The sequence below is a fragment of the Triturus cristatus genome, chromosome 3_2 (assembly GCF_964204655.1).
Source record: "Triturus cristatus chromosome 3_2, aTriCri1.1, whole genome shotgun sequence".
In the NCBI taxonomy this organism is placed as follows: domain Eukaryota; kingdom Metazoa; phylum Chordata; class Amphibia; order Caudata; family Salamandridae; genus Triturus; species Triturus cristatus.
Genome location: NC_140584.1, coordinates 1,206,106,183 through 1,207,236,900, shown reverse-complemented (window position 1 = coordinate 1,207,236,900; position 1,130,718 = coordinate 1,206,106,183). Strand labels below are relative to the sequence as shown.

The 1,130,718-nt window shown below is 49.0% G+C and overlaps 2 protein-coding genes and 2 long non-coding RNA genes across 15 annotated transcripts; 1 reads left to right on the top strand and 3 right to left on the bottom strand.

Moving 5' to 3' along the window:
- Window positions 1-105,258: 105,258 nt before the first annotated feature.
- Window positions 105,259-151,137, bottom strand: INHA (inhibin subunit alpha). The gene is made up of 2 exons (XM_085650184.1): window positions 150,785-151,137; window positions 105,259-107,539 (listed from the first exon to the last, which is right to left on the bottom strand). The coding sequence occupies exons 1-2, from the start codon at window positions 151,065-151,067 to the stop codon at window positions 106,785-106,787; spliced, it is 1,038 nt and encodes a 345-aa protein (XP_085506310.1). The 5' UTR covers window positions 151,068-151,137; the 3' UTR covers window positions 105,259-106,784.
- Window positions 151,138-234,740: 83,603 nt separating this feature from the next.
- OBSL1 (obscurin like cytoskeletal adaptor 1) lies at window positions 234,741-920,215 on the top strand. 9 transcript variants are annotated; one of them, XM_085650177.1, is made up of 29 exons: window positions 234,741-235,324; window positions 269,419-269,564; window positions 378,549-379,645; window positions 496,695-496,964; window positions 540,315-540,575; window positions 551,625-551,927; window positions 561,387-561,668; window positions 569,506-569,781; window positions 575,712-575,987; window positions 576,168-576,440; window positions 585,955-586,227; window positions 588,145-588,417; window positions 598,407-598,679; window positions 624,194-624,469; window positions 634,263-634,538; window positions 665,097-665,372; window positions 675,207-675,482; window positions 714,045-714,320; window positions 764,347-764,622; window positions 796,817-797,083; window positions 855,481-855,750; window positions 859,744-860,010; window positions 862,721-862,987; window positions 872,347-872,459; window positions 878,059-878,212; window positions 893,329-893,490; window positions 903,559-903,663; window positions 910,669-910,935; window positions 917,131-920,215. In XM_085650177.1, exons 3-29 carry the CDS (start codon window positions 378,553-378,555, stop codon window positions 917,136-917,138), a joined length of 7,389 nt encoding a protein of 2,462 aa, XP_085506303.1. In that variant the 5' UTR covers window positions 234,741-235,324; window positions 269,419-269,564; window positions 378,549-378,552; the 3' UTR covers window positions 917,139-920,215. The 9 variants fall into 9 exon arrangements, with proteins under 9 accessions (XP_085506303.1, XP_085506301.1, XP_085506309.1 ...); XM_085650175.1 differs by lacking the exon at window positions 269,419-269,564; XM_085650176.1 differs by lacking the exons at window positions 234,741-235,324; window positions 269,419-269,564 and adding an exon at window positions 352,723-352,879.
- Window positions 469,408-472,704, bottom strand: LOC146859460 (uncharacterized). 2 transcript variants are annotated; one of them, XR_014979774.1, is made up of 5 exons: window positions 472,624-472,704; window positions 472,491-472,536; window positions 472,327-472,405; window positions 472,190-472,241; window positions 471,749-471,886 (listed from the first exon to the last, which is right to left on the bottom strand). It is a non-coding gene; the product is annotated as an uncharacterized LOC146859460 (long non-coding RNA). The 2 variants fall into 2 exon arrangements; XR_014979773.1 differs by having other exon boundaries at window positions 469,408-471,886; window positions 472,491-472,630.
- Window positions 681,549-807,633, bottom strand: LOC146859459 (uncharacterized). 3 transcript variants are annotated; one of them, XR_014980119.1, is made up of 5 exons: window positions 807,497-807,633; window positions 806,704-806,811; window positions 712,297-712,373; window positions 701,775-701,921; window positions 681,549-681,733 (listed from the first exon to the last, which is right to left on the bottom strand). It is a non-coding gene; the product is annotated as an uncharacterized LOC146859459 (long non-coding RNA). The 3 variants fall into 3 exon arrangements; XR_014980117.1 differs by having other exon boundaries at window positions 701,797-701,921; XR_014980118.1 differs by lacking the exon at window positions 701,775-701,921.
- Window positions 920,216-1,130,718: the final 210,503 nt, after the last annotated feature.

The window sequence follows — 1,130,718 nt, the reverse complement described above, 5'->3', positions numbered from 1 at the left end:
GGAAGCCTCCCCGGGCCCTCCGGACCCCGTCCCAGGCACCCTGCCGCGCGGCAGGACCCAGGACGGAGCCCGCGGCAGGGAGGCCGCCCTCCCCGGGCCCCCCCAGGGGCCCCCAGGGGCCAATGAACCCAGACGAGCCTGGGAAAGGCTCCCCGGACACAACAGAACCCCGTCCCGGGCCTTTGGCAGTGCCGCAGGCCGGGGGACGGGGCCCGGGGCCGGGCCCCTGGACCCAGCCGGGGTTCCCGGGACCGCAGGCAAAGGGGAAGCCTCCCCGGGCCCTCCGGACCCCGTCCCGGGCACCCTGCCACATGGCAGGACCCAGGACAGAGCCCGCGGCGGGGAGGCCGCCCTCCCCGGGGCCCCCAGGGGCCATTGAACCCAGACGAGCCTGGGGAGGCTCCCCAGACACAACAGAACCCCGTCCCGGGCCTTTGGCAGTGCCGGGGGACGGGGGACGGGGCCCGGGGCCGGGCCCCTGGACCCAGCCGGGGTTCCCGGGACCGCAGGCAAAGGGGAAGCCTCCCCGGGCCCTCCGGACCCCGTCCCGGGCACCCTGCCACATGGCAGGACCCAGGACAGAGCCCGCGGCGGGGAGGCCGCCCTCCCCGGGGCCCCCAGGGGCCAATGAACCCAGACGAGCCTGGGAAAGGCTCCCCGGACACAACGGAACCCCGTCCCGGGCCTTTGGCAGTGCCGGGGGACGGGGCCCGGGGCCGGAGACCCCGACCTGGGGCCCAGCCGGGCCCCTGTACCCAGCCGGGGCTCCTGGGACTGCAGGCGCAGGGGAAGCCTCCCCGGACCATCCGGACCCCTTGTCCCGGGCACCCTGCCACGCGGCAGTCCCCGGGGCAGGACCGGGGCAGCATCCAGACCCGTCCAGCTGCCGGCTGAGGACCGAGAGGGGTCCCAGAGTACCCTGTCCCTAGTAATCCGGAGGAAGGCTACATAGCGGTAGGGCTCCCGCCTGAACCAAGGGCTCGGTGGGCTCTCTGCTTCCCGGGGGGGGGTTCTGGGGGACAGCGGCTGGGACTGAGGCACGGGGAGGACCGACGGAGCTCTCGGGCCCGGGCACCCCGGGGGTAGGACTGCCCGGGACCCGTGGAGCCCGACCCTGGGCACTTTGCCACGCCGCAGGCCGGAGGAGGGAAGCCTGGGAGGATGTTGCCCGGGCGTAGCCCATCTGGTCCCCGGCAAAGAACCGCCAGCCCCGGAGGGGTCTTCCGGCATACCCTGCCCCTACTAATCCAGAGGAAGGCTACCCCCCTTTCTTGTAACCCGCGCGCTCCGAGTGACAGAGGGGACCCTAGGCCCGGACGCGCCCGGCCTCCTGGAGCCCTGGCTGGGATCCGGGAGGCGAATGGACCCTCATCGGGACTTCCAGGCCGGCCCGGCCATCTGGTCGCCCCATTGGAAAGCATTGCGCGCGACCAGATGGCCGAGGGGAGAGGTGCAACCAGATGGACGGGACTGAAAGGACTCCCATCTGTCCAACCCCGAGCCTTCGCGCTAGGGTTCCTACCTGCCCACGCAGGGCTCAGGGGCTGCAGGGCTCCAGGGCTGCGGGGCTCCGGGCCTGCAGGGCTCCGGGCCTGCAGGGCTCCAGGGCTCCGGGCTCAAGGGCTCCAGGGCTGCAGGGCTTTGGGGCTGCAGGCCTCGGGGGACGCCCGGGGGACCCATTGAGCCCGTCCTGGGCACTTTGCCTTGCCGCGGGCTGGAGGAAGAAGCACCCGACGCCCCAGTGTTGCAGATGCCACTAACCTTAATTCCAGCGAGGCTCAATCCACAGGAGCGACGATTAGCTCTCCACTTCCCCTAAATCAAAGCACGCATGTGAACAAATACACGGCACCACATGCATACCACGATCTCGGGGGACGAGGGGATTAGGTTCTTGGAGACTTCTCTTCTATGCTCCCATCTGAGTGTAATAGTGTGGTATGGGGTTCGGGGTACCAGGGAGGAGGAGTATCTAAAGAGAGAAGAACAGGACAGTTAACGCTGTGCTCTCTTCCTAAATAACAACTAAAGCTTACTACTGGTCTGACTCTATCTAAAATGTTTGCTCTATGGAAATAAACAAGACTCACCAGCACCTTCGTGACTGAAGAGGCAAAACACCCCCTCCACGAGAGAATCCGGAGAAAGCACAGTCTTTATGCTAGCGGCAGTCTTTTAGTTCGACTTTAAACATGAAAACAAAAATGAAGAATTCCTCCAGTAAAGGAAATCAAAAGGCGTCTATAGTCAATCAGAGAAGTCTTTCTGTTCCAATATTGTAGCAGGAAATATTTCCAAGGACCAATAGAAGAAAATGCTCAGGAAGCGTCTTTGTGCACCAGGCCAACAATCGCGTTCTGTTTTGTCAATTGTTCTTGCTCAAATAAACAAAGTTTCAAAATATGTCACAATCGCGTTTTGAGGCTTAAAAACGCGCTAGGTCACAGAAACAAAGTATCCAATCCTTCCGTAGAGAAACCGCACACAGCCTGCGGTCCCGCTACAATGTATCTTGTAACAGAAACAATCGCGTCTTGCAAATTCAAATGCGTGAGTTCAAAATAATTGCTTTCCAAAACCCTTTCATTTAAAAGACACTTCCTTTGCACAACGGGAGTTGCGAGTCCTTAGAGACCCGTAAATCAGGAGCGGGGATATGAGGTGGAGAGGATCTTTACCATAGACGAGTGAAGAGCCGGACACAGCAAATATTCTCGAAATCCGGGGGGAAAATAATATAAACTCTGGCAGATTCCTTGCACTCGAGCCGATTCAATAATCGAGGCAGTTTCCAAAACTCAGGGCAGGATCTTCCTTGCAACGCCGACAGTTACAAGGCACAGGATATCCACGCAATCCAGGAACAAGGTTAACACGACAAGACTCGTAAGCCAAGCAACGGCTTACCCAGCTGGTGAGCTTTTTTAAAGTGGGGAGTATCCACAAACTCCGCCTCGTACAGAGAGTTCAGGGACCGTCCCAAAAGTCAGTTGCATTTCACAGAGAGCAAACATCTAACCGGCACTTATACTTCACTGGAGGATGCCATATCTTTTAAGTAAGGCAGTATGAAACACAGGATGGATCTGTATTTCCGCTGGCAAGTCTAATTTCATAGTAACAGGGGAAATAACTTTAGTGATGGTATAAGGCCCTATGTAACGGGGTTGTAACTTGCGGGGTCCCTCTAACCTTAGATTCTTGGTGGCTAACCATACCTTGTCTCCTATGTGGTAGTCAGGAGCAGGAGTACGGTGTTTATCAGCTTGTTGCTTCATTGATTCTTTAGCTTTGTGCAATTCAAATTTAGCAGATTCCCATACTTTCAAAAGGTTTTCATGATGTGATTGAACCGCTGGAAGACTCACTAACGACAGAGGCAAAGGAAAGGGTAGGATTCTGGGATGATGAGCATTGGCAAAAAAAAAAGGTGATATACCTGTGGCAGAGTGAGTAGTGTTGTTATATGCAAATTCTGCTAGAGGTAAAGCCTGCACCCAATCAGAAGTGAGTGTGGATAATAAACAGCGTAAATATTGTTCTAAAGTTTGATTAGTTCTTTCTGTTTGGCCATCTGTCTGTGGATGATATGCCGTGGACAATCTGTGATTAATACCTAGGTGTTTACATAGTCCTTGCCAAAACCGTGAAGTGAACTGAGTCCCCCTGTCTGTTATTATCACAGAGGGCAGCCCATGCAGCCGTACTATGTTCTGGATAAAAACTTGTGCCAATTCTAGAGAAGAAGGGACTTTTTTCAAGGGCACAAAGTGTGCCATCTTGGTGAACATATCAACCACCACTAGTATGACTGAGTAACCTTGTGTTCTAGGGAGATCCGTGATAAAATCCATACTGACTGAATGCCAAGGAACTGAAGGTATAGGTGTGGGAGTTAATAGCCCAGCAGGAGCCACATGTAATGACTTTTGTCTTGCACAAATGGGACAGGCTGATACATAGGCCATGATGTCTCTATTAAGACCTTTCCACCAGAACCATCGTTTACAAATCTGTACCGTTTTTTCACCACCAGTGTGAGCGGCCAAAGAGGAGTTGTGACACCATCGAATAATTTGTTGTTGTAACTCCACTACCAACACATATATTCTCTCTTTATGATAATATAACCCATTCTTGATTGTGTGATGGGGTTCTAACAACCATTCACAGGGAGGAATCTCCGAACAAGCAGTGGTTAACTGACTGATAAAGGAAGGTGAAGTCAAACCCCCTTCGTCTGCTCCTATTATTTTGTGACAAGGAATGACTGGTGTATTCTCGGTCAGTGGAATCTTTTGATCTGATCCTAATCTGGATAATGCATCTGCTTTGCCTTGTTGAGATCCAGGTCGGTAAGTAATAACGAAATCATATTCACTGAAGAATAATACCCACCGCATCTGTCTAGGAGTCAATGCTTTTGCTGATCGAAAAAATTGTAGATTTCGACGGTCGGTGTAAATGGTAGTAGTGTGGGGAGAACCAAGGAGGTACTGACGCCACTCCTGAAACGCTAGTTTAATGACTAACAGTTCTCTTTCCCCAATTGTGTAATTTTGTTCAGCGGGCAACAAGGTCTTGGAAAAATAAGCAACAGGATGTAAACACCCTGTAGCAGGATTACGTTGTGATAACACTCCACCTACCGCATATTGCGAAGCATCTGCCTCTACAAAATAGGGTTGTGTATTATCTGGGTGACGAATAATGGGGGCTGAAGTGAATTTGTCTTTGAGTTGCACAAAGGCCTGTTCTGCTTCAGAGGACACACGAAGACAGTACCCTTTCGCAATAATTTGGTGATGGGAGTGACTAAGTCCGAAAAGTGATCTATAAAGCGCCTATAAAAATTGGCGAATCCTAGGAATGACTGTATTTCCTTCACATTACTAGGACTAGGCCAATTGACTAAGGCGGTAATCTTTTTGGGGTCCATGTGGATACCTTCAGAGGAAATGACGAACCCTAAGAAGTCCACTTTAGTGGTGTGGAACATACTTTTGTCCAATTTAGCAAACAATTGGTTGTCTTTCAATCTTTGCAATACCTTTTTAACATGTTCAATATGTTCTTGTTCATTTTGAGAGAAGATTAAGATGTCATCAATGTAAACAATTACGAATACATCAAGATAATCCCGCAGGACTTCATTGATAAAAAACTGAAAAGCCGCAGGAGCATTGCATAACCCAAATGGCATGACACAAAATTCAAACAATCCGAACTTAGTCCGGAAAGCTGTTTTCCATTCATCACCCTCTTTTATGCGTATAAGATGATAGGCCCCGCGGAGGTCCAATTTGGTGAAGATTTTGGCACCTCGTACTTGGTCCAGAAGGACAGGTATGAGTGGAAGCGGATACTTGTTTTTTATGGTGACCTTATTCAAGGCATGGTAGTCCAGACAGGCTCTTAACCCTCCTTCACGCTTAGGAATAAAAAAAAGGGGAGAAGAAACAGGAGAGGTAGAGTGTCTGATGAAACCCTTCTTTAACATGTCGGTGATATACTTTTGTAAATAGTCTGTTTCTGGTTCAGTTAATGCATAAATGCGACTGACCGGTAATTCAGCTCCTGGGATTAAGTCTATGCGGCAATCATAGCTTCTGTGTGGAGGTAAGACAGTGGCCTGAATCTCATCAAAGACTTCTTTATATTCCTCATAAAGATGAGGAAGATTATCTTGCTGCTGATCCATGGCACAACATAAGGTAGTTCCCCATTCTCTGGCTTCTCCATAACAATGTGACAAACAATGAGAGGATTTTAAAGTGATCTGTCGAGAATTCCAATCTATGTGAGGGTTGTGTACCTGTAACCAAGGAATTCCTAGAAAAGCGCCAAAATTAGGTGTATCAATTAAATCAAAAACTATGGTTTCGGAATGTCCATTACTACACACCATAGTCAACTCAGGCGTATGATGGGTTATTAATCCTGAAGAGAGTTCAGTTCCATCTACTGCTCTGATGGGTTCAGGTTTTTGTTTATTCACAAAGGGAATCCCTAATTCTTGAGCAAGTTGGATATCTAAAAAATTTCCCGTAGCCCCTGAATCAAGAAGAATGGATAGCGCTTTTCTACGCTGCGGAGATATAATTAGTGTGACCGCTAACATAAAATGACGAGCTATGGGAGCCAGGATACTTGCCACCTTTTTGGAGACCATTGGATTCATATAACTTGAAGAAGAGGTCTCCACATTCTTCAAGTTCTCTAGTTTTCCGAGAGGGAAGTGCATTCCATATTGGCAGCCACAATCTTAGGAACTGTAGTGATCTTAACTGGACACGCTCTAGCGTAATGCCCACTCTTCCCACAATATAGACACAGATTGTTCTTTCTCCGTCTTTCCTTTTCGTCACTAGTTAAGGGGGCTCTCATACCTCCTATTTGCATAGGTTCCCCACTCTCCTTGGTATCTTTATTTTCTTTCTTTTCACCTCTGACCAGAATGAAACGAGCTAGATTACCTCGCGTCTTTTCTCCCTTCCTCTCACACAATCTATGGTTTAGCTTAACAACAAGATCGATAAATGCTGAGCAATCCTCAGGAGGATCCACTATTTGTGATAAGAGATCTTTGAGGTCATCGTTTAACCCTCTATAAAACAATGATGTTCTCTTGTCTTCTGGCCACTGTGTTTCTACAATTAATCGATTGAATTCTGTGAGATACGTGAGAAGGTCTTTAGAACCTTGTTTCAAATTCAATAGCTCGTTATCACTAGCTTGAACATATGTGTGTCTAGCGAATAAACTTTTCAATTTGTCCTTAAACATGTTGTAGTCATACAGCAAGGGGTCATTATTCTCTACCAAAGGAACTGCCCACCTAGCTGCGTTCCCTCCCAAATACGAAATTACAAAAGCCACCTTGGCAGCATCATCCGGAAATGAAGATGTCTTACACAAGAAATGTAATTGACATTGATTGATGAAGACGCTGTACTTTGCGCTATCCCCATGGAACCTTTCTGGCACCGCCAATGGAACAGGAGTATGTGTATGCACGGAAACCTGAACTGCTTGAGGATTTTCAGTGTTGGGGGGTAATTGCGAGGAGGGTACCGTGAAATGAGCGGGTTGTATGTAAGAGCGTTTGCTCTTTGTAGTGGGATCTATTCCAGTAACAATAGGGAGATTCTGCTGTCTTGTTTGTACTAATTCAGTCTGTAATCGCTGATTTTCCCCTCTAAGTCTCCCTACTTCTCTCTGAAGCTCTATTAGCGCGGTGGCCATTTCTTCCACTGAAGGATTCTGGGTAGGATTTTCCGGAAAGGCGCAAGCCCCTTCGGAATTCATCGTCACCCGGGTGGAATGAATTCGTGGGCTTGGCTTTCTGTTGCCGATGCCACTAACCTTAATTCCAGCGAGGCTCAATCCACAGGAGCGACGATTAGCTCTCCACTTCCCCTAAATCAAAGCACGCATGTGAACAAATACACGGCACCACATGCATACCACATGCATACCACGATCTCGGGGGACGAGGGGATTAGGTTCTTGGAGACTTCTCTTCTATGCTCCCATCTGAGTGTAATAGTGTAATAGTGTGGTATCACCAAGGCAGAGACCACTGTTTTCTGACTTCCTACCGGCAGGAAAGGCAGAATTTTTTTCACAGTCCATAAAACAAACGTCGTAGAGGAAGAGACTGAGTTAATTTGGGCCCCCAAATTCAACTTGTCATCCACAATTACTCCCAAATTTTTAACTTTTTGAACTGGGACTGGGAGGTTCCCCATACTAGCAGGCCACCATTTTGCATTCCAAAAGTTTGGGGCATTTCCAAACATTATGACCTCAGTTTTGTCAGAGTTCAGCTTTAGGCAGTTTTCCGCCATCCAGTGACTCACTGTCATCATGCAGTCATGAAATCTGTTTTCCATGCCGCCCTCCTGTCCTGGCTGCAAGGATACCACAATTTGGGTATCATCTGCGTAGGATGTTAAATCAAAACCCAAGGTCTTAATAATGGGTGCCAGTGAAGACACGTAAATATTAAACAGGGTCAGGCTCAGGGAAGAACCCTGAGGGACTACGCAAGGCAAGATAAACGGTCTTGAACGGAAATCACCCATGGAAACCACCTGGGATCTATCAGCAAGGAAGGATTTTATAAGAATCCAGGCCTTGCCCTGGAGTCCACATGCCCTTAGCCGATCCAACAAACGCTGATGGTGGACCGTGTCAAAAGCAGCGGATAGATCTAATAATATCAAGGCTGCCCTTCCTCCCGAATCTACAGCTCTTCTGAGCTCATCCGTGGTTTTCAGAAGTGCCGATTCTGTGCTGTGGCCACTTCGGAAACCATACTGCGTTTCATCCAACGTCTGAGATCTGATAAGAAAGGCCCCTAGTTGTGTATTAAGGGCCTTTTCAACCATTTTGGCTGGTAACGGGAGCCTAGATATTGGGCGAAAGTTAGAGGGTTCCATTGGGTCTAAGTTGGGTTTTTTAAGGAGGGGTAAGATTGATGCCTTTTTCCAAAGACTGGGAAAACATCCGGTCTCAATCATAGTATTAAACACTGGGGTAAGGGCTTTACTCAGAGGTTCAACTACTGACTTAGCGATGGACACCGGACAGGGGTCATAAGGTGATCCAGATGTGGCCGTTTCCAAGAGAGTGCGTACTTGGTCGAGAGGTAGAGCCTCAAATTTCTCGAGGACTGCATTAGGGGCATGCTTCCTCCCCTGATCACCCTCGGCCTGGACACTCCCCCCTGTCGAAGAACCATTCAAGGCCGAAAAGATCACTTCAACTTTATTCAAGAAAAAGGAGGCGATCCTATCACAGAGTTCCACGCTTGGCTGCAGTCGGACAGGACGTAGAGAGGACAGGTCTAGAACAGTTTTAAAAAGAGCTTTGGCTGAATGTTTAGCAAGCTCAATTTTATTAACAAAAAAATGTTGTTTAGTAACAAACAGTAGTTGTTTGTAATTTGCTAAACCTTTTCTATACGCCAACTTATCAGATTCCTTGTAATCTTTCCTCCATAAACGTTCCAGCCGTTTACAAGTATGTTTATCCTGTTTCAGTTCTTCTGAAAACCATGGGGCCGACGGAGTAAGTCTCTTGGGTCTAATGCTCCTAGATGGAGCTAGCTTATTACAGGCATTATCAACCCAACTCGTATAGGAGATCGCCCCCTCCTCTGCTTCTAGACTTGAATGAGTAAGGGAGGCAGTGAGGAGATCTTGGAGTTCCCCAGTATCCATTCTATTCCAGGGTCGGAACTCCATTTGTTTCTTGCTCTTTGTCCCCTCTGGGACGTGTACCTGACTAGCAAGGTCAAACAGGATGGCCGAGTGATCAGTCCATATCAAAGGCCTGACTCCTGTGACCTGCAGGCCGGGATGGTTGGTAAAAATGCCGTCAAGCGTGTGTCCAGCCAAATGAGTAGGATCAGTAACCTGTTGCGTAAGTTCAACGCTATTCATAATGTCTAAAAGGGTGGCTGAATCAGGATTCAGGAGCAGCTCCAAATGATAATTAAAGTCTCCCAAATCCTCTGACCGATACTGTCTTTCAGCAAATGACCAATGGCTGAAACGAAAGTCTGTTTATTGTTCGGGGGTCTATATATTAAGATGCCTTTAAAAGTGTGATGACTAGATATATTGAAATTAAAGGTCAGCGCTTCACATCCTGCATTGGATATAGGGTGTAAAATTGCCTTAAAATTGCTGGGGTATATTATAGCCGATCCTTCCCCTTTTTTTTCCCACCCCTGTTCAGTGCGTGGCACACACAACCTGGCGGTGTTGCTTTAAGCAGATCCGGCCCCGAGGCATCATCGGTCCAGGACTCGGTTATAAACGTCAACTGGATGTTGTTATCCTCGATGAAATGTGCACATTCAGTGCTGTGTTTGATCAGGGATCTAGCATTTACCAGTACACATTTACAAACCTGGGCCTGGGCCTTTTGGTGCCAAAACCCAAGCTCGCTTTCCTTGTAAGATGCCAAGTATAACAGGTCTGGTAGCCTGGATTTGCGAGAGACACATACCCCCGATTGGGGCAGCTTCTCTTTATTAAATGCCCACACATCGCAGTTAGGTTCTCTGCCTCCCCCCCTTAAACTCAGAAGTGCCAATTTCAAGTAGACAATCCGGACGGGAATACCTGTGCCAGGAGATCCAGGGGCTGTGGCACTCGGCACGGGCCAGGCTCGGACGGGCGCAGACGGGCTTGCCTTTAGTGCGCCTTCGGCGCGCCACCGGCGCGCCCGCTGCGCGCTCGCGCCATTGCCCTAATTATAGCGTGTGAGAGTCAGACGCTAGACTGCTCCCCACGCTACACCCAAGATGGCAGGCGCAGCGACAAAAGGCTCCTCAGCAGGTAACCTCGCCGATTCTAAAAGATTTCTATATTTAATTGGCAGAATTACAAGCGTCCTGGTTTTAAAAGCACAATTAGTATAACAACTCTGAAAAAAGCCACAAGCATAAATGAAGTTAAAAAACACTGTAAGTATGTTGACAGTTTAAAAGTGAGAAGTACCGTTTTTGAGATTAAAACGAATTTGTTGTCACACACGCTCCGCAACAAATCGCCCTCCGTCTCCCGGCTCAAGCCTCAGGAGAGGTAACATGTCGTGATGTCACGCGCCGTGATGTCACGTGCTGTGATGTCACTTGCATACTGCATAACAAGGTTAGTCCTCCCACTTCTGTTTTTTTATGACTTGTGCCCTGCTGACACTGCAGTATTGTAGGAACGGGACGAGAGACTCGAGGGGGTGGGGGACAGAGGGAGGGGAAGAGGGGCAGGGGTAAAGTACCTGAATGCAGATGGATACAGGGGAGAGAGGGGGAGGCTGAAGGGTAGAGAGAGGGGTGAAGTAGAGGGGGAGGGGGTAAAGTACCTGAATGCAGATGGATACAGGGGAGAGAGGGGGAGGCTGAAGGGTAGAGAGAGGGGTGAAGTAGAGGGGGAGGGGGTAAAGTACCTGAATGCAGATGGATACAGGGGAGAGAGGGGGAGGCTGAAGGGTAGAGAGAGGGAGAGGGGTGAAGGGGAGGGGAGGGTGTAAAGTACCCGAATGTAGATGGATACAGGGGAGAGAGGGGGAGAGGCTGAAGGGCAAAGAGAGGGGGAGGGGGGAGGGGAGGGAGTAAAGTACCCGAATGCAGATGGATACAGGGGAGAGAGGGGGAGGCTGAAGGGTAGAGAGAGGGGGAGGGGTGAGGGGGAGGGGAGGGTGTAAAGTACCCGAATGCAGATGGATACAGGGGAGAGAGGGGGAGGCTGAAGGGTAGAGAGAGGGAGAGGGGTGAAGGGGAGGGGAGGGTGTAAAGTACCTGAATGCAGATGGATACAGGGGAGAGAGGGGGGGAGGCTGAAGGGTAGAGAGAGGGGGAGGGGTGGGGGGGACGGGAGGGTGTAAAGTACCCGAATGCAGATGGATACAGGGGAGAGAGGGGGGGGCTGAAGGGTAAAGAGAGGGGGAGGGGTGGAGGGGAGGGTGTAAAGTACCCGAATGCAGATGGATACAGGGGAGAGAGGGGGAGGCTGAAGGGTAGAGAGAGGGAGAGGGGTGAAGGGGAGGGGAGGGTGTAAAGTACCTGAATGCAGATGGATACAGGGGAGAGAGGGGGTGGCTGAAGGGTAGAGAGAGGGGGAGGGGTGGGGGGGACGGGAGGGTGTAAAGTACCCGAATGCAGATGGATACAGGGGAGAGAGGGGGGGGCTGAAGGGTAAAGAGAGGGGGAGGGGTGGAAGGGAGGGTGTAAAGTACCCAAATGCAGATGGATACAGGGGAGAGAGGGGGAGGCTGAAGGGTAGAGAGAGGGGGAGGGGTGAAAGGGAGGGAAGGGTGTAAAGTACCCGAATGCAGATGGATACAGGGGAGAGAGGGGGGGGCTGAAGGGTAGAGAGAGGGGAGGGGTCAAAGGGAGGGGAGGGTGTAAAGTACCTGAATGCAGATGGATACAGGGGAGAGATGGGGGAGGCTGAAGGGTAGAGAGAGGGGGAGGGGTGAAGGGGAGGGGAGGGTGTAAAGTACCCGAATGCAGATGGATACAGGGGAGAGAGGGGGAGTCGAAAGGTAGAGAGAGGGGGAGGGGTGAAGGGGGGGAGGGTGTAAAGTACCCGAATGCAGATGGATACAGGGGAGAGAGGGGGAGGCTGAAGGGTAGAGAGAGGGGGAGGGGTGAAGGGGAGGGGAGGGGAGGGTGTAAAGTACCCGAATGCAGATGGATACAGGGGAGAGAAGGGGGAGGCTGAAGGGTAGAGAGAGGGGGAGGGGTGGAGGGGAGGATGTAAGGTACCCGAATGCAGATGGATACAGGGGAGAGAGGGGGGAGGCTGAAGGGTAGAGAGAGGGGGAGGGGTGAAAGGGAGGGAAGGGTGTAAAGTACCCGAATTCAGATGGATACATTGGAGAGATGGGAAGGCTGAAGGGTAGAGAGAGGGGTGAAGGGGAGGGGATGGTGTAAAGTACCCGAATGCAGATGGATACAGGGGAGAGAGGGGGGGAGGCTGAAGGTTAGAGAGAGGGGGAGGGGTGATGGGGAGGGAGTAAAGTACCCGAATGCAGATGGATACAGGGGAGAGAGGGGGAGGCTGAAGGGTAGAGAGAGAAGGTGAGAGGGAGGGGAGAGTGTAAAGTACCCAAATGCAGATGGATACAGGGGAGAGAGGGGGAGGCTGAAGGGTAGAGAGGGGGAGGGGTGAAGAGGAGGGGAGGGTGTAAAGTACCTGAATGCAGATGGATACAGGGGAGAGAGGGGGAGGCTGAAGGGTAGAGAGAGGGGGAGGGGTGAGGGGGAGGGGAGGGTGTAAAGTACTCGAATGCAGATGGATACAGGGGAGAGAGGGGGAGGCTGAAGGGTAGAGAGAGGGAGAGGGGTGAAGGGGAGGGGAGGGTGTAAAGTACCTGAATGCAGATGGATACATGGGAGAGAGGGGGGGAGGCTGAAGGGTAGAGAGAGGGGGAGGGGTGAGGGGGAGGGAGTAAAGTACCCAAATGCAGATGGATACAGGGTAGAGAGGGGGTGGCTGAAGGGTAGAGAGAGGGGGAGGGGTGGGGGGGACGGGAGGGTGTAAAGTACCCGAATGCAGATGGATACAGGGGAGAGAGGGGGGGGCTGAAGGGTAAAGAGAGGGGGAGGGGTGGAGGGGAGGGTGTAAAGTACCCAAATGCAGATGGATACAGGGGAGAGAGGGGGAGGCTGAAGGGTAGAGAGAGGGGGAGGGGTCAAAGGGAGGGGAGGGTGTAAAGTACCTGAATGCAGATGGATACAGGGGAGAGATCGGGGAGGCTGAAGGGTAGAGAGAGGGGGAGGGGTGAAGGGGAGGGGAGGGTGTAAAGTACCCGAATGCAGATGGATACAGGGGAGAGAGGGGGAGGCGAAGGGTAGAGAGAGGGGGAGGGATGAAGGGGGGGAGGGTGTAAAGTACCCGAATGCAGATGGATACAGGGGAGAGAGGGGGAGGCTGAAGGGTAGAGAGAGGGGGAAGGGGAGGTGGAGGGGAGGGTGTAAAGTACCCGAATGCAGATGGCTACAGGAGAGAGAGGGGGGAGGCTGAAGGGTAGACAGAGGGGGAGGGGTGGAGGGGAGGGAGTAAAGTACCCAAATGCAGATTGATACAGGGGAGAGAGGGGGGAGGCTGAAGGGTAGAGAGAGGGGGAGGGGTGAAAGGGAGGGGAGGGTGTAAAGTACCCGAATGCAGATAGATACAGGGGAGAGATGGGGAGGCTGAAGGGTAGAGAGAGGGGGAGGGGTGAAGGGGAGGGGAGGGTGTAAAGTACCCGAATGCAGATAGATACAGGGAAGAGATGGGGGAGGCTGAAGGGTAGAGAGAGGGGGAGGGGTGAAGGGGAGGGGAGGGTGTAAAGTACCAGAATGCAGATGGATACAGGGGAGAGAGGGGGAGGCTGAAGGGTAGAGAGAGAAGGTGAGGGAGAGGGGAGGGTGTAAAGTACCCAAATGCAGATGGATACAGGGGAGAGAGGGGGAGGCTGAAGGGTAGAGAGAGGGGGAGGGGTGAGGGGGGAAGGGTGTAAAGTACCTGAATGCAGATTGATACAGGGGAGAGAGGGGGAGTCTGAAGGGAAGAGACACTGTCTGCGGCATTGTAGGAATGGGACTAGAGCCTCGAGGGGGTGGGGGCAGAGGGAGAGGGGAGGGCAAAGTACCTGAACGCAGATGGAGGCAGAGATGTGGGGGAGGGGTGTGGAGAAAGTAGCAAAGAGTGAAGCGAAGGCTGAGAAGGACGGGGGACAACAAGGGTCCAAGAGATGCAGGGAAAGAAAGAACGCCGAAGGGAAGGAGGGCCGAGGCTGTCTGTGCAGGGTGGAAACAGGGAAGAGGGGGGAGTGGGGAGATACCAAGGTGGGGCGGGGTAGAATGAACGGAGGGTGGTACTGCGGGACAGCAGGAGTGAGAGAGTGTAGGGTGGAGATACACAAGGAAGGATGCAGCGAGGTGGGGTGAAGAGGGAAGACTGGAGGGACGCTAAGAGGTAAGGACACGAGAGAAGCAGGGAAAGGCAGAGAGGGGAGATTGGGGAACACGACCATCGGTGGAGAGAGAGATGAGGGGAAGGGTAGTGGAGAGCTGCGGGGAGTGGGAGAGAATGAAAGGTGAAGGGTGGCGTCTATTGTTGGTTTTTTTAATTTAAATACAACATTTTTTGTTGCCCTCTACACAGATAATGCTGTTGTTGTGATGGAGTGTAATCAAGGAGTGCCACCTGCTGGCTGGTTGCAAGAAATACATTGAAATGAACGCATGTTTCTCATCTCTGCAGTAAGTATTATGTTATTCCAGCTTGAGGCCGAGGGCAGTATGTCCCTTGTGCCTACCGCCTGCAGGGTCAGTGTTTCACCTGGTTACTCGGTGTGCTTCACCTGGGTTCTTTCTGCCTCACCATGTTCAAGCATTACCAGCCGCCGCCGGATGGTGCTCTGGCGGGTCGGGGCCACAGCCTTCACCCGATGCCCGCTGGGGGGACAGAGACTGGACAAGTATCTAGAAGTAGTAAACCTGGTGGATATTACAGGACTGAGAGTGGATCAACAGGGTTGGATTGGTAAGGCGGGCACTCGCAATGGCCGAGGGGCCGGTATCCGCGTTCCAGCTGTAGGCTGCTTTTTTGGGCAGCCTGGGGGGCCCAATTTGGCCGGTGTCTGTGTTGTTCGGATGCCACCAGCGTCCCAGTAGGTGCCTGAGTGACTTTTCTGGAGGCAGGTGGGCGTCCATTACCTCCCTTTTATCATCGGCCAGAGGTGTCACTCCATTTCTCTCTCTGGGCCGGCCCAATAATGTATGGAGACTGAGCAGGGACGGGGCCTGAGCTGAAGTGGCCTCACTTGTTTTCAGGTGTGTTTCACCAGTGCAAACTAATTTGTGTATTTGTTTTTCTTTAGGTTAAGTTAAAAAAAACATGCTTCTGTCAGAGCCCCACACCCCACTTCTTTTTATAAAACTTCGCAGAACCAGTTTTTTGAGGAAAGGCAATATGCAAATGTGGGCCACTTTTTGTTAGCGTACCCGGGCCGATTTTTAAACCCAATTAAACCAATCAGCTGAAAGAGATGAGTGGAGCCTTCCCTGGGGTCTGAAGTCAGTGCCTATAAAGGTGCCTTGGATACAAACAGTGAAACTAAAGGGGGAGAGGACAGTGCAACTGTATGTAAGACACGCTGCGGCGACAGGATCAGCAGTTCAACCCTCAACCGTGGCACAGAATGGTGAGAGAATCCGATGCTAAATGTACAGGCTAATAAAGTGACAAAGTATGCGTCGACCACAGAGGAAAAAACACTGGGACACAAGGAAAAGACAACAGAAATTCTGGCACAAGGAAAAGACAGAAGAAAGTCTGGCACGAAAGGTCGGTGGAAGTGACAATTAAACGTACAGATATATAGAAAGTCATAGAAAGAACAAGGCACATGGAATGGCGGTGGAGAGCCTCGGAGCTAATATGAGTGAAAGGAAAGACGGGATACTCAAACTGCAAGAAACAGGCACAGTCTGCAGGAGCGAAAGATACAGAAGGGAGATCAGAGCGTAATAATCTATGGTTCCTAGGCTTCCCAGAACATAAAGAGGGGACCTCTACAGACTATCCATTCAACAATGGAGCATTGAAGGCAGAGGCACTCTCCAAATTGTTTTCAATAGAAGGAGCTCACCGGTACCTACACCCACAGGCAAAACTTGTTAGGCCACAGAGAGCAATTATATTTCATTTCCTCACACAATACTTCAATTGACCCGGGGCACAATTTGAAGACATGTATGTACAAATCTGTGACAAAACACAAGGGGCAGATTTACACAAGCCCGTTGCTATATTTTTCGACCAACGTTGCGTCACTTTTCGTGATGCAGCGGCGGCATAAACAATGCGCCACTTGCGGCCCATATACAACGTGACGCATCTAGGGAGATGCATCATGTTGCAAAGCCCTGCGCCACATTATACCTTCGCCAGGTAATGTATGCAGGGTGAGCGTTCCCACACAAAAAGCCATGTAGAATTAATGCAGTAAAATTTACATCATTTCACTGTGTCACTCTATGCCTTCACTGCGTCAAAATCCCTACGCCTGCTCAGACCAGGCTTAAGAAATGACGCAGGGCTTTTAAAATGGAACTCACCTATCTGTTGTGGCGCATTGCTGGAGTTGCGTCACTTTTATGAACAACTCCAGCAATACGTCACTTTTGTGCGAACAAATTTCTGACACATCCATTAATCCTTATACCATGGAGCACTGTATTGGAAATATAGCACATCCATGGTGGTGCAAGGACATTTGGCGCTGGCACAAGGAAACAGACGCATATATGCAGATGTGTCGGTTCCTTGTAAATGAGGCCCAAGGTGTGCAAAAACACCGCTGCTTTTTTGAAGCAGTGAAGAGGAAAGTAGGTGAACTTGGTGTGGAGTATATGTGCTTCTTTCCTGCAAAGGTAAAGCCTATTTCTTAGTGACACCAAAGTGTGCATGGGACTAGATTGCAGGCTACCAGAAACCAAGAAACCCAACTAACTATGCCCCCTACGAAGGTCAATGACACAGGAGAGGAAGAGATGGCTGCCACTCAGAGACTCAGAGAGTGAAGGTGAGGAAAGATTTATGATATTGACATCGGAAGCTTAACTATCGCCCCATGTTGATGGCTATGAAATACTAAAGTAAAAAAACGAATATATATATGTATTTGCATGTACTAGTCGTCAGCAGCAGTTTTTTCCTTTAAATATAGACACAAAAGCACTACCTTGGTACTATACCTTACGCCTTTTAGTATAGACACGAATTACTACTATTTTTCGTCTATCCGTGACTGACTTTATACAATAAATATTTCCCATCTGCAGGTTATACAATACATCAATGAGTATCATAACGAACATGAATTGAAAATGCAATGTTGATATTGTAGAGTTATGGTCACAAACACGATGTACAATGTTACAAGAATGATGACATTGAGAATCTTTAATAATTATTACAACCATGTTTCCATTGTTCGGGAGACATATGTCCAGTCATGTATTTCCTTTGACTAATTTAGTCTTTATAAAACGAACACTTTCATGTAATTTGAAGAACTATCCCCCTGTTTTGACCAAGTCTGTTCTCACATTCTGTTTGTGCACGCTGCGACGTGCCCGGAACTAACTTTGATATATACTTCCTGGTTCACAGGCGAGGTCATGTGACCAAGGCTGCTTGTCAGCCAAAACGCGTCTTCTGGTGTGAATAAACTTTACACTTTTTTTCTTGCAACAACGGAGTGGCTCGTCTTCTTTCCTTGGATGTATGGAGAGAACCTCGATGTAAATTATAAACGGCGGCGTCCGTTGACGAGCCCCGACCTGACTGGCTGGGCTTTCACTTTAGCGCCACATCTCCATTTGGATTTTCTCGTATGTGACGCCCGCCGATGCTGACTTTTCGAAACCCTGTAATCAACTACAGGCAACAGAGGGAAAGAAACGGACGTTTCTTGATTCCTGTCTTGAATCAAGGTGGACACCATTGAAGAAACGGCATCAGGGTACGCCCCATGCGACACTTGCAGCAAGGGCGCAGTTTGCAGGGATAAGTTTGCTCCGCAGAGCAAGCTGAGAAATTGCACACCTAAATGGCATCGGAATATTTAAAGGGCCGGGAGGCCTCTGCGAACAGCATTTTTAAGATAAAACCGAACGAAGACTTAAGCCAGCCAATCGGAGAAACTGGACGCCCGACAACAAGTTTGAATGTCAGACAAAAAGGTAACGCGCTCGAAAAACTTAGAAAACGAGAAATAAGCAGATGGTGGGAGGCGACCTCGTTACAGAACTATATTGAGGTGTTGGACTTGGCCCTTCTGGCAGGTTCACCCCTGGACTTTTTGGCTTTTTATTGGTGACTTGGTATGGTGATTGTTTGGTCTCTGCGCACTTTCCCTGTGTCCCAGGGTAAAGTGCGTGCGTGCTCTGAGTGCATGTGGTGAGATAGGCCTGCCCTCCCATAGGAATGCATGGGGAATGTATGTGTCCCTAGTAGTTCCTGATGCGTGGGGTGTGCAGGCCCGAGTTTGGTATGTGCGGACTCGTGGGAGTGAATGCTGCGCGATGATGTGTGCGGCGTGCATGTACCTAGTGTGGAAGTGCCACTTCTAGAAGTGGGCACTTCTGTGTGCAGTGTGTCTGTCGCGTGATTGGCTGGTCGTGTCATGTGACGGGCTAGGGATTCCCCAGAGTCAGGATGAGTCACCCAGTGGTGAATGGGGGGATCAGCAGCTAGATGGGTGGGAGGAGTACACCTGGGTCCTGAATAGGACAGGGTTTTCCACACACAATGCTGGCCCCGCCCCCTGTGGTGCGACTGACGACCCTAGCCCTGTCAGTGAATAGAGTGAGGGGCTGAGCACATCAAGGGTGCTCCCCAACCAGCTGCGACTGGTTTTCCCCCTCACCCTGAACCCAGAACAAAGGGTTTGCCTGTATAAAAATGGGGCTGTGTCCCCACAGAAACTGTTCTCTGCCAGGATCTTACCTGAGGGGGGCTGCTGCTGCTGCTGGACCAGAGGACCGCCACTTGGACTACCTCCCTGCCTGGAGGCCCAGTGAGCTGGCTCTGGGCCTAGCCTTGCCCCCCACCCCTGCCCTGCTGCATGCAGGGAAGGACTTTGCTGGACTTTTGTGGCTACTGGCACCCCTAAGCGCCTGGGAGCGCTTTTATCTTGCAAATAGCGCTAGGAGCGCTTTTTATGGTACCCCCAGCGCTTCCAGAGCGCTTTTCCGTTGGCCGTAGCGCTAGGAGCGCTTTATTTGGGGAAGCCGGTGCCCACCCGGCGTTTGACCCGTCTTTGCGGATTTTAAAGCCTCCTGGCAGGTGCCCACCCTGCCAGGGACATTGCCACTCGTTGGCGGGTGCCCACCCCGCTTATTTGATCATTTACGTTGCGGGTGCCCACCCCGTTTATTTCCCCTACGTCGTGGGTGCCCACCCCGCGACGTGAAACTGTTGCCGCGATCTAAAAATCACCGCTGCAGCCTGGTCCGGGCGATCCCGAGAGTCAGGCAGGCCGGGGGCGGGACTCCGGGACAACCGGAACTGGAAGTAGGAGGGCGGGAGCCTACCCCGCCTCCTACCGAAGCAGCGCGGCTGGTTTTGGGGGCTCCGGAGCAGGCAGGAGCCTACCCTGCGCCCGGTGCCCTTGACCGGAGGAGAAGCGTCCTACCCAGGCGGGAGCCCACCCCGCACTGGGACGAGCTGCCGTCGTGTCCGGGGCCCGTAGGCTCCGCATTTGCTGCAGATCTCCGGCCCCGGGAAGAGAAGGGACGACGCCGCGGAGAGCCGGTGAGTGGGGGCGTTCCCGCCGGTCTCTCCTCGGTCCCCCACGGGCGGTGATTGAGCCAGAGCCCGGTTGAGGCTCTGACATCGGGGGCAGTGTCCGTGAGCCCCCGAGAGGCTCCAACGCGGGCAGAGCGTTGTTGGGAGCGCGAGGTCGCTCCAAAGCGGGGCCCATTGTTGTTTAGAGCCTGCGAGGCTCAGGGGGCATTTCTCCAACGTTGGGGGCATTTCTTTTGGGATTGAGTGGCCCCAGGTGGCAGCGGGCCACTCCCACCTTGCCCCTCAAAGTTGTTTAGAGCCTGCGAGGCTCAGGGGGCCACAAGGGTGACATATTAGAGCCCAGGAGAGGCTCCAACCCCCCCGCCATATTTGTTTAACAAGGCACAGTGGTGCCACAGCATCTCTCCAGTTGCCCAGCACTTAGTGGGCAACTGCAACGTTTAGGTTGTGGCCTCGGTGTTCTGGCTTGCGCAGCCTGCGCCGGCGCGCCCTGACTCTTCTGGACGCAGGGCGTCCTTGCCCCTTCAAGGCCAGTTGGCCTAGGGACTGCCACAGGTAGTGGCTAATGTGAGTTTTTGCGCAATTGTGTTCCGTTCCTGCACCTCTGAATGTGTTTATGCGTCATGTGCTTTGCTTTACACCCCTGAATGTTATGCATCATGTGTTTATGTGCTTAGACCCCTACAGGTATTGTGATACTTAGGTGGTTGTTTTTCTCCCTAGTACAGGTGGTGCTAGTGAGGTCCTGATTCCCTGCGCAATACTGTCCTAAGGTGGTTAGGGTTGCGTAGGTGGTACTTACCTGATACCAGTAGTGACTGGTTGTGTGCTAGGTGTAATTTTGTGCAACAGTAATTTTATTTCCTATGTTCCAAGTGCTATGTTCTAAGAGTGCTAATTCCGGACAGCGGTCCATGTGGCCCTGTCCCCTGTACATATAATCCCTTGTAAATTCTGCCCGTGCCTGGTGGCACATTGTAGAGTGTGTGTTTTTATCTAATGTGTTGTGTATAATACAAAGGCTATTTTTATAGAATACCTTGTGTGGAGTTTCCTTTGTGGTGGGCCTTGGGTGTTGTTGCTGGGTGCGCGCGCAAACGCTTTACACATCGCCTCAGGGATAAGCCTGTCTGCTCGTGCCAAGCTACCAAGGGGGTGAGCAGGGGTTATCTTTGGCGTGTAACTTCCTTGCCCTGACTAGAGTGGTGGTTTCTGCCTGGCTTTGGCGCAAGCCTCAGCCAACCAGAAATCGCCATTTCTAACATGAGGTGAATAGGATTCCGAGAGGGTTACGAATTTTTACAATACCCACCCTAAATAATCCTAAACCACAACTGCTGAAAGATTGGATGATCAACTCACATGAATGCTCTAAAAACATGCTAAACATGCTTATAAAAAATGCATGGGAAGATCATGAGGAATTGATGACACAAATACAGACCATACTAGACGACCTCAATAAAGAAACCGATCAGGAGGAGGTATGCAAAACCTTGACAGCCATTGAAGAGAGAATGAAAAAATTTGAGTCTGATATTGTGAAGCGCAAACAGAACAAATTGGAACGTGACGAACGTGATTATATGATGGGCAGAATTCTCACTTTCGCAAGAAAGTTTGACAAAGCGAGAAATGAACTATTGCTGGAGCAGAGTTTTCAGTTTGAAAATTCTGGGGCTTTTGAAGCTCTGGCATGTCTATTCGTTGTACTAATTATTAATAATTAATAATTAATTATTTGTCTTGTGCAAGTGCGTTTATATTAATCAATCCGTTTGTCCTAACAAGAGAGAGTTACACGTGGGTGTGCATAAATATGCTGTTTAAAAAATAACGTGCGTGTTTTCATGTTTAAACGTTGCTATGTGCTGTTTATTTTGAGCACAAAACGCTGTCTGAATTAATGCTTTTCTATGTTGCAAGTGCTAGATAAATGCATACACATAAGGGTATTAGTGGGGTTAACACTGTTTAATCACTATGCTGTGGTAACGTTGTTTTGTCTCTTTTAATTAAGATGGTCTATTGAGGCCTATGTTGGCCTAAGAAAAGATGGCCGACTTGTGAGCCTGGCTGTGATTTATAATATGAAAACTGTGACGAGGGAGACCCCTGCTGGAAATGGTCCTGAAGCTAACTGACCATGGTCCTTGTTGAAAAACTTTCCATGAGGACAGCAGCAGTTTTTGGGAAGTCTCCAAGAGAAGTGAAAGTGTCCTTGGCAGCCTTGGGAAACAAAGGAGCCTTAGAGAGAAGCTCTGAACTGTGGCTCGATGGCCGAGGAGAAGCAGGATTAATATGATACATGTTTTATTTTCTTGGTTCCTGTTCCGTAGTTTTCATTATGTGTACTTTTCCTGAGCGGAGATTCTCAAATGTAGCGATGTTACATCCTTTCCTTCTCGCTCTGCTCAGCAAGTCCGGCGGACATTATGGTTTTTTTCTATGTTCCCAATGTATCTTTCTATTGTTTAGAAACTATAAGAGATGTTAGCCTAGAGAGGGTCTTTGCCACTTGCCATTTTGCCTTTGCCGCGTACCGAATCTGCGTTGCTGAGGATTGATGCTGAAGGGACTTCGTCTTGAGAGACATTTACCGAGAGACTTGTCCTGACCCGTTCTGACATTTAGCTAGAATAGGTAACTATGAGAAATGATTTACTCTGATTGATTTTCATTGACTAATTTTAGATAAAGCAATATAATTTTAAACATGGTGTTGGATATTCTTTCTTGTCAATTATTGGGTTTGCATTATTGATCATTGTTGTATATATTGTATAGATTATGCTTAAGGACAGTCACAAAAACCAGGTCTTATCGACCTCGGTATAGATGCAGGGTGTTTAGGAGTGTTTTCCTTCCACAGGTTTATTGCTGGTAGAGTATTTGAGCGTATGTTAGTGAAATGGGCCCTAGCGTATGATGTATGCATGTGCGTGTAACTGTGAGATTACTTTATTCGTGGTAGTGGGAATATTGTACACACCCTGATCTCTATCACTATCAAAAGAGAAAACCATGGGGAGAGCAGAAAAAACTCTGTATGCTTCCACCACGGACCTGAGTTCGGATTTAGAATCTGTGGACAGCAACGCATCAAACACACAGGAAGTGACTTCTTTTTCCGAGGAGATGCGCCTCATACAGATGAGTATGGAACACTCAGAAAGAGGACGACCAAGAGGAAGAGGTCGAGGAGGCACAACCAGAGCACAAAGAGGAGACAACGTCGAAGGAAAGAACAAACTAGTCGGCATGGGAACACGTGGGCAACTGACAAAGAAGCAAACATGAATAACACGTCATCATCATTAACGGTAATGAACCTTTCTAAAAGAGTTTTAACCGAAATTGATAAAAATGTACTTAGTCTAGGCTTGTCCTTTTGTCCAGATTGTCCTCTTGACTACACACAAGTACGTATTGATTTGTATAAATTTGTTAGAAAACTGAAATTATGCAAAATCCATACTAGCCGTAAAAAAGTGCAACAGTCTAATACTATCCCTGTGTTACCAAGTATGACCACGACTGAAGACACTTCTCTTAACAGTGATGATCTTGTATTCTTGAATACTGTGTATGACTTAGCAAATGAAGACCCTGATATGACACATTCTCTCCCTATCACCAACAGTCTGTCAGAACTAGAGAACACAGTAACACAAAATGAGGCAGGTATAGCACACAACCACGACCACAGAGGGGCAGGAGGCAGGACCATAATGGACAGACAGGAGAGAAAGCTGCAGCATAACAGACCATAAAGGGCAGGAGGGACAGATCAGGGGCATTACAATGGAACAGACAAGCCAGGAGGGAGAGAGTAGGGGTCTGCACATGTAAACAGAGGGCTGGGGGCAAGGGGGCAGGGCAGGAGCAGCAAGATAGCCATGGAGGTCAGGCAGGATGGGCACTAGAAGCAAGACAAACCATGAAGAGCAACAGTGAGACTGTGATGGCATACACACAGACCATGGAGGGAAGGTGGGAGGGGGTCAGGGGCAGCTAACTGACCACACAGGGAAGGTGGGAGGGGCCATGGCAGCACAGAAGACCATGCATGGCAAGTGGGAGGGTTAGTGGCAGCACAATGGCTATGATGGGCAAGAAGGAGGGTGCAGGGGCATGCACAAAGGACGATGGAGGATAGAAGGGAGGGTCAGGTCCTGTGCACAGACAAGAAAGTTCAGGGGAAGGGGCCTCACAACAGACCGCATGGGGCAGGCAGGAGGAGCAGTTGCAGCACAACAGACCAGGGAGGGCAGAAGGGTGTGGCAGTACAATGGACCATGTAGGACAGGAGGAAGAGGATAGGGGCATGGCATGTGGACAGGCAGGGTGGAGGTGGCAGGGACAGGTTACAGTCATCTGACAATGCTAGGCAGGTGGGAGGGGAGTGGCAGCTCAACAGAACACTCAGAGTAGATAGGAGTGGCAGGTCCATGGAACATGGTGGGCAAAAAGGATGGAGCAGGGGCATGCACAAAGACATCGGAGGGCAGGGGGAAGGAGAATAGGGGCAGCAAGCTAAGCACAGAGTTTAAGCAGGAGGTCAATGATGGGGCATAGAATTGGGCAATGGAGGGCAGGAGGAGGGGACTGGTACATCATACTAAATTGAGGGCAGTGGCAGCACATCAGACCATGCATGGCAGGAGGGAGGAGGCTAGTCCATGGATTCACACAACAGAGGATAGGGAGGAGGGGGATGGGGCAGCAAGCTAACTGTTCAGAGAAGGCGGGTATTAGGAACTTTATTGTTTTTAAAATGTGTGTCTATGCGAACTACTTAAAATATGAACAAGTGTGCAGCATAATCTCACTTTTATTCAGGAAGAAGAGGACATTTGTGACTGTGACTCCGGGCTCACTTGGCAGAAACACCCCCTGACCCTCCACCCCCTATCGCAAAATGTAATGCCCGTGAAAAGGGTAGGTGATCACAGTGTTATATAGAACATAGTCCTCCATAGAGCACGATTGAAATTGAAAACTAGATATAGTGTATGGTATAAACTATGCACCAAAAAGTGTGATATAAGATGAACCGGGCGTGAAATATAATATGCAATACATTGTGCGCAATGACAGATTCATTGGAGAGCGCGAGATAGCACAGGCACTAACGCGTGCTATGCGATGTGCGACTTGGAGTGTAATATGCACAGGGCAGTGTTGTGTAACCTAACTAGTCTCTAAAGTTGTAATATAAAATATGTGCTGGGGAGTGTAACGTTGCATATGCACTGTGACAAAGATATGGATCCCAGATTGTAATATGTATGGCAAAGCACTGTGCGTTATAACATAGGCATCGAGGAAGGCACGTTAGATGGGGCAATATAACCCGTGCAAAGACAAGTGTGGCATGACATATTCACGGGGTGGTGTTACAGTGCACATGGGCTATAGAGTGTCATAGCATATGCACTAGCTGGTGGAATACAACACAGAGGTGTGTGGCACTCGGCAGGCAATGATGGGTGTAACACAGCATTGGGCTCTGCCAGGAGAGCGCTGTGACTCTCAAGTGATGTTCGTCCCCTTTCCAGAGAGTAAAATAAAAAGTATTACACATCCGGCAATGGATGTGTGTTTTATTAACCGTGAGGGGGGTTTCTTACATAGTTTTGGTCGAATTTTTGTCGAATCCCCTTTGAATGGCTTGGTGTGCATGTGTATTAAATGTGCCCGTCAATAGCTACCCATGTTTGTATAAATAAACGACAAGGGTGTCTACCGGGATTAGGCACGGTAGGGCATCAGACATGTCAGAGCTTCACTAGTGGTGTAAATACATTCCACGTGGATTCATTGTATACATAGTCGCCTTTTAACGAATATCACTCAAATCGTCATGGTGATAGGTACGTACGGTTTGTCCAGCATGTCCTAGGTGTGTCTATAAATATATATTTTTTTGAAATAATAAAAAACAGTGGCCGGCCCTGGGGATTGGGGTAAAAAAATATAATTAGGAGACAGGCCCTGGGGGATGGGGTCATCAGGGCCAATAAATTAGAATAAGAAGGGGAACCACACAGCCCCCCTTCTTAAAAAATTAAAATAAATAAAAGACTGGCATCGTGCCGGAGGCCACGCCCCCTCCTTGCAGCACTCTGCAAACGCGCCCCCTGGCGAGTTGTAAGTTGGGGAATTAATTCCTCTTCAATACTGAGGGTCCCTGACGGCCAACTAGCCCAACAGGCATCTCCAGTATGCGCCAGGGAGCTGCGCTGCAGACAGGTGTTCTGAGGCCAAGCCCCTTTTTACACCTCTCTGCAACGCAGCTCTGTGGCGCTTACTGGAGGTACCTAGTGGTCTAGTTTGACCCTAGGTACCCTTAGGATTCAAGGGGACTTAATCTCTCAACTTAGAACAGCCACAGGGCGCGTTTACACAGTGGTGAAGGGAGGGGACGGGGCCTGAGGTGACGTGTGCAAGCACGCACTATGGCACGTTTTAAATTGGGGATATAATTTCCCTTCAATACTGAGGGCCCCTGGGGGCTAACTAGCCCACCAAGTGCTTCCAGTAAGCGCCAATGAGCTGCATTGCAGAGAGGGGGTCCAGGCTGTGCCACTTTTTACACCTCTCTGCAACGCAGCTCTGTGGCACTTACTGGAGGTACCTAGTGGGCTAGTTGGACCCTAGGGACCCTCAGGATTCAAATGAACTTAATCTCCTAACTAAAAACGGACACAGGGCGTGTTTACACAGTGGTGAAGGGAGGGGACGGGGCCTGAGTTAACGTGTGCAAAAACGCCCTGTGGCCTGTTTTAAGAGGTAGTTTTAATCCCCCTACCCTATTATATACTAGGGGCTTACAGAGGAGGTCATGCTAATCACAGGGGGACCCCAACGCATAATGTTCCCTAGTGTATGTAGGTGTTTTCACTGTATTCTAAGTGTCTTTTAACATAGCACTGGCTCTAGGACTGGTTAGTCAGACTCAGTTACCACCAGTATCCGTCTGAAAAAGTTGAGGGTACAGGATGATTTTGCAACAAGGATTCTTTCTGCTCTTCTTTTTGTTCTTTCTGCACGTTATCCTTCTTCCTGCACTTTTCTTCGTCTTTGAGGACTTCTGTTGCTTCTTTCTGCACTTCTTTTTTTTCTTTCTGTGCATTTTTTCTTCTTTCTTCACATGTCCTATCTCTGTAGGCATAGTTAGAAATTAGCATTTAAAAAACCTTTGAAATTCACAGAAAAAAACATAGGTTTCAGGCACGTTATAGTTAGGAATTAGCATTTAAAAAACCTCAGAAATTCACTGAAAAAACCATAGGTTTCAGGGGTGTTATAGTTAGCTGGACTTTTCACTGATGTCATTTGAGATGTCATCAGTGATGTCATGAGTGATGTCACTGACCATGTCATGAGTGATGTAATTTGTGACGTCATCAGCAGTGCATAGCGGGCGCGCGAGTTATAGTTAGCTGAACTAACTATAACGGGGGAATTTCAATGGTTTTGTACAAGTGAAAAGTCCAGCTAACTGTAACACCCCTGAAACCTATGGTTTTTTCAGTGAATATATATATATATATATCCGCACCTCCCAAGCAACACTCACCCAGTCACAGCATTCTGGGAGCTGTAGTTGTGGCAGAACTGCAGTGGCGTTGTAACCATGTGACCTCAGGACAGCGGACTTCCGCCAATGGGAGAGACTTTGAACTTTCAAAGGTGGGGGTGGAGTGACCCTTTGCACACAGCGGCATCTGAGGAAGGCCGTAAGGCCGAAATGCATTATGCACCAGCTGTTTTAAACAATTAAAGATTTTCCAACTGGTTCCCCCGAGTGGCCTCTACCTATTCTTCACGGAGTGGGCGTCTTTGGATATGTCGCACCGGCCAGAGGTGCGTTGGAGGCTCCGTTCTGTCAAGAGGCAGGAGTTTAGCTGGCACCCGCTGCTTGCAGCTTCTCTACGTTTCAAGGTATTGAAAAGACTCCTGCCCGCATCGAGTTGCATGCCTAACCATGGACTGCTGCGTGGTGCAGCTTGTCATTGACGAGGAGGCAGGTTCACTGTAACCCTGGCTCACGGTCCGGCAGGCACACGCACAACGAGGTTGGAACGTCAAAGGGGACTGGAGGGAGATCGATAGTTATTTTCCAGCAAAGACTTTTTACTCTTACACTCCGCACCTCCCAAGCAACACTCACCCAGTCACAGCATTCTGAGAGCTGTAGTTGTGGCAGAACTGCAGTGGCGTTGTAACCATGTGACCTCAGGACAGCGGACTTCCGCCAATGGGAGAGACTTTGAACTTTCAAAGGTGGGGGTGGAGTGACCCTTTGCACACAGCGGCATCTGAGGAAGGCCGTAAGGCCGAAATGCATTATGCACCAGCTGTTTTAAACAATTAAAGATTTTCCAACTGGTTCCCCCGAGTGGCCTCTACCTATTCTTCACGGAGTGGGCGTCTTTGGATATGTCGCACCGGCCAGAGGTGCGTTGGAGGCTCCGTTCTGTCAAGAGGCAGGAGTTTAGCTGGCACCCGCTGCTTGCAGCTTCTCTACGTTTCAAGGTATTGAAAAGACTCCTGCCCGCCTCGAGTTGCATGCCTAACCATGGACTGCTGCGTGGTGCAGCTTGTCATTGACGAGGAGGCAGGTTCACTGTAACCCTGGCTCACGGTCCGGCAGGCACACGCACAACGAGGTTGGAACGTCAAAGGGGACTGGAGGGAGATCGATAGTTATTTTCCAGCAAAGACTTTTTACTCTTACACTCCGCACCTCCCAAGCAACACTCACCCAGTCACAGCATTCTGGGAGCTGTAGTTGTGGCAGAACTGCAGTGGCGTTGTAACCATGTGACCTCAGGACAGCGGACTTCCGCCAATGGGAGAGACTTTGAACTTTCAAAGGTGGGGGTGGAGTGACCCTTTGCACACAGCGGCATCTGAGGAAGGCCGTAAGGCCGAAATGCATTATGCACCAGCTGTTTTAAACAATTAAAGATTTTCCAACTGGTTCCCCCGAGTGGCCTCTACCTATTCTTCATGGAGTGGGCGTCTTTGGATATATATATATATATATATATATTATCTACTGGCGGTCGCCAGTAGATAGTTATAGTTAGGACCGGGTTTCCATAGGAAATCCGCAACATTCTATTTGGAATAACTTTGGCGCCGGTCGACGAATCCTCGCGAAATTTTCAAAACTAATGGGGCGCTACGCTCCGCTCCTACCCTGAAAGTCTCGGGGGGATTCGTCAAGCGGGGGCTGAGAAAAAAGGGGGGTCCCAAAACGCGTTTTCCCCATGCATTTTTCCATAGGACCTTTAGACACAGCTACAGCCCGAACGGCTGAACAGAATTACTTGAAATTTGGCAGAGAGGTAGTCCTCAGGTCAAGGATGTGCCTTTTGTAGGTCTGGTGTAAATCTGTTCAGTAGGTCCTGAGAAAATAGCATTTAAATCAATATATATATCTGTAAGCGCGCTCCGTGCGCTTACCGTAAGCTTACCGTACGCGTACGGTGCCGTGCGCGAGCTCAATTCTGATTGATGGTTACATGACTGTAAACATTCGAATCGGTCGAAATCAGGAAGTGTCGGCTGCCATTTTCTGTCTCTCGCACTGAGAAACAAAGGTGGGGAACGTGAAACGGGGGCAACGAAGAGAGTTGCAGACCCCCTACTGTTTGTCAGGGGGTCCAAGAAGGACCCAAAAGTACGAAAAATAAATGTAATAATTTTAAAAAAAAATCTCGGGGTACGCGTACGGTAAGCTTACCGTACGCGCACGGCAAAAAAAATAAAAAAAAAAAATAAAGAAGTAACAATCACATTTATTAAATAAATTAAAGGACCCACAAGGGAGAAAAAAACAAATGTTACTGCGTAAAAAAAGGCGAGGCGCGCACGGCATGGACTGCGCAACGTGGGCGCTCGGTGCGCGAAGCGCACCGTGCGCCCACAGCACGCGCACGGTGCGCGAAGCGCACAGTGCGCGCAGGGTGTGCGCATAGTGAAAAACCAGAAAAAAAAATAAAATAAAATACATAACTTAGCATTTAAAAAACCTTGCAAATTCACTGAAAAAACCATAGGTTTCACACACGTTATAGTTAGGAATTATCATTTACAAAACCTTGCAAATTCACTTAAAAAACAATAGGTTTCACACATGTTATAGTTAGCTGTACATTTCACTCGTAAAAAACCAATGAAATTCCACGTTATAGTTAGATCAGGTAACTATAACTTGCGCGACCGCAATCCACAATGTGTAATTTCAGATGTCATCATTGATGTCATGAGTGATGTCACTGACCATCTCATGAGTGATGTACTATGTGACGTCATCAGCAGTTTATTGTGGGCGCGCAAGTTATAGTTACCTGATCTAACTATAACGTGGAATTTCATTGGTTTTTTTACGAGTGAAATGTACAGCTAACTATAACATGTGTGAAACCTATGGTTTTTTAAGTGAATTATATATATATATATACACGCCAAGGTGTATTGAAGAATGAGTGGGTGTATGAGTGTTTGTATGGATGATTCAGTGGGTGTGTGACTGACTGTATAAGTGTCTCAGTGAATGTATGGGTGAGGGACTAATCTGTGTGGATTCTGTATCTGTCTGTGAGTTGCTGTGTAAGTGGCTGCATGGTTTGGTGAGTAGCTACATAGTGTCTATATGGGTTATTGATTGGTTGAGAACCTGTATGGGTGCCTGAGTGTCTGTGTGGGTGGGTGAGGGGATGTGTGACTCCATACATGGATGTGTGAATGTGTGATTGACTGGGTGTATGGGTTCATGAGTGCATCTGCAAGGGTTGTATGGGTGAGTGAGTGTGCATATGGCTGTGTCAGTGAGTGAACGGGTGTATCAGTAGTATATTGGTGAGTAACTGCATATGTGAAAGCAGTAGATGTGTTGGAGTATATAAGTGACTATGTGTGAGTGTGAGAGTGGCTTTATGGATGAGTGTGTGCTTGTGTCAGGGATTGTATAAGAGAATAAGCATGTGTTAGTATCTCTATGAATAAGTGAGGTGGTGTGTGTATAACTGTATAGGTGAGTAAGTGGCAGTGTGATTGATTCTTTGGGTAAGTGACTAGGTGTGTGAGTAGCTCTATGGGTGAGCGGCGGTGTGTGAGTGTCTGTATGGGTATATGAATGGATATATCAGAGGCTGTATTCGTGAGTGACTGGGTGTATGAGAGGCTGTATGGGTGAGTGAGTGGATGTGTGTATAGACCTATGAATCAGTGAGTGGGTATGTACTTACTGGTATTGGTGTGTGTGAGAAGTTGGCCTGGTATATGCTGTTCACTAGTTAACGTGGACACCTTGCACCAGTACAATTCGACTCTTATGGTAGTAGGTTTAAGACAACCTTTCAAGAAAGCTATCCTAGTGGTAGCTGTGGAGAGCAGCCTTCAGGCTAAGTCTTTAGAGGAATGTAAAGCAGCTTGTTTTACCTTATAATCTCTTGAATCACTAAATGAAAGGACACCACACAGATATATATATCAAATATATATGTATTTATTACTAACAACTCTCTGCTAATCTCTTTATGATATTGGAAGTCAGGAACATATGCATAAATCAACGTTTCACAATAAATTAAGCACCAATATGGCTGGGGCCCTAGGGGCTTACCAGACCATATACTAAAAAAGAGACTTAGAGATAACGACTTGCAAGGGGACAAGGCCTAGGGCCTTCAAAAGTGCTGGTGCCTCACAATACCACCCAAGGCAGGTAAGTAAAGGACCCACGGGAGACGCATGCAGTGTGAGAACACAGCCGCGAATCCCTATTGACTTCAATGGAGCAAGTCGCGATTGGAAATGAAGGGCAGATTTACAAGCCCCTGGCGCCACTTTTGCGTCACTTTTAACATGGGAAAAGTGACGCAAAAGTGGCGCAAGGGGTTTGTAAATATGCCCCTAAGAGTTTTAGGATACTTCGGGAGAGTCTACAAGCGAGTCACTTACAGGGTAAGTAGTTCTAGAGCCAACACCTACAGGAGCACCGTAGTGCTGGAGTTACCTCACCCAGGGAAGCCGGGTGCATAGGTGTCTTTTGGAGTCGGGTCACTCGCGGTTTTCAATGGGAGCCAATGAAGACTTGCTGCTTGTGAAGACAGGAGAAGTGTCCGGTGTAATCCCAGCCTGGCTTCAGAAAAAGGAAGAACTGAAAGCAGAGGGGACAGTGTTCAAAGTCACTTGGCAGTGACCCGGGGCAAGGAAGATGGATGCCCAGTCGTCGGGTGATTTCAGGTGATCCATGTGTGTCTTGACTCTTCAGCCACGTGGTCCAGGAGGTGTCAACGATGACCAGTAGCTGGATTCAATGTGTCCCACGAAGTTTGCAGCTTACTGCGGTGTCGGTGACCAGATTGGCGCCAACAAGCCTTGGTAACAGCAAGTCTCGTGGAAAGGATAAAAAGTCAGCGGCGCCGACCAGCAAGGTCTGAGTCACTCACCCAGCAAGGGTAAGTGAGGACAGGCCTGAAGCAACCAGGGGAGCCCTTTGGAACTGTAGGAAAGTCTTCAGGGGACCCACAAGCCAACCGGCAAGGGATTGCAAAGACGCCTCAGGAGGATCCACTCAACAGGGTCCCATGGTCACTCGGGATGGGGTAGGCCTCTGATCTTCGGAGGGATTCCTGCTAGAGGCTTGGACCACACGTCGCCCAAAGCACAGGTTCGTAAAATGTCGTGAAGGGTTTGCACTCGAAAATAGCGCATGGTACCCAGGGATTGCGGTTCGTCATCACTCGTGGGGTCCACTTGCCTCAGCATCGCTGGGATCTCACGACGGCCTTGGAGAAGTCAGGAAATCCTCTTCCTGGGCTATAGGGACTTCGGTCTCCGGTGGGAGCGATGGAGTTTGCGACCGTTGATTGCAAGATTTGGTGCCTGCCAAGCAGGGGAGTCACTCCTTGACTCTAAGGGAGATTCTTCTGTCTTCCAAAGGTAGTGGAACATCAAAGGTCTGGGATTCGTCTTCAGAGTGTTGTCCATGGGTATCTAGTTTGCAATGGCAAGGGTTCCCTAACTTATACTAGAAGGAATGGAGGGACTAGCTCTATGACCCCACCTATGGGATGGTCAGGGGAGTGGGTGGCTACACCCACTTCCCTTTGTCCAGTTTCATGCCAGAGCAGGGGCAGGTAGCCCCTGAGCCAGTTTGAACTGGTGTATGCACAGAGGAGCCTACTGCTCCCCCAGTGCAGGACTTCAAAGCACTCTAGGAGTGCACCCACCCAGCCCCAATACACTAAACCCTGTCTGGGAGGTAGTCACACCTCCCTGCGACAGGATACCTATTGTTGGGCATACTCCACTGCAAGTTTCGGTCATCAGCAGGATGGCAGCCCAGTGTCTGTGACTGGTGGCATCCATTTTGTGATGCCAGGGCTCTTCAGGATTCTACCGCGTTTCCACAGTAGGTACATGTCTATCCCTCTAGAAGGGTGGGATCATACTCCCACGTATGATTCCAAAGCATTTGACACCAAACACGACATGTTTTGATGCAGCCATTTCAAAGTTAGCATTTACCGCGAGGTTATAATGCACTTAAGAGTATATGGTTTTGACCACATTCACAAACAGCCCCAGAGAATGGACTCTGAGAGCTGCAGAGGGGCCCTGCTCAGGCAGAGGCACCCCCTCACATGGAAACCAAGCACCCTGCCCTCAGGATTGATAGGGCCTGTCTTAGGGGTGACTGATAGGTTTAAATGCGTGTGCAGGAGAAATATAGTGAACCTATATCTCTGTGAGGAGTGCTAGCACCACCTCACTCAGGCTGCAGTAGCAGGCCTGTGGTGTCAGATTTAGTCTGCCTCCCAGGGGTGGCATAATACATGCTTCAGCCCCTGGTAGGCCTGTGAAGTACCTATGCCCTTGGTACCTAAGGTACCATATACTAGGGACTCATAAGGCACCACAGTATCCAATCACTAGTGCACCTAATGTGCACTCGTTGTTTAGAGAGAACAGAGAGGCTGGGGCCCTGAGTAGCAGGGTCCCAGCCAGACTATAGCCAGAAACCAGTGCAAACATCAGGAAAAAAAGTGGGGGCAACATAAGAGGCAGATCTACTCTCCTACAGTGTGTCGATGGTTTCGAGAATGGGAGCCTGAAATTTGGAGTGGGTGTATGAAAGGTTATATTGGGGTGTGAGCAGGTGCATCAGAAATTATGTGTATGATGTCATCAGTGATGTCATTTGAGATCTCATCAGTGATATCATCAGTGATGTCACTGACCATGTCATAAGTGATGTAATATGTGACGTCATCAGCAGTGCAATGCGGGGGCTCGAGTTATAGTTAGCTCAGCTAACTATAACGGCTGAATTGCACAGGTTTCGTACATGTGAAATATCAGCCTAGCTATAACGTTCCTGTAACCTGTGTTTTTTTCCATGAATTTCTAAGGTTTTTTAAATGCGTATTCCTAACAAAAATGTTCCTGAAACTGGTGATTTTTTCAGTGAATTTCTAAGTTTAAAAAAAAAAATTATTTTTATTGATCATTGGCTTCAGACATAAAACAATATGATACATACATAAGATGAAATTAAGTACTCATCTTTTCGCAAGGACCCACGATTCCCACCCCGCAAGGAGCCTATCATTACATTCATCTAGACCTGGCATACTGAGTCCTACCTCATCTCCCTTTTGGATCCCTGGCTATCCCTTCTGTCTCGGATCACTGGCTCTTGTAATTCATCCAGGCCCCCCAAATCTTTTACCATTTGTGCGGGCACCCTCTAGCTTCTTATATTGTCTGTTCCGTACGTTGACACCAGTCAAGAACTTTTTCCCAGTCCGCAAGGGTTGGAGCCTTTCTCGTGCCTCATGCTCTGGGAATATTCCTTTTGGCCACTTCTCCTGCCAGAGCAAGCCACACCTTGGCATTTTTCGGACAGTCTGCCTCTCCTGTTACCCCCAGGATATGCCATCTTGCCTTCACTGGGACCTGTGTTCCCACTACGGTCGCCATCACCTGGGCTATGGCGCTCTAGTACCTCTGTATCTTGGGGCACGACCATAAAATATGAAAGAATGTGCTCTTCTCGCCACACCTTCTCGCACATTCCTCCGATGCACAATAACCTATGCGATACATCACTGTCCTTGGGGTGTAGGACCTATGTAGTATCTGAAGCTGAATCAGCCTGAATCATGCCCCTATGGCAATTTCCCTAGGGCACTGCGTGTCTTCGGCCCAGTCATCGTCCTCCAAAAGTACCTCATCTAATTCCCATGTCGCCCTTACAGAACCCATGCAATCCGGGAAGTTATTAATTATCTTTTTATAAGTGAGGGATATGGCTTTATCTATCATCGGATTGAGTAAGAGTCTATCTTCCAGCGGAGTATATTCCGGAAGCGGCACCCCTTCCATCATGTGACTTTTAAGTGCATGTCTCAACTGTGTATCCTTGAGGAATTTCCCCCGCCCCATCTGAACTTCCATCTGTAGACTAAAAAAGTTGATTATTTTCCGTCCTCTCCATACATCTTTTAAGAGGTCTATCCCTATGAGTTCCCATTTGCTAAAGCCACTTATGCATCTTACCTCTAGGAAATCTCCCTCCCAGAGTGGGGTTTGCTCCGTAAGCTTGGCCTCCCACCCCACTAATTTGGCTGCCTTCCTCCAAGCGGTAACTACTGTCTGTATATGTGTTGGGAGTGTCTTATTTGCGTTTTTTACTGTATAAGTCAGCTTGATAGCTGCCTTTTCCCATTACCAGCCGGTCAACCTGGTATGCCAGTTGCTCGATCGGAGAGCAGACCCACCCGTTGATGTTGATAAGTTGTGTCGCCCAATAGTATTTCCTAATGTCTGGTACTGCCAGCCCTCCTTCATACACCCCTTGTTGTAACTTCTTCAATGCAATCCTTGGGCTGACCCCCTCCCCTTAACAAGGTGCACTGCTCTGCCTCAACCACTCGAAAGAAGGCTTCTGGTACCTGATGTGGCGTGTTCTGTAGTGTGTACAGCAGGTGCAGGAGGGCCATCATTTTTATCAAAACTGCTCTGCCCATAAGGGAGATCGGCAATTGCCGCCAATGAGTGACGTCCCCCAGAGCCTGTCCAACTGAGTGTACACATTTCTCTGCATGAACACCTCCTCAGACTTAGTGATCCAAATGCCTAGATATTTAAATGCATCTTTATGGACCATTTCCTTACATACTGACGTCAGGGCTGAGGTCTCATCCGCCAGAGTGAACACCAAGGACTTGTCCCAATTTATATGATACCCCGAGTAGGTTCCGAATGCCTTGAATATATGGATGAGTCTGTGGAACGTTTTTCGTGGTCTGTTGGAGTAGAGCAGCACGTCATCCGCACAAAGTGATATACGTTCCTCCCACCTACCACCTACGTCAATGCCTCGTACTAGATGGTCCCCCTGCACCCAGGCTGCCAATGGCTCAAGTGCTAACGCAAACAGTATCGGTGAGAGTGGGCAGCCCTGACGTGTACCCCTGTGGAGCTTAAAGATTCTGAAACCCACCCCGTTAACCCGAACCCGTGTCAGTGGGACGGAATACAAACACCCTACCCATGCGCAGAACCCCAGACCGAGACCTAATCTGGCATGCACGACGAACAGATATGGCCACTCATTGCTGTCAAACGCCATCTGGGCGTCGAGTGATAAAAGTGCCACTGGTTCGTCCACTTGTTTATTTACCATATGCATCACTTGGTAGAGGTGGCGGGGATTCAGCCTGGTGCGTTTATGAGGCCTAAACCCAGATTGAGCAGGGTGTGTTAGGGATTGTATCACAGGGCCTAATCTGTTAGCTAGTACCTTTGTCAGCACATTGGTCTCAAAATTAAGCAGTAAGATGGGTCTTTAAGAACTGCATAAATCATGAGGTTTCCCTTTTTTTGGTATGACCACTATAGTAGCCACCCTCAGGTCTTCCGACATCTGCCCCTCTGCTTTTGCCGTATGAAACATATTGAGCATGTGTGGGGCTATTATCCCTGCTACCGCCTTGTACAGTTCCGCAGAGATCCCATTTGGGCCTTCCCAGATTGCAGATCCCCCATGTCTCCTTCTATTTCTTCTATTATCAGGTAGGCATCAGCTGCAGCCTTATCGTTTGATCCGAGAGTCGGCAGAGCTAAGTCTGTTTAGAGCTCAATGCTCTCCACTTCCGCTCTCAGTGAGCGATTGGTATATCCCCTCATAGTATGTTGCAAATGCCTATGCTATTTCTGTGCTAGGCCCCCACTTACTGCCTTTCGGGGTCCTGATTTCTGGGATCCAATTACGGTTCCGATCCCTCCTCTCCAATCATGCTATTAATTTACCGGCTTTATCGCCGACGTAAACGCGCCTCTGTGTTGCAATCGCGTGTGTGCGAGCTGCACCCTCTTCTAGGTCTATGAGTTCTTTTTGTTTAAGCTGAAGAGCATGTCTGTGTTTGGTTTCTCCGGTAGGATCCGACCCCAGCCCAGCCTCGATAGTCCATATTTCTCATTTCAGAGCTGCACAGCGTGCGCGTCTTTCTTTACGTTTAGCCCACGTCGCTGTTTGCACAAAGTCTCTGGCCACGGCCTTATATGCCTCCCAGAGGGTTCTGTATGACTGCATGGAGCCTGAGGTTTCTGCAAAATATTGTTCTGTGCACTCAGCAAACCGTTCCCTGAACTCATGATCTCTAAATTGAAGTGAATCTAGGTGTGGCGGAAGCACCCAATCCTGCCCTGGGCCCTGCAGGAGTACCTCTGCTTGTGAGTGATCCGATATCCCCTGTGCCCTGTGTCGTCCCTCTTGAAACAAACCCATTGTGATGGTGTGCGTAAAAATGTAATCCAGCCTTGACCCGCTCCCGTGCGCCGTTGAGATATGAGTGTATTGCCTCGTTGTGGGATTATGTTGCCTCCACACATTACCAAGCCCAACGCCTTCGCAAAGGCACTCAATGGGTGTGTCCCCGTTGCCCTGTGTGATAATGTGCCTCGGTCTAACTCCAATGACATGGTTGCGTTCATGTCACCCCCCAGAATCAGAGTGCCTGTGGGAAGTTCAAGTAATAATGTGCTACTGTCTGGGAGTGTTTCCCCATGTAGCCTCCGTGGTAAGTATACGGAACATATATTAAGGATCCGGCACTCCCATGCCCCCAAAATCGTGACATATCGTCCCAATGGGTCACACCAAGTATGGTGCTGCACTACAGGCACCTTATTTTTAGTTAGGATTGCCGAGCCTCTAGAACAAGTTGTAAACCCCGGATGTGCCAGGAGTGTGTAACCGAATCGATTGAGTGCCAAGTAGTTGTTACCCCTCAGGTGTTTCTCTTGAAGGAGTACCAGATCTGGTGAATGTCTGTGAAGATACTGCAGTACCATAGTACGCCTAATTTTGTCACCCAACCCATTCACATTCCCCGACATGATTTTCAACGTTCAAGCTTGCTGCATCGCCATTGACCTGTTTTTTGTGGTGTGTAACACTCTACCTTCCTTCCCTCTCGACAGGCTCCCTCCCTCCCCAGTACAACTGACTGCTGCCGATAGTCCCTTTGTGCTGACCCTCATTAGGATTAAATCGTATCTGAAGCAAAAAAATCCACAACTCTATAACATTAACCCTGCAGTGAATCCCCCCTTCCTGCTACCCTGCACTGTAGGCCCAAAACTACCCACATCCCCAATTTGCAGAGCGCCTGTTGCCCAAAAAACAACAATTTGAGATGGGGCCGGTTGACTCCTCCCTTGAAGCTCCCGCTCCCTGCCCTTTGACCTACCGTTATGAAGCAGTGCGTGATCAAGTTCTGTGTCCCTGTATGGCAGCATCTCTCACGTATCTGCTGGTTACAAGCAGTCTGTACTGTTGTGCATGACACCCAGTGTTCCCGACACCTTCCTGAGCAGTTACAAGTTTACTTTTGTTAATAGTAGACATTTCGGCATCCTTGGTGTCAACATTGCCTTCCAGTCTTCTTCAGTCCGAGGGCTGGGCTCAGTGACCGAGAGCCTCTGGACCTCTTCTTGCCATTTTCCTCCTCTCTGCGCCTGCTTGGGGATCCTGGGTTCTGGTTTTGATCTCCGTGCTGGTCTCTTCCCAGATGTTGGTTTTGCTTTTTGCCTCGTCCTCCTTCCAACCACTCTTGTACCTCCAAGGGCGCTGTGAAGTACCATGACCTGCCATTGTCTAACACTCTGAGTTTTGCAGGAAACAGCATCATGTACCTCAAACCCTCCTCTCTTAATGTTTGTTTTACAGCATCAAAAGTGCGACGCTGTTGCTGCACCATCAAGGTGAGGTCTGGGAAAAACCTTAGGACAGTTTTTCCATAAGAGAGATCTCCCCGTTCCCTCACAGCTTGCAGGATAGCATCCCGGTACCTATAGTTCAGGATCCTGGCTATAATTGTTCTGGGTGACGCACCAGGTTTTAGTGGGGGGACCGGGGCTCTGTGCGCTCTTCCTATCGAGAAAAAGGTCGATAGACTTTTCGGTTTTAGGTGATGCAGAATTATGTCCTCCAAGAAGAGGTCCACACATGGACCCTCTTCCCCTTCCAGAACCCCCACCACTCTCATATTATTCCTGTGGGCCCTTCCTGCTTGATCTTCCAGTTTCATGGCCATTTGTTTATGTTGTTGGGCTAGGAGCTGCACTTGTTCTTCCAGTTTGCACGTAGTGGACTGAAGTTCTGTGATGTTCGGTTTGGCAGTAGTGACTCTCTCGGATGTTTTGTGCATATCAGCTCATATCAGATTCATTTCTATAGTGACATTGTCTATCTTAGTCTCTCGGGTCATGCCCAGGACTTGTATGTCCTCCATTATTGCTCTGAGTAATGGCTCTGCCGCTTCCTGCTTATCTCCGCTAGGTCCATCCTCCTGTGCCGACTGATGCGGGATTGCGATTATCCAGCTTTTTGGATTGCACTGGGGGAGCCCCTTTTGGTTTCATTCTGGCAGGACTAGCGTTCTCCAAAGTTGTGCTCTATAGATACTTTTGAGCCCCCTGTTTCTTCCCTCGCATTTACTCTCGGTCTGGCACAGGGTCCCCCTGTCCTTCCTTTAGCACCCCCTGTGACATTTGCCACTGCGAGCCTCCCTCAGGTGCCAATGATTCCTCTCCCGCTTCTCCTGTCACCTCTGTTCTTCACCTGTAAATAGGCAGTGTCTGCAACGGCACCAGTACCTCCAGCCTCTGTGTACTTAGTTGCCGCCTGACGGAGGGCCCCCTCCACAGTTCGCGGATCAGCCTCTACCCCAAGACACACCGCATTAACCTAGTCCATTACCGGCTGCTGGTGAACTCAGCCTCAGTCAGGGCAGTTACTGGATTCACATGTGCAGCCACTGTCTCACCTTTTGAGTCATTATGGGAGAGGATAACGTACCGCAACTTCCTGGTGTTGGGGACTCCTGCCGCTTTGCCTCTGGTACCTGCGTGTCTCGATCAGTCTGCAAGCTCTTTTCCCCTTCACTTCCTCCCAGGGCCTATCAGCCAGCTATTCCCACCAATGCGGCCCAATTCGGATCTGGATTCAGGATTTGGCTCACTGACTGTTGTCCCGGTCCTGGCGGTTCACTGTCCAGTCTGCTTCTGTGAGTCAAGGGCCCCTTCCCCGGGTCCTCTGCTGCGCCACTGCCTCTTCCTGTGGAGCACAGGCCCCAGTCCCTGCCCTCGGCCTCTGGTCCTCACTCGCGGCGGGGACGCTGCTCAGCCCATGGACCGCTCTGTGCAATTCTTGCCAGCCAGTACCTTCTCTCAGTCTCTCCACCAAGCTCAGCTCTGTGCCACGTGACCTACCTTCTGTGCGGGATGCCCCTGGATCGCGTTTCCTGCTTGCCACGTTCCCTGGCCGCGCAGGCCCGTTATACTTGCTTCTTCGAAGGCCCGGACTCAGGTGCCCGACACCGGGCTTGGCACTCCTCCTTAGTGAGGCAGTAGGATTGCTTATTTTCACTGCTGCTGTAGGATAAATGATGCATATTATGGGCACTGGAGAGGTGGTCACTGTGGGAGCCGGCATGGCTTTTTACCCCCAGGGAGCTGCTGAAATGCAGCTCCCTGGGGGTAAAAATCAAAGTATGCTCGCTTTGAACAAGTGAGAGCAAAGTGCTCTCGCTTGTTCAAAGCAAGTACACTGTTTGCTATGGGATGGCGGGAGCAGTGCCCCCACCATCCCATAGCAAACTGCAATGTCCCGGAGGTGGGCACCCTGGGACATTGCGGGAGCCGGCCCCAGGGCCATATACCGCCCCAGGAGGGGGGCCACGCGGCCCCCCTTCCATTTTGAAAGTAGCCCCGGGGAGGTGGCGGTCTCCGGGGATTTGTGATGTATATATATATATATATATACATCACGCTGCTGAACCTCGTCTATCTCACTTCACTCGCGGTCGGGTGCTTTGTGTGTGAAGACGAGAATCGCGCTACTATATCCCAGTTGCAAGGTAAAAATTCACCAGTACTCACGGGAGCAATTTATCCAGTTTTATTGTGTTTCGAGTATACTCAGACGTTTTTCGGCTACCACCTTTGTCAATAATGGCACGCGTCGAGAAAACAGCATACATAAATACACATATCATTATTGACATCAACAAAGGACACCGGACATCCCTTTGTCCATTGGTGTCGGCCATCCTAAAGCATGCAAATACTATCACATTGCAGTAAATGGAACACCAGTGCATAACCCAATTAATTCTCTCGCCCAGAATGGGCAGATTGCAAATATTACATTTGCCCTTGTTGCGGGGATTCTGCTCATGCACAGAACTATGCGCAGGATACCAGGTCCTCAGTGAATTGTGGTGTACCAAAAAACTCACCTCAGTGCCTAGAACCCCTATCCGACTAGCATCAGTGTCTCATTCGTTCTCCGTACTATCTCGAAGCTACCAATGATTAGACAACTCAGAACAAGCGACTTAGAATACTCTCAGGAATGGTGGGAATCAAGAACACCTTTTCATTGTTATACTCGTATCAGTCCACAACATGAGTAATTAGAGACACGGAAAAGTTTAAAATGTTTATTTTTAACTACGTACTCTAAGATGCAGTACTTTGGCTAACATAAGCAAACAAATGATTAGAAATAAAACCATCAGCATTGTTACAGTTCCATAAAAAACAAAGGGAGAAATCATATTACAATGATAGTGGAAACAGGTCCTATAATACCTTGTGAACCACCCTCCCCTGGATAGTAATCTAGTTTTATTATAATAATAATAGAAGGTCTCTAGGTTCGAATGGGGAACCCCATACCTCAAAGCTCAGCTTAGGTGAATCACATCACGGGATCAGCAGTGCTCTCTGTGTCTGGAAAGGTTTTCTTCTTCAAGAGTGCCAGCATCATGCATGCAATGCAATATTTGGCACCCGAGTTTCAGATATTTGCAGCTGTGTGCTTGTTGTGTCTAGAGCGTGGGCCGATCAACCTGAATTCAACAGCATACATTGTTATTTGACCTTGACGGTTTCTACACACATTGTTTAGACTAAGGTCGCGGTGCACGTCTAGGGATTTGAAAAACAGACCATTCTCATGTGAAGAAAAAGCAAGCAAGCAGTTTTACTTATAATAACAGCTACCTGTAGTGTCGTGTGCAAAAGCAGCAAAGTGGCAAGATGTCGTTAACATCCAAAACGCTTATGCTAACATAGCAATGTGTGCAGGCAAAACCCTGTCTCCACTACACCCTCCCTTGATTGGACCACGAACAAAATAGGGAAGCAATGTAGGAACGCAGAGTTCAAGGTAGAGTGAGACAGAACCAAGTTCATATATTGCCAATCTGTATAATTGGTAGTGAAAGTTTGAAAAGTTTGTTGGGAAAAAAGTAAAAAACAAAAACATCACTGGAGTAAAATATAAAAAGTAAAAAAATTACAGTTAGTACATGCGGAAGATGGACAACTGCCAATTTAATCCATCAACGTATAGGCACAGTATGTCGCAACAGCCTCCAAAAGGAAGTCATTGTACTCTTCAGTAAATGATTCAGCCATCCAATCTAATAAAGTGAACGAACATACATGTTCTTCGATTACCGGAGCCTCTAGCACCATCAGAGGACAACTTGCGTGCTCTTCGAGATAACTTCGCGCCAGGAAGTCATGGGCTGCTGCATATATATCCCAATTTCCTAGGATTCCGTGCGCAGCTGCACAGGCCATAATCCCGATCGTGTTGGAGCCGGCCTCGTGGCGTGGTCCTGTTCCCCCTCGCTCAGCCGCACGAGGTCCCATGCACCTCGGGGCCCCTCCATCTTGGATTACATGTCACTCCACGTGACCACCTCCGTGACCCTGCTCTACCCGGCCTCGGTCCCAGCGAGGCCCGACATCGAGGCGCCAACCCCTGGCCCGGGGGATACCACGTGAGCCCTTCCCACTCCCGGTGGAGGGCAGTATCGATGGGACCCCCAACCGTCCTTCCACACCTAGGTGCGATCGCCCCACAACTCTCTGGGGCCTGGCGCCTCTCCTGCTGGGCATCTGGCCGCGCCCTACCCGGCCTCTCCGTTCTCCTGGGCGCAAGGGTCCGGACATCAAAGGGCTCAAGACCTATATCTGGGGCGACCCGACAACAAGATGACAGTTGTATCCCGGAGTCAAGAGCCCTGCTGATCGGATCGCGGCTGACCCTACGGAGAAAGACTCTTCCTGAACCTACCTACTGAGCCCTGCTGACGACGTCGCGGCTCCATCGTGCTTACGAGACCTTCACGAACTTTTGGGGCCCTGCTGACGCCGTCACGGCCCGACCTTGTGCAACAGACCATCAGAGCCCAGCTGACCTCGTCGCGGCTCGACCGAAGCGGACCTACCACCGGAGTCCTGCTGACTGTATCGCGGCTCGACCCTAGCGGAACTACCACCTGAGCCCTGCAGACGCCGTCGCGGCTCTCCACGTCCGAGCCGCTCTGAGACCAGCCCCCAAGGTCTGGCGCAGAGCCTTCCCGTACCTGACTGGTACCGAGACTGTCCCGCTACCCTACCCCTCAAAGAACATTGAGACTCTTACCGGATCACTCGATCCCATTGTAAATATTGAAACGTACTCCTTTTTATATAAAGAACCAAGATAAGCAACTGATACGGAGTCCTGTGTGGTGGTGTTACTGGGCCTAGTACGATTATAGGAGAAGGACCTCTCCTCGGAGGCTTCTCAGCGGCGCTCGGCTATAACTTGGCGGTAGGAAGGTGCCCGGAGCAGTCCCTCCGACTCCCCGGTGGTCCTCCCTCCAACATTTGGTGGCCAGCGACGGGATCCGAGCCAGACGCAATCGTACAAGCAAGTAACGCACCCACTACCTAACCAGACGGAAAAAAGAAAAGGGAACCATGGACGGCCAAGAAGCAACCGTGGCCGCAACCTTCCAGCTGGAAAAACTGGAAGAATACACCCACAAAGAACTAAAACAATTCTGCAAGGAGAAAGGGATCCCAACCATGGGATTGGGCACCAAGGAAGAAATGCAGAAAGCCCTGTAAGCCTGGGCCGAAGCTGAGGCCACTCCACCCCGCACCGAACGGACCTCGGCCCAGAACGAAAACCTGCCGACCACAACCCCGACGGATGGGGGGCGAGGCATTCCCGAAGCCAGCCTATCCCACGAAGAAATACGAGAACGAGAGAGGGTCCGGGCACACGAAATGGACCTCGCACGACTCCGGCTGGACGGCGAGCTCCAGCTGGCGGAGAAGAAAATAGCCCTGGAGCAACTACGGCTGCAGGAGGAAATCGAGGAAAAGAAACGGCATCGAGAACTCGAAGAGAGACGGCTAACCCTCGAGCATGAGAGGAGCCTCAAAGAACTCGAACTGAAATCCAAAACGGGGGAGACCAGCACCCCCGGGGCCCGGGACGCTCTGCCACTGACCGAGCCAAAGGTTCATATCCCCAAGGATGTCGTCAAAGAGTACTACAAGAACGACGACATCCAGCAGTGGTTCCGAGCCTACGAGGTAGCCATGACCTCCCATCGGGTACCCCGGAAGGATTGGGGTGCCGGCCTATGGGGGAGGTTCCTCAGCGAGGGGCGTGATACGCTGCTGCAACTCCCCGACGCAGTGATGACCTCCTACGATCACATGAAGGAAGCCCTACTCACCCGCTACGGACTATCAGCCGAGATGTACCGGCAGCGCTTCCGGGACTGCAAGAAGCTCCCCGGTACCACCTGGGTCGAGTACGTGGACTTCTTCAGCCGGGCCTTTGAAGGGTGGATAAAAGGGAGCAAGGTCACCTCGTACAATGAACTGTTCGACCTCATTGTCTGGGAGCACCTCGCCAACAACTGCTTTGTGGAACTAAGGCAACACCTCCTAGACAGTAAGTTGACCGAGCCCCGGAAGCTCGCCGCCGAAGCAGACCGATGGGTCAACACCAGGGTCCCCCGGAACCCCGTGGGGGACTACCAACGGAGTACCACGGGACCTCCTCGCCAGCGGGGCGGAGGAGGGGGATCCCACCGCAGCCGAGAATTCCCAGCCGGACCGCCCAGAAGCCCGCCACGAGGCCCAGCCGCCAACCACACGTCCCCGACCCTGGGCCGAAGGGGGACCCCCATCGCCCGACCGGGACCCCGACCACCCGTGACCTGTTTCGGCTGCCAGCAGACCGGCCACTATGCAAGCGACCCGGCCTGCCCCGTGAACCGACGAAACGGGACCGCTGGGCCCCCTCCCTGACAAATAGCCGCCGCTGCCCTGGGGGAAGAAGAAGAAGAGGAGGAAAGCCGCGAGGACGGGTCCCCCGAGTGGGAACCGGCGGCCATGTCGCTCGTCTGCCTGGGCTCCCGAGAAATGGTGCCCCGAGCGGCCATCCCCAGCAACACCCAGAAGTACCAGCAGTGGGTCACCATCAACGGACAACGGGCCGAAGCCCTCCGGGACACTGGGGCTAGCGTGACCGCTGTCCGCTGCCACCTAGTGACCCCCGAACAAATCCTGCCACATGTCCTATGCCCTGTCCGGACCGCGGACAACACCGAAAGCATGTGCCGGATGGCCAGGATCCCCTTCGAGTGGGGAGGAGTGTCCGGCACCCTAAAAGTGACCGTCCGCGACGACGCCCCCGTGGACTGCCTCCTGGGGAATGACCTAGAGAGCTCCCCCTGGGCCCAGGTGGAGCGCCGAGAGCATCTGGGGATGCTAGGGCTGCCTGAGTGGGCCTGCGCCACCACCCGGTCCATGACCGCCCAACCCGCCGCTGCCGCGGCCACCGACCAGCCTACGGGCCCAGAACTATCACCCTCCTCCGGCACGGAGGAACCCGACGATGAGGCCGGGCCATCCGAACTGTCTCCCGACGAGGCCGCCTCCCTCAGCGAGATCCCCGAGTTGGCTCAGTGGGGCCACGATGGGGGCCCCACCCGCGAACAATTTCAGCGAGAACAGAAGGCCTGCCCGTCCCTCGAGGGGGCCCGACAGCAAGCGGCCACCCAGGCCTCAGGGGACCCCACGGGAACCCACTGGGTCTATTGGGACAATGACTTACTATATAGCGAGCAGAAAGTCGCCGAGCTGGGAGCCGGCCGGGTGTTGGTGGTTCCCCTCCGGTTCCGGGAGTTCCTCCTGAACCTGGCGCATGACGTGCCCCTCGCCGGACACCTCGTGCGGGACAAGACTTACAGCCGCCTAGTGACCCATTTCTATTGGCCCCGAATGCGGAGAGACATGGACCACCACTGCCGGTCCTGCCAGACCTGCCAGGCTAGCGGAAAAACGGGGGGTCGAGTTAAAGCCCCCCTCCAACCATTTCCAGCCGTCCACACCCCATTCGAACGAGTGGGGATCGACATCGTGGGGCCCCTCGACCCCCGAACCGCCCTAGGACACCGCTTCATCCTGGTACTGGTCGACCACGCCACCCGATACCCTGAGGCCATCCCACTCCGCACGGTGACAGCTCCAGTGGTGGGCCGGGCCCTGATGGGCATCTTCTCCAGGGTGGGGTTCCCCCGAGAAGTGGTGAGCGACAGGGGTACGAACTTTATTTCAAAATACATGAAATCCCTCTGGCAACAATGCGGGGTCACCTACAGATTCACTACCCCTTACCACCCCCAGGGGAACGGACTGGTCAAGCGGTTCAACAGGACCCTAAAAGGGATGATCAAAGGTCTGGAAGAGCCCCTGCGGAGGAGGTGGGATGTCCTGCTGCCCTGCCTCCTGTTCGCCTATCGAGAGGTACCGCAGAAATCCCTGGGCTTCAGCCCCTTCGAACTATTGTATGGGCACCCCGTCCGAGGGCCCCTCAGCCTGGTCAAGGAGGGCTGGGAAGCGAACGTCCAAGATGCACCCCCCGACGTCTACCGGTACCTCCTGACCCTGCGGAACCAGACTCGGAAGTTCCGGGCCCTGGCAGAAGCCAACCTCGAAGCCAGCCAAGAAGACAGGAAGCGCTGGTATGATGCAAATGCCTCGACCATCGAGTTCGAGCCAGGCCAGCAAGTCTGGGTCATGTCACCCGTGGACCCCTGCGCCCTGCAGGACAAGTGGGCCGGGCCCTTCAAGGTGGTTGAGAGGAAGAGCCCCGTCACCTACCTAGTCGACATGGAGTCCCCGAGGAACCCCCTCCGGGTCCTGCACGCCAACCGGCTCAAGCCTCACTTTGCCCGAACTGAACTAAGTCTGCTGCTGGCTACTGATGATGGGGGCGAAAGCGACTCCGAGCCCCTGCCAGACCTCCTGGGGTCCTCGGGCCAAGACGGTTCCTTGGAGGGAGTCCACCTCTCCGACACGCTGACCCCAGAACAGCGCCATGATTGCCGGAGGCTGCTGCAACCCTTCGCTGCCCTCTTCTCTCTCACGCCCGGGGTGACCCCCTGGTGCGTACACGACGTGGATACCGGGGACAGCCCCCCTGTGCGACATCGCGCCTACCGAGTGCCTGACCGAGTCCGAGCCTGCATACAGGCCAAGATGCTCGCCCTCGGAGTCATTGAGCCCTCAGACAGCCCGTCGGCCAGCCCGGTGGTCTTGGTGCCGAAGGCCGCCACCCCCGGTACTTCTCCGGAACTCCGATTTTGTGTAGACTACCGGGGCCTGAATGCAGTCACCAAGACCGATGCCCACCCCCTGCCCCGGGCAGACGAGCTGATCGATCGCTTAGGGGCCGCCCGCTACCTAAGCACCTTTGATCTCATCGCTGGGTACTGGCAGATCAAGCTCACTCCCGGCGCCCAGGAACGATCCGCCTTTTCCACCCCCGATGGGCACTACCACTTTCGGGTGATGCCCTTCGGTATGAAGAACGCCCCAGCGACCTTTCAGAGGCTTGTAAACAAGGTCCTGGCCGGGCTAGAAGCCTTCAGCGCGGCCTACCTCGACGACATTGCAGTCTTCAGCGACCACTGGGCCGCGCACCTGGGACACCTCCGCGAAGTCCTGGCCGCTCTCCAAAGGGCCGGGCTCACAATTAAGGCCAGCAAGTGCCAGATCGGTCAAGGATCTGTGACCTATCTGGGCCACCAGGTGGGGAGTGGCCAGGTGGCGCCCCTCCAGCTGAAGGTCGATGCCATCCAGGCGTGGGAGCCCCCCGCAACCCAGACCGCTGTCCGGGCCTTCTTAGGCCTCACAGGCTACTACCGGTGATTTATTAAAGATTGTGGCAGCATCGTGGGCCCCCTTACGGAGCTCACTTCCAAGAAACAGCCCAAGGTGGTGCACTGGACGCCCCGCTGTCAGACCGCTTTTGAAGCCCTCAAGGCGGCCATGTGTGCTGTCCCGGTGCTCCAGGCCCCGGACTACAGCAGGGAATTAGTGGTGCAGACCGACGCATCAGAGTACGGGGTCGGGGCGGTCCTCTCCCAGATGGACGCCGAGGGCCTCGACCGACCTGTGGCCTTTATCAGCCGCCGACTGCTGCCACGAGAACAGAGGTGGAGCACCATCGAGCGGGAGGCCTTTGCTGTGGTATGGGCTCTCAAGAAGCTCCGGCCCTACCTTTTCGGCACCCACTTCAGGGTCCAGACTGACCACCGACCCTTGCGGTGGCTCATGCAAATGCGGGACGAGAACCCCAAGCTGTTGCGATGGTCCATCTCGCTGCAAGGGATGGACTTCACCGTGGAACACCGGCCCGGCAATGACCACGCCAATGCTGACGGCCTGTCCCGATTCTTCCGCCTCGGCGAGGAGAACCGAAGCGGACCTACCACCGGAGCCCTGCTGACTGTATCGCGGCTCGACCCTAGCGGAACTACCACCTGAGCCCTGCAGACGCCGTCGCGGCTCTCCACGTCCGAGCCGCTCTAAGACCAGCCCCCAAGGTCTGGCGCAGAGCCTTCCCGTACCTGACTGGTACCGAGACTGTCCCGCTACCCTACCCCTCAAAGAACATTGAGACTCTTACCGGATCACTCGATCCCATTGTAAATATTGAAACGTACTCCTTTTTATATAAAGAACCAAGATAAGCAACTGATACGGAGCCCTGTGTGGTGGTGTTACTGGGCCTAGTATGATTATAGGAGAAGGACCTCTCCTCGGAGGCTTCTCAGCGGCGCTCGGCTATAACTTGGCGGTAGGAAGGTGCCCGGAGCAGTCCCTCCGACTCCCCGGTGGTCCTCCCTCCAACACAGAACAGCCTAACTCATGAGCCACTAAGGGACTCATCAGTTGATCATAATCCGGGGCAGGTGACGCCGTGTTCGACAGGCACAAATCCAGAGCCCATTCAAATAAACAATCTTGGCAATGGAAAACAGGTTGCATGCAAGTAAAGTATGAGAACCGGAAGGACAATCCATAGGCTACGCTCAAAGCGGCCAGTGGTAGTGTTCCATAGTATTCAAGCATCCAGCTGCCCAGTTGGAGCAGCCGGGGCAGGCTGTTGTGTGATACAGATCGTGTAGCCATTGCGGAGCAAGCAAACCAACAGGAGCACACCAGCAGTCAAGGCGATGATTAACGGAAGCCCGCCGAAGACGCTGGAAAAAATAGAATGAAAAAATGCCGGTATCACACCAAATATTGTTTGGAACGAGGTCACAAGGCCCACAACTTTGAAAAATGCGCCAAGCCAGTTGTTGACAAGGCAATGAATATACTGTGAATAAGAGCACCGAAATGAAGTGGGAGATCAGTATTTAAAAGAGCATGCACCTCGGTGCGGGAGTTAGCTACGTGAAGGAAAAATGTTTCAAGAGAGGAAGTTAGAGCAACTTCTTTTTGAGACAAAAAGAGCCCTTATTCTGCTCATTTTGTTGAACTCTGCTTTCAAGGTTAATATGGAAGGCCAGATGGATACATTGAGTCTCCCATGCGGGGGTGGGAAAAGCACATTCTTACAACAGATTACTCGTTGGGAGACAGTTACAATGTACGGAATACCTGCTAGCATCCCGCTACACGCCTCATTATTTAAAAGCAAATAGCTACTGTTAGCTAATAACGTGGAAGTTGGCGTAATTACTGGCACAGGATTTCCCTTCAAAATGCAAGCTAATTTTGGGGCGTGAACTTTGCAAGCGCCATGCAATTGGATGTTCTTACAAACTACTGAGTGATCAGGCGTGGAAGTGCAATCCTCTTCTTTTAAATAAACTTCTTTACCCTCTCTCAGGCACCTGTATGTAAATGGGAGTGACCAAACTTCATGGAGAAAAGCGGTACCTAGTGGTTCATATCTGCCTAAGGCATAGTGTTTCATACATGAACAGAACTTAAACAATGGAAAAGGTAGTGTGATTAACCCATGGATAAACCACACAGCTGAGTTCAGTTCGGCCACAGAGAATGGTAAAGGTTCCAACTTTTCAATGTGCAATAGTGAATATGTCGCATCCTTCATGGACATGAACTGTTGTTTATCTGTCAGATTAAATGGTAGAAATAAAGATGATGTATTCATGTAGTCCCAGGGAACTTTCCCAGCCTTCAACGTTTGTAAAGTCCATGCAATCTGCATTATAGAACGCATTTGATTTTGACCATGGTATAAAACAGACATGTCATCCTGCACAATATCCGCAACAGATGAAACAATATTATCTAATGTGTAAATTCTGGAAGAAAGAGTGTTAATGCTATTATCAATGACAGCTAGCACTTTTTCCAAATTTGCTTGATCAATAGCCCTCAATCTGGAAGCAGCTTCAATTTGAGATAATTTCCAAACTTCGTTGTAAATAGCATATACCCATCTTTTGGACCTGCCACCCACAGGCCCTTAACAAAATCATTCAAATATACATCGTCATTTAATTTGGACAAATGAAGTTTAACTGACGCTAAGGTGGAATGTTTAAAGCCAGTTTTGACATAATTTTCCTACGGAATAGGTAGTAACAGAATGGGAAGATTCAAATCGGGGGTCTACTCTAACCTGTGTATAGCCGGGGGTCAGACCCAGGCTATACACAGCTCATAGCCCCCTATAGCTAAGTCTTCCATAAAGTACTCCGAATACAGTAATTTAGTATGTGTCAGTCTAACTTTGGAAGTGGACCCAGCAGACATTTTAAAATAAAAGGCTTCAGGTTTAGATACACAGAAATCGGTAACATATGTAAATTTCTTCGCTAGAGTTTTGGATCTGCCTTCAATGGGAGCTGGACAATGTTCCCATTGTGTATAATTAACAACATTTCTAAATGTAGTAGCTTTATGCAGGAAATGATTGCCATAGTGTTAGTAGCAAAACAACTCTCCATAGTTTGCTGAGTCTAAATACAAATCTTCAGCATCAAAAGCAGCATAATATTTCAAATCAGAAAAAGAACCTCAATGGCTTGGACATCCCAATCATCAGAGCGTATGTTTTGTTTCACAACATCCCCCATAGAAACACATAAGTACATTGGGGACATTAATCACCTCTGTGGGGCTATGAATTTGAAATTTTACAGCATCCCATTCAATGACATCTAACACAGGCCAGGCAGTAATATTAACAAAAGTCTGGTCCCTCTTCATGATGTGTGATGAGGAGTGGGGTGCCAAAGTTCCATCAATTAATCTAATTGCAGATCTTTCTGTACGATAATGTCCATTTACTAGATGAAAAAAGACAACTACAAATCCAATCAACGTGAACAAAAAATAGATATGAGCACCAGCCAAATGTAAGTCCAAGGGAGGATTAAAAAATGTCTTTTAAACCAAACAGCAAAAATAGAAATTTTCGATGGGGCATTCGATGTTGTAGCGTTAGTGTCAAATGAAAAACGTGACTGGTCAACTGGACTTGATTGCAAACCAGGCAATGACACATCTGTGGGATAAGTATACTCAATATCTTCAACAGGACCACCAGCCGGCGGAGGCAATAAAGGATTAGTAACTGTATGCATCTCGATGGCAATGTCAGGCCTGTTGGTATTTGCCGGAGCCAAAACAGAATTTCTCAGCATTGCTGGACAAGAGACCGCTGGACACTGAGGTCGTTGATGTGCAAAGTCGTCCTGCTTGCCTTTACTATCAGCTGGGTGGGGCTGCTCACGTTTTTGTGGGGCACCCCACCCTCTGCCACGTTCACCTCCACCAGCTTGTGAGACCGATGTTTCCTGTGAAGAACGAGGAGAACGTTGTTCAGGAACCTGAAATCTATCAGGATACCTAATTCTTGTGCGATCGCGCAATTAATATGTGCGTTCAGTAGTCACTATATAGTCAAACTATTGCGGCCAATGGTCTTATATGCCTCCGCAATAATCCTTGGTAACTGCCGGAGTTTATCGACATCGGCGACGAGGCGCAGCTCATTTGACACCTGAAAGTTAACTGCATCCCCCTTGACGTTAGCAAGGATGAGATCAGCAACTACATCGAACACGCTGACAAGCCTCATTCCCAACTCGACCGCCGCCTCTGGTCCGTGCTCCTCCTGAACACGCTTAATCACGGAGAGCAATACAGTCATAGACGGTGTGCTGAAGCACTTCGCATAGACTGCTGCAAATACTTTACCCCAGTTCTCACAATCTGTTACTTCTGTTAAGTTATGTTATGTTATTTTAATTTATTCTGCGCACAGCTACTCGGAAGTGTCCCGGCGCTATCAGCAAAAACGCGGCCAAAAACACAGATGTCCATCAAAACAGCAAAGTCTTCAAGGACTTTCTAAACAGACGAGGATCACAGATAGCCCTCAAAGTCAGGGGAAGAGAATTCCAGGCAAGGCAGGCTCTACGGGCAAACGAGTTGCCCCCCAACCGTTGACGCTTAAATTTGGGGATCAGCAGCAAAGAGGACGACCTCAACTGTCTCCTAGGAATGTAAAAGGAGAATCTGTCCTGCAAGTACTTGGGGCCAAGTCCATAAAGGGCCTGTTGCACGATAGCCAGCATTTTGAATTTGAGTCGTGATTCCACGGGAAGCCAATGAAGTGACCGAAGTTGAGCCCGAGCACTATGCCAGGGGGACAGGCCGCCTAGAAGTCTGGCAGCCGAATTTTGGACCACCTGCAATTTCTTTACAAGGTAGCCCGGGCTGCCCACCAGAAGGGCATTTGCGTAATCCAGGCGGGAGAGAACCAGTGCATGCACCACCGTCTCTCTGTCCCTGTATGGCAGCAAGGGAAGAAACTTCTTCAGACTCCTCAGTAGCCCAAAACATGTGCCAGCAAGTTTTTTTACATGCGAAGCAAAGATCAGGTTCTCATCGAACCAGACACCGAGATTTTTAACGGCCCCATTAATCACTGGGGGACAAGGAAAGCACGAGGGCCAGAGCCTTGCTCTAAACTCAGGAGAGAAGGAACCGAACAGGACCTCCGACTTTGCCTCATTACATTTCAGCTGTGCATTGGCCAACTACTGAAAGACAGAGGACAAACACTGATGAGGTCTAACCACCGAGTCGTCTTCTTTGTTCCAAGTGAACAGCAGTTGGGTATCATCCGCGTAGGCCATCACTTTAGCCCCCAGAGACTCCGCCAGGAAAATCAGCGGAGTCACATAGATGTTAAATAACAGAGGGCTAAGTGACGACCCCTGCGGTACCCCCGTGGTAACCCTCAAGGGGACCGAGGCACACGGAGGGAGCCAAACCTGCTGCATCCTTCCCTCCAAAAAGGAGCTGATCCAAAGCAGAGCTCTCCCAGATACTCCAATATCCGAGAGGCGGTCAAGGAGCATGGCATGAGTCAACGGTTCGTACGCCGCCGAGAGATCAAGCAGTATCAGTGCCACTCTCCCGCCGGCATCCAGACACTCCCGAATCAACTCCGAAACCTCCAGCAGAGCAGATTCGGTACTGTAGGAGACACGGAATCCAGATTGCGCAGGATGAAGCACACTTGCTCCCTCGACAAAATTAGTCAGTTGAAACGTGACCGCCTTCTCGCAAACTTTAGCCAAACTAGGCAGAAGCGAGATGGGACGATAGTTTTCTGGGAGCAAAGGATCAAGGGATGGCTTTTTGAGAAGTGGCAAAATTAAAGCATGTTTCCATGCCATGGGCACATGCGCTTCCCTTAATGAATGATTAACCAGGAGATTAACCTCTAAATTGATGGTATCGGCCACATCCGAAAGTAATCTAGCAGCGCACGGGTCGTGCGGCGAGCCAGACTTGAGGGCTTTAAGAATTCTAAGAGAGCCAGTCAAGTCAATCGGACAAAACTCAGAGAAGCTGGAGATCGGAGAAGCCCTAGGCAGGGAAGGAACCTGCTCAGGACTGCCAGACCTCCTCGAAAACCCAAAATGTCTCCTGGATGCTAATAATTTTATCCTTAAAAAAAGATGCCAAAGTGTTACACCAGGTTTCCGTGACAGGGGCTACTGCCACCTGAGCACTAGGTGCTAGGAAACTCTGCACTATGGCAAAGATCTCTTTATTATTGTTACTAGCACGTTCAATACGGGCAGCATAATACAGACCCTTGGCCTCCCCTATCGCTCTATAGTAGAGTTTTTGTTTAGATCTAAGAATCACTTTGTCATGGTGCTGGTATCCGCCGGATCGCCAGGTCCTCTCCGCGACTTTGCAGACGTGCATAAGACTCCGCAGCGTGGGAGTAAACCATGGCCTAGAAGGAGCATCTCTTCTCAGCCTTGGCAGCCCCGCTGCCGACACCGAAGCCACAGAAACTGAGATCCAATCAGCAAATTGGATGACATTTACCTCCAAGCCTGTGCCAAAGATGGGCCGAGAGACATCTAGCGCAAGGCTGAGCTGAATAGGATCAACCTTCCTGGAGAGGGGCGGGCGTTTACAGTTGGACTCCATGATTCCTGCAAAGCCCAAGAAAAAAAGATAGGGAGGTGATCCGACCATGCCACTGGACGCGGCTTCATAACTAAGGTGGGGAAATTAGTGCAAATTATATCTAGAGTGTGACCACCCTGATGAGTTGGGAACATGACCCTTTGAGAGAGATTCACCACATGTAAGGAATCTAAAAAGGCTACAGAATCCGCCTCCTCGCTGCAATCAAGGTGGATGTTAACATCCCCAAGGAGAACAAACTTCGAAAACCTCAAGGCCCGCTCTGCTAATGCCTCTCCACAAGAAGCTAAGAAGTTCACAGCTGAGCCAGGGGGGCGATAGATTAAAGATCTACCAAGAGTGAATTGGGCCGAAAGTTGGAGACTAAAATTCAAAGCTTCACAATCGCCCCAGAGCGTAGAACTTTCACTCCGAAAGGTCCAATTGTCCCTATACCAAATGGCCAGGCCACCACCTCTGCCATAGCAGCGATCAACCCGGTGAACTTTAAATCCCACAGGTGTAGCCATGGCCACTAAAGGATTAGAAAAGGCATCTAGCCAAGTCTCAGTCACAAACAAGATATCCAGTTTGTTATCTGTGACCAAATCAAACACATCCACACAATGCTTCTTCACGGATCTCGCATTGATGAGGCAGGCGCTGATTGTGACAGAACTTAAAGAGACATCAGCTAAGCCCATCGGTGTAAGCTCCGGTGAAAAGTGAAACGCACAATCACCACACAAAAAGTCTATGGGGGGAGCTTTGGGGCAAACTCTATCAGTAGGGCACCGAGGAGGTAGCAGGGATTTAAGCTGCTCAGCCGATAGGATAATTGGGGCGAAGGAGTCTGAGGACCGATGGGCAGAATGACATGCCCTGGGCCCTGACTGTGCGCTGACGGGCTTGCCTTAAGCGCGCCTTCGGCGCGCTGTCGGCGCGCCCGCTGCGCTCGTCCGCTGCGCTTCCTGTCCGGCCTCCTACTTAAAGGGCATGGCTGGGACCGGGGATCAGCATGCAACATCTAGAGTGCTGACCGCGAAAAACGCGCGTCGCCCTCAAGATGGCCGCTGAGATACAAAAAGTCCCCCAGACGAGTAGCCCAGTACGCGAAACTCGTGGCAAATTCACACAATAAAAATAAGCCCCCACAGTTTCCCTCAATATAGAAGCAGTCAAATACAATGCAGTTTAAAATGGAGATCAGGCAAAACGCAGCCTTACTGAAGCACGATCTGTTACTTCTGGGACTAAGTCTTTCTGCAAACTAAGTGTAAGGATCCTGTGTTTTTCCACAGGAGTAGAATTAGGAAATACTGCTTCCAGCTGGTCAAATTTCTCAGCAAGCCAATAAGGCATATCGTCCTTATTCTGGGGGCGCTTGCCCATTACCGAATTAACCATGACAGGACTAATAATGATCCCGGCCGGTCCAACTGGTTGCGTCGCAATCCCAGGTGCCCCCACCTGGACATTGCGAGAGACGTATTGTACCAAAGCCCTATGTACCGCAATCATGGCGGTATGGAGTTGACGTAAGTCATCCACCGGGGCTTGCAAATATCGTGGATGAGGTGTGAACCAGGCCAAGACTGGCCAAGTGGCCCCAGGAATAGACAAGGGACCTAACCGAACCAGAGTTACGGTGTGGGGGAGGGCGCCATTGAACCAAATACGATGCTGCCAAGCGGAAATTGGAATTTCCTGCGTCCTATATGGCGTGTAATTAGCTGGAACTGCCATAGGAGTGTATGCTGAGTATTTCAGCAGGACCTGGACACAGCCAATACCAGGTCCATGGAGTGGGATGCGGTGAAGGTGGTTGTAAGAGTTGCCTAACCTGGAAAAATAGGTGGGTTAACTGAACGCCTGCAGACAGATCTGGTCACGATGGAATGAGACAGAGCAATCTTGCAACAGGCAGTAATACATAGGCCAGCAATAGCAGACCAACCGTGAGAAAAATGTAAGAATCTGCTGAACAATAAGACTGACTAGACCAATTCATATAACTCCATTCTGATAAAAACTGGACAAGGAGGGTGATAGGTTGGGAAAAATTCTGTCCTGGCTACTAAAAAGGGGAAAAAGGCAAGCTGTTATGGCACTCCGAGTTGACACAGGGCCTCTTACATGCTACCTACCAAACTAACATTAACAAAATGTTCCATGACTGTTTAGCAAAGATGTATAAACAGTTGATCAATGTAAACACACAAACAAATTAATGCATATCTGACTAAAGCTAAACTCTCTCAACTGACAGGAACAAAGGGAGTCCTTTGACTCCCCCTCACCAAAGAAGAACTACTTAGCTACTTTAAAGGAGTTGCAGAGAGGGAGAACTCGGGTTCTCTGGAAGAGCTCCTGGCAGAGATTTACTTGGGCTACACACAAGACTTGTTGCACTTGTTCCTTGAAGTGTGTTATGAAGCTCTGGACAGGGGCAGTTTACCAGGGACTGAGGTGGAAGCATACATAGTTATGGTGTCAAAACCTGGGAGCGCGGGAGCCACTGGTAGCTCGGCAGTAGGCCGGAGGAAGCACCCTGAAGTGCAACCCATCACAGCACTTAATTTAGGTCTACCAATAGTGAAGAAACAGCACTACACATCCCCGCATCTTTGGAGCGGGGTTCTCCAACTAGTAGCTCAAGACTTTCTGGAGGTTCACCAGCACCCTGGAAGCAGCTCCCTGAATTGCAGCCCAAGCGAGGTACCTCATTTAGAAGGTCTATGTAAAGATGATACCTTGTAGAGTTTAGTTCATGTAGGATCTTTATTCAGTAAGAGAACAGGTAAAACACCTCCAGCTTACACTTCAGCTTCACAGCTCTAACCACCCTTCACCTTCAAAGCATAGCATTCCACCCATGCAGATGGTTCTTCATTCCATTATAAAGTGAATACGTCTCTACACATCTTCCCCCTTATATACAAAGGGAAACAATTAAAATAACAAAAATTATATTTCAACGTACAATAATATATAAAAATAATAACTGTTTCGACAAATAGAATAGAATCACATTAAATATCCATCAATCACAGAGAACGGATTGAGGAGCACTACATTTACAAACATTTCCTGTGCTCCAAGCAGAGCCATCAGCCAAAACAAGAATATTCTTCTTGACAGCTTTTACTTGAACAGGTTTTGAAAATGTGCTCTCCCCTTTGATTACTACTCCATTTTTCCTGGTTACGACCCAATCTCCGGGCCCGATTCACAGAACTAACTTAAGACAAAATCCTAAACTTACTACCATTTTCGTATTCACAGAAGGCACTTACTCATTTTGGTATTCACAGAAGACACTTACTCACTTCGGTATTCACAGAAGTTAGGAGTCCTAACTTTAGGACTCCTAAATGCCTTCTGTGAATACCGAAAGTCTTAAAATTAGGATTTTTCTCAGTTTAGGAGTCCTAAAGTTAGGACTCCTAACTTTACTACTACTAAACTGAGAAAAATCCTAATTTTAAGGCTTTCGGTATTCACAGAAGGCATTTAGGAGTCCTAAAGTTAGGAGTCCTAACTTTACTACTACTAAATTGAGAAAAATCCTAATTTTAAGACTTTTGGTATTCACAGAAGGCATTTAGGAGTCCTAAAGTTAGGAGTCCTAACTATACTACTACTAAACTGAGAAAAATCCTAATTTTAAGGCTTTCAGTATTCACAGAAGGCATTTAGGAGTCCTAAAGTTAGGACTCCTAACTTCTGTGAATACCGAAATGAGTAAGTGCCTTCTGTGAATACCAAAATGAGTAAGCGCCTTCTGTGAATACCAAATGGTAGTAAGTTTAGGAATTTGTCTTAAGTTAGTTCTGTGAATCGGGCACTCCTTCTTTTATGTCTGGCACTTTAACAGATTTCCTGTCTGTTAGACGGCGACCTCAGAGGAGCCCGGAAGGGGGTCCTGACTTCCCTGAGTCCCGCCCGTGTAGTATTGTAGCCGGGCACTGGCGAGAGATTCCCCAGGGAGAGGAATCTCGCAACTAGGATCGTACTTCTGGCACCACACGACACAGAGAGACCACACTGGGTATTCTCAGAAAACAAGCTTTATCAAATAGGTATCACTGCAAATATGTACAAGGGGAGCACGGGCTCAAGAGTCTCGGAAAGGTAGGGGGTAGCGGGACTGTCTCTGGTATCGGTTCAAAGCAGGGACGTATCCGGCGCACAGCTCACAATCCTCGAGCCGGGGGATACGTGGTCGGAGTCGGGGTCCGGCGGGACCGTGAGTGTCTGGGGGAGCCGCGAGTCACTCAGCGGGCTCAGGTACAGGTTCGGAGGTCTTACGATCTTCAAGGAGCCGCGAGTCACTCAGCAGGGCTCAGGTACAAGTTCGGAGGTCTTATGATCTTCAGGGAGCCGCGAGTCACTCAGCAGGGCTCAGGTACGAGTTCGAAGGTCTTACGATCTTCAGGGAGCCGCGAGTCACTCAGCAGGGCTCAGGTGGGTTCAAGTTCCAGGAGCCGCGACCACGTCGGCAGCTCTCGTTGTTCCAGCGTCGAATCTGCCGGACAGTCTCAGAGCACCCCTTGTTATAGGTCGACCCCGCTTTGATGTCCGGAGTCTGTGCAGGCAGGGGTCTTGTCACCTGGGGGCCGCTTGTCGGGGTTTCCTGCTATTGTCTTTTGATCCTTTCAGGGCCGGGTCAGGAGGAGTCCCAGACACCCAGCAGGCACGGAGCCAGCCCGCAGGGAGGCCGGAGGGCCGATTGAAACCCATCGTCCCAGGGGAGTTAGAGGTGCGACAGAAACTGCTCCTCCCTCTCTCATCCCCTGGAAGCGTGATGTCCTCCAGCCGGAGTGGCGCCTCGAGGCCCGGGTCGCGCTGGAGCCGGGCGGCCATCTTGTTGCATGGAGAGGGCACGCGGGTCCGGGGTGGCCGAAAGGAGAGAGGCCATGGACGGGGATGTCCGGGGTTGGTGCGGGTGTCCTGGTGGGAAGGGCCGGCTGGGCCGCGTGCTTGGGCTGCAGGCGCCAGGTTTCGGTGGTGCGGGGGCACGGAGGGCCATTCTTCGAGGCCGGGTCCAACACGCGTCCCCCCCAGCTGAAAGCCGGAGAGAACTGCCCATCACCTTGGGGGGTTCTCTTCGCTGAGGCGGAAGAACCGGGAGAGGCCGTCAGCGTTGGCGTGGTCCGTACCAGGGCGGTGTTCTACGGTGAAGTCCATTCCCTGGAGGGAGATTGACCACCGCAGTAGCTTGGGGTTTTCTCCTCGCATCTGCATGAGCCATCGCAAAGGCCGATGGTCAGTTTGGACTCTGAAATGGGTGCCGAACAGGTAGGGTCGCAGTTTTTTGAGTGCCCAGACCACGGCAAAGGCTTCGCGCTCTATGGTGCTCCACCTCTGTTCTCGGGGTAGCAGCCGCCGACTGAGGAAGGCGACGGGCTGGTCTAGGCCTTGATCATTCATTTGGGACAGGACGGCCCCAATGCCATGCTCGGAGGCATCGGTCTGGACTATGAACTCCTTGGTGTAGTCGGGAGCCTGGAGGACGGGGGCAGTGCACATGGCCTTTTTTAGAACATCGAAAGCTTCCTGGCAGGCAGCCGTCCACTGCACCCTCTTTGGCTGTTTTTTAGACGTGAGTTCAGTGAGAGGGCCGACCAGGCTGCCATACCCCCGAATGAATCGGCGGTAGTAGCCCGTGAGTCCCAGAAAGGCTCGGACTTCCGTTTGGGTGATGGGTGGGTCCCAGGCCAGGATGGCGTCGATCTTTGGCTGTAGAGGGGCGACCTGGCCACTCCCGACTTGGTGCCCCAGGTAGACCACGGATCCTTGCCCGATCTGGCACTTGCTGGCTTTTACGGTGAGGCCTGCCTGGCGCAGGGCGGTTAGCACTCTCCGGAGGTGCTGGAGGTGCTCACTCCACTCTGAACTGAAGACAGCGATGTCGTCCAGATAGGCCGCGCTGAACTGTTCTAGCCCGGCCAGGACCCTATTTACCAGTCTCTGGAAAGTGGCCGGGGCATTTTTCATCCCGAAGGGCATCACGCGGAAGCGGTAGTGCCCATCGGGGGTGGAGAAAGCAGACCGTTCCTTGGCCCCTTCGGTGAGCGCAATCTGCCAGTAGCCGCAGGTGAGGTCGAAAGTGCTGAGGAACCGGGCGGCCCCTAGTCGGTCAATGAGCTCGTCGGCTCGTGGAATGGGGTGGGCATCGGCTCGGGTAACGTCATTGAGCCCCCGGTAATCCACGCAGAACCGGAGCTCGGGGGCGACACCGGGGGCTGCTGCCTTCGGAACCAGGACCACGGGGCTGGCCCAGGGACTGTCAGAGAGCTCGATCACCCCCAGGGTCAACATCTTCGAGACCTCAGCTTGAATGCAGGACCGGACCCGGTCAGGAACCCGGTAGGCTCGGTGTCTCACCGGCGGGCTGTCCCCGGTGTCCACATCGTGAACACACCAGTTGGTGACCCGGGGGGTCAGGGAGAAGAGGTCGGAAAATTGTCTGAGGAGCTGGCGGCAGTCCGCTTGTTGCTGGGCAGTGAGGGCTGGGGAGAGGTTCACTCCTTCCACGGAGCCATCCTGCTCCTTGACACACAGGAGGTCCGGGAGGGGATCCGACTCCTCTTCGGCCCCGTCATCGGTGGCCAGCAGGAGGCTCAGTTCTGTCCGCACGAAGTGAGGCTTGAGGCGGTTCACGTGCAGAACCCGGAGGGGATCCAGAGGCGACTGGACGTCCACCAAGTAGGTGACTTGACTCTTCCTCTCAACCACTTTGTAGGGCCCAGTCCATCGGTCCTGGAGGGCGCCAGGCTTCACGGGGGCCATGACCCACACCTGCTGGCCCGGCTGGAACTCGACCAGAGTAGCATTCTGGTCGTACCAGCGCTTCATTTCTTCTTGACTCGCCTCCAGGTTGGCCTCGGCCAGTTCTCGGAACCTCCTGGTCTGGTTCCGGAGGGCCAGGACATATTGGAACACATCTCGGGGGGTGGCCTGGGGTGCTGCCTCCCACCCTTCTTTAACCAAACTGAGGGGACCTCGGACGGGGTGCCCATAGAGTAATTCAAACGGGCTGAATCCTAAGGACTTCTGGGGGACTTCCCGGTAAGCGAACAAGAGGCAAGGGAGCAGGACGTCCCACTTGCGCCGGAGGGGCTCTTCTAGGCCAGCGATCATCCCTTTCAAAGTCCTATTAAACCTCTCTACTAGGCCGTTCCCTTGGGGATGGTATGGAGTGGTGAACTTATAGGACACCCCACATTGTTGCCACAGGGACGTCATATACCTTGATATAAAATTAGTGCCACGATCGCTCACGACCTCGCGGGGGAAACCCACCCTGGAAAAGATCCCCATCAGGGCCCGGCCCACCACGGGGGCCGTAATGGTGCGCAGGGGAATAGCCTCCGGATAGCGGGTGGCGTGGTCTACTAGGACCAAGATGAAACGGTGACCTTGGGAGGTGGGGGGGTCCAGTGGCCCCACGATGTCGATTCCGACTCGTTCGAAGGGGGTACTGACGACTGGGAAGGGTTGGAGGGGAGCCTTGCGCTTCCCCCCACTCTTCCCACTGGCTTGGCACGTGGGGCAGGACTTGCAGTGCGCCTCTACCGCTGCTTTCATCTTAGGCCAAAAAAAATGGGTCACGAGACGGCTGTAGGTCTTGTCCTGACCCAGGTGACCGGCGAGGGGGACATCGTGGGCTAAGTCCAGGAGGAAATCTCGGAAGCGGAGGGGTACCACCAGTACCCGTCCGGATCCCAGCTCCACCGATTTCTGCTCACTATACAGGATGTTATTCTCCCAATAGATTCGGTGCGTTCCGGTCTGGTCACCGGCGGCTTGGCCCTCGGCCTGGCGCCGCAGCCCGATCAGGGAAGGACAGGTGGCTTGCTCCCGGCAAAATTCCTCCCGGGTGGGCCCGCCCTCGTGGGCCCGCCCTCGTGGCGCCAATGGGCCAACTCGGGTAGATCCCCCAACTCGGGGACCGGGGCGGGGTCGGATGGTGCGGGTTCGTCGCTGGCGACGGACCCTTCCGATGGGGCAACGGGAGGACCCTCGGCGGGGACGGTACGGGTTACTTCGACCGGGGTGCCCTCGACTTCTCTCCCGGGAGTGAGTCGGGCTGTCATAGATCGGGTGGTGGCACACACCCACTCGGGGAGTCCCATCATTCCTAGGTGGGCTTTGCGCTCTACGTGCTTCCAGGGAGAACTCTCCAGGTCGTTCCCTAAGAGGCAGTCGACCGGCTGGGAGGTTCTTACGGCCACCTTGAGTTTACCTATCACCCCTCCCCACTCAAATGGCACCAGGGCTACCTGACACATACTTTCCCTATTGTCTGCGGATATTACTGGGCAAAAGACATTGGGGAGGATCTGCTCCTCGGGAACTAGGTGCCTGAGGACACCGGTGATACTGGCCCCGGTGTCCCGCAGGGCCTCTACCTGGTGGCCATTGATCCTGACGAGCTGCCCATATTTCTGTGTGTTGGACGGTAGGAGGCTACCAGGGATCATTTCCCTATCTCCCAGGGATACTAGGGCCATAGCGGCGGGTTCCCACTCCTCAGCTTCCTCAACCTCCTCCCCCAGGGCTACGTTGGCTATCTGTCTCGCCGGGGTGACTTGGGTGGCCATGGGGCACTCTGGGTCATTGGCGTAGTGCCCGGGTTTCTGGCAATGGAAGCATGTGACGGTCACCCGGTGTCCTCGTCTCCCAGGGGGCCCTGTTACTGGTGGGGGGGCGCCGGGAAAGGTGGAGGTGGTGTCTTCGGGGGGCTAGGCTGGGACTCTCTCGGCCCTCCCTGGTTCCCTCCCCCTCTCTGGCGGGGTGGTCCCTGACTGGTTCGGGGGTACTCTCCTACCATGCCCCAGGAGACCCGGGTGTTGGTCCAGCGGTCAGCCTCCACAGCCAGCTTCCGGGGATCTGTGAGCTTGCTGTCCAGCAGATGTTGACGTAGCTCTATGAAGCAGTTCGCAGCCAGATGTTCCCATAGCATGAGATCAGTGAGTTCGGCAAGGGTGGTGACCTTGCTGCCCTTGACCCACCCATCGAAGGCCCGACTGAAAAAGTTTACATACTCCACCCAGGTGGTGCCTGGGATCTTCCTGCAGTCCCGGAACCGTTGGCGGTACATTTCTGGGGTGAGGCCGTATCTCGTGAGGAGAGCCTCTTTCATGTGGCTGTAGGAGGTCTGCAGGGAGAGGGGTAGGTCGAGCAGGGTGTCCCTTCCTTCGCTCAGAAACCGCCCCCACAACCCCGCCCCCCAGTCCTTCTGTGGAATCCGATGGGAGGTCATGGCGACCTCGTAGGCCCGAAACCATTGCTGAATGTCATCGTTTTTATAATATTCCTTGACCACATCCTTGGGGATGTGGACCTTCTGTTCCGCTGGAGGGGCCGTCTCTCGGTTTCCCGAGGGCCTCCCGTCCTCATTTCGGGCCTTGAGCTCGAGTTCTTTTAAGCTGCGTTCGTGCTCCAGTTGGAGCTTCCCTCCTTCGTGCTCCCGTTGGAGCTTCTTTTCTTCCAGTTCGCCTTGTATGCGCATTTGCTCTACCGCTAGCTTTTTCTCCGCTAACTTCAATTCGCCCTCGATTTTGAGTTTGGCTAACTCGAGTTCATGACTGCGGCTTCTCTCTCTGTCCGCGAGTTCCTCCGGGGATAGGCCCCCGTCTGGTACAATGCCTCGCACCTGATTGTTGCTGCTTTCACTTGGAGGGGGTTCGGCTTCGTCGGGGCGCTCCCCCGTGCCTTCCGGGCGGGAGGCCCCGGTCTCCACCCAAGTTTTCAGTGCTTTCTGCAAATCTTCCTTAGTGTTGAGGCCAGTGGTAGCGATTTTAAGTTCTTTGCAAAACTGCTTTAGCTCTTTGTGTGTGTATTCTTCTAGGTGCTCCACCTGGAACACTTTGTTGGCGTTGGTTTCTGCGGAGCTCATGGCGCTTCCTTCTGCCATCTTTGTTGGTCGTGCGTCCGTTGTTCACTGTACGATCTCTAGGTGATGGGCCCGAATCTCGTCGCTTGCCACCAATGTTAGACGGCGACCTCAGAGGAGCCCGGAAGGGGGTCCTGACTTCCCTGAGTCCCGCCCGTGTAGTATTGTAGCCGGGCACTGGCGAGAGATTCCCCAGGGAGAGGAATCTCGCAACTAGGATCGTACTTCTGGCACCACACGACACAGAGAGACCACACTGGGTATTCTCAGAAAACAAGCTTTATCAAATAGGTATCACTGCAAATATGTACAAGGGGAGCACGGGCTCAAGAGTCTCGGAAAGGTAGGGGGTAGCGGGACTGTCTCTGGTATCGGTTCAAAGCAGGGACGTATCCGGCGCACAGCTCACAATCCTCGAGCCGGGGGATACGTGGTCGGAGTCGGGGTCCGGCGGGACCGTGAGTGTCTGGGGGAGCCGCGAGTCACTCAGCGGGCTCAGGTACAGGTTCGGAGGTCTTACGATCTTCAAGGAGCCGCGAGTCACTCAGCAGGGCTCAGGTACAAGTTCGGAGGTCTTATGATCTTCAGGGAGCCGCGAGTCACTCAGCAGGGCTCAGGTACGAGTTCGGAGGTCTTACGATCTTCAGGGAGCCGCGAGTCACTCAGCAGGGCTCAGGTACGAGTTCGGAGGTCTTACGATCTTCAGGGAGCCGCGAGTCACTCAGCAGGGCTCAGGTGGGTTCAAGTTCCAGGAGCCGCGACCACGTCGGCAGCTCTCGTTGTTCCAGCGTCGAATCTGCCGGACAGTCTCAGAGCACCCCTTGTTATAGGTCGACCCCGCTTTGATGTCCGGAGTCTGTGCAGGCAGGGGTCTTGTCACCTGGGGGCCGCTTGTCGGGGTTTCCTGCTATTGTCTTTTGATCCTTTCAGGGCCGGGTCAGGAGGAGTCCCAGACACCCAGCAGGCACGGAGCCAGCCCGCAGGGAGGCCGGAGGGCCGATTGAAACCCATCGTCCCAGGGGAGTTAGAGGTGCGACAGAAACTGCTCCTCCCTCTCTCATCCCCTGGAAGCGTGATGTCCTCCAGCCGGAGTGGCGCCTCGAGGCCCGGGTCGCGCTGGAGCCGGGCGGCCATCTTGTTGCATGGAGTGGGCACGCGGGTCCGGGGTGGCCGAAAGGAGAGAGGCCATGGACGGGGATGTCCGGGGTTGGTGCGGGTGTCCTGGTGGGAAGGGCCGGCTGGGCCGCGTGCTTGGGCTGCAGGCGCCAGGTTTCGGTGGTGCGGGGGCACGGAGGGCCATTCTTCGAGGCCGGGTCCAACACTGTCATTATAATGACTAGTGGCAGCTAATTGCTTTTGGCATACATCACTCTCAACAACCCACACACACTCTTTATCTTTTAGCCAACCAGGTACTTCCTTCATACCTGGTTCACGACCTTTAAGAGAGACAAACGGTGACACACCAGTCACAGAATGTGGCGTCACTCTATACAACCACACCAATTACTTCAATTCTTCCATCCAAGACAATCCATTAGACAAGGATAATTGTATATTATCCATTAACAAATGGTTTATCCCTTTACTAATCCATTATTTTGGGGCCTGAACAATGCAACTCTTTCATGTTTGATTCCTAATTTACTCAAAAAATCCACCATCTTCTTCGATACTATCTGTGCTCCATTGTCAGACACCAAGGTCTTCGGAATGCCTTCCTTCATAATACTCTCTCCAAAAATCTTACAACCTTGTCTGTGTCTATGCAATCCGCAGTTTCAATAACAAACCACTTTGAGTGAGAGTCCACCAAGACCATCACAAACCTGTTGCGAGAACCAAGTTTGGAAAGTGGACCCAAGAAATCAATTGCTACTCTCTCCCAAGGACTTTTGGCAAAAACATCACAACTCAAAGGTGGCTGTCTCACTTTCTTAGTCTTATCACTGTTCGCTCACGCATAACACTCCTTCACTACTACTTCAATGTCACTGTCCATTCCTGGCCGCCCAAAAGACTGCCGGATCCTCCTCTTTGCCATTTTCCTTCCCAGGTGATCCTCATGGGCAATATCAATAATCCTCCTTCTTATCCCCACTGGTGGCACAATTTGACTCCTCCTTAACAACCTCCCATGACACACACTCAACTCGTCATGAACATGATGATAACTTTTAAAACGGACATCATTCTCTTGATCACCCCAACCTTCATATTTAAATTTCATAACTTGTTGTAGAACAATGTCCTCAGACGTGGCAGATGCCCACTCTTCTTTATTGAGAGCCAATTCCGCCTTCTCACTCCCTACTGCATCAATCTCCTCATTTACCACATCATCATTCAGCACCAATTCCACCGTATCAAGAGGCATTCTGGAAAAGCAATCAGCAACTACATTTTTGAAACCCCTCATAAATTCTACTTCAAAATTGTACTCAAGCACCGATAACATCCATCTAGAAATCCTAAGGGTTACACTACCCTCCATACCCCTTCCTCCTTTAAACAAATGAATGAGGGGTTTGTGGTCAGTACGGACCTTGAAAGGTAGACCCCAAGCAAAGTACCTAAAATGATTGATGCCACAACAACACGCTAGAGCCTCTTTTTCAATAACAGAGTAGGATGTTTCAGCATTACGAAGTCTCCGAGATGCAAATCCAATGACTCTTTCTGGGCCATCATAAATTTTAGTCAATACACACCAACTCCAACGTCGCCAATGTAAAGATGATACCTTGTAGAGTTTAGTTCATGTAGGATCTTTATTCAGTAAGAGAACAGGTAAAACACCTCCAGCTTACACTTCAGCTTCACAGCTCTAACCACCCTTCACATTTAAATGAATGAAATGAAATATCATTCGAGCGAAGTCCCCTCCTAGCTTTGTAGGGCTGAATTATCGCAGAGAGAAGAGGCGGGCCAATCCCCTGCAAGGATCTGTGGACTATACAGAGAGCTTTAAACACAACTCGTTCTTAGACGAAGGGCTGGTTTTGCAGACTGGAATTTGGGAGTTCCCGTCAACAATCTGGCTGCACAGTTCTGGGCCATCTGTAGTTTATTGATCACAGAGCTGGGGGCTCCCAGATAGAGCCCATTGCCGTAGTCTAACCTTGACAATAGGAGGGATTGCACCATGGTTTTCTTAGCTATGGGGGGAAGCAGGGGAAGCACTTTCCTCGCCATTCTGATCAGGCTGAAACAGGTAGCTAGAGTCTTTCTAGCTTGCGTTTCGAAAGTCAAATTATGGTCTAGCCAAATGCCCAGGCTCTTTATTTCTGGCTTTGGCGTGGGGGCCGGGCCCATTCATGCTGGCCAGAGGGTTCCAAGTGATGTGTTATCAAAGTTGCCCAGGGTCGTAATCTCGGTTTTTCCCCATTCAATTTCAGATGGGAGAGACCCATCCATTTAACAACTTCCATGAGGCATGCTTTTAGAGTCGTAGAGTAATGTGTGGGCTGATTTAGAGCTACAACCAATTAGGTGTCGTCGGCGTAGGTGACCATATGGATCCCAAAAGGAGCTGCAATCGAGGCTAGGGGGGCCATGTATGCGTTGAATAGCGTGCGGCTCAAGGATGAGCCCTGAGGAACACCACACCTGAGAGGCCGCGGATTGGAACAGGCGTCTTCCCCAAAAACCTGAAATTATCGTCCTTTTAGGAAAGAGCGCAGCCAACTTAGAGCAGTGCCAGCTACTCCCAGGTTGATGAGACGGTGAATCAGGATTTGGTGATTCACCGTGTCGAATGCTGCGCTCAGGTCTAAAAGTATAATGGCTGCTGAGCCTCCAGCATCCAAAACTTTTCTGCTTTCCTCTACCACCGCAAGCAGTGCCGTCTCTGCCGAGGGAGGAAGCCAGTTTGGGACGGGTGTAGTAAATTGAAAGTTTCGAGAAAATTTGAAAGAATGTGATTGACGTATTTTTCAGTGATTTTTGCAATCCCAGGCAGGAGGGAGATAGGGCGATAGTTTGCAAGGTCAAGCTGGGGCTTCTTGAGCAGGGTTTTGACCATCGCCTCTTTCCAGCTGGGGGGTACAATTCCTGTGCTGAGTGAAGTGTTAATAACCTGGGTGAGTGTGGGGCCAATGGTAGGAGCTGCCTTTAATAAAATGCTCATAGGGGCTGGGTCTCTAGGAGATCCACTTTTAACAGTTGACATTAGAGTCAGAAGAGTTTCTAAGGGGAGCGGAAGGAAGAGCTCTAGGCGATGAGTGGTGGAGGGGGGATCGGGAGGAGAGTTGGTGCACAAAGGGTCAATATATGAGATGGCTTTGATGATTTTCAGAATTTGTGTATCAAAGAATTCTGCCTGCTTTTTGCAGAGATTACCGTGAGGATCTGCGAGAGCCGGAGGGCTTGGGCTTTTGAAGAGCCTTTTTATGATAGCAAAGCTCTCTCTCGGAGAGTTGGAGGCTAGCGGGATTTTTTTCTCATAAAAGGCCGCCTGAGCTTTCCTCATCTCTGCTCTATAATTACAGATGGCCTTTCTATGGGTGGTCTTACTGTCGGGTGCAAAGTCTTTCCTCTACCGTCTTTCTAATATTTTACAATTTTGTTTCAGAATGTGTAGTTCTGCGGAGTAGCAGGGCGACCTTTGTGCACCGTTCTTTTTTTTGATCCAGGCTTTAGGAAGGACCAGGTCCAGTGAATCCTCTATCCAGCTGCAAAAATTATTATACATTTCAACTGGGCAGGGGACCAACCGGGATCTGTTAGTTTCCAGTTCTTGGATCGAGTTTTCCTGGGGGAGTCTGGACCATGGACGGATGAGGGTCCGTATGGGCTGGGGAGGGGAGTAGATGTGTGAGAATGCCAGACTAAGGGCACCAGGTTGTGGTCTGACCAGGGAATGGGGATGGGATCACTTCCCAGGAGATTCTCCAGATTAGAAAACACAGCATCAAGACAGTGTCCATGCTCATGTGTGGGTAGGTGAACTTTCTGCACCAGCTGGAGTGCCTCAAGGTCGTTAGCTAGTTCAACTGCTGCGGTTGCTCCTGGATCATTGAAGTGTACGTTCAAATCACCAAGGAGCGTGGAATTCGCGGCTGTTCCGGCTAGATCAATGACTGTTTCTAACAGGGAGTTACAAAAGGAGCTAACCGCACCCGGGGGGCGGTAGATCAGAATGCCTGAGAGTGAGAGGAGAGGGGAAAATTCCAAAATGAAATGCACATTCTCACACTCCCGGAGAGGACTGCCAAGCAGGCGGCAGGTGAGGTGGTCCTTGTAAATAATCGCGATGCCTCCACCTTTGCTTGTGGACCTATCTACCCTCTGAATAGCATACCCATAGGTCAGAGTTTCCACTATGTCAGGGTCGGAGCTCGCGTTGAGTCAGGTTTCAGTTAGAAATAGAGCCTCTGGGGCGAGGTCTTGAAGTAAGATTGAAATTTCCGTGGAGTGCTTGGGGAGGGATCTACAATTTAAAAGAAAAATGCTGTGAGCAACATTTGATGGGGGAGGTGGCCGGAAATGGGGGCTGAAAGTGAAGGTGCAGTAGGGCACTTGGATACATACTTGGTTTCTGAGCGCATATGGTGGAGGCAGATAGCCTTATGCTCGCAATATAACTGCCGCAGTTGTGTACAGGAGTACCTGATGCGTGTTGATGTACAAGATGCAGGGGTCCTGGCCCCTGGACCCGGTTGGGTGCGGACGTGCACAGACGGGCTTGCCCCTTCGATGCTCATGACGGAATGGTTCCGTCATGAGCATCGGTGCCCCTGTGTTCATGACGGAACCATTCCGTCATGAGGCCAGGGGCACAAAATCCCTCTGCTGCAGACAGCAGAGGGATTTCTATTTCACCCCTGTGACCTTGAGAGCTGGGGAAGAGCTCCCGAGGCCCCCTCCCTGGTTTCTGTGCCATGAAGATCAGCGCGCACGTAGCGCTGTCGTCATTGCACAGAAACCGAAACTGAAATGAGCCTTTAGGCTCATTTCAGTTTCACTTTCTATGTGCTGAGGGGGCTATCTCAGCCCTCCGGGCACATAGAAAGACGGAAGATGTATCATTGTAAAGGGGAGAATCTCCCCTTTCCAATGGTACCCCTCCCCAGTGGATCCCTGCTTGGGGATCGCCCCAGGAGGGTGATCCCCAAGCAGGGATCTACCCACTAGACACCATGGAGGGGGGAGCGGACCCTTGGGCAAGGGCCTTTCGCTCCCTCCATAAAGAAATGGGCTAAATTAAGTCTTTCAGGGTGGGGCCTGCACGAAATGGGCACGCCAATGCCCCCACCCCCGCCACCATTACAGCCTTTCTGCAGTAGCCCCCAATCTGCCCCCCCCCGGGGGCAGAAAGCCCACTAAACGCCAGGGATTTTTTTTGGCACCATTTCTTTAGGGTAGGGGCTTCCTGAAACGGGCACGCCAATGCCCCCACCCCCGCCACCATTACAGCCTTTCTGCCCCCCCTGGAGGGCAGATGGGAGCAGTAGCCCCAAACCTGCCCCCCAGGGGGGCAGAAAGCCCACTTGACGCCAGGGATTGTTTTTCGCGCAATTGTTTTTAGGGTGGGGGCCGCCGAAATGGGCCCGCCAATGCCCCCACCCTCCCACCATTACAGCCTTTCTGCCCCCCCTGGGGGGGCAAAAAGCCCACTAGACGCCAGGGATATTTTGGGACAATTCTGAATTAAGGTGGGAGCTGCCCAAAATGGGCATGCCAAAGCCCCCACCCCTCCCCCACAAAAATTACAGCTTTTATGCCCCCCGGGGGCAAAAAGCCCAGTAGACGCCAGGGATATTTTGGGCAAATTTTAATTAGGGTGGGGGCATTGGCATGTCCATTTTGGGCAGTCCCTACACTAATTCTAATTTGTCAAAAAAACTCCCTGGCGTCTAGTGGACTTTCAGCCACCCCTGGGGGGCATATGGGGGCATTATTCCTCAATCTGCCCCGCCGGGGGGGCCAAAAATCCCACTAGATGCCACGGTTTTTTGGGGGGCAAATTTGAATTAGGGTGGGGCTGCCCAAAACGGGCATGCCCATGCCCCCAACCCCTCCCCTGAAAACATTACAGCCTTCCTGCCCCCCCAGGGGGCAGCTGGGGCAGTAGACCCCAATCAGCCCCCCGGGGGGCAAAATGCCCACTAGACGCCAGGGATTTTTTGGGCAAATTTTTATTAGGGTGGTGGCATTGGCATGACCATTTTTGGCAACCCCGACCCTAATTAAAATTTGCTCCAAAAAATCTCTGGCGTCTAGTGGACTTTCAGCCCCCCCTGGGGATCAGATGGGGGCATTAGCCCCCAATATGCCCCGCCGGGGGGGCAAAAAGCCCACTAGATGCCAGGGTTTTTTGGGGCAAATTTGAATTAGAGTGGGGCTGGCCAAAATGGGCATGGCCATGCCCCCACCCCCTCCCCTTCAAAAATGAAAGCCTTTCTGCCCCCCTGGGGGCAGATGGGGCAGTAGCTCCCAATCTGCCCCCTGGGGGGGCAAAAAGCCCACTAGACGCCAGAGATTTTTTTGGGCAAATTTTTATTAGGGTGGGGGCATTGGCATGCCCGATTTTGGCAACCCCCACCCTAATTAAAATTTGCTCAAAAAAATCCCTGGCGTCTAGTAGGCTTTTTGAAGTCTCCACAATACGATTTGGGCCATATCCTGTTTCAGCCACTTTGCCTACCCACACAAGTGAGGTACCATTTTTATCGGGAGACCAGGGGGGATGCTGAGTGGAAGGAAATTTGTGGATCCACGGAGATTCCAGAACTTTCCCACATAGAAATTTGAGAAAAAAGTGATTTTTTCAGCAAAATTTGAGGTTTGCAGGGGATTCTGGGTAGGAAAACATCAGGGGACCCGCGCAAGCCATACCTCGCTGGACTCCTCCGGGTGTCTAGTTTTCAGAAATGTGTGGGTTTGGTAGGTTTCCCTAGATGGCCGCCGAGCCCAGGGCCAAAAACTCATGGGACACCCCTTGCAAACCCTTTGTTGTTTCGTGATAGGTAATTCTGATGTCACCTCAATAGGTTTTGGGCCCTTGCCTGTCGTGAGTACTTGACCCACCCACGCGAGTGAGGTATCATTTTTATCGGGAGACCTGGGGAAATGCTGTGTGGGAGGAAATTTGTGGATCCACGTAGATTCCAGAACTTTCCTACACAGAAATTTGAGAAAAACTTGATTTTTTTCAGCTAAATTTGAGGTTTGCAGGGGATTCTGGGTAGGAAAACATTAGGGAACCCATGCAAGCCATACCTCTCTGGCCTCCCCCGGGTGTCTAGTTTTCAGAAATATGTGGGTTTGGTAGGTTTCCCTAGATGGTCGCCGAGCCCAGGGCTAGAAACTCACGGGACCTCCCTTGCAAAACCAGGTTGGTTAGTGATAGGTAATTCTGATGTCGCCTCAATCGGTTTTGGGCCCTTGCCTGTCACGGGTACTAGACCCACCCACACAAGTGAGGTACCATTTTTCTTGGAAGACTTTGGGGAACGCGGGGTGAGTGGAAATTTGTGGATCCATACAGATTCCAGAACTTTTCACCACAGAAATGTGAGGAAAATTTGCTTTTTTTTAAAAAGTTTTAGGTTTGCAAGGGATTCTGGGTAACAGAACCTGGTGAGAGGCAGTCAAGTCACCCCAACCTCTATTCCCCTGGGTGTCTAGTTTTCAAAAATGTATAGGTTTGCTATGTTTCCCTAGGTGCTGGCAGAGCTAGGGTTCAAAAACTACAGCTAGGCACTTTGCCAAAAAAGGGTAATTTTTCACTGTGAAATTGTGGTGTGTCTATGTTGCATTTTGCGCAGTTTCCTGTCACTGGCACTACACCTACTGACACAAGTGAGGTACCGTTATTCACGGAAGACTCTGGGGAACACGGGGTGGGTGGACATTTGTGGATCCATGCAGATTCCAGAACTTTCCACCACAGAAATGTGAGGAAAATGTGTTTTTTTGGACAATTGTTTAGGTTTGCAAGGGATTTTGGGTAACAGAACCTGGTGAGAGGCAGTCATGTCACCCCATCTTGGATTCCACTGGGTGTCTAGTTTAAAAAAATGTATAGGTTTGCTAGGTTTCCGTATGTGCCGGCAGAGCTAGGGTTCAAAAACTACAGCTAGTCACTTTGCCAAAAAAGGGTCATTTTTCACTGTGAAATTGTGGTGTGTCCACGTTGCGTTTTGCGCCGTTTCCTGTCGCTGGCACTAGGCTTACCCACACAAGTGAGGTACCATTTTTCTCAGACAACTTTGGGCAATGCGGGGTGGGTGGAAATTTGTGGATCCACGCAGATTCCAGAACTTTCCACCACAGAAATGTGAGGAAAATGTGTTTGTTTTTACAGTTTTTTAGGTTTGCAAGGGATTCTGGGTAACAGAACCTGGTGAGAGCCAGTCAAGTCACCCCATCCTGGATTCCCCTGGGTGTCTAGTTTTTTCAAAAATGTATAGGTTTGCTAGGTTTCCCTAGGTGCCGGCAGAGCTAGAGTTCAAAAACTACAGCTAGGCACTTTGCAAAAATAGGGTAATTTTTCATTGTGAAATTGTGGTGTGCTCACGTTGCGTTTTGAGCCGTTTCCTGTCGTGGACACAAGGCCTACCCACACAAGTGAGGTACAATTTTTCTTGGAAGACTTTGGGGAACGCGGGCTAGGTGGAAATTTGTGGATCCATGCAGATTCCAGAACTTTCCACCACAGAAATGTGAGGAAAATTTGCTTTTTTGGACAATTTTTTTGGTTTGCAAGGGATTTTGGGTAACAGAACCTGGTAAGAGCCAGTCAAGTCACCCAATCCTGGATTCCCCTGGATGTCTAGTTTTTTCAGAAATGTATAGGTTCGCTAGGTTTCCCTAGGTGCCGGCAGAGCTAGGCACTTTGCAAAAATAGGGTAGTTTTTCATTGTGAAATTGTGGTGTGCTCACGTTGCGTTTTGAGCCGTTTCCTGTCGTGGGCACTATGCCTACCCACACAAGTGAGGTACCATTTGTATCAGGAGACTTAGGGTAATTCAGATTTGTAAAGCAAATGCAATTACCTATTGACTTTCGATGCATTTCTGCCTTCCAAATGAAAGACAATGTGTAAAAAAGAAGTCATTTCGAAAAATGACCAATAATTCTCATGCTAGTGTGAGTATTTCCAATTTCTGAAATGTGCAAATATCTACTGTTTCTAAACTCTATATTTTGTTCCCATTTCAGAAATACATAGGTGTCTTTCATACAATTTTTCCATGTATACATTTTCCCAGAATAATTGCTATATACCCGGTACATAATAAAAAACCATTGCAAGTTGTTACTCTGTTTTTGGCTCAGGGTTCGTCGGGTTCTTGGTGAACCTACAAGTCCTATACATTCCCACAACCAGTAAGGTTCAGCGGATGTAACGGTATATTGATCTTAAAGAGCTGTCATAATTAGAAGAAGTTACAGGTGAAAACGTTGACACAAAAGGCTGTTTTTTTCAAATAATTTTCAATTTTTTCTATATTTAACTGTTAGTTTCTATAAAGAAACCTTGAAGGATCTCCACAAATGACCCCTTGCTGAATGCAGAATTTTGTCTAGTTTTAAAAAATGTATAGCTTTCCAGGATCCATTATTGATTTTATACCCATTTCTACCATTAACTGGAAGGAGGTTGAAAGCACAAGAAATAGCAAAAATAGGCTACGACCCAGAAAAATGCCAAAACTGTGTAAACATTTTTGGTTTTCTGACAAAAGTTTGTAATTCTCTAAAAGCTGGGGAAATGGTGATTGCAGCACCACAAACCCTTTTTTGATACCATTTGCAGGGGAAAAACCAGACACTTTCATTTGCAGCAGTATTTTCCCATTTTTCCCCAGAAAAACAACTTTTAGCTGTATTTTGTCTAATTTCTGGGTCTCCTCTAGGCCTGGGCAAAAATTTCGTTCCGTTCGCGGAAATTGCGATAATTTGACATTTTCGCGTTCCGCGGAGAGTGCGAAAATGTCAACATTTCCGCATTCCGCAGCTTGGCGATAATTTGTTTCTTGCTCGCGCTGTAAAACAATACATTCTCGCGCGCGCGCGATCGCCTTACCTGAATCCCTGCGTTCGCGGACAAGTTTTCTTGATCCGGTCGCGTTCTCCATGAGATGTTGTATTGTTTTTAGCCATTTGCGCTGTCTCGCGACAGTTCGCGCCCGCAGTGACGTCATGCGTCGCGCGATCACGTCTTTCTTCACGCGATCATGCACCGCGAGACAACTGAAAACAAGATGGCCGCGCCTGCGAGCAACCACATGGGTAAGTTGGCGAGCCGCAACCATGCAGAAATCTCGCGTACATGCGGGAAAAAAACTTCTGCATCTTCGCGATATTTCCGCGTGTTTGCGATAATTTTTAACATTTTCACGATAATTTGCGAAAGTGGATTTCGCTAATTCCGCCCACCCCTAGTCTCCTCCAGGGGAATCCACAAACCCTGGGTACCTTTAGAATCCTCATGATGTTGGAAGTAAAGGACGCAAAATTGACGTGGATACCTTAAGTGGTCAAAAGGTTACAGGGGCCTAAGCGCGAACTCCCCCAAATAGCCAAAAAAAGGCTTAGCACAGGGGGGGAAAAGGCCTAGCAGCGAAGGGGTTAAAGCATATCATTCCATCCATGCAGATGGTTCTACATTCCATAATAAAGTGAATACATCTCTACAGTCTACCCATACTGATGAAAGCAGCGCTATGCATCTCCATGTGCTTGGAGTGCCCTGCAGCCAACATGACAGAAGGGTGAATGCTCACACACAACACACACGTTCAGAGCATGCGGTGCCTGCAACATGGCTACATGTCTCCACACTCAGGTATCCAGAACTCAGTATAAACTGTCATTCAAACAGCAGCTTAAATATGTTTTGAATTTTCAGTCATTTTCATTTCAAACATTAGCATGCCAGTTTCTCAAAATATGTGGTTTACTATCAATTATGCACTTTCCTCCATGTTGTGTTACTGTTGCACGGGAATTCTTCTGCATGCTCTGGCACACATGCTCCCGGCCATGTGCTGATTCCAGGCAAGTCACAGAAAGTTGTAGATTTTCTTGGTTTATCCCTAAGTGAAAATGACACTTAAACTGAGGGTGTCACTGTTTACATGGATTGAGACCCTAGGCTTTGCTTTGAGGTCATGGGGGCATGCATAGTGCACCGCTCTTTTATTGAGAGTGGCTGCTGGCCTCTCTACACGGGCGTCGGTAGACCATTATTCTATACCCAGGGGTACCTGTAGCTCTGTACTTTTTTGGAGGCGTTGCCTACCAGCTCCCTCCTGGTAAAGTCTGTGCAGTCTCCCTTTGCTTGGGTTCTTTCTGGCTTTATTGTGCCTTTGATGTGTGTCTTTTGGAGCCGGTTGGTTCACTAAGTGAGGAGGCTGGGCCATTGTGTATAATGTGAGCCCAGCTGGTAAATGTTCTGCTGCGCATTCCACCTATCCCCATCCCTCCCTGGTCCTTGTAGAAGCTCAGTAAGTTGTTAAAGGCACCAGGTCCAACATGTGTTTAGTTCATACTCCCTCGGCTGGGACGGCCTCTTCCTTTCTGTTGGGTGATGGTCAGGACATCTTGGTCTGAAGTTCATTAATATTCCTCTGTGGGGATAAGTACCAAGAGATGGGGGTCACAGGCTCTACTCCTGCACTGATCCGGATATCAGGATGTGAACATGCAGGAAGTATGCGGCAGGATTGGAGGGGCACGCAGGACGTATGAGTAGCAGACGCCATGGTTGGATAGTTGGATCAGCCTATCATCAGGGAATGATGAGAGATGAGCCTCATGAGCTGGTGGATTTTTCAGCGCTTTACTCTTTCTCTGACTATTCACACCTAGGATGGCGGGACTAAGTAGAAATCCAGGAGTGGAATCCAGGAGTTGGACTTCCATTCCCCCAGCCAGACCCGGTGATAGGGATTAATCTTGAGAAGGTGTCTCTGTGACAAATTCCAGGGAAAGGAATTTGATATTCTGATGGAAGAAGCTTGGCTTGAGCTCATCAGGTGGCCCTCCAGCAGAGAACGAGCTGTCTGTGAGGCTTGTGAGGCACAAGAAGACTCTCGGCAGCTGCCCACGATAAGGGCGCTTGATGCACACCAACATCCAGGGACACAGGGGACGCTCCATACAGCTATTGAAGGGGAAACTGCTTTGCCTCTGACCCCTGCCCTGTGCTGTGGGGGCCTGTGGGTGCTTTTAGATCCCATCTGTATCTGGGAACGAAGAACTTACCATTTGAACCCTTGATCCCTGTCTCAGGACTGGCACAGACTCCAGCTTTGTCCTTGCTTGTCCTGCAATTGTAGCATGCAGCACTGTCCCTGTGCGTGCCCGGCTATAAGAAACTCCGGGCCTTGAAAAGGTAGCTTTTCAGTGGGAATGAACTGGCCCTTGTTACTGTTTGTGTGCTACATTAATACTTCATACAGTGCCTCTAAATTAAGCCCCACTCCTCTTGTGCCAAGCTACCAGGGGGTTGTGCACAGGTTAATTTAGTGACTTTTCAGCATCACCCTGACAAGGATTGTGGTTGTTGCTTGAGTGGGGCTTCCATCCCCCTCAACCAAAATCCCAGTTACTTGCAGACTTCATATCAACTGCAGGAGCTACATCACTGCAGCACAAGTATTGATAACATTTCTCTAGTTTTAAAGAGCAGCCCTGCGCAACATAGTCTGTATATTACAACATTAACTGATTTATAATGCTTGGTGTCTAGGCACTATTATAATGTTTGTTGTCAGAACTCTGGGCCAGAGGGTTGTGGAGACTTCTGGTTTTCACTATGTTGTATAAATGTTTTGTGTGTAATAAAGTACTTTTCTTTTTTAAATTAAGGCACTGACTAGACATTGATCTTATTGGCTGATATATATATATGTTTTTACAGAGTTTTATATAGCGCGAGCTTGACCCGAATCGGGTATCAGAGCGCTCTACACAAGCACCAGTTGCGTTACATGAGGACATATTCATTTTTGTTAGGCACGGGGAGATTACGTGATTTGCCCAGAATCACAGGATGTTCAGCGTCATTGCCAAGACTCAGACCCAGTTCCCCAGATTCGAGGTCGACGGCCCTAGCCATTAGGCCAACTCCTCTCTATGTTGAGGAAACCTATAGAGCACACGCACACCCAAGGGTTTATTGGCGCTGCGATAACCAGGAAGGAGAGGAGAGAGGGCCCAGAATAATCAAGAGCTTGCTTAAACAGCCAGGCCTTCAAAAACGTCCTGCACCTCCAGAAGTTAGGCTCCAGCCTGATTGAGGAAGGGAGAGAGTTCCGTAAGATGGGGGCCAGCACAGAGAGGCTCCTGTCCCCTGCTTTCTGTCACCGGAACCAAGGGCTCCTCTACTCGTTTGTAAGAGAGGATCTGAGAGGTCAAGGAGGAACATAACTCTTACTTCTGCTTGCCGCAAATGCTGGAGCCTGGCCATGAATGGATCTGTATGAAGCACAAGCCATTTTGAACAGATCTCTCTGTGTCAGGGGGGAGCCAGTGAAGCTTCATGGAGTCAGGAGAGATATGTGCATGTCTATGCAGTTTACAGATTGTTCTCAGCCTCAGCATCGTCTCTTACGCCGACGACACCCAGCTGATCCTCTCCCTCACCAAGGACCCGCCACCGCCAAAACCAACCTCCACGAAGGAATGAAGGCCGTCTCCGAATGGATGAAAAACATTCGCCTGAAACTGTACTCGGACAAGACAGAGGTTCTCATCCTCGGCTCCACCCCCTCCGCCTGGGACGACTCTTGGTGGCCGACGGCACTGGGAGCCGCACCAACACCCACCGACCACACACGCAACCTGGGGTTCATCCTGGACTCATTGCTCTCAATGACCCAGCAAGTCAACGCCGTCTCCTCCTCCTGCTTCAATAACCTCCGCATGCTCCACAAGATCTACAGATGGATCCCAACTGGAACCAGAAGGACGGTCACCCAGGCCCTCGTCAGCAGCAGACTGGACTACGGCAACGCCCTCTACGCAGGAACCACGGCCAAACTCCAAAAAAGACTCCAACGCACGCCTCATCCTCGGCATCCCCCCCCGCACCCACATCACAGCTCAACTGAGAGACCTGCACTGGCTCCCAGTCACCAAGAGGATCACCTTCAAGCTCCTCACCCACGCTCACAAAGCTCTCCACAACGCCGGTCCAACATACCTCAACAAAGACTCACCTTCTACACTCCCACCCGCCAGCTCCGCTCTGCTGACCTCACCCTCGCCAACGTTCCACACATCCACAGGATGACCACCGGCAGTAGATCATTCTCCTACCTCGCCGCCAAGACATGGAACACCCTCCCCACCCACCTGCGACAAACCGAGGACCTGCTGACCTTCAGAAGACATCTCAAGACCTGGCTGTTCGAGCAGTAGCTGCACCCCCTTCTCCCCTCAGCGCCTTGAGACCCTCACAGGTGATTAGTGTGCGCTACAAATGATTGATTGATTGATTGATTGATTTGTAATTTGTGTAAAGAAGTTGCAGGGAGACCTGAGTACAGGGAGTTTGCATTGTCCAAGCGGGGCCTTGGGTGATAGAAGAGTAGCGACCTTCCTAATGGATTTCAGTCGGCCAAAGCACTTTGCTGTGACTGCCTTGATCTGGGGGCTCATGGACCGTTTATTGTCCACCACGGTGCCCAGGCTCTTGGCGGAGGCCGCTGGAACAGGAGGGGCACTGGGCTCAGAGGGCCAGTAGGTGGTGGCCCAGAGATCTGTCCTGTGATTGAGAGGAACCAGCTCAGTCTTATTGGTGTTTAGCTTGAGGGAGATAGTGTCCAAACACTTCCAAATGAACTTGAAGGTAGATTGAAATTCCTGGTGGGATTGAGCCGTACCCGCAAGCTGGAAGATGAGCCAAGAGTCATCAGCACTGTTGTAGAATCTACAACCATGAGGTCAATAGGCAGATATAAACAGGAGAGGAGATAATCAGGAGCCATGAGGACCCCATGGATGATAAGGGCCTTAAAAGAGGAAAATGGGCCAAGCTGCACTTCCTGTGTGAAGCCTCCGAGAAAGGAGATATCCAACTCAGAGCCTGAACTGATGGACCAGCCACCTTCAGACTATTCAGAAGAATTGTGTGGTCGACATTATGAAAGGTGGATAAACCTAGGAGAACTTGTGCGGGCACATGTCCAGAATGCAACTCCCATCGTAGATCACCAAAGACAGAAAGCATGACTGCTTCTGTACTCTGGCTTGGATGGAAACCAGCCTTAAATCAAAGAAGGCAGGAGGAATAAAGGAGGCTGCTTAGCAACAACACTTTCTAAAATTGTGGCTACATAGGGGAAAAGTGAAATGGGGCAATAGTTTTTTGGGCAGCTAGGATCGTCGCTCAGCTTCTTCATAAAGGGAAGTATCTCAAAAGCCCCCGTGTTTTGGTTTTCCTTCCTTGTTGTCCGCCTACCTCGCCGCCCTCCGCCCTCCCTTCCCGCCACCGCCGCTTTTCCCCGCCCCTTTTTCTATTCTGTACCCTCCCCGCTCCCGCCTCCCAGCTGCTCCGCCCACCCGCGCACTTGGCCTTAAATGGCGACCGTGCGACGCAGGTGAGTGTGACCCACTTGTGGGACACCCCCGCGCCGCACGGCCACCAGCTGCTGCGTGTGCCCCTTGCCTGCCCTCTGCCTCGCTGCTGCCTCGTCTGCCGGTTGCCGGCTGCCTCCGCTGCGGTTGTTTTTGCCCTTGTTTTGTCGATAATTTGTGCCTGTTTTGTTTTATTTTCATTTTGCCCTTGTTTTGTCGATAATTTGTGCCTGTTTTGTTTTATTTCATTTTCCCCGTGTTTTGGTTTTCCTTCCTTGTTGTCCGCCTACCTCGCCGCCCTCCGCCCTCCCTTCCCACCACCGCCGCTTTTCCCCGCCCCTTTTTCTATTCTGTACCCTCCCCGCTCCCGCCTCCCAGCTGCTCCGCCCACCCGCGCACTTCGCCTTAAATGGCGACCGTGCGAACGCGCAGCGGTCACGCGCAGCGGGCGCGCCGATTGTGCGCCGAAGGCGCGCCAAAGGTAAGCCAGTCTACGCCCGTCCGCGCCTGGACCGCGCCCAGTGCCAGGACCCCTGGCCCACGAGGACCCCGACCGACCCGCCTGACGTACTCCGCCGCCACCCTCACCGCTCTCAACACCGGCCGACTCCCAGAATGCCATCAAGCCACTCCACGACGTACCCACGGACCTTTCAGCTGCCACGCCTGCAAGTTCACCTGCATCCGGACCAGCCTCGCACCAGCACCCGCCAAGTCGAACACCAGCAGCACCCACCTCAAGTGCATCCTGCTCAACACCCGCTCCGTCCACAGACACGCCATCGAACTCTGGAACCTCCTAGACGCCACACCCCCTGACGTTGCCTTCCTCACAGAGACCTGGATGAACGCCTCTTCAGCTCCCGACATCGCCATCGCCATCCCAGAGGGCTACAAGATCGTCCGAGGGACCGAAACGCCAACCAGATGGGAGGAGGCATCGCCATCATCCACAGGAGCACCATCCGTCTCACGACCAGCACCGGCAACACCCTGACCAGCGCCGAACACCTGCATTTCCAGATCCACACCAACCCGAACACCACCCTCAGAGGCACCCTGATCTACCGACCCCCTGGACCACGCACGCAATTCAGCGAGGACATCGCCGACTTCGTCAGCCCGCATGCCCTCCCCTCCGCTGACTACATCCTCCTGGGAGACCTCAACTTCCATCTGGAGAACAACAACGACCGCAACACCAGCACCCTGCTCGACAACCTCGCCAACCTGGGACTCAAGCAACTGGTGTCCACCCCCACCCACCTCGCCGGACACACACTCGACGCAGTCTTCTCTTCCAGCACAGACATCGACTTCAGCCACGCCACAGAGCTTCAATGGACGGACCACAGCTGCGTCCACTTCACCTTCAAGAGAACGACGACCCACCAACACCAGCAACAGACCGCCCGCAGAAGCTGGAACAAGATCACAGCAGACCAGCTCGCCACCTCCCTGAGCCAGCACCCTCCTGCCAGCTCAGCGAACCCCAGCCAGGCCGCCGACAACCTCACGAAGTGGATCAGCAACTGCGCGGACGAACTCGCCCCACTGAGGACCCCGCCTAGCAGACCCGGCAGCAAGAAGGCCCCATGGTTCACCGACGAACTCAAGAGCTCCAAGAAGAACTGCCGAGCCCTCGAGAAAGTCTGGAGAAGGGAACCGACACCGGACAACAGGACCTCCTTCAAACTTGCCACCCGGAAACACCACCAGCTGATCCGCGCTGCCAAGAAAACAGCATTCAAGGACCGGTTGGACAACAACGCACACAACTGCAAGGAACTCTTCAACATCGTGAAAGAGCTTTCCAACCCCAGCGCAGGAAACAACGACATCACCCCATCGCAAGACCTCTGCAACTCCCTCGCCTCATACTTCCACAACAAGATCGCGGACATACACAACAGCTTCAACAACCAACCAACGCACACCATGACCGAGCAACCACCCCCCACCACCACCCTCCACGCCTGGACCCCGATCAGCACCGAAGACACCATCCGCACGATGAACTCCATCCACTCCGGATCACCGACCGACCCCTGCCCTCACCACGTCTTCAACAAGGCCGACGCTGTCATCGCACCCCACCTGCGAGACATCATCAACACATCCTTCGACACCACCATCTTCCCTGAGAGCTGGAAACACGCCGAACTCAGCGCTCTACTCAAGAAACCAACAGCGGACCCCACCGACCTCAAGAATTACCGCCCCATCTCGCTCCTCCCGTTTCCAGCCAAAGTCATCGAGAAGACCGTCAACAAGCAGATGGCCGCCTTCCTCGAGACGAACGGATCCCTCGACCCCTCACAGTCCGGCTTCCGAGCTAACCACAGCACCGAGACCGCCCTCATCGCCGCCACCGATGACATCCGAGCCCTGATGGACAATGGAGAAACAGCGGCCCTCATCCTCCTAGACCTCTCCGCGGCATTCGACACGGTCTGCCACCGCACCCTAGTACGGCGCCTCAGCAACATTGGAATCCAGGACAAGGCGCTGGAATGGATCATCTCCTTCCTCGACGGAAGAACACAGAGAGTCCGCCTACCACCGTACAAGTCAGAGGCCTCCGAAGTCATCTGCGGCGTCCCCCAAGGATCATCTCTGAGCCCCACCCTCTTCAACGTCTACATGAGCCCCCTCGCGGCCATCGTACGCAAACACAACCTCAGCATAATCTCCTACGCCGACGACACCCAGCTGATCCTCTCCCTGACCAACGACCCCGCCGCCGCCAGAGCCAACCTGCACGAAGGGATGAAAGAGGTAGCCGAGTGGATGACGACCAGCCGCCTGAAACTGAACTCGGACAAGACGGAGGTCCTCATCCTGGGCTCCTCACCCTCCGCCTGGGATGACTCCTGGTGGCCTCCCGCCCTGGGCACCGCACCCAAACCGACAGACCATGCACGCAACCTGGGCTTCATCCTGGACCCCTCCCTCTCCATGACCAGGCAAGTCAACAACGTCTCCTCGGCGTGCTTCAACATCCTACGCATGCTACGGAAGATCTTCTGGTGTATCCCCACCGAGACCAGGAAGACCGTCACCCAGGCCCTCGTCACCAGCCGACTGGACTGCGGCAACACCCTCTACGCCGGTACCACCGCCAAGCTCCAGAAGAGACTCCAGCGGATCCAGAACGCCTCAGCCAGACTCATCCTCGACATCCCACGAACCAGCCACATCTCCGGACATCTGAGAGACCTTCACTGGCTCCCCGTCAACAAAAGAATCACCTTCCGCCTCCTCACCCACGCACACAAAGCCCTACACGACCAAGGCCCGAGCTACCTCAACAGCCGAGTCAACTTCTACGCTCCCAAACGCCACCTCCGATCAGCCAACCACGCCCTCGTCGCCGTCCCCCGCATCCGAAGAGCGACTACAGGAGGAAGGTCCTTCTCCTACCTGGCCGCCAAGACCTGGAACTCCCTCCCGACCGACCTGCGCCTGACCCAAGACCACCTCTCCTTCAGGAAGAAGCTGAAGACCTGGCTGTTCGAGCAGTAGCGGCACCCCCCCCCCCCCCCCAGCGCCTTGAGACCCCACGGGTATGTAGCGCGCTTTATAAGTGTCACTGATTGATTGATTGATTAAATCGTTCAGGGACAATGCCCTGACCTAGTGATTTATTCAGAAGGTCTAACAGAGGATTGGTCGTTATGATAGACAGAGCTCACACCATGGTAGGGGGAGGGGGACCCAGCAGGGAGCCAGATTTCACCCTAAGCATGAAAGAAACAAGGGTCTCATGCTGGAGCTGAGGAAACTGTACCAAGGAGTGAGAATTAATGGTGCCACAGTCCGTGTTCTCTGCAGGTTCTTGAGGCAGAGAAGTGGTCAGAATGCTATCCCTAATTGATTTATTTTTCTCACTAAAAGTGCTCGGAGTGTGTCGCACAGAGTTTGGGAGGTTCCCAGGTTACTCACTTGGAGCAAGTGAGTTTGTTTATTGTCTTGAAACCGTTCTTTTGTTTTTGCCACTAAATTAATGTGGTTAGAATAAAAGGAGGTGTTACGGTGTACATTCTGAAGGTCTATCCCACCTCGCTTCCTTGAGCACATCTTGAATTGCTCTGTCTTGCTACCGTAAGGGAGTCATGTGTTGGAGAGGAGCACTAAGTGATCCAGTTTGAGGTCCAATAGTACTGAGTGTGGTCCTTAGGACACCAGCGGTGAACAACTTCAATTATTATACCAGGAGCCAGTAGCCTCTGTTTGTCCTGGTGCACCAGGACATTGGTTGCCACACACAGTCATAGAAAATATTGACTTTTCTAGAAAAAGAAAAACCTAATTTTTTGCCTCTACTTTGCATGGCTTTTCATGGCCTCGTAGATATGGTGTAAGGCAGTGAAGTTTAAGTCACTGCGTTGCCTTACAATGCATCAGAGAGGCGTCATATCGGCATTGCCGTGTGTATTCCCATGCAACACCAATGGATTTTGATGCAATCCCAGATTCACAAGGATCTGTAAACATGGGAATGCGTCAAAAGTGTACACCTCCCCAGGGGAGGCGTATCGAGGAGAAACAACTTTATTTCTCCATGTTTTTACCTCTTTCTATGTGTACTGAATTCTGCAGCACACATAAAAAGAGGGAAACGCCTCAGAGGATTGTTGTTGTGCAGGAAGGTGGTCACAATGGAGGCACCCTTGCGCCATGGTGCAAGGGTGCCTGTGTTGGCGCAAGGCAGACAAAATGGCACGAGCGCAGTGAGAAAGGACAGGAATACGCCATATATCATAAATTTGGCACATGTATTGTATACCCCTTCTTTTCGACACAGGACAGTGCAGCAAAGTGAATTGGTGCCTTGACCCGCGTCAAAAACTCATAAATGAGGCCCTAAATCTTTACCTACCTTTGGGATATTGAATTTAGTCAATATTCTGGATAAGATGTTTTAGCATGACTCAGTATTGTGACATACATCTAGGTGGTCACTGAAGGTAATCCTGCAAGGTGTGCCCCCTATTTTGACTGTCTCTGATGTGGTCACTACTGTAGCTCAAGATTATTTTCATGAGTTAGATGTAGCTCTCACTATAGAAATGGATGGAAATCCCTGATTTAAGAGCTCCTATGCATGGGCAGCCGACCTAGAATAAAGCTCAGCACGCATGAGAAGGGAGGATGGAAGTCCACCCACATGGAAGGTACCATTTGTCCTCACAAATGCAGATTCTGTAGGCACAAACAGATAACAGAGAAAAAACAGACTGCCGAAGAGATGTCGCAGTAATGTTGAATTGCAACTTGAGCTCTTGCGACTGCCACACTGATTACATTTCACAAAACAGACTACTCTTTATTTGGTGACACCCACCCTGAAACCAATGCAGAGCGACTGAGAATGACAGTAATTGTATTATCCGTCATCCTGTGCTCGCCATTTCGCATTGGAGCTGCGGCCAAGCGATTCTTGAGGTGGTGCGCCCGTTCCACCACGGAGCGAGCTAAGGCCAACCACCAGCTGTCAGGATACCAACCGTCCCTTGTGGGAAAATGGGGTTGCTGCCACGTTCTTCTCATGGCCCCCTTTGACGATTGTGTCTCCATCTCCATCTTTTTGGAGCAATATCCACTTCTTGCATCAGGATCACCCAGTAACTCCGCTTGCGACACTGTAAACACATCATTCTTGCGAAGAAGTCTCGTGCCTGCCGGGTGAATGGGAAGTTCATTCATCTGCTGCTTTAGATAGAAGAGGGAGAGCAGGAATGAGAGCCCCCCCCAGGGAACCCCAGCCTGTGCTGGAGATGATGTCATTCCGTTCAGGCAGGCTGAGTGGGACAGTGGCACTGGCCGTGGCTAGTTTACCTGCCCAAGTGGCCACTGAAGAAATACTAAAGGCCATATTTATGAAATATGCAGCGCAGGGCAGCGTCACCTTGCTGCGCTGCCTTGTGTCACAGGGAAAGGGCATGAATGCACCGTATGTATCCAGTACAGCGCATTCTTCTTCTTTTACCCATGCAATGGTGCCTTTCTGGCAGGCTAGCACCAACGCAGGCCCCCGTTATGTGGCACCCTTGCGTTATGGTGCAAGGGTGCCTGTGTTGTAAGCAGGATTGTTTTTGCGCAGGAAGGGGCACCTTCGGCACACAAACAAGCCTGGGCAGCTGTTTCCTCTTTCAATGTGTGCTGCAGAATGCAGAATGCAGCACGCATAGAATGAGTTAAAAACGAGGATAAATAAAGATATTTCTTCTCGTTACACCTCTGCTTGGAGGCGTAACTGTTTGGCACATGGTTTACAAGTCCTTGTAAATCTAGGAATGCATCAAGACCATGAGAGTTGCATGAGAAGACCCGCCCATGGAACGCCTCCCTTGCTCAGAGTAAGGCAACGCAGCGATTTGTGCTGCGTTGCCTCACTCATGATTTATGAGGCCACTCAAAGTCACACAGGTTAGTATTGCGTGGCTTCATAAATCTGACTTAGATGTTTGCGTCATGCATGTACCACATTGCATGACGCATGCATGAGGCAAAGCTCTCAGGAACATGCCCTAAAGGGACTTTACTCTTTAATGTCACCCTACAGAGGGCGTGGCCATCCACCTTTCAAACCCCGCTATTTGATAACACTGATGCCAGTTTTCATACCAAGCCCTGGTATGGGCTCTTCTAGAGTTTAGGCAACTGCTTCCAGTGCCAAAGCGGTGAGCTGGCTTATGGCTGGTGGGCAGCAGGTGGGCGGCATGCACCCGGATGAGTCGTTCTGCACTTTGGCATGCGCGGAGGGCACTTTGTGCCATCCACCGGACTAGAGAGATCAGCAGGGTGCACATGGGGAGGGTTCCAAGGGAAACCCAGAATCAACCACATTGTTAACTTTAAGAACATGAACATGTCCAAAATTAAAATAAAATAGCGCCAAAGATGAGGATTTACAGTGTATAATGTTATTATAAGCATTATTGCAAAAGTATACATCTAGTGGTGTGAGTGCTTTACAAGTGAATGCGAAATGTGAAAGTTTTTTTTAAAGTCTACATTTAGGTTTTTGTCACACATAACTGCATGAGTCACAGCATTTGAATTGTGAAGATTAACTTAAACCTAACTCTTAGGACCAAATTTACAAAATGTTGATGCAGTGCCGCGCAGCAGGGAAGGCTATGCGTTGTGTGAAAGGGACAGAGGCATGGCACTGCTCTCTCATGATCTGCCACACTTGTGGCTGTTTAGGGCCCACGCAGGATCCCTGCACCACAAGGCAAGGATGCCCACATTGTGATTGGAATCATTTCTTGTGCAGGAAGGCATACCTTCCTGCACAAAAACTATTCTTACAGACTTATTAAACTTTGCAACAAGCATGCAAAGAGGAAGAAATGGGGGTGAAATAAGCATATTTTACCTTGTTATGCCAGCTTCGGACAGGTGCACCGTTTTGTAAATATACATTTGCATCAAAATACATAGGTGGGTGCACGTAAACACTCATTCTCCCTGCATGTAACACCTCTCTTGTGCAAGGTAAAGCAAGGCAGCGGTGTGCACTGTGTTGTGTTACGTTTTCGATAAAATCCCATGCAAAGTCACACTAATCTTAATTTCCGTGGCTTGCTAAATCCCTAGATGGATTTTGCGTTGGGGCTGCGCCATAAATATTGCATAACCCCAACGCAAAATCTCAGAAAATCTGTGCCATAAATTCTACTTAAAAATCGGATTGCAATCCGAAGCAGATGGGAAAGATCCCCGACCCCTATATGTGTGAGGGGACTTACCTCATACACTCTTTTGGGGCCCTCCTTTGGATCTGCACTCCCAGCCAGCCTCACATCTGTGTGAACACCACAGCCTTGTCTTTGGTGCCTGTGCTCCTGGGATCTGCAACTGGATCCACTTTGGTTGACACGCAACACCTGCCGAAGGGCCTTGATGCAGGAGCACCTCAAGACAAGCTTTAGGCTTTGCTGAGGGTGAACATATGACCCCTGCCCCTAGAGCTTCTACTGGTTGAGCCCCTTCTGCCCCGCCCTGGAGTCGAGTGTAGCTAGGCACACCACGTGTCACCTTCAAGATCTGCTTGAGGGCTTGTGGGACCTCATCGCCGTCCTTGGTTCAGTGCTTCATATCTTGCTTTGAAGACCTCACATGCTGCTTCACAGCCAGTGCAGACTTAACTACTCCCAGCAGGCTCTGGACCCTACTTTACTTCATCGCCATCCTCTCCATCTCCAGGGTCTGGACAGCGAAGAGCTCGGCCTGAAGATGCGAAGACCAGGGTGGAAGCCCTCGTGATAGAGACCTGGCGCTCCTTCGACAGACCTTTCGCTTCTGAAAGAGATGGACAGAAGACCAAACCTCACCCTACGCTAACTTTTATTGATAGTGTTAGGCAGTTTCCACCTCTAAAGAAGGTTTTTGAGCGCTTGGGCCATGTGTGTCCTGCTGGACGCTTGGACATTGATGGCCCTGCCATGGTTCCCTTCCAGTTAGAGGGGTCGGAGTCCACCCTGGGCTGCTGGACATTAAGGCTGTCAGTTGTGGCTCGTTCTTGAACCCTAAGGTCCTCATTATCAGTTGCGCGTTATCCTATCCATGTGTGGTATTTCCACCACCGGATCTTACGATACTGATAATAAATTCAACTATTGCTTCCAGAAATATGACATTACCGCATTGCGTGGTACTGAATTTGTTATATGTAATCACACTCATAAAATTTGTTACTAATTTTTGCACTTAGAAATGCTGCAGCAGGGATTAGGAAAGGAAGAATGATTAAAACACCTGTATTTAATAAAAAGAATAGGTCATCACCGATTGATTGTTATTTGTTGTTTCATGTATTCTTCATTGAAGTCCAGTAGCGGCTCCTACGCCGTGGCGGAGGATCGTTGCCCCCCCACCAACAGCCTAAATGATGAAAAATAAAACGATAATAAACCTAGGTTTATTATCGTTTTATTTTTCCCTGTAGCGTCGCCTAGGGGGCGGGGCCACGGAGTTGACAAGCAGAGGGGGAGTTGTAGGTGCATTGGTTGCCATTGTGCAGGAGAGTTTGGCGGCCATCTCAGAACAGCCAAACCATCATGCGCACTGAAGTTGTCTTCAACCCAGATGCGTTGCTGTGTTGGAGAGACCAGCAGGCACAGGCTCCCAGTCTCCCTGGGAGCGCAAATCATCAGCGCTCAGGCCAATCCTCACACTGCTTTCATGCAGCGTCAGGATTGGCCCAAGGGATTCTGGGAGCCTGAGCCTGCAGTTCACGGTGACGGAGCCAGAGCGGAGAGTCGGAGCTTTGAACAGGTAAGTTATTTTAATATTTTTTAACTTTTGTTCATCCCGGTCCCCCCCCCCCTCAACCCCGCCACCTTGCCAAGAATGTGGCCGCTACTGTTGAAGTCACGTAAAAATGCACATGTACAAATATTTGAATGGGAGCATCATGTGTTTACTGCAAATTTTGGAACATCCTGTGCGGTTCCCTAATTATCAGATATATGCAGTGGCAGCTCCTCTGCTAAGGCGGAGGAGCACCGTCCCACTGCTTTTTGACAGTGAAATAAAGAGAAAATAACATGATAATAACTCGTGTTATTATTATTTTATTTTCTCCTACTTCCGCAGCTTTGCGTGCAGGGGTGGGGCCGGGGACGAGTGGTAGCACCCTCCCCCAGGTGCACCGCGACTGCTTGGCCGGCCAGCGCTCTTGGGCCGCCCAAAACAGTCTTGCCCACTTTGCATGTTGTCCATGCAGGTTACATTACAGCCTACGTGGAGAACAGGCCCAGACTCCCAGTCAGCGGTTGAGCACCGAAACACGGCACTCAGACCAATCACAACGCTGCTAAAGCAGAGTTGTGATTGGCTAGCTGGGCGCCTGGGTGTGTTTCCTGTTTAAGTCATGGAGGGAGGGCTATGGAGCAGAGACGCAGTGAGGAAGTGGCGAGAAGGTAAGTTCTTATTTCATTTTTGCTGCTCGCTCCCCTTGCGTCCTCTCCCTCTCCAGTCTCTGGTTATTTGTAATTACTTTATTGATGGACTAGACTCCCAACGATTGATTACATTTTGTACTTCTTTTTTTAAATATGATGTTTATTGTACGGTTTAATTTAGTAAAGTTGTCATCTTGACTTCTTACATATAAAGTACATTAAAAAATGCCATTGCTCGTTTTAAATGCAGGGCAGCATCAAAGGCAATTATAAAATATATATTTTTAATATGCTAAACTTTTTGAAAACATATCTTTTGTATTGAACTTATTGGAAATATTTTAGGTTACCTGTGAAATGGATGAATGTAACCTTAGACATATGAGTCGAACAATGAATTATTTAGTATTTTGAAATTACTATGTTAAACATGCCCCTGCAATAATGTTGTGTCCTCTCTCTCGCAGAACAAAAGAAAGATGGTGTAGGAGTAAAGGACTTTAGAAAATCTAAACAAATACTGCAGATAAAAGTGAGAAATAAACGTTATTAATAAATAGCACAAGGTTATGCAATCTAAAATGTAATACTTTATCTCTAAAAGATGCAATTCATAGTTACCAATTAATTCTATGAAAACTCTAGACTCACGAATACAAGTTGTTTTCCCTGGGTTGGCATTAATTGCTTAATAGGTCAAGCATTATTAATTTTAAATAAGTCTTCTTACATATAACGAAATATCATCCTTCCAACTAATCCTAAAATCCCTACTCCTAAGTTAGACTAATGTAAAGAAGTAACCTACTCATACAATCTATGGAACCTATAACCCTTAATGGAAGTATGTGTTTCCCTGTGCTTTACGCAGATGTAATAAATGTTATAAAACGTGTCGTGCAACGAGGATCCCACATCATGTTTATTTGTACTCATAGGACATTGCTAAGTGCTTGCAGTCCTCCTGTTTGCATCCTGCATAGAGGCTTGTCCGTGATCTGAGTGGTGTTGCAGGGTTTGGAGTGTCCCATTGTGTGTGGGGTCACAGGAGCACACGTGTGGTGGTGCTTCGCTCCGTGTCATGCCTCATTTCTTGTTGACGCGGTACCTGTACTGCGCGGAGCACTGTTGTTTCTAGGCCTCAGGTGTGCGCCTACATAGATGTTGTGATGTACTTCTGCTGCCTGTGCAACGTGCTCCTGGGTTACAACCTGCACCGGGCCATGGGGCGTTGTTATATCTTGAGTTAGATATGATGCATTCTCTCCTTTGTCCTCTGCTACCTGCTGCTCTGCCTGTGTGTGTGTGTGATGTCATAGAGTTAGAATGTTTATGTGTGCTTTGGAGATCAGTATTGGAGTGAGCATGATGTCATAGAGTTAGAATATTTATGTATGCTTTGGAGATCAGTTGGAGTGAGCGTGATGTCATAGAGTTAGAATGTTTATGTGTGCTTTGGAGATCAGTTGGAGTGAGCATGATGTCATAGAGTTAGAATGTTTATGTGTGCTTTCGAGATCAGTTGGAGTGAGCGTGATGTCATAGAGTTAGAATGTTTATGTGTGCTTTGGAGATCAGTTGGGGTGAGCATGATGTCATAGAGTTAGAATGTTTATGTATGCTTTGGAGAGCAATTGGAGTGAGCATGATGTCATAGAGTTAGAATGTTTATGTGTGCTTGAGAGATCAGTTGGGGTGAGCATGATGTCATAGAGTTAGAATGTTTATGCGTGCTTAAGAGATCAGTTGAAGTGAGCGTTATGTCATAGAGTTAAAATGTTTATGTGTGCTTGAGAGATCAGCTGGAATGAGCGTGATGTCATAGAGTTAGAATGTTTATGTATGCTTTGGAGATCAGTTGGGGTGAGCGTGATGTCATACAGTTAGATTGTTTAAGTATGCTTGAGAGATCAGTTGGAGTGAGCGTGATGTCATAGAGTTAGAATGTTTAAGTATGCTTGAGAGATCAGTTGGAGTGAGCGTGATGTCATAGAGTTAGAATGTTTAAGTATGCTTGAGAGATCTGTTGGAGTGAGCAGGCTGAGCAGCAGAAGGCTGCCCCTGGTGGGGCATGCATGTTACATCTACATCACATCTCTAACCTGTAACTAAGACTATTATCTCCTATTAAACTTCATCGTACAACCTACGCTACCTGCCTACAAAGGATCTTTTATTGATTGCAACAGTCGTGAACTGCTGTTATATCTTGTGTACTTATCTATGCATCTTCACTGGTGCTCTGGCCCTAGCTGCTCAGCCAGTGTGAATGTGTTGTGTGGCATGTTGGTGTGGTGGTGATGCCATGGAATACGAGGGTGCCGGTGGGGTGGAGAGGGTCAGTTGGAGTATGGGTTGAGCAGCAGGGAGGCCGCACCTAGTGGGGCTGTCCTAAGGACTAAGCTAAGAATATACTTGTCTGCAACTAAGATCAATAAATCATCATCTAGAACTACACCTCGGCTACCGGACATTCCTGCCTCCGTTTCATTGCCAGCCTCAACAGATTGTGTGTGGTGGACTCTCGCGTCCCTTCTGACTGTCATGGGTTACCTGGTCACGCCCCCTGCCTCTACGCTTCTAAGAGTTGTTGTAAGTGTCACAAATACCCAGAAATGCTTACACTTCAAGACTGAGGCACAGGCCGAACAGTGGCGTAATGAAACGCGAGGCCCACCCCCTGCCAAGTTCATGGAGGTGCCATCCACGCTTCAGACACTGAAAGAACTCTTAGGTCAAGGGCCCGTGCACAGTCCCAGAGGGGACCCCTGGAGCTTGGGCCCCATGAACCATGGGGGCTACAGGGCCTATTGTTACACCACTAGGGCCAAATATAAACCTGTCTCCAAATTAACCTAAAACAGAAACCACAGAGGGTCTCACATTGCAAGTAAACAGTGAAAACATAGTTTATTTTATTTTTGCAATTTTATATAGCGCGGACATGGCCTGAAGCCATCAGAGCGCTTTACAACAGTAGCAGGATATAAGGGTACAGCAAGCTACAGCTACAATAATTGCGTTCAGACATTTGCATCTGTTGCTGCCACCAGGACACATGCAGCCGTGGGAGAGGGATGTACACGGTTCAAGCATTGATTAAGATGGAGGGGACACATAATGAAAGTAGTTTGTATCCTGTGCAGAGAGTATTCAGGTATGCTCGAGGGTGATTAACCCATGTGTCTGTCAAATAGTAGCAGCTTGAGGTCCTTTTTGGAGGTGATTATGCATGTTGTGGAGCGAAGGCAGGGAGGTAAGAAGTGCCAGATTCTTGTGGCACTACCAGAGAATGACTGGCTCATGTACCGTTCTTGACTGAAGGTGGGGGGTTACAAGAGCAGACATTGGGCATTTCCAAATCCCCTGTTTGCTCTCCAGATGTTCAGTTTCTGATTTGGATAGGAGGGTGAAGAGGAGCGCAGCGCTCTGTGGGTAATGCAGGTGGTTTTGAATTGGGCCCGAGCTTCAATGGGAAGCCATTGGAGGGTTAGCCGGGCCGGGGAGATGTGGTCAAATTTCTTAAGGTCTAACGCGAAGCCTGCTGCTGCATGTAGTGTTGCTCTCAGTGGCCCAAAATTAACTTTGGTAATGCCTGAAAGAAGGGCTCAGGCATTAGACAGAGTCTAGTCTGGAGAGGACAAGAGACTGCACCACTGTTTTGAAGTCTTGTTCCAAGATCAGTTGTCTGGCGCTCCGCCGATGCCTGAGTTGGTGTCGTGCCCTTTTGGCCCTGGCTGTGATGTGGCTGGGGAGGTTTAGGTGATAGCCAAGGGATCCAGCACACTGGTTAATGGCAGGGCAGCCATCCAGGATGGGAACGTTGGCCATAAATTCCTTTTGTTTTCGGAGGTGAGAGCAAGAGAAATTCTGTATTAGTTGGGTTGAGTTTTAGATGATGGTTAGACATCCAGTTTTGAATCTTTAGCAGCGTGGTTGAAAGGAAGGCGTTTGAATCTTTAGCAGCGTGGTTGAAAGGAAGGCAAGGTCTTCAGGGGAAGATATTTTCATGTATATTTGAGTGTCGTCAGCATAGAGGTGGAAGAGAAGCCCCAAGTTTCTGAGAATCGCCCACAGCGGTTCTAGGTAGAGGTTAAAGAGGATTGGGGAGAAGATCGAGGCTTGAGGGACCCCTCGATGTATGCTGACCTGTCTCAAAAGGGAGGTACCCATTTTCACAATTTGGGAGCCATTGGTTAGGTAAGATGAGAACCAATTGAAGACCGTGCCTCCACATAAATAAATAAAATCCATATTTGTAAAGCACGAGTATATAACCCCTTACGGTTTCAAGGCGCTGAGGGCTGTTGAGGAGATTAAGTGAGCTATTGCCCCGAGTCGCATGATGCTGAGCTGAGCTGCCACCGGTGCCGGGGATTGAACAGTGAGCCCAGCGCTCTGGAGTCAGCTGCTCTGGCCACTGCTCCATACCTCTCCCATGCGGTGTTCAAAAGTGCGAAGGAGGTCCAGATGGTTGACAGTGTCGAATGCAGCAGATAAATCCAGGAGTTCCCAGAGTCAAGGATTGTAAGGGAGTCATCAACCACCGATATCCCATCAAATGAAGAGGCCACAGCAGCACAGTGAAGCTTTAGTGTAAAACTCCAGGGGAGCTACAGCAGCCGCTGGTGGGGCTGTGAACGTCTGACCACAACTGGTGACAATTTAACAACCCTGGTCTGTTACCAACAATAAGAATGTAGCGCTTCAGCGCCTCACTCTGGGGTAGTAACACTAAATAATATTAGACGCAACCAGTCACAAACGGGACGCCATAGGGGACTCCAGGTCCCTGTACGCCCTGCTTCGTGCCCAAAGGCGCTGACACTTGCCTGTGCGCCCGGAGGCATGTAAATTCATCCTGCGGCCCCCGGCTTCGCGTGACGTGCCCTGGCAAAGCCCGGACAAAGAGCGGGCCCGCCCTTGCCCATCACTGACCAGAGGTGGCCGGGCTTGGCCACATCTCTAACATCTGCTGTTGGATATCTCTACCTCCAATTCTACAAGACTTCCACTGTGAGTAATGATCAGTTCATAATTAACCGTTGGAGATTGTGCAGAGGGGCCCGGGGGTGCTGTGCAGTGGCAGTAAGAATTTTCAATTGGCCTGCTCTCGTAAGTTTTGATAGGGGGGCATTTGGACAAGCCCGCTGTACAAGTATATCATGGGGAAAAGGAAGTGCGCCTCCACTGGCTCATCACCGGACACTACTAAGGGCACAATTGAATCTTTTTTAATAAAGGCAGTGGGAGCTCTCTTCAAAGAAATTGACAAAGCAGGGAGGAGGCACTCTCGGGGCAGGGCTGGTATAGCAGCATTGTTACCGGATGGGAATATGGCCCTGGTAGAGGAAAATGCGGCCGTAAATGGAGCAGGAGACATTTTGAATCAGGGAGAGGAAGCAGAAGAGAGGGGGCCCAAACCAGAGCATTAGTACCAGTCTAAATAGCGTTACGGCTGCCTAGGTGACACGGAGCAGGGCCCCGTTGCCTACCGCAAGTTGTGGGGATCAGAATGGCCCACCAGCCCCGAAGAGACAGCGTAAGGCACAGAGGAAAATAGCTCCCAAGCAGCTGGGAGAAAACATCAGAGGCCCAGACGTTAGGGGTGCCAAGGACCCTGTTAAGCGCTGGGGGTACGGTGCGTACATACGGGGATGGGAGTACGGTGCGTTCATATGGGGGGTGGGTGTACGGTACGTACATACGGGGGTGGGGGTACGGTGTATACATACGGGGGTGGGGATCGGTGCGTACATACGGGGGTGGGTGTACGGTGCGTACATACAGGGGTGCGGGTACGGTGCATACATACGGGGGGTGGGGGTACGTTGTGTACATACGGGGGCGGGGGGGGCCTGTACGACTCATCCCCCTGGGAAATCAGCTTTTACGGCTGTTTTTGTCTCCTGTAAATTAAGAGCCGTACGGAGTGCCGTAGGGACGGATCGTACTAGCTGGGCCGTAAAACGCTGCTTACATCCGTATGGGCGGCTGTTCTAGAGATGATGCATACGTTTTTTTTACCCATACGGTCTTTTGTACGATTCGTACGGAAATCGGCTTTCTGTACGAATCGTACTTCCTGGGTTGTACGGACAGTTTACCGGTTACGAGTCGTACAGAGAAAACGCTCCATGCGACGATTCGTAGGGCCTTTTTACCGGATCGGAATCGACCCCTTAGTGATCATAATCCTGTAGTTATATCACTGGTGGCTCCCCGATATCAGCGGGCATCATATAGTCTGATGGAGGTACAGATTTCAGCAACCGATCAAAGCAAGCGGTTGCGTTGGTCACAGATTGATATGGCTTTTAATAACTCCCTTTTTACCAGAGGCAAGGAAGAGATACAGAAGTGTTTAGACCCAGAAATACAGGGACGAGAGCTAGTTCAGACTTTTATAGACATTGCACAATTAGTGAATAGCCTTCTAAAAGCACCTGCACACTCATGCTCTAAGGACGTGCCAAGATGGTTTGCTGGGCAATATTTGCAGGCCCTTAGAGCATTAAAGAGGGCCCTTAAAAAATCACCCAGGGGATGGATTGCGTCCTGCTGCAAGGGTATAAACAAGCAGTTAGGACACAGAAGCGCCAACTCCAAATGAAGGCATGGGAGGATCTAGAAGGGGCTACTGAGCTAAAGGACTCTACTTATTTTTGGAAGATCATCAACAGCCCATTTTTAAAGATTCTAACACTCCAAGCCTGGTCCATAACATTTTACCCGAGCAGTGGCAGGCTAATTTTGAGGGGCTGTACAATCCGCCCTTAAGAGTGGACGAGCCACAGACATTATCCTTTGATCAGAGCAGGGACACTATCTCTTTTACTTCACAAGAGGTAATACTTGGAATAGATTGTCTCGCGTGGAATAAAGCCCCAGGACCAGATGAGATTCCACCTGATCTATTCAGAAGCAATCCAGAGGTATGGGCGCTGATTTTGGTAAGGGTATTAAATCCTGCAGTTGCAACAGAAATGCCTCCCTCATGGTCCACGGCCACCATTGTCCCGATATTTAAGAAAGGGAATAGGGACAGTCCACACTGCTATCGCCCAATATCGCTTATCGATGTGACAGCAAAGGTTTTGGGCCAAGTGGTACTAAACAGGTTGGCAGAATTGACCCAAGGCATAATAACGGATGTGCAGTATCGGTTCTGTGCGGGTAAATCTACGGTTGGCCAATGTTTAAATCTCTATCTTGTTGCCGCAAAGTATGCAATTGTCAAGGCTGAGGCACTTTACTTAGCCTTTATGGACCTTACGGCGGCTTTTGACCGTGTTAATCGTAGTAAACTTTTGAACATCATGGGATCACTGGGGGTGGATCCGGCCTTTATTAACATCCTAAGGGCATTACATTTAAACACTTCTGCTGCAGTAAGATACACGCAAGAGGGGAGGACCACAGAATATTTTAAGTGTCTGTGTGCGGTCAGACAGGGATGTATTTTAGGCTCTTTTTTATTTACAATATACATTAATGGCCTGGATTCTGCATTAACTGCACTCCAAGCAGACACCCCAAAAGTAGGCTCAAGACCAGTCCCTGTTCTACTTTATGCGGACGATGCGGTCCTCCTTGCTCGTACATCTAAGGCCTTGCAGGTGTTATTAGATGGGTTCGTAGGGTTTATGAATGAGTTGGATTTGTCCCCTAATTTAACAAAATCTTACATAATGGAATTAGGGAAGAAGAGCAGGAAGCCAAACACCTATTAGGTAGGTACTCATACCCTGGGGAAGGTACCGGCCTTCTCATACCTAGGCATTATGTTCGATTACAAACTGAGTTTCAAACAGTTATGAGAGGGCAAGTGTCTCGATTTGACAAAGTCTACTGGAGCGATTACAAGCTATGCTCACAGATAAGGTAGATGGTCGCCGGGGACATATAACTCCTTTTGTAGTTCTAAAGTCTTAAATGGAAGTGAGGTCTGGGGGTTTATGAGGACAAACAAACTCCAAAATGAAGAAAACAGTTATCTTAGGCGTTTGTTGAAAGTCCCCCAGAGTACCCCTGCTTTTATTGTACATGAGGAGCTGGGGTCTAAATATATCTCTGACCTGGTGGCGGTGAAATCCCTTTTGTGTTGGGTAAACATATGGCCCAATGAGGAGACAGGTTTTAACAGGCAGATAATCCTGGACTGACTCTCTCTGGACCATGCGTTGAAAATCCCGTGGCTGAAGAATGTAAAAGACACCTTCACCATGCTTGGCAGCTCAGATTTGTTCTCCCATCCAGATACGGTGTGTGCACGGGATAAAGCGCTTATCAAAGATCTATTTTTTAAATATACTGTGGCCCAAAGGGAGGAAACCGAACTGAATAAACCCAAGGTTAGAAATGATATTTTAGTCGTGTCAACACAAAGCATAGAACCATACCCAACCCTCATAGCCAGTGCAAATGATAGATTTTTAATTACGAGGTTTCTGTTGAATTTGTTTCACCATTTACTGGCTGTACCTGCTGGGTACGCGTCACATCCTGAACAAAAGGGGCCCTGTGGCTACGACACTAGGGGGTCCATTAGTATGGCGGGTGGACCTTTGGAACCTATATTCCGGGGTTGTTTGTGATGCAACCAACCATATATACTTAAGTGCATTATAACCTTGTGGTAAATGCTAACAGCTGCATGGAAACATGTCGTGTTTGGTGTCAAACACCTTGGAATCATACCTCCCCACCAGTAACTGGTGTGGGCGGTATGATTCCACCCTACTAGAGGGGGAAATATGACAGCACCAGTACACCCGGTACCACATTTACAAACCCTGGCATCACAAAATGGATGCTGCCAGCCACAGACACGAGTCTGCCCTCCTGCTGCTGGATGAAACTCTGGCAGGTGACGGCTTGACAATGGGTTTCCTGTCACAGGGAGGTGTGTCCACCTCCCAGACAGGCTTTAGTGTATTGGGGTTGGGTGGGTGCACTCTGTGAGTGCTTTGATGTCTGCACTGGGGGCACATTTGGTGTCCCTGTGCATAGTCCAGCTCAAACCAGTTGTAGGGGCTATCAGCCCCTGCTCTGGCGCGAAACTGGGCAAAGGACATGGGTGTAGCCACCCCTCTGTCCTGACCCTCCCATTGGTGGGTCCCCAGAGTTTGTCCATCACCTTCCTTGGGTATAAAGTAGGAACCCCTGGCTACAGGACTTTAGATTTACCTGGGCAAAACTCTGCTACAGAAACCAAGTACTTCAACTATCTACACTACGTTGGATGACCGAAGAATCTCCCTTGGAGTAAAGGAGTTACTCCCCTGCAAGGCAGGCACCTAAAACGCATCTGACGGGTTTGCATCTACGCAGCTCCTGAAGGACTCCGAAGATTTTGCAACACAGGAGGTGGGTTCCCAAGCTTACCCGAGGGCGACCAGTGCTCTCAGCAAACCTAGTCCCGCAGCCCTCGTGGGGACCGTGCAACTCGTACGCCTGGACACCGTGCACATTTGCAGCAGTATATGCTTTTTTGCAATCCCTGAGGCTGTGCTTTGGGCTACTAGTAGTCCAGACCCCAAGCAGTGATTCCACTGAAGATTACTGGCCTACACTCCACGAGTGTTCCGTGGGCTGGTAATTTGTGATTCCTCTCAAGGTCTCTTCTCGATCCCTGGTCCGTCGACCTGTGGGTCCCTGAGAAGGGTACTTTAACTTTCCGTGGGCTTTCCTGGTTGCTCCAGATATGCCCTGACAGGACCTTGCTGGTCCACACCGAAGCATCTTTTCTCTGACCACGTGGGTTGCAGTTGCCAAGGCTTGTTGGTCTCCAGTTTCCAATCCGGACACTGACCCCCCAGCACTCAACATCCTTCAATGGACAGCTCGCCTGTGGACTTTGGTCATCGTCGACATCTCCTGGTCCCCGTGGCTGCAGAGCCAAGCTTCACCTCTTCGCACCTGAAACACCCGACATCGGTGGGCATTCGTCTGCTACAGCAGCCTGTGTAAGGTGGTGCATGCACACCTTACTTAGATACAGGTTCACTATATCTATCCAATCACTGCACATATAAACCTATCAGTCACCCCTATGGCAGGCCTTATCAATCCTGAAGGCAGGGTGCTGGGTTTTATGTGAGAAGGTTTCCATGCATGAGCAGAGCCCCTCTGCAGCCTTCGGAACCTATATTCTGGGGTTGTTTGTGATGCAGCCAACGATATATAGTTAAGTTCATTATAACCTCGCGGTAAAGGCTAACAGCTGCATGGAAACATGTTGTGCTTGGTGTCAAACACCTTGGAATCATACCTCCACACCAGTAACTGGTGTGGGAGGTATGATTCCACCCGACTAGAGGGAGAAATCTGACAGCTCCGGTACACCCGGTACCAGCTTTACAAACCCTGGCATCACAAAATGGATGCTGCCAGCCACAGACACGAGTCTGCCCTCCTGCTGCTGGACGAAACTCCGGAAGGTGACAGCTGGACAATAGGTTTCCTGTCACAGGGAGGTGTGACCACCTCCCAGACAGGCTTTAGTGTATTGGGGTTGGGTGGGTGCACTCTGAGAGTGCTTTGATGTCTGCACTAGGGGCACATTTGGTGTCCCTGTGCATAGTCAAGCTCAAACTGGTTGCAGGGGCTACCAGCCCCTGCTCTGGCGCAAAACTGGACAAAGGACATGGGTGTTGCCACCCCTCTGTCCTGAACCTCCCGTTGGATGACCGAAGAATCTCCCTTGGAGTAAAGGAGTTAGGGCCATATGTAGGTAAAACGTGTTTTGCGATTCTCAAATTGCGATTTTTAGGGAATCGCAATTAGAGAATCGCAAAACGCAATGTAGGTAGGATTAGCAAAATATTTTGCAAATCCGACATATTCCTTATTTGCGAATCGCAAATTGAGATTCGCAAATAAGGAATACGTTATCATTCATTCCTATGGGCTAGAAGGCCCATACAAATGAATAGGAAGACATTCTCAATTTGCGATATTCAATTAGAGAATCGCAAATTGAGAATGCAATTTCAAGGTTGCAAGGGTGTCAATAGGACACCCTTTTGCACCCCTGAAATAAACATGTGTGCACATGTGGCGCACATACATGCGCTAAGGGCATGTATGTGCGCCACATGGCACTTTGAAAAATGCAAAAAAGTGCATTTTTCAAAGAAATCGCAAATTACCACCAACCTGAAGTTGGTGGTAAGTTGCGATTCCTTAAGCCAAAATCACACAACTTGGATGCTTCCTACATTGCATTTAAGGAATCGCAATTTGGGATTCCTTAAATGCATTTGCAAAATAAGGAATCGCAAATTTTGCGATTCCTTATTTTGCGTCTGGGTTTTTGTGTGCTACATAGCACACTGCCCAAATCTGCGAGTTTCAGCATTTGCGATCGCAATTTGGTTTCCTACATATGGCCCTTACTCCCCTGCAAAGCAGGCACCTGAAACGCATCTGACGGGCTTGCATCTGCGCAGCTCCTGAAGGACTCCGAAGATTTTGCAACACAGGAGGTGGGTTCCCAAGCTTACCCGAGGACGACCAGTGCTCTCAGCAAACCTGAGACCCACAGCCCTTGTGGGGACCGTGCAACTCACACCACTGGACCTCGTGCACATTTGCAGCAGCATGTGCTTTTTTGCGATCCCTGAGGCTGTGCTTTGGGCTGCTTGTAGTCCAGACCCCAAGCAGTGATTTCACTGAAGATTACTAGCCTAAACTCCACGAGTGTTCCGTGGGCTGGTATTTTGTGATTCCTCTTAAGGTCCCTTCTTGATCCCTGGTCCGTCGACCTGTGGGTGCCTGAGATGGGTACTTTAACTTTCAGTGGGCTTTCCTGGTTGCTCCAGACGTGCCCTGACTCTCCATCACTTGAGGAGTCCACAGAACTTTTCTGGTCCACACCAAAGCATCTTTTCTCTGACCGCATGGGTTGCAGTTGCCAAGGCTTGTTGGTCTCCAATCCGGACACTAACCCCCCCAGCACTCGACATCCTTCGTGGGACAGCTCGCCTGTGGACTTTGGTCATCATCAACGTCTCCTTGTCCCCGTGGCTGCAGAGTCAAGCTTCACCTCTTCACACCTGAAACACCCGACATCGGTGGGCATTCGTCTACCGAGCCCCTGGTCACCCTGAAGTGACCCAGACTCTGTCCCCTCTGCTTTCAGGTTCTTCTCAGCTCTGATCCAGGCTTTGATCACACCGGACACTTCTCATCTTCCCGGCAGCAGCACTTTGCAGCATCACGCCATTGAAAACGACGAAGACTCTCGACACCATTTGACACCTATGCACCCGGCTTTCCTGGGTTAGAGAACACAAGTACTCCAGTGCTCACATAGGTGCTGGCCTTAGAAGCTTCTAAGTCTAAAAGGGTTTGCTCCAACTCCTCTCCTAAGTGCCCTTAATCTTTAAAATTCCAACCACGTCTTTTCCATCGGATTGTACAGAGCTCGCGGCTGTGTTCTCACACTGCACGTGTTCCCCGTGGGTCCCCTGTTTCACTACCTTGGGTGGTTCCTTGGGGTTGCTCTAGGCACTGTGTCTAGTGAAGTCGTGTTTGTTATACCACTTTCTTAATATATGGTTTGTTCTCCCCATGGGGCCCACTGTGTATTGTGCTATTTACTGTCGTTTTAGTGTATTAATATTGTGTGCCTTGGTCTCCAATCTCATAAAGAGGTTAGTAGAGAGTGTTCCAAAATAAATACATATATTTTATATATATTCCTTGTGTGGTTCTCCTTTCATTTAGCCATTCAAGAGATTATAGACTGGTAAACCAAGCTGCTTTACATTCCTTCAAGACTTAGCCTGAAGGCTGCTCTCCATAGCTACCACTAGGATAGCTTTCAATAAAGGTTGTCTTTAACCTATCACCATAAGGGGTTGTTTGGACTGGTACAAGGTGCCAACAAGAACCAGTGGACAGCATATACCAGGCCAACTTCTCACATGAACCTCCACCACCAGAGCAAACGTCCAGAACGCTATGACCAGCGACGCAGACTGGATGAAGTGCAATTGCCTCACATTGAACACGGACAAGACGGAAGTGCTCATATTTCCCCCTGGGACAACTCCTGGGGGCCATCGGACCAGCACCAACCCCCACCACAGGAACCTGGACATCATACTTGACAACGAGCTCTCCATGAGGCGCCCGGTGAACGCAGTCACCTCCTCAAGCTTCCACACCCTTCGAATGCCCTGTAATATCTTCAGGTGGATCTCACGGAGCACCAGGAAGGCAGTAACACAGGCCCTCATCACCAGCCGACTGGACTACGGAAACTCACTCTATGATGGAACCACAACCCAACTACTGAAACAGCTCCAGACCATCCAAAACACGGCAGCCAGACTCATACTTCATCTCCCAAGACGGTCAAGCAGAACCCCCCACTTCAGAGACCTCCACTGGCTCCCAATCAAGAAGAGATGCACTTCAAAACCCTCAACCACGCATCCACGGGTTCAAGGTCCTCCACAACATGGGACCAGCCTACATCAACCCCCGACTGACCTCCCACCTGCCCACCAGACAACTTCGCTTCACCCTTCTCGCCCGCACACACATCCCATGCATCCGTCGAGCCCGAGGAGGGGGACGATCCTTTTCCTACCTCGCTGCCAAGTCCTGGAACGACCTGCCCGTCCATCTCCGGACCGCCACCACCCTCACGGACTTCAGAAGACCACTCAAGACCAGCTTCCTGACCGACCGGCCCATCCCCAGCGCCTGGATACCCACCAGGGTGATTGGCCGCGCATACAAATCCGAGTTGATGGATTGTATAACCAACTCAAAATGATATATTTAGGAAAGTTGGTAAGGAAATGTTGCAATGGTAAGTAATGTAACATTCTCTTTACCATATTGTCAAAGAATGCAGCACCTCTGTGCACTATTGTACAACATCATCTAATGGTAATGTAATTTTTATTTAAAAAATGTTAATAAACAACATTCCAGCATAGTACAACAATTGTAAAAAATGATACATGTAGCTCTGAAGGTGTGGGGTTGCTAGACCTTATGGTTAACATTCATTACCACCGACTCTGAGCAGTGGGAATATTCAGGTGTTATTCCCCCCACACATCCTTCTCAGCATCTCATAACCTAAGGCACCTGCAGTTTCCTCTTTCGATTTTTATTTTGCGATTGTGGAATCATACCAGGAATTTGGATGAGTTAAAGATCACACCTGTTAAACATCCTACGGGCAGAAAAGTAGTGTTCGGATAACTTGTAATCGGGGTGACCGCCTAAAACATAACCTATGAGGTGATTTCACTCCGCAGGCTTGAGATGAGGGTGTGAGATTCTTGTATGTGTAGTGTTAAGGCGGAAGCATGCTTCTAGAAGCTTCTACATGTGAGTGCTTGCATCTGTGTGTGAAGTGTGTGGTGAGCGGTCCCGGCGTGTGCAGGGCCTGAGAGGGTGAGAGAATCCTTGTAGGGCCGGAGGACACCACAATTGGGCACAGGCCTGTGGGTTTACAACACAAAGGAGCAAGAAACGGGCACTAGGGCGATGGGGGCCTTCATGCGGGGCGACAAATGGACAAAGAGGGCTTGCGCACTCACAACACACACATGGAGGCACAGCACACACACTCACAGTCACATAGAAAGACAAACACAAACACACTGACTAGCACAGAGAAACACACATGCACTGGTAGCTAAACAAACACACAGAAACACAAATGCACACAGACAAGCACACACACACAAACACACACATACACGGCATGTGTACAGACACACACACACAGACATATGCACATGCACACAGACATAGGCACATACACACACAAACACACAAACAAGCACACAGAAACACATGAACACAAACATATGCACATACAGACAGACAGGCACATACACACAATACACACACACACATAGGCAGATAGATAGACAGACACAAACACACACACAAGCACACACACAGACACACACATACACAGCATGTGTACAGGCACACACACATGCACACCGACATATGCACATGCACACAGACACAAACACACAAACAAGCACACAGAAACACAAACATGCACTGACATCTGTACACACACACACACAAAGAAACACATGAACACAAACATATGCGCATATAGACAGACATAGGCACATACACATAGGCAGATAGAAAGACTGACACAAACACACAGACAAGCACACACACAGACACACTCATACACAGCATGTGTACAGGCACACACACATGCACACAGACATAGGCACATAGAGAGACAGACACAAACACACAAACAAGCCCACAGAAACACAAACATGCACTGACATCTGTACACAAGCACACATAGATACACATACACGCAGACATATGCACATACACATGCATAACACCCAATGAACCATGACCCACATGTATGTATGGCACGCACATGTTGGTGTATGATCAGCTCCCCAGCTGCCCTCAGATGCAGGCACAGTCCTCGGTGATGATGTTGGGCACCGTCTCGTACTTGAAGGAGAACCCACCGTCAGAGGTTGTGCGCACGCGCAAGGAGCGCATGGTGCCCGGAAGCGCCGCACAGCACAGCTGGAAGCCCAGTTTGTGGATGAGGTTGCTGGAGGTGGAGCATGTCCCATGGCAGTAGTGGAAGAGGAAGCTCTTGGGGTGGACAATCCACTTGTCCCACCCTAGCTCCTCGAAGGAGATGTTGATGGAGCCACGGTGGCAGTGGGCATGGCTCTGGGCATCATCTGAGGGCCGCTGCAGAAGGTTGATGGCTGCAGGAGACCATGGTAACGAGGACCTGCGTAAGCGGTCCTGGGAGCGGGGCTTTGTGATGGACACGATGAAGGGCATCTTGTCAGCGTCCGAGACACACGGGCATGATGGACATTGCACCGACAGGACGAAGATCTTCTGAGAGATGTAGTGAAGGAAGGGCTTGGTGAAGTGGAAAGCTGTCCACTCGGCTGACACCTGGACCCAGGTGGTGGCGATACTGGTTTGGCCCTGCCCAGTCAGCACCAACACCTCAGCTGGTGGAGCCGACATGTTGAGTGGGGGGCTGGGTGGTACCACAGGGCCCGTGAAGAACCAAAGCTGAGCTGACGTGACCTGTCGGCTGAGGATGTGAGGCGATGGCTGGAAGAGGTACGTGAAGAGAGTTTCCTGGTCCGCGCTCGACGGCATCTGCTGAGTGGCGTCACATGGGACATCTGTGGAGAGAGAGGAGATGGGTGTGTGACACAGAGAAGACCTGCCATGCAAAACTCAGCAGCAAGACACATCCTCGACCTCCCTAGAAGGACCCACATCACACCCCACCTGAAGAAACTTGACTGGCTCCCGATCCAGAAGAGATGCCAGTTCAAGATGTTGACCCACGCCTACAAGGCCCTACACAAGAAGGACCAGCATACACCAAAGGCCTGACCTTCCACCAACCAGCCAGACATCTTCGATCGGCTTTCCTCGCCCTTGCAGACACCCCTCGTATCCTCCGAACCAAAGCTGTAAGACACACCTTCTTGCACCTCTCGGCCATGCATGGAACAGCCTCCCCCTACACGTCTCAACCACACCTTCACTCCTGATTAACAGGAAGGGACTCAGAACCTGGCAGTTCAACTGAACATACCACAATGGAGCAACCAAATGGTCCCAGCACCTCGAGACTCTCACGTGTGTGTTGCCGTGCTATATAAATGTTTGACTGATTGATTGATTAGAGGGGTGGACACAGAACCTCCCTAGTCTCAAAATTGGAAACCCCACCTATGCGCTGATCGAGCACGTCAGAGTGAAGGATTTCTGAGTGTATTCCATCTCATGTCAATCAAACCTGCCCAACCAAATCCATCTGAAAGAAATATAAATCATCGGAACCCGCCATCTCTGGACCATCGACTCTTCTGTTTCCACCCCATGAGTCTTAAAATAAGTTCTTCCCTCAACACCCCACCTGTGGGCTGTCTATCTCAGAAAGCACCCTGGCCTGGCCGGCCTGCCATTCCTACATCAACCCTCCTGAAGAGACAGAGACCCTCCCTGAAGCCCTTGAATTAATCTGCTAGATAAACCAATGTTAAGGAAAGACAGCCACCAGGAAATAACAATACATCATACATTAAAAGAACATGTTAAAGGAAAGACAATTTTAATGAAACAGAGTTAAATCAAAAATTACATTGAAACTGAAAAACAGGAATAGCTAAACAATATTCTTTGATTTTACTTAGAAAGTAGAAAATACAGAAAAAATCTATATGAGCAATGGAAACAGTAACACGCTCCATGTCAAATCCTAGTTAAGGGAGAACATTAAAAGCATTTACAAAATATACCAAATTTTACTCCATTTAATAGAAACGCACAGGCTCTTAGTATTGCTATACTATGGACATTATCTTTCCATGAACACACATACAACCGCGGGCTGCAGGATGAGTTGCCCGTCAACTCAGCCAGGCTGTTACAAGGGCAGAATTTACAATCCTGGGAGGTATCTTCCATGTTATAAGAGGAATTTCCAGTGTTTTCCCCTGGAATGTGGAATAACAGGCTGATCTGTGGACACCAGGTCCAGTTCCCCTTCTGGGGAAACAGTGGACCTGAATGTGCAGCAGTTTCCACCCACTTCGAGAGCGTGGTAAATGGGAGTTGGGCTTTTTTGTCTGTAGTGCGGTGGGGGGCACATAGAGGGCAGTTTTATTTTTCCTTCAACTAGGGCAGTGGTCTTCAAACTTTTTAATGCCATGCCCCCCTTCCCCCGAAAAATAAATTAATTGGGGCCACCACCTCAAAATGTTTCACAAGTATTCTATTAAACTGGCAATGTTTAAGTATGTTTAGACTTATTTAAACATTACAGTTATGTTTTTTACCCTTTTAAAAATACAATCAAATACATGATTGCCAAAGATACTCTTCTGGTCGGGCCGGCCTTACTAACGTGTATTAGTGTCCACAGTGGGGTTATTTGAAGTGGGGGCAGGGGTTTGAAGAATGCTTGGAGTCCCATCCCTTTTGACACCTTCTCCCAGCCAGGACAGAAATGACGAAAGGTGCTAGTGACGGCAGTGGCGTAGCTAGGGTGGGGCGGTGGGGGTGGTCCGCCCCAGGCGGCACTATTTTGGGGGCGGTCAAAGGCATTCAGATAAGGCTCGGCTTGCTTTCATGGACGTTCAGGGACGGGCAGAGAAGGAATAGGACTCAGGCAACATCCTCTTCTTTTTTGTGCTGGCAGCTGTCCCCCCCTCTCTTCCTATTATTCCCTCTCTTTCTGTCTTGCTCCTCACTTACTGAAAACCGTGACTTGAAGAAACAGTTCACAACCTCTCTTTCCTTCTTTCATTTAGTTGCTTCCCTGTGAAATGGATCCAAAAAAGAAAAACACTCTTGCGGGAAATGCCCTTTTTCTGACATTTTTCTATTCCAAAGTGCACCCCCGGGATGGAGAGAAATAGAAGGTTTTAAATATGAAAAATAAATACATAACTAAATAAAGCAAGACAGAGTGGTTGCAAAGTGGCCAGATTGGTTTTATTCACATCCAAACACATCAGCCTCACTTTACAGACTTTGCAGTGAAGCGCTACCTTTGTTTTCTCGTCTTTCTTTGAACAGCATTGTTGTCCCCAGGTGGGGAAGTGCACCATTCCTGGAGGTACTGCAATACCTGGTTGATGGGTGGATTCGAAAACAAAATGCGTGCCATGGATCTGTTTATGGATGAGGTCTTTTTATACCATACTGCTTACGTTTTGTAAGGATATAAGCAATGGACTTTGAAACGGTTCCCTTCAGGGCCCTGTAGTCATGTCCATAACTTTTCAGGTAAAACCACTCGCTGATCTCTGAATAGTGAGTGAGAGATCCTTAAGGTAACCATGTTGTTTCTGCTTACATTTCACCTGCTTTACTTTTTTTTAGGCAGCATATTACTCTTATTAAGTGCATAATTGTGGGTTAACTGTCCACCACAATCCATACTGAAGTTCACCTCCAGTCTTGCGGGCAGGCCTACGAAGCAGCACACCCTAGAGCAACAGTGATCCAGTCGCTGTGACTCTGTCACTGAGGTCACATGAACCTTGAGCATGTTAGGGCGATGGGAACGGTGTGACCGCACTGGGTACCTATTTCGGTGGGTGCATAGTGTTTGCAAGTATATTACGGTTTTTAAAAAACTTGCTGCCACCTTCCTGGCCTCCAGCAATTTTCAGATACAATTAAAATGTCATGATAACTTCGGTGATTAATGTTCTTCCTAGAGAGGGATCGGAGTTTTGTCTAGTGGAAGGGTTGACTCCTGGAAAGGTAGCACAGAGGGTTAATGTACCTGCTGCAAAGAACATGCACCATGCAGATCACAAAGTGCACTGCTTTAATGGGGGGACCATGATGAATGGTCATTTAATGTCAGCTGTAGATGATAGATCCCTGAACAGTGTCATGTATGTGCATGTTTGCATTGTGCTGAGGGGATTACCGGTAATTATTCACGCAGCTCTCTGATGGATGTCACATGTGGTTTTTCTGAGTCCTCAGATAGATCATGCAGTCTGTGTGTTCTCTTTTCTACTGCCAGTCACTGCCAGTCGCCGGTGTATTCAACTGTGTAGCCTTGGACCGTGTCATGTATGTGCATGTTCTTGCATGATCGAGGTAACTATTAGCGGCGATACTACGTGTCTCTCGGACCTCTTTCAAGTGCTCGCTGTCCTTTTTCCCCAGCACTGCCCCTCCCCCCCCCAGGGGCGGCTATCTGAGGGATAGCCCCGGGCACCACAAGCTCTAGCTGCGCCTCTGAGTGACGGCCCATCACAGAGCGGCTTACGGTCCCTCTTTTTTCCCCACTGAACACGAAGCACTGTTGTCAGCATAATCCTGCTTTTGGCCAGAGCCTGGCGCCGCCCCTGGGATCACTTAAGGCCACTACGGGGGCCCGCCCCCCAGTTTGAAGACCCCTGAACTAGGGGGGGGCTTCAGTAGGATGAAGGCAGGCTGTGGCCGGGTTAGAAGCTGCCTGCAGCCCCCACAGCTTCACAGAGGGTGTAGGGTCCAGTCAGGGTCTCCGGGCCGGAAGGTATCGGGCCCTGAGTTTGCAGGCCCAATCCTTCCGGGTCAAGAGACATCAACAGATACAAAAGGCCCAGGAGGGGGGTCCGCCACAGGAGACCCCTCGGGGTCACTCGTAAAGGGGGCCAGTGCAGCTCTGGAACCTCCTCCCTTTCCTATGAAGAGACCTCTTTGATGTTCCAGTTTCATCCTATGGATGAGCCTGCTCCAGATGTGGCCGTCACGTGGGCTCCTTAGCTCTGATCAGGCCTCTCAGATCCATGCAGGATACAGAAGCTATTGGGGTGCTGCACCTGCAGCCAAAGACACTGAACGCATTTAGATGACACGTGCCAAGAAAGTAGATATTCACTCGGAGTGGCTTTGGTGGAAATACGTCAGTAGTTATAGAGCTTTAAGCATTTACAAGCCTTGGTGAGTGGGCTTTATTGGGTTAACACTTATGTATATCTTGTCTGTTTCAATTGCAAAGCATTTCAGCTCCGGTCAGTGGAGGCTGCACATACAAAAATACAAAAAGTAACGGAACCAATCAAGCGAAGGAGAGTTCCACCCGTCGTCCATTTCGAATGAGCAGTTCCAAAGTTGGAACCACCGTTCCGAATGCTCTGATTGGCTGCCACAAGAAAACAATTGCTCACCATTTTACGACGCACGTGCTGATGTTATACGTGCCGAGACTCTCGTGGTTCTGGGCAGACTATGCACAGGAGCCACGTCACACGTGGGGAGGTGTTAGGTGTAATGGTTAGCATTCCTGTGTTCCAGCTCGCTGGCCGGAGCTGTGACCACGTCATCCGCAGGCGAGACAAGGCCTGCGGGGTTCAAATAAAAAGGGGAGAGCCCGCACCAGTAAAGCGTGTGTGTGTACCCATTATTACTGTGCCCTACATGATAATAATAGGCATCACCTCATCAGAGTTTCCCTGAAGGTCCGCACATTGGCGACGAGGGGGGCCGTGCCCCTCGTTTCAGCCGGCGGCCCTTATCTGGCTCCACTGCCGAAGTGCGCAATGACCGCCACGCTGTGGAGCCGCGACCGCAGCATCACCCGGGACATCGAAGGGGCGGCGTCGGAACCCTGGGGGTGAGTGCTCCCATTGCATTGCTCCACGTGTCCCGCTGCTCTGGGGAGGCGCCCCGACGACACCCAGCACCTGTCCCCGTCCTCCGGCGAGCTGCCCCGCTCCACCCAACGGCCGCGCCGCTCGCAGGTCGAGCGCCGTCTCTGCAGGGGTGGCACTTCTCAGCGCGATGGCTGCCGCACCTCAGGAGACGAGGACGAGCCCTGCCTGGCGTGCAAGGGCGAGGAGCGTGCCTTGGTGCCGCTGCAGAGCCCAGGGAGAGCGCGTAGGCCCCAGGAGGTGAGGGGTGCTACCGGCAATGGAGCCAGTGACCTGGAGGGAGGTCCAGTGAGGGACTGTGAACAGGAAAATAATCACAGTGAAGGAGTGGGGGCCAGTTAAAGAATTACAGACTTTTTAAGGCATTTGTGGTCAGGTAGCATCTGACCTGACAATGACAACTATAGCCAGAGTAACTATGGGTGAAAGGTGGTTTGATAACAATTGTTCACGGGCTCATCGCAACTTGGCTCAAGCACTCAAAAACACACCTCGAGCTAAGGGTCAAACGGCCATGTTAAGGAAACAGTATAAGCGCTGCTTCTAAGAGGAAAAATGAGATGAAAGAGGAGGCCGGGAATGCACTCTTATCTGTCGAAGTTCTTAAGGATTGCTCCAGATTCTGGGCCATTCTTAATAAACCCTTCGTTTCTGGCATAGAGAATGGCCCTCTGGAATGTAACCTTACAGAGCCCAGTGGCTCTCCCATTTTGAAGCAATCTATGGATCTAATTTTACAGTGGATTCCCCCGCTACCCTAGATGCCGATCGGGCTCTTCTTCCTCTCGTCTTTAAGCAGGAGGATGTAGAAAGGGCGATAACACAGTTGTCTAGCAACAAAGCGCCTGGTCCTGACTCCGTCTCTGCTGACCTGTATAAACGTAACTCAAAGTTTTGGGCCAAAATATTACCTAATGTTTTTAATGTTTCACGTTCTCAGGGGTTTCCTACCTCATGGTCTTTATCCACGATTATTCCAGTTTTTAAAAAAGGCGATAGAGAGGATCAACGGTGTTATAGACCGATATCTTTAATTGATTCTGCTGGTAAGATCTTAGGCATAGGGATCCTAGCCAAAGTCACGGACTGGGTGAACGAAAACGAGGTCTTATCTAATTTACAATATGGTTTTAGACAAGGTAGGAGCACCATAGACCAGTGCCTTAGCTTACATTTAATGACAGGTCAATATACCATAGCTTAAGAAGGCACTCTGCAGGTGGCCTGCATGGACCTTTCTTCAGCCTTCGATCTGGCTAACAGATGGAAGCTGTGGTCCATTCTGCTTGATATGGGCATTGACCCACGCCTTGTCTATTTTTTAGCAGACTTACACCGGGATCTCTCAGCAACACTTAGGGTTACCCAGAAAGGTAAATGCACAAGACACTTTAAATCGGGTCAGGGATGTATATTGGCGCCACTACTTTTTACCCTTTATATCAACAATCTAGATAAGACTTTAGATCTGGCAAGCTTGGACATCCCGCGAGTAGGAGAAAGGAGTATTCTGTTCTCCTATACGCGGATGGCGCTGTATTATTAGCCCGTACAGCCATAGGCCTCCAGAGGCTATTGGATGCCTTTGGGGCCTATATGAAGTCCTTAGACTTAATAGTGAATATATCGAAATCACACGTCATGTCTATGGGCCAAAGAAATAGAAAAGTAACATCCTTTTATTGCAATGAGCTACGGTGTCTAGGGTGTCCTCTTTTACCTATCTGGGGGTTTTATTCGATGAGAGAGGTTCCTGGGTCCCCCAACAAAAAATCAAAAAGAGTGCAATGGCTAGATCAACGGCCGTTGTGCAAGGGTTTGCACAGCGCCTGAGGGCTAGGCCATATGAAGCTATGCTTAACATTTATAGATCCAAATGCTTGGCTATGGCTATGTATGGCTCCGCTATTTGGGGCTACAAGCATTTTGAAGGGGTGCAGATAGCTAAAAAAAAAATCCTGCGTACCCTCTTGTCAGTACCTCAATCAACCTCAACCTTTGCTATTCATCAGGAATTGGGGCTTGGATATGTCTCAGACTCGATGAGGTTGGCCCCGGTGGTCTGTTGGCTTAAGACCTGGCTTAACCCAGATTTAACGCTGAATCGTCAGATTACTCGGGACTGTGTTACCCTGGAGAAAGCCAGTAGTATCCCGTGGTTGCATTACGTTAAGCTCATGTTTTTTAAATTGGGGCACCCAGATCTTTTTAACGATCCGGATGGGATTAAAAAAGAGGAGGTGAAATGGGTTAAATCTCAACTTCTGAATTTATTGATGAAGGAACGCGAGGAGCAGGAGTTAATGAAATCCTCAGTTAAGGTTTATTTTTTGTTAAAAACTACCCCACAAATTGAGCACTACCTGAGAATTGTTACCAAGCCTTTCCATCGCTGGCTTTTAATTAGCTTTCATTTTAATCTAATCCACTTCTAGTTAGGCAATCTGCAAGGTTGGTGTAAACCAGAGGATATAGGCCCATGCCTGGTGATAATTTTTCACCACAGGACACAATGCACTTCATAATGTTTTGTGACCATTATAGTGAGATTCGTAGGAGGTTTCTAGTTCCTCTGTTAAGGGGAAATTGCTTTTTTACAGGTTAGACCTGCTCTATTTTATCTTCAATTGCTTAACGATACGTGGGAGATTTTTAATATTGCTAGTTTCTTAGTTGCAGCGGTTTGCCTTAGGAGAAAAAGGTACCCTACGTTAAATTCTGTATGAAAACTCCTGTTTTACTTTTTCATGAAATTATTCTTAAGTGTTTTTAAGCTCTTATGTATTTTTAAATTGACCCTATTGTATTAATTCTTTTATTAACACCGCTCATATGTCTCACTGAGTTTCATGATCTTATTATATTGTGCACTGTGTATTGTACTTTTATGATTTTAATTAATCGATTAAAGTAGTTTGTTTGACTGACTGACTGACTAGGAAAGAGAGAGGAAGCACTACCGGCTGCAGAGGCTGCATGGTAGGGAAAGCAGTGTAAGCGCATGAAGCAGACCAGCTACAATAAACACCGAGCTGCGAGATTGAAAGGGCAGTGAGGAGACAAAGCACACCAGGGAGGAAGACAAGAGGGCACCAAACCGGAAAAGAAATAACAGCCCACTGCACATCGCCACTGCATATAGAGAGCGGAAAAAAACAGAAGGGAGAAGGAAAGACACCCACCCACAGAGAATTTTGGTGACGACGACCAAGCGCAGGCACCACAAAGACTCCCAGTATAACAGGCACTTACTCGGGTACTGCCACACTTCAGTGAACTTGAAGATCTGTCCACAGCATCCCTGAGGTGGAAAATCTGGATAGAACACTTGAATAACTATTTTGTAGCCACCAGGGAGACCGATGGGGCAGTGAAAAGGTTGCTACTTCTCCACCATGCTGGAGACAAAATATTCAAGCTGTTCAAACACTTGCCGAATACAGGCATTGCCATGGACTACGACGCTGCGGTGGCGGCATTAGATGCACATTTTGACCCCCAACTCAATCCTGATTTCGAACGATTCAAATTTCGCCATGCCCATCAAATGGAAGGGGAGTCGATCGATGCGTTTTACGCTTGCCTGCGCGAACTGGCCAGCACGTGCACGGAGGACGATCGACCAAAGGAGATAAGGACCCAGATCATCCAAGGGTGCCAAGACATGATACTCAGAGGCCTCATCCTGCCCCAGCTAAAAATCGCCTTGGAAGACATACTCATATTAGCAAGGACCCACGATCTATCCGCAGCTAGGGCAACAAAATGGACCAAGCCCTCACAAAGCCTCAAGGATGACCGGAGACCATCAAAATTGAGCAATCTGACGCCCTCCAAACAAGACCGCAAGGTGACACACCCAGGAAGACAAGGCCGAAGCGTCCATGACACAGTGTTGGTACTGCGGGCATGAACCACATGCAGCGAAAGACTGCCCCGCGCAAGGCAAAACCTGCGCTAATTGTGGGATCCCCAACCACTTTGCAGCAGTGTGCAGAAGACTGAATCAAGGCCAAGATACCCGAGGACAAAAACCACCATCACCGACAGTACAACAACTGTCCCTAACTGACTCCGCACAGAAGGAGGAGCCACAAAGGGCGAGCCGAAGGTATCAAGGGCCAGAAGACTCATCTACGGAGGAGGATGAGGTGGAAACATACTTGATCTCATTCACACAAGAGCTCAGGCGTCGCAGAAAGCCACAGCCCACCTGTACGATCAAAATTGCAGGATCGGTAGTAAAGGCGATTATCGATACAGGGGTGTCTGCAAAAGTGATGGGCCTCCAGCAATACCGGCACCTCCAACCTCGACCCCCGATCACCCTGTCCCGGACCAAGATATTTGCCTATGGGAGCCAAACCCCTCTGCCACTGAGAGGAAAAATATCCGTCCCAATCAGGTCAAATGACCAGGAGGTCACAACTATTATCCACGTCATAGAACATGAAGCGGACACCCTATTTAGCAGTCACACGGCAGAAGACCTGGGCCTGGTGTCTTTTGCCAGGCGTGCCCAAGTACATCAGGTCAACGAGATACTCAAACAATTACCAGAACTCTTCCAAGGACTTGGACGCATCAAATGTGACCCTATCAAGCTACACATTGTCCATCACCACAGTCACGCTGCAACACCGGCAAGTCCCTTTTCCATTGAGGCCCTGGCTGAAAAAAGAACTAGAAAACCTTGAAAAACAAGGAGTAATCGAAAAAGGTCTCGGGACTGATGCCCTGGGTGTCCCCGATGGTTATCGCGGAAAAGTCTAAAGATAACGTCAGCGATGACATCCTGATCCACTCTGCCACGGTTGCTGACCATCACAGACACCTGAGGAGCACGTTGCGTTGCCTCAGTGAACATGGAGCGACACTACACAGAGAGAAGTGTCTACTCTTCCAACCATCTCTAGAGTTCTTCGGGTACGTGTTCAACCAGAAAGGCATCCAAGTAGATCCGAAGAAGTCGCAAGCCATCTGAAGCGCTCCAGCTCCAACCACACCTACCGAAGTGAGAAGTTTCCTTGGCATGGCCACTTATTGCGGGAGGTTTATCTCTGATCTTGCAACCCGTGCCGAGCCGCTGAGGGCTCTAACAAAAACTGACATCAAATGGCACAGGAGCCCGCGGGATGAGGAGGCTTTTCAGAGCATCAAGGATGCGCTACTGGGAGAATCCACACTCGCCTACTTCGATCGGGCGAAGTGGACAGAATTACTGGTAGACACCAGTCCAGTGGGGTCGGGAGCGGTGCTTGCCCAGGAACAGGAGCCAGGTCGATGGGCCACCTTATCATTTGCCAGCAAGTCGCTGACCCCCACTGAAGCAAGGTATGCCCAGATCGAGCGAGAGGCACTTGCTATAAAGTGGGCCTGCAACCACTTCCACCTGTACCTGACAGGCCAGCCATTCACCGTGGAAACCGACCACCAGCATCTGGTTCCCCTCTTCAAAGGGTCAGCCCCTCATCCACCTTCTCCGGATTGAGCGATGGGCTGTACAGCTTCAGCCATACCAGATGGACATAGTATATAGACCTGGGACGAAGAACCCCGCAGATTTTCTGTCCTGACACACAGCACCAAAGGAAGAGGCGGATGACTTCAAAGGGTCGGAACAATACATAAGAATGATCTCAGTGGCGGCATGCCCCCAGGCAATGACGCTTGAGGAAATCAAGGAAGCCGCCAAGCAAGACACTATATACACCCGGACTCTCCAAGCAGTCCAAGAAGGGTAGTAGAGGAACAACCTTCAACAGACTAATACATGGGCACCGGAAGACCGAGGAGAGTTGACAAAGATATGGAGAGTGAGGAGTGAGCTGAGTGCCACGGCAGATGGAATACTCCTGAGAGACTCAAGGCTGGTGATACCGCAAGCTCTGAGGCACCGAGCAACTCAAGTGGTCCACGGAGGTCACCAAGGCGTGACCAAAATGAAAGCGAGGATGAGGGAAAAGGTCTGGTTTTCAGAACTCGAGGCAATGGTTGAAGACTTAATACGCTGTTGCCCGGCCTGCCAGATAACCAGCGCTGCCGAGACACCGACTCCGGTAATCACAGAAGATGCTTGTACTCTCCCATGGTCGAAAGTGATCATAGATTTCGGGAGTTTCCCTGGAGGAAAACACACGCTTGTCCTCGTGGATGCATTTTCAAAATATCCCATAGTGGAAGCAGTCATGTCGACCGCTTTCGCCCATGAGGGCCCAGTCCCAGAGAAGGTGTTTGCCACATTTGGGTTTCCCCTGGAGATCTGGAGCGACAATGGGCCCCTGGGGCTGAGTTTGCCACTTTCCTCCATCAGCGAGGGATCTATCACCGCTGCGTCACGCCTCAATGGCCACAGGCCAATGGGGATGTAGAGCGTTTTATAAGAACCTTTAACAAAATGCTACGCATCGCCAGTGTGTAACAAGTGGATCCTGAGAGGCGTCTCCACGAGTTCCTCAGGGAATATCGGAGCACCCCACACTGCACTATGCTGCGGAGTCCATGGTCCCTTATATTCAAAGGCCCATGGAGAGACCTGATCCCTAAGTGTCCAGGGTGGACACCCCTGCCCCTGGACATCCAGGAAACCCAAGCAAGGTGGGAATGACAAACCCACCGGGCTAGCGTCCAACGCCATGCTGCACCCCGGTCACTCCGACCCGGTGCCACAGTCCAGGGGGGAAGCTCCGGACCATCCATGAACCAGGCACCTGGACAGTCATCACCAGCAATGGAACCATGGTCACAACCCGAAAAGAGAGCAAGGAAATATAGCATAACATCTCCTGGTTCAAAGAGGTCCCAACAGAGTCTTCGGAGTCTGGCCCTCGGCCCCCGCTGAGCCCGAGCAGAATCATCCAGGACCGGGAAGAGGACGAGGACAACACACCGGAACCTGCCACCACCAGGCACACTTCCTACAGGTTCGCCTCCAAGCCGGCCAATGCCAAGCGAATCACCCATAGGAAGCCAACAACATCGTTACAGTCTACGACCCAATCCTCGCCCAAACCAACATCTCCAGGATTTTGCGTGTTAAGACTTTAGAGACTGGTGCAACCGAACTGGGTCTGTTTACCGGACTTTCAGACGTTTTTTTTCAAGAACCAAGTTGGAGAGGGATGTAATGGTTAGCACTCCTGTGTTCTAACACGCGTGGCCTGCGGGGTTAAAATAAAAGGGGAGAGCCCGCATGTCAGTTATCTTCCAGCACCAGTAAATCGTGTGTGTGTGTCCCCATTATTACTAGGCCCTACATGATAATTATAGACCTCACCTCATCGGGGTTTCCCTGAAGGTCCGCACATTAGGCAGCGGTTAATGTTGAGTATCAGATCATGCGCAGTGCGTGAGTGCGAGCTGAGGAATAAAGAAGTGTGTAACTACTGCTTCCCTGTAGTGTAATCTCTCTGTATGCTCCAGGGCTGCGGAAGATGTCACAGCAGACACAGATCCTGCAGCCAGAAAAAATTGCAGAGGCCACATTAGGGGGCAAAATCATCACACCCTGACCCCAGGCCTTAGTTAAGGGACCCCCAAAGGCAGTCCCATGGTTTGAATTAGAAAAAGGCACTTACACAACACAGTGAACTCTAGGGGCCATTTTAGATGTCAAGGCACAGCACTTCCCAAACAAATGATCAGCAGACGCCACAACTATTCTTTTTTAATTTATCCCATTTAAACTATGGTCGGACCTTGGAGCATCCCTCCGCTAAGGCCTGTGGGTCAGGGTGTGCTCACCTTGCTCATGGTGTCTTTGCAGCTTTCAATTTGTAAGCTTCATGCCAAAATGCCCGAGCACCACAAACCCAGGGTAAGCATCACCAACCCTGGCCTCATTACTTTGGGGTTAAGGGTCATGGCTTCGGAACAGCAGAACCCGAAAAGGAACTGCATGGTCAAAGAAGCCTGGCCTGGGTTTCCAAGACCCTGATATGAACCCTGCCCTGGGTTTCCAAGACCCTGATATGAAGCCTGCCCTGGGTTTCCAAGACCCTGATATGAAGCTTGTCTTGGGTTTCCAGTACCCTGATATGAAGCTTGCCCTGGGTTTCCAGTACCCTGATATGAAGTCTGCCCTGGGTTTCCAATACCCTGATATGAAGCCTGCCCTGGGTTTCCAGTACCCTGGTATGAAGCTTGTCCTGGGTTTCCAGTACCCTGATATGAAGCCTGCCCTGGGTTTCCAGTACCCTGATATGAAGCTTGGCCTGGGTTTCCAGTACCCTGATATGAAGCTTGTCCTGGGTTTCCAGTACCCTGATATGAAGCTTGTCTTGGGTTTCCAGTACCCTGATATGAAGCCTGCCCTGGGTTTCCAGTACCCTGATATGAAGCTTGTCCTGGGTTTCCAGTACCCTGATATGAAGCTTGTCTTGGGTTTCCAGTACCCTGATATGAAGCCTGCCCTGGGTTTCCAGTACCCTGATATGAAGCTTGTCCTGGGTCTCCAGTACCCTGATATGAAGCCTGCCCTGGGTTTCCAGTGCCCTGATATGACGCTTGTACTGGGTTTCCAGTACCCTGATATGAAGCCTGCCCTGGGTTTCCAGTACCCTGACATGAAGCCTGCCCTTGGTTTCCAGTACCCTGATATGAAGCCTGCCCTGGGTTTCCAGTACCCTGATATGAAGCCTGCCCTGGGTTTCCAAGACCCTGATATGAAGCCTGCCCTGGGTTTCCAAGACCCTGATATGAAGCCTGCCCTGGGTTTCCAGTACCCTGATATGAAGCTTGTCCTGGGTTCCCAGTACCCTGATATGAAGCTTGTCTTGGGTTTCCAGTACCCTGATATGAAGCCTGCCCTGGGTTTCCAGTACCCTGATATGAAGCCTGCCCTGGGTTTCCAGTACCCTGATATGAAGCCTGCTCTGGGTTCCAAGACCCTGATATGAAGCCTGCCCTGGGTTTCCAGTACCCTGATATGAAGCTTGTCCTGGGTTTCCAGTACCCTGATATGAAGCTTGCCCTGGGTTTCCAGTACCCTGATATGAAGCTTGTCCTGGGTTCCCTATTCACTGTACCCAATAAGGGTCAGCATAGTAACAAGAACAAATATATATTAAAAAAAACATAACTGGCCAAAGTTCAAGCTCTTTGGGCCATCCCCTCAAAACAGCAAAGATTGGCTGCATGGAGGGGTTTGTACACCGGGCTTGGACTTCAGCTAAATGCTGTTGCTGACCCCCATTGCAAACGGCTAACAGGGGCAGGAAATTAAGTGCATCAGTAAATAAAATGTACTGAACAAAAGCACAGAAGCTGGGTTCTGGTTCAAATCTGCTAAACCACGGAAATTCCCCAGTTATGGTATGAAGTGCACACGGTGCACACCATAATTTGTGTCACCTGCTGAGCAGGACACAAAACAAAACTCAACATACCATAACGAGTTTTTTCATGATTATTTTTTAATACGTATATATGGTATATATGTATATATTACCTAGCGGCGGTCACCTCTCGGTAGTTATAGGTAGGTGAGCGTTTTCATAGGAAATGCCTTTTTTGATTTGGTAATAACTTTGGTGCCGATTGACGAATCCTCACAAAACTTTCTAAAAAAGTATTATATTATGCCCAGTTTCTGCATGGAAAGTTTTGTCGTGTCTGTCAAGCGGGGGCAGAGAAAAAAGGGATGGTCTCAAAACACAAAAAACCCATGCATTTTCCATAGACTTTTGAGACAGCCCTGCCGCAAAAACTGATTAACGAAATAACAAGTCTGGCAGGAAGCTGGATCTTGGCCCAGAAATTGTGTTTTTTGTGATTTGGTGTCAATCGGTTCAAAAGTCTTTTAGTAATCAAGGTTAAAAAATATTTGTATATCTGGACCGCTGGGTTCGAGGGACTCTGGCGAGAGGCCTGCATATTCAATAAACAAAAATAGAGCCTTCTGATTGGCTCAGGGAGCTTTTTTTTCCCTTGGGCCAATATGCTACCGTGGAGTCACACTCCCGTGGGAGCGAGCACTCTGATTGGCTGCCAGCAATATTAGAAAAATATTTTTGGTAGCTGTTAAAAGACTCAGGGATTTAGTAGGCCTTGTGGGGGAGGGCCCCAGCGGTACCTCTCTCCCCCCCCCCCCCCCGGGTAAAATAAAATTAAAATCTACAGTTTTTGCCCCTATCCCGTGGGACTCCACTGCGATTGCTGCAAAACAAAAAACAACATTTGCAGCCTGCCATTTAAACAAATATATTTGGGAGGGCGTGAGTAGGGGCCTCTACCTGAGCCCATTTTGGGACCTGGAGACCCCATGCCCCAGGTATGGGTACCTTGGACTTTGGAATTTCCTTACCCTAGGGCTGAGTGGTTAAAAAAAGCAGAGCCCCCTCCCTGGGTCCTGAAAGGCCCGGTGAACCCATCCCCTAGGATCAGCTCAAATTCTCTGTCCTGGGAATCGCACCCATGGAAGAGAGTAGTTTCCTTACCCATACTAGCACAAGCAGGAAAACATATATTTGCTCCTGGCTGGCGGGGGCATTTTTATATCTCCTGCCAGATAGGAGCAAACATACCTTCTCTGCCTGCAGCAGTGCGGGCAGGGAAAGTAAGTCTGCTCCCGTCAGGCGAGAGCAGACTTCTGTTTCCCTGCTCGCACTCTTACGGGCAGGGAAACATATATTGCTCCCACCTGGAGAGAGCATGCAAAGAAAGCTTCTCCCATCGAGCAGGAGCAACGCCGGCTCCCGCACAATACAGGGAGCTGGCTAGTGCTCCCCCCGCAGTCCCAACCCCAAAGTAGTAGTCCCCGGTGCCCGAAAAGTCTCGGGGAGGGGGCCGCATACACCACTCCCCTGTATAATTGTATTTTGGCCCCAGGGGATGGGGCCCCTGGGGTTAAGAAGGCTTGAGAAGGAGCTGCATGCCGCCACCCCATTTTAATTGCATGTGGACCGAGGGGATTGGGCTCTTAAAGAATGCTCATGGAGGGGAAGTCACACGCGCCCTCCCCCCCCTGTTTAATTGCATTTGACCCCGGTGGATTGGGTTCCTGAGGTCTAATAATGCTCGAATAGGGGGCAGTGCTGCCCCTCCCCTTTTTTAATTGAATGTGGCCCTGGTGGATGGGGCACTCAGGGCTCATAAAGTCTCCGGGAGGGGGTGCTCATGCTACCTTCCCTTGAGTAATTTGGCCCCAGAGAGGCCGTGAGCCTCCCTTCTATTTTTTTATTGCATTTGGACCCAGGGGAGGATGCCAGAACCTAATGAGACTCAGGGAGGGGGCACATGCCACTGTCCCCCTAGGAATATGGCCCCGGAGCATGAGGTCTGCAAGACCCAAGCAGGCTTGGAGATGGGGGTACAGCCCCCCACCCTTAATTATGAGCTATGGCAGAAGTGGCTGGAGTCTATGGGGCCCAATAGGGTTCTGGGATGTGGGCTGCATGCCACCTCCCCATAGAATTCAACACCAGGGAATGGGGTCCTTTGGGCCTATTAATGCTTTTGGAGGTGGGCCCTGTGTTCCCCATGCCCTTAATAATAGAATTCGGTCCTCGCATCCTTCTCCCCTTTAATTAAAATATAGACCCGGGGAATGGGGTCCCCGGGGGTCTTTGGACATGGCGAGAAATGGAAGGAACAAAGGATGGATGCTGAAAAATGCAAATATTCACCATCAGTCACAAAGATCTGGGTTCAATCAATCGTTCTTTTGCTCACCATGCCACTCCAGTTTTGACCCAGCCATTTGCAAATCAGTCTTGACCCTGCTCCTCATGGGAACAGCCCAGCCTGAACCTCCAAGCCAGGTTCTCCCCGGACTGAACACAAGCATCCTGGGACCAGTTTTGAGGCATCACCCTTCATCAGTCAGGCTAGCTTGAACCCAGTGGGGCAGTGAGCCTGGGACCCATGTCTGGGCATACCCTTCCCACTAAGGGCGACAAAAGCAAAAGGAATAAATGATAGACAGAATGCTGAACAATGCAACTATTTTACCCCAGTCACAAAGATCTGAGTTTAATCCATCCTTGTTTTGCTCACCACGCCACCCCAGTTTAGACCCAGCCATATGCAAATCAGTCTTGACCCTGATCCTCATGGGAACAGTTCAGCCCGAACTGCCAAGCCAGATCCTCTCTGGACCGGAAACAAGCATCCTGGGAGCGGTTTCGGGCTAACAGCCCTCATCAGCCAGGCTAGCTTGAATCCAGTGGCTCAGTGAGCAAGGGAAAAGGAAAGCGTTGTTTCCCGTAGGAGTAACGTCTCTTACTCAGCACTCCGATATTTGTTGAATTTTTAAATAATTGTACAAGGATTGTAGAATTGTAGTTTTGAAGCGTCTTTTATTTCAAAATTCTTATAAAGTTCATATGATGTTCATACTATTTCACTCATAGTATTCAACCAGTAGGTTTCATCGATCCTCACATTTCTGCACAATGCATTTCGGGCGAACCCTTCGTCAGGTGACTTACATTCTGAAAACATTAAACATGGTGATAGAATTGGTTTTACATTCAACATCAACAAAAGGGAAATTCCATTCTCGGATGTACTTGTTATCAACAATGACAAACAACTCGATACTAGAGTATTTACCAAATCAACCGACAAAAATAACTTCCTACATTTTTCAAGTTTTCATCAACCCTCATTAAAACAACACTTACCTTTTTCTCAATTACTACGCATTAAAAGAATTTCTTCAAACCCGGATTACTACAATGAATCGAAAATCACCACCATTTACAAATTTAAACAGAGAGGATATCCCGAAACCACACTTAATGACGCCCAGGAAAGAGTCCGGAAACTTGAAAGAGCTCAGCTGTTAATCCCACAATCCAAAATTGAGGAACAAAGACAAGTGTTCAACTCCAAATTTTCAACACGAAGCTACAACATCAAGAAAATTATTCTTAAACACTGGGCATTACTAGCACATGAAGAAGATTTCAAAGGAATTTTTTCCAACACTCCTAGATTTGCGTACAAACGTACCCGCAACTTCAAGGAACTTCTACAACCAAAAGATGACGTTTCCAGAGTAAAACATCGCGGCACCTTGCCCTGTTACAATTGTAGTAACTGTAATGCCATAATTAAGGGCAGTGAAATATTACACCCTACCAAAGGAACACCCATAAAATTACGAGTAACAGGTACATGTGACAGTAATAACGTTATATACATGTTGAAATGTCCATGCGGTCAAGCATATGTTGGAAAAACCCAGAGAAAAATAAAGACACGAATTATAGAACACAGAAGTAACATCAGACTCAAGAACACCAAATCTACCGTAGCCACGCACTTCAAACAACAGCACCACAATCCAAGTCAACTGCGTTTCTGTATACTGGAGCAGGTACCTATCCTTCCCGGAAGAGACAATTCCCAACATCTTTTACGCAGAGAGATATTTTGGATTACCCATCTTAATACCCTCCAGCCAAAAGGTCTGAATGAACGGCTAGACTTTAATTGTTTTTTGTGAAACTCTGTTTCTTTCACATATCACACTGATTGACGCATATATATACATGGATCTTGATCTTTATCTTTATTCATGTATTGAGTTGAGTTAATATCACCATGATCACTTTACTTTCGTTTTATCCCAAACACCACCCTGTATACTACATTTTCTGACACCACAGAGTTCGGTTCATTTTTTCCCACACTTCTTTCACATTTTTTCACCTTTTTTTCGGTTTCTATCTTTATTGACATCGTCTAAATTGCACATGTACGCTGACGTTCATACAATCGTATTCACATTTAGGTTCTATTTTAGTATTTTGACTTTCACATATTTGTGATTATACCACAGGTTGCTATTTCCTTCACTTGGAAAAGAAACGTAATTAAACTAGCATGAGAACGCTTGTCTATGGAAGTTCAGCCGACTCCATAACGTTGTAGTCTTTCTTTAATCTCCATGATCACGTGATCAAGCCACCGCCGTATCCTTAACACACAGGAATCAAACATTTTCGAAAGAGCTCGGGAAGTCTTTTAGCGAAATCCGATCGAAATTTCACATTGCGGTAAGCTCAAACATACGGGTGATGTCTATAACGACATCATGGTTTGCACATTTCGTGTTTAACTTTCACGCTTGGTATATCGTTTACATGAAATTATTCTCTTTTTTTCAGAAAGTACATGTTTATCGTTCCGTTACTTTGTGGTTTCTCACGTTATGCATTCAGGATTTCAAAGAACCTAAATAGAAAGGTCAGAACTCAACCTTGTACACTGCTCGCATAATAGCGTTAAATTTCCCTTTTTTCACGATCACTTCGCATGCACTTATGGTTACTTCTCACGACCTATCAGTTACTGCGACATTTTTTTTCTTCAAAATCACCGTATTCGTTCACGTTATTAATTTTCACGTGATATGTGCGCTTGTCCGTTCATTTTTAATCACGAATAACCTCGTTCACAATATCAGCTTATGACAAAATCTTTCACGTGGTCCGGTACCCTTTCCTTTTTTACCTGATACACTAGCAAGAGCTTTGTTATCACCATCACTGTTAGCATGAGAACATTGAAATTGTTTGTTTGATATTTGTGTTTTACCTTGTTATATGATACTTGTTTAACTCCTTCAGTGCCCATGACGAGATGGTCTCGTCATGGAGCGCGGTTGCGCTGTGCCCATGACGAGACTATCTCGTCATGAACCCCGCCCGCTAATGAAAGGGCCGGCACAGGGCGGGGAAAGGGCGGGGCACTGAAGGGGTTAATGTTTTCAGAATGTAAGTCCCCTGACGAAGGGTTCGCCCGAAATGCATTGGGCAGAAATGTGAGGATCGATGAAACCTACTGGTTGAATACTATGAGTGAAATAGTATGAACATCATATGAACTTTATAAGAATTTTGAAATAAAAGATGCTTCAAAACTACAATTCTACAATCCTTGTAGAATTATTTAAAAATTCAACAAATATCGGAGTGCTGAGTAGGAGACGTTACTCCTACGGGAAACAACGCTTTCATTTTCTGTATATACTTCACCCTCTAGCCCAGGAGGGAGGAATTTACCAGGCACCCTAAATCAATCTAATCCAGACTACCAAACCATAAGGAGTGCGAGGATCCACATTCCATTTGGAGTTCCCTCAGTGAGCAAGGGACCCATGTCTGGGCATGCCCTGCCAACCTAGGGCGACAAACGCAAAAGGAGAAGTGGACCACACACCCCCTTCCCCAATTTAAAAGTTTTTGTTCCACGGTGATAAGAGCCCGACACCTCTTAAGGATTGAGGAGGGGGCAATGTGCCCCCCCTCCCCTTTGATTAAAGTATGGCCCAGGGGGTGGGATGCCCCGAGGCCCATATGGGCTAGAGGGAGGGGATGCAAATTTCCCAGTCCCCTAATGTTAATAGATTAAACCTTGCAGGATGGTTTCTCAAGGGCCTCTTGAGGTTCGGTGATGGCAACCACTCATTCCCCTGCCCTAATAATATATTTTTTATCCCGGGGATGGAGTCCCCAGGGTGAATAGTGGGTTGGGGAGGGAGGCTGCATGCACTCCCTCCCGTTTTTAGAGTCAAAGGGCCCCAGTGTCCAATAATGGCTTGATGAGGGGCCTGTGCATCCCTTTCCCCTGGCTTTGCCGCTCTGCAGCCAACGCTTTGGCGGTGAGAAGTGTAGGGTTGCTTGACTGCAAGGGGTTGGCTGCAGGGTTTGACATCAGGTCATGTTGTACAACCGACCTTCCATCTGCACACATTCAACGCGCACATTCAACGGATGGGGTTTGACTTTGCGTTAAAAAAACAACCTTAGCAATTCACTGAAAAAAACAAAGCTTAAAGTGACGCTATAGTTATGTGAACATGTCAGTTGCAACATAACGTTTTGAACTACAGAAAAAAAACAGAAGTTCAGCAGTTAGTTAGCAGAGCTGACTAGAACTTGTGCCCCAGCCATGCACTGCTTATGACCTCAGCAATTCCATCAATCATGACATGTTCTATGACATGATTTATGACATCACGGATGACATCTCAAATTACATAATTAATAACACTACACACAGTCCTTTGGTGGGAATAATGGCATAAAGCATTAGAGACATGCCTACAAATCTAGTGTGAGATAAACCACCTCTAAGTGGGACACGCCTACATTCTGCATTACTCAATCTTTTGTAATGCCTCAAAATCTTTAGTGAAGTTCTGGAAATAAACATGTACAACGTATAGAATTTGTCCATACTACCATATTACAACAATTTAGGATGGGCACATGCCTACGTATCCATTGGTGGTTAAAGTTTTGTTAACAGCAGCTGTAGCTTTTCTCACAGATTCTTTAGAGCATGATTTGGCTCTAAGCCACAAACTACTTTTAAACATCCCTCTGCAACCTCCTTCGGGGGGGCTCAGCCTTTACTTTGTTTAGCATGGAGTACATTTTACAATTCAATCTTTAGTGATTTCTAATTGGTGCACTTTATATCTTTGACAAATACACAGCTACACTTGTCTCCAGGGCTTACACTATTTCCATGCTATCGACCCACAAATGCACACTCATTAACCCTATGCTGTATAAGGTATTATTACTGATGTCATCAACGATGTCATTTAACATGTCATGAGAGACGTCATATCTGCGGTCCCCCTGCCCATCACTTCAATGTTTGGCTCACCCTCCCCAGAAGAAACCATTGCTTCATTGATCGGAGCCTCCTTCCTAAAAGAAGACATCTGTCCAATGATCTGAGCCCACCCACCCCAGAACCTGTCACTTCAGTGATCGAAGCCCACCCTCCTCATCTCAACCCAGCAACTCTCCTGAATATTGAAGATGCCCAGGCTTTCCAGTTATCACTCATTCTTTTTCCCAGCTCAATGGTATCCCGACTCCCCCAGCATCGATTCATGGAGCCAAACTTGTAAGCCTAATCTAGAGTGGAGGGAGCTGTAGCCTTCAACACATTTCAAATGAATTAATGGAGGCCACTGATCGTAGTCATGCAATTTAATTTCAAAAATTGCAATTCTAACAAAATTGACCAAGATAGTGAAATGACACTTTATTGATGTTGACTACATGTTTCTAAACCAGTTTATATCTGCCCCAATGTGGTAGCATTACCTCCCTGCCCGTCTTCCTCTCCACAGTCATGACAGAATGAGCTTCAGGTCCTCCTCCAGAACCTTCCAAGTCACAAAAAAAACATGCTGCTTACTCCCATCCCTCCCCAAGATGACCAACTTCCGCTTCCTCCTTAATCATACAAAAGGAAATCCTACCCCTTCCACATCCTTTACTCTGACACTTCTCAAAAATGTTATGAAGCCGAAAGAAGAAGGGAAAGGAGGGATGCGAAACCCGACTGTAACAAGGAAGGCTTGGACTCGTGGTAAGGAGGGTTACGGGTGAGTAACCGGGGCGGTACCTTCTCATCAGTCTTCCTTGCCACAGTCATTGAGCTGATACCAAAGTCTCCTTCAGTTTCAAATAGCACCTACAAGCATACCACAGAATCAATCAATCAGTAGATTTCTAGAGCGCTTCTTGTCACCCATGAGGATATCCAGGCGCTGGCAAGGTCCAGCTGATTTGCCAAGTAGCTAGGTCTTCAGAGACTTTTGGAACTTTGGAAGAGATGGAGAGGTCGGTAGATGAAATGGTAGCGTGTTCCATGTCTTCGCTGCTAGGTAGAAAAAGGAGCCACCTCCGCATCTGCTACGTCGGATGCGGGGTGAGGGTTAGAGAAACAGAAGAGGAGCAGAAGTGTCTGGTGGGCTGATGGGAGTTCAGGTGGTGGTTCATTCAGGCGAGTCCTCAGTTGTGTAGGGCACTTGTATGCACGGGTCAGGAGTGTGAACTGGCATCTTTCTTGTACAGGGAGCCAGTGGAGTTCCCTGAGGTAGGAGGTGATGTGGGTTCATCTAGGGAGATTCAGAACATGTCTGAAGTCGTCGGAGTAGGAGAGCTGCGATCTCTGCGTTGAGAGAACTTTGCCATAGTCCAGTCGTCTGGAGATGGGGACCGGGGTTAGGGTGCGTCTTGAGCTTTGGGGTAGCCATTTTAATATCTTAAGAATCATGCAGAGGATGAAGAAGCAGGGGAAGGAGACAGAGCTGAACGGAGTCATCATGGTTAGCTTGTTGTACAGAATGATGCCTTGATTCCTAGCGTGGTCAGTGGGGGTTGGGGTAGGTTCGAGTTCTGAGGGCCACCAGGATGCATCTCATGGGGAGTTTTTATTTCTGAAAATCTTTATCTCTCTCTTGTCCGTGTTGAGCTTCAGGCAGTTGTCCTTCAACCAGCTGTCAATGTCTGTCATGCAGTTGTGGAAGTTTTTCTTGGTGCTGGTGGTGTATTCAGAAAGGGAGAGGATGAGTTGTGTGTCATCTGTGTAGGTTATTATGATGTTGAGTCCGTGGGTTTTGGCGATGCTGGCTAGAGGTATCATGTAAGTGTTGAAGAGGGTGGGGCTGAGCAAGGATCTCTGGGGTTCTCCGCACATTATTTCCTTGGTTTGGAGGTGAAGCGGGGAAGGTGGACTTTTTGCCTTCTTCTGTTGAGGAAAGAAGAGATCCATCTGAGAGCGGCTCCTTCGAGGCCTGTGTTCTGCAGCCTTGTGATAAGTGTGTGGTGGGAAACAAAAGTCGTAAATCCTATGCATCAATGCGGATATTTAATCATCTCTGCATATATTCATCATTCCATATGTTATAGTTACATATTACAGGTTTCTATTCACAGTGAAAACAGTTGAAGGAACATCTTTTGACATATTACCTCCCAATACAATCCTATAATGATTCATAAATATACGGGAGAATACCAGATAGCCGCATTGCATACGTAATGCATGGAATGAGGCCCGAGAGGTAGACACATTTCTTGTTGGCCTCCTCTGAATGTGAGTGTCCAACCCTGTCCCTTGGAATTCATAAGCTAAAATGATGGCCTGCTTCAGCCACATACTCAGGGTAGAATTGGATGTTGGCCGCAGGTGATCAGTCTGGGTCACATTTCATTTACTGGGAGAATGACCTCCTATATACAGAGCCTAAGGTTGCTGAGCCTGGGTCAGCCCGTGCTCTGGTGGTACCCCAGGACTTCAGAGCCTTCCTACTGGGGCTGGCTCACGATATGCCATTGGCAGGACATTTGGGGCAGGACAAGACCTTTGAAAGGCTTGTCACCCACTTTTATTGGCCTCAAATGCGCAGGAGTTCAGACACTCACTGCAGGACCTGTCAGACTTGCCAGGCAAGTGGAAAGAGTGGAAGGAAGCAGAAGGCTCCCCTCCAGCCATTCCCTGTGGTCGGTACCCCATTCCAGCGAGTGGGGATTGACATTGTGGGGCCACTGGACCCCAGGACAGCCATGGGCAACAGGTTTATCCTGGTCCTGGTGGACTATGCCACCCGGTACCCGGAAGCCATCCCTCTGAGGACAGTGACGGCCCCTGTGGTGGGACGTGCACTGATGGGAATTTTCTCTAGAGTGGAATTCCCTCTAGAGGTGGTGTCTGACCGGGGTACCAATTTCATATCCAAATATATGAAATCCCTTTGGCAAGAGTGTGGTGTAACCTACAAGTTCACCACACCTTACCACCCCCAAGGAAACGGGTTGGTTGAGAGATTCAACCGTACCCTCAAGGGCATGATAATGGGTCTGGAAGAACCCATGAGGCGTATGTGGGACTTCCTCTTGCCATGCCTTCTCTTTGCGTACCGTGAGGTGCCACAGAAGTTTCTAGGGTTCAGCCCTTTTGAGCTACTGTATGGCCACCCAGTGAGAGGACCTCTAAGTCTGGTCAAGGAAGGCTGGGAGCAATCTCCCAGGAAACCTCCCCAGAATGTATATAGCTACATGCTGACTTTCAGGAATCAGACTAGGCGATTCAGGCAACTTGCTGAGGCAAATCTGGAAGCCAGCCAGGAGGAGATGAAGCGATGATACGACCAGAATGCCACTCTGGTAGAGCTTCAGCCTGGACAGAAGGTGTGGGTCTTGGTCCTCGTGGAGCCTTGTGCGCCCCAGGATAAGTGGACCGGTCCCTTTGAGGTTGTGGAGCGCAAGAGTCCAGTTACCTATTTGGTGGACTTGCGGTCTCCAAGGAACCCCTTAAGGGTCCTTCATGTCAACCGCCTCAAGCCCCACTTGGAGAGGTCCCAAGTGGGCATGCTCTTGGCAACAGATGCTGGGATGGAAGAGGAGACCGAGCCTCTTCCTGACCTCCTGTCAGCCCAGGAGCAAGATGGGTCAGTGGACGGTGTCATCCTCTCTTCCGCCCTGATCCCTGAGCAACAGAATGATTGTCGCCAATTGCTGGGGCAATTTTCTGATCTGTTTTCCCTGGTTCCCGGTGTCACTGATTGGTGCGTCCATGATGTGGACACTGGGGATAGTCCACCTGTGCGGCACAAGGCCTACAGGGTGACTGACAGGGTGAGGACATGCATCAAGGAGGAGGTCTCCAAGATGTTTGCACTCGGGGTAATTGAGTCCTCCAGCAGTCCTTGGGCCAGCCCAGTGGTCTTGGTCCCAAAGGCTGCTGCGCCGGTAGCCACACTCGAACTCGGGTTCTGTGTGGACTACAGAGGACTCAATTCAGTCACGAGGACTGACGCACACCCCATCCCCAGAGCTGATGAGCTCATAGATCGGCTAGGTGCTGCCAACTACCTCAGCACATTTGATTTAACGTCTGGGAACTGGCAGATCGCCTTGACTGATGGGGCCAAAGAGAGGTCAGCATTTTCCACCCCAGATGGGCACTACCAGTTCCGGGTTATGCCCTTTGGGATGAAGAATGCCCCTGCCACCTTCCAGAGGTTGGTCAACCAGGTGTTGGCTGGGCTGGATGCGTTCAGTGCTGCCTACCTGGATGACATCGCGGTGTTCAGCTCCACTTGGGAAGAACACCTGCAGCACCTCTGGGAAGTGTTGATGGCGCTGCGGAGGGCAGGCCTCACGATCAAGGCGAGTAAGTGCCAGATCGGGCAGGGTTCCGTGGTGTACTTGGGGCACCAGGTTGGGAGCGGCCAGGTGGCACCCCTCCAACCCAAGATAGAAACCATCCTGAATTGGGAGTCGCCCAAAACCCAGACACATGTGAGAGCCTCCCTAGGTCTCACCGGGTTCTACAGGAGGTTTGTCAAGGGGTATGGCAACATGGTTGCCCCCTTGACAGCGCTGACTTCTAGGAAGCAGCCCAGGAATGTGATTTGGACTGACACCTGTCAGAAAGCTTTTGAGGCCCTGAAAGCTGCTATGTGCACGGCGCCCGTGCTCTTGGCTCCCAACTTCTCCAAAGAGTTTATCGTTCAGACAGACGCTTCAGAGCATGGTGTGGGGGCTGTTCTTTCACAGATTAATGAAGAGGGCCTAGATCAACCTGTGGCCTTCCTTAGCAGGAGGTTACTTCCACGGGAACAGAGATGGAGTGCTATTGAGCGTGAGGCATTTGCTGTGGTCTGGGCACTGAAGAAGCTAAGACCCTACCTGTTTGGGTCTCACTTCCGGGTTCAGACAGACCACAGGCCCCTCAGATGGTTGATGCATATGAGGGGTTAGAATCCAAAGCTGTTGAGGTGGTCCATTTCCCTACAGGGTATGGATTTCACGGTGGAACATCGCCCTGGTGTAGATCACGCCAATGCTGACAGTCTGTCCAAATTTTTCCACCTTAGTGATGAAGAACTCCCTGGGGTAGGGTAGTTCTCCCCACCTTTTAGCTGGAGGGGACACGTGTTAGACTTGGCACCTTGGCGTGAGTCTCCCTTCCACTTTTTGTCACTGTGCCTCATGTGTTTTTATGGTGTTGGCTGCTCAGAGCACTGTGCCACTGCCAACCAGTGCCACAGTGCAAGTGCTCCCTATGTAAAATGTATATGATGGTTGGATTCCATGATTGGCTTATTTGGTTTACTATCAGACCCCCGTAAAGTGCACCAGGAGTGCCAGGGCGTGTAAATCCAAATGCCGCTGGTGGGCTCGCAGCACTGGTTGTGCCACCCACAGAAGCGGCCTGGTAAAATGTGTCTAGGTCTGCCATTGCAGAACCTGCATGCAGTCTGGTACTGACATGCTGACTGGGCAAGTGCACACACTTGCCAGTCCCTAAACCTTCCCATAACTTCATATTAGTCACCCCCATGGCAGGCCCAAGGGCAGGGTGCATTGTAAGCATAAGGTAGGACAAGCCCCGATGTGTGTGGCATGTCCTAATAGTGAATTACAGCCATTTTCGTTTTTCACTATTGTAAGGCTACCCTGTTCTCATAGGCCAGAATGGGCTGTTAAGATTGTTACATCCTATGATCCTAACAGACCCAGGGAACATGGTAGAAAATCGAGTTTAGTATGCCTGAACTCAGAATAATAAAGTACAGCTGTTAGCAAGGTTTATTGTAATATTCTGCGTTTGCAAATGCCACTTTTAGACAGTTGGCCTTTGCTTGCCTAACCATTTCAGCCCGCCTCTGCGTGATGTGTATCGGCTTGTGTGAGTGACAGGGCTGGGCAAACCAGATGGGCAGGGCTAGGTAGCCTGGTGGTGAATAGGACGATTGACAGGTAGATGGGTGGGAGGAGTACACCTGGACTCTGACTAGGACTGTGCTCTGCCACCACAATGCCGGCTCTGCCCCCTGTGGAGCGTCTGATGACTCTGCCCTGCACCCTGAATGAAGAGCCTGCATCGCGTCAACAAAGTGCTCCAGAACTGGACTGAACTAGGCAAGGGCCCGCTGGCCTGGGAGAACAAACGAAAGGTAGTATAAATGTAGGAGCCCTGCTCCTAAGAAATTAGATCCTGCTACAAGACGAACCTCTGCCTGAGAGGAAAGAACCGGGAAAGCTGTAGGAGGAGTACTGTCCCTGACCTGGGGGATTGGCCTGCAATGGTTGCCTTGCTGCTGAAGGAGAGGAGAAAGATTGCTGAGAAACTTTGCTTCAACTTGTGCTGTTTAAGGGCATGTGCTGAGCTTACCCCCTGAACGAAGTCCCAGGACCAGTGGACTTCACCCCCCTTGAGAACCGCCGTTCTCCCCGTGAAGCTAACACCGAGAAAAGTGTGCGCCTCTAAACTCAGCGCGTACTTGGGCAAGCCTGTGCCCCCTGCCCGGTCCGAGCACCGCGATTAAGGCCCCTCGAGCCGTAGCTCGCAACGTAAAGGAAGCACTTCGTGACACTTGCTATTTGCCCCTCTCCGCATCGTAACCCTTGTGCGTGCCCCCCTACCCTTGCTGAGGGCAGGCTGTGGTGCGTAGAGTGGTTGGTACGCGGCTCCCCCCGGGAGCGTACTGCCTGCTTCGCATCGCGCTGAGAACAAAGGCGCCGCTCTCAAGGTACGGCTCGAACGCCGCAACGAAGAGCCAGCGCACCGTACACCCGCATTGTCCCCCTGAGCAACGCAACTGAGGCCCCCTTCGAGCCGTAGCTCGCACCGCAATTGAAAGGACATTGCGCCGTACAAACGCGCTGGGATTCACCGCATCGTCCGTGACAAACTACTGAAAGATAAAGGTACTGTGCCCCCTTCGCACCGTAAGGTGTACGCATCGCCCGGAGCGTCTGCAAACGCTTGTGAGTCCCGCTCGCAAGCCTCTTCCAGTCATACGAACCGCACGATGCGCACGAAGTGCACAGAACTCCTGAAATACGCTTAAACTCAAGAACTACTTATTGCAAAGTATTGTGGGCCCGTTTTAACGTTATTGGGTCTTGTGATAAATCTGCTTATACATAAAATACTTATTATTGATAAACCCAGTGTGGAGTCCATTTGTGGGGGTATCTTTGAATTGTTGTATGTGGTCTCAAATGCTTAACCATTACTCCTAAGATAACGCCTTGTCTGCTCGCGCCAAGCTACCTAGAGGGTGAGCAGGGGTTATTGTTAGAGTGTAACCCCTTACCCTGACTGGAGGAAAGGTCCCCCGCTTGGCACAAGTACCTACCTGTGCCAACCAGAGAATCTGGATTCTAACAGTGGTACAGAGCAGGGATGGATACTGCACAGTGGGGTACAGAGCAGGGGTAGAAACTACACATTGGGGTACAGAGCAGGGGTAGATACTGTAGAGAGTGTAGTACAGAGCAGGAATGGATACTGTAGAGAGTGTAGTACAGAGCAGGGATGGATACTGCACAGTGTGGTACAGAGCAGGGATGGATACTGCACAGTGTGGTAAAGAGCAGGGATGGATACTGTAGAGAGTGTAGTACAGAGCAGGGATAGATACTGTAGAGAGTGTAGTACAGGTCGGAGATAGATACTGCACTGTGTGGTACAGAGCAGTGGTAGATACTGTAGAGAGTGTAGTACAGAGCAGGGATGGATACTGTAGAGAGTGTAGCAGGGATGGATACTGTACAGAGTATAGTACAGAGCAGGGATGGATACTGTAGAGATTGTGGTACAGAGCAGGAATGGATACTGTAGAGAGTGTAGTGCAGAGCAGGGATGGTTACTGCACAGTGTGGTACAGAGCAGGTATGGATACTGCACAGAGTGTAGTACAGAGCAGGGATGGATACTGTAGAGAGTGCAGTACAGAGCACGGATGGCTACTGCACAGTGTAGTACAGAGTAGGGATATATACTGCACAGTATGGTACAGAGCAGGGATGAATACTGCACAGTAGTGTTCAGAGTAGGGATGGATACTGTAGAGAGTGCAGTACAGAGCAGGGATGGATACTGTAGAGAGTGCAGTACAAAGCAGGGATGGATACTGCACAGAGTGTAGTACAGAGTAGGGATAGATACTGCACAGTATGCTACAGAGCAGGGATGAATACTCCACAGTATGGTACAGAGCAGGGATGGATACTGTAGAGAGTGCAGTACAGAGCAGGGATGGATACTGTAGAGAATGTAGTACAGAGCAGGAGTGGATGCTGTAGAAAGAATAGTACAGAGCAGGGGTGGATGCTGTAGAGAGTGTGGCACAGAGCAGGGATGGATGCTGCACAGTGTTGTACAGAGCAGGGATAAATACTGCACAGTGTGGTACAGAGCAGGGATGGATACTGCACAGTGTGGTACAGAGCAGGGATGGATACTGCACAGTGTGGTACAGAGCAGGGATGGATACTGCACAGTGGTGTACAGAGCAGGGATTGATACTGCACAGTATGGTACAGAGCATCGATGGACTCTGCACAGAGTGTGGCACAGAACAGGGATGGATACTGCACAGTGGAGTACAGAGAAGTGATGGATACTACACAGTGTGGCACAGAGCAGGTATGGATACTGCACAGTGTGGTACAGAGCAGGGATGGATACTGCACAGTGTGGTACAGAGCAGGGATGGATACTGCACAGTGTGGTACAAAGCAGGGATGGCTACTGCACAGTGTGGCACAGAGCAGCGATAGATACTGCTCAGTGTGGTACAGAGCAGGGATGGATACTGCACAGTGGTGTACAGAGCAGGGATGGATACTGCACAGTATGGTAAAGAGCAGGGATGGACACTGCACAGAGTGTGGCACAGAGCAGGGTTGGATACTGCACAGTGTGGTACAGAGCAGGGATGGATACTGCACAGTGTGGTACAGAGCAGGGATGGATACTGCACAGTGTGGTACAGAGCAGGGATGGATACTGCACAGTATGGTACAGAGCAGGGATGGATACAGTAGAGAGTGTAGTACAGGTTAGGGATAGATACTGCACAGTATGGTACAGAGCAGGGATGGAGACTGTAGACAGTGTAGAACAGAGAAGGGATGGATACAGTAGAGAGTTTAGTACACAGCAGGGATGTACACTGTAGAGAGTGTAGTACAGAGCAGGGATGGATGCTGTAGAGTGTGTGGTACAGAGCAGGGATGGAACCTGCACAGTGTGGTACAGAGCAGCGATAGATACTGCACAGTGTGGTACAGAGCAGGAATGGATACTGCACAGTGTGGTAGAGAGCAGGGGTGGATACTGTAGAGAGTGTAGTACAGAGCAGGGATGGATACTGTACAGAGTGTACTAGCAGAGATGGATACTGTAGAGAGTGTAGTATGGATACTGCACAGTGGTGTACAGAGCAGGGATGGATACTGCACAGTGTAGTACAGGACAGGGATGGATACTGCACAGTGTAGTACAGAACAGGGATGGATACTGTACAGAGTGTGGCACAGAGCAGGGATGGATACTGCACAGTGTGGTACAGAGCAGGAATGAATACTGCACAGTGTGGTACAGAGCAGGAAGAGATAGTGCATGGAATTAGTATACCGCAGACGGATGGGATACTGCACAGAGGGTGACACAGACCCTATAGGAAAGCTTTACATAGCATGGTACAAAGGTGGAATACTCCTCAGAACATATATCACAGCTGGTTTTATACACGTCCAAGCCTGTGAGTAGCTCCCTGCCAGTCCAGGGTGGACTCCTTCGAACATATATCATAGCTGGTTGTGTATATGTCCATTCTTACGGGTCACTCCCTGCCAGTCCTGGTTGGCCTCCTCAGAACATATATCATGGCTGGTTGTACATATGTCCATGCCTGAGAGTCCCTCCCTGCCATGCCTGCGTGGACTCCTTTGAACATATACCATCCTGGTTGTATATAGGTCCACTCCTGCAGGTCACTCCCTGCCATGCCTAGGTGGACTCCTCAGAACATATTCCATGGCTGGCTATATATATGCCCACGAGTGTGGACATCTCCCTGCCACGCCTGGGTGGACTCCTCAGGACATATACCATGGCTGGTTATTTATATGCCCACGAGTGTGGACATCTCCCTGCCACGCCTGGGTGGACTCCTCAGAACATATACCATGGCTGGTTATATATATGCCCACGCCTGTGGACATCTCCCTGCCACGCCTGGGTGGACCCCTCAGAACATATACCATGGCTGGTTATATATATGCCCACGCCTGTGGACATCTCCCTGCCACGCCTGGGTGGACTCCTCAGAACATATTCCATGGCTGGCTATATATATGCCCACGACTGTGGACATCTCCCTGCCACGCCTGGGTGGACTCCTCAGAACATATACCATGGCTGGTTATATATATGCCCACGCCTGTGGACATCTCCCTGCCACGCCTGGGTGGACTCCTCAGAGCCTTTCCCATGGCTGGTTATATATATGCCCACGCCTGTGGACATCTCCCTGCCACGCCTGGGTGGACTCCTCAGAGCCTTTCCCATGGCAGGGGACGTGACGCCCACTCCCATGGACTCTTCCTCTGCCGCTCTGGTTCCAGCACATGTACCGTAGTTGAAGCGCCTATGTGCAGCGCCCTTCACCTCTGGGCACATCCTATGTCCATATTCAATGTGGCTTAAACTATATGACAGAGATCCCTCTGAGAGGTGTTGACATGTACCGCTGAGAGTCTGTAGCCCCCTCTGCTCCTACACACATGCGTAGGCACAGACTTGCTGGGAGCAGGCTTGAGAGATCCCTGCCACCCACGCACAGACCCCACACACCTCCCACAGAGGGCATGGCGCACTCCACTCTACCCATCCGTCTACTGGCCTCCCACAAATAAGAGTCCTTCTCACGTCAGCTCCACTGGGGTAACCTGCAGATGCTGGGGCCGCCAGCTGCATCTCGGGATTGAAAATGCCCCCCAAGCAGTGCTTTACATGGGCCGGTACTCGCCGGTACTGAGTGCCAGTACTTGCTGGTTTTATCACTCCGAATAAAGCTTCTCTAATGCCAAGGAGAGTACCGGCACTCTTGAAAGGGTAGGCTCATTGGCTGCTAGTGCTGGTGAGCTCGAGTGGAGCCTGTCTGACAGCCAAGGCACTTCTGTAGCCCCTTGTGGAGCCCCCTCTGGACTATCCATCGTGGGCTCATTTGCATAATGTGCGGGTCTTCACCCTCACGCTGTGTTTGACAGAGCAGGGTCCATTCAGGCCCTGTGCTGTCAATCACATCTACACTATGGTGTGCACTTGTGCAAACACAAGCATGGTGGCAGCCTGGTGACAGCGGCAATTAAGAAAGCCATGGGAGGTAAGGCGTTTACAATGGCTTTAATCCCCCCTGAGTCTTTTTAGGTCTCGCTGAGCCCCAGCGCTTGCGCTGGCTCGGAGAGACATTTTATAGTTATAGTTGGGATTTTCAAAGTGCTGCCGTGGCCTAAAGCTTCAGTGCACGTGAACGTGCACGCGCGCAGGGCCATGTGTCGTTCCTCGGCAGCATGCGATCGCAATCGCGATCACTTTCACTTTCGTGGCCGCGTGGCGAAAGCTTGTTTTAAATGTTATTAAGGAATCGTACCAAACGCATGTGGGTGGTCACACATAGTAGCGCACAGTTACACCACACGAACGCAGTATACACATGAGCAAACATGCTAATATCTGAACCTCCGTCTATATACATCCACAAAAATGCACTACAGTTTGGCTTTCAGCATCGCGCTTTTATAATCTCTCTTGTTCTGTTTCTGACTAGGATTGTCGGCTTCTTGGATGTTTCTAGTCCTAGTGTTACCTCCTCCTCCTCCCTGCAGCTACAGGGTTATCAGCTGCTTTCCGCCAGTGTCTTTGATAGTTTCCGTACTCCACAAGTTTATTTGTTGAAGACGTTTCACTCTGCCACAAGGAATCCCGCAATGCTAAACACAACTACATAATCACACAGCAACGATATTAAACCTCACTATATTACAATAGACTATGCCCCACAATATTACATACCGAAGGAAAAAACGATGTACATAGAAACAATATTTTAACTTCCAGTTGTTCACATCACAATATTCTTGCAGCACCCTGAATCTCTTTGAAATGATTAGTCTGTGTGTCAAATAGGGATAGAGAGGGTTAGCAGTTGCTGGTCTGCGTTTTCCTAACCTTGCACTAGACTCACGGGTCTTGAAACCACTCACAGGAACAGAAAGTAAACATGGCTCCAGGTGCCTTGTTTTCTGCTGTCACTTAATCCGTTCTTAGAAGCCACGGGGTCTCCAAGCCGCAGCCCGAGGGAGCTGCTGACTTCACATGACCGGTCCCCCAGATAGATGGATGCCCCACTGCTGAGACAGTCCTGGGAAGCAGCTCGCTGCGTGCCTACGCCTGAAATACTTTCAAAACCCGCTGCTTGAGACTGAAGGGATTGGTAGTGGTTGGTGTGAAAGTTTTTCATAGAATTGAGAGCGCTTGCTGCCTCTGGTAATATTTAATCCAAAAACATGTAATCGTCGACACCGTATGGTATTATTCATCACACCATACATGCCAATGTTTTATTTAGAATAAGAGAGCGGGGGTATTGACAAAACAAATCCCCAGTCACTGAAATTGAAGCAGAGACAGTTCTAGGCCAGAAACAGCTAAAAGAAAGCCTTTTTTGGCTTCAAATTCGGGAGTCTCCCGCCTGAATTGGGTCTTTTGGCATGCATGTTAGACAGAGTTAACTGCACCAAGGAGTTTCCAGGTTAAAAATTTCCAAAACCACCAGATTTCCAGAAGTATTTCCCAGGCCTTTCTGAGACGATTTCAGGAAGTCCACTAGGAAAGCTGTTCATCGCCACAGCAGTGGCCTTCCTGTCCATCACTCCTGCTGCCTTCATGTCCATCACTCCTGCCCTGCTGCCTTCCTGTCCATCACTCCTGCTGCCTTCCTGTCCATCACTCCTGCTGCCTTCCTGTCCATCACTCCTGCTGCCTTCATGTCCATCACTCCTGCCCTGCTGCCTTCCTGTCCATCACTCCTGCTGCCTTCCTGTCCATCACTCCTGCTGCCTTCCTGTCCATCACTCCTGCTGCCTTCCTGTCCTTCACTCCTGCCCTGCTGCCTTCCTGTCCATCACTCCTGCTGCCTTCCTGTCCATCACTCCTGCTGCCTTCCTGTCCTTCACTCCTGCCCTGCTGCCTTCCTGTCCATCACTCCTGCTGCCTTCCTGTCCATCACTCCTGCTGCCTTCCTGTCCATCACTCCTGCTGCCTTCCTGTCCTTCATTCCTGCCCTGCTGCCTTCCTGTCCATCACTCCTGCTGCCTTCCTGTCCATCACTCCTGCTGCCTTCCTGTCCTTCACTCCTGCCCTGCTGCCTTCCTGTCCATCACTCCTGCTGCCTTCCTGTCCATCACTCCTGCTGCCTTCCTGTCCTTCACTCCTGCCCTGCTGCCTTCCTGTCCATCACTCCTGCAGCCTTCCTGTCCATCACTCCTGCTGCCTTCCTGTCCATCACTCCTGCTGCCTTCCTGTCCATCACTCCTGCTGCCTTCCTGTCCATCACTCCTGCTGCCTTCCTGTCCATCACTCCTGCTGCCTTCCTGTCCTTCACTCCTGCCCTGCTGCCTTCCTGTCCATCACTCCTGCTGCCTTCCTGTCCATCACTCCTGCTGCCTTCCTGTCCATCACTCCTGCTGCCTTCCTGTCCTTCACTCCTGCCCTGCTGCCTTCCTGTCCATCACTCCTGCTGCCTTCCTGTCCATCACTCCTGCTGCCTTCCTGTCCATCACTCCTGCTGCCTTCCTGTCCATCACTCCTGCTGCCTTCCTGTCCATCACTCCTGCTGCCTTCCTGTCCATCACTCCTGCTGCCTTCCTGTCCTTCACTCCTGCCCTGCTGCCTTCCTGTCCATCACTCCTGCTGCCTTCCTGTCCTTCACTCCTGCCCTGCTGCCTTCCTGTCCATCACTCCTGCTGCCTTCCTGTCCATCACTCCTGCTGCCTTCCTGTCCATCACTCCTGCTGCCTTCCTGTCCATCACTCCTGCTGCCTTCCTGTCCATCACTCCTGCTGCCTTCCTGTCCATCACTCCTGCTGCCTTCCTGTCCTTCACTCCTGCCCTGCTGCCTTCCTGTCCATCACTCCTGCTGCCTTCCTGTCCATCACTCCTGCTGCCTTCCTGTCCATCACTCCTGCTGCCTTCCTGTCCTTCACTCCTGCCCTGCTGCCTTCCTGTCCATCACTCCTGCTGCCTTCCTGTCCATCACTCCTGCTGCCTTCCTGTCCATCACTCCTGCTGCCTTCCTGTCCTTCACTCCTGCCCTGCTGCCTTCCTGTCCATCACTCCTGCTGCCTTCCTGTCCATCACTCCTGCTGCCTTCCTGTCCTTCACTCCTGCCCTGCTGCCTTCCTGTCCATCACTCCTGCTGCCTTCCTGTCCATCACTCCTGCTGCCTTCCTGTCCTTCACTCCTGCCCTGCTGCCTTCCTGTCCATCACTCCTGCAGCCTTCCTGTCCATCACTCCTGCTGCCTTCATGTCCATCACTCCTGCTGCCTTCCTGTCCATCACTCCTGCTGCCTTCCTGTCCATCACTCCTGCTGCCTTCCTGTCCTTCACTCCTGCCCTGCTGCCTTCCTGTCCATCACTCCTGCTGCCTTCCTGTCCATCACTCCTGCTGCCTTCCTGTCCATCACTCCTGCTGCCTTCCTGTCCTTCACTCCTGCCCTGCTGCCTTCCTGTCCATCACTCCTGCTGCCTTCCTGTCCATCACTCCTGCTGCCTTCCTGTCCATCACTCCTGCTGCCTTCCTGTCCTTCACTCCTGCCCTGCTGCCTTCCTGTCCATCACTCCTGCTGCCTTCCTGTCCTTCACTCCTGCCCTGCTGCCTTCCTGTCCATCACTCCTGCTGCCTTCCTGTCCATCACTCCTGCTGCCTTCCTGTCCATCACTCCTGCTGCCTTCCTGTCCTTCACTCCTGCCCTGCTGCCTTCCTGTCCATCACTCCTGCTGCCTTCCTGTCCATCACTCCTGCTGCCTTCCTGTCCATCACTCCTGCTGCCTTCCTGTCCATCACTCCTGCTGCCTTCCTGTCCATCACTCCTGCTGCCTTCCTGTCCTTCACTCCTGCCCTGCAGCCTTCCTGTCCATCACTCCTGCTGCCTTCCTGTCCATCACTCCTGCTGCCTTCCTGTCCATCACTCCTGCTGCCTTCCTGTCCATCACTCCTGCTGCCTTCCTGTCCTTCACTCCTGCCCTGCTGCCTTCCTGTCCATCACTCCTGCTGCCTTCCTGTCCTTCACTCCTGCCCTGCTGCCTTCCTGTCCATCACTCCTGCTGCCTTCCTGTCCATCACTCCTGCTGCCTTCCTGTCCTTCACTCCTGCCCTGCTGCCTTCCTGTCCATCACTCCTGCTGCCTTCCTGTCCATCACTCCTGCTGCCTTCCTGTCCATCACTCCTGCTGCCTTCCTGTCCTTCATTCCTGCCCTGCTGCCTTCCTGTCCATCACTCCTGCTGCCTTCCTGTCCATCACTCCTGCTGCCTTCCTGTCCTTCACTCCTGCCCTGCTGCCTTCCTGTCCATCACTCCTGCTGCCTTCCTGTCCATCACTCCTGCTGCCTTCCTGTCCTTCACTCCTGCCCTGCTGCCTTCCTGTCCATCACTCCTGCAGCCTTCCTGTCCATCACTCCTGCTGCCTTCCTGTCCATCACTCCTGCTGCCTTCCTGTCCATCACTCCTGCTGCCTTCCTGTCCATCACTCCTGCTGCCTTCCTGTCCATCACTCCTGCTGCCTTCCTGTCCTTCACTCCTGCCCTGCTGCCTTCCTGTCCATCACTCCTGCTGCCTTCCTGTCCATCACTCCTGCTGCCTTCCTGTCCATCACTCCTGCTGCCTTCCTGTCCTTCACTCCTGCCCTGCTGCCTTCCTGTCCATCACTCCTGCTGCCTTCCTGTCCATCACTCCTGCTGCCTTCCTGTCCATCACTCCTGCTGCCTTCCTGTCCATCACTCCTGCTGCCTTCCTGTCCATCACTCCTGCTGCCTTCCTGTCCATCACTCCTGCTGCCTTCCTGTCCTTCACTCCTGCCCTGCTGCCTTCCTGTCCATCACTCCTGCTGCCTTCCTGTCCTTCACTCCTGCCCTGCTGCCTTCCTGTCCATCACTCCTGCTGCCTTCCTGTCCATCACTCCTGCTGCCTTCCTGTCCATCACTCCTGCTGCCTTCCTGTCCATCACTCCTGCTGCCTTCCTGTCCATCACTCCTGCTGCCTTCCTGTCCATCACTCCTGCTGCCTTCCTGTCCTTCACTCCTGCCCTGCTGCCTTCCTGTCCATCACTCCTGCTGCCTTCCTGTCCATCACTCCTGCTGCCTTCCTGTCCATCACTCCTGCTGCCTTCCTGTCCTTCACTCCTGCCCTGCTGCCTTCCTGTCCATCACTCCTGCTGCCTTCCTGTCCATCACTCCTGCTGCCTTCCTGTCCATCACTCCTGCTGCCTTCCTGTCCTTCACTCCTGCCCTGCTGCCTTCCTGTCCATCACTCCTGCTGCCTTCCTGTCCATCACTCCTGCTGCCTTCCTGTCCTTCACTCCTGCCCTGCTGCCTTCCTGTCCATCACTCCTGCTGCCTTCCTGTCCATCACTCCTGCTGCCTTCCTGTCCTTCACTCCTGCCCTGCTGCCTTCCTGTCCATCACTCCTGCAGCCTTCCTGTCCATCACTCCTGCTGCCTTCATGTCCATCACTCCTGCTGCCTTCCTGTCCATCACTCCTGCTGCCTTCCTGTCCATCACTCCTGCTGCCTTCCTGTCCTTCACTCCTGCCCTGCTGCCTTCCTGTCCATCACTCCTGCTGCCTTCCTGTCCATCACTCCTGCTGCCTTCCTGTCCATCACTCCTGCTGCCTTCCTGTCCTTCACTCCTGCCCTGCTGCCTTCCTGTCCATCACTCCTGCTGCCTTCCTGTCCATCACTCCTGCTGCCTTCCTGTCCATCACTCCTGCTGCCTTCCTGTCCTTCACTCCTGCCCTGCTGCCTTCCTGTCCATCACTCCTGCTGCCTTCCTGTCCATCACTCCTGCTGCCTTCCTGTCCATCACTCCTGCTGCCTTCCTGTCCATCACTCCTGCTGCCTTCCTGTCCATCACTCCTGCTGCCTTCCTGTCCTTCACTCCTGCCCTGCTGCCTTCCTGTCCATCACTCCTGCTGCCTTCCTGTCCATCACTCCTGCTGCCTTCCTGTCCATCACTCCTGCTGCCTTCCTGTCCTTCACTCCTGCCCTGCTGCCTTCCTGTCCATCACTCCTGCTGCCTTCCTGTCCATCACTCCTGCTGCCTTCCTGTCCATCACTCCTGCTGCCTTCCTGTCCATCACTCCTGCTGCCTTGCTGTCCATCACTCCTGCTGCCTTCCTGTCCTTCACTCCTGCCCTGCTGCCTTCCTGTCCATCACTCCTGCTGCCTTCCTGTCCATCACTCCTGCTGCCTTCCTGTCCATCACTCCTGCTGCCTTCCTGTCCTTCACTCCTGCCCTGCTGCCTTCCTGTCCATCACTCCTGCTGCCTTCCTGTCCATCACTCCTGCTGCCTTCCTGTCCATCACTCCTGCTGCCTTCCTGTCCTTCACTCCTGCCCTGCTGCCTTCCTGTCCATCACTCCTGCTGCCTTCCTGTCCATCACTCCTGCTGCCTTCCTGTCCTTCACTCCTGCCCTGCTGCCTTCCTGTCCATCACTCCTGCTGCCTTCCTGTCCATCACTCCTGCTGCCTTCCTGTCCTTCACTCCTGCCCTGCTGCCTTCCTGTCCATCACTCCTGCTGCCTTCCTGTCCATCACTCCTGCTGCCTTCCTGTCCATCACTCCTGCTGCCTTCCTGTCCATCACTCCTGCTGTCTTCCTGTCCAACACTCCTGCCGCCTTATCCCTAAACTGGCCCTCAGCATGGCAGAAATTCCACTAAGTCCTTCCTATGCCTGACCTTCCAGCAGCGGCTGAAGAGCATAAGGAAAAGTATAGGAACTGTGATCCTGAGTCAATGGGCGCGTGGCCAACGAGTGTGGAATGGGGTCCGAATCAAGGCTAATGGAAACAAGCATTTGCAATGCATTAGGTCTCGCATTTACGCGAGTTTGAGCTATTGACATTGCAAATAACAATGCCTATTGGCATTGTCATTTACAATGCCAATAGCTTTAACTCGTGTAACTGCGAGACCTATTGCATTGCAAATGCTTGTTTGTGTATCTCTCTTGGTGGCTGTGTCTCTGCCTGTGTTTTAAGAGAGAAAAGTGAGAGAACGAGGGAGCGAATCCAGTGAGGCATTTTAAAGAAAATGTGTGGTGCTTTGTGTGTGCATGTCTGCTTGGCGACAAAGGTTCAGATATAACGTAAAAGGGAGGGTTGGTGGGTGACTGAGAGAAAAGATGGATGGGTGAGTGAAAGGTTTGATGTATAGATAGATGGATGAATGAATGAAAGAATGGATGAGTGAAAGAATAGATGGATGAGTGAAAAAGCGGATGGATGGATGGAGAAAAGGATGAATGGGTGGATAAGTGAAAGAATGGATGGATGAATGAAAGGGAGGGAGGGAGGGGGATGGATGAAAAAGTGAATGGCTGAGTAAAAGGGAGTATGGATTGAGTGAAATGGTGGATGGAATGAAGGAGTGAAAGGGTTGATGGATGAGCTAAAGGATTGATGGATGAGTGAAAGGGTGGATAAAGAGATGGATGAGTGAAAGGATTGATGGATGAGTGAAAGGGTGGATAAAGAGATGGATGAGTGAAAGGATTGATGGATGAGTGAAAGGGTGCTTAAAGAGATGGATGAGTGAAAGGATTGATGGATGAATGAAAGGGTGGATAAAGAGATGAATGAGTGAAATGGTGGATAAAGAGGTGGATGAGTGAAAGGATTGATGGATGAGTGAAAGGGTGGATAAAGAGATGGATGAGTGAAAGGATTGATGGATGAATGAAAGGGTGGATAAAGAGATGAATTAGTAAAATGGTGGATAAAGATGTGGATGAGTGAAAGGATGGATGGATAGGTTTGGAGGTGGAAAGGTGGACAGACGGATTGGTGAAAAACTAAATGATGAATGAAAGACTGAATACATGACAAAATGTGCAAGTTAAATGGTGGATTTCAGTAGATAGATGGCAGGATGAATGGATGAATAGACCTCCATTCATGGAAGAGACAAGAGGTCTCTTCTGCGGAGGGTCGGGCTTGCGTGCTTCATTTGCACGGTGCCACGTGAGCTTTGGATGGGAGTGGGGGTATTTTCATTTTATGACTTCTCCCCTGCTCAAAAGTATATCGTATTTTACCAAGCAACATAATTAACTGTATGGCATTAAGAAGGTGCAACTAAACAAGGAGGTGTTAACATTTCAGGGCGTTTGGCTCTGGTTTTGTGTACCGAGTTAGCCTCTTTGTTTCTACAAACACATTTCTCATGTGTTGTGGTGTGTGCTGAAACTAATTTAGAAAACATTAAGGGGCAGATCTATTAGAAACGAACGCAGCGCGTGCCGCAAGTCATTTGGCTGCACCGCGCTGTGTTTGTTTCAAAGCACAGGGATGGGACATATTTACAACAAAATGTCACACCTCTGTGCTTCCCCCTGCGCTGGCGCACAAACTGCAGCCATGCGCCATCGCAGGCACCCTTGCACCATGGTGCAAGGATGCCTGTGTTGTGGGGAACAATCGATTGAGGTGATTGCCTCTTCCAATGTGTGCTGTGGAATGCAGCACGCATTGAAAGAGAAAATAAACGAGGAGAAATGAAAACATTTCTACCTAGGGTGGCGTAGCATTCTGACGCATTTCCAGATTTACGATTTCTCTTAAATCTGGAAATGCAACAGTGGATACGGGTGCTGCGTGGAAACACCCACAGCAAAGCGTTGCGCGAACTGGGGCGATATTTACAAGCACTGGTTAAGTCACGCAGGGTGGCTTTACCTGTGCTTGTAAATATCATACAGCAGGCGGCGCCGCTGGTGCGTCACGCAACGTGCTGCACCGGCGGTGCAAGGGGCTTGTAAATCTGCCCCTAAGTGTCATCATGTCTTGCCCTCAGCCCCGCCCCTCGCCCCGCCCACTCACCACACCTCTAGCTCATTTACCTGCACTTATTTTTTCCCAATTAAAGCCCTGCCCCAGCTGCCCCCACGGTACCTTTATTTATACCCGCAGCCTTCCAGTTCCAGTGAAACCCACTGTGAGGCGCGGGGAAGTCGTCAAGTCTATAAATACAGGAATAACTGTAGGGCACTACCAGGGGAGCAGCAGGTGCAGTGCCACCGGGGCCCACTGAGCCCTGATTAGTGCTGTATTGCACAGTTCAGACAGCGCTCGGTGAGGGTGGGGGGGCGGGAGACGTACTTCATTGCACTACCACTCCCAGGGGAGCAGCAGGTGCAGTGGCACCGGGGCCCACTGAGCCCTGATTAGTGCTGTATTTCACAGTTCAGACAGCGCTCGGTGGAGGTGGGGGGCGGGAGACGTACTTCATTGCACTACCACTCCCAGGGGAGCAGCAGGTGCAGTGGCACCGGGGCCCACTGAGCCCTGATTAGTGCTGTATTTCACACGTCAGACAGAACTCGGTGAGGGTGGGGGGGCGGTGCGATGTACTTGTGAGAAAGTACCCTCTTTCTTTCATGGTATTCCCCCACTTTTTGCTGAATTGCTGATGTACTTTGACTGAGTGTGCCCTGGGCTCCTGCCAATCAGGTACCCTGGGCCTGTGTTCCTTCCCTAAAACTGCATTGAAGCCTAAACCCAATTGGCCACGTCAGCCACTGGTAAATGGTACCCTAGGTACCCAGGGTATTGTGACCAGAGAAGGTCCCTAAGGGCAGCAGCACTTATTGTGCTACCCTTAGAGACTGTGTACCCTGACACACACACACTGCCCCTGCAGGCTGAGTGTCTGGGTGCAGAACGAAACAAAGAGACGACATGGCACACTGTGTGCCTTGCCCACAAACTTCTCAGCACATTAATCCCACACTGATGCCAGTGTGGGATTTAATGTAAAATGCACAACAGAGGGCATCTTAGAGATGCCCCCTGAAGCTCGACCAACTCCGAGTGACCTGACTGAGTGGCTGCGCAGACGTACTTCCTTGGCACTACCACTCCCAGGGGAGCAGCAGGTGCAGTGGCACCGGGGCCCACTGAGCCCTGATTAGTGCTGTATTTCACAGTTCAGACAGCGCTCGGTGGAGGTGGGGGGCGGGAGACGTACTTCATTGCACTACCACTCCCAGGGGAGCAGCAGGTGCAGTGGCACCGGAGCCCACTGATCCCTGATTAGTGCTCTATTTCACAGTTCAGACAGCGCACGGTGGGGGTGGGGGGGGGGGGCGGGAGACGTACTTCATTGCACTACCACTCCCAGGGGAGCAGCAGGTGCAGTGGCACCGGGTCCCACTGAGCCCTGATTAGTGCTGTATTGCGTAGTTCAGTCAGCGCTCGGTGGGAGCGGGGGGCGGGGGGGGGGGGGGCCCTTCCTTGCTTTAGGGTCGCTGCTGCACCCCAGCAGCTGGCATGTTGAACATGGGGGTGCAGGGTGGAGAGATGCTGATCCCCGCACCCCAAGAGTCACAGCCCCTCCCCCCTCCCTCTGAGACTCACCTGTGGAGGGGAAGAGGATGACTTGTGAGGAGTCCGCCACCCTCGGCTCGTCACCCCCGCTGAGGGGGGTCAGGGGCCCCGGGTCATGCCTCTTGTGGATGCCATGAGGCAGGGGGCGCTCGCGCTCCCGGGGTTCGGGCACAGGGCCCAGGGCGTCCAGGACATGCTCCCGCACCTTGCCCAGGATGTGCTGCCTAACCCCCGGGGGGGTCCCACAGCTCTGTGCGCAGCTCCAGGGCCCCAGGGTGACCCCGAGGAGCACGGCGAGGGACAGCAGTGCCATGGCTGATGCGGGCAGTGAGTGATGCTCTGCACGGGGCGCCGCGGGCTGTGATGCCCGCTCCACGCTGGGGGAGCTGGTGCCCTTATCAGCCCTGGCATTGGTCCATGCCCAAGAGAACACGCCGCCAAGGACAGCGCGCTGCTACTGTGTCCTATCTCACAGAATGCAGACATCTGCGGAATGTGTTGTCTACGAGCCTGGGAAGAGGTAAGGGGGCAGAGAAGACGTGTGGGTGTGGGATGAGGGCAGAGATACCCAGACAGGTGAGTGAGGGTCCGCGAGCGCTAGGCGTGTGGGTGAAGGAGATGGACAGACGGGGGAGGGGACTGAGAGAGCCAGGGGTGGGTATGTGAGAGCAGAGATGGAGAAATATTGGGGAACGGAACAGAGGTGAATATGCGTGAGGGTGAGAGGGCAGAGGGCAGAGAGAGGAGACAGCCAGGCACACGGGCGAGGAGTGCAGAGGTGCCGGGGTTGGGTAATGGGCGTAATGGAACAGAGATGGCCAACCACAGGGCTGAGTGAGAAGATACGGCATGGGGAGGGGGGAGATGGCCAGGCATGGGGGAGGAGGGAGAGGTGGCCAGACATGGGGATAGATGGCCAGGCATGGGGGAGGAGGAGATGGCCAGGCATGGGGAGGGGGAGATGGGCAGGCCTAGGGGAGGAAGGAGAGGTGGCCAGGCATGGGTGGGGTAGATGGCCAGGCATGGGGGGTAGATGGCCAGGCATGGGGGAGAGGTAGCCAGGCATGGGGCAGGAGGGGGGCATGTCCAGTCTTGGGGGAGGGAAGATAGCCAGGCATGGGGGAGATGGCCGGTCATAGAGAGAGGGAGAGGTAGCCAGGCATGGGGAGGAAGGGGAGGTGGCCAGGCATGAGGGGTAGATGGCGGCCAGGCAAGAGGTGTTGGAACAGGGATGGCCTGGCATGAGGCATGAGGGAGAGATGGCCAGACATGTGGGTAAGAGGGCTAGGAATGGCTACAGCTGGATCCGGCCCAAAGAGGGCAGAAGATGGGTGCAAATGGCTTATCACAGGCAGGGCATCGCCAAACAAGCCCTGGCAGAGGGAGGCGGCAGCATGGTATCGGCTCAAGCATGGCATGTCCAGCGGAGGACAGTTGGCACCAGGATATGGGCAAAGGGGGCATGCACCCAAGGAGGGCAAAGGGCTCCATAAGATGGTGGCAGATATCAAGGACTATTGAGGGCAGAGGGTAACCAGACATGGGTATCCCCTATCCATGGCAAGACTCCATAGAGGGAGAGGGGTACCAGGAGACTGATGCAGAGATGCCAAGGGCTGTGGCAGGCAGGGGGCACCCAGAGATGTAGACAGAAGTGGCAAGAACCAACAAAGGGCAAAAGGGAACAGAAGACGGATAAGGAGGTAAAGAAACATGGAGAGCGTGGACTGACAGCAGGAAGGGCAACAACCTCCGGTTCAGAGGGGCAGAAGATGAGCACGGAGGGCACAAAACATGGAGAGAGTGGGATAAGAGGAGACTGAGAAGAGGGGCAAACAACCTACGCTTCAGGGGATCGTGGCAAGAAAATATGGCGAGCGTGGGGTGACAGGAGACACGGAACAGACGGCAGCTCCTATGGTTCGGGGGGAGGGGCAGAGAGCGCAAGGACTGTGGATGGCAGGGGGCGCCTGGAGATGGGGCTGAGATGGCGAGGACCCTCGCAGATCATGGCTCTTAGGAGAGGGGGGAGTGAATTCAAGGCCTACGGAGGAGGGCGCTACAAAAGTCAGGATCAGACAGAGCCAGGCTTGAGCCACACAGCACACTTGGCACACAGATGCACGAATAGTGTGTAAAAGGCCACTGCAACGGCACTGGCCCGAGCTGGAGAACTTTGCTACCACCGCCTTATATCTCTTTACAAAGCAGCCCTAAATGATATATCGAACACCCTCTCCCCTCCACCCCGTCTCAAGTACGCACCCTCTAGGGCATGGGTACTCACAAACTTTCTCTCGGGGGCCAAATTTACAGTGTGGTTTGTGGCCGAGGCCTGCACCGGTGGGGGCGGGGTCAGAGGGGGAGGGGCGGGGCTAAAGCAAAAAATAATTGTGACCATGAGGTTGAACACAGGTCCCTGCAGCAGACGCCTTCGTCCACTGAGCCACCAGACCCGGCATACACACATCTCTCTCTCTCTCTCTCTCTCTCTCTCTCTCTCTCTCCCTCTCCCCCTCCCTCCCCCTCTCCCTCCCCCTCTCCCACTCTTCCTCCCCCTCTCCCTCCCTATCTGTCCCTCCCTCTCCCTCTCCCTCTCCCTCCCTCTCTCCCCCTCTCCCTCTCTCTCCCTGCCTCTCTCCCCCTGTCTCTCACCCCCCGTCGCCCTCCCTCTGTCACCCTCCTCCCTCTGTCTCCCTTCTCCCTCTGTCTCCCTCCTCCCTCTCTGTCTCCCCTCTGTCTCCCCCTCTGTCTCCCTCCCTCTGTCTCCCTCCCTCTGTCTCCCTCCCTCTGTCTCTCCCTCCCTGTCTCTCTCCCTCCCTCTCTCCGTCCGTCTCCCTGTCTCCCTGTCTCTGACTCCCTCCCTGTCTCCGTCTCCCTCCCTCCGTCTCCCTCCCTCCGTCTCTCTCCCTCCCTGTCCCTCCCTCTCACTCTGTCTCTCTCCCTCTGTCTCCCTCCCTCTCACTCTGTCTCCCTCCCTCCAGCTCCCTCACTCCGTCTCTCTCCCTGTCTCTCTCCCTGTCTTTCTCCCTGTCTCCCTCCCCGTCTCCCTCCCTGTCTCCCTCCCTCTCTCTCTCCCTCCCTCTCCATCTCCCTCCCTCTGTCTCTCTCCCTCTGTCTCTCTCCCTCTGTCTCTCTCCCTCTGTCTCTCTCCCTCTGTCTCCCTCCCTCTGTCTCCCTCCCTCTCCCTCTGTCTCCCTCCCTCCCTCTGTCCTACTCCCTCCCTCCATCTCTCCCCCTCCGTTTCACTCCCTCCGTCTCTCTCCCTGTCTCTCTCCCTGTCTCCCTCCCGGTCTCCCTCCCTGTCTTCCTCCCTGTCTCTCTCCCTGTCTCTCTCCCTCCCTCGCCATCTCCCTCCCTCTCCGTCTCCCTCTCCCTCCCTCTCCGTCTCCCTCCCTCTCCGTCTCCCTCCCTCTCCGTCTCCCTCCCTCTGTCTCCCTCCCTCCGTCTCTATCCCTCCGTCTCTCTCCCTCCGTCTCTCTCCCTCCGTCTCTCTCCCTCTGTCTCTCTCCCTGTCTCTCTCCCTCCGTCTCTCTCCCTCCGTCTCTCTCCCTGTCTCTCTCCCTGTCTCTCTCCCTCCCTCTCTCCCTCCCTCTGTCTCCCTCCCTGTCTCCCTCCCTGTCTCTCTCCCTCTGTCTCCCTCTCCCTCCCTGTCTCCCTCTCCTTCCATTTCTCCGTCCCCTCCCTGTCTCTGTCTCCCTCCCTCCGTCTCCCTCCCTCTGTCTCCTTCCCTCCGTCTCCCTCCCTCCGTCTCCCTCCCTCTGTCTCCCTCCGTCTCCCTCCCTGTCTCCCTCCCTGTCTCTCTCCCTCCCTCTCCATCTCCCTCCCTCTGTCTCTCTCCCTCTGTCTCCCTCCCTCTGTCTCTCTCTCCCTCTGTCTCCCTTCCTGTCTCCCTTCCTGTCTCCCTCCCTGTCTCTCTCCCTCCCTCTCCGTCTCCCTCCCTCCGTCTCCCTCTGTCTCCCTCCCTCTGACTCCCTCCCTGTCTCCCTTCCTGTCTCCCTTCCTGTCTCTCTCCATCTCCCTCCCTCTGTCTCTCTCCCTCTGTCTCTCTTCCTCTGTCTCCCTCCCTGTCTCCATCTCCCTCCCTCTGTCTCCCTCCCTCCATCACCCTCCATCTCCCTCTCTGTCTCCCTCCCTCTCCCTCCCTCTCCCTCCCTCCGTCTCCGTCCGTCTCCCTCCATCTCCCTCTGTCTCCCTCTGTCTCCCTCTGTCTCCCTCCGTCTCTCTCTGTCTCTCTCCGTCTCCCTCCCTCCCTCCGTCTCCCTCCGTCTCCCTCCGTCTCCCTCCCTCCCTCCGTCTCCCTCCCTCCCTCTCCGTCTCCCTCCTTCTGTCTCTCTCCCTCTGTCTCCCTCCATCTGTCTCCCTCATCTGTCTCCCTCCCTCTGTCTCTCTCCCTCCGTCTCCCTCCCTCCGTCTCCTTCCCTCCGTCTCCCTCCCTCCGTCTCCCTCCCTCTGTCTCCCTCCGTCTCCCTCCCTGTCTCCCTCCCTGTCTCTCTCCCTCCCTCTCCGTCTCCCTCCCTCTGTCTTCCTCCCTCTGTCTCTCTCTCCCTCTGTCTCTCTTCCTCTGTCTCCATCCCTGTCTCCATCTCCCTCCCTCTGCCTCCCTCCCTCCGTCACCCTCCATCTCCCTCCCTGTCTCCCTCCTTCTCCCTCCCTCTCCCTCCCTCCGTCTCCCTCCGTCTCCCTCCATCTCCCTCTATCTCCCTCCCTCCGTCTCTCTCCGTCTCTCTGCGTCTCCCTCCCTCCGTCTCCCTCCATCTCCCTCCCTCCCTCCGTCTCCCTCCCTCCCTCTGTCTCCCTCCGTCTCCCTCCCTCCGTCTCTCTCTCTGTCTCCCTCCCTCTATCTCTCCGTCTCTCTCCCTGTGTCTCTCCCTCCCTCTGTCTCCCTCCCTCCCTCTCTCTCTCTCCCTCTATCTCTCTCCCTCTGTCTCTCTCCCTCTGTCTCTCTCTCCCTCTCCCTGTCGCCCTCCGTCTCCCTCTCTGCCTCCCTTCCTCTCCCTCCCTCTGCCTCCCTCCCTCTCCCCCAGACTGCGCCTCTCTGTCTCCCTCTCTCACCCTCTGTCAACCTCTGTCTCCCTCCCTCTGTTTCCCTCTCCCTCCCTCCATCACCCTCTGTCATCTCACCCCATCTGTGTGTGTCAGCTCTCAGCCTGGGCTGAGACAGCTTCCCAGCGCGCACACACAGCCCGCACTGAGACCGCTTCCCAGCGCGCACACACAGCCGCACTGAGACCGCTTCCCAGCGCGCACACACAGCCACACCCGAGTACTTCACAGGTCTCTAAAAGACCATTTACATGTTAATAAAGCGTTGTTGTATTTCACCTCTTAGGCCCCTGCATCTCCACTTTGACAATCACTGGAATCCCCCGGCCCCCACAGAGCAGGGTCTCAGAGTCTGGGCTGCTGCACCCGCAGTGTTTGCTAACACTATTTAATTTTTTTTTTTAAAACACAGGTAGGATGTCTCCAAGGTCCTCAGGCCGCCAAGGAAGGCTTGCCGGGCCGCTGGCGGCCCGCAGGCCGTACTATGAGTAACCGTGCTCTAGGGCCAGCATCCCATGAGACCTGTCGGTCCTCGTAGCCATGAGCCAGCGCCCTTCTCTCCATCCCAACCCTTCTGAACTAACACTGAGAGCCATGTTTATCACCGGGTTTGCGTCACTGTTGGACCACGTGACATGGTGGAAGAGTGACGCAAACCTTGTCATATTTTTAAAGCCACTCAAAGCCACTTTGCGTAGCTCCAAAAATATGGGTTAACGCCACGCAGCGATTTGCGCTGCGTTGCATTACTCTGCCCCGGGTAGTCGTTCCATGGGCGTTGCGTGGGTGTTCCTATGCAACTCTCAAGGTTTTTGACGCATTCCCAGATTTATAAGACCATGTAAACCTGGGAATGCACCAACAAGATTTGCCTCTCCAGGGGACGCGCAACCAGGAGAAAAATCTGCATTTCTCCTCGTTTCTACCTCATTGTATGTGTGCTGTATTCAGCAGCACACATAGAAAGAGGAAACAGCCTCTCAGGATTACCCCGTGCTGCACAAAGACAATCCTGCCTGCAACACAGGCACCTTTGCTTCGTGGTCAGGGGTGACTGCATTGGCGCTAGGCTGCCAAAACAGCGCCAGCACTGGGGAAAAGGACAGAAATGCACAGTATTGATTAAATACAGCGCATCCCTGCCCATTCCCTGTGACTAGGACAGCGCAGCTGCGCGGCCATGCACCACTAAGGTCATGAATAAGGCCATTAATCTCCACCCAGACAGTTCTTGTTGCCGACCCTTGACCTACCATCCTGCATCACAGTACTGCTGCCACCGTTCTATCCCTTACCTACTGCTTCCACCGTTCTATCCCTTACCTACTGCTTCCACCGTTCTGTCCCTTACCTACTGCTGCCACCGTTCTATCCCTTACCTACTGCTTCCACCATTCTATCCCTTACCTACTGCTTCCACCGTTCTGTCCCTTACCTACTGCTTCCACCATTCTATCCCTTACCTACTGCTTCCACCCTTCTATCCCTTACCTACTGCTTCCACTGTTCTGTCCCTTACCTACTGCTGCCACCGTTCGATCCCTTACCTACTGCTTCCACCGTTCTATCCCTTACCTACTGCTTCCACCGTTCTATCCCTTACCTACTGCTCCCACCTTTCTGTCCCTTACCTACTGCTTCCACCGTTCTATTCCTTACCTACTGCTGCCACCGTTCTATTCCTTACCTACTACTCCCACCTTTCTGTCCCTTACCTACTGCTTCCACCGTTCTATCCCTTACATACTGCTTCCACCGTTCTGTCCCTTACCTACTGCTGCCACCGTTCTATCCCTTACCTGCTGCTTCCACCGTTCTGTCCCTTACCTACTGCTGCCACCGTTCTATCCCTTACCTACTGCTTCCACCGTTCTATCCCTTACCTACTGCTGCCACCGTTCTATTCCTTACCTACTGCTCCCACCTTTCTGTCCCTTACCTACTGCTTCCACCGTTCTATCCCTTACCTACTGCTGCCACCGTTCTATTCCTTACCTACTACTCCCACCTTTCTGTCCCTTACCTACTGCTTCCACCGTTCTATCCCTTACCTACTGCTTTCACCGTTCTATCCCTTACCTACTGCTTCCACCTTTCTGTCCCTTACCTACTGCTTCCACCGTTCTATCCCTTACCTACTGCTTCCACCGTTCTATCCCTTACCAGCTGCTTCCACCGTTCTATCCCTTACCTACTGCTTCCACCGTTCTATCCCTTACCTACTACTTCCATCATTCTATCCCTTACCTACTGCTTCCACCTTTCTGTCCCTTACCTACTGCTTCCACTATGTTCCTTACCTACTGCTTCCACCGTTCTATCCCTTACCTACTGCTTCCACCGTTCTATCCCTTACCTAATGCTCCCACCTTTCTATCACTTACCTACTACTGCCACAGTTCTATTCCTTACATACTGATTCCACCGTTCTATCACTTACCTACTGCTGCCACTGTTCTATCCCTTGCCTACAGCTTCCACCGTTCTATCACTTACTGTTAGACCTGGCACCTTGGCGTGAGTCTCCCTTCCTCTTTTTGTCGCTGTGCTTCATGTGTTTTTATGGTAATGGCCGCTCAGAGCACTGTGCCACTGCCAACCAGTGCCACAGTGCAAGTGCTCCCTATGTAAATTGTATATGTTGGTTGGATCCCATGATTGGCTTATTCGGTTTACTATCAGCCCCTAGTAAAGCGCACCCGGAGTGCCAGGGCTTGTAAATACGAATGCTGCTGGTGGGCTCGCAGCACTGGTTGTGCCACCCACAGAGGCGGCCTAGTAAGATGTGTCTAGGGTCTGCCATTGCAGAACCTGCGTGCAGTCGGGTACTGTCGCGCTGACTGCGCAAGTGCCCCCACTTGCCAGTCCCTAAACCTTCCCTTAACTTCATATCAGTCACCCCTATGGTAGGCCCAAGGGCAGGGTGCGTTGTAAGCATAAGGTAGGACAAGCCCTGATGTGTGTGGCATGTCCTCATAGTGAATTACAGCCATATTCGTTTTTCACTATGTAAGGCTACCCTGTTCTCATAGGCCAAAATGGGCTGTTAAGATTGTTACATCCTATGATCCTAACAGGCCCAGTGAACATGGTAGGAGAGCGAGTTTAGTATGCCTGAACTCAGAATAACAAGGTACACCTTCTCGTAAGGTTTATTTTAATATTCCACGTTTGCAAATGCCGCTTTTAGAAAGCTGGCCTTTGCTTGCCTAAACCATTTCAGCCACCTCTGCGCGATGTGTATCTGCTGTCTGGCTGCGTGAGTGACAGGGCTGGAAGCACCCAGATGGGCGGGGCTAGGTAGGCCAGTAATGAATAGGACGATTGACAGGTAGATGGGTGGGAGGAGTGCACCTGAGCTCTGAATGGAACTGTGCTCTGCCACCTCAATGCCGGCTCCGCCCCCTGTGGAGCGTCTGATGACTCTGCCCTGCACCTTGAATGAAAGAGCCTGCATCAAGTTCAAGTTCAAGTTCAGGAATTTGTATAGCGCACTACTCACCCAGAGGGTCTCAAGGCGCTTGAGGGAGGGTGGGTGCATTACGTATCGAATTGCCAGGTTTTTAGTTGCTTTCTGAAGGAGAGGTGGTTCTGTGTAAGTCGGAGGTGAGTGGGGAGCGAATTCCAGGTTTTGCTAAGTAGGAGAAGGATCTTCCTCCCATGGTGGATCTGTGGATGCGCGGAATTGCGGCGAGGGCTTGATTGGATGATCGTAGTTGGCGGGTGGGTGTGTAGAAGGACAGTCGTGTGTTGAGGCATTCGGGTCCTAGGTCGTAGAGGGCCTTGTGTGCGTGGGTGAGGAGACGGAACGTTATTCTCTTGTTGACGGGGAGCCAGTGGAGATCCTTCAGGTGACCGGAAATGTGAGCATGACGTGGAATGTCCAGTATGAGTCTGGCTGAGGCGTTTTGGATGCGTTGGAGTTTTTTCTGTAGTTTGGCTGTGGTCCCGGCGTAAAGGGTATTTCCATAATCCAGTCGGCTGGTGACCAGTGCGTGGGTGACTGTCTTTCTTGTTTCGGTGGGGATCCAGCGAAAGATTTTTTGAGCATGCGTAGGGTGTTGAAGCATGAAGATGAGACGGCGTTGACTTGTCTGGTCATCGAGAGGGAGGAGTCTAGGATGAAGCCCAGGTTACGTGCGTGATCTGTAGGTATGGGTACTGTACCCAGGGCCCGTGGCCACCATGAGTCGTCCCAGGCAGAGGGGGATGATCCTAAGATGAGGACTTCCGTTTTGTCCGAGTTAAGTTTTAAACGGCTGTTCTTCATCCATTCGGCTACTTCTTTCATTCCTTCGTGTAGATTGGTTTTGGCGGTGTTTGGGTCTTTGGTGAGGGAGAGGATCAGCTGGGTGTCGTCTGCGTAGGAGATGATGTTGAGGTTGTGTTGGCGCGCGATGGATGCGAGGGGACTCATGTATACATTGAAGAGGGTGGGGCTGAGTGAAGATCCTTGTGGTACACCACAGATGACTTCGGTGGCCTCTGATTTGAATGGGGGGAGGCGGACTGTTAGAAATGAGAGGGCTCTGGTTGACGCAGGTGTGTACCCACAACAAGCAGGGACCCTTTATTTCTTGTCAGGGCGAAGGATGACTCCCCAGAATAACCCCTGCTCACCCTCTAGGTGCGTGGCGCGAGCAGTCTAGGCTAAGTCTCAGGCGTACACGGTTAAGCAAATGCAATTACACATACAGTAAACCCCTTGCATGCACCACAAACGGACACCAATCAGGAAGTATATAAAAAATAAGCTTTTATGTAGGTTCAGCAGATTCAATTACAAGGCCCAGTAACGTTGAACTGATGGGGCCACAACTCTTGGAAATACGGTAAAGTCTCTTTGTTACGGAAAGTTCTTTAGGCGGGCACAAGGTAACTGTGGGCCTCAGCGCACTTCGTGCTGAGGCGGCGACCGGGAAGCACACGGCAGATGACAGGGAAATCAGAACGTTGCGGACCCTGGATCCGATGCGAGCTCGCGGTCGAGTTCGTAAGTACAGTACCTTGTTTCTTGACGCGAAGGCGGGTGCGGGATTTCAGCGGCTCTTCGACAGAAGGGCGAGGCGGCGTCCGAGGCTCCCACACTTCACGATGGGGGTCTGATCTTCAGGCTCACGACAAGAGCGGGGTGTTGCAGGTGGCGGGTGAACAAAGCGGGGCAGCCGGGCACGCAGGTTGCGTCCGGGCCGTCCGAGGCTTGGAGATGCTCACAACGCCGATTCCGGCGGGAGGGTGAAGGTGCGCAGCGAGCCTCCGGCGAGCGAGGTGACAGGGGCAGCCCAGCACAGCGTAGGGGGAGCGGCTCCGATCGAGCGAGGCTCTTCCCAAGGCGGGGGCGGCTAAGCAGCTCGGGTCACGGCTCATGGAGGGACTGGGGCACGAGGGTCACAGCTCCGGTGAGGGAAAGGACACCACAGTCCAGCGGCAGGCGAGTGCAGATTAGGTAGAGCCTAACGGTCCTGGGGCTCAGTTCAGGGGGCAAGCTCAGTTCCAAGCCCTTGGAGATCGTTTTGGAAAAGCCCAAGTCTTGAAAGTAAAAAATAAAGCAAAGTCTTCAGCAACAGTTTCTCTTCTCCCCTTTGGCAGCAAGGTCACCACTGCAGGCCAATCCCCCAGGATAGGGACAGTCATCCTCCTACAGCTTTCCCGGTGCCTCCTCCTCAGGCAGAGATTCTTCTTGGTCAAAAGCGGATCTAGTTTCTTAGGAGCAGGGCTCCTACATTTATACAGCAAATCTTTTGTTCTCCCAGGCCAGGGGGGCCCTTGCCTAGTCCAGTCCGGTTTCTGAGCACTTTGTTTACGCGATGCAGGCTTCTTTTTTCAGAGTGCAGGGCAGAGTCATCAGACGCTCCACAGGGGGCGGAGCCGGCATTGAGGGGGCAGAGCACTGTCCTATTCAGAGCCTAGGAGTACTCCTCCCACCCATCTACCTGTCGATCGTCCTATTCACCACCAGGCTACCTAGCCCCGCCTATCTGGGTTCCCCCAGCCCTGTCACTCACACCAGCCAGACATCAGATACACATCACGCAGAGGCGGGCTGAAATGTTTAGGCAAGCAAAGGCCAGCTTTCTAAAAGCGGCATTTGCAAACCCGGAATATTAAAATAAACCTTGCGAAAAGATGTACCTTATTATTCCGAGTTCAGGCATACTAAACTCGATCTCCTACCATGTTCCCTGGGTCGGTTAGGATCATAGGGTGTAACAATCCAGGCCGCCCATACTGGCCTATGAGAACAGGGTAGCCTTGCAGTAGTGAACAACAAGATGGCGGTAATTCACTACTAGGACATGCCACGCATCTAGGCTTGTCCTACCTTATGCTCACAACGCACCCTGCCCGTGGGCCTACCAGAGGGGTGACTAACATGCAGCTAAGGGAAGGTTTCAGGGACCGGCAAGTGTGGGCACTTGCCAGTCAGCATGTCAGTACCAGACTGTACGCAGGTTCTGCGATGGCAGACCTTAGACATATTTTACCGGCCGCTTCTGTGGGTGGCACAACCCGTGCTGCAAGCCCACCAGCGGTGTTTACATTTACATGCCCTGGCGCTCCTGGCGCACTTTACTGGGGTCTGACAGTAAATCAAACAATCCAATCATGGAATCCAACCAACATATACAATTTACATAGGGAGCACACGCACCGCGACACTGGTTGGCAGTGGCACAGCGCGCTGAGCGGCCAACACCATAAAAATACATGAGGCACAGCGACAAAAAGAGGAAGGGAGACTCACGCCAAGGTGCCAGGTCTAACACGGACTCTCTGGATTCTTACGGCGAGGAACGAGATGATCCAATCCAAAGCTTTTCCTTGTATTCCGACGTTGTTGAGGCGTTGTATGAGTGTGTTATGACATACTGTGTCGAAGGCGGCAGAGAGGTCATGTAGGATGAGGGCAACTGTTTCTCCGTTGTCCAGTAGCGTTCGGATGTCGTCTGTAGCTGCGATGAGGGCGGTTTCGGTGCTGTGTTTGGCTCGGAAGCCGGACTGTGAAGGGTTGAGGGAATTGTTGGATTCAAGGAAGGCGGCGAGCTGACTATTGAAGGCTTTCTCAATGACATTGGCAGGGAATGGGAGGAGTGAGATGGGGCGGTAGTTCTTAAGTTCAGAGGGGTCTGCTGTGGGTTTCTTCAGAAGGGCACTGAGTTCGGCATGTTTCCAGCTTTCCGGGAAGGTAGCGGAGTTGAAGGAACAGTTGATGACATCGCGGAGATGGGGTGCGATGATGGAGTCTGCTTTGTTGAAGATGTGGTGGGGACATGGGTCGGTTGGGGATCCTGAGTGAATGGAGTTCATCAGGCGGATGGTGTCTTCAGTGGTGATTGGGTTCCAGGCGAAAAGGTTGTGAGAGTGCTGTTTCGGTTCGGAGGTGGGTGGAGTGGGCTGTTCATCGGACTGGTTTTCAAAGCTGTTATGTATGTCGGCGATTTTGTTGTGGAAGAAAGAGGATAAAGAGTCGCAGAGGTCTTGGGAGGGAGTGATGTCGTTGGTGCCGGCGGTGGGGTTGGTAAATTCTTTGACGATGTTGAATAGTTCCTTGCTGTTGTGGGCTTTGTTGTCGAGTCGATCCTTGAATGCTGATTTCTTGGTGGATCGGATCAATTGGTGGTGTTTGCGGGTGGCGTCCTTGAAGGTGGTCAGGTTGTCAGAGGTTGGGTTTTTTCTCCAGGTTTTCTCGAGGGTACGACATAACTTCTTGGATTTCTTAAGGTCATCGTTGAACCAGGGGGCCTTTTTGCTACCTTGTTTGATCTGATGGTTTTTCAAGGGTGCTAATACGTCAGCGCTGTGGGTGATCCATTGTGTGAGTTTGGTGGCAGCTTGGTTTGGGTCCGATGATATGGCAGGAGGGTTTTGGTTTAGCGATGTGAAGAGTTGGTCGGTGGTGATTTTGTTCCAGTTTCTTCGAGGAATAAGTTTTGGGGGGTTGTGGTCTTTTTGTAGCTGAAGTGAACGCAGTTGTGGTCCGTCCAATGGAGAGCTGTGGTGTGATCGAAGGAGATGTGTTTGCTGGAGGTGAAGATAGGGTCGAGCGTGTGTCCGGCAAGGTGGGTGGGGGTGTCAACAAGTTGTTTGAGTCCGAGATTGGCCAGGTTGTCCAGAAGGGTGGTGGTGTTGCTGTCGTTTTTCTTTTCCAGGTGGAAGTTGAGGTCTCCCAGTAGAATGTAGTTCTCGGAGGTGAGGGCATGTGGGCTGATGAAGTCGGTGATGTCTTCGTTGAATTGTGTGCGGGTTCCTGGTGGTCTGTAGATGAGGGTGCCTCTAAGTGTGGTCCTGGGGTCGGTGTGGATCTGGAAATGAAGGTGTTCGGCGGTCGCGAGGTTATCGTCGGAGCTGGTCGTGATTCGGATGGTGTTCTTATGGACGATGGCGATGCCTCCTCCTATTTGGTTAGTGCGGTCTTTTCGGATGATCTTGTAAGCGGCCGGGATGGCTATGGCGATGTTGGGCGCTGATGAAGCGTTCATCCAGGTTTCTGTAAGGAAGGCGACGTCCGGCGATGCAGTGTCGAGTAGGTCCCAGAGTTCAGTGGCGTGTCTGTGGACCGAGCGGGTGTTCAGCAGGATGCATGTTGGAAGGCGGACCTCGGGGAGTCGGAGAGACCACCCAGAGGGGCCCCCACACTGTACGAAGTAGCCGAGCGCCGCTGAGAAGCCTCCGAGGGAGATCCTTCTCCTATCCTGCACTAGCACAGTAACACCACCACACCGGACTCAAGGAGGTTGTCTCAAGATGAGCAAATCTTTATCAGCACTTAAAGGTTACGGGATCAATATTTACACGAAAAGGATCGGGGGATCCACAAAAGTCTCAGTGTCTCTTTAGAAGGGAAGGGGTAGCGGGACAGTCTTTGGCAGGAGCTCAGTACGAGGGTACCTGGGGCCCAGTTCTTATCCTCAAGCTGGAGGACCTCCGGATCTCGGAGGGGTCGAGCCGCGACGGCGTCAGCAGGGCTCTGGCGTTCAGTTCGTGGAGAGCCGCGACCAGGTCAACGGAGCACTCAAGATGGTTTCTGCTCAGCTCGAGCCACGACGTCGTCAGCAGGGCTCCGAGGGAGGATTCAGCGAGGTTGGGCCGCGACAGCGTCAGCAGGGCCCCGATGTTCCGGGGGGCTTCAAGGTTTCAGCAAGAAGGAGCCGCGACGCAGTCTGCAGGGCTCGGGGTGGATTCGAGCAAGAGTTCTTCTCCGTAGGGTCGGCCGCGATTCGATCAGCAGGGCTCTTGACTCCGGGATACAACTGCCGGTCTGTTGCGGGGTCGCCCCAGATATAGGCCTGGAGCCCTTTGAAGTCCGGACCCTTGCGCCCGGAGGGGCGGAGAGGCCGGGGTGGGAGCGGCCAGACGCCCAGCAGGAGAGGCGCCGGGCCCAGGAGAGATGGAGGCCGATCGCACCTCGGTGTGTGGGGACGGTTGGGGGTCCCATCGATACCGCCCTCCGCCAGGGCGATGAGGTGTTCACGTGACACCCCCTGGCCAGTTCTTGGTGCCTCAATGTCTGGGCCTCGCTGGGGCCGAGGCCGGGTTGAGCGGAGTCAGGTGGACTGGTGTGCAGGGTCACGTGGCAGGCAACAAAATGGTGGAGTCCCGAGGTGTATGCGACCTCGTGCGGCTCGAACGGGTGGCCCGTGGAGGCCAGGGCGGGGAACGGGCCCAACCCCAGGGAAGTCAGGACCACGCCACGAGGCCGGGTCCAACAGGCGTCCCCCCCAGCCGAAGGCAGGGAGAGTCACCCATCTTCTTGGGGATTCTCCTCGTCAAGGCGGAAGAAGCGGGACAGGCCGTCAGCGTTGGCGTGGTCATTGCCTGGTCGGTGCTCAACCGAAAAGTCCATCCCTTGCAGGGTAATGGACCATCGCAGCAGCTTGGGATTCTCGCCTCTCATTTGCATTAACCACCGCAAAGGCCGGTGGTCGGTCTGGACCCGAAAGTGGGTACCGAAGAGATAGGGCCGGAGCTTCTTAAGGGCCCACACTACAGCGAAGGCCTCGCGCTCGATGGTGCTCCATCGTTGCTCCCGGGGCAGCAGCCGTCGGCTGATGAAGGCCACTGGGCGGTCGAGTCCCTTCTCATCAACCTGAGATAGGACGGCCCCGATCCCATATTCGGAGGCGTCTGTCTGTACGATAAACTCTTTACTGTAGTCAGGGGCCTGGAGCACAGGGGCAGTGCACATCGCGGCCTTGAGAGTCTCGAAAGCTGATTGGCAGCGGGGAGTCCAGTGCACCTTCTTGGGCTGCTTCTTCGAGGTGAGCTCCGTGAGAGGCCCCACAATGCTCCCATAGTCCCGGATGAACCGCCGGTAGTATCCGGTGAGGCCAAGGAAGGCCCGCACAGCGGTCTGGGTAAGTGGGAGGTTCCCATGCCTGGATGGCATCGACTTTTGGTTGGAGGGGGGCCACCTGACCGCTTCCCACCTGATGGCCCAGGTAGGTCACCGATCCTTGGCCGACCTGGCATTTGCTGGCCTTAATCGTGAGCCCAGCCCTTTGGAGGGCGGCCAGGACGGCTTTGAGGTGAACTAGGTGCTCAGCCCAGTGGTTGCTGTACACGGCAATGTCATCCAAATAGGCCGCGCTGAAGGCCTCGAGCCTGGCCAGGACCTTGTTTACGAGTCTCTGAAAAGTGGCCGGGGCATTCTTCATGCCGAAGGGCATCACCCGAAAGTGGTAATGCCCATCAGGGGTAGAAAAGGCGGATCTTTCTCGGGCGCCGGGGGTAAGCTGAATCTGCCAGTACCCGGAGGTGAGGTCCAGCGTGCTCAGGTAGCGGGCGGACCCCAAGCGATCGATGAGTTCGTCGGCCCGGGGTATAGGATGGGCGTCCGTCTTGGTCACAGCATTCAGGGCCCGGTAGTCTACACAAAATCGCAGCTCCGGGGGATGGCCGGGGGCTGCGGCCTTTGGTACCAGGACGACAGGGCTGGCCCACGGGCTGTCAGAGGGCTCGATGACCCCGAGGGCCAACATCTTCGCTACTTCGGCCTGGATGCATGCCCGTACTCGGTCGGGTACCCTGTAGGCTCGGTGTCGCACGGGGGGGCTGTCCCCGGTGTCGACGTCGTGGACGCACCAGTGGGTCACCCCCGGGGTGAGGGAGAAGCGGGCTGCGTAGTCCTGCAGCAGTTGTTGACAGTCGATGCGCTGTTCCGGGGTCAGGGAGGAGGCGAGCTGGACACCTTTGATGGATCCGTCGTGGACGTCGTTCTGCAAGAGGTCGGGTAGGGGCTCGGAGTCGTCCTCGCCCCCCTCGTCGGTCGCCAGTAGCAGGCTCAGTTTGGTCCGGGCGAAGTAGGGTTTGAGCCTGTTAGCATGTAGAACCCGGAGGGGGTTCCGGGGGGACTCTAGGTCAACTAGGTAGGTGACGGGGCTCTTCTTTTCCACCACCTTGAAGGGCCCAGTTCACTTGTCCTGGAGGGCGCAGGGCTCAACAGGGGCCATGACCCAGACTCGCTGGCCTGGCTCGAACTCGATTGTCGAGGCGTTCCGATCATACCACCGCTTCATGTCCTCCTGGCTGGCTTCGAGGTTGGCTTCGGCCAGGGCTCGGAACTTGCGGGTCTGGTTACGTAGGGTCAGGAGGTATCGGTAGACGTCAGGAGGGGCGCCCTGGAGCTTCGTCTCCCAGCCCTCCTTGACCAGGCTGAGGGGCCCGCGGACCGGATGTCCATACAATAGTTCAAACGGGCTGAACCCCAGGGACTTCTGCGGGACTTCCCGGTAGGCGAACAGGAGGCATGGCAATAGGACATCCCATCTCCGCCGGAGGGGCTCTTCCAAGCCCTGGATCATCCCCTTTAGGGTTCGGTTAAATCGCTCTACCAGCCCGTTCCCCTGGGGGTGATAGGGGGTTGTGAATTTGTACGTGACCCCGCACTGCTGCCACAGGGACCGCATGTATTTGGAGATGAAGTTTGTGCCCCGGTCGCTCACCACTTCGCGGGGAAATCCCACTCGGGAGAAGATTCCCATTAAGGCCCGGCCCACCACGGGGGCCGTTACAGTTCTTAGCGGGACAGCCTCCGGGTACCTGGTGGCGTGGTCCCCGAGGACCAGGATGAAGAGGTGGCCCAGGGCGGTCCGGGGGTCCAGGGGCCCCACAATGTCGATCCCGACTCGTTCGAACGGGGTGCTGACGGCTGGAAAGGGTTGGAGGGGGGCCTTGACCCGACCCCCGGTCTTCCCGCTGGCTTGGCAGGTCTGACAGGACCGGCAGTGGTTGTCCACGTCTTTTCGCATCCGGGGCCAGTAGAAGTGGGTCACCAGACGGCTGTAAGTTTTGTCTTGTCCCAGGTGCCCGGCGAGGGGCACGTCATGTGCCAGGTTGAGAAGGAACTCTCGGAAGCGGAGAGGGACCACCAACACGCGGCTGGCCCCGAGTTCTGCCACTTTCTGTTCACTGTACAATAGGCCCTCGGCCCAGTAGAACCAGTGGGTGCCGGTCTGGTCACCGTTGGCTTGTGCGGACGCTTGTCGTCGGACCCCTTCGAGAGAGAGACAGGACTGCTGTTCTTGCTGGAACTGTTCTCGCGAGGGGCCCCCTTCGTGGCGCCATTGTGTAAGTTCTGGTAGGGCGCCTAGGGAAGCAATCTCTTCGGGGGAGGGTTCAGTCGGTCCAGTGTCGGTGTCCGCCTCCCCCTTGCTGCAGGCGGGGGTTGGTGCGAGCCCCTCGGGCTGGGCGGTATCGGGGGCCTGGGATGAGCGGGGGGCCTGGGCGGCCATGGACCGGGTGATGGCGCAGGCCCATTCGGATAGTCCCAGCATTCGGAGGTGCTCTCGTCGCTCCACTTGAGCCCAGGGGGAACTCTCTAGGTCGTTCCCCAGGAGGCAGTCCACGGGTGCGTCGTCCCGGACAGTTACTTTCAGTAGGCCTGACACTCCTCCCCACTCGAAGGGGACCAGGGCCATCTGGCACAGGCTTTCGCTGTTGTCGGCCGTCCGGACGGGGCACAGCACATCGGGTAGGATTTGTTCGGGGGTCACCAGGTGGCAGCGGACAGCGGTGACACTGGCGCCGGTGTCATGAAGGGCTTCGGCCCGTCGGCCATTGATGGTGACCTGCTGCCGGTATTTCTGGGTGTTGCTTGGGATTGGTGTGCGGGGCACCATTTCTCGGCTGCCCAGGCAGACCAGGGACATGGCCGCCGGCTCCCATTCGGTGGTTCCTCGGTCGAGGATTTCTTCTTCTTCCTCCCCTTCCCCCAGGGCGGCGGCCACCAGCTGTCGGGGCGGGGGCCCGCCGGCCCCGCTTCTTCGGTTCAGGGGGCATACCGGATCGCTGGCATAGTGTCCGGTTTGTTGACAGCCGTAGCAGGTTACTGGGGGCCGGGGTCCGGTTCTGGCTGAGGTCGCCCCTCTTCGGGCTAGGCTCGGGGAGAGGTGTTGCGGTGGCGGCCCTCGAGGCGGGCTCCTGGGGGCCCCGGCGGGGGGGTCCCGATTCCGGTTCGGCCCTCCCCCTCCACCGCGTTGGTGTGGAGGTCCGGTGGGGTTCCTCTGGTACTCCCCCATCGAGTTCCGGGGGACGCGGGTGTTGACCCATCGATCGGCCTCGACGGCGAGTTTTCGTGGGTCGGTCATCTTGCTGTCGAGGAGGTGTTGCCTTAGCTCCACGAAGCAATTGTTGGAGAGATGTTCCCAAACAATGAGGTCGACCAGCTGCCCGTAGGTGGTGACCTTGCTGCCCTTGATCCATCCTTCTAGGGCCCGGCTGAAAAAGTCCACATATTCCACCCAGGTAGTGCCCGGGATCTTCTTACAGTCTCTGAACCGCTGGCGGTACATTTCCGCGGTTAGCCCGTAGCGGGTGAGCAGGGCCTCCTTCATGTGATCGTAGGAGGTCATCACCTCATCTGGCAGCTGGAGCAGTGTGTCTCGACCTTCACTAAGGAACCGACCCCACAGGCCGGCGCCCCAGTCCTTTCGGGGCACCCGATGGGAGGTCATGGCCACCTCGTATGCTTTGAACCATTGTTGGATGTCGTCATTTTTGTAGTACTCATTGACGACATCTTTAGGGATATGTACCTTGTTTTCGGCAGGCGGTAGGGTGTCTCTATTACTGGGGGTGTCGGTCCCCCCGTTCTTTGCCTTGATTTCGAGCTCTTTGAGACTTCGCTCGTGCTCAAGGGTCAGTCTGTTTTCCTCCAACTCTCGGTGCCGTCTCTTCTCTTCTATCTCCTCTTGTAGCCGTAGCTGCTCTAGGGCCAGTTTCTTTTCTGCTAGCTGGAGTTCGCCGTCCAGCCGTAGTCGTGCGAGCTCTAGTTCGTGGTTCCGGACCTACTCCCGTTCTCGTATCTCCTCTTCGGAGAGGCCGATTTCTAGGCTGTTTCTTCCTCCGGTTGCCGGAGTCGGTGCGGTTGATGTGGCCACCGTCAGGGGCAGTGGACCTTCGTCCTGGGAGGGGCCTGCCCCGGCCTCTAGCCAGGTCCTCAGGGCTTTCTGCATCTCTTCTTTGGTACCTAGGCCGGTGGTTGCAATGCCCTTGTCTTTGCAGAACTGTTTCAACTCTTTGTGCGTGTATTCCTCCAACCGTTCGGGCTGGAACTCCGTGGTCGTGTTGTTCTCTTGGTTGCTCATGACTTCCGGTTGTTTGGATGGGTAGCTAGTGGGTTACTGGCTTGTACGTACTGCGTTCGGCTCGGATCCCGTCGCTGGCCACCAAATGTTGGAAGGCGGACCTCGGGGAATCGGAGAGAGCACCCAGAGGGGCCCCCACACTGTACGAAGTAGCCGAGCGCCGCTGAGAAGCCTCCGAGGGAGATCCTTCTCCTATCCTGCACTAGCACAGTAACACCACCACACCGGACTCAAGGAGGTTGTCTCAAGACGAGCAAATCTTTATCAGCACTTAAAGGTTACGGGATCAATATTTACACGAAAAGGATCGGGGGATCCACAAAAGTCTCAGTGTCTCTTTAGAAGGGAAGGGGTAGCGGGACAGTCTTTGGCAGGAGCTCAGTACGAGGGTACCTGGGGCCCAGTTCTTATCCTCAAGCTGGAGGACCTCCGGATCTCGGAGGGGTTGAGGCGAGACGGCGTCAGCAGGGCTCTGGCGTTCAGTTCGTGGAGAACCGCGACCAGGTCAGCGGGGCACTCAAGATGGTTTCTGCTCAGCTCGAGCCGCGACGTCGTCAGCAGGGCTCCGAGGGAGGATTCAGCGAGGTTGGGCCGCGTCAGCGTCAGCAGGGCCCCGATGTTCCGGGGGGCTTCAAGGTTTCAGCAAGAAGGAGCCGCGACGCAGTCTGCAGGGCTCGGGGTGGATTCGAGCAAGAGTTCTTCTCCGTAGGGCCGGCCGCGATTCGATCAGCAGGGCTCTCGACTCCGGGATACAACTGCCGGTCTGTTGCGGGGTCGCCCCAGATATAGGCCTGGAGCCCTTTGAAGTCCGGACCCTTGCGCCCGGAGGGGCGGAGAGGCCGGGGTGGGAGCGGCCAGACGCCCAGCAGGAGAGGCGCCGGGCCCAGGAGAGATGGAGGCCGATCGCACCTCGGTGTGTGGGGACGGTTGGGGGTCCCATCGATACCGCCCTCCGCCAGGGCGATGAGGTGTTCACGTGACACCTCCTGGCCAGTTCTTGGTGCCTCAATGTCTGGGCCTCGCTGGGGCCGAGGCCGGGTTGAGCGGAGTCAGGTGGACTGGTGTGCAGGGTCATGTGGCAGGAAACAAAATGGTGGAGCCCCGAGGTGTATGCGACCTCGTGCGGCTCGAACGGGTGGCCCGTGGAGGCCAGGGCGGGGAACGGGCCCAACCCCAGGGAAGTCAGGACCACGCCACGAGGCCGGGTCCAACAATGCACTTCAGGTGGTTGAAGTTGGAGCTGTGTTTGGAGGTAGTGGATTTGGTGTGGGTCCTGGTGCAGGCGAACTTGCAGGAGTGGCAGGCGAATGGACCATGGGTGTGTCCTGGGGCAGCTTCGCAGCATTGTGGTGTGCGTCCGGGGTTAAGGGCAAAGAGGGTAGCAGCGTCATACGTTATGCAGGAGGAGTGGGTTTTGCGAGGACCAGGGGGTCTGGCGCTGGGCGTGGTCCAGGCGCGGACGGGCGTAGACGGGCTTACCTTTGGCGCACCTTCTGCGCGCATGGGGCGCGATCGCTGCGCGTGAACGCTGCGCGCAAAAGCATCTGTCATAAGTGGATGGTGGAGGGGGGTGGGGCGTGGGAGGAGCAGCTGGGAGGCGGTAGCGGGGTGGAGAGACGGGCTGTGAGGCAACAACAACAACAACAACAAAATGGCAGCAACAAAAAGAAAGCGAAACAGGGCGAGACTGGGGCACAAACTAAGCTGACTGTATGGGCAGATGCACAATCGAGCAAAGATTACTTCAAAAATTAAATTAATGCGAGCAGAGCAATGCGAGCGCTACAGTTACAAAGCAGGCAATGGCGCACAATCACACTGAGATAGCGCTACAGGTACAGACAATGGCAGCAGAGCGAGCGGTGCTTTAAATTATCCTGAAAGCGCTACGATACCACGGATCCTCGTCAGCAGATTGGGGCGCTACGATGTCACAGTGCCTTGGGAGCAGCTTCAAGCGCTACGATGCCACGGAGCCTTGGGAGCGTGGGGAGCGACCTCTTCTGAGCGGGTCAGCATCGCGTAAACAAAGTGCTCCAGAACTGGAATGAGCTAGGCAAGGGCCCCCCTGGCCTGAGAGAACAAAAGAATTATGGTATAAATGAAGGAGCCCTGCTCCTAAGAAATTAGATCCTGCTACAAGACGAACCTCCGCCTGAGGAGAAGGAACCAAGGAAACTGTAGGAGGAGTACTGTCCCTGACCTGGGGGATTGGCCTGCAGTGGTTGCCCTGCTGCTGAAGGAGAGGAGAAAGACTGCTGAGAAACTTTGCTTCAACTTGTGCTGTTTAAGGTCTCCAAGGGCTTGTGCTGAGCTTGTCCCCTGAACGAAGTCCCAGGACCAGTGGACTTCACACCCTTTGAGAACCGCCATTCTCCCTGCCAAGCTGACGCCGAGAAGCAGTGTGCGCCATCCAAACTCGGCGCGTACTGTCGCAAGCCTGTGCCCCCTGACCGGCCCGAGCACCGTACTAAGGCCCCCGAGCCGTAGCTCGCAACGCAAAGGAAGGACTTGTGACACCTGATTTGCCCCTCTGTGTCGTGCCGCTCTGTGTGCCCCCTACCCGTGCTGAGGGTAGGCTGTGGTTCGTAGAGTGACCGGTACGCGGCTCCCCCTTCGGAGCGTGCTGCCGGCTTCGCAGTGTGCTGAGAACAGAGGCGCTGTCCTCAAAGGTCCGGCTCGAACGCCGCAACTAAGAGCCAGCGCATCGTACGTCTGCACTGTCCCCCTGAGCACCGCGACTGAGGCCCCCTTCGAGCCGTAGCTCGCACCGCGATTGAGAGGACCAGGCGCTGCACGCACGCGCTGAGGATTATTGTGCCGTCCCTGACGAACTTCAACAAAGACTAAGGTACTGTGCCCCCTTCGCACCGCAAGGTGCGCGTGTCCCCCGGAGTGTCTGCCAAACGCTCGTGAGCCGCTCTCAAGCCTCTTACTGCCGCACGCACCGGCCAACGCGCACGAAGCGCACAGAACACCTGAATTGAACTGAAACCAAGAACGCTTTGAACAAACACTATTGTGGGCCCGTGTTACACGTTATTGGGTCTTGTGATTAAGTCTGCTTATATAAAGAAGTCTATTTTTGATACACCCAGTGTGGAGTTCATTTGTGGGGGTAACATTGAATTGATGTATATGATCACAACTGTTTAACCATTACGCCTACGATAACGCCTTGTCTGCTCGCGCCAAGCTACCTAGAGGGTGAGCAGGGGTTATTAAAGGAGTGTAACCCCTTACCCTGACTGGAAGAAAGGTTCCCTGCTTGGCATTAGTACCCACTGGCGCCAACTAGAGAATCTGGATTCTAACATTGGTGGGCAGTGGTGAGGATTCTGAATTTACATTTGTGATTTATGTACAGCAATTTTTTGTGAAACACCACGTAGTGAGTTCAGACCCATAACGTAGCCACACACATACTTTTTTTTCGTTTTGCTGGAAATCGCCAATTGTTAAAGAAATCATGCCTGGTTCAGCCGTGGTGGAGAATCTGTAGTCTCTGACATTGAAGGTATTGAATGGGAAGAAAAGAGACTAGAGACCTACACCAAGAACCAGCTGAGAGGCTTCTGCAGGAGATTCAAGGTCCCCACTGTTGGATGTAAGCTCAAGACCGATTTACTCAAGGCGCTGAGGGCCTGGATTGAGTCAAGGGCCCCAGGAGATGTGGTAATTGTTGAACCAGCAGAAAGTGTCCAGAGTTTTGGAAGAGGCCTGTCGCCAGAGGAGTTGGCCGACAGGAAGGAAACCAGAGCTCATGAAATGGAGATGGCAAAACTAAAATTGAATGGGCAACTGGAGCTAGAAAGTAAAAAGCTGGCTCTAGAAGAGAGAAGAATCCAAATGGAGCATGAAATGAAATTGAGGGAATTAGATCTGAAAGCTAAAAGTTTAGAGTCTACTCCCTCTGGTGGCAGCACACCGTCAGTGCAGGCAGAAGCGAGGGTGTACATACCCAAGGATGTGGTTAAGGAATTTTTTAAGAATGATGACATAGGGCAGTGGTTCAAGGCCTATGAGGTAGCCATGTCTTCCCACCGGGTCCCTGAGAAAGATTGGGGAGCGGAGTTGTGGGGACGGTTCCTTAGTGAGGGGCGGGATACACTGCTAGATTTGCCCTCAGATGATCATAATTCCTATCCCCATATGAAAGCTGCTTTGATGTCTATAGGTATGAGTTGACCCCTGAGTTGTATAGGCAAAGGTTCAGGGGTTGCACCAAGATCCAAAACAGTACGTATGTTGAGTATGTGACTTTTTTTTGCAGAGCACTGGATGGTTGGGTGAAGGGTAGCAAAGTTAATGATTTTCAAGGGCTTCTTGATTTAATGGCATGGGAGCACTTGTCCAGTAATTGTTTTCCTGAGCTACGCCAACACCTGATTGATAGCAGGCTGACTAACCCTAGGAAGCTTGCTGAGGAGGCGGGCCGCTGGGTCAGTACCAGAGTCCACAAGGGTCACGTGGGAGATTCCGCAAAAGGTGGGCAGGGTCCCCAGCAGAAGAGTGGGGGGGACAAGGGTAACCAGAGGGAGTTCCCAAAAAGGCCCCAAAGTAATCCCCAAGGGAACCAAGGGAAAGATTCTCAGCCTCCCCCTCCCCAGAAACCGTCCGGGGCCCCGACAGGTCCTCCTGTTCAGAAGGGGCCCGTCAAATGTTACAAGTGTGGTAACATGGGGCATTATGCCTCTGATATGAAATGTCCTTTGTTTTGTAAACCAGCACCCACTGGTGCTACTCCCCGGCAGGTGACTAGTGTAGCCCTGGGGGAGGAGATGGGTGTCCAAGGTGGGTGGGGTCCCACAGAGATGTCCCTTGTCTCATTAGGAGACCGTGAAGTGGTCCCCCAAACCCAGCTGCCTGAGAACACTAAGAAGTACAGGCAGTGGGTGACCATAAATGGCCGTAGAGTGGAAGCTTTGAGAGACACAGGAGCCAGTGTGACAGCTGTCAAGTGTCACCTGGTGTCTCAAGAGCAGGTTGTCCCAGGAGCATTCTATCCAGTTGTTGCCGCTGACAATACAGAGAGTCACTGCCCAGTGGCTCAGGTTCCCTTTGAGTGGTGGGGGGGGGGGTCTCTGGTACTCTTCAGGTAGCTGTGAGGCCCGCCATGCCTGTAGACTGTCTGTTAGGGAACGATTTGGAGAGCTCACCTTGGGCTAAGGTGGAGCAGAGTGCTCACCTGGAGATGTTGGGTATGCCGGATTGGGCGTGTGTCACCACACGATCCATGGCAGCAAGTAAAGGTGCTCAAGAGGTCCTGGAGCCTGAGAGGGAGGCCCAGGGACTGGCCTTAAAGAGAAGGAGCAGGGGGCGCGGGAAACCGGCCCCTGAAGTTCCCACGGCCCAGGAGGAAGCAGACCTTGAGGGGGATGCCCTGGAGCCTACCGGGGAGCAGATAGCTGAACTGGGAGACCTGCCTGAGCTGACCCATTGGCAGCAGGAAGGAGGTCCCTCCAGGGAGGACTTTTGTAAGGCGCAGAAGGAGTGCCCTTCTCTTGTGGGTATGCGGCAGCAGGCTGCAGACCAGGCCGCAGGTGATCAGTCTGGGTCACATTTCATTTACTGGGAGAACGACCTCCTGTATACAGAGCCTAAGGTTGCTGAGCCTGGGTCAGCCCGTGCGCTGGTGGTACCCCAGGAATTCAGAGCCTTCCTACTGGGGCTGGCTCACGATGTGCCATTGGCAGGGCATTTGGGGCAGGACAAGACCTTTGAGAGGCTTGTCACCCACTTTTATTGGCCTCAAATGCGCAGGAGTTCAGGCACTCACTGCAGGACCTGTCAGACTTGCCAGGCAAGTGGAAAGAGTGAAAGGAAGCAGAAGGCTCCACTCCAGCCATTCCCTGTGGTCGGTACCCCATTCCAGCGAGTGGGGATTGACATTGTAGGGCCACTGGACCCCAGGACAGCGATGGGCAATAGGTTCATCCTGGTCCTGGTGGACCATGCCACCTGGTACCCGGAAGCCATCCCTCTGAGGACAGTGACGGCCCCCGTGGTGGGACGAGCACTGATGGGAATTTTCTCCAGAGTGGGATTCCCTCTAGAGGTGGTGTCTGACCGGGGTACCAATTTCATGTCCAAGTACATGAAATCCCTTTGGCAAGAGTGTGGTGTAACCTACAAGTTCACCACACCTTACCACCCCCAAGGAAACGGGTTGGTTGAGAGATTCAACCGAACCCTCAAAGGAATGATAATGGGCCTAGAAGGACCCATGAGGCGCAAGTGGGACGTCCTCTTACCATGCCTTCTCTTTGCTTACCGTGAGGTGCCACAGAAGTCTCTGGGGTTCAGTCCCTTTGAGCTTCTGTACGGCCACCCAGTGCGAGGACCTCTAAGTCTGGTCAAGGAAGGCTGGGAGCAATCTCCCAGAAAGCCTCCCCAGAATGTATATAGTTACATGCTGGCCTTCAGGAATCAGACTAGGCGATTCAGGCAACTTGCTGAGGCAAATCTGGAAGCCAGCCAGGAGGAGATGAAGCGGTGGTACGACCAGAACGCCACTCTGGTAGAGCTTCAGCCTGGACAGAAGGTGTGGGTCTTGGCCCCCGTGGAGCCGTGTGCGCTCCAGGATAAGTGGACCGGTCCCTTTGAGGTTGTGGAGCGCAAGAGTCCTGTTACTTACGTGGTGGACCTGAAGTCTCCTAGGAACCCCTTAAGGGTCCTACATGTCAACCGCCTCAAGCCCCACTTGGAGAGGTCCCAAGTGGGCATGCTCTTGGCAACAGATGCTGGGATGGAGGAGGAGACCGAGCCTCTTCCTGACCTCCTGTCAGTCCAGGAGCAAGATGTGTCAGTGGACGGTGTCGTCCTCTCTTCCACCCTGACCCCAGAGCAACAGAATGATTGTCGCCAGTTGCTGGGACAATTTTCTGACCTGTTTTCCCTGGTTCCCAGTGTCACTGATTGGTGCGTCCATGATGTGGACACTGGGGATAGTCCACCTGTGAGGCACAAGGCCTACAGGGTGACTGACAGGGTGAGGGCCTGCATTAAGGAGGAGGTCTCCAAGATGTTTGCACTCGGGGTAATTGAGTCCTCAAGCAGTCCTTGGGCCAGCCCAGTGGTCTTGGTCCCAAAGGCTGCAGCGCTGGGAGCCACACCCGAACTCCGGTTCTGTGTGGACTACAGAGGACTCAATTCAGTCACTAGGACTGACGCACACCCCATCCCCAGAGCTGATGAGCTCATAGATCGGCTAGGGGCTGCCAACTACCTCAGCACGTTTGATTTAGAAGGAGAAGTGTGGCTCAATGATTAGAGCGGCAGACCCTGATGCAGAGGTCTAGCCCGGGACCAGGGTTCAATTCCCCGCCTCGGCGGGTCTTGGGCTCAAAAATTCCACGGACCTGACAATTCTCGGCTCGGTGCCTATTCCAATCATGGAGTCCCACTCTGCAACTCTGGGCAATAGCTTGCTTAATCTCCACAACGGCCCCCACAACGCTAAGGATGCCTGGCCTCCACCTTGGGGGTGCCCAGGAGTGGACGCCTCACAGGGAAAGCCAGGATTGGTTCCACAGCGGTATTCGTACAAGCGCCTTGAGACCCTTGCGGGTGAGTAGTGCGCTATACAAGTATCAAATATACAATTTACAAGTTTACATTTACATTTAACGTCTGGGTACTGGCAGATCGCCTTGACCGATGGGGCCAAAGAGAGGTCCGCATTTTCCACCCCTGATGGACATTACCAGTTCCGGGTTATACCCTTTGGGATGAAGAATGCCCCTGCCACCCTCCTGAGGTTGGTCAACCAGGTGTTGGTTGGGCTGGATTCGTTCAGTGCCGCCTACCTGGATGACATCGCGGTGTTCAGCTCCACGTGGGAGGAACACCTGCGCCACCTATGGGAAGTGTTGTTGGCACTGCGCAAGGCAGGCCTCACGATCAAGGCGAGTAAGTGCCAGATTGGGCAGGGTTCATTGGTGTACTTGGGACACCAAGTTGGGAGTGGCCAGGTGGCACCCCTTCAGCCCAAGATAGAAACCATCCTGAATTGGGAGTCGCCCAAAACCCAGACGGAGGTGAGAGCCTTCCTAGGTCTCACTGGGTACTACAGGAGGTTTGTCAAGGGGTATGGCAACATTGTTGCCCCCTTGACAGCGCTGACTTCTAAGAAGCAGCCCAGAAAAGTGATTTGGACTGACACCTGTCAGAAATCTTTTGAGGCCCTGAAAGCTGCTATGTGCACGGCGCCCGTGCTTTTGGCTCCCAACTTCTCCAAAGAGTTTATCGTTCAGACAGACGCTTCAGAGCATGGTGTGGGGGCTGTTCTTTCACAGATTAATGAGGAGGGCCTGGATCAACCTGTAGCCTTTATTAGCAGAAGCTTACTACCACGGGAACAGAGATGGAGTGCTATTGAGCGTGAGGCATTTGCTGTGGTCTGGGCGCTGAAGAAGCTAAGACCCTACCTGTTTGGGTCTCACTTCCTGGTTCAGACAGACCACAGGCCCCTCAGATGAATGATGCATATGAGGGGTGAGAATCCAAAGCTGTTGAGGTGGTCCATTTCCCTACAGGGTATGGATTTCACGGTGGAACATCGCCCTGGTACAGATCACGCCAATGCTGACGGTCTGTCCAGATTTTTCCGCCTTAGTGATGAGGAACTCCCTGGGGTAGGGTAGTTCTCCCCACTTTTCAGCTGGAGGGGACACGTGTTAGACCTGGCACCTTGGCGTGAGTCTCCCTTCTTCTTTTTGTCGCTGTGCCTCATGTGTTTTTATGGTGTTGGCCGCTCAGAGCACTGTGCCACTGCCAACCAGTGCCACAGTGCAAGTGCTCCCTATGTAAATTGTATATGTTGGTTGGATCCCATGATTGGCTTATTCGGTTTACTATCAGCCCCTAGTAAAGCGCACCCGGAGTGCCAGGGCTTGTAAATACGAATGCTGCTGGTGGGCTCGAAGCACTGGTTGTGCCACCCACAGAGGCGGCCTAGTAAGATGTGTCTAGGGTCTGCCATTGCAGAACCTGCGTGCAGTCGGGTACTGTCGCGCTGACTGCGCAAGTGCCCCCACTTGCCAGTCCCTAAACCTTCCCTTAACTTCATATCAGTCACCCCTATGGTAGGCCCAAGGGCAGGGTGCGTTGTAAGCATAAGGTAGGACAAGCCCTGATGTGTGTGGCATGTCCTCATAGTGAATTACAACCATATTCGTTTTTCACTATGTAAGGCTACCCTGTTCTCTTAGGCCAGAATGGGCTGTTAAGATTGTTACATCCTATGATCCTAACAGGCCCAGTGAACATGGTAGGAGAGCGAGTTTAGTATGCCTGAACTCAGAATAACAAGGTACACCTTCTCGTAAGGTTTATTTTAATATTCCGCGTTTGCAAATGCCGCTGTTAGAAAGCTGGCCTTTGCTTGCCTAAACCATTTCAGCCGCCTCTGCGCGATGTGTATCTGCTGTCTGGCTGCGTGAGTGACAGGGCTGGAAGCACCCAGATGGGCGGGGCTAGGTAGGCCAGTAATGAATAGGACGATTGACAGGTAGATGGGTGGGAGGAGTGCACCTGAGCTCTGAATGGAACTGTGCTCTGCCACCTCAATGCCGGCTCCGCCCCCTGTGGAGCGTCTGATGACTCTGCCCTGCACCTTGAATGAAAGAGCCTGCATCGCGTAAACAAAGTGCTCCAGAACTGGAATGAGCTAGGCAAGGGCCCCCCTGACCTGAGAGAACAAAAGAATTATGGTGTAAATGAAGGAGCCCTGCTCCTAAGAAATTGGATCCTGCTACAAGACGAACCTCTGCCTGAGGAGAAGGAACCAAAGAAACTGTAGGAGGAGTACTGTCCCTGACCTGGGGGACTGGCCCGCAGTGGTTGCCCTGCTGCTGAAGGAGAGGAGAAAGACTGCTGAGAAACTTTGCTTCAACTTGTGCTGTTTAAGGTCTCCAAGGGCCTGTGCTGAGCTTGTCCCCTGAACGAAGTCCCAGGACCAGTGGACTTCACACCCTTTGAGAACCGCCGTTCTCCCTGCCAAGCTGACGCCGAGAAGCAGTGTGCGCCATCCAAACTCGGCGCGTACTGTCGCAAGCCTGTGCCCCCTGACCGGCCCGAGCACCGTGACTAAGGCCCCCGAGCCGTAGCTCGCAACGCAAAGGAAGGACTTCGTGACACCTGATTTGCCCCTCTGTGTCGTGCCGCTCTGTGTGCCCCCTACCGTGCTGAGGGCAGGCTGTGGTTCGTAGAGTGACTGGTACGCGGCTCCCCCTTCGGAGCGTGCTGCCGGCTTCGCAGTGTGCTGAGAACAGAGGCGCTGTCCTTAAAGGTCCGGCTCTAACGCCGCAACTAAGAGCCAGCGCATCGTACGTCTGCACTGTCCCCCTGAGCACCGCGACTGAGGCCCCCTTCGAGCCGTAGCTCGCACCGTGATTGAGAGGACCGGGTGCTGCACGCACGCGCTGAGGATTATTGTGCCGTCCCTGACGAACTTCAACAAAGACTAAGGTACTGTGCACCCTTCGCACCGCAAGGTGCGCGTGTCCCCCGGAGTGTCTGCCAAACGCTCGTGAGCCGCTCACAAGCCTCTTACTGCCGCACGCACCGGCCAACGCGCATGAAGCGCACAGAACACCTGAATTGAACTGAAACCAAGAACGCTTTGAACAAACAGTATTGTGGGCCCGTGTTACACGTTATTGGGTCTTGTGATTAAGTCTGCTTATATAAAGAAGTCTATTTTTGATACACCCAGTGTGGAGTCCATTTGTGGGGGTAACATTGAATTGATGTATGTGATCACAACTGTTTAACCATTACGCCTACGATAACGCCTTGTCTGCTCGCGCCAAGCTACCTAGAGGGTGAGCAGGGGTTATTAAAGGAGTGTAACCCCTTACCCTGACTGGAAGAAAGGTTCCCTGCTTGGCATTAGTACCCACTGGTGCCAACTAGAGAATCTGGATTCTAACACTTACCTACTGCTTCCACCGTTCTATTCCATACCTACTGCTTCCACCGTTCTATCCCTTACCTACTTCTTCCACCGTTCTATCCCTTACCTACTGCTTCCATCGTTCTATCACTTACCTACTGCTGCCACCGTTCTATCCCTTACCTACTGCTTCCACCGTTCTATCACTTACCTACTGCTTCCACCGTTCTAGCCCTTACCTACTGCTTCCACCTTTCGGTACCTTACCTACAGCTTCCACCGTTCTATCCCTTAACTGCTGCTTCCACCGTTCTTTCCCTTACCTACTGCTTCCACTGTTCTGTCCCTTACCTACTGCTGCCACTGTTCTATCCCTTACCTACTGCTTCCACCGTTCTATCACTTACCTACTGCTGCCACCGTTCTCTCCCTTACCTACTGCTTCCACCGTTCTATCACTTACCTACTGCTGCCACCGTTCTATCCATTACCTACTGCTCCCACCTTTCTATCACTTAACTACTGCTTCCACCGTTCTATACCTTACCTACTGCTTCCACCGTTCTATCACTTACCTACTTCTGCCACCGTTCTATCCCTTACCTACTGCTTCCACCGTTCTTTCACTTACCTACTGCTGCCACCGTTCTATCCCTTACCTACTGCTCCCACCTTTCTATCACTTACCTACTTCTGCCACCGTTCAATACCTTAACTACTGCTTCCACCGTTCTATCACTTACCTACTGCTGCCACTGTTCTATCCCTTACCTACTGCTTCCACCGTTCTATCACTTACCTACTGCTGCCACAGTTCTATCCATTACCTACTGCTCCCACCTTTCTATCACTTACCTACTGCTTCCACCGTTCTATACCTTACCTATTGCTTCCACCGTTCTATCCCTTACCTACTGCTGCCACCGTTCTATCCCTTACCTACTGCTTCCACCGTTCTATCCCTTACCTACTGCTTCCACCGTTCTATCCCTTACCTACTGCTTCCACCTTTCGGTACCTTACCTACAGCTTCCACCGTTCTATCCCTTAACTGCTGCTTCCACCGTTCTTTCCCTTACCTACTGCTTCCACTGTTCTGTCCCTTACCTACTGCTGCCACTGTTCTATTCCTTACCTACTGCTTCCACCGTTCTATCCCTTACCTACTGCTCCCACCTTTCTATTACTTACATACTGCTGCCACCGTTCTATCCCTTACCTACTGCTCCCACCTTTCTATCACTTACCTACTACTTCCACCGTTCTATACCTTACTGTTGGACCCGGCCTCGTGGCATGGTCCTTACCCCCGTGGATTGTGCCCGTTCCCCGCCCCGGCCTTCACGGGCCACCCTTCTGAACTGCACCGAGGCCCTTCATCCTGGGCTGCACGAGGTCGCATACCCCTTGTGGCTCCGCCATCTTGTTGGCACCCACGTGACTGTGCACCAGCCAGCGCGACCCCGCTCAACCCGGCCTCGACCCCAGCGAAGCCCCGATATCGAGGCACCACGAACTGGCCCGGGGGTGCCGCAGGAACCATTCATCGCCCCCGGCGGAGGACAGTATCGATGGGACCCCCAACTGTCCTCCCCTCTCGAGGTGTGATCGCCCTGCAACTCCCTTGGGCCTGGCGCCTCTCCTGCTGGGCGTCTGGCCACCTCCACCCGGCCTCTCCGCCCCCACCGGGCGCCTGGGTCCGGACATCAAAGGGCTCCAGACCTATATCTGGGGCGACCCTGCCACAGATCGGCAGTTGTATCCCGGAGTCGAGAGCCCTGCTGATTGAATCGCGGCTGACCCTACGGAGAAGAACTCTTGTCGGAACCATCACGAGCCCTGCTGACTGCGTCGCGGCTCCTTCTTGTGAACCCTTTGAAGCCACCTGGAACATCGGAGCCCTGCTGACGCTGTCGCGGCCCAACCTCGCTGAAACCTCCCTCGGAGCCCTGCTGACGACGTCGCGGCTCGAGCTGAGCAGAAACCGTCTTGAGAGCCCTGCTGATTGGATCGCGGCTCTCCACGAACTGTACGCCAGAGCCCTGCTGACGCCGTCGCCGCTCGACCCCTCCGAGATCCGGAGGTCCTCCAGCTTGAGGATAAGAAATGGGCCCCAGGTACCCTCGTACCGCACCCCTGCCGAAGACTGTCCCGCTACCCCTACCCTTCCAAAGAGACACTGAGACTTTTGGTGGATCCCTCGATCCCTTCGTGTAAATATTGACCTCGTAACCTTTTTATTGCTGATAAAGAATTGCTTGTCTTGAGACAACCTCCTTGAGTCCTGTGTGGTGGTGTTACTGTGCTAGTACGTGATAGGAGAAGGATCTCTCAGGAGACTTCTCGGCAGCGCTCGGCTACTTCGTACAGTGTGAGGGCCCCCCTTGGTGGTCTCGCCGACTCCTCGGGGTCCGCCTTCCAACATTTGGTGGCCAGCGACGGGATCCGAGCCGAACGCAGTACGTACCAGCCAGTACCCACTAGCTACCCATCCAAACGTACAGTAATCATGAGCAGCCAGGAAAACAACGCGACAATGGAGTTCCAGCCCGAACGGCTGGAAGAATATACTCACAAAGAGTTAAAACAGTTCTGCAAAGACAAAGGCATTGCAACCACCGGCCTAGGTACCAAAGAGGACATGCAGAAAGCTCTGAGGACATGGCTGGAGGCCGGGGCAGGCCCCTCCCAGGAAGAAGGTCCCTTGCCCCTGACTGAGACCACATCAACCGCACTGACTCCGGCAACCGGAGGAAGAAAGAGCCTAGAAACCGGCCTCTCCGAAGAAGAAATACGAGAGCGGGAGAAGGTCCGGAACCACGAGCTAGAGCTCGCACGACTGCGGCTGGACGGCGAACTCCAGCTGGCGGAAAAGAAACTGGCCCTAGAGCAGCTACGGCTTCAAGAGGAGATAGAGGAGAAGAGGCGACACCGGGAGTTGGAGGAAAAGAAACTGACCCTTGAGCACGAGCGCAGTCTCAAGGAGCTCGAAATCAAGGCCAAGAACGGAGGGACCAACGCCCCCAGTACTAGAGACACTCTACCGCCTGCCGAGACCAAGGTACATATCCCGAAAGAGGTCGTCAAGGAGTACTACAAGAATGACGACATCCAACAATGGTTCAAGGCCTACGAGGTGGCCATGACCTCTCATCGGGTGCCCCGAAAAGACTGGGGCGCGGGCCTGTGGGGGCGGTTCCTGAGTGAGGGTCGAGACACACTGCTCCAGCTGCCGGAGGAGGTGATGACCTCCTACGATCACATGAAGGAGGCTCTGCTCACCCGCTATGGGCTAACCGCAGAAATGTACCGCCAGCGGTTCAGAGACTGCAAGAAAATCCCGGGCACCACCTGGGTGGAATATGTGAACTTTTTCAGTCGGGCCCTAGAAGGGTGGATCAGAGGTAGCAAAGTAACCACCTACGGGCAGCTGGTCGACCTCATCGTGTGGGAACATCTCTCCAACAATTGCTTCGTGGAACTGAGACAGCACCTCCTCGACAGCAAAATGACCGACCCGCGAAAACTCGCCATCGAGGTCGATCGATGGGTCAACTCCCGGGTCCCCCGGAACTCAATGGGGGAGTACCAGAGGAACCCCACCGGACCCCCCCGCCAACGCGGTGGAGGGGGAGGGCCGAACAGGAACCGAGACCCTCCCGCCAGGGCCCCCAGGAGCCCCCCTCGAGGGCCACCGCAGCAACAACTCTCCCCGAGCCTAGCCCGAAGGGGGGCGCCCCCGGCCAGGCCCGGACCACGACCACCAGTAACGTGCTACGGCTGCCAACAAACCGGACACTATGCCAGAAGAAACGGGCCGGCGGGCCCCCGCCCCGACAGCTGGCGGCCGCCGCCCTGGGAGAAGGAGAAGAGGAAGAGGAGACCCTCGACCGAGGGACCACTGAATGGGAGCCGGCAGCCATGTCCCTGGTCTGCCTGGGTAGCCGAGAAATGGTACCCTGCACCCCCATCCCAAGCAACACCCAGAAGTACCGGCAGCAGGTCACGATCAATGGACAACGGGCCGAAGCCCTTCGTGACACCGGCGCCAGTGTCACCGTTGTCCGCTGCCACCTGGTGACCCCCGAACATATCCTACCGAATGTGCTGTGTCCCGTCCGGACGGCCGACAACAACGAAAGCCTGTGCCAGATGGCCCTGGTCCCCTTCGAGTGGGGAGGGGTGACGGGCCTGCTGAAGGTGACGGTACGCGACGACGCCCCCGTCGACTGCCTCCTGGGGAACGACTTGGAGAGTTCCCCCTGGGCTCAAGTAGAGCGACGAGAGCACCTCCGAATGCTGGGACTATCTGACTGGGCCTGTGCCATCACCCGGTCCATGACCGCCTGGGCCCCCCACTCATCCTCGGCCTCCGGGGCCGCCCAGCCCGAGGGGCTCGCACCACCTCCCGCCAGCAGCGAGGGGGAGGCGGACGCCGACCCTGGACCTAGTGAATCCTCCCCCGAAGAGATGGCTTCCCCGTGCGCCCTACCAGAGCTGACACAATGGCGACACGAAGGGGGCCCCACCCGGGAGCAGTTCCAACAAGAGCAGCAGTCCTGCCCCACTCTCGAAGGGGTCCGCCAACAAGCGTCCGCCCAAACCAACGGGGACCAGACCGGCACCCACTGGGTCTACTGGGCCGAGGGCCTGCTATACAGTGAGCAGAAAGTGGCAGAACTCGGGGCCAGCCGAGTGTTGGTGGTCCCCCTCCGCTTCCGGGAGTTCCTGCTCAACCTGGCACATGATGTGCCCCTCGCCGGACACTTGGGGCAAGACAAAACGTACAGCCGTCTGGTGACCCACTTCTACTGGCCCCGGATGCGGAGAGACGTGGACAACCACTCCCGGTCCTGCCAGACCTGCCAAGCCAGCGGGAAGACGGGGGGTCGGGTCATGGCCCCCCTCCAACCCTTTCCAGCCGTCAGCACCCCGTTCGAACGGGTCGGAATCGATATCGTGGGGCCCCTGGACCCCCAGACCGCCCTGGGCCACCGCTTCATCCTGGTCCTCGTGGACCACGCCACCAGGTACCCGGAGGCGGTCCCGCTAAGAACTATAACGGCCCCCGTGGTAGGCCGGGCCTTAATGGGGATCTTCTCCCGAGTGGGATTTCCCCGCGAAGTGGTGAGCGACAGAGGCACGAACTTTATTTCCAGATACATGCGGTCCCTGTGGCAGCAGTGCGGGGTCACATACAAGTTCACGACCCCCTATCACCCTCAGGGGGACGGACTGGTTGAGCGGTTCAACAGAACATTAAAGGGAATGATCCAGGGCCTAGAAGAGCCCCTCAGGTGGAGATGGGATGTCCTGCTGCCGTGCCTCCTGTTTGCCTATCAGGAGGTCCCGCAGAAGTCCCTGGGGTTCAGCCCGTTTGAACTATTGTACGGACACCCGGTCCGCGGACCGCTCAGCCTGGTCAAAGAGAGCAGGGAGACGAAGCCCCAAGGCGCCCCTCCTGACGTCTACCGATACCTCCTGACCCTCCGAAACCAGACCCGCAAGTTCCGAGCCATGGCCGAAGCCAACCTCGAGGCCAGCCAGGAGGACATGAAGCGGTGGTACGATCGGAACTCCTCCACCATAGAATTCGAGCCAGGTCAGAAGGTATGGGTCATGGCCCCGGTTGAACCCGGCGCCCTCCAGGACAAATGGACCGGGCCCTTCAAGGTAGTGGAGAAGAAAAGTCCCGTCACCTACCTGGTCGACCTGGAGTCCCCCCGGAACCCCCTCCGGGTCCTACATGCTAACAGGCTAAAACCCCACTTTGCCCGGACCGAACTGAGCCTGCTACTGGCGACCGACGAGGGGGGCGAGGATGACTCCGAGCCCCTGCCCGACCTCTTGCAGTCCAACGTCCATGATGGAACAATCGAGGGTGTCCAACTCGCCTCTTCCCTGACTCCGGAACAGCGCAACGACTGCCAGCAACTGCTGCAGGACTACGCAGCCCTCTTCTCCCTCACCCCGGGGGTGACCCACTGGTGCGTACACGACGTCGACACCGGGGAGAGCCCCCCCGTGCGACACAGAGCCTACCGGGTACCCGACCGAGTGCGGGCATGCATCCAGGCCGAAGTAACGAAGATGCTGGCCCTGGGGGTCATCGAACCCTCCGACAGCCCGTGGGCCAGCCCTGTCGTCCTGGTGCCAAAGGCCGCAGCTCCCAGCCACCCCCCGGAGTTGCGATTCTGCGTGGACTACCGAGCCCTGAATGCAGTGACCAAGACGGACGCCCACCCTATACCCAGGGCCGACGAACTCATCGACCGCTTAGGGGCCGCTCGCTACTTGAGCACGCTGGACCTCACCGCCGGGTACTGGCAGATCCAGCTCACCCCCGGCGCCCAAGAAAGATCCGCCTTTTCAACCCCGGATGGGCATTACCACTTTCGGGTGATGCCCTTCGGAATGAAGAACGCCCCGGCCACTTTTCAAAGACTGGTGAACAAGGTTTTGGCCGGGCTTGAGGCCTTCAGCGCGGCCTACCTAGATGACATTGCCGTGTACAGCAACCACTGGGCAGAGCACCTCCTTCACATTAAAGCCGTCCTGGCCGCCCTCCAGCGGGCCGGGCTCACAATCAAGGCCAGCAAATGCCAGATCGGCCACGGATCCGTGACCTACCTGGGCCATCAAGTGGGGAGCGGGCAGGTGGCCCCTCTCCAACCGAAAATAGATGCCATCCAGGCCTGGGAACCCCCCACTACCCAGACCGCTGTCCGGGCCTTCCTGGGTCTCACCGGATACTACCGGCGGTTTATCCGGGACTATGGGAGCATTGTTGGCCCCCTCACAGAGCTAACGTCCAAAAAGCAGCCCAAAAAGGTGCACTGGACACCCCGCTGCCAAGCAGCCTTCGACACCCTAAAGACCGCAATGTGTACTGCCCCGGTGCTACAGGCCCCTGACTACAATAAGGAGTTCGTGGTGCAGACGGACGCCTCCGAGTATGGGATCGGGGCCGTCCTGTCCCAGGCCGATGAAAAGGGGCTCGACCGACCAGTGGCCTTCATCAGCCGACGGCTACTGCCCCGGGAGCAACGATGGAGCACCATCGAGCGTGAGGCCTTCGCTGTGGTGTGGGCCCTCAAGAAACTCCGGCCCTACCTCTTCGGTACCCACTTCCGGGTCCAGACCGACCACCGGCCCCTGCGGTGGTTAATGCAAATGCGGGGCGAGAACCCCAAGCTGCTGCGGTGGTCCATCTCGCTACAAGGGATGGACTTTGACGTTGAACACCGGCCCGGCAATGACCATGCCAACGCCGACGGCCTGTCCCGCTTCTTCCGCCTTGACGAGGAGAATCCCCAAGGAGATGGGTGACTCTCCATGCCTTCGGCTGGGGGGGACGCCTGTTGGACCCGGCCTCGTGGCATGGTCCTTACCCCCGTGGATTGTGCCCGTTCCCCGCCCCGGCCTTCACGGGCCACCCTTCTGAACTGCACCGAGGCCCTTCATCCTGGGCTGCACGAGGTCGCATACCCCTCGTGGCTCCGCCATCTTGTTGGCACCCACGTGACTCTGTGCACCAGCCAGCGCGACCCCGCTCAACCCGGCCTCGACCCCAGCGAAGCCCCGACATCGAGGCACCACGAACTGGCCAGGGGGTGCCGCAGGAACCATTCATCGCCCCCGGCGGAGGACAGTATCGATGGGACCCCCAACTGTCCTCCCCTCTCGAGGTGTGATCGCCCTGCAACTCCCTTGGGCCTGGCGCCTCTCCTGCTGGGCGTCTGGCCACCTCCACCCGGCCTCTCCGCCCCCACCGGGCGCCTGGGTCCGGACATCAAAGGGCTCCAGACCTATATCTGGGGCGACCCCGCCACAGATCGGCAGTTGTATCCCGGAGTCGAGAGCCCTGCTGATTGAATCGCGGCTGACCCTACGGAGAAGAACTCTTGTCGGAACCATCACGAGCCCTGCTGACTGCGTCGCGGCTCCTTCTTGTGAACCCTTTGAAGCCACCTGGAACATCGGAGCCCTGCTGACGCTGTTGCGGCCCAACCTCGCTGAAACCTCCCTCGGAGCCCTGCTGACGACGTCGCGGCTCGAGCTGAGCAGAAACCATCTTGAGAGCCCTGCTGATTGGATCGCGGCTCTCCACGAACTGTACGCCAGAGCCCTGCTGACGCCGTCGCGGCTCGACCCCTCCGAGATCCGGAGGTCCTCCAGCTTGAGGATAAGAACTGGGCCCCAGGTACCCTCGTACCGCACCCCTGCCGAAGAATGTCCCGCTACCCCTACCCTTCCAAAGAGACACTGAGACTTTTGGTGGATCCCTCGATCCCTTCGTGTAAATATTGACCTCGTAACCTTTTTATTGCTGATAAAGAATTGCTTGTCTTGAGACAACCTCCTTGAGTCCTGTGTGGTGGTGTTACTGTGCTAGTACGTGATAGGAGAAGGATCTCTCAGGAGACTTCTCGGCAGCGCTCGGCTACTTCGTACAGTGTGAGGGCCCCCCTTGGTGGTCTCGCCGACTCCTCGGGGTCCGCCTTCCAACACTTACCTATTGCTTCCACCGTTCTATCCCTTACCTACTGCTGCTACCGTTCTATCCCTTACCTACTGCTTCCACCGTTCTATCCCTTACCTACTGCTTCCACCGTTCTATCCCTTACCTACTGCTTCCACCTTTCGGTCCCTTACCTACAGCTTCCACCGTTCTATCCCTTACCTGCTGCTTCCACCGTTCTATCCCTTACCTACTGCTTCCACTGTTCTGTCCCTTACCTACTGCTGCCACTGTTCTATTCCTTACCTACTGCTTCTACCGTTCTATCCCTTGCCTACTGCTTCCACCATTCTATCCCTTACCTACTGCTTCCACCGTTCTATCCCTTACCTACTGCTTCCACCTTTCTGTCCCTTACCTACTGCTTCCACCGTTCTATCCCTTACCTACTACTTCCACTGTTCTATCCCTTACCTGCTGCTTCCACCGTTCTGTTCCTTACCTACTGCTGCCACTGTTCCATACCTTACCTACTGCCGCCACTGTTCTATCCCTTAACTACTGCTGCCACTGTTCTATCCCTTACCTACTGCTTCCACCGTTCTATCCCTTACCTACTGCTCCCACCTTTCGGTCCCTTACCTATTGCTTCCACGGTTCTATCCCTTACCTACTGCTTCCACCGTTCTATCCCTTACCTACTGCTTCCACCGTTCTATGCCTTACCTACTGCTGCCACGTTCTATCCCTTACCTACTGCTCCCACCTTTCTATCACTTACCTACTGCTGCCACTGTTCTATCCCTTGCCTACTGCTTCCACCGTTCTATCACTTACCTACTGCTGCCACCATTCTATCCCTTACCTACTGCTTCCACCGTTCTATCCCTTACCTACTGCTTCCACCGTTCTATCACTTACCTACTGCTGCCACCGTTCTATCCCTTACCTACTGCTCCCACCTTTCTATCACTTACCTACTGCTTCCACCGTTCAATACCTTAACTACTGCTTCCACCGTTCTATCACTTACCTACTGCTGCCACTGTTCTATTCCTTACCTACTGCTGCCACTGTTCTATCCCTTGCCTACTGCTTCCATGGTTCTATCACTTACCTACTGCTGCCACCGTTCTATCCCTTGCCTACTGCTTCCACCGTTCTATCCCTTACCTACTGTTTCCACCATTCTATCCCTTACCTACTGCTGCCACTGTTCTATCCCTTACCTGCTGCTTCCACCGTTCTATCCCTTACCTACTGCTTCCACCGTTCTGTCCCTTACCTACTGCTGCCACTGTTCTATCCCTTACCTACTGCTTCCACCATTCTATCCCTTGCCTACTGCTTCCACCATTCTATACCTTACCTACTGCTTCCACCGTTCTATCCCTTACCTACTGCTTCCACCTTTCTGTCCCTTACCTACTGCTTCCACCGTTCTATTCCTTACCTACTACTTCCACTGTTCTATCCCTTACCTGCTGCTTCCACCGTTCTATCCCTTACCTACTGCTTCCACCGTTCTATCACTTACCTACTGCTGCCACCGTTCTATCCCTTACCTACTGCTCCCACCTTTCTATCACTTACCTACTGCTTCCACCGTTCAATACCTTAACTACTGCTTCCACCGTTCTATCACTTACCTACTGCTTCCACCGTTCTATCACTTACCTACTGCTTCCACCATTCTATCACTTACCTACTGCTTCCACCATTCTATCACTTACCTACTGCTGCCACCGTTCTATCCCTTGCCTACTGCTTCCACCGTTCTATCCCTTACCTACTGTTTCCACCATTCTATCCCTTACCTACTGCTGCCACTGTTCTATCCCTTACCTGCTGCTTCCACCGTTCTATCCCTTACCTACTGCTTCCACCGTTCTGTCCCTTACCTACTGCTGCCACTGTTCTATCCCTTACCTACTGCTTCCACCATTCTATCCCTTGCCTACTGCTTCCACCATTCTATACCTTACCTACTGCTTCCACCGTTCTATCCCTTACCTACTGCTTCCACCTTTCTGTCCCTTACCTACTGCTTCCACCGTTCTATTCCTTACCTACTACTTCCACTGTTCTATCCCTTACCTGCTGCTTCCACCGTTCTGTCTCTTACCTACTGCTGCCACTGTTCTATCCCTTAACTACTGCTGCCACTGTTCGATCCCTTACCTACTGCTTCCACCGTTCTATCCCTTACCTACTGCTTCCACCTTTCGGTCCCTTACCTACTGCTTCCACCATTCTATCCCTTACCTACTGCTTCCACCGTTCTATCCCTTACCTACTGCTTCCACCGTTCTATCCCTTACCTACTGCTTCCACTGTTCTATCACTTACCTACTGCTGCCACCGTTCTATCCCTTACCTACTGCTCCCACCTTTCTATCACTTACCTACTGCTGCCACTGTTCTATCCCTTGCCTACTGCTTCCACCGTTCTATCACTTACCTACTGCTGCCACCGTTCTATCACTTACCTACTTCTGCCACCGTTCTATCCCTTACCTACTGCTTTCACCGTTCTATCACTTACCTACTGCTTCCACCGTTCTATACCTTACCTACTGCTTCCACCTTTCGGTCCCTTACCTACTGCTTCCACCGTTTCATCCCTTACCTACTGCTTCCACCGTTCTATCCCTTACCTACTGCTTCCACCTTTCGGTCCCTTACCTACTGCTTCCACCGTTCTATCCCTTACCTGCTGCTTCCACCGTTCTATCCCTTACCTACTGCTCTCACCATTCTATCCCTTACCTGCTGGTTCCACCGTTCTGTCCCTTAACTACTGCTGCCACTGTTCTATCCCTTACCTACTTCTGCCACTGTTCTATCCCTTAACTACTGCTGCCACTGTTCTATCCCTTATCTACTGCTTCCACCGTTCTATCCCTTACCTACTGCTTCCACCTTTCGGTCCCTTACCTACTGCTTCCACCGTTCTATTCCTTACCTACTGCTTCCACCGTTCTATCCCTTACCTACTGCTTGCACTTTTCGGTCCCTTACCTACTGCTTCCACCGTTCTATCCCTTGCCTACTGCTTCCACCTTTCTGTCCCTTACCTACTGCTTCCACCGTTCTATCCCTTACCTACTGCTTCCACCTTTCTGCCCCTTACCTACTGCTTCCACTGTTCTATCCCTTACCTACTGCTTCCACCGTTCTATCCCTTACCTACTGCTTCCACCTTTCTGTCCCTTACTAATTGCTTCCTCCATTCTATCCCTTTCCTACTGCTTCCACCTTTCTATCCCTTACCTACTGCTTCCCCCTGGGCCTTTGAGTCTTCCTTCATAGCCTGCATCTCCCAGCTCTCCATCACCTCTCTGCGCCCATTGGTCCACATTCCACACCTCGCGGCTCTTCCTTTTCCAGCTTCAAGTTAAAGGTCATATTTCAGACGCAGGATCTATTAACTCTCCTTTGTCCTCCCAGAGCTGCTCTCCATCCTTAGACATCTTGGATCTACCGGTTCTCCTTCAATAGCCTGGATCATCTTTTGTACCTTGGAACTAACAGTTCTACTTAGCTATCTTGGACTAACTGATCTTCTTTTGTACCTTGGATCAAACAGTTCTCCATGGCTATTTTGGGCTAACTGATCTTCTTTTGCACCTTGAACCTAACAGTTTTCACTATCTTGGACCCTGATCTTCTTTTGTACCTTGGACCTAACAGTTTTCACTATCTTGGACTAACTGATCTTCTTTTGTACCTTGGACCTAATAGTTCACCTTCGATATCTTGGACTAACTGATCTTCTTTTGCATCTTGGACCCAACAGTTCTCCTTTGCTATCTTGGACTAACTGATCTTCTTTTGTAACTTGGACCTAACAGTTCTCCTTTGCTACCTTAGACTAAGTGATCTGCTTTTGAATCTTGGACCTAACAGTTCTCCTTCGCTATCTTGAACTGACTGATCTTCTTTTGCATCTTTGACTTAACAGTTCTCCTGCACTATCTTTGATCAACTTAACTTCCCTTTGCCAACTAGAACTACTGGTCATCGTTCACTATTTATTTTCAACTTTTCTACCTTTGCATCCTAGACCTACTGGTTACCCTGCACTCTCTTCAAACGACTAATCTTCCTTTGTACTTTGGATCGAACAGTTTTCCTTCGCTATCTTGGACTAACAGATCCTCCCTTTGCCATCTTGGAGCTCCCAGTTCACCTTCAATAACTTGGATTGACTGATTGCCCTTTCCCATCTTGGAGCTATCGGTTCTACGGCACTATGTTAGATCCCTTGATCTTCCTTTTTCCATCTTGAATGTACCTATTTTCCTTCACTGCCTTGGAATGACTAATCTTCCTGCCTTCTTAAATGTGCCAGTTCTCATTCAATATATTGGATCGACTAATCTTCTTTTGTATCTTGGACCTACCGGTTCTCCTGCACTGTCTTGGAATAACTGATCTTCACTTTGCCATCTTGAACGTACCAGTTGTCCTCTAGCCGTGGACAAGCTCCAATGAGGCTTGGGCACAGTTGTGACAGTCTGTCCCCTGCCTGACACTCCAGCTATACCAATGAGGGAGTATGAATAGAATGAGCATCTGCTCATGATCAATCCACAGATGGATAGCCTTTCCCGTCAATCAAGAATTGAAGATGGCTTCTGAAGATCTGAACTTCATATTCTGGTTGACCTCGCATCACAACTGGCGGAGAATCTGACGGAAGCTGATGATAAAGACCTAGAACATACGGCTTCAACGAAGATGAATGAAAGATAGAATGAATCTTCCTAGAGAGAGCTCATGAAAAATAACAAAAGATCCAAAAAAGTGTTCAACATTTTAATGGCAACGTTCTTCTATGATATAGCATTGATGTCAGAAATATTTCAAAACACTAATACTGTGGCAAAAATATAATGGTACTAAATATTCAGTTTATATACCTACAATGTCAACTACAAAAATATTGACTACAAAATATTGTGGTACTAACTATCCAGAATATCTAGGTAAGTATATGCAGATAAAAATATTTCAAATCATAAGAATTTAATAAAAGAATTATGATATATGTGTGTGCATGTCACCAGTAGGTAACTTTGGCACCATTTGACTAATCTTCAAGAAATTTTCAAAACTAATTTGTCATTCAGGTCAGCTCCTGTCTTGAAAGTTTAGGGGTGATTCGTGAAGGGGGGACCAAGAAAAAAGGGGGGTCCTAAAACGCGTTTTCTTGATGTTAATTTCCAAAGGAAACTTTAGACACGACTACAGTCCGAACTGGTGAACGGAATTACACCAAATTTGGCAGAGAGATGAGCTCTAGGTCCAGAAAGCACGCTTTTGTTTAAATGGTGTAAATCCGTTAAGTAGTTTTTGAGACATTTAAAGACTTACAGATATCAATATTTGAAAATTGAGAGATCTGATTGGCTGAGCGATCCCGAGCACGAGGTTGCCTCTGATTGGCTGTGAACACTTCAAACCAGGAAGTCTTGGCAGTCATTTTGTGACTCGGTTGAAACGAGTATGGGAAAAAGGAAGAAAAAAGTAGAAGAGGGTAGGGTAGGAACACTGTGACCTTTCTAGGGTGCTGAGGGGGTGTCAGAGGGAGTCGGAACGTAAAGAAACATTTTTATATGCTTTCTGCGGGATTTGCGTAGGGACTGGAAATGACGGACGAAAAAAGATAAAGGAAGCGTGGTGTCGAGTGTTTCCTTTAATTAAGCCACCAGGTGGGTAGTTCCCGGGAGCAATGTTTATTTATGATGCAGGTTTACTTTTGTCACGGGGCGTGACATTTCTTTGAAGCAAATATAATGATATGGGGGAAAGGGAAGGGTACGCATCTTCCCTCCCCCTCCGCTCCGAGGAGCAGCACGTGTTTGGAGGTATATGTAAAATTTAAGTGTGGAAGGTTGAATCTTTCCCACACTGTCCCGGGCGGCAGTACTTCTTTGGGCATATATGAATTAAAATGCGTGGTCTGTTGCGGACTGCCGGCCCCGGTGAGTAGGATGTCGTGGGCTGTAAATTGGATGGAGGAGCATCGTCCAATTTCTCTTGAGGAGCTTTCCGTGGCCCTGGGTATCACCATCTCCGAGGGCCGGTTTCAACAATGACCCATGTTGCGTAACTCATGGACATTGTGGTTTGCTGTGGCAAGGTGGTTGTAGGAGAGTAGGATCTGCTTCACATGGTTAACCCCACTTTTTGCTGGTGTTTCACTGTTTTTTTACTTTAGTCTGGCTGGGGCCCTGCTAGTCAGGGCCCCAGCCTAGCTGCTTCCTCTCTAAATTAATTGCATGTACTTTAGGTACGCCACAGATTGGATCCTGAGGAACCCTTGTGAGTCCCTAGTATATGGTATACTATGTACCCAGGGCATAGGTACCGCAGAGGCCTGCCAGGGGCTGAAGCATGTATTATGCCACCCCTGGAAAGCCACCCAAAATGACACCACAGGTCTGCTACTGCAGCCTGGGTAAGGTGGTGCATACACCCCTTACTGAGGTATAGGTTCACTATACCTCACCTATCACTGCACATACAAAACTATCAGTCACCCCTATGGCAGACCTTAACAATCCTGAAGGCAGGGTGCTTGGTTATATGTGAGGGGGTGCCCAGGCATGAGCTGAGCCTTCCGAATCTCTTCTCCGGGGTTGTCAGTGGTGCAGCCTGACCATATACTCTTAAGTGCATTATATCTTAAACGGTTAATGCTAACTTTGGACTGGCTGCACGGAAACATGTCGTGTTTGGTGTCAAACACCTTGGAATCATACCCTCACATCAGTTCTTGATGTGGTAGTATGATGCCACCCTTCTAGAGGGAGAGACATGGCAGTACTGGTATACCTGGGAGAAACTTAACAGAACCCTGGCATCCCAAAATGGATGCTGCAGCCACAGACACAAGTCTGGCCTCCTGCTGATGACCGAAACTCCGGCAGGGGAGGCCTGGACAATAGGTTTCCTGTCACAGGGAGGTGTAACCACCTCCCAGACAGGCCTATGTGTATTGGGGCTGGGTGGGAGCACTCAGAGTGCTTTGAAGTCCTGTACCAGGGGCACATTTGGTGTCCCTGTGCATAGTCCAGCTCATACCAGTTCAGGGGCTTCCAACCCCTGCTCTGACATGAAACTGGAGAAAGGAAATGGGTGTAGCCACCCCTCTTCCCAAACCCTCCAATAGGTGGGTCCCTAGAGTAAGTCCAACCCCTTCCTTAGGTACAAGTAAGGAACCCCTGTAACCAGAACTTTAGATACCCCTGGGTGAAACTCTGAAGATGAATCCTGGAACCTTGATGCTCTACTAACGACTAGAGGACTGAAGAAATCTCCCTTGGGGTCAAGGAGTGACTCCCCTGCTTGGCATTTTGCCGGTCCGCATTTCCTAAGCTCCCACCGGGCTCTGAAGTATTTGCAGCCCAGGAAGAGGATTTCCAGACATCTCAGAAGCCGACCCGAGTCCCCAGCAAAGCTGAGACCGGCAGCCCTCGTGAGTAGCGTAGAACCGGAACTCCTGGTTACTGTGCACTTTTGCAAGTGCATTGACTTCTCGACATCTCTTGAAGTTGTGCTTGGGGTTACTTGTAGCCCCTACCTTAAGCAGAGAATCCACTGAAGATTGTTGGCCTAGTCACCCCGAGTGACTCGTGGGCTGCCATTTTGTGTTTCCTCTTGTGGTCCCTTCACGATCCATGGTCCATCGACTGGTGGGTCCCTGTGTAAGTAACTTTGATTTGACTTGGGCTTCCCTGGTTGCTCCAGATGTGCCCTGACTCCCAACCAAGTGGTGAGTCCCATAGACCTTGCTGGTCTGCACCGAAGCATCTTTCTGCTTTCTGCGTGGGTTGCTGTTGCCAAGGCTTGTTGTGTTCAATCTGGGCACCAACACTGCAGCACTCGATATCCTTCGTGGGATAGCTCGTATCCAGCTCCTGGTTGTCCTCGATGCCTCCTGGTCCTCGTGGCTGAAGAGTCAAGCTTCACCTTCTTCACCTGAAACACCCAACATCGGTGGGTATTCGCCTATCGGCCTCCTGGTCATTGGCAAGTGACCCAGACTCAATCCCCTCTGCTTTCAGGTTCTTCTCATCTTCGATCCAGGCTTGGATCTCTTCGGACACTTCGCATCTTCCCGGGAGCAGCACTTCTTTGCCAGCTTCCATTGAAATTGACGACGCGACCAGACACCATTTGACACCTATGCACCCGGCTTCCCTGTGTGAGGTAACTCGAGTACTGAGTACTCCGGTGCTCCCGTGGGTGTTGACCCTAGAACTTCCTAAGTCCAAAAGGGTTTGGTCCTAGCTCATCTCTAAGTGTCCCTAATCTTTAAAAATCCAACCCTGACTTTCCCCATAGAAGCTAACGGGAGCTCGCGGCTGTGTTCACACACTGCACACAGCCCCCGTGGGTCCCCTGTGTCACTACCTTGGGTGGTTCCTTGGGGTCCCAGCAATTCTACAGGCTCTAGCCCTTGTGTCTAGTTAAGTCGTGGTTTAAACCCACTATTTTAGTATATGGTTTGGCTCGCCCCTAGGGCCTGACGTGTATTTGTGCTTATTACTGTCATATTTGAAGTGTAACTTATGTGTTTTGATCTCTAGCCACATAAAGAGCCTAGTAGTAAGTAAGTAAGTAAGTAAGTAAATAATTTATTTGTACATGATTCATTAAAATCTTTACAAAACAGTAAAAAGACATTGCTAAAAGTTGTTAAAAATTCATTATACGTGATTTCCTCAGTTTTACAAGTTTGGTTTATATCAATTCGTAATTGTCAATAAAATGTTTTGACGGTCATAAAACCTCATGTGTCTTTTTTTCTACTAAATCAAAAAACTTTACGACCCGACAATTTAATTTTGTTTTTGCCGTGTTAAAACACAATTTAACAGCCTGCCTGCATGTCCAGATGCCATGTAATTTAAAGGAGGGACGTAATAAATGATACCTCAAATCCTTTAGTTTAGGACAAATGCACATGATGTGGACAATGTCTTCCTTGTCAGCTTTACACAGGCGGCACTGCTGCGTAAAAAAATTTCTCACCCAGGGTGGTAAATGCGGAGTTACCGGAATTACGCCTAGGCGTAATTTTAACAACTTTTCTTTTGTTTTTTTGATTCATTCCAATGTTGAGGTATGCTTGTGGCTGCATTCTTCCGTAATCACTAAGCGTGATCCAACCGTGTGATCTTTTTGTTAATGCCTCCTTGTCCTCAATAGAAGAGATGATTCGTGCTGATTTTTTAGCAACTTTTTTGAAAGACAAGAGATCTGTTGGAGTGCCCCAAAGGTCTGACAGACCCAGGACTTCAAGTGAGTCAAAAAGATAATCTCTAGCTGAAGATTTACGATGTCGGAGAAGCTCTTCCCATACATTGGAATTTAAAGAACCAACCTCAGCGCTGCGAATCCTGTGCCAGCTGGTAACATACGCACTCCGCCTTTCTAGTGTTTGTTTCAGAATGCCGAATTCTAACCGAATTTGTGCAGGCGAGACGTATCTTGGCAAGTTAAATATAGCCCTATATGCGTTAGCTATTACTATATCCAGTAGTGCGGCATCCTTCCCTTGAAGGGATTCAATCCCGTATGTGAGAGTCGGTTGTAACTTTGCACGCAAAACCTGAAGAAGAGGGTTGAACGTTAGATCGGGAAGTTTGGCTTTTAAAGATTTTATTGCCAGGTAAGTCACAGTTCCCTTTCCTCGTAAAGAGTCTACTTGAGGTTTGAACGAGTTCTTAACGTCCAGAATTACTCCCAAATATTTGTAGGAGGTTACCAAGTCCAGCCCTTGTCCGTTTACGTGCCAGTTGATTTTCCTCTTTTTTTTTGTAGTTCACTGCCATAACCTTCGATTTGTTGAAGTTTATTTGCAGGGCGTTCCTTTCTGAAAAGGAATGGGCTACGTTTAGAAGGTGCTGGAGGCCTATTGGTGTCCGACTTATCAGCACCAGGTCGTCTGCGTAAAGCAAATTGGACAGTGAAATTTTCCCTAGTTTCGGTGCATGACAGAGGCATTTATCAAGTTCCCCTGGTAAGTCAGCAAGAAAAAGGTTAAATAAGATTGGTGCTAACACACAACCCTGTTTTAATCCTTTTGTTGTCGGTATGGGTTTAGAGAGGTGCGTACCCGCTCCAAGTTTGACTTTAATCCAGGTGTTTGAGTGGAGCAGTATCAACACGTCGAAGAGATGTTAGGTATTCCCCAGTTGTCCAGTTTCTGCCAGAGTTTATTGCAATCCACATGGTCGAATGCAGCAGTGTAATCAATAAAGGAGAGGAAAAGGGGAGATTTGGTCTCTTTTGCTGTGTCCATCAGCAGGGTCAGTGCCATGATGTTAGTTGTAGTCCCTTGACCCCTGCAGAAACCAGTTTGATTGATCGGGATTATTGAGTTTTCAAATGCCCATGTCGTTAGCTCCTCCAGTATGATTCCTGCAAAATACTTAGCCTCCACGTCTATAAGGGCAAGAAGCCGATAATTTATTGGATGTTTCCTGTTGCCGTGTTTAAAAATTGGGCTGATTACTGACCCATGCCAAGACTCCGGAAGAGATTGGGTGTTCTTTATGTTGTTGAATATCGGTGTTAGTACTACGCTCCAATAGGGTGTGTTTAGAAATAAATACGTATATTTTATATATATACCTGGTGTGGTTGTCTTTCATTTAGCCATTCAAGAGAATATAGACTGGTAAAACAACTTAAACAAGCTGTTTTACATTCCTTCATGACTTAGCCTGAAGGCTGCTCTCCATTGCTACCACTAGGATAGCTTTCAATAAAGGTTGTCTTTAACCTATAACCAATAAGGGGTTGTTTGGACGGGTACAAGATGCCCACTATAACTACTGGACAGCATATACCAGGCCAACTTCGCACATTGGTGTGCAGCATGTGGGATTCCAGCTTGCTGTTGTTTTACCAGATAATCTCAATTGAGTGACTAACTGAAAACCACTAAAGGTACCTTAGGTACATACAATACAAGCTTTAGAATACAGTAAGTTCTATTGAACTTAGAGTTGTGTGTTAAGGGCTTAGCACACCCTTTCTACAACTCAAGAGAGTTTAGTAGGCCACACTAGAGTAGGTAGTGCAATACACCACACCTCACTAGTAATGTCTTCAAGGCCAGGAACCAGTGGGTACCTGCCAGAAGCCAATGGGCTTCTAGTTTCCAGGTATGAAAACCTCCCATTCATGGAACTGAGAACATTGTGTACAGCTTGGAAACTGAAGACAGGCAAAAGTCCAAGCACCCAGCATCTCATAGAGGTACTCAGGCTGGATGATCTCAGAAGACCTATAGGGTCTGAAGGGGCAGGCAGAGTGAGTGGGGCAGCACATGAGGAAGGGCGTAGGGGTGAAATTCCCCATGACCTGACCTCTAATGCTGACCACCATTGATCTTGACCTGACCTGGAAAATCCAGATCCCCTGGAAGATGAGGGGGAGGGCCACACTGGCCCCCTCTTTGTCCCTCCTGGAAGAGTTGGTGGTGGGCCTAGAAGGTCTAGATCTCCATCAGTGGAGTCTCCCCATTCTGGTTCATCTATAGGGACCTCTATTTCCTCTCATAGCAGGGAACCCTCTCAGGAGAGGAGGAAGAGACTGCTTAAGTATGAGGAAACTCAGTTTGAAATCAGAAGGAAGCAGGTAGCCCTAGATAAGGAGACCCTAGAGCTCTAGAGAGCTAGAAAAATGTTGGGACTAGAGTCCCATGGTGACAGCAACATCCCTAGAGATAAGGAGAGGTCTCATGACCATAGAAACCTGAAAAAGATTGCCCCTCCCTACCAGAGTGGGGATGATATCCACAAATGGATAACTGCACTGGAAAGGGCCTGTAAAGTTCAAAGGGTCCCCCAGGAGCAGTGGGCAGCAATCTTGTGGCTCTCCTTTGCAGACAAAGGTAGAGATAAGCTCCTCACTGTTAGAGAGGAGGAGGCAGATGATTACAACAGTCTGAAGAGTGCCTTAATTGAAGGGTTTGGACTAACCACTGAGCAATACAAGTTAAAGTACAGTGATACCCAAAAGGCACAGAATCAAGACTGGGTCGACTTTGTAGATTGTGCTGCTAAGGCTCTGGAGGGTTGATTACTTGGCAGTAAAGAGCATGACTATCAAGGAATGTACAATTTGATAATGAGGGAGCAGATCCTTAATAACTGTCAAAATCAGCTGTTGTTCCAGTACCTGGTGGACTCTGATCTGACCTCTCCCCAAGAATTGGGAAAGAAGGCAGACAAGTGGGTCAGAACCAGGGTGAGGCAGAAGGTACAGAACCAAGGTGGTGAACCCAAGAAGCAAGATCCTAAAACCTCTGACAAGGGTGGGGAGAAGGGTAAAGACCAGAAGTCTTCACACGGTCCCCAAAAATCTTCTTCAGGTGGGGATTCACAGTTTAACCAGGGAGAAGGCCAAAAAAAACCATGGTGCAAAATCTGTAAACAGAAGACTCACTGGACAAGTGATTGCACGAAGTCCAAAGACTCAACTCCAGCCACCATTGCCCCTAAGGCAACTGTTCCCCCTAGTACAGCTACACTTGGTGGTGGTAATGTTCAGAATAAGGGTGTAGTAGGGTTGACCCTGGGTTCTGAGATGGACTCTGGCCTAGTCAGAGTTCCAACTCAGGCTTTCCTGATCTGTGATGGAGGCATGGATGTGTCCCCCTTTGTGAGTCCCAGTAATCTGGGCAAATACAGACAGCAGCCTTTGATAAATGGAAAAGAGACTTTGGTATTCAGGAACACAGGAGCAAGTGTCACAATGGTGACAAAAGATCTTGTGGATTCTGGGAAGAATATACTTGGTGAAATGTTCCAAATGACCAATGCTAGCAATGTCAGGACAGACCATTCTCTGGCAGTTGTTAACTTCTCCTGGGGAGGGGTAATTGGCCTTAAGAAGGTTGTGGTAAGTGCAGACCTACCAGTTGAATGCTTGTTTGGCAATTATCATGCAGAAATGCTAGGGATCCCTGCTCATGTCTTTGCTGTGACTAAGTCACAGGTCAAAATGTCAAACACTGGACAGGCCCTGGATTCTGGAAGAATGGACCAGGTGCCTCCCAAGAGGAGGAGCAGTAGGGTTAAGGCAGTGCCTTCCCCCCTGACTCAGAATGCAGATCAGTCTCCTGAGGGATTTGATCTTAAGCCTGAGAAAGGTACTGTCCCAGAGGAACTTGAACCTGACCAGGTTGAGTTCTTGGGGACAGGAGGCCCTTCCAGGACTGATCTGAGCCAGGAACAGAAAACCTGTCCCTCTCTTGAACCCCTCAGAAAGCAAGCTGTTGACGAGGCTGCTGGGAATGCTAGTGGCACCCATAACATTTATTGGGATGATGGACTCCTTTATTCAGAGTGTAGAGACCCCAAGCCTGGTGCTTCCAGGAGGTTGGTTATACCTCTGAAGTTTAGGGGCTTCGTATTGACACTAGTCCATGATATTCCCTTAGCAGGACTTGGGCCAGAACAAGACTTGGCACAGAATTGTCGCTCACTTTCACTGGCCCCACATGTCTGAAGACACTAAGGAGTTTTGTCGCTCCTGTGTGACCTGCCAAGCCAGTGGCAAGGCAGGTGGAACCACAAAGGTCCCCCTGATACCACTACATGTGGTGGGGGTTTCCTTTGAGAGGGTTGGGATTGACATTGTTGGTCCTATGGATCCTCAAACTGCATCTGGGCACAGATTTATCCTGGTGGTGGTGGACCATTCCACTAGGTACCCAGAGGCCATTCCACTAAGGAACACTACAGCACCTGTGGTGGCAAGAGCCCTCTTGGGTGTATTCTCAAGAGTAGGCTTTCCTAAGGAGGTAGTATCTGACAGAGTTGCAAACATTATGTCAAGTTACTTAACTGTAATGTGGAAGGAGTGTGGAGTGAATTACAAATTCACCACACCCTATCACCCACAATGCAATGGTTTAGTTAAGAGATTCAACAAAACCTTAAAGGGCATGATTAAAGGTCTCCCAGAGAAGCTTAGGCGGAGATGGGACATCCTTTTACCCTGCCTTTTGTTTGCCTAAAGGAAGGTGCCACAAAAGAGGGTTGGTTACAGCCCTTTTGAACTTTTGTTTGGCCATCCTGTTAGGGGTCCTTTGTGTCTGGTGAAGGAGGGATGGGAGTTACCTCTCAAACCCCCTAAACAGGACATAGTGGACCATGTACTTGGTCTCTGCTCCAGGATAGCTGAGTATTTGAAAAAGGCAACTAAAAACCTTGAGGCCAGCCAGGAATTGCAAAAGGCCTGGCATGACCAAAAGGCTGTACTGACTGTTTACCAGCCAGGACAGAAAGTGTGGGTGTTGGAGACTGTGGCCCCAGCAGCCCTCCAGGAAAAATGGAGTGGCCCCCATACAATTGTTGAGCAGAAAGGGGAGGTCACCTTCTTGGTACACCTTGGAACCCCTTGGCGTCCCCACAGGGTACTTCATGTCAACACACTTAAACCATATGTTGACAGGGCAGACATGGACTTGCTCATGGCTACTGATGAAGGACAGGAGGAAGAGAGTGACCCACTCCCTGACCTGCTTTCTCAGAACCCTGATGATGGGTCAGTTGATGGTGTAGCCTTGGCAGGCAGCCTCAATGCCCAGCAGCAAACTGACTGCAGAAACCTCCTCAGCCAGTTTAGACATCTGTTCTCTCTGACTCCAAGTCAGACCACCTGGTGCACTCATGAAGTGGACACTGGGGACAGTCTGCCTGTGAAGAATAAGATCTACAGGCAACTTGATCATGTCAGGGACTGTATAAGGACAGAAATCCAAACGATGTTGGATTTGGGAGTCCCTCAGATAGCCCTTGGGCTAGTCCAGTAGTCCTGGTACCTAAACCTCACACCAAAGATGGCAAGAGAGAGATTAAGTTTTGTGTGGACTACAGGGGCCTCAATGCAGTCACTAGGACTGATGCCCATCCCATACCAAGGGCAGATGAGCTAATAGATACTTTGGCCTCAGCCAAGTTTCTAAGCACATTTGGCTTGACAGCTGGCTACTGGCAGATCAGACTAGCTGATGATGCAAAGCCAAAGACAGCATTCTCTACCCCTACTGGGCACTATCAGTTTGTGGTAATGCCCATTGGTTTGAAGAATGCACCTGCCACTTTCCAAAGGTTGTTGAATCAAGTCCTTAGAGGCCTGGAAGACTATAGTGCAGCATATCTAGATGATATTGCTGTCTTTAGCTCCACCTGGTAGGATCACCTGGTCCACCTAAGGAATGTTTTGGAGGCCCTGCAAAAAGCAGGCCTAACTATCAGGACTACTAAGTGCCATATAGGACAGAGTCAGGTTGTGTACCTGGGCCACCTTGTAGGTGGAGGCCAGGTTCAACCATTGCAGAGCCGGATCCAGACCATAATGGAATGGACTGCTCCAACTACCCAGACTCAGGTGAGAGCCTTCTTAGGCCTGACTTGGTACTATAGGAGATTTGTCAAAGGGTATGGATCAATAGTGACACCCTTGAATGACTTAACTTCTAAGAAAATGCCCAAAAAGGTTCAGTGGACAGCTAGCTGTCAAAAGGCATTTGATGACCTGAAGCAGGCCATGTGCACTGCTCCCATTCTGCAAAGTCCTGACTACTCCAAGAAGTTCATTGTTCAAACAGATGCATCTGAATTGGGGGTTGGGGCAGTACTGTTACAATTGAATGAAGAAGGTCAGGATCTGCTAGCAGCTTTCATAAGCAGAAGGCTTACCCCTTGAGAGAAACGTTGGTCAGCCATTGAGAGGGAGGCCTTTGCTGTGGTTTGAGCTCTCAAGAAGTTGAGACCATACTTGTTTGGTACTCGCTTCCTTGTTCAGACAGACCAAAAGCCCCTCTTATGGCTAAAACAAATGAAGGGTGAGACCCCCAAACTGCTTAGGTGGTCCATTTCCCTACAAGGGATGGACTTTACAGTGGAACATAGACCTGGGAGAAACCATGCCAATGCAGATGGACTCTCTAGGTAGTTCCACTTAGAACATGAAGACTCAACTGGTTAAGGTTAGTTTAATGTCCTGCGTTTGGGGGTGGGTTGTGTAGGAGAGTAGGATCTGCTTCACATGGGTACCCCCACTTTTTGCTGGTGTTTCGCTGTTTTTCGACCTTAGTCTGGCTGTGGCCCTGCTAATCAGGACCACAGCCTAGCTGCTTCCTCTCTAAAATGGTTTCCATGTACATTAGTTACATATCTAATTGGATTCTGGAGTGCCTTATAAGCCCCTAGTATATGGTATACTATGTATCTAGGCAATAGGTACCTCAGAGGCCTACCAGGGGCTGCAGCATATATTATGCCCCCCCTGGGAAGCACTCAAAAATGGCACCACAGGTCTGCTACTGCAGCCTGGGTAAGAGTGTGCTTGCACCCCTTACTGTGGTATAGGCTACCTATATCACTACCTTATACAGACACATATAAACCTATAAGCCACTCCTATGGCAGGCCTTGACAATCCTGAAGGCAGAGTGCTTGGTTTTATGTGAGAGGGTGCCCAAGCATGAGCTGAGCCCCTCTGCAGCTTTCGGAAATACTTCCTTATGGCTGTTCTGTGATACAGCCATACCATATACTCTTAAGTGCATTATAACCTCGCGGTAAATGCTAACTTTGGGATGGCTGCATCAAAACATGTCGTGTTTGGTGTCAAACGCTTTGGAATACTAACCCCCCGCCAGTTCTGGTGGCGGGGGTAGCATTCCACCCTTCTAGAGGGAGAGACATGTTCACACTGGCTGAACCCAGCAGAACTTTCCTGAGCCCTGGCATCACAAAATGGATGCCTCTGCCACAGACACGGGTCTGGCCTCCTACTGCTGACCGAAACTCCGGCAGGGGAGGCCTGGACAATAGATTTCCTGTTGAGGGAAGGTGTCCTCACCTCCCCAGACAGGCTGATGTGTATTGGGGCTGGGCGGGAGCACTCTCTGGTGCTTTGAAGTCCTGCACTGGGGGCACACTTGGTGTCCCTATGCATACTCCAGTTCAAACCGGTTGCAGGGGCTACCTGCCCCTGCTCTGGCACGAAACTGGACAAAGGAAATGGGTGTAACCACCCCTCTTTCCTGGCCCACCCATAGGTGGGGCCTTAGAGTTAGTCCATCCCCTAAACTTACTATAAGTATAGGAGTCCAGTCTGTAGGACTTTAGATTACACTGGACGAAACTCTGCAACATATATCCTGGACCTTCGACGTTCTACTTTAACTAGAAGACTGAAGAAATCGCCCTTGGGGTCAAGGAGTGACGCCCCTGCTTGGCAGGCACCAAAGAAGCAACTGACCGGTCTGCTATTCTAAAGCTCCTGCCGGACGCTAAAGTCTCTGCATCCCCAGAGGTGGATTTCCAGAATTCCGGAGGCTACCCTGAGTCCACAGCAAAGCTGAGGCCCGTGGCTATCGTGGGTAACGTGGAACCGTGACCCCTGGGCTCCGTGAACTTTTGCAGCAACACTATCTTCCTGGTCCTCCTCGAAGTTGTGCTTTGGGCTCCGAGTAGCCATAGCCTAGAGCATCTCCTGCACTGAAGATTGTTGGCCTCCACTCCACGAGTGACCCGTGGGCCAGCTTCAAGTGCAACCGCTTGAGGCTCCTTCGCAATCACTAGCCCGTTGGCTAGCAGGTCCCCACGAAGGTGACTCCTTTCCTGATTGGGCTTACCTGCTTGCTACACATGTGCCCCGACTTACCCTCGCTGGGTGAGTCCCTCAGACCTTGCTGGTCTGCATCGCAGTCCTTTCTCTGAATTCCAGTGACTTGCCGTTGCCAAGACTTGTTGGGTCCATTCTGGTTGCCGACACGGCAGCACTCAACAGACTTCATGGGACAGCTCGAATCCGGCTCATGGACTTCGTCGATGCCTCCTGGACCTCGTGGCTGAAGAGTCAAGACACTGATCAACTCACCTGAAGCACCCAACATCTGTGGGTATTGGTCCATCCTGCCCTAGGTCACTGGCAAGTGACCCAGACTCTGTCCCCTCTGCTTTCAGGTTCCTTACATTCTAGATCCAGGCTTGGATCTCTTCGGACACTTCTCCTCTTCAAGGCAGCAGCAGTTCTTTGCAGGCTTCCATTGAAATCGACGACGCGACCCGACACCAAAAGACACCTATGCACCCGGCTTCCCTGGGTGAGGTAACTTGAGTACTCCGGTGCTCTCGTGGGTGCTAGCCCTAGAACTTCTTAAGTTCAAAAGGGTTTGGTCTAGACTCGATTAGATGTGTCCCTAATCTTTAAATTTCCAACCGCGACATTGCCCATAGAAGATAATAGGAACCCGCGGTTGTGTTTTCACACTGCATACAGTCCCCGTGGGTCCCCTGTGTCACTACCTTGGGTGGTTCCTTGGGGTTCCAGCAATTCTAGATGCAATAGGCCTAGTGCCTGTTCCAGTCGTGGTTCTTTTACCACTTTTGTGGTATATGGTTTGGTACGCCCCTAGGGCCCAAACGTGTATTTGTGTTTTTACTGATAATAGCTATCTTGTAACTTAAGTACATCGAACTCCAGCCGCATAAAGAGACTAGAGGGGTGTGTGTTAACCTAAATACATATATTTTAAATATATACCTGGTGTGGTTGTCCTTTCATTTGATCATTTAAGAGATTATAGACTGGTAAAACAAGCTGCTTTACATTCCTTCAAGACTTAGCCTGAAGGCTGCTCTCCATAGCTACCACTAGGATAGATTTCAATAAAGGTTGTCTTTAACCCATCACCATAAAGGGTTGTTTGGACTGATCCAAGGTGCCCACTAGAACTAGTGGACAGCATATATCAGACCACCTTCTCACATAGCCTATACCACAGTAAGGGGTGCAAGCACCACCTTACCCAAGCTGCAGTAGCAGACCTGTGGTGTCATTTTGGAGTGCTTCCCAGGGGTGGCATAATGCATGCTTCAGCCCCTGGCAGGCCTCTGAGGTACCTATGCCCTAGGTACATAGTATACCATATACTAGGGGCTTATAAGGCACTCCAGAGTCCAATTACATATGTACCTAACGTACATGGAAACCATTTTAGAGAGGAAGCAGCTAGGTTGGGGTCCTGATTAGCAGGGCCACAGCCAGACTAGGGTCGAAAACAGTGAAACACCAGCAAAAAGTGGGGGTACCCATGTGAAGCAGATCCTACTCTCCTACAACAACCACCAGTGTACTGGATGCACAGCGTAAATCAATATGGTAACACTTCAACTCATTAATCAAAAGAACCAATACTGATCAAAACAAATGAAATCTCATATTTATCTGAAAATTTTTATTTCAGCATCAAAAAATATTATTTGTGTTGTCAATTGAAACCGAAAATATCATACATGTGCAGCATAAAATCTATTGCATTTTGCTGTTTGCTAAACTAAATCAAAACATCAACAAATAATATGAATTCAACGATGTTCCAAAGTTACATAATCACGCCCAATGCATTTCCTGATTGATACAAATCCCTTCCTCAGGGGCCACTGTGAAAATAAAAAACATACATGAAATTGCCATGTATAAAGCATTCATATCATTAGTGTTATTAAAGATACATCGTCTCACATGTCCAGAAGTACCGACACAATCCCTGTATGCATTTAACCCAGAGCAATTGCCAAAGAAATAGAAAAGAGAATTTGTGCACCATTCCCGAATTTGACACCACAACATACATCAAGTTAGATCAAGACCCTACAACTTTGATTAAAGAGACTCTCCAGCAAATTTTGGAGCACGCTGAAGAAATGTCATGGATGCGTCCATGGATCCTGCCTCAGGCCACCACAGCTGGAGTGCATCCATGGTACAGCCTCAGGCCACCACAGCTGGGGTGCATCCATGGATACAGCCCCAGGCCACCACAGCTGGAATGCATCCATGGATACAGCCTCAGGCCACCACAGCTGGAATGCATCCATGGTACAGCCTCAGGCCACCACAGCTGGGGTGCATCCATAGATACAGCCTCTGGCCACCACAGCTGGAGTGCATCCATAGATACAGCCTCAGGCCACCACAGCTGGAATGCATCCATGGTACAGCCTCAGGCCACCACAGCTGGGGTGCATCCATGGATACAGCCTCTGGCCACCACAGCTGGAGTGCATCCATGGATACAGCCTCAGGCCACCACAGCTGGAGTGCATCCATGGATACAGCCTCAGGCCACCACAGCTGGGGTGCATCCATGGATACAGCCTCAGGCCACCACAGCTGGAGTGCATCCATGGATACAGCCTCAGGCCACCACAGCTTGGGTGCATTCATGTATACAGCCTCGGGCCACCACAGCTGGGGTGCATCCATGGATACAGCCTCAGGCCACCACAGCTGGAGTGCATCCATGGATACAGCCTCAGGCCACCACAGCTGGAGTGCATCCATGGATACAGCCTCAGGCCACCACAGCTTGGGTGCATCCATGGATACAGCCTCGGGCCACCACAGCTGGGGTGCATCCATGGATACAGCCTCAGGCCACCACAGCTGGAGTGCATCCATGGATACAGCCTCAGGCCACCACAGCTTGGGTGCATCCATGGATACAGCCTCAGGCTACCACAACTGGGGTGCATCCATGGATACATCCTCAATCCACCACAACTGGGGTGCATCCATGGATACATCCTCAATCCACCACAGCTGGAGTGCGTCCATGGAACATCCTCAAACCACCATGTCCAGACGGCAACTGGACGTCTATGTGAGAGGGCGCTCATGCTACGGGTGGAGTGTTTCCATGAACTGAATAAACCTTCTTAAGCTTACCGTGATTCTATGCTGCTTATTACAGGTTTCTTAGATCTCGTGCTGTCTACAAACTCAGAGACATGGATTAGCTGGTGTCATCGACACCCTTACCGCACTTCAGAGTAACAGGGGTCCGATTCCATAACCACAAGGATCGCCAACCCGCACAGGATAATCTGCGGCATTTCCCACAACGCCACCGGCTTACATAGCATTCTGGGAGTTCTCCCCATCACTTCCTGGGCGCACGCGATGCGGCGTATGGGCTTCTGGGAGCGGTAGTTTTCTCTGTCGACACGTCCTGAATACGACCGACGTCTTCCTCCCAGCACGATCGTATCTCCTGAAAGACGGCTGCATGTGTTCCCCAAGCAGCCACCTTCTGCTGAGGGAAGTGTATAGCGGTTGCTGGACCCAGGTACGTGACAACCACAGCTGGAGTGCGTCCATGGAAACAGCCTTAGGCCACCACAGCTGGAGTGCATCCATGGAAACAGCCCCAGGCCACCACAGCTGGGGTGCATCCATGGATACAGCCCCAGGCCACCACAACTGGGGTGCATCCATGGAAACAGGCTCAGGCCACCAGAGCTGGGATGCATCCGCCAAAACAATGCAACTGCAAACCCGATTTGCTGGACCTCTCAGCCCACTTATTTTTAGGCACGGGAGATTAAGTGATTTGCCCAGAATCACAGGATGTTGAACGTCCCTACCGAGAATCGAACCCGGCTCCCCAGCTTCAAAGCTTCAAAGTCGACCGCCTTAGCCGTTTAGCCCCATCCTCGCCAAGTGACCCGTGGACATTGGCGTAGCTAGGGGAGATGGTCTGCCCTAGGCGGCACCAACTTTGGAGGCGGTGCCTCCCCCCCTCTTACACCAAATGGAGAAAACTCTCGCCAGCGGCCCCCCCTCCCCCCTGCACTTCAGCAGAGACCGCCACGAGCGGCCAGAGGGCTAGCTACGCCCCTGCCCGCGGATGTTTGGTGGTGAAATGCGGGTCCCTCAGCACTGTTCAGGGCTCGCAAGGCTGCGTCATGACTGGATGTTTAGACTCAGGTGGAACAAGCATTTGCAATGCAAGAGGTCTCGCATTTACGCGAGTTTGAGCTATTGGCATTGTAAAAGAAAATGCCTTTTATTTATGTTTTGGTTTCTGAAATATATTAAAAAATATTGTCATTTACAATGCCAACAGATTAAACTCATGTAAATGCGAGACCTATTGCATTGCAAATGCGTGTTTGTACTTGCAGGTGAAGGACGAGGGGGGAGGCGCGTTGTAGCTGCCAGGCAGGGCACCTTGAATAGCCTGCCAGACTAGAACTCACACTATTCCCGCTGCCTTATAGATTTTAAGACAGGTGCGTATCAGTGACAAATATACAACCAGATGCATAAGAGGATTCTGCACAACGCGGCGGGTTCAATTGTAACAATGAAAATACAGAATGCCGCCACCTGCTGTGAAACAGCCCTAAATGTGTGAATTGAAACCATCCTGGGGTAACGTACAGGAACCATGCCTTTGGTGTATATTTTGTCCATTAAGCCCGTTTCAGAGTGCTCGTATATTGCCGGGTTAGCGGCCAGTGAAATAATGATTTGCATAAGCTTAAAGTTTGCTACAGTAGGAGACCTTACCCAGCAACACACTAACACTTCCTGCAAACCTTACACATCTTAACGATATATGTACCACCACATCGCCTTTAGGTCAATAAGCCATTTTATTGGCCACTGTCCACCTCAGGGTAATATCAAGTCCAGTTTTTGTTTATCCGCATGCTTATTAGTAGCCTTAAAACATTCCAATGTAAATAACCCTCGTCTTGACAAAGAGGGAGCACAGACAAATTAAAAAGTGATGGCTCAAAAGCACACAAGGCCCAGTGGAGAGGCCGGGTTACGATGCCTCTTGGTTTCGGTTTCTAACTAGCCTCCTAAATCACAATTGTTGTGAAAGTGATTCTGACGGCAGCTTAAGGGACCACCCGCGACAGATAAAATGAAATGGTTCACCTGCCCAGCTCTAGAAGAGGGTTCAATTCCAGCATGTACGCGCAGTTGTAAAACTGAGATTTGTAGTTCCGTAGTTAAAACGCACCCACTGGACTCCATGCAGGTCTCTGGTCTCTTGCACGTAGGCCAGTCACTGTTCTATTGATGCGGTCACCCTGCATAGAACACGTTTCTACGTTCCACCAGTGTCTTCAAATTAGTAAAAGTCCTGAGCAAGTCTCATGAACTTTCTCCTTTGGATTTTATGGCAGTGTGTAGCCACAGAGCAGCATCTATGAACTGACCTTTTCCATTTGTGTTGCAGAATTTATGACTATTTTACCCCCAAGTGAATAACCGAGTTGTTCCTTCTGTCAACTTATTTCGAAAGCAGCAACGAGCAGTCGTGAATTACTTCCTGTGGTAAAAATACGGGAGCCAAACGCAGTATGACTCGATACTCATTAGCGATACCAGTAATCTATCCGAGTTACATTCTAAGATTACTTCTTTTAGAAAACGTGTTTAATGAATTCAATCCAAAAATGTACCCAGCAACTCAGCCCATAACTCCCTGACAAACGTCTATAGTGTCTCAACGCGCCCTGCGAAGTCATTAGTACGTTGCAGCCACCGGAGGCCCCGCCCACACCTTCCCGCCTTATTTAAATATTAACAAAAGAAGTGCTCGTGCTGACCACCTACGACAGATGCAGTTTCAACACAAGCATTGGCATAGAGAATAGGTCTCGCCTTTGGGACCTTTTAAGTGTTTAGCCATGTAACAGTGGCATAACTAAATACTTATAAGGTCCCAAAAGCGAGACCTATTGGCTATGCCAAGCGGCCGCGAAAGTGAAAGCGATCGCGATCGCGATTAAACATCAAAGCGGCCGTGAAAGTAATCGCGTCAAGCGCAGCGCGCGCGCCCGCGCACATGCACTGTAGCTCTAGGCTGGCCTGGTAGCACTTTTTGGAGCCCTCTCAATAAGTTTCGCCAGACCAGCGCATGCGCTGGGTCAGGCGAGACCTAATAACGCCCCAGAGGCCCCCAGGCCCCTGCCTCGCTCACCCTAACACTTTACACTGCCCCTGGGCGTGCTTTTTAGGTCTCGCCTGACCCAGCGCATGCGCTGTTCTGGCGAGACTTATTGAGAGGGCTCCAAAAATTGCTACCAGGCCAGCCTAGAGCTACAGTGCATGTGTGCGGGCGCGTGCGCCGCGCTTGCCGCTATTACTTTCACTTGCACGGCCGCTCTAATGTTTGATCGTGATCGCGATCACTTTCACTTTTGCGGCCGCATAGCCAATAGGTCCCAAAGGCGAGACCTATTGGCTATGCCAATGCTTGGTTAATTTTGTTGTAGCCCCCCTTCCCAATCCCTCCCCCAAGTGGAGCATTGTGTTTTTTAGCGCCATGAGACCCCTGCAGGTCAGCAGGGCCGGGTCTAGGGCAGTGCGGTCGGTGCCACTGCACCGGGTGCTGACTTGGGTTGGGGGTTTCATTTTTACAAGTAAGATTATCATTTTATAAGCACCAACCTGCTGGCGCGTTCCTGGCCTCCAGTAAGTTTATGACGTCAAGATAACTCCGGCGATTCACCGTGCTCCTGGAAAGGGACCAGAGGTTTGTCTAGTGAAGTTTTGACTCATCCAAAGGTAGCACAGAGGGTTAAAGTACCTGCTGCTACGAACGTGTACCATACACATCACAAAGTGCATGTACTGTAAATAGATGAGTGGGTTACTGCTTCTGTGAGAGCTCCTTTTGTTACTTGCCGTTTGTAAGTTGAAATCCTACTATAGAGCATTGAGCTATGAACTGCCATCAAAGAGCTGTGTGTAAACTGCAAGGTATATGTTGGAGCTATATGTTTATTGCCCAGTCTTTCATTTCCCTCAACTTCCCAAAAGGGTTCATTTGGGTGGAAAACAATTCTTGTTATTAAAGAGAGCCCCTAACAATGGTGTTATAGTTTAAATTCTGAATTTGTGCTTTTCCAGAATGAGAATTCTTAAACAATAGTGCCTTCCAGTATCGATGACGTCCCTCCTACAGTACACCTTGTAGTCCTGTCTGATGTAACATTTCCTATACACTGATTTACACACCTATGATCGTCTCTGTGCAATGTGTGTGTGATGTAAAGTGCTCCGACATCTTACGTTGGTATTAGTGGTGCTATAAAACTAAATGAATCCGAGGGACAGTGGTTCTTGAGACGAGGGGCACTTTTAAGGGTGGTGGTGAGGGAATCCGTGGCAGAGGTGGTCATTGGGGGGCGCCAACAGACATTGCCGTACGGTGCGCCACCAGTGCTAAAGACGGCCCTGCAGGTCAGTGTGTCGCAAGCGTGACCGTCTGGAAAGCTCCTAGGTACAGGTAGGCGCTCGTTTGGCGCTTTGTGATAATGGAAAGTGCTTTCATCTGTGTGAGAAGTGCTAACCCCAGCCGGTGCCTGTGACACATCACAAGCATAGCAGGGTGGGGGGCACTCCGCCTTCTGCCCTCCACCAGTCAGTAGTGGGGTTTCCAGAACTGCCCAACTTACAACCAGGCCCTTATCTCAGTGGCTACATACACATAGGTTAGTCTTTCTACAATGCCTCTTGTTTCCCTTGCTTATACTTTGACTTTTGACCTGGTGGGTTTTGTGATGACGTGTCTGTGTGTGGGTCTCCACTGGCTCCTGTAGGCACACTGCGCATTGCGGGACACACTTAGGGGCACATGTATCAAAGTACAGTTTTGCGAGTCCTTAATAGCGATTTTTTGTGAATCGCTATTAAGGACTCGCAAACTGCTATGTAGGTAGGATTCACATTTAAAATAGCGATTCCTACACATCGCAATTTGCGATTCGCAAATAAGGAATGGCTTCCTATTCATTCCTATGGGCCCAGAGGCCCATCGGAATGAATGGGGATTGCGTGCGCAATTACGAGCACCCAATAGGTACTAGCTAATTGCGCACACAAATTCAAGGGTGTAAGGGTTCCAAAAGGACACACTGTTGCACCCCTGAAATGTGCATGTGTGCACATGTGGCACACATACATGCCCATGTGTGCCACATGGCACTTTGAAAAAAACGTGCTTTTTTCTAGGAAATCACAAATTACCACCAACTTGAAGTTGGTGGTATTTTGCGATTCCTTAAGGCAATATCGCAATTTGCGATGCCTTCTAGCATAGCATTTAGGGAATCGTAAATTGCTATTCTCTAAATGCATGCGCAAAATAGGGAATCACACTTTTTGCAATTCCATATTTTGCGAGTAGGTTTTTGCCTACCTACATTGCACAGAGCTAAATAGTGATCGCAAACGCTGAAATTCTGCAAATTTCAGCGTTTGCGATCGCAATTTAGCTTGATACATCTGGCCCTTAGCTTCATATATAGCGCTCTATAAAGCGCCTACTAGTTATACGTCTTCGGAGGCTGTTTATGAATTCATGGTGATGATGAAGCCGCTTGCGCTGTGCTCTAGTCTTTGTTCTTCTTGTCTTGGAGTATCGTGAGGTCCACAGGTAGGTCAGAGGTCATTGCCCCCCAAGGTTGCTATCATTCTGCAGGATGCTGTCTGGTGTCTCCATTCCCGGGGACATTGCGAAGTCTGAGGTGACATGCAGCGCACTCCTAACGTCTAGCTGGGGGTATTTTATTCCGCGTAATATACAGTATGCGTAGGTAACAGGACTTATCCACAAATCCCCACCCAGCCCTCCGTGGGCGCTCGGTTTGATGCTGAATCGTGAGTTTAGAAATGTTACAAACGTGCCTTGTGTTTCCTCGCAGAGGCGGCGGACGAGCTTCGGGGGACGAGCGTTTCTTAATAACTCTTTTCGAGATTAAACATCAGTCTCTCTCGCTTCTGCCAATGTTATCTCCTCTTTTTTCCATATTCATACGAGGCACAAAGAGAGCTCTCTAGCCGGAACAATGCGGAGGTCTCGGGTACAGAAAGGACACAGAGTCCAGGGAGGGTCTGCGCTGCGCCACTGCAAGGCCACAGAGACACGACTGGCAGCCTGCAGTAAACTACTCCCTCAGAAGCAGGGGGCGGTCCGAATGCTAATGAGGGTACAGCTTCTACTAAACTACTGCCTCAGAAGCAGGGGGCGGGCCGCATGCTAATGAGGGTACAGCCTGTAATAAACGACTCCCTCAGTAGCAGGGGGCGTGGCCGCATGCTAATGAGGGTACAGCTTCTACTAAACTACTCCCTCAGTAGCAGGGGGCGTGGCCGCATGCTAATGAGGGTACAGCTTCTACTAAACTACTCCCTCAGTAGCAGGGGGCGTGGCCGCATGCTAATGAGGTTACAGCCTGTAATAAACGACTCCCTCATTAGCAGGGGGCGTGGCCACATGCTAATGAGGGTATAACCTGTAATAAATTACTCCCTCATTAGCAGGGGGTGTGGCTGCATGCTAATGAGGGTACACTTTGCCTCTGCACCTGCACTGCTTTAAGGATGCGAGCACAGAGGGAAAGAGCCAGGAGATGCACGGTTATTGAACCCCTCTCCCAAAGAATGGACCCCACCAGACAATCCCTTGTAGGTAGGTGCAGTCACCCCCTACACTGTGAAAGACAGAGTGGGTCCCTCGTTAGCTGTAAAAGTGTGCACTGTCCCTGGTTGTGCCCAACGCACCTAGTTAAGGTGACAAACAGTGACAGCGCCCTCATTGAAATATGGCCCGTGGGGACACATTATGTAAATGGCACACTATCCCTGTTTGCGAAGCAGTGCACGTTTAACGAGGTGTGCAAGGCGCAAAAAGGACAGGGCACCCTACTAAACATTGTAGGAGAGTAGGATCTGCTTCTTATGGTTACCCCCACTTTTTGCTGATGTTTTTCGACTTTAGTCTGGCTGGGGCCCTGCTATTCAGGACCCCCGCCTAGCTGCTTCCTCTCTAAATTGATTCCATGTACCTTAGGTACACCACAGATTGGATTCTGGGGTGCCCTTATAAGTCCCTAGTATATGGTATACTATGTACCCAGGGCATTGATACCCCAGAGGCCTACCAGGGGCTGCAGCATGTATTATGCCACCCCTGGGAAGCTCTCCAAAATGATACCACAGGTCTGCTACTGCAGCCTGGGTAAGGTGATGCATGCACCCCTTACTGAGGTATATGTTCACTATACCTCACCCTATCACTGCACAAATAAACCTATCAGTCATCCCTATGGCAGGACTTATCAATCCTGAAGGCAGGGTGCTTGTTTTTGTGTGAGAGGGTGCCCATGCATGAACAGAGCCCCTGTGCAGCCTTCGGAATCTCTTCTCCGGGGTTGTCTGTGATGTAGCCTGACCATATACTCTTAAGTGCATTATGACCACACGGTAAATGCTAACTTTGGACTGGCTGCACAGAAACATGTTGTGTTTGGTGTTAAACACCTTGGAATCATACCCCCAGTAACTGGTGTGGGAGCATGATCCCACCCTTCTAGAGGGAGAGACATGACAGCACTGGTATACCCGTACCAGCTAAAAGAGCCCTAGCTTCACAAAATGGATGCTGCCAGCCACTGACATGCGGCTGGCCTCCTGCTGCTGACCGAAACTCTGACAGGGGAGGCCTGGACAATAGGTTTCCTGTCACAGGGAGGTGTTACCACCTCCCAGACAGGCCTTAGTGGATTAGGGCTGGGTGGGAGCACTCCAGGAGTGCTTTGAAGTCTGCACTGGGGGCACATTTGGTGTCCCTGTGCATAGTCCAGCTCAAAACGGTTGCAGGGGCTACCAGCCCCTGCTCTGGCGTGAAAATGGACAAAGGAAATGGGTGTAGCCACCGCTTTTTCTAAACCCTCCCATAGGTGGGTACCCAGAGTAAGTCCAACCCCTTTCTTGGGTATAAAGAAGGAACGCCTGTCCTTAGGACTTTAGATAATATCTGGACGAAACTCTGCTACAGAAATCCCAGAACTTCAACGATCTACACGACTAGATGACTGAAGAATCTACCTTGGAGTAAAGGAGTTACTCCCCTGCTTGGCAGGCACCAAAGACGCATCTGTCCGGTCTGCTCCCGCTAGACGCCGAAGAATTTGTAACACAGGCAGTGGGTTTCCAGACTTCCCAGAGGCTGACCTGAGTCCCCAGCAAAGCTGAGACCCGTAGCCCTTGTGGGTGCCGTGGAACCGGAACCCCTGGACTCCGTGAACATTTGCAAGTGTATCAGTTTCTCGACGTCCCTTGAGGCTGTGCATTGGGTTACTTCTAGCCCAGACCCCGAGCACCTTTTTCACCGAAGATTGCTGGCCTACACTCCACGAGTGTTCCGTGAGCCCGCTCTTTGTGGTTTCGCTCGAGGCTCCTTCGCGATCCCTGGTCCGTTGACTGATGGGTCCCTACAAAGGCAACTCTTACTTTAATTGGGCTTCCATGGTTGCTCAAGACGTGCCCCGACTCTCCATTGCTTGGGGAGACCCAGGACCTTGCTGGTCTGCACCGAAGCATTTCTTCTCTTCCTGCGTGGGTTGCTGTTGCCAAGGCTTGTTGTGTCCAATCCGGGCACCGACGCTGCAGCACTCGACATCCTTTGTGGGACAGCTCGAATCCAGCTCCTGGTCGTCCTTGACGCCTCCTGGTCCTCGTGGCTGAAGAGTCAAGCTTCCCCTCTTCGCACCTGAAGCACCCGACATCGGTGGGCATTCGTCTATCGTGCCCCTGGTCACTGGCAAAGTGACCCCGACTCTGTCCCCTCTGCTTTCAGGTTCTTCACATCTTCGATACAGGCTTGGATCTCTTCGGACACTTCTCCTCTTCCCGGCATCAGCACTTTTCAGTCTCCTGCCATTGAAAACGACGACGCCACCCAACACCATTTGACACCTATGCACCGGCTTCCCTGGGCTACAGTGCTCCCGTGGGTGTGCGCCCTAGAACCATCTAAGTCCCAAAGGGTTTGTTCCTAGTCCACCTCTAAGTGTCCTTTAACTTTAAAAATCTAACTGCGACTTTCCCCATAGAAGCTAACAGGAGCTCGCGGCTGAGTTCTCACACTACACACGTTCCCCGTGGGTCCCCTGTGTCCCTACCTTTGGTGGTTCCTTGCAGTGGCGGTGCGTCCATTGGGGGCATTGGGGCGTTGCCTCCCCGCCCGTGCCCCGCGTCCGCAGCTTCCTTGGCGTCTCTGAACTTAAGTAAACTCTCAGTTTACTTAAGTTCAGAGACGCTGAGGGAGAACTGTCAGTCAGTATTACGTTGGACCGCCCACCCCCTTCAGAGTCTGAAGGGGGTGGGCTGTCTGGCGTCATGTTGACTGACAGGCATTGTCTGGGGCAACAGGCAGCAGCACACAAGTGCGCATGAGTGGGGACGGTGGGCGATTTTTGCACCGTGCCCAGTCATGCGCACTAGTGTTTCCAAAGGCTGGCGCATGCCCATTAGGAGAGCGAGGGTTGAGCCAAGGCTCAAACCTCGGTCTCCTAATGGGTAGGCGGGCGGAGCGTAAGCCTGCTCTAAGCCAATCCTGGTGCTGCTCCAGCACCAGGATTGGCTGAGAGGGGTCAGATGGGCTGTTCCAGTGAGTGAGTGTGTAGGCGGGCGGAGCGTAAGCCTGCTCTAAGCCAATCCTGGCGCTGCTCCAGCACCAGGATTGGCTGAGAGGGGTCAGATGGGCTGTTCCAGTGAGTGAGTGTGTAGGCGGGCGGAGCGTAAGCCTGCTCTAAGCCAATCCTGGCGCTGCTCCAGCACCAGGATTGGCTGAGAGGGGTCTTGCCAGTAGTGATGGGCTGTTCCAGTGAGTGTAGGCGCCAGAAGGACCCGAGGCGGCGCGGACCCGGACCTGCTCAGGACAGGTAGGATAAGGATTTTATTTAAAAAACCCCACCCCCGCGCGACACCCCCCCCCCCCACACGACACGAGCCGCGACTGCCTTCAGCGTCCTTAATTCCCCCAGTACAACAACAGGTTATAATGTGTATCCAGGTAATCTCACTTCCGCTCACGATGTTCCCCTTCCCTTAGCGAACCCTTACCTCTCCTGTCCTTTTCTGCAGTCCCATCACCCCACACATCTTGCTCCCCAATCACCCTTTCGCTCCGTGCGTGCCTACATTTGTTGTTGCAAATAATAACACCAAACGATTACCACTATAGCCAGGCCGAAAAAATGTCATCCCAGCTTTGAGAGTGAATAACTGAATAGAAAATGAAATACCCCATGTGTAGTGGCACACAGCGTTGTTGGAGGAAGGTCGGTGATCGCCGGATGCTAGGAGGGCGGCTGTGGCTGGCACGTTCAATGGGCTCTGTGTGTCACGAACGCTGCACTTTAGTTTATGGCCTGCGTTTGGGGAAATGTTAACTTTATTGATCGCCTTAATTTTATAGCAACAAAGCGTTTGGCATCGAATGGTAGCGAACCGCAACCTCAGACTCTTAGAGCCACACTTGCGTGTATGTTTTGGTGTGTACGATTCTTCAATTATGACACATTTTTAAAACTAGTGAGAGGACGACGATAAAACGTGAGAGACAAAGAAGGAAAGATAACAGAGAAAGCGAAAGAGAAGGAACGGCTGACAGAGGAGAAAGACCAGAGAGAAAGAATGTAGAAAAAGTGTGAGATCGAAAGTGAGTGAGAGAACACAAAAACAGAAACCAAGGGATACACAGATAGAGTCAAGAAAGTGAAAATTAGATTCTAAAGGGGTTTGCAAAGCAAGGTAAGAACTACACTCTGGGAGACAATTTACTCGCATTGTAGAAGCTGAATAATAGGATATTGATGTCAAAGTAAAGGGCCAGTGATGAGTGACAGGCTGACAGCAGACCTGGAAAGACTAAAACCCCTAAGGATGTCACCTTCGCCCCATAGACGCGCCTCACAGCCTCGTGCGCTGCCCAGTACCAGGCCCCACTTGGTCCGAATCTCGCTGAGAGATGTGGCTCAGTGTCTGTGAAAAATTACAAATCGTTTGAGTAATTGTGTTTATATAGCGCGTAGTTACTACCCCCGACGAGGCGTGAGAGACTCGGAGTCACGGCTCAGTGGTGGCTGTATGAGGTGAATTCTCAGGGCAGTTCTGGAATCCACCTCCAGTCTCAGTCTGTGTCTATCCGGCGAGAGAGCGGGCTTCACGACCTGATATGCACCGGGGTTTGATTATATTTGAGCCCTTACTCCAGACATGAGCAGAAACACTCATACAAATCCCTTCCTTAGGCTCCCAGGGGGCATGAAGCAGCCACACCTCGGGCCAGGTTTCCCATTCCCAGAGCCAGGGGCACACATGCCACCATGGAGGGAGATAAGCCAGGTGCTCTGGGTGGTCAATTAGGCAGAGAGTGGTGGGATGGCATCCTCTTGTGTTCCATGCCTATATTGACACAAACATGGCGAGCCAGCAAGTGACTCGGAGAGGTTTCAGGCAGTGTTCACCAAATGCAGGCTTCCTCTGGCAGAGATCGCACTGGACTGTAATGCTCCGTAGAACTAATGAGCAGAGTGCTGTCCCGCGACAGTTCGTCCCTAGTGAAGGAATGAATGAATGAATTTGTATAGCGCACAGCTCCTCCAAGGAGTGTCCCGGCGCTAGGAGTCCATACTAAGGTGCCCAAATGCTGGAATTAGCAGGATGCAAATCAACGGGTCTTGAGGGCTTTCCTGAATGAAAGTTCATCCTTGATGGAATGTATTGCAATATTGTGTGTTTCCTGCATGGCCCATTGTGGTTTTCCTAACTGTGCACATTTTAGGCCTCATTTTTTCATTGCACATGTTCCTATATAAAAACACTTGCTTTTGTGCCACATTGTATGCTGGCTGGTATTGAAAGGCCATACGTGTTGAATCGCATTGAAGGCTGGGCAACAAGAGTGTGTCAGCATAAGGGGCTGGGGTAATAAAGTGTGTGCAGGCTGGGAGGTGTACAGGGGCACAGGGTCTGCAGACAGGATTGCTGTCTGTAGAAAGGGCCTGGCATATTCTGTGTGGGTGTCTAGAAGCACCAGTGTAAACCAGAAGGTTTATTTCATATGTGAAGGATGGTGTCAAGGATCGCACATATGTAGAGTTAATAATCACGTGAACTGTTGGTGTCAGGTTTCATATATGGAGGGGTGGTGTCTGAAATGTTACATGTTGAGAGTTGGTTTCAGCAATCACACTTGGTTGGAAGGTGCGTTGGGTTTCAGTTGTGGCCTGACGAGAGACAATAAAAATGTCACGATAACGCTGATGGTTCATGTTTTTCCTAGAGAGAGATCAGAGTTTTGTCTAGTGGAAGTTTTGACTCATGGAAAGGTATCACAGAAGGTTAATGTGCCTGCTGCGAAGAACATGTACCTGACGCAGATAAATAAAAAACATCTGTTCGGTACTCAGAAATGCATTATATCTCGAAGTCTGTTATGCAGCTCTGTGGTTATACTGAATAAGCAGCTACCTATGTTATGACATCTCTTTATTAATGTAATACCTGCACTTTCACAATTGCTTTATTAACCTTCCTGCTTTCTCAAATTTGCTTGAAAATGCACCATTTTTCCACTCTTTTTTCAAATTTTTCTCGGGGACATAATCCCCCAAAATCCCCCTTATGTTGTTTGGGCACGCTCGCTCGCTTCGGTGCAGTAAGACAAACATTTTACGCCCCACTGCTTTCAAATGTCACCGTCCGCCACTGGTTCCTTGGGGTCCCAGCGATTCTACAGGCTCTAGGCCTTGTGTCTAGTCAAGTTGTGGTTCTTATACCACTTTCTTAGAATATGGTTTGGTCTGCCCTAGGGCCTAACGTGTATTGTGCTAATTTACTGTAATATTTGAAGTGTAACATATGTGCTTTTACCTCTAGCCTCATGAAGAGACTAGTAGGGTGTGTTTAGGAATAAATACATATATTTTATATATATACCTGGTGTGGTCTCCTTTCATTTAGCCACTCATGAGATTATAGACTGGTAAAACAAGCTGCTTTACACTCCTTCAAGTCTTAGCCTGAAGGCTGCTCTCCATGGCTACCACTAGGATAGCTTTCAATAAAGGTTGTCTTTAACCTATCATCAATAAGGGGTTGTTTGGACTGGTGCAAGGTGCCCACTAGAACTAGTGGACAGCATATACCAGGCCAACTTCTCACAAACATTATGTGCTGTCTCCAAGGCAGCTGCAATCTGGCACCAGCCCTGGGGGAAGCACATTAGTGAAAGGTGGAGTGGATTATAGGAGCTGCTGCTGTCTCTCACAGGGCAGGTGCCACACAGCCTGCTTCACACACAGGGATAGCGCACCCTATGGAAACAAAATGCGCTGCCCCCAGGGCAGCCAAAAACTGTCACCTGCCCTGGGCAAGCACATTGGTGAAATGTGGAGCAGATTCTTGTATTAGCTGCTCTGCCTTTCACAGTGTATGCCCCACACAGCCTGCTTCATAAACAGGGACAGCACACCCCACTAAACATAATGTAATGCTCTCAGGACAGCCGCAAACTCACACCTGCTTTGGGAAAAGCGCATTAGTGATTTGGTTTTATTTTGATTCAATGTTTGATTTTATAGAGCACGACCATTACCCGAGGGCATCAAGGCACTGTAGCCGGCCGTCCAGTTACAACATATCTAAACGCCCACCGGAAAGAAATAAATGAAGCCTATAGAGTATAGAACCATGTTCTGAGTGCCTTTCTGAAAGGCGGCAGCTCTGGGGTAGCCCCCAGGCTTTGTGAAGAGGAGTTCCAGAGTCTGTTGCAGCAGTCGAGAAGGCTCTATCTCCCCTCTTCTTCTTACAGGCCCTTGGCACAGAAAGCAGGTTTTGGTGTGCCGATTGGAGGCTTCTACCTGGAATATGCCAGAGAAACATATCTTTAATCCCTGTCAGACTATGGAGAAAAAGGGCCTTATGTACCGTGCAGATTGCTTTGAACATAATGCGCTTTCTGATGGGGAGCCAGTGTGAGGCCCCCACCCCACCGCAGCCGAATGCCGCCTGGGAATATCAAGAATTGTTCCGGCCAGCGCATTCTGAGCTACCTGCAGTTGGTGCTGCGCGCTCATATTAGAGCCCAGATAGAGGGAGTTACAATAGTCCAGTCGAGACATTACAGGGACCAGTGAGACCTGCTTTCGTGCTGGCAGGGAACAGAAGGAACATTTCCCAAAGCATCCTTCTGAGCCCGAGCCGGTTGCCACAGAGCGATTGGCCTGGCCATGAAGTGTAAGTTCAGTATCTATGATCACTCCAAGATTTTTGGCCTGTGACTGGACATACGCCTAAAGTGTCCCTATTGCAGCCCGAAGAGCGCAGGCCGAAGAGCAACACCTCGGTTTTATCGCCATTTAATTTCAGAACAATTCCGTCTTATCCAGTCTGCAACTGACGACATTCAATGTGATAAGCTATCTGCAGTGGTGGCGGAGCTCTTGGGAACCGACACAATGATCTGTGTGTCGTCAGCATATGATATCACACACATCCCAAAAGCCCGAATTGTGGCTGCAAGTGAAGATACATAGAGGTTAAAGAGCGTGGGGCTCCGCGATGAGCTCTGCGATACTCCACACGGCAGGGTGAAGACCTCCGAATCGAACTGCTGTAACAGCACCCTCGGTGAGCGATCCCTTAGGAAGGCGGACAGAAGGGCCAGGGCCTGTTGTGTGAGACCCATTACTTGAAGGTGATTAATCAGCATCGAGGGAGCGATGGTATCAAACACCGCGGATTGGTCAAGAAGTACTAGTACCGCACCTTTCCCATTGTCCACTAATCGTGTAATACAATCCGTGGCTCAGATTATCGCAGTTTCGGTTCCGTGATGTTTCCTGAAACCGAACTGAGAGTTGTCCAGCCAGTGAAAGGTGGTGAGGATTCTTGGATCAGCTGCTCTGTCTGTCACAGCGCAGGCGCCATGCCGCCTGCTTCACACAGAGGGGCAGAGAGCCCCCTGCAAGCCAGTGCAGGGAGTGTCTGCACCTCCTGAGGGATGCCTGGGGGTCCATCAGGTCTCCTCCTGACCTTCCTGAGGATGGACAGATCTAAATCATTACCTGAGCCTCTACGGGAGGCCATTGAATATGAAGACGAACAGTACATACATGTCGAAGAAAGTTAAAACACAATACTAACTGTGCAAAAAACACCTTGAACTAAAAGGAATGTATTTGAATGAATATTATGTTGGTGTACCAAGGGATATAAATAGAAAAAAAGACTAGCGTACTTGTTGATGATTAATCAGGATCACTGACAGAATAACCAGGAGGAAAATATCGACCTGCAAAAATATCGAGGAAAAAATATTGAATCCAAAATATCGAATCCCTATCTACAAACAGGTAAGTACAAAAATATTGAATCCAAAATATCGCTGTAAGAAATATAGGGGCATATTAGCAAGAGCTTGATCGCCGCTTTAGCGGCACTTTTTGCCGCTAAACCAGGCGGGGTAGGGAGGTGAGTCAGGAGGATGTGAGTGTGAAGCCAGAAAGAAGTCACCCAGCAGTGCTCACTCCAGAATAAACTCTCTCAAAACCAGGCGGGGTAGGGAGGTGAGTCCAGGAGGATGTGAGTGTGAAGCCAGAAAGAAGCCACCCAGCAGTGCTCACTCCAGAATAAACTCTCTCAAAACCAGGCAGGGTAGGGATGTGAGTCAGGAGGTTGTGAGTGTGAAGCCAGAAAGAAACCACCCAGCAGTGCTCACTCCAGAGTAAACTCTCTCAAAACCAGGCGGGATAGGGAGGTGAGGCCAGGAGGATGTGAATGTGAAGCCAGAAAGAGGTCACCCAGCAGTGCTCACTCCAGAATAAACTCTCTCAAAAACAGGCAGGGTAGGGATGTGAGTCAGGAGGCTGTGAGTGTGAAGCCAGAACGAAACCACCCAGCAGTGCTCACTCCAGAATAAACTCTCTCAAAACCAGGCGGGGTAGGGAGGTGAGTCCAGGAGGATGTGAGTGTGAAGCCAGAAAGAAGCCACCCAGCAGTGCTCACTCCAGAATAAACTCTCTCAAAACCAGGCAGGGTAGGGAGGTTGTGAGACCGGCCTCGTGGCGTGGGCCCTCCCGACCAGCAAGTTACCCTACAACCACGCCGAACCTCGTGGACACGGCCTTCCGGCTCCCGTGGGCCAACATCCCGAGGGCCGACCAGATCCCCAACACGCATGCCCGGCCGAGGGCGAACGAAACCCCCCAAACCCGACCGAGAGGCGCCGACCCTGTCACACCTCTGGTCTCTCCCCCGAGGGAGGTTTCGATCGACCACCAGGCCCCCGGTGAGCGGGCGCCTCGCCTGTTGGGCGTCTGGAGTCCCTCCCAGACCCACCTGAACAGATCAAAGGGGCCAAGCGACAGGAAACCCCATCAGACCGCCCCCCAGGCACCAGACCCCTCTCCGCTAGGACTCCGGACTTCAAAGAGGAGGGGGAGTATAACAAGGGGTGCTTACGGGACGGGGTCAGAGAAGACCTGGACTGACGAGAGCCTGCTGACTTGGTCGCGGCTCGATCGCTCCCCGAACAGAAGAACGCTACCCGAACTCTGAACCACCTGAGCCCTGCGGACGCTGTCGCGGCTCCCCGAACTCTGAACCATCTGAGCCCTGCTGACGCTGTCGCGGCTCCCCGAACTCTGAACCATCTGAGCCCTGCTGACGCTGTCGCGGCTCCCCGAACTCTGAACCATCTGAGCCCTGCTGGCGCTGTCGCGGCTCACCGAACTCTGAACCATCTGAGCCCTGCTGACGCCGTCGCGACTCCCTGAACTACGACCCTCCGGTGCCTGCTGAGTGACTCGCGGCCCGCTCCTCCAAGAGAATTGGCAGAGATTGCCGAGAAAAGCAACCTCCCCTCAGCTCGAGGATTGAGAGCTGTGCGCCGGATACCTCGCAGAGACACTGATTCAAAGACTGTCCCGCTACCCCTTTTCCCCTCATCACGAGATCGCTGCCGCTTGTGGCATTAATTCTGCACCTGCCTGCCGGATCATAAAGATCCATGACAACCACCGATAAAAGCACATTATCTTACAACGAATTACTGTGTGGTGTCCCTCTATCCGAAGAAGAGAGTAAGCGCAGCGTGTGCGATCCTAGGTACGAGACCCTTCCAGGAAGGGCCTCCCTGCTCTTGCTCGGCCTATCTCTGGGTAAGGTGGGCCTCCGGGTGGTCGGGAACGCATTCCGCAGCCTCCCCGGGGAACGCCTTCCAACAGAGGTGAGTCCAGGAGGATGTGAGTGTGAAGCCAGAAAGAAGCCACCCAGCAGTGCTCACTCCAGAATAAACTCTCTCAAAACCAGGCGGGGTAGGGAGGTGAGTCCAGGAAGATGTGAGTGTGAAGGCAGAAAGAAGTCACCCAGCAGTGCTCACTCCAGAATAAACTCTCTCAAAACCCTGTGGAAACAAAGGCCTCAAACATGTGAACAGAGGCCCTCTCCAGTGGCACATTCACCACCAGAGAAGGTGTAAACAAGATGGTGTACTGCACTGAACACACCGGCCTCGTTTATGAGGTTTTGACATAGGGCAGCGCCGCAAACGAATCTTGCTGCGCTGCCCTATGTCGAAACAAAAGGGCAGGAATGCACTATATCGGTCCTTTTCCCCTGCACTGGTGCACAATGCGCCTCCCTAACACCACCCCAGAATCTGACACATTCTCAGGTATCCGATTTCTCGTAAATCTGGGAATGCTTCAGATTCCATGGGTGTTGCGTGGGAAACACCCACAGCAACACCCATGGAACGCCCCTTTGACCCTGTGTTCTGAGTGAAAGGGGTGCATATTTACAAGGGCATGAAAAACCACGTAAAGTGGCTTTACGTGGCCTTGTAAATATGCTGGGGCACATTGCGCCACCGGAGCGTCAAAAAAGTGACGTTCCTGTGGCGCAAAAGAGCTCATACAGGAGTCCCCAAGTGTGGTGGAGCCATGCTTGTAACTAGCCTGAACGCCCTGGGTGGCATCCTGTCCTTTCACTTCCACCCACTGTGCCACTCTACACAGAAGCCCACCTTATGCCATGCAGTACTGTCCCTACTTCATATGGGAAGAGTCTATCTTGAGCTGCCATGCAGGGGTGCTGAGGGGAACGCAGCTGCCCCAGACTGGCCATGACCACCTTAGGCCAGTCCGTGAGGTGCGACTTGGGTCTGTGGCACAGGGGTTCTTCAGAAAGGCGGCTTCAGATCTTAATTCCGGACTTATGCCCTTCAATGAAATGGTCTGTTGTGTAACAGTGGTTTGGAGTCCAGCTCCATAGAGTAATTGACAGTGTGCCGCTGGGGACATATTTTATTTTTTATGTATTTGTGCAGGGTTTTAAAGTTTGAAAAATGTTTTACCATGCACTGACATGGGCTTGTGCCATTAGAGCCCTTTATAAGACATCATGGATACCGTGAACGCAAGAAATGGACAAGATAAACAAACAAGGGAGTAGGGCCGGAGAGAAGGATTAGTCCAGGCAGAAAATTCGAGGCGCTGGATGTTGGGGAGGGCGATGTCATCAGGGCCGGAGCCAGACTCTCTTTCCAGGGGATGAAGCTGCGAGGACTCGCTGAAATGCGTATATTATTCCCTCGTCTGTGTAATATTCGGAAAACTATTGGACATCGGAGAAATTACATTTACTATTCCCACTCCAGTCGGTGCAACAGTAGGAAAAGCGTTGGACATCAGAGGGGTTAAATTTACTATTCCAACTCCAGTTTCTGCAACAGTAGGGAAAGCGTCGGACTTTAGAGAGGTAATAGTTAGTATTCCCACTCCAATGTATACAACAGTAGAAAAAGCAGTGGACTATGGAGAGGTCAAAATTACTATTCCAATTCTAGTCTGTGCAACAGTAGAGAAAGCGTTGGACTACAGAGGAGTAATATTTACTATTCCCACTCCAGTCTGTGCTGCAGTAAGGAAAGTACTTCACTTCAAACACATTACATAGTTTAATAACCATATTAGTTGACCAAAAATATAAAACTCTTAATATAAGTATTGTATGTAAAAAAAATCAAAAACAAACAATTTACATGATTATTAGAATCTTTTATAATACATTTTTAATTTACATTTTTTAGTAATGTATTATTTAATTAGGTTCCCACACTACACTTCCACAAACTTAGCAGCCCACACTTAAAATATAGCTAAATTAAAGAAGTGTAGCACAATTAACATTTAATAATCAATTAAATAATTATTCATTAATAAATTGTTAATTTATTATTACTTAAATACCTTTCCAATTTATGCCCCTACAGACACAACAGCCCACACCTAATATGTAACATAAGAAATATAATGACTAAACAATTAACATAATTATTAAACAATTAAATAATGTATAATAATTGAATAATTAATTGTTAATTAATTATTGCTTCATAAACTTCCCATCCCAGACCCCTACAAACCCAACAACCTGCACCTAAAATATAACGAACAAAATTAAAATAATTACACAATTCACATAATTAACACTCAATTTAATAATGAATAATATATTAATTGTTAACTATTAAAAAATTATTACTCAATACATTCTCGCCATATACCCCTACATACTAGACAACCTGCAACCAAAACACAACTGAAAAATATAATAATTACACGAGTTACATAATTAACAATCAAATAATTAATACTTAATCCATAATTAATTGTTGATTAACTATTTCTTAATTAACATCTCCCATACCCCTGCAAACCCAACAACTTGCACCTAAAATATAAGTAAAAAAATATACAAATTTCACAATGTACACAATTAATTATCAATTAACTAATTAATAATTAAATAATTAATTAAAAAAATAATTATAATTTATTTTACTTAATTAACTTCCATCCTGCACCCCTACAAACCACACACCCCACTACGACACTGTAAATTACTATCAACAATTAAAATTAAAAATTATAAATCACTTAAAATTACAAGCTATATTTGAAAATATTGTCCTCAATTATACAATGTTTAACATAACATTAATATATGAATTAAAACACATAAAGATAATTAAAAAAAATATTTTTTTACAATTATGGTATTGAAAACGATATTAACAACATCGATATTCTTGAAAAAGATATTACCTACAAAAATCAATATTCTTGTAAACAATATTTCTTCATCACGATATTTATGTTTCCCAATATTTAAAATTCAATATTTCTCTACCTCGATATTTCTAGATCGACATTTTGTGCAAATACCACATGCTGAGGATCAAGTCATGTCCAGGGCCAGTGCTTTTAATGGGCAGGTGTTGTCTGGTACTGAGTACCTGCACTTCTTTCATTTGATAGGGGCAGTGCCTGCACTTCTCAGCGCCGCTGCAGTACCTTTTATGGACGAGTACCGGCACTTCAGGAGCAAAGGGGTACTCTGAATGTTGAGTACCCGCACTTCCATATCCCCTTTTAAAACATAGTCCAGCGCTGGTGTTGAGGTTACTTAGGTGTCGTGTCAGACATGCTAGGGGTCCGGACATGTCCAGAGCTAGTGCTGAGGTTCACATATGTTCTGTCAGACATCTTGAGGGTCTGGCACAGTGAGGGTCCAGACATGTCTAGGGCTGGTGTTGAAGGTTCACATATGTTCTATCGGAAATCTTGATGGTCTGACCTGCTGAGGGTCCGGACATGTTCGGGGCTAGTGTTGGGGGTTCACATATGTGTTGAAAGACATCTTGAGGGTCAGACACGGCGGGGGTCTGAACATGTCAAGAGCAAGTGCGAAAGATTCACATATGCTCAATCGGACATCTTGAGGGTCTGACACGCTGAGGATCTGGACATGTCCAGGTCTTGTGTCGGATATGTAGAGTGTTCACATATGTGCTGTCGGACATCTTGAAGGTCTGACCTGCTGAGAGGCTGAACATGTCCACTGCTGGTGTTGAGGGTTCACATGTGTGCTGTCAGACATCTTGAGGATCTGACCCGGTGAGGGTCTGGACATGTCCAGTGCTGGTGTCGAGGGCTCATAATGTTCTGTCAGACATATTGAGGGTCTGACACGCTGAGGGTCCGGACGTCTCCAGGGCTAGTGTTGAGGGTTCACATATGTTCTATCGGACATCTTGATACTCTGACATGCTGAGGGCCCTGACATTTCCAGGACAATTTTTGAGGATTCACATATGTGCTGTCCGCTATCTTGATGGTCTGACATGGTAAGGGTCCGGGCATGTCTAGGGCTAGTTTTGAGGATTCACAAATGTTCCATCGGACATCTTGAGACTCTGACATGCTGAGGGTCCCGACATTTCCAGGATAATTGTTGAGGGTTCACATATGTGCTGTCCGACATCTTGATGGTCTGACTTGGTAAGGGTCCGGTCGCGCCAGGGCTAGTGTTGAGGTTTCAGCTATGTGTTGTCAGACATCTTGAGGGTCTGACCTGCTGAGGGTTCAGACATATTGAGGGTTAGTGTTGAGGGTTCACATACGTTCTGTCCGACAACTTGAGGGTCTGACATGATGAGAGTACGGGCATATCCGGGGCTGGTGCTGAGGGCTCATATGTGTTCTGCCAGACATCTTGCGGGTCTGGCACAGTGAGGATCCGGACATGTCCGGGGCTGGTGTTGTTGGCTCATATATGTTCTGTGAGACATCTTTAGGATATGACACAAGGAGGGTCCGGACATGTCCAGGGCTGGTGTTGAGGGCTCATATGTGTTCTGTCAGACATCTTGAGGGTCTGGACATGCCCAGGTCTAGTGTTGAGGGTTCACATAAGTTCTGTCAGACATCTTGAGGGCCTGACACGGCAAGGGTCCGAACATGACCGAGGCTGGTGTTGAGGGCTCATATGTTTTCTGTCAGACATTTTGAGGGTCTGACACAGCGAGGGTCCTGACATGTACAGTGCTGGTGTCCAGGGCTCATATGTGTTCTGTCAGACATCTTGAGGGTCTGACATGCTGAGGGTCCGGACATGTCCAGGGCTAGTGTTGAGGGTTCATATGTGTTTTATCGGACATCTTGAGGGTCTAACACAGTGAGGGTCTGGACATGTCCAGGGCCAGTGTTGCGGGTTCACATACGTTTTGTCAGACATCTTTAGGGTCCGACACGGCGAGGGTCCGGACATGTCCAGGGCTCGTGCTGAGGGCTCATATGTGTCCTGTCAGACATCTTGAGGTTCTGACCCCGTGATGCTCTGGGTGTGATGTGCGCCCTAGGGGGGCACCACGAGCCCTGGCATCCAGACATCTTGAGGGTCTGACACAACGAGGGCCCGGAGATGTCCAGTGCTGGTGTCGAGAGCCCATTTGTGTTCTGTCAGACATCTTGAGGGCCTGACACGCTGAGGGTCTGGACGTGTCCGGGGCTAGTGTTGAGGGTTGACATGTGTGCTGTCAGACAGCTTGAGGATCTGACCCGGCGAGGGTCCGGACATGTCCAGGGCTGGTGTCAAGGGCTCATATGTGTTCTCTCAGACATTTAAGGGTCTGACACCCTGAGGGTCCGGAAGTGTCCATAGTGTTGAGGATTCAGATATGTTCTATCGGAGATCTTGAGACTCTGACATGCTGAGGGTCCCGACATCTCCAGGACAATTGTTGAGGGTTCACATATGTGCTGTCAGACATCTTGAGGGTCTGACACAGTGAGGGTCCGGACATGTCTAGTGCTGGTGTTGAGGGCTCATATGTGTTCTGTCAGACATTTTTTATTTTTTTACATATTTATATAGCGCGAACTCGACCCGAAGGTATTGGAGCGCTTTGCACGAGCACCGTATTTACATTACACATCCAGGCACGGGGAGATAAAGTGATTTGCCCAGAATCACAGGATGTGGACGGGACCCCGAGGCTCGAACCCTGGTTTCCAGCACCAGAGGCGGCAGCGCAGCCGACGGACCACACCCTCTCCCTACGTCTTGAGGTTCTGACCCGGCGAGGCTCCGGGTGTGATGTGCGCCCCAGGGGGCACCACGAGCCACGGCAGGTTCTGCCTCCAGCATCACGCCGAGGGCCGGCGCCCCGCAGTGACCCTATACTTAGCCTCCCCCAGCTGCAGACCCTCAGGGCCGCCTTATCACCCCCCCTGTCATCGGCGGGTATTTTGGGAGAGCAGCTGCAGGCGGGAAGGAGACCGAGGCACTCACTGCAGACACGGCCCGGGGTGGGCCGCTGCCAGGGGCTGGGAGAGAGTCAGGGGCTGGGAGAGAGTCAGGGTCCAGAGAGACAGCCAGGGTAAGAGAGAGCCAGGGTCCGTGGGGAGAGTCTGGGTCCGAAGAGAGAGTCTGGGTCCGGGAGAGAGTCAAGGATAGAGGAGAGAGTCTGCGTCCAGAGAGACAGCCAGGGTAAGAGAGAGCCAGGGTCCGTGGGGAGAGTCTGGGTCCGAAGAGAGAGTCTGGGTCCGGGAGAGAGTCAAGGTTAGAGGAGAGAGTCTGCGTCCAGAGAGACAGCCAGGGTAAGAGAGAGCCAGGGTCCGTGGGGAGAGTCTGGGTCCGAAGAGAGAGTCTGGGTCCGGGAGAGAGTCAAGGTTAGAGGAGAGAGTCTGCGTCCAGAGAGACAGCCAGGGTAAGAGAGAGCCAGGGTCCGTGGGGAGAGTCTGGGTCCGGAGAGAGAGTCTGGGTCCGGGAGAGAGTCAAGGTTAGAGGAGAGAGTCTGCGTCCAGAGAGACAGCCAGGGTAAGAGAGAGACAGGGTCCGTAGGGAGAGTCTGGGTCCGCAGGGAGAGTCTGGGTCCGCAGAGAGAGTCAGGGTTAGAGGAGAGAGTCTGGGTCCAGAGAGACAGCCAGGGTAAGAGAGAGCCAGGGTCCGAGGAGAGAGTCTGGGTCCGGGAGAGAGTCAAGGTCCGGGAGAGCGTCAGGGTCCGGGAGAGAGTCAGGGTCCGGGAGACAGTCAGGATAGGAGAGAGTCTGGGTCCGGGGAGACAGGATAGGAGAGAGTCTGGGTCCGGGGAGACAGGATAGGAGAGAGTCTCGGTCCGGGATGATAGGTTAGGAGAGAAACAGGGTCCGGGAAGAGAGCCCGAGTCAGGGGAGAGAGTGAGGGTAGAAGAGAGCCCAGACGTGAGAGAGCCCAAAGCTAGGAGAGTGTCAGGTGCCAGAGAGAGTGTCAGGAGTCTAAGCGAGGGTAAGGGGCTGGGGGGGGGAGGGGGGGTCCTAAGGTCCATACGGTAGGTGAGAGTCAGGGGTCTGAGAGAGCGGCAGAGGCCTGAGAGGGGGTCTGGGGTGGGGCGGGGGAGAGTCCAGAGCCTGGCAGTGGGCAGGGGCCTGAGAGGGGGTCTGGGGTGGGGAGGGAGGGAGAGAATCCAGAGCCTGGGAGGGGTTAGGAGCCCGAGAGAGGGTCCGAGGAGATTAGTGGTCGGGAGTCCGGAGACCAGGAGGGAGTCCCAAACCGATGAGAGACAGTCAGCCCAGAGCGAGGAAGCCATCATTCCATAGGGGACTGACTGACGGCTGCTGAGAGGGAGAATCAGAGGTGTCTGGCGGAGAGTAAGGTGTCTGGCGGAGAGTAAGGTGTCTGGCGGAGAGTAAGGAGTCTGGTGCAGAGCCAGGGCTCCAGGGAGCGTGCCTGGTAGGATCCCGGGGAGTCACCTGAAGCAGGATAGAGACATCCCTCAAGAGCCGGAGGCAGACGGTGCGTCTGAAGAGAAGCCGAGACAGCTACACAAGAGAGCTCTACCGATTCCAGAAAGTGGGGTGAGGGGGTCAAGAGATAGCCGAGGACCCCTGAGCCACAAGGACCCCTGTTCTGAGGACGGGTGTCAGCTGTGAGCTGCACTCACCGGAGTGGACTCACCCTCCAGACTCTCAGAGCCGAGGGATGCTCTGTGCAGGCCTCGGAGGGTCTCCTGCGGACATCACCAGCTACTGAGCGCAGCACCAGAGAAGGTGAGTGAGCTGCGAGGGACACCCTGCCCTCACCCTCAGTCCCGGGGTCAGTCACTCTTCATCCTCTGCCCTTCCTTCTCGAGTGACGGGGAGCCACTGGAGGCTTTTAAGCAGCGGGTTTAGGCTGGCCATAAACAAGCCTGGCTGCTTGGTGCTGTACTAGTTGTGGGCGGCGGGATTGGTCGGCCGGAATGCCGGAGTACAAGGAGTTAGCGTAATCGATGCGAGACATGACACGGGCAAGGATCACTTGGATGAGCGCCTCCGTGGAGAGAAATCTGCTAACTTTACGGATTCTTCTTAAATGGAAGAAGCACGCGGAGACCACAGAATCTATCTGAGCCTTCATGGGAAGATCACCGCTAATAATGATCCCAAGACTCTTAACCGAGCTAGCTGGAGAGGGGGGACATCCTAGGGATGTGAGCCAGAAGTTGGAGTTCCAAGGGTTGGCGGGGGCCCCCGGTGAGGACCAGCTCGGTTTTATCAGGATTGAGCTTGAGCTGATTTAAGTTCATCCAGTTACTGATAAAGTTCATAGTGGATTGAAAGTTTTCCATTGAGGAGGGAGAAGTGTCGATGGCTGGCGAAGGCTAGCTGGAGGTCGCTAGCTGGAGGTCGTCGGCATAGTTAAAGGTGACGACTTCTCTCTTGTGGAGGGCAAGGATCAGGGGAAAGATGTACAGGTTGAAAAGGAGAGGGGAGAGGGAGGAGCCCTGCGGGACCCCACAGGACAGTCTTCTCTTCTCCGAGGTGAAGTTAGCAAGGCGGACTGCTTGATAGCGGTCGCTGAGGAAAGAGGAGATCCACTTCAGAGGGAGCCCCCGGACCCGGCACTATCGACCCGGTCGACCAGTAGATCGTGGTCGACGGTGTCGAAAGCCGCCTGCCCCAAACTTCATCCTCTGTCCTTCCTTCTCTCCACCACTGCCCCAAACTTCATCCTCTGCCCTTCCTTCTCCCCACCCCTGCCCCAAACTTCATCCTCTGTCCTTCCTTCTCTCCACCCCTGCTCCAAACTTCATCCTCTGCCCTTCCTTCTCCCCACCCCTGCCCCAAACTTCATCCTCTGCCCTTCCTTCTCTCCACCACTGCCCCAAACTTCATCCTCTGTCCTTCCTTCTCTCCACCCCTGCCCCAAACTTCATCCTCTGCCCTTCCTTCTCTCCACCACTGCCCCAAACTTCATCCTCTGCCCTTCCTTCTCCCCACCCCTGCCCCAAACGTCATTCTCTGCCCTTCCTTCTCACCACCCCTGCCCCAAACTTCATCCTCTGCCCTTCCTTCTCTCCACCCCTGACCCAAAATTCATCCTCTGCTCTCCCTTCTCCCCACCCCTGCACCAAACGTCATCCTCTGCCCTTCCTTCTCCCCACCCCTGCCCCAAACTTCATCCTCTGCCCTTCCTTCTCTCCACCCCTGACCCAAACGTCATCCTCTGCCCTTCCTTCTCCCCACCCCTGCCCCAAACTTCATCCTCTGCCCTTCCTTCTCTCCACCCCTGACCCAAACGTCATCCTCTGCCCTTCCTTCTCCCCACCCCTGCCCCAAACGTCATCCTCTGCTCTCCCTTCTCCCCACCCCTGCACCAAACGTCATCCTCTGCCCTTCCTTCTCCCCACCCCTGCCCAAAACTTCATCCTCTGTCCTTCCTTCTCTCCACCCCTGCCCCAAACGTCATCCTCTGCCCTTCCTTCTCCCCACCCCTGCCCCAAACTTCATCCTCTGCTCTCCCTTCTCCCCACCCCTGCACCAAACGTCATCCTCTGCTCTCCCTTCTCCCCACCCCTGCACCAAACTTCATCCTCTGTCCTTCCTTCTCTCCACCACTGCCCCAAACTTCATCATCTGTCCTTCCTTCTCTCCACCCCTGCCCCAAACTTCATCCTCTGTCCTTCCTTCTCTCCACCACTGCCCCAAACTTAACCCTCTGCCCTTCCTTCTCTCCACCACTGCCCCAAACTTCATCCTCTGCCCTTCTTTCTCCCCACCCCTGCCCCAAACTTCATCCTCTGCCCTTCCTTTTCTCCACCCCTGACCCAAAATTCATACTCTGCTCTCCCTTCTCCCCACCCCTGCCCCAAACTTCATCCTCTGCCCTTCCTTCTCTCCACTACTGCCCCAAACTTCATCCTCTGCCCTTCCTTCTCTCCACCACTGACCCAAAATTCATCCTCTGTCCTTCCTTCTCTCCACCCCTGCCCCAAACTTCATCCTCTGCTCTCCCTTCTCTCCACCACTGCCCCAAACTTCATCCTCTGCCCTTCCTTCTCCCCACCCCTGCCCCAAACTTCATCCCCTGCCCTTCCTTCTCCCCACCCCTGCCCCAAACTTCATCCTCTGCCCTTCCTTCTCTCCACTACTGCCCCAAACTTCATCCTCTGTCCTTCCTTCTCTCCACCACTGCCCCAAACTTCATCCTCTGCCCTTCCTTCTCTCCACCCCTGCCCCAAACTTCATCCTCTGCTCTTCCCTCTCCCCACTCCTGCCCCAAACTTCATCCTCTGATCTCCCTTCTCTCCACCCCTGCCCCAAACTTCATCCTCTGTCCTTCCTTCTCTACACCACTGCCCCAAACTTCATCATCTGACCTTCCTTCTCCCCACCCCTGCCCCAAACTTCATCCTCTGCCCTTCCTTCTCTCCACCACTGACCCAAAATTCATCCTCTGTCCTTCCTTCTCTCCACCCCTGCCCCAAACGTCATCCTCTGCTCTCCCTTCTCTCCACCCCTGCCCCAAACTTCACCCTCTGCCCTTCCTTCTCCCCACCCCTGCCCCAAACTTCATCCCCTGCCCTTCCTTCTCCCCACCCCTGCCCCACATGTGATCCTCTGCTCTCCCTTCTCCCCACCCCTGCCCCAAACTTCATCCTCTGCTCTTCCCTCTCCCCACCCCTCGACCCCTGCCCCAAACTTCATCCCCTGCCCTTCCTTCTCTCCACCCCTGCCCCAAACTTCACCCTCTGCCCTTCCTTCTCCCCACCCCTGCTCCAAACTTCATCCCCTGCCCTTCCTTCTCTCCACCCCTGCCCCACATGTCATTCTCTCCTCTCCCTTCTCTGCACCCCCTTCCTCCACCCTGCTCCTCCGCCCCCTCTCCCTTACACCACGTCTTTCAACGTTGCTGTTCTCTTTGACATGTTTTGCACTGTTAGTGTGTAAGTGAAGCAGAAGTTTCCATACACGAGTGTGCTGCGAAGCACGGACCGACTGCCCCCTCTCCCTTCACCCGGTCCTGTGCAAGATCGTTACTGACGTCACTAGCGTCACCGGGGTCACTGGCGTCACTGGGGTCAAGTCACAATATGCCTTCCCTTGGAGTCAGCAACAGCTGGTCAGAAGAAGCGACGACACCTGACGGTCTGCCGTCCCTAAACCATCCCCAGCTGCATCCGCCCTCCCCCCTCTCCTCCACTACACTATCCCCGAAGCCCTCCCATCCTCTGCACAATATTTGGGGCGTTTGATAGTGTTGGTTCATCCCTGGGTGTCTGACAACGTCTGTTTGTTCATGGGTATTTGGTAGTCTTGGTTTATCTGTGAGTGCCTGACAGTGTCTGTCTATGGGTATTTGGTAGTCTTGGTTCATCTTTGAGTGCCTGACAGTGTCTGTCTATGGGTATTTGGTAGTCTTGGTTCATCTTTGAGTGCCTGACAGTGTCTGTCTATGGGTATTTGGTAGTCTTGGTTCATCTGTGAGTGCCTGACAGTGTCTGTCTATGGGTATTTGGTAGTCTTGGTTTATCTTTGAGTGCCTGACAGTGTCTGTCTATGGGTATTTGGTAGTCTTGGTTCATCTGTGAGTGCCTGACAGTGTCTGTCTATGGGTATTTGGTAGTCTTGGTTCATCTGTGAGTGCCTGACAGTGTCTGTCTATGGGTATTTGGTAGTCTTGGTTCATCTGTGAGTGCCTGACAGTGTCTGTCTATGGGTATTTGGTAGTCTTGGTTCATCTGTGAGTGCCTGACAGTGTCTGTCTATGGGTATTTGGTAGTCTTGGTTCATCTGTGAGTGCCTGACAGTGTCTGTCTATGGGTATTTGGTAGTCTTGGTTTATCTGTGAGTGCCTGACAGTGTCTGTCTATGGGTATTTGGTAGTCTTGGTTTATCTTTGAGTGCCTGACAGTGTCTGTCTATGGGTATTTGGTAGTCTTGGTTCATCTGTGAGTGCCTGACAGTGTCTGTCTATGGGTATTTGGTAGTCTTGGTTTATCTTTGAGTGCCTGACAGTGTCTGTTTGTTTATGGGCAGTTGATAGTAACAGTTCATCTTTGGGTGACTGACAGGGTCTGTTTGTTTATGGGCAGCTGATAGTAACAGGTCATCTTTGGGTGACTGGCAGTGTCTGTCTATGGGTATTTGGTAGTCTTGGTTCATCTGTGAGTGCCTGACAGTGTCTGTCTATGGGTATTTGGTAGTCTTGGTTTATCTTTGAGTGCCTGACAGTGTCTGTCTATGGGTATTTGGTAGTCTTGGTTCATCTGTGAGTGCCTGACAGTGTCTGTCTATGGGTATTTGGTAGTCTTGGTTTATCTTTGAGTGCCTGACAGTGTCTGTCTATGGGTATTTGGTAGTCTTGGTTCATCTTTGAGTGCCTGACAGTGTCTGTCTATGGGTATTTGGTAGTCTTGGTTCATCTTTGAGTGCCTGACAGTGTCTGTCTATGGGTATTTGGTAGTCTTGGTTCATCTGTGAGTGCCTGACAGTGTCTGTCTATGGGTATTTGGTAGTCTTGGTTCATCTTTGAGTGCCTGACAGTGTCTGTCTATGGGTATTTGGTAGTCTTGGTTTATCTTTGAGTGCCTGACAGTGTCTGTCTATGGGTATTTGGTAGTCTTGGTTCATCTGTGAGTGCCTGACAGTGTCTGTCTATGGGTATTTGGTAGTCTTGGTTCATCTGTGAGTGCCTGACAGTGTCTGTCTATGGGTATTTGGTAGTCTTGGTTCATCTGTGAGTGCCTGACAGTGTCTGTCTATGGGTATTTGGTAGTCTTGGTTTATCTTTGGGTGTCTGACAGTGTCTGTCTATGGGTATTTGGTAGTCTTGGTTCATCCCTGGGTGACTGACAGTGTCTGTTTGTTCATGGGCAGCTGATAGTAACAGGTCATCTTTGGGTGACTGGCAGTGTCTGTCTATGGGTATTTGGTAGTCTTGGTTTATCTTTGAGTGCCTGACAGTGTCTGTCTATGGGTATTTGGTAGTCTTGGTTCATCTGTGAGTGCCTGACAGTGTCTGTCTATGGGTATTTGGTAGTCTTGGTTTATCTTTGAGTGCCTGACAGTGTCTGTTTGTTTATGGGCAGTTGATAGTAACAGGTCATCTTTGGGTGACTGACAGTGTCTGTTTGTTTATGGGCAGTTGATAGTAACAGTTCATCTTTGAGTGCCTGACAGTGTCTGTTTGTGTATGGGCAGCTGATAGTAACAGGTCATCTTTGGGTGACTGGCAGTGTCTGTCTATGGGTATATGGTTGTGACGGTTCATCTCTATGTGTCTGATAGTGTCTGCTTGTCTGTGGGTATCTCTGGGTGTCTGACAGTGTCTGTGTGACTATGTGAATTTGATAGTGACGGTTTAACTCTGGGTGCCTGACAGCGTCTGTTTGTGTAAGGGTATTAGATAATGATGGTTTATCTCTGAGTAGCTTACAGTGTCTGTTTGTCTATGGTTAGTCAACAGTGTTGGTTCGTCTGTGAGTGCCTGACAGTGTCTGTCTATGGGTATTTGGTAGTCTTGGTTCATCTGTGAGTGCCTGACAGTGTCTGTCTATGGGTAGTTGATAGTAACAGTTCATCTGTGAGTGCCTGACAGTGTCTGTCTATGGGTATTTGGTAGTCTTGGTTTATCTTTGAGTGCCTGACAGTGTCTGTCTATGGGTATTTGGTAGTCTTGGTTCATCTGTGAGTGCCTGACAGTGTCTGTCTATGGGTATTTGGTAGTCTTGGTTCATCTGTGAGTGCCTGACAGTGTCTGTCTATGGGTATTTGGTAGTCTTGGTTCATCTGTGAGTGCCTGACAGTGTCTGTCTATGGGTATTTGGTAGTCTTGGTTCATCTGTGAGTGCCTGACAGTGTCTGTCTATGGGTATTTGGTAGTCTTGGTTCATCTGTGAGTGCCTGACAGTGTCTGTCTATGGGTATTTGGTAGTCTTGGTTTATCTGTGAGTGCCTGACAGTGTCTGTCTATGGGTATTTGGTAGTCTTGGTTTATCTTTGAGTGCCTGACAGTGTCTGTCTATGGGTATTTGGTAGTCTTGGTTCATCTGTGAGTGCCTGACAGTGTCTGTCTATGGGTATTTGGTAGTCTTGGTTCATCTGTGAGTGCCTGACAGTGTCTGTCTATGGGTATTTGGTAGTCTTGGTTCATCTGTGAGTGCCTGACAGTGTCTGTCTATGGGTATTTGGTAGTCTTGGTTCATCTGTGAGTGCCTGACAGTGTCTGTCTATGGGTATTTGGTAGTCTTGGTTCATCTGTGAGTGCCTGACAGTGTCTGTCTATGGGTATTTGGTAGTCTTGGTTTATCTGTGAGTGCCTGACAGTGTCTGTCTATGGGTATTTGGTAGTCTTGGTTTATCTTTGAGTGCCTGACAGTGTCTGTCTATGGGTATTTGGTAGTCTTGGTTCATCTGTGAGTGCCTGACAGTGTCTGTCTATGGGTATTTGGTAGTCTTGGTTTATCTTTGAGTGCCTGACAGTGTCTGTTTGTTTATGGGCAGTTGATAGTAACAGTTCATCTTTGGGTGACTGACAGGGTCTGTTTGTTTATGGGCAGCTGATAGTAACAGGTCATCTTTGGGTGACTGGCAGTGTCTGTCTATGGGTATTTGGTAGTCTTGGTTCATCTGTGAGTGCCTGACAGTGTCTGTCTATGGGTATTTGGTAGTCTTGGTTTATCTTTGAGTGCCTGACAGTGTCTGTCTATGGGTATTTGGTAGTCTTGGTTCATCTGTGAGTGCCTGACAGTGTCTGTCTATGGGTATTTGGTAGTCTTGGTTTATCTTTGAGTGCCTGACAGTGTCTGTCTATGGGTATTTGGTAGTCTTGGTTCATCTGTGAGTGCCTGACAGTGTCTGTCTATGGGTATTTGGTAGTCTTGGTTCATCTGTGAGTGCCTGACAGTGTCTGTCTATGGGTATTTGGTAGTCTTGGTTCATCTGTGAGTGCCTGACAGTGTCTGTCTATGGGTATTTGGTAGTCTTGGTTCATCTGTGAGTGCCTGACAGTGTCTGTCTATGGGTATTTGGTAGTCTTGGTTCATCTGTGAGTGCCTGACAGTGTCTGTCTATGGGTATTTGGTAGTCTTGGTTTATCTGTGAGTGCCTGACAGTGTCTGTCTATGGGTATTTGGTAGTCTTGGTTTATCTTTGAGTGCCTGACAGTGTCTGTCTATGGGTATTTGGTAGTCTTGGTTCATCTGTGAGTGCCTGACAGTGTCTGTCTATGGGTATTTGGTAGTCTTGGTTCATCTGTGAGTGCCTGACAGTGTCTGTCTATGGGTATTTGGTAGTCTTGGTTCATCTGTGAGTGCCTGACAGTGTCTGTCTATGGGTATTTGGTAGTCTTGGTTCATCTGTGAGTGCCTGACAGTGTCTGTCTATGGGTATTTGGTAGTCTTGGTTCATCTGTGAGTGCCTGACAGTGTCTGTCTATGGGTATTTGGTAGTCTTGGTTTATCTGTGAGTGCCTGACAGTGTCTGTCTATGGGTATTTGGTAGTCTTGGTTTATCTTTGAGTGCCTGACAGTGTCTGTCTATGGGTATTTGGTAGTCTTGGTTCATCTGTGAGTGCCTGACAGTGTCTGTCTATGGGTATTTGGTAGTCTTGGTTTATCTTTGAGTGCCTGACAGTGTCTGTTTGTTTATGGGCAGTTGATAGTAACAGTTCATCTTTGGGTGACTGACAGGGTCTGTTTGTTTATGGGCAGCTGATAGTAACAGGTCATCTTTGGGTGACTGGCAGTGTCTGTCTATGGGTATTTGGTAGTCTTGGTTCATCTGTGAGTGCCTGACAGTGTCTGTCTATGGGTATTTGGTAGTCTTGGTTTATCTTTGAGTGCCTGACAGTGTCTGTCTATGGGTATTTGGTAGTCTTGGTTCATCTGTGAGTGCCTGACAGTGTCTGTCTATGGGTATTTGGTAGTCTTGGTTTATCTTTGAGTGCCTGACAGTGTCTGTCTATGGGTATTTGGTAGTCTTGGTTCATCTTTGAGTGCCTGACAGTGTCTGTCTATGGGTATTTGGTAGTCTTGGTTCATCTTTGAGTGCCTGACAGTGTCTGTCTATGGGTATTTGGTAGTCTTGGTTCATCTGTGAGTGCCTGACAGTGTCTGTCTATGGGTATTTGGTAGTCTTGGTTCATCTTTGAGTGCCTGACAGTGTCTGTCTATGGGTATTTGGTAGTCTTGGTTTATCTTTGAGTGCCTGACAGTGTCTGTCTATGGGTATTTGGTAGTCTTGGTTCATCTGTGAGTGCCTGACAGTGTCTGTCTATGGGTATTTGGTAGTCTTGGTTCATCTGTGAGTGCCTGACAGTGTCTGTCTATGGGTATTTGGTAGTCTTGGTTCATCTGTGAGTGCCTGACAGTGTCTGTCTATGGGTATTTGGTAGTCTTGGTTTATCTTTGGGTGTCTGACAGTGTCTGTCTATGGGTATTTGGTAGTCTTGGTTCATCCCTGGGTGACTGACAGTGTCTGTTTGTTCATGGGCAGCTGATAGTAACAGGTCATCTTTGGGTGACTGGCAGTGTCTGTCTATGGGTATTTGGTAGTCTTGGTTTATCTTTGAGTGCCTGACAGTGTCTGTCTATGGGTATTTGGTAGTCTTGGTTCATCTGTGAGTGCCTGACAGTGTCTGTCTATGGGTATTTGGTAGTCTTGGTTTATCTTTGAGTGCCTGACAGTGTCTGTTTGTTTATGGGCAGTTGATAGTAACAGGTCATCTTTGGGTGACTGACAGTGTCTGTTTGTTTATGGGCAGTTGATAGTAACAGTTCATCTTTGAGTGCCTGACAGTGTCTGTTTGTGTATGGGCAGCTGATAGTAACAGGTCATCTTTGGGTGACTGGCAGTGTCTGTCTATGGGTATATGGTTGTGACGGTTCATCTCTATGTGTCTGATAGTGTCTGCTTGTCTGTGGGTATCTCTGGGTGTCTGACAGTGTCTGTGTGACTATGTGAATTTGATAGTGACGGTTTAACTCTGGGTGCCTGACAGCGTCTGTTTGTGTAAGGGTATTAGATAATGATGGTTTATCTCTGAGTAGCTTACAGTGTCTGTTTGTCTATGGTTAGTCAACAGTGTTGGTTCGTCTGTGAGTGCCTGACAGTGTCTGTCTATGGGTATTTGGTAGTCTTGGTTCATCTGTGAGTGCCTGACAGTGTCTGTCTATGGGTAGTTGATAGTAACAGTTCATCTGTGAGTGCCTGACAGTGTCTGTCTATGGGTATTTGGTAGTCTTGGTTTATCTTTGAGTGCCTGACAGTGTCTGTCTATGGGTATTTGGTAGTCTTGGTTCATCTGTGAGTGCCTGACAGTGTCTGTCTATGGGTATTTGGTAGTCTTGGTTCATCTGTGAGTGCCTGACAGTGTCTGTCTATGGGTATTTGGTAGTCTTGGTTCATCTGTGAGTGCCTGACAGTGTCTGTCTATGGGTATTTGGTAGTCTTGGTTCATCTGTGAGTGCCTGACAGTGTCTGTCTATGGGTATTTGGTAGTCTTGGTTCATCTGTGAGTGCCTGACAGTGTCTGTCTATGGGTATTTGGTAGTCTTGGTTTATCTGTGAGTGCCTGACAGTGTCTGTCTATGGGTATTTGGTAGTCTTGGTTTATCTTTGAGTGCCTGACAGTGTCTGTCTATGGGTATTTGGTAGTCTTGGTTCATCTGTGAGTGCCTGACAGTGTCTGTCTATGGGTATTTGGTAGTCTTGGTTCATCTGTGAGTGCCTGACAGTGTCTGTCTATGGGTATTTGGTAGTCTTGGTTCATCTGTGAGTGCCTGACAGTGTCTGTCTATGGGTATTTGGTAGTCTTGGTTCATCTGTGAGTGCCTGACAGTGTCTGTCTATGGGTATTTGGTAGTCTTGGTTCATCTGTGAGTGCCTGACAGTGTCTGTCTATGGGTATTTGGTAGTCTTGGTTTATCTGTGAGTGCCTGACAGTGTCTGTCTATGGGTATTTGGTAGTCTTGGTTTATCTTTGAGTGCCTGACAGTGTCTGTCTATGGGTATTTGGTAGTCTTGGTTCATCTGTGAGTGCCTGACAGTGTCTGTCTATGGGTATTTGGTAGTCTTGGTTTATCTTTGAGTGCCTGACAGTGTCTGTTTGTTTATGGGCAGTTGATAGTAACAGTTCATCTTTGGGTGACTGACAGGGTCTGTTTGTTTATGGGCAGCTGATAGTAACAGGTCATCTTTGGGTGACTGGCAGTGTCTGTCTATGGGTATTTGGTAGTCTTGGTTCATCTGTGAGTGCCTGACAGTGTCTGTCTATGGGTATTTGGTAGTCTTGGTTTATCTTTGAGTGCCTGACAGTGTCTGTCTATGGGTATTTGGTAGTCTTGGTTCATCTGTGAGTGCCTGACAGTGTCTGTCTATGGGTATTTGGTAGTCTTGGTTTATCTTTGAGTGCCTGACAGTGTCTGTCTATGGGTATTTGGTAGTCTTGGTTCATCTGTGAGTGCCTGACAGTGTCTGTCTATGGGTATTTGGTAGTCTTGGTTCATCTGTGAGTGCCTGACAGTGTCTGTCTATGGGTATTTGGTAGTCTTGGTTCATCTGTGAGTGCCTGACAGTGTCTGTCTATGGGTATTTGGTAGTCTTGGTTCATCTGTGAGTGCCTGACAGTGTCTGTCTATGGGTATTTGGTAGTCTTGGTTCATCTGTGAGTGCCTGACAGTGTCTGTCTATGGGTATTTGGTAGTCTTGGTTTATCTGTGAGTGCCTGACAGTGTCTGTCTATGGGTATTTGGTAGTCTTGGTTTATCTTTGAGTGCCTGACAGTGTCTGTCTATGGGTATTTGGTAGTCTTGGTTCATCTGTGAGTGCCTGACAGTGTCTGTCTATGGGTATTTGGTAGTCTTGGTTCATCTGTGAGTGCCTGACAGTGTCTGTCTATGGGTATTTGGTAGTCTTGGTTCATCTGTGAGTGCCTGACAGTGTCTGTCTATGGGTATTTGGTAGTCTTGGTTCATCTGTGAGTGCCTGACAGTGTCTGTCTATGGGTATTTGGTAGTCTTGGTTCATCTGTGAGTGCCTGACAGTGTCTGTCTATGGGTATTTGGTAGTCTTGGTTTATCTGTGAGTGCCTGACAGTGTCTGTCTATGGGTATTTGGTAGTCTTGGTTTATCTTTGAGTGCCTGACAGTGTCTGTCTATGGGTATTTGGTAGTCTTGGTTCATCTGTGAGTGCCTGACAGTGTCTGTCTATGGGTATTTGGTAGTCTTGGTTTATCTTTGAGTGCCTGACAGTGTCTGTTTGTTTATGGGCAGTTGATAGTAACAGTTCATCTTTGGGTGACTGACAGGGTCTGTTTGTTTATGGGCAGCTGATAGTAACAGGTCATCTTTGGGTGACTGGCAGTGTCTGTCTATGGGTATTTGGTAGTCTTGGTTCATCTGTGAGTGCCTGACAGTGTCTGTCTATGGGTATTTGGTAGTCTTGGTTTATCTTTGAGTGCCTGACAGTGTCTGTCTATGGGTATTTGGTAGTCTTGGTTCATCTGTGAGTGCCTGACAGTGTCTGTCTATGGGTATTTGGTAGTCTTGGTTTATCTTTGAGTGCCTGACAGTGTCTGTCTATGGGTATTTGGTAGTCTTGGTTCATCTTTGAGTGCCTGACAGTGTCTGTCTATGGGTATTTGGTAGTCTTGGTTCATCTTTGAGTGCCTGACAGTGTCTGTCTATGGGTATTTGGTAGTCTTGGTTCATCTGTGAGTGCCTGACAGTGTCTGTCTATGGGTATTTGGTAGTCTTGGTTCATCTTTGAGTGCCTGACAGTGTCTGTCTATGGGTATTTGGTAGTCTTGGTTTATCTTTGAGTGCCTGACAGTGTCTGTCTATGGGTATTTGGTAGTCTTGGTTCATCTGTGAGTGCCTGACAGTGTCTGTCTATGGGTATTTGGTAGTCTTGGTTCATCTGTGAGTGCCTGACAGTGTCTGTCTATGGGTATTTGGTAGTCTTGGTTCATCTGTGAGTGCCTGACAGTGTCTGTCTATGGGTATTTGGTAGTCTTGGTTTATCTTTGGGTGTCTGACAGTGTCTGTCTATGGGTATTTGGTAGTCTTGGTTCATCCCTGGGTGACTGACAGTGTCTGTTTGTTCATGGGCAGCTGATAGTAACAGGTCATCTTTGGGTGACTGGCAGTGTCTGTCTATGGGTATTTGGTAGTCTTGGTTTATCTTTGAGTGCCTGACAGTGTCTGTCTATGGGTATTTGGTAGTCTTGGTTCATCTGTGAGTGCCTGACAGTGTCTGTCTATGGGTATTTGGTAGTCTTGGTTTATCTTTGAGTGCCTGACAGTGTCTGTTTGTTTATGGGCAGTTGATAGTAACAGGTCATCTTTGGGTGACTGACAGTGTCTGTTTGTTTATGGGCAGTTGATAGTAACAGTTCATCTTTGAGTGCCTGACAGTGTCTGTTTGTGTATGGGCAGCTGATAGTAACAGGTCATCTTTGGGTGACTGGCAGTGTCTGTCTATGGGTATATGGTTGTGACGGTTCATCTCTATGTGTCTGATAGTGTCTGCTTGTCTGTGGGTATCTCTGGGTGTCTGACAGTGTCTGTGTGACTATGTGAATTTGATAGTGACGGTTTAACTCTGGGTGCCTGACAGCGTCTGTTTGTGTAAGGGTATTAGATAATGATGGTTTATCTCTGAGTAGCTTACAGTGTCTGTTTGTCTATGGTTAGTCAACAGTGTTGGTTCGTCTGTGAGTGCCTGACAGTGTCTGTCTATGGGTATTTGGTAGTCTTGGTTCATCTGTGAGTGCCTGACAGTGTCTGTCTATGGGTAGTTGATAGTAACAGTTCATCTGTGAGTGCCTGACAGTGTCTGTCTATGGGTATTTGGTAGTCTTGGTTTATCTTTGAGTGCCTGACAGTGTCTGTCTATGGGTATTTGGTAGTCTTGGTTCATCTGTGAGTGCCTGACAGTGTCTGTCTATGGGTATTTGGTAGTCTTGGTTCATCTGTGAGTGCCTGACAGTGTCTGTCTATGGGTATTTGGTAGTCTTGGTTCATCTGTGAGTGCCTGACAGTGTCTGTCTATGGGTATTTGGTAGTCTTGGTTCATCTGTGAGTGCCTGACAGTGTCTGTCTATGGGTATTTGGTAGTCTTGGTTCATCTGTGAGTGCCTGACAGTGTCTGTCTATGGGTATTTGGTAGTCTTGGTTTATCTGTGAGTGCCTGACAGTGTCTGTCTATGGGTATTTGGTAGTCTTGGTTTATCTTTGAGTGCCTGACAGTGTCTGTCTATGGGTATTTGGTAGTCTTGGTTCATCTGTGAGTGCCTGACAGTGTCTGTCTATGGGTATTTGGTAGTCTTGGTTCATCTGTGAGTGCCTGACAGTGTCTGTCTATGGGTATTTGGTAGTCTTGGTTCATCTGTGAGTGCCTGACAGTGTCTGTCTATGGGTATTTGGTAGTCTTGGTTCATCTGTGAGTGCCTGACAGTGTCTGTCTATGGGTATTTGGTAGTCTTGGTTCATCTGTGAGTGCCTGACAGTGTCTGTCTATGGGTATTTGGTAGTCTTGGTTTATCTGTGAGTGCCTGACAGTGTCTGTCTATGGGTATTTGGTAGTCTTGGTTTATCTTTGAGTGCCTGACAGTGTCTGTCTATGGGTATTTGGTAGTCTTGGTTCATCTGTGAGTGCCTGACAGTGTCTGTCTATGGGTATTTGGTAGTCTTGGTTTATCTTTGAGTGCCTGACAGTGTCTGTTTGTTTATGGGCAGTTGATAGTAACAGTTCATCTTTGGGTGACTGACAGGGTCTGTTTGTTTATGGGCAGCTGATAGTAACAGGTCATCTTTGGGTGACTGGCAGTGTCTGTCTATGGGTATTTGGTAGTCTTGGTTCATCTGTGAGTGCCTGACAGTGTCTGTCTATGGGTATTTGGTAGTCTTGGTTTATCTTTGAGTGCCTGACAGTGTCTGTCTATGGGTATTTGGTAGTCTTGGTTCATCTGTGAGTGCCTGACAGTGTCTGTCTATGGGTATTTGGTAGTCTTGGTTTATCTTTGAGTGCCTGACAGTGTCTGTCTATGGGTATTTGGTAGTCTTGGTTCATCTGTGAGTGCCTGACAGTGTCTGTCTATGGGTATTTGGTAGTCTTGGTTCATCTGTGAGTGCCTGACAGTGTCTGTCTATGGGTATTTGGTAGTCTTGGTTCATCTGTGAGTGCCTGACAGTGTCTGTCTATGGGTATTTGGTAGTCTTGGTTCATCTGTGAGTGCCTGACAGTGTCTGTCTATGGGTATTTGGTAGTCTTGGTTCATCTGTGAGTGCCTGACAGTGTCTGTCTATGGGTATTTGGTAGTCTTGGTTTATCTGTGAGTGCCTGACAGTGTCTGTCTATGGGTATTTGGTAGTCTTGGTTTATCTTTGAGTGCCTGACAGTGTCTGTCTATGGGTATTTGGTAGTCTTGGTTCATCTGTGAGTGCCTGACAGTGTCTGTCTATGGGTATTTGGTAGTCTTGGTTCATCTGTGAGTGCCTGACAGTGTCTGTCTATGGGTATTTGGTAGTCTTGGTTCATCTGTGAGTGCCTGACAGTGTCTGTCTATGGGTATTTGGTAGTCTTGGTTCATCTGTGAGTGCCTGACAGTGTCTGTCTATGGGTATTTGGTAGTCTTGGTTCATCTGTGAGTGCCTGACAGTGTCTGTCTATGGGTATTTGGTAGTCTTGGTTTATCTGTGAGTGCCTGACAGTGTCTGTCTATGGGTATTTGGTAGTCTTGGTTTATCTTTGAGTGCCTGACAGTGTCTGTCTATGGGTATTTGGTAGTCTTGGTTCATCTGTGAGTGCCTGACAGTGTCTGTCTATGGGTATTTGGTAGTCTTGGTTTATCTTTGAGTGCCTGACAGTGTCTGTTTGTTTATGGGCAGTTGATAGTAACAGTTCATCTTTGGGTGACTGACAGGGTCTGTTTGTTTATGGGCAGCTGATAGTAACAGGTCATCTTTGGGTGACTGGCAGTGTCTGTCTATGGGTATTTGGTAGTCTTGGTTCATCTGTGAGTGCCTGACAGTGTCTGTCTATGGGTATTTGGTAGTCTTGGTTTATCTTTGAGTGCCTGACAGTGTCTGTCTATGGGTATTTGGTAGTCTTGGTTCATCTGTGAGTGCCTGACAGTGTCTGTCTATGGGTATTTGGTAGTCTTGGTTTATCTTTGAGTGCCTGACAGTGTCTGTCTATGGGTATTTGGTAGTCTTGGTTCATCTGTGAGTGCCTGACAGTGTCTGTCTATGGGTATTTGGTAGTCTTGGTTTATCTTTGAGTGCCTGACAGTGTCTGTTTGTTTATGGGCAGTTGATAGTAACAGGTCATCTTTGGGTGACTGACAGTGTCTGTTTGTTTATGGGCAGTTGATAGTAACAGTTCATCTTTGAGTGCCTGACAGTGTCTGTTTGTGTATGGGCAGCTGATAGTAACAGGTCATCTTTGGGTGACTGGCAGTGTCTGTCTATGGGTATATGGTTGTGACGGTTCATCTCTATGTGTCTGATAGTGTCTGCTTGTCTGTGGGTATCTCTGGGTGTCTGACAGTGTCTGTGTGACTATGTGAATTTGATAGTGACGGTTTAACTCTGGGTGCCTGACAGCGTCTGTTTGTGTAAGGGTATTAGATAATGATGGTTTATCTCTGAGTAGCTTACAGTGTCTGTTTGTCTATGGTTAGTCAACAGTGTTGGTTCGTCTCTGGGTGTCTGATAGTGTCTGTTTTCCACTGGGTGTTTGTTAGTGTTGATTCGCCTTTGGGTAACTGAAAGCTTGCATTGTTTTCGGGGTGTCTGATGGTGCGTTTGGGTCTCTTTGAACTTGATTGTGTCTGCTAGGTCCTTGCTGCCCGAGTGCTGTGTTTTTCTGTCTGTGTGTTTGATGGGCGCCAAGGGTGCCTCGATGCTTGTCTTTTGACTTTTTGCTGAATATTAACCTCCGACTGTCTGATAGTTTCTGGTGGTCTGTGTCTAATTTGATCTTTGTCTCTAAATATGTCTGTTATTCTTTGCATTGTCTAATACTGTTTGTTGATCTGTTTGTTGATCTGTTTTTACTCTACAGTGTGTGTCTTAGTCTCCCATTGTCTGATAGTATCCACTGGTTTCTATGCGTCTGGTGGTCGGCGTGGAGTTGGCTTGTTTGTGTTTGATTGTCTCAGTCGGTGTCTGGGTGTATGACTGTGTGTATTGTTGACTGGTTGCCTTGTGGAGCACATTGCAATTTGGATGTCTGACAATACTGCTGATTTCTAATATCAATGGTTGGACTCTTGATGTCATCGTGCTTTATGTTTATTGGTCTCTGGGTAGATGGTCGTGTATGTTAACTTTTCGTGTTTGATAGTGGATTTAGTCATTCTGTGATAGGGTTTGTTGGTTTCCGGGTCACTGGTAGGGTATGTTAACTGTGGGTGTTTGATGATGGGTTTAGTCATTGTGTGATAGTGTTTGTTGGTCGCTGGGGGTGTTTGATGGTGAGTTTACTCATTCTGTGATGGTGTTTGTTGGTCGCTGGATAGCTGGTAGCATATATTACCTTTGGGCGTTTCATAGTGGATTTAGTCATAGTGTGATAGTGTTTGTTGGTATATACCTTCGGGTGTTAGATGGTGGTTTCAGTCATTGTGTGATATTGTTTGTTGGTCTCTGGGTAACTGGTAGCAATTATATTACCTTTGGGTGTTTGATGGTGGGTTTAGTCATTGTGTGATAGTGTTTGTTGGTCTCTGGGTACCAGGTAACATGTATTACCTTTGGGTGTTTGATGGTGGGTTTTGTCATTGTATGATAGTGTTTGTTGGTCTCTGAGTAGCAGGTAGCATGCATTACCTTTGGGTGTTTGATGGTGGGTTTAGTCATTAAATTATAATGTTTGTTGGTCTCTGGGTAGCTGGTAGCGTATATACCTTTGGGTGTTTGATGGTGGGTTTAGCCAATGTGTGATAGTCTTTGTTGGTCTCGGGTAGCATATATACCTTTGGGTGTTTGATGGTGGATTTTGTCATTGTTTAATAGTGTTTGTTGGTCTCTGGGTAGCTGGTAGCATATATTACCTATGGTTGTTTGATGATGGGTTTAGTCATTGTGTGTTAGTTGTTGTTGGTCTCTGTGTAGCTGGTAGCATATATACCTTAGGGTGTTTGATGGTGGGTTTAGTCATTGTGTGATAGTGTTTGTTGGTCTCTGGGTAGCTGGTAGCATATGTTAACTTCGGTGTTTGATGGTGGGTTTAGTCATTGTGTGTCAGTTGTTGTTGGTCTCTGGGTAGCTGGTAGCGTATATACCTTAGAGTGTTTGATGGTGGGTTTAGTCATTGTGCGATAGTGTGTTGGTCCCTGGGTAGCTGGTCGTGTATGTTAACTTTGGGTGTTTGATGGTGGGTTTAGTCATTGTGTGATAGTGTTTGTTGGACTCTGTGTCGCTGGTAGCATATATTACCTTTGGGTGTTTGATGACAGGTTTAGTCTTTGTGTGATAGTATTTGTTGGTCTTTGGGGGTGTTTGATGGTGGGTTTAGTCATTATATGATAGTGTTTGTTGGTCTCTGGGTACCAGGTAACCTGTATTACCTTTGGGTGTTTGATGGTGGGTTTTGTCATTGTGTGATAGTATTTGTTGGTGTCTGGGGGTGTTTGATGGAGGGTTTAGTCATTGTGTGATAGTCTTTGTTGGTCACTGGGTAGCAGGTAGCATATATTAACTTCGGGTGTTTGATGGTGGGTTTAGTCATTGTGTGATAGTGTTTGTTGGTCTCTGGGTAGCTGGTACCGTATATACCTTCGGGTGTTTGATGGTGGTTTCAGTCATTGTGTGATAGTGTTTGTTGGTCTCTGGGTACCAGGTAACATGTATTACCTTTGGGTGTTTGATGGTGGGTTTTGTCATTGTATAATAGTGTTTGTTAGTCTTTTTTTCAAAATCTTTATTCGGCATCTAAAAAACACCATAAAAGCACATAACAATAAAAAGATGAAAAATTTCATTAAAATTCATGCTGATATACATCAAATACAGTACAAATTTTTGATTCAACAAACCCCTCTTGTTTTCCTTATTGTTAAGGCCATCTTCAAGAAATTCACCACACAAAACAGAGTCCGAGAGTCATTTACCATTTGTAGGTGTAGCAAGGCAACCCTGGCCTGCTTGAATTTAGCCTGTTTTAAAATACCAACTAAAAATCGACGTCTCAGCACTGAATAGAATGGGCATAACAATACAAAATGAAGGGTGTCCTGAGGAGATCGTAGATCGCAGCCACAGGGACCCTTCTGCTCAACCGAAACAGTAAAACCATGAGGCACAGATAACAAGTGATGTAAAAGATTGAGCCTAAAACGGGTGATTAAAAACCAATCCTGAGCATTACACATAAGGGTCAAATACGGTTCCATCCCGCCACCGTTTTCAACATATTGTAAGCTATAACAGAGTTCTTACCCCCTTCTTTTGTTTCTCTCTGCAATTAGACATAGTTAAAATATCTTTTCATCACCAATTTCCTGTCCAAACGGGTAATTACCATGGGGGTACTAAAAAGGTTTTTACATCTAGTAGACTCAAGAGAGGACTTTACATATCTCAGCCAAGGAATGGACAACCCTTTATCCCTACTGATGCTGTCCATAATTATTTGCCTGTTTAGTTCAGCCTCTGGGTTTGCCCATATCCTAATCCAGGCCATAATCGGCTTCAAATGAACCACATCCTCTATATAAGCCAATCCTAGTTCCTCATGGGTGACATAGGACGAGGTACTTTGGGAAATGTTAAGTAGGGATCTCAGGTATTTATTCTCCTCTGTCTGGAGCTGATGGACTTCTCTACAGCCCCAAAGTTCAGCTCCATATACAACTTTGCGCAGCAAATTGAGGTGTACAATGTTGCTATCTGCTCCGGGGACCACCGTCCCAGCCTACGTCCATAATTCATAATAGAGCCTGTGGCCGAGACTAGCTTTGTGCATCGTTCCTCCAGCAAAATTTAAAATGTAATCGCCCATCAAATAAAATATCTAAATATGAAAAATGTTGTACTTTCCCTATGATATTATCACCCATTTTATAACTGAATTTCTTAATGGGTTTGCGTCCGACCTCCATGACATAGGATTTAGAGAGATTAGCCGACAGATCCAGCGTGTCCATGAAATTAACAAAACCGTCTATCAGACGCTGCAAGCCCCTGGGGGTGCGCGCTAGAAGTACCGCGTCATCTGCGTAAAGCAGAACCGGAATTGGCCTACATCCTACCCTGGGGGAGTCCACCTTAAGATCAAGTAATGCTTGCTCCAGTCCATTGATATATAGGGAGAACAAAAAGGGGGCCAAAATGCACCCTTGTCTAACCCCACTAGTGCAAGAGAACAATGCTGATCAGTTCCCCTCACGGTTATATCGGACTCTAGCAGATGTATTACAGTGTAGGTCCCTAAGTATATTTATAAGTCCCCCATCCACCCCCAACCTACTTAAAAGGGCCCATAATTTCTCCCTGTTTACATGGTCGAATGCGGCCGTTAGGTCCATAAAGCCTAAATAAACCGTCCCCTCACTTGCTAATGTATATTTAGCCACTAGTAAATATAAATTTATACACTGGTCGGATGTAGAGTTCCCCGGTCTAAAAACCATATTGAACATCAGTAATGACCCGATTTTCCTCCGACCAATCCAACAATCGTGCTAAAATCACACGTCCCATAACTTTCGCTGTAACGTCGATCAAAGAGATCGGGCGATAACATTGAGGAGTGTCCCTATTCCCTTTTTTGAATATAGGGACAATTATCGCTGTGGACCACGAACTGGGACAACCAAACGTTACCGCAGCATTGATCACTCTTGTCAGTATGGGCGCCCACAACTCAATACTACTTAGAAAGAGATCCGGGGGAATGCCATCCGGTCCTGGAGCTTTATTAGGGGATAGACCCTGTGTTCCCCCAATGATCTCCTCCAACGTAAACATAATTGCAGGTACCTCCCCTGCCTCCACCTCAGAGGGAATTGTACTAACCGCTACATAATTATAAAGGCCTTTGAAATGAGCTACCCAATCTTCCGGCAAGATATTGGTGCCGAGTGCGGGAACACTGGCATCCTGGAAACATGGATTATAATTGTTTTCCAGAAAGCGGATGTTTCCCTCCTTAAGGCAGCCTCCCTTAGGTCTTCCCAGGCCTGTGTTTGAACGGGTCTTTTCCTGCATTTAACGGCCTGATTGTATATCAGCCTTAACTCTTTCACTTTCAACTTGTCCCTTGGTAAGATTTTTAAACAACTTTTTAAGTTTTTGAGGGCTGAGGTGCAGGATTTGTCAAACCATCTTGGATTTTCCATAACTGGACCATGGTGGGTGGAGCACAACAACTGGTCCACTAAATGGGCAACTGCCTCAAAGCATTTAACTACTTCTGGACCCTCAACCACGGGGTCCAGGCACCTCTATAGTTCTCTCTTGCCTTCTCTTATGAGGTTTTTATAAAATGTACATCCATCCACTTTGGCCCATTTTAATCTTCTCCCCTGGTCTGTTATTTTCTCTGTGCTACCACCCCTTCCCTGCCTCTTAGATTTTTTGGTGACCACACCTTCAACCACCAATGTTAGAGGGTTGTGGTCACTAAAAGCACTTAGGTCAATATCAGCCCCACTTACCCGGTCTTTTAAAAATTTAGAGACTACTATAAAGTCAATGAAAGAGGAGCACCCCCTCCCCTTAAAAGTGGGATTAATCTCTCTCTCCCTCTCTTTGGTTATCAAATCCACAGTATGCTCAAGGGCGTGTTTGCTTAACACCCTTCCCAGCTCATTGCCCTCAATTGAGTGCTCAAAGTGGGGTCCGTTCCTAACCGGGCACGAAGACCAATTTCCTTTGGCCGGTCTCAGGTCAGGGCAAAGATGACAATTAAAATCACCCACAACGGCTACCAACGGGGCCACCGCCCCCTTGTGAGCCCAATTCCCTGCAGTGAGCCTAGCATCTAACTCTTCCACACCAGACCCTGTCTTGTTTTGTGACGTTGGGTTATAAAAATGATTCAAGAGAATACTATTCCCATAATTAGAAAACCTAAGGGCCTCCATACAAGCAGAGGACCAATTTAGATCGGTCCAGGTGCCCCCCAATTGTAGGTCCACAAAAATACACAATCCCCCCATGGCTCTCCCTGAGCAGGACTTTCGGGCCGGGACAGCAAAGCGCTTGTACCCTACTAAGTGAATATTGCTACAATCTATTATCTAGGTTTCCTGTAAACATATAATCTGGAAACCCTGAATATATTGCAGCCAATCAGGGTCCTCTATTTTGGACGCAAGCCCTGCAACATTCCAAGATGTTATTTTTATTATATCAGAATTTTTAACCTTGTGTACTTCCAACTGTGGCGAGTTTACAGGGTCCTGTACTACTCTTTCTAGTGTAATGCCCTCTTCCAGTGCTACCATAGTGGCATTCTTCCCTGCCATCCCTACATTTTCCATTAACAGGTCCATGTTATCCCCACACCCCACATCAACACCCTGTAAGACCCTACCTGGTTCCTTTGTTTGGTCTAACTGCTGTGCCCTTTTATTTTTCGCCCACCGTCAATCCACCTCACTTAAAACTCTCCCTCTAAGCAGTGGGTCGAACCTGTTGCGTAAAGGGATATCTCTCACTCCCCCTGCTCCATGTGCACATTCTGATAATCCCTCTCCATAATTACTAACCTCAAATGCTGATCTTACCGGCTTTCTATAAAAAAATTCCAAGGGCAACAAGCCTATCGCCAATCGTTCCTCCCACGCTCGGTCTCTGAAGCAGCGAAGTGCTTTGTCCACCAAGTTAGGGTGCCTGAGGGTTACTACAACACAATCCCCTGGGTGTACTTTTTTGGACTTCCCTACCCATGCTACTCGCCTCGCCATTAAAATATGCCTAAGGTCTGTACCATTAAACCTTGCATTCTGACTTAGCCAGTGTGCCAACTTGTTTATTAATATTTCTGTTGTTTCCCGGGTGTTCCCTTTGGGTGCCGGCACGCCCACGAGAACCAACGTGTATGGGCTGCGTGCATGCAGGAGGGAGGTCTAGATATATCAACCCCTTTGATCCCTGCACACAGCCTTCGCCCTCCGTGTCCCTACTATTTTCCTTATTCAAGATCCCCCTAGTAGCCTGATCCGGAGGAGGTCCCCGCCTCTCTGTCTCGCCCTCATTTATCACTTGTCCTTGGTCCTGGTTTTTTCTAATACCGGGCACTTGTTTGACCCTCTGTGCTCCTTGTTCATTCTTCCCATCAGAAGGCCTTGTCTCTGCCGCCACATGATCACTAACGGTCCTCCCTATAATATCCACACCTTCCCCACCTATCAGACTCTCCTGGTGCAACTCGGGACCCTTTCTCCAATTTCCCAGCTCCATCAAGTGAGTCTCAATCCGGTCTAATTTAGATAATAAGGGTTTTAAGGCAAGGGTAATGAGATGCTCAATTTTATCCCAAAGTACGCTATTCCTAACCAATTCTAAATCAATCTCCTCGTGCACCACATTGGGACATGAAGCTACTTTGTTTGAATCATCTGCCACCTCCTCCCTCGCCCCAGCTGCGCCAGTTGAGTGCTTACTTATATTTCTTGGGGGGCCCCCTTTGTTTTTTTGCCTGGGCTGTTTGGTTATTTTTGAATTTATTCCACCCCAACCCCCTTTCACCACCGGTTCACAAACTGCTGAACTCACTTTTTTCTGGGACCGTGTCGTAACTGACCTATTTCCCCTGGCTAAAATCGGGTCCTTGGCATTTTCATTAACACCCTCATTCAAACTCTGCCCCATTTCCTCGTGGGTCTCTACAATCACACTCTTGCCCGCCTTAACTGAATTCTGGGCCTCTTTACACTCCTCCCCCTTTGACCCTTGATTACGGCTAATACTAGTACCATCCTTGGCCCCCACTGAACACTGTGGCGGGCTTAAAGGACGTGACTGTGATTCTGTAATACGACACGGATCTCCCTCTGGAATCACAGACTGGCTCAACCTACTCATGGTTGGTGATTTTGACAGGGCAATATGCCCGAGCGATGAGCGTCTCTGTGCCTGCGCCAGTTCAGTTGACACCCTTCTTTCCGTCAGCTGGATTTGATGTGACACCAGGGATTCTGCTCTTATGATGAAAGCGTCCAGAGTCCCTACAATGCTGCATCCTCCCCCCCGTCCCGAGGTTCTATGTTTACTCATAGTTCTCCGCTCACGCTGATGGTCTCCAAGAGGTAATTACCGGCTTTTGTGATAAGTCCTTAAGGGTGTGGCCCAGCCCTGCCTCTACCAGCCCACTAACGGCCACAAACGGCCCGCCCTTTGCCCGGGCTTAGCCCAGCGTCCGCCCACGCGCGTCCCGCGGTGCGGAAAGAGAAGTTGGTTTAATCCCCCGCTCACTTGGGGGAGTGTCAGCACCTCCTCCAATGCGCCCGCTGCTCCCTGGGGCTTGTTGTCCGCTCTGCCCCGCTGCCTCAGTCACCACAAGCGAAGAATCATTGTATGATAGTGTTTGTTAGTCTCTGGGGATGTTTGATGGAGGGTTTAGTCATTGTGTGATAGTGTTTGTTGGTCTCTGGGTAGCTGGTACCATATATACCTTCGGGTGTTTTATGGTGGGTTCAGTCATTGTGTGATAGTGTTTGTTGCTCTCTGTGTAGCTGGTAGGGCATGTTACCTTGGGGTGTTTGATGGTGGGCTAAGGTTATTGTGTGATTGTGTTTGTTGGTCTCTGCGTAGCTGGTAGGGTGTGTTAACTTCAGGGGTTTGATGTTGGGTTTAGTCATTATGTGATAGCGTGTGTTGGTCTCTGCGTAGCTGGTAGGGCATGTTAACTTGGGGTGTTTGATGGTGGGCTAAGTTATTGTGTGATAGTATTTGTTGGTCTCTGCGTAGCTGGTAGGGCATGTTCACTTGGGATGTTTGATGGTGGGTTTAGTCATTATGTGATAGTGTTTGTTGGTCTCTGGGTAGCTGGTAGCATATATTACCTTTATATGTTTGATGGTGGGTTTAGTCATTGTGTGATAGTGTTTGTTGCTCTCTGGGTAGCTTATGTTAATGTCCGGTGTTTGATGGTGAGTTTAGTCATTGTGTTACAGTGTTTGTGGTCTGTGGGTAGCTCGTGGTGTATATTACCTTTGGGTTTTTGATGGTGGGTTTAGTCTCTTGGTCTTTGGTTCTCTTTGATGGTGGGTTTAGTCTCTTGGTCTTTGGGTGTTTGATAGTTTTTCCCTATTGATGTCTAAGCGTTTTTCCCCTCTGGATGTTTGATTGTGATTTCGGTTACTGCCTGTCTGTTTCTTCTTGTTAATATTTCGTGTTCGATCATATGTGCTGGGCTCTAATATCTTGTAGAGTCTGTTGATGTCGGGTTCTGAAAGTGTCTTCTCACTTTTAATGTTTGATAGTTTCTGCTAGTTTCTGATGTATAAAAGTGTCTCCTGGCTTCTAGTGTCTGGGAGTGTGTGTGGTTTGCGATGTATGGTAGTGTCTGTTGGTTTCTGATGTCTGGTAGTAGTGTCTGTTGGTTTGTGACCACTGATAGTGTCTGCTGGCTTCTGATGTCTGGTAATGTGTGTTGGTTTCTGGTGCCCTGTAGTGTGGGCTGGGTACTGATGTCTGGTAGAGTCTGCTTGATTCTGATGTCTGGCAGTTTAGACTGTATTCTGATGTCTGGTAGTGTGTGCTGGTTTTCTGAGTATGAAAGTGTCTATTGCTTTCTAGTGTTTGATGGTGTCTGCTGCTTTTTCCTTTGTGGGCTTGTCCGGCCTTCCTGTAAGGTGAGTAGGGCTGAGATGCCCTTTCATGGATGACCAGTGTGCGTGTGTGTGTGGGGGGGTCTTTAATAAACTTGGACTGGTCCATGGGTGGAGAGTTGCCGTGAAGGGTAGTCAGGCCTGTCTATCTCCACAATGTTTCCTCTATAGCACGGTTAGATTGGGATAAAAAATAGGCCAGGGCACGCAAAAAAAAGTGGCCCACGTTTGCAGATTGAATTTCAGCAAAACTCTGCTTCGGCGAAGTTTTATGAAAAGAAGGGGGGGCTTTCTGACAGAGGCATGATTTCTTAACTTCACTTAGATGCAAAAAAATACACGTTTTACACTGGTGAACCACACCAGAATACAAGTGAGGCCACTTCTGCTCAGGCACCCTGTCCCTGCTGAATCTGCATACATTAATGGGTCGGCCCAGCGAGAGAAAGGGAGTGACACCTCCCTCGTAAAAGGGAGGTAACAGAGGCCCATCTGCCTCCAGAAAGGCCACTCAGGCACCCACTGGGCCGTTGGCGGCATCCGAACAGCACAGACACTGCCCAAATCGACCCCCACTGGCTGGCCAAAAAAGCAGCCTAGGGGCGGCTCCTCCATTAGGGCGGAGGAGCATCGCCCCACTGCTTTCTCGCACTGCGAGAAGCAGAAACATAAAATGGTAAAGCTACCATTTTATGTTTCTGCTTTTCGCACTGCCAGAAAACAGAAGAATATGCCTGTTTGGGGGTGGGTGGGGGGGGCGAGTTGGGGAAGAGTAGCTTGCCCAATGTTGCGGGCCTTCACTGTTTGGTCGGCCCTCTGGGGCCGACCATACCAGTCATGCGCACTCTCCCTTTTCTCCATGTAGGCTGCATGCAGCCTACATGGTGAAAATGGTCTCCACATAGGTGCCCGCCTGGGTGCCGTCCCCACGAATCACAACGTTGTGATTTGCTGAGGGGAGGGGAGGGGAGGGAAGCTGCCTGCTTCCTCTTTAGCACGAGAGCAGGAAAACGGGACATAGTGGGACCAGGGAAGGTAAGAATAAAAAAAAAAATGTTTTAAACCAAACTCCCCTCCCCCCATACGAACCCCCGTGCAAACCCCCCACCCCACACCCCCACCCACGAGTCATACCGGCCACGACTGAAGCAGCCCATAGCTGGAACTCTGATACCGGCCCATCGGCCATTGCCCGAGTGCCCACATTTCACTTACCTGCACTTTCCCCCTTCCAGTGCATACTCAGGGATCACTCATCGTTGCAATTTGATCGAAATTGCCCGTTAACTCTGGATGCCTGGTACCTTCCTTCGGACTTAATTTCCAGTTCCTGGATCGGAGCAAGATAATCGCATTGCCCGTTTCTGAACTTAAACAGGTACCTCTCCCTGGTCGCCCCTACCCCCCCGGCGCCACTCGTTCACTTGCTCTCTGCCTCACGTGCCTTCCTTCCTTCCCCAGCTATCGTTGCGGTTACCCCCGCACCTACGAGCAGCCTGTCAGACCCTTATTGCACAACAAGACGCGAGTTCTTTTATTCCGCCATTTGACCACGTCTGCATTCCGATTTACTCTCTACGGTAAGCGGGCCAATTGGCTACTCCACACCCCGTTTTTAAGACCGGTAGTCACTACTCAATGCTTACTTTATTGTGTTTACACACTTTGCGGCTCGTATCTCGCCACCCATTGGCGTCACATACCATTCGTAGCACTCTCTCTTCGGCGCAAATCTAATGCTTGCCTCCCTCTTGAATTAGAAATCATCCCGTTACTTCACCAGCTCACCCGTTAGCTTCTTAAAGACTGTAACAAACTCCAAATATGCATGCAGTCACAAGTGGCATGTGCACTGAGCACAATCACGGCTAAAATTTCCACGCTGCCTCATCCTAGTTCTAATTTTCCCCTTTTTTTCCCCCTCTTTACACTCCTATTTTCCCTCTCATTTTCCTACAGGCAATTTCTTTCAATACCAGGCTTGTACATTCTTCCGTCCTGATGATGATCCTTGTATCTCTGTAATAGGATCGAAACGTCGTCGACCCCAATCTAAACAGCGTGCACATTAACCAATTACGTAAAAAAGTGCATTGTCTGTATGGAAAAAGCTTAAACACTGGATTTTGTAATTAAGCTCCTTTGCCTTGCCTGCAATGTCTGTTTGTTTTGTATATGTCTTTTTCTCCCAACGGATACAGGACTGTGTCCCACATATGTTTTGCTGTTGATTATTGGTTGTGTTTCATTGAAGAATTAAACTGGATGTCCGACTGGACATTCTTAATATAGTTTAGATTCTGTACTATATTTATTCCCTTTATTCCTTAAACTATTTTGAGGACCACTGTTTGTTTGAAATTAACGATTACCCAAGGTCCTCAACTACCTATTGGGTCCCCTTGTTTTGTTAGAATATACACATTACAATTCCAACCTTGCTCTCTAGCCTGTGCACTGGATGTAAGATTGCAGGGGTTACCCCAACCCCCATGTCTACCGTGCAAGTGACGTCACACTTTTACGTAGATGTACAAATAACACTTCTGGGGCTGTGAAAACAGACAAGAGTCCGTCTCTGACACGGGTCTGAAAGAGAGAGGGTATCCGGACCCCACTGACCACAGCTGACCCTCCACTTGAGGTCCGAGACCAAGGGCCCTTAGCATGAAAACTAGAGAAGAGCAGAATACGTCAATTCACCAAAACACCAGGGGTACTGGAAGGGCCAGCACACGTCATTTAACTCTTAGTTTCACTCACACAGACTTGAACACACTCACCTGCACCCATGCACACACCAAGCATTTTAATACATTCTTTATTACACTAACTGGGGAGAATACAATGTGATTCACGATTAGTGAAATACAAAATGGACAGAAAACAAGGAAAGTGGAGTACCAACGACACCCATAAGGAAAAGCTTCCTTTGTGTTTCTGGCACTGATTTTCCCATGTAGGAAGTCAGGGGTTGCAAAGTCAGTTCCAGGGGTCGCAAGAGGGAAGCCAAGGGTCGCAGCCACGACCCCTACGTCCCCTGCGTCCCCTAAATGACCTCCATGAGAGCAGAGTCTGACACAAAATCACCCATGAACAACGCAGTGCAGCTGAGTCATCACAACATCCACCCAACCATACATGCTATGCTTCTGGGCATTTGTTCTCTAAAAAGATCTCTTAGAGGGACAGGTGTCTGGGCATGCCTTCAGGTATGGTGGTCTCGGGTTGACCACTGAGTGTCTTTAGTGCTTTTAGAACATCTGAGAGAGCTACTTGATGTCTCATAGTGTACCCAGGCCTGTAAGAATCTGAGAGGGCTTCTGCATATTTCATCAGGTCCCCAGGTCTTTAGGTGTCTGATAGAGCCTCTTGATTCCTCATAGAGTGCCCTGGTCTTTAGGTTTGTGATAGAGTCCCTTGACACCTCATAGAGTGCCCTGGTCTTTAGGTGTCTGATAGAGCCCCTTGATACCTCATAGAGTGCCCTGGTCTTTAAGTGTCTGATAGAGCCCCTTGATACCTCATAGAGTGCCCTGGTCTTTAGGTGTCTGATAGAGCCTCTTGATACCTCATAGAGTTCCCTGGTCTATAGGTGTCTGATAGAGCCCCTTGATACCTCATAGAGTGCCCTGGTCTTTAGGTGTCTGATAGAGCCCCTTGATACCTCATAGTGTGCCCTGGTCTTTAGGTGTCTGATAGAGCCCCTTGATACCTCATAGAGTGCCCTGGTCTTTTGGTGTCTGATAGAGCCTCTTGATACCTCATAGAGTTCCCTGGTCTATGGGTGTCTGATAGAGCCCCTTGATACCTCATAGAGTGCCCTGGTCTTTAGGCGTCTGATAGAGCCCCTTGATACCTCATAGAGTGCCCTGGTCTTTAGGTGTCTGATAGAGCCCCTTGATACCTCATAGAGTGCCCTGGTATTTAGGTGTCTGATAGAGCCCCTTGATACATCATAGAGTGCCCTGGTCTATAGGTGTCTGAGAGAGCCTCTTGATACCTCATAGAGTGCCCTGGTCTTTAGGTTTGTGATAGAGCCCCTTGATACCTCATAGAGTGCCCTGGTCTTTAGGTGTCTGATAGAGCCCCTTGATACCTCATAGAGTGCCCTGGTCTTTAGGTGTCTGATAGAGCCTCTTGATACCTCATAGAGTTCCCTGGTCTATAGGTGTCTGATAAAGCCCCTTGATACCTCATAGAGTGCCCTGGTATTTAGGTGTCTGATAGAGTCCATTGATACATCATAGAGTGCCCTGATCTATAGGTGTCTGAGAGAGCCTCTTGATACCTCATAGAGTGCCCTGGTCTTTAGGTTTGTGATAGAGACCCTTGATACTCACAGAGTGCCCTGGTCTTTAGGTTTGTGATAGAGCCCCTTGATACTCATAGAGTGCCCTGGTCTTTAGGTGTCTGATAGGTCCCCCTTGATACCTCATAGTGTGCCCTGGTCTTTAGGTGTCTGATAAAGCCCCTTGATACCTCATAGAGTGCCCTGGTCTTTTGGTGTCTGATAGAGCCTCTTGATACCTCATAGAGTTCCCTGGTCTATGGGTGTCTGATAGAGCCCCTTGATACCTCATAGAGTGCCCTGGTCTTTAGGTGTCTGATAGAGCCCCTTGATACCTCATAGAGTGCCCTGGTATTTAGGTGTCTGATAGAGCCCCTTGATACATCATAGAGTGCCCTGGTCTATAGGTGTCTGAGAGAGCCTCTTGATACCTCATAGAGTGCCCTGGTCTTTAGGTTTGTGATAGAGCCCCTTGATACCTCATAGAGTGCCCTGGTCTTTAGGTGTCTGATAGAGCCCCTTGATACCTCATAGAGTGCCCTGGTCTTTAGGTGTCTGATAGAGCCTCTTGATACCTCATAGAGTTCCCTGGTCTATAGGTGTCTGATAAAGCCCCTTGATACCTCATAGAGTGCCCTGGTATTTAGGTGTCTGATAGAGTCCATTGATACATCATAGAGTGCCCTGATCTATAGGTGTCTGAGAGAGCCTCTTGATACCTCATAGAGTGCCCTGGTCTTTAGGTTTGTGATAGAGACCCTTGATACTCACAGAGTGCCCTGGTCTTTAGGTTTGTGATAGAGCCCCTTGATACTCATAGAGTGCCCTGGTCTTTAGGTGTCTGATAGGTCCCCCTTGATACTCATAGAGTGCCCTGGTCTTTAGGTGTGTGATAGAGCCCCTTGATACTCATAGAGTGCCCTGGTCTTTAGGTGTCTGATAGAGCCCCTTGATACTCATTGAGTGCCCTGGTCTTTAGGTGTCTGATAGATCCCCCTTGATACTCATAGAGTGCCCTGGTCTTTAGGTGTCTGATAGAGCCCCTTGATACTAATAGAGTGCCCTGGTCTTTAGGTGTGCAATAGACACCCTTGATACCTCATAGTGTACCCTGGTCTTTAGGTGTCTGATAGATCCCCCTTGATACCTCATAGAGTGCCCTAGTATTTAGGTGTCTGATAGAGCCCCTTGATACCTCATAGAGTGCCCTGGTCTTTAGGTGTCTGATAGAGCCTCTTGATACCTCATAGAGTGCCCTGGTATTTAGGTGTCTGATAAAGCCCCTTGATACCTCATAGAGTGCCCTGGTCTTTAGGTTTGTGATAGAGCCCCTTGATACCTCATTGAGTGGCCTGGTCTTAGGCGTCTGAAAGGCCCCCTTGATACCTCATATACTCCCCTGGTCTTTAGATGTCTGACAGAGCCCCTTGATAGTAGGAACTGCATGTTTATGGACAGCTTAACAGTTGGGATGGTGCCAGACTGACTCCATGCACCCCCTCAGGATATGTCATCCTATACGCCAGCTAGCTCACAGTGCCACCATAACCCAGGCGGGTAGCAAATGTTTCTGGCAACCACTGAATATGACACCCATGATCCCCCGGGAATCATGGTAAAGGATGTAGAACCTTCTGCTGAGTCACTCGTGCTCTCTTTCTCTCAGAGAAATACACAAGGAATACACAGCGGGACGTTTTTAATCATTAGCAAACCAACATGATTCTGGTACAAAATATATGTGCTCCAATGATCATTAGACAGAAGCAAATGAAAAGTATTAGAAGTACTAGGACGGTGAACAGAATAAAAAGTTCCACCATCGTGCTAAATCAATGTATATATGCAAGCGTATAAAACAATATCTAGCGTACTCCTACTATGCATCCCCTGACCTAGGTTTCTAGGGCGTGTGTGTGTGTTCTGCCAAGAATCCCCATAGGGGATGATTGAACCCCTGTTACCTCAAGGGAAAGAAGGTATGTCCCCGTCGTGCTCACGAGCTCGTCACCCCTCGCCAAGATGTCAGCAGTCAGCATCAGCATTTACAGACCTCGTCAATGACAGCAAAGCGCACCTCTGCCAAAATAGATGTTTATTTATAACAAAAGGCATCCTTGCATTTGGCCGAGATCTTGATCAGGCTGCCATTGTTTGTGTGTAGTAGAGAGCTATGTCAGCATATGTACGACAACAAGCACATTTCCACAATATATGTATAAACCTTGTACATGGTGTCAAGGCAGCATGATAGTGTACTTGTGAAGTTGATTCTGTAAGCAAGTATAGTTTCCAAGAAACAAATCCAGACTGTCATGGCTGCAAATGTGTGTCAGAAGTCATTGTGTAAAAGTGAAGGTATGTTTAGGAAACCCCTGTGTATATGTAAAATGGCGGCGTTTGCCTCCAGGCCTAAGTGTAACACATGACACCCACTCCTAGGACATAACCTGACTAAGAAAGCAATCTATAAGAGGAAATCCTATTGCTAACATGCAGCAGCATATGCAAAAGGAATCCTAAAACGTACACTTAAAATCAAGCTAAAAGCTGTTTAAAAAGCAATCATGCTATTTAGAGAAAGTCAAGTAAAAAAATATAAAAGCATAAAAAAGGTCAATTTAAAAATAATTTAGGATGTTAAAAAGATCCTCCAAACAGAATAGCCAGACATTTTGGGCCCGATTCACAGAATTAACTTAAGACAAAATCCTAAATTTACTCCTTTTGGTATTTAGAGAATGCACTTACTACTTTTGGTATTCACAGAATGCACTTACTACTTTTGGTAATCACAGAATGGATTTACGACTACTAACCGCACTCGGGCTGGAGATTCCGGCCTGGAGGCGGAGCTTCCGGCCCGGGGGCGGAGCTTCTGGACCAGAGGCGGAGCTTCCGGCCCAGAGGTGGGGATTCCAGCCAGTGGCGGAGATTTAGCCATGGCCGAAATCTCCACCTCTGGGCTGGGAGCTCCGCCTCTGGGCCGTAAGCTCCGCCTCCAGGCTGGAAACTCCGCCCCCGGGACGGAAGCTCCGCCTCTGGGCTGGAATTTCCGGCCCGAGTGCAGACGTAAAGTTAGTAGTCGTAAATCCATTCTGTGAATACCAAAAGTAGTAAGTGCATTCTGTGAATACCAAAAGTAGTAAGTTTAGGATTTTGTCTTAAGGGGCGTGGCTTTGGAGCCGTTGGTGATGGCCGCTGATTTCGGGAGCTCCGCGGCGACGTAGACAGTAGAGGGCTTCCAGGCTTCTTCTCTTCTGTTCTGGGTCTCAAAATCGACATGTCCTTCGTCGGAATACCTCAGCTATCGGTGTGAGGAATAACGGAGAGTTTCCATGCCGTTAAGGTGATTTTATTTCCAGAAATGCAGTCAGTCAGAACAACGGCCGCCATTTTGTTTTCTGTGACGATAGTTTACTGATGCGTTCGTCACCCTTTTATCAGTACCATTCACTACGAGACTGACATTATAATATTTGCACAAAGGTTTTTTCTTCGTGTATGGTGTAGCTTCCGGGTTTTCTTTGTGACAATTATTGGAGTACTTCCCGCAAAATCTTTTTTCTTCAGTTTTTTTTTTGTTTTTTTTTTTGTTCTCCTTTCATCAACGCTCTGTGGCGGACTTTTTCCAATTTTTGACAGATATTGTTATCCGAATCATCTCTACTTGGGTCCGTCTCTTCCGTCATCAAAAGAGACCTTGTCTTTTGTTTCTTCATGGCAATGCCGCGCGGTGCTCGCAGTGGCGCCCGCGCTGGAGCTCACCAAGTTACCTCCTCGCCACTGGCTGACAACAATCCTTTTAATGTCCTACGGGACACTATGGATGAAGCTTCTCCAGAGTCCTCCGATCATAAATCCTCCTCTTTGGCGGATACTCGCCCCAAACAACTCTCCAAATTACCCACAGCTCCGCCCTCTGGCAAACGGGCAAAAATTAACCCTCCTTCTCCTACTAATACATCCTCTTCAGTCTCTATGGAGCTTCTCCTTGAGGAAATTCGTGCTTTGAAGCCGTATATGGAAGAAACTAATTCGCGCCTACAAAGCCTTGAAGACAACTGGTCTCACACCGTCCAGAGAGTTGTGGTCCTTGAACAAAGAGTTGACGCGTCCGAAGATACCCTACAGCAAGTACCCCTCTTACATACAGAAGTTGATCGACTCAAACAACAAGTCGAACAATTGGAAAACCGCAACAGGCGCAACAATTTACGTATTTATGGTTTAGCTGAAGGCCTTGAAGGTTCCAATCCAATTTCATTTTTTCAGTCATTTTTACCGTCTCTCCTTGGTCTTCCTGAATCTCCTCCTTTGAACATTCAACGCGCTCATCGTTTGGGCCGGTTGTCTGCTTCTTCCTCCTCCTCAGCGAGACCTCGAGGTACTATTCTATATTTTTTGGAATATACGGACCTCCTCAAAGTACTTCAAGCTGCCAAACAAAAAGGAAAGATCTCTTGGCAAGGCTCCAATCTATTTTTTACTCAAGATTATGCCAAAGTGACTGCAGATCGTCGGAAAAAATTCCTGGAAATGAGACCTGCTCTTCGAAGTCTGAATGCGAGATATGGCCTTTTCCATCCATGCCTTTTTAAAGTGACATATAATAACAAGACTGTCTCTTATGAAGATCCGGCTGTTCTCCAACAATTTTTGAATAACTGTCGTCATGAGTCTATGGATGTCTCCAGATTATGATTGTTTTTCTTCTCTCGTGTAGAATGTTAGCTGTTTTACTATATATGGTTTATTGTTCCACTTCGTTAACATCTGTATTTGGTCTTTTTTCCCCTTAGTTTTGGATACGTGGGCCCCTGTCTGTTATCCTCCTCAATTTTCCTGGATGCCGCCCTCCCTGCCGTCGTTGCCCTGTGGTTTCCCGTTCGGCGTTTCATTTCCCTGATGTGGTTCCAACACCCTCATCCTTTCTTGTTCTCCTGTGGTATGTCTTTTGCCATTGTGTTCTTATGTTTATGGAATTGGTTTTGTATGCTTTCTCGCTTTCTTCTCCTTTTTCTATTTTCCTCTCTTACTTCTTCTTTCTTTTCTCAGTATCATTGTTTCATTCTTCTTTCTTTTACACTTACCTATTGCTTTTCTCTTTCTTCCTCTCTCTTTTTCGGGGTTCAGTTTCTCCAATCTATCTTTTATCTTTTTTCCTTATTTGTTCATACCTCTTTCATTCTCATTTTATCTCTGTATTCTTTGATTTTCTTCCCTTTTCAATATAATGTGTTTTATGGTAGTTCCTTGGTCGTATTCATTATATTATGTATCTACCTTTCTCTCTTGTGTTTGATACTATCTCTTCTCTCTGCAATGCTTTGTCTTTCCTTCCTTTACTAATGTAAGGTTACTATCCAATTTCTCCCTATTTATACTTTTCCGTTCTCCTTTTATTTACATTTTTCTCCTTGAATGTGAATGACTTTGAATATTTTATCCTGGAATGTTAAAGGTCTTGGGTCACCTATTAAACGCCAAAGAGTTTTATCTCATGTAGCAAATTTAAAAGGGGATATTGTTTTACTACAAGAAATTCATGTTAAAGATACTGAAATTCCTAAATTACGTCGCAATTGGGTTGGTCATGTGTTTGCCTCTCCTGGTTCTGGGAAGCGCAATGGTGTTGCCATTCTATGCCATAAGAAGTTAGATGTTCAGCTTGTCAATCAAGATAACGATACAGATGGTAGGTGGGTAGCAGTTTCTTTGCTGATTAATAAAATTCCTTTGACTATTATTAATATTTATGCTCCCACTGTTCCTGACAAAGTCTTTTGGCCCCATATTCTCTCCTTACTTATGCAAGTCACCGATGATTATCTAATTTTGGGTGGGGACTGTAATATGGTTGTAGATCCCTTTTTGGATAGAAGATCTGACTCTAGATTCTCCCCTTCCCACATGCATTCTCTGTTTACATCCATTATTTCCCAAAGAGCCCTTGTTGATTCGTGGAGGCTCTGCCATCCTACTCTTAGAGAGTATACCTTCTACTCACCCCCTCACTCTTCCCAGTCCCGGTTAGATTATATTTTCATTTCCAAAGCCCTCACTCAGCTAATTACTCACTCAGACATAGGTTCTATCCTAATTTCTGATCATGCTCCAGTCTCCTTAAGCCTGGACTTACTCCCCCCCGTGAAAGGCACTAGGAGATGGAGGTTTAATAATTCTCTTTTACTGGACCCACAATTTCCACCAGCTTTTATGGATTTTGCCTCTTCATTTTTTGTAGAAAATGACTCACCTCAGTTAACTCCCTCTCTTATTTGGGACACTTTTAAAGCCGCCTCTAGAGACTTCATTATTACATTTGTTGCCCGCAAGCGTCGTAAAGCCTCTCAATCAGCCCAATCACTTAACACACAAATTAAACAATTAGAACACTCCTTTTACCTTTCTAAGAAGCAATCCGACTTAGATAATCTTATTAAGGCTAAGCTCTCCTTTAACAAAATTTCCACTGATTCTGCCAATCTATTTTTACTTAAGTCTAGTGCTAAGTATTATACTGCCCAAAATAAAGCCGGTAATCTTCTTGCTAGATACCTCAAAGTCAGGAAGGAACGCACCAAAATTGAATCTATTGTTACCTCCGCTAATGTTAAGGTCCATAAGGATGAAGATATCTTGGCCGAATTTACGGATTTCTATCAGCGTCTATATACTCCGGATGCCTCTCCAACTGTATCCGAAATTACTCGTTATTTATCGTCCATTGCCCCACCTTCCTCCTCAGAAGTTGATTTTTCCCCTTTAGAGGCTGACATTACCCGTAATGACATTTTGGAGGCTATCCAAACTCTGAAGAGGGGTAAAGCCCCTGGCCCTGATGGGTTTACTATAGAATTTTACTCCCATTTCTCCACCTTACTTCTTCCTAGGATTCACCATCTATTCTCATCCTTTATAACTTCCCAAAGATCAGAAGGTACCTTTCAGGAGGCCCTTATTTGTCTTCTCCCCAAGGATGGTAAAGATCACTCCTTTTGTAAGAACTATAGGCCCATTTCCTTAATTAATTTAGATTACAAAATTTTTGCCAAGATCCTTGCCCTTCGTTTAGAAAAAATTCTCCCAAAATTAATTGCCAAAGAACAATGTGGATTTATCAAAGGACGTCACTTATCTGATAATACCCGTCTCTTCTTTAATGTTTTAAGTAAATCGCACTCTCATAAGTCGTCCTTGGCAGCTATTGCATTGGACGCTGAGAAAGCTTTTGATAGAGTCAATTGGCAATTTATTTTTTCCTCCCTTTCCTGGTTTGGTTTCGGTCCTAAGTTTCTTTCTTATGTTTCAATGCTTTATTCTTCTCCTACATCCTTCATTCTAGCTAATGGCCTTGTTTCCTCTTCCTTTCCGCTTCTCCGAGGAGTTCGACAGGGATGCCCGCTGTCCCCACTCTTATTTATATTAGCATTAGAACCCTTCTTAACTAAAATTCGTATGAACGCTGATATTTCTGGTTTCCCGTATGGTTCTACACAGTTAAAGATTTCCGCATACGCAGATGATATTTTATTATTTCTCTCGAATCCCCATACATCTCTTCCAGCATTTTTATCAGAAGTCTCGAACTATGCATCAGTGTCTGGTTATAAGCTTAATGTGGACAAGTGCGAAATTCTTCCTCTTAATAAGTTTTGTTTTCATGCCGATTTTTTAACTTCTTCCTTTAATTGGAGCCCGAACAAAATCAAATATCTTGGTCTTTGGTTTACACCTTCTATTAAGGACACAGTGGCTTTGAACTTTAAAAATTTACTTACTGCTCTCTCTACCTCTACGAGTCAATGGCATCCTTTGTTCCTATCTTGGTGGGGTAGACTAGATTCTATCAAGATGATGCTGGTTCCTTTAGTTCTATTTCTTTTGTCAAACCTTCCGGTTCACATTCCTAAGTTCTATTACAAGAATATCTACTCCATTTTATCTAAATTTTTATGGCAAAACAAAACGGCCAGAATGTCTTTCTCTAGACTCAAATCTCCTAAACACTTAGGTGGTGTTAACTTTCCTGATTTTTCGTCGTATCATACTTCCTTTTTCCTTGCTCATTCTGCTTTTTTCATTTCTGATCATACTTCCGACCCCTCTTCTTGTCCTCTATGGGTAGAGGTTGAATCTTCCTTTTTTCAACCTTTTACGTTTGAAGAATTTGTTTCATTGTCACAAGCTCCAAAGAAATTTTCTCTTCCTATTCTCCAGCATGTTTGTAAGACCTTTCAACCCATTATTTTACATAACCTAGACGACCGTGCTCGTTTTTTACAGTCCCCTATTTGGTATAACTCTCTTATCAAAATTAAAAATAGATCTATCTTTTGGAACGATTGGCTCTCCCTAGGTCTCAAATGGACTCATCAACTCTTTCATGATGGTTCTTTTATCTCCTTTTCTGTTCTTCAGGATCGTTTCTCTCTCCCTCTTTCTTCTCACCCTAAATATATTCTATTAAAATCGGCGGCTCAGACTACTTTGGATGCCCTTACGGATACTTCCATTCAACACAATTCCTCTCTCATTTCCTTACCATCTTTGCACTCTTCTCCGTCGGCTTCTCAAATCTATAAAAAATTACGAGATACGTCTGCTAATCGAACGAAATCTTCTGTGGAATGTGCCTGGGAATCAGATTTAGGGGATTGATTTCCTCTTACTACTTGGGATAACATTTGGATCAAAATAAGGAAATCATCTAGAGCGGCGAACACAACCCAAACGCTATTTTTTATATACAATCGACTTTTAATTACCCCATCCAAACTGCACCTCATTGACCCCTCTATCCCGTCCAGCTGTTGGTCCTGTTCGGCTTTAGTGGCTGATCTTAACCACATGTTGTTTTCTTGCCCTGCTGTTCACCTTTTTTGGGGCAAAGTTTGGCGACAAATTAATTCCATTTTTTCTACCAATTTCCCCCTTTCTTTTTCTCATATTTTTCTTGGGAGTCTCTCACAAATATGGTCCCCCTCCAACACTGATACCTCCATTGTTGACCTCCTTCTTGCTGTGGCATTTCAACAAATCACGAAAGCTTGGAAAGATACTTCCCTTATTTCCTATCAAGCATGGTGGTATGGAGTTTGTTATAACCATAGGCTAGATAGAGCATATGTCTATCCTATCTCCCTTGCGATTAAAAGAGACCTATTATGGCTACCCGTTACCTCTTTTCTAAATGTGTCTGCCCAATCCATTCCCTTACACAACCCCTGCAGAGAAGAAGTATCTAAACCTCCTTGATGCTTTTGTTCTTGTTAATATTTCTGATAGTACTATTATAGGTAACTTTACCAATTTGCTCTATTTCTTGTTACATAATAATTCTTGTATTATGAAATCATATTTGCTCTTTATACTACCACTTATTTAATATATTGCTGTAATATGTTTTTGATGATATCCCTTTTTCTTTCCCTCTTTTCTTCTTTCTCTTTCCATCTCTACCTCTTCCATTGCTCTGATCTGATTTATAATGTATTTTTTATCATATATGTATATTATTATTGTACTGCAACTTTTTTCATTCTTCAATAAAATCCTCTTTAAACTTAAAGGATTTTGTCTTAAGTTAATTCTGTGAATCGGGCCCTTTGTGTTCCGAGAGGTAGACAAAACATTTCTGTTCCTAGCATCCAGAGACGATGATCCCAGAGGCATACGTCAGAGCACTTTTATGGAGCAAATATGTTCCCATCCAACCCCCACAGCATCCTCTGCGGGAGTGAAAACAGCCAGTCGGGGATCCGCCAAACCAGAGCTAAGATTCAATCCAAATGGGACAGAAGCAGTCCAGGGAGGCTTGCAAAATGCGGCCAGGAGCAACGGAATAAACAAAGGACAACTATCCATATGGTCTTTAAAGGGGTACACCAGTACGTTTATGTCTGAAAGCACAACCAGTTGAGACCCCAGGCATGAATCCAAGGCACACTCTAAAATGCACAGCAGACAGCGTAAAACGGGCTGCACGCAGTGAAGCCACACAGGCCGAAATGATAAGAACCAATGATCATTCAGTGCGCAAAGCAAGGGTTAAACAAAGCACTGCACCATGCACTCGCAGCACATTAATACACGAGATAGTGCAAGGCCCATTTGATCTCGAAATAGGACATCCATTGCAGAGCAAAAATGTTAAAATGACTGTCCTCGCAATCAGGAACAGGACCAGCGAAAGACCTCAAAGATGCTCCAGAGCAGGGAGTGAATAAAAGATGGATTGACTCTGAATGCTTTCTGGAAGGTGCTAACTAACTCAGAGCCGATAGTTCTGAAAAAAATGTGCTATTTCCTTTGTTCCAGACAAGTTACAATTACGATGCACCAGCTCTCTAAAATGTCGTGGGAAGTGAGAGGAGAGTGGCTCCTGCATCCCCGAAGAGGGCCGTGACACCTGAAGATTAAATGTCTCCTTAGCAGAAGTCAGGGCCACATCTTTTGGAAACAGTAAGCTTTCAGTTTGCTCAGGGAATCGAAACGCACGGTAATAAGATTAATTGAAGGCCAAAGCGTTGTCTCCCTAACTGTATAGGTAGGTGTAAATAGTACTTTTGTCAAGTAACAACAGAAGCAACCATTACCAGATAGGCAACCCCCGGCCTAATCCCAAAGCAACCTTGACTTTTCAACATCAGTTATCTCCCATAAGAGAGCAATCTGAAAGTCGTATGCATCACCGCCACCGGGGAACCTTTCAAATAGCAGGGCAGGTTTGCCACAGAAGCATCACAAGTCCTGATTGGCTTAGTGTTCCTAACTTAATGTGGCATCTGACTTTATGGAGTTTTGGGAACGTGTGCCCCCCTCTGGCCATGTGTGCTTTATTGGTGCCAATCTCTCTGACCATTGTGGTGTTGCTGCACCTATTTGTGGGTTTGCTCTGGGATCTCCTGTTCACGCTTTGTCTGCTGGCTATGTACTACCCCACCTGTGATCGGTCAATCAGTGACCTCGGGCCTGGGTCTCAGGGCATTTCTGAGTCGGGGTTGACGTGGAGTTCACAATGGGCGAATTCATCAATAAAGATGCAATCTTGTTTCTATATGTGAATGTATCATTATTCACATTGACATCGACTTTACAGTATTAACAGCACAACATCTCACCTGTTCATATGAGGACTATGCACCTGCGTACCGGACCGTGGCTGATTGCCCGCTTTGCCCAACCGACCCTGCCCCCAACAATATTCTTGGTTAAGGTCGGGCTTCATTCCAAATTCCACGGTAATCCTGATATGTCCAGTAACGAGCTACTCTATACTTACGCAGCACTGACGAAAGCCGATTTGTTTTTAAGAAAGAGCCACCTGCATAGAGTGGGTAATCTCCGAGACTTTCAGGCTCGGTACCACCAGCGTGGAACATGAATAGAATCTGTGACACGTCACCATTAAGCGTTAGCGGCAGCCATGAGTCACTCTGCATACCCCCAAGGAGGCCACCGTTTACTCGCGTCTTCAAGCAGCCGTGCTCAGAAATAAAAAATACACATAACAATTTCCAGACCGACCTAGAGAGGAAGAGGTGAATGAACATGGGTGTACTGCATAACCGGCGGGGACAAATACTGCAGGAAGAGAAGATATGCAATTAAAAAGTATTACAGACCTGTTCGAGTTTAAGAGTGAGCCCACCTTGGGGGAGCCTACCCGCCAGAAGCAAACCAGTTCAGATGGATCACCAGGATTCCAGCTGGTGACTCATAACCAATAGAAATGTGGGTAGTCTTACACTACAATACAATGTCCAAGACCCCGCATCCTATGGATAACCCACAATAGCTCATGGCAGCCAATCACATGATGTGATTTCTGGCAACCAATCCAAACATACCATAGTTTCTTCCCCCACAAATACAATGTAGCTTTCATCTGATTGGTTGTTTGCACCTGGCATCCAAGTTCTGCACTGTGTTAGTTGTATAGGGGGACATAGTGCGTGATGCTGAATAATTAATTCCACAGGCATTGGAATTTGTGACTAAATCCGCATTACAAGAGGAATGCAGAATTACTGAATTCCTCCAATTCCGCTGGCGGAATTAAAAATTCCGCCCACCCCTAGTCATTGCTTTATTCAAATGAAGGGGGGCTTGGAGCCGTGTAGTGAAAGAGAGGTCCAGGTGAAAACAAGACATATCAATAAGAAAGTTTCGCTAAGGCCTGGGCTGGGAATACCTTAGGTTTTCTGCAACTATGCGGAGGATAGGGTTCGTTTGTCTGGAGTAGGGATGGACATGTTCCTGTTGAACATAGTTGGAGCCCTAAAGGGTTTTCTAAGGGAAAAGGTAGACGGAAAGGAGGGGAGCTGCCAGCGGTCGTGAAACCAATGGCAGCATGGCGCATCTGTGAATGCCCATGATAACATAGAAGGCCAGTAAGACAAGCACTGGCATAGCCAATAGGTCTCGCTTTTGGGACCTTATAAGTATTTAGTTATCCAGCACAATATCCTTGGTGCAACAACATCAAGTGTTGCATGACTAAACACTTATAAGGTCCCAAAGGTGAGACCTATTGGCTATGCCAATGCTTGTTTTGAGTGAGTAGCTTATGCAGGTATGCCACTGTGAGGTAGAGGTGCTGCAAGTGCTTTTACAGGAGCCCCTGTGACATTGTGCCTCTTCAAAATGTATCTTGGGTCAGGGGTAATATTTCTAGCCCCTATTCCCGTCTTCTCGCACCCAATGCATTCTTAAATGTCCCATGTACAGCCGGGGTTGACACCCCTATTGCCCCTGCCCTCCAGTGACACTTTACCTGTCACGGGTGGTGGTGGACGTGGTGGACGTGGTGGTGGTGGTGGTGGACCTGGTGGTGGTGGACGTGGTTGTGGTGGATGTGGTGGTGGTGGACGCGGTGGTGGTGGACATGGTGGTGGTGGACGTGGTGGTGGTGGTGGATGTGGTGGTGGTGGACGTGGTGGTGGGGATGGTGGTGGTGGTGGTGGATGTGCTGGTGGTGATGGAGGTGGTGGACCTGGTGGTGGTAGTGGACGTGGTGGTGGTGGATGTGGTGGTGGTGGATGTGGTGGTGGTGGTGGTGGTGGACGCGGTGGTGGTTGACGTGGTGGTGGACATGGTGGTGGTGGATGTGGTGGTGGTGGACGTGGTGGTGGACATGGTGGTGGTGGTGGATGTGGTGGTGGTGGACGTGGTGGTGGTGGACGTGGTGGTGATGCTGGGCTTGGTGGTGGTGGTGGACATGTTGGTGGTAGACGTGGTGGTGGACGTAATGGTGGTGGACGTGGTGGTGGTGCTGAGCTTGGTGGTGGATGTGTTGGTGGTGGATGTGGTGGTGGTGGTGGACGTGATGGTGGTGGTTGTGGTGGTGGTGGACATGGTGGTGGTGGACATGGTGGACATGGTGGTGGACGTGGTGGTGGTGGTGGTGGACGTGGTGGTGGACATGGTGGACATGGTGGACATAGTGGTGGTGGTGAACGATGTGGTGGTGGTGTTGGACTTAGTGGTGGTGGTGGTGGACGACTATTGGGTAGGAGGGTGCTGGCAGAATGCGGATGGAAGAGGAGGATCTCAATGGGGGCACATGGGAGAGCAGAAAGAGGCCGAATATTAAATACAAAAAACGGCGAGTAGATAGAACATGAAACAGATTTAACGGGGTGGTCCCTTCTTATAGCGCATGCGAATGTTCCTTGGCACCCGGTTTTTAGTAAATGGGACCATGGGGAGCTTAATTGATTAATCACACATGATGATCACGTGCGGTCACCGCGTTGGCTTACCAATGTGTGATTCTGGGCAAATTAGTTTTTCTCCTGTGACTTCTAAAATGCAATGTGTTCCTGTGTGAATGTTCTCTTGTGTAATGTAACTGGGTGTCTTGTAAAGGTCTCTACTACTCTTGAGTTCAGTTTGCGCTGTATGAATTTGCAAAACAAACAGCCAGCAGACCTTGCAGAGCAAGAGCCTATTATATCCGTTCATGTAGCGCATGTACAGCAATTAGGGCTCTGTACAGTCCAGTATTGCATACTACACAACAAACAAATATCCGTTCATGTAGCGCACGCACAGCAATGAGGGCTCTGCACAGCCCAGTACTGCACACTACACAACAAACAAATATCCGTTCATGTAGCGCACGCACATCAATGAGAGCTCTGTGCAGCCCAGTACTGCACACTACACAACAAACAAATATCCGTTCATGTAGCACACGCACAGCAATGAGGGCTCAGTACAGCCCAGTACTGCATTTAAAATTTAAAGCGCATGAAAGCGCAATGCTCCGTTAATTAAAAAAAATATGTTGTGACTACAGTGAGAGTGGCTCACAAAGAAAAGAAACAAGCCACGGCATCGCTGTGGTTGATGTTTGGGAGGTGGGAGGGGTGTTCTGTGCAGAAAGGCATTACGGCGCTCTAGTAAATAAATAAATAAAACAAGCGCGGTACGCGTAAATGAAAGCGACCGCGTTTGGAGCTGAAAGTGCATGCTGTGCTTAATGAGCCATGACGAGAGAGGAAAGCCGCCCTTGCTCCCGTAAACCCTAGGCCAGGGCAGAGAGAAGGCGGGACATGTACCCGCTTTTGGCCAATTGCATGCTGTCTTTCTTAGAGAGACGCATGCAAAGGCCAATAGCGGGTGCAGAAAACAAAAGCACATGCACGAGCATGTTCCAAAGTTTAAAGCCCTTACTAAATGTCTCGCAGAGCAGCGCATGCGCGCTGGCTCAAGTGAGACCTAAAAAAACGCTCAAACAGGGTCCTTGAGATGCCTCACGGCAGGGACTCTTGGTGGCAGGAGCTGAGGGTCAGCTAAGGGTCAGCTCTAGGCGGACACGGCACTTGCAGCCCAGGCTCGGCCAAAGGGTCGCGAACGCCATACATTGGTAGCAAGGGGAAGCCTAGAAGCCACAGGGCTTGACAAATGTGAGAAGTTGGCCTGGTATATATGCTGTTCACTAGTTAAAGTGGACACCTTGCACCAGTACAATTCGACTCTTATGGTAGTAGGTTTAAGACAACCTTTAAAGAAAGCTATCCTAGTGGTAGCTGTGGAGAGCAGCCTTCAGGCTAAGTCTTTAGAGGAATGTAAAGCAGCTTGTTTTACCTTATAATCTCTTGAATCACTAAATGAAAGGACACCACACAGGTATATATATCAAATTTGTATTTATTACTAACAACTCTCTGCTAATCTCTTTATGAGATTAGAAGTCAGGAACATATGCTTAAATCAACGTTTCACAATAAATTAAGCACAAATATGGCTGGGGCCCTAGGGGCGTACCAGACCATATACTAAAAAAGAGACTTAGAGATAACGGCTTGCAAGGGGACAAGGCCTAGGGCCTCTAGAAGCGCTGGGGCCTCACAAAACCACCCAAGGCAGGTAAGTAAAGGACCCACGGGAGACGCATGCAGTGTGAGAACACAGCTGCGAATCCCTATTGGCTATAATGGAGCAAGTCGCGATTGGAATTTAAGAGTTTAAGGATACTTCGGGAGAGTCTACAAGCAAGTCACTTACAGGGTAAGTAGTTCTAGAGGCAACACCCACAGGAGCACCGTAGTGCTGGAGTTACCTCATCCAGGGAAGCCGGGTGCATAGGTGTCTTTTGGTGTCTTTTGTTGTCGGGTCGCGGCGTCGTTTTCAATGGGAGCCAATGAAGACTTGCTGCTTATGAAGACAGGAGAAGTGTCCGGTGGAATCCAAGGCTGGATTCAGAAGAAGGAAGACCTGAAAGCAGAGAGGACAGTTCAAAGTCACTTGGCAGTGACCCGGGGCAAGGAAGATGGAGGCCAACAGTCGTCGGGTGAGTTCAGGTGATCCACGGGTGTCTTAACTCTTCAGCCACGAGGTCCAGGAGGCATCGACGATGACCAGGAGCTGGATTCGGTGTGTCCCATGAAGTCTGCAGCTTACTGCGGTGTCGGTGACCAGATTGGAGTAACAAGCCTTGGTAACAGCAAGTCTTGTGGAAAGGATAAAAAGTCAGCGGTGCAGACTAGCAAGGTCTGAGGGACTCACCCAGCAAGGGTAAGTCAGGACAGGCCTGGAGCAACCAGGGGAGCCCTTTGGAACTGTAGGAAAGTCTTCCGGGGACCCACAAGCCAACCGGCAAGGGATCGTGAAGAAGCCTCGGGAGAATTCACTCAACAGGGGCCCACGTTCACTCGGGATGGGGTAGGCCTCTGATCTTCAGAGGGATTCCTGCTGGAGGCTTTAACCACACGTGGTCCAATGCACAGGTTCATAGAATGGCGTGAAGGGGTTGCACTCGAAAATAGTGCACGGTACCCAGGGTCAGTGGTTCCTCATCACTCGTGGGGTCCACTTGCCTCAGCGTCGCTGGGGACTCACAATGGCCTTGGAGAAGTCAGGAAATCTTCTTCCTGGGCTGCAGGGACTTCAGGCTCCGGCGGGAGCGGTGGAGTTTCCGACCGTTGATTACAAGATTTGGTGTCTGTCAAGCAGGGGAGTCACTCCTTGACTCCAAGGGAGATTCTTCCGTCTTTCAGAGGTAATGGAACGTTGAAGGTCCGGGATTCGTCTACAGAGCGTCGTCTAGGGGTATCTAGTTTGCAATGGCAAGGGTTCCCTAACTTATACTGAAAGGAAGGGAGGGACTAGCTCTATGACCCCACCTATGGGAGGGTCAGGGGAGTGGGTGGCTACACCCACTTCCCTTTGTCCAGTTTCACGCCAGAGCAGGGGCAGGTAGCCCCTGAGCCGGTTTGAACTGGTGTATGCACAGAGGAGCCTACTGCTCCCCCAGTGCAGGACTTCAAAGCACTCTAGGAGTGCACCCACCCAGCCCCAATACACTAAACCCTGTCTGGGAGGTGGTCACACCTCCCTGTGACAGGATAGCTATTGTTGGGCCTCCTCCACTGCGAGTTTCGGTCATCAGAAGGAGGGGAGCCCAGTGTCTGTGACTGGTGGCATCCATTTTGTGATGCCAGGGCTCTTCAGGATTCTACCGCGTTTCCACAGTAGGTACATGTCTATCCCTTTAGAAGGGTGGGATCATACTACCACACCAGTTACTGGTGTGGGGGTATGATTCCAAAGCGTTTGACACCAAACACGACATGCTTTGATGCAGCCATTCCAAAGTTAGCATTAACCGCGAGGTTATAATGCACTTAAGAGTATATGGTTTGACCGCATTCACAAACAGCCCCAGAGAATGGACTCTGAGAGCTGCAGAGGGGCCCTGCTCTGGCAGAGACAACTCACATGGAAACCAAGCACCCTGCCCTCAGGATTGATAGGGCCTGCCTTAGGGGTGTCTGATAGGTTTAAATGTGTGTGCAGGAGAGATATAGGGAACCTATATCTCAGTGAGGGGTGCTAGCACCACCTCACCCAGGCTGCAGTAGCAGGCCTGTGGTGTCAGATTTAGTCTGCTTCTCAGGGGTGGCATAATACATGCTTCAGCCCCTGGTAGGCCTGTGAAGTACCTATGCCCTTGGTACCTAAGGTACCATATGCTAGGGACTCATAAGGCACCACAGTATCCAATCACTAGTGCATCTAATATGCACTCCAAGTTGTTTAGAGAGAACAGAGAGGCTGGGGCCCTGATTAGCAGGGTCCCAGCCAGACTATAGCCAGAAACCAGTGTAAACATCAGAAAAAAAGTGGGGGCAACATAAGAGGCGGATCCTACTCTCCTACAACAACAATGGCACCTCGAATAAAATGCTGTCAGCCGAAGGATGGCCAACTTGATGATGGTACAGCAAGGAGTGAACAGTAAACATAAATGACTCATGACCGCATAATGATATGATCCACAGCGATTCAAAGATTGTGTTTATAAGTCTACGCTATGTATGATGCACGGTTCATACCAATGACCGATGTCTCGTCATGAGTTATGACCCAGCATGTTTCACGTTTTACGATGTAATAAACTGCGCCCGTTTACACACCATAAAGTTTATGAGCATAATTATAGACAGGGGGAAAGAGCGAAGTAACCGGTTGGAGTACCGGAGAGAACCTCCGAAGGCTGGGGTAAGTTAGGGGTTTTATAGCCCAGCACAGAGCAGTGAGTTACTTCTAGAATAACACATGCAGACGCTAGGAGCTAAACACAAACTCCACTAGGTCTGTGTTCACAAGGGGGAAAATACTTACAAAATGGGGACAATTGTCCTTTGTGCATGTTATTCCCCATTTGTTAGCAAAAGGTTGATGTTAAGGTGCAAAAAGACCAGACCAGAGTCCCATTAATGTTCTCAGCAGAGGGTGCATTTGAAGCCAGGGGCATCGCTTGCACCTGACGCTGTTCATAGGTTCTGAGTGTACTCGGGTGCTGTGGGAGCTCCTGCTTTGCTAAATGAATGAATGAACACACTGCATTGTGGTAATGCAGCAGGAAAACGCTGAGCCAGTGACCACCAGCAAATGGATTAGCGCAGCGCTTTCTAAATGTTTTGAAACCGCGACCCACTTTTTAGAATAACAAACTTTTTGGACCACCTACCTTCAATGGACACGAGGGGGAGCGATTTTTTAATGTAACTAAAGCATCGTGTGGAAGCACATTTTCATTTACAGACGACACATTTTTTTTCTGAAATGGCTACTAACTTTGCACAGCCATACAGCTTTACTGATAACATATTTCACTGATAAAACTATATTGCACACAAATGATATTGTATGGAAATCGACTTTCTGTGAATGTTTATAATTTGTTTGTCAACAAGTAGAGTGTCTTGATTTGATTTGATCCTATTCAAATCTTTGTTTCCCTCACACTTCAGAATTACAAAAATTGTGTTTCATTTTTAGGGCTCGAACCCTGCGTTGCAGAGCGTAGCATAGCTCGCGCAGGCGAGAGCCCTTTTGTCAGGGATTTGAAAACGGACACGGGAATCGCACACACCCGTGCGTGTGCTTTTCCTTTTGGGTTCCGCTATTGGGCTTTGATTGTGTGTTTTTTTAAAACAGAGCACGCAATAGGTCAAAGGCGGGTGCATTGCTCCGCGCATGGCCTATTGGTGTCTGTTACGCGCACCAAAGCCCATGTGGTTTCAATTAGCGTGCCCAGACACTGGCGCTATAATTGAAAGCACATGTCTCGCTGTGGCACGCGCACCACTCGCGGGTTTCAGTGTTTTACTTTAGCGATCGTGAAAGTGAAAGCGATTGCTTTCACTGCCTCTTGCATCTGCTTACATGCAACGTACCTCACCCCCTCCGGCCCTGGAGAGCTGGCAAGATCCTGCACCCCATTTGCTTTCACTGCACACAACCTGATGCTGACTTTTTTCACCTGGTCTGGCGAGTAACCTACATTAGGTAGTTACTGGTGTAGGATTAGTCTCGTCCTTACCGAAGGTCTTGCCCGAAAGATCGAGCTGATGCCTCACATTGCACTGTTGGGCGTCATGGAGGCTCTTGGGAGTTTCCGCGGAGACCGGACCATGGTGAGTGTGGGACTCTGTATGCGATTCTTCTCCATGTAGCAACTATGAATTCATATTGACTAGATTAATATAAAAATCCTTATAGGGCTTGTAAATAAGTCTTTGAGTTCACCCCAGTGATCATACAATAGTGAGACTAGAGACTATGGAGAACTTGCACCAGTAAAAATCAGGTTACGGCAATAGTAGCTTTTGATATGGTATAAGCAAGTGAATTAACGACTAACACCTCTTCCACATGTCACGCATGCCCTCTGCGTTATATGTTTTTCAAAGACCCCCCTCCCTCCCCCCGTGTTTCCGTTACGTCCCGGGTGGTTCCGTCCGTTTTCCTCACCTTGATGGAGCAGAAGCAGAACAGCAGCGAGGGTGGGTGCAAGACCCATCGCCAATCTCGGTGTCCAAGTGGGGGTTCCCTCTCAGTGGCACCCCTCGATTATGTCACCCTCAAAACGGAAGAGCCTTCAAACTTTCCGGGCATAAAAAACACAACGGGGACTTCGCTAGCTTTTTTTTAGGTGGAAAACGAATTGTTCGCCTTCGATCTTCTAAGCAGGAGTCCTCCTGGCTGACGGGAAGGGTGGTAAATCCAAGGAGAAAACAAAGAATGCAAATTAAAAAAATACAAAACAGTTAAAGGATTGCTCTTCTGCGTAAGGAGGAGTCCGGGGTGAGCGCCGCGTCCAGCACCGAGAGCATGAACAGGTGGAATGAGGGCAGGGTGGAGCCTGATACCTGAGGTACCGGTCCCAACGGCAGCCACCCCGCCCAGAGCCACACCCCTCCTGGCGTCTGACCCTCCACATTCCTGCCCCCTCTTGGAATGGCCGATGTTCCTCTTAATGCGCCATTTTACCTCAGCGCACAGGTGCGTCTGAGGAAAGGGAGGGGCGGGGGGATTGGGTGCCATAGCAGGCGGTGTAACTCCTATAAGTAGTGGAATGCATAGTATCGCAGGAGACTGCACAACAGGGCGTAGGGTGGCATAGGTAACACCTTTAGTAGTGCGTCACAGCTACCTGCCTGTTCATTCAGAGAACACACAACAAACGTCCTACCGGGTCTTATGTTTTTCTCAGGAGTCTGCCACGCTCGGCTGGATGCCAGGGGTGTCAGAATCCAAGGCTGCCCAGTTTTATTCCACCTCATGCTTCTTTCTTCCACTCTACACCTCCTGACTGTTTCTCAAATGCGCCTGCTCTTTTTCATCCCTGGTTTCTCCCTTTGTCACTGTTTTCCTATCGTTCTCTTCTTCCTCCTCTCACCCCTTTCTGTCTTTCTCTCTCTTGTTCTGGGTCAAAGTCTGATTATGATAAATAGGCCCCCATCTCCAAAAATGAGTGCAGGTTTGGATCACCTTCAACCACCTGCACAAATTAAACATTGTAAATGTCTATAGGAAACTTATTTGTATTTGTTGTTATTAAACTTCACAGTTTTCATCTGACCCCACATAGCTCTAATGCCCGCACGTAACGGAATAATGGAATTCTCAGAATTGCACGAAGGTGGCACCCAGATTACGAATGTGCTGGAAAGTCTATACACATGCTGATAAAAAACTGGACTTATGTAGTCATGCGTTCGCACTATTTTCAGTGTAATTATTCACTCAACAGATTTATAATGTATCGCTCCACCATCTGTCACGTAATTTAGAGAAACATAATCTCTAGTTCAAAGGCATCCAAAAAACCTACAAGACACAGAACACTCATGGGGCAAAGCAGAGGCAGACACTCTGCTGAAGGTAACTGCTCACCTATGCTCAGTGGCACTTGAGTTATGTGATTGTGCGGCTGCAGCGTTCTGTGCATGATTATAGATTTGTCGGATTTGTCACATAATCCATCATCTGTTGAATAATCTGCAAATTTTAACAAAAGAAAAAATCGTTTCTAGTTCAAATGGTTAAAAAATTAAGAAAAACACAGCAACACATATTGCGGCAGAGTGGAAGGCCCTTTGCAAAGCTTGACCGGTCACCTTTCTGGTGCTTATCATTTCATTTGGATGCTAAACTGCTACTAATGATGTACAACCAAGGCTCAGATAGTGTTAACACGTGTAACAAGCATTTGCAATGCAATAGGTCTCGCATTTCCGAGAGTTTGAGCTATTTTGATTGTAAATGACATTGCGTTTTATTTATGTTTTGGTTTTTGAAACATAAATGAAAGCCACTGTCATTTACAATGCCAATAGTTCAAACTTGCGTAAATGCGAGACCTATTGCATTGCAAATGCTTGTTGCTTTTCTGACTGCTGAATGCATACAGTGCTTTTACAGACATTTACAGTTTGTTGAATGTTGCAAAAAAGACAACACTTACAGGCTTTCCTTTCACACTCCCTGTACCCCAGCAATATGGTCACATAATTCAGTATAAAAACTCCTTTCACTTTGCATTCAGAGAGAGAAAAATAAGTAGCAATTTGTCAGAAGACATAGCATGACATGTCTGAGGCCTGTCGTATGTGCTGGGTATTTTCCATTGTATCTGTGGTCATCGTATGTGCTGTGTGGTGATCACAGTGTATCTGAGGCCTATCGTATGTGTTATGTAGTGATTTCAGTGTATCTGCGGTCCATCATATGTGCTGTGTGGTGATCACAGTGTATCTGAGGCCTATCTGTGTGTATGCAAATTACCAAGACAGCTGAGGACCAATGTACCGCATGACCACTGAGCTCCTGTGTATGTGTCGGAACATTGCCATAGGTCAGCTGTCAAACATTTCAACATTGGAAATTATATATAGGATAAGAGAGGCAGGGATTATATCAAATCCACTTACAGAGGTTTTTTAACACAAACCCTAACAGTCAATATTTTGAACTGTTTCCAGCCGATGTCATTTCAATAGGTTATTTGGTATTTCTTCATATAAAAACAGTGAATGTGTTTCGCTCATGCGCAAGCTTCATCAGGGCTCATAGTATATGTCACTATCATGATGAAATGTATATTTAAATTCTTGTCAAGACAACTAGACGTGTCCACATGCTCCTCAATGTATGAAAATGCCATGTGTGGCAACTATTGTATGTGCTGTGTAGTGATCACTGTGTATTTGAGGCCTATCATATGTGCTCTGCAATGGTCATAATGTATCTACATTTAGAGCAACAGTGGTCCCACACAAATAGGATAGGTACAGCATCACAATTTCTACAATTGACATCTCATACTCAACAGTAAAATACAAAAAATAGTTTAGAGTTAGTTTGACTCACGTCTCTAACTCTAAACTATATTTTGTATTTTACTGTTGAGTATGAGATGTCAATTTGATTGCGACTTTTTGTATTTTCATTTTCACACACTAAAAAGTCACTTTTTAAGTCACTTGCCTGCGGTAAGGAAATCGGCTGATTTCCTTTTAACCTCGTCACGGTTTGCTCACTCATCCCCTTGCATATTTCGTGCTTCTAATTCAATGATAATAAATTGCGTTTATCTTTCGATTTGAGTAAACAAATAATTCCAATTTTTTGATTGTAGAAATTGTGATACTGTACCTATCCCATTTGTATGGGACCACTGTTGATCTAAATATATGTCTACCCTTGGTCCCGTCTGACTTCTAGGGTCTCCTTGTTTTTCTCTTTGTACAATGTATCTACGGCATAGCCGGTGCTTAATTTGGGGTGGCATGGTGAGCAAAAGAATAATGGATTTAACCCAGATCTCTTGACTGGGGGTGAATGTTTTGATTTGTTCTGCATTCCGTCCATCAATTGTGTGTCTTTTGCTTTCTTGCCGTAAGTGTGCCAGGTATGCTCAAACGTGAGTCCTGGCCTCACTGTGCCACTGGAATCAAGCTATCCTGTCTGAAGAGGGGTGAAACCCTGAAACCGGTCCTAGGATGCTTGTTTCCAGTCCAGGGAGGACCTGGCTTGGCAGTTCGGGCTGGACTGTTCCCATGAGGCACAGGGTCAAGACTGATTTGCATATGGCCAGGTCTAAACTGGGGTGGTGTGGGGGGCAAAAGAATGATGAATTTAACCCAGATCTCTTGACTGGGGGGGTGAATGTTTTTTTATTTGTTCTGCATTCCGTCCATCAATTGTGTGTCTTTTGATTTGAGACAGTGGCTTTCGGTGCTCGGCAACCGCACTTAATGTCAACACCGGCACTTATGACAGTCTGCCACATGGTGACGCTGTTTATCTAATTTACAGACGATCACAACAGTCGGTTATTAATTCAATACACATTAAAAATGATTAGTACCCGCCACCAAAGCCATTCCTATAGCTTTGTGGGCCTGGGGTGGTCAGATTTGTCACACTGGCCATGAGTGTGATTGCTAGCTGCTGTGTTGATGCTGTAATCGGCAGTGCTGGGGGGCCAATGGACGGGTCAAGCTGAAGGGGCCTCCTGACAAGGGCCCTGGAGCTGATATTTTTTAACAAATAATCACTGGTATCACATTTGCAGTGTCGTGGTTGTAAGGAAAAGCCTCATTTTGCATGATCACCTCCCAAGTTTCGACTGCTGCTGCTGGTGTTTGAACTCTGAGAGTGCACTGGGGCCTGCTGACCAGACTGCAGTGACAGTGTTCTAACCCATTACAAAGCGAATGTTGAATTGGCTACCCCCAATTGGCAGAAGCTGATTTACTTATAATTCTCTAAGATATGGTACCCAGGATACCCAAGGCATATAAAACAGAGTGTCCACCCAGGGCTGCAGAACTGATTGTACCAACCCGTGTATGACAAAGTACAAAATGGCTCCCAGCCTGCCACTGTATCCCAGAAGAGCAGCCTTAAACAGCAAGCTCGGCTTTGCATTCAAGTCAATAGCAAAGTCTGCACTTCCCTTAGCAATATATATATATATATATATATATATATATATATATATATATATATATATATATATATATATATATATATATATATATATATATTACCTACTGGCGGTCGCCAGTAGGTAGTTATAGTTAGGACCCCTTTTCCATAGGAAATCCGCAACATTCTATTTTGAATAACTTTGGCGCCGGTCGATGAATCCTCGCGAATTTCTCAAAATAGGTGGGGCGCTACGCTCCGCTCCTACCCTGAAAGTCTCGGGGGGATTCGTCAAGCGGGGGCTGAGATAAAAGGGGGGTCCCAAAACGCGTTTTTCCCATGCATTTTTCCATAGGACCTTTAGAACGAGCTACAGCCCGAACGGCTGAACAGAATTACCTGAAATTTGGCAGAGAGGTAGTCCGTAGGTCAAGGAAGTGCCTTTTGTAGGTTTGGTGTAAATCTGTTCAGTAGATTCTGAGAAAATAGCCTTTAAATCAATATATATATCTGAGCCCGCTTACGGTACGCTTACCGTACGCTTACCGTACGCGTACGGTGGCGTGCGCGAGCGCGATTCTGATTGGCTCTTAGATCTTAGTAAACATTCGAATCGGCCGAAACCAGGAAGCGGCGTCCGCCATTTTGTCTCTCGCACTGAGTGTTATTTATCAAACATGATGCCCAAAAACATGTTACGGGGCTGTTTTGACAACTCCCTCCCACATAGTCATGTTGAGGGAGTCCCCAAACATCCCCCAAGAGCAAAAACGGTTTTATTTTTTTTTCGGCAATTTCGCCGAGTACGCTTACCGTACGCTTACCGTAAGCGTACGGTAAAAAATAGAAATAAAAAAAACACTATCCACACTTACCCCACCCCCTGTGCTTTTGGTTGCCGTAGGCCACCAAATGTACAGGGCTTATTACATCAGTAAAAAAACTATATTTTGGCAACATGAAATTATAAAATCGAAATAAAAAAAACACTATCCACATTGACCCCACCCCCTGTGCTTTTGGTGGCCGAAGGCCACCAAATGTACAGGGCTTATTAAAGTTGATAAAAACCGTGCACGGAACGCACTGCGTTAAGTGGGCGCGCATGCCTCGAATGGCGTAAAGTAACTTAGCATTTAAAAAACCGTACAAATTCACTGAAAAAACCATAGGTTTCACACACGTTATAGTTAGGAATTAGCATTTAAAAAACCTTGCAAATTCACTGAAAAAACCATAGGTTTCACACATGTTATAGTTAGCGGAAATTTTACTGATAAAAAACCAATGAAATTGCCCCGTTATAGTTAGTGCTGGCAACTATAACTCACGCGACCGCAATCTTCTGCTGATGACATATGTGTCTTTATAAAAAAAAATATTTGTAATATATGTATAGCTAAAAATGTATGGAAGAAGACATGGGCAAATAAGTGTCTAAATACAGTATTAGCATCAGCAGAGGATTGCGGTCGCGTGAGTTATAGTTGCCAGCACTAACTATAACGGGGGAATTTCATTGGTTTTTTATCAGTAAAATTTCCGCTAACTATAACATGTGTGAAACCTATGGTTTTTTCAGTGAATATATATATATATATATATGTCTCCCCTAAGGAAGGCCTATGGAGCCCTAAGGCAGGGAGCAATATATTAATAAGTAGGACAGATGCTTTGAAATATGTCCTAACAGCAAAACTTCCAAATTGTTGTTTTTGCTGTGGAAAAGTTAGTAGCCCAATTGGCTAACACAGAGTTATCGACTGACTACTGTTTAACTTTTGAATGGGACTACCAAAATGGGTACGCCAGGGTATTAAATTATTCAAGGCATTAAGTGTGACTTGATGCATAAGTCGAATTTATTGTCACTTTTGAGGAAAGGCAACTTTTGGAAAGTTGCCGCTCTGTTGCCCAGTTGATTCAGTGATCGTACACGATTGTTGGACACCAGACAGCCTTCTGTCCTCCCGGGGTGTGGTGTGAATGAGTCCCAGGCTCAGGAACAATAGAGGCCTGCTACAAGGAGAGGTGTCACCTATCCCTTGCAGGAAATCATACAGGTGTTGGGCCAAAAGGCAAGCTTCAAAGGCGAAGCCACCTTTGGTAGGCAAATGTTGATCACACTCCTAAAGGGTTGCCCCTTTGTTTAGGCAGACAGGCTGGCGACAGGAACAGAGAGGAGAAACCCGTGCCCAAATTAGTTTTCCAATGGGCATGTGTGGTTAAGACTTCTTGGGAGTGGGAAGAATAATGCACTCTGCGATTGCTAGATGCCACACATAGCCGGAAGCTGTCAAAAGGCAGGAGGGATCCTTATGGCCCATTGGTTAGTGACCGCATCATCACCAGGGCATTCTCTGTGCATAAAGATGGCACCCTGAACATCAGATCAGGATTAAATCAGAAAAGGGACCGCAGAAGGACTGCCTGCTGATCTCTGGACCTGGCAAGAGAGGCTGCACTGACTGCTGGACTGCACCTGCTGCACCTTGGGCTAGCAAAGAGAGGACTGTGCCTCCAGGTTTGTAGAAAGTCACTCTCGGGCCCCAGCAAAGAAGTGATTCCATGGTCATCAGCTTACCCCCTTGAACCAGCACCAGTGCTGTCAAAGCTGAAGCCCACTCCCGCAAGTCAGCGACCACATTCTCTGAATCACTGCTGAATCACTGCTGGCTTGGCTGGGCAACCCAAGAGACTGATCCTCAACAGCCAAATTTGCACCTGAATCTGCTCATCCTGGGAGTGATGTCTGATTCCAGATTGATCGCCAAAGAGGGACACCAGTCCCCACCAAATAATACAGCTAGATCAGCTGTGTACGGAGAGTGGTGGTTCAGCTGCAGCTGGCCTTCTACTGGCTCAAAGAGGACTTTGAGGGACACCAATCCCTGGGGCCAAAGTTACCCTACCTTATCCACGAACCGAGAAATACCTGCAAATGTACCTCCATTGACTGCACAGCACCCATAGCACCTTTCAGCATCCTAAGCATCCTGCATCCGCAGCATCAGGACCCCTCCACTGAAGTCTATGGTGGTCTTGATGTAAAGTATGGAATTGGACTTAAGACTGTTTTGGTGGCCTGGTGTATGTCCAATTAGTCCTCAGTCAACCCCTGACCTTCTCCCTGACAGATTTGGTCGCCCCACTGGAGCAGGAGTAGCTGAACACAACTCTTTCAAACTTTTTAAAAGTTTCCAAACTTTACGGTTACCAATGCTTGTTTTAACCTTGGACTAAAGAGCTGAGATTTACGTTTTACTTATAAATTTATATCTCCGGTAGCCTCTGGTGGATTTTGCTCATCTTGGTGTCTAAAAATTCATAAAAATATAATCTATTTTTATAAATTGGTATCAGATTTCTTTTGTACTGTGTGACTTTCTGATTTTGTTCTTTGGTACTTCTAAAGCGTCACACTAGTTCCTTTTTTAAGCCTTGCTGCTCAAAGCCACTGCTACCCAGTGTTGAGCTAAATGTTTTAGAAATAAGCCTGCCTGACCCAAGACACTTTTGCGAATAAGGTTGCACAACCATTCCATATAATACACCACAATCCTCAAAGTGGTAACAATGCATCTGGAGTGCCTATCGCTGGTGTGTGGTGCTCACTCTGCCTCTGGAATACTTTACCTCGGGGTGTGGTAGTCACAGTGTATCTGTGTATTTTATCTCTGGTGTTTGGTTGTAACTTTGTTTCTGGTACTTTGTATCTATTTTGTGGTGGTTAGCTACTGTGTATCTGTGGTGCTTTTTCTGGTGCTTGGTGGGCATGCCATTTCTGGAGTGCTTTATCTATAGTGTGCTGTGGTCCCTGTGTTCCTGGCACTTTATCTGTGGTGTGTCAGTGTGACTGTGTATTTGTGGTGCTTTATCTGGTGCATGGTGGTCACAATGTATCTGGGGTGCCTATTATCTGGTGGTCACTGGGTTTCTGGTGCTTTATATCTAGCCTGTGGTAGTTAGTCACTGTGTATCTGTGGTGCTTTATCTGTTGTGAGGTGGTCAGAGAGTATATGGGTTGCCTTATTAATGGTGTGCTATGGTCACTCTGTTCTTGATATTTTATCTCTGATGTGTGGTTGTTGCTGTGTATTTGCAGTTCTTTATCAGGTGTGTGGTGGTCACACTTTATCTGGGGCAACTTATAACTGGTAAGCTGTGGTCACTCTGTAACTGGTACTTTATATCTGGTGTGTGGTAGTTGCTGTGTATCTGGGGTGCCTTAACTATGGTGTCTTGTGGTCCCACTGTATCTGGTACTTTATCTCGGGTGTGTGTTAATTAATTTCTGTGTGTCTATGGGGCTTTATATGGTGTGCGGTTGTCACAGTGTATCTACTTTGTTTTATCTGGTATGTGGTGGTTACAGTGTTTTTTGGATGCACTATGTCTGGTTTCTGGTGGTCACTGAATTTCTGATACTTTATCTCTGGTGCGTGGCAGTCACTGTGTCTCTACGGTTCTTTATCTGGTGTCTGGTAGTCACAGTGTATCTGGGGTACCTTATCTCTGGTGTGCAGTGGTCACTCTTTTTCTGGGATGCTTTATCTCTGGTGTGTGGTGGTCACAGTGTATCTGGGGTGCCCTATCTCTGTTGTTTTGTGGTCAGTCTATATCTTGGAAGCTTTATCTCTGGTGGTCACTCTGCATTTTGTACTTTATCTATGGAGTGTGACAGATACTGTGTGTCTTTGGTGTGGTGGTTAAGGTATATCTGGGATCCATTATCTGGTGTGTGGTGGTCAAAGTGTCTGTGATGTTTTATATGGTGTATACTGGTCATAGTGTATCTGTGGTGCCTTATCTCTGGTGTGTTGTGGTCACTATGCTCAAGGGACTTTATCTGTGGTGTGTGGAAGTTCGTTCATGTGTATCTAGGGTGTTTTATCTGGTGTGTGGTGGTCACAGTGTATCTGGGGTGCCTTATCCCGGGTATGCTAGGGTCACTCTGCATCTTGTGCTTTATCTCCAGTGTGTGGTAGTTAGTGTGTGTCTGTGGTGTTTATCTGAGGTGTTGTGGTCACAGTGTATCTGTGGTGCCTTATTGCTGGTGTGCTTTGGTCACTCTGTATCTCGTACTTTATCTCTGGTGTCTGGTGGTCACTCTGCATCTTGTGCTTTATCTCTGCTGTGTGGTAGTTAGTGTGTGTCTGTGGTGTTTATCAGGGGTATGGTGGTCACAGTGTATCGTGTGTGCCTTATCGGCGGTGTGCTGTGGTCTCTCTGTATCTTGTACTTTATCTCTGGTGTCTGGTGGTCACTCTGCATCTTGTGTCTTATCTCTGGGATGCAGTAGTTAATGTGTGTCTGTGGTGTTTATCAGGAGTATGGTGGTCACAGTGTATCTGGCGTGCCTTATCTCTGGTGTCTGGTGGTTTCTCTGCATCTTGTGCTTTCTCTCCAGTGTGCGGTCGTTACTGTGTGTTTGTGGTGTTTATCTGGTGTGTGGTTATCACAGTGCATAGTGGATGCCTTTTCTGTGGTGCCTGGTGGTCACTCTGTGTCTTGTTCTTTATCTCAGGTGCCTGGTGGTTTCTCTGAATTGTGTGTTTTATCTTGGTTTGTGGTAGTTACTGTGTCTCTCCAATGTTCATCAGAGGTGTGATGGCCACAGTGTATCTGGGAAGCCTTATCGCCAGTGTGTTATGGTCACTCTGTATCTCGTACTTTATCTTTGGTGCCTGGTGGTCAAACTGTGTCTTGTGCTTTATCTTGCTGTGTGGTAAGTACTGTGTGTCTGTGGTGTTTATCTGAGGTGTGGCGGTCACAGTGTATTTGGGGTGCCTTATCTGTGGTGAGCTGTGGCCACCCTGTATCTTGTGCTTTATCTCTAGTGTCTGGTGGTCACTCTGTATTTTGTGCTTAATTGCCAGTCTGCTGTGGCCACTAATAAACTTGTTATTTATCTCCTGTGTGCTGTGGTTTCTCTGCATCTTGTGTTTTATCTTGGTTTGTGGTAGTTACTGTGTGTCTCCAGTGTTTATCAGATGAGTGGTGGTCAAAGTGTATCTGGGGAGCCTTATCTCTGACATGCTGTGGTCACTCTGTATCTTGTACTTTATATCTGGTGTCTGCTGGTCACTCTGTGTCTTGTGCTATGTCTCTTGTGTGTGAAAATTACTGTGTGTCTGTGGTGTTTATCTGAGGCGTGGTGGTCACAGCGTATCTGGGGTGCCTTATCTGTGGTGCCTGGTGGTCACTCTTTGTCTTGTTCTTTATCTGTGGTGCCTGGTGGTTTCTCTGCATCGTGTGCTTTATATTGATGTGTGGTAGTTACTGTGTGTCTCCAGTGTTTATCTGAGGTGTGTTGGTCACAGTGTATTTGTGGAGCCGTATACCTGGTGTGCAGTGGTCACTTTGCATCTTGTGCCTTATCTCTGGTTTTTGGTAGTTACGGTGTGTTTGTGGTGTTTATCTGGTGCTTGGTGGTCAGTGTGTCTGTGGGGATGTCTCTCTGGTGTCTGGTGGTCACTCTGCATCTTGTGCCTTATCTCGGGGGTGCAGTAGTTAATGTGTGTCTGTGGTGTTTATCTGAGGTGCGGTGGTCACAGTCTAGCTGGGGTTCCTTATCTTTGATGCCTGGTTGTCATTCTGCGTCTTGTGCTTTACCTCCAGTGTGTGATAGTTACTGTGTGTCTCCAGTGTTTATCTGAGGTGTGTTGGTCACAGTGTATCATGGGTGCCTTATCTCTGGTGTCTGATGGTCACTCTGCGTCTTGTACTTTATCGCTGGGGTGCTGAAGTTCCTCTGTGTCTGTGGTGTTTATCTGAGGTGTGGTGGTCGCAGTGTATCTGAGATGCTTTATCTCTGGTGTCTCCTGGTCACTCAGCATCTTGTGTTTTATCTCTGGGGTGAAGTAGTTACTGTGTGTCAGTGGTGTTTATCTGGTTAGTGGTGGTTACAGTGTATCTGGGATCCCTTATCTCTGGTGTCTGGTGGTCACTCTGCATCTTGTCCTTTGTCTCCGGTGTGCGGTTGTTGCTGTTTGTCTGTGGTGTTCATCTGGTGCGTGGTGGTCACAGTGTATCTGGGGTGCCTTATCTCTGGTGTGCTGCGGTCACTCTGCATCTTGTTCTTTATCTCTGGTGCGTGGGGGTCACAGTGTATCTGGGGTGCCTTATCGCTGGTGTGCTGTGGTCACTCTGCGTCTTGTGCTTTACCTCCGGTGTGCAGTTGTTGCTGTTTGTCTGTGGTGTTCATCTGGTGCGTGGTGGTCACAGTGTATCTGGGGTGCCTTATCTCTGGTGTGCTGTGGTCACTCTGCATCTTGTACTTTATCTCTGGTGCGTGGTGGTCACAGTGTATCTGGGATCCCTTATCTCTGGTGTCTGGTGGTTTCTCTGCGTCTTGTGCTTTATCTCTGGTGTGTGGTAGTTACTGTGTGTCTGTGGTGTTCATCTGGTGCGTGTTGGTCACAGTGTATCTGGGATCCCTTATCTCTGGTGTCTGGTGGTTTCTCTGCGTCTTGTGCTTTATCTCCAGTGTGCAGTAGTTACTGTGTTTCTGTGGTGTTTATCTGGTGCGTGGTGGTCACAGTGTATCTGGGGTGCCTTCTCTCAGGTGTGTTGTGGTCACTCTGTATCTTTTAATTAATCTCTGTTGGTCCCTCTGTACCTTCTGCTTTATCTCTGGTGGTCACTGTGTGTATTGTGCTTTATCTCCAGTGTGTGGTAGATACTGTGTGTCTGTGGTGTTCATCTGGTGCGTGGTGGTCACAGTGTATCTGGGATCCCTTATCTCTGGTGTCTGGTGGTTTCTCTGCGTCTTGTGCTATATCTCTGGTGTGTGGTAGTTACTGTATGTCTGTGGTGTTCATTTGGTGCGTGGTGGTCACAGTGCATCTGGGGTGCCTTATCTCTGGTGTCTGGTGGTTTCTCTGCGTCTTGTGCTTTATCTCCGGTGTGTGGTAGTTACTGTGTGTCTGCGGTGTTCATCTGGTGCGTGGTGGTCACAGTGTATCTGGGATCCCTTATCTCTGGTGTCTGGTGGTTTCTATGCATCTTGTTCTTTATCTCTGGTGCGTGGGGGTCACAGTGTATCTGGGGTGCCTTATCGCTGGTGTGCTGTGGTCACTCTGCGTCTTGTGCTTTACCTCCGGTGTGCAGTTGTTGCTGTTTGTCTGTGGTGTTCATCTGGTGCGTGGTGGTCACAGTGTATCTGGGGTGCCTTATCTCTGGTGTGCTGTGGTCACTCTGCATCTTGTACTTTATCTCTGGTGCGTGGTGGTCACAGTGTATCTGGGATCCCTTATCTCTGGTGTCTGGTGGTTTCTCTGCGTCTTGTGCTTTATCTCTGGTGTGTGGTAGTTACTGTGTGTCTGTGGTGTTCATCTGGTGCGTGTTGGTCACAGTGTATCTGGGATCCCTTATCTCTGGTGTCTGGTGGTTTCTCTGCGTCTTGTGCTTTATCTCCAGTGTGCAGTAGTTACTGTGTTTCTGTGGTGTTTATCTGGTGCGTGGTGGTCACAGTGTATCTGGGGTGCCTTCTCTCAGGTGTGTTGTGGTCACTCTGTATCTTTTAATTAATCTCTGTTGGTCCCTCTGTACCTTCTGCTTTATCTCTGGTGGTCACTGTGTGTATTGTGCTTTATCTCCAGTGTGTGGTAGATACTGTGTGTCTGTGGTGTTCATCTGGTGCGTGGTGGTCACAGTGTATCTGGGATCCCTTATCTCTGGTGTCTGGTGGTTTCTCTGCGTCTTGTGCTATATCTCTGGTGTGTGGTAGTTACTGTATGTCTGTGGTGTTCATTTGGTGCGTGGTGGTCACAGTGCATCTGGGGTGCCTTATCTCTGGTGTCTGGTGGTTTCTCTGCGTCTTGTGCTTTATCTCCGGTGTGTGGTAGTTACTGTGTGTCTGCGGTGTTCATCTGGTGCGTGGTGGTCACAGTGTATCTGGGATCCCTTATCTCTGGTGTCTGGTGGTTTCTCTGCGTCTTGTGCTTTATCTCTGGTGTGTGGTAGTTACTGTGTGTCTGTGGTGTTCATCTGGTGCGTGTTGGTCACAGTGTATCTGGGATCCCTTATCTCTGGTGTCTGGTGGTTTCTCTGCGTCTTGTGCTTTATCTCCAGTGTGCAGTAGTTACTGTGTTTCTGTGGTGTTTATCTGGTGTGTGGTGGTCACAGTGTATCTGGGGTGCCTTCTCTCAGGTGTGTTGTGGTCACTCTGTATCTTTTAATTAATCTCTGTTGGTCCCTCTGTACCTTCTGCTTTATCTCTGGTGGTCACTGTGTGTATTGTGCTTTTTCTCCAGTGTGTGGTAGATACTGTGTGTCTGTGGTGTTCATCTGGTGCGTGGTGGTCACAGTGTATCTGGGATCCCTTATCTCTGGTGTCTGGTGGTTTCTCTGCGTCTTGTGCTATATCTCTGGTGTGTGGTAGTTACTGTATGTCTGTGGTGTTCATCTGGTGCGTGGTGGTCACAGTGTATCTGGGATCCCTTATCTCTGGTGTCTGGTGGTTTCTCTGCGTCTTGTGCTTTATCTCTGGTGTGTGGTAGTTACTGTGTGTCTGTGGTGTTCATCTGGTGCGTGGTGGTCACAGTGTATCTGGGGTGCCTTATCTCTGGTGTCTGGTGGTTTCTCTGCGTCTTGTGCTTTATCTCCGGTGTGTGGTAGTTACTGTGTGTCTGCGGTGGTCATCTGGTGCGTGGTGGTCACAGTGTGTCTGGGGTACCTTATCGCTGTTGTGTGGCGTAGGCTGCGTCAGTGCACAATCCGTGAACCATGCTTGTGTTCATCCCATATTTAGCCGAGTGCCTGGTGTACCTCTTACACCGCATGCCTCTGCTCTGTCACGGGGTATCTCGCCTCCTCGCCCCTCTCTTGGGTGTAAGGGTGCATTTATTTATCACAGGTCTCTGTGTGACGGACTCCAGAGGCCCCAGGAATGCAGATGCTGTGCTGGGTCCTGATAGGCTGGGATGTCTCAGCCATGAGTCACTCTGACACCCAGGGAGGGTGGGGCTGCCGTGGGCTGCCTGCTGCAGATGGCACAGTCCAGGCTCTCACCTCTGTGGCGCTGCAGATGGCACAGTCCAGGCTTGCACCTCTGTGGGGCTGCAGATGGCCCCCTCTGTGGGGCTGCAGATGGCACAGTCCAGGCTTGCACCTCTGTGGGGCTGCAGATGGCACAGTCCAGGCTTGCACCTCTGTGAGGCTGCAGATGGCACAGTCCAGGCTTGCACCTCTGTGGGGCTGCAGATGGCACTGCCTAGGCTTGCACCTCTGTGGGGCTGCAGATGGCACTGCCTAGGCTTGCACCTCTGTGTGGCTGCAGATGGCCCCCTGTGTGGGGCTGCAGATGGCGCTGCCTAGTTTTGCATCTCTGTGGGTTGCAGATGGCACTCTCTAGGTTTGCACCTCTGTGGGGCTGCAGATAGCACAGTCCAGGTTTGCACCTCTGTGGGGCTGCAGATGGCAGTCCAGCCCTGCACCTCTGTGGGGCTGCAGATGGCACAGAACAGGCTTGCACCTCTGTGGGGCTGCATATGGCACAGTCCAGGCCTGCATCTCTGTGGGGCTGCAGATGCCCCCCTCTGTGGGGCTGCAGATGGTGCTGCCTAGTTTTGCACCTCTGTGGGGCTGTAGAAGGCGCTGTCTAGGCTTGCACCTCTGTGGGGCTGCAGGTGGCACAGCCTAGGCTTTCACCTTTGTGGGGCTGCAGATGGCCTCCTCTGTTGGACTGCCGATGGCGCTGCCTAGTTTTGCACCTCTGTGGGCCTGTCTAGGCTCACACCTCTGCGGGTTGCAGATGGCAATGCCTAGCCTTGCACCTCTGGGGGGCTGCAGATGCCCCCCTCTGTGGCGCTGCAGATGGCACAGTTCAGGCCGTCACCTCTGTGCTGCTGCATATGGCACAGTCCAGGCTTGCACCTCAGTGGGACTGCAGATAGCCCCCTCTGCGATGCTGCTGATGGCACAGTCTAGGCCTGCACCTCTGTGGGACTACAGAAGATGGCCCCCTCTTTGGGGCTGCAGATGACACTGTCTTGGCTTACACCTCTGTGGGGCTACAGATGGTACAGTCCAGGCCTGCATCTATGTGGGGCTGCAGACACCACAATATTCAGGCTTGCACCTCGGTGGGGCAGCAGATGGCACCGGCTTGACTTACACCTCTGTGGGGCTACAAATGGTCCTGTCAAGCTTTGCACCTTCGAGGGACTGCAGATGGTGCTGTCTAGGCTTGCACCTCTGTCGGGCTGTAGATGGCCCCCTCTGTGGGGCTGCAGATGGGGCTGCCTCGGCTTCCACCTCTATGGGGCTCCAGATGGCTCCAGTCCAGGCTCGCACCTCTGTGGGGCTGAAGATGGCATTGTGTCTAGGCTTGCACCTCTGTGGGGCTGCAGATCGCACTGTCTATGCATGCACGTCTGTGGGTCTGCAGATGGTACAGTCCAGGCTTGCAGCTCTGTGGGGCTGCAGATGGCATTGTGTCTAGGTTTGCACCTCTGTGGGGCTGTGTAGGAAGCTGGGTTTCTGGTGCAGTAACCCCCCCACACACCTTTTGCCAGATTTCTGATGCACTTTAATTTGATGTGCCCTGGTTCCCTGCCAATCAGGTTCCCAGTGCATGTGTCCTTTCCCAAAACTGTACCTTGTACCCCCAACTGGCACCTCTCTGGCCACCTGTCAGACTCTTGTAAAAGGTACCATGGGTACCAAGGGCACTGTGACCAGGGAGGGCCTTTAAGGGCTGCAGCACATATTGTGCCACCCTTTTAGAGGTCCTGTACCTTAACACACACACACTGCCTTTGCAGGCTGCATGTTTTGGTGCAGAGAAAAGTGAAGAGTCGACATGGCACACATCCCTGTGTGCCATGCCTACAACCCACTGCCCTGGCATCGATCAGCCACCCCTCCAGGTGGGTGCACTGTACCAGTGGTAAGGGTACCGGTGCATGAGCCCTGTCCACCTCCCGTGTCTAAGTCCATTCTTGGACATTGTAAGTGCAGTAAAGCCATAAAGTGTATATGGTCTGGGAGGTGGTCATTACGAACTCCACAGCACCATAATGGTATCAAATTTCTCAGCACATTAAACCCACACTGATGCCAGTGTGGGATTTCATGAAAAACGCACTCAGAGGGCATCTTAGAGATGCCCCTTCAAATACGACCAGTCTCTGGTGGGTTCCCTGACTGGTACACACCAGCCTGCCACCACGAGACATGTTTGTCGACTCCTGGGGTGGAAGCCTTCGCTCCCTGAGCACAGAAACAAAGCCTTACCTGGGCAGAGGTGATCAAACCTCCCCCAGGTCAGGAAGAGCCATCTGTGGCAGGGGAGCATCAAAGGCCTGGCCGCCTATGTAACATGGCCCCAGCCTCTCCTGCTATCAGGAGCACGCTCCCTTCCTGTCTCCCCTCCTTTTCGGTGGGAAGACAGGTGTAAAAATAGAACAGCTCAGAAGGTGTGCCCACCTCTGCCAACCCCACCCCTCAGGTGGGGGAGGCGAGGTGAATCCCACTCTTCAGTGCTCGCCATCTTGCAGATGGCAGACACTGTCCAATCAGGATTAGGGATTGTGCCCACTCCAATACGTTGGGTGAGCACACCAAGGGTGTAGTCACCCTAAGGTCAGTGGCCAATTGGCTACTGACCTTAAGACCCCTAAAATGCCCCATAAATACAGTATTTAGGGGGCAGCCCTGAACTAAGAAGACCGATTCCCACAACATAAGAAGAAGAAGGACGAAAGAAGACGCCCAGCAGATGAGACTGTAGAGAAGAACTGACTTGGCCTCAGCCCTACCGGCCCGTTTGCAGTGTCCAGAGCTCCTGCGCCAAAATTCACCTTGTCTTGCAGCCAGCGGCCTCCAGAACCCCAGGAAGGACTGACTGCATTCAACAAAGACCGGATCTCCTGTGAACAGCAGCTCTGTTCAAAAGAAACTCCCAAGAAAGACTCTGAGCCTGCTGAGAACAAAGCAACCCGACGCCTGGAATCACCACTGCACCTGACACCTACAACCTGAATTTTGGTGGCCCACTGGTCCTAGCGAGGTCCCCCGGCGCTCCAGAGTCCGAGTCCACCGTGGGTTGACCCCTCCAGGACTCCCTGACATTGTCTGTAGCCTCTGCACAGAGACCCCCCAACCACGAGTGGCTGGATGGTGAAATCTGACCTAAAAAGACACCTCTGCATCCAGTCACCCTGCGCCCTGGAGAAGAGAACCTGAGGTGCACCTACGCCCCTGAGCCCTCCAACTTACCTGCTCAGCTGTTGGTTCCTCCCGAAAGACTTCCTGGACCAAGCCTGAAGCCAAAATCCAAAACCGGCAACTCCTGTTGAAAACAACAGGGCACCCAATGCAAAACAGCACCCTGCACCCGGCTGCCCCTGTGGGTGCACCGTGTGTGCTATATCAGACCCCCTTTTGCCCTGAGCCTAACACCAGGAGCGTTGCTCCCACAACCCTGTGGCCTGCTCATGAGCAGCCACCAACCGGGGCCCCCTATTCCCCATTGGATAACATTGGGCCTCAGCACTCTGCACCCGGCCGCTCTAGTGCCGCGGAGGGTGTTCTGAGAGTGCATCCTTGACCCTGGGGGAATCCTGGTTCTAACCCCAGAATACCAACTCCCACAAACAAGAACTTACCTGTAAACCGATAACTTCATTTCCTCCTATAGAATTGCATTGACTGCTTTTCTTTGAAAATTCTTGTGTGTGGAGTTGGTTTGTATGAAAACTAGAAACACTGCAAATGTACTAAAAGTGAATTACTTACCTTTTGTCTGGGAAATATCTCAGTGTGATAGCTAGGTATATCACACTAACAAGCAAAAGTAACTTAATAAGTAATCCAATAAGTAACAAGCATTCTAATCTACAAAGTAACTGAAAAGTAATTCTGATGAACTTATCTGTAAATCAACCAACTGCATTTGAACCTACATTCAACTGTAATTAAGTGCATAAGTGCTGCAAAGTATTATTTCACTCACCAGCCCCAGGCCTGGCTTGTTCTAGAAATAAAATAACTAAATAATATTTCCATACAAACAAAATTGGTCTGAGTTCAGTTTTGAGTGTTTGGCATCATTTACGGCCTAAGTGTGTACAACAAATGCTTAACTCTACCCTCTGATACTGCCTTACTGCTCGACCACACTACCACAAAAAGAGAGTGAGGTATTATCTACTTTTACCTCTGGAGTTCCGCTGGACTCTGTGCACACTATACCTCATTTTGGTATAGTATATACAGAGCCAGCTTCCTACAGGCTGCAGATGGCACTGTCTATGCATGCACCTCTGTGGGGCTGAAGATGGCACAGTCCAGGGTCGCACCTCTGTGAGGCTGCAGATGGCCCCCTCTGTGGGGCTGCAGATGGCACAGTCCAGGCTTGCACCTCTGTGGGTTTGCAGATGGCACAGTGCAGGCTCGCACCTCTGTTGGGCTGCAGATGTCACAGTCCAGGCTTACATCTCTGTGGGGCTGCAGATGGCAGTCCAGCCCTGCACCTCTGTGGGGCAGCAGATGGCACAGTCCAGGCTCGCACCTCTGTGGGGGTGTAGATGGCACAGTCCAGGCTCGCACCTCTGTGGGGCTGCAGATGGCACAGTCCAGGCTCGCACCTCTGTTGGGCTGCAGATGTCACAGTCCAGGCTTACATCTCTGTGGGGCTGCAGATGGCAGTCCAGCCCTGCACCTCTGTGGGGCAGCAGATGGCACAGTCCAGGCTCGCACCTCTGTGGGGCTGCAGATGGCACAGTCCAGGCTCGCACCTCTGTTGGGCTGCAGATGTCACAGTCCAGGCTTACATCTCTGTGGGGCTGCAGATGGCAGTCCAGCCCTGCACCTCTGTGGGGCAGCAGATGGCACAGTCCAGGCTCGCACCTCTGTGGGGCTGCAGATGGCACAGTCCAGGCTCGCACCTCTGTTGGGCTGCAGATGTCACAGTCCAGGCTCGCACCTCTGTGGGGCTGCATATGGCACTGTCCAGGCTCGCACCTCTGTGGGGCTGCAGATTTCACAGTCCAGGCTCGCACCTCTGTGGGGCTGCAGATGTCACAGTCCAGGCTCACACCTCTGTGGGGCTGCAGATGGCACAGTCCAGGCTCGCACCTTTGTGGGGCTGCAGATTTCACAGTCCAGGCTCGCACCTCTGTGGGGCTGCAGATGGCCCCCTCTGTGGGGCTGCAGATGGCACAGTCCAGGCTCACACCTCTGTGGTGCTGCAGATGGCCCCCTCTGTGGGGCTGCAGATGGCACAGTCCAGGCTCGCACCTTTGTGGGGCTGCAGATTTCACAGTCCAGGCTCGCACCTCTGTGGGGCTGCAGATGGCCCCCTCTGTGGGGCTGCAGATGGCACAGTCCAGGCTCGCACCTTTGTGGGGCTGCAGATTTCACAGTCCAGGCTCGCACCTCTGTGGGGCTGCAGATAGCACAGTCCAGGCTTGCATCTCTGTGGGGCTGCAGATGTCACAGTCCAGGCTCACACCTCTGTGGTGCTGCAGATGGCCCCCTCTGTGGGGCTGCAGATGTCACAGTCCAGGCTCGCACCTCTGTGGGGCTGCTGGCTCTCTTGCCCACCCCTCTCTGATACCACACCTCCTCACACTGTGCTGGTTTCCCTTTCCAGGGGAAAGGCCGCCCACCCCCCCCCCCCCCCCCCCAGAAGACAGGGATGTGAATCAGTCAGGGTGAGATTAGGATCACAATTTGGCGTGGGCACCCGCAAAAAAGTGGCCTACATTCCCAGATCATACCCGTTTATGAAAGAGCATTTGGCTAATTAATTATTAAAGAAATATTTGATAAAAATTATGTATTTTAAATCTCATAGACCCAGAAATATTGGTGAAAACTAAAAGCACTGCACTTTGGCTGGACGGGCGAGGGGAAATAAAGTGGCCAACTGGCCAGAAGCCCGATGTGGCTATGTTTGCCACCTGGTTGCATTCTTTAACCGCCATTACTGGTATTTTACTGTCCTGGCCAGAATGAAAATCACCTAAAGCGGGTATTTTCTCCTCTGATCAATATATACTTTAAACAATAAACAGAAGGAGAGCGCAGTTTGAAATGCGGTCTAAAGCTGCTTGAATGATCCATGACAGACAGGTAAAAACGAAACAAAGGCAGTAAATACATGTTAAGAAGGAATCCGGACGTCTGTGTTGCTGTGTAAAGAATCCTCGTTTATTATTGTTCCAGCCTTGCAGGCTCTTAAAAGATGAGCAAACGGAAGATTCTCTTTATTGTAGTTTTAGCGTGAACTCAGGGCAGCGATCATATGAGCACCAGAGAACAGGCCCGGCTCTAGCGGGAGGGCGGGGTGGGCCAGCACCACCCAAACATGAGCCTGGCCCACCCAAACATGAGCCTTGGGCGTCGGACTGGCGAGGTGGGCATTCGGCTGGTGCCCGAGGCCCAGTGCCCAAGGCTTGATGTGAGCCGCCCCCCCCCCCCCATCAGTGTTCGGGCTGGCTCTCCTGATCCGAATTCAAGGCGCTGCTGCAGCCTCTGCGCAGCGCAGCGCAGCGCAGCGCAGATGATCGCGGCCGTTGTCACATATAGAATGACAATGGGTCCAACCCGGCAGGCACAGCATGCGGGGGGGAGCTCCCGCCCTGGCCTTGGGGTTTGACAGCGAGGCCTCACCACGGGAGAGGCTGCTACTGCAGGCAGAGTTTTCACTCCCCTTGGAACAGGAAGTGATGGGGGCAATAAACAGGGTTCTGCCCCCTCCCTCCTCGCAGTGGATGGCTGGTCTGACTCCAGGTCATGCGGGCCAGGCATGGCATCCCCCCTGCTCTACCAGCCTGCCGCCTCAAACTCAGAATCTAACCAGAAACCAACCCCGCCGAACCTGTCTCTCTGAGATGTGGCACTGAAGTCGGAGGCTTGGTCAGCAGATGCCCTTGGCAGCGAGTTTCCTGTCCCTCGTGCCACCGCAGAGCAGCTTTTAGAGTACCCGAGTCACAGGGGGCCACCACACAAACTCGTATGGCTTTCTGAGAGACCAAATCTTCGATCATATACTCCTTCCTTGGAAAAAAAATAAAGCCCTTTCAACCAAAACCAGCGAAACTGAAAACGTTTACACCTGTAGTTTACTTGTTCAGACAGCAGTCATTAACTGCTGCCTGCTGGTGTATTGCTATAACCAGGGCCACTGGAATTATGCAGCACTGGAGGGCCAAGCTATGTGGCAGGGGCAGGGTTGCGTAAATTATACTGCAAGAAGAGGAAAATGATGCAGTGTAATGCTGCAAATGTATTCATAGTGTTACTTCAATATTTTCTCCATTTTACACTTGTTAAAGGTGTCTGGGCATTGGTTGTACATCATTAGTACCAGTTCAACACTCAAATATTGAAATAAGCAACAGAAAGGTGACCAGTCCAGCTTTGCAAAGGGCCTCATACTGCGCAGTCAGACGTGCACTTGCGGTTTAGATAATTTTTGAGCGGTTTGAACTGGGAAAAAACTTTTTTTGTTAAAACTGCAGATTATGTGGCGGATGATGGATTATGTGGCAAATGCGACAAATCTATATGCAAAAAATGCTGCAGCCACTCAATCACATAATTTCAGTGGGCATTTATAGAACCTGCAGCCTTCATTCTGGACAGTTCCAACCCAACTATTCCTCTCTCTGAGAAAAATGGATCATTGTATAAAAAACACCTGTTGAGGTGAGTGCTACAGAACGGCAGAAAAATCAGTGGAATGCACAATGCAACAACTCAAATGGTATGCACCGTTCCTGCCTCTTTCACCAACGCTCTGTCTTTTGACTCTGTTCCGCCAATGTCTGTAGCTCACTTTATGTGTCACATCACTGTCCTTTTATCACAACATCAACACACAGTGCTTAATTCGTGCAGATCGTTGGTAGCGGTTGGCACAAGCACTCATTTTAACATGAGATTTTGACCAGCGTAAGAGAGAGAAAGGCAGAAAATGAGGGGAACACACTCATAGGAAACTACTGACAAAGGAAGAGAGGAGAGAAAATGAACCTGCAAGAGTGAAATAAAGAGACAGGAAGAGTAGGAGGGTGGAAGGAAGCGGGATACGGTGAAACTAAATTTTGGTCGGTTTCCTTGGTACTGAGCAGCCCTGCATTCAACAATTCCGACCAAGAGCTCCTTAAAGAAAATCTGAGCCCCTACACACATATATGTGTGTGTGTGTGTGTGTGTGTGTGTGTGTGTGTGTGTATATAAAACAACACATTTTGTTTGTGTTAGAGGTTTGCCTCTTCTACGACAGAGCTAATGGTGAGGGCCTACTTCCAGCCTTTTGTCCATGATCTCTCTTCCACAGGCACTCACAATGAAAATCCCTCTCTTGCACTCACAATGAGCATCTCTCTCTTGCACTCACAATGAAAATCCCTCCCTTGCACTCACAATGAGCATCTCTCTCTTGCACACACAATGAGCGTCTCTCTCTTGCACTCACAACGAGCATCTCTCTCTTGCACTCACAATGAGCGTCTCTCTCTTGCACTCACAATGAGCATCTCTCTCTTGCACTCACAATGAAAATCCCTCCCTTGCACTCACAATGAGCATCTCTCTCTTGCACTCACAATGAGCGTCTCTCTCTTGCACTCACAACGAGAATCCCTCTCTTGCACTCACAATGAGCATCTCTCTCTTGCACTCACAATGAGAGTCTCTCTCTTGCACTCACAATGAGCATCTCTCTCTTGCACTCACAATGAGAGTCTCTCTCTTGCACTCACAATGAAAATCTCTCTCTTGCACTCACAATGAGAGTCTCTCTCTTGCACTCACAATGAAAATCCCTCTCTTGCACTCACAATGAGCATCTCTCTCTTGCACTCACAATGAAAATCCCTCCCTTGCACTCACAATGAGCATCTCTCTCTTGCACACACAATGAGCGTCTCTCTCTTGCACTCACAACGAGCATCTCTCTCTTGCACTCACAATGAAAATCCCTCTCTTGCACTCACAATGAGCATCTCTCTCTTGCACTCACAATGAAAATCCCTCCCTTGCACTCACAATGAGCATCTCTCTCTTGCACTCACAATGAGCGTCTCTCTCTTGCACTCACAATGAGAATCCCTCTCTTGCACTCACAATGAGCATCTCTCTCTTGCACTCACAATGAGAGTCTCTCTCTTGCACTCACAATGAAAATCCCTCTCTTGCACTCACAATGAGAGTCTCTCTCTTGCACTCACAATGAGAGTCTCTCTCTTGCACTCACAATGAAAATCCCTCTCTTGCACTCACAATGAGCATCTCTCTCTTGCACTCACAATGAGAGTCTCTCTCTTGCACTCACAATGAGAGTCTCTCTCTTGCACTCACAATGAGCGTCTCTCTCTTGCACTCACAAAGAGAATCTCTCTCTTGCACTCACAATGAGAATCTCTCTCTTGCACTCACAATGAGCATCTCTCTCTTGCACTCACAATGAGAGTCTCTCTCTTGCACTCACAATTAGCATCTCTCTCTTGCACTCACAATGAGCGTCTCTCTCTTGCACTCACAATGAGCGTCTCTCCATTGCACTCACAATGAGAATCTCTTGCACTCACAATGAGTATCCCTCTCTTGCACTCACAATGAGAGTCTCTCTCTTGCCCTCACAATGAGCGTCTCTCTCTTGCACTCACAATGAGAGTCTCTCTCTTGCACTCACAATGAGAGTCTCTCTCCTGCACTCACAATGAGAATCTCTCTCTTGCACTCACAATGAGAATCTCTCTCTTGCACTCACAATGAGAGTCTCTCTCTTGCACTCACAATGAGCGTCTCTCTCTTACACTCACAATGAGCGTCTCTCTCTTGCACTCACAATGAGAATCTCTCTCTTGCACTCACAATGAGTGTCTCTCTCTTGCACTCACAATGAGAGTCTCTCTCTTGCACTCACAATGAGAGTCCCTCTCTTGTACTCACAATGAGCGTCTCTCTCTTGCACTCACAATGAGCGTCTCTCTCTTGCACTCACAATGAGCATCTCTCTCTTGCACTCACAATGAGCGTCTCTCTCTTGCACTCACAATGAGCGTCTCTCTCTTGCACTCACAATGAAAATCTCTCTCTTGCACTCACAATGAGCGTCTCTCTCTTGCACTCACAATGAGAATCTCTCTCTTGCACTCACAATGAGCGTCTCTCTCTTGCACTCACAATAAGAATCTCTCTCTTGCACTCACAATGAGAATCTCTCTCTTGCACTCACAATGAGACGTCTCTCTCTTGCACTCACAACGAGCGTCTCTCTCTTGCACTCACAATGAGAATCTCTCTCTTGCACTCACAATGAGAATCTCTCTCTTGCACTCACAATGAGCGTCTCTCTCTAGCACTCACAATGAGAATCTCTCTCTTGCACTCACAATGAGAATCTCTCTCTCTTGCACTCACAATGAGTGTCTCTCTTGCACTCACAATGAGCGACTCTCACTTGCACTCACAAGGAGCGTCTCTCTCTTGCACTCACAATGAGCGTCTCTCTCTTGCACTCACAATGAACGTCTCTGTCTTGCACTCACAATGAGAATCTCTCTCTTGCACTCACAATGAGCGTCTCTCTCTTGCACTCACAATGAGCGTCTCTCTCTTGCACTCACAATGAGCGACTCTCACTTGCACTCACAAGGAGCGTCTCTCTCTTGCACTCACAACGAGCGTCTCTCTCTTGCACTCACAATGAGAATCTCTCTCTTGCACTCACAATGAGAATCTCTCTCTTGCACTCACAATGAGCGTCTCTCTCTAGCACTCACAATGAAAATCTCTCTCTTGCACTCACAATGAGAATCTCTCTCTCTTACACTCACAATGAGTGTCTCTCTCTCTTGCACTCACAATGAGCGACTCTCACTTGCACTCACAAGGAGCGTCTCTCTCTTGCACTCACAATGAGCGTCTCTCTCTTGCACTCACAATGAACGTCTCTGTCTTGCACTCACAATGAGAATCTCTCTCTTGCACTCACAATGAGCATCTCTCTCTTGCACTCACAATGAGCATCTCTCTCTTGCACTCACAAAGAGAAACTCTCTCTTGCACTCACAATGAGAATCTCTCTCTTGCACTCACAATGAGAATCTCTCTCTTGCACTCACAATGAGCGGCTCTCTCTTGCACTCACAATGAGAGTCTCTCTCTTGCACTCACAATGAAAATCCCTCCCTTGCACTCACAATGAGCATCTCTCTCTTGCACTCACAATGAGAGTCTCTCTCTTGCACTCACAATGAAAATCCCTCTCTTGCACTCACAATGAGCATCTCTCTCTTGCACTCACAATGAGAGTCTCTCTCTTGCACTCACAATGAGCATCTCTCTCTTGCACTCACAATGAGAGTCTCTCTCTTGCACTCACAATGAAAATCTCTCTCTTGCACTCACAATGAGAGTCTCTCTCTTGCACTCACAATGAGAGTCTCTCTCTTGCACTCACAATGAAAATCCCTCTCTTGCACTCACAATGAGCGTCTCTCTCTTGCACTCACAATGAGAGTCTCTCTCTTGCACTCACAATGAAAATCCCTCTCTTGCACTCACAATGAGCATCTCTCTCTTGCACTCACAATGAGAGTCTCTCTCTTGCACTCACAATGAGAGTCTCTCTCTTGCACTCACAATGAGCGTCTCTCTCTTGCACTCACAAAGAGAATCTCTCTCTTGCACTCACAATGAGAATCTCTCTCTTGCACTCACAATGAGCATCTCTCTCTTGCACTCACAATGAGAGTCTCTCTCTTGCACTCACAATTAGCATCTCTCTCTTGCACTCACAATGAGCGTCTCTCTCTTGCACTCACAATGAGCGTCTCTCCATTGCACTCACAATGAGAATCTCTTGCACTCACAATGAGTATCCCTCTCTTGCACTCACAATGAGAGTCTCTCTCTTGCCCTCACAATGAGCGTCTCTCTCTTGCACTCACAATGAGAGTCTCTCTCTTGCACTCACAATGAGAGTCTCTCTCCTGCACTCACAATGAGAATCTCTCTCTTGCACTCACAATGAGAATCTCTCTCTTGCACTCACAATGAGAGTCTCTCTCTTGCACTCACAATGAGCGTCTCTCTCTTACACTCACAATGAGCGTCTCTCTCTTGCACTCACAATGAGAATCTCTCTCTTGCACTCACAATGAGTGTCTCTCTCTTGCACTCACAATGAGAGTCTCTCTCTTGCACTCACAATGAGAGTCCCTCTCTTGTACTCACAATGAGCGTCTCTCTCTTGCACTCACAATGAGCGTCTCTCTCTTGCACTCACAATGAGCATCTCTCTCTTGCACTCACAATGAGCGTCTCTCTCTTGCACTCACAATGAGCGTCTCTCTCTTGCACTCACAATGAAAATCTCTCTCTTGCACTCACAATGAGCGTCTCTCTCTTGCACTCACAATGAGAATCTCTCTCTTGCACTCACAATGAGCGTCTCTCTCTTGCACTCACAATAAGAATCTCTCTCTTGCACTCACAATGAGAATCTCTCTCTTGCACTCACAATGAGACGTCTCTCTCTTGCACTCACAACGAGCGTCTCTCTCTTGCACTCACAATGAGAATCTCTCTCTTGCACTCACAATGAGAATCTCTCTCTTGCACTCACAATGAGCGTCTCTCTCTAGCACTCACAATGAGAATCTCTCTCTTGCACTCACAATGAGAATCTCTCTCTCTTGCACTCACAATGAGTGTCTCTCTCTCTTGCACTCACAATGAGCGACTCTCACTTGCACTCACAAGGAGCGTCTCTCTCTTGCACTCACAATGAGCGTCTCTCTCTTGCACTCACAATGAACGTCTCTGTCTTGCACTCACAATGAGAATCTCTCTCTTGCACTCACAATGAGCGTCTCTCTCTTGCACTCACAATGAGCGTCTCTCTCTTGCACTCACAAAGAGAATCTCTCTCTTGCACTCACAATGAGAATCTCTCTCTTGCACTCACAATGAGAATCTCTCTCTTGCACTCACAATGAGCGGCTCTATCTTGCACTCACAATGAGAATCTCTCTTTTGCACTCACAATGAGAATCTCTCTCTTGCACTCACAATGAGATGTCTCTCTCTTGCACTCACAATGAGCGTCTCTCTCTTGCACTCACAACGAGCATCTCTCGCTTACACTCACAACGAGCATCTCTCTCTTGCACTCACAACGAGAATCTCTCTCTTGCACTCACAATGAGCGTCTCTCTCTTGCACTCACAATGAGAATCTCTCTCTTGCACTCACAATGAGAATCTCTATCTTGCATTCACAATGAGAATCTCTCTCTTGCACTCACAATGAGAATCTCTCTCTTGCACTCATAATGAGAATCTCTCTCTCTTGCACTCACAATGAGCGTCTCTCTCTTGCACTCACAATGAGCGTCTCTCTCTTGCACTCACAACAAGCGTCTCTCTCTTACACTCACAATGAGAATCTCTCTCTTGCACTCACAACGAGCGTCTCTCTCTTGCACTCACAATGAGAATCTCTCTCTTGCACTCACAATGAGAATCTCTCTCTTGCACTCACAATGAAAATCTCTCTCTTGCACTCACAATGAGAGTCTCTCTTGCACTCACAAGGAGTGTCTCTCTCTTGCATTCACAATGAGCGTCTCTCTCTTGCACTCACAATGAGAATCTCTCTCTTGCACTCACAATGAGCGTCTCTCTCTTGCACTCACAATGAAAATCTCTCTCTTGCACTCACAATGAGCGTCTCTCTCTTGCACTCACAATGAGAGTTTCTCTCTTGCACTCACAATGAGAATCTCTCTCTTGCACTCACAATGAGAATTTCTCTCTTGCACTCACAATGAGAATCTATCTCTTGCACTCACAATGAGAATCTCTCTCTTGCACTCACAATGAGAATCACTCTCTCTTGCACTTACAATGAGCGTCTCTCTCTTGCACTCACAACGAGGGTCTCTCTCTTGCACTCACAATGAGCGTCTCTCTCTTGCACTCACAATGAGAATCTCTCTCTTGCACTCACAATGAGCGTCTCTCTCTTGCACTCACAATGAGCGTCTCTCTCTTGCACTCACAATGAGAGTCTCTCTCTTGCACTCACAATGAGAATCTCTCTCTTGCACTCACAATGAGAATCTCTCTCTTGCACTCACAACGAGAATCTCTCTCTTGCACTCACAATGAGATGTCTCTCTCTTGCACTCACAACGAGCGTCTCTCTCTTGCACTCACAATGAGAGTCTCTCTCTTGCACTCACAATGAGAGTCTCTCTCTTGCACTCACAATGAAAATCCCTCCCTTGCACTCACAATGAGCATCTCTCTCTTGCACTCACAATGAGAGTCTCTCTCTTGCACTTACAATGAAAATCCCTCTCTTGCACTCACAATGAGCATCTCTCTCTTGCACTCACAATGAGAGTCTCTCTCTTGCACTCACAATGAGCATCTCTCTCTTGCACTCACAATGAGAGTCTCTCTCTTGCACTCACAATGAAAATCTCTCTCTTGCACTCACAATGAGAGTCTCTCTCTTGCACTCACAATGAGAGTCTCTCTCGTGCACTCACAATGAAAATCCCTCTCTTGCACTCACAATGAGCGTCTCTCTCTTGCACTCACAATGAGAGTCTCTCTCTTGCACTCACAATGAAAATCCCTCTCTTGCACTCACAATGAGCATCTCTCTCTTGCACTCACAATGAGAGTCTCTCTCTTGCACTCACAATGAGAGTCTCTCTCTTGCACTCACAATGAGCGTCTCTCTCTTGCACTCACAAAGAGAATCTCTCTCTTGCACTCACAATGAGAATCTCTCTCTTGCACTCACAATGAGCATCTCTCTCTTGCACTCACAATGAGAGTCTCTCTCTTGCACTCACAATTAGCATCTCTCTCTTGCACTCACAATGAGCGTCTCTCTCTTGCACTCACAATGAGCGTCTCTCTATTGCACTCACAATGAGAATCTCTTGCACTCACAATGAGTATCCCTCTCTTGCACTCACAATGAGAGTCTCTCTCTTGCCCTCACAATGAGCGTCTCTCTCTTGCACTCACAATGAGAGTCTCTCTCTTGCACTCACAATGAGAGTCTCTCTCCTGCACTCACAATGAGAATCTCTCTCTTGCACTCACAATGAGAATCTCTCTCTTGCACTCACAATGAGAGTCTCTCTCTTGCACTCACAATGAGCGTCTCTCTCTTACACTCACAATGAGCGTCTCTCTCTTTGTTATGTTATGTTATGTTATGTTATGTTAAATTAAATTTATTAAGCGCACGTACGCCCGTAGGCTTCATGGCGCTGTGGAAGACTAGCAAAACATAACATGTGACAGAAAGAAAGAAAATTTAACTAAGGATAAGCTTGCTTAAAGAGCCAAGTCTTAAAAGCCTGTCTAAAGGCTAACAGATCTTCGTGGAGTCTTAGTGGCAGTGGCAAGGAGTTCCACAGGGAGGAAGCTAGGAAGTGGAAAGATCCTCCTCCCTGGCGTTGTTTCCTGATCCGGGGCACGACTAACAAATTCTTTTGGCCAGAACGGAGAGCACGGGAGGGAGTGTAACTGACCAGCAGGCAGCTAATGAATCCAGGGCCCTTACCTTGTAGAGCCCTGAAGATAATGCATCCCGCTTTAAATGCTGCTCTCTGCGCTACAGGCAGCCAGTGGAGACTGGCCAGTCCAGGTCTAATAGACTGCCACTTAGGAATTTTACAGATCAACCTGGCCGCTTGGTTCTGAACCAGTTGGAGTCTCTTGAGCTGCCCCGCCGGTAGGCCCAGATATAAACTATTGGAATAATCCAAACGGGACAGCACAAGAGCAATGATGACCTGAATCAGAGCAGGGTGGATTAAAAGGTGGGCGATCTTCTTAATCTTGCGAAGTTGGAAGAAACTTGCAGATACCACAGTCCCTACCTGGCTTTTGAGCGAAAGATCTTCATTAAAAGTGATACCTAAGCTCTTAACTGTTTGGGATTTAGCTGGAGGATCTCCCATTTCTGGAGGCCAGAAGTGTGGTCCCCAATGCAGTTCACTCTTCCCAGGCAAAATCAGTTCAGTTTTGCCTGGGTTGAGTTTCAGATGATTTAGGCCCATCCATCTCTGAATGTGAACCATGACCTCCCGAAATTCGGTGGCAGCGCCAGGGGAGTCCAGACAGAAGATCAGTTGCAGATCATCTGCATAGTTAAAAATTAAGGCGCTAAACTTTTTTAATGAAAATAACAAGGGTCGTAAGTACAAATTAAACAAAAGTGGGGACAGGGACGAGCCCTGGGGGACTCCACATTCATTTTTGATTTTGGGCGCTGTAAAAGTTCCCAATCTCACTGCCTGGGTACGCTCCGAGATAAATGACTTCAGCCATCTAAGTGCCGAGCCTCTCAGGCCAGCCTGTTCGACACGGTCGACCAAGATGGTGTGGTCGACCGTGTCGAATGCGGCCGATAGGTCGAGAAGTACCAATGCTTGGTGAATGTCCCTATCTGCATTGCTTCTTAGTACATTCTGGACCGCCAGTGTCACCATCTCGGTTGAATGCCCTGGTCGAAACCCAGCTTGGTTATGCTCCAGATATCCAGTGGTTTCAACGAAGCTAGAAAGGCAGCTAGCAACGTGTGCCTCCAGGATTTTTGATAGGAATGGCAGCAGGGATATCGGGCGATAATTAGATGGATCGTGAGAATCAAGACTGGGTTTTTTGATCAGGGGAATCAATAGAGCATGCTTAAATCCTGCCGGTACCTTTCCCTGGTTAAGTGAGTCGTTAAGCAGAGAGAGGATCCCGTGAGGGATAGAGTGCCCAATCTCTGTAAAAATGTGGGGTGGGCAGATGTCATCGGGTGATCCAGACTTAACCCGTGCCAGGAGAGTTGAAAAAGTTTTAGCATCTATAGCAGGAAGGGTGTCTAATGTAGTGGGGTTATTAAAAATATCATCTAAAGGAGACGATTTAGGAGAGCTAGCAATGTTGCGTTTCATATTTACAATTTTCTCTCTGAAAAAATCATTCAGAGAGTCACACAACTTCTGGGTAGGGGCTATTGATGGGGCTGTCCTATCATCGTCACAGAGCTCGTTGACTATGTTAAAAATATCTTTAGTTTTATTTGAGGAATTTAAAATTTTTTGAGAAAAATAGTCAGATTTATGTTGGAGCAAGATTTTTTGGAACTCCTTTCTTGCGGTACAGAACACTGTCCTGGCTTGAGGGGAGTAGCTTTGTCTCCATTTCCGTTCCTTCTGTCGAACTCCCAGTTTAAGATCTTTCAGTTCTTGGGAGAACCATTTGTGTGCTTCATTTCCTCTAACATTAGGGACCCGTACTAAGGGGGCTGAGAGGTCAGCTGCGTTAAGTAACCAGTTAGACAGCGCTCTCTCGCTAGTGTCCAGATCATCGTACGGTGGTGGTACGGTTTTGTTTAAAATGTCAATAAATCCCGGAAGGTCCATAGATTTCCATTTGCGGAATTCTTTGCTCTTGCATGGCTTGGGTTTGACATTTCCGCCTACTTCTAGTGTGAAATAGATGATGAAATGATCCGACCAGATACATGGGCTGATGACTGGATTGGATAAAGATAGATTATGCGTCCATATCTGGTCCAAGCTGTGACCTTTCTGGTGAGTGGGTACATGGATGTGCTGATTTAGATTCAGGTCTGTTAGCAAATCTATCAATTCAGCAGCTTGAGTATCTGTGCCTATGCTATCAAACCAGTAATTTAGGTCCCCAATAAGGATGATTTTAGAGTAGCTGACTACATATGAAGCCAGCTGCTCTGCCAGAATGGATGGATATTTGGCCATGTATTGGGGGGGTCGGTAAATCAGGACCAGAATGAGGGACCCACTTTCAGTGTCGAGATTAATCACCAAGTTCTCAGTGTCCGGAAGGATCAAAGAAGGCAGTTGCCTGACCTGAAGGGATTTCAAGATTATAGCTGCTACTCTCTTGCACTCACAATGAGAATCTCTCTCTTGCACTCACAATGAGTGTCTCTCTCTTGCACTCACAATGAGAGTCTCTCTCTTGCACTCACAATGAGAGTCCCTCTCTTGTACTCACAATGAGCGTCTCTCTCTTGCACTCACAATGAGCGTCTCTCTCTTGCACTCACAATGAGCATCTCTCTCTTGCACTCACAATGAGCGTCTCTCTCTTGCACTCACAATGAGCGTCTCTCTCTTGCACTCACAATGAAAATCTCTCTCTTGCACTCACAATGAGCGTCTCTCTCTTGCACTCACAATGAGAATCTCTCTCTTGCACTCACAATGAGCGTCTCTCTCTTGCACTCACAATAAGAATCTCTCTCTTGCACTCACAATGAGAATCTCTCTCTTGCACTCACAATGAGACGTCTCTCTCTTGCACTCACAACGAGCGTCTCTCTCTTGCACTCACAATGAGAATCTCTCTCTTGCACTCACAATGAGAATCTCTCTCTTGCACTCACAATGAGCGTCTCTCTCTAGCACTCACAATGAGAATCTCTCTCTTGCACTCACAATGAGAATCTCTCTCTCTTGCACTCACAATGAGTGTCTCTCTCTCTTGCACTCACAATGAGCGACTCTCACTTGCACTCACAAGGAGCGTCTCTCTCTTGCACTCACAATGAGCGTCTCTCTCTTGCACTCACAATGAACGTCTCTGTCTTGCACTCACAATGAGAATCTCTCTCTTGCACTCACAATGAGCGTCTCTCTCTTGCACTCACAATGAGCGTCTCTCTCTTGCACTCACAAAGAGAATCTCTCTCTTGCACTCACAATGAGAATCTCTCTCTTGCACTCACAATGAGAATCTCTCTCTTGCACTCACAATGAGCGGCTCTATCTTGCACTCACAATGAGAATCTCTCTTTTGCACTCACAATGAGAATCTCTCTCTTGCACTCACAATGAGATGTCTCTCTCTTGCACTCACAATGAGCGTCTCTCTCTTGCACTCACAACGAGCATCTCTCGCTTACACTCACAACGAGCATCTCTCTCTTGTTCTCACAACGAGAATCTCTCTCTTGCACTCACAATGAGCGTCTCTCTCTTGCACTCACAATGAGAATCTCTCTCTTGCACTCACAATGAGAATCTCTATCTTGCATTCACAATGAGAATCTCTCTCTTGCACTCACAATGAGAATCTCTCTCTTGCACTCATAATGAGAATCTCTCTCTCTTGCACTCACAATGAGCGTCTCTCTCTTGCACTCACAATGAGCGTCTCTCTCTTGCACTCACAACAAGCGTCTCTCTCTTACACTCACAATGAGAATCTCTCTCTTGCACTCACAACGAGCGTCTCTCTTTTGCACTCACAATGAGAATCTCTCTCTTGCACTCACAATGAGAATCTCTCTCTTGCACTCACAATGAAAATCTCTCTCTTGCACTCACAATGAGAGTCTCTCTTGCACTCACAAGGAGTGTCTCTCTCTTGCATTCACAATGAGCGTCTCTCTCTTGCACTCACAATGAGAATCTCTCTCTTGCACTCACAATGAGCGTCTCTCTCTTGCACTCACAATGAAAATCTCTCTCTTGCACTCACAATGAGCGTCTCTCTCTTGCACTCACAATGAGAGTTTCTCTCTTGCACTCACAATGAGAATCTCTCTCTTGCACTCACAATGAGAATTTCTCTCTTGCACTCACAATGAGAATCTATCTCTTGCACTCACAATGAGAATCTCTCTCTTGCACTCACAATGAGAATCACTCTCTCTTGCACTTACAATGAGCGTCTCTCTCTTGCACTCACAACGAGGGTCTCTCTCTTGCACTCACAATGAGCGTCTCTCTCTTGCACTCACAATGAGAATCTCTCTCTTGCACTCACAATGAGCGTCTCTCTCTTGCACTCACAATGAACGTCTCTCTCTTGCACTCACAATGAGAATCTCTCTCTTGCACTCACAATGAGAATCTCTCTCTTGCACTCACAACGAGAATCTCTCTCTTGCACTCACAATGAGATGTCTCTCTCTTGCACTCACAACGAGCGTCTCTCTCTTGCACTCACAACGAGCGTCTCTCTATTGCACTCACAAGGAGAATCTCTCTCTTGCACTCACAATGAGCGTCTCTCTCTTGCACTCACAATGAGAATCTCTCTCTTGCACTCACAATGAGAATCTCTCTCTTGCACTCACAATGAGCGTCTCTCTCTTGCACTCACAACGAGCATCTCTCTCTTGCACTCACAACGAGTGTCTCTCTTGCACTCACAATGAGAATCTCTCTCTCTTGCACTCACAATGAGCGTCTCTCTCTTGCACTCACAACGAGCGTCTCTCTCTTGCACTCACAATGAGCGTCTCTCTCTTGCACTCACAACGAGCGTCTCTCTCTTGCACTCACAACGAGCGTCTCTCTCTTGCACTCACAATGAGCGTCTCTCTCTTGCACTCACAATGAGCGTCTCTCTCTTGCACTCACAACGAGCGTCTCTCTCTTGCACTCACAATGAGCGTCTCTCTCTTGCACTCACAATGAGCGTCTCTCTCTTGCACTCACAATGAGAGTCTCTCTCTTGCACTCACAACGAGCGTCTCTCTCTTGCACTCACAATGAGCGTCTCTCTCTTGCATTCCAAAGGCCATGAGCAGAGTTTGTATTTTCTATCTTTTTGTCCATGGTTAGAGTCTTTGCTCTTTTTACATTAAAATTGGGCGCGTCTTTGCATCTAGAGAGTGTCTAGTCACTCTTCTTCAAATTGCATTTCAATATTGATAACACTCTCATTATTACTTCTCAACTGATGATTTCATGCCTACAATTTCAGCTATATAACTATCTACCTTCCCCCATTATTTAATGGAAGAGAATTGTTGATATCTCCGCATCTTTATTGGCCTATGATAACAAATACATTCCATACAAATTTTAAATAGTCACCAGCTATTTACATTTTCAGCATCTTTTTCTATCAAATACCATTTAGTACACAGCACAGCCATGAAAATATATAAGTAAGTAAAATACTGTTGCAGGCACCTCTTCTCATTCACACATATAAACTGAATAAGTCCTGATAAGGGGAGACAAAAACACCAAGCACTATGAATTTCATCCAGTAGTTCCCTCTCCTTTCCAGACACTTTTTCAACAATTGTCAAATTGTACACAACGTTTTGGCTCATCATCTGTTGCCTTCATCAGGGTGTATACGGATAATGGCCTAATAGACAGGAGGGGGCTCAGAGATATGAAGGGGAGCATGGGATACGGGTGATTCATGGACCTCAACATGAGCATCAGGAGAAGAGTGAGTGAGTTTCAGTGGAATAATGGACTTTTCAGTCATGACCAATGTCACTGGCCACATAAGCAATAGAAGTCTTTCTTTACCATAACATTCTCATAAAATTACCCCCCTCATACTAAAAAGTCAATGCTTCTCAAAAGGTTGCAATTTGGAAATGTGGGCCACTTTTTTATTGGGTGCCCAGGCCTATATCTGGTCTCAATCCGACTCTTGGCCCTCGCAGTGACGGCTTGAAGGCCAATAGAAAATGGCCACGTTAATTTCTTCCTGTTCTGGAAGTTGCGTGATTGGGCCTGGGCTCTTTCTCACAGGCACCCCCAATCATGCATCTCCTTTTAGTAAGGTGGGCTGTGTCGTGCAGGTACAATAGGGGCATGGTGAAGGGGACAAATTCTTTCTTTGACACTGGCTGCCTGGATATTTCCTTTTCTATTCTGAGCTGGAGAAAAAAAGTTTGTTTATCATATTCCTAATTCACCTTTCGTGACCCCTGCAGCTGCTTAGCAGATTGGACTGTGAGGCAGAGTTCTATGTACCAAGTAGGAAAGATAATATGTGACTATTTGTTCTTATTTTTTATATCTGCTCAGGCCCAGCAAGGCACATACTTTGTGTATACTTCATGTAAATGGCTTTTAGGTCTCACCTGGTGTTAGCAGCGCACAGTGCTGCCCTCGCCATGCGAGTCCTTTTTGTAATCAATTCAACATGTGCACGCATACGGAGGGACAAAGATGGCGTCGGGCTGCCAAAAAAAGCTGCAAATGCATGCGCATGTGGACAGCCCGACGCCATCTTTGTCCCTCCTGTATGTGTGCACATGTAAAAAGCCCTCGCATGGAGAGAGCTAACTCTGTCGGGCTGTCAACACATGCGCATGCACGCGCATTGCACGTGCATGTGGACAGCCCGCTTATCTGTCTCCCATATTTCTCTTTTTTTCTTTACCAAATCTACTTTAGAATTTGCTTCAAATTACGCTGTTGTCATTCCCCCACACCCTTGCAAAAAAACTCACAGCCTACTGCAACTTTCCCATCTACTTCACGTTCATTTTTTCTGCTTTTCACGTCTCCCACCCACCCCTCGTTCATTTCTTTCCTTCCACGTCCTGCTACTCGCTTATCCCTTGCACCGTCCATACCAGCAGTCCCCGGAACTCACGTTTTACCCCCTCAACTGGAGTCCGTTCACCCGGTTCTGCGCTCCCGCAGGCCACCCTCACCTCCACAGATGCAGGAGGCGCCCAAAGAAGTCCTTGCGTTCACAGCCTCCACACGGTCCGCGCCGCGCGCCAGGACACTGCAGCCCACACTGCTCCAGTGTGTGCCTCTAATGGGAAGCAGCTGGGCTGCGGCGTCTGCTCAGAAACGGACCGGGAGGAAATGCCTTTGGTTGGGCCAGTCAGGTTCAGGCTGCAGCTATGTGAGAAACTGGAAACAGGGCAGCGCGGTGTCACCCGCCATCTACAGCCGTGAAAGCGCTGCATCTTTCAATGTGCGACTGGGTCTAGGTATTGATAAGCAAACACACGGCATCCAAAGGGCGGGATTTCCTCACACCTCACTTTAACACTCCATTACATGCAGGGCCTTGACACCCCGGGGTGATTAGCGTGCACTACAAATACTGATTGATTGATTGACTATAAGCATGCCCATGCTATATGTGGCGTACATACAGAATGGGCAGCTGGGCAACTAACAACAGATTCCAAGTGAGACCCTATTGACATAGAAAGTGAAGAGAGAGCGGTCTATGACGTCACATGGGGCCACGAGGTGGAAGACTCCATATTGTAGACGAGTACCCGTGTTTTATTCCATGTTGGTTTGGTCCCCCTACTGACAGGAGTCATGGAGGAAGCCATGCACAACATACCCTCACCTCCCTCGCCGCACATCCTTTTGCCTTATGCTAGAATTCAATGTACCAGGTAATAGAGAAGGAACAAAATTACTAGATAGTTAACTATCTAGTGATTTTGCTCCTTCTCTGTCGAAATATACAAAAATGGCATTCTGCCCCCCTCCCGCATCAGTATTCTACTTTTCTCCACATAACAGAATAAACACCCAGAGTCGTGCCATCCGTGGACAGCACCTTTTGCTCCCCCTTTCCAAAACCTAATTTAACCTTCTGTCTGACCTCCCCATCCCCACACCATCAAATTAACCACAGAACCCAAGAAGGGAGGCCCAGCCCTGTACTGGCAGTGGCTCTGTGACAGCACAACCTACAATCCCCTGTCACCTGTTTGTGTGGAGTGGAGTTGGTGGTTGGCAGTACAAGAGGGACACTTGCGTCCCACCGCCTCCTTCCGGTCTGCAGCGAGCAAAGAGAAACAGAAGGAGGTGTGAAAATCTGCCAGCAGTCACTGTGCTGCTCCCCATTGGTCACTTGAGGGCCATGAAGGGAGAGGATTGGATTCTGTAACAGTAGCAGCTTTTCACTACTCTGATGTCAGTGAATAAACAACTTTGAAATCCAGTTCTAGTATATGCACAAACGACTGACCATCGAAGTCATAAGCAGTAGGTTATTTCCATCTTCCTTTTAAAACAATTGTATTGACTCCCAAGAACATGTCACACACCGAAAGCAGTCAAAAACAACATTTGTGTAGCTATTAAAAACAACAACAAAATCAGATCTTCATGAATGAAATTACTTATATCTTTGTGTGTAATTTATTCTTGTTTGAAATTCAAAAAGGTTTCCAAGAGTGCTTCCAGATGTGTATTAGGAAGACTTTTGTAAACAGCTGTTACTAGAGCCTTGAAAGACGTAAATCCCCAAGCATTTCCAAGCAGAAAATGGGACGAGTAAAGGTTTGTGAATAACAAGTATGTTGGAGGTGTACTGTTGGCTGGAATCTTAGGAAGCCCTTTGAAAAGGCCAGTTTAGGCTGGTTTTCCCGTTTCGGTTTCCCAGCGCAGGACGGAAAGCAGAGTCGCAGGATCACCACTTTCCAGCACAGTAGAAGAGCGCTATCCTGAGGGGGTTTGCCATCGCCAGTCAGACCCAGCGAGGAACCCTCTTCATCAACTCTTCCGGTACTTAGGGAGCATAACCATTGAGATCAGAACACACAATCAGGGATGAAACCACGTCCACTGTTATATATAATTGATATATCTCTCTCCTGATCCTGATAACAATTCAAGTATCCTTGATAAACCACCACCTCGCTACAATCTTCATCGTTCAGAAGTGACAAGTTTTGAACATGGTAGAAAAGGTTACATGAAATATATATACATGGCGTCCTGAAGAAGGCTTCAAGCCGAAACGCGCGTAGGATTCAGCAATTACAGAGCCATGCATACATGAATAAACTGTTCTCTAAGAATCTAACAGAGACTGAAGTTGGAATGTATATGTTCTTCATGTTTGGAAATATTGCCCATGTGCTTTTTTGATAAAATATATGAAATCATGTGTTTAAACTTTTGTTAAACATATAGGCTATTATCACTCTTTTCGACTGGTTTTGATGTTCTTGAAACTTGAAGATATGTGAATACAATATGTAAACTTTATATATAAAACATAAATGCTTTTTAGGTCCATCTTATTATAATCATTGTTCCTAAGTTGTTTTGCTTGCAATTGGAGGTGTACTGTTATACCGTGTCTCTTTAATATTCCAGAATGTTTGTATGAACATTCATGCTTGGAAGTAGTAATTTTTAGGTCGAGCCTAGCGGCAGCGCGCATGTACTAGTCGCTCTGCGAGGCATGCAATAGTCGAGAATGCTGTGGAAGCCTCGCCTTCTCTCCGCCCATATTTTTGATTGACTGGTATCATTGTCCTTAGTAAATGCTGGTTTCTGATTGATAATGAGGCTTGTTAGTCCCTCCTTGCTACCACCCTGTCGCCATTTGTTACCTCCCATGAGGACTGGGTATTTTACTTGTGACGTTACACGGTCTCCTTCATAAGTGAGTCAGCACTATTTTTTTTTTATTTGCAGCGCGGTCCGCGTTCACTTTAGCGGCCGCGCTTGTTTATTTAATTAATTTGCCATGTGGGCTGATAGGGAGTGTTTCTACTCACTGATCTAACAAGTATTTGCAATGCAATAGGTTTCGCATTTACGCAAGTTTCAGCTATTGACATTGCAAATAACAATGCCTTTTATTTTGTTTTTTGTTTTTAAAACATAAATAAAATGCAGTCATTAACAATGCCATTAGCTAAAACTCACGTAAATGCGAGACCTATTGCATTGCAAATGCTTGTTATCATTATCATGGCCATGGATGCAAGGCAACAAAATATTTCTCCAGATAACTGGTGATTAATGATCCTGCTGGAGAGCCATACTTTAGTGGTAGTTTTGAAATGCAGATAAACTGTATTTTATGTGGATAGCTCAGTGGGTTGCTGTCTATGTCACAGTGATTCTTGTGTAACTTGCAGTTCAGAAGTTACAATCCAAACATAAGACAGTGACCTATGAACTGTCCTCAAAGAGCTGCATACAAACATAAATGGTATAGTTAGAACTTCGCTTTTTTTTGTGTTGCGATATAGTTAGAACCTCCTCAGTCTTTCATTTTTCTAATGTTGCTAAAAAGAGTTAGCCTGGACAGATATACGTTTGTATTAGTAAAGACAACCCCTAACCACTGGGGTATGCTTTAAATCCTGAGTTTGTGCTTCTCCAGACCACACCCTCTTAAAATATACTGCCCACCGGTATGGATGGCGTGAGTCCTACACCTTATAATCCTCATTGGCATATGTGACTGTGAGAAGTTGGCCTGGCATATGCTGGTCACTAGTTATAGTGGCCACCTTGCACCAGTCCAATTCGACTCTTATGGTAGATAGGTTTAAGACAACCTTTTAAAGAAAGCTATCCTAGCCTAGTGGTAGCTGTGGAGAGCAGCCTTCAGGCTAAGTCTCTGAGGAATGTAAAGCAGCTTGTTTTACCTTATAATCTCTTGAATTACCAAATGAAAAGGACACCACACAGGTATATATATCAAATATATATGTATTTATTCTTAGATACACTCTACTAATCTCTTTATGAGATTAGAACCCAGATACACATTCAAATGTCAACACTTCTCAATAAATTAAGCACAAATATGGCTGTAGCCCTAGGGGCGTACCAGACCATATACTACAAAATGGTTTAACAAACTTGACTTGCAAAATGAAAAGGCCTAGGGCCTTTGGAATCGCTGGGGCTTCACTACTGCAGTGTTAGCAGGTAAGTAATCAGCCCACGGGAGACGCGTGCAGTGTCTAAACACAGCCGCGGGTTCCCCATTGGTTTCAATGGCACAAGTCGCGGTTTGTAATTTAAAGTTTTAGGGCACTTCGGAGAAGTCAACAAGCAAGCCACTTACAGGGTAAGTATTTCGAGCGCCAACACACACTTGGGCACCGGAGTGCACGAGTTACCTCACCCACAGAAGCCGGGTGCATAGGTGTCTTTTGGTGTCGGGTCGCGATGCTGTTTTCAATGGAGATCACTGAAGACTTGCTGCTTGTGACGACTGGAGAGGTGTCCGCTGGAATCCGAAGATGGATTGAAGTTGAAGAGGACCTGAAAATTGAGGGGACAGAGTTCAAAGTCACTTGCCAGTGACCGGTGGCCAGCAGGATGGATGACCACTGATATCGCGTCGCTTCAGGTCGTCAATGGTGAGTTGTCTCTTCGCTCACGAGGTTCAGGAGAGATCGACGATGACCAGCAGCTGGATTCGGAGGGTCCCACAACGTCTGCAGCTGATAACGGTGTCGGCAGCCGGATTGGAGCCAACAAGCCTTGGCAACTGCAAGTCTCGTGTGGAGTGAAGATTGAAGATGGTGCAGACCAGCAAGGTCTAATGGACTTACCCAGCAAGGGTAAGTGAGGGCAGGCCCGGAGCAATCAGGGGAGCCCTTGAAGTTGATGAGAAAGTCTTCGGGTGAGTCACTAGCCAACGGGCAAGCAACTGCAAAGACACCTTTGCAGGAAAAGTTCCACAGGAGCCCATGGTCACTCGGGATGGGGTAGGCTGCTGATTTTCAGTACCTGACCTGCTAGGGACTTGGACTACAGATGGTCCAAAGCACAAGTTCGTAGAACGTTGTTTAGGGTTTGCACTCGAAATCAGTGCACGGTTCCCTGGTATTGCTGTTCCTCGTCGCTCATGGGGTCCAGACGCCACAGCTTCGCTGGGGACTCAAAATGGCCGTCGAGAGGCCAGGAAATCTGCTTCAGGGGACGCAGGGACTTCGGACTCCGGCGGGAGCAGTGAAGTTTGCAACCGTTGATCAAGTTACTGGTGCCTGCCAAGCAGGGGAGTCACTCCTTGACTCCAAGGGAGATTCTTCAGTCTTCCAGAGATAGTGGAACCTCGAAGGGCCAGGATTCTTCTTTGTAGAGCATCGTCCAGGTGTAATCTGAATTGCATTGGCAATGCTTGGTATCTTATAGTGAAGATAGGGGAGGGACTAGCTCTATGACCACTCCTCTAGGAGGGTTTGTCCAGTTTCGCGCCAGAGCAGGGGCAGGTAGCCCCTGAACCGGTTTGAGCTGGCATATGCACAGAGGAGCCTACTGGTCCCCCAGTGCAGGACTTCAAAGGCACTCTAAGAGTGCACCCACCCAGCTCCAATACACTAAATCCTGTCTGGGAGGTGGTAACACCTCCCTGTGACAGGATACCCTTTGTTGGGCTTCCTCCACTGCGAGTTTCGGTCAGCAGCAGGAGGACAGCCCGGTGTCTGTGCTGGTGGCAGGGCTCTAGAAGATTTTTACCGTGTAGTACAGTGGGTACATGTCGTCCCCTCTAGAAGGGTGGGATCCTACTCCCACACCAGTTCCAAGTTGTTTGACACCAAACACGACATGTTTTGATGCAGTCTTTTTACAAAAGGACGGTGCACCAAAGAAGAGTCTTTTCAAATATTCCAATTGTTGTTCATTTATTCTTATTCAACTCTTAGAGATATCAGACTCAGCCAACGCGTTTCGTTCTTTACGAACTTCGTCAGGGCTGTTAATAAATACAAATACAAACATATATATGTATAAAACACATTATGTACAACATAAAACACAACATACTACATTATTTCTAATACATAAAAAATGACGTTACTATATATTTCTATACGAATAATGAAAAACTGAAGAAAAGACAACATGAAACATATAACATTAATTCCACGTATAAATACATTACAGACAATATTCCATATATATATAGAATTGTATGTTGGATATGAGAAGGCTTCATTGTCGAATACAATCTAGGAGAGGTAATATGTACATTTGTCCAAATAGACACGTACCGTCTCAGAACAAAACTACCATGCTCAACCGGGTTCGGTACATAATGTTTATGCTTCCATATATTTTCCTTTTTACTGCCTAGGGTATCGTACTACATATATACCCAGGCAGGATACACATGTGGTTCTTTGAATCATATTAGGTCTAGATATTTAACGCTTATAAAAGATGATACATATTAGAAATTCAATAGCTCTCTTATAGATGAGGTTTCTTAGCATATTAATATCAAAATGAACTCTCTGCCTAGGATATCGTATTATATATATACTCAGGCAGGATATACATGTGGTTCTTTGAAAGTTTTAAATTCTTGTTGTGTATGTGATTCTGATCAATATGTCGAAATATGGAATATTGTCTGTAATGTATTTATACGTGGAATTAATGTTATATGTTTCATGTTGTCTTTTCTTCAGTTTTTCATTATTCGTATAGAAATATATAGTAACGTCATTTTTTATGTATTAGAAATAAGGTAGTATGTTGTGTTTTATGTTGTACATAATGTGTTTTATACATATATATGTTTGTATTTGTATTTATTCACAGCCCTGACGAAGTTCGTAAAGAACGAAACGCGTTGGCTGAGTCTGATATCTCTAAGAGTTGAATAAGAATAAATGAACAACAATTGGAATATTTGAAAAGACTCTTCTTTGGTGCACCGTCCTTTTGTAAAAAGTTTGTATATCTGGTCTCCAGTAGAGCATAAGTACGGCTTGCTCTGGACGTGTTCTTGCACCTACCACGAATTTGTATACTGATTTTGGATTTGATGTGCTCAACATTGGTCAGCCGTACGGTTACTTTTGTTCATATTCTATTTGATTGACCGTTTTGCACTCTTTTCCGTTTGTTATTTCATTAATATTGATCAAAATTGAGGGCTTTATACCCTTAGATACCATGCCTAGATTTCAGGATGGGCGTGAGGAGTTAGCTCTGGATCTCTTTGGGACTAGTGTCTCTAAAAACACAACAACTGTAACCAATACAGTCACTGTGAGTCTTAAAGCAATGTTCGTAAAACTAGAGAAATTACGTAAGCAAGAGTTAAGCAGATGGTGGGACGGAGTCACCTTGGAACAGTACATGAAGAATGGTAAAATTCCAAGGGGACTCCGTATCCTAATTTTCCCGACCTTTGAAGATCTAAGTGGAGATTTACTTAAGGAATGGGAATGTAACCTGGAGGGTGCATCTACAACGATGATGAAAATATTGGTGAGACATGCTGCAGAGAAAGGGGAGAAGTTACAGGCAGAGATCGAGATTTTGGAAAAATAAATCAATAACATGACTGAGAAAGACCTGATTGAGAAAAATTACTTGATTTTAAAACAAGTGATGGATGATCACCAATTATACCTAAAGAACAAAAAACTAAGTAAAATAAGAAGGGATGATAAGGAGTACCAAAATGGCAGAATATACACTTTTGCCAAAAAGTATGATGGGTTACAAGAAACTGAGGATATGACCAAGAAAAGGACAAGGGATGATAGAGATATAAGTGAGGAAACAGGTTCTAACAGCAACCTATCTCTATCTTCACTAGGTAGTTCCACAACAAGCAATATATTACCTGATGTCCCTTTAGAAGAAGGGGCCTCGTCCTTCCAAAAAGAATTGGCCAACCTCAGGATAAGCAACCGCCTCCAACAAAAAAGAGATCAAACAAAAAGAGGCGGGGAGGGAGGCGATCAAAGAATAGCCAAAAGGGGAGGCTTGACAAACAAATCAGGTGCAGTGCCCAAATTGAAGAAGTAGCCAGGGGTGGACTTGAAATTACAGGGGATCCCATGACCTGTCAAAATGTGAATACTGATTTGAAAATCATAAATCTTTCGAATAAAATCTTGGATAATGATGAAAAAAACATATTGAGTAAGGGTCCTAATTTCTGCCCTACACAAGGTGGTGACTTTGCAAACCTACACATTGATCTTTTTAAATTCACTAGGACACTGAAACTTAAGGATTTCTTTGCGACAAGACCTCATGAGCCAGGGGGTGATATGGGTATTCAGAGTGGGGGTACGCATACCATACGAGAAGTGTGTGACATACATTGCCTCCTTTCTCTGAATCCAGAGAACGAGGTAAATATCACCTCGGTTTTTGAGGATCTCGACATCTGTCACAACGCAAGTACTGATAGTGGACTACGTCCCAAATCGAAATTCATACCCACACACTCTTATCATCACAACATCGATGACTTTCATAATAAGGTTACAGAGGAGCTGTACAACATGGAAATTCCTAAAAGATTTACTCCCAGGTCAACTAACAATATCACAGCAGCAGAAAGATCAGCCCTCATGAGGTTGAATAAGGACACAAGTATTGTTATAAGGGAAGCCGATAAAGGCGGGAACATTGTCCTTATGAATCATGAAGACTACATGCAGGAAATAGCTAGACAACTTGATAATGAGGTACACTATCGAAAGATCAATGACAATCCTATTCCCCATAGTACAATGAAGATCAATGCCAAATTATTGGAATGGAGGGAATCTGGTCTCCTTAGTGAGGATGAATGCCGATTTATGTGGGTCAATTGCCCAAATTTTCCATGCATTTATGTATTGCCAAAGGTGCATAAGGGTGGGCAATTTCCACCGGGTAGACCAATCATTTCCGGGGTGGGCTCACCGACGGAGAAAATGTCTGAATTTGTTGACCTGAAGCTACAAAAATATGTCCCTAATTTACCATCATACGTAAGGGACAGTAAGGACATTCTAATGAAATTTAAAGATTTTGACTGGGGTGATGACCTGATGTTTGTAACTTTAGACGTAGAGAGTCTTTATACCTGCATCAATAAGACCTTTGGTATTAAAGCCACCCAATCCTTCCTGGATAGAGATGATGCAAGTTTTTACGACTATAATGAGATGATTGTCTCAATGATCAACATCATCCTTGACAACAACTTTTTTCTCTTTGACGGTCAGTGGTTCCAGCAGATACACGGTACGGCGATGGGTTCCAGGTTTGCTCCCTCTTACGCCTGCCTTTTCATGGGTTGGTTCGAGAGGGAGCATGCCTGGAGCAGAGATGCCTCCCCCTGGACTGACTACATCGTGTACTGGGGGAGGTATATTGATGACGTGATCTGCCTCTGGTCTGGATCCACTGACCAACTTAGTCAATATGTATCTTTTCTGAATACCAACATGTATAATGTCAAATTTACCATGATGCATCACAAAGAACGCATCAATTTTTTAGACATTCAATTCTACATTAAACAAGGACAGATACACAGTACTTTATACAGGAAGGAGACTGCATGTAACGCTGTGTTACATGCAACTAGTGCACACCCCCATTCTGTCAAGAACAATATCCCTTTTGGCGAAATGGTGAGGGTTAGGCGGAATTGTAGCGAGGAAGAGATGTTCCAAACACATATCAGTGATACCAAGAATAGATTCTCTAAAAGGGGATATGATCAGATTGTCTTGAACAAAGCTGAACTAAGGATCAATAAGATGAGTAGGAACATCACACTTCAGGAGAAACAAAAAAGGCCTGTCATCAATACTAAAGCAAGGTTTATAACTCAGTGTACTTCCCATAGTAGTACTATTTTCAACATCTTTAGAAAACATTGGCACCTTTTGATGGGAGTTCCAGGCTTGAGAGATGTGATTGATAAGAAACCGTCTATTACATATAGAAAGGGTACCTCTCTAAAAAGAACACTATGTCCTAGCTATGTAACTACTCCCCAAAAAACGCAAACTTGGTTACCAAACAAGCCTAAAGGATTCTTTACCTGCGGAGTGTGTAATGTCTGTCCGTTAGGAAAAAATAAAGCACTTGCCTTTTGCTTTCACAGCTCGAGATATTTTACGATTGAGAATTTCATAAACTGCAACACGACCTATGTGGTGTACGTTCTGGGATGCAGATGCGGCATGATTTATGTTGGTAGTACCATCCGTAGCCTAAAGCTCAGAATTCAGGAACACAGAAGGGCAATAAAAACCAATGACATCAGATACCCGATTACCAATCACTATGCCAGGGAACATCCCGAAGATATAAGCTTTTGGTTTCATGCCATAGAACATGTTACGGCACCCAAGAGAGGTGGCAACAGGGATCTGTTGCTAAGACAGAAAGAATCGAAATGGATCTGTCGTTTAAGAGCAACCAGCCTGGGACATAACACGGATGGGGAAATGCATTATTTCCTATAGGTGATGACACCTGGGGGGTCTTAATGAATAACATACCAGGTCCCCTTGAAAGTTATTTGATTTTTTGTTCCAATCTTGGGACGTATAATATCCTTGCTAACAATGCACTGAACATCTAGGGCAATGTGATATATACTATCTATGTGGTTTTGACACTATATTGCACTATACGTTGACCAATATAAATTCCTTTAGAACCTATTGTATCATTAGACTTTAAATAAACTCAAAGTAACTTTTTCATCTGGCCTGTTTAAAGAAAGCGTAGAATGAATGACCACATGCCTCTACATATTCCATTTTCTTCTCTAAGTTCTGGCTGATTTTTGGTCTTACTATGTCTTTGTTTTTCTTTTTCTTCCCCCCCTTTTTTCAAGTGATGTTCTTCCACTGATTGTAAAAAGGAAAATATATGGAAGCATAAACATTATGTACCGAACCCGGTTGAGCATGGTAGTTTTGTTCTGAGACGTGTGGTAAATATTTCATTACCGGTACTATTTTTTATGCGGTAAAGTCTAGTAAGAATAACTCAGTAAATATAAGAGGCAGAATCCGTGGTATTAGAGGTTTTAAAAGGCTTTATTCCTCTACAAAGGAAATACAATTCGAATTGCAGGCTTCACACTCCATCACCATGAGGGTTCAGGAAGGAAGGCAATACATTATTGACAGGTAATCACTTTTATAAGAAAGGCATTATAGTGTAACAGATGCAGGAGGCGTAACAGTTGATAAGAGAGATAAAATATGCATACGTAACCAAAAAAGGCGTAAACATGGGTGTAACTAAAATACGTCATTAAACATGATGTCACAAATGGGTGGATCCATAAGAGAATCCTGCAATGTCAGCAGAAATATTTGGCAGAGATGCGCGCGCAGCCGCATGACGTGTGATTGACGTGCAACTAGAGGGTGAAGGGGACTTGACATTTAGCTCTACATGTGGAGACAGAAGTCTGAGGGGTCATGTCAACCTAATCCCAAATCATATCTAATATCTTATGTTTAAAGAACTGTATTATCCAAAAGGAAAGGCCTCTCGGACGGAATCTATTCTATACTGACTGTTAGTGCGTGTACGGGCGTCTAAGTGTCTACATGAGATGCGAGGGGGCAGGAATCTTCCATGGTAACAGGGGCTATGAATTACTTGCACGAGGACAGTGAGGCCTGGCCCCTTGCACGGTAGCTGGAGGAATGTTTACCTAAACTACTAGACAGGAATGCATCGGATGAGGAGCGAAGCAGATAATCTTGAAGGTGAAATACAGTTTTTGGCAGGCAACAGGCTGGATCAGGCACCGTTAGCCGCGCAGGGAGTAGGACAAAGTTCATGGATACAGATGCAGGCTCGGGCTGGAGCTTCCAGAGACAGAAAGCAGGAAAAGCTTGATGGCAGAATTCAGGGCCTACTCGCCTGAATCTGTAAAATGTGGAAAGTGAACCACATAAAGTCGGTGGCCTTTCATACTTAGGAATGGAATATCTAACCCATTCATAGCGGATCTGAAAGAGGACATGTTGACGGTGGACGCACATGTATTTGCGTCTTCGAAACTGGAACTGGAGGGAACATACATGTACTTATAGCATGCACATGGAGCCGTTGGGGTCTACGATAGGGGACATAACTGATCACAAAATTCATATTTCCTCATTCCCTCCTTGTCCCCTACGGACCCTCAGGAGATATCGATCTTCATCAATCCATCGATCTGTTCATATAGCATCATTTGTTCTTCTTTCTTCTTCCGGGATTTTGAACGAAAACTTGGAGGTGGGATACACGATGTGGCACACAGGCCACAAATCGCTGGCCCACATTGTAGACATAAGCAGCAACTGAATAGTATGAGAAAGCCAATACCTAGGAAGGATAGGATCCTCCATCCCCAGGCTGACAACACGCCCCAGAACCAACCGGACCAAGTCCAGGTGCCTGGACTCTGGTGTATCTGGCTTATAATCTTATGAAGGCGGGTAATGGCTTTATATACTGACGGCGAATTTTCTGGTATGAAAATGCAGCAACTTGATCCGATGACCCTACAAGCTCCGCCCCTATCGGCCAGGATGACGTCAAGGACAAGACGATTTTGAAGCACAACAATCCGCATAGCAGACTGCTCTTCTGTTAAATTGCCTAAGGCGGACGTAGTCTCGTTTACTACTGCTTCAAGGGTTCTAGTTAATCTACGTATCAGCTTACTATTAGTGACTGTTCCTATATAGGGAAAGAAACCTTTATTGAAATCTGTGTATTGTTCCCATGCCGTTTCAGTGTAATCGACAATCGGGAGATCTCTCTGCTGTCTATTGTGTACTAAATGGGTATTTCTGTGATAATCAGGAGGAGCTAGGAAAACAGGTGGCAGAAGGAATGCTATGTAACAGGTACCATCCCAGTCTAGAGGCAGACGTATATATGCGGTCTGGCCACATATGAAGTAGGAATGACGGGAAGCTCTAAATGTAGATTTGCCTTGATCACTGAATTTTATTACAGTGGTGCATTTACTATGGCCCATGTGTATGGAACCATTCTTTCTTACACATAATTCCCCTTTAACTGGGAATACTGACATAGCGGGCAAGATTGGTGTGGCTTCGGATTCAACATTCAGGATCATGAGGTTAAGTGTAAAATTACCTAATCCATATACTTCATTTTCTAGATCAGTTCCTGTTCTTTTGGGAAGTCCCTCCTTGTTAGGGTAGCAGACTTTAAGCAAAACTAGGTTCAGGTTTCCCCATACCCAGTTGTCTTGATAAACTACGGAATTTGAATCTAGGGAATTAATCAAACTAAACCATGCTCCACAGGAGCCATTGTGTGTGAACGGATATGGAAAGAGGGGCAAAACTCCCTTATAGTTCTGATAGGGAGGGAGTCGGCCACATATCCAACAATTTGTAGCATTGCTTGTCTGATGGGAATGATGTAACATACTAATGAATGTGTTGTTGCGCAGCGCAAATCTATAGGACAACTCATGCGGAGGTAATTCGCTAAAAGAATGTTCAGCAGTAACATTGTAAGCACGTTTAGAAATAGGGTAATACATATGCAGCAATATACTAAAAATGATGATCAGAAGACTTAGAGAAAATAAAATTAATAATGTTACTGTGCAGTGACTACGAAGTGATTTACAATACGCATGCTTTTTAAGCTGCATCTGTTGATTTCTTTCTCTATTCCGGTCTAGAGGATACATGTCAGAGACAAATTCAACCGATTCACCTTGGAGAGGACTTAAACAATCAAATTGTCTGACTTACTAGACCTTAATTTTAGTTTATAAAGTTTAGTTTTCATGGGTTCAACCAAGGGCAGCTTTGAATCAGTCTGTGAGGAAATGCAGGGCTTAGTGTCCACACTGGACGGTAGTCCATAAAATTTCTTGATATGACTCGAGTGCAACCACCCTTTACGTCCCTCGATCTTCACGGCTGTCCTTGTTGCCAGTAGGACAAGCTTTGGCGATTTCCACCTAGGCTCCAGTTGGGTCTTCCGGTCGAAATTCCGCACTAGGACCATATCACCTGGAACCACGTCATGGGGCTTTACCTCAGTGTTATCGGGAAAAGCTGCAGCTACCTGTGAACGACAAGATTGTAGTGCAGACATCAAGGAAGCCAGGTAATCTGTCAGCATGTTACAGTCAACATCAGTGATTTTGCGAGGTATAGGCGTCCCCCACATATTTGGTGGTCTACCGAAGATCACCTCGTACGGGGATAGCCCTGTTCGAGAATGTGCTACCATTCTCATGTAAAAGAGTGCAACTGGTAAGGCTACTATCCAATCGACACCTTTTTCTCTACATATTTTGGACAATCTAATTTTCAGAGTTTGATTATGGCGTTCCACGAGACCTGCTGCCTCAGGATGTCGGACACAGTGGAATTTCCATTGGTAGCCTAATAAGAGTGAAACGTGTTTCATTAGTTCCGATGAGAATGGCTGGCCGTTATCTGAGTAGACAACACGTGGCAAACCATACCGTGGGAAGAATTCTCGAACTAACTGTTTGGCAGTAGTCGGGGCAGTGTAATCTGAAACCGGGTAGGCTTCTGTCCAACGGGAAAGAGCACAGACAACTACGAGAACATATTTGAATCCTCGACATCGTTCCATCTGGATATAATCCATCTGGAGGACTTCAAAAGCATGATCGGGAGGTTGAAATCCACCCTGTTCGACGGGGATGCTTTTACCTGGATTAAACTGACAACATATCATACAGGTACGAACTTTTTGTTTAGCTGCGGCTCGTAGATGTTTGTTGAACCAAATGTGTTGAATGCTGTCTAGCATAGCTTTTTCTCCTAGGTGCGCTGGACTGTGTATTGTGTTAATGACGACTTGAACCATGGAGTCGGGAAGAAACCATATAGATTTTTCCTTCGTCATCCATCCTTGATCCGTTTGGATCCCTCCTAATTCAGTCCATTTCTTTATTTCTTCTGGTGTAGCATGTGTCTGTATGTCAATTATATCAAGGGCGGGATCCTTAACTGTCATGCAATGTGTTGGTGTCAGAACTATTGTCTTTGTCGCGTCAGTTGTATGAGTCTGGTTCTGAGCAGTCTGTTTAGCTGTTCTGTCAGCTAGGTCATTACCCTGAGAAATGATATCGGTAACTTTTGTATGGGCTTTGCATTTCATAATTGATATTGCAGTAGGTAGATGAATCGCGTCTAATAGGGCTTGAATGAGGGGTCCGTGTTGGATGTGGGCACCGTGAGAAGTTAGATAACCTCTCTCTCGCCACAGCACGCCGAAGTCATGGACGACTCCGAATGCATAACGTGAATCTGTGTATATGTTGACTTTCTTATCTTTTGCTTGAGTACAGGCTTGTGTCAGAGCAATGAGCTCTGCTGCTTGAGCTGACAAAGTGTTAATACAATTTGTTTCAATGACTTCAGTGTCTGTTGTGACTGCGTAAGCGGCCACTAACTCTCCTGTACTTGTTCTCATACATGAACCATCTACATACAATGTCAAGTCTGGATCTGATAAAGGGATATCTGTCAAGTCTTGTCTGGGTTTTGTCGTGATAGTAATGACTTCAATACAATCATGTGCTAATGGATCTGTTCCATTTACTGGCAAAAGTGTGGCAGGATTTAACGTATTACAACGTCTGATTTCTATGTGTGGCTGAAACAATGTCAATTCGTAACCGGTGAGTCTCGCTATAGTCAAGTGTTGTGTTTGTGTGCGGTTCAAGAGAACCTCTACTGCGTGTGGTACTTGTACTGTCAATTGATGTCCTAACACTATGGCATCGCTTTGTCTGATTGCTAAAGCTGTTGCTGCCACTGATTTCAGGCACGCAGGAAGAGCCTGAGCTACTGGATCTAATGTACTAGAGAAATAAGCACATGGTTTGTGTGATCCTGCTTGTTCCTGAGTGAGTACTGACAAGGCAGTACCTTCGCGTTCTGTAACAAAGAGTGTAAACAGTTTATTGTAACATGGCGTTGCCAAAACAGGTGCTTGGCATAAAGCTTTCTTTAAGCTTTCAAAAGCATGTGTATGTTCTTGAGTCCAAGGGAGGACAGCCGATGTGGCGGCCTCCTGTGTTGTCAGCTGGATGAGTGGTTTTGCTAGAAATGCATATTGAGGGATCCACTGCCTACAGTATGAAGTGAGGCCTATAAAAGCCCGCACCCCCTTTTGTGTCTTGGGTGGTGACATGTTAGCAATTAACTGGATGCGGTCGGGTATAAGCTGTCTTCCCTCCTTGGACAGCGAGTGCCCAAGGTAGACAACTCGCGGGACACAGAATTGCAGCTTAGAAGGGGACACCTTGTGCCCCTTGTCGGCCAGAAATTTTAAAACCGTCAGTGACGCTGTTTCACATTCATGTTCGCTTCGGGCGGTGATCAGTAGGTCATCGACATATTGAAGAAAGGCAGTGTTAACTGGCATGTGGATACTGTCAAGTTCTCGTTTTAGTGCTTGGCTATAGATGCTGGGGCTTTCTGTAAACCCTTGAGGTGCGCGTGTGAATTTAAAACTTCGTCCATTTAAACTGAATCCGAACAGATATTGACTTTCCGGATCTATTGGGACGCTAAAGAAAGCATTCTTGAGATCAATTACAGTGAAGAACGTTGCTTCTGAGTCAATAGCTGTTAATAATGAAGAGATATCTGGGACTACAGGATATTGTGGTACAATGCATTTATTTAATTCGCGCAGGTCAATAACTAATCGATATACTGGTGGCGCTTTTGGATCCGTTCTTTTAAGAATCGGAATTATCGGGGAATTGCATATATTGGAGTCGGTTTCTACAACCACTCCTTGTGCAATGAGTTCGTCAATGATTTGCAGAAAAGCCGCAACAGCATCTGGTGGTAACCTATATTGTCGCATTCGTGGTAGTACTACTCCTGTTTTTAGTGTGACTCGATATGGTGTAATGTTCATGCAACCAACATCAGTGGGGCCTTGTGCCCATAAATGCGTAGGTAAACTCTGCAGCCGGTGATCCATGTCTCTGGACACGTAGTGACCTTTAAAATCACGTAAAAATAATCGTACTCCTTCCGGGGAACAACATATTATAGCCCCTAGAGCTTTCAATGTTTTTATACCTAACAAGTTTTCTGGGCATGATTTAGTAAGCAATAAATCTGTAGTACGTGTCAATGGACCAACCGTGAGTGGAAGAGGCTGTGTAACTTCATTAATGATAGGCTTTCCTGAGAATCCAAGGGAAATATTCTGTGAGCCTGAGAGGGGTGCCCCTGGAACTTCACTGTGTCGTATAGTTGTTCTGCTTGCCCCTGTATCAAGTAAAAACTTTCTGTCTTCCCCTAATAGTTCACTATGTACATAAGGTCCCTCTTGATCTACAGGAACCTCAATAAGGGGTAAGCCAACTTCCCTCTCTAGGCTATTTCATGTGTATCGCTGATAATCAGGATAATCTGCTTGTGCATACTGGTACATCTGTTGCGTTGTCGCTTGTGTGGCAGCAATAGGCTGCGCTGGTGGTGGTGCTATGGTCTGTTGTGGAGGTACCTGTTGCGGAGCTAACCTAGGTTGTGCATGCTGAGGAATTTGTTGTTGATTCTGATCCTGTCTAGGTGGACGTGGTCTTTCTTGGGTTCTACCTGTGGCAATATTATGTTTCAGAACTGGACAATCGTGTATATAATGACCTTGTTGTTTACAATAGTTACATGTCCCTTTCGTTGGACCTGCGGAATCACCCTTTTGATGACCATCAGCTGGAACTGACTGAGCAACAAGCATTTTCATTTTTGTATCTTTCATACGTCTTTGTTCGTGTTCTTGTTCTTCTCTAATTCTATTGTGGTGATATTGTAACATCTGTAACATCTGTGACGGGGTATTACCTTGCCAGGTACTCTCAAATTTCAATACTCTATTCTTAACTTGCGGTAGGGAATTTTCAACTAATTTTGTCACAAACAGATGTGGATATGACTCGCTACTTGCTTTTATGCCACTATTTATACCAAAACATTTTTCAAATCGGGAATAGAAATCACTAGTGTCTTCATCTTGCTTTTGTTTACAGGCTGAGATTGCACCCCAGTCCTCCTTTTTCGTAGTTAATAAACGTGGCAGTACCTGCACTAATAATCCTGGTAATGCTGTAGTCTTTTCCCCAAGCCCTGCTCCTGCAGCTCGGGCCTTTTCTTCGTTTTCTAATGCTGTCCAATCTATCTTTTGGTCTCCCACCTCCTATTCCTTTTCTTTGAGTTTCTCGTAAACACCGGCAGGCATTAACACTTTCAGTATTTTCATAATGTCGGGGCAGGTATATTCTCCCATGAGTAGCATGTCTTTTATCTCACGGTGGAAACCTGCTGGATCCTTGTCATGGCTGGGTACTACTTTCTTCATTTCTAATAATTCGATTTTAGTTATAGGCGTGTACACAAACACGCGTGTAAAGTTATTACCTTCACCTCTTATTGGGTGTACTTCGCGTAGCGGATTCAGTCTATCTATGTGATACATTTTTCTTCCCATAGTGGGAACTGGGACGTGTTCTGGGCACACAAAAGTTATATATTGGTTTCGAAATTCTAGAATTTCTTTAATCAAATCAGTACCTGACCCTCTCCATTTATTCGTGAGTAGTTCTATCAATATGTCAGGTAAGGGTCCTGGATCGGAGTGTTGGCTTTTATATAATATAAGGAGGTGTTGAATCATGTATATACCAGCTAAACGCTGTTCGTCTGGGGTAAGATTCAGAAACATGTGTGCTAGTGCATCATCACTGTATTTGTCGGGACAGTCGGCCCATTGTACTGCTGACCTGGCCAATTCTTGTTCATCCATGGAATCGAGCATATGGTACCCCCTTCGATCTCGGAGTAATTTATCAGCGGCTTGGAATAGGTGTTCAGGGGACCTTGTATTTAACATAGGGGTTTGAACATGTCTACTACATTCTGGACGTATCGGACATGAGGGGATACAGACGGATGCTCTTGGTGTTGTGCACCATCGGCAAGCGGTGTGTGTGGTATGGTATTAGCATACTCGGGAGCTACGTCATCTAAATAGGAGGAAAGGAAAACGTCCTTTGCTGTTTTAGGATGTGCTTTTATCGGGAGTAATGGAGGAGTCAAGTCTTTTGGTATTTCCGGGGTAGCCTTAGGTAGTCCTTCGGCCAGAAGAGGATACATACCATTCATAAGAGTGTTTCTTTGTCTATCTACTTGTTCTGATTTTACTCGGGTACCTTCCTCAATTAATAGATTTTCTCGGGTTTTATTCGAATTCTCCCTACCTTTCTCTTCCCGTCTGAGCGCCTTTTCTGTACGTCTATATGATTCTTTACGCCATAATTCAATGGCATCTTTCTGTGACTGTCTGGCTTTCTTTTTCCATAATTCTTCTTCTACTCTCATGATGCAGTCTGCATCCCAGGTCCCCGCTGCGGGCCATCTCTGACTCTCTGGTAACTCTTTGGTGTAGTCCACCCATAAATCAAGGAATAACACAGCATCTAAGCCATGCTTATGATACATAAAGTACCCTGGAGTGTCCCTAGGTGGGATGGGAACAGCTTCTTCGAGTACCCCTTTTCTGGTTTTGATCTGTCTTAATTTCGAAAAGAGTGGCATTTTTAGATCTTATTATTAGAACACACTTAATACAGTAAACACAATAATGAACAATCATTCACACCACGATATGTAGAACGTATTAAACATTTAACATTTGACAGTTTAACGAACGATGATAACTAATAAGAAACTCGTTACTGACATAATACTAACACTAAATAATACTTAATTATATGCAAGACATACTAGATATACTGCTAAACAGTACAGATACACTGCTGAAACAGTGCAGACCGGATTTGTGTACCCAAACCCGTCTTGACCGGCACAGACTATGTGCACGTTTAAATGCCTCCCCGGCAATGGTACTCACCGGGTAGCGCGGAACGGAAGGCCTCGGAACTGAACTGAAACTGGACCGGACTGGACTGGACTCGACTGGACTCGGAACTTCGGAACCTGGTGGGCCTCTGTATACCTCGGATCTTGCTCTCTCAGCTAGGCTCTGGTCGGGATACTTCGCACTTCTCACCGCCTCGTCTGGGTGTTGATCGCAGCCTCAGTCACCCCCGCTTGGCCGGAGGGAGATACAGGAAATCCTGCAGATACGCGTTTTTGTCCGTTCAGCTATGGCAGGAGACCGGGCCTGCAACGCACCTCCGGCGCGTGAGATGAGAAAGTGTCCCTGTTCGGGCGCCAATTTCTGTGGTAAATATTTCATTACCGGTACTATTTTTTATGCGGTAAAGTCTAGTAAGAATAACTCAGTAAATATAAGAGGCAGAATCCGTGGTATTAGAGGTTTTAAAAGGCTTTATTCCTCTACAAAGGAAATACAATTCGAATTGCAGGCTTCACACTCCATCACCATGAGGGTTCAGGAAGGAAGGCAATATATTATTGACAGGTAATCACTTTTATAAGAAAGGCATTATAGTGTAACAGATGCAGGAGGCGTAACAGTTGATAAGAGAGATAAAATATGCATACGTAACCAAAAAAGGCGTAAACATGGGTGTAACTAAAATACGTCATTAAACATGATGTCACAAATGGGTGGATCCATAAGAGAATCCTGCAATGTCAGCAGAAATATTTGGCAGAGATGCGCGCGCAGCCGCATGACGTGTGATTGACGTGCAACTAGAGGGTGAAGGGGACTTGACATTTAGCTCTACATGTGGAGACAGAAGTCTGAGGGGTCATGTCAACCTAATCCCAAATCATATCTAATATCTTATGTTTAAAGAACTGTATTATCCAAAAGGAAAGGCCTCTCGGACGGAATCTATTCTATACTGACTGTTAGTGCGTGTACGGGCGTCTAAGTGTCTACATGAGATGCGAGGGGGCAGGAATCTTCCATGGTAACAGGGGCTATGAATTACTTGCACGAGGACAGTGAGGCCTGGCCCCTTGCACGGTAGCTGGAGGAATGTTTACCTAAACTACTAGACAGGAATGCATCGGATGAGGAGCGAAGCAGATAATCTTGAAGGTGAAATACAGTTTTTGGCAGGCAACAGGCTGGATCAGGCACCGTTAGCCGCGCAGGGAGTAGGACAAAGTTCATGGATACAGATGCAGGCTCGGGCTGGAGCTTCCAGAGACAGAAAGCAGGAAAAGCTTGATGGCAGAATTCAGGGCCTACTCGCCTGAATCTGTAAAATGTGGAAAGTGAACCACATAAAGTCGGTGGCCTTTCATACTTAGGAATGGAATATCTAACCCATTCATAGCGGATCTGAAAGAGGACATGTTGACGGTGGACGCATATGTATTTGCGTCTTCGAAACTGGAACTGGAGGGAACATACATGTACTTATAGCATGCACATGGAGCCGTTGGGGTCTACGATAGGGGACATAACTGATCACAAAATTCATATTTCCTCAGACGGTACGTGTCTATTTGGACAAATGTACATATTACCTCTCCTAGATTGTATTCGACAATGAAGCCTTCTCATATCCAACATACAATTCTATATATTTTTTATGAAACTGATTTTCTTAATCTAAGACTGGTTTATATCAGGTATAAAATTATACCGACAACGTTGATTATTATATGGTGTTTGTTGTTCGGAAATGTCGCTCATTTATGATGAGAGGCACCCACGTTATGCCTCTTAAATGAATTTTGTCTCTTACACCCTTTGTAATTAATAAACAATGGGCCTCTCCTTTATCATATATAAAACGGTATGCCCACTTGGTTATTAAATAGTTTTTTTCGGGTTTTTTTCGGTTTACCAACCCTCTATACTATTCCAAAATGGCGCATATATGTTCAGGAACTCCGTCTCAATTTCGCAACATCATTCCAAATATTTCCGAGGCGTCCACATTACACCTTTTGTAATAAATAAAAGATGGGCCTCATTTTATGCATAGATACAATGGCAAGCCCATTTGGTTATTAGAAAGTTCCATCGGTTTACCGAACCTCTATACCGTTTCAAAATGGCGCATATATGTTCGGAATCCCTGTTTTAATATCTTAACATCCTTCTAAATATTTCCGAGGCGTCCACATTATTTCCCTCTAAATAATCTTACCCTATACACCTTTTTATAAACAATATAAAAATGTGCCTGCCCTTCTAGCCTAGATAAGACGTTGTGTTTATTTTGTTCTTCACAGCGCTCTATCGTTTTACTAAACCCGTATACCATCCCAAAATGGCGCCCATATGTTTGTAAAGTCCGTTTTTTAAATTGTAAAATAGCTCCTAATTCTTCCGGGTTCCCTCACGTGATATGAGGGTTGGGCGTATTTAAGAGTCCTGACCAATGAGGCATGGTTTCGCCGTTAACTCGAGGAAGCGCCCGTTTCGAAGGTAAGACGAGAATGAGGCAGTCTGCTTAGAAAATAACAAACTAAAGTGATATCTTTGGGACCATGTCAAACGGTTAAGATAGGTGTTCTGTGTACATTATCGGGGTCACGTCTCTTTACGTGATAAGTACCGCTCACACAGATATATTTTGGTTGCTTTGGCGGGAATTAGAGGAACTCTTGGAGTTAATATGGGGTAAATTTATTTATTCATTGTACATCTTTGATAATAGCAACGTCGCTCGGCTTTTAAACTATTATTAGGAATAACCGATGACTTTTCTTTTTCTAAGCATAATTTCAGAGAGATCTTAAAAAGATGGAAAATGCGACTATGAATACTTACAGTCTATATTATATAGCACACTACCGCTCCGTTGGTTCCAATAGACATATATGGTATATAATAGTATTGGTTTTTATACTGTAGACAAATACATGGTGGGAGATATAGGCTGTCGTAATCAATAGCCCCCCGTTAATTTCACAAATATGTAGTACCTCACTACCGCTACATGGTTAACCTGTTAATAATGGGTCAGAATGCTAAGGTTAGGAGTCTAGATTAAGTATGGGTGTATGGGAAATGATATGAGATTAAGAATAGGTGCTTATAATATTCTCCGTTTCGTTTTTAGAAAAATGGAGCCTACACAATGGTCTTAAATATACAACAACAGTGTTGATTCAATTGTACCCACACAATCTACGGACCAAATTAAGAGTCCTATTTCTAATTGAAATAACCAGTGGTTTACATAGGTATACACCTTTCAGCCATCTGGAGAGGTAAGGTGACTCTAGTTTTTCTATAGAAACATCTTGTTATCCGTGTTTTTCCTTTTATTACAATTTTTCATGCCCAGAAGAGGCTATAATAATTTCATAATTCACTCCTACCAGGCCACATAACATTTCTTGTGAAAAAGCATACCAATTGAAAGTCGACCACCTTCTGAAATTCCTGAAGGTCGACGTTTTTTAAAAAACAATCTATGGTAAGAATTGCAACACACAAAAAAATTTGTTTAATAATATCGGTGTGAATCACATTAGTTGTAGATACTTAGTGCATATAAAAGATTTTGTATATTAGAAATTCATTAGCTCACTTATAGATGAGGTTTCTTAGCATGTTAATATCAAAATGAATTTTCTGCCTAGGGTATCGTACTACATATATACCCAGGCAGGATACACATGTGGTTCTTTGAATCATATTAGGTCTAGATATTTAACGCTTATAAAAGATGATACATATTAGAAATTCAATAGCTCTCTTATAGATGAGGTTTCTTAGCATATTAATATCAAAATGAACTCTCTGCCTAGGATATCGTATTATATATATACTCAGGCAGGATATACATGTGGTTCTTTGAAAGTTTTAAATTCTTGTTGTGTATGTGATTCTGATCAATATGTCGAAATATGGAATATTGTCTGTAATGTATTTATACGTGGAATTAATGTTATATGTTTCATGTTGTCTTTTCTTCAGTTTTTCATTATTCGTATAGAAATATATAGTAACGTCATTTTTTATGTATTAGAAATAATGTAGTATGTTGTGTTTTATGTTGTACATAATGTGTTTTATACATATATATGTTTGTATTTGTATTTATTCACAGCCCTGACGAAGTTCGTAAAGAACGAAACGCGTTGGCTGAGTCTGATATCTCTAAGAGTTGAATAAGAATAAATGAACAACAATTGGAATATTTGAAAAGACTCTTCTTTGGTGCACCGTCCTTTTGTAAAAAGTTTGTATATCTGGTCTCCAGTAGAGCATAAGTACGGCTTGCTCTGGACGTGTTCTTGCACCTACCACGAATTTGTATACTGATTTTGGATTTGATGTGCTCAACATTGGTCAGCCGTACGGTTACTTTTGTTCATATGTTTTGATGCAGTCATTCCAAAGTTAGCATTTACCGCGAGGTTATAATGCACTTAAGAGTATATGGTTTAACCGCATCCACAAACAGCAGTAGAGAATAGATTCTGCTAGCTGCAGAGGGGTCATGCTCAGGCAGAAGCACCCCCTCACATAGTAAACCAAGCACCCTGCCCTCAGGATTGATAGGGCCTACCATAGGGGTGACTGATAGGTTCATATGTGTGTGTATGATGAGATATAGGAACCTATACCTCAGTGAGGAGTGCTAACACTACCTCACACAGGCTGCAGTAGCAGGCCTGTGGTGTCAGATTGTGAATGCTTCCCAGGGGTGGCATAATACAAGCTGCAGCCCCTGGTAGGCCTGTGAAGTACCAATGCCCTCGGTACCTAAGGTACCATATACTAGGGGCTCATAAGGTACCACAGTATCCAATCACTAGTGCATCTAATATGCACACCAAGTTGTTTTAGAGAGATCAGTGAGACTGGGGCCCTGATTAGCAGGGACCCAGCCAGACTATAGTCAGAAACCAGTGTATGCATCAGAAAAAAAGTGGGGGCAACATAAGTGCAGATCCTACTCTCCTACAGTGACATTATCTATAGACTTACATACTTGTATGATTCATTTTCTCTGTATAATGTGTGCGTGGTATAAAGTACTGTGACACCCTACACTGATATGAGTTGCGCTATACAACAGATGAAATGCATATGAGAGAGGGGCTACGTAAAGATGAGGGGCGCTGTTGGAGGGTGGCAGTAATGGTATCCACGGAGAAAGAGGTCATTGGTGGGGCGCCAAACAAGACTTTCGCACTAGTGCTAAAGCCGGCCCTGTCATGCCCTTTCTGTTTTTGTTTATTTAATTAGCAGTCAGGTCATGAGTGCACAAAGACTATTTGGTCAGCCCTCTGGGGCCAATGAGTGGAAGGTTACCCCTGAGTACTTTTAGGCCTAAGAGGAGGGGAAAACGACAAATGAATAGAGAAAGACCTCTTATCTGACCTATCTTTTTCCTGTGGGAGTTAATCTCTCATATATTACACAAGCAGTCAGGTCATGAGTGCACAAAGACTATTTGGTCAGCCCTCTGGGGCCAATGAGTGGAAGGTTACCCCTGAGTACTTTTAGGCCTAAGAGGAGGGGAAAACGACAAATGAATAGAGAAAGACCTCTTATCTGACCTATCTTTTTCCTGTGGGAGTTAATCTCTCATATATTACACAAGCCCCCACGTTATCACAGTTACTCAAAAACCATTTTAATTTCTTTATGTATCATTTTATTTACTTTTTTATATATAAAATTAGAGACAAAAATATACATAACGATATATTCACAATTATCATATAATCATCTGATTCACATGTAAAACATACACTTTGTTTCCTCAAAGATTAGATGGCATACTTGTATAGAAACAAGAGTTTTTGTTTAGAGACCCCACAAAAAAAAGAAAAGGGATTATAAGAAAAACATCACATGCACATTCTCACTTCTCATTCATTCCTACATACTACCAAACATTCTCCGCCAATCACTTTTCATTAAAAACCAACAAACCCTCCCTGAATTGAGATCCTACTTGGATAATGCTACAGGCAAAATTAATCTCTATCCACAAGATTTTAGCACTTATTACGATGCCCTCAAATTCTGAGGTCGTAAGGTTTTTAAATCTGATTCTTCTGAGGATCTCTTCAGAGTGTGGTTGTTGTGTCTGGTCGGTCGACGTACGTTTCGGAGACTGACTGTGTCTCCTTCTTCAGGACCAAAACATTTCTTCCAGAACTCACAGAAATTCTGCGTAGTAAAAGAATGGGGTTCTCTCTGCAGAGAAAGAAATTTATGAGAGTAACTGGGGGGGATTTGGATTACAAAAAAAATCCAGCAACTAGGTAGTTAAATGCTCTTGCTTAGTTAGAGCTAGAAAAAGTTTACATGGACCATCTTCGAAAAGGTTAAGATTATACCAGGAAAGGATCCAGCAAAAAACAGAAAACAGCGCGAAACATTCTGGACTTTTCATTTGGACACTGTACGCAAAGGCCTGAACGAGGAGATATTGTGGTTAGTTACAGAATAATTCTGATACCGCCCATAACACTCAGTTCTCCATAATTTGTCTGCGAATTTGTACTTTGGCACCAGCAATACAAAAATTACAACACTGTGAGGACTTGCCTTCCAATACATTTGTTCGGTAACCACACCAAGATGGCTCTCACACTAGTTCCAAGTTAATGGCATACCGCACTGTGAGATCTGCCTTCATGCTTAGATCTCTTTAAACCATTCCAAGATGGCACTTACAATAGTCTCCGGCCACTGATCTTTTTGGTCACGTATGTAATGTAGTAGTAGTTTCACTATTATATCGGGGATCAGTACAACTGTCCCGTCTACCCTGACCAGAATCCGCCTGGTCAGTCCCTCCCAGTCAGCTCTGGTACAAATAAACAAACGGCTTGTACAAGTATATGTTTGTCTGACCACGCCTTTTACCAAGCCGTAAAATACATATCTGTATTTACAGATTTTGAATATATCAGTCCTGGCATCCACCTAGTCCAAATACCAAACACCACTTACCCTCATTAGCTTATAAACACCATTCAAAGATGGCGCTGATTTAGACAATCGGGCGATCTCCACTATACGTACGTGCACGCCACTCTAATCTCACGTAGTAACACGTGATCATTAGCGTTACCAAATAAACACACGGCTCTCATCGCATTAGTGATTTGTACACTCGGTGATGAAGAACACGGAAAGCAACGCCAGTTGGGAGGTAAGAACAAGATTAGGCCCTACACCTTAACCATTAGAAGCAAACAGAAAATATCGTAGAGTTTCGTTTCAGACACTTTGGTTCAGCTTATTCTCCGTGATCTTCCAGCGTGTATATTACAACAGGAGATGGCTGACTTTAAATTATTTTCAAGTGTAATAACTTACCAGTTTGCATATAACTGACTAGGAAGCAGGAGCATTACCGACACCAACAGTTTATTTTCAATGAGAGTCACGCTGTTTGCGTGTTTTAATATACAATTGCAGCAGGTCCTCATTATATTTAACTAAAGTATACGATATGGCCACATGCCTCCTATATATTGCTGTTACACACTAATGTGTCCCCTAGACTTGCATATAGCGCGCGCCATGCTCATCTTCAATACTAGTAAATATACCTAGAACTATCCTTATGCCTAGTAGACATGTCAATATCAGCAACACGGTACTAGATGACGACTAGCTAATGTATACCCAGTTTTAGCTTTTTCAAAAATAACATCGTCAACCAATCGACTAGATTGTGTTAATGACGCGTTGGCTCTCCCTGCCATTTAGATTGAATAACGGACATCTATGATATCAACTCTGCATGGAGACAGCTTTTACGTACAGCACTGAAGTTCACTGCATCGAAACAAATTTAGGTAAGCAGCACTGAGTATTCCACTCCAAATCCCTGGCTGCCGAACTTTGTTGGCTAGCATACCTGAGACACAGATACCTGTAATTTTCATTTCTAGATGGAATTGGAATAAACGACCAGATGTGGTGTTGTTAATCGATCTGGCTGTATTCTTGAACGGGCGACATGTATAAATGAGCCATGGCCCCACGTACCAAGATAAACACCATATAGCCATTAAGGGTGAGATAACCACACATATGTGTTCCGTTACAGTACAGCCATGAAGTCTAGCATAAAACCGGCGAGCATAATGCTATCATCTTTTAATCTTTTAGACCTTGTAAATACCACAGTCCCCGTCAGAGCAGTAGAAGCCCAGAACAGATGTCGGGATAACAGACGCAATTCCGATCAATACATGTAGGAGAATAGCACGTAAATGCCCTCTCTCAGATTTCTCTATCTCTGCTACTTAGCTTATGGTGTTTCTAAATCTCTCTATGACACGAAAATCTTTTTGTATTTAGCGGCACTATTGGGTAACTCATAACTTGGGCACTATCCCTTTCTTTTTTGTCTTAAACTACTGTTTGAAACGCCACAGTGATGTTTTATAAAACTTTTTCTAGCTCTAACTAAGCAAGAGCATTTAACTACCTAGTTGCTGGATTTTTTTTGTAATCCAAATCCCCCCCAGTTACTCTCATAAATTTCTTTCTCTGCAGAGAGAACCCCATTCTTTTACTACGCAGAATTTCTGTGAGTTCTGGAAGAAATGTTTTGGTCCTGAAGAAGGAGACACAGTCAGTCTCCGAAACGTACGTCGACCGACCAGACACAACAACCACACTCTGAAGAGATCCTCAGAAGAATCAGATTTAAAAACCTTACGACCTCAGCATTTGAGGGCATCGTAATAAGTGCTAAAATCTTGTGGATAGAGATTAATTTTGCCTGTAGCATTATCCAAGTAGGATCTCAATTCAGGGAGGGTTTGTTGGTTTTTAATGAAAAGTGATTGGCGGAGAATGTTTGGTAGTATGTAGGAATGGATGAGAAGTGAGAATGTGCATGTGATGTTTTTCTTATAATCCCTTTTCTTTTTTTTGTGGGGTCTCTAAACAAAAACTCTTGTTTCTATACAAGTATGCCATCTAATCTTTGAGGAAACAAAGTGTATGTTTTACATGTGAATCAGATGATTATATGATAATTGTGAATATATCGTTATGTATATTTTTGTCTCTAATTTTATATATAAAAAAGTAAATAAAATGATACATAAAGAAATTAAAATGGTTTTTGAGTAACTGTGATAACGTGGGGGCTTGTGTAATATATGAGAGATTAACTCCCACAGGAAAAAGATAGGTCAGATAAGAGGTCTTTCTCTATTCATCAGCCCTCTGGGGCCGCCCAAACTAGTTATGCCCACTCTGCCCTTCTCCATGCAGGCTGCATGGAGAACATGGCCTCTACGTAAGCACCTGGCTGGGCGGCGCCCCGACCAATCACAACACTGCTTGCTTTGGGTGTTGCTTGGCTTTGGGGAGGGAGCCTGGCTGCCTGCATCCTGTTCCTGCCGCAGGCAGGAGAGCAGGAGCCGAGAAGACGTGGGACCCGGCCGGCGGAATGGTAAGCCACACTTTAAAAAAAATAATATTATTAAATAAACCCCCGTGTGAACCCCCTGCCCAGCGTGAACCCCCAGCACCTCGTGAACCCCCCTGCCCCCTCTCACTCCCCCCACGAGTCATGCAGGCTGCGACTGCCGCAGTGGCCCACCCGAATGCACCATTGGCCCACCCAAATAAAAACTCCTGGAGCCGGGCCTGTTACAGAAGATCAAATTCATTTTGATTTTAGGCCCTGGGCATTTAAGTCCTTTGCCCAGAATCACAGGATGTTGAGCTGAGGCTGCGACTGAAACCAATTCCCATAGTTCCAAATTCGGCAGCTCTGCATTACATCCTCCCAATTTTCCTCTCTAGGACGGGCGCCTCCCAGCGAGGCCTGGGCAGACATACACCCCGTCCACCAAGGCCTGAGCGACTCTGGGGCCGAGGTGCCAACAACGGGCCCGCAGCAGAGCCCCTTCACTCACTCTCCCCCTCCCCAGCCAACTGTAGCCTCAAGGCGCTGGCCTGGCAGGGAGGGTGAAGCTAAGCACAGAGCGCCAACTGTAGCCTCAAGGCGCTGGCCTGGCAGGGAGGATGAAACTAAGCACAGAGCGCCAACTGTAGCCTCAAGGCGCTGGCCTGGCAGGGAGGGTGAGGTAAAAGAGCTGCTGCTGCTCCAGGGGAAGTGATGATGGCCGGGGGCCCCGTCACCTGCCCCCAGACAGGCGCCTCCCAGCGAGCCCTGAGAGACCCTGGAGCCGAGGTGCCAACAACGGGCCCCCAGGGGCCGCTTCACTCACTCTCCCCCCTCCGCAGCCAACTGTAGCCTCAGGGAGCTGGCCAGGCAGGGGAGGGTGAAGTTAAGCCCAGAGGTGCTGCTACTGCGGGGCGCAGAGGTCAAAGGGCCACGCCTGGGTGCCAATGTGTGTCGGAGCCTGCGTGACGTCACTTGGCCTTCCCATCATGTCGGTAAATGGACGCCCCGGTCTGGAGGTTGAAGACCGCAGCCTCTGATGGGTTACTTGTTGCTAAGCTCGTGTTTGTCTTAAGAATGGCCCACTTACTGTTCTGAGAGCAAAGGGATATAAGAATGGGCCAGTGAGTTCAACGACCGCCGCTGAAACATTCGGTGATTGGAAGTATAGAAAGCAGGGGCATCCGGTAAGGTTGAGGGGCGAGCACCAGGCGATGTCTCATCTGTGCCTGTAGGGGTGAGCTGTGCTGTTAGGCCCGGGTGAGCTGTGCCTGCAGGCGTAAGCTGTCCTGCAGGGGTGAGCTGTGCCTGTTAGGGTGAGCTGTGCCTGCAGGGGGTGATCTGTCCTGTTAGGGTGAGCTGTGCCTGTAGGCGTGAGCTGTGCCTGTTGGAATGAGTTGTGCCTGCAGTGGTGTCTGCGCCTGCAGGGGTGTCTGTTGGGTGGGCAGTGCTAGGTTACAGCAGGACCTGCCTCTGACTGGCAGCCGGTGGTGTCGAGTTGTGCCTAGGGTATCTGCGCCTTTAGGGGTGTCTGCGCCTGCAGTGATGTCTGTGCCTGCAGTGGTGTCTGTGCCTGCAGTGGTGTCTGCGCCTGCAGTGGTGTCTGAGCCTGCAGTGGTGTCTGAGCCTGCAGTGGTGTCTGCGCCTGCAGTGGTGTCTGTGCCTGCAGTGGTATCAGTGTCTGTGCCTGCAGTGGTGTCAGTGTCTGTGCCTGCAGTGGTGTCTGCGCCTGCAGTGATGTCTGCGCCTGCAGTGGTGTCCGCGCCTGCAGGGGTGTCTGTTGGGTGGGCAGTGCTAGGTTACAGCAGGACGTGCCTCTGACTGGCAGCCGGTGGTGTCTGAGTTGTGCCTAGGGTGTCTGCGCCTGCAGTGGTGTCAGCGCCTGCAGTGGTGTCTGCGCCTGCAGTGGTGTCTGCGCCTGCAGTGGTGACTGTGCCTGCAGTGGTGTCTGCGCCTGCAGTGGTGTCTGCGCCTGTAGGGGTGTCTGCGCCTGTAGGGGTGCGTGTCTGTGTCTGCAGTGATGTCTTCGCCTGCAGTGGTGTCTGTAGGGTGGGCAGTGCCAGGTTACGCCAGGCCGTGCCTCTGACTGGCAGGGTGCGATGGCTGCAGACGCCCTGGCGGGCTCCCTGCCAGCCTGGGGCATGTTCAGCTGTCCACATGTCCGCTCACACCTAAAATTAGCCAAGATTCCTCCCCAGGGTGAGGTGAGGTGGGGGCGGCCTCGGCCCCCGGAGCAGCCCTCGTGGCCGCTCTAGAGCCAGAGCCGGAAGCAGAGTCCGCCGGGGATGGAGGGAGGACCGGACCGGACCGGGCACTGAGGGGCCGGGGGCAGCAGCGTGGGCCCGGACCACAAGGATCCGCTGGAGGCTGGTACTACACACCTGGCTGGAGTGGGCATCGCAGGGCACGTGCAGAGGTAGGAAGGCTCCTACTTAGATCGATTTTTGAGGTGTGCTCACGCAGCATCATGTGTGTGTCTGTATTTGTGTGTCTGTGTGTGTACCTGTGTGTCCGTGTATGCACCTGTGTGTCTGTGTGTGTACCTGTGTGCGTACCAGTGTGTCCGTGTGTGTGTCTGTGTGTTTGTACCTGTGTGTCTGTGTACCTGTGTGTCCGTGTGCGTGTGTACCTGAGTGTCTGTGTGTTTGTACTTGAGTGTGCGTGTGTGTACCTGTGTGTACCTGTGTGCGTATCTGTGTGTCCGTGTGTGTCTGTGTGTGTGCGTACCTGTGTGTATCCTCTTTTATGTGTCTGGGGTACACCGGTGGCAGATTGGAGCCTCCTTGTATTTTGTTTGGTGTGTGTGTCACAGCCATACCACACACTGGACTCCTGGCATTCTGTTTGGTGTGTGTGTCACAGCCATACCACACACTGGACTCCTGGCATTCTGTTTGGTGTGTGTGTCAAGCCAATGCCACACACTGGACTTCTTGTATTCTGTTCGGTGTGTGTGTGTGTTTCAAGTCAATGCCACACACTGGACATCTTGTATTTTGTTTGGTGTGTGTGTCACATCCATGCCACACCCTGGACTCCTTGCATTCTGTTTGGTGTGTGTGTCACACCCATACCACACACTGGACTCCTTGCATTCTGTTTGGTGTGTGTGTCACAGCCATACCACACACTGGACTCCTTGCATTCTGTTTGGTGTGCGTGTCACAGCCATACCACACACTGGACTCCTGGCATTCTGTTTGGTGTGTGTGTCACACCCATACCACACACTGGACTCCTGGCATTCTGTTTGGTGTGTGTGTCACAGCCATACCACACACTGGACTCCTTGCATTCTGTTTGGTGTGTGTGTCAAGCCAATGCCACACTCTGGACTCCTTGCATTCTGTTTGGTGTGTGTGTCACACCCATACCACACACTGGACTCCTTGCATTCTGTTTGGTGTGTGTGTCACACCCATACCACACACTGGACTCCTGGCATTCTGTTTGGTGTGTGTGTCACACCCATACCACACACTGGACTCCTGGCATTCTGTTTGGTGTGTGTGTCACAGCCATACCACACACTGGACTCCTTGCATTCTGTTTGGTGTGTGTCACAGCCATACCACACACTGGACTCCTGGCATTATGTTTGGTGTGTCTGTCAAGCCAATGCCACACACTGGACTTCTTGTATTCTGTTTGGTGTGTGTGTGTGTGTCAAGCCAATGCCACACACTGGACATCTTGTATTTTGTTTGGTGTGTGTGTCACACCCATGCCACACACTGGACTCCTTGCATTCTGTTTGGTGTGTGTCACACCCATGCCACACACTGGACTCCTTGCATTCTGTTTGGTGTGTGTGTCACACCCACACCACACACTGGACTCCTTGCATTCTGTTTGGTGTGTGTCACACCCATACCACACACTGGACTCCTGGCATTCTGTTTGGTGTGTGTGTCACACCCATACCACACACTGGACTCCTGGCATTCTGTTTGGTGTGTGTGTCACAGCCATACCACACACTGGACTCCTTGCATTCTGTTTGGTGTGTGTCACAGCCATACCACACACTGGACTCCTGGCATTATGTTTGGTGTGTCTGTCAAGCCAATGCCACACACTGGACTTCTTGTATTCTGTTTGGTGTGTGTGTGTGTGTCAAGCCAATGCCACACACTGGACATCTTGTATTTTGTTTGGTGTGTGTGTCACACCCATGCCACACACTGGACTCCTTGCATTCTGTTTGGTGTGTGTCACACCCATGCCACACACTGGACTCCTTGCATTCTGTTTGGTGTGTGTGTCACACCCATACCACACACTGGACTCCTTGCATTCTGTTTGGTGTGTGTGTCACACCCATACCACACACTGGACTCCTGGCATTCTGTTTGGTGTGTGTGTCACACCCATACCACACACTGGACTCCTGGCATTCTGTTTGGTGTGTGTGTCACAGCCATACCACACACTGGACTCCTTGCATTCTGTTTGGTGTGTGTCACAGCCATACCACACACTGGACTCCTGGCATTATGTTTGGTGTGTCTGTCAAGCCAATGCCACACACTGGACTTCTTGTATTCTGTTTGGTGTGTGTGTCAAGCCAATGCCACACACTGGACATCTTGTATTTTGTTTGGTGTGTGTGTCACACCCATGCCACACACTGGACTCCTTGCATTCTGTTTGGTGTGTGTCACACCCATGCCACACACTGGACTCCTTGCATTCTGTTTGGTGTGTGTCACACCCATACCACACACTGGACTCCTTGCATTCTGTTTGGTGTGTGTGTCACACCCATACCACACACTGGACTCCTGGCATTCTGTTTGGTGTGTGTGTCACACCCATACCACACACTGGACTCCTGGCATTCTGTTTAGTGTGTGTGTGTGTGTCAAGCCAATGCCACACACTGGACTCCTTGCATTCTGTTTGGTGTGTGTCACACCCATGCCACACACTGGACATCTTGTATTTTGTTTGGTGTGTGTGTCACACCCATGCCACACACTGGACTCCTTGCATTCTGTTTGGTGTGTGTGTGTCAAGCCCATGCCACACTCTGGGCTTCTTGTATACTCACTGGTGTGTGTGTGTCACACCGGTGGCAGATTCTGGGCTCCTGCTCAGGGTTTATTGTGAGTCAGATTGGAGAATCCATGTCCACTGAGGTGAGTGGTCGCACAGCAGCAAGTTCTTGCCTCTTTCTATTGTGTATGACGTATGTGGGTGGCACGGGGGAAGATTCTGTGTGCCTTGTTCATTCCGGGGTCAGATTCTTGGCTCTTCACATCTCCTGTTTCATGTTGTGTGTATTTGTAAAGCGCTCTGTCACCGGCGAGGGTATCCTGGCGCTGAGCAGATGTGTGTGTGCCCTGCCAAGGGTAGTTTGGCTAATCACCGGCGAGGGTATCCTGGTGCTGAGCAGGTGTGTGTGTGTGTGCCAAGCCCCACCTATGAGAGGTTGGTTAATCACCTGTGAGGGTATCCTGGTGCTCAGCAGGTGTGTGTGCCCAGCCCTGCTTAGGGTAGGTTGGGTAATCACCTGCGAGGGTATCCTGCTGCTGAGCAGGTGTGTGTGCCCAGCCCTACCTAGGGTAGGTTGGTCAGTCACCCACAAAGTTATCCTGGTGCTGAGCAGGAGTGTGTGCCCAACCCTGCCTAGGAGAGGTTGGTTAATCACCTGTGAGGGTATCCTGACGCTGAGCATGTGTGTGTGCCCAGCCCCGCCTATGTGACGTTTGGTAATCACCCGCCAGGCTATCGTGGCACTGAGCAGGTACGTGTGCCCAGTCCTGCCTATGGTAGGTTGATTAGTCACCTGCTAGGGTATTCTCGCACTGAGCAGGTGTGTGTGCCTAGCCCTGCCTATGAGAGGTTGCGTTATCACCTGCGAGGGTATCGTGGCGCTGAGCAGGTGTGTGTGTTCCCAGCCCCACCTATGAGAGTTTGGGTAATCACCCGCAAGCGTATCCTGGTGCTGAGCTGGTGTGTGTGCCCAACCCAGCCTAGGGTAGGTTGGTTAATCACTCACAAGGGTATCCTGGCGCTGAGCAGGTGTGTGTGCCCAGCCCTGCCTATGAGAGGTTGGGTAATCACCCACGAAGGTATCCTGGCACTGAGCAGGTTTGTGTGCCCAGCCCCACCTATGTGCGGTTGAGTAATCACCTACAAGGGTATCCTGGCACTGAGCAGGTGTGTGTGCCCAGCTCAGCCTATGAGAGGTTGGTTAATCACCCATGAGGGTATCTTGGCACTGAGCAGGTGTGTGTGTCCAGCTCTGCCTATGAGAGATTGGTTAATCAATCACCCACGAGGGTATGCTGGCACTCAGCAGGTGTGTGTGCCCAGCCCTGCCTCTGAGAGGTTGGGTAATCACCCACGAGGGTATCCTGGTGCTGAGCAGGTGTGTGTGCCCAGCCTCACCTATGGTAGGTTGGTTAATCACCCACAAGGGTATCCTGGCACTGAGCGGGTGTGTGCCTAGCCCTGCTTATGAGAGGGTGGTTAATCACTCGCGAGGGTATCCTGGCAATGAGCGGGTGTGTGCCCAGCCCTGCCTAGGGTAGGTTGGTTAATCACCCGCAAGGTTATCCTGGTGCTGAGCAGGTGTGCGTTTGCCCTGCCTAGGGTAGGTTGGGTAATCACCCACAAGGGTATCCTGGCGCTGAGCTCTGTGCTGGTGGGTGTGCCCAGCCCTGCCTAGGGTAGGTTGGTTAATCACCCGCGAGGGTATCCTGGTGCTGAGCAGGTGTGCATGTGCCCTGCCTAAGGTAGGTTGGTTAATCACCCGCGAGGTTATCCTGGTGCTGAGCAGGTATCTGTGTGCCCTGCCCTGCCTGTGGTAGGTTGGTTGATTGAAAAGCCAGGTCTTCAGCTTCTTGTGGAATTCAAGAAGACAAGAGGAGGCTCTGATGTGGAGGGGGAGACCATTCCACGCTTTAGGAGTCTGTCCTCCTGATCTGGGTCTGTGAATGCGTAGGATGAGTGAGCATAGGAGTCCTGCAGAGAGGAGGTGTCTGACAGGTTGGTGGAAAAAGATGCAAATGTTCAGGTAGGTGGTTCTTAAGTTGTGTAGTACCTTGAATGTGTGTGAGGAGTTTGAAACTAGCACGTTTGTGTCTCAGAGGCCAGTGGAGATCCCTGAGGTGAGGTGCGATGTAAGTTCTTTGTCAAAGTTTGAGGATGAATCTGGTTGCCAAGTTCTAGTTAGCTTGTAGTCTTCTGTTGAGTTGCTTGATAATAAAGGGTGTTGCCATAGTCCAACTTGCTGGTCACTAAGGCGTGAGTAAAGGGATTTTCTGGTGGTACTTGGGAATCATTTGAAGATCTTCCTCAGTGTTGGAGGGAGGACTACCGGGGAGTCGGGGGGACTACTCCGGGGCCCCTTCCTACTGCAAAGTTATAGCCGAGCGCCGCCGAGAAGCCTCCTAGGAGAGGTCCTTCTCCTGTGATCGTACTAGGCCCAGTAACACCACTACACAGGACTCCGTATCAGTTGCTTATCTTGGTACTTAATCAATGGTAGCACATTCAATATATTTACAGGGGGATCGAGTGATCCAGAAGAGTCTCAATGTCTTTGTGGGGGTAGGGTAGCGGGACAGTCTTAGTACCAGCCTGGTACGGGAAGGCTCTGCGCCAGACCTTGCGTGCTGGTCTCAAAGCAGCTCGGACGTGGGGAGCCGCGCCGGTGTCTGCAGGGCTCGGGTGGTAGGTCCGCTTGGCTCGAGCCGCGACACAGTCAGCAGGGCTCCGGTGGTAGGTCCGCTTCGGTCGAGCCGCGACGAGGTCAGCTGGGCTCTGATGGTAAGTTCAACAAGGTCGGGCCGCGACAGCGTCAGCAGGGCCCCAAAGGTTCGTGAAGGTCTTTTAAGCACGATGGAGCCGCGACGTCGTCAGCAGGGCTCAGAGTGTAGTTTCAGGATGAGTCTTTCTCCGTAGGGTCAGCCGCGATCCGATCAGCAGGGCTCTGGACTCCGGGATACAACTGTCGTCTTGTTGCCGGGTCGCCCCAGATATAGGTCTGGAGCCCTTTGATGTCCGGACCCTTGCGCCCGGGGGGGCGGAGAGGCCGGGTCGGGAGCGGCCAGACGCCCAGCAGGAGAGGCGCCAGGCCCAAGAGAGCTGTGGGCCGATCGCACCTAGGTGTGGAAGGACGGTTGGGGGTCCCATCGATACTGCCCTCCGCCGGGAGTGGGGAGGTGTTCACGTGGTATCCCCCGGGCCAGGGGTTGGTCACGTACAATCCAAAATGGAGGAGCCCCGAGGTGCATGGGACCTCGTGCGGCTTAGCGAGGGGGAACAGGACCACGCCACGAGGCCGGCTCCAACACGCGTCCCCCCCAGCTGAAGGCAGGGAGAGTCACCCATCTCCTTGGGGGTTCTCCTCGCCGAGGCGTAAGAATCTGGACAGGCCGTCGGCATTGGCGTGGTCGTTGCCGGGCCGGTGCTCCACGGTGAAGTCCATCCCTTGCAGCGAGATGGACCATCGCAACAACTTGGGGTTCTCGCCCCGCATTTTCATTAGCCACCGCAAGGGCCGGTGGTCAGTTTGGACTCTGAAGTGGGTGCCGAAAAGGTAGGGCCGGAGCTTTTTGAGAGCCCATACCACGGCGAAGGCTTCCCGCTCGATGGTGCTCCACCTCTGTTCTCGTGGCAGCAGTCGGCGGCTGATGAAGGCCACAGGTCGGTCGTGGCCCTCGGTGTCCATCTGGGAGAGGACCGTCCCGACCCCGTACTCCGAGGCATCGGTCTGAACCACAAATTCCTTACTGTAGTCGGGGGCCTGTAGCACAGGGGCAGCACACATGGCCGCCTTGAGGGCTTCAAAAGCGGTTTGACAGCGGGGCGTCCAGTGCACCACTTTGGGCTGTTTCTTGGAAGTGAGCTCTGTGAGGGACCCCACAATACTGCCATAATCCTTAATAAATCGCCGGTAGTAGCCGGTGAGGCCTAAGAAGGCCCGGACAGCGGTTTGGGTCGCGGGGGGCTCCCACGCCTGGATGGCATCGACCTTTAACTGGAGGGGCACCACCTGGCCACTCCCCACCTGGTGGCCCAGATAGGTCACAGATCCTTGACCGATCTGGCACTTGCTGGCCTTAATCGTGAGCCCGGCCCTTTGGAGAGCGGCCAGGACTTCTCCGAGGTGTCCTAGGTGCGCGGCCCAGTGGTTGCTGAAGACGGCAATGTCGTCGAGGTAGGCCGCGCTGAAAGCTTCTAGCCCAGCCAGGACCTTGTTCACCAGCCTCTGGAAGGTCGCTGGGGCGTTCTTCATACCGAAGGGCATCACCCGAAAGTGGTAGTGCCCATCGGGGGTGGAAAAAGCGGATCGTTCCTGGGCGCCGGGGGTGAGCTTGATCTGCCAGTACCCAGCGGTGAGATCAAAGGTGCTTAGGTAGCGGGCGGCCCCTAAGCGATCGATCAGCTCGTCTGCCCGTGGCAGGGGGTGGGCATCGGTCTTGGTGACTGCGTTCAGGCCCCGGTAGTCTACACAAAATCTGAGTTCCGGGGGGGTGCCGGGGGCGGCGGCCTTCGGCACCAAGACCACAGGGCTGGCCCACGGGCTGCCGGATGGCTCGATGACTCCGAGGGCGAGCATCTTGGAGACCTCGGTCTGTATGCAGGCTCGGACTCGGTCGGGTACTCTGTAGGCGCGGTGTCGCACAGGGGGGCTGTCCCCGGTGTCCACGTCGTGGACGCACCAGGGGGTCACCCCGGGCGTGAGAGAGAAGAGGGCAGCGAAGGGTTGCAGCAGCTTCCGGCAGTCATGGCGCTGTTCTGGTGTCAGGGTGGCGGAGAGGTGGACGCCCTCCAAGGAGCCGTCTTGGCCCGAGGACCCCAGGAGGTCTGGTAGGGGCTCGGAGTCGCTTTCGCCCCCATCGTCGGTAGCCAGCAGCAGGCTTAGTTCAGTTCGGGCAAAGTGGGGCTTGAGCCGGCTGGCGTGTAGGACCCGGAGGGGGTTCCTCGGGGACTCCATGTCGACCAGGTAGGTGACGGGGCTCTTCCTCTCGAACCACCTTGAAGGGCCCGGTCCACTTGTCCTGCAGGGCGCAAGGGTCCACGGGCGACATGACCCAGACTTGCTGGCCCGGCTCGAACTCGATGGTTGAGGCATTTTCGTCATGCCAGCGTTTCATGTCTTCTTGGCTGGCTTCGAGGTTGGCTTCTGCCAGGGCCCGGAACTTCCGAGTCTGGTTCCGCAGGGTCAGGAGGTACCGGTAGACGTCGGGGGGGGCATCTCGGACGTTCGCCTACCAGCCCTTCTTGACCAGGCTGAGGGGCCCTCGGAAGGGGTGCCCATACAATAGTTCGAAGGGGCTGAAGCCCAGGGATTTCTGTGGCACCTCTCGATAGGCGAACAGGAGGCAGGGCAGCAGGACGTCCCATCTCCTCCTCAGGGGCTCCTCCAGGCCCTTGATCATCCCCTTTAAGGTTCTGTTGAACCGCTCGACCAGTCCGTTCCCCTGGGGGTGGTAAGGGGTGGTGAATTTATAGGTGACCCCACATTGTTGCCAGAGGGATCTCATGTACTTCGAAATAAAGTTCGTACCCCTGTCGCTCACCACTTCTCGGGGGAACCCCACCCTGGAGAAGATGCCCATCAGGGCCCGGCCCACCACTGGAGCTGTCACAGTGCGGAGTGGGATGGCCTCGGGGTATCGGGTGGCGTGGTCGACCAGTACCAGGATGAAGTGGTGTCCCAGGGCGGTTCGGGGGTCGAGGGGCCCCACGATGTCGATCCCTACTCGTTCGAACGGGGTGTGGACGGCTGGAAACGGTTGGAGGGGGGCCTTGACTCGACCCCCAGTCTTTCCGCTAGCTTGGCAGGTCGGGCAGGACCGGCAGTGGTGGTCCACGTCTCTCCGCATTCGGGGCCAATAGAAATGGGTCACTAGGCGGCTGTAAGTTTTGTCTCGCCCGAGGTGTTCGGCGAGGGGCACGTCATGCGCCAGGTTCAGGAGGAACTCTCGGAATCGGAGGGGAACCACCAACACTCGGCCGGCTCCCAGTTCGGCGACTTTCTGCTCGCTATACAATAAGTCATTGTCCCAATAGATCCAGTGGGTTCCCGTGGGGTCCCCCGAGGCCTGGGCGGCCGCTTGCTGTCGGGCCCCCTCGAGGGACGGGCAGGCCTTCTGCTCTTGCTGGAATTGTTCGCGGGTGGGGCCCCCGTCGTGACGCCACTGGGCCAGCTCGGGGATCTCGCTGAGGGAGGCGGCCTCGTCGGGGGAAAGGTCGGAGGGTCCGGCCTCATCGTCAGGTTCCTCCGTGCCGGATGAGGGTGGCAGTTCTTGACCCATAGGCTCGTCGGGGGCCGCGGCAGCGGCTGGTTGGGCGGTCATGGACCGGGTGGTGGCGCAGGCCCACTCGGGCAGCCCTAGCATCCCCAGATGCTCTCGGCGCTCCACCTGGGCCCAGGGGGAGCTCTCTAGGTCGTTCCCCAGGAGGCAGTCCACCTGGGCGTCGTCGCGGACAGTTACTTTTAGAGTGCCTGACACTCCTCCCCACTCGAAGGGGATCCTGGCCATCCGGCACATGCTTTCGGTGTTGTCCGCGGTCCGGACAGGGCATAGGACATGCGGCAGGATTTGTTCTGGGGTCACCATGTGGCAGCGGACAGCGGTCACACTGGCCCCAGTGTCCCGGAGCGCTTCGGCCCATTGTCCATTGATAGTGACCCACTGCTGGTACTTCTGGGTGTTGCTTGGGATGGCAGCTCGGGGCACCATTTCTCGGGGGCCCAGGCATACGAGGGACATAGCAGCTGGTTCCCACTCGGGGGACCCGTCCTCGCGGTTTTCCTCCTCTTCCTCTCCTTCCCCCAGGGCTGCGGCGGCTATTTGTCGGGGAGGGGGCCCAGCGGTCCCGTTCCGTCGGTTCACGGGGCAGGCCGGGTCGCTCGCATAGTGGCCCGTCTGTTGGCAGCCGATGCAGGTCACTGTTGGTCGGGGTCCAGGCCTGGCGATGGGGGTCCCTCTTCGGACCATGGTCGGGGACGTGTGGTTGGCGGCTTGGCCTCGTGGCGGGCTTCTGGGCGGCCCGGCCGGGAATTCTCGACTGCGGTGGGACCCCCCTCCTCCGCCCCGCTGGCGAGGAGGTCCCGTGGTACTCCGTTGGTAGTCCCCCACGGGGTTCCGGGGGACCCGGGTGTTGACCCATCGGTCGGCTTCGGCGGCGAGCTTCCGGGGCTCGGTCAGCTTACTGTCCAGGAGGTGTTGCCTTAGTTCCACAAAGCAGTTGTTGGCGAGGTGCTCCCAGACAATGAGGTCGAACAGTTCGTTGTACGAGGTGACCTTGCTCCCTTTTATCCACCCTTCAAAGGCCCGGCTGAAGAAGTCCACGTATTCGACCCATGTGGTACCGGGGAGCTTCTTACAGTCCCGAAAGCGCTGCCGGTACATCTCGGCGGATAGTCCGTAGCGTGTGAGTAGGGCTTCTTTCATGTGGTCGTATGATGTCATCACCGCGTCGGGGAGTTGCAGCAGGGTATCCCGGCCCTCGCTGAGGAACCTCCCCCATAGGCAGGCACCCCAATCCTTCCGGGGTACCCGATGGGAGGTCATGGCTACCTCGTAGGCTCGGAACCACTGCTGGATGTCGTCGTTTTTGTAGTATTCCTTGACGACATCCTTGGGGATATGAACCTTTGGTTCGGTCAGTGGCAGAGCGTCCCGTGCCCCGGGGGTGCTGGTCTCCCCCGTTTTGGATTTTAGTTCGAGTTCCTTGAGGCCCCTCTCGTGCTCGAGGGTTAGCCGTTTCTCTTCTAGTTCTCGATGCCGTTTCTTTTCTTCGATTTCCTCCTGCAGCCGTAGTTGCTCCAAGGCTAGTTTCTTCTCCGCCAGCAGGAGTTCACCATCCAGCCGGAGTCGTGCGAGGTCCATTTCGTGTGTCCGGACCCTCTCCCGTTCTTGCATTTCTTCGTGGGATAGGGCGGCTTCCGGGATGCTTCGCCCCCCATCTGTCGGGGTCATGGTCGGTGGCAGGTTTCCGTCCCGGGCCGAGGTCCCTTCGGCTCGGGGTGGAGTGGTCTCGGATTCTGCCCAGGCTTTCAGGGCTTTCTGCATTTCTTCCTTGGTGCCCAATCCTGTGGTTGGGATCCCTTTGTCCTTGCAGAATTGTTTCAGTTCTTTGTGGGTGTATTCTTCCAGCCTTTCCGGCTGGAAGGTTGCGGCTACGGTTGCTTCTTGGCCGTTCATGGTTCCCTTCTTTCCGTCTGGTTAGGTAGTGGGTGCGTTACTTGCCTGTACGATTGCGTCTGGCTCGGATCCTGTCGCTGGCCACCAAATGTTGGAGGGAGGACTACCGGGGAGTCGGGGGGACTACTCCGGGGCCCCTTCCTACCGCAAAGTTATAGCCGAGCGCCGCCGAGAAGCCTCCTAGGAGAGGTCCTTCTCCTGTGATCGTACTAGACCCAGTAACACCACTACACAGGACTCCGTATCAGTTGCTTATCTTGGTACTTTATCAATGGTAGCACATTCAATATATTTACAGGGGGATCGAGTGATCCAGAAGAGTCTCAATGTCTTTGTGGGGGTAGGGTAGCGGGACAGTCTTAGTACCAGCCTGGTACGGGAAGGCTCTGCGCCAGACCTTGCGTGCTGGTCTCAAAGCAGCTCGGACGTGGGGAGGCGCGCCGGTGTCTGCAGGGCTCGGGTGGTAGTTCCGCTTGGGTCGAGCCGCGACACAGTCAGCAGGGCTCCGGTGGTAGGTCCGCTTCGGTCGAGCCGCGACGAGGTCAGCTGGGCTCTGATGGTAAGTTCAACAAGGTCGGGCCGCGACAGCGTCAGCAGGGCCCCAAAGGTTCGTGAAGGTCTTTTAAGCACGATGGAGCCGCGACGTCGTCAGCAGGGCTCAGAGTGTAGTTTCAGGATGAGTCTTTCTCCGTAGGGTCAGCCGCGATCCGATCAGCAGGGCTCTGGACTCCGGGATACAACTGTCGTCTTGTTGCCGGGTCGCCCCAGATATAGGTCTGGAGCCCTTTGATGTCCGGACCCTTGCGCCCGGGGGGGCGGAGAGGCCGGGTCGGGAGCAGCCAGACGCCCAGCAGGAGAGGCGCCAGGCCCAAGAGAGCTGTGGGCCGATCGCACCTAGGTGTGGAAGGACGGTTGGGGGTCCCATCGATACTGCCCTCCGCCGGGAGTGGGGAGGTGTTCACGTGGTATCCCCCGGGCCAGGGGTTGGCGCCCTGATGTCGGGCCTCGCTGGGACCGAGGCCGGGTGGAGCGGGGTCACGTAGGTGGTTACGTAGAGTCACGTACAATCCAAAATGGAGGAGCCCCAAGGTGCATGGGACCTCGTGCGGCTTAGCGAGGGGGAACAGGACCACGCCACGAGGCCGGCTCCAACACTCAGTATCTCAGGGCGGGGAAGCAAGATGCAGTGATGGCGTTGACTCATGCAGTCAAGTCCAGATTGCTGTCCATGAAGATTCCAAGATTCCCGTTGTGGGTGTTAGGTGTGCGATAGAACTCGGCAAGCCCCCAGTTGGAGTGCCGTGGTACAGTGGTCTCGACGAAAATCACTACTTCTGTCTTGTTGAAGTTGAGCTTGCCTCAACAACAGTAGGAAGACGCCGATTGCACACAAGTGAATCTTTGACTGTGAGACACGGCACTGGATGAATGGATGCTAGGAGTAACACAGCCCTGGCATCGAGAGATCAAGAGACACAGCACATTACTGGACTGTGTCCCAAGAATTTGTACAGGAGAATGATGCTTGTATTATGACACAGTGTATCCTGAGCTCCTTATCACATATCAGGATTGAACACCTGATTTTTTGGCCCTGAAGGAGCCCATAACTGAGCGAAACGCATTGGCTGTGCAAAACTGTTTTCCGAAATGAAAGATATTGTATAAAGATTCGCAGAATCAACAAAAAGACCTCTCTGTTCATCTGTTTTTGTTGTTCACCCATCATATTGACCGTACTCATTTTCTTGTGCAACGTCGCCTCTCTACTGTGTTTGAATATGATTAAATATTGACATATTTGGCAACTAGCCATCGGAGGTGGGCAATAGGAAACAACACGCATGGTAGTGTAGTAAACGGGTCCACAGGTTGCCAAAAGTTGTTCAACTTCGAGGAGGAGTCTGGTTGCCGCGTTCTAGTTAGCTTTTAATCTTCTGGTGAGTTGCTTGGTAATAGAGGGTGTTGCCGTAGTCCACTTTGCTGGTCACTAGGGTGTGAGTGAAGGGTTTTTCTGGTGGTATTTGGATTCATTTGAAGATCGTCTTAAGTATCTCAGGGTGTGGAAGCAAGATGCAGCGATGGCCTTGACTCATGCGGTTAAGTCCAGTTTGCTGTCGATGACAAGTCCAAGATCCACATTGTGTGTGTTTGGTGGGGGGTCTGAATTCGGCCAGCCCCCATTTGGAGTCCCGTGGTGACGTGTTTTTGACAATAATCATTACTTCTGGCTTGTAGATGTTGCGCTTGAGGCAGTTGGCTGTCATTCAGTTAGCAACATCGGTCTTGCAGGCAGTGAACTTGTTCTTGAGTTGGGGGTCTGTCCGAAGGGTGAGTAGAAACATGGGCCAGGGGAGGTGAAGTCAGACCCGATAGGGGCCTGTGTCGAGCACCGCCTGAAGGCTGGAAACCCCCCAGCAAGCCAGCGAAAATGGGGGAGCACCAGATTGGTCGCCCCCCAAACCAGCCGCTAGCCACCCAATACTGGAGGGAGGTGGTAAGCGGCCAGGAGTTTTAAAAGGGGGTGTAGGTCCCCAGTTGGGCACACAAACCCCCCAGTCTGAAGCGGAATTACCTGGTGCCTGGGATCCATCGCTGTCGAGAGGGACCTGTGGAGGATGGAGCTGCGGTCGCCAAAGGGAAACAGTGAGGAACAAAGGAACTTGCAGAGGAAACAGAGGAGTTGCCAGGAGGAACAGCGAGGGCGGCGACAAGGAGTCGTGGCCGGGAGGTCTGGGCTCGTCGAGAAGTGGGGGTAGCTATAACGGGCTGGAATCAGTCATCAGCGGCCCGGCCATCGGCTAAGAGTGCGGCTGCCTCATGAGCTGTTTTGACGTCCTGGATGGCATTGGTGCTGAGCCTGCGGGGTGGGTTGCCGGTGTGAGACGGAGCCAGCAACCAGGACAGGAGCGAAGAAAAAGCCGATGCAGCGGGAGAGGAACAGGGGTACAGCCTCACCGAGGACCGGGAAAGTCTGCCGCTCGCAGGAATCCCCGCTCACAGGAAACCATGAGGGAGGCGGGCACCTCCTACAGCAAGGGAACAGCCGAGGAGCGAGCCACAAAAAACAGGTACGCGACGCGCGGAGAGGTTTCCACACTGTGCGCTTGGCCAGGAACAGCGTTTTTAAAGCAGTGCTTGCAAATGACAATTGTGAGGTGAAGGGGCACGCCTGATTGGTAGGCGAGGTTGTAGCTTAAGGCTAGAGCTACCAACTCTTGAGCCTAAGACAGCAGGTTCGAACCTGACATCCTCGCATCATCCTATGATTCAAAAAGAACACGTTCTAGTGTAATGTAACTGATGATCATGTTTGCATTATAGAAACTAAGAAGTAAGGGGCATATCATCAAGACAGGCGATAAAATTATCGCCGCTTTAGTGGCAGAAAACTGCAGCTAAAACAGCGATAATGGGCTTGATAATATGCTCTATGGCATTCCAATTGAAGCCCATGTTAGATGTGAAGGACATCTAACCTGAGCTTCAATTGGAACAAACTCCGTCCATAGGGGATGTTGTGGAATGGTGTCAGCAATAGCTCTCCCTATACACAGCTGGCTAGCACCCTGTAGTGTAGTATGGCATCATTCTTTGTTTTTGCAATTTTATATAGCGCGGACATGGCCCGAAGGCATCAGAGCATTTTACAACAAGCAGAATACAAGGGTTACAGCGAGTTACAACAATAGTAATTAACTTGGACGTTTCCATCAGTGGGTGCGTGCAGGAGTTATCACAAGAAACAGTTACTGCAAATGAACAGGAGAAATACACAGTTAACGCAGCAAGTTAGATGGTTGGATCATATAACGAGGGCAGGTCAGATCTCAGTGGGGAGAGTGCTTAAGTCAGGTCGAGGGGGAATTAACCAAGTTGTCAGTCAAAAAGGAGGAGCTTGAGGTCCTTTTTGAAGGTTACTAGGCACGGGAGGATGGAGGCAGAGAGTTCCAGATTCTCATGGCACTTTCAGAGAAAGACTGGTTCATGTATCATTCTCGACTGAAAGTGGGGGTTCCAGGAGCATGGACAGGGCATTTCTGGAACCCCTGTTTGCTCCGTAGATTTTCAGTTTCTCGTTTAGATAGGAGGGTGTACTCCCATTGGAAGGTGTAGATAGCATTGGCAACATTTTGTTTTTCAGCCTCAGTAATGCTGATGGCATGCCTTGGTTATACGTCTCACGAACCTTTCTACTCCTTCATTTACTTGTGGCTACTGTGGTAGGATGTGTCTCTGTTTGGTGTTTAGGGACTGAAGATAGTTGGCCCGTTCTTGGCTGCTGAAGGGGGTTAGTTGTTGGTACACAGTTCCTATATAAGGCTGTGCGCGGCCATTTTCTTTTCCACTTTAGATATGACTTCCGATGCTGATGTGGATGTCACTATCTCTACTTCTGAGTATTTTGAGAAATTGTTCATAATTATTAACATCTGTCGTCCGTCTAGGAGACTTCTAAAATGAGCACTGCTGCGGGTCGCTGAGTCCGTCTTCTGTGACAATGGGGGCTGGAGGTTCGTCTTGGCCGGGCACACAACTTTTCAACATTCTCTCTACGAGTTCATCCAGACCTTACTCCAGAGTCAGGTCTTTGTTTTCACCATTCCCTGATGTGATGCATGGGCTAGCTGCACTGGTCGCTGCTGTGGGCTTCTAGGGAGGATCGACCTTATCCCTCACATAAGGCACCCTTTTACGGTGGATGTCAACTTCTGCATTAGTTTGTGGTTTGTGGAGAGACTGCAAAGTTAGCCTTGCTCCCTCGATGCGATGGGCCAGGCGATCTGTTAGAGGCTTCCAGTTGTTGGTCTGGACTGCCTTGATGGCTGGTTGGAGGCAGCCATCTTGAGTGGTGGCCGTTACCACAACACTGACGGACATGGGGAGTGGCAGGCCTGGTACAGTACCAGTCTAATGTACTCTTTCATGTCCTTAGCCGTCTCCTCTTCCTCTGAGATGGCCGATCGTGCGTGTCATGAGAGGAAGTCATCAGGGTTGCGCGACGCAGGTTGATATTCAAATATGAAGTTGGACTCCTGGAGCTGTAGTATCCATTTCTCTATTTTAGGCTGTGACTTGGAGGCAGATCCTCTAAAGAGCGGAATAATGGCTTGTGATCGTTGTGAACAGTAAATGGGTTCTCATACAGGTACACATAAAAGTGACGTCCAACCCCATGTACTGTGATGGCCTCCTTTTCTATCTGCAAGAACCTTTGTTCAGTGGGTGTGAGGGCTCTGGTCAGCTTTGTTGTTGGAACAGCCTGGCCCCTAGCCCGGTGCGACTGACGTCCACTGCGAGTTCAGATTCTCGCAGAGGATCGAAATAGGCGAGCGTTGTATTGACAGAGATCGCTTTTTTGTATTTTGGAGGGGCCACCTCTTGGTCTTCTCCCCACACGTAAGGGGTGAATCCTTTGGTGAGCTCTCGCAGGGAGGCTATAAGGTCCGCCAGGTTCTGTATGAAATGGGCACAGTATGTGACCATTCCAAGAAAACTTCAAACTCCTGTGACGGACAAGGATGCTGGAGTTTCCTCGATGTCTTTCACCTTTTCTGGGTCTGGCACAACTCTGTGCATTGAAAACAGGTATCTGTAGAACCTAATGTTCTGTCTGAGGAGCTCACATGTCTCTCGGAGTAAGGTTAGTCCATCATCCTCTGGCTGGTTGCACACAGCCTGTAGGTGGGTAAGTTGGCTCGCTATGGTCGGCACATGGACGAGAATTTCATCACTGATATTTAGCACACCGGGGAGGCCAATGAGTACTTCCCTGATGATATTCTAGAAGACCTCTATGTCACTGGATAAGCCACAATTTTATCTTTTTTAACCACACAGTCCCACATGGGTGGAGAAGGTGGTGATATGGCAAGAGTCAGGGTGTAGTGGTATTTGATAGTATCCTGACCATAAGTCCATCTTTGAGAACCATTTGGACCCTGCCTGCTCTCCGATGGTGTTGTTCACTGTCAGTGCTAGGTGGCCCTACCTCTTTATAGTGAGATTTGGTCTCATATCCGTGCAGATTCTCACTGCTCCCGGATGCTTAGGTTTCTTGGCCTCTACTATGGGGGAGAACCACAGGATGGGTTGAGTGACTTTCTCAATAATGCCAGCATCCTCCAAGATTTTTAGGTCCTGTTCGACTTTGGGGTGTAAATGGAATGGCACTCTCTGGTGGGGTAGTAAGATTGGCTCTATGGACTTGATGTGGAGGTAGACCGGCCATCCTTTTAGGCACCGACGAGTAGGGGAGCAAATTCTTGCACTAATGCCTTTACCTCCGTGGCATGGATGAGAAAAGTGAATTTGACATGAGGGAGGGCTTAAGCCATCTGGCTTCCTAGGAGAAACCCTGATCCTTCTCCGGAGACATAGAATTTAGCTTTTGTAGAGGTGGACCCATGGCTAGTGTCAGGATGAAAGGCAGCCGCTAGTTGTAGACGGATATGGTTGCGAATGCAAACACTTTGACTTTTGTGGGCCATTGGATGAGCGGTGAGCCCCACCTGCTCTTTGGTCTTGAGGTTAATAGATGTGCCTGTGTCAATAAGGGCAGTGATTCCTTGCCTCTGCAGTCGTACTTAGCACTTTGGGAGGGTCCACGTGGGTGTGCCTTGTGTTCGCCACCGCCTGTACAACGTGGATAGCTTCACTGCATTCATCATCATCCATGTCGCTGTCCTCAGAGTGTTCGGAAGCGGTTGTGACGCGTGTACACTTTTCTGTTGTGGTTTGGCCAGTGGTGGGGTGGAGCGACAGACCTTCTCAAAGTGGTTTAGCTTTCCACAGGCTGAACATTTCTTTCCTTGGGTGGGGCATTCCTTGTGGTGCGACAATGCGACAATACAGCATCGGCTAGCTGCTTTGGGTTTGGCGGCTTCTTGTTTGTGTTTTTGAGGTCCTTTGCTAATTAGATTGACGAGCTCTGTTTTGATGGGCGTTTGTAAGGCAGCTGCCATATGGGATGCTCTGGCCTTCGACAATTCCTTGGAGTATCCTAGGATGATGGTGTCGTGCATAGGCTTGTTGGCAACCTGCAGGATTTGTTCTTGGAGTTTTGCTGACGCACAACCTTGAATGTTTTGCACCCTGATTTCATCATCAGCGTCCGGTAGGGTACCTGTGCTGGCCAGCTCTTTTAGGAGGGCAATGAAGACGTCTACCGGTTCATCAGGGTTCTGGCACACCTGACGTAGGAAGAAGCATTTGCAGTGTGGATTTATGAACGGTTCAAAATGCACTGTTTTGGCGTCTTTTAGCATCTGGTATGTGCACTGGGTCCTGCTACTACAACATTTTTCACACACTTGTACACCTCGTCTCTGCCTAGGTGTAGGAGGTATAGTTTTTTTCTGTCTTCAGACATGTCCAATGCTGTAAAATAGGTTGCCAGGTTGTGAGATCTGTGGCTTGGCGCTGTACCCTTTTCTGCGTGTGATCTGTTGCTGTAAGGAGGGGAATGCTGCTAGCTGGTAGCTTGGTGACCAGTGGATGGCTGTCGTGGGGACAATCTCCATTACTGTTAAGACCAGGGGCTGCTACTCTTGAGAAGGCGTGGGCTGAATAGGGTGCGCCGCCATTATGGCGGTCGCACCAGTCCCCGGCCTCCCCGAGGTGTGGGGGGGAGGCCGCGTCAGCGAGTGACGCGGCTCTCCCCCCCCCCCGCATCAGCCAATAGCAGGTCAGGTTTGTTTGTGCACCAGAAGCACTCCAGTGCTTCCGGCGCAGAAACGTCGTGCTAGCGTCCAGGCTGACCGGTCTCGGCCGGTCGGCCTGGGTGCCCCCTTTAAAAGAAGTGGTGGGGAGCAGAACAGTCTCTTGTTCTTACTCCTCACAGATAGGATCCGCGGGCCCTTAACTTTCTTTCTTTTTGCCCACCCACCATCCCCTAAGACAGGTATTGTTCGATGGTTGGTTTTCCGGTTGGGGTATTGTGTCCGATTATTTGCCCCCTTTTCCAAAGTATTGGCGGGTAACAAAAGCAAGGGTATCAGCGTTTCTGTAGTAAAGTATAAATAAAGCACAACTTTGAATTTCTCTTTTAATTAGATATTGTCGTATTTAGAGTGTCTCTGGTCAGGCGGTAAGGTCATGATGGGTAAGCATAGTCTTCGGTCCTCAACGGTCAGCACCATATAACTCCAGGGGGTAGTGACAGCCGGTAGGTAGGCTGTCAGGGTGCGGGGGCATCATCCTTCCCAGTGGGCCTGGGGCCTACCCCGCACGCGCATGCGCATTAAGGCGCCACTATGCAGAAGTCTGTAGCCCCCACGTAATGGAATGTAAGGCACAGGGCATAGGGGGGGACCCAGGGGAAAGTATCCATCCGATAAGCTGTAACCCCCTGCGCAACCTTATCAGTACATGGGGACCGGGGGAGCTGCCAGTCATTGACTTTGCCGTAGGCTCTAGAGGGGACACGCGGAAAGTAAATAACATGTATTGATAGATTTACGGCAGGAGTGTCTTGTGTATTAGACTGTGTTAAGGTTAGCCGTGGAATATCTGACTGTCAAAATGTATCTGTAAATGTATTTGCACTTTCTGCGTAAAGTTTCTGTATATAATGTTTTTTAATTTGTTTTCCTAAATGTTAATAAATACGGCCGGGGGGAGGGTTACACCCCCTAATTCAAAAAAAGTAAAACTATCTGTGTGGTCTCACAAGTGTTACAATGAGGGTGAGGGAAATGTTATCCATAATCACAGGGTCGGTCGTTTTAGAGTAGGGGACATGGGTAAGTACCAGAACATATAAAATGGGGCAGGGTTTCTTGCTACAGGAACCCAGCAGCGCCTTGGGGTTGAGGCTTGCCCTCTGCTGGCTTGCCTTTCCCCCTTTGTAGAGGTCTTCTGTTTCCCAGGCAGGGCGTTCCCGTTCCACCTTCTTCTTCCAGGGCTGATGGCAACAGGAATGGGGGTGGGGGGGAGGGGGGAGAGGATGCGTTCCCTCTGCAGTACATAGCCTCCTTATGCGTGGTGCAGCCAGGTACTGGAGCGGCTCGGGCCATATGGAGGCCTCGAGGTACTGCAGCACGTCACTGCTGACACCGCCCTGCCTGCTGCAGGGCAATGTGGAGGGCCCTGGTCGGGAGGCCGGCCACCGCAGGGGCCGTACTGCTTCAGGGTTCCTGGGGGGGGGGGGGGGGGGGGGACGTGGCCACCGAGCGGAGGTAGGCCACTGCGGAGGTTGTGCCAAGCGGAGGAGGGAACAGAGGATTGAAAAGCGCCATCCACGTCGCCACTGTAGTGTCGGGAGGGAGGATGGCAGCAACAGTGCACACAAACGCACCTTGCTGAACGATAATGCGTGACCCCTCCTAGATGGCCGGGCAATTTATTATAATGGTCATGGTCGCGATGCAGGAAAGTAACAGAACTTAGGACCCCCTCTCACATGGCAAAACCAAGTGCCAGTGGATGTCCTGTCCCATTTCCAAAACTCTGCAGACACCATCTCTCTAACCCTGATTACACCACAGCGACCAACCGTCCATGCTTGATGCACTCTCAAGCTCCTCCTCCCTACAACTGCTCCCAAGAGGGGCCCCCAAAATCCCTAAGAAGCTAAACATTGGCACATTAAGTCTGGGTGTCTGTATGTTGAACTAAAAAATACATCACTACATCCGTGGATGCCTCAAACCACCTCAGCAACAAAATACTCCTGGAAGCCCCCTCCGCTCATCCAAAGAAATTTAGCACTAGAAGTTTGCACGCCCCAAAACACCTCAACAAGCAACAAGTTATACCACTACGTCCCTGAATGTGCCACAAAATACTGCTCTACATCCCTAATGCAACCTACTCTTATCCAACAAAAGAGAGCCCTACATCACTAATGCCCTCTACTCTTATCCAACAAAAGACAGCTCTGCATCCATAATGCCCCCTACCCTTATCCAACAAAAGACAGCTCTACATCCCTAACGCCCCCTACTCTTATCCAACAAAAGACAGCTCTGCATCCATAATGCCCCCTACCCTTATCCAACAAAAGACAGCTCTACATCCCTAACGCCCTATACTCTTATCCAACTAAAGACAGCTCTACATCCCTAATGCCCCCTACTCTTATCCAACAAAAGACAACTCTACATCCATAATGCCCCCTACTCTTATCCAACAAAAGACAGCTCTGCATCCGTAACGCCCCCTACTCTATTCCAACAAAAGACAGCTCTGCATCTCTAACGCCACCTACTCTTATCCAACTAAAGACAGCTCTGCATCTGTAACACCCTCTACTCTTATCCAACAAAAGACAGCCCTACATCCCGAACGCACCCTACCCTTATCCAACAAAAGACAGCTCTGCATCCGTAACGCCCCCTACTCTTATCCAACAAAAGACAGCTCTGCATCTCTAACGCCACCTACTCTTATCCAACTAAAGAGAGCTCTGCATCTGTAACACCCTCTACTCTTATCCAACTAAAGACAGCCCTACATCCCGAACGCACCCTACCCTTATCCAACAAAAGACAGCTCTGCATCCGTAACGCCCCGTACTCTTATCCAACAAAAGACAGCTCTGCATCTCTAACACCCCCTACTCTTATCCAACAAAAGACAGCTCTGCATCTCTAACACCCCCTACTCATATCCAACTAAAGACAGCTCTGCATCTGTAACGCCCTCTACTCTTATCCAACAAAAGACAGCCCTACATCCCTAATGCACCCTTACTCTTATCCAACAAAATACAGCTCTACATCCCGAATGCCCCTACCCTTATCCAACGAAAGACAGCTCTGCATCCCGAACGCCCCCTACCCTTATCCAACAAAAGACAGTTCTACATCCCTAACGCACCATACTCTTATCCAACAAAAGACCGCTCCACATCCCTAATGCCCCCTACTCTTATCCAACAAAAGACCGCTCCTCATCCCTAACGCCCCCATCTTTATCAAACAAGATACAGCTCTACATCCCTAACACCCCTACCCTTATCCAACAAAAGACCACTCTACATCCCTAACGCCACCTACTCTTATCCAACAAAATACAGCTCTACATCCCGAACGCCCCCTACTCTTATCCAACAAATGACAGCTCTACATCCCTAACGCCCCCTACTCTTATCCAACAAAAGACAGCTCTACATCCTTAATGCCCCCTACTCTTATCCAACAAAAGACAGCTCTACATCCCGAACCCCCCTACTCTTATCCAACAAACGACGGCTCTACATCCCTAACGCCCACTACTCTTAACCAACAAAAGACAGCTCTACATCCTTAATGCCCCCTACTCTTATCCAACAAAAGACAGCTCTACATCCCGAACCCCCCTACTCTTATCCAACAAACGACGGCTCTACATCCCTAACGCCCACTACTCTTAACCAACAAAAGATAGCTATACATCCCTAATGCCCCCTACTCTTATCCAACAAAAGACAGCTCTACATCCCTAATGCCCCCTACTCTTATCCAACAAAAGACCACTCTACATCCCTAATGCCCACATCTCTATCCAACAAAATGCAGCTCTACATCCCTAACACGACTACCCTTAGACAACTAAAGACCACTCTACATCCCTAACGCCACCTACCTTTATTCAACGAAATACATCTGTACATTCCGAATGCCCCTTATCCAACAAAAGACAGCTCTACATCCCTAAAGCCCCCTACTCTTATCCAACAAAAGACAGCTCTATGTCCCTAATGCCCCCTACTCTTATCCAACTAAAGACACCTCTACATCCCTAACGCCCCTTACTCTTATCCAACTAAAGACACCTCAACATCCCTAATGCCCTCTACTCTTATCCAACAAAATACAGCTCTACATTCCTAATGCCCCCTACTCTTATCCAACTAAAGACACCTCTACATCTCTAATGCCCTCTACTCTTATCCAACAAAATACAGCTCTACATTCCTAATGCCTCCTTCTCTTATCCAACAAAATACAGCTCGGCATCCCTAACGCCCCTTACCCTTATCCAACTAAAGACAGCTCTACATCCCTAATGCCCCCTACTCTTATCCAACAAAATACAGCTCAGCATCCCTAACGCCCCTTACCCTTATCCAACTAAAGACAGCTCTACATCTCTAACGCCCCCTACTCTTATCCAACTAAAGACACCTCTACATCCCTAATGCCCCCTACTCTTATCTAACAAAAGACAGCACTACACCCATATATACTTCAGCAACAAATTACAGCACAACATTCTTGTATGCCCCACAATACGTCGGCAACAAAATGTAGCACTACACTAACCTACACATAGCGGCACTAGAAGCAGGAGTACAGCAGGCACTGAACCCCCCATAGATTTCAGAGAGAGTGGGCCAGCCAATTGGCAATGGTGAGGCTTGTTGAAGTGAGAACTGTTTGTTTTTTGGAGCATTTGGTGTGTGGTCGAAAACAAAATTCAGAAGGTCAGTGAGAAAATAATCTACAATTCTCCTGTTTTTAATTTTTTACAGCAGTTTGCAGTTGTTTGAACTTCAAGGGCCTTTTATTAACTTGTGGGTTTTAGGGCAGGCTACAGAGGATGTGATGTCAAATGGTTAAACTAATTAATCACAAAACAGGGCACCCCAATATCCCCCCAGGAGATTGGCCCTGTGCATATACATTTAGTGAGGAATTCATGAAGGAGTAAATTTAGGGAAATTAAATCAATTGTTTTGGAATTGGTATCAGTCGAATCCAACCCAAGAAATTCAAGTCTGTGTCCGGTAATGATACGGGTGGAAAGTTTACTGATCAATCTTTTTTTTCAATAATAAATAATAAATGACCTTAGGAATCGGCGTCCAGATACAACAAGCATTTGCAATGCAATCGATCTCGCCTTTGGGACCTTATATGTATTTAGCTATGCAGCACGTTAGCCTGGGTGCTGAAACATCTGCTGTTCTGTAACATGGAGGGAAAGTAAGCACCAAACTGTGTGACACGCCAGGTATGGGAACACATGGAGAGAGATATTGCCTTTCAGCGGGAAATGGTATAGTCCAAAACTGTTTTTAATATAAAATCGGGGCCTTCGGTTGTCATATCACTGAAGTGAAAATATAAGATTTGAAACAAATATTATTGTCTACGGGTGCTCGTGGAAGACAATTTCTATGGACTGGAATCTAGAGAATGCTAAAGTGATTCTGGTATTTTACTGACATCTGCTGGTCGTTTTCTATCAAGACAGTTAAATAGAGGCAGTTGAACAAGCAGAAAGTAATTCTGGTATTTTAGTGACCTCTACTGGTTGTTTTCTATTAAGACAGTTAAATAGAGGCAGTTGAACAGAAAAAAAGACCCTAAGTGGAAGCAGACAAGTCCTAGGGCTCATCTCCAGAGCCCACAAAGTACATACACATATAAGTATATACTAAAGTATATACAAGAGGTCTCGAATGCTCAACCGAAAAATGGTTGACCCTTCAGATGAAGTCTATTCAATCAATTCATTTTGATGCAAGAATCCTATTCGAGAGATAAAAATCAAATAGAAATGAACTAAATCGATAAGTGAGTGCAGCAGAGAAGAAATACCAGATACCAAAGAAAGCAATCAAACACTTTGGGAGGTCTTTTTGTGTCTGTACCCTGAGTCCTGAAGGCGGCCTCATCGACTGATGCTTTAAGAGGCCGAAACGTTGACAACCATCCCATATTAGCCTTAATGTTAGCACACAGCGCTTTCCTCATAGGATTATGAAGACTATATTAGAAGCAATCTCTGACTAGTGGTCTATGCACTAACCAAGGCATGTACGCATTAGTGGACTCTGTGTATATTATTATGTGGCCTGCGTTAGTGTGTGCTACTCCTGTCCTAGTTTCCTGATAGTTCATTGCCATTTCTTCTTTTTTAGTATTGAAAACACTGATTGTTCGAATAAACTGTCTATATTTATTATTCCCTGGTGCAGAGCACGCCTTTGTAGGTACATATGTGTCTGGATCCTCAATGGGTATTAAATTGATTTTTGTGGGTTAGATTTAGATGATACCAATCCCTAAGCATTAGTTCAAAAGCTCTGAAATTACTTCTTCAGGACTTTCTCACTATATTTATGTGTCAGCTGTGTAAATAGCCACAAGGGCCCCATTCACAAAAGTAATCGGAGACAAAATCCTAACTTTACGACTTTCGGTATTCACAGAGGGCATTTAGGAGTAGTAAAGTTAGGATCCCTAACTTTACTACGACTAAATGCCTTTTGTGAATACCGAAAGTCGTAAAGGTAGGATTTTGTCTCCGAATTCTTTTGTGAATTGGCCCGTAGATGTAAAGTGACCTTTGACAGATGCCATCACAGAGCTTGACAGGGAGCTGAACATGGCGGGCGAGAGATTTAATCTGGGTGAGGTGGATGGACAGTCGTAGGATGGCTTGTTTTGTGATGGTCATCTGTGGACCCCCAGCGGCTGGTCTCTGATTGCACACGCCGGGTGGTTTCCCCTGTAGTCTATTGTAGTGTAAGCTGTGCTCGCGATTTCCCAATGGTTGACCAGATAATGAGGCCGTTGGCGTCTTCATGTTGTCATGCGTGTTTGTGGATAGAATGTATGGGGGTGCGCATGTTGCTTTGATGGATGACGTGTGCTTTAGCTTTGTTAATGGTGAACTGACTAAGGTGGCTGGTTGTTGACCAATGCTTTGCTAGATACCATCTGTTGGGCGGCTGGTGTCCTGTGCGCAGGTTAGAGCAGGCTGTTGGATTCCAGATTACTGGTGGCTTCATGAGGGTCGGTTGGACAGGGGGGTTCACCCACCCATCATTGCTCACACGCGTGCAGTCACTGTCACTCCCCTTTTCTCCCCAGCTCTGTGTTCTCTTGATGTCTCATGCTCTTTCTCTCTCCTACACTCTCATCCTCTTGTGTGACCTCATTCACGCCCTGTCTCTCTCTCTCCCTCTCTCTCTCTCAGGTTAATGACGACTCTCGCTGTGTGCCACCCTTACCACCAGGTCCAGATGGACGCCTTTGGGGGGGCCCCGCGCTTCCTCTCATACCCTCGCACCTTCACGGCGAGAAGCGGCGAGGATGCCACCCTCCGATGCCAGATTGCTGGAGACCCTCGCCCCTCTGTGACCTGGGAGAAGGACACGTGCCCCATCCAGCCGTCAGGCCGGTACCGGGTGCTGGAGGATGGCACGGCCTACCACCTCATCATCTCGGCTGTGACCCTGGAGGACAGCGGGCAGTACATCTGCAAAGCCCGGAATGGTGTGGGGGAGACCTACGCCGCGGCGGCTCTGAACGTGGAGGGGGGCGAGGAAGCACTCCATGTGGAGGCGGATAAGAGGCCGCGGTTCCTCATCAAACCGGTGTCCCTCAAGGTCACCAAAGGGGACAACGTGGCCTTCGCCTGCAAGGTGTGGGGTCAGCCCAGCCCGACCCTGCACTGGGAGAAGGACGGCAAGAGGCTGTCGGACATCTTCGAGAGTGCCCACTTCGCCGTGGGCAGCGAGCTGGAAGGGTGGCACTACCTAAAAATCCACAGTGCCCGTGTGCCCGATGAGGGCGTGTACGTCTGCCGGGCACGCAACTCCTCCGGGGAGAGCCTGGCCGCAGCCATGCTGCTGGTGGACCGGGGGCCCCAGAAAGATGGGCCCCACCCAGCCTTCCCCAAGAACAGCTTTCCCCTGGGGCCAGAGCAGCGCAATGACCGGAGGCAGCGCGGACGCCACCGGCACTGGATGGACTCCGAGCCCGAGCCCCGGACCCTACACCAGAACGGCGAGGTGCCCCTTGCCTGCCCCAAAGCCAAGGCCTTCGCCGTGAGCGAGGGCAAGCATGCCAAGTTCCGCTGCTACGTGACGGGCAAGCCCAAACCGGAGATTATCTGGAGGAAAGATGGCCGGGTGCTGTCGGTGGGCCGGAGGCACCTGGTGTACGAGGACCGGGAAGGATACTTCATCCTCAAGCTGCTATACTGCAAGCAACAGGACGCGGGGCTGTACGTGTGCAGCGCCTCGAACACCGCTGGGCAGACGCTGAGCGCCGTGCAGCTGCACGTGAGAGGTAGGACCAGGCAGCATGTGAGAGGTGGGATGAGGATGCATGTGAGAGGTGGGATGAGGCTGCATGTGAGAGAGGACGCGGGGCTGTACGTGGGCAGCGCCTCGAACACCGCTGGGCAGACGCTGAGCGCTGGGCAGCTGCACGTGAGAGGTAGGACCAGGCAGTATGTGAGACGAGGCTGCACGTGAGAGGTGGGATGAGGCTGTATGTGAGAGGTGGGATGAGGCTGCACGTGAGAGGTGGGATGAGGCTGCATGTGAGAGGTGGGATGAGGCTGCACGTGAGAGAGGACTCGGGGCTGTACGTGTGCAGCGCCTCGAACACCGCTGGGCAGACGCTGAGCGCCGTGCAGCTGCACGTGAGAGGTAGGACCAGGCAGCATGTGAGAGGTGGGATGAGGATGCATGTGAGAGATGGGATGAGGCTGCATGTGAGAGAGGACGCGGGCCTGTACGTGGGCAGCGCCTCGAACACCGCTGGGCAGACGCTGAGCGCTGGGCAGCTGCACGTGAGAGGTAGGACCAGGCAGTATGTGAGACGAGGCTGCACGTGAGAGGTGGGATAAGGCTGTATGTGAGAGGTGGGATGAGGCTGCACGTGAGAGGTAGGATGAGGCTGCACGTGAGAGGTGGGATGAGGCTGCACGTGAGAGGTGGGATGAGGCTGTATGTGAGAGGTGGGATGAGGCTGCACGTGAGAGGTAGGACCAGGCAGTATGTTAGACGAGGCTGCACGTGAGAGGTGGGATGAGGCTGCATGTGAGAGGATAATGCTGCATGTGAGAGGTGGGATCAGGCTGCACGTGAGGTGGGATGAAGCTTCATGCAAGATAATTCTGCATTGTTAGATTACAATATCAAAGAAAAATATATTTTGTGGACAAAATATTGTCAAGAATATCAAGGACAAAAATATTGTGATGGTGAGTTTTGATGAGTAAGCAACGTTTTACTAGACTTAGCTCCGCGTGCATGCGCTGTGACAACATATCTCTTCAAGGTACGTATATTTGTAATTAAAGAACAGGAAGTCTATAGTGACGTATCTGCACTGACATTTTCTATATTTTGGAACTCGATATATTTGATACTTTATTCTGTCCACACCATATGTTTGACATTGATATCCTCTCAGACAACCACAAGTGTGAGGTGACACGTCCCTTGGCTGAGAGTGCCGCAAGGCCAGTGAGAGTCCGTCCTCACTTCTCTCCGCCAACATCCTCAATAGTCAATCGTTCTGCTCTTCCCGTAATTGTAGGCATTGTATGTGCGCTCTTTAACCAAAATATGGCAATCACTGGGCAGGTCCAGCCATATGTATGAAGCTACTCACACTCCCATAACATTGCCAAGTCACAAAGCATTAAGGGCCGTATTTATGAAAACATAACACAGCGTATCGAGTCACCTTGCTGCGCTGTGTTACAGGGTAAGGGCAAGAATGCCCCATGTTTATCTCAATCTGGCACATTCCTGCCTTTTCCAAGCAGAGGCTCACAGTGGACTGCCTTGCGCCAACACGGGCACCCTTGCACCATGGCGCAAAGCTGCCTGCATTGCATGCAGGATTGTTTTTGTACAGAAAGGGGCACCTTTAGGGGCACACATAGAAAGAGGAAGTAACAAGGATAAATAAAGATATTAACAGCAGTTGGCTGCATTCCCAGGTCTGCCAGTAATGGTAAATCTGGGAATGCCTCAAAATCCGTCAGTGTTTTGTGGCTGTTCTCATGGAAGGCCTTATGAGGGCAGAGTAAAGCATCGCAGCAATTTACACTGCATTGCGTTACTCCTTATTTATCAAGCCACTAACAGCCACGCAAAGGGGCCTCACATGACTTGGTAAATCGCATTTTGGGGCTGCATCAAGCATGCACCACATTGTGTGGTACAAAAGCAGCACAACCCCTACATAAATAGGGCCCATAGCGATTAAACAGCAGCAGACACACATGCACTGTCTAAGTGCCAACAATGTTTCATCCTTGGGGTGGGAGAGAGATGCAGTAAGCAGGGAATCCATGGAATGTGTTTGTTATTAGGACGCTGTGCCTTATGAGTTTGGCTGATGCATGATGCAGCGTATTGCTGCCGAGTGGTGAGTGGCAGCGAGGCAAGAGGCTGTTCTCAGTTTCACATGGATGGAAAGGGGAGACAACAAGAGTTGGCACCATCAGCCAACCTGATCCAACCACAAAAAGAGATGTTGTAACTGGGGCAGTGGTGTAGAAAGAGAAGAGATGGCCCAGGACATGGAATTAAAGGGCACATATGTGTTTGTCTGGGGATGTGGGCGCTGGAGCCGTCTCATGACATTGAGTGGGAGTGATCTGCCAGCAAGTTGGAGAATTAGGAGCATGTTCTGAGCGTGAGATCCCCGGGTAGGCACGCCTTCTGGAGGAATGCTGTATGTGAGACGTATGGGCAAGAATGGCTGTCAATAGGATGTTACAAATGAGTTCAGATGGGCATCGCTGTGGACACGATGATTCATGTGAAGTGGATGTTGACAGTAGGACACATGTGAAGCTCTGGGGAGGACTGCTACTGGCAGGGTGACACAGCTCACGGGAAGCAGCAGTGTCCGTGGGATGGTGCAAGTGATGACAGTGGTAGGCATGGCTGCTGGTGGGATGACACATCTGAAGCTCTAGGGAGACGTGGCTTTTGGTAGGATGACACATATGAAGCTCCGGGGAGGAACGGCTGCGGGTAGGTGGACACATATGAAGCTCCGGGGAGCATCAGTGTTAATGGGATGTTGCAAGTGATGCTCAGCGGAAGGCATGGCTGTTGGTGGGATGACACAGCTCATAGGAAACATCAGTGTTAGTGGGACTTTGTAAGTGATGTTCAGTGGTAGGCATGGCTGTTGGTGGGATGAGAAGTGTGAACTTCAGGGACAGAGGAAACCATTCCTCTTGGTGACATGTTGTGCATGATGGTCACTGGTAGGCATGGCTTTTGTTAGGATGCTACTGGTGAGAATCAGGTGCTCATGGCTGTTGGTGGCCTGCTGCATGTGTGGCATTTTGTAAATGTGACTCTTGGTGGCGTGCTGCATGTGAAGCTCTGGGGTGGGCACTGCTGTTGGGTAGGTTCAGCTGTTGGGATCCCCCATGTAAGACTTGGGGGTAGAAATGGACGGATGCCACATGTGGGACTCAGGGACAGGAATGGCTGTAGGTGCGCTACTGCGCATGACGCTCAGGAGCAGATACGGGTGTGAGTGGGGGCTCTAGATGACCCTACCAAAGGCATCAGCGTGACCAAGGAGAACGAGTGTGGGAGGAGAATCAAGTGCTGGTTTCTGTTGACAGCAGTGAGAGCTGGACTGGTTAAGTCCTTGATAGGAAAGTGGCAGGTAAGTCTCTGTAGGAGATTGTGAAGATGGAGGAAGGTACTTAGGGCGGGCTGCTGGGGGCATGGCAACACAATATTCTAATCAGTTTCTGAAACAGGTTTCTTATTAAAGATTGTGTTATGAGTTAACTCTGACAATAAACTGATGATGGAGCAGGTTGTGTGGGAAACGAAGAATGTAAAATCAGAAAGAGTCTGTTGATCTTTATTTTCACTAATCCTATAAACTTTGACTCTGATTTTTAGAGTAAACAAAATACCATGGAGCGGTATTGCAATGCAGGTTTTTTTAAAATTGAATCTTTATTGAATTTTTAATTTGTACCAACCATATGTATGTTTCAAGCTCCAAAGCGATCGTTTATCACTAGTTACTACATGTGATCCTGCCCCATGAGTCCTTTCTCCGTGACATCTGTGTACACTTCATGGTCACTCATCATCACATCCATAGCCTTTTTTTAACATAGTGACCCCGCCTTCTTACTGAGTCCATTCAGACAATCCCCCAAACGATCTCTGGGCTTTGGGCTCGTTCGTCCCGCGCACCCTTCCATATGAAGCCAGTGGCCCCGCTTCCTCATCCACACACCTGTGCACTAGTCCTGTCTTTTTTACTACATACAAAGTGCATATTTTAGTGGCCATAAAACCAGACACTAGTCACCTCCTTATATGTTTGCATCATTTCCTGTAAGTCAGTGGCGGTTGGTGACATTAGAAAGTGGTAAGGCATAAAAGTTTGATATGACTTTTATGCAGTGAGCGGCGCAAACAAGCTTAATGGACAAACGTGGATCCAGGCTGGAACCTCCTCCAGAAGAAAAAATTGAAATAAAAGATCTGCACATCTTCAACCACCTCTCTTCCCTCTTCAGCACCCTCTTTTCACTCTTCCCCGGATGCACTTCCTTGCTTCTCCCTCATCTCACCACGTCCAAATATACACTGCACTAACTCACATTTAAGCAATTTATTTTGTTTTTGGCCTGTAAATATTTTGCCATCTGTGCTCCCCTTCACACTTATTTTCATAAAATTGCAATTACAACTGGAACACATGACCATAGTTCTGTGTGCTCTGCAGAGAGGCCAACCCACCGACAGGCACTTTGCTTTGACTTCAGGGTCAAAGCTCTCAATGAAAGCACTTCATAAACACCTGCACAGCTCAAAGTATGCACGGAAAAAACATACTGAAAGAAACACTACATGATTAAATAGCTAACTATGAGGGAGGCAAGATTAAGTAAAATTGAAACAAAAAGGAACTAAATCCCTGCATTTGCTTAACATTTTTAACACTCATTGTTCATAAATCAATCCATGTTTTTGGAATTAATATTATTAAGGGCAGGAAGATCGGGCCAGTTTAATGTCATACAGCAGCTAACTGTCTAGTGTAAGCACAGATCTCGTCTATGCCCTTGACTCCAATATTTGAATCAACTTCACAAGGGAACAAGAACACTGGCCCGCTCGTCGTTTAAAATCAGTTCAAAGGGGAGCAAATGCGACCAGGCCACCAGTGAGTAATATGCTACCACGCCGGTGCCATGGTAGCATATTACTCACTGGTGGCCTGATAGCATATTACTCACTGGTGGGGTGGTCGCATATTACTCACTTGTGGCCTGATAGCATATTACTCCCTGGTGGGGTGGTAGCTTATAACTCACTGGCGGGATGGTAGCATATTACTCACTGGTGGGGTGGTAGCTTATTATTCACTGGTGGGGTGGTAGCATATTACTCCCTGGTGGGGTGGCAGCATATTATTCACTGGTGGCCTGGTAGCTTATTACTCACTGGTGGGGTGGGAACATATTACTCACTGGTGGGGTGGTCGCATATTACTCACTTGTGGCCTGATAGCATATTACTCCCTGGTGGGGTGGTAGCTTATAACTCACTGGTGGGATGGTAGCATATTACTCACTGGTGGGGTGGTAGCTTATTATTCACTGGTGGGGTGGTAGCATATTACTCCCTGGTGGGGTGGCAGCATATTATTCACTGGTGGCCTGGTAGCTTATTACTCACTGGTGGGGTGGGAACATATTACTCAGTGGTGGGGTGGTAGCATATTACTCAGTGGTGGGGTGGTAGCATATTACTCACTGGTGGGGTGGGAGCATGTTACTCAGTGGTGGGGTAGTAGCATATTACTCAGTGGTGGGGTGGCAGCATATTACTCACTGGTGGCCTGGTAGCTTATTACTCACTGGTGGGGTGGGAGCATATTACTCAGTGGTGGGGTGGTAGCATATTACTCACTGGTGGGGTGGTACCATATTACTCCCTGGTGGGGTGGCAGCATATTACTCACTGGTGTCCTGGTAGCTTATTACTCAGTGGTGGAGTGGGAGCATATTAATCAGTGGTGGGGTGGTAGCATATTACTCAGTGGTGGGGTGGTAGCATATTACTCACTGGTGGCCTGGTAGCTTATTACTCACTGGTGGGGTGGAAGCATATTACTCAGTGGTGGGGTGGTAGCATATTACTCAGTGGTGGGGTGGCAGCATACTACTCAATGGTGGCCTGGTAGCTTATTACTCACTGGTGGGGTGGGAGCATATTACTCACTGGTGGGGTGGGAGCATATTACTCAGTGGTGGGGTGGTAGCATATTACTCACTGGTGGCCTGGTAGCATATTACTCACTGGTGGGGTGGGAGCATATTACTCAGTGGTGGGGTGGTAGCATATTACTCAGTGGTGGCCTGGTAGCATATTACTCACTGGTGGCCTGGTAGCATATTACTCAATTCAATTCAATTCAAAAGCTTTATTCGGTTGGAAAAGTACAACCATATAAGCACACAAACACATAAAACAAATTTAAAAATTTTACATGTTATATAAGATAACCTGTTACATAAAATACACTATATTTTATACATAAGTATAGACAGATTTTCATAAGAAAAATAGAGGGACCTTCAAAAAAGTGCAAATGCGCATAAAGTAGCAAAGTGCCGTGTATAAATAATGCAAAAGCGGGAAGGACCAAAAGTGCAAATGCAGCTCATACAGACCTCAAACTATTATAATGCATAGAGAATTACAAACAGTACTAAACAGAAGTGCAAAATACGCAGAACAACGAGAATTATACTGGAATGATTATAGACTTCCTTATAGAAACACATTTTATCATATAAGTTGCGGTAAAAAAACAAATATCAGGGCTATCCAGAGTAGTTAATAATTTCGATGCAGATTTAGTGGACCGAACATTATATTTTAAAAAGATAGGTTTTAGATAAAATCTCCTAAAATGGCTATAAAATTTGCAAAACAATAAAAAATGACAGCAACTTTGTTTTGAGACATTGTCGCAAGGACACATATTATCAGATCTAATTTTCATATGGGGAAAAGAGACTAAATGATGGGCTATCCCCAATCTTAAACGCGTTAGCACAAAGCGGTGGGAAGTGCGTGTGACATAGGAGAGGTAGACCTGGAAGCCTTTACTTAGGTTCAGATGATTATACTGTACAATAGTTGTTAGATTTCTAGATTGCTTCTCTCTGGTTGCATTCTTGTGTGAGAGAAACTTCAGTTTTAGGTCTTTCTTAGATATCAATCCTGAAGCCTCAGGGTTCAGGCGGACATTACATTTGAATAAAAGGTCGAACCAATAACAGATGTAATTCAGCCAGGGTATACATAATGAGTTATCAAGCCTCAAACAATCTTTAATAATTGATTGTGTAAAGATCGTTTCTGTTTTAGACCAAATAGATCGCCAGAGTAATAATGGGCGTAAAGAGGCTAGATCCGCAACATAATCTATACCTACTTCCTTGTGAATCAACAGGGTGGAAGCTGATGGGGGAACACATAATAGTTTTTTTAAAAACCTGTTTTCATCATTCTGTAGTGCATTTACACTATGGTGTCCCCACACGCCTGCCCCATATAATGCAGCAGAAATACATCTAGCATTATAAATTGTCATCATTTCTTTTATTCTCTTTTGACCCAATTTAGCAGCAAATCTAAAAATACTATTAGTATTTCTGATCATCTTGGATCTAACATTTTCATCTTCTTGAATCCATTTCCCATCTCCTGAAAATGTTATTCCTAGGTAACAGAACCATTTGACAGTTTCAATCTTGGCTTTATCTATATAAAAGGAGGTGGTGGTTGATTTAGCTTTCCTCCCACATGCCATTGCAAATGTCTTGGTCTTGTTGACTACCAATTTTCTATCTTTAATGAATGTCACAAATCTGTCCATAAGACGTTGTAGCCCAACCTGTGTTCTTGACAAAAGTACGGCATCATCAGCGTACAATAAAATTGGGGTTGCGTTCCCATTGATAATAGGAGCATCCGAGGGTAGTTTACATAAAATTGAATCGATCTGGTTAATAAAAAGTGAAAATAAAAACGGTGCTAAAACACAACCCTGACGGATGCCTCTTGCGACTTTAAAAAAAGGTGTGCATTCGCCCTGGGGGCCATAACGAACCTTACAGGATAACTGTGAATAGAGCCGCGCCAGGAAATAGACGCACTCCTTTGGAGCATTAAGTTCTAGTAAAACGTCCCATAAAATTTGATGATCCACAAGATCAAAAGCGCTGCTCAAATCAGCAAAACAAAGAAATAAGTTACCTTCCTTGGCAACAGTGTATTTATTGATCAAAAGATCAAGATTTACACACTGCTCCAAGGTACCCAGGCCTTTCCTGAAACCATATGTGCCTTTGATAAGATTGAATTATCTGTGGCCCAATTTTCGAGTCTGTTTAACAAAATTCTAGAATTTTAATGGAGGAGTCTAATAAAGAAATAGGACGGTAATTACTTGCCTCCGACTTAGAGCCTTTTTTGAAAAGGGGAATTATTAAAGACTGGCCCCATGATGTGGGTAGTTGACCCTTTGCGGTTGCGTTAAAAAATCTGGTTAAAAGAGGGGCCCACAAATTCTTTTCGGTTTTGTAGAGGTCCAGCGGGACCCCATCTGGGCCAGGGGCTTTTCCGCCCTTACTATTATTTAATCCTTCAAAGACCTCATCGAGAGTTATGTTCAGTGGTAACCTAGGCCAGGAAAGGTCCTTATCCAATAAAAAATCTAGAACAATCCCATCTGGATTAAAAATGTTTAAAAAGTGTTCCATCCATGAATTACAATTAACATATGAAGTTAACTCTGGGGCGCTGTCATTCTTTAAAAAGGTGCTATTAATAGTCTCCCAGTATAATTTGCTATTTTTTGTGTCTGCGGCCAGGCTGAGATTATCCCAGGCCTCCTCTTGGAGTTCTTTTTTCCTATTGGCGAGGGATTGTTTATACTTAATTCTACAGTTCTTGATAATAGTGGGGTTTCGTGGTTGAGTGCTCAGAGCTATTTTTAGCTCATGTAAAGCGCGAGTACAATTATTGTCAAACCAACCTGAATTCATTGCCTTTCCCCTCTTGAATTTCCTGGTCAATAAGCTGTCTATCGTTTCATTAATCATAGAAACACTATTTAGTATAATAGAAGGTAAAATATCCTCGCCAAGGCAGTACTCTATTTCCTTGCTGCGTTTGGCCAACAATTCCTTTAATAATTTGTGTGGGATAATCCTTGACCATCTTATCCTCATTCCATTTGGTCTTACAGCTTCAACAGAGTTGATACAGTTACTAGCATTTCTCAATTTATCACCCCAACAATGCAATGAAATGGAAATGCTATTATGATCCCTCAAAGCTTGTTCGTTAACCCATAAATTAGAGTAAACAGTATTGTTTGAAAGTAAGAAATGGTCAATAAAAGTATTGGCATCTCTACCAGTAAAAGTAGGGCAGCTAACGTTATCTCTGTTTTTAGTACAACTTAACAGATCCAAATCATATTTTGCTAACATCTTGTTTAAGACCATACCATACATACAGTGTGAGAAATGTAAATAATCGGCACCCTGTGTGTTTCCGCTCTCCCTGCGTAACCCACATAGATCATTCATAGCAAACATACATGGGCTGATATTAAAATCACCCGCCCATAGAATGACCGATTGATTACCCGGAAGTTCCAATACCCTCTCTAATTCCGTGTCCAAAGGCGTCAGAATCTTATCTCTCTCTTTGGAAAATATGTTGTTATAATAGTTAATCAAAACTAGGTTTTTTCCTTCCTCAAACTCAAGACATAATACCTGAGAGTGGACACCCACTGACACACAGCTTCTGATTTTACAAGAATTAAGTTTGGTTGATATCAGCACAAGAAGGCCTCCCTTTGCTCTGCCAGTGAAGGAACTTACTGCATTCAAACAATCTAGCGCCGGGACACCCCTCCGGGGGTAGCTGTGCGCTCTATAAGCTACATAAATAAATAAATAAAATAAATAAACAATATGCACAATAACCCTCAATGAAAATAGACTCCTCTCTCCAAGTCTCTTGAAGGCATATTATGTCATATCCTGTGTTAATGAAGTCTTTCCAAAAGGGAGTGTCCAATTTCTTATTTAGGCCAGCTATATTCCAGGTAATTATTCTAAGGCCTCCATCCAAATTAGGTTCGGCAGTTAAAATGCCATCAACTGTTTCTTCATCAATTACCAGGTTAGAGGAGATAACATCCGTATTACCATTCCTGTTAGTCCAGAAAGTTCCTTTATCATCTTCTACCGAGGTTAGTTCTGAGGTGGTGGGTAGCTGTACGGCTTCTACAGTTATGGATTTATAGGAAATGTCCTGATTAACCTTCTCTCCTCTTACAGTTTTAAGAACTTCATTCATTATGTGAGGGGAGGAATTGCTGTCATATACAGTGCCCTTACCAGGATTATGTCAATCAATGTCCTCCATGGATTCGAATACTTTAAATCTGTTATATGTGGGGACAGGGGTATAGTAGCATGATCTCAACATATCTACGTAGCGGGAATTCGTTGGGTGATGAGACTTTATTGGGAAACTGGATTCCAATAAGTGCCTATAGAAATAGCCTAGTGGTAGTAAAGTGGTGTTATATTCCCATGCTGAGGGAGCGTGGGCATGTTTAAGAGTATTTTTGGCCCAAGAGCAGGTCTTAAAATTTATTACAACGCAATCTCCTTCAAAATCTTTTCTAAGGGGACCTATCCAGCTTACTCTTTGTGCTGATATAATCTGGTTAGCCCCTATCATAGGAAAATTGCAATTGTTGGCCAACCAGTGGAGTGTTTTATTCTTGAGTGTTTCATTGCTCTCCTCTTGGCCATTTCTTAGCTTGGGAATATTCACAAGTACAGCAACATATGGACTGCATTCTGGGGGCAAATTAATGCAAGGTGATATTTTTCCATCCTTATTAGAAGCCATATAGACTTCTTTCTCCGAGCTTGCTTGTTCCATAGGTACAGTGTTACTATTTAGTTGTCATTTCTCAGTAACTATTTCTATTAGTTTCTCGCCCACGGCTGTAGCAGAAGGATTACTTAATTCTCTGCGTGGCTGGTTTATGGGGGTCTTTTCTTTAATACAATTTGGAGCCTCTATATTCCTTTCAGCCATATCCGTAGTTGTAGTTGAAACTTCTATACCTGTCTTATGTGGGCCCCGTAACCTGACTTTATCAATATCTCCTCTTAATTTGTTCACCTCCCTGACTAAGTTATCCACCTTTTCATATAGTGGTCTAATCAGTTCAGCGAGTTTGTCACAAATCGTCTCCGGGTTAAATGTTTCCGGAATGCATAAGTTAGCCCTGGAGCGTGTGACAGCCTTGCTGTCTGCAGAAATAGATTTTTTCCCTCTTTTCTTGGGCCCATTGAGTAACCCCGGTGTTTTTCTACGAGCCCCTATTTTGTTTCCCAATGGAGATGTAACTAAAACAGGACTGACATCAGTGGCAAACAGTCTAGGGGAGTTAGAAATATTAGAGGGGGTACTAATATTAGTGGCATCTCCTTCGGTGGGAATTAGCGCTATAGATACCTCACTATTGCTAGGGGAATTTTGATTTCCTTGGATAATTGGGGGTGGTGCGTTTGAGCCCATAGACAGTCTTTTTTCTGTGCGATCTATTTCCTGGGTGAGTGCACTAACTGCTTTTACCAAGTAGGTATCGATGGTGTTACAGGCAGAGTCTGCTAAAGCTTTAGCTCCTCGTTTCACCATAACTGATGATTTAGTGTTCCTGCTTCCTATTCCCTATATCACACTGCGAGTGCAGCGTACTTGTTAGCTTCACAATATATGCAGTGGGGCTACAATACTAATAGGTCACACAGGATAATGACTTGCCGTGACAAGGGGGGTGGCCCGGCCCGGCCTCCTTCGTCCTCCGACGGCCTCAGACGGCCCGCCCTCTGCCCGGGCTCAGCCCGGCGTCGCCCGGCGAGGCGGAGGGGACTGTCCTCTTTTCTGCTCCTCCGGCGCGGGAAACAGTCAATGGGCGGAGTCACTGGGCATTCTGGGGATTGTAGTCTGCACCACTCCGCGGCCGCGCAATGTCAGGGCACGGCGGCGGGTGCGACCACAACGGCAGGATTCTCGGGCTGCTCCGCTTCAGTTTTACCAGGTAGGCGAGCAGGAAATAAATATCAGCGTGACCTCCTGCGATTCCACTGCGACTCGGTAATGATGCCCCCCCGCTCTCCAGTGGGCGCTGTCCTCTTTTCTGCTCCTCCGGCGCGGGAAACAGTCAATGGGCGGAGTCACTGGGCATTCTGGGGATTGTAGTCTGCACCACTCCGCGGCCGCGCGATGTCAGGGCACGGCGGCGGGTGCGACCACAACGGCAGGATTCTCGGGCTGCTCCGCTTCAGTTTTACCAGGTAGGCGAGCAGGAAATAAATATCAGCGTGACCTCCTGCGATTCCACTGCGATTCGGTAATGATGCTCCCCCGCTCTCCAGTGGGCGCTGTCCTCTTTTCTGCTCCTCCGGCGCGGGAAACAGTCAATGGGCGGAGTCACTGGGCATTCTGGGGATTGTAGTCTGCACCACTACTCGGCCGCGCGATGTCAGGGCACGGCAGCGGGTGCGACCACAACGGCAGGATTCTCGGGCTGCTCCGCTTCAGTTTTACCAGGTAGGCGAGCAGGAAATAAATATCAGCGTGACCTCCTGCGATTCCACTGCGACTCGGTAATGATGCTCCCCCGCTCTCCAGTGGGCGCTGTCCTCTTTTCTGCTCCTCCGGCGCGGGAAACAGTCAATGGGCGGAGTCACTGGGCATTCTGGGGATTGTAGTCTGCACCACTCCGCGGCCGCGCGATGTCAGGGCACGGCGGCGGGTGCGACCACAACGGCAGGATTCTCAGGCTGCTCCGCTTCAGTTTTACCAGGTAGGCGAGCAGGAAATAAATATCAGCGTGACCTCCTGCGATTCCACTGCGACTCGGTAATGATGCTCCCCCGCTCTCCAGTGGGCGCTGTCCTCTTTTCTGCTCCTCCGGCGCGGGAAACAGTCAATGGGCGGAGTCACTGGGCATTCTGGGGATTGTAGTCTGCACCACTCCGCGGCCGCGCGATGTCAGGGCACGGCGGTGGGTGCGACCACAACGGCAGGATTCTCGGGCTGCTCCGCTTCAGTTTTACCAGGTAGGCGAGCAGGAAATAAATATCAGCGTGACCTCCTGCGATTCCACTGCGATTCGGTAATGATGCTCCCCCGCTCTCCAGTGGGCGCTGTCCTCTTTTCTGCTCCTCCGGCGCGGGAAACAGTCAATGGGCGGAGTCACTGGGCATTCTGGGGATTGTAGTCTGCACCACTCCGCGGCTGCGCGATGTCAGGGCACGGCGGCGTGTGCGACCACAACGGCAGGATTCTCGGGCTGCTCCGCTTCAGTTTTACCAGGTAGGCGAGCAGGAAATAAATATCAGCGTGACCTCCTGCGATTCCACTGCGATTCGGTAATGATGCTCCCCCGCTCTCCAGTGGGCGCTGTCCTCTTTTCTGCTCCTCCGGCGCGGGAAACAGTCAATGGGCGGAGTCACTGGGCATTCTGGGGATTGTAGTCTGCACCACTCCGCGGCCGCGCGATGTCAGGGCACGGCGGCGGGTGCGACCACAACGGCAGGATTCTCGGGCTGCTCCGCTTCAGTTTTACCAGGTAAGCGAGCAGGAAATAAATATCAGCGTGACCTCCTGCGATTCCACTGCGACTCGGTAATGATGCTCCCCCGCTCTCCAGTGGGCGCTGTCCTCTTTTCTGCTCCTCCGGCGCGGGAAACAGTCAATGGGCGGAGTCACTGGGCATTCTGGGGATTGTAGTCTGCACCACTCCGCGGCCGCGCGATGTCAGGGCACGGCGGCGGGTGCGACCACAACGGCAGGATTCTCGGGCTGCTCCGCTTCAGTTTTACCAGGTAGGCGAGCAGGAAATAAATATCAGCGTGACCTCCTGCGATTCCACTGCGACTCGGTAATGATGCTCCCCCGCTCTCCAGTGGGCGCTGTCCTCTTTTCTGCTCCTCCGGCGCGGGAAACAGTCAATGGGCGGAGTCACTGGGCATTCTGGGGATTGTAGTCTGCACCACTCCGCGGCCGCGCGATGTCAGGGCACGGCGGCGGGTGCGACCACAACGGCAGGATTCTCGGGCTGCTCCGCTTCAGTTTTACCAGGTAGGCGAGCAGGAAATAAATATCAGCGTGACCTCCTGCGATTCCACTGCGATTCGGTAATGATGCTCCCCCGCTCTCCAGTGGGCGCTGTCCTCTTTTCTGCTCCTCCGGCGCGGGAAACAGTCAATGGGCGGAGTCACTGGGCATTCTGGGGATTGTAGTCTGCACCACTCCGCGGCCGCGCGATGTCAGGGCACGGCGGCGGGTGCGACCACAACGGCAGGATTCTCGGGCTGCTCCGCTTCAGTTTTACCAGGTAGGCGAGCAGGAAATAAATATCAGCGTGACCTCCTGCGATTCCACTGCGACTCGGTAATGATGCTCCCCCGCTCTCCAGTGGGCGCTGTCCTCTTTTCTGCTCCTCCGGCGCGGGAAACAGTCAATGGGCGGAGTCACTGGGCATTCTGGGGATTGTAGTCTGCACCACTCCGCGGCCGCGCGATGTCAGGGCACGGCGGCGGGTGCGACCACAACGGCAGGATTCTCGGGCTGCTCCGCTTCAGTTTTACCAGGTAGGCGAGCAGGAAATAAATATCAGCGTGACCTCCTGCGATTCCACTGCGACTTGGTAATGATGCTCCCCCCTGGCAGCATATTACGTACTGGTGGCCTGGTAGCTTATTACTCACTGGTGGCCTGGTAGCATATTACTCACTGGTGGCCTGGTAGCATATTACTCACTGGTGGGGTGGTAGCATATTACTCAGTGGTGGGGTGGTAGTATATTACTAACTGGTGGCCTGGTAGCATATTACTCTCTGGTGGGATGGTAGCATATTACTCACTGGTGGGGTGGTAGCATATTACTCACTGGTGGGGTGGGAGCATATTACTCAGTGGTGGGGTGGTAGCATATTACTCACTGGTGGCCTGGTAGCATATTACTCACTGGTGGGGTGGTAGCATATCAATCACTGGTGGGGTGGTAGCATATTACTCACTGGTGGAGAGGATGCATATTACTCACTGGTGGAGAGGTTGCATATTACTCACTGGTGGCCTGGCAGCTTATTACTCACTGGTGGGGTGGTAAGGCTAAGTTGAGATGAATGCCTAAGCCCACACAGGTTTAATGAGCAACCACGTCACCCTTGCCAAAAGGAAACCAGGCAGTGTCCCCAGCTCCCACAAGGTGGCCAAAGATAGACTGTAGAGAGCATCCTGCAAGGACTGGGGCCCACCAACAATGCGCACGACCCCACACCTGCATCATCACCCCAGCATGGTTCCGCAGTGGCAGCATGGCGAACCTGAACAGTAGCCACAGTGCCCCCAGGAGTGGTACACAACACAGCACCTCCACACAGCCTGTACACCGCTCACACCAAGACGTGCCCTCAGAAGGGAGTGCTCAGAGCGTGGCCCTCTGCACCCTGCAAGCGAAAACAGCAAGGACACCCACCAAGAATCAGCGAATGCCCTGCACAGCCAAAGGAGCCACAGCGACACAGGAGAAGTAGGCAGCGGCAGCGCAAATACTTCCATGCCCACCCAAAGGCCCCAAGAAGTCCAAGACTCAGACCGGCCGCTCGAGCCAGACGGCGACACTCACCGTAGTAGAGCTCTACTGTAGACTCCACGCTGCCACAAGACGCATGCAAGCGGAACAGACGGCAACGGCTCAAGGGAGCTGTCCCCATCGACAGCACAAGAAAAGACTGGTGCAGAGCATGCACCGCACATGGCTGCCCCACGCCACTGCCGGAGAAGAAATCGCGTCATTGCGCCTCCCTGTGTACAAGCATCAAAGCAAACGACACCCCAGGCACACCACGTGCCAGAAGAAAGCGTCCCAGAAGAAGACGGAGCGCTCAGATGCGCGCAGAAGGCAGCATCAGTGAACCTGACGCACGGGCGAGTGCCCAGGAGATAGAGACATCTCCACAAAAGAAGCACTGCTGAACGCAGGTAGGAGATCCTCCACGTCTCCACCCCCCGAGCGAAGCCCCGCAGTGGGCCAAAGGCAACACAGTGTCCTCCCTCGCACTGCCTCAAGACTGAGTCAGCAGTGACCCAAGACAGGCAAGAGAGGAGTCGTACACCCCACGTGGCAGGCCGCCACAGCAATATGCGCTCCCACAATCAGCGACATGTGACCGGACGTCATGTCGCCCAGCAAGCAAGGAGCGCGTCACGAAGTGACCAATCCAAACAAGCACGCTTGAGCGAAGGCAGGAACCGGCGCCACGGCAGAACCACCTCGAGGTCCAAGTGCAACGCCCTCGAAGAAAGAAGAGAATGACAGTGCTGTCACCCCGAAAACCGGATGAACACAGGTGTGCCGAACAGACCAACAAAGGCAGAAGACCGAGGACTCGTCCAGCAAGCCAAGAGCACACCCTAACACACCAGACAGCCACCAAGGTGGGCAGACGTCCCTCGATACAGCCTCATGGATGAACCGAACATAAACCGTAGCAAGCGTAAACCGCGTCTCATCCTAACGCTTCCCCAGGCGACAGTCCATCCCCGAGCGTCGGCAGTCTAAGTCAAGCAGCATCCCTGCTCCTGTCCGCAGATGCCATGGGTGAAGATCAGCACCAAGTGTCCGCCCTCGCACCGCCTCAAGATGGAGTTGGCAGTGGCCCCAAGACAGGCAAGAGAGGATCTACACACTCTACGTGTCAAGCCGCCACGGAAACTCCATCTCAGCAAGGCGGAGACACATGGCTGCTAAGTCCCTCCTGACATCCAACTCTCCCAGCAAGTCACCACCACCTGTCATCACGAGTCACCACATAGCTGGCAACCACCATCACGTCAGCCATCAGCACATGCGTCAACCACCACTCCCAGAGTACCGATGGACTGGAGTCCTACACCGTTGCCACACCTGCCGACTAAAGAAATCGGAAGCTACCTGTGAACCTGGTCTACACCGGAACCGCGGCAGCAAGAGCAAGTCTTGGCCAAGACTCATCCACCCGTGAGGGTTATACGAGCGATGAAGTAACGGCTCCTCAGCATACATGCAGCTGCCCCCAGTCGGCACACAAGCGGCCCCCAGCGCAGCCCTCCTGCAGTCCCGCAGCTACCCCGACAGCGGGCCTCCCCAGGCGGGAGAGGGAGAACAGACTTTGCCCCAACAACAGGTTATCGGTTACAGCCAACAGAGGCATTTGATCAGGCAACACTTCTGTGATCTCTGACCTAGGACTCCATCCATGTCCATGACGTAACCCACTATAAGGAACTGTTAGAACTCACCACAGAACATCACCGACATCAGTGGGAACCGTGCAAGACACGTCATCGTCAGTGAACTGACGGTATGCAGCTGACGTCTCCAAGCCGGTGGTCGTGTCCTGAACCCCTCCGGTTAAACTACAGGCGCCTGCCGAGATGGTCCTACTGCAAGCAAGTCACCAGCTCGTGTTTGACGCCTTCCTGCCACCTGACTCCGAAGACTGATGGACCCTGTGGCATCTAGTTAACTGTTAGATTTTGTCCTCACAGGTTGGACTAACATTTTGTTTGTTCCTCAATAAAGTTGGGGAGGAATGTAGTGTCCTGCAGGACACGTTCTAGTGCTCTGCAGGAAGTTGTGTCCCCAGCCACCCCCTCGAGGGCTGGACACACCGCACCCCCACACCCATCCATCATGGGTGTCACGAGTGACGTGACCCCGCCACTAAAAGTCCCGGGTGCACATGCTCGTGGCCAGTTACTGCAGTACATTTCCTAGTGTTCCTGTCCATTACTGCTCGTCATGCGGGCCGGGGGCCCGATACCACACTCACCGGCCCACCAATGCTCACTGTTCACAGCGGGGAGCACCGTGTGCTCCACCCACTCCATGCGTGCACCACTCCTGGTGCATCGGCTTACTTGCATCGACCCACGTCTGATGCTCTCTCCTGCTCTTGCGCTCCTGGGCCACAGCCGCCTTCGAGCTCCTCCTCTTACCGGCGTTAGTGACGGTGTATCAATGTTTTGGCGTATCCCTGAAAGCAGTTAACAGCTACTGTTTCTTTTTAGGAAGTCAGTGTCTGAGATTCTGTTCTCATTTCCTCCCAGCTTCCCTCTCATACAGTACCAGCATCTTACAGGACCATGGCACAGGTACCAAGACCACCACACGCTCCTCGTCATGCCTCAAGCATTAGGATTGTGTCCAATGTGTAATTTGAAAAATACCAAAATCAAAGTTAGTCCATAATTTATGAATTTGGTTCCTGTGCACGGGCCCAGCCATTGCAAGACGAATAAAATAACAATAACACAATTAACACCAAAATAAACCATACATTACAAGTCCGGCGGAACACAGCTATTAAAGCAGTACAGTTTCCCCATTATCGCGCGAGCAGCTCAAGGAGGGTGACGCAAGCACGCACGCACGTACGCACTCACGCAGGGCCCACAGAGGAAATATAAGGCACGGAGAGGCGCCGGCACGTGCCAGTGGAGTCGACGCCCTCCGTGGGTGACTGGAACAGTGGCGGCTCCCCCATTAGGGCGTTGGGGCGTTGCCCCACTGCTTTCTCGCGGTGCGAGAAGGCAGAAACATAAATGGTAAAAACGACCATTTATGTTTCTGCCTTCTCGCATTGCGAGAAAGCAGAAGTGCCTCTGTGCTTGGTTGGGGGCGGGAGGGTGGGCGGTCATGCTCGAGGGCGGGGGGGAGTGGCTTACCCACTGTTGTAGATACTGAATGTTTGGCCGTCGGCCCTAAGCCGACCAAACAGTCAATACCCACAACAGTGGGTAAGCCACTCCCCCCCCTGCCCTCAAGCACGACCGCCCACTCTCCATGTTTCTCTATGCGGGAGAAAATGGCGCGGCTGGGGCGCTCTCCCCAGCGCCTCACCAGCATTGTGATTGGTGGAGGGAGGGAGGCGGCCTTTCCAGAGCGAGGCGGCCTTTCGTTTCCAGTTGACGAGGAGGAGCTGCAGGAATTGGCGCTGGACCGGACGGCGGGAGTCGGAAGTCGTCGGACCCATCCAGAAGCTCTGTAAGTTTTATTTAATATTTTGAAGTATTAGTAAGTTATTTAACCCCTCCCGCCTCCCCCCATACCCCACCTGACTACCCCATTTCTACCCCCCCCGCCCATTATGCTGGCCGCGACTGTTAACTTCTAGCGAAGGTCTCACCCGGTTCGCGGGCTGCAGCCTAATTAGCTCCATTTTGTGACCCGTGGTCGGCGGCAGGAGATTAACATCAGGCTTAATGGAAAAAGCAGGGCAGAGGCAGACAAAAGGGGAGGCTTGCGGGGGTGAGTTTTTATGGCGCCTGTCAAAGTTCTGGGGCCGAGGGTGTGTTGTGCAGACTGCGCGGCTGGCTCGTGAGATGCCAACCTGCGCCTAGAAGCTTAGCCCAAAAGCCAGTTCTGAGCATTGCAACTTGAGCACTGATTCTCTGACACCTGCCTCGTGCAGCAGGGGATCCGCCCTCATTTTTCCGGCCTTAAGGCTTACACACCCTAATGTGTTCCGTTCCCTGCCGTTCTGATACCACGGTGTGAGGGAGGGCATGGGAAACCCCCCCATAAACAGTAATACGAGATTGTGAGTGACGATGCGATCAATTTAAAGAGTGTATTTTAATATATAATATGCGTGTGTGTTCATGCTTTAGTATCACTTGGCAGCAGTGCAATCAAGCAAGCAGTATTGCTTTCAGCAAGCCATAGCAATACATATTAAAAATATCAAATTATTATTGTATTGAGAAAAAAAAAAGCTTTAAATTCGCATTTTTACAATGCATGAACAGTGGGCAGCACTTAAAAGTATAAGGCGAATATGATTTGCCCTGGGAGGCGCTAAAGATGTCAAATTACTGTCCTAAAATGCAAACTGTATACGTTCATCCGGATCTCTGCGCAGCGCAGTCGGTTAATGGTTAAGCCTCAGACTGTCGCCGAGGAGTTAAAAGTATGTTCCCATAAACAAAACTGTGTTCTGCTGTCATCAAATGCACCCTCGAGAGCTGCAATCATTTTACCATCGAACGAAATCCAGTTCTCACTACTAAATTAACCTCGCTTCTACCCCCAACCCTGTGTTTTTGATGCGACAACTACTGTGATCAGAAATGCTACCCCGTCCAAAGCTGATTCTAAGAAAGGCTGTGAAATGATCAGTACAATTAATAACAGCTAGGATAACTCCACAATAATCAGCGTAGCAGAGACTGGCCCCTGTGAAGAAATAAAAACGTGCTGTGTCTAAAAATTAAACCCTGGGTGCTCATTGCCAAAGGTTGCAATGGCTCGTGCATGGCCAGCATGCACGACTCGTCCGCGACAGTTATTTTAAAGGCTTCTTCTGGGCAGGCCTCTAAAATAACATGTGCTTCTCAGCATCTCCAACTAGGGCCTGCAGGGCCCCCGCTGGGACGCACGTCTCGTTCCTCTTCCCGGGTTTGCTGCGTTCTTTCACCAGCCGCCATGCTTTCCCTACACCTACATTTTCTCAATCATGCACTTCTGATATTATAAAGCAAAGATTTGCCCACTGTTTAAAGAAAAAAAAGAACTCCCTCCAAACCTGCTTTATAATAGGCTCGATCACTTCGCTTGCGACATAACACTCAACAGCTTCTACGCCCCACAACTTTCAAATGTCACAAGCCGCCACTGGTCCTCAAGCAGGGCCGCCGTGGCCCCTGTTGGGCCCCCAGTCCGCCGCCCCACAGCCTCCTCGTTCTACAGCTGCGGCCTGAAATCAGCATTCAGCCGTTCAAAAAATGACCCAAGACGAGAGTTGTTTTGTTTGTAAAAGGCATCCACCGGAAGGGACACAAAGCCAGCCATCTGGAAGGGACTTCAGGCAACAGAATGCGGTCACCACTGAACTGTAACCCCCAGTGATCCTTTTCCTGCTCGTGGGCTTCCAGCAGACTGATGGGACCACCGTCAGAGATGGCCAGCTCCTCCTGGACACCCAAGGGTAGGCACAGGGCCCCAGCTCCAGGTCCTCTGCTCCCGCCTTCCAAAGGTGCTGCTGAGCCAATAGTGTAGCCAGGATTGGAAGACGTCAGATCTTGCACAGCTTGAAGACAATTTCGCACTCGAATCTGGTAATTCTGCATCAAAATCAGGAATTTTTGAGAGGCATTCACATAGATGCATTATGCCAAGTTTCCCGGGTGCATGCATGATGTGCGGCTCCAGTCCGGGCTTTTACTTTCAATTCTGGATCTTGGAGTCTTCTTTATTCTATTATAAAACAGGAACACAAGTCCCAAAATTCAAAGGAAAAAAATCTCGACTGGAACTAGACATAACTCATGGACATGGTAAACTTGGCAGCAGTGTAGACCATCTCTACAAAAACAAATGTCTCTCCGTCTTTACCACTTAAACGTTGCAACAACAACTACATATTGTGGCCGGTGATCACTGTAAATGAAGCTTTGAGATTGGTGGATAACACTATGACTAATGTTCTAAAACTGTTTTGTTATTGGTGCACTTTAAAACAGGGTAAGAAGTTCAAATGTGTTCATTGGGAAGGTCAGTTTTAGGGATCATTGCAGACCGCAAAGTAAGGTCAAGAAGTGAAGTGTTGCCACCAATGGGACGCGATGTGCCAAGACCCTAATCGCGGATGTCATACAGGAGCTAAAAGCTATATGACAGCCCACGACCACATTCTCAACCCTGCCAGGCCCTGTGTTCTATCTCTACCCCTCTTCAATGCCCCTTCCCTCCCTGTGCACCCACTTCTCCATCACTCTCTGTTCAGTAGCGGCTGGTGATTTTTTAAAGTAGCGGGGCATAATCCTTACCCTGAGTTCAAGTGAGCTAGTAAGGCGTGCAAGCCCAACTTTTACTAAGAGGGTTCCAGGAACGAAGTCTCTACTGAAAAACAAATTGAAAAATGTGGAGTTGCGCAGTGCATCTTAAAGCACAATTATCCAAAAATGTGCTAAAAAGCCAAGGGCAGTCATTACGTGTACTTTCAAGCCGTACCAAGCCAACGGGGCCAGATGACCCCATCTTTTTAGGTCCTTCCTGAGACAGCGCATGTGCTGTCGCTTCCAAGACATTTTGTTAACTTAAAGGGGGCTTGGAGCCAGCCCGTTGCTTACCATTGGTTGGCTCCATCATCACTCTCATTTCCTTGCGTCTCTGTGGTCCGCACATGCCAGTGTCACTACCTCGTCTCTTTGATTCATGCATGGCATTTGCCAATGAGAAATTCCTGGCTATTTGAACGGACGTGCGAAGTTAGGTTATTTGTGATTTACAGAGTCCTCAGCCTTTGGGTGGTGTCTGATGCCCCTCTGCTGTACGGGCTGTACTGTTCGTTTACTGCTGTAGTTAAGGTAGCTCAGTAATTGAGGGCGTGTGCCAAAAATAGGGGAGGTTTTCACCAATTTACAGCCGGACCTGGACAGTAAGCGATATATAGAACCGAGGTGGCGTGGCTGGATTAACTATCATGGTAACATTACCTAGTGTAAACATGTGCTGTACACATGCACAGCATGCCATGCTACCTTCTGCTTTGTTATTTTATGTTGTGGTTAGATTACAAGAGTCAATTCACATATATTAACTGATCCGTAAACCTGTGAAAGCAAGTGTTGGGCACAAATACATTTGTATTACTTTTCGATTTTCGGAGTAGTGCCTGTATATGTGTACGTGTGTGCGCGCTTGTGTGTGTGTGCATGTGTCTGTGTGCGTGTATGCATGTGTGTATGTGTGTGTGCATCAATGTGATCACAAAGACTATTCTAGTTTGGAAGTTCACGTGTAATAGTCGAATCGTATTTTCAGCACAGCACCAGCATGAAAAGGCTGAATACATGAATGAAGACATCACTGTTACCTGTACCCTGCCTTTCTAAATATGCCAGCCCCTCAGGGGGTGCAGGGGTATCGTGACATGGTTATAAGCAGATCTTTGACTCGCACATGTACCTCCCCGAAGTAGTTCCCTAAATAGACAGCGCATACAGAAGTGTGAGCCAAGGGGGGGCCCTGATTTCAGAACACAAGACATTTTGTTTTCTGCTAATGGGCTTATTTATTAATGTATTTATTTATTTGAAGAGTTTTATATAGCGCTGGCTAAACCCGGAGGTTTCAGAGCGCTTTACATGAGGATCAGTGTGTTACATAAGTTGCATCACTTACAAGTATAGGCATAGGAGAAAGACCTGAGAATACATAATAAAAAAGTTATTAGCGCGTTGCATAGCCAAGACTAACGTCTTAAGGGGAATGGAAGGAAGAGGTGGAGAGAGCCCACCCCTTCCTTACTATTGGTTGGCTACATTGTCGGTCTCATTTGCTTGCTATTTAGTGGTCAGCTGGCGTAGGCTTCTTTCCTCTTCTTGTGTGTGTCCTTCTCCAGGTGGATGGATGCATTACCAGTGTCCTTTCACCATCATTTTTTTGACACTATGATTTTCTTTTTGCTTAAGCACTTTACAGGAGTGTGCCTTTTTCAGCTGTACCTCATGCACTTTTCTCCCCTCAGTGTCCCCCTCTATCTCATCCATTTTTTTTACCCCCATTCAACTACCCACCCTCCCCTCTTTCTTTGTTTTATGTTTAGTTCACGTTGTTACCCATTTTGTTGGTTGCCCCACCACGTTTCTGTTGTTGTCCTTGCTGTTACTTGCCCACAGCCCTCCCTCCCACCCTCTGCTCTCCATCTGCCTGCTCCCAGCCCCTCCTTCTTACCCCATCCTTCTCGCCCCTCCTTCTCACCCTACCATGTTGCCCCCAATTCACCCTCCCACCTTTGTTACCTTCCACCATCCTTATTCCTTCATGTTGTCTCCCGCCCCACAATAAGCACACAGAAAGTACTAGGAGGTGGCCCGTGCTGCCCATTTCATTGCACTTTTTTCCCACCACATCCGTAGTCTGTGTTGCCCTCCACACACCCTTTACCTCCCTCTGTCTGTGTTGCCCCCCCGAAGGCAACAATAAAGAGAAGTTCTATGACACGGCCTGCGCTGGCTGCCTCATAGTGTTATTGTTTTTACTTTCAGCCATGCTGGCTTGCTGTATAAAATATTTAAAAACATTGACAATGCAAAAAGCTGTATTGTAGGCTTTACCAATGGTTGTTTAAAATGTACAATGGGTGGCCCATTTGTCGATAATTACATTCATTGTGCCTGGGCCACTATTGTGTGCCTTAGGTGCCCCCTAATGCCAAGAAAGTCTTACATAAACCAGTGTCAGAATTTTAAAGATGAAGCCCTCTGTTTCCCATGGACAACCCGTATGTTACCTCTAGCATATTGGGCCAACATTTAGTCATGGCTTTAACTCCTCTTCCCCTTTTTTGTTTTTGTTTTGGCAAGAATTATCTGCAACATGCCAGTACTGGCATTTGCCATGGGTGCCCCACATGCCAAGAATTACCTCCAGCAGGACAATGCCAGCATTTTATCACGGGTGCCTGTTATGCCAAGGATGAAAGCCCAGAATGCCAGTGTTAGGATTTTATGGTAGGTGTCCCATATCCCATATATCAAATATTATCTATGGTATGCCAGGCCCTGCATTTTGTCATGTGTATTCCACGTGCTAATAAAAATAGTTTCCATGAGTGCCTCGATAAGTAATAATGGCCTCCAGTATGCCAGGGTCAAGGGCTCCCTCAAGTATAACGCACACACATTCTCTCTCACTTGTGCTGCTGGGATGGGAATGTCCCCTGCCCTGAGTGCTGGATTGCAAGTCTATCTGATATCCTAATGTTTATTTTGGTCATAGCATCGTGCATGTCTAAGCGTGAACATGGAGGCCTAAGCCTGACACTGACTATGCAAGGTCCTGAACCTGCCCTGTGACATGGAGGTGCGCATCAAACAGGCCTTCCTAGTGGAGAGAGGACGTAGCACATATGATGGTGGTGGCAGCATACCATGTTTTGCATATGATAGTTTGACCAGGCATTTTTATCAGCCCAACTAACAGTGTGGCCTGCAGGGCACTTTCAGTTCTGCTATTATGTGAAACCCAGAAACTTGTGCAGACATCCTCTGTGTCGAGTGCGTGGCGCTGTATAGTATGTGTAGGAAAGTAGGATCTGTTTTATGGTTACCTCCACTTTTTGCCTGGTGCTAAGCTGTTATTGACTAGTCTATCTGCATTCTCCCTTAAATTGTTGTGTACAGTACTAGGCATATCCCAGATTGTATACTGCGGTACTCTTATCAGTCCCTAGTATATGGCACTAAGGTACCCAAGGCATAGGTACCCCGGAGGTCCCCCATGGGATGAAACATGCATTTTGCCAATCATGGGAGAGCATTCAAAATGGAACTACAGGCCTGCCATTGCAGCCTTGTAAGCTGGTGCTAGCACCACTTACTAAAGATATAGGTTTTCTGTATCTAGGGTCACTGCACTTAAAACCTATAAGTCATCCCTATAGCAGGCCTTTGCAATCCTGAAGGCAGGGTGCTTTGGTTCTAAGTGTGAGGGTGCCCCTGCATGAGCAGGACACCCCTACAGAGTTCCTTCTCCCGGGTTGTAAGGGAAGCAACCATATACTATATTGAGGGGCACCGCATAATTACGCGATGACCATCTCGAAACTTGCTGCAACAAATCCTATCATGTTTGGTATCAGACATGTTGGAATCATACCTCCCACACCATAAACGGTGTGGGAGGTATGATTCCAAGCACTGGAAAAGCCGTCTGTTAGGCTCTCAGTGTTCCCGGTGTCAGCCTTTTAGACCCGAACAGCACAAAATGGTTGCTGCCAACCAGAGACACGATTCTGCCCTCTTGCTGCTGAGCCAAGCTCGAGTAGGGGAAGGCAGAACAATAGGCATCCTGTCACAGGGAGGTGTGACCACCTCCCAGACAGGACTTAGTGTATTGAGACCTGGTGGGTGTGCTTTCCAGCATTACAAAGTCTGCATGAGGGGCACATTTAGTGCCTCCGTGCATAGTCCAGTTCAAACCAGCTCTGAGGGCCATTGGCTCCTGCTCTGACAAAGGACATGGGAGTAACCTCCCGCCTGTCCAAACTCTCCCCTGGGAGGCTCCCCTGAAACGTCCCAACCCTTTCCTTAGGGTACTAAAGGGCTTACCTGTGAGTGGGTCCATAGATTCATTGTGAGACAAGATTCAGATCAGACACCACTTCTTCTATCGTCTGGGCACTCTGGACTTCGCTGGACTTTGTTTGGGCTCAACTCCTCCTCCCTTCCAGTCTGCTGCATTGTCTGTGCCTGTGTACCACACAGGAACCTTCCAAGGCCTGTGGGCATCAAAGACACCTGAAGGAATCTCCCTTGAAGTGAAGAAGTCACTTCCCTGCATTCTCAGGCACCACAACTAAGTCGACCGGTCTGCTGATCCTGAGCTCCTCTGGACTCCGAAAGGCTCTGCAACACAGGAGGTGGTTCTCCACAGCTCTCGAGGTCTGCCCTGCCCTCTCACCGAGTTTGAAGCCAGTATCCCTCATGGGGGCTGCAATAACTGAACCCCTGTCCACCGCACCAACTTGCAGTTGCAAAGGCTTGTCAGCTTCCTTCCAAGAAGATCTTCGGGCTCCAAGTAGCCCCAACCTCGAGCATCTTCAGTGACCAGAATCTTCAGCCACACTGCATCGTTTTGCATCGTGGCCTGCATCTTTTGGCGAGCTGCTTGAGGTCCTCTTGTGACTCCAGTGCCTCCGGCCTGTGGGTCCATTTGAGGGTCACTTTTGTTTCTTTTGGGTTCCCCTGATTGCTCGGGCCTGCCCTGACTCCCCTGCTTGTGGTGAGTCCCATGAACCTTGCTGGTCCCGACATTGCACCTTCTTCGACATCTGCGTTGGTTGCATTTTCCAAGGCTTGTTAGTGCTCCCACCGGACACCGACTCCCCCCAGCACTCGACATCCGACTTGGGACAGCTCTTGCATGGCTCATGGTCTTCCTCAGCATCGCCTGATCCTCACAGCTGCAGAATCAAGATCATCGTCATCTCTCCTGCAAAATGCGACCTCGGAGGGCATTTGTCTTCAAAGTCTCCTGGTCACTCCGGAGTAGCATAGACTCTGTTCCATCTGCTTGCAGGTACCTCTCAACTAGAATCCACCTTCGGATTCCACCGGACACTTTCTCCTTCTTCAACAGCAGCACTTTTCTGAAGTCCTCCAATGGGTTCGACAACGGTTTCCGATACCACTTCACACCTATGCACCCGGCTTCCCTGATGTAGGTAACGTGGGTACTAGGTTATCCATGGGTGGAGTGGCTCTCCAACCTTCTGTCTTCCACGGGATTTCTTCAGGATCTACTAGGAAGGGTCCTTAATCTTTAAAATTCCAACCGTGACTTACCCGTTGATTTGTACGGAGCATGCGATTGTGTTCCCACACTGTACACGCTCTCAGTGGGGTTCCTAGTCACTCACCTTGGGTGGTTCCTTGGGTCCCCAGCACTTCTACATTCTCTTGACATTGTCTCGACCCGAGTCATGGTTCTTATACTACTTTCTTAGTATATGGTTTGTTCCCCCCCCGGGGTCCACTGTGTATTTCGTCCTATTTACTTAATTTCTATGCAAAGTATTGTGTGCATTGTGTTTATCTCCGGGTAGGAGATATTTGTATGTGTTAGAGAGTATTATATAATAAATACATATTTTTATAAATATCTTGTGTGGTTCTTTTTCACTTAATCTATACGTATAAGATTGCATTCTGGTAAAACAAGCTGCTTTACACTCTTTCTGGACTAAGGCTGAAGGCTGCCCTCTACAGCTACCACTTAGAGAGCTTTCTAAGGTTGTCTAAGACCTCTTAAATCAACATAAGGGTTGTCTGGACTGGTGCAGGGTGCCCACTTACATTAGTGGACATCATATTCCAGGCCAGCTTCTTACACTATGCTTGTAGTACGCGTGTGGTGGCAGGGTTCTCTATGCTTGTAGTACGTGTGTGGCAGCAGGGCTCTCTATGCTTGTAGTACTTGTGCGATAGCAGGGCTCTTTAGCAATAGCAGGGCTCTTTATGGGCTCTCTATGCTTGTAGTATGTGTGTGATAGCAGGGCTCTCCATGCTTGTAGTACTTGTGCAATAGCAGGGCTCTTTATGCTTGTAGGGCATGTGTGGCACTAGGGATCTCTGTAGTTATGAGTCTGAGAGTTGAATTCAGTGGGATTCATTTGGCTGCCACTGCTTTGGCATAGTTCTGACTAAATACTGCCATTTTGGCTGAAGGAAGGATGAGTGGTGGGACTTCAGTTTATGTTGCTCAAGGTGAGGATGCGTCTAGATCAGGCCTTCGTATGTCCCTGATTACTGCTTTAGAAAGACTGATGACAAACAAGTGCAGAAACCTCACACTTACCTCTGGCCTTGGTGTGGGTGCTCCAGCGTGGAGACAGCCACTCTGCTACCTGCTGTAAAAGTTATCACTTTACACAAAGGTGGTATCTTGAAGGCATACTGAGAAGGACACTGAAAAGAGAACCACCCCAAAAAGGTCTGAAGAGTAGCCAGCGGATCTAGATCCCCTGTCTAGAAAATGCGTGTAAAAGTGGGATACAACAACCCTACTTGATTTCAACTGTCTTGGTGAGCGTGCTAACCCAGTCAGGGCTACAGCTGCTTCGCTGATCGTGCTAACCTGGTGAGGGCTACAGCTGCCTTGGTGATCGTGCTAATGGTGCAGATTGGGGTGTACAAATTCTCCCTACTTCCACGGATAGAGTAAATTCACAGATACACGCACATACACTCATCATACGCTTGGGCCCATTTCACTAACATACACTCAGATTACTCTATCAGCACTGAACCTGTGGAAGGAAAACCTTCTAAACACCCTGCATCTACACTACGGTCGATAAGACCTAATCATGATTTAACCAATAATAATCAACAATAATCAAAATAGAGTACTCAATAATTGACAAGAAATAACCACCAACACAGTATTTCAAATAATGGTAATTTATCTAAAATTAGTTCAAAGAAAATCAATTCAAAAGCAAAATCATTATTCTCATAATTACCTATTCTAGCTAAATGGCATAAACGAGTCATCAGGACAGGTCTCTCCATAGAAGTCTCTCAAGTCACCGTCCTCACAGCATCAATCTTCACCAACGCAAGTTCGGAAAAGAAGTGGCCTCAGAATCCAAAATGCAATGACCAAACCCTCTCTAAGCTAACAATATTTATAATAAATTTAACAAAAGAAGGCAACATAAAATGTTTTAGATATCCGCTGAACCGCTGAGCAGAGCGAGCAGGAAAGGATGTAGCATCGCTACATTTGGAAAAATCTCCGCTCAGAAAAAAAACACAAAAATAAAAAGACAGAACAGGAACTAAATCTTGAAAATGTTTCTTTTCATGTTCATATTTCCTCGGAACCAGCATGGTGATCACAATTTCATTGTGGCTCCTTTGTCTTCCAAGTACATTTGGATGTCCGCCCAAAGCTGCTGTCCTCACGGAAAACTTTTAACCAGGCGAAGACTGTGGTCAGATGACTCTCGACCATGTTCAGCAAGGCCTTCTCATCAAAATCTCAGCACTCGAATGTAGGCTTTAAACGGCAGCCATCTTAAACTAGGCCAAAACGTACCATCTTAATTAAAAGAGACAAAAACAACGTTACCACAGCATAGTGATTAAACAGTGTTAACCCCACTAATACCCTTATGTGTATGTAATTATCTAGCCTTTGCAACACAAGGAAAGCATTAGTACACGACATTTAAAAGCATTTTTGTGCTTTAAAAATAAACAGCACTCAGCAACATTTATTTAATTAAACATGCACATTATTAGTAAACAACATGAATGCGTCCCCACGTGTAGTTTTCTCTTGTTAGTTCGTATTGGTTAATTAGAACATTTACACAAAACAAATAATTAATAATTATGAATTAATAATTTTAATTTCTTTCGACAATAGACAAACCAGAGCTTAAAAAACCCAATAGATTTTCAACAGAAAACTCTGCTCCAGCAATCCCCCCTTTGGTGATATTATCACCAAATAAACAACCCAAAAAAAAAAAAAAAAATTAGTAAAATTTAATCCCAATTTTTAGGAGAAACTGGAAATGTCTTTTTCTTTTTCACAACACTAGACACCAGACTCCCTTTCATCATCCCTCTTTGTCTCCAAATAAACACTCTCCCTCAATTCTTCTAATTCTATTTCTTGTGGATCTCTTTTTCTTTTATTTCTCCTTTCAATATTTCTTTTAATTAATTTCTTCTTCCCTCCCCTGTTTTTACAACACAAACACACCAATCTTAGTATCAATAAAGCAACAATTATACAAGTCAAAGGAAACAATATCTTACCTATAATAGTACTACCTATTTTTGCAATAAAACTCTTAACAGCAACTATTTTATTAGCTATTTTAGTCCAAATACTCTCAGCTTCCAGTGGTACTAATTCTTCATGCAAATCAGTAATATTTTTGATATAGACCTTCAAGTCTTTGCTTTCGTCTGGAATGTAAGTGCAACAATGTTGAACTTTCAATATTCCACAGACCCCACCCTCCTTGGCTAATAGAATATCAAGGGCAAGTCGATTTTGCATAGACATGGCACGTACGGCAATCAATTCCGTATTCACCAAAACAAACCCTCCAGCGGTATTTGTCGATAAGCGATCCACCACTGTTGACAGTTTCCGAATTCCATATGCATTCAAAGAAATTCCCACTGCTGGAATTAAAGCTCCAAAAATGTCACCCACTATTTCTGACCAAGTTTCTCTCTTAAAACGTGTTAGTAAATTAATATGTTCTACATCTTCTATTCTATCTATATGAAAAATCTTTGGAAAGACCAGGCCCACATAACACGTGCCATACCAATGGTCAGGCAACTTGTAATAAGCCTTGTTCCCACAAACATAATACACTCCTGGGAAAACTGGATCCTCTCCTCCTCTAAAACCCCATCCTGTTGCAATGAAGTATGTATCATGACACTCACTAGTCCCAACAAAGTATGTATCATATTGGGATTTCCTTCTTGTAATACACAGCTTACCCTTCTGTGGTGCATCTAAAGCTAAAGTTGGACTAGCTCCATTTCTCAATTCTTTTCCCATCTCAATGTCCCAAATTGTCTCACTCACTTTGTATTTCCCTGCCTTTTCATGCATGCTCAATCTCCTTTCCTCCACCATATTTAGGAAAGCTTTCTCCTCTTCTTTCAAACTGCAAGTTAAATTATTCTTAAAAATGTAATCTAATGTTAATTCTTCTTTTTCAATAAAAATCTCACCAAAAATGTTAGCTTCTTTAGCTGGATTCAGCTTTTCATTCATAGGCAATTGCCCAAAAATACTATCTTTGTTAGTCATCTCATAATCTATTTTCCCTAACAGATAAAAAACACTACTTAACACACTACAAGAAATTCCATACGTAGCTGGTAAATGGTGATAAGTAACACCCTCTGAAACGGATGCAGGTAATTGCATACAAACGTAGCAATCCCTAACTTCCATTGTCTTCACATATTCGTACAACAACTTTGAAAAAACATTACTAGAAAAATCATTAATTGACCTATCTTTATGCATGTAAGTATTACTAATTCTAGTTGGAACTACTTTTTGTGAACTTTTCTCTACATTAGTCTGATTCTCAGTATGTATTTCTAATGTACCTATTGTAACTCTAAATGTAACTAATAAAGCTAAAACACCCCATAGTAGCATCAATAATCCAGTACAGCAACAGCACATTCTACACCATCTTTTCAAGAAGGCACATCTACTTTGATTATTCTCTATGTTAGCCATTTTACTACTTTGACCGTGTCTTTTGACTTAGCCTCTACTACTCCACTGCTGCAATTCTTTATTTCTGGATCACTTCAGACAGCTACATTTCAGACTTTCTCCTTTTCACTTTTCACCAAGTGATTTCTTCAGTTCACTCAATTTGGATATTCATCACTCTTCACTCCTTCTTCAGCAACGTCAAACTGTATCAGATCATCAACAACATCCTGTGCATCCGACTCTTCTCCAATGTCAGTCAGGATAACTTTTAAGATTCCAACAGATTTTTCCTTTTCCTCAACCACTTTTCTCAAGATCCCCTCCGGATTGTCTCGATTCACTGTTTCTTCTTCTTCTCCTTCTTCAGACAGTGCCACATAAGACCATTCCGGTGATCTGTACTTTTGGTTGGGTCTTCTAATTCTCTTTATCTCCTCAGGTTCTTTTTACTCCTTTTGCTCCTTTCTTTTCACTTAATTTTGACTCGACACCTCATTCACTTGTTCAGCTTTCGATGTATTTGCTCTTATCAGTCTGTATCTCAGCCTCTTTACTCTGTTGTTAGGCCAAAAATCTCCTCTTACAACCTTTTTTGGTCTTGTTTCTGTATTATTTCTTTCTCCAATCCAAGTTCTCTTTCTCAGAACTCGACCTGATTTTTCATTCTCACTGTCATCCGATTCTGTTTCAAATGCCTCTTGTTCTTCAGCAGTTTTCTTTCGCTCCACAGTCTTTTTCACCACTGTTTGAGACTTCCCTACTTCTTTCCCTCCTCGAGTCTCCGACACGCAATCTTCTTGCTGTCTACTTGTCCCTTCACCTAGCTTATCAGGAATGTTCCCTACACCTCCTCGGGGGTCTTCCGCAATCTGTCCCTCTCTATCTTCTTCTGACCCTACTTCTTCAGGTATAATCTCAAGTGGTTCTTCAATCTCCTCTTCTGATTCAGGAGTAGTCTCTGTGGAATTACTCTTTTCTCTTCTTTTTCCTCCACTGCTTTTTGGAACTTCAGGCTCTCTTACAGAATCTGATCTCCCTTCTGAGACTCTCAATGGTTCTCTTGAAGTCTTTTCTGCTTCTTTTCCTGAACTTTGATTTTTTCTCACTGGTTCTGGGTCTTCATCATCACTGGAATCTGATTCTTCAAAATACTCCTTGCCAGTCCCATCCTTTGGGTTTGGAACTCTCAGAGTATGACTCGCATGTACCCAGTTTTTCACACCAGCACACTTCACTGCAGTTGTCGTAGTCAAAATAACTTGTCTTGGCCTTCCCCACCTTGGAACCAAGCAATTTCTTCTTCTGTGTACTTTAATCCTCACCCAGTCCCCTGGACTCAGATCATGAGCTTGCTTCTTCTCAAGTGTGGTAGCTTCTTCTCCAACCTGGTGAAACACAGAATGAACTGCGTCAGCCAGGCCTTTACAGTAATCCAAAATCATGTCATCAGTTATTGTCATCAACTTATTGACAGGTACAAATGCATGATGCATTGCACGTTCCATCAAAATCTCGTGCGGACTCAACCCAGTAGTTCTATCTGGAGTAGATCTAATAGTCATTAGCACTAGAGGCAAGACATCAGGCCATTTCATTCCAGTGGCTAAACACATCTTACCAATCCTGTTCTTGATTGTGCCATTTATCTGCTCAACTACGCCAGAAGCCTCTGGCCTGTATGCACAATGTAGCTTCTGCTGTATGCCTAATGCTTCACAAATCAAACTCATGAGCTCATTATAGAAGTGTCCACCTCTATCAGACTCAATCGTTACTGGAAACCCGTACCTAGGAATCAACTCTCTCAACAGTAACTTTGCCACTGTTATTCCATCATTTCTCCTAGTCGGATAGGCCTCCACCCATCTTGAGAACAAACAGACTACCACTAGAACATACCTCAGTCTGTTTACTTGGGGCATTTCAATGAAATCTACCTGCATTCTCGTGAAAGGACCACCTTCTCTGCCTATCGTTCCCAGACTCACCACTGTCTTTTTCCCAGTGTTAAATTGCTGGCAAATCAAACATCTTTGACAGATGCTCTCTGCAATTGTCCTGAACTTTGCATTGTACCAAGTCTGCTTAAAAGACCTGATCATCGCATCCCTCCCCAAATGTCCCTGGCCATGATACATCCTTGCCATTGTCGACAGCATTGAGTTAGGCATGACTGGTCTGCCATCTCTATAGACCCAAACATGGTCTGTTTCTCTTGGGGCACAACCTGCCTTGATTCAGTCTTTCTTTTCTTCCTTTCCTGCCTCATCCTGCAACTGTTTCACTTCATCCCACGTTTCTAGAACATTAGTAAACATCACAGAACAAAAAGACATTTCCCCTTCTCGTTCCCTATTAATTGAGTGATTGTTCTTAGCACAATATTGTGCAATGTCGTTGGCGAATCTGTTTCCAACTGTCACAAAATCATCTCCTTGTCCATGAGCAGCACATTTCACAACTGCTAATTCTTTAGGCAGCTGTATCGCCTCAAGCAATTTCCCAATCACTTCAGCATTCTTTATTGGAGTCCCACTCGACGTCAAGAAACCTCTCTGTAGCCAAAGTTGGCCAAAATCATGCACAACTCCAAATCCATACTGACTATCAGTCATCACAGTCAGTCTCAGATCTCTCCCAATTTCACAAGCTTTCGTCAATGCCACCAATTCTGCAACTTGTGCAGATTTCACTCCTTTCAATGGTGATGCTTCCATCACTTCTGAAACTTTGCACACTGCATATGCTGCACTCAGCACACCCTCATCATTCCTCAGACATGATCAATCCACAAACAGCACATGATCACTCTCACATAATGGAAGATCCCTTATGTCTGGTCTCGGTTTTGTACAGTAATCCAGCACATCCAAACAATTGTGATCATCTTCTGTCTTCACACCCACATTTTCAATATCCGTCAATAATGTCGCTGGATTCACATTCACACATCTCTCCAGAGTCACATTTGATGCTCCCAGAATGACTTTCTCATATTTAGTCAGCCGACTATGTGACATGTACTGAGTTCTGCTTCTTGTCAAAAGAATTGCCACATTATGAGGTACGAATACCCTTACAGGATATCCCATTACGATTCCCTCACTCTGTTCCAGACTTCTGCATGTTGCAGCCACAGATTTCAGACAACCTGGTAAACCCACAGCTACAGGGTCAAGTGTCGATGAGAAGTACGCAATAGGCCTTCTCAGTAATCCATGCTTCTGGATTAACACTGAAAGTGCACATCCATTTCTCTCACTACAGTACAATTCAAACTCTTTCTCATAGTCTGGCATACCCAAAGCAGGGGCTTCACACATCCTGCTCTTCAGCTCCTCAAATGCTGCCATTTGTTCTCCATCTAGTTCCAATGGATCTGTCATCTCACTTTTTGTCAGCTTAATTAGTGGCTTTGCTATCAGCGAGAAATTAATTATCCACTGACGACAATAACCCACCATTCCCAGGAACATTCTCACTTCCCTCTGGGTCTTTGGGGCTTTCATTTCTCTGATAATTCTGATCCTGTCATCAGTCACTTTTCTCAGACCTTTTTCAATATTGTGTCCAAGATAATGCACCTCTTTCTTGCAAAATTGCAATTTAGCTGGAGATACCTTTAACCCTCCATCTGCCAGATGATTCAGTAAAGCTATGGTATCTACTTCACAAGCTTCACGTGTCTTTGATGCCACAAGCAAATCATCAATATACTGCACTAGTACTGAATTTTCAGGCATAATCAAGCTCTCCAATGATTTTTTCAATAACTGATTGAATATCGAAGGACTCTCCGTATACCCCTGTGGGATACGACACCATGCTAAAATACGCTGGCCAAACCTAAATGCAAAAATCGGCTGGCTGTCATGATGCAATGGAATTGAAAAGAAAGCATGACACAAATCAATCACTGTATACCACTCAGCATCATGTGGAATCTGATACAAAATCACTGACGGATTTGGCACAATGGGACAACATGCCACCACAATTTGATTAACTTTTCTCAAATCCTGTACAATCCTGAACTTCCCATTAGGTTTCTTTAGCCCCATAATCGGTGAGTTACACGGGCTACTCAATAGTTCTCTTAAAACTCCTTGCTGAATCATTTTCTCAATAATAGGAGTTATTCCCTCAATTATTTCTGGTGTCATTTTGTACTGAGGAATGTTAGGATAAGTAATTCCCTCTTTCACTGAAATTTTCACAGGATCTACATTATTCATCAATCCCACATCCTCTCCAGTAAAATCCCAAACTGTCCTTTTCACTGTGTTTCTCAGCTCTTGAGGCAAATCCTCCGGATCAAACACAGCATATGCACCAATTAACTCACTCTCTCTATTTTCTAGAGTCATTCGGTACAAAACATCCTCATCTGGTGTTTCAAAAGCTATTCCATCCGGTGTACAAAAAATTGTACAGTTCATTTTACAAAGCAGAACCCTACCTAACAAGTTCACTGGACTAGTGTCACAGACAATAAATCTGTGCATGTCTGAAAATTTCCCTATTTGTACTCTTACTGGTTCAGTAAGACGTGTCTTGATTTGTGTATTGGCTACACCAACTACTTGGATTGCTTCATACGAGAGATGAAGATTTCTAATATCTGTTGACCTGACAGTTGATCTTGTCGCACCTGTGTCTACTAAAAAAGTAACACCTTCTTCATTTATTTTCCCATCCACAAATGGTCCTGCCTGGTCTATTTCTAGAGTTGCACCAAGTATGCACTCTTCCTCCTCTCTTCGGCACCGTCAATAATCACCTTCAGACTCACTCCCTTCATTCTTTAACAAGTACTGCTGTACCTGGTTAGAACGCCTTTGTTTGTTTACCTGCTCATCATTGTAGAATCCCGAATCCTGATTGTACTTTTGTGATCCTCTATTCTGCGGCAAGGGCGGTTTTGGCTCTTGACTCTGCTGTTTCACAACAGAAGGTTGTTGCTGCTGTCGATTATTCCCTTCGTTCTGCACCTGTTGATTTAAGGGTTTACTCTCATTATTCGCTAATGGTGGATTGGTACATTCAGATCTCCAATGTCCCAGTTGGCCACAGTTGTGACACGGGAACTTCTTTTTGGCTTCCTCAAGATTCCCCTTTCCTTTCCCTGCATATCTGGGCATATTCCCTGAATTATTTCCTGCATTATTCGCCTGTTCCACCAACTGTGCTTCCTGTCTTTCCGCAACTTTCACTTGTGCCCACATTGCTTTCTCTTTCAGCTTTCTCTGCTTTGCTTCAATTTCATCACTGAAGTATTTTGCATGTCTCAAAATCTCATCTATTTTCTTACTCTGCCAGTCCACTGTATGCTCACGAATTCTTTCACTAATCTCAGGTTTCAGGCCATATACAAATCTGTATACAAAATGACTCAAATCCTTGTCACCCAGGTGTTCATCCCCACTGAATTGTTTAAAAGCCAGTATCAGCCTCTCATAAAAAGCATGAACCGATTATTTTGCTTCCTGGTGTGTTCGATCTATTTTAACCCAGTCTGTCTCTTTTGGAGGTACTTTATTTTTCAGGTATACGATCACCTGCTCGTACTTTCTCATTACCTCTGGATCTGGTGCTCCTGTTCTCTGATCTCTTGGATATTCCTCAGTAGGCCAACTTACAACTATTTTACACTCAGCCCACAAGTCTGCTGGAACAATTATATCAAACAGACTATTTAGGTCAATCCACAGCACTTTTGACAATTTCACAAACCTGTCTACCTGCCTATACCACTCGACGGTCTTTTCTCTCAGTCGAGGGAAATCATTCGTAAATGATAAAATATCCTGTCTGGTCCATGGAACATGTACATATCCTCCTCCAGGTATTTCTCTCATAGGATACGCATCCACTGTTTTCTCTTTTTCTCTCACAGGAAATGCTGACTAAGTCCTATCCCCTGATTCTTCTCTTTTCTTGTACCACCTATCCTTCCACTTCTCAACATCACCCCATTTTCGCAACAAAGCGATCATCTCTTTAATCTGTCCTGTTCTACCAGCACCATTCAGATTTTCAATGTCTTTGTCTGTGAAATCCATCCTGTAAGACTTCTGCAAAGCTTTCACTTTATCAATGTCAACTCCGTGCTCATTCGCTATTGCTCTTAATCTGTCATGTGTATTTTTAGCTCTCCAGGTGATATTTTTACACATAAATAACAGTTCACCATCATGATGATTTTTCAGAATTTCCGTAGGAACTGTCCCTGCAACAAGCTCTTCTAATTCTACACGTAACCTAGCCACATCAATTGCCTGTGAATCTTTATCCCTCTTTTGAAGAACTTTCATCCATTCATTCAAATCTTCAGCTGTTATTTCAGTAGATTTTCTCACTGGAACCACTTTCTTCTGCGGTTCTAAAATCGGCATCCCTGAACAACTAGCTTCATTAGCATCCAATCTTGAATTAGACTGTATCTCTAATCCTTCACTACATGTCTCATGTCTGGATTGTCTCAAATCATCATTTTCTGTCCTTTTTCCTGAATCTCCTGAGGGACCAGCCAAACTTGTCAATCTATTCCCAACATATGGAATCACCAAACTATTTTCACCCGTCCTCTGCTTATCAAAAACAGGCATAACCGGACCTATGGTTACAGGCACCGTAACAGCTTCTAGATTCTTTGTCAACTCTCTAATCTTTTCAGTCAACTCCGATGTAGTTCTGGCTAATTCTCTCGTATTCTCGTCACCACTTCGATTCTCTCTTCCTTTTTCCCTAAAAGGATTACCACTTCTTAACTCAGGTGTCACATTTTCTGTCTCAATGATACGCAATGTATCTCTTATCGGAGAAACAACTGGTGTGCTTTCTTCTGGTTCTGGTCTATATGGAGGTGGTCTTTTGTAAATCATGTCATTCAAGACTTCATCCTCATACTCATTAACTCCATATCTTCTCACTTCTGCCTCAGGAACCCTTTCTGTACCCTTCTCTTCAACTGTTCTCATAGGGTATAATCCCTCTGACATACTAGCATCTCGCCATCTCTTCTTTCGATCATGATGAGTTTCACGATCATGTCTCCTCCCAAACATGTATCTGTAATTTCCCCCAGACCTCTGTTTTTCTCGCTCATGTACTTCCTCTTCCCATTCCACTAAAGCCTCAAACTGTGTCGGCCTTGGTCTTGGGTCAAGACACAACATCTTTTCCCGCAAATTTTTCAACACGGCCAGATTAAATGAACCATGTTCTGGAAATGCTAGAACGCCATCTTCTTTAGTATACCTAACCCAATTCTCCAACCATATACAGGTATGATACCCATATCTTGCAGCCATGAAGGATGCAGGCGTTTTCGATGGAGGTAACAATTCACCTTCTCTTGTTTTAACATCTTTATCTTTGTCGAACCAATTTTTAATCTTTTTGAACAAAGATTTTTTCTTTTTCTCTTCTTGGTAATACATTTTAGCTTTTACCAAACTTTCTAATCCCTTCCGTAATACAACTGAATAGTACGATGTTTTATCCAATAACAGCGCGACTCACACTAACGCACCAATCCTGGAGCGTCTACGTCACTAGAGTACAAGGTGACTCTTTCCAATCCTTGCGCGGCTCACACCAACGCACCAATCTCAGCGCGAGCACTGTTCTGATCTAATATCCAATCAGAGCGCGGTCTGTTTGACGTCAGCAGTCGCTGCAGTCTCTCCTGCTCCTGTCTCCTGTCAGTCGTCTACCCCTCCTTTACAAAACTTCTCAGTAGACTTCGTGTCAGATTCTACAAAATCTATTAGTTACAACATATAAACATCTCCATTGTCTGCTTCACTAACCAAAGAATAGTAAAGAAAATCTATTTCACAAGAATCCCGTTGACACAGTAGCACATCCCTCTACTCTGCCCTTCTAACATGCATTCATTAACTGTTTCCTCTAGGACTGCTCCAAAGAGTTTTACAATCAACTAAATGTATGAGCATTCACGCACATTCATACAAGAAAATGTAGTACATACACACGGAATCCTGCTTTTCCCGAGAACAGCGAACAATCTGCCCCACTACTGAATTATAACATACGTTAACCAAGCAGTGTTTACCTCTGCCCAGTCCTTCAAACAAGCTCAGAGAATACCTATTACTCCTCCCGCAATAAGCTTTAACGGTGAACCTTACGGATTCCTGGGACTTAAGACCAGAGTTTCACAGATAACTTTCGCTACCATACGCACTCCTTTTATACCAGAAATATTTCTAATAGTAACACACAACGATGTCACTAATTCCGAACACAGACAATGTGACGCGCAACTTCAATTGTCACACGTTTTTCCTGCATACGTACAGGACCAACAATCCCGTCTTTCCCGAGAGCAGCATATACTTCCCTCTGCCCTACTACGGAACTGCTACCAGCTCCCAAATTCCAGAAGCACTACATAAAACTCAACACGACGACTCCAACATATAGTATTAGTACATATACCATCATCAATCAATAATCAATAAATCAAAAGCCAATGTACAAGCAATCTAATCAGATCAAGACAATCATCATAACCATCAAATTCTGCTACCAGGAAATTGGTGCAGATTGGGGTGTACAAATTCTCCCTACTTCCACGGATAGAGTAAATTCACAGATACACGCACATACACTCATCATACGCTTGGGCCCATTTCACTAACATACACTCAGATTACTCTATCAGCACTGAACCTGTGGAAAGAAAACCTTCTAAACACCCTGCATCTACACTACGGTCGATAAGACCTAATTGACACTGTCTTGAGTCATGATTTAACAAATAATAATCAACAATAATCAAAATAGAGTACTCAATAATTGACAAGAAATAACCACCAACACAGTATTTCAAATAATGGTAATTTATCTAAAATTAGTTCAAAGAAAATCAATTCAAAAGCAAAATCATTATTCTCATAATTACCTATTCTAGCTAAATGGCATAAACGAGTCATCAGGACAGGTCTCTCCATAGAAGTCTCTCAAGTCACCGTCCTCACAGCATCAATCTTCACCAATGCAAGTTCGGAAAGAAGTGGCCTCAGAATCCAAAATGCAATGACCAAACCCTCTCTAAGCTAACAATATTTATAATAAATTTAACAAAAGAAGGCAACATAAAATGTTTTAGATATCCGCTGAACCGCTGAGCAGAGCGAGCAGGAAAGGATGTAGCATCGCTACATTTGGAAAAATCTCCGCTCAGAAAAAACCACAAAAATAAAAAGACGGAAGACGGAACTAAATCTTGAAAATGTTTCTTTTCATGTTCATATTTCCTCGGAACCAGCATGGTGATCACAATTTCATTGTGGCTCCTTTGTCTTCCAAGGACATTTGGATGTCCGCCCAAAGCTGCTGTCCTCACGGAAAACTTTTAACCAGGCGAAGACTGTGGTCAGATGACTCTCGACCATGTTCAGCAAGGCCTTCTCATCAAAATCTCAGCACTCGAATGTAGGCTTTAAACGGCAGCCATCTTAAACTAGGCCAAAACGTACCATCTTAATTAAAAGAGACAAAAACAACGTTACCACAGCATAGTGATTAAACAGTGTTAACCCCACTAATACCCTTATGTGTATGTAATTATCTAGCCTTTGCAACACAAGGAAAGCATTAGTACACGACATTTAAAAGCATTTTTGTGCTTTAAAAATAAACAGCACTCAGCAACATTTATTTAATTAAACATGCACATTATTAGTAAACAACATGAATGCGTCCCCACGTGTAGTTTTCTCTTGTTAGTTCGTATTGGTACATTTACACAAAACAAATAATTAATAATTATGAATTAATAATTTTAATTTTTTTCGGCAATAGACAAACCAGAGCTTAAAAAACCCAATAGATTTTCAACAGAAAACTCTGCTCCAGCACTAACACGGTCAGGTCTGCAGCTGCTTCGCTAATCGTGCTAACCCGGTCAGGGCTACAGCTGCTCCGCTTATCGTGCTAACCCCGTCAGGGTTACAGCTGCCTTGAAGACCGACACTTGTGTCGGCACGATTCACTGCTCCAAAAAAAAAAAAAAGACTGCAATAGTAGAGGACGGACGCTTGTGTTGGCGCAACTATATACTGCAAGAAGAAAACACTGCAGCTGGATGGCTTCCACAATCTAGAGGGATTCTCTCAGGCCAACTACCCAAGCTTCAGCCCGAGCGCCCTTACCCTCTTGCAAGTGGCCTTGCATTACAAAGGGCAGGAAGCCTTTGAGGCTCTCCACCTGAATGCTGTTCCAGCTCGGGGATAGCTTTGAAGCACTTCCACCCCAAGCAGCCTTTGTCTCTGACCCACAAAAGCACAAAGGGCTTCCAGCTCAGGAGTCAGAAACATGTCTGCGTGTAGCAGGCTGGTGCAGACCAGTCAGTTGGACACGAGGGAGTCGGTTGTTTTTCAGGGAGCATCTCTAAGGTGCCCTTTGAGTGCATTTGATAATAAATCCAACACTGGCATCAGTGTGGGTTCATTATGCTGAGGAGTTTGATACCAAACTCTTTAGCATTCAGTAAAGCCACCATGGAGCTGTGGAGTTCGTAACGATAAACTCCCAGCTATGTACTCAATATGGCTCCACTGCACTTACAATGGGTGTGAATGGCACAGACACTTCAGGGGCATAGTGCTCATGTAGCTGTGCCCCCCACCTGTGGTATAGTGCACCCTGCCTTAGGATTGTGAGACCTGCTAGAGGGGTGACTTGCCTATTCCACAGCTAGTGGTTGGCGGGCATGGCGCACAGGGATGTGGCCATATCGACTCTTACGTTTTGTCTGCACCAAAACACAAAGTCTGCTATGGCAGTGTGTATGTGTTTGCTGAGGGTTACAAGGCACTTGGTGCCACTGGTACCTTCGACAAGGGACTTATATGTGGGCCGAAGGTGTGCCAGTTGTGAATACAAAGGTACAGTTTTGGGTCAGAACACAAGCACTGGAAACCTAGTTCGCAGGAACCCAGTGCACACTCAGTCACAAAGTGCATCAGATATCAGGCGAAAAAGTGGAGGGCAACCATGCAAAAAAGAGAACTTTCCTATAAGTTTGTGAACTAAATTCTGATATTTGTAAATGTACTCCGGCTCAGACCTGGAGTAAGTAATTCCAGCATCACACATGTCCACCCATTGGAACTGCAACCCCTCCCTTAGAAAATAATAGAAACAGGGGCCTAAAATAACTCGTATCCAAAAAGGTACTCAGTTCCTATACAAACTAGACTGGCGGAAAGAAAATTGACAGGTCGAAGAGTGCTGATCAACTAGATCAGGGGGATTTGATTGATGAGGTGGGGATCTGATTCATCCAGCGCCCTCTCACACCCATGTGGGCGTCATGCTTCATCATTGGGGAGCTCCCTGGTGGGCTGGCGCTGCAATGCCAAACAGTCCCCTCCAGAGGGCTCTGTGCTGGAGAGCTTTTAAAAGATGTGATGAGATGTGTGTGAGGGTGCAGTGTGTGTATATTGGTGACTATGTGGTTTACAAATAACTACGAGTAACCTACAGTATTTTGAGTAAGCAGAGGCTCTTGTCTTGAGTATAAGCAGCGTGGTTGTGCTAGAGACAACGATCCTCCACGTGTTTTTTGCCTTGAACAGTCACAAGGGATCTTGGCAATTCATCAGGACCATGATTATAGCTAATCTGCAAAGGACTGGGTTTGTAGGGATGGTGTAGGGTATACCTTATACGAGTACCAATATGCAATCCGACCTGGAAAAGAGAGCGGCAACAGGTAAGAGGCAAGCCACTGATGGGCAGCCAGGCCCCTCTCTGTTCCAGGCCGGATTGCATACTGTTACTCGTATAAGGTATACCCTACACCATACAGGTGACTTATCCGATTGGGTAGTCTTTTAAACATTATACCTACAATCCCAAGTAGGCCGAAACCAGTATGGGTTTGTTTGTGGTCTCTTCTTGAGGGGCCTCACCTGGCAGCTCTGTAGGGACTGTTCCTATGAGAAGCTGGGTCAGTGCTGATTTGCATAAGGTGGACCTTTGTCTACAGTGGCACAGTGGGTGAGAAAATGATGAGTTGGTCCCTGAGCGTTTGCCAGAGGTTCGAATCTTTGCAATCATTCCTCCCATCAGCCTTTATGTGCATTATGCTCATCTATAGAGAAAGAGATGTATATATTTCTGCAGCTTCAGTGAGTGCACATTACATGAGCATGGGGAGATTAAGTAACTTGCCTTTTCGCAGGAGGTTGAGCCAACGCTGGCACTGGACCTTGTTCCTCAGTTCCAGAGTTGGCAGCTCTGGGCATTAGGCCACGCCTCTATATATACTGTGAAGATCAGTCAAACAGTGGTAAAGTTCTTAAGAACACAAAACATGAATGGCCTCGTCTGTGAGTGTCTGGGACTGGCTTCCTGTGGAGGCGTGGGTGCTGGGTGTGGCCGAGGGCCAGTCTTTGCAGCTCACTTCTGAGATGTAAGGCCACGGGCAATGTGCAGTAGGGTTTTTTTTCCTGTGGTTGGTTGGCAGCATGCCTGGCCGCAGGGCAGTATCTGTGTCCAGACCCTCGAGTGCGTGGCTGAAGACTACGCACAGTGGTGGCTGGCTGCTGATAGGTGGCAGTGTGAATTGAACATTTGTTGGGGTGTACGATTAAAAAAACAACACAAAAGTCACAGTGAAGTCTTGTTAGCTTTAGTTATAACACATAAACACAAAGAATACCCTAGAGATTCACGTAAAACCCACAGTTAAAGTGCAGTTATAGTTACAAAGTCAAAGTAAGAAAATTGAAATTTGAAAGTAATGGTTAGGAGTATGTTCCACAACTCAGACAACAGCTGTGCAAACCATAACTTACACAACAGCCATGCAAGCCATTACTCACACAACAGCCATGCAAACCATAAGTTACACAACAGCCATTCAAGCCATAACTCATAACAGCCGTGCAAACCATACGTTACACAACAGCCATTCAAGCCATAACTCACACAACAGCTGTGCAAACCATAAGTTACACAACAGCCATGCAAGCCATAACTCACACAACATCCATGCAAGCCATAACTCACACAACAGCCGTGTAAACCATAACTCACACATAAGCCATGCAAGCCATAACTCACACAACAGCGATGCAGACTATAACTCACACAACAGCCATGCAAACCATAACTCACACAACATTTGTGCAAACCATAACTCACACAACATTCGTGCAAACCATAACTCACACAACAGCCGTGCAAACCATAACTCACACACAGCCATGCAAGCCATAACAACAACAGCCGTGCAAGCCATAACTCGCACAACAGCCATGCAAACTATCACTCACTCAACAGCCATGCAAACCATAACTCACACAACAGCTGTGCAAATCATAACTCACACATCAGCCGCACAAGCCATAACTCACACAACAGCCATGCAAACCATAACTCACACAACATACATGCAAACCATAACTCACACAAAAGCCATGCAAAACATAATAACTCACACAATAGCCGTGCAAACCATAACTCACACAACAGCTGTGCAGACCATAACTCACACACCAAATGCAATGCTTATGAGCTCTGAATATTTATACCACTAAATACTAACACCTAAAAGTGAAACGTAATTAAACAACTACTCACACTAAATGCAATATATGATACTACATTCATTGTCGTCTCTGACATGATACAGGTAATGTGATACGTAATCTCATCTGTAACATGAGATGGTGGTACAGGTAACGTGATATGTAATCTCATCTGTAACAAGAGACGTGGTACGGGTAGAGTGATACGTAATCTCATCTGTAACATGACACGGTGGTACGGATAACGTGATACGTAATATCATCTGTAACATGACACGGTTGTGTGGGTAACATGATACGTAATCTCATCTGTAACATGACATGGTGATACTGGTAATGCGATATGTAATCTCATCTGTAACATGATTTACATTAGGAGGGGGGTGGGCGCACACTGCCTCACCCTCCAGCACTCAGTTTGCCCCGATGCATCATAATAAATGCAGTGCATGATAACACTTTCTTCGGTGTCCGGCTTTAGTTTTCCACCCTTGTTGGTGCAGCCAGCGCTGTGTATCTATAGACACGTGTTTCAGGTTAATTTCTCTTCTTCAGTAGAGAGCAACACTTTTTTGGGGGGTGCTGAAGATGCTGCCCGAAGTCTTGTTGTTGCTGTCAGCCCAACCCCTCCTATTTGAAAAGGCTCCCTTGATCTAAGGAGCTGACGAGTGGTACCGAGACCTGAGAAGACTTTGGGCAGCATCTCCAGCACCCCCCCAAAAAAGTGTTGCTCTCTGCTGAAGAAGGACAATTATCCTGAAACACGTGTCTAGAGATACACAGCTCTGGCTGCACCAACAAGGGTGGAAAACTAAAGCCGGACACCCAAGCGTTATCATGCACTGCATTTATCATGATGCATCGGGGCAAACTGAGTGCTGGAGGGTGAGGCAGTGTGCGCCCACCCCCCTCCTAAGTTGTACAACATTTGTGATTGCATCAGTTTCATTGAGGGTGAGGTCGGGAGATTGCGAGTTTAGGACTCAGTTCAGGAGACATGAATCTGTCATTCCTCGTCGTCTTTCCAGGTTGTGAACGGACACCTATAGTCCCTCAGTTGTACGGCCACCACCAGGGCTGGCTTTAGTGCTGTTGGTCCTTGAGGTCAACGCCCCCCTCCCCAGACCAGCGCCCGGGGCGGCTGCACCAGTCGCACTGCCCTAAAGCCTTCCCAGGCCACCACTCCTGCCCCCCTCCCTCTCTCGTGGATGTGGTTTAAGGAACTAATGAACCCTCCCACCAGACATCTGCATCATCCTCTCCCTCAGCATCACTTTTAATTAAACTGAGCCTAGGAGCTGCCTCCGGACCCCAGTGGGTTCTTAGATCAAGGTCCGAGCGGGGTAAAACTTGCTACCGAGGCAGCACCACCCTGGCACAAATAATGCTGAGGCTCACGAGGTGTCCCCCAATGTCAGCATCCCGCGTGGACCGAAGAGAGCCCCAAACTCTACGCTCTGCAGCTCCTCGCTCCACTGAGACCGAGGCCTGCTCTGGTGCTTCTGTGTATAGGTGCAGTCACACCTATGTAAATACATAGGCGATACAGGGACGCTCACGAGGTGTCCCCCAATGTCAGCATCACGCGAGGACCGAAGAGCGCCCCAAACTCTGCGCTCTGCAGCTCCTCGCTCCACTGAGACCGAGGCCTGCTCTGGTGCTTCTGTGTATAGGTGCAGTCACACCTATGTAAATACATAGGCGATACAGGTGCCCCTTTGTACCCGCCAGGCCTGCTGCTTGGTAAATTGGGCCATCCTTTGACGAAGTGTGAACCCTCCTGGGGGTAGATTGCTCAGCGTGCTACACTAACAATGGCCATAGAGAGCAATGCACCTGTCCCTCCAGGTACCACCGGATGCCTCTGTACTGGGTCCTGCCAGCGCCGGGGGGCACACTGATGCTGACAGACGGGGTCTGAACCTTTTGGACTAGGGGCTGAGATTTTATACACAGGGCCTTTTGTAAAAGACCTTTCCGTGATAATATGATATTTACGTCAAGGCACGCGACTGAGAAGAAGAGGTGCGGGGTGGTCTGCAAACAAGATGGTGGCTTGGCAGGAGAAGGTCTTAGGGGAGGGAAGAGGTGGGGTAAGGCTTCATGTATCATTTGCAACAGCTGCGACCGCGCAGCTGTGCACCATGGGCTTACTCTTAACAGGCGTTTACAAAACGTCGCCTCTCACGCCCCCCTTAAGGTGCCCCCCTTAAGGTGCCCGCACATGTAGGAGCATCAATCTGTGCCAATAGAAGAGTTGCTGCCTCTATCTGTGCATTAGATATCCTGGTGGGCAGCCTCTGCCACTCCGTCTCTGGCTCTCGTGCCGGGTCGGGCAGCCTGTACCAATCTCGCATTGGCTTCTGGTGTCCTGTGTGCCATCCTGTGCCAATCCACCTGTGACACCCCGGTCTCCTGTTTAGTAGCCTCCACCACCAATCCATGTGTAGCTCCCGATGCCCTGCGTGGCCAGTTCATCTGAATCTATTTCTTGGCTCCTTAGATTCTGTTTTACAGTCTGTGCCAATCAATGGGTGGTTTCCGGCGTCCTTTTTTGCAGTGTTAGAGTGCTTAAATTGAGCCGGTTGTTTCCGCTGCTCAACACTGACTTGTCAACATCTGCACTTCTGACAGTCCGCCACATGGTGACACTGTTTCTCTAATTTAGGAATGAGCACAACGGTATTTATTAATTAAATATACATTAAAAAATAATGCTTTTGGGCCGGGAGCAGTCTGAATTGTCCCACTTGTGGCCAGTAGTTGTTCTGGTAATGTCATTGGCTGCGCTGGCGGGGGCAAGGCGTGGTGCTAGCTTGCTTAAGTGGCCTCCTGGCGATGACCCTGGCGGCACTGGTGGTCCACCCCCCTCCCGCGGGCCTTGCTGTTCTCCCCCCATGAGACGTCGTGGACCCCCGTCTCGTGCATTTCATATTCAGCCCATAGAGAGGCCAGGCTGGCCCTCCGTGACTCCAGACTTAATAAGACTGTTACACATGGGCACTGTGGGCCTGACGAGTGTGCACGCGTGTGTGTGTGCGTGCACGCGTACGGTGCTTGGGTTGTGTGATGACTGGGCCCATGCCACGTGATCTGTGACATGCAGAGCTGTGCCCAGCAGGTTTCATTAGCATCCCTTGTGCAGGGCTCAGGATGAAGTGACCTTGGACCCCCTCAACCTCCCCCACTACTCGTGTGCCCACCTGTGATGTCGTGACCGTGACGCGATACACCTGGGCGTGCGCGTCAGGTCACGTGGTTTGGTTTAATAAAAAGTAAGTCGCGCGCGCGCGTACGCCACTTAGGCTACGGCGGCGGACGGAGTCAATCATCACTACTGTCACGCGTCGTTATTGAACTCACCTCCGCCTACAGTCACGTAGTGCGGTAAGCGCAGCCGTAGTGTCACCCAACACAACATAAACTGCCGACGAGGGTGGGATTGCCCTCGCCGACGCGTGGAGCGCTGGTGTGGTGGCCGCGAGCGTGTTTTTCAGCTCGTGGCGCTCGTGCCCCTGCACGGCGCGGCTGGCGACTGTCGGCACCCCTGGAGGCGCATTCGGTGCGCAGCTCACTCGCGCTACCCAGCGGAGCTGCTTAGAGAGCGCGTGACGGCGCAAAGCTGCAACGCGAGTGCCACGTGGGCCAGGCCTGGGAGTAGGCCGAGCTGCAACCCCATAAACGCACACTGTGAGCGTGCTGCCAAGTGCACTGGGGGAAGAGAGTGCATCACGAGTGCTGCCCAGGGCTCTGACGGAGGTGTGGGCCTAGTGAGTGCTGCTCGGTGCACTGCAGGAAAGGAGCCAACTCCTCAAGTTGACTGTGAGTACCGGTGGCTGGGTGTTTGAGGCCCCAAGGAGGGGGAAGCGAAGGATACACACACTAGCAACACACCCTGTCTCACACTGCGGCCCTCAGGAGAACTGGCCCCATAATTAAGGGGGTGCTCAGGAAGCAGAATACTCACGTGACCCGAAGGTCTGCCTGGCAAGGATAGTCCACGCAGAGGCCTGGGGGGGCCGACGCATTGAGCCACACGCCGGCCATGGCAACCATACCACCAATAGACCCCTTCATAATGGAGGGGTCACCGTCTTCGGTGGCGGCAAAATGGAATGATTGGGAGGATCGGCTGCGCATATTCTTCGAAGCCACCAAAGTCCATAGAGACCAGAAAAGGGCGATGATCATACACCTAGGTGGGAAAGACATTCACAACATTGTCAAGACGCTCGTGGAAGCCACTCCCAAAACACACCTAACACTAATAGCTGCCCTCAATGAACACTTCGAACCGATGGCCAACTGCGACTATGAGCGGTTTATATTCCGACAAGCCCGCCAACTGCCAGAGGAATCGTTGGACACGTATCACGCCCGCCTAAAGAACCTAGCGGCCACGTGTGGCTTCCGGGACGAGACAGAAGAAATCAGAGGGCAGATTATCCAGGGCTGCGCGTCAGTCAAATTGCGCGAGCGCATACTGGAAGAGTCTGGGAAGCCGTTGGCAGAAATCTTGACGATGGGTCGGACCAAAGAGCTGTCGAAGGCGCGGGCGGCGCACATGGAGGCGGCTCTTCAAGCGCCAGTAAAGACTGAACCGGTAAATGCGGTGTCAGCAAGGCCCACGCAGAGATGGGGCAAGAAAGGAGCAGGAGGAGGAGCCTAGCGCGCATCCAAGATGGTCGCGTGAGCACAGGGCTCCCCGGACCCTCGCTGCTCCTCGGAATTTATCCTGACATTATCCTGACTTAGCTGACGGAATCTGGAAGGCGAATTCTGGCTGAACGTTGACCTTCTTTCAGAAACCGAATCGGACCTGGGAATCCTGATTTACGGTGGTTGGAACTTTCGAGGCCCAATCGATGGCTGTGCCCGGGGCGAGGGTGACCTGTGGAGCCGGGGTGTAATTGAACAACAGCGGCAGCGGATCTGTGCCAGTGGCCGCTCCATTACTTTCGGTTTCACTTTTGGATCCCCGAGGGGCTGGAGATCGTAACTGATTGGAGCGGCTGGGTGTTTATCTCCGCTGGATGCCCTTGTCTCCGCTTGCCACCAGAGTGTCCGTTGACTTTGGTTTCCTCGCCCGGCCGCATCACTGTATCTGGTGCGGCTTCTGACTGAGTGGCTGGTACCCCCTTGACGCTGGGCCGGTGGTCCCCGTCGGTGAGCGTGGTTCTCATGGGTGGCAGGGGGGGCCCCGAGGGGCGTAAGACTAAGACATCCCTCCGCGGGGGTCCGGTCCAGACGAACAACATGGACCGCTATACTCAAGGAAGAGGGTCCCCTGGAGCGGCTGGAGCCCCCTCGGACGAAGCTGGTGGTGGCTCGTCCATGCCCTCGGATCCGTCCCTGCAGGACATTATGGGCGCCATTAACGGCATCAGGGAGACTATTGCTACGCAATACGAGGCCTTGGCCCGTAAAATCGACACGGTGGCTATTGATGTCGCACTGATTCGGGCGGATCTCTCCAAGACCAACGAGAGGGTTCAATCGCTTGATGTGCGGACGTCCACCCTGGTTGCGGATGTGTCGGACCAGCGGGCCACTCTCGGCGACCTCAAGTCGGCCAACGATCTGATGGCCCGGCGGCTGGAGGACTTTGAGGGACGGGCCCGCCGCAATAACATCCGCGTCGTAGGCGTCCCGGAGTCCTCCGACAACCACCCGGTGGATCTCTTGGTGGAAGAGCTCATCCTCAAGCATCTTGCCCCCGCCGGCCTGAGTAAGTTCTTTGCCGTGGAGCGGGCCCATCGAGTTCCGGGCGGTCGGCCGCGGCCGGGGGCCCCCCCGAGGCCCATTGTTGCCAAACTTTTCTACTACAGAGACCGAGATGTGATTTTGCAGGCCTCGCGGGCCCATGGCCCGGTCCGCCATGAGAACGCGTCTATTAACTTTTTCCCGGACTTCACCCAACTTGTCCAGAAACAAAGGATGGGCTTCCAGGGGGTAAAGCGTCGCCTCCGCGACCTGGGTCTCAAGTACTCCATGCTTTTTCCTGCTAGGCTCCGAGTGGAGCACGAAGATCGGACAATCTTTTTTGACTCTCCCGCGACTGTGAGTGACTGGCTTGACTCGCTGCCGGGCCGCGGGGACCGGCCTGGGCCCTCTACTAGTACCGAGGGTGGCGGGTCTCCCTCGGAGTGACTTTGGTCCTTGATTTTGCCATTTTGTACTGTTCGGCTGGGTTCAACTTCTCTTTTGCATTTTGTTTCATTATGATCTATGTGGGGGGCGGTTGGGGACGGGTCCCTCTCCTCCTCCGGGGTCTTTTTGTAGAATGGGGTTTATGGGGCGACAGGCACACTGCAAGTTGGGGTGGTTTTTTGGGTCGCAGGGGTGCAGGGTGGGGGGAGTTGGTAGTTGGGGGGGGTTGGGGGGTTTTGATTTGTGTGTTTTGTTTTTAATGCGAGGTCTTTGTTCTGTTCTAGTCTTGGGCGTTGCGCTATCTGCTGGGGGACCCTTGATCGATTGGAGGGGATGGGGGGGGACGGGTTGAGGTTGATGTCATGGAACGTCAATGGATTGGGGGACCGTATCAAACGGGGTGTTGTGCTGCAGTATCTGCGACGTATGTCTCCTGATGTGGTGTTTTTACAGGAGACGCATCTGGTGGGTAACGTTTGTCATGCCATGAACAGGGGGGGGTACCAACTCGTTGCCCATTCTGGTTTCACCACTGGCTCTAGAGGGGTTGGCATTCTCCTGCGCTCTTCACTTCCGCTGGAGATCACCAGGGTAGTCCCGGACGACAGAGGGCGCTATGTGGCTTTGACTGGGCGGTGGGAGGGGCAGTCCCTTTCCCTGGTCTCTGTCTATGTTCCCCCGGGCCTCCAGAACTCCACCTTTTCAGACTTGGGTCGAATGCTGCTTGAGTTTCCTGACAGTCTTCTGCTTATGGGTGGGGATTTCAATTCGGTGGTCTCGGGCGACCGGGATCGCCACCCGCCCAGGGCCCTCCCTGCTGCGCAGGCGTGGCTTGGCGGATTCTTGGAGACCTTCGGTCTGGTCGATTGCTGGAGGTTAATGCATCCTACACAGTGTCAGTACACTTTTCACTCTGGGGCGCATGGGAGTCTCTCCAGATTGGATTACTTTCTTATGCCCGCGGCCCAGACTGCCCGGATTCGAGAGGTTAAGCATCTGGCCCGGGGTATTTCTGATCATTCCCCACTGTGGTTGCTTTTTGACACTGGGACGCGGTCTGCTGGGCGGATCGCTCCTATTAACCCTTGGTACCTGCGGAACCCCACGATCCGCTATAGTCTGGTCAAGTCGATTGACCAATACTTCCTTGAGAATGATGGGTCGGTGATGTCCGCAGTGTCCCTGTGGGAAGCTTTTAAGGCAGTACTCCGTGGGCAGGCCCTATCCCAGATTGTGGCGGCTAAGAAGGTTAAGACGGAGGCGGTGGAGAAGCTGGAGACCGACATCTTGGGGTTGGAGGCGGCCTTGGAGACGGGTGTCTCTCCGGATGGGCTACATGCCCTCAGCCTGAAACAGTTCGAGTATAAGTCCCTTGTTACTGACGCTGCCCGGACCATGTATAGGGAGCAGCAGGGTAGGTTGTATGATGCTGGAGACAAGGCTGGTAAATTGATTGCTTGGCTGGATAGGAAGGAGAGAGTGAATCGTGTGGTCCCAGAGCTCCGGGTTGCGGATGGAGTGTGTGTGACTGAGCCTAGCGAGATTGTGGAGTGCTTTGCTGACCACCTCCGGACGGTGTATTCCCCGGTGTCTGACAGAGATGAAGACGACTCTCGTCTTCTACTACGGGATATTGTCCTGCCCGGCTTATCCGTCGAGGACCGTGAGCGGTTGGATGCCCCCTTGGCCGTCGATGAGATTGCTACCGCGATTGGCTCCCTTCGCTCGGGCAAGGCCAGGGGCCCCAATGGCCTGCCGATCGAGCTATACAAACTACGCCCGGATAAAATCGCGCCCTTCCTCCGTCGTATGTTTCAGGAGTCGAACGAGAGGGGTTCCCTTCCCGCTGACCAGCGTCTAGCGACTATAGTCGTGATTCCTAAGGAGGGTAAACCACGTGACCGCTGTGCTTCATATAGGCCTATCTCCCTCTTAAACGCAGAACCCAAAATCCTGCCTAAAGTCCTTGCCAACCGCTTGCTGAGCGTTATCTGTGATCTGATTCATCCGGATCAATGCGGCTTCATCCCCCACCGTAATACCGCTCTTAATCTGCGGCGTCTGCACGGCGTCCTAGCTAGGGCGAAATACTTTTCTGAACCAGCCGTATTGGTTTCATTGGACGCCACCATGGCCTTTGATACCATCGAGTGGCCATTCCTCTGGGCGGTCTTGGAGAAGTTTGGCTTTGGGGAGGGATTTCTTAGCTGGGTGAAGCTTCTTTATGCCGGACCAGTGGCTCAGGTGCTTGTCAATGGGCGGGCCTCCCGGCCTTTTGCTCTCGGGAGGGGCACTAGGCAGGGGTGCCCGTTGTCCCCTCTGCTTTTTGCTCTTGCCTTGGAACCGCTCGCCGCCTGGCTCCGCTGGGAGCCCTCTATCAGGGGGATCCGGTGGGCCCCGGGCTTCGAGGATCGGGTCTCGCTGTACGCGGATGATATACTTCTGTACCTCACCTCGCCGCGACAGTCACTTAATGTTCTCTTTGATGTCCTCACCTCCTTTGGGAAAAACTCGGGTTTGATAATTAACTGGTCCAAATCTTGCGTGTACCCTCTCTCCGGTGGCCCTCCCGTCTTGCCGCCTCTACTTCCTATCCAAACGTCCTCATCCGGCTTTAAGTACCTGGGGGTGTATGTTTCGTTGGACCCGGCGGTCCGCTATGAGCAGAACCTCCTGTCTCCACTCCGACGTTTGAGGGTGGATACGGCTCGTTGGTGTAGGTTGCCCCTGTCTCCGCTTGGTCGCGCGGCCCTGTTTAAAATGATGTCCCTTCCCAGATTTCTTTACGCACTACAGAACTCATTTGATGTCATTCCGGTGGCCTACTTTCGGGAGGTGGAGAGCCTGCAGAGGAGACTGGTCTGGGACGGGCGGGCGCGTATCGCTCTGGCAAAGCTTACTCTCCCCTGGTACGACGGGGGCATCGCGCTTCCTGACATTAGACGGTACTATTGGGCCTCCCAACTGTCGGCAATTAACCATGCCACGTATGCTCCTGGTCTGAACCCGGCGTATGAGATGGATAAATTCCTGCTTCCCGGCGGTAATTATAACAGAGCGCTTTACTCCCGATCTGCTGGTGGTACCCTCACGGGCCCTACCAAGATTGCGGTAAGGGTGTGGAAGGCGGCGAATGTAGCGATGGGCTGGAGTGAGCGTTTAACGTGTGCTACTCCCTTGTTTGCCTCAGACCGCCTCGGGAGCCTTTGGACGACGAAAGGCTTTGAGCACTGGGACACGATCGGTATTAGCAGAGTGGGGGATCTGTGGGTTAAAGGCGCTGTCAAGACCTTCGCGGCGCTCCGGAGCGAGTATGAGCTTAGTGAGAGGGAGTTTTTTCGCTACGCCCAGGTTCGGCATGCCCTGCTCTCGGTTTTTGGGGAAGGGTCCACGGTCCCTGTTTCTTCGCCCCTCGAGGACCGCATACTCGACGGTCACGTTCCTGATAGTACTATCTCTTTGATCTATAAAAAATTGATAAATAATCGGGCTGACCTCTTGGTGCGTCTACGGGAGGCATGGACGGGGGATGGGGTTGAGTTGGACGACGAGGACTGGCAGTCCGCGCTGTCATCTCCTAAGGAGGTGGCCATCCCGGCCCGTCTCCGTTTGGTCCAGCTTAAGATCCTCCATCGCGTTTACGTGACGGGTCCCCGATTGGTCTCGATGGGGTTCTCTGAGGACGGGCTCTGCAAGCGTGGCTGTGGGTACAGTGCCACCTTTCTCCACATCCTGTGGGAGTGCCGCGAGGTGGTGGAATACTGGCGTCAGGTGCATAAGGTTATGAGGCGAGTCACCGGGGTCACGCTGTTGCCGGAGGTGCGTCGTTGTGTGCTGAATGTGTGGGAGCCCAATGACTATAACGCGGCCCAGACTCGGTGGGCGGCCCTGGGGAACATGATAGCAAAGAGGGACATAGCGCAGCTTTGGGGTTCGCAGCGGCCCCCCACCGTGTCTGTCTGGAAGGAGAACATGGACTGGTGCATGTTCAGGGAAAAGACTGTGTATGTGGCCCGTGGTAAACCCGGGGCTTGGAACAGAATTTGGGGGCAGTGGAATGCGTATCGTGGAAATATTTGTGCTCCCCCCCTGGTGGAAACGTCTGATGTAGCCTTGTCCCCCTGATCCTTGATGGTTCCTTACTTCTCTGACACATCTGAGTATAGATTTGTATTCCCGTCTCTCCCCCCCCCTACCTCTTTGTTTCCCTGCTTTTTGACTGCCATCGGGTAGTCGGATATGGACGCACCCCTGCTATGGCCCGACGCCCTTCTTATGTTTTCTTGCCTCGCCTTTGTTTTAAGTTGTTATTTATGTTAAAATGGTGTATCCTGATTTCCTCTATGTGCAGTCTTCTCTTCTGTAGGGTGCGGAGCCCCGGTGGGCCAGTCATTGTGATTGCACTGTTTGATCTTTTACCTACTAGCGGCCGGCCCTGGTGGTTGTAGGCCCGTGCTTGTAACCTTCTTTCTGCACAATAAAAATTTTTTCAAAAAAAAAAGAAAGGAGCAGGAACTGCATCCTCAGGACAACCAAAGTCATGCGGGTACTGCGGGGGACCGCCACATGCGGCGGAGGAATGTCAAGCGAGAGGGAAGAGATGCTCGGGGTGCGGGCGTTTCAATCATTTCAAAAAGGTATGCCGATCGAAGAAGTACCGCAGGCCCCGTCCGGCAGCGAACGCCATCACGGAAGGAGAGCCAGTACCGAGCGACATGGATGACGATGAGGAATAGGAGAGAGTGGTGCACAAGATCCACATGATAGGCACCGCCACACGCCAAGCCAGGCGCCTACCACAGTGTAACATCCGGGTAGGGTCGCTAGAAGTCACCGCGGTCGTGGACACCGGAGCCACCATCAACATCATGGCTGCTACGCTGCACAGCACGATGCACCCGAAACCGGCCCTACATCCCTCAACAATAACAGTGTATGCCTATGACCAAGATGTACCGTTGAGAGGACGTGGACGATTCAGGACGGTCATCTCTCACGGCACCCAGTCGGTCACCACCAACATTTACGTCACAGAAGACGGCCAAGGAATGCTGAGCAGCCGAAGACCTGGGGGTGGTGACATTTGCATTCGGGGTGCACCAGGAGTCCATGCAACACATCCTGGGTGAATTCGAGGAGGTATTCCAGGGGATCGGAAAATTCCGAGGGAAAGAAATCCATCTCCACATCGACCCAACGGTCCAGCCGGTCGCCCTACGACACCGGCGGATAGCGTTCCACCTCAGGCCGATGGTGGAGGAGGAGCTGAAGAAGCTTGAAGCGGCAGGAATAATTGAAAAAGTATCCGGCCCCACACCATGGGTGTCCCCCATCGTAGTCGCACGGAAGCCCAAGCAGCCGGGCGCGGTGAGAATCTGCGTCGACATGCGACTCCCCAATGTCACGATCAAGAGGGAGCGCCACATTACTCCCACGATAGATGATCTCATAGGAGAGATGGCGGGCGCCCGCTGGTTCTCGAAATTGGATCTCCGGTCGGTATATCACCAGTTGGTACTGGACGAAGCATCCCGAAATATTACAACTTTTTCCACACACGTGGGACTCCGACGAAACACCCGCTTAAGCTTTGGGGTGTCTAGTGCAGCAGAAGTATTTCAAAATGTGATACAAGAACTGATTGCAGGAATCCCGGGGGTAATCAATGTCAGCGATGACATTATGATCCACGCGAAAACTATCCAAGAACATAATGAACGATTGTTGGAGCCGGCCTCGTGGCGTGGTCCTGTTCCCCCTCGCCAAGCCGCACGAGGTCCCCTGCACCTCGGGGCTCCTCCATTTTGGATTGTACGTGACTCTGCGCACCAGCCTACGTGACCCCGCTCAACCCGGCCTCGGCCCCAGCAAGCCCCGACATCAAGGCACCAACAACTGGCCAGGGGGTACCACGCGAACACTTCCCCACTCCCAGCGGAGGGCAGTATCGATGGGACCCCCAACCGTCCTCCCACACCTAGGTGCGATCGCCCCACAGCTCTCCTGGGCCTGGCGCCTCTCCTGCTGAGCGTCTGGCGGCTCCCGACCCGGCCTCTCCGCCCCCCCCGGGCGCAAGGGTCCGGACATCAAAGGGCTCCAGACCTATATCTGGGGCGACCCTGCAACAGGACGGCAGTTGTATCCCGGAGTCAAGAGCCCTGCTGATCGGATCGCGGCTGACCCTACGGAGAAAGACTCATCCTGGAACCCCGCTCTGAGCCCTGCTGACTACGTCGCGGCTCCACCGTGCTTAAAGACCTTCACGAACCTTTGGGGCCCTGCTGACGCTGTCGCGGCCCGACCTTGTTGAACTTGCCATCAGAGCCCTGCTGACTGTGTCGCGGCTCGACCGAAGCGGACCTACCACCGGAGCCCTGCTGACTGTGTCGCGGCTCGACCCAAGCGGAACTACTACCCGAGCCCTGCAGACACCGTCACGGCTCTCCACGTCCGGGCTGCCTTGAGACCAGCACCTGCCGCTCCGATCCCCGGAGCCACCTTCGGCCTAACGCAAGGTCTGGCGCGGAGCTCCCCGTACCAGGCTGGTACTAAGACTGTCCCGCTACCCTGTCCCTACAAAGACATTGAGACTCTTTCTGGATCTCTCGATCCCCCTGTAAATATTTCGAATGTACTACTATTGATAAAGTACCTAGATAAGCAACTGATACGGAGTCCTGTGTGGTGGTGTTACTGGGCCTAGTACGATCATAGGAGAAAGACCTCTCCTAGGAGGCTTCTCAGCGGCGCTCAGCTATAACTTTGCGGTAGGAAGGTGCCCCGGAGAGGGTCCCCCTGACTCCCCGGTGGTCCTCCCTCCAACATTTGGTGGCCAGCGACGGGATCCGAGCCAGACGCAATCGTACAGGCAAGTAACGCACCCGCTGCCTAACCAGACGGAAAAAGAAAGAGAACCATGAGTAGCCAAGAAACAACCGTGGCCGCAACCTTCCAGCAAGAAAGGTTGGAAGAATACACCCACAAAGAATTGAAACAATTCTGTAAGGACAAAGGGATCACAACTACAGGATTGGGCACCAAGGAAGAAATGCAGAAAGCCCTGAAAGCCTGGGCAGAATCAGAGGCCACTCCACCACAAGGCGAAGGGACCTCGGCCCGGGACGAAAACCTGCCGCCGACCATGACCCCGGCAGATGGGGGACGAAGCATCCCGGAAGCCGGCCTATCCCACGAAGAAATGCGAGAACTGGAGAGGGTCCGGACACACGAATTGGAACTCGCACGACTCCGGCTGGACGGTGAACTCCTGCTGGCGGAGAAAAAGTTGGCCTTGGAGCAACTACGGCTGCAGGAGGAAATCGAAGAAAAGAAACGGCATCGAGAACTAGAAGAGAAACGGCTCACCCTCGAGCACGAGAGGGGCCTCAAGGAACTCGAACTGAAATCCAAAACGGGGGAGACCAGCACCCCCGGATCCCGGGACGCTCTGCCACTGACCGAGCCAAAGGTTCATATCTATCCCCAAGGATGTCGTCAAGGAGTACTATAAAAACGACGACATCCAGCAATGGTTCCGAGCATACGAGGTAGCCATGACCTCCCATCGGGTACCCCGGAAGGATTGGGGTGCCGGCCTATGGGGGAGGTTCCTCAGCGAGGGCCGGGATACCCTGCTGCAACTCCCCGACGCGGTGATGACCTCGTACAACCACATGAAAGAGGCCCTACTCACCCGCTACGGACTATCAGCCGAGATGTACCGGCAGCGCTACCGGGACTGCAAGAAGCTCCCCGGTACCACATGGGTCGAATACGTGGACTTGTTCAGCCGAGCCTTTGAAGGGTGGATAAGAGGGAGCAAGGTCACCTCGTACAACGAACTGTTCGACCTCATTGTCTGGGAGCACCTCGCCAACAACTGCTTTGTCAAACTAAGGCAACACCTCCTTGACAGCAAACTGACCGAGCCCCGGAAGCTCGCCGCCGAAGCTGACCGATGGGTCAACACCCGGGTCCCCCGGAACCCCGTGGGGGACTACCAACGGAGTACCACGGGACCTCCTCGCCAGCGGGGCGGAGGAGGAGGGTCCCACCGCAGTCGAGAATTCCCAGCCGGGCCGCCCCGAAGCCCGCCACGAGGCCAAGCCGCCAACCATACGTCCCCGACACTGGTCCGTAGGAGGACCCCCATCGTCAGGCCTGGACCCCGACCAACAGTGACCTGCTTCGGCTGCCAACAGACAGGCCACTATGCGAGCGACCTGGCCTGCCCCGTGAACCGACGAAACGGGACCGCTGGGCCCCCTCCCCGACAAATGGCCGCCGCAGCCCTGGGGGAAGGAGAAGAAGAGGAGGAAAACCGCGACGTTGCGTCCCCCGAGTGGGAACCGGCTGCCATGTCGCTCGTATGCCTGGGCACCCGAGAGATGGTGCCCCGAGCCCCCATCCCGAGCAACACCCAGAAGTACCAGCAGTGGGTCACCATCAATGGGCAACGGGCCGAAGCCCTCCGTGACACTGGGGCCAGTGTGACCACTGTCCGCTGCCACCTGGTGACCCCCGAACAGATCCTGCCGCATGTCCTATGCCCTGTCCGGACCGCGGACAACACCGAAAGCATGTGCCGGATGGCCCGGATCCCCTTCGAGTGGGGAGGAGTGTCAGGCACCCTGAAAGTAACTGTCCGCGACGACGCTCCAGTGGACTGCCTCCTGGGGAACGACCTGGAGAGCTCCCCCTGGGCCCAGGTGGAGCGCCGAGAGCATCTGGGGATGCTAGGGCTGCCCGAGTGGGCCTGCGCCACCACCCGGTCCATGACCGCCCAACCAGCCGCTGCAGCGGCCCCCGTCGAGCCTGCGGGTCCAGAACTGCCACCCTCCTCCAGCACGGAGGAGCCTGACGATGAGGCCGGGCCATCCGAACTTTCCCCCGACGAGGCCGCCTCCCTCAGCGAGATCCCCGAGCTGGCCTAGTGGCGCCACGACGGGGGCCCCACCCGCGAACAGTTCCAACAAGAACAGAAGGCCTGCCCGTCCCTCGAGGGGGCTCGACAGCAAGCGGCCGCCCAGGCCACGGGAGACCCCACGGGAACCCACTGGATCTATTGGGACAATGACTTGTTATATAGCGAACAGAAAGTCGCCGAACTAGGAGCCGGCCGTGTGTTGGTGGTTCCCCTCCGATTCCGAGAGTTCCTCCTGAACCTGGCGCATGACGTGCCCCTCGCCGGACACCTCGGGCGAGACAAGACCTACAGCCGCTTGGTGACCCATTTTTACTGGCCCCGAATGCGGAGAGACGTGGACCACCACTGCCGGTCCTGCCCGACCTGCCAAGCCAGCGGGAAGACTGGGGGTCGAGTCAAGGCCCCCCTCCAACCATTTCCAGCCGTCCACACCCCGTTCGAACGGGTAGGGATCGACATCGTGGGGCCCCTCGACCCCCGAACCGCCCTGGGCCACCGCTTCATCCTGGTACTGGTCGACCACGCCACCCGATACCCAGAGGCCATCCCCCTCCGAACTGTGACAGCTCCAGTGGTGGGCCGGGCACTGATGGGCATCTTCTCCAGGGTAGGGTTCCCCCGAGAAGTGGTGAGCGACAGGGGTACGAACTTCATCTCGAAATACATGAGATCGCTCTGGCAACAATGTGGGGTCACCTACAAGTTCACCACCCCTTACCACCCCCAGGGGAACGGACTGGTCGAGCGGTTCAACAGAACCTTGAAAGGAATGATCAAGGGCCTGGAAGAGCCCCTGAGGAGGAGATGGGACGTCCTGCTGCCATGCCTCCTGTTCGCCTATCGAGAGGTTCCACAGAAATCCCTGGGCTTCAGCCCCTTCGAACTGTTGTATGGGCACCCCGTCCGAGGGCCCCTCAGCCTGGTCAAAGAGGGCTGGGAGGCGAGCGTCCAAGATGCCCCCCCCCCGACGTCTACCGGTACCTCTTGACCCTGCAGAACCAGACTCGGAAGTTCCGGGCCCTGGCAGAAGCCAACCTCGAAGCCAGCCAAGAAGACATGAAACGCTGGTATGACGAAAATGCCTCGACCATCGAGTTCGAGCCGGGCCAGCAAGTCTGGGTCATGTCGCCCGTGGACCCCTGCGCCCTTCAGGACAAATGGACCGGACCCTTCAAGGTGGTTGAGAAGAAGAGCCCCGTCACCTACTTGGTCGACATGGAGTCCCCAAGGAACCCCCTCCGGGTCCTACACGCCAACCGGCTCAAGCCCCACTTTGCCCGAACCGAACTAAGCCTGCTGCTGGCTACCGACGATGGGGGCGAAAGCGACTCCGAGCCCCTACCCGACCCCCTGGGGTCCTCGGACCAAGACGGCTCCATGGAGGGCGTCAAACTCTCCACCACCCTGACCCCAGAACAGCGCCATGACTGCCGGCAGCTGCTGCAACCCTTCGCTGCCCTCTTCTCTCTCACGCCCGGGGTGACCCCCTGGTGCGTCCACGACGTGGATACCGGGGACAGCCCCCCTGTGCGACACCGCGCCTACAGAGTGCCCGACCGGGTCCGAGCCTGCATACAAACGGAGGTCTCCAAGATGCTCGCCCTCGGAGTCATCGAGCCATCTGACAGCTCGTGGGCCAGCCCTGTGGTCTTGGTGCCGAAGGCCGCCGCCCCCGGCACCCCCCCGGAACTCAGATTTTGTGTGGACTACAGGGGCCTAAACGCAGTCACCAAGACCGATGCCCACCCCCTGCCACGGGCAGACGAGCTGATCGACCGCTTAGGGGCCGCCCGCTACCTAAGCACTTGTGATCTCACCCCTGGGTACTGGCAGATCAGGCTCACCCCCGGCGCCCAGGAACGATCCGCCTTCTCCACCCCCAACGGGCACTACCACTTTCGGGTGATGCTCTTCGGTATGAAGAACGCCCCAGCGACCTTCCAGAGACTGGTGAACAAGGTCCTGGCCGGACTAGAAGCCTTCAGCGCGGCCTACTTAGACGACATTGCAGTCTTCAGCAACCACTGGGCCGCGCACCTAGGACACCTCAGAGAAGTCCTGGCCGCTCTCCAAAGGGCCGGGCTCACGATTAAGGCCAGCAAGTGCCAGATCGGTCAAGGATCAGTGACCTATCTGGGCCATCAGGTGGGGAGTGGCCAGGTGGCGCCCCTCCAGTTGAAGGTCGATGCCATCCAGGCGTGGGAGCCCCCCGCCACCCAAACAGCTGTCCGGGCCTTCTTAGGCCTCACAGGCTACTACCGGCGATTTATCAAAGACTATGGCAGTATTGTGGGCCCCCTCACGGAGCTCACTTCCAAAAAGCAGCCCAAGACGGTGCACTGGACGCCCCGCTGTCAGACCGCTTTTGAAACCCTCAAGGCGGCAATGTGCGCTGCCCCTGTACTACAGGCCCCTGACTACGGCAAGGAATTTGTGGTTCAGACAGATGCCTCGGAGTACGGGGTTGGGGCGGTCCTCTCCCAGATGGACACCGAGGGCCTCGACAGACCTGTGGCCTTCATCAGCCGCCGACTGCTGCCCGGAGAACAGAGGTGGAGCACCATCGAGCGGGAGGCCTTCGCCGTGGTATGGGCTCTCAAAAAGCTCCGGCCCTACCTTTTCGGCACCCACTTCCGAGTCCAAACTGACCACCGGCCCCTGCGGTGGCTAATGCAGATGCGGGGCGAGAACCTCAAATTGTCGCGATGGTCCATCTCGCTGCAAGGGATGGACTTCACCGTAGAGCACCGGCCCGGCAACGACCACGCCAACGCCGACGGCCTATCCAGATTCTTCCGCCTCGGCGAGGAGAACCCCCAAGGAGATGGGTGACTCTCCCTGCCTTCAGCTGGGGGGGACGCTTGTTGGAGCCGGCCTCGTGGCGTGGTCCTGTTTCCCCTCGCCAAGCCGCACGAGGTCCCCTGCACCTCGGGGCTCCTCCATTTTGGATTGTACGTGACTCTGCGCACCAGCCTACGTGACCCCGCTCAACCCGGCCTCGGCCCCAGCAAGCCCCGACATCAAGGCACCAACAACTGGCCAGGGGGTACCACGTGAACACTTCCCCACTCCCGGCGGAGGGCAGTATCGATGGGACCCCCAACCGTCCTCCCACACCTAGGTGCGATCGCCCCACAGCTCTCCTGGGCCTGGCGCCTCTCCTGCTGAGCATCTGGCCGCTCCCGACCCGGCCTCTCCGCCCCCCCCGGGCGCAAGGGTCCGGACATCAAAGGGCTCCAGACCTATATCTGGGGCGACCCTGCAACAGGACGGCAGTTGTATCCCGGAGTCAAGAGCCCTGCTGATCGGATCGCGGCTGACCCTACGGAGAAAGACTCATCCTGGAACCCCGCTCTGAGCCCTGCTGACTACGTCGCGGCTCCACCGTGCTTAAAGACCTTCACGAACCTTTGGGGCCCTGCTGACGCTGTCGCGGCCCGACCTTGTTGAACTTGCCATCAGAGCCCTGCTGACTGTGTCGCGGCTCGACCGAAGCGGACCTACCACCGGAGCCCTGCTGACAGTGTCGCGGCTCGACCCAAGCGGAACTACCACCCGAGCCCTGCAGACACCGTCGCGGCTCTCCACGTCCGGGCTGCCTTGAGACCAGCACCTGCCGCTCCGATCCCCGGAGCCACCTTCGGCCTAACGCAAGGTCTGGCGCGGAGCTCCCCGTACCAGGCTGGTACTAAGACTGTCCCGCTACCCTGTCCCTACAAAGACATTGAGACTCTTTCTGGATCTCTCGATCCCCCTGTAAATATTTCGAATGTACTACTATTGATAAAGTACCTAGATAAGCAACTGATACGGAGTCCTGTGTGCTGGTGTTACTGGGCCTAGTACGATCATAGGAGAAAGACCTCTCCTAGGAGGCTTCTCAGCGGCGCTCGGCTATAACTTTGTGGTAGAAAGGTGCCCCGGAGAGGGTCCCCCTGACTCCCCGGTGGTCCTCCCTCCAACAACGATTGCTCCAAGTATTGCGCCGGATACGAGAGGCCAGCCTCACGCTGCACCGAGAGAAGTGTGAGTTCCTGTGCAACAAATTGCAATTCTTCGGATATATATTCTCCACGGAGGGGGTAAATCCGGATCCCGAGAAGGTGAGGGACATCAAGGAAGCGGCCGCTCCCACCAATGTCACGGAGGTTCGAAGCTTCCTAGGCATGGTCAACTACTGTGGGAGGTTCATCCAGGACTTGGCAAACCTGATAGCCCCCCTGAGGGAGTTGACCAAGGAATCCACCCCGTGGAAATGGGACAGCGAACAGGCCCAAGCGTTCGAGAAGATAAAGGAGTCGCTCTCAGAAGCCACGACCCTAGCGTTCTTTGATCCCGCCAAGCTCACCTTAATTGCAGTGGATGCTGGTCCGGTCGGACTTGGTGCAGTCCTCCTACAAAGGAAGACGCCTCAAGAGGAGTGGGCTCCGGTGGCATTCGCGAGTAGATCCCTCACCGCGACGGAGCAAAGATACTCGCAGATAGAGAAAGAGGCCATCGCAATTCATTGGGGCTGTCACCATTTTCATCTGTACATGTACGGGAAACCGTTTGTAGTAGCGACAGACCACAAGCCGCTGGTGTCACTCTTTTCAGGGACCACAACCAAGCCACCACCACGAATTGAAAAGTGGATGCTGCAGCTACAAAACTATAATTGTAAAATAGAATACCAACCTGGATCAAGAAATCCGGCCGACTACCTATCCCGCCATCCTCGGAAGGCGACAATCCAAGAAATGGAGGCAGCATCTGATACAGAGGAGTATGTAAGATGCATCACTGCTCGGTCGTGTCCCATACCCATCTCCATGGCCAGTCTCCAGCAAGCCACGAGCCAAGATGAGTGTCTGCAACGCGCCAAGAGGGCGGTCCGGAGCAACTGCTGGAACAAGGCAAAGGAAGAGTGGAAGAGTCTGACGACCCTGGCACAACGGATAATGGACAGTTTGTACCACGTCAGAGACGAACTCACCGAGGATGACACCGGGTGTCTGCTGCATGGGCACCGGTTGGTAATCCCGACGTCGCTAACCCAGAGAGTGGTAGATCTGGCCCATGTAGGACATCAAGGCATGGTGAAGACCAAGTCGCGACTCCGCACCAAGGTCTGGTTCCCGCTCATGGATGACCTCGTGGAGGCCACGGTTCGAGCCTGCCACTCGTGTCAGGTCACCGGGGAGGCACCCCGACCTGCCCCTGTCATCATGGCCGAGAGTCCCTTGGTCTCGAGTGAGTGTAGACTTTGGCAGTCTTCCCGATGGACGCCACACTTTAGTGGCTGTAGACGACCACTCAAAATACCCGGAGGTGGAAATACTGTTGGCCCTCAGTGCGAGTGAAGTCATATCTAAGCTAGAGAAAATTATGGCCACCCACGGACTTGTGAATGAGATCAGGACGGACAACGGGTCCGCCTTCCAGAGCCAGGAGTTTGCCACATACCTGCAAGCGCTGGGCATCCTCCATCGCCGAATCACTCCCCGCTGGCCACAAGCGAATGGGGAAGCTGAAAGATTCATGAGGACTCTTAATAAAGTAAATACGCATAGCTCATGACAAGGCTTAGTCTGTAGAGTTCGCCATATTCACCTTTCTCCGGAGCTATCGCCATTCACCCCACACAACTACTGGAGTGGCTCCTGCCCATCTCCTAATGGGAAGAGTCGTTATGGACACAATACCTCACCACCCGGAGTGGCGACCAGAAACCCCTGAGGACAGTGCCATTGATGCCCGGCGACGGAGCGCACATGCGCATGCCAGTACCCGGCGAAGAGCGACTATACCCCACATTCTCCCGGGGGACACCGTGCTCTTAAAGAATAGAGCCCAAGGGAGCAAGTTCCGGCTGAATTTTGAGAAGGAACCGTGGACAGTGGAGTCCGTCAAGGGAACTTGCGTCACAGCTACCCGTGGGAGGGAGAAAATAACCCGAAATGTGTCGTATTTCAAGAGGTACAATCTGCCACAAGGCGAAGCAGGTACTGAGCAGGGAGGCCGCACTGGAGACCCAGGGTGCACGGAAGGTCGGGTGGAAGACGAAGCCCTGCGAGAGGAGTTGACAGGACAGGCCACAGGCCAGTCAGGGGAGAATGATCATCAAGGGTCCTCGTCCTCGCAGCAACGAGGGATGCCCAGCCCAGCTGTGAGTCCCGAATGACATGGTCGCGAGACTGTCGCCCCCAGTGAAGAGCCGTGCGGAAGTCCCGGAGGCTCACAAGGCCGAGGGGCGTCGCAATACCATCTGCGAAATAATCCTGAACCATCCTGCCGGCTGAAGGACTACCTCACGTAAGACTGTTCTGTATAGTCGCATAATATTTGTACTGTTGGGCATGATAGTAAGTGTCTGGCGGGAAGCTTTTCAAAGTCAACAAGGTTTTGAATAATTTTGGTTTTGTGTTTGTTGGGGAGGAATGTGATGTCGTGACCGTGACGCGATACGCCTGGGCGCGCGCGTCATGTCACGTGGTTTGGTTTAATAAAAAGTAAGTCGCGCGCGCGCGTACGCCACTTAGGCTACGGCGGCGGATGGAGTCAATCATCACTACTGTCCCGCATTGTTATTGAACTCACCTCAGCCTACAGTCACGTAGTGCGGTAAGCGCAGCCGTAGTGTCACCCAACACAACACCCACCCCGTAAGGCAGGCCTGGCCTCCTGGGGACCTTTCACAGACCCTCTAGGGACAGACGAGCGCTTGTCTGTGCGCTTCAGTGAACAACGCACCCTGGGGAAGGTGCAGGCCTCTTGGGTGGCAACAGTAAACCTTTCTTGACGCGGAGAGGCAGGGTTTAACCCTTTCGCTGCGGCGGCAATTCTGCCGCAGCGCTGGGGGGGGTTTGGGGGCAGCGCGGTGGCGCGGTGCTCATGACGGAACCACTCCGTCATGAGCCGCGGTTGAGCTGTGCTCATAACGGAGTGGTTCTGTCATGACTCCAACCACTGCGCTAATCGCCCGCACAGGCGGGGAATTAGCGCCGCGTGGGCGGCGCGGCCGCCAACGGCCGCAGCATGACGGAACCACTCCATCATGAGCACACGGCGACCGTGGCTCATGACGGAGTGGTTCCGTCATTAGTTGGGAAGGGGTTAAATATTAAAATAAAAAAACACAAGTGCAGCTGCCCAAAGTTTTCGTAGGAGCACATCGCACACTTCCACTACTGTCGTGGCCTACTCCCGTCCCTGGCGCGAGCCGCTAGTCCATCCAAATATCCATAGATTGAGAATGGAGCGGTACCTCGGTTGTGGCGGGCTTTGGGGCACTTGATGCAATCCTCGACAACACCACGTGACATATGCCATAAACACAGGAGATACCATGAACCGGTCATACCTCCTCCCACGCCCTACTGGCTGCAGTTCGTGATTCCACCAGCAGGTGGTGCCAGTGGCCCAATTGAACCAGATTCACCAGGTCTCTTTATTTGTAATCTTTCACAGCTGTCCTTTCACGAATATGAACACTGGGCTCCCCCTAAAACACGCGCCAGCGGTGCCCAGTGACACCCACAGGCGAGCACTGGTGCCAGGGCGGGAGCTACCACTGCCCAGGCCTCACTTTTCACAATCCCCAGACGCCCAGCATCCTTTGTCCCCTGGAGTGGGGTCACCAGGGAGACCATCCCCCGTCTAGGCCACATCCTGTAAGCTCTTGTATGACTTGTTATAATTGCGGTGCATGTCTCTTTGGGACAGTCAGATTCTGACATAGCGCTGACTTGGCTCTAAGGAACAGCTGGGCACTTTACAGATGTGAGTTCTATTACAAGCAATATTTCTGATCCCAACGTCTCTGCTTCATAACGGGTGCAAACGGTGCATCTTGCAGCACAATTTACCCACAGTATTGGCTAAAAAGTCCCAGCTTTCACGGGCTGCTCCGAAGAGAAACCGAAGAAACATTCTATAGATCTAGTGTTCTTAAGTCCGCATCCACATACCTTGATGATATATGAATTCTTAAAGATAAGTATATGTGCCATACCATCAAGGTAAGTGCATATTTTGTATCTTCGAGGTAAGTATATATATATGCTATCTCATCAAGGTAAGTATCTATGCTATATCACCAAGGTAAGTATCTATGCTATATCACCAAGGTAAGTATCTATGCTATATCTTCAAGGTAAGTATCTATGCTATATCACCAAGGTAAGTATCTATGCTACATCTTCAAGGCAAGTATCTATGCTATATCTTCGAGGTAAGTATCTATGCTATATCACCAAGGTAAGTATCTATGCTATATCACCAAGGTAAGTATCTATGCTATATCTTCAAGGTAAGTATCTATGCTATATCACCAAGGTAAGTATCTATGCTACATCTTCAAGGTAAGTATCTATGCTATATCACCAAGGTAAGTATCTATGCTATATCACCAAGGTAAGTATCTATGCTCTATCACCAAGGTAAGTATCTATGCTATATCACCAAGGTAAGTATCTATGCTATATCTTCAAGGTAAGTATCTATGCTATATCACCAAGGTAAGCATCTATGCTATATCACCAAGGTAAGTATCTATGCTATATCTTCAAGGTAAGTATCTATGCTATATCACCAAGGTAAGTATCTATGCTATATCTTCAAGGTAAGTATCTATGCTATATCACCAAGGTAAGTATCTATGCTATATCACCAAGGTAAGTATCTATGCTATATCACCAAGGTAAGTATCTATGCTATATCTTCAAGGTAAGTATCTATGCTATATCACCAAGGTAAGCATCTATGCTATATCACCAAGGTAAGTATCTATGCTATATCTTCAAGGTAAGTATCTATGCTATATCACCAAGGTAAGTATCTATGCTATATCTTCAAGGTAAGTATCTATGATATATCACCAAGGTAAGTATCTATGCTATATCTTCAAGGTAAGTATATATGCTATATCACCAAGGTAAGTATCTATGCTATATCTTCAAGGTAAGTATCTATGATATATCACCAAGGTAAGTATCTATGCTATATCTTCAAGGTAAGTATATATGCTATATCATCAAGGCAAGTATTTCTGGTATATTATCAAGGTAAGTATTCTGTATCTTAGGTTGGTATAGATGCTATATCATCAAGGTAAGTGCATATTCTGTATCTTCAAGGTAAGTATATGTGATATATCATCAAGGCAAGTATATGAGAAGTATCATCAAGGTAAGTATGTGCTATATCATCAAGGTAAGTGCATATTCTGTATCTTCGAGGTAAGTATATGTCATATATCATCAAAGCAAGTATATGAGAAGTATCATCAAGGTATCAAGGTAAGTATGTGCTAAATCATCAAGGTAAGTGCATATTCTGTATCTTCGAGGTAAATATGTGCTATATCATCAAGGTAAGTGCATATTCTGTATCTTCGAGTTAAGTATATATGCTATGTCATCGAGGTAGGTATATGTTTAGAAGAGCGAATCTATACAAACCTCTATGTATTAGCCTTGATAGTTCACTGGCGGTTGATATTGTGCAGTTGATAGTCTTGTAAGTCGATATTTCTGACCTCAATAGTCTGACATACAATGCCGAGGGCGCTCAGTTTGTGATGGGTTTGAAGCCACGCCGTCCTCGTATGTATCTCTTGGGGGCACCCCTGGCAGCCATTTTGTAAAGGTGACCCAGTGTGTACAGGGGCCGCTCTTGAATGCCACAGGCGGCTGGCAGTGGACATCGAGCCCCTGGGGAAGACTGGTACCATGTCTGAAGCTCTGCGACATGTGTGGGGGCAGGGGGATTGGGGTCATTTGTGAGACAAGTCTGGGATGTGCGCCTTGGACTTTGTAGGGACCAGTAACTGGTAAGCGGCTCGAGGCAGCGAGCCTTGTATTAGGCTCATGGTGCTAGGTGCTGACGTGCTGGTTAGTGAATCGTTTATACCTACACTGCAACTCTACATGTGACGTGTACATTAGGCTTACGTTTGTAATGTTGTCTTCGTTAGCGATGATGACAATGTTCTAGGTAATTCCCACGGTGATTAATTCCTTCCCACGAGATGTAACTTTGCTTTACAGTTCTAGATTTCACTGTAGGCCAAGGGGTTTCTGGCCGTGTTTTCTTAATTACAGGAAGAACACATGGGGTGCAGATACTCTCCCCTGAAGAAGGGCCGCCCCATTTTTTGGTGACTAGAACAGTGGTCGTCAAACGCTTGAATGTCTAGCCCCCATTATATAAAAAAAAAGTATCTATGCTATATCACCAAGGTAAGCATCTATGCTATATCACCAAGGTAAGTATCTATGCTATATCTTCAAGGTAAGTATCTATGCTATATCACCAAGGTAAGTATCTATGCTATATCTTCAAGGTAAGTATCTATGCTATATCACCAAGGTAAGTATCTATGCTATATCACCAAGGTAAGTATCTATGCTATATCTTCAAGGTAAGTATCTATGCTATATCACCAAGGTAAGCATCTATGCTATATCACCAAGGTAAGTATCTATGCTATATCTTCAAGGTAAGTATCTATGCTATATCACCAAGGTAAGTATCTATGCTATATCTTCAAGGTAAGTATCTATGATATATCACCAAGGTAAGTATCTATGCTATATCTTCAAGGTAAGTATATATGCTATATCACCAAGGTAAGTATCTATGCTATATCTTCAAGGTAAGTATCTATGATATATCACCAAGGTAAGTATCTATGCTATATCTTCAAGGTAAGTATATATGCTATATCATCAAGGCAAGTATTTCTGGTATATTATCAAGGTAAGTATTCTGTATCTTAGGTTGGTATAGATGCTATATCATCAAGGTAAGTGCATATTCTGTATCTTCAAGGTAAGTATATGTGATATATCATCAAGGCAAGTATATGAGAAGTATCATCAAGGTAAGTATGTGCTATATCATCAAGGTAAGTGCATATTCTGTATCTTCGAGGTAAGTATATGTCATATATCATCAAAGCAAGTATATGAGAAGTATCATCAAGGTATCAAGGTAAGTATGTGCTAAATCATCAAGGTAAGTGCATATTCTGTATCTTCGAGGTAAATATGTGCTATATCATCAAGGTAAGTGCATATTCTGTATCTTCGAGTTAAGTATATATGCTATGTCATCGAGGTAGGTATATGTTTAGAAGAGCGAATCTATACAAACCTCTATGCATTAGCCTTGATAGTTCACTGGCGGTTGATATTGTGCAGTTGATAGTCTTGTAAGTCGATATTTCTGACCTCGATAGTCTGACATACAATGCCGAGGGCGCTCAGTTTGTGATGGGTTTGAAGCCACGCCGTCCTCGTATGTATCTCTTGGGGGCACCCCTGGCAGCCATTTTGTAAAGGTGACCCAGTGTGTACAGGGGCCGCTCTTGAATGCCACAGGCGGCTGGCAGTGGACATCGAGCCCCTGGGGAAGACTGGTACCATGTCTGAAGCTCTGCGACATGTGTGGGGGCAGGGGGATTGGGGTCATTTGTGAGACAAGTCTGGGATGTGCGCCTTGGACTTTGTAGGGACCAGTAACTGGTAAGCGGCTCAAGGCAGCGAGCCTTGTATTAGGCTCATGGTGCTAGGTGCTGACGTGCTGGTTAGTGAATCGTTTATACCTACACTGCAACTCTACATGTGACGTGTACATTAGGCTTACGTTTGTAATGTTGTCTTCGTTAGCGATGATGACAATGTTCTAGGTAATTCCCACGGTGATTAATTCCTTCCCACGAGATGTAACTTTGCTTTACAGTTCTAGATTTCACTGTAGGCCAAGGGGTTTCTGGCCGTGTTTTCTTAATTACAGGAAGAACACATGGGGTGCAGATACTCCCCCCTGAAGAAGGGCCGCCCCATTTTTTGGTGACTAGAACAGTGGTCGTCAAACGCTTGAATGTCTAGCCCCCCATTATATAAAAAAAAAGCATTGGGGGCCCCTCTCAGAATTTTTCATAGTTATTAAATTTAACTTGATATGGTTAAATATGTCTAGACTTATTTAAACATTACAGTCATGTTAAACCTTTAAAACATGCAATCAAGTGTATGATTGCCAAACACACTATTCTATTTAGCTAGGCCTTACTAACGTGTACAAGTATGGACAGTGTGATTATCCGACATGGGGGTGGGGGTTATGAAGAATATTTGGAGTCCCTTCCCTTTTGACACATACTCCCAGGTAGGATATAAACGACGAAGGATGTTGGTGATGGCCCATTACGGAGTGTCTCACTGTCGATCATTTGTTTTAAGCTTAGAACAAAGCCTGTCTCCCATAACACCCTCATCAGAAGACTCCACGACATTGCAATACAAGGATCCGCTCTCAAAGGGATCTGTTCTTTCCTCATGGGAAGAGCCCAAAGCGTCAGGCTGCCACCCTTCACATCAGAGACCAAGAGACTGACATGCGCCCCTCAGCCCCACCCTTTTCAACATATACATGACACTGCTTGCCAAAATCATCCAATCACAAGAAATCACAGTCATCTCCTACACTGATGACATCCAGGTCATCCTCTCCCTGGCAGTTAACCACCACCAGGACTAGTTTTGCAGACTGCATGACCACGGTAGCAGACTGGATGCAAACCAACTGCCTGAAGCTCAACTCCGACAAGACGGATGTACTAGTCTTTGGTAAAATGATCTGCCCATGGGACCCACAGACCACGCAAGAAAGCAAGATGACAAGCTCAACATGACGGCTCAAGCCAACGCAGTGTGCACCCCCTGCTTCCACATCCTACGAATGTTGGGAAAGATCTTCAAATGGTTGCCTCAGAACACCAGACAGACCATCACACAAGCACTTATCACCAGCAGACTGGACTACGGCAAAGACTGTACGCCGGGATCTCCAAACAGCTCCTACACAGACTCCAGGCCATCCAGAACACCACTGCAAGACCCACAGTCGACCTCCCACCCCACACACACATCACTTCACACCTCAGGAAGCCTCACTTACTCCCCATTCACAAGCACAGCCAATTCAAACTTCTCACGCACATACACAATGCCCTACAAACACAGGATCAGAACACCGGAACAGCTGCATTCACTTGCACCAACCCACCATACACCTACGCTCTACCTCACTCTCACTCACTCGCACACACCGCATCTGCAAAAGCAGAGCAGGAGGTCGCTCTTTCTCCTACATCGTACCCACATGGAAGGACCTCCCTCAACACATCAGAGCCTCTTCCTCACTTCTTGAGCGCTGCAAAAAGCTGATGACCTGGTTCTTCATATAAGCACATTGAGGACCACAAACCTACACACCTGCCCAAGTGCCCGGCTACCCTCTCGGGTGATTAGTGCGCTATAGAAATCAACATAAAATAACAAAAGACTGTAACCAAACCATGCACGTTTGACATGTACCAAACCGTAGTATGGTATTGTAAGAGAGCCATTTAACACATTGTGTTTTTGTATGCAGTGTAAATGCATAGGATCGATGTATCTTTTTGTAAACTCAGAGTTGAAGGTTCACAAAATGTGCACTCATGATCTGAGTGGATGGTTGGTCTAGTAGCACACCCAGAACCTCAGGGTTCAAGATGGCAGATGCCGGACTTTGGGCGAGTGCCCTCTGTTAAATGACAGTCATAGCTTTCAGAGCACTGAGGAGCTTGTATGTCCTGCGCTGAACCCAAGATGGGCCGCAGTGGCACCTTCTCAGGGTACCAGAGCTCGGTCTATGGGTGAGTGTCCTCTGTGCCCTCATCGCTTTCAGAGCACTGATGGGGGGGGGGTGCTTTCAGGGTCTTAGGATGGAGCACAGCAGAGTGGGCACCAGTGGCACCTTCTCAGGGTACCAGAGCTCAGTCTGTGGGTGAGTTCCCTCTGTGCAATGACCCTTGTTGCTTTCAGAGCACTGATGGGGGATTTTCTGCCAGGTGCCTAGGATGGAACACAGCAGAGTGGGCAGCGGTGGCACCTTCTCAGGCTTCACAGCCGGGAGAACAGTTACAGGCACAGGGTCTTAGGACTGTTGCAATTTACATTGGGGTCGTGACCATCTTTGATACACTTACACTGAGTAATAAAAAGGGTCCGGTGCACCATATATAGTGCAGAATGTTGGTTGCTGCCTTAGAGTCATAAATTAATGATCAAATGGTTACTACAGGTGGCCTCGACCTTGAGTGGATGCAGGGTGGCCAGAGAATAAAGTGTTCAGATGTCCAGCATGGGGATCGTGTGATCACTGCATGTACTGTGTTCTGATTGGCTTTGTGTTCCTAACTCGTGTGGCATCTGACTTTATGGTGTTTTAGGAGCGTACGTACCCCCTCCCGCCATGTGTGCTTTATTGGTGTCTTCTCCCTTGACCATTGTAATGTTGTTACATCTATCTGTGGGACCGATCTAGGGTTTCCTGTTTGTGCAGTTATCTGCCAACTATGCGTCATCCCACCTGTGACCTATAAATCAGTAACCCCCGGCCTGAGTCTCAGAGCTTGCCTGACTATGTTTACGAGTTGTGGTTGATGTGGAGTTCACGACATGCAAATTCATAAATAGGGACATCATTTCGTTTTCATAAATGAATGTGTCGTTTTCCATATAACACTCTTAAAAAAAAAAAGACTCTTGTTTTCCATATTAACATTCCCACTTCTAGTTGATTCTTCAATTACACTATCTAACTTACGCATTTGTACTATTATTTTTTTAGGCTCATACTGTTCCCCTTGCTCTTTTTTGACTATGACACCCTTTCTAGTTACTTACATTCTACCTAATATAAGGACTGCGTTTTTACAGCAGGTGATCCCCAATTGCACTGCCTCGCATGTCAATAGTAGCACAACAATAACTGACAACAGTGATTTACACAATCCGGATAACCATCTTGGGACCCAGCAGAACCAATTGGCTAACCACTACTGGTCAGGGGCACCTCACTCCTCACGCATGTCTCTTTGAAAATTGTGCAATACTTGGATGTCAAGTGTCAGAGTTCCATTGTCCATGTCATTCCCTGGAATAAAGTGCAGCTGACCGTACTGATCTTGGTACACACCCCACCCTCCATAGCGGTCATTAAGTCCAATACATATTGGTGCTTTATCACAATGAAGAGGAATGCTCGTAGTTCTTTGCTAGTAGTTCTTCCTTGATGAAATTGAGGCTGACTCAGTGCTGTTCATCATTTTGAGCATTTCCCACCTAGTGATCTGAAGCCAGTAGGCATTGGCTTTTATGTGCACTGTAAAGAAGGGTATAGACCGTCTTGCCGATACTAGCAGGTCTGTGAACAGTCTGAATTCTTCAGAAATGACTTTGAACTGAGCCAAGCCAAAAACTTCACATATCTTCTGTCACAAACTTGTAGCAGCAAAGTTGTCTTTTTCTTTAACAGGTGTTGGTACAAGTCGGTAGTTCTTCTCCAGGAATGACCAGGGTCAGGTGTGCAAGGTTACCAGGGAACAGAGTCCGTGCCATCTGGGGATTTGCTGAGTATAGGCAAACTCACCAAACTGCCAATAGTAATCCATCACCTTGGAGGTGCCCCATTGCATATCCGGAATGTGCAATATTATGCTACAGTTAGAATTTGTGCCCATCGGAAACATCCTTTTACCTCTGAAACATAATTAATACAGTGTTAACTTCTGAACAATCAGGTGTTTCCCTTTCCCTTCTAACCAGGTGTACCCCTACTTTGGCCATCCATTTTTCCTGACATGGGGTGGATATACTCTCATTCTTCCATTCTTCCATGCCTTATGCAACCCATTCCCCTTTGTATCCTCGATCTGGATGTCCCTACACAGGAACTCCGTGTCGGGAGACAGAGACCACTTGTTGTTAAAGAAGATAGCCCCAGATATGCTTAGGGCCACCCTCGGTCCACAGATGGATGCAGGAGCAGAGGTGTTTGTGCATTGAGTTGGGGGTTTTGCTACCTCCAAGATTCTCTTCTCTGGGAAGTCTTGGGGCTAAACAGTGTCTTCCCCTATGGTGCCCTTTCTACGCATCCTGTCCAGCTTGGTTCTGATATCATTGGGTTCAGGGAAGAGGTATAAAGCTATTGGGTTCAAGTCGTATCGGGTCAGGTCAGGTTCACAACTACGCTGTGAGGTTCTATCTTGTTGGGCTGGATCTTGGCCCTTATCCTCCATAAATAGAGATGAATAAGGCACTTGGCTTTTTTGTGGGCTGCCTCTTAGGACAGGTAACAAGTCTATCTGCGCCTACAGCATGTGGGATCAGCGAACAGACATAACATGACCTGGCTGATGCTTGGGAGCCGATTGAAGTCATGTGTTGGTACCCAGGGTTATGTAGGAGGGCGCTATGGAGTGCGTGAAGGATGTTAATGTTCTGTTCAGTGTAATTGTAGGTGACATACAAGAGATCCCTGCGCAAGCACTGTAGCTCCCCATTTGTGAGTCCCTTTTGACCCGGCAGTTCTTCAAGGGTAAACAAGTGTGAGATCACCCATAGTAGACTGATGGTACATATGTACAGAAATATACGTAACTTTTGGTGTGATTTGATCATTCGAGGTGGGATTCCCGTCAGAGCCATCTGTGCTCTTACTCTGGCTATGTTTCTTTTGCTCAATTGGAAAATGTTTGCAAAGTTCAGTTCATGGATGTCTTCACCATGGCAGGTCTCAACTATTCGAAGAAACGGTGCAATCACTCTGGTGTTAAGCAGTCTGTGGGGGTTTTCTTCCTTCCATTGATTTAAGTGTGGAAATTGCCCTTACTCTTTCTTGCTGAATGAAAGTTGATGACACTACACCTTGGTGCACTCTTATTGTCTTCTCTGTTACCTGGTTTTGGAAAAAACTCAGTTGTTTATTGACTCAAAAACATTATATGTGCTCCGTAATTAATGGTATTTGGAGTCCTTGTAATTTTAACCTCGGAGTGTGATCTCAACACTCCACTAGTCGCAATTTAGTCGCAATTTAGTGAGTCACAGCAAGGTGACCCCTGTTGGGCATGTTTAGTGAGATTGGGGTGTAAGGGTGGTTATTAGTTACCTGGAAATATCAATTATTTTTATAAGCCATTGAACATCCCCCTCCAATCCTAATGGAATGCTTAGATTGATGCTAAATATGTTTGTGTTGTGGTCTCAAGGGCATAGGGATCGACAGCATCATGTTTTAGCAGGGGTTTCACAGATGTTACTAGTTTTCCCAAAAACGTGTCTCGCCGGGTGGGTGCATGAGGGTGCCATTGCTGTGAGTTGTGTTTTTCACTCTATATATGCGTGGCAATATTTGATGAGGGGGCGTGTTGCTGTTTTAGTTCTGCTGGTATTTGCAACGTGCCCCGGGATCGCGTGTTTATGTATCTTTCTGTGCCCAGCGCGTCGTGTGCTGTGGTATGGCCCTCCCTCATGTCTTCCAAGTACCAGGTTTTGGCTGATCTTCACCCCGTCCTTGTATCTGGCACCTTCTTTTTGGGGTAGCTGTGGGCACGTTTCTGCAGTTTTGGGCATTCTCTGAATCTTGTGAAACCTATTGCTTTGCTTATCATGCGGGGAAGAGGGTTGAGGGCTGCTCTGTGCCTCCTTTTCTCCTACCCATGCCGCCTTTGATTTCCGAGGTCGAGGCCAACTGCTTTCCCTTGTTGGAGCCTGCAAGGTTTGGAGTACCGTTAGTCACTATGCATGGTATGCAGATGAGCGCACCTGGTGCTCTACATTCACCTGGAGCCGGAGTGGAGACCTGGAATCCCTCCTTCCGGCCATCCACCTCTCCCTCAGTCCACACCCCGCTTCATCTCAGTGCACTGGTGGTCCCGCTGTCCCTAGTTTGTTGCTGGGGTCTCTATGGTTGCGCATTGCCTAATGAACTGGTATACCTCTTGTCACTATTTTTGGAAGGGTACGGCACGGTGACCGGACTATGGAAAAAACAGGATAGTTCACCAAGCATAGAAGAAGGCTAGCGAAGTCAGTATTTGCCTTGTAACCTCAAAAACGCAGAACTCGGGACTTTTGACAAAAAAATTAAAAAGGTCTGCTGGGTGATGATGAAAAACCTGGGACTGGCTCCACAAGTCCGGTACGCCTGGTCATCCTGATGAACCCCCCATCTGGAGGAGTCTCGACATCATGCTGACGCCTTGCAGCTTATTGGCTCTTCGTGCGTGCACTGTGGACTCTTAGGGTTTTTACCAATCCTGGATCCTGCCACAGAGGATAGCATTTTAGAACTGAAAGGGGGCCTCCATTGATGTGGAGGCTTCCAACTTTTTTTGGAGGCATGTTAGGACTACATGCCAAGAAGGAAACATTGGCCCCGATCACAGTGTCCGAGAATGGGGACTCTTCGACTTGGTAATTGTAACGCGTCCCTTTCGATGTTGGCCATGGGACCTGAGTATCTGCTTTTTAAATACGGTCTTTCGGTGCCACCTCACCTCCTCATCAGACTTCCCTCCCCCTGGGTCATGGCCAGCCAACGCCGCCCCTGGGGATCAGCAGCAGGGTGGGGCCCTAGGTCTCGGACGCACCCTAGGTACCCTGTCTATTCCATGCGCCTGTGGGGTCACCATTGATGTCAAACTTTAAAAAAGATACTCGGTCGACACAGCTCTCAGTCACTCAGAATTTCTAGACACAAGTGAAAATTTGAATTTCCACTGATGTCTCATTGTCTTTTCTTTTGGTTTGGAACAGTTTTGGGGGAAAGAGGGTAAGTGGGTGCTAGTTGTTAACCACTAGGTTTTAAGTTGTTGTGGAAGTTTCTACTTATGCTGGGGGTTAACTTACTGCACATTTAGGTTCTGTGATTGCGTGAAGGTGCTACCTCCCCATACTGTCTCCCCCCTGCAGGGACTGTGGCCCCGGTCCCTGTTGTGCTCAGTTCCCTGTCTGTGGTTGCTGTTAAAACGTTTGTCCAATTATCTGACCCCTGCCGCAGTGGTGTGGTGGATGGCGGTCTTCCTCAAGGTTGAGTGTAGGGTGAATTCTGATTCCCCTGTGCTTGGTGTTGAGGAGGGACATTTGTGGGGTTTTATGGTGGCTGTCCAAGTCTCACCGCTTTCTGCTGTTTTTGATGCTCGTGGTATGCCTTTAACTGGCATCTCTCAGCCAGGTGATCCGGCCTACGGCAATAGTAGCACTCTCTAGGGTAGGGTTGCTGCCAACCTCCCTGGCTGCTAATGCCATAGCCGGTTTGGAACCCTCTGTGGTTTACCGGTGCAGCCCCCATTGAGACTGGTGCCATCTGCAAGGTTGCGGCCATCGCTGCCCCCTCGAGGGCAGTCTTTTTACAATTGTTATATTATGTTATATACATTTATTACGCACACAGTTTCTCAAGACTATCCCGGCGCGAGTCTAAAAGGGTGCTATATTCAACTTCAAACAAAAAGATAGGTTTTCAGTTTTTTTCTAAAAACCACTGGGTCCTGGATGGTGCACATGGTCAACGGGAGAGAGTTCCAGGCGGTGGCTGCCTTCACTGTGAAAGAGCCACCCCCGGTCCTCTGCCGCTTAAAGCGTGGAACTTGAGCAAGATACAAAGATGCGGATCGCAATACCCGCCTAGGTGCATAGAAGGAGATCCGCCTTTGTAGATAAAGGGGCCCGCTTTCATGAAGTGCCCGATGGGCCAGGATCAGTAGCTTAAATCTCACTCTAGCGGCTACTGGTAACCAATGGTATAAACGAAGCTGGCTCTGTACACTGTCCCTAGATGACAGCCCCGATAGCAGTCTGGCAGCAGTATTCTGGACCACCTGTAATTTCTTTAACAGATAGTTCGGAATGCCAGAAAAGAAGGCATTAGCATAATCCAACCGGGACATAATCAGTGCACATGTAATTGTTTGTCTCGCTGCTATTGGTAGAAGGGGAAAAAAGCTTCTAAACGATTTAAGCAGACCGAAGCAGCCACCAACCAACTTCTTAATATGTACCTCAAAGGAAAGACGGTCATCGAACCAAACCCCAAGGTTCTTTGCAGATTTCCCAGAGGAAATTGGACAAGGGTACTCAGGTGGCCAGAGCTGCTCTCGGAAATTCGGAGGAAACATGCCAAATAGCAGAATCTCCGATTTCCCCTCGTTGCACTTGAGCTGTGCCTCCGCCATCCAATTGAAAACTGAAGCCAGGCAAAGTTGTGCCTGAGATACCAAACCCCGCTCTCTCTTCCAAGTAAAGAGTAGCTGAGTATCATCCACGTACGCCATCACCTTAGCCGCCAGTTCCTCCGCTAAATAAATCAGTGGAGTCATATAGATATTGAATAAATTGGTGTTGAACTAGTCTCACCATGTCTCTTTGGACCTGCTCCTGCTTTTCTTTATCACTTTCTTGTTTCTTTTTGTGGTTGTGTTGTATATGGACTTTCATCTCCTTCCAGGATTTGGGGCCATATGTAGGTAGCTAAATACCGGTCGGTAACGGCCGAAATTCGGTAAATATCCCGTTACCGACCGGTATTTAGCCAATTGAGATGTAGGTGGCAAGATTTCAGGATTCAGTAATTTACCGAATCGGAATTTTAAGAAATCGGTAAAATACCGATTCTGTAAATTACCGAATCCTGAAATCCTATGTAGGGGGCACTCAAGTGAGTGCATTTCTGTTTCTGGATTTGTTATTTACCACCAACTACAAGTTGATGGAAAATGACGAATACCTTTGAAAAAGCAATTTTGTGCTTTTTGGAAAGTGCCATGGGGCAGACATACATGCCTTTAGGGCATGTATGTGCGCCACATGTGCACACATGCACGATTCAGGGGTGCAACAGGGTGTCAATGTGACACCCTGCCACCCATGAATATGCTCCCCCTATTACCGATTCGGTATTTACCGAATCAGTAATAGTGAATGGCTTCCCATTCATTCCTATGGGCCTCCAGGCCCATAGGAATGAATGGGAAGGGATGCATTATTACCGAATCGGTAATTACCGATTCATAAATACCGAATATTACCGATTCGGTAATAATTACCGAATGGTTACCTACATTCTATTTACCGATTCATAAATACCGAATCGGTAAAATTCGGTATTTATGAATCGGTAAATATAAATTATCTACATATGGCCCTTGGTATCTAAACCAACTGTGCTGTCCAGCCTGCTCTGTATTTCAGTGCGTAACTCCTTTGTAAGAATATTGTAGAAAAATGTGACTTGTGGGCCATGTAGGTCCATGGCTGCCCTATCTCTTGTCCACATCGTTCCCTTATTTTGCTCAGAAATCTGCTATGCTTTTCCTGAGCCTCATACTCTCTGCCATAAGCCCTCCTACATCTGGGCAGTCAGGTAATATATTTCTCAGGGTTGTCCGTATCCGCTGCCTGTATAAATTAATTGTGGCCCCATCGTGCATGGTATCTGTTAGCGTAATTGCTGGAATGCGAGCTTGGACGAACATCATGTTAGTCTGCTCACCATTAAGACTACTTAGGAGGTTCTTAATATCACTTATCGCTAAATTGATGCCTGCGGTGTTCTTTTGGAAGCATAAAATCCATTTCCCTGCCCCATCAAGCAATAACAGCAACTTTGCTCTCAACCCTTCTTTGTCCATCTGGGCCCCTGGCATGTAAACAATCCCAGCCACATCCCTTTATTGTAATGGGTACGTTCTTATTTCAGGTGACTCTACAGGTTTCCCCTCAATATAGCGTTCCCATCTTTTTAGGCATTCTTGCAAGTTTGGGAAGTTCCACTTGGGGTCTTCCCCTCCATGCCGGATGCAATCCTCCACTTTAGCCAGGTCCTCTGGTTCAAATGTTTCCTCCCAGGGTCAGGGAAATGTATGTGCCTTTTGTGTATGAATGCCATTCGTGGCAAAACTTATTTCATTTTTTTATCTGCTTGGGGAACCTAGTTTCCATGTGTTGTAATGGGGAATCCATGGCAATTTAGTAATTTGTCTAGAACAATTCAAATGATGTTTCCCTAGTTTGTTTTGTTGAACCGTAGGGCCAATTTGTACGTGATGCACTCTTAAACTTTTACGTACTATGAGCTCAGCGCTTGCAATTTCTTATATAAAACAGTTCAAACGTTCACTTACATGAAACACGGTAAGCATGCATACGTAGTATTTGTAACAGAGGACGAATAAGCAATGGGTTAGCACAAAAGCTGCATTATCTCAGTTCTTACGCAATACAGTTTTCAATGACAATAAATGCGATTACATCATATTCAACAATACATTTCATCAGTGATCAACAGAGGGAACAAATTACTTTGTCAACAAAAAATACATTGATATGTTTCAACTCATTTTATCTTCTAGCAAGAGAAGACTAGCGTGGAACCTGTTCCTAAGTGAGTTGGATAGTCCGACACTATCCGCTCCTAGACAAAGGTGGTAGTTATAGACATCAAAGAGTAGTAACTCGGAAATCACCGGCCCCTCTTGGTCACACACAGGTTACACCCAGTTTCTTGGGTCCAAGTTTTCCTAATGTCCGATTCACACCCAGGGGCCAAGCGTACACTCTGTGTCACGCCCAGAGGTCCAAGCGACCAACGCCTCTTACTCCTTTCAAATACTAATGGTGTTAAGAAACCAGGTAGCACTTAGAAATCCTTTTAAACTAAATAGCTATGAGACTGAGGTGCCAACTCCGCCCATACAGGATAGTTGTATCATAAAAATAATGTCCAGAGAGCAATACAGGTTTATATAAATAAATAAATATTCATCTACCCTAACATGCTAACTATCGCAAAAAAGTGACTTTCGCAGGATTGCCTTCGAGGCCGCCTAGGAGTGATACAGTTGGGACATATACAATTGTTAATATGCCAGGCCGTCAGTGACAGTGGGCTCAGGTTATCTTTTTATGCTTCTCCCTAGATTGCCATATGCTAAATTTTTAAAAAGACACTCTATATTTCTGGCTCGGTTGTGGTCTCTTACCCTCTGTGATGGCTGCTTCAAGACGGGCCCCCGCCCCATGGATGGTTTATAGCCAATACAGTTTTGTCCCTTTGGACTTTCACCTCATCATGGTAACATAGGGTCAGCCTCATCACTGCTGGAATAACAGTGCAGAACTTCCAATCAATTGCGGTGTCTGCCCACCTCTGTAATAGCACGACATGAATTCATCCGGGCAGGATCTCCTTTTCTCAGCTGCTGTCGGGAACGAGGTCCCCATCCATCTATCTGGCTCGCCAGAATGTTACTTGAGTATACAACACCTTAAAAAGAAGAGACAAGCGGCATTTGGCAAACAGGAACAGGTTAATTAAACATAGCGGCCAGTAGGACAGTTTACCAGCACAGGGTCTGTGGACTGTCACAATTTACATTGGGGTCATGTCCATCTTTCATACACTTACACCGAGTAATAAAAAGGGTCCGGTGCACCATATATGGTGTAGAATGTTGATTGCTGCCTTAGGGTCGTAAATGAATGGTCAAATGGTTACTACAGGTGGGCCTCGACCATGCGTGGACATAGTGTGGCCAGGGGGTAAAGTATCCAGATGTCGGCCATGGGTAGCTCGTAATCACTACGTGTGCTGTATTCTGATTGGCTATGGGTTTCTAACTCATGTGGCATCTGACTTTATGGTGTTTTAGGAATGTGCGTACCCCGTCCGGCCATCTGTGTGCTTTATTGTGTTAATTCTCCCTTGACCTTATGTCGTTGCGCCCATCTGTGGGAGTGAACTAGAGTTTATTGTTTGTGCGGTTATCTGCCAGCTATGTGCCATTCCACCTGTGACTTATAAATCAGTAACCCCGGGCCTGGGTCTCAGAGCTTGCCTATGTATTTGTGAGTCTGGGGCTCAGAGCTTGCCTGACTATGTATTTGTGAGTCAGGGTTGATGTGGAGTTCACGATGGGTGAATTTGTTAATAGGGACGTAGTTTCGTTTTCAGAAATGAATGTGTCACTTTCCATACTAAGACTCTTGTTTTCCATATTAAGAGACTGTTTGATTCCAGGGTCCTAGGGTGGAGCCCAGCAGACCGGGCAGCGGTGACACCTTCTCAGGGTACCCGAGCTCGCCCTGTGGGTGAGTACCCTCTGTGGGGTGACAGCCCTTCAAAGCACTGATAGAGGGTTTGGTGCCAGGGTCTCAGGGTGGAGCACAGAGCGTGCAGTGGTGGCCCCTTCTCAGGCTACCCAAGCTCACCATGTGGGTGAGTGCCCTCTGTGGCGTGACCTCCCTTTCAGAGCACTGATGGAGGGTGTGATGCTAGGGTACCAGGGTGGAGCACAGAGCGGACAGTGGTGGCACCTTCTCAGGGTACCAGAGCTCAGTCTCTGGGTGAGTACCCTCTGTGGGGTGACCTCCCTTTCAGAGCACTGATGGAGGATTTGTTGTGTAGTTCTTATATTACCCATACAGGATCTGCGCGTTTGGATAACATAAACTGTAGGATTGGTGGCAGACTGACTCTGAGCACCCTCACCGAGAATGTTAGCCTTTCTGTTTTAGCTAGCTCACAGTGCCACTAGACTCTCCTCTTATTGGGGAGAGGCTAGTTCTCGGCAACCTCAGAACATGACAACCCTGCGCCCTCAGAATCGTGGAAACAATGTACTACCTTTTGCTTAGTTACTCGTGCTCACTTATTTGGTCTCAAAGAGTTACACAGAAGAAACAGTCAGGCATGCTACAATAAGAACTTATTGCACAGTTGTTCTTCTAGTGTAAAATAGATGTGCTGCAACAACCATTAGACAGCAGCATATATATATGATTAGCAGTACAGTGAAAAAAAGTGCGCACTTCTATGATGCCTATCTAGATGTACCTAAGTGTACCTAGCATGTGAGTAGGTGTGAAGCCAAGAATCCCTCTAGGATTTAGTCTAACCCTATAACCTGAAGTGAGAGAGTGTGGGACCCCGTCCTGGTCTCTAGTTGGACACTCCGCGAGGGATGTGTTAGACCATTGTCAGCTGGAGCGTCTGCATGCAGGAGCCTCAGTGTCTCTGGTCAGTGTGTCAGCCGGGCAGTCTCGGTCTCCTCTTCCTACACTAGAAAGATGTGCTGTATTTATACAGAAAGTATCTAGGGTTTCTTTGACCCTTGTTTCTTTTATTAGCCATTGTTGGATTTGAGGATGATGTATGGGATGAACCTTGTACGTAGATATTATGCAGGTGGTGTGGCCTCTGCCTGGTTTCTAAGAACCCTTATGAATATTCATTCATACTGTATGAGTCCATTGATGAAGTGATAGGACGCTATCGTTCAGGGAAAAACCCTCCTTCTGCTCCCAGGACTAGGTAAAGGTTAAATCCTAAAGACTTGTTACTGTGTAGTATAAGGGATATAATGTAGGTGAAGGTATGATATTACCCAGGCCTATATTAGGGTACCTACATGGAACATAACAGGTTTGATGCCAGGGTCCCAGGGTGGAGCACAGAGCGGGCAGAGGTGGCACTTTCTCAGGGTACCAGAGCTCGCCCTGTGGGTGAGTACCCTCTGTGGGGTGACTGCCCTTTCAGAGCACTGGTGGAGGGTTTGATGCCAGGGTCCCAGAGCGGACAGTGGTGGCACCTTCTCAGGGTACCAGAGTTCGCAATGTGAGTGAGTGCCCTCTTTACTGTTAGAACAAAACAGCTTCCTTCCAGTCACTCATTGGCTGTAGCTCTGCCTTTGACCCTGTTAGGCACTGTCACCCTAAAAAGATACAACATACATTCATAGACACTTGCACACACACGCATACCTACATGATGCATGCACACTTACATACATAGAAACATACATGCACGCACACATACATTGTGATAGCCATCATTGGTTCAGCAGCAGATAACGATGCCTACCCCTGCTTTGAGGGCACAGATGGCAGTGGTGGTCCTGGGGTCATCATGGAAGGAAGGCAGTAGCCTCCAGGGCGCGCGTTGGTGACACTATCTGAGGGCGTCAGTCTTACGTCACCTCCTCTTGATGCAATCGGAAATTGCTATAAATGTGGAACGTAAACTAAACCGACTTCTTAATTTAGGGCCCTTGGACTTGCCCAGGAATGTTTATTTTCATAGTAGTCTCATGCCATGAAGTGTGTGCCAAGCAGTGCGGCAGCATGGGCACAGATATAGACCTTTACATCAGGAGTATTCAACTTAGGTCCAGGGTGGCCCGGTGCAAGTCAATGCAGCAGGACAGGCACAGACACAGGCCTTTAAAGCAGGGGTGTCCAACATAGGTCCCGGATGGCCCAGTCCTGCCAGTGCAGCATCTGAGGCACAGACACGGGCCTTTAAATCAAGGGTGTACAACATAGGTTCAGGATGGCCCGGTGCAAGCCAATGCAGCAACACAGGTCTTAAAAGCAGGGGTTTCCAGCATGCGTCCAGGATGGCCCGGTCTAAGCCAACGAAGCAGCCGGAGCACGGACACAGGCCTTTAAATCCAGGAAGTCCAACATAGGTTCAGGATTGCCCAGTGCAAAGCAGTGCAGCAGCACAGACACAGACACGGGCCTTTAAATCAGGGGTGTCCAATTATAGGTTCAGGATGGCCTGATGCAAGCCAATGCAGCAGCACAGACACAGATCTTTAAAGCAGGAGTGTCCAACATGGGTTCAGGATGGCCCAGTCCAGGTCACTACAGCAGCACAGACGGGGGCCTTTAAAGCAGGGGTGTCCAGCATTGGTCCAGGATGACCCCGTCAAGGCCAGTGCAGCAGCACAGACAGGGGCCTTTAAAACAGGGGTGTCCAACATAGGTCCAGGATGGCCCGATGCTAGCCATTGCAGCAGCATGGCCACAGATATGGACATTTAAAGCAGGGGGGTCCAACATAGGTCCAGGATGGCCCAGTCAAGGCCAGTGCTGCATCACAAGGACAGAGATGGGCCTCCAAAGAAGCAGAAACGCTTTAAAGCATGGGCAAAGTGAGCAATTGTCCAGGGCCCCCATCTTTCATCTGGAGTGAACTTTCTCTCTCGAGTCACCTCTGTCGGCTTGTATATCTCCACCTCTCTCCTGCCTGTATATCACTACCTCTGACTCCGTCTCCCTTTGCCCAGTGTTGTTTTTTTGGGTGATTTATGTGAATTAATGGGAAAACAAAAAGTGAGAACCCACATTGGAGGAACCAAATCAAGGTAAATCAATTTTAAGGAAAGGCAGTTTTCAAGGGAATACAAATAAATCAAAATTTAAAGGAAACATTTTAAAGGAAAAGATCATTTTAGGGAAAAATCCCAAATTACATTAAACGTGGCCGTAAAATAGGACTGGTGAGGGATTTTTGGATTAAGAGATGGGTAATGTCTAGGGGTGATGAGGGATTTTAGTGGTCAGGAGTGGCTGGAGTTCAGGCATAGAAAGTGGGTTTTAGGGTTCAGCAATGGGTGGTATTTAGGGTTGGTGACTCTTCGTTTAGGTGTCAGGAATGGGTGGAGTTTTAGGGTGCGGAAGTCTCCTTAGGGTTTATGGATAAGTGGAGTACTAGGGGCGTAAGGTGTTTTTAGAGTTTACCGATGGGTGAAGCATAGTGGTGTTGAGGGGTTTTAGGGTTCCTGGATCGGTGGAGTTTAGGGTGGTGACAGGTTTTAAAGATTCAGGGATGGGTGGAGTTTAGATGAAGAAAGGGGTTTTTAGGGTCCTGGAATGGGTAGGTTTTAGGGGTCATGGATGGCATTTAAGAGCACTGAGGGTTTTTTAAGGTTCAGAGATGGGTGGAGTTTGCATGTGGTGAGTGTTTTGAGGGGCTATGGATGGATAACGTTTTGGCATCGAAAGATGTTTTTAGGGTTCGGAAATGGGTGGTGTTTAGGGGTGGTGAGGCGTTTTACGATTCAGCGATAGGGGAATTGTTGGGGTAGAAAGGGTTTTCAGGGTTCAGGGATGGGTGTACTTATGGTGAGGAGTTTTTAGGGGGCAGGGATTGATGGTGTTAAGGGGTGGTGAGGGGTCAGCGAATTCAAACCCTCAGAAGAGGTTGTTTGACAAATCTGAAATAGTATGTCCTGAAGTAAAGGCCTGGAATGACTACCCCAGACAAAACTTTCTGAAAGCAAGGTCTGCAATCACTGCATTTACACAATAATCAATAGGCAAGCACAGGCCAATTTCGATCAAAAAGACATTCTATGAATTAGTTTCTATGAAATGGTAAATGCCATTTATTCTGAAATTTTAGACAACCCTTTTTGTCCCTCCCCACAAAAGACATATTTTAACTAATTTTGTGTGACCCCAGTTTCTGAAAGCATGTTGAGCATCAGGCAGACTTTAATGAGCAGAAAGTGGATAGTAAAATCTAGACGTCCGCGAGCCTGTTCATGGATAGAGCTGATCCACAGCTGAGCCAGGGGTCCGGCTTGGCTTTAAGAGCCCAAGTACGAGCTGAGTCCACAACAACAAAAAAACAGCTGCATCTACCACAACATGACCTAAAGTGGAGAGCAGCCAGGAGAGTTGTGGAGGAGGGTGAGCCCACTTACCTTGCTGGTGTGTGACGTGGCTGTGCTCTCCCCCCTCTCGATAAGGATGAACAGACGGGGGTGCAGAGCTCAGTGCACCTTCATCTTAGACCTTATCTCCCCTCCACCCTTATCCCCCCCCCCCTCCCATTTCAGGTGCATCACTGGGAGAGTTCTCAAATGCATAATTCCAGCAACTGCAAATGTGATGGTGATGGTGGGGCAGAATAGGAGGGCATGCATGTTACACCCTCTTTAAGTTTCCTGCTGACCAGGCGCTCTGCAGAAGCCGCCATTTCTTTCATCTGCGAGTTCCTTTAGGGAATATCCAGGTGTGCTGTTGATGACAATTTTCAATGACGATTTCCACACTATCCAGAGCTGAGTAAGCGGGGATTGAACATCCAAAGGGTCCCTGCCGTGGCACTGACTCCCACTGGCTTCCAAAAGAAACATCCTGCCCATCTGTCCATGCTTTAAGAGTCTGTAAAGGCCAGGGCACTGTACCCAAAGAGGAAACAGTCATCTGTATTCATTGGTAACATGGCCTTTCTGTGTTTGTTTACTGTACTTATTAGTCAGGGATCACTGCACATTTTAAAGCGCTTTCTTCTTGCATTTTCTATTTTAATTGTTTACTGATAATGGTGGAAACGCAGAACGCTTCTTCCCTTCAGCTCGGGAGCGCTTTAGACGAGCACCAGTTACACTTACTCAAGGTGTGTTTGTGCCTCTTTGGATAGGGTAGAAACACTTCAAACAACCTCAAAGGATCTATCTATGTATATGTGTCTGAATTTCAGATCCCATAGGTGGGTCTTGTGCTCACACCAGTCTAACATTTGTATTTAAGAGCAGTTGTGTTAGTATTTCAGAGCCACAGAGAGTGCACATTGCTAGCTTGTAGTAGGCACGTTTGCCTGTGACACTCATTTCAGCACACACACATGCACGCATGCACGCACACACACACACGCACGCACACACACACACACACATATCTAAACACAAAAACAGCTGCTTTCTCGAGAGCCTGTGCTTTCACTCTTAGTAGCACACATTCATACAGCTATATATTCTATATATATGTTTACAATAGTAAAAGCAGCAAACATCTGCTCCTCTGAGGATTACACTGTCTTGTTCATTTCAGTTTTATTTTTTTTAATTCTTTTTATTAACGTAGCAAATAGTACCATACAATGACAGACAGTATCCAAAAGCATGTCAGGGAATCGCATTGTGCGGAACAAATGAAGACACATAAGGACACAAGTGGGATATCCAATTATTGTAGTTACTCCCTGACTCTCTCTCTGACCCTCTGTATTTCAACCTAGGCCCCCAAACTTTCCTCCATTTCTTAGTGCAGCCCCTACTCCTGTATATAGTTTTCTCGGCCCTTTGGCACCAATCAAGGTCCCGCCTCCACTGCTCCCATTGCGGAGGTGCCTGTGACCCCCACCCACTGGCAATGTTTCTTTTCGCTACCCCCGCTGCCAATGCTAGCCAGATCCCCATATACCTGGACCAGTCAGTGTCACCTTTAATCATTAGCAACAGCCACTTTGGCTCCATCGGAACCGTGTCGCCCACTACAGCAGACATAGTGTCCGTGACCCTGGTCCAGAAGGGAACAATCTCAGGGCACTCCCATAATATGTGGTAGAAGGTGCCGTCCCCTTGACAACCCCTCACGCAGAGGGCCAACTGACTCCTGTCCCAAGCGTAGAGCTGTGTACGAGGATAGTATATGCGGTGTAGGATCTTTAACTGCACCAACCTAAACCTTGAACGGATTGCTATTTCCCGCGGACTCTGTATGGCATCTTGCCAGTCGTCGTCATCCAGAGTACCAATGTCCCGGGCCCATGCGGCCCGAAGCACCACCAAGCGGTCTGGCATATTGTTTATGAGCTTGCGGTAGATGGTGGATGTGGGTTTTTCTAGTATGGGGTCCAGGAGCAGCCTATCTTCCATGGGGGAGTGTTCCGGGATTGATGCTCCACTCTGTATGTATGAGTGTATGGCGTGTATGAGACGTATGTAGTGGTAATGTTGTGAGTCATGGAGGTTATATTCCTTCTTGAGATAAGCAAAGGATCGGGGTCAGTCCCTTTCCATACGTCACCCAAATATTCAATGCCAATTAGCTTCCACCCCCTGAAACCGTTCATCTGTGTCACTTCTCTCAATTGATCTCCGAGCCACAGAGGGGTTCTACCAGTCAGTGTGTCCGTCCACCCCAGGAACTTGTTTGCCTCTCTCCTACATTGAACTACCACCCTTGTGTGTGCAGGCCACTCCTTCCACGGTCTCCGGGCATAGAGAAGGGGCTCGCAGTTTCCCCCCGGCATGACCATCCTATCCACTCTATAAGCAGGTTCAGAACGGTCCGTGAATAGTCATTGACTACCTGGAGCTGCGAGGCCCAATAATACAGTTTGATGTCTGTAAGCGCCAGTCCCCCATCATATACCCCTCTGGTAAGCTTGTGTAGCGCTATCCTCGGGTTCCCACCATCCCACAGCAATGTCTGTACCGCATGTGATATTCGTGTAAATACACCCGGAGGGACAGGATACAGTGTATTCTGTATGATGTATAAGAGCCTTGGCAGCGCAAGCATCTTAAATAATGCCGCCCGGCCCATGAGGGAGAGAGGCGGTGATCGCCAGTGACTCACGGCAGCCCCAAGGCGAGCCAGTTGGGGCTCGAGGTTTCTAGCAAAGAATTCCTCCTTATCTCTTGTGACGTATATATCCCCAAGTACTTGAACCCGTCAGTCGCCGCGGAGGCGGGACACCTAGTTGGGATCCGAGGGGGAGGGCCCGACAGTGGGAAGATCACTGACTTCACCCAATTAATTGTGTAGGCAGAGTCGCTGCCGAATAACTCAAAGAGGTGTAACTCCTGTGCTATCGAATGGTACGGTCTTGCCATGTATAACACAACATCATCGGCGTATAGGAAATATGCTCTTCCCACTTGTTGGTCAGCGCCAAACCCCAGAATGACCTGTTTCTCCTGACCCAATAAGCCAGCGGCTCCAGAGTCAGGGCAAAAAGGAGGGCGGACAGGGGGCAACCCTGCCTGGTACCCCTCCTAAGAGGGAAGACCCTGGATACAGTACCATTGACCCTCACCCAAGCTGTAGGTTGCTCATATAGAAGGGCGCACCCAACTACAGAAGATCAGGCCAAAGCCTAGTTTCTGGAGCACCATAAACAGGTAGGGCCATTCAATGCTATCGAACGCCATTGATGCATCTAACGTCATCAATGCCGTCTGTGTGTTCCCCACATCCTCGGTCTTGTAGAGTACTCCATACAGACGCCGCAAGTTATGGCGGGTGCTCCTAGAAGGGTAAATACCACTGCCTAATGTGATTAACATACAATTACTACAATTCATCAATTGTTTTTGCAATGCATATATTCCATTTAATCTTCATGATATATTTTCAAAATTATTTTCATGGATCATACAATTGTGTTATGTCATTAAATCATAATGATACATATGTTACAAACTAAAAAACATAAATAACAAAATCCAGTTGTGCCAAAGCCCAATGCATTTCGGGACAACCTGTCCCTTCTTCAGGGGACAATGATCTGTAAAAGAACATGTATAATATAATAACAAAGCATTTTTCTCACATACAGTGGCACTTATGTATAATCATGATTGACAAGATAGTTCATTTGTTCTATGTATATCATTAAGTTATTTTTTAATTTCAAAGTTTGTATACCTTTAGTTTTGGTTTTAAAGAAATTTACGATTTTACCTTTAAGTATATAATTCTTTGAAATGGCCATAACACTGTGTTTGCTTCTTATTTACATCGTGATGTGGCTAAACATACTGGGGCTAATTAATTGTATTAATCTGTATCAATCAGCAAGTCAACTTACTTGTAAAATATGAAGAGATGAACCAAGTCTCAAGTGTAATGATAGGCGATTCCTAAAAAATAAGACCATCTTAGCTATCAGAGTTGCCTTCAACATGCTCTCATCACGTTCGTTTTATAAATATATAACCGTCGTACCTTATATCAATCGGGGACTTCACATCTTTAAAACTCCTGAAAACTCCTGAAAAACCCGACGCCACCTTCCCGCTCAAAACTGTGTATAAAACGGAATGAAATTACTAAAACGCTCGCACTTGCTATCTGACCATCTTGAACATACAACTGAAATTTGTCCATACCGTTTAAAAATAGCTTCTGTGTCGTCGATTTTCTCTTTTTGCGGTGCTGCATGAAGTATAAAGAGAACGATCAGCAATTGTGGCCCCCAACGTTAGCTGCTTCTACTACGTATGGTCTCATAGTTTTCCTTACCGGAATTGCAACCGCAGAAGTTATATCAATTTCCCGTGCATCAATCCGACTGCTACCGGTCCCTGTATCGTCGCTCTCAGTGACTCTATGCCTAACGCTTCCGTATTTACATGCTCACGTGATTATATTATTCATCTGATAGACATTCGGCGCCACCTTAGAGTGTATACTGAAAGTATACTATAATATCGCAGTTAATAGATTCCTTGAGATCTCTCTGCTCATATTTTGCAAAGTGTACTGAATGTTCCCATGTTTACAAACTCACGTACTCTCGCACGAATACGTTACTGACTACTACATGCTAACGGCGCCATCTTAAAGTTTGCTGAATGTATATAGAGGTCTATAAGACTATTTTTAAAACTAATCACATCTTCAATAATGTTTACACTTTGAAGAGTCAATAAAATGTCTGTTGGTTATGTAAATAACTTGAGGTGTGCTCTATGCACGATCTATTCCTGGGTGTACCGCTTAGGTTGTAATGTTCGAAGCTGCCTGACGTTACTATGATGTATATCTCTTTACATGATTTAATGGTTACAACTTCATTTCTAATTGCATTTTAGCCGTCTAGTATTTGTGATTGAGCCAGTTCTGAATGTTTAAACACTTAAACATCACAAAACATTGATAATTACATATCTGGAAAACATGAAAGTGGCCGCAATTTTACAAAATTCTATTCTGTCTAATGTTTTCATTTAAAAACATACTTTTTAGTAGTAGTATACTTTTTTTGGTGAGGTGTCTAAATAAGTGGGTTATGTAATAATTTTAGAAAGCATGACATGTCAAATTTGTCATTCAATCCGAATGGCATTAGCGTGTTCAGTTTTTTGATCCAATAAGCTTCTCTTTGCAGTAGAACTTTCGACATGTCCACCCCTTCCCGTAGAGGGGTATGTTCAATTATTTTAAATTTGATTTGCGCTATTGTATGTCGAGCTTCTTCCGAGTGTGTAGTTAAACTTGAGGTGTTCTTATTTCTGATGCGGCTTTTATGTTCTGTTAGCCGAGTCTTCATTTTTCTGTCTGTTTTACCAATATATAATAACCCACAAGGGCATTTAATTGAGTAGACTACTTGGGTTGAATTACAGTCAAAAGCCTGTTTAATTTTGATGCGTTCGCCTGTTAGTGGATGTAACAATATGTCTCCAATGATGGCATTGTTACAGTGAATGCAGTTTCCACATTTCGTTGTTCCAGGTTTAGATGTTATGACCCTGGTTTTTTTATTGGATAGGATTTCTTTCAAGTTTCGGGCTCTCGTGAACGCACACAGTGGTTTCTCTTTGTATATGCCATTAAAGTCAGATTCTTCCATGAGGAGTTCCCAGCGCTTGAGAATAATGTGTTTTATTTCTGTTGATACAGTCGAATATCTAGTTACAAATACTATTCTATTAGTTGTCTGTTTAATGCTTTTTGACAGGAGATCTTCTTGTGCGCGGTCTCTGGCTCTTTTTAAGAGAGCTTCCAATAATCTTTCCGGATAACCTCTGGCTATGTAATTTTCTTTCTGTGTTGCCATAGTTTTTATACTGGTGTCTGTGTTGGTGGTAATCCGGTGAATCCTAAGAAATTGTGAATATGGGAGATTCTTTATCAATGATGGTGGGTCAAAGCTTTGAAATTGAAGTGCGTTATTTCGATCAGTTTCCTTTTTGTATAATCTTGTGACTATTTTGTTCGATTCTATTTCGATCCTTGTGCCTAGGAAGGCTATTCCGCTCTTCTTGATGGTATAAGTAAATTGTATTCTAGGATTTCTGAGATTCAGGTTAGTGATGTTTTCAATCAGTCTTTCTTCTGTGCTCTTCCATATTAGAAAAATGTCATCGAAGAAACGTCTAAAGAAGATCAACCCCTCCTTCCATGCTGTATAATCTGATTCAAATTTTGCCATGAATGTGTTTGCGTAGGTGGGGGCTCCGGGAAAGCCCATTGAAGTTCCGTTGAGCTGTAAATATTTTTTTTTTTATTCCATTCGAAGTAGCTGTTCTGGAAACAGAATTCTAGTAGCTCAATCACAAAACAATTTCGGTTGTCAAAACTTGATTGTCTTAACAGTGCCCATTCTGTGGCCTCTAAGCCTTGTGCAAGCGGGATTAAAGTATATAATGCGACCACGTCAATGGTGCAAAGGTACCATTCTTCACTTACTTCTTCTTTGAGTGATTGAAGGCTTCGCAAAAAATCATTGGTGTCCTCTATATATGTCTCTATATATGTCTCCCAGTTCTTCACGAAAGGTTGTAGATGAGCATCTATGAACCGTCCTGGAGTTTCAAATATTGAAACGCATCCAGAAACTATAGGACTACATGGACCTTCGGGAGCATATATAGTTTATGCCGTCTGGGGTATCGTGTAGTCAAATATCTTTTGATAGTGTCGTCAATGCGGAGTAAATCAACTGCTTTAGTTAATATAGTTTCCAATAATTGACTTATTTCTACAGTGGGATCAGTCTCCAGTTGAGCATATATGTTGGTATCGTTAACATGAGCATTGACTTTTGCTTCATAGAAACGTGTATCCATCATCACAAGTCCTCCACCCTTGTCTGCTCTTTGAAAAGTAATCAATTAGTTGTTTGCTAGATTTTTTAGCGTGCTGTATTCTGCAGGACTCATGTTCTTCTTAGTTTTACTTGCTTTGACGTAATTGATTTTATTCAAATCTTTCTTCACTAGGATTTCAAATGTGTCTAGTGTCTTATGTGATGCAGGAGCCATGAATGTACTCTTCGATTTAAATGTAGGTTCCGTTGTTTCTTTTATGGATGGTGCAATGTTTGTGAAGAAATTCTTTAATCGAGTTTACAGGAGTTTTAGAGACGTGAAGTCCCTGATTGATATAAGGTACGACGGTTATATGTTTATAAAAAGAACGTGATGAGAGCATGTTGAAGGCAACTCTGATAGCCAAGATGGTCAGGAATCGCCTATCGTTGCACTTGAGACTTGGTTCATCTCTTCATATTTTACAAGTAAGTTGACTTGCTGATTGACACAGATTAATACAATTAATTAGCCCCAGTATGTTTAGCCACATCACGATGTAAATAAGAAGCAAACACAGTGTTATGGCTATTTCAAAGGATTATATACGTAAAGGTAAAATCGTAAATATCTTGAAAGCGAAAACTAAAGGTATACAAACTTTGAATTCAAATAATAAGTTAATGATATACATAGAACAAATGAACTATCTTGTCAATCATGATTATACATAAGTGCCACTGTATGTGAGAAAAATACTTTGTTATTATATTATATATGTTCTTTTACAGATCAATGTCCCCTGAAGAAGGGACAGGTTGTACCGAAATGCATTGAGCTTTGGCACAACTGGATTTTGTTATTTATGTTTTTTAGTTTGGAACATATGTATCATTATGATTTAATGACATAACACAATTGTATGATCCATGAAAATAATTTTGAAAATATATAATGATGATTAAATGTATGCATTGCAAAAACAATTGATGAATTGTAATAATTGTATGTTAATCAGATTAGGCAGTGGTATTTACCCCCAAAGCTGTGCACAAGTGAGACCAGGTAGCCCATGTGGCACTAGGCCCCTCTTAGGCATTTAGACACATATGTTCAGGCAGACATAGGTCACAAGTGCACGCAACATAGTTGAATATATGAATAGAGATTCAGATAAAATTCCTAATAAGGTGCACGCAATCTACACTTTCATTGTTCAGGGTGCTCCTACGAGGCATAAGCCATGATTGGTCAACATGCACCATATCAGGAATAACAGACACCAATCTATCCGCTAGAGCCTTGGCCAGGACCTTGGCCTCTACGTTGATAAGTGAAATGGGGCGGTACGAGAAACGTTGGTCTGCCGGCTTCCCTGCTTTATGAATGACCACGATCGTGGCCTCACGTTGATCAGTGGGGAACCTACCTAACTCACGCGCCTTCGAATACATCTGAAGAAGGGGGTTGATAATGACGTTTGCCTGTCGTTTATATATCTCTACTGGAAGCCCGTTGGGTTCAGGCGCTTTCCCAGACTGGAGGGAGTTGAGGATATTCCCAATTTTCTCCCCCGTGAAATCTGCATCAAGGCGGTCTCTTTGGTCTTGGGACAGCGTGGGCAGCGCAAACTCCCGTAGGAACTCTGCGCAATCGTTTTCGGTCCTGGTGCAAACCGGGTAATATACCCTTTTGAAGTGGGTCGCTAACGCTTCCGCTGCCTGTGCTGGTGGATACTAGGGACCCCAACACGTCTCGCCCTTCAGCTACCCAGGAACGCTCCCGCGAACGCGAGAGCATAGGCTCGTGCCTCCCCCTCAGCCAGGGCTCAAAGTTCTCTCTGTTTGAGTATCAATTTGTGGCGGAGGTCAACAGAAGAGGCAATGCTAACATCGCGTTCCAGCTGCTCAATTTCGTTTTCTAGTTGACTGATCTGTAGGGATTCCTCTTTTTTTCTGGGCACCTCTCAGCACTGTTTTGTATGCTTCCCATAATGTTACATGGGACTCAACCGAGCCCCGGTTTTCCTCAAAGTAGAGCTGAGAGCCCTTCCGGAGTTTATCCCCTATGGTCTGGTCTCGGAGATGCCACGGATCTATCCTCGGAAAAGACGCCCTGTCGATCACCGGTCCCCTAAGTATGACGCTGACTGGGGAGTGATTGGAGATCCCACGGGCCATAATCTGGGGTTCAGCAAAGTCGCCCACCTGGTCAGTGCGGGTGAAGAAGTGGTCAAGTCATGAAAAGGACCCATGTCAAGCTGAATAGAACGTGTATTGTCTATGTGAAGGGTTGTGAGTGCGCCACAGGTCGCTAAGTCCCATGACCGTGACAAAGCCATCCAGGCCCGCTCCCCCCTGCAGCCCAACCCATCTCTAGAACGGTCCAGGTCTGCGTCCATTACTGCATTAGTGTTGCCACCCACCAGGAGGACCCCCAGTGGAAGATCTGCCAGGATGGATCCCAGCCGCGGGAGAGTCTAGGAGTGTAGGCCTGGCGGAACATAGCAGGAGCACAAGACTATGGTGCGCCCCCGCCCATTTGCCCGCTGTCGCGGCCAAACAACCCGCATCATCAGTCCATTTGCCCGAAATACCAATGGGTAGGGTGTTACAGACTAAAATGCCCACCCCGTGATCCAGACGTGAACCCCGAATGGACCACCATTTTATAACCAAAACGATTCAGGGCCCTACACCTATTTCCACGCAGGTGTGTCTCCTGAATTAGAACCACATCGGGTGAATACCTTTTAAGGTGCTGTAGTTCCAATGTATGTTTGATCTTGTTACCAAGCCCATTCACGTTCCACGTCCATATTGTTATATTAGCTGGATCACCCATATGTGTCAGAGAGGCTCACCTTCTTCAGATAATCACACGGCCCCACTGTGTCGCTAGGCAAGTTCCCACATGTAAAAGGACTAAGCTGGTCTAGAGCAAAACATACCAACCCCTGAAACAAGACCCCCCTCCCAACTCTCTCCACCCTGCCTCCCTGCTCAGTGGGTCCCCAACCTCCCACCTTCCAAACTTGCAGAGTGCCTGTCGCTCCATCAACCCCACAATCAAAATTGGCGAGGAAACATGAACTTGCAGTCAGCCAGAAGAATTAAACATAACTAACGAATGTCCCACCCACATTGATAACTGTACTAGGGCAACCCGATGCCAGCCCCCTGGTCCCACCCCCGGCTAGCTCAAACCACCATTGTGAGCATTACATTATTGCAGATCATTGCGAGGGAGTTTGATTTCCATATCGTAGGGAACTCCTCGGGACACTGACCTCGCCCATAAATCAGAACCCAGGCAGCCCCCAAGATGTTAAGGAAGGAAAACCACTCAATAACAAACCCATCCCCAGATCACTTAATTACTCTCCGTTCATGTCCCTGGCTGCCAGACATAGGTCTCTCTTCGCTCAGTGTCCTGTCCGTTATGGCGCTGTTCGGATCTGTGCGGGCCGCCTTTCCTGCCCACTGTCCGCCAACCCTCCAACCAGTAGCTGGCCTCTTCCGGTGTCTCAAAGAAGTATGCCTTGCTGCCGTCCAGGATCTTGAGGCGGGCAGGGAAAAGCATAATGTATTTCACTACTTGTTCCCTGAGGGCTCTCTTCACACCATCAAAGGACCGTCGCTGGCGCTGGACATGAAGAGTGAAGTCTGGAAAAAAGCGAATTGTGGCATTTTCAAGCTGGAGATCGCCAGACATCCGCGCCTCCTGCAGCATGGCATCGCAGACTCTGAAGTTCAGTATACGGGCGATGATAGTACGTGGGGGGGCCCCAGGCTTAGGCTTACCCCCAAACGCTCGGTGGGCCTGCTCGACTGAGAAGAAGTTGGACAGGCGCTTGGGTTTCAGGTGGTTCAATATCAGATCCTCCATGAACCTGTCTGTGAATGGCCCCTCCATTCCCTCCGGGACCCCCACTACGTGGATGTTTTGCATCTGACTCGCCCCTCCTGATCTTCAAGCCGGGCATAGATGTCTGTTTGATTTTTAGTTAGGGCAGCAACCTGTTCTTCGAGTCTTTTTGTTTTGGACTGGAGACTCCCAATGCCTGTTTCAGCCACTGCCACCTTCTCCGACATCTTCCTGAAGTCCTCACGCAATAGGTTGACCTCCTCTGTCACTGAATCCAGTTTGGGTTCCAGGGTTCCGCAGAGCTCCCAAATAGCTGCCATGATGTCCCTCAATGAGGGGTCTGGTCCACTGTCGACAGGATCCTCCTGCTGGCTCCCACCCGGAGCTCCTTCCTCTCTCCCCATGACCACGTGTACATATCTATCTGGTTGGACTGACCCTGGCCTGTCAGTCTGTTTTGGCCCATGGCTCGGGGTGTGCCACCCGCGGTAGAGTCCAGCCTGGGTGTGGTGGGAGGTGGACCCTGTAATTACTGTTGTACTCTCGGGGGGGCCGGGCCCTGTGGGAGTTCTCTGCGCACGGCAGGGCGCAGGGGGCAGAGTCTAGGCTTTATCTAGTTTCACGATGTCCCAACGAGGCAGGCCTTCCCTCCGCTTCAAACCCACGCTTCAGAGATTCAGTCTGGCAGGTATGTCCAATGCAAAAGCCCCCGGGCCGATCTGTCCCTGTGTGCGGCTCCTACCCCCTCCCTAGTCAGGCCACTCCACACTGCCGATCTAGGCACCCACTTTTCGTCAAGGGGGGGCCCACGCTCCGATCACGAGCGGCCGCTCCCCGCTGTGTCGAGCACTGTGCTCGCACTGTATGGGCACTAGGCCCCGCAGATGATCTGGGCCATCGCCTCCAGGGGTCCACACTCTGCTTCGGGCCGTGCGGCCCACACTTTATGCTCCTCGCGGTGTCCTGCCTCCGGCCGCGCCCCCACAGTCCTGCACTCACAGTCTGCCGGAGGAAAGGCACACCTCTCAATCTGGACATCTGCCCCGTGGTGTCCTCTATCTATTCCGGGTCGCACGGCTCACTTCCAGTATGACTCGCGGCGTCTGGCCTCCGGCCGCCCTACCGCAGTCCCACACTTCCGACCTGCTGTAGAAAGGGCACGCCTCGGCACTACCATGTGCAGCCGCCGTTAAAAGGAGCTAGCAGCCGCCGCTTCAATCTCTGGCAGGCGCCATCTTAGCTTCGTCGGGATGAGCGTCTCAGGTCGCTGTTTTCATGGGTCACGGCACTGTTAGGAGGCTGCCTCAAGTCCGATCGACACGCCGCCGCACTCTGATATGATCTGGCACTGACAAGCGCCCCAGTTGCCCACGGATGATGCCGGATTATGGGTTTACTTGCTGACCTCTAGTGCAGCTCTCAGCAAGCCACACCCTACTCGTTTATATCAGTTTTAAGCCTAGGAAAGTCACCATCCCTCCAAATGCAAGTTCAAATGCCCTGGCACTGCCAATACATGTAGGAGTTAAGATCATCATGTTTCCAGTCACAGCCAGTGACTTGCCCAGGATGCTATTAGGAATCACAGTTACTGCCTTCCAGTGCCCAGAAACTGCCATCTTGTGTCCAAGAACACCCTGATGTGATTATACGCTTGAATGCAGCCTCGCATCAGCAGGCACTTACTTCTATGCCAAGGTACTTATCTCTTATGTGACACATACTCCCATGTAGCGTGCAGTCCTATGCTCAAACATAACTCTCACATGTGGAGATGCCACAGTCTTCCCATCATTAGGTCTTGGCCATTCCCTCCCCACCCCAGCCCAGGAGGGGGAAGAACCAGACTGTGATTGTCTCCACCAAGTGTATTGCACTTTCTCAAACCACACTCACATATGCACACCCGCTGCAGACATTTACACACCATACACTCACATCACTGCTTCTCTCTCTTGATGAGGAATAAGCGAGAATGTGGCATGAGAGTGTGACTAGGTGTGTTTGAAGTGCATGTGTACCTAAGTGTGAGCGTCAAAGAGAGAGAGTGAGTGGGTGAGTGGGTGTATTTGAAGTACATGTGTGCCTAAGTGTGAGTGGGTGTGCTTGAAATGCATGTCTGTCTAAGTGTGAGTGTTTTGAGATTGAATGGTTGAGTGGGCGTGCTTGAAATGCATGTGTACCTAAGTGTGAGTGTCAAAGAGAGAGCGAATGGGTGAGTGGGCATGCTTAAATGCATATGTGCCTAGGTGTGAGTGTCAAAGAGAATGAATGGGTGAGTGGGCATGCTTGAAAAGCATGTGTATCTAAGTGTGAGTGTCTGAGAGTGAATGAGTAAGTGGGTGTGTTTGAGGTGCATGTGTACCTAAGGGCGAGTGTCAACAAGAGAGTGAGTGGGTGTGCTTGAAATACATGTGTGTCTAAGTGTGAATGTCACAGAGAGAGTGAATGGGTGAGTGGGTGTGCTTGAAATGCATGTGTGTGTAAGTGTGAGTGTCTGAGAGTGAATGAGTGAGTGGGTATGTTTGAAGTGCATGTGTGCCTAAGTGTGTGTCAAAGAGAGAGTGTATGGGCGAGTGAGTGTGTGCGCAAAGTTGCACCATGTTTGTGTGCATGGGAATTGGCGTTATTGGTTGAAACCAGGGACATCACTTTACATAATTAATGGCCAGCCTGCTGCCACTCTTCAAACATGTAATGGAGCATTCAGTCATGTAAAAGGACTTCATTCATCATCAATCTTTCGGAATGCGAGAGTGTGTGTGAGTGAATTTCAGCAGCATTGATAAGGCACATGCATAAATATATACACCTAAAAAGCTACTATTGTGTGTGTCTACATTTCAGAGACTGTTGTAGACATCTTTCTTTGAAATCGCTTTTGGGTTTTAAGATGCTTTCAGGTGGATCAGCAACTTTTTAGGTCTCGGTTAGGCTGCGCATGCGCTGTCTCAGCGAGACATGTTGTTTCATCAGTGGGCTTACAGACCGCCGACAGCTACCGTACGTTCGCTTCGACATCACTCTCCTATGCTTCATTCCTGTTTGTCATGGCATGCATGCGTCATGCCTCTTCTTGTGTTTGGCCCTCCCCTAGAGCATGAGCCAGGTACTTGTGTCCATCCACTGCTCCCACTTTTGGAATTACTTTTTTATTTGTGTTTAATCACTCCAAATGAGTGCTCGTGTTTTCTGTCGCTCCTTTCCCCTCCTGCTGGCCCCCCGTTTGAGGTGCAAGTTACCACCTGAAGAGCTGTAGTATAAAGGGTTGCCCCACCCTTTACTCTCACCAGTCACCTCTTCCCCCTTGCGCATACTCCTACCTTTCCCCGTCTGTCGTTGTCTTTCTCCTCATACCCGGGATACTATTAGACTGTAAAATGCAGAGATCCCGGGCGCCTCCCCTGCCTAACCAGTTCTGCTGAGAGCAGCACTGATACCTTCACCTCTCAGGGTCACTTAGCTTTCACCAGGACCAATTGAGGAGGCCTTAACAGTTTTTAATTGTATAATTTCATCCACTATTTGTGGGTACACTTATTTTAATTCTGTTACACATTCATGCCAGTATGCCTTACAAACCAACCTACTGTTTCCATTATTAGTGGGGTATTTATATAATAGTTCTTTCATGCTGCACACAGGCTGAGGAGGTGGGCAGATCTTGGTGTCACCCATTCAGACCTTTAGATATACTCAGGGCCACTGGAATTATGTGGCAGGACAACACCAAATGGGCAGCACGGTTGACAAAATGATGCTGCAAGAAAAGCCAAATAATCCAGCATATTTTCTCATATGTGTTGTGTCATTTTTAGGCATTGTAATACTGTCTGCACAGAGATTTCACCTCACTAGTATGAGTTTAGCAATGAAATATATAAATAGGCCACTGAAACATGACCACAAACTTTGGGAAGGGCCTTCCACTGCGTATGAACACGTCACAACATTTTTAGTAACTTTTGATCATTCTGAGCTAGAAACATGTTTTCTTAAAATCTGCAGATTATGTAGTAGATGATGGATTATGTAGCAAATGAGACACATTCATAAATATGTGGGGAAAAGCCTCATAAACCGTAGAATGGCACATGTCAGAGTGACCCTGGACATACTTCAGTTGGTCTATTCCACACCATGTCCATCTCACATTAGCCCATTATGGGAGTCACACAGCTGGCGGTGATGGTGAGACCCCTCACTTGGCAACAAGTCGGTAGGTAAAGACCCTCCGTGAATACAAATACATGGTTCAAAAAGCGTGTTTGCAGCATTCCCGGTGACACCCGCATGTGGTTTCTTTGACTGAGAGCTCTCAGTTCTAAGAAACATTGGCAGCTCTCACTCCTGTGCCATGCTGGATGGTGGTTGTAGCTCATCTTAGATGCGCCCCAGACACCAATGTTTCCTCAAACGTCGCTTCACATGAAGACTCCCAGAGGCCACTCAGCAGACTGGAAGCTTCAGTGCACCCTGAGGAGGGAGGGGATTGGTGACATGGGTATTTTATTACTGTGGGAAATGCGCTTTCATGTTCATTAATAAGTTCTTGATTTTGTTTCGTTTCCTCCATTAGATTCTTACATATCACGTTTATAGCGATTCACATCTTCCAGTCGGTTCATCGCTTCTTTCGTGTTTCGCTCTTTTCATGTCCAGGGCCTTTCTATTGGTTCGGCTATCCTCTTCCATTATTTTAAGGCTTCTCTTTCTTATCCTGTGAAATTTTCAGTTTGGCCCGGTTAGAAGTGGGATTTCTGGTTGGCTAGGGCTTGCGCCAAAGCCAGGGAGAGACCACCACTCTAGCCAGGGCAAGGGAGTTACACGCCAAAGATAACCCCTGCTCAACCCCTTGGTAGCTTGGCACGAGCAGTCAGGCTTATCCCGGAGGCAATGTTTAAAGCGTTTGCACACGCACACAGCAACAACATACCAGGCACACCACAAAAGGAACTCCACACAAGGTTATATCAAAAATAGCCTTTGTATTCTTACATCACTTTAGAATAGTAATCACATAATATACATTGTGCCACCTGGCACTAGGTCATATCTACAAGGGATTAATTACACCTGGCAGGGCCCACTGGACCACTGTCAGAACCATCACAAAGTGAACTTGGTACAAGTAAGACATATCATAAACGTACAACCAGTAATTACTGGTAACCACTGTACTCAGCATCAGCCTGTAACATAAACCACATTTTGCACAATATCACATTAGGCGCCAAATCCATGGTACGCCAACCTCATCAGTCTAACATCTTAGACCCTAACCTCCTAAGCATCACTCACATTAGGGGTATTCTCACAGTAGGAAATAATCTCACTGGCATAAACACATTACACACATAATCTCATCCCCAAACGCATTTAGAGGCATGAATCATTGTAAAGCATCGCATTTCCTAATATCGCATAAATCACTGACCTCCCCGGCCAACTGGCCTTTGCAAAGGGGCTCAAATGCCCTGTGTCCAAAATGTCAGGGCGCGCTGCCAATGCAGCAATATCCAAGAGCGTGTCATGGTGTGCATCTCACTCGTATCTCTCAAAACATGCCCCCAAAGAAGTGTGGCCTAAACGTGGCAGCTGGCACTAAGTGCTGCGCAGCAGTGGATCAAGTAGAGGCCTGGCACCTCTATGCCCCTCCCATTCAGGGACTCTGAATTAATTGTGCTCAATTCTCGTCAGCTGCCCGTACTGGTGCGGCGCAGTTGTGGCACTTTCCTAAAGGGGGGGCCCGACACCTCTGTGCCCTCTGGACCCCCACTGTGCTGTAAAAACATACCTCCCATCGTTGGGGCGGCCCGCTCTCTGGCGGGACCGCCCAGGCACTGACAGTGTGCCTCGGTATTCTGGGGGGGTGACACGGGCCCCTCCGGGCCCTTGCCAACTATGTGCTCCCCTCGTTGGAGCCACTCGGGCTCTGAAAACAAAAGATGCCCCACCGTTGGAGTGGCCCGCAACGGTGGGTCCGCTGATGACAAATAGGCCCTGGCACCTCTGTGCCTCAATCTCCTCATTCTCCCCTCCAGCCCTCTTCACTCACCGGACTGCGGGGCAGGCTTTTCCTCTTATCACACGGGGATACACGGGGCTTCCATCCTCTCATGGGAGCCCCGCTTGGCATCAGCTAACTCCCGCCTCCGTCCGGCACTTCTCTCATCAGCACCGGGGCTGCTCGTTGCAGGGAGGCTCATGCTGACCCCAGGGAACATGAAAGGCTCTGTTTTCTTCCTATGCCGCGGAGGGAATCCGCGAGACACCGTCCCGCTCTCCAGCCGTACTCCGAGGGCCCTCTGCTTCCAGCCCAGTACTGCTTCCGGTTGGGCACGCCTCCAGTCAGGCATGCCAGGGGTGGGCACCCGCCGGTCAGAATAAAAATAGCGGCAATGCGGGGTAGGCTTCCTAAAATAGGCACATAAGCGGGGTGGGCACCCACTAGTTCCATATGCATAAAGCGGGGTAGGCTACCACTCGGTTTTGGGCAAAACGCCGGGGAATCCCTACGTCGGGATTCCCTCAAGATAGGCTGCAGCGCCCCACTGCGAAGCCCCCGCTCGTCTCTTCCCCTGGGCAATTAAAATATAGCGCTCACGAGGCGCTGGGAGCCACACCTCCTTGGCAAAGGGTCCTGCAGCAAACAGAATAAGTCCTTAGAGGGGCAATGCAGGGCCCAGGGAGGCAAACCCTCCTGGCAGCCCCCCCCCACCCCCCGGGCCCCATCAGTAGCACGCCCCAGCAGGATCAGCACACCAGAACTGAACAATATCATGGGGTCACAGCCACTTCTTATACACCATTTCTCCCTTGTCTAAAGTGCAGGGCATGGGGGAACCAGATGCAACTGGTTCAGGGGGGATTTGGAGCACTTTGTTTTGGAAGCTCCTCTTCCCCTTTGTCCGGTGGGGGCTCGCCATCAGACACACCACAGGGGGGCGAAGCCAGCATTCATTAGGGAAGCACCATCCTATTCAGGGTCAGGGGATTACCGCTCCCACCACTCTTCCTCCAGGGGTCCTTTTCAGCCTAGCGCTGGATCAACCTGCCCGTCCTGGAGCCACCCACACCTCTCAGCTCCTGTCAATCACAAGCCAGACATGCAGTTCACATCAGGCAGGCAGACACATAGCACACAGAAATGCCAAATTCTAAAAGCGGCATTTCTCCACCAGTCACCATAAATCTGCGCACACCATTGCGCAGAATTTATCCTCACGAGTTCGTACATACTAAACTCGACCCTGCACTCCTCTCATACCAGGAATTACCATGGACACACTTACCCCCATGCATTTATATGGGAGGGCAGGCCCATCTCACCACACGTACACAGAGAGTGCACGCACTTAACGCTGGACCACAGTGCTAAAGTGCCTAGAGGCCTAAAACCACTACCACCATGTCAGAGCTTAAGGCAAAAAGTTCAGGGGTGAGCCTGCCAAAAAGGGCCAAGTCCAACAGGCCCGGTTTGTTCCCTCTTTTTGTTATGCTATTCACTTTTTTGATCTCATTGTCATAGAAAATATACATTTTGTTGCCAGATTTCAAATTCGGGCAAATTCTAAATCTTGTCTTTACTTTTAAAGTGAGTTGTCATTTTGGTTATTTAAAGACTTTGAAGAAATTCATTGTCAGTTTTTGATATGTCTTTCTGAACTTTTTGCTCGTTTAATTCATGTAAGAGTTGCATCACTGTTAGGTCCTCAGTTCTCTAATAATATATTGTGGCTATGAATTGGTAACTTACATTTAGACAGATTCGTGACTCTTAGTTTCTCTTGCTGTTTCTTTCCTTCTGTCCCCTCTTAGTGCCCTTGGTCTTTCTTCTCACTCTGCTCTTTGTTTGGCCCCCCTCTGGGTCAATCATTCATATTTCCTGTTCCACATATCGTTCACTGGACAGTATAACTTCATCTAAATATACATTTATTTTTTATTTTTCGTGCAACCTGTGCATGAGGATTGTTCATCTTTAGGAGTCGACTTTGGAGCCTCTTGTAAGACTCATTTCCAACTCTCTTCCCTTTGCCAAAACCATGAAGCCTTTTTGCAAAATACCCAGTTATTTCTCATCAGTTTACCATTCCTTACCTTGCATTACTTCCCTTTCATCTTGCTCCAACCGTTTATTCGTGTATGTTTTTAAGGTGTCATTTCCTGATCGGATATCCATGGCAATCCATTCTTCAATGTGTCCATTTCTTTCTAGTTTTGACCGGTTGTCTTATACTCTATAATCATGAAGCTCCATGTTTGACTCCATGCTTGTTTCACTCACACCTGCAGCACCTCTGGGCCTGTACCTTGGTAGCTGCACAGTGTTGATCTTCTAGCCCCCTGGCAGTCTGTTCACATCACTGTGTGTTTTCAATGAAGAAGCATCCCACCATCTCTTCACTTCTTTCATTTAGATGTTTTCTTTATGTTGTAGATTTGTTTGAGAGCATTTGAGTTGCACTTCTACCTTTTGTAGTTCCAGTTTTACTTGCAAAGTCTGCCTTCTTAAACAATTCTTCATTCCCCACCAGTCTTTTAGCTTAAAGTAATTCCATTTGTTCGCTGTTGGGATTAACCCCAGTTTAGTTTATTAGGTCTCGGCCTGACGTAAGCAGCGCATGCGCTGCCTCGTCATACCAGGCTTCTTGGAATCGATACGATTCCAGAAGCCTCGTCCCAGCTCCTCCTTCAGCTTTGATTTGTGTGCGTCGGTTGGGGTCACAAATTATGCCAAAGGCAGTGCAATGATTGCACTGAAGGCATGCCAATCGGTGTTTGTTGCCACCCTGACTCCTTTGATCCACGCCCAGAGGGATTGGATCTCTTACTGGCGGCGGGAGACAGTGTCTCCTAATTCGCCGCTAGGCACTTTTTTGTTAGCATTCGCCTTTGGCAAAGGCAGCCCCGTGTTTATTTTTGCATTGCGCTTTCACTTAAAGTGAAAGCGCGATGCAATTATAAACAAGTGGCTGCCTTTGCCAAAGGCGAGAGCTTGTTTTTAAAAGCTGCCCTGTGGGGGCGACGTGTCCGAGACTGAGAACACATCACAACATGGAAATCAGAAGAAAGATTACATATGATTGTGTTCCTTCCAGACGACGCTTTCTGCTGCTGAAACAGTGCTTAGTTTCAGTTTAATTGGTAATGCGCGCTGGGGGCCAATTCCTAAATTATATCACATCAGCTCCTAACAGAGACCTTGAATTCTAAGTCTAGTGGCACGTGATGCGCACGCAGGGGCATATTAACAAGGGCCAGCGATAATTATCGCTGGCCCCACATAGCGGTAGAAATATTATCGCCGGCTATCGCTGAAAATTATCGCCATGATAACGCTATATTAACAATACATAGCGCTATGGCGATAATATTTCAGCGATAGCGGTGTTTACCATGGGACATCGCTGGTTTTCCAGCGATGTTCCATGGAAAACAGCGATAACATTGCTGATACGACCCTGTGGTCGTATCAGCATAATCCACCTCCCATTATTAGTATGCCTTAGTCTGGAATTTAACAGACGTAAAAATTCCAGCATTAAGGCCGTGGTAGCGCGATTTTTTTTATCGCTGCACCTCCTTGTTAATATCACGAAGCTGCCTTCGCGATATTTTCATGTGTTGTTTTCACAGCCACGCCTTCTTTGCATCTACTGGTTATAGTTGTTTTATGGTCTCATCATTTCAGAACTAACAACCATTGACAAAGCCAATAGTCCTGTTTTGTGGTTGTAAGGTTGTTACTTGTTGTATTATTTATCTGGAGCAATGACAGAAGCAGCAAAATACCAGTGGGGCAGCACACTACGGCGAAGCACAGGGTTCTAGCCTACGTGTTTTTAACCCACATCCTTAATTACATTGGCCACGCCGCTTGAGAGACCCCTCCAGTGTTTTCCTTCCACTTAAAGCCCTGCTTGGAAGCCTGTGTGATAACCTGCATCTCTGGTTTAAGCTGGACCGAGCTCTGAACTCCTGGCTTCAGGACTAAATGGCCCTCGGCCCCTGGCTGTGACAGCATCTGGCCCTCGGCCCCTGACTGTGGCAGGGTCTGGCCCTGGACTCCTGACTGTGGCAGGGTCTGGCCCTGGGGCCCCTGGCTGCGGCAGCATATAGGTCTTGCCTTTCATTAAGTTAAAGCCATTTGATTTGCTATACAATACCATTAGCAAAGAAAATGGCTTTAACTTAATCAAAGGCTAGACCTATTGCATTTTCAATGCCTGTTTGATTTTTTATCAGCTCTGATTTTTTTTATTATCTCTGCCTCATGCTGAGCTCAGTGCACTATTCACATTACCTTTTTGCTATCCATTGAGCCTTCTTATCCACAACCGATCAATTTCCACCCACCATTCACTTACTCACAAACCTTGCGGTATCCCCGTACCTTGGGGAGGCAGCAGCCTCTGAAGTCCTCGATGCTGTCGCACCAGCCTCAGCTTCTCTGGATTTCTCTTCCTCCTTCAGCAATTAGTCGAGTGATGAGCGACCATCATGGAAGCTCCAAATCATTCCTCAGATAGACCTTCTTTGACCAGCCCGTGAGGTTTTTTTTAATTCAAAGTGAGCTGGAAGTATTTTCACTGGTTGGGGGAGGGGCGGTTGGCATTGCCCATTAGTCCTGCCTTGACATATATGGTGGATATGGGGTAAGAAGATATGCAATGAAGACTCACCCTCACTAGTGTGGTCTTACTGGTGCACTGACCCTCATTCCTGTGCAAGATGGGATTCAGGGTCACAGATTCCCAACCAGAGGAGGGGGGTGTACGAAACCTGCAAGCCAAAGCCCTGTGGGAGCTGCGGGGGCTTTTGGCCGCCTATGTTGGGCGCTGTGTGGTGCTCCTTAGACCCTCCACCTGATCCATGTTGGTTGTGGTGGATCCGTCCGTCACTCATGGACCGCAGGCATGACTGATGCCCTCTCGTTAGATGCTGTGATCGCCTCTTAGAAAGGTTGCACTGCTCTTTATATGTCTGAGCTGCTCTACACTTGGGTCTTCTGCACATGAGTTACGAGGGGCCAGTGCTGATTCTGGGGGACACATCAGTTTCTTGAATGTAGAGAGGCTCTACCTTCATAGTTTGTTCTGACTCAGGACTAATGCTAGTGTCTTTGTGATGTAGTGGAGGTACATAAAGTGTGGGGTTGTGGTATAGAGTTCTGGGGTATGTGGTATAGAGTGGTGTGAGGTGGTATAGGTTGTGGTGTTGTGCTGTCTGGTGGAAATGCTGCTTGCTGATGTAGGGTGCTTCGCAGAGTAGTGCTGGAGACGAGTCAAGGTGGGTGGTGGTGATATGGGATGTTCTCATAGGATGATGTGTCTGGTGCCTGAAGGGCAGGGATTAACACTAAGACCCTGGCCAGTGGAAGCCAATGGTCACGTTATGGCCATTGCTAGATTTGGAAATAGTAGTTTCCTGTGAAGGTCAAAACTTGCTGCCCCTCATATGTCTTTCTTCAGCTCCCAGAACTCTCTGATGCTCCCTCAGTGCTCTACCTCAGCCCTCTGTCTCTCCCCTCACTGTTGAGGATATGTTATGTTATGCATTATGTAGGAGAGTAGGATCTGCACTTATGTTGCCCCCACTTTTTTTCTGATGTTTACACTGGTTTCTGGCTATAGTCTGGCTGGGTCCCTGCTAATCAGGGCCCCAGCCTCTCTGTTCTCTCTAAACAACTTGGAGTGCATATTAGACGCACTAGTGATTGGATACTGTGGTACCTTATGAGCCCCTAGTATATGGTACCTTAGGTACCAAGGGCATAGGTACTTCACAGGCCTACCAGGGGCTGAAGCATATATTATGCCACCCCTGGGAAGCAGACTAAATCTGACACCACAGGCCTGCTACTGCAGCCTGGGTGAGGTAGTGTTAGCACTCCTCACTGAGGTATAGGTTCCCTATATCTCACCTTACACACACATATAAACCTATCAGTCACTCCTAAGGCAGGCCCTAACAATCCTGATGGCAGGGTGCTTGGTTTCCATGTGAGGGGGTGCCTCTGCCTGAGCAGGGCCCCTCTGCAGCTCTCAGAGTCCATTCTTGGTAGCTGTTTGTGGATGCGGTTAAACCATATACTCTTAAGTGCATTATAACCTATCGGTAAAGGCTAACTTTGGGATGGCTACATCAAAACATGTCGTGTTTGGTGTCAAACACTTTGGAATCATACCCCCACACCAGTAACTGGTTTGGGAGTATGATTCCACCCTTCTAGAGGGGTAGACATGTACCCACTGTGGAAACACGGTAGATTCCTGAAAGAGTCCTGGCATCACAAAATGGATGCCACCAGCACAGACACTGGGCTGCCCTCCTGCTGCTGACCGAAACTCGCAGTGGAGGAGGCCCAACAATAGGCATCCTGTCACAGGGAGGTGTAACCACCTTCCAGACAGGATTTAGTGTATTGGGGCTGGGTGGGTGCACTCCTAGAGTGCTTTGAAGTCCTGCACTGGGGGAGCAGTAGGCTCCTCTGTGCATATGCCAGCTCAAACCGGTTCAGGGGCTACCAGCCCCTGCTCTGGCGTGAAACTGGACAAAGGGAAGCGGGTGTAACCACCCTCTTCCCTGACCCTCCCAGAGGAGTGGTCATAGAGCTAGTCCCTCCCTTTCTTTTAGTATAAGTTAGGGAACCCTTGCCAGCAGGATTTCCTCCAAAGATCAGAGGCCTACCTCATCCCGAGTGACCGAGGGCTCCTGGTGAGTGAATCCTCCCGAGGCGTCTTTGCGATCCCTTGCTGGTTGGCTTGTGGGTCCCCAGAAGACTTTTCTACGGAACTGGTTGCTCCAGGCCTGCCCTGAATTACCCTCGCTGGGTGAGTCCCTCATACCTTGCTGGTCTGCACCGCTGACTTTCTTCACTTTCCACGAGACTTGCTGTTGCCAAGGCTTGTTGGCTCCAATCCGGTTGCTGACACCTCAGTAAGCTGCAGACTTCGTGGTACACTCCGAATTCAGCTCCTGGTCGTCGTCGACGCCTCCTGGACCTCGTGGCTGAAGAGTCAAGACACCTGTGATCACCTGAAATCACCCGACGACTGTGGGCATCCATCTTCCTTGCCCCGGGTCACTAGCAAGTGACTTTGAACACTGTCTCCTCTGCTTTCAGGTCTTCTTTCTTCAGAATCCAGCCTTGGATTCCACCGGACACTTCTTCTGTCTTCACAAGCAGCAAGTCTTCTTTGGCTCCCATTAAAAACGACGTCGCAACCCGACACCAAAAGACACCTATGCACCCGGCTTCCCTGGGTGAGGTAACTCGAGTACTCCGGTGCTCCTGTGTGTGTTGGCTCTAGAACTACTTACCCTATAAGTGATTTGCTTGTAGACTCTCCCGAAGTATCCTAAATCTTTCAAATTCCAACCGCGACTTGCTCCATTGAAGTCTATTGGGATCCGCGGCTGTGTTCTCACACTGCATGCTTCTCCCGTGGGTCCTTTACTTACCTGCCTTGGGTGGATTAGTGAGGCCCCAGTGCTTCTACAGGCCCTAGGCCTTGTCCCCTCGCAAGCCGATCTTCCTAAGTCCCTTTTTTAGTATATGGTCTGGTACGCCCCTAGGGCCCCAGCCATATTTGTGCTTAACTTGTTGTGAAACATTGATTTTTGCATATGTCCTTGACTTCTAGTCTCATAAAGAGATTAGTAGAGTGTGTCTAGTAATAAATACATATATATTTTATATATATACCTGTGTGGTGTCCTTTCATTTAGTGATTCAAGAGATTATAAGGTAAAATAAGCTGCTTTACATTCCTCTGAGACTTAGCCTGAAGGCTGCTCTCCACAGCTACCACTAGGATAGCTTTCTTTAAAAGGTTGTCTTAAACCTATCTACCATAAGAGTCGAATTGGACTGGTGCAAGGTGGCCACTATAACTAGTGACCAGCATATGCCAGGCCAACTTCTCACACATTATATTATAGTATGGTATGGTATGATATGATATATATGGTGAGGTAAGTGTATTAGTAAAGCGCACTATCACGCGTGAGGGTATCCTGGTGCTGAGCAGGTGTGTGTGCCCAGCCCTGCCTAGGGTGGGTTGGTTAGTCATCTGCGAGGGTATCCTTGCCGAGGGGGAGTTTTACGTGCCCAGCTCTGCCTAAGAGAGGTTGTTGATTGAAAAGCCAGGTCTTCAGCTTCTTGTGGAATGAGAGAAGAGAGGAAGAGGCTCTGATGTGGAGCGGAGGGTCGAGCGATGTAAGAAAACGCCTGTCCTGATCGGGTTCGATGTATGTGTGGGATGTGTGTGAGTAGGAGTCCTGCAGAGCACAGGTGTCTGCGTGGTTGATGGAAGGAGATACAACTGTTCAGGTAGGTGGGGCCTGCCTGGTGTAGTGCCTTGAATGTGTGTGAGAGAACCTTGAACTGAGCGCATTTGTTTATCCGGGGCCAGTGGAGCCCCCTGAGGTGTGTTGTGATGTGAGTGCAGCGTGGGAGGTTGGGGGTGAGTCAGGCTGCCATGTTCTGGATGGTTTGTAGTCTTCCAGTGAGTTGTTTTGTGATACCAGTGTAGAGGGCGCTCCCACACTCTAAACTGCTGCTGAATAAGGCATGAGTGATAGCTTTGTATTTCCTTCTGGGTCCTTCCCCTCTGGTCCCTGCCCCCTAAATGCTGCTCTCTCTCTGACTCTCACCTCTCTCCTTCCTCTGCTCCTCAGCCCTCTCTGACCCTCACCTCTCTCCCCCCCTTTGCTTCCCAGCCCTCTCTGGCCTTCCCCTCAGCTCTCTGCCTCCGTTCCCTCTGCTCCTGAGCCTCTGACTCTCACCTCCCTCCCCTCTGCTCCTCAGCCCTCTCTAACCCTCCCCCTCTCCCCTCTGCTCCTCCGCCCTCTCTGACCCTCCCCTCCCCCCTGCTCCTCAACCCTCTCTGACCCTCCCCTCTCTCGTCTCTACTCCTGAGCCCTCTGACTCTCACCTCTCTCCCCTCTGCTCCCCAGCCCTATCTGGCCCTCTCCCCTCCCTTCCCTCTACTCCTTAGCCCTCTCTGACCCTCACCTCTCCCTTCCCTCTTCTCCTGAGCCCTCTGACCCTCCCCTCACTCCCCTCTGCTCCTCAGCCCTCTCTGACCCTCCCCTCTCACCCTCTGCTCCTCAACCCTCTCTGACCCTCACCTCTCTCCTCTCTGTTCCTCAGCCCTCTCTGACCCTCCCCTCTCTCCTCTCTACTGGTGAGCCCTCTGACACTCACCTCTCTCCCCTCTGCTCCCCAGCCCTACCTGGCCTTCTCCCCTCCCTTCCCTCTACTCCTTAGCCCTCTCTGACCCTCACCTCTCCCTTCCCTCTTCTCCTGAGCCCTCTGACCCTCCCCTCTCTCCCCTCAGCCCTCTCTGACCCTCCCCTCTCACCCTCTGCTCCTCAACCCTCTCTGACTCTCACCTCTCTCTTCCCTCTGCTCCTGAGCCCTCTGACTCTCACCTCTATCTTCCCTCTACTCCTCAGCCCTCTCTGGCCCTCTTCTCCCTCCCCCCTTGGCTTCCCAGCCCTCTCTGGCCTTCCCCTCAGCTCTCTGCCTCTGTTCCTGAGCCTCTGACCCTCCCCTCCCTCCCCTCTGCTCCTCAGCCCTCTCTAACTCTCCCCCCTCTCCCCTCTGCTCCTCCGCCCTCTCTGACCCTCCCCTCCCCCCCTGCTCCTCAACCCTCTCTGACCCTCCCCTCTCTCCTCTCCACTCCTGAGCCCTCTGACACTCACCTCTCTCCCCTCTGCTGCCCAGCCCTATCTGGCCCTCTCCCCTCCCTTCCCCTCTACTCCTTAGCTCTCTCTGACTCTCACCTCTCTCCTTCCTCTGCTCCTAAGCCCTCTCTGACCCTCACCTCTCTCTTCCCTCTGCTCCTGAGCCCTCTGACTCTCACCTCTATCTTCCCTCTACTCCTCAGCCCTCTCTTACCCTCCCCTCTCCCCCCCTTTGCTTCCCAGCCCTCTCTGGCCTTCCCCTCAGCTCTCTGCCTCCGCTCCCTCTGCTCCAGAGCCTCTGACCCTCACCTCCCTCCCCTCTGCTCCTCAGCCCTCTCTAACCCTCCCCCTCTCCCCTCTGCTTCTCTGACCCTCCCCTCCCCCCTGCTCCTCAACCCTCTCTGACCCTCCCCTCTCTCCTCTCTACTCCTGAGCCCTCTGACTCTCACCTCTCTCCCCTCTGCTCCCCAGCCCTATCTGGCCCTCTCCCCTCCCTTCCCTCTACTCCTTAGCCCTCTCTGACCCTCACCTCTCCCTTCCCTCTTCTCCTGAGCCCTCTGACCCTCCCCTCTGCTCCTCAGCCCTCTCTGACCCTCCCCTCTCACCCTCTGCTCCTCAACCCTCTCTGACCCTCACCTCTCTCCTCTCTGTTCCTCAGCCCTCTCTGACCCTCCCCTCTCTCCTCTCTGCTACTCACCCCTCTCTGCTCCTGAGTCCTCTGATCCTCACCTCTCTCCTCTCGGCTCCTCAGACCTCTCTGACCCTCACCTCTCCCTTCCCTCTTCTCCTGGGCCCTCTTACCCTCCCCTCTATCCCCTCTGCTCCTCAGCCCTCTCTGACCCTCACCTTTCTCTTCCCTCTGCTCCTCAGCTCTCTCTGACCCTCACCTCTCTCCCCTCTGCTCCTCAGCCCTCTCTGACCCTCACCTCTCTCTCCCTTCTGCTCCTCAGGCATATGACCCTCACCTCTCTCCCTCTGCTCCTCAGCCCTCTCTGACGCTCACCTCTCTCTCCCCTCTGCTCCTCACCCCTCTGACCCTGACCTCTCCCTTCCCTCTACTCCTCAGCCCTATCTGACCCTCGCTTCTCCCTTCCCCCGTCTCCTTAGCCCTCACATCTCCCTTCCCTCTGCTCCTTAACCCTCTCTGACCCTCACCTCTCCCTGCCCTCTGCTCCTGAGCCCTCTGACCGTCACCTCTCCCTTCCCTCTGCTCCTCAGCCCTCTCTGACCCTCACATCTCCCTTCCCTCTGCTCCTGAGCCCTCTCTGACCCTCAACCCTCTCCCCTCAGCTCCTGAGCCCTCTGACACTCCACTCCCCTCACCTCTCTCTCCCCTCTGCTCCTGAGCCCTCTCTCATCCTCCCACTCACACCTCTCTCCTGAGCTCTCTGACCCTTACCTCTCCCCCCTCTGCTCCTGGGCCCTCAGACCCTCACCTCTCTCTCTCCCATCTGCTCCTCAGCCCTCTGACCCTCACCTCAGCTCTCTCTCCCTCCCTCTGCTCCTCAGCCCTCTCTGACCCTGACCTCGCTCTCCCCTTTACTCCTCAGCCCTCTGACCCTCACCTCTCTCCACTCTGCTCCCGAGACCTCTCGGACCTTCTCCTCTTTCTTCCCTCTGCTCCTGAGCCCTCTCTGACCCTCACCTCTCTATTCCCTCTGCTCCTCAACCCTCTCTGACCATCACCTCTTCCTTCCCTCTGCTCCTCAACCCTCTCCGACCCTCACCTCTCCCTTCCCTCTTCTCCTCAGCCCTCTCTTAACCTCACCTCTCTCTCCCCTCTGCTCCTCAGCACTCTGACCCTCACCTCTCTATTCCCTCTGCTCCTCGGCCCTCTCTGAGCTTCTCCTCTTTCTTCCCTCGGCTCCTGAGCCCTCATCCCCCTCCCCTCACCTCTCTCCCCTCTGCTCCTCAGTCCTCTCTGGCCCTCACCTCTATCCCACCCCCTGCTCCTCAGCCCTCTCTCACCCTCGCACTCTCTCCCTCCCACAGAGCCACGGGTGAAGTTCGTCAGCCAGCTGGAGGACGTGGAGGTGGGGGAGCGGATGGAGGCCGTGCTGGAGTGCCAGGTGCCCTCGGAGCTCGTGCCCACAGCCTGGTACCTGGAGGACCAGAGGCTGCAGCCCAGCGTCAAGTACCTGATGGAGGAGCAGGGCACTGTCCGCCGCCTCACCATCCGGGACACTCGCATTGATGACGATGGCATTTACCTGTGCGAGATGAAAGGAGGAGCGCGGAGCATCGCCGAGGTGGCGGTCACAGGTGAGTGCTCGCTGACGAAAGGTGAAAGGAGGAGCGCGTAGCATCGAGGTGGCGGTCACACGTGAGTAACCCTCACCTGCGTGAGATGAAGAGTGAAGCAATGTAGAGGTGGAGGTCACAGGTGAGCACTGGTGGCGCCCTGTGCGACAGTGTTTGTTGGCGCCCCCCCCCATACCCACCTCTGCCACGGATTCCCTCACCAACACCCTTTAACAGTGCCCCTCAAGTTTCCATAACCACTGTCTCTCAGATTCATTTAATTTTATAGCACCGCTCACACCAGTGTAAGGTATCAGAGCACTTTACATCACACACGCAATGCACAGAGACAATCATATGTGTGCAAATCAGTGTATAGGAAATGTTACATCAGACCCACGGTGTAGTGTAGGAGGGACGTCATCGATACTGGTAGGCAACATAGTTTAAGATTCTTTACTATAGAAAAGCACATGTTCGGAATTTAAAGTAACGCCACTGTTAGAGGTTCTCTTTAATAATAAGAATTGTTTTCCGCCCAAATGAACCCTTTAGGGAAGATTAGGATAATGAAAGACAGGGCAAAAAACATATAGCTCTAACATATACCTTGCAGTTTGCGTGCAGCTCTTTAATGGCAGTTCATAGCTCAATATTCTAAACTAGGATTTTGACTTATAAACTACAAGTAAAAAAAAAGAGCTCTTTTACAGAAGCAGTAACCCACTAAACCAATTTACGTTTTTCAAACTTTGCGATCTGCATGGCACACGTTCTTAGCAGCAGGCTTTAACCCTCTGCGCTACCTTGCGATGAGTCCAAATTTCCAGTAGACAAATCTTCAGTCTCTTTCCAGGAAGATGATTAATCACCGGAGTTAACTTGACATTTTAATTGATGCCTGAAAATTTCTGTAGCCAGGAACACGGCAGCAGGTGCTGTTAAAATGTTAATATACTTTCCAAAAATGAAGCCCCCAACACCAAGTCAGCGCCCGATGGCACCGCCCTAGAGCCGGCCCTGCAGGTGACTGCCTGCTCACCTGCGTGAGAAGAGTGGAGTAATGTAGAGGTGGCGGTCACAGGTGAATGAGTGCACACTCACCTGCGTGAAAGGAAGGCCTGAGGGGGAATCAATGTAGAGGTGGAGGTCAGAGGTGAGCGCTCACTCACCTGCGTGTGATGAAGAACCAAGGTGACTCAATGTAGAGGTGGTGGTCACAGGTGAGTGCTCACTCACCTGCGTGAGATGAAGGCTGAAGCAATGTAGAGGTGCAGCTCACAGGTGAGTTCCCGCTCACCTGCTTTAGATGAAGGGTGAAGCAATGTAGAGGGGGAGGTCACAGGTGAGTGCTCACTCACCTGTGAGATGAAGATTGAAGCAATGTAGAGCTGGCGGTCACAGGTGAGTGAGTGCACACTCACCTGCGTGAAAGTAAAGGCTGACGGAGAATCAATGTAGAGGTGGAGGTCACACGTGAGTGCCCGCTCACCTGTGTGAGCCCGCTCACCTGTGTGAGCTGAAGGGTGGAGCAATGTAGAGGTGGAGGTCACAGGTGAGTGCTCACTCACCTGCGTGGGATGAAGGGTGGAGCAATGTAGAGGTGGAGGTCACAGGCGAGCGCTCACTCACCTGTCAGATGAAGGGTGGAGCAATGTAGAGGTGGTGGTCACAAGTGTGCGCTCACTCACCTGCGTGAGCCGAAGGGTGGAGCAATGCAAAGGTGGAGGTCATAGGTGAGTACCAGCTCACCTGCGTGAGATGAAGGGTGAATCAATGTAGAGGTGGAGGTCACAGGTGAGTGAGTGCACACTCACCTGCGTGAAAGGAAGGGCTGAGGGGGCATCCATGTAGAGGTGGAGGTCACAGGGGAGCGCTCAGTCATCTGCGTGAGATGAAGGGTGAAGCAATGTAGAGGTGGGGTTCACAGGTGAGCGCTCACTCACCTGCGTGAGATGAAGAACCAAGGTGACTCAATGTAGAGGTGGTGGTCACAGGTGAGTGCCCGCTCACCTGCGTAAGATGAAGGGTGAAGTTTTATAGAGATGGTGGTCACAGGTGAGTGAGTGCACTCTCACTTGCGTGAAAGGAAGGGCTGAGGGGGCATCAATGTAGAGGTGGAGGTCACAGGTGAGCGCTCACTCACCTGCATGAGATGAAGGGTGAAACAATGTAGAGGTGGGGGTCACAGGTGAGCACTCACTCACTTGCGTGAGATGAACGGTGAAGCAATGTAGAGGTGGAGGTCACAGGTGAGCGCTCATTCACCTGCCTGAGATGAAGAACCAAGGTGACTCAATGTAGAGGTGGGGGTCGCAGGTGAGTGCTCACTCACCTGCGTGAGATGAAGGCTGAAGCAATGTAGAGGTGCAGCTCACAGGTGAGTTCCCGCTCACCTGCTTTAGATGAAGGGGGAAGCAATGTAGAGGGGGAGGTCACAGGTGAGTGCTCACTCACCTGTGAGATGAAGATTGAAGCAATGTAGAGCTGGCGGTCACAGGTGAGTGAGTGCACACTCACCTGCGTGAAAGTAAAGGCTGACGGAGAATCAATGTAGAGGTGGAGGTCACACGTGAGTGCCCGCTCACCTGTGTGAGCCCGCTCACCTGTGTGAGCTGAAGGGTGGAGCAATGTAGAGGTGGAGGTCACAGGTGAGTGCTCACTCACCTGCGTGGGATGAAGGGTGGAGCAATGTAGAGGTGGAGGTCACAGGCGAGCGCTCACTCACCTGTCAGATGAAGGGTGGAGCAATGTAGAGGTGGTGGTCACAAGTGTGCGCTCACTCACCTGCATGAGCCGAAGGGTGGAGCAATGTAGAGGTGGAGGTCACAGGTGAGTGCTCACTCACCTGCGTGGGATGAAGGGTGGAGCAATGTAGAGGTGGAGGTCACAGGCGAGCGCTCACTCACCTGTCAGATGAAGGGTGGAGCAATGTAAAGGTGGAGGTCATAGGTGAGTACCAGCTCACCTGCGTGAGATGAAGGGTGAATCAATGTAGAGGTGGAGGTCACAGGTGAGTGAGTGCACACTCACCTGCGTGAAAGGAAGGGCTGAGGGGGCATCCGTGTAGAGGTGGAGGTCACAGGGGAGCGCTCAGTCATCTGCGTGAGATGAAGGGTGAAGCAATGTAGAGGTGGGGTTCACAGGTGAGCGCTCACTCACCTGCGTGAGATGAAGAACCAAGGTGACTCAATGTAGAGGTGGTGGTCACAGGTGAGTGCCCGCTCACCTGCGTAAAATGAAGGGTGAAGTTTTATAGAGATGGTGGTCACAGGTGAGTGAGTGCACTCTCACTTGCGTGAAAGGAAGGGCTGAGGGGGCATCAATGTAGAGGTGGAGGTCACAGGTGAGCGCTCACTCACCTGCATGAGATGAAGGGTGAAACAATGTAGAGGTGGGGGTCACAGGTGAGCACTCACTCACTTGCGTGAGATGAACGGTGAAGCAATGTAGAGGTGGAGGTCACAGGTGAGCGCTCATTCACCTGCCTGAGATGAAGAACCAAGGTGACTCAATGTAGAGGTGGGGGGTCGCAGGTGAGTGCCCGCTCACCTGCGTAAGATGAAGGGTGGAGCAATGTAGAGGTGGAAGTCACAGGTGAGCGCCCGCTCACCTGCGTAAGATGAAGGGTGAAGCAATGTAGAGGTGGAGGACACCGGTGAGCGCTCACTCACCTGCGTGAGATGAAGGGTGAAACAATGTAGAGGTGCGGGTCACAGGTGAGTGCTCAATCACCTGTGTGAGATGAAGGGGTGAGGGTGACTCAAGTTGATTCATAAACTTTATTCGGCTAGTACAAAAACAGTCATAAAAGTACATAAAACATATGATAAAAACAGTATAAAACGTGTCCAAGTAACATACATATTAGTTGAAACAATGTGTTCGAGGCATATGAGCTGCAGATCACACACTTAGGATAGTAGATCGCCATCTGGTGTTGGGCCCGGATGCTTGCAGGTTGTTGTTGTCTTCGGAAGAAGTCTTTGGTCACGAGATAGGTGACTCCTCCCTTGGATGACAGTGCACATGGGCATCAACTCCATCGTTAGATTGCTTTTTTCCGCCATTGGGTTCGGATGCAACTTTTCCACTCCGGTTGGAAATATCAATTCCAAGCTTTTCGAAGCGCATAACTGCACATAAAACATCGAAGCACCTTCAATCTCGACATCGATTTCATCGGCTCGATTCCGGACGTCGATGCGGGCCGCTGGGCCTATCCACGCCGTGAGGCCTACGGCTCATGGAAAGGACGCCTTTCAAAAAATGCCCACAGTGTGGAGCAAAATTTCCGCACAGTGACCACCACAAAGTCTGCAACCTGTGCCTATCACCGGAACACGAGTCCAGCTGTCCAGCCGGCGCATCCTTTCGATCCAAAAAGACCATTCGAGATCGAAGAGCCCAACGACACATCATGGCACAGAGAACAGCTCCGGAACCAGAGGACAGCTTTGATGAAGGCCTCGATGTCCCGGAAGAAGATTCCGAAGATCTACAAATAATTTCCGAAGCAGACGTCTCAGACGACCCCATCACTCCTGGGCAACGTGTGAGTACTACTGCCCCTGCCCCAACCCCACCAAAACCAAAGGCATTAGTCAAGACTTCGCCTGCTGGCCCAGTCGAGACTGAAAACACCCTTCAGAAGCCCCGCCTCTGGGCTCTGCTCCGAAGAAACATAAGCCTTCTGGTAGCTCGGGACCGAGCAAACCGCATGTCATTGTCCAACCAGCACCCTCGGCACTGAAGACAAAAGACCACTCGGAACCGAAATCGGCTCCAACGCCTTCGGCCCCCAAAAACACCAAGGCCAATAGACAAACCGGCACCGAAGGTTCCCAAGCCTACAGATACACCTTCATCGGCACCGAAAACATCATTGGTACCGAAACCACCGGCTAAGGACTCTCATTCACCTCCTAAAGCCAAACAATCCACCGATCAACCAAAACCTCGATCGGAACTGAAAAAAATCGGTACCAAAGACTGTTCCTGAAGAACAAGAACTTTTTCATCCAGATCCCAGGCAGAAAAAGATTTATATCAACCCCAAGACTGGACATGTCACCGCAGTGCAATGCAAAAAACGGAAACTGGACACACCACCTGCCCCAGTTCCTGTAAACAGGAAGGACTCTGCAACATCCCCTATCCCTCCTTCCTCTCCTATACTGCCTTCTATCCCACCCCCTCACCCTACACCACCATTACCTATACCCTCTCCATCACATACACCACCTCCTCAGGATTATGATGATGACTTAGGGGGTGGGGGTGACCATCATGATCCGTTCACGGATCCAGACACCTCACCATTGGATGATTGGGGAGTCCCTTTACCAGACATGCTTGACCCTCAGCCATATCCCTCAAAACCATCGCCTTCTGACGATCACCTGGGGTTTGGCCAATTATTGACTAGAGCGGCACTATACCACGGCGTCACAATGCACTCAGACGCACCAGAGGAAGACTTTCTATTAGACACTTTCGAACAGTCTCAAAAGTCTGTACAAATTCTGCCCATGATTAAAGGAGTCATAAAACACGCCCCCGAAGTCTTTAAAGACCCTGTTCGTGCCAGGGTTCTCAACCCACGGATCGAAAAGAAATATAGGCCTGCCCCTGAAGATCCTAATTACATCAAAGGGCAACTCCCTTTGGATTCGTTGGTCGTTTCCAATGCTCGGAAACGCGCCAACTCCCAAACCACAGGAGATACACCACCCCCAGACAAAGAATCCAAACTGTTAGAAGCCTCTGGCAAAAGAGTAGCAGCACAAGCCGCTAATCATTGGCCTATTGCCAACACCCAAGCCCTCCTAGCACGCTATGACAGGGCCCACTACGATCAATTAGACTCTCTTACAACATCTGCCAGACCAATATAAAACCCAGGCAAATGACCTTATTCAGGAGGGAATACTTATTTCAAATGCAGCAATAAAATGTGCGCTTGACGCCGCAGACACCGCCTCTAGAGCAATTAACACAAGTGTGCTCCTTCAACGCCATGCCTGGCTACGCATTTCAGGCTTTAAGCCAGAGGTACAAACTACCATACTTAGTCAGCCGTTCAATCAGGAACAGCTCTTTGGGCCAGCAGTAGACACTGCCCTTGAAAAAAGGAAGAAGGACACGGAGACGGCTAAGTCCATGGGTGCATTACAGTCTCCCCAACCACGTGGCTCCTTTTGGCGCTCCTTCTATAGAGGAGCCTTCAAAAATATGGGAACGGACACCTCCTCTACATTCAAAACCGCTACACAAACATCCCCCAGTAGAGGATATTTTAGAGGCGGATACAGAGGAAACAACAACAAGGTGAGAGGTCGAGGAAATAACAACCCTCGCACCTCACCTGCCACAGAACAGTGACTTTCCTCCACTCCCCCCAGACCATTCCACTCCGGTCGGGGGAAGACTAAAACAGTTCCTACCTGTCTGGAGCTCCATCACAACAGACAAGTGGGTAAGACAAATTATCCAGTATGGTTACTGCCTGGAACTCACAACTACCCCACCCCACATACCGCCCAAACAGCGTTCCATGTCACCAGACCATATTACACTTCTCAAACATGAGGTTCTCTCATTGCTTCAAAAACACGCAATAGAACCAGTTCCCTTAGAACATCAGGGTACAGGGGTATACTCACTCTACTTCCTAATCCCCAAAAAGGACGGGACTCTAAGACCAATACTTGACCTCAGACCCCTAAATCTGTATATCAACTCAGATCATTTCCACATGATCACTCTTCAACAAGTACTCCCACTACTGCAACAAGGCGATTTCCTTACCACACTAGATCTCAAGGACGCCTACTTCCACATTCCCATACATCCTGCCCACAGGAAGTATTTAAGGTTTGTGGTGGATGGACAACACTACCAGTTTACAGTCCTTTCATTCGGAGTAACAACTGCACCCAGAGTATTCACAAAATGCCTTGCAGTAGTAGCAGCACATCTCAGAAGACAACAAATTCATGTCTTTCCGTATCTAGACGACTGGCTAATAAAAGCCAAGTCATTCAACAAATGTGTTCTACACACTCACCAAACCATCCAAATCTTACACAACTTGGGATTCACAATAAACTATCCCAAATCTCATCTCCAACCCTCTCACATACATCAGTATCTAGGGGCCACCATAAACACCTCCACAGCCCTAGCATATCCCAGCCCAGCCAGTATAGCCAATATACAAGCTCTTATCACAAAATTCCAAATCCAACACTCTCTTCCAGCAAGAGTGTTCATGCAACTCATAGGCATGATGGCGTCATGCATCTTCATTGTGCCTTATGCAAGACTTCAAATGCGTCCCTTGCAAGAATGTCTAGCACGTCAGTGGAACCAGGCTCACGGACAACTTACGGATCTGGTGTTGGTGGACAGCCGCACACATCGCTCTCTCAAATGGTGGAACATAACAAACCTCTCCAAAGGGCGGCCGTTCCTAGAGCCTCTTCCACAGATAGTGCTGACAACGGACGCATCGCTAATAGGATGGGGAGCCCATCTCCTCGGCCACACCACTCAGGGCAAATGGACCACTCAACAGAAAATGCTCTATATCAATTACCTGGAACTGCTGGCAGTGTTCCTAGCACTAAAATCATTCCAACTACATCTCCAGAACAAAACTGTCCTCATCCGGACAGACAACATGACAGCCATGTATTACATACAAAAACAAGGAGGCACACATTCTCTCCAGCTGTCCCAGCTCGCACAGAACATTTGGAGATGGGCCATTCCCCAGAAAATGTATCTACTTGCAGAACACCTTCCAGGGGTTCGCAATCAGATTGCCGACCTGTTAAGTCGACAGACACAACAGAACCACGAATTGGAACTACATCCTCAAGTCCTACTGCCCTTTTTCCAACAATGGGGCCAACCAGACATAGATCTGTTCGCCACACATGAAAACGCAAAATGCCCAACCTTAGCCGCCAGGTTTCCCCACCCGGAGTCAAAGGGCAATGCGATATGGATGAACTGGTCAGGCAGATTTGCGTACGCTTTTCCGCCTCTCCCACTCATTCCATTAGTAATACGCAAGCTCAGGCAACAGTCTCTCAAACTGATCCTAGTAGGTCCCACATGGGCACGCCAGCCCTGGCTCCCAACCCTACTGGAACTCTTGCTAGTTCCACACCAAAAACTGCATCTTTCCCCGTCCTTATTAACCCAGAACCATGGAGAAATCAGACACCCAGATCCAGGTCAACTAAATCTGGCAATCTGGCTCCTGAAGTCCTAGAGTTCGGTTACCTCAACCTACCACCAAACTGCATGAATGTTACAAGAGAGGCCAGAAGACCTACCACTAGAGCCTGCTATGCTGCAAAATGGAAAAGATTTGCCATTTACTGCACTAATAATCATATAAACCCACTAGATGCATCCATTCAGAACATCATTTGCTACTTACTACACTTGAAAAGATATATTTGGCATACTCATCCATACGTCTCCACCTAGCAGCATTAGCAGCCTACTTACAAAATAGACAACACTTGTCACTCTTCAGAGTACCGGCGATCAAAGCCTTCATGGAAGGACTAAAAAGGATTATTCCTCCCAGATTACCACCCTCTCCAGTATGGAATCTAAACATTGTTCTTACAAGGCTCATGGGACCCCCATTTGAACCTCTGCATAAATGCAAACTACAGTTCCTCACATGGAAAGTGGCTTTCCTTATCGCTATCACATCCCTCACAAGGGTAAGTGAGATCCAGGCTTTAACCATAAAAGAACCATTCTTACAATTACACCGTAACAAAGTGGTTCTTAGAACAAATCCAAAATTCCTTCCAAAAGTCATATCTCCGTTCCATCTTAACCAATCAGTAGAGTTACCAGTGTTCTTCCCAAATCCAGACTCGGTAGCTGAAAGAGCTCTTCATACCTGAGACGTTAAAAGAGCCCTTCTGTACTACATTGACAGAACCAAATCATTCCGCAAAACAAAACAATTGTTTGTTGCTTTCTCTCCACCACATAAAGGCAACGCCATTTCCAAATCTGGGATAGCTAGGTGGATAGTTAAATGTATCCAAATATGCTACCACAAGGCTAAACGCACACTAACAGTTCCCCCTAGAGCGCATTCCACATGCAAACTAGGGGCTTCCATGGCATTCTTAGGAAACATTCCCTTAGAAGATATTTGTAAGGCAGCCACATGGTCTACAACACACACCTTCACTAAACACTATTGTGTTGATGTACAAGCAAAGCAACAAGCTTCTGTGGGTCAGGCTTGTAGGAGAGTAGGGTCTGCAATCCTATGATCACCCCGATTTTTTGCTTTTGCTTCATTGGTTTACGACTTTCCCTGGCTGTGGGCCTGCCAATCAGACCCACAGCCTAGCTGTTCTCTCTCGAAATTAACACACATGTACATTAGGTGCATCCACTAATTGGAACTGGGCCGCCTTGTCAGTCCCTGTCTCAGCATACCACAGGTATCCAGGGCATCGGTGTACCCAGGGCCTACCAGGGGCTGCAGCATGTATTATGCCACCCCTGGATGGCCGCCCAAATCTGACACAACTGGCTGCACAACAGCTGGGGCAAGGTGGTGTAATCACCCGTTGCTGTAGGTGTAGTATTCCTATACCTAACCCTAAAATGGACACATGGATTCCTATCAGTCACTCCTATGGCAGGCCTTATCAATCCTGAAGGCAGAGTGCAGGGAATCATGTGGGACGGTGCTCTGGCGCGAGCTGAGCCCGTCGACGGCTTGCGGAACCAAATCCTAAATAGCCGTTCCATGGTGACGCGGGCCAACTACCTTAAAGTGCATTATAATCCTCGCGGTTATTTGCTAACTTTGGCATCGCATCACCCAAACATGTCGAGTAAGGTGTCATACGAATTGGAATACGAACCCCTCGCCAGTTCTGGCGACGGGGTTAGCCTTCCACCCTTCTAGAGGGACACGACATGGAAGTAACCTTGAACCCCGGTTAAAGTTGACTCAAGCCTCAGCATCACAAAATGGATGCTGCCACCAGACACAAGTCTGACCTCCTGCTGCTGGGAGACCTTCCAGCGAGGGGAGCTTGGACAAAGGGTTTCCTGTCGAGGGCGGTGTTAGCACCATCCCAGACAGGGTTTGTGTATCCCAGGTAGGCAGGGCTGAAAGGAAGGTGATTGCAAGTGGCACCCCGGTGCTCACTGTGCATAGCCCGGCTCAAACCAGTTTTGGGGGCACACCAGCCCCTGAGCTGGGGCGAAGCCGGACAAAGGATAGGGGTGTAACCACCCCCCTCCTGGTCCCACCCATAGGTAGGACCTAGTCACGGGCCAGCCCCTTTTTCCTAGAATAAAGGTGGGAGCGGGTCCCCTTCCCAAATTGGATAATTCTGAATCTTGAACTACTTTCCACGAAAGGAACTCTTGACTTTTCTGAAGACTCTCCCTTGTGGCTAAGGAGTAGCCACCCTGCACCAGCAGGCACCAACTAAGCGCTTGCGGTTTGCTGTACGTCTCTCCCACGGATCAAGACTGCCCAGCTCGACGAGACCCGGGTTCCCTGCCATCTCTGACCTCTACCTACATCGTCAGCCCAGCTGAGATTCGTAGGTGTGACGAGACCTGCGGGACCGGCCATCTTCAGAACCTGCACGACGCTTATCTAACACGCCCACCGAGGGACCCTCGAGTGAGTGTACCTAGGGTTTGAGAAGCCCTAACCCTGAGCGGCTCCAGCACCGAAGTCCGCCCCCCCAGCATCCACGAGATCTGCGTGGGGGCCCTTCTGCTCCTTGCTGTTCACCGCGTTGTCCGACCACTCGCCGACCGGCTTGTGGCCCTCTTCACGACGCACCACGATAGTTTGTTTTTCATCACTGGTCTGGTTGCTCCAGACTGGCCCTTGCTCCCCTTCAACAGAGGAGTACCTCGGACCCTCCTGGTCCACTCCAGACGCCATCTTGACTCCCCCGCGTGGGTTTGCCACTGCCAAGACCTGCTGCCCCACTCCCGGGCCCAGCATCATCGACAGCAGACACCTTCGTGGGACAGCTCGCCCTCCATCCTGGTCGCCGCCGCGCCTCCTGGTCCGAGGAACAGCCGAGTCCGACGTCATCCACTCACCTGGCCGAGGTGACTTCAGCCGGTACCTTCCTGGTACCCACACGATCGCTGGCTAGCGGTTGAGAACTGAGTCCCCTCTGCTTTCAGGTTTCCTTCAACACCGATCCAGGCTTGGATCTCGCTGAAACATCGACACTGGTCGCCTGCCAGCAACTTCTTCTTTCAGGCTCCTGAGACTACAACGAGGATTCCCGACATCTTGCCGAACCTCACGCAGCCGCAGCCTCTGGGCTAGGTAACTCGAGCATTTCGGTGCTCCATCGCAGGTTCGCTCTACAAGTGTCCAGTTCCTTTTTCGTTTAGTCCCACTGATCGGATCACTCCGGAATCAGTAACTCCAGACTCTAACCACTCGCATTTCACTGTTAGCGTAGATGGTTTCTCGTGCCCTTCGGGCATTTGTGTAAATTGGGCAACTGAAGTATTTTCTAAGAGTTTTGTAGTGTGCTTAGCTCCCTGACTCATAAAGAGCCAGGGTCGTCTTGTTATAAATAAATATCCTTTATTTTCATAACAACTTGTGTGGTGTCCTTTCACTTGACGTTCAAGGGGTATATGTGATGGTAAACAGCTGGCTTAACACGCCCTCTAGAGTTTAGCCTAAAGACTGCTCGTATCCACGCTACTAGGATAGCTGGTCTAAAAGGTTGACTTACAACCAATCATCAATAAGGGTCGTTTGGAATGATACACAGTGATCACTAGAATAGTGAGCACTACATATCAGGCCAACTTCTCACATTGGTGAGCAGCGGTTGGGATTTGAGCTTGCTGTTGTTTTACCACACACGTATCCTAAGAATATCAAAGTGAAAGATCACATAAGTACCCAGGTACATATAACTTAACTTAGAATACTCTGAGTTCTACTGAACCAGCTGTTGTAGTGTAACAGGGCTTAGCACACCCTGACTACAACTCTTAGCAAGGGATCAGTAGGTAAACAAATAGTGTAGGTAGGTGCATCACTTACACCTCACTAGAAGCATGTCGGTCCACGGAGAGTCTGCGGAGACTCCCTTAGTGGTCAGTGACCCTCCACAGGTCGTGTCACGATATGCAGCTCTTAGCTTCAAGGAGATGAGGCAACTGTGTGCCTCCAGGAAGCTAAACCAGGGTTCTAACCCTACCATCGCATTTCTGATAGGTCTCTTAGAGACGTACGATGCCAGGAGGTCCTCTAACACAGGTCCCCCCAATGCTGATGTGAACATGCCTCCCTTAGAGGGAACCCTTGGTGACCAGGAGACGAGGCAAACAAAGGTCCAGTGGTAGTCGGCAGGCTTACCACTGGACCAACTTAAGCAGGCATGAGAATGGAACTGGGGGAGCCCCGGGCCCACGCTCAAGCAGGCCTAACATTGGGAACGGACGAGCTAGGTCTCTCTCCAGAGGCTCTAACAGATCTGTTCGAACACATGTCTCTCAGGCATCTTCTCAGAGAGGAATGACGTCCCCTCAGAGAAGGGAGCATGAAGCGAAGATGAGGGAAGTCAATCTGAGGATCGAGCGGGAAGAACTTGCCCTCGCCAAAGAAAGACTTGCCTTAGCCCGAGAGCAGAAATTAAGTGGGTTAGATCCCACTTTTGGCAGCATTCTCATTAGAGAGAAAGACAGGGGTATAGACACTAGACACCTGAGTAAAATAGTGCCCCCCTTTAAGCAAGGGGACGACATCCACAAGTGGATAACTGCTTTGGAGAGGGCCTGCACTGTCCAGTGCGTCCCCCAAAGTCAGTGAGCAGCTATACTGTGGCTCTCCTTTGAAGGTAAAGGTCGAGACAAGCTCCTCACTACTAGAGCTGAGGATGCAAACAACTACCAAGTCCTGAAGAATACACTGATTGATGGGTTTGGCTTAACCACAGAACAGTACAGGTTGCTGTTCAGGGACACCCAGAAAATTCAGTCTCAGGATTGGACTGACTTTGTCGATTGTGCCACTAAGGCTTTGGAGGGCTGGTTGCTGGGTAGCAAGGTTACTGATTACACAGGATTGTACAATCTTATCATGAGAGAACAGATTTTAAACAACTGTCAGAACCAATTGTTGCATCAGCACCTTGTCGACTCGGATCTGACCTCTCCCCAAGAATTGGGAAAGAAGGCAGACAGATGGGTCAGAACAAGGGTCAAGCAGAACCAGACTCAGAACCAGGGTGGTCAGAAGAAAGCAGACCAAAAGGGTAGTAACAAGAACGAACAAAATGACCAGAAGTCTTCGACAGGTCCCCAACAAACCAAAGAGGGTGGGGGTCAGGCTTCACAGAAGAAGAAGACTCAAGAAGGCCAGTCAAAAAGGTGGTGCCAATACTGTAAAAGTAAGACTCACTGGTTTAGTGAGTGCACCAAGAAAGGAGGGCAAACTCCTGCCACTGCAGCCCCTAAGACACCTGCACCCCCTAGTACAGTCAGCAGTGGTAGTTCGCCTCCCAAGGCATTAGTTGGGTTAACCTTGGGAACCGAGGGGAGTGACGACTTAGTCAGCACGCTCACTCAGGCCGTCCTTGTCTGTACAGGGGATATGGATATGTCCCCTGATGCCAGTCCCAATACTTTGGGCAAATACAGACAGACACCTTTGATCAATGGAAAAGTGGCTCAGGCCTACAGGGACACTTGTGCCAGAGTCACCATGGTGACGCCTAACTTTGTGGACCCTGGACAGATCATGCTAGGTACCGATTACCTAGTGACCAATGCTAGCAATGTCACTACCAATCACAGTATGGCAGTTGTTGATTTCTCCTGGGGAGGGGTAAGTGGCCCGAAAAAGGTTGTGGTTAGTTCAGACCTCCCCGTAGAATGTCTGTTGGGCAATGATTTGGAAACGTCACAATGGTCAGAAGTGGAGCAGAGGACTCACATGGAAATGTTAGGCTTGCCAGCACATGTCCTTGCTGTGACCAGGTCACAGGCCAAAAGATGCCCCACTGAACAGGTGCTGGATCCTGGAAGAACGGACCAGACACCTTCCAAGAAAAGGAGCAGTAAGGGTAAGGCTTCGCCTTCCCCCTTGCCCCAGGTCGTGGATCAAGTCTCTGAGGAGGCTGACCTTAAAGAACTGAGGGAAACTGAGCCGAAAGAGCTTGAACCTGGTCAGGTTGAGTTTCTGGGCTCAGGGGGACCCTCCAGGGAAGACCTGGGGAAGGCACAGTTAGACTGCCCCTCACTTGAACCCCTCAGACAGCAGGCTGCTGCTGAGGCTGCAGGGAACGCCACAGGTACCCACAAAGTGTACTGGGACGATGGACTCCTGTACTCCGAGGCAAGAGACCCCAAGCCTGGCGCGACCAGGAGGCTGGTCATCCCCTTGTCTCTGAGAGGTTTCCTTCTTACCTTGGCCCACGAGATTCCCCTTGCAGGTCACTTAGGCCAGAATAAGACTTGGGACAGAATTGTTCCACACTTTCACTGGCCCCACATGTCCGAAGATACGAAGGAGTTTTGCCGCTCCTGTGTCACTTGCCAAGCCAGTGGTAAGTCAGGTGGCACGACAAAGGCCCCCCTCATACCACTACCGGTGGTGGGGGTGCCCTTTGAACGAGTGGGGATCGACATTGTCGGACCAATGGAACCCCAGACAGCATCAGGGCACAAGTTTATACTGGTGGTGGTGGACCACGCCACCAGGTATCCTGAAGCTATTCCCCTTAGGACCACTACAGCCCCTGTGGTGGCACGGGCCCTAGTTGGAGTGTTCTCCAGAGTGGGCTTCCCTAAGGAGGTTGTCTCAGACAGAGGTGCAAACTTCATGTCGGGATATCTGACTGCAATGTGGAAGGAGTGCGGTGTCAACTACAAGTTCACCACACCCTATCACCCGCAATGCAATGGGCTTGTTGAGAGATTCAACAGGACCCTAAAAGGGATGATTCACGGACTACCTGAAAAGCTTCGGCGGAGATGGGATGTCCTGATACCCTGCCTCTTGTTCGCCTACAGAGAGGTCCCGCAGAAGGGGGTTGGCTACAGCCCTTTTGAGCTTCTGTTCGGACATCCTGTAAGGGGACCCCTTTGTTTGGTAAAGGAAGGATGGGAGAGACCTCTCAGAAAGCCGGCATCAAACATTGTGGACTATGTGCTCGGCCTCCGCTCGCGGATGGCGGAGTACATGGAAAAGGCATCTAAAAACCTTGAGGCGAGCCAAGAATTACAGAAAGCTTGGCACGACCAAAAGGCTGTCCTGACTGTGTACCAGCCTGGACAGAAGGTGTGGGTGCTGGAGCCAGTGGCCCCAGCAGCACTCAAAGACAAATGGTCTGGGCCCCACACGATCATTGAGCAAAAGGGAGAGGTCACCTACTTGGTAGACCTGGGAACTCCCCGGAGCCCCCACCGGGTGCTCCATGTAAACAGGCTCAAGGCATATGTCGACAGGGAGGGCATGGGCTTGCTCATGGCCACAGATGAGGGACAGGAGGAGGAGAGTGACCCTCTCCCGGACCTGCTCTCTCAGAACCCTGACGATGGGTCAGTAGATGGTGTTGTCTTTTGCGGCAGCCTCTCTGGACATCAACAAAAGGATTGTAAACAGGTTCTTCAATCCTTTCGACATATGTTCTCTCTGACACCCAGTCAGACCAATTGGTGTACCCATGAGGTCGACACTGGGGACAGTCTGCCCGTAAAGAGTAAAATCTATCGACAGCCTGATCATGTCAGAGACTGCATCAAGACAGAGGTGCAGAAAATGTTGGAGCTGGGAGTCATTGAGCCCTCGGACAGCCCCTGGGCTAGTCCCGTAGTTCTCGTGCCGAAACCTCACACCCAGGGCGGTAAGAAAGAGATGAGGTTTTGCGTGGACTACAGAGGCCTCAATGCAGTCACTAAGACTGACGCCCACCCAATACCAAGAGCAGACGAACTTATAGACCGGTTGGCTTCGGCCAACTACTTAAGTACGTTTGACCTGACAGCTGGGTATTGGCAAATCAGGTTAGCTGAGGAGGCCAAACCCAAAACAGCATTTTCTACCCCGGGTGGGCATTATCAGTTCGTGGTAATGCCCTTTGGTTTGAAAAATGCACCTGCCACCTTCCAAAGGCTGGTGAATCGAGTTCTCACTGGGTTGGACGACTTCTGTGCGGCGTATCTGGACGATATCGCTGTCTTTAGCTCCACCTGGGAGGATCACCTGGTCCACCTGAGGAAAGTGTTAGAGGCCCTGCAAAAGGCAGGCCTCACTATCAAGGCCACTAAGTGCCAGATAGGGCAGACACAGGTTGTATACCTGGGCCACCTTGTAGGTGGAGGCCAGGTTCAGCCATTGGAGAGCAAAATACAGGCCATCCAGGACTGGGCTCCTCCAACCACCCAGACTCAGGTTCGAGCTTTCTTGGGCCTGACTGGTTATTACCGGAAATTTTTCAGAAATTATGGATCCATTGTGACCCCGCTAAACGATCTGACAAGTAAAAAGATGCCAAAAAAAAGTTCCGTGGACAGCAAGCTGTCAGAAGGCATTCGATGACCTAAAGCAGGCCATGTGCACAGCACATATCCTAAAGAGTCCAGACTACTCCAAACCATTCATTGTCCAAACAGACGCTTCGGAGTTGGGTGTGGGAGCTGTTCTATCTCAGCTGAATTTTGATGGTCATGACCAGCCCATAGCTTTTATTAGCAGGAGGCTGACCCCCAGAGAGAAGAATTGGTCAGCTATTGAGAGGGAGGCCTTTGCTGTGGTTTGGGCCCTGAAGAAGTTGAGGCCATACTTGTTTGGCACTCACTTCAAGATTCAGACCGACCATAAGCCCCTCTTGTGGCTAAATCAAATGAAGGGTGAAAACCCCAAACTACTTAGGTGGTCCATTTCCCTACAGGGGATGGACTTCACAGTGGAGCATAGACCTGGCACTGATCATGGCAATGCAGATGGGCTCTCCAGGTATTTCCACTTAGAGCAAGAAGACTCACCTGGTCAAGGTTAGCTTATTGTCCCAAAGTTTGGGGGGGGGGGGGTCATGTAGGAGAGTAGGGTCTGCAATCCTATGATCACCCCGATTTTTTGCTTTTGCTTCATTGGTTTACGACTTTCCCTGGCTGTGGGCCTGCCAATCAGACCCACAGCCTAGCTGTTCTCTCTCGAAATTAACACACATGTACATTAGGTGCATCCACTAATTGGAACTGGGCCGCCTTGTCAGTCCCTGTCTCAGCATACCACAGGTATCCAGGGCATCGGTGTACCCAGGGCCTACCAGGGGCTGCAGCATGTATTATGCCACCCCTGGATGGCCGCCCAAATCTGACACAACTGGCTGCACAACAGCTGGGGCAAGGTGGTGTAATCACCCGTTGCTGTAGGTGTAGTATTCCTATACCTAACCCTAAAATGGACACATGGATTCCTATCAGTCACTCCTATGGCAGGCCTTATCAATCCTGAAGGCAGAGTGCAGGGAATCATGTGGGACGGTGCTCTGGCGCGAGCTGAGCCCGTCGACGGCTTGCGGAACCAAATCCTAAATAGCCGTTCCATGGTGACGCGGGCCAACTACCTTAAAGTGCATTATAATCCTCGCGGTTATTTGCTAACTTTGGCATCGCATCACCCAAACATGTCGAGTAAGGTGTCATACGAATTGGAATACGAACCCCTCGCCAGTTCTGGCGACGGGGTTAGCCTTCCACCCTTCTAGAGGGACACGACATGGAAGTAACCTTGAACCCCGGTTAAAGTTGACTCAAGCCTCAGCATCACAAAATGGATGCTGCCACCAGACACAAGTCTGACCTCCTGCTGCTGGGAGACCTTCCAGCGAGGGGAGCTTGGACAAAGGGTTTCCTGTCGAGGGCGGTGTTAGCACCATCCCAGACAGGGTTTGTGTATCCCAGGTAGGCAGGGCTGAAAGGAAGGTGATTGCAAGTGGCACCCCGGTGCTCACTGTGCATAGCCCGGCTCAAACCAGTTTTGGGGGCACACCAGCCCCTGAGCTGGGGCGAAGCCGGACAAAGGATAGGGGTGTAACCACCCCCCTCCTGGTCCCACCCATAGGTAGGACCTAGTCACGGGCCAGCACCTTTTTCCTAGTTTAAAGGTGGGAGCGGGTCCCCTTCCCAAATTGGATAATTCTGAATCTTGAACTACTTTCCACGAAAGGAACTCTTGACTTTTCTGAAGACTCTCCCTTGTGGCTAAGGAGTAGCCACCCTGCACCAGCAGGCACCAACTAAGCGCTTGCGGTTTGCTGTACGTCTCTCCCACGGATCAAGACTGCCCAGCTCGACGAGACCCGGGTTCCCTGCCATCTCTGACCTCTACCTACATCGTCAGCCCAGCTGAGATTCGTAGGTGTGACGAGACCTGCGGGACCGGCCATCTTCAGAACCTGCACGACGCTTATCTAACACGCCCACCGAGGGACCCTCGAGTGAGTGTACCTAGGGTATGAGAAGCCCTAACCCTGAGCGGCTCCAGCACCGAAGTCCGCCCCCCCAGCATCCACGAGATCTGCGTGGGGGCCCTTCTGCTCCTTGCTGTTCACCGCGTTGTCCGGCCACTCGCCGACCGGCTTGTGGCCCTCTTCACGACGCACCACGATAGTTTGTTTTTCATCACTGGTCTGGTTGCTCCAGACTGGCCCTTGCTCCCCTTCAACAGAGGAGTACCTCGGACCCTCCTGGTCCACTCCAGACGCCATCTTGACTCCCCCGCGTGGGTTTGCCACTGCCAAGACCTGCTGCCCCACTCCCGGGCCCAGCATCATCGACAGCAGACACCTTCGTGGGACAGCTCGCCCTCCATCCTGGTCGCCGCCGCGCCTCCTGGTCCGAGGAACAGCCGAGTCCGACGTCATCCACTCACCTGGCCGAGGTGACTTCAGCCGGTACCTTCCTGGTACCCACACGATCGCTGGCTAGAGGTTGAGAACTGAGTCCCCTCTGCTTTCAGGTTTCCTTCAACACCGATCCAGGCTTGGATCTCGCTGAAACATCGACACTGGTCGCCTGCCAGCAACTTCTTCTTTCAGGCTCCTGAGACTACAACGAGGATTCCCGACATCTTGCCGAACCTCACGCAGCCGCAGCCTCTGGGCTAGGTAACTTGAGCATTTCGGTGCTCCATCGCAGGTTCGCTCTACAAGTGTCCAGTTCCTTTTTCGTTTAGTCCCACTGATCGGATCACTCCGGAATCAGTAACTCCAGACTCTAACCACTCGCATTTCACTGTTAGCGTAGATGGTTTCTCGTGCCCTTCGGGCATTTGTGTAAATTGGGCAACTGAAGTATTTTCTAAGAGTTTTGTAGTGTGCTTAGCTCCCTGACTCATAAAGAGCCAGGGTCGTCTTGTTATAAATAAATATCCTTTATTTTCATAACAACTTGTGTGGTGTCCTTTCACTTGACGTTCAAGGGGTATATGTGATGGTAAACAGCTGGCTTAACACGCCCTCTAGAGTTTAGCCTAAAGACTGCTCGTATCCACGCTACCAGGATAGCTGGTCTAAAAGGTTGACTTACAACCAATCATCAATAAGGGTCGTTTGGAATGATACACAGTGATCACTAGAATAGTGAGCACTACATATCAGGCCAACTTCTCACAAGGCTGTCCTTAAAACTTTATTTCAAACTGCTGCAACCGATACAGGTGACCACCGCTAAGGGAGATACTGCTATATAGTCTATCCTAAGTGTGTGATCTGCAGCTCATATGCCTCGAACGGAATATGCTACTTACCAGTATGCATCTGTTCTTGGCATGTAGAGCTGCAGAGCCACACACGCCCACCCACCTCCCCGGGACCTGTATTTGTTCCAGCATTGTCTTACTTAGACATCACACATGGACATCTCTCTCTTTTCTACAAACTCCATCATTTCCCATCATGGCGAAAAACAATCGAATGATGGAGTTGATGCCCATGCGCACTATCGTCCAAGGGAGGAGTCACCTATCTCGTGACCAAAGACTTCTTCCGAAGACGACAACAACCAGCAAGCATCCGAGCCCAACACCAGATGGCGATCTACTATGCGTGTGTGGATCTGCAACTCTACATGCCAAGAACAGATGCATACAGGTAAGTAGCATATTCCTTTAACATATCTAAAAACAAATCAGGGATTTGCTAATACGTAACACTTTTCCTCAAGTAATGGCTTTCAGGATAAAAAGAGCAACATTAAAACACACAAAAGTGTCATTTAATGCAGCAGAAAATTCAAAGAGACATTATAAGAGCTCATGTTCTTGGCAACAAGGATGGGTTTAAGATAAAAACGCCTAAAGGTGAGATGAAAGTTACAAAACAGCACAAAGTGCAACGTGCTCTGTTTACTCCGACCCTCACAGGGGCAAAAGGTCATATGTGAGGGGCAGGACTTCATGTTAGGAAAAGCCACCAAGTGATGCCCTGCACCAAACCTGAGTCTGGTCCAAACAAAGCGGTGCTGCACGTCGGTAACAGGATATAGCCCTTTTACAGCCCTCCTGTAAATCAAGTGACATGTACAAAGCACCTATGGATGTGGTCATCTCAGTGCCCATTCTCCATCCCGTCTATGCTGGATAAAGGTTCCTTCCATAGTCTTCTGAGTAAGTGACAGTATTTGGGCGGGGTTTGACCATAGGGGCAATTTTAACAACAAACTAAAAGAAGAGTTAATATAGGCTAGCCGAGGGATACATCATACATTATCCAGATTCAAGCAGTCAAGGATAATAGGTTTGGTAAAGCTGGTTTCCGCTTTTGCCCAGATAGAAAACCATAATAAGAAAGGCCTTGACAAGAGTTTGTCCTCCAAGTGCTGTGACCAACCTTCTGGTGTACGATCACAGATGAGGCAGAAATGTAAAGAAATAATGACCATTCAAAAAACTCTTCTCCTCAACCTGCCGTGCTGTACTAGGAGCAGAACCCCAAAGGGCAGCCCCATAGGTAGCAGAATCCCCCCTCTAGCCTTATATAGCTCCACCATTTGTCGAATGGGTCGTCTACCTAGTTTAGATGAGAACCTAAAATTCCCATTCGAATTTCAGCTCATTTTGTCTTTGGCATTCAGTATCTGTTGTGTCCAAGAGCCATTACAACAATTCAACCCCCAAGTAGCTGAAGGAATTTACGTTAACAATTGCGGTATTATCAATCAAAAATGTTCTAAATTTTTTTTATTTTTGCCCACAGATCATTGTAAAAGTTTTAAATTTGTTGATCACCATATTGTTAGAGGACATAAACTCTCCAGAGGCACTCATCAATTTCGGTCGATCAGCCAGGGTCCTAGAGAGCAGGAGAGCGTCAGCATATATCAACAGTGGTATAGGACGCCCAGCCATACAGAGCATCAGCTGCAAAGACCCCATTGATAAAAAGGGAAAAGAGTAAAGGGGCCAAGACACAGCCTTGACGAATGCCTCGCCCCACTTTGAAAGTGGGCGCATTCACCCTGTGAGCCAAAACAAGCCTTGCTGGATACATTCTCGTAAAGGGTGCAAGGAAATCGGTAATTGGCCTCGGGGCACCAAGAGAAATCCACGGTGACCAAAGGCTGGTATGGGCGACTAAATCCAATCAATTGCAATATCACTTTAATCAAGTATGAACTTTTATTATAAATCAGTATTTTATAACTATTGCATTTTAAAACTTATTGTACTGTAATGATGTGGAATGTTTTTATCTTTTATCTTTTTATATATGTAGTATACTTTTATGCCTTCATTATGTCAGCAAAATAAAGTTCTTCTGAGGGCGACTAAATCAAATGCACGACTTAGACCTGCAAAACAAATATATAGAGTCCCAGGTTGAGCGTCGGTAGATTTCCCTATGAATAGGTCCTGATTGACACAGAGCTTGATAGTTCCTAGGCCCTTTCTGAAGCCAAACTGGGCTGGCGATTAAATCGAATATTCCAGTGCCCATCCCCACCACCCCCTCAGTAGGATCGTGCTCGCACTTCCACCGAGGTGCCCGGGGGGACAAAGAACGGAGCTCCTCAGTAGGATCGTGCTTGCACTTCCTCCGAGGTGCCCCGGGGGGACACAGAATAGAGCTCCTCAATAGGATCGTGCTCGCACTTCCACCGAGGTGCCTTGGGGGGACACAGAATGGAGCTCCTCAGTAGGATCGTGCTCGCACTTCCACCGAGGTGCCCCAGAGGGACACAGAACGGAGCTCTTCAGTAGGATCGTGCTCGCACTTCCACCAAGGTGCCCCAGAGGGACACAGAATGGAGCTCCTCAGTGTAGTGTTTTGGGCCTCAGGCCCACATGCTGGTGAAAGGACACACGCAGACACTGAAGTTATAGTTGGATAACTGGCCCAGAGCACGTGCGCTCTGCCCCTTTTATTGCCAGGGTCACCTGACTGGTGACACCTGTGGATGGTGGGTGTTCAGTGTGTGTTACACATGCTGGAACACTAGACTGCTGATCGGAGGATCACTACACTCAGTAGGATCGTGCTCACACTTCCACCGAGGTGCCCCGGGGTGACACAGAACGGAGCTCCTCAGTAGGATCGTGCTCGCACTTCCACCGAGGTGCCCCGGGGGGACACAGAATGGAGCTCCTCAGTAGGATTGTGCTCGCACTTCCACCAAGGTGCCCCTGGGGGGACACAGACCGGAGCTCCTCAGTAGGATCGTGCTAGCACTTCCACCGAGGTGTCCCGGGGGGACACAGAATGGAGCTCCTCAGTAGGATCGTGCTCGCACTTCCACCGAGGTGCCCCGGGGGGACACAGAATGTAGCTCCTCAGTAGGATTGTGCTCGCACTTCCACCAAGGTGCCCCCGGGGGGACACAGACCGGAGCTCCTCAGTAGGATCGTGCTTGCACTTCCACCAAGGTGCCCCGAGGGGACACAGAACGGAGCTCCTCAGTAGGATCGTGCTCGCACTTCCACCGAGGTGTCCCGGGGACACACACAACGGTAGCTTCTAGGGTCTGATTCATTGACCTTTCTGTAGATTGGTGCAATAGCCGTACCCCAGGAGGGTGGGGTCACGTTGACAGCAGCTACATTAAATACTCTGATTAGAATCGGCCCCCATGCTTCAGCCAGAGTTTTAAAAGCATCGCCCGGCACCCGTCCGGCCCAGGGGGCCCCTTACACTGGCATGCAGCGGCCCAAAGCGCTCGTCAGTAGTGATATTGAATGGAGAGGGTTCCCATCTTTGCCTCACCCCTCGAATTCCACACCATTGTCCACTTTATTCTGTTTAAAAACTTCAGAAAATTGCAACCCAGGCCTCACAGGAAACAAAAGAACAGAACTCAGGAATAATATAATATTTTTTTAAACGGTGCATTAACCGTATCCCAACAAACACACTGTTAGTTTCTGCAGCTAAGCTCGGTTTGACCATGTCTTGTCCTGGAGTGCTTCTGTAATGTCGTGACAATGACGCGATACGCCTAGCGCGTACGCATCAAGTCACGTGGCCACAGCTAAGACGGTCGCGCACGTACGTACGCCACTAGGGCTACGACGGCGGACCTTACACCACGTTACCTGGTCCCCTGGTTTTTGTGTCTGGGCCTAGGCCGCTAGTCGCGACTTTCCGGCGGTCGCTACCCCGCATAGCCATTGCGGGAGCCGGAGAACACTACATTAACTGGCGACGAGGGTGGGCGTGCTCTCGCCGACGTGCAGTGCGCTGGTGTGGCGGCCGCGAGCGCTACTCCTGGCTCGTGGCGCTCGTGCCCCTGCGCGCGGCGCGGAGTGCTGTTCCTCGCGCACCTCGTGATGTGCGGTGCAGTCGCACTGCCCTGTGGAAGCGCTGCCGAGGTCGTGCACGAGGCGCGTGAAGTGTCGGCTTGCCGGCCACGTAGTCTAGGCCTCAAGGGTGCCGGTCGTGGCGCCCCATCGGGCTGAGCACCGCGGTTGGCTGCTGGTCTGGCTGAAAAGGGGAGGCAGATCCTGGGAAGCTCTGTGAGTAACTGTGGCCCCAATCACTGGGAAGACTGAGGGGAAAAGCCTACTCTACAGTGCAGAGGTCCAGCCCTCAATAACTTCACACCGGAGGGAGGCCTAGTAGTCAGGGGCAGGCCTAGTGCACAGTTGAGAGCCCCAAGTACCCGTGCACAGGGAGAGGGGGGAGCCTGCCCACACGGCCCTGCAACAACTATCCCCAGGGCTAAGGAGTACATTGTGACGCTGTGAGCGGTGAGCGCCCCAGAAAAGGGGAAGGCCCACGAGGACTGGAGGCACAGCAGTCAGCCTACACACACGCGGAGGTCAGAGAGGACCACGCACAGAGCTGAGCAATAGCAATGGCCACGGTACCACCGATAGAACCCTTCGTAGTAGAGGGATCACCCTCTTCGATTGCGGCCAAGTGGAAGGACTGGGAAGATCGCCTGCGAATATTCTTCGAGGCCACCAAGGGTCATAGGGACCAGAAAAGGGCAATGATCATACACCTGGGTGGAAAATACATTCACAACATCGTCAATACACTAGCGGAGGCCACGCCCAGAACACACCTGACACTGACAGCCGCCTTTAATGAACACTTCAAACTGATGGCCAATCAAGACTACGAGAGGTTCATCTTCCGACAAGCGCACCAGCTTCCGGAACAATCGCTAGACACGTATCACGCCCGCCTGAAGAACCTTGCAGCCACGTGTGGGTTCCGGGTAGAGACAGAAGAAATCAGGGGGCAGATCATCCAGGGCTGTGCGTCGGCCAAGCTGCGAGAGCGCATACTAGAAGAGTCCGGGAAGCCACTGGCGGAAATCCTGACCATGGGTCAGACCAAAGAACTGTGGAAAGCGCAGGCGGCGCACATGGAGGCCGCTCTTCAAGCACCAGTGAAAACCGAACCGGTGAATGCGGTGTCGACCAGACCCACACAGAGGTGGGGCAAGAAAGGAGTGGGAACACCCTCCCAAGGGCAGTCCAAGTCGTGCGGGTACTGCAGAGGATCGCCGCACTCAGCAGCAGAGTGTCCTGCGAAAGGTAAAAGGTGCTCGGGGTGCGGAAGGTTCAATCATTTTGAAAAAGTATGCCGGTCAAAAAAGTACCGCAAGCCCCATCAAGTGGCGAACACTCTCAAGGAGGAGGACCCAGCACCCAGCGACATGGGTGACGATGAGGAGGAAGAGAGAGTGGTGCACAAAATCCACATGATTGGCACCACCACCCGTAAGGCAAAACGCCTACCACAATGCAGCATCCGAGTAGGATCTCAGGAGGTCTCCGCAGTTGTAGATACCGGGGCCACCATTAACATCATGGCCACAGCCCTACACAGCACCATGAACCCGAAGCCGGCACTACACCCCTCAACGATAACAGTGTTTGCATATGGCCAAGAAGCTCCTTTGAAAAGACGTGGACGGTTCCGGACGGTCCTCTCCTACAGCACGCAGTCGGTTACCACCAACATCTACGTCACAGAAGATGGCCAGGGGATGCTGCTAGGGTGCCGAGCGGCCGAGGACCTGGGAGTCGTGACATTTGCCTTTGGAGTGCACCAGGAGTCCCTGCAGCACATCCTGGTCGAATTTGTGGAAGTCTTCCAGGGGATCGGGAGGTTCAGAGGAAAAGAAATTCACCTCCACATTGACCCAACGGTCCAGCCTGTCGCCCTACGACATCGGCGAATAGCGTTCCACCTGAGGCCCCTGGTGGAGGAGGAGCTCAAAAATCTGGAGGCAGCAGGAATAATCGAAAAAGTGTCAGGTCCCACACCGTGGGTGTCCCCGATCGTCGTCGCCCGGAAGCCCAAACCGCCGGGCGCGGTGAGAATCTGTGTCGACATGAGACTTCCCAACGTCTCGATCAAGCGGGAACGCCACATCACTCCCACGATAGACGATCTCATCGGAGAAATGGCTGGAGCCTGTTGGTTTTCAAAACTGGATCTGAGATCCGGATATCACCAACTGGTGCTAGACGAGGCCTCCCGCAACATCACCACGTTTTCTACACATGTGGGACTCCAGAGGTACACCAGGTTAAGCTTTGGAGTATCCAGTGTCGCAGAGGTATTCCAAAAATTGATACAGGAGTTGATTTCAGGCATCCCGGGTGTCATCAATGTCAGCGATGACATCATGATACACGCTAAAACCATCCAAGAGCACAATGAGCGACTTCTTCAAGTGCTACGCCGGTTGCGGGATGCAGGCCTCACCCTTCACCGAGAAAAATGCGAGCTCCTATGCCAAAAGCTGCAATTCTTCGGCTATACTTTCTCCACGGAAGGGGTTAACCCGGACCCTGAGAAAGTTCGGGACATTAAAGAAGCTGCCGCTCCCACCAACGTCACGGAAGTCCGCAGCTTCCTTGGGATGGTCAATTACTGTGGGAGATTCATCCAAGACTTGGACAACCTGATGTCACCGCTGAGGGAGCTGACGAAGGAATCCACCACCTGGAAGTGGGGCTGTGAACAAGCCCAGGCCTTCGAGAAAATCAAGGAGGCTCTCTCCGAAGCCACCACCCTGGCGTTCTTTGACCCCACGAAACTGACACTAGTCTCAGTGGATGCTGGTCCGTCGGAGTAGGAGCAGTCCTCCTGCAAAGAAGGAACCCTCAAGAAGAGTGGACCCCCGTGGCATTTGCTAGCAGATCCCTTACTGCAACTGAACAAAGATACTCACAAATAGAAAAGGAGGCCATCGCTATCCACTGGGGGTGCCACCACTTCCACTTGTACTTGTCTGGAAAACCGTTCGTAGTAGCAACAGACCACAAGCCGCTGGTGGCACTCTTTTCAGGAACCTCGACCAAGCCGCCGCCACGGATTGAGAAGTGGATGCTACAGCTCCAGAACTATAACTGTAAAGTAGAGTATCAGACAGGGTCCAAGAATCCGGCCACATACCTGTCCCGCCATCCTCGGAAAGCCACGGCCCAGGAAATGGAGGATGCCGCTGACACTGAAGAATACGTTAGGTGTGTCACCACTCGATCATGCCCCATACCCATCTCTATGACAAGCCTACGGGAAGCCACGGACCAAGATGAGTGTCTGCAGCGCGCCAAGGTAGCCATCCGGAACAGTAGCTGGCACAGAGCTAAGGAGGAGTGGAAGAGTCTAACAGCCACGGCACAACGAATAATGGACAGCTTACATCATGTCCGGGACGAACTCACCGAGGATGATACAGGGTGCCTGTTGAGAGGACACAGGCTAGTAATTCCGACATCCCTAACCCAGAGGGTGGTGGACCTTGCCCATGTAGGACATCAGGGCATGGTCAAGACGAAGTCGCGGCTTCGTACTAAAGTGTGGTTCCCACTAATGGACAACCTCGTAGAGGCTACTGTCCGAGCTTGCCCAGCGTGCCAGGTCACCAGGGAGGTGCCCCGACCTGCCCCTGTCATCATGGAACCTCGGCCGAGGGTCCCATGGTCCCGAGTGAGCGTAGACTTTGGCAGTCTTCCAGATGGGCGCCATACCCTGGTAGCTATCGATGACCACTCTAAATATCCCGAAGTTGAGATACTGTCAGCACTCAGCGCTACTGAAGTCATACCAAAGCTCGAGAAAATCATGGCTGCCCATGGACTCATGCAAGAGATAAGAACTGACAATGGATCCCCTTTCCAAAGTCAAGAATTTACCTCACATCTGCAAGCGCTAGGTATCCACCATCGCCGGATCACCCCACAATGGCCGCAGGCGAATGGGGAGGCTGAAAGGTTCATGCGAACACTTAACAAAGTAATACGCATTGCACATGACAAAGCTCAATCCTTGGAGTTGGCTATATTCACTTTTCTCCGGAGTTATCGCCAGACACCCCACACGACCACTGGTGTGGCTCCTGCGCATCTACTAATGGGATGGATAGTCACTGACACTATCCCTCATCACCCCGAGTGGCAACCGGAAACTCCCGAGGACAGTATCATTGATGCCCGGCGACGGAAAGCACACACTCATGTTAGTCTCCGGCGGAGGGCCGCCATACCACAAATGCGACGAGGGGATGTTGTACTGCTCAAGAACCGAGTTCACAGAAGCAAATTTCGCCTGAGCTTCGAAAAGGAACCCTGGACGGTGGTGTCCGTCAGGGGAACTTGCGTCATTGCCACTCGCGTGAGAGAGAGAATAGCCAGAAACGTGTCGCACTTTAAAAAGTATTACCCGCAGCGACCGGGAATGTTCCCCAACCAGGTGGAGGACAACCTCAGCACAAGATGGGTGGAAGACATCAGGACTGGTGGCGGGGAGACGGCCATGGAGGACACGGGAGAATCCGAGACCCCCCCGGTCATCTCCGCGGAGAGAGCCATCTAGTGCAGCGATGAGCTCTGGACTCCAGCCTCAAGAGGGTTTCACTCCTGTCGAGGTGCTGGGTGGAGATAACGGAGATTCACAAGGCCGGGTATGTCGCAGTACAGCCTGAGGAACAATCCTGAGCCATCCTGTCGTTTAAAGGACTACCTCATGTAAGAATGTTCCATTTTATATTATTTGTGGGGTTTCGAATTCCCTGCTAATGGTGGACACTGGGCGGGGAGTCCAATGTGAGGAACGTTGCAGCTATGTTTTGGTTTTCATGTTTGTTGGGGAGGAATGTAATGTCGCGACTATGACGCGATACGCCTAGCGCGTACGCATCAAGTCACGTGGCCACAGCTAATAAAAGACGGTCGCGCATGTACGTACGCCACTAGGGCTACGACGGCGGACCTTACACCACGTTACCTGGTCTCCTGGTTTTTGTGTCTGGGCCTAGGCCGGTAGTCGCGACTTCCCGGCGGTCGCTACCCCGCATAGCCATTGCGGGAGCCGGAGAACACTACATGCTTCTGTCCCCCGGGAAAGGCCTGTTCGTACTGTAAGCGAAGAGTCGTAGTAACCATCACACCCGGGGTACACTGCCGAGGGCTTGTTTCAGACTCCGGGAGGCCTGGGCACAAGCACGATCGAACCGTCCCTATCACTCCCCTAGTATCACATTGGGAACGGGCCAGGAGCAGCTTCACAGACCTGCTGCTATGATTAAAGCCATCCCTCAGCAGACCGGGAGTCACCTCATCCTGTGACAGAAACCAATGTCACTGGAAATGGGGTTGGGCCCCCGCTCGCAGCAAGACCCGGACAAAGGAGGGAAGGAAATGGGGTTCGGCCCCTGCTCGCGGCAGGACACAGACAAAGGAGGGAAGGAAATGGGGTTCGCCCCCCGCTCGCGGCAGGACACAGACAAAGGAGGGAAGGAAATGGGGTTCCGCCCCTGCTCGCGGCAGGATGCATTGCATGTGTACAGGGTTCCGTAAATGGCGATAGCAAAAGCCCAAAGGAAATAAAGTCGTTTTCCGAACGAACGGCGAGGGCGGCAGTGCCCTTGCAAGAGTTCCCCAGCATCACTGGAGTGTTGAAAGTTTATAACTTTACCGTCCCCTGTACGACTCTCCATTAATGGTACAATCCATTCCTCCCTTCTTGTCAACAACATCTGATGTGCCCTCAGGTGGAAATCTGCCCTTAGAGCTAAGGCTCGGCCAGCGCCACACCTTATTCTTAAAGGATGCAGGGGTTCCATGTACTCCCGGGTTCAAGGGCAGCCGCACAAGGTCAGCCGGCTGGGGCGGGTAATCATTACAGAATGACTGGGTGGCACTTGGATATGAGAGCCCGTTCCATGTTTGACTGAGGGCTGGGGCTGGACACCGACAGAAGGCTGGGGGTTTATTGGAAATTAGCCCTAGAGGTTGTCCGTCGAGGAGCCCTTGGGACGGCCCCCTGCGCACTCCCAATCTCGGGCCCTGGTTGGTCAGTTCCTAGCCGGGCAAGCCCTTTAAGGCCCCATGTAATTGGTGTACCGGGCCTGGGTTGGTAAGAAGGTTTCTCTGTCCAAGGTTTGTGGGGGGGGGGGGCGGAGGAGGCTCAGCAACACTGTCATTAGACGTGCTCATATCTGACATTTTCTGGCAAAAAAAAAATAAATACTTTATCAACTTCACCCTCCAACCTATCCGACTTCTCTTTAAGCGGCAGCAATAAAACTTTAATAGTAACTGTTGCTTTACTCCATAATGGGGCCAAAAAGATTCATCCAAAGGAGTAGGGCGAATTACAAGATGGTTATCCCCCCCAAAGCAGGCAGAGGGAATGGGGGGGGGGGCTTGGGCAAGCAGATACAGCCCTTTGACAGCCCTACTTGCATTTAGCTGCAGGTGAATGGACAAAGGAGGGCGAGACCGTAGAGGAGGACACTGCCACCGTGACACATGGGGATCGCTGATTGGTAGTAATGTCAGAGACCTCATTGGTACGTTACCATGCCTCTCACCCGACTCCCGGCCCCTGTCCGGCCTGGGCTTAACATCCGCAGTGACAGTCACATGATCACGTGGCCGCCATACCCAGGTATAGGCGTTGTTCCGCCAGGTCTATTCCCGTTGATATGACAACCACAACATGCCAAGATATGAGTCCATGGTAGTCCGGTTTGTATAAACTACGGGCTTAGCGCTACCAATCTCGCTGCTACCCGTATTGGGTGTTCCATCCGGTGAATCTGATGGCCTTAGATGCAGAAAACAATACAGTCCCCAACCCCACAAGTCCTCAGGTAGGCTGCGATGAAATAGAAACAGCGACCAAGTACTGTGCACTGAAACAACTTCGCCCACTTACTTCCAGGCGGAGAGGAGGTCCAGTCAACTGCAGGCAGAGCCGGATGCCAAACACGGTCACACTGAGGCCTTCCCACTGAGGAATACCAAAGGAAGTGTGATGGGTGTAATGCTTGAAGTAATCTCAGCCACTGGTGCTCATTCAGGACCGTCTCCCAGCCCATCTTTCCTCTGCTCCCTATGTCGCTCTTCTCCGACACCTGCCCTGTGCAATCAGCCTCGGTTCTGCTCTAATAGAAAGAGTCCAGTTCAAACAGGCATGTCGGGGCCTCTCCAGATAAGAACAGTTGCTGTCTGTTGGCTGTTTCCGCATTGCGTATAGCGCCAAGCTCTAGTCTTAGTACATATAAGCGCTACAGAATACCCTCACCTCAAAAATGCCTTGTTTCAAAATAACATCTTAATGGCTACTGTGCAGGCCACCGATGAGGAGGCTTTGGATGCCAAGTGGTAGCTCGTTCAGTGATCTGCTGCTGTGCAAGTCAGTGGCCGCTCTGCGGTTCTCACTGGCCTTTTCTGGCCTGAGGACTACCTAATAGGATGACATCACTTGATTGAAAGCACTTCAGGTCAATTCAGATGTGTGGTTATGATCTGACACGTTTCGGTGGAGGCGTCTCCATCGCGCAGCGGTCTTTCATGTAGCAGTTTTGAGGGTGTTGTAATTCATTATTAACAGAACCACTAGAGTAACTGGTGACGTTGAGTAGATTATTGTAGATCTCCCTAAAGAGCAGTCACCAGAAAGGCATCCTTTCAACAACAGACACGGTTGGAAGCATTCCCTGGTGACCGTTCTTGGGTTTGGGTGCGTTCGTCTTGGAAACAGCTGCATACAACGGATACACGTAGACTGGATCCCTCCAATAAGACTTCTGTAGTAAAAGAAAGAGTAAAAGCAGACGTCGATCATGTTTTGTAAGAACAGTGACAGCATGACTCTCCCGTAAAATCTAAGATGCTTCTTAGGATTTATCATCCGCATAGAGATGTCCTGAGGAAGGCTCCGAAGTCTGTGTCAGCTGAAACGCTGAAACGTTGCTGCACACCAGATGTTTATAAACACCCCTGGTTTGTAGTTTCACTGCACAGAGTAACCTAGTTTAGGCCAGCGATGCGCTCTGTGTGTTTAGTGTGTACCTGATCAATGTCTGTATGTGCTGTAAACATACTCAATATCTCTTAGGTCTTTATGGAAAGATTTTTATTATACATTTTTCGAAAAGAAACTGATAGTAATACTCCTATTCGTATTATATTGTAACATTCATATAACTCTCACGACTCCTATGTGGGGCGCGGTGGCACTTGTCTACATAGGCAGCACTTACATTATCTGTTGACGCTATATATGAGAATCTATGTAAAGTGGCAATGCGAGATCGGGGCCACGTTGCGGCAGTGTGTCCCTACAGATAACAGATCGGCAGCCAATACACTAGTGTAGAACCAGGTTCTGCGCACACGTTAGGGATAAACACAATGTAGTGAGACCGTAGGGTAAGGTCGAAATGCACGAAAGAAGGTCTACACCAGAAATGTCTTTGTAGATTTAATAGTGCGTTTCTTCAAGTGAATTGAAGGGACATGAGAACAACCAGCCGACACGTGTTTCGTCAACGGGAAACAACCCGTGACTCTTCAGGGCTGGGAAGGACACAAAGAAAACAAATAAACAACAGAATAGTCAAAGCAAACATGGTTGGTCAAAAGCGGGGGGAACAAGAGGTGGATATCCCTCAGGAAAAGAGTGGGGCCAGATGAGAAAAGAACACAACAAAACATAATAGCAAGGATGAAAGGTTCAAATGGTCTGCACATGTGGAACAGGATGAACAGTAACGCAAAAAAATAATTCAGGAGGGGCCAAATCATAATTATCAGGCAACATTCTGGTCGTCAAGGAACAATGTAGAACCACAAGTATCAAAATAAATTGCATTACAGTCAAAGATGCATCACGAAAGTAATATTGCCACAGTGCAGAACAACAGTATCAAAATAAGAGTTCATTGAAGTCAAAGATAAGTCAAAAAAGCGAGATTGCCATTAGTAGAAAAAACAAGGAAAATCATATGTAGCAAGAGATAAGTGAGACACGTAGAGAAGAGTGAAAAATGGGAAAGGCAAAAGAGAAAGTCCCATGTAGCCGGCGATATAATAGGTAGACTTTAAAAGAGAGCCAGAAGGAAAGCAGAAACTGGTGAAGTGGATAACGAACAATAGGATCGAGAGCAGGCACAGCATGAGTGAGATACAACTTGAAATGGAATGGAAAGGGTGAAAACACCATCAGTGAACACAGTTATAGGTTATTGAGGACAGCGAGAAAGGTCGGGTTGACATCGCTACAGAAAACAGAAAGGAAAATCAAAAGGATAAGCGACATTGAGAACGGCACTGGAAACGAAACTAGACACAGTGCAAGAGAATAATCGTGGAGTGAAGCGTATAACAGGAAGTGAGGCGAAAACCGAGCGAATGAGAATAGGGTAGGAGAAATCTACCTGAAGGAAATGACCATGGCAACAAAAGTAAATAGGTCGTAGGTTCAATCTGTGAGAGAAGAGTGGGATGCCACAGTCACGACCGCGGTGTACAGGGTAAACAGTCGAAGCGTAGGATCTAGAACTTCTGACAAAAAAAGTGAAAATGGTGAAATAAGGGGCGGGCAGTGAGTGAGAAGAAGGCCAAAGAAAGAGAATCGCTTACCGTAGGAGCAGAAAGAAGACTCGTGGTCTCTAGCTCAAAATCGGCAGAGACGGAAAAGGTGGGTAAAATCCGTAGGGAGGAGTGGATGACGGGTAAGTCTATCCACAATTATCTGAGGGAGGTAAAAAAGGTTTAAGGGTCTTGTGGACAGTGGAAGTCACTGTATAGTGGGCGTAGGCGGAGGGCTTACCGTAGGGTCTGGGCAACGAGGGTAGAATCGTCTCGCGCTGGAGTGGGGAAGAACAGGAAGTGAATTTAAAGGATTCAAAAGAACTAGACCGTGACGGGCCTGCCCGGCGGATCGGAAGTGAGGAAGTAAGCACCCTGTGAAATGTCGGTGGCAGGGGTAAAGTGACGGAAAGAGTGAATGATGTAAGGTAAATAAAAGAGAAGAGTGAAAAGAGACAATGAAGGCCATGAATAAGTAATCAAGGAGATGAAAAAGAAAATCACTGGGTAAGGAAAGAGATAGTACAGTAAAGTAGAAAAGGGGGAGATGGAACACTCAAAGAGGTGGGATGTGAAGTAAGAGTTACGAGAGTTACGAGAGACAGACAAAAAGGGGAGGAGAGAGGGGGGTAATGTTAAGGCATCCGTAGCACGACTATAAAGTGCTGCTAGTGAAGCAAAAGCAACAGGATAGCACTCGCTAGTAATACGCGAAGGGAGAGTCAATATAAGTCAGACGTATATAGTACAAAGGTGGTACTACGAGAAGGGAGAGTCAACACAAAAGCCAAAAGTACATAGAGTATAGTAAAAAGGAGTAAAGGTAGTCAATGTAAATAGTGGCAAGAAAAGGGGGGAGTAAGAAACAATTATGAACAAGTATATATAAGCGCAAAATAAACACAATACAGAGTGGGGAAACAGTAGGCATTCAAATAAACAAGAAAAGGACGTTCATTAATAATAGGAGAGAACCATAGTCCAGAGTAATTAGGAACCTAGAAAGTACTGTAACTCATGATCAATGTTCAAGCCGTGTCTCACGGTATGCAAGCGCATAATCCAGGTTGCTTCCAGGCGACGTAGTCTTAATTCACGGTTACCACCTCTGACACTGGGTGGCGTAGTGTCTATTCCAAAAAAGGTAAGTTTCTTTTGTGTACCTTGAGAAGGGCAAGACATCACATGTAGGGCCATAGGATATCTGGCATCCCCATTGCGCATTGCCCTTACATGCTCCAGGATGCGTACTTTCAAAGGTCTGATGGTGCTGCCCACGTAGTGTTTTTTGCAAGCGCATTCAAGGGTGTAAATCACGTACTTCGTGTTGCAATTGATGTTGCACCTGATTTCAAATTTTTGATTCACTGCACTGGTGAACGTTTTGATGCCGTTGAGTGCCCATTTACAAGCACCACAGCAACCACATCTGAAGAAACCTTTGGTATGTGGAGTGAGCCACGAAGTGTTTGTGGTGGTGCGTGGGACTGAGTCTATTTCTTAGGGTTCTCCCACGTCTAAAAGTGATTTGAGGCTTGGTGGTGATTAATTCTCTCAGGGTTTTGTCTTTGAGCAGAGTGTACCAGTGTCTATTGAAACTGTTCCTGATAACAGTGCTAATCTCATTATAGTCAGTGATGAGTCTGACCGGTTGGGTCTCAGAACCGGTTTTCTTTTTGTTGAGTAAAGTTTCGTTTCTATGGATCTTCCCAATTCTCTGGGCTGCCTTTTGTAGAGCGCATGTCCATATCATTGGAGTTGAGATGTTGACAGAAATCGGTGAGACTGTCTTGTGTGCCAGACCATAGCAGGAGACAGTCGTCGATGTAACGACCCCAATAAATGATGTTGTCAGTCCATTGAGATCCTTTGGGGCCCCAAATCCAATTTGCCTCTAAAGAGCCCATGTATAGATTGGCAAATGATGTGGAAAATTTGGAGCCCATGGCCACACCTTTGATCTGTTTGTACCATTGTCTGTCGTACAGGAAATAGTTATTGTTAAGGATGATTTCCATCATGGTGGAAAGCATGTCAGTGTGTTCCCATAGTGTAGCCGGTCTATTTTCTAGAAAGTGAGTGACTGCGTCTAGACCAAGACTGGGTTTTATAGAGGTGTACAGAGAAACCACATCTAATGTGGCCATGATCATATCAGGTTGCCACATGACGTTGTCAAGAACACCCAAAATATATTTGGTGTCCTGGATGTAGGAGGGTAAGTTTCTGACCATAGGGCTAAGAAACAGGTCAACATATTGAGCCAATCTCTCTGTAGGTCCCCCTATGCCTGACACAATTGGTCGGCCAGGAGGAAAAATGGCTTGTTTATGGACCTTAGGTAGAGTGTAGAGCCAGGGGAAAGTGGGTCTTACTACTTTCATGTAGAGTGCCTCGTCTTCATCAATGAGACCAAGAGTATGCCAGTCTGACAGGTTCTTATTGATCATGATGGTCAGAGGGCCCGTGGGATTGTCATGAAGGAGTTCATAACAAGTATTGTCCTGAAGTTGAGTGAGGATCTCATGATGGTAGTCAGTACTGTTCATGACCACCACGTTGTCCCCTTTATCAGCCTCTCTGATTATGATTTCAGTGTCTGCGCTGAGTGTTTTAAGAGCTAGGCGTTCGCACCTATTGAGATTGTCCTTGGGTCTACGTGTGGACCTTATTCTTTTGTTTTCATATTCATCAAGGTCTTCTAAGACAAGGTTGTAGAATATATCTATAGAATTTCCTCCTGCTAAGGTGGGTGTCCATTTGGATTTGGTTTTGAGACCACTGCAGATGGTGGCGTCAGTGTCTATATCAAGTTCCTGTAAAAGGTGTTCCATACTCAAAGGTGAATCCTCAGTGTCGGTGAGTGACAGTAAGAGGTGTGTGGCTTTGATGTCATTGATACTCTGCATACTGGAGGATGTGGTATCTGTGGAATGCCTGGGTCTGTTGACTCCAGAAGGGGTAGCAGAGAAATGTTTTTTAAGTTTTAGACCCCTGATGAATTTAAAAAGGTAAATTTTAGATCTACAGAGGTCTCCCCTCTCATGAGGATTAAAGTTAAGGCCTTTACTAAGGAGGGAGATCATGTCGTCAGTAAGGTTCTTGTTTTCCCCTGATCTTGCGGCACCGTACTCACCTGTTCATAAATAGACCCTTGGTGTGTTATGTTTGAGCGCCATTCTTCCTTCATCAACTAAACCCCTCACAGAACTAATACACTGGTGTAGTCAGTTAATAAGACTGAAGTCAACTAGGCAGAATGGATGGTAATCACTGAAGGACTTAGCATAAGGTTCAGTCAAATGCAACAAACAGATTGACATGGCCAGTCTCAGAGTAAACTATTCCACGTCCTAAGAGTCAGACTGAGCAGGCTCTCTAGGGTTGAGGAAAAAACACTCGACTCACCTCCTCAGTGGAGCCCTTACGTCAAAAAATATGCAGCGAAAAATCACATTGTCAGCATAAAGTGATGGAGTCACTGCACAGAATGACAAATCAGAACACAGAATGAAATGCAGCATCGAACACCATCATGGGTAGGGCAGACTGAATCTAGGGTACAAATATTGTTGGGGCTAAAGCTGATACGGTGTCAACTAAAACTATTCCGGCACTTTTTTCAGCTGGTAAAGATTATAAAAAGAGTAAAAAGATGGGCCATATACAAACCGAGGGAATGGATGGAATGGGGGAACAAGATAGTATGGAAAAAAATATGGAACTTAATTAAGATACAAGGCTTGGGGAAAGCACAGCTTTTATGCCTTCAGTAAGTCCCTCATTCACCCCCCTCTATCGGGATAATATGCCTGAAAATCAGATGGATAAGGATCAGCACTCTATACGAGACAATTTGGGTCCTCATATTCCTCCCAGTACCCCAGGGGTGACGCAGATGGTGGATACTCCTGATTGTAAAGTTACCTCTAAGCCTAGAACGGCAAGTCCTATTAGGGACCTTAACATTGGGGTAACTGTAGATGAAAACTGTGATATCCAAATACAAGATGCTGAATCCGGAGATTTTTTCTCTTTATCTGAAAAGTCCACTTCATCATGTGAGGTCTTGGCGGCAATTTCTTCCACACAGGCGAATGGGGTCGGTGGCATCGACCACAGCAGTGTGTATTTGGAAGACTCTGGAGAATTCTTGGAAGGTAGCCCCCATACTGTTCGTAAGAGAGTGGAGCATAAAACTGTTAAATCTGAGTTTGAAAAAGAACAGCTATGTGGTCTAAAAACAGAGACAATCAACCTTCAGAAGACATATTGTTGACTCTAATTTACCAATCAATTATGTCCCACTGGGAGGAAACAAGATTGGAAAGGTAGAGAGTACAGAATCTCTGCCGGAAACTGCAAAACACTGTACGACGTGTCGCTAAGTTCTGCTCTGATTTTACCTCAAGATTCAATGAAGCAGAGGCACGCATCTCAAATTTAGAAGACAAACTTGTGGCTCAAAAGGCTCTGACTGAATCTCTGCGCACTAACAAAGAGGACACACAGTGGAAGTTGACCGACTTAGAAAATCATGCACGAAGAACAAATCTCAGAGTGTTGGAGATACCGGGGGGCGGGAAGGGCAGGACTGTCGTAAATTTATAGTTGACGTTTTTACAGATGCTTTTCCCGAGCTTACTAGATGGGATTGGAATAGAGAGATTGAACGAGCACATCGCTACCCATTTAATATTCGTACGAAAGCAAGTCAAACACCTGATAGACCTAGAGCTTTTTAAATCTGTTTCAATAGCGTTTTAGCTAGGGAAGATGTCTCTCAGTTAGCCCGGCCAGACAATAAAAGAGCAGGGAAGGATTTTGAGTTTTTTGTAAGACCAGACTTTTGCCATTTTACTGTAGAGAACCGCTGGCAGCTACGCCAGCTTATCCCGCTGTTTCAAGCTAAAGGGGCGCAAGTATTCTTGATGAACCCGGCTAAACTTAAAGTGAACTTTCAGGATCGTACTCGATTTCTTTCCACTGAGGTCTCTGCTAAAGAATATTTAAAGTCCATGTAGGATGTTTTTTTGAGTTGTGGTGTAGCTGGCGGAATGGGACAATGCCATCTGATTGTTATTTGGTAGTCTTCGACAGAATTGTCTTTAGCTGCACAGGCATATCCCGCCCCCTATGTAACGCTGCTCTATTGGTTTTCCTTTTTTGCCTTTTTTCCCCACGTCTCTTTATTATGTTTTATGTTTATTTGTTCTCCGCCCATCCATGAGAGGGAAGTTTCCCTCCCTCTCCACGTGACTGGGATGAGGTTTGCGAGCAGCGGCATTGGGTTGATTCGAAGCTTGTTATCTACAGGACCATTGGTCCTAAAGCCTTGTTAAAGGGGGGGGGTTGGCTTTCGGGTAAGAGCTAGGGGGAATTTGGGGGTGGGTTGGGTAGGCATGGGTGATGGGTGGGAGGGGGTATGGGTGTTTTGGTGGGGTAAAAGTTAACTCCTTCAGTGCCCATGACGAGATGGTCTCGTCATGGAGCGCGGTTGCGCTGTGCCCATGACGAGACTATCTCGTCATGAACCCCGCCCGCTAATGCAACGCCCGGCACAGGGCGGGGAAAGGGCGGGGCACTGAAGGGGTTAAAATAAATTCCACAGTATCAATTTGAAAAAAACATTTGGATACCGAAGATATGGTACACTTTGTAAAACTGCAGTAATGATTGGCCTGCGTTTTGTTTCTCCTTTATTATTTATTTTCAATGGCTAGTACGGGGGGTTAAAATATGTTCCTTAAATGTATGTGGCCTCAATAATTATAATCAGAGAAAAAGGGTTGCTGCAGAACTCCGCACGATTCAACCAGATTTATTATGCATTCAAGAGACACATATTCCTTGGGGAAACGTAACATGTTGAAAGACTTAGGGTTCTCACTTCTCGTCGCCTCAAAACAATTGTCAGTGATGTGGGGTGTTGCAATACATGCTAGACCTGCTTTACAGACTACAGGTCATTTTTTAGCGGATAAACTGGGGCGGTGGGCTATTGTGGAATGTGTCTTTGGTAGTATTAAATTTACACTTTGCACTATTTACGGCTCTAATCTTGATGAATCGGTAGTTTTGGAAGAATTAAACATAGAACTTGCATCTTGGCCGATCCCCTTAGTCGTGTGTGGAGACTTTAATGTTAATTTGGTAAAGAAAGAATTACAAATTGGGTTACAAGGATACATGGGTCGGAAACCTAGAGTATTTAAAGTCTTATATAATCTGATAACTGATCATGGTCTATTAGATGCACAGGATAATCTCCAACCAACAGCGCCTCGTTATACTTTTTATTCTTTTCCTCACCAGAAATTGGTTCGTCTTGATTACTTTTTATATATCTGCTGCATATCTTACGGGGGCGTCAGTGCATATGTTTCCTAGGATCACCTCTGACCATGCTCCCATCGTCTTAGAAATACCTGCACTTTCTGTTAGTTACATTTCAAGAACTTTCTCATTTGATAGGAAACTATGCCTTGATGACAACTTTAAAGAACATATGCCTCGATGGATTAAGGACTTTTTTGATTATAATAGACAATCAGCCCATGTAGCGGTTGTGTGGGACACTTTTAAAGCCTGTTTTAGAGGTGAAGTATAGAGCTTTGGCATACACTATCAAAAGAAAGCTAAATTAGAGTTGCAAGAATTATATTGTAAACTGAGACTGGCTGAGGGAAAACTGACACAGGGAATTACACAACGAAAAGATGTAGCAGATCTGGAAACCAACGCTGCAAGATGCCGCGCAAATATCAGTACTCTTTGGAACAAAGAAAATGCTAGGAAATATATGATTTATAAAAAACAATGTCATGAGTATGGTGAGGCGGTAGGTCGCTGCTTAGCGTTACGATTACGGATGAAGGGAGCTTCCCAGAGAATTTTGGGTCTTAGAGATAACTCAGGGGTAATTATTCATGACCCTCAAGGGATACTTACAATTTTTCATCAATCAGTTGTACACAGATTTATACACTCAACAGAAACCACAGGATGCAGTAAATAACATATCTATTGAAGGGGATATTTTACAGGTAGATCCAGAGGAAGCAGAGGTACTAGATAGCCATCTCTAACTCCTCCATTGTAATTGGACTATCGGGAATCTGGCGATTGGGAAAGCTGCTTGGCCGGACAAACTCCCAGGGGAGGTTTACAGGGTCTTTTTTTCATGATATTAAGAATGAGATGCTAGCTACCATTCGAGCCGCACAAAATGGGCATGCACCTAAATCGCGGGATGAGGCCACAATAGTGGTTTTTAAGAAGGAGGGGAAACCATCAGAAATGCCTGGATCTTACTGACCGATCTCCTTGGTTAATTGCGATGGAAAAATCTACGCTAAAATATTGGCCAATCAGCTAGCAAAGGTTATTCTCCCGTTAGTATCTCTGAATCAGCATGCGTTCATACATGGTCGAGGGATGGTGGCTCATGTTAATACGGTTGTGACTTTATTTGATACTGCTCAGGCAGAAGGGCGGGGTTAATATTGTTAGATGCTGAAAAAGCGTTTGATCGCGTTGCTTGGGACTATTTATGGAACATCATGTATCGGGCAGGATTTGTACACTGGTTTATGCAGGCCTTACAGATATTGTACAAGTCCCCGGTTGCCAGAATCTCTGCAATGGGTATGGTTTCGGAACCAGTTAAAATAACTAGAGGAACTCGACAAGGATGCCCCTGCTCCCCCCTGCTGTTCGCTCTCTATATCAACCCTTTTGTAGACATGCTGGGGAAAAGCTCCCTAGTTAAACCCTTTATAGGTCGGGAGATTTCCCACTCTGTCTTTGCTTATGCGGACGATATAGCCATTACTACGGTAGATCCGGTCACGGCTATTACAGAGGTGGAACGTTTAGCACAAGAGTTTGGACAGATGCCAGGTTATAGGCTCAATATAACAAAAATGCAAATATTATGTACAAATAATATTATGTCAGATGATTTAAGAACTGTTAAAGAAGTAACGTATTTAGGGATTAAAATTCGAGTATCTATGAAAGAACTGCTAGAAGTTAACTGGCTGGATATAACGACTTGGATTAAAGAAACCTTAGAAAGATGGGGGCAGCTACATCTTACATTGGTGGGTAGAGGTAACATCTTAAAAATGAACATATTGTCTACGGTTTTATATTTTTTCAGATTTTCCCTTTAGAAGTGACGCGGGCTCAACTTCAACAACTGCAATCTCTGCGTGTTAAATTTCTTTGGGCACCAGGTGAACCTAGACGAGCTACAAGGTTTATGACTCTTCCAAGAGAAGGGGGGGGGGAGGGGGGCTGGTCGATACCCGACTGTATATTTTATTATTATGCATGTTTTTTGTTAAAAATGCGGGTATTGTTGACTGAAGAAGAGGTTAGTAATATAGCAGAAGCTCCGTCAATTTTTCAATTGTTACTTGGGGCAGAGGTAAAAAATTGCCTGTTCAAAGAAGTTGATGGTAGTTACTATAAGAGGACACATTTTAAAGTCATTGATGCTGTATTTAAGGTGCGGAAAGGTATACGGAAAATCTTTCTTTGGAGGGGTTAACATATTATACACCTACAAATGCCTTAAAGATCTTCCCACCCATTTTTTAGGACCATGTTGCGCTAAGTTGGAGAAATAAAGGCATCCTGCAAATTGGTGACTTTTATGAGGCTGGTGGGCTTTTCCCTACCTTTTTGGACTTTGTAAGGCAATATAGTCTACCCAAGACGCAGTTTCTTCAAATTCGGGACTTCCTTGGTTGCAAAAAGTTAGAACCAGCACCTCACAAACTCACTGAAAGTATAAGGCGCCAGGAGAAAATAGGGGTGCTGTATAAGATTTTTATCCTCTAGGGTAGACGATTTGGAGAAACATAATATTAAATGGGCTACTGTATTGGGAGAACATGAGATAACCCTAGAGAAAGCCATCATTATGCCTAGGGAAACCCTTCTATCGGCAAACATAAAGGCCCAATTTTTTAAAACTGCCTTCAATTTATATTATACTCCCGCAAAGATGTTGAAATGGGGGGGAGGCAGGATGGTAAATGCTTTCGTTGTGGGGAGGATAATGCTGATAATTTACATGTTTTTTATTCTTGTAGCAAACTGTTGAGCTATATATCGGATACCGAAAAGTTTTTGTCAAATTACTGGAATATCTATTAAAATGACTGCAGCTAAGATGCTGATAGGTATTGGACAGGAGTTAGATTCTGGGAAACCTATGTTCAAACATCGGTATTTAATTTTATGGCTATGGTTGTTGCTCGTCTCTGTATTGCTGCTGTTTGGCTTCACTCTGAAATAAAAAAATAATAAATAAAAAAAAAAGAACATGGCGCGCCTCAGACTTGTACTACCTTAGGGACATAAGCCACCAGGGGCTGGGGCAAAGTCAGGGACAGGTTGTGCTGACACTAGGCTGAAGCCGGCACAGTGCAGACGTCAGTCTGGGAAATGATGGGGACAGGCCAGGCTGAAGCTAGTGTTAAACCCTTGGTAGGGCAGATCGGGGGTTAGGCCTAGGTCAGAGAAAGGTAAGTCTTAGAGTATTGCATAGGTAGGGGCAGGCCAGACTGGAGGCGCAGCCTAGGTGAGGCATGCTTGGGTTCAAGCACGACAGGCCGTGCCTTGTACATCATCTTGGGCACGGTAGATTGGTGTAAAGGGGCATGCCGGAAGCCTAATATACTACAGGCCGGTTCCAGGTCAGGAGCAGGGAAGACTGGGAGCCTAGGGCAGGTCACACTAATGTCCAGGCCTAGGTTAAATTGGAGTCCAGGTTACACCACAGAGGGAGAGTAGGCTGTACGCAGGGTACAAGGCAAACTGGAGGCAGGGAAAACTAGAGACCAAGGCCAGGTTAGACTGAAGGCCACTGTAACATCGCACCGGGGCTAGGTTTGATCCGACCAGAGGCTGGGGAGGGCATCGTGAGGTCCAGCTGTCTGGCTGGAGGCCAGAGGTCTGGTGTGGATGTGTCTATTGAACATAGCTGACCCCTTCTCTATTTCCAGGACCCATCGTGAAGCGCCTGCCCCGTAAGCTGGACGTGCTGGAGGGAGAGAATGCAGCCTTCTGCGTGGAGACGGAGACTGTCATGGACGAGGTTCGCTGGACCAAAGATGGACACGATCTGGAGGAGAGCCATAGGACCGTTCTCAAGAGCTTCGGCCGGACCCACATCCTGGTGCTGGTGAACGTGGCCGTGGAGGACGCTGGTGTGATCACCTTCTCCACGAGGGACTCACAGACCTCAGCACACCTGAGGGTCAAAAGTAGGTTCCCCCCTATCCTAAACTATGAGTGTAATACCCAGAATGCTCAAGGTGATAAGGTAGACCAGAGGCCTAGGATCACTTGTGCAGAATTACAGGCTCAATAAAACAGAGGGCACAATGACCACAGCTTGCACATCTGTGCTAGTGTGTAAGCAAAGTATCTAGTGTACTGTGAAAAGAGCCTTGCACATCTGTGCTAGTGTGTAAGCAAAGTATCTAGTGTACTGTGCAAAGAGCCATGCACATCTGTGCTAGTGTGTATGCAAAGGATCTAGTGCGCTGTGCAAAGAGCCATGCACATCTGTGCTAGTGTGTATGCAAAGGATCTACTGCGCTGTGCAAAGAGCCTCACATATCTGTGCTAGTGTGTAAGCAAAGGATCTAGTGCGCTGTGCAGAGCCTCACATCTGTGCCAGTGTGTGAGCAAAGGATCTAGTGTGCTGTGCAAAGAGCCTCAGATATCTGTGCTAGTGTGTAAGCAAAGGATTTAGTGTGCTGTGCAAAGATTCACACAGCTGTGCTAGTGTGTAAGCAAAGGATCTAGTGCGCTGTGGAAAGAGCCTCACACATCTGTGCTAGTGTGTAAGCAAAGAATCTAGTGCGCTGTGCAAAGAGCCTCACATCTGTGCTAGTGTGTAAGCAAAGGATCTAGTGCGCTGTGCAAAGAGCCTCACACATCTGTGCTAGTGTGTAAGCAAAGGATCTAGTGCGCTGTGCAAAGAGCCTCACACAGTTGTGCTAGTGTGTAAGCAAAGGATCTAGTGCGCTGTGCAAAGAGCCTCACACATCTGTGCTAGTGTGTAATCAAAGGATCTAGTGCACTGTGCAAAGAGCCTCAGATATCTGTGCCAGTGTGTAAGCAAAGGACCTTGTGCGCTGTGCAAAGAGCCTCACATCTGTGCTAGTGTGTATGCAAAGGATATAGTGCGCTGTGCAAAGAGCCTCACACATCTGTGCTGGTGTGTAAGCAAAGTATCTAGTGCGCTGTGCAAAGAGCCTCACACATCTGTGCTAGTGTGTATGCTAAGGATATAGTGTGCTGTGCAAAGAGCCTCACATCTGTGCTAGTGTGTATGCAAAGGATCTAGTGCGCTGTGCAAAGAGCCTCACATCTGTGCTAGTGTGTATGCAAAGGATCTAGTGCGCTGTGCAAAGAGCCTCTGATATCTGTGCCAGTGTGTAAGCAAAGGATATAGTGCGCTGTGCAAAGAGCCTGACATCTGTGCTAGTGTGTAAGCAAAGGATCTAGTGCGCTGTGCAAAGAGCCTCACACATCTGTGCTAGTGTGTAAGCAAAGGATCTAGTGCGCTGTGCAAAGAGCCTCACATCTGTGCTAGTGTGTAAGCAAAGGATCTAGTGTGCTGTGCAAAGAGCCTCACACATCTGTGCTAGTGTGTAAGCAAAGGATCTAGTGCGCTGTGCAAAGAGCCTCACACAGTTGTGCTAGTGTGTAAGCAAAGGATATAGTGCGCTGTGCAAAGAGCCTCATACATCTGTGCTAGTGTGTAAGCAAAGGATCTAGTGCGCTGTGCAGAGCCTCAGATATCAGTGCTAGTGTGTATGCAAAAGATCTAGTGTGCTGTGCAAAGAACCTCACATCTTTGCTAGTGTGCAAGCAAAGGATCTAGTGCGCTGTGCAAAGAGCCTCACATCTGTGCTAGTGTGTAAGCAAAGGATCTAGTGCGCTGTGCAAAGAGCCTCACATCTGAGCTAGTGTGTAAGCAAAGGATATATAGTGTGCTGTGCAAAGAGCCTCACACATCTGTGCTAGTGTGTAAGCAAAGGATATAGTGCACTGTGCAAAGAGACTCAGATATCTGTGCTAGTGTGTAAGCAAAGGATCTAGTGCGCTGTGCAAAGAGCCTCACACATCTGCGCTAGTGTGTAAGCAAAGGATCTAGTGTACTGTGCAGAGCCTCACATCTGTGCTAGTGTGTAAGCAAAGGATCTAGTGCGCTGTGCAGAGTCTCACACATCTGTGCTAGTGTGTAAGCAAAGGATCTAGTGCGCAGTGCAAAGAGCCTCACACATCTGTGCTAGTGTGTACGCAAAGGATTTAGTGCGCTGTGCAGAGCCTCACATCTGTGCTAGTGTGTAAGCAAAGGATCTAGTGCGCTGTGCAGAGCCTCACATATCTGTGCTAGTGTGTAAGAAAAGGATCTAGTGTGCTGTGCAGAGCCTCACACATCTGTGCTAGTGTGTAAGCAAAGGATCTAGTGCGCTGTGCAGAGCCTCAGATATCTGTGCTAGTGTGTAAGCAAAGGATCTAGTGCGCTGTGCAAAGAGCCTCAGATATCTGTGCTTGTGTGTAAGCAAAGGATCTAGTGCGCTGTGCAGAGCCTCACACATATGTGCTAGTGTGTAAACAAAGGAGCTAGTGCGCTGTGTAAAGAGCCTCACACATCTGTGCTAGTGTGTAAGCAAAGGATCTAGTGCGGTGTGCAAAGAGCCTCACACATCTGTGCTAGTGTGTAAGCAAAGGATCTAGTGCGCTGTGCAAAGAGCCTCACATATCTGTTCTAGTCTGTAAGCAAAGGATCTAGTGCGCGGTGCAAAGAGCCTCAGGTATCTGTGCTAGTGCGTAAGCAAAGGATCTAGTGCGCTGTGCAAAGAGCTTCACACATCTGTGCTAGTGTGTAAGCAAAGGATATAGTGCGCTGTGCAAAGAGCCATGCACATATGTTCTAGTGTGTAAGCAAAGGATCTAGTTCGCGGTGCAAAGAGCCTCAGATATCTGTGCTAGTGTGGAAGCAAAGGATCTAGTGCGCGGTGCAAAGAGCCTCAGATATCAGTGCTAGTGTGTATGCAAAAGATCTAGTGCGCTGTACAAAGAGCCTCACATCTTTGCTAGTGTGCAAGCAAAGGATCTAGTGCGCTGTGCAAAGAGCCTCACATCTGTGCTAGTGTGTAAGCAAAGGATCTAGTGCGTGGTGCAAAGAGCCTCAGATATCTGTGCTAGTGTGTAAGCAATGGATCTAGTGCGCTGTGCAGAGCCTCACATCTGTGCTAGTGTGTAAGCAAAGGATCTAGTGCGTGGTGCAAAGAGCCTCAGATATCTGTGCTAGTGTGGAAGCAAAGGATCTAGTGCGCTGTGCAAAGAGCCTCGCACACCCATACTAGTGCACTGTACAAGTGCCCGTACTGGTGTACTGTACATCTATTCTCACACAGCTCACTTACACTATTAGTGCTCGTGCAGGCTTCCACAGTTTGTACTGTGGGCACTCCCATAACACAACCAGCCATGACGGATACAGTCTGCACTTGTGCACTTTGCACACCTTCAATCAGCGGCAGAGTGTGGAACGCGTCTAGTGCAAACTGCGCCTGACACTTTGTGTAGAATGTTCATCTGCAGCACATGTACAATAATTTCCGCCTGTTTCAAGAATTACGTGGCAAAATGGAAATATAAGTGTAACACAAATTCTGCGTTACAATCCAGTGCAATGCATTACACAGCAAGAGTGAATTCTGGCCACAGACACCATCGCAAGACCCATTTTGGGAATTAATAGTCAAATGTTCTGAGATATAAGCTAGATTGAGCCTCAGTTTCATCATTGCAAAGAGTGATGGTGCTAAGAGGGGCAGAGGGCATGGCCGCCCCACTAGCTTCCTTCTGCTTCCTGCTGCACCCCTACACCCGGAATGGATAGTCAGGTGATCTGAGACAAAAGCTGGATTGAGCTCAGTTGCATCATTGCATAGAGTGATGGAGCTAAGAGGGGCAGAGGGCATGGCCGCCCCATTGGCTTCCTTCTGCTGCACCCCTGGGGTACTGGCATGTGGTGGATGTCATTTGTAGATATGTGGAGAGCCAAGCCAATGGGGTGGCTTGGTTCTTAGAGCCCCGTGCACCAGCCAAACAGACATGTACTAGCGTGCGATAAACCAATGTTAAGAAAGTGTGCCTATTTGCACATGGAATCATTTCACTTTAGAGCATTAGATTGTATCCCTAATTGAGTGTTATTTTTTAGAAGTGATAGCTTGTAAACATGAGCTTAGAAACAACCATGGCCCCCCAAGCCCGCTGCCCTGATGATGACGCTGTCAGCGAGCCAGGGGGCGATCGGTTCTCAAGCCCATTCCTATATGTGTTCTAAGTTATCAAAAACGAGCTTCATTCAAATCTCTTAAAACCGAGGTTTGTGCACACACATCCCAAACGGCTGTCTTTCAAGGTGCTCTCAAATGTATGAAGGAAAAAGAGGCATAGTGAAATAAGGCCATTGCCTAAGATCAAACAATTTGGTCAGAAAGAGAATCCGAGAATGGTCCCAGTTGTCTGGTTTGCACAATTCAGCTGTCTCCAAGGGCAGCCCTTTGTCTTTAAGGATTTATTTCAATACACTTTGGGGCATATTCACAAGGAATTAACTCCGATTTATCTCCACCTTAATGCAACAAAAGTGGAGATAGATTTAACACCCCATTCACAAGCTGGTGTGAACTGCAGACAACACCAGTATTCCCGCGATAACTGCTCCAAAATTTATCTCCACGGTGGGCACCACCAACCAACACTAATGAGATGCAGAGTAGGCGTTCCCGTGCAAAAACACATGAGAAAACTACAACAGAACATTCACAACAAACTGTCAGATGTGCGAAGCAAAAGAAGAGGATAACGCACGGTAGCACCAGGGATTCTACACCTGCCTTTTGCTGGTGCTAAGCAGGACGACTACCCACAGCATGGAAGGGAGCCCAGCCACGAGCCACACCTGAAGACCCACAGATGCTGTGGAGGCAATGATCATGCAGCTCCGATACCCATGAGGGCCACAACACCCACCGCCACCACCCCCAGCCCCCTGCCATATTTTTTTAATACCCTGCCAACCCCTCAGCATTCACCGTGAATGCATTTCCATCTATCACTTGTAGGTGCTGGCTGGCAGGGTCTTTCAATAGAGCGGGGGTACAGAGGTTGGGGAAAGGGCCTCTGTTGACACAGAAGTCTTTCAGGCTGCCTGCCAAGTGTTAAATGAACCAGATGTCTCCTGCATTTATTATTCACTTGACATCCTAACCCTCACATCCTAATATTTGTAGGGCCGTGTTCGCAATGCGATATCGCCTGGGTTTTAGAAAGGTGAGTTTTCTGCCGCTGATGTGCCAATCAATCCATCTATCTATCGCCTGCTAACGCATGAATAACTATCGCCATAGTGATGTCGTTATCGCCTGTTTTCTTCACCGTTCACTGTTATCATTGCCATGTAGCGCAGGCTTGGGAATACCCCGATATCACGGCGATAATTTTCGGGGTTAGGCAGTGCTAACTTTTCTGCCGATAAATTAATTTGGCGAAAGTTATCGCATGTTCTTGTAAATATGCCCCTTTGTGTTTTTTTGTTTTCATACAGCACCAATCGTGGCCCAACTACTATGCTATCTTCCACATTTTTTTGTTTGCCTTGAACGTATATGAAGCTTAACTGATTTTTCCAGAATCCATCCGTTCTTTTGCTCAGCATGCCACCCCAGTTTAGATCCAGCCATATGCAAATCAGTATTGACCCTTCTCCTCATGGGACCAGTCCAGTCCGAACTGCCAAGCCAGGTACTTCTTGGACCAGAAACACGCATCTTCGGAACGGTCTCAGGGTCTCACCCCTCATCAGCCAGGCTAGCTTGAATCCAGTGGCACAGTGAGCCCAGGACCCACATCTGGGCATAACTTGCGCACTTAGAGCAATAAAGCAAAAGACACAAAAATGATAGACGGAATGCAGAGCAAATCATTCACCCCCAGTCAAGAGTTCTGGGCTAAATCCATCGTTATGTGCTCACCACACCACCCCAGTTTGGACCCAGCCATATACAAATCAGTTTTGACCCTGCTCCTTCTGGGAACAGTCAATGCCATGCCAGGACCTCCCTGAGCTGCAAACAAAGATCCAGGGACTGGTTTTGGAGTATCACCCTTCATCAGCCAGGCTAGTTTGAGTCCAGTGGTACGGTAACCAAGGGATCCATGTCTGGGCATACCCGGCCAACTTGGGGCGAGAAAGCAATAGATACACAAATGATGGACGGAATGTTTGACATTGTTCATCATTCCGTCTAACAATTGTTCTCTTACTACATGTGTGTATGTCACAATTTCATTGTACTCAGGGAAGAGTTTGCAAATGTGTCTGCTAGTACCAGTGTGTATGTGTGTTGGTGTCCTTACTTAAGAATGTGTGTGTGTCCACTGGTAAATGATTGTATGTGTGAGTGCCGGTGTACTTACAAAAGAGTGTACAAGTGTGTCTGATAGTAAATGTAGTTATGTGTGAGTGTCGGTGTACTTCCGAAAGAGTGTGCTAGCATGTCCACTAGTACATGTGTGTGTATATGTGAGTGTTGGTGTACTTAGTGACACGCATGAGCGAGTGTATGTATGTCTGTGTGCACATGTGAGCCGGGGCCTGTCTCTGTGTGAGTGTGTTTGTAAGGGAGTGTACAAGTGTGTCTGCCAGTACATATGTGTATGTGTGAGTGTTAGTTTACTCAGAGAAGAGCGCACACAAGTCCTTGCATGTCTATTTGTGATCATGTTTGCTAGTGCATGTATTTGTGTGTGTTTATAAGGGAGTGTACAAATGTATCTGCTAGCACATGTGTGTATGTCGCAGTGTTGGTGTACTTAATGGAAGAGTATGCGTGTGTGTCCACTAGTAAATGTGTCTGCTAGTGTGAATGTATGTGTGTATCAGTGTACTTACTGAAGAGCGTGTAAAAGTGTTTGCTAGTACATGTGTGTATCTCAGTGGCTGTGTACTTATGTAAGAGTATACATGTGTGTCTGCTAATACAAGTGTGTTTGTGTGAGTGCCGGTGTAATTATAGAAGAGTGTGCAAGTGTGTCCACTAGTAAATGGGTATGTGTCAGTGTTGGTATACTTACAAAAGAGTGTGTAAGTGTGTGTACTAGTATGGGTGTGTGTGTGAGTGTTGGTTTACTCAGGGAAGAGCGTACACAAGTCCTTGCATGTCTATTTGTGATCATGTTTGCTAGTGTGTGTATGTGTGTGTGTTTATAAGGGAGTGTACAAATGTGTCTGCTAGTACATGTGTATATGTCGCAGTGTTGGTGTACTTAATGGAAGAGTATGCATGTGTGTCCACTAGTAAATGTGTCTGCTAGTGTGAATGAATGTGTGTATCAGTGTACTTAGTGAAGAGCGTGTAAAAGTGTCTGCTAGTACATGTGTGTATCTCAGTGGCTGTGTACTTATGTAAGAGTATACATGTGTGTCTGCTAATACAAGTGTGTTTGTGTGAGTGCCGGTGTAATTATAGAAGAGTGTGCAAGTGTGTCCGCTAGTAAATGTGTATGTGTCAGTGTTGATATACTTACAAAAGAGTGTGTAAGTGTGTGTACTAGTACGGGTGTGTGTGTGAGTGTCGGTGTACTTATAAAAGAGTGTGCAAGTGTGTCTGCTATTACATGTTTGTATGTTTGAGTGTTGGTGAACTGACTGAAGAGTGTGCGACTGTGTGCTAGTACATGTGTCTATATGTGAGTGTTTGTGTACTTAGGGAAGAGTGTGTAAGTGTCTGCCCCCCTCTGCCTTTCATCATCTGCTGGTTTTAGTGTGGGTGGGCTCCACTGTGCCTCTTCAGACATGCTGAAAGGGGTCTTTACCTTTCATCATCTGCTGTTCTAATGTGGGTGGGCTCCACTGTGCCTTTCCAGACATGCTGAAAGTGGTCTCTGCCTTCCATCATCTGCTGGGTTTAGTGTGGGTGGGCTCCACTGTGCCTCTTCAGGCATGCTGAAAGTGGTCTCTGCCTTTCATCATCTGCTGGCTCTAGTGTGGGTGGGCTCCGCTGTGCATTTCCAGACATGCTGAAAGGGGGTCTCTGCCTGTCAGAAGTGACAGGTTAACACCAGCATCATTCACCTGCCTGGTTGGCATGTAAGTTAAAAGTTTCATTTTAGCTTGTTATGATGTCCGGTGGGGTAACTGTCAATGGTGCAGCAGGTTCAGTAGCACCGATGTCCTTAGGGGTCAGCCAGGCCGTGATTATTGGTGTATTTTGCTACATATCCAGCGCAGGGTGCAGGGTGAAAGATGTCCTTCTTTGCACTAGTGCTGAGCATCCTTTCTTTTATCACTGATGACGCTTGTTATTTTTGACACTTTACAGACCCCTGTGCCAGTGAAAGAACAGTGTGTGACAGTCCCCTGGAGTAATCGGGTCCGTTCGATTGATTGTGCAGACCCCTGCCTTAGTGACCTCCCACACCCCAGGCAGTGTGCACAGAGCCTGTCAGAAGCCTGGAGTAGCAATGTACATCAGGAGTGATGAGAACATTCAAACGACGGCTCTGCTCACATACTCACTTAGTCCTCAGTGCCTGTTTTCCCTCAGTGCTGTGATGCAGAATTATAGGGTTCAGTGTGGAATATTCTCAGGGGGCCCTGAGAATTCTACGGCCAGTAGCATACACCCCCACACCTATAAGTATGTCCCCCGCACCACTCGGGCCCCTTCTTGTTTGCAATGTCTCTGTCTTGAAAATCTGAGGTCTCATAGCAGATGTCGCTGAAAGGGTCAGAGGCCACCTCAGGTCCTACCTGCATGGATGATTCATGAGACGCGGCTCTTGGACCCTTGGCGGTGGACACACTCAGTACACAGCGTCCCTCGTGAATGATAGGAGGCCAGTGTGCACCTCCACAGCTGTTTCAAGGGAAGCTGGGCTGGTGAGACAGATCCAACCTAGGTGTGTCAGGTCATGATATCTCTCAGGTGGTCAGACTGCTGCTGCTGCTGGGAGCTCTTTGAATGGCTGGGCCAGGCAGGACATTGGTAGGACATTCTCTGGGTTGTAAGTTAGTAGTTTCTTGGAAGAAGAGGCGGGGTGTGCCGCTGGATCCTGGTGATCCCTGCTCCTGCCTGTGCTGATCTCATTGGAGCAGAGACTGGTCCTTCTCAGCACCGTCCTCACCGTCTTCGAGCGAGGTCTTCCTCTCATGCCTGAGTCCTTGTCAAACCAGCGATCATTCGCCCTAGGGCCACAGTATATATCCAGATGCATGTTCCAGCAGCTGCAGCGATTCCCACGTCTGCCACTCATTAGGATCACCATTTGAGGAAGGGTCTTGGATGACGTCTTCAATTTTCTCCCGTGGTAACTGCCCATCCTCTGCCAACCTGTGTGATGGTTCTCCTGCTGCCTGCGACCTGTGTGATGGTTCTTCTGCTGCCTGCGACCTGTGTGATGGTTCTTCTGCTGCCTGCAACCTATGTGATGGTTCTCCTGCTGCCTGCAACCTGTGTGATGGTTCTTCTGCTTCCTGTGACCTATGTGATGGTTCGCCTGCTACCTGTGTGATGGTTCTTCTGCTGCCTGTGACCTATGTGAATGTTCGCCTGCTGCCTGCGACCTGAGTGATGGTTCCCCTGCTGTCTGCTAGCTGTGTGGCTCTTGGCGGACACTACGGCATGAACTGTATGACTATAAACATGTGTTTTTTGCAGACAAGATCGGCTCTTTTTCAGTCCAGGGCCCCAAGCCCAGCTGCTCTGTGATAATGGGCATTGGCAGGGTTGGCTCTAGTGCTGGTAGCACTCGGTGCAACAATCTTTATTGGCATCCTCTAATGACCTCTTCCTTGGATTCGCTCACTACACCCGGCAAAAGTGCCCCTCATCTCTCCATAGCCCCTCTCTTGCATGCATTTCACTTGTGAAGGAAAGTGCCTCTTTTCAGATAGTAAGCCCCCACTTTTTGCCTGATGTAATTTCGAACTGTAAGTGCACTGAAACCCTGTTTACCAGGTCCGAAAGTGCAAGAACTCTTTCTCCAAAATGGACCCACGATTGGCACAACTTCCGTTGCCCCTATAAGTCTCTAGTAAATGGTACCCCTGGTACCTAGGGCATGGGGAGTGGAGAAGTTCCTCTGGGGCTGCAGCAATGATTGTGCTATGCCAGGGACCCCTCAGCAAGGCTGTGGACTCTGCCACTGCAGGCTGTGTGTCTTGGTGTAAAGAAATCTGAAGGGTTGACATGGCACACAGCCCTGTGTGCCATTTCTCCCATACACTGCTTAAGGTCTAGGTAAGTCACCCCTTTAGCCCTAAGGCAGGGTGCACTATATCCTATGTGAGGGCATATCAGCATGAGCAGATATGCCCCTGCAATGTCCAGTCCATTCTCCGATGTTGTAAGTGCACAGGGAAGCCATAAAGAGTTTGTAGGCTGGATACTTGTCAACACGAGTTTCCTAGCTCCATGATGGCTTCACAAATTTCTAAGATGTTTGGTACCAAACATCTTGTCTTAATAAATCCACACTGATGCCATTAATGGATTGATTAATAATTTCACACAGGAGACCCTTTAAGAGGGTTCCCTGAAAACCTACCAACCCATGGTGTTGATCTTGACTGGTTTTTGTCAGTCTGCCACCACCATATATGTTTCGGAGCTCATGGGGTGAGAGCCAGCGCTCTCAGGTGACAGAGACAAAGCCTGCTGTGGGCGAATATGGTTCACACCCCCTCCAGGACAGGGTGGGTAATCTTTAGCACAAAACTCGCTCAAGCAGCAGTGAATATACGAATGTACCGTTAACTCGTGCACAGGGCTCACACGGCAGCAATGAATATATTAATGTACCATTAGCTCATGCATAGGGCTCACACAGCAGCAATGAATATATTAATGTACCATTAGCTCATGCACAGGGCTCACACAGCAGCAGTGAATATATTAATGTACCGTAAGCTTGTGCACAGGGCTCACTAAGCAGCAGTGAATATACAAACGTATAGTTAGCTTGTACACCGGGCTCCCTCAGCAGTAGTGAATGCACTAATGTACAGTTTGCTTGTGCATAATGCTCACTCTGCAGCAGTGAATATACTAATGCACGGTTGTCTCGTGCACAGGGCTCACTCTGCAGCAGTGAATACATTCTTCTACTTTTAGCTGGACAGGGCATATCCATGAGTTCTCTAATGGTGCCTGAGTGCACGATGTGCTGAACTGGCCCTTCTAAGCATGTTTAACTCTCTGACCATTTATTTTAAGGTGCTCATCACTCCGCTCCTAGTGCGCCAGTGACCCCACAAATGAACAAGGAGAAGACCAATGCTGCCCTTCTGACGTGGGGCTCCGGGACCGACCAGCGACACCTTCCCTGCACCTTTATTCTGGAGCGGCAGGAGCTGGGCAGTGAGTCGTGGGTGCAGTGCTTTAGCACAGACTCCGCTAGCTCAGTGGAAATCTTGGGGGACAGTGTACCCCGAGAAGCCAACTACCGCTTCCGCATCTGCGCCATCAACAAGTACGGCAGGAGTGCCCACGTGGAGTTCCCTGGAAGCATGCACCTGGGTAAGTGAAAATCATCTCACACATTCACGTACATACCCTTGTGGTCCTCAGTTGGTGTTTTGGGCAGTGACACACTAATAAGTGCACATACAAAGGTTTTGAGTCCGCACACTCACACGCAGGGGCCTATTTACAATCTGCATTTTGTACTAGTACTACTGTAATCAAAAAAGTGAATTTATGGAGTGCAGCTTTTTGTCTGTGAGGTCATCCAGGGGCTGAGAGAATAGCTGCTAAGGGGTTCCGTTGACCAGCCAGGTCTTGAGTCCTATCCTGAATTCCAAAAGATAGGATGAGGTCCACAGGTGAAGGGGGAGGTCGCTCAAGGTTTAGTCGTGAGGTAGGTGAAGGAGAATCCTTTACTTTTGTACCACGCATGCAGGGGTTGTGCGTGAGGGAGAGGGAGGTGGGGTGCAGCAGTCTGGAGGGTTGCTGGAAGTTCAGGCGGTGGTTGAGGTATGCTGGTCAACCTCAGGCAGTAGAGCAGATCCTGTCATATCACTTTCCACCAAACAGAGAGGGCTGAAGTTCCTCACAGCATTGAACTTTCAACATCCTTGTCAGACTCTGAAGTTAAAAATCTCCCTAGAACTTTTCTAACAATGGAGAAGTTATGATTCCGAGGGATGTATTACAGAAAGTGCGGCGGTGCGCACCGGGCATGAGCGCCTGCTTGGCACACCTCCGGGGCACTTTGGCATTACAGAAGGGTCTGCGATTGCTTGTGCGGCCCCTTCAGTAATAATGATATTGCTGTTGCACATGTAGCGCTATTGTGAGAGGGCATTCCCTCATTTGTATGGAGACGTGCCGCATGCAAATGAGGGAATCACTTTATCTATGCGCCTGCGTCATATTCCTGACGTGGGCGCAGAGGCAACCATGCCCTTGGGAGGCGAACTGACAGTGCACCACAAAAAGGTTGAGCACTGTCACTGCGCCCCCTGTGGGCAGCTCTCGAGGGATGAAAGGGGGGTCTCATGGCTGCCCAGACATCCCCTTGCAGGCGAGTGCAGTCACTCAACGCACCCGCCTGCAAGGGGATCTCCAATCCCTCTTGAAAGTGCAGGCAAGTTACCGCCTGTACCGTGAAACATGTGCAGCTTTTAAAACGTGCTCCGTATTTCACTTGAATGCGCTGCCCCCAGGACAACGTGAGTTCATGGCTGCTGTGAGGGCAGCACATTAATCACAATAGGGTGCATATTCCCCGGGCACACATGTTTAAAGTGCACCATTGTGCAAACAGGAAAAACGCACCCTTCAAGAAATACAGGCCTAGGTAAAGACCCAACTTGATCCTATTCAAACCTCCCTTCTACAGCTTGTAAACAAATACGCTAATTTATCTTTGATCTACAGTCATAATTTATACCAACTTTATACAAACATCTGATCTCAGCCACCCTCCAATGACTAAACACTAAGCCTGTCTCCCAGAGAACTTTCACTTCAACATCTCTTCCAGTCCGTCTGTCTTCCAACTAGACCCAAGTTATCATCTCCAAACCACCTACATCACCCAACATAAGTCTAGGCCTATTTATAAGATTTGCACTACAATGGTAGAACCCACAAACAAGCTGAATCCAAAGGGCCTCCCCAAGCTTCCATCCAGATACCATCACTTCTGCTATAATCCCACAGAATCTAGCCCATGCTCGATCAGTCCTGCGTTTTCCCTACCCGTTGTAACACCGCGCTACAATCAGCAAACATGCTCTTGCAGCTACACCAAATAAGTGCGCTAAGACCAAGCAGATCTTTGTATTGGGAGATCCTGGAGCTAACCCACTTTCTTTTGATTGGCATTTACAACTCCAGACTCCCTCAAATGCACAATAAAGTCAGTAGTATGGAGCCACAGTTTGAGTTTGCACTTTCATTTGCCCTCTAAATTAATTTATAATCTCTTCCATCTCTCCATGCTCCACAAAATCCTCCCCCCGTCTGCAAATCAACCCTTGTGTCGAGTCAACCGGATGGCTGTAACATCACCTGCCTAGACTAAACAAGTAACTCATTACTAGATGCAAAGAATAGCAAACCAGGCTCTTGGATTTTGTCGAGACCTTTACAAACTTGAACACACCAAGCCCCTGCCTTCCAGGAGAAGCCAAGATCAAATTCCAGTTTACCCAGTTTATCTGCACAGGCCACAAAGCAGACTGGGGCAAAGGCCCAGAAAGTATTGGGGCAAAGGCCCAGAAAGTATGTAGTTACTGATTCTTCACTTTGCTGCAGCCAAGGAATTTGCATCTTCTGTCATCCACATGACCCACCAATGGTCACTCAAGAGGATGAAAGATGAAGGCTGGTACCTGGGACTCAAGGCCCAAGCTGGGCACCTTGAGATCTGAAGTCAAACCCCTCAATTCAGTAAACTCATAAAGACCAAAGTCTTTCAACCGCTTTGTTACTGTCTTTTTCCGTCTGATTAAGGGATTAATGGCTGCTATCAGAGAACATTGGCCTTCCAGATTGGATTCTAGCTTCGCTTGCTAACACAAAACTGTGTATTGTTTAGTCCGCTAGTGCGCTACTGGAACCAACAGGTAACATGAAGTGGTTCATAACACTCCTAAATGTTTAAATATTAACAGAGGATGGCAAGATCTTTCCACCACACTCACACAACAAAGCTACTGCAGCTCTTCCTCAAAGTCAGCTAAATCAATCTGCAACCATCACAACACATAATATACCACCGGGCGTCAAAAGCCACCGTCTAAAAATCCCCCAACCTCTCCACACCCGCTCAACACCACAATGTAACTAGTGTGGCGAACAAAACTTGAGGAGTGGCCCTTGCAAAGTACATGGACTCACTCAGGAGTGCTCAAGTCAGGGTACTGTGCCGAGCGCTCCCTCCCCCAGGAGCTCCCCCCCAACGAACTACAGGGGCTGTGGGGGCCTTTGTTACACCACTGTTTGACTACCATCTGACCGCGGCATATTTGTCGGCCAAAGTTCAGAACAATAAGAGCTTCTCCCAGCTTTCCGAGACAACAGACAAGATACTAATCCCCACTGTGCCTGCACGCACTTCCCTCGGATCACTAAGACCTCTAACTACTGCTGCATCCCCTGAACTCAAGGACCGGAACCATACCCAAGAAACCACAAACACCGGGGCCAATAAAGAGGAACATGCTCCCCAAGAGGGTCCATTGAAGATATCCTTAATTAAATAAGGCAATAAATACTGAGTGCTGTGACTTTAACCACACTTGAAGCCTCAACCTATCTCAGGACATCTCAACGCTAATGACACCCAGACAGAACCCATAGACCTTCACAAGAGCCTTCAGTTACCAAGCATCTGCCACCATCATAGAATTCAGAATCAGAGGATCTCGCCTGCTTGAAATGTCTCAGCTACTCTGCAGATCCACCATCTGAAACGCCACAGAGATAGCGACGGGATTCACAACGACCACGTGGATCTCTTATCCTCATTAGGAACTGGTTAACCCAGGCTTATCAGTCTCACTTAAACACACTCTTTACAAAGTTGGTTACTCATTATTAGAACAGTGTGGAATAGGTGAGATAGGTAGTTCAGTGGCTGTATTCACATCACCCCCAGGTCCTGTACCGTCCACGGGAACCACACAAATCAGTATTCCGCACGCCTTTTAATTGTTGTATAACTTTGTACTTCAAACTTCACTGGCTTCCACATTGTTAGGTCCCTCCAGGCCACAACCAGAATTTTATTGACAAGTGTTTTGACTACATGATGAACTAAACCCTTCCTTCTCAGAGGACGTTTTCAAAAGAGATTTCAACCAGTAATGGAGCTCCCAACCCAAACAAGTCACATTAAATCTCGTAGTTTGTGGACAACCACAACTTCTCACAACACTTACGGGTTCTCCGGCACAGTAAGGAGACATCTTGGGCCTTGTGAGCTTGAAAAAAGATGCTGCACAGCTGGCATGACTGGTCTGAGCACTCTCTGTTCCCATCCCCATCGCTTCAGAAGGGCTTGTACCTAATAAGTAATCCCTACCAAAATTAGCATGGGCCAGAGATCTGTGAAATACAGACAGATAAACTCTGGGTAATCTCTCCAGAAACAAACTCACCATTTTAGGAGCAGCACTCCAGATGCAGCACATCTGTCCAGTGAAACAGGCACACAACTAGAACATGGACAGAGGGAGGTCCATCTGTCCAGTGAAACAGGCACACAACAGGAGCATGGACAGAGGCAGGTCCATCTGTCCAGTGAAACAGGCACACAACTAGAACATGGACAGAGGCAGGTCCATCTGTCCAGTGAAACAGGTACACAACTAGAGCATGGACAGAGGCAGGTCCATCTGTCCAGTGAAACAGGTACACAACTAGAGCATGGACAGAGGCAGGTCCATCTGTCCAGTGAAACAGGTACACAACTAGAGCATGGACAGAGGCAGGTCCATCTGTCCAGTGAAACAGGTACACAACTAGAGCATGGACAGAGGCAGGTCCATCTGTCCAGTGAAACAGGTACACAACTAGAGCATGGACAGAGGCAGGTCCATCTGTCCAGTGAAACAGGTACACAACTAGAGCATGGACAGAGGCAGGTCCATCATTGTAAATGCAGTTGCTCCTGTCGAGCATAAAAGGGAAAAAATAAAAAATGCTATTTCTACTCCATAGACCTTAACAATGAATAGAGGGGACTCCAACTGATAGAGAGTAGATGGAGGAAACCCCCACCCCCTGCTACAAACGCCACCTAAATAAAAAAATCTATAGGAAAGAAAGCGTTTTCAAGACCGATATCAGATATCTTCAAATCACAGACTGGGCTAAAAACTCATTGAACTGTTTCAAAGAATTTGGCACCCCTACAAATTCCTTGTATCAGAGGAAAGATGCAAGGAAATCAGCCCTTTCTTCTATAACAATATCAAAAACTTTGATCAAGATCTAGACATAGACTGTCCAACGCTCACTGACTCCAAGAAAAAATCTAACTTCATGTTTATAATTTCATAACTTTAGACCTTATTCGGCTGAAAGGATTAAACTCCTGACAATGGTCTATTTCTGACTCTCTAAAACTGGCCTCATAAAACCTCTCTTCCAAAAGCCTAGATCAGACTTAACCAAGTAGCAAACGTATGCCCCCCACAGATCTACCGCTGTTGACTTGAAAAGTTACGTGAGCCCACCTGCAATCTTTCCTTGATTCCAGTAACCTTCAATGCGGATATCAATGCGGTTTGTTCACAGACCTCAACACAGAAATTGCCACACGGGAATTTGAGGGCAACTTATTCACCAGGTGCGATGACAATGAAGATGGCCTCCTTCTACAATCCCTCTCCTCACAGGATCTAACAAGGAATGAGATGGAAGGGAATGTTCTCGCTGGCCTTAGTCTTAAGAGTGAATTTGGAAATCATGGGCAAAAATGAAACATACCTCCTGAAAAAAGACATAATTTACCTCAAACTGTGGGTTCCTTGATGGTTTTATTCCAACCCCTCCACTATGCCAAGGTTGAGCCCCTGGGTGAACGCCTGGAAGAGCTGGTCACCTACGTCTTAGTATCTGCAGATGACACACAAATTTAGGTATTAATCTGCAAAGACGCACATCGTAAACTCCTGATAAACGGCCACTTCAAAAGTCAGCCCCGAATGAGGAGCAGAAACACTTAAGATTGAATGACCCCAAAGCAGAATTTCTCAAGAAACAGAAGTCCAGTCTTCATGACATCTGGATCAGTGTCATCCATGAGAATTCAATCCATCTTAAGATAGTCAACGTGGCCAATCGTTGGGCGTCACACTTGATAAGAAGCTCAACCCAGGGTGTTGTGTTGAACATTTACCAGAGAGATCATTTTATGAGCTAAAGTCCTCAGTTAATTTTTGGTGCTCGCTGCGTCACAAGAGACCAGTGACTCGATGACGTTGCACTGGAAGTCCTCCATAACGGGCGATCTCTCCTGCCGGAAGGGGATCTCTGCACCGTCAGCGCTTCACTCTGCTTCTTAAATTTCACTCCAGCTCCAGCAGTGCTAACTGAGTCTTTCTTTAAAACGCATTGTTAGAATGTGTTTTTACGACACCTCACCAGTACAATGTGCAGTGCCTAGAAACTTCCAATTATTTCATCTCCTTCTGTGGGCACTGTCCCTCAAATCTTCAATGTCTTCTGCTCACCACGCCCCTCATCTTGCTTATACGCTCTCCGCTGGTGCATAGGGACTGACCTGTACAGCGCCTCACTCCCTGTCTCCCCTGGACCCATCCACGCTTTATAAATTCTCTAATCGAGAACTACACCACAATGAAATACTTCTAGGACTCTGAACCTGAAGGTAGACCATAAATAAACATTAAGGGCACCAGCTGGTATTTGAATATCTTTCAGTAATATCTTGTTGTTAATTAAAAATGATCTCATAATTTGGACCCTGAACTGAAGCCCTAGATGAACCTCGCTTTTATTATATCTCAGGTTACCTGTCCACTCTCACTATTACAGAAATGACAGCGCGAAAGGAAACATCATGCCTATTTTTGTGTTAAAATCCCGGTTTTGCATGAACATACTAGAAATTTTGTTTGGAAACGTAAAATGTTCTTTGTAACTTTTCCAAAACATATTTTGCAAAAGAATGACAGAGGTCTTTCCCCATCCAGCTGAGGTCGAATCATGTGGATATTTGTAAGTTACAACATAGAGCATTTGGCAGGAGAACGTGCTATGGGGTCATATGTATGAAACCAATTTGCATTCGCAAACGGTGCAACTCACTAAATTCGGAATTTGCTAATGTAAAGTAACTTTTCAAGATGTATGAAAGGCTTTGGCAGTGCATTTTAGGTAATGGCATTTTTTGTGATTACCTAAAATTGTGACTACAAATAGAGAATCACAATTTGCGATTCTCTAAGCACATGTACCAAGCATTTTCTAAATGCAAACCATCGACTCCATTTCGAAAATGCACAAAAAAAGCATTTTCAAAGTGCTATGTAGCGCACACATGCCTCTAGAGCATGTGTGAGCTTTACATGTGCAAATTGTTTTTTGGGGGTACTTCAGGGTTACCTTGCTTTTGCATTTCCTAATTTGCGAGTACCAATTAGGGAATCGCAAATTATATAATGCAAAACCATTCGCACCTTTGGGCTTTTAGGGGCAGATGTACATAGACTTCCGTTTGTGATTTCCTAATGACAATTTTTTTAGATTTACTATTAGGACATCGCAAACACCTATGTACAACAGTGTGTTATACACTGTTTGCGGTTCCCAGTGGGTCGCAAGGGACCTGCCTCATTAATGTTAATGAGGCTGTCGCAATTTGCGACCCATTGGGAATGGCGGCACTCACAGGGATGGCAGCCTGCTGGGATCAGCAGACCACTGTGTCTGTGACTGCTTTTTAAATAAAGCATTTCTTTTATTTTGAAATGCAGCCTGTTTTCCTTAAAGGGAAACGGGATACATTTAATAAAGAAAAATGAAAAGTTTCCTTTTTTATGTTTTAAGAGTAGGCAGTGGTCCACTGCGGCCATATTCACAAAGGGGAAGGGGTCCCTTGGGGTTCCCTTCCCATTTACAAATGGGTCACCGCCTCCTTCACGGAGTCGGTAAAGCATGAATGTTTTGCGATCGCATTCCGGTTGCAAAACCTTCATGCATGCTCCTGCGACTCGATTTTAGGAAGGGATGCCCTTGCCACGCCCCTTCCTAATAACCGGTCGCAAACCCAATTTGTGATTCAGTAATAGCTTACAGAATCGCAAATAGGGCTTTGTACATTTAAAAATAGTTTTTTCAGGGTGCAAACGGCCCGATTCTGCAAATAGGGCCCTTTGTGAGCTGAAAAATGCTTTGTACATCTGGCCCTTAGGCCCACAGGAACGAATGGAGTGGTATTGCCTAGTAGCGATTACCTAATTTCGATTGTGACTCGGTAGGATTTGCTATTAGGACTTTTCTTACATACCATTTTGGATTCCTTAAATAGCGAATAACTAAAATTCGCTATCTAGGGAATGGAAAATAGATTTTTGACACATGTGGCCGATAGAACGATCAGGTGCAGACCGAACCACCTAGATCATGGGGATATTGAAAGCAGAATGATCCATCACAGAGCCAGTGCACTGGGCATATCCGCTTTGGACTGGACTATCCCACCGTCAAAATTTAGGGGTGTACATATACTATGGAATCAAGAGTCTAAGAGCATGTCTGAACCATGTCAGGGACACAGCAGGGGGAGAACCTAGAGAGAGAACATGGAGGACATCGGATTTGGAATGAACTAGTTCAGAACGGATAAAGCGAGATGTTCAGTGCAGACTCAGGCAGCGCAAAGGCAGCGGAATGAACCATCAGATCGGTAAAGCATGGGTGATATCCAGTGCAAAATGACCCAGCTCAAACACCCCCTGGGAACTCACACTTGTCTCAAACAAGCTCAAGGCTACAGGGGCTGTCTTACACAGGAGTGCGTAGGTTTGAGTCACACGTACATTGCACACACCTAGGTTATGATTTTTTCAGGTTTTAGCGTAATATAAGGCAATATTTTGGTGGCGGATTTAGGTTATGCTAAGATTTTTCCCGAGAGATACCTATATCTTGGTTGATGTCTTTGAACCCTGCCTTAAATATGCTGGGACTGAGTTACAAATTAACTACATTGAGTCCTGGAATAGGGGGAAGTGAATTGGGCTGAATTTAAGAATTGTAACTTGATTGAAGGTTTTATAGAAGATGGTTACATCATTCCAGTGTTGAATGGGTGGAGATATTTGAGTGCGTTCTGTCTTGCGCATGGAGCCATCTACGCTTCGCCTCTGAGGTCCAACCATGTTGTTCAGGACTAACCCTGGGCGTAGTTCGCGAAGTAGCACTTCGCGAAGCTACGCAAAGTGCACTTCACACTATGCGAGCTACGCGTAGCACTTCGCGAACTGCGCAGTACCTTCTTCGCACTGTGCCAGATGTCGTTTTCAATGATTGCACAGTGCGGACGAGCAACCGGCACTGTGCAATCATTGACAATGGCATCTTGCACAGTGCGAGCTGTAGTTTTCTGCTGCTCGAGTAGATTTTTACTCGAGCGGCAGCTTTCTCAACGCGAACTGGTAGTTTCTCATCGCGAGCGGTCGCGAGCATACACGACCACTCGCAATGAGAAACCTGACCTCCTCGCGTTGGGAATCTTGCCGGGAGGTTTATTTTCCATGCTCGCGATCACCAACTTGATGTTGCTGATCGCGAACAAGGAAAAAGTCTCGCCGGGATGTCATTTTGCTTGCTCGCAGTCGCCAACTTGACGTTGAGGACCGCGAGCAAGCAAAAAATGACCGCAGCACTACGCAGTAGCGCGAACTTCGCAAACTACGCGAGCGTAGCGTAGTGCTTTGCCCAGGCTTATTCAGGACCTCTTGCTGGTGGCTGGTCTCACCTCCGCTTCTCTTCCAGTGCCGTTGGCCCAGCTACAGACCCCGCTGCATGACCTCCAGGTGAAGGAAGGCGAGGATGCAGAGTTTACGCTGGAGCTTTCCACCTCGGTCAATGGACGCTGGTTCCTCAACGGGATGCAGCTGGGCGAGAATGAGGAGGAGCACGGCGGGCGCTGCTCCATCCGCCACCGGAGGACGCTTCACACGCTGCTGATCCGCAGAGTGCGGCGGGAGGAGAGTGGAGCTGAGATCACCTTTGTGGCCTACGGAGTCAAGGACTCTGCAGTTCTGCGTGTCCAAGGTAAGGTGAGCGCGGCGGATGGGCAGATCCGGAGGGGCATCACAGGGGATGATTGGGTCCTTACCACACCAATATGCTTTTTAAAAACAAAAATCTATATTTTCAGTTTGTTAATCAAGAGAGGCAACTTATACACAGGTCGTTCAGGCACCTACGTCAGGAGGGTCTTACAAATACTGCGAATGAGCGCTGACCTATAAGAAAGCCTTTCCAACTTACTATCACGAGTATAACATTGAGCAAGGTGAACCCCTGAACCTCCAACTTCACCCTCCACCCACCTCACCCCTGGAGCTTCCATGACAGAAAACGTGTCTTTCATTTGTTTCCACCAACAGAGTCCTTGTGTCACGGCAGATCCCAACGGATCAGCACCCGCCCGGCCGTGGGGGTCTCTCGTTCCCACCCTGGTCACTATCCATTCTCCACCGAACTCTCCAGTGTAGCTTCCCTTTGGGAATGTGTGTGTGAGCAGGCTCAGAGTCCTTTCCGCCCATGCTGCAAGAGTCTCTTGTGCTTGGGGTCTTCTCGTCCTTCTCTTATGCACCTCCTCCGCTGCTGCCCACTCCACCACATCGTCCTCCCGTCCCTCCCTTGTCAGAGGCCGAGGACTTATCCAGTGGATTGCAGTTCGCCGCTTTGCTCTAAAGAGGCCTAGAGTCGCATCACTTCTACTGAGCTTCCTGTTGGGTTCTCTGGGAGAAGGCCCAGCAGACACAGGCATACTGTCTGCGGAATCCTCCAGCCTGTGGTCCCCAGTAACTGACCCTACAGCTCTGACCGAAAGCCCTCACTAGTGGGCAGTGCCAAGTCACATGCCAAACATCTGCCCATTCTGAGGGCCACCTCGGGCATTGTGGGTTACTAGAGGAGTATATATCATGTAGACACTCGGGGGATAGATAAGCCATATGTGTAAAATGATATTGTAGTTTAAAGCGGGCGTTCACTGCCGCTTTTTAAGCCCTGCGTGTATCTTGAGCCAGTCTTGTGGGGAGATTGGATCCGCGTTGACAGGCAGTTTCAAGTGGAAGGGAATGCAGTTGTTTATCTGAGTGTAATGCACAATAGAAGTGAGTTATCAATTTACGGTCACCGACCGTCATTAGCAATAAAAGAGGATTGTGAGAATCTTCTGTTGCCTCCGGAAAGGTGGCCATAGTTGTCCAGCCGTTGCTGCTGTCTTTGCGTATTGCAGGCCCGTTCCCAGGTCAAAGGATTCCTGGGCTTCCTGCATAGAAATAAATCTGTCCTCAGGATAGAGGTCGGATAGCATTATGCATCCACCCTCCTGCCCTCTATCTATAGCCGTAGCGTATGAGACTTGTGCATAGTGGACCAGCAACCATATGTCCATGCCTGTGAGCTCTTCTAAGTATTCGCCTGACCACTCTCTGCCTTACTTTTCCCATGTGCTGTATCCCATGGGGGAATGCCGGGGGTATTCTTGCGCCTTTCATTAAAAGCTCCCCCAATCTGTATCCCGTATGAGAACCCTCTAACAATGTCCGTTCCCAGTTTGGTTCCCCATCTTACCAATGCACAGCATGTTGTAATTGCACCGCAAAGTAGTATAGTTCAAATCCGGAACTTCCATGCCTATCCCTTTCCGTTCTCATTTTAAAGTAGATAGGCGCACTCTACATCTCTCACCCTGCCAAAGAAGCGTCGTAGTTAGCTTGTCGAGCTCATCAAACACTGTTCTCGGAGCTCAAAGAAGGTATCTTGCACAACATGTGAGCACCAACATTTTAACCACTATTTTCCCCATTAGAGATAATTGTAGGGTGTTCCAGAACTGTATGGAAGGTTTAAAACCTGCAAGAATCCTTCCCATATTAAGATCAAAGAACTGTTTCTTATGACCAGCAATATTAATACCTAAATATTTTACCCTATCTTCCACTGTAGGCCTGATTCCGGTAAAAGCTCCACCCGATGACTGGCCAGTAGGCCCAGCGGGAACAGAGCCTATTGTAAGACATTTACCTGGACCCCAAGAGTCCCCAAAATTCCTGCATCACATTTAGAATGATCGGGCCGATATATCCGGTTGTCGCAGGTAGACCATACCATCGTCTGCGTATAATGAAATGATGTGTTCAGTATTGCCCACCTGTATTCCCCAACTTCGGCGAGCCTTCCGGAGTTTACATGCCAAGGGTACGATAGCCCTGGCAAAAAGCAGTGGTTATAAGGGGCACCCCCGCTCTGTCCCCCGTTGGAGGATTCTTTCTTCTAAGACATACCGTCCCGTGTGGACCCTCGCTCTCGGGTTTGTGTACCATAACTTGACCTAGTTCATGTAGGGGGTTCCCAGTCCTGCCTTGCCTAGTGCTATCCATATATACTTCCAGTTAAGGGAGTAAAAGGCTTGATCAATATCTAAAAAAGCTAGCGCAAAGTTCCCCTCCTGAAGGAGCGGAGCATTCATGGCGTGGACCAGTCAGCGCAGATTACGTTGGGTGTTCCTATGAGGAATAAATCTGAACTGATCAACGTGGATCAGCCGTGGGAGGTGGGGAAGAAAGCGTGCCACTAGCACAAGACTAAGGAGCTTAAGGTGACATTCAGCCTCGATATGGGGCGATTCGATCCCAGTTCAAGAGAGTCCTTTCCCGGTTCCGGTATCACGGAAATCAGGGCTTTGGACATCGAGTGTGGGAGTTATTGTCATTCATATGCTTCTGCAAACACCCGGACTAGTCTATCTATTAAAATATTTGAAAAAGTTTTATAGAATTCGTTTGGTAAGCCATCCCCTCCCAGCATCTTTGCGGTGGCCATTGACTGTATGCCTTCTTGAAGCTCTTGCTTACTAATAGGGGCCCCCATTAGTTGTCTGTCTTCCCCAGAGGTGACCGGCAGTGAAAGTTGACCTAAATATTCCATTGTCTCTCAGTCCCCACCTGGCTGCTGTGGAGCCCCATAAACATAATGGAGATGAACCTCGAATACCGAATTAATGGCGTGTTGCATCTGGACTTCTCGGCCTCAGCGGGCTCTAATGGCGAGGATAGGCTGTGAGGCCAATCGGATCTAATCAGCCTTGTTAACAGTTCACCTGCTTTGTCTCCTTCCATGTACCTTTTTTCTTGTCATATTTTTCTAACTGGTCCCATTGCTCACATAGTTTATGCTTCTGTCAATCCCAGCCTTGTCTAGCTGATGCGTTCTTGGGGGCATCCTTTCCCAGTTCCTCTAGGGCTTTTTCGTGTTTGGCTAAGCCCACCTCTAGGGTGTAATGGACACCCACAGCAGTTGTTAAACAAACCCCTCGGATACCTACCTTCCTCGTATCCCATTCTACAGCTCTGGTACCAGCCGTTTCCCAATTGTAAGTAAAATATTGGGTTAGTCACGTATTTACAGTGGGTCGAGCAGGGATTCTGTGTTCAATCACCACAAAGGGACCCTTTTGAGCCTCCTAGCTAGAAAGTGGGACATCGGCAACACGGAGTGGTCTGAAATGTACTTGGCCAGGTACTGCACGTCACTGATACCATGTGCTGCCAACATTTGTATAAAGAAATAATCTAAACGTCTATAAGTGGCTGTGGCCGGGGTGTAACCAGAGTATGTACGAGTGTGCGGGTGGCGGTGCTGCCATCTCTCAATCAGGCCCAGGCTTTGCTGATCCTGTTGTAGCATTGCTGTGACGTGGGGCTTGATTCCCAACCGAGGGGGGCCCTATCCATCTCCCCATGTAATGCACCATTAAAGTCCACAGCCATGACAATCTCTGCATCGGGGGTTACCTGCGTAGCCTGGAGCACTGAGCCAATGAAATCCCTGTTGTCTGTATTGGGGGTGTCTATATTAATACGGCAAAGGGCGTGTGCACCTAGTGTCCCCTCTAGGATTATGTATCTGCCCTCTGTGTCTCTTACTACCTTAAGGGCTTGAAATGGGATCCCTGGGGCTATCCTTATCAGGGCTCCTCGTGCACACCCTGAATAGGATGCGGCTAAACTCCCACCCCGCCATCGCCTCTACAAGGACTGAAGACAATCTCCTCACAGATGCTTCTCTTGTAGGAAGGCTATAGCGACCCCATAGCATCTAAGATGGGTTATTATTCAGTTACATTTTGTTGGGTTGTCCAGACCCCTCACATTCCATGTTATGAACTTATAAGACGTTTCTCTGGCCTCCCCAGGCATATTGTGTATCTAAGGTTCCTACTTCGTGAACTCTGACTCCCGCCAGTGTCAGTAACCACTGTGCGCCCCTGCATGGAAGCTCCCCCTTCAAACATGTAATAGGAAACAGTGAAGGAAACATTCGGCACAAATAGTAAAATCATCAGCTGTAGCAACAGTAGAAAAACTTGTCCGCGGAAATTTGGAGGAAATCACCCCTAACTCCCCCCCACCCACTGGCAGGGGCCCCCTAGATCCCTCGTGCTCAACCAACTGTCAAGAGGGTTGCCTCAGAATTCCTTCATAGAATCTTAATATAACTCAACACAATACTTCTTATGAGGTGTGTATTTTAACCGAGACCCTCGGACCTTGTTCGTCGCGAGCCCCAAACAAGAGCTCAGCGATTTACGGAGGTCTGGGCCCCGGAGTCCTCCGACCCGGATTAGGTGTCATCATCCAGTATATTAGACTTTAGTGTTTCTTTCCTGCGATTGCCCTAAACATTTTTGAGCTCCGTTTTGGCCCTGGCTCTTCTAAATTACATCTCACTGTCTGGAGCCCCCTGTGCTTGTCCCGGCCACACCTGCGATACCGGATCCCCTGATTAAAGGACCTCTTCTGAAAGATCTCAACCCATTGACTTCTCCTGTTCAGCAGATTCAGGCAGCTGGCTTAAAGAAGTAAAGGGGTTCAGAGTTCCATCTTCTGCCACTAGGATCCGTTCCAAAGTCTGTGCCTAAGGAGTCCCTCACTGTCAGGGGTTGTCTGTCTTTGGCTATCCGGGCGCCGATTGCCCCAGCACTGCTGTCCACGCCATTCCTTGAAGTGTTCTCCTCCGTCCAAACCCAGAGAGTCCATCCAGTTCACAGCCTCCTGTGTCATCTCGAAAAAGTGGGCCCTGCCAGCATGTTAGACACACAGACGGGCAGGAAAGATCAGGCTGTACTTGGTGCTGTGGTCCCTCATCCTACGCTTGACGGTAAAGAAGCTTTTGCAGAGGTCTTGCACTCTTTCAGTGTAGTCTGGATATATTTGAATTGCCGTACCTTCGTATAGAGGGGGACCGTGTGACCTGACATATTGCAGGATAATGTCTCTGTCCCGGTGATTAAACAACCTATCTATCATTGCTCTCGGTGATGCTTCTGGACGTGGTTCCGGCCCCAGGGTTCTATGCACCCTTTCTATCGTAAAGAATTTAGAGACACGTATCTCAGGTATCACTGCAGGTATCCAGTCCTCCAGGAACAGTTCAGTTGAGGAATTGTCGGTGCGCTCCGGGAAGCCCAGAAATCTTAGATTGTTCCACCTGGAGCGACCTTCCGAGTCTTCTTGGCACTCCTCTAAATGGGTTGTGCTGCGTTTCAGGTCAGCCACTGTTGTTTATAGGTTTTGCACCTTTGAATGAAGTGTTGCCACCTCCCACTCCGTGGTTGTGGCCCTCTCTACCACTTTCCTGAGGTCGAGGCGTAGATGGTTGATATCCATGGCCATTGAGTTCATTTTCATTTCGAGTGCGATTCGGGATCCTTTTATTACTTCTAGAATTTCTGTGGTGCCCTGCGTCTGCTCTCCTCATTCTCGGAGCAGGGCAGGGCAGGGTCCTGGCCTCCCTTTTGCGGACTGCCCCCGGCACCGTGTATTGCACTATTTTGTTGGATCGGGTTCTCCTCACCAGCTTGTCCTTTTCGCATGCTGACCAGCTACACAGCAGACCCTCGAAGTCAAAGGCCTCTGGATGTACTAGATAAGTTCAATTGCAGGGGATCTCACCAGCTGTCTGTCTGGGAGCCTCTTCAGTCCCTTTGGATGTCGGCACATGAGGCACGATCCGCTCTGTCTGCAGACCATCAGGCTGTCTAATTCACTTGGTCTGCATCATTGGACCTGTCCCCAGGCAGACCCCACTCTGTGTCTGGGGGGGAGAGGGGGGCCACAGGGCAGAAATTCGTAGACTCGCCCCCAATGTTGATCCCTCACTGGATATAGGCGGCACCCCTACCCTGAACACGAGTCACTTCTGTCCGCGATGGGCGTAGTCCTATTCTATCGCTAAAAAGGTAAAGCCAATCCCAGAGTGCAGTCACCACAAATGTTCTTGCGGGGTTACATCTCAGTCATGCTGCCCAAAGGAGCTAGTTATCACCAGGGAATCGCTACCGTATGTGTGTGTTCAGGTTGATTATGGAAGCTTTGTCGCGCCACTTGGCCAAAAGGCCTCACTTCCCCACGTAAACATTCTCCAGGAGGCCCCCTCAGGCAATGAAGGGCATGGAGGGGTGGACAGACTGCTGCACTCATCAATGCAGCACCCCTTCCACAGTCGGCTCCTTCTTTTCTGATCCGCATGAACAAGCAGCCTCACATGCCAATGCGGTAGTTCCCCGGCAGGTAGTTTCTTTACTTCGCCGGTCCGCAGTCTTGGCCCAGGTTGCTGGCCTGATGTAGCCCGTGGCCTCTCCGACTTAAGGGATCGTCTGCAGTCAGGATCGCAGGCACAATGCCACCCTCCTCACAGGCAACGCAGAGCATGGGGGGGGGGGTACAAGCAGCCCCACACAGTTATGTGGCAGCCGTCCGGTGAGCGGTTCCTTTACTCTGTCAATCCACTGTCTCTGCCCCGCTCTCAAATCGGCGATCTACTTTTCACAGTAGGTAGGAAGTAGGAAGAAAGTGGCAAAAGGTGTGTAGATGCTCACAAACTCACAGGTTTCTGTGTGTGCCCTGAAATTCAAGGCTGTGTCCTCCCTGGATCTCTCAGTCCCTACACATGGAGCAGAGCATCTCTCAAGTTATATGACATGTCAATAAAGTCACTGTACTCTTAAAGCAAGCCATTTACAAATGTAAGTTCATTTTAAGGGAAGACTAATGGGCAAAATCTTCAGGAGTTTCCACCAGCACTCGTAAACCATCACCCAGTCCCTCGTCACAAGCAAGCTAGACTACAGGAACACCCTTTATGCCAGTATCAGCACATAAATCACCAGGAAACTTCAAACCATTCAGAATTCAGTACCCTGGATCACACTTCACCTTCCACACCACACATACATCACAACACACCTCAGGGACCTCTACAGGCTTCTGATACACAAACGGGCCCAATTCAAACTTCTCACACACACCTTCAAAGCCCTACAGAAAACAGCCCCACCTTATCTCAACAACCAAATGTCATTCCACAAACCCACTAGGCACCTCCAGTCTGCCAGACTCCTACTCTCACCGTACCACGTGTACATAGAGCCGGCAGTTGGGCCTTCTCCTACACTGCTCCTAAAGCCTGGAACGAACTGCCATTACACATTAGATCTGCTTCTTCAGTGCTTGAATTCTACAAGACCCTGAAGACATGGCTCTTCAAACAGACTGCCACTCGCCAGCCATAGACCAGGTAAGATTTGCTTCTGCTAACAGCGTCAGGATACCTTCCCGGATAAAAGTGCATTTTATAAATACACATAATATAACAAGTGTTCAAATGGCTTTCTGAACAGGGCCCTGGTGTGATGAAATGAAGGCATTCAGCTCTGTGTTTAATTCCTTACATGTTATTTAGCTTTCAAGAAAATGTTTTCTCTCAGTATTACCACTCCAAAAACACCAGAGAGTGTATTAGAAAAAATAAGCCGATAGCTACATGTGTCGGCTTACAGGCCAAAGAGTCTGATGGCCTTCCTCATGCTTAGCTCCTCAGGTGTCCATCACAAAGGTTGCAGAGGAGCACTGTACGAAGACTCTCATGTCAGGACAGCCTGTGGTGCTCGAGTGTGAGGTCTCCAGCCCGGACGCCAACGTCCGCTGGTTCAAGGATGGGCAGGAGCTGGTACCAATAGACCCCGTCTGCATCCAGGCTGATGGGAGGATGAGAAAGCTGCTTATTTCATCTACCTGTGCGTCGGACTCTGGGACATACACCTGCGATGCAGTTGATGACAAAGTGAACTTCACCGTTAATGTGTCAGGTAATGGCATGTTTGGTGGCGGGGCGGACGAGGATGCAGCCGGGGCATGTGCTGAATGTAGATATGGTGAATGTAGTGGGAGGTTTGACATCAAGGCTGTGAACATGGAGGAGGCCAGGTCCTCTTCGCACCGGCCTCATTTGCAGAGTCTCTCCGCATGACTTTTGGTCTCAAACTCCTTCTTGGTCATGTAACATGTCTGTGCTTTGTAGTTAGACTGCAGACTGATCACATTGGGGTGCTGTGACCACCACATGATGCCTGTCCTCTTCCACCAAATAGTCAACACCCCCAAGTCTTGTTTGGTGCTCTGGAAGATCCCAGAAGATTCAAGGAAGATGGTAAAAAATCCAGGGGTTACTTTTCACGGTATTGTAATTTTACATATAACTTGAATAGGTATGAATGATTCACCAACTGACAATACACTCTGAGACACATCCATGACATGATCTGGTCTTAAAATGACAGATGAGATGATGCTCTGAAAGTGACCCCTGTAATGAGATGATTGTATTATCACTTGACCCCTTTGCTGCTCAGATATGATTCCCTTCTGTAGTTGGTATCTATGTGGGGTTAATTGCCAAGAGTTGGCAGAACTAGTATGTGACACTGGGTGTACACGGTAGGCCGTACAACATGTGCCTGATAACTACGAACAACAACATACATGCCAAAAGGCCTCTCTATGGTTCTCTGCTCTTCATTACAAACGGTGTAGCCTCAGGAGGCAGAGAGGGGGCAGGCAGCAGTACTCTTGATACTTACCTGTCCTAGGTGGATGTTTTCATTTCCAAGATGGTGATTCTTCCTCTCAGCCCCACTGATTGGCTACTGGCTGCTGTCAATCAGGACCATCAGAGGCAATCCTTTTACAGGTGATAGGTTACCTACAATAGAGTGGGTGTATCTGACAATCCAACCCTCATAATTTTGTATGTCCTTTTTTCGAAAATGAAATTTTGAATTACCTTAATTTGGATCTGGTAAATGCCTGTACAATTATTGACATTTTTGTAAAAGGGTTATGCTAGTACATACATCATAGAGAGAGAGAGAGAGAGAGAGAGAGAGAGAGAGAGAGAGAGAGATAGAGAGAGAGATAGAGAGAGTGAGAGTGAGAGTGAGTGTGAGTGTGAGTGTGAGTGTGAGAGTGAGTGTGGGTGTGGGAGTAAGTGTGTGTGGGAGTGAGTGTGAGTGTGAGTGTGGGAGTGAGTGTGAGTGTGGGAGTAAGTGTGAGAGTGCGAGTGGGAGTGTGGAGGTGGGAGTGGGAGTGAGAGATAGAGTCTGAGCGAGGGAGAGTGTGAGAAGCTGGCCTGGTATATGGTGCACACTTATGTAAGTGGGCACCTTGCATCAGTCCAGACAACCCTTAGGGTAATTTAAGAGGTCTTAGACAACCATAGAAGGCCCTCTAAGTGATAGCTGTGGAGAGCAGCCTTTAGGCTTAGTCCAGAAGGAGTGTAAAGCAGCTTGTTTTACCAAAATGCAATCTTATAGTATAGATTAAGTGAAAAAGAACCACTCAAGGTATTTATAAAAATATTTATTTGTTATACAATACTCTCTAACACATACAAATAGCTCCCAACTGGAGAAAAGGACATTGCACACAATATGTTGCAAAGAAACACAGTAAATTGCACTTAATACACAGTGGACCCATGGGGGGACCAAACCATTTACTAATAAAGTGGTGTAAGAACCATGACTCGGGTCAAGACAAGGTCGAGAGGACGTAGAAGTGCTGTGGACATAAGGAACCACCCAAGGTGAGTGACTAGGAACCCCACGTAGCGCTTGTGCAGTGTGAGAACACAACCGCGTGCTCCGTACAAGTCTACGTGTAAGTCGTGGTTGGATTTTTAAAGATTAAGGACCCTTCCCAGTGGACCCTGAAGAAACTCCTTGGAAGACAGAAGGTTGGAAAACCACACCACCCGTTGATACCCTAGTACCCCCGTTACTTACAGCAGGGAAGCCGGGTGCATAGATGTGAAGTGGTGTCGGAAACCGCCATCGAATCCAATGACGGACTTCAGGAAAGTGCCACTGCTGAAGGAGGAGAAATTGTTTGTTGGAATCCGAAGGTGGGTTCTTGTTGAGAGGTACCTGCAAGCAGAGGGGACAGAGTCTATCACTCAGGAGTGACCAGGAGATGTGGAAGACGAATTCCCACCTATGTCAGGAGTTGCATGAGAGTTGCCTAGGACCTTAACTCTGCAGCAGTGAGGACGAGGCGACGCTGAGGAAGACCACGAGCCATGCATGAGCTGGCCCATGAAGGATGTCGAGTGCTGAGGGGGTCATGTTCCAGCGGGAGCACTAACAAACCTTGGCAAATGCAACCAACACAAGTGCTGAAGAAGGATCAACGTCAGGACCAGCAAGGTCCAGGGGACTCACCACAGGCAGGGGAGTCAGGGCCGGCTTGAGCAGTCAGGGGAGCTCAAGAGACACAAAGGTGACCCTCAAATGGACCCACAGGCTGGAGGCACTGGAGTTGCAAGAGGACATCAAGCAGCTCACCAAAAGATGCAGGACACGATGCACACAATGTGGTGTGGCTGAAGATTCTGGTCACAGGAGATGCTCGAGGTTGGGGCTATTCGGAGCCCAAAGATCTTCTTGGAAGAATGCCAACAAGCCTTTGCAACTGCAAGTTGACACTGTGCACAGGGGATTGGTTATTGCAACCCTCATGAGGGATACTGGCCCCAATCTTGGTGAGTGGGCAGGGCAGGCCTCAGGAGCTGTGGAAAACCACCACCTGTGTTACAGAACCTTTCGGAGTCTGGAGGAACTCAGGATCAGCCAACCGGTCCACTTAGTTGTGGTGTCTGCGAATGCAGGGGAGTGACTCCTTCACTCCAAAGGAGATTCCTTCGGTTGTCTTTGATGCTCACAGGCCTTGGAAGGTTCCTGTATGGTGCACAGACACAGACAATGCAGCAAATTGTAAGCAAGACGAAGACGAGCCCAAATGAAGTCCAGCGAAGTCCAGAGCTCCCTGACGGTAGAAGAAGTGGAGTCTGATCTGAATCTTATCCTACAATGAATATAGGGACCCACCTACAGGTAAGCCCTTAAGTACCCTTAGGAAAGTGTTAGGATGATTCAGGGGAGCCTCCCAGGGGAGGGTCTGGACAGTGGGGATGTTACTCCCATGACCTTTGTCCAGTTTTGCGCCAGAGCGGGAGCCAACGGCTCCCAGAGCTGGTTTGAACTGGACTATGCATGGGGACACCAAATGGGCCACTCATGCAGACTGAGTGACGCTGGCAAGCGCACCCACCGCCCCAATACGCAATATCCTGTTTGGGAGGTGGTCACAACTCCCTGTGACTGGATGCCTATTGTTCTACCTTTCCCTGCTTCAGCTTGGCTCAGAAGCAGGAGGGCAGAATCGTGTCTCTGATCGGTAACAACCATTTTGACCTGTCCGGGTCTGAAACACTGGTACTGGGGAGATGGAGAGCCTAACGGTGGGATCTTCCAGTGCTTGGAATCACTCGGTGTGGGGGGATGATTCCAACATGTTTGATACCAAACATGGTAGGATTCGCTTCAGCGAGTTTCGGGATGGTCATCGCGTAATTACGCGGTACCCCTCGATATGGTATGTGGCTGCTTCACTGACAACCCAGGAGAATGGACTCCATAGGCTGTAGGGGTGTCTTGCTCATGCAGGGGCACCCTCTCACTTAGAACTAAGCAACCTGCCTTCAGGATTGCAAAGGCCTCCTATAGGGGTGACTTATAGGTTTTAAGTGCAGTGACCCTAGATATAGGAAACCTATATCTTTAGTGAGTGGTGCTAGCACCAGCTTACACAGGCTGCAATGGCAGGCCTGTAGTTCCATTTAGAATGGTCTCCCATGGGTGGCATAATACATGCTTCAGCCCATGGGAGACCTCTGGTGCGCTTATGCCCTGGGTACCTTAGTACCATATACTAGGGACTTATGAGAGTACCCAAGTATCCAATCTGGGATATACCTAAGTACTGAACATAACAATTTAGGGAGAAAGCAGATATACTGGGGTCCTGATTAGCAGAATCCCAGTCAGACTAGTCAATAACGGCTTAGCACCAGGCAAAAAGTGGGGGTAACCAGGCAGAAGGATCCTACCTTCCTACAGCGAGTGTTTGTGAGACAGAAATAGAGTGTGTTAGAGAGAGATAGTGTGTATGTGCGTGTGTGTGAGAGAGAAAGAGTGTGAGTGTGTGAGACAGAGTGTGTGGGTATGAGAGAGAGAGAGAGAGAGAGAGAATACATAACGGGTACTGTACATGTAATGTGGTTCAGCATCGTCATTGCAGGGTTCTGGTGATATCATAAACCTCCAGGCCGAAGGCCAAGTGGTAAATATCATCAGAGCCCAATATTACATGTCACCCAGTATGTATTTTTTATGTTACATGTTTATTCTGGGGCAGTTAGCTTGAAATACCCATTTTACACATCTATGATGTAATTTGAGACATCATAAATCATGTCATATGTGAGGTCTGCAGTACATGGCAGGGTCGCAAGTTATGGTTTGCTGTACTAACTATAACTGATGAGTTTCTGTCGTTTTTTGTGTTTAAAACGGTAATGTAGTCACTGACATATTCGCCTAACTATAATGTCACTTTAACCTTTGTTTTTTAATCAGGTAGGATGTCATTGTAATGTTCAAATAGTAAGGTACAATTGTTATGGATGCGTGTGTATGTATATACATATATATATATATATACATACATATATATATATATGTGTGTGTATATATATATATATACACCACTTTAGCACTATGTCTCTCCTCCTTAACCACTCAGCGCCTAACACTCCTCCTCCCCAAACAAACAGAGCCCCTCAAACCTCTTCCTCCCCCCTCCCCCCCACTCTACCTCCACTCTCAACCTCCAAAAATTGTCCTCACCATCTCCCTCCCTGGACCCCCCTATTGATAACGACTACCCCCATCCCCAATTACCTACTTCTCATCCCCCACTTATCTCCCTCTCTCCCCCTCTCCCCCTAACCCCCTTAACCCTTACTCCTCTGACCCCTCCTTGAATAACGGTAGTCCCAAACTCCTGTCACCTACTTATCATTCCCCTCCCATGACCTGCCCTCCCCCTGTCCCCCAAACCTCCCTCCCCATGACCCAACCACTCACTTACTCCACTGTCTTTTCCCCGCAATCACCTATCACAACTCCTCACCCCCCTACTCCTACCAATCCCGTACACCCTCTGCTCCTCCCCTTCCTCTCTACCCTCCCCCCTCAGGCTCTACCTACCCAACCCCCTAACCCCTCACCTCAACCCCCAATAAACACCCTTCTCCCTCACACCCCCTCACCCCAACCCTCAATAATCACACATCCCCATCTCCAATTGTGGATGGCAACATTTCAAACAATAATTGCAATGCTCAAATAGTAAGGTACATAATATATATATATATATATATATATATATATATATATATATATATATATTCCACCAGTATCGCCATTAACTTCTACTAACGCTAGTTTGCATCCATGATCCCAGATGTGCACAAAACTGAGATTCTCCAATTGTGGATGGCAACATTTCAAACAATAATTGCAATGCTCAAATAGTAAGGTACATAATATATATATATATATATATATATATATATATATATATATATATATATATATATATATATATATATATATATATATATATATATATATATATATATTATGTACCTTACTATTTGAGCATTGCAATTATTGTTTGAAATGTTGCCATCCACAATTGGAGAATCTCAGTTTTGTGCACATCTGGGATCATGGATGCAAACTAGCGTTAGTAGAAGTTAATGGCGATACTGGTGGAATGCATCATCCAATAAGTGGCACATTATATGAAACCTTACGATGGTCCTTCTCCCGCCCAGCTCCTAAGGTGTCCATCACACGGATCCCAGAGGGAGAGTGTCAGAAGACTCTTGTCTCAGGCGAGCCTGTGGTCCTGGAATGTGAGGTCTCTAGTCCGGACGCCCATGTCCGCTGGTTCAAGGATGGGCAGGAGCTGGTGGGTCAAGAGCCCATCTATATCCAGTCAGACGGTAGGACGAGAAAGCTGGTTATTGCAACCACCCGTCCTTCAGACTCGGGGACGTACACCTGCGATGCCACTGATGACCAACTGTGCTTCAAAGTTGATGTGTCAGGTAAATATGCGTCAGGTGAGCCACAGGAATGGGGAAAAAGTTGGAAAGAGACATGTGGTGGTATGAGAATGTGGACAGTGAATGGGGTGAAGAAGAAGTGAGCCGATGAAGAGTGAAACCACATGCAGGTATCTACATGTCTGGATGGTCTCCTCGCTCACCACTATTCTGTGTCTCCAGAGCCCCCTGTGAAAATTGTGAATGCTAGTGACGATGCTTCGCACACGTACCAGGCCTCGGATCAGGTGGTGCTGAGTTGCCAGCTTTCTCGCGAGAATGCCACGGTGCGGTGGTACAAGGATGGAGTTGAGCTGGAGGAGAACGAGACTGTGAAGATGGAGGTGGATGGATGCCACCATAGGCTGGTCATCACCTCTGCACGTCCGCAGGACTCGGGCGAGTTTATGTGTGATGCTGGAGACGACTCTGTGTTCTTCGAGGTGAAAGTGGCAGGTAAGTGACCCTCTTAACAGAGCATGGAATGCGCGGGGGTAGAATTGCAAATGGATGTGATTAAGAGCTAGAATGGGGACTTGTTTGAGCACTACTTGGTATTCATAATGTAGGCCTTTTGTATGACACATAATAAGCCAAAGTGTTTGAAAGAGCTCACAAACTTGTCTTCTTTCTACCTAGCTTCTTAGTTATGTTATGTGAATTTGTAGAGTGTGGCTAATCACCCATGAGGGTATCCAGGCCCTGGCACAGTCACCTTCAAAGGGTAAAGAGTCAAGGTGTGGGTTACCGGTGGGAATTCTTATCTGTTGTGAGCTGTGGGTTGTGTATACATCTCTACACTGGACAAACAACTCAGTGAACCCGTTCTGTTCTGTCTGCTTTTATACTGCTCATGTGTCATTTGTTAGACCAAACTCCAAGCACCAGTAAATAACCGAAGTGCAAAGTAAAACACAGGAAGCGTTCCAACTGCGGCGATCACAAAGTCGGTGCTGTGTGGCGTTGTGACAGTTGTACTTAAGCTTTTTGTTGTCGCTAAGGGTCCGATTCCCTGTTGCCGAATCACAATTTGTGATTGTGACTAGAGAGGAAATCGGTATCTGGAAGGATAGGAAAAATTTCAAACATAAACTCCTCACCCGCAACCCTGAAACACTCATTGTCAATAACTCAATAACTACCTCAGCCTCACCTCCCCATTATTAGCAACTACATCTTCTACTCCAAACGCCCTTCCAAATGGAAGAGCATCTTCCTCCAACACCTCCCTATCTCTAAATCAACCAATATACCATATGGATTTAAAATATCCACCGCTCCCTCCCCAGCCTTTCATGGTGATATTGATAACTCCATCTTCAAAACAGGTAACATCCTCATACAAGCCTCGCTATACCACCTCTCGATCTTTGAACACCACTTTAGCACTATGTCTCTCCTCCTTAACCATTCAGCGCCTAACACTCCTCCTCCCCAAACAAACAGAGCCCCTCAAACCTCTTCCTCCCCCCTCCCCCCCACTCTACCTCCACTCTCAACCTCCAAAAATTGTCCTCACCATCTCCCTCCCTGGACCCCCCTATTGATAACGACTACCCCCATCCCCAATTACCTACTTCTCATCCCCCACTTATCTCCCTCTCTCCCCCTCTCCCCCTAACCCCCTTAACCCTTACTCCTCTGACCCCTCCTTGAATAACGGTAGTCCCAAACTCCTGTCACCTACTTATCATTCCCCTCCCATGACCTGCCCTCCCCCTGTCCCCCAAACCTCCCTCCCCATGACCCAACCACTCACTTACTCCACTGTCTTTTCCCCGCAATCACCTATCACAACTCCTCACCCCCCTACTCCTACCAATCCCGTACACCCTCTGCTCCTCCCCTTCCTCTCTACCCTCCCCCCTCAGGCTCTACCTACCCAACCCCCTAACCCCTCACCTCAACCCCCAATAAACACCCATCGCCCTCACACCCCCTCACCCCAACCCTCAATAATCACACATCCCCATCACACCAATATATTCGTTTCTCACTCGCTTCATGCCCTTTTATCCTCTCTGACCACATCACCTGAAGATTTCTGCCCCCTGTATAACCTAACCCCTCCACTCACATTTAACAGCTCTACCACCCATCACTCCATACCTACTACCCTATCTCCCCCCTCACACAGCAGGCCTCCATCCGCAACTAATCACAACCACTCCCTATCCCCAGACCATTCTCCTCCGACCTCCTACGCCCCTTCATTCCTTCCCTGTACCCAGAATACCCCAAGCCTACACAACATTGTACCCGTCCTACCTACTTTAACTTCCGAACCCCTCACTCCTTCCAGCCCCGTCACCCCTCACCCCACACCATCTACCACATCTCTCTCCTCACACATTAATCCACCCTCTGCAAATAACCACGCACTCCCGATACCTCCCCTCTCTTCAATTGCCTAGATCCTACACAACATTGAATGTGACATATCTAATTTAACCACGGAATTTGACAGACTCAGTAAAGATTTCTTCTTCCACAGCACCAAAACCCTCCCCCACCATAAAACCACCATCCTCCCTCCCTCAAACATCCCCAATAACAAACACAGCCTTTGGAGATCGCTCCCTCTCCGATGCCGTAAGCATAGACCTCTCCGCACCTCGAACCATCTCTCCCCGTCTGACCTCACCGACCTATGTAACTCCTACCTTCCTAATCTGCTAACCACCAACCCTCCACTCCCCTATGCCCCATCCCTGTTATCATAGGGGACAAATAGAACCCCCGCTTCCTCCAGACCACCACCCCAACTTATGCTGATCCACTCTTGCGCACCTTCCATACCCAACCCCACACCACTGAAGTGCATGCTAGTTAACTGTCGCTCCGCGGTCCTACACGCCACGGAAATCTCGGAAACCATCCTGAGTGAATCCATTGATATTGCATTCCTCACTGAAACCTGGCTAAATGACCACTCAACGAGCATACTTGACTTACTCTCCCCCCCGGGATACTCTATTCTTAGAAAAGACAGACCTAACAGAGTTGAGGGAGGGCTAGCCATTATCTTCAAATAGGAACTTCATTTTTCCCTTGTCACTAACCCAGGCTACTCCTCATGCGAATACCTGGAAGCCGAACTGTTAACTAAAAGCTCCCTCCCAATTCGTCTACACAACATTTATCGCCCCCCCGGGACCACCACAGCCCTTCATTGAGGACTTATCTGATCTACTGGCGCAATCAGCATTATCCAACTCAAAAAATCTCTTTCTTGGGGATCTTAACCTCCATTGGAATGATACCAATGACCCCACCATCTCCCTCCTCACTACACTTCTTGAAATCAACGAACTCAAACAACTATGCCAATCTCCAACTCACACTAAAGGATCCATACTTTACGTCATTCTGTCCAACGAAGATCTGACCTCCGTTTCCAATATCATCCCCACTGACTGGTCCGACCATCACCATATACTGTTCACCATTGCTACCTCAGCAAACCTCCCCGCCCCTAAAACTATCAGACCTAAGAAATTGACCAGAAACCTAAAAGGCATCCCCCCAGGTGTTCTACAATCGAAACTCCAAGCTCAACTTCTTCTCATTTTCCCCTCACAAAATGCGAATGAGCTCACTGAACTATTTAACAATACCGTTACAGATATTCTTGACCAACTGGCCCCGCCTAAACTCAAAAACCAAAGAAACACCCCCTCAAACTCTTGGTTTGGTCCGCGCCTGGACCGCACCCAGCGCCAGAACCCCTGGACGCCCCGCACCCCCTGCAATGCCAAACTGCACTATGACGCAAGCACCCTCCATGCACTCAAAACCAGACGAGACCACCCCTGCTACCGGGCCACCCCGAAACGCACCCAGGGGCCTTTCACCTGCCGGAACTGCAGATTCACCAGCATCCAACCCTCCACACCACCAGCCAGAGAACCCAACCACCTCCGCTGCTTCCTCCTCAACACCCGCTCCGCTCGCAAGCACACCATCGAACTCTGGGACCTCCTCGACTCCACCACCCCGACGTCGCATTCCTGACGGAGACCTGGCTGAACACCACCTCAGCACCAGACATCGCCATAGCCATCCCACAGGGCTACAAGATCTCCCGCAGAGACCGCACCAATGGAGTGGGAGGAGGAATCGCCATCATCCACAAAGACTCCATCAAAATCTCAACGAACACCGATGACACCTTCACCACCGCCGAGCACATGCACTTCCAGATCCACACCGACCCCAACACCACCCTCAGAGGAACTCTCATCTACAGACCTCCCGGACCCCGCCCACAGTTCAGTGACACCATCGCCGACCTCATCAGCACCCACGCCCTCGCCTCCACGGACTACATCCTCTTCGGGGACCTGAACTTCCACCTCGAGAACAACAACGACGCCAACTCCACCGCCCTGATCGACAACTTCGCCAACCTCGGACTCAAACAGCTCGTAACGACACCTACCCACGTCGCTGGACACACGCTCGACCCCATCTTCTCCGCAAGCCCCCACGTCTCCTTCAACCACACCACCGAACCACACTGGACCGACCACAGATGCGTCCACTTCACCTTCAGAAAACCCACCACACACCACCGCACCCAACAGCTACCACGCCGCTGCTGGGGCAAGGTCACCGAGGACCAACTGACTACCGCCCTCGCCCTAAGACCACCCACTGACCCCACCGACCCAGACACCGCCGCGACCAACCTCACACAGTGGATCAACGACTGCGCCAACACCCTCGCCCCTCTCAAGACCTCTACAACCAACCACACCAACAAGAAAGCCGCCTGGTTCACCGAGGACCTCCGGATCTCCAAGCACACCTGTCGGAAGCTGTAGAAGAAATGGCTCCACGACCGAACACCAGACAACCACACAGCCCTCAAGAGCGCCACCCGCAGACACCACCAACTCATCAGGACCGCCAAGAAGACCGCCTTCAAGGACCGCCTAGACAACAACGCACACAACACCAAAGAGCTCTTCAGCATCATTAAAGAAGCTCTCCAACCCCAGCTCCAACACCAACGACATCCCGCTATCTCAAGAGCTGTGCGACTCCCTGGCCACCTTCTTCCTCCGCAAGATCACCAACATCCATGACAGCTTTAACTCCGACCCCCCCGCACCCACCACCGAGTGCACCACCCCTACGACTACCACTCGCACCAGTCGCCTGACCGTCTGGTCCAGCGTCAGCGACGAAGACGCCATCAAAACCATGAATTCCATCCACTCTGGATCCCCATCGGACCCCTGCCCTCACCACGTCTTCAACAAAGCCAGCGCAACCATCGCGCCCCACCTCCGGAAAACAATCAACTGTTCGTTCGAGACAGCAACCTTCCCAGAAAGCTGGAAGCACGCCGAGATCAACGCCCTTCTGAAGAAGCCCAAGGCGGACCCCAAGGACCTCAAGAACTTCCGGCCCATCTCCCTGCTCCCTTTCCCGGCAAAAGTGACCGAGAAGATTGTCAACAAACAGCTGACCCGCTACCTCGAAGTTAACAATATCCTGGACCCTTCTCAATCCGGTTTTCGCAGCAACCACAGCACCGAGACCGCCCTCATCGCCGCCACTGACGACATCCGGACCCTGATGGACAAAGGAGAAACAGCCGCCCTCATCCTCCTGGACCTATCAGCAGCCTTTGACACAGTCTGCCGCCGCACCCTATCAGCACGCCTCCATGAAGCCGGTATCCAAGAGAAGGTCCTGGCCTGGACCACATCCTTCCTCTCCGGCAGAACCCAGAGCGTCCGCCTCCCACCCTTCCGCTACAAAACCACCGAGATCATCTGCGGCGTCCCACAGGGATCCTCCCTCAGCCTGACGCTGTTCAATATCTACATGACCCCCCTCGCCCACGCCGCACGACAACACAACGTCAACATCATCTCCTACGCCGACGACACCCAGCTGATCATATCCCTCACCGAAGATCCCCACACCGCCAAAGCTAACCTCCACAGAGGAATGAAGGCCTTAGCCGACTGGATGAAGGACAGCAGACTGAAGCTGAACTCAGACAAGACGGAGGTCCTCATTCTCGGACCCACCCCATCAGCCTGGGACGACTCTTGGTGGCCCACGTCACTAGGCACAGCCCCGGAACCCACGGACCACGCACGCAACCTGGGGGTCATCCTCGACTCCACTCTCTCCATGACCAGGCAAGTCAACGCCGTCTCCGCGTCCTGCTTCAACACCCTCTGTATGCTCCACAGGATCTTCAAATGGATCCCCCTCGACACGAGAAAAAACGTTACCCAGGCCCTCATCACCAACAGGCTCGACTACGGGAACGCCCTCTACTCAGGAACTACAAACAAGCTCCTGAGACGACTCCAACGCATCCAGAACGCCTTGGCCCGACTCATCTTCGACGTCCCCCGCCGCAGCCACATCACACTCCACCTGAGAGGCCTGCACTGGCTCCCCATCAACAAAAGGATCACCTTCAAGCTCCTGATCCACGCACACAAAGCACTGCACAACACCGGACCCACCTACCTCAACAACCGACCCAGCTTCCACACCCACACCCGAAGCCTCCGCTCTGCCAACCTCGCCCTCGCCACAGTCCCCCGCATCCGAAAAACCACAGCCGGTGGCAGATCATTCTCCTACCTCGCCGCCAAGACCTGGAACACTCTCCCCACCATCCTACGACAGACCCAGGACCTGCTGGCCTTCAGAAGACTCCTCAAGACCTGGCTCTTCGACCAGTAGCACCCCCCCCCTCCCCAGTGCCTTGAGACCCTCTCGGGTATGTAGCGCGCTTTACAAATGCAGTGATTGATTGATTGATTGATTGATTGATTGATTGGTTTAATACAGAGCTAAGTAATGAAAGACGGGCACTCAGACTGTCGGAAAGAAACTGGAAACACCATCCCTCACCCTCCCATCTTGCACTTCTCAGACGTGCTAGATCCACTTACAAAAAACACATCCTCAAAGAAAAAGCATCCTTCTTCCGCACTCAACTTGATCGTGTCAAAAACAGACCCAGGGAACTCTTCAAAATCATCCGAAACCAAACTTCCCCCGCACCTCCAAATATGACAGCCTCATCAGACAGATGTGAAGAAATTGTCCACTTCTTCTCAGAAAAAATTGCCAAAATTGATCAATCCTTCCTTCCCACACAACTATCCTCCAACTCCCAATCCAATCTTGTCCTCACCTCTAATGCCTACTCCACATCCCCCCTTCCAGATGACACTTTCTCTCCTCTGCCCCCTATCCTACCGCTCCCCAGCGAGCCTCCTTACCCACCCATTTCCATACCCCCCCACCACTCCACAGGCTTCTCACCTTCCACATCTCCAGTAACCAACTCCCCTAAATCTCAACTTAAGAACAATGCCTCCTTGCTCAACTTTCTCCCCGTCACTGAGCTTGAAGTCCTCAATATAATTGGCAATCTAAAACCGTCCTCCCACACAAAAGACCCAATACCCTCCAACCTTGTCCCTGCCCTTAAGCACATCATCACCCCATTCTGGACCAAAATCATCAACACCTCTCTCTCCACGGGCTGTGTCCCCTCCTCCCTTCAGCTTGGTCAAATCTCACCCATAATCAAAAACCCCAATGCTGATCCCAATGACCTAAATAATCTCCGACCCATCACTAACCTCCCCCTTCTCTCAAAGGTACTTGAAAAATGTGTCCTACTATAACTAGTCCAACACATAGAAAATTTCAACATTATCGACCCCTTTCAATCTGGCTTCAGAAAAGGCTGCAGCACCGCAACTGCAATGCTCAATGTCATAGATGACATCCATCAATCACTTGACAATGGCGAGACCCGCCTTCTTATCCTTCTTGATCTCTCCGCAGCATTCGATACAGTCAACCATTCAGCCCTACTTAATGTGCTTAGGACCCGTTTCGGCCTTAATGGCACCGCCTACAAATGGTTCATCTCTTATCTACAACACCGTACTCAGCAAATAAAATTCAAAACTGTCTCTCTACCCCCACTCCTGCCTCCCTTGGAGTCCCCCAATGATCTATTCTCTCTCCCTCCCTCTTTAACCTCTATATGGAACCCCTCACCCTCATTCTTAACCAAGCAGGCATAAATTACCACCTCTACGCCGATGACACCCAAATCTATTACAAGATTAAAACTCATGCTGACATCTTACACTTGAACAACACCCTTACCAAGATCCAAACCTGGTTCCATTCCAATCATCTCAAACTCAACCCAAACAAAACCGAAATCATTCTCTTCTCCCCCCAAAATAACCCTCTACCTGTTCAATCTTGGATCTCTGACCTAAATGCACTCAATTGCTCACTCACCCTGTCCAACTCCGTCAAATCTCTTGGCATCACTATCGACAACACCCTAACCCTTAATGTTCACATCAAAAACTCTGCCAAAGGAGCCCTCTTCACTCTCCATCACTGCAAGAAAATCAAACCATTCATACCCACCGATGATTTCAAACTTGTAGTTCAGTCTCTTGTTCGGTCACGTATTGATTATTGTAATGCCATCCTCAGTGGAATCCCCAAGGTACACCTAGCTCCAATCAAAGCTGTGCTCAACCTTGCTGCCAGGCTCATCACGGACTGCAAACACTTCGATCATATATCCCCGGCTATCAAATCTCTTAAATGGCTCCCTATCGAAGGCAGATCTGCCTACAAAACCGCCTGCATTACTCCACCAAAACACTCCGCAGTACCTCTCAAAGAAACTCCACATTGCGGGCTCCACTCGACCTCTGAGAAGCACCAACACCCTACTCCTAATCCCACCTCTACATAAAAAGAAAGCCACACAATCTCGCTCCTTCTCTGGCAATGCCCCTATTATCTGGAATGCCCTCCCGAAAAACCTGCGCTGTAATCCCTCCTATGCTAGCTTCAAAAAAGACCTCAAAATCCACCTCCTCAATTATTATTGGGGTTCCTAACCTGTGTCCTACTCCTGATCTCTTATCAATCATACTATACTTGTTCAGTAATATCTACCCTGTTCTCCTGTTCACCATTTACCTAATTACTGTATTGTATAGCTCCTGCCCCTGTTTATTTATCTTGATTTGTATAATGCTCATGTTGTCTGTACTTTGCAAATTTTTGTTGCGCTACCTTTCATATGCTTTTATACCCTATGTGCCTTATACTATCCTTATCTTGTAAAGCGCTCTGATACCTCTGGGTCTAGCCAGCGCTATATAAAACCTTCAAAATGAATACTCTTAAGAAATGTTTGATAAACTTTTCTCTTTTTTTAAAAAATGCTTCATTTTTCATATAAGGAAAATGGGCTGTATTAAAAAAAAATATTGCTTACTTTAAAAGCAATCACAGACATGGAGTTCTTTAAAACGTCTTGATTTTTCTGTGTTTGTGCACCTCTATTTACTGAAACATTCACAGAGGGAAGACGAAAAGTCTCTGTAATTAGTATACATATGCCAGATAAAAGTTTATTGTTTAGACAATAAATATTTTAACCTGTGCTGTAATCAAAGAGGGATGTTGTGTATAGAATTCTAGTGATTATCAAACAACTTAGTGCCTTTTAAAGGACAGTAAGGGCGTAACTGAGGCACCTGCAATGGGGGGGGGGGGGGGGGGCGAAGGTTCCTTTTTGTTTACAGGCCCCCCCTCACCTCCCAAACCCAGGCCACTGCATGGCTTGCAAAATGTGTTCAACAACATGGACTAAGAAATAGGTAAAAGCTTGGGAATGTCACTGATTTCCAGAGCAGGCCACCTGCTTCTTAGGGGGGGGGGGGGGGAGGAGACTCCATTGAGCTCAAGTCCAATGAATATTTGTGCAATCTGGGAGACAACGGGCCCCTTATCACATTTTGCAGGAGGGCCCCGTCATTTTGTGTTACGCCACTGAGTAGGGTTGGGCTTGTGTTGGCCAGATTTCAAGAGTGAATATTATGGAAGCTACTAACTCCCTCGTCTCACCAGTTTTCCTTCTGTGTGTCTCCAGAGCCTCCGGTGAAAATTGTGAACACCAGTGATGACACCTCACACACTTACTTGGCCTCAGAACCGGTCGTACTGAGATGCCAGCTGTCTCGCGAGGATGCCCTGGTGCGGTGGTACAAGGACGGGGTGGAACTAGAGGAGAGCGAGTCTCTGAGGCTGGAGGTGGACGGGGTCCATCGCAGGCTGGTCATCCCCTGCGCCCGGCCGCAGGACTCGGGCGAATTCATGTGTGATGCTGGAGACGACTCCGTATTCTATGAGGTCAGAGTGAAAGGTTGGTAGCTCTGCTCAGTCTGAAAGTCACACACAGCTAGCAGCCCAAGATGGAGGAGCAGGGCTGGAGACACAGGACAAGGGCAAGATTGCAGAAAGAAAGCTGGAGGTCAGGAGCAATGGGGGACAGTTCTGTGGCCACGGAAGGAGGAGGCAACAGTGAAGGGACAGGCACAACTGAGGAAACAACACTGGGAGGATAAGAGGGCAGTGGCATGGCTGAGGAGCAGGGACTGCGGTGCAGGACTCATTGGGCAGAGCAGGAGTGGAGAGACAGATCTTCAGGACGTGGAATGAAAGGAGATCTTTAAGGAGACAGAGCTGGTAGGGCAGGGCTGAGGGAGCAGAGCTGAGGGAACAGTAATGAGAGGGCATGAGAGGATGGGCTAACCAGGGCAGAAGGGACAGAAGATACATGGGAGTAGGAAGAGGAGACAGTAGGAGTGTGGACACAGAGCTGCAGGAGCAGGATTCAGAATGGATCTGGGAGCAGACAGTCCTGGTAGGACAGGGCTCAGGGAGGAGAGCTGAGGGAATAGTACAGAGGGGGCATGAGAGGCTGAACTAACCAGGACAGAGGGGACAGAGCAGACAGTCCTGGTAGGACAGGAGTGAGGGAGCAGAGCTGAGGGAATAGTACAGAGGGGGCATGAGAGGCTGAACTAACCAGGACAGAGGGGACACAGCAGACAGTCCTGGTAGGACAGGAGTGAGGGAGCAGAGCTGAGGGAATAGTACAGAGGGGGCATGAGAGGCTGAACTAACCAGGACAGAGGGGACACAGCAGACAGTCCTGGTAGGACAGGAGTGAGGAAGCAGAGCTGAGGGAATTGTACAGAGGGGGCATGAGAGGCTGAACTAACCAGGACAGAGGGGACACAGCAGACAGTCCTGGTAGGACAGGAGTGAGGGAGCAGAGCTGAGGGAATAGTACAGAGGGGGCATGAGAGGCTGAACTAACCAGGACAGAAGGGACACAGCAGACAGTCCTGTTAGGACAGGGCTCAGGGAGGAGAGCTGAGGGAATAGTACAGAGGGGGCATGAGAGGCTGAACTAACCAGGACAGAGGGGACACAGCAGACAGTCCTGGTAGGACAGGAGTGAGGGAGCAGAGCTGAGGGAATAGTACAGAGGGGGCATGAGAGGCTGAACTAACCAGGACAGAGGGGACACAGCAGACAGTCCTGGTAGGACAGGAGTGAGGGAGCAGAGCTGAGGGAATAGTACAGAGGGGGCATGAGAGGCTGAACTAACCAGGACAGAGGGGACACAGCAGACAGTCCTGGTAGGACAGGAGTGAGGGAGCAGAGCTGAGGGAATAGTACAGAGGGGGCATGAGAGGCTGAACTAACCAGGACAGAGGGGACAGAGCAGACAGTCCTGGTAGGACAGGGCTCAGGGAGGAGAGCTGAGGGAATAGTACAGAGGGGGCATGCGAGGCTGAACTAACCAGGACAGAGGGGACACAGCAGACAGTCCTGTTAGGACAGGGCTCAGGGAGCAGAGTTGATGGGACAGGACTGAGAGGCTGGACTAACTTGGATAGAAGGGACAGAGGATACAGAGGAGACGGGAGGAGTGAGAACACAGAACTGTAGAGCCAGAATTTGAAATTGAGTATCTGAGGAAACCACTTATTCTCTCTAGCTTTCTTGCTGTCTTTCACAATTACCTCTCTCATCCTCTCATTCACTCTCTACCTCATCATCTCTCTCTTCCTCCCATGCTCATGCTCATGCTCCTAATCTCTGTTTCCCTCTCTCTTTCATACATTCTCTCTCTCTCCTTCTCCTGTGCTTGGCAGTGAGAGTAACAGAAAGCAGGTCATATCATGAGAGTTTAAAAGCAGGAAACAGGTAAGAAAAGGTTTCCTGTGCCATTTCTCCGCTCACCAATATTCCTTCTATGGATCTCCAGAGCCTCCTGTGAAGATTGTGAACACCAGTGATGACGTCTCACACACGTACATGGCCTTGGAGCGGGTGGTGCTGCGCTGCCAGCTGTCTCGCGAGAATGCCCCGGTGAGGTGGTACAAGGATGGCGTAGAGTTGGAGGAGAGTGAGGGTTTGCAGCTGGAGGTGGACGGGGTCCATCGCAGGCTGGTCATCGCCTCTGCGCGTCCGCAGGACTCGGGCGAGTTTATGTGTGACGCTGGAGATGACTCGGTGTTCTTCGAGGTGAAAGTGACCGGTCAGTGGCAACTTATGATTTGTTTGTGGTCCTTTGTCTGTTTCTAGTCCTGGCACTGTTGTAACATATGTATCACACACTAGGGAGTCTTAAGGAAGAACAATGCTACTAGACAGAAAAAGTTTCAAAAACAGAACCCTTCTATCCTATATAGCTTCTCAATATCAATCTCACACACAGTATATAGGGTAGCAAATAAGATAATGAGCTACAAAGAGGCGGTAAAGAGAGTGGTAAAAGTAACAGGCGTAACCTTGTTATGGACGAAAACCCTCACTCACCCGAGGGTGACATGCTTCATCATTGGGTTCCTCCAACACACAGGGACCGCAAGGTACCCCGTGTGGGCTACAACTTAACCCAAGGGGGAAGGTGCGGGAGTGCAAAGCACGTAGTTGTACTACCAATTTCTTATGGTGAGGAGGGGCAGAGTGCAAAATAAGAAAAAGAATAAAGTAGCTGGTGTGTTTAAAAACTATCTACTTAGGGCTAATAACTTTATTCCTCCTTCCTAAGTAGTAGTGATTAAAATGCTAGTGAATGAAGGGTTAATGTATATACCCTACTATCTGATCAACATGTTTCCGCCATGATGACTTAGATGTTCGCGGCATTCATCAGGATCAAAACAATCAGTCACTCTGCAGTGTCAAGTGAAAAATAAAGTGAAAAATAAAATAAGTGATACTCAAGCCTCTCTTTTATGACCATCATGTCATTTCGTAGATCACTATGATCGGTCTAGGGGCTCTAAATAAAATTAGGTGGAAACCAGCTCAACCTCCCACTGGGTATCCGACCATGTCTGTATTCCTTAAATTATCTGCATGGTCACCTGTGGATTACTCGGGCGGGAACATAAACATACCATAACGTGTATTTGTAAAGCGCACGTTCACACCAAAGGACAGATGTTTATTGTTACCCAACTCAATGGTACTCATTTTATCGACTTCAGTAGTGTGAACGGTAGACTGGACACACCAGGATGTGAACCAGTGAGCATGAGGTCCAACACAGGCTGGTACAGTGGGTGCATTAGTCCACTGAGTCGCCAGACCCGGCGCCCACAGATGGGGGAGGAGTTGATGGTAATGTGGGGGTAGGGGAAGCAAAGCATAGTGTTTGAAATGCACACTGTGAAATTAAAAACTTGAGGTTTATTCTGGCTTCTCCACTTAACCAAACTGTGTGATCTTAGACAATTGATTTATTTGACTTTCCTTCATTTTTCTTCATTGTCACAGATAAGAGGACCTTGAAATTCATGACTTTAGGGTGCGCGCTGCACACAACCTTGTCCTGTATTTGATTTACTGAACTATAATGTTGTTCATGTGTAATAAACCCAGGCAACCCAAAAAGTATACAAAGCAACTAACTTGCCTCTTAGGGCCAGATGTACGACCCTTTTATTTTGCGACTCACAAATTGCGTCGCTTAGTGACTCGCAAGTTGCAAATCACAAAATGCAATGTACCTCTGTTAGCGATTCCCAATGGGGTCGCAAATTGCATGAGGCAAGCGCAATTTGCGACCCCTTTGGGAATGGCTAGCACTCCCAGGGATGGTGGCCTGCTGGGGTCAGCAAACCACCATGTCTGGGGCTGCTTTTTAAATAAAGCAGGTTTCTTTAAAATTGCAGCTCCTTTTTCTTAATGGAAAACGGGATGCATTTAAAAAAGAAAAATGAAACTTTTCAGTTTCATTGTTTAAGGGCAGGCAGTGGTCCCTGGGACCAATACCTGCTCTTAAAAAATATTTTCTCACACGCTCACCAAGGGGAAGGGGTCCCCTGGGGGCCCCTTCCCATTTGCGAGTGTTTTTACCACCTACTTGAAGTAGGTGGTAAACTGTGAGGGTTTTGCGCCTGCAAATGCGGTCACAAAACAATAGTACAATGCACTGAGTCTCGCTATTAGGAAGGGACGCCCCATCCTAATAGCAAGAGTCGCAAACACTATTTTGCGAATCAGTGACTCGCTAAATAGAGTTTGTACATGCCAGCACCCTTTTTTGCCATCACAAACGGGCCGATCTCCCATTTGTGAGTGCAAACAAGGCACTGATATAATCTGATGTACTAAGGTGAAACGGTTCTTCGTGTTAATGAAAAGCACTTTTTGAATTTTTAATAGACTTTTTCATACTATTACACTTTTGCTGCAAGAGGACTTTTTAAAACCAAAACTAAAGTTAAGCGGTGGAGGACACCCTAAACTGTAGATCACCTTTTAATAAAGGCTTGCTTGTTTATTTAACATCTTGTCAGTGTCTTGTCAGTGTTGGTGTTGAGTGGAGTGAACAGCAGCCCTCAGGAGGGCCGCATGTGACCCCCGGGCCGTACAGGACACATGCTCACGACCAATAAATAGGGAAAGCACCAGAATGGAGACAGTTGTGCACTGAATACCAATACTAACGTGCCCATGCCGGGCAGCAGGTGTCACAGCTGGGGTGACCAACCGTCCGTAAATTGGACGGACCGTCCGTTGTCCGTGACGATCCCTTTTACGGACGCCTTTTGACCGTCATTTTGGCCTTGCAGGGAGCAGAGCTGCGAGAGGCCGCCTCAGCTCCATGAATTGGCCGCCTCGCACTTATGCTCCAACACAAGAGCGGCCCCACCCGCCCAGCGTCATTCTGAATGGGGCGGATTGACACATACAGAATGACAATGGGCCAGTTTGGGCTGCTAACATCGCCTTCCATTCCTGCTGAGTTCAAAGCTGTCCGCAGGATTTCAAAGTCCACCAAAGCCTTCTTATTATCATGAAAGCTAAGCAGAGTGGGGCTGCTGGCCCATTTGAAGTATTTAGAAACAAACAAACAGAGGCATGTGTTGGTTTGAGGTCTCTCCTGCCCCTCCGACTCTCGGAACTCGGCCTGCTTATGAACATGAGGAATCAGAGGCTGTCAAAAGCGCTTTTAAACCGTTAAGTAAATGAAACCCACGAGTGCTCAATTGTAAAAAATGAAAATGAGTGCCATTGCTCTCTTCGGGAGGCGTCTGCAGCTTACACCCCCACATTGCCCCTGCCTTGCTGCCGGTGATAATAACAACGCATCTACTCCCCATCACACGCATACAACTGGGAGAATTTGGATATTTTAGGCCCCCAAAGTTCTAAGAATGGCTTGAGCTGCAGGTAATAGCCGTTTTTAATGTATATTGAATTCATAATTAACTGTTGAGGTAATCTCAAAGGTAAACAAGACAGCACCACCTTGTGGCGGACTGACACAAAGCGCTGGTGTTGACAAGTGCAGAGCCCAGCACTGACTGGAAACCACCGGATCAAATTAAGCACTGCGTCAAGTACACTGATGGTTTCTTTAATAATTAATAATTGTGTTCCTGTTGCAGATACTTGGTCCAAAGTAGCACTGGATTACAGGGTTAAGGTAGTTCATCAATCTCTCGAGATTCGCTGTGAGACCCCAATCCAAACAAGGAGACCTCCGCCCCTTTACAACTCTTCGGGGCATATCAACAACAACCGGCGATAATTATCTCTATGCGCACTTAGCGCTAGGATAATTATCGCCGGCTAGCGTGAATTTTTATCGCTGAGATAGCATGCTATTAGCAACGCTTATCTCAATAGCGATAAAAATCCTCACGCTAACAGGCTAACGTGGGATTATCGCTGGAAACCCAGCGATAATCTCACGTTACCTTGTTGATAGGGACAGGCAAACTTAGCCATGATATCCTCCTTCCATAGGATATCATGGCTAAGTCAGAAAAATACCAGACGTAAAAAAGCAGCGTTAACCGCGGTTAGCGCTGCTTTTTTTGTCTCTAACAGGGTTAGCGACATTCTTGATAATAGGAGAAATGTCGCTTAGCGACATTTCTCCTATTATTTTACTCTGGAACGCCCCCTTTGCATCTCATTAGAGATGCAAGGGGAAGCGTAGAGTAAAAGGGTGCTAACATGCAAATTTGCATGTTAGCACCCTGTTGTTGATAGGGTGCTAGCTTTATCTCTTATTTTTTGGCTTTTAAAGTAAAAAAAGCAGAGATAAAGCCCTTGTTGATATACCCCTTCGTTCTTTAGGGGGGGGGGGGGTGCATTGAGCACATTGGCCCTGATTACAAATCTCTCAGAGCGTTATCGTGCGGGATTGGAGGGAGCGATTGTCATTGCCCAATCACAAGTTATGTCTTAGATTAAAGCTTCAGCAGTTCACCGGAGACCCTGAAGGCGCGAGAAGAAGCTTATCGCTACCCAGACACAGGGGACGTGTCTGCTTCTTCTGAGCCTCTTTTCGTCCTTTGATCCGATCATTGTGCATTGATGTGTTGACATGGAGGTTTCATATTGACATAGTATTATGGATTGTTTTCTAGTCTTTACCAGCTGGTGAGAATGGATGCATTCAAATTTCACTCCATATGACCCTTTATGGACCCCAATTTTCGATCCTATCTGTATGTCTTATCTGATGTAGGTGCGAATAGGGGCAATGTTGTTTCAAAATTCAGGACCTTATCCCTGACAAATGCTGTAAGCTTCTTCATTGCATGTATAGATCAGACCCCGGACCACCATTTTGTTTCGAAGGTGTGGTTGGGGATGGTAAGTTAGTCAGTCTGGCGGCTAGAAGCAAATGGGTGATGAGCTTTCGGCCCAGTGAGGTCAAAGGGTATTCAGAAGAGGGTGACCAACCGTGCGTAAATTTCACAGACCGTCCATAATTTGGACCTCACATCCGTTGTCCATGAAGATCCCACCCCGCCCAATGTCATCTGTCTGCGGCTGACTGCCCCCTACAGAACGGCAATGGGCCAGTCTGGGCTCTTACAGCGGGTGGTGGCCTCCTCCTGCCGCGGTCCAGGGCAGGGCATTTTGTCAGATGGAAGAAATGTACAAAACAAATGTACAGAAACGCCCATGCTGCTGCTATGTGCCAGTTCATGAAAAGAAGCTGCAGAAAGAAGTTAAAAAGAGGTTATAGTTCTTACACAGTCTCATCATTTCAGAGCAGAAGCCTTTTTAATATTATATACAACAAAGCCATAGTTTGGGATTTTTTATTTCTTTATGCAACTAACACCCACTGACAAAGCCAATAGTCATGGCTTGTTGTAGGTCTATTATAAGTGGATGCAATGATAGAAACAGAAAAATACCAGTCGGGCGGCACCTTATGCTCAGCACATATCTTTAGCTTGGGTGTTTTAAGCCACGCCCTTATTACATCAGACACGCCCCTTGGAGAGAGCCCCGTTTTTTCATCCCTCTTAAAGCACACCTCCTTTAAGAAAGCTGCAGGGAAAAGCACCTTTGTGACTTCCGTCAACAAGTGCAACTCTCTGCGAAGCCCTCATAAGCAAAGTCAGATTCCATATTTAAGTTCCACTTGCTGAAACACCCATAATGCGTCCCCTATAGTGGGTTCATCACAGCAATCCTCCCTTTAGTTCACCTACGAGTGCCGCTTTACATCTCACAATGGCACTCAGATATGAGATGCTGGTAACAAAGTCCATCCGAGCAGATCTTCCTGACCGCTTCTCTCACCAAACATGCCTGCTCACGACCAGGAGTTGTAAACAAAATATCAGACTGGACAACCCAGTGCAGTAACCATATAAATAGATTATTATCGTATGAAATACCACAAAAAGACCTGCACAGTTGATCAAAGCTGCAAACATACCAATAAAACAGGAAGTGCACGATTGTCTCAACTTAATATAATCTTTTTTTGACTTGTACTTAAGTGTTTGTCTATTTACACACTTTTATACTATCGCTCAACTTCCTCTGTCTGTAAAGCTTGCCTTTTGTCCCGAAGTTTTGTCCTGAATTTTGACCTTCTGTCCTGAATTTTATTCCTGAATTTTGACCCTTTGTCCTGAATGTTTACACTTATCGTCCTGAATTTGCACCCATGCCAGTTGGTCACCCTAGTCACAGCTCTGAGGCCAGAAGGAACCTAAAGACAATAACAGTCGTGTCCACTCAGTGTGGACCCTGTGAGCTCTTTCTCTCGTGAATCCCCCTAGTTCCTGTGTGTTGTGTTGTTTATGTGGTGTTACTGTCCACAGGTTGTGCAGTTCTCTGCAACTTGTTTTTCATGTGAAAACGGGATCTTCCTGTCGTTTTAAATTCGATGCAATTAAAAGGCTTTAAATTTAAGTATTTAGAAAATGTCACATTTATTTCAATGTTAACTGACATTTACAAGGAAATATTGTTAGTTTATGTAAACAAAAACTGCACAAGGGTGCAGGCATCCAAAGCTGGAAAGAGCACAAACTAGTGTAGGCCAAAAGTCAGGATCTGTGCAAGAGCTCACTCACCCAGTGCCAACCTGGCACTCTGAGAGGTCCAGTACAAACATGTCTGGGTCATGGGCACGTGGAGGTGCAGAGAGAAGGCAGGACGCCTCAAGAGCTCTGTCTGACCTCCCCCTTGGTCCTCTCCGGAGCCATTGGTCAACTCATACCTCTGTGCCCTGCCACGCGAAAGCACTGGTGAGGGAAGGTGGCACAGAAAAGTCTGAGCTGCAGGCATGGGTCTCCAGTCACCTGCAGCCTTGGATGGCAGCTGGGAGGGCTGGGAGCAGGGGTGTGCAGTAGACGAGCTGACGTCACTATGTTGAAGCTATGACACCCGTAGAGAGCTCTACCAGCCTCCCAGCCCACTGATAAAACACGTCTACCCGCTTCAGTCATATAGCCCTGGAGTGGAGGAGGCAGGTATGAGTGCCTCGACCCTTCTGGTAACACGGACCATTGTGCAGTCCCTGGACGTATGAAGGTCGCACACTGCTGACACATTATTGCAACAGACCTGACACATAATGCTGCACCCTGACATATGACGACTGTACCCCTGTCATATGATGCCTGTACCCCTGACATATTACGACTATACCCCTGTCATATGATGAGTGTACCCCTGCCATATGACTGTACCGTGACATATGATGAGTGTACCCCTGACATATGATGACTGTACCCCTGTCATATGATGAGTGTACCCCTGTCATATGATGAGTGTACCCCTGCCATATGATGCCTGTACCCCTGACATATGACGACTATACCCCTGTCATATGATGCCTGTACCCCTGACATATGATGACTGTACCCTGACATATGATGAGTGTACCCCTGCCATATGACTGTACCGTGACATATGATGAGTGTACCCCTGCCATATGACTGTACCGTGACATATGATGAGTGTACCCCTGACATATGATGACTGTACCCCTGTCATATGATGAGTGTACCCCTGTCATATGATGAGTGTACCCCTGCCATATGATGAGTGTACACCTGCCATATGATGACTGTACCCCTGCCATATGATGAGTGTACCCAGACATATGATGACTGTACCCCGACATATGATGATTGTACCCCTGCCATATGATGACTGTATCCCTGTCATATGATGACTGTACCCCTGTCATATGACTGTACCCCTGTCATAAGATGACTGTACCCCAGTCATATGATGACTGTACCCCTGACATATGATGACTGTACCCCTGTCTTATGACCCCTGTCATATGAGGACTGTACCTCTAACATATGATGACTGAACTCCTGTCATATGATGACTGTACCCCTGTCATATGATGACTGTACCCCCGACATACGAGGACTGTACCTTTACATATGAGGACTGTACCCTTGTCATATGATGACTGTACCCCTGTCATATGAGGACTGTACCCCTGATATATGAGGACTGTACCCCTGACATACGAGGACTGTACCCTGACATATGATGACCGTACCCCTAGCATCTGATGACTGTACCCCTGACATACTATATCTGTACCTCTGACATATGATGACTGTACTCTGACATATGATGATTTTACCCCTGGCACATGATGACTGTATCTCTAGTATATGATGTATGAACTCCGGACATGCTGCACCATTAAGATATGATACAGCATCCCGCACTGTTAATATATGATGAATACAAGCTGTCATATGATGGCTGCACACCTGAGATGATGGCTGCACGGTTAACATATGATGACTGCACCCTGGCACATCATGGATACACAAGTAGTGTTCAGTGACTGAACCCCTTGCATGTTATAGCAGAACATGTGACATATCAGAGCGTTGCACTCAGCACACAGTGGCAGCACCAGACATGGCTGGCTGCCCACTCATGACATGACCAGCCTTGTGGCACACACTAGCAGCCCACTGCTTGCTTGGGACCTAAACACTTTTGAACACAAATGTATGAAATCTGTGAAAGTAAACAGGCACAGCGGATCATTTTTACCGAGCTCAATGCATCAAAGGAATTTGACACCATTATGCCAGGGACAGCTTGGCACTTCATACCAACAGGATTCATACCAGTTTGATCCTCTACGGCGCACATTCCACTGGGTGATTCAAGATATCTCTGCACAATTGCACATACATGTTGGGATCAAGAGTGTCACATTGGTCATAGCACAGTGTCCAAAAGATCCCAGGTGTCTCTTTCAAATAATCATTAAAGTAGAGAAACTTAAAAACATGAGTTCTAATTAATTGCCCTAAAACAGATATTGGCTCATTTAAGGCAAGCACGTCGATAGCTGCCCATTTGAGATCATCTGATCAATGTCTGGCCCTTAAGGAGCAGGATTCCCTCCAGGTTGTGGCTCCGTGATTCTGTAGTAGACTTTCCAAAGCCAACCAGGTGATACCTTCTGCAGAGTGTGAATCGATCAGGGAAGGAGTTACCCAGAGCAGGGTCTCCTGCAGCCCATGTGACAGGGCAGGGCTCCTGCAGCCCATGTGCCAGGGCAGGGCTCCTGCAGCCCATGTGCCAGAGCAGGGTCTCCTGCAGCCCATGTCCCAGGGCAGGGTCTCCTGCAGCCCATGTGCCAGAGCAGGGTCTCCTGCAGCCCATGTGCCAGAGCAGGGTCTCCTGCAGCCCATGTGCCAGGGCAGGGCTCCTGCAGCCCATGTGCCAGGGCAGGGCTCCTGCAGCCCATGTGCCAGGGCAGGGCTCCTGCAGCCCATGTGCGAGAGCAGGGTCTCCTGCAGCCCCGGTGCTAGAGCAGGGTCTCCTGCAGCCCCGGTGCTAGAGCAGGTCTCCTGCATCCCATGTGCCAGGGCAGGGCTCCTGCAGCCCATGTGCCAGGGCAGGGCTCCTTCAGCCCATGTGCCAGAGCAGGGTCTCCTGCAGCCCCGGTGCTAGAGCAGGTCTCCTGCATCCCATGTGCCAGGGCAGGGTCTCCTGCAGCCCATGTGCCAGAGCAGGGTCTCCTGTAGCCCCGGTGCTAAAGCAGGGCTCCTGCAGCCCATGTTCCAGGGCAGGGTTTCCTGCAGCCCATGTGCCAGGGCAGGGCGACAGCACATATTCCTTTACAGTTCACACTTCTTGCCACAAGCAAACTGAATTGTTTGGACAGAAAATATACACCACAAATCTTGGAGTGCAGTTTGTAAACGTTTATAGTTTACGTAGCACATCCTGGTAATACAGAAGTACATGGGCACACTACACAATCGCCACATTCGTGGTGTCCTACTATTTCGGTGGACCCCATACTTCTGTTAGAGCCGGGGCATGTTGTACCTCTACAGAGTATGTTGTTACCACGCCTCTCTTTCATTCTTTCCTCTTGTATCTCTGGGCTGGGGTTGGAAGGAGAGATTAGCTCTTGAGTTTAGAGTTGAACAGTTTCTCAGCACCAGATTCTTGCCTCGATTACAAATCTATCTGATTACAAGTACGTCCTTGTTAGGGCTACTCCATCTGTGTTTAGGAAGGATATTTTCTCACACCTACCTTATAATGTGGACTCAGGATTTAAGCTTCACATATTCAGCCCATTGAGGAACAGTTCCACTTCTGCCCTCCCAGCCAGCAATGCTTGTTTAACGCATGTCTAAACTGAAGTGAAAGCTCAGTAGGTGTTATTTGTGAGTCTCTGTGATCCTCTGTGTCAGCACCAGCTTGACTCTGTGTCCACTCTTACGCTTATCTTTACAGAGCCCCCTGTAAAAATCATGAAGTCTAACAGCGGTGCCAAGCACACTTACCTGGCCTTGGAGCGGGTGGTGCTCAGCTGTCAGCTGTCTCGGGAAAATGCCCCTGTGCGCTGGTACAAGGATGGTGTAGAATTGGAGGACAGCGAGGGCATCCGACTAGAAGCCAACGGGGTCCATCGGCAGCTGGTCATCGCCTCTGCCCAGCCTCAGGACTCGGGCGAGTTTATATGCGACGCCAGAGACGACTCAGTGGACTACGACGTGACAGTGACTGGTCAGTGACAGTAACTACTATGGTGGGGCTACAGAAGGAGGGCTTTTGTTGGGTATGGCACTATTTCACAAGATCATGGAACTGTAATGTTATTCATTGGAAAGTCCCCTGGGCGTGCTGTTAGGAGGTATCCTCACTCGTAGGTTGCACCAACTTTTTGGGATCTAATTTCAATCACTGGGAGGTATGCTCTCAGATGGTATGTAAGGTACTATCACTTATTTGAAGATATTTGCATTCATTGTAATGTAAACTCACTAATTGTAAGATACTATCACTCATGAGAAACTATCTATGCTCCCTGTAGGATTGATTTACTCATTGTAAGATAATAGCTCTCATTCAAATATATCCTGGTTCATTGAAAGGCAGTCTCACTCATTGTAAGTTACTGTCACTCATTAGACGATAACCTTGCTCATCATTAGGTAGATTCACTCATTGTAAGGTACTATCACTCACTGTAAAGTGCTATCACTCGTTCAAAGATATCTTTACTTATTGTAAGAAAGGTTCACTCATTGTAAGGTACTATCACTCACTGTAAGGTGCTATCACTCATTACATATCCTTGTTTATTGTAAGGTAGACTCATTCATTGTAAGGTACTATCACTCATTAGAAGATATCCTTGCGTATTGTAAGCTAGACTCACTCATTGTAAGGTACTATCACTCGTCCAAAGATCTCCTTATTCATTGTGCAAGGTAGATTCAGACTCACTCATTGTAAGGTACTATCACTCATTAGAAGATATCCTCGCTTATTGTAAGCTAGACTCACTCATTGTAAGGTATTATCACTCGTTCGAAAGATATCTTTATTCATTGTGCAAGGTAGACTCAGACTCACTCATTGTAAGGTACTATCACTTGTTCAAAGATCTCCTTATTCATTGTGCAAGGTAGATTCAGACTCACTCATTGTAAGGTACTATCACTCATTAGAAGATATCCTCGCTTATTATAAGCTAGACCCACTCATTGTAAGGTACTATCACTCATTAGAAGATATCCTCGCTTATTATAAGCTAGACTCACTCATTGTAAGGTACTATCACTCGTTCAAAGATCTCCTTATTCATTGTGCAAGGTAGATTCAGACTCACTCATTGCAAGGTACTATCACTCATTAGAAGATATCCTCGCTTATTATAAGCTAGACTCACTCATTGTAAGGTACTATCACTCATTAGAAGATATCCTCGCTTATTATAAGCTAGACTCACTCATTGTAAGGTACTATCACTCATTAGAAGATATCCTCGCTTATTATAAGCTAGACTCACTCATTGTAAGGTACTATCACTCGTTCAAAGATCTCCTTATTCATTGTGCAAGGTAGATTCAGACTCACTCATTGTAAGGTACTATCACTCGTTCAAAGATCTCCTTATTCATTGTGCAAGGTAGATTCAGACTCACTCATTGTAATGTACTATCACTCATTAGAAGATATCCTCGCTTATTATAAGCTAGACTCACTCATTGTAAGGTACTATCACTCGTTCAAAGGTCTCCTTATTCATTGTGCAAGGTAGACTCAAACTCACTCATTGTAAGGTACTATCACTCATTAGAAGATATCCTCGCTTATTATAAGCTAGACTCACTCATTGTAAGGTACTATCACTCGTTCAAAGATCTCCTTATTCATTGTGCAAGGTAGATTCAGACTCACTCATTGTAAGGTACTATCACTCATTAGAAGATATCCTCACTTATTATAAGCTAGACTCACTCATTGTAAGGTACTATCACTCATTAGAAGATATCCTCGCTTCTTATAAGCTAGACTCACTCATTGTAAGGTACTATCACTCGTTCAAAGATCTCCCTATTCATTGTGCAAGGTAGATTCAGACTCACTCATTGTAAGGTACTATCACTCATTAGAAGATATCCTCGCTTATTATAAGCTAGACTCACTCATTGTAAGGTACTATCACTCGTTCAAAGATCTCCTTATTCATTGTGCAAGGTAGATTCAGACTCACTCATTGTAAGGTACTATCACTTGTTCAAAGATCTCCTTATTCATTGTGCAAGGTAGATTCAGACTCACTCATTGTAAGGTACTATCACTCATTAGAAGATATCCTCGCTTATTATAAGCTAGACTCACTCATTGTAAGGCACTATCACTCATTAGAAGATATCCTCGCTTATTATAAGCTAGACTCACTCATTGTAAGGTACTATCACTCATTAAAAGATATCCTTATTCATTGTGCAAGGTAGATTCAGACTCACTCATTGTAAGGTACTATCACTCATTAAAAGATATCCTCGCTTATTATAAGATAGACTCACTCATTGTAAGGTACAATCACTCGTTCAAAGATCTCCTTATTCATTGTGCAAGGTAGATTCAGACTCACTCATTGTAAGGTACTATCACTCATTAAAAGATATCCTCGCTTATTATAAGCTAGACTCACTTATTGTAAGGTACTATCACTCGTTCAAAGATCTCCTTATTCATTGTGCAAGGTAGATTCAGACTCACTCATTGTAAGGTACTATCACTCATTAGAAGATATCCTCGCTTATTATAAGCTAGACTCACTCATTGTAAGGTACTATCACTCATTAAAAGAAATCCTCGCTTATTATAAGCTAGACTCACTTATTGTAAGGTACTATCACTCGTTCAAAGATCTCCTTATTCATTGTGCAAGGTAGATTCAGACTCACTCATTGTAAGGTACTGGATGTATGACGTTACAACGCACACTTTTACAACGCATGCACTTACAACGCATTTTTTACAACGCATAATCCATTACAACGCATGACATTACAACGCATGACACTACAACGCATTTTTAAAAAATACCTTTACAACGCATTTCCATTTCAACGCATACTACCTTTACAACGCATACCATTACAACGCATAATATTAAATTACATTTAAGGTAAGTATTAGATAGTCTAGGGGTAAACATTACTATTCTAACTCCAGGGGCTGCAACAGTGGGGTAAGTGTTGGATAGTATAGGGGTAAAAATTACTATTCTAACTCCAGGGGGTGCAACAGTAGGGTAAGTGTTGGATAGTATAGGGGTAAAAATTACTATTCTAACTCCAGGGGGTGCAACAGTGGGGTAAGTGTTGGATAGTATAGGGGTAAAAATTACTATTCTAACTCCAGGGGGTGCAACAGTAGGGTAAGTGTTGGATAGTATAGGGGTAAAAATTACTATTCTAACTCCAGGGGGTGCAACAGTGGGGTAAGTGTTGGATAGTATAGGGGTAAAAATTACTATTCTAACTCCAGGGGGTGCAACAGTAGGGTAAGTGTTGGATAGTATAGGGGTAAAAAATACTATTCTAACTCCAGGGGGTGCAACAGTAGGGTAAGTGTTGGATAGTATAGGGGTAAAAATTACTATTCTAACTCCAGGGGGTGCAACAGTAGGGTAAGTGTTGGATAGAATAGGGGTAAAAATTACTATTCTAACTCCAGGGGGTGCAACAGTAGGGTAAGTGTTGGATAGTATAGGGGTAAAAATTACTATTCTAACTCCAGGGGGTGCAACAGTAGGGTAAGTGTTGGATAGTATAGGGGTAAAAATTACTATTCTAACTCCAGGGGGTGCAACAGTAGGGTAAGTGTTGGATAGTATAGGGGTACAAATTACTATTCTAACTCCAGGGGGTGCAACAGTAGGGTAAGTGTTGGATAGTATAGGGGTAAAAATTACTATTCTAACTCCAGGGGGTGCATCAGTAGGGTAAGTGTTGGATAGTGTAGTGTAATATTATGCGTTGTAATGGTATGCGTTGTAATGGTAGTATGCGTTGTAATGGAATGCGTTGTAAAGGTAGTTTTTAAAAATGCGTTGTAGTGTCATGCGTTGTAATGTCATGCGTTGTAATGGATTATGCGTTGTAAAAAATGCGTTGTAAAGGTAGTGCGTTGTAAAAGTTGCGTTGTAAAGGTTGTTCCCCTAAGGTACTATCACTCATTAGAAGATATCCTCACTTATTATAAGCTAGACTCACTCATTGTAAGGTACTATCACTCATTAGAAGATATCCTCGCTTATTATAAGCTAGACTCACTCATTGTAAGGTACTATCACTCATTAGAAGATATCCTCGCTTATTATAAGCTAGACTCACTCATTGTAAGGTACTATCACTCATTAGAAGATATCCTCGCTTATTATAAGCTAGACTCACTCATTGTAAGGTACTATCACTCATTAGAAGATATCCTCGCTTATTATAAGCTAGACTCACTCATTGTAAGGTACTATCACTCATTAGAAGATATCCTCGCTTATCATAAGCTAGACTCACTCATTGTAAGGTACTATCACTCATTAGAAGATATCCTCGCTTATTATAAGCTAGACTCACTCATTGTAAGGTACTATCACTCATTAGAAGATATCCTCGCTTATTATAAGCTAGACTCACTCATTGTAAGGTACTATCACTCGTTCAAAGGTCTCCTTATTCATTGTGCAAGGTAGACTCAAACTCACTCATTGTAAGGTACTATCACTCATTAGAAGATATCCTCGCTTATTATAAGCTAGACTCACTCATTGTAAGGTATTATCACTCGTTCAAAGATCTCCTTATTCATTGTGCAAGGTAGATTCAGACTCACTCATTGTAAGGTACTATCACTCATTAGAAGATATCCTCACTTATTATAAGCTAGACTCACTCATTGTAAGGTACTATCACTCATTAGAAGATATCCTCGCTTATTATAAGCTAGACTCACTCATTGTAAGGTACTATCACTCATTAGAAGATATCATCGCTTATTATAAGCTAGACTCACTTATTGTAAGGTACTATCACTCGTTCAAAGATCTCCTTATTCATTGTGCAAGGTAGATTCAGACTCACTCATTGTAAGGTACTATCACTCATTAGAAGATATCCTCGCTTATCATAAGCTAGACTCACTCATTGTAAGGTACTATCACTCATTAGAAGATATCCTCGCTTATTATAAGCTAGACTCACTCATTGTAAGGTACTATCACTCGTTCAAAGGTCTCCTTATTCATTGTGCAAGGTAGACTCAAACTCACTCATTGTAAGGTACTATCACTCATTAGAAGATATCCTCGCTTATTATAAGCTAGACTCACTCATTGTAAGGTATTATCACTCGTTCAAAGATCTCCTTATTCATTGTGCAAGGTAGATTCAGACTCACTCATTGTAAGGGACTATCACTCGTTCAAAGATCTCCTTATTCATTGTGCAAGGTAGATTCAGACTCACTCATTGTAAGGTACTATCACTCATTAGAAGATATCCTCGCTTATTATAAGCTAGACTCACTCATTGTAAGGTATTATCACTCGTTCGAAAGATATCTTTATTCATTGTGCAAGGTAGACTCAGACTCACTTATTGTAAGGTGCTATCACTCATTCAAACATATCATTGTTCATTGTAAGGTAGACACACTGAATGTAAGTTACTGTCACTCATTAGAAGGAATCCTTGCTCATCGTAAGGTAGACTCATTCATTGTGAGATGCTATCACTCACTGTAATGTGCTATCACTCATTCAAAGATACGTTATTCATTGCAAGGTAGACTCAGTCATTGTAAGGTACTAGCGCTCGTTCAATGATATCCTTTTGCATTGTAAGGTCATCGCACTCATTCTAAGTTACTTTCGCTCATTCAAAGATATAATTGTTCATTGTAAGGTAGACTCACCTATTGTAAGATACTGGAAGGTGATCTCACTCATGGAAGATAGCCCATCTCGTTAAGTTATTTTCATATACATTTATGCGATGGGAGCGTCTTGTGTGGATCAGTAGTCTTTCATTGGTCGTTAGCCTTGGTTTTAGGAATATAATTTTACACAGTGGAAGGCAGACACTCAGAAGCCAGCTTCGCTCGCTGTAAGGGAGCCTCGCTCATCAGAAGATAGTATCCGGTTTAGGCTGGCTTCCTCACTCGATGGAAGGGAGCCTCGCTCATCAGAAGATAGTATTCGGTATAGGCTGGCTTCCTCACTCGATGGAAGGGAGCCTCGCTCATCAGAAGGTAGTATCAGGTGTAGGCTGGCTTCCTCACTCGATGTAAGGGAGCCTCGCTCATCAGAAGGTAGTATCAGGTGAAGGCTGGCTTCCTCACTCGATGGAAGGGAGCCTCGCTCATCAGAAGGTAGTATCAGGTGTAGGCTGGCTTCCTCACTCGATGTAACGGAGCCTCGCTCATCAGAAGATAGTATCACGTGTAGGCTGGCTTCTTCACTCGATGGAAGGGAGCCTCGCTCATCAGAAGGTAGTATCACGTGTAGGCTGGCTTCCTCACTCGATGGAAGGGAGCCTCGCTCATCAGAAGGTAGTATCACGTGTAGGCTGGCTTCTTCACTCGATGGAAGGGAGCCTCGCTCATCAGAAGGTAGTATCACGTGTAGGCTGGCTTCCTCACTCGATGGAAGGGAGCCTCGCTCATCAGAAGGTAGTATCAGGTGTAGGCTGGCTTCCTCACTCGATGGAAGGGAGCCTCGCTCAACAGAAGGTAGTATCACATGTAGGCTGGCTTCCTCACTCGATGGAAGGGAGCCTCACTCATCAGAAGGTAGTATCAGGTGTAGGCTGGCTTCTTCACTCGATGGAAGGGAGCCTCGCTCATCAGAAGGTAGTATCACGTGTAGGCTGGCTTCCTCACTCGATGGAAGGGAGCCTCGCTCATCAGAAGGTAGTATCACGTGTAGGCTGGCTTCCTCATTCGATGGAAGGGACCTCGCTCATCAGAAGGTAGTATCACGTGTAGGCTGGCTTCTTCACTCGATGGAAGGTAGCCTCGCTCATCAGAAGATAGTATCTGGTATAGGCTGGCTTCTTCACTCGATGGAAGGGAGCCTCGCTCATCAGAAGGTAGTATCAGGTGTAGGCTGGCTTCTTCACTCGATGAAAGGGAGTCTCGCTCATCAGAAGGTAGTATCCGGGATAGGCTGGCTTCTTCACTCGATGGAAGGGAGCCTCGCTCATCAGAAGGTAGTATCAGGTGTAGGCTGGCTTCTTTACTCGGAAGGAAGGGAGCCTCGCTCATCAGAAGGTAGTATCAGGTGTAGGCTGGCTTCTTCACTCAATGGAAGGGAGGCTTGCTGATCATAAGGTAGCCCTACTGGCTGGAAAAGAGCCTTCCCCATCCCAAGGTTGACTCTTTCACCTGAAAAAAGCCTTGCTCACCAGAAGGTGTCCTCACTTGCCTTAAGGGATCCTTGCTCTTAGAAGGTCAGAAGGCAAAATCAGGTCTCGCCAGTGGCCTTACTGACTGGAAGAGAGCCTTAATGATTGGACTAGTGCTTCACTTTTAGAGTTAACTTTACTCATCGTTATCTTTAGTTATCATTCACATGGTCACAGGCTCACTCCTTTGTAGGTATCCCCATTCTCTAGAACCAGTGCCATATAACGAACGGCAGCCTCACTCACTGGAAAGAAGCCTCCTCGAAGGAAGGTGTCAGAATACAGAGCACAGAAATATCGTCCTACAAAAATATCACTGTTTCAATATCTAAAACGAAATATAATCCAGGTAGTTGTGTATAGGAAAGTATAGGTTTACCAGTCTTTACTCCGCATACATGTACATTGAGCATTTACATCCACATACATGTAGAGTTAATTACAATATTTACCAATAAAACCTTACTTTCACAATATAAATGTATTTTTCCTTAGTCATTATTCTTGGTATGTTAGTTTTGGAGGGTGATGGTTTGTCCACGGTATTCAGCAGTTGTCCAGTATAGCAAGAGCCTAGAATCACCACCTACTGAGAAGTAGCTTAACTCACTGAAAGAAATTCTAACTCATAAGAAGGTAACTCAGTTTATTAGAAGGTAGTATCATTTATGGACCGGTATCCAAATATGTAGAAGTTACCTCTATCACTGGACAGTATAGCCGTTCCACGGCGGGAGCGTCACCCATTGGATGGGAGTATCATACAATATAAGGTAGCCACACTCATCAGATGATAGCCCCGCTCAGTCATAGCTTGCCTCACTAATGCCTTGGTAGCCTCAGTCAGTGGAATGTTGGACATATTTTGGAGACAGTAAAGGTAAAGTACCAACATGAATAAACTAGCACAGCCTCACACAACATTTCGAATAGCTGTATTAGAAGATGCGTTTACATTTAGCGAATAGGGGATTCAAGTGTACATAATAGCCAAATTCACACAAATGAACTAGTCCAGGATAACTGTATTCTGGGCACAGCAAAGCTGTTATCCTGATCTCAGCAGATTGCTAAGGGTCTGATTCACAAAGGGCCTCCGCACTGGTGGCGGAGGACCCGCAGTCATGAGGGAGTCTCCGCACTCATGGTGGAGGCCCCGCAGTATGGGGGAGTCGCAGCACTCGTGGCAGAGGACTTGCAGTTGTGGGAGAGTCTCTGCACTGGTGGCGGAGGCCTCCCATTCGTGGGAGAGTCTCCGCACTCGTGGCGGAGGCCTCGCAGGTGTGGGGGAGTCGCCGCACTTATGGTGGAGGCCTCGCAGTCATGGGGGAGTTGCCGTGCTCGTGGTGGAGGCCTCACAGTCGTGGGAGAGTCGCCGCACTTGTGAGGGAGTTGCCGCACTCGTGGTGGAGGCCTCGCTGTTGTGGGGGAGTTGCCGCACTCATGGCAGAGGACCCGCAGTCGTGGTGGTGTTGCTGCACTCGTGGGGGAGCTGACTCACTCGTGGTGGAGGCCTTGCAGGCGTGGGGGAGTCGGCGCACTCGTTGGGGAGGCCTCGCAGTCGTGGGGGAGTCGTCGCACTCGTGGGGGAGTCACCACACTCGTGGTGGAGGCCTCGCAGGCGTGGGGGAGTCGCCGCACTCGTGGTGGAGACCTTGCAGTTGTGGGGGAGTCTCCGCACTCGTGGTGGAGGCCTCGCATTCTTGGGGGAGTCTCCGCACTCGTAATGGAGGCCTGCAGTCGTGGGGGAGTCTCTGCACTCGTGATGGAGGCCCCACAGTCGTGGAGAGTTGCCGCACTCACGGTGGAGGTCACCCAGTTGTGGGGAGTCTCCGCACTCGTGGCATAGGCCCCGCAGCCGTGGGGGAGTCTCTGCACTCGTGGTGGAGTCCCCGCAGTCGTGGGGAGTCTCCGCACTCTTGGTGGAGGCCTCGCAGTTGTGGGAGTCTCCGCACTCGTAGTGGAGGACCCGCAGTTGTGGGGAGTCTCCGCACTTGTGGCAGAGGCCTCGCAGTTGTGGGGAGTCTCTGCACTTCTGGTGGAGGCCCCGCAGTCATGAAGGAGTCTCCACACAGATGATGGAGGCCTCGCAGTCGTGGGGAAGTTGCCACACTCGTGGTGGAGGCCTCGCTGGCGTGGGGGAGTCGCCGCACTCGGTCACAATAACCGCATTGAGAATTCTCTTTGTGGAGATTCCGCCCAAATGCGGCAACTACCCCACGGCTGCGCGGCCTCCAACATGAGTGTGGAGACTCCCCCATGACTGCACGGCCTCCAACACGAGTACGGAGGCCCTTTGTGAATCAGGCCCTTACTGATTCAGCTGAAGAATTGTACTGCAAATAGTAGAGAAGGGACAGAAGAATGAAATGATGAAATATCAGCAACAAAAAGACTGCCAATAAAGACTGTGAGAACCTTGCATATAAAGTCAGCAATATTAATAACCAAAATATAGAAGACCACAATATCTTCTAAAAATATAAACATTTTGCTAATGTATACTATTATATTCTATGTTAACTTTCAAACACATGTGAACATTAAATATATTAAAATTGTTAAATATAGTAATAATTTGAAATATTTAAAGAAAACGTGTAACTTAAAAACAATAAATATAATAAATATATATACTTCAAAGTAACCACAAAAATGTTAACATAACATTTAAATAAAAGAATATTATTTAAGCAAATAACACAACATGCTACTAAACAAGTATAATTATAGGCATTTGGTATTTGAATATTAAACTAAGATAACATTAAAATAAAATAATAAAATATTAATTCAAAAACTAAACCAAAATTAAACTAACTTTTAAAAGTAACAAAAATGCAAATTAAAATGATTTGATTTGGGGGCGTGGTGGAGGCCTCACAGTCGTGGGAGAGTCGCCGCACTTGTGAGGGAGTTGCCGCACTCGTGGTGGAGGCCTCGCTGTTGTGGGGAAGTTGCCGCACTCATGGCAGAGGACCCGCAGTCGTGGTGGTGTTGCTGCACTCGTGGGGGAGCTGACTCACTCGTGGTGGAGTCCTCGCAGGCGTGGGGGAGTCAGCGCACTCGTTGGGGAGGCCTCGCAGTCGTGGGGGAGTCGTCGCACTCGTGGGGAGTCGCCACACTCGTGGTGGAGGCCTCGCAGGCGTGGGGGAGTCGCCACACTCGTGGTGGAGACCTTGCAGTTGTGGGGGAGTCTCCGCACTCGTGGTGGAGGCCTCGCATTCTTGGGGGAGTCTCCGCACTCGTAATGGAGGCCTGCAGTCGTGGGGGAGTCTCTGCACTCGTGATGGAGGCCCCACAGTCGTGGAGAGTTGCCGCACTCATGGTGGAGGTCACCCAGTTGTGGGGAGTCTCCGCACTCGTGGCATAGACCCCGCAGCCGTGGGGGAGTCTCTGCACTCGTGGTGGAGTCCCCGCAGTTGTGGGGAGTCTCCGCACTCGTGGTGGAGGCCCCGCAGTTGTGGGAGTCTCCGCACTCGTGGTGGAGGACCCGCAGTTGTGGGGAGTCTCCGCACTTGTGGCAGAGGCCTCGCAGTTGTGGGGAGTCTCCTCACTTCTGGTGGAGGCCCCGCAGTCATGAAGGAGTCTCCACACAGATGATGGAGGCCTCGCAGTCATGGGGAAGTTGCCACACTCGTGGTGGAGGCCTCGCTGGCGTGGGGGAGTCGCCGCATTCGGTCACAATAATCGCATTGAGAATTCTCTTTGTGGAGTTTCCGCCCAAATGCGGCAACTACCCCACGGCTGCGCGGCCTCCAACATGAGTGTGGAGACTCCCCCATTACTGCACGGCCTCCAACACGAGTACGGAGGCCCTTTGTGAATCAGGCCCTTACTGATTCAGCTGAAGAATTGTACTGCAAATAGTAGAGAAGGGACAGAAGAATGAAATGATGAAATATCAGCAACAAAAAGACTGCCAATAAAGACTGTGAGAACCTTGCATATAAAGTCAGCAATATTAATAACCAAAATATAGAAGACCACAATATCTTCTAAAAATATAAACATTTTGCTAATGTATACTATTATATTCTATGTTAACTTTCAAACACATGTTAACATTAAATATATTAAAATTGTTAAATATAGTAATAATTTGAAATATTTAAAGAAAACGTGTAACTTAAAAACAATAAATATAATAAATATATATACTTCAAAGTAACCACAAAAATGTTAACATAACATTTAAATAAAAGAATATTATTTAAGCAAATAACACAACATGCTACTAAACAAGTATAATTATAGGCATTTGGTATTTGAATATTAAACTAAGATAACATTAAAATAAAATAATAAAATATTAATTCAAAAACTAAACCAAAATTAAACTAACTTTTAAAAGTAACAAAAATGCAAATTAAAATGATTTGATTTGGGGGCGTGGTGGAGGCCTCACAGTCGTGGGAGAGTCGCCGCACTTGTGAGGGAGTTGCCGCACTCGTGGTGGAGGCCTCGCTGTTGTGGGGAAGTTGCCGCACTCATGGCAGAGGACCCGCAGTCGTGGTGGTGTTGCTGCACTCGTGGGGGAGCTGACTCACTCGTGGTGGAGGCCTCGCAGGCGTGGGGGAGTCAGCGCACTCGTTGGGGAGGCCTCGCAGTCGTGGGGGAGTCGTCGCACTCGTGGGGAGTCGCCACACTCGTGGTGGAGGCCTCGCAGGCGTGGGGGAGTCGCCGCACTCGTGGTGGAGACCTTGCAGTTGTGGGGGAGTCTCCGCACTCGTGGTGGAGGCCTCGCATTCTTGGGGGAGTCTCCGCACTCGTAATGGAGGCCTGCAGTCGTGGGGGAGTCTCTGCACTCGTGATGGAGGCCCCACAGTCGTGGAGAGTTGCCGCACTCATGGTGGAGGTCACCCAGTTGTGGGGAGTCTCCGCACTCGTGGCATAGGCCCCGCAGCCGTGGGGGAGTCTCTGCACTCGTGGTGGAGTCCCCGCAGTTGTGGGGAGTCTCCGCACTCGTGGTGGAGGCCCCGCAGTTGTGGGAGTCTCCGGACTCGTGGTGGAGGACCCGCAGTTGTGGGGAGTCTCCGCACTTGTGGCAGAGGCCTCGCAGTTGTGGGGAGTCTCCTCACTTCTGGTGGAGGCCCCGCAGTCATGAAGGAGTCTCCACACAGATGATGGAGGCCTCGCAGTCATGGGGAAGTTGCCACACTCGTGGTGGAGGCCTCGCTGGCGTGGGGGAGTCGCCGCATTCGGTCACAATAATCGCATTGAGAATTCTCTTTGTGGAGTTTCCGCCCAAATGCGGCAACTACCCCACGGCTGCGCGGCCTCCAACATGAGTGTGGAGACTCCCCCATTACTGCACGGCCTCCAACACGAGTACGGAGGCCCTTTGTGAATCAGGCCCTTACTGATTCAGCTGAAGAATTGTACTGCAAATAGTAGAGAAGGGACAGAAGAATGAAATGATGAAATATCAGCAACAAAAAGACTGCCAATAAAGACTGTGAGAACCTTGCATATAAAGTCAGCAATATTAATAACCAAAATATAGAAGACCACAATATCTTCTAAAAATATAAACATTTTGCTAATGTATACTATTATATTCTATGTTAACTTTCAAACACATGTTAACATTAAATATATTAAAATTGTTAAATATAGTAATAATTTGAAATATTTAAAGAAAACGTGTAACTTAAAAACAATAAATATAATAAATATATATACTTCAAAGTAACCACAAAAATGTTAACATAACATTTAAATAAAAGAATATTATTTAAGCAAATAACACAACATGCTACTAAACAAGTATAATTATAGGCATTTGGTATTTGAATATTAAACTAAGATAACATTAAAATAAAATAATAAAATATTAATTCAAAAACTAAACCAAAATTAAACTAACTTTTAAAAGTAACAAAAATGCATATTAAAATGATTTGATTTGGGGGCGTGGCTTGGACGGCAGAGCTGATGGCTGCCTGATCCTGCTGTTCTGCCGGAACGGAGAAAGCGATCGCAAATACTCCAACAATTACCGAGGATTAAGAGCAAGCAGCAGAAGGACTGAGTGTCGGAAACACCCGGTTCAGGGATGCTCTCCTCCCCGAGCCCTAGATCCCTCAGAAGCGACGAAAACTGGAATCCAGAGGCGAAGCGAGGAGGGGACAAGAGAGGGAAAATGGCGACATCACCGTCCACAGCGAAAGCGAAACCAACCATGGAATCGAATGCAGCATTGGTGCGAGAGGTGGAGGGACCAACACCGGCCCCACCGGCAGCAGGCACCGGCAAACAGTCCCTGGCAGGCACAAGAGATAGAGTGCACGTAGCGAGAGAGCACAACGGGGGGAGATTATTCGCAGCGGCAGAAGCTCACCTAAAACCCGGACTTGCGGAGGCTCGAGCGAACGACCGGAAGATCAGAGGCAGGAACGGGTTCTCATGACCCCTCGGAGAGACACTGTAGCAATAAGGGAGTCAAAGTTTTTGAAAGTTAGCCGAATGTGAGCAAAACCAAAACGGAAACTGAGCCGGGCTCAGAACACACCTGCAATGGCGGCCGCCACGTTAGCACTGCAACAAGAAGAGTAAACAAGGTAAAACTGTGGATAAGTGATATGGAATAGACGACAGCGAGACAAGAGATTTTAAGGGGCCAAGAACACCAGCATATGTAATACAGTGCGCCGCAACTGTAGGCACCGAGACCTGAGTTAGCCGGCATGTTTTTGTACGCCAGTGTAATCCCAATAGCCCAGAGGAATTTGGGGAGCAGCGAGATACCGTAAACAAAGCAAGGCTAAAAGCAATGGTAATAAAAGCACTACAAGCACAAAGCACAGAAAAGGGCTACGTGGTGGACCCATAATGCGTAGAGTTAAACCGTAACAGGGACCCACCCCTGCACACACACCAAAATGGCGCCCGTCCCAAAAAACGATTAAGCGGGAGGTACAGGCACTGCGCATCCTGGCACCGCTGGATCGCCTGCACGGAATCTAGGAGTGGGACCCAAAACAAACTACACGGCATGACCTGATAGCGTGGAGCGCTTAGCGCAATACCAACGAGTGAGAACCCAGGTTCTCCCAGCGGGGGAGCTACAAATCACCCGGTAGAAAAGGTGTCCTGTAGAACCTTCAACCTTACGCAAGTTCTCAGGTGACAGTGGGAGCTGGCTTGAAGCGGTCAGCAGGAGTGAGGGAGTTCATCCCGCAGCTGAGGCAAAGGGCCCATAGTGTGACAACAGCGCTAGAGCTGTATATGGCTCTCCCCCACTCACACAGGCTAGCCCACAAGAACTAGGAAGCCCAGAACTGTAGGACGGGGCCAGATCTATTAGAGCAGTAGCTCTACAGGGGGAAACCCCCACAAGTAGCCACAAGAAGCCAAGAGATAAACAAAAGGGGAAACGAAAGCGGACAACGTAGATAGCGGTGGATAGAGAGAGGAGCGGCAATAGAATAGAGACACAGATAACAGAGGCCCACCAAGCTACCAAGTAAGACAAACAAGCAAACATGGCGGCCAGAGAATTAAGACTACAGCAACAGTTAAAGAAGAGCAAAGGTGAGCCAGTGACATCGGACTCCCCGATCAAACAAAGGTCTGACATCAACAGCACCCTAGAAATTATTCTAAAAAAGGTAGCCGACATACACGACTTAGCAAAAACTACAAATCTCACCACCACACGATCCAACTAGAGACTGGAGCAGTCAGAGCAGACCTGAACTCAGTGAACATCAGACTCGCAGCAGCTGAACAAAGGATCAGCGATGTAGAGGACTCTAACCACAGCTCAAAGAAGGAGGTGAAAGTAATATAAAAAATTACCGTGTCACTCCAAAAACAGACTGAGGAGATGGAAGACCGAAATCGCAGAGGGAACATCCGCATACTAGGGATCCCAGAAGGCTCAGAAGACGCAGCAGGGTCCTGCTCCGCCTTCCTCGAAGACCTGATCCCCAAACTCACCAACCTGAAATTCGGATAAGGCCCACAGAATTCCCACCTACAAATCCTCAACAACCCAAACAGCACGTCCTATCATCTGTAAGCCATTGAGATCTCAGCATACGGAGGACATTTTTAACTATGCCCGAAAAAATCACCAAATCATCTGGAAAGGTCACAAGATCATCCTCACACAAGACTATTCTAAGCCCACTGTAGACACCAGGAAAGGTTTCCTTTCCCTGCTCGACAAGGTAAGGAGCAAAAACATCCAATACTCATTTGTGGCCCCCGCAAAGTTCAAGATAACAGACAAAGGCAAAAACCACTTCACAGATCCCAAAGACCTAGCGAACTTCCTGGACGGCCCAGCAGCTCAGGACATGGAAACTGTACACCCGACTCCGCCACAAGAGGACCGTCGCCGGAGCTGAATACCGGGTAAACAACAGCTCTGAGAGAACGGCTTCAAGAAGGAAAACAAGACCATATCTACCTCATAGCTACCACTGAACACATCCAATATCTACCTCAACATCGATGCAACATCTACCTCGATCGCCTGGTGTCAATATCCCTCAACAGAATCACTTACAGCGCTTAACAACAGCACAAGGAGGAAAGACCATCCTCAAGAAACCAACCTCTAGCAACCACTAGAAGCACAGTATTGTATCCTTTTTCAACATTTAGACTGCATAGAACCCATACCCACAACGCCTGTATGTATGTATCATAGATAACAAGGCTTACTATATATTGATAACAATGCTTGAATGGGACTAATGCACGCCAACTACCCGACAACAATTCTCTCTGAGGCAGAACGGCGATCCTGCCGTCGCACCTCCGGCATACGAGTAATTCCAAGGGGGGAGGGTGGGGAGTCAGGGAAGAGGGAATGGGGGGGGGGGAAATCTGCACTAGGGGTCCTCAGCTTTCTATCTGCTGTAGTTTTCATCATTTTCTCTATCTCACACCTCTTGTTTCACCACAAACGGTATCTGGCAGACCCTATAAACCACCGCACGTGGGAGACCGCCCAGTCGGTCACAACCGGGAGAATCGTTTTTGGCTAGAGAATCACCTAGGGAGCTTAGACACACACTCTGTGAGAATGCACCCGAGAGGCAAAAGACACCAGAGTATTGATCATACAGAACCCCCACACCACACTATAGCTGATGGCTCTTAACACACTCACCCTGACAACAGATCTCAACATAGTGTCCCTCAACGTCAAAGGTCTGAATCACCCTATTAAGCGCCGGAAGATAATAGACTACCTAGCCAAAACTAAAGGAGAAATAGTCCTTGTAGGAGAGTAGGATCTGCACTTATGTTGCCCCCACTTTTTTCTGATGTTAACACTGGTTTCTGGCTATAGTCTGGCTGGGTCCCTGCTAATCAGGGCCCCAGTCTCTCTGTTCTCTCTAAACAACTTGGAGTGCATATTAGATGCACTAGTGATTGGATACTGTGGTACCTTATGAGCCCTAGTATATGGTACTTTAGGTACCAAGGGAATTGGTACTTCACAGGCCTACCAGGGGCTGAAGCATGTATTATGCCACCCCTGTGAAGCAGGCTAAATCTGACACCACAGGCCTGCTACTGCAGCCTGGGTGAGGTAGTGTTAGCACTCCTCACTGAGGTATAGGTTCCTATATCTCACCTTACACACACATATAAACCTATCAGTCACCCCTAAGGCAGGCCCTATCAATCCTGAGGGCAGGGTGCTTGGTTTACAATGTGAGGGGGTGCCTCTGCCTGAGCAGGACCCCTCTGCAGCTGGCAGAGTTTGTTCTCTGCTGCTGTTTGTGGATGCGGTTAAACCATATACTCTTAAGTGCATTATAACCTAGTGGTAAATGCTAACTTTGGAATGACTGCATCAAAACATGCCGTGTTTGGTGTCAAACAACTTGGAATCATACCCCCACACCAGTAACTGGTGTGGGAGTATGATCCCACCCTTCTAGAGGGGATGACATGTACCTACTGTGGAAACACGGTAGAAATCTGAAAGAGCCCTGGCATCACAAAATGGATGCCACCAGCACAGACACTGGGCTGCCCTCCTACTGCTAACTGAAACTCGCAGTGGAGGAGGCCCAACAATAGGCATCCTGTCACAGGATTTAGTGTATTGGGGCTGGGTGGGAGCACTTTTAGAGTGCTTTGAAGTCCTGCACTGGGGGAGCAGTAGGCTCCTCTGTGCATATGCCAGTTCAAACCGGTTCAGGGGCTACCTGCCCCTGCTCTGGTGTGAAACTGGACAAAGGGAAGTGAGTATAACCACCCACTCCCCTGATCCTCCCAGAGGAGTGGTCATAGAGCTAGTCCCTCCCTTTCCTTTAGTATAAGATAGGGAAACCTTGCCATTGCAAATCAGATATCCCTGGACGACTCTCTACAAGAAGAATCCTGGACCTTCAATGTTCCACTACCTTTGGAATCTCCCTTGTAGTCAAGGAGTGACTCCCCTGCATGGCAGGCACCAAAAACTTGAATCAACGGTTGCAAACTTTCCCGCTCCCGCTGGAGTCCGAAGTCCCTGCAGCCCCGGAAGTGGATTTCCTGACTTCTTGACGGCCATTGTGAGTCCCCAGCAGAGCTGAGGCAAGTGGACCCCACGAGTGATGAGGAACAGCAATACCTGGGTACCGTGCACTATTGTCGAGTGCAAACCTTTCACAACGTTCGACGAACTTGTGCATTGGACCACGTGTGGTCCAAGCATCCAGCAGGATTTTCCTCGAAAATCAGAGGCCTACCATGTCCCAAGTGACCGTGGGCTCCTGTGAAGCGAATCCTCACGAGGCGTCTTCGCGATCCCTTACCAGCTGGCTTGTGGGTCCCCTGAAGACTTTCTCATCAAACAAAAGGGTTCCCCTATTTGCTCCAGGCCTGCCCTGACTTACTGTCGCTGGGTGAGTCCCTCAGACCTTGCTGGTCGGCACAGCTGACTTTCTTCAATTTCCATGAGACTTGCTGTTGCCAAGGCTTGTTGGCTCCAATCCGGTTGCCGACACCTCAGTAAGCTGCAAACTTCATGGGACACTCCGAATCCAGCTCCTGGTCGTCGTCGATGCCTCCTGGACCTCGTGGCTGAAGAATCAAAACACCCTTGATCACCTGAAATCACCCAACATCCGTGGGCATCCATCTTCCTGGACCCGGGTCACTGGCAAGTGACTGTGAACACTGTCCCTTCTGCTTTCAGGTCTTCTTCATCTTGAATCCAGGCTTGGATTCCACCGGACACTTCTCCAGTCTTCACAAGCAGCAAAACCTCTTCAGCTTCCATTGAAAACGACGACGCGACCCGACAACAAAAGACACCTATGCACCCGGCTTCCCTGGGTGAGGTAACTTGTGCATTCCAGTGCTCCTATGGGTGTTGGCCCTCGAACTACTTACCTTGTAAGTGGCTTGCTTTAGACTTTCTAGAAGTACCCTAAAACTTAAAAAATATAACCGCGACTTGCTCCATTGAAATCAATAGGGAACCCGCGGCTGTGTTCTCACACTGCACGCGTCTCCCATGGGTCCTTTACTTACCTGCCTTGTGTGGATTAGTGAGGCCCCAGCGATTCTACAGGCCCTAGGCCTTGTCCCCTTGCAAGTCGACTTTCCTAAACCTCTTTTTTAGTATATGGTCTGGAACGCCCCTAGGGCCCCAGCCATATTTGTGCTTAACTTATTCTGAAACCTTGATATTTGCATATGTTCCTGACTTCTAATCTCATAAAGAGATTAGTAGAGTGTGTCTAGTAATAAATACATATATATTTTATATATATACCTGTGTGGTGTCTTTTCATTTAGTGATTCAAGAGATTATAAGGTAAAACAAGCTGCTTTACATTCCTCTAAAGACATAGCCTGAAGGCTGCTCTCCACAGCTACCACTAGGATAGCTTTCAATAAAGGTTGTCTTAAACCTATCTACCATAAGAGTCGAGTTGGACTGGTGCAAGGTGGCCACTATAACTAGTGACCAGCATATGCCAGGCCAAGTTTTCACAGTCCTTCTTCAAGAAACTAAATTATCCATGGCAGACGCCAAGCTAATCAGAGGCAAATGGATTGCACAGATGGCTTGCTCACCAGCCGACAAAAGGAAGCGAGGGGTTATAACCTTAAGATCCAAAAGATCAAGCATAACAATATACTCACACTCTCACGACCATGAGGGCAGACTTCTAGTAACACATCTGAGGAGGGGGGAGGAGGGGATCCACGTAGCGAACATATACAGCCCCAATTCAGACGACCCAGCCTTCTGGGCGGAGGTGTCACGCACGCTAGACAGCTTCCCCCAAAACGAACTCATGGTTGTGGCGGGGGATTTTAACATCCCACTGGAACACATAACAGACAGGCAATCCACCTGTCAATACCATCCCACTAACTCGCATGCTACACTACAAAACATCTGCTCTAAGTTCGATCTCAAAGATGCATGGCAATTACAACACCCCGATACTAGATACTACACCTTCTACAAGAACCTACACAACTCCTACACCAGGATAGACTACATACTTATCTCGGGAACGCTCACAAACATCTAATCAAACACTCCGAAATAGCGCCAAGGTTAGTATCAGACCACTCATGCATCAGTCTAAAACTGAGCAGGTGCCACAACGAAGCCGTCCCCTGGATGTGGCGATTTAACAGTGAAGTTTTATCAGACCCCGAGAACAAAAAAAAGATCGAGGAGGCCATAACTGACTACCTAAGCCATAACGACTCTCCGGAGACTAGCGTCAGCACACTATGGGACTCCCTAAAATCCAACGGTCAGAGGCACAATAATTGGAATTAAGTCAAAAATAAACAGGAATACAAACCTGAGATTAAACCAACTTGAACAGGAGATCAAGAGGTTAGAATTAGCCCAGGCAAATGCAACACAGGACAATAAGCTCCTAGCAAAACTAACACAGAACAAATATGAATATAACAAAATCCTGCGCGAGAGAGCAGGATTGTGGTTCAACTAGTGCAAAGCCCTTAATCTATACAAAGCCAACAAAGCGGGGAAACTTCTTGCTTCCTACCTAAAACACAAACGCAACCAGTTTGCGGTTTCATCTATCACAGACTCAAACAATAAAACCCACACAAGACACAAAGACATCCTCAAGACATTCCAAGAGTTCTACTCAGAACTCCACAGAAATGACCAGAACCTCAACCAAGAGGACTGTACAAAATACCTTGACAGAATCAGGCTACCGAAGCTAAACACTGAAGACACAATCAGGCTAAGTCAGGAAATTAGCTCCACTGAAATTGAAATGGCAGTCAAATCACTGAAAAAAACATAAGGCCCCAGGGCCAGACGGGTAAACAGCTGATTTCTATAAGACCTTCATAAACCAGCTCAAACCAAACATGAAAAAGGTCTATAACCAGGCTGCAGATAAGGGAGAAGTGCCCCAATCCATGACAGAAGCAAATATAATAGTCATCTCAAAGGAAGGTAAAGACCACCTATCACCAAGAAACTACAGACCCATATAACTCATCAATGTGGACTGTAAAATCTACGCCAAGATCTTGGCAGTCAGACTAAATACAGTCCTCCCCAAATTAATAAGTAACTCCCAGGTTGGTTTCCTGCGCAACCGAGTGTCTAGCGACAATACCCGACTTCTCTGCCACATTTTGGAACAAGTGCCCACTAAACCAGAACCGGGGGTAGCTATAGCACTAGATGCCGAGAAGGCCTTTGATAAAGTTTCCTGGGCATTCCTGGAGCGCTGCATGCAAGCCTTCAACTTGGGGGAGGCTTTCATACGGATGACAATGGCCCTTTATCGTGCCCCTTCAGCCCGTATCACAGTTAATGGCACACTATCTGACCCATTTACACTGCAACAAGGAACCAGACAGGGTTGCCCACTGTCGCCGGCACTTTTCTTACTGGTCCTTGAACCCCTCATCCAAGACATAATGCTAAACGCTAGCATAAAAGGGGTCGATATCAACAGAGCCGAAGTAAAATTAGCCGCCTACGCAGACTATATATTGATTGTAACGGAACAGCCGAAGACCGCAATCGGGGCACTGATGACCACGATATCAGAATACTCCAGACTATCAGAGTATAAACTAAACAAGGACAAATCTGAATGTAAACCGCTAAACATTCACTGCACGAAAGACGGTATGGGGGACTCTGGGTTGACCTGGCAGACGGGACATTTCAAATACCTAGGCATATATTTCGGTAGAGACCTAATAAGCACACTACACTACAATGAGAAGACACTGCTAGAAAAAATTAAGAAACTTCTGGACTCTTGGTCCCCCAAATTTATAACGTGGTGGGGAAGAATAGAAACCATCAAAATGATGATCACCCCATTGATTAACTACCTGATAAGCATGCTCCCACTCCTACTCAGACGATTTCCCCTGGAAAGTCGATATCATGCTCACTGTTGGAAGGCGGACCCCGAGGAGTCGGCGAGACCACCAAGGGGGGGGCCCTCACCCTGTACGAAGTAGCCGAGCGCCGCCGAGAGGTCTCCTGAGAGATCCTTCTCCTATCACGTACTAGCACAGTAACACCACCACACAGGACTCAAGGAGCTTGTCTCCAGACAAGCAATTCTTTATCAGCAATAAAAAGGTTACGAGGTCAATATTTACACGAAGGGATCGAGGGATCCACCAAAAGTCTCAGTGTCTCTTTGGAAGGGTAGGGGTAGCGGGACAGTCTTTGGCAAGAGTGCGGTACGAGGGTACCTGGGGCCCAGTTCTTATCCTCAAGCTGGAGGACCTCCGGATCTCGGAGGGGTCGAGCCGCGACGGCGTCAGCAGGGCTCTGGCGTACAGTTCGTGGAGAGCCGCGATCCAATCAGCAGGGCTCTCAAGATGGTTTCTGCTCAGCTCGAGCCGCGACGTCGTCAGCAGGGCTCCGAGGGAGGTTTCAGCGAGGTTGGGCCGCGACGGCGTCAGCAGGGCTCCGATGTTCCAGGTGGTTCAGAAAGGGTTCACAGGAAGGAGCCGCGACGCAGTCAGCAGGGCTCGTGATGGTTCCGACAAGAGTTCTTCTCCGTAGGGTCAGCCGCGATTCAATCAGCAGGGCTCTCGACTCCGGGATACAACTGCCGATCTGTGGCGGGGTCGCTCCAGATATAGGTCTGGAGCCCTTTGATGTCCGGACCCAGGCGCCCGGTGGGGGCGGAGAGGCCGGGTGGAGGTGGCCAGACGCCCAGCAGGAGAGGCGCCAGGCCCAAGGGAGTTGCAGGGCGATCACACCTCGAGAGGGGAGGACAGTTGGGGGTCCCATCGATACTGTCCTCCGCCGGGGGCGATGAATGGTTCCTGCGGCCCCCCCTGGCCAGTTCGTGGTGCCTCGATGTCGGGGCTTCGCTGGGGTTGAGGCCGGGTTGAGCGGGGTCGTGCTGGCTGGTGCACGGTGTGACGTGGATGCCAACAAGATGGTGGAGCCACGAGGGGTATGCGACCTCGTGCAGTTCCAGGTGAAGGGCCTTGGAGCAGTTCGGACGGGTGGCCCGTGAAGGCCGGGGCGGGGAACGGCCACAGTCCAGGGGGGTTAAGGACCACGCCACGAGGCCGGGTCCAACACTCACTAAATTCCTCTGGCACGGAAAGAACGCAAGGATAAGCATTTGGAAACTGAGACTGGATAAAAACCAAGGAGGGGTAAACCTAGCAGACTTTAGGTTGTTCTAACTAGCCTTTCTTGCAAAACAAGGATCACACTGGGTTTCCCCGCCAACCAACTACATACCGTATGGCTCCAGGTAGAGAAGGCCATCCTGAAAAACCTGAGCCCACTGGCCCTTCTAACAGCAAACACACATCCCCATGCATCCAAACCTATCTTTAAAAACACAAAAATCGCACTCCTAAAAGTAGACAAGAAGATGGAGGTTAGCATCAAAGGGTCCAAGATAGAATCACTTTGGGCAAATAGCAAGGTTAAGTACAAAGGGAAAAGCCTTACCTTCAATACTTGGATAGAGAAAGGTATTTATTTCTTGCATCAACTCGAAAATGGGGAATACCCCATTACTTTCTCAGATCTCAAAGCTAGACACCATCTAAAAGACATCGAACTTTATAAGTTTCTGAAAATAAGAGCGGCTTTATCAAAAACGAAACTTTCTACCCCCAACCCTCAATCTTCCGATACGTGTCAAACATTAACAAACTAGGACACCGAGTCTTGCAGCTCTACAAACTCTTACGCCCCAAATCCACCACACTTAATGTCGCCTATTGGGATAAACATTCTAACACACCACTCAACGAACAGGAATGGGCAATTCTGTGGGCCTCAGCCTCGCGTAATAAGATTACCCCAGTACTAGCACAAACTAAATTTTGGCTGCTTCACAGGGCATTTTGGACCCCATCGCGCCTTTACTCTTTGGGTCTCCGGGAGGACGAACTCTGCTGGAACTGTAACACGGGGAAGGGGGACCTAGCACACCTTATCTTCCAATGTCCAACACTCGAGGTATTCTGGGGGAAAATCTTTGACTTCATTAACGATATGTTTGATTGCTAACTAGCAATGGAATTCTCCACCCTCACTTCGGCATTTATACGTACAGAATTGAGATCGGAACAAGATAAGGACCTAATGGATCTTTTACTGACAGCAGCTGTGAAAATGGTCCTAACCAACTGGAAAGGCACAAGCAAAACTAGCTACAAAGGCTGGATCAACTGGGTCACGCATCTCAGAGGAGCGGACAATATTGCGCTACAATACTCACCATGGGAAGCTCTTGACACTTACCTTGACTCTTATGAACCCCCGTAAACAGCTGTTATGCACAAACAATGGATCGGTCCCCGACCCATAGAGGTGTTCCCTAATAGAGTCCGGTTGGGCCGGCATGCGGACTTCAGGATTCTGAGAGTGTGTCAGGTGTAATGTACAGTGAATGTTTCTCTCTCCGTACCTGTCCTATTTCTCTTTTGTTTCACCACTAATTTTTTTCTGTCTTTCCCTACTTACTTTTCTTTCACTCTCACAATACAAAAGTAGAGGCTAGCTATGTTAACACCAATGTATAAACGACTACTACTCATCTAGGCTAACCCTGTAACAACAGTTGTGATTGTATTCTTTATATATAAAAAAAATAATAATGATTTGAAACAATTTTGATAAAAGAACTACGCGTGGAAGGTTCAGGTTTACTACTCCCACTCCTACTTGATCAGCAGTCGGGTAAGTGTTTGACATTGGAGGGGTCAGATTTATTATTCCCACTTCAGTGTAAGCAACAGTAGGGAAAGTGTTGGATTTGCAATTCCTAATACAATATGAGCAACAGTTGGGAAAGTATTTAATTTTGGAGGGGTGAGATTTAGTATTTCATTCCCAATCAACAATTTTTTAAAATATCTTTAAAACATTAACCATATTCATTAAATGTAAAACAAATACAGTTTAATTTGATAGATACAAATGTAATATTACACGTAAAATAAAATGTATTGAAATTATTGAAAAAAAGCAAAATGCTTTCAATTAAAACCCTTCCCACACTAATACCTTAAAATAAACACTGACAAACAATTGAAATTAGTAAACAAAAAACTAAATGGTAAATTATTAATAAAACATGAAAAATTAAATAAAACACTTACAAATATACTATTGATAAGTAAAAAAGAACACAATTTAAAAATAAATGTGTGATACACCCATTAACAATTAATAAAAAATCAGCAAATATTTAAAATAATCAACTAATTTGCATACTTGAATATCAAATAAGTACAATAAATAAAGCATGAGTTAGAATCTTAACAAAAATTACATATTAAAAAACTTACCAACCAACATCTCGCTACTAAATTATCAATTTCTAATTACATTTAAAAATGCATTTCATATCAAAATTCCCAACATATATGATAATAAATTCAACACAGATATTATTAGAAAACAAATAACTTACAATACTTAAATAACTAACATTTATTAAACTAACTGAAAAACAATATTATATACAGCTATATTTAAAATATTATATACAACTTTAGTTTAAAAAAACAATATTGAATGCCTAAAAACAGGATAGTCTTCTGTTTTATATTCTGATCCAGGACATTCTTTACATCCTGATATTTAGTCACAATATTTCTGTCGCATCTTATTTTTACACAATATTTTGTCGGAACACCGCCCGTCAAATATCTGTCAACATCTTATTGGCAGTGACCCTTTAACGTTTAAAATGTTAAAGATGCAATCACAGATAGTTTGTAGAGCACCACAGGAGGCGCCGTAGCTGGACCCAAGTTTATGGGAAGGTAATGTTTTTGTGTGAGTCTGATTTCATACTTACTGTTTTTCTATCGCTCACATTGCTTGGCCAGAGCCTCCGGTGAGGATAACCTACCCCACAAGTCGTGCTGCAGAGCTTAGTTTCCTCACCTTGGAGCACGTGGAGCTGAGGTGCGAAGTGTCCCGTGCAAATGCCGTGGTACGCTGGTTCAAGGATGGGCTGGAGGTGGATGAATCCGAAAATCTGCACTTGAAGGTGGACGGCCTACGACGGATACTCATCCTGCCTCATGCTTCATTGGAGGACTCTGGGGAGTATATCTGTGATGCCAGCGATGACTCTGTGTCGTTCGACGTCCTAGTGAAAGGTGAGATGTTAGAATCTAGTGTTAGAGGTGATGACGCAGTGATGATTCTGTGTCCTTAGATGTCCTAGTGAAAGGCGATATGTTGAGATCTGGCGTGAGTCTAGTTACAAGGTGGTGACACAACATTGGTTCATGTCGTTTCATGTTCTGACGAGAGGTCATGCAATGGGCTTCAGCATAGGGGTGTTTTGGGGCAGTAACCATGCAGTTAATGGTCTTCGCTGGCGTCTCAGTAGTTGTTGAGATGCTGAATTCAAGCCTTGAGTTGAGGATGGTGGTGTAGGTCTTTTCTCATTTCAAGAAGGATAAACGTTTATTGGATTGTGATGTTCCCTTTGACCTAAGTGACAGGAGCCTTATGATCCAGGACACCATGATAGAAACACAATAAAAACATCCAAAGCCTGATAAAAGAAGCTTCACCATCTTGAGAGTACCGCCTCATGACGCGAGTTCCAATAGTGCGATCGAACTGCAGCCTCATCACTCCAAGATACACTCTCTGAAATGTTCCTTGGCAGGTGTCCACGATCAGTGTAGGCTGATCCACTCTTTCTCCATCCGAGAGATTCTGTCACTTACTGGAAGGTGCCTCACTCGCTGAAAGGAATCCTCACTCACTCTTGATACCCTCACTCTCTAGATGATGCTCTCACTCATAAGACCTTTGTCTGCTGCACTTTATGATGGCATCATTGATGCATGATGATCACGCGATGTACAGTGTGATATTATACACAGAGGTCATAGTTGACTTGAGATGATGTGGTGTTTTAACCCTTAGGCTTCCTGATATCTGGATCTCCATGCAAGCTTTTGTCCCTGGTACCCACATACTGTTGATTTACCAGAAAAACAGCCACTAAGCAGGTAACATCATCGAGTTGATATAAACCAGCCCCCAACCCAGCTTGTTATCTCCATGTAATACACTCTGGAGGAGTGGGAGCCCCTCCTTCAGTGATGGACATATGCATAAGGGCCTCATGACACCCTTCTGGTGCTGGCAGTGACCCTGGCCCCCTTCCATAGCGCTCGGCAGTCTGTGAGCTTTGATTCCCTCTCAGAATCGCCTGCAGGAGGGAGCTTGAAGAAGGCACACCTCCTCTCTGCAGGTAGCCCCCTTCCATAGCGCTCGGCAGTCTCTGAGCTTTGAGTCCCTCTCAGAATCGCCTGCAGGAGGGAGCTTGAAGAAGGCACCCCTCCTCTCTGCAGGTAGCCCCATTCCATAGCGCTCGGCAGTCTGTGAGCTTTGATTCCCTCTCAGAATCGCCTGCAGGAGGGAGCTTGAAGAAGGCACCCCTCCTCTCTGCAGGTAGCCCCATTCCATAGCGCTCGGCAGTCTGTGAGCTTTGATTCCCTCTCAGAATCGCCTGCAGGAGGGAGCTTGAAGAAGGCACCCCTCCTCTCTGCAGGTAGCCCCCTTCCATAGCGCTCGGCAGTCTGTGAGCTTTGATTCCCTCTCAGAATCGCCTGCAGGAGGGAGCTTGAAGAAGGCACCCCTCCTCTCTGCAGGTAGCCCCCTTCCATAGCGCTCGGCAGTCTGTGAGCTTTGATTCCCTCTCAGAATCGCCTGCAGGAGGGAGCTTGAAGAAGGCACCCCTCCTCTCTGCAGGTAGCCCCCTTCCATAGCGCTCGGCAGTCTGTGAGCTTTGATTCCCTCTCAGAATCGCCTGCAGGAGGGAGCTTGAAGAAGGCACCCCTCCTCTCTGCAGGTAGCCCCATTCCATAGCGCTCGGCAGTCTGTGAGCTTTGATTCCCTCTCAGAATCGCCTGCAGGAGGGAGCTTGAAGAAGGCACCCCTCCTCTCTGCAGGTAGCCCCATTCCATAGCGCTCGGCAGTCTCTGAGCTTTGATTCCCTCTCAGAATCGCCTGCAGGAGGGAGCTTGAAGAAGGCACCCCTCCTCTCTGCAGGTAGCCCCCTTCCATAGCGCTCGGCAGTCTGTGAGCTTTGATTCCCTCTCAGAATCGCCTGCAGGAGGGAGCTTGAAGAAGGCACCCCTCCTCTCTGCAGGTAGCCCCATTCCATAGCGCTCGGCAGTCTCTGAGCTTTGATTCCCTCTCAGAATCGCCTGCAGGAGGGAGCTTGAAGAAGGCACCCCTCCTCTCTGCAGGTAGCCCCCTTCCATAGCGCTCGGCATTCTGTGAGCTTTGATTCCCTCTCAGAATCGCCTGCAGGAGGGAGCTTGAAGAAGGCACCCCTCCTCTCTGCAGGTAGCCCCATTCCATAGCGCTCGGCAGTCTCTGAGCTTTGATTCCCTCTCAGAAGCGCCTGCAGGAGGGAGCTTGAAGAAGGCACCCCTCCTCTCTGCAGGTAGCCCCCATTCCATAGCGCTCGGCAGTCTCTGAGCTTTGATTCCCTCTCAGAATCGCCTGCAGGAGGGAGCTTGAAGAAGGCACCCCTCCTCTCTGCAGGTAGCCCCATTCCATAGCGCTCGGCAGTCTCTGAGCTTTGATTCCCTCTCAGAAGCGCCTGCAGGAGGGAGCTTGAAGAAGGCACCCCTCCTCTCTGCAGGTAGCCCCCTTCCATAGCGCTCGGCAGTCTCTGAGCTTTGATTCCCTCTCAGAATCGCCTGCAGGAGGGAGCTTGAAGAAGGCACCCCTCCTCTCTGCAGGTAGCCCCATTCCATAGCGCTCGGCAGTCTGTGAGCTTTGATTCCCTCTCAGAATCGCCTGCAGGAGGGAGCTTGAAGAAGGCACCCCTCCTCTCTGCAGGTAGCCCCCTTCCATAGCGCTCGGCAGTCTCTGAGCTTTGATTCCCTCTCGGAATCGCCTGCAGGAGGGAGCTTGAAGAAGGCACCCCTCCTCTCTGCAGGTAGCCCCCTTCCATAGCGCTCGGCAGTCTGTGAGCTTTGATTCCCTCTCAGAATCGCCTGCAGGAGGGAGCTTGAAGAAGGCACCCCTCCTCTCTGCAGGTAGCCCCCTTCCATAGCGCTCGGCAGTCTCTGAGCTTTGATTCCCTCTCGGAATCGCCTGCAGGAGGGAGCTTGAAGAAGGCACCCCTCCTCTCTGCAGGTAGCCCCCTTCCATAGCGCTCTGCAGTCTCTGAGCTTTGATTCCCTCCCAGAATCGCCTGCAGGAGGGAGCTTGAAGAAGGCACCCCTCCTCTCTGCAGGTAGCCCCATTCCATAGCGCTCGGCAGTCTGTGAGCTTTGATTCCCTCTCAGAAGCGCCTGCAGGAGGGAGCTTGAAGAAGGCACCCCTCCTCTCTGCAGGTAGCCCCATTCCATAGCGCTCGGCAGTCTGTGAGCTTTGAGTCCCTCTCAGAATCGCCTGCAGGGGGGAGCTTGAAGAAGGCACCCCTCCTCTCTGCAGGTAGCCCCCTTCCATAGCGCTCGGCAGTCTGTGAGCTTTGATTCCCTCTCAGAATCGCCTGCAGGAGGGAGCTTGAAGAAGGCACCCCTCCTCTCTGCAGGTAGCCCCCTTCCATAGCGCTCGGCAGTCTGTGAGCTTTGAGTCCCTCTCAGAATCGCCTGCAGGGGGGAGCTTGAAGAAGGCACCCCTCCTCTCTGCAGGTAGCCCCCTTCCATAGCGCTCGGCAGTCTGTGAGCTTTGATTCCCTCTCAGAATCGCCTGCAGGAGGGAGCTTGAAGAAGGCACCCCTCCTCTCTGCAGGTAGCCCCCTTCCATAGCGCTCGGCAGTCTCTGAGCTTTGATTCCCTCTCAGAAACGCCTGCAGGAGGGAGCTTGAAGAAGGCACCCCTCCTCTCTGCAGGTAGCCCCCTTCCATAGCGCTCGGCAGTCTGTGAGCTTTGAGTCCCTCCCAGAATCGCCTGCAGGAGGGAGCTTGAAGAAGGCACCCCTCCTCTCTGCAGGTAGCCCCCTTCCATAGCGCTCGGCAGTCTGTGAGCTTTGAGTCCCTCTCAGAATCGCCTGCAGGAGGGAGCTTGAAGAAGGCACCCCTCCTCTCTGCAGGTAGCCCCATTCCATAGCGCTCGGCAGTCTGTGAGCTTTGATTCCCTCTCAGAATCGCCTGCAGGGGGGAGCTTGAAGAAGGCACCCCTCCTCTCTGCAGGTAGCCCCCTTCCATAGCGCTCGGCAGTCTGTGAGCTTTGATTCCCTCTCAGAATCGCCTGCAGGAGGGAGCTTGAAGAAGGCACCCCTCCTCTCCGCAGGTAGCCCCCTTCCATAGCGCTCGGCAGTCTGTGAGCTTTGATTCCCTCTCAGAATCGCCTGCAGGAGGGAGCTTGAAGAAGGCACCCCTCCTCTCTGCAGGTAGCCCCACTCCATAGCGCTCGGCAGTCTGTGAGCTTTGATTCCCTCTCAGAATCGCCTGCAGGAGGGAGCTTGAAGAAGGCACCCCTCCTCTCTGCAGGTAGCCCCACTCCATAGCGCTCGGCAGTCTGTGAGCTTTGATTCCCTCTCAGAATCGCCTGCAGGAGGGAGCTTGAAGAAGGCACCCCTCCTCTCTGCAGGTAGCCCCATTCCATAGCGCTCGGCAGTCTGTGAGCTTTGATTCCCTCTCAGAATCGCCTGCAGGAAGGAGCTTGAAGAAGGCACCCCTCCTCTCTGCAGGTAGCCCCATTCCATAGCGCTCGGCAGTCTCTGAGCTTTGAGTCCCTCCCAGAATCGCCTGCAGGAGGGAGCTTGAAGAAGGCACCCCTCCTCTCTGCAGGTAGCCCCCTTCCATAGCGCTCGGCAGTCTGTGAGCTTTGAGTCCCTCTCAGAATCGCCTGCAGGAGGGAGCTTGAAGAAGGCACCCCTCCTCTCTGCAGGTAGCCCCATTCCATAGCGCTCGGCAGTCTGTGAGCTTTGATTCCCTCTCAGAATCGCCTGCAGGGGGGAGCTTGAAGAAGGCACCCCTCCTCTCTGCAGGTAGCCCCCTTCCATAGCGCTCGGCAGTCTGTGAGCTTTGATTCCCTCTCAGAATCGCCTGCAGGAGGGAGCTTGAAGAAGGCACCCCTCCTCTCTGCAGGTAGCCCCCTTCCATAGCGCTCGGCAGTCTGTGAGCTTTGATTCCCTCTCAGAAACGCCTGCAGGAGGGAGCTTGAAGAAGGCACCCCTCCTCTCTGCAGGTAGCCCCCTTCCATAGCGCTCTGCAGTCTCTGAGCTTTGAGTCCCTCTCAGAATCGCCTGCAGGAGGGAGCTTGAAGAAGGCACCCCTCCTCTCTGCAGGTAGCCCCCTTCCATAGCGCTCGGCAGTCTGTGAGCTTTGATTCCCTCTCAGAATCGCCTGCAGGAGGGAGCTTGAAGAAGGCACCCCTCCTCTCTGCAGGTAGCCCCCTTCCATAGCGCTCTGCAGTCTCTGAGCTTTGAGTCCCTCTCAGAATCGCCTGCAGGAGGGAGCTTGAAGAAGGCACCCCTCCTCTCTGCAGGTAGCCCCCTTCCATAGCGCTCGGCAGTCTCTTAGCTTTGATTCCCTCTCAGAATCGCCTGCAGGAGGGAGCTTGAAGAAGCCACCCCTCCTCTCTGCAGGTAGCCCCCTTCCATAGCGCTCGGCAGTCTGTGAGCTTTGAGTCCCTCTCAGAATCGCCTGCAGGAGGGAGCTTGAAGAAGGCACCCCTCCTCTCTGCAGGTAGCCCCATTCCATAGCGCTCGGCAGTCTGTGAGCTTTGATTCCCTCTCAGAATCGCCTGCAGGAGGGAGCTTGAAGAAGGCACCCCTCCTCTCTGCAGGTAGCCCCATTCCATAGCGCTCGGCAGTCTCTGAGCTTTGATTCCCTCTCAGAATCGCCTGCAGGAGGGAGCTTGAAGAAGGCACCCCTCCTCTCTGCAGGTAGCCCCATTCCATAGCGCTCGGCAGTCTGTGAGCTTTAATTCCCTCTCAGAATCGCCTGCAGGAGGGAGCTTGAAGAAGGCACCCCTCCTCTCTGCAGGTAGCCCCATTCCATAGCGCTCGGCAGTCTGTGAGCTTTGATTCCCTCTCAGAATCGCCTGCAGGGGGGAGCTTGAAGAAGGCACCCCTCCTCTCTGCAGGTAGCCCCCTTCCATAGCGCTCGGCAGTCTCTGAGCTTTGATTCCCTCTCAGAATCGCCTGCAGGGGGGAGCTTGAAGAAGGCACCCCTCCTCTCTGCAGGTTGCCCCCTTCCATAGCGCTCGGCAGTCTGTGAGCTTTGATTCCCTCTCAGAATCGCCTGCAGGGGGGAGCTTGAAGAAGGCACCCCTCCTCTCTGCAGGTAGCCCCCTTCCATAGCGCTCGGCAGTCTCTGAGCTTTGATTCCCTCTCAGAATCGCCTGCAGGAGGGAGCTTGAAGAAGGCACCCCTCCTCTCTGCAGGTAGCCCCCTTCCATAGCGCTCGGCAGTCTGTGAGCTTTGATTCCCTCTCAGAATCGCCTGCAGGAGGGAGCTTGAAGAAGGCACCCCTCCTCTCTGCAGGTAGCCCCCTTCCATAGCGCTCGGCAGTCTATGAGCTTTGATTCCCTCTCAGAATCGCCTGCAGGAGGGAGCTTGAAGAAGGCACCCCTCCTCTCTGCAGGTAGCCCCCTTCCATAGCGCTCGGCAGTCTGTGAGCTTTGAGTCCCTCTCAGAATCGCCTGCAGGGGGGAGCTTGAAGAAGGCACCCCTCCTCTCTGCAGGTAGCCCCCTTCCATAGCGCTCGGCAGTCTGTGAGCTTTGATTCCCTCTCAGAATCGCCTGCAGGAGGGAGCTTGAAGAAGGCACCCCTCCTCTCTGCAGGTAGCCCCATTCCATAGCGCTCGGCAGTCTGTGAGCTTTGATTCCCTCTCAGAATCGCCTGCAGGAGGGAGCTTGAAGAAGGCACCCCTCCTCTCTGCAGGTAGCCCCATTCCATAGCGCTCGGCAGTCTGTGAGCTTTGATTCCCTCTCAGAATCGCCTGCAGGGGGGAGCTTGAAGAAGGCACCCCTCCTCTCTGCAGGTACCCCCCTTCCATAGCGCTCGGCAGTCTGTGAGCTTTGATTCCCTCTCAGAATCGCCTGCAGGAGGGAGCTTGAAGAAGGCACCCCTCCTCTCTGCAGGTAGCCCCCTTCCATAGCGCTCGGCAGTCTGTGAGCTTTGATTCCCTCTCAGAATCGCCTGCAGGAGGGAGCTTGAAGAAGGCACCCCTCCTCTCTGCAGGTAGCCCCATTCCACAGTGCTCGGCAGTCTGTGAGCTTTGATTCCCTCTCAGAATCGCCTGCAGGAGGGAGCTTGAAGAAGGCACCCCTCCTCTCTGCAGGTAGCCCCCTTCCATAGCGCTCGGCAGTCTGTGAGCTTTGAGTCCCTCCCAGAATCGCCTGCAGGAGGGAGCTTGAAGAAGGCACCCCTCCTCTCTGCAGGTAGCCCCATTCCATAGCGCTCGGCAGTCTGTGAGCTTTGATTCCCTCTCAGAATCGCCTGCAGGAGGGAGCTTGAAGAAGGCACCCCTCCTCTCTGCAGGTAGCCCCCTTCCATAGCGCTCGGCAGTCTGTGAGCTTTGATTCCCTCTCAGAATCGCCTGCAGGAGGGAGCTTGAAGAAGGCACCCCTCCTCTCTGCAGGTAGCCCCCTTCCATAGCGCTCGGCAGTCTCTGAGCTTTGATTCCTCTCAGAATCGCCTGCAGGAGGGAGCTTGAAGAAGGCACCCCTCCTCTCTGCAGGTAGCCCCCTTCCATAGCGCTCGGCAGTCTCTGAGCTTTGATTCCCTCTCGGAATCGCCTGCAGGAGGGAGCTTGAAGAAGGCACCCCTCCTCTCTGCAGGTAGCCCCCTTCCATAGCGCTCGGCAGTCTGTGAGCTTTGAGTCCCTCCCAGAATCGCCGGCAGGAGGGAGCTTGAAGAAGGCACCCCTCCTCTCTGCAGGTAGCCCCCTTCCATAGCGCTCGGCAGTCTGTGAGCTTTGATTCCCTCTCGGAATCGCCTGCAGGAGGGAGCTTGAAGAAGGCACCCCTCCTCTCTGCAGGTAGCCCCCTTCCATAGCGCTCGGCAGTCTGTGAGCTTTGAGTCCCTCCCAGAATCGCCTGCAGGAGGGAGCTTGAAGAAGGCACCCCTCCTCTCTGCAGGTAGCCCCCTTCCATAGCGCTCGGCAGTCTGTGAGCTTTGAGTCCCTCTCAGAATCGCCTGCAGGGGGGAGCTTGAAGAAGGCACCCCTCCTCTCTGCAGGTAGCCCCATTCCATAGCGCTCGGCAGTCTCTGAGCTTTGATTCCCTCTCAGAATCGCCTGCAGGAGGGAGCTTGAAGAAGGCACCCCTCCTCTCTGCAGGTAGCCCCATTCCATAGCGCTCGGCAGTCTCTGAGCTTTGATTCCCTCTCAGAAGCGCCTGCAGGAGGGAGCTTGAAGAAGGCACCCCTCCTCTCTGCAGGTAGCCTCCTTCCATAGCGCTCGGCAGTCTCTGAGCTTTGATTCCCTCTCGGAATCGCCTGCAGGAGGGAGCTTGAAGAAGGCACCCCTCCTCTCTGCAGGTAGCCCCCTTCCATAGCGCTCGGCAGTCTGTGAGCTTTGATTCCCTCTCAGAATCGCCTGCAGGAGGGAGCTTGAAGAAGGCACCCCTCCTCTCTGCAGGTAGCCCCCTTCCATAGCGCTCGGCAGTCTCTGAGCTTTGATTCCCTCTCGGAATCGCCTGCAGGAGGGAGCTTGAAGAAGGCACCCCTCCTCTCTGCAGGTAGCCCCATTCCATAGCGCTCGGCAGTCTGTGAGCTTTGATTCCCTCTCAGAAGCGCCTGCAGGAGGGAGCTTGAAGAAGGCACCCCTCCTCTCTGCAGGTAGCCCCCTTCCATAGCGCTCGGCAGTCTCTGAGCTTTGATTCCCTCTCGGAATCGCCTGCAGGAGGGAGCTTGAAGAAGGCACCCCTCCTCTCTGCAGGTAGCCCCCTTCCATAGCGCTCGGCAGTCTCTGAGCTTTGATTCCCTCTCGGAATCGCCTGCAGGAGGGAGCTTGAAGAAGGCACCCCTCCTCTCTGCAGGTAGCCCCATTCCATAGCGCTCGGCAGTCTCTGAGCTTTGATTCCCTCTCAGAATCGGCTGCAGGAGGGAGCTTGAAGAAGGCACCCCTCCTCTCTGCAGGTAGCCATGATTTGTGATCTAAAGTTCAGACCTAAACCATTGGAAAGGTCACAGATTTCACACACAAAAGCATTTACCACATGAAGCCCCAGATTATGGACTTTGGGAGTAATCTCCTAAAAGACGGAATTTAAGGAGCAAATCACTTGGTGAAAGAACAGACATTGTCAAAGGATTGAGGCAGAAATTTTACTAAAAGTAGGTTTAAACATTGTATTCCAGCAAGAGACATTATTTAGGAAGGGTTCTGATTCATGCCAATTCAATGCCCACCGTTGGCTTACAGAGTCTCTTACAATCCACTGCCTTTAGATAATGACATTAATCTAAACATCTTCTTGGAATCTCTGCATTTATCATCTGTCTGAGCCTTATGTCAAGGATGAGTTAAGGCTCCCATTATAGAGGTTATTGAGCTTTCGTTGTGTCCGGGTGGTAGTAGACCACCCCTCTTAGTATTCACTCATCTCACCTATCCCCCTCAACCCTTCTAAAAGAGTGTGCTATATGTTTCGTGGTGATCTGCAGACAAAGGGCTGGTGTATTCTAAGCGTGTTGATGGAGCACCTACCTACCTGTGCTAGAGTTCTCAACCACAAATCTGCTCTGAGCAACATAGTAACACACACTTGAATACTTTTTGGGACCAGCGATTTCCACCTGTTTGGAATCCCTAAAAAATGCATGGCATTTGTGATAAAGATGTAAGTTTCTTCGCAGAAAAGCAGCGTGGTAAATAATATGGATCATATGAAAATCTTAGGTGAAAATTCTGGAGAGATGAGCAGTATCTGAGGCAATGCTCATTTGTAGGAGGGAACGCATGTGGCATGATAGCGTACTGCCTATCAGTTAAGTCTTCATCTTGTTCCCTTCAGAACCAGCGGTGAAGATCCTCTACCCAAGTAAAGACCCACCACCGCTGAAGGTCTTCGCTGGAGAGTCCTTCACACTGGCCTGCGAGCTCTCGCGGAGCAATGCCCACGTGCGCTGGCGGAAGGATGGCCAGGAAGTCAGAGAGGATGGCAACGTGTTGCTGACCACTGAGGGCGTCCAGAGAAAGCTAATGATCCAGTCAGCTGGACTGGAGCATTCTGGGAAATATGTGTGTGATGCAGTGGACGACTCCAGGCACTTCGCTGTCCACATTTCTGGTGAGTAAATCCGCATGGATCAGTGTTTCAATAGAGGCCCTGGGTACATGTGCTTGTGGTGGTCCCTGTGGTTTATGATGCTTAGCAGTTATGATGCGCCAAGGACTGCCAGTGATGACCACGTATCGTGTGGCGGTCAGTAATGTGGAGTTGTGATCAAACTGAAGAACTGTATGTTGAGTATATGATGTGGCATGAAGCATGTCCATACAGAAGTGGCCCAGAGACAGCCAACGCCTCGGGAATGCTGCACACTATAGTGTCCATGAGGCATCATTGCAGTCCGCCGAGCACCTTCAAACACCAGGGAACACCACAGCTCATCTGGCACAAAGAGACCAAAAGTAACTGAAACGTTAAACAAAATGATTGAAGAAATAGAATACATGCCAGCACTCTCTTCTTAGCGCTATATCTTGTGTATCCAATCATACATTCTGTACACCAGATCACTTGAGCACAGCATAGCTATCCAGAATGGCATTTCCTGAGATCAACATCTCATTTTACTGCAGTGTCACATCTACTCCCTTCTAGATCGCTAGTGAATCAAAGCTTCTGTCCACTACACTTCCTCAGATCTCTACTAGATTTCATCTTCTCCTCACTAGATTTCATCTGCTTTCTACTGCATCAAATCCTGCTTCACCAGATCAAGCCTCATCTGTACTCCATCAAATCTTCCTTCGTATGACACCAGATCACTGCTACATTCCATGTATCCCCACTGATTCTGCCTGTTGGCCACACTATTACACCTCCTTTCGACGAGATCTCACATATCTGCTCCTCTACAGCTCCAGATTTCTGCTACATCTAAATATTTTATCAGTGAATTACAAGGAGAGCACAAGTAGTCTCTATGGGCCCGAGACACAAAGGAAAACTTACATTTTTGTGTAACTTTACTACTTTTCGGTGTTCACAAAGGTAAACTTAGACCAAAAGCCTAACTTTACTACTTTTCGGTGTTCACAAAAGGTAAACTTAGACCAAAGGTAAACTTAGACCAAAGGTCTAACTTTAGTACTTTTCGGTGTTCACAAAAGGTAAACTTAGACCAATAGTCTAACTTTACTACTTTTCGGTGTTCACGAAAGGTAAACTTAGACCAATAGTATAACTTTACTACTTCTCGATGTTCACAAAAGGTAAACTTAGACCAAAGGTAAACTTAGACCACAGGTCTAACTTTAGTACTTTTCGGTGTTCACAAAAGGTAAACTTAGACCAATAGTCTAACTTTACTACTTTTCGGTGTTCACGAAAGGTAAACTTAGACCAATAGTCTAACTTTACTACTTTTCGGTGTTCACGAAAGGTAAACTTAGACCAAAAGTCTAACTTTACTACTTTTCGGTGTTCACAAAAGGTAAACTTAGACCAAAGGTAAACTTAGACCAAAGGTCTAACTTTAGTACTTTTCCGTGTTCACAAAAGGTAAACTTAGACCAGAAGTCTAACTTTACTACTTTTTGATCGTCACAAAGATAAACTTTGACCAAAAGTCTAACTGTATTACTTTTTGATAGTCACAAAGGTGAACCTAGAACAAAAGTCTAACTTTACAAGTAGTAACTTACCTTTATAAATACCAAAAAGTAGTAAAGTTAGACTTTTGATCTACGTTTACCTTTGTGAATACCAAAAATTAGTAAAGTTAGACTTTTGGTCTAAGTTTACCGATGTGGATACTGAAAAGTAGTAAAGTTACACAAAAGTGTAAGATTGCCTTTTTGAATCAGGCCGCATGTCTTTGGACCCTTTCTTGTCGTGCCAGGGAGGAGGGCTGTAGCAGAGAGGTAGAAAGGTAGGTACAGCAAGGGTCTGGAAGTACCAATGTGGCACAGATTGTACTGGGAAGTGGTCAGTTCTGACAGGGAGTTAAAGCCTGCTGTGGGCAGGCTCTATATACATTGACAATGCAACTGAGAAGGAGGAAGGGACGGTACTAGGCTCAGATTAGCACAAGTAATTTCAGGACTGCTCTGCAACGGTCCAAGGTTTCTAAACCTCAAGCTGATCATTAATTGCCACGGTGTGCCCATCAGACCATGGTCCAGGTAGAAGAGTTCCGTGCATCCTGGGCACTCATTTACAGATTTGCTCAAAGATCTGCGACAATGTGATAAATGTGTTTTGAGGCTGAGGTACTGTCACAGTCTTACTGTACGATAGAATGATTGATATCCCTGCACCCCCCACCCCCAAAATACTGCCCTATAGTACTTCTGAAAGACATTTGTTATTGTACCCCCTGAATCCGTCAACCTATTATTGTTTCTGCCAGTTTGGTAACCCCCTCGCTCCCCCCTTCACAGATGTGAGTGAACTTTGCCCACTCATCTACTGCACACACTCCCAGCAGGAGATGAAAAACTAGTCTGAATGCCCATCTGACTCCTCCAAGCTCATGCCGATCTCACCCACCTACCAAGCACTGCTTCTTTAAGGACTTAAGCCTCACTCTCTGCCCTGCCAAGAGGCACACTGTCCCATCTATGCCTTCCTCTGTCCTCTTCCTGGCACTGCATTTCCACCCACATCCACTGTTTAAAGGTGAGATGCAAAAGCAAGTTTGGAAAACCTACAAGTCTGAATTCTCCAGCAAGCTTGAAGAATATAATATAGCCTGCAGTGTCCCCACCGTTGCCGTCGATGAAGATAAATGAACATCCTAACAAAAACTTATCCCGTCACAAAAACATTCACCCCATGCTGTTCAGTCACTACTGTAGTCTGGTCCTGCCAGTGCATCACCACGCCCATCACACTTGCCTTCCATCACATGCACTGGCATTAACCACCCTCTGTGCTATTCACTTCTACTCCAACGTCTGTAAAACCAGGAGCACCCTCTAGACACTACACACTGCCCCCATCCCAACCACAGGTACTTAGGAAGACAGAATACTGATCACCCGGCACAGGCATGGTATGACCTGGAAAGAGCAAGTCTCAGCCAGCAAGCATAGCAATAGCAAGGGAAGCCTGGCAGTGTACCCTAGAAAGAGAGGTACTGTACCCCAGAAAGAGAGGTAGTGTGGAACAGAAAGAGTGGTAGTGTAGATGTCTTTAGGAATGGGAGGATCCGGCCTGTTTTGAGAGTTTTTGAGAAGATATCTTGAGTGAGGAAAGCATTGACAGTGGTGAATAGAAGTGAGAGAGTTTCCTTAGAGAGAGTTTTGCTGAAGAACAAGGATAACACATAAATAAGAACTGGCTTTGAGGGAGTTGAGTATATTGGCAAGATCTGAGAGGCGGCTTTGAAGGAGGACCCCTGCAGGATTCTTCGTGAAATTGTGGGCGCTAGGCTTTGAGGTGTTGATGTGCTGTCACATCTTCTGTCTTTATACTGCTAAGTATTGTTCCGCCATTACCTGTTGAACTTGGGCCCCTATCCCACATAACCATGCTGGATAAAAACAGTCAGAACCACTCTAGCACAGGGAGGCTCAGAAACAACCGATGCATTGGAATGGAAAGAAAGAGCCAAGGCTCAGATAAGAGGTTTAAACAGGTTTAAACGGTTTATTTTGCTGTAGTTAATGAACACATGGGCATGATAACAAAGGCTGTTGAAAACATATTCTGGAATACAGAAATCAAAATCTCAACCTTACAGAAATATCTACATCTAGAACAACAGAATACACAACCAGTGGAAAACCAACACCCAGAGGAAAGCCAACACACAGAGGAAAGCCAACACCTGACAGGAAGACCTAACACCACACAATACAGAGGTTTTATGAGAACAAGACCCAGGAAATTAAGAATAAAAAGGAGAAAATGGAGGAGAGGACTAGCAATATTCAAGGTCATGATATCCTGAGGTACAAGACTTTTCAACACGTAAAGACAAACCGAAGGACGTAGAGAATATAGTGAGGAGAAGCAACGGTTGGATATCATGTGTAACAGAGATGGATGAGGCTGGCATGTTGATGGAAAGGCCTATCAAAATGTTCCTTAGCACAGCCGTAATCTGTCCCAATGATAGAAGATTCCATTAGAATTATGACAGAACCAAAGATGGGCATAGTAGTTGCAGGATGTCTTCTCATGTCCATTTCCTGGACTTTAAAACTAAATGAAAGGTCCTAAATGATGCAAGGATTGAGGGGGCCAATCTTGAGTTCAGTGGCAAGTGCGACAACCTTGAACATTATTACACTGTGTCCTGAGAAGACACTCCTGCTCCAGAGATGTAAGATGCAAATTAAAGGGAAAGAACATCTAATTCACCACCTCCTTTCCCGATGGCTTCGCCTCTGGATTGAGGAAGACCAGAAAGGCTTTGAGTACAAATTAGAGGCAGTACTGACACATGAGAAGGTCAGCAACCCTATCCCGACTGATAAACTCCTGTGAATTGTAATAGGTTCCACCACAATAGCGGGATCCAAAAACTGGAACATCCTCATTCTATGGGGAGGGCAAGAGTGGATGATTGTTTGAGGTAGTTCGCCAAGCTCTTCAAGGCACAATAAAATTGAGGGGACAATGTCGTCAGCTACAGTTGCCCAGCGCCTCATACGCTGAACTCACTGACCTCCTAGTGGTGCCTGAGAGTCATAACGCACAATTAGCCTTCGAATATTAGCTGGTTACTTTGTTTGCCCGTTAGCTGACTCATTCTCTTGTTTTCTTGCTACGTTCCTCCTTTAACCAGAGCTTTCTGTGCATTGAAGGGCCTGGGAAAGCCCAGTATGTTGTTTCAATTGGTCACCATGTTATTGACCACATTCCATATTTGTTGTTGCCCCCTATCCTCTCCTGTAATTGGTGTCCAAAACACCAGACTTTCCCTGCCACTCTACGGCTCAGCACACACATCCCTGGTATCTCATGGGGCAGGCCTAATAGGGTGACTGACCTACTTGCCTCCCCTACTTAGGGTAGGGGAGAACTACTGGCCTCCTTAATTAAAACATCTCATTTGTTATACTCCTGGTGATGATACAATTGATTTCCTCTCAGTGCTTTTACCGATGCAAACATTCTTCAGTTCTCACTGATATTTCAAACTACTGTTATGACCACTTTGGTGTGCCCCATGAAGCTCTAGGCGCCCGTCTCCATTGATGGCTGGCCGACAGGTCTTGCCCCAAAGCATCAACTGCCTGCACAGAAAAGTGAAACAAACTAGGGAACTGATTACTCTGTAAAATGAAACTAACTTTACTACAGGACACTTTTCTCATTGAAGATGCCAAGCTAGAAAGAGACTGTGTGCATAAGGTCTGTTCACCTCAGGGGCTTCATAAACCTTACCCACGCAGTCTTGAGGCAAGAACCTAATCTGTGCCATAAAAGAATGATCTTCAATGAGCAAACATTAATGAAGGACACTGATAACAAACACTTAGGTGTGATACATAAATCACCTGACCTCATTCAATGATTACAGCACATTATTAATCAACACAGAAGCCCCTAATAAAAAGGTTCAGATTTCTTTAAGAAATAGAATTGAAATTTATAACGCCTCCCCCAGATAACAAAATGGTTTGTGAGGTTAAAATATCTCAACCCTGTGGTGGGTTCATTGATTGACTGGAACGATGGGAGTTCAAGGCTTGCCACATAGAGGACTTCCAGTACCATTATGACCCAGATGGGGTTGATTGCTGCCTGGCACCTCCAGCACCCAGAACAAAGGACTGGTGGTGATAGATGGGTGGTGAGAGGTGGGATGTTTCACAATAGAACGAAAAATGATTCCTCCCAACTGAGAGGTTTAAAACCTCTGCCTTGGAATGTGTAGTGGTCAGCAACAGGAGGCGGAGGAGGGCAACTCGATTTGGAATATGGGTAAGGCACTTCCAACTGGAAGGCAAGCAACCCAGGACCAGTTTTGCTCTAATAAGGGCTCAGTGAGCAAGGGACCCAGGTCTGGGCTTACCTTTGCCACTTAGGGTAGTACACGAGACACACAAAAGGTAAGGGGAGGAATGCTTGAAATTTGTCTAACCACTGGCGATCGGTCAGAGTAGCATCCCAACGCATCGTTCTTTTGCCATCCATGCCCCCTCAGTTTGGATGCAGCTTTATACAAACCAGTCTTAACTCTGCTCCTCATGGGAACAGTCCAAGCTGAGGCGGAATGGTGAGCAACAAAATGATGAGCTGGGATGCGACCCCGAGCGGAAGGGGAAGAAGGACTGGGTCGTAGATGCTGGTCTTGTAACATACTTTAACATCTTTTATGCTCCCTGACCATGTTACCCTGGGTGTGGGGCTGTATATTTTAATAAATATAGATCCTAGAGACTATGAGCCAGGGGTAACGTATAGAGTGTCAATGAAACTACTAGGTGTCAGAACAAAATATATGAACTTTGGTTATTAAAGTTCAACTGTTGTTGAAAGAGGTGCAAGCCTTCCTCAAGTGCCTCCTCGGAAGATAAACAACCAAGGACTGCGCATCATATACATTGTAATGGCAGAAAACTGTACCTGTAAGGCCAACCTGAGACATACACCTAACGAACAATGGACACTTTCAAGATGGCGACCATGCAAGATCCCATCCCAGTGTTTCAATGAGGCGACTATATGGCGATACCTATTTCCGTAATCCAATATACCTGAAACATGAAAGGTAGCTGAGTTCCATGCTAAGCAGCAAAGGTGATCAGTTTAAATTTGTACCATTTGGTGCTAAGTTGGCACCATGGACAAAGTCTTTAGCAGTTGTGGCAGCACGTGTAAGGTGCCAAGAAAGTGGTGAAGATTGTTCTCTGCAGCTCTGGTTGGTAAAGCGGCAACACCTCAGCAAGGCAAGACCAACATAAAGTAATTAAGAATTTCTCCCACTTGGGAGTCAGACATTTTAAAGAAATTTCGACCCATTCCATCCCAGAGATATACATTGCTTAGTCAGATATAGGTGAAGGCAACACCAAAAGAACTGTGCATTCTGGCAGTGACAACAGGTTCAAGACTAGTGAGTGGCAGGGCGCCAAGTATACATCCTGAACCGCATGGCGTCACTTCAGAAATGGCTGAACAGTCAACGGACGAAGTCAGGCAAGGTATGCGAAGACCCAGTGTTGCTGACGTACAGAGTTGTACAAAAGTACATTTTTGACACACAGATTTGGACAAACGCCAGAGATTTAATAGATCTAACCAACCCTTACTGAAGATGCTTCTTACACGACGCTTTTTAGTTACAAAGGACCTGTGTAATATTGAATTGTATCAGAAAAACATCCAATATCAGGAGCAAATGCTGCATCCAGAGAGAATCCACCACAGGGGTAATGTAGATGACGATATTCAGCCACTGGATCCTCCAGGGGATTTTGCATCTCCCTCCAACACTTTACAGTTTGTCTTGGTGCCCGGATCTGAACGAGGCACTATATCTTGTGGGTCAGCTGTGGTGTGTACTGCTGTGGGATTGTGGGGTAGTACTGGATGCATGTATGGAGGGAGTGCTGTGTGGTTGTGGGTTTAAATCATATTTAATGGGGGCGTGGTCTGGCCACGAGAGAAGATGGCTGCCTGAGCTGTGGGCACCGCTCCGAGACAGGCCCCAGACGGAGGCCTTCCATATGCTGCTGGGAGCACACAGTGGGTTTTCTCCCCTCTCCTCTGCCCTCAGGACAGCGGCAATGCGCTGAAATCCGCAGGCAGCGGTGTGCCTACACGGTGAAATCCCTTGCAACCGGGTGCGGCCACTGGGCCTGACATCACGGCAGAAGCCTCGGCCCTTGCGTAAAGGGCCGGCCCGCCCCTAATTCCCGGACGCTGCAGCCTGCAATCCAAGGCCCTCCTCCTGTGCCGCACTGGAGGTGTTTCAGGGGTGTGCAGTTCCAGGACCTAGCTGGCGGCGGTGCACCCGGCTTTCCAGCAGGCTCTTCTGGAATCCCGTCTAACACCACGGGTGAGCCTGGATACGGACCCACCATCAGAAGGGCACTGGCGGCATCGAGGGAATGGAAGCCGCGAAGCCTAGAGACAATGTGACAGCCTCGATTCTAGCGGCACAACCACTACTCCTTGGTCCCCGCGGATGCCCCTTGCTCTCCATACTGTGCATGCCGGGAGATAAGGACGCACAGAGGGGGCAGGTGGACTCAGAAGAACCCACCACACCCCGCAGTTCAGTATCAGGACTACACAAATTCCTGGACCGGCCCACACTCCAGGCCCAGCAGACACCTGGGCACATATAGGGGGTCCACACCGACAAGTACCCCTTTGCAGGTGAGCAGCGGGACCGGAGGGGACACACTTACACACAGCCACCTTCCCCTCTCCCCTCCCTTTTGCTGATCTGAGTCCCAGAAGGGTGGGAACCAGTCAGCAGGAGAAGGCCAGAGAAAACTGGGACAACCCAGAGACTTTTCCTATCCCCACAGACCCTCCACCTGGGCGAGCAGTATTATCCAGTATTAGGGTATCTTTCACAGATTCAAATGCCTGAATCATTCCAAGTCGTCGGGATGGGAGTCCCCGGTACATAAGAAAAGTAATGTCTCACTAGACATATAGAGAGATAGGCCAAAGGCCTCACATTAGTAACATATCTAGGTCCTTTTGTAATGAGGACCAAACTCTAGAGAACAACCAATCAGCTATCACCACCCTCGGGAACCAGACAGGAGCCCGTGCCCTGTACCTCCTAGGCCTGGCAGACGACCGTGCCCACAGCGTCAAGACAGAGTGGAGAAAGGGCCGAGCTGGGGGCTCCCGATTATGTGGCCTCAAGGGACCGCAAACTTTCCCTCCCTCGTACTTTGAGCTTCAACAGCCATCTAGGCCTTGACACCACCTCTTAGCCTACCTCTACGAAGAATTGGAGAAACCTCCATAACAGGTCGTGCACACCTCTTCTTCGCCTTCTAAAGGAATCCCCTGCAAAGTCATCCTAGAAACAGCGGAGGCCAACGAACCACGTCTGCCACGACAGCTTTATCCTGCGGGAAGCAAGTGCAACGGCACAGGAGAGCAGAATATTGTCACACCCCGGAGGGTGAATGTCTGCTGGCAAGCACCCAAGCAAGCCCTCCAGACAACTTCTCTTCACGGAAGCGCTCAAACAGCCATGCACCATGGACACAAAGGGTGCACCCCTCCCACAAGCAGTGCACCGCAGCCCCCACCACCTCCACACAGGGCGAGACCATCGACCACATCCTGCAGGAAATATCGGCAGTAGGCCGATGGCTGGAAGGAATGGACACTAACATCTCCACGCTTGCGGAGGAGGTAAAATCAATGAGGTCGGACATTGCGGGGTTCCACATATGAGTGGAGGGGTTTGACGAAAGAGTGAAAGCAGGGAAGGCCGATTCAACGAGGTTTTGGACATGGACCATGAGCCCCTCTTCCTCCGCAGTAAACAAATAGACTTGGAGGACCGCAGTAGGAGGGACAATGTTCATTTTTTTGGCTTACCGGAGGCAGCGGAAGGATCAAACACCAAGGCATTTTTCACAGACATCCTCCCGAGACTTACAGGTCTCAACTTTGACCCCCCCCCCCCCCCCTCTGGAAATGCAACGTGCCCACCGCATCATCCCCCCACGCAGGGACTTTGTGGCCTGTTCTCGACCCCTCATTGCCTGTTTCCTGTGCCATGAACAAGCACGACAGCTGCTGTCTGTGGCCCTTATGCAGGGTCTAGTCACATATGAAGGCCATGAGATCCGCATGGCAACGGACTTCTCTAGCGAGACCAATGATCGCCACAAGGCCTTTCTCTCCCTTCGACCCCGGCTATGACAAATGGACATTAAATACGGTCTCTTTGAGCCTGCTCGCTTCCGGATCACATGGGATGGTATCTCCAAGGACTTCTAAGACCCAGGGAACCTGCTCCTGTTTCTGGACACTGTTGAACCGCAGGACATGGAAGTCCATTGCCCCAAGGCCGGACAAGAATGCATCAATGGATCTCCCCCTCCTGCCCGAGAGGCAAGCAGAGAACCACCAGTGGGTCGCAGAACCGTGACAGAGACCAGGAGAGAACAGCACGTACCCAAGGGGACAAGGCTCTGGCCCTTCAGTCAATGACTGCTTTCATACGCAAGCAAAATAGAGACAAATGTCACTCTCGTTTAAAACCCACCTCGAAGGTGAAATGAGGGGTTGAGATTTGTGCTATTATCCCCCTCCAGAGATGTTCCATAGTACTGATGCTGCAATATGAGACTTGGCGGAGTCCAGCCGTCGGACAGCTGAGTATCACTCTTACTCGCGCTGTATCCGTTGCATGCACAGTTGCCCACATGAGCTGTGGATGATGGCAATGTTAAGGCTCTCGTTGTTCCTTTTGGAATTATTGCTCGCCTGATCACTGTTATGCTTACTGTTATGTTCCCTGTGACGTTGTTCATGTCCCTGTCTATCTCCCTTGCCCCCCCCCCCCTCCGAGACGACAGCATTGCATTCCTTCTACCCCCCCTGCTACTACTATGGCGCATCTAATACTACATCCCCTGGACCCAAGTCCCCACCCTTCCCTTCTGACGGTACACCCGACGCACTAAATGCACGCCCCCCGCTTGGATGCATAGAGGGGTGCACACGACCACTAGAATCATGGACCCCCTGGAGTCTGCAGTGTCTGTAAACACTGCCCTTACGACCCCACTCCCCCCCTCCTCCCATCAGACCCTGACTATGCTAGCAGCCCATGCCATCCATTTTGACCTCTACAGCACAGCCACAGCATATTTCCCTGAGTCCCCCCATACGCCACTCCCAGGCCGCTTAAGCAACTTATAGACCCACATCGTATAATGCCCTGCCGTCCCGGATGGCCCCCCCTCGAGGCGTAGACCCAGCGAGTTTAGACCCACGGTACAAAGTTTAGAACCCCCAGTGCTGCGAACTATATCGCAGACACTCTCCTCCCCTCCCCTCTTTTCCCCGTTCCCACCCCCCAACTTTCTCATATCCCAGTCCTAACTTAGCTTCTCATCCCCTTCTTTTCCTTTCGTCTCCCAATTGGCCGCTGCTCTCGCTATCTGCCTCATCACCAAGACCTGAACCAGCCCCTCACAGGCGCTGGCTACCCCACAGTAGCATCCCATATTCTCTGAGTGCCAGGGTTCCTTCCCACAATCCTTTCCCCTGTCCTTCCCTTATCCCCGTGTAATCCCTCTGCCCCCTCCATCCCACCCAACTCCCTCTCCCCATTCCTAATTTGGCACCTGCCTCTCTGAGCTACCTTTCTACCCCCTCTACGGACCTCTTTCTAATCTTTATTCCCTGAGCCCCCTTTCCGTCCTGCCTCAGACCCCCCTACTACCTCCTACATATATCCCCAGACGCCAGTCTCCTTCCACACACACTATATCCACGCTCCAATCCTGTCACTTCCTCTCGCGCCCACCCACCTAGCAGAGATCTGACATATGCCAATAAGAGGTCTCATCCTCCGGCCACTATAGCTCCCACCGTATGCGCCACACATCCCCTACGCGGCATATCTTGGAATGTGCATGGATTCACACACTACATTAAACTAAAAAAAATACTCTCTTACTGCCAATCCAAGCGGGTGGACGTAGCACCACTACAGGAAATGCATTTGAACGCCCTAGAATCTGACAAACTGCGCCCAGTTTGGGTGAGAAAGGTGATCCACAGTAATGCACATAATGAAGACACCCCGGGCGAAGATACACGCCGTAAATGTGGCGTAACAATTCTCCTTCGTAAAGCCCTACCGGTTAAGACAACAAAGATGTTGACGGACCCAGTTGGAAGGTATGTGTTTGCCAAACTACGCCTAGACAACTCTATATGTGTGGGGTCAGTGTACGCGTTAACGGGGCCAAAACGGTCATTCCTTCTCCAACTGAACCGTCTCTTAGTGGAGATAAGTGCCTTGCAGTACCTACTCAGCAGAGATTGTAACATAGTGAGGGACCCAGGTCCCCTTGACATAAGGAGTGCTGCGGACATGGCACTGATGGACAATGTGCTAGCAGACAATGGTCTTATAGTTCACTGGTGCCTTAGCCACCGACAAAGAATTCACCTTCTCCTCCCTGGTTCACGGCACGCTGTCCAGGCTAGACTACATTTTGGTCTCCCACAGAACGGTAGCGCTTATCCAAGACTCAGATATTGGAGGCTGCACTCTCGAACCAGTCATCCTGTCCCAGGAATTAGGACTGGCCCACCCGGGGTCTAAGCCCTGGCGCATAAATATACAGTGCCACCAGACCCCCCAGGGCAAATCCCAATCGATGGCACATCTCTCAGAGCACCTCTCCGACAACCAAGGGTCGGTGGATTCCCACAGGATCCTCTGGGCTGCCCGGAAGGCCACCATCAGAGGTCACCTCATGAGGGATGCAGCGCAGGCCAGCAGGGAGGCAGCTGCCAGACAAGAGGAACTGGAAAGGGAATCTCGTCTTATACCTGTCTATACTCAGCAAACCCTACCCTGCAGCACCGCAAGTTCCTGGAGCAGGCCCGGATGGCCCTAAACTGTCTTTTCACCTTCAAAGCAGAATATGCTCTGCAACAGATGAATGGGAGACACTATGAACAGGGGGAAAGCAGGACAACTACTGGTGGCGCAGCTCTGCCAGCGTGAAGCAACCATGGCAATCCCTGCCATACAATCAGCAATAGGCAAGATCCTAACACGTCCTCAGGACATAATGAACAAATACGCTTCGTTCTACACACCCGGAGACGCCTCCACGGAGGGCAAAATGGATACTTTCTTGAAGGAGGCGGACCTCCCTGCCTCTCATTCAAGGGTAGAGAGCTTCTGGATGGCAACTTCAGCAAGGAGGAGATCGCGTTAGCAATATCTAAATTACCCTATCACAAAGCCCCGGGGGAGGACGGCTTCCCCGCAGAATTCTATTGGTGGGCAGGAAATGAAACAGTCAGTACTTTACAGACTGCATTCCAAGAGGCGGAGCAAACGTCCTCCATAGGCCCCTTCTCCAACAAGGCAGTAATTGTCGTTCTAACCAAGCCTACGAAAGACCCCCTACTATGCAGCAGTTATCGGCCCATCTCCCTGCTAAATTTCAATATTAAAATCTTGGCAGGCATCTTGGTCTCACACCCACGCAAAGTCCTTCCCTCTCTGATACATCATATGCATGTAGGTTTTGTGCCCAGCAGCTCCTCCAGGAATCACCTACGTACCCTGGCCCACACTCTTTGGTCAGCCAAAAACCTTTAAACAAATGCACTGGCTCTCTCACTTGATACCGAGAAGGTGTTCAATTGTATCGAATAGAACTACCTCTTTAAGATGATGGAATGTTTTGGCCTGGGTGATCAATTAATCGCTAAGGTGCAATTGCTTAATGACAGCCCCACTGCGCAGGTCAACTGTGGGGGCTTCCTATCAGACCCCTTCCTGATTTGTCGAGGGACTCGCCAAGGATGTCCCCTTTCCCCGCTCCTTTTCCTCCTAGCCATTGAACCCCTGGTGTAGGAGAGTAGGATCTGCTTCTTATAGTTACCCCCACTTTTTGCTGATGTTTCACTGTTTTCGATTTAGACTGGCTGGAACCCTGCTATCAAGGACCCCAGCCTAGCTGCTTTCTCCTCTAAATTAATTGCATGTACTTTAGGTACCCTCCAGATTTGATTCTAGGGTACCCTTATAAGTCCCTAGTATATGGTATACTATATACCCAGGGCATCGGTACCCCAGAGACCTTTCAGGGGCTGCAGCATGTATTATGCCACCCCTGGGAGACCATTCAAAATGACACAACAGGTCTGCTACAGCAGGCTGTGTAAGGTGGTGCATGCACCCCTTACGTAGATATAGGTTCACTATATCTATCCATATCACTGCACATATAAACCTATCAGTCATCCCTATGGCAGGCCTTATCAATCCTGAAGGCAGGGTGCTTAGTTATATGTGAGAGGGTGCCAATGCATGAGCAGAGACCCTCTGCAGCCTTCGGAACCTCTATTCCGGGGTGGCTTGTGATGCAGCCAACCATATACTCTTAAGTGCATTATAACCTCGCGGCAAATGCTAATAGCTGCATGGAAACATGTTGTGTTTGGTGTCAAACACCTTGGCATCATAACTCCACACCAGTAACTGGTGTGGGAGGTATGATTCCATCTTCCTAGAGGGAGAAATATGACAACACCGGTACAACTGGTAACAGAACCTGGCATCACAAAATGGATGCTGCCAGCCACAGACACGAGTCTGCCCTCTTGCTGCTGGACGAAACTCCAGCAGGGGAAGGCTGGACAATAGGTTTCCTGTCACAGGGAGGTGTGACCACCTCCCAGACAGGCTTTAGTGTATTGGGTTGGGTGGGTGCACTCTGAGAGTGCTTTGATGTCTGCACTGGGGGCACATTTGGTGTCCCTGTGCATAGTCCAGCTCAAACCGGTTGCAGGAGCCATTTGCTCCTGCTCTGGCGTGAAACTGGACAAAGGACATGGGTGTAGCCATCCCTCTTTCCTGACCCTCCCATAGGTGGGTCCCCAGAGTTTGTCCCACCCCTTCCTTGGGTATAAAGTAGGAACCCCTGACTACAGGCCTTTAGATTTACCTGGACGAAACTCTGCTACAGAAACCAAGTACTTCAACTATCTACACTACGCTGGATGACTGAAGAATCTCCCTTGGAGTAAAGGAGTTACTCCCATGCAAGGCAGGCACCTGAAATGCATCTGACCGGTTTGCATCTGCGCAGATCCTGAAGGACTCCGAAGATTTTTGCAACACAGGAGGTGGTTTCCCGTGGTCTCTGAGGTTGATCCGTGCTCTCAGCAGTTCTGAGATCCGCATCCCTTGTGGGGACCGTGCAACACGAACCCCTGGGCACCGTGTACATTTGCAGCAGCATATGCTTTTTGGTGACCCCTGAGACTGTGCTTTGGGCTACTTGTAGTCCAGACCCCGAGCAGTGTTTCCACCAAAGATTACCGGCCTACACTCTACAAGTGTTCCGTGGGCTGGTATTTTGTGATTACTCTCGAGGTCCCTTCGCGATCTCTGGACCATCGACCTGTGGGTACCTGAGAAGGGAACTTTAACTTTCAGTGGGCTTTCCTGGTTGCTCCAGACGTGCCCTGACTCTCCATTGCTTGGGGAGTACTCAGGACCTTGCTGGTCCTCACCAAAGCTTCTTTTCTCTAACCGCATGAGTTGCAGTTGCCAAGGCTTGTTGTTCTCCAATCCGGACACTGACCGCCCAGCACTCGACATCCTTCGTGGGACAGCTTGCCTGCAGACTTTGGTCTTCGTTGACATCTCCTGGTCCCCGTGGCTGCAGAGTCAAGCTTCAACTCATCTCACCTGAAACATTCGACATTGGTGGGCATTCGTCTGTCGTGCCCCTGGTCACTGTGAAGTGACCCAGACTCTGTCCCCTCTGCTTTCAGGTTCTTCTCAGCTCCGATCCAGGCTTGGATCACACCGGACACTTCTCATCTTCCCAGCAGCAGCACTTCTTCGCATCACGCCATTGAAATCAACAAGCGTTTCCGACACCACTTGACCCCTATGCACCCGGCTGTCCTAGGATAGGTAACACGGGTTCCTTGGTAATCTCAAGAGTGCTGGCCTTAGAACCTTCTATGTTCCAAACGGTTAGCTTGAAGTCCTCTCCGAAGTGTCTTTAAAATTCCAACCGCGACTTTCCCATAGGATTGTACGGAGCTTTTGGCTGTGTTCTCACACTGCACACATCTCACGTGGGTCCCCTGTGTCACTACCTTGGGTGGTTCTTTGGGGTCCTCCACAATACGCAACGCTGCGAATGTCACGGGCATACCCCTCCCTACTGGCACCCCTAAAATATACCTCTATGCGGACGACATGCTGCTAACACTCACAGACCTGCGCCATTCCAAACCGTCGCTACTAGGCATTATCGGCGACTTTTCATCTTTTTCCAGATACAAAATCACCAGGACAAGAGCGAAGCTCTCCCCATCTCGGCTGGCACCACTAAGGCAGCCATACACTGACATCCCTTCCGTTGGCGACACTCTCGCCTTAAGTATCTGGGTATCCTGGTGAACAGAGAACTGGTGGGAATGGTCCCGGACAACCTGAACCCACTGATTGCTCAGATGGGAAGTGACTTTGCGAAATGGGCCACGTTGGGGTTCTCTATGTGGGGTAGGGTACAAGCGGTACAAATGGTGACCCTCCCACGCTTTCTCTACACCCTTGGAATGCTTCCCATCCAGGTACCTCTTACCACACTTCGCCTCATAGACTCCAGGATACAGTCCTTTGTATGGGGCTCCTCGAAACCCTGCATAGCAGCATCCAAATTGAAAGCCCGATGTAGCAGCGGAGGCCTGGGCCTCCCATCTGTTGAACACTGTGCCGTTGCCCGCCAGCTCTCCCAGTTGGCGTACATGCTACCTGGTTACACAGACTCGCCACAGTGGGTGCACATCGAATGGCAGCTACTGTCACCAGATCATGGCCTTTCTGCTTTATATGGGAAAGAGGCATGCCAACATGACCCCACCCATCCGGTACTGCATGCCATGCACAAGGCCTGGCCGCACGCACACCACTTGCAAAGTGCAAATCGATGGCTCCACTAGAAAGCCCCATATGGGGGAATGCTAGCATATGCATCAATGGACAGACTCTGTCCTGGCCCCAATGGAAAGCAGTGGGAATACACACCTATAATCAGCTCTTTCATAATGGGGATTTCAAATTGTTCGAACGACTTGGAGAGGAGTTTGGCCTCCCTGCCTCACAATGCTGGTGCCACATGCATTTACAGCGTTGCCTGAGAAGATGCCTGGGCCCACGCCGGTGGTCCCTAACTACATCACCAGTGGTATCATATCTCCATACCTGGGGAAACACAATGGGGTGACGTCAGGACTGCACACCACGCTCACTTCCCATGTCTTCTCGAACCTCTGGCTCTATATACCAGATGGCAGGCCAGGGTATCAGTCTCCTTTGAAGAGGATGGGTGGGGGGACATCCTGAAAGCCCTGGATGTTGGTACTAGAGATGCCCGGCTGAAGTTCTGCCTCTTAAAGACATTACACAACTGGCACTGGACTCCAGTGGAATTGACCAGAGCAGACTTACTCCCACACACAAACTGCTGGAGATGTGAGAATACCTGCTGCGGTACAACCCACGTCATCTGCGAGTGCCCATCCATCCAGCCCTTCTGGTCTTGTGTAGGTCAGTTCCTGAGCACTCACAGCCCCACCAATTGCCATCTACACCCTCATCTATCCTCTTACATAATTTGCGGACTGTACCTGAGCTGTCCAATCTGCAACAATGCCTCTTTCACACAGCAATGGCTACAGCCAAAATATGCATCCTCTGACAGTGGAGGTCACTGACACCCCCATCTCAGGCGGCCTGGCTAGTTGCTATGATACACACTGCCTCTCACGAACAAGTCATCTACAACTTACAAGACCAGACAGATCTATTTTTATAGGCATGGGCACCCTTTCTGTGCACGGGGGAAGACTGCGAAATCCTACACCAAGTGTTCATGTGTGTGAGACCGGCCTCGTGGCGTGGGCCCTCCCAACCAGCAAGACACACTACAAACACGCCGAACCTCGTGGGCACGGCCTTTCGGCTTCCGTGGACCAACATCCCGAGGGCCGAACAGATCCCCAACACGCATGCCCGGCCGAGGGAGAACGACACCCCCCCCAAACCAGACCGAGAGGCGCCGACTCTGTCACACCTCTGGTCTCTTCCCCGAGGGAGGGTTCGATCGGCCACCAGGCCCCCGGTGAGCGGGCGCCTCTTGTGCTGGGCGTCTGGAGTCCCTCCCGGACACATCTGAATAGATCAAGGGGCTGAGCGACAGGAAACCCCGACACACCGCCCCCAGGCACCAGACCCCTCTCCGCGAGGACCCCGGACTTCAAAGAGGAAGGGGAGTATAACAAGGGGTGCTGAAGGGACGAGAGGCAGAGAAGACCTGGACTGACGAGAGCCTGCTGACCTGGTCGCGGCTCGATCACTCACCGAACAGAAGATCGCTATCCGAACTCTGAAACTACCGGAGCCCTGCGGACGCTGTCGCGGCTCCCCGAACTCTGAAACCATCTGAGCCCTGCTGACGCCGTCGCGGATCCCCGAACCCTGAGACCATCTGAGCCCTGCTGACGCCATCGCGGCTCCCCGAACTCTGATCCATCTGAGCCCTGCTGACGCCGTCGCGGCTCCCTGAACTAAGACCCTCCTGTGCCTGCTGAGTGACTCGCGGCCCGTTCCTCCAAGAAGATCGGTAGAGATCGCCGAGAGAAGCAACATCCCCTCAGCTCGAGGATTGAGAGCTGGGCGCCGGATAACTCGCAGAGACACTGATTCAAAGACTGTCCCGCTACCCCCTTTTCCCTCATCACAAGATCGCTGCCGCTTGTGGCATTTACTTTGGTACCTGCTTACCGGATCATAAAGACAACTACCGATAAAGACTTATTGCCTTATAAACGACCTACTGTGTGGTGTCCCTCTATCCGAAGAGAGAGTAAGCGCAGCGCGTGCGATCCTAGGTGCGAGACCCTGCCAGGCAGGGCCTCTCTGCTCTTGCTCGGCCTAATTCTGGGAAAGGTGGGCCCCAGGGTGGATGGGAGCACACTCCGCAGCCTCCCCGGGAACCGCTTTCTAACATTTGGTGGCAGACGACGGGATCCGAGCCAACACCTAGAGATCGTGCAGTAGACGGCTGACGCACTACCGAAAAGAATGGAAGGAGAAACTTCCCTAGGTGCCGCAGGCACCAACCCAAGCACGGCATTTCAAAAAGACCAGTTAGAATCTTATACGCACCGAGAACTGAAACAATTTTGCAAAGACTTTGGAATCGCTACCACCGGACTGAGCACGAAAGAGGACTTCCAGGGGGCATTAAAAACCTGGGTCGAGGCAGAAGCTCCCCGGACACGAACAGAAGGAGAAACCCCCAACGAACCACGAAGCAGCCCAGGGAGGAACAGCGCCCCCGAGGGGGGCCTATCCCCTGAGGAACTAGCGGACCGAGAAAGAGGTCGCAACCACGAACTGGAACTAGCAAAACTAAAAATCGAAGGAGAGATAAAACTGGCCGAGAAAAAACTGGCGGTGGAACAGTTACGCCTACAAGGAGAACTAGAGGAAAAGAAACGACAGAGAGAACACAAAGAAAAGAAACTCCAACTAGAGCACGAACGTAGCCTAAAAGAAATCGAGCTCCAGGCCAAGAGGGCGGAGGCCCGACCCTCGGAAACCCAACCCATCTCCTCCACCGTGGAACCGAAGGTCCACATCCCCAAGGATGTGGTGAGAGAATATTATAAGAACGACGACATTCAGCAGTGGTTCAAGGCCTACGAAGTCGCCATGACCTCCCACCGAGTCCCGCAGAAAGACTGGGGGGCTGGGCTGTGGGGCCGGTTCCTGAGTGAGGGGAGAGATACCCTGCTGGACCTGCCCTCCACGGTAATGAACTCCTACAGTCACATGAAAGAGGCTCTAGTAGCAAGATATGGGCTCACCCCTGAAATGTACCGGCAACGGTTTAGAGACTGCAAAAAGATACCCGGCACCACCTGGGTGGAGTACGTGAACTTTTACAGCCGGGCCTTGGACGGATGGATCAAGGGCAGCAAGGTCTCCACCTTTGAGGAGCTGTTCGACCTAATCGCATGGGAACACTTGGCCGCTAATTGCTTCGTAGAGCTGCGCCAGCACCTCCTGGATAGCAAACTCACAGACCCTCGGAAACTGGCCGTCGAGGCTGACCGGTGGGTGAACACCCGGACCTCCCGGGGGCCCGTGGGAGACTACGGTCGCCACAGTCAGGGACCCCCCGCCAGAGGCGCGGGGGGAACCAAGGCCGGCCAAGGGAGCTCCCGGGGGGATCCCCACTCAGCCCTCCCAGAGGACAATCTCCACCGTTTCCCGCTCCACCTCCGGCCAGCACAGGGCCACCCGTGAGGCCGGGGCCCCGAGTGAGGATCACCTGTTTCCGCTGCCAGCAGACCGGACACTATGCCAGTGACCCTCAGTGTCCCCTGTACCAGCGGACCACCACCACAACCCCGCCGGCTCGACAGATGGCCTCTGTGGCCCTGGGAGAAGAGGTGGAAGACTCCGAAGAATGGGAACCAGCCGCCATGGCCTTGGTCTCCCTAGGGGACCGGGAGATGGTCCCCGGAACGCCCCTGCCCGCCAACACAAAGAAGTACCGACAGCAGGTAACGATCAACGGTCACCGCATCGAGGGGCTCCGGGACACGGGGGCGAGTGTCATGGCGGTCCATTGCCACCTGATTTCCGAGGATCAGATCCTGCCTGACGCCTTTTGCCCCGTCATATCATCAGACAATTCCGAGAGCCTCTGCCGAATGGCCCTAGTCCCCTTCGAATGGGGGGGAGTCACCGGCAAGTTAAAAGTAGCGGTCCGAACCTCCCAGCCCGTGGACTGCCTCCTAGGCAACGACCTGGAGAACTCCCCGTGGGGACAAGTGGAACGAAGGGCCCACCTCGAGATGATGGGCCTACCCGAGTGGGTATGCGCCACCACGCGCTCAATGACTCTCCGGGCGCCTTCCTCCGAGGGGGGAGAGGCCAGGCCCCTGAGCACCGCCACTATCCCCGAGAGCCAGGATACACCACCAGAGGCCAACGACCCCCTTCTGGACGAACCAACCGCTCCCGGCGAAGAATCCGGGCCTTCCGACCCCGAAACCCTGACCAAACTCAGGGACTTGACAGAACTGGCCCCGTGGCCCTGCGAAGGGGGCCCCTCCCGTGAAGAGTTCTGCCAAGAACAATCCACCTGCCCGTCCCTCATTGGGCCCCGACAACAGGCCGAGGCCCAAGCAGCCGGCGACCGGACTGGCACCCACTGGGTATACTGGGAGAACGGACTGCTTTACAGCGAACAGAAGTCGGCCGAGTTGGGATCGGCCCGAGTACTAGTCGTACCCCTACGCTTCCGAAATCTCCTCCTGGGCCTGGCCCATGACGTACCCCTAGCCGGACACTTAGGCCAGGATAAGACCTACCAGCGACTCGTCACCCACTTCTATTGGCCCAAGATGCGAGCAAATGTGGAGGCCCACTGCAAGTCCTGCCCCACGTGCCAGGCCAGCGGAAAGAGTGGGGGCAAGCGCAAGGCTCCGCTCCAACCCTTCCCCGTTGTCAGTACCCCTTTTGAGCGGGTAGGAATCGACATTGTCGGACCCCTGGACCCCAAGACCGCCCAGGGCCACCGATTCATCCTCGTCCTGGTGGACAATGCCACCCGTTACCCCGAAGCCATCCCTCTCCGCACCATGACGGCCCCCGTGGTGGGCCGGGCCTTGATGGGGATCTTCTCCCGCATGGGGTTCCCCCGCGAAGTCGTGAGTGACCGGGGCACAAACTTTATCTCCCGCTATATGAAGTCCCTCTGGCAGCAGTGCGGAGTATCGTACAAATTCTCCACCCCGTACCACCCCCAAGGAAACGGCCTAGTCGAGCGCTTTAACAAGACATTGAAGGGGATGATCATGGGCCTCGAGGAACCCCTACGCCGGAGGTGGGACGTCCTCCTCCCATGTCTCCTGTTCGCCTACCGAGAAGTTCCCCAAAAATCCCTGGGATTCGGCCCATTCGAACTGTTATACGGACACCCCGTCCGAGGACCCCTGAGCCTGGTCAAAGAGGGGTGGGAAGCAACCCCCCGGGACCCCTCCGGACGTGTTCCGTTACATCTTGGCGCTCCGCAACCAGACCAGAAAATTCAGGGAACTCGCAGAAGCAAACCTTGAGGCCAGTCAAGAAGACATGAAGCGCTGGTATGACCAGAATGCTACGCTGGTCGAGTTTCAGCCGGGCCAACAAGTCTGGGTCATGGCCCCGGTGAGACCCTGCGCTCTCCAAGATAAATGGACTGGGCCCTACAAGGTGATCGAGCTGAAGAGCCAAGTCACCTATCTCATCGATGTGCAGTCCCCGCGGAACCCCCTCCGGGTTCTCCACGTGAACCGCCTCAAGCCCCACTTTGTACGGACCGAATTAAGTCTACTCCTAGCCACCGACGATGGAGCCGAAGAAGACACCGAGCCCCTCCCAGACCCCCTGGGGGCGAAGGAAACCGATGGATCCGTGGAAGGAGTGAGACTGTCGACCGCCCTCACAGCCCAACAGACCGACGACTGCCGCCAGCTACTAGGGCAGTTCGCGGATCTCTTCTCCCTGACCCCTGGGGTCACCAGCTGGTGTGTCCACGACGTGGACACCGGAGACAGCCCGCCCGTGAGACATCGGGCCTACCGGGTCCCTGATCGGGTCCGGACCTGCATCCAGACCGAGGTAGCAAAGATGCTAGACCTCGGGGTGATTGAACCCTCCGACAGCCCTTGGGCCAGCCCGGTAGTCCTGGTTCCGAAAGCGACTACCCCGGGTGTTGCCCCCGAGCTGAGATTCTGCGTGGACTACCGAGGCCTCAATGCGGTCACCCGAGCAGACGCTCATCCTACCCCCCGTGCCGACGAACTCATTGACCGCCTTGGGGCCGCCTGCTACCTCAGCACCTTCGACCTGACCAGTGGGTACTGGCAGATTGCCCTCACCGAGGGAGCCAAGGAGCGCTCCGCCTTCTCCACCCTGGATGGGCACTACCGCTTTAGAGTAATGCCGTTCGGAATGAAAAATGCCCCGGCCACCTTCCAGCGGCTGGTGAACAGGGTCCTGGCCGGACTAGAGGGGTTCAGCGCGGCATACCTTGACGACATAGCAGTCTTCAGCTCCCAATGGACCGAGCACCTCCAGCACCTCCGTCAAGTCCTGCTGGCTCTGCGCCGGGCCGGCCTCACCATCAAAGCTAGCAAATGTCAGATTGGGCACGGCTCCGTAACTTATCTGGGGCACCAGGTGGGGAGTGGGCAGGTCGCCCCCCTCCAGCCGAAGATCGACGCCATCTTGTCTTGGGAACCCCCTACAACCCAAACGGAGGTCCGAGCCTTCCTGGGCCTCACCGGCTACTACCGTAGGTTCATTAAAAACTATGGCAGCATCGCCGGCCCTCTCACAGAACTAACCTCCAAGAAACACCCCAAGAAAATACACTGGACTCCCGCCTGCCAGAAGGCGTTCAACACCCTAAAGGCCGCAATGTGGCGGCTCCGGTACTCAAAGCACCCGACTACACCCAGGAGTTTGTGGTCCAGACGGACGCCTCGGAGCACGGCATCGGGGCAGTCCTCTCGCAATATGACAACAAAGGCATAGATCAGCCCATCGCCTTCATCAGCCGAAGGTTGCTGCCCCGGGAACAGCGGTGGAGCACGATTGAACGAGAGACGTTCGCCGTAGTCTGGGCCCTCAAAAAGCTACGGCCCTACCTGTTCGGAACACACTTCCGAGTGCAAACGGATCATCGACCCCTGCGGTGGTTGATGCAGATGCGAGGGGAAAACCCAAAGCTGCTACGTTGGTCCATCTCTCTCCAGGGGATGGATTTCACTGTGGAACATCGCCCCGGGACTGACCACGCCAACGCGGACGGCCTGTCCCGATTCTTCCGCTTCAGCGAGGAGAACTCCCAAGTGGATGGGTAGTTCTCCCTGCCTTTCAGCTGGGGGGGGCACGTGTGAGACCGGCCTCGTGGCGTGGGCCCTCCCAACCAGCAAGACACACTACAAACACGCCGAACCTCGTGGGCACGGCCTTTCGGCTTCCGTGGACCAACATCCCGAGGGCCGAACAGATCCCCAACACGCATGCCCGGTCGAGGGAGAACGACACCCCCCCCAAACCAGACCGAGAGGCGCCGACTCTGTCACACCTCTGGTCTCTTCCCCGAGGGAGGGTTCGATCGGCCACCAGGCCCCCGGTGAGCGGGCGCCTCTCCTGCTGGGTGTCTGGAGTCCCTCCCGGACACATCTGAATAGATCAAGGGGCTGAGCGACAGGAAACCCCGACACACCGCCCCCAGGCACCAGACCCCTCTCCGCGAGGACCCCGGACTTCAAAGAGGAAGGGGAGTATAACAAGGGGTGCTGAAGGGACGAGAGGCAGAGAAGACCTGGACTGACGAGAGCCTGCTGACCTGGTCGCGGCTCGATCACTCACCGAACAGAAGATCGCTATCCGAACTCTGAAACTACCGGAGCCCTGCGGACGCTGTCGCGGCTCCCCGAACTCTGAAACCATCTGAGCCCTGCTGACGCCGTCGCGGCTCCCCGAACCCTGAGACCATCTGAGCCCTGCTGACGCCGTCGCGGCTCCCCGAACTCTGATCCATCTGAGCTCTGCTGACTCCGTCGCGGCTCCCTGAACTAAGACCCTCCGGTGCCTGCTGAGTGACTTGCGGCCCGTTCCTCCAAGAAGATCGGTAGAGATCGCCGAGAGAAGCAACATCCCCTCAGCTCGAGGATTGAGAGCTGGGCGCCGGATAACTCGCAGAGACACTGATTCAAAGACTGTCCCGCTACCCCCTTTTCCCTCATCACAAGATCGCTGCCGCTTGTGGCATTTACTTTGGTACCTGCTTACCGGATCATAAAGATCCCCGACAACTACCGATAAAGACTTATTGCCTTATAAACGACCTACTGTGTGGTGTCCCTCTATCCGAAGAGAGAGTAAGCGCAGCGCGTGCGATCCTAGGTGCGAGACCCTGCCAGGCAGGGCCTCTCTGCTCTTGCTCGGCCCAATTCTGGGAAAGGTGGGCCCCAGGGTGGACGGGAGCACACTCCGCAGCCTCCCCCGGAACCGCTTTCTAACAATGTGCCTACCTTCATTGGAACAGTCTCAGATGCCTGGAGCGAAGCTAGCTTTGCCGCCCAGCACACTGGCTTGACTCCCGAGTTACTGTTCTTCCCCTCCTGCGCTCTCATACTCTCTCTTTTCTGCCTCTTCACCACTCCTCCTCTCGAAGTGTATCTCACCATCTTAGACAGACTCTTTCTCTATTACTCCTGCCCCCCCTTTTTTTCTTTTTTTCTAACCCGAAACTATGGTCCATCCTCCCTTCTTTCATATCCCTTTTCCAATTCCCCTATACCACCCCTCTCCAACCCTCCCTCTTCATTCCCTACCCCCGCATCCCTCTCCTCTAGCCCTACCCCTCCCCCTGGTCACGCAGAATTACGGACCCTCAGTAAAGGCCCCTCCTTCTTCTCCGTTCCGATGAAAGTGGAGAAGACTCCCGACACTGCTGGACAGAGCTGCTCATTCCTGCCTACCCTTATCATTAACATCCCCCCGGTACTCGGCAGCCCTCCGGACAGTGGTTTAGACCTATGTAAGTGACAAACAATAATGGAAGGGGTGGCCATAACCGCCAGCCACTACAAACTTCCCCTCAGCAACCGTACGTCCCGCCACCAGACATGCTCCCACCCAACACAGACGTGGACATGCATGGCCACCCAGGGTGGCCATAACCTCCAGCCACTACAAACTCCCCCTCAGCAACCATAAGTCCCGCCACCTGACATGCTCCCGCCCAACACAGACGTGCACATGCATGGCCATCCCTGCGTGTTATGGGAGTAAGTTTGTGGATGTTTACATGGCATGAAATCAGCTGAAGTGAACATCTGTGTTTTTTCAAGTTCTTGACATACTGAATCTTCTGGGAAAGCTTCACTGATTTCACACTTCGCCAGTTATTGTAATCACTGAATGTGCTAACGTTTTTGCAGTGTCTGTGAATGTACACATGATCTGTAATCAGTGAATATTAGAGTAAAGATAATTGATGAATGTAATCACTGAACATTCAAGGGCTGTAGTAGTGACATTTTGGTTTTTGCTTGTGATAAATAGTTGGAACACATTTAGTGATAGATTGACTGTGTTCTTGGTTTTATACATGACCTGTAACCACTGGCTAATATGGGGGATCTGCTGTGAGTAGCCCCTTCTTTACATGTCCTTTCATCACTGGAGAATGCGGGGAGATGTGCTGTGAGTAGGCCCTTCTTTAGGTGACCTATAAGCCCTGGATAATGTGGAGGATCAGCTGTGAGCAGCCCCTCCTTTACACAACCTGTAATCACCGAATCATTTAAGGGATCTTGTGTGAGCAGCAGAGCCTTCTTTACATGGCCTCTAATCACAGAATAATGCGGGTGATCTGATGTGAGAAGGCCCTTTTTTACATCATCTGTAATCAATGCATAAAGTGGAGGATCTCCTGTGAGCTGCCCCTTCATTACACTGCCTGTAATCACTGAATAATGTAGGGAATCTGCTGTGAGTAGCCCCTTCATTACATGGTCTGTAATCACTGAATAATGTAGGGAATCTGCTGTGAGTAGCCCCTTCATTACATGGTCTGTAATCACTGAATAATGTAGGGAATCTGCTGTGAGTAGGCCCTTCCTTACATGGCTTAGAATCACTGGATAATGTGAAGGATCAGCTTTGAGCAGCCTCTTCTTCATACGACCTGTAATCATTGGATAATGTCAGGGAATCTGCTGTGAGGAGTCCCTTCTTTGCACAACCTGTAATCACTGAATAATGTAGGGGAATCTGCTGTGAGCAACCCTTTCTTTACATGACCTCAAATTTCTGGATAATTTGGGGGATCTGCTGTGAGTAGTTCCTTCTATACATTGCCTGTAATCACTGAATAATGTGTAGAGTCTGTTGTGAGTAGCCTCTTTTTACACCACCTGTAATCACTGAATAATGTGGGTGATCTACAGTTGAGCAGCACCTTCTTTACATGACCTCTAATCACCATGTAATATTGCGGTACTGTTGTGAGCAGCTCCTTGTTTACATTGCCTGTAATCATTGAATAATGCAGGAAATCTGCTGTGAGGAGCCCCTTTTTATATGCCTTATAATCACTGAATAAATTGGGGGATCTGCTGCGAGTAGTTCCTTCTATACGTTGCCTGTAATCACTGAATAATGTGTAGAGTCTGCTGTGAGTAGCCTCTTTTTACATGACCTGTAATCACTGAATAATATGGGTGATCTACTGTGAGCAGCCCCTTCTTTACATGACCTGTAAACACTGGATAAACTGGGGGTCTGCTGTGAGTAGCCCCTTCTTTACAAGACCTCTAATCACTGGATAACATGGGGGATCTGCTGTGAGTAGCCCCTTCTTTACATGACCTGTAATTACTGGATAATGTGGGGGATCTGCTTTGAGCATCTCTTTCTTTACACAACCTGATATCATAGATAATGTGAGAGATCTCCTGTCAGTAAAGTTAGGACTCCTAAATGCCTTCTGTGAAAACCAAAAGTCTTAAAGTTAGGATTTTTCTCAGTTTAAGAGCAGTAAAGTCTAACTTTACTACTCCTAAACTGAGAAATACCTAACTTTAAGATTTTTGGTATTCACAGAAGGCATTTAGGAGTCCTAACTTTACTACTCCTAAACTGAGAAAAATCCTAATTTAAAGACTTTCGGTATTCACAGAAGGCATTTAGAAGTCCTAAAGTTAGGACTCCTAACTTCTGTGAATACCGAAATGAGTAAGTTCCTTCTGTTAATACCAAAACGAGTAAGTGCCTTTTGTGAATAACAAAATGGTAGTAAGTTTAGGATTTTGTCTTAAGTTAGTTCTGTGAATCAGGCCCTCTGCTCTGACAATCCAATTCCATCATCTTGCTCATAACTATACTTTGACTTTCCACATCACAGCACAGTGTTGATCCGAATACAGATAGAAATCAGAAACGTTTGTAATACAGTCATGTGGCGTCTTCAAGTGCACCTTCATCAATTTATGTTCCTAATTCTTCCCATAAGAAGACCTCCCTCATGTCACTTCCATCAAAAATCTATTTTTTGCTTTAACTAGAATCCTCGCATAAACATCTCAAGTAATTTAGTTCATTTAAGCCTCTCGGGCTAACTTGTTGAGGTTTTTTGATCCAGAAGCTTTTCTAATGTAATACTAATTTCTTACAAGCGATAATGGATTCATTTGCCAGAAGCCGTTCAAAGGAATGTTCATGTAATTTTTGGTTGTGGTACTTGTGTGTACCTCTTCTAATGGCTTTTCAAACTTAGTCCAGTTAATTTTGTGACCCCAAATTTGTATTTCAACGTCTCAAGTATCCACCACAATGATTCTCTTAGTTTAGCCAGATGAAATATTGTATTTCATTTGAGAACAATCTGACAACTACTTCAGTTTAAACAAGAAAGTGTTCCTTTTCTCGCTGTTTTGAAACTTTGTTATTTACCTGTTGTTTCTGCTAGTTGTGTTCTAATTGAATGATCTTGGTGGTTCCTACAACATAAGTAAGTGAAAGTATCAAGAATCAGACCGACTCCGAAAGCAAGAAGTACAAAGAGTTTAGTACTCAGGTGTGCACAACCTGAAAGAGGTGCAAGATGGTAGATGCCTGTAGTACTGACAAACCGCATGTGTTACCGTGGTGAATAGGGTTATTGAAGAGAATGAGGGTCTAGCTCCGTAGCTGGATAAGGAGAGGGTACTGTGTCCAAGATGGGTCGCTCATCGCCACGAACCACAGGCCAGCTCCACTTACACTACAGACGGAGGTCGGTGCTTGGTCCTTCCGGAGGTTCAGCCTGGAACAGTTTTGCGCTGCTCGTGAGCTGCTCATTCGGTTACATTGCACCGCTCGATGAGAAACCTATTCCAATAGCTTTATCTGTCAAGATGAACAATTCAAACAATGGGAACAAATGCAAGGGAACCAGTGCTATCACACACCCCCTCCTCCAGTATATGGAGCAGCAGTTACATCCCAGGCTTCAGTTTAGATCATCAACAATGTCCCACCAATCCAGGAGCACCCACTGAAAGCCCCTCACACACAGCGGAGCTCCATACCTGTCACTTGTCGTGTAATGTTGCAGGGTTTTGTACTAAGGTAGGAGACCTTGAAATGACATCGCCTGGAGCGTGTCTGCTATGACTGCCCCAGTGCGATCAGTAGAACACACCCTTGGATATTGGTAAAACTTACAACAGTATTTGTGGAGATATAAACAGAGCACAGTATTCAAGGACTGATCCTTGCGGGTGAGGATATCGGATGCCTCTCCGAACAGGCGGACGGTTCGTATTTATCCAGCACATAGTACTTATGTCTGCTGACAATGATATCTCTCCTTCATGGGTCTCTTTTTCTGTGACGCTTGCCTGTCTAATTGAGTTCAGTGTGGGAGGAGCATGATGGTAACTTTGTCACAGGAGACTGTACTGGCAGATTTTAATCCGCTTTGGAGACGGCTCGGCTGAAGGCTGACAGTTTACTTGTGGAAGGTGCTGCTTGGATTTTATCCTCCATTTTGAAATGTAACTCTTAAATGCGAAGAATTGTCATATTATATACCCAGAGAATCCCTTGCATGATCTGATGTAGAGCATGGGATCTGGGAGACTGGGTGCCCCAGAGATTGGAAGTGGCCCAAAGGTCAGATTGTTGGACTGTGGACAAGACATCATTTGAGCTGCGGAAGTCAAGCAGCCGAGGCAGGGAGGCATTGCCTCCAGCCCCACAGCTTGTCCACCAAAGGTAAGGCAATATTTGCTTGAGGTGCTGACACCAACACGGCAGGAGCACTTCTAGCACTTTGAGAGGATCTGCTCAGTGCTTCTTGGCCCAACATGTTAGGGTGGCATTTGTTTTTTGTTTTTCAAAAGCAAATCTTCAAAGCTAGAGTTTGTTTTGGGAAGTCAGTGTTCTTACTGCACATAGTTTTTCCCCAGCACATGGGGGAAATTAATTTCTTTTCCTACCCTCCATCTGTGCCTGTTAGTTCCAGCAGGGGGAAAATGGTGTTGGAAGAACCACCATAAACGAGGCACCCTTTTTGACGCCATTCCCACCTCATGATCCCGGCGCAGCCGGCAGCAGCTGCATTGTCAGGTTAGGTAGAATATGGATTGAGGTGGGGAGGCCAAGAGGTGGGCAGACAGGACTTCTGCCTCTTTTTGTGCATGTCAATAACTGCCCACCTCTGACTAAGCCCTGATGCAATGAAAGACTCACACCTGGACAGAAGTCAAAGGGATGACATTAAAACTCAGAGAACTGTTGTGAAACTGAAGGTTTGTGTATGAAGTGAGAATGTGACTCATCCTTGAAGCATGCTCTTGGGTCCTTTGCTCTCTGGAAGAACTGATTCTTTACACCAGAGTTTGGGTATTGTTTGCCTGGGTCTCCTTTTCCTAGACTAGTATATCTCGATCTGTTTGAGAAGGATGCTCGGTATGTTACTGGTGTTTGGGGTAGAGCTCAGATCTCACCAGAGCTTCTTCCAAGCTCACCTATGAGAAGGCTCCGGAAGCACCTAGCATTAAACGGATGAGCGCCTGGTGGAGCAGGCGAGGGAGCAGAGGTTTGTTCTCTGAGTGTGCTGTTCTGGATATGCAGAAGGTCTTTGCTTTGAGTTGTGTAGAGGATATTTAATCTCTGACTATTCTGGAATGTATGCATGTGTGATAAAGTTGTGTTTTGCATAAAGCTCTATGATTGCTAAAATCCTGGGAACAGTCCACCATGCTCTGTGGGATTGTTGTTTCACATATTTTATAGGTTTTTACTTGGGAAGACTGGTTCTGTGATTTGAGACTTTATGTGTCAAGACAGATGTGCATCGGTATTTACTCCTCGTTTTTGGTTCTTCAAAGAGCCCTTGGTGACGATTGTGGGGAAGGGGGAATTGGAGACCCAGCGCCGTTGCCTGCCGTCAGAGGACCTGACCCTGTCCGTCACACTATCTCTCACCGGCGGGGAGGTGAAGTGGTTCAAAGATGGGGAGAAGATTGTGGACAATAAGAGGATCCGCCTGGAGGAGAATGGAGCCACACGCTCCTTGGTGATCGTGGGTGCCAAGGGCAGGGACTCAGGAGAGTACTTGTGCGACACCCGTGATGACAGCTGCATCTTCACAGTCACTGTGCAAGGTAATGGCAGAGCCATGCAAACAGCCTCTGGCATCTACAGACTCTTGCACGTCTCTTGCAAGCCATGCTGCTGTACCCCCTCCATTGTCTGCTCTATTGAGCTCCTGTTTGGGCATTTGAAAGCTCCTGCTGGCTGCAATTCTTGCTTTTGCCCTTGTGATGTCTTCCATTCCAATCCCCCCTCCACCCACCCAGCTCCTAACACTTAAGACCAAATGCCCCCCTCTTTGGTAACACATGAAGAACAAAACGACTTGCTTTCTTTTCAAGGTTTGTAGGATCTACACCACGTTGCCGTCTAAGCATACGATCACTGAATCGGCAGTACACCTCACTGCGCCCACCGAACACCTTGCTGATAGGATAACCACATCTACACAAGCTTGCCCCCTTTTACACAGGACCACAGGATCTGCACCAGTGTGCTGCCTGCACAGAGCCTGCACACCTGCACCCCTTGGATCTCTGACAGTGTGTCTCTCTTTACTTGGTCCATGTCACTCATGTCTGTCTCTTTTTACCTGTCTTTCTTTGTCTTCTTGTCCATTGCTTTAATCTCTCCTTGTTATAACATCACCCTACCTCCCTTCTCTTCCACTACCCGCTAGTCATTGCTATGATCTCTCTCTCTTTATCCATCTGTGTAACTTGGCTTTAGCCTTCATCTTCTCAGTGACTGTCTAACTCTAACGGTCACTGTGGATTTCCTCTACCATTGACTGATTGTCCCATTCTCTTCTATTCTTTCATATTCAGTCTCTGACTCATTTCTTATAATCCATTGAAAGTTTAGTTCCCCTCCATTGGATTCAGTGATTTTCTCCCTTTCTTGTTCAATTACTGTCTGTGTCTCGCTCTTTGCTGAATGTCTCCCTCCATGGCTGTCTCCTTTCGCAGTGGTAACGGATTCTTAAAGTGGGGGCGATGCAGGAAAGGCTGTTCTGGCTTCACTTCGAGCTGGTCACAAGAAGAGTCAGTGGTTGTGCTGTGGATGGCATCGATGAGCCAGGGCAGGTCACGGTGGCAGTTTCCAACACTGCGCATTGGTATTCAGGAGCACTTACCAGGACCAGAGCACACCAGTGGGTACCATGAGCGGCATGGCCACACAGGAGCAGTGGTCTCAACCCTTCTTGTGATCAGCTCATGGATCATGTTCTTCTTCGTCAGTCATTCTCGTTGGACCGGGGTATGTATGGTCAGGAAGATGCATTTATCCTCTTTTCTCCTTCACTGAAGGGTTTGGTTCAAAGGTGACCTTACTTACATACATACATTCTGCAGACATCAATGTCTCATGCATGTGCATGAGACTGGAGCTGTGCCATACGTGCAGCGTGTCCCCACATTCTTCATCTTCACCCCCTTAGTGATGAACTACTGTAATGTGCTTCAAAACAAAGTGTGGGCAAACTCTTCAAAGTACCACCTTCATGGAAACTTCACTCATCACATGATATTATATTCAAATCTTCATATTTGAACTTTTTTATGATTCTTATTGTTTTTATTTGAACAATCATTTTATCATTTGTTATGCCAACGCGTTTCACAAGAACGCCTCACTTCATCAGGGTATCCCTTAAATTAGGACGTACATTTAAATGTGTAGCTATCTCAAGGCACTTCTGAAAACAAAAGTGAAAAAAATAAAGTTTATAACACAAACATATCAATCTTAGAGTACAATTAATAACAGTATTCAGTTCCCTCTCATAATGAGTTATAAATAATTCATGTCGTTCCCAAGAACTCACATATGATTGAGACTAAACATGGTCTCTCAATTGCAGACTCAAATGCAAGGTTTCTGGGCTTCTATGAAAGAAATATGACATTTCTAGTGAGAACATACTTACCTTGTCCCAATGTCTCTCCTTATTTTTCCTCATTGTCACATGCAAGTATCTTTTATTACCAATTAATGTTTTCAGGGAAGTTATTTTCCTCTCGATGAAAGTCTGATTATGCTAACATATGTTGCTTCTGACTTTCTCATAGAGATGTGGTTATCTTATAATTTCAGTAACCCCACATTGAACTTCCAAAACCAGATACCATGCCTGTCACTCGCTGAAGTCATGCGAGGTGGTCCATACCTTGGAAACGCCACGTCCCTACATACATCCGTGAGGTCATTCACTCTTCCACAGTAGGGCTGGCTTGAGACATAGAAGGACCATCAGGTGCTCTCCAACCAGCCATCTATATAAACTTACACCGTCATTACTACTCTCCTAGAATCATCTTAGAGGGCAATGTATAGAGGACTTCGCTCATTCTCTCCTCATGGCTATGGCTGTCGTACTGTATTCCCTGGCCGTTACCATGGGAAATCCCGTTGCCCGGGTTGTGGCTGGCGCCCGACCCGCTCGCTCTTCTTACGGCCGAGCACCAACAGCTCTAGTATTGGCTTCGGGTGCATGCTATTGAACACCAGGTCAGCTTGCAAACATGCGCAGGACATCTATGAGCTTCTCGATGTAGATAAACCACTATGCCTCATGCTTACTGAGACATGGTGGGGCGACTCTTCTAACCCTGACGTCGCCCTGGCAATCCCGCCCGATTACAACATCTTCAGAAAGGATAGAGCCAACGGAAGGGGAGGTGGAGTAGCGCTAGTGGTCCGGAAAGGAACTCCCTGTGAGATCCTGCCAGCTATTGACATCCGTGGCTCGGAAACCCTAGCCTTCTCGATCACTCTGTCGCCCCACCAATCCTTTAAGGGACTGCTTGTATACAGACCGCCTGGCTCTCCCGGCACCTTCTTTGAAGATCTGGATATGGTGCTGGTGGAGCTGGGCCTGAAAGCCGAACATTTCATCGTGGCTGGCGATTTCAACTTCCGGATGGATGATTCATCCGACTCGGCGGCCGCCAAACTTTCGGAGGCGCTGACCCCGCTGGGGCTCTTCCCCTACTTTCAGGAGCCTACGCATGAGAAGGGGCATACCCTTGACCAGGTCTTTTCGTCTGTCCCTCTCGAGGGTATTGAGATTACTCCTGTCTTATGGTCTGACCACTTCCTCGCAAAATTTGTGATCAAGGGCATAGCTAAATCTGTGCCTATCCCGGCACATCAACAGGGTCGTGTCCACAGGGCTTTCCATCGTGTTACCCCGGAGATGCTGGCCCAGGCAGCTGAGGCCCATCCCTGCCTTCTCTTAGGTGATCTAGACAGGGATCCGCAGACCATGCAAGACTGGCTTCTGGATAGGCTTAACGATCTTGCCCCGGAAGTAACATCCCGCCCTACACCGAAACGGGTCTCTGCGCCTTGGTTTACCGCTGCACTGTCGGCTACGCGGCAGCAGTGCAAGGTAGCCGAAAGAGCCTGGCGGGCACAATATGACACTGTTGCCAAGTTGACATACAAATCGGTGGTTAAGGCTTATCACCGGGACATCCGTTTGGAAAAAAAAGCTTATCTAGCCAGGAGAATTGATGCGGCTTCCAACTCTTGCAAGGAGATTTTCTCCATTGTGAGAGATTTCACCTCACCTTGGTCTAACACCTCGGACCAAAAACCATCTGGTACCTGGGCCACGGACCTTGCTGACTTCTTCACGAGCAAGATCCAACGCATTCAGGAGTCATTCCTGGCACCAGTGTCTGCGGGCCAGACTGAACCTGACACCACCACACTGCCACAGGCCGGGCCAGTGGCGACGTTGAGTGTGTTTCCCTCTATCTCTGCTCCGGACTCCCTGGCTCTTATGGGCAATTTAAAATCGGGTTCTCCCCTCGACCCATGCCCTGCTAAATTTCTGGCGAAAGTTGCGGAGGTGATCAACCCGTTGGCTAATCCGCTCTTAAATCTTTCGCTGAGGCTCGGTGTGGTTCCGCAGGCCTGGAAGCAGGCGATGGTGATTCCATTGCTCAAAAAAACTGGTCTAGATCCGAAGGCCCCGGTTAATTATAGGCCCATCTCTCTGCTGCCGGCCCTCACGAAGATTCTGGAAAAGCACGTTCAAGGCGTGCTCTCCAACTTTCTTGAATCTAATGAGATCTTGCATGCCACCCAATCGGGCTTTCGTCCCCATCTCAGTACTGAGACTGCGCTCCTGGAGGTCTCGGAAACCATTAAAGGGGTTCTGGACTCTGGGGGCAAAGTCATGCTGGTGATGCTAGATCTGTCGGCGGCGTTCGACACCGTTCCCCATGATGGTCTTCTCGCTAGACTTTTCGAGATAGGCCTACGGGGGACGGTGTTCGACTGGTTTTCCTCTTTCCTAGCCGGCCGCCGGCAGTCGATCTGGGCCCCGCCGGATTCCGCCGTGATGCCGCCTCTGGGAGTCGGGGTCCCTCAGGGCTCTATTTTGAGCCCGACCCTCTTTAACATCATTATGACCCCATTGGCGGCGTTGGTGGAGTCGCATGGTGCCCAGATCGTATCCTATGCGGACGACACCCAGCTCCTCTTCTCTTGTAAGAGAGGAGGCGACTTTGATGGGGAGAGTATTTGGGATTGCCTTGGGGCTGTTTTTCACTGGTTCCATCTAAACAGCCTTAAGTGCAATTCCGACAAGTCCGAAGTACTTTTCTTTGGGTGCGACACAGAACCAGATTGGCAGACCTGGTGGCCACGGGATTTGTTCCCTCCGTCCTGCTCCTCTCAGGTTGCTAAGAATCTGGGGGTGAAGATGGATAACAGGCTTACCTTGAAATCCCAGATCCAGGGGGTGTCGGGCATTTGCTTTGGCATCCTCAGGATGCTGCGGAGGTTTCTTCCTCTGTTATCCGTGGAACACAGGACGCTGACTGTCCAGGCTCTGATTGGGTCCAGGTTGGATTACTCCAACGTTCTCTACCTGGGCCTCCCAGAGTACTTGTTGCAGCGGCTTCAAGTTGTACAGAATGCCGCTGCAAGGGCAATCTTTGGCCTTAGCAGGCGCTCCAGGGCCTCGGGCTTGCTGGTAACTTTACACTGGCTTCCTATCCGCAAGAGGATCACCTTTAAGGCGCTGACCTTGGCCTACAAAGCTCTTCACAAGGAGGGAGCCAAGTACCTCCAAAAGAGACTGGTCTTTTACCATCCAACCAGGTCTCTGAGGTCGGAAGCCCTGCACCTTGCTGTTGTCCCCCGGGTAAAGAAAGCGCGCTTCGGAGGCCGCTCTTTTGGACTGCTGGCTTCTCAGCTGTGGAATTCTTTACCACTGGCCCTGCGGGGAGCCACCAGCCTACTAGCTTTTAGGAAAGGCCTTAAAACTTGGCTGTTCACTCAGTAGCCGGTTCTCCGTGAATCTCTGGCCCATTCTTCTGTTAGTTTTATCTGGTGTTATGTTTTTTATGTTGCAGTATTGTCTCTTTCTCCATTAAAGCGCCGGGACACTCTTTTTGAGTAGCCGTGCGCTATAGAAATAAATGAATAACATAACATAACATAACATGTGCATTGGGGATGTCACATTTAGGTGTTGTACGTAGAACTTCCAAGACTGTTGTGAATGACTACGCTTAGGCAGCCCTCAGAGTGGTGCTTGCTCATACTGTAGTGTGATGCTGGTATCTTTAATACCTGCTGCTCTTAACAATCTTCTTACGTAAGACTGAACCTGATTGTGAATGAGCTTCAGTTCTGTGCACTGTTCACCCACAGCATTCCTCTCATCTTCGACTGAACTGCAGATCCTTCCCCCCTCAGTGCCTTGAGACACTCACGGGTGAGTAGTCGCGCTATGCAAGAATCCTAATGGATTGATTGATCAAATGAAACAAAAGAAGGCTCGTTAATTGTGAAATTGATGAAAGCATCAGATCTGCAAATCAAAATAAGTATGTTCCGTGCAACAACTTGTTCATTGGATGCTAATGAAGTTTAGTGTTTTTGTCATGCCACAGGCATCACTATGAACTCATAGCTTCCAAGAAGGAAGACCTCCCCTGAAATCAACAAAGAAGACTTCCCCTGAAGTCAGCCGTCACTTCCCATGAGCCTGTGTTCTTCTTGAATGTACAGCATGCATACCATTGGATTCATCTGTTGATAGCTCTTGCCATCACTTACTGTCGTTGAGTTAGATCATCAGTAATCTACACAGACTCTCTTCCCACCATCTGTTGTTGATGCAATAATAACAGGTTTAAGCCAAGTGGTAATGATGTGGTTTAGTTAATGTTTGGGTGGGCATCCAGGTGAATCTATTAAGAACATTGTGCTGTACCCAAATCTGAGATTATGTACCCAGTGATGTATTAACATGTTTTACTATCAAAATTAGCATGAAATACCTCAAATACTGGGTGTGACCTCTCAGATATCCCCAGCGTGGAGGCTGGTGCCCTGCTCCTCAGAGCAGTCTCTGTGCATCTATCTCCAAAGTATTCCTCGTCTTCCATACTGACCTTCCGGATGCACCAGGCTGTCCTGAATAAAGGGGAGCTTGAGCACTTAATATGACAAGTCTCAAACTGCACCTGATGTCTCTGTACATTCCAGTACAAAGTTTGAGTTGCTTAGCTTAGTTTTTCTAGTACTTTCCAAGGCCCATCCCACCAGCCTTCTGTTGAGTGGAATTGGGACAAAGAGCCAGAAGTCCTGTCTTGACGCACCCCCCTGTGATGCATGTTGCATTAGTTAATCTTCTTCTTGGTCAGGACTGCTGTCCAGTGGCCATGGCAGCCGCCTCATACCTCTCCAAATACTTCAGGGAACCAAGGGTGGAAAGGCAATGGGGTTTGCTTTTTATGCCCACTGGCCTTGCCGCCCTGCTTTGATATGACAAGGAGGACCTATATTCACAGGATCAAACTTCCACCTTAGAAAACACGTTTAACATTCCCTGAACCTGACAGCGTGGTGAAACACCTTAGTTAATGCAGTCCTTTGGGGTGCTATCTGCCCTCAGCATCTACTGGCTTAGGCCACAGACTACATTGGCTGCAGGGTTTCTGCTCTAGTGATACTTGTGTTCGTCATCACCAGAATTGCCTTATGAATTTAGTTTTTTTCCTCCAGCTGTCGCTCTTCTGTTACTCAGCGTATTTACCAGAGCTTGTACACGAGCAGTCATACCAATCTGTTCTTCATACCATTTAACTCGATTCATTGCAAAACAATTTTCCATGAAAGTATTGTATTCAGAATTTATGGATTGGCCAAAAGCACCTTCAATCATTTTTAGATTTATGTCTGTATTTATAGGTGTAAACCAGTCTTGATTTTTTAAAAATAATTTAGAAATGATCCACTTTTCTTCTATATTTTGATTGCAGCAGTCATTGTGGGGTTCTGATCCTTTGTACTGTCCTTGCCAGGACCGCTTCTGTGATTCATGTCACCTCTCAGGATGATGGCCACTCTGTCCCTAATAAAATATTTATTTCTTTGGTTGACATTTATGGTGTTGACTTCTCCTTATTCTGCATTTGCCTTCCTAATAAATGGTCTCAGCACTCAGAATTTTTTATTGTCTCCATTTTGTTGCTGGTCGCTTCATTCTTTCTTTTTAATGGATGTTGACAGACTCCCTTCCTTATGACTTCCTTACGTTCAGTCTACTACACGGGTCTCCTTCCAAATGCAGTTCTGCGCAGTCGAAGTCGCAGATTGTAATAACTTCCTACCACACTGTATTTGGCTTCTTTTCCAGACTAATATTTGAAAAGTTGAACTAGATTTCCTTGTTAAATCGTGATCTTAGTTCACTTTTAGCCTTAAGCGTCTTGAGATCTTAGGTAGCCTTCTTGGGCCTGTCAATTGCATTGAGCTTGAAATCTAGGATTAAGAAAGATACCATTTTGGAGACAGACAGAGCTCAACTTTCATATGCAGGCAAAAGATTCTCATTAGAACAGATTACCCAAGGAGACTTCTGTAAGATCTGCCAAGATCGAGAAGCCCTTCGCCAACTTCCTCCAACTTTAGAAAAAGGTTTCAACCATCAATAAAGTGCTCATAATCAGTGCAATCATGGACCTTGTTGACTAGAAAGAACGAGCTACTCAAATAGCACACTCGTCAGCAAAGCTTAGGCTCTTCAACGTAATGTGCGAGTGTGGTGGAAGCCATTGAGAAGTGTGCTTGTGTCACGGAACCCCTGCCATCAGGCGAGTCGGATTATGGTAGGCATCGATCTTCTGGTTTACTTAAGTCTCACTTTTCAGTATCATATTTTAGCAGTCCCCGCCCCCATCTTCTTTTCACTTTTGATATCGAATGAAGCCTTCAATGTGACCACTGTCTGAATAAGACTCATCCATCTATGTTTCTGTTCCTCCCGTGTCGCTACCACTTTAGAGAAGATCAAGTCTCAGTCATCAGTTTATCATCCATAAATGTCGCTTTATTCCTCGCTTTTGTGCTGTCTCATTTGTATGTGGTCTGTTCATGGTGTACAGCTTACTGGGTGGTCTGTGTGTATTCAGAGTCTGTGCCCTCCTACATTTCACCGCCTCGTCCTGTGCATTCACTTTCCAAACATCACCTCGAGCTTCCAGTGATTCGCAGTGAGCTCGCTGTATCACCCTCCCTGATAGTCTTCCTGTTGGATTGTTCCTCTCGCTTCATCCACTGTACATCACCACCAGTCTCCATCTCTCATTCTTTGCATTGCTGTGACTGGAGTTTTGTTCATCTCTCTTTGCTGTTCACTAACCACCGCTCTGCTCTGCATGCCTGTCATTGATGGCTTTCCCAACATGGTGATTACTCACCCATCTCCCCCTTCTTTGCCTGCTATACGGTACATCTATGCCTGCCTGTACTGCTCCTATGCTCCCCTCTTCTGTGCATGTCTGATATTGAGTCTTCCATGTCTCCCCTTCTCTGCTTGTTAACTATCAAGTTGTCTCTGGTAGTCTAATTCCACATTGCTTCTCCTCATGCTTGGCATCGAGTTTCTGCTTGCTTCTGTTTTGCGCTCACTGTCAATGTCTGAACCATTGTTTGATGTTTGGCATTGAGTCAACAGTGCCAACACACCTCACTGCTTCTAGCCGTGAGTCACAGAATGCCTACTATTAAAGGTCTGACTATCGCTGCTGTTCATTGGCTCCCCGTACCCTTTGCGTGTCCGATATTGAGGATCAAATCACTTGTGCTCTGGCTCTATCTTTCCTCAGCACATCTGACATGGGACATGCAGGTCTCCACTGTCCTGCCTCACCTCCACTTTGCATGCCTGCATCTAGTCCTTCGTGCTTCTAGCTCACTGTCCCCAGCTGTGCTGCCTGCATCTAGTCCTTCATGCTTCTAGCTCACTGTCCCCAGCTGTGCTGCCTGCGTCTAGTTCTTCGTGCTTCTAGCTCACTGTCCCCAGCTGTGCTGCCTGCATCTAGTCCTTCGTGCTTCTAGCTCACTGTCCACAGATGTGCTGCCTGCATCTAGTCCTTCATGCTTCTAGCTCACTGTCCCCAGCTGTGCTGCCTGCATCTAGTTCTTCGTGCTTCTAGCTCACTGTCCCCAGCTGTGCTGCCTGCATCTAGTCCTTCGTGCTTCTAGCTCACTGTCCACAGATGTGCTGCCTGCATCTAGTCCTTCGTGCTTCTAGCTCACTGTCCACAGATGTGCTGCCTGCATCTAGTTCTTCGTGCTTCTAGCTCACTGTCCCCAGCTGTGCTGCCTGCATCTAGTTCTTCGTCCTTCTAGCTCACTGTCCCCAGCTGTGCAACAGCTTGCCTCCCTATGTATTCCTGCTGTGCTGGATTATCTGTGATGTTGTTGCAGTTCTTTCTGCCTCACTGAGCTTCTGTTCCAAGCTCCCAGTGATGTGCCTGCACCTTCCCCTACCTGCTTGTCCTCTCTGCGGTAGTAATTCACTTGGGGATATTGAGGTGTTGCCAATTGATCCTCTTGGCTAGTACTGACCATACTATGTGTCATTGGTCTAGAGCCCCCGGTGGTCATCGTTGGAAACACAGGGACTCCCGAGCACCACTGCCTGGAGGCCTTCGATGACCTAGTCCTGGCATGCAAGCTGTCCCGGCCCACTGCCTCTGTGCACTGGTATAAAGACGGGGAGAAGCTGGTGTCGGGGAAGAGAGTTCGGCTCGAGAAACGGGGTGCCCACAGGCAGCTCACTATCCATGGGGCATTGCCATCTGACTCAGGGACATACGTCTGCGATGCCATCCAGGACAAGATGGTGACAACGGTTCAGGTGGCAGGTGAGAGTTTAGGGGATTGCCCCAGAGTGCTGTGGCCCATCACTGTGATGTGACATTATTTTTTGTCTCCGCCCCCAATTTTGCTATTGCTCAGTACCCTCCGCTCTTGCATCTGTGCCCTTCCTTTTCCACTCCTGAGTTCTCTGGCCTTTTTTCATACCTCCCTCCCAGCCTCTCTCAGCTATCACCTCCTCCACCAATTCTCTGGCCCTATTTTCCATTTTCTCTGTTTTTCTCACCCTGTTTCTCTGTTTTATTGTTGATCTCTTGCTGTCTCTTCTCTGTTGATTAATCCTTCTGTTCCCTGTCTTATGTACTCATTGTTTTATCTCTCACTTCCTCTGGATCTCTCAATTCCACTCTTCTGTGTCTTTGTTTCTTTTGTTCCTTTATCTCTTTTCCTTTCTCTCTACTCTACTGACCCTGTAGTGTTGTTCTGCTATCTTCATGTGTACTTTTTTCTTCCATCAACAGTGGCGCATTAAGCATTGTCTCATTGTTATGTGTTGTATTGCATTATGTTCTTTGTTCTTGTGTTTCTCTGCACCACTCACAGAGCCAGACTCTTTTCTTCATTCACAGGACCTGCTGAGCGGGAACATTAAGAGATGCTTAACTTCAGCACCTGACCTACATTTTAGAGGGTTTTGGTCCTGACCTAAACTTAATGCTTTATGTAAGGACCATGTCCACTCCATGATGCATCTTGCACCAGCCTTGTTCTGTGTTCATTCACGGACGAGCCATGGTTGCATTTGGTGTTCAAATAGACTTCCAAGAAGGGCCATTGTTTAACCTTATGTTGACTGTGCACATGACTGGGCTGAGCAACTTCATCTTTCTTTCCTTCTCTGTGATTCCATCTCTGGGTCATCAACTGTCTCTTTCTTCTCTGCTCTGTCGTTCTACAGCAAGCCCAGGTTTGGTGCTCATGTTGGCATTTCCGCTTCCGCTCTCTTGTGTGCTGTACTCGACTTAAGACACTGCTTCCCGTCTGGGTAGGCATGCTGGCGCACTAGCTTCAGCTGCTTCTTCTCGTCACCTTGAAGCTTTGCCTAAGAGACCTTCCCATTGTCTCAAAGTGTCCGAGCTACGCTGTGGACCAATGTCTCAACATTCTTTCCTCAGACTGAGCGGTTTGAGGTGGACTTCACCCAGAAAGGTTCCTCCCGGTAGGCTTGTGTCTGCCTTAAGTGTTATAGGCAACTCTGAGTCCATGGCTTTTAGTGTTGCCACTGAGAGATTTTAATCAGTCGAATATTTAGTTCTGCTACGGAATGAGGGTGTTTGCCTGTAGAGAGTTACAGTATGTTCAAAGGTGTCGGCTATGCTTTCTTCATCAGTCCGCAGTTCGCCATGGACATCTCTTATGCTACGTATTATCTTGGGAACCATCTCGCTGGTGGCAAGCCAGCATATGAGTTTGCCCATCTTGTCTCCTGATTTGTAGACTCTGCTTGGTGACACCTTCCCAATGTGCTAGGTCAATCATTTGTGAATTTGAGACTTCCAGCTGTCCTAAAAGACATCTCACTAGAGCGCAGTCTCTTTTGTCTCCAGAGCTACTGGGTTTGCTCTTGTTCCCTCTCTCCATGCCTAACATGTGTGATCCATGGCTCTGCCCCTAGTCACAGCTTTTAATGTGGTAAAAGATTGGACCAAGTATTTGTTAAGATCAAAATATTCCTCAATGTCTTCCTTCAACGAGTCTATGAAATCGTGATTCATGAGTTGCCAAGCGCAGATGTGCCGTGCGCCCTTTGGCCTTGACCCGGCACCACATAATTTTAACACTAGTGGTAAGTAATCTGATATGCCTCTTGGAAGGACACCTACTCCCGCCATCTCCTGAATGTCTAAAGCAACTAGGAGAGAATAATCTAAAAGAGATAGTGAGTTGTGTGCCTTGGAGTGGAGAGCAAAGGCTTCACCCTACGTATGCCGTATACAAAAACAAAATCCCAAAACCCAGGGGACCTGCCCAGTTGCCAAGACTAGAAGTTTGGTGTAAGGGTGAGGGTCAGACCTGCCATGTACCTTGCTGTTTATCATGACTCCGTTGAAGTCCCCACCTATTATAAGCTTGCTAAGGACGGGGTGGTTAAAGTAAAGGTGAGGGTCTGGAGTGTGTTGCCTTGGAACGTCAGAGGCAACGCACACTCACCAGGGGGCACTTTTTCCTATGCAGGGACCTCATCACCAGGACACAATGTCCCAGACTTTGTAATTGTGTTTGTTTTCTTATGCTGGGGAAGGATTTAAATAGTCATATTGCTTTTGCTCTAGAACCTGTGGAGAAGCCATCATGACAGACCCTGGTGTATCCATGCCTGCTTAGGAATCTTCAGTTTGTCCATGTGGTGCGTCAGCTGCTGACCACCCCTGTTCAGCTGCAGATAGAACCCTCCAAGGAATACTCTGTAGACATGCAGAGCAGTGAAGACCAATTCTGATAGTCAATAGCTACCTTTAGAGCACCCACCGCTACCAACTCACCAAATTAGGGGCCCCATCTGGGTCTCCAGCTAATCAACAGATGGCCTACCTCAGCATCTATGCAATCATGGGCTCCATCTGGGCCTCCAGGTAATGAACAACTGGCATGTGAGCACCTATGGGTACATCAGTGTCCATCCAACTATGAAGCTTCTCTTTCAGCTCCAGCTAATCCACAGCTGGAATGAGAACATCAGCTGCTGCCCCATGATCTGAATAATCATGAGGCTTCATCTTTGGCACCAGCTAATCAGTAGAGGTGGGCTGAAAATTCTGCTACGCCAGAGGAGTTTGCAGAGTTTTTCCCACTATGCACTACTCAAGTATTGCGCAGTTCCTGCAAAAGTCCGCCGCCAAGAGCCACGTGGCAGAGTTTTTTCTCAAGCATGGCTCACCAACATCAAGTTGACAAGCGCGAGCGAGAATTTACGTCCTCTAGCGCAATTCTTGGGTGCAAGTACGCCTCCCGTCGAGTTTTTCTCAATGCGGGCCGTCGTGGCAGACTGCGACCATTCGCCTTCAGAAAACTGCTACTGGAGTAGAAAATCTACTCGAGCGGCAGGAAGAAGCAGCGCCCTCTGGCACACCGCGTGGTGCAGTTAGCTCTGATTTTACAGCGTGGAACAAGCTCCCAGCACTAAAAATCAACGCGAGCAGAGTGACACGCCGAATTCAGCCCGCTTACGGAACTCCACAAAATCTTGCAGAGTTTTTATGTAACTCCGCAGAATTATTCAGAGTGAGCCACCAGGAGTTCCGCCCACCCCTATGAATCAGATGGGGTCCTGAGATCACCTCACACTACCTCACCAGCCAACCAATTGTGCCCTCCATTTTGAATTCCTACTAATCTGCAGCTGACCTGACAGCCCCTCTCACTACATCAGTATCCAAACAATCATAAAGCTCCATCTTGGGCTCCAGCTAATCAATAGTTAATCAATAGCTAGCCTCATGGCTCCTCTCACTACTTCAGCATCCAACCATCATGAGGCTCTATCTTGAGCTCCAGCCAATCAACCAGTGGCCATGATAGCTCCTCTCACTACTTCAGCATCCAACCAATTATGAGGCTCTGTCTTGGGCTCCAGCCAATCAACCAGTGGCCATGATAGCTCCTCTCACTACTTCAGCATCCAACCAATCATGAGGCTCTGTCTTGGGCTCCAGCCAATCAACCAATGGCCATGATAGCTCCTCTCACTTCTTCAGCATCCAACCAATCATGAGGCTCTATCTTGGGCTCCAGCCAATCAACCAGTGGCCATGATAGCTCGTCTCACTACTTCAGCATCCAACCAATCATGAGGCTCTATCTTGGGCTCTAGCCAATCAACCAGTGGCCATGATAGCTCCTCTCACTACTTCAGCATCCAACCAATCATGAGGTTCTGTCTTGGGCTCCAGCTAATCAACTGCTGACCTGATAGCTCTTCTCGCTACTTCAGCATCCAACCAATCATGATGCTCTATCTTGGGCTCCAGCTAATCAACACCTGGCATGAAAGCATCCACTGTTTTCTCACCATCAGAAGGCTAATGATGAATTTAATTAGAAGACCAACAATGACCATGTTCTGAAGTACAATGATGACGTACTCTGTTGTGCAATAATGGTCGTATAATATATGTATAAAGGCCTACCTCTAATTTCCTTATTAGAGGTGACTTGTGATGTCTTTAGTCGCCTGTAATAAAGGAATGATTTAGCTGCTTATCTGTAATAATTGAGTTGTAATGTAATAATTCCTCCTGCCAGAGAATCCAAAGTGAAAAACATGTCATGGAGCATCATTAAAGCTGCAATTTAAAAAAGGAAAATGAGAACTGCCTTCCCCTATTCTGATATCTATGGCAACATGTTTATTTTTTCTGCCTTTACCAGAAAGATAGAATCTTTGCATGTTACTACACAATCTGAGCCACAGCATTTTTGTAACCTGACTTACTATAAATAGGCCCGGGCGTGAAATTCCACTCTTCTTGCAGTGTTTGGGGCGTTTTTTCCACTCTGTGCTTTGCATAGTGTGCAGAGTTCTGAAAAACTCTGATCCACGTAGTGGAGCAGAGTTTTGTCCTCACTTGCACTCGCCAACGTTAAGTTGGTGATCGCGAGCAAGGAAAATCTTACTCCAGACCACCTCCGGGACAGATTTTTCAGCACGGGCAGTTGCGGATGGCTGCGACCGCTCGTGTTGAGAAACCTATCGTTTGTATTGAGGAAGCTCCCGCTTGAGTAGAACATTTGCTTGAGCTCTCTTGCACATTATGCCGTTCGTGCTGTTTTTCCAGTGTGGGACAAACACCTGGCGCTAAAAATAAGCGTGAACGGCACTACCTAATGCCCTCCACCACTTGCGGAACTCCACGTATCAGGGCGGAGGTTTTTGGTCACTTACGCAGAACTCCCCAAAGTCTGCCCAGGTCTAACTATAAACTGATCTTAAAATATTTTTGGAAAATGTTTTAACTTCTTTTAGATGTGTTTATTTTCTCAGTACAGGTTCTGCTTTTATTCTCCAGCTTTGTAATGAATAGTAAAGAGCAAGAAACCAAGGATTTAAGTTTTTTTTGGGCAGGGTTATGGTGTGACTGCATATGATAAGGAATAAAGTACTCTGCCATACATTAAAAGGATATTGCATGTCAGCCTTGCCCCTTATCACTGGAACAAGCTTCCCCTTCACATTCAATCTTGATCTGAGTTCAAAAGTTTTGTTAAAAACATTTGGAAACCTGTTTTTTTTTACTTGCTGCTCTGTTCTGACTTTGCTGAGCGCCGCGGCACCCCTTTGTTGCGCTATAGCAAGTGCCTCTAACATAACATCTAGGAGTTCCATGATCTTATGAGGGAACTCTACCATCAGCCTCGTTCCTCTACATGGTCTCGGAACTCCTCAGTGCCTTGTGGTATCCTTGGACTGCACATCAGGGGTACTTTATCCTGTATGTTATGTAGAGCAATGCAGCTAATATGCTTTGGTGCTACAATGAGTGTCTACTGTAGCGCATTCATGCACTTAGTCGATGCCTCTATTGTATGTCACGGTGATGCCGTGGTGAGTAGCACAGCAATGGGAAGTCCTGTAGCGCCGTGACGGTATATTCTGCAATGCAATGATAGTATCTGCATTCCAATAATGACGCTATCGTATATGTAGCATAGTGGCTGTTATATTAGCACAACAATGCTGATATTGAGATAATGCTGATATTGAGATAATGCTGATATTCTGTGGGGCAAATGCGGATCCATCCTGAGGTCGGTCGCATTCGTATCTTGTAGGATGGGCAGTTTAGAGGTGCAGTTTTCCTTTCAAATACATTTTATTATACTTTAGAACAACATTACAATACTCACCCCAAAATTGTACTAAATAGTTAAATGGAATATTATCATATAATAACAGTATCATATAAATGAGAATGATGCTTGTCAATGCTAATGGGAAAGAGTAAGCAGAAAGGAAATCAAACAAAGGAGACTGAGCTTCTTGGAGTAGCAATAGAGGAATGAATATAAATCTATAAACAGTATCAATAATGAATATAAACTCATACACAATTAAATAGTTTGAGAAACATAATTATTCAGTGATTTCCAGAATATTTCATGTTTATCTGGTAGATTAGTGGGATTAAGAGAGGATAAGCTGTCAGCTTGTTGAGAGAGTTATCCAAGGCCCCCATTTAGAAACAGATGACACTCAGACACTTTCTCCAGTCCGAAGTTATGGATTTAACTGCTGAAGAAACTAAAAAACGAAAAACAGTTTCCGATTTAGCAAGAGACGAAGAAAAAAGGCAAACAATTTACAGATAACTATAGAGCATAAAATATCATCATAAACATGGATAATTTTGCATATTAAATTCCGTCCTTCAACCCAGTGTGTTAATGGAGCGTTATTGTTATTGCTACGCCGACACATAGGATTACCAGTCAACTTAGCCTTAAACATGTTCAGTAGAGGTCAATAAACAGTTGTATTTAATAAACATACTTGATTAATAAAAGCAACCGATAACCATCCAGATATATTACATAACCATGCTAGCTGACATTCTTTGAGTGAAAAGGTAATATATATTTCCATACTCCACAAGTCTTTTCTCGGCTACAGATTGGAAATATTACCTTTAAAAGCCTCCCATCTAATAATATTAAAGGCCGCTGCTTCACGATTGACGGACATATTGTGTCATGGTTTCTAATATCTTATTTCTGTTATTCTCATGAAGAATAATATCAGTATTCATTCTCCAACGAGGGGCTGAAACGTCATTTAGTTTGACTGAGAATGGTATCATGGCATGAGCCGGGATATCAATGGGGTACATTTTAGGATGAGATATTAAGTGACATAAACCTCAGGGGGAAAGTAAGTAATCCATTCCAGAATGTGGTTAATGCAAGTTTGAGAATGAAGTCAATTATTTTCGATTAGAAACATTTAGTCTTTTCAAAAAAGAGAGATTTCGGAGGGTAAAATTTAGTTGAGGAAAGACGGTCTTATAAAGGATCTCTTACACAATTCAAATATCCTCCAACCATGAAAGGGACATTCCCAAGCTTAATCATTTCAGTAGTTAAGTCCTTCAAGAAGTTGGGGTAATCTGTTGTGGAACTATAAATATTAACTAGATGGAACATAGTTCTATTCATCTCAGCTTTAACATATAAAATTCTACCACTTGTATCGCAATTCTTATATAAAACTTTGAACAGAATCTTTTTGGTTAAAAGAATAGCAACTCCATTTTTATTTATTTCATCTGCCAGTGAAAAAAAACCTCTGATTCATTTGTTAACCTTTGAGGATCAGATCACACCATTAATATGAGTTTCTTAGATTAAACAGATATCTTCTTTATATATAGAATAAATAATGTATTTTTATGTTTAACTGGATGTCTAAGCCCTTTCACATTTAACTAAACAATTTTAAGTTGAGATGTAGAAAGCGCAAATAGAATGAATAGATTGAATATTAATAGAAATTACTAAATGGAAACATAAAGTGGAAAATGGAGTTAAAAGGTAGATCATAGTCGACAAAAAAACTAATGATACTCATAACATACATGCACAACAATAAACATTCAAAATGTAATGAAACGCAGTGGGGCAATCAAGAGACAGAAGCAGAACAACAGCAACGTAGGCCAACCTCAGTTACTTAATATATAATGAATTACTCATCAGAACAGATATATTTGTTAAGAGATTCCAGTTTCTTGTTCTCATGTTGATGTTGATTAAGAGAATCAGTTAAACCCTGCGGAGCATTGAAGGTCTTAGTGATGCCGTCTTTCCGTACGTTCATATGGATAGGGAAGGGTATACTTATAACCGATGCTTGAGCTGAGGTCGAAGAGATGCAAAATGTTTTTGAATGGCCGCTGCTTTTTTTTAGCAAAATCTTGTTGAGTAGAAGTAAGGAGAAGTTGAGAACAGATAGTCTGGATAAGACAGAACTGAAAAGAAAATGGGTTTGTAGATTTCTAGCCATGCGGGAGGGGGGAGCATGGTTTAAGGGTGTGGTTGGGTCACTGGTCTTTGGTGGAACTCACGATTCTGTTCAGCTGGAACGACCCCACCCCCACCATGACCAACTTCCACAGTGCATGACAAATGTCGCCAACTTGATCAAGAACAACTGTCTACAGCTGAACACAGACAAGATGGAAGTACCTTTCTTTGGCAGCAAAAGCAACACATGGAATGACTCCTGGTGGCCATCACAACTAGGACCCGCACCTTCGCTCTCCAACCACGCCAGATACCTCGGAATCATCATTGACAACAAGCTCACCATAAAATCACAGATCAACAGTCTCCTCCACCTGCTCCCTCACTCTGCGCATGCTACGTAAGATCTTCCAGTTGCTATCCCTACACACGAGATGCTCTGTAACATCAGCCCCCATCACCAGCTGACTGGACTACGGCAATGCCCTCTACGTAGGAATCACCGCACACCTTCTACAGAGACTTCAGACCATACCGAACGCCACAGCCAGCCTCTTCCTCGGCCTTCCCCGCAGAACCCACATCACGCCTCACCTCAGAAAACTCCACTGGCTCCCCGTACTGAAGAGATGCAAATTCAAGCTGCTGACCCACGCACACAAGGCTCTACACAACCAAGGACCTGCCTACATTAACCTCTGTCTGAACTTCCACCAACCATCGAGAAGACTATGCTCCACTTCCTTTTACTTGCCTATACTCCCCGCATCTACCGAAGCAGAAGTGGAAGACGCTCCTTCTCACATATCACAGCAAAGACCTGGAACCCCCTCCCCACGCACCTCCGGACCATCACCTCACTTCAGGAATTCCAAATGGTCCTCATGATCTGTCTGTTTGAATAAGCCTCTGGGACCTGTAAGCACCTGGATACCCTAACGGGTGATTAGCCACGCTTTATAAAACAATATGGATTGATTGATTGATTGATTGAATAGTGCTTCTATGAGCAATCCGTCCTGGACCAAATGAAGCTTAGTCTGTAAAAAAGGAAACAGAAATGAACTAGGACCCTTAGCGTACAAGATGTTGAATACTGGGGTGGGAGATAGACTTTGGAAAAGCTTTGTGAGTCATTTGGAAAAGGTAAGCTTGATTTGAAAAGGGTGAGAACTGTGGGCCAGAGCTATCGAAAGGCAATGCATGTTCAACAAAAGACCAGGCCAGCACTTGGAAAACACAGGGAAATGGCGGACTGGAAGTTCATTTCTCAAATTGGAAATTAGCTCACAGGTTTAGGGGACAAAAGTCTGCCACATTGAGGAGATCTGTGGGGATAAAGTGAAGAAAGCTGTGGGTGCAAGTCTTACCAAAACATTTGCAATTGTGACGGTGTCCACGATGTGCTGCAGAGGGCATGGCGACAGTTTGTACATGGTAGAGGGATGTATGGCCACGGCTCCCAGCTGCAGACATGCAGCCCTGTCTCTGATACATGAGCAGTGTCCTCTCAGATGCTGGCAGCACAGAGCTGCTGACTGTCCAAGATCAGGCTCTTCAGCTGCCATGTAGACCTGGCATAGAACAGGGCAACGGAAGGGTGCCAGGCTGGCCTCTGGCAGCCAGACACTGTCTCCGGCAGCAGGCACAGGAGCACTAGTGTAGGGCTCGGCCTACAGCATTCTATGCATTCATCGTGTTAGGAAAGGCGTTGCTTAGCAGTGGGAGTGGGCGAGTGAGTGATACCTCTCTCCTGGACCTTCCTCCCGCCTCCTACCAATGTGTTTTGTTTTCTCGCCGTGTACAGCCAGCCCTTTACCTCTGAGAAGCTCCTATTTCTCTTCTGACTTTGGAGAAAGGATGCCTGTCTGTCTCTTTCTGTAGCTGTCAGTCTGTCTGTCTCTGGCTGTAGCTACCTGCCTGCCTGCCTGTCTTTCTCTGGCTGTAGCTGCTTGTCTGCCTCTGGCTGTAGCTGCCTGCCCGTCTTTCTCTGACTGTAGCTGTCTGCCTCTAGCTGTAGCTGTCAGCCTGTCGGCCTCTGGCTAGAGCTGTCAGCCTGTCTGTCTGTGGTTGTAGCTACCTTCCTGTCTGCCTCTGGCTGTAGCTGTTCTGCCTGTCTGCGGTTGTAGCTGCCTGACTGCCTGCCTCTGGCTGTAGCTGTTCTGCCTGTCTGTGGTTGTAGCTGTCAGCCTGTCTGTCTCTGGCTGTAGCTGTCTGCCTCTAGCTGTAGCTGTCAGCCTGTCGGCCTCTGGCTAGAGCTGTCAGCCTGTCTGTCTGTGGTTGTAGCTACCTTCCTGTCTGCCTCTGGCTAGAGCTGTCAGCCTGCTTGTCTGTGGTTGTAGCTACCTTCCTGTCTGCCTCTGGCTGTAGCTGTTCTGCTTGTCTGTGGTTGTAGCTGCCTTCCTGTCTGCCTCTGGCTGTAGCTGTTCTGCCTGTCTGTGGTTGTAGCTGCCTTCCTGTCTGCCTCTGGCTGTAGCTGTCAGCCTGTCCGTCTGTGGTTGTAGCTGTCAGCCTGTCTGTCTGCCTCTAGCTGTAGCTGTCAGCCTGTCGGCCTCTGGCTAGAGCTGTCAGCCTGCCTGTCTGTGGTTGTAGCTGCCTTCCTGTCTGCCTCTGGCTGTAGCTGTTCTGCCTGTCTGCGGTTGTAGCTGCCTGACTGCCTGCCTCTGGCTGTAGCTGTTCTGCCTGTCTGTGGTTGTAGCTGTCAGCCTGTCTGTCTCTGGCTGTAGCTGTCTGCCTCTAGCTGTAGCTGTCAGCCTGTCGGCCTCTGGCTAGAGCTGTCAGCCTGTCTGTCTGTGGTTGTAGCTACCTTCCTGTCTGCCTCTGGCTAGAGCTGTCAGCCTGCTTGTCTGTGGTTGTAGCTACCTTCCTGTCTGCCTCTGGCTGTAGCTGTTCTGCTTGTCTGTGGTTGTAGCTGCCTTCCTGTCTGCCTCTGGCTGTAGCTGTTCTGCCTGTCTGTGGTTGTAGCTGCCTTCCTGTCTGCCTCTGGCTGTAGCTGTCAGCCTGTCCGTCTGTGGTTGTAGCTGTCAGCCTGTCTGTCTGCCTCTAGCTGTAGCTGTCAGCCTGTCGGCCTCTGGCTAGAGCTGTCAGCCTGCCTGTCTGTGGTTGTAGCTGCCTTCCTGTCTGCCTCTGGCTGTAGCTGTTCTGCCTGTCTGTGGTTGTAGCTACCTTCCTGTCTGCCTCTGGCTGTGGCTGTTCTGCCTGTCTGTGGTTGTAGCTGCCTGACTGTCTGCCTCTGGCTGTGGCTGTTCTGCCTGTCTGTGGTTGTAGCTGCCTTCCTGTCTGCCTCTGGCTGTAGCTGTTCTGCCTGTCTGTGGTTGTAGCTACCTTCCTGTCTGCCTCTGGCTGTGGCTGTTCTGCCTGTCTGTGGTTGTAGCTACCTTCCTGTCTGCCTCTGGCTGTAGCTGTTCTGCCTGTCTGCGGTTGTAGCTGCCTGACTGCCTGCCTCTGGCTGTAGCTGTTCTGCCTGTCTGTGGTTGTAGCTGTCAGCCTGTCTGTCTCTGGCTGTAGATGTCTGCCTCTAGCTGTAGCTGTCAGCCTGTCGGCCTCTGGCTAGAGCTGTCAGCCTGTCTGTCTGTGGTTGTAGCTACCTTCCTGTCTGCCTCTGGCTAGAGCTGTCAGCCTGCTTGTCTGTGGTTGTAGCTACCTTCCCGTCTGCCTCTGGCTGTAGCTGTTCTGCCTGTCTGTGGTTGTAGCTGCCTTCCTGTCTGCCTCTGGCTGTAGCTGTTCTGCCTGTCTGTGGTTGTAGCTGCCTTCCTGTCTGCCTCTGGCTGTAGCTGTCAGCCTGTCCGTCTGTGGTTGTAGCTGTCAGCCTGTCTGTCTGCCTCTAGCTGTAGCTGTCAGCCTGTCGGCCTCTGGCTAGAGCTGTCAGCCTGCCTGTCTGTGGTTGTAGCTGCCTTCCTGTCTGCCTCTGGCTGTAGCTGTTCTGCCTGTCTGTGGTTGTAGCTACCTTCCTGTCTGCCTCTGACTGTGGCTGTTCTGCCTGTCTGTGGTTGTAGCTGCCTGACTGTCTGCCTCTGGCTGTGGCTGTTCTGCCTGTCTGTGGTTGTAGCTGCCTTCCTGTCTGCCTCTGGCTGTAGCTGTTCTGCCTGTCTGTGGTTGTAGCTACCTTCCTGTCTGCCTCTGGCTGTGGCTGTTCTGCCTGTCTGTGGTTGTAGCTGCCTGACTGTCTGCCTCTGGCTGTGGCTGTTCTGCCTGTCTGTGGTTGTAGCTGCCTTCCTGTCTGCCTCTGGCTGTAGCTGTTCTGCCTGTCTGTGGTTGTAGCTACCTTCCTGTCTGCCTCTGGTTGTAGCTGTCCTGCCTGTCTGTGGTTGTAGCTGCCTTCCTGTCTGCCTCTGGTTGTAGCTGTCCTGCCTGTCTGTGGTTGTAGCTGCCTTCCTGTCTGCCTCTGGCTAGAGCTGTCAGCCTGCCTGTCTGCGGTTGTAGCTACCTTCCTGTCTGTCTCTGGCTGTAGCGGTTCTGCCTGTCTTTGGTTGTAGCTGCCTTCCTGTCTGCCTATGGCTGTAGCTGTTCTGCCTGTCTGTGGTTGTAGCTGCCTTCCTGTCTGCCTCTGGTTGTAGCTGTCCTGCCTGTCTGTGGTTGTAGCTGCCTTCCTGTCTGCCTCTGGTTGTAGCTGTCCTGCCTGTCTGTGGTTGTAGCTGCCTTCCTGTCTGCCTCTGGCTGTAGCTGTCAGCCTGTCCGTCTGTGGTTGTAGCTGTCTGCCTCTAGCTGTAGCTGCCTTCCTGTCTGCCTCTGGCTGTGGCTGTTCTGCCTGTCTGTGGTTGTAGCTGCCTGACTGTCTGCCTCTGGCTGTGGCTGTTCTGCCTGTCTGTGGTTGTAGCTGCCTGACTGTCTGTCTCTGGCTGTAGCTGTTCTGCCTGTCTGTGGTTGTAGCTGCCTGACTGTCTGCCTCTGGCTGTGGCTGTTCTGCCTGCCTGTGGTTGTAGCTGCCTGACTGTCTGTCTCTGGCTGTAGCTGTCATCCTGTCTGTGCCCTTTTGATATTTTTTTTTGTCTGTACCAGTGCAGGTCTGAGCTGCTCCTGGGGTGACCATCCCTGTTACAGCGGTGTCCATAAGCCCCAGGGTTCGCACCCCTTTAGACCCCCAGGCCCTGCAGCCCTGGGGCTTTAAAGTGAGGCGGCGGCTCCCTTCGCTGCGGCTAAACATCGCTGCCCCTTGCTATGGCTCTACTGAGGCTCTGTTTGTTCATCTGTTGAGACCGGCATGTTTGACGGTGGAAACCTTTAACTCTTGCTGCCCCGGCGGCATACCTGAGCCGTTTTTAGCTGCCCCTGGCACTGCAGTGATCCCGCCATGCCCCTGGAGCCAGCCTGCCTGGCGGTCACCGGACACCCCTGGACGTGCAGCGGACCCCTGCTGTCGTCATGTGTTATAGACCCCTGAGTGCCTGGCATCGCTCCCTGGCTGTACGCCATGCCCCCCCCCCCCCCCCTCCAAGCTGTCGCGTTATTAAGCTGCAGCTCCGTGTCATCGCCCCCAGGTCAGTGGCGGGGCCCTGACCCCGGAGTGAGGCGCCATCTCCAGTGTCAACTGGAAGGAGTCACTCAGCGCCCCCAGCTCGTTGGATTCCAGGGCAGAGGCTCCGTCGGGGCAGGGGGGGGGGTCACGAGAAGAGGGGGGGGGGGCAGTGGTGCGTTTCTGTACAGACTGGCACGTGCACCTGCAGACACGTGCACACACAGACAGACACGTGCACAGGCAGGCACGTGTACACAGGCACATGGATATACAGACACATGCACACATAAAGGTGTGTCCACACAGGCACCCAGACAGGCACATGAATATAGACACATGCACACACAGATAGACACAGATGCACATAAAGGTGTGTCCACACAGGCACCCAGAGAGGCACATGGATATACAGACACATCACACACAGTCAGACACAGATACACATAAAGGTGTGTCCACACAGGCACCCAGACAGGCACATGAATATACAGACACATGCACACACAGACACAGATACACATAAAGGTGTGTCCACACAGGCACCCAGACAGGCACATGAATATACAGACACATGCACACACAGACACACATACACAAACAGGCCTGTACACAGAGGCACATGAATATACAGACACATACACACACAGACACAGATACACATACAGGTGTGTTATGTGTGTACACACAGGCACCCTGATAGGCGCATGAATATACAGACACGTCAAACACAGACAGACACAGATACACATACAGGTGTGTTATGTGTGTACACACATGCACCCAGACAGACACATGAATATACAGACACATGCACACACAGACAGACACACATACACAAACAGGCTTGTACACACAGGCACATGAATATACAGACACATGCTCATCCAGACATATCCACATACAGGTGTGTACACACAGGCACCCTGACAGGCGCATGAATATACAGACACATGCACACACAGACAGACACAGATACACATACAGGTGTGTACACACAGAGGCACCCAGACACGCCAAAGAATATACAGACACATCACAAACACCTATACACAGATAAACATACAGGTGTGGACACACAGGGACTCAGACAGGCACACGAATATACAGACAGGCACAGATACACATACAGGTGTGTACACACAGGCACCCAGACAGACACATGAAAATAGAGACACATCACACACAGATAGACACAGATACACATGCAGGTGTGTGCACACAGGCACATGAATATACAGACATATGCACACACAGACAGACACAGATACACATACAGGTGTATACACACAGGCACCCTGACAGGCACATGGATATACAGACACATCACTCACAGATAGACACAGATACACATACAGGTGTGTACACACAGGCACCCAGACAGGCGCATGAATATACAGACACATGCACACACAGACAGACACAGATACACATACAGGTGTGTACACACGGGTACCCAGACAAGCACATGGGTATACAGACACATCACACACAAATAGACACAGATACACATACAGTTGTGTGCACACACAGGCACCCTGAGAGGCACATGAATATACAGACACATGCACACACAGACAGACACAGATACACATACAGGTGTGTACACACAGTCACCCAAACAGGCACATACACACAGAGACCTAAACACACAGACACATGCACCTACAGACACATACACACAGACAGATACACATAGGCAAGTACATACAGGAACACAGAGAGGCACAGGAACATATGGAGTGAACAGACACAGAAAGGCACCCCCATCAGCTATGGGGAGGTCATATGAAAGGTACATTGGTGCTCTTCTGCACACACAGCCACATATACGCAGACAGACACAGCTACACGCGCAGACACATGCACACAGACAGACAGACACAGATGCATGCACACTATCAGCAATGGGAGGTCATGTTATGGTGTCAGTGGTGCACTTCTGCACACACAAGCACGTGTACATTCAGACACGTGCAAATCCTGGCATATGCCCACCCAGACAGACACTGATACACACATGCTCCCACAGAAGCACATGAACATACATACACATCACACACAGACAGACATAGATACACATACATGGATGTACAGACAGACACACATACACAGGCAAGTGCATACAGGCACATGCACATACAGACACATCACACACACATATATACTCATACAGGCATGTAAACACAGACAGACACAGATACACATATACAGGCATGTACACACAGGCACCCAGACAAACGCAGAAACATACAGAACACAGACACAGATAGTCACCCCTTGTCAGCTCAGGGTAGGTCTTGTGAATGGTTCATTGGTGCTCCTCTGCACACACTGCCCTATATACACAGACATACACAGATACACATGCACACAAATGCACACAGACACTGATACACACCCACTATCAGCTCATGGAGTTTTTGTGAAGGGTTCATTGGTGCTCTTCTACACACCCAGCTATCCATAAACACACAAACACATGCACACACAGATTCACATACAGGAATGCAAACACACACAGACAAGCAAAAGCACAGGCTTATGAACACACAGACACATTCAAACAGACATACACATACAGAAACACACAGACATATGCAAACACAGACTCACAAACACACAGACCCACACATGCCCACACACAGATACACCCCCAGTCAGCTGAGGAAAGGTCATAAGGAGGGATCATAGCTGAACTTTTCTATAGATAGTCTTGTACACAGACAGACACAAACACACACACATACATACACAGATAGACACGACACACAGACACATGCTCACATAGGGCATGCTCATAGACAGACACAAACAGAGGCACACACAGATGTATGCACACACAGATACATACACACCCAGATAGGTGAATGCACATCCATCAACAGACATATTCACAGACAGACGGACACGCACACACATAAACAGTTACATGCACACAGAGATACACGCACAGAAAGACACACACAATGACAAACATACTCAGTGTCATGTCATGGCAAATCATGTGATGGGTTCAATGATAGACATATGTACACATACACAAGTGCAGATCATGTGATGGATGGATTGATGGACGTCTGTGTACACACACACAATCACGTAAATGCAGATCATGTGATGGGTTAATTGATAGACTTCTGTACACACACGCACAATCAGGTGAGTGCAGGTCATACATACACATGCACACACAGACAGACACAGATACACATACAGGTGTGTACACACAGAGGCACCCAGACACGCAAAAGAGTATACAGACACATCACAAACACATATACACAGATAAACATACAGGTGTGGACACACAGGGACTCAGACAGGCACATTGATGGACTTCTACACACACAATCACACACATGCACACACATATTCACCTAAGTGTAGATCATGTGATGGGTTCATTGATGGATTTCAGTATACACACACATGCACACACATGCACATAGACACAGTATCGCTTAAGTGCAGATGATATGATGGGTGCATTGGTGGACTACTGTACACACACACACATACACACATGTGCACATGCCTTTCTGTACAATCGGGTTTTGCCCAATTAGTATACCAAGATTTTTTGCTTTTTTTAATGTTTTGAAATTCTACTGTTGTTGTTTCCCACTACTTGTGTCTCACCCACGGTAATCACATGGTTAATGGACTGCGCATGCGTACCGCCAGTGTCTGACTTATAAGGCTGCTATGATGCAGCAAGTGTAAGGGGAACTTGGTTGGTGTTACAAATTGGGTCCCTAGTTGGCAGAGGTATGCACCCTGTCCAAGTAGGGACCACAATCTTAGTCAGGGTAAGTCAGATAAACACATAAGATAACCTGTGGTCATCCCCTGGTAGCTGGGTGCAGAGCAGGCAGGCTTATCAAAGAGGCACTGTGTAAAGTATTTGTGTAGCACATTGAATACAGTAACACAAGGTAAACACTACAAAACAACTCCACACCAGCTTACAAAAATAGATACTCTTTTTCTGCTTCAAATATGGCCAAAATGCCAAAACCCAATTAAGACTGTACTAGTTACGATCCCCTCTTAAAATGCAGAAACTATCAGTGCTTATTGTCGGGGCTGTCCAGTAGTCTGCTCGTACTGAATACGATCCTCTCCTGGGATCCACAATGGATGGTTTACGGCCGGAGGGAGCTCCACTTTGAAATTTTGGTGGGAAAGTTCATGGCAGTGATGTTAGCTAGGGGCGGAGCTGAGGTCCCGGAGATGTGAACAGTGACATCTGGAGGACCCCATCTTGGAATGTCCCAGCATGCTGTTCATGAGGTTTGGGACAGACATGAAGGGCAGAAGTGGCACCCTGTGATTGGCAAGGTGTTCTTGGTTTCTAGAACTTTCCACCCTCATTTAAAATCTCTTTCACGATGGAGAGTTGTTGGAACACAGCTGCCTCTTTGTCCTGGTCTTATTTGGTCTGATGAATCTGACATTCAGGTCTCGGGGAGCCACCTAAATACGGAATTTAGGGGTGTTACAGGGGAGACAGGTAATAGCCAATGGGCTATCTACCTTTAGGGTGTCTACACTCTTTAGTGACCACCTCCTGTGGGAAGGGGCACTACCCTAGCCCTGATTGTAAGTTTTCTCACCATCTCACAATGGTGGAATTTCAGGATAGGGGTTCACCTTGCATGCCCCGCCCTGGTGGTGCAGGCTAAGAGGGGACCCTCCTCCTCATCTAACAATTTGTTCTGCCTTTCCTCCTACCAGTAGTGGAGCAGGATAGGGGACTTGGCCTCCCCTACTATCTGGGGGTTCCTGGGTTGGCTTTCCGTGCTGGGTTCATTGATGGACTACTATGCACACATATGTAATCACCTAGGTGCAGATCGTTCTTTGGGTTCATTGGTTGATTTCTCTGTACACACACACACACACACACACACACACACACACACACACACACACACACACAATTACCAAGGTGCAGATTGTGTGTTGATTTCATTGATGGACCACTACTACTACTACACACACACACACACACACACACAATTACCAAGCTGCAGATCATGTGTTGGTTTCATTGCTGGACCACTACAGACAAACACAAACATACATGCACACACACTATCACAGGTACACATACACAATCATCTAAGTGCATATCATGTATGTGATGGGTTCCTTGATTGACTTCTGTATATACACACACACACACACACACACACACACACACACACACACACACACACACACACACACACACACACACACACAATGATCAAAGTGCAGAACTCATTTTGGGTTTATTGATGGACTACTGCACATGCACACCCACACGCAATCACCTAAGTTCAGATTATTTTTGCGGTGGGTTCATTGATAAACTTCTGTATACCCACATACACACACCCATACATGCACACACAAGCACAATCAACTAAATGCAGCTCTTGGGCTAGGTTCATTGATGGACTACTGTGCACACACATGCGCACACACACAATCACCAAAGTGCAGATCATCATGTGGTGCATTCACTGATGAACTGCTGCACATAAACACATACACAATGACCTAAGTACAGATCATGAGATGAGTTAATTGATGGACTACTACGAACACATCGCCTATTGCAGATCATTCTATGGGTTAATTGATTGACTTCTGTACACACACAATTACCAAGTTGCAGATTGTGTGTTGGTTTTATTGGTGGACTATACACACATACACACAATTATCAAGGTGCAGATTGTGTGTTGGTTTCATTGATGGACCACTACTACTACTACACACACACACACACACACAATTACCAAGGTGCAGATCATGTGTTGGTTTCATTGCTGGACTACTACAGACAAACACAAACATACATGCACACACACAATCACAATCACGTGTACACATACACAATCACCTAAGTGCATATCATGTATGTGATGGGTTCCTTGATTGACTTCTCTATATAGACACACACACACACACACAATGATCAAAGTGCAGAACTCATTTTGGGTTTATTGATGGACTACTGCACATGCGCGCACACACAAGCAATCACCTAAGTTCAGATTATTTTTGCGGTGGGTTCATTGATAAACTTCTGTATACCCACATACACACACCCACACAATCAACTAAATGCCCTGGGGGATGGGGTCCTCAGGGCCTAATAAGGCTGGGGGGGGCGGGGGCACATGGCCCCTTCACCTTTTACAAACAGGCTGGGTGTTGTCTCTACAATTGCATGTATGGATGGAGATTAATGCATCATTGATTTATTGGAGTGCAATCACTTCTGTAGTGACTGTCCAGGATGAGTGTGTTCTCTCTTGTTGTCTCCTGGTCTGAGGGTAGAGTCCACGGTTCTCCCTTTTAATTGCTGCTTAGTATGCAAAGGCGCCAAATCACCTACAAGCATACAGCCCACCCCTTCCACGTTAGTAGCATGTAACAGTGATCCCGTCCAGGCTGATGGACAGAGTGTTTTGTTTACAGTTGCACCTTGAAAAACGACCTGAAATCCTTGATGGAGATGGATGCATCGTTGGAGCGTAGTCTCTTCTGTAGTTACTGTCCAAGACAAGTGGGTTCATTCTTGTCGTCTAGTGGTCTAAAACCACAGATATTCAACAGATATGGCTTGCAAAACTAACTACAACTTGGGCCCTCTCTATGCACTGTTTACGACCTCACATATTACATCACTCATAACATGTTCTATGACATAATTTATGACATCACTGATGACAACTCAAGCGGCATCAGTTGCACGTTTGGTTGGATTTTTGGAAGTTGGAATTTGGAAGTTTGATGCATAGCCGTGGTGTTTCAGGCATTAAAAAAATGACCCCCACGCTCTGGTAATTTTCGTGCAGTGTGTAGGGGGCGGCCATTTGTTTCTTTCTGCCTAGTACTGCCAGGCTTTCCTGGCAGTGATTTACAAAATAAACAATACATTAGGCCGTTCACTTAAATAGTATGCGAGGTCTAATGTCTTTTCTCTAACTGGCTCTCCTCCATCAGTCTATCGGAGTAAGCAACAGTGAAGCCAGAGGGCCGCCCACATGGGACAGATGAAGGTCTGTCAGATTCAAAGTCGAGCTGGCACACCTAGGGTCTGGCAGAGAAGGTGCCAGTTTTGTGATGGAGGACCCAGTCTACGAAACTTAATCAGCCCGTCGGTCTCCTTTCTTGCCTCTCGCTCACTCACTCCCTAATGCACCCCCATTCCATCCCTCTCTTCACGATCATCTCTGTCCCTCTCGTTCTGTCTCTCCTCTTCCTTGTCACATTTACCACTCAGATGCTGCCCTTTGAGCTGTGCATGTGATCCCCTGTCTAATACACTAATGCAGAGTTATTTTTATGAAGGGGTTTTCCCTCAGTAATGATCCACTGGCACGTATAGTTAACACCCCTGCTGCGGGCCCTGGCATGCCTCCCTGCGTAGGAGGATCATAAAATGGCATCTCTGGCACTGGCATCTCTTCCAGAGGGCCTGTGGAGCCTATGCCCTGGCATTCTTTGCCCTGCCCCGTCTACTCCACCCAACAGCTGTTGACTGGCCCAGGAGGCAGCACAGAAGTAGAGACACTGCACCTTGTCACACATTATATGTTTAAATACCTTTCACTGTGAAGCAGTGTTGTGTGTTTAAAATGTTTAAATCTGAATTTGTATGTATGTGTGGATATATTGAAATCTACGCATAAAGATATAGATACACACAAATATGTAGACACACTAGTGCCTTCAGGCCCTTGCATGCATCCCTGCAGAGTCTGCTCAAAAGGCCACACCACTTGAAGGTGGGTGGACAGGAGCAGGTGACTTGAAGTGCTGGCATGCCTCCCTGCAGAGTCTGTGCACACTGTGGAATCTCTGGGTGATGGGTTGGAGAGTACTGGTGCCTTCAAGCCCTGGCATGTCCCCCAGCAGAGTCTGCATACACGGCGGCATCACTGGGCAGTCAGCTGAGGGAAACGGGTCCCTGGAAGTCCTGCCAAGCCTCCTCCCAGAGTCTGCACCTGAGGCGGCATAGCTTGGTCGTAGGTAGGAGTGAACAGGTTCCCATAGGTCCTGGCATGCCCGCTATAGAGCCTGTGCACAGGACTTCATCCCTGGGAGGAGAGTAGAAGGGAACAGGTGCAGTCTGTTCATGAGGGTCGTAGCAAGGAAACTTCTGAGAGTTTTGGCTGATTGGAGCGTGTTAGACCTATCATCCATAAGGTGGTCTTCTCCTGACTTTTAGCCCACTTACTTCTATTTTTTGCTGTATCCTTTGGTTGACCTTAAGACTCTGAGCACTTTACCATTGCTAACCAGTGCTAAAGTGCATGTGTTTCTCCCCTAAATATGTTGATATTGGTATATACCTGATTGGCATATTTAGTTTACTTATCAGTCCCTTGTAAAGTGATATACCATATACCCTGGGCCTGTGATCTAAATGCTACTATAGGGTCTGCAGCACTGATTGTGCCACATGCACAGATAGCCTTTCAAACCTGTCTCAGGCCTGTCATTGCACGGCCTGTTTGTGCGGTTTACTGCCACTTTGACTAGGCATTTAAAACGACTTACCAAGCCTTAAACTCCCGTTTTGTTGCATATAGGTCACCCCTTAGGTAGGCTCTATGTAGCCCTATAGGCAGAGTGCTGTGTAACTAAAAGTTAGGACATGTATATTTACGTTTTACATGTCCTGGCAGTGACAAACAGCTAAATTTGTTTTTCACTACTATGAGGCCTACTCCTCTCAGAATTGTGAATTCCTTAAAACACTTTAAAGCTGGAATTCCTGAATAGAAAGGAGTAGCTAAATCATGTTTCATATCTTTGGAATGGCAATGATAAATCCTCTATAATGGTAATGTTGTGAGGTCCAGCAACAGCAGTGGTGGCAACATACATACAGTGGCCGCTGGTGAGTCCAGGGTCAGGATCCCAAAGGATTTGGTGCCCAGTTATGTGGCGTGGGGTGACATATATAAGTGTTTTGCAGCCTATGAAGTGGCTCTGAGAGTACACAAGGTCCCAGAGGAGATATATGCCCACAGTGTGGAGGGACAGGCATGCTACACTGCAATTAGTGGTATAAACTCAGAATCAGGGGCAGCCACAAGATCTCATCATAGACATGGGTGGATTCCTTAGGTTATGCCCTGCAAGGCACTGAAGGGCTGGTTAAGAGCCAGCAAGGTTGTGATTATTCAGGGCTGTGCAACTTAATTTTGAAGGTGCACATGCTTGATATTTGTTTTGTGAGCTGCGCCAACACCTGGTTGATAGCAAGTTGACTGGTCCCAGGAAGCTTCCTGAGTAGTTGGACATCTGGGTCAGCACCAGGGTGTACAAGAAGGCATCTTGGGGGACTACCAAAAGGGTGGTCAGGGTTCCCAATAAATGAAAGAGGGAGGTAGAGGGTAGATAAAAAGACAGAGTTCTCTAAAGGCCCGTAAAACAACTCCCATTGGAAAGGGTCTGGTTCTCATTCCCAATTATTATTATTATTATTATTAGCACATTTATAAAGCGCCTGGTTACACTCAGCCAGTGTGTCCCCGTGCTGCAGTGCAAGCTACATTGGTAAGCTACCGTCCCATTAACCTGAAGGGAATAGGTAAGTCTTCAAGTTTTTCCTAAAATCGCCCTCCATGGGCTCCAGCCGCAGGCTCAGAGGACGTTTGTTCCAGATCAGTGCAGCCAGAAGGCGAAAGGACCGACCCCCCATCCTAGCTCTCTTAACAACCGGAACGCATACCAAACCTCTCCCCTCAGATCTGAGGCGGCGAGTTGGAATACAAGGAGTGAGAAAATCAAGCAGGTCGGACGGCGCAGTCCCATGAATAATGCGGTGGCAGACACACAGCGCCTTGAACCAAACTCATTCTCGTATCGGTAACCAGTGGAGGGAAGCAAGTGCCATCTTCGATGGAGCTCTCCTTGGACGCATGAGAACCAGGCGGGCTGCTGCATTCTGCACACCCTGGAGTCTCCGCATGCATCTCCCCGTTACACCCAGATAAAAGATGTTACCATAATCGAGGCGGGATGTCACCAGGGCGTGGACTAAGGTCTTCCTGGCTGCAATAGGCACCATGTCCAGAGTTTTGCGAAGGCCCCTCAGAACTCCGAATCAGACACCCGCAACCCGTCTGGTCTGGTACTCAAAGGAGAGATTCGTGTCCATCCACACCCCCAGGTTTTTAGCCTGGGCACAAGGCATCGGGGTAGGACCCAGGCTCTGGGGCCACCACGTTGACGACCACACCGATGGTGCTCTCCCCACCACAAGCACCTTGGTCTTATCGCCGTTCAACTTCAGGCAGTTATTGGCCATCCATGATGCTAGCTCTTGCAAACATGCCACGAAGTTGGGGGCTGCCGTGTCCTGTTCCCATGTCAGGGAGACCACCAGCTGGGTGTCATAGGCATAGGATACAACCCTGATCCCGAAACCATCAGCGATCTCCGCTAAGGGAGCCACATACAGATTGAACAGAGTCTGGCTCAGGATCGAGCCCTGAGGTACCCCCTGCTTCAATTTGATAACCCTAGAGTAGTGCACACCCTGCCTCACCTGGAAACTACGCTCCGCTAGAAATGATTCCATCCAGCTTAATGCCCTGCCAGACACACCTCCTTTCCTCAGACGGTGCACCAGAGTGTGATGGGCAACCGTATCAAAGGCCGCCGTCTGACCCGCATCCACATATTGCCTAATTGTCTCTGTGGCCAATAGCAGGGCAGACTCTGTCGAGTGGCATTCCTGGAAACCGGATTGGGTAGGATGTAAGAGGTGAAATTTCCCAATATGTGCCGTAAGTTGCCTGTTCAACACTTTCTCCGCGATCTTTGTGAAGTAGGGCAGAAGGGAGATTGGACGCAGGTTATCAAGGCGATCTCAACCTAGATGTGGCTTTTTGGGTAGAAGAAGTACCACTGCTTCCTTCCATCTTCCTGGAACTGTGCAAGTCCTGAATGAAACTTCCACAAGATGTCTGATATAGGGCTCCAGTATTTCTATGCTCCCTCTAAGCACTTTTGGGGAGGGCGGGTCTCTGGGAGAGCCTGACTTTACACTCAGGCAAATTTTAATTAGCACTTCTGGGGAGGGCGATAAAACTGTCTAGTCCCTCACCCTCATTAACGAGCCCTGCTTCATCCAAAATAGCATTACTTGGGCTGAGTCCGGGAAGGTGGAGTAGATTTTCTCCACCTTATCTGAAAAGAAATCTGCCACATGGTTGCATAGCTCTACCGAGCCTATTACAGGTGCTGCCACTGTAGCTAGGGAGGATATTTCCTTATAGACCCTAAATAGTTCCCTAGTCGAGTTGCCCACTGACCCAATTCTTTCCAGAGAATATGCTGCCTTCGTTCTTCTAATAAGTCCATGGTAGCCCTTCAGCATAGCTTTATATTCGCTCCTCCCCAGGTCCGAAAAGTCCTTCCTCCAATGTCTTTCCAAGTGTTTGCAGTCTGCCTTTGCATTTCTCAAAACGGCAGTAAACCAAGGGGCAGATTTTTGTGCTCTACCTGGTATTTTCCGTGACCAAGGGGCCGTGCTATCTAGTGCCTCCACAATCCTCCTGTCCAGGTCTACACAGGCACTATCAACATCCCTTCCCCCCAGTGGCCCCCCCTGCAAGAGGGCGCTATTAAACTTGCCTGGTGAAAATCCCGCACACTTCCGACAAGTTATTCCTCCCTTCAAATCCTCCTGCACCTTAGGCCTTGGCAGCCGCATGACAAATGGGACCAAGTAATGATCTGTCCATACCATTGGCCGAGGCAGACTGACCACTAAATCATCCCAATTTGTAAAGATGGGGTCAAGCAGATGGCCCTGCTGATGAGTAGGAAAAACAGCTGTTAATCTCAGTTGTAAGGTAGCCAATTCCTGGCGTAATTCCTCTGCCACCACACATCTCGCATCCTCCAGATGTAAATTGCGGTCCCTAATACAAGGAGTTTACCATAGCGCAAGGCTGGTTGAGTGAGATATTCAATCAGGCTCGAGGAAAAACGGGACCACCAGAAGAACAAGCATTAAGAATGCAATAGGTCTCGCAATTGTTTCAGTTAGAGCTATCGCCATTGTAAATGACAATGTCTCACTCATGTGTTAACTCGAATTCACGCTCAAAACTGCCCTCTTGCGTTCCCACCAGCCCAAAGAGTTTAGTTAAAAATAATCATTTAAAAAAACAGAAGGGCCCGGGATTTATGGCCTGTTGTCCTGTTTTGGCCACAAAAAGTAAACTGCTCTCCAGCTAAACACTGCTGCATCCGATATCACGGTGCAGCCCAGGCAGGTCCCTTTTTTACAACTGAAACCCTTGTGTGCTTGGTCCCAAGAATCACTGAACATCCCATAAGCCATCTATCTACCCCTGTCAAAAACTGAAGAATGCGGGGTGGACAAAAAAACGAGCAGCAAAAGAAAAGCTTTTTAAGACCTCATTGGCTTTCAAAGAAGATTGAGAAGGTGCACTTTCTGACAAATCCTTGGCTCGGGTCATAGAATACAAGTGTGCACATGCTCTGCTTTCTAAGAATAAAAAAAATTAGAATATCCAGTTGTAAATGGCCTGTGATTGGCAATGCTCTTGTTTTTGCATGCCTACATGTAAATTCACATGTATATCGCAAATCTTAGCCACTGCCATATAACCAGACTTGGCAAACAGCATTTGCACCCTTGGCGACAGGCTGGTACTTAAAAACTAATCGATAAGAATCAATTGCCTTACACTATCCCCCAAAACACAGTATGAGCAACGTATTAGCACGACTACCCTGGGTGGCCTTCTTGTCCATTACCCAGCACTCTAAAATCAAAAGGCTTACTACAAAGGAGGGCATTAACAATAAATCTACTAACAAGTTATGGAGGTCCCGTTCACCTGTCACGTGTCCAAGCTGGCATGGTTCGAGTTAGGCTGCTGATGTAATTACTGTATTCCGGTCTCAGGAGAGATTTAATATCACTGGGTCGAAGGGAGAAGATGACACGGGCTCCTTGGATATACTGTGAAGATAAAAATGCCAGTCAAAGGGAATGACTCTATTGTACCATAGCGCTGCGATGCACAAAAGGCACTTAACAATCCCTATTAATAGAAAGTAAATGCCAAGTTTTGCAAGGTTTGTCCCCGCTCCCTCCCTCCCCCCCAGCCCGTTGCACCCCAAGACACTGAACTGACCCGTGGATGGGCTGCCAGTGATATTCCTCACTCCACACCCCAAGCATGGTGTGCACGTTGCAGGTCCCCTTCTCAGGCCACTTTACCGGCTCCAGGCCCTGGTGTGAGTGCAGCTCTGATGAAGTATGACAAGACAAAGCTTCTCCCATTCAAGTGTGAACACAACAGAAACCCGAACGCCAGGCCCACCGCATCCACGCCAATCTCAGGGCACATGTGACATTCAGAAGGTTACTACAGCGGCGGCACTCCTAATGGCCCAGAGAGCGATCCTACTGGAAGCTGGGGGCCGCTGTTGGCGCGAGGGCGTTGGGACAGGGATGGCATCACTAACCAGCAGCCGACAGTGCAGCTCTCCCTCACCTGTTCACAGCAAAGCTGGGGTGCTGCTGCAGCACCCAGGGGCCCTGCACTTTGTGGAAATATGGATTTTCATGATCAGTTATGTCCCCTATCTTGGACCCCAACGGTTCTATATGCATGTCACAAGTACATGTATGTTCCCTCCAGTTCCAGTTATGAAGACGCAAATACATGTGCGTCCACAGTCAACATGTCCTCTGTCAGATCCGCCATGAATAGGTCGGATATTCCATTCTTAAGTGCAAAAGGCCACCGGCTTCATATGGTTCACTTATGCCATTTTACAGTCCAGGCAAGTAGGCCCTGATTCTGTCATCGAACTCTTCTTGCCTTCTGCCTCTGAAAGCTCCAGTCTGAGCCTGCATCTGTGACCATGAACTTTGTCTCATTCTCTGCGCGGCTCACAAAGCCTGACATCAGCCTATTCTCTGCCAAGAACTGTATTTCACCTTCGAATTATCTGCTTCCCCCTCAGCCGATGCATTCCTGCCTAGTAGTTTAAGTAAACATTCTTCCAGCTACCCAGCAAAGAGCCCGGCTTCCCTGTCTTAATACAAGTAATTCATAGCCCTGTTACTATGGAAGATTCCTGCCCTCGCATTTAGTGTAGACACTTAGACGCTTGTACACGCACACACAGTCAGTATAGAATAGATTCTGTCCGAATAGTCCTTCCTTTGTGGATAACATAGTTCTTTAAACATAGGATGTTAGATATGATTTGGGATTAGGTTGACATAACCCCAGACTTTTCGTCTCCCCATGTAAAGCTAAATGTCAAGTCCCCTTCACCCCCTAGTTACACGTCAATCACACGTCATGCTGCTGCGCGCGCATCTATGCCAAATATTATCTTATAGATCCACCTATATATGATCTCATAACCAATTATGTTCCTTTTTACTCCTTATTACACCCATTTTCGGTTACGTAGAGAATTCGTCACTTTCCTTATCAATTGTTACGCCTACTGTATTCGCTTCATTGTAATGTATGTATTATAAAAGCCCTTTCATGTCAATAATGTGTGTGCTTCACTTCCTGAACCTTCGTGGTGACGGAACATTGAGAGCAACCGATTATAATCGTATCAATGGAATAAAGCCCATTCCGAACCTCTAATACCACGGATTCTGCCTCTCATTTTACTGAGCTATTTTATTATGTTCCTGTATCAAATTCAGTCCCGGTAAAGGAGAAATATTTACCACAACTTCAGCGCTACGAACTCTGTCAAAGGGAATGGGTGAATGAGAGAAAAGTATCTGGGACGCCCCGTTTTTCGTTTATTAGTCATGCAGCAATTTTAATTGTTGGCGAGCAGTAGTAAAGATATTAGACCTGGAGGTTTCAATATAATACATTGGTTAATGTAAAAATGTACGCGATAGACAACATCCAGCAATGGATACTTAAATGAAGAGCGCGATCCCCGTGTTGGCCATGGCGTTGGAGAGCCCCAGGATACCGCTGCCCACAATGGCGTTGCTGTGGTTAAACACCGACATTCCAAAGGAAGTGGTGCCCGGACGCTGCACAAAAAGGAACAAGCAAGCGAATGGTGCGCGCGAGATGCGGGAGCTGCTGGTGTGCGTGCGCGGTTGTGAGCAGCAGCATATGTTTCCAATTATCGCGCCTGTGTCTGGGCACGATAATTTGAAACATATGCTGCTGCTGCACGTAACAGACACCAATAGGCCATGGGCGGAGCAATGCGCCCGCCTTTGGCGAATTGTAAAAAAGACGCAAGCAAAGGCCAATAGCGTGGCCCAAAAGGAAACGAGTGCAATTCCTAAACCCCCTACAAGAGGTCTCTCGCTGCGCGAGACCTAAAAACTACCCTGACAAACGTCAGCAGCACAAGCCTGTTAAGTGCTATGAGTGCTACGAGTATGGACACTACAAAGTGGATCTTAAATGTCAAAAAAGAGCACAACCTCCCGCTGGAAAGAATCCAGGGGTGGCTAGTGTAGTGCTGGGGAAGGTGTTTTTTCCAGTTGATGGGGGGGGGGGGGAGTTTAGTGGGGTTACCATAGTGTCCCTGGGTGACACTAAGATCCATGTGCTCTCAAATACTACAAAGTATAGGCAATTGGTTACCATCAGTGGGCAAGGTGTTGAGGCTCTGAGGGATAAAGGAGCCAGTATGACTATGATAAGGAGTCCGCTGGTTTCCCCAGAGCAGTTAATTCCCAATGCATTCCACCAGGTGGTGGTGGCTGACAACAGAAAGAGTCACTATCCTGTGGCCCTTATTCTAGTTGAGCGGAGGATGGGGGGTTTACAGGTCTTCTGAAAGTTGCTATGAGCCCTGCCATGCCTGTGGACTGTTTATTGGGTAATGACCTTGAGCACACTACCTGGAAAGAGGTGGAACTCAAGGCTCACCTGGAGATGTTGGGGTTACCCGATTGGATCTGTGCAACAACTAGGTCCAAGGAAGTCAAAAAGGACTGGAGCTTGGAACAATGGCCCAACAGGCAGCCAAAACAGGGGAAGGCAGAGGGCGTGGTAAATCAGCCCCTGGGTGTCTTCCTGGTGAGGTGCATGGGGCACCTGCAGTGACCGCTCCGGAGTCTACTGAGGAGGACATTGCTCCCATTGGTGACCTGCAAGAGCTTGCTGGGTGGCATGTGGAAGGAGGACTCAACAAGGAGGAGTTCTGTAGGGCACAGAGAGAGTGTCCAACCCTAGAGGGTCCTGCGGCAACAGGCTGAAGCTCAAGCAGAAGGTGATGCCTCTGGTAGTCAGCACATTTACTCCGAGGGCAAACTCCTCTATAGTGAGCCTAAGGTGCATGTGCATGGGACAGCAAGGGCCCTGTGGTACCCCAGTGCTACAGGGCCTTCCTACTGGAGCTGGCTCATGAGATCCCCCAGGTAGGACACTTAGGCCAAGACAAGACCATTGCAAGGCTTGTCCCACATTTCTTTTGGCCCAAGATCAGTGCTTCCTCGGATGCATTCTACAGGACCTGTGTAACCTGCCAGGCTAGTGGGCAGAGAGGGCAAAGTCTTAAAGCTATCCTGAGCCCCCTACCAGTCATTGGCATGCCCTTTGAGTGAGTGGGCATCAACATTGCAGGACGTATGGATCTCCAGATTGCTCCAGGCAACAGGTTCATCCTGCTTCTGGTGGATCATGCCACAAGGTACCCAGAGGCAATCCTTCTGAGGAACATGAATGCACCTGCAGTAGCAAAGGCCCTGCTTGGGTTATTACCAGAGTGGATTTCCCAAGAAAGTTGAGTCTGACAGGGGCACAAACTTCATGTCTGCTTATATACAGTCAATGTGGAAGGAAAATTGAGTAAAAGCTCTCCACTCCTTACCATCCAAAAACCAATGGGCTTGTTGAGAGTTTCAACAAGACCCTGAAAGACATGGTTAGAGGCCTACCTGAGCCCTAAGGAATAAGTGGGACGTCCTCTTACCATGCCGGTTGTTTGGCTACAGGGAGGTATCACAAGGGACTGGGTGTCAGACCCTTTGAGCTTTAATACAGGCATTCTGTTAGAAGACCTCTGAGTCTGGTAAAGGAAGGGTAGGAGCAAGCTCACTAGAAGACCCCCCAAGATGTAGTGAGCTATATGCTGGCCTTCAGAAGCCAGATGGTAAATTGTAGAATCAAGCTTCGGACAATTTAGAAGCCATTCAGGCTTTAATGAAAGTAGTATGACCAAAATACTACCAATGTGGACTTTCAGCCTGGGCAGAAAGTCTTTTTAATGGAACCAGTGAAGCCCGAGAGCCTCCAGGACCATTGGACTGGGCCCTATGATGTGATGAAGAAGAAGGGTAAGGCTATCTACCTGGTGGAACTTAAGACCCCCAGGCGGGAAACATCCTTTACCACGCAAACATTACAACGCGGTATGGTTACATCGCGGTCGTGACAACGCAAGTCGTTACACCGACTTGCACTGGAGGGCGCTCTAGACTAAGGAATAGTGTGAATTACTATTCCAACACCTTCCCTACTGTACGTAGACTGGAGTTGGAATAGTAATTCACACTATTCCTAAATCCAGCGCCCTCCAACGCAAGTCGATGTAATGACTTGCGTTGTCACGACCGCGATGTAACATACCGCGTTGTGATGGTACGCGTTGTATCATCATACTTCCCCCCCAGGCAACCCCAAAAGGTACTTCACATCAATCGCCTCAAACCATGCTTTAGTACGTCTGAGCTCACCATGCTTCTGGTGATACATGCAGAGGAGGAGTCCAAGGAGATGGATGGGTCTGTGGAAGGAGTGATTGTTTCTCCCACTCTAACTACAGAGTGACTCCTGCCAGGTAGCGAAGCAGTACTCTTCTCTTGTCTCCCTTACTCCTGTGACTACCCACCTGCGTACCCATGATATTGACACAGGGGTCAACCTCCCTATTAAGAAAAAATCTTACAGGAGGTCAGATAAGATGAGAGCCAGCATTGAGAGGGAATTCTCTAAGTTTTGGAGTTGGGAGTGATAGAACTCTCCAGTATTCCCTGGTGAGGTCATTTGGTTCTGGTACTAAAAGCTGCCCCAGTGGGCACTACACCTGAACTGAGGTTCTTTGTGGATTATAGAGGGCTCAATCATGTGGCAAAGACTGACGCTCATCCCATCCCTAGGGCAAATGAACTGATTGACAGGTTAGGTGCTGCCCTGTACTTAAGTGCCTTTTATCTTACTTAAGGGTACTGGCAGATTTCCCTAACAGAAGTTGCCAAGTAGAGGTCAGCCTTCTTCACTCCATAGAAGCTATCATGGCCTAGGAGCCCCCAAACCCCAGACTGAGGTCATAGCGTTCTTGGGCCTTACTGGGTACTTAAAACAGGAGGTTTGTCAAGGGAAATGGCGCTATTGTTGTTGCCCCCATGACTGAGCTTACCTCTAAAAAGCAACCCAGAAATGTGATTTGGACAGAGGCGTGCCAAAAGCACGTGATTCCCTGAAGCAGACCAAGTAGATAGACCCTGTGCTCAGGGCCCCTGACTTTTCCAAGGAGTTTGGCATTCAGACAGATGCCTCTAAACATGGCACAGGGGCACTGTTATCCCAGCCAATCAAAGAGGGTACGGACCAACCTGTAGCCTTCATCTCCAGGAGGCTACTCCCCAGGCAACAAAGGTGAAGTGCTATAGAAAGAGAAATTGTGCTGTGGTCTGGACACCAAAGAAGATAAGGCCATGCATGTTTGGCACTCACTTCCCCATTCAGATTGTCCACAGGCCCCTCAGGTGGCTCATGCAAATGGTGGGTGTAAATCCAAAATTGCTGAGGTGGTCCATTTCCCAACAGGGTATGGACTTCAGGGTGGAACACAGACCAGGAGTAGACCACGCCAATGCTGATGGTTTGTCCATGTTTTTCCGCCTTAGTGATGAGAACTCCCAAGAGGTTGGGTAGATCTCCTCACTTTCAGCTGTCTAGGAGAACACATGTTAGACCTGCCATCCTTAGGGTGGTCTTCCCCCAACTTATTGCCTGCTTACCTCTATGTTTTTGCTGTATCTTGTTGTTGGCCTTGGGACTCTGAGCACTTTACTACTGCTGATCAGAGCTAAAGTGCATGTGCTTCTCCCCTAAAACAGGGTGACATTGGTGTATACCCATTTGGCATATTTAGTATACAAGTCCTTTGTAAAGTGGTATGCCATATACCTAGGTAGGGCCTGTAAACTAAATGCTACTAGTGAGCCTGCAGCACTGAGTGTGCCACCCATACAAGTAGCCTTTCAAACCTGTCTCAGGCCTGCTATTTCAAGGCCTTTGAGTACAGTTTATGTCACTTCGACTTGGCATTTAAAACCACTTGCCAAGCCTTAAACCTCCTTGTCTTAGTAGTGATAAATAGCTAAATTTGTTTTTCACTACTGTAAGCCTACTCCTCTCATAGGCTAGAATTGGGAATTCCGTAAAACACTTTAAGTTGTAATTCCTGATTAGAAAGGAGTAGTTAAATCATGCTTCATATCTTTGGAATGGTAATGATACTTTTTCTGTAATGGTATGGTTGGATTTGCCATTACTATTTTAGAAATGCCACTTTTAGAAAGTGTACAGACTACATCAAGGGCTCCATTCACGCACCCAACTGACGCACTGCGAACCAATGGGTAATTCCTTCCGGTAAATTACTTCTTCCAAAGTTATCCATGTTTCTCACTTTATACCATTCCTTTGATCATTTAATCATAAATCTTCCTGCTATTCAAACACTGCGGAGACAGGGAAGTTGTGCTATGATTGTTTATTCAGCAGTTTCAAATGCCTCATGCTGCCCATCCAGGCTTTCACACAACGGCATGTGCAATCAATCATAATTCAGTGTGTGCTCATGTCCATTACAAACACCCAATGCATTTCGAACCTCTTGGTTCTTCGTCAGGGGTTATCTGAAACAAATAAATGAAAAGAAACATCTCAACTGACTGCTCGATACCACCCCTGTGTGCACGGAAATCTTAAACTTACACAACCCCTGCCCTTGTGTGCCCCCACTAATTCCCAACCAAAATACTTCTAAAACCTCAAGCGCTCAAAGTTAATAAATAAAAATCAACCAACTTCCTCAGCACCATTCAACCAAAAATTAATATGTACTGAATTGAATTATAAAACTAATAGCAAGCAACCCACCCACATTCACTAGTATATGACCACTCTGACCTCTAGCAATTTACCCCAAAACACCCCCATGGTGCCTGACCCATCTCCCCTTTATCCAAAAAAAAAACCTCAGCTTTAAACAAAATACCTCATGAACGCCACCGCCGGCAGCTTAATCTCCTTTCTGCACTTCACTTCTCTCCCTGCCGCTCAGACCCTTTTTAAACATAAAACTCACCCACGTGTGAACTGTGAATCCTGATAATTCGCTAATCCATACTGACCTCGTGACTCCAACCTCCTATAACTATGCTACTTAACAAAATTGCTACGAACTTAAAATCCTACAATGCATAAAATCCTACAATGCACCTCCCTCCCACCAACACAAATTAGCTAAATCCCATTCTCACATTAACTCTAGTTACTTTTAGAAAGTGGACATTTCTCTACTCGAAACTTAGCTCTGTGTGCCTGCAGCCTGTCTCCAATGCACGTCTGGGATGGGTGACAGCTAGACTTTGTGCATTCCCTCTTGACAGCAACATACACATGAAGGTGAGGATTGTTTGCATTCTGAGCACTCATCTACATTCATTTGCATTCTGATGGGTCTTCAATAGGTAGTGTCCCATCCACACACAAAGCACTGATGAACCCCCCACAGATAGCCTTGCAGACACGACTGGGGTGAATGGGATCTTTGTGCAATTAAGAGAGCTCCTTCGAAGTCACCCATTACATCATAGGCACTTTCGGGTATAAGTGCTGGGGCTCTGACCCTACCAAATCAGTAATCTAATGGACCGGGGAAGAACTTTGCTGGATTGAAGACTGCTGTGCTGTAAGTATTGTCACTTTGCCTTGACTAACTGTTCTGAGGAACAGCTTCTCTGCTTTGCTAAGCTGCCCTACTGAGGACAATGACTGTAACCATCTTACCTGAACCCAGAGTGACTTCAAGGGCTTGCTGGCTTACCTCTTGTCTTCTGAAGTCTCAGGGACACAAAAGACTTCCTGAAATCCTGCTGGTGCTGCTGGACTCTTCCACATCTGAGCCCTACCCTTGCCTAAGGTGTCCCCTCCAGCCCTGGGCCTCAGAAATGGATACTGCAGCTGATTTCTGCAAAAAACAACACATTGCTCCAACTGCGTGAGATCTTCTGCCACATCGCCCTTCAATGCGGACTCAGATGCTGCTCGATGACAGCGGATCTGCAGCCTGTGCGACTCAAGGAGGAGGCTCTGAGCGGCTCAAAAACGGCGCATTGCATTCACTTCAATGGAGCTCCAAGACAACACGGAACCCCCTTAGCGCATTTCAACAATGACGCAGTAGCACATCAACACTTGCTCCAGCCACGGTATTTCTTTAGCGGGACCTGTATGGATCGTATAGCCGGCCTGCCCTCCAACGCAGTCGGCCAAAACTTTGGATTTGTACCAGTCCCTCGCGACCTCAAGTAACCTTTTGAATGCTAGTGACTTCTAAGCACTATCTTTGCTTTGTTTCTTTAAAAAGTAACATCTTGACTTCTACTGATTAGATTTTTGTAGTTTTTCTGGTCATGTTTTACTCAGAAATATATTATTTATTGTCTAAACCTGTGTGGAGATTTTTTGTGGTGTTTTCATTATGTTACTGTTTGTGTGTTGCACAAATATTTTACACATTGCCTCTTAAGTTAAGGCTGCTTGCTCTGTGGCAAGCTACCAGAGGGCGAGCACAGGTTAATTTGAAGTTTGTATCTAGCTTGCCCTCACTAGGACTGTGGTCCCTATTTGGACAGTGTGCAAACATCTGCCAACTAGAGACCCCATTTTCTAACAGAGCCAAAGGGGAGGGCATATGAGTTGGGTGGCACTGTGTGAAGGCTGGCATCCATGGTCAGGGCTGTTTAATTTAATTAACACTGCAAATGAATCAGACACAGCAGTGAGTAGAGGGGCAGGTGCTTTGGGATCAGTTTGGAGTGGGTGACTGTTGACAGGGGGTCATATACCCTGATTTGATTCAATTGATTTTAAATATATTCCACTATAGGCATCAAAACTCTTATAAAGTATATAACTTCCACACTGCGTGATGTTGCATGAAATCCACCAGTTGAGCTGAATATACCTTGCACCCTTACCATACACCTTACAGTTACATCACTCATGGCATGTTCTATGTCATAATTGATAACGTCTCTGCAACATCTGAAATTACATCATTCTTGACAACACTGTGCATAGCTGGGACGTGAGTTATAGTTACTTTAGGGCATGCGATATAGTCACTGGAGATGAGTTTACTTGGTGCATTTCAGTGGTTTTGTTAATTTAAAGCCGTTTATTTTAACTGATATTTTTACCTAACTGTAACAATACTTTAACCTTTGTTTTTTTAGTAAATTTCAATTTTTTTATGAAGTAAGATATTACAAGAACATAGAAATTATTAAAATTCCTACCTATTGGCACGATTCACAGAACTAATTGAGACAAAATCCTAAAACTTACTACTTTTGGTATTCACAGAAGGCACTTACTACTTTTGGTTAAACTCACTACTTTTGGTTAAACTTACTTCTTTTGGTATTCACAGAAGGCATTTCGTAATAGTAAAGTTAGGAGTCCTAACTTTACTACTACTAAATGCCTTCTGTGAATACCAAAAGTAGTAAGTTTAGGATTTTGTCTCAGATTAGTTCTGTGAATCGGGCTCAAAAACATCACTTTAAATTTTCTTTTTTTCTTTGAAAATATATATCACCCTTACCTTCCCTTTGCATGTACCCACCCTAAACCCTAATATTAACTTTATCTTCTTTAATCTCTACCCACCCCAACCTAAAATTATCATTACCTCTCTTTACTTCTACCTACCCATTAACCTTAAAATTACCCCTACCTTCCCGTCCTGCTACCCATCCCTAAACTTTAAAATTACCCTTACCTTCTTTTTCCTCTCCCCAACTCTAAACTAAATAATTACACTTATCTCCCTTTACCACTACCAACCCCTAAACCATGAAATTACCACTTCCTCCCTTTACCTCTTCCACACCCTAAACCCTGAAATTACTTCTTCCTCACTTTACCGCTACCCATCCCTAAACCTTAAAACGACCCTTACCTTCCTTTAGCCAAACCTTTATCCTTTTTTTTTTAAATAGCAAAAAAATGATGTTAATAACAAAAAAAGGTATCTGCGTGGTAAAGTATTGTATGGTAAAGGTTAAGAATACTTACCTGCATAATATTTATCTGAGTGGTAAAGGCTGTGTGGTAAAACTCCTGCATTGTAAAGGCTGTTTCCTTGCTGTGTCCTGTGAAGGGCAGAAAGGAAATGGGAATGATAACTTAGCAGATCAATGGGTGAGAAGTTGTAACTTTTTATGTATGAAATACTAAGTTTCTCAATGTCCGTGTGCATCTACTTCACTTCATTGCAAGCTTCTTCCATATGTCCAATCAAGAGAAAAGTATTTCTTCATTCATCATATTTAAATTCATTTTTGCCCCATATTAAAAAAGGATGCAGAGCGTTCCATGTTCTGTGATCTCTAACAACAAAATATTCTTATATCAAGAATCTGGCATTTTATATCCTAGAGGGATTTCAGCAGGGACAAGTTCGCAAACTCCTGGTGCTCGATGTGCAGCAGTGCATCTTATCAATGAAGTGAAAGATTGTTTGCCAAAGCTCAGACAGCTGAAAGCAGGAGAAGGCCATGTTCTCCATGGCTCCTGCAGCATCGGTGCATTTATTAGATATGGATTCCGAGAAGTTCTGCATTTGCGCTATCTCGTAGCATATCCATCACATTCCGTGGCGATCCGCAGTGATAGTATTGCGGTGAGTCTTAGTGCATAAGCCCCTCTGGTCAGTATTTTAATATATCAATCCGGCCTCCTCCCATTATCATTGAATTAAAAAAAAAAATCTAAAATCAGCATAATAAACGAAAAACATTAAAAAAAAAAAAGCTTCAGGTATCCCATTTTCCAAAATTCAGTAGATCATCTGACAGTGACTGGTTAAAGATTAGGTAAATGACTAGTGGATCAAAAAACTAAATCTGCAAACCGTATAACAAATGTATAACTCTTTAGAAGCTAAAAACAGGGGAAGCAAAAGGATCAGAATTCCAAAACCTGTGATCAGAGTTTCCGTCCATCTCATATTCAAGGAAAGGTTTCCATAGTAGGATTTACCTATCTTGTTCCTTATTTTGAAATAGAGATTTTCTGTTGAGGCTAGTGTAGACAGCTTTTGAAACCACAAATCTCAACTGTTTATCCAATTGGGCACACCTATTACTTCCCATCAATAAAGATCTAGGTATCCACAACTCCTTTCTAATGTCTAACGCAGCTGAATAGTGGAACAAAATAATATTTATTCTTGTTGCAAACTCAATCTAGTCATCAACTTTACCCCATCAAATGCCTCTTCGCAAAATCAAAAATCTATCGGGCAACAGACAAATTAGTTATGCCACATCCTAGGGTTTTCATTTCCAGAACCAATCTTATTCCACAAATGCATAGTGTACACGTTATACAATTTTGCTGGTGCCCAGTATTATCTCTATAATATTCTTTAATGAAAGACCTAGAAATTAACATCTGGGCCTGCCTTATTCACTCTAAAAAGATATTTATATAATTTACCAAGATTTATAACTTGACCAGATAAATTTTCCGAATCTACTCTAGTCACGCCATGTAATAATGAATGACATTTTTTAGTAGTAAGCCATGTTTCTAGATTTCTCTGGAGCAGCAGTGAGTGTAGAGGTTCCATGTCACCCGCTCCTCTTCCAGAACTATCTGCTTCACTGGTCCAGTTTTTCAGCTGAACTCATGAGACACCTTTACCAGCACTTGCTTCAGTAAGATGCAGCCGTATGCTTCACATCCATGTTTTGGTGACCACTGTTTCGAACTGCATGCATCTTTCTCTGATCTCTTAGTGTATACATGTGTCTTCCCAGAACCTCCTGTTCAGTTTGTGAATAAGGAAGCTACGAAGACTCCAGTGGAGGTTGCAGAAGGCGAGACCATCACCCTGACTGCTCAAGTGTCTCGAGAGACGGCTGTGGTGCACTGGCTGAAGAACTGGTGTGATGTCATCGCAAGTGACCGAGTAAAGGTCAGCAGTGAAGGGACGCTGCGCGTGCTCACCGTACACCATGCCCAGATGCATGACTGCGGCATCTTCACCTGTGAGGCCAAGGATGATGACATGCACTTCGCCGTCAAAGTTAAAGGTAAGACTTATCGTGGAGGACTGAGGGATTCTGGGAACTGAGAGGTGTGGAAAAGATGTGGAAAAAGTAGTGGATTCTTGGAACTGAAAGAAAGTGTGGGAAAAGTGGGGGGTTCTGGGAGCTGAGAGAAAGTGTGGGAAGAGTAGGCTATTCTGGGAACTGTGAGAAGTGTGGAAAAAGTATGGAGATACTGGGAACTGTGAGAAGTTAAAGGTGAATGGGTGATTCAAGAACTGAGAAGCTGCAGATGTAAGGTGGGGTCTGGGAGATGTGAGATGGTGGGGAGGGTTTGGGGTTTCTGGGAACTGTTGGAAGGCTTGGTGGATGGTGGATTAACCGAACTAAAAGAGAATGCAGAGTAGTAGGGGGCAGAGGAGTCATGGAACTGATGGAAGACCCAGAGGCTGTGAGATGGTGGACGGGAATGCATCATTTATGAACTGAGGTGATAGAGAGGGAAAGGGAGCTCCGGGAACTGTCAGAGGTGCCACGGAATGTAGGAACCTGGGAGCGCTGAGAAGGCAGCTGGATAAGTGAACTAGGAACTACAGAGCTTAAGTCAGGGCTCTTAGCTTTATGACTTCCGTGGACCTCCGCTGAATCACTATTGGAAGCCAGGGACCAAGATAAGTAAAGCAGGAACTACAGAGATTTAAGTATGGGCTCTTAGCTTTGTGACTTCTGTAGACCTCCACCGAATCACTATTGGATGCCGGGGACCAGGATAAGTAAAGCAGGAACTACAGAGCTTAAGTCAGGGCTCTTAGCTTTGTGACTTCTGTGGACCTCCACTGAATCACTATTGGATGCCGGGGACCAGGATAAGTAAAGCTGGAACTACAGAGTTCAAATCAGGGCTCTTAGCTTTGTGACTTCCGTGGACCTCCACTGAATCACTATTGGATGCCGGGGACCAGGATAAGTAAAGCTGGAACTACAGAGGTCAAGTCAGGGCTCTTAGCTTTGTGACTTCCGTGGACATCCACTGAATCACTATTGGATGCCGGGGACTAGGATAAGTAAAGCAGGAAATACAGAACTTAAGTCAGGGCTCTTAGCTTTGGGACTTCCGTGGACCTCCACAGAATCACTTTTGGAAGCCGGGGACCAAGATAAGTAAAGCAGGAACTACAAAGCTTAAGTCAGGGCTCTTAGCTTTGTGACTTCCGTGGACCTCCACCGAATCACTATTGGATGCCGGGGACCAGGATAAGTAAAGCAGGAACTACAGAGCTTTAGTCAGGGCTCTTAGCTTTGTGACTTCTGTGGACCTCCACCGAATCACTATTGGATGCCAGGGACCTGGATAAGTAAAGCAGGAACTACAGAGCTTATATCAGGGCTCTTAGCTTTGTGACTTCCGTGGACCTCCACTGAATCACTATTGGATGCCGGGGACCAGGATAAGTAAAGCAGGAACTACAGAGCTTAAGTCAGGGCTCTTAGCTTTGTGAATTCCGTGGACCTCCACTGAATCACTATTGGAAGCCGGGGACCAAGATAAGTAAAGCAGGAACTACAGAGCTTATGTCAGGGCTCTTAGCTTTGTGACTTCCGTGGACCTCCACCGAATCACTATTGGATGTCGGGGACCAGGATAAGTAAAGCAGGAACTACAGAGCTTAAGTCAGGGCTCTTAGCTTTGTGACTTCTGTGGACCTCCACCGAATCACTATTGGATGCCAGGGACCTGGATAAGTAAAGCAGGAACTACAGAGCATAAGTCAGGGCTCTTAGCTTTGTGACTTCTGTGGACCTCCACCGAATCACTATTGGATGCCAGGGACCTGGATAAGTAAAGCAGGAACTACAGAGCTTAAGTCGGGGCTCTTAGCTTTGTGACTTCCGTGGACCTCCACTGAATCACTATTGGATGCCGGGGACCAGGATAAGTAAAGCAGGAACTACAGAGCTCAAGTTGGGGCTCTTAGCTTTGTGACTTCCGTGGACCTCCACTGAATCACTATTGGATGCCGGGGACCAAGATAAGTAAAGCAGGAACTACAGAGCTTATGTCAGGGCTCTTAGCTTTGTGACTTCTGTGGACCTCCACTGAATCACTATTGTATGCAGGGGAGCAAGATAAGTAAAGCTGGAACTACAGAGCTTAAGTCGGGGCTCTTAGCTTTGTGACTTCTGTGGACCTCCACTGAATCACTATTGAATGCAGGGGAGCAGGATAAGTAAAGCAGGAACTACAGAGCTTAAGTCGGGGCTCTTAGCTTTGTGACTTCCGTGGACCTCCACTGAATCACTATTGGATGCCGGGGACCAGGATCAGTAAAGCTGGAACTACAGAGCTTAAGTCGGGGCTCTTAGCTTTGTGACTTCCGTGGACCTCCACTGAATCACTATTGGATGCCGGGGACCAGGATAAGTAAAGCAGGATCTACAGAGCTCAAGTCAGGGCTCTTAGCTTTGTGACTTCTATGGACCTCCACTGAATCACTATTGGATGCCGGGGACCAGGATAAGTAAAGCTGGAACTACAGAGCTCAAGTCGGGGCTCTTAGCTTTGTGACTTCTGTGGACCTCCACCGAATCACTATTGGATGCCAGGGACCTGGATAAGTAAAGCAGGAACTACAGAGCTCAAGTCGGGGCTTTTAGCTTTGTGACTTCCGTGGACCTCCACTGAATCACTATTGGATGCCGGGGACCAGGATAAGTAAAGCTGGAACTACAGAGGTCAAGTCAGGGCTCTTAGCTTTGTGACTTCCGTGGACATCCACTGAATCACTATTGGATGCCGGGGACCAGGATAAGTAAAGCTGGAACTACAGAGCTTAAGTCGGGGCTCTTAGCTTTGTGACTTCCGTGGACCTCCACTGAATCACTATTGGATGCATGGGAGCAAGATAAGTAAAGCAGGAACTACAGAGCTTATGTCAGGGCTCTTAGCTTTGTGACTTCTGTGGACCTCCACTGAATCACTATTGGATGCAGGGGAGCAAGATAAGTAAAGCAGGAACTACAAAGCTTAAGTCAGGGCTCTTAGCTTTGTGACTTCCGTGGACCTCCACCGAATCACTATTGGATGCCGGGGACCAGGATAAGTAAAGCAGGAACTACAGAGCTTTAGTCAGGGCTCTTAGCTTTGTGACTTCTGTGGACCTCCACCGAATCACTATTGGATGCCAGGGACCTGGATAAGTAAAGCAAGAACTACAGAGCTTAAGTCAGGGCTCTTAGCTTTGTGACTTCCGTGGACCTCCACTGAATCACAATTGGATGCCGGGGACCAGGATAAGTAAAGCAGGAACTACAGAGCTTATATCAGGGCTCTTAGCTTTGTGACTTCCGTGGACCTCCACTGAATCACTATTGGATGCCGGGGACCAGGATAAGTAAAGCAGGAACTACAGAGCTTAAGTCAGGGCTCTTAGCTTTGTGAATTCCGTGGACCTCCACTGAATCACTATTGGAAGCCGGGGACCAAGATAAGTAAAGCAGGAACTACAGAGCTTATGTCAGGGCTCTTAGCTTTGTGACTTCCGTGGACCTCCACCGAATCACTATTGGATGTCGGGGACCAGGATAAGTAAAGCAGGAACTACAGAGCTTAAGTCAGGGCTCTTAGCTTTGTGACTTCTGTGGACCTCCACCGAATCACTATTGGATGCCAGGGACCTAGATAAGTAAAGCAGGAACTACAGAGCATAAGTCAGGGCTCTTAGCTTTGTGACTTCTGTGGACCTCCACCGAATCACTATTGGATGCCAGGGACCTGGATAAGTAAAGCAGGAACTACAGAGCTTAAGTCGGGGCTCTTAGCTTTGTGACTTCCGTGGACCTCCACTGAATCACTATTGGATGCCGGGGACCAGGATAAGTAAAGCAGGAACTACAGAGCTCAAGTCGGGGCTCTTAGCTTTGTGACTTCCGTGGACCTCCACTGAATCACTATTGGATGCCGGGGACCAAGATAAGTAAAGCAGGAACTACAGAGCTTATGTCAGGGCTCTTAGCTTTGTGACTTCTGTGGACCTCCACTGAATCACTATTGTATGCAGGGGAGCAAGATAAGTAAAGCAGGAACTACAGAGCTTAAGTCGGGGCTCTTATTGTTTTGACTTCCGTGGACCTCCACTGAATCACTATTGGATGCCGGGGACCAGGATAAGTAAAGCTGGAACTACAGAGCTTAAGTCGGGGCTCTTAGCTTTGTGACTTCTGTGGACCTCCACTGAATCACTATTGAATGCAGGGGAGCAAGATAAGTAAAGCAGGAACTACAGAGCTTAAGTCGGGGCTCTTAGCTTTGTGACTTCCGTGGACCTCCACTGAATCACTATTGGATGCCGGGGACCAGGATAAGTAAAGCTGGAACTACAGAGCTTAAGTCGGGGCTCTTAGCTTTGTGACTTCCGTGGACCTCCACTGAATCACTATTGGATGCCGGGGACCAGGATAAGTAAAGCAGGATCTACAGAGCTCAAGTCGGGGCTTTTAGCTTTGTGACTTCTGTGGACCTCCACTGAATCACTATTGGATGCCGGGGACCAGGATAAGTAAAGCAGGAACTACAGAGCTCAAGTCAGGGCTCTTAGCTTTGTGACTTCTATGGACCTCCACTGAATCACTATTGGATGCCGGGGACCAGGATAAGTAAAGCAGGATCTACAGAGCTCAAGTCGGGGCTCTTAGCTTTGTGACTTCTGTGGACCTCCACTGAATCACTATTGGATGCCGGGGACCAGGATAAGTAAAGCAGGATCTACAGAGCTCAAGTCGGGGCTCTTAGCTTTGTGACTTCCGTGGACCTCCCCCGAATCACTATTGGATGCCGGGGACCAGGATAAGTAAAGCTGGAACTACAGAGCTCAAGTCGGGGCTCTTAGCTTTGTGACTTCTGTGGACCTCCACCGAATCACTATTGGATGCCAGGGACCTGGATAAGTAAAGCAGGAACTACAGAGCTTAAGTCAGGGCTCTTAGCTTTGTGAATTCCGTGGACCTCCACTGAATCACTATTGGAAGCCGGGGACCAAGATAAGTAAAGCAGGAACTACAGAGCTTATGTCAGTGCTCTTAGCTTTGTGACTTCCGTGGACCTCCACCGAATCACTATTGGATGTCGGGGACCAGGATAAGTAAAGCAGGAACTACAGAGCTTAAGTCAGGGCTCTTAGCTTTGTGACTTCTGTGGACCTCCACCGAATCACTATTGGATGCCAGGGACCTGGATAAGTAAAGCAGGAACTACAGAGCATAAGTCAGGGCTCTTAGCTTTGTGACTTCTGTGGACCTCCACCGAATCACTATTGGATGCCAGGGACCTGGATAAGTAAAGCAGGAACTACAGAGCTTAAGTCGGGGCTCTTAGCTTTGTGACTTCCGTGGACCTCCACTGAATCACTATTGGATGCCGGGGACCAGGATAAGTAAAGCAGGAACTACAGAGCTCAAGTCGGGGCTCTTAGCTTTGTGACTTCCGTGGACCTCCACTGAATCACTATTGGATGCCGGGGACCAAGATAAGTAAAGCAGGAACTACAGAGCTTATGTCAGGGCTCTTGGCTTTGTGACTTCTGTGGACCTCCACTGAATCACTATTGTATGCAGGGGAGCAAGATAAGTAAAGCAGGAACTACAGAGCTTAAGTCGGGGCTCTTATTTTTTTGACTTCCGTGGACCTCCACTGAATCACTATTGGATGCCGGGGACCAGGATAAGTAAAGCTGGAACTACAGAGCTTAAGTCGGGGCTCTTAGCTTTGTGACTTCTGTGGACCTCCACTGAATCACTATTGAATGCAGGGGAGCAGGATAAGTAAAGCAGGAACTACAGAGCTTAAGTCGGGGCTCTTAGCTTTGTGACTTCCGTGGACCTCCACTGAATCACTATTGGATGCCGGGGACCAGGATAAGTAAAGCTGGAACTACAGAGCTTAAGTCGGGGCTCTTAGCTTTGTGACTTCCGTGGACCTCCACTGAATCACTATTGGATGCCGGGGACCAGGATAAGTAAAGCAGGATCTACAGAGCTCAAGTCAGGGCTCTTAGCTTTGTGACTTCTATGGACCTCCACTGAATCACTATTGGATGCCGGGGACCAGGATAAGTAAAGCTGGAACTACAGAGCTCAAGTCGGGGCTCTTAGCTTTGTGACTTCTGTGGACCTCCACCGAATCACTATTGGATGCCAGGGACCTGGATAAGTAAAGCAGGAACTACAGAGCTCAAGTCGGGGCTCTTAGCTTTGTGACTTCTGTGGACCTCCACTGAATCACTATTGGATGCCGGGGACCAGGATAAGTAAAGCTGGAACTACAGAGGTCAAGTCAGGGCTCTTAGCTTTGTGACTTCCGTGGACCTCCACTGAATCACTATTGGATGCCGGGGACCAGGATAAGTAAAGCTGGAACTACAGAGCTCAAGTCGGGGCTCTTAGCTTTGTGACTTCTGTGGACCTCCACCGAATCACTATTGGATGCCAGGGACCTGGATAAGTAAAGCAGGAACTACAGAGCTCAAGTCGGGGCTTTTAGCTTTGTGACTTCCGTGGACCTCCACTGAATCACTATTGGATGCCGGGGACCAGGATAAGTAAAGCTGGAACTACAGAGGTCAAGTCAGGGCTCTTAGCTTTGTGACTTCCGTGGACCTCCACTGAATCACTATTGGATGCCGGGGACCAGGATAAGTAAAGCTGGAACTACAGAGCTTAAGTCGGGGCTCTTAGCTTTGTGACTTCCGTGGACCTCCACTGAATCACTATTGGATGCATGGGAGCAAGATAAGTAAAGCAGGAACTACAGAGCTTATGTCAGGGCTCTTAGCTTTGTGACTTCTGTGGACCTCCACTGAATCACTATTGGATGCAGGGGAGCAAGATAAGTAAAGCAGGAACTACAGAGCTTAAGTCGGGGCTCTTAGCTTTGGGACTTCCGTGGACCTCCACAGAATCACTTTTGGAAGCCGGGGACCAAGATAAGTAAAGCAGGAACTACAAAGCTTAAGTCAGGGCTCTTAGCTTTGTGACTTCCGTGGACCTCCACCGAATCACTATTGGATGCCAGGGACCTGGATAAGTAAAGCAGGAACTACAGAGCTTAAGTCAGGGCTCTTAGCTTTGTGACTTCCGTGGACCTCCACTGAATCACAATTGGATGCCGGGGACCAGGATAAGTAAAGCAGGAACTACAGAGCTTATATCAGGGCTCTTAGCTTTGTGACTTCCGTGGACCTCCACTGAATCACTATTGGATGCCGGGGACCAGGATAAGTAAAGCAGGATCTACAGAGCTCAAGTCGGGGCTTTTAGCTTTGTGACTTCTGTGGACCTCCACTGAATCACTATTGGATGCCGGGGACCAGGATAAGTAAAGCAGGATCTACAGAGCTCAAGTCGGGGCTCTTAGCTTTGTGACTTCCGTGGACCTCCACCGAATCACTATTGGATGCCGGGGACCAGGATAAGTAAAGCTGGAACTACAGAGCTCAAGTCGGGGCTCTTAGCTTTGTGACTTCTGTGGACCTCCACCGAATCACTATTGGATGCCAGGGACCTGGATAAGTAAAGCAGGAACTACAGAGCTCAAGTCGGGGCTCTTAGCTTTGTGACTTCTGTGGACCTCCACTGAATCACTATTGGATGCCGGGGACCAGGATAAGTAAAGCTGGAACTACAGAGGTCAAGTCAGGGCTCTTAGCTTTGTGACTTCCGTGGACCTCCACTGAATCACTATTGGATGCCGGGGACCAGGATAAGTAAAGCTGGAACTACAGAGCTCAAGTCGGGGCTCTTAGCTTTGTGACTTCTGTGGACCTCCACCGAATCACTATTGGATGCCAGGGACCTGGATAAGTAAAGCAGGAACTACAGAGCTCAAGTCGGGGCTTTTAGCTTTGTGACTTCCGTGGACCTCCACTGAATCACTATTGGATGCCGGGGACCAGGATAAGTAAAGCTGGAACTACAGAGGTCAAGTCAGGGCTCTTAGCTTTGTGACTTCCGTGGACCTCCACTGAATCACTATTGGATGCCGGGGACCAGGATAAGTAAAGCTGGAACTACAGAGCTTAAGTCGGGGCTCTTAGCTTTGTGACTTCCGTGGACCTCCACTGAATCACTATTGGATGCATGGGAGCAAGATAAGTAAAGCAGGAACTACAGAGCTTATGTCAGGGCTCTTAGCTTTGTGACTTCTGTGGACCTCCACTGAATCACTATTGGATGCAGGGGAGCAAGATAAGTAAAGCAGGAACTACAGAGCTTAAGTCGGGGCTCTTAGCTTTGTGACTTCCGTGGACCTCCACTGAATCACTATTGGATGCCGGGGACCAGGATAAGTAAAGCAGGATCTACAGAGCTCAAGTCGGTGCTCTTAGCTTTGTGACTTCTGTGGACCTCCACTGAATCACTATTGGATGCCGGGGACCAGGATAAGTAAAGCAGGAACTACAGAGCTCAAGTCGGGGCTCTTAGCTTTGTGACTTCTGTGGACCTCCACTGAATCACTATTGGATGCCGGGGACCAGGATAAGTAAAGCAGGATCTACAGAGCTCAAGTCGGGGCTCTTAGCTTTGTGACTTCTGTGGACCTCCACTGAATCACTATTGGATGCCGGGGACCAGGATAAGTAAAGGAGGATCTACAGAGCTCAAGTCGGGGCTCTTAGCTTTGTGACTTCCGTGGACCTCCATTGAATCACTATTGGATGCCGGGGACCAGGATAAGTGAAGCTGGAACTACAGAGCTCAAGTCGGGGCTCTTAGCTTTGTGACTTCTGTGGACCTCCACCGAATCACTATTGGATGCCAGGGACCTGGATAAGTAAAGCAGGAACTACAGAGCTCAAGTCGGGGCTCTTAGCTTTGTGACTTCTGTAGACCTCCACTGAATCACTATTGGATGCCGGGGACCAGGATAAGTAAAGCAGGAACTGCAGAGCTCAAGTCGGGGCTCTTAGCTTTGTGACTTCTGTGGACCTCCACCGAATCACTATTGGATGCCGGGGACCAGGATAAGTAAAGGAGGATCTACAGAGCTCAAGTCGGGGCTCTTAGCTTTGTGACTTCTGTGGACCTCCACTGAATCACTATTGGATGCCGGGGACCAGGATAAGTAAAGGAGGATCTACAGAGCTCAAGTCGGGGCTCTTAGCTTTGTGACTTCCGTGGACCTCCACTGAATCACTATTGGATGCATGGGAGCAAGATAAGTAAAGCAGGAACTACAGAGCTTATGTCAGGGCTCTTAGCTTTGTGACTTCTGTGGACCTCCACTGAATCACTATTGGATGCAGGGGAGCAAGATAAGTAAAGCAGGAACTACAGAGCTTAAGTCGGGGCTCTTAGCTTTGGGACTTCCGTGGACCTCCACAGAATCACTTTTGGAAGCCGGGGACCAAGATAAGTAAAGCAGGAACTACAAAGCTTAAGTCAGGGCTCTTAGCTTTCTGACTTCCGTGGACCTCCACCGAATCACTATTGGATGCCGGGGACCAGGATAAGTAAAGCAGGAACTACAGAGCTTTAGTCAGGGCTCTTAGCTTTGTGACTTCTGTGGACCTCCACCGAATCACTATTGGATGCCAGGGACCTGGATAAGTAAAGCAGGAACTACAGAGCTTATATCAGGGCTCTTAGCTTTGTGACTTCCGTGGACCTCCACTGAATCACTATTGGATGCCGGGGACCAGGATAAGTAAAGCAGGAACTACAGAGCTTAAGTCAGGGCTCTTAGCTTTGTGAATTCCGTGGACCTCCACTGAATCACTATTGGAAGCCGGGGACCAAGATAAGTAAAGCAGGAACTACAGAGCTTATGTCAGGGCTCTTAGCTTTGTGAATTCCGTGGACATCCACCGAATCACTATTGGATGTCGGGGACCAGGATAAGTAAAGCAGGAACTACAGAGCTTAAGTCAGGGCTCTTAGCTTTGTGACTTCTGTGGACCTCCACCGAATCACTATTGGATGCCAGGGACCTGGATAAGTAAAGCAGGAACTACAGAGCATAAGTCAGGGCTCTTAGCTTTGTGACTTCTGTGGACCTCCACCGAATCACTATTGGATGCCAGGGACCTGGATAAGTAAAGCAGGAACTACAGAGCTTAAGTCGGGGCTCTTAGCTTTGTGACTTCCGTGGACCTCCACTGAATCACTATTGGATGCCGGGGACCAGGATAAGTAAAGCAGGAACTACAGAGCTCAAGTCGGGGCTCTTAGCTTTGTGACTTCCGTGGACCTCCACTGAATCACTATTGGATGCCGGGGACCAAGATAAGTAAAGCAGGAACTACAGAGCTTATGTCAGGGCTCTTAGCTTTGTGACTTCTGTGGACCTCCACTGAATCACTATTGTATGCAGGGGAGCAAGATAAGTAAAGCAGGAACTACAGAGCTTAAGTCGGGGCTCTTATTGTTTTGACTTCCGTGGACCTCCACTGAATCACTATTGGATGCCGGGGACCAGGATAAGTAAAGCTGGAACTACAGAGCTTAAGTCGGGGCTCTTAGCTTTGTGACTTCTGTGGACCTCCACTGAATCACTATTGAATGCAGGGGAGCAGGATAAGTAAAGCAGGAACTACAGAGCTTAAGTCGGTGCTCTTAGCTTTGTGACTTCCGTGGACCTCCACTGAATCACTATTGGATGCCGGGGACCAGGATAAGTAAAGCTGGAACTACAGAGCTTAAGTCGGGGCTCTTAGCTTTGTGACTTCCGTGGACCTCCACTGAATCACTATTGGATGCCGGGGACCAGGATAAGTAAAGCAGGATCTACAGAGCTCAAGTCGGGGCTTTTAGCTTTGTGACTTCTGTGGACCTCCACTGAATCACTATTGGATGCCGGGGACCAGGATAAGTAAAGCAGGAACTACAGAGCTCAAGTCAGGGCTCTTAGCTTTGTGACTTCTATGGACCTCCACTGAATCACTATTGGATGCCGGGGACCAGGATAAGTAAAGCAGGATCTACAGAGCTCAAGTCGGGGCTCTTAGCTTTGTGACTTCTGTGGACCTCCACTGAATCACTATTGGATGCCGGGGACCAGGATAAGTAAAGCAGGATCTACAGAGCTCAAGTCGGGGCTCTTAGCTTTGTGACTTCCGTGGACCTCCACCGAATCACTATTGGATGCCGGGGACCAGGATAAGTAAAGCTGGAACTACAGAGCTCAAGTCGGGGCTCTTAGCTTTGTGACTTCTGTGGACCTCCACCGAATCACTATTGGATGCCAGGGACCTGGATAAGTAAAGCAGGAACTACAGAGCTCAAGTCGGGGCTCTTAGCTTTGTGACTCCTGTGGACCTCCACTGAATCACTATTGGATGCCGGGGACCAGGATAAGTAAAGCTGGAACTACAGAGGTCAAGTCAGGGCTCTTAGCTTTGTGACTTCCGTGGACCTCCACTGAATCACTATTGGATGCCGGGGACCAGGATAAGTAAAGCTGGAACTACAGAGCTCAAGTCGGGGCTCTTAGCTTTGTGACTTCTGTGGACCTCCACCGAATCACTATTGGATGCCAGGGACCTGGATAAGTAAAGCAGGAACTACAGAGCTCAAGTCGGGGCTTTTAGCTTTGTGACTTCCGTGGACCTCCACTGAATCACTATTGGATGCCGGGGACCAGGATAAGTAAAGCTGGAACTACAGAGGTCAAGTCAGGGCTCTTAGCTTTGTGACTTCCGTGGACCTCCACTGAATCACTATTGGATGCCGGGGACCAGGATAAGTAAAGCTGGAACTACAGAGCTTAAGTCGGGGCTCTTAGCTTTGTGACTTCCGTGGACCTCCACTGAATCACTATTGGATGCATGGGAGCAAGATAAGTAAAGCAGGAACTACAGAGCTTATGTCAGGGCTCTTAGCTTTGTGACTTCTGTGGACCTCCACTGAATCACTATTGGATGCAGGGGAGCAAGATAAGTAAAGCAGGAACTACAGAGCTTAAGTCGGGGCTCTTAGCTTTGTGACTTCCGTGGACCTCCACTGAATCACTATTGGATGCCGGGGACCAGGATAAGTAAAGCTGGAACTACAGAGCTTAAGTCGGGGCTCTTAGCTTTGTGACTTCCGTGGACCTCCACTGAATCACTATTGGATGCCGGGGACCAGGATAAGTAAAGCAGGATCTACAGAGCTCAAGTCGGTGCTCTTAGCTTTGTGACTTCTGTGGACCTCCACTGAATCACTATTGGATGCCGGGGACCAGGATAAGTAAAGCAGGAACTACAGAGCTCAAGTCGGGGCTCTTAGCTTTGTGACTTCTGTGGACCTCCACTGAATCACTATTGGATGCCGGGGACCAGGATAAGTAAAGCAGGATCTACAGAGCTCAAGTCGGGGCTCTTAGCTTTGTGACTTCTGTGGACCTCCACTGAATCACTATTGGATGCCGGGGACCAGGATAAGTAAAGGAGGATCTACAGAGCTCAAGTCGGGGCTCTTAGCTTTGTGACTTCCGTGGACCTCCACCGAATCACTATTGGATGCCGGGGACCAGGATAAGTGAAGCTGGAACTACAGAGCTCAAGTCGGGGCTCTTAGCTTTGTGACTTCTGTGGACCTCCACCGAATCACTATTGGATGCCGGGGACCAGGATAAGTAAAGGAGGATCTACAGAGCTCAAGTCGGGGCTCTTAGCTTTGTGACTTCCGTGGACCTCCACTGAATCACTATTGGATGCATGGGAGCAAGATAAGTAAAGCAGGAACTACAGAGCTTATGTAAGGGCTCTTAGCTTTGTGACTTCTGTGGACCTCCACTGAATCACTATTGGATGCAGGGGAGCAAGATAAGTAAAGCAGGAACTACAGAGCTTAAGTCGGGGCTCTTAGCTTTGGGACTTCCGTGGACCTCCACAGAATCACTTTTGGAAGCCGGGGACCAAGATAAGTAAAGCAGGAACTACAAAGCTTAAGTCAGGGCTCTTAGCTTTGTGACTTCCGTGGACCTCCACCGAATCACTATTGGATGCCGGGGACCAGGATAAGTAAAGCAGGAACTACAGAGCTTTAGTCAGGGCTCTTAGCTTTGTGACTTCTGTGGACCTCCACCGAATCACTATTGGATGCCAGGGACCTGGATAAGTAAAGCAGGAACTACAGAGCTTAAGTCAGGGCTCTTAGCTTTGTGACTTCCGTGGACCTCCACTGAATCACAATTGGATGCCGGGGACCAGGATAAGTAAAGCAGGAACTACAGAGCTTATATCAGGGCTCTTAGCTTTGTGACTTCCGTGGACCTCCACTGAATCACTATTGGATGCCGGGGACCAGGATAAGTAAAGCAGGAACTACAGAGCTTAAGTCAGGGCTCTTAGCTTTGTGAATTCCGTGGACCTCCACTGAATCACTATTGGAAGCCGGGGACCAAGATAAGTAAAGCAGGAACTACAGAGCTTATGTCAGGGCTCTTAGCTTTGTGACTTCCGTGGACCTCCACCGAATCACTATTGGATGTCGGGGACCAGGATAAGTAAAGCAGGAACTACAGAGCTTAAGTCAGGGCTCTTAGCTTTGTGACTTCTGTGGACCTCCACCGAATCACTATTGGATGCCAGGGACCTGGATAAGTAAAGCAGGAACTACAGAGCATAAGTCAGGGCTCTTAGCTTTGTGACTTCTGTGGACCTCCACCGAATCACTATTGGATGCCAGGGACCTGGATAAGTAAAGCAGGAACTACAGAGCTTAAGTCGGGGCTCTTAGCTTTGTGACTTCCGTGGACCTCCACTGAATCACTATTGGATGCCGGGGACCAGGATAAGTAAAGCAGGAACTACAGAGCTCAAGTCGGGGCTCTTAGCTTTGTGACTTCCGTGGACCTCCACTGAATCACTATTGGATGCCGGGGACCAAGATAAGTAAAGCAGGAACTACAGAGCTTATGTCAGGGCTCTTAGCTTTGTGACTTCTGTGGACCTCCACTGAATCACTATTGTATGCAGGGGAGCAAGATAAGTAAAGCAGGAACTACAGAGCTTAAGTCGGGGCTCTTATTGTTTTGACTTCCGTGGACCTCCACTGAATCACTATTGGATGCCGGGGACCAGGATAAGTAAAGCTGGAACTACAGAGCTTAAGTCGGGGCTCTTAGCTTTGTGACTTCTGTGGACCTCCACTGAATCACTATTGAATGCAGGGGAGCAGGATAAGTAAAGCAGGAACTACAGAGCTTAAGTCGGTGCTCTTAGCTTTGTGACTTCCGTGGACCTCCACTGAATCACTATTGGATGCCGGGGACCAGGATAAGTAAAGCTGGAACTACAGAGCTTAAGTCGGGGCTCTTAGCTTTGTGACTTCCGTGGACCTCCACTGAATCACTATTGGATGCCGGGGACCAGGATAAGTAAAGCAGGATCTACAGAGCTCAAGTCGGGGCTTTTAGCTTTGTGACTTCTGTGGACCTCCACTGAATCACTATTGGATGCCGGGGACCAGGATAAGTAAAGCAGGAACTACAGAGCTCAAGTCAGGGCTCTTAGCTTTGTGACTTCTATGGACCTCCACTGAATCACTATTGGATGCCGGGGACCAGGATAAGTAAAGCAGGATCTACAGAGCTCAAGTCGGGGCTCTTAGCTTTGTGACTTCTGTGGACCTCCACTGAATCACTATTGGATGCCGGGGACCAGGATAAGTAAAGCAGGATCTACAGAGCTCAAGTCGGGGCTTTTAGCTTTGTGACTTCTGTGGACCTCCACTGAATCACTATTGGATGCCGGGGACCAGGATAAGTAAAGCAGGAACTACAGAGCTCAAGTCAGGGCTCTTAGCTTTGTGACTTCTATGGACCTCCACTGAATCACTATTGGATGCCGGGGACCAGGATAAGTAAAGCAGGATCTACAGAGCTCAAGTCGGGGCTCTTAGCTTTGTGACTTCTGTGGACCTCCACTGAATCACTATTGGATGCCGGGGACCAGGATAAGTAAAGCAGGATCTACAGAGCTCAAGTCGGGGCTCTTAGCTTTGTGACTTCCGTGGACCTCCACTGAATCACTATTGGAAGCCGGGGACCAAGATAAGTAAAGCAGGAACTACAGAGCTTATGTCAGGGCTCTTAGCTTTGTGACTTCCGTGGACCTCCACCGAATCACTATTGGATGTCGGGGACCAGGATAAGTAAAGCAGGAACTACAGAGCTTAAGTCAGGGCTCTTAGCTTTGTGACTTCTGTGGACCTCCACCGAATCACTATTGGATGCCAGGGACCTGGATAAGTAAAGCAGGAACTACAGAGCATAAGTCAGGGCTCTTAGCTTTGTGACTTCTGTGGACCTCCACCGAATCACTATTGGATGCCAGGGACCTGGATAAGTAAAGCAGGAACTACAGAGCTTAAGTCGGGGCTCTTAGCTTTGTGACTTCCGTGGACCTCCACTGAATCACTATTGGATGCCGGGGACCAGGATAAGTAAAGCAGGAACTACAGAGCTTAAGTCGGGGCTCTTAGCTTTGTGACTTCCGTGGACCTCCACTGAATCACTATTGGATGCATGGGAGCAAGATAAGTAAAGCAGGAACTACAGAGCTTATGTCAGGGCTCTTAGCTTTGTGACTTCTGTGGACCTCCACTGAATCACTATTGGATGCAGGGGAGCAAGATAAGTAAAGCAGGAACTACAGAGCTCAAGTCGGGGCTCTTAGCTTTGTGACTTCCGTGGACCTCCACTGAATCACTATTGGATGCCGGGGACCAGGATAAGTAAAGCTGGAACTACAGAGCTTAAGTCGGGGCTCTTAGCTTTGTGACTTCCGTGGACCTCCACTGAATCACTATTGGATGCCGGGGACCAGGATAAGTAAAGCAGGATCTACAGAGCTCAAGTCGGTGCTCTTAGCTTTGTGACTTCTGTGGACCTCCACTGAATCACTATTGGATGCCGGGGACCAGGATAAGTAAAGCAGGAACTACAGAGCTCAAGTCGGGGCTCTTAGCTTTGTGACTTCTGTGGACCTCCACTGAATCACTATTGGATGCCGGGGACCAGGATAAGTAAAGCAGGATCGACAGAGCTCAAGTCGGGGCTCTTAGCTTTGTGACTTCTGTGGACCTCCACTGAATCACTATTGGATGCCGGGGACCAGGATAAGTAAAGGAGGATCTACAGAGCTCAAGTCGGGGCTCTTAGCTTTGTGACTTCCGTGGACCTCCACCGAATCACTATTGGATGCCGGGGACCAGGATAAGTGAAGCTGGAACTACAGAGCTCAAGTCGGGGCTCTTAGCTTTGTGACTTCTGTGGACCTCCACCGAATCACTATTGGATGCCAGGGACCTGGATAAGTAAAGCAGGAACTACAGAGCTCAAGTCGGGGCTCTTAGCTTTGTGACTTCTGTAGACCTCCACTGAATCACTATTGGATGCCGGGGACCAGGATAAGTAAAGCAGGAACTGCAGAGCTCAAGTCGGGGCTCTTAGCTTTGTGACTTCTGTGGACCTCCACCGAATCACTATTGGATGCCGGGGACCAGGATAAGTAAAGGAGGATCTACAGAGCTCAAGTCGGGGCTCTTAGCTTTGTGACTTCCGTGGACCTCCACTGAATCACTATTGGATGCATGGGAGCAAGATAAGTAAAGCAGGAACTACAGAGCTTATGTAAGGGCTCTTAGCTTTGTGACTTCTGTGGACCTCCACTGAATCACTATTGGATGCAGGGGAGCAAGATAAGTAAAGCAGGAACTACAGAGCTTAAGTCGGGGCTCTTAGCTTTGGGACTTCCGTGGACCTCCACAGAATCACTTTTGGAAGCCGGGGACCAAGATAAGTAAAGCAGGAACTACAAAGCTTAAGTCAGGGCTCTTAGCTTTGTGACTTCCGTGGACCTCCACCGAATCACTATTGGATGCCGGGGACCAGGATAAGTAAAGCAGGAACTACAGAGCTTTAGTCAGGGCTCTTAGCTTTGTGACTTCTGTGGACCTCCACCGAATCACTATTGGATGCCAGGGACCTGGATAAGTAAAGCAGGAACTACAGAGCTTAAGTCAGGGCTCTTAGCTTTGTGACTTCCGTGGACCTCCACTGAATCACAATTGGATGCCGGGGACCAGGATAAGTAAAGCAGGAACTACAGAGCTTATATCAGGGCTCTTACCTTTGTGACTTCCGTGGACCTCCACTGAATCACTATTGGATGCCGGGGACCAGGATAAGTAAAGCAGGAACTACAGAGCTTAAGTCAGGGCTCTTAGCTTTGTGAATTCCGTGGACCTCCACTGAATCACTATTGGAAGCCGGGGACCAAGATAAGTAAAGCAGGAACTACAGAGCTTATGTCAGGGCTCTTAGCTTTGTGACTTCCGTGGACCTCCACCGAATCACTATTGGATGTCGGGGACCAGGATAAGTAAAGCAGGAACTACAGAGCTTAAGTCAGGGCTCTTAGCTTTGTGACTTCTGTGGACCTCCACCGAATCACTATTGGATGCCAGGGACCTGGATAAGTAAAGCAGGAACTACAGAGCATAAGTCAGGGCTCTTAGCTTTGTGACTTCTGTGGACCTCCACGGAATCACTATTGGATGCCAGGGACCTGGATAAGTAAAGCAGGAACTACAGAGCTTAAGTCGGGGCTCTTAGCTTTGTGACTTCCGTGGACCTCCACTGAATCACTATTGGATGCCGGGGACCAGGATAAGTAAAGCAGGAACTACAGAGCTCAAGTCGGGGCTCTTAGCTTTGTGACTTCCGTGGACCTCCACTGAATCACTATTGGATGCCGGGGACCAAGATAAGTAAAGCAGGAACTACAGAGCTTATGTCAGGGCTCTTAGCTTTGTGACTTCTGTGGACCTCCACTGAATCACTATTGTATGCAGGGGAGCAAGATAAGTAAAGCAGGAACTACAGAGCTTAAGTCGGGGCTCTTATTGTTTTGACTTCCGTGGACCTCCACTGAATCACTATTGGATGCCGGGGACCAGGATAAGTAAAGCTGGAACTACAGAGCTTAAGTCGGGGCTCTTAGCTTTGTGACTTCTGTGGACCTCCACTGAATCACTATTGAATGCAGGGGAGCAGGATAAGTAAAGCAGGAACTACAGAGCTTAAGTCGGTGCTCTTAGCTTTGTGACTTCCGTGGACCTCCACTGAATCACTATTGGATGCCGGGGACCAGGATAAGTAAAGCTGGAACTACAGAGCTTAAGTCGGGGCTCTTAGCTTTGTGACTTCCGTGGACCTCCACTGAATCACTATTGGATGCCGGGGACCAGGATAAGTAAAGCAGGATCTACAGAGCTCAAGTCGGGGCTTTTAGCTTTGTGACTTCTGTGGACCTCCACTGAATCACTATTGGATGCCGGGGACCAGGATAAGTAAAGCAGGAACTACAGAGCTCAAGTCAGGGCTCTTAGCTTTGTGACTTCTATGGACCTCCACTGAATCACTATTGGATGCCGGGGACCAGGATAAGTAAAGCAGGATCTACAGAGCTCAAGTCGGGGCTCTTAGCTTTGTGACTTCTGTGGACCTCCACTGAATCACTATTGGATGCCGGGGACCAGGATAAGTAAAGCAGGATCTACAGAGCTCAAGTCGGGGCTTTTAGCTTTGTGACTTCTGTGGACCTCCACTGAATCACTATTGGATGCCGGGGACCAGGATAAGTAAAGCAGGAACTACAGAGCTCAAGTCAGGGCTCTTAGCTTTGTGACTTCTATGGACCTCCACTGAATCACTATTGGATGCCGGGGACCAGGATAAGTAAAGCAGGATCTACAGAGCTCAAGTCGGGGCTCTTAGCTTTGTGACTTCTGTGGACCTCCACTGAATCACTATTGGATGCCGGGGACCAGGATAAGTAAAGCAGGATCTACAGAGCTCAAGTCGGGGCTCTTAGCTTTGTGACTTCCGTGGACCTCCACTGAATCACTATTGGAAGCCGGGGACCAAGATAAGTAAAGCAGGAACTACAGAGCTTATGTCAGGGCTCTTAGCTTTGTGACTTCCGTGGACCTCCACCGAATCACTATTGGATGTCGGGGACCAGGATAAGTAAAGCAGGAACTACAGAGCTTAAGTCAGGGCTCTTAGCTTTGTGACTTCTGTGGACCTCCACCGAATCACTATTGGATGCCAGGGACCTGGATAAGTAAAGCAGGAACTACAGAGCATAAGTCAGGGCTCTTAGCTTTGTGACTTCTGTGGACCTCCACCGAATCACTATTGGATGCCAGGGACCTGGATAAGTAAAGCAGGAACTACAGAGCTTAAGTCGGGGCTCTTAGCTTTGTGACTTCCGTGGACCTCCACTGAATCACTATTGGATGCCGGGGACCAGGATAAGTAAAGCAGGAACTACAGAGCTCAAGTCGGGGCTCTTAGCTTTGTGACTTCCGTGGACCTCCACTGAATCACTATTGGATGCCGGGGACCAAGATAAGTAAAGCAGGAACTACAGAGCTTATGTCAGGGCTCTTAGCTTTGTGACTTCTGTGGACCTCCACTGAATCACTATTGTATGCAGGGGAGCAAGATAAGTAAAGCAGGAACTACAGAGCTTAAGTCGGGGCTCTTATTTTTTTGACTTCCGTGGACCTCCACTGAATCACTATTGGATGCCGGGGACCAGGATAAGTAAAGCTGGAACTACAGAGCTCAAGTCAGGGCTCTTAGCTTTGTGACTTCTATGGACCTCCACTGAATCACTATTGGATGCCGGGGACCAGGATAAGTAAAGCTGGAACTACAGAGCTCAAGTCGGGGCTCTTAGCTTTGTGACTTCTGTGGACCTCCACCGAATCACTATTGGATGCCAGGGACGTGGATAAGTAAAGCAGGAACTACAGAGCTCAAGTCGGGGCTCTTAGCTTTGTGACTTCTGTGGACCTCCACTGAATCACTATTGGATGCCGGGGACCAGGATAAGTAAAGCTGGAACTACAGAGGTCAAGTCAGGGCTCTTAGCTTTGTGACTTCCGTGGACCTCCACTGAATCACTATTGGATGCCGGGGACCAGGATAAGTAAAGCTGGAACTACAGAGCTCAAGTCGGGGCTCTTAGCTTTGGGACTTCCGTGGACCTCCACAGAATCACTTTTGGAAGCCGGGGACCAGGATAAGTAAAGCAGGAACTACAGAGCTTTAGTCAGGGCTCTTAGCTTTGTGACTTCTGTGGACCTCCACCGAATCACTATTGGATGCCAGGGACCTGGATAAGTAAAGCAGGAACTACAGAGCTTAAGTCAGGGCTCTTAGCTTTGTGACTTCCGTGGACCTCCACTGAATCACAATTGGATGCCGGGGACCAGGATAAGTAAAGCAGGAACTACAGAGCTTATATCAGGGCTCTTAGCTTTGTGACTTCCGTGGACCTCCACTGAATCACTATTGGATGCCGGGGACCAGGATAAGTAAAGCAGGAACTACAGAGCTTAAGTCAGGGCTCTTAGCTTTGTGAATTCCGTGGACCTCCACTGAATCACTATTGGAAGCCGGGGACCAAGATAAGTAAAGCAGGAACTACAGAGCTTATGTCAGGGCTCTTAGCTTTGTGACTTCCGTGGACCTCCACCGAATCACTATTGGATGTCGGGGACCAGGATAAGTAAAGCAGGAACTACAGAGCTTAAGTCAGGGCTCTTAGCTTTGTGACTTCTGTGGACCTCCACCGAATCACTATTGGATGCCAGGGACCTGGATAAGTAAAGCAGGAACTACAGAGCATAAGTCAGGGCTCTTAGCTTTGTGACTTCTGTGGACCTCCACCGAATCACTATTGGATGCCAGGGACCTGGATAAGTAAAGCAGGAACTACAGAGCTTAAGTCGGGGCTCTTAGCTTTGTGACTTCCGTGGACCTCCACTGAATCACTATTGGATGCCGGGGACCAGGATAAGTAAAGCAGGAACTACAGAGCTCAAGTCGGGGCTCTTAGCTTTGTGACTTCCGTGGACCTCCACTGAATCACTATTGGATGCCGGGGACCAAGATAAGTAAAGCAGGAACTACAGAGCTTATGTCAGGGCTCTTAGCTTTGTGACTTCTGTGGACCTCCACTGAATCACTATTGTATGCAGCGGAGCAAGATAAGTAAAGCAGGAACTACAGAGCTTAAGTCGGGGCTCTTATTGTTTTGACTTCCGTGGACCTCCACTGAATCACTATTGGATGCCGGGGACCAGGATAAGTAAAGCTGGAACTACAGAGCTTAAGTCGGGGCTCTTAGCTTTGTGACTTCTGTGGACCTCCACTGAATCACTATTGAATGCAGGGGAGCAGGATAAGTAAAGCAGGAACTACAGAGCTTAAGTCGGTGCTCTTAGCTTTGTGACTTCCGTGGACCTCCACTGAATCACTATTGGATGCCGGGGACCAGGATAAGTAAAGCTGGAACTACAGAGCTTAAGTCGGGGCTCTTAGCTTTGTGACTTCCGTGGACCTCCACTGAATCACTATTGGATGCCGGGGACCAGGATAAGTAAAGCAGGATCTACAGAGCTCAAGTCGGGGCTTTTAGCTTTGTGACTTCTGTGGACCTCCACTGAATCACTATTGGATGCCGGGGACCAGGATAAGTAAAGCAGGAACTACAGAGCTCAAGTCAGGGCTCTTAGCTTTGTGACTTCTATGGACCTCCACTGAATCACTATTGGATGCCGGGGACCAGGATAAGTAAAGCAGGATCTACAGAGCTCAAGTCGGGGCTCTTAGCTTTGTGACTTCTGTGGACCTCCACTGAATCACTATTGGATGCCGGGGACCAGGATAAGTAAAGCAGGATCTACAGAGCTCAAGTCGGGGCTTTTAGCTTTGTGACTTCTGTGGACCTCCACTGAATCACTATTGGATGCCGGGGACCAGGATAAGTAAAGCAGGAACTACAGAGCTCAAGTCAGGGCTCTTAGCTTTGTGACTTCCGTGGACCTCCACTGAATCACTATTGGAAGCCGGGGACCAAGATAAGTAAAGCAGGAACTACAGAGCTTATGTCAGGGCTCTTAGCTTTGTGACTTCCGTGGACCTCCACCGAATCACTATTGGATGTCGGGGACCAGGATAAGTAAAGCAGGAACTACAGAGCTTAAGTCAGGGCTCTTAGCTTTGTGACTTCTGTGGACCTCCACCGAATCACTATTGGATGCCAGGGACCTGGATAAGTAAAGCAGGAACTACAGAGCATAAGTCAGGGCTCTTAGCTTTGTGACTTCTGTGGACCTCCACCGAATCACTATTGGATGCCAGGGACCTGGATAAGTAAAGCAGGAACTACAGAGCTTAAGTCGGGGCTCTTAGCTTTGTGACTTCCGTGGACCTCCACTGAATCACTATTGGATGCCGGGGACCAGGATAAGTAAAGCAGGAACTACAGAGCTCAAGTCGGGGCTCTTAGCTTTGTGACTTCCGTGGACCTCCACTGAATCACTATTGGATGCCGGGGACCAAGATAAGTAAAGCAGGAACTACAGAGCTTATGTCAGGGCTCTTAGCTTTGTGACTTCTGTGGACCTCCACTGAATCACTATTGTATGCAGGGGAGCAAGATAAGTAAAGCAGGAACTACAGAGCTTAAGTCGGGGCTCTTATTTTTTTGACTTCCGTGGACCTCCACTGAATCACTATTGGATGCCGGGGACCAGGATAAGTAAAGCTGGAACTACAGAGCTTAAGTCGGGGCTCTTAGCTTTGTGACTTCTGTGGACCTCCACTGAATCACTATTGAATGCAGGGGAGCAGGATAAGTAAAGCAGGAACTACAGAGCTTAAATCGGGGCTCTTAGCTTTGTGACTTCCGTGGACCTCCACTGAATCACTATTGGATGCCGGGGACCAGGATAAGTAAAGCTGGAACTACAGAGCTTAAGTCGGGGCTCTTAGCTTTGTGACTTCCGTGGACCTCCACTGAATCACTATTGGATGCCGGGGACCAGGATAAGTAAAGCAGGATCTACAGAGCTCAAGTCAGGGCTCTTAGCTTTGTGACTTCTATGGACCTCCACTGAATCACTATTGGATGCCGGGGACCAGGATAAGTAAAGCTGGAACTACAGAGCTCAAGTCGGGGCTCTTAGCTTTGTGACTTCTGTGGACCTCCACCGAATCACTATTGGATGCCAGGGACCTGGATAAGTAAAGCAGGAACTACAGAGCTCAAGTCGGGGCTCTTAGCTTTGTGACTTCTGTGGACCTCCACTGAATCACTATTGGATGCCGGGGACCAGGATAAGTAAAGCTGGAACTACAGAGGTCAAGTCAGGGCTCTTAGCTTTGTGACTTCCGTGGACCTCCACTGAATCACTATTGGATGCCGGGGACCAGGATAAGTAAAGCTGGAACTACAGAGCTCAAGTCGGGGCTCTTAGCTTTGTGACTTCTGTGGACCTCCACCGAATCACTATTGGATGCCAGGGACCTGGATAAGTAAAGCAGGAACTACAGAGCTCAAGTCGGGGCTTTTAGCTTTGTGACTTCCGTGGACCTCCACTGAATCACTATTGGATGCCGGGGACCAGGATAAGTAAAGCTGGAACTACAGAGGTCAAGTCAGGGCTCTTAGCTTTGTGACTTCCGTGGACCTCCACTGAATCACTATTGGATGCCGGGGACCAGGATAAGTAAAGCTGGAACTACAGAGCTTAAGTCGGGGCTCTTAGCTTTGTGACTTCCGTGGACCTCCACTGAATCACTATTGGATGCATGGGAGCAAGATAAGTAAAGCAGGAACTACAGAGCTTATGTCAGGGCTCTTAGCTTTGTGACTTCTGTGGACCTCCACTGAATCACTATTGGATGCAGGGGAGCAAGATAAGTAAAGCAGGAACTACAGAGCTTAAGTCGGGGCTCTTAGCTTTGGGACTTCCGTGGACCTCCACAGAATCACTTTTGGAAGCCGGGGACCAAGATAAGTAAAGCAGGAACTACAAAGCTTAAGTCAGGGCTCTTAGCTTTGTGACTTCCGTGGACCTCCACCGAATCACTATTGGATGCCGGGGACCAGGATAAGTAAAGCAGGAACTACAGAGCTTTAGTCAGGGCTCTTAGCTTTGTGACTTCTGTGGACCTCCACCGAATCACTATTGGATGCCAGGGACCTGGATAAGTAAAGCAGGAACTACAGAGCTTAAGTCAGGGCTCTTAGCTTTGTGACTTCCGTGGACCTCCACTGAATCACAATTGGATGCCGGGGACCAGGATAAGTAAAGCAGGAACTACAGAGCTTATATCAGGGCTCTTAGCTTTGTGACTTCCGTGGACCTCCACTGAATCACTATTGGATGCCGGGGACCAGGATAAGTAAAGCAGGAACTACAGAGCTTAAGTCAGGGCTCTTAGCTTTGTGAATTCCGTGGACCTCCACTGAATCACTATTGGAAGCCGGGGACCAAGATAAGTAAAGCAGGAACTACAGAGCTTATGTCAGGGCTCTTAGCTTTGTGACTTCCGTGGACCTCCACCGAATCACTATTGGATGTCGGGGACCAGGATAAGTAAAGCAGGAACTACAGAGCTTAAGTCAGGGCTCTTAGCTTAGTGACTTCTGTGGACCTCCACCGAATCACTATTGGATGCCAGGGACCTGGATAAGTAAAGCAGGAACTACAGAGCATAAGTCAGGGCTCTTAGCTTTGTGACTTCTGTGGACCTCCACCGAATCACTATTGGATGCCAGGGACCTGGATAAGTAAAGCAGGAACTACAGAGCTTAAGTCGGGGCTCTTAGCTTTGTGACTTCCGTGGACCTCCACTGAATCACTATTGGATGCCGGGGACCAGGATAAGTAAAGCAGGAACTACAGAGCTCAAGTCGGGGCTCTTAGCTTTGTGACTTCCGTGGACCTCCACTGAATCACTATTGGATGCCGGGGACCAAGATAAGTAAAGCAGGAACTACAGAGCTTATGTCAGGGCTCTTAGCTTTGTGACTTCTGTGGACCTCCACTGAATCACTATTGTATGCAGGGGAGCAAGATAAGTAAAGCAGGAACTACAGAGCTTAAGTCGGGGCTCTTATTGTTTTGACTTCCGTGGACCTCCACTGAATCACTATTGGATGCCGGGGACCAGGATAAGTAAAGCTGGAACTACAGAGCTTAAGTCGGGGCTCTTAGCTTTGTGACTTCTGTGGACCTCCACTGAATCACTATTGAATGCAGGGGAGCAGGATAAGTAAAGCAGGAACTACAGAGCTTAAGTCGGGGCTCTTAGCTTTGTGACTTCCGTGGACCTCCACTGAATCACTATTGGATGCCGGGGACCAGGATAAGTAAAGCTGGAACTACAGAGCTTAAGTCGGGGCTCTTAGCTTTGTGACTTCCGTGGACCTCCACTGAATCACTATTGGATGCCGGGGACCAGGATAAGTAAAGCAGGATCTACAGAGCTCAAGTCGGGGCTTTTAGCTTTGTGACTTCTGTGGACCTCCACTGAATCACTATTGGATGCCGGGGACCAGGATAAGTAAAGCAGGAACTACAGAGCTCAAGTCAGGGCTCTTAGCTTTGTGACTTCTATGGACCTCCACTGAATCACTATTGGATGCCGGGGACCAGGATAAGTAAAGCAGGATCTACAGAGCTCAAGTCGGGGCTCTTAGCTTTGTGACTTCTGTGGACCTCCACTGAATCACTATTGGATGCCGGGGACCAGGATAAGTAAAGCAGGATCTACAGAGCTCAAGTCGGGGCTCTTAGCTTTGTGACTTCCGTGGACCTCCACCGAATCACTATTGGATGCCGGGGACCAGGATAAGTAAAGCTGGAACTACAGAGCTCAAGTCGGGGCTCTTAGCTTTGTGACTTCTGTGGACCTCCACCGAATCACTATTGGATGCCAGGGACCTGGATAAGTAAAGCAGGAACTACAGAGCTCAAGTCGGGGCTCTTAGCTTTGTGACTTCTGTGGACCTCCACTGAATCACTATTGGATGCCGGGGACCAGGATAAGTAAAGCTGGAACTACAGAGGTCAAGTCAGGGCTCTTAGCTTTGTGACTTCCGTGGACCTCCACTGAATCACTATTGGATGCCGGGGACCAGGATAAGTAAAGCTGGAACTACAGAGCTCAAGTCGGGGCTCTTAGCTTTGTGACTTCTGTGGACCTCCACCGAATCACTATTGGATGCCAGGGACCTGGATAAGTAAAGCAGGAACTACAGAGCTCAAGTCGGGGCTTTTAGCTTTGTGACTTCCGTGGACCTCCACTGAATCACTATTGGATGCCGGGGACCAGGATAAGTAAAGCTGGAACTACAGAGGTCAAGTCAGGGCTCTTAGCTTTGTGACTTCCGTGGACCTCCACTGAATCACTATTGGATGCCGGGGACCAGGATAAGTAAAGCTGGAACTACAGAGCTTAAGTCGGGGCTCTTAGCTTTGTGACTTCCGTGGACCTCCACTGAATCACTATTGGATGCATGGGAGCAAGATAAGTAAAGCAGGAACTACAGAGCTTATGTCAGGGCTCTTAGCTTTGTGACTTCTGTGGACCTCCACTGAATCACTATTGGATGCAGGGGAGCAAGATAAGTAAAGCAGGAACTACAGAGCTTAAGTCGGGGCTCTTAGCTTTGTGACTTCCGTGGACCTCCACTGAATCACTATTGGATGCCGGGGACCAGGATAAGTAAAGCTGGAACTACAGAGCTTAAGTCGGGGCTCTTAGCTTTGTGACTTCCGTGGACCTCCACTGAATCACTATTGGATGCCGGGGACCAGGATAAGTAAATCAGGATCTACAGAGCTCAAGTCGGTGCTCTTAGCTTTGTGACTTCTGTGGACCTCCACTGAATCACTATTGGATGCCGGGGACCAGGATAAGTAAAGCAGGAACTACAGAGCTCAAGTCGGGGCTCTTAGCTTTGTGACTTCTGTGGACCTCCACTGAATCACTATTGGATGCCGGGGACCAGGATAAGTAAAGCAGGATCTACAGAGCTCAAGTCGGGGCTCTTAGCTTTGTGACTTCTGTGGACCTCCACTGAATCACTATTGGATGCCGGGGACCAGGATAAGTAAAGAAGGATCTACAGAGCTCAAGTCGGGGCTCTTAGCTTTGTGACTTCCGTGGACCTCCACCGAATCACTATTGGATGCCGGGGACCAGGATAAGTGAAGCTGGAACTACAGAGCTCAAGTCGGGGCTCTTAGCTTTGTGACTTCTGTGGACCTCCACCGAATCACTATTGGATGCCAGGGACCTGGATAAGTAAAGCAGGAACTACAGAGCTCAAGTCGGGGCTCTTAGCTTTGTGACTTCTGTAGACCTCCACTGAATCACTATTGGATGCCGGGGACCAGGATAAGTAAAGCAGGAACTGCAGAGCTCAAGTCGGGGCTCTTAGCTTTGTGACTTCTGTGGACCTCCACCGAATCACTATTGGATGCCGGGGACCAGGATAAGTAAAGGAGGATCTACAGAGCTCAAGTCGGGGCTCTTAGCTTTGTGACTTCTGTGGACCTCCACTGAATCACTATTGGATGCCAGGGACCTGGATAAGTAAAGCAGGAACTACAGAGCATAAGTCACGGCTCTTAGCTTTGTGACTTCTGTGGACCTCCACCGAATCACTATTGGATGCCAGGGACCTGGATAAGTAAAGCAGGAACTACAGAGCTTAAGTCGGGGCTCTTAGCTTTGTGACTTCCGTGGACCTCCACTGAATCACTATTGGATGCCGGGGACCAGGATAAGTAAAGCAGGAACTACAGAGCTCAAGTCGGGGCTCTTAGCTTTGTGACTTCCGTGGACCTCCACTGAATCACTATTGGATGCCGGGGACCAAGATAAGTAAAGCAGGAACTACAGAGCTTATGTCAGGGCTCTTAGCTTTGTGACTTCTGTGGACCTCCACTGAATCACTATTGTATGCAGGGGAGCAAGATAAGTAAAGCAGGAACTACAGAGCTTAAGTCGGGGCTCTTATTGTTTTGACTTCCGTGGACCTCCACTGAATCACTATTGGATGCCGGGGACCAGGATAAGTAAAGCTGGAACTACAGAGCTTAAGTCGGGGCTCTTAGCTTTGTGACTTCTGTGGACCTCCACTGAATCACTATTGAATGCAGGGGAGCAGGATAAGTAAAGCAGGAACTACAGAGCTTAAGTCGGGGCTCTTAGCTTTGTGACTTCCGTGGACCTCCACTGAATCACTATTGGATGCCGGGGACCAGGATAAGTAAAGCTGGAACTACAGAGCTTAAGTCGGGGCTCTTAGCTTTGTGACTTCCGTGGACCTCCACTGAATCACTATTGGATGCCGGGGACCAGGATAAGTAAAGCAGGATCTACAGAGCTCAAGTCGGGGCTTTTAGCTTTGTGACTTCTGTGGACCTCCACTAAATCACTATTGGATGCCGGGGACCAGGATAAGTAAAGCAGGAACTACAGAGCTCAAGTCAGGGCTCTTAGCTTTGTGACTTCTATGGACCTCCACTGAATCACTATTGGATGTCGGGGACCAGGATAAGTAAAGCAGGATCTACAGAGCTCAAGTCGGGGCTCTTAGCTTTGTGACTTCTGTGGACCTCCACTGAATCACTATTGGATGCCGGGGACCAGGATAAGTAAAGCAGGATCTACAGAGCTCAAGTCGGGGCTCTTAGCTTTGTGACTTCCGTGGACCTCCACCGAATCACTATTGGATGCCGGGGACCAGGATAAGTAAAGCTGGAACTACAGAGCTCAAGTCGGGGCTCTTAGCTTTGTGACTTCTGTGGACCTCCACCGAATCACTATTGGATGCCAGGGACCTGGATAAGTAAAGCAGGAACTACAGAGCTCAAGTCGGGGCTCTTAGCTTTGTGACTTCTGTGGACCTCCACTGAATCACTATTGGATGCCGGGGACCAGGATAAGTAAAGCTGGAACTACAGAGGTCAAGTCAGGGCTCTTAGCTTTGTGACTTCCGTGGACCTCCACTGAATCACTATTGGATGCCGGGGACCAGGATAAGTAAAGCTGGAACTACAGAGCTTAAGTCGGGGCTCTTAGCTTTGTGACTTCCGTGGACCTCCACTGAATCACTATTGGATGCATGGGAGCAAGATAAGTAAAGCAGGAACTACAGAGCTTATGTCAGGGCTCTTAGCTTTGTGACTTCTGTGGACCTCCACTGAATCACTATTGGGTGCAGGGGAGCAAGATCAGTAAAGCAGGAACTACAGAGCTTAAGTCGGGGCTCTTAGCTTTGTGACTTCCGTGGACCTCCACTGAATCACTATTGGATGCCGGGGACCAGGATAAGTAAAGCTGGAACTACAGAGCTTAAGTCGGGGCTCTTAGCTTTGTGACTTCTGTGGACCTCCACTGAATCACTATTGGATGCCGGGGACCAGGATAAGTAAAGCAGGATCTACAGAGCTCAAGTCGGTGCTCTTAGCTTTGTGACTTCTGTGGACCTCCACTGAATCACTATTGGATGCCGGGGACCAGGATAAGTAAAGCAGGAACTACAGAGCTCAAGTCGGGGCTCTTAGCTTTGTGACTTCTGTGGACCTCCACTGAATCACTATTGGATGCCGGGGACCAGGATAAGTAAAGCAGGATCTACAGAGCTCAAGTCGGGGCTCTTAGCTTTGTGACTTCTGTGGACCTCCACTGAATCACTATTGGATTCCGGGGACCAGGATAAGTAAAGGAGGATCTACAGAGCTCAAGTCGGGGCTCTTAGCTTTGTGACTTCCGTGGACCTCCACCGAATCACTATTGGATGCCGGGGACCAGGATAAGTGAAGCTGGAACTACAGAGCTCAAGTCGGGGCTCTTAGCTTTGTGACTTCTGTGGACCTCCACCGAATCACTATTGGATGCCAGGGACCTGGATAAGTAAAGCAGGAACTACAGAGCTCAAGTCGGGGCTCTTAGCTTTGTGACTTCTGTAGACCTCCACTGAATCACTATTGGATGCCGGGGACCAGGATAAGTAAAGCAGGAACTGCAGAGCTCAAGTCGGGGCTCTTAGCTTTGTGACTTCTGTGGACCTCCACCGAATCACTATTGGATGCCGGTGACCAGGATAAGTAAAGGAGGATCTACAGAGCTCAAGTCGGGGCTCTTAGCTTTTTGACTTCTGTGGACCTCCACTGAATCACTATTGGATGCCGGGGACCAGGATAAGTAAAGGAGGATCTACAGAGCTCAAGTCGGGGCTCTTAGCTTTGTGACTTCCGTGGACCTCCACCGAATCACTATTGGATGCCGGGGACCAGGATAAGTGAAGCTGGAACTACAGAGCTCAAGTCGGGGCTCTTAGCTTTGTGACTTCTGTGGACCTCCACCGAATCACTATTGGATGCCAGGGACCTGGATAAGTAAAGCAGGAACTACAGAGCTTAAGTCGGGGCTCTTAGCTTTGTGACTTCCGTGGACCTCCACTGAATCACTATTGGATGCCGGGGACCAGGATAAGTAAAGCAGGAACTACAGAGCTCAAGTCGGGGCTCTTAGCTTTGTGACTTCCGTGGACCTCCACTGAATCACTATTGGATGCCGGGGACCAAGATAAGTAAAGCAGGAACTACAGAGCTTATGTCAGGGCTCTTAGCTTTGTGACTTCTGTGGACCTCCACTGAATCACTATTGTATGCAGGGGAGCAAGATAAGTAAAGCAGGAACTACAGAGCTTAAGTCGGGGCTCTTATTGTTTTGACTTCCGTGGACCTCCACTGAATCACTATTGGATGCCGGGGACCAGGATAAGTAAAGCTGGAACTACAGAGCTTAAGTCGGGGCTCTTAGCTTTGTGACTTCTGTGGACCTCCACTGAATCACTATTGAATGCAGGGGAGCAGGATAAGTAAAGCAGGAACTACAGAGCTTAAGTCGGGGCTCTTAGCTTTGTGACTTCCGTGGACCTCCACTGAATCACTATTGGATGCCGGGGACCAGGATAAGTAAAGCTGGAACTACAGAGCTTAAGTCGGGGCTCTTAGCTTTGTGACTTCCGTGGACCTCCACTGAATCACTATTGGATGCCGGGGACCAGGATAAGTAAAGCAGGATCTACAGAGCTCAAGTCGGGGCTTTTAGCTTTGTGACTTCTGTGGACCTCCACTAAATCACTATTGGATGCCGGGGACCAGGATAAGTAAAGCAGGAACTACAGAGCTCAAGTCAGGGCTCTTAGCTTTGTGACTTCTATGGACCTCCACTGAATCACTATTGGATGTCGGGGACCAGGATAAGTAAAGCAGGATCTACAGAGCTCAAGTCGGGGCTCTTAGCTTTGTGACTTCTGTGGACCTCCACTGAATCACTATTGGATGCCGGGGACCAGGATAAGTAAAGCAGGATCTACAGAGCTCAAGTCGGGGCTCTTAGCTTTGTGACTTCCGTGGACCTCCACCGAATCACTATTGGATGCCGGGGACCAGGATAAGTAAAGCTGGAACTACAGAGCTCAAGTCGGGGCTCTTAGCTTTGTGACTTCTGTGGACCTCCACCGAATCACTATTGGATGCCAGGGACCTGGATAAGTAAAGCAGGAACTACAGAGCTCAAGTCGGGGCTCTTAGCTTTGTGACTTCTGTGGACCTCCACTGAATCACTATTGGATGCCGGGGACCAGGATAAGTAAAGCTGGAACTACAGAGGTCAAGTCAGGGCTCTTAGCTTTGTGACTTCCGTGGACCTCCACTGAATCACTATTGGATGCCGGGGACCAGGATAAGTAAAGCTGGAACTACAGAGCTCAAGTCGGGGCTCTTAGCTTTGTGACTTCTGTGGACCTCCACCGAATCACTATTGGATGCCAGGGACCTGGATAAGTAAAGCAGGAACTACAGAGCTCAAGTCGGGGCTTTTAGCTTTGTGACTTCCGTGGACCTCCACTGAATCACTATTGGATGCCGGGGACCAGGATAAGTAAAGCTGGAACTACAGAGGTCAAGTCAGGGCTCTTAGCTTTGTGACTTCCGTGGACCTCCACTGAATCACTATTGGATGCCGGGGACCAGGATAAGTAAAGCTGGAACTACAGAGCTTAAGTCGGGGCTCTTAGCTTTGTGACTTCCGTGGACCTCCACTGAATCACTATTGGATGCATGGGAGCAAGATAAGTAAAGCAGGAACTACAGAGCTTATGTCAGGGCTCTTAGCTTTGTGACTTCTGTGGACCTCCACTGAATCACTATTGGGTGCAGGGGAGCAAGATCAGTAAAGCAGGAACTACAGAGCTTAAGTCGGGGCTCTTAGCTTTGTGACTTCCGTGGACCTCCACTGAATCACTATTGGATGCCGGGGACCAGGATAAGTAAAGCTGGAACTACAGAGCTTAAGTCGGGGCTCTTAGCTTTGTGACTTCTGTGGACCTCCACTGAATCACTATTGGATGCCGGGGACCAGGATAAGTAAAGCAGGATCTACAGAGCTCAAGTCGGTGCTCTTAGCTTTGTGACTTCTGTGGACCTCCACTGAATCACTATTGGATGCCGGGGACCAGGATAAGTAAAGCAGGAACTACAGAGCTCAAGTCGGGGCTCTTAGCTTTGTGACTTCTGTGGACCTCCACTGAATCACTATTGGATGCCGGGGACCAGGATAAGTAAAGCAGGATCTACAGAGCTCAAGTCGGGGCTCTTAGCTTTGTGACTTCTGTGGACCTCCACTGAATCACTATTGGATTCCGGGGACCAGGATAAGTAAAGGAGGATCTACAGAGCTCAAGTCGGGGCTCTTAGCTTTGTGACTTCCGTGGACCTCCACCGAATCACTATTGGATGCCGGGGACCAGGATAAGTGAAGCTGGAACTACAGAGCTCAAGTCGGGGCTCTTAGCTTTGTGACTTCTGTGGACCTCCACCGAATCACTATTGGATGCCAGGGACCTGGATAAGTAAAGCAGGAACTACAGAGCTCAAGTCGGGGCTCTTAGCTTTGTGACTTCTGTAGACCTCCACTGAATCACTATTGGATGCCGGGGACCAGGATAAGTAAAGCAGGAACTGCAGAGCTCAAGTCGGGGCTCTTAGCTTTGTGACTTCTGTGGACCTCCACCGAATCACTATTGGATGCCGGTGACCAGGATAAGTAAAGGAGGATCTACAGAGCTCAAGTCGGGGCTCTTAGCTTTTTGACTTCTGTGGACCTCCACTGAATCACTATTGGATGCCGGGGACCAGGATAAGTAAAGGAGGATCTACAGAGCTCAAGTCGGGGCTCTTAGCTTTGTGACTTCCGTGGACCTCCACCGAATCACTATTGGATGCCGGGGACCAGGATAAGTGAAGCTGGAACTACAGAGCTCAAGTCGGGGCTCTTAGCTTTGTGACTTCTGTGGACCTCCACCGAATCACTATTGGATGCCAGGGACCTGGATAAGTAAAGCAGGAACTACAGAGCTCAAGTCGGGGCTCTTAGCTTTGTGACTTCTGTGGACCTCCACTGAATCACTATTGGATGCCGGGGACCAGGATAAGTAAAGCAGGAACTGCAGAGCTCAAGTCGGGGCTCTTAGCTTTGTGACTTCTGTGGACCTCCACTGAATCACTATTGGATGCCGGGGACCAGGATAAGTAAAGCTGGAACTACAGAGGTCAAGTCAGGGCTCTTAGCTTTGTGACTTCCGTGGACCTCCACTGAATCACTATTGGATGCCGGGGACCAGGATAAGTAAAGCTGGAACTACAGAGCTCAAGTCGGGGCTCTTAGCTTTGTGACTTCTGTGGACCTCCACCGAATCACTATTGGATGCCAGGGACCTGGATAAGTAAAGCAGGAACTACAGAGCTCAAGTCGGGGCTTTTAGCTTTGTGACTTCCGTGGACCTCCACTGAATCACTATTGGATGCCGGGGACCAGGATAAGTAAAGCTGGAACTACAGAGGTCAAGTCAGGGCTCTTAGCTTTGTGACTTCCGTGGACCTCCACTGAATCACTATTGGATGCCGGGGACCAGGATAAGTAAAGCTGGAACTACAGAGCTTAAGTCGGGGCTCTTAGCTTTGTGACTTCCGTGGACCTCCACTGAATCACTATTGGATGCATGGGAGCAAGATAAGTAAAGCAGGAACTACAGAGCTTATGTCAGGGCTCTTAGCTTTGTGACTTCTGTGGACCTCCACTGAATCACTATTGGATGCAGGGGAGCAAGATAAGTAAAGCAGGAACTACAGAGCTTAAGTCGGGGCTCTTAGCTTTGTGACTTCCGTGGACCTCCACTGAATCACTATTGGATGCCGGGGACCAGGATAAGTAAAGCTGGAACTACAGAGCTTAAGTCGGGGCTCTTAGCTTTGTGACTTCTGTGGACCTCCACTGAATCACTATTGGATGCCGGGGACCAGGATAAGTAAAGCAGGAACTGCAGAGCTCAAGTCGGGGCTCTTAGCTTTGTGACTTCTGTGGACCTCCACCGAATCACTATTGGATGCCGGTGACCAGGATAAGTAAAGGAGGATCTACAGAGCTCAAGTCGGGGCTCTTAGCTTTTTGACTTCTGTGGACCTCCACTGAATCACTATTGGATGCCGGGGACCAGGATAAGTAAAGGAGGATCTACAGAGCTCAAGTCGGGGCTCTTAGCTTTGTGACTTCCGTGGACCTCCACCGAATCACTATTGGATGCCGGGGACCAGGATAAGTAAAGCAGGAACTACAGAGCTTATATCAGGGCTCTTAGCTTTGTGACTTCCGTGGACCTCCACTGAATCACTATTGGATGCCGGGGACCAGGATAAGTAAAGCAGGAACTACAGAGCTTAAGTCAGGGCTCTTAGCTTTGTGAATTCCGTGGACCTCCACTGAATCACTATTGGAAGCCGGGGACCAAGATAAGTAAAGCAGGAACTACAGAGCTTATGTCAGGGCTCTTAGCTTTGTGACTTCCGTGGACCTCCACCGAATCACTATTGGATGTCGGGGACCAGGATAAGTAAAGCAGGAACTACAGAGCTTAAGTCAGGGCTCTTAGCTTAGTGACTTCTGTGGACCTCCACCGAATCACTATTGGATGCCAGGGACCTGGATAAGTAAAGCAGGAACTACAGAGCATAAGTCAGGGCTCTTAGCTTTGTGACTTCTGTGGACCTCCACCGAATCACTATTGGATGCCAGGGACCTGGATAAGTAAAGCAGGAACTACAGAGCTTAAGTCGGGGCTCTTAGCTTTGTGACTTCCGTGGACCTCCACTGAATCACTATTGGATGCCGGGGACCAGGATAAGTAAAGCAGGAACTACAGAGCTCAAGTCGGGGCTCTTAGCTTTGTGACTTCCGTGGACCTCCACTGAATCACTATTGGATGCCGGGGACCAAGATAAGTAAAGCAGGAACTACAGAGCTTATGTCAGGGCTCTTAGCTTTGTGACTTCTGTGGACCTCCACTGAATCACTATTGTATGCAGGGGAGCAAGATAAGTAAAGCAGGAACTACAGAGCTTAAGTCGGGGCTCTTATTGTTTTGACTTCCGTGGACCTCCACTGAATCACTATTGGATGCCGGGGACCAGGATAAGTAAAGCTGGAACTACAGAGCTTAAGTCGGGGCTCTTAGCTTTGTGACTTCTGTGGACCTCCACTGAATCACTATTGAATGCAGGGGAGCAGGATAAGTAAAGCAGGAACTACAGAGCTTAAGTCGGGGCTCTTAGCTTTGTGACTTCCGTGGACCTCCACTGAATCACTATTGGATGCCGGGGACCAGGATAAGTAAAGCTGGAACTACAGAGCTTAAGTCGGGGCTCTTAGCTTTGTGACTTCCGTGGACCTCCACTGAATCACTATTGGATGCCGGGGACCAGGATAAGTAAAGCAGGATCTACAGAGCTCAAGTCGGGGCTTTTAGCTTTGTGACTTCTGTGGACCTCCACTGAATCACTATTGGATGCCGGGGACCAGGATAAGTAAAGCAGGAACTACAGAGCTCAAGTCAGGGCTCTTAGCTTTGTGACTTCCGTGGACCTCCACTGAATCACTATTGGAAGCCGGGGACCAAGATAAGTAAAGCAGGAACTACAGAGCTTATGTCAGGGCTCTTAGCTTTGTGACTTCCGTGGACCTCCACCGAATCACTATTGGATGTCGGGGACCAGGATAAGTAAAGCAGGAACTACAGAGCTTAAGTCAGGGCTCTTAGCTTTGTGACTTCTGTGGACCTCCACCGAATCACTATTGGATGCCAGGGACCTGGATAAGTAAAGCAGGAACTACAGAGCATAAGTCAGGGCTCTTAGCTTTGTGACTTCTGTGGACCTCCACCGAATCACTATTGGATGCCAGGGACCTGGATAAGTAAAGCAGGAACTACAGAGCTTAAGTCGGGGCTCTTAGCTTTGTGACTTCCGTGGACCTCCACTGAATCACTATTGGATGCCGGGGACCAGGATAAGTAAAGCAGGAACTACAGAGCTCAAGTCGGGGCTCTTAGCTTTGTGACTTCCGTGGACCTCCACTGAATCACTATTGGATGCCGGGGACCAAGATAAGTAAAGCAGGAACTACAGAGCTTATGTCAGGGCTCTTAGCTTTGTGACTTCTGTGGACCTCCACTGAATCACTATTGTATGCAGGGGAGCAAGATAAGTAAAGCAGGAACTACAGAGCTTAAGTCGGGGCTCTTATTTTTTTGACTTCCGTGGACCTCCACTGAATCACTATTGGATGCCGGGGACCAGGATAAGTAAAGCTGGAACTACAGAGCTTAAGTCGGGGCTCTTAGCTTTGTGACTTCTGTGGACCTCCACTGAATCACTATTGAATGCAGGGGAGCAGGATAAGTAAAGCAGGAACTACAGAGCTTAAATCGGGGCTCTTAGCTTTGTGACTTCCGTGGACCTCCACTGAATCACTATTGGATGCCGGGGACCAGGATAAGTAAAGCTGGAACTACAGAGCTTAAGTCGGGGCTCTTAGCTTTGTGACTTCCGTGGACCTCCACTGAATCACTATTGGATGCCGGGGACCAGGATAAGTAAAGCAGGATCTACAGAGCTCAAGTCAGGGCTCTTAGCTTTGTGACTTCTATGGACCTCCACTGAATCACTATTGGATGCCGGGGACCAGGATAAGTAAAGCTGGAACTACAGAGCTCAAGTCGGGGCTCTTAGCTTTGTGACTTCTGTGGACCTCCACCGAATCACTATTGGATGCCAGGGACCTGGATAAGTAAAGCAGGAACTACAGAGCTCAAGTCGGGGCTCTTAGCTTTGTGACTTCTGTGGACCTCCACTGAATCACTATTGGATGCCGGGGACCAGGATAAGTAAAGCTGGAACTACAGAGGTCAAGTCAGGGCTCTTAGCTTTGTGACTTCCGTGGACCTCCACTGAATCACTATTGGATGCCGGGGACCAGGATAAGTAAAGCTGGAACTACAGAGCTCAAGTCGGGGCTCTTAGCTTTGTGACTTCTGTGGACCTCCACCGAATCACTATTGGATGCCAGGGACCTGGATAAGTAAAGCAGGAACTACAGAGCTCAAGTCGGGGCTTTTAGCTTTGTGACTTCCGTGGACCTCCACTGAATCACTATTGGATGCCGGGGACCAGGATAAGTAAAGCTGGAACTACAGAGGTCAAGTCAGGGCTCTTAGCTTTGTGACTTCCGTGGACCTCCACTGAATCACTATTGGATGCCGGGGACCAGGATAAGTAAAGCTGGAACTACAGAGCTTAAGTCGGGGCTCTTAGCTTTGTGACTTCCGTGGACCTCCACTGAATCACTATTGGATGCATGGGAGCAAGATAAGTAAAGCAGGAACTACAGAGCTTATGTCAGGGCTCTTAGCTTTGTGACTTCTGTGGACCTCCACTGAATCACTATTGGATGCAGGGGAGCAAGATAAGTAAAGCAGGAACTACAGAGCTTAAGTCGGGGCTCTTAGCTTTGGGACTTCCGTGGACCTCCACAGAATCACTTTTGGAAGCCGGGGACCAAGATAAGTAAAGCAGGAACTACAAAGCTTAAGTCAGGGCTCTTAGCTTTGTGACTTCCGTGGACCTCCACCGAATCACTATTGGATGCCGGGGACCAGGATAAGTAAAGCAGGAACTACAGAGCTTTAGTCAGGGCTCTTAGCTTTGTGACTTCTGTGGACCTCCACCGAATCACTATTGGATGCCAGGGACCTGGATAAGTAAAGCAGGAACTACAGAGCTTAAGTCAGGGCTCTTAGCTTTGTGACTTCCGTGGACCTCCACTGAATCACAATTGGATGCCGGGGACCAGGATAAGTAAAGCAGGAACTACAGAGCTTATATCAGGGCTCTTAGCTTTGTGACTTCCGTGGACCTCCACTGAATCACTATTGGATGCCGGGGACCAGGATAAGTAAAGCAGGAACTACAGAGCTTAAGTCAGGGCTCTTAGCTTTGTGAATTCCGTGGACCTCCACTGAATCACTATTGGAAGCCGGGGACCAAGATAAGTAAAGCAGGAACTACAGAGCTTATGTCAGGGCTCTTAGCTTTGTGACTTCCGTGGACCTCCACCGAATCACTATTGGATGTCGGGGACCAGGATAAGTAAAGCAGGAACTACAGAGCTTAAGTCAGGGCTCTTAGCTTAGTGACTTCTGTGGACCTCCACCGAATCACTATTGGATGCCAGGGACCTGGATAAGTAAAGCAGGAACTACAGAGCATAAGTCAGGGCTCTTAGCTTTGTGACTTCTGTGGACCTCCACCGAATCACTATTGGATGCCAGGGACCTGGATAAGTAAAGCAGGAACTACAGAGCTTAAGTCGGGGCTCTTAGCTTTGTGACTTCCGTGGACCTCCACTGAATCACTATTGGATGCCGGGGACCAGGATAAGTAAAGCAGGAACTACAGAGCTCAAGTCGGGGCTCTTAGCTTTGTGACTTCCGTGGACCTCCACTGAATCACTATTGGATGCCGGGGACCAAGATAAGTAAAGCAGGAACTACAGAGCTTATGTCAGGGCTCTTAGCTTTGTGACTTCTGTGGACCTCCACTGAATCACTATTGTATGCAGGGGAGCAAGATAAGTAAAGCAGGAACTACAGAGCTTAAGTCGGGGCTCTTATTGTTTTGACTTCCGTGGACCTCCACTGAATCACTATTGGATGCCGGGGACCAGGATAAGTAAAGCTGGAACTACAGAGCTTAAGTCGGGGCTCTTAGCTTTGTGACTTCTGTGGACCTCCACTGAATCACTATTGAATGCAGGGGAGCAGGATAAGTAAAGCAGGAACTACAGAGCTTAAGTCGGGGCTCTTAGCTTTGTGACTTCCGTGGACCTCCACTGAATCACTATTGGATGCCGGGGACCAGGATAAGTAAAGCTGGAACTACAGAGCTTAAGTCGGGGCTCTTAGCTTTGTGACTTCCGTGGACCTCCACTGAATCACTATTGGATGCCGGGGACCAGGATAAGTAAAGCAGGATCTACAGAGCTCAAGTCGGGGCTTTTAGCTTTGTGACTTCTGTGGACCTCCACTGAATCACTATTGGATGCCGGGGACCAGGATAAGTAAAGCAGGAACTACAGAGCTCAAGTCAGGGCTCTTAGCTTTGTGACTTCTATGGACCTCCACTGAATCACTATTGGATGCCGGGGACCAGGATAAGTAAAGCAGGATCTACAGAGCTCAAGTCGGGGCTCTTAGCTTTGTGACTTCTGTGGACCTCCACTGAATCACTATTGGATGCCGGGGACCAGGATAAGTAAAGCAGGATCTACAGAGCTCAAGTCGGGGCTCTTAGCTTTGTGACTTCCGTGGACCTCCACCGAATCACTATTGGATGCCGGGGACCAGGATAAGTAAAGCTGGAACTACAGAGCTCAAGTCGGGGCTCTTAGCTTTGTGACTTCTGTGGACCTCCACCGAATCACTATTGGATGCCAGGGACCTGGATAAGTAAAGCAGGAACTACAGAGCTCAAGTCGGGGCTCTTAGCTTTGTGACTTCTGTGGACCTCCACTGAATCACTATTGGATGCCGGGGACCAGGATAAGTAAAGCTGGAACTACAGAGGTCAAGTCAGGGCTCTTAGCTTTGTGACTTCCGTGGACCTCCACTGAATCACTATTGGATGCCGGGGACCAGGATAAGTAAAGCTGGAACTACAGAGCTCAAGTCGGGGCTCTTAGCTTTGTGACTTCTGTGGACCTCCACCGAATCACTATTGGATGCCAGGGACCTGGATAAGTAAAGCAGGAACTACAGAGCTCAAGTCGGGGCTTTTAGCTTTGTGACTTCCGTGGACCTCCACTGAATCACTATTGGATGCCGGGGACCAGGATAAGTAAAGCTGGAACTACAGAGGTCAAGTCAGGGCTCTTAGCTTTGTGACTTCCGTGGACCTCCACTGAATCACTATTGGATGCCGGGGACCAGGATAAGTAAAGCTGGAACTACAGAGCTTAAGTCGGGGCTCTTAGCTTTGTGACTTCCGTGGACCTCCACTGAATCACTATTGGATGCATGGGAGCAAGATAAGTAAAGCAGGAACTACAGAGCTTATGTCAGGGCTCTTAGCTTTGTGACTTCTGTGGACCTCCACTGAATCACTATTGGATGCAGGGGAGCAAGATAAGTAAAGCAGGAACTACAGAGCTTAAGTCGGGGCTCTTAGCTTTGTGACTTCCGTGGACCTCCACTGAATCACTATTGGATGCCGGGGACCAGGATAAGTAAAGCTGGAACTACAGAGCTTAAGTCGGGGCTCTTAGCTTTGTGACTTCCGTGGACCTCCACTGAATCACTATTGGATGCCGGGGACCAGGATAAGTAAATCAGGATCTACAGAGCTCAAGTCGGTGCTCTTAGCTTTGTGACTTCTGTGGACCTCCACTGAATCACTATTGGATGCCGGGGACCAGGATAAGTAAAGCAGGAACTACAGAGCTCAAGTCGGGGCTCTTAGCTTTGTGACTTCTGTGGACCTCCACTGAATCACTATTGGATGCCGGGGACCAGGATAAGTAAAGCAGGATCTACAGAGCTCAAGTCGGGGCTCTTAGCTTTGTGACTTCTGTGGACCTCCACTGAATCACTATTGGATGCCGGGGACCAGGATAAGTAAAGAAGGATCTACAGAGCTCAAGTCGGGGCTCTTAGCTTTGTGACTTCCGTGGACCTCCACCGAATCACTATTGGATGCCGGGGACCAGGATAAGTGAAGCTGGAACTACAGAGCTCAAGTCGGGGCTCTTAGCTTTGTGACTTCTGTGGACCTCCACCGAATCACTATTGGATGCCAGGGACCTGGATAAGTAAAGCAGGAACTACAGAGCTCAAGTCGGGGCTCTTAGCTTTGTGACTTCTGTAGACCTCCACTGAATCACTATTGGATGCCGGGGACCAGGATAAGTAAAGCAGGAACTGCAGAGCTCAAGTCGGGGCTCTTAGCTTTGTGACTTCTGTGGACCTCCACCGAATCACTATTGGATGCCGGGGACCAGGATAAGTAAAGGAGGATCTACAGAGCTCAAGTCGGGGCTCTTAGCTTTGTGACTTCTGTGGACCTCCACTGAATCACTATTGGATGCCAGGGACCTGGATAAGTAAAGCAGGAACTACAGAGCATAAGTCACGGCTCTTAGCTTTGTGACTTCTGTGGACCTCCACCGAATCACTATTGGATGCCAGGGACCTGGATAAGTAAAGCAGGAACTACAGAGCTTAAGTCGGGGCTCTTAGCTTTGTGACTTCCGTGGACCTCCACTGAATCACTATTGGATGCCGGGGACCAGGATAAGTAAAGCAGGAACTACAGAGCTCAAGTCGGGGCTCTTAGCTTTGTGACTTCCGTGGACCTCCACTGAATCACTATTGGATGCCGGGGACCAAGATAAGTAAAGCAGGAACTACAGAGCTTATGTCAGGGCTCTTAGCTTTGTGACTTCTGTGGACCTCCACTGAATCACTATTGTATGCAGGGGAGCAAGATAAGTAAAGCAGGAACTACAGAGCTTAAGTCGGGGCTCTTATTGTTTTGACTTCCGTGGACCTCCACTGAATCACTATTGGATGCCGGGGACCAGGATAAGTAAAGCTGGAACTACAGAGCTTAAGTCGGGGCTCTTAGCTTTGTGACTTCTGTGGACCTCCACTGAATCACTATTGAATGCAGGGGAGCAGGATAAGTAAAGCAGGAACTACAGAGCTTAAGTCGGGGCTCTTAGCTTTGTGACTTCCGTGGACCTCCACTGAATCACTATTGGATGCCGGGGACCAGGATAAGTAAAGCTGGAACTACAGAGCTTAAGTCGGGGCTCTTAGCTTTGTGACTTCCGTGGACCTCCACTGAATCACTATTGGATGCCGGGGACCAGGATAAGTAAAGCAGGATCTACAGAGCTCAAGTCGGGGCTTTTAGCTTTGTGACTTCTGTGGACCTCCACTAAATCACTATTGGATGCCGGGGACCAGGATAAGTAAAGCAGGAACTACAGAGCTCAAGTCAGGGCTCTTAGCTTTGTGACTTCTATGGACCTCCACTGAATCACTATTGGATGTCGGGGACCAGGATAAGTAAAGCAGGATCTACAGAGCTCAAGTCGGGGCTCTTAGCTTTGTGACTTCTGTGGACCTCCACTGAATCACTATTGGATGCCGGGGACCAGGATAAGTAAAGCAGGATCTACAGAGCTCAAGTCGGGGCTCTTAGCTTTGTGACTTCCGTGGACCTCCACCGAATCACTATTGGATGCCGGGGACCAGGATAAGTAAAGCTGGAACTACAGAGCTCAAGTCGGGGCTCTTAGCTTTGTGACTTCTGTGGACCTCCACCGAATCACTATTGGATGCCAGGGACCTGGATAAGTAAAGCAGGAACTACAGAGCTCAAGTCGGGGCTCTTAGCTTTGTGACTTCTGTGGACCTCCACTGAATCACTATTGGATGCCGGGGACCAGGATAAGTAAAGCTGGAACTACAGAGGTCAAGTCAGGGCTCTTAGCTTTGTGACTTCCGTGGACCTCCACTGAATCACTATTGGATGCCGGGGACCAGGATAAGTAAAGCTGGAACTACAGAGCTTAAGTCGGGGCTCTTAGCTTTGTGACTTCCGTGGACCTCCACTGAATCACTATTGGATGCATGGGAGCAAGATAAGTAAAGCAGGAACTACAGAGCTTATGTCAGGGCTCTTAGCTTTGTGACTTCTGTGGACCTCCACTGAATCACTATTGGGTGCAGGGGAGCAAGATCAGTAAAGCAGGAACTACAGAGCTTAAGTCGGGGCTCTTAGCTTTGTGACTTCCGTGGACCTCCACTGAATCACTATTGGATGCCGGGGACCAGGATAAGTAAAGCTGGAACTACAGAGCTTAAGTCGGGGCTCTTAGCTTTGTGACTTCTGTGGACCTCCACTGAATCACTATTGGATGCCGGGGACCAGGATAAGTAAAGCAGGATCTACAGAGCTCAAGTCGGTGCTCTTAGCTTTGTGACTTCTGTGGACCTCCACTGAATCACTATTGGATGCCGGGGACCAGGATAAGTAAAGCAGGAACTACAGAGCTCAAGTCGGGGCTCTTAGCTTTGTGACTTCTGTGGACCTCCACTGAATCACTATTGGATGCCGGGGACCAGGATAAGTAAAGCAGGATCTACAGAGCTCAAGTCGGGGCTCTTAGCTTTGTGACTTCTGTGGACCTCCACTGAATCACTATTGGATTCCGGGGACCAGGATAAGTAAAGGAGGATCTACAGAGCTCAAGTCGGGGCTCTTAGCTTTGTGACTTCCGTGGACCTCCACCGAATCACTATTGGATGCCGGGGACCAGGATAAGTGAAGCTGGAACTACAGAGCTCAAGTCGGGGCTCTTAGCTTTGTGACTTCTGTGGACCTCCACCGAATCACTATTGGATGCCAGGGACCTGGATAAGTAAAGCAGGAACTACAGAGCTCAAGTCGGGGCTCTTAGCTTTGTGACTTCTGTAGACCTCCACTGAATCACTATTGGATGCCGGGGACCAGGATAAGTAAAGCAGGAACTGCAGAGCTCAAGTCGGGGCTCTTAGCTTTGTGACTTCTGTGGACCTCCACCGAATCACTATTGGATGCCGGTGACCAGGATAAGTAAAGGAGGATCTACAGAGCTCAAGTCGGGGCTCTTAGCTTTTTGACTTCTGTGGACCTCCACTGAATCACTATTGGATGCCGGGGACCAGGATAAGTAAAGGAGGATCTACAGAGCTCAAGTCGGGGCTCTTAGCTTTGTGACTTCCGTGGACCTCCACCGAATCACTATTGGATGCCGGGGACCAGGATAAGTGAAGCTGGAACTACAGAGCTCAAGTCGGGGCTCTTAGCTTTGTGACTTCTGTGGACCTCCACCGAATCACTATTGGATGCCAGGGACCTGGATAAGTAAAGCAGGAACTACAGAGCTTAAGTCGGGGCTCTTAGCTTTGTGACTTCCGTGGACCTCCACTGAATCACTATTGGATGCCGGGGACCAGGATAAGTAAAGCAGGAACTACAGAGCTCAAGTCGGGGCTCTTAGCTTTGTGACTTCCGTGGACCTCCACTGAATCACTATTGGATGCCGGGGACCAAGATAAGTAAAGCAGGAACTACAGAGCTTATGTCAGGGCTCTTAGCTTTGTGACTTCTGTGGACCTCCACTGAATCACTATTGTATGCAGGGGAGCAAGATAAGTAAAGCAGGAACTACAGAGCTTAAGTCGGGGCTCTTATTGTTTTGACTTCCGTGGACCTCCACTGAATCACTATTGGATGCCGGGGACCAGGATAAGTAAAGCTGGAACTACAGAGCTTAAGTCGGGGCTCTTAGCTTTGTGACTTCTGTGGACCTCCACTGAATCACTATTGAATGCAGGGGAGCAGGATAAGTAAAGCAGGAACTACAGAGCTTAAGTCGGGGCTCTTAGCTTTGTGACTTCCGTGGACCTCCACTGAATCACTATTGGATGCCGGGGACCAGGATAAGTAAAGCTGGAACTACAGAGCTTAAGTCGGGGCTCTTAGCTTTGTGACTTCCGTGGACCTCCACTGAATCACTATTGGATGCCGGGGACCAGGATAAGTAAAGCAGGATCTACAGAGCTCAAGTCGGGGCTTTTAGCTTTGTGACTTCTGTGGACCTCCACTAAATCACTATTGGATGCCGGGGACCAGGATAAGTAAAGCAGGAACTACAGAGCTCAAGTCAGGGCTCTTAGCTTTGTGACTTCTATGGACCTCCACTGAATCACTATTGGATGTCGGGGACCAGGATAAGTAAAGCAGGATCTACAGAGCTCAAGTCGGGGCTCTTAGCTTTGTGACTTCTGTGGACCTCCACTGAATCACTATTGGATGCCGGGGACCAGGATAAGTAAAGCAGGATCTACAGAGCTCAAGTCGGGGCTCTTAGCTTTGTGACTTCCGTGGACCTCCACCGAATCACTATTGGATGCCGGGGACCAGGATAAGTAAAGCTGGAACTACAGAGCTCAAGTCGGGGCTCTTAGCTTTGTGACTTCTGTGGACCTCCACCGAATCACTATTGGATGCCAGGGACCTGGATAAGTAAAGCAGGAACTACAGAGCTCAAGTCGGGGCTCTTAGCTTTGTGACTTCTGTGGACCTCCACTGAATCACTATTGGATGCCGGGGACCAGGATAAGTAAAGCTGGAACTACAGAGGTCAAGTCAGGGCTCTTAGCTTTGTGACTTCCGTGGACCTCCACTGAATCACTATTGGATGCCGGGGACCAGGATAAGTAAAGCTGGAACTACAGAGCTCAAGTCGGGGCTCTTAGCTTTGTGACTTCTGTGGACCTCCACCGAATCACTATTGGATGCCAGGGACCTGGATAAGTAAAGCAGGAACTACAGAGCTCAAGTCGGGGCTTTTAGCTTTGTGACTTCCGTGGACCTCCACTGAATCACTATTGGATGCCGGGGACCAGGATAAGTAAAGCTGGAACTACAGAGGTCAAGTCAGGGCTCTTAGCTTTGTGACTTCCGTGGACCTCCACTGAATCACTATTGGATGCCGGGGACCAGGATAAGTAAAGCTGGAACTACAGAGCTTAAGTCGGGGCTCTTAGCTTTGTGACTTCCGTGGACCTCCACTGAATCACTATTGGATGCATGGGAGCAAGATAAGTAAAGCAGGAACTACAGAGCTTATGTCAGGGCTCTTAGCTTTGTGACTTCTGTGGACCTCCACTGAATCACTATTGGGTGCAGGGGAGCAAGATCAGTAAAGCAGGAACTACAGAGCTTAAGTCGGGGCTCTTAGCTTTGTGACTTCCGTGGACCTCCACTGAATCACTATTGGATGCCGGGGACCAGGATAAGTAAAGCTGGAACTACAGAGCTTAAGTCGGGGCTCTTAGCTTTGTGACTTCTGTGGACCTCCACTGAATCACTATTGGATGCCGGGGACCAGGATAAGTAAAGCAGGATCTACAGAGCTCAAGTCGGTGCTCTTAGCTTTGTGACTTCTGTGGACCTCCACTGAATCACTATTGGATGCCGGGGACCAGGATAAGTAAAGCAGGAACTACAGAGCTCAAGTCGGGGCTCTTAGCTTTGTGACTTCTGTGGACCTCCACTGAATCACTATTGGATGCCGGGGACCAGGATAAGTAAAGCAGGATCTACAGAGCTCAAGTCGGGGCTCTTAGCTTTGTGACTTCCGTGGACCTCCACCGAATCACTATTGGATGCCGGGGACCAGGATAAGTGAAGCTGGAACTACAGAGCTCAAGTCGGGGCTCTTAGCTTTGTGACTTCTGTGGACCTCCACCGAATCACTATTGGATGCCAGGGACCTGGATAAGTAAAGCAGGAACTACAGAGCTCAAGTCGGGGCTCTTAGCTTTGTGACTTCTGTAGACCTCCACTGAATCACTATTGGATGCCGGGGACCAGGATAAGTAAAGCAGGAACTGCAGAGCTCAAGTCGGGGCTCTTAGCTTTGTGACTTCTGTGGACCTCCACCGAATCACTATTGGATGCCGGTGACCAGGATAAGTAAAGGAGGATCTACAGAGCTCAAGTCGGGGCTCTTAGCTTTTTGACTTCTGTGGACCTCCACTGAATCACTATTGGATGCCGGGGACCAGGATAAGTAAAGGAGGATCTACAGAGCTCAAGTCGGGGCTCTTAGCTTTGTGACTTCCGTGGACCTCCACCGAATCACTATTGGATGCCGGGGACCAGGATAAGTGAAGCTGGAACTACAGAGCTCAAGTCGGGGCTCTTAGCTTTGTGACTTCTGTGGACCTCCACCGAATCACTATTGGATGCCAGGGACCTGGATAAGTAAAGCAGGAACTACAGAGCTCAAGTCGGGGCTCTTAGCTTTGTGACTTCTGTGGACCTCCACTGAATCACTATTGGATGCCGGGGACCAGGATAAGTAAAGCAGGAACTGCAGAGCTCAAGTCGGGGCTCTTAGCTTTGTGACTTCTGTGGACCTCCACTGAATCACTATTGGATGCCGGGGACCAGGATAAGTAAAGCTGGAACTACAGAGGTCAAGTCAGGGCTCTTAGCTTTGTGACTTCCGTGGACCTCCACTGAATCACTATTGGATGCCGGGGACCAGGATAAGTAAAGCTGGAACTACAGAGCTCAAGTCGGGGCTCTTAGCTTTGTGACTTCTGTGGACCTCCACCGAATCACTATTGGATGCCAGGGACCTGGATAAGTAAAGCAGGAACTACAGAGCTCAAGTCGGGGCTTTTAGCTTTGTGACTTCCGTGGACCTCCACTGAATCACTATTGGATGCCGGGGACCAGGATAAGTAAAGCTGGAACTACAGAGGTCAAGTCAGGGCTCTTAGCTTTGTGACTTCCGTGGACCTCCACTGAATCACTATTGGATGCCGGGGACCAGGATAAGTAAAGCTGGAACTACAGAGCTTAAGTCGGGGCTCTTAGCTTTGTGACTTCCGTGGACCTCCACTGAATCACTATTGGATGCATGGGAGCAAGATAAGTAAAGCAGGAACTACAGAGCTTATGTCAGGGCTCTTAGCTTTGTGACTTCTGTGGACCTCCACTGAATCACTATTGGATGCAGGGGAGCAAGATAAGTAAAGCAGGAACTACAGAGCTTAAGTCGGGGCTCTTAGCTTTGTGACTTCCGTGGACCTCCACTGAATCACTATTGGATGCCGGGGACCAGGATAAGTAAAGCTGGAACTACAGAGCTTAAGTCGGGGCTCTTAGCTTTGTGACTTCTGTGGACCTCCACTGAATCACTATTGGATGCCGGGGACCAGGATAAGTAAAGGAGGATCTACAGAGCTCAAGTCGGGGCTCTTAGCTTTGTGACTTCCGTGGACCTCCACCGAATCACTATTGGATGCCGGGGACCAGGATAAGTGAAGCTGGAACTACAGAGCTCAAGTCGGGGCTCTTAGCTTTGTGACTTCTGTGGACCTCCACCGAATCACTATTGGATGCCAGGGACCTGGATAAGTAAAGCAGGAACTACAGAGCTCAAGTCGGGGCTCTTAGCTTTGTGACTTCTGTGGACCTCCACTGAATCACTATTGGATGCCGGGGACCAGGATAAGTAAAGCAGGAACTGCAGAGCTCAAGTCGGGGCTCTTAGCTTTGTGACTTCTGTGGACCTCCACCGAATCACTATTGGATGCCGGGGACCAGGATAAGTAAAGGAGGATCTACAGAGCTCAAGTCGGGGCTCTTAGCTTTGTGACTTCTGTGGACCTCCACTGAATCACTATTGGATGCCGGGGACCAGGATAAGTAAAGCTGGAACTACAGAGCTCAAGTCGGGGCTCTTAGCTTTGTGACTTTTGTGGACCTCCACTGAATCACTATTGGAAGCCTCAAAACAATAGATAAAAATCCGAAAACACGTACAGATAAAGCAAAGACACTAAAAATGAAATATGTACTCATTTCACAAACAACAAATACACCAAATTCCAAATTTGAACAGGAAGGCTAGAGCTGTTCAAAATGTGATTTTATTTTTAAATGATGAAGCGACGTGGTCGATTCTAGATCGTTTATTGATCTGCTCATCTATCATTTTCTAAACTGTCGTTGATTTCTCAAGTAGTTTAAGAAGGGCTGGTGTAGGAGATTGGGGGATTGGGGAACTGGCAGACGGGGCAGAGAAAAGGACTAGAGGGATGTTTCTTAGGAGCTCAGAAGTTGTAGAGGGATGCCTGACTTTATGAACTGTGCAGAGATGTGGGGGATGGCAGGAGTCTGGAATTGTCAGAAGCTTTAGAGGAATGGGGGATTTGGGAACAGTGAGATAATGTACAAGATTTGAGACTCGTGAACGCAAAAGGCGTGAAGCAAAGTCTGGTCATGGGAAGTGTGGGATGGTGTCCAGTAAGGGGTGATTCTGGGAATCCTGAGAAAGTGCAGAGGCACCGGGGTTCTAGAAGCTAGTGTAGAGGTGTCTTTACTTCCTCCTCCTGCTTTCCTCTTTCCATATATGTGTACCTAATACTTCCTGCCCATCTCTTCTCACTTCTGCATTCACTCTATTCTCTACTTTCCAATACCGTCTGCGTCCGTCCATCCCTCCCTCTACCACCTTACGTTACGCCTTCCCTCTCTATACTCTGTCCCTTCCTTATACTACTTTTTGTCCCTCCTACTCCTGTGTCATTGCCTGACCCAGCTTCCCTCATTCTCTCAGTTATGGCCTACCTCTCTATTCCCTCTCTTGTACATCGTATCTCTCATTTCCTTTCCCCCGGTCATTCCTATATCTCTCTCGCTCTATGCATCTCCATCACTGACTTGGTCTCTTAATACCCCATAACCCATGTTCTTTTGTGCCTCCCTTACCTATGCCCTCCATCCACAGGGTCATCCAGTGCTTAATTTGAGCCGGTGTTTTCCGTTGCTTGGAACCAGCACTTAAATGTCTGCCCCGGCACTCGTGGCAGTTCACCACATGGTGGTGCTGTCTGTTTAAGTTTGAAAGGAGCACAACAACTGTGTTTATTAAGTCAATTTGCACTGAAAATGAACAATACCAGCCTCTCATCCCATTATTATAGCGTTGTGTGGCCTGAAATAGTCTGAATTTTCACACTTGTAGGAGTGGGTGGGTGGGTGTTACGTTGGTACTGTCATTGGCAGGACTGGCAGGGGCAATGGGGGATGCAAGCTGCAGTGGCCTTCTGAGAAGGACCCCGGCACTTACTGTTTTACAAATTAAGTACTCCTCCCCCACTCTTCTCTCCTGTTTTCTCAGAGGGTCCTGTGGTGTTTCTCAACAAGAAGGAGAAGCCAGAGGATGTCTTGGGCCTTGAGGGCGCTAGCGCTGTCCTCTCCGCAGTGGTCTCGAAGGAGCCAGCTGTGGTGACCTGGACCCGGCACCGACAGCCCCTTGAGGCTGGGGACAAGTATGAGGTGGGACGGGAGAGCCGTGTGCACAGCCTGACGGTGAGGAGCCTGTGCAAGGAGGATGCTGGTCTCTACTCCTGCCACACCAAGGACCACCAGATGCAGTTCGATCTCAGGGTGAAAGGTGAGGAAAGGTCCTTCCTTGAGATTGGAAGCTAGACTGCATCTGAAAATTAATTTGAGAATATTTTGAAACAGTGTAGCATAACTTTAGGTACTTATTTGACAAACTATCGAGGTGTCTTGTTAGCACAGCGTGTATGCAAGGTGTAACAGTGACACAAGAGGAGGAGAACATGACACACATATTGATATAGGTAACCCTTTTCTAAGTGGAACATCATAACTAGAAGTTATTAAATCCCTTCTAAACCCTTTCATACAAACGCCCTTCATCGTTGCAGGTAAACACAGCCTTTTGATGTCTGAAACTATGAGCGCGTCTTCATTTTTTTTTGTTGAAACATTTTTTATTATTTTCCAAATCAACAATGACTGTTCATTACAACACGGATCCCCGTGTACAATAGGAATATCTCCCCTCCCAACCCTAACTCGTCTCCCCCCCCACCCCCATATCAGTGCGCCTCTGTCCCCTACTTCTCCCCCGATGTGCCCCCCCTTCCAAGGAGATCATTTACAGTTGCTCACCCCTTCTCTGCGTAGGCAAATCATCCCGCTTGTCCCGGCCTCTGGTATATGTCTAGGGACCTCCTTCATTCCCTCCTCATCTCAATCCTCAGTTCCCCTCGCCTCTTGCCGTTCCGAAGTGCTCCCTCCTTCCCCCATCTCAGATATCAGCTCCTGGAGCTCCACAACCAACGCTTCCCATGCCCTGGCCGTCGCTAACGCTTTCTCATCGTCTCCCCTCAGAGCCACCTGCACCCGGAGCGCACCCTCCGCCCCCGCCCATCTCACTAGCGCTGCCCTCCACCGCACATAGCTAGGCCCCCCCCTGGATTTCCAGTGCAGGGTCAATTCTCTTAGCTAATATCAACCCCAGATCATAGAACCTGCTAGTGACCTTCGTACGGCGGGTGTGAGGAAACCATAGCAACAAGCAAGTCCCCATCTCTGGAGTGATTGAGCGGTCTGTCACCTGATTCAGGCAGCCCACTACCTCAGCCCAATAATCGCCCAACTGCGGACAGGCCCAAAACATGTGGCGAAAATCTGCCCCCTCTCCCCCACATCGAGGGCATGGAGATTGTGTGCCACCAAAGTATTGCAAGACCTTGGCCGGCGTCATGTACGCCCTATGTAACGTGAAAAACTGAACTAACTGGAACCGCGCGTTCCGAGTTCCCTTCCAGGCCCTCCGCACTAGCGTGGACCACGTGGTCTCTGGTATCGCTTTCCCGAGGTCCGTTTCCCACTTTTCTCGCAGAGCGGTCAGAGGTTGCAAGCCCTCCGTCGACAACCTGCGGTATAAGCATGTGATGGCTTTGGCCGTCCCTGCCGCCATCACGACATATTGACAACCCGCCGCGGTAGGGGGTTCCGATAACCCCATATTCCAATGCTTCTGGATGCTCGCCACCAAAGCCGCATGGAGCAGAAAATCCCCCTGCGGGAGCCCGTAGGCGTCCTGCAATTCCTGGAAAGACAATAACACACCGTCTCGGAATAGGTCCCCTACCATCTGTACTCCCAGCTCCTCCCAAATCGCTAGTCCTGACCAATCACCCCCATGCGGGAGCGCTGTACACATCCCCAGGGGGATTTCCGGAGCGTACGGGCGGACTACAGCTGCCCGCCTCTGACACCTATTCCAGCACTGCCGGAGGGTGCGCTCCTCCAGGGTCAGCTGAGTCAAATCCAGTCGCTGCTGGAGAACTATAAAGGCCAGCACATGCCGCGGGATCAGCCTGTCCTGTGGGCCCTCTGGGCCTCTATATTCCCGGGCCACCGCCTGCGTGAGCCACTGAAGCTGGGCCGCCAAATAGTACCATTCAAAGTCGGGGGCTGCCAGGCCCCCCTCTGCTCGTGGCCGCCGCAACGTGGCCAGCGCCACCCGCCGCCGTCCCAACCCCCAAATGAAACCCGTCGAAAGGGCCCGCAACCGCACGAAGTACGACGCCGGGATCCATACAGGGAGTGTGCGGAAAAAATAAAGAAGGCGTGGCAGCGCCACCATTTTCAGCAACGCCACCCTCCCGGCACATGAGAGCGGGAGTGTACTCCAAAATCCCATACTACCCCGCAGACCCCTAAGCGCCCTGCCAACATTCCCCTCCAGCAAATCTGCTTGGGTATGATAAACGTTAACCCCCAGGTAGCGCAGGCAGCTGTCCTCCCAGCGGATGCTTTCCGCCGTCTGCGGTGTCCCGCCGCCCTGCGACAATGGAAACAAACACGTCTTACCCCAATTGACCTTCAGTCCAGACAGGCGACCGAACTCCTTCAACAGGGCGACCGCTCCCCCTAACGCACCAGTCGCGTCCCTCAAAAATAACAGCAGGTCGTCTGCATACAGGGAGATGTAGTGGGCGTCCCCTCTCAGGGAGACTCCGGAATAAGCACCCCCTGTCGGGCGTGAGCATCCAGCGGTTCAACAGCCAGCGCGAACAACAAGGGGGATAAGGAACAGCCCTGCCTCGTCCCCCTCCGCACATGGTATGAGGCCGAGATAGTAGTCCCCGTTTTCACCCGGGCCGTGGCCCCGCTATACAACAAGGCGGTCCACCGTACAAAGTCCTCCCCCAAGCCGAATTCCCGCAGCACTCGATATAAATACGGCCACTCTACACTATCGAAGGCCTTTTCTAAGTCGACCGACAGCGTGCAGGCCTCCGGGTATTCGTCCCGGTCCAGTTCCATCACCCGCAGCAACCGTCGAATGGAGGTGGCTGTGCTGCGCCGAGGAATGAAGCCCGCCTGATCTGGGTGGATCAAGGCGGTCATGTGGGTCAAGAGGCGCGACGCCAAAATTCTACTCAGAATTTTGTAGTCCACCGTCAGCATAGAGAGCGGGCGGTATGCTGTGCGTGCACCCGCCTCTCCACCGGGTCTCAGCAAGGGTATCACGATCGCCTCCCGAGCAGAGGCGGGCAACTGTCCCAACCCCCATGCCTCGCTATACAGGGCCTGCAGTTGCTGCGCCAACAGATCCGGGTAGGCCGCATAAAACTCGATGGGCAAGCCATCTGCTCCCGGGGTCTTTCGTCGAGCCATATGCTTAATTGCCACTCGGATTTCGCTCAGCGAGATCGCACCCCCAAGGCCCTTTCCTGCGTCTGGGTCCAGTCGAGGCAGGCGGGCCGCCAACAGAAAATCAACAAGGCCCTCAGGTTCCCGCACCATAGTACTGTCATATAACCCAGCATAATAGCTGGCGAACCGTGTATTAATCCCCACTTGGGAATAGACCGGGGCCCCCCCTTCCTCTACCAGTGTGAGTATAGGGTCACCGCGCGCCGTCGGGTTCGCCAACCACGCCAGAAGGGATCCCACCTTATCCCTTTCCGCATGCGCCCGCACCAGATAAGATCTATGATCGTAACAACGAAGCTGTTCCATGCAGACCGCCACGCGCTCCCGCGCCTCTACAACCCCGGCTATCTCACCGTCCCCTTCCTGATGTGCCCGCTCCACCTCCCGCAACTGTGCCTCCGCTCCGTCCACTCCTTTTAACAAGGCCCTCCGCACCCCGGCCGTGGATGATATGCAGGCCCCCCGGACTACCGCCTTAAATGCATCTCATTCCGTCGCCCGGCTCGCCGCCGTCCCTGTATTATGCCCAAAATACTGTGTTATACAGTCGCTAATCTCAGCCCGGAACACCGGGTCCTCGAGCAGCAAGGGGTTAAGGCGCCAAGTAGGGATAGCCTGCCTCTGCCTGGACCATTGCAACATCCCCACGCATGGGTTATGGTCCGATATGGTCCTGGCTAGATATTCGCTATGCCGCATCAAAGGTTGAACATCCGGTGAGCACAATATGCCATCCAACCTGACGTGCAACTCATGGGGAGCCGAGTAGAATGAGTAGTCCCTGTCGTGCGGATGATGGGTACGCCATGTATCCACCAAGCCCCAAGTATCTTGCCAGGCCCGCCTACTTTTGGTCACCCGACAAACCACCGACTGTGCAAGGGGCGGATGAGACCTGTCCAACTCAACATCCAACACTGAGTTGAAATCCCCACCTAACACCACCGCCCCCGTCAGATACTCCGCCAGCTGACCTGACAGTCTGGAAAAGAAGGCGGCCTGGTCTACATTGGGGGCATACACACTACACAAAGCTATATCCCTCCCATCCAGCCGCCCCTGCACTGCCACAAACCTGCCCTCCGGATCCGCCAACGACCTGAGCAGCTGAAAAGGGACTCCCGCCCTCACCCAAATCAGGGCACCCCGGGCAAACTTCGAGAATGTTGTATAATACAGTTGGCCCCGCCAGCGCCTATGTAACGCCTTCCCTTCCTCTCTGTCCAAATGGGTTTCCTGGAGGAATGCCACCTGAACCCCTCTCCGTACTAAGTACGCGTGGACTTTATGCCTCTTCACCATAGAGGTGAGCCCTCTCACATTCCAAGTCATTAATCGCAATTCAGGGGGGGTCCCCATCCCATCGTTGTACCAACCACCCCTCGCGGGTCCCCCGAGGCACACTGACAAGCCCCATAAATCGCACAACTACCCAACTCCCCGAACTCCCTCCCCTCCCCAGAACAGGTGCTAAACTGCAGGTACCCATCCAAATACTACCCCAAAAAACAACCAAACTCTCTGGTAGCCACCAGAGTCTCACTTCGTCCGTGAGGTTGAGGTGGCGGCTCAGTGCCAGACGGGCTTGACGATAATCCTCATCCAAGCATCCTTGCCCAGTCTCAACCGGTCGTTCCCCAGCGCTCCGCTCCGTTCAGGCCCCCCCACCCTCCTCTCCAGGCCCCTCACGACCAGCCACAAAGCCCCATCCCAGAGCAGCGCCCCCCCCATCCCCGCATAACCCCGCCAGGCCTCACATTCAATGTGCCTCAGCTCCACACTGTCCGTACCCTCCCGGCCGAGGCCCGATAGCACCCCAAACCTTCAAGCGTCCAGCAACTCATCAGCAGTCCCAGGGGTAACTTCAGGCAACTCCTCCGTCTCCTCTTCAGCGCCATCCGATTGGGAGTCCCCAGTACCCCTCCGGGAGCCCGATGCCTCGCTGAGCCGGGAGGTCACCGCCCCGGAGATCTCAGAGACCGCTTGCAGAGCAGCCCGTCGCTCCATCACCGTTTGGGAGGCACCAGGCGACCGGACCCTCGCCAGCCGCGCTTTGTTGCGTCTGCTACGACGGGGCTTTGCCAGTTCCCCCAACGGTCTCCCTCCATCCACCCACCTCGCCGGACACACACTCGACGCAGTCTTCTCTTCCAGCACAGACATCGACTTCAGCCACGCCACAGAGCTTCAATGGACGGACCACAGCTGCGTCCACTTCACCTTCAAGAGAACGACGACCCACCAACACCAGCAACAGGCCGCCCGCAGAAGCTGGAACAAGATCACAGCAGACCAGCTCGCCACCTCCCTGAGCCAGCACCCTCCTGCCAGCTCAGCGAACCCCAGCCAGGCCGCCGACAACCTCACGAAGTGGATCAGCAACTGCGCGGACGAACTCGCCCCACTGAGGACCCCGCCTAGCAGACCCGGCAGCAAGAAGGCCCCATGGTTCACCGACGAACTCAAGAGCTCCAAGAAGAACTGCCGAGCCCTCGAGAAAGTCTGGAGAAGGGAACCGACACCGGACAACAGGACCTCCTTCAAGCTTGCCACCCGGAAACACCACCAGCTGATCCGCGCCGCCAAGAAAACAGCATTCAAGGACCGGTTGGACAACAACGCACACAACTGCAAGGAACTCTTCAACATCGTGAAAGAGCTTTCCAACCCCAGCGCAGGAAACAACGACATCACCCCATCGCAAGACCTCTGCAACTCCCTCGCTTCATACTTCCACAACAAGATCACGGACATACACAACAGCTTCAACAACCAACCAACGCACACCATGACCGAACAACCACCCCCCACCACCACCCTCCACGCCTGGACCCCGATCAGCACCGAAGACACCATCCGCACGATGAACTCCATCCACTCCGGATCACCGACCGACCCCTGCCCTCACCACGTCTTCAACAAGGCCGACGCTGTCATCGCACCCCACCTGCGAGACATCATCAACACATCCTTCAACACCACCATCTTCCCTGAGAGCTGGAAACACGCCGAACTCAGCGCTCTACTCAAGAAACCAACAGCGGACCCCACCGACCTCAAGAATTACCGCCCCATCTCGCTCCTCCCGTTTCCAGCCAAAGTCATCGAGAAGACCGTCAACAAGCAGATGGCCGCCTTCCTCGAGACGAACGGATCCCTCGACCCCTCACAGTCCGGCTTCCGAGCCAATCACAGCACCGAGACCGCCCTCATCGCCGCCACCGATGACATCCGAGCCCTGATGGACAATGGAGAAACAGCGGCCCTCATCCTCCTAGACCTCTCCACGGCATTCGACACGGTCTGCCACCGCACCCTAGTACGGCGCCTCAGCAACATCGGAATCCAGGACAAGGCACTGGAATGGATCATCTCCTTCCTCGACGGAAGAACACAGAGAGTCCGCCTACCACCGTACAAGTCAGAGGCCTCCGAAGTCATCTGCGGCGTCCCCCAAGGATCATCTCTGAGCCCCACCCTCTTCAACGTCTACATGAGCCCCCTCGCGGCCATCGTACGCAAACACAACCTCAGCATAATCTCCTACGCCGACGACACCCAACTGATCCTCTCCCTGACCAACGACCCCGCCGCCGCCAGAGCCAACCTGCACGAAGGGATGAAAGAGGTAGCCGAGTGGATGACGACCAGCCGCCTGAAACTGAACTCGGACAAGACGGAGGTCCTCATCCTGGGCTCCTCACCCTCCGCCTGGGACGACTCCTGGTGGCCTCCCGCCCTGGGCACCGCACCCAAACCGACAGACCATGCACGCAACCTGGGCTTCATCCTGGACTCCTCCCTCTCCATGAGCAGGCAAGTCAACAACGTCTCCTCGGCGTGCTTCAACATCCTACGCATGCTACGGAAGATCTTCTGGTGGATCCCCACCGAGACCAGGAAGACCGTCACCCAGGCCCTCGTCACCAGCTGACTGGACTACGGCAACGCCCTCTACGCCGGTACCACCGCAAAGCTCCAGAAGAGACTCCAGCGGATCCAGAACGCCTCAGCCAGACTCATCCTCGACATCCCACGAACCAGCCACATCTCCGGACATCTGAGAGACCTTCACTGGCTCCCCGTCAACAAAAGAATCACCTTCCGCCTCCTCACCCACGCACACAAAGCCCTACACGACCAAGGCCCGAGCTACCTCAACAGCCGAGTCAACTTCTACGCTCCCAAACGCCACCTCCGATCAGCCAACCACGCCCTCGCCGCCGTCCCCCGCATCCGAAGAGCGACTACAGGAGGAAGGTCCTTCTCCTACCTGGCCGCCAAGACCTGGAACTCCCTCCCGACCGACCTGCGCCTGACCCAAGACCACCTCTCCTTCAGGAAGAAGCTGAAGACCTGGCTGTTCGAGCAGTAGCGGCACCCCTCCCCCCCCCCCCCCCCCCCCCCCCCAGCGCCTTGAGACCCTACGGGTATGTAGCGCGCTTTATAAGTGTCACTGATTGATTGATTGATTGATTCGAGTGGGCCGCCGCCCGGGTCCTGGTCGCCTCCAGCCAGCGCCAGGCCGCTGCGGGGTCAGTGAAGAACGATGTCGCTCCTTCCAGCACCACTCGGAGGCGTGCCGGGAACAACAAGGAGTACTGCAGCCCCTCGTCCCGCAGTGCCTTCTTCACCGCCTGAAAGGAGGAGCGTCTGCGCTGGACCTCCATGGGATAGTCCGGGTAGATGGAAACCGGGACATTCTGCACCTGGAAGGGGCCCTGCGTTCGAGCCCTCTGTAGAACGATGTCTCGGTCCCTGTAGTGTAGCAGGCGGGCCACCACCGGCCGGGGCAGACGGCCCGGATCCGGGGGCCGAGCAGGCACCCTATGCGCCCTCTCCAAAGTGTAGAACCGCGTGAGCCCCTCCGGCACCACCACCTCCTGCAACCAGGTCTCCAAGAAGGCCAGCATGTCACCCCCTTCAATCTTTTCTGGCAGACCCACCACTCAGATGTTATTGCGGCGGTTACGCCCTTCAGCGTCCTCGGCCCTCTTTTCCAGGATCACGACCCTCCGCAGGAGGTCCGCCGTCTGGCCCTCCGTCACCTTCTGGGCTGGGGCCAGCGAATCCAACCTGTCCTCCGTGTTCGCGACCCTATCCACAAGCTTCCTGTGATCCGCCCGAAGCAGCCCCAGATCCGTGGACACTTGGGCAATGTCCGCTTGCAACGCCGACTTCGTGTCCGCTATAGCCTGGAGGATCTGTTCCAGCTGCCGCTGCTGGAGGCCCACCGCCGCGTCCGCACTCGGTCCGCCCTCCTGGCCTGCGACAGTGTCCCCCGTTGGGTCCGCCGGGTTCCCTCCCAGCCTGGGACGCGGCTTGCCCATATTTCTGCGCTTGACACTTGTAGGCCGGCACCAGGCCTAGTCCACGGGGTCGCTGTCAGCACCCAGGCCCCGTGTTCTCCACGTCCGCTGCGGGGACCCTCTTTACACCGCTGCCGGCCAACTCCTCCACTGGGGCGTCCCCTCCGTCCTCCTCGGGGCACCACGATGTTCCAAGCCCCCACCGCACAGCCGCGGTCGCGAACTCCGCAGGATCCTAGGCCCGCATCCCAGGCCAGAGGGCTCTGCGCCTCAATGTCTCTCGCAGGGCCAGTCGCTTCTCCCGTGGCCCCGCCCGCCTACCAGCCGTGCAGGGTCCGCTGTCCGCTGTCTCCGCTCCTGCGCTAGAGGGCTGCGCCGCCGCCGCAGGCTCAGCCCCCTCTCTCCTGCGCGCCGCTCCACCACTGCGCGGTCCTCGGTGGCAGCGCCGGTCAGAGGACTGAAACTTCGGGCCTCTCGCCGGGGGCGCCCACCTCCTCACTCCGTCGTCCACCAGCGGGCGACCGGCACTTCCTGTTGCGCCCGCCGGGTGCCCCGCACTTCCGGTCGGCCAACAACGCACTGTGGGCCGCGGCCGCCCGTTTCCTCACAGGCTGCCCAAGATGGCCGGCAGCCACCTGCCTCCGCCGCGTTTGCAGTCGCGGCGCCCGCCCTCGGCGCCGCGAACCTGGCGATCGGTCCGCTCCAGGGGCACTGACCAGGCGAAGGAAGCCCTCCACGAGCTCCGGAGCGCCGGGGGCCCCACGCTACACAGGATTTTAGCCGGGCGGGATGCGGAGCTCTTCGCTCACGCGTCCATGCCCGTCGGCTGCTAAGCCACGCCCCCTGAGCGCATCTTCATGCAGACGGCTAGGGGTCTACTAGAGAGATTGGCATCATGGACACCTTCCTATGTCTGATGGTCCACTACCAGAATGTTATTGTCAGAATATCATCTAACATAAACATTCTACCCTAAATAGCATTTATAGAAATGCTGCCCCATTGGAGTTAGTGCTAAAAAATCTACACCCAGTGGGACACTTTATTTTTTATTTTTAATACTTGTTTTTATTGCAACTCTGCATGACCATCGCCGTACATTCTCGTCAGAAGACTGTTATAAACTGCCCATGGGGCTCCTTCGCAAGTTACATCTTTGGCATCTTTCAAGCGCCTGACAGAATACGTGCCACCGTGTTTTTTATGGGACAACTGCAGAGATTTTTTTTTTTAAACAAAACAGAAAAATCATGTCCATCTTGGTGGCGACTACTGACAAAACCCATCCCACGAATAGCTTGATAAACAAGCATTTGCAATGCAATAGGTCTCGCATTTATACGAGTTTGAGTTATTGGCATTGTAAATGACAATGCCTTTTATTTATGTTTTAAAAACCCACACATAAATAAGGCATTGCCATTTACAGTGCCAATAGCTCAAACTCTTAACAACTGCGAGACCTATTGCATTGCAAATGCTTGTTATGGTGAGTTCATGTTTACTATGCGAGCAAAATAGTGAGTAAAGCATTCTGCACTTGCATTTTTACATGTAAATGTTTGTGGAAGCAAAATGTAAAATGAAAACTAGCAAAGGCATTGAATTAACTTTAGACGTTGTTTTAGAAAAAAAGAAAGGGTAAAAAAAACAGTGTGCCACTAAGTCTGGAGTGGCCTAACAGTTTAAATTGTTTAGGAATCTGCTGTGAAAGGAAACAGCAATCCTACAATAAACTGAAAGTTAGCCTCCTAATTGAGATAGTTATCAGTGTTGCCGTGGCACCCTTTCAGCTGAATGTGTTTGAAAAGCGTTCACACCTTGGTTTCGGAAGAAGACCGAATGATGCGCCAAGAAGTCTGGAGTGGTGTGAAACGTTTGAATAGTTTGTAGATGTGTTTGATGTGGAGTCTGCAGTGGTACAATACAGAGAAACGTCGCCTCTTGGTTAAGATCGTTATCACTGGTAGGAGCTGTATATGCGGCTTTCATCAACTTGTACATATTGATGGAAACAACAAGGTAGGGTAATGAAGGGGGGGGGGGGGGGGGTTAGCGTGTTCTTTCCTGCTCCAGATCCAATCTCTGTAGAGTGAAATGGAAGGGATCAGGTGGGGGAGGGACCTGGTATTTTAACAGAAATTAAAGGGGATTTTAAGCCTCCCTGTTGCCTAAAAGGAGCCCGTAACCCATTAAAGCAGATTAGGATTATTTGAGCAGCTTTTTCATTTGAGCATACAGTGTCCTCGAGAGGTGGAAATGATTGTTAAAGTGACATAAAGACACCACTCAAAGCAGCTGACTATCTGCGGACCGGGTGAGGCGGATGGTAGAGCTTGGGAGCCAAGTTTTAGGAGGGCTGCTTGGAGCATGGACAGACCCCTGAAGGAGTGTTTTTGCTGCGTTTGTGCTGGGAGGGTGGGGGAGGGTTTATAACGCGAATGGAAGCAAAGTTCCAGAAGGCCTGTGCGGAGCATTGTTAGACCACCAGAGGGCTGTTTCTGCTGCATTACAGGCATTTCTTTGGTGGTGGGAGGGAAGGCACCCCACAGTGAGATGCAGTGTTGAAACTGCAAGTTAAAGATAAAAGCATGCCGCTTGTGAAGCGCCTACAACACACAGCAGTATTGTGGCGCTTTACAAATGAAGTGCGTACCTTAATCTCATACCAAACATGAGCAGTGTTTCTAATCTAGTCAAGTCCACTTCCTTTCGCTATAAATCATCACAGAACAGAAATATCCAAAGCATTCGAGGGCTGTTATAGGACGTCACTGCTTGCACATTTCTCACAAACACTGAAACACGATGTCACATTATCCGGTGGGTAAAATTAAAAATATAAGTATATTTATTCTGAGCTCCGAATTAATTAATAAAAAAAATTACCAACTGGAAATGCGGGGATTGAACCCGGGGCATCATTCATACAACGCATGCGCTCTAACACGGAGCTACGTCCCCTGGCTTACGAAACTCTCTCCTATAGGTTATGATATAGCAAACAAGCGCCCCGTGTTGGAACGGTACGACTCTCCCTTTAGGGTAGGTAACACAATTGCACGCTCCTTGCATTCAAAGTGAACAAAGTCCGACACTCCTGCCCCAACCCTTCTGACCAAGGAGCCCAAACTCACACTTCCAGTAACCGCAACAGAGTCTCGGCACCACGAATCCGCCTCCCAGTACCAGCTGCACACAGAAAGCTACTCATGTTATCACAGTGCAAGAAGGCCTACATTCCACTAGTAACTCCACCAACAATACGTGCTGGATTTATTGTACACGCAAGAGCATTTTGTCTCGTTCATATCACAAATAATTACCCTGACACTTCTGTCCCAGGTCACGTCAAGATGCCTAACACGCAGTGTGAGAAGTTGGCCTGGTATATGATGCTCACTAGTTAAAGTGATCACCTTGTACCATGCCAAGCAACCCTTATGGTGTGGTTGTAAGTCAACCTTTTCGGACTAGCTGCCCTAGTGGTAGCGTAGGCTAAGCAGTCTTTGAGGCTAAACTCGTGAAGCGTGTTAAGCCAGCTGTTTTACCAAATGCAACCCCCTTTTATACCAATGAAAGGACACCACACAGATATATATTCAAAATATATATGTATTTATTTCCCAAAGTAACCCCTAGTCTCTTTATGAGCACAGGAGCACAAATCGTCAAACAAGATTACAGTAGAATACACAGAAGTTGCACTTTATATGGATAGGCCCTGGTGGCCGCTCGAACCATATACTAAAATAGTGGTATAAGTACCACGAACAGAAAAGGGAAAAGGCCTAGGGCCTCTAGAATCGCTGGGCCTACAAGGAGCTAACTTCAGTTAGTGACCAGGAGGTCCACGGGTGGCGTGTGCAGAGCAAATAGTCACACGTGTGCTCCCATAGGTTTCAATGGGTGCGTAAAAGTACAAAGTTACTGCAAAGAGGATCTTCCGGATGGACTAGGAACTCAAGATTTGGAACACAGGCACTAGAGATGTAATACTACACTTGGGCACAGGAGTGCCAGCTTTACCTCACCCACAGGAAGCGGGTGCATAGGCCTCGAAGTGCGTCGGGTTTCTTCTATCTGTTCCGTGGAGCCCGAAGACAAAGATGCTGCAGGCGGTCGGTCCGGGAGAGATGCGGTGGATCCAAGAGTGGATCGGAGATGTTGAAGACCTGTAAGCAGAGGGGACAGTGTTCACAGTCACTAGCCAGTGACCAGCGTGGCACCAGGTGGGTACCAGGCAATGTCGGGTGCAAACAGGAAGAAAGGTGTAGATTGTCTCTGCAGCCACGTGGTCCCTGGAGGTCGACGACGTCCAGGGGTCGGTTCACGAGCTGTCCCACGCAGGCTCTCGCTGTCGGCGGTGTCGGCGACTTGATCGAAGCAAACAAGCCTTGGCAAAAGCAATTGTTGTAGGAGATGAAATAAGCTGATGGTTCTGACCAGCAAGGTCAGAAGGACTGCTCCTTTGGAGGGGAGCAAGGGCCAGTCTGGAGCAACCAGACCAGCGGTGTATTTTGTGAAGTTCGTCGCCAAGATGGCTACTAGCCAGCGGGCCAGCAACCGGTTAGGCACGTCGAGTGGCAAAATGCAGAAGGGCCCCACGCAGATCGTGGAGAGGCTGGAGGGCTCACCTTCGGTGCAGATGCTGCTCGGGGGTTGGGCTTCTCAGATCCCAAAGCACAACTTGGAGGGAGCCTCGGTTGTTGCACTTGTCAGCTTGTCGTGGTCGTTTCAAGATGGCTGGCTCCACGTGTCTCGGTGCCTCCACGGGTCTCCTCTTTTCAGGGACTGTGGATCGGGCGGGGAGAGGTCTGGAGGTCCAGGTCTTGTCAGTCTCTGGGCTCGGGCTCCGGCGGGAGGCGGCGGCAAAGCAGACGTTGATTCGCTGGATGGTGCTTGCGTTAGCAAGGTGGTCACTCCCTGACCACAGGGGAGATTGGCTTCAGTCCTCTGTGCAGCAGAGCGTCGAAGTTCCCGTCTTCTTCTTAGTGTTAAGTTGATTCCACGATGTCTGAAGTCTTAGGACACAGCTCCTACCTTTAAGCGGATTCTAGGGGCCGGACTACCTGCTAGGTCCCTCCCTATGGGTGGGACCAGGAAGGGGGGTGGTTACACCCCCAATCCTTTGTCCAGCTCGCCCCAGGCCCGGGACTGGTGTGCCCCAGGACCGGTTTGAACTGGCATATGCACCGAGGCTCCTTGTGAGCCACAGGCATGTCTGGTTTCTTTCAAGCCCTACCTGACCAATACACAAAATCGTGTCTGGGGTGGTGCACGCACCTCCCCTGGCAGGAAACCCTTTGTCCACACCTCCCAAGCTGGAAGGACTCCCAGCAGCAGGAGGGCAGACTTGTGTCTGTGGTGGCAGCATCCATTTTGTGGAGCTGAGGCTATGTCTGATTTTACCCGGGTTTCAGGTACTGTACATGTCGTGTCCCTCTAGAAGGGTGGAATGCTAACCCGGTCGCCAGAATTGGCGAGGGGTTAGTATTCCAATTCGTATGACACCTTACTCGACATGTTTTGATAAAGCCAAACCAAAGATAGCATTTAACCGCGAGGTTCATAATGCACTTAAGAGTATATGGTATGACGATATCTGGAAACAGTAGAAGGAAGTTGTTCCGACCACTGCAGACAGGCTCAGCTCATGCCAGAGCACCATCTCACATGGAACCAAGCACTCTGCCTTCAGGATTGTTAAGGCCTGCCATAGGAGTGACTTATAGGTTACCAGGTGTCCCATTTAAGGTTAGGTATAGGTATACTACACCTAAGTAAGAGGTGGTTACACCAACTTACCCCAGCTGAGTGATCAGCCAGTTGTGTCAAATTGTTAGGCAAAAGCCTGGGGTGGCATAATACATGCTTCAGCCCCTGGCAGGCCTTGGGTACACCAATGCCCTGGGTACCTAGTGTACACTGGTACAGGGGCTGACAGGGTGATCCAACCAATTGGGTATGTACCTAGGGTACATGGAGTCCATTTTAAAGAGAGAACAGCCAGGCTGAGATCCTGAATAGCAGGATCTCAGGCCAACTAAGTCGAAAAACCAGCTAGACACTAGGCAAAAATGTGGGGGTAACCATAGTCAGATATCCACCTTCCTACACAACCCCCCCCCCAAACGAAGGGAGATAAGGCTGACCTTGACCAGGTAAGCCTATATTGCCCAAGTGGCCATATAAGGAGGAACCAGCACTGGCATGGTTACCCCCTGTCTCATGGTCCACTAAGCAATCCCTCACCCTAAGGGTATCAGAGGGTCTCCACCATAGGGAATCTCTACCTTTGGTGTGTCTTGGCAAAGTAAAAGGCTGGTGTTGAGATGGAGTACTGAAGTGAGTGTCCTCAAAGTGAGGCCTCAGCTTCCTCCAATCATCCTCCACCATGGATGCCTTTCTTTCTCTAACTGAGTTGCACTGTGCTCTCAGGGTCAGCCTCTGGCTACCTAAAGCTGGAGGCTGGGTCCCTTTTGTGGGCTTACTGGAGGGACAGGTCAGGTTTGGGGCCCTAAGGTCCCATGTTTGCCTGTGCCCAACAGAATCCCTCTGGGGGAGGTCCCTAATTACCTGTAAAGGAGATCCCTCAGGAATGTTTTTACCCATCACCTGACTAGGGCTACTAGCCAGGCAATCCTCATTCTTTTGATGGGGGGGTTCTTGTGGACAGGGGCCCTCTGGGGGTCCACTGGCCTCCCTGACCTCTGCAGCCCTGGGCTGACTGAGGCAGGGTAGAGAGAGGCAGGCTACCTGCACCAGACTGGATCCCACCTTGGAAGGGGCCACTGACATCAGAGGCTCTGCCAGGCCAGGCCTGGCTACCTCTGGGGCAGTTCCTTCACAAGGGGTGAGGTCAGATCCCTGAGGAGGCTGACCTTTTCCTAATGTCTGGGGAGAGGGAGACTTTTCTTCTTCCCCACTACTCTCTGTTTGTGTGGAGTGATCCATAGTTTCAGGCTTCACTACACCTATGTCAGTCTGAGTATAGGCTGAGACCATTACAGCCTTGCCAACCTTTTCAGGGGGGCACTCAGTTTGTGTTTGAGCTGTGACTGTCACAGCTCTGCCAGTCTCTACAGGGAAGTCTGTCTGTGCCTGGGCTGTGGCTACCACTGCCCTTCCAACCTTTTCAGGGAGGAAATCTATTTGGACAGGGGTTGTGAATGGCACAACCCCCCTACCCTTTTGTGTAAGGCCTACCATTTTAGAATGGGTGTCTTGTTCAACTCCAGCCCAAGCTGAGAGTTCTAAGTCATTCCCCAGTAAGCAGTCTACAGGCAAGGTTGGGGACACTGCTACCCTTTTAGGGCCAGTGACCCCTCCCCAGCTGAGACATACCTCTGCCATGGGATGACTGTTCTGTTTGCCATCAATGTTAGTCACCTGGTAGGAGAAACCAGGCAAAAGCTGCTCAGAGGGAACTAGCCAATGGGCCACCATTGTGATGCTAGCTCCAGTGTCTCTGTAGGCCTCAGCTTTTGTACCATTGATGTAGGGCTCCTGTCTGTACCTACCCAAAGTGTTGGGACAGGCAGTGAAGTTGGCAAACCCCATGCCACCATCACAGACAAGAGTGGTTGCTGTAGGGGAATTGGCTAAGCCAGGGTCCCCCTGTGTTCCCCAAGTAAACCCACCCAGATTTCTGGGGGCACTCCCACCACCTGGGGGATTACTGCTGACAGTAATAGGTGGTGTGACAGGAGTAATTGGAGGAACAGTTTTGTTTTTAGCCCTTGGGCAACCGCTGTCAGTTTTCCAATGCCCAGGAGTTTTACACTCATGGCAGTAGGGCTTTTTAGCTGTGGTAGAGGAGGGAGCTTGGGACCCACCACCCTGTGTGGAGTTTTGGGGCCCTGAGGAAGATTTCTCTTTTGTTTTATCCCCACCCTTCTCTTGAGGCTTGGTGGTATCTTTCTTTTGGTCACCACCCTGGTTTTTAGGCCTGATCCTGGTCCTGACCCATTTATCTGCCCTCTTTCCCAATTCTTGGGGAGAGGTCAAATCTGAGTCTACCAGGTGTTGATGGAGAAGCTGGTTTTGACAATTACTTAAAATCTGCTCACTCATCATCAAATTGTACAATCCTGTATAATCAGATACCTTACTTCCCAGCAACCAACCCTCCAAAGCCTTAGTTGCACATTCCACATATTCAGACCAGTCCTGAGTCTGTGTCTTCTGGGTGTCTCTGAACATTAACCTGTACTGTTCAGTGGTTAAGCCTAACCCATCTACCAGAACACTCTTCAGGACTCTGTAATTTCTGACATCCTCTTCTCTAACAGTGAGGAGTCTATCTCTGCCTCTTCCTTCAAAGGAGAGCCAGAGGATTGCTGCCCACTGGTCTTCAGGAACCTGCTGCACTTTGCAGGCTCTCTCAAGAGCAGTCATCCATTTGTGGATGTCATCCCCACTTTTGTAGGGGGGCACAACCTTAGACAGGTTCCTATTATCAAAGACCCTATCTTTGTCCCTAGGGACAATGCTGCCACCAGTGGGTATAGACCCACTCTCTTTATGCTGCCTAGCCTTACTCAGTTTCTCTTCCATTAGGGCTACTTCTAGCTCCTGCTTCCTGATCCTCAGCTGGGCTTCTTGCATTCTGGCCTCATGTTCCCTCCTCTGAGGGGTGGTCATCCTTTTCCTGGAGTGACCTTGAGAGCCTCTAGAGCCATGGGAAGCATTGGAGTCACCTGAGCGATTCCTTTGCCTCCCAAGCCCTGTGTTAAGTCCACTGGGGAGATCCAATGGGGTAAACCCACTGTCAATCCCCAATAGCCTTAGTTTAGCTGGGCCAAGTATAACACTTGGCACTGGGCTAGTTCTCCCTTCATCATCACTACTTTCTGTATCCTCACCACTTTCCTCCCCTGTAGTATGATTCTCATCTAAGGGATGGCTATTGGAACTGGGTACCTCTGTAGCATCTTCAGAAGGGGGGCCTCCTGTTCCTGACCCTAAGGGGGCTAACTGGGAAGCTTTCCTGAGTTCTCTCTGATTCTCATCATTTTGTAAGAGTTCTCTGAGCTCAGCAGAGGTAGGGTTCTTGGGCTGTTTAAGGCCTCTAAGAGTTGCCAAATGCCTGAGCTCATTCTGGTTAAGGGTAGCAAAGCTGGATGGTGCCCTCTGGGGGTCACTCTCAACAGAGATGGGTACAGTGGACCCCTCTGCCCCGGCCATTGCTCTTAAGTGTGGGTGGATGTGTTGCAATCTACCTACACTTGGGTTTACCTACTAAACCTATCTAGTAGTTGTAGTCAGGGTGTGCTACTCCCTTTGCTCTACAACAACTAAGTTCAGTAGAACTTATGTATATCTAATCTTGTTTTATATGTACCTACAGGTACCTATGTGATCTTTCAATTGGTAACCAAGAGATTACAATGGTAAAACACAGCAAGCTCAAATCCAACCGCTGCTCACCAATGTGAGAAGTTGGCCTGGTATATGATGCTCACTAGTTAAAGTGATCACCTTGTACCATGCCAAGCAACCCTTATGGTGTGGTTGTAAGTCAACCTTTTCGGACTAGCTGCCCTAGTGGTAGCGTAGGCTAAGCAGTCTTTGAGGCTAAACTCGTGAAGCGTGTTAAGCCAGCTGTTTTACCAAATGTAACCCCCTTTTATACCAATGAAAGGACACCACACAGATATATATTCAAAATATATATGTATTTATTTCTCAAAGTAACCCCTAGTCTCTTTATGAGCACAGGAGCACAAATCGTCAAACAAGATTACAGTAGAATACACAGAAGTTGCACTTTATATGGATAGGCCCTGGTGGCCGCTCGAACCATATACTAAAATAGTGGTATAAGTACCACGAACAGAAAAGGGAAAAGGCCTAGGGCCTCTAGAATCGCTGGGCCTACAAGGAGCTAACTTCAGTTAGTGACCAGGAGGTCCACGGGTGGCGTGTGCAGAGCAAATAGTCACACGCGTGCTCCCATAGGTTTCAATGGGTGCGTAAAAAGTACAAAGTTACTGCAAAGAGGATCTTCCGGATGGACTAGGAACTCAAGATTTGGAACACAGGCACTAGAGATGTAATACTACACTTGGGCACAGGTGTGCCAGCTTTACCTCACCCACAGGAAGCGGGTGCATAGGCCTCGAAGTGCGTCGGGTTTCTTCTATCTGTTCCGTGGAGCCTGAAGACAAAGATGCTGCAGGCGGTCGGTCCGGGAGAGATGCAGTGGATCCAAGAGTGGATCGGAGATGTTGAAGACCTGTAAGCAGAGGGGATAGTGTTCACAGTCACTAGCCAGTGACCAGCGTGGCACCAGGTGGGTACCAGGCAATGTCGGGTGCAAACAGGAAGAAAGGTGTAGCTTGTCTCTGCAGCCACGTGGTCCCTGGAGGTTGACGACGTCCAGGGGTCGGTTCACGAGCTGTCCCACGCAGGCTCTCGCTGTCGGCGGTGTCGGCGACTTGATCGAAGCAAACAAGCCTTGGCAAAAGCAATTGTTGTAGGAGATTAAATAAGCTGATGGTTCTGACCAGCAAGGTCAGAAGGACTGCTCCTTTGGAGGGGAGCAAGGGCCAGTCTGGAGCAACCAGACCAGCAGTATATTTCTTGAAGTTCGTCGCCAAGATGGCTACTAGCCAGCGGGCCAGCAACCGGTTAGGCGCGTCGAGTGGCAAAATGCAGAAGGGCCCCACGCAGATCGTGGAGATGCTGGAGGGCTCACCTTCAGTGCAGATGCTGCTCGGGGGTTGGGCTTCTCAGATCCCAAAGCACAACTTGGAGGGAGCCTCGGTTGTTGCACTTGTCAGCTTGTCGTGGTCGTTTCAAGATGGCTGGCTCCACGTGTCTCGGTGCCTCCACGGGTCTCCTCTTTTCAGGGACTGTGGATCGGGCGGTGAGAAGTCTGGAGGTCCAGGTCTTGTCAGTCTCTGGGCTCGGGCTCCGGCGGGAGGCGGCGGCAAAGCAGACGTTGATTCGCTGGATGGTGCTTGCGTTAGCAAGGTGGTCACTCCCTGACCACAGGGGAGATTGGCTTCAGTCCTCTGTGCAGCAGAGCGTCGAAGTTCCCGTCTTCTTCTTAGTGTTAAGTTGATTCCAGGATGTCTGAAGTCTTAGGACACAGCTCCTACCTTTAAGCGGATTCTAGGGGCCGGACTACCTGCTAGGTCCCTCCCTATGGGTGGGACCAGGAAGGGGGGTGGTTCCACCCCCAATCCTTTGTCCAGCTCGCCCCAGGCCCGGGACTGGTGTGCCCCAGGACCGGTTTGAACTGGCATATGCACCGAGGCTCCTTGTGAGCCACAGGCATGTCTGGTTTCTTTCAAGCCCTACCTGACCAATACACAAAATCCTGTCTGGGGTGGTGCACGCACCTCCCCTGGCAGGAAACCCTTTGTCCACACCTCCCAAGCTGGAAGGACTCCCAGCAGCAGGAGGGCAGACTTGTGTCTGTGGTGGCAGCATCCATTTTGTGGAGCTGAGGCTATGTCTGATTTTACCCGGGTTTCAGGTACTGTACATGTCGTGTCCCTCTAGAAGGGTGGAATGCTAACCCCGTCGCCAGAATTGGCGAGGGGTTAGTATTCCAATTCGTATGACACCTTACTCGACATATTTTGATAAAGCCAAACCAAAGATAGCATTTAACCGCGAGGTTCATAATGCACTTAAGAGTATATGGTATGACGATATCTGGAAACAGTAGAAGGAAGTTGTTCCGACCACTGCAGACAGGCTCAGCTCATGCCAGAGCAGGATTGTTAAGGCCTGCCATAGGAGTGACTTATAGGTTACCAGGTGTCCCATTTAAGGTTAGGTATAGGTATACTACACCTAAGTAAGAGGTGATTACACCAACTTACCCCAGCTGAGTGATCAGCCAGTTGTGTCAAATTATTAGGCCAAGCCTGGGGTGGCATAATACATGCTTCAGCCCCTGGCAGGCCTTAGATACACCAATGCCCTGGGTACCTAGTGTACACTGGTACAGGGGCTGACAGGGTGATCCAACCAATTGGGTATGTACTTAGGGTACATGGAGTCCATTTTACAGAGAGAGCAGATAGCCTGAGAGCCTGAATGGCAGGATCTCAGGCCAACTAAGTCGAAAAACCAGCTAGACACTAGGCAAAAATTTGGGGGTAACCATAGTCAGATATCCACCTTCCTACAGAAACGCTTTCCATTAAAACTGCAGCAATGGAGGCCTGTTTAGCATTTACAGAGGTTCATGCGATGAAGCCGAGAGAAAGGAGGCACTTTCCGTTTCGAGAGGCGTCTGCTAAATGTTTTGCCTCTTTATCTGCCGGTTTGATAATTGTGCGCTCTTCAGTGCCAACAGCTTTCTTTGCAGGTTTTTGACAGAAGTAATGCTTCAGGGCGCTTGTGGGCGTCTCATGTACCAGAGCCCCATCTGACTTAACTGCAGATTTAGGTAACGGGGGTATCTACAGGGATATAACAGGAACGAAAAAACGAAGGGGAGGGCGTGTCTTTCGCGGGCGCTTTGATTCGCGGGCGCTTTGATGTTCGCAGTGGCCGCGCGGCTCACTGAGAACATCAAAGCGCCCGCGAAATGTAAGTGATCGCGATCTCGCTCACACTTCAAAGCGGCCGTGTGGGCCGCGAAAGTGAAAGCAAACGAGTGCTTTCAGGCCTCCAAATGGTGCGCGCGCCCGGACGGCGCACATGCACTGTATTTGGAGGCCTGAAAAGCCACTGTTTGCACTTCCAAAACTCGCTTACTATAACTCTCGCCAGAGCAGGCGAGACCTAAAAACCAATGAGAGCAGGAGGTGCGGCTGCAGAGCTCGATGGCTCTAGCCAATAACAACGGGACAGTATTTACTGCTCTCCACCATGGGTCAATGCTACGCAGGGGAGGCAGGCGTGCTGGCAGATGCTGTGTGCGGCGGATGTGACGCGAGACTGCTGTGCTGCGCCCCCTCTCTTGTCGTGGTCTCCGGGTAGCCGCAGTTCTTCCAGCATGTGCCCCCACTCTTTCAAAGCACGCTCTGCCTTCTCGTCTCTTCGCACTGCGCGTAAACGGCCCTCCTCAGCCACCCCCACTCTCGCATGTCCGCCCTCCATCGATCCACCGTTGGGGGGATGGGGTGCGTCCAATGTAAAGACTAGGCCCAGGTAAGCAGATTTGTGTCTTATCCGCATGCCCTTTCGAGGGGTTAGTCGGACTCCTAGCAGGCGGTGTTTGACTGATGCTTCTATTCGAACCCAGAAGAGACCCTGGAGCATCGGGGGCTTGCGATGGGCACCCCGGATTAAAACAGGCTAGTCTCTGAGGTGTCATGTAGGTGCGGTGTAGATAGTAGAACTGTGTGAATTTGAACCTGGCATTGCTAGCTACCTCCAGTACCAGTGCAAATGCTTTTTTCCACTCCCCATCCGTGAGTGGGATGGGCAGATCTAATGCCCATCTATCTCTCATCTTAGAGGTCTCGACTGTGCGGTCCTCTTTCAGCGCTTTATAAATATGTGAGATTAGCTCTCTGGGGGACCCTGGGTTGAGTAGCAGTGCTAGTGTGTGGGACTCTGTCAGCTCCTACGGGTATGAGGTCCATATCTCGCGGGCCGTGCTTGAAATGTTTGCATATTGTAGGAAGTGGCTCCCTGGGACTTGGAACCACGCCTTCGCCTCCTCACAGGACAAGAATGTGCCGTTCATATACTACTCCTCAGCTGTCGTGCACCCCCTTCCTACCACTTGGTCATATCCATGACTAACTGGATCTGGAAAAACCCCTACAGCTATTGTAAAGGAAGTGAGTTAGTGTATGGTGCCCTATGGACAACGCCACCCGTATCACAGCTTGTACCCAGACCCTCAACACTTGCCGGACTATGTGTGGGCATACCCTGTGGACCCGCAGGCCCAACATCAAATATCTCGGCAGATCCCCTCCGCTGCTCCAGTCGGCCAATAATGCTTTGTACAAGATGTTGCCATCTGCGCACCACAGTGCGACGTATTGCAACAATCCAGTGAAATAGCAAAATCTGAAATCCGGGATTCCCAGTCCCACAGAGTCCAAATCCAATTTGAGTATGTCTAGTGTTACTCTGTTGCGTCTTCCAGCCCAACCAACTTGACCAGCAAGCCGTTGAACACATCAGAAGTAGCTTGCGGGATGTTGCAGAACGTGTTTTGAAGTGTGTATAGGTTCCCGGGAAGCATGACCATCCTCGCCAAGGCCACCCGTCCGAGAGGTGGAGTCTGTACCAGAACCGGATGGGCTCTCTCAGTCCCTCGATGACAGCTCCCATGTTCAGTGTGTACTGAGCATCTGGGCGATGTGCCACCTGTATGCCCAGATATCTAAAGTGGCCCGACTGAACTCCACCTCAGGGAGGTGCTGCGCCTCACCACGTGTCAAGGCCGCCAGGGAGAAGATAATCGATTGCAGTGATCAATGTGTAACCCTGAAGCCAGTCCGAACGCGTGTATCACTTCTAGGAGCGCCGCAATCGCTTCCTTTGGCTGGCTAACATAAAGCAGCGCGTCATTGGCATACAATGATATTATGAGTGTGCGACCATCGATCCATGCTGCGTTGTAGCCAACAGGAGCGGGGAGAGGGAACACCCCTGTCGGGTACCTCTCTCGATATTTAGACTCTCTGATATCTGACCACCAGTGCACACATGAGCTACTGGCTGGCGTTATAGGAGCTGGAACCAGGCTAAGAAGTTATTGCCCAGATTCATTCTCTGGAGGACCTCAAGCGTGTTGCAGGTACCTTAGCTAATATTTCTGTGTCGATGCCCAACATTGATATGGGTCTGTATGAACCCGGGTCCCGCACGTCTCTACTGGGACACTGTTTTTTTAAACAATATTTAGGACAAGACTCAAATTGTCATTTTAATAATACAATGGGAACTTGGACTCCATCTGCTTGGCCTTCTGAACTGGGGGAACCCCCGTCCCTAAAACATCAGCTAAAAGCTTAGGTTTTACTATTGACAATGAGCTTACCCTGACCCCCCAGATAGGCTCGGTGATCTCAGCCTGTTTCCTGACACTGAGGAAAATAAAGAAGATTGCCAGGTGCCCTACTCATGAGGCCTTCATCCTGGTGGTCCTTGCACTTATTACTTCTTGGCTAGACTACGCCAATACCTTGTATCTCGGTCTCTCCAAAAACCAGATGCATAGACTGCAGATTGTCCAGAACCAGGCAGCCGGAATTATCTTTAAGGTACCTAGAAACTGCCAGGTTACCTCCCTCTTGAGGAGGCTTCACTGGCTGCCCTGGAACAAAGGATCACCTTTAAAGCCAGCTGTATTATTTTTAAGGCATTCTGGGGGAGGGCCCCCTATTTTTAAGAACAAAAGTAATGAAATATTTACCAACTAGGAATCTAAGCTTGTCCTCTGCCTAAAATCACCAAGTTTAAGAGGCAAAGGATTGGCGTGCCATGTTCTCCATTCTCCGTTCTAGCCCCTGTTTTATGGAAGTCCATGACTCAACCTCTTCGCTAGCACAGGGACTATTTGAAATTTAGGAAAGAACTAAAGACCTGGCTGTATAGGCAGGTTTACTAGCCTTCCCCCTTCAGGTGTGCATTAATCTTGATTTTTACCCTTATTGTACTTAGCGCCAAGAAACCGTTGCGTGTTTGTGCTCTCTATGAGTGCATTATAACATAACTCAATCTTGATATGAGCCAATAGTTTTGTGGACAGTCCTCTGACATACATCCATTTGCCTGCTCTCCCTGCAGAGTGCGACACTCTGTAAGGAACTTTGCAGCGACGGCTAACTCTTCCGCCAGGGGTTGGATCATATTTTGTCCAAATCTCCTTTGGGGTGGCAGATGAAGATATTTCTTTAGCACCGCTGGTGCAGAGTCCTTCGGTTCCTGAAGTACAGACTATTTCATCGGTGCTGGTTAAGATATATCTGTGCACAATGGGACACTGTGAGACTCTGGGGGTTCTGTATATGAAGGAGGTACCTGTTAAATCTGGGGCTCTGAGTTATTTCCCCACTTCAAGCCTGGCAAGCTCCCTATTTATGAAGTCAGCTCACTCTCTTCAAAATGAGAGTTTGTGATAGTTGGAGGGTATCACAGCAGGGGGTAAGTGAACTCTACCTCCCCCTAAAGTGAGCTTTCCAAGACCTGTGTTTCCCCCGACACATGTTCCAGAGCTGCTACAGCTCCCACTGCTCCCTAGTTGTTGGATGGCCTTAGGGTTGAATTTATGGAAGGTTGGTGGACCCTGTTAACAACCTCCTAAAAGCCACAAGTCCATATCCCCCTGGATTCATCCTGATGAAGACCAGAAACAAGTGAGCTCCTCTGAAGGACCCCGGGTGGATTGGAGGGTGATTGGAGACTACACAGTGAAAGGCGGGACTGACTCCGACCGGTATGCATGTGGCACCAAAGTTAAAGGAAAGGCCATGACCCACTTGGGTTCAAGGACTTATGAAAGAGAGTCTGTTGCCCAATACTAGTTGTGCGTGTCCTTTTCCTCAATCATCAACAATGCTCTGTGCACTTTACAAAAAGAAAAAATTGACTATTAGGATAACAATTATAAAGATCGAAATTCTTGATTGTGGATTGTGTCTGTCATTCTTTTTTAGTTCTCATGATTTTCAAAGGGATTGCCTTGATTGTAGTTACACAAGTCTTTGTGATGCTAACTCTATTAATCCATACACAGCCAACACGTTTCGGCCCCCATAGCCTTCAGGGCTGGGACTTTTTCAAGGCTGACTTGATGGAGCTCATAGTAGCACATTTCTAGTAACAATTTACAATTCTGAGTGAAGTACTGCACACTTTGTGGATACACTGAACACATTTCAGATAAACTGCACACTTTGTGGATACACACATGATCCTTATCAAGCTTATTACTGTTATTGTGAGAAAAGGAGATCAGTGGTAGTATTGGTGTCAGATATTGTTGAGGTCGCCGGACCTGGGCACAATACGCTAGATGACATCTCCCGAGACAGCGACAATGTTATTTCTGAGGTTGCCGGAATTGGCACAATACGCTAGATTACATCTCCAGAGACAGCAACAATGTTATTGTTGAGGTCGCCGGACCAGGGCACAATACTCTAGATGACCTCTCCAGAGACAGCAACAATGTTATTGTTGAGGTCGCCGGAAATGGACACAATGCGCTAGATGACATCTCCGGTGATAGTGGCAATGTTATTGTTGAGGTCACCGGGACCGCGGCACAATACTCTAGATGACATCTCCAGAGACAGCGACAATGTTATTGTTTAGGTCACCGGACCGGGGCACAATACTCTAGATGACATCTCCAGAGACAGCGACAATGTTATTGTTGAGGTCGCCGGACCCGAGCACAATACTCTAAATGACATCTCCAGAGACAGCGACAGTGTTAGACAGCAGAAGAATGCCATGCTTTTATTGACCTAGTAGTTAAACTCGATCACCGGTTAAATAAAAGAAAAGGTGAAAAATCCCGTAACACCTTGTCTCGTTTCTTGTTGAACCGAGGTGATAAAAAGGAAACCAGAGAACATAAAGATACTTGTGAACCTATGCAAATAGGTAGTTTGAGATCCCCTCTGACAGTTGAAGAAAAAGATAAACATAGAAAAAACAATCTATGTTTATATTGCGGCAAGGGAGAACACTATGCTAGAGAATGTCCGTCTAAACCCCGTCTACCTCCAAAAACAATTGCTGGAAGTCAAAACTATATGCAACCATCGGAAAACTAAGTAACTTGAAGAAACATGAGGCCGGTTCTTCAAGTTGTTGGCCCCTTGAGGTCTCTCAGCCTTTAGCTCATGTAGCTGCACCTGTTGCAAAACACTTCACCCTGTTTGTTACTTTGATTATCTCAGACCAACGCAGAAAAGCCTTCTCTATTCTTCTGGATTCTGGGGCCTCGGACAATTTTCTGGATATCTGTTTAGTACACACTTTAGGCATTCCTTCTTTACCCAAATCTAGACCAGAACTGGTGAGAGCAGTAGATGGGAGTGAATTATCCTCTGGTTTGATAACATATCATACTCCTGACTTAACCTTGGTGTGTAGTAATGGTCATTCTGAATCCCTTCGGTTTGATTTGATAGATACGCCCAATTTTGGAGCCATCTTAGGAGTCACTTGGTTGCAAACTCACAACCCTCACATAGATTGGATTACTCGTAAAGTCACTCTGAAGTCCCCCTATTGTATGTTACACTGTTACAATGAAGCTAGTCAAGTAGAAAGCCCTTTGGGTTGTGCACTTGACACCGGTGGAGAAACACTTAAGAGTTCCTTACGTTTACGAAGACTATAAAGAAGTCTTTGATGAAGTCAGTGCTACAGCTCTTCCCCCGCATAGAAGTTATGATTGTCGCATTGATCTGATTCCGGGAGCTGAGTTACCTGTTAGCAGAGTTTATGCTCTGACCGAACCCAAAACAGAATACTTGGAAAAATATATAACCGAAATGCTGGAGAAAGGTTTCATCCGACACTCCATGTCTCCTGTATCTTCACCCATTTTCTTCATCCCTAAAAGAGAAGGAGGTCTGCGCTTCTGTTTGGTCTTCCGCGCTCTGAATAATGTTACTATAAAAAATAAATATCCTCTTCCCCTATTTCAGTTCTGCTAGACCAGGTACGCGAGGCCAAAATCTTTACCATGTTAGATCTCAGAGGGGCCTGCCATTTGATAAGAATCAAAGAAGGAGACGAATGGAAGACTGCTTTTCGGACTAAATTCGAATTATACGAATATTGTGTCATGCCATTCGGACTCTGTAATGCCCCTGCAGCTTTTCAGTTCTTCGTCAATGAAATCTTACAAGAATATCTGGACCTATTTGATTATCTATATAGACGACATTTTAATTTACTCTCAGTCTGAAGAAGAGCACGAGGGGCATTACAAAAGCTCAAAGACAACCACTTGTTTGCCTAATTAGATAAGAGTAAATTCCACACTACTAAGGTAGAATTCCTGGGCTTTGTGATCTCTCCAGAGGGAATTCACATGGACCCTAAGAAGGTAGAAGCTTTGATTAACTGGGCCAGCCCTACCTCAGTAAAGGAAGTGCAGTCCTTTATAGGATTCGCACATTTTTATAGGAGGTTTATTTAACATTTTTCTGAACTCATTTAGCCTATTACCCGATTGCTTTGCAAGGGCGTTACCTTTACGTGGTCCCCAGAAGCAGAGCAGGCCTTTGTACAGTTGAAGAAGAAGTTCACTACTTCTCCCATCATAAGATATGCCGACAATACTCAACCTTATTATGTAGAAGCTGATGCCTCCCAATTTGCTGTAGGAGGGGTGTTGTCGCAACGAGACCAGACGACTGGTTGTCTTCATCCGGTGGCTTATTTCTCCAAAATGCTCCTTCCGGCTGAACAAAATTATACCATCGGGGAGTGTGAGTTATTGGCAATAAAGTTGGCCTTCCAGGAATGGATACATTATTTATTGGGCTCCCCTCACACTGTTACCATCTATACGGATCATAGAAACCTACAGTTCTTTAAATCCGCCAGAGCTCTGACACCCCGACAAATGAGATGGGTCCTGTTCTTTAGTGAATATGACTTTGTTATCACCTATAGACCAGGTGCTCAACAGGGTAAATCGGATGCTCTGTCTAGGATAGGACAGGAAAAGAAAGTCCACATGGACACATGTCCTCCTATCATACCCTGTCATAAAATCATAGGGGTAGGAGACCAAACAGAAAACCTATTCCCACCATTTTTTGATCAGTTATTACATGCTTACTCTGCCATACCTATATCTGATTGGGTAAACAGCCCTGAGAATACTGTACTGGAAGGACTGTACTATCATGACAACAAACTGTACGTACCTACTGCTGACTTACAGCAACAGATTATTAAATGGTCGATACTATCACCTCTAATTGGGTTCATGCTATTCCATTGGCTGAATTTGCATACAATACAACCACACATTCTTCCACTGGTTTTTCCCCTTTTTTCCTTTCACAGGTTCTTCATCCTCAATTCTTGCCCTTTCTGTTACCTACCCCTTTAGTAGAAATAACCGCAGTACACGCACATCATACAGTTCTTTTGGATAACTGGAAAAAGGCTAAACACGAATTAGTAATAGCTAAAGAAGCCATGAAACAACAAGCAGACAATCATCGTAGTCCTGCTCCCGATTATCATGTAGGGGATCAAGTATGGTTGTCCACCAAATATTTATGATTAGAGGGTCCACCAAAGCTACAACCTAGATACATAGGTCCTTATACTATTACCAAGGTTATCACCCCTGTCACTCTAAAACTGCAACTGCCAGAAGAAATGCGTATTCACCCTGTGTTCCACACATCCTTACTCAAGAGACATATCCCTTCTTCTGAACCCGAAGTACCTCCTCCTCCTGTCCTTGTAGAGGGAGAAAAAGAATATGAAGTGAAACGTATTCTTGACTCTTGTAGATATCGCGGTAAACTACAGTATTTAATAGATTGGGTGGGTTATGCTCCTGAGGAAAGATCATGGGAACCGGCAGAAAACGTACATGCTCCTGTTCTAGTGCGTCAATTTCATGCCCTCCACCCTTCAAACCCCCGTCCTGTGAATAGGCCTTTGGGTGGGAGAGCTGTCAAAGCCCAAGCTACCTGTGTGATTAAATGGCCCCAATACTGTTAAGTGGATAGAGGGAGATGGGCATGTTCTGCAGAGATTCCCTTGCCATGCTGTCGTGAGGAGGTAAGGGTGTTTACACACGCTCCCTTAGGTTTTAAATACAGGTCAGCTGAGTGAGTCCTTGCTTGGCTTTCGGACTCTGACCTGTGTCCACGCCCCCTTCCTACGTTACTCTGTGGAGTTCCTGTTACTTTGGTGTTCCAGCTCCCTACAACTTCTACTAGTGGTTACATACTTTTCTCCTTGGCCACTGTTCACTCCTTCCCCTAATTTTTATTCTTTGTCAGCTGACTCGCCACCGCGGTTACAAACTTTAACTCGTGGTCGCGTCTATGTAGTTTAGCTTGGCGGCCGCGTCTATTTTGTTTGAAATTGTTATTGTTGAGGTCGCCGGACCGGGGCACAATACTCTACATGACATCTCTCGCGAGCGCCACTAACCTGGAGATAGACCCGATCCACAGGAACGAAGAGAAGCTCCCCACACTCCCTGAGACAGCCCTAAATATGGAACTCAATAATTCACATACAAAAAGGCTAACTGAAGGAGATGTGGGGGAATAGACTCAGGACAAACGTCCACTTCTTGATTCCCCCAGCGGGCTCAAGGACCTCAAGTCAGAAGGCATGACCATAGGTAATAACCTGAGAAAAAGAAAAGAAACAGCTCTCATAAGTTTTTCTCCCAAGTTATACCATAGCTGTTTAAGTTAGTAGCAGTATACTTGTTCTGCAGAAATGAAGAATCCACTTACCAGCTGTAGGTCTCCGGAAATTAAAAGAATAAATTATCCGACTGCACAATTCAGATGAGGTTGGCAAATGCTTCTTTGCTCCTTCACACGCAGTCATGAGTAACTAGTAACAAGGACATTCACACGAATTCCAATGTCCTGTTAGAGTATTGGCAGTTAAGAAAACAAGAGTAATCAAAGTCCAATCAAAGTCCAACCAAAAAGTCACTCTCAAAACAAGAGACGACGATGCGCGCCGCTCGTTTGCTTCTGTGACGCAAAGGAGACAAGAAATCAGGAGCGTTAAACAAACAAGGAAGCAACTGCGCGTCACAGGATGCAGAGGCGGTCTAATTACCCTTCGGGAACTTGGAATTCAATAAACGTGACCGCGTCAGCAGGTTGCAGAAGCAGTAGAAATCAACTTCAGGGAAACACGGCCACGAGTCAAAGGCGGAAGACGCGACCACGAGTCAATTTCATACGCGGCAGCTGCTGCGTGAAACAAAATAGACACGGCCGCCAAGCTAAACTGCATAGACACGACCGCGAGTTAAAGTTTGTAACCACGGTTGCGAGTCAGCTGACAAAGAAGAAAAATTAGGGGAAGGAGTGAACATCGGCCAAGGAGAATAGTATGTAACCGCTAGTTGAAGTTGTAGGGAGCTGGTACACCAAAGAAACAGGAACTCCACAGGGTAACGTAGGAAGGGGGCGTGTACACAGGTCAGAGTCCGAAAGCCAAGCAAGGACTCAGCTGACCTGCATTTAAAAGCTGAGGGAGCGTGTGTAAACACCCTCACCACCTCACGACAGCGTGGCAAGGGAATCTCTGCAAAGAGCCCTTCATCTCTGCAGAACATGCCTATCTCCCTCTAACCACTTAACAGTATTGGGGGCATTTAATCACACAGGAAGCTTGGGCTCTGACAATCTCCAAAGACAGCGACAATGTTATTGCTGAGGTCGCCGAACCTGGGCACAATACTCTAGATGACATCTCCAGAGACAGGTACAATGTTATAGTTGAAGTCGCCGGACCTGGGCACAATACTCTAGATGACATCTCCAGAGACAGGTACATTGTTATAGTTGAAGTCGCCGGACCGGGGCACAATACTCTAGATAAAATCTCCAGAAACAGCAACAATGTTATTGTTGAGGTCGCTGGACCTGGGCAAAATACTCTAGATGACATCTCCAGAGACAGCGACAGTGTTATTGTTGAGGTCGTCGGACCGCGGCACAATTCTCTAGAGGACATCTCCAGAGACAGCGACAATGTTATTGTTGAGGTCGCTGGACCTGAGCACAATACTCTAGATGACATCTCCAGAGACAGGTACAATATTATAGTTGAAGTCGCCGGACCGGGGCACAATACTCTAGAAAAAATCTCCAGAAAAAGCAACAATGTTATTGTTGAGGTCGCTGGACCTGGGCAAAATACTCTAGATGACATCTCCAGAGACAGCGACAGTGTTATTGTTGAGGTCGCCGGACCTGGGCACAATACTCTAGATGAAATCTCCAGAGACAGCGAAAATGTTATTGTTGAGGTCGCCGGACCGGGGCACAATACTCTAGATGAAATCTCCAGAGACAGCGACAGTGTTATTGTTGAGGTCGCCGGACCTGGGCACAATACTCTAGATGAAATCTCCAGATACAGCGAAAATGTTATTGTTGAGGTCGCCGGACCGGGGCACAATACTCTAGATGAAATCTCCAGAGACAGCGAAAATGTTATTGTTGAGGTCGCCGGACCGGGGCACAATACTCTAGATGAAATCTCCAGAGACAGCAGCAATGTTATTGTTGAGGTCGCCGGAACTGGACACAATGCACTAGATGACATCTCAGGTGATAGTGGAAATATTATTGTTGAGGTCGCCGGGACCACGGCACAATACTCTAAATTACATCTCCAGAGACAGCGAAAATGTTATTGTTGAGGTCAACGGACTGGGGCACAATACTCTAGATGACATCTCCAGAGACAGGTACAATGTTATTGATGAAGTCTCAAGATTGGAGGACAGAAACTCTACAGGCAGTGTTAAGGGCTGGACACACTACTGCAAATATGGCTTGCACACTACACTCTATACTTTAGCAGCGACTTACATAATCAGATGGCACAACTGTTGAAGAAACCAGAGTGGCACCGTTGATATTAGGAGCACATGCACATCTTTTCTGCTAGATGAGGGTCTACCTGCACACCTAACATTTTGCCGGCTATCCTCACCGCCTTATGCTCATAGTAGTATGTTCTTTGCTGCACCCAAGGGGGGCACTGGGTACAATGACCTATTGTGTCCTCATCTGCTTCTCTTCACACATTGATTGTTGTGGTGATCTTTGAATACATTGGATATAGACGCCTAATCTTCTGCTTCTCCCCGTCTCTCTCCAGGACTGCCGGTCACCTTTGTGCGTGGCCTTGCGGATACTCATGTTGTGCGGGGCGGTTCGGTGGTCTTCTGGTGTGAGCTGTGCAAGGCGAAGGGGGACGTGATGTGGCTGAAGGATGGTCAGCCCCTGGAGGCGAGCCGCCGGTGCCTGATGAAGGCGGATGGGCGGGAACGCTCCCTCACTCTGCAGCACGTGCAGCCCAGCGACGCCGGCGAGTACTCGTGCGAGTCCAAGGACGACCGCACGCTCGCCACGCTCACCGTGGAGAGTGAGTGGGGTCAGGGGGCAAGGGGGCAAGGGGACAGAAATGTAAAATAAGGTTTTTGCAGACTAGAAATAGGGTTTGAGATTGTTGGAAATATGTTTGATTGATTTTGGTTTTGTAGTTTTTTTTTACTGTGGAAGCATCAGTCATTTTAAGGCGTGATGACCCTGCTGTTATTCCATGTTTACATAAACTGATGGGTCATACTCACACGCATACAGGGGATGTGAAGAGCAATGTGAACAGTGCTAAATAAAAATACAGGTTTTTGAAGAGAATTTGTTATCTGTCTTTGCAAAGTGAGTGAAAAGCTCCTGATAGGAAACTGCGTTCAGAAGCAAATCTTCAAGCGGACATTGCAGACAACGAGCTGTTTGTGACACTTACCTACAGTCGCGAAGCAAGAGTCGAAAGTACAATATTCTGTCTGCAGCCTGTCGACTTATACTGCAGAGAGCCACTCAGTGCAGCCCTGCCAAGTGTCCCTCATTGGGCGTGATAGTGACGCATACTGAACAATGTCCCCACATCACTGCACTGAAGTAAATTGTCACCCAAATGAAGGTGCTCTTTAAAACCTCAGAATGATTACTGGACTGGAGTGTCAGGCATGCTGGAGCAAGGCCATTCCTGTGTTAGCCTTTAGTCACTGTGTGCCGGGGAAGGAGAGGTGGGGGCCACGGTGCTTTGATAAAGTGTGTCTGGTGGCTGTCTGGGCCCTGCCCCTCACCTCTGCAGACTCAGCCCAGAGAGCAAAATCCGTGCAGAGGGAACACCCTCATAATAGTTTGCTTCATCGAATACAAGAAAAATTGTCACTGCCTATGTCTTCTTTGTGGGTGGGGGGAGGCGGGAGGGGTGCACATAGCCCCTGACTGCTTCTCTCCTTCTCCCAGGAGCATCCGCACGTATTTATTTTTTTAGTTAGGAGTTTTTGTAAAGCGCTCTATCACTCCAAATGGAGTCTTGTGGTGCTGAGAAAAGTTGCAGCCCAAAAGGGCAAGTATGTGCTTAAAAAACCTGGGTCCAGATTTACCAAGAAATCACGCAGTGCAGCGAGTAAAGAGCAGAGGAGCATCATGGGTAGTAAGAAGTGGCGCTGTTGAGCTCTTGCCCCGCACGGATGTTCTTCATCCTGCATTGGCCGAGGCGGACTCGCCATAATGCAACTGTTTCTCCGATATCGGAAGCATCGTTTTACAGGAAAGGGGCGCCTCCTGTACATAAACTATAACGCGTTTCCCTCTGCGCATGCGTGCTGTGGAGTGCAGCCGACATGCAAAGAGGGATAATCAAGGCGGATTGAAAACCTTTCCCCTCAGCGAGGCACAGGGTTTTGGTGTGATTCCCCGGCTGCAAGTCTTTGTACATAGAGATTTGCATCAAAGTTCTATCGGAACGCCCATGGACCGCCCATGGAACGTCCATGGACCGCTCATGGAACGCCCATGGAACGCCCATGGAACGCCCCCTTGACGCAGAGTAAAGCAAGGCAGCACGTCGCGCAGCTCTGCATTACTTGTGCTTACGATACAACTCAATTTGCGATTGCAAATAACAATATGCAACGCAGACATGCTGCAATATGGTGCAAGGGTGCCTGCGTTGGCACTAGGCAGCTCGATTTAGCGCCAGCGCAGGGGGAAATGCAGCGGTGCGCCACATTCTTGTTACTACAGTGCAACCCTGCATTTTGAAACTGACGGAGTGTGGCGCTAGCAAGTTTGGGTCTAAGCCAGTTTATTGTAAATATGCCCCACTGTTTCTGCTTGTTTGTGGCGATGCACACTATACACAACTTTCAGAACAAAGCAAAAATATATCGTTTTTACACCCTTAAAAATACTGTCATTAAAAATTCGAATTTTAGAAGCGAATTTCAACACAACAAGAATAGAATTCCCGGTGATAGCTCCCAAAACCCAGAAGGAATGGCAGCCCGACTTCGTGACACCCACCTAAATATTACCTGTCCAGGCATCTGGCAGGCAGAGCCATGAACATCCATACATGGGCACCACATGAGAGCTGAGCGGCACAGATCCAAAGTTTGAGACCCCCAGTGTCTGGAGTTTAGGGTCAAAAGCTCTCCGGGCTGACGACTGTCAATGCCGCAAGACCCACGAGGGCTGAAGGTTCCACGCGGAGGCCTCAAGCGTGACACCATGTTGGGCATCACCTTCCATGCTGGAGAATTCAAACTCAAGACTCTAATTGAAAACATGAAACTGCAATTCCCAGAATGCAGTTTGATTTTTGTTTAAACCTCGAAAACAGGTAGAACGTGTCCCATACAAAAAGAGGCCACTTGATGGCTGGACATTTCATAAGTGATTCAGGATAGGAACCACAGTCAATAATATAGAGTAAGGTAAAAATCATGTGTTACTTCTGAGTTTCTAGTAACTTATACATTTTCTAAAAGTACAGCTTTTTAGCAGCCTTTCATTTCAGGGAGGTGATAAAACTCTGACAACTCTTCAATAGTAAACGAATATGCCATTTGCAATCACAGAAAGTGATATAACTGCCAATTTTGATGTCCCTGGGATCATCTTTACCTAATTATTGGGAAGAACTTTTGCACACATGATATCTTTCAACTGAAGAAAGCAAATTGTTTCTGGTTTTGTTTTGCCCACCATGCCACCTCAGATTAGGCACAGCCGTATGCAAATCAGCGGTGGCCCCGCTCCAGTAGGAACGCTCCAGCTCTAATGCCAAGCCATAGCCTCTGTGACCCGGATCACATGCAACCCAAGACAGCTTCCCTCACTGAGCCTCTCACTGGGGTGTAGCCTGGTTCCAGGGCTCAGTGAGCACGAGACCCACGTGTGGGGACGCCGGTGGCCACGTAAGGTGGCAGGAGGATGATGCTTGCGAACAGAGTCACCAGAGCATGTAGGGCCAGCATCCTGCGGGGCACAGTAGAGTGCACCGGGAGATAGTAGGCGGGTGATGGAGGCAGGGCACCGCCTGGGAACCGTTCCTGGAAGGGGTCTCCCAGTGAGGTCACAGGCCGCAGTCCAGCAATCTATGCCGTCAGTGACTAAGGGCCTCGTTTACATCTCGATAGATGGTTCATTCCGTTACAGCCGTGACGGATATCCTGTCCGCCGAAGTATAAATACTATTATATCCTACGGGATTTGTATTTCGGCGGACACGATGTCCGTCACCGTAGTGACGGAATGGCCCGTCTGCCAAGATCTAAATCGGGCCATAAGTTTGCAATAAAGTTTCACTCAAAGTGTCACACACAAGACTTGGAAATGCCACACAGAAGCAGAGGCAGGAGGGATGGGGGCCCACACGTTTGTAAACATTACACATGAACAAATAGCAGAGGCCCCCATTTGTGTGATAAATGTGTAAAACAATTGTGACATACCTCAATATTGTGTTACTTTTCCATGAGCACACGTATGGTGTTGAGTGCAAGTGCATAGATTAGCTAGAACTATGTTCTGTATGGTATACCGGCTTCCACTATCACGATAAGCGCGGTAGAAATGCAGCAGAGGAGTTATTCATCGGTACGGAACTTTTAGATGCCGTGAACTTTAGCACCTGGGACACTCTATGCAGGGCACCTTCATGAAACTGATTCTATCTTTTGGGTTATGGGAACGTGGGCAGCAGGGAGCCTCAGACGGAATGAACTCTGACAGGCGAGCCTCGTTTTGCCTCATTGTCACGACAAGTGCTTGAGGCTCGGCAATCACCGGAATTACTGCTTTCAAATTTGCCATCCCAGACTCCGTAGAGAAGTGCAGCAGCTGCATCACCCCACCCCCCCGCCCCCGCAGTACGAGCTGCAGCATAGAATCAGACCTGCATGCATGTCTAAAACACCTGAGCGGTGCAGCCATGCATGTCTAAAAAACATGAACGATGTAACCATGCATGTGTGAAACTCCTGAGTGGTGCAGCCATGCATGTCTAAAAAACATGAACGATGTAACCATGCATGTGTGAAACAACTGATTGGTGCCGCAATGCACGTGTGAAACACCTGAGTGGCGCAGCAATGCATGAGTGAAACACCTGATTGGTGCAGCAATGCATGAGTGAAACACCTGAGTGGCACAGCAATGCATGTGTGAAACACCTGAGTGGTGCAGCAATGCATGAGTGAAACACCTGAGTGGCGCAGCAATGCATGAGTGAAACACCTGAGTGGCGCAGCAATGCATGTGTGAAACACCTGAGTGGCGCAGCAGTGCATGTGTGAAACACCTGAGTGGCGCAGCAGTGCATGTGTGAAACACCTGAGTGGTGCAGCAATGCATGTGTGAAACACCTGAGTGGCGCAGCAGTGCATGTGTGAAACACCTGAGTGGTGCAGCAATGCATGTGTGAAACACCTGAGTGGCGCAGCAGTGCATGTGTGAAACACCTGAGTGGTGCAGCAATGCATGTGTGAAACACCTGAGTGGTGCAGCAATGCATGTGTGAAACAACGAAGTGGTGCAGCAATGCACGTGTGAAACACCTGAGTGGCACAGCAATGCACGTGTTAAACATCTGAGTGGTGCAGCCATGCATGTGTGAAAAACCTGAGTGGTGCAGCAATGCACGTGTGAAACACCTTAGTGATGCAACAATGCATGTGTGAAACACCTGAGAGGTGCAACAATGCATGTCTAAAAAACATGAACGATGTAACCATGCATGTGTGAAACAACTGAGTGGTGCCGCAATGCATGAGTGAAACACCTGAGTGGTGCAGCAATGCATGTGTGAAACACCTGAGTGACACAGCAATGCATGTGTGAAACACCTGAGTGGTGCAGCAATGCATGAGTGAAACACCTGAGTGGCGCAGCAATGCATGAGTGAAACACCTGAGTGGCGCAGCAATGCATGTGTGAAACACCTGAGTGGCGCAGCAGTGCATGTGTGAAACACCTGAGTGGCACAGCAGTGCATGTGTGAAACACCTGAGTGGTGCAGCAATGCATGTGTGAAACACCTGAGTGGCGCAGCAGTGCATGTGTGAAACACCTGAGTGGTGCAGCAATGCATGTGTGAAACACCTGAGTGGCGCAGCAGTGCATGTGTGAAACACCTGAGTGGTGCAGCAGTGCATGTGTGAAACACCTGAGTGGTGCAGCAATGCATGTGTGAAACAACGAAGTGGTGCAGCAATGCATGTGTGAAATATCTGAGTGGTGCAGCAATGCACGTGTTAAACATCTGAGTGGTGCAACCATGCATGTGTGAAAAACCTGAGTGGTGCAGCAATGCACGTGTGAAACACCTTAGTGATGCAACAATGCATGTGTGAAACACCTGAGAGGTGCAACAATGCATGTGTGAAACACCTCAGTGGTGCCGCAATGCATGTGTGAAACACCTGAGTGGCGCAGCAATGTATGTGTGGAAAACCGAAGTGGTGCAGCAATGCACGTGTGAAACATCTGAGTGGTGCAACCATGCACGTGTGAAACACCAGAGTGGTGCCGCAATGCATGTGTGAAACACCTGAGTGGTGCAGCAATGCATGTGTGAAACACCTGAGTGGCGCAGCAATGCACGTGTTAAACATCTGAGTGGTGCAACCATGTATGTGTGAAACACACCTAAATGATGTGTAAAACACCTGAGTGGTGCAGCAATGCATGTGTAAAACACCTGAGTGGTGCAGCAATGCACGTGTTAAACATCTGAGTGGTGCAACCATGTATGTGTGAAACACACCTGAATGATGTGTGAAACACCTGAGTGGTGCAACCCGGCATGTGTGAAGCACCTGAGTGGTGCAACCATGCATGAGTGAAACACCTGAGTGGTGCAACCATTCATATGTGAAACACCTGAGTGGTGCAGCAGTGCTTGTGTGAAACACCGGAGTGGTGCAGCAATGCATGTGTGAAACACCGGAGTGGTGCAGCAATGCATGTGTGAAACACCAGAGTGGTGCAGCAGTGCTTGTGTGAAACACCAGAGTGGTGCAGCAATGCACGTGTGAAACACCTGAGTGGTGCAGCAATGCATGTGTGAAACGCCGAAGTGGTGCAGCAATGCACGTGTGAAACACCTGAGTGGTGCAGCAATGCATGTGTGAAACATCTGAGTGGTGCAGCAATGCACGTGTGAAACACCTGAGTGGTGCAACCATCCATGAGTGAAACACCTGAGTGGTGTAACCATGCATGTGTGAAACACCTGAGTGGTGCAGCAATGCACGTGTGAAACACCTGAGTGGTGCAACCATGCATGAGTGAAACACCTGAGTGGTGTAACCATGCATGTGTGAACACCTGAGTGATGCAACCATGCATGTGTGAAACACCTGAGTGGTGTAACCATGCATGTGTGAACACCTGAGTGGTGCAACCATGCATGTGTTACATGACATGGGTGTCTGTCGGCTCCTAAGGCCTCCTCAGTGCCTGGGTGATGGGCAGTGGACAGGGAGGAGAGGATGAGTGGGGGGGGCATATCTAGGCACTGAGAAACTCCTCCCTTCTGCAAGACATGCAGCTCTGAGAAGAAACAGTTAGGAGGTGAGCTTAAACTGCTCCCTAAATCCGCAGTCACTGTGGACAACTGTAGAAAAGGTCTCTCATTAATGCATGAAATATGAAAAATTAAGTTTTATTAGGTACTCTCCAAGAACATTAATAGCATAATCAGTGTAAGGACACACAGATGGACAACCAATGGTGGCAGATACGGAAATCAATCAAAGGATGGCATAGAATGCTCTTTGAAGAAGGATGTCTTAGGTTCTGTTACGGGGCTTTGAGGTAGATTCGGCCATGGGATGTGATGTACTTTATGTTTAGCCCACCTACTTTAAACTGAAACGCTGACTCTCGCTGTGTGTGTGGCCATGCCCCTGGCACAGCGCCTTTAAGTTGTCATTTAAAAGGAACAGAGGTGTGTGTCTGCACATTTGATGACTTTGTAAGACACTTGGGGGCTTATTTACAAGCCTCTTGCGCCACTGGTGCACCACTTTTAACATGGGAAAAAGGGACGCACCGCTGGCGCAAGGGGCTTGTAAATAAGTCCCTTGGTCTCCAAGGAAGCGCCTGTTTGGAAGCGCCATAGCGGAAGGGCACCACCCTGTTATGCTTGTTTTATGGTTTTAATATTCGCTCTGTTCTTTTAATTACTACTTTGATTTCCAGTATTCCCCTAGCACAGGGGGGGCCAGTGCTAGGAGTTGGGGGCCACTGGACTACATTTGTACATTTCGTTGAACCCACCTATTTTAAACCGAAGCGCTGGTTTGTGCTCGGTGTGTAGCGACGCCCCTCTATATCGGCCTTTAAAAGGGACACATCCGCTCGCAGTGGGCACAGCGCTGGTGTGCCAAAGGCTAGGCCTTCTGTGCCCATCCACCCGCGGACAGCTCCCTGTGCCAGGACCTCTGGCGAACTCACTCCTCAGAGTGACTCGATGGGACAGCTCTGTAGGAATGCCTTATATAATATCCCTCATATGGAGATGGGCACTCAGTGTTCGCTCTATGAAGACCTCCGTCTCTCCTTCCAAATGGACATACCTCTCGCATCGGGTACTTTCAACCAACCCATCTCAGCTTCCCATGGTACTGGAAATGAACAGGGTTTGGATAAACAATGGTGTATTTTACTTAAGGCTCGTTGACTTATTAAACATAGTTATGAATTCGCTGAAAGCCGGTCCCCTGACAAAGCTTTCATCCCTGAGACATGGGCCGACCAGACTTCTGGCCCTGACCTGGCCAGTGCATTACCTGCCGCTTTCACCATGAACCGGCTAGGCCGCGTAGCAACACACCGGGGAAGCGTTGCCGTTAGTCACTGCGACCACTTGGAAATTTCTTTTGAGTCAGTCACTCAAATAGATTGACAGGTTCTTATCTTCAAATGTAAGCCTCGCGATAATGAGGATTATAATGCGTTGCTAGTCTACTCACCTCCGGGCCCTAAAACCAATTTTCTCCTCTCACTAAATGAATTTGAGTCCTATATGCAGCTCCCCAATTTCATAATTTTAGGTTATTTTAATTTTCACCCAGAGGACACAACTAATAAAGTAATTGGCAACTTGCTAGGTCTGAGCGTGAAATTCCACTCTGCTCGTGGAGTTTGCAGAGTTTTTCCTTCTCTGCAATGCAGAGTACTCCAGACCACCTCCCAGCGAGATTTCTCAACGTGGGCGGTCATGGCTGGTCGCGCCCGCTCGTGTTGAGAAACCTTTCGTTTTCTTTGAGGAAGCTACCGCTTGAGTAGAGCATCTCCTTGAGCGGCAGATAAAAGCAGCGCCCTCTTGCGCGATACATGGTGCCGTTTGTGCACTGATTTTCCGGTGCAGGACAAACACCCATTGCTAAAGATATGCACGAACAACGCGACCTAACGCGCTCTACAGCTTGCGGAACTCAGCGTAGCGTGGCAGAGTTTTTGGGTCACTTTGCAGAGTTCTGAGTGGCCGAACTCCACCAACTCTCCCAGGCCTCCAACTTACGCTGTTGTGACCTTAAGCAACTGGTCAATCACAGCACTCACACGGCGGACCATGGTCTTGATGGCTTTTTTTCCAGTAACTCGGAGCAAGATGCTAAATCAGTCATACCACTTACACGGTGTAATCATAAAGCAAAATTCATCACGCTAAAACCTTCTGTTAAAGGAACATTGGCCAATAAGTGGAAATGGATTATTAAAGCTAGAGTGAAATGCTGTAAAAGGTGGTTTTTGGTTTTAGGTAAAGGCGCCGCAGGGAAAATTTACATATATTATTTGTCCTGAACTCAGTGATTGACGGTGCTACAAGGTGAGAAGTGCCACCTTACTTCCCAGAATTATGGGCCTTGGCCCAGTACAACTTGGAAAACAATCCCTAGCACACGTGCTAATTATACAAATTTAAAGGTATAACGTGTTTTCACAACAAGATTCAATCAAATGTACAAAAGAAATGAATTAGTCTTTTTCTCTTCTTGGTCGTTCTTTTATTAGTTGCCAGACTTCTCAGTGGTTCGTAACAGCCAACACGTGTTTCGTCGCTACAAGGGAATGTAGTCCCGTGACTTTTTCAAGGCTGTGTTTACAGAAAAGATTAAAAGAACTAATGTATCTATCCTGAAGAAAAACATGTTGTACTTATTGATAATATCACAACATCACGGTAGTGGAACTAGAACCCAAACGGGGTGTGGGTGAAGCCTATATCCAATTGAATAAATAACTTTACGACCAATTGTCATAGTCACAATACAGTGTGAATTCGTGAAAATGAGCAGAACTTCTATGACTCTAATCGCGATGGAGAGAGCTACTAATGTGCATTTGGTGAAACGGTTCGGTAAATACTAGTCGAGTCCTATTTGTGAACAACACACCAACATTGGAAATATCAGGAGGAAGTGAGGTGGGTGTAGTCGGTGTTCATAGGTTCTAGGGAGTGTGAGTTAGCGCATTTAAGGTGAGTGAAAACTTGTGCTGTACATTGGTGCCAGACCTGTGAGTGGAACAAAGTGCGTCCAAACATAGCTACCTATTTGCGGCTTGGTCAACATATCTGGAAAGAATAATATCATAAATATCAGACTGAGGTCCAAAAGGAAAAGATCTTTAGAGTTAAAAAAATAAAGGTAAATATATCATAAATAAGAGACCTACTTAGTAAGCGGTGATAATTCCAAACCGCCTATGGTTTCTGATGCTGTGGCGTCACTTGTTGTCATAGGACACTGCAATCCTTAGTGAAATCCTGTTTCCCTTTCAGTACTGTGAATAACAAGTTAAGTCCAAGTTAGCACATAGCCCATGGCCTTCAACCTGTGCAGCTACAGAAAGCTGTTCAGTAATATAATCCGTAATTCCAATCTAATGGAGCATAATATTAATGCGACACTATTCCAAAAATGTCCCATTGTAAGAAGTAAAGTGGTATAGTAACAGTATAACGGGGGACTAAGCACGTAACGATACCACAGAGACAATATATGTCTCACGTGCGTGAAAACAAATTCTAAATACACCCCCCAGTTATTTAAGCAGTCGTGTCCTGATCACAATTTAAACCTTCCAATTCTGTTGATCATTGAAATCGCTATCGCTAGAGTAACCGTGTCATTACAGTGAATACTCGATCAGTACCAAAGTAACCAGCTAACAACCTTCAAACTAGCGTATATCTTATGGAAGGCAATCTAATTTCAGAACATCCCCTATTGCTTGAACCTTTCGTCAAGTCTCCATCCCAGCTTGACTATTGACATAATCTTGAACTAATCTCAATAGCTATTTGAATACAATGGGAACATAGTTCCGTATAAGGTGCTCTGTTTCTTTACTCTACTCGTGCAGGAAGGGGCTCTCACTCGTATGGAATACAACCGGCGAGGTAACCTATTTCAATGACTCGTGCATTCCTTAATACGAACTTAAAAACGCGCTTAGCAAAGCTTACCTTATTCGACTGTGAAGTGAATCAGACGTGACGCCCGTCCCTAATATTCTGGTCTCGAGTGCGTGCATGCGAGTGGTTTCCCTTCTATTTGTTGAAAGTTTGGAGGCCGGGGAGGTGTGTTCCCGTGTGTGACTCGGTCTCGTCCAAAATCTCATGGAGTGAATAGAAGAAGGACTACGAAAATCTGACTAATACGGCGGCCATTATGAGACATGCCTGGTTGTCACGTAATTCTTTAGAGTTTCAGCGTATAAAGTGAAAATTGAAGACGTGGACCTATCTTGTGCTTAGTGAACATCGGCAAAACTTTAGAGCCTATTGTTCTCTCCATCTATTAGACTCAGTACATATCCATTCCATACGGTATAAATAACATTAGAACAACAATTATTCTCTGTTTGAAACAATTTGACAGAAAAGACTATATGTCACATAAGTATAAAAGGCAAGAACATGTGTAATACAACTGTGAGTTAAAACGAAGGTTGCTCAATAGAAAAACAGTCATATCTTATACATTTATGGTGTAAACCCATTCAAAACTGTCAATAGTATTTGCTAAAATTCTATTCTTACTAACAGGAGTTACTGCAAGTAGTGATGTGCCAATTTGGTGTTGTTGATTTGTGCTGCTGTCAGATTGGATATAATCAATAGGGAGCTTATGTATTATCCAATCTGAAACCACTCGCATGCACGCACTCGAGACCAGAATATTAGGGACGGGCGTCACGTCTGATTCACTTCACAGTCGAATAAGGTAAGCTTTGCTAAGCGCGTTTTTAAGTTCGTATTAAGGAATGCACGAGTCATTGAAATAGGTTACCTCGCCGGTTGTATTCCATACGAGTGAGAGCCCCTTCCTGCACGAGTAGAGTAAAGAAACAGAGCACCTTATACGGAACTATGTTCCCATTGTATTCAAATAGCTATTGAGATTAGTTCAAGATTATGTCAATAGTCAAGCTGGGATGGAGACTTGACGAAAGGTTCAAGCAATAGGGGATGTTCTGAAATTAGATTGCCTTCCATAAGATATACGCTAGTTTGAAGGTTGTTAGCTGGTTACTTTGGTACTGATCGAGTATTCACTGTAATGACACGGTTACTCTAGCGATAGCGATTTCAATGATCAACAGAATTGGAAGGTTTAAATTGTGATCAGGACACGACTGCTTAAATAACTGGGGGGTGTATTTAGAATTTGTTTTCACGCACGTGATACATATATTGGCTCTGTGGTATCGTTACGTGCTTAGTCCCCCGTTATACTGTTACTATACCACTTTACTTCTTACAATGGGACATTTTTGGAATAGTGTCGCATTAATATTATGCTCCATTAGATTGGAATTACGGATTATATTACTGAACAGCTTTCTGTAGCTGCACAGGTTGAAGGCCATGGGCTATGTGCTAACTTGGACTTAACTTGTTATTCACAGTACTGAAAGGGAAAATGGATTTCACTAAGGATTGCAGTGTCCTATGACAACAAGTGACACCACAGCATCAGAAACCATAGGCGGTTTGGAATTATCACCGCTTACTAAGTAGGTCTCTTATTTATGATATATTTACCTTTATTTTTTGAACTCTAAAGATCTTTTCCTTTTGGACCTCAGTCGGATATTTATGATATTATTCTTTCCAGATATGTTGACCAAGCCGCAAATAGGTAGCTATGTTTAGACGCACTTTGTTCCACTCACAGGTCTGGCACCAATGTACAGCACGAGTTTTCACTCACCTTAAATGCGCTAACTCACACTCCCTAGAACCTATGAACACCGACTACACCCACCTCACTTCCTCCTGATATTTCCAATGTTGGTGTGTTGTTCACAAATAGGACTCGACTAGTATTTACCGAACCGTTTCACCAAATGCACATTAGTAGCTCTCTCCATCGCGATTAGAGTCATAGAAGTTCTGCTCATTTTCACAAATTCACACTGTATTGTGACTATGACAATTGGTCGTAAAGTTATTTATTCAATTGGATATAGGCTTCACCCACACCCCGTTTGGGTTCTAGTTCCACTACCGTGATGTTGTGATATTATCAATAAGTACAACATGTTTTTCTTCAGGATAGATACATTAGTTCTTTTAATCTTTTCTGTAAACACAGCCTTGAAAAAGTCACGGGACTACATTCCCTTGTAGCGACGAAACACGTGTTGGCTGTTACGAACCACTGAGAAGTCTGGCAACTAATAAAAGAACGACCAAGAAGAGAAAAAGACTAATTCATTTCTTTTGTACATTTGATTGAATCTTGTTGTGAAAACACGTTATACCTTTAAATTTGTATAATTAGCACGTGTGCTAGGGATTGTTTTCCAAGTTATTAAAGCTAGAGCATGGCAAAACATTAATGTAAACATGTTTAATGAAACACATCTGGATTCCCAGCCTATTCTTGTAAATGACTCAAATGCAGCCACGACCAATCACACAGAATGGATCAATGCAGCAGTGATTCAGTCAGCCCCTTTCAAAAACTTTAAAAAAATCATAGAAATAAACCTTCTACACCCTGGTTTTCCCTAGATCTAAAATTATTTTTAAAAAGGGTGTAGAAGGCAGGAGCGAAAATGGAGGTAAAACTATAGTCAAAAAGAAAGAACCAAAAGCAGACAACATATTCAAGACTATAGAAGCATGAGCTTAGCTAAAAAAAAATCTATCTTTTTCACAAAGATAACCAAGGAGGCCAAAATCTAAGCCAAAGAATTATTTAAAACGGTTAAAAATATCTCTAGTCCCAACACCATAAACACATTGGTGCCTGATAGTCTCTGTGGACAAGATGGCGGTCTCTTTCACAGGTAAAGGAAGTGCGTTTGATGCTAGCCGGAATTCCAACCCCATCGGCTCTAGGCTTGAGTGTTCAAATACATGATATGGCACCTTCTCTGCGTTCCCCCTTCTCAATGAGGAGGAATAATTAAGCTAATGGAGTCCACTAAGCCAGGTGCCCCTTCAGACCCTTGTCATCCAAAAATACTGCTAGAAGTCACCTCTCATCGTGTTAAGCTCGTGAATGCGATTCTCCTCCCTGGACATTTCCCCAATGACTGGAAGAAAGCCTCCATCCTTCCCCTGCTGAGAAAAAACGTGCTTCATCTAAAAAATAAGGTAAACAATGATGGACTAATCTCTCTTATCCCTTTGACAGAAAAAATCTTAGAGAAACATCTAAACTCAGAACTCTCGTCCTTTTTGGATAAGAATGAAGTATTGGGTAAGGTTCAGTATGGATTCAGGAACAATCTTAGCACCGAGTCTGCTTTAATTGCAGGAACTGAAGAACCCAGAATGATTATGGACATCGGGGGGAAAGGCAGCACTGATCCTTTTGGATTCACCGCTTTGGATACCGTCTGTCATTTGGCGCTTATCGAACAGCTAGAAAGCGCAGGCATTGGCGGGAAGGCCCAGAGCCTTTGAGGTCTTTTCTCACCAGTGAAGAACAGTCAGTCTCAGTAGGTGATTTTACATCCAAAGTCCTCAGCGGTCCTCGCTGAGCCCCACGCTCTTCAATATTCATGCAGCACCACTCGCCAAGCGCAGTAGAGCTGTTGGGTTTCCCATAGTCTCATGCGCAGATGACACGCAAACTGTAGTCTCGATCGATCCAGGTGAGGCTGCCAAGCATTCCAGCAGTTGCATGCAGGAGGTGGTAGGCTGGATGAGAGACAATGGCCTCAAATTAAAGTCGTATAAGACGGGGGTTTCTATTTGGAAACACCACTTTCTGGAATCCATTGTAATTAGCGCCAGATCTGGTGTCCCTTCAGTTACCGAAGTCTGGAATTTGGGGGTAATCTTAGATAGAACATGCATCTTTGCGTATCAGATCAACTAAGTGACATACTCTTGCTTCTTCTTCTGATTGTATTGTAATTATATTGTAATTGCATCTATATAGCACTTAATACCCTGACGAGGCGTCAAAGCACTTTTTTGGCAAGTAGCACGCTACTCCGTAACCCATAAAGGATTAGTGTTGAATTAGTATAGTGAAATATGAAAGTGATTTAAGTGGTGGATAGGTTAGTCAATTATAAGGATAGCGGAAGGATAGAAGAGATGGAGTGTTGAAGCACTTTTTTGTTTTTGGTGAGTAGCACACCACTCCGGAAACCCATAAAGGATTCGTGGTGAATTAGTTTAGTGAAGTATGAAAGTAATTTGAGTGGTTATGAACCTTGAGAAAGGTTCTCCCTTTTATCCCATTCGATCTTCAAAAAATGTCATCGCATCCTTAGTACTCTCCAGGATTGATTCCCGTGATGCCCTTCTTGTGGGCATTCAACAAAGGCAGCGAAATAAATGGCAGGAACTTCAAAATGTGGCGGCCGCCTTCTCATGAGGATTCTAAAATTCAAAGCACTTTCTTGGACCACTTGGGAGCTACGATGGTTTCCACTCTGTCTGGCGCACAAAGCTCTCTGCGGTACTGATCGAGGATAGCTTAGGAATAAATGTCTTTGGTAAACCCCTAGGAGAACTCTTCGTTCATCCTCCACCACCATGGTGAGACTGGTTGAAATCAGGAAATCTTCCTGAGGCCTATTCTTTGCAATTCAGAAAACAGCTCAAAACTAGTTTTTTTCTTCTTTGCCTCTTTAGTCGACATCTACATCATTCTTGTATTTCTGCCTTCTTTTAGAGGTCATTGGCATCAGTAAGTAGACGCTATCACCAAGACACCCAAGTATCCCAATTCCAGCCGTGCCAGGGGTAGGTGTTTTGGGGCGCAACCCCCACCGAACAATTACAACATAAAACGGATCGTGATGTTCAACCAGGGTAGGTCCCACTGTCCCCCAAACACACCATATCTTTCAAAAAGTGGCGCAATGTAGTGAGATTGTAAAAAACACAACATTTTCTGGTATTTTAAAACTATTAATATTATCCTACCTTTGCAACTCCTTGAGATAATTACTCGGATATTTTTTTATTTTCCCAAACCTTTATTGAGGAAGTTCAAGTCAAGCACATTACATTGTGCTACAGAGCTGCTCAAATTATCACAATAAAGACCAAGTCAAACATACAGGGACAAGTCGCCTGCACCTTGCAAGAAACATTAACATGTTAAGGCTGAAAACGCATCCTCTTTGCACAAAGTTCCCTTGCCACATGGGGATCACACATACAGCAATGGCATCCGTGGGAAGCGCCATGGGATGGGGGAAGGCCTATAAGGAGGGGGGAGGCAGTCATCTGTCAACACCGGCGGCCGCCGCGGGTGCAGGGCCGGCGGGGAGCGCGGGAGAAGCAGCGTCGCTGGGAGGGGTACGGGAGTGGAGGTAGGTTATCAGAGGGCCCCAAATGTCAATGGGTCGGGACTTGGCGGGTAGTAAGTCCCAAAACTCCGTTAACAGAGTCTGACACCGAGAAGCGTCCTCCAGCCAGCTCTCAACCTTAGGAGCAGGCCTGCGACCCCAACACATAGCCACCCTACGCCTGGCCAGGACAAGCAGCATCGCTATCAGGCGCCGAGAAGCATCTGGACAGAATTTTACGAAACCAAGAAGGCAAAGGGGAGGGTCGGGATGCACTGTAGTGCTAGTAATGTCCGAGATGGTGGAGCACACCACCCGCCAGAAGTCGGGGACCTTAGGGCATAACCATGCTAAATGTGCGAAATACACCGCAGGGGCAGCACAACGCATACAAGTGTCGTTTGGAATGAGCCCAAGCTTGTGGAGCTGAGCGGGGGTGTGGTACAGCCTGTGCAAATACTTGAAATGTATCAGACAAAGTCGTAATTTGGTGACAGCTTCTTCGTTTGGTTGCAGCAGTATAGCCAGTCTGCCTGCGTTATTGAGATAATTACTCGGATATGCTGCCTTCTAAAGCGCAGTGAGCCAAAAACATTTAGTATTTTCGGGTATTCTTGTGTGTCAAATGATGCTTTAAAGGTACATCCGGGAGTAAAAGGGATGAAATCTGAATAGAACGTAAATGGAATTATATCTGGGTTCGAGTCTTCTCTTTTAATCCACCTTTGAGGAATTAGGTGAAAAAATGCTGCCTTTCTAGTCCAATGTTACTAGCAATGGCAGGTAATGGCAATGGTTGTAAAGGCGGCTCTGAGCACCTTGGCACACAGTTATGAGTACACAGACAGAGGGGCTTATTTACAAGCCCTATGCGCCGCCGGAACATCACTTTTTGTGATGTTCAGGTGGCACACAGGACTTAGCCATATCTACAGGACCACGTAAAGCCACCATGCGTGGCTTTTCCTGGCCAAGGAACATATGGAGTGAGGCAAGGCAGCGCAAGTCGCTGTGTTACCTCACAATACGATGGGGAAGCATGCTATGGGTGTTACGGTGGGTGTTCCCACGTAACACGAATGGCATTTGACACACTCCCAGAATTACAACAAGCAGTAAACCTGGGAATGCACAAAAAGCCTTCAGTTCCCCAGGGAAGGCATAGGAGAGGTGCAAAAGAGGAGAAATCACATGATTTCTCCTCTCTTTTTCCTCTTTCTATGTGTGCTGCATTCAGCAGCACACATAGAACAAGCATTTGCAATGCAATAGGTCTCGCATTTACGCGAGTTTGAGCTATTGACATTGCAAATAACAATGCCTTTTATTTTTGTTTTCGTTTTAAAAACATAAATAAAAGGCATTGTCATTTACAATGCCAATAGCTTAAACTTGTGTAACTGCGAGACCTATTGCATTGCAAATGCTTGTTCTAATTGTTGAAAAGTTGGTTTTTTTGCAGTTTATTTGCGCATACTTCCTTTAACAATATACAAAAATGTTAACCACAACGCTTTGAAGCGCAAAAGGGAATGTTTTCTAGTAATTGCATTTCAATCCCGCAGTCCGTTACAATTGAAACATAGTGAAAAGAGCGGTTTAAAGTTCATTATATTAAAAAATAAAGGTTTTAGCTGCATGGCCGTAATGACATCTGTAAAGCAGGTGCTGCGATGATCAAGTCAAACAGAACATGAAGAATTGAAGGAAGTGCCCCAATTAGTGCCTGTGTTTTTTCCCACATAACTGCCGATTTCCAAGCAATACTTGTGTTTGTATTATGCTTAAAGCAATAGAGTAACCATAAATATAACCTTGGAAGTTAAAGCAGCCACTGTGTCCAGATCTGAACCCAGGGGAAACAAATTCAGGTTCACAAGCAACAAAGTTACATGGCCATATGTTTTATAATCGCGGCACCCGCGCTTTACTTTTAATGTTATAAGTAAAGCGCGGGTGCCGCGATTATACCAAAAGTAAAGAAATAGAAAAAAATACTATTTCTTTACCTTTGGTATAATTGCGGCACCCGCGCTTTACTTTTAATGTTATAAGTAAAGCGCAGGTGCCGTGATTATACCAAAAGTAAAGAAATAGAAAAAAAAATCTATTTCTTTACCTTTGGTATAATCGCGGCACCCGCGCTTTACTTTTAATGTGATAAGTAAAGCGCAGGTGCAGCGATTATACCAAAAGTAAAGAAATAGATGTTTTTTTTCTTTTTCTTTACCTTTGGTATAATCGCGGCACCCACGCTTTACTTATAACATCAAAAGTAAAGCGCGGGTGCCGCGATTATACCAAAAGTAAAGAAAAACAAGCATTGAAAGCGTGCGTCATCGCGATCGCTCTGAAAGCAAAAGTGATCGCGATCCCGATGACGCACAAGTTTTCAAAGTGCTGCTGAAGGCTAGCGGTTCGCGCGTGCACGGTCGCGTGAACGCAAGCGCTAGGCCAGCCAGCAGCACTTTGAAAACTAACATACAAAATGTCTCTCCGAGCCAGCGCATGCCCTGCGCTCAGCGAGACCTAAAAAGGAAATCGCCTCCTACGATACGGACACACTTGACCCGTGGTGCAAGGCTTCCTGCGTTGGAGCATGGCGGCCCATTGTGCATCAGCGCAGCGTAAAGGACAGGAATGCACCATATCTCATAGATACAGCACATTCCTGACCTTTTCTTTTGATGTAGTACAGCGCAACAGGAAGGCTTGTGCCGCTGCCCTATGCCGAAAGTATGTAAATGAAGGAAGACATTTAGTGTTTTTGGGGTTTAGCAGAGCGCAGGGAGCGACTGTGATGAGGGGGTTACTGTCACTAGTCAGCAAGCTACATATCCATCAGTCTTGCCAGTCCTTCATTTGTGTGGGTGAGGCTCTCCGGCACTCATTTCTGAAGACAGGAAGTTATTTTTCACTTTTATCCTTACCTAAAGATAGAACGATGGGAAAAAGATGGAGAAATAGAAGTGAAAGAAAGCATCTACAAGGGAGGGAATCTGCAAGAGTACTGCAGATATACTGGAATAGTGATTGGTGGAAGAGGCACAAGGTGCAATCAGAACTAGGCAGTGACCTTTTGTAAGTTTCACTGACCCTGTCAGTGACCAGCGTTCCTGTATCACCATATCCCAGTGTAACTCTCGTATGGTCAGTCACACACTGCTATCATCAGTCACCATATCCATACATTATGCACCAATATTAGTGTACACATGGGAATGTCCCTGTATCAGTCTTAGGGCCTAATTAGTTGGCAGTCTGATAGAGTACCAAACCCACAGTGGTGGTGTGGCTACCGCCGCACAGGCAGTCCGACCTCTGTATCCCGAGTTTGGCAGTCCAACCGACATGAGTCTGCTGCTACTGCCAGAGATATGCAATCCCTGGCGTTCTTGTAATGGTCTGAGGCCCACAATATGCTGACGGTGCCGCTGCAGCACCGCCAAGCATATTACGAGTTTCCTTACCACCACAATGAGCCTGCCATGAAAAGTGTGGCTGTGATGAAACTAAGGGGGCCCTAAAGGGCCCCTGTTGCCTCAGGGCAAGGGGATGCATGCAGGGAACACATGTTGGGCTCCCCTGTCTTCATGCACCCCTAGATCCTGCACAACGTGGACTTCACAGTTCGTGGTGTGCAGGTAAGAGCTTTGGTCATCCGAAGTCGATGCCTTGCTAAGGCTCAGATATGAGCCTTAGCACAGCACAGCCATAGGAATGCCAAAGCAGGACCGTCCGACCTAGATTCCAGTCTCAGATAAGGTTTGACGGTGTGACAGCGGGGTGCTGGCGTAGCGGTCCACTGCCAAACCCGTAACCAGGCCCTTAGTGTTTCCATGTCCATGTGTGTCCCTCTGCCAGTTTAATTGTCCCCGTGTCGGTGCCTGTGTCCCCATCACAATGGTGACGTCATTGCCTCAGTGTCAGTGTCACTATCACAATGGTGACTTCCTTCCTCAGTTTCAGTGTCCCCATCACAATTGTTACGTCATTGCCTCAGTGTCAAAGTTTGTATATTTTAATTGTCTCTGTGTCGGTGCCCCAGTGCAGTGTCCCCATCACAATGGTGACGTCATTGCCTCAGTGCAAACACAAGGAGATGATGGACGGAGCACTGAAACTTTTCAGATACTCACCCCCAATCACAGATCTGAGTTGAATCCATCATCATTCTTTAGCTCATTTCGCCACCCCAGTTCAGACCCAGCTATATGCAAATCAGTCTTGATCCTGTGCCTCATGGGTACAGTCCAGTCCGAACTGCCAAGACTTGTCCTCCCTGGACTGGAAACAAGCATCCTGGGACCGGTTTGGCGATAACAGCCCTCAACAGCCAGGCCAGGCTAGCTTAAATCCAGTGGCCAAGTGAGCAAAGGACCCACGTCTGGCCATACCCTGCCAACTTAGGGCGAACAAAGCAAACACAAGGAGATGATGGATGAAGCGCTGAAACATTTCAGACACTCACCCCCAGTCACAGATCTGAGTTGAATCCATCTTCATTCTTTAGCTCTCTTCGCCACCCTAGTTCAGACACAGCTATAAGCAAATCAGTCTTGACCCTCTGCCTCATGGGAACAGTCCAGCCGAAACTGACAAGCCAGGTCTTCCCTGGACCGGAAACAAGCATCCTGGGACCAGTTTCGGGCTAACAGCCCTCATCAGCCAGGCTAGTTTGAATCCAGTGGCAAAGTGAGCAAGGGACCCACGTCTGGGAATACCCTGCCAACTTAGGGCGAACAAAGCAAACACAAGGAGATGATGGATGGAGCGCTGAAACTTTTCAGACACTCACCCCTAGTCACAGATCTGGGTTGAATCCATCATTCTTCTTTAGCTCACTTCGCCACCCCAGTTCAGACACAGCTATATGCAAATCAGTCTTGACCCCGTGCCTCATGAGAACAGTCCAGCTTGAACTGTGAAGCCATGTTTTCCCTGGACCGTAAACAAGCATCCTGAGACCGGTTTCGGGCTAACAGCCCTCATCAGCCAGGCTAGCTTGAATCCAGTGGCAAAATGAGCAAGAGACCCACGTCTGGCCATACCCTGCCAACTAAGGGCGAACAAATCAAATACAAGGAGATTATGGACGGAGCTCTGAAACTTTTCAGACACTCACCCCCAGTCACAGTTCTGGGTTGGATCCATCATCGTACTTTAGCTCAGTTCGCCACCCCAGTTCAGACCCAGGTATATGCAAATCAGTCTTGACTCTGTGCTCATGGGACCACTCCAGCCCTGCTAAGCTACGTCTTTCCTGGACCGGAAACAAGCATCCTGGGACTGATTTTGGGGTAACACCACTCATCAGCCAGGCTAGCTTGAATCCAGTGGCAAAGTGAGCAAGGGACCCATGTCTGGGCATACCCTACCAACTTAGAGTTAACTAAGCGAACACAAGGCGATGATGAACGGAGTACTGAAACATTTCAGACACTCACCTCCAGTCACAGATCTGGGTTGAATCCATCATCGTTCTTTAGCTCACTTCGCCACCCCAGTTCAGACACAGCTATACGCAAATCAGTCTTGACCCTGTGCCTCATGAGGACAGTCCAGCCTGAACTGCCAAGCCATGTCTTCCCTGATCCGGAAACAAGCATCTTGGGACTGGTTTGGGGCTAACAGCCCTCATCAGCCAGGCTAGCTTGAATCCAGATCACTTTGCCACCCCAGTTCAGACACTGAAACTCCCTGCACTTCTGCTGTGTACAACTTTAGACATGAAAGTGCTGGGGGCTGTGTGTGCTTTGTTCTGATTGGGTGACTAATGCTGATCGGCACAAGAGCTTACAAGAAGTGCTTTCAGTGTATCTCCAAACTGTCAGCACGTCAACGACATTCCACAGGGTCACACCAATGTTGGGTGCGTTGTAAATATTGCAAGCCAGCATTTGTTGACCATCTAACATGAGATTTGTAATGTAGGTGTCAGCGTATGTTGGGTTAAGTACGTGCGAGTGTATGTTGCGTTGTGTATTGTTTACAATGTCAGCATATGCTGTGTAGTGTATTGTACGTGTCAGTGTATGTTGTGTAAAGTACGTGTCAGCGTATGTTGCGTGGTGTATTGTACGGGAAACAGCCATTACAACGGAAGGGTTACAACACATGCCATTATAATGCATGTCGTTACAACGCGAAAGGCTTGTTGCAGGGGGTAAAATGTGTTGGAGTTAACTCCAACACCTTCCCTACTGTTGCACACACTGGAGTTGAAATAGTAAATTATACTATTCCAACTTCCAGCGCACCCCCGACAGCAAGTCGGGGTAAAGGTATGCGTTGTAAAAGCATGTGTTGTAATGGCATGCATTATAACGTCATTCAAACGTATTGTACACAGTGTCAGTGTATGTTTTTTGTTGTATTCTACGTGTCAGCATATGTTGTTTGGTGTATTATACGTGTCAGTGTATGTTGTGTGATGTATTGTACGTGTCAGCGTATGTTGGGCCCGATTCACAGAATTAACTTAAGACAAAATCCTAAGCTTACTACCATTTTGGTATTCACAGAAGGCACTTACTCATTTTGGTATTCTCAGAAGGCACTCATTAATGAGTGCCTTCTGTGAATACCAAAATGAGTAACTTATTCATTTTGAGTAACTTACTCATTTTGTCTTAAGTTAGTTCTGTGAATCAGGCCCGTTGTGTAGTGTATTGTACGTGTCAGTGTATGTTGTGTAAAGTACGTGTCAGGGTATGTTGCTTGGTGTATTGGTCACAGTGTCAGCGTATGTTGTGTAAAGTATGTGTCAACGTATGTTGTGTGGTGTATTGTTCAGTGACAGCGTATGTTGTGTGGAGTATTGCACGTGTCTGCGTATGTTGTGTAAAGCACGTGTCAGTGTATGTTGTGTGATGTATTGTACGTTTCAGCGTATGTTGTCTGGTGAATTGTACGTGTCAGTGTATGTTGTGTAAAGTACGTGTCAGCATATGTTACGTGGTGTATTGTTCAGTGTCAGTGTATGTTGTGTGGTGTATTGTATGTGTCAGCGTATGTTTTGTAAAGTACATGTCAGCGTATGTTGCGTGGTTTATTGTAAGTGTCAGTGTATGTTGTGTAAAGTACGTGTCAGCATATGTTACGTGGTGTATTGTTCACAGTGTCAGCGTATGTTGTGTGGTGTATTGTATGTGTAAGCGTATGTTTTGTAAAGTACGCATCAGCGTATGTTGCGTGGTTTATTGTAAGTGTCAGTGTATGTTGTGTAAAGTACGTGTCAGCGTATGTTGTGTGGTGTAAATGAATGCACTTCCAAGTCAATTGTTCAACTAGGCTAAAGGAAGAATTGTAAGTTACATAAGGAGGAGGTACTTTGAGAATTACAATCTAGAAGGAAAAATTGCAAACAGGGTGTGAGAAGGTGGCCTGATATATGCTGTCCACTAGTTCTAGTGGGCACCTTGTATCAGTCCAAACAACCCCTTATGGTGATAGGTTAAAGACAACCTTTATTGAAAGCTATCCTAGTGGTAGCTATGGAAAGCAGCCTTCAGGCTAAGTCTTGAAGGAATGTAAAGCAGCTTGTTTTACCAGTCTATAATCTCTTGAATGATCAAATGAAAGGACAACCACACCAGGTATATACTTAAAATATATGTATTTAGGTTAAAACACACCCCTCTAGTCTCTTTATGAGACTGGAGTTTGAAGTACTTAAGTTAAAAGTGAGCAATCATCAGTAATAGCACAAATACACGTTTGGGCCCTAGGGGCGTACCAAACCATATACCAAAAAAAGTGGTATAAAAACCGCAACTGAACTAGACACAAGGCCTAGAGCCTGTAGAATCGCTGGGACCCCAAGGAACCACCCAAGGTAGTGACACAGGGGAGCCACGGGGACTGTATGCAGTGTGTGAACACAACCGCGGGTTCCCGTTATCTTCTATGGGCAATGTCGCGGTTGGAAATTTAAAGATTAGGGACACTTAGAATCGAGTCAGGACCAAACCCTTTTGGACTTAGGAAGTTCTAGGGCTAGCACCCGCGGGAGCACCGGAGTACTCGAGTTACCTCACCCAGGGAAGCCGGGTGCATAGGTGTCTTTTGGTGTCGGGTTGCGTCGTCGTTTTCAATGAAAGCCTGCAAAGAACTGCTGCTGCCGTGAAGAGGAGAAGTGTCCGAAGAGATCCAAGCCTGGATCTGGGATGGAAGGAACCTGAAAGCAGAGGGGACAGAGTCTGGGTCACTAGCCAGTCACCGAGGGTGGGATGGACAAATGCCCACAGATGTTGGATGCTTCAGGTGAGTTGATGGGTGTCTTCACTCTTCAGCCACGAGGTCTAGGAGGCGTCGACGAAGTCCACGAGCCGGATTCTGTCGAGTGCTGCGGTATCGGCGACCAGAATGGACCCAACAAGTCTTGGCAACGGCAAGTCACAGGAATTCAGAGAAAGGACTGCGGTGCAGACCAGCAAGGTCTGAGGGACTCACCCAGCAAGGGTAAGTCAGGGCACGTCTGGAGCAACCAGGAAAGCCCAAGTAGAAGAGGAGTTGCCTTCGTGGGGACTTGCTAGCCAACAGGCTAGTGATCGCGAAGGATCCTCGACGGTCGCACTTGAAACTTGCCCACGGGTCACTCGTGGAGTGGAGGCCAGCAATCTTCGGTGCAGGAGATGCTCAAGGCTGGGGCTACTCAGAGCCCAAAGCACAACTACGAGGAGGTCCAGGAAGATAGTGTTGCTGCAAAAGTTCACAGTGTCCAGGGGTCATGTTTCCACATCACCCACGATAGCCACGGGCCTCAGCTTTGCTGTGGACTCAGGGTAGCCTCGGGGAAGTCTGGAAATCCACCTCTGGTGATGCAAAGACTTCGGCGTCTGGCGGGAGCTTCAGCAATGCAGACCGGTCAGTTGCTTCTTTGGTGCCTGCCAAGTGGAGAAGTGTGGCTCAATGATTAGAGCGGCAGACCCTGATGCAGAGGTCTAGCCCGGGACCAGGGTTCAATTCCCCGCCTCGGTGGGTCTCGGGCTCAAAAATTCCACGGACCTGATAATTCTCGCCTCGGTGCCTATTCCAATCATGGAGTCCCACTCTGCAACTCTGGGCAATAGCTTGCTTAATCTCCACAACGGCTCCCACAACGCTAAGGATGCCTGGCCTCCACCTTGGGGGTGCCCAGGAGTGGACGCCTCACAGGGAAAGCCAGGATGGGTTCCACAGGGGTATTCGTACAAGCGCCTTGAGACCCTTGCGGGTGAGTAGTGCGCTATACAGGTATCAATTTACAATTTACAAGGGAGTCACTCCTTGACCCCAAGGGAGATTTCTTCAGTCTTCTAGTCAGGATAAAACGTCGAAGGTTCAGGATGTACATTGCAGAGTTTCGTCCAGGGTAATCTAAAGTCCTAGGGACTGGATTCCTATACTTATACTAAGTTTAGGGGATGGACTAACTCTAAGGCCCCACCTATGGGTGGGCTTGGAAAGAGGGGTGGTTCCACCCATTTCCTTTGTCCAGTTTCGCGCCAGAGCAGGGGCAGGTAGCCCCTCTAACCGGTTTGAACTGGACTATGCACAGGGACACCAAACGTGCCCCCAGTGCAGGATTTCAAAGCACCAGAGAGTGCTCCCGCCAAGGCCCCAATACACATCTGCCTGACTGGGGAGGTGGTTACACCCCCCTTCGACAGGAAAACGATTGTCCAGGCCTCCCCTGCCGGAGTTTCGGTCAGCAGCAGGAGGCCAGACCCGTGTCTGTAGCAGAGGCATCCATTTTGTGAAGCCAGGGCTCAGGAAAGTCCTACCGGGTTTGACCAGTGAGAACATGTCTTTCCCTCTAGAAGGGTGGAATGCTACCCCCGCCGCCAGAACTGGCATGGGGGTAGTATTCCAAAGCGTTTGACACCAAACACGACATGTTTTGATGCAGCCATTCCAAAGTTAGCATTTACCGCGAGGTTATAATGCAATTAAGAGTATATGGTATGGCTGGATCACAGAACAGCCATAAGGAAGTATTTCCGAAAGCTGCAGAGGGGCTCAGCTTATGCTTGGGCACCCTCTCACACAAAACCAAGCACTCTGCCTTCAGGATTGTCAAGGCCTGCCATAGGAGTGGCTTATAGGTTTATATGTGTCTGTGTATATATATGTGGATATAGGTAGCCTATACCACTGTAAGGGGTGCAAGCACACCCTTACCCAGGCTGCAGTAGCAGACCTGTGGTGCCATTTTGGAGTGCTTCCCAGAGGTGGCATAATACACGCTTCAGCCCCTCGTAGCCCTCTGAGGTACCTATGCCCTAGGTACATAGTATACCATATACAAGGGGCTTATAAGGCACTCCAGAATCCAATTAGATATGTACCTAATGTACATGGAAACCATTTTAGAGAGGAAGCAGCTAGGCTGTGGGCCGAATTAGCAGGGCCACAGCCAGACTAAGGTCGAAAAACAGTGAAACACCAGTAAAAAGTGGGTGTACACATGTGAAGCAGATCCTACTCTGCTACACTGGGCACAATTTAGCTTCTACAATAATGTAGAGTTTGTCATAATTTTACTTGCAAGTCAAACAATCACAAGATGTTTTCAATGTTCCAAGGCCTTTTGTCACCTCAGATGTGCCGCCCCCCAGTTTGCATCAGCAGGGTCTGGCTTTCTTCCCACACTGAACCCCAGAAGGGATGGGATCTTTGTAACTTCTGAAGAGAGTTGCGCCCCCTGCACGGTCCACCTATTTCACCTGTACCTCATCTTTGACTTGAGTTCATGGTCAAAGCTTTACTTTCACACCTGATACTTGGAAGAAGTTATCCCCATTTCTAAGGATGTTTGTTACCTCTGATATTGGTGGCCAATCAACACCATTGCAAGACTGAAGAGTCAGGTCTCTTCCACCTGATACATTAATACACATTTACTAATGAAGACATTTATTGTAAGTTTTATTGAGTGGCCAATACCATCATAATTTAACACCTGCATCTCTTAGCTCAACTGGAAGACCATTCCAAAGGCGTGCTGCCGCATAGCTGAAGGCTCTTCCGCCAGATTTAACTCTCTTAATCTTGGGTATATTCACCAGCTTGACTGAGGAGGAACGGAGGCTACGGGTGGGATTACACCAGCTGAACTTAGACTGCAGAGGCATAAGTCCCATCTCATGCAGTGCCTTGAAGACAATGTAGAGTGATTTAAATTGTATCCTCTGGAATACCGGGAGCCAATGGAGCTCTGCCAACGCCAGAGATGTAGATGACCGTCGTAGTCTAGATAAGGCCGGTTTAGCCGCCACCGTCTGAATTCTCTGGAGTCTCCCAATCAGGTACCTAGGGGTTTCCAACAATAGTGCATTACCATAGTCAAGCCGACTCAGAATGACGCTCCTTACTACGTGTGCTCTTACCTGATTTGGGATTAGCGGAAGAATCTTCCGGAAAACCCTAATGAGCGAGAAGCTGCTTCCCACAATTTTATTAACTTGGGTTTCGAGGTTCAACTTATCATTAAAGCTGACCCCAAGATTGGGCAAGCGGACCACTGTGCGGACGACATTGCAATGGAGTTCGCTCTCCACCAACATATAATTCGGTCCCTAGGCTTCTAAAACCAGAGAACATCCCATCAGCGATGGGACATTTCTAATTTAGAGGACTGTAGTGCGGGTGCTCACGGAAGAGTCTATGTGTAAGGAGTTGCGAATACTTCTGATGTTATTCTGCCTACGGGAGAACAGTAGTCAGTTTGTGTATGGCCGATGAAATCTGGGGTCTTCCAATTAGTTTTATGTCAGAATATCGGCAACAAGAATATCGTTTCAGATGTGTTGAGATGATAAGTTTTTTCCAAATTCCTCAAAAAATCACCAGTTACACCTCATTGGAAAACTGAATATTGAAAAGTGGACATGGAGGATTGGTGAAACGCTCCTTCGATACTAACAGAGTCGGAGTTGAGATGGTCGCCTTTCTGTAGAGTGGATCCCGTTGCCTCCGTCCACCCCGGGGCCTCCTGCTGGACTTCCTGTACCACCATCACTGCTTCAAGGAGTCTTTAACTGTGTCATTATATCAACCACCCACCACTGTGGATTCTTACTACCAAAGGCCTCTATCAGCTAATTCTGAATCTCAGTTCTTATTTTGCAAAACCATAATCACCCGTATGCAAATTATGAGGAATTGTGTGTGGGCTTGCAGCCCAGATGTTCAATCCTGGTGTTGCTTGAACATGAAATACCTGAAAAGTACAAGAGACAAGAGGCGTTTGGCAAAACAAGAACAGTTTGTTCAATTAAACAGAGCGTCTGTGAGAACAGTTACAGGTGCAGGGTCTGAGGACTGTGTCAATTTACGATTGGTCCGTGGTCTCCTTGTTTACAGTTCATCGTAGCTAATAAAGAACTTCAGGTTATCCTTGTATGGTGAGGAATACACATTGCTGCCTTTTGAGTCATAAATGAATTGTCTAATGTAAAGTACAGGTAGGCCTCGACCTTTGGTAGACACAATGTGGCCAGTGGGGAGTGTGTCCAGATGTTTGACACTGCGTGTGCTGTGTCCTGATTGGCTATATGTTCCTAAGTCATGTGGCATCAGACTGTATGGTGTTTTAGGAGCTTGCGCACCCCTCCAGCAATGTGTGCTTTATTGGGGACAATCTCCCTGGACCATTGTGGTGTCAATCAATCAGGGGTTTGTAAAGTGTGGCTACTCACCCGTGAGGCTCTCAAGCCGCTGGAGGGTGTGGGCCGGGGCTGCAGATCCATTTGAGCGCTGAGTTCATTCAAAGAGCCAGGTCTTGAGGTCCTTCCTGAATTGGGACAGCAGTGGGGATTGCCTGAGGCAGGGGGCCTGTTCTTCCAGGTCTTTGCAATGAGGTAGGAGAAGGATCTTCCTCTGGTTCTGGTCTTGCAGATCTGTGGGACAGTGGACAGTTACATTTAAGCGGAGCATAGGGGGTCAGTTGGGTACGTAGAATGAGAGGCGGTGGTTTAGGCATGCTGGTCCGGCGTTTTGAAGGGGCTTGTATGCGTGGATGAGGAGCTTGAAGATTATTCTTCTGTCGACAGAGAGCCAGTGAAGTTCACACACGTGTTGTGTGGTGTGGCTATGGCGGGGGATGTTTAGGACCAGTCTTGTTACGTTGTTTTGGATGTTCTGAACATTCTGGCGGAGTTTCTGGGTAACGCCGGCGTAAGGTGCGTTGCTGTAGTCGAGTCTGCTGCTGATGAGGGCGTGGGTGACCATGTTCCTGGATTCAGTGGGGATCTATCTGAAGGTCTTTTGGAGAAGGCGGAGATTGTTGAAGCATGAAGAGAATACAGGGTTTATCTGGTGGTTCATTGTGAGCGAGGAGTCCAATATGATGCAGAGGTTTTGTGCGTGGTCCGTGGGTGTTGCGGGTGTTCCCAGTGCAGCGGGCCACCAGGATTTGTTCCAACTGGAGTGGGTGGGTCCCAGAATGTCTTATCTGAGTTGAGGCAGCTGTCTGTCATCCAGGTGGCGATGGCTTTCATCTCTTAGTGGAAGTCATTCTTGGCGACTGCAGGTTCGTTTTTGAGGGAGAGGATTAGCTGGGTGTCTTCTGCGTAGGAGACGATGTTTAGTCCGTGGTTCCTGATGATGGTTGGAAGTGGGGTCATGTAGATGTTGGAGAGGGTGGGGCTGAGGGAGAAGCCCTGGGGCACTCCGCAGCTGATCTCTGTCGGTTCTAAGCGGTACGGTGGTAGTCTGACCTGCTGTGTTCAGCTGGTGAGGAAGGAGCAGTTCCAGTCCAGGGCTTTGTCATGGATGCTGGCGTAGTGGAATCTTGTGCTTAGGGTGTGGTGGGAGACAGTGTCAAAGGCCGCTGAGAGGTCCAGATGGATGAGGGCCATGGTTTCGCCCTGGTCGAGGAGGGAGTGAATATCGTCGGAGGCGAGGTGGGTGGTCCCGGTGTCATGCTCAATGGGGTCCACCTCTTGACTGTCCCAAGTCCGGAATAGATATAAACACGGACTAGTGAAGTAGTCAAGCGAGGGAAGGAAAGGATGGGGACTGCAGGGAGGGAGACCTAGAAGAAGAAGAGACAAGAAAGCACCCTATTAGATTACGGTTGTTCACTCCCTCTTATTACCTACAGCAGCGGAAACAGTGGAAATCCTATACATCACAATCCCCTACCTGTAAAGGAAGAAAACGAAGCGAAGACTGCCAGAAGAGAAAAGGGGGTGCAAGCACTGAGTATCCTGTAAAAGGGCCAGAAAGGGAAACACATCAAATATGCATGCTACCCTAAGACAGTTGTTCTCAACACCCACTTTTTCCCTCTACACTGAGTACATGGGAGAGGGCTTTTCACCTACCCAAAGAAACCATTACATCATGCCGTAGGGAACTGCAATGCTCTGTGAAACACCCTTCTGCACCTTACTCTCTCCTGCAATCAAATAAACAATTAACGCACAGGTGCACGTGTTGAACAGCTCATGGCAAAATAAATCGTCACAGGTATAGTTGTGTCGTGTGAACCCTTGCAGCACTTGGTCTTTGGTTCATAGGACACGGAGAGTTCTCTGCGTGGCAATAGTTATTTCCACTTGACAAGTAACCTAGCCACTACTCTCCGGTGTGGTAGGCTGTATACATTCCTCTGCAATGGGGCTCAGCAATGGTCCCGTCCAACAGAGGAATGTGCGAGTAACTGATAGACCAGCGTTGCCCTGGAGAGGGACTAAACAAAGGGACTTGCCCCAAGGAGACAGGCGCAGTGTTCCTCTGGTCTCCGGGAACCTGCGCTGGAGTTTAGATCACAAGGACCACCCCTAAGAGGAGAATCACAATTCTAGGCGTCAGGAGTAAAGGGCTCTCTCCCCCCTGATGCGGAACAGGAGTAAGCAAGCAGGCAGGCGCTCCTCTGCATGAGACGCGGAGCGCGATCTCGCCAACTGAGGAGCGCGTGTGTTAACAAACACACGTTCCGTAGTGTACTCACGGTACCAAGCCGGGCGACAAAGGCTCCAAGATCAGGTCAGGATACTGCACGAAGAAACCAGGACTGCCACTCCGGAAGGAATATCCGACAATGCTTTGTTCTTCCTGCCGACTCAAGTAGCGGAACGTTGTACTGCTTCCTGGTCACGTGGGGCGTGACTCGCGCTATGACCGTTGGGAAATGTAGTTCTTGAACGGATTACAAGAAACGGAATCGGCAGCGTGTAGGCAGTGTTTACCGGACGCGCTGCCTGACACCCGGTACTGTGGCTGCTTTAGAAACTGGATTGGGAGATGTCTAGGATGTGGTTGCCATCAATGAAATTGGCAAGCTGGGAGTAGATGTGTCTGAAGTTCTTGAGGTCCGTTGGGTCCGCAGAAGGCTTTTTAAGCATGGAGTTAATCTCGGCTTGTTTCCAGTCATCGGAGAAGGTGGTGGTCTTGATGGAGCAGTTGATGGTGCAGTGTAGCTCGAGTGCGATTTTGGAGGCGGCTCTGTGGAAGATGTGGTGCCAGCAGGGATGCGATGGGCCTCCGGAGTGTCGTTGCGCCTATCTGTGGGACTGATCTGGGATTTCCTGTTTGCACATTTGTCTGCCGGCTACGTGCACCCCACCTGAGACCTGTCAATCAGTAACCTCAGGCTTAGGTCTCAAAGCCTGTCAGACCACGTATTTCTGAGTTGAGGTTGACATGAAGTTCACAACGGGCGAATTTGATAATAAAGAGCAATTTCGTTCTCATAAATGAATGTATCGTTTTTCATATTAGCTTTGACTTCTTCCATATGAACATTTGAAGAGAGAGTGAGCTAAGAGTGTGAATTAAGGGCTGAGCCTTGTTAGCAATCGTACGTCACCCTCTTCGCCTCAGCATATGTACTGTATGTAATGCACTTTGAATTTCTCGTAAACATAAGATCCTTTCAGGGATTTTCCAAACCAGCATCTTCTGAACTAGTCACACTAAGTGACCTATTCTCAAGAACGTGTGATAACCATCGCAAAAGTAACTTAATGCAACTTCCAACATCGCAGTCTATCGCTGGAAAATTACGCCGTGTTAACGAAGCATTCTCAACACGGCGGTACCATGCAATAGTCACCAGATAACGTGTTAACTGACTGCCTAAAAATCAACGTCACGCCGCAAAAATGCGAAACGCGAACGCAATAAATCTTACGATGAGGCCAATCACGGCACAAAAAGCATCGAAAACCAGCACCGGCCTGCAAATCCCATGCGTCAGGTGAGAAAATGCACCATAAAAGCAGACCAAAGAAACGGTTAGATGACAACGTGCGAGGATAACCCCACAGCAGTGACGCAGAACAAATGACCATTGTCCAAATCAGATAGGCAGTTCCCCACAAACAGCCACAATGCACATAGACATGCATTCAGTATGTAACCTGCGCCAATGCGGAAACAAACATGGTACACACTGTAGTAGTAGTAGTAGTAATAACTTTATTCGATTGTAATCTTTACAATCATAAAAGCACAGTTCATAATTATACATTCATAAACATATTTCATAAACAGTTTAAAAACGAGCTATCCAGTTCATTTGTAAGACAGGTAGATTATATAAACATTATAAACAAGAGCAATAGGCAGGATGAACAAGTTTAAGAATATAAATAGTTATACAAAGTTAAAAAGATTAATAGGTACAGCAATAATAGCAGCATAGTTATCCCTCCATACTTTTCCTAAAAATAATGGCTAGTTTCAAAAAACTGCAAACATATAGGGTGCAGTCACAATTCAGGAGTTGAAGGAAATAAAGTGCTGGTTTAATCTGTGTAAATTTTAGTTTTTTTAAGCAAGGCTTTAAATATAGCCTCCGAGGTACTGTGTAATAAGGACAAATAAATAGAAAGTGCGCCATATCTTGTGGAGACTTTCCGTCGCAGCCGCAAGCAGGCAACACTTGACCCTGATGGGCCCCTCTTGGTACTGCCAGTAAGAGGTGAAACAGGTCAAAACGGAACCTTGTCAGTAGAAAACGATCATAGCCAGACATAGGCCATGATAAATACGGTTCCATTTGTAAACATGTTTTAAGTAGGACATGTTTCCTGACACTGACTTTCAAAAGCTCACCCTCCTCCCGAGCAAAATACCTAGTTGCCATAAATGTTTTTTTCACTGATGTAACATCTGCTTTAGTTATAGTAATTGGGGTTGAGAATAGATCCGGCCGTCCCAGTTCAGTGAGGCGATCTTTTATGTACTTCAGCCACGGGACCTTGAGCCTACCATCCCAAGTTAAGGCTTCTCTTAATATATCGTGAGTAAGAGGTATATCATTATTTAGCCAAGAGTTCATCCAACATAATAGAGGATTTGCTGCTATTCTGTCACTAAGAAAGGGTACACCTAACTCCTCATGTACCGAGAAGTTTCCGGTTCCCCTTGGCAGCCTCAAAACTTTCTTTAAAAAGTTATTTTCTGTAGCCTCTAGGTCTCGCATCTGGCTATAGCCCCAGAGCTCGCTACCGTAGCAAGCAACGGCAACGCTCTTGGCTTGATATAGTTTAAGCAAAGCAGCCACCGGGCTATTGCCCATTTTTCTTGCGAAACCAAGTATGGCTGCATTAACGCGAGTTACCTCGCCCTTCTTTTTAAGAACAGCAGGTCCCCAAGATAATTGATCATCAAGAAGGACCCCGAGGTATGAGAAGGTTTTGGACGTTGGAATTTTTTCCCCGTTTATGATGAAAGAATTTGGATTTCATGACTCTTGGCCAATTTTCATAACAAAGGACTTGGAATTATTAATACTTAGTCCACGAGACTCCATAAAAACATAAAATGAATTTAAGAGTGTCTGGAGACCGATTGCTGTCCGTGAAATCAGGACAGCATCGTCTGCGTAGAGCAGAACTGGAACACCTCTTCGGCCTACATAAGGGTAATCCGCACCTGTTCTTAACAAATAATCTTCTAACTCATTAATGTACAAGTTAAAGAGGAATGGGGCCAAGATACATCCTTGTCGAACACCCCGATTAATTCTAATGTCCCCCGTCACTTTCAAATCTTGAGTATAACGGACATTAGCTCTTGTATCAGAGTGCAAATCAGCCAATAAGTGAATTAGATTCTGCTCAACGCCCATCTTTAACATAATGTCCCATAATTTACCTCTGTCCACGCAATCAAAAGCGGACGATAGGTCCATAAAAGCCATATGAATGGTTCCCTGCCGGGCCAAGGTATATTTACCTACGATCAAGTATAGGTTCAGGCACTGGGTTACTGTTGAATGTCCAGGTCTGAAGCCATATTGTATTGGGGATATAACATTATTCTCATGTGCCCATGTTGTTAACCTGTTCAAGATTACACCCCCTACTACTTTTGCTACAGAATTAATTAATGAAATTGGCCTGTAGCATAATGGACTACTACGGTCGCCCTTTTTAAACACGGGAACTATAGTCGATTGCCCCCATGACATCCATAGATCGCAGCTGCATTTATTACATTTGTGAGGACAGGGGCCCATAGTAAAGTACAAGATTTAAAAAGATCCGGAGGTAAACCATCCGGGCCTGGTGCCTTATTACCAGTTAGCCCTTGAATGGCCTTTTCTACCTCTTTGACGATAAAGCACAGAGAATTCTCCTTAGGAGTTAAAAAATCATAATCTACCCGTTGCTCATTGCTTTTAAAGATTACACTAAAATGGTTAATCCAATCCTCTTCTGGGATATTAGTACCTAATGCAGTATCGCTGGGGTTATCAAACAAAGGTTTATTGATAATTTCCCAAAATTTGCTGCTATTACCCAGGATTGAAGGATCGAGCAAAGATTCCCAGGTACAGGCCTTAATTTCCTTTTTACGTTTATCAAGTGATTTTTTATAAATCAAACGGAGATTTTTAATTAGACCTGAATCTCTAGGTTTAATTTTTAGTGCATTTCTTAAATCTCTGCTTGCCTTAGAGCAAGTATGGTCGAACCATTTAGGATTATTTCTGACTTGTCCCTTCACTGGAACTAGTAACATAGAGCCTACTGTTGTCACCACATCCTCAAAAATAACTATGATTTGCTCTGGAGATGTAGATGTTGATACACAAGCCGCAAGTTCCTGACCACATAACTTATTAATTTCATTATAAAAATTTTCATGATCTACCAGGTGCCATTTCAGACGACGTTTTCCATTTATACATTTTAAGATTCCCCGATCTTCACAGTGCTTTCGCTGTTCAAATACACCCCCACCCAGTCTAATAGTTAGGGGGTTATGGTCACTGTAAATATTCGTTTGAATAGTAAAACTGGAAGCCTGATTGGCAAGGTCTGCGGATAGAAATATGTGGTCTATAAAAGACCCCGACCTGAACCTTTAAATGTTGGAACATCATAAACCTTAGACTCCGACACCATAGACATAGCTACAGACAAGTTGTTTTCATTTATCAGATCATTTAGGAGGAGTCCACACCTAGTGTGGGCAAAATGAAAACCATTCCCGTTGTTACATCCCAGAGACCCCATGGGCGTGACTCGTGGGTTACCACAAGGGTGTACGTTGAAGTCTCCTACTATCAATAAATTACATGGCAATACACCTGCGCCTTCTCTCAGCATTTCTTTCAGAGACAATATATTACATTCCCCTTGACTGGATATAGCATTATAAAAATTAACCAGAGTCAGAGCGTGTTTACCTCTCTTTAGTTCGAGTACTTGCACATTTCTATTTGCATAATGTCGATTGCGTATATGACAGGAAAAAGCCAAATTTATAAAAATAACCAGACCCCCCTTTGCTCTACCACTAGTTGAGGGGGATGCAGGTCTAAAAAAGCTTTGATATCCTTCTATGAAAGCATTGTTATCTTCCAACCATGTCTCTTGAAGGCATATAAGGACATGTTTTTTAACAAATGCCAGCCATGCAGGGTCACTTATTTTATCAGCCAAACCTGCTACATTCCAGGAGACTAAACTCGCATTATAAACAACATCAGACTCAATACCAATGGCAACTTCAGTAGAAGTAGGTTCTGATAAACGATTTGATTGTTCAGCATGTATAACTCCCGTGATTTCTATTGTAGAAGGATTTGGTTCTACACGGGCTGGATGAAGATTTGAAGTTTCAGACGGATAATGCAATGTGCTAATGTGCTCGTGTTCGACTAATTCGAGGCTATCTCTTAAAAAGTCTATATCTGGCTCTATATAATTACTACTAACTGTTGCAGCGATTAAGGGTGGAACAATTGCTACTTGGGCGGACTCAATTTCGCCATGGACAGAAGTACTAAGCTTATGATCAATATACGTGAATAAAGCTGATGTATCATGCAGTCAGTCAACACCCTCTAGGCCATTCTGCTCATGGAAGACATCAAACCTATTTGAAGTAGGTACATTGTAGTAGATGTCAGGATGTTTTATCTGAAAATGGTTACGGAGATAATGCAATCCATATTGGGCCTCCCATTTCTCGTGGTAAGGTACTGGGTAGTTAACCTGTCTAGTCTCCCTTGATATATCACCCCTATACTGTCTATGGTTTCTTGTGATATAAGGATCATAGTTCGTTGATGTTATATCGTTATAATATAAATTACGGTTAACATGATTTTCTATATTAGGGTTTGGAGTCAGTTTTTTAGAACTATAAGCACTTAAGGGATAAAAATAACTTAAATCCATAGTGCGAATCAGGCTGTTAATCGGGCCTTCCTTCCAACTGGTAACGTGCTTTGCTACACGATTATCCTTGAAGGTAACAACAATGCAATCACCCTCGGTGGATTTAAATCTATGGCCCACCCAATCGACCCTCCTAACGTTTGTTATTTTACCAGTAATATGGCGAGGAATCGGTCTATGGGCGGGTAGCCAATGACTAACTTTATTTTTCAAATCCCCATATCTCTCTACCTTACCCTCTTCTAATTGTGGTACACCTATCATTACTATGGTGTATGAGTGAGATTCTGGAGGGAGATTAATGTGGATAGGTTTTTTATTTTGTTGTGGCAACATAGGTAATTGCAATGGTCGTGTTTTAGAAGCTGTATTTCCTGTTAATATGGGCCTTTCAGGTTCAGTCTGATCATCAAATAGGACAGGAGATAAACCTTCCGTAGCCCATTCGCTTTCATCACTGCCCACTATTGGGTCATCTGAGGTGGTGGGCATAGTCAACGCTACTGCTGTTTCATTGTATTCACTTATAGGCAGTTTTGGGTCATTATGATCTATTACACCCAAAGAAGAGAAAGATGCCAAATTAGGGTCGACAATATCTATATTGTCAATCTGTATAGATGCAATGGAGGGTTTGGGCATGCTAATAGAATCCTTGCTCTGAAACTTCTCAAACTTCACCAAAAATTGCTCAATACTAAATATTTTTTCACTTATAGGCTGAAGGAGAGAGCTAAATAACTGTTCCAATTCTATTAAATATGATTTATCTAATATACCCACCCTTTCGGTTTGGCTTGACTGGTCTATAAGAATTTTAATATTCTCTAGCTGTTTTTCATTGGGCAATAATGCATCTTGCTTTGAAGATGTTGCAATCACATTAGGTGTTTTTATAGTTGGTTTAGCCAGTTTAAAATTTTGCCAAACGTCTTTTGCTGAGGGCTTATGATTACCTAGCGGTCTATAGGTTTTCCGCACAATTGATTTTGTTTTTTTACCATAACGCCGTTTCAGCTTTTTTGGGGGAGATGAATTATCTGCTATTATATTGTTAACTAGGGGAGAACTTTCTGCAAGTACTTCCCCTAGAGAGTTTGATGGCATGTTTCCTAGATGAGATAGGCGCAAATTATCCCCACAATTAGGAACAATCAAGGGGCTACCTTCTATACTAATCGGTGGAACAAGTGAAATTAAAGATGTATTATTTATACAACTTTTACCACTAGGTAACCCAGTGAAAGATTGTAGCAGAAGTGAATCCTCCACGCTAGAAACGGACTCCACAGTATTATTATTAACAGTTGTATGCATGTCAAGATTTGGGAAGCACATATTTGGAGTCAGTGAAAGGCGCCTCTCCGTATTTTGAATAGCGTCAGCAACTGCTCCTATAGTTTTTTGTAGCATTAGATCTATGGCTGTTAGTGACGGTAATGGTGTAGATGATACATTTTTATTTCTAGTAATTGATCTTGTAGCCACAGGAGTCTTTCTAACTTTAGTCATTCTCTACGGGATAACCACAGAAATGGCTACAACACTGAACACTTAATTAAGGCACCACTTTAACAGCTATAAAAGCCGACACAAACACTCATACAACCTGTGAAAGAAATAGCACAGTCACCTCAGTTCTTATGTCACCTCAGTTCTACTGTTAAACCGCATCTCCCCCTCACATTGCAGAGGGACAACAAACCCCCCTGCACACCGACGTGCCATGTCCATGATCAAACAAGAATGGAAGCACAGACCAATGCAGGGTCGGTGACTCCCCCCTACGTACATGTTGCCCATGTCGTGGGACTTGAGTCACAGGGTGCATCCCTGCATCATGGCGGCACATATCAGAGCACAAAAGAATCCCTGTTGTGAGCTATAGGCCACAAATGACAGCCAAATGGAATGATCTGGGACACATGTGAAACGCCGAAGAGTGGGACACCGTAACAACTGTGACACACAAAACTGGCAGTTTGAATACGGGACACCATAAACAGCCTCACTTCACAGAGGTGACACACCCACCATCCATCAACAAATCCCTCAATTGACAGCACAACATGTTGCACCCACACTTGTCTGAGTGAAGTGCCTGTACAGATGACTGACATGCACGCAGGGAATGTGTATCGGAATGCTTTTATTAGTGCATGCAGTGCTTGTGGCAGTCAATGTACTGTGCCAATACTGCGAGGAACCCACACAATGTGACGTCAACCAGAGAAGAAATTGTCAAAGATTTAGTCTCTACGGGCTATTCCTGCTGCGCCAGCAGTGGGGTGTGGTTCACCTGCCTCAGCTTCATCGTCATCATCCGGTGCATCTGGCACTCGTATCCATGGGGCTTTGCTGCGTACACATATGTTGTGCAACACACAACATGCAACGATCATCTTGCACACGAGGTCTGGACTGTACAGGAGCTTACCACCTGTGACGTCCAGGCACCTGAAACGTGACTTCACCACGCCAAATGTGCGCTCTACGATGCCCCTGGTGTGTTTGTGGGCCGCATTGTACTGCCTCTGGGCCTGTGTGTTCGGGGCTCGGAGGGGTGTCATCATCCAAGGGCAGAGTGCATATCCTTGGTCACCTGTGACAGTGCAGAGAGACATGAGTCAATAGTTGGTTCTGCATGATGTGTTGGCAGGCACACTGGTTCATTGGTGTGTGATATGTGTGACTTAGTGACTCCTCTATGACATATACTGCGTGTTGCAAATGAGCTGCATCACCGTGTACTACGTAGCCTCACTGCTGCACCCCCCCCGCCCCGTCCCCCGAGCACAATCACTAATGTGCGCAGCGCGATTACATCACATGCACCCCTACGGCACACCATTGCCATGCCTGTCTGCGCATGTCTACAAGCCTGACTATGACACAGTGATGATGCTGCACAGAATGTGGCTGGCCACGTGTGTGTCAGCCCATTGCAAGGACATGGCTGACACAGATGTAGAGCACCGGCCTGGCTGAACTCGACATGCAGTTGAGGGTACATCTTTGGTTCATGCTGCGCTAAAAGCAACACACACAACAGTTGGCATGTGTGATCCTTGACCCAGAGCGGGCATGCCCTCCCCCATGTACCCCTTCGGCCGAGCACGCACACCGGGGACATGCCACATAACAACCTTGTCTATTGCGTGATGGGTGGCGCAGACACTACAACAGAGACACACACGCATCAGCCACATCCTTGGCAAGGCCCACACTAAACCAGACCCAGATCCACGTGTGGAGGAGTCACACCCCTACGCTGGCCTGGCGTACGCCGGTCCAGCCCACTCCGCACACGCTTACAGGGGGAACGTAACAAGCTACATTTCCACGATCTTCCCACTGGCTGGGGTGAAATGGTTGTGTCCACTACACTCCATACAACAGCGGTGTGTGTCGACATGGATATGTGTGCGGTCTGCATACTGCAGTCTGTCCTGCACATCTCCGCCCCACTTGGCATTGTGTACCTTCTCATTCATGGGTCACTTGCCTCCTTCGCACATGCCTGGTTCCCACCTCACCCCACAATCTGCTATTTTGTGGCGGAGGTGCCATGCCGTTGATGGCGTGTGTACATGGCTAGCTCAGGTTCCCACAGTAAGTTGTGCTTTCGTGTCTGGTAGGTGGGCATGTTGTTTGGCATGTTGTATGTAAGTTTGTAACGTGTGCATTGCCAGAGTTGTGTGTTGCATGATTGTGTGTTGCATGATTGTGTTCATTTGGTACTTACCAATGAGCAGTGAATTTCCGTAGGTGCCATCCTAGAAGCACCGGTTGATGATGGACTGTCAGAAGAAGTATGAGTCATGCACACTGCCTGGGTAGTTGGCGACGACATTGGTGAAGAGTCCCCGGTGGTCCACTATTGCCTGCACATTGATGGAATGCGTGTGCTTTCTGTTGCGGTAATTGTGTGCTGTGTCGGCAGGGGGCACAAGTAGGACATGTGTGCAGTCAATTGCCCCCAACACGTGCGGGAATGCAGCTATGGCGTAGAAGCCTTGCTTGGTCTCCAGCTGTTCCTGCGCAGTGTGTGGGAAGTATAGGTACTGGGGTACGAGGCTGAGGATGGCTTCCAGGACAGGTTTGATGAACTTTGATAGGGCTGGCTGTGAGACCCCTCCGACTCTGGCGGTTGTTGGATGGAAGGTCCCAGAGGTCAACAGGTGCAGCACAGCCAGCAGCTTTGTCTGCGGAGGGATGTTGGTTGTCTGCTGTGTTGGTACCGTCAGCCTGTGGGCAATGATGTTCAGGATGCGGAGGATGGTTGTCCTTTTGAGCCTGTAGTGGGCAATTACATTCTCTGCTGTTAAGTCTGTGAGGCTGATGTGTTTTCTGAAGGTCCGCGGTGTGTGTCTGCGCTGCCTCTGTGGTAGCCCGGGGGGGGGGGGGGGGGGGTTAGGGGCGTGACGTTCCTGGGTGTGGTGGCGGTGGGTGTTGTGGGCCTGTTGGGGCTCCGAGCTGCATGATGAGTAGCTCCATGGCATCTGTTGTTCTTCAGGTGTGGCTGTGGGCTAGGCTCCCTTTTGTGATGCCGTCTGACGTCCGACTTTACACCAGGTCAGAGCAGGTGATAGTTTCCTGCTGCTACGGTGCCTTATTGCCTGTTTTGAGTTCGTATCGCCGATCTGGCTGGTCGCTGAGAATGTTGAAGTGTGGTGTTGTCGCAGCTTTTTGCTCGGGAACACCTACTCCGCATCTCATTCGCGATAGTTGCCGGGGTCATCTGTGGCGATGTTTTTTGAGGATGCTTTCGCGGACAAACTGGTGATATGGGCTACTTGAACCTGCTTGTGAATGGGGCGATAAATGTATCGCAACTTTGGAAGTGATAAAGTGACGATAACTCGCCGATAGCTCCTTGAGAATAAGGCCCTGAGTCTCAGAGCCCCTTCTCTGGCAGTGGAAGAAAGCTTTTGATTTCACTATGTCTGTGTGTGGCAAAGATTTCAGCACCAGTAGCCCCTTGGGCCCAGTGGCTGGGCAAATCCTGGCGACTGGACAGCTCCTCTTCAACCTCCACTGGGGGTCCTCTGAGTGAGAGCCAGTCTGGCAACCAGAGCTTGAGTCCCTGCAGGGGACCCCGGTACCTCAAGGCCTGGCCACCTTCAGCGCTTTTGGTCTGTTCACATCGTTGGCGTAAAACACAGGGTGCTTTCATCATTGTTTCGGGAAGAATCTCTAGATGTTGGGGAGCTTTAGGGTGGGATTCGGGTGTATATTTCAGGCAGCTGGGGTTCCATTAGCTGAAATAAAGATGGCTATCCGGGGTTGCTTAAGGGAGCGGTGTTTAGGTGGGGCTGTGTTCGTCAGACTTATTTCCTCTGAAATTGTGTCCAAAGTTTGTTGTATTTTTACTGCCTTGGATAAAATTCTTAGTTAAATTTTCAATAAAATTTTTTTTTTTTTTTTAAAAAAAGCTGTTTTCCATTTATTTCCAAGATGTTGGAGGTGTTCCATGTCAGTACATGTTTGTAGTTTTGTAGTATGTGTCATAAAAATTAAACATAGCATAGACCATATGTGATGCTGAAGGACACATATTGAATGCTTTATTGATCTACAGAACAGTTTTAAAGAGCCTTACCTGATTTGGAGCACCTCACTCAAGAGCGGACAGCTTGTTGGATGACATAAGCAGCGCGGTGTTACTAGGGTTAGCAATGGAATGATGATATAAGATAATGCATATATTACAAGACATCATATACATTAATATAGCATACAGCACATACATGTACAAGGGGACATGACTGGCATGGGCACATGGCTTCAGGGTCTCAGGGGGTTTGAGAAGGAATGGCTTTAGAGCAATCTTAAAAGTGTAGACTTAAAGATTGAGTCTGGAGTAAATTCCAGTAATGAGGTTGAAGCGCCTTGAAGCACTGGGACCTTCAGGAGGAACAGGGAGGGTTAGGTCTGGCTAGAAGAGTAGTGGTTACCTGACCTAAGGGTGTGGGTGTGAGCTCACTGTGGGCCCGATTCACAGAACTAACTTAAGACAGAATCCTAAACTTACTACCATTTTGGTATTCACAGAAGGCACTTACTCATTTTGGTATTCACAGAAGACACTTACTCACTTCGGTATTCACAGAAGTTAGGAGTCCTAACTTTAGGACTTCTAAATGCCTTCTGTGAATACCGAAAGTCTTAAAATTAGGATTTTTCTCAGTTTAGGAGTCCTAAAGTTAGGACTCCTAACTTTACTACTACTAAACTGAGAAAAATCCTAATTTTAAGGCTTTCGGTATTCACAGAAGGCATTTAGGAGTCTTAAAGTCAGGAGTCCTAACTTTACTACTACTAAATTGAGAAAAATCCTTATTTTAAGACTTTCGGTATTCACAGAAGGCATTTAGGAGTCCTAAAGTTAGGAGTCCTAACTATACTACTACTAAACTGAGAAAAATCCTAATTTTAAAGCTTTCGGTATTCACAGAAGGCATTTAGGAGTCCTAAAGTTAGGAGTCCTAACTTTACTACTACTAAATTGAGAAAAATCCTTATTTTAAGACTTTCTGTATTCACAGAAGGCATCTAGGAGTCCTAAAGTTAGGAGTCCTAACTATACTACTACTAAACTGAGAAAAATCCTAATTTTAAGGCTTCCGGTATTCACAGAAGGCATTTAGGAGTCCTAAAGTTAGAACTCCTAACTTCTGTGAATACCGAAATGAGTAAGTGCCTTCTATGAATAGCAAAATGGTAGTAAGTTTAGGATTTTGTCTTAAGTTAGTTCTGTGAATCGGGCCCTGTGATTGCAGCTAGGTAGAGAGTGGCTAGCCCACTCATAAGTTTGACGACTAGGACAAGTAGTTTGTCGAATGCCCTGTTTGGCCGATAGTCATTCAGCCTTGTGCCATCACTGTCAATCAATCAATCAGCGGTTTATAAAGCACAAAATACGCACCCTTGAGGGTCTCAATGCGCTGGGCAGGGAAGTCTGCAGAGGTTGAAAAGATTCCTGGTGAGGCCTTGAGCCAACAGTGTGAAGTGGGAGAAGTCTGCAGAGGTCAGAGAGAGTTCCGGTGAAGCCAGAAATTACATCTTCAAGGACAGGAGAAAAGTAGGAAACTAGAGAAAGATCAGAGCATCATTTTCATAGAGATTATACGACAAACCGAAGGATAGAATAGTGCAGCAGCCGGTGAAGTACAGGGAGAGGAGATGGCCACAGGCTGGGGTACAGCCGGTGATGTACAGGGAGAGGAGACGGCCACAGGCTGGGGTACAGCCAGTGTTGTACAGGGAGAGGAGATGGCCACAGGCTGGGGTACAGCCGGTGTAGTACAGGGAGAGGAGACGGCCACAAGCTGGGGTACAGCCGGTGTAGTACAGGGAGAGGAGACGGCCACAGGCTGGGGTACAGCCGCTGTAGTACAGGGAGAGGAGACGGCCACAGGCTGGGGTACAGCCGGTGAAGTACATGGAGAGGAGACGGCCACAGGCTGGGGTACAGCCGCTGTAGTACAGGGAGAGGAGACGGCCATAGGCTGGGGTACAGCCAGTGTTGTACAGGGAGAGGAGACGGCCACAGGCTGGGGTACAGCCGGTGTAGTACAGGGAGAGGAGACGGCCACAGGCTGGGGTACAGCCGGTGAAGTACAGGGAGAGGAGACGGCCACAGGCTGGGGTACAGCCGGTGAAGTACAGGGCGAGGAGACGGCCACAGGCTGGGGTACAGCCGGTGAAGTACAGGGTGAGGAGGCGGCCACAGGCTGGGGTACAGCCAGTGTTGTACAGGGAGAGGAGACGGCCACAGGCTGGGGTACAGCCGGTGATGTACAGGGAGAGGAGACGGCCACAGGCTGGGGTACAGCCGGTGAAGTACAGGGAGAGGAGACGGCCACAGGCTGGGGTACAGCCGGTGAAGTACAGGGCGAGGAGACGGCCACAGGCTGGGGTACAGCCGGTGAAGTACAGGGTGAGGAGGCGGCCACAGGCTGGGGTACAGCCAGTGTTGTACAGGGAGAGGAGACGGCCACAGGCTGGGGTACAGCCGGTGATGTACAGGGAGAGGAGACGGCCACAGGCTGGGGTACAGCCGGTGAAGTACAGGGAGAGGAGACGGCCACAAGCTGGGGTACAGCCGGTGAAGTACAGGGCGAGGAGACGGCCACAGGCTGGGGTACAGCCGGTGAAGTACAGGGTGAGGAGGCGGCCACAGGCTGGGGTACAGCCGGTGATGTACAGGGAGAGGAGACGGCCACAGGCTGGGGTACAGCCGGTGAAGTACAGGGTGAGGTGACGGCCACAGGCTGGGGTACAGCCAGTGTTGTACAGGGTGTGGAGACGGCCACAGGCTGGGGTACAGCCAGTGTTGTACAGGGAGAGGAGACGGCCACAGGCTGGGGTACAGCCGGTGAAGTACAGGGCGAGGAGACGGCCACAGGCTGGGGTACAGCCGGTGATGTACAGGGAGAGGAGACTGCCACAGGCTGGGGTACAGCCGGTGAAGTACAGGGAGAGGAGACGGCCACAGGCTGGGGTACAGCCGGTGAAGTACAGGGCGAGGAGACGGCCACAGGCTGGGGTACAGCCGGTGAAGTACAGGGAGAGGAGACGGCCACAGGCTGGGGTACAGCCGGTGAAGTACAGGGTGAGGTGACGGCCACAGGCTGGGGTACAGCCAGTGTTGTACAGGGTGTGGAGACGGCCACAGGCTGGGGTACAGCCAGTGTTGTACAGGGAGAGGAGACGGCCACAGGCTGGGGTACAGCCGGTGAAGTACAGGGCGAGGAGACGGCCACAGGCTGGGGTACAGCCGGTGAAGTACAGGGTGAGGAGACGGCCACAGGCTGGGGTACAGCCAGTGTTGTACAAGGAGAGGAGACGGCCACAGGCTGGGGTACAGCCGCTGTAGTACAGAGAGAGGAGACGGCCACAGGCTGGGGTACAGCCGGTGTAGTACAGGGAGAGGAGACGGCCACAGGCTGGGGTACAGCCGCTGTAGTACAGGGAGAGGAGACGGCCACAGGCTGGGGTACAGCCGGTGAAGTACATGGAGAGGAGACGGCCACAGGCTGGGGTACAGCCGGTGAAGTACAGGGAGAGGAGACGGCCACAGGCTGGGGTGCAGCCGGTGTAGTACAGAGAGAGGAGACGGCCACAGGCTGGGGTACAGCTGTTGAAGTACAGGGAGAGGAGACGGCCACAGGCTGGGGTACAGCCGGTGAAGTACAGGGTGAGGAGACGGCCACAGGCTGGGGTACAGCCGGTGAAGTACAGGGAGAGGAGACGGCCACAGGCTGGGGTACAGCTGGTGAAGTACAGGGCAAGGAGACGGCCACAGGCTGGGGTACAGCCGGTGAAGTACAGGGTGAGGAGACGGCCACAGGCTGGGGTACAGCCAGTGTTGTACAGGGAGAGGAGACGGCCACAGGCTGGGGTACAGCCGGTGAAGTACAGGGTGAGGAGGCGGCCACAGGCTGGGGTACAGCCGGTGAAGTACAGGGAGAGGAGACGGCCACAGGCTGGGGTACAGCCGCTGTAGTACAGGGAGAGGAGACGGCCACAGGCTGGGGTACAGCCGGTGAAGTACAGGGAGAGGAGACGGCCACAGGCTGGGGTACAGCCGGTGTAGTACAGGGACCCTCATGGACAGCAAGGGCTGGATCCGCTGGTAGACAGCGAGCAGCCCCAGCGGACAGGTAAAGTCGAGAATATCTACACTTCCCCACACATACCAGGTAGCCAGTGTGTCCAGAGAGGCCGGTGGCTATATGGAGTACAAGAGGCAGGAGGGGGTGCAGGCCATGAGGAAGTAAAGCCTTGTACACTGTAGGGATTCAGTTGTAGGTCAAACAGTAGGAGAAGCAAGATGTGCAGGTTTGCGGTGCATGTGAACTTTGAACGGTGGACAGAACAGGTCGGCATCAAATGCACGGGTGCGCATTAAATATTAGGTAGAGGCAACATCATCAATGGGAGCAAAGTCACAGGAGGTAGAACAAGCATTGGCATGGCCAATAGGTCTCGCCTTTGGTATCTTGTAAGTGTTTAGATATCAGTGTTTAAATACCCAGTGTATAATTTCCTTCATTGTCATGGAAAAGTACCATAGGCAAATGTATTTAATTTTAATCCACGTATTAACATCCACAAAAACCTGAAAAGGAGAACTTTACTAATCGGGCAAGTGATCCAATCGTACATCATACTAAACTTTTTCATGAACTGAAAAAAGTGTTTCAGAGAAGTCACATTTTTTTTTGCAGAAAAGAGGCTCGGGTCGGCACTTTTTCACTTGTGATAAACACTATGGAAAGGAGATTGCCGCACACTGAAAATGTTGGCGAAGGATGCCAGCTAAACATCTTCTGCGATGTGCTGACCCCCCGGGTCAGCACCCGTGTAATGCACAGACGTCACGGTTCATAAGCAAGGACAGAACCGCTCAGGTTTCCCATCCGAATCTAATAAAAGCTGCAAAAGCATGTACGGGCCCCGGGATTTTCGAAGCGTAGGGTTTAAAAGCAGGGAAAGGGTGGGGAAGCTGGAAGTACACGCGGCGTGATTCACCCGAGGAATGTCCAGCGGATGTCAAAGAAGATTACATGTGAAAGCACGCACGAGGGGGTTGTGCTCACTGCCATCAAGTTAATCTTGCCCGCAAGAAATCTCAAGGTTCCCCTCGGTGTTAAACTAAACACCTTTTACATGCAAACAAAGCAGCTCTTACAAATCACCTAGCAAACAAAACGTAACATTTACAACTAAATAGAAAATATGTTTTCGGGGCTCTGCGGCTCATTACCTTCCCCGACACGGCACGGCTGAGAAGGTAGAATAGAAGAGTGAAGCACGCGCGCGCCACACCGAGACATGTGTTTTGAATTATCGCGCACGCATCTGTGCACGATAATTCAAAACACATGGCGCCTGTGCAGGTAACCGCAACCAATAGGCCATGGGTGGAGCAATGCTCTCGCCTTTGACCAATTGCGTGGTGTCTTTGGTAAAAAGACGCACGCAAATGCCAATAGTCATGGACAAACCAAAAAGCACACGCACGAGCTTGAGGTCAGTTTCAACAAGCATTTACAATGCAATAGGTCTCGCAATGACATTGTTTTGAGCTATTGGCATTGAAAATGTTATTGTTCCCCCCCCCCCCCCCCTTCGTGAATCATTAATCAAGTAATGGCATTGTAAATGACAATGTCTTCTACCTCCTGTTGAACCCCGCATACAGACATACATAGAAACCGCACTACAAACAGGCACACATGCATACACACGCTGAGAAACATACGCACCCCGTGAGACAGACACACTAATACATAGAGGCACACGGGTGCACCGAAGCACGTGATCACACACACGCAGGCACACTGAGTCACAGGCACACTGAAGCTGTGGGTCTGGCAGACTAGCCGACACACCAGACACTGTCACACTGAGTAGAGGCGCACACATGCTGAGATACGGATCACACGAACACCCGAGGCAGAAGCTCTCTAAGAGACTCGGGCACGCGGGATCAGTAACATGGAGACACAGGGTTCTAATAATCTGCAGAGGGCCACATAATTCCCCATTCCTTGATGCAAAAGTTGGAGCCAGATACAAACTAGTAAGACTTTTGATTCTTGGGATAATCGTACCAAAGGGGCTGTTACTTCTACAATTAGGAAAACATCCAATGCATGTGGCGGACCACTATAAAATAAAATAACCATTGTTGCTTTTCTCAGCAAATTGTACAACAGTCTGTTCGATTTTCAATGTATTTCATAGTTCCTGTGTGTCACTAAACGTTTGAAACTCGTGGTTTTATTCTATAAGGCCACAAGTGTCAAAATAAATATTAAGCCACAAGTGAAGGCAATGTCACCACACGAGGTCCAATGACTAGAACTAAAAATTCAGCATGGTTATGAGCGACACATCAAACGGGACAGGACAGTGAAAATCGGTTCCTCGCTAAATTAGACACCTAAATTCATTGACCATGTCGGCAAATGTGAAACATTTAAGCTGCTGAGTAAGATGTTGAATTTGGCCCTGTTTAGGTAAAGGCATCACGGGCCTTCCTGGACATTAAAAAAAGAGTAAGCTTAACATACATGTGACGCTAAGCATTGTCTGATTTACTGGCTTGGTAATATAAATGTAACGTGAAGTTAGCATGTATTTTGCAGGTCTTCAACAAGTGCCTCCAATTCAAATCATCAATTCAATATGACGGGCACCCCTGAACACTGCAATTAGCGGATACGGGGGAAGTTGTGTAAGCTGAGCTTAAATAGGGCAGATATGCCACACAGAATGTACGAGAAAAGATAAACCAGTAACTATAAAAATATCAGTTGTTTACTCAAGAGTGACGTATTCAGCCTAATGAACAACACAGCGGCGAAAATAACAGAGCTTGTTTGCGCAGTGTTAAATTGTGATCTTTTTTAACTCCTGTTTTTGAATGTCAGTTATTACTTCTGTGCAATACAGTATATAACCAGCACATTAATTACATTTAGCAAATTGCTCCAGTTGCTGTTTAAAAACGTAACAATTTAATTAATACACGTGCGTTCATGCTGCTAATCGCAAACATTCAATTCTGCTACCGGCTGTCTGCCATTACCTACACATCAATACCACAATACAAAACCAGGCGTCACCTACGCTCGACACATTGAGCGTTCACACCACATATTCCACAAACTGCGCTGCTGACTTGCACGCTTCTGTAACTGGTGTGACTATCACCGGACAGTTCCGTGGTCCTCATCTTGCCGACTCCAGAAGGTCGAGAGGCTGGGTCGGCCCCAATGATGTTCATGCCTGTGACGTGCAGCCTTCCCAGAGATGTGTGTGCAGCAGAACGAGCTCTCAATAATCTACAGGAACTCTGCTACGGCTCTCGGGAGGGGCGGGGGCGAGCTTGTCTGTGCTGCTGCTTGCTCCTGTTCACCCTCCCTCCATAAACAAGAGCCGGGAAGTGCTTGGAGCGCGCGTGCGCATTTAAAAAAAAATATTAAATAGCATGAGGCTGCCTAGGAGGTGCATGTTGACGAAAGTGAAACTGCATGCTGGCTTGCGAGGGAAGGGGGACAGGAGATGTGCACGCCGCGTGGCTGTAGGCGCGTACACCAACTCAAATCCGCCAAAAGCCTGCGCGTGCACATCTCCTGTCCCACTTCCGAGGCAAGTCAGCAACAATAGATCTCGCTTGCGAGCAGCGCTTCGCGCTGCGTTCGCAGGCGAGACCTAAAAATCCCTTACATAAAGTCTTCGCCAGAACAGCGCATGCGCTGTTACAGGCTCGACCTAAAAATGAGCAATATGTCCATCCTAACTGGGCGCACGGACAGATAGCCAATCCTCCAACTTCCTTTACTCTGTTTGACCATTAGAGAAGTTTGGCTACGGCAGTGACAGAGTAGCTACCGCCGAAGTCAAACCTATATAGCCTGCATATAGATCGGGCGAGCAGACCACTGTGTTGGCGGGGAGGGATCTCCGTTTCTGTTTCATTGGAGTTCACTCCCCACCAACATATAAATCAATCCCTACGACTCTACAAGCAGGGAACGTGCCCATCAGCCCTGGGAGAAGTCTAACTTAGAGGGCGGTAGTGCGGATACTTGTGGTAGAGCACAGGTGTTGCCGGCAGCGGACCCATCTAGGTGCACATGTGGTTGTTGATGTTAGGTTACTGTGTTTCATAGAGGGGCAGCAGTTGCTCTTAGGACCTTAACATGGCCTTAACAGGTCCAAACAGGTCGTCACCTGTTGTCTACTGGCTGTAGCCGTACTCCGGGGTGAGGACACCGTGGGTCACCCAGATTTAGTGAGGCGGGAGTGAGGGAGATACTTCATGCCCAGGCAACTCTGCTAAGTTATGCACTTTCAAGCATGACTAGTTTCTCCAGTTCAGGGGTTTTCTTTCAATTCTGTTATTTATAATTTTGTGTTTTCCATTATAAAAAGTGGACTATAAGTCCCAGAATTCAAAGAAAACCCTGGACTGGAGCAGCTCATCACGCATGCGCCTCGGAAACGTGGCAGCTATGCCCAGTCTCAGTACAGTTAATCCCTGTGGAGCCTGGATGTAAAATGGACACCACTTGGCACAATGCCTGGCCTCGTCATGTCTATCCTCATGCCAGAGGACCAGCTGCATTGAGAGGCAGGCGAGCTTGGAGCTCTTGGGTAGGGGCACCTTGGGTCACCCACATGTAGTGAGACGGGAGTGAGAGAGGTACTTCCTGCCCAGGCAACTCTGCCAAGTTGTGCAGTTTCAAGGATCTCCGGTTCAGGGTTTTTCTTTCAATACTCTTAATTGTAATTGTATCTATTCCATTACAAAAAGGGGACTACAAGTCCCAGAATTCAAAGAAAAAACCTAGACTGGAGCAGCTCATTACGCACGGACTTTGGAAACTTGGCAGCTCTGTGCAGTCCTGGTACAGCTAATCCCTGTGGAGCCTGGATGAAAAATGGACAACACTTGGGACAATGCCTGGCCTCGTCATGTCTGCTCCCATGCCAGAGGACCAGGTGCATTGAGAGGCAGGGGCACTTGGTGCTCATGTCTCCTTTCTCAAAATTAACTTCCAAATTCTGTCATATTATTCGCTGATCAAGGTTATTTTTTCATGAGAATTGATTATATTATTTTTGAAGATCAATTCTGCAATAACAGGATTTGGGAGATGGTAACTTTACTTACTTTCTTCACCATGTCCTGTGCAACTTAGAAACTTGAAGAGCCGAACAAGGGGGCACAAAAAAGCATTGGGAAGAGAAACACCAGGGGTATATTTACAAGATCTGTGCGCTGCAATAACATCACTTTTTGTGACATTCCGGGGGCGCAGAGGGCTTAGCCATATCTACGAGGCAACGTAAAGCCACCCTTTAGATATGGAGTGAGGCAACGTAGTGCAACTCGCTGCGATGCCTCTCACTGCTTTGAAGAAGCATGACACAGGTGTTACGGTGGGTGTTCCCACTTAACACCTATGACTTATGACATATACCCAGATGTACAACATGCTGTAAACCTTGGAATGCGTCAAAATCTTACGCCTCCCCTGGGGAGGCGCAACAGGGATAAATATCTTTATTTCTCCTCGTTTTTTCCACTTTCCATGTGTGCTGCATTGTGCAGCACATATGCAAAGAGGAAAAAGCCTCTATGTATTCTTTTTGTGCAGGAATGTGTCCCTTCCTGCACAGAAACAATTCTGTCTACGACACAGGCATCCTTGCACCAAGATGCAAAGGTGCCTGCGTCGGTGCTAGGTAGCCCATTGTGCACCAGCCCTGAGGTAAAGTCAGGAATGCGCTGTATCTTGTAGATACAGTGCATTTCTGACCTTTCACTGTGGTTAGGTCAGCGCAGCAAGTCAATCGCTGTGCTGCCCTGTGCCACGGGGCTTGTAAATATGCTCCCAGATGTGGGAAGAGGTGGCTGAATGAGGTCAGCTCGAGACGCACATACTACATAGTTAATATGTGCAAAGCTCAGCTAAGATATAGAAAGAGTGTATTTGGGTGTCTTGTAAACCTACCCACACTGCCGTACACCCTCCTTACAGTGCTGCGTCTGCAGTATGTTGTTCCTCAGCAAGGTCACCATCTTCTTGGAGGGAGTGGAGGTTGAGGTGGGACTAGTCCCTCACAGTAGAGCTGGGATGTGGTTCACTCAAACCAGTCTAATCCCTGGTGACACCGTGAGTGGGTCTGGCCCTACAGTCACACGCTGGTCTCCAAGCTCAGTGCTCAGAGCAGCGATATGGGATGACGTCACTGCCCATAGTAGGTTGGTTGCATCTGTAACCCATGGCCATGGTCAAGTGCGTGAGGAGTGATGAGGGGCCCTGAGTCTCACATATCTTACCGATATTCATTAGAATTGGGGTGAATGGGGCCCCTGATGGTTTGGGAGCCCCCTGAAGGTTTGGGGGACCCCCTCTGCCCCCCAGGGGCTGCAGGGCCCCTGGCCATGGGATGTTTTCTTGTTTCTCACCAGCCTACGGTAGGGGTGGGGGTCTTCGTGGATTACGCTCCTGTTCTGTATCTTGTGGGAAACATTCTAGCCATGTAGGAAGAAACCTCATATGTGAACAATGCATGTGGAAAACCCCTCAGGGCTTAAAACGAGTATGCAGGAAAGACCTGAACATGAAACATGGATGTGGGAAATAATGTGTGAGAGAGAGAAAGCATGTGTGTGAGTGTGTGTGTTGAAAAGGTTTATGCGGGAAACACTATTTACTACAATATAAAACATACATATGAGCAACATCTAATTGTGTGAAAATGCCTCAGAGAAATCCTTGCCTGATAGGGGTCCTCGGGGAGATGAACCGAGTGTGTGAAAGGTTAATAAGTATATGTGTAGATCCGGAGTATTTGTACAGCTTGCATCTAGCCGAAAAAAATAAAAAATCTTTAACACCTGAGGTTATGCAAAGTTCACCAGTTAAACATTCCAGTGCCTTCTGTCAAGGAAATATCTGAGTGTCCAAAAAGTGCATGAGCTAAAATACATGAGTGTGTGAAAAATCTCGCCCACCCTTTTTTATTTCAACAACAGAAACTTGGTGAATAGTTTCATTAATCACATAACTGACTTCATAGATCATGGACTTTCAAAAATGATGGTTGACGGGATGCAACATATCAGTGGTTGGAAAAGTATAACTCCAAGGGAACTCCACCGGCTCCTGATACACAAACGCGCTCAATTCAAGCTCCTCACACACACATTCAAGGCACTTCACAACTCTGGCCCCACCTACCTGAACAGTCGGCTCGACCAGCCAGACATGTCCGCTCCGCAGGACTCCTACTCGCACACATCCCACGCATGCACTGAACCAGATCAGAAGAGACGGGCGTTCTCTTACACCGCCCCTCCCGCTCCACATCAGAGCCTCATCCTCGCTTCTTGAATTACGCAAGCAGTTGAAGACCTGGCTCTTCAATTACCCAACGTCTCATAGGCAGGGCTGGGCACACACACCTGCTCAGCACCACAGTACCCTCGCGGGTGATTACCCAACATCTCACAGGAAGGGCGGGGCACACACACCTGCTCAATGCCACGGTACCCTAGCAGGTGATTACCCAACGTCTTATGGGAAGGGCGGGGCACACACACCTGCTCAGCCCCAGGACACCCTCATGGGTGATTACCCAACCTACACTAGGCAGGGCTCGGCACACACACACCTGCTCAATGCCACGGTACCCTTGCGGGCGATTACCCACCCTACCCTAGGCAAGGCTGGGCACACACACCTGCTCAGCGCCAGGACACCCTCATGGGTGATTACCCAACCTACACTAGGCAGGGCTGGGCACACACACCTGCTCAATGCCACGATACCCTCGCCGGCGATTACCCAACGTCTCACAGGAAGGGCGGGGCACACACACCTGCTCAGCACCACGGTACCCTCGCGGGTGATTACCCAACATCTCACAGGAAGGGCGGGGCACACACACCTGCTCAATGCCACGGTACCCTAGCAGGTGATTACCCAACGTCTTATGGGAAGGGCGGGGCACACACACCTGCTCAGCCCCAGGACACCCTCATGGGTGATTACCCAACCTACACTAGGCAGGGCTCGGCACACACACACCTGCTCAATGCCACGGTACCCTTGCGGGCGATTACCCACCCTACCCTAGGCAAGGCTGGGCACACACACCTGCTCAGCGCCAGGACACCCTCATGGGTGATTACCCAACCTACACTAGGCAGGGCTGGGCACACACACCTGCTCAGCACCACGGTACCCTCGCGGGTGATTACCCAACATCTCACAGGAAGGGCGGGGCACACACACCTGCTCAATGCCACGGTACCCTAGCAGATGATTACCCAACGTCTTATGGGAAGGGCGGGGCACACACACCTGCTCAGCCCCAGGACACCCTCGTGGGTGATTACCCAACCTACACTAGGCAGGGCTCGGCACACACACACCTGCTCAATGCCACGGTACCCTTGCGGGCGATTACCCACCCTACCCTAGGCAAGGCTGGGCACACACACCTGCTCAGCGCCAGGACACCCTCATGGGTGATTACCCAACCTACACTAGGCAGGGCTGGGCACACACACCTCCTCAGCACCACGATACCCTCGCCGGCGATTACCCAATGTCTCACAGGAAGGGCTGGGCACACACACCTGCTCAATGCCACGATACCCTCGCCGGCGATTACCCAACGTCTCACAGGAAGGGCTGGGCACACACACTCCTGCTCAATGCCACGATACCCTCACAGGTGATTACCCAACCTATCCTAGGCAGGGCTGGGCACACACACCTGCTCAGCACCAGTATACCCTTGTGGGTGATTACCCAACCTACCCTAGGCAGGTCTGGGCACACACACCTGCTCAGCGCCACGATACCCTTGCGGGTGATTACCCAACCTACCGTAGGCAGGGCTGGACGCGCACACACCTGCTCAGCACCAGGATACCCTCGTGGGTGATTACCCAACCTACCCTAGTCAGGGCTGGGCACACACACCTGCTCAGCACCAGGATACCCTCGCGGGTGATTACCCAACCTACTCTAGGCAGGGCTGGGCACACACACCTGCTCAGCGCCAGGATACCCTCGCCGGCGATTACCCAACCTACCCTAGGCAGGGCTGGGCACACACACCTGCTCAACGCCACGATACCCTTGCGGGTGATTACCCATCCTACCCCAGGCAGGGCTGGGCACACACACCTGCTCAGCACCAGGATACCCTTGTGGGTGATTACTCAACCTACTCTAGGCAGGGCTGGGCACACACACCTGCTCAGCACCAGGATACCCTTGTGGGTGATTACTCAACATCTCACAGGAAGGGCGGGGCACACACACCTGCTCAGCACCAGGATACCCTTGTGGGTGATTACCCAACCTACCCTAGGCAGGTCTGGGCACACACACCTGCTCAGCGCCACGATACCCTTGCGGGTGATTACCCAACCTACCGTAGGCAGGGCTGGGCACACACACCTGCTCAGCACCAGGATACCCTTGTGGGTGATTACTCAACCTACCCTAGTCAGGGCTGGGCACACCCACCAGCTCAGCACCAGGATACCCTTGTGGGTGATTACTCAACCTACTCTAGGCAGGGCTGGGCACACACACCTGCTCAGCGCCAGGATACCCTCGCCGGCGATTACCCAACCTACCCTAGGCAGGGCTGGGCACACACACCTGCTCAACGCCACGATACCCTTGCGGGTGATTACAGTGATTACCCATCCTACCCCAGGCAGGGCTGGGCACACACACACCTGCTGAGCACCAGGATACCCTCGTAGTCAAGTCAAGTCAGAGGAAATTATTAAGCGCACATGTCACCATGGGGCCTCATGGCGCTAGCGAAGACTCTGTGAGGACTGACGATCGAATATGCAGGTGTTAAAGATGGTCAGATAACCAGGTTTTTAGGAAAAGCTTTTGGTCAGAGGTGGAAAGAAGATGAGGCGGAAGCTTGTTCCAGAAAACTGGTGCGAGAAAAGCGCCGTTCCTTGCGGTGCGGATTCTTCGAGGGGTGAGGAGACATTTAGTACTTGATCTGTGCGTCCTACTAGGCTGATACCAGCTAAGTTTTCTTAGCAAAATAGCTTGGCCCCGTTCCATACATGCTCTTGTGAGCAAGACAGAGGATTTTGAAGTGGCAATGTTTCTTAACGGGGGCCAGTGAAGAGTCCTCAAACTGGGCGCTGATGGGGCTCTTGATGGAAGGTTTAATACTAATCTTGCAGCGATGTTCTGCAAAACCTGAAGCTTGGAGTAGAGCTCCTCGTTTATGGAAGCCAACAGGGCATTACCATAGTCAATACGACTTATGCTAAGTCCCTGGACCAGCAGTTTCCTGGATTCGATGGGAATCCATTGAAAAACCTTACGCAAGGTGCCATAATAGATGCCAATGACATGATTTTTATGGCTTTTCATTGACAACTGATTGTCAATCATCACTCCGAGGTTCCGCACCACAGGGTTGGGAGATGGACATGGGCCTAGATTCTGAGGCCACCAGTCACTGGACCAGTATTCATCCGCCTTACGAAAAAGAATGACCTCTGTCTTACTTCCATTAAGTTGTAAGTGATTGGTACGCATCCAGTTGTCAATATGGGTCATGCAGTTTTTAAAACGGATCTTTTTGTCGGTGGGGTCAGGGCCAAGAGTAATTAATAGCTGAGTGTCATCAGCATATGACACTACATCAAAGCCGCTGGACCGGATTACCCTGACCAGAGGTGTTACATACAGATTGAAAAGCACGGGACTTAAGATGGAGCCATGAGGGACTCCTATGCTTACAGACGGACTGCACAAGGCCGGGATGCCTATTTGTACTGTGGTGGTTCGATTCATTAGATAGTTCCTGAACCAGTCCAAGGCCATACCCCTGACACCCACCTCCCAGAGCTGCTGTTCTAGAATGCTTTGGGAGATGGTGTCAAAAGCGGCTGACAGATCCAACAGGACGAGCATGGCTGACTGCCCGTTGTCCAAGGCCAGTCTAATGTTGTCTACAACCTCCACCAATGAGGTTTCGGTACTATGTGCCGCCCTAAACCCCGAGTGTGATGGATCCAAGAGTCCATGACTCTCCAGATGGGTGGAGAGCTGTTTCTTAACCAAGGACTCAAGTACCTTTGCAAAATATGGAAGCAGAGAGATTGGGCGGTAGTTGCCTGGTACTTTAGGATCAGCAGAGGTGATTCTAAGGCTCCCAGTTTCCCTTTTTACCTATTTTTACAGATAAGCACAGACAGAAAACAATGTGTTTGCAGTCTGTATTTATTTTTAAAAGTGGACAAATACAGAAAGTGTAGCATGTTCCCAGCGACTCTCCTTCATACATTCCTAGCCAATAGTTGTGCTGCTTGCGAGTGTATGGAGTCAAAAAACATAATATGTTTCCTTCAATAACAGCCTATCTTAACATGTTTATGCTATTATGCAAGTTTTTTTATGTGGCTTTATAGTTTTATTATATTTGGCTGCTAAATATACCAAAATCAGATAGACATCAAAGCATGAGTGCACATTTACTGGTTGAATAAATGTGGAAATAAATGAGTTACTACTTCATTTATTCCCAAAACACAAAAATAATATGGATAAATACAGAAAAGATAACCCAAAAATAAATATGGATAAATACATACGGAAACGTAAAAAAAACAAAATATACCATAAAACAGGGAGCCCTACTGATGACATAACCTGTGTATTTATAGGGCGCATCTCCACCTAAGGGTATCTTGGCGCTGAATGATAGATGTTTATTGTTACCCAACTCAATTGTATTCATTTTAGCGGCCTCAGAAGGATGAAAAGCTGAGTAGACCCGACAGGATTTGAACCTGTGGCCATGAGGTTGTACACAGGCCCCCACAGTGGACACATTGTTCCACGAAGCCACCAGACATGGCGTAGGGCCCGTTATCAGTACACCTAACATATCATTGCAACATCAGAGGCATCACTTCCTGGTGCTGTAAACATCCTTGTAGGGGTGGGGGGGACGGGGGAAAGGAGGGTGTGGGGTGGTAGCTTGTTCAGGGCCTGCGTGACCTTGGCGAGCCCAGTTGGATAGCTACAGGAAGTAAATCTGGTGCTTTCAGTGAACAGACCTTACTCCGCTGCAGCTACTGGTGGTGACGCGACACAGCTATTACCTTTCCACAAGCATATGAAACAAAATGGCGTGCATGCCCCCTCCCTCACCCGCTTCTACCATCATCTCTTCCTGACTCACCTCTCCCCTCCCTTCTCTTGCTCCCACCACGTTTCCTCACTAACCTCTACACTTCTTCACGTCTCTCTCTCCTTCACTCATCTTTTGCCTTCCCTTGTGTCTAATCTTCCCCATGTTTCCTCACTAACATCTCCACCTCTCTCTTCTCTTCCACCCCGTTCTTTCCTCTGTCCACTCTCATTCACTGCTTCTCTCTTCAGTTCCCACCTCTCTCTTCTCTTCCACCCCGTTCTTTCCTCCGTCCACCCTCATTTACTGTCTCTCTTTTCAGTTCCCAGGGAGGTGGAGATAATCAGTGACCTAAGGAGTGTGACCTTGTTGGAAGGAGATGATGCCACATTCAAGTGTGTGGTGTCCCCAGAAGATGCTAAAGTGGCCTGGAAGCTGGACCATGCACCCTTGCCCCCCAGCAGCAGGATGGAGGTGACCAGGAATGGACTCTGCCACTCCTTGACCATCCGGCAGTGTCGGCTCAGCGATACTGCAACTGTGTCACTCGATGCCGAGGGCCTGGTGACCAAGGCCAGGCTGAATGTCCAAGGTGAGTAATGGGTCCCTGGGGGGTTAGTCTATACCCTTGTGTCACTTGCCACCGATGACCTGGTGACCCAGGCAAAACTGAGTGTACAAGATGAGTGAGGGGTCCCTGTGGGGTGAGTCTATACCCTTGTGTCTCTCGATGCTGAGGGCCTGGTGACCCAGGCCAGGCTGAATGTCCAAGGTGAGTGAGACCTCCCTGGTGGGTCAGTCTATACCTTTGTGTCACTCAATGCTGAGAGCCTGATGACCCAGGCCAGGCTAAACATCTAAGGCGAGTGAGGGGTCCCGGGAGTCAATCTATACCCTTGCGTCATTTGCCACCGAGGGGCTAGTGACCCAGGCCAGGCTGAATGTGCAAGGTCATTGATCGGTTCCTGGGTGGTTGATGGGTCTATACCATTCTGTCACTTGACACGGAAGGCCTGATAACCCAGGCCAGGCTGAACGTCCAAGGTGAGTGAGATGTCCCTGGGAGCAGTGGGGATCTGGACCATTGTGTCATTCGACGGGGAGGCCCTGGTGCCAAGGCCAGATAAAATATCCAAGGTGACTGAGTGGCCTCTTGGGGGGTGAATCCATACCATTGTGTCACTAGACACCGAGGGCTTGGTGACCCAGGTCAGGCTGAACTAACAAGGTGAGTGAGTGGTCCCTGCTAGGGCAGTCTATACGCTTGTGTCACTGGATGATCAGGACCTGGTGACCAAGGCCAGGCTGAACCAGGGACGGACTGGGACAGAAAATAAACCGAGGCACCAAAATAAAAGTTGCCACCTCTGAATATACATGGACATGTCTCTGGATGGATGCTCTCGAAGAGAAGCATCTGAGAGGACAGGGACATGAATGAATGTACATGTCTCTGAATGGATGTTCTCGAGAATAGAAGCATCTGTGCGGACAGGGACATGAATGAATGGACATGTCACTGAATGGATTCTCTCGAAGAGAAGACTCTGAATGGACATGTCTCTGAATGGATGCTCTCTAGAATAGAAGACTCCGAGTGGACATGATTGAATGGACATCTCTCTGGATGGATGCTCTCTAGAACAGAAGACTCTGAACAGACATGGACATGAATGAATGGATATGTCTATGAATGGATACTCTGTAGAAGAGAAGGCTCTGAGTGGACATGTCTCTGAATGGACGCTCTCGAGAAGAGAAGCATCTGAGTGGACAGGGACATTAATGAATGGACATGTCTCTGAATAGATGCTCTCGAGAAGAGAAGCATCTGAGCGGACAGGGACATTAATGAATGGACATGTCTCTGAATGGATGCTCTCGAGAAGAGAAGCATCTGAGTGGACAGGGACATTAATGAATGGACATGTCTCTGAATGGATGCTCTCGAGAAGAGAAGCATCTGAGCGGACAGGAACATGAATGAATGGACATGTCTCTGAATGGATGCTCTCGAGAAGAGAAGCATCTGAGCGGACAGGGACATGAATGAATGGACATGTCTCCGAGTGGATGCTCTCGAGAAGAGAAGCATCTGAGCGGACAGGGACATGAATGAATGGACATGTCTCTGAATGGATGCTCTTTCGAAGAGAAGACTCTGAATGGACATGTCTCTGAAAGGATGCTCTGTAGAAGAGAAGACTCTTAATGGACGTGAATGAATGAACATCTCTCTGAATGGATGCTCTGTAGAAGAGAAGGCACTGAATGGACATGAATGAATGGAGATGTCTCTGAATGGATGCTCTCTAGAAGAGAAGGCTCTGAGTGGACATGATTGAATGGACATGTCTCTGAATGGATGCTCATGAGAAGAGAAGACTCTGAATGGACATGGACATGCATGAATGGACATGTCTCTGAATGGATGCTCTCTTGAAGAGAAGGCCCTGCATGGACATGGGCATGAATGAACGAATATGTTTCTGAATGGACGTTCTCTAGAACAGAAGACTGAATGGACATGAATGAATGGACATGTCTCTGAATGGAAGCTCATGAGAAGAGAAGACTCTGAAAGGACATGGACATGCATGAATGGACATGTCTCTGAATGGATGCTCTCTTGAAGAGAAGACCCTGCATGGACATGGCATGAATGAACGAATATGTTTCTGAATGGACGTTCTCTAGAAGAGAAGACTGAATGGACATGCATGAATGGACATGTCTCTGAATGGATGATCTCTTGAAGAGAAGACCCTGCATGGACATGGGCATGAATGAACGAATATGTTTCTGAATGGACGTTCTCTAGAAGAGAAGACTGAATGGACATGAATGAATAGACATGTCTCTGAATAGATGCTCCTCTAAATACAAGTCTCCAGTGCCCTCAGATACATTTACCCCGGAGTTGGAGAAAAAGATGGTGGGGTCTGTGGCAGGATGGAGGTTATGCTGTGCTCCAGACATGGGTTCCTTGCTCACTGTGCCCCTGGATTCAAGCTAGCATGGTTGATGAGGGTTAATACCCTGAAACCGGTCCCAGGATGCTTGTTTCCGCTGCTGGGAGGACCTGGCCTAGTAGTTCAGTCTGGACTGTTCCCATGAGGAGCAGGGTCAAGGCTGATTTGCATATGGCTCGGTCCAAACTGGGGTGGCATAGTGAGCAAAAGAAAGATGGATTCAACTCAGATCTCTTGACTGGGGGTGAGTGGTTAAAAAGTTTCAGCACTCCATCCATCATCATGTTGCGTTTCCTATGTTCACTCTAAATGGCCAAATGTATGCCTAGACGTGGGTTCCTTGCTTGCTGTGCCACTAGATTCAAGATAGCCTGACTGATGAGTGGTGATACACCAAAACCAGTCCAAGACAACTTGTTTCTGGTCCAGTGAGGACGTGGCCAGGCACTTTGGGCTGGACTGGTCCTATGAGGAGCAGGGTCAAGGCTGATTTGCATTTGGATGGGTCCAAACTGGGGTGTTATAGTGAGCAAAAGAACGATGGATTCAACCCAGATCTCTTGACTAGGGGTGAGTGGTTGAAAAGTTTCAGCACTCCATCCATCATCTTGTTATGTTTGATGTGATTGCTCTAAGTGGTCAAGGGTTTGTCCAAACGTGGGTCCCTTGCTCACTTTGCCACTGGATTCAAGCTAGCCTAGCTGATGAGGGGTGATACCCTGAAACCGGTCCAAGAATGCTTGTGTCTAATCCAGGGAGGACCTGCCTTGGCAGTTCGGGCTGCACTGTTCACATGGGGAGCAGGGTCTAGACTGATTTTCATATGACTGGGGGCAACCTGCGTTGACATATTGAGCAAAAGAACGATGGATAAAACCCAGAACTGTGACTGGGGGTGAGTCCATCATCATGTTGAGTTTGCTGCGCTTAAGACCAGGGCAGAGCAGAACATCCTGCCTCCACCAAGGTGAGCCCCCTTTCAGCCTAGAAAGGTGCCAGTCAACCTGTCACCATTTCAGTGCTGGGATGAGGAGCGACCCCCACCCACCCCCCTTATACAGGGAGGAGTTTCAGATAAGAGCTGATGACTGAAAAGGGGTCATCAGATATGTGTCTCTTCACTAGAGTTGAGGGCTGTGGAAGAGGAGCTGCCCTCTTAGGTTTCTTTCTTCACTATAAAATCGTGTATCCCAGTTCTGCAGGTTGGAGGGGGGGGGGCTAGAATATTGCTACACAGTCAGGAAGATAGAGCTTGCTATCAAGCTCTGTTCCCTCCAACGCCCTCCCCCAACCCTCCCCCCCCACCGTTATCTGCTAGGACGTGTGAGGCTCTCTTCCAAAGTAAGTAAAAAGTTTCTATAGAAAACAAGACATAGCTACGTTTTTACAATGTCCAAAGAATGCCAGTGGCCCAATCGAGCCTACATATGAGATTTACATACACCCCCTTCTTAGGTACTGTTGTCACCAGGAAATTACATTATGTTGTGTCCTTTTCTACTGTTGCTCCAGGCTCACTGCTGTGTGTTTTCTCCTGTCGTATTGTTGTGGGTGAAGGTAACATGTGTGGCTTCGCACAGGTGTCCTTGCTCATCTCTCGCTGTGTCCCACAGAGGCCCAGGTGTCCTTCCTGACCAAGCTGCAGAATGTGACAGTGGAGGAGATGGAAGATGTGACCCTGGAGGTGGAGGTCAGCACGGACTCTGCTGAGGTGCAGTGGATGAAGCATGGTGTGGTCATACAGCCCGGGGCCAAGTACACCCTCGGCGAGTCTGGTCGGAAACGCGCCCTGACCATCCACGATGTCCGGTTCTCTGATCGTGGCAACTACCGATGTGAGAGCCTGCATGACAAGACCCAAGCTAAGCTGTCCGTGGAGGGTGAGTACCTTTGTGATGTGGTATTACTCAGGCCAAATCCAGTGTGTATAAGGTAAGGACCTCTATAACATGATAAGACTCAAGCCAAGCTCTGCATGGAGGTACATTTGCGATCATACTCAGGCTAAATCCTGTGTGTGGAATGTGAAGACCCTACAGCATGACAAGACCTAAGCCAAGCTATCCATGGAGGTTGAGTACATTTGTGATGATACTCAGGCTAATTCCTGTGTGTGGAAGGAGAAGACCTCTATAACATGGCAAGACTCAAACAAAGCTATCTGTGGAGGTTGAGTTCATTTGTGATGATACTCAGGCTAAGTCCTGTGTGTGGAAGGTGAAGCCCTACATCATGACAAGATCCAAGCCAAGCTATCTGTGGAGGGTGAGCACATTTGTGATGATACTCAGGTTAAATCTTATGTGTGGAAGGGGAAGACCCTTCAGCATGACAAGACCCAAGCCAGCTATCCATGAAGGGTGAGTACATTTGCGATGATACTCAGACTAAATCCTGTGTGTGGAAGGTGAAGACCCTACAGCATGACAAGACCCAAGCCAAGCTATCTGTGGAGATTGAGTAACTTTGTGATGTGGTATTACTCAGGCCAAATCCAGTGTGTATAAGGTAAGGACCTCCATAACATGATAAGACTCAAGCCAAACTCTGCATGGAGCGTGAGTACATTTGTGATGATACTCAGGCTAAATCCTGTGTGTGGAAGGTGAAGACCCTACAGCATGACAAGACCCAAGCCAAGCTATCCGTGGAGCGTGAGTACATTTGCGATCATACTCAGGCTAAATCCTGTGTGTGGAAGATGAAGACCCTATAACATGGCAAGACCCAAGCCAAGCGATCTGTGGAGGGTGAGCACATTTGTGATGATACTCAGGTTAAATCTTATGTGTGGAATGGGAATACCCTACAGCATGACAAGACCCAAGCCAGCTATCCATGAAGGGTGAGTACATTTGCGATGATACTCAGGCTAAATCCTGTGTGTGGAAGGTGAAGACCCTACAGCATGACAAGACCCAAGCCAAGCTATCTGTGGAGGGTGAGTACATTTGCGATGATACTGTAGAGGGTGAGTATCTGCGGTATACAACTTACATTGGGTTATGCTACCTGTGGAAGGTGAGTACTTCTACGACACAGCATGATTCAGGACTAGCCCTCTGTGGAGCATGGGTATCTACATGACATGACATCACTCAGGCCGAATTCTGTGTGTATAAGGCAAGGACTTCCATAACATGACAAGACTCAAGCCAGGCTATCCATGGAAGGTGAGTTCCTCTGTGTGTGGCTTTACTCAGGCCAAACCCAGTGTGTGTGGAAGGTGAAACCCCTATAACATAATAAGACTCAAGGCAAGCTGTTTGTAAAGAGTGAGTTTCCTTGTTATGTGGCATTAAACAGGCTGTATCCTGTGTGTGTAAGAGGAAAGACCTGTATGACATCATAGTGCTCAATGCAAGCTGTCCATGGATGGTGAATACTTGTGTTAAAGCACCTAAGTTGGGTCCGGCTACCGCTGGAAGGTGAGTACTTTCACAGCACAGCATGACTCTGTCCAAGCCCTCTGTGGAAGGTGAGTACCTACATGGTATGACATCACTTAGGCCGAATCCTGTGTGTATAAGGTGAGGACCTCCATTAACATTACAAGACTCAAGCCAAGCTATCCGTGGAGGGTGAGTACCTTTGAGCTGGGGCTTTACTCATGTCGAATCCTGTGTGTGTAAAGTGAAACCACTAGAACATAATAAGACTCAAGGCAAGCTTGCCATGAAGCGTGGGCACTTAAGCTGGGCCAAGCTACCGGTGGACGGTGAGTGCCTTAATGAGAGACTGTATGTCAGAATATTATGGATGTTAATATCACAGTACAAGAATCTCGTAGCTGCTATTCCGACCACCAAGGTATATATAGGTTAGTATAGATTTACTATACTTAACACCAAACTTGACGTACCTTGTAGACAGGTATATCATCAAGGTACATATATGGGTGTATGTACATAACTGTGGAGTAAAGTTGATGTCTCTCTATGAGACATCAGCACCGTCCCCTTATGGGATATTTCTGTATTGTAGAAATGGTGCAACCCCTTAAGCCAGGTGCCTGTGGTCCAGTATAGGGAATGTAGTAGGAATTCCTCAAGCTGTGCTCCTAGGAGCAGCCTCTACAGGTAGAAAGATCTCTTAGGACATCTCAGGTACATCTCTGCAGGGGATGGATTACCATCCCTCGGGACACTATTCTCTCAGAGGGGTACAGCTGGAGCTGCATGCCCTCCCCTAGGGCTGCTGCAGGGGGCAGGTTTACATGCCACTTCTGTGCATAGGTTCACCAATGTCCACCCTACTTTAATGCATTTAAGTCTTATTCTAGCCATTATGCCTATATCCACCCCATCCCTACACTCAGTTATAACCATTACCCTAAACACAATCTTCTGCACAACCCTAAACTCAACCTCAACCAACCTCAGATCACAAGGTCCCAACCCCTAAAGCCTATTCCCTTCAGTCAGACACCTATGCCGACTGAGGTCCAGTCATTAACTTAACCCCACTTAAAAACCATCGCTTATACCAGCCCTAAAACAAACCTTCCCTGTAACCTGGACTATCAGTTTCAAGTGGTAGTGCCTCGAAGTCTCTTAGCTAACCTTCTTGCCTCTCTCCTGTGGTCCCCAGCCAGGAAGGTGGTGTTGCGGAAGCCGCTGTCAGATGTGGACACCTTTGAAAGGGAGGCAGCCACCTTTCAGTTGGAACTGTCCCACCCCAAAGTGGATGGGGTTTGGACCAAGGATGGCCTGCGCCTCAAGCCCTGCAATGCTTTCCGGATCAGCGCCAGTGGGTGCCTGCACAGCCTAACCCTCTCTGACCTCACCCTGGAGGATTCGGGCACCATCATCTTCACCGCCGACGACATCCGCTGCTCCGCCAGACTCAGAGTAAAAGGTAGGACATCTCCTGTCAACCTACAGTGACTGAGGGCCCTGAGCCTCATTGCGGCTCTTGACATGCAGGGTGATCTGGGCCCTCACTCTCACTGTGGGCCCTCCCCCCACTGTGTCTCCTGATCTTTACTCTATGTCCTTATTCTCACTGCGTGCCCTCACCCACAGTGTCTCCTGATCTTCACTCTATGTCCTCACTCTCACTGCATACCCTACCACACTGTGTCTCCTGATCTTTACACTGTGTCCTTGTTCTCACTGCGTGCCCTGCCCCCGCTGTGTCTCCTGATCTTTACTCTGTGTTCTCGTTCTCACTGCGTGCCCTCCCCCCGCTGTGTCTCCTGATCTTTACTCTGTGTTCTCGCTCTCACTGCGTGCCCTCGCCCACTGTGTCTCCTGTTCTTTACTCTGTGTTTCTCACTCTCACTGTGTTTCCTCCCACCACGGTCTCTCCTGATCTTTACTCTGTGTCCTCGTTCTCACGGCGTGCCCTCCCCCTGCTGTGTCTCCTGATCTTCACTCTATGTCCTCGTTCTCACTGCGTGGCCTCCCCCCACTGTGTCTCCTGATCTTTACTCTATGTCCTCGTTCTCACTGCGTGGCCTCCCCCCACTCTGTCTCCTGATCTTTACTCTGTGTCCTCGTTCTCACTGCGTGGCCTCCCCCCACTGTGTCTCCTGATCTTTACTCTGTGTTCTCGCTCTCACTGCGTGCCCTCCCCCCCACGGTCTCTCCTGATCTTTACTCTATGTCCTCGTTCTCACTGCGTGGCCTCCCCCCACTGTGTCTCCTGATCTTTACTCTATGTCCTCGTTCTCACTGCGTGGCCTCCCCCCACTCTGTCTCCTGATCTTTACTCTGTGTCCTCGTTCTCACTGCGTGGCCTCCCCCCACTGTGTCTCCTGATCTTTACTCTGTGTTCTCGCTCTCACTGCGTGCCCTCGCCCACTGTGTCTCCTGTTCTTTACTCTGTGTTTCTCACTCTCACTGTGTTTCCTCCCCCCACGGTCTCTCCTGATCTTTACTCTGTGTCCTCGTTCTCACTGCGTGGCCTCCCCCCACTGTGTCTCCTGATTTTTACTCTGTGTCCTCGTTCTCACTGCGTGCCCTCACCCACAGTGTCTCCTGATCTTCACTCTATGTCCTCACTTTCACTGCATACCCTACCACACTGTGTCTCCTGATCTTTACACTGTGTCCTTGTTCTCACTGCGTGCCCTCCCCGCATGGTCTCTCCTGATCTTTACTCTATGTCCTTGTTCTCACTGTGTGCCCTCACCCACAGTGTCTCCTGATCTTCACTCTATGTCCTCACTTTCACTGCATACCCTACCACACTGTGTCTCCTGATCTTTACACTGTGTCCTTGTTCTCACTGCGTGCCCTCACCGCACGGTCTCTCCTGATCTTCACTCTATGTCCTTGTTCTCACTGTGTGCCCTCACCCACAGTGTCTCCTGATCTTCACTCTATGTCCTCACTTTCACTGCATACCCTACCACACTGTGTCTCCTGATCTTTACACTGTGTCCTTGTTCTCACTGCGTGCCCTCACCGCACGGTCTCTCCTGATCTTCACTCTATGTCCTTGTTCTCACTGCGTGCCCTCACCGCACGGTCTCTCCTGATCTTCACTCTATGTCCTCGTTCTCACTGCGTGCCCTCCCCCCGCTGTGTCTCCTGATCTTTACTCTGTGTTCTCGCTCTCACTGCGTGCCCTCGCCCACTGTGTCTCCTGTTCTTTACTCTGTGTTTCTCACTCTCACTGTGTTTCCTCCCCCCTCGGTCTCTCCTGATCTTTACTCTGTGTCCTCGTTCTCACTGCGTGGCCTCCCCCCACTGTGTCTCCTGATCTTTACTCTGTGTCCTCGTTCTCACTGCGTGGCCTCCCCCCACTGTGTCTCCTGATCTTTACACTGTGTCCTTGTTCTCACTGCGTGCCCTCCCCGCACGGTCTCTCCTGATCTTTACTCTATGTCCTTGTTCTCAGGATGTATGTTGTTACAACGCACACTTTTACAACGCATGCACTTACAACGCATTTTTTACAACGCACAATCCATTACAACGCATGACATTACAACGCATGACACTACAACGCATTTTTAAAAACTACCTTTACAACGCATTCCATTACAACGCATACTACCATTACAACGCATACCATTACAACGCATAATATTAAATTGCATTTAAGGTAAGTATTAGATAGTATAGGGGTAAAAATTACTTTTCTAACTCCAGGGGGTGCAACAGTAGGGTAAGTGTTGGATAGTATAGGGGTAAAAATTACTATTCTAACTCCAGGGGGTGCAACAGTAGGGAAAGTGTTGGATAGTATAGGGGTTAAAATTACTATTCTAACTCCAGGGGGTGCAACAGTAGGGTAAGTGTTGGATAGTATAGGGGTAAAAATTACTATTCTAACTCCAGGGGGTGCAACAGTAGGGAAAGTGTTGGATAGTATAGGGGTTAAAATTACTATTCTAACTCCAGGGGGTGCAACAGTAGGGTAAGTGTTGGATAGTATAGGGGTTAAAATTACTATTCTAACTCCAGGGGGTGCAACAGTAGGGTAAGTGTTGGATAGTATAGGGGTAAAAATTACTATTCTAACTCCAGGGGGTGCAACAGTAGGGTAAGTGTTGGATAGTATAGGGGTAAAAATTACTATTCTAACTCCAGGGGGTGCAACAGTAGGGTAAGTGTTGGATAGTATAGGGGTAAAAATTACTATTCTAACTCCAGGGGGTGCAACAGTAGGGTAAGTGTTGGATAGTATAGGGGTAAAAATTACTATTCTAACTCCAGGGGGTGCAACAGTAGGGAAAGTGTTGGATAGTGTAGTTTAATATTATGCGTTGTAATGGTATGCGTTGTAATGGTAGTATGCGTTGTAATGGAATGCGTTGTAAAGGTAGTTTTTAAAAATGCGTTGTAGTGTCATGCGTTGTAATGTCATGCGTTGTAATGGATTGTGTGTTGTAAAAAATGCGTTGTAAGTGTAGTGCGTTGTAAAAGTTGCGTTGTAAAGGTTGTTCCCCTTGTTCTCACTGCGTGCCCTCACCCACAGTGTCTCCTGATCTTCACTCTATGTCCTCACTCACACTGCATGCCCTACCACACTGTGTCTCCTGATCTTTACACTGTGTCCTCGTTCTCACTGCGTGCCCTCCCCGCACGGTCTCTCCTGATCTTTACTCTATGTCCTTCTTCTCACTGCGTGCCCTCACCCACAGTGTCTCCTGATCTTCACTCTATGTCCTCACTCTCACTGCATGCCCTACCACACTGTGTCTCCTGATCTTTACACTGTGTCCTTGTTCTCACTGCGTGCCCTCCCCGCATGGTCTCTCCTGATCTTTACTCTATGTCCTTGTTCTCACTGTGTGCCCTCACCCACAGTGTCTCCTGATCTTCACTCTATGTCCTCACTTTCACTGCATACCCTACCACACTGTGTCTCCTGATCTTTACACTGTGTCCTTGTTCTCACTGCGTGCCCTCACCGCACGGTCTCTCCTGATCTTCACTCTATGTCCTCGTTCTCACTGCGTGCCCTCCCCCCGCTGTGTCTCCTGATCTTTACTCTGTGTTCTCGCTCTCACTGCGTGCCCTCGCCCACTGTGTCTCCTGTTCTTTACTCTGTGTTTCTCACTCTCACTGTGTTTCCTCCCCCCACGGTCTCTCCTGATCTTTACTCTATGTCCTCGTTCTCACGGCGTGCCCTCCCCCTGCTGTATCTTCTGATTTTTACTCTGTGTTCTCACTCTCACTGCGTGCCCTCCCCCCCACGGTCTCTCCTGATCTTTACTCTATGTCCTCGTTCTCACTGCGTGCCCTCCCCCCACAGTGTCTCCTGATCTTTACTCTGTGTCCACGCTTTCACTGCGTGTCCTCCCCCACTGTGTCTCCTGTTCTTTACTCTGTGTTTCTCACTCTCATTGCGTGCCCTCCCCGCACGGTCTCTCCTGATCTTTACTCTATGTCCTCGTTCTCACTGCGTGCCCTCCCCCCGCTGTGTCTCCTGATCTTCACTGTATGTGCTGCCTCTCACTATGGGCCATATTTACGAGTTTAGTGGTGCAGGCGAGCACAGCAAGCACCTCGCTGTGCTGCCATGCATCAAAGAGAAAGGGCAGGAATGCACTGCATTTGTGCAATGTGGCGCATTCCTGTCCTTTCCTTGTGCGCGAGACCCGTTTTGGCACCCTACCGCCAACGCAGTCACTTTTGCACCATGATGCAAGGAGGCCAGTCTGGTAGGCAGGATTGTTTTTCTGCAGAAAGGTAAACCTTCCTTAGAGGTGTTGTTACCTCTGTGTGTGCTGCAGAATGCAGCACACACAGAAAGAGGAAAAAACGAGGAGAAATAAACATATTTCTCCTCGTTAAGCCTCCCCTTGGGATGCATATCTTTTTGGCGCATCCCCAGGTTTACAAGGTCTTGTAAATCTGGGTGGGTGTCAAAAATCCATGGGAGGTGCGTGGGAGTACCCAGCGCAATGCCCATGGAACGCCTCCCTTGTGCAGAGTACGGCAACGCAGTGATTTGTACTGCTTTGCCTCTCTCCACATTTCTGAACCATTTAAAGCCACGCAAAGTGGATTTGTGTGGCTTCATAAATCTGACTTAGAGGTTTGTGTCACGTGTGTACCACGTTGCATAGTGCAAGCATGACACAAAGCTCTCATAAATATGCCCATATGTGTCTTGACTCTCATTGACTCTCTTGACCATCTTCTGACCCTCACTGTGTGCATCTTCACCCTTACTGTGTGCGTCTTCACCCTCACTATATGTGTCCTAACCCTCTCTGCATGTGTCCTGTCCATTGCTGTGTGCATAGCTGCTCATTGCAGTTGCAGGCCCCTCACTGAGTGCGATGGATTCACTCTATGCCCTGACCCTCAGTGTGTGCATCCCGACCCTCCCTGTGTGTGTTCTTACCCTCATTGAGTTTGTCCTGATCCTCACCACGTGCATGACTGCTCATTGCAGATGAAAGCCCCTCACTGTGGGTCGAGTGATTCACTGTGTGTCCGTCCCTCACTTCGTGTGTCTCTTTACCCTCACTACATGCCTGACTGCTCATTGCAGATGTAGGCCCCTCATTGAGGGTCATAGATTCATTTTATGCCCTGACCCTCGCTATCTGTGCCAACCCCACTGAGTGTGTCCTGACCATCTTTGTGTGCGTCCTTGTAGAAAAGTGCCTCTTTGCATGGTTAGCCCCCACTTTTTGTCTGATGTGCTTTTAAACCGTAAGTGCACTGTGTCCCTGCTAACCAGGTTCCCAGTGCCCAATCTCTTTCCCTAAACACTGTACCACGATTGGCACAACTTGCACCACACTTGTAGGTCCCTAGTAAATGGTGCCGCTGGTACCTACAGCATGGGTACTGAAGAGGGTCCTCTGGGGCTGCAGCACTGGTCGTGCCACCAAGGCTATGCACTCGGCCATTGCAGGCTGCATGTTTTGGTGCAACAAAATCCAAAGAGTCGACATAGCACATAGTCCTGTGTGCCATGCCACCCATGCTCTGCATACGGTTTAGGTAAGTCACTCCTACTGCTGGCCTTTAGCCCTAAGGCAGGGTGTACTGTATTCTATGTGTGGGCATATAATCATGAGCAGATATGCTCCTACAATGTCCAGTCCATTCTGCGATGTTGTAAGTGCACATGGAAGCCATCAAGAGTTCATGCGCTGGATACTTGTCAGCACGAGTTTCCTAGCTCCATGATGGCTTCACTGATTTCTAAGATGTTTGGTTACAAACATCTTGTCTTAATAAATTCTCACTGATGCCCGTGTTACATTTATTTAAAAAATGCACGCAGGAGACCCTTTTAGAGGGTCTCCTGAATACTTACCAGTCCCTGGTGTGGTCTCTGACTGTTTTCACTAGTTTGCCACCACCAGACTTGTTTGTGCCCTCATGGGTGAGAGCCAGTGCTCTCAGGGAAAAAAGTAAAGCCTGCTAATGGCAGAGCTGTTTCACAGCTCCTCCAGGACAGGATGGCCATCCTGAGCGGAAAGCTTCAAAGGGGATGCCGCCTTTAAAACCCAAGCCAGGAACCTCCAGAGGGTGGGGGAGGCCCAGCCCCCTTACCTGCTGCACTTTTTATGGGAGGAAAGGTGAGATAATTAGTTAGATGAGGAGGATGGTCCCCACTTAGCCAACACACCCCTAGTGCGGGGCAGGCAATGTGACCCCTCTGCTGAATTCCCATCATCTTGGTATGGTGTAGCAACCTCTAATCAGGGCTAGGGTAGTGTCCCTTCCCATTAGATGGAATCACTAGAGGTTGTAGATACCCTCTAGGTAAGCAGCACATTGGCTACTACCTGTCTCCCCTTGTAATGCCCCTAAATTCAGTTTTTAGATGGGATCCCAAGACCTGAACATCAGCTTGGAAGGACAAGAGAAGACCAGAACAGAGAAGACTACTGCCTTAGAACTGAAGCCCCGAGGCAGAAGAAAAAGGCACCAAACCCTGCTAACTGCTCCAAAGACTCGACAATCGCTGCAGCTGTATTTTCCTGAACCTGAAAGGACTCCAAGAACCCCGGAGCAACTAGACCCTTCAAGTAATCCCCAAGAAGCTCCCTTGAAGTGAAGATATCACTCCCCTGCACTCCGCAGTCACTGATCCTGTAAAGTCCTTCTGGTAGTTCGGGAGTCTGGAATGGACTCTTCTTCTTGATGTTTGCCTTGGGGTTTTGGCACCCCTGGTATTGGTGCGCCGCAGCTCCAGTTTGACCTAGTTCCTTCAATCTTGGTGGAGAGGCTGATCTGACCCTCTGGAGCTATTGTACCTTTTCTTCCTCCGCTGCTGCGAGGAGCAGCAAGTCAACAAACTAGACTTCACAGGATCGTTGCATGAGGTGTGCAGGGTAATGATGCCGTCATTCCAAGGGAGCTTGAAGGCAATTTCTTGAAGCCTGGAGGTGCTCCGTGGTTCTTGGAGTCCTTTCAGGTTTCAGAACGCCACAGCAGCAGAAACTGTCAAGTCCTTGCAGTAGCTGGCAGGGTTTGGTGCCTTTTTTCTTCTGCAGCAGGGCTTCAGTTCTCATGCAGTGGGTCTTTTTTTTCCTGGTCTTCTCTTGTCCGGCGGATCTGATGTTCATGTCACGGGTTGCCACCTAAACTCTGAATTTAGGGGCAGGGACAAGTGGAGACAGGTAATAGCCAATGGGCTATCTACCTTTAGGGTGTCTACACCCTCTAGTGACCAGTTCCTGTGATAAGAGGCACTACCCTAGCCCTGATAGGTTTCCTCACCATCTCAAGATGGTGGAATTTCAGGAGAGGGGTTCATATCACCTGTCCTCCCCTAATGGTGGTACAGGCTAACGGGCGACCCTCCTCCTTTCCTCCCGCCAAAAGTGGATCATGAAAGGGGTCTTGGTTTCCCGCACTATCTGGAGGTTGCTGGGTTGGATTTCAAACGTGGCATTGCCCTTGAAGCTTTCCGCCCAGGAAGACCTTCATATCCTAGAGGAGCTGTGAAGCACCTCGCCCAAAGCAGGCTTCGTTTCTGTCCTCTGAAAGTGCTGGCTCTCACCCCATGAGTTCAAAAACATGTCTGGTGGTGGCAGAGTACTGTGTATGTCCTGACCCTCACTGTGTGTGTTCTGACCCTTACTGTGTGTGCCCTGACCCTCACCGTGTGTGTTCTGACCCTCGCTGTGTGTGTACTGACCCTGGCTGTGTGTCTTGACCTGTGCTGGGTGCATACTGACCCTCGGTGGGTGTATCCTGACTCTCACTGTGTGTGTCCTGACCCTCACTGTGTGTCCTGATCCTAGCTGTGTGTATCCTGACCCTTGCTGTGTACATGTTGCTGATGTCAGACCCACACAATGCAGCTAGGTGTTGTCCTCACAGTCTGCATGCCCCCTTGTTGTAAATACTCCCCTAGGAGAGCTTGACTGTCATTCTCATCAGTTTTGGACCCCTGTTGCAGGCGTGCCATCTGTGACCCAGCTGACTGTGTACTGCTCTTTAAAGCATGCCCTGTCTGGATTGTCTTTCTCTAAACGGCAGACTGCGCTACCCTTCACTGCAGGGTCCGTTCAAGGTTTTTGTGTGTGAGAGGTGCATCTGATGAGTTTACCTGGCCAGTGTGGGGACTGTAAAGGGGAGTCAGGATAGTTTTTGCAGTGGGTCAGTGGAATGTGCACTTATAACACAGTTGTGTGGTGTGAGAGTGGTCTGTGTGGTGGACAGGATGAAACGGGTGTTTGTAGTATTACAGAGTTAAGTGTGTGTGTGCGTGTGTCTGTATGTGTGCGTGTGCGTCTGTGTGTATATTAGGTGTGTTGAACAGGTGTGCAGCGTTTGTGGTATGCTTGAGTGATGCGCAGTGGGACTGTGAGGGATGTAAATGTTTATGGATGTGGGCGATGAGTGCATGTGTACAGCAGGGTTATGCATACTGTCACCCTAATGTATGAGGGATTGGCGTAGGGCAGCGCCACAAGTCCTCTGGCTGTGCTGTCCAACGTCAAAGTGAAAGGGAAGGAATGCACTGTATTTGTGAAATACAGAGCATTCCTGTCCCTTCCCCCTGCGCTCGTGCACAGTTTGCTGCCAAGCGCCAACATAGGCACCCTTGCACCATTGTGCAAGGCTGCCTCCGTTGTTGGCAGGATTGTTTTTGTGTAGGAAGGGGCATCTTAATTAACAAAAGCAATGAATACAGGTGTTATCCTCTTTCCGTGTGTGCTGCAGAATACAACACACATGGAAGGAGTAAGAAAACTAGGAGAAATAAACATGTTTCTCCTTGTTATGCCTGCTCTGGGAGGTGTACGGTTTAAATCTGGGGCAGCATCAAAGTCTGTGGGTCTTGCGTGGGAACCCCCACCGCAACGCCCATGGCACGTCTCCCTGAAGCAGTGTAAGGCATGGCAGCAACTTGCGCTGTTTTGTCTCACTCCATATCTATGAGCCATGCAAAGCCACACAGGGCCTGCGCCATCAGAGCATCAAAACAAGTGACGCTGCAGTGGGAGGGCCTCTTGTATATAAGCCCCTGTGTCTGGTTGTTATGTATTGTTTTTGTGTGTGTGCAGTGTGTCTTCCTAATGAGTGATGGATGTGTGTATATATATGTGTGTGTGTGTGTGTGTGTCAGTGTGTGCGTGTGTGTGTGTATATGTGTGTGTGTGCCTGTGTGTGTGAGCGCACACATGCGAGTGTGTACGTGTGTTTGGATTCAGATCTCGACTCTTATGTCTGTGACACAGTTCTGGAGATTACAAGTCTCCTAGTGAAGACCATGCTTTTCCTTTGGGATACCACTTCAGACTTTCTCTCATACCTCGCCTCTCTCTTCTCCCACCTTAGAGCCACCAATCACCATTGTGAAGGAGCCGCAGGATATGGGGGTTCCAGAGACAGCCGGCGCCACCCTGGAGTGTGAACTGTCCCGCGCCATGGCTGACGTCAAGTGGTTCAAGGTGATGCATTGGAGGGTGTTGGGCAGCATCATTCGGCCCCATGATTGTCACTGGCTGGGGACTGTGATGCGGGATTGGATGCTGCTTGAGATGCTGATTGTAAGAGGGTGGCTCAGTGTTCTGATGATTGGTTTTATTGACGGTCCCTGTTGGTTAGTCAGATGTTTGCAGTGGGTTGGATACTGGTCAAACGCTACATGAAGTGGATGGCACTGGTTGGTATTCAGGGTGCTGGCGTGGGACTTTGAAGCGTGCTCTTGTTAGAGGTGATGGATGGTAGATGAAGGGTTGGTAACATAGATATTTCAGAGCGCTGTTTTGTGCTATGACACTGGGTGTAATGGTGAGGTCATCCTGGGTTTGGCAGTGCTGTCCAGTGGGTGTGATGTGTGTTGGAAATCAGGTGCTCAGGGTCAACTGGCCCTGAGTCAGGAAAGACCACGGGGCAGATTTATCCAAAAGTCATGCAACGCAGCTGGACAACGCAGCTGAACAACGCAGCTGGACAACTTGCTGCTCTGCGTGACAGGGAGAGAGCAGCAGTCCCACATATCTACCAAGATAGAACGCATTCCTGCTCTGTCCCTGCGCTGACGCTCTGAGTTCTATCTAGCACCAACAGAGGCACCCTTGTGCCATGGTGCAAGGGTGCCTGCGTTGCAGTCAGGATAGCTTTTGTGCAGGGAGAGAGAGCATCTTGCACAGTCCTTATTTTGAGCCGGTAATGTTCGGCGCTCGGCACCCACACTTAATTCTCAGCACCAGCACTAGTGACAGTCTACCATATGGTGGCGCTGTCTGTTTAAGTTTGAAAGGAGCTAAAGCCATCCTACTAGAGCTGGGATGATCTCCTTTCTCTGTTCCTCCTCCCCCAGCCAATCCCTAGTTTACTATAGGGTTCTCGTCTACAGGTAAAGGTAGAACACCACAAGTAGTGATGGTAAAATATAAAGATCCCTTGCGTATGGCATCTGCATCCATTCACGCCCTGGAGAAGCAATGCTGGTCTCACCCTCCTTCTCCTTTGACGCTTCACTGTAGGAGTGGGGCCAGCTTTCTTTAGCTGTCTCACTGGACCCGGGCATGGTGGAGTCTCTTTATGAGGGTCTGTTAGCATACGGTATCGAATGCCGCTGAGAGGTCAAGGAGGATCAGGGCCGCAGTTTCCCCGCAGTCGAGGAGAGTTCTGATGACGTCGGTTCACACCCATGAAGAAGCAATGCTGGTCTCACCCTCCTTGTCCGTGACGCTTCACTGTAGGAGTGGGGCCAGCTTTCTTTAGCTGTCTCACTGGACCCGGGCATGGTGGAGTCTCTTTATGAGGGTCCGTTGGGATACGGTATCGAATGCCGCTGAGAGGTCAAAGAGAATCAGGGCCGCTGTTTCCCCTCGGTGAAGGAAAGTTCTGATGACGTTGGTTCACACACATGGAGAAGCAATTCTGGTCTCACCCTCCTTATCCTGTAGCTGTGGGGCCAGCTTTATTTAGCTGTCTCACCTGGGTACCTACCAGGGAGGGGCTGCTGACCTCACCTCCCCCTCCAGCTTTAGGCTGCTGTCCCATCTGGGTGTCATCAGGCCTGGTTCTTCTATAGGTCGCTCTTGCAAAGAACGGTCAGGCTGTGCGCCTGCAGCTGAGAAACTAATCATACAATGCATTCACATGCAATTACACGCACTCATACGAGTCTGACAATTTCTCTTCACATTTTAAAAGCAATACAATTAGAAAGGAGGTACTAATTTCTCAGTGTGCAGAATTAATACTGCATACATACTTAGCAAAGAAAAAAGAAGGGGATACTGCACAAATGCTTATTTTCTCACAAGAGTAAAGAATGAGTGACCAATTCATGGTCAACGAATTGACTATATGTAATCATTAGTGTTGTTTTTTTGTGTGGCGTGTTATAAAATAAAAAAGACATTCTCTGATATAAAGTCCAATTCATGGTGATGGTTTATATCTCAGTTGTCAACATTGGGGTATAATATACTACGAATAGGAATGCGTAATACTAGTTGGCTTCCAAGGTGCTCATCTCAGGAGTTAGGTATAATAAACTATAACTACGCAATGCTTGTTGCTATCCGAGGTGTTGATCTCGGGTTGTAAGTATAATATAAGATTACTGAATGATAATTGGGGTCTAGCATGTTGATCTCGGGAGATAAGTATAATATACTACGATCACACATGGCTAGTTGGTGTCCAAGGTGTTGATCTCAGGAGATAAGTATAATATACTACGATCACACATTGCTAGTTGCTGTGCAAGGTGTTAAACTCGGGAGAGAAGTATAATATACTACAATCACACATTGCTAGTTGGTGTCCAAGGTGTTGATTTCGGGAGAGAAATATAATATACTATGATCACACATTGCTAGTTGGTGTCCAAGGTGTTGATCTTGGGAGATAAGTATGATATACTATGACTACACAATAGTCCAAGGTGGTGATCTTGGGAGATAAGTAAGATATATTACGATCACACATTCCTAGTTGGTGTCCTAGGTCTTGATCTCAGGAGATAAGTATTCTATACTACGATCACACATTGCTAGTTGGTGTCCAAGGTGTTGATCCCAGGAGATAAGTATAATATACTACGATCACACATTGCTAGCTGGTGTCCAAGGTGTTGATATTTGGGAGATAAGTAAGATATATTACGATCACACATTCCTAGTTGGTGTCCTAGGTGTTGATCTCAGGAGATAAGTATGATATACTACGATCACACATTGCTAGCTGGTGTCCAAGGTGTTGATATTTGGGAGATAAGTATGATATACTACGATCACACATTGCTAGCTGGTGTCCAAGGTGTTGATCTTGGGAGATAAGTATGATATACTACAATCACACATTGCTAGTTGGTGTCCAAGGTGTTGATCTTGGGAGATAAGTATGATATACTATGACTACACAATAGTCCAAGGTGGTGATCTTGGGAGATAAGTTAGATATATTACGATCACACATTCCTAGTTTGTGTCCTAGGTGTTGATTTCAGGAGATAAGTATAATATACTATGATCACACATTGCTAGTTGGTGTCCAAGGTGTTGATATTTGGGAGATAAGTATGATATACTACGATCACACATTGCTAGTTGGTGTCCAAGGTGTTGATCTTGGGAGTAAGTAAAATATACGATGATTAGGCAATGCCAGTTGGTGTCCAAGGTGTAGATCTTGCAAGATAAGTATAATATACTATGATTATGCAGACCTCAAGAACTTCAGGCCCATCTCCTTCCTCCCCTGCCCAGCCAAAGTCATTGAGAAGGCAATCAACGCCCAACTCTCCAAATTCATCAAAGAGAACCATGTTCTGGAATCTCCCAATCGGCCTTCTGATGCAACCACATCACCGAGACCGCACTCCTCGCTGCCCCTCTTCGACCCGGACGAAACAGAGGCCCTCATCCTACTGGATTTCTCAGACGCCCTCGACACCGTCTCCCACCGCACCCTAATCAGGAGACTCCACGATGCCTGCATCCATGGCAAGGCACTGGACTGGATCCACTCATTCCTGATTGGTCGAACACAGCGAGTCAGACTACCCCTGTTCCTCTCAGACCCTACCAAGATCAGCTACAAAGTGCCCCAGGGCTCCTTCCTGAGCCCCACCCTCTTCAACATCTACATGGCTACCCTTGCAGCAATCGTCAGAAGTCACAAACTCAACATAGTCTCCTATGCTGACGATACCCAGCTGATCATCTCCCTCACCAACGAACCCACAACCGCCAGAATCAACTTTCACAATGGAATGAAGACAGTCACTATCTGGATGCAAGACAGATGCCTCAAACTCATCTCGGACAAAACGAAGTACTCACCCTAGGACCCACTCCCTCAGCCTGGGACGACTCCTGGTGGCCTGCTGCACTAGGAACCCCTCCAACACATACGAACCACGCACGCAACCTACTAGACTCCTTGCTCTCAATGAATCGCCAAATCAACACAGTATCCTCAACCTGTTTCCACACACTCTGCCTGCTTCGAAAGACTTTCAGATGGCACCTCACAGAATCCAGCAACTGGTCACCCACACACTCCTCACCAGTCGACTGGACTACCGCAACGCACTCTACGCTGGCATCACCCAGAAACAACTCAGGAAACTACAGAACATCTAAAACTCCGCAGCCAGACTGGTCGTCGACACCCCCCACTGCAGCCACATGACACAACACCTCCGGCAATTCCACTGGCTCCCTATCAACAAGAGAATCACTTTCAAGCTCCTCACACATGCCTACAAAGCTCTTTATGATGCTGGACAAGAATATTTGAACCACCGCCGTGCCTCCACACACCCGCCAGACAACTTGGCTCTGCCCAACTCGCCCTGGCCTCAGTTCCACGGATCCACAAGACCAGAACCGGAGGAAGATCCTTCACTTACCTCGCATCAAGACCTGGAACACCCTGCCCCTCTACCTCAGGCAATCCACAGCACTGACACAGTTCCGGAGGGACCTCAAGACCTGGCTCTTTGACTGAACCGCCACACCCAGATGGATCAGCAGCCCACCTCCTACGCAACTTGAGACCCTTACGGGTGAGTATCAACGCTCTACAAACCCCTGATTGATTGATTGATTGATACTTTGATTATGCAATGATAGTTGTTGTCTGAGGTGGTGATCTTGAGGGATAAGTATAATATCCTACGATTAGCCAATGCTAATTTGTGTCCAATGTGTCGATATTGGGAGATAAGTATGATATACTATGTTTAGACAATGCTAGTTGGTGTCCAAGGTGGTGATCTCGGGAGGTTAGTATAATATTCTATGACTACACAGTACTAGTTGGTGTCCAAGGGGTCGATGTCGGTGAGATAAGTATAATATACTATGTTTACTCAATGCTAGTTGATGTCCAAGGTGTTGCTCTTGGGAGATAATGTTAGTGGATGGCGCTAGTTGAATGTTTACAGTGTTTACTGTGGTATATGAGATGCTACATTGAAAAAATGATAGAGGTTTCTACAGTGGTGTATGAGGGGTAACAACATGGGTGTAATGGATGTTGCTGCTTGGTATTTGAGTTATTGGCGATGAGATGCTGGTGGATGCCTGGGACAATGCCTTTTATGCAGGGTTTAGGCTGGTGCATATAAAACGGTAACAGTTGGTGCCAGAAGAATTGACCAAGGATAACGATGTGTAATGGTTGACGTGTAAGGTGCTGCCCATGTTATGTGAGGTATAATGGATGGTGATGGTTAGTGTTTTTGACATGTTGATGAAGTGAAATGGCCAGTTTTAGTCAGTCTCGAGGAGGTTACTGTGGTGTGTTGGTTGTTCTGATGGGGAAGGTTGCAATCCTGTTGGAGTGTATGGACAACATGTATGTATGTATGTATGTATTTTCATTTATAAAGCGCACTGCAACCCTGCGGTCATCCTGGCGCTAACGACACAGTGGAGAGACTTGGCAACAGAAAGGCCCATAGAAATTAAGCTCTGGGAAAGAGCCAGTAACATGGTGTTAACGAAAAGCAAGGCCTACAAAGTACAGACCTAGTGTTGCGATTTGGGTCTCTAATGTATAGGTTCTTCCTTACCTTAGAACGGGAAGGAGCTCAAGCCGAGCCCAAACTGCCGCATCTACTCCATGGGACGTCGGCGGTTTCTGCAGTTCAACCAGTGCTGCTTGGAAGATGCTGGGACCTACACATGCGACGCTGGAGAGTGCAAGGCATCTGCAAGACTCCAGGTTTTTGGTAAGGTCTCAACCATGCATGTGATCACGATACATCACAGGTGGGGGTATAATGTAGACCTTCCACTTGCTCTCAGTAGGGAAGTCCAAGTACCAGAGTGTCTAAAAAAAAGCCATAGTATTTCTGGGCTGCCTCTGACCATGATGGTCTGGTACGAGTGGGGAACCTGGTGAACAGAGACTAGGGTGATTAAACGGTGTGTTTTGCATCATCACATGCTATTAGTTCTCCCTCAGTGCATGATGCTTGGAACGAGAGGGAGATGACCAGCAGTGTGTCTGGCTGGTCTGGTTGGGGCCACCGGCGCTGAGGCGTGAATGCTGATCTGCAGTGTACTGAGTATCTTTCTTTTGAATCTGTGTGAGACCCTGTCCTGCGTTCTCTTTCTGCCATGATCTCATTGCTCGTCTCATCACTGGTAAGGACGCTTCTTCCTCTTCCTCTTCCTCTTCCTCTGCCTGCTGTTCCCTCTTTAGCTTTGTTACCATCATGGTGGGTGGGATGCTGAGGGAGTGGGCTCTCTGCCACTGCTACTGCTTCTGCTTCTGGGGTAACTCTGGGGCTTGTTAGTGGTGCCTTACCATGTGTATTGTTGTTAAGTAGGGATTGTCTACATGGTTGATTGAACAGCAAGTATGCTTAATGCAGGAAGACACAAGTGGACAACAAGTACCTCCAATGCACTCCACAAGGAGCAAAGGGGACATGAGCTCATCCATCCTCTTAGGAACCTCTTTCACAGTTTCTGGAGGAATCCCCAACTCAGCCTTCTACATGCACATTTCACGACAGGTCAATGGCGCCACAATGTGAAGCAGACACAGGACTGCCGGACAGGGCATAACCGTTGGCTTGAGTCCCACCAGTCGTTGGGGTGCTGTGTGCTCTTAGTTGCTTCCATCTGGCCACTGTTTCCACTGATGTCTGTAGCTCTCCCCAGAGCCAGTCAACTGGAGTTCATCTTCTGAAAGTATGGTTGCCTCCTCATTGGCTATTCACCGGCATGACTGCTATTTTAATGTCCTGGCCAGTAGAAAAATTAGGAAAATCACCTAAAGCCATATTTGTCCCCCTTATTAGCACACATATCAAACCTCACATATAAAATGGAAGCAGCTTTGGAGCTGCCTTAATGATCACCGACTCTTAAGTGAAGTAAACAAAAACAGAAAAGTGATGTTGCACATGAGTGCAGATGATTTCAGAAGATGCTGTATTTAGTGTCTCGTACTGGCTTTGCAGAGCCTTAAACATTTGCCTGGTGGAAACGTGTCGACCTCTGCTGCAGCCATGGATTCTGTCTATTGTGTTGGGCTGGGTATTGATCAATATTGATCAGCCTGTTTGTTTCCCCATCTCCTTTGAGGAGCAGTTGTGAGATTTGACCTCAAGACTTATTATTATTTTAAATCACAGAGGACCATTAACCTTTATTGATTTACCTACTACTATGGTCCGTCATGCCTAAAAGTACAGTTCTATATATGTCATGCTGTAGTAAGGGTGTTTGAAAAACTTCAGACCAGAATAAGATACTTTAAAAAGTGGGTACCCCTATGAAATACATTGCTAAGCGTGTGCGTACTACATTTGCATGGCGCAGGATGGTATGGATACAGGAATACAACTAGGGCTACGTATCCTTCCCTGTTGCACAAACAACCTAGTTTAATAAAATGCAAGTGCTTAGAAACAAGATAAAAAATCAGTAAAACAATGATACATAAGACAGAGGGGATATGAATTAGTCAGAGAGCGAAGAAAAGGTAAAAAAGCAAATTGTTTGTCAAGTTGGCCATATGCTCTCCCACAATTTAGCAAGAGAGAAAACGATGACCGGGGACGTGTCTGCTCTGCATATCCTTATCGCTACCCTGTACTGGACGACACCTAAAAGGCTGTGCAAAGGAGCAATCCAACGCCTACGCTGCTTATAACATTGGGCAGAAAAAGAGGAGGTGATCATCAGTTTCTTCGGCACTTCTGCAGACTGGACACATTTTGTTTCCATCTTGTTGACTATTCCATTTAGCGGTAAAGGAAGCAAGCGGTAATGAACCTAACCTGAAGCTTATATAAAGAGCTTTTGTGAATGGAGGGTCGAAAATATTCATATAGTTTTCATAATAAGAGCTGGGCTTGAATCCTATGAAACAATCAGTCATTTTGCCCAAACCTGCTTGTTAGAGAATTTAACCCTTTCAAGCTTCCAAAAGATGACATTCGCTCTCATATTTGCGGAAGATTGGATAGTTTCAGGGAACACCCAATACTCATGTAGATTCTCTAAGTATAGGGACTGCTTTATATTGTCCAACCAGGGTAACAGAACACCTCTCTGTGATATGTGGAGAACATCTCTTAATCCAGCCCTATATTCTGCAAGCTGGGGCGTAGGCCAAATCCGTAGCCAAAACAGAATAGGTTTCAGATGCGCTAGGGGTGCAATAGACCGAAAGCCTAAGTTATGTTTTAAAATCAGTGGCGTGCTTTGGGGCAATTCAAGGGCTGCTCTTCAAAATGTATTCTCAACCACCTCCGGGCTTTTAAATTAACATGTCCCCAGAGTTTGACTCCATATGTTGTGGCGACTAGAGCTTTGGCCCTCCACACCTCAAAAAGGGGGGGGGGGGAATTGGATGGAACGAGCACTTGTTCGCAAATTTTAAAACTGCTGCTGCTCTGTGCTTTAGTATAAGAGTACGTTTAGTAATCTGGGGACCACAGATATTTTCACTAGAGAGGCGATTGACAAGATAATTAAAATCTAGCACTTTCTCAAGCTCCTCCCCTCCAACATTATTGGTTCTCTAAAGAGTTACCACAACCGAAGAGGTAATCGATGCAGCATTTATGAACAGTAGGAACAATGTTGGGGCAAGGATGCATCCTTACCTGACTCCTTTTGCAACCTTAAAGAGATCATTGTTTTCCACATTTGTACCCCATCTGACTTGAGCAAAATGATTGTGGTCAAGACTGGCAAATAAATCAGGAAGAGGATGGGAAAGCCCAAGGTCACCTAGTGTACGCTATAACTTATCCAAAGAGACTATGTGAAATACCACCTGGTGATCAACAAAAGCGACATAAAGGCTGCCCCTTTTTATGCCTACTTCTTTTCACCTTATTAATTGAAATCAAAAAACCAGATCGATTGTGCTAATTTTCGGGTGAAATTCAGCCTGAAACTGGGTTAACATTTTATTTTCTTTGACCCAAATAAGGCAGGCAGGGAAAATAGTGGTTTTGGTTATGGATAGCAGGTAAAATATGTTCGAGGCATATGAGCTGCAGATTACACAATGTGCATAGATCGCCATCTGGTGTTGGGCCCGGATGTTGCAGTTGTTTTTCTCTTGGAAAGTCTTTGGAAGTCACGAGGTATGTGACTCCTCCTTTGGATTATGTTGCGCATGGGCTTCAGCTTCATCCTCAGATTGTTTTTTTCCGCCATCGGGCTCGGATGTGTTCTTCGCGCTTCAGTTTGAAACCTTTCCAATTTTCCTGTTCGGCGCGCAATCCTCCCCCCTTCGATGGTATTGTCTCGATCGCGTTCTCCAACACTCAACGCGACTCTCAACAATCTAAGTCTTCGATTCCGGTCGTCGACAAAGGCCTTCGGGCCTACCTGGTTGATGGAAAGGACTCCATTTAAAAAGTGTCCTCGATGTGGGTTGAAGTTTCCCCACACCGATCTCCATGAGGTGTGCAACCTCTGCCTCTCCCCAGAACACGAGGCAAGGGACTGTCCAGCTTGCGCCTCCTTCCAATCGAAGAAGACGATCCGGGACCAACGAGCAAGGAGAACAATGGCTCACTCGTCGACTTCCATACCCGACGACATCTTCGAAGAAGGCGTCGATGTTCCGGACCAACACCACACAGAAGAAGGCCTTGTCAGCGCCTCCGAAGCGGACGACTCCGACGTCGAGGACATTACTCCGGCACAGAGGAGCGTGAGTACAAACGTCGACCACGACCCTAAACCCCCCTCCACGCCATTGAAAAAGGCTTCGGTCACGTCTTCGCTTCCGAGCCTAGGTATGCACCAAAAGACTGCTTACCATACCCTGCTTCCGGGCCTGGTTAAGAAGCCCATCAAGCCTTCAGGCAGCTCGGGCTCGAGCCAGCCTACCCTCGGTGCCGTAAAAACCGCATCGGCACCGACACCGAAAAAGAAAACGCCCCTTTCCACGTCCGCGCTGAGCTTGACGCCGAAGCTCTCGGCGCCGAAGACTGGCACCAGCTCCTCGGCACCGATAACACCCTCGGAACTGAGCAAGAAGCCGAAAAGCCTCGACTCCCAAACCTCGAAACCGAAAGCCACATCGGAACCGAGGAAGTCAAAAGACACTGCTAAACTTCACGGTTCGAAACCAAAAATCAGTGCCGAATCGACGCTGAAAAAACCCACGACTCCGACACCATCGGCACTGAAGGATCTGCCCCTTACAGACGAACTGTATCGACCCGATCCTTACCAAAAAACCTTCGTTAAAGATCCAAAGACTGGTCGTTTGTCGCTTAGCACCAGAAAAAGACCACCAGACAAGCCTGCACAAGCTCCACCACCAAAAAGGAGAGACTTTGCCACCTCCCCTTTGAGGATTCCTTCACCTCCTCCTCCACTTCCTCCACCTCCTCCTCCTCCTCTTTCTCCTCCCCCACCTCATCATTCTCCCACATCATCTCCAGATGAGGATGATGATGATGACATTATCTACGACACATGGGACAGGGCGGACAACCAACCAACAGGGGTCCCTACTCCTACAGGCTCCCCTGACCCATGGGACGACTACAATATCTCAGATGTTCCTACTGTCCCACAGGACGAGCTTTACCCTTCTAGACCCTCCCGCCCCCCGAGGACACCATGGGCTTTAACCAACTACTCTATAGGGCTGCCCGCTACCACGGGGTTGATCTCCACACAGACCCCGTAGAGGAGGACTTCCTCTTAGATACATTTGACACTGCACACAGGTCTACCTCAATCCTGCCCATGCTTAAGGGAGTTATTAAGCACGCACCAGAGGTTTTTAAAGACCGAGTTAGGGCCAGGGTCATTAACCCACGTATTGAGAAAAAGTATAAAGCCTCCCCAACAGACCCACCCTACATTAAAGGCCCCGCACCACTAGACTCCCTGGTAGTCTCCAATGTGAGGAAACGTGCCAATACCCAGGCATCAGGTGAGGCACCACCGCCAGATAAGGAGTCTAAACTCCGAGACGCCTCTGGCAAACGGACGGCGTCTCAGGCAGCCAACATCTGGCGTATCGCTAACATCCAAGCGCTCCTAGCCAGATATGACAGGGCACATTATGATGAGCTGGAGACAATCATGCAACATCTCCCTGATAAATATAAACATAAGGCCAACGAATTGATTCAAGAGGGAAAAAACATTACAAACACTTCCATTCGTTGTGCCCTCGATGCTGCTGTCACCGCCTCCAGGGCAAATAATACCAGCACCCTTCTGCGTAGGCATGCTTGGCTACGTATCTCAGGTTTCAAACCTGAGGTTCAAAGTTCCATCCTCAACCACCCCTTTGATGAGAAACATCTGTTTGGTCCTAATGTTGATATAGCCCTCGAAAAAATGAAGAAGGACACAGACACGGCAAAATCTATGGGAGACTTGCAGTCGCAAGCTCCCAGACGCTCCTTTCGCCGTTCCTCCTTTAGAAGCAACACCAGAGGCTACTACTCTGACAGCGCCTCCACTTCCTACAAAACCCCTACCCAATCCACCTTCACTAGGGGTTACCAAAGAGGCAGTTACAGGGGTAACAACAACAAAGGCAGAGGCAAAACTAACACCTCCCGCTCTGCCTCCACCCCCACCCAGTGACTTCCCTCCACTTCCCCCAGACTATTCCACTCCAGTCGGGGGCAGACTCCACAATATCCTTCCTGTCTGGGCTACCATCACCTCAGACAGATGGGTACAACAAATAATCCAATCATGCTACTGTCTAGAGCTAACATCTACCCCCCAACCATTCCACCCAAACAGCGCCCAATGTCACAAGAACATTTGTCACTTCTAAAGCAGGAGGTAATCTCCCTCCTACAAAAAGATGCAACAGAACTAGTTCCTGCCCACCAACAAAACAAGGGAGTTTACTCCCTATATTTTCTCATTCCAAAAAAGGACGGCTCTCTCAGGCCCATTCTGGACCTCAGACCCCTAAACCAATACATACACTCAGACCATTTTCACATGGTCACACTCCAGCAGGTGCTTCCTCTGCTCTCCCAAAACGACTTCCTAGCCACCATAGAACTCAAGGACGCCTATTTCCACATTCCCGTTCACACCGCTCACAGGAAGTTTCTCAGGTTCGTAGTGGACGGTCAGCAGTACCAATTCAAAGTACTCCCCTTTGGAGTCACCACAGACCCAAGAGTGTTTACCAAGTGCCTAGCAATAGTGGCAGCACACCTGAGAAGACAACACATCCACGTCTTCTCATATCTAGACGACTGGCTTATAAAAGCGAGCTCATACAACCAGTGTGTACAACACACTGACGCCACGATCCAACTACTTCACGACCTGGGCTTCACAGTAAACTACGCCAAGTCCTATCTGCATCCCTCCCATGTACAACAATACAGCCCGGATAGCAAGCATACAAGCTCTTCTCGCTAAATTTCAACCTCAACACTCACTTCCAGCCTGAGTGTTTATGCAACTTATAGGGATGATGATCTCTTGCATATTCATAGTACCTCATGCAAGACTCCCGATGCGTCCTCTCCAAGAGTGCCTAGCACGCCAATGGAACCAGGCTCAAGGTCAGCTAACAGATCTGGTGTTGGTAGACGGTCGTGCCCATCGCTCTCTGCAGTGGTGGACCACCAAAAACCTTTCCAAAGGGCGACCGTTCCTAGAGCCGGTTCCTCAAATAGTTCTAACAGCGGACGCATCGCTCTCCGGCTGGGGAGCTCACCTACTACATGACACCATGCAGGGCAGGTGGACACCTTAACAAAAGTTACTCCACATCAACCATCTGGAGTTACTGGCCATATTTCTAGCCCTGAAAGCCTTTCAAACACACGTCTCAGGCAAGGCTGTCTTAGTCCGCACAGACAACATGACAGCAATGTACTACATCTAAAAACAGGGCGGCACACACTCTCTGCAGGTCTCTCAGCTAGCACAGACCATATGGAGGTGGGCCATACCTCAAAACATTTTTCTCCTAGCACAACATGTCCCAGGAGTCCAAAACACCATTGCAGATCTGCTGAGCCGTAATCTCAACAAATCCACGAGTGGGAACTTCATCCACAAGTTCTTCAACCATTCTTTCAAACGTGGGGACAACCACAAATAGACCTCTTCGCCACCCACGAAAACGCCAAATGCCAAAGCTTCGCCGCCAGATATCCACACCCATTGTCCAAAGGCAATGCGATATGGATGAACTGGTCAGACAAATTTGCGTACGCTTTTCCGCCTCTCCCATTCATTCCATTAGTGGTGCGCAAACTACAGCAACACTCCCTAACTCTCATCCTAGTTGCTCCAACTTGGGCCAGACAACCGTGGTACACCACATTGCTGGAACTCTCCGTAGTTCCGCACCAAAAGTTACACCTCTCTCCACGCCTCTTAAACCAGAACCATGTAGAGATCAGACACCCAGACCCAGCTCAGCTCAACCTTGCGATCTGGCTCCTGAAATCCTAGAATTTGGCTACCTTAATCTTCCCCCTCACTGTATGAACGTCATTAAAGACGCAAGACGTCCTACCACTAGAGCTTGCTACGCAGCCAAGTGGAAACGATTTGTGATTTATTGTCACAACAATAATATCAATCCCTTGGATGTGTCTATCCAACACATCATAGGCTACTTACTACACCTACAAAGATGCAACCTAGCCTACACGTCTATTAGACTACACCCTGCTGCCATAGCAGCGTAGCTACAAAATAGACAGCATCTATCCCTCTTTAGAGTACCTGCCATAAAAACTTTCATGGAAGGCCTCAAAAGGATAATTCCCCCTAGAGTGCCACCCTCACCAGTGCGGAACCTAAACATCGTTCTCACAAGACTAATGGGGCCTCCATTCGAACCTCTACATAAATGCGAGCTTCAATTTTTAACATGGAAAACAGCTTTCCTTGCAGCCATTACTTCCCTCAGAAGGGCCAGTGAGATACAAAACACTCACCATTCAAGAACATTTTCTGCAAATGCATCATAATAAGGTTGTTCTCCGCACTAATCCAAAATTCCTTCCTAAAGTCATTTCTCCCTTTCACCTCAATCAATCTGTGGAACTGCCTGTATTCTTCTCGCCGCCACAAACCATTGCAGAAAGAGCTCTGCACACCCTAGACGTCAAAAGAGCTTTACTCTACTACATCGAGAGAACACAACCTTTTTGCAAGACCAACAATTATTCGTGTCTTTCTCACCACCACACAAAGGCAATCCCATCTCCAAATCTTGGATAGCTAGGTGGATTGTTAAATGCATTCAGATTTGCTACCACAAAGCAAAACAAACGCTATCTGTTCCCCCTAAAGCCCACTCTACACGCAAAATAGGGGCTTCAATGGCTTTTTTAGGGAACATCCCCTTAGATGATATCTGCAGAGCAGCTACATGGTCTACACCGCACGCATTCACAAAACACTATTGTATAGATGTGCAAACTAAGCATCAAGCTAGTGTGGGCCAGGCTGTCCTCGAAACACTGTTTCAAACAACTGCAACAGATACGGGTGGTCGCCACTAAGGATGGGTACTGCTACACAATCTATGCACAGTGTGTAATCTGCAGATCATATGGCTCGAACAGAATATGCTACTTACCAATATGCATCTGTTCTTGGCATGTAGAGCTGCAGATCTACACACGCCCACCCGCCTCCCCGGCTACCTTTATCTGTTCCAGTTTTATCTTATTTAGATACAGCACACATGGGCATCTTTCCTGTTTCTTACAAAGCTCCATCATTTCCCTGCTGGCGAAAAACAATCTGAGGATGGAGCCGAAGTATATGTGCACTATGATCCAAAGGAGGAGTCACATACCTCGTGACTTCCAAAGACTTTCCAAGTGAAAAACAACTGCAACATCCGGGCCCAACACCAGATGGCGATCTATGCACAGTGTGTAGATCTGCAGCTCTACATGCCAAGAACAGATGCATACTGGTAAGTAGCATATTCCTTATTTTTCACATTTGTGTCAGTGAGGTGAGGACATGTTATGTATGGCTCTCCCATTATCCTCTGCCCCTGCACAGGAGTTGGAGGCAGGGACGGGTGATTTTACGGTCCATACAAAACATAAAATTATAGATGGGTAAAAAGTGATTTACGGGGATGTTTTTCTCCTCCTCTCAGGACATCATAGACAACTTGATCATCTGTCTCGTTTTCTATTTGACATCACTTAGAATCCCTTGGTGAAGAACATCCCCATAATGCACGGTTACCCGTCTATAATTCTATATGATGTGTCAACTCAATTTAAGAATTCTTTTTCAAAAAAGACCTCATGGAGTTGGTTAACAAAGACAACCCTTCTCCAAAACATGAATATAACTCACATAGGGTCAGGAAGGAAGATAATTTGCTCTTACATTTAGGGGCAGATACTTTCTTTAATTGCCACCAGCAAGGATTGTTTTGGTTTGATCCCCGCCACTGATCTGTGACCAAAATATTCAACCTCTTCAGACAGGAACTTGCACTTATCTATCTGCAGTGACCCCTCTGTTCTGCAACATCCCTAAAACTTAAAGGGACATAATCAAACAGCGCAGTGATGTCATCCTCTCTGGGGCTCAGCATTGAGAAGAGATCAGGCCACTAATCAGGGGTTTAGGGTTCGTTGGGTGTTTGGTATTAAGGAACAGTTATTCATTTTGACATCTTTTGGGTTCCTGGAAATACCATCTCATTCAGGATTTCGTCTGGCAGGAAATTCTGCGGCTTTCCAGGCTCTGTTTTCTGACATGCATTTTTCTCATTGATTGTTGTTAGAAATGGGGGTCTCTAGTTGGCAGAGGTAGGTACCTTTGACCAAATAGGGACCTTTGCTTCTAGTCACGGTAAGGGGGATACACTCCTAAAATAACCCCTGCCCCTTGGTAGCTTCGCACGAACAGACAGGCTTATCTCAAAGGCAGTGTGTAAAGCATTTGTGAACACATACAGAAACACGGTGAAAACACTACAAATGGACACCACACCAGTTTAGAAAACTAAGTAATCTGTATCCAAACCAAAAGAAGACCAAACAACAAAAATCCACAATACAGTAATAAAAATAAGGCTTTCAAATGGTAGAAATAGTTCAGTTCAATGCAAGTTGTAAATGCAACACTTTTCTCAAAAGTACCTTAGATGCGTCACACAAAGCAAACAAAACGGCCACAGGGAAGGTGATGCGTCGGCTCCTTACACGCAGGGGAGGTGATGCGTCTGTTCCTTACTGCAGCGCAGAGGAGGTGATGCGTTGATTCCTTACTGCGTGGGGAGTTGATACGTCTGTTTCTTACTGCGGACCCCAACGATGCGACAGTCTTGGCGCCTCGATGCGATGCATCGATCCGGTACGATGCATGTCTTTGTGCAGCGGCACAGCAGGCTTTCATCGGGATCGGTGCGGCGACAATGCATCGGAAAACCAGTGTGGATGCAACACGCTTCTTAGGTGTTGCGTCGATTTCCCAGCTCCCAGTCTCCAGAGGTCCCAAACAGCAGCAGGCACCTCTTTGCAGGTTGGAATTCCCAGCAAGGAAATTCAGGGGAGCTGGTGGTGAAGTCTTTGTGTCCCTGAGACTACAAAACAGGAGGCAAGCTCAGTTTCAAGCCCTTGGAGATCTTTTCTTCAAGCAGGTGACAAAGTAAAACAGCAAAGTCCTTCTTCTCCTTTCCTTGGCAGCAAGCAGCCACTGCCGGCCAATCCCAGGCAGCAAACAGGCACTGGAGCAGTATTCCTCCTTAGCTTATCCGGCTCTTCTCCTTGGCAAAGGTTTCCTCTTGATTTCCTACCAGTGATCTAAAAGTCGGAGATCTGGGCCCATCGTTTTATAAACTTCTTTGTTCTCTCAAGGCAGAGAGTGTCTGTACCCAGCCAAAACCAGTTCTGTGGGGCACAACAACCTCCTTTGTCAGTGTGAGCCCTGACTTCAGACACACCACTGGGGGGGCGGAGCCGTCATTGTGGAAGGCAGGCACAGCCCTATTCAGATGAAGATGCAACCCAGGTCTATTCGGCCCAGCCCTAACTCATCAGACTTCTGGAGCCACAGCAATACAATAAACTAACTCCCCATTCTGGCCTATTGGAACAGATAGCCTTGCAATAGTGAAAAACGAAATTGGCAGTATTTCACTATTAGGGCATGTCCTACCTTTCACATACAATGCACCCTGCCCACAGGGATACCTTGGGCCTACCTTAGGGGGGACTAACATGTAGAAAAGGGAAGGTTTAGAGACTGACAAGTGTGTGCACTTGCCAAGTCGACAAGTCGACATGGCAGTCCCAGACTGCACACAGGCTCTGCAATGGCAGGCCTGAGCCACAGTTTACAAACTGCTTCTGTGGGTGGCACAATCAGTGCTGCAAGCCCACCTGCAGCATTTGATTTACAGGCCCTGGTCACACATGGTGCACTGTACTAGGGTCTGACAAGTAAACCAAATAAGCCAATCATTGGGTCACTAATTCCTTACATCAATTTACAATAGGGAGCACTTGCACTGTGGCACTTAATAGCAGTGGCAAAGCATCTAAACCAGCAAAAACACATGAGGCAACAGCAGAAAAAATGGAAGGGAGACCTACGCAAATGGTGAGAGGTCTAACAATCGTGGAAATTAGAATTTCTAGAGGTGACCGGGAAGGGTCTGGTCACTGGTGAACTTCGTAAGTCATCTGAGATGGATGCTGTAAAGCTATCGCGCGAAGGATAATCCCAGTGGGAGACCTCAGAAACCTGGCAGTGATTGGACGGAAAGGTTCACATGTTCAGCACACGAGAAAGACAAGTAATGATGGATGGAAGGGGCCCCTACCTCACGCTACCTCTCAGAGGCAGCAAATAAGGATCCCGGTGTATGGGGTTGAAGGTCTCCCTGATATCTGGGAGCACAAGTTTGTTTGTCTGGCTTTTCCAACTGCTTCAGTGGTGTTGTCACAAGTTTTCAAGCGGGCGCTTAGAGTACTGTTCCCTGGGTGGAAACAATGGTGTGATGGATCGATGAGGCTGGGACCATTGAAGCAAATCTTGCAGAAGGAGGCAGCTATGTGATCAGCAGGTCTGTTTGTGGGAAGGGGCCAGCAATGGGACTGCGGTGGGTGGGGAGGGTCAGGACGTGAGTGTCACTGAAGCACTGATGAGGATAATCAGCTGTTAGATCCTGTTAGAGATAATTAACATCATGGAAGGCGATTCGGAAAAGCCTTCAAGGTCAATTTCTTTCATTTGGAGGTGAACAAGTCTTTTTTGGCAGATCAGAAAGCTTTGAGGCATTCTTAGGGAGTACTGTTCATCATTAGAAGCAGGTGGTACCTATGTCCTTGAGGAATCACTTTCACGGTATAATTTCAAGTTGTTGTTGAATCTGCCCTTCTTTCTCTTACCTCGATGTGCTTTGGTGAGGACGGTGGCCAGTTCTGCTTCTGAAGGATGATATCCAAGTCTGCAGTTTGCCCTCTCAGGGGGTGCGCTGTGGCACTGGTGGTATCTCAGAGTTGGCAGTGGTTAGAGTGTTTACTGCAGAGACCAGGTTCAGGGTCTGAAGGTTCTGTGAGTTGACAGTTGTTGTAGTGTTTCCTCCAGAGACGAGGTCCAGTGTCTGAAGGTTCTTGGAGTTGGCGGTGATTGTAGTGTTTCCTCCAGAGACCAGGTCCAGTGTCTGAAGGTTCCTGAAGTTGACGGTGGTTGGGGTGTTTCCTCCAGAGACCTGGTCCAGTGTATGAAGGTTCTTGAAGTTGACAGTTGTTGTAGTGTTTCCTCCAGAGAGGAAGTCCAGTGTATGAAGGTGCTTGGTGTTGACAGTGGTTGGAGCGGTTCCTCCAGAGACCAGTTCCAGTGTCTGAAGGTTCGTGGAGTTGGCGATAGTTGGAGTGTTTCCTGCAGAGACCAGGTTCAGTGTCTGAAGGTTCTTGGAGTTGACAGTGGTTGGAGTGGTTCCTCCAGAGTCCAGGTGTAGTATATGATGGTTCTTGGAGTTGACAGTGGTTGGAGTGGTTCCTCCAGAGACCAGGTGTAGTGTATGAAGGTACTTGGAGTTGACAGTGGTTGGAGTGGTTCCTCCAGAGACCAGGTGTAGTGTATGAAGGTTCTTGGAGTTGACAGTGGTTGGAGTGGTTCCTCCAGAGACCAGGTGTAGTGTATGAAGGTTCTTGGAGTTGACAGTGGTTGTAGTGTTTCCCCAGAGACCAGGTGTAGTGTATGAAGGTTCTTGGAGTTGACAGTGGTTGGAGTGGTTCCTCCAGAGACCAGGTGTAGTGTAGGAAGGTTCTTGGAGTTGACAGTGGTTGGAGTGGTTCCTCCAGAGACCAGGTGTAGTGTATGAAGGTTCTTGGAGTTGACGGTGGTTGGGGTGTTTCTTCCAAAGCTCAGGTCCAGTGTATAAGGGTTCTTGGATCTGCTGCAACTGGAGGTTGAAAAGGTTGATTTCTGTTTGTAATGAGTAATAAAGAGGGAAAGGACAACAGCTCAAGGCAAAGGCATTTTATATGTTGTAACCGGTCACCAAATGTCCCCTTGAGGGTCCGAAAGCAGTGAGAGATGAACAGAAATATTACCATGTGCAGATGTGTTCGTCAGTCAGAGGTCTGACTGGTTTATCTGTGACCGGATCTCAATTTACTGATGTCCATTTCAGAGAAACACCTTCAGCTTTGTGATAAATGTGATATAGTGGTTCTCTAATGGGAAGCCTCAGCCGAGAAACCTAGAATTGAAGGAGCACAGTGTCTGAATTGCTATTTCATCTGCTAGAGCTTGGGTTGGAACTTTATCTGTTTGTTGAATTTTACATTTCTTTTATAGTCTATTTTTTAACTTAATTTAGTTCATTTATAATATTTAACATGTATAAAAAGTGAGAATCTGACATGTAAATAACTTTATAGTTCCATCAAAGGTGTGAGTCTGCTATGAGTCTTACCCTGAGGCAGATCGCATCTATATTTTAAAAATGACGAAACGCATAAGTATCCGGTGGTGTGAGAGTGGGACATGTAGTCATTGCATTGATTTTTAAAGTGGAGATATCTCATGCACCTTCGTGGGTGTGAGAGAATGATATTCCCACTTCTGAGTTTAGCCACAAGGGGTGTGGACTTGCCCTCCCTCTAGTAATCCTGTTGTGTGCTGTGATAGAATTATGTACCTGTAATGACCCATCTCTTTGTCCCAGATTCAGCTTAGAGTCAGTCATGACTCCTAAAACTAGTGAGACTGGTCTCCATCTTGGCTTAGCTATAGATGGGAGTGAATGATGACCTGGCACATGGTTCTGGAGATACTGAGCTGTTTTGAGTCTTTCACTCTCAATCTCTTTGTCCGTCACTTCCTGTCTTTGCCAGAGGGTTCTCGGTTAGAACTGTGACAACTTGTTAAAGTTGGTGATCTTCAGCCTCATCCTGGAACCAGTGCATCGAAGTTCTCACCACATGTGCTTCTCCTTCTGTGCTTGGACCAGCTTGTCTTGTGTTGTTGTTCCGGGTGTGAGGTCTGTTTATAACCACGTGTACACCTCTGTTTAAGACCAAGTGCAGCTCTCCTTCTGTGCCTCACACCTGCTTTCCTCTGATATGTGAGGTCAGTTTTTGTCAACATGTACACCCACCTCTTTGCCTTGTATACCTGATTGTGTTAGTCGTGATGTGAAGGTTTTGACCACGTATACAGATCAGGGTGTGAGCTCAGTTTCTGACCATCTGTACATCTCCTTCTGTGTCTTTTACCTGCTTGCTTTAAGTTACTCAGGATGTAAGGCCAGTTTCTGACCACATGTACATACACTTCTGTGCTTAGTGTCTCATTGTTTCACCACATGGTCACCTCTTTCGATGTCCTTCACCCGTTCCTCTTGTTTTTTCAGAGCGTGAGGTGAAGGTTGTCCAGGGGCTGGAAGATCTGGAAATCTCTGAGAACGACAATGCCGTCTTCATGTGTGAACTCTCCCACAAAGACGTGCCGGGAGAGTGGTTCAAGAACGGGGAGAAGATACGGACCACGAACACCATCAAGATACGTCAAGAAGGTACCGGCATAGAAAGAGTGGAACCAGAATAGGTAGATAGGTAGAACCATGCTTGAGCGGTAACATGTTCCAATGAGTGCACATGTTGGGAGTAGGGTGGAGGCTACATTCAACTGGGCATAGTTTATGAATGCTAATCAGCCAACTCACAGAGGCGTGGGTTCGGTGTCAGTCCCTTTAAAGACTTAGGCCATGCATTTACTCAAACTATTTTACACAGATTAGCCCTTTGACTGTTTGCTTCATGCTTGGGGATTAATGTAGATTACCAGTAAGTAACCAGGCCATTACCTCCTCGTCTTTCATCTTCCAAGACCTGACCTCTGCAGGATATGTCCACGCTCACCAGGAGGTGACCATCAGAGAAGTACCAATGAAATACCAATACAAATACTGCTGCACCCAGTAATGTTTTAATAGTGGAAATCATTTACAAGAAAGGAAAACTCTCCAAGTCTAAAATTACAGGTTCATTGATTAAGGACAATGTCTGAGTTTCAAAATCAGAGGTTCCCCAATCTCCCACCAAATGCAACCTATAATGATTCATAAAGGTTTGAGGAGAGATCACGTGGCAGCATTATAAAGGTCTTTGAGGAGCACTGCTCAGGAGGCAAGCGCTGCCCTGGTACATCATGCCTGGCCGGGACACGGAAGGTCCACATCTGTGAATCACGAGCCAGATAACTCGCTCGCCGAAGCCATCTATGGGTAGTCAGTGCCGAGGAGTGATGGCCTTGACCGAAGGTACCAAAGTAATTAGGAAGAGGTGCTGTCTGCTCTCGGTAAACAGGAAGATCTCTATGTGCATCCTGGGTATGAAGTTGTGTCTGTTCCTCTGAAGATGATGAGGAAAAAAACTGGAAGAACCAACTCTTAGGTACAGTGAAAATAATACAGTAATTTGGGAAGTAAAGATTTGCTCAATTAAGACCACTTTGTCCTCAAATAACATAAAAAGAAGAGGAAAGAAAAGCACCTAATTGCCCAATGCTGCTGATGGAGCAAAAGGCATCTAAACAAAACTTTAGTCCACAAAAGAATCTTTAGCTCAATCTCTGGTAGTGGCTGAAATGGAGGTCTTTGAAGAGACTGCAGTCGTAAGGGGGATTCAGTGGAGGGACTGGGGGGTGAACCACACTTCTTCCAAGACAAACTCTCTTCAGTAGATGACAAGCGAAGTCTGAAACTGAAATCATCTAACCCCTAAAAGCCTGGGTAGCCACCTGTTGGCTTTTACTGATCGAAACTGACAAACCCAACAGGAGTCAATGGAGAGTGGATCTGCATCATATGAAGCTACCTTGCTTGAACACCCCTAGGCCTTCAGAACCTTTCCCATTCCAACCATAAGTTGTTGTACCAGAAGGGATGGTTACGGGGGAAGTGGAGCCCTAGAAGGGAGAAGGATAGATTTCTGTATTGACATTTGCAGAAGCAAAGGATATCATAGGAAATGTGGCTAACATGGGGTTATCACCATCCTCTTGTATGGTCATCCTTGAGCCACCAAACCACCCAAGGTCTGAACAGATATGGAATGCAGGCATACAACGGACCTCGATCCACGGAACGGTTAAAACATTGATCCGTCAAGTCTTCAGTGATGGAATAAGAGTGAAGAACTTTGAGCATTATCCTTCATGGCAAACAGATGCAACCAAGGGCAGCCACACAGCCCTGACCGTCTCTGAAACAAAATAGGGCTCTAAGAAAGATCCATTGAGGCGGGAAACATCTGACTCAACTGACCTGCATACTCATTCTCCCTCCCTAGAAGATTGACTGATGTCACAGACATCAGTCCCAGGACTAAAAGGGCGTTTACGGTACGGGTGGGCGTGTAATGCCGAATTCCATCTAAATTCTGCAGTAAGTTGACGAGTGTAAGTGAGACTTGGCATCCCTTAGCACGATTTTTGGTCGCTAGGAGGACACTGTGTGAGACTTCCCCAATGAAGGAGGTTGTGGACAGCCGCGACTGTTCGGAGTCAGAAAGCTGCCACTCAAGTAGAAAATGTACTTGAGGGCTGCAAAACCAACTCGAGAAGCAGCGCCCTCTTGCACTCTGCGTGGTGTCGTTTGCGCTGATTTTTCAGCGCAAAAAGAGTTCCCGATGCTAAAAATCAGTGCAAGCAGCACAATGTGCCTAATTCCACCCTTTTGCGGAACTCCGTGGAGACTCGCGTAGTGTTCATGTAACTCCACAGAATTCAACGGAGTGAAACTCAGCGAGTTCTGGCCAACCCTACATTAAGGTTGCCCCAATTGAGCCTGTATTGATTATCAATGGTGGGGGAGAGGTTAAGAGTAAAGATGTTCACAAAACCATTGTAGGACTTAATAAACTCTTGTTATTGGGACCACAGCTTTGTAGTCTTCTGAAGCCAGGGACCACCTCGGTAAAAGATGCCTGACCAGTGGTAGCAGATGTACCCGAAGGGAGCATAGTAGGCAAGCTGCCATGTTGCCCTGAATCCAGTCCTAAGCTGTTGCTTCTGTTTCGCTCAATAAAGCTTAAAGTCTGGCTGTTGATGTCATCTTTCTCTCAGGTGGCAGAAACACTAGACCCAGATCTGTTCGATAAGCTGAAGCGTCGCCATTGAGACTTCTGAAGGTTAAGAAGATAGCCCTGCTCTCGAAGAACTCCAGATACTCTTTGTGCATCATCAAAAGCCTTAGGACAAGAACCACAGATCGACCAATCATCTAGAAATGGCTAAATCTGTATACCTTGAGCATGCAATACACCTACCGACCCACCTAAAAACTCCTGCTGCCAAGACGAAGCACCTAGAACTGGGTGTGCCTCCCTCTTGTGATATTTTTGTAAGAATGGGAGGATGCATCTGGGAATGCCCGGGCATCCGACCTTTCTGGGTGGCAATAACTTCCGAGATGCAAGCAGTATGTGGAAAAGGGATCCTGCTAACACCCAAACTGTGTTTGCTTAACATATGGGAGGCCACTGATTTAAACACTGAGGAACAAACCTGGGTGACATTAGGGATGACTTTGGCCAAATGTAATATTGCACAAAAGTGGGGAGTGGGAGAAGTACCGACATTGAAGAGATGGGAAAAGGATATGGATAGATGCATGATTGCTGAGAAAGATGTCTACAAAAGCAGAGCGTGTCCTGGAAAATTGATTTTAAAAAATGGGGAAGGTGGAATGCACATAGAGGAGAGTTATGTATCTGCTAGGATACTCTGTCAGGGATCTTGATGAAGATAGAGGGGGAAAGGACATACCAAGCAAGTAACAATATGAAGGTACTATGTAAAACGACACTTTAATGTATCTCTCAGTCGCACCGATGTATAACTGAACCATGTTTATAAAAAGATAAATAAATAAAAAAAGAATGGAAGGAGGCAGGTGTGCGCCGAGCAGATCCTGTGAAGCTGATCTCAGGCCATGATCCGTGGGATGATCGTCTGTACAGAGACCATCTTATATGCGGACGCGGAATGAAAGAATTGACTATCTTCAAGTCTAGCAACAAGGATGATTTTTGTACCTGGAGTGTGTGAGAAGTTGGCCTGGTATATGCTGGTCACTAGTTATAGTGGCCACCTTGCACCAGTCCAATTCGACTCTTATGGTAGATAGGTTTAAGACAACCTTTTAAAGAAAGTTATCCTTGTGGTAGCTGTGGAGAGCAGCCTTCAGGCTAAGTCTTTAGAGGAATGTAAAGCACTTTGTTTTACCTTATAATCTCTTGAATTACTAAATGAAAGGACACCACACAGGTATATATATATAAAATATATATGTATTTATTACTAACAACTCTCTGCTAATCTCTTTATGAGATTAGAAGTCAGGAACATATACACAAATCAACATTTCACAACAAGTTAAGCACAAATATGGCTGGGGCCCTAGGGGCGTACCAGACCATATACTAAAAAAGAGACTTAAGAACAACGACTTGAGAAGGGACAAAGCCTAGGGCCTTCAGAAGCGCTGGGGCCTCACTAATCCACCCAAGGCAGGTAAGTAAAGGACCCACGGGAGACGCATGCAGTGTGAGAACACAGCCGCAGATCCCAATTGACTTCAATGGGTCAAGTTGCGGTTGGAATTTTAGGGTTTTAGGATACTTCGGGAGAGTCTACAAGCAAGTCACTTACAGGGTAAGTAGTTCTAGAGCCAACACACACAGGAGCACCGTAGTGCTGGAGTTACCTCACCCAGGGAAGCCGGGTGCATTGGTGTCTTTTGGTGTCGGGTCGCGGCGTCGTTTTCAATGGGAGACAAAGAAGTCTTGCTGCTTGTGAAGACAGGAGAAGTGTCCGGTGGAATCCAAGACTGGATTCAGAAGAAGGAAGACCTGAAAGCAGAGGAGACAGTGTTCAAAGTCACTTGGCAGTGACCCGGGGCAAGGAAGATGGATGCCCACAGTCGTCGGGTGATTTCAGGTGATTCCGCGTGTCTTGACTCTTCAGCCACGAGGTCCAGGAGGCATCGACGACAACCAGGAGCTGGATTCAGTGTGTCCCACGAAGTCTACAGCTTACTGCGGTGTCGGTGACCAGATTGGAGCCAACAAGCCTTGGTAACAGCAAATCTTGTGGAAAGGATAAAAAGTCAGCAGTGCAGACCAACAAGGTCTGAGGGACTCACCCAGCGACAGTAAGTCAGGGCAGGCCTGGAGCAACCAGGAGAGCCCTTTGAAACTGTAGAAATATCTTCTGGGGACCCACAAGCCAGCCGGCAAGGGATCGCAAAGACGTCTAGGTAGGATTGACTCACCAGTAGCCTGCGATCATTTGGGACGAGGTAGGCCTCTGATCTTCGGAGAAAATCCTGCTGGAGGCTTGGACCATAAGCACAAGTTCGTAGAACGTCGTGAAGGGGTTGCACTCGACAATAGTGCCCGGTACCCAGGTATTGCGGTTCCTCGTCACTCGTGGGGTCCACTTGCCTCAGTGTCGCTGGGGACTCAAGATGGCCTTGGGGAAGTCAGGAAATCCACTTCCGGGGCTGCAGGGACTTCGGACTCCGGCGGGAGCGGGAAAGTTTGCGACCGTTGATTCAAAGTTTTGGTGCCTGCCAAGCAGGGGAGTCACTCCTTGACTCCAAGGGAGATTCTTCAGTCTTCCAGAGGTAGTGGAACGTCAAAGGTCCAGGAATCTTCTTCAGAGCATCGTCCAGGGATATCTAGTTTGCAATGGCAAGGGTTTCCTAACTTATACTACAAGGAAGGGAGGGACTAGCTCTATGACCCCTCCTATGGAAGGGTCAGGGGAGTGGGTGGCTACACCCACTTCCCTTTGTCCAGTTTCACGCCAGAGCAGCCCCAATTCACTAAATCCTGTCTGGGAGGTGGTTACACCTCCCCGTGACAGGATGCCTATTGTTGGGCCTCGTCCATTGCGAGTTTCGGTCAGCAGCAGGAGGGCAGCCCAGTGTCTGTGACAGGTGGCATCCATTTTGTGATGCCAGGGCTCTTCAGGATTCTACAGTGTTTCCACAGTGGGACATGTCTATCCCTCTAGGAGGGTGGGATCATACTCCCACACCAGTTACTGGTGTGGGGGTATGATTCCAAAGCGTTTGACACCAAACACAACATGTTTTGATGCAGCCATCTCAGAGTTAGCATTTACCGTGAGATTATAATGCACTTAAGAGTAAATGGTTTAACCGCATTCACACACAGCCACAGAGAATGGACTCTGAGAGCTGCAGAGGGGCCCTGCTCAAGCAGAGGCACCCCCTCAGATGGAAACCAAGCACCCTGCCCTCAGGATTGATAGGACCTGCCTTAAGGGTGACTGATAGGTTTATATGTGTGTGTAAGTAGAGATATAGAGAACCTACATCTCAGTGAGGAGTGCTAACACTACCTCACCCAGGCTGCAGTAGCAGGCCTGTGGTGTCAGATTTAGTCTGCTTCCCAGGGGTGGCATAATACATGCTGCAGCCCCTGGTAGGCCTGTGAAGTACCTATGCCCTTGGTACCTAAGGTACCATATACTAGGGGCTCATAAGGTACCACAGTATCCAATCACTAGTGCATCTAATATGCACTCCAATATGTTTATAGAGAACAGAGAGGCTGGGGCCCTGATTAGCAGGGACCCAGCCAGACTATAGCCAGAAACCAGTGTAAACATCAGACAAAAAGTGGGGGCAACATAAGGTGCAGATCCTACTCTCCTACAGAGTGAAATTGAATAAGAACCTGCCCTGGTTCAGACCACTGGACTTGCAAAATCACAGCAATATGTCTTCAATGCCTCCAAGGAGAGCTTCAGGGTGAACACTGACGGAACTCGGAACATAGGAAGACGTGTCCTGGAGGCTCTCAGAACTGTATTCAAGCGCCGTCTCTGTGATGTTCTCCCCCAGGACTAGTTGGAGCCACCGACAGTCTTGATTTTGAACAGAGAGAGGCTGGAGCGGCTGCAGCTTGCTGGGACTTTTCTAAGAAAAGGGCTCCCTGCACATGGTTGCTTTCCCTTAAGGGCTGACCAATACCCTTGAATGACAATGAAGGACTAAGCTATATTCTAGAATCGAAAGAAGAAAAATATAGAAAGCACCAAACAATTTGTTAAACATTCATATTTATTTGCTATTTAAAGATGGCTCTTCCATAGCCTGTGGTCATTGGCTGCAGGTGGTTCACGGATATGTATTCAGTTTAAATACATTGTTGGCCTCCTGTTTACTTGGTGACGATATAAATTGTTAACCATCCTACAATGGACTATAATGTTTTTATTGAATACCTTTTTGTTTATGTATATACAAAAAATGGTGCCAGTGGTTTACAAATCTATTAGCACATCCAAAATATTGGGTTAGTATATGGTATGCACAGTAATGTGTGCTCAAAATGGGCAAACGAACACCATGCCACCTAGCTAGTGTAATACATACATGAAAAGAAACTCCTTTATATAACTCTGATACATTCATGAGCCCAGAGCTCTACAACATCTTTCCTTGGTGGTCTGCCAATGTAGCAGGTCCAATCTTTATTGCTGATAGGTTAATGATGTAGAAATAACAGGATTGTTCATACAGAAAACAGACAGCCGACTTTCTCAAGACTGTAAGTTCAAACATGCAATAAATAATACATTATTTCAAATGTAATGACGTATCAGTGTCATTACTCCAAATTGGCTTATCACTAATCCAAACACCATTGAATGATTAGCGTGGCCAAAAATGAGAAAGTGAAAAGCAAAAAACAAAAGGTCAGACACCCGGACCCAGCTCAGCTCAACCTAGCGATCTGGCTCCTGAAATCCTAGAATTCGGTTACCTCAATCTTCCCCCTGACTGTATGAACGTCATCAAAGAAGCTAGGCAACCCACCACTAAAGCGTGCGACGCCACCAAGTGGAAACGTTTTGTTGTCTACTGTCACAACAATACCATCAATCCCCTAGATGTGTCCATTCAACACAACATAGGCTATTTACTACACCTACAAAGATGCAATCTAGCCTATACGTCCATTAGACTGCACCTCACAGCCATAGCAGCTTATCTGCAAAACAGGCAACATCTATCACTTTTTAGAGTACCTGCCATTAAAGCCTTCATGGAAGGCCTTAAAAGGATAATTCCACCCAGAGTACCACCCTCACCTGTGTGGAACTTAAACATCGTTCTCACCAGACTAATGGGGCCTCCCTTCGAACCTCTGCACAAATGTGAACTCCATTTCCTAACATGGAAAACCGCCTTTCTTGTAGCCATCACTTCCCTCAGAAGGGTCAGTGAGATACAAGCATTTACCATTCAAGAACCTTTTCTGCAAATGCACCATAACAAGGTTGTTCTCCGTACCAACCCAAAATTCCTCCCTAAAGTCATTTCTCCCTTTCACATAAACCAACCGGTAGAACTACCAGTATTCTTCTCGCAACCACAAACCGTTGCAGAAAGAGCTCTTCACACACTAGATGTCAAAAGACCCTTACTCTACTACATACAGAGAACACAACCTTTCCGCAAGACCAAACAGCTGTTTGTCTCTTTCTCTCCACCACACAAGGGCAACCCCATCTCCAAATCAGGGATAGCTAGGTGGATTGTCAAATGCATTCAGATTTGCTACCACAAAGCAAAACGAACGCTTTCCGTTCCCCCTAAAGCCCACTCTACACGCAAAATAGGGGCTTCAATGGCATTTTTAGGGAACATCCCATTAGACGATATCTGCAGAGCAGCTACATGGTCAACACCACACACTTTCACTAAACACTATTGTGTAGATGTGCAAACTAAGCAACAAGCTAGTGTGGGCCAGGCTGTACACAAAACATTATTTCAAACCACTGCCACAGATACGGGTGGTCGCCGCTAAGGGTGGGTACTGCTATATAATCTATGCACAAGTGTGTAATCTGCAGCTCATATGCCTCGAACGGAATATGCTACTTACCAGTATGCATCTGTTCTTGGCATGTAGAGCTGCAGATCTATACACGCCCACCCGCCTCCCCGGCTACCTTTATCTGTTCCAGTTTATCTTATTTAGATACAACACACATGGGCATCTTTCCTGTTATTACTACGCTCCATCTTTCCCTGTTGGCGAAAAACAATCTGAGGATGGAGCCGAAGCCCATGCGCAACACGATCCAAAGGAGGAGTCACCGACCTCGTGACTTCCAAAGACTTTCCAAGAGGAAAAACAACTGCAAACATCCAGGCCCAACACCAGATGGCGATCTATGCACAAGTGTGTAGATCTGCAGCTCTACATGCCAAGAACAGATGCATACTGGTAATTATCATATTCTATATAGAATCCACGCGCCTCGTCAAAGCCGGGACACATCAGCCATGGTCCATGCCAGGGTACGAGGATACTCTGTGTACTTTACGATTCAATCCGCAACAAAGCTGCAGGGCGCACACTCCTTCCGCAAATTAAGAGACACAATCCGTTAACTGCATGGGGTGGTTGTTTTTGGCTTGGTACCTTGAATAAACCACCCCATGCACTTAACGGATTGTGCCTCTTAATTGTGGGAGGCGAAGGGCCAAATTTGGCGATCGTTTTTTCGTACTGTATGAGGGACAAGATTGGAAAGTGTGGTGCACCTAGGTTTCAGGGATGTGGTAGCACTATGGAGTCTAGAGAAGGGTGTCTTGTGTAAATGGAGTTTAATTGGATTTGGAGAACTCATTGCAGCCCAATGAAGGTGATCTCAAGGGGGAACTTCTAAAATGAGTCTTCAGCTGGTCTGCAGGTGGATGGAAGTGAGGGGTGGGAACTTAGAGTTTATTTGCAATTGTGCTTATAAATGTTTTAGGCAGGATTCTTTTTACAACTCTGGGGTTTCATGGTTTAGTGCCTGCTTTAGAGGTCAGCGGCGTGTTATTCTACCACAAATGTGATGTATATCCTGTCTGCTTCAAGTGCATCATATCCTGTGGTGCTTGTAATAAGGTAGACAGGTTATCTGTCATATTTGTGACGGAGTAACCAATCCGCAAACTCTAAATCAAGCCCGTACTCTGTAAGACTTGTTTTCAAGGACCTCTTTGACGTGAGCAGTAATTCACCAGTACACAGCTGTTGTGGAAGTAGACTTTAAGTACACAGATGTGCAGCAGCATGCTAGGGTGACAGGTCAGAAAGACTGGGATGAGCCTCAAACATATGTGCTAGATGTCCGATAACCAACAGTAAACCAGTAAGGTTAAGATGATGGAAAATACAGAAGCAGGACCTTGAAGTGGCATCCAAAATGTATTGCAAGCGGACTGGAAAAATGTGTTCATGATTCAGGCCCTTCATAGACAATTCTCAGGTAAGAGATGTTCAAATGATCATAGGGAGGAAGAGGACGTTTTGGTGGGTCCTGAGGTTTGCAAGCCTCAATCGGATGATAAAAGATCTTTGCTGTGTTAACCTGCAGACACTACTTTCAAGCGTGATCAGTTTGATGCTGGGATCTGGGACATTGACTCAGTATAACACACCCAAGACCCTTAGTCACAAGACTTAGGAAGGAACATAACTGAAAGAGTAAGCTTTACTGTTCTTAATGTTGAAGACATCCTGCTTTTCTTTACCTACATCAGGACCCAAGCATTTCCTGCTCATCTGTGATGTCAAGGCGGAGGATGCTGGAGAGATCATGTTCCTCGCCAAGAAGGCCATATCCACAGCAAACCTGCAGATCAAGGGTGAGGAATAGAAAAAGCAATGTATAGTTGTTCTTAGAGAGACCTCTGGATAGCCATGTGTGTGAGGTTACAGAGCAGTCTTGTGGGTAGCCAAGCATGAGAGGTTACTGAACAGACCTGCAGAAAACTGAGTGCACAATTACTGAACAGACCAGCGGATAGCTGAGTGTGAGAGGTTACTGAACAGACCTGTGGATAGCCGAGTGTGTGCGTGCGATTACTGAACAGATCTGTGGATAGCTGAACGTGGGAGAATACTGAGTTGACCTGTGGATAGCTGAGTGTGACAGTTTACAGAGCACTCCTGTGGATAGCCATGTGTGAGAGAATACTGAACAGACCTGTGGATAGATGAGCATGAGAGGTTACAGAGCAGTCCTGTGGATAGCCAAGAGTGAGAGGTTACTGAACAGGCCTCTGGATAGCCGAGTGTGGTCAGATAATGAACAGACTTCTGGATAGCTGAGTGTAAGAGGTTGCTGAACAGACCTCTGAACAGCCAACCATGAGAGTTTACTGAGCAGACAGACCTGCAAACAGCTGAGTGTGTGGGATTACTAAATAGACTTGGAGAGAGCTGAGTGTGAGTAGTTACTGAACAGATCTGTGGATAGCTGAGTGTGAAAGAATACTGAACAGGCCTGTGGATAGCATAGACAAGTATGAGAGGCTACTGAAAAGATCTATGGATTGCAGAGGGACCAGACCTGTGGATATCTGAGTGTGAGAGGCTACAGAGCAGTGCTGTAGACAGCCGAATGTGAAAGAATACTGACCAGATCTGTGGATAACCAAGTGTAAGAGGTTACAGAGCACTCCTGTGGATAGCCGAATGTGAGAGAATACTGACCAGATGTATGGTTAACCAAGTGTAAGAGGTTACAGACCACTCCAGTGGATATCCGAATGTGTGCGATTACTAACTAGACAAGTGGACAGCCGAGTGTGAGAGGTTACTGAACAGACCTATGGAAAGCCATGTGTGTGAGGTTACAGAGCCATCCTGTGATTAGCAGAGTGGGAGAGGTTACTGAATAGTCCTGTGGATAGCAGAGTTTGGGAGGTTACAGAGCAGTTCTGTGTATAGCCAAGTGTAAGAGAATACGGACCAGACATGTGGATAGTCAGTTGTGAGAGGTTACAGAGCAGTCCTGTGGATAGCCGACTGTGTGGGATTACTAACTAGACCAGTGGATAGCTGAGTGTAAGAGGTTACAGAACAGGCCCCTGGATAGCGGCGTATGTGAAATGTTTAAATATACCAATGGATTGCCATGTTTGTGAGGTTACAGACTGTCCTATGGATTGCCGAGTGCGAGAGGTTACCGGACAGTCCTGTGGATAACAGAGTGTGGTCGATTAATGAACAGACCCGTGTATAGCTGATTTTAAGAGGTTATTGAACAGACCTCTGAATTGCCAACTATGAGAGGTTACTGAGCAGACAGCCCTGCGGAGAGCAGGGTGTGAGAAGTTACTGAAGATACATGTGGAGAGCAGTGTGCGAGAGGTTACTGAAGATTCCTGCAGAGAGCAGGGTGCGAGTGGTTTCTGAGCAGACCTGTGAAAAGCAAAGTGTGTGTGAGCTGTGAACCGACCTGTGGAGAGCTGAGTGCAGGAGGTTACTGAAGACCTGTGGAGAGCAGGGTGCAGGAGGTTACTGAAGACCTGTGGAGAGCAGGGTGTGAGTGCTTACTAAACAGACTTCTGGATAGCTAAGTATGTGAGGTTAATGAACAGACCTGCGGAGAGCTGGGTGTGACAGGTTATTGAACAGACCTGAGGAAAGCTAGGTGTGAGAGCTTACTAAACAGACTTGTGGATAGCTTAGTGTAAGAGGTTACTGAACAGACCTTTAGAAAGCCAAGTGTGTGCAAGCACTGAACAGACCTGTGGGAAACTAAGTGTGCAAAAGCACTGTACAGACCTGTGGAGAGCAGGGTGTGAGAGCTTACTGAACAGACTTCTGGATAGCTAAGTATGTGAGGTTACTGAACAGACCTGCGGAGAGCTGGGTGTGACAGGTTATTGAACAGACCTGAGGAAAGCTAGGTGTGAGAGCTAACTAAATAGACTTGTGGATAGCTTAGTGTAAGAGGTTACTGAACAGACCTTTAGAAAGCCAAGTGTGTGCAAGCACTGAACAGACCTGTGGGAAACTAAGTGTGCAAAAGCACTGTACAGACCTGTGGAGAGCAGGGTGTGAGAGCTTACTGAACAGACTTCTGGATAGCTAAGTATGTGAGGTTACTGAACAGACCTGCGGAGAGCTGGGTGTGACAGGTTATTGAACAGACCTGAGGAAAGCTAGGTGTGAGAGCTAACTAAATAGACTTGTGGATAGCTTAGTGTAAGAGGTTACTGAACAGACCTTTAGAAAGCCAAGTGTGTGCAAGCACTGAACAGACCTGTGGAAAACTAAGTGTGCAAAAGCACTGTACAGACCTGTGGAGAGCAGGGTGTGAGAGGTTACTGAACAGGCCCCTGGATAGCCGAGTGTGTGAAACTTTTAAACAGACCTATGGATAGCCATCTGTGTGAGGTTACAGAGCCATCATGTGGTTAGCCGAGTGTGAGAGGTTACTGGACAGTCTTGTGGATAGCTGAGTGTGGTTGATTAATGAACAGACTTGTGGTTAGCTGAGTGTAAGAGGTTACTGAACACACCTCTGGACAGCCACCTATGAGAGGTTACTGGGCAGACAGACCTGCGGAGAGCTGAGTGTGTGCGATTACTGAACAGACTTGCGGAGACCTGAGTGTGAGAGGTTGCTGAACAGATCTGTGGATTGCCGGGTGTGAGAGATTACTGAACAGACCTGTGGGATAGCTGAGAGGTTACAGAGCAGTCGTGTGGATAGCCGAGTGTGTGTGATTACTGAACAGACCTGTGGAAATGCTGTGTGCTTGAGCTTACATGGAGGTCCTGTGGGTAGCAAAGTGTGAAAAGTTACTTAGCAGACCTATGGAGAGCCGTGTGCATGAGGTTACTGAATAGTCCAGGTGATAGTGTAATTCATTAAGTTTCTTCTCATCACTGCTAACTATGATACCTTTCTGCCCACTGTTTACAATTTGTGGAATGATGTTACTGCCCAGTTCTCCCTTTTGAATTAAATTAAGTTGAAAACATGCCTTTTTCTGAATGATTAATATGGTTTCTCTCAGTTTTCTCCAATGATAGTGCAGATCGCCAGGTCATTCTAGGGAGTAGCCGTGCTCTTCAGAAATGCCTTTTACATGACAGTTCTGAGGTTACAGGAGAGTGTGAGGTTCCTGCTCAGTGCTTGTAATTATATATGTGCAGGTCTTGCCCAGTTTTGCTGTTAATATTTGAGTGTTTTACATGCTTTATGTTGCTTGCTGTTACAGCTGAGTGCTAGGATTTATAATCAGATATGTGGAATATTCTCCAACGTAGAGACTTTGTGTAAGAGTGGGTGAGGACAGTAGTCTGCCTTGGCATGTCAGAGTATGTGCATGGTTGCTGGCCAGCGCTTGCTGCTGTAACTTGAGGTCTGATATCTTCGGTGTCTGCTAATAATGGGTGCAGATTGCAAATGACTTTATGTGACTTGCCCAGAATTCTTTGATGCTTTTGATGTATGAATGAGTCGCATCTTCTCACACTTCATGAATATTAATGAGGCAGGTTGCATTTTGCAACTGTGTACAAATGGCTGTGAATGTTGGGACGGAGGCATGAGACGGACAGCAGACCTCCTTGACTGTCTTTTCATTCTCAAAACATCAGCATTATTTTAAAGCAGACTATGGGAGAGGGACTGATTAAAAAAAAAAGTTGGCATGCTGTGAAAACTCTGCTCACATGTATGGAATCAGGTATTATCCCAGCTTGCGTGTATTGAATCATTTACCACCCCAGCTTGCATGTATGCAATCAATTACCACCCCAGCTCACGTGTATGGAATCAGTTACCACTCCAGCTCACGTGTATGGAATCAGTTACCACCCTAGTATGGAATAAGTTACCACCCTAGCTTGCAGTGCATGGACTCAGTTATTACCCCAGCTTGCATGTATGGAATCAGTTATCACCCCAGCTCACGTGTATGGAATCAGTTACCACCCTAGTTCACGTTTATGTAATAAGTTACCACCCTAGCTTGCAGTGTATGGATTCAGTTACCACCCTAGCTTGCAGTGCATGGAATCATTTATTACCCCAGCTTGCGTGTATGGAATCAGTTACTACCTCAGCTCAGGTGTATGGATTCAGTTACCACCCCAGCCCGCATGTATGGAATCACTTACCAACCCAGCTCGCATGTATGGAATCAGTTACTACCCCAGCTCACGTGTATGGAATCAGTTACCACTCCAGCTCACGTGTATGGAATCAGTTACCACCCTAGTATGGAATCAGTTACCACCCTAGCTTGCAGTGCATGGACTCAGTTATTACCCCAGCTTGCATGTATGGAATCAGTTATCACTCCAGCTCACGTGCATGGAATCAGTTACCACCCTAGTTCACGTGTATGTAATCAGTTACCACCCTAGCTTGCAGTGTATGGAATCAGTTACCACTCTAGCTTGAAGTGCATGGAATCAATTATTACCCCAGCTTGCGTGTATGAAATCAGTTACTACCTCAGCTCAGGTGTATGGATTCAGTTACCACCCCTGCTCGCATGTATGGAATCAGTTACTACCCCAGCTTACGTGTATGGAATCTGTTATTACTCCAGCTCGTGTGTATGGAATCAGTTACTACTCCTGCTCCCAGTATGGAATTACTTACTACCCTAGGCTGCATGAATGGAATCAGTTACTACTGCAGCTCACGTGTATGGAATCAGGTATTACCCCAGCTCGCATGTATGGAATCAGTTACTACCCCAGCTCATGTGTATGGAATCAGTTACCACTCCAGTTCACGTGTATGGAATCAGTTACCACCCTAGTATGGAATCAGTTACCACCCTAGCTTGCAGTGCATGGACTCAGTTATTACCCCAGCTTGCATGTATGGAATCAGTTATCACCCCAGCTCACGTGTATGGAATCAGTTACCACCCTAGTTCACGTGTATGTAATCAGTTACCACCCTAGCTTGCAGTGTATGGAATCAGTTACCAACCCAGCTCGCATGTATGGAATCAATTATTACCCCAGCTTGAGTGTATGAAATCAGTTACTACCTCAGCTCAGGTGTATGGATTCAGTTACCACCCCAGCCCGCATGTATGGAATCAGTTACTACCCCAGCTTACGTGTATGAAATCCGTTATTACTCCAGCTAGTGTGTATGGAATCAGTTACTACTCCTGCTCCCAGTATGGAATTACTTACTACCCTAGGCTGCATGAATGGAATCAGTTACTACCGCAGCTCACGTGTAAGGAATCAGGTATTACCCCAGCTCGTGTGTATGGAATCAGTTACTACCCATGTTCGCATGTATGGAATCAGTTATTACCCCAGCTTGCAGGTATGGAATCAGTTAGCATCCCAGCTCGTGTGTATGGAATCAGTTATAACCCCAGCTTCCGTGTATGAAATCAGTTACTACCCCACCTCACTTGTAAGGAATGAGTTACTACCCCAGCTTTTGTGTATGGAATCAGTTACCACCCCAGCTCGTGTGCATCAAATCAGTTACTAGCCCAGCTCACTTATAAGGAATGAGTTACTACCCCAGCTTTTGTGTATGGAATCAGTTACCACTCCAGCTCACTTGTAAGGAATGAGTTACTACCCCAGCTTTTGTGTATGGAATCGGTTACTACCCCAGCTCACTTGTAAGGAATGAGTTACTACCCCAGCTTTTGTGTATGGAATCAGTTACCTCCCCAGCTCATGTGCATCAAATCAGTTACTACTACAGCTCATTTGTATGGCATGAATTATTACCCCAGCTCCCATGTATGTACCTAGTTACTACCCCAGCTCATGTGTATGGAATCAGTTACTACCCCAGCTCACATGTATGGAATCAGTTACCACCCCAGCTCGTGTGCATGGAATCAGTTACTACCATAGCTCATTTGTATGGGATGAGTTATTACCCCAGCTTGCATGTATGTAATCAGTTACTACCCCAGCTCATGTGTATGGAATCAGTTACTACCCCAGCTCACATGTATGAAATTAGTTACTACCCCAGCTCACGTGTATGGAATCAGTTACCACCCCAGCTCGTGTGCATCGAATCAGGTACTAGCACAGCTCATTTGTATGGCATGAATTATTACCCCATCTCACATGTATGGACTCAGTTTCTACCCCAGCTCATGTGTATGGAATCAGTTACTACCCCAGGTTACATGTATGGAATCAGTTGTCACACCAGCTTGCATGTATGGAATCAGTTACCACCCCAGCTTGTGTGCATGGAATCAGTTAGTACCCCAGCTCACATGTATGGAATCAATTATTACCCCAGCTCACGTGTATGGAATCAGTTACTACCCCAGCTCACATGTATGGAATCAGTTACTACCCCAGCTCGCGAGTATCGAATCCGTTACTACCCCAGCTCACATGTATAGAATCAGTTACTACCCCAGCTCACGTGTATGGAATCAGTTACTACCCCAGCTCACATGTATGGAATCAGTTACGACCCCAGCTCACATGTATGGAATCAGTTACTACCCCAGCTCGCGAGTATGGAATCAGTTACCACCCCAGCTCGCAAGTATAGAATCAGCTACTACCCCAGCTTACGTGTCAGTAACTGATCAATGGTCTCGATCACTGAAATATACCTCTGTGACTGACAAATAAGCGGGGATGCTTCCTCCTATTTACAATTAAAAAAGTATGACAGTAGCCCTTTTGCAACTCAGAAAGGCTTTTCTAACTCATAGAGGAGTTTCTGTGCATCATATGGAGTTATTTTGGTTGGTTGGTGCAAACTATGATTTTTCATTTCACAGGTTTTTGACTGTAAAATACTTTTGTACTGCATTCTCTTAGCGTGTCAGGTACCAGGTGACACCTCTCTGACAGCTCCTGTAATCCTTCACCCACTACAGAGCTTCCAGTCCGTATTGTCAAGCCTCTGCGGGATAAGACGGCCAAGGCCAGACACCGGGTGATCCTCGAGTGCAAGCTCTCGAACCCGCGGGGCCTGGTTCGCTGGTTGTGCAACGACACTGAGATCGCTCCATCGGGGAAGTACCAGGTGTGCAGTGAGGACTGTTACCGGAAGCTCGTCATCCACAATGTGAGCCCAGAGGATGAGGCCACCTACACCTGCCACACCTCCGAAGACAAGACCTCAGCACGGCTGCTGGTAGAAGGTGTGCATTGAGGAGCATGCATGCGGTGGTGCAGGCACTGTGTTTGACGTGGAGGTGCTGGGTTCATGATTTTTAATGGCAAAGTGAGACCCAGAAATTAGAGCTCTCAAGGTCACTCCAGGTCAGTGGTAATGCACTAAGGGGCATATTTATAAGCCCCATGCGCCGCGGAAGCATCACTTTTTGTGCAAAATCATATCTATGTGGTCATGCAAAGAATGGCCCAATAGATATGGTGTAAGCTAAGCACTGCGTTGCCTAATTCTGTGCTAGGGAGGCATTCCTTGGACGTTGTGGTATTCAAAATCCATGTTTTTTTTCGCTTCCCCAGGTTAACAAAACCATGTAAACCTGGGGATATACCTCCCAGGGAAGTCGCAAGTAGAAGAAATACGTTTATTTCTCCTCATTTGTTCCTATTTCCACGTGTGCTGTATTCTGTAGCAAACATAAGAGGAAAAAGCCTCTCAGGATTGTTATCATGCACAAAGACAATCCTGCCTACAATACAGGGACCCTTGCACCATGGTGTAAGGGTGCCTGCCTTGGCGCAAGGCAGCACCTTGGGGCAAATTTACGAGCCCCTTGCTCCACCGGAGCATCACTTTTTGTAACAGTCAGTGATTCATTAGAGCCGATGGTTTCCAGTGCTCAGCACCGGCACCAAATCATCAACACTGGCGCTTGAGCACCAGTTAAGGACACATTCACATGGAGAATAAGTGATTCGCCCAGAATCACAGGATGTTCAGCTGACGCTGGAACTCGAACCTGGTTTCCCAGCTCTGAAGTTCGCAGCTCTAGCCATTGCGCCACATCCTCTCCCTACTTGTAGTGTTTGTTGGTGCTGTGGTAGGCAGCAGTAACAGGAGAAAGGGTCTGGTCACAGCTGTCTGCTGACGAGAGCCCTGGCAATTATTTTGTTTTTTAGAAATTAACCACTGGTGATGCTCCAGCTCTGTGAATCACAAAATCATATCTATGAGACCACGCAAAGACACCATGTGCGGCTTGGAATTGCCTCATAGATATGGGGTAAGGCGATGCAGTGCAAATCGCTGGATTTTCCTAATGACGTTCCGCAAGAAAGTCAAGTCGTGGCTCTTCCACAAAGCATAATTCTCTGCCCCTGCTCTGTAACCTCCATGTCAACTTTATTTTCCCATTGTCACAGCGCCAGGATACCCGAAGGGTTACAGTGCGCTCTATAAATGTTAAAAATAAATAAGTAACATCTTTGAACTCTTCACTCAAGAGGTGTTCTATGGGCGTTACAGTGGGTTTTTTACATGCAAGAGCCATGGATTTTGACACTTCCTCAGATTTACGAGAGTATGTAAACCTGGGGAAGCTCCAAAACCTTACTCCTCCTGAGGTGAAGCGTAACAAGGAAAAATAACTTTATTGCACACATAGGAGGACGAAAACGTCTCTTAGGATTGTTTCTGTTGAGAAAGGGGCCACTTTCTGTACAAAAACAATCCAGCCTTCAACAGAGGCCCCCTCGCACCACGGTACAAGGGTGCCTGCGTTGGACCTAGGCTGCCGAAACGGCACCAGTGCAGGGGGAAGGACAGGAGCGCATCATATTGCATGAAAACGGTAAATTCCTGACCTTTCACTTCGGTGTAGGGCAGCGCAACAAGCTGACATATGGTGCTGCCCTATGCCAATTCCCCATAAACGAGAGGCTTTGTGCACCCTTGCTGGGAAATGACAGAATGCGCTGTATAACGTTAAGTATGTCGCATTCCTGCCCCTTCCCTGTAACGCAGCACAGCAAGGTGGCTTGCGGCGCTGCGCCTTTATATGTAAATAATGCCTCTGACTGTCTGCGTGTCCTGCACCTTCTGTGTCGGACCAGGCCTTTGAACATACCACAGTCCTCCTGCATTTCCCCAACCATTCATTGTGACATAAAATAACATCATTTTTCCTAAACAGTATTTATTCCTGCTATTGTTTTGTGTCTGCTCATTTTGATTCCATGAATTCATTGCCGACAAATGACGCATCAAAATGAATTAATTAGTGGCTGAAATGGCCAATAGATGGCAGCGTTGCATAAGATGAACTGCTCGAAGCCCTCCTGTGCACGAGTCTAAGGGCTTTTGAGCAGTCGCAAACAGAGATTCAGGCCGTTTGTGACTGCTAAAAAGGATTGTAGTATGTAACAACCCTATTTTGCGAGACACTGATCTGTTACCGACTCACAAACTAGGGTTTGGATGTCACTATTAGGAAGGGGTCAGCCAAGGGCGTCCCTTCCTAATAGCGAGTCACAGGAGGATGTATGATTGTTTTTGCGGTTGGAATGTGGTCGCAAAACAATCACAGTTTACTTCCCACTTCAAGTGGGTACTAAGCCGCTCCCAAACAGGAGGGGTCTCCAGGGGACCGCAACCCCCTTTGTGATTGGCAGAAAAAACATCTTTTAAGAGAAGGGACCAAACCCTAGTCTTAAAAAAAGAAACTGAAATGCTTTATTTTTGTTTTTGATATGCATCTTGTTTTCCATTAAGGAAAATGAGTTGCAATAAAAAAATTGCCTTATTTAAAAAGCAGCCAAAGACATGGGGGTCTGCTGTCCCTGGCAGGCCACCATCCCTCTGTTATTGCCCATTCCCAATGGGTCGCAAATTGCGACCTGACTCATAAATATTAATGAGGCAGGCCATTCGCAGCTCCATTGGGAATCGCAACATGTGCCTAAGACACATTAGTACGTTTGCTTTTGCAAATTGCGAGTCGCAAAAGGGGCATGTGGACCTAAGAAGCGAGTGCCCAAAGACCAGTAGTGCTTCTCTGCCTGCCCGTCCCACGGCCCCTGTGGCGCTCACGGTCTTTGTTCCATCCTGTTATTCTGTGCCTGCCTCGCTCTCTACGCACCTGTCTTTGCCTGTCTCTGCCTCACTCACCATCATGCAGGCTCGATCCCTGACTGCAGAGGGATCTTTAGAGCGCATCGTCAGAGGTGCAGCCAGTCTGCCATGGCCCTCGTGCAAGGAAGGAAACGGGCCCCATGGCTGTTTGAAAGGGGACCCACAGCAATGATTAGGGTTAACTGGGCCCTCGAGACCTCAAGGCCTCGGTGCCACTGCACCAGCTACACCAGTGGTAGCCGCGCCCCTGCACAGCATGATATCAGAGCCCCCGGGGACTCCCCGGAGCCTCTGTCTTCAGTAAGTCAGGGCCCCGGTGCCACTGCACCTGCTGCACCAGTGGTAGCCGCGCCCCCGCACATCATGATATCAGAGCCTCCGGGGACTCCACGGAGCTTGTGCCTTAAGTGACTCAGGGCCCCGGTGCCACTGCACCTGTGGCATCTTTGGTAGCCGCGCCCCTGCACATCATGATATCAGAGCCCCCGGGGACTCCACGGAGCTTGTGCCTTAAGTGACTCAGGGCCCCGGTGCCACTGCACCTGTGGCACCTTTAGTAGCCGCGCCCCTGCACATCATGATATCAGAGCCCCCGGGGACTCCCCGGAGCCTCTGCCCTTAGTGATTCGTGGCCCCGCCTGCTCCCAGCCATTTCGAGATATTCCACACTATCTCATCTTCCAGATAAAGTTTATTTTGGTTTTATAAAAATCCATAGAACCTACACAATCATCATGATGCAACCATAACATCTGTAACCACAAGTCCGTGTTTTATGTACTGTAGTTCGTACAATATTCTTTATTTATTTGGTGTCATTTTATGGCATCCTTGGAGCGCTGACATCACAGACCACACCTAGAAAAAAGAACACGCAAACGCTGGTCACGAGGTGCAAGGACCAGGTGGTTGGTATCCAGCAGGGAGTGAGAGCATCACTGCCTGGATGAAGGGGGAGGGGCTTCTTGCAGCACCCATGGTGGACTTGGCACTCAACATACATGTGGAATGTGTCACGTGTCTCCTTAAGAGGGTCCCAGTTAGCAAGAGAAAGGCCCAAAGGGCAGAAAACCCCTCAGTCCCAGTAAGGATAGTGTTTGTTTGAAGATGAGGAGCTTTTACTGGGTTAAGAAGCAAGACACCAAAACTACCCTGAAGCAGAGTAAAGACAGAGTCTGGCACGATCTTTCATCATGAAGAATACAACAGAGAAAAACAGCAGCAAAATAAAAACACAAACGTAAGAGAGAGAAAGTATCCAAAGGTGAGCAAAGAACGTGTTGCAAAATATGGGAATTGAAAGTGCTGCAAAGCATCATTATCAGGTCCACGCTCCTATAATACCTCAGTAGAACAGGAAATGACTTCACAGGAAATTGATTAAAAACTTTCTCCAACAAGGAAGCTCTCCCAGCGCAAACAGGGAAGACAGCCATCTTGGTTAAAAGTTAATAAAACCCTAACCACACCCACGCCACAGGAAAGTGGCCGTGTCTTGTTTGGCAAGTGCAAAAAAGAGACCGACTGTCTACTTCCCTGGATCCATCTGGCATCTCTGGTCTCCCATACCACCATATTCCTGCCTCTGGACTTCCAGCCCAACATCCTTTCGCACACGCAGAGCAGTCTGTCAGCCAGGGGCACCCTTCAGGGCTACCGCAGCCCTGAGCTTGTCAACTCAGGCCGCAGCCCGGGGCGAAGTAGATGGACAACCCTTCCTGCATGTCCAGCACCGCCTTCCCGTCTGATGCGCAACCAGGCGACCCTGGACTCAAAGCCACTCTCCTGTGAGCTGTGTCTGTAGAGGTAAAAGTTATTTTTAAATAACTGCTTTATACTACAATCTTTACAATAGGATGAACCAAAAACTGCAGAAAAGGAGAAGAATATTAAAATTGTTCCTTTCAGCTCCTCGCTGAATTCAGTTGTGCAAATAGTGCAAAATCTTTCATGTTGGAGCCGAAACATGTCAACTTTGTGCCAGATGTGAGTTTTTGATTCTTGTTGCAGGGATCCTCCCAGAATCTCTGAATCAAGTATAAAAGTGTATAACTTAAAGAAACCTAAACTATAAGGAGCTCAGTTTGGAAACCATAATGGGTCTCATTTCATTGTCGATAGGAAGGCCTCTGACCGCTGGTTGGAGGCTTTCTGACCGACATGGAAAGTTTACACTCTGATTGCCGAAGTACAATGTCTGCTATCGGAGTGTAAACTAGCTGGGGAAACCGAATCGGTTCTGACGGGCTCAAGGAGCCCATCGGCCATTCGTAAACCACTCATAATCCCTTTAGGACAGCGTTTCCGCCATCGGGATTATGAAGATGGTTTCCGACAGTCTTTCCATGTTGGCATTTCTGACATGGAAAGGCTGTCGGAAAGTGTTTTTGTGTGCCCCTATCAGGGACCCCTTCTCCTATGGACATCTGGTTGTCATACTGGGGGGCACCTATGGTGCCCCCTTCACATCCCTGCACTGTGTGGCAGGCCTCGTGAGGTGCCTGCCACACGGTGCAGGGATTTGCAAAAACTTCCATTGTACAATGGGAGCTTGTGCTGCTGGCAGTTTCGGACCATGTGTACGGTCTCATCCTAATTGCGGTGTCGGAACCACCGACTAGATGTCGGTTAGTTCCACATCAGCGCCGGTGTTGGTCAAAGGTAATAGGAAGCAAGGCAGGAGAATAACTGAGCCATGTCCCCACTTCTACCCATTACATGTCCTCTTGCACCCCATGAGTGCCTCCAGCAGTAGACAGCAGGTCTAGTGAACCCGAAAGCTTGCCTTTCTCTCTAATCATGCCCCTTGCCTTCTCCTACTATACCCTTTCTCTTCTATAAGCATGGCCCCAACTCTTCCTAACTATGCCTCCCTCGCTCGATAAATATGTCCTCGCCACTCACTAACTATGTATTCTGCCTTCAACTAGTCACGCCTGTGGCTCGACTCAGTTGCAACTCCGGCCTCTCACCTCCTGTGCCCTTTGCCTCTCAGCAGCCACCTGCCTTCCACTACCTTCCATCATTTTCCTTTTCTCACCTTCCCCTGCTCTCCTCACTAGTGTCCCTGCCTCTCTCCACATGTGCCCCTATCTGTCCCTAACAATGCTTGCTCTTCCTTCTCTTTTCCGTAAGCTATCATGTATGAACACACTAACTCAACCGTCCTACATAGCTCATGTCTCTCATTGAGAAGCTACGGGTTCCTTTTGGTTTCTGTGCCGTCGTGTGTCACTGTAGTAGCATACTGTCATGTTCTGCCTTTTCGTAAACATTATGTCACTTTTCCATCTATTTTACTGTCTCCCTACAGATCTTTGAGTCTGTTCCCAAGAATTGGAGAGTGAACTAAAACTTAAAGCACATTGCGGAACTGTGGTCCCTGGACACCTCATGTCAGCCCTTCATCTCCACTCGGCACCTTCAGATGGATTCAGGAAATCCCTTGATGCCCTTTTTTTTTATCCCAAGGCCCTTCTTCCAGCTCCTTCCTTCGGTGCCTGGAGCAGTCCCCACGCTGTCTCTAGTGGGCTCTCCTCAGTTCCAGACCGTGGTCCACGACAGGCAATGGTGATCAGTGTGTCAACAGCCACAACCCTTCTTGCCTGATGGCTCGCTCCATCCCACACTACCCCGCTCAGGCAGGTTACGTAGTGACCACTGTGGCTGTGTGGCTCACTCTTCTGGCAGCTTGTTCTATTCCTCTCTAGAAAGAATGAGCTTCATTTAGGTCTTTGCTTGATTCATTCCCCCAGAAGACAAGGGGGCAGAAGATGTGAAGCTGTAGAGGAGAGGGGGCAGTGAGGTGTGGGTAGGAGCAAGGTAAGGTGGGCATGGGAGACCAGGAAACAAATTTAAAAATATGCGATCACTACAAAGATACAGGACATAGGTGACTATGTGGTAGAAAGGGATGAGAGTAGAGGCACTAAGGTGAAAGAGACCGAGAATTAGGAACACGAACACTCCGTATAGGGCAAGAAGGGTAGACCACAAAAAACAGTTGAGGGTATCAAGGTAATGGTAGAAGATCCTGGGGAAGAAGGATGGCTGTGGGGAGAACTTGTAGTTAGACAATCTACTGAAGACACAAGAGCAGGAATGGAGGGCCAAGTGGGAAATGAGAACTCTGAGCTGAAGAGGGAATGAAAGTGAAACCGAAAGTGAGAAGGAAGGAAGAAACAATGTATGTGAAGTGACAGGTGTGAAAGGGAACTTGAGAAAGGTTATGAAGTGGGGGATGAGAAGGGAAAAGTGAAGTAAAAACAGAAGAAATTGTAGTTGACATGATGGATAAGGATGTTAAAAAAAATGAAGCTGCTGTGAGGGAAAAGAGGTGTGCATTTGGACATGTGAGCATGATTGGAGACTGGAGATTAATTGGGTAAGGCCAGTGAAATGGACAGGGAAAGGCCGTTTAGAGTTCTATATTTCTACGGTCATTACTCTGAGAATGCAATGTTTGCTGATCACTTGTGAATTCCTACAAGATTTTGAGTTTCTACTTTGGCCTTCTCTGGTGAAGTTCACGGCTGAATTTCATAGACCTTGTATGTAGGGCTTGGCAATTATCTTTTGGAGTAGTAACTTTCCTTGGGCATCTAGAGATGGTCCGTGGAAAGGAAGGTCAGGTGCTTGGTCTAGACATTTCCCATCCATAGAGTACAGTTAAATTATTACCGTTGCTTAGGTCTGGACTGAGACCCGAAGGAAGTCAGACTGAGGAACATGATAAGGACACTGGCTATCCCTAGGGTATGTCTCAAGTGAAAACTTCCATCAGATCTCAAGAGATTGTCCTTGGAGCGATGGTCTGGACAGTGCCTATCCACATGGTATGGTTGAAGTGTTATTGCTCTTAAGGTCTGGACTGTTGAACCGTTGGTAGTCAGCCTGGAGTAAAAGATATGGACTCTGCCCAGCTGTGCTGCTGGGTTGTTACCATTCCTCAAGTCCTAAGAGGTGGTCTGTGAAGGTTGGGGTGGAGTAACTAGTCTTGCTGCTGCCTGGCCACAGGGATAGAGTTAACTTTCCTGGAATCCCTAGAGGTGATTCTTGGAGATCAGGGGTGTGACACATTAACTGAGCTCTGTAGATCTGTAGGACTGAACTATGAACTGTGGGCAGGGTCCTAGAGGTGATTCTTGGAGAGCAGGACAGGGGTGCATGATCTGGACATTATCTGGTGGACTGAAGTGTGAACTATCCTCATGTCTCTGGACAGTACATAGTCCAGACACTGCTTGTCCCAAGGGTACGTTTGACGGGTTCTCTTTCCTATGATAGTCCCTTGAGAGCTGAGCTCAGGTACATGGTCTTTGGCTGTGAGTCTGGCTGGGGTATTTTCATTCCTGAGGTCTTCTGCAGTGGTCACTGGAGGCAGCACTGAGTTCAATGTCTAGTCACTGCATCTCATGCCTGATAACTTCACTCGTCCTCGAGTGCGGTCCTGGGAGCGTGGGCTCAGGTACATTACACAGACGCCGTGGACGCAGCAGAGGCTGAACATTCTATGCCTGGTAAGTGGGCTATAGATATCCGCTCTTCCCATAATGCACCAGGTGGCTCGTATCACCAGATTTAAACTCCTTAGCACGTGATAAATCACAGGAGACCCTTTCTGGCTACATGGCGGGTTACGGAGCGCGCACTATCCGCACAGCACCATTGTCCATCTCACCATGAGTGTATTGTGCACCTGCCTTACAAATACAACACAATCTGTTGTCCAATTTAGTAGTTTAGCTTCTGTGGCAAGAACCATTAGTGAGTGAGGAGCAGCAGAACTCTCCCTGGCTCAGGAGCTGTGGGACTCTCCCGCATTGATGCTGAATGAGCTCTCAAGGGGCGATTCTTGAACTGGGCAAAGTCAGCGGGGCACAATACATTGCACCTCGTTTAACACACGAAGACTGTTCCTGCCCGCCCATCCCTGAACAGCCGGCCTGCACCACAGAAGCACCACAACTGCATTTTTGTGGGACTTTTGCTGGAGTCTTGGAGCTGGTATACCGCAAGGACACCCCAGATACCTTTGGGCCTTCAATAGACAATCGACCAGTTGTGGTGTGGCGAATCGATACAGCCTGTATTCCTTATCAAGCAGGCACACTGGACTGTTGAACAGTATCATGCCCATAGTTCCCCCTTCCCACTATATTCTTTTTCCCGCTGCCTTTTTACCAACCTTCTCCCCCTTGATGACTTGGCGCCTCCTACAGGTGCAGCCTGTATGTTTGCCTGTGTGCTTCTGTGAAGCAGAGTAGGGTGAGTCGTGGACTCTCTCTGGCTGGTCCAGTGTGTCTGGACTCGTAAGAGGGTGAGGGGAGTTTCACAATCCCTGGTCCTGGGATGCTGCATCAACTCTTCACCCATTAAAGCTTGTCACTGTTTTACAATCTGAGTCTTTCTTCTCTTATACGCACATGCTCTGGAAGAAACTTAAAGACATGAATGCAGCATGAATGTGAGAGAGTGGTGGGGTAGACAGATCAGGGATCAAAGGATTGATAAGAGGACCCGTCTTTGCGGTGCCCTTGGTGACGTTCGTGGGCATAGTGACGTACATAGCAAACCACAATTATGGTCCGGTGTACACACTCAACATAGAAAGAGTTTCAGTAGTAGGAAAATACAATCTGGGGATTGTTGGAAACTTGGATTGGTGACATTCCAACGGCGAACCAGCGATGGAGAGGAGGTGAACTGTATTCAGCGTGGAGCTGGTGATGGTGGGGTGGTAACGATGAATGCAAAGGTATTTCAGAAATAAAAAGTCTGTGCTCTTTCTCCGGGAGCCAGGAACGTCCTCTTCGCCATCACCACCTCTCACATCTTGTTGCAGGGATTCTGCTCATGCACAAAACTATGTGCAGGAAACCAGGACCTCAGTGAATTGCGGTGTACCAAAATCTCACCTCAGTACCCAGAACCCCAATCCGACTAGCATCAGTGTCCCATTCGTTATCAGTATTCTCTCGGAGCTCCCAATGTATAGACAACCCAGAACAAGCGACTTAGAGTACTCTCAGGAATGGTGGGAATCAGAAATACCTGTTCGTTACTATTCTCATATCAGTCCACAACAAGAGTAATCAGAGACACGGTAAAGTTTAAAATGTTTATTTTATAAGCTACGTGTCCTAAGATGCAGTACCTTAGCTAACATAAGCAGACAAATGATTATAATTAAAACCATCAGCATTGTTAGAATACCATAGAAAATGAAGGGAGAAATCATAATACGAATGACAGTGGAACACACCCACCTTCCCTTCACTAGTGAGCCAGTATTATTATACTAATAGAAGGTCTCTAGGTCTGAATGGGGAACCCCATACCATAAAGATCAGCTTAGGTGAATCACATCAGAGGATCAGCTTTGCTCTGCACCTGGAAAAGTTCTTCTCCAGAATGTGTGTGTAATGCATGCAAACTGCAATATTAAAGGCTCTCGACTTTCAGGTATTTGCAGCTGTGTGCGTGTTATGGCTAGAGTGGGCTGATCAACCTGAACTCAGAAACATACATTGTTTGGCGGCTCAGAGTGTTTCTGCACACAATGTTCAGACTAAGGTCGCAGTGTACGTCTAGAGATGTGAACAGCAGACAGTTCCCATGTGAAGAAAAGGCAAGCAAGCAGTTTTCAAATAATAACATGTCTCTGCAGTGTCGTGTGCAAAAGCAGCAAAAGTGGCAAGATGGCATTTCTAACATCCAACGCGCTTATGCTAACATAACAATGTATGTATCTAAAACGCTGCCTCCACTACACCCCCCCTTGATCGGACCACGAACTATTAGGGATACAAGAAAGGAACGCAGAGCTCAAGTTTGACAGAGCGGAACCAAGTGCATGTATTGGAAATCCAAATAAAGGGGCGTGAAAGTTCGAGGAAAAAAAAACGTAAAATATAAAGAAAAACAAAATGAATGGGAAAAAAGAAAATGGTAAGTCATTACATCATGCGAAGGCTCAACGAGCACAGATGTTGGAACACAGATGTTGGAAATGCGTGGTTTGTGCAAGGAAGGTTGGACGACATCCAAGTTAATCCATAAATTGTAAGCACAGTACGTAGCGACAGCCTCCAAGAGGAAGTCATTGGAACGATTTGCAAAAGTGTCCGCCATCCACTCTAATAAGGTAAACAAACATACATGTTCCTCGACAACTGGGGCCTCTAGCACAATCAGAGGACAACTGGCATGTTCTTCAAGATAACTTCTTGCCAAGAAGTCATACGCTGCCGTTCCGATGTCCCAATTCCCTAGGACTCCATGTGCCGCTCCACAGGCCATAATCCTGACACCAGAACAGTCCAACTCATGAGCCACTAATATACACATCAGTCGATCATAATCCGGGGCAGGAGATACCGAGCTTGACAAGCACAAATCCAGAGCCCATTCGAAAGGACTATCTAGGCAATGAAAAACAGGCTGCACGCATGTAAAGTAGGAAAACCGGAAGGACAATCCATAGGGTATGCTCAGGGTTGCCAGTGGTAATGTTCCATAATATTCAAGCATCCGGTTACGAAGATGGAGCAGCCGGGACAGGCTGTCGCGTGACAAAAATTGTGCAGCCATTGCGCAGTAAGCAGATCAATAACAGCACCCCAGCCGTGAGGGCGAGAATCAACAGGAGCCCGCCAAAGACGCTGGAAAAAATAGAATGAAAAAATGCCGGTATCACACCAAAAATAGTTTGGAACGAGGTCATGAGGCCGGAGCCCACAATTTTGAAAAAATGTGCCAAGCCAGCTGTGGACGAGGCATTGAATATAGTATGTATCAGGGCACCGAAATGCAGTGGGAGATCAGTATTTAAAAGGGCATGCACCTCTGTGCGGGTGTTTGCTACATGAAGGACAAATGTTTCACGGGACAAAGTCAGAGCGACTTCTTTTTGAGACAATAGAGCCCTTATTCTACTCATCTTGTTGAACTCTGCTTTCAAGGTTGGAAAGGAAGGCCAGATGGATACATCCAGTCACCCATGCGGGGGTGGGAAAAGTACATTTTTACAGCAGACTACTCTCTGTGATACAGTCACAATGTAGGGAATTCCCACTAGCATCCCGCAGCAAGCCTCGTTATTTAAGAGCAAATAACTACCGTTAGCTAGCAACGTGAAATAGGGTGTAATAGCTGGCACTGGAATCCCTTTCAGGACGCATGCTAAATTAGGCGATTGCACATTGCACGCGCCATTCTATTGGAGGTGCCTACAGACCACAGAGTGATCAGGTGTGGAAGTGCATTCCTCACCCTTCAAATAGACTTCTTTACCTTCTCTCATGCACCTGTATGTAAATGGGAGTGACCAAACTTCATGCAGGAAAGCAGTACCCAACGGTTCATATCTGCCTAGGACATAATGTTTCATGCACGAACTAAATTTAAACAAAGAAATGGCAATGTGATTCACCCGTGGATAAGCCACACAGCTGAGTTCAATTCGGCCACAGAGAAAGGCAAAGGTTCTAACTTTTCAATATGCAGTAATGAGTATGTTGCATCTTTCATGGACATGAATTGTTGTTTCGCAGTTAAATTAAAGGGAAGGAATAAAGATGAAGTATTCATGTAGTCCCAGGGGACTTTCCCAGCCTTTAACGTTTGCAAAGTCCATGCAAACTGCATGATAGAACGTAATTGATTTTGACCATGATACAAAACAGACATATCATCCTGCACAATATCAACAACAGATGAAACAATATTATCTAATGTGTAAATCCTGGAAGAAAGGGTGTTAATGCTATTATTGATAACAGCCAGAACTTTTTCCAAATTGGCTTGATCAATTGCTCTCAATCTGGAAGCCGCTTCAATTTGAGATAATTTCCAAACTTCGTTATACACAGCATACACCCATCTTTTGGACCTGCCACCTACAGGACCCTTAACAAAATCATTCAAATCTATTTTGGCATGTAATTTAGATAAATGAAGTTTAACAGATGTCAAGGTGGAATGTTGCAGCCAAGATTGGCATAACTTCCCTACAGAGTAGGTAGTAACAGAATGAGAAGATTCAAAGCGGGGGTCTACGCTAACCTGCGTATACCCAGGTTGTAGACCCAGAAAACTACGTTGACAGGAATCTGAGCTTGTCTGCCAATTTAACCATCCTTCAGAATGTAATTTGGAAATATTGAAGGATGTATTAGTAATGTATGACTGCAACGCATAAAGGGACAGATCTATATGATTATTCCAATTTGGATAAGCACCCAGATCTGGAGTAGAGGGAGAATTCAGTTTTTTAGAAGTACCCAATCCAAAGCAGGTGGTCTGAAAAATAGTCGAATTCAAAAATAATATATGGTTTGGGATAAGGCAGGCACGATGCAAAGCTTCAGTTCCTTGTACCTGCCATGGTTTAGAACCCCAAACAGATTTAAGATCAATCGTAGCTTTCCACAGATCATAACCCTTGATAGCCAAATCATCCATAAACGATTTGGAATACAATAATTTAGTGTGTGTCAGCCTAACCTTTGATGAAGTTTCTGCTGCCATTTTAACAAACACTGAAATAAGCAAATTTGTTCACTAATGTGCTGGAGCTGCCTAGCATTGGCGTCGGACAATGTTCCCATTGTGTATAATTCACAAAATGTCGAAACGAATTTTCTTTATGTCGGAAATGATTGCCATAATGTTGATAGCAAAACAGTTCCCCATAATTAGCAGTGTCTAAATACAAATCTTCAGCATCAAATGCAGCATAATATTTCAAATCAGAAAACAGTGCCTCTATGGCCTGAACGTCCCAATCATCAGAACGGATGTTTTGTTTCACAACATCACCCATAGAAACACAAAGCACATTCGGAACATTAATAACCTCAGTGGGTCCATGAATTTGAAATTTAACAGCATCCCACACACTCCCATCTAACACAGGCCAGGCAGTAATATTCACAAAAGTCTGGTCTCTCTTCATGATGTGTGATGAGGAGTGGGGGGCCAAAGTTCCATCAATTAGTCTAATTGTCGATCTTTCTCTTAGGTAGTGTCCATTAACAAGACGAAAAAATACCACTACAAATCCAATGGACATAAACAAAAAATACATATGAGCACCAGCCAATGTAAGTCCAAGGGGGAATCAAAAAATGCCTTTTAAACCAAACAGCAAAAATAGAAATTTTTGATGGAGTTTTGGAAGTCATAGAGTTAGTATCAAACGAGAAACGTGACTGGGTAACTGCGGTTGATTGTAAAACAGGCAATGACACTTTTCTGGGATAAGCATACTCAGCATCTTCAGGCGGACCACCAGCCGGTGGTGGCAACAAAGGATCAGCAACTGTATGCATCTCAATAGCAATATCAGGCATGGTGGTAGAAGCCGGAGCCAAAACAGAATTTCTCAGCATTGCAGGGCAACAAACCGCTGGAGTCATGCTAAGAAGAATCGGCCACTCGCTGTAGTTTGACATTGTCAATGGAGATGTACCTGTTAACCTTGCGACCAGGAAGTGGAGGTAAAATTACTGTTCTAGTACCCTGCACCCCAAGCACTGGAATCGGGGCACGATAAGAGGGGCCAAACTCCTCCTTGTTCTCCACCTTCTCACGGACCAGGTCTCCAACTCGAGGTAGCCAGCCGACTACCGGAGTCTGAAACGCATCATCAGATGTGGAGGGCAAGTGTTCTTTTGCGAGACTGTCTCTGGTCTCTTGTAGACTCTGTAATACAGCACAGTGATCATCTACGTCAAAGGGTGCGGCAGACGCCGCCATGTCTAGACCATCAAGGTCCGGGACAAACATTTTTATGCCAAAGAGCATCATGTATGGGGTCCGCCCACCCAGACACCTTCTAGGGAGATTATTAAGTGCACGTTGAACGTTATACAGATGGGCAAATCAGTTCCGGCCAGTGCCTAAAACCCTGGCTGTCAAGGATTGCTTTAGGTCACAGTTCATTCGCTCCACTACACTATTACCCTCAGGTGGGTATGGAGATGAAAATTTGATTTGGACCCCCAAGGATTTCATGGTTTCTTTGTATGCCTTAGAGGCGAACGCAGGGCCTTGATCAGAATGAAAGGTGCCACATGCAAAAATTCCCACAAAGACATGCAAATCCCTTATGACAGTACGAGCATCAGCACTCCTCTGAGGCCATACCCAAAGAAAACGTGTGCACGAATCGACTGCAACTAAGATGTACTTATACGCAGTATCAGAGGAGAAAGGACCGCAGTGATCTAAATAAACACACCCAAGTGGTTTATTAAATATGTACAACTGAGTTTGTGGTGGGCGCGAAGCAGTCGAAGGTTTAATCTGCTGGCAAATGTCACAATCAAGAACATAAGTGCGAGTCTGTTTATACAATCCGCGCCACCAGTAACGCTGTTGTAACTGAGTAACAGTAGCTGACACGCCGGCATGGGCAGAGGCCATACCCTCGTGAGCCGCTGTTATCAAGGACGGTCTGCAGTCCGCGTTGGGAATCAATCTGTCACCAACGTCGTTAATTCTCACATATGTGACTTTATCAGGACTTAAATGATAAGAGTACCGAGAAGGGAACCCTCTCGGGTAATTACTTCCCTTTTCTGTAGCAGCAATAGCTGCCAAAATGTCATCATCGATCTTACTTTTGGATCTTGTAACTGCTGCTACTAGTTATGTCGCCACTGCTGTTTTCGCTGCCTCATCAGCCAAGCTGTTGCCGACAGCGTGAACACCAACTTTCTGGTGAACAAGAGTGTGAATTACATTCACGAGAGGCAGATGCTGTTTAAGTTCCGCCACTCGAACCCAAAGCATTTTATGCTTAATTGTGCTACCTTTCGAATCACGATATTCATTTTGAGACCAAAAGAATAGATTGTCGTTAAAAGACTGTACACAGTAAAACGAGTCACTGACTATAAGAGTAGTAACCAGAGGATCAGCAAACTCCAGTGCAAGCACCAGAGCACGGAGCTCTGCCAACTGTGCGGTACAATCACCCAATGACTGAGTATGCACGACATCAGACTTGAATTCTCCATTCACAAAAGTACCTGCCACAATTGCGCAGGCCACCGAGCAGGCATGCTTCGATCTCGTCGCCAGTTGCGCCGAACCGTCAGTATAAATGACACAATGGTAATCTTCAAGCGGGCGCAAAGACAGAGGAGCTGGATGAACGAATTCATACTGCAAGTACTCCTGAGTCTGCAATGAGGCATCAAAGATATAGGTGACATCTGGCGATGTCAAAGAAGTGGCCCATTGTATCCAACGTGGATGCAAAGCTTTTGAATTTGGTACACTGGCTTTCGTCACTGCCTCCAGGGCAGGATACGGTGTGACCACCAACATGCGTTTCCCTTGCGACAGCGCTCGTTCTTTAAGAATCGCCATCTGCACTGCAGTCAAAACTTTTTTGACTGTGGAAAAGCGCAGTTCAGCCGAAGTGTACAAGTGAGATTTGTATGCAATGGGTACGGTGTCGCCCTCATTGAACATTAAGTACGTGAAACCCACTGCGCCCGGCACAATTCTTATTACCAGGTTAGTGTGGTTATCAAGTGTCAGTAAGTATTTTGAAGCAAGAAGATCAGCCCGCAAAGATTGCAAAATAGCTGAATGCTCTGGCAGCCAGCTCGATTTGGGAAATGTAGGTTGTACCAAGGCATATAGCGGCTTGATACGCTGGGCATAATCTGGAATGTAAGTACGACTGAAATTCAGAAAGACCAGCAAAGACTGTAATTTTTTCAGTGTTGTAGGAGCACGCAATCATGCGCACTTCTCCAGAAAGTGAGGAGCTAACCCTCGACCCTCATTGTTGAGCTCGTAGCCCAAAAACAACACTGTATACTCTGCAATGTGAGACTTCGCAAAGTTGAATTTGTAACCGAAGTCTGCAAACATAACAATAATGCGATCAACGCGACACAGGTGCGGCTATAACTCGTCGTCTGTGAGATAGATATCAGCAACATACGAGTACGCATCAGGGTCAATGCTCTCTAACAGAGAGACTACAGGTGCGGCAAAGACACCAGGGCTGTTTTTATAGCCCATGGCCAATCTCTTAAACTGTTTTTGTTTGCCGCCAGAAGTAAACGCTGTCCACTGACTACTAATAGAGGACAGGTTATGGCTGTAAAAGCAATTGGATATGTCAAGTGTGGTTTTCAACCTTTTACGCACAAGGCTATCAACGAGGGCAGAACTGTGGGTATTCTGTACAGCACATGTCCGACAATGAGAGTTCAAATAAACTTGGCGGTACGACCCATCAGGTTTGGTTACAGTGAATAAAGGATTATTCATTGGTGACACACATGTTTCAATAACACCCTGATATTCCAATTGTTCAAGGATTTCCGCGACGTGAGATCTAGCTTCGGGGCGCATGGGATATTGGGGCTGCGGGTGGGGCATGGACCGTAAAGGAATCTCATGGCTTGGAGACAATTTATCCCACCCAACCTGAGTACGGTACAATACCGGAGCAAGCACCTGAGCCCACTCTTCGGCAAACCTTTCAGCGTGTTCCTTTAGCACTGTGTGTGCAAAGGACGGGAGGATTACTTCCTCCCCTCTAGGAGCATCCAAAATGAAAGCCGGGGGCCAGTCCGCCTCCGCTAAGAGAATATGTCAAATAGCCTATCAGGGGGAGCCACTCTAGTGTCAGCAGTTTCTACAGTAATGAACGTGTCAGTTGCTGTCACCTCCAGATATGGACGCAGTGCTTGCCGCACTACTGTAACCTCCGCAGAGCTGTCGAGCAGCGTTAGTGCCCATGTCAGGTTCCGAAGCTGTGTTCTCACTATCTGTGGCATACCTCGCTGTTAGTGCAGCAACTCTCTTCTTCTGAAACGGGGGACGTTGACGTGGAAACTCGTCCTGCTTGCCTTTACCGTCAGGCTGACGGGGTTGCTCACGTCCTTGTCGGGCACCCCGACCTTTGCCACGTTCTCCGCCACCGGACTGTGAGACCGATGTTTCCTGTGAAGAGCGAGGGGAACGTTGTTCAGTAACCTGAAATCTATCAGGTGACCTAATGTTAGTGCGATCGCGCAAATCGTATGTGCGTTCACCACTCGCCTGTACCAGAGACGCAGGACGAGACCACTGTTTCTGTTGCTGCTTTCCCTGTTTCTTTGTTCACCAATTTTGTTTAGGAAAAGTTGTACGATCGTCTTTGACAGACGAACTCACCTTAGTCTGCTGTATTAAGTCTGGAATGACAATAGTTGGCTTAATCCCTAAACTACTGCGGCCAATAGTTCTATATGCTTCCGCAATAATTTTAGGCAACTCTCGGGGCTCATCGACGTGGGCTAAGCCATTAGCCACTTGAAATTGTACCGCATCTCCCTTGAGATTACCAAGGACGAGAATGGCAACTACGTCGAACACCCCGACAAGCCGCATTCCCAACTCGACTGCCGCCTCCGTATCGTGTTGATCTTGAACACATTTGATGACGGAGGGAAGCACAGCCTTAGATGGGGTGCCGAAGCACTTCGAGTAGACTGCTGCAAAATCCTTACCCCAGTTGTCACAATCGGACACCTCTGGGACTAAGTCCTTCTGCAAACTAATGGTGAGGATCCTGTGTTTTTCCACAGGAGTAGAGTGCGGAAATACTGCTCCTAGCTGGTCAAATTTCTCAGCAAGCCAATAAGGCAAATCGTCCTTATTCTGGGGGCGCTTGCCCATTACCGAATTAACCATGACGGGACTAATAACAACCCCGGCCTGGCCAGCTGGCTGACCCGCAACCGCGAGAGACGTATTGCACTAAAGCCCTATACACAGTAATCAGGGCTGTATGGAGGACACGCAACTCATCCACCGCAACATTCAAATACCGAGGATGAGGCGTAAATCCGGCCAACACCGGCCAAGAGGCCCCTGGAATTGACAAAGGGCCCATTCTAACCGGTGTAGCGGCATGGGGAAGGGCACCATTAAACCAAATACGATGCTGCCAAACAGAAATAGGAATTTCTTGCGTCCTATATGGCGTATAGTTTGCTGGGAGCCGCGTGGGAGTATAGGAGTGAAACGTATCATTGTCTGCATTTCACCCAAGAGTAAAACAACTCGTAAGGGTATGACGCATCGGCACTCACCACAAAAATAACGGCCATCCCATCATCCGGCACCCCAAACTGCGTCAAATGACGCCACAGAGGCGTTCGGCTATGCGCTGCAATATCAACCGCCATAAGGACATAGAGAAGAACAACAATGGATATGACAGTAGCACAAGGGTTCAGAAATAGAAAAAACCCCTTTTAAATTAACAAGCTTGAGGGACCCTATCGTACAAACAGGTAGGTCAAAACCGTCACTCCCGCTATCCGGAAACAAGAGTGAGGGTGTCGTGGACTAATATAAGCACTACTAAGGCGTTTCAAATCAGAAGACCAAACGTTAGGTGCGCCATGTTGCAGGGATTCTGCTCATGCACAGAACTATGCGCAGGAAACCAGGACCTCAGTGAATTGCAGTGTACCAAAAACTCACCTCAGTACCCAGAACCCCAATCCGACTAGCATCAGTGTCCCATTCGTTATCCGTATTCTCTCGGAGCTCCCAAGGTATAGACAACCCAGAACAAGCGACTTAGAGTACTCTCAGGAATGGTGGGAATCAGAAATACCTGTTTGTTATTATTCTCATATCAGTCCACAACAAGAGTAATCAGAGACACGGTAAAGTTTAAAAGGTTTATTTTATAAACTACGTGTCCTAAGATGCAGTACCTTAGCTAACATAAGCAGACAAATGATTATAATTAAAACCATCAGCATTGTTACAATACCATAGAAAATGAAGGGAGATATCATATTACGAATGGCAGTGGAACACACCCACCTTCCCTTCACTAGTGAGCCAGTATTATTATACTAATAGAAGGTCTCTAGGTTTGAATGGGGAACCCCATACCGTAAAGATCAGCTTAGGTGAATCACATCACAGGATCAGCTTTGCTCTGCTCCTGGAAAAGTTATTCTCCAGAATGTGTGTGTAATGCATGCAAACTGCAATATTAAAGGCTCTCGACTTTCAGATATTTGCAGCTGTATGCGTGTTATGGCTAGAGCGTGGGCCGATCAACCTGAACTCAAAAACATACATTGTTTGGTGGCTCAGACTGTTTCTGCACACAATGTTCAGACCAAGGTCGCAGTGCACGTCTAGGGATGTGAACAAAAGACAATTCTCATGTGAAGAAAAGGCAAGCAAGCAGTTTTCAAATAATAACATGTATCTGCAGTGTTGTGTGCAGAAGCAGCAAAAGTGGTAAGTTGGCATTTCTAACATCTAACTCGCTTATGCTAACATAACAATGTATGTATCTAAAACGCTGCCTCCACTACAATCTGACACTAGAAGGATCTGGGAACAGTTACTGCAAACTTTCCCCATTGTCCTAAATCTACTCCATGACCTCTGGCCGGCTCATCCCTGATGGTCATCATGAACCGTTGGCATTCTCCCAAAGACCGCCCTTCGACGGCAGCAATGTAGAGTATCCAGTTGGTGACACCCAAGTCTCCGGCCATACTGCTTTGCCAAAGACATTTTTAGAAAGCCCTGAAGATCTGACTCCTGTTCTCTTGGCAGTAAACTATGAATCTACTCACTCGTCCCCTCCAGTGCCTCTCCAGCTGGTCATTGCCCCTTGGTTGTTCCATTTCATTCTTCAGCTTGCTTCTTGGGGCCTCCTCCTCAGAGGTGAGACCCAGGGATCTGATGTGTTGCTGGTAGAACCACCCCCTGCTTTATTAACTGTTGGTGCTAGTGTTGGAATGCTAACATTAGTTGAACCAGCTTCCCAGCAGTTCTGCCTCAGTTCTTCTTTCTCTAATTTCTGGAGTGTTTCCCAATAGTAGGAGTTTGGGTGGTGATGCAGACCTGAATCTCATGGAAGAGTCTGCTGCTCTCTGCCCCCTTCTAGGTGTAAACAGTTCTGAGCCCCTTCTATCTCCATTCTGTTGCTGGAATCTGGGCTGACATTATAACATATATTCACCCTCAGCAATAAAGGTAGTTCGAAATCTGCCAATTGCAAAGTCACAACTGGGGAATAAATCAAAAGTGTGCTCCCTGTTGACACAGCACCAGTAGTGCCAACCTTACTGCCCTCTTCTGGGTTGTCATTGTTGTCAATATTCTCAGTAGCTTCACATACCTTCTGTCCTGGACTGCCTTCATTGCGGCCAGCAGAAGGAAGTCAACAGTGGCGACGAGGTACTGCTCCCAGATTCGAACTCAAAGGCCATCCACAATGTAACATCAGGTATTTAAAGCTTATAAGGTAAGTACCTGAACTTTACCAATTCCTGGTCCACCCACACCCTCATACAACTAACTTTGCCCTCAACATATGTTTCTGCCAGCAAACAGAAACATTAGATGTGCTAAGCTTCCAGTTATTGGTGCTTGCCTACTCACTGTAAGTTTGACGCACGTGGTGAAAATCACCGGCCCATCCTCCTTGTGCTCAACGCCAAACCTGTGCCGTGCGGCATCAATACGTCGTTCGACGCGTGTGCAATCTAAGACATGGGCTGTTTCCTGGAGACGAGGACGGATACATAGATGTGCAAGCGCAAGTCTTCATTAAACAGCGCGCACATACAAAGAACACTGCCCAATCCATGCGGAGTATCTTACACCTCGGAGGAGCAGCAGCGGATACAATCTGCACACAGTACTGCTCCAACACCAGCCTTCACACCACACAGTGTCAGGCCATTTACAACAACACAAATTTCACTGGGAATCGCAAAATCAGCGGACATTGTATCAATTTATCAATTTAGAAACTAAGGGGTAGATTTACATGAAAGTGACGCATCTGTACAGATGCGTCACTTTCCCTGCACCACCCTTAGAAACCGTTGCGCCACCATAGATGCGCCGTATTTACATTACAGCGCACTATGGCGCAAGGATTGACAGATGCATCAGAAATTCTGACGCATCTGTTGGTGGAAAGTCACGCATTTGCTGGAGTCGTGTCGCAAGCACGACACAACTCCAGCAATGTGTGTTGAGGCCTATTCCCACTACACTGCGTCACTACTTACGCCTGCTTAAAGCAGGCTTAGGTTTTGACGCAGTGGCGTCCTAAAAGTGGCGCAGTGAAATCTTGTAGATTTCACTGAGTCACTTTTACGAGGCCTTCCTGCGTGGGAACGCCCACCCTGCATACATTATACCTGACGCAGATATAATGTGACGCAGGGCTTTACAGCGTGACGCATCTCCCTAGATGTGTCACATTGTAAATAGGCCGCATTGTTTGCGCCGCTGTTGCTTCAAAGAAGTGACGCAACTGCAGTGCAAAAGTCACACAAGGGGGTTGTAAATCTGCCCCTAAAACTTTGCAGTGACCCATTCCGCTATAATGTGTTAGTTTATTTTGTTGCCGAGCAAGACAATCGTTACCGTTTTTATTATTTCAGTTTAATCATGTTGTGGCAAACAAGACAATGGTGACTACTTTTAATATTTAAGTTTATTATTTTAAAGAAGACGTTTATACATTTTCAATAGGCATTCCACACACAGTCACATGTCTCAGATGTTACCTCCGCCCAGTATTCTGCCATTCCTAGCAGCACCTGGAACCCCCTGGGAAGAAAGGGTGGGTGCATTTCAGACTTAAGTAAGGGGAAACAAGCTTCCTTGACACACTCTCTAGACAAGGAAGGATTAAGAATTTACAGCGCTCTTTCATAATTTGACTTTACTTGCAAAAACATTGGAGCACTTAGAAAAGTATTTTGGGCAAAAAACTAACATCATACTTGAAGGCTAAAAACTCTTCTTAGGGATACGAAAGGAGCATGGAACAATTGATAGTTATGGCACAAGTCTTAGCTTTGCTGGTCAATAGATGAATGAATGAATATGTTCATGACAAAATAATGATTCACACATTTAACAAAACTATTAAAAGAAACTGTTGAGTGCTCACAACCCAACATTACTGGACGAGAAGTGAACATCAAAATGCATGGATTGATAGACGCCAGTTACCTCATGTAAATGAAACCCTAGCTATAATTGGGGAAAAGTCAATGGTTTTCTCCACTAGACTTATCGTCTGCCTCTCATCAGATAGAATTACACCCTGATTCACAGCATTTTTGCATCACTTGTCACACCATTTGAGGGCCTCCAGTATAAACGCATGCCCTCTGGACTGCATTTGTGTCCTCAGTTTTTCATAGGTTAATGCAGAATAAAAAATTAGCTAGCATTCGCGCCAAGAATTTTCAGTTCTATTAAGGACACGGAGGCGAGGATTATGCTTCTCTTTCATTTACTGCAAACAACAGCAGCCAATAAGATCAATTATAACAATATAACATAACATTCCCAGAATGCTTTGTGTGACCAGAAACAATAACCATAGAGACTTGCTCTATATAACAGTCCTCAAACCGGAACACCTCCTCTTTCTTTGCCCAACGAGCAGAGTCCAAGTCTATTAGTATAAGTCCAAGAAACAACGGCAAAACATCGAGACCACTCCAGGATGCTGGAACCACAGGAACCGTAGAACTGGAAAGTGAAGATCGTCAAACCAACTCCTCCGAGGACCACACCATGGTCTAATCTCCTTTCTGATCAGCGCCTGAAACAGAAATATCATACTCGTAATAATTGTCATCAACTGGTAAATCAGGGTGGGTAACATGACATTAAGAATCATAACAGTCAGTCTGTTTTACCTGGGCGGGATAATCTTCACCTCCATGTCCTTAATAGAATTGAAAATTCTTGGCGCGAATGCTAGCTAATTTTTTATTCTATTACAGGACCGGAGGCTTGAGATTATGCTAGTTTAACGCTTATCTAACACCACAGATGCTACATCGCCCACAGGTGTATAATAAAATTGCTTGAAAGTAGAACTGGACGACCAGTCGGCAGCTTTCATGATATCGTGTATACTGGTACCAAGCATGAATAATTTGGAGGCCATAGCACCTCTAACTGAATGTGCTTCAAACAAATTAATGTCAATGCCTGCTTCTGACATAAATCTCAGCCATCTGGCAATAGTAGCGGAAGCAACAGGTTTAAACGGTTTCTGTGAAGCAATAAGTAACCTGGAACAACAAGCAGGGCGGAGAGATCGTGTACAATCTTCATATACCTTAAGACATCTGACCACACAAAGTTTCTCATTCAAAGGAATCGCATTGTAATCAATAGACCTGGAAAAAGTTTTAGTACGAGCAGTGATAACAAAGGACACTCCTTCAGGTGAAAAAATCCTACCCTCTAAATCAAGCACTTTGACACCCTGCGGCAGGAGGATAAACATAACAATATGGCTAGCTTAGCTGACAATTGCTTACGAGACAATAATTCATTATTAGGCCATAAATCAAACAGATTCAAAACTTTTGAAACATCCCACAAGGAAGTATACTTAGCCTTAGGTGGATTGGATACGCGAATTTCTTTCAAAAGCTTGCACACCACCGCATGCATGCCCACAGGCCTGCCATCCAGTTGCAAATGACCTGCTGAAATGGCTGAACGAAAGTTATTCACTGATCTATAAGATAAACCTTCAGCGACCTTTTGAGAGAGAAAATTCAATATGTGAGAGAGATCTGCTTCCACGGGATCCAGGTGTTTCTCCAAGCACCAACCCAACCAAGCCTTCCAGGCAGACCCGTATCTCTTTCTGGCTGAAGTGGCCCAGGCTTGTTGAATAAAACTGGAAGCTTGCTCCGAAATTCCTGGCAACGACCACTGTTGCCGGAAAGCCTCCATGTCATCAGAGATAGCTGCCCCGCCAGGACTAACGGGTGGAGCTCTCCCTGAGGGCCCTGGAGCATCAGCGGGAAGCACGGGAGGCAAAGCGGGCAATCGCATGCCATTTCCGGGAGAACTGGGAACCACGGCTGCAATTTCCAAATTGGAGTAATCAGTACAATCTCCGCTTCTTGCAGAGAAACCTGATTCGCCACTCTGGGTATCAGGACAAATGGGGGAAAGACGTAGTTAAGATTCAGGGAACAATCCTGAGTGAAAGCATCCGTTGCCTTCGCTAAGGGGTCCGGCCTCCAGCTGAAGAACGCCTCCAACTGAAAGTTCAGTCTGGAGGCAAAAAGGTCTGTGTTGAACGGTCCCCACAGAGATTGTATCTGGTGAAACAGGGGTGGGTGAAGCTTCCAATCGCTGTAATCCTTCAAGTGCCAATCCGCTACCGCATTGTCTCGCCCTGGAAGGTATTCCGCAATCACCGATATCTGATTCGCTAGGCAATAATGCCAAAAGTCCTTGGCGATCTCTGCCAACATCGGGGATCTGGTACCCCCAGTTTGTTGATATAGCGCACAGCTGATATGTTGTTCATTCGTAAAAGAATACAACATGAAATCTTCCTGGGAAGAGTGCGCGAATTGCAAATGAGCCCGCCAGGAGCTCGAGACAATTGATATGAAGTTCAAACTCCTGGAGAGCCCACCTGCCTCCCCGTAGTCACCTCTCCACAGCGGGCTCCCCAGCCCAACCTGCTGGCATCCGACTCTATGATCAGCTCAGGGTGAGATCCGAAGATCGCCCGACCATTCCATGCATCCACGTGGGTCAACCACCATTGAATTTCCATTTGGGCTTCCTCCATGAGCGGAACTAGGTCCGAATAAGAGAGACCCTTCTGGAGGTGTCTGATTTTTAGACGCTGAAGTGCTTGATAGTGTAAAGGCCCCGGGAATATCGCCTGTATGGATGAGGCCAGTAGGCCCACCAAACGGACGATCGCCCTCAGGGACATCACCTGCGTGTCCAGAGTTTTTCTCAGTTCCCTCTTCAGATCCTTGAGCTTCTGCTTGGGTAGAAGTAACTGTGCTGACTGCGTATTGATCACAAATCCCAAAAACTCCAGGGATTGCGTCAGAGTGAGCACCGATTTCTCCTTGTTCACCACAAAACCTAGACTCTCCAGGAGAGACATCGTTATCTGAAGATGAAGGGATGCTAGATGCGCCGAGAGAGCCATAATTAGGATATGGTCTAGATAGATTATGAGACATATACCCTGTTCCTGAAGGTGCGCAACTACCAGCTTCAGGAGTTTGGTGAAGCATCACGGAGCCGAGGAAAGACCAAAAGGCAGGACCAATTATTCCAGGCGCTTGCCGCGCCACAGAAATTGTAGAAAGCTGCGGTGCGGAGGGAAAATGGGCACGGTAAGGTATGCGTCGTTGAGGTCGAGGTGGACTAGCCAGTCCGCCTGCCTCAAGAGATCCGCCAGAAGATGGATACCCTCCATCTTAAAATGACAGTAAAGAACAAAGCAATTGAACCCCTTCAGGTTGAGAACCAGCCGAAAACCTCCACCCCTCTTTTGCACCAGGAAGACGGTGCTGCAGAAGCCCACCGGACCGCCATCCTCGCAATAGGCCACCACGTGCTTCTGCAGCAACTCGTCTAATTCTTGATCTATAAAATGCACGTCTGGTTGGGAAAAATATAGAGGGGACGGAGGAGACCCTTGAAAAGGAGTTTGATCAAAATCTATGTGGAAGCCCTGCACTGTTTGAAGAATCCAAGAGTCCTGAGTAATGGCATGCCAATTGTGAAGGAAATGGCGAATCCGACCCCCCCAGAGGATAAACAGACAAAGGCATTGGGCTTACCTGACATAATCTGGGGACGGAAGATTCCTCTCTGGCCACCTCGGTGGAAACCACGACGGTTGGAGCGTCTCGTTGGATAGAAGGTTCCGCCTCTGGTGGAGTCTTGAAAGTCTCCGCGGCCTCGGCCGTAGCCGCCTCTCGCGGGACCCTGGTGGTATTGGCGGCCTGGCGAGCGGCCCCTGCCTCGCTCGGCCCTTCCAAAAAGGCCAGTAGTAAATACTCTTTTGATATTCGATTGGGCTTTGTCTAAACTAGTGAAAGTCCCTACGTATTTGGAGACGTCTTTCACAAAACGGTCCCCGAACAGCAAGCCGTCCGCCAAGTGACCCGGCTCAGCCCTAGCCAACTCCGTCAAGTTAGTGTCCATGTGCATAAGGAGAGATTTCCTGCGCTCGGCTGAAATGGCACAATTTGCATTGCCTAAAAAGCAAATAGCGCTTTGGGTCCAACCTGCGAGGATGTCTGGGTCAATCAAAGCCCCAGACTCTTTGGCCACCAGAGCATCTCCAAGATCTTAGACAACGGGCCGATGGTATCTAGCAACTTATCTTGGCACCCACGCCAAGCCCGATTGATGCCTTGTTTAGGATCCTTCTGGAACTTTTTCAAGAAGGCCAACATATTAGGGTCGATATCTGGGGTTTCTGCGACTTTGTCAGGAACATCGGGACGGAAGTATTCAGATCTTAGGCGGTTTCTAACATCTCTGTCGAAACTGCGACGCAAGTTTTGATGGATGTAGTCCGCCACCTCCAGAAGACCTGGGGTGCACTATATCTTGGGGATTGAAGTCAAAGGGGGTGGAAGGCTGATAAACTGGGGGAGATTGAGGACGTACAACCGACTTTATGGCTTTTTTCTTTTTGGGAGACACAGTGTGACTGGTGGAGTACGTGTCCGTGTCGGTATCTGTATCAGTAGCCACCTTGGGCGCAGCGGGCAGAGGGTTGGAAGACCCCTAATATGGGTGATCTCTGGCCGACAGGGGGCGTAATTTGGTGATGGATTGTGCTTGCGGCCAATTGGACGCTTTGGAAGAACTAGATTTACCCCCAGAGGATGTAGAAGCCTGCGCATTATCTTGGTGCAATAAGCCATGGCGCTTCGCAAACGTTTCTAGCTGCGCCGTAATAGGCTTCAGTGCCGCTGCCAAGGCTTTATTCACGGTCTTAGGGACCGCAACCTCCACCGCCTTAGTGACGGAATCCTGAACAGATGCATCTAAGGCATGCACAAGGGTGTCTTCGAGGAGGGGGGCATGCTCCTCCTCATAGTACCCATATTCGTCCTCCTCACAGTAGGCCCAGTCATCCATGTCCACCGAAGAGGTGACAAATCAAGACCAAAAGTTAAGAATACCAAGGGGATTAGTCAAGGGGGACCAACCCTGGTTCAAAACTACTTTTAAAGTAGGAAAAAATGTGCTCCTCAGCAAAGCTGTAGTACAAAAAGTCCTAGGGCATCAAGAGTCTCAAAAACAGTATATCAGCCTGCACACAGCTGGGGGCCTGCCACTTTCTACAGCCTGGGAAAGGCGTCCACTGAAGGGTACTGCTGAAGACAACCTGTAGCTCCGATGCACGTTTGGTAAGAGCGCTGAGTGAGGAGGAAACGACTTAGACATCGCGTAGCCCAAAAGAAGCCCAAAAGGAGCCCAATTGAGCTACGCGAGGCTCAAAGAGTATGCGGGCCCGAATCAGGGAAGGCACCGCCAGCCGCCAGCAATGCGGCAAAAATCACCGGTAAGAGCGGAGACTGCAATCGGAAGGTGAGGAGCGTTATAAAAAACCGAACCGCCACCTTCTGATCGGCCGCATAGGCGCGCGGCAGCATAGCGCGCTGCAAGTAGTTATTCAAGCGCGCCTGACGAATAACAAAGTGCAAAGGCAAATATCACAAAGTAAAGGCTGCAATGAAATAAAGCTAAGGCAATTACAACCACATAATAAACAAGAGACAAGGCAAGATACAAAAGTCGAGCACTTATCTCTGTGACGAGCAGCAAAGAAAAGGGAGTATTCCAGTTTGAGGACTGTTATATAGAGCTAGACTCTATGGTTATTGTTTCTGGTCACACTAAGCATTCTGGGAATGTTGTGTTTCTAAATGTTATAATTGATCTTATTGGCTGCTGTTGTTTGCAGTAAATGAAAGAGGAAGCATAATCTGAAGCCTCCGGTCCTGTAATAGAAATTGTTTAAGGATGCGCGAGGGGCAGGTCGCTTCCAGGGCTCATTGTCCTCCTTGTATTTGACAAGGATGAGAATGAAGATGATGAGGGGCCGGATGAAATATTAGAAACTTCACGTTCAGATGGTTTGAGAGTAAAGGATGGAAAATGAAAGGCAAATTGTAAGTAAAAATGTGTCCTGCTTAGGTCATACAAGTGATGATGAGGAATAAAACCTGAATACAATTTGGTGAGCAACATAGTAAAATCACTAGTACCATAAAACAAAGAACACTTGAGGTCATTCTTAGGAGTCAGTACATTTTAGTCTAAATTTATTAAAACATTTTCACATTAACAAAACATATGCAAGAGTTACTTAAACAAATAAGACAATTGAGTGAATGAAAGATGGCAACTGGGCATAAAGCAAAAATTGCATTGTTTATATGTGCCCCTTTCACGCAGACCAGTGCGTGAAAGGCGCGTTCCATGAGTGTTGCTGTGTGCTCCCACGCACCACCAATGGAACTTGAAGCATGCCTAGATTCACGAGGAATTGTAAACCTGGGAATGCGTCAGATTCTAACGCCACCGAAGGGCGTGAGGGAGGCGCAACAGGGAGAAATACCCTTAATTCTCCTTCTTTTTTCCTCATTCTCCAGCACATATGGAAAGAGGAAGACACCTCTCATGATCGTTTTTGAGCAGGAAGGTGTCCCTTCCTGCTCAAAAACAATCACCCCTACAGAGCAGACACCCTTGCACCATGGCGCAAGGGTGCCTGCGTTGGTGCGCGGCAGCCCATTGTGCGCCAGCGCAGGGGAAAAGGACAGGAATAGGCTGTATCTAATAGATATGGTGCATTCCCGCCCTTTTCTTCTGACGCAGCGCAGGAAGATTCCTTGCAGCCCTGCCATGTGCCAAAACCTCGTAAATGAGGTCCAAAGAGTTTTATAGCAGAGACGTGCCCACTTTCCAGAAGTTATATACAAAGAAACAATGGTTCCAGTGGATAATAAGGAAGTAATATAAGCAATAAATCTGCACAATCGCAATAAATCTGTAAGAACTATAATGTCAGGGGGCAAAATAATTCTCTACACAGTATATTCAAGATGATATTTTATAGAAAAACAGCAATCAGTATATACACTTCTTTAAATCAAAAGCGCAAAACTTTGGGCATAGTGTTCCCAAGTGAAACATGGAACCAAAAAGTGACTATACATTGTGAAACAAACATATTTTTTAGTGCAGGGTGTCCATAGATTTATAAAGAACGGCCATTTAGATGCATTTTAACAACAGTCCACATATAAAATGATGTAGGCTGGGTAATGGTCCGTCCTATGTACTGGTCGACGGCGTTTCGACCCTTCTGCAAATGTAGGGTCTCTTCAGGACTATCAATGTAGGGACATCTAGAATAAATTAATAGGAATTAGCAAAAGGCCCATATACCAGCACTGATGCGAGAAACTATAAAAAGGACTTGAATGTGCACTAATTACCTGGATTGTAAAAAGGAGCGAATCTTAGTGAAGGTGTGGTGCCTTGGTGAAAAGTGAAAAAAGAAAAGAACTCACGTGAGGACCCAGCCGGGTTCTTGAATAGTGTGTTCAAGGAAAGGGAAAACAAGGAATAATATTGCCGCGTGAATAACTAATGGCAACTGATTGAATTACTGAGCACAGAAGCCATAGTACTCCATATAAATAATAAAGATACCTCACGTGATGGAGCGCTGGCTCTACGATGATGTGTATATGTCAAGGTTATCTTCAAAAGTTCTTGCTATCGCTGTGATGCTCAGGCTTCCGTTAAAGAGCTCCACTCAATGTAGCCACATATTCACAGTTAGTGGAATCCCAATAGGATAACTATGAAAGTTAAAAAATTGTGTGAGGGAAAGCAATTAAAAACGAGGGGAAATAGAGCTGACACAGTGCCTGTATCGCGTTGTCACTTACTTTATATAATGCGAGCGGACGAGTCTCCGCGAGTAACGCTTGTAATTCCCTGGATCTGGGTTTGTTCCTGGTACGATGACCACGAGTGACTACGCTGCTGCGTTAATATACAAAAAGTCAGGCCTATCGGTCGGCAGTTAGAACAAATGGAGCGCCGAAAAGCCAGAAGTGGCATTCCTAAGCTAAATGACAAATCCTCCTTTACCACAGGAAAGGATTTGTAGTTTTGAACCCAATGATAGGAAACATGATCAGGTTGTCCACTGAAAGCCAATATTGCAGCTGAAAGTAATTTCAACCATTCCCCAATGTTAACCTATGGGAAGAGCAAACCTCATAGGTAGTGAAAACACACACGGTAATTCATCACTACCTGGGCAGGGAACACACATACCTGCCCTGCCTTTCACCTACCACTCGCTTCACCCCTCAGGGCTTACCTTAGGGATGTTCTAGCGGTAGTGAAAGGTAGCCTCAGGATTGGGCAGTCGTTTAGAAAGGCCAACCTGAGCATAAGAGCAACTGTGCACACACAAGCCTGCAATTGCAAGCTTGCGACATGTTTAAATACATCAGATAAGCACCGGTTCCTAACGTGTAGGAAGGGTGCGCATACTTTCACACTGTGGGGCATATTCACAACAGAATGGTGGAGAGCGTTGTTACGCCACAATTGGTAACTCTGCGCTCTGACATTCTGAAAATGCAGGGTTGCGCCGCATTTACAATAATATGGGCACCCCTCCATTTCCCCTGGCGCTAGTGCTAAATTTAGCTGCCTATCACCCTTACACCATAGTGCAAGGATGCCTGCGGTGCAGGAAATGATTGTTCATGTGCAGGAAAGTGTCCCTTCATACACATATACAATCCCAAATGGCAATGTTCTAACTTGTATGTGTGCTGCAGAATGCAGCACATATAGAAGTTGCAACTTGTCATTATTTAAGGATTGTTTATGAGTAGGAAGGGACACCTTCCTGCACATGAACCATCCCTAATGGCGATTTGCCCTTTCTATGAGTGCTGCAGATTGCAGCACAATTAGAAACTGCAAAAACGAGGAGAAATGAATTGTTTCTAATCGTTGCACCCTTTTGAGACCAGGTTTTCCCTTGTCTTATTTTTGGCGCTGCCCCATATTTACACCAGCATTATAAATAGGGGGCAGTGTCAAAAGCAAAGGGTATTAAGGGCCACTGCAACACCCATTGCCCGCCCCTTTCACACTAAGTGTATCGTGAAAGGGGGCCTTATTTACAAGGCAGCATTAAGCCTCGTTTTTTTTTGTTTTTTTTTAAATCTGTTTTTTATTGATTTTACACAACCATTCAAAGAAACAACAAAACATGATACGATATCATAATCATACGTGGCATAATGACATACAGTCTCAGACAGCATAGTAGAATACACAGTTACAGTGTCGAAGCATCATGTGAGTAATTTAATCTTTGCAATTGAATCTTCTATTGCAAACCAGAGCAAATGCTTCCAGCTTTTGGTCCCTCATCCAGTGTCCAATTACAGCCTACCCTGAGTACTCAAATCTATCAATGCACAAAGCATTAAGCCTCGTTAAGGGGCTTGATGCCGCCTTGTATATTAGGTAAAGGTTCTGGTGAAATTCTCATGGCAATTACCCCTTGTAAAAATGCTCCTGCATTTGTCGTGGGAAAGTGCCCAGAGCCCCAAAGCCACTGAAGGAGAATCAGCAAAACCCCCTTATTAACTCATGGGAAGAGCCGACCTCCTAGGTAGGGAGAACCCACATGGAGGTTCTTCACTACCTGGGCATGGGCCACCCCTGTGCACCTGCCCTGCCTTTCACCTACCACTACTGCGCCCCTCAGGGCTTACCCTAGAGGTGCTCCAGTGGTAGTGGAAGGCCCACTCAGGGTTGGCTAATGAGTTAGAAATGCCAACCTGAGCCTAAGCGCAACTGCGCACTCACAGGCCTGCAATGGTCAGCTTGAAACATGTTTGAAATGCGGTTCTGGTGGGTGACGCAATCCGTGCTGCGTCCCACTACTAGCCAGTGCAGTACCTGCCCGGGGCATGTGGGGCACCGTTCTACAGGGCACTCACAGGTACAACACCTAAACCAATCAAGTAAGCACCATTCCTAGCATGTGTAGGAAGGGCACGTGCGCTTTCACACTGCATTACAGTGGGAAAGCGTCCAGAGTCCTAAGGCCACAAATAGAGAATCAGCAAAAACCAGGAGGAAGAACATCAAAACGTTTGTAGAAAATCCGCCAATAAGGGTCATGTCCAACACCAAAGAGGGTCTGTGTAGCAATGCTGAATGTGACGGAGAAGAACATGAATGGGCGGCAGCTGTTGAGAACAAAGACGTGGAAACTCAACCAGAGGAAGAGTGGAATCAGGCTGCTAGGGGTGTTATAGAACTGTTCGCTCTCAGTAGATGGACAAGGAAGGTTGGCCCTTGCAACTGGAAGGGGGGGCAAGATATGGCTGCCTGAAGGCTGAACTAAGCGAAGATGAAAAGGGAATAAGAAGGGGTGGGAAATGTATACCTCTGATGAGCTTGAATGACAGAGTGATAGTATCTGCCCTTGATGGACATCTGGAGTGGAACAAGACTAAGAAGAGCATCAGAGAACCTTCAGTGTCCGGGTATGAGCAAAGAAATAGAAAAGGCAGTCAAAGAATGTATCATGTGTACTCATAGCGACAACGTACAAAAAGCTAACACACAACCGTCTCCAATAAAATTTTCAATTAAACTCTGGGCTAAGGTAGGAATTGACATACTGGGTCATATAGATACTATCAACGGTCAGAATAAACTCACTGTGGTATCAACCGATTATTATTCAAATTAGTTTGAAGTAGAATTTGTTGTGGCAGTAACAAGTAGGAGTGTCATAACACTCACAGAGAAACTGTTTTTGACTGAAGGTTATCTAGAGGAAATGGCTGTTAATGTTCCAACATTTAGTTCCACTGAGTCAGGAAATTATTTATCGAATAGAAACATCTTACATTGAAAGAAAGGTGTTTATAATCCTTGAGCAAATGGTCTCATTGAAAGAGTAAATGGAATAATTAAGGAGAGTGTACAGTCCGCTGTATCCAATGATAGACCAAAAATATAAGATGTAAAGCAAATGCTATGATCGTACATGACCAGTGAACACTGCATGAGAGGTTCTTCTCCATTGGGAAGATTGCCATTTCCATAGTTGCTTGCAATGATGAAGTTGAAAGAAAACTGCTGGTAAAACAAGAAACATATCAAAAATAGAATGTGAAAAATGTGGAAGTGAAAGAAAGTCAACATGCGAACGTTGAATTGCCATGGATTGTACAGATCCCAAACTGGTTAAGCGTGTAGGCAAGCTTTATGTTGAGTTGAATGATGGAACAATATGGAGTGAGGAGACACTGGTCGTTTATAAAGGGGCAGGTGTCAGATGTAAGAGAGGATACATGGAAAGAGAAGATTAGAGGGAAGCTGAAATGCCACAAAAGTTCACAATGGCACACACATCCTTCCTCTGTGAAGGTCATGAGATGCAAATGTTCAAACAACATGATGTGAACAGTGCTGCGCATTTATTTCCATGTGTTGCTGTCAGTAATACGCATAGTTCCCCATTTCTTTATTCTAACCCAATCTTTGTCAATTCTCACTATTAATTGGGGGGGCGTGGCTTGGCCGGCTGCAAGATGGCTGCACTCTGAGTGAGCTTAATAATCCGGCAAAATCCTGCAGGAATCCTCATTTTACCTGCACACTAACGCTGATTGCTGATTCCACTTCGTGAGAGGCGCCGAACCATCGCACTGCTGACTCCTGGCTGGGTTCTGCGGCGGTGTTATGCCATCTGCGACCGTTGCTGGGCCTTCGTTCCAGAGCCCGCGAGGGTCGGCCTTTCCTGATCTGGGCCGCAGCGGCCTCCTGGCGTCACACACAGCTGATGCCCGTTCTGGGAGGGTGATCGACATTACCGGGTGAGTGGCGCCACCTCTGAGGCTTAGCTGGCGGGGTAGAGGGCCCGCGGGCTGTTCCACCAGGCCCGGGGTGCCGCAGCATAGTCACCAACGCTCCTCTACCGTCTAGGCCGCTCCCTGCCGCCACCCGGGCTCAGTGATGCGAGCGGCGGGCCCCCCGCGGCTCCCCGCTGGTGCTGCCCCAGTTTGGCGGGTGCCCCCCTCCTCCACTGACTGCCCTTCTGCCCCGCCGAGCGGGAGCTGTCTGTTGATGTCGTCTGCCTGCTCAGCGCCTGGCCCATCTGTTTAACCCACCTCCCCCGGCCCCGGCTCTTCCATCGACGGCTGTGTTGCGGGGATCGGGTCCCGGGTCTGCTCTGCCCCGCTGGGTCTTTAGCCTGACTGTTAACTGAAAAAGGGGCGTGCTGCTGGGGTTTAGCGTATCCGCCCCAACACCAGCGCTGGGCTCTACTCGCCGCCTTTGGGGCCTGCACGAGTGAGATCTTGGGTGGAGAGCCTCTACTCCCCTGCTGCCGGGCACTGTAGCTCCAGCGAGTTCCTTGGGCAGCGCTGTCCCCGGGATTATCCTACCACTGTGTGCTACACCTGGATGTGACTTTTTCGACTAGCCTGACCCCTTGTGGACTGTGGAGCGCCCCAAAATCTTCTGATCCCTGGTGTTTTGTGGCCGGCACTGGCGGTCCGGTGAGCGACGAGCGGCCATTAGCGACCATCTCAGGGGCGTGGTGACTGTCAGCTCCTCTGTGTCTCCCTTACCTCGCTCTCCATGACCTTGTGAGATTGGCAGTTCTCCTGTGCAATGATCTTCTGATGCTGGCTAGGGCTCCTGCCGGCCTTCCTCCATTTGCCTGTTGTTAAAGCGGGAGACTGTCAACATAGAGACTCTGGTTGCTCTACTAACTCGCAGCCTTAGCTGCCCATTGCTTTGCATTTTCCCTGGGGTCCTCTCTCCGGTCTGCAGCGGCCCCCATTGTGGGGGTTTGGTTTGGCTTTTATTCATCTCGTACCATCTGCTGCGGGTGGACAGTGTGCCCCTGTTGTCATTTGCTGCCCACTGCCTCTCGTAAGCCTCACTCCTGTCAGCTGGGTCTATCATCTTGGAGAAATCGGACCCAAAACAGCCCAAGATAGCTTTTGAGCTCCGAAGGTCCTCCCGACAGGACGGCGCTGGCTCTGAAGGCACCGACTCTGCTGCCACCATGGACGTTCCCTCTAATCGGGATGACGATCTTAAAGCCATAATGCTTGATGTCAAGTTGACCGTGACTGGTATCGCGGCCCAGCGGGACCAACTATCAGCCCGTCTGGACTCAGTAAAGGCCCGTGTTGACTCCCACGATAATCGTTTACTCCATTTCGAGTCCAGGGTGTCAGACGCCGAGGATGCTGCCACTCAGGACTGTCAGAAACTCCTCCAGATGGATAGAATCTTGGTGGTCATCCGGGAGAGGAATGAGGATTTGGAGGCCCGCTCCCGCCGGAGCAGCCTCCGCATCACGGGCCTTCCGGAGTCCACCAACATCTCTCGGATGGAGGACTTTGTAGAACAACTGATCAAGGAGCTCTTCGGCGATGTCCTCTCCCCGGTGTTCATTGTGGAGCGGGCACATCGTTCTCTTGGTGCGCGTCCTGGTCCTGGGCTGCCCCCACGTCCCATCATTGCTAAAATCTTGAATTACCGGGATCGGGTCGTCATCCTCCGTGCGGCACGGGACAAGGGCACCATCACTCTTCAGGGCAACGCACTCTCCTTCTACCCGGACTACACCCTCACTGTCCAAGTGGCCCGGCGGGAATTCCTTCTTGCCAAACGTATTCTTCAGAAGCATGATGTCTCGTACTCCCTGGCTTACCCAGCGAAACTGAGGGTCCGCCAGGAGGCCCTAGCATTCGCCAAAAAACTCGAAAAGGAAGCCCTTTCCTCCCCTCCCAAAGCTCAGCCTGACGGCGCGGATTGTCTTAGTGACAATGACTGAAGCGTTGCTACTGGGTTTTACTAACTCTTGTTCTGTAGTATGCTCACCACTACCAAAGCTTGGCCACCCTGCTTCTCTGCAGGGGTGTACGCTTAGCCCTGCCATGCCCCCACGGGATGATTCCCTATTCTACAGTTGTTTTTTCCTCTTCCAGTTGTGGGTTCCTGGGGTGGGACGGGGCGGTGACTCAGCCTAATTGGGGGGTTTATTATGCCACAGTTTGCTTGTTGTGTATTGCTCTCACATGTTTTGACTGTGACACTGCATTGGGCTTCTGGCCACTTTTTGCCTCAAGTCAATTGTTAGCTATGTTCTATGAACACACTGCTCCTCTTGTCTTTCCCTTCACTTGCTTGATGCATTTGCCTGGTCTAGGATTGCTGGGCGCTGCCCCTGTTGACCAGCACGCTGTACATCTTGGCTTCCTATCCGCCAGATTAATTCCTTTGGGTTCTCTCCAAACTGTCCCGCTAGTTGATGTCCCTGTTACCCTGATTGCACCTGCCCGCGGCGCTCCCCACCTGCGCTGTGTAACGTTACACTTAGGGCCACCTTCTCATGACTAACACCGTCTGCTGGACCTGGAATGTCCATGGCCTGAATGACCACCGTAAGCCCAGACTGATCCACTCACATTTACAGCAACACAGGGTGGACATATGCCTCTTACAGGAGACGCACTTTGATGCCCGGCTCCCTCTCCAGAATCCAGGCGCGCCATTGGGGAGAATCACACTCTTCTACCTACTCATCATATGCTAGGGGCGTTTCTATTCTGATACGCAGGGGTCTCCCCTGGCATACTGCTCAGGCAGTGATTGATCCGGAGGGCCGGTATGTAATACTCCATGGATCACTATTGGCCCAGCCTGTGACGATCGCTGCAGTCTACGGTCCCAACTCGGACGACCCACACTTCTCTAATCATATATGGCATCTCATATCCGCTTGTGGCCCTGCGGCTGTCGTCTGGGGAGGGGATTTTAATGTCACCTTATCAGCGGCAATTGATCGGTCTGGTTCCTACGCATCCCACCCACGTGCCACCGCAGCCCTTACCTCTATTGTGACCGATAACTCTCTTCAGGATGCTTGGCGCCACCTTTGGCCTGATGCCCGTGAGGGTACCTGTGTCAACAGTGCGAGGTGATGCTGGTCACGCATAGATTTTTGGCTGACCTCCCAGGATGTCCTGCTCTGGCTCACCGACGCCACACACATGGCGCGTACCTTCTCTGACATCAATGTGATGGGTTGCACTCCGTATTCTTAAATTTTTAACTCTCTTCTATACCACACAATTCTTCTTGAGGCGTGCTCACTGGTGACGTGCCAAGCCCAGACGCACGTTGTCAAACTTAACACCATCTTCATGGGGCTACTTTTAGCCCCAAGGCCAGTGGCGACAACCTATTACTGCCATTGCAGACATTTAGTCATTCATCTTCAATCAGTTTTGCCATTTTTTGCCGTTTTTTTATCCATCATGTTTTTCCGCTTATGATTTTTCTCAGCTTACAATATCCCATGCAAGGAAATGCAATTTCCACTTTTTCTTATGTTCTAGTGGGCCATCCGAACCTCTTCAAAGAACACGAATAGAGCAATGTTCGTCGAAAGCAGTTTATTAAAACCCAATGCATTTCGGGCCCCTCGGGGCCCTTCGTCACGGGTAACTGTAAATGAACAATAAAGACTTGTTTTCAGAATTAGATATACCATCACAAAACTAGTTACATTAACACACTTAGTTTCTCCTTATATTTAAAAAACGTATAGTGACTGTCAGTAGATGTCCCGCGTTCTTTCTATCTCCTTCTACATTCATTTCTTTTCAAAACCTGCTTTTTGTAAAAAATTTCTCTTTACAGCTTATACTTCATAACTCCGTCGGCCCTCACTCCTATGGTTCCCGTGTCTACATCACCATTTCTCTTATTCACATTTCTCACTGTTTTACTCCCCCTTCCTCGTGTGATACCTATTATTCTCTCCACCCTTTGTTGTTCTCAATCCTTCTCATCGTACCAACGTTCCCTTGCACGTACCTGCTGTAACACAAGCTTCCTCTTCTCCCGTTTACCAAAGGAATTACCCTATCTAATTATCTCCACCCTTTTTAAACTAATCGCGCTCTTTCTAATCCCTCCTCTTTCTATCACGTGTTTATTAAAATCAACAAACCTTCCTAAGACACTACATTTCCCACAATGCATACTGAACGTTAAATTAAGCCATGAAACTTTTTCAATGTGTGCACTCTTGTTTCATTATTACTCATAACAATATGCCGATATATCCAATGTTTAAGCAAGTCTTTATTGTTCATTTACAGTTACCCCTTACGAAGGGCCCCGAGGGGCCCGAAATGCATTGGGTTTTAATAAACTGCTTTCGACGAACATTGCTCTATTCGTGTTCTTTGAAGAGGTTCGGATGGCCCACTAGAACATAAGAAAAAGTGGAAATTGCATTTCCTTGCATGGGATATTGTAAGCTGAGAAAAATCATAAGCGGAAAAACATGATGGATAAAAAAACGGCAAAAAATGGCAAAACTGATTGAAGATGAATGACTAAATGTCTGCAATGGCAGTAATAGGTTGTCGCCACTGGCCTTGGGGCTAAAAGTAGCCCCATGAAGATGGTGTTAAGTTTGACAACGTGCGTCTGGGCTTGGCACGTCACCAGTCAGCACGCCTCAAGAAGAATTGTGTGGTATAGAAGAGAGTTAAAAATTTAAGAATACGGAGTGCAACCCATCACATTGATGTTATAGAATGTTCGCCCTACCGGGTTGGCACCCACGGGAATCCAACAGAGTTTCAGCAATGGAGAGTCGTGTAAATGGCGCTGTTCTTTCCATGCAAGGCGGAATAACATTGTTTGTCAAGCGACTTTATTTTCGGAACAGAAGTCAGATGTATTAAAAAATGACTAGCTTAAACATTGGATATATCGGCATATTGTTATGAGTAATAATGAAACAAGAGTGCACACATTGAAAAAGTTTCATGGCTTAATTTAACGTTCAGTATGCATTGTGGGAAATGTAGTGTCTTAGGAAGGTTTGTTGATTTTAATAAACACGTGATAGAAAGAGGAGGGATTAGAAAGAGCGCGATTAGTTTAAAAAGGGTGGAGATAATTAGATAGGGTAATTCCTTTGGTAAACGGGAGAAGAGGAAGCTTGTGTTACAGCAGGTACGTGCAAGGGAACGTTGGTACGATGAGAAGGATTGAGAACAACAAAGGGTGGAGAGAATAATAGGTATCACACGAGGAAGGGGGAGTAAAACAGTGAGAAATGTGAATAAGAGAAATGGTGATGTAGACACGGGAACCATAGGAGTGAGGGCCGACGGAGTTATGAAGTATAAGCTGTAAAGAAATTTTTTTTACAAAAAGCAGGTTTTGAAAAGAAATGAATGTAGAAGGAGATAGAAAGAACGCGGGACATCTACTGACAGTCACTATACGTTTTTTAAATATAAGGAGAAACTAAGTGTGTTAATGTAACTTGTTTTGCGATGGTATATCTAATTCTGAAAACAAGTCTTTATTGTTCATTTACAGTTACCCCTGACGAAGGGCCCCGAGGGGCCCGAAATGCATTGGGTTTTAATAAACTGCTTTCGACGAACATTGCTCTATTCGTGTTCTTTGAAGAGGTTCGGATGGCCCACTAGAACATAAGAAAAAGTGGAAATTGCATTTCCTTGCATGGGATATTGTAAGCTGAGAAAAATCATAAGCGGAAAAACATGATGGATAAAAAAACGGCAAAAAATGGCAAAACTGATTGAAGATGAATGACTAAATGTCTGCAATGGCAGTAATAGGTTGTCGCCACTGGCCTTGGGGCTAAAAGTAGCCCCATGAAGATGGTGTTAAGTTTGACAACGTGCGTCTGGGCTTGGCACGTCACCAGTGAGCACGCCTCAAGAAGAATTGTGTGGTATAGAAGAGAGTTAAAAATTTAAGAATACGGAGTGCAACCCATCACATTGATGTTATAGAATTTTCGCCCTACCGGGTTGGCACCCACGGGAATCCAACAGAGTTTCAGCAATGGAGAGTCGTGTAAATGGCGCTGTTCTTTCCATGCAAGGCGGAATAACATTGTTTGTCAAGCAACTTTATTTTCGGAACAGAAGTCAGATGTATTCAAAAATGACTAGCTTAAACATTGGATATATCGGCATATTGTTATGAGTAATAATGAAACAAGAGTGCACACATTGAAAAAGTTTCATGGCTTAATTTAACGTTCAGTATGCATTGTGGGAAATGTAGTGTCTTAGGAAGGTTTGTTGATTTTCATAAACACGTGATAGAAAGAGGAGGGATTAGAAAGAGCGCGATTAGTTTAAAAAGGGTGGAGATAATTAGATAGGGTAATTCCTTTGGTAAACGGGAGAAGAGGAAGCTTGTGTTACAGCAGGTACGTGCAAGGGAACGTTGGTACGATGAGAAGGATTGAGAACAACAAAGGGTGGAGAGAATAATAGGTATCACACGAGGAAGGGGGAGTAAAACAGTGAGAAATGTGAATAAGAGAAATGGTGATGTAGACACGGGAACCATAGGAGTGAGGGCCGACGGAGTTATGAAGTATAAGCTGTAAAGAGAAATTTTTTACAAAAAGCAGGTTTTGAAAAGAAATGAATGTAGAAGGAGATAAAAAGAACGCGGGACATCTACTGTCAGTCACTATACGTTTTTTATATATAAGGAGAAACTAAGTGTGTTAGTGTAACTAGTTTTGCGATGGTATATCTAATTCTGAAAACAAGTCTTTATTGTTCATTTACAGTTACCCCTGACGAAGGGCCCCGAGGGGCCCGAAATGCATTGGGTTTTAATAAACTGCTTTCGACGAACATTGCTCTATTCGTGTTCTTTGAAGAGGTTCGGATGGCCTACTAGAACATAAGAAAAAGTGGAAATTGCATTTCCTTGCATGGGATATTGTAAGCTGAGAAAAATCATAAGCGGAAAAACATGATGGATAAAAAAACGGCAAAAAATGGCAAAACTGATTGAAGATGAATGACTAAATGTCTGCAATGGCAGTAATAGGTTGTCGCTACTGGCCTTGGAGCTAAAAGTAGTCCCATGAAGATGGCGTACCTTCTCTGACCACGCACCGGTCCAGATTCGCCTAGGCCTTCCCCAGTCCCAGCAACGTGCATTCACCTGGCGTCTTCCCCCAAACGCCCTCCGGGACACTGTCTTCTGCGCAGACATTCAAACTGCTATTACTAATTATTTTGACTTAAACACGGGATCCGTGGACTCAGCCTCCGTACTCTGGGAAGGTTTGAAGACCGTCATTCGGGGCGAATGCATTTCCAAACAGGCCGGTGTTCTTCGTTCCATCCGCACCACTCTGGCCAAGCTCGAGATGGAAATAAGGGATCTGTATGCCGCCCAGGCTGCACACCCCAGTCCTGATACGCTGGCACTAATCCACCCAAAACACACGGAATTTCCTGAAGAAACAGACCGCGAACTTTCCTTTCTGGGCAGGGAGGGCCGTGCTCGCCGCTTTGGTGAAGGTGACCGCCCGGGACGTACTTTAGCTAATCTCCTTCGCCCCCACGTGCGGCTTCCTATATTATGGCCCTCAGCGACGAGGGTCCATCTAGGACTACCTCCCCGGAGGAGATTAAGTCCTGTTTCCTTGACTTCTACTCTCAGCTATATTCTGCTGGTACCCCCCCGTCACGGGATGCCTTCGATCAATACTTCGAGTCTATTGCGCTGGTCTGGCTTGAAGACTACCACCGGGAATTTTTATATGTACCATTCACTAGGGAGGAAATACTCGCAGCCATCAGTGGCCTGCCCGGCGATAAGGCTCCTGGCCTGAATGGCCTACCAGCCTCATTCTACAAAACGTATGCAGATCTCCTAGAACCACACTTGGCGGCTATGTATAATAAATCCTTCGATACTGGAATCTTCCCTCAGTCTCTCCGAGAGGCTATGATAACTCTGCTTCTTAAACCCGACAAGCCTGCTGACCGTCGCGATTCCTACCGCCCCCTTTCTTTAATAAACATTGACAACAACATTTTCGCCAAACTGATCGCCTCCCGTCTTCTGCTACTCATGCCCCTGATTGCCCTCCCGGACCAATCTGGTTTCATTCCGGGTACAGCCACCTCGCATAACCTTTGTACAATCTTTTCAGTTTTGCAATTAATCCCAATCTCCCCGTGGTGGCTGCCCTGCTGGACGCTACAAAGGCGTTTGCTACGCTTGAGTGGCCATTTCTATTCTACCTCTTAACACGCATGGGCTTCAGTGAAATATTTATTCGCAAGATCATGCTCCTGTACACCAACCCCTCGGCACATCTCCGAATTAACGGCCAGATCTCTGACCCCATTAGCATTGGTCGTGGCACCCGGCAGGGTTGCCCACTATCGCCCATGCTTTTCGCCATTGCAATGGAACCTTTGGCTGCCAGTCTCCGGCAGCACCAGACTCACAGGGGAATAGGTTTTTCGTCCCGCTCCCATCTTGTCTCCATGTACGCGGATGACATTACCTTATATGTCCGTCACCCTCAGGAAAACCTCAGCCCCTTGGTCCGGGAAATCATACGCTTCGGTGGACTTTCTGGTATTCAGGTAAACTGGAGCAAATCGGTGCTGTTTCCATTCACTGATGCCACTATGCCGTTCACACCGGACTTCCCATTTGTGTGGGCCTCTGGCCCCACACGCTATCTTGGTATCTGGTTAAGTAGGGACCTGGAAGAACTGTGGAATTCTAACTTTGGTTGTGCAGTTGATTGGTTGGAATCCAAGATTCCGACTTGGAGCCGGCTTCCGCTCTCCCTGGCTGGCCGGATCGCCATCGCCAAGATGGTGGTCTTGCCAAAATTTCTCTACCTGTTTTTGAACGTTCCTATCCCTCTCACCACTCATTTCTTTCGCAAAATACGCTCCCTAATTATTTCGCTCGTCTGGGCGGGAAAACAACCAAGAGTTGCAAACGATATCCTCACTCTGCCCATGTCTGCTGGAGGTTTGGGCGCTCCTGATTTCAAGATATATGCCTTGTGCGCTCAGGCCAGTTTTCTACACTTCTGGATCCATCCTACCCCTTATCAACCTCATGTGGCCGTTGAGACGGATATAGCATCCCCCTGGCCTTTGTCCACGGCATTGTTCACGCCGGCATTGCGCCCGTGGGCGGAGGTGGACACGGTCGAGACATTGCGCAGGGCCTAGTCCGGCCTTCGCCGTCTCTCCAATCTTCCCCTACTCTCTGCAAATGCTGTGCCACTTGTGAACCACCCTGATTTCCCCCCACTCCAGCCTTCCGGCATGTCTAGGCATGCGACGCGTCTGGATTTGCGGACAGTGGCAGAACTTTACCCAGGGAACACTTTTTACTCCCTTCCTGACTCCTCGGGCCCATTGGATATGCTTCTATTCTACCAGCTGAGTGCTATTTGTCGGATATTACACTCTACTTTTCCTCATCCCCCACCCACTATGCCAGCTCTTGACTTCATATATACATCCCCATCCCCACATAAACTAGTCACCAAACTATACGCTTTTACTCAAGCATCCACCTCCAATTCTACAGACCGTGCGCGGGAGGCGTGGGGCGCGGATCTTGGTATGGTTATAGCGCAGGTAGACTGGCTATACTGCTGCAACAAGACGAAGAAGCTGTCACCAAATTACCGACTTCGTCTGATGCATTTCAAGTATTTGCACAGGCTGTACCGCACCCCCGCTCAGCTCCATAAGCTTGGGCTCATTCCAAACGACACTTGTGTGCGTTGTGCTGCCCCTGCGGCGGATTATGCACATTTAGCATGGTTATGCCCTAAGGTCTCCGACTTCTGGCGGGGGGTGTGCTCCACTATCTCGGACATTACTAGCACTACAGTGCATCCCGACCCACCCCTTTGCCTTCTTGGTTTCGTAAATTTCTGTCCAGATGCTTCTCGGCGCCAGATAGCGATGCTGCTGGTCCTGGCCAGGCGTAGGGTGGCTATGTGTTGGGGTCGCAGGCCTGCTCCTAGAGTTGCGAGCTGGCTGGAGGACGCTTCTCGTTGTCAGACTCTGTTACCGGAGTTCTGGGACTTACTACCTGCCAAGTCCCGACCCATTGACATTTGGGGCCCTCTGGTAACCTACCTCCACTCCCGTACCCCTCCCAGCGGTGCTGCTTCTCCCACGCTCCCCGCCGGCCCTGCACCCGCGGCAGCCGCCAGTGTTGACAGGTGACTGCCTCCCCCCTCCTTATAGTCCTCCCCCCATCCCGTGGCACCTACCACTGTTCCCATTGCCGAATGTGTGATCCCCATGTGGCAAGGGACCTTCGTGCAAAGCTGATGTGATTTCAACCTTAACATGTTTATGTTTCTTGCAAGGTGCAGGCAACTTGTTCCCGAATGTTTGACTTGGTCTTTACTGTGATAATTTGAGCAGCTCTGTAGCACAATGTAATGTGTTTGACTTGAACTTCCTCAATAAAGGTTTTGGAAAATTAAAAAAAAAATAATAATAATTCTCACTATTAATTACTTTCTTTTCTTTTCTGTTACATAAATTAGGGCGATATGTTGTGTTTAGTTATGCATCCTAAGAGTCTAGCTCATTGGATGTTCGATATGTCATCGAGGTGACGGGCGTTTATATTAAAATGATGAGGTATTTGGATTTTGGCCACTCTACTGAAGGCTGCCTTGGGGAACATTTCTAATAAACCAGGTCCACACATACCTTGTGCTACTGGAATGTATTCATTTTGATCTGCAGTAAGAGCTCGGCAACCCTCAGGAATAAAGTCAGATGTGATCCTGCTAATTGCAAAGTCACAACTGGGGTGGGGGGTGAACAAAAGTGTATTCCGTGTTAACACTGTACCAGGTGTGTCATTGTTATTGCTCCAATACTCTGTTACTCATCCTTGCACACATACGTCCTTCATGTATGAGTACAAGGACTGCCTTCTGCACTATTGGAGGAGGTATCTGCCCTCCTGTCTTCTGCCATCGCCTCAATCTCCTGCCATCTCCTCCGTCACCAAAGACCCTCTTACTCCTCCCGAACTCTCCGACCATTTGTGACCGGACCGGCTGACCGCACTACATTTCCCAGCAGCCTCGGAGGCGGGGCAGCTGTAATTACCTCTTTTCGCACCTCCCGGTGCAGGATTTAGTGAGCCTGTTGCTCCCCCAGCTCGGAGCAGTCTGGGCCACTCCTCTTTCACCTGACCGTGGCTAAAGGTACTGCACCCCCAGTATCAGGGCTGCCTACTGCTCCTGCGCTGCCATCCGTCCCTGTGCTAACTACTGTCCCTGCTCTGCCTGCTGGTCCTGTGCTGCCTTCTGTTCCTGTGCTGCATGCCGAACCCAGATCATTTGACTGGGGGTGAGGGCCCGCAATGTTCAACACTCCGTCCATCATCCCCTTTGGTTTTACTTTGTTCGCCCTAAGTTGGCAGGGTATGCCCAGACGCGGGTCCCTTGCTCACTTTGCCACTGGAGTCAAGCTATCCTGGCTGATGACAGCTGATTAGCCAGAAACCGGTCCCAGGATGCTTGTCTCCGGTCCAGGGAAGACATGGCTTGGCAGTTTGGGCTGGACTGTTCCCATGAGGCACAGGGTCAGACTGATTTTCATATGGCCATGTCTGAACTGGGGTGGCGGAGTGAGCTAAAGAATGATGATGGATTAAACCCAGATTATTTGACTGGGGGTGAGTGCCCGCGATGTTCAAAACTCCGTCCATCATTTCCTTTGGTTTTTGCTTTGTTCGCCATAAGTTGGCAGGGTATGCTCAGACGTGAGTCCCTTGCTCACTTTGCCACTGGATTCAAGCAAGCCTGGCTGAAGACGGCTGAAATGCCAGAAACCGGTCCTAGTAAGCTTGTTTCCGGTCCAGGGAAGACATGGCTTGGCAGTTCGGGCTGGACTGTTCCCATGAGGCACAGGGTCAGACTGATTTGCATATGGCCATGTCTGAACTGGGGTGGCAGAGTTGGCTAAAGAACGATGATGGATTAATCCCAGATCTGTTGATTGGGGGTGAGTGTTTGCAATGTTCAACACTCCGTCTATCATTTCCTTTGGTTTGTGCTTTGTTCGCCATAAGTTGGCAGGGTATGCTCAGACGTGAGTCCCTTGCTCACTTTGCCACTGGATTCAAGCAAGCCTGGCTGAAGACGGCTGAAAAGCCAGAAACCGGTCCTAGTAAGCTTGTTTCCGGTCCAGGGAAGACATGGCTTGGCAGTTCGGGCTGGACTGTTCCCATGAGGCACAGGGTCAGACTGATTTGTATATGGCCATGTCTGAACTGGGGTGGCAGAGTGGGCTAAAGAACGATGATGGATTAATCCCAGATCTGTTGATTGGGGGTGAGTGTTTGCAATGTTCAACACTCCGTCTATCATTTCCTTTGGTTTGTGCTTTGTTCGCCATAAGTTGGCAGGGTATGCTCAGACGTGGGTCCCTTGCTCACTTTGCCACTGGATTCAAGCAAGCCTGGCTGAAGACGGCTGAAATGCCAGAAACCGGTCCTAGGAACTTGTTTCCGGTCCAGGGAAGGCATGGCTTGGCAGTTCGGGCTGGACTGTTCCCATGAGGCACAGGGTCAGACTGATTTGCATATGGCCATGTCTGAACTGGGGTGGCAGAGTGGGCTAAAGAACGATGATGGATTAATCCCAGATCTGTTGATTGGGGGTGAGTGTTTGCAATGTTCAACACTCCGTCTATCATTTCCTTTGGTTTGTGCTTTGTTCGCCATAAGTTGGCAGGGTATGCTCAGACGTGAGTCCCTTGCTCACTTTGCCACTGGATTCAAGCAAGCCTGGCTGAAGACGGCTGAAATGCCAGAAACCGGTCCTAGTAAGCTTGTTTCCGGTCCAGGGAAGACATGGCTTGGCAGTTCGGGCTGGACTGTTCCCATGAGGCACAGGGTCAGACTGATTTGCATATGGCCATGTCTGAACTGGGGTGGCAGAGTTGGCTAAACAATGGTGATGGATTAAACCCAGATCAGTTGACTGGGGGTGAGTGCTTGCAATGTTCAACACTCCGTCCATCATTTCCTTTGGTTTTCGCTTTGTTCGCCATAAGTTGGCAGGGTATGCTCAGACGTGAGTCCCTTGCTCACTTTGCCACTGGATTCAAGCAAGCCTGGCTGAAGACGGCTGAAAAGCCAGAAACCGGTCCTAGTGAGCTTGTTTCCGGTCCAGGGAAGACATGGCTTGGCAGTTCGGGCTGGACTGTTCCCATGAGGCACAGGGTCAGACTGATTTGCATATGGCCATGTCTGAACTGGGGTGGCAGAGTGGGCTAAAGAACGATGATGGATTAATCCCAGATCTGTTGATTGGGGATGAGTGTTTGCAATGTTCAACACTCCGTCCATCATTTCCTTTGGTTTGTGCTTTGTTCGCCATAAGTTGGCAGGGTATGCTCAGACGTGGGTCCCTTGCTCACTTTGCCACTGGATTCAAGCAAGCCTGGCTGAAGACGGCTGAAATGCCAGAAACCGGTCCTAGGAACTTGTTTCCGGTCCAGGGAAGGCATGGCTTGGCAGTTCGGGCTGGACTGTTCCCATGAGGCACAGGGTCAGACTGATTTGCATATGGCCATGTCTGAACTGGGGTGGCAGAGTGGGCTAAAGAACGGTGATGGATTAATCCCAGATGTGTTGATTGGGGGTGAGTGTTTGCAATGTTCAACACTCCGCGTATCATTTCCTTTGGTTTGTGCTTTGTTCGCCATAAGTTGGCAGGGTATGCTCAGACGTGAGTCCATTGCTCACTTTGCCACTGGATTCAAGCAAGCCTGGCTGAAGACGGCTGAAATGCCAGAAACCGGTCCTAGTAAGCTTGTTTCCGGTCCAGGGAAGACATGGCTTGGCAGTTCGGGCTGGACTGTTCCCATGAGGCACAGGGTCAGACTGATTTGCATATGGCCATGTCTGAACTGGGGTGGCAGAGTGGGCTGAAGAATGGTGATGGATTAAACCCAGATCTGTTGATTGGGGGTGAGTGTTTGCAATGTTCAACACTCCGTCTATCATTTCCTTTGGTTTGTGCTTTGTTCGCCATAAGTTGACAGGGTGTGCTCAGACGTGGGTCCCTTGCTCACTTTGCCACTGGATTCAAGCAAGCCTGGCTGAAGACGGCTGAAATGCCAGAAACCGGTCCTAGGAACTTGTTTCCGGTCCAGGGAAGGCATGGCTTGGCAGTTCGGGCTGGACTGTTCCCATGAGGCACAGGGTCAGACTGATTCGCATATGGCCATGTCTGAACTGGGGTGGCAGAGTGGGCTAAAGAACAATGATGGATTAATCCCAGATCTGTTGAGTGGGGGTGAGTGTTTGCAATGTTCAACACTCCGTCTATCATTTCCTTTGGTTTGTGCTTTGTTCGCCATAAGTTGGCAGGGTATGCTCAGACATGGGTCCCTTGCTCACTTTGCCACTGGATTCAAGCAAGCCTGGCTGAAGACGGCTGAAATGCCAGAAACCGGTCCTAGGAACTTGTTTCCGGTCCAGGGAAGGCATGGCTTGGCAGTTCGGGCTGGACTGTTCCCATGAGGCACAGGGTCAGACTGATTTGCATATGGCCATGTCTGAACTGGGGTGGCAGAGTGGGCTAAAGAATGGTGATGGATTAAACCCAGATCAGTTGACTGGGGGTGAGTGCTTGCAATGTTCAACACTCCGTCCATCATTTCCTTTGGTTTTCGCTTTGTTCGCCATAAGTTGGCAGGGTATGCTCAGACGTGAGTCCCTTGCTCACTTTGCCACTGGATTCAAGCAAGCCTGGCTGAAGACGGCTGAAATGCCAGAAACCGGTCCTAGGAAGCTTGTTTCCGGTCCAGGGAAGACATGGCTTGGCAGTTCGGGCTGGACTGTTCCCATGAGGCACAGGGTCAGACTGATTTGCATATGGCCATGTCTGAACTGGGGTGGCAGAGTGGGTTAAAGAATGGTGATGGATTAAACCCAGATCAGTTGACTGGGGGTGAGTGCTTGCAATGTTCAACACTCTGTCCATCATTACCTTTGGTTTTTGCTTTGTTCGCCATAAGTTGGCAGGGTATGCTCAGACGTGAGTCCCTTGCTCACTTTGCCACTGGATTCAAGCAAGCCTGGCTGAAGACGGCTGAAATGCCAGAAACCGGTCCTAGGAACTTGTTTCCGGTCCAGGGAAGGCATGGCTTGGCAGTTCGGGCTGGACTGTTCCTATGAGGCACAGGGTCAGACTGATTTGCATATGGCCATGTCTGAACTGGGGTGGCAGAGTGGGCGAAAGAACGATGATGGATTAAACCCAGATCAGTTGACTGGGGGTGAGTGCTTGCAATGTTCAACACTCCGTCCATCATCCCCTTTGGTTTTGCTTTGTTTGACCCTGCACAGCCTGCAGTCCCTGCGCTGCCTGCTGTCACTATGCCGCCTGCTGTCCCTGCCCCTGTGCTGCCTGCTGTCCTTGCACCGCCTGCTGTCCCTGCGTCGCCTGCTGTCCCTGTGCTGCCTGCTGTCCCTGCGCTGACTGCTGACCCTGCACTGCCCGCTGTCCATGCACCACCTGCTTTCGTTGTGCTGCCTGCTGTCACTGCGCTGCCTGCTGTCCCTGCGGTACCTGCTGTCCCTGCGCTGCCTGCTGTCCCTGCACCATCTGATGTCCCTGCCCCTGTGCTGCCTGCTGTCCTTGCACTGCCTGCTGTCCCTGCACTGGCTGCTGTCCATGCACCACCTGCTTTCCTTGTGCTACCTGCTGTCACTGTGCTGCCTGCTTCCCCTGCACTGCCTGCTGTCCCTGCGCCCCCTGCTGTTCCTGCGATGCCTGCTGTCCATGCACCACCTGCTTTCCTTGTGCTACCTGCTGTCACTGTGCTGCCTGCTTCCCCTGCACTGCCTGCTGTCCCTGCGCCACCTGCTGTCCCTGCACTGCTTGCTGTCCCTGCGCCACCTTCTGACCCTGTGCTACCTGCTGTCTCTGCACCACCTGCTGTCCCTGCACTGCCTGCTGTCCCTGCGGTGCCTGCTGTCCCTGCGATGACTGCTGTCCCTGCGCTGCCTGCTGTCCCTGCGCCGCCTGCTGCCCCTGTGCTGCCTGCTGCCCCTGTGCTGCCTGCTGCCCCTGTGCTGGCTGCTGTCCCTGCACTCTACACCCTCACATACAGACCCCTGGAACCCTGAGCAACATTCTGCAAGGCCATTCCCAACCTCATTGCCCCTGTAGCAATCGACTCACATTACTACATCCTCCTCGGCGACCCCAACGACGCCAACTCCATTGTCCTCCTAGAGAACCTGAACAACGTCGAACTCCAACAACTGGTCACTGACACCACACACAAAGCCGGACACACACTTAACCTCATCTTCACTGTCGGGGACAGAAGCAAATTTAGCCACATTACAGAACTCACCTGGATTGACCACACCATCATGCACTTCACCATCACCGATGCCCAGCACTCCATCACCAGGCAGCAGATCTCTTCCAAATGTAGCTGCAGCAAGGTCACCGAAACTCAGTGGTCATGGACCCTAACCACCTCCCAACCCAAGCCCTCAACAGACCTCAATCAGGCCATCTTGAACTTTGCCACCTGGATCCCTGACTGCGCCAAGAGAGTTGCCCTGTTGAAACCCACTAAAACCAACAAGAGCCCCAAACATGCCAGCTTGTTCACTCCAGAACTCAGGACCACCAATCACAACTGCCACCAACTGGTGAAATGATGGTGCACCACCAAGAACCCCGCCAACAGAGCAGTTGACAAAACAGCCCTCAGCAACTATCACCTGCACAACAAATAAGTCAAGAAAGCAGCGATCACCACCCGCATCGACTCTGCTGCCAACCACACAAAGGAACTCTTCAAAATAGTCAAAGAATTCTCCAACCCAACAGCCATACAAACACCATCCACCCCTCCCAAGAACTCTGCGACACCCTCTCAGACGTCTTCCACTGCAAGATCACCAACATCTACAACAATTTCAACATCTAACCTGCCACCATCAACCCCAACGAGCTCAAAAACCAGTGAACACCAGCCAACCTATCACCACCTGGTCACTGATCACAGCCCTGATCACCTCAGCCATCATGTTCTCCATCCACTCTGGGGCACCCACCGACTCCTGCCCCCACCACCTCTTCAACCTCACAACGAACCCAATCAGCAAACAACTCACTGGGAACCTCAACACCTCCATCTCCACAGCATCTTTCCCGGACAGATGGAAACACGCAGACATTAGGACCCTCATAAAGAAAACCTCTGCTGACCCCAAGAACCTCAAAAATGATTCTCTAATTTCCCTCCTCCCCTACTCATCCAACGTTCTCGAGAAAACAATCAACCAGTAAATCACTGAATTCCTGGAACAAAACCACCTACTGGATGCCTCTTAATAAGGACTTTTTGCCAACCACAGCACTAAAACTGCACTGCTTGCCCCTGCAGACGACATCAGAACACTCCTCAACTGTGGAGAAACGGCGTCCCTGATCCTCCTCTACCTCTCTGCAGTGTTCGACATAGCCTCCCACAACACTCTCATCAACAGACTCCACAACGTAGGTATATGGAAACGCGCCCTCAAGTGGATCGACTCCTTCCTTACTGGATGCACACATAACATCTGACTGCCTCCCTTTACCTCCGCACCCAAAAGCATCATATGCAGCATACCTCAAGGGTCATATCTCAGCCATACCCTGTTGAACTTTTAGATGACCCCCCTCGCGGACATCGCCGGATCCCACGGACTCAAGATATTGTTACACGTAGAAGACACTCAACTGATCGTCACCCCCACCAAGGACCCCACTAATGCCAAAACCAACTGTTTCAGCGCCATGACCAACATAGCCAAATGGATGAGAGACAACTGCTTCCAACTCAACTCTGAGAAAACTGAGGTACTGAATCTCTGCATGGGACCACAGCTGGTGGGCAGAAGAACTCAGAACCACACCCACATTGATCGACCATGCAACCAACCTCAGCATTATACTCAACTGCCAACTGACCATGAAACAACAAATTAATGCAGTGTTCTCCTCCTGCTTCCACACACTGCGCATGTTCTACAGAAACTTCAGATGGATCCCAACCAACACCAGAAAGACCGTCACTCAGGCCTTCGTCACCAGCCGCCTTGAGTACGGCATCGCCCTTTCCACCGGCATCTCCATTCAGCTCCTGAGATGGCTCTAGCCCATACAGAACACTGCAGCCAATCTCATCCTGGCCCTCCCTAAACAAAGGAAGTTTACACATGGGCGGATATCTATGCTCACAGGAGATTTGACCAAAAAAAAACGACAACTTCATCAGATGAGAGTCTAGCAACAGACAAGGATGCATCCACAAGTAGACCATCAGCACAAACTGTCATGTCCCAAATCCAAAAGCCAGGGACATCCGCTGAAGCACGGCGACCATCACAAACTTCTCCCCCACCATCTTTTTTAACACAGGAACCGGATCACGGGCAACCTCCATCAATAGGAGGCAACAAAACACAAAACCTTGTCGACAAACAAGGAGAGGACAAAGAAAAAGCAGGAAAACCACTACGGAGCGGAAATACAGTGATTTAGTCATCTATATTTCATCCGTCGAGTTATCAAAGCAACAACTAGACACCTTAAGCAAAGAGATGTATTTCGTCCCCACCTATACAACTACATTATTGGATATTGAAGATGAGTTCCATAGGTTTATGAAAACACTAAGATTAAGACATTTCTTCACTAATATTGTGAATACAGAAGCCACTACAGACACCAGTATTACCAAATTTAAATCAAAAAGTACTTTTCAACCTCCGGTATCTCATAAAATGCTGGATACTTTTGAAATTTTGGTACAGAAGGATTTGCAACAACTAAATTTTAAAAAACATCATGGGAAAAATCTATCGGTACAAGATCTTCAGGTGTTAAAAAACATAGCCAATAATTCTGCTTTGACTTTACAACCGGCAGACAAAGGAGGCGCTATAGTGGTTATGGATACCTCATTTTACAACAGGAAGGTACATGAACATGTTAATAATGATGATACTTATCTCAGACTCCCGTGTGACCCTACCTTTGAGCTACAAAACATCCTCAGTCAAATTTTAATATAGGCCGTCGACAACAAGTGGCTCAATTCAAAAAACTCAAATGTATCTCACAACACCCAATCCTCGACGACAAAAACTGTATATGATTCCGAAAGTTCATAAACATTTAACTGATCCTCCATTTCGTCCCATTGTCTCAGCACAAGGTTCTATTTTTGACCCTATAAGCAAGTTATTGGACTACTATTTACAACAATTTGTGCAAGGATGGAAGTCCTATATCAAAGATACTACTCATTTTTTAAGTCGACTAAATTCCATTACTTTGGATAGCAATGAAGAATTATTCCTTTGCACCGTTGATGTAGCTGCACTTTATACATCTATACCACACGCAGCCGGCATGGACACCATTGAATGGGCCTTATTACAAATGGATGACATTCAGGTTGAAAAAATATTCATTTTACAATTACTTGAGGTCTGTTTACACCATAGCCACTTTGAATGGCAAGAACAATTCTACGCTCAACTTACTGGCACTTCAATGGGCTTTTCTGGAGCTCCAGCATATGCCAATATATTTATGGCCCAATTTGAACAGGATCATATCATCTCTAACACACAGTGGTGGAGCAAGATTAAATTATATTGTCGCTACATTGATGACATTTTTATTGTGTGGACAGGTAGCAGAGCGGAATTGGAGTCTATGATTACTATTCTGAACACCATCAATACACATATCCAATTTACATCCAATATTGCCACAGATCAAGTACACTTTCTGGATGTTCTAATAAGTTACACTAGACCCAATACTTATTTTGAAATGCAAGTGTATAGCAAACCAACGGACACGAACAATGCCTTAGCTTTTCCGAGTTTTCATCCTAAAACTCTTATCAAAAACTTGTCATATTCTCAATTCATCCGAATTAGACGCATATGTTCCAACAACGATGTAAGCAACCAAAAACTGAAGGAGAGATATGCCTCACGAGGGTAGCCACAAGACATTCTGGAAAACTGTCTCAATCGAGCTCAAGCCCATACACGGGAAGGGTTACTAACACCATCTGTTAAACCTCAGCACAACCGGATTGCATTTATTTCGAAATATTCTACCTCATCACCATCGGTCAAAAGAATCATCAATCTACGATGGGAATTACTTGAACAGGAGAAAGATTTTAATGATATCTTCAAAAACAAACCTATTTCCGCTTACACCCGAGGCAAAAATTTAAGAACTATATTGGCTTCTCCTAAACTTCAAGTACAACAGTCTACATGCCGGGGCACCATCAAATGCAACAACTGCATACATTGCAGTGATGTTATCATTGGCAATTAATTGACTCATCCTACGACAGGCAAGCAGATACAGTTGCATCAGACTAGTGATTGCAACACCAATAACGTGATCTACTGTATTAAATGCCCATGCGGCAAAGCATATATTGGCAAGACTGAACGCAAACTAAAAATTCGTATAACCGAACACAAGAGTAAAGTTCGGACAAAAAGCACAACATCTAGCTTGGCTCTACATTGGGATGAGGCCAAGCATAACTGCTAGACACCGCCATCCATATTAGCATGGGCGCAGAAACATGCCTTTGAAAGGCATGCGGAATTCTCTTCCGGGGGCCCGTTGCGGGCCTCACGGTGCCTGTCACCTTGTGCATGACAATGCACGCAGTGCATTCCCAGCATTGTGGCGGACGGTGCTCACAGCACCTCCCACCACAATGCTGGGAATGGAGGATGCCACCACCACGGTGGCGGTGGCATCCTAATCGCCAGTGCGGGACCGCCACATCACTGGCGGCCGGTCCCAGCACCGCTAGGGTGGAGGGCGGACGGAAGTCCGCCCACTATTATAATGGGCCTCAGAGTGTTTAAAGGGGCCCCCGACTCCTCCAAATCCTAAAACTTTGCTTGATGAGGAAAAAAAAAAAATGAAACTTCCCCGCATGAGTTATCACATTCCACCCCTTTCCGCTGGGGGAGTCCTTTTCCAAGCTTCAAACGTTGTGAGTCCCGGAGAGAAGCTCCGAGTCACTCCGGTCGGCCACTTGCCGCCATCGTGTGCTCCGACCGCCGCCGCTCAAGCACGCTAACAGTCAACAGTCATTGAGCAAACGTTTCATTATGTCCTTAGGTTGTCCCCTTCTGACTGCATTAGTCAGTTTGACTTCAGTAGTGTTCAGTAGTGCCCGCCGTCAGCGACGAGCCCTCGCTGAGCGCCACGCTTTTGTCCCTAAAATGCTGCTCATATCCCTACAATGCTGCTCATATCCCTAACACACTGCTCATGTCCCTAACGTGCTGCTTATGTCCCTTATGGGCTTCTCATGTCCCTAACACACTGCACATGAGCAGCACCTTAGGGACATGAGACATCTGTTAGGGACATGAGCAGTGTGTTAGAGACATGAGCAGTGTGTTAGGGACATGAGCAACATTTTAGGGACATGAGCAGCGAGTTAGGGACATAAGCAGTGCTTTAGGGACATGAGCAGCGCGTTAGGGACATGAGCAGCACATTCGGGACTTGAGCAGCATTTTAGGGACATGATCAGTGTGATAAGGAGATGAGCAGCTCTTTAGGGACATGAGCAGTGGGATGAGGAGATGAGCAGCACGTTAAGCACATGAGCAGTGTGTTAGAGAAATGAGCAGTGTGTTAGGGACATGAGCAGCGCGTTAGGGACATGAGCAGTGTGTTAGGGATATGAGCAGCATTTTAGGGACATGAGCAGCATTTTAGGGACAAAAGCGCGGTGCTCGGTGAGGGCTCGCCGCTGACGGCAGGCACAGCTGAACACTACTGAAGTCCAACTGACTAAATCAGTCAGAAGGGGACAACCTAAGGACATAATGAGAAGTTTGCTCAATGACTGTTGACTGTTAGCGTGCTTGAGCGGCGGCGGCCGGAGCACAAGATGGCGGGAAGCAGCCGACCGGAGTGACTCAGAGCTTCTCTCCGGGACTCATGGCGTATGAAGCTTGGAAACGGACTCCCCCAGAGGAAAGCGGTGGAATGTGATCACTCATGCGGGGAAGTTTCAAAAGTGATCAGCTTCGCACCAGGAGGCACAGCTGTGGGCGCCCTAGCGGATCGGCAACCAGGAGGAACAATTTTGCAGGCAGTGAAGGTAAGCGGGGGAATCCCGCTTCAATTTGCAGTTTTTGGGCCCCCGCGAGGGGCAGACAGTGGCGCTGAGGGACTTAGGAGGCCTTAATACAGGATAGGGAAGATCTACCCTCCCATGCCTGACTTCAATATGGCGGGGGAGCACAGAATGACTGTCACACACAGAGAGGCTTAAGAAAGTGGCCCGCCTGTATCACAGCGACTAGAGAAGAACTGGGCGTCCTAGTGAGCAAGAGATCAATGAAGGAAACTCATCACTCAGGAGCACTGAACCCTTTTTCTTTTCTGGATGCCTGACCCTAAGATGGCTGCTGGGGAATGAGTATATAAAAGATATCACACCTATCACGTGAGTGAGGAGAGCAGCGATATCCTGTAGATTTATAGGGGCCTACCAGAGATCTAATACAACGAAAAGGTGGTTGCGCAGTAGGAAGTACCAACATATTGTGAACTAGCATATCCTGTGGCCGCTCTCTCTCCTTCGCCCCATCGTGCCATGCAGCCTCGACTTGTGACGGAGTCGCTTCGCTCAATGCAGCCTCGACTCGTGACGGAGTCGCTTCGATCAACTCTATCAACCCCCCTTGGTGCAGCCCGCAACAAGAGGGTGGTCACCGATACACCGGGGGCGCCTGCTGCCATTTGATTTCCCCTGTGACCCTGCAGTTTGCTTCAAAGTTTGCCATTTTTGCTGATCATCTTCATTTTACAGTACTTAGATCACGGCCGCCTGCTTGGGCTGTTTGCTCCCAGTCTCCCGCTGCTTGGGCTGTGTGCTCCCTGTCTCCCGCTGCCCCCTGCTGGCCACCTTAATCCTTTGCCCGAGTGAATCTCCCACTGTTCCTATGGTGAACCGCACCTCTAAACGACATCAAATGAATTAACTTTTTACCTGAACCTTATCCACTACTATATTGTAGGGAACCCTTATGCCACGCACCAGCTGACCTCTAGTGCGCCTGTTCTACCTCCCTCCTGCCTGAGCACATTCAGTCCCCTGCATTACACAAGCTATGGCAACACCTCAGTGGAAGCTTTCTTTGTTGGGCTCTGGGTTTTGCCGGCTACACCCACTCTTCTTTTCTAGCCGCAGCCCCCTCCTTCAGCCCTATATGGGGCCATATCTCTGCCTCCTACAAACCAAGACACCACCCAAGGGACTTTGCACTGTCCTCTTGATCTTAGGTAAATTGGTTTTGGTACTCTAAAACCTCCTGATGCCCCTACCTGTATCGTGACCTGCTCCCTACCGCCTGCCACCGCGCAGCCTCTGGATTGCAGCCTCTTGGCATTACTGGGCTCGGGTCCTCTCCCTGTACTGCCCGCTCCCCGATTAGATATTGCCCATTGCATCAGCATCGCTAGGCCCTCCCTTACAATCTACCAGCCCATCTTCCCATGATGGCTGGATCTGACCTGATTCTGACAGGATGGAACTCCTTCACCAGCGCTTACCCTCCCAACCTTTCCAAGTCTGCTGCTAAATCCTTTAAACATTCCCTCCTGAGAAGACACCCTGAGACTCTGATCTCTGACCTGTACTTCAACGCTGACAGGGGTATCATCACCAATGACCTTATTTTCTATACTAGGAAAACAGCACTTTGGCGCACTACCATTTATAACCTACTTAGCGTATACATTGCCAGGAACATTCCGTACGGTGCTAAACTCACGATCGTGCCTTCCCTCAGCCTTAAAGCCAACCTTACCATTACCTTTCACAAGAACGGCATCGTCATGATGCAAGCACCAGACATGGATCTCAATAAATTCGCTGACTTCTTCTCCATCCTTAAGAAACAAGTACTCCATGCACCCCGCGGGCCTGCCGTCGCCCTCGACTCCTGTCGCAGCGCCGGTCCACTCAACTCTAAATCCAAGGGTAAGCGCATCCCATCTAGACCTACTAACGATGTTGTAACTCCCCCTTCCACTCCCTCTCTCCCTCCCTCAAGTCGGATTAGCGCGAATCCTCCCAATGTGTTCTCCAATCAGATCAAATCCAGAGATAGTATCTCCCCTAGTGCTGTCAGAGAACTTCCATCCACTCCCCCCCACCTCTGGCATCCACCAATAAGTCTATGCATCTGCCCCCCGCTTCCTATCGTCGCTCCTCGCCCTCTCGCCAAGCAACTAACAATCACCTCACCCTCAGCTCACCTAATTTTCCCCGCAACAGTCCCGGAACCTCCCCACTGAGCTTACCTAGCCTTCTTCTCTCCCCTCCTCCCAGTAACCAAGCATTAGGGAGCTCCCCCGCCTGGCCTCCAGCTCATGCCGCCAGAACCTGTCCTGACCCTCTGAGCCCTCGCCCGCAAGTACAACCAACACCCTTGGACTTTGAATCCCTGAACACTAGAGCCTCCATCACAGTTCAGAGGATCCAGAAAGCCCTCTTAGACTTGAAGAACATCCTTCTCCTCACTGAATACTCTATCCCCACCCTCAAGCCCTCCCTTAACCCAGTCCTTCCCCTGCTCACCCTAAGCACCCTCCAACCCATGCCGCTACAGCAGACACCTTCGCAAACATCCCAACTACCTCTAGTAGGAGGAGACTCTAGCCCTCCTCTTATCCTACATGACCTTCCCCGGCACCCCCCGTCCTCCTGACAAGAAAGTTGATCATATGATTCCCTCTATCTCAATCAACACCAATAGTTCATCATCCCTCCGTAATAGAGGAGTAAACAGCAACAACTTAACACAAGTACCCTTATCCTCCCCTTCTTACAACATCTGTCCCGATGCCCCACTCTCTGGCCTCCTTCTTAACTGCCGTTCAGCTGCGCGACATGCCTCTGACATCGCCGCCCTCATCCTAAGCCATAATACTGATGTTGTTATCCTAACCGAGTTGTGGCTCAATTAATCTTCCTCTTCTTACCTTGATTCACTGGTCCCACCAAACTATAACATCGTTAGACTTGATAGACAATTAAAAAAAGGGCGAGGCATCGCACGCATAAACCGCCCAGACCTCCTTGTCACAGAACTCCATGCAGAACCCACGGACTCCTGCGAATATCTTGCCCTCTCCATTAGTAACAACTGCACTCACTTATGGAAACTGCACATCTTCTACCACCCCCCAGGCAAGAACGACACATTCACGGATCTTCCTCATGGAAATCATTACTGCTAAGGTCTCCCCCCATTCCAATGACATTTTCCTCGGTGACTTTAAACTGCATTGGAATGACTCCCAGGTCAACGCTGTCAAAGCCTTCCTCGCTGCCCAATCACTCACCCAGGCCTGCACCCTGCCAACCCACTCAACAGGCATCACATTAGATTGGATCATCGCCAAGGCATCGGCGGTCAGGCTGAACTCAATTGATCCATGCGACTGGTCAGACCACCACGCCATCACCTTCCTAATACCTGACGACCGCTTGAAAAGACCTGTGCAACCGGTGAGACTTAAACGTTGGCTCAGAGACACTAAGAACCTTGACCTCGAGAAGCGACTGCTCGCTGCGAGATCGACCTACACCCCCCCCCCCAAATCTATCTAAGGTCAACAACCTCACAGAGCACTACAACTCGACTATGTTCCACATATTAGCTGATGTGGCCCCGATAAAGCTCAAAGGGTCCCAAATCAAAGACAAAAACACCTGGTTCAGCGCACCCCTCAATAGAGAAAGGAGAGCTCTCCAACTCAAAGAAAGAAACTGGAGACAGCACCCCTCAGCCTTCCAACTTAAACTTCTCCGTCAGGCCAGAAATACTTGAAACAAGAACATCCTCATATCCAAAAAAGAGTTTTTCAGATCAGAACTGGAAAACGCCAAGAACAGACCCTGCAAACTCTACAAAATAGTCAAACTTCAATCAAACAAACTAGCGAAATCATCCAAAGAAACTCCCAAATCCCTAATAAGCTGTGATGAGTTCCCCTCCTTCTTTATAACTGAAATAAATTTGCTAGGTATCGAACTTAATGCCACCTCAAACTTCCCTCCTCCTCTTACCAGGACCCATCTCTCCTCTCTTCCCCCCCAGGCAACACCCAAAAACAAAGCTCACTGGTCCTACTTCGAACTGATATGATGACGATTCCATCTCGAAAATTCTATTCTCCTTAAAACCAAATACCTACTTCAACAACCCTCTCCCCGCCAACTGCTTGGCAGGGTGCGCAGACATAATATCGAGTTTTTTATTCCGACCTACATTAATATCGAGTTTAAAATATCGTAGGGACAGAATATCGACATCAAGAATATCGGTGACTAGAATATTGACCTGAAGGTAATTAATATCATTTTTGTTAATATCGAAGTTAGTAATATCGATAGCAAAAATATCAATGTTAATAATATTGATGCTTATGTTAGTGTTATGTAGTTTAGTATGTATTTTATATGTATGTGTTCCACATTTTGTTATGTTTTGTATTTTTTTTAAATATATGTATTAATTGTTTAGTAGTTAGTAATTTTTTTTAAAGTAAAATTTGCGTTTTAGTACCGTAGCGGGATGTGGGTTTATAGGAGAATAGGGTGGGAAGTAATTTAATTATAGTAAATTAATTCAGAATTTTTTGAAATTATTAATTATTTTTAATTACATTTTGCATTTTAGTTCTGTAGCAGGTTGTGGGTTTATAGGGGAATAGGGTGGGAAGTAATTTAATTGGAATTAAGTAATTATTAATTTTTATTTATTGGTATTGATAATTAATTTCTTGTTAATTTATTAATAATTGGTAATTAATTCCTATAAATTGATTAATTGATAATTATATTAATTGTATTAATTTTTTATTGGAGTGAGTTGTGGGTTCATAAGGGAATAGGGTGGGCAGTAAATAAATTATAATAAATTAATTAATAGTTTTTGTTTTTTGGAATTGATAATTAATTTATCGTTTATTAATTATTAATTTGCAATTACATTTTATTATTTAATTAATTGATAACTATATTAATTGTGTTAATTTGGTTTAGGTGCGGGTTGTGTGTTTATAGGGGAATAAGGTGTGAAGTAATTTATTATAATTAAGTAATTATGTATTAATATATATTGGTTTTGATAATTAATTTATTGTTAATTAATTAATAATTGGTAACTAATTTTTATTACTTATTATTTATTGGTATTGATAATTAATTTATTGTTAATTAATTACTAATTGGTAATTAATTTTTATTGAATAATTGATAATTATAATAATTGTGTTAACTTTTATGCAAAGTGGGTTGTGTGTTTATTGGGGAACAGGGTGGGAAGTATTTTAATGTTATTAAAGTAATTAATAATTTTCATTTATTGCGATTTATAATTAATTTATTGTTAATTTATTAATAAATCATTATTTAATTTACAAAAAGTATTTAATTGATAAGTATGATATTTTTAACCCCTATGCTATCCAACACTTTCCCTACTGTTTCACTCTCTGGAGTGGGAATAGTAATTTTTACCCCTACGCTATCCAACATTTTCCCTACTGTTGCCCTGTCTGGAGTTGGAATAGCAATTATAACCCCTACGCTAACCAACACTTTCCTTACTGTTGCACTCTTTGGAGTGGGAATAGTAATTTTTACCCCTACACCATCCAGCACTTTTCCTACTGTTGCACTCACTGGAGTGGGAATAGTAATTTTAACCCTTTCGCTATCCAACACTTTCCCTACTGTTGCACTCTCTGGAGTGAGAATAGTAATTTTTACTCCTACGCTATCCAACACTTTCCCTATTGTTGCACTCTCTGGAGTGGGAATATTCATTTTTACCCCTATACTATTCAACACTTTCCCTACTTTTGCACTCTCTGGAGTTGGAATAGTAATTTGTAACCCTACACTATCCAACACTTTCCCTACTGTTGCACTCTCTGGAGTGGGAATAGTAATTTTTACCCCTATGCTATCCAACACTTTCCCTACTGTTGCACTCTCTGGAGTTGGAATAGTAATTGTTTACCCTACTCTACCCAACACTTTCCCTACTGTTGCACTTTCTGGAGTTGGAATAGCAATTATAACCCCTACCCTATCCAACACTTTTCCTACTGTTGCACTCTCTGGAGTGGGAATAGTAATTTTCACCTCTACGCTTTCAAACACTTTCCCTACTGTTGCGCTCACTAGAGTGGGAATAGTAATTCTTACCCGCAGGCTATCCAGCACTTTCCCTACTGTTGCACTCTTTGGAGTGGGAAAAGTAATTTTTACCCCTACGCTATCCAACACTTTCCCTACTGTTGCACTCTCTGGAGAGGGAATAGCAATTTTTACCCCTACACCATCCAACACTTTCTCTACTGTTGCACTCTCTGGAGTTGGAATAGTAATTTTTACCCCTACGCTATCCAACACTTTCCTTACTGTTGCACTCCGCTATCTAATATTTTTCTGTATTGATTTATTTAATGTTATATACATTTTTTAATATTTTTATTTATATTATTGTTGTATGTGTATATATGTATTTATAATGTATCAAATGTTTTTAACAATTTATAATTTATTAAAATAATAATTTATGAATATTATTAAGTATATATTATATTCACTGAAAAAAACATTGGTTTCAGGGACGTTATAGTTAGTTTGACATTTGACTCATATAAAACCAGAGAAATTCACCTGTTATAGTTAGTTGAGCTAACTATAACAGGTGCGCCTGCAATGCACTGCTGATGACGTCACATATTACATCACTCATGACATGGTCAGTGACATCTCTCATGACATCACTGATGACATCATCCAGTGAATGTGTGCTTTTGTAAAGTTTAAATATTTTTCATATATATCTATGCCAAGGTCTATTCAAGAATAAGTCGATGTAAAAGTGCCTGAATACATTATTTAGTAAATGCATGACTGACTCTATAAGTCACTGATTGAATGTATGTTACTGAATGCATGGATTAGTGACTAGACTGTGTGAATGTCTCTCTTAGTCTCTCACTTGGTGTATAAGCAGGTGCATGGCTTGGTGAGTAGCTACATCAGTGTGTATATGTGTTTTTCATTGATGGTGTGAGTATCTGTATGGGGGTCTGACTGTCTATGTGGGTGTGTGGGTGGTGTCTGACTCTGTGCATACATGTCTGAATGGCCGATTCACTGGTTCTATAGATTCAAAAGTGCACCGCAGAAGGGCTGTATAGATAACTGACTGTGTGAACAGGTGTGTTCATTAGTGAATTGATATCTCAGTTGTATATATGTGAGTAACTATATATGTTTTTACACACTTTGGGGTCGATTCCAATCCGGGTCAGACAGCTCTCTGAAAGCTGTTCGTAGCCTTACCTTGCGACCGACCCGGAGCCGGTCCGTCCTGTTCATGAAGTACGATGTGCATAACAGCCAAAAACCCGACCGACACGTACGCTGTGATTCAAGCTCCATTCTCCGTCCGAGCCGTAACTCCTAACGCCGAACCGAGTCGCCCGGAAGCAGTATCCATAGCAGTTTCCGCCCGGACAAGTACGATGCTTACTTCCTATGCGCTGGACGGGTCGCCACGTACGGCACGTCACAGGAAAAGAAGCATATCAGGTACGATTCGCGCCACAATACAATCCACGGCTATGAGACGGACCAGCTTGCAATGGGTATGAGACAGAGCAACAAGCAGCGTGTACCAGACGAACACATCATGAATCCCATCGCGCAGGTCATACCAGTACTCTACATCTATGACCGGATCAGGAACAGACGCGGACGGCGCAGACGGTAAGTCAGACACCCATCACACAAACAAACGACACGTACCCGCAAAATGTCACACACACACAGGGGATCCATATCCTGGCCACTGACAACAGGCCCCCATAGGGGTTTTATGGCCAGCACCACTACCACCCCCACCCATAGGGCTCATGTTGACCATCACCACTGCCACCCCTACTGATAGGGGAACTGTTGTCCAGCACTCCTGCCACCCCCACTCATAGGGCTTATGTTGCCCATCACTACTGCCACCACCAACCCTTAGGGCGTATGTTGCCCATCACTACTGCCACCCACACTGATAGGGCTTATGTTGCCCATCACTACTGCCACCCCCACCCATAGGGGACCTGTTGCCCATCACTCCTGCCACCCCCACCCATAGGGGGCCTGTTGCCCATCACTCCTGCCACCCCTAACCATAGGGGACATGTTGCCCATCACTACTGCCACCCCCACTCATAGAGCTTATGTTGCCCAGCACTACTGCCACCCCCACCCATTGGGGACCTGTTGCCTATCACTACTGCCACCCCCAGTCATAGGGATTATGTTGCCCAGCACTACTGCCACCCCCACCCATAGGGCTCATGTTGCCCATCACTACTGCCCTCCCCACCCATAGGGGACCTGTTGCCCATCACTCCTGCCACCCCCACCCATAGGGGTTCATGTTGCCCATCACTCCTGCCACCCCCACTCATAGGGCTTATGTTGCCCATTACTCATTCCACCCCCACCCATAGGGGAACTGTTGCCCATCCCTACTGCCACCCCCACTCATCGGGCTTATGTTGCCCAGCACTACTCCCACCCCCACCCATAGGGGTGCATGTTTCCCATCACTCCTGCCATTCCCACCCATAGGGGTTCGTGTTGCCCATCACTCCTGCCACCCCCACTCATAGGGCCTATGTTGCCCATCACTACTGCCACCTCCACTCATAGGGCTTATGTTGCCCATCACTACTACCACCCCCACCCATAGGATGTGTAATGCGCCACATATCCATCATGCACCAACATTAGGTAAGTCAGCAAAATACATCCCCCCTAACATCATGACAAGAGTGTGTAGTCTGTGACAAATTCCCACAACAGTGATCATGACTTCGAACATACAATGTAACTACCATCACATGTGTGACCAAAAACTGAGTGTGGCCTACACAAGGCAAGCATCACTATAGCACTGTGGCAATGTAAAAATAACACCCCCTTACTGTGTAGAACAAAAGTTAAGTGTGTGCTCCCAAACTGCAGCAGATGTTGATCATTGTGGTGATGGGGTCTAAAAAGCCCCCCATCACAGTGACCAAAAGGTGTCATCATGGACAAAGCTGCAAATGCCAAACAGCATGTATGATTCCTGGTCCCAACACATGAAACACTTTTGGGCCAAAGTAGTGGTTGTGTCCCATACCCACAGAGATGTGATGAGGCTAACAGTGCTGTGAAACCCTAACATACTCTTGGTCATGTGCAGACAAGCACCACCCATGGGAGTTGACAATGCACACAGTGTACAATGACACAAAAGCAGAAGTGACCGTCACAAAGCATAGACACATCTCGAAAATAGACACACTAATCAAAACAACATGTGTAGACTATAGGTGTCAGGTCACAAACTCACATTCCATGACAGCAATGGCACTTGACAACCAGGATGAATGTGCACAATGATGTGATATGACTCACAGGGACAGCAGGGTAAATCACAAAAACAACATCCAGACAATGGCCCACAACAGCAATACCAATGCACTGGTGCAGATGCACAAACACAAACAGGCAACCTCACACTGCACATGTGACACAACATGTGTGTGTGTGTGTCTCAGTATCCCCAGGCAACTACACAACACATGAGGGGGGCTGAACCACAGTGACACAGATGGGGACACAGTGCCATACAAAAGTAACCCTTAGTGGGCAATCAGGCATTGTGAGATGAGAGGGAGCACAACAGACACATGTGACACAAGCTGGAATGAACACCAACTAACACAGCAAGAGACTGACACTTTAAGGGTCTAGTAATTTATTTGTTAATTAATTAAAATCATTACAATCATGTACACACACACAAAAATAAAATAAAACACCTTTGAAAAGAACCACTACTTGTAAATTAATAATTAAACATTTTTCAACCTAACGTTAAAACCTTTACATAAAACAGTAATTAAAAAGCTTTATAATCAGTAGAGAGCATTATACTTCCAATAATTTCCATTTAAAATGCACCAAAATAAAACAGCATATATTAGCAGCAGTTATTGTAATTTGCAATTATTTCACTATTATCGTTTCATGTTAAATGAAAAAAAGAAAAAAGCATTATGCTTACCATAATACCTTTTACTAACCGCAAAAAATATTTTAGCAAAATCTTTCTAAAGTAACATATATTAGCAGCAGATATTACAGTTGAGATCCTTTTACTATTATCCATTTATAAACTACTATAAAGTGCATTGTGCTTACTAAGTAGCTTTATGTTAGCAGCAAATATTATTTTAACTACATCTGATTAGAGTAACATGTTTTAACGTCAGATATTTTAGCAGTAACACAGTTGATATAATATGACCTGTGAGCGACAGCAACTTCTAATGGTAACACATTTCATAATTTCAATAAGTAGACATTAAGAGATCATACCAACTAAAAAAGAGACTTATCTCTAATAATTGTCTACAAACTCCTAAATTATATTAAGTTGCTGGTACTCTATAGTCGTGTGATATTATTCTTCAAGCAACTATTTTTTGCAATTTCTTTTCCACAATAGTGATGAACTTAATAAAGAGATGGACAAATTTAATATCATCACCACTTAAACAGGCAATAACTGCATTCCTACATGTTCTAACTCCCGATTTGTTAAAAATCGGTTTAAGGATAGACTTTCGAGCATCTGTTAGCCCTGGGCATATTGTTACAATATGCATTAAGGTTTCTTCAGTTAACCCACAGAGCCTGCAGACATTAGATGACCATTTACTTTCCCATTTTGGTATTCCATCCTTTGTTGGATATCTACCCAACCTTAAATGAATAAATTTGTTCTTAATCAAAGGTCTCAAATGGTATGACAAATAAAGTTGAGGGGACAACCTACCAAAAGAGTTAGCTATAGTCCAAAAATGAGTTTTTTTTCTTAGGTCATCCTTGTCCACTATAGTGCTAAGCAAAGCAGCCATTTGATTAATTTCTTTCTTAAATACAGTTTTACTCCTCATTTCGTCTTCTAATTTTAAGCATTTATAATTGCTTAAACAATCATTTAAATATGATTGCCAACTTCTCGAGTACTGACACACAACAGCACTACCCCCAGGGACCAGACATTGGGGTGACACAAGCATGCATGACACCTCCACTGTGATGACAAAGGCAGATGTTGTACAAACTGAGAAACCCAGACATGTGTCCTGTGCCACAAACATACATCACACCTACACAAACACATATCACTCAGCATGGCCCATCATCTATGGACATGCAAACATTTACATCAGTCCACCCTCAACACCACACACCCTGAACTGCAACAATGTGCATCTGTGAAGCCCACATGGACAGGTGACATTGCACATGCACCCATGACAAACACAGTAATGTTGGGAGGAACTAAGATGCACAGACACATCACACAAGGACAGTTTACAACTAGGCCTGGGCAGTAAATTCCGTTCCGCTCGCGGAATTTGCGGAATTTGCGGAATTTGGGTAATTTCTCGTTCCGCGGAGAACGCGAAATTGCCAAAAATCCTGCTTTCCGCGACTTCGCGAAATTTGTTGCTTGTTCGTGTTCTCAAAATGCGTGTCCACGAGATATTTCTCCCCGAGCACGCAAACAGCGATTGTGAACAGGAAAAAAGCATCGCGAACAAGGAATTCCGCGTGTTCGCGGAATTTCTGCGTGTTCACGGAGATTTTTTACCGTTTCGCGGAGATTTGCGTAACGCGATTACGCAAATTCCGCCCACCCCTATTTACAACCCTGGTGAATGACAGACATACTGCACAGTATGCGGTACATGGCCATGACGTCAAAGCTCCCGTAACCTTCAGAATACCTTCCACAGTCCCAGGAAAATGCAGAAGCCAAGGAGAACCACAAGACACACATGCTGACACCTGCAAACATTGTAGCCCTGAACCAGACAAGTGGGAGCAGTCACACACACATACACATGTCTCAATCACTGAAAGGTATCACCTAGGGATAACTACATGATATATTCGAACAAACAAGTGCCTCGGGGACCCCTGACTGTGTCCCATCTGCATCTGACAACATCACCACAACTCAGAACTGACAAAGCCCAATGATGAAACACAAATTAACAGTAGTGTGTCATGCACCCACACATCTGGTAGCCCATGGCAAAGTTGTGTGATGAACACAGTGCCACTCAGCAAGCATCAACAACAGGAACATATCAAGGAACAATGCCTGTGTATGAAGATGGATGTGGACACACACACACATGCCAACACAACACACAACATGGGCCCAGGCAATGTCACGGGACAACACACTTACTTGAGGGGACTCAACTCTTGTGGAAGCTCAGCTGTGCCAGACATAGCCCCAGCAGGTCTCAGTCATGTCAGCAGAACACTTGGGTGCCGATCACGATCCGGTAAAAACCGGGTACGAACCGTCGGACGGAGCATATTCTCCGTCCGACGCGTACCCGTGCACAAAAATATACAAACATGGAATTACGATTCGCAGGGAAACACCATTCCCGTACGAATCGTACAAAACCCCGACCGACGAAAATAAACATACAAATGTGATCCGGGAAAGCGCCGGCGTGACGTCGGGACGCACGCAGCCTGCCATTCACGAACCAGGAATTACGATTCGCACCGAAGTCATCCCGCACGGACAATATTTTCCGGGAAATCAGGACGACGCGAACAAGGAGTACCTGCACGCGACGGACAGACAGGACGACGCGAACAAGGAGTACCTGCACGCGACGGACAGACATGGACCCGAACCTACGTGTCATCCCGGCCCTCATAGCAGTCGACCTCCTCTACAGGTGACGACGCAGACGCCGCAGAAGGTCAGAACAACAAAGGGAGGGGGGAAGGGGGGGGGCAGGAGCAGGGGCAGGCCACAAAACCCCCACCAAAGTCACACAGCACACATGCCCTGGACATACCTGACTCCCAGGCCCTGTTCACTACGAGGGGGTGAGGGCGTGTCCAGCAAAGCCAGTGTCCGCCACAACGGAAGTGCTTGACGACGCGAACCGGCAACACAACAATACAGGTACGTCCCGTACCCACGCCTTAAGAGCGTGGTACGAGTCGTACCACGCCCACACCTACGTCACCCCAACAATGGTGGGATGGCTGTACCCAGGTGGCAAAGGCCTGGGTACGGCCCGCACAAGCATTCCATAGCGTGGGTACGGATATGTACGGACCGTACCCCCACCCCCGTATGCATGAAGCGTACCACCCACCCCAACAGTGTAAGTATGACCCGTACCCTCACCCGCGTACGTATGGAGCGTACCCCCCACCCCAACAGTGTAAATACGACCCGTACCCTCACCCGCGTATGCATGGAGCGTACCCCCACCCCAACGTGTATGTACGACCCGTACCCTCACCCGCGTATGCATGGAGCGTACCCCCCATGCCAACAGTGTAAGTACGACCCGTACCCTCACCCGCATACGTATGGAGCGTACCTCCACCCCAACCGTGTAAGTATGACCCGTACCCTCACCCGCGTACGTATGGAGCGTACCCCCCACCCCAACAGTGTAAGTACGACCCGTACCCTCACCCGCGTACGCATGGAGCGTACCCCCACCCCAACAGTGTAAGTACGGACCGTACCCTCACCCGCATACGTATGGAGCGTACCCCCACCCCAACCGTGTAAGTATGACCCGTACCCTCACCCGCGTACGTATGGAGCGTACCCCCCACCCCAACAGTGTAAGTACGACCCGTACCCTCACCCGCGTACGCATGGAGCGTACCCCCACCCCAACAGTGTAAGTACGGACCGTACCCCCACCCGCGTACGTATGGAGCGTACCCCCACCCCAACTGTGTAAGTATCACCCGTACCCTCACCCGCGTACGTATGGAGCGTACCCCCCACCCCAACAGTGTACGTACGACCCGTACCCTCACCCGCGTACGCATGGAGCGTACCCCCACCCCAACAGTGTAAGTACAACCCGTACCCTCACCCGCGTACGTATGGAGCGTACCCCCCACCCCAACAGTGTAAGTACGACCCGTACCCTCACCTGCGTACGCATGGAGCGTACCCCCACCCCAACAGTGTAAGTACGGACCGTACCCCCACCCGCGTACGTATGGAGCGTACCCCCACCCCAACTGTGTAAGTATGACCTGTACCCTCACCCGCGTACGTATGGAGCGTACCCCCCACCCCAACAGTGTACGTACGACCCGTACCCTCACCCGCGTACGCATGGAGCGTACCCCCACCCCAACAGTGTAAGTACGGACCGTACCCCCACCCGCGTACGTATGGAGCGTACCCCCACCCCAACCGTGTAAGTACGTCCTGTACCCTCACCCGCGTACGTATGGAGCGTACCCCCCACCCCAACAGTGTAAGTACGACCCGTACCCTCACCCGCGTATGCATGGAGCGTACCCCACCCCAACAGTGTAAGTACGGACCGTACCCCCACCCCAACAGTGTATGTACGACCCGTACCCACACCCGCGTACGTATGGAGCGTACCCCCACCCCAACAGTGTAAGTACGACCCGTACCCTCACCCGCGTATGCATGGAGCGTACCCCCACCCCAACCGTGTATGTGCGGCCCGTACCCTCACCCGCGTATGCATGGAGCGTACCCGCACCCCAACCGTGTTTGTGCGACCCGTACCCTCACCCGCGGACGTATGGAGCGTACCCCCACCCAAACAGTGTATGTACGGACCCTACCCCCACCTCGTATGCATGGAGCGAACCCACACCCGTGTATGTTCTAAGCGTACATATCCAGAGACAGGAGGGGTGTGTGCAGAGTCCTCCCACCAGTGCCCAGACACAGGAGGGGTGTGTTCAGAGTCCCCCAGCAGTGCCCAGACATAGGAGGGGTGGGTGCAGAGTCCACCCAGCAGAGCCCAGAGACAGGAGGGGTGTGTGCCTATCACTCCCAGCAGTGCCCAGTCACAGGAGGGGTGTGTGCAGAGTCCTCCCAGCAGTGCCCAGACATAAGAGGGGTGGGTGCAGAGTCCTCCCCGCAGTGCCCAGATGCAGGAGGGGTGGGTGCAGAGTCCCCCAGCAGTGCCCAGACATAGGAGGGGTGGGTGCCTATCACTCCCAGCAGTGCCCAGTCACAGGAGGGGTGGGTGCAGAGTCCTCCCAGCAGTGCCCAGACACAAGAGGGGTGTGTGCCTATCACTCCCAGCAGTGCCCAGTCACAGGAGGGGTGTGTGCAGAGTCCTCCCAGCAGTGCCCAGACATAAGAGGGGTGGGTGCAGAGTCCTCCCAGCAGTGCCCAGTCACAGGAGGGGTGGGTGCAGAGTCCTCCCAGCAGTGCCCAGAGACAGGAGGGGTGTGTGCAGAGTCCTCCCAGCAATGCCCAGACACAGGAGGGGTGTGTGCCTATCACTCCCAGCAGTGCCCAGACACAGGAGGGGTGGGTGCAGAGTCCTCCCAGCAGTGCCCAGTCACAGGAGGGGTGGGTGCAGAGTCCTCCCAGCAGTGCCCAGACACAGGAGGGGTGTGTGCCTATCACTCCCAGCAGTGCCTAGTCAAAGGAGGGGTGTGTGCAGAGTCCTCCCAGCAGTGCCCAGACATAAGAGGGGTGGGTGCAGAGTCCTCCCAGAAGTGCCCAGTCACAGGAGGGGTGGGTGCAGAGTCCTCCCAGCAGTGCCCAGAGACAGGAGGGGTGTGTGCAGAGTCCTCCCAGCAGTGCCCAGACACAGGAGGGGTGTGTGCAGAGTCCTCCCAGCAGTGCCCAGACACAGGAGGGGTGTGTGCAGAGTCCTCCCAGCAGTGCCCAGACATAAGAGGGGTGGGTGCAGAGTCCTCCCAGCAGTGCCCAGTCACAGGAGGTGTGGGTGCAGAGTCCTCCCAGCAGTGCCCAGAGACAGGAGGGGTGTGTGCAGAGTCCTCCCAGCAGTGCCCAGACACAGGAGGGTGTGTGCCTATCACTCCCAGCAGTGCCCAGTCACAGGAGGGGTGTGTGCAGAGTCCCCCCAGCAGTGCCCAGACATAAGAGGGGTGGGTGCAGAGTCCTCCCAGCAGTGCCCAGACACAGGAGGGGTGTGTGCCTATCACTCCCAGCAGTGCCCAGTCACAGGAGGGGTGTGTGCAGAGTCCTCCCAGCAGTGCCCAGACATAAGAGGGGTGGGTGCAGAGTCCTCCCAGCAGTGCCCATGGAACGCAAAGGGTGGAGTACCCACAGATACAATGCCCACAAATGTCAGTCAGGTGCACAAAGCCCCTGCAGTACATGTACCACATGTGTGCGAGGCTGGGAGTACACACATGCATAGCGCCTAAAAGAGGACATGTCCACATGAAGTCTTCTCAACAGTCTACACACACAAGTACAGTGACCACCAAGAATGCCACAAATGATGCAGGTGGGGACATCGCACAGCATGCATGTGCAAAGTTGAAGGAGTCCGTCACACACCCAGCTGATGTAGACACAGCTCAGCACAACATATTGGAAACACCCTGCAGGGAAGATGTCAGGGTACACAGAGGAAGGAACACACCTTGCGACAATGTCACCATGCAGTAACTGCTTACATGAACAAAGAAACTTAGCTAACACCTTGTGATGGCACACAGATACCAGGGTCCCCCCTATGACCAGCACACTACTACATTTCCCACACACCCAACACATGATCACCACCCAAAATCATGTAACAGCCCCACCAACAGCAATACCAGAAAAGCAGTATTGTTCTAAGGAAAAATAAAATTGCTTTATTCAGCATGATCAAAAAATGTTTGTTTGGATAAAGTTCAATATTTACAAAGCCCATAGGGCAGTCCATAAGTCACAGCTGGATGGGGGACACAGTGGGACGCGTGTCCCCTAGCTTGCCTGCACAGTCAGACTCTTTCGTCTTCCAGAGTGGGGAGGGCATCATGTGGGGGGGGAAGGACCAGGCACCGCAGGGACATGAGGGCGAAGGGTAGGCGTCGTGGGTGCAGGGATGGAGGACTCCACCACAGGGGGTGGGGCAGGGCCAAAGGCGGAGGCCAGGATGTCGCTGCACACCTTAGCAAGATCCTCCAGAGACTCCCCTGCACCCAAAGAAACCACAGGCCCCAAGGAGGGGGGGGGGGCGGAGGGATGGGTCGCAGCGCCACTGGGGGAGGGTGTGGACAGGGGGGGGACTCAACCACCCTGACCGGGGACTCCCTTGACCGCTTGCGGGGTGGTGTCACAGTGGGGCTCAGGGACAGAGCGGCCATGAAGGAGTCTTTGCCGGATATGTGGCCAGGAGAGCTGAGGGGAGGGGATTTGGAGGGAGTGGATTGGGTGGAATGCAGACTCCCACTCTGGCTGCGTGTCTTACGTTTGCCCCCCGACCCAGTGGGTGTGCCTACTTCACCCCACGTGTGCGTGCCAGGAGGTGTGCGTATGACCTTCCCTGCTGGTGTGGTGCCTGTGTCTGTTGTGGTGGGTGCATGCTGACGTCTGGGTGTACGTGGGACAGGCATGGGAGTGGGAAGTGTGGATGGGTCAGGGGTAGGGGGTTGGACGTAGCGCTGCAGGAGACCCACTGCTGCAGTCAGTGTCGAGTCAATGGACCTCACCAACTGGCGTTGGTCAGCCTGCGATGAGAAAATGCCCTCCAAGTATGCCTCCATGTTGGTCAGCACTTGGCTGTGGCCATGGAGGACATTAAGCATCGCAGACTGACCAACCAGCAACTGCTGCTGGATGTCCACAGACTCGGCATTGGTGGCAGCAGTGGAGTCAGGGGCAGGGGGTGCGGTGCCTGGCAGGAAGGAGACATGTGGTGACCGGGCACGCTGGGAAGGGACACGAGCAAGTGGGAGGCGGCTGATGGCAATGGAGGGAGCGGGGACAGATGTTGTGCTGCTGTCAGCTGCTGGTGCAGCCTCCGCCCACTCGGAGAGATCATCCTCAGACCCGTCAGCTTCATATTCTGTCGTGCCAGTCGACAGGACCTCGGCCTCACTCTCCTCCGCCTCAGTTCCACTCGATGTGCCAGCCACGATGTCAACGCTGGCACTGGTGCTCGGTCCCTCCGCTCCGTCTGTGCTCATGTCTCCCACTGTGTCCCCCGACGATGCTGTGGGCAAGGTAAAGAGACAGCACTTAATCATACACCTGTATACATATGTCACATGAGTCCAATCTACATAGGTTACAGTGCATAGCCTGAAAAGAAAGATCAGTAACATCTACAAAACAAGGTACAGATGTAGGGCATGCAACACACAGTTGGTTGACCCACCATGCCACTGAAAATCCATGGAGAGCATGACACAATAGCAAATGACATGAAATGGAGTTTGATAGAGGATCCAGGCCCTGGGGACAATCCAGCACTGCATCTGCACAACACAGCGTTGCCAAAAATAGGGATGAGCAGGGACCATATCCATGAACGTGAGGCACATGCTGCATAGGTAATACTGAAAACATGCCCACCATGACTGGCTCACTGCACCTTGAGTGTATGTCCAGACAAACATCACACACTGGCCAGACCTAGCAAGGAGACATCAGGTCATGACATGTAGGCTTTGCCCGCACCAACCACCCCCTACATGAGACTATGTTTTGAGACACAGGAAGCACTTACATCTCTTAGTCTGGGTGAAATACACAGGGGCTGCATAAATGCAAGAATGGACACAAAATACCCAAGGTGCGCCTGTCCAAATTATCATGTACAAATGGTCATCATCAGATGATTGGAACAAGACACACAGGCACTGGCCACCGTGAGTATGAACAAGGAAAATCAGGTCAGGCTGTACAGTGGACACTTGTACTACATATTACGTCAATATACATGGTGCCAGGGTACAATGGCACAGAGCACAACCTATGCTGTAGACACTGAGAGTGTCCACATTTTGTGATGACACACATGACACCTAGGAAAATATGCCCCAGGGGACAGTAGTGGCCACACAACTCCATGGTCCTGAATGGGACTGACAGCAACACACGCCACCATCCCTGCACTACGCGTATCGCACACTCAGGCACATCATGTCACAGGCCACAACATAGGACATGCGTGCTGTAAGGCATGACACTTGAGAGACTAACTCCCATGTCTGGACTCAGCATCAGTGCCAACTGACATGTAATCCACAAGTACTGAACTGGACAGGGCACAGGCAAGGTCCAAAAACCTGTTACACACCACCCCCACACATGATGCTACAGGCATTGTTCACGTGGATAAAGTGCCAGCCTACATAACCTTGTGAAGGAGTGACTACACACAGACCAGGGAACACATTGCAAGGAGGGGAAGGGAGGCAGGAGAGCACCGCTATACTGTGGGTAACCGGATCTGCACAGCACCTTTAAATCCTGGCAGTGTATCCATGCAACTGTGCACTTACAAATGCTGGTGACACACATCAAACACACATGTACCTACCCCCTTCCTGCTGCTGCTTCTCCTGTAAGCGCCTCTCCAAGTCTGGAAATACCACCGCCAGCACACGCTTGTGGATGTGGGTCAGACGGCGGCGCCCGCGGTTCTTATGGGTCTCAGGTGAGTCCCCCAGCAGGACCCGTGCGATCCTCCGCGTCCAGCACCGGATATCCTGCCAGCGTTTCCTCACCTGGGACAGGCGCCGCTTGCGACCATCCACACTCCTCACGGCACTGACGGCGCTCAGCCATATCTGCTTCTTGGCAGAGGCGCCTACCTGTGAGGATGAACAAGTGACACTACATCAATACACCAGGCACATGTCACAGAGAGACATATTAGAACAAATTTGCTGTTTACAACAAGGCATAGTATGCATCCAACGCATTGCACCATTGTCATAGGGACATGATCCTCTGGGGAAGGGCAAAAGCAGTACGTGCCATTGAAAGTACACAGGTGGAATGAGGGCAACTACACAAGCAATGATCCAGGCTCACACTGTGCATCAGAAGCTACACCAGGATAATGTACAGCACCTCTAAGCAGTCACATGCCACAGGCCACTGACGCTACTGCAGCAGAGTACACAGACACACACAGGCACAGGACATTCACCTGCCATTGCCAAATGCAGCGACTAACCTCACTCTGCACATGTGCCACTAGACGGGGGGGGCTCACAGGTGTGGGGCTGGCCCTGCACATCAGACACACAGCACTGCTCCCTGCTCACATCACATGGGCAGGGTATATCCATCCCTCATGCAGCCCGGGTGCCACACTCCACATATGCACCCACCCACATGACAGGGGACTTACACACACACCGATGTCCAGGGTACGAACACATCATGTGGACACTCTCAGCACAGGTACACAGAACTAACACACATCTGTGGGTACAGTCACCTGTCACACTGGGCTGACCACATAATCACATGAGGACTGTAGAGGCCACATTCCCAGGAGGACAAGACAGCCAGAATGTGGCATGCACCATGCAGTGATTGTCACAGTAAATACAATGCAAGTGAGGACGGCAGACATGCACCACAGCATGCACTGGCTGGGAGACATCAGGCATTCCCCCCCCTGGGACCCCCCCCTACAGTACATAGCATGTGTGCCACACCTGGACACAATGGCAGAAGTCACAGTCACAAACAAGGGACACAGTCTGTGCTAGTAGACTCTGCACTCACCTGATACCCTGGTCGCCCATACAGCATGGGGTACTGTGGGAGGATCACATCCAGCAAAGCCAGGTTCTCCTCCAGGGTGAAAGGCTGTGACCTCTCCACAGCCCTTGACATGGTTCCAGGGAATCAGTAGCAGCAGCTGGGTCGTAGAATCCGAAGATGTGCAGGCAAGTGCTCTCTCATGGGACCTGGCTGCCTTATATCTGCCTTGCTGGCCTGTTTCATGCACAGGAGTACAGAGTGATTGGTCACTTACATTTGCATCCTATGTTTCCTCCAATCCCTTCAAACCTAGCACAGTCAGTGGGATCTTATTGTGTTTTTTTCTTGAGCATGATGTCAACTCCAGAACCACATTGCAACAAAGTAGATTCATTCAAACTGACTACTGCTGTGCACCTGGTTTAAAAAATTCAAACTTTAAACTTGGTCTCCATGACAACCAGCATGCATCTAGGCCTTTCTACTTGTCCCTCATGTGTCCCCTATGTAATTTGGAGTTTCACACGCAGGTTACGGTGCGTCCCGGGGCCCTAGGGCACCACAAATGCATAGCATCGGCCCGTACAGGCGTGTGTACGGTCCGTATCACTATGGGTGTGCTTGCGTATGCGTACCCATAGTGAAAGTGAGCGTACGCACGCGTGTACGGTCTGTATCACTATGGGTACACATACGCGAGAACACCCATAGTGATAGTGAGGGCACAGGCGTGTGTACGGTCCGTACCACTATGAGTACGCATACACGCGGTCTTTTCCGTGGACGACCCGCCCTCCTGCGGGGACCCTCAGAAGCAGGCCGTGACGATGTTTGGGATGCTCCGTCGGATGTATCCTCCTCCTCCTCATCCCTCCCTGTGGGTGGTGATGTTCTACGCCTGGTGGCACAGGGAGGGTTGCCCATGTTGTCGGCTATCCGACGGAGTGTACTGTGAATTCCCGTGAACACCGTCACAAGCTCAGCCTGTCTGTCCTCCATCCGCCGTTGGTGTCGCAGTAGACAGGCATGTTGCTCCGCATGTTGCTGGGCCTGCTGGGTCTTGATCTCCTCGAGGATGGACACAACCTGGGCCATGCCCGTGGTGTCCTGCCGGTATGTGTCCAGGATGTCTCGGACATGGGAATATACCGGTTCCGCAGCCAACCGGTCAGGCTCGCGCCTCCGCCGTCCTCCACTCCCACCACCCCTGCCCACTTGCACCTGGCCTGCCCTTGTGGGCACATCGGGTCTCCGGGACCCCTGAGGGGTGGCATTGGCGTTGTCGCCTGCCTCCTCCTGGGTGCCCGGTACACCGTGTCCCTCCTGGCCAGCCTGGCTGCATTGTGGTGGTGGGGCAGGGATCCTGGGTGTCTCCTGGGATGTGGCAGGAGTGGGGGAGGTGGTTGGCCCAGTTGTACCTGACGCAGGTGCTGCAGGTGGTTGGACACCAGAGGGGCCAGGTTGGTCGGGGTAGGGGTCGTCCACAGAGTGGTGAGAGTCGTCGCTGTCGGTGGGTCCGTCATCCCGCAGAGCCGGGTCCTGTGAGTCTTCCCCCCCAGTGTTGGGGGGTGATCCACGACATTGACCTGTGTGTGAGAGAGACAATGTTAATTTTGTTCCATGCAACATCCATGTTTCATTCGTTTCTAAGTTGGCACATTTCCTCTGTGAATTTGGATATGTCTTGCATTCCACTCACAGTGCACTTGTGCATGGGTGTGTCCCTTGGCCACAGCTTTTGCGACTTTACCTATGTGTGGCACAGTCTTACTTGCTGCGTCAATTGTGACTGCAGTCAGCAGTGGAGTGAGCAGGTGTGGCGAGCCATGCATTGGCGCCTTCCGTGTTGCACTGTACGTGGGCACATGGAGTTGTTCCACACACTTAGATAATGCAGGTAGCTGGCATTGTGCTTGTGTACAGGTTGAGACATGGCCCTGTGTTTTGCCATGGAGAAGAGAGGGGGATTGAGGCACTGGCCACCCTTGTCTACATGCACGCAGTCCACCTGCTGACGAGCAGACATTCCCACACCCCCCAAGGCTGAATTGGTCTCCCTGTGTGTCCCTTTCTCACTCCCTCTCTGTCCCCCTCTCCCTCCCTCTGTGTGTCAGCCTCCTCCCTCTGTCTGTCTCCTTGTGTCTCCCTCCCTCTCTCTCCCCCTCTCCCTCCCTCTGTGTGTCACCCTCTGTCACCTCAGCCCAGCTTCCTAGGCACACACTTTTGGCAGATCTTTGAATGGCCCTTGGCTTGTTGATGTGAGTTTGTATCTGATCTCCAGGCACCCATTGGGTGTAGTGTCTGTGTCTGCGCTGCTGCTGTGGTGGTGTGTGCTGCCACTCTTTCACAGTGTTGGCTGTTTATTAGCTGCTGTCATGTGCAAAAACGTGCCGTCAGCCCCATGTGTTGATGCAAGGCGTGCGCCATTTGCTGGCAAGTCTTTCCTGTGTGAGGACACACTGTTTGTCTGCCTGTGACCTAGGCCAAATGGGCAGGGGGCATTGTTGTCTGCTTCTGAGTTGCACTATGTGATTTTTGGGGCCCACACTCCCGCCATCCGGCTTACCGTGTCTTGTGTTGGTGTTTTCTGTGGCCTGTGACTTGGCATTGTCCAGCTGGGTGCATGGGGCATGGTGGCGCCAGTGGCATGTGCGTGTTCATGGAGTGTGGTTGAGTCATGCGATAGCTTGGGGTGGTTGTGTGCCTGTTTGTGAGTTTGGTTGTGGATGGCGTTCCCCCCATGTGAGGTGAGTTGTTTGTGTACTCACCCGGGTCTCGGAGTCCTTCTAATCCGTCCACTGCCACCACCGGCAGTATGGCCATCACCCTCTCCTCCCAGGGATGGTAGTGTATGGGTCTGCGGGGCGGCCCTCCTCCAGTGACGTTGGCCTGGTTGTGGTCGTCGGTCATTTTGGCTCGGACCCTCCTCCGCAGATCGTACTACCTGGCTTGGCATTCATGCCTGGTCCTTCTGGTGGACGCAACAGCATTGACAGCATCGACGATCCTCTGCCACATGGCTGTTTTGTCAGAAATGCTGGTCTGTCTGACCAATGTTCCAAAGAGGTGTGGCTCGACTCTGAGGATTTCGTCGACAAGGACCTCCAACTCTTGGCTAGTGAACTTTGGATTCTTGTTAGTGGGCATGGTGAGGGGTGTGGATGGTTGTGGGGGGTGTGGGTGTGGATGGTTGTGGGTGTGGTTGTGCAGGTGTGTGTGTGAATGTGATGAGGGGGTGTTTGTGAAGGTGTGTGTGTGAAGGTGTGCAAGTGTAAGCTGTGGTAAAGGTTCAAGTATGGTGCTGTAGGTTGTCTGTGGGGTCTGGCAGCAGTGAGTCTGTTGCAAAGGCTCATGGTTTGTGTCTGTGGGCCCTTTTTATTGGTCCATTGGTGGGTGTGGCTGTGTTTGAACTTTGGGTGGGTGTGTTATAAGGAGTGGTTGTGTTTTGGGCCTCTGTTTGAGATTTTGGCAGTTGCGGGTCAGTGAATGTGTTGTATTTGTGCTTGTTGGACATGTATTGTGGCTTTGTGCCATTCGAATAGTGTATTCTTGTGTTGTTGTGCTTTGTCCTGGTTGTGTACGTGCGTTTTTAGCATGTGTACGGTGTGTACTTGGGGAATTTTGTTGTACAGTGCTGTCCTTGTGTCTGGCTTGGTACGACTCGTACATGCGCGATGTTGGGTGAAGGTGCTGGTGTTGGGGCCTGGGGTGCGCTCCGTACTTAGAATGTTGGGGTGGGGGTACGCTCCATACGTACGCGGGTGAGGGTACGTGTCGTACATACACGGTTGGGGTGGGGGTATGGGTCGTACATACACGGTTGGGGTGGGGGTACGCTCCATACGTACGCGGGTGAGGGTACGTGTCGTACATACACGGTTGGGGTGGGGGTACGGTCCGTACTTACACTGTTGGGGTGGGGGTACGCTCCATACGTACGCGGGTGAGGGTACGGGTCGTACATACACTGTTAGAGTGGGGGTACGCTCCATACATACGCGGGTGTGGGTACGGGCCATACATACACGGTTGGGGTGGGGGTACGGTCCGTACATACACTGTTGGGGTGGGGGTACGCTCCATACGTACGCGGGTGAGGGTACGTGTCGTACATACATGGTTGGGGTTGGGGTACGGTCCGTACTTACACTGTTGGGGTGGGGGGTACGCTCCATGCATACACAGGTGAGGGTACGTGACGTACATACACGGTTGGGGTGGGGGGTACGGGTCGTACATACACGGTTGGGGTGGGGGTACGCTCCATACATACACGGGTGAGGGTACGGGTCGTACATACACTGTTGGGGTGGGGGGTACGCTCTATACGTACGCGGGTGAGGGTACGTGTCGTACATACACGATTGGGGTGGGGGTACGGTCCGTACTTACACTGTTGGGGTGGGGGGTATGCTCCATGCATACGCGGGTGAGGGTACGTGTCGTACATACACGGTTGGGGTGGGGGTACGGGTCGTACATACACGGTTGGGGTGGGGGTATGCTCCATGCGTACACGGGTGAGGGTACGTGTCGTACATACACGGTTGGGGTGGGGGTACGGTCCATACTTACACTGTTGGGGTGGGGGGTACGCTTCATGCATATGCGGGTGAGGGTACGTGTCATACATACACGGTTGGGGTGGGGGTACGGGTCGTACATACACGGTTGGGGTGGGGGGTACGCTCCATACGTATGCGGGTGAGGGTACGGGTCGTACTTACACTGTTGGGGTGGGGGTACGCTCCATGCATACGCGGGTGAGGGTACGGGTCGTACTTACACGGTTGGGGTGGGGGTACGCTCCATGCATTCACGGGTGGGGGTACGTCTCGTACATACACGGGTGTACATACACGGGAGGGGATTCGACTCTTACATAGGAGGGCTGGGGGGGTGTTGGGCGCGAATGCGGGCACATGTCTCCATGGTTGCTATGGGAGTTTGGTGCGGACGGTGTTTTTTCCATCCGGTTGTAACATCGGACGCACGGGATGGATCGTGATTCCGCGGTCGGACTTCACTTTTCACATTTGTACGGTAAATCGTCCGAGGACGTGTCGGACACATTTTCCGACCCGAGGACGTGTGGGGAATAATTCCCAATGCGGTTCGTATGGACTTTTTACCATGCGAATCGTGATTGGCAGTTTGTACGGCACTTGTACGATTCGTATGGTAAAAAGACCGGATGCGAGTCGTACGGGGAATTTTTTTACCGGATCGTGATCGGCACCAATGTCAGTCAGCAATCAGTTACCACACAATGAAGGCTCTGGTCACAACAGCCTGTGTACGGCAGTGTCCCTTAAGTCATCCTCACATACTCAATACATATGTCCAGCAAGTTGCACAGAGGACCCAGTTGCTCCTACACCAATGATGCCCACACTTACATGTCCAGTGGAGATGCGCCCACAGTCAGGGAAATAGACACATTGGACAATGGGAAGCACATCATATGTGCATGTGTGCAAGCCACAGATGTGACCATGCAAATGAAATGTTTACAGAGTGTCCACAAATTGTTAATCAGGACACACCCAGTTAGCTGCAAAGGATGATATGGATAACAACCAGAATAGAATACACATCTCATGGACCACATGGAGTAACTCACATCAACACCTCAGTATGCAACATTTGAAATCCAGCATTACAACTGCAAGGTCTTGCTAAACATCATCAACATAATGTACAGCTAAATCAAAGTCACAAGGAGAAAGAAAAAAGCTTTATTCAGCAGATGGAAAATTAAAACTCAGTTCAAACCAAAGGCCAATGGCCAGTCCATATCCAAATGATAAAAAGTGAACTTGAGTGACAACTGTCACATGTTGCGTGCCTGCACTGCTAAGGACAATGAACATCCCCTCGGAGGGGCATACATGGGGGCAGGTCAGGCACCACAGGGACCAGATCAGGGCGCAGCAGAAGGAGGCAGTGAAGGGGTGGTGGATGCAAGAGAGTCACTGGCAACTGCAATGGAGCTGACTGAAGTAGTGGGTGCAGTCACAATTGTGGGGCACAAGTCAGATGGGGTGGGTGCCGGCACAACTGCAGTGGGCAGGTCAGATGGAGTGGACTGGGTCCCCACTGCAGTGCCCAAGTCAGACGGGGGGGTCGAGGACTCCACTGCAGTGCATAACTCAATGTGAGCGGAATGGGGTTCAGGTGAGGTCGGCAGGACAGAGGGGGGGACACGTTCCCCACATCAGTGGCACTAACTGTCTAACCGGGGGTGGAAGAGCAAGTGGTAGGGGGGGAGGGCCTCAGCATTTTGGGGATGGTGTATCTGTGGGTGGGGGAACCTGGGGCAGGGTGTGGCGGCGGAACCTGTGGAGTGGTGGCCTGGGGGATGGAGGACGGAGACTTTGTCGTGGAGCTGCGGGCGGGGGTAGGGTCTTGCTCTTTCGGCTCCTGGGGGACTTGCGGGTGGGGGCCTCAGTCTGACTGCGCCTGAGGGAGAGTGTCCGGTGTGAGGAGCACTCCCCTCTGTGTGTGGGGACTTCCTCTTCCCCTTGTAAGATGGATCTGCTAGGTCTGTGGGGAAGAGGCCAAGGTCACAGAGGAAGAGCTTCTGGGGAGATGGGGTTGCAGGTGAGGCAAGGGAAGGGGTCTTGGAGGAAGAGGTATCTGAGGACTGCGGAGTGGTTGTGGATGACTGTGTGTGTGTTTGCAAACCATCCCCTGTGAGTGTGTTATCAGTCCCCTGAGGTTGCTTGTGTGCACGTCTAGACCTTGGTTTGGCTGTCTGTGAGCTACACGTGACTGTGGGTTTGGGTGAAGGTGCTGATGTGTGTGTGCTTGGGACAGGTAGGGTGCTAGGAATCGTAGGTGGTGCAGGGGTAGGAGGGGTGCGGGACTGTTGGAGGAAGGACACTGCTGCCGTCAGGGAGGAGGCCACGGACTGATTGGTCCTCTGTAGGGCAGACATGCCCGATGAAATGCCCTCCATGAACGACACCAGTTGTGTCAACAGACTGGTGTGTGCATGGAGGACACTCAGCATTGATGTCTGCCCTACATGGATATGTCTAAGTAAGTCCACAGACTCTTCACTCAGGGTGCAGGGGACACAGGGGCAGGGGGTGCGGTGCCTGGCATGAAGGAGACATGCTCCCGAACACGGGAGACTCCACGGACCTCTGGGATGGGAGCCAGTGGGAGGGTGGTGATGGTGATGGTGGTGGTGGGGGCGGGGGTGGTGACAGCCTCACTAGCTGGGGTTTAGTGGCTGCTGACACCCGCCTCCACAAGGGAGTCATCCTCCGGGCTGCTGTGGCCCTAAGCTGGGGTGGATTGTGCTGAGGACTCCTTGGTGTGGCTCCACTCGCCCTCCGTGCCACTGGGTCCCTCCGACTCCTCGCCTTCTGTCCCAGTCAGGCTCTGTGGCTCCTCCTGGTCCATGGAGCTGTCCCCTCCTGTGGCCGTGGATGTATCTGGATAGAATTAGGCGACAAAGAGAACAACATCAGTCACCTGCACTGACTGCACACTCCACAGTGAGTACATCACATCACAGGGCAAGCCCTGGCACCATCAGCTGGACACTGCTCAAAGTGCTCACACCGTTTAGAATAATCCAATTGTCAGTCTCACCATCAACCATGGCACTCATACCCCTCCTGGACTTGCACCCATATGTCTGTTGCATGTTGGATGCTCATACCCCAATGTGCCAACATGCACCACCAACACATTTTTTGGACATGCAAGTGAACATTATTATTATTAGTCCGATTTGTAACACGCATGGCTGCCCCAGCAACGGGGCGTACCAGCGCGACCCCAACCAAGACCAACGTGCCGGAGACAGAAGCAAGGAATACGCTAAGCAGATGATGATTTAACAGAGCCAGAGAAGAGCCAGGTTTTTATGGCTTTGCAAAAGGCCAAGTGCTTCTGAATTACTCTCATAGACACATGCAGTGAGTTCCAGAGTTTGGCTGCCAAATTCCAAAAGGAACGGCCGCCTGCTCTAGCTTTAAAGACACTGGGGGTACAGACCTGGGCACAACCAGCCGATCTCAGTAGGCGTTGTGGAACATACAACTTGAGTAAGTTGGACAAGCCCACAGGGGCCTGACAGGACAGGATTTTGTGCGCCAAACATAGTGCCTTAAACTGCATGTGTTTTTCTACAGGCAACCAGTGCAGCTTAGGGAGCAGAAAGGCCACTGAGCTGGACTTTGGGAGTGCTACCAGCAGCCGCGCTGCAGCATTCTGGACCCTCTGCAGGCGCTTAATACTGGCCTTATTAGCGCCCAAGTAAAGGACGTTTCCATAGTCCAGCCTGGACAGGATTAAGGCCTGGACTATGGTTTGTCGCACTTTAGGGGGAAAGAAACCTAACACGGGTCTTAAACCCCGTAAGAGCCCAAAACACACCCCTGCCACTGTTTTAGATTGAGCTTCAAACGTCAGACCCTGATCAAACCATATCCCTAAGTTCTTCACAACCTTCTTGGGAAAGGGCGCGGGTTTAAGACGCTCAGGCCAGCATTGTTCGGACCATAGATCACGGTCCTTCTCGAACAGTAAGATCTCTGATTTGCTGGCGTTAAGCTGCAAATAGTTGGCCACCATCCAGTCCGCCACTGCTAAAAGATCCTCCTTGAATTTCTCCAGATTGTTATCACAATTCTTAGAGAAGGAGATCAGCAATTGGGTGTCATCAGCGTATGACACCGGCGCAAGCCCTCTATTTTTTGTTACCTCAGCCAGGGGGCGAACATAGATGTTAAACAAAAGCGGGCTCAAAACTGAGCCCTGTGGTACCCCCTGATGCAGAGCAAACTCCTGAGAGTGGAACGGAGGCACAGACACTTGGAAGGACCTTCTCTCTAAGAAGGAACGGAACCAGCCCAGAGCCTCACCCTTAACACCAATTTCCTGCAAACGGGTTAGTAAAATTGCATGTGAAATGGTGTCGAAGACGGGCACTTAGATCTAAAAGGACCAAAGCCACTGAGTCACCCCTGTCCAAACTATCCCTAATAGCTTCCGTTACTGCCGGCAGTGCAGACTCTGTCCCATGACGCGCTCGGAAGCCATGTTGAGAAGGATCCAGAATGGAGTTCTGTTCGATGTACTCAGAAAAGACAGAGTTAATGTGAGATTATGCCACCTTTGCCAGGAAAGGCAGCTGAGAGATTGGCCGATAGTTGCCTGGTTCCACGGGATCCAGGGAGGGTTTCTTAAGCAGTGGGATGACTTTAGCGTGTTTCCATACCTTAGGAACCACTGCAGAAGACATAGACAGGTTCACCAAACCCAAGTCCCAAGGGGAGATCACAGAGCGAAGCTGATGAAACAAGGCAGGGGTCAAAGGGTCTGCCAGAGATCCTGACTTGATTTTCAGGCAGAGTGCGTCAAATTCGTTGGATGATAGAGATGGAAAGGATACCAGACTGTTACCCACCATAAGGCCGGGAATATTCGGAACCTCCCTCCCAGCATACAGATCTGCCTTCGGCAGGTTAGAATAGATCTGCTCAACCTTGTTCAAAAAGTAATGAGCCAGCTCGCTACACTGTTGGTTAGAAACAATCGGGGAGGAACCACTGAGTCTGCGCTTTTCATACCTTTGAGTAAGGCGAATATCGACTTAGCCGGATTAGTACTCGCCAAGATTTGTTTAGCCACGTACTCAGCTCGAGTCTTCCGGATAAGTCGATGATACTGCTTGAAGGCAGCCTGGTATTCTAACTTGGCTGTGACGTCGTAGGAGCGTCTCCAGACACGTTCAAGTTGCTTGCACCCCTTTTTGGCTGACATAAGTAATGTGTCAAACCACGGGTTGTAAGACCCTCTACTCCTCGCTCCCAGACGGGCCGGGATACCGGTATCCAGACCCAATACCACCCAGTCATGGAAACAAGAAATTGCTGAATCCATGTCTGGGGGCAACACAGGCCTACGGTTGGCCAAACAAGCAGATAGTTGACAGAGGTCTAATTTGTGCCAAGGACGTTTCATCACAGGGGCAGAAAGTAAGGGAACAGCTTTTCCCTGCAATCACAGTACAAAAGAAACCAGGAAATGATCCGTCCAGGCCTGGGGAGCCGGAGGGAAGACCTGTAAAGGGCATAGTTTGGAGAATATAGGGTCCAATAGGTGCCCTGCTACATGCGTACTCTCAAGGACGCATTGCACTAACTGAAAGGCCTCCAAATCTCCCAGCATGTTTGAAATCTCCGCTTTCTCATGCATCTCAAAATGAAGGTTAAGATCCCCCAAAATAGTAAAATTCGAAGCCCTATCCGCATATAGCGCGACTTTACTCAGGAAATCCTCCCTAAAACCAATTGCGGGGGCCGATAAACTAAAAGGCCAGACATAGTGAAGTTAGGGTTCAACATAACTTTGAACACTGCACTTTCACATTCCGCAATGTTCTCTTTAATAAAACTATAGTTATAAACATCTTTAATAATCATTGCAATACCACAACCCCCGCCCCCCCCTCTCTATTAACTGTCTTCAACACATATCCCTGGGGAAGGGCCAACCAGGGCACAGCCACCGAGTCCTGCGTGAGCCAAGTCTCTGTTAAAAATAAGGCATCTGGGGCCTCATCTATTAACAAGTCGAACACCTCTGCATGATGTTTCGCGAGAGACCAACAGTTCAAACTAAAAAACTTGAACTCCGCAGCATCTGGGGTGAATGGTACCCTATCCACCCCTGGCAGCTGAAATGAGCAAGACTTACACTTGAAGGAGTCAGCCTGGTGCACCCAGCGAGAAGCAGAGCACTTGGCTTCCAGCCCCAGAAGTTCCTCATGCGAATAACTAATAAAATCGGTGGGAACTCAGGCAGGGAGCCTGGCGACCGGCGACTGTCGTGCGCGGACGGGCGCAGACGGGCTTGCCTTAGGTGCGCCTTTGGCGCGCCCGCTGCGCGCGGCCACTGTGCGGCCGCAGCAATGCCGGCATTTAACGTCACTTGAACAACAACTAGCCCGCCAGCCCTCACTCCCACCAAGATGGCGCCTGTCCTTTTCCCAGCAACTCCTGCCTCAGCAGCCATCAGCGGACCTCGCTGCCCCCCGTGAATAACTCTATGCGGCAAAAAATGCGGTAATATAGAATTTATTCTTTTTTTAAAACGGCCTCACACAGTGCTCTAAAACAGCCTCACACAGTACACTGAATTTAAAATTGAGGGCAGAAAATATACATACAGGCACAGCGCGCAACACGGAACACGTTACCAACCGATTCTATCTCCCGGCTCAAGCCTCAGGAGTCAAGGGTCTGCGCGGCCACAGCAGTGCCAGCATTTAATGTCACTTGAACAACAACTAGCCCGCCAGCCCTCACTCCCACCAAGATGGCGCCTGTCCTTTTCCCAGCTACTCCTGCCTCAGCAGCCGTCAGTGGACCTCACTGCCCCCGTGAATAACTCTATGCGGAAAAAAATGCGGTAATGTGGAATTTATTATTTTTTAAAAACGGCCTCACAAAGTGCTCTAAAACAGCCTCACACAGCACACTGAATTTAAAATTGAGGGCAGAAAATATACATACAGGCACAGCGCGCAACACAGAACACGCTACCCGATTCTGTCTCCCGGCTCAAGCCTCAGGAGTCAAGGGTCTGCGCGGCCGCAGCAGTACCGGCATTTAACGTCACTTAAACAACTAGCCCGCCAGCCCTCACTCCCACCAAGATGGCACCTGTCCTTTTCCCAGCTACTCCTGCCTCAGCAGCCGTTAGCGGACCTCGCTGCCCCCGTGAATAACTCAATGCGGCAAAAAATGCGGTAATGTGGATTTTATTATTTTTTTTAAAACGGCCTCACACAGTGCTCTAAAACAGCCTCACACAGGACACTGAATTTAAAATTGAGGGCAGAAAATATACATACAGGCACAGCGCGCAACACAGAACAGGCTACCCGATTCTGTCTCCCGGCTCAAGCCTCAGGAGTCAAGGGTCTGCGCGGCCGCAGCAGTGCCGGCATTTAATGTCACTTAAACAACTAGCCCGCCAGCCCTCACTTCCATCAAGATGGCACCTGTCCTTTTCCCAGCTACTCCTGCCTCAGCAGCCGTTAGCGGACCTCGCTGCCCCCGTGAATAACTAAATGCGGCAAAAAATGCGGTAATGTGGAATTTATTATTTTTTTAAAACGGCCTCACACAGTGCTCTAAAACAGCCTCACACAGGACACTGAATTTAAAATTGAGGGCAGAAAATATACATACAGGCACAGCGCGCAACACGGAACAGGCTACCCGATTCTGTCTCCCGGCTCAAGCCTCAGGAGTCAAGGGTCTGCGCGGCCGCAGCAGTGCCGGCATTTAACGTCACTTAAACAACTAGCCCGCCAGCCCTCACTCCCACCAAGATGGCACCTGTCCTTTTCCCAGCTACTCCTGCCTCAGCAGCTGTCAGCGGACCTCGCTGCCCCCAGTGAATAACTCTATGCGGCAAAAAATGCGGTAATGTGGAATTTATTATTTTTTTTAAATGGCCTCACACAGTGCTCTAAAACAGCCTCACACAGTACACTGAATTTAAAATTGAGGGCAGAAAATATACATACAGGCACAGCGCGCAACACGGAGCATGCTACCCGATTCTGTCTCCCGGTTCAAGTCTCAGAAGTCAAGTATGTAGGAGTATGTCACTATACACACAGCACATCTCTTGCCACTGACTCAGTACAGGTGTCAGGACGAAGGGATGGCCATAGTCTCATTTCACATGCTTGTGATGCATGCCAGTAGATAGTCAATGCCACAATGGGGTGCATGGAGCCCACTTGAACACAATGCAGGATCACTCATAGCAAGTCAAATGCCAAGGCACTGGCATGCCTGGAAAGTCAGTCAACACTGTCTCCTGTCACAGGGGCAGGGCATCCAGACAACAACAGTATGCACTGTGTCACAATCATAGCTCAGGGGTAAAGCAAACTCTGCAGCTGACAAGTGCACTTGCCCATCCCCTGCAAACAACATATCCCGGACCCAGAAGACCCCACATCATACAAAATAGACATATGAGTCTCTGCGAACACAACTCCATGTACATTAGCACATCACAGTCTGCTGTGCATGTAACCCAGCTGCCTGAAGTGCACAGTTGCATACACCATTGTGCACTATCAAATGATCACACATATGTCACACAGGTCTTGTCTCTCATAGTCACATCTCAGATGTCATGCTGACCCTCAAACTCATGAACACCCCAGTTGTACATAACAGGAAGCCACACCACAATGACACAGAGGCAGACACCTGAAGGCACATGTCACTAAGCACAACGTGTAAGTTGATACACAGGAGTGGGATTACAGAGTGTTTCTAAATGCCCTTGAAGAGGCATGACTGCCCAGGTCTACGTGAAACATTGTTTAGCCCTGGACAGTAGTCAGGTGGCTAAGCAAGTGTGACACACTTGATATACATACTCCTGAGGGACACAAATTGGAGTCCCCTGCTGCATGCTTTGTTTGAAATACCCCAGCCACATGTGGCGAGTCAGACCAGCAATTGGAACACATATCAAGGGCACACACAGATCAAATGTCAGATCTCAGGCATTGGGTAAACAATTGACCCACCCATGAAACACACAACAGAGTCACGGGAACAGATGCTGTCCGGAAGCTGAAGCATAGCTGACTGCAGGGACACAGCGCCCTAGTGACACAAGCAACGGACTGTAGGGTCCACACCTGTGGATCAGATGAGGAGGGTGCATCACACAATTGAGGGACATGAGTATAGGACTACAAGACCTACGTAATGTGGAAGTGTGACCAGGCCAAAAGACTGCAATTAGCACGTCAGACATAGTACACAGATTAGGCATGGATTTACCCCCTCCTTGCTGCTGTCTGGCCTTCAGCTGCCTATCCAGGTCCGGGAAGACCACCGCCAGTATCTGGAGCATGTGGGGGGTCAGGGTCCGGTGTACGCCCCTCCTGCGAGGAGGCGACAGCTTCAGCTGGACTCTTGCAAACCTCTGGGTCCAGCCCCGAAGGTCCTGCCACCTCTTCTAGCAGTTGCGGATCCGGCGCTTGTAGACCCCCAACGAACGGACTGCCCGGGCGATGGTCAGCCATAGCTCCTGCTTCTGGTGGGCATCAACCTGTGAGGATGACAAAGTTAAAAGTTCATTAACACACAAGCCCCATATTTGTGCTGCACACATTTGGATATACATGTCATCATCACAAAGGGAGATGAGTGACACAGGTAGTGCACCCATGGAAAAGGACAAATCCCCTGCATGTCTGACATGTTAACAATGCCTGGGAAGTTTAAGCTTGCACAAATGCACTTTAGCTGCAGAACACCTGTCCATTACATGTACCTACACACTTTGGGGGATGAAAGTACTCAGTGAGTATGCTTGCCACTGGTGTACACACTGCTAGTACTGCTAGTCAGACAACATGCATAATTAGGAAGGCAGTGGACTGCACACTCACCTGCTCCCCTGGTTTCCCATACAGCTTGCTGTACTGTGGAAGAAGCCCGTCCAGCAGGGCCTGGTTCTCCTCCTCAGTGAAGGCTGGGGCCGGCTCCAGAGTACGTGCCATAGCAGGAGCCAGAGGATGCAGAGACAGCAGCAGTGGTAGCAGAGATGTGGTCCAGTAGCATGCAGTGCAGGCAAGTGAGCACCCTGGGGGACAGCTAGCCTTATATCTGTGCTGCAGAGGCAGACTCTGTGCCATGTGTCCCCAGTGATAGGTCCAACACAGTTGCATTCTATGAATCTGGCCAATCCATGGAAATGTACGACTCGTACACGTCTTCCGCATCATTCTAATCTTCACCTTCATGAAACCCTAGCAATTGCAACATTGTTGCAGGCATCCAACTGAATTTCCAGCGCACAGCTCGAACAAGTTTTGAATCTGCATCCGTCTCCATGACAGTCCAGAGCCAATGGGTGCGCCCGGCTCGGTCATCTGACGGTACAATGCGTATTTTGAAAATAGACATGCACCCGTCTCCATACGATTCACTGGCCAAGGCGTACGCCTGTCTCGGACCATGCCTGCCCGACGCGCATGCATGATAGTCACCCGTGTCGGACCCCATTGCAGTCAATGGTAAAGCGTACGCACAGCTCGGTCATGAACCGCACAATGCGTACGCATTGTCACGCGCGTCGGACCTCATTGCAGTCAATGGCAAAGCGTACGCACGGCTCGGTCATGAACCGTGCAATGCGTACACATTGTCACCCGCGTCGGACCTCATTGCAGTCAATGGCAAAGGGTACGCACGGCTTGGTCATGAACCGTGCAATGCGTACGCATTGTCACCCGCGTCGGACCTCATTGCAGTCAATGGCAAAGCGTACTTACTGCTCGGTCATGAACCGTGCAATGCGTACGCATTGTCACCCGTGTCGGACCTCATTGCAGTCAATGGCAAAGCGTACGCACCGCTCGGTCATGAACCGTGCAATGCGTACGCATTGTCACCCGCGTCGGACCTCATTGCAGTCAATGGCAAAGCATACGCACCGCTCGGTCATGAACCGTGCAATGCGTACGCATTGTCACCCGCGTTGGACCTCATTGCAGTCAATGGCAAAGCGTACGCACGGCTCGGTCATGAACCGTGCAGTGCGTATGCATTGCTACCCGCGTCGGACCTCATTGGTGTGACTATTTGACGGCTTCAACACACAATTACTTGCCAGGGACACATGTGCACACCTACCACACTACAACATTGGCCACACAGTGTCCCATGGCATGTAAGGCTGCATTCCCTATGTGTTGAGGGGGGTCAACATTTTGTTTGTTGGGTGGCACTTTTGTGCAGCCACTCCCAGGCTGTGCACGTGTTCATGGGGGCAGAATCCTTTGTGTGTTGTGCACATTACCACTGTGATGTGCAACTGTACAGTTATGGGCATGAGTCATGGACACAGTTGCAGGTTGGATATGTTTCGGATATGTCACATACACCCTGAGTCCTGGGGGTGATGGCATGTACGTCACAGTGAGACCTGTAGCCACAATTCTGATGTACACCCACAGTTTATGTGCATGTTGTGTCTCAGATGTGTCTGATCAAATGTGCTCAATGGGAGACAGTCTCCACATTCATGTGGTATGTGCAGCAAGCTTGCTGTTGTGTGTGTGTCTGAGAGACATCCATATAGGGCCTGCAGAGACAACAGTGGCCACTACCTGTGGGACTCACGCTTGCCTTGTGGCGTGTACGTGATACACCATGGCATGCCAGTGTCGATGTGGCAATACAAGGACCCTGGGTATCTGCATGGCAAAGATCTGTGAAGCCTGGGAGACATCAGGCCTCACTTGTCACTGTGGTGTGTGTTTGTAACGTCACAGCAGTACATAGGTAGGGTGACACAGCCCAATGATTTGCCATTGCACTACATGGGACTCATGTGGACATGTGGCCTTGAGATGTGAGGTGATGTCCATGTAGGTGACACATGTGTCCATGCCCAACAGCACACATCTCAGTACATTGTGTATTGTCATGATGTATCATGTGATATTTTGCTTGGTCATGGCCACATGGGTGGATGAACCCACTATCGTCCTTTGTGCATCTCTGTTCTGCAGGGCACCAGCTGTCCATAGACCGTTCCCAGACCTTGAAACCATGCAGGAACACGACTGCATCCGACGGTACTGCTTCACCAGGCCAGTGACTGAGGAGTTGGCGGAGCAGTTGGCGCCACATCTGCTACCTGGCTGGACATACCCTACAGCACTGACCCCATAGGTGAAGGTGATGGCATCCCTGCAATTCTTTGCTGCTGCTACCTTCCAGTACACTGTGGCTACTGCTGGTGGTATGTCACAAACAATGTCCAGTCGTGTGCTATGCGATGTCTTGGAGGGGATGTTGAATTTCCTTGACCTGTACATCAAGTTTCCGAGCCCAGGTCAACTCACTGACATCAAGGATGCTTTTTATACACTGGGGAGGATGCAGAACGTCATCGGATTTATTGATGGTACCCATGTGGCCCTGGTACCACCACGGGCACATGAGCAGGCATACCGGAACAGGAAGCACTACCACTCCATCAATGCTCTGGTAGTATGTCTGGCAGACATGTGTATCACATGTGTGTTCACGTTTCCCCAGTTCTGCACACGATGTGGAGTAGTCACATTGCGACACTGATGTCACAGATGCCAGAACAGCGTGCCTGGCTTGTCGGTGTGTACTTACTGTTTACCATTGTGTGTGTTTGGCAATGTTGTATTCCACCCTCTTTCAAAACTCAGCTAATTGTTCAATTGTTTGTATGTAGGTGACTCCGGATACCCCAACATGCCGTGGTTGCTGACGCCCCTCCGCAACCCTGTGACACCAGCTGAGATGCGCTACAATGAGGCACATGTAGCAGGAGGGTGATTGAGCAGAGGTTTGGTCTCCTGAAGAGCCGCTTCCGCTGCCTGGACAAGACCGGAGGGGCCCTGCCACATGACCCTGCCAAGGTGTGCAAAATTATCCTTGTATGCTGCATGCTACACAACATGGCAGAGCGGAAGAAGGTGCCTCTCATCCAGGATGACAATGACCTACCTCCGCCACCTGTGGAGGATCCAGGCCTGGGCCACTATGCCAGTGATGATGATGATGAGGGTGACGTCCGCACACAGCTCATCAACAACTTCTTCACCTGAACATGAGTTCACAGGGTTGTAATGTCAATATATTGAGTTGGCCTGAGATGTGTTGAGGCTGCTCTGTTGCTGTTTGAGTGTGTCTGTGTGCTACTTGACTGTATGCTTGCAGTGATGTGTCCTTTCAGGTGGTCTGTACTCCACAATAGTGTCGAACTGCTAACTTTTTTCTGTGTAGGTTTCTTTTGACATGTTTTGTGCATATGTATTGCATTTCCCTCCTGTTCTGCTGTGCTTTTGACTGTGTCTTGTGGCTGTCCTTCCCAGGTTACTTTGCCCAGAATCCAACACCCGAGTGGAAGTTGTCAATTCCCATCAACTGATGTACCACACATCCCTGGACTTCAATTCTCCGACATGTTGTGACCGTGTGTCCACTGTCACGTAGAATTACCTTGCAAGTATTGTGGAATAAACATGTTGCTATGTGTAATGAACCTGTGCTACGCTTTTTTATGTGCGTTGTCTGTCTTCCCACATCTGACTGACATCTGCTTACCTCACCCGTGGACTTGTTACCACTGACTGGGGTTGGTGTTGTGTCTGTGCATGCCAATGTGTTTCAGGTCAACATCATTGTGTGTGATGAGTAACATGGCCATGGTGAGTATGTGTTGTGGTGCCATAGTGGTGTGTCTCCCTCAAATGTGTCACGTCACCATGACTCACATAACGGTGGTCACATTGTTGTAGTATTTGGCATGCACAGTGTTGTTTAGCAGATCAACATCTCCATGTCACATGACAAGTTGGAATCACAACAGAGGCAAGTATGGTGTACTGGTGAGTTTATTTACGAACATGTGTGAGGAAAGTGCACAGGATGGTGGGTGCTGTACATTGGGTTTTGGATCCAAAGTTCACAGTAGAGTTGGAAGTGTTGGTAGATGAAATGTCCAGAGTAAAGTCCACAGTCATCTGCTACATTGGACCAACATGAACCCTCCATGTCATGTGGGCGAGTTGTGTCCGATCGGACAAGGTGAACGGGTTGCGCACAAATAACATTGTCCAGAACAGGTTTAGAGGCCCTGGGGGGTGTGCAGGGACATCTGCCTCTCACATGTCCTTCTTCGGACGACACCTCTTCTTCCTGGGGGCGGTATCCTCAGATGCAGGCCTCTGCGGTGCAGGGGACTCTCCGCCAGAGTCCTCCTCCATCCCTGTGGCACTGGCAGATCATGTGGCAACAGATGTTGTGGCCACACAGGGAGGTGTGGACATGTTTGTGCTGATCTGGCGGAGGCATTGGAGTATGTCCCGATGCACCGCAGTAAGTGCATCCCACTTTGCCTCCATGCGGGCATGGTGGGCAGCCTGCTCCTGTTGTATGTCCTTGAGGATCCCCACTACCTGGCCAAATCCTCCGGTGCTATTCTGGTATGCATCTATGATGCGTGCCAGTTGGGGGTCATCATGCAGTCCAGACCATTCTGCAAGGCGTGCCCTGTGCCTCCCACCCCTCCCAGCACCCCTCTCCACACGGGCAGGACCAGCGGAGGTACGCACAGGTGACACTGGGACCCCTTGGGTGGTGTTGCTGGTGGTGTTGGCTGTAGCTTCCGGGGGGTCCTATGTCCCTGTGCTGTTGGTGTTCTGTGGCCTTGGTCTGTCCGTGTTGGCGGGGGTGCCCTGTCTGTTTCCAGATGCTGGAGGCATGGGTACAGAGGGTGCAGATGTTGGTGCTGCTGGTGCTGCATGATGACTCACACCGGAGGTGCCAGGTTGTTCGTCGTCATCCGAAGAGGACAAAGACAGAGTCAAACCAGAGAGCTCAGTATCCGCCAGAGTCTGGGAATGGGAATCCTCTTCATTTGGTGCTGTATCCCCAGCACCACCTGTGTTTGGAAGAGACACACAATGTATGTTGGGTTTCTACAGGCATCAATGGTTCACAAACATGACATTTTCTACTGTACGAACAGATGTTTGTCTGTACACTGCTTTGTTCCGGGTTGACACGGACAGAGATTGATATTGTTGTTGCCCATTACCCAGCCAAGATGAAACATTTCAATGTGCATGTCGAAGTGTGTGCATGCCCAGCTCATGGATAGATTTGTCTGTACATGACCATTACTACTCAAGGGCCATCACGTTGCTGACACAGGTGTGTCATCCCTGTACACATGTGAGCTTTAACAAGGACATACGTGCTATTCCACTGGGGATCTGTTGTACTATTGGGGCATGTGTGGTAGCAGAGTTTGCTAGTCTTTGTGTGCCACATTGGTGTATTGGTATGACATGGTCACAGTCCGGTATGCCTGTGATCTCTTTGGAGGAAGTGTTTTTTTCCTGTGTTCCTAGTTCCCATCTCATTTCATACAAGTGATGATGTCACCATCGTTAATGAGTCTGGTGCTGTGTCAATGTTCTCCATGGTGACATGGATTGGACAAGGTAGCACACTGGCTTTTCAATGCTCATGACAGTGAGGGCCTGTGGTGTGTGTGTTGCAGTTTGGCTGCTGTGAGTAGCATGTCTCCTCCAATGCTGTCCAGGTTAGACCTTGTGTCTACAGTGTCTATGTCAGTGAGTGGTGTGTTGTGTGAAGGATGCCTATGTTTCAGCACGATGTAGGAGTGTGATGCAGCTCACAACAGCACCGAGTGTGAATGCGAACATTCTATGGTGTCAGCTATATTGGTGTGTCCATTCCATTCACTGTCAGATGTCCCCTGTCAATGATGTATATGTGAGTTCCTGTGTGTTTTGTGCAATGTACCATTTATGGCTCTCCACATTTGTCATCTGCAAGATACACCTACCCGGCCAGGGGGCACCCCTGGACACTGCATACCCAGACAATGATTTGGAACATATGATTGCAATGGATGTGCGTGCGACCGGGTTTTGTTTGGCCAGTGCATATGTGTGATTGTCAGCCACATCATTTCTCAGGCCCAGTGTCAGACATCTTGTTAGTCCCTTCCCACTCCCTGTGATGCGAGCATGGTTCAGTGTGAGCTTGCTGGACCATGTGGGTGGGTGTGGATTGTCTGTGACTGCAACTCCCATCATGCTCTTGGCTACTACCCCCTTCCCAGCATGCCCATACTTCCTTCCTCTTGCCCCTGCTTCCCTGTGAGGGGGTGTAACAGCAATGGCAATATGGCTGACTGTGAAGTCCTGGTGTTTGTTTTTGCCCAGTTCCCAGCATGGCCTTGTGCTCCCCACAACAGAGCCCAGTGTCAGACATCCTGTCAGTCCCTGCCCACTCCCTGTGATGCGAGCATGGTTCAGTGTGAGCTTGCTGGGCCATGTGGGTGGGTGTGGCTTGTCTGTAACTGCAACTCCCATCATGTTCTTGGCTACACCCCCCTTCCCAGCATGCCCATACTTCCTTCCTCTTGACTCTGCTTCCCTGTGAGGGTGTGTGACAGAAATGGCAAGATGGCTGACTGTAAAGTCCTGGTGTTTGTTGTTGTCCAGTTCCCAGCATGGTCTTGTGCTCCCCACAACAGAGCCCAGTGTCAGACATCCTGTCAGTCCCTTCCCACTCCCTGTGATGCGAGCATGGTTCAGTGTGAACTTGCTGGGCCATGTGGGTGGGTGTGGCTTGTCTGTGACTGCAACTCCCATCATTCTCTTGGCTACACCCACCTTCCCAGCATGCCCATACTTCCTTCCTCTTGACTCTGCTTTCCTGTGAGTGGGTGTGACAGCAATGGCAAGATGGATGACTGTGAAATCCTGGTGTTTGTTTGGCTACAAGCCAAAGAGAGCCCCTGTGCTTCACACAGCAGCACCCAGTACGGTGTGTCTTTTGCTGATATTTCACTGAGGTGTGGGTCAATGCATTCTACCCGGTGAGTTGTGTGGAGTTTGTGTTGAGGGGGGTGTGTGTCTCTACATGCTGGTAAGTATGGTCAGAGCTGTCAGTCTTCCTTCCCACCAAGAAACGTGTTTCCATTGGAGGGCGTGCAAGTTGTCTTTCAGGATGTCACTCAGTAGTGTCCTGCTTCAGATTTGCACACAACCCCTACCAGGGCCTTGTGCACACCACAGCAGGACACAGTTTCAGCCATCTTGTCAGTCATTTTCCACTCCCTGTGATGTGGGCATGTTTCAGGGTGGTCTTGATGGGCCAATTTGGAGGGTGCGCATTATCTGTGACTACAAACCCCATCATGCTTTTGGATACACTCACTTCACCTGCATACCCACTATTCCTTCCTGTCAGTCAGCTGAACTGTGAGGTAGTGTGTTTGTGTTGGCTAACTGTCTGACAGTGTTTATTTGGCTTTGTGCCACTGCCTTGCTCTATTTGTTGGTAGGTTTGTATATGTCATGATACAGTTCCAAGTCACTATGGGATAGCAGATATTGTGTTTGTCTGACTAGCATACACATCTTGGGATGATTATCTATTGGTTACTGTGGCTTTGCTAACAGTGCATGGTTTCACTGTCCCCTTGCCACACAATATTGAGTATGTTGTTTGTGTACTCACCAGGCTCGGGTGTGTCTGCTAGACCATGGACGCTCTCTGGTGGTAGGATGTCCCGCACCTTCTCCTCCCAGGTCCTGAAGTAGACTGGTTTGGCAGGAGGGCCACCGCCAGTGCGCTGACTCAAGGCGTGATCCTTCTCGATGAGCTTCTTGACCCTCCTACGCACATCATACCACCTGTTCTGGATGTCATCCTTTGTGCGGAACGTTGGTGCTTAAGCGTTCACCTTGTCCACAATCCTCGCCCACATCTTGGTTTTCTGTGACATGGGGGTCCTTTGGACCAATGTACCAAACAAATGTGGCTCTACTCTGATGATCTCGTCTACCAGCACTTCTAACTCATCATCTGCGAACTTTGGATTCTTCTTTGGGGGTATGGTGATAGGTGGTGGTGGTGAGTGATGTGTGTGTGAGGGTGCAAGTGAGGGTGGGTTAGTGTTGTTTTTGGTAGCTGTATGTGTGTGTGCTTTTGGTGAGGTGCTAATGGTGTGTGAGTTGTGTGATGGGTGGGTTGTGTGTGTGTCTGTGGTTGCTGTGTGATGGTGTTTGCTGCTGGCTGTTGTCTCCTATTTGCAAAGGATCATGGTAGTGATTGATGTCCTTTATATAGGTGGAATTGCGGGTGTGTCTTTGTCCCAGGTTTTTAAAAATATTTATTGGCTTTGTCATTGCTTGTTTGGTCCTTTTTTTGTCTTTTTTCCTTTGGGATTCTTCTGAACGAGATGGACGCTGATGTTTGCTTGTGCGGGCTTCTCCGCCTCGTTCACGCTGACTGTGTTTCCTACGTGTCGGACGCGGAGGTCTATATTGCTTGGGCTCCCTGTTTTCTGTGCGAGTCGGTCATGCGGCTTGGGCTCCGTGCGAGTCACTCTGGGTTTACACGCATTGCATCGTACTGCGCAGATCGGACATCGCGGGTACGTGTCAGTCAGGTTCATTCGGGGTACGTGTCAGGCAGTGCAACTCGCGTCGGTTTTCCGGCCGATTCACTGTTTTCCCTACGGCTCGGTCGTACGGCTTGTATTCCGTACGTGTCGGTTGTAATTCACACGGGTTGCATCGTACTGCACAGGTCGTACAGCGCCGGTCCGTCTCCAGTCTGGGTCCCTGTCGGTCGGTACGTTTTGCGGCCAGAATCGGAATCGGCCCCTACATGTGAGTGTTGGGGTGTATAATTGACTACGTGAAAGACAGTGATTGCAAGAGTGTCTACATACACGAATGTGTACATGTATTAGTGATTGTATAAGATTGTAAGTATGTGATAGTATCTATATAAATAAGGAAAATGATGTGTGTATAAATAAGGCAGGTGTTGTATATGTATCTGCATAGGTGGGTACATGGGTGTATGATTGATTTTTGGCATGACTGAATAGATGTGTGAGTAACTCTATGGATCAGTAGCACTGTGTAAATGTATATATACATGTATGAGTGGATATTATACTGATGTAATGATGAGTGACACCATGTATAAGTGACTGTATCAGTGTATATCTGGCTCACAATATATAGATAGGATTCAGTGGATGGATATCTAGTATCTGGTATTGGTGTGTCTATGCTTTTCAAAACGGTAGTCTGTATTTTAGAGTGCGTTTATCAAAGGTTATATTACAGTGTGAAGAGGTGTGTCAGACTATCACGTGGATGATGTCATCAGTGATGTCATCAGTGATGTCATTTGAGATGTCATCAGTGATGTCATGAGTGATGTCACTGACCATGTCATGAGTGATGTAATATGTGAAGTCATCAGCAGTGCATTGCAGGCGCGCGAGCTATAGTTAGATCAACTAACTATAACAGGCGAATTTCTCTGGTTTTATACGAGTCAAATGTCCAACTAACTATAACGTCCCTGAAACCTATGGTTTTTTCAGTGAATTTCTAAGGTTTTTTAAATGCTAATACCTAACTATAACGTCTGTAAAACCTATGGTTTTTTCAGTGAATTTCGAAGTTTTTTTTAAATGTTAATTTCATATTTTAATATTTATAACACCTATATTTTTTCAAATTGTTTTTTAATATTTTGCAACTCTATCATCCTTTTTTTAAACTTTACAAATTATATAATCTTTTATATCTTCCCCACAAAATATGTGTATATTTTTTTTTTTTTTTGAGAAAACTACAGTCCCGTACCGGTAGTCTACCAAGCTCGATCAACACGCCAATCCTATCCACCACATTTAAATTATGCGCATTTCGTATCCGACGGGTTTGTGGCACCGCGTCCCACGTAACAACATGTACATATGAGGTCGTGCCAGCTGCTACTTAGGTATGCGACGGGTACGCACTACCAAGCCGCGTGTTACGTCATGTACGAATAGGGTCGCGCCCGCTGTGTGTTGCGTATGCGACGAGTGCACGCTGCTACGCCCTGTGTTACGTCATAGACATACAATGTCACGCCGCATATGCCATTCCCTCATTTTATTTTGTCTCCAAAACTATATCTAAAAAACTTTAAAGTGTATATGAGAGCAAGCGATAATTAAAAATATTTTGAACAGTTATATATTTCTAACTCTAATAACTTCTATTATAATAAATATTTTCTCAAAATCACATTGGGTGCGGTCTCATTGCGCACTGGCTGCGCGATTGCCATCTAACCATAAAAAAAAGCATTTCATTAGTTCATAACATTTCCCATTGTAACAGTTCGAAAACGCCACCCATTTTAGTCAATATCTGTACTGCATTTCATGGGACACACCTCTTCTGCTCAGACAGCTTTGCTCAAAACTTTTTGCAATATACACATATCTTACACTACACACAACATGCAACCATCATTTTCATAAATATTGATGCTCTGTAAAGTAGCCTTCCACCTATGATACCCATACACCTAAAAGTTACATTACCAAAATGTTCTCCAATACCACAGGTAACGTGGTTGCATACGCTGTCCACAACACAACGTAATATAGTGCGGCCCAGAAACAGTATCATCCATAAATAATGAACACACGGATGCAGATAGATAGTGGAAGTGGATACGGGCACGTACGCTCGACTCCTTTTTATTACCATAGTGACATATCCATTGACGTCTGTGCTGGATGTGTGTGCGGTAAGTCTAAACCAGCCTTCAGACAATGGTTGCTGCTAGCATCAACTACAACAGTAATCACTGGATCACACACAGAGATTCAATATTAAAAGAATCAATAATTTATGCTGCAGTAAGGTAGGGAAAGTAGATGTGAAATAATACAGAAATAATTCCATCGTAAAAGAACAACAACTTGTGGTATACTGACACACAATCAATAGATCTGAAATAATACACAAAAAGATATCATAAAAGCTCCATCAGTTCTAGTGCACTAACATACCCACATCAAAAGCATTCAGCACGTGCACAGCCACCGATAATGTGTGCTGTAGACAGGCCGTGCAAGGAGCAATATCTGTTGCTATCAACACTGCATCATCTGCAATACCGACTCAATCTGAATTATGAACACTGCTGTCTGCAGTGTAGGCCATAGAGAGCGGTCACAAAGGACTCACAGATATGTAAAGTGACTTCACCTACCCAGTTTGTCGTCAGCGAAGCAACACATAAGAGTGTGCAAAGCCTGCAATGATACATATGCATGGTGCAGACAGTACACACTGGAGCAATGTCTTTTCCTATAGGACTACCTCATCTACAATAGCGACTTAATCTCAATTGTGAACACTGCTGTCTGCAGTGTAGACCAGAGTGAGCGGTCACAAGGGCCCACAGTCACATGGCATTCACTTGAGCTCTACAGTTTGCAATACACAAACTAAAATAAAACGTGTGCAGAGCCTGCAATGATGCATATGAGTGGTGCAGACAGAGCGCACTGGAGCAATATCTTTTCCTACAGGACTGCATCATCTACAATACCGACTCAATGTCAAATGTGGACACAGAAGTCTGCAGTATAGGCCAGAGAGAGCGTTCAGCAAGGGCCCACAGCCACGTGGCATTGACTTGACCTCTACAGTTTGCAATACAAGAAGCAAAGAAACCGTGTACAGAGCCTACAATGATGCGTATGAGTGCTGCAGACAGAGCACACTGGAGCAATGTCTTTTCCTACAGAACTATCAATCTACAATAGCGACTCCATCTGAATTGTGAACACTGCTGTCTGCAGTGTAGACCAGAGAGAGCAGTCAGCAAGAGTCCACAGCCACCTGGCATTCACTTGAGCTCTACAGTTTGCAATACACGAAGTATAAAAACATTTGCAGAGCCCGCAATGATGCGTATGAGTAGTGCAGACAGAGCACACTGGAGCAATGTCTTTTCCTACAGGACTGCATCATCTACAATACCGACTCGATGTCAAATGTGGACACTGAAGTCTGCAGTATAGGCCAGAGAGAGCGTTCAGCAAGGGCCCACAGTCCCGTAGCATTGACTTGAGCTCTACAGTTTGCAATACACGAAGCAAAGAAAACGTGTGCGGAGCCTGCAATGATGCGTATGAGTGGTGCAGACAGAGCACACTACAGCAATCTCTTCTCTTACAGGTCTGCATCATCTACAATAGCAACTTGATCTGAATTGTGAACACTACTGCCTGCATTGTTAATTAAAAGCAGCACCCACACACACAACCATCAATACTTTTTCTCACAAAATAAAACAACATAAATTACAGAGAACTCTACAATGAATAAATCAAAACAATTCGAATTGGGATTTAATCTCTCCACAGTCTACACTATTCACTGTTCCTTTGGACTTCCAAGATGAATTTGGTCATTTCACTAAACCTATAACTGATATAAAAAAACTTCTTGAAGCAAGTATACTAAAACAATATTGTGTATGTTTAAATAGACGTTCTAATTACTTAACTACTGGATTCTGTAATTAAACAATCACCATGCAATCTAAATTGTGAACCCTGCGAACTGCAGTCTACACCAAATCCAGTGGTCATTCACAACTCACAGCCACATACCGTTGGATTCGGAAGCACTGAGTTGGTTGCACCTGATCAGAGGGGGTACACAAAAATCATCACAGAGTTTAACTTATGACATCCTCAATCTTAGAATCAAGACCCCATTTCACTGTTTGCACCTGCTAAACCACAGTATACTCCACCGACTACTGTCAACCAAGCCCAATAATCATGTGCAGCAGTTAGCTATGGAATCACAGACTGTGACATTCTGTGACAGTTACCCTTGAGGCGGAAAGCCGGGGGTGTTACTCGTTTTAAAAAAACTAAAACCTGTTTAATCGCGCTATTTTGCACATTGATTTTAAACTTGCTTCATTGCATTTTATCGCTCACCTGTGCTCCGTGGTCTCTGGCTGAGAGGACACTCCCCTACACAGCTGACATTGTGCTGTTGGGAAGGCGAGTTCTCGGACGCCATCGGCCCCCACGAGACACTGGGCCACGCCCCCTCCAGCTAGCCACGCCCCCTCCCGGACGCTCATAAAGCCTGCTGATTTACGAGCCGGCATTCTGTGACAGTTACCCTTGAGGCGGAAAGCCGGGGGTGTTACTCGTTTTAAAAAAACTAAAACCTGTTTAATCGCGCTATTTTGCACATTGATTTTAAACTTGCTTCATTGCATTTTATCGCTCACCTGTGCTCCGTGGTCTCTGGCTGAGAGGACACTCCCCTACACAGCTGACATTGTGCTGTTGGGAAGGCGAGTTCTCGGACGCCATCGGCCCCCACGAGACACTGGGCCACGCCCCCTCCAGCTAGCCACGCCCCCTCCCGGACGCTCATAAAGCCTGCTGATTTACGAGCCGGCATTCTGTGACAGTTACCCTTGAGGCGGAAAGCCGGGGGTGTTACTCGTTTAAAAAAAACTAAAACCTGTTTAATCGCGCTATTTTGCACATTGATTCTAAACTTGCTTCATTGCATTTTATCGCTCACCTGTGCTCCGTGGTCTCTGGCTGAGAGGACACTCCCCTACACAGCTGACATTGTGCTGTTGGGAAGGCGAGTTCTCGGACGCCATCGGCCCCCACTCAAATTCTGGACAATTCCCTATCCATGAACAAACAGGCCAGTAAAGTAACCAGCCTATGTCTCACCATAGTTAAATGGTTGAGGAAGATCCTCTGGATGCTGCCTGTGTCAACACAAAAGACCGTAGTCAATGCCCTTATCACATCTAGGCTTGACTACGGCAACATTCTGTACCTGGGCGCAAACAAATCTGTGATCGGACGACTACAGGTAGTGCAAAATGCAGCGGTTAGGCTACTCTGCAATATTCCGAAGAACTCCGGAGTTTCGAACCATCGTAGGAATCTTCATTGGCTCAGGATCGAAAGCAGAATCCGCTTTAAAGCCCTGAACTACATGTTCAGGATTAAAGCGGGTACTGCACCAAAATATCTCCAGTCTCTTGCCTCCCTCTATACGCCTAATAGAAACCTCCGGTTGCAGACGGCAGCCTGCTTCTGCATACCAAGGTTTAAACGAGCAAGAACAGGTGGCAGATCCTTTGCCTACCTGGGACCCTCCCTTTGGAATACGCTCCCCCCCTGTATCCGAAAGGAAGGAAACTATCTTAGGTTCAGAAAGCTTGTCAAGACCTGGCTGTTTGAATAATTAACACTCAACAGCCACCTCCCTCTTTCTGCCCTCAAACTAGCTGTGACCAGGCGCCGGGAAACCCTTTTTGGGTAGCTGTTGCGCCCTATAAATTGATAAAATAAATAAATAAATATGCACCTCAAAACACAAACTTCTGAAAAAAGCAAGCAGCAGGTAATATCGGACATCATCCATTGTGGGATCAAGACACCGTACCACAGTTGGGACCTAAAGTTGGATGAACCTGATCGAGAGAGTACCCTCATCTCCACTCTCAAATGCAGTTCTAACATCCTCCATTGTGGGATCAACACACCATTCCACTGTTGGGACCTAGAGTTTTTTGCACCTCATCGGAGGGGGTACACAGAAATCATCACAAACTGTAACTTCTAACATCCTCAACCATATAATTAAGACCCCATTTCACTGTTTGGACCTGCTCTACCGCGGTGTATTCCAGCAATACCACTCAACTAAGCCCAATAACCATGTGCAGCACTTAACTACAGAAGCACAGAATCTGATGCACATCAACAGACGGAGGTCTGTGAAAATCCAGCAACAGGTAATATTGGACATCCTCCATTGTGTGATCAAGACACCATTCCACTGTTGGTACCTAGAGTTGGTTACGCCTCACCAGAAGCTATACACAAAAATCATCACACACTTTAACTTCTGACATCCTCAATCATAGAATTAAGACCTTGTTTCACTGTTCGAACATGCTGTACCGCTGTGTACTCCAGAAACTGCAATAAACCATGCCTAATAATCATGTGCAGCAGTTAACTACAGAAGCACAGAGTCTAATCCACCTCAACAGAAGGAGTTCTGTAAAAATTAAGCAGAATGTGATATCGGACATCTTCCATTGTGGAATCAAGACAACATTCCACTGTTGCAACCAAGAGTTGGTTCCACCTGGTCAAAGGGAGTACCTTCATCTCCACTCTCAGATGTAGTTCTAACATCGTCCATTGTGGGATCAAGAAAACGTTCCACTGTTGGGACCCAGAGTTGATTGCACCTGATCGGAGAGGGAACACCAAAATCATCACAGACTTTAACTTCTGACATCCTCAATCATGGAATCAAGACCCCATTTCATTGTTCAGACCTGCTGTACCACGCTATAGTCCAGCAACTACAGTCAACAAAGCCCAATAATCCTGTACAGCAGTTAGCTACGGAAGCACACAGTGTGATGCACCTCGACGGAGGGAGTTCTATGAAAAGCAAGCAGCAGGTATTATCGGACATCATCCAATATGGGATCAAGACACCGTTCCACTGTTGGGACCCAGAGTTGGTTGCAGCTGTCGAAGGGAGTACCTTCATCTCCACTCTCAGATACAGTTCTAACATCGTCCACTAAGGTATCAAAACACCATCCACTGTCGGTACCTGTCGGACTACTGTGTTACTATTATACAGAGCACTCCAAGCTCCTGGGCCTCAGGCTGGGCTTTGTGTGCCTGTGTCCCGGTAGCCAGCGTTAATCTCAGCAGCCTTCCGAGCTCGCAGACCTCAGCCCAGGACCTTCCACCGGCACGTGGTCGGCCCTCTTTCACATACAGCGGTGTTGAAAGGTGAACTGTGGGACATATATGCGTCACAGCGGCCATGACGGTTTCTGAGTACCAGCAGGCTGAGAGCATCATTCATGCACCCACCTTTGCTCACAGCGTCAGCCTCGTGGCACGGTAAGCTGCGCAGACCTGGCAGACACGTTCGCCAATCCGAAAGAGAGCCACACCCAAAGAAACGTGCCTTTTATTCATACCCCTACGCTAGCCTTGCGTACAGCGAGCCAACCCACTTCCCTAAATATTTGGGCGGGGCGGGGGAGACACGTACACGCTACCATTCCATAATCATCCCTACTGACTGTACTATCATGGTTGCGTCCACTGTCCACTTCACTCAATAGACTATTATGGCACTTAAATAAAGACACTTTCTATATAATTTTAAAACTCCGTCCCTTTATTACACACAACCACTTTCTTAGACACAACTCATTTTACCATTTTTCTTCTCTGGCATTGCAACATTCTGCATTACATTCTTCACGATTATTCCTTTATTCCTGCTTCCTAAAACACTACATTCGACTCTTCAGAACAATAGGGATGAGTAGTTCGTTTCACACTCCCAGTATAGAATAAACGCACACTAACACTACTTACACAGGTATGCTACAGTGGCCAGTATCCTACAGCGCCCACAGCACATCACTTCACAGCAATAAACTCACAGTTTCATTCCCGAGTCTTCATACCGATACCACTAAGTACTTTGCTTCCCACTCCTGCTATACTCTAAACGCATACTAACACCACCTGCACTGATATGCTACAGAGCCCACTATGCTACAGCGCCAAGACCACATCACTTTACAGCGCTCAGCTCACAGTTCAGACGCACGGTTTAATCCCAGAGTGTACCGGCACCTCACCTCAGCACCATCTCACAGTGGGGAAAACAGCACTTTCACACCAGTAGGGATAAATAATTTGCTTCACACTCCCTCTATAGCACACCCTACACACCCTACAAACCTCACAGCGCTCCTACCTTCCTCTTTCCCACTTTATTCTCCCTTTTTTTCCCTTACTCGCTTCAACGGAATCACAAAATGGCGGCGAACACTTCCTACTTGCACCGCTCGCAGCCAATCACCAGTAAGCTCGTGCTCATAATGCCTCAGCCAATCTGATGGCTGAATTCCCAAATATCGATATCTGTAAATTTCGATATTTCTCAAAAATGACTGAACGGATTTAAACCAAATAAACAAAAGCATGCTTTCTAGACCAAGACCCATCTCCCTTCCAAATTTGGGGTAATTCCGTTCACCCGTTCGACCTGTAGTCTTGTCTAAAGTTTCCTCTGGAAATTATTGAAAAAACACGTTTTGGGACCCCACTTTTTTCTCGGCCCCCCCCTTCATGAATCACCCCCAAACTTTCAACATAGGAGCTGATCTCAACAAAGAATTAGTTTTGAAAATTTCGCAAAGATTCATCAATCGGCGTCAAAGTTATTGCTAATAGAATGTTGCCATTTTCCTATAGTAACTAGGTCCTAACTATAACTACCTACTGGCGAACGCCAGTAGGTAATTTTTTATGTTATATGTTCAATTTTTTTTAACATTATATGTATTAGTTAATATTTAAAAACATTTTTTAATATTTTTAACTTTGTTTCTGTTAATTATATGTATTATTTACTTTACTTTACATTTTTTTGACATTTAAAAAAAACGATATTTTTACGATATTTTTTACATCGATATTCTTTGCTCTTTTTTTTGTAGATAGGATGTCGATATTCTTTTTTTTATTTAAATGTGTTTATTGGTGAAAATCACTGTCATGGATACAGAAAAGGACGACAATTTTGGCTGGCATATATATAGTAAATAAACCATCATTAGACAAAAAATATACATTACATCACATTTGCACCCTCTGTACTTCTATTCATGTCCAACTCCACCACTGGAGACACCACCGGATCTCCCCGATATTTATTCCACATTGAGCACTTCCTGTCCTACTTTTTCGGGCACCCCCTTGCTAAGAAGACTTCAGTTTCTGCCATCATGCATCTATCCAGCTCCTTTTCCCATGCGTGGACTCGTGGTATAAGCACTCCCCCCCAGCCTCTCGCTATCTCCCTTTTAACCAAAGTGTATCCTAGCGTCGTGAATTGCTTTTCCACTTCCGTGAGGTTGGTCGCCTCCCAGATATTCAACAGTCCCAGTTGTGGTGTTAGTACAATCTCTTTATGTAATGCTCCCTGCATGTGTTCCGAGGCTTCTTCCCAGAAACTCCGAATCTTCGGGCAGCTCCAAAGAGTGTGGTAAAATGTAGCCTGCTGGCCACATCCACACAAGCATAAGTCGTCAGCTCTGGATCCTATTTTCACTAATATCTGTCCTGTCATGTATGAGCGGTGTAATATCCTCAATTGGATCAGCCTAAACTTAAGTGTAATGGCCGCCTCCCGAGGGGACATAAGGGCATCCTGCTAGTCGTCATCACTAATCAATCCCAGATCACCCTGCCACCGCTCCCTGACTCTTGGAAAGGTATCCGGGAGATTATTGCATAATTTCTTATATGTGAGAGATATTGCCTTCGAATTTAGGGGCCCATCCAGCAACCTGTCCTCGAGTGGTGAAGATTCTGGTATGTCTACAAAGGACGAGTAGGCCGTCATCAGAGCATGCCGAATTTGCAGGTATCTAAATGTTTCTCCCCGAGCAAGGTGATACTGCTTCTGGAGGTCTTCAAATGTAAGTGAAGATCCCTTTTTAACTAAGTCTTTTACTGTCGAGATGCCTGTAAGCTCCCACTTATCAAACCCGGGCTGGCAACACAGCATGCCCAGTTGCTGCGTATACCAAAGTGGCGTTGCCTTTGTAAGGACGCCAGTCCAGCCAAGTCGAGACCATACTGTTCGCCAGATCTCTAAAGTGTGTAGGGTGGGCCCGAAAAATCGCCCCTTATTCTTCTTATCGCTTGTGTACAGGGCTCCCAGGTAGCCGGATCGATCCATTTGGTATCGATCAAGAGCCTATGCTGGTTCATCTGGAGGACGGTATATCCAATAATTAACAGTTGCCAACTGCGCTGCCCAATAGTAGAATTGCGGTTTAGGAAGCGCGATGCCTCCATCATACCAGCTTTTTGTTAGCTTCTTTAGTACCACCCTTGGGGCCCTCCCATCCCACAACAGCGTACGGACCTCTCCCTTCACTGCCTTGAAATACGAGTCTGGAACTTTATATGGGCAATACTGAAGGATATACAGGAAGCGAGGGAGGGCCAGCATCTTAAAGAGCGCAGCTCTTCCCAGCAATGAAAGAGGAAGGGATCTCCAATGTTGCACATCCGCTCGCAATTTAGCTAACGGGGGGGCCAGGTTAGAGCTATAAAAGAGATTCGGGTCGGACGTAACAAACATTCCTAGGTACCGAACCCTTCCCCCGCCACCACTATGGCCCATCCTGCCGGGAGCCTCGGAACCGTGCCCTGCAGCATGAACAATACGGACTTGTGCCAATTGATCGCATATCCGGAGTATTTACCAAAATTTGTAAAGATGTCAAGCACCACCGATATGGATCTGTATGGGGAAGCTAGGTACAGCAGTATATCGTCCGCATATAAAGATATACGATCTTCCACACCGTCCGCCCATCGCATCCCTCGGACCATAACATCCTTGTGTATCCAAGCTGCCAGGGGCTCTAGCAACAGAGAAAATATCAACGGGGATAGAGGGCACCCCTGTCTAGTACCTCTCTGGAGCCTAAATACCCGGGACGTGTGACCATTTACCCTCACTTGTCCCAAGACATCTGTGTATAACAGTCGAACCCAGGCTATAAACTTGGGACCTAGGCCCATCCTTTTTAGGACTTCAAACATGTATGGCCATTCTATGGAGTCAAAGGCCATAGAGGCATCGAGTGACAGCACCGCGGCGTCCTCCTCAATGTATTTTCTACGTGCCATTATGTTATATATGCGCCTTAGATTGAGGGCCGTATTTCTTCTACGTAGAAACCCAGACCGGTCCGGGTGGACCAATGTTTCAATAACCGACACCAACCTATTGGCCAGAACTTTCGCTAGCACCTTTGCCTCCACATTGATCAACGAGATCGGTCTATAGGAGCCACAGGCATCTGCCGGCTTGCCCGTCTTGTGGATTACTACAATAGTAGCCAATCTTTGATCCACTGGCAACCGGCCCATCTCCAGACTCTCCTCGTACATGGCCTTTAAATGCGTAATCGTGCGGGAGGCAGTAGCTTTTAAAAATTCAACAGGGATGCGGTTAGGTCCCATCGCCTTCCCTGACTTGATCTGCCCTATAGCTTTGCCAATCTCTTCAGCTGAGAGAGCCTCATCCAATGTCTCCCTATCCACCTCCGAAAGGACTGGCACATTACTAACCTGGAGAAGCTTACGCGAGTCCGCAGCCGCGTAGTGAGTAGAGGGGGAATACACCTTTTCTAAGTGAGCCGCAACTTCCTGTGCAATTTCCTGTGGGTGTGATACCGCGTCACCCCCTGGCGTTGTCAGCCTGTTTACCCATCTCGATCCCTGTTCTCGTCGGTCTAACCAAGCTAGTGTCCTGCCCTCTCTATCCCCCATTTCATATATTCTATGCTGGGTGTGGCGATACTTGGCCACCATATGTTCCCTGGTTTTAAGCGATGTCGATATTCTTGACTTCAATATTTTTGTCACAATATTTTTGTACCTCTATATTTTTGTAGTCGATATTTTTTCAGTGATTCGCTTTGCAGAAACCTCCCTACTCATCGCTCCAATTTGGACTACAATTCCCTTCTTCAAGGGTCCATACCTGACTCCCTGAAAACTGGGCAAGTCATGCCGATCCTAAAATAATCCACTCGGAATCCGGCAATTTCAGACAGCTTCAGACCAATTTCTAATATTCCTTTTCTTGCGAAAGTGCTTGAGAAATGTGTGCAGCTACAACTAAGCCAACATGTCGCTAATTTCAATTTGCTTGACGATTTCCAATCTGGGTTCAGGCCTGGGCATAGCAGTGAAACTACTATTCTCCAAGCCCTTGACCAAGGCAAAACCTGTCTACTGATCCTTCTGGCATTCAACACACTCAACCATGAGAAACTTCTTGAACTCCTCGAACACAGGATGGGTCTAGGAGATACCGTCATCAAATGGCTTGTTTCCTTCCTCCAAAACCGCACCCTGAGATTCTTAGTCAACAGCAACCGATTCTGAGCCCTCCCCGATATCAATCGTTGTCCCTCAAGGCTCTACTCTGTCCCGCACCCTCTTCAATCTCTACCTTAAACCATTAGTTGAAATTCTTCGCACGGCCAACATCTCCTTCCACCTGTACGCTGATGATACTCAGCTATAAATCAAAGCTCTTCTCTTGAGGAGATTACCCATCGGAATGACGCCCTGATACTGACTGTACAATGGCTTGCCAATAACCAGCTCAAACTGAATGCCCAAAAAACTGAGTTCCTTCTCATCTCCCCTCCTAATAACTCCAATGACATCCTGGAATGGATTAACTCGATCACAGCACTCAACTGCACACCGACCATAGTGGATTCTGCCAAATCTCTCGGTATAACCTTGGACAGCAACCTGAATATGTGTGAACACATCAACTCGATGGCCAAAACGGGCAGGGTCCATCTGAGCTACTTGAGAAAACTAAAACCCTTCCTTGAAACTGCCGACCTAAAAACCGCAGTTCAGGCATTAGGTAGCTCCAGCATTGAATACAGCTGCTCTGCCCTATCTGGCCTTCCAAAGACTTCCATGGCCCCCCTAAAGGCTTGCCTCAATGCAGCAGCTAGACTCTTATCTGGCACACAATAAATGTGACCACATTTCACCACCTCAGAAGGCCTTGAACTGGCTTCCTCTTGAAGGTAGAATCCAGCTTAAGCTGGCCTGCATCACACACAAAGCCCTGTCCACGAACTCCCCGGCATACCTCACCCAGAAAATTGTGATATCTAGGAATTTCAGAAACTCCTGGTCTGCCAGAGACCTTGTGCTCCAGCCACCTCACTTCCGCAAGGAAAAAATATAACCGAGCGTTCTTTGGGGAAGCACCAAGAATCTGGAACTCGCTACCATCCTCCATCAGAAGAAAACCTTCTCTGTCAATCTTCAAAAAGGAAGCTACAACCTTCCTAATGAACAAATTCTTCCAATAACTCTCCATTGTCGTGCATAGCGCCTTTTATAATGGGTTTTGTTTCTGTGCATAATCTCCGTGACTGCTCGGCCCTCTCTGTGTACCAATTCTCACTCCTTCCAATGTTCTGCCGGTTCTCTTTGCCTTTTGCTATTCTTCCGTCCCCTCGTATACAATTGCTTCTTTTCCCTTTTTATCGCTGAAGTGTCTCTTGCTGATTTTGGTACTGCACTGATTATTGTATATATCTCTGCTCCTGACCTATTGTGTTCAATTCCCTAACCCCCATTCCTTGTATTTTGCCTATGCCCAACCTGTATGTAACGTGTTTATCCCTGTAAAGCGCTCTGATACCCTAACGGGTCATGTTCGCGCTCTATAAAACCTCAAATAAGTAAATAAATAAATAAAGTGAGCAGGGCTTTAGGGACATGAGCTGTGTGTTAGAGACATGAGGAGCACGTTAGGCACATGAGCAGTGTGATAAGGATATGAGCAGCACGTTAGGGACATGATCAGCACGTTAGGCACATGAGCAGTGTGTTAGGGACATCAGTAGCACGTTAGGGAAATGAGCAGCATTTTAGGGACATGAGCAGTGTGATAAGGACATGAGCAGTGTGTTAGAGACATTAGCTGTGTGTTAGGGATATGAGCAACGCATTAGGGATAGGGACATAAGCAGTGCTTAAGGGACATGAGCAGCGCGTTAGGGAGATGAGCTGTGTGTTAGGGAGATGAGCAGCATTTTAGCTACATGAGCAGCATTTTAGGGACATGAGCAGCGCGTTAGGGACATGAGCTGTGAGTTTAAAGGTATTTCCTCACATAGGGTTGAAGGTGGGGCCAGTTATCGGCAGGGTTTTTGTAGGCTTGCATGAGAATCCGTTGGGACACTGTGTTTTCCTGGATTACATTCCTGGGACGGCTTCCCACTCTCCTCAACTCTACTCGTAAATCCAGGTCAATGCATTCTGGGAGTTGTAGTGATTTAACAGGGAGATCTGCGAATGTTTCGGCCTCAGGCATTGGGCGTTTTGTATGTAAACATTTAAATGATGCCACAAAGGTATCAGCTCTACTTCTAAAGTCAAAGGTCGGTTTACCCTACACATCTATGATCTCATGATTCACTCTGCTCACCATCTCACTGGTGGCCATCTTATTGGCAGGGACTCAGGCACTGAATGGTGATGGGATAGACAAAGTATACAGAACTTTGTGTACAGAGCGTCTAAGATCACACATGGGTCAGTGGAGAAAAGGGAATCAATGAGAAACCTCTGAAGGAGGTAAGAAGTCAAAGGTCAGAAAGAACTGGCACTCAAGAGGCAATGTGGCATTCAGAATACCTAACACCCAGGAGGTGCAAGACACTTATAACAACATTAACAATAATGGAATGTGGGGTAAAGCATTCAGGAGCTCCCCTCGGTAAGACTGAAGCTCAGTGTGTTCCCCACCCACAGCTGCTGTTACAGAGACTGACAACAAACTCCCACATATGGTATATACATGCAAAGGCAGGGTCCATGGAGATGATACCTTGTTCTGCTTGGGTTTTCGGATCAGATAGAACTCGCTCATCAGAGCCTCACTAACCCAGCCAGAACGTTACCCCCTCCCTCGAACTTATTTACAATCCTACAACCACATATATCTATCACCTAAGGACAGGGGATTCCTACTATGCATACCAAGATCTCACAATCGGCGGCCTCGTGATCCCATACGGATCCAGACCTCTCTGCCCATACGACAGTATCACAAGTGGCGGCCTCGCGGTCCCATACGAACCCAGACCTCTCTGCCCATACGACAGTATCAGCACAATCGGCGGCCTCGCGATCCCCTACGAATCCAGACCTCTCTGCCCATACGACAGTATCACAAGTGGCGGCCTCGCGGTCCCATACAAACCCAGACCTCTCTGCCCATACGACAGTATCAGCACAATCGGCGGCCTCGCGATCCCCTACGAATCCAGACCTCTCTGCCCATACGACAGTATCACAAGTGGCGGCCTCGCGGTCCCATACGAACCCAGACCTCTCTGCCCATACGACAGTATCAGCACAATCGGCGGCCTCGCGATCCCCTACGAATCCAGACCTCTCTGCCCATACGACAGTATCACAAGTGGCGGCCTCGCGGTCCCATACGAACCCAGACCTCTCTGCCCATACGACAGTATCAGCACAATCGGCGGCCTCGCGATCCCCTACGAATCCAGACCTCTCTGCCCATACGACAGTATCACAAGTGGCGGCCTCGCGGTCCCATACGAACCCAGACCTCTCTGCCCATACGACAGTATCAGCACAATCGGCAGCCTCGCGATCCCCTACGAATCCAGACCTCTCTGCCCATACGACAGTATCACAAGTGGCGGCCTCGCGGTCCCATACGAACCCAGACCTCTCTGCCCATACGACAGTATCAGCACAATCGGCGGCCTCGCGATCCCCTACGAATCCAGACCTCTCTACCCATACGACAGTATCACAAGTGGCGGCCTCGCGGTCCCATACGAACCCAGACCTCTCTACCCAGACGGCAGTCTCAGCACAATCGGCGGCCTCGCGATCCCCTACGAATCCAGACCTCTCTACCTAGACGGCAGTCTCATACGACAGTTCATCCTATGATCACCATAACATACAAAAAGGGAATCAGTCTCACTATTCATCAGATCACACAAGGATTACCAGTTCGGGCATAGCCTGTTCTCAGGTTTGAGGGGCTCCTCTTTCCCTTATTCAGTTACCACTTACCTGATCAGGGTTAACATCTGTTCATGTAGCCGCAGCTGACTAGAAGAATAGACTACCCTCTTATACAAGAACACGCAGCACATGTTGGTTCACTACAAACTGGATACTTTATTACTCATTGCATACACAATCATATAACATTGCGATGTGACACATAACCTGCAAAGCAAAGAAAAGTGAAAGATTAAGTTGTACACTCTAATAAGAAAGGGTCGACATCACCTTGGTAGTATGTAGCCTGCACTCAGTGGTCATCTAGGCTCCCTTCTCGTCTGTGCTTCGGCTCGCCTGGAATCACCCTTCTCCGAGTCACTGGGACCTCTTCCTTATCGGCTACTCTCTCCTCTCTGGCTATTCTGTTAGGAAAGCATCTGTCTCTCAGTTCTTCTCCGCCTTCAAGATGGCGTCTGTCTTCCCTGGAATAAGTAGTAGCTTTACTGCTAACGGCTAGATGCCGCCTACGGACTGAACGTGTAACTGCCTCCGACTTTCACTAATATAGAGGTGCATTTCCTCATGGAAAATTCCGGCCCGTAACCTGCCGCCCACCAAATTCTTGTACCTCCCCGTACCAAGGACACGTTCCCAGCCGGCCGGCCTGATGTAGTGTCTTCGGCATGAAGAAAAATACAATCCTTCGATAAGGGCCGGCCTGAACCGGTTCTCTCCAAGCGAATAACACCTCATAACTAAAACATTACTCTTGACCTAGAAGAATCCCAAGCTGCCGGAGCAGAAAGAAAGATGGAGTCTCTCCCGTTTGAGGCCTACCAGGCCTGAATTCAGCACGGCTCCATGAAATACCCTCACTACAGGACAGGTTATCCCTAATACTAACGAATCTATCCCCTAGGCTATGTGTGCAAGCCCTGATCTATGGGGAAGAGCACAGAATCATGTCGAAGTGCCTAGTAAATAGGCTCCATTCACTACTCTAACCCTTAGGCTTGAATGGTAAGAGACTGAAGTCACATTCAATCATTTGTTAACACAAGAAGGCCAGGAAAATCGAGCAGAACATACCTACGGGGAGGTTATAAAAGTAACTCAAAGACAGAGTAGACGAGAAACAGCACTTAATTTGTCAGCTGTGCCCACGATACTGGTGAGCAAATAGGAACAGCAAAGGTGTAACTCTAAAATACAGAGCCGCAGTAGACAAGGAGCTGGCAAGGAGGAGAGCTTAACAGGAAAGAAGGGAAGACAAAGGGCGCACGCTTGGCCGAAAGCCAGTAACAAACACTTGCAAGACAACTGGAAGCTCAGACAGCAGGAATAGGAAAGAGAGTCCTGGCATGGCATGGGATGGGAAGTTAAAGCCTGGTCCTCTTTATGCCAGATGTGCCGCACATCTTCAATCCCAGGGAACCGCCCTTTCATGGGATCTGTGGAGGGTGTGCCGTAAGGGCAGGAGCTGCTGATTGTCCTAAGGAGTAGTCATGATCGCGCTAAAGTCCCGCCTATTATGAGTTTTTGGGGGACAAATTAGCTAAGGGTTTCTGATGGCTTGTAGTGTGTGTGGGGGCTGGTGGGGGTCACATACACTCACTAGAGGCCTTCTTTTGGCCATGGAGGGACTTGTCACTATCATCCCGGCTGAAGAGCAGGGCAGTGCAGAGAACAAGGAAGAGCAGAGAGCAGGACCATGCAGAGAGCAGGGCAGTGCAGAGAGCAGGGCAGTGCAGAGAGCAAGGCAGTGCAGAGAGCAGGACAGTGCAGAGAGCAAGGAAGAGCAGAGACCAGGACAGTGCAGAGAACAAGGAAGAGCAGAGAGCAGGGCAGTGCAGAGAGAAAGGAAGACCAGAGAGCAGGACAGTGCAGAGAGCAGGGCAGTGCAGAGAGCAGGGCAGTGCAGAGAGCAAGGCAGTGCAGAGAGCAGGACAGTGCAGAGAGCAAGGAAGAGCAGAGAGCAGGACAGTGCAGAGAGCAGGGCAGTGCAGAGAGCAGGGCAGTGCAGAGAGCAGGGCAGTGCAGAGAGCAAGGAAGAGCAGGGCAGTGCAGAGAGCAAGGAAGAGCAGGACAGTGCAGAGGGCAAGGAAGAGCAGAGACCAGGGCAGTGCAGAGAACAAGGAAGAGCAGAGAGCAGGGCAGTGCAGAGAGAAAGGAAGACCAGAGAGCAGGACAGTGCAGAGAGCAGGGCAGTGCAGAGAGCAGGGTAGTGCAGAGAGCAGGGTAGTGCAGAGAGCAAGGCAGTGCAGAGAGCAGGGCAGTGCAGAGAGCAAGGAAGAGCAGAGAGCAAGAAAGAGCAGAGAGCAAGGAAGAGCAGAGAGCCGGGCAGTGCAGAGAGCAAGAAAGAGCAGAGAGCAGGACAGTGCAGAGAGCAAGGAAGAGCAGAGACCTGGACAGTGCAGAGAGCAGGACAGTGCAGCGAGCAGGGCAGTGCAGAGAGCAAGGAACAGCAGAGACCAGGACAGTGCAGAGAGCAGGACAGTGCAGAGAGCAAGGAAGAGCAGAGAGCAGGACAGTGCAGAGAGCAGGGCAGTGCAGAGAGCAAGGAAGAGCAGAGAGTAGGACATTGAGGACAGTGCAGAGAGCAGGGCAGTGCAGAGAGCAAGGAAGAGCAGAGACCAGGACAGTGCATAGAGCAGGGCAGTGCAGAGAGCGAGAAAGAGCAGAGAGTAGGACATTGAGAACAGTGCAGAGCAGGGCAGTGCAGAGAGCAAGGAAGAGCAGAGAGCCGGGCAGTGCAGAGAGCAAGGAAGAGCAGAGAGTAGGACAGTGCAGAGAGCAGGGCAGTGCAGAGAGCAAGGAAGAGCAGAGAGCCGGGCAGTGCAGAGAGCAAGGAAGAGCAGAGACCAGGACAGTGCAGAGAGCAGGGCAGTGCAGAGAGTAGGACAGTGCAGAGAGCGAGGAATAGCAGAGAGCAAAGAATAGAAGAGAGCAAGGATGAGCAGGGCAGTGCAGAGAGCACAGAAGAGCAGGGCAGTGTATAGAGCAAGAAAGAGCAGAGAGCCGGACAGTGCAGAGAGCAAGGAACAGCAGAGAGCAGGGCAGTGCAGAGAGCAAGGAAGAGCAGGGCTGTGCCGAGAGCAAGAAAGAGCAGAGAGGCGGGCGGTGCAGAGAGCAAGGAACAGCAGAGAGCAGGGCAGTGCATGGAGCAAGGAAGAGCAGGGCAGTGCAGAGAGCAAGGCGGTGCAGAGAGCAGGGCAGTACAGAGAGCAGGGCAGTGTAGAGAGCAAGGAAGAACAGGGCAGTGCAGAGAGCAAGGAAGAGCAGGGGAGTGCAGAGAGCAAGAAAGAGCAGAGAGCCGGGCAGTGCAGAGAGCAAGGAAGGACAGAGAGCAGGGGCAGTGCAGAGAGCAAGGAAGAGCAGAGACCAGAGCAGGGCAGGGCAGTGCAGAGAGCGAGGAATAGCAGAGAGCAAGGAAGAGCAGGACAGTGCAGAGAACACGGAACAGCAGAGAGCAGGGCAGTGCAGAGAGCAGGGCGGTGCAGAGAGCAGGGCACTAGAGAGAGCAGGGCAGTGCAGAGAGCAAGGAAGGGCAGGGCAGTGCAGAGAGCAAGGAAGAGCAGGGGAGTGCAGAGAGCAAGACAGTGCAGAGAGCCAGGCAGTGCAGAGATTAAGGAAGAGCAGAGAGCAGGGCAGTGCAGAGAGCAGGGCGGTGCAGAAAGCGGGGCAGTACAGAGAGCAGGGCAGTGCAGAGAGCAAGGAAGAGCAGGGCAGTGCAGAAAGCAGGGGAGAGCAGACAGAGCAGGGACGTGCCGCTGGAATAAGAGAAGAAGGGGATAAAATGCATGCTGGCTCTCTCTCTCCTCAATAATGGAAGTGTCCGTGTAAACATCACACACACACTAAGGCAGAAGTTAAGGGTTTGAGTCAGGGGAGACTGAAAGGGGAAACTGGAATCCTGGATTATTTACTGACTGGCACCAGCTGCCAGTCTGAGGGGCCAGGAGTCACCCCGTGAAGTGTGTGGCATCAAAGGCTGGCACTCCGCCGGGGCAGGGGGTTATTCAACAGAAATACACAGCACCTCCCGAGGGGCTCTTGATACTGAGGGACGGATCTATCAAGCTTTCACGCAACGCAGCGCTGCGAGAAAGGGAGAGGGCAGGAATGCGCCATATTTAAAAGTATTTGGTGCACTCCTGTCCTTTGCTTGTGCGCGTGCACAATGTGCTGCCCAGCGCCAACATAGGCACCGTTGCGTCATGGTTCAAGGGTGCCTGCATGGTAAGCAGGATTGTTTCTGTGCAGTAAAGGACATTTTCTGGCACAAAAACAATCCTCAGGGGCCATTTCCTCTTCAGCACACATAGAAGGAGAAAAAAAGGGAAATAAAGACATTTCTCCTCGCTGCGCCTCACATGGGGAGGCGTAGCATTTTGATGCATGCCCAGGCCTGCCATTAATGGTAAATCAGGGAATGCACCTAAGTCCATGGGTGTGTGCGCGGGAACACCCATACAGTTTCTTGTCACACTTGACATAGAATCTCTGTATACCAACATCCCCCAGGACCTAGCCATAGAGTCTGTGGCAGCTCTCTTGGCTAGAGTTCCTGGGGAGAGACCTGACATGTTTATTTTAGAGTGTCTCCAAATTGTCTTGCAACATAATTACTTTGAATTCAAGCAGGATTTTTTTTCATCAAATCAAAGGTACCAGCATAGGGGCATCTTGTGCCCCCAGTGTAGCGAACATCTTTATGGGTGAATATGAGCGGAAACACATCTATAATGAAGCAGCGCCTTTTTATGAAAATGTAGCCCAGTGGCGCAGATTCATAGATGACATCTTTTTCATTTGGTCAGGAACAGAATCAGATTTATTGGAATTTGTATCCTGGCTCAATCTGAGTGACAACAATCTAAAATTCACTTGCAACTTTTCATCTGACAAAGTGGAATTTTTAGACATATGGATTATGGGCAGAGAAGGGCAGTTAGAAGTAAACCTATATAGGAAACCCACCGCCAAAAACACTATTTTGGAACATAGTAGTTATCAGCCGCTATGTCAAAAAGACTCAATCCCTTTGGGGAATTCTTGAGAATCAGGAGGAATTGCACCAATACCAAAGATTTTATATCACACGCAGAACAACTTCAAGAACGCCTCCTACTTAGAGGCTATCCGAAAAGACTCATACGACAATCATTAAAAAGGGCTAAATATTACAACACAGATGCCCTTATTAATAATGATTCCAAAGCAAACCAAGACAAACTAGTCTGTGTTGTAGATCATTCCAATATTAATTATAAGATTAAACAAGTCTTAGACAAGAACTGGAAGATTCTTAATGTGAATGATGATGAAATACCAACACAGAAACCAATGGTGGCTTTCAGAAGGAAACCTAATCTCAGAGACAAACTAGTACACAGTAGGGTTAAACCCCATGATCTTATGAGACAAACCACTATAGATGGTTTACCCCCTCCAATAGGTAATTACAGTTGCGGAAATTGCCACACTTGTGAGTCAGCTATAACCACACAGACCTGGACATATGGAGGGAAATCAGGAAAGTTGAAACAAATGACAAATTGTAGAAGTTCAAACATTATCCATCTGATACTCTGCCCCTGTGGTTCAGGCTACATAGGTGAAATGTCTAGAGAATTCCGCACCAGGCTCTCAGAACATAAACCTGCAATAAGAACAGGCAAATTACAAGCACCCTTAGTAAGACCCTACCAAGAAAGCCAACATGCAGAAACGAACTTACAATGGCTTATTCTAGAACGAGTCAAGCATACACCAGGAAAAGATCAAACCAAAACACGCAAACAACGAGAGACCTTTTGGATCTTCTCACTGGATACAGTACGTAACGGCCTGAATGAAGAGATAATATGGCTAGTGACAGCAAAGGTACTGATAAGATTGACCCACATGACTACCTTGACCATCATTCTCTGAACAATTGAATATTCTTCACTTGACACGAAGTATTGATATCCAATATACAGCTTGGATACTTTTGAAAAGATGGTAAATATTGTAACATCTTTTCTACTCAGACATGACAATATATTTTTTTTTTTTTAAATTATGTAAACTTCTAGATCGATATGTTGTTGAACATTGATTAATCTTGTCGCAACATACATCACCACTTTTAGGTGTTCTCACCTATTATACATGCTATGTCCTATTAATATCCAGTAGTTGATTATCGAAGCCAAAAGTTACCTACAATTCTAACAGATCAGTTATACTATTCTCTCACCACTTTAGTGTATATTCCGATCTTGAACCATTTCAAGATGGCAGTATCAGTAAATGAATTATCTTTCTCCTATGGACCTAAGGCACTTTGGATGAATACATGAGATCCAAATACCACCAGCACACTCATGACAATAATCTACGAGATGTGTTATGTCCTACCAAAACTAGTGAGTTGTTACTCATACTTTAAGCCATCCAGAATTCTGTTAGATCAGTTCTTCGAATTTCTCATCACTTTTCTGTATAATTTGACTTTATACCATTCCAAGATGGCGGTACCAAGAACTGAAAAACTTTCTACCCAGGCTAGGTGGCAAGTTGGATAAAGACACGTGATCCAAATGCTCGCAACCTATTTATGATAATTGCCAATTTTTGGGAATTATACAGAATAAAATATCCTCTTTTTTTTTCTCTTACCCCCTTTATGACATCTTTGTAATAAGCTAGTTATTGATAAAACAATACACGCGATATTCGCGTGATACTAATATTGCGTGCTTCATACACGCATTATACTATCATAATATCCTTATACAATTTTGCTGTATGTCTCACTCAATCAGAGTATTGTACAGTAAGGGACATTCGCGAGCAAGCTCACATATGTATGATTTCACCATCTAACGGATTTTTTCCTGTTTCATGTTTACCTTTCCAATATGGCGCTTACGCCAACGAAAGCTATTTAGACACAGAGCTTGGTATACTCCCCATATCATGAGACTAGCGCACGGGAAAAACACACAACTAGAACAGAAAAACACGCGTAGATCTATTTGAACAACTCTTGAGCCAGACGACGTTTGGGAAGAAATTTGTGATTCAGAAGACAACGGTAAGAGGACCCGGGCTTTTTGGGATCTTCTTTGATATATTATTAGATTAACTTTCTTAGTTTTTCTTTTTGCGAGTAGCACTTCTGTGGAAATTTAGCGTGCAAACTGAACATTATCTGCGCCATCTTGCCTCTCCCCAGCGCCACGCACAGCGAATGCACGGCCGCCATTTTAGGCACCCCACTCTCTCCCCGCTCACTCTCGACCGCCAGCGCTTTTCCCTGGCGCTGCAAGCATCCCCCGCGCGCTGGCCACCCCCGCTCTCTCATACAGGCCATAAACCCTCTCCTTCTGCGCGACCCTGCTACGGAACCACTTCCGACCGACAACCCATACATGGTCATGCCTCTCCTTTGATAACCCCCTTCCTCTGCGCCCCATTGTCTGAACTGGTCCCAGGCCATCACCTAGCCCTGCGGATGCAGTTTATTGCCCCTACTGTAAGGGAAACACCCCACATCAAAGGGATTACAGTAGATCAAAGCCCCTACCCCCTGAGACCCGGCCGGTTGCACACACCCCCGGGAATTAGCGGAATTCCCTGCTGCGCGATAGCCATCTCCCACTGCGGGTAGGGTGGGAACCTCTACTGTAACCATGTGTGGGATCGGATCTGAGCCGGGGCTTCAGGGGATATTTCCCCGCACATCAAGGGAATCTCAAGAATGTACTATGTATAATAAAGCAATAAACCAGTGTATAAGAGACCAGGTCTCAGAGATGCAGTTAGAGCACCTCGTGACGATACCTTGCTGTCTGATCTGATGTGTTCTGCTCCGACGGAATAAAACTTTGTTTCCTGCCTTCCAGTCTCCGGCGCCTGCCTCTTTTATTGGTAAATTATCGAGTGGTATGAGAGGCGATTACCGCCGGGCAAATACTTGAAAGGTTATCGACTGAAACTGCCGCTACCATTTAACAATTGGCGTCCCAAACGTGGGGCCCATCAGCGACACGTGGATCCAGTGGGAGAGGTCCCGACGACAGAGTGAACGACTGCAACGATCGGGAGAGCTCCTGCCCAATAGACCCTCGTCTGGCAGCCGATCATCCGAACTTCACTGGTTCCGAGCAGACCTCTCTCGAGTGATCTACGGTCCTGACTGGGAACCATCAGGAGTGCCGCGGCAAAATACGGAGAGTAGAGGACGATCGGGCGCTGGAGGCGGAAGACGAGAAAGTGTCCACGCGGTCCGGGTAAGGTCGTGAAATACGACAAAAGTGCGAAATAATTGATTGATTGTTTGAATACTAGTATTGCTCATTGATTGTTCTCTTTGAGATATTCGCTGTCTACAAACGGGGAGGAGTAGAAATACTCTCTCTCTCTCTCCCTTTGCAGATAGTGAAGGGTAGGTAACGCAGACTTTTGTCCCCGTTGAAACCCGTCGTGCCTATCTTTATCTCCCCATTGATTGATTGTCCGAACATTGATTGTTTTGAAGAATAGTGCTTTTTGAGATATTCTCTGTTTGCAAATAACGTAGAATAGGAATATTCTGTCTAGTCTTTGCAAATAGTGAAGGGTAGGTAACGCAGACTTTTGTCCCCGTTGAAACCCGTCGTGCCTATCTTTATCTCCCCATTGATTGATTGATTGATTGTCCGAACACTAGTTGTTCGATATTGGTTCTTTGGAGGTATTCTCTGCTTACAAATAACGAAGAATAGAGATATTCTGTCTAGTCTTTGCAAGCAGTGAAAAGATAGGTAGTGCTGACTTTTGTCCCCGTTGAAACCCGTCATGCCTATCTTCTCCCCACTGATTGGTAGTTGGTTCTGCCCGGACCGCTTATTAGAGGTGAACCATCCGGCTCCACTGGAAGGCACCCCTAATAAGGACATGTTCACTAAATATGGACTAGTCGCCGTAGCTTATAGCAAGCTGTGGCATAAATATAACAAGAAGGACCCCGAAAGTCAGTGGCCACTGATGGGATCCTTCGACGACCGCAAGATAGAAGCGCTAGAAGTAGCTCTGCGTAGCAATAAGACGACGCCTACTATGCTTGACAGTATTGGCATGTGGCGCAAAGAAGCGACGCAACGGAAAAAGAGGGAAGAAGTAAAAGCAGAAAAGGAATTACGAAAGGCAGCTCACCTTGCCGCTAGAAAGTTAGAAGAAGACATAAAGGAGAGAAGGGAAACTAAACTAAGACAGGAGCCCGAAACCTCAGGCCAGTACGCTGTTAGGACCCCTTCTTTGCTCTACCCTGAGTTGTCCTCCAAGCAGCGAACGAATGACGAATTACTGTTAGGTCCCCCGATCATTTACATGCCCCCTCCGTATGCACCCTCCCAATCAGTAGTGCAACACCCACAACCCCCGAACACGAGCGAAAGCAGTACAGGGGCCTCGGCCCTCACGGCCTCCGCGCCGGCTGAGCCTCTTGTACTGAACCCAATGTCGACTACAACGCCAGATGACCATGAGATGGGAAAGAAAGAGTCCACCAGAATGAATCGATTAACTAAGGATGAACGAGCAGGAATCGATAGGATAGTAGGGACGCTGGTGGAGCGAAAAGAAAGTGAGGAGTATATAACAGACGTTATAGCTCGTATGCCGACAGCCGCAGACGACACTTCGTCGTACGGCTCTGTTATCACGCCCTGAATGCATATGAGGACAGATACCACGATAAAGGTCCCGAAGGCTTAGCGGCCCTATATAGGAAGGTAGACATTGGGGAAGAAGGAGAGGGCGATGTAACGAACCTCTTCACTCGTACACTCGAGGTCTACCGACACCTTAAAGAACATGGACAGACCACCAAAACAGAAACCCCCGTAGCAACTAAGCCCCAGGGAGGAAGGGCCGATGCCATGATGCCCATTAAAGAAGCTGCCCCCTACTGGGTCCCCCCACGGGGTCAGGGAACACACGACGACATCAACCACCAAGATGCGAAGGGAAGGGTTGTATATAACTGGGTCTACCAGCCGTGGGACCGGCAAGATATTTTGACTTTTAGAAAGACTCTACCCGACTTAAGAAAGAACCCGACTGCCTTCTACACGGAATTGGGTACAGCCTTAGGCTCAACGATAATGACGTTAGCAGATATCGACTTGTTCTTTGGGCTATGTCTGCCGGCTGATGTGTGGAAACAAATCCGGAAAGTTGACCACGCTGAGCCGTTCGGATATACCTGGGTACAACTCGATACCATAGATAAACAGCGAGAACCAGGACAGAAACCCCCGAAAGCCATCTTAGAGCTCCCAGACAAGATTGTACAAAAGCTGAAGACTCTAATCCCAGAAAGAAAGGTAGACTGGTCGATAGTGACGGCTTGCCACCAGAAACCCCAGGAGGATGTGTCTGAATACTTCTCCCGATTCAAGACCGTGTTTTCCGATTACAGTGGCCAAGACATGACCACCGCAACCGGACACCACCTCTTTGTCCAGAATTATGTAAAGGGTTTGTCTCAAGAAGTTTCCCAGAAGCTACAGACCAGCGAGAGCAGTTGGGCAGCCTCCAAACCCGCAGCGATTCTCCAGATGGCCCAATACTACGAAAACCAGAAGAACGAGAACGATAGGGCGTCAGAGAAGAAGAAAAAGGAATTGAAGGAGAGGGTGATGATAGCACAGTTGCAAGGGGTGACCATAGGAAGGGAACCCCCAAAAGAGAATTACCAACCAACCGCCCCTAGAAAGCTACCCCCTAGAGACCATACACCTACACCCTACAACGGACGGAGAGACTTAGATGGAAATCAATGTGCGTTCTGTAGAGGGTTCGGACACTGGAAATCCCAGTGCCCGGTCCTTCTGGAAATGAACAAGAATAGGGACCTCAGAGACACAGCATATGACCCCAGAAATAGAGGACAGGGACGAGGGCACACGAACAACACCATCAACGACAGGCCAGGCAGACCAAACACCTTTGATCGCCCCCGCCAAAACCAGTGTCAGCAGTCCGACTATGAGAGCACTCATGACTTCGCATAGGACCGCCAGGGGCAAGGGAGGGATCCAGTCGAACTCCGTGTTGACCAGCAAGGTCCTTACGTCACCGCTAAGGTCTTGGGCACAAAATCTCCATTCCTGGTAGATACTGGGGCGACACGTAGTGCGTTATCTAAACGACTGATTCCTAGGGCACCCTTGTCTGGCTCACACGTAACCTCAATAGGCTTTGACGGAACGCCCTCCACTAACCCCTTATCAGCACCAATCTCCTTTGACTTAGAAGATAACACCACTGACACGACCTTTCTGCTCTCCTCCAACACCCCCGATGCTATTATGGGACTTGATTTGCTAAAACATTTTCGAGCCACCATCAGATGCTCCCCAGACGGAGTTCGAGTCATCCTACACGATAACCCAGATCTGTCCAGACCCTGTCACACACGGCGTATGCTCTCTATAACCGATGCTGATATGTCCCTACTCGACACATTACCTTCACATCTATGGGCTAAAACCGACTCAGATGTAGGGCGCATGGTGATCGACCCGGTACACATAACCGTCCGACCGGACGCAGTGCTCCCAAAGCTTCCACAGTATCGGATATCACCCGAAGGCGAGAAGGCATTGGTGGAAATCATCGAGTCCCTGGTCGAGGCAGGAGTGGTAGAAGAAGTAGTCAGTAATGTTTGCAACAGCCCTATCCTACCCATTGTAAAGAAGCAAGGCGAGGGGGATGAGAAAGCCTACCGTTTCATTGTTGACTTGCGAGAGGTTAACAAAGTAGTCATACCCCAGTACCCCGTAGTCTCAGACATCACCACCATCCTCACCCTGATTCCATCCACTGCCACCATCTTTACTGTTATTGACCTCAAGAACGCATTCTTTTCCATCCCCATCCACCCAGACAGCCGCTACCTATTCGGCTTCACTTTAAAAGCCCGTTCGTACAGATTCTGCAGGGCACCCCAAGGCTACACTGAGAGTCCCAGTATTTACAGCCAAGCCCTCAAGAGGCAACTGGATGCAGTCCAACTACCCGATGGAGTGGTGTTAATACAGTACGTCGATGACATTCTTTTGGCGGCCGACACCACTCCTCTTGCCGTCACAGCCACCATTCACCTCCTCCGCTTCCTTGCGGAGAACGGTCACAAGGTCTCCAGAAAGAAATTGCAATTCTGCCAGCCCCAGGTAACTTATCTAGGCCACCTACTATCCAAAGACGGGAGGAAACTTACCCCTGACCGAATTCAAACCATCCTAGAAACCCCTGTTCCCAAAACTCAGAAGCAAGTACGATCCCTAGTGGGCCTCACCTCCTTTTGTCGACAGTGGTTGCCAAACTTCAGTCTCACCATAAAGCCTCTGCTTTCCCTGCTGGCTAAGGATGTCCCCTTCCCCCTCCCCTGGACACCCGAATGCCAATCCTCCTTCAAAGAATTACGAGACGCCCTCTGCTCGGCCCCAGTCCTAGGAACCCCAGACTACACTAAACCTTTCTCCCTCTACACCCACGAAAGGGAGGGATGTGCGTTGTCTGTCCTAACCCAGTCCATAGGCCCTAAGCAACGCCCTTGTGCCTACTTCTCTGCCACTCTCGACCCCGTAGCCAGAGCCTTGCCCGCCTGCCTTCGAGCAGTAGCCGCCGCTGCTGTCTCTATCCGACAAAGTGAGGGGATCGTGCTCTCGAACCCCCTCACAGTATTGGTACCCCATGCTGTTGATACCCTCCTGAACCAAACCAAGACTCAACACCTGACTAGCGCACGACTGACTGGGTATGAACTGACTCTGCTTGCACCCCATATCACATTGAAACGATGCACCACTCTGAATCCAGCTACTCTACTACCTCTCCCTGACGCTGACCCCAATGCATCCCCTATACATGACTGCGTGACCCTCACCGACGAACAAACCAAGAGTAGGGTTGACCTCCGGGATACTGCCTTCCCGGACCCTGACGGAGAACTGTGGGTGGATGGCTCATGCATCAAGCTCCCTGATGGCACCACCTCAGCTGCCTATGCAGTCACCACAGCTCGAACAGTTGTTGAGACAGCCCGCATCACACAGCGATCCGCACAGGCGGCTGAACTAATTGCCCTCACACGAGCCTGCATCCTGGCAGCAGGGACAACCGCAAACATTTACACAGACAGTCAGTATGCCTTTGGGGTAGTTCACCACTTCGGGCTCTTATGGAAAGAGAGGGGATTCTTGACTTCTCATGGCACACCCATCCTGCATGGAGATCTAGTCTCTGCCCTGACCGAAGCAGTCCTCCTCCCCACACGGATAGCTGTGATCAAATGCCAGGCACTCAAGAAGGTGACAGACATTATAGGTCAGGGAAATGCACTAGCTGACATTACTGCCCGAACCACAGCCGAGAATAGGTCCACGACCCGCATGTACGTGACCAGGTCACAAACTGAGAAATGGAAGGATGCTAGGGAAACGATTAGGGATATCCAACTAGCCAGCACACCACACGAATTAACTGAATGGGCCCGGGTAGGATTGAAGGACGATGACGGTTGTTGGCGAACTAAAGACTCGAACAAATGGTTGCTACCCGACTCATACTTGATCCCCATGCTGACCATGGCACACTCCCCCGCACACATAGGGTCTGCCCCCATGATCGAACTCATCTCCAAAGTCTGGCACAACGACAGAATACCAGACTCAGCCAAACGTCTGGTCCAACAATGCCTAGTATGCCTCCAACACAACCCTGGGAAAGGAACTGCTGTACCCCGGGGAGGGTTTGGGGTCCCCAATCACCCCTTTGAAGTCCTACAAATGGACTATGTCCAGCTAGAAAGGTGCCAAGGTTTAAAGTATGTGCTTGTCGTTGTGTGTGCCTTCAGCAAGTGGGTGGAAGCCTACCCGACCCATGACAACACCGCTATGACCACTGCAAAAGTACTACTGAAGGAATTCTTCCCCCGATACGGCCTTTGTCGAATTTTGTGGAGCGACAATGGCCCCCACTTCGTAGCCGAAGTTATCCAACTCATCTTAAAAGGGTTGGGTGTAAAACAGAAGTTCCATGCGGTCTTCCATCCCCAATCTGCAGGCCTGGTTGAGCGACACAATGCCACATTGAAGCTTAAGATAGCAAAAATAGTCGCCACCACAGGACTAAGATGGCCAGACGCTCTCCCACTAGCATTGCTATCAATGCGTTCCACCCCCACCAAACACCACTTAACCCCCTACGAGGTCGTCTTTGGGCGGCCCATGAACCTTTGGACTGCACCAAAACCATCATCCATCCACGACGTCCCGGACGTCCTCATGTCTGACTATTTGTATAACCTAACTAAGACGTTGTCTGTTATCCATCAGCAGGTGCTGCACGCCATTCCCGATGTTTCCAGGGGCCCGGGACACGACATCCAACCCGGTGACTTCGTCTTAGTGCGTAACTTCCAGCGCACCAAGAGTCTGGAGCCCCGGTGGACGGGCCCCCTGCAAGTCCTGATCACCACCCGAACAGCTCTTCGAGTGGAGGGGAAACGCAATTGGCTGCAAGCACACCACTGCAAGAAGGTATCACCGACCCTGACAACCACGGACAACATCACCGCCCAAGAGGAACTACTGGACAAAGACCGACCATCCCTGAGCCGCTGCCCGGATACAGAGACACTTGAGTTGATTGAATATCCCGATCCCACTGTGCCATCCAAAGAAGGGTATAACTTGCGACGAAAGGAGAGAACTTCGGCTAAGCAGACCACAGGCTAAGTGGAAATCTCAGAACGGTAGCCTAGTCACTTCAAAGGCCACCAGGAGAGAAACTAAAACAAAGTCTGTGGTTCTGCCCGCTACCGAGTCTCTTGAAGGTGATGGAAGCGCCCGACATGAAGATGATGGAAGCAACCGGACGTCCGAAGATCCACTTCAAAAACCCAAAGACTGACCGAATGCACAGCTTTAAGACAATAGCACTTTTCATTTCCCTTTTCTTTTGCCTTCTCCTCGTGGTTACCTTCTGGATCATGGAGGAGAGCACACCCGCTCATAAGACATTGCTGACTACCGTTCAACCTACCACCACGAAAGAACACCATCTGATCTCACTTTCACCCCAACTCCGAGAAAGGCGTAAGGAGTTCTGGAATAACTCTTTTGTGCAGTTACTCCACCAACACAATCTTGCCACCAACGCCACTAACTGCTGGATCTGTGGATTGCTACCACATGCCACTGGGCACTCAATCCCTTTCATCCCTTCACCTTTTTCTGTCCATGGTTTCTGCCTCGCCTGGCTGATCCTCCTGCAGGAGAGCTACAAGGACAATGCCACTTCCGGCAGAACCATGTCACACTTCTACCATGGGTTCTGGCTGAACAAAACTGGTAGAACTTCCGCCCTCTTCTGTCCTCTGAGATCGAACACTTCCTTTCACATGGACATCCCTGCCAAAGAACGAGTTGAAATGCAAGTGTTCAACAATCCAGCCAGACCCACCTTCTCTTACCTCCGAAAACGGACGGCCGCCACCCTAACAGTGGCCCTGTCCGTCATCAACATCACTGGATCTGTATGCCTCGAAGGCCTGGGGGCACAGCTGGTGGGCCACAGCTCCTGCCTCATCACCCGAACATTGGACTCAGTTGATCCACCTTCCTTTGTTGCCTCCCCGAATATGTACTTCGTGTGTGGTACTAAGGCCTACACCTGGCTCCCGAAAGGTTGGGGAGGCACCTGCTACATCGCCTTTGTCCTTCCTCCGACGTATGTGGCTCCAGCAAACCATCACCGACAGAAACGTGCCAAAGACATTGTACAAACCGACTCCACCAGAGCACAGTTCATGGACGCAGTAAAGGGTCTTGTTCCGCTCTGGGGTCCGATGGCAAACAGCCGTGCCATCCGCCACTTAACCCAGGCAGTCGAAACAGCAATGAACATTACAGCTGGCGCCCTCGCCAACAACACCGCTGAGCTTCAGGCCGTCCGCCTGGTGGCTCTCCAGAACCGCCTTGTTCTAGATGTGGTTCTGGCTGACCGCGGAGGAGCATGCCGCATCATTGGGTCCAGCTGTTGTACCTACGTACCGGATAACTCACCCTCAGTCTACAAAGCAATTGAACACCTCCACAGACTGTCCACAGAGGTCCATCAAGAACAAGAGGAATGGTCACTGGGGAGTTGGTTTTGGGACGCTATTAAAGGTTGGGGATGGAGGCTGTTTTCATTTATCCTCATACCAATCATGATACTATGTGGATGTTGCTTGGGGATTCAGTGTTTGCCACCTTTATGTTCGCTTTTTATGAACTGCATCTGCCCTAAGACTTTGGACTTTGAAACTGAGCGGATGAAAGCTCTGAATGAGGTGGAGGTACGGGGTATTATGGGGATAGATCCAAACTAGGCAAGCTGGCGAGACATGTTAAAAGGGAGGACTGTGGAAATTTAGCGTGCAAACTGAACATTATCTGCGCCATCTTGCCTCTCCCCAGCGCCACGCACAGCGAATGCACGGCCGCCATTTTAGGCACCCCACTCTCTCCCCGCTCACTCTCGACCGCCAGCGCTTTTCCCTGGCGCTGCAAGCATCCCCCGTGCGCTGGCCACCCCCGCTCTCTCATACAGGCCATAAACCCTCTCCTTCTGCGCGACCCTGCTACGGAACCACTTCCGACCGACAACCCATACATGGTCATGCCTCTCCTTTGATAACCCCCTTCCTCTGCGCCCCATTGTCTGAACTGGTCCCAGGCCATCACCTAGCCCTGCGGATGCAGTTTATTGCCCCTACTGTAAGGGAAACACCCCACATCAAAGGGATTACAGTAGATCAAAGCCCCTACCTCCTGAGACCCGGCCGGTTGCACACACCCCCGGGAATTAGCGGAATTCCCTGCTGCGCGATAGCCATCTCCCACTGCGGGTAGGGTGGGAACTTCTACTGTAACCATGTGTGGGATCGGATCTGAGCCGGGGCTTCAGGGGATATTTCCCCGCACATCAAGGGAATCTCAAGAATGTACTATCTATAATAAAGCAATAAACCAGTGTATAAGAGACCAGGTCTCAGAGATGCAGTTAGAGCACCTCGTGACGATACCTTGCTGTCTGATCTGATGTGTTCTGCTCCGACGGAATAAAACTTTGTTTCCTGCCTTCCAGTCTCCGGCGCCTGCCTCTTTTATTGGTAAATTATCGAGTGGTATGAGAGGCGATTACCGCCGGGCAAATACTTGAAAGGTTATCGACTGAAACTGCCGCTACCATTTAACAATTCCACCTAATATACTTCTAACATCATAACATAAGAACATCGCCATTAACTCTAGCACCAACGGGCAGCGTGAATTCATCCTAATCGGGGGCCGATGTTTCTCCTAATTGAACCCGGTCTCTGCTCACTATTGAAACCAGGTTTACCGATAGCGTGTTTTTACAACACACGCATACTTAATAGGGAGGGTAGTGATGGTATCATTCACTCATAAGATACAAGCCTGTAGCCTGCGCTCCAGCAGTCAGCAACAACTTATAGTTCCTAGGATAAAAAAAGCTAGGCAGGGAGGACGTGCCTTGTCCTACAAAGGACCTATCATTTGGAACTCATTGCCCCCTGCTCTCAAAAACATTACTAATTTTCTAATCTTTAAAAAATCCTTGAAAACGTTCCTATTTGCCGGCTGTTAGGCTCTTGTTAGGTACTCTCCCTGCATAAGATAAGATCTGGGCTCTTTGGTAACCATAAGCGCGGAGATACCCCTTCGGGGGTCGAGTTCCTGCACTATATAAGAATATAAATAAATAAATAAATAAATAGCACTTCTAACTTAAGTTGACGCGGATGTCTTTTTCGAGAACAGTAACACCTCAATACACGTCAAATATATCTGCCGATAGAAACGGCTCTGATATAAATCTAATCACCATGGTTTCCCCCACTCCTAAGCTCCGATCGGTTGTTTAATTCTGGAATGGCATATTGTATAGAGATATATCGTTATACAATTTGCGACATGCTTTATTCATGTTAAAACATTACATTATACCAATAACTTTATCTTACAGAGAGTGGGTACAATCTTGTCCTGGATATTTTCTAAAAATAGTATAGGGTGGCCACTTCGAGAATTATATGAAAATAATAACTTTCTTTTAAACAGATTGCCCTTGCGTTATGGAGTACTAATCACGCTCAGTATTTTTTCCAGGTCTTCATGACCCTCTTACTACATGCGAAAATAGTTAACAATTAGCAGTCTATATCGATTATGGCTGCCAGTCGCAACTTTGTACCAGATGTCACCTCATATGTCCCAAGAAAGTGTCCAATCAGAGATGAATGCATATCACGATAGGACAGCTTGGGGATACATTCGCCAATATATTACTGCAAATTATATACTTGCAGCTATTATAAAATAAGGATATTCAGGTCAGATGCAACATTTAGAAAAATCTTATTTAATCTTCTTGAGTTGCGTATCCTATTGAACTATGTGCTGACCCAGAAGGGGTAACAAAAACTAGAATATTGTCTTATATATTACAGATTTAATAAAATACAGAGCCTGACTAAAACTTTGATGAGCAACAAACACCCGACTAGCTGAACAAGAGGTCTGAAAAAGGATACAAATATACCACTTTCCCTATACTATCCAGGGTAAGACGTATGTAGCATATTTCATCCCTGACTCAGAGCCTAAGACACCACACACTAGTGGGTTTTGCCTCCATCTATGGAGAAGAAAAACTGTGTGTTGTTTTCTTATTACAGGCATAGTACTATCAAGGAGAGAGAGAAGCAGCATCAAGCTTACCTCCGAATACTTTGATCATATGAGATCATAATAAATACAAGAAATCCCTACTATGACCAGTATTTGGACATCGAGGGTAAGATATAGTAACACTCTGATAACTATAGAAATACATGTAAGGACAATAAAGAGAGAGGAAAGTCTAGAGAACAATATCCTGCCTAATTCTTATATTTGTTATTTAACATCTTCTTGGATCTCACAGGGTGATTAAGACGAAACCTTAGGATCTAATCACAAAACTTGTTCTTCTGAATTTCTCAGCCCCTTGCTGGGTAGTAAGGAGGTTCCTTTTTCCTTTTCCTTCTCTGGGGTGATATGAAAATTCACGTGTTCTTTATAGCTCACTTATGGGTTTCTTTTAAATCTCTTACTCACTTCTTATAGGGAGCCTCCCCTTTCCCCTCTCCCTTCCCTTTCTTGAGACATGCATGAACCAGCCATAAAAAATAATTAAATAATAAAAGTCGTTCCAAAGTAACTTTTAAGAACATCAATATTTCCCCATATCTCATATGAATTGCATTTGTATTTGCAGAGAACCCCCTTTTGCACAGAAACAAAAAACTGTTTTTATTGGTCCTGAGGAAGGTGATACTAAAGAGTATTTCACTGAAACGTATTTAGACCAGCTACAACATATCTGGAAACTAAATCTTTTAAGGATCATCTGAAACAAAACAAAGGAGGAAATACAAATTGATGTTATATCTGTTATAGCCGATCTTGGGAAACCACCAAATAGATGTATCCCATATGATCTTTCCAGTTGTGTATTTTATCGCTTTATAAAAAGTTTTTTCTTTTCTTTTTTGTGTGGCATGTTTGTTGGGATGTAAGAATAGTATGCGAGGTGAGAATGTAGAATTCATGGTGTTATTTGGGGGTTTCCTATTTGTCCAACAACTGTGATTTGATAACAATGTGTATAATGTCCACATCAATGATTGTATGTATAAATGTTTTATGATTAATTGTAAATCAAAAGAGAAAATATAGAAAAAATAAACATAGAAAACTGATATTTTTTGCTAAATAAATAATTAAAAAACAAAAGATGAAAAGAATTTCTTTGTAGACAATGAGTTGTTTCTGTTTATGGGGAATTATTGATGCACTTATATTAATAAGTTTTTCGTGAGTACTTACTGGTGATAAAAGAGTGATAGGTCAGATAAGAGGCTGAAACCTTGTACAATAGTCCTTCTTCTTCCCCCCTCTTGGACCTAAAAGCAACTGGGGAAAACCATTTTTCTATATGCTAAATCTGGGAATGCGCCTAAGTCCATGGGTGTGTGCGCGGGAACACCCACACTCCACCCTTGGCACGCCTCCCTGCAGCAGAGTAACACCTCCAGTTTTACCAGCACAGTGGGGTCACGCAATGAGGCCGTGCGTTGCGGGGTAAACCTGACTTGAGTGTTGTGTTGCTTTTGTGTGACAAGGACACGGCAACACTATCACAATTCTAGCCCTAGTCCCTGAGCAAGAAAACACAGAAATCAAACTAAAAAGGAGGCGCGGGGAGCAGGCGGCCGGCCTCAGGGGATTCACGCGAACTCCTGGTCACACAGGGTGGTGGGCTCAGTCACCGGCCTGCCCAGGCCTCATACCGCGCTTTACAAACACAGACCAGGGGTGGCCTCTGGTACACCCTTCTCCCTCCTCACAGAATCTCCTCCCGTGTGTGCTGCCCCCTTGTGATGCCACTCTCAGGTGAGTCCGACCCCTCTTCCTCGTTACAGTAATGAGCCACCCATGACTGGGCACCTGGCCCCTGCGGAGCAGGGTTGCTTAGCAACGCAGCCGGGTCTATGGTACCATAGCTGCATCCGGTAACCATGGAGATGCAGTGCCAGTCAGGCTAGGCAGAGAGTAAAGACCCCCTTCCCATCCTGGGTTACTGAGGCCGCCCTCTGTTATCGGTGCCCCGTGTAGGGGCCTTGCTCGTGCCACCCAGAGGCGGTGGAGGGGCATGAAGCTCCCAAACACAAGATCCGGGTTAGAGTAAAGCCCTGTGTAAAACGTGGAAGGCAGGACTGGGGCCTGGCCTTTTGGCCAGCATCCCTTGACAACCAAGCATGCCAGTGTGCTGTCTCGTACCAGTACTTGTATGTGTGGCACAGACTACAAGGGCGGGGGTGGCACATGTGCAGTACATGGACGCGGACTGGCTGCGATGCAATGGGTGAGTGGTTTTCAGGATGGAAGATGAGGGAAGTTTAAGATAAAGTCTGAAATTCTCATATGAGTTTTGCATAATTATTTACACCACTTGCCACTGCCGCATAATTGTAGATCTGCCAGTGCTGTTACTGACTCTGCACGTATAACTGTATTTTAGACATTGCAGAATTAGTGAATCCACAGGAATAAAAAATGTTCCAGTATTTATGCAAAATCTTTGTTTACATCACAGACCTTGTTCAGCACTCGGGGTGCAGAAAAAACCGCCAATGGGATCCCAGTACTGTCCGAAATCTAGAATGGGAAAGTCCAGTGCAGACAGTCACTCACAATAAGTATATCTTGAATAGGGCTTTGCAGGGATGTTTCCAAAGACTCTCGAACGGTCACGTAGCGTAAACGTGAAACTGAACACGTTCTAAAAACCGCAGCCGGCGTGTGCGGAATAAAGAGTGCGCACCTTTTATTACCAGACGCGTGTACTTAAGGTTGGGTTTCTTCTTAGTGCGACGTGTTACTAACTCAACTTGCTTTGGAAGTTTGAGCAAAAATGGTGTTGGAAAGTAACCCCCTTGCTGTAATATATAACATTTCGAACGGGATGTGCTGACGTAGTTTTATGTACTTTAAAAAAAAAAAAAATTTGCTTTCCATTGCTTCAATATTTCCAAGGTACAGAGCAAGAATATCGATGTATAAATATTGACCTACAGAAATATCGAGGTAAAAATATCGTGGTAAAGAATATCGATTGTTAGGTAATTAATATCAATTGCAATAATATCGAAGTGTTAAATATCGTTAACAAAAATATAGTTGTTACAAATATCGATTCATTAGTAATGTTATATATTTTAGTATTTTGTAAGATAATTGTTAGTATTTTTATTATAGGTGTTAAAATGTTAGTAGTTAATATTTTTTTTTAACTTTAACTTTGCGATTTTAGTTCCGTAGCGGGTTGTGGGTTTATAGGGGAATAGGGTGGGAAGTAATTTAATTATATGAAATTAATTTAATAATGTATACGTATTCATAATCGTATAATTGTGATGTTATAGAGTTATAAATGTGTAAATTAATTTATTAATAATTGTTTGATAATTTTAGGTGTGTGTTGTTGTTTTTATAGGTGTAAATGGTGGGAAGTAATTTATTTTTATTGATGATTTATTAATTATTTGTTAATTAATTTGCATTAATTAATTTGTTTATTAATCTGTATTAAATAATTTGAATTACTTAATTAGTAATTATTCATTGTAATTCTATAATTAATGTTAGATGTGTGTTGTGGATATTATAGTGTTAATGTGTAATTAATGAATGTGTATTTTTTTAAATAATATATTTAAATTTCAATATTAATTATGTTAATAATGGAAATAGCATTTAATAAAAATGTTGATGTTTATTTTTTTATTGGTGTGGTATCCAACACTTTCCCTGCTGTTGCACTCACTGGAGTGGGAATAGTAATTTTAACCTCTACGCTATCCAATGCTTTCCCTACTGTTGAACTCATAGGAGTGGAAGTAGTAATTTTTACCCTCCCGCTATCCAACGCTTTCCCTACTGCTGCACTCACTGGAATGGGAATAGTAATTTTTACCCCACCACTATCCATCCCTACTGTTGTATTTATTGTGTTGTGAAATGTATTTTTAATATTTATTTTAATAGTTTAATGTGTTAATTAATTATAGAATGTTTTTTTATTTTAAATTATTCATATATGTATATATTTTATTTTTATTTAATTTAAAAAGTTTATAAATGAAGCAAAGATAATAGTTAATAAAATGTTTTAAAGTAAATATATGTATTTGTACACATTTGTATGTGTTTATATTTTATTTAATTAAGTTTATTTGTTATATTTAGTTAAAATATATATTAAATGTAATTTATTTTGTTAAAAATATTAATATTATTTAATATATTTTATTTAATTTATATATCTTTTTTAAGTCGATATTTTTTACATCTATATTTTTTACTTCAATATTTTTGTATCAATATTATTATACTTACCTGTTTAAGTATAGGGAGTCGATATTTTTACCACAACATTTTTGTTAACTATATTTTTTACATCGATATTTAATCAGGGAACCATTTCCGATTATAGCTCTGGCGGCGAGGATCACTGGTTACGCCTTAGCATCCCAAGTCAGATCAGTGGCGTAACACAAAATGATGCCCACCCCGCCACCTGCTAAATATGGGGAGGGGCCAGTTGGGTTCAGTCTGGGCGGAATGTGGATTTCTGTGATGTCGTTGCTGAATGCGGACTGCGTGTGGTTGTATTTTCCTTCTTGGTAATAAAATTACCTTACACACTGTAGCATTCTACCAGTCCGGGTATTCGCCAATACCACGCCACATACGGAGAGGAATTTTACACCTCCATTCTGCTGCGTGTAAGTCAGAACTCAACATTCTAAGCCTGCCTTCAATGCATCCCATCAACGATTATGTCACAGGCCCATGGTGTACAGTGGGAACCAAAAGAGTTCCATTGTTCTTTTATTTACACGATATTGCATCTGCTGTTTTTTTAAATAGAAAGGTACAACGTTTTCAAAATAGTCAAATAAATAAATAAATACACAAATAAAAAAATAAATTATCACGCAGATGATCATAGATGTACAGGCAATTATAATTCTTCAATTAATCCTCGTGGCGCCTTGATCACACATCCTGATCGGGTCACTGGAAACTGGGAAATGGCCGTCGAAGTGTCGGCGATCTGCACGGGTGTGGAGGAATCATCAGCAGATACAGAGTCATCAGCAGCCTGTCTGGACCCAGTCTCCACATTGACATCGATGTCTGGTGAGTGATGGGCCATATGTTGAAAATTAGATGAATCTCTCGTATGGGGCTTCCCAGGACGTTGGGCAGACACCTGGCCTCCTTTGTTGTGTTAGTGATGGGAAATGGTTCACTCTTAAAAGGAGCATTAGACTTTCTTTTTATAGGTTGTCTGACAAGCACTCGATCTCCTCTTGTAAAGGTCACACCTTCACATGACGTCTTCTGTCAGCATATATTTTCATCTCCTGTTTCCGACCAAAGCCTGTAGTCTGAATGTCTTCCTCATTCTTGGATCTGAGGTTGGACCACTGGGGCAGCTTTGTTGGTACGGATCTTCCAAACATGAGAGTTGCAGGGCTTTGCACTGTTGTTGAGGAAGGGGTCGAACGCTAAGCTCGAAGAGTAGTGTTTGAAACAACTTTGAGGTCGGGCTTCTGCAATGTAGCATGCTGAACAGCTACTCATGAACCGGCCTTCCTGCCAATTGTCCTGGGGCCAAAGAGGAGTGCTTTTTTGATGCTATTAGATTGAGTTGATTTAGAAATTCTTTGAATTCCTGGCTATTAACCTCTTCAGTGCCCATGACGAGATAGTCTCGTCATGGAGCACGGTCGCGCTGTGCCCATGACGAGACTCTCTCGTCATGAACCCCACCCACTAATACAACGCCCGGCACAGGAGGGGGAAAGGGCGTGGCACTGAAGGGGTTAAATGGTAGGCCGTTGTCAGAATTTAAGTTTGCAGGTGCACCCCATGTTGCAAAGATGCCATCTAATCTTTGAATAACCTTTTCATGTGTAGAGGATGAAAGGTCTTCTACCAATTCAAAAAGCAAGAGCAATCATCAATAACTAGAAGATGATGTCCATTCTCAAGAGGACCAAAGAAATCAACAGCAATTCTCTCCCAAGCATGATGTGGCAATTATGACATCAAGTTATTCAGCAAAGGGTGCTGAATAACTTGAGACGAAAGACAGTTGAATATATGACGAGTCTTTAATTCTTTTTAGACCCTTTCATAGAGATAAGGAAACCATACTCGGTCATGGAGAGCCCTCTTGGTGGCAACTTTATCGATGTCCATCATGGACGACGTCGACCACTTCTTCTAGACTCTAAGGAACAACAATTCATGTACTCGCAGAATGAGGCCTTCTTGAGTCACTGAAACTTAATCGCTTACATTTTTGAACTTCAAATACTCACTGTCACTGTTGAGCGGTCTAGACTGCTGCTTCCACGATTGATGTGTAATAATGTCTTTTAACTTTAACGAGTCACTATCTTGCCTCATTGAAGTGACAATTTGTTCTAAACACATGGCAGCGGGTGTACTCGATCTCACAATAAAAATTACGTAGGCCTCCGTTGCCTTCGATGGGGTGCCAGGGCACTGCAATGGCACTCTTCAAAAATAATCTGCAAGATTTGGATCTTTTCCTGGACAATGAAAAACCGTCTAGTTGTATTCTTGCAACCTCAAACCCCAAAGTTCAATTCAAGGAGGCATTTGGGCTCTGGGATTGTCAACAGTGCTTGATGAAGAGTCACTGCTGTGAAAGGCTTTCCGTACAAGAACACGTAGAAATATGTGCAAGTCTAGAGCACTGCCAAACGTTCTTTCTCAGGTTACGGGTATGCACCTTCCGTTTGTGACAAGCTTTTACTGGCGTATGCCACACAATACGTCTCCAGGCATTTCGCTGTCCATTGTGCTATGCATGGACTGTGGCTAACACGAAGGGGACAGCTTTAACTACAACCTCTGTATGAAATTTGGCATCAAAGTAGCCATTTCAGTGGCGCTCTCAATAGCTTGCTTGGTTTTTTGGAAGCTCTTCTCACATTCATGTGGCCAATGAAGAGACACCTTCTTTTTCGTCAGTGCTCGTAACGGCACACTGACCGTAGCAAAGTCTTGTATGTATCTAGAACAGTAACTAGCTGTTCCAAGAAATGACTGTAACATGGAAATGTCATGTGGGGGGTTTGCACTAGACAACGCTTGCACTTTAGCTGGACCAGGTTTCATACCCCCATCAGAAAAGAGATGGCCAAATCATTTCAAGCTTTTCTTGTGGAATTCACTTTTGTCAATATTCAGAGTTAAACCTAGATCATTCAGCAAATGGCCTACTTGCATGACAGCTTTGTCACGTTCTTTCTGTGTGGCTCTGAAAACCAACATGTCATCACTACTGTTAGAACTAGGGGTCTGTAGTTGGCAATGGTTTGCACCTTTGTCAAAATAGGGACCCTCAGGACAAGGGAGTTACACTCCTGGATAACCCCTGCTCACCCTGTGGTAACTTAGCACGAGCAGACAGGCTTATCTCAGAGGCAGTGTGTAAAGCATTTGTGAATATATACAGTAACAGTTAAAACACTACAGATGGACACCACACCGGTTGTATGAAAAATAAGTATTTCTATATAGACTACAAGACCAACGACAAAAATTCCACATACACAAATCTTCTTCTTTAGTAAAATCCTTATTAAAACAAACTTGCAGGCTTCTGTATTCCTTGTGCACAATGAACAACTGTCCCAGATGTATGGGGCCAGTAAAATAAGCAAAAATGATCTTATCAGGAATACGGTACTCCGTGAGTCAAGGTTATTCTTGGAAAGACTGTTTCACTGCCATAGAGGCTTTAAGTTTATGTCTATGTCGGTTTTGAGGCTATGTATAACGTCGCAGTGGCTTGATCCGGACCCCCCATCCTTCTGTGGTTGGAGGGCTAGGATAATCTCAGTTTTTAATATTGAATCAGCCCTGTATAAATTAAAAGGTCTCTCAAAGAAAAAGTTAGGGGCTCAGATATGGGAGCCAATGAGAAAATGGATACAATAATGATGGTTATAATTTGGCTATATGGTTTTATGTATGTATTACCCTGCTTTGTTTCTGTTGTTTACAAGAGAAATATTTGTATATTTTTTATTCTCTTTTTATATTTTATTTTATTATTTTATTATGTATGTCTTCCTCGCTGAATCAATAAAAAAATTTAAAAAAAAAAAAAAAAAAGGAAAGACTGTTTCAGCTGTGTAAACACAAATGCACGAGCCCAAGCCCTAAGATACGGGCTATCGGTGAGCGGTGAATTCGGCCCCCGAGGAGGGAAGAAACCAAATGCCAGCAAGAGGGACAGGCTGTGGTGCTTACTTTAGCGGAATGCTGGCATGATCCTAGGCTGACCCGCAGTTAAAATAAGTGTTCACTACAATCCCTGCGCATACGAGCTCCCCCTCGGCAGACGCGGCAACTTCCAACCCGCTTAGGAAATGCGGAGCGGCAACGCAGGTGGAAGTTCTTTACCTGGGGAACTGTTCTGGTCCTGCGGCCCCCGCCGGGGCAATCGGCAGACGGGAGTTCTCCTCCCTCGACAGCGCGTCAAGGAGGGGTCGGGACAGCTTTTCCGACTTTCCACACAGCTCCTCTTCTGGTTGTCGACGTCCTGCTGGGCGGGGTGTAACGCTGCTGGTGCTCCCTCTCTGAGGCGTCTTCAGTCACTTAGCACTGGCACGGCTTCCTTTGTGATGCGGTCTTCTTCTTGGAACTCGGGCCGGAGCGGTGATCGGCAATAATAAATCAGAGCGCGTCGTCGCTTCTCGACACACACTCTGCAGCGGGGACACACGCAGCGCTGTCTAGCTCACAGGCCGGTGGCTGTGAATCTCAGTCAGCTGGCACTGTAGACCTCACGGCAGACAACAGCTGTGTGCCGACACGCACCGAACCGTAGGGGCGATTCATGGGGTTGCTTAGATGCAGATAACGCAGCCTCCGTGACAGACATCAGCTGGGCCCCGGTTCACAGCAGCTTGAAAGATGTTGCAAGGAAGCTTTTGTAGCCCTGAGTTTCCAATAACAGGAGGCCAGCTCTCTTCAGGCCCTTGGAGATTCTTCTTCAAGCGGTATGAAAGTACACAAAAAGTTCCTTTCCCCTCTCCTTGACAATCAGTAACCACTGCAGGCCCACCCCATAAAATAGCACACTGGCTCAGGGCAGTCAAGTTCCTTCAACTTCTTTGGTTACTCTCCGCGACAGAGGTTCGTCTTGAAATTCCAGAAGTGATCTGAATTCTTGGGATCAGGGTCTCAATACTTATACCCCAAAATCCTTTGTCCTCTGAGGGCAGAGGGGCCTGTGCCCAGTCCAAACCAGTTCTGTGCAGTCCTGGAGCACTTTGTTGACAAGGTTGCTCCTCTCCTTTGTCAGTGAGGGGGGTGTGCTATCAGACACAACGTAGGGGCCGGAGCCAGCATTGTGGAGGGAAGGCACAGCCCTATTCAGGTACCAGGTGCAACTCCTCCCCATACTCTATATTCTATGTGGCTCAGGGGAGTGAAAGGAAAACTCCGTCTCCCTACTTCACCTGCAGACCCTCCTATTCAGCCCACTGCTGACTCATCCTGCTCCTGTCACTCCAAAACCAGACAGCTAATACACAAAACAGCAGAGCACACCGGAAGGTTTAGGCAAGAAAATACCTACTTTATAAAAGTGGTATTTTCAAACACAGAATGTTAAAACCAACTTCACTAAAAGATGTATTTTATCATTCTGAGTTCAGGCATACTAAATTCATTTTTCCACCATGTTCCCTGGGTCAATTAGGATTATAAGATGTTATAATCAAACTGCCCTTTCTGACCTATGAGGAACAGGTAGCCTTGCAATAGTGAAAAACGAAAATGGCAGTAATTCACTATTAGGACATGCCACACACACCAGGGCATGTCCTACTTTATACCTGCCATGTACCCTGCCCTTTGGCCTACCATAGGGGTGACTAATATGCAGGAAAGGGAAGGTTTAGGGTCTGGCAAGTGGGTGCACTTGCCAAGTCGACATGGCAATACCAGACTGCACACAGGCTCTGCAACGGCAGGCCTGAGACACATTTTACAGGCTGCTTCTGCGGGTGGCACAACCAGTGCTGAAAGCCCACCAGCAGCATTGGATTTACACGCCCTGGGCACACGTAGTGCACTGTACTAGGGTCTGACAAGTAAACCAATCAGCCAATCATGGAGTCACTAATTCATACATCAATTTACCATAGGGAGCACTTGCACTGTGGTACTGGATAGCAGTGGCACAGTGCCCTAAGCATCTAAACCAGCAATAACATATCAAAAACAGAGGAGGCAACAGCGAAAAATGGAACGGAGACCCACGCCAATGGTGCCAGGTCTAACAACTATTGTTAAATGCATTCACTACAGACTGTATGATACATCAAATGAAGTCTTGGTAAGGTTCTGCAGCAGAGGATACACCAAAACTAAATTGCTTATAGCAAAACAGACCAATATGCGTAGAAAAGGTACTAATGTACCTGGATTTGTCTTCAAGTTACAATTGGTGATATTTTTTATTTAAGTCAAGTTGAGAGAAGAACTTCACACCATTCAACTGAGTTATCATATCAGCAATATACAGACCTGGATGTCTCTCTCGCTCAATTGCCTTGTTGGCCTGACGCATGTCAACGCATATGCATACAGCTCCTTCACTGTCTCTTTTAGGCACTACTACAATGGGAGAAACCCATGATGTTGGACCAGTGGAGCGTTCAACGATGTCATGTTTAAGCAATGAATTAAGTTCCGTTTTGACAGCTTCTTGCAAGTGTAACGCAATTCGTCCTGTTCACCTATCCATGTAACTGTGGTGATGGCCAACTAGAAGAAAACTTCCAAAGTTGGAAACCTATCTGATGCCTCCTCCAAAGGCTCAAAGAAGGGAATTTTCATGAAAGATAAAACCAAAGGAAGGTTCCAAGGGGGATACATGTTTTTAACCCTTGCTCTTGGTAAATCACACCCTTTAAAAAGACTGGAGAACAAGTTGTCTATTAAATACACCCCACCGAAAGGGGATCTGAAAGCGTTGATAGCCTAGAGTTGGGATCTTAGAGTTGGCCTTAGAGTTGCAATTGACAAATTCTTGCCAAACCCGTCCTGTGGGAACTGCTGCACTTGCTCAGGAGAACAATTTACTGAAGATAAATTCTTAGTGGCACTCCATCTGTCAAAGGATGCCCAATGATAGTAGGACTTCTTAGTGGAATCTCTTCTGCAGTCACGGATAGAGACCCAGGCAGAGTCAGCTTCCTCCTCAAGAGACCCTCCCTTAACTCTACGAGCCAGCAGTCGGAGAAGGCGGGGGGAGAGAAGAGGCAGGATTAATTGCACTGGAGGGGGAGGAGATCGGTGGAGAATCCATTAACTGCCCACTGCAAGAGACGGAAGAAGAGGGAACCACGTCCTCCTCAGACAGAATGGGACTGTCATGGTCACCTCTGCCTGTTCTCTCCGAACCCTGTCCAGAACTCTTGGAATCAGGTGAAAGGCAGACAGAGACCTTGGCCAAGGATGCAAGAGGGTGCATACACCGAGAGCCTCCATATCTACAGGCCTTCAAAACAACTGGGGAACTGGAGCATTTGACTGATCCACAAATATCTCTAATTCTGGGGGACACCACCTGAGGCAAATATCTCGAAAAATGAGATGAACTGGGAAACGCTTGACTCAGTCTGCCTGCTTGAAGGTTTGTGAAACCCCTGAAGGTGCACTGCTTTCTGGCAAAAGATATTCTTCTTAGGGCATAGGTAATGGGGAAAAAGAAAATCGTTTTATAGCGAGCCCCTGCATCGCTAACAGAACAGACCACATCACTCTCCAGTGAAATACACAAAGACTTAGAAATAGAAATCGACAGGAGTGTATCAGCTACTCCCCCAAAACAGATGGTTAAAGAGGGGGGGTCTTCGGCCCAGGCTAATAAATTGATAGCAGGAAGCTTGGGAGGTGCTGGGCAGTTGGGTGCGAGGAGGCAAACGCTCACTTTGTAAGGAATGGATCAAGGCAGGAGATGGGGAGGTAATGTAGTGTTAGGAGGTCAAACTTGACGTCAGTACAGTTCTTATATGTCCTGGGAAAGGATGGGATGAAAACGGAGACTTCTCGTTAGAAAAGAACAGAGGAAACACAGAGACAACCGAGGAGAAGAGGAAAGGTCACAGGAACGGGTGTGTGAGGATGGATGGAGGAGCCGCAACGTGGCCCTGGGAGGGGTCCCTGCTCAGGTGAAGGAGACTGAAGTACCAGCAGCAGGGGGGGGACTCTCAGCCTCCCGGAGCAGCGAGTACCAGGGACAAAGAGACGAACCCCAGCTTTATTCCAGGGTGGGGTAAATGCAGGGAAAGAGCAGAGACCTTTTATTAGACACCCTGATGAAGTGAGTTCACGCCTGTGGTGTGGACAGGCCCCCCCTGTGACGGTCCAAGCTGCTGGTAACCTCTGCCTAGAAGATTCACGAGGTAGAATATCATTAAGCCGGCGAAATAAAATTATCGCCGCTTTAGCGTCCGTTTTCAGGCGAAAAGCGGCGATAATTTTATCGCAGTATCAGCAAGGTCACGCTATCGAGTGAATCCTTGCCTTAGCGCCCTTTTTCCCAACGCCCACCTATGCATCTCTAATAAGATGCAAAGTGGGCGTTCCTTCCCAAAATAACTGGAGAAATATCGCTAACCGATACTTCTCCAATTAACAAGGGAATCGCTAACCTGCTTAGCGATTGGAAAAGAAGCGCTAACCGCGCTCAACGCAGGTTCCTGTACGCCTGCTCTCAATCTGACTTAGCCGTGTAATCCAATGGGAGGTGGATTACATGGCTAAATCCACCCTGCCCTATCAGCAAGGTATCGCCTGGCACAGTGCGATTATCGCTATCGCACTGTTTGTAGCTAACGCCTGGATTTCTATCACTTTGGAGCTAAGCGTTGCTGATAGCGCGCTTTCTCCGCGATAGAATCCAGTGATAGCCGGCGATAATTATTCTAGCGCTAAGTGCGCTCAGCGATAATTATCGCCGGTTGTTGCTGATATGCCCCTAGGAGCGCTGCAGCGTGCTGCCGTGCAGTGGGGGCTCGTTGCAGAGGTCATCTGCTCACATTTGAGTTGATGAACACCATATGGGGGCATCCTGCTGACACTAGTAGGGGAAGCCTTTGCCTGTTACCACGTGTACATAGGGTCGTGCTGCATTATGCGGCGTCATTTGCCATTTCTTGCACCTTGCTGTGTCTTTTAGTCAACCCTCCTGCACGCTTTGGACCTGTCCGGCTGCATAAATCCACGGGCCCAGGACGGAGATGCACCACCCATGTTTACCCCTGAGCAGTGTGGTCGGGGGCTGCCTCAGCCCACACTAGGGCAGCGTTTTATGAGGTCAGAAATGAAGCCGTTCACAGGTGCACGTTGTCAAACGTGCAGACTGCACTACACTGCGTTTAAATGCCCACTTAAGTGTAGCGTTTTCTGCCCATAAAGAGCTTAACACAATCTCTGCGTCGCCTGATGGTTGTCTGGCCTGTCCAGTGTGGGCCGACGTTTGAGGGAGGAGTCTTTCACAAATGACCCTGACATTTGAAGGATTCCACTAGAAAACGCTCTTCGCTGCTATGCAACTGATCTGAAGATACACAAGCATTGGCAAAGCCAATAGATTTAGACTGTCAAAGGTCTAGTTGTTGACGTTGCCAATGCCTTTTTATTGCCCTCGTGCGGACGCACCTAAGCTTGTGTATTGTGTGTCTTTGAGTCGATGGGGCTGTGTGCATGTTTCGTTGAGTGTGCAGTGCTGACTGTGCACCCGTGTGTACAGGGGCAGTAGTGAACCCCTTCTTTGGCAGCTACGGGGGGAGGGGGAGGGGAGGCACTCTTTGTACCCCTTCTGTCTGCAGCTCGGCGGCGAAATCTCATAAACACCGCTCTGAAGGAATACAGCTGCCAACGGAAGAGCACGTGGGAGCAAGGACACACACGCCGTGAGTGGGTGCATGGATGGGTGAGTGGGCGAATGTGCGCAAAGATGGACAAATGGGTGAAAGGATCAGTGAATGGATCGATGGATGGACAGCTGGAAGGGTGGTCAGATAGATGGGTGAATGAATAGATAGGTGGATGGACGTGAAAGGATGGTAAAGGAATAGAAGGATGGAAGAGTGGGGTGAAAGGATGAGGACATGGGCAGCAGAGAGGACAAATGAATGAATGGATGGATGTCAGAGTGGATGGCAAGGTGAATGGATAGATGGATGGATCAGTCGTTGGCAGCATGAATGGAATGATGGATGGATGGATGGATAGATGAATGGCTGGATGGATGGATGAATGGATCAGTGGTTAGCAGCGTGAATGGAATGATGGATGGATGGATGGATAGATGGATGGATGGATTGATAGATGGATCAGGGGTTGGCAGAGTGAATGGAATGATGGATGGATGGCTGAAAGGATGGACGGACGAGCGGATGGATGGATCAGTGGTTGGGAGAGTGAATGGATTGATTGATGGATGGATCAGAGGCTGGCAGAGTGAATGGAATGATGGATGGATGGCAGAGCGGATGGATGGATCAGGGGTTGGAAGTGTGATACGATTGATGGAATGGGAAAAGATTGAATGATGCATGAAAAAATGATTGGTTGTAAGAACATAAAGGTGAAATAGTGAATATCAGCGGGTGAATGGAAGGGTGAACGGATGAATAGATAGATGTCTGGATAGAAGAGACGGGAGAGCTCTAACAGTCAGCTCACTTGCTTCCCTTACTTTGTGCCATCAGAGCTTTCTTTTCAAAGTGGGGGTACACCTTGCGTGTGTGTATGTGAGAGACAGTTTGTGTACATGTGTGAGTGAGTGTGTGTTCACGCGCCTCTGAATGCGTTCGTTTATGCGGATTGTTTGCTCCAGGTCTGTAATTAAACATTAACTTGTGTCTTTTATGAAGTGTCTTCATATTCCCCAGGCAAACCCTCTAATACATACCCCGAGATAGTTTCAGAAAAGAAGTACACTTGTCTCTCCTATGACGCTCTTGCAGACTGATCGGTAAGTGCCACAATAATGGCGGTGAAGTGAAAATATATAACATAATGTATGGGGAGCGGTTACATGTGTAAGAGGTACTACAGATATTAAATGATGTCAGAGGGAGACGAACTCACGCCCATGCGCAATAGAACGCAGGTGAATCTATGTTCGAAGCCTAGGACCCGAGCGCCGCAGAGTCTCTGAATCAGGAAATCCGACGATTAAAGCAGCACACAAGCACACAGCTTGGACAGAGAGGAGCAGCCTTCAGATACATCAGTTTAAGGTGAGCTCACACATTTGCTTTGCATGCTGGTACTTGTAGTCATGCGTTTATAGTGTGCCGAATAAACAACTTCAGGTCTCAGAGTGCCAGAAAGCCAGTGGCTCTATGAATCCCTCACACTGACACGGACAGTGAGAGCTCGGATTTGTAACTTACAGCACGGAGTGTAGGTTGTGAATTCTGCAAACCCTTGAGGGCCCCGGAGAGGGAGGAGCGGGGGCAGCAGGTCCCTGAGGGCGCGTTTATTGCATGTCCTCTGTCCCTATGACCAGGGCATGGCATGTCTTTCATTGCACACCCAGAAGTGTTGGCCTGGGAGCCTGCTGGTGACCCCTGAGGGTGAGCGGGGAGCCAGGCTAGAAGAAAGCAGAAGGTCCAGGCGCATCTAACATAGATAAATCATGTACAAAGGTGCAACACATCCATTCCAAAAGCAGAGAAAACAAATGTTGTCTATGCTTTCAAGATGGCCACCACAATCCGCCACACAATGTAGCAACAACATTTGGCTGCCATCTTGAAAGTATAGAAAATGTTTCCTGTATTTTGAATTGTCAGTCGCTGCTTTTGGCTTTGCCAACGCCAGCGCACTGGGAGGGGAGCCAAGTAGGAGAGGGGTGGTAGCGGGCTCCCTCTCTAATCATGCCTCTACTGGCAGGGGGAGGGGTGTCAAGCAGGGAGGGTGAGTGTAGCCAATGGCGTAACGAAACTTGAGGGGACCCTCCTGCAAAGTACATGGAGGGCCCCCCTTCTCGGCCCACCAGCTACCACTTTTACTGAGGGGGCGAGGAGGGCTGCGGGGCCTTTTGTTACGCCACGGGGTGTAGCAAAGGAAGGGGTGGAGGGAGTATTTAAAAAATAGTCAAGAGGAATAGAGGAGGAAGCAACAGATGAGTGGTTGCAAAATCAACGCAGAGCGCGGGGAGGGTGGAATGAGGGGAAAAGCTGCACACACAGGAGAGAGCTAAACAAGCATTTGCAATGCAATAGGTCTCGCAGTTACACGAGTTAAAGCTATTGGCATTGTAAATGACAATGCCAATAGGCATTGTTATTTACAATGTCAATAGCTCAAACTCGCGTAAATGCGAGACCTATTGCATTGCAAATGCTTGTTATCAATATCTGTCTCCTGGTTCCTGACTGACGTCAGAGGTCCTAGGGCCTCGATCAGTGGCCGACAACTGGCCTCGCAGGACCCTCGGCTGTTAGTGCTACCGGTCATCACCGGCACGAACAAAGGCTGGAAAAAAACCCCGAAAAGATATATTTTTAGACTAGGTTCGAAATTAGACAGAAGAGAAAAGCACAGGGGTAAGTTCTCGTCATCAGTGCCCAATGTATGAAGCATAAAAACTTTAATGTGTGCATCGAGGGGAGTTCAACGCAACTGGCAAGAACTGCACAGTGAGAGGAGCTCAGTGAGCGCTGCAAAGTGGGACGAGGCGCTACACAGGCATAGTGGAAGGCTTTAAGGTACTGGCAGATACAATGAAGGGATCTGAGGTGCCCCAATCACACACTGGAAACGTCACATGCCTACACAAGACACAGACCTGCACAATTACAGGAGCAGAGTGGACTTGCAGAATCTAAAGAGGTGCTAGACTGATATAGTGAAAGGCTTTAAGGCACTTGATAGACACAATGGAAGAGTCAAAGGTTCTCCATTCACGTGGTTGAAGCCACTGGACATAGGCCCACAGACCCGTGCAATAGGAGGAGCTTAGCGAGCGATGCAGGCTCTAAAGAGGCGCTACACGGTCATAGTGGAAGGCTTTAAGACGCTTGCGGGCCCAATGGAAGAGTCAGAGGTACTCCATTCACGTGGTTCATGCATACGAGGCCTACACTGGACATAGGCCCACAGACCCGTGCAATAGGAGGAGCTCAGTGAGAGATGCAGACTCTAAAGAGGCGCTACACGGACATAGTGGAAGGCTTTAAGGAGCTGCAGGGAAACAATGGAAGGATCAGTGGTGCTACATTTACATAATGGAAGCATCAGAAGCTAGGGCATAGACCTGCGCAATGAGGGAAGCTCAGCGAGTGCTGCAGAAACGAAAGAGGCGCTACATGGGCATGCTGGAAGGATTTAATCACTGGACAGACACGGTGGAAGAGTCAGGGGGGCTGCATTCGCATAGTTGAAGCATGTAAAGAACGAAACGGGTTTACATTAGAATAAGCGGCCGCGAAAGTGAAAGTGATCGCGATCAAACATCACAGCGGCCGTGCGGACGCGAAAGTGAAAGTAATCATTTCGCGGCCGCATTGATGTTCTCAGTGGCCGCGCGGCTCACTGAGAACATCAAGGCAGCCGCAAAATGATCACGCAGGCTGCCAAATGGTGCGTGCGCCCGGCGCACATGCACTGTAGTTGGCGGCCTGAAAGCACTGGTTTGCACTTCCAAATCCCCCTTTTACAAAAGATCTCGCGAGAGCAGCGCTAAAGCGCTGGCTCAGGCGAGACCTAAAAACACATGCACTCTTATGGAGCACAAAAAGAAAAAAATAGGTCCCTGAATGCAAGCCACATCAGCAGTGGAAGGATACAAGTCAGCCTATGAGAACACGTGAGACCGAAATACACCTGTGCAGGACAAATACAAGTACTGGGAGGAAAACCGTTGAATCAGACAGAGGGAGGAGAGACAAGCAGCAAAGCTATCCAGTCATGAGCGAGGGGCCGTCCCCAAGCCCGCTCTGTGCGAGTTGCAAATGATAGGTCTGGCCAACCGACAGCTAAGGGCAATACAACTTCCCTCAAAAAATATAAAAGGAAACTGCCCCTTGAAATGAATGGGGCTTGGTTTTAATGCTAAATTTCAACTCTTCCCATAATTCCAATAAAGAGGATGCACAACATTCACACTTCTGGAATAGCGAAGCAGGCATAGCTTCCGAAGCCGATGATAATATCTCAAAGCGAAGAGATCATCCCAGTGGTGCTGCAGGTGCACCACGTAAACAACAACAAACTTCCTCGGGAAGAGGGGTGCCAGCGCATTCTTCTGCCCTTCTCAGTGCCTCTTTGTGAGAAAGTCATTCTTTTTGCTCTGATCACCCCCATTTTATGACTGATGTTGGTGGTTACTGACTCCGAATGTGTCCTGGGCTCTGCTAACCAAGCCCAGGCCTAGTACTCTGATTAAAACGGTATATGGTATTTAGGTGTAATTACAGTGGTTCTGACTACCCACCTGTAAGTCCCTAGTGTATGGTAGGGCATGTGGGTTTAAAGGCCCACTAGATTTATTGCACTTCAGTGTGCTCTGCTCTGTTGCCTGCTGTCACTGTAAAGGCAGCACTGCTTTGCGGGCTGCTTTTAAAAGAAAAAGATATGCAAATCCGACCTCGGAATTAAAGGGACTCCCAAAGTCTTAATCTACCGTAGTTTTACATATGTTACCCCTATGGTCTGCCCTAGGTGCCCCTAGGGTAGGGTGCCATGTAAAAAAAAATAGATGGACATTTTAAAATATGTTTTATGTTCCCTGGTGAGGAAAAAACTGTCAATTTCATTTTTCCCCATTGTAGTGAATGACCCCATAGGCTAACATGGGAATACTTTAATAAAGTATAACTATTGACAGGAGTGAGCTAAAATATGAATTCAAAGACTTAAAAGAATAGTTATGATACATCCAACAACTTGCTAATGTTAGATGTATTATAACTATCACAGAAAATAAGTTCTAGAACTTGCTTTTCTGGTGTGCCAAAATGCAGCCTTCCAGCAGCCTCCCTTGATTGGCCAGCCTTTGACAGGCTGAACCAAAGGGCTCTGATGAGGCGTGAAGTGGCCTGCACAGGACAGAGGACATCTGGTGGGAGGAAATCTGTAGCTGCAGGGCAGAAGGCAGGATGGGGGTGGAGTAGCCAAACTGGTCTTCAAAGAGGGAATGGCAGTTAGGACAGGACAGGCTCACCCCACACCCTGTAACCCCAGCTAGATGGGAGCCCCAGTGATTGAATCAGCAGAGGGCTGGAAGGGAGTGTAGCCACGCCATTAGTTTGGCATAGGCAGATCCAAACCTCCAGGAGAGAGTTTCTTCATTTTACATTTTAAGGTACAGTGCTTTCTGGGACAAGAATGTGCAACACTTTGGAGCAAGCTGTCATACTTCTGAGTCATGCTGCCCATTGGTCAGGGGTGCTCCCGTCGGTCACACAGGAACACTGGATGAATATGGAAGGGCTGCATAGCAAATTAGATCCCCTGCCTGAAGAAACAAGAAGCAGGACGGCCTTACTGGAAGCCTGGCCTGCACCAAGAGGATTGCACTCTGAATGGATGCACCTTCTGCAGACTTTGGAACTACAGTTCATGAGGACAATGCCCTTCTTTGAAAAGTGAAGGAGTGGACTCCTTGAAAGCAGCAGGTTAAAATAGCTCCACCTGCATCATCTCCACCAAGAAGAAATGAGCTGACCACCTTCAGCTGGACTTAAAGGATTTTGCCAGGTGCATTGTGGGAGACATAGTTGCAACATCCCAAGAAGCAACTCTGAGCTTATGGAACCTTGAATTGGTGTTGTGGACATTTAACTCAGGAGAGCCTGTGTGCCTGGGTGCTTCCTGCTGCCGGCCGGGACTGGAGACAGGAAGGGGACAAGGACGGGGATGGAGGAGAGGTGGCGGCCTGCCGTTCCAGGTATGTTTTTTCTTTTTTTCCAATGACCTCCCCATCCAGCCTCCCCCGCTGCCCCACTACCCCCGCCCGGTAGCAGCCGCTACTGCTTCCAACACTCTTCAAACACGTCCAGATGGTGCTGCTCACATTGTTCTGGTGCATACCAGTTTTTAGCATCGCAGTTTGTTTGTCCCAGTAGCGTTATCAGTGATATGATCATATTTGCATTTGAAAGGTTCTCCCTACCCCCTCACCCATTGGGCAGTTTAACCCGTGGTTGCCTACAAGTAATAAAGCAGAAAGTCAGGAGCTAAATTGAATCACAACTCTTCCAAGTGGCTGTATGATTTAGGGTACAATCAGGAATTCCTGACTGTTCCCAAAACAGAATGTTGCATTCTTGGGCTTATAGTTTTGCTTTTAACACTTTCCTTATGGATTCAAAATTCCAGCAATCCGGGGGGCATATCGGCAAGACAAGTATCGCCGCTTTAGCGGCCGTTTTCGGCCGGAAAGCAGCGATAATTGTATCACCTTATTAGCAAGGTCACGCTATCGCGTGAATCCTTGCCTCAGCGCCCTTTCCCTAAACGCCCAGCTTTGCATCTCTAATGCGATGCAAAGTGGGCATTCCTCCCCAGAATAACGGGAGAAATGTCGCTAAGCGACATTTCTCCTATTATCAAGCCTCACGCTAACCTGCAGAGCGATAAGAAAAGTAGCGCTAACCTCGGTTATCGCTACTTTCCTTACGCCTGCTTTTCATCTGACTTAGCCATGATATCCTATGGAAGGTGGATATCATGGCTAAATCTACCCTGCCCTATCAGCAAGTATTCTCCAAACGTTGTGCGATTATCGCTGGATTTCCAGCGATAATTGCACTTTTGGCAGCTTGCGCCTTGATTTTTATCGCTGTTGAGATGAGAGTTGCTGTTAGCATGCTATCTCAGCGATAAAAATCAGCGTTAGCCGGCGATAATTATCCTCGCGCTAAGTGCGCTGAGAGATAATTATCTCCGGTTCTTGCTGATGTGCCCCCAAGTGCTGTTGGCTAAAATGCCAGAGTTCACTCAAAGTGTTAAACAGGGCTTGACACGGGGCCCCTTGTGACCTGCGTTTTCATAGTTTACAAAGCAGACTAGTGTATTTTAAAAAACTGCCTGTTTAACAGGTAAAACCAAAAGTTAACTCTGCTCACTTATTTTGAGAGGATTCACGTTATGTCATGTTATGTTATGTTATTTATATTTAATATAGCGCACAACTCGCATATCAGCACTGTAACGGAAACAAGTATCAGTGAAGGGGAAGAGAGTTTAGAGTAGATGAGCTTTAAGTCATTTTCTAAATTTACAGTAGTTTGAAGACGTGCGAATGTGAAGTGGAAGCTTCTTCCAATAGTAGGGAGCAAGGTAGAAGCAAGCCTCCTCTACTACGAGTCAAGCGAATACGCGGAACGCACAATAAGGCTTGATCACAGGATCTTAGACTACGGCTAGGTGTGTACGATTTAATTTTTGGTAGCAGATATACCTGCCCTTTTCCTTTTAGGGCATTACAGGTAAGGCAGCAGATCTTAAAACAACACCTTTTTTTCACCGGCAGCCAGTACACTTCCTTTAGCATCGAGGCTGAAGAAGTACCCGAAGGACAATTGAGAACGAGCCTGGCCGCAGCGTTTAGGACTACCTGAAGTTTGGCACCTAGGGTCTTGTTAGCAGCCGCCAAAAGGGCGTTGCCTTAGTCTATCCTACTTATTACTAAGGCTTCGACTAGAGTTCTTCTGGTAGAGGTTGGAAGATAGGGGAATATTCTTTGCAACAGGCGCATGTTATGATAACATACTCCATTAGTGGCCAAAATATGTTCTTTCATCGTTAGAGCTTGGTCTATTTTCATACCAAGATTCTTCGCCGATTGTTTGGGCACAGGAGTAGACCCCAGTTGGTGAGGCCACCATTCATCTTTCCAGATAGATGAAGCCTTTTTCAAACAGCACAATCTCCGTCTTGTCTATATTAAATTGTAAATAGTTCTCGTTCATCCAATTGGAGATGACTAACATGACAGGGTGAAGCGATTTTTTGTAGGAGTTAGGTCAGGCTCAAATGTAAACATCAACTGGGTGTCATCGGCGTATGAAATTATTTCAAAGCCGAAGCGCTCTGTGATCTTAGCAAAGGGAGCCATAGAGATATTAAACAGAGTGGGGCACCCTTGTCTAAGATCAACTTGCGAGAGGAGTATTGGTCCAAGATGACGGTTTGATGTCTATCGTTCAGAAAGTGGTGGAGCCACTTGAATGCAGGGCCTTGTATACAGATCTCTCGCAGCCTTTCCAGCATCCTAGCGTGAGATACTGTGTCAAAGGCTGCTGAGAGATCTAATAGCATGAGCATGACTGGGCTTCCTGCATCAAGCTCAAGACGCAGGGAATCCGTCACTGCCAAGAGCGGTGTTTTCATGCTATGGCCTGGTCGAAAGCCGGATTTCGTAGAATCCCGAATTTTATTGGATTCTATGTAGGCTACTAGTTTTTTGATATTTGGGCTTTCGAGCTGTTTGCCCAGAAGAAGTAGCAAAGGTATGGGGCGTTAATTAGCCAGAGACATTTGGTCCAGGGTATGTTTTTTTAAATATAGGAGCAACACAGACCACCTTTCACTAAACTGGGATGGTGCCTGTTTTCACCCAGCAGTCGAATATTTCTAGGATAACCGGGGCAAGGCAATTGGATAGCAGAGGCATCACTTCTGGTGAGAACCTGGGCTTTTATTGGAATTCTCAAGGGCATATTATCAAGCTCATTATCGCCGCTTTAGCGGTAGTTTCCTGCCGCTAAAGCAGCGATAATTTTAACGCTGTTCTTGATAATGTGCCCCTGAGTATTTCCAGGTCCGCTAAAAGCTTCGCTACTTCAGAATTTGTGTAGTCTTCCCCTGGTAATAAAAATCGCCCAGGAGGAGGAATGTTCTAGTGACTAAAACATGGGTGGCTATTTCTTCCACAAACTGTTGACTGAAGTTTGCCTTATATCCTGGGGGGCGTTGAATCAGGGCTCCGTTCCAGCCGTCTGTAGCGGAAACATTTATTTTAAAAATACCGAACTCCTTTGAGTCTGAGATGGTGGTCGTAATCCATGTTACATTGATAGGATTTTTGAGTATGGCAATGCCGCCTCCTGATTTTAAACCTCTGTCTAGTTTAATTAATTTATAATTATCCGGGATAGCTAGGGTAATGGCTGGTAGGTTGGAAGAATTCTGCCATGTTTTCGTCATGAAGCAGATATCCGGTGACTAAGAGGTGATTAGCTCCCATAATTCGGTTGCATGTTTAACCAGCGATCTTATATTACATAGGAGGCTTTTAATACCATTCTTCATTAGTTTGGGGCCAGAGTCAGCCCCCGTAAGGCTCCCTAAATCAATGGTGTTTTGAAGATGGAAGTTGTTTCATGCCATCGGCCCTCTAGGATGTAGGGAAAGCTATTGGTTCATAAACGTTGCTGAGGGGAGGTAACTTTATTCGGCGTTCTCAGTTGATGAAGAGCAGCCGATGAGTAGTGGTATAGGTGGGATCTGTTACCTCTTTCCCCAGAAGAATCAGGCGTCCTGGCTGCATCCAGGCACAGACAGGCTTACCTTCGGCACGCCAGCGTTGTCACAGCTGCACGCGTCAGCGGCATGTCCGGGCCAGTGTTAGGACTGGGCGTCTCTAGTTGGCTGAGGTAGGTACCTTAGGCCAACTAGGAACCCCTGCTTCTAAGTCAGGGAAAGGAAGGACACCTTCTCAGATAGCCCCTGCTCACCCCCTCGGTAGCTTGGCACGAGCAGCCAGGCTTATCTCCAAGGCAAATGTGTAAAGTATTTGCAACCCCGCTCTCAGCAACCCTATGATGACACCACAAATGGACTCCACACGAGTTTCATAAAAAAACAATTATATGTTTATATAAAAAAATATACGATGAGACCACACAATAAAAATCCAACATATGCGTATTTGTAATATTCGTCCTGGCCGGTTATTAGGCCAGCCAGCCCTTGTAGGTTCTGGCGGTATTAATGAGCAATTCTAGATGATCCAATGTAGTCCTAATGCAATGCTGTGCAGTTCGTAATTCAGGAATCAGGAACTTCACAATGTAAAAATAATGCAGTTCGTTATGCAACAATAAAGCAGTTCGTAAGGCCAAAATAATGCAATGCGTGATGCAACAATCAGACAGTTCGTTATGCAAACTAATGCAATGCGTGATGCAACAATCAGACAGTTCGTTATGCAACAATCAGGCAGTTCGTTATGCAGAAATAATGCAATGCGTACTGCAACAATCAGGCAGTTCGTAATACCAAAATGATGTAATGCGTAATGCAACAATCAGGTAGTTCGTAATACCAAAATAAAGTAATGCGTAATGCAACAATCAAGTAGTTCGTAATACCAAAGTAATGTACTCCGGCACGATCACGGTGCTCTGGATGGTCTCTATGCCACTCCGGCTGACTCGTGGTCAGCTACTGCCAAAATATGCCCCCAACACTGGTATGGTGCAAAACAAAGTGTAGCTCCACACTACGGCCCCGGTTCTGCCACTCCTCGGCAAGTACGGGCCGCAATACGGATTTCCGTGGAGGCTCGAGCTGCAAAGGGAGGAAAGGCTAAGAGCGTTTCTCTCGTAGCCTGCACCCGCCCCAGGCGCGACATGCGCACGCTCGCTGAGCGTTGCCTAGGGGGTGCAATCTCACTCTCCTCTCCTCGCGACTTGGGCCTCTGATGCGACTTCGTTGATCTTGGGCAGTGGAACACGAGCCCCCCCGACGGTAATGGTTCGAGGTCCCTCCTTAGCAAAGGCCGGCTTGGACCGGTGGCACAGCTCCTCCGGGGATGCCGGTCCGGGCCGATGGCAATGATGAAGGTCTCAGGCTGCAACAGGGCACATGCACACAGCTTCGCTGACACTCACTTAAGGTCCGGGTGTCCACGATCACAGGCCAATCCTCACGATGGTCTCAGGCTGCACAAAGCACATGCACACAGAGTCACTGAGACTCACTTGAGCTTTGGGTGTTAACGATCACAGGGCAATCCTCATGAAGGTCTCAGGCTGCACGAAACACACGCACACAGCGTCGTTGAGGCTCACTTGAGCTTCGGATGTAAACGATCACAGGGCAATACTCACGAAGGTCTCAGGCTGCACAAAGCACGCGCAAACAGCGTCGCTGAGACTCACTTGGATTCCAGGCACCCACGATCACAGGGCAATCCTCACGAAGATCTCAGGCTGCACGAAGCACACGCATACAGCATCGCTGAGACTCACTGGGACTCCGGGTGCACACGGTCACAGGGCAATCCTCACGAAGGACTCAGGCTGCCAAAATCACACACACACAGCGTCGCTCAGACTTACTTGGATTCTGGGTGCACACGATCACAGGACAATCCTCACGAAGGTCTCAGGCTGCACGAAGCACACGCATACAGCATCGCTGAGACTCACTTGGACTCCGGGTGCACACGATCACAGGGCAATCCTCACGAAGGACTCAGGCTGCGAAAATCACACACGCATAGCGTCGCTGAGACTCACTTGGATTCCAGGTGCCCACGATCACAGGGCAATTCTTACGAGGGTCTCAGGCTGCAAAAAGCACACGCAAACAGCGTCGCTGAGACACAACTGGAAACTTTTGTGTTCCTGAGGTTCCACAACAGGGAGTCAGCTCTCCTAGGGCCCTTGGGGATAAGTTACTTCAGGACACAGCACACAGCAAAGTCCTTTCAAGCAGGGGAACACAGCACACGGCAAAGTCCCTTTAGCCTCTCCTTGGTTAAATCGGCAAACTGCAGGCCAGCCCCAGAACACACAGCAAGGGTCAGTCCTTTCCTTCAGTCTCTTCAGCTGTTTCTTCCTTGGCAGAGGTTCCTCTTGACCACGAAGAAGTTTCAATCCTTTACAGTCATGAACAGTTCCATTCCAATGTTCAGGGGCTTCAGCTCTCATAGTTATACCCCTAATTGTCTTTGAAGTCTTTGTGTTCAGGGGGGCACTGACCCTTGTCCAAACCAGTTCTGAGTGTCTCCCTGCTAGTGACACCCTCTGCCTTTGATAGTGGGGGTCTGGGTCCTTAATCACTCAGCAGGAGATGGAGCCATTGTTTTATGGCAGCAGGCCAGGCCTCTTCACCTCCAGAGGCTACTCCTCCCCCTACACTCCAGATGCAGGTCAGCCTGTTGCTGTCTCACCTCCTACCCTGGGTCAAGACATTCCCCAGAGCCTATCACATTCAAATCTAGACAGTCAATCCACAACCAGGCAGAGACACACAGAAATGTTAGAGCACAATAACCCAGTCACTTCTAAAAGAGTGGTTTCTAAACACACAATGCAAAAAACCACCTTCACAAAAAGATGTGTTATTAAATTGTGAGTTCAGGCACACTAAACTTCACCTCTCCATCTAAAGCCTATGGGAAGATAGGCTGGAAACATATTACACAGCCTCCCCATTCTGTCCTATGGGCAAGATGGCCTTTCAACAGTGAAAAACTAAATGGAGAGTATTTCACTGTTAGGACATGGTACACACCTCAGTCCATGTCCTACCTTTCACATACACTGCACCCTGCCCAGGGGGTACCTTGGACCTACCATAAGGGTATCTGATGTGCATAGAAAGGGAAGGGCAAGGCCTGGCAAGTGGGTGCACTTGTCAGGACAACAAGGCAGTTTAACAAACTGCGTGCAGGCACTGCAGTGGCAGGGCTGAGTTTCCTCTTTAAGGCTACTTGTGTGGGTGGCACAATTAGTGCTGCAGGCCCACTAGTAGCATTTGCATTACTAGCCCTTGGACACATAGTACACGTTACTAGGGATTTTACTAGTAAGCCAAACATACCAATCATGGACAACCAATTACCATTACTCTTTACACAGGGAGCTCGTGCACTTTGACACTGATCAGCAGTGGCAAAGTGCCCAAAGCATCTAAGCCAGTCGAACGAAATCCATCACAGCATCAAAAACAGAGGAGGTAGAGGCAAAACGTCAGGGGTAATCACACCAAGAAATGCCAGGCCTAACACTCGGCATCGGCTTTTATAGCCGCATGCACAAGAGCGCTAACCGCAGCCCCGCCAGAAGTGAGTCAATATGCTTTCTCTGCACAAACAGCTACTGAAGCTGCGGCGGATCGGAAAGCAAAGACTCTATGCGGCAAGTAAGCAGTGAGTGCAGCAGTTAAAACAGTAAATATCCGAGCGCTAACAAGAATAAACCAGTCCATTAAAAAATAGCTTCTACTACTGTGGTAAATAATTTAATTACCGGGACTTAATTTGATACAGAACATAATAAAAATAGCTCAATAAGTAAGAGGCAGAATCCGTGGTATTAGAGGTTAAGAACGGGCTTTATTCCAATGGACGATTTCGAAATCGTGGACTCCAAGTTCCATCACCACGGAGGCTCAGGAAGTGAAGTACATACATTATTGATAATTAATAACTTTTATACAATAGGCATTACAGCGAAGCAAATGCAAGAGGCGTAACAATTGATAGCAAAGATAACATTTCACATGCGTAGCTGAAGGAGGCGTAATTGGGAGTAACAAGGAAACGTCATTGGTTGTGATGTTACATATGGGTGGACCTATGAAATAATTTCGCAATGTCAGCAGAAATACTTTGCAGAGATGCGCGCGCAGCAGCATGACGTGTGATTGACGTGCAGCTAGGGGGTGAAGGGGACTTGACATTTAGCTCTACATGTGGCGACAGATGTCTAGAGGGTCAAGTCAACCTAATCCCAAATCATATCTAACATCCTATGTTTAAAGAACTATGTTATCCAAAAGAGAGGCCTTCTTGGAGTAGAATCTTATTCTATACTGACTATACTGACTGTTAGTGCATGTACAAGCGTCTAAGTGTCTACACTAGATGCGAGGGCAGGAATCTTCCATAGTAACAGGGCTATGAATTACTTGCATGAAGACAGAGAAGCCGGGCCTTTTGCTCGGTAGCTGGAAGAATGTTTACTTAAACTACTAGACAGGAATGCATTGGGCAGGGAGCGGAGCAGATAATTTCCGAAGGTGAAATACAGTTCTTGGCAGGCAGCAAGCTGATGTCAGGCATCGTGAGCCGCGCAGGGAATGAGACAAAGTTCATGGTCACAGATACAGGCTCGGACTGGAGCTTCAGAGACAGAAAGCAAGAAAAGCTTGATGACAGAATCAGGGCCTACTCGTCTGAACTGTAAAATGGCATAAGTGAACCATATAAAGGCGGTGGCCTTTCGTACTTAGGAATGGAATATCCGGCCCATTCATGGCGGATCTGAAAGAGGACATGTTAACGGTGGACGCACATGTATTTGCGTCTTCATAACTGGAACTGGAGGGAACATACATGTACTTGTAACATGTACATAGAACCGTTGGGGTCCAAGATAGGGGACATAACTGACCAGAAAAATCCATATTTCCACATTCCCTCCTTGTCCCCTACTTGCCCGTCAAGAGATATCAATCTTCATTAATCCATTGATCTGTTCATATAGCATCATTTGTTCTTCTTTCTTCTTCCGGGATCTTGAATGAAAATCTTGATGTGGAATGCACGATGTGGCACACAGACCACAAATCGCTGGTCCACATTGCAGGCATAAGCAGCAACTGAATAGTATGAGAAGGCCAATACCTAGGAAGGATAGAACTCTCCATCCCCAGGCTGATAACACGCTCCAAAACCAACCGGACCAAGTCCAGGTGCCTGGATTCTGGTGTATCTGGCTTACAATCTTATGAAGGCGCGTTATAGCTTTATATACAGATGGCGAATTTTCTGGTATGAATATGCAACAGCTTGATCCGATGACCCTACAAGCTCCGCCCCTATCAGCCAGGATGACGTCAAGGACAAGACGATTTTGAAGCACAACAATCCGCATGGCAGACTGCTCTTCTGTTAAATTGCCTAGGGCGGAAATAGTTTCGTTCACTACTGCTTCAAGGGTTCTGGTCAATCTACGTATCAGCTTACTATTAGTAACGGTACCTATATAGGGAAAGAGACCTTTATTGAAATCTGTGTATTTTTCCCATGCTGTTTCAGTGTAGTCGACTATTGGGAGATCTCTCCTTTCTCTATTGTGTACTAAATGAGTATTTCTGTGATAATCAGGAGGAGCTAGAAAAACAGGTGGCAAAAGGAATCCAATGTAGCAGGTACCATCCCAATCTAGAGGCAAACGTACATATGCCGTCTGACCACATATAAAATAGGAATGGCGGGAAGCTCTAAATGTCGACTTGCCTTGATCACTGAATTCTATTACAGTGGTGCATCTACTATGGCCCATATGTATGGAACCATTCTTTCTCACACATAATTCACCTTTTACTGGAAATACTGCCATGGCGGGCAAAATTGGAGTAGCTTCGGATTCGATATTTAGGATCATAAGATTAAGCGTAAAATTACCTAATCCATATACTTCATTTTCTAGATCAGTTCCTGTTCTTTTGGGAAGTCCCTCCTTGTTGGGGTGGCAGACTTTAAGTAAAACTAAGTTCAGATTTCCCCATACCCAGTTGTCTTGATAAACTGCAGAATTTGAATCTAAGGAATTAATTAAGCTAAACCATGCTCCACAGGAGCCGTTGTGTGTGAACGGGTATGGAAAAAGAGGTAGAATTCCTTTATAGTTCTGATAGGGAGGGAGTCGGCCACATATCCAACAATACTAATAAAAGTGTTATTGCGCAGCGCAAATCTGTATGACAATTCATGCGGGGGTAATTCACTAAAAGAATGTTCAGCAGTAATATTATAAACATGTCTAGAAATAGGATAATATATGTGCAACAATATACTTGCAATAATTATAAAAAAACTTAAGAAAAACAAAATTAATAACGTCACTGTGCAATGACTACGCAGTGATTTACAATATGTATGTCGTTTCAACATTTTTCGGGTTTTTTCTCTATTCAGATCTAAGGGATACATGTCGGAGACAAATTCAACCGCTTCACCTTGGAGAGGACTTAAACAATCAAATTTTCCGACTGATTAGATCTGAGTTTTAGTTTATAATGTCCGTGACTACTTGAGTCAACCAAAGGAAGTTTTGAGTCAATGGGTGAAGACACACGAGGTGTAGTTTTTATATCCGATGGTAGTCCATAAAATTTCTTGATATGACTTGAATGTACCCAGCCTTTTCTGCCTTCGATCTTCACGGCTGTCCTTGTGGTGAGCAATACGAGCTGAGGCGACCTCCACCTAGGATCCAGCTGAGTCTTTCGATCAAAGTTCCTCACTAAAACGAGATCCCCCGGAATTACGTCATGGGGTTTCACTTCAGTGTTGTCAGGAAAAGCTGCAGCTACCTGTGAACGACAAGATTGTAGTGCAGACATCAAGGAAGCCAAATAATCTGTCAGCATATTACAGTCAATATCAGTTATTTTACGTGGTATAGGCGTCCCCCACATATTTGGTGGTCTGCCAAAGATCACCTCATACGGGGATAGCCCTGTTCGAGAGTGTGCTACCATTCTCATGTAAAAGAGTGCAACTGGTAATGCTACTACCCAGTCGACACCTTTCTCCCTGCATATTTTGGACAATCTGATTTTCAAAGTTTGATTATGTCGTTCCACGAGACCTGCTGCCTCGGGGTGTCGGACACAATGGAACTTCCACTGATAGCCTAACAAAAGTGAAACGTGTTTCATTAGTTCGGATGAGAACGGCTGGCCGTTATCTGAGTAGACAGCACGTGGTAAACCGTACCGTGGGAAGAATTCTCGAACTAGCTGCTTGGCAGTGGTCGGGGCAGTGTAATCTGATACTGGGTACGCTTCGGTCCAACGGGAAAGAGCACAGACAACTACGAGAACATATTTGAATCCTCGACATCGCTCCATCTGGATATAATCCATCTGGAGGATTTCAAAAGGGTGATCAGGAGGCTGAAATCCACCCTGCTCTACGGGGATGCTTTTTCCTGGGTTAAACTGACAACAGATCATACAGGTACGGACTTTTTGTTTCGCTGCTGCTCGTAAATGCTTGTTGAACCAGATATGTTGAATGCTGTCTAGCATAGCTTTCTCTCCTAGATGCGCTGGACTATGGACAGTGTTAATAATGACTTGGACCATTGAATCAGGAAGGAACCATACAGATTTTTCCTTCGTCATCCATCCTTGATCCGTTTGGATCCCTCCTAATTCAGTCCATTTCCCTATTTCGTCTGGAGTAGCATGTGTCTGTATGTCAATTACATCAAGAGTGGGATCCTTAACCATCATGCAATGTGTTGGTGTCTGGACTATTGTCTTTGTCATGTCGGATGTTTGAGTTTGAGCAGTCTGTTTAGCTGTTCTGTCAGCTAGATCATTGCCTTGAGAAATGATATCAGTAATTTTCGTATGAGCTTTACATTTCATAATCGATATTGCAATGGGTAAATGTATTGCATCTAATAAGGCATGAATGAGGGGTCCGTGCTGAATGTGGGCACCATGAGAAGTTAAATAACCTCTCTCTCGCCACAGCACGCCGAAGTCATGTACAACTCCGAATGCATAACGTGAATCAGTATATATGTTGACTTTTTTATTTGTGGGTTGAATACAGGCTTGTGTCAGAGCGACGAGCTCTGCTGCTTGAGCGGACAAGGTATTTATGCAATTTGTTTCAATAATTTCAGTGTCTGTTGTGACTGCGTAAGCGGCTACTAACTCTCCTGTACTTGTTCTCATACATGAGCCATCTACATACAACGTCAGGTCTGGGTCTGACAATGGGACATCTGTCAAGTCTTGTCTGGGTTTCGTCGTGATTGTAATAACATCAATACAGTCATGGGCTAGTGGGTCTGTTCCGATTACAGGTAAAAGTGTGGCAGGATTCAATGTGTTACAACGTCTGATTTCTATATGTGGCTGAAACAATGTTAGTTCATACCCTGTAAGTCGCGCTATAGTCAAGTGTTGTGTTTGCGTTCGATTCACAAGAACCTCTACTGCATGTGGTACTTGGACTGTCAATGGATGTCCTAACACTATAGCATCGCTTTGTCTGATTGCTAAAGTTGTCGCTGCCACTGATTTCAGGCACGCAGGCAGAGCCTGAGCTACGTGATCTAATGTACTAGAAAAATAAGCACACGGTTTGTGTGATCCTGCTTGTTCTTGTGTGAGTACTGACAAGGCAGTACCTTCTCGTTCTGTAACAAAGAGTGTAAAATGTTTTCTGTAACATGGTGTTGCTAAAACAGGTGCTTGGCATAGAGCTTTCTTTAAGCTTTCAAAAGCTAGTGTGTGTTCCTGAGTCCAAGGGAGGACAGTCGATGTGGCTGCCTCCTGTGTTGTTAATTGAATGAGTGGTTTTGCTAGAAATGCATACTGAGGGATCCACTGCCTACAATATGAAGTGAGGCCTATGAAAGCCCGCACCTCCTTTTGTGTCTTGGGTATTGGCATATTAGCTATTAACTGAATGCGATCTGGTGTAAGCTGCCTTCCCTCCTTGGACAGCGAGTGACCAAGGTAAATAACTCGCTGGACACAGAATTGCAGCTTAGAAGGGGACACCTTGTGCCCCTTTTCGGCTAGAAATTGTAAAACCGTCAGTGATGCTTTTTCACATTCAGGTTCGCTTCGGGCGGTGATCAGCAGATCATCGACATATTGAAGCAGAGCAGTGTTGACTGGCATGTGGATACTGTCAAGTTCTCGTTTCAGTGCTTGGCTATAGATGCTGGGGCTTTCTGTAAATCCTTGAGGTGCGCGTGTGAATTTATAGCTACGTCCATTTAAACTAAATCCGAACAAGTATTGGCTTTCCGGATCTATTGGGACGCTGAAAAAGGCATTTTTGAGATCAATTACAGTAAAGAATGTTGCTTCGAAATCAATAGCTGTCAGTAATGAAGAGATGTCTGGAACTACAGGGTATTGTGGTACAATACATTTATTTAATTCGCGCAGATCAATAACCAATCGATATACTGGGGAAGCCTTTGGATCAGTTCGTTTAAGAATCGGAATTATCGGTGAATTACATATATTGGAGTCGGTCTCTACAACCACTCCTTGGGCAATAAGCTCGTCAATGATTTGCAGTAAAGCCATTACAGCATCTGGGGGTAACTTGTATTGTCGCATTCGTGGTAGTACCACTCCTGCCTTTAGTGTGACTCGATATGGTGTAATGTTCATGCAACCAACATCTGTAGGGCCTTGTGCCCATAAATGTATGGGTAAAGTCTGCAGTCGGGAATCCATGTCTCGAGACACATAGTGACCTTTGAAATCACGTAAAAACAATCTTACTCCTTCCGGAGAACAACATATTATAGCTCCTAGAGCTTTCAGTGTTTTTATACCTAACAAGTTTTCTGGACATGATTTAGTAAGCAATAAATCTGTAGTTCTGGTCAAGGGTCCTATCGTAAGAGGAAGAGGCTGTGATACTTCATTAACAATAGGTTTTCCTGAAAAACCAAGGGATATATTCTGTGAGCCTGAGAGGGGTGCCCCTGGAACTTCACTACGTTTTATAGTTGTTCGACTTGCCCCTGTATCAAGTAAAAATTTTCTATCTTGGCCTAATAATTCACTATGTACATAAGGTCCTTCTTGGTCTACAGGGACCTCGATAAGGGGTAAGTCAACTTCCCTCTCTAGGCTGGTTCATGCATATCGTTGATAATCAGGATAGTCATACTGTGCGGTCTGGTACAGCTGTCGTGTCGTGGTTTGTGTGGCAGCAGCCGGCAGCGCTGGTGCGGCTGGCACAAACTGTATAGACTGTTGTGGAGCTGGCATGGCTTGTGCATGCTGCGGTGCTCCTTGTTCATTCTGATCCTGTCTAAGTGGCCGTGGTCTTTCTTTTGTAATACCTGTGGCGATATTACGCTTCAGGACTGGGCAATCGTGTATGTAATGTCCTGGCTGTTTACAATAGTTGCATGTCCCTTTTATAGGTCCTGCTGAATCACCGGAATGTGTCGTACCCTTTTTATGTCCTTCAGCTGGAACTGTCTGAGAGACTAGCATTTTCATTTTCGTGTCTTTCATGCGTCTTTGTTCATGTTCTTGTTCCTCTCTAATTCTATTGTAATGGTACTGTAACATTTGTAACATTTGTGATGGGGTATTACCTTGCCATGTACTCTCGAATTTTAATACTCTATTCTTCACTTGGGGCAAAGAATTTTCAACTAGTTTTGTCACAAACAGATGTGGGTATGACTCGCTACTTGCTTTTATACCACTATTTATACCAAAACATTTTACGAATCGGGCATAGAAATCACTAGTGTCTTCATCTTGCTTTTGTTTACAGGCTGAGATTGCACCCCAGTCTTCCTTTTTCGTAGTTAATAAACGTGGCAGTACCTGTACTAATAAACCTGGTAATGCTTTAGTTTTGTCCCCAAGCCCTGAACCTGGACCTCGGGCCCTTTCTTCATTTTCTAATGCTGTCCAATCTATCTTTTGGTCTCCTACCTCCCACTCTTTTTCCTTGAGTTTTTCATAAATGCCAGCAGGCATTAATACCTTTAATATTGTCATAATGTCGGGATAGGTATACTCTCCCATGAGTAACATATCTTTAATTTCTCGGTGGAAACCCGCTGGGTCTTTGTCATGACTGGGTACCACTTTCTTCATTTCTAACAATTCTATTTTTGATATGGGCGTATATACATATACACGTTTAAACTGATTGTCCTCGCCCTTTATTGGGTGTACTTCTCGTAAGGGATTCTGTCTGTCCATGTAATACATCGGTCTTTCCTTGATGGGCAATGAAACATGTTCTGGACATACAAAAAGAATGTACTGCCTTCTGGATTCTAGTATTTCCTTAATTAACTTAGTACCTGAACCTTTCCATCTATTCGTGAGTAATTCAGTCAATATATCAGGTAAGGGACCAGGATCTGAATGTTGGCTTTTATATAGTATAAGAAGTTGTTGAATCATATAAATCCCAGCTAAACGCTGTTCATCTGGGGTGAGGTTCAAAAATGTGTGTGCTACTGTATCATCACCATATTTTCCGGGACTGTCAACCCAATGAACGGCTGACCTGGCTAATTCTTGTTCATCCATAGAATCGAGTAAATGATAACCCCTTCGTTCTCGCAGTAATTTGTCAGCGGCTTGGAACGAATGCTCGGGGGACCTTATATTTATTATAGGTGTTTGGAAATTCCTGTTATTATCTGGACATATCGGACGTATCGGATCAGTAAAACATCTGGTACTATTACAAGATCTTCCTCTACCTACATAGGCTATGGTGTCTGACTGTCCTGTGGGCAGTCCTGATCCTTCCTCCTCCTCGTTTTGTTCAAACTGGTCTACCGCTAATCTCTCTTCGTGTAGGCGTTCTATTTCTTTACGGATCTTTCTGCACATGGCTATTATACATTTTTGCCTATCATGTCTCCCTTCTGATATATTCTGGCTCCATCTGGTAAGAGTTTCCATTGTTTCCGGGTCTACCCCCGGTCGGTCTTGATTTCTGATTACGCAATTTATGAGGAAACGTAACAGTTCCCCTTGTATCTCCACTTTCTGGTATTCCATAGCTCTGTTAATACATTCAGAATCTCGCCCTGTCTGGACAAAATGATATATATTATCTAGATGCATCGTCATTCCTGGTAACTTCCCTAAATACACCGCGGCTCGTCTGATACGTAATGATGCCATGATCATTTCGTCCTCTTTGCCGGGCACAGGGTCATATCTACAATCTACAAGAAGTTCTTTAAGCGTGCGGGAATTTATGAGTTTGGGGGTACGTGGGTGTGCTGACTCTTGAAAGGTAAGTTTATTTACTCTGGGTGGCGTAGAAAAAATATTGGTAGCACCTCCGGTAGCCCCGTCTGGAGTATCGGGCGTGAAAGGATTCGTAGAACGTGATACAGCAACTATAGGTGTGGACACAGCTATAGAAGTAGCTGTAGGAACAGATGTGGGAACGGACGTGCTTGCCGGAACTTGTGTCAGGATTTGTTGTTGTAAAGGTACAGATACAGGATCTTGGCGTTGAACCTCCCCGGCCGACGGTCTGTGTGGGGCGGGGTTAGCATACTCGGGAGCTGCGTCATCTAAATATGAGGAAAGAAAAACATCTTCTGCGGTTCTAGGATGCCCCTTAGGATGTACCTTTATTGGAAATAATGGGGGTGGCAAGTCTTTTGGTATCCCCGCAGTAGCCTTAGGTAATCCCTCGGCCAGAAGGGGATACATACCCTTCATAAGGGCATGTCTTTGTCTGTCTACTTGTTCTGATTTTACTCGTGTACCTTCTTCAATTAATAGATTTTCTTGAATTTTATTTGAATTCTCTTTACTCTTCTCTTCCTGTCTACGTGCTTTTTCTGTGCGTCTATACGATTCTTTACGCCATAATTCAATGGCGTCTTTCTGTGATTGTCTAGCTTTCTTTTTCCATAATTCTTCCTCTACTTTCACGATGCACTCTGCATCCCAGGTCCCAGCTGCGGGCCACCTCTGACTCTCTGGTAATTCCTTGGTGTAGTCTACCCATAGATCAAGAAATAATATGGCGTCTAAGCCGTGTTTATGATACATGAAGTACCCTGGAGTGTCCCTAGGAGGAATAGGAACAGCTTCTTCGAGTACCCCTTTTCTAGTTGTGATCTGTCTTAGTTTTGAAAAGAGCGGCATATTGAAAACTGATCTGATACTTGGTTTTGAACAAACTTAATACAATAAAACACAATAATGAACAGTCATTCATACCACATGCAGGACATATCAATACATTTAACATTTAACATTTACATGAGCAACGATGATGATGACGATGATCTAAGAAAACTTAATCACTAAACATAATACTCGGCATTATCTGAATTATTCTGAATTTATATACGTGATATACTAGATATACTGCTAAACAGTACAGATACACTGCTGGAACAGTGCAGACCGGATTTGTGTACCCAAACCCGTCTGGACCGGCACAACTTATGTGCACGCCAGAACGCCTCCCCAGTAATGGTACTCACCGGGTAGCTCGGAACGGAAGGCCTCGGAACGGGACTGAACCGAACTGGACCGGACTGGACTCGACTCGACTCGAAAACTTCGGACACGTCGGGACATCGGAAACCTGGTGGGCCTCTGTATACCTCGGATCTTGCTCTCTCAGCTAGGCTCTGGTCGGGATACTTCGCACCTCTCACCGCCTCGTCTGGGTGCTGATCGCAGCCTCAGTCGCCCCCGCTTGACCGGAGGGAGATACAGGAAATCCTGCTGGTACGCGTTGTTGTCCGTCCAGCTGTGGCAGGAGACCGGGCCTGCAACGCACCACCGGCGCGTGAGATGAGAAAGTGTCCCTGTTCGGGCGCCATTTATGTGGTAAATAATTTAATTACCGGGACTTAATTTGATACAGAACATAATAAAAATAGCTCAATAAGTAAGAGGCAGAATCCGTGGTATTAGAGGTTAAGAACGGGCTTTATTCCAATGGACGATTTCGAAATCGTGGACTCCAAGTTCCATCACCACGGAGGCTCAGGAAGTGAAGTACATACATTATTGATAATTAATAACTTTTATACAATAGGCATTACAGCGAAGCAAATGCAAGAGGCGTAACAATTGATAGCAAAGATAACATTTCACATGCGTAGCTGAAGGAGGCGTAATTGGGAGTAACAAGGAAACGTCATTGGTTGTGATGTTACATATGGGTGGACCTATGAAATAATTTCGCAATGTCAGCAGAAATACTTTGCAGAGATGCGCGCGCAGCAGCATGACGTGTGATTGACGTGCAGCTAGGGGGTGAAGGGGACTTGACATTTAGCTCTACATGTGGCGACAGATGTCTAGAGGGTCAAGTCAACCTAATCCCAAATCATATCTAACATCCTATGTTTAAAGAACTATGTTATCCAAAAGAGAGGCCTTCTTGGAGTAGAATCTTATTCTATACTGACTATACTGACTGTTAGTGCGTGTACAAGCGTCTAAGTGTCTACACTAGATGCGAGGGCAGGAATCTTCCATAGTAACAGGGCTATGAATTACTTGCATGAAGACAGAGAAGCCGGGCCTTTTGCTCGGTAGCTGGAAGAATGTTTACTTAAACTACTAGACAGGAATGCATTGGGCAGGGAGCGGAGCAGATAATTTCCGAAGGTGAAATACAGTTCTTGGCAGGCAGCAAGCTGATGTCAGGCATCGTGAGCCGCGCAGGGAATGAGACAAAGTTCATGGTCACAGATGCAGGCTCGGACTGGAGCTTCAGAGACAGAAAGCAAGAAAAGCTTGATGACAGAATCAGGGCCTACTCGTCTGAACTGTAAAATGGCATAAGTGAACCATATAAAGGCGGTGGCCTTTCGTACTTAGGAATGGAATATCCGGCCCATTCATGGCGGATCTGAAAGAGGACATGTTAACGGTGGACGCACATGTATTTGCGTCTTCATAACTGGAACTGGAGGGAACATACATGTACTTGTAACATGTACATAGAACCGTTGGGGTCCAAGATAGGGGACATAACTGACCAGAAAAATCCATATTTCCACACTACGGCCTGATGCTCAGGCACACACAAGAGGCGTCAAATGAGGAACAGTTAAGCGCGAGTCTGATAAATAACATCAATAAAACATACGATCCTTGAACCTGCATTAAATCAAGCATTGGATTGAATCCGGGGTCTCTAAGTCAGGACCCTCTAACTACGTTTATCCCTGGGTCCTATAAAAGCTTCTGACTGGCAAGGCATGTTATGCAGTACACTTAATATATACATATATATTTTGTATACGATTAGGCGTGGAAACACCCTTCTTAATAGAACAGGTGCACATTGGACAGAAACAGAGGAAGCTTCATTCATTCAGAGGAAAGCTACAGCCAGGGCAGCAATACCTCAAGCTTTCCTCATCCCAGGACGGGTATAAATCTGCCATCAGCAGTGCAAGGTTTGCCTCCTCACAGAACAAGTTTCCCTCTCTCACAGAAAACAGAAAGTGCAATCTTCTATACCCTGCAGAACAGATCCGTCAGAACCAACTATTGCAAGCTTCCCTCTCACAGAAGGCAGGAAGTGCAATCTTCCATCCCCTGCAGAACAGATCCAGCAGAGCGGACAAGTGCAAGCTTCCCTCTCTCACAGAAGACATGAAGTGCAATTTTACATCCCCTGCAGAACAGATCCGTCAGAGCCAACTATTGCAAGCTTCCCTCTCACAGAATGCAGGAAGTGCAGTCTTCCATTCTCTGCAGAACAGATCCGCCAAAGAAAACTATTGCAAGCTTCCCTATCTCACAGAAGGCAGGAAGTGCAATCTTCCATCCCATGAAGAACAGATCCGTCAGAGCCAACTATTGCAAGCTTCCCTCTCACAGAAGGCAGGAGGTGCAATCTTCCATCCCCTGCAGAGCAGATCCAGCATAGCCGACTAGTGCAAGCTTCCCTCTCTCAAAGAACACAGCAAGTGCAATCTTCTATTCCCTGCAGAACGGATCCAGCAGGCAGACTAGTGCTAGTTTCCCTCTCTCACAGAAGACAGGAAGTGCAATCTTCTATTCCCTGCAGAACAGATCCGTCAGAGCCAACTATTGCAAGCTTCCATCTCACAGAAGGCAGGAAGTGCAATCTTCCATCCCCTGCACAGCAGATCCAGCAGAGCCGACTAGTGCCAGCTTCCCTTTCTTAAAGAAGGCGGCAAGTGCAATCTTCTATTCCCTGCAGAACAGATCCAGAAGGCAGACTAGTGCTAGTTTCCCTGTCCTGCAGAAGGCAGGAAGTACAATCTTTAATCCCCTGTAAAACAGATCCAGCAGAGCCGACTAGTGCAAGCTTCCCTCTCTCACAGAAGACAGGAAGTGCAATCTTCCATCCCTTGCAGAACAGATCCATCAGAGGGGACTAGTGCAAGCTTCCCTCTGTCAAAGAAGGCAGGAAGTGTAATCTGCTATTCCCTGAAGAACAGATCCGTCAGAGCCAACTATTGGAAGCTTCCCTCTCTCACAGAAGGCTGGAAGTGCAGGCTTGCATCCCCTGAAGAACAGATCTGGCAGAGCTGACTTGTGCAAGTAGCCCTCTCTCACAGAAGGCAGAAAGTGCAATCTTCCATCCCCTGAAGAACAGATCTGGCAGAGCTGACTAGTGCAAGCTTCCCTCTCTCAAAAGTGGCAAGTGCAATCTGCTATTCCCTGAAGAACAGATCCGGTAGAGCCGACTAGTGCTAGTTTCCCTCTCTCGCAGAAGGCAGGAAGTGCAATCTTCCATCCCCTGAAGAACAGATCTGGCAGTGCTGACTAGTGCAAGCTTCCCTCTCTCAAAGGTGGCAAGTGCATTCTGCTATTCCCTGAAGAACAGATCAGGTAGAGACGACTAGTGCTAGTTTCCCTCTCACGTAGAAGGCAGAAAGTGCAATCTTCTATTCCCTGAAGAACATATCCGTCAGAGCCGACTAGTGCAAGCTTCCCTCTCTCAAAGAAGGTGGCAAGTACAATCTTCCATTCCCCGCCGAACAGATCCAGAAGGGCAGACTAATGCAAGATTCCCTCTCTTGCAGAAAGTGCAATCTTCCATTCCCTGCAGTACAGATCCAGCAGGTTGGACTAGTGCAAGCTTTCACTTCTCACAGAACATGTACACTTAAGGCCGAGAGGCACACAGGTTAGAGGCAGATCTTTGGGGTGGGTGTGTAAGTAACTGAAAGGAATGTATAGGTGAATGAGTGAATGAATATGTGGGTACTGACTCCTTTGTCACTTCAGTGATATTCCATGTCAGCATCCTGAGTTCTGTCACTTGGAGTAGCTGATACTTAGTAGGTCATTGCTTTTGGACTAACCTAGACACAGCCTAGGTTACAATGCTCTAGCCAAGTAAACTGGTGACATCGTCTGTGAATATGTTTTGAATGCACTTGCACCAGACCTTGTGCAATCCCAGCCTAAGTGGTGCACATGCAGGGACATCATGAACCCCCACTTTAGCGGCTACAACAGGGGTGGTTTTTTTTATGAACCTCTTTCATCTACAACTTGGCAGATAAAAGCTCATAATTAAATTAACACAAGAAGGATGGGCTTGTAGACAATGGAAAGAATGATGAGCGAGTGCATGCATGAATGGGTGAAAGTATGAATGGATGAGTGGGTGAAAGGATGGGGTATGAAAGAATGGATAGGTGAGTGGGGGAAAGGATGGATGTGTGTAAGGAAGAATGGATAAGTGGGTTCAATGATGGGAGGTCAAAGGATGGCTGGGTGGGAGAAAATATGGATGAGTGAGTGAAAAGATGGGTGGGTGAAAGGGTGGGTGGATGAGTGGGTGAAATGATGGGAGGTGAAAGGATGGAAGGGTGGGCGAAAAGTTGGATGGGTGGGTGAAAGGGTGAGCGAGTAAAAGGATGGATGGGTGGGTGAAAGAATGGGTGGGTAAAATGATGGATGGATGGATGGATGGATGGGTTGGTGAAAGGGTGAGTGGATGTAGGAATGGGAGATGAGATGGGTGAATGAGTGGGCGAAAAGATGGGTGGGTTAAAGGATGAGTGGGTGAGAGGATGGGTACATGGGTGGATGAAAAGATTGTAGAGTGAATGGAAATCTGAGAGGATGGAAGGGTGGATACATGGGTATGGGTGAACAGATGGCAGAGTAAATGGAAAACTCAGAAGATGGATGGTGGATGGGTGGATTGGATGGATGATGGATGGATGGTAGCTCAGTGGATGGATGATGGATGGATGGATGGAGGATGAATGGATTAATGAATGGATGGCAAAGTAAATGGAAATCTGAGAGGATGGATGGATGGATAGATAGATGGATAGATGGATTTATGGATGGATAGATGGGTGAATGGATAGAAAAGTAAATGTAAATCTGGGAGGACGGATAGATAGATGGAAGAACGGCAGAGTAAATAGAAATATCAGACAATGAATGGATGGATAGGTGGATGGATGATGGATGGATGGATAGATGGGTGAGAGGATCGTAGAGTAAATGGAAATCAGAGAGGAAGAATGGCTAGAGCGGAGGATGAAAGGATAGCAGAGTAAATGGAAATCTGAAAAGATGGATGGAAGGGTGGGTAAATGGACGGTAGAGTAAGTGGAAATCTATGGGGATGGATGCAAGGCATAGTGAAGGGAAATCTGAGAGTATGGATGGATGCAAAGTAAATAGAGATCTGAGAAGATAGATGAATGAATGGATGGACAAAAGGATCATTTGATGAATGAAAGGCTTTACTGATGGATGGCTATGTCAAATAATGGCTATATGGCTGAGTGGATGGATGCATGCATAGATGATGGATGTGTGAACAGAAGGATGGATGAAATGGCCAATGGATGGATGAAATGATGAACGATGCAATGATGGATGAAAGAATGAATGGATGACCGAATGTAAAGGTGAAATGATGGATATCAACGGGCAGATGAAAGGGTGAAAGGATGAATGGATAGATGCATTAATAGTAGAGAAAGGGGAGCTCTTTCCTAGTAGTTGAGGCTCACTTGCTTGGTGCCATCAGAGCTTTTGTTTCAAGTGGGGAGATATTTTAGTTTTCTGGCTCCTGCTTTGTCCACATGTGCTACTCGTTGAGGGCCGCCACGGCATCCACATGACGGGAGAGTGTGAGGAGCAGTGTGAGGGCTCAGCACCCAACATGGAGGTACATCAGAAAAGGGCCTCATCTGATGATCATCATCAGAGACAAAAATACTGAGATGCCAGTCGCGTCAAAGGAAAGGTGGGAGATAACGCCACGTAAAATTGAGAGAATATAACAGCGCATCAGTTGCACTTTGGTACCATTTGGCCATTTTCAAATCAGGTTATGTGTTTTAGGGCAACTACTTCAGAAAGATCTTGGGATGAAATTAGATCAAATTTGATATTTTTTTTGTCAAGAAAGAAAGAGGATTTGATAAATGACCGTAAAGTTTTCATTGTAATGTTAGGGTGATTAAAGAGCTGTGGGTGAAGGATCAAACTTCAGTGATTGATGGAGCCAGTATTAAGGTGCACTACTAGAATATCAAAGTTCACCGCCACAATTTCGACTACCACTATCTATGTATGTAAATGTGGAGCTTAGAATAGTAAGTCTGGATTTCTAGATATATATTTCCCTTGAAGGTATATCAACCTTCACCTACCTCGGCTTCCACCATCTCGTCAAGGTATATAGATGTAGAGTTAAAAAGTAAATCTGTGCTTCTCCGTCTATGCTTCCTTTGATGATATATGTACCTGCCCTTTTATCGACTCCACAATCTCAACTGCCACTATATCATCACAGTATGCTGATATTCAGCTTAGAAAAGTAAATCTGTACTTCTCTATACAGACTTACCTTGATGATATATCAACCTGCACTTATATCAGCTGCACAATATCAAGTACCGCTATATCATCAAGGTTTGTAAATATGGGGCTTAGAAGAGTAAGTCAGTACATTCCTATATGTCCTTCTCCTGATGATATGCTTGGAGTCAAAACTGTGCAGTGGATATATGTGCAGGACAATATTATTGACCCAGAAGTTGTGTCAAACTTAAAGTTCTCCACGTCCCTATAGAGTTAAGAAAAGCCCTGTTACAGGAGGTGAACACGAATTCTGTATATGCATTAATAGAGCCAGCAGAGGCGCACGGGGGTATCTCTGATTCTAAGGGAAGGATGTAAGAGGTTACTACAGACTCTTTGTACTGAGTTTTCTTGAGTTAAACATCTGCCCTCAGCTCCAAAACATCAGGGAGATGATCACGGTCCTGGGTGGGAGCAGGTGAGTCCACGCTCCAGGTCTGACCGTGGCGTGGGGTCAGGTCAGTTTTAAGAAGGATTCTCAGTGGTTTGCTGTTTTCACCCCTCCATGGGTGCTTGCCAGTTCTGGGTGGCACCTTCTGTTCTGATGTCTGCACCATCAGTATTTGTGGGAGGCGGCACAATGAATCGGTGCCCATGGCCCCCCAAGCCCCCCGGCTCCCTCCTCCGTCCCGAGGTGGGGAGTCCTCTCAGGCTAACATCATACACCTGGCAAAAATGATATATCTTGGGGAGCCTTGTGTGTGAGTAGCCTTGGGGGCAGGGCTCTCGCGGGGCTGAGGACTCATTGGAGGAGAAGACATTCAGGTGCTGCTGTGAGGTAGGTCACTTGCCAAATAGAGCAACATTTCTGGAGAACTGTGTAGCTAGTCCAAACACAAGAATGAATAAACTAAGAAAGGAGACAGCAGCAGGGTTGCATTATTTACAAAACCATGACGAACAGCACCCCTAGCCTGCATACAAGCTCACCATCTCTGGAAACTGCCTTTACAACGTGGGCTTTGCCACGAATGCCATTTCCCCGCAAGCAGAACAACGCTTGCCTGAACCACGCATCTGCCTTCACCAGGCACATGCGTGGTTAAGGCAGATAGCGGTAAAGATGTCCGCATGGGCGGGGAGAGAAACTGGAAGCTTCTCGACAGGAAGCTCCGGACGTGGACAGGTGAGTGGGGCTGGGGCTGGGTTTGGGGGATGGGGGGTAGGTATTAAGTGTGGGGGTCTGTTTTAGGGCTCAGGCCTAAGGTCGAGGTCGGATTTTTTGGAATGGGGAAAGGTATTAGTGCTCAGGGGCTGCTGTAGATTTATGGGCTGGGGCTGGGTTTTAGGTCTCAGGGTGGTGGGGAAGGGCAGTTTTCAGGGGAGGGGGATCAGTTTAAGGGCTGAGGGCAGGAGGGGCTGGGGTAGTTTTTGGCAGGGGACTGGGTTTTAGGCCTTTGGGCGAGGGGATGGGAAGGGGTTGTTCTAAGGGCAGGGGTCAATTTTAGGGATCAGGGCAGGAGGTTCGGGTAGTTTTGGCAGGGGCAGAGTTTTAGGCCCCAGGGCATGGGAAGGGGTAGTTTTAAGGGTATGGTGGGTGTTGGACTTGGCCCTTTTTCCCCGAAATGTTTTGCTTTTCTGGGAAACCACATGTGTAAATGCAAAGATTGAATGTGTGCAGACTGAGTTTCCTCATTTTAAAAATGTAATTTAAAATGGATGCCAAAGCTGTGTGGTTGCGCCGTTTGACTGAGCTAGGTTGACAGTCTAGTGGTTATTTCCCAGCAGCCCCAGCTTTTGGAGGGAAGCCTGGCACCCAGGGTGCTCTACCCCTCCCCCTAGGCCAGTTAGAGCCAGTTTCCCCAGACGCTTCTAGAAGCTTCTGGCACTGTCTGGAAGGTGGGGTGAGGGGCGTATAAAGGGCGGAGCTGGGTTGCCATGTGCTCAGTCAGTCAGAGGGTGGACCTGAGAGAGAGGGGACCTGCTGCCAGGGGTTACCGCCACATGGGCCTGTGTGCTGGGCCCTGAGCCTACCTACCCCCCTCTACTGTCCACAGGGCGAGGGAAAGCTATAGTTGGGGCAACGCAAACCTGGAGAAGCCTACGCAGGAGTTTTAGGCGGTAGGGTTTAGTCAGGGACCTATGCCTCTGAAAGTGACAGGGCTTAGGTGCTGCCTTTCAAGTGAGTGAGGGATCCTGAACTACCCACTGATCTGGCCCGGCGAGAGGAGAACCCAGGGACGACAGGCAGAGACTGATTAGTCCGCCTTCAGCCACCAACGCAACTTCCCCCCTCCAGAAACCCTCAACCAAGGGGCAGGAACCAGAGAGCGCTATTTACAAGCTGCCTGCAGAGAAAGAGTGCTATTTACAAGCCGTCTGCAGGGAGAGAGCGCTATATCCAAGCTGCCCGTGGAAGGAGAGCGCTATAGCTGGTGAGCGCTATATTTCTAAATGACTGTGCCCTGCTGGTGAGTGTGGGAATCCCAGCTGCCTGCTGCCTAGCACCTGGGAAGCCCTATATCCACGGCCCCCAGAGCGCTGGGAGGCTGGGAGAACTGCCTTGTCAAAGCGGGAGCCCACCCCGCGTTATTGCCACAGGTGTACCTATTTTCATCACGGGTGCCCACCCCGTGTTATGGCGGCCCTTTCCATGCTCCTGTAATATCGGGAGCCCACCCCGCGTGTGTGCGATAACGTCGGAGGGAGCCTACCCCTCATTGTGGGGAGAGAGAAGCTGCCGGAAATCACCGCCGCCGCCCCCGAGGCCCAGGGAGGGCCGCCGCATCTTCAGCGCAGGCCGTCCGAGGCCTGTAACACACAAGCAAGCGGTACTCAGCAACCGGGGCGCCGGCCGCGTCATTGGCCGCGCCCCCGGGAAGCTGAGACTGGATTGGCTGCTGGAGTAAAGTCGAGAGGGAGGACGGGAGCCTACCCCGCCTCCCCCAGCCAAGGTCCAGAAGTCCCGGGTCCCAGGAGGGGGGCCCGGGTGAAGCCCGAAGAGACTGGAGCGGGAGCCCACCCCGCCGGTGGATGCCCCCGCAATCGAGGAGAAACGCCGAGAAGAGGTGCTGCCGCCCGGGGGTTTCTCCGTGCACTGAGAGCCCCGGGTGCGGCCGCCGTCAACGATAAGCAGGAGGAAGCGCTGCTGTGGCCGGGGCTCCCCCGGAGCTGAGGGAAGCCCCGCGTGCGGCGCCTGCCGCCAGAGACGCCCGAAGCCGCCAGATCCCCGGTGAGTGGGGGCCCAGTGAAGGAAGGGGGGTAGCAGAGCACAGTGCTCGCCCCGTCGGGCCTCCCCAGGGGCACCGGGATGGCTTGGGAGATCCTCAGCTGCCCCACTTGACAGCGGGCAGCTGCAACGGGCTGGAGTAATTGCTTGACGCCCCCAGAGGGCAGACTCGCCTACCGACGGGGCCAAAGGGCCCCAGGCGCTACACAGCGACGCCGCAGTGGCGGATCGCTGCAACGATTATGGCGTCTTTGAGCCGCGGGCCCGGAGGAGGGACTACACCGTCCCCGTGACTGTGCTGTCGGGGACTTCTAACTTGGTGGGGAGTGCCGTTATTCACCAGAATGTGGGGCTCAGGGTGAATGGCCCTGCTGTTGGGGTTTCATTGAGGCCTAAGGGCCTACCCCGGGGTTCTTTTCCCTAGGGCCCCAGCGTGGGTTTTGCCTCGTGAGCGCTGCCTAATTTTTATGTCCACAGGGTTCGAGCTTTGATTGCGGGCCTAATGTATTGCTATGTGCAGCGCTATGTTTATTTGCCATGCTCTGAGCGCTAATGCCTTGCTTTGTGCAGCGCTAGGGTAGATGCACTGTTTTACCGCGTTACTGCCGTGCTTTGTGCAGCGCTAGGGTAAATGTACTGTTTTAACGCGCTATTGCATTGCTATGTGCAGCGCTATGTTAAAGGCCATGATTTGAAGCGACAGTCAATTGTTATGTGCAGCGCTATGTTCACATGCCCTGGATTGTAAGCGCTGTTTACTTGCTATGTGCAGCGCTGTGTTGAGACGCCAGGGGTTGATGTGTGATGCACTGCCTACCTTAATTCCTGCCTCAGGCTCAGGGGTCACTCATATTGGCGATGCATGAGGGGATGCCATGATGGTTTTATTCCAGGTGTTCCGGACGATTGCGTAAGGTTATGCCATGAGGATTTCCTTGCAGGTTTCAGGCTGATGGACTGATTTTTATTGTTTGCTATGCCGCAATGATTCCGGCAGGGGCCCGATTGGCCCTGCCCTGTATATAATTCCCCCCCTGTCAATTTGAACCGAGCGCCAGTTGGCGCAGTGTAGAGATTACCTGACATACTGTGTTTGGACAATACAAAAGTTGTTTTTACCTAAACCGGTGTAGTGTCTCATTTTGTAGTGTGCCTTGTGTGTCGCCTGTGTGTACTGCGTGGATGCTTTGCACATTTCCTCCAGAGTTTGGCCCGCCCGCTCTGCACCACGCTACCCGTTTCCAACATTGGTGTTCAGCGGTGGGATAGGACTTGTGTTTGCGCAGTACCGCAGCGACAACGGGTTGCACTGCAAATTGAGCGTTTAAAGGAATCTCAGGTTGTGGGGAATTATTGTTTTTCCTGGTGGTGATTTCCTCCTAGAAGTGTGTTTTTAAATTGTGTCCCCTTGTTGCACTGTGGGTGGTGTGTCCCGGGTGTACCTCACCAGGATGGGGTTAACCTACAACGAGGATGACCTTGGGGGGTACACGGAGCAAGAGTTGATTTATTTCTGCAGAGAGAGAGGGATACCCCCAGTAGGCAACACACGCAGGAAGTTATTTCTCTATGAGGCCCTCAAGAGGGGGGGAACCCTTAGAGATTGGTGGGGACCTGTCAGATTACCCCTCCGCATATTTAAAGGGTGGATTCAGTGGAGACCCGGAGGAGGACCTCCAGTGTAGGGAGGACTCCGAGAGTGAGGGGGCCCAGTCCATAACCCAGGAGGGGGGTGACACTGACGTGGAGGAAGAAGATGACCGGGGGGAGACGCCAGTAGCGAGGGAGGACACCAGAGTTAGGGAGTCCCGCTCTGGGTCCAGTCCCGGGGGCACTGCCCCTTCCCTTTCCCTGTCCCCAGAAGAGTGGGTAGATAGGAGGGAAGAAAGGGAGCATCAGCTGGCACTGGAAAGGCTCAAGGTGGAGCTAGCGCAGCTGAGGGTGGAGGAGAGGAGGCTAGAGACGGAGAAGGTCCTAGCGCAGGAAAGGATGGTGGAGGCAGAGAGGCCTTTGCCAGGGAGAGACCAGCTCGGTAGGGTAGGTTGTCCCCTGAGACTGGTTGTTGTTGTCTGGATTCACCAGTGAGGGTGGGATCCAGTGGTGGCAGCGAGAGTGGATCCAATGTAGGGTGTCCCACTCCCAGAGCCCAGGAGACGGTGTCTGATTCCCAGGAAGAGGGGGACAGGTTAGAGTTCAGGGGCAGGGGAAAACTGTCCCACCAGTCCTGGGGGGAGTTTGCGGAGGTGTGTGGGACTGCATTGGAGGATTGGGTGGTGAGGAGTGCAGTGAATGAGTGGGAAGGGCTGTGCCAGGTAGTCATCCGGCAGCACATGCTCAGGAATTGTTCCCCCAGGTTGCGTCACCACCTAGGACAGTGTGGGTTCTTCGACCCCAGGGAGCTTGCACGGGAGGCAGACCTCTGGGTGAGGGCCAGGGTGTCTGAGGAGGCATTGGGGAGTGACCCTGAAGGGGGTGGTGCAGGGATCTTCCAACCCAGCGAGGTGGAAGAGGTGGCGAATAGCCCAGCTAGGTCCCCGGGAAGAGAGAGGGTTGTAGGGCCTCACGTCCTATCCATAGGAAGGAGTGAGACGGGGAGGTGTCCCGAGGTGCCCCAACCGCAGTCTCAGGGCCTGGAGAGTTCCGTAAGGGAGCCCCAGGTTGGGAGCCTAGGCTGTCCTGATGTGCCGCCTAGTGAGGGGGAGCCCCTAGTGCCAGGAGGACCCGGGGCATCTGTAATCAGAGCTCCTGAGGTTCTGGGGTTGGCCCACTTGCAGGGTTTAGATCCTGGGCTGGGATGCCAGGTTCAGGGGTTGCCTGACCTGGCGAGTGGGACATCTGTTAGCAGTGTCCCCCCAGAATTGACTTCCAGGGGTACTTTTCCAGGTGGGAGGGTGCGGAACTCTGGAAGGGGGTGCAGAGGGAGGAAGGTCTTGCCTCGGGCACCGGCTCAGCCACAGGGCTTAGATCCTGGGCTGGGAGGCCAGGGATGGGTACTGCCTGACCTGGCGGGTGGGACATCTGTTAGCAGTGTCCCCCCAGAAGTGTCTTCCAGGGGTACTTCTCCCGTTGGGAGGGTGCGGAACTCTGGGAGGGGGTGCAGGGGGAGGGAGGACTCGCCCCTGGCACCAGTGCAGCCTAAGGGTTTAGACCCTAGGTTGGGGAACCAGTTGAGGGGTCAAGGCCCTGGACTGGGGAGAGAGTGGTGGTCTGAGGGTGCCTCGCATGGGAGTAGGGTGAGGAACCCCAGAAGGAGAGGTAGGGGGAGGAGAGCCTCGCCCCTGATGGCTGGTCAGCCTGAGGGTGCGGACCCCAGGTGGGAGGACCAGTGGCAGTTTGGAACTGCAAGGAGGAGGAGGAGAGTGGTCAACGGGTACTACGGGCCTGGGGTTACTGCCCCCCACTCTGTGAGACCGCAAGGGCCAGAGACATCTGAATGGCCCAGGGGCCAGTCCTGGCCACAACCAGCTAGGGAACCCCCGTGGGGAGGCTTAGTTGGGCAAGGGAGGTTTGAGAGAGGGAACCCTCGGGTTCCAGAGTGGAGGAGAACCTGCGGGTGCTCCTGCAGTTGCGGGCCTGCGTCCACCTTTTCTCGCCCTAAGCAGGGAAGCCCATCAAGGCATTGATCGGTCCAACCTGGCTTTTGGCTGGAAGGGGGTTGTGTTGGACTTGGCCCTTTTCCCCCAAAATTTTTCGCTTTCCTGGGAAACCACATGTGTAAATGCAAAGATTGAATGTGTGCAGACTGAGTTTCCCCATTTTAAAAATGTAATTTAAAATGGATGCCAAAGCTGTGTGGTTGCGCCGTTTGACTGAGCTAGGTTGACAGTCTAGTGGTTATTTCCCAGCAGCCCCAGCTTTTGGAGGGAAGCCTGGCACCCAGGGTGCTCTACCCCTCCCCCTAGGCCAGTTAGAGCCAGTTTCCCCAGACGCTTCTAGAAGCTTCTGGCACTGTCTGGAAGGTGTGGTGAGGGGCGTATAAAGGGCGGAGCTGGGTTGCCATGTGCTCAGTCAGTCAGAGGGTGGACCTGAGAGAGAGGGGACCTGCTGCCAGGGGTTACCGCCACATGGGCCTGTGTGCTGGGCCCTGAGCCTACCTACCCACCTCTACAGTCCACAGGGCGAGGGAAAGCTATAGTTGGGGCAACGCAAACCTGGAGAAGCCTACGCAAGAGTTTTAGGCGGTAGGGTTTAGTCAGGGACCTATGCCTCTGAAAGTGACAGGGCTTAGGGGCTGCCTTTCAAGTGAGTGAGGGATCCTGAACTACCCACTGATCTGGCCCGGCGAGAGGAGAACCCAGGGACGACAGGCAGAGACTGATTAGTCCGCCTTCAGCCACCAACGCAACTTCCCCCCTCCAGAAACCCTCAACCAAGGGGCAGGAACCAGAGAGCGCTATTTACAAGCTGCCTGCAGAGAAAGAGTGCTATTTACAAGCCGCCTGCAGGGAGAGAGCGCTATATCCAAGCTGCCCGTGGAAGGAGAGCGCTATAGCTGGTGAGCACTATATTTCTAAATGACTGTGCCCTGCTGGCGAGTGTGGGAATCCCAGCTGCCTGCTGCCTAGCGCCTGGGAAGCGCTATATCCACGGCCCCCATAGCGCTGGGAGGCTGGGAGAACTGCCTTAGTCAAAGCGGGAGCCCACCCCGCGTTATTGCCGCAGGTGTACCTATTTTCATCACAGGTGCCCACCCCGTGTTATGGTGGCCCTTTCCATGCTCCTGTAATATCGAGAGCCCACCCCGCATGTGTGCGATAACGTCGGAGGGAGCCTACCCCTCATTGTGGGGAGAGAGAAGCTGCCGGAAATCACCGCCGCCGCCCCTGAGGCCCAGGGAGGGCAGCCGCGGCTTCAGCGCAGGCCGTCCGAGGCCTGGAACGCGCAAGCAAGCGGTACTCAGCGACCGGGGCGCCGGCCGCGTCATTGGCCGCGCCCCCGGGAAGCTGAGACAGGATTGGCTGCTGGAGTAAAGTCGAGAGGGAGGACGGGAGCCTACCCCGCCTCCCCCAGCCGAGGTCCAGAAGTCCCGGGTCCCAGGAGGGGGGCCCGGGTGAAGCCCGAAGAGACCGGAGCGGGAGCCCACCCCGCCGGTGGATGCCCCCGCAATCGAGGAGAACCGCCGAGAAGAGGTGCTGCCGCCCGGGGGTCTCTCTGTGCACTGAGGAGAGCCCCGGGTGCGGCCGCCGTCAACGGGAAGCAGGAGGAAGTGCTGCTGTGGCCGGGGCTCCCCCGGAGCTGAGGGAAGCCCCACGTGCGGCGCCTGCCGCCAGAGACACCCGAAGCCGCCAGATCCCTGGTGAGTGGGGGCCCAGTGAAGGAGGGGGGGTAGCGGAGCACAGTGTCGGTGCTCGACCCGTCGGGCCTTCCCCAGGGGCACCGGGATGGCTTGGGAGATCCTCAGCTGCCCCACTTGACAGCGGGCAGCTGCAACGGGCTGGAGTAATTGCTTGAAGCCCCCGGAAGGCAGACTCGCCTACCGACGGGGCCAAAGGGCCCCAGGCGCTACACAGCGACGCCGCAGTGGTGGGTCGCTGCAACGATTAAGGCGTCTTTGAGCCGTGGGCCTGGAGGAGGGCCTACACCGTCCCCGTGACTGTGCTGTCGGGGACTTCTAACTTGGTGGGGAGTGCCGTTATTCACCAGAATGTGGGGCTCAGGGTGAATGGCCCTGCTGTTGGGGTTTCATTGAGGCCTAAGGGCCTACCCCGGGGTTCTTTTCCCTAGGGCCCCAGCGTGGGTTTTGCCTCGTGAGCGCTGCCTAATTTTTATGTCCACAGGGTTCGAGCTTTGATTGCGGGCCTAATGTATTGCTATGTGCAGCGCTATGTTTATTTGCCATGCTCTGAGCGCTAATGCCTTGCTTTGTGCAGCGCTAGGGTAGATGCACTGTTTTACCGCGTTACTGCCGTGCTTTGTGCAGCGCTAGGGTAAATGTACTGTTTTAACGCGCTATTGCATTGCTATGTGCAGCGCTATTTTAAAGGCCATGATTTGAAGCACCAGTCAATTGTTATGTGCAGCGCTATGTTCACATGCCCTGGATTGTAAGCGCTGTTTACTTGCTATGTGCAGCGCTGTGTAGAGATGCCAGGGGTTGATGTGTGATGCACTGCCTACCTTAATTCCTGCCTCAGGCTCAGGGGTCACTCATATTGGCGATGCATGAGGGGATGCCATGATGGTTTTATTCCAGGTGTTCCGGACGATTGCGTAAGGTTATGCCATGAGGATTTCCTTGCAGGTTTCAGGCTGATGGACTGATTTTTATTGTTTGCTATGCCGCAATGATTCCGGCAGGGGCCCGATTGGCCCTGCCCTGTATATAATTCCCCCCCTGTCAATTTGAACCGAGCGCCAGTTGGCGCAGTGTAGAGATTAGCTGACATACTGTGTTTGGACAATACAAAAGTTGTTTTTACCTAAACCGGTGTAGTGTCTCATTTTGTAGTGTGCCTTGTGTGTCGCCTGTGTGTACTGCGTGGATGCTTTGCACATTTCCTCCAGAGTTTGGCCCGCCCGCTCTGCACCACGCTACCCGTTTCCAACAGTGGGGATCAGTTTTAGGGCTCAGAGCGGGGAAGCTGGGGTCAGGGTAGTTTTTGATAGAGGGCAGGGTTTTAGGCCCAAGGGCGGGGGGGTAGCTTTAAGGGTACCGCAGTGATCATTTTTAGGGCTCAGGGTGGGGGAGTTGGGGTCAGGGTAGTTTTTGGTAGAGGGCAGAGTTTTAGGCCCCAGGGCAGAGCAGAGGGGTAGTTTTAAGGGCAGGGTAGTTTTAGGGCTCTGGGCATCGGGAGGGCCTAGGTAGGGGGCAGGATTTTAGGGCGGGGAGAGCGGTGTTGGGCTAGTGGTAATTTATCACACATATCCCTTTAGCAACCATGCCTTCACAATGAAATTCATTGTAAAAGTATGCTTCGTGAAGGCACGCGTGGTTAAGGAATGCATGGTTAAGGAATGCGGAGTTAAGACGCAATCGTTGTTGCGATTGCGTGGTTGAGGCATGCGTGGTTTAGCCATGCGTACTTCTGTCATCCAACCCACCATCTCTGGTGGTTCTCAACACACCCCAGCCAGGGCACCATCAGACTGCAGAGTAAGAAGTGTAGAAAGAAAAGAATGACAAACAAACAAACCTTCGTTTTCTATGCACCCTGTGTCTGCAACAACATCTCTGTATCCCTCAGGACAACACTTCTCCAATTTAGGAGAGAGTTGATGACTCAGCTCTTTAAGAACACTACATCACAGTGCATTAACCTTCGACAGCTGGACTACATCTCGTATCTCTCGTTGACTTTCTGCTTCTCTGTGTCGCTGGACAGCGCCCAATACCTTTTTGGCTAGGCTCCTTCCATACAAATTCTACATACATACATATATAAGCATACATATATATGCATACATACATACATATTACAAGATGATGCAGCATACCGCAACTGCTTTCAAAGGGGGCATAGGCACATATAACCTATGTACTCTATTTAAATATACATTTAATATCATTAAACCTTCAATTAGTTGCGTATATATGCAACTTATTGACGTATATCACCTATGTAATCTATTTAAAGATACATTTAATATCATTAAACCTTCAATAAGTTGCATTCATATGCAGATATTATACGGGTTACATGTAAACCTCAAGACACTTTCTATAAGCCAGAGACGTATTGCGCAGCTTCATCTGTAGGGTACACCTGCACAGTACTGGATCACCTATAGGATGCATCGATATATACTTGGGTATTCAATAAAGTGCAATGTCCAGAGACCATCTGAAAGGTGCATTAACATCCCAGAGATCTTCAGACAGGCACATGATTATTGCAGAGGGCCTGTAGAGCGCATCTCTAGGCCATAGGACTTTATGCAGGGTGCAATTTGTCACCAATATGTTGTATTATATGGTGATTTTTTTTCATAATGGCAATTTCTACAAGGGGCAATTGTAAGGCGTGATATCTGTAAGGTATATTTATACTCTGACTGAAAGAACCGTACAGGGCCTCTCTCTTCTATGAGATATTCTGCTGGGGTGTTGTTAGAAATGAGGGGGCTCTGGTTGACGCAGGTGTGAACCCACAACAAGCAGGGACCCTTTACTTCTTGTCAGGGCGAAGGATGACTCCCCAGAATAACCCCTGCTCACCATCTAGGTGCGTGGTGCGAGCAGTCTAGGCTAAGTCTCAGGCGTACACGGTTAAGCAAATGCAATTACACATACAGTAAACCCCTTGCATGCACCACAAACGGACACCAATCAGGAAGTATATAAAAATAAGCTTTTATGTAGATTCAGCAGATTCAAATACAAGGCCCAGTAACGTTGAACTGATGGGGCCACAATTCTTGGAAATACGGTCAAGTTCTCTTTGTTACAGAAAGTTCTTTAGGCGGGCACAAGGTAACTGTAGGCCTCGGCGCACTTCGTGCTGAGGCAGCGCCCGGGAAGCCATTGGCAGATGACAGGGAAATCAGAACGTTGCGGACCCTGGATCCGATGCGAGCTCACGGTCGAGTTCGTAAGTACAGTACCTTGTTTCTTGACGCAAAGGCGGGTGCGGGATTTCAGCGGCTCTTCGACAGAAGGGCGAGGCGGCGTCCGAGGCTCCCACACTTCACGATGGGTGTCTGATCTTCAGGCTCACGACAAGAGCGGGGTGTTGCAGGTGGCGGGTGAACAAAGCGGGGCAGCCACGCAGATTACGTCCGGGCCGTCCGAGGCTTGGAGATGCTCACAACGCCGATTCCGGCGGGAGGGTGAAGGTGCGCAGCGAGCCTCCGGCGAGCGAGGTGACAGGGGCAGCCCAGCACAGCGTAGGGGGAGCGGCTCAGATCGAGCGAGGCTCTTCCCAAGGCGGGGGCGGCTAAGCAGTCCTGGTCACGGCTCAGGGAGGGACTGGGCACGAGGGTCACAGCTCCGGCGAGGGAAAGGACACCACAGTCCAGCGGCAGGCGAGTGAAGATCAGGTAGAGCCCAATGGTCGTGGGGCTCAGTTCAGGGGGCAAGCTCAGTTCCAAGCCCTTGGAGATCGTTTTGGAAAAGCACAAGTCTTGAAAGTAAAAATAAAGTAAAGTCTTCAGCAACAGTTTCTCTTCTCCCCTTTGGCAGCAAGGTCACCACTGCAGGCCAATCCTATTCAGAGCCTAGGAGTACTCCTCCCACCCATCTACCTGTCGATCGTCCTATTCACCACCAGGCTACCTAGCCCTGCCCATCTGGGTTCCCCCAGCCCTGTCACTCACACCAGCCAGACATCAGATACACATCATGCAGAGGCGGGCTGAAATGTTTAGGCAAGCAAAGGCCAGCTTTCTAAAAGCGGCATTTGCAAACCCGGAATATTAAAATAAACCTTACGAAAAGATGTACCTTATTATTCCGAGTCCAGGCATACTAAACTCGATCTTCTACCATGTTCCCTGGGTCGGTTAGGATCATAGGGTGTAATAATCCAGGCCGCCCATACTGGCCTATGAGAACAGGGTAGCCTTGCAGTAGTGAACAACAAGATGGCGGTAATTCACTACTAGGACATGCCACGCATCTAGGCTTGTCCTACCTTATGCTCACAACGCACCCTGCCCATGGGCCTACCAGAGGGGTGACTAACATGTAGCTAAGGGAAGGTTTCAGGGACCGGCAAGTGTGGGCACTTGCCAGTCAGCATGTCAGTACCAGACTGCACGCAGGTTCTGCGATGGCAGACCTTAGACGTATTTTACCGGCCGCTTCTGTGGGTGGCACAACCCGTGCTGCAAGCCCACCAGCGGTGTTTGCCTTCACACGCCCTGGCGCTCCTGGCGCACTTTACTGGGGTCTGATAGTAAACCAAACAATCCAATCATGGAATCCAACCAACATATACAATTTACAAAGGGAGCACTCGCACCGCGACACTGGTTGGCAGTGGCACAGCGCGCTGAGCGGCCAACACCATAAAACACATGAGGCACAGCAACAAAAAGAGGAAGGGAGACTCACGCCAAGGTGCCAGGTCTAACACGTGTCCCCTCCAGCTGAAAAGTGGGGAGAACTACCCTACCCCAGGGAGTTCCTCATCACTAAGGCGGAAAAATCTGGACAGACCGTCAGCATTGGCGTGATCTGTACCAGGGCGATGTTCCACTGTGAAATCCATACCCTGTAGGGAAATGGACCACCTCAACAGCTTTGGATTCTCACCCCTCATATGCATCAACCATCTGAGGGGCCTGTGGTCCGTCTGAACCCGGAAGTGAGACCCAAACAAGTAGGGTCTTAGCTTCTTCAGCGCCCAGACCACAGCAAATGCCTCACGCTCAATAGCACTCCACCTCTGTTCCCGTGGAAGTAACCTCCTGCTAAGAAAGGCTACGGGTTGATCTAGGCCCTCCTCATTAATTTGTGAAAGAACAGCCCCCACACCGTGCTCTGAAGCGTCTGTCTGAACGATAAACTCTTTGGAGAAGTTGGGAGCCAAGAGCACGGGCGCCGTGCACATAGCAGTTTTCAAGGCCTCAAAAGCTTTCTGACAGGTGTCAGTCCAAATCACTTTCCTGGGCTGCTTCGTCGAAGTCAGCGCTGTCAAGGGGGCAACCATGTTGCCATACCCCTTGACAAACCTCCTGTAGTACCCGGTGAGACCTAGGAAGGCTCTCACCTCTGTCTGGGTTTTGGGCGCCTCCCAATTCAGGATGGTTTCTATCTTGGGCTGAAGGGGTGCCACCTGGCCACTCCCAACTTGGTGTCCCAAGTACACCACGGAACCCTGCCCGATCTGGCACTTACTCGCCTTGATCGTGAGGCCTGCCTTGCGCAGCGCCATCAACACTTCCCAGAGGTGTCGCAGGTGTTCTTCCCAAGTGGAGCTGAACACTGCGATGTCATCCAGGTAGGCTGCACTGAACGAGTCCAGCCCAGCCAACACCTGGTTGACCAATCTCTGGAAGGTGGCAGGGGCATTCTTCATCCCAAATGGCATAACCCGGAACTGGTAGTGCCCATCTGGGTTGGAAAATGCTGACCTCTCTTTGGCCCCCTCGGTCAAGGCGATCTGCCAATAACCAGACGTTAAATCAAACGTGCTGAGGTAGTTGGCAGCCCCTAGCCGATCGATGAGCTCAGCAGCTCTGGGGATGGGGTGTGCGTCGGTCCTAGTGACCGAATTGAGTCCTCTGTAGTCCACACAGAACCGGAGTTCGGGTGTGGCTCCCGGCGCTGCAGCCTTTGGGACCAAGACCACGGGGCTGGCCCAAGGACTGCTAGAAGACTCAATTACCCCGAGTGCAAACATCTTGGAGACCTCCTCCTTGATGCATGTCCTCACCCTGTCAGTCACCCTGTAGGCCTTGTGCCGTACAGGTGGACTATCCCCAGTGTCCACATCATGGACGCACCAATCAGTGACACCAGGGACCAGGGAAAACAGATCAGAAAATTGTCCCAGCAACTGGCGACAATCATTCTGTTGCTCAGGGGTCAGGGTGGAAGAGAGGATGACACCGTCCACTGACCCATCTTGCTCCTTGGCTGACAGGAGGTCCGGAAGAGGTTCTGTCTCCTCCTCCATCCCAGCATCTGTTGCCAAGAGCATGCCCACTTGGGACCTCTCCAAGTGGGGCTTGAGGCGGTTGACATGTAGGACCCTTAAGGGGTTCCTAGGAGACTTCAGGTCCACCACGTAGGTAACAGGACTCTTGCGCTCCACCACCTCAAAGGGACCGGTCCACTTATCCTGGAGCGCACATGGCTCCACGGGGGCCAAGACCCATACCTTCTGTCCAGGCTGAAGCTCTACCAGAGTGGCATTCTGGTCGTACCACCGCTTCATCTCCTCCTGGCTGGCTTCCAGATTTGCCTCAGCAAGTTGCCTGAATCGCCTAGTCTGATTCCTGAAGGCCAGCATGTAACTATATACATTCTGGGGAGGTTTCCTGGGAGATTGCTCCCAGCCTTCCTTGACCAGACTTAGAGGTCCTCTGACTGGGTGACCATACAGGAGCTCAAAGGGACTGAACCCCAGAGACTTCTGTGGCACCTCACGGTAAGCGAAGAGAAGGCATGGTAAGAGGACGTCCCACTTACGCCTCATGGGTCCTTCCAGGCCCATTATCATGCCTTTGAGGGTTCGGTTGAATCTCTCAACCAACCCGTTTCCTTGGGGGTGGTAAGGTGTGGTGAACTTGTAGGTTACACCACACTCTTGCCAAAGAGATTTCATGTACTTGGACATGAAATTGGTACCTCGGTCAGACACCACCTCTAGAGGGAATCCCACTCGGGAGAAAATTCCCATCAGTGCACGTCCCACCACGGGGGCCGTCACTGTCCTCAGAGGAATGGCTTCCGGGTACCGGGTGGCATGGTCCACCAGGACCAGGATGAACCTATTGCCCATCGCTGTCCTGGGGTCCAGTGGCCCTACAATGTCAATCCCCACTCGCTGGAATGGGGTACCGACCACAGTGAACGGCTGGAGTGGAGCCTTCTGCTTCCTTCCACTCTTTCCACTTGCCTGGCAAGTCTGGCATGTCCTGCAGTGAGTATCTGAACTCCTGCGCATTTGAGGCCAATAAAAGTGGGTGACAAGCCTTTCAAAGGTCTTGTCCTGCCCCAAATGCCCTGCCAATGGCACATCGTGAGCCAGCCCCAGTAGGAAGGCTCTGAAGTCCTGGGGTACCACCAGCGCACGGGCTGACCCAGGCTCAGCAACCTTAGGCTCTGTATATAGGAGGTCGTTCTCCCAGTAAACGAAATGTGATCCTGACTGATCACCTGCGGCCTGGTCTGCAGCCTGCTGCCGCATACCCACGAGAGAAGGGCACTCCTTCTGTGCCTTGCAAAAGTCCTCCCTGGTGGGACCCCCTTCCTGCTGCCAATGGGTCAGCTCCGGCAGGTCTCCCAGTTCAGCTATCTGCTCCCCTGTAGGTTCCAGGGCATCCCCCTCAAGGTCTGCTTCCTCCTGGACCGTGGGAACTTCAGGGGCCGGCTTCCCGCGCCCCTTGCTCCTTCTCTCTGAGGCCGGTTCCTGGGTCTCCCTCTCAGGCTCCAGGACCTCTTGAGTCCCTCTACTGGCTGCCATGGACCGTGTGGTGACACACGCCCAATCCGGCATACCCAACATCTCCAGGTGAGCACTCCGCTCCACCTTAGCCCAAGGTGAGCTCTCCAAGTCGTTCCCTAACAAACAGTCTACAGGCATGGCGGGCCTCACAGCTACCTGAAGAGTACCAGAGACCCCCCCCCCCACTCAAAGGGAACCTGAGCCACCTTGCAGTGCCTCTCTGTGTTGTCAGCGGCAACAACGGGATAGAATGCATTGGGGACCACCTGCTCCTGAGACACCAGGTGACACCTGACAGCTGTCACACTGGCTCCTGTATCTCTAAGAGCTTCCACCCTATGGCCATTTATGGTCACCCACTGCCTGTACTTCTTAGTGTTCTCAGGCAGCTGGGTTGGAGGGACCACTTCACGGTCTCCTAGCGAGACCAGGGACATCTCTGCGGGACCCCACCCACCTTGGACATCCCTCTCCTCCCCCAAGGCTACACTAGTCACCTGCCGGGGTGGAGCACCAGTGGGTGCTGGTTTACCAAACAATGGACACCTTACATCAGAGGCAAAATGCCCCAAATTGTTACACCCGTAACATCTGACGGGCCCCTTCTGAACAGGAGGACCTGTCGGGGCCCCGGTCGGTTTCTGGGGTGGGGGAGGCTGAGAACCCTTCCCTTGGTTCCCTTGGGGACTACTTTGGGGCCCTTTTTGGAACTGCTTCTGTTTACCCCTGTCCCCCCCACTCTTCTGCTGGGGACCCTGCCCACCTTTGGCGGAATCTCCCACGGGACCCTTGTGGACCCTGGTACTGACCCAGCGGTCCGCCTCCTCAGCAAGCTTCCTAGGGTTAGTCAGCCTACTATCTATCAGGTGCTGGCGTAGCTCAGGAAAACAATTACTGGACAAGTGCTCCCATGCCATTAAATCAAGAAGCCCTTGATAATCATTTACCTTACTACCCTTTACCCAACCATCCAGCGCTCTGCAAAAGAAAGTCACATACTCCACATGCGTACTATTGGGAATCTTAGTGCAACCCCTGAACCTCTGTCTATATAACTCAGGGGTCAACCCATACCTCGCCATCAATGCTTCCTTCATATGGGCATAAGAATTATGAACATCAGCAGGTAAATCTAACAGTGTGTCCCGCCCTTCACTCAGGAACCGTCCCCACAACCCCGCTCCCCAATCTCTCTCAGGGACCCGGTGGGAAGACATGGCTACCTCGTAGGCTCTGAACCACTGCCCGATGTCGTCATTCTTGAAGAACTCCTTCACTACATCCTTGGGAATATAAACTCTTGGTTCCGCCGTTACTGGCGGTGTGCTGCCACCAGAGGGATTAAGCTCCAAACTTTTTGCTTTCAGCTCCAGCTCCCTCAGCTTCATGTCATGCTCTAATTGTAGTTTCTTTTCATCCATGGCTAATCTTTGTTTTTCCATATCCATCTGCCCATGAAGTTTTGCCATCTCCACCTCATGTGCCCGGGTTGCTGCCCTGTCTGCCAACTCTTCTGGCGACAGGCCTCTGCCAAACTCATGGACACTTTCTGGTGGAACCATTTCCACCTGATTCTCTGGTGCCTTTGACTCATACCAGGCCCTCAGCGCCTTCACGAGTTGGGCCTTGTTTTTTAATCCAGTTTGGGCAATCCTGAACTTGGAGCAAAAACCTTTCAATTCTTCATTGGTATGATTCTGAAGTGCGTCTTCTTCCCAATCTATGTCTTCAAATCCAGAGATTATAGAAGCTGCCCTTCGGGCGGGAAGTGAACCAGGCATGGCTTTAACAACGGAGATTCTTGGCAAAACAAAAACAAATGCTAGTCTTGTGGCTGTGTTACCGGTCTGCTCTCCCTACGTGGTGATCAGTGATTCACTATACGCAAACCACAAATGCAAATCCGTAAATCCTCACCGCTGCCGCCAATGTTAGAAATGAGGGGGCTCTGGTTGACGCAGGTGTGAACCCACAACAAGCAGGGACCCTTTACTTCTTGTCAGGGCGAAGGATGACTCCCCAGAATAACCCCTGCTCACCCTCTAGGTGCGTGGCGCGAGCAGTCTAGGCTAAGTCTCAGGCGTACACGGTTAAGCAAATGCAATTACACATACAGTAAACACCTTGCATGCACCACAAACGGACACCAATCAGGAAGTATATAAAAATAAGCTTTTATGTAGATTCAGCAGATTCAAATACAAGGCCCAGTAACGTTGAACTGATGGGGCCACAATTCTTGAAAATACGGTCAAGTTCTCTTTGTTACAGAAAGTTCTTTAGGCGGGCACAAGGTAACTGTAGGCCTCGGCCCACTTCGTGCTGAGGCAGCGCCCGGGAAGCCCACGGCAGATGACAGGGAAATCAGAACGTTGCAGACCCTGGATCCGATGCGAGCTCACGGTCGAGTTCGTAAGTACAGTACCTTGTTTCTTGACGCAAAGGCGGGTGCGGGATTTCAGCGGCTCTTCGACAGAAGGGCGAGGCGGCGTCCGAGGCTCCCACACTTCACGATGGGTGTCTGATCTTCAGGCTCACGACAAGAGCGGGGTGTTGCAGGTGGCGGGTGAACAAAGCGGGGCAGCCGGGCACGCAGATTACGTCCGGGCCGCCCGAGGCTTGGAGATGCTCACAACGCCGATTCCGGCAGGAGGGTGAAGGTGCGCAGCGAGCCTCTGGCGAGCGAGGTGACAGGGGCAGCCCAGCACAGCGTAGGGGGAGCGGCTCAGATCGAGCGAGGCTCTTCCCAAGGCGGGGGCGGCTAAGCAGTCCTGGTCACGGCTCAGGGAGGGACTGGGCACGAGGGTCACAGCTCCGGCGAGGGAAAGGACACCACAGTCCAGCGGCAGGCTAGTGAAGATCAGGTAGAGCCCAATGGTCCTGGGGCTCAGTTCAGGGGGCAAGCTCAGTTCCAAGCCCTTGGAGATCGTTTTGGAAAAGCACAAGTCTTGAAAGTAAAAATAAAGTAAAGTCTTCAGCAACAGTTTCTCTTCTCCCCTTTGGCAGCAAGGTCACCACTGCAGGCCAATCCCCCAGGATAGGGACAGTCTTCCTCCTACAGCTTTCCCGGTGCCTCCTCCTCAGGCAGAGATTCTTCTTGGTCAAAAGCGGATCTAGTTTCTTAGGAGCAGGGCTCCTACATTTATACAGCAAATCTTTTGTTCTCCCAGGCCAGGGGGGCCCTTGCCTAGTTCAGTCCGGTTTCTGAGCACTTTGTTTGCGCGATGCAGGCTTCTTCTTTCAGAGTGCAGGGCAGAGTCATCAGACGCTCCACAGGGGGCGGAGCCGGCATTGAGGTGGCAGAGCACTGTCTTATTCAGAGCCTAGGAGTACTCCTCCCACCCATCTACCTGTCGATCGTCCTATTCACCACCAGGCTACCTACCCCTGCCCATCTGGGTTCCCCCAGCCCTGTCACTCACACCAGCCAGACATCAGATACACATCACGCAGAGGCGGGCTGCAATGTTTAGGCAAGCAAACGCCAGCTTTCTAAAAGCGGCATTTGCAAACCCGGAATATTAAAATAAACCTTACGAAAAGATGTACCTTATTATTCTGAGTCCAGGCATACTAAACTCGATCTTCTACCATGTTCCCTGGGTCGGTTAGGATCATAGGGTGTAATAATCCAGGCCGCCCATACTGGCCTATGAGAACAGGGTAGCCTTGCAGTAGTGAACAACAAGATGGCGGTAATTCACTACTAGGACATGCCACGCATCTAGGCTTGTCCTACCTTATGCTCACAACGCACCCTGCCCGTGGGCCTACCAGAGGGGTGACTAACATGTAGCTAAGGGAAGGTTTCAGGGACCGGCAAGTGTGGGCACTTGCCAGTCAGCATGTCAGTACCAGACTGCACGCAGGTTCTGCGATGGCAGACCTTAGACGTATTTTACCGGCCGCTTCTGTGGGTGGCACAACCCATGCTGCAAGCCCACCAGCGGTGTTTGCCTTCACACGCCCTGGCGCTCCTGGCGCACTTTACTGGGGTCTGATAGTAAACCAAACAATCCAATCATGGAATCCAACCAACATATACAATTTACAAAGGGAGCACTCGCACCGCGACACTGGTTGGCAGTGGCACAGCGCGCTGAGCGGCCAACACCATAAAACACATGAGGCACAGCGACAAAAAGAGGAAGGGAGACTCACGCCAAGGTGCCAGGTCTACAGGTGTACAGTGAGATCTTCCATGGAAATATTCTATTGGTTACAAATCTTCACCAAGAGATCTTCCCTGGGGTTCTTGGTTGTAGGGTTGGAAGTCCCTGGTGCTGTATTAAGTGAAAAGTATATCATTCTGGTCTGCTTAGGACAGCGCCAGGATGCTCGTTGTGAGAAAGTGCCCTCTTTCGTGCATGGTATGCCCCCACTTTTTGCTAAATTGCTGAATGTACTTTGACTGAGTGTACCCTGGACTCCTGCCAATCAGGTGCCCAGGGCCTATGTTCCTTCCTTAAAACACACAAACTCCAAATTGGCAAACCCTGGCCACATGTCAGCCCCTAGTAAATGGTACCCTAGGTACCCAGGGCCTTGTGACCAGGGAAGACCCCTAAGGGCTGCAGCACTCATTGTGCCACCCTTAGGGGCCCTGTACCCTTACACACACACACTGTCTTTGCAGGCTGAGTGTCTGGGTGCAGGACAAAATGAAGAGTCGACATGGCACACATCTCTGTGTGCCATGCCCAACACCCACACTGCCAAGGCATATGTCAGTCACCCCTCTGGCTGGGTGCCTTATGCCCATGGTGTGGGCACAGGAGCAGGAGCCCTGTGCCCCTACAGTGCCCAGGTCCATTCCCGGGCACTGTAAGTGCAGTGTTGCCATTTAAGAGTACATGGTGCTGAGAGCTCGTCAAACACGAGCTCCACAGCACCATAATGGCAACACTAAAGACTGGGAAGTTTGGTATCAAACTTCTCAGCACATTAAACCCACACTGATGCCAGTGTGAGATTTAATGTACCAAGCACCCCAGAGGGCATCTCAGAGATGCCCTCTTACAACTAACCTACAATCCACGTCTGCTCTGAGGCTGCCCAGGCTGCCACACAGCAGACACGTTGCTGGACCCCTGGGTGGGAGAGCCCCTGCTCTCCCGGGCCTGCAACAATGCACATCCTGGGTGAAGTGATAGATCTCCTCCCCCAGGATGAGCAAAGGGAAGCTTCAAAGGCCTGCCGCCTCTAGGAGTTTCCCCAGGCCACTGCAACCCCCCACTCTGGCGGGAAGTTTGGCCGGAAACCCCATACAAGGACAGGGGATGTGCCAGCCTGCCCACCCCACCCCTCAGGTGGGGGAGGCAAGGTGAAGCACATCTCCGGACTCTTGCCATCTTGAAGATGGGAGGCCCTACCCTATCAGGATTAGGCTACTGCCCCCTCCCACAGGAGAGGGGCAGGATAGGAGGTGTACCCACCCCAGGACAAGGACCCATTGGTCCCTGGCCTTCACCTACCTGTAACGCCCCTAAATCTAGTATTTAGGGGTACCCTAAACCTTCCTTCCCCAGATTCCAGATTCCGAAACTACAAGAAGAGCGAGAAGAAAAGAAGACCTGCCCTGCAGCTGCAAAGGAGAGGGAGACACCAACTGCTTTGGCCCCAGCCCTACCGGCCTGTCGACCTCGGACTTGCTCCTGCTCCAAACCCGGCATCTCTTGTGGCCAGCAACCTCAGAAACCCCGGAGGACCTGGCTACCCTTGAACTCTGATCCCCTGGGACTCCCATGAGTAGAGGCTCTACTCAGAACCTACCTTTCACCCCTGGCAGCAGCCCGGAACCGCGATCCCAGCCCACTCTGCACCCGCCAAGCCTGGCCGGTGCCGGAGTGAACTAAACCCACGAGGACGACCCCACGACGACTGTGACCCCGAGTCCGGCACCCAAGGACCCCCCTCGACTATCCTGAAGAAGCTTGCAGCCTCGGAACAGAGTGCCACCCCAACCGCGATCAACAAGAGGGCAAGATTTCCGACATCAAAAGGCACCCCTGCACCCGGCGCCCCACGGCCCTCTGTGCCCAATCCCGGGGTACCTACCTATCCTCCAACTACCCAACTTACCCCTCGAAGTGATGGTGGCACCTGAAGAGTCCTCGTCCCCGAGCCTGCAGTCTTTTTCCAAACCGGAGATTTCCCATAGAAATCAATTGAGCACCCGACGGCTTAAAAGCACCCTGCACCCAGCCGCCCGAGTGGCCCTGGCAGTGAAAACTCTACTCTAACCTACTTCCCCACTTGCCCTGAGTAAGTGACCAGGAGCCCAGCTCCCACAACCATGTGGCTTGCCCGACAGCAGCCACCAACCCAGGCCCCCCTATCCCTCATAGGATAACATTGGGCCTAACTCTCTCTGCACCCGGCCGTCCTGAAACCGCTGAGGGTGAACTGACTGTACCTACCTGACACTGGGGGACCCCTGAGTCTATGCCCAGAACTTCAACTCAGCCAGTCGAGTACTTACCCTTAAACCGCTAACTTCATTTTCCTCATAGGGTAACATTGACTGGCTTTTTCTTGGAAATTCTTCTAAGTGTGGACTTTTCAAAACTCAAAATATTCACCAAAAATCAGCCGAGTACCAAAAACGAATTTACTCACCTGCTCTTAGGTGAGCTCCCAGTGCTGGATCTTGGTGCCCAGCACTGACTCTGAAAAGTACCCACAACTATACTTACCTTTAACTCATTTTTCTTCCATAGGAAACCATTGTCTGTTTTTCTGTGAAATTTCTTCTAGGTGTTGATTTCTGCAATTTCTAAATATTCATCAAAAATCGTATAACATCTGAAAACGTAAAAACTTACCTGTTTTGGATAAATGTCCCAGTACTGAGTCTAGACACCCAGTACTGGATTACAAAAGTAACGATAACCTACTGTACCTGTAACCTACATTTCCTTCCATAGGGAATCATTGATTGTTTGCTCTGAAATATTTTCTAAGTGCTAACTTTTGAAATAGCTAAATATTAGTTAAAAATCATGACAGTACCAAAGTCGACTTTCAACAGGTGATTCTGAGAACTGACCCAGGACTGGATCTAGGATCCAAGCCTGGAATTACAAAAGTAATATAAAAAGTAATCTGTTGCATATAATTTGAATTTATCATTGAGCTCAATGTATTGTGTTTAGAAATAGAGTTGCCTACTGCAACTACTTGTAACTGTTTACTAAAAAGTCTATTACATATACAAAAGTATTTTTATGAAACATCTCCTGTCGAGAAAGTATATTTTAATTCCAAGTGTTGGTTCTAAAATAAAACAAGCATATATTTTTTATATACAAACCATTGGCCTAGAGTTCAGTTATTCAGTGTGTGGAACTATTTGCTGACTGAGTGTGTACAACAAATGCTTTACACTGTCCTCTGATACTGCCTTACTGCTCGACCAGGCTACCGCTTTGGAGAGTAAGGTTATATCTAACTTTAACCTCTGTTAAACCCTTGGGGTCTGTGGACTCTGTACACCCTGTACCTATTAAGGAACAGTATATACAGAGCCACTTTCTCACATTGGTGGATCAGCGGTGGGATACAAACTTGCATTTGTTGGACTACTTGGTTACCATCTGACCACACGACAGAACTCTTAAAAATTGCCTTTAGAATTCTGATTGGTCTTTACAAAATTACTAAAAGTCTTGCTAGGGCCTTGCTTAAGTCCCATTAGAATTTTAGAAAAATAAAAAGTCACTATAGTCAGGGTAGAGGGTTAGAACTGTCAGGTTAGAATGTCTCAAACAAACCCAGCTATTCGTGATAATAATAAGATGGACCTGGTGGAGGAGCTCGACCTCACACCTTACTTACACTTGTCTTTCAAGGAATTGAGGTCCTTATGCAAACTTAAAAATTTACAAATGGGCCTGCATCCAACCAAACTAGGGCTCCAGGAGCTCTTGGCTGAGTATGCTAAGGACCACCCATCTGAACATGGTGATGGCCAGTCAGATGAGGAAAAGGAAGCAGAGGAGGTTGACAACAACCACCCCATGCTATTCCCTAGGGAGGAGAGGGCAACCATACCCTCCAATCCAAGGATTAGCATCTGGGCATCTACAGACTACACAGGTGGCTCTGGTCCCAGAGAGAACACTGGGGGACCCCCCAGTGAAGAGGACAGCCTTGTGAGGCTGGCCAAAAGATTAGAGCTAGAGTCCAGGCTCCTGGCTCTAGAAAAAGAAAGGAGAGAGATGGGTTTAGCACCCATCAATGGTGGCAGCAATAATAAAAATAAGGATAGGGAGGAAACTTCTGACCTTAAAATCCCCAAAGGGATTGTCCCTAAATTTGAGGAAGGTGATGATATCACCAAATGGTTCACAGCCTTTGAGAGGGCTTGTGATATCAGAAAAGTGAAGAAACCTCTCTGGGGGGCTCTCCTGTGGGAACTGTTCTCTGGTAACTGCAGGGACAGGCTTCTGACTCTCTCTGGGCCAGAAGCAGGATCCTATGACCTCATGAAGAAAGCTCTGATTGAGGGATTTGGATTCACCACTGAGGAGTATAGAATTAGACTCAGGGGGGCTCACAAAACCCAGACCCAGTCCTGGATTGATTTTGTAGATTTCTCAGTGAAGACACTGGATGGTTGGTTAGCTGGACATGGTGTGCAGGATTTTAATGGATTGTACAATTTATTCATGAAGGAACATATTTTGAGTAACTGCACAAATGAAAAGTTGCATCAGCATTTGGTAGACCTAGGTCTAATTTCTCCCCAAGAATTGGGAAAGAAGGCAGACCACTGGGTCAAGACTAGGGTGACTAAGACAACCACTGGGGGTGACCAAAAGAAAGTGGTCCCAAAACCTCCCCAGGGGAAAGGTGGTGAGAGTCCCCAAGACAAAAAGTTTGAGTCTTCCAAAGGGCCCCAAAAACCTGTTCAGGTGGGTGGGACCCAAACTACTCCCTATGTGCCCCAACCATATAGGGGGAAGAACTTTGATCCCTTAAAGGCCTGGTGTAATACCTGCAAGAAGCAAGGACACTTAACTGTAGCTTGCCCCCAAAACAAAGCCCCTAAGGCACCCAGTACAGCTACTCCTGGGGCAGCAAGCATACAAATGGGATCAGAGGTGTACCCTGAGCAAATCTGGGAACACACTGAAACCAGTCTAGTCTCCTTGGGAGAAGTGGAGTTTGCCACTGTAGCTGTGTGGCCACCCAACTTAAAGAAATACTTGCAGTACCCCTGGGTGAATGGAACTAGGGTAGAAGCTCTGAGGGATACAGGTGCCAGTGTCACTATGGTGAAAGACACACTGGTTTCCCCTGAGCAATACTTGATTGGGAAGTCTTACCCAGTCACCAACGCTGACAGTGTCACCACTAGTCATCCCATGGCCATGGTAACATTAGGCTGGGGGGGGGTTACTGGCCTGAAACAGGTAGTGGTCTCTCCAAAGTTGCCAGCTGCCTGTCTGCTTGGAAATGATCTGGTTGAACTAAAGGCCCATGCAGCCATGCTGGGCATCCCTAAATTGGCGTGTGTGCAAACCAGAGCACAGAGCAAGAGGAAGGGTGAAAAAGTAGGTCTGGAGCCTGGAATAATGGCCCAGCCAACCAAGAGAAAAGGAAAGAAAACTGGGGAACCAGCTTCTACACAGCAAACCATTCAGGACCCCTCTCCCCAGGGAGAGGATTTGGATACCCCTCAGGGAACTGAGTCCATGGAGCTTGACCCTTACCAGGTTGAACTCTTGGGCCCAGGGGGACCCTCTAGGGAAGAGCTGTGCCAGGGTCAGCGAGACTGTCCCACTCTTGAAAGCCTGAGGCAGCAAGCTGTTTCAGAAGCCAGGGGAGATGTCAGTGGTACCCACAGAGCTTGTTGGGAAGAGGGATTACTGTATGCTGAGGCAAGAAACCCCACTCCTGGAGCCACCAGGAGGGTGGTAGTGCCACAGAAGTACAGGGAGTTCCTCCTAACTTTGGCTCATGACATCCCCCTAGCTGGACATCTGGGGCAATCCAAAACTTGGGAAAGGCTAGTGAGTCACTTCTACTGGCCCCAGATGCACCAAAAGGTGAAGGAGTTTGTCAGCTCCTGTGTCACCTGTCAGGCCAGTGGCAAGACAGGTGGCCACCCAAAGGCCCCCCTCATTCCACTACCAGTGGTGGGGGTCCCCTTTGAAAGGGTAGGAGTGGACATTGTGGGTCCACTTGAGCCACCCACAGCCTCAGGGAACAAATGTATTCTAGTGGTAGTGGATCATGCCACTAGGTACCCTGAAGCAATTGCCCTTAGGACTACTACAGCTCCTGCAGTAGCCAAGGCCCTCCTGGGTGTCTTCACCAGGGTGGGTTTTCCTAAGGAGGTGTTTTCAGACAGAGGTTCCAACTTCATGTCTGCTTACCTAACACACATGTGGAAGGAGTGTGGGGTGCAGTATAAGTTTACTACCCCCTACCACCCACAAACCAATGGCCTTGTTGTGAGATTCAACAAGACATTGAAAGGTATGATCATGGGGATCCCTGAAAAACTCAAAAGGAGATGGGATGTCCTGTTACCATGCCTGCTTTTCGCTTACAGAGAAGTGCCACAGAAGGGAGTAGGTTTCTCACCCTTTGAACTTCTGTTTGGTCATCCTGTAAGGGGACCACTTTGTCTTGTAAAAGAGGGCTGGGAGAGGCCTCTTCAAGAACCCAAACAAGACATAGTGGACTATGTGCTTGGCCTAAGGTCCAGAATGGCTGAGTACATGGAAAAAGCATCCAAGAACCTTGAGGCCAGCCAGGAGCTCCAGAAGCACTGGTATGACCAAAAAGCTGCACTGGTTGAATTTCAACCTGGGCAACAGGTGTGGGTTTTGGAGCCAGTGGCACCAAGGGCTCTCCAAGATAAATGGAGTGGCCCTTACCCTATCCTAGAAAGAAAGAGTGAGGTCACCTATCTAGTTGACCTGGGCACTAGCAGGACACCCAAGAGGGTCATCCATGTGAACCGCCTCAAGCTCTACAATGACAGGGCTGACATCACCATGCTGATGGTGACTGATGAGGAGCAGGAAGCAGAGAGTGAACCTCTCCCTGACCTCCTCTCTTACAGCCCAAAGGATGGGTCAGTGGATGGTGTGATCTTATCAGACACCCTCTCTGCCCAACAGCAAACTGGCCCCTGGTCTGACAAACTGGTGTACCCATGATGTGGACACTGGTGACAATGCACCTGTCAAAAACAAAATCTTATCGACCGTCAGACCAAGTCAAGGAGAGCATCAAAGCTGAGGTCAGCAAGATGCTAGAGTTAGGGGTCATTGAACCCTCTGAGAGCCCCTGGGCCAGCCCAGTTGTTCTAGTCCCCAAACCTCATCAACAGGGTGAAAAGAGAGAGATGAGGTTCTGTGTGGACTATAGAGGGCTCAACTCTGTCACCAAGACAGATGCTCACCCTATCCCAAGAGCAGATGAACTGATAGATAAATTAGGGGCTGCCCAATTCCTCAGTACCTTTGACTTAACTGCAGGGTACTGGCAGATTGGCAAAAGAGAAAACAGCATTCTCCACCCCTGATGGACATTATCAGTTTACTGTGATGCCCTGTGGATTAAAGAATGCCCCTGCCACTTTCCAGAGGCTGGTGAACCATGTCCTGGCTGGGCTGGAGTCCTTTAGTGCAGCTTATCTTGATGATATTGCTGTCTTTAGCTCCACCTGGCAGGATCACCTGATCCACCTTGGAAAAGTTTTAGAGGCCCTGCACAATGCAGGCCTCACTATCAAGGCATCCAAATGCCAGATAGGGCAGGGCACTGTGGTGTACTTGGGCCACCTTGTAGGTGGAGGCCAGGTACAGCCCTTACAACCTAAGATCCAGGCCATCATGGACTGGATAGCTCCAACAACCCAGACCCAAGTCAGGGCATTCCTTGGCTTGACTGGGTACTACAGGAGGTTTGTGAAGGGGTATGGGCCCATTGTGACCCCCCTCACAGAACTCACCTCCAAGAAAATGCCCAAGAAAGTGAACTGGACAGTTAGTTGCCAAAAGGCTTTTGACACCCTGAAAGAAGCAATGTGCTCAGCACCAATTCTGAAAGCTCCAGATTATGCCAAGCAGGTCATAGTGCAGACTGATGCCTCTGAGCTAGGGATATGAGCGGTCCTATGCCAGACCAATGATGAAGGCCAAGACCAACCTGTTGCTTTTAGAGCAGCATTGGAGTGCTATTGAGAGGGAGGGCTTTGCTGTGGTCTGGTCCCTGAAGAAGTTGAGGCCATACCTGTTTGGTACTCACTTCCTGGTTCAAACTGACCACAGACCTCTCAGATGGCTAATGTAGATGGAAGGGGAAAATCCAAAGCTATTAAGGTGGTCCATCTCCCTACAGGGAATGGACTTTGAAGTGGAACATAGACCAGGGACTGCCCATGCCAATGCAGATGGACTTTCCAGGTTCTTCCACTTAGACAATGAAGACTCCATAGGACAAGGTTAGTCTCCTCACCTTTCGTTTGGGGGGGGGGGGGGGATTGTGTGAGAAAGTGCCCTATTTCTTGCATGGTATGCCCCCACTTTTTGCTAAATTGCTGAATGTACTTTGACTGAGTGTACCCTGGACTCCTGCCCATCAGGTGCCCAGGGCCTATGTTCCTTCCTTAAAACACACAAACTCCAAATTGGGAAACCCTGGCCACATGTCAGCCCCTAGTAAATGGTACCCTAGGTACCCAGGGCCTTGTGACCAGGGAAGACCCCTAAGGGCTGCAGCACTCATTGTGCCACCCTTAGGGGCCCTGTACCCTTACACACACACACTGCCTTTGCCGGCTGAGTGTCTGGGTGCAGGACAAAATGAAGAGTCGACATGGCACACATCTTTGTGTGCCATGCCCAACACCCACACTGCCAAGGCATATGTCAGTCACCCCTCTGGCTGGGTGCCTTATGCCCATGGTGTGGGCACAGGAGCAGGAGCCCTGTGCCCCTACAGTACCCAGGTCCATTCCCGGGCACTGTAAGTGCAGTGCTGCCATTTAAGAGTACATGGTGCTGAGAGCTCGTCAAACACAATTCCCACAGCACCATAATGGCAACACTAAAGACTGGGAAGTTTGGTATCAAACTTCTCAGCACATTAAACCCACACTGATGCCAGTGTGAGATTTAATGTACCAAGCACCCCAGAGGGCATCTCAGAGATGCCCTCTTACAACTAACCTACAATCCACGTCTGCTCTGAGGCTGCCCAGGCTGCCACACAGCAGACACGTTGCTGGACCCCTGGGTGGGAGAGCCCCTGCTCTCCCGGGCCTGCAACAATGCACATCCTGGGTGAGGTGATAGATCTCCTCCCCCAGGATGAGCAAAGGGAAGCTTCAAAGGCCTGCCGCCTCTAGGAGTTTCCCCAGGCCACTGCAACCCCCCACTCTGGCGGGAAGCTTGGCCGGAAACCCCATACAAGGACAGGGGATGTGCAAGCCTGCCCACCCCACCCCTCAGGTGGGGAGGCGAGGTGAAGCACATCTCCGGGCTCTCGCCATCTTGAAGATGGGAGGCCCTACCCTATCAGGATTAGGCTACTGCCCCCTGCCACAGGAGAGGGGCAGGATAGGGGGTGTACCCACCCCAGGACAAGGACCCATTGGTCCCTGGCCTTCACCTACCTGTAACGCCCCTAAATCTAGTATTTAGGGGCACCCTGAACCTTCCTTCCCCAGATTCCAGATTCCGAAACTACAAGAAGAGCGAGAAGAAAAGAAGACCTGCCCTGCAGCTGCAAAGGAGAGGGAGACACCAACTGCTTTGGCCCCAGCCCTACCGGCCTGTCGACCTCGGACTTGCTCCTGCTCCAAACCCGGCATCTCTTGTGGCCAGCAACCTCAAAAACCCCGGAGGACCTGGCTACCTTTGAACTCTGATCCCCTGGGACTCCCATGAGTAGAGGCTCTACTCAGAACTTACCTTTCACCCCTGGCAGCAGCCCGTAACCGCGATCCCAGCCCACTCTACACCCGCCAAGCCTGGCCGGTGCCGGAGTGAACTAAACCCACGAGGACGACCCCACGGCGACTGTGACCCCGAGTCCGGCACCCAAGGACCCCCCTCGACTATCCTGAAGAAGCTTGCAGCCTCGGAACAGAGTGCCACCCGAACCGCGATCAACAAGAGGGTAAGATTTCCGACATCAAAAGGCACCCCTGCACCCGGCGCCCCACGGCCCTCTGTGCCCAATCCCGGGGTACCTACCTATCCTCCAAATACCCAACTTACCCCTCGAAGTGGTGGTGGCACCTGAAGAGTCCTCGTCCCCGAGCGTGCAGTCTTTTTCCAAACCGGAGATTTCCCATAGAAATCAATTGAGCACCCGACGGCTTAAAAGCACCCTGCACCCAGCCGCCCGAGTGGCCCTGGCAGTGAAAACTCTACTCTAACCTACTTCCCGACTTGCCCTGAGTAAGTGACCAGGAGCCCAGCTCCCACAACCGTGTGGCTTGCCCGACAGCAGCCACCAACCCAGGCCCCCCTATCCCTCATAGGATAACATTGGGCCTAACTCTCTCTGCACCCGGCCGTCCTGAAACCGCTGAGGGTGAACTGACTGTACCTACCTGACACCGGGCGACCCCTGAGTCTATTCCCAGAACTTCAACTCAGCCAGTCGAGTACTTACCCTTAAACCGCTAACTTCATTTTCCTCATAGGGTAACATTGACTGGCTTTTTCTTGGAAATTCTTCTAAGTGTGGACTTTTCAAAACTCAAAATATTCACCAAAACTCAGCCGAGTACCAAAAACGAATTTACTCACCTGCTCTTAGGTGAGCTCCCAGTGCTGGATCTTGGTGCCCAGCACTGACTCTGAAAAGTACCCACAACTATACTTACCTTTAACTCATTTTTCTTCCATAGGAAACCATTGTCTGTTTTTCTGTGAAATTTCTTCTAAGTGTTGATTTCTGCAATTTCTAAATATTCATCAAAAATCGTATAACATCTGAAAACGTAATTACTTACCTGTTTTGGATAAATGTCCCAGTACTGAGTCTAGACACCCAGTACTGGATTACAAAAGTAACGATAACCTTCTGTACCTGTAACCTACATTTCCTTCAATAGGGAATCATTGATTGTTTGCTCTGAAATATTTTCTAAGTGCTAACTTTTGAAATAGCTAAATATTAGTTAAAAATCATTACAGTACCAAAGTCGACTTTCAACAGCTGATTCTGAGAACTGACCCAGGACTGGATCTAGGATCCAAGCCTGGAATTACAAAAGTAATCTAAAAAGTAATCTGTTGCATATAATTTGAATTTATCATTGAGCTCAATGTATTGTGTTTAGAAATAGAGTTGCCTACTGCAACTACTTGTAACTGTTTACTAAAAAGTCTATTACATATACAAAAGTATTTTTATGAAACATCTCCTGTCGAGAAAGTATATTTTAATTCCAAGTGTTGGTTCTAAAATAAAACAAGCATATATTTTTAGGTCTCGCCTTGCTATCGCGTGAGCGATCGCAAGGCGAGACTATAGAGAGCGGGTTTGAAAAGTGCTCCCAAAAGGCGGATTGCCTTGCTAGCACGCGCACAATCACGCGCATCGTGCCGCCATGCAATCCGCCTTTTGGGAGCACTTCAAAGGGTCCGCTCCCCCGCCCCCAAGCGTGCGCGCGCCACGCTCCGCCGGGATTGTCTTTTTTTTTTATAAACTTTAAGCGCGAGTTGCGCGTGCGGCCAATGCTTGTTTTTTTATCTCTCCCAGTGGAAAAGAGCAGGGGAATAGTGCGCTTACCAAAGCTGTCCTTCCGGGATCTGTCGCTGTATGCTACCGACGAGGTTGCAACAGAATCTTTCCCCGCCGCTTTATTATTACTGTTTGCTACATTCTTACTGTTTGTAGCCGTAGCTCCAACACCAGCGGGGTCCCCCGAGGAATGCAGCTTTCCTTTGCCGACCTTCGGAGGCATCGTCTGCAGCCTGTCCGCTTCCCCGCTCAGGCTTGCGTGAAGCACGTCTTCCGTTAGGGAGGAACCACGCCGACCCCTCACCAGGCTCCAATGAACACCGCGGAGCCGCCAAAGTTTCACCGATAAGATAGCAAAGACGGAGCCCAGCGTACCGGCAGGACCGAAATTACGATTAATCGCCCAGCCAGCCTTTCAGTCGGTAAGCGCTTTTCCCCTTCCCTCAGCACATTAGATCGTCATGCGGGTGGGGGAATCTAGGAGTAGCCAGCTCACTCGTCCGAGCTAGCGGACGCTATCTTGCCTCTCATGCTTGTTTTAACATTGGCAAATAGTAAACTATGAGCAGCATCTTTTCTTAGTTTGCAACTTGCAATAAAGGCACTGGCCTCACTTTTCTCTTGTGTATTAGGGATGGTCCCACATCAGACAAAAAGTCATCTTGCCCCTGCACTCTTAGTACACCATTGCACACATGCCCCGTCATAATTTGCTCTGTTGCTTTACTTGTCAGGTCAGTGACGCTCTTCCATGTTAAAGTGTCATTACCCCAGGTTGCATTTGGCACATTTAGAAAATACCTCTTGTTCTGAGAATCCTACAGGAAAATGAGGCATGACACGGGAATCGTTTTTTGACTCACCGAATTCTACATGTTTTGCCTTGTTCCAGGCCTTTTTCAGTGATAAATTTGGACCGGCACGGCCTGCCAGAATTTATCAATGAAATAAACACGAGGAGGGTAATTCCGATACCTGTGAAAACATGTTTCAAGTGCTATCAGAATTCAACCCTTAACTCGCAATGAGGACCTTAGACTGTGCATTCATTCAAGCACTGGCTTTGTCCCTGTGTTTGCTCTTCTCATTTATTTCATAGCCCTGTGCAAACATGAGAGGAGATGTGGACTTTTGACGCGTGGCCTGTTTGAAAATGGCGCTTGCATGACTTGATATCAAACGAGTAGTGAGTGGGGAGTCTCTGGAAGTAGTCGTGTTTGGGCAGAGCATGCGTGGGAGGGTGTGTGTGTGGGGGGGGTGGGCGGGAGGGGATTACACTATTTTCAGTCAATCAGAATGACAATCCTGAAACGGTTCGTCGAAACACAACACTACAACTCACCTCGCCGTATGCACAAACACATAACTTTTTTTAACCACTCTGCACGTTCTATCATTATTTTCCTAAATTTGCAGAGGATGTTTTTGCCGTTCTCAAGTTCTTATTAGGGAATCGTACACAATGATTGGGATGCAGCGTTCTTATTAACTGGCCACAGCCTCGATGCTTTATCTGTTCATCAGCCTGCATGTGCATGTACTCTCAGTACAACAGGCTCGTGGTAGGTCTAGTTCATTTATAATCGGCCATTATCATTGATTTGTTGACCCCTAGCAGACCTTTCATTTGAATTACACCTGCATGTGGTTTCTCGCCTAATGAGTGATCATTGTGGATTTTTTTGGGTTTTTTGTTTCGCTATTTGTGTTAAGTAGAGCATAGCTGTCAACAGAACAGATACAAGAGGCCAATAAAATCCAAAGCAACAAAAATACTCTACCCTATTAGGGATCAAAAATACACACCAAGTTGAAATGCGCTGAAATGATCAATGATGATTCAAACAAGAAAAACATATCAAGTGAATCTTCATCCTAGTTGTGTGTCTCTAAACGTTGACGTTTATTCATTTATTTATTTGTGAGGAGTTTTGTAGGTCTCTAAATGCCACAGAGACTACCACAGAGTGCTGCAGCAGCAAAAAAGACATATCTCTCACTACTCTTCCTCCGTTTACATGTCTAGGTGCAGAGACCTAAGTCAAGTTAAGAGCACCACTCTGGTTACTATCTCTGGTCACCAGTTCTACCTCTCATGTTCAGGCAGGGTTCAGGCAGGGCTCTCTCTCTCTACCTCTCTTTCTCTACCTCTCTACCTCTCTTGCCCTCTCTCTCTCTCTACCTATCTACCTCTCTCTCTACCTCTCTACCTCTCTCTCTCTACCTCTCTCTCTCTCTCTCACTCCACCTCTCTCTCTCTCTCACTCTACCTCTCTACCTATCTCTCTCTACCTCTACCTCTCTCTCTCTCTCTACCTCTACCTCTCTCTCTCTACCTTCTCTACCTCTCTCCCTCTCTCTCTCTACCTCTCTACCTCTACCTCTCTCTCTCTACCTCTCTCTCTACCTCTACCTCTCTCTACCTCTCTCTACCTCTCTCTACCTCTCTACCTCTCTACCTCTCTCTCTCTACCTCTCTACCTCTCTCTCTCTAACTCTCTACCTCTCGACCGCTCCCTCTCTACCGCTCTACCTCTCTCTCTACCTCTCTCTCTACCTCTCTCTCTCTACCTCTCTCTCTCTCTACCTCTCTCTATCTCTCTCTCTACCTCTCTCTACATCTCTCCCTCTACCTCTCTCCCTCTACCTCTCTACCATTCTACCTCTCTACCTCTCTCTACCTCTCTACCTCTCTCTACCTCTCTACCTCTCTATCTATCTCTACACCTCTCTCTACACACCCCTCTCTCTACCCCACTCGCTACCCCTCTCTCTACACCGCTCTCTCTACACCGCTTTCTATACCCCTCTCTCTATACCCCTCTCTCTACCCACTTCTCTCTACCCACCTCTCTCTACACACCTCTCTCTCTCTCTACACACCCCTCTCTCTCTCTACACACTTCTCTCTCTCTACCTCTAACTGGCAGCCGGAGGCTGATAACACTGCTTGTCCTTTTATTAAAAAAAACAAGCATTGGCATAGCCAATAGGTCTCGCCTTTGGGGCCTTCTAAGTGTTTAACCATGCAACAGTTAATGTTGTTGCACCAAGGATATTGTGCTGCACAACTAAATACTTATAAGGTCCCACAAGCGAGACCTATTGGCAATGCCAATGCTTGTTTTATATACAAACCATTGGCCTAGAGTTCAGTTATTGAGTGTGTGGAACTATATGTTGACTGAGTGTGTACAACAAATGCTTTACACTGTCCTCTGATACTGCCTTACTGCTCGACCAGGCTACCACTTTGGAGAGTAAGGTTATATCTAACTTTAACCTCTGTTAAACCCTTGGGGTCTGTGGACTCTGTACACCCTGTACCTATTAAGGAACAGTATATACAGAGCCACTTTCTCACACTCGTTTCTAAGTGACAGTGCGCTTTAGAAATCCAGCATTCATTCATTCAGGCACATCCAGTATGTCTTCTGATGCCGCAGACCAGTGCAACAAGCCTCTTGACACGTGTTGGACATGATGTTAGCATGCAGCATCCTCTGCTGGGTTGTTGGGGTCCAGTATGAACCCCGCCCCAAATAGCAGTGGATATTTGTGGATCAGCCCCAGCGGGGAGCCTGCTCACCAGAACGGTCTGGAGAATCCATGGAATCTGTTGTGACTGCACTAACAATCCACCTGATTTCATATCAGGAACACACAAGGGTACCAGGGTAACATGGGCGGTGGAGGAACCAAGATGGGGGCCGCTTGTATTTTTGTAGCGCCTAAAGTTTGGGGGCTTTATAGGGTAAGTGGCAGAAGCTGGTGTCGTAGGGGCCGATTCACTGAACTAATCTGAGACAAAATCCTAAACTTACTACTTTTGGTATTCACAGAAGGCATTTAGTAGTAGTAAAGATAGGAGTCCTAACTTTACTACTACTAAATGCCTTCTGTGAATACCAAAAGTAGTAAATTTAGGAGTTTGTCTCAGTTTAGTAGTAGTAAAGTTAGTAGTCCTAACTTTTCTACTACTAAATGCCTTCTGTGAATACCAAAAGTAGTAAGTTTAGGATTTTGTCTGAGTGTGCTGATCCTTTCATTCACCCTTCGCTGTGGCATTCTTGGTGAAGCCAAGTGCAGTGTCTGGCTTGAATCATCAGAAGGTGGGAGGGATGCTCTGGTTCACTGGGCCACCTCTGGGCTACCAGAGTGAGACAATGCTGTGCCGAATCTCAGGGCTGCTCGTCTCCTCCTCAAGGAAAGACACTGAGGAGGAGCCGAGCAGCACTGAGATTTGGCATTGCCGCTTTCACGCACTGAATAACAATTTACTAAATTTGACAATTTCCCGCTGGTGGCTTATTACATCTTTGAAACTTGAGATTTGTTTGGGACCAGTGGGTCAATACCTTTCTTGATCTGATCGCATTTACCTTACTTATTCTAGGTTTAGTTTCACATTTCCCTTCCCACGAAGGAGCTCCATTCCCGTGGAACGACTTTGGCCATTGGACGGCTTACTTCACTACTGTGTTGTTGACAAAGGAATGAATACCTATTTACATCTTGAGAAGCCTTGAAAAAGTCATGTTTGTGACGAAACACGTGTTGGCTGTTCATCCTTGAAGAATATTAATGTATGTATCATCTGTTCGGAAGATCATCTGTTTGCCTACACTCTACCATAGACAAGAACAGGGCTCCCTACAAGTCCTTACGTTTTAATAATGTTTGCTCTTTCTTCATAGTACTCCATTCACGCTAAATGTGTATAGGTTTACACGATGTGTGATAATTGAAACCACTACTATCGATTATTGTTCTGAAAGTCAAAGCCTATACTGGAGGGGCCATCGGCATCTCAGCGAGCTAGCAGTAGCTGGTTTCTGCAATTCCAGGGACAGCAGCAATGCCTGGACAACTGGCCTTAAATGCCATGAGATCGAAAGTGTGCATCATATTAATGTGTTCTGAAGAATCCATTTATACCAGGACATCTGTAGACAGCAGAAAATTCTTTTTAGGATGTCTCTATACACCAAGAGACATACATTTCTGCACAGCACCCCATACAATAAGGCAATAAGGCACATTTTCTCTGTATCACTGTAAAATCATGTCGAAAAAAATTGGGTGAAGAATTGAAATAAATAACCTTTAATGAGCAATAACCTGGAAAAAATTTCATTCTTTTACATCTCTTCAAAGTTTGGCACAATAAAAAAATTCTTCAAAACACCCACCTGAAGCTCGCAGGCTTTTGTCTATTTGTAGACTCTGCCATTCCCTTCACAATAATAAATACTACACATGTCCATGAGACTCACACTTCACAAACAGGACATTACATTCAGCCACCGCCTCCGAACCATCAACAGCGGCATGTGTAAAGTTAGTACAGGAACTGGGCATCCCTTGAAGTCACTTCAGCGGTCCTCACCTGTGTCGACCGATGCATTTACACCATTGGTCCAGCTAGAGCTTCCATATCACTCCCCACAGCCATCCGGTGCTCTTCCACTGCATTCAACCATTGTTCACCACACCCAACACATTTACATCACACTCTACCCTTACACCATCCAACTTAGCCAGGGTTTGTAGACTATTCTTACAGCCAACATTCCTACAACTTGGCCAACACTTCTACATGATCGACCACACCTGGAGCTCACAGCCACAGGCAATTCAGATACACCATACACAACAATCTCACAACATATGCAACACTTGTACAATTCAGCACAGCAAGGACTTTTAGACTATCCTTACACACACCACTCCTACACCGACCACCATGGTCATCACTCCTACATAATTCTCCACACTTTGAGTTCTTTTCCCACAGGCAACTCTTGTACACCACACCCAACACTCTTACACCACACTCTGCACTTACACCATCTACCACAGCCAGGGCTTTTAGACTACCCATACAGCCAGCACTCATACAGCATCCATCAAAGCATTCACTCATATAATCTACCACACCTGGAGCTCTTAGCCACAGGCATCTCTTGTACACCGCACCCAACACTCTTACACCACACTCTGCACTTACACCATCTTCCACAGCCAGGGCTTTTAGACTATTCCTACAGCCAGTACTCATACACCATCCATCATAGCATTCACTCATATCATCCCCTACACCTGGAGCTCTTAGCCACATGCATCTCTTGCACACCACACCCAACACTCTTACACCACACTCCACACTTACACCATCTACCACAGCCAAGGCTTTTAGACTATCCCTACAGCCAGCACTTCTACACCGGCCACCTTGGTCATAATTTCTACATCCTCCACCACACCTGGTGCTCTTACACCATATTCCTCACTCTTACTCCAGACCAAACATTTTCAGTCTACACCACTGTAAGCACTTTTAAATATCCTTACATCCAGCACTATGGCTGCATCCACCACAGCCATCACTCCTGTATCGTCCACAACACCACACTTGGTGGTATAAACCACATGCAATTATTGTACTCCTCACCGGGCACTCTTACACGGCAACAAAAACTTACACCATCTGCAGATCATTTGAGACCATCCTTATAAGCTGAGTTCTAGAAAGTCCACATCAGCTGGCACTGCTGATTCATCCACCCTGCTCTTACTCCACACCCAATACCTAGACCATCCACGGCCATAAGCACCATCATGTTCATAGCCCATGCTTCGACACAACACACTTGCACCCTTTATCATCCCTGCACAATCTGGTACAGTCGGTGCTCTCATACCATCCAATAGCGGCACTGCTACATCATTCCCTCATGCTGTGCTCCGACACATCCATGCAGCTGACACTCCGACAGGATGCCCTCAGTCAGCACCACAGTCAGTGCTCCCACACCTCCCCTACAGTCAGTGCTTTCACACCATCCCCAGTCAGAGCGTCCTCACCACCCCACAGTCAGTGCTTCCACACCACCCCTACAGTCAGTGCTTTCACACCATCCCCAGTCAGTGCTCCCACACCTCCCCTACAGTCAGTGCTTTCACACCATCCCCAGTCAGAGCGTCCTCACCACCCCCAGAGTCAGTGCTCCCACACCACCCCTACAGTCAGTGCTTTCAGACCATCCCCAGTCAGTGCTGCCACACAATCCCTACAGTGAGTGCTCCCACACCACCCCCACAGTCAGTGCTCCCACACCACCCCCAGAGTCAGTGCTCCCACACCACCTCTACAGTCAGTGCTTCCACACCACCCCTACAGTCAGTGCTTCCACACCGCCCCCACAGTCAGTGCTCCCACACCACCCCCACAGTCAGTGCTCACACACCACCCCCAGAGTCAGTGCTCCCACACCACCCCCAGAGTCAGTGCTCCCACACCACCCCCAGAGTCAGTGCTCCCACACCACCTCTACAGTCAGTGCTTCCACACCACCCCTACAGTCAGTGCTTCCACACCGCCCCCACAGTCAGTGCTCCCACACCACCCCCACAGTCAGTGCTCACACACCACCCCCAGAGTCAGTGCTCCCACACCACCCCCACAGTCAGTGCTCCCACACCACCCCCACAGTCAGTGCTCACACACCACCCCCAGAGTCAGTGCTCCCACACCACCCCCACAGTCAGTGTTCCCACACCACCCCCAGAGTCAGTGCTCCCACACCACCACTACAGTCAGTGCTTCCACACCACCCCTACAGTCAGTGCTTCCACACCACCCCTACAGTCAGTGCTTCCACACCGCCCCCACAGTCAGTGCTCCCACACCACCCCCACAGTCAGTGCTCACACACCACCCCCAGAGTCAGTGCTCCCACACCACCCCCACAGTCTGTGCTCCCACACCACCCCCAGAGTCAGTGCTCCCACACCACCTCTACAGTCAGTGCTTCCACACCACCCCTACAGTCAGTGCTTCCACACCGCCCCCACAGTCAGTGCTCCCACACCACCCCCACAGTCAGTGCTCACACACCACCCCCAGAGTCAGTGCTCCCACACCACCCCCACAGTCAGTGCTCCCACACCACCCCCAGAGTCAGTGCTCCCACACCACCTCTACAGTCAGTGCTTCCTCACCGCCCCCACAGTCAGTGCTTCCACACCGCCCCCACAGTCAGTGCTTCCACACCGCCCCCACAGTCAGTGCTCCCACACCACCCCCACAGTCAGTGCTCACACACCACCCCCAGAGTCAGTGCTCCCACACAGCCCCACAGTCAGTGCTCCCACACCACCCCCAGAGTCAGTGCTCCCACACCACCTCTACAGTCAGTGCTCCCACACCACCCCCACAGTCAGTGCTTCCACACCACCCCCACAGTCAGTGCTCCCACACCACCCCCACAGTCAGTGCTCACACACCACCCCCAGAGTCAGTGCTCCCACACCACCCCCACAGTCAGTGCTCCCACACCACCCCCACAGTCAGTGCTCACACACCACCCCCAGAGTCAGTGCTCCCACACCACCCCCACAGTCAGTGCTCCCACACCACCCCCAGAGTCAGTGCTCCCACACCACCTCTACAGTCAGTGCTTCCACACCACCCCTACAGTCAGTGCTTCCACACCACCCCTACAGTCAGTGCTTCCACACCGCCCCCACAGTCAGTGCTCCCACACCACCCCCACAGTCAGTGCTCACACACCACCCCCAGAGTCAGTGCTCCCACACCACCCCCACAGTCAGTGCTCCCACACCAACCCCAGAGTCAGTGCTCCCACACCACCTCTACAGTCAGTGCTTCCACACCACCCCTACAGTCAGTGCTTCCACACCGCCCCCACAGTCAGTGCTCCCACACCACCCCCACAGTCAGTGCTCACACACCACCCCCAGAGTCAGTGCTCCCACACCACCCCCACAGTCAGTGCTCCCACACCACCCCCAGAGTCAGTGCTCCCACACCACCTCTACAGTCAGTGCTTCCACACCACCCCTACAGTCAGTGCTTCCACACCGCCCCCACAGTCAGTGCTCCCACACCACCCCCACAGTCAGTGCTCACACACCACCCCCAGAGTCAGTGCTCCCACACCACCCCCACAGTCAGTGCTCCCACACCACCCCCAGAGTCAGTGCTCCCACACCAGCTCTACAGTCAGTGCTTCCACACCACCCCTACAGTCAGTGCTTCCACACCACCTCCACAGTCAGTGCTTCCACACCGCCCCCACAGTCAGTGCTTCCACATCACCCCT

Excerpts from the sequence above, each read along its gene's own strand:
- INHA (XM_085650184.1), bottom strand. The coding sequence starts at position 151,067 with ATGGCACTGCTGTCCCTCGCCGTGCTCCTCGGGGTCACCCTGGGGCCC. Across the intron at positions 107,540-150,784 it reads CATCCTCTTCCCCTCCACAG|ATGTCCCATGTGACGCCACT; the intron begins GTGAGTCTCAGA and ends CTCTCTCCACAG.
- OBSL1 (XM_085650175.1), top strand. The coding sequence starts at position 378,553 with ATGACGACTCTCGCTGTGTGCCACCCTTACCACCAGGTCCAGATGGAC. Across the intron at positions 551,928-561,386 it reads CCCTGGAAGCATGCACCTGG|TGCCGTTGGCCCAGCTACAG; the intron begins GTAAGTGAAAAT and ends CTTCTCTTCCAG. Across the intron at positions 862,988-872,346 it reads CGCCAGACTCAGAGTAAAAG|AGCCACCAATCACCATTGTG; the intron begins GTAGGACATCTC and ends CTCCCACCTTAG.